Raw genomic sequence first — 1153433 nt, forward strand, 5'->3', positions numbered from 1 at the left:
TTCACACGACCGTCTTTTTCGAAACCCATGCTGATTCCTACAGAGTAGATTTCTAGTCTCCAGAAAAGTCATACTCGAACATAATACGTGTTCCAAAATTCTACAACTGATCGACGTTAGAGATATAGGTCTATAGTTCTGCACATCTGTCCGACGTCCCTTCTTGAAAACGGGGATGACCTGTGCCCTTTTCCAATCCTTTGGAACGCTACGCTCTTCTAGAGACCTATGGTACACCGCTGCAAGAAGGGGGGCAAGTTCCTTCGCGTACTCTGTGTAAAATCGAACTGGTATCCCATCAGGTCCAGCGGCCTTTCCTCTTTTGAGCGATTTTAATTGTTTCTCTATCCCTCTGTCTTCTATTTCGATATCTACCATTTTGTCATCCGTATGACAATCTAGAGAAGGAACTACAGTGCAGTCTTCCTCTGTTCCATAGTTTCTCCACATGCTCCTACCTTGTGCTGGAAGTTTCACGTTCCCCACTGAGATATGAAACTACTGCTTTTTTATCTACTTTACTGAACTTTGACTTTGGTAATGTCCTGGTCACTGATACTCATTTTAATCTGGACATCCTCAAAGAGGTTAGGTCTACTTGTTGCCATTAGATCCAACAGTTTTCCATCATAAATGGGGTCCCAAAATAACTGTTCTGGGTAGTAGAAGGCATTTAGTAATGATCACAGGATGTCTTGTCATGGCCCCCACTAATAAAAATGTAATTTTCCAAATTGATTGTTGGATCCACCAATGATTACAACATTTGAGAAACTTATGTACAAGTGAACTGAGATTTTCTTTAAAGTTTTTTGCTACATCAGGAGACGAGTCTAGTGGGTGACAGAAGGATCCAATTGCCATTTTATACTCTCCATTGACACCGAGTCTTTCCCAAACAATCTCACAAGCAGCTTCAATTTCTATCTCAGTGGATTTGAGTTTTTTGTCTCAATAAAAAAAAAACACCTCCATTTCCCATTAGCCTATCCTTACGATATACACTTAAATTTTCCCAAAAAAACTGCACTGCAATCAATTTCAGGTTTCAGTCAGCTTTCTGTAACTATTATTATATGAGTTTCACTGCTTTTCAGGAGTTCTTCAAACTCTCGTTACTTTGTTGCAATTGCTTCAGCAGTTAACTATTAGGATTGTAATACTCTCACCTGTGGGGCGCATTCTTTTTGATCTTACACTTACACCTCTGGGTGTGCCCCTTTTGTGCCCCCGACAAACTGTCAACAACCTGGGTAGCAACCTCTGATACGTAGTGCACATCTGAACCATTTAGGGAGAGCCTACAGTTCTCAACACTGTGGCACAAGTCCAAGAATTCACAGCCTAGCTTGTCACAGAACCCTCAAAATCTCTGACTCCTTCCACTTGACTCAGGACCAGGAGGCCACAATCAGTTCTGGGGATTAAAGCTCAAAACTGAGCTTTGCTGAAAGTCCGTGCACAAGGCTGGTCTTCTCAACCTTCCCTGCCAGATTAGATTAGATTAGATTAGATTAGATTAATACTAGTTCCATGGATCATGAATACGATATTTCGTAATGATGTGGAACGAGTCGAATTTTCCAATACATGACATAATTAGGTTAATTTAACAACATACTTAGGTTAATATAACAACTTTATTTTTTTGTTTTTTGTTTTTCTTTATTTTTTATTTTTATTTTTTATTTTTTTAATATTTTTGTTATGTTTTTTTTTTCTTTTTTTTTTCTTAATTTAATCTAAAAATTCCTCTATGGAGTAGAAGGAGTTGTCATTCAGAAATTCTTTTAATTTCTTCTTAAATACTTGTTGGTTATCTGTCAGACTTTTGATACTATTTGGTAAGTGACCAAAGACTTTAGTGGCAGTATAATTCACTCCTTTCTGTGCCAAAGTTAGATTTAATCTTGAATAGTGAAGATCGTCCTTTCTCCTAGTACTGTAGTTATGCACACTGCTATTACTTTTGAATTGGGTTTGGTTGTTAATCACAAATTTCATAAGAGAGTATATATACTGAGAAGCTACTGTGAATATCCCTAGATCCTTAAATAAATGTCTGCAGCATGATCTTGGGTGGACTCCAGCTATTATTCTGATTACACGCTTTTGTGCAATAAAAACTTTATTCCTCAGTGATGAATTACCCCAAAATATGATGCCATATGAAAGCAATGAGTGAAAATAGGCGTAGTAAGCTAATTTACTAAGATGTTTATCACCAAAATTTGCAATGACCCTTATTGCATAAGTAGCTGAACTCAAACGTTTCAGCAGATCATCAATGTGTTTCTTCCAATTTAATCTCTCATCAATGGACATACCTAAAAATTTGGAATATTCTACCTTAGCTGTATGCTTCTGATTAAGGTCTATATTTATTAATGGCGTCATACCATTCACTGTACAGAACTGTATGTACTGTGTCTTATCAAAATTCAGTGCGAGTCCGTTTACAAGGAACCACTTAGTAATTTTCTGAAAGACATTATTGACAATTTCATCAGTTAATTCTTGTTTCTCAGGTGTGATTACTATACTTGTATCATCAGCAAAGAGAACTAACTTTGCCTCTTCATGAATATAGAATGGCAAGTCATTAATATATAATAAGAACAACAAAGGACCCAAGACTGACCCTTGTGGAACCCCATTCTTGATAGTTCCCCAGTTTGAGGAATGTGCTGATCTTTGCATGTTACTAGAACTACTTATTTCAACTTTCTGCACTCTTCCAGTTAGGTACGAATTAAACCATTTGTGCACTGTCCCACTCATGCCACAATACTTGAGCTTGTCTAGCAGAATTTCATGATTTACACAATCAAAAGCCTTTGAGAGATCACATTCCAGCCACTGGAATGATCCAACTATGATCCTGGAGTCCAGACAGCAGGCATTGTTGGTTCCAATGGCATCACAGTCTCCAATCAGCTGCACCCTTTCCCTCAATGGCTGCCAAAATAGCCTCTTTCACCATTTGTGTTTGCCTCCTCTTGACATCAGACAAAACAGGTTTCCTCAAACTTGGTGAAGTGAGTCTCACTGGATAAGTTTCAGTTTCAGTGAAACACAGCACTTCAAGCTTGTTGGTTGGGGAATTGGTATAACACCGAGTCCTCTCTGTTCCCCATCTACCCTAGATCTACTACTGGCACACCACTCACAGTCAAATAGACAGATCCTGTGCTTTCTGCAGAGGAGACAGGCTCTACAGGAGAGGATAGTACTTGAGGTACCTTTGGTACCGGTACCACATGTACAAATCCCTAAGGAGCCCTTCCAACACACAGACTTGCAGCTATTGCCAATTATTTCACAGTAGTATGTGCAACTTCCAGCTGCTTATGAACGTCAACCAACGCATACTGTGTTCAAGAACACGTTTCACTGTGGGACTGCATTGTGGCTGGCGCAGTGAATTATGGGACAGTGAAAAAATAATTTTAAACCAAGCCTCCCAACTATCTTTTAATCTATTGAGATAGAAAAATTACTACTTCCCTGCAAGAATTGATGAAAATACACAAAATAAGAGTTCTATTAAGGCAACAGAAAAACCTGTGTTAGAAACTACTAGTTTCCCAAAGCTTTTGAGGTTAATTGTAGCCATTAACAACCTTGAAGATGGATTTAATTTACAATAAATGGAGATTATATATACCCCTCTTGAAAGGAAAACTAGATGTAACACACTATGTTAGTTAGTCGACAAGACACTGAAATTTGGTGTGATCTATTCTTTGGCAGTAACTGTGAATCATAAATATTGATTTAAAATGAAAAAAACATTATCCATGACATTCATATCAGCAGCTTATGAAAATATTCCAAAATATAGTTTTGCAAATGTCCAATAAACCTAAAAAAATAACCTATTTCTTACATATTTTTAAAATGGAAGTAAAGAACAACTGTTTTGAATGAGGATAGGCTTACTGTTCTCAAAATTTTAAAGAGCACAAATAAGTTAAAGCCTACAATTGATGAATATAGTACAAGCTTATTGCAGCACTCGCAGACATTCAAAATTTTACAATATATGACAATACAAACAAGTATTGATAAAATCAAACAAAGGTTATGCAGAAATGATGCAAACAGCAAAATATGGGAATCTATAATTTCAAATTGGCACACAAGGTCTCACACAAAAATAAGCACGCACATTCCACAGATTTTTTACTTAGCTGATTCTGTGACAGCTTCTACACTGGTGGGCCGAAGATGAACACTATAGCATCAATTTGCAAAAATGTGCAACACAAACAAAGCACATCTTCTGCCTGCAGCAGCTAACAATGCATATCCTCCACAGTGATCACTCAACATCTAATGCTATACATGCCTCTTATACTCTAGCAGTCTTGGGAACAACACTAAACATGAACAACACTAGTGCACTCTGGTGACAGTTCTAGCTGTCAGAGAGAACTGCAACTCTAACCAATTACACACCTGCTGATGGTGTGTATGTGTATGAAGTTACAATAAGATCTGGACATGTCTTCTGAGTGTTTCACTTTTCTTGTCAGGCAATGTGTATCAATGACTTTCCAAACAGAATAGGACATTGAGAAAAAGTTATCTTTGCTCAAAAGTAATGCCAAATAGTAATGACTCCAAATTTTTTATGTGAAAACTTTTAAAGCTTTTAAAATAAAACAAATCTTATTAACATTCTACATCTTTATTCTTCCTGTCTACTTATTTGCAGCCCTCTGTTACTGGAAGGAGGGCTCCAAATTGTAGTGTGTAACTTGGTGTTGTTGTTGTTGTGGTCTTCAATCCTGAGATTGGTTTGATGCTGCTCTCCATGCTACTCTATCCTGTGCAAGCTTCTTCATCTCCCAGTACCTACTGCACCCTACATTCTTCTGAATCTCTTTAGTGTACTCATCTCTTGGTCTCCCTCTACAATTTTTACCCTCCACGCTGCCCACCAATACTAAATTGGTGATCCCTTGATGCCTCAGAACATGTCCTACCAACCGATCCCTTCTTCTAGTCAACTAGTGCCACAAGCTCCTCTTCTCCCCAATTCTATTCAATACCTCCTCATTAGTTATGTGATCTACCCATCTAATCTTCAGCATTCTTCTGTAACACCACATTTCAAAAGCTTCTATTCTCTTCTTGTCTAAGCTATTTATCGTCCACGTTTCACTTCCATACCTGGCTGCACTCCATACAAATACTTTCAGAAACGACTTCCTGACACTTAAATCAATACTTGACGTTAACAAATTTCTCTTCTTAAGGAACGCTTTTCTTGCCATTGCCAGTCTACATTTTATATCCTCTCTACTTCGACCATCATCACTTATTTTGCTTCCCAAATAGCAAAACTACTTTACTACTTTAAGTATCTCATTTCCTAATCTAATTCCCTCAGCATCACCCAACTTAATTCGACTACATTCCATTATCCTCATTTTGCTTTTGTTGATGTTCATCTTATACCCTCCTTTCAAGACACTGTCCATTCCGTTCAACTGCTCTTCCAAGTCCTTTGCTGTCTCTGACAGAATTACAATGTCATCGGCGAACCTCAAAGTTTTTATTTCTTCTCCATGGATTTTAATACCTACTCCAAACTTTTCTTTTGTTTCCTTTATTGCTTGCTCAATATACAGTTTGAATAACATCGGGGATAGGCTACAACCCTGTCTCACTCCCTTACCAACCACTGCTTCCCTTTCATACCCCTCGACTCTTATAACTGCCATCTGCTTTCTGTACAAATTGTCTTTCTGTACAAATTGTAAATAGCCTTTCACTCTCTGTATTTTACCCCTGCAACCTCCAGAATTTGAAAGAGAGTATTCCAATCAACATTGTCAAAAGCTTTTTCTAAGTCTACAAATGCTAGAGACGTAGGTTTGCCTTTCCTGAATCTTTCTTCTAAGATAAGTCGTAGGATCAGTATTGCCTCACCTATTCAAACATTTCTACGGAATCCAAACTGATCTTCCCCGAGGTCTGCTTCTATCAGTTTTTCCATTCGTCTGTAAAGAATTCGCGTTAGTATTTTGCAGCTGTGACTTATTAAACTGATAGTTCAGTAATTTTCACATCTGTCAGCACCTGCTTTCTTTGGGATTGGGATTATTATATTCTTCTTGAAGTCTGAGGGTATTTCGCCTGTCTCATACATCTTGCTCACCAGATGGTAGAGTTTTGTCAGGACTGGCTCTCCCAAGGTTGTCAGTAGTCCTAATGGAATGTTGTCTACTCCCGGGGCCTTGTTTCGACTCAGATCTTACAGTGCTCTGTCAAACTCTTCACACAATATCATATCTCCCATTTCATCTTCATCTACATCCTCTTCCATTTCGATAATATTGTCCTCAAATACATCACCCTTGTATAGGCCCTCTATATACTCCTTCCACCTTTCTGCTTTCCCTTCTTTGCTTAGAACTGGGTTTCCATCAAAGCTCTTGATATTCATGCAAGTGGTTCTCTTTTCTCCAAAGGTCTCTCTAATTTTCCTGTAGGCAGTATCTATCTTACCCCTAGTGAGATAAGCTTCTACATCCGTACATTTGTCCTCTAGCCATTCCTGCTTAGCCATTTTGCACTTCCTGTCGATCTCATTTTTGAGACATTTGTATTCCTTTTTGCCTACTTCATTTACTGCATTTTTATATTTTGTCCTTTCATCAATTAAATTCAATATTTCTTCTGTTACTCATGGGTTTCTACTAGCCCTCGTCTTTTTACCTATTTGATCCTCTGCTGCCTTCACTATTTCATCCCTCGAAGCTACCCATTCTTCTTCTACTGTATTTCTTTCCCCCATTCCTGTCAATTGTTCCCTTATGCTCTCCCTGAAACTCTGTACAATCTTTCAGTTTATCCAGGTCCCATCTCCTTAAAATCCCACCTTTTTGCAGTTTCTTCAGTTTTAATCTACAGTTCATAACCAATAGATTGTGGTCAGAGTCCACATCTGCCCCTGGAAATGTCTTACAATTTAAAACCTGGTTCCTAAATCTCTGTCTTACTATTATATAATCTATCTGATATCTTTTAGTATCTCCAGGGTTCTTCCATGTATACAACCTTCTTTTATGGTTCTTAAACCAAGTATTAGCTATGATTAAGTTATGCTCTGCGCAAAATTCTACCAGGCGGCTACCTCTTACATTTCTTAGCCCCAATCCATATTCACCTACTATGTTTCCTTCTCTCCTTTTTCGTACTGATGAATTCCAGTCACCCATGACTATTAAATTTTCATCTCCCTTCACTACCTGAATAATTTCTTTTATCTCATCATACATTTCATCAATTTCTTCGTCATCTGCAGAGCTAGTTGGCATATAATCTTGTACTACTGTAGTAGGTGTGGGCTTCGTGTCTATCTTGGCCACAATAATGTGTTCACTATGCTGTTTGTAGTAGCTTACCCGTACACCTATTTTTTTTATTCATTATTAAACCCACTCCTGCATTACCTTTATTTGATTTTGTATTTATAACCCTGTATTCACCTGACCAGAAGTCTTGTTCCTCCTGCCACCGAACTTCACTAATTCCCACTATATCTAACTTTAACCTATCCATTTCCCTTTTTGAAATTTTCTAACCTACCTGCCCGATTAAGAGATCTGACATTCCATGCTCCGATCCGTAGAATGCCAGTTTTCTTTCTCCTGATAACAACGTCCTCTTGAGTAGTCCCCACCCGGAGATCCGAATGGGAGACTATTTTACCTCCGGAATATTTTACCCAAGAGGACGCCATCATCATTTAATCATACAGTTAAGCTGCATGCCCTCGGGAAAAATTATAGCTGTAGTTTCCCCTTGCTTTCAGCCGTTCGCAGTACCAGAACAGCAAGGCCATTTCGGTTAATGTTACAAGGCCAGATCAGTCAATCATCCAGACTGTTGCCCCTGCAACTACTGAAAAGGTTGCTGCCCCTCTTCAGGAACCACACGTTTGTCTGGCCTCTCAACAGATACCCCTCCATTGTGGTTGCACCTACAGTATGGCTATCTGTATCATTGAGGCACTCAAGCCTCCCCACCAACGGCAAGGTCCATGGTTCATTGGGGGGGGGGGGGGGGGGGGGGGGGGGGGTAACTTGGTGGTACGTAATGTAATTATGTCACTATTTGATAAACATCATGTTACAATTGAGTTTTGAATTCAAAGAATTTATCGACACATGAAGCACTCTCTCCTTTGGCATGACAATGCCAGACCACTTATGTGTCCTGTGATATCTGTAACAATCCAATGCCTTGGGGTCACTGTCATTGATCATCCTCCATACAGTCCCTACATGGCCCTATCCAATTTTCATCTGTTTCCAGAACTTAAAGAACACCTTCAATGACTTCACTTTGACAGTGATGAAGTGGTGCAAGCTGAGATGAAGTTGTGGTGCCATCAACAAAGTCAACCATTCTACAAACTGGTCTCTCACTGGGAGACTATGTTGAGAGACTATATTGAGAAATAAATTAAAAAATGGAAAATCCAAGATGGAATAATAAATGTAATGAGAAATAAAACTGCAGGGAGGCGAGTTCCCCACCTCGTAATTATTGAGATGGGTGACAGTGCTAAGTTGGATTATTAGTCTTGAATATGTGAATTCTTCTTGGTGGCTTAATAAACATTTTTTTCCCGTATGAAATCAATTTATCCATGTTAAAACACAGTGATTTAATTTCTTCATATAGTCCATGTAAACCATGCATAATGCTCATAATATGGATCATTTTACGATAACTAACAACAAGACCTGTTGCTGCCTTCTTCATATGAGCTGCAGCATTGTTGTTAACAGTAAAACATTGGCAAACTCCACACCATCTGGTCATAGAACTTGCACTGCTTCATTAAATAATCTTGCAACCATCACCTGATTCAGAGTAGTCATTTCTTTCTTCCTTGGCAGAAAACAGTTCTGAAAAATCATTCATCATTTTTAATACCCCAACAACAACATTCCGAACCTTCCTGCAAACAGAGTCTGGTGTTTTGTCGAACATGAGACAGATTTTCTCATTTTCACACACAGAATGAAGTAGTTGTAGAGTCTGTTACTAACACTTTGGCAGGTACTTTTTTCCTCAATGTTGACTCTTCAGGAACGCACCACAGCTGGAATATTTTGAGAGAAACCTCCTTAACAATGGATTATTTATCTTTGAAAGGGGTATGTCAACTGACACAAATGCACTACATAGCTCTTCACAATAAACTGAAAATATATCAGGTCCTGTTGTCACGGCTGTCAAATTTTATTAATGTAATGAAATGCAAGATGCATGTGACACAGGGCTGGTGCAAAGTAGAGTGAGCACAATTGTCAACACATAGAGGTGAAAGTGGTGTGCTTACACCTAGTCACCGCAGGGGCAGTAACAAGTCTGTACACTACAGCAGTAGCAGCAACCAGACGGCAGAGGAGACATAAAAATATTAACAAGGCCACTGTGTTTATGAGAAATTTCAACTGAGGTGGGACATTTCCTAAATAAAAAAACAGTCAGGGGAAAAAGAAGCTACAGGAGAAACTCATATAAGGGCCCTGAAAATCAGTTTATAAGCAGCAGTGTGAGTCAAAGGAGTCAGCCTTTGAGTTAGAAGAAGTGATTACCATGAAGCAGATAGATGCGGTAAAATAACTAAGTTGGTAGGAGCAGTCACTGTGGAGTGACACTTTGATGCTAATGCGTAAAAACTACAAGAAGTCTGTATGAATCTGATTGGGGACAGCTGAGTTTCTGAAGATTATTCAGCAACATTTATTCTCATGAGTTTTCTGGCTGTAAGTAAAAAGCAAACTTTGTAGAGTTTGTCTCTAGCAGTAGCAACGAGTAATAGTTGTTATTTTCCATGTGTTAGAATATAAAGAGGAACAAGCGCTGTCTCGAACGTGTCTCCTATTATGAATGGTAGCGTACAGTTGCAAAAAGTAATAGGTGATATTTTCTGTATGTCAGAATATAAAGAGGAACAAGTGCTGTCTTGCATGGTGGTTAAAGTAGTTGTATTTGATTTAGTATTATCAGAACAAGTTGCAAGCACAATGTCCATCTCTGATAGTGGAAGGTAAAACTTGGGAACCAGTTAATGGAAAAGATTAACATGCAGAGTAGCAGGGTGTACTCATTGATTTGCAAAAGTATAAAACCACTGTAAGACATCTCTTCGAATAAGGTATAACTGTTGGGAAATCAACTGTTCTTAAACTGTATTGGTAAGTGTTTGCCCCTTTATTCAGTTCCTACGAAGCCAACAACTTCTCCTTTACACTCCAAAACCACCTGTGCTAAGCATCATGGACCTTACCACTGGTGGGGAGGTTTGCATGCCTCAGCAATACACATAGCTGTAGTGTAGGTGCAACCCCAATGGAGGGGTTTTCTGTTCGGAGGCCAGACAAAGGTGTGTTCCCTGGGGAGGGGCAGCAGCCTTTTCAGCAGTTGCAAGGGCAACGGTCTGGATGATTGACTGAACTGGCCTTGTAACATCGACCAAAACAACCTTGCTGTGCCAGCACTGTGAACAGCTGAGAAAAAGGGGAAACTACAGCCACAATTTTTCCCAAGGGCATGCAGATCTACTGTATGATAAAATGGAGATGGCATCCTATAGGGTAAAGTATTTCAGAGATAAAATAATCCCCAATTCACATCTCTGGGCTGGGACTACTCAGGAGGATACCATCAGAAAGAGAAATAAAACTGGCATTCTACAGATTGGAGCTTGGAATGTTAGATCTCTTACTCGGGAAGGTAGGTCAGAAAATTTAAAAATGAGAAATGAATGGGTTGAAGTTAGATACAGTGAAAGTTAGTGAAGTTTGGTGGCAGGAAGAACAGGACATGGGGTAATAGAGGAGTATGAGGTCTGTTCAAAAAATTCTGGAACATTTGAAATTTCACGCTGTGTTGGAGCGGAAGGCAGTCAGCATCCCTGCACACCTGTGTTTGATGCATAACTACCAGAAGTTTCATTGTCTTCTGTCTGTTAGTTGTTGTTCAGTTCTGTATTGTGTAGAATGTTGTGTCGCACAGTCTGCAAATTTCGAGATGGCTGAAGTAGAGGAGCAATGTGTCTGCATTACATTTTGCACGAAACTCAAGAATATCTTTACAGAGACACACCAAATGATGCAGGAAGCCTATGGCGATGAGTGCTTAAGCTGCACTCAGTGCTGCGAATGGTTCATGCAGTTTAAAAATGGCTAGATGGAAGTTGACGATGCCCCTAATTCAGGATGCCCTTTAACGTTGACCAATGATGCTTCTGTCAGGAATGTCAACGAAACTGTACATGCCAATCGAAGACTGACTGTCCAACAGACTGTATAAGAATGTAACATTTCAGCTGAATCATCTCATGAAAATGTGAGAAGGAAATGGCCTGAAATGTGGTGAGACAATTCATGGCTCTTGCATCACAATAACGCACCTGCACATTCAGGCCTGTTGGTGTGTGACTACTGCACAAAGAAATCATACCACTGTGAAGCCTCATCCTCCATATTCTACAAACCAGGCCTCTGTGCACTTCTTTTTATCTCCAAAGTTGAAAAATCCATTGAAAGGATGAGTATTTGCAATGACAGACGAAGTGAAAGAAAATTCACAGACAGCGCTTCATGCGATCCTGCTAGAAGTATAACAAGACCGCTTGCAGAAATGGAAGCAGCATTGGGAGCAGTGAATCAGCTGAGAAGGACAGTATTTCGAAGGAGGCCATACACAAGAAGTATAAGGTAAGTGTAGAAAAATTTTGTTGACAAAGTTCCAGAATTTTTTGAAGAGGCCTTGCCTTGTAGGTTTAATAATGAATGAGAAAATAGGAATGGTGGTAAGCCGCTATGGGCAGCATAGTGAATGCATTATTGCAGCCAAGATAGATATGAAGCCCTCATCCACCACAGTAGCACAAGTTTATATGCCAACCAGTTCCGCTATTGGTGAAGGAATAAAAGAAATTATTAAGATAATTAAGGGAGATGAAAATTTAATAGTGATTTAGACTGGAATTTGATAATAGAGAAAGGAAGAGAAGGAAAAACAGTAGGTGAATATGATTTGGGCGGGGGGAGGGGGGGGGGGGGGGTAGGAATGAAAGAGCAATACTCTTCGTACAATTTTGCATAGAGCACAATTTTATCATCACTAACACTTGGTTTAAGAAACATGACAGAAGGCTGTACACATGGAAGAGACCTGGAGACACCAGAAGGTTTCAGATTGATTGTATAATGGTAAGACAGAGATTTCAGGACCAGGTTTTAAATTGTAAGACGTTTTCAGAGGTAGATTCACATTTCATTGTAGATTTAAACAGAAGAAATTGTCAAAAAGTAGGAAATTAAGGAGGTGGGACCTGGGTAAGTTGAAAGAACCAGAGGTTGTTGAGAGTTTCAGAGGGAGCATTAATTAACAATTGATGAGAACAGGGGAAAAGGATACAGTAGAAAATGAATGGATAGGTTTGAGAGATAAAATGATGAAGGCAGTGGAGCATCAAATAGGCAAAAAGACAATGCCTAGTAGAGATCTTCTGATAACACAGGATGTATTGAATTTAATTGATAAAATGAGAAAATGTAAAAATGTAGTAAATGAAGCAGGTGACAGGGAATACAAATATCTAAAAAATTAGATTAGCAGGAAGTGCAAAATGGCTAGGCACAAATGGCTAGAGGACAAAAGCAATTTAGAATCACTCAGACAAAAGCAGATATTGCTTAAAAGAAAATTAAAGAGGCCTTTGGAAAAAAGAGAAGCAGCTGTATGAATATCAAAAGCTCAGATGAAAAACCAGCCCTAAGTGAAAGATGCGTATCAACATCTTTGTTTTCCAAGCTCTCTGGGAGCAGTCTGTAGTCTCAATGCAAAACTGCAAGCATGTATGTAACGGGAATCAAATATACAGGGTGTTTCAAGAATGACCGGTATATTTGAAACGGCAATAAAAACTAAACGAGCAGCGATAGAAATACACCGTTTGTTGCAATATGCTTGGGACAACAGTACATTTTCAGGCAGACAAACTTTCGAAATTACAGTAGTTACAATTTTCAACAACAGATGGCGCTGCGGTCTGCGAAACTCTATAGTATATTTTCCACATATCCACCATGCGTAGCAATAATATGGCATAGTCTCTGAATGAAATTACCCGAAACCTTTGACAACGTGTCTGGTGGAATGGCTTCACATGCAGATGAGATGTACTGCTTCAGCTGTTAAATTGTTTCTGGATTCTGGCGGTACACCTGGTCTTTCACATGTCCCCACAGAAAGAAGTCACAGGGGTTCATGTCTGGCGAATAGGGAGGCCAATCCACACCGCCTCCTGTATGTTTCGGATAGCCCAAAGCAATCACACGATCATCGAAATATTCATTCAGGAAATTAAAGACATCGGCCGTGCGATGTGGCCGGGCACCATCTTGCATAAACCACGAGGTGTTCGCAGTGTCGTCTAAGGCAGTTTGTACCGCCACAAATTCACGAAGAATGTCCAGATAGCGTGATGCAGTAATCGTTTCGGATCTGAAAAATGGGCCAATGATTCCTTTGGAAGAAATGGACTGCAACATGGGGCTTTTCGGTTCCCCATATGCGCCAGTTCTGTTTATTGACGAAGCCGTCCAGGTAAAAATAAGCTTCATCAGTAAACCAAATGCTGCCCACATGCATATTGCCGTCATCAATCCTGTGCACTATATCGTTAGCGAATGTCTCTCGTGCAGCAATGGTAGCGGCGCTGAGGGGTTGCCGCGTTTGAATTTTGTATGGATAGAGGTGTAAACTCTGGCGCATGAGACGATACATGGAAGTTGGCATCATTTGGACCGCAGCTGCAACAAGGCGAACGGAAACCCGAGGCCGCTGTTGGATCACCTGCTGCACTAGCTGCGCGTTGCCCTCTGTGGTTGCCGTACGCGGTCGCCCTACCTTTCCAGCACGTTCATCCGTCACGTTCCCAGTCCATTGAAATTTTTCAAACAGATCCTTTATTGTATCGCTTTTCGGTCCTTTGGTTACATTAAACCTCCGTTGAAAACTTCGTCTTGTTGCAACAACACTGTGTTCTAGGCGGTGGAATTCCAACACCAGAAAAATCCTCTGTTCTAAGGAATAAATCATGTTGTCTACAGCACACTTGCACGTTGTGAACAGCACACGCTTACAGCAGAAAGACGACGTACAGAATGGCGCACCCACAGACTGCATTGTCTTCTATATCTTTCACATCACTTGCAGCGCCATCTGTTGTTGAAAATTGTAACTACTGTAATTTCGAAAGTTTGTCCGCCTGAAAAAAAAAAAAAAAAAAAAAAAAAAAAAAAATATATATATGATGTGACTTACCAAATGAAAGTGCTGGCAGGTCGACAGACACACAAACATACACACAAAATTCATGTTTGTGTTTGTTTGTGTGTCTGTCGACCTGCCAGCAATTTCATTTGGTAAGTCACATCATCTTTGTTTTTAGATATATATTTCCTATGTGGAATGTTTCCCTCTATTATATATATATATATATATATATATATATATATATATATATATATATATATATATATATATATATATATATATATATATATATATATATATATATATATAAAAAAAACAAAGATGATGTGACTTACCATACGAAAGTGCTGGCAGGTCGATAGAAACACAAACAGACACATACATACACACAAAATTCAAGCTTTCGCAACAAACTGTTGCCTCATGAGGGAAGGAGAGGGAAAGACGAAAGGAAGTGGGTTTTAAGGGAGAGGGTAAGGAGTCATTCCAATCCCGGGAGCGGATATATATATATATAGACACACACACACACACACACACACACACACACACACACACACACACACATAAACAATCAGCGTCCGCTTTACGAGTGTTTCTGATGGCACACATCATTCCTGCCACGTCTGCTGCGTGTGTTCCACAAAAGTTAGGTGATTTCAACAACTTTAATGCACCTGGGGAGGGGTCCGGAAACTGCACTCTGTCATTTTCCTTATTTTGGTCAACTATGGTCGACTATTCTGCAGCGGTCCACTGTCCACTCTATGCCTGTTGACGTTACTCCGTCGAACACCCGACTCATTGATTTCTCGACCACAGTCAAGCCAGCTGCACCTACCATGCTGCGTGCCAGTGACAGTGTCATGAACTGGTACACTGTGACTGCACCCAAGTCAGTTATGCTGCAGAGCTGTGGACAGGGAGCAACAGTTTCCAATGAACCGTTACGCCAAGACTCCTCCATCAGTTGGCCTAAACTACCGCCCCTTCGCAAGGACCACCCATGCACATGGTTTGCCTTGGTCTATCATGTCCTGCAGCTACATGACGTTGCTAACAACAACTCTAATTTCCTTTGTGTACTGAGTCACCTCTATGTTGAACCAGGCCCAACATGCGATATTGTGGCTTCGCCACCCACTATGGACAAATATGCTTTCGCTCAACACATCATCCTCGAGTGCTTATCCACATCTACAGAAGAAGCTATTTGCCTGATCATTGGTCATGAGTTGCCAGGTTCCAGATCCCCGTCGCAGCTCTGGCATCATCTCTGCACTACAATTGACACACATCATATGCCGGATGCTATGCACTGGATCATCTGGTTGCACAAACTTCCTCCGGAAGTTCAAGTTCACCTTCTCCACTGGACGTGAAGATCACAGACCAGGTTTACAATATCCTGCCAAACCTGCACACAACCCCCCCCTTCCCCCACCCCTCCTGGGGGCCCTCAGGCGTCAAGGGCTGGCACACCTGCGCTGCAGTTTTCATCTTTCGTGACAGAGTGTGCACAACTCGCTGCACGCTTGCGTGCAGAACCATTGCCGCTTTCATAGCTCATCACCTACCAACTCTACTGTGGCACTGCCGTCAGAGAAATCTACAAACACGACACCCTCCATTGCTGCCTCGGCCTCAGGCAGCTCAATGGATGATGCTATCTGCCGTTCTGCTTAGTGTTATTCCATTCCCACTTTGGCGATATGGCTAAGAAATGCCGTTCTCCATGCGCATTCCCAAGCTAATTCCATGACCCCAGTCAGGTGCTATGGGCAGCGTTGCATCTAACAGACACCTGACTCTTAATACTTCTTCACCTCACGCTCCAGTATGCTTGTATGTGAAAGACGCAGTGTCTTGTGTTTTGTTTCCGATCGCCATGGGAACCGAAGTCAGTGTCATACCTTTGTTCGCAAGTATTAAATTTGAGCATCAGTCGTGCCCCCTGACTTCAAGGTGCCAATAATTCTTTGATCCAATCTAATGGCATAACTTATTTAAACCTTCAACTGCTGGACATTAACACTCCTTTACAGTGGAATTTCATTATTGTTGGTAGACAACCACCAGTTCCAATATTTCTCCCTCTCATCCGAGAGCACCACTCTACTGTGTGAGCTAGCTGAAGCCGCTGTTGCAGTGTTCTCTCTTAAATCACGCAATGACAAGCTTCACCACAACAACAAAGCCCTCTGCTTACTCATCGTCACAGTGCAAGCCAAGCTCATGGATGCTCATAAGCAGGTCGCCCAGCTGTCACACACAGCCATGCCTCCAGCCCCCACACCGCCTCCTCGCACCCGCCACCGACGCTGCATGACTTTTCTACTGACAGAAGCTGTGTTCAGACACCAGCAATTACCTCACCCACCAGTGGATCACTGCCCTGCTGCTGATCCACTGGCCTGGGACACACAAGCATGTGCATTACAGGTTAGTCATACTTCATTGGGTGTGGGACCATCATCCCCATCGGTGTTTGCGATCAACAACAGTACTGTCCATAGAATCAATACCATGTAAGGTACACTGACTATCCGCCTTCTTCTAGTAGTTGGTCGTCGCCCATTCATTAGGTGCCTAAGAAAGATGATACTGTCCATCTCTGTGGAGACTATCAAGCACTTAACAGCAGAACAATTTTAGATAATTATCCCATCCCTAATATTCAAGATATTGCTTCTCAACTGCATGGGGCACAAATTTTCAGTGTAATTGACTGTTACAAGGCGTACCACCAACTGCCAGTGGCATCTGAGGACACTGAAAAAACTGCCATCACCACCCCATTCGGATTGTTGAAGTATCTGTTTGTGCTGTTTGACCTTAAAAATGCTGCACAGACGTGGCAATGGTTCATTGACTTGTTGGTTGGAAAACTGGACTTTGCGTATGCGTACATGGACGACTTGTTAATATTTTTCTTCCTCACTTGAGGAACATGAACTCCACTTAAATAGGGTGCCACAACTTTTACAAGCAAACGGTGTCATGGTGAACAATGTTAAGTCACAACTCCGCCTCATTAGTGTCACTTTTCTGGGCCACATGGTTTCTGCTGACAGCATCTGCCCCCTACCCAAATGGGTCAAGGCTGTTAGTATGGTGCCTTTGCCCAAAGACTTTCAGGGCCTTCGCCATTTTCTAGGAAGTGTAAATTACAAAAAACACATTCCCCATGCTGCCAACATAGAAGCCCCACTGACAGATGCTCTCGCAGGCAAAAACACTTCAGGGTCTCAGGCAGTCATATGGACTCCCAACATGCAATGTGTATTTGGTAACCTCAAGTCAGCCCTACAGACGGCCGTTACACTCGCTCTATCCATCACTGATGCTCTGATCTTGCTTACTGCAGACACAAGTGATACAACAATGTCGACAGTACTTCAGCAATCTGTGGGTTATGTTGTACAGCCCCCTAAGATTTTTCTCCCACAAACTGTCCGCTTCTCAACGCATATGTCAACCTTTGACCAGGAACTATTTGCTACTTATGTCGCTACCAAACATTTCCAAGACGATATAGAAGATTACCATCTCGTGGTATTTATCGACCATGAACCACTCGTATATGCTTTCCGCAACCCAGGCAGACTTATGCCTGAGACGTTTGTGTCATATGGGCCTCATATCCCAGTTTACAACTGACGTACATTACATCAGAGGGGCAGACAACATTGTCACCAATTTTTTATCTCACAACAGGACGCATATGTCCGATGATTCCTGCACCTCTCCACTGGGACATTTTTAATAGTATTCATGACCTGATACAACCTGGCATACACGCCACCGCACATCTGGTATCCGAATGTTTAGTTTGGCCCAGGAAGGTAAAACAATGTCGGAGTTGGGCACGATCATGTGTGGCTTGTCAGTGGGCAAAAGTAGGACATCATGTGCAGTCTCCCCCCCCCCCCCCCTCCAGGATATGTTCAACATGGCAAGATGAAGATTTCAATGCATACACATCAATATAGTCGGGCCCCTACCACCGTCAGGGTCTTTTCGTTACATACTATCTGCCATCGACAGGTATACCTGCTGTGTGAAGGTAATTCCCCTCACCATTACCACAGCCGACACAGTGGCCCGAGCCCTTTTATTAATATGGATCTCATGCTTTGGCTGCCCAGCTTCTATCACTACCGACCCTCTTCCGGCAGCTTTGTGAACTGTGCAGAGCGAAATGATTTGAGACAAGGGAATACCACCCCCCGAGCAAAGGGCTTGTCGAACACTGGCACTGGACACTTAAAGCTTCACTGATGTGTCACGGAAGCAAGTGGGCTGACGCCCTACCATGGGTAACGTTAGGCATTCAGGCCACATACAAGGAAGTACTATACTGAGAACCCCTCACAATCCCAGCAGAGTTAGTCAAACCTTCACTCCCTCTGGATCAAATCTGCAATTCGACCTTCTTCAGGCTTGTTAAGCAGCTAATCACTAACATTCACTTGCTCCCTCCTCGGCCACACTCACTTCCCACCATCATCCTGCACAAGGACTTAGCATCTTGCACTCATGTCACGGTGCACGATAACACCACCCGACTGGCATTCAAGCCCTCCATACTCAGGCCCGCACAATGTCATCTTGCAAAATTGATCATTAACGGCACACGTCAAACCATATCTGTCTGCCACCTCAAATTGGTGTGGTTTCTTGGAGAACTGCTTGATATTCCCCTCAGTCAGCCCCCACCTCCTGCTAAACCCGCCTCGCACGAGGTATCTATTGATGGTTCGCGGGTGAGTGACAACCATTCCTGCACACATGACATTACCTACTCCCAGTCGAGTGACAATGCTACAGGTGCATTTGACATCAACCTACAGAGTGACGTGTGTGATGACTCCCTCTCCTCCTGCCAGCTCCCTGCCACTCCCCTGCAAGGATTTAGTGATGTATCAGGGGCCAGCCTCAGAAGATACAACGTTGCCAACAATGATTTGTGTTGAGACTCTGTCACCCCCTCTGCGGATGTGGTAGTTAATGTCAATACTTATTACATTTGCAGTTCTAAAGTGCTTTTTGTTGTGTTTCCTAATAATGTGTTTGTGTTCTACAAATGAGCCAGCTTCCCCAATGACAACCTAACCCACACTCACTTTCTCCAGTCTATTCCTTTGCCTGTTGGTACTGACACATCAACGGTCAAAGTCCTTCGTACTGCAACAGGCATTCAGGTTCGCTCCCCTGGCCCTTCACAATCCACTGTGCCTTCCCCGGATTCCTCCACTGCTGTACGAGGACTTGCACAGTCGGGCAGGACCATCTGACCCCGTTGCTGGTTCGAGGACTTCATCTACTAATGTCATGCATTGTTTATGTTTAAACATCCTCTTCCCACCACCACCCCCCTCCTGGGGTGCTTCCTTTACATGTATGCTCCACACTCAAGGGGAGGGAGGCTAATGTGGCAACTATTGACCAAGTCGCCTATCATCTTCTTTGTTTTCCAAGCTCTTTGGGAGCAGTCTGTGGTCTCAATGCGAAACTGTAAACGTGTATACTGGGAATCAACTAGACATATATATGTGCTTCAGACCAATAAAATCATACTTATTATATGGCATACAGTGCACATCATTGGATCCTGGAATCCTACAACACTAAACCCATAAAGGCAAAGCTGAAAGGTAGAAGGAGTATACAGATGGTCTATACAATGAAGACGAAATTCAAGGCAGTATTATGAAAATGGAAGAGGACGTAGATAAAGATGAGATGGGAGATATGATACTGCAAGAAGAACTGACAGGGTCCTGAGAATACTCGACATGCCATTAGAACTACTGATAGCCTTGGCAGAACCAGCTATGACAAAACTCTTCCATACAGTTTGCAAGATGTATGAGACAGGCGAAATACCCTCACACTTCAAGAAGAATATAATTATTCCAATTCCAAAGATAGCAGGTGCTAAAAAGTGTGAATATTACTGAATTATCAGTTCAAGTCATGGTTGAAAAATACTAACAAGAACTGTTTACAAAAGAACAGAAAAACTGTAGAAGCTGACCTTGGAGTAGATTAGTTTTGATTCTGGAGAAATGTAGGAACATGCGAGACAATACTGACCCTACAACTTCCCTTATAAGACAGGTTAAGGAAAAGCAAATGTGCATTTATAGCATTTGTAGACTTTCTCTAAGTTTTTGACAATGTTGACTGGGACATCTCCTTCACAATTCTGTGGGTAGCAGGAGTAAAATACAGGGAGCAAAAGGCTATTTACACCCTGTAAAGAAAACAGACTGCAGTTATAAGAGTCAAGGGGCATGAAAGGGAAGCAGTGATGAGGGAGAGGGAGAGAGGGGGGGAGAGGGGGGGGGGGGAGAGAGAGAGAGAGAGAGAGAGAGAGAGAGAGAGAGAGAGAGAGAGAGAGAGAGAGTGTGTGTGTGTTTGTGTGTGTGTGTGTGTTTTGTAACCTATCCCTGATGTTACTCACTCTGAACACTGAGCAAGCAGTAAGGAAACCAAAGAAAAATTTGGAGTAGATATTAAAGTCCAGGGAGACGAAATAAAAACTTTGAGGCTGCCAATGACATTTTAATTCTGTCATAGACAGTAAAGGAGTTGGAACATCAGTTGAATGGAATGGATAGTGTCTTAAAAAGTAGGATGTGAGAGGAACATCAATGAAATCAAAACAAGGATAATAGAATGAAAAAGTTAGATTGCTACTCACCACATAGTGGAGATGTTGAGTCACAGATAGGCACAACAAAACGACTGCTAAACAAGTAAGCTTTTGGCCAAAAGGCCTTCTTCTGAAGCAGAAATCACACACACTTACTTAAGCACAACTTACACAAACATGACCATTGGCTGGTCCTCTGAAAATAGACTCACCCTAAATTTTGGGGGAAAAAAAAAACTTAACGTCCAGTTCCTTACAACAAATAGAGTCATACCAAAAATTGATGTAGCACATGGGCAGTAGCCAGTAAGTAGGATAGAATGTTCCAAATTTTTGTGTGTACCTGTTGATGAAAACTTGAACAAGCAGTAGCCTATTGCTGAGCTTCTCAAACAATTAAGTTCAGCTACTCCTGCTCTTCATATAATTGTTAATCTTTGAAACAAATTAATCAGTCTCCCGACCTATTATGCATATTTCCACTCAATAATGCCACATGAAATAATTTTCCAGGGTAACTCATTACTTTGAAATAAAGTATTCACTGCACAAAAGTGTGCAGTAAGAATATATATGGTGTTCACCCATGGATGTCATGTACATACCTCTTCAAGGAGCTAGGCATTATAACTGTGCTGTCACAATAATAGTTTCACTAATGAAATTCATCATACATAATTCATTACAATTTGAGAAGAGCAGTGATGTATATACCTACAATACTAGAGGGGAAAATGAACTTTATTGCCCATTGTTAAAGCTGTCAGTGGCTCAGAAAAGAGTTCAACATGCAGCAATAAAAAATTTTTATCATTTGCCCACTAACATGAAATGACAGTTATGTTTTAAATCTAATTTAAAATCATTTCTCCTGGACAACTCCTGCTATTCCATTGATGCATTTCTACTTAAAAACTGGTAGCTAGTAAAAAAACGAAAAAGCCCTTATTTTTAAGTGTAGTTGCACGAACAGGAATAAAATGATAATGTATTCATCAATGTTAACACTTATAGTGTATATATATTCTGCAAATTGACTCATTCCACATAATTTCAATAAAAGAATTATTCAAACAATCAACGGAACTTGTAACTAATTAACAGAAACATACCATTTGCTTAGTACAGGATAATCTTAAACAAGCAAGAAATAACAGAAAACATTAAGAAAACTGAGAGAAACTTTTGGACAGAACTGTCAGAAAGTACTGATTAAAATTGGGGCAGCCACCAAGGGAAAGAAACGTAAATGGTGGAACATGACGTGTGACAGAGCCATAGAAGACAGAAATTTAACAGTCATAGAACACCCAAAAAATGGGATGAATTTGACAAGACACAGAGAAGTCTTAAAAAATCATCTCTAAAGAAAAAAAGCTTACGGAGACAATAGGCTGAAGGAGGTAAAAGAGGTCTTCAACAAAAACTACATACAAAATTTTTAAAAAACATTCAGAGAAAATATGACTATATCAACCACCAAGCTTATGCTTCAATAGGCAAGATGGAACACTGGAGACAAACCAAAAAAAGAACTGCGCAATATGAGTACAATACATTGACGCACTACTCAACTGTGATAAACACGTGGGGACCACAGTTCAAAAATCCAGAAGTTAACATGGATTCCAAATGCCCAACACACAAATAAATCGTGAACACAATAAAATCATGAAAAATAATGAAGCACTTGGAGAAGACTGAGTAATCTCGGGAATCTGGAAATTGGACCACAAAAACATTACAATCAAAATACACAGAATCATCAGAAACGTCTGTGAAACGGAAAAGTATTAGAACAATGGAAGTCATCATCAATACAACTCCTCCACAAGAAAGGAGGTGAAACATAACCTAATAACTACAGAGAACATTAACTTCTATCTGTTACATACAAAATTCCATCTAAAGTCCCATTAAATCAGCCAGAGCCTCAGATCCACAAGTAGAAGAATATCAAGGAGAGTTCTAGAAGGGAAGATCATGCAGTGAGCACATCTGGTGCTTGAGAACAGCATTACTGAGAAAGTCCAAGAACATCACAGTAGCATTCTTTGACCTCAAGAAGGCCTATGACTCCCATAGACAGAGAAACATTCTTCAACACACTGGAAGAAATAATGGTGGACAACAACACTAAAAAGCTAATCCAGGAAACATTAACAAAGACAATGTCCAAAGTGGAAATGATTGGACAGATCTCAGAACTATTTGAAATCTAGACAGGAGCATGACTGGGAGACAGCCTTCACCTGTTCCATTTAACTAAGTTTTAGAGAAAATAATCTGGGCATGGAACAAAAAAAGTTTGGCATTTGCTGATGAAACAGCTGTCACTAGAAATAATGGAAAAGAAGCCAAAGAAGCTCTAGAGGCATTACACAAAATCTCAGCCAAAACACTATTGCAAATCTTGCATGAAAAACCACAGTACATGCACACAAAATCAACAGACACCCACTGAAAACTAAGTATGGAAAGATAACACAAGCAGAAATAACATGGGAAAGTTTATGCAGAAAACAGGGCTGAACTTGTCATCCAATGAAGAAACATCAGAAAACTACAGAATACATATAGATTACATGGAACCATTACAACAAAAGAAATACCTCCATCAATACCAAATTATTACATTGTACAGTAGTCTTACCAGACGCCTTGTACGCCCCAGAAACAACAGCAATCAAGTGCAGAACAAAAATCAAGGAGACGGAAAAACAAGAGAGGATGATACTGAGAGAGATCTACAGGCATTTCAGAAGGGGGGACCTGGATAGGGAGACTGACAAAAGAACTGTATGAACAGACAGAGATTATTGCAAATAATCAGAAAAAGAAGGGCAATGTCCTACAGACACACATATACGATTAACAGAGACAGACTGACGAAGAAGATTTTACCATAGTGTCAACTACACAGAAAACCAACTGTGTAAAGGGAAAAACATAAAATTTCAAGAAACTAAACTTATCCACAGATGATGTAACAGACAGGAAAAATACAGAGAAAATATTAAAAAACATAAATCTGCCCAAACGCCCAAAGAGAAGAAAATACGAAAGAAGTTGATATAAAAGAGGAAGCACAGTGAATATATGAGAGGTTTTCGGGGAGAAAGAGACAGAAAAAAGGCCATGATTATTGGTAGTGTTTTATCACTCTCCTTAAGGGGGAATTACTGATGATAATAATAATAATAAATAACAGCAATCACATTAATGATAATAACAATAATAAATGATAATATATGGCACTGTATTAATACATATTTACATATAATACAGTAAGTTGTGGTCTGTGGACACCGGTCCAGCACCAATTATGGTATATTGTGGTAGATTTTGTTGTTTAAAGACTAGTGAGTTGTAACATTTTTTTAAAACTCTTCATGGGATGGGCATCAATAGTTGTGTGTGTTGATGTAGTGTGAATGAGTGGAGACTCCAGAAATAATTGCAATGGCCTTTGTCTTATGCACAGGGAAGTTTTTTTCCTCTTGTTTGGAGGAAGTGTCAATCTCTCTCTCTCTCTCTCTCTCTCTCTCTCTCTCTCTCTCTCTCTCCTGTGTGGTTCCTACAGCTGTTGCCACATCCTACATATCTGTCACCCATGGTTCCTCATCTTCTTTCCCATGGCCTACTTTATCCCATATAACAAGGTAATCTTCAGTCTTCCTCTTCTCCTTCTTCCCTGAGGATGGTGCATCAAGATTTTCTCTGGCCATCTGCCATATGTCATTTGCATTGTATGTCCATACCAGGTGAGTTGGCCATCTGCCATATGTCATTTGCATTGTATGTCCATACCAGGTGAGCTGCCACTCTTCTTCTTTATTTGTGATACTTTCTTGAATCTGATTCATTTCTCCAATCAACATATTTCTTACATGGTCCCATTGAGATATTCTATATGATCTTCTGAGATAGGCTATTTCTACAACTCTGAATTTGTTTTTATTTTTTACAGCAAGTTTCCAGTACTGGCAAGCATAGGTCAATACCTCTGTAGAACATCATCTTTACTTTCTAACTTATCTCAGAAGACCATACAGGCAGTTTAGTTTCTGAATTGCTGATTCCCACTGGCTAGCCACCGCTGTATTTCCCAATTACTTGTTCCGTCTTCCGATAGAATGTTACCCAAACATTGAAAAGTTTTTACATGTTTTCATGTTTTGGCCCTCTACTATTTTCTCCACTGCATAGGTATTCAGTTTTTTGAAAATTTACTTTCAATCCCTACTTATCATATTCTTCTCTTACTGTTCTTGACATAAAACACCTCTTTATTGGCTGCCGCTATCTGATGATTTGTGAAGATCAATGTGAACAAACATTGATTCTTTGTTATCTGAATGTCCATTCCTGCACAAATCTAGGACTTTCTAGATATATATGTTATTTTAAACAATAAAGCAGACAAGCAGCATCCTTGTTTCTATCCTTTTGTAATTCTCAAAGGCTGTGACAAATTTTATTCCACACACTGATCACTCTCTCCCAACTCTCACACACATCGTTGAAATCTATGAACATTAAATAGCTACTCAGATTTCTTCTCAGCCTCTTTGCCATCAGCTATCTTAAAGCAAAAATGCCATTAGAAGATCTTCACTTCCAGAATCCACTTTACTCTTCAGCAACCATCAGCATCCTCTCTTATCCTGTCTTTTAGGACTCGACCATACAACTGACCAATAGAATTTGTAACACAGACTCCACAATTATTTTCATGTACCTTCTTACTATCTTTCTTATTCTAAGGACTTAGAAATGCTGAATGCCATTCCTTAGGCATTCCTTGGCCATTCCTCCAACATGTATGTATTGAACAACTTACTCAAACAATCCCATTCCCATACAAACTCGGCCCATACTTCATTAATTACACTGGGAGATTTTCCATTTCTTTCACAGATCTTTTAACTTCCACTGTAGTTTTCTGGTCCACTTTTTCCCCCCACAGAAACTTTATTCCTGAAATCCATTTTCATGTCCTTGTGGTCAGTTCTCTCTTCTGTAAGGAATGTCTTGAAATGATTTTATGATTCTCTAATGCCAATAAATATCATATTTGTCCCTTCCTTCACATCTCTCCTTAAACTGTTCACAGTTTCCCAGGCTTCTTTTTTACCCTCCATGTTTGTTTTCAAATACTTTTTTCTTTACTCAACATCCCTCACCCACAGCCAACTGTTATACATTTTCTTACTCACTCCTATCTTTTCCCCTTTGTTCTGTGTCCACCACTCTGGACTTTTGTTTTCTTTCTTTGCTTTTTGTTGGCTCAGTGCTTCACATGCTGCCTCATGAACACATTTTTTAGTTTATTGATACTTCTATTTCAGCATTTCCATCTCCATCAAAACTTTGCTAGCTAGTCTCAGTTTATCAATAAATTTCACACTTTCATCTGTGAGAGTATTTACATTATATTTATCAGCATCCAGAATTTTAATAGGAACACTATCTTTCTGATGTACCCTTTCTCCCTCAAACTGAAAAGACAAACTTTGATCCAAGCATAAAATGGACAGAGCCACATTCTGAGCCTTTGTATGCCCTTATGACACTCACCCTAAATCTACAATTTTTCTTTTATATAAGCTAATCTATGACTGTTTTCAAATCTCTTGCCATGTGTATTTAGGTATCCACTTAAGGAGGGAGAAACAATTTAAAACTTTTAAATCCCATGCAGTGCATGTATTTAATAATCTTTTACCATTTTCATTTACAGCATCCTCTCCATTCCTTCCTACTATTTTATCATCAACCTCTGACACACACACACACACACACACACACACACACACACACACACCAAACTTTCAGGAAACATTCCTCACACACAAATAAAGAAAAGATGTTATGTGGACATGTGTCCAGAAATGCTTAATTTCCATGTTAGAGCTCATTTTAGTTTCGTCAGTATGTACTGTACTTCCTTGATTCACCGCCAGTTGGCCCAACTGAAGGAAGGTAATGTTGACTTCGGTGCTTGTGTTGACATGCAACTCATTGCTCTACAGTACTAGCATCAAGCACATCAGTACGTAGCATCAACAGGTTAGTGTTCATCACGAACGTGGTTTTGCAGCCAGTGCAATGTTTACTAATGCGGAGTTGGCAGATGCCCATTTGATATATGGATTAGCATGGGGCAATAGCCGTGGCGGGCTACGTTTGTATCGAGACAGATTTCCAGAACGAAGGTGTCCTGACAGGAAGACGTTCGAAGCAATTGATCAGTGTCTTAGGGAGCACAGAACATTCCAGCCTATGACGCGCGACTGGGGAAGACCTAGAACGACTAGGACACCTGCAATGGATGAGGCAATTCTTCATGCAATTGACGATAACCCTAATGTCAGCGTCAGAGAAGTTGCTGCTGTACAAGGTAACGTTGACCACATCATTCTATGGAGAGTGCTACAGGAGAACCAGTTGTTTCCGTACCACGTACAGCGTGTGCAGGCACTATCAACAGCTGATTGGCCTCCACGGGTACACTTCTGCGAATAATTCATCCAACAATGTGTTAATCCTCATTTCAGTGCAAATGTTCTCTTTACGGATGAGGCTTCATTCCAACATGATCAAATTATAAATTTTCACAATCAACATGTGTGGGCTGACGAGAATCCGCATGCAATTGTGCAATCACGTCATCAACACAGATTTTCTGTGAACATTTGGACAGGCATTGTTGGTGATGTCTTGATTGGGCCCCCTGTTCTTCCACCTATGCTCAATAGAGCACGTTATCATGATTTCATACGGGATACTCTACCTGTGCTGCTAGAACATGTGCCTTTACAAGTACGACACAACATGTGGTTCATGCACGATGGAGCTCCTGCACATTTCAGTCGATGTGTTCGTACGCTTCTCAACAACAGATTCGGTGACCGATGGATTGGTAGAGGCGGACCAATTCCATGACCTCCACGCTCTCCTGACCTCAACCCTCTTGACTTTCATTTATGGGAGCATTTGAAAGCTCTTGTCTACACAACTCCGGTACCAAATGTAGAGACTCTTCATGCTCGTATTGTGGACGGCTGTGATACAATACGCCGTTCTCCAGGGCTGCATCAGCGCATCAGGGATTCCATGCGATGGAGGGTGGATGCATGTATCCTCGCTAACGGAGGACTTTTGAACATTTCCTGTAACAAAGTGTTGGAAGTCTCGCCGGTACGTTCTGTTGCTGTGTGTTTCCATTCCATGATTAATGTGATTTGAAGAGAAGTAATAAAATGAGCTCTAACATGGAAAGTAAGCGTTTCCGGACACACATCCACATAACATATTTTCTTTCTTTGTGTGTGAGGAATGTTTCCTGAAAGTTTGGCCATACCTTTTTGTAACACCCTGTATATTTCCTTGTTACAGTGAGATACTAATTTTCTGGTTGGAATTTAGCTCAAATGAGAGAATCCACCAGAAATTATAATGCTAGTGCTGGCAATGTTGGAGGGAGGAGAACATCCCCTGGGAGTCTTCGACAATGAGAAACATGCTCTAAATTAAAGGTAGCATAAATCCCCTGGCAAGTTTCTAGAGTAAGTTTACTGGTCTATAATCATTTTTTTCACTAGGATTTTGTAGGTTTGATTTATTACATGATGACATCTGGTATGCATTTGTACTGTTTTCCACAGGGTAGTAACATTAAAATGATATAGGTTTTGTACAAAGGGAACTTTTGGTTTGGAATTTTCTGAATGATTTGGTTTAGTTTGTGTAATTTTCTAAGAGTAGTTAGCTTCAGAATAGCATAGGTAGTCACTATTGTTCTTATTTTACCATACCTAATGAATTTAAGAGTGGGGCTGCATGTGTGAGTAGTTAGTCAGTCCACTTTACAATCTGGATCAGATGTTGAAGAGAAGTGACTATTTGCATTGCATCACTCTCCAGAGGCTTTCTACAGTAGGGTGTTAGAACAGCTTACAGAGCCTGTGGTGGAAAAGTAGCTGTGTCCATTCTGTAGGACTAACACACATTTCCATACTCTGACCTACCATTGCAGTATCCCGCAGGGAGGGATATCGGGGAGGGGAGTGGGAAGACTACCTTTCTCTGAAGACTGTCCTCTTTTCTTTATTGGTTCTAACACTCCTAATTTTTCTTTTCCTTTCTTATTTTCCCTAAGCGGGTACCATTCTACAGTCTCTCTATCCATATTCGAACATTCCATTGACTGCACCCCTTTACTTTCCAGTACATTAAAAATATGTTTTCACAGGTTTGCAAGAGTTGAAGCAATGCCCAAATAGATTCCGGTCACGATAGTTATGATAATTGGTACTGCAGTAGAAAGAACATAACATTTTTCTAAATACGAAATCACATTCATCCTCAAATTAAAATCTATTAAAATATATTGTGTCTGCCAATATGGACTAAATATTTTATGCTTGGGTAGCTCAATGGTAGAGCACTAGCCCGCAAAAGGCAAAGGTCCCGAGTTCGAGTCTTGGTCCAGCACACAGTTTTAATGTGCCAGGAAGTTTCATGTCATCGCACACTCCGCTGCAGGATGAAAATTTCATTCTATATCAGCTCCAGTTAAAATAAAAGCTTATTAGCAGCTTTTTGTACCAATGTCACAACCGACTGTTCACTCTTTCTCACTAACTTCATGAAAACCACTGCTACTGCATTCCACATTTCCAGCTTCCTTTTCTTGAAAACTTCTGTAAAATGCCTGGTATGGTGCCTTCATAATGCTGGAACAGCAAAAAGCCATGAGGTCTTTTATTTTCTCTTCCTGAAGTTTCAGTGCACCACGATATTTCAGTTACAACTCAGAAACTATATCAGAATTTCAGGATTTTCTGGATACTAGCAAACTTTTGAATTGTTGATTATGGAAATGTTAGGGGAAAAAGTGATTAACATCACTTCTGTAGTACTGAAAGTGCATCTCCTTAAGCCATAGTACTTGATTCCTTCATTGCTAATTGTTGTATTTTTCAACCACTCCTTCTGTCAAAATCTATGAAGTCCTTCTGGTCCATTTCAACAACTTCATATGGCCTTTGTTTTAAAGCAGTCTGAAAAACAGTATGCCACACTGAAGGGTTATAAATGCTATCATTTTTTGCAGCCCTCTTTATACGGGCACAGATTGAATCGCACTTCATGAAAGAATGGTCAGGCTCAAAGAAGCATTGCTGTATCACAGGAATTGTCAGAATTTGCACAGCATGAAGAAATATGGTGCCCATATGACGTTTGGATTTTGTCCTCTGCAGGTTTCAGAGAACAAAACAACTAGGTGGCCATCCGCAATCTTCTGGAGTTCTTAAAATATACATGATCCTATTCAAATTGATCCGCATTTAGCCAGAACTTCATGCCATATGCAATTTTCAGGTTTTCTTGTATCACTATTTTGTGTGTGTGTGTGTGTGTGTGTGTGTGTGTGTGTGTGTGTGTGTGTCAAACAATGAGAAATTCAAGATGAAATGTAACAATATTATGGAAGGAAAGTTGCTACTCACCATACAGCGGAGATGCTGAATCGCATAGGCAAATCAAAAAGACTGACACAAATAAGCTTTCAGCCAGCAAGGAGCAAGCCTTTCATTGAAAATACACAAATACACAAACACACACACACACGACTGCAGTCTCTGGCAACTGTAGCCGTATATATATACCTACCTCTCTCTCTCTCTCTCTCTCTAGCTGCCTCTTTCTTTTCTATTTAGGTGTTCTGAGTGCTGGTCTTTCTCCGCCCTGTATCTTTTCTAGATACATCAATGCCTAGGTTATACTTTGGTATTGAATATTTTTCTGTAGAGCTAATATTTTTCAAAAGTAACGTGTTCCTCTCCACAAAGTTTCTTATACAATTTATGTAGTATTTGTATATTCAGTTCTCCTGGTAAGAACTGTCACACAATGCTCTCTCAGCAGAAATGCAATGTAACAGTAGGAAATGACTTTATATGGTTCCTTACTCCCTCTCTTGCCTCATCAGAGTTCCTTGTACTCGGATTATGACAACCTCTCTTGTCGGCAGTCAAAAATCATACAAAAAATCCAGTAGGAGGAACATCCGCAACTGACCATTATACCATAGGCTGAAAATATCACTACAGTTATAAGATTTTTTTATTTAGAACACAACTGGTTTTGGGCTCTTACATGCCCATCTTCAAGCATTAGTAGTTTGTGCTGTGACCCCGAGTGCCACAGAGTCCAATGCGGCACTCAGGGTCACAGCATGAACTTCTAACATCTGAAGATGGGCATTATAAGAGCCTGAAACTGGTCATGCTCTAAATAAAAGAACCTTACAACTGTAGCGGTAATTTCAATCTCTAGTCAAAATCATGTTGTTGCTGTCTCTTTTCTTCTGTATCTATTGTGTAAATGTTTCTGTTGCATTAAAAGCGCTAAGGAAAAAACAGATAATTTTAAAACTGGGGCAACCACAGTTAAAATAGTTGTACACGGTTCATTGACTCATACAGTAGACAGTTGTTTAAATACAGATGTTAAAACTATTAAATATAAAACTGAATGACGAGTCCAATAGTCCACTGCAGCTGTATTTATTCAAGTTGATGACACACACACAACTATTACACTGCATCTTCTGGTGTATATAAATGCTATGTCATTTGGTGTGGGGAGTAGTTACAGAATGCTGAAAAATAACAGTTGGTGTGGCTAGGCAAAGTTGTCAACCCTCCTCAATTGATAAAAACCATCATCAACTGATAAAAAACCATCATAAATTGTTAAAAAATATCATAAATTCATAAAAAACCATCATTAATGATGAATGTCTTGTGTGTTTTAATATCACAAACTGTCACCACTTTACCGATTAAAATCTGTTCTTGTCGGCCTATGTGAAGCAGCAGACCGTGCCTCTAATAGATGTTATCCAGAAGAGAAGCATTGGGCCCAAAAGCCAACATGCTCATGTGTGTTTGTCACCAACATAGCAACTGACATCATAAGCAATGAGTCGATGCATGTGCTGTGGTTGCCTTCCAGATACTGAGACAGTGACGGAAATTCTGTCAGCTGCTATGTTGGTGACAAACAAATGTGAGCTTGTCGGCTTTTGGGCCCAGTAATTCTCTGGATAACATATATGAGAGGCATGGTCTGTTGCTTGAAATGGGCTGACAAGAATACATTTTACTCGGTAAAGTGATGACAGTTCATGATTTTAACACAGACATGACATTCATCACGAGGAGGGCTGACAACTTTGCCTAACTACAGCAACTGTTATTCTACAGCATTCTGTAACTACTCCCCACAACATATGACATAATTTGCATATACCAGACGATGCAACTTCAATACTTACAAAACCAGTTATGTGGGAGTATAATTGACTTGAATAAATACAGTTACAGTGGACTACAGGACTCTTCATTCAGTTTTATATTTAACAGTTCTAACACCTGTATTTACACAGACATTTACTGCATGAACTGTCAACCATGTACATCTGAACGTCACCAACAGCTCTCAGGAGAAAGTTTTTCTTTGCCACATTTCTTCAAGAATGTGTACCTGAGGAACGTGACCTTGGTTCAAGTATCTTCTTAACAAGTGGAACTAAATACTGTTGCTGTTTTTCTACATTTTTCATCATCTAGAATCAATAGAACATCTCTTTCACATTAGTCTTTCTGATGATCTCACTACACTTTCTTGGGTATTTGGAACAATTCTTGTTCTTGAATGTTCTGGCTGTCACATCTTCCTTAGCAGTTGATGTATATGCTTTTCTTGACTGCCTATTCATTTCTCTTATATCCTTCTCCACTTGTCAGTGTTCTTACATATTTTGCTCATTTTATTTTCCATTTCAACTTCATTTCCTCTGTCAGATTGCCTAGTTTTTTATAATTAGAAATGACTTGCCTTTCTTGGATGTTGACTTTCATTGCTGTAAGTTTGATTCATCACTAGAACACCATTTTTCTTCCTTTTGAAGTCATTTTATATCTAACGGGGGTGCACGCTAACAACCCCTTCATAGTGAATCCTTTACAAAACTAAACAAAATGTGACATGACAATGAAAGCAATGTGATCACATTGACAGTGCATACAGTGGACAAGTATTGTTTTGGCTAGTATTTCTCTTCATGCTGATGTTCGTTGAGAAAATGCAATAGCTTGAAACATCATACATAAACTGTTCCAAGAATTGGTGGCCAGATGAGCAATTCGGTAGTGCGATATTACACAACATTTCCATCTGATGTGGTACGATTTCTTATTTGCTACTATAAACTACTCTCTTTTTGTACACAAGAAAGAAGCACACAAGTGAAAGAAAACATTTTGCAAAACAAGCTGATAGTGGCTTCTGCTGGGTTAAAATGTAGTTCCAAATTTTCGTCACAAAGTAAGAAGAATGAAAGTGATGATACGTTTTGCTGATCCCAGAATTGAGATGCATTACTCTGAGGCACAAGAACATAAGTGCCAATATGTCTGTCTTTAAAATACACTTGTGGCTTGGAGACAGGCAACACATTATTCTTGCCAGGAGAAGAGCTAGAGATACATGATTCTGATGCAACATACAACCGATTACCATAAGAATATTTATTTAAAAAGCTGAAAATCATGGTTTTGGAGGTAGGTTTCCTGATTCCCTCATGATGATAAGTGGAAGATTGTGATATGCCTATGTCAAGAGGACCTCATTGTTTTAAGAAGTGGAAAATTGTGGTACATCAGATGTGATAGGTCTCTCAAAGTAGAACCTAGTTGCATGGAGTATAATTACATTTCAGTTGTAAAGAAAAGGTAATGAAAAGGACTATATAGAGATATTATGGTGTTAGTAGAATGTATGATGTGTAAGTCCACATGGGTTTTTTACTTCAAAAGAAAAATAAGGACAGTAATAATTATATGAGTACCAGGTGATCAAAAAGTCAGTATAAATTTGAAAACTTAATAAACCATGGAATAATGTAGATTAGAGAGGTAAAAATTGACCCACACGCTTGGAATGACATGGGGTTTTATTAGAAAAAAGTATTGCTAGACGCGTGAAAGATCTCATGCGCGCGTTGTTTGGTGATGATCGTGTGCTCAGCCATCATTTTCGTCATGTTTGGCCTCCCAGGTCCCCAGACCTCAATCCGTGCGATTATTGGCTTTGGGGTTACCTGAAGTCACAAGTGTATCGTGATCAATCGACATCTCTAGGGATGCTGAAAGACAATATCTGACGCCAATGCCTCACCATAACTCCGGACATGCTTTACAGTGCTGTTCACAACATTATTCCTCGACTACAGCTATTGTTGAGGAATGATGGTGGACATATTGAGCATTTCCTGTAAAGAACATCATATTTGCTTTGTCTTACTTTGTTATGTTAATTATTGCTATTCTGATCAGATGAAGCGCCATCTGTCGGACATTTTTTGAACTTTTGTATTTTTTTGGTTCTAATAAAATCCCATGTAATTCCAAGCATATGTGTCAATTTGTACCTCTTTATCTACATTATTCCGTGATTTATTCAGTTTTCAAATTTATACTGACTTTTTGATCACCCAGTATAAAGAATAATCAAGCAAAAAACATAACCTGATGTAACTTATGAATTACTAGCTTTCAAAAGCAAATCATGAATGGTAGGGATGTTTTGAGTAGATTAATAAATGAGATGAAAAGGCAAACATGATTAATGCTCAGTTAGTTGCTCTATAATGGAAAAAATGATTCTTCTGATGGTATTTCTTAGAGGAATTCAATGATTTAGAACACACAAACACACATACTCATTTAAATGGCGCGACATGTGTGAAGTTACAGAATTCGGGTGAATTAAATTCTGAAATTTGATCTTGAAAAATTTTTTGTACTCTTGTCACTTATAAATGAGCAATCATATAAATTAGTTTTTTTAGTTCTAATAATACTTTAATAGGACGACAGTAGTCCCAAAAGATGTTATTTATGTTGTGCCCCAGCAATGTTTGTGTTAATAATACAGTAAAACTCTTTGGTCAATGGCACGACTCTTAGCTGCAGGATTACATTTGTGGCAGTCTGGTCTGAATTTTCGTTGTATGCAAATGTCTCTCTTCATTTATTCACTTTTCCTGTCTCAATCTTTGACTGTGAGCATCCTTCCCCGGATCCTCTCTACATTGGTGACTCATGACTAACTTCAGTACTCTCTATGGATTATCCTGCATCCTTCGTCCCATCTCATACTTGACAACAATGAAACCACCTTGCAACTACACGGCCAAAGAACAACGAGTGCAAGGGTGCGACTTATGTAGCATTCAGTTTAGTGCTTTGTATCAACCTTTGCTTTTTGTCAAATGCAAAAGTGACTTTTTTGGGCAGTGCCGTAGATGTCAACAAGGACCCCATGTATCCACACAAAGAGCACCAACCAGCGATGTTCTGTGTGACTTTAGTACAAATGCAATCCGTTCCCACACACCAACAAGAAGCTATTCAACAGACTGTCACAGACAGACACACTGAAATGTTATTTGTATTTTGTTGCATCTACTGCACAGAGTACAGTCCTGATAAACCCGTTTGCATTGTCATGCGCAGTGCAAGGGGTCAGGCCACACACAAACACTTTTGTGAGATTTCTTTTGTATCACATCCACTGCACAAGGGCTCATTTGCCATTGCTCTTTAACAAGCTGTGGCATCACATAAATGCCAAAATTTTGATGACAATTCTTTTAGGTCCAGCTCCCAATCCAAGCTACTATCCTTTCACCTGGAACAACTCGTCAACTCGTTAAGTGGTTCACTATCACCAAGGGCATTTTCTACAACCATGGCAATTTCAATGACAGCTCCAATTTTGTCACGCTGCAGAGCCCTCTACATTAGCACACCAATGTCATTAGTGACATCATTCTATCACTCCTGGCTACCAATAAATATGACATGCTGATGATAGTACTACTCCAGCAATTAGCCAGGACTACAGAACACCAGTTGCACCAAGTTATTTATGACAAACATCTACGCACTAAGACACCGCTTCAATTCTAAATATGCGTCCAAACATTAACTGATGCCATTCTCGTTACCAGATCACACCCTAAGAATACTGAGGATTGTGAAATTACCACCTCAGTTGCAACTAGCAACAATCTCACATGACAATGAGGATCATGACTATGAACCAGGTTCTGGTGATATAGACAGTACAGATCTCATGATTAAAGATATCAATGCTGTAAAAGAGAATAACAGTGGAAAACGATCAAGGTGGAATTAAAGTGATCCCAAAAGATGGAAGAAAAATATAATTAAAAAGTATAAAATTGAATCTAAAGAACTAAACCCAGTGAAAGATGTATATACAACCGCAATAAAAATTTTTGAGATGAAATGAGGTATTCCTTTCGTAGAAGCTTCTGGGACTGTGACTATGCAAGGCAGAAAGATTTTATTCTTGGTAACACAGTGAGTGTAACTCCAGCACGAAGACAAAATACTGATCAGCCACTGAAACAATGTAATGCTCCTAAGGTTTAGTACTTAAATAAAGACAATAAAAAAGTCAGAATCTGTAAGAACTTCTTTACTGAAACTTCATGTACTTCGGCTTAAGCCATTGATACTGCATATAACGGGAAGAGATAAGAGTGGCAAAAGAATTCCACATAATAAAACTAAACTAGATGATGTGCACAAAGTTAAAGAACACAGAAAAGTTTCCTACAATGGAGTCTCACTAATCAATGAAATCCACAAAACGACTGTACTTAGACAACAAACTAAGTATATCTAAAATGTACAGTCTGTACAAAGAAGAATGTGTGGATTTCAAACAAGTCAGAAAAAAAAGAAACTTAAAGAAGAATATTTTGTCAGAACTACAATCTCGCCTACTACAAACCTACAAAGGATCAATGTCAAAAATGGATGAGTTATGAGAAAGTAAAGAGTTATAGAGAAAAGAAAGCATTGGAAACATAGTATAACAAGCATACTGCAAGGAGAAATGAATGCCATAAAGCAAAAGTTATTGATAAAGAAAAAAAGTAAAGCACACAAGACATTTGTGAGTTCCACATTTGATTTACAATCTGTCTTGCAAACATCTTCAAGTGAAGTCAGTCAAATATACTGTAGTCTGAAAATCTGTGCACACAATTTCGCTATCTATGAACTGTCTGGGCCGCGTGATGCATTCTACTATGCTTGGACTGAGCTAAATGGAAAGAAAAGTAGCTCAGAAACCAGTAGCTGCATCATGAAATACATTAAACAGATTCCAGCAAATATAAAACACATTTCATTGTTCTCTGACACTTGTGAGGTTCAGAACAGGAATCAAAACATAGCCGTGTTGTTCCTGTACATTACTTGAATCTGGTCACACATGTACCTGTTTTATCCTCCAGGATTGGCTAAACATATTCAGACTAGCAAGACTGAAAATGATTTGAAACAAGGAAGGTTCACCTTATGCAGTACTCAAATTGAAACGTAAAGAATTCAAAGACTTATCTAAACTTTCTGCATCTATCATTAAAAATCGAAATACTGACGTCTGGGAAATAAAGTTAACTAGCTAAAAATTAAATGTTTTCACCATCAAAAATGCAAGCCAGGAATTATAGAGTACTGGTTTAATCACTCATCTGATTATAAGGAAATACATTCACTTGGTAAAGGGCATCCTTTAAATATGAAAAGTACTGACTTACAAGATCTTCATCCTAAGATTCTGCCAATAAGTGGAAAGAAAAAGAAGTGCCTGATACAGTTATGCACAAAGGGAGTTATTTCCGAGGAATTTCACACTTGGTGTAAATCTCTTCTCACTCCAACTGCAGCCACCGACGTATTTCCTGAACTAGTATAGAACATAGTGACAGTAGTGATGCAGGTGTATAAAATGCGGGAAAAAAATAACTTCTTCAGTATTTTATAATCATTTAGTGATCTAATAAAATGAATGGTTATATTGATTCCAACTATTTAGTGATGTGTTTTTAATAGAACTTTACTCAAGTTGATAAATAATTTGAATGACGTCTGTCAAAATAAGTGCAGCAATATTTGCATTTTAATTATTAAAACATAATCCATTTATGCATTAAGCTTTTCTACAAAACATCATTAGTTAATTACAGCAATGGAACAATTCTTGTGATTACACAATTATTTGTGGCTTAAAAAAGAAACTAAAAAAAATCAGTTTTGTCGATATATCCTTGAATGTAGTTAACGAGTTTTTGCAGTAAGCACCAACTGATGTGCCAAGAAATGATCCACCCATGCCCCACTTAGGTAGCCAGCTGTGGCATGGCTGGTCACGCACACCTGTGTCAAGAAGAGGTCAACAACAGCACTGTCCACTCCCCCTCCCCCCTCCACACAGTGCTTCGCACTCTGATAGTGGGTGGGGAGGTTGTCTTTACGACAGCTCAGCAGCAATTTGGTCAGCAATACAGCTCTCTGCTGCAGACTTATTTTTATCACAGTTTGGTCTGAGCTTCCATTGTATGCACACATCTTTTCCACGTACTACTAATAGGCGATAAAGTACATAAATTTCACATTTTCTGTCTCAGTCATTCAAATGTGAGCATCCTCTCCATGATATGCATATGATATCCTATGTATGTTCAAATATTTGTTTTGAATTAATAGAGGGAAACATTCCACTGGGAAAAATATACCTAAAAACAAAGATGATGTGACTTACCAAACGAAAGCGCTGGCACGTCGATAGACACACAAACAAACACAAACATACACACAAAATTCAAGCTTTCGCGACAAACTGTTGCCTCATCAGGGAAGAGGGAAGGAGAGGGAAAGACGAAAGGATGTGGGTTTTAAGGGAGAGGGTAAGGAGTCATTCCAATCCCGGGAGCGGAAAGACTTACCTTAGGGGGGAAAAAGGACAGGTATACACTCGCACACACACTCATATCCATCCGCACATACAATGTCTGCTTGTGTCTGTGTATGTGCGGATGGATATGAGTGTGCGTGCGAATGTATACCTGTCCTTTTTTCCCCCTAAGGTAAGTCTTTCCGCTCCCGGGATTGGAATGACTCCTTACCCTCTCCCTTAAAACCCACATCCTTTCGTCTTTCCCTCTCCTTCCCTCTTTCCTGATAAGGCAACAGTTTGTTGCGAAAGCTTGAATTTTGTGTGTATGTTTGTGTTTGTTTGTGTGTCTATCGACGTGCCAGCGCTTTCGTTTGGTAAGTCACATCATCTTTGTTTTTAGGCAAATATTTGTTTTGTATTTTATTATTTGTTTGAGGTACTCCTTGATATCATGCAATGGCTGGAGCTCAACAAAACATCCCTATGTTACTGCAGGTGCTGCACACAGCTACCAATGCAGCTTTTAGTGTCATTGTTCGAATCAGAAGTTTGTACTTACATGTAATAAATGTTAATTGTCATTCTCACATGGAATAAGTATTTTAATCAAGGCATAATAAAAGAATGAAAGGTAGTTAAATAGCTACTGATGTACATTCTGGTGTAAAAGGAAAGGTGATATATTTTAAGAGCAAAATACACATCATTTTAATTTCAGCTCAACAATATTCAAAATTGGTGCCATTTTCATCATGTAGAAAGTAAGCATTTAAAACTAATGGTTAAAGACCTGTTAGGGCAGGCAGTATTTTTTACAATAAGCCCCTACACAACAAAAGAAATACCAAATTTCCTGACTTCGAAGCTAAATTAAAGCAGCGTCTGACTCTGATTTGTCTGTTCACCTCTATGGAATTCTTAAATTTAAATTCATTGTAGCAGATAAATTGCAGCAGTACCTGACCCTGTCAATGGAAGGAGAAAGGGGATTAAAATAAGATGCCAGGTGGCAGAGACATAAATTTGCGCTTTCTGTTGTTGGCACTCATACTACAACATTAACTGCAATACATGTTGGTGTGAGCTGCAGCTTTCCACAAAGCAGTGCCTGGCAGTGAATACGGTTTGTATAAGTAGCCCTCACATCCCTGTCCAACCATTCTAATTAGGTTTTTCTTTGTGGTTTTTTCCTAACTGATGAAGCAAATAACAGAATAGTTTCTTTGAGGATATTTCATTTCCACATCCTCGTAGCATGTGCATTAGTTTATATTATCTTCATGCAACTATATTTTTCTTTACATTCATAAGCAATTAATTTTTTCACTGTATTTCATGACATGTTCATATTGTTGTCCAAGCAATAATTAAATAAATCTTTCATCTTACCATTAACAGATCAAAACAATTAAATATGTATATCAGTAGAATGCATCAACCATAAAAGACCAATAAAGACAGTAACTGCTGTATAACATGTAATTGAATCGATGATATTTGTGGTGAGGGCTGTGTTTAAAACAGGCCACATGTTAAAAGAAATTTTTATATTTAGTTTCTATGTTTAAAGTGCAGTGTGAGTAGAAACAATGCCTATGCAAGTAATATAACTGTCATATACCAACTTTTGCTGTAACCGTAAATTTGTATTCTGACAGATTTTACATTCAGGAGACAAACTTCCAAATACTGCTGATAAGGCATACTTTGAGAGTCATTTATATTTACAAATGTCTCTATCAGATATACTCTAAAATATAATAAAATTAAATTCTAGTGTATAGGGCCGTCTTTGAATTTCACCACCTCAAGATATGTACTAGTCTGCCATTTTGTCTCCCTGTGAATAACAGCTCACCCCCCCCCCCCCCCCCCAAGTGAATTTTCCTTTTGATACAGTTTACATTCTGCAGTACTCAAAAACTGCAGCCAGTAGTAACACTACAGAATTTTGAAAATAAACATTTACCTTTTTTCAGTTCTTCCAGAGGAGGAACATAAAGAGGCTTATTTTCAATTGGTGGATTCTGTATTACTTCAGTCTTAGACATCTTGAAACAAGTTGTTTACAAATGTGGCTGTAAATAGGACATAAGAGTCACAATTAATCCTGATGAGCCATAACTGCACAGCTTTCAATTGGTTAAAGTAAGGAATGACAACATTTTAGTGAGGACAGGTAGCTGCACCTCTAGAAATGTTCTAAAAAAACATGTACTCCTGCAACTATGCAACAAAAATAAAACATTTACAAATACAGTTCATCATAGATATTTACATCTGTGCTCCAGCTAGAAGTCTGGTACTGAATATGAATATGTACATCATAATAATCTGTATTTAAACATGCTTTTATCTTATCACCATGTACTGAGATACTCCACTGACCTTGACACAGGGCACCTTCAGTCAACAGTTCAGAGATATCTAGCTGCATTATTTCCAATTTTAAACTTGGATATAAACAAGAGCTCCATGAATTACTTGACTGAGTGGCTGAATGTGCCATATTACCAAGCCAGCTTCACACATTCTGAATTTCTGAACATGTTGGACTTGGACACCTATTATATCTGAGACTTACATTTATCATCATTATTAATAGGAAAAATACATGAAATTAATTAATTATGTTTTACTGTAATTTTAAAGCATCACTAAATTTTTTTAAATAATCTTCTTTGGCTTTAGGGAGGGGGAGGGGGGAATAAGATCTACTCAAATAGTTCTGAACTGGCAGTAAAGCACAAAACTGCATTCAAAATAATTTAACCAAAATTCACAGTAGAGAAAATCAGCTGGTAATAAAGCACCAGATATCCAGAAAGAAAGTAGAAGAGTATCTGTTAGCCACCCTTCCTATAACGTATCAGTATCATAGGATGTGGGGATGTGACGTCTCTCTTAACACCAATGTTTATATTAAAGAGGTTTTAACTTTCCCTGTATACAGGCAGCTGAAAGCATTTTCTGAAAGTAGTATACTTACTTTAATGCTTAATATGAAATAGTACACACGAAAAGTGGGTAACTAGTGTAAGAGAAAAAATGATGGCTTTTTTATAGGGCATGCATTACTATTAATAACATAAAATCTTGATTTACAAAGCAAAAAAGTTATCTAGAAGTGGGCCAAGTTCCTGTAGCATAAATATACTTTACAGAAGTGGCCTGTAAGGGCTGCTTCTACCTGGCAATGACTCATTCCATATACCTGAATTATTTCCTGTCATGATTGGATTTATGGAACAGAATGCATGTGTGAATTAATTAATTAATGTATAGCGTCTGCTAAACCAGTTTAAAAAATAAGTATCACTGTTGTAAAATTCAAAGCATTTATTAATAGCACATATGGAGATTGCTCTCTGCTAATAAGAGTAATACCACCAAATAAATAAATTCTCCTTCTAAATTTAACTTTATTTTATTTCCTAGTGACACCGAATTTTTTTACAAAACAGGACATTTCTGATGCCTTTTATGTAAAAGTTTGGTATATAACAAGTGACTTTCTGATATATGGCTTTCATTATATCTGTGTATCCTGCACCTTAGATTACATAACTGGATTTCCACCACTTTGGGGTATAATGTTTTTTTTTTTTCTAAAGATTTACTCCAAATGTACAACTCACCAATATTTTGGCAATTATTACGTATATCAAAACAGCTTCCTCAGAAACAACCAATGTTGTTGAAAGCCCTAGAATTCTGCCCTGTACTTCAGTGTTTTGCAAAGTATGGATGCTGAATACAAACGATATTTTAGATGTCAACAGTTATTACACACTAAACTAAATAATGGTCTCACTCTCTCCTTCTTCATCCCGATAGAGTTCTGTGAATATAGTGCTGCTCTTATGCTGTGGCTGAGTGCTTGGCATTACTGATTGCAGCTTTTTGTCCCTCAACCCCAGATGTTCTTTCCCCCACCCACACCTCATCCGGAGCCACAGCAGTGGGGTGATGGCTTGCTGGGAGACATCGCATCACACCACATTATTTTCCTTGCAAGATTGCTTAGCTGCTTCATCAGCAACATTCCCAATTTCCCAGGCACTCGACATTCAGCATAATGACAGATCCTCATTTACCTCTTCAAGCAGAGAAGTGTGTCCTGGATAGCCTGGGTACACGAGACATAATGTAAAGTGCACTTATGGAGTTGAACAATATGAGGAATTAAATGCCATGATTACATCGCATGGAGCAGGATACTGAATAGATTGGGCAAGTGGTGAATAACACTTTGGAAGGGTTGGGAACGACTGTGGGTATGTTGTTCTTCATTTCAAGAAAAACGAGAAACAATGAAAGCCCTGGTAAAGGATACGGTTCAGTTTTTCCATTCTGGAGTGACACTTGGTGATTTGGAGTGGAGAGGGGGGGCAATAATGTTGTTGTTCTTGAGATTTTCCTGGCATAAAGAGTATTCTACCAAGTTTCAGGACTGCAAGCAGATAACGTCGACTTCCTACCAAGATATTTCAGAACCATTCAGCCATCTTCAGGTGACTGTTTTGCACTGGTGGTTGCTAGTTCATGTCACTATCTTTGTAATAAAAATATACACAAAGATGCACGCACATCGGCAGCCACTACATGAGTAACCCCTGTCGAATTACACGTTCTCTTTTTAAAACTGCTCCATCTATGGTGCGCAGGGGCAAGCATAATGTGATACTACATGCGTGTTCTCTGTTGGAATGTGCACTCTCCCAGTTAAAATTCAGATGTCAAAATTAATAAAATTAAATGTCATTAGAAGTGCCATTGGTCATAAAATGTTTCATAGCCCATTAAGTCAGCCATAGTGGAGCATTGTATCTCCCCAGAACATCCCATTGATTACTCTGCCACAGGAATCTTGGCCTTAACGAGATCTTTCTGAGATTCAATTATTAAGAAATCGCTGGAAATATATTTAGCGCAAAATCTTATCAATGATGACTGGCTTTTGACAGGAAGAGGCATGGGACCCAGTCATTTCTATAATTTCTTCAAAAAGAAAATATTTTACGTTCAATGACGTGTCTAGTGACATTTAATTTTATTAATTTTGACATCTGAATCTAAATTCCGTGATTTTGCATTCTGACAGAGAGCATGCATTATCACATTACGCATGCACCTGCACACTAGATGGAGCAGTTTTTGAAGAGAGGGCATAACTTGACAGAGGTTGCCCATGTAGCAGCTGCCTCCGCACATGCATCTTCATGCCTATTTTTGGTATAAAGGTAGCGACATGAATTAGCAACCTCTAGTGCAAAACACTCACTGGAAGATGGCTGAAAGTTTGTCAGCTGAAATATCATGGCAAGAAGTCGCTGTTCTCCAGCTGCAATACCGAAAGTTCCAGGAATAACTTTGTTCATTGTTAATGTCTTGTTAATTTCACATATGGTTAGATTGTCAGTCAGTTAGAGAGAACCAACTGAAGAAACTGTTAATGATGCTTTTCAAAAATTACTAAATTTTTCTCTGAAAATGGGAATTCCTTAAATTTTCAGAAAACATGTTACATTCAGTTCTGACAACAAATAAAAGTCATACATCAACTGACACAGTACAGGAACAGGAGTCAGTAAACGGAATAGAATGCTCTTACAGGAACAGGAGTCAGTAAAGAGCATAGAATGCTTCAAATTTTGGCTGTTCGTACTAATGAAAACTCGAACTGGAAGAAGCATATTACTGAGCTGCTCAAACAATTAAGTGCAGCTACTTTTGCTCTTCATATAAGTGCTAATCTTGGAGGCAAATGAATCAGCCTCCTAACAAATTTTGAATATTTCCATTTAAAAATGCCTTACGGCAAAATTTTCTGGGGTAACTCAACAAGTGTAAAGAAAGTACTGACAGCACAAAAGTGAACGATAAGATTAATATGTGGTTTTGACTTGTAGTCATCCTCGTACATACTTCAAGGAGTTTGGCATTTCAACTGCACTTTCAAAATATATACATATTTGATAACAAAGTTCATCATAAATAATCCATCACAATTTCAAAAGAACAGTGATGTCCATGTCTATGTGGGGACTCAATGAACTGTATAACTACCCAGAAACCACAGTCACATTGTTGACCTCAGAAACACCCAGTGATGTCAATGCTTTGGCAGTCAGTGTTTAGCTTGTTAACATGTTGAATGTTCTTTGTAACCTGTGTATTAACGAGAAATACAGTATCATGTGTACTTAGTACCCAGTGTAATTTATATTCCACATAACTCACTCATACTGTGGAACTACACCTACAACACTAGGGGGATAAATGCCTTTTACTTCCCACTACTAAAACTACCAACAGTTCAGAAAGAGGTTTAGTTAGCACCACAAAAATCTTTGATGATTTGTCCAGTAATATAAAATGTCGGACAGGTAGTGAAGCAAGTTAAATTCATTTCTTCTGAACAATTACTGCTATTACACTTTTATTTAAAAACTGGTAGCCAGTTTTTTAAACTATTTTTCCAACTGCAGTTGCATCAGTAGGGCTAAACAAGAATGTGTTCATTAATGTTAAAACTAAGCATTTATACTTATCCCGTAAAGTGACTCCACACTCTTTCAATAAAAAAATCAGTCAAATTATCTGTGGAACATATAACTAACTCCTTTGCAGCCTTGCTCTTGTGGGTGATAAAGAGATTAGAGGTACTTCATTAAGGAAGACTCTCATGCAATACCTCTCTGATACACCCACATAGCATATCCTACTCCAGTCTTGTCACAGGCTCATACTATTGCTCCCTCTCCATGTGTACGCAGGCCTGTAACGTATCAGGTCCGCTGCAATTTCTGCACTGCATTTTATGTGGACACGACCACAAACTAGCTGCCCATGTAGCGAATGGCCACCTCCAAACTGTGTCCAAGAGCAGAGTTGACCATTTAATGGCAAAACATGCTGCTGAGCACAACAAGCTCAAGTTCAATGACTGCTTCGCAAACCAGGAAATTTAGATTGTTGTTTCCTCTGCCACCCCCCCCCCCTCCCCCAACACCAGCTCTTTCTGAACTATTTCGATGGGAATCACCTTTGCAACACATCCTTTGTTCACTAGTCCCCTGTCCCACACCCAATACAACTTACCCCAGGCCCTGATTTCAGTCATTCCTGCACTCGTACTCTCTTCTCCACTCTCTCCTTGCTCTATTCTGTCACCCCTTCCACTCCACTTCACTGTTACCATGCACTCATGAACTCAAGAGGTGCCAGGGCCATCTCGCATTCTTATCCCATTTATCTGCTCCCTCTCCCTCCTGTGCTGCTATCCTGTGCACCTGCAGACTCTCTCGCAGCCTTCAGCCACTGTCTTGTGGCCCTTCGTCACACCTATATCTCCTGAGTCACTCCACACTACATAACCCCACACTCCAGTAAAACTGCATTCCTGGCATAGTGTATTCACCTGGCACATTACAGCTGTACAGAGGTGTGTTTGTAAATGTACATATATATGTATTTGTGCACTTGTACTCTAGCTCAACAAACAATTTGTCTAAAAGCTTGCAAAGTTTTCAGTCTCATTTATGTTCCTGTCAATGGCTCAATACTTCTACTGTTAGGTGATGCATTACCTTTACACCTAAATTATTTCCATTTTACCAACTCTCTCCATAATCATATATGCAGTAATTTTAATATCTTTCTTCAATAGATAATGCGTTAATTCCATTATACCTTCTCACATGAGCAAACATACCTTTAATTTAAATGTGAACCTCTTTAACAAATTAAAGTTATTACGATTGTCACTAAGAAACATTCCTCTCTGTTATATTAGGAAGTAAGTTCCAGACTAATTAACAATGCACAGATGACAAAGTAACAAATTTTTGAGTGTCCAGTTTTGTAAGTATGTCTTATTTGCATGAAGCACAAAGTGCATACGTCTATTTTTCTTTTAGATGTCTGTGTTGTCCACAAGTATTTCTTAGTTACATATACCATCGTGAATTGTATTTTTCTCCTGAATAACTGATTTTTGTTTGTGTGTCCATCCATTTATGCTTGAATCATGAACACTTCTAACCAAATTTTTCTCTTATTTAGCACACACATACACTTAATATCATATAAAGCATACAATATGTCTCGCAAATAGTTCTGTACACAATATACACATACAAACATACTCCGCAATTCACCATATGATGAATTGCAGAGGATATCTTGTACTATTGCTAGTCATTCCCTTTCCTGCTCTACTCACAAACAGAGCACGGGAAAATGACACACTATGTGCTTCCATATGCCCCTGGATTTCCTTTTCGCACCTTCACGGTCCTTATAGGATGTGTGTGTGTATGTTAGTGGCAGTAGGCTCATAGGAAATGGGCCACGCTGCATTAGCCAACGAAAGCAAACAAAAAAACAGCAGTTTCTATCAGACATTAAAACTGCATAATAATTTGCCCAAGATGATAACTAGAAAATAATTATTCAAAAAGGAAGTCAAAGCATACATCTTAAGTATTACACAGATTACAACTATTTAAACAATTCTGAATAGACTTTCGTAATAAAAATTTGACTGCTAGTGGATAATACTAACATATTACCTCAGCTTAAGGCTAATAACATCTCAAAAAATTTTTTCAAAGTTCATCATTTCACTCATCACAAGGGGATGCTGTATGTGTAGTACAAGCATGGTAGCATGGTCATGGTCCTGAAGTGTATGGAATTGTGTGTAGTGTAAATGGGTGAAGACTATACAGTGTATAATTATCTTTTTGTTAACATGCTAACTTGTTCCAAGTATGTGAAAATGTAAGAGAACTGTCTGTTAGGTATAACCGATTGAGATACTGCACTTGTTACAACGCAGGTATCAGATTTGGAAGGATGAAAACTTGTGCTCAGTCTAGCCATCCTGATTTAGCTTTTTCTATGTTTTTTTATAAATCACTTCTTACAAATAGCAGAATAGTTCCTCCAATAAGGCCACGGCCAACTAACTGCACTGTTCTTTCAACTTGTGTGAATTCATATATCTAATATACACATCTTATGGTTTTATCGTTTCATGCTGACGGAGTCTATAATATTTAATAATTGTCCTTTGACAAATAAATTACTAAGTACAGAGACAATCATGTGGGCTGTCAATATATGAAGTGTCCATTCATACCTTAATCTATTATCAGGTGACTATGCTCTAAATACTGAAGCATCCTTACACTGGTCTCTGCAATCTGCCAAATAACAGTAATGACAACAATGATAGTATTTATCCTTTATTCAACACCAAGTATTTTGTTTTCGTTCCTATACAATCGAACATTACATTCATACACATAACAAACTCAATTTTGTTGCTGCACATATTATAGCTACCTAACACTGTATTCCAATATTGCTCATACATCGCTGCACTTAAGACTTTTTGTTTTCAATAACACATGAGCCTAGGTCTTGAACAGTTACCCATCTCAAACCAATAGCAATTACAATTTATATAGCATTCAACTTCATTTAGTGTTTGAAAAGGAAAAATGTAGATCCACCTGTCATCTGAAAGAAATGTTACAAGCAGTGACACTGGTATTTCCTATTGATTGAAAGCTTTCTTACTGTGTTAATTTTCTACGAAATGACAGTTGGTTACATAATGACGATGTTGGATTACATGTTCTTATTTACTGTGGAAAACCATTATTTTGTACATTTCAAATAGTATAACGTCATTGAAATCCTATTACCACTTAAGTACGTTCATTCGTAGAAAAATAAACACCAACCGTATTCTCACAGTAGAAAACCACGTGTCATACATTCAACGCTCTTCCGGGTACTATTGCAACATTACCTAACGCTGACAAACACTTTAAAGCAATACTTTCTACAGCCTTATCTTCTCACGAAATATCCCTTATCAAATTTTAAGATTAGTGTTTCACGTTTTCACCAATAACCCTATTGACAAAATTGCTATTCAAACGAAAGCAAACGCTCACCGCGTTACTCCACCAGTCACGTAAAGCAACAAAAATTTCCCGTAAAGCGTATACGCGAGGTTGACGTTGCAGTAGACTGGAGCCTGTTGTGGAAGTGAACTCAGGAAAGTGAAAGCAGCCCGAAATCACCGAATAGCTTATCCCGAGTTATTCCAAACCGATACTGTAATTGCATATTATTGGTTCACGCATAGGACATTTACTAAAAAAATTGCAGCGTTCACATGAAGGAATGAATATTTTCGAGTAGAGTATATTCTCAACATTAATCAGGGATTATCATGCGACTTTCGGATGGCGTTGTTTGTGTTATAGCAGTAGAGTTAACATGTTAGACTGTGGCAACTCGAGCAGTGCGCATGCCCGAACTTTGCATTCTTTTACTGCGTCATGTGCCGTAATTTATGTTGGCTGTAGTGACATACGGGAAGCATTTCAAGGATTTTATCAGAGTATTTTTAAGGAAGATAATGTCAATAAAACGTGACTAATGAAATGTGAATAGCACATATGGTCTACCACACAGGGCAGCTAATAGCCTAGATAACAGATAGCGTGATCTAAGGTAAACTATTTTTTATACATCAAAAACCTGTAACTAACACTGCCACATCAGCCGTGAATTACGGATACCATGAACGTAAGCAAAGAAATGATCAGGTCTTTCGTATATTTTAAATTTTAATCAACATAATACACACGTTTGCACTTGTTTGGTTTCAAGGAAGTTTATTGTGCTTTTCATTTGTAATAAAAAGAATTATGAATCTTGTGCTTATTCACTCCAAATTTATCGCCTTTCTCACCACGGACTTATATAAGAGGGGGGGGGGGGGTCCCTCCTTTACACAAAAAACCCCAATATTAGAAGAATACCCGCTTTTGAAACCCCGTGCCACAAAAAGTCGCGCACTGCGCTTGGTTGACGTAGTGACAAGCCATGGAGGAATGAGTCTGCAAAAAATTGCTGTGCCCTGCGGCGGGGTGTCCACCCCACCCTCACTATGTGTGCAACGGAAGTGAGTGCAATCTTGCCAACCGTAGTGGAATTCCGCTACGCGTATTGGAGATTTTTCGCCTTCGTGGCGTAGCGGCAAAATTCTGAAATTGTTAAAAATGTAGCGGAATTCAAGTTTCTTTGACGAAATGTAAAACCTTCGTAAATTTTCACTGCCAAGCACTAAACATGTAATATATGCACGGGAATTCAGATACCGAACAGTCTTTCTCCATGATGATAGACATTAAAACTAAATGACTTATTTAGCTACTTGCAGAAACGTTAAGTGCCTTTTTGAAAGTATGACTAAACATCCAAAACAAGAATCGTTATTGATCATTATTATATTTCGTACACAATTACGGAGGAACATTTCCGTAAGTTTGAAAAACGTATCAATTATTATCTGAGAACTGAAGGTGATCAAAATATTACTGCATCAACAAATTCATACATTTCACTGTGATTTTAATAAACATTGAAACGTTTCAGACACAAAATGCTAAAAAACCTTGAAAATTAACTCATTACGCCTTAGCCAGTTCAGATTCCATATAAAGAGGAAAAATCACCTGTCGTATCAAAGTACAATTAGTGTATTAACACCAACTATTTGAATGAAGCACGATATTCAGGTCCATCACTGGACACTGTCGTCCTAGCTGTCGCTGATCGTTAAATGCCCCAGCTGGAAAGATATGGAATATATTTGTTTATAGATTAAATTATTTATTTAGCCTGTATATCGTCAGGAATTATGTAGACTATATCATAAATTACATTTGAAACTGTAGTGGAATTTGGCTGTGCTCGTAGCGGAATTAACTTATTTTTGGCTGGCAACACTGAACGGAACCAATCCAGTGTGTTCTGTCGCTTCCCCTTGGGCAGTCACAATTAGAGTGACGAAGTTTCGGGAGTCGTGTGTTAAGCCAGCTTAAACTGTGCGTGCGTGTGTGTGTGTTTAGTTGCTAAAAAAGAGTCGTGTTTGAAAAAAAAACAACTATGAAATGGTCAAGACAGAAATCACTTCTGGTTTTTTTCTAAAAAAGAGACACAGAATTCTGATGCACTTGTGGCATGTCACCACGTGATGCGGAATCCCAGCATGAAGAAGCGGGACCATCCAGGAAAACTGAGGATGAAGCAAGGAAGGGTGAGTCTCCCATTTACCATTAGAAAAAGGATTATATGATTTTGAGTCGCAGTTTTGTAAAAAATAAAGAAGATACTTCTAGTTTAACATTTAATTACAAGTGAACAAATGGGCCTATCACAAAATAAGTTATACCAATGTTTTCTAGTTTAATTCTGCATTTGGATATTATATGAGAGAATGTGGTTATAATTTTCAATAAATATTTTCTATTTACATTTATAGTAACAATTGCCCGGATTATGGGCGTTTTCCCTAGGAACTACTCACTTCAAAACTCTTGAAACCTGTTAGTCTGATGTTAATGAAATTTCATGTGGTTACAGGCACATGTATTGGCAGTGTGAATCTCAACTTACAGAATTATTCAACCACTTATTGAAAGTTTCTTATAATTTTTCTAAAATAAGTTTTCCATGGCCAATACAAACATAGAAAGCGTGTGATTGTTTTGGAGCTCTCTTTTTGTGATACCTAATATTGAAACTACGATCACTGAGACTGTACAGTGTGATATAATTCTATGAAGTTTAATATTGAATAATGGTTGCAACTTTGTCCATGTTGAAGTAGCTTTTGCCAGCAAAAATGGTGACTGTTCATTGGCTGAAAAGTAAATGTGACAAACAGTGGCAGATAAAAAAATTTTGCATCCCTGGTGGTGCAACTAGATTGTGAAGAAATTATTAGCAGCAAGATGTAAAAGGCTAAATATAATACTTTAAGTTAAAGTAATTATTGTTTATTTTTAAATTAACTTATGACCTGAAGTTACGGCAAAATGCCAAAGTGTCACAATTTAAATACAAAGACTAATATAATAATATTATTGCTTAATATAAATGATTAATAATGATATTCAAAAATATATAATTGCCTCCAATGTTAGCTTACAGTTAGTTGCTTTTTCATAAATAAATACCTCAACAGCTACAATACATAGGTTTTATTTAAAGACACTTTGATCAATTAGTGTTTCTCTACAGTTTTACCCGCATTTAATATGGATGCTAATATATTTGTGGGTTTCTTTAATTTCTGCTTGATTGACTCTATTGGCGCTAACAGCAAAACCCTTTTATGTGGTGGGCGAAGACAGGTTTACCTTCCTTAATGATAGTGTAGGAGACCTCTCCCCCCCCTCCCCATGCAAAAGCTGTAGGTACAGTCCTGTTTCTCACGTCCTCAGTAGGACCTTTGAATACTTTGGCAATTTTCTACCAGTAATATTTCTTTTCTTTCGCCATTTGTGCTGCTGATCTCTTAGATCAAATGGCTCTGAGCACTATGGGACTTAACTTCTGAGGTCATCAGTCCCCTAGAACTTAGAACTACTTAAACGTAACTAACATAAGGACATCACACACATCCATGCCCAAGGCAGGATTCGAACCTGCGACCCAAGCGGTCGCTCTCTTGGATCCCAAAACCATATCATATCTATATTCTTTTATATGCAATATTGCATTGTCTATGGCCCATTCCAGCGTTCACGCAAATCTTGTCAACAACAAAGAGAAACAGATGAAGCACAGGAAGCACTGCGCCAAGCAAACGCATTCCTGCCATTCTCCGCAGTACCACAGTCTAACATAACCCTCGATTCTGTTGCCCACTGTGCCGGTAGCGCGCCAAGCGGCCAGTAAGTTAAACTGTTGAGTTCGGCGCGATTGTGAAAACGAAAGCGAATAGTAGTTGTTTATTTTGGTTTGAACAATGGTTTTTACAAACAGGAACGTAGCGTGGCGCAATAAATTGCAGCAAGAACAAGAAAAAGATACCGCATTTGTCTTTTTTTAAGTTTCCTAAGGACCCTGAGAGGTATATACCATCATGTCATTAAACTGTATCGTCAGTATTCGCTTGCAAACTACATGTATATTGATTATTAATTTTCTGTTTTAGGAGTAGAAAATGGATATTGAATAGCAGATGAGAACATCTTATAAAAAAAAGACCTTGTTTACCTTTGTAATAATGTTAAGTTTTGTCTGCTACATGTCGAACAAAACCAGTTCATGAATGCACTTAACTACATTGTTTGACATTCCAAAAAAGCCACCTCAACTGACAATGAAGAGGACACTGCCACAAAGGTTCGACAATCCGTCTAAGCTGTAAAGCACTCCTATGGCACAGAAGCAGCCAGTTCAACTCTCCATATATCAGTGCCAGTTTCATCTGAATCGTCAACACACCTGCTTTGACAATGAAGTGGTAAAATTAACAGCAGTAAATTGTGTCTAGAAAAAGCATGTGGAGTATCAGAATGTGTAGATCGCAAGACATCATGCAAAACTGTTATGAGAGAAGGAAGTGCCTATCATTTTAAGTACAGATAGCAACAGAAACTGTATGAAAATGATCAAGTGAAAAAGGACAAACAAATTTTGAAAACTAGGCTCCCGATATTTAAAAAAAAAGATGCCCTTAACTTTTTGTTAAGCCAGATTAGCATGCCATCTGCAAGATGGAAAGACAAAAGAAGGCCTGTTTGGTGTTTTATGTTTCCATCAGTGGGTACATTACAGAGGTATGTGAAGGCATACAAATTAAATTTGAGATAAGTGGCAATATGTTCGATCTTTTAATGCAGAAGGTACAACGTTTATCTGATAGTGATAAACTAGTGCATGAGTCATTGAATGAAAACTCTCTAATGACAAATTTAACATATGACATCTCTGATAGTGTTATTGGCTTTGAGGACTTGGCATTTACAACCACAGTATATTTCTCCTACTATTTGGCAGTTCCTTGTCCCACTTAGAATAGTATAAATATGAAGGTCGTACTTGTGGCAACAGAGGACAATGACTAATACACAGTAGGCCTATCGAACAACAAATGGGGTGTCGATCCCTTTTGCATATAGAGGTACATGTCTGTGCTTCTTATGTGTGAATCTATGCGTTTATATTCTGTCGATATCAACGTGGTAACCTCCAGTTCTATCCAATGTCATAGGTGTTTCTTCACGAATCTGTTGTAACTTCCACTGGATCCTGATTTTAATCCTAATTGCGCTTATTTTAGAATCGTTTTTAGAAACATCTGTGTCTTCTGATAATACACAAACTCTTGGAGACAAAAAAATAATTCAAATATTTCGTAAATCACATAGGAAAGGGATGAAAAAAACAAACATTAAGCTTACGACGTATCTGAAGTTCTCCTTTCTTGCCGCTTGGAATGCTAGTGTCGCTCCAGCTGTCGAACGGCAACGACTTTTAAGGCAGCGGGCAGTGAGTGTGTGGTAGTACTTCACAGTGGAACACATCGCCCTCATCATTCATTCTTGTGTGTTGGATGCTGTGTTTCTTCGTGAGTGTTGTCGTTATCGTTTCGTTATTTCTGTGCTGTGAGCGATTTGCAACTGGAAGTGTTTTCAGTGTGTGCAAGCAATGCCAGGTTGTGCTGTTGCTGGCGTAATCCTCACAACTGCAAGACAAAAGGGATTGAAGTTGTGCTGTATGCTTTCCTTCACTATCCAAGTCTACAAAAGATTTGGCTTTAGAAATGCTGCAGCAAAGACGCTGTAACTGTTGCAAATGCTAGAATATATTCTCGTCATTTCAAAGAAACTTATATGTTAGAGACTTGCGTTCAGAACTGCTAAATTTACCGCGGAGACGAATATTTAAGAGTGATGCATTTCCGTCATGTAATCTTCTTTGTAGCAGTAGTGCCAGTGATAGCAAACCACGTACAACAGAAGAAAGGAAGGAACGTTTCAACTAGAGTAAGATCCATAGAAGAAGCACAGAGAGATTTATAAGCTATCACCAAGGTAGAAATGTGCTGATAAATGTACATTTACAGATGAAGTTGTTTCTGATGATTCAGATAAAGCCAGTTTTATGAATTTCATAGCAGCATTACAGAGGAGAGCCGCTCATCTGAAAAAGAAGTGCAAGAAATAGTGAGCACGTAATAATGATCTTCGAAGTCAATTGTCATCAGTGAAACGAAGTCTGCATTACAAGGAAAGAAATAAAAATGCTTTTGTACTTCGTGAAATTAATCGAATACTTTGAAAAATGTAATTTTTTCAGTCAAATCAGAATTGTATTTCATGGGCCAAAACAGGTTCGACGGGGTAGAATGGACATCTCGAAGTGATTACTTTGCAGTTGCTTTGCGGAAAAGTTACAATTTTCTAAGGAAACACTCGGATATCTACCTGCAGTGTCAACATTGCATTGTTGCATAAACTGCACTTTCAGTCGCCATCTGGGTATTTTGAATCATATTTTAGTGGTGATGAAATTACTGGCTAGAACATTGACTGACAGGGAACATATCTGTGTTTTGTCATTTGACGAAACAAACATTTATAGAAGACTTTGTTCTGATTAGCCAGGTGACAGGATACGTGGACCTCACAGCAATGCCTTCATTGTTATGATGCAAGAGTTTTTTGCAATATAGAAGCAATCATCTACCTGGATTTTTATATTCAAATGTCAGCTGCACTCTTGACCGAAATTATTATTTCCATTGCTAGTATTTGCTTTAATGGCATGGCTGCAGTAGCAGACATCAATGCAAAGAATGCTTCTGTCTGGAATGAGCTTGGCGTTACTCACAGAAACACTTGTTTTATCCACCCAAGTGATCCTCTGAAATGTATGTGGGTGTTTGCTGACATCCCACATTTTATGGAACTCTCAAGTAGCCATTTACTCAATCAAAGCTTTATGTTGAAAAACAGGACAGTTACAAAAGCCGTGTTCAAGACACTGTTAATTTTGGACAATGGCGAGATAAAAATAGCGTCTAAGTTATTTCAGCAACGCATTAGAGTGAAGGGCAGAGATTGACAGTGAGTGCGCTCAGCAGCTCAACCACTTTTCTCACACAACTGCACAGCCGATTCGCTGTCTAATGTCTGAAGAAAGGGATATCAATGATTTGATACAGATAATGGGTGAGACCTTCGATATGCTTAATTCAAGGATTCGCGAAAGTAATAAACGACTAGCCTATGGATTCCGTGTTCATTTTCGAGCCCAGGAGAGGTGCCTGTGTAAATTTTATAAGCGCTGCGAGATCATGTGTGTCAGTTCCTTAGAGCATCTGATACTACTTCAAAAAGGATTTTTGGAAACTTTGCTCACTGTTGAGATTGTTCAGTGACTTAGCGGCTTATAATATTGAATACATTGTCACTGCAACGCTAAATCAAGGCTGCCTTGGGACACTTTTTTTCCCTTGTAAGAGGCCTTGAATATTTTCACGATCATCCAACGCTAGTCGAGCTAAAGAGCTGGCTAAGACTGTTGTCATTGGGAGCAAATGCCCACGATACTCCTCTTTCGAATGACCGTCTCTTAACCCTGTGACTTCTGTGGTCGTGTTAACTCGTCATTCCCCGCCGTTCCATTGGCTCGCCAGACGTGTATAAGCGTGGCCCTTGGTTCGTCACTACAGTGCTGACCACATGTTGGCGTGTCCGCGCCACCGGCCTTTCCACTGCTTAGGACGAGTTAAGATGCACTGAGTCACAGCTGTCTCAGAACAGGCGTCTAAAGCTAGCGAAATGAGGGATGCTCAACTACCGGACCTACCGATAGATGGCTCTACCAGCTGATTACTGTTGTCTGTATTGCCCGCCATATTCGAATTTGGCAAGAAGTTTCTCTCGGTCTGTTCTGCGTATAAGAATTAAGGATTATCGAAATGGTGATTTCTTGTCCCGCTTTCAATTGTACGAAGCGATGGAGTAAGGAAAGTGACTTACCATTTCACAGGCAATAGGACTACCGATACAATACGATAAAAATACAGACTTAGTGCGTTTGCTAATTCGATGTTTTTGAACAGGTTTCCTCTAAAGCACCCAGAGCTACTAAAGACGTGGATTACTTCCGTGAAGCGGAAAGATTTTAATCCTACGTCTTGCAGTTTTCTTTGCGGAAACCATTTCCGACAAGATGATTATGTAGTGAGCCCTGGAACGTGGAAGAAACGTCTCAAACCCGAAGCAGTGCCATCAGTTTCCGACACATTTTATGCCACTAAATAAACAGCCACGACGACATGTTGTTAGGATATGATGATTCTCCATTTGAGGTAGCTAATTAATTTCCTTGCTATGTGTGTGCTTTTTACTTTTGTGAATTTATTTCGTACGGACACAAATAGGCAACATAGGTCTAAGCAATGTTGTAATACAGGTCCATATTTTTGTTTTTAGCGTTCTGTCATGGAATTCGTGCTCGATTTGCCCACTGCAGACGCTACTGATTGCGTGGAGAATGTTGTCAATGAGAATTCTTCTGTGGAAAGCATGTCCCACTTATCCAACGCAGAAGCTGCGAATTGTGTCGAAAACGTTAGTATAAGGATGTTTTCACACCCCCAAAGTTTTCTTATAACATTTTTTCATCAAGCCTTGAGTTATTTCAATCATATATAACGAAGTTATTTCTTTATTTCAGAGTGCAGTTGGTTCTTCAGTAATTGATTGTGGTATACAGTCGAAAGTAGAAATGGAAGACAAGGCAACCAAAACTTGCATTTTTTTCTCAGACATTGTGCACGAATTAAAATGTAAACTGAAGTGTGTCCGCGAAAAACTTCGAAGAAGAGAGAAGGAAGTGTTTTCCATGGATGACATCATAAGTTCATTGAAGGAGAAGGGGCATCTTCCTGAGAAGTTATATTACTTCCTCAATCATCAGAAAGGAACACAAGTGGAATTAGGGTGCAATTTAGTGAACAACTCTCTCTCGTCAAAGGGTAATAGATACACAACAAATGTGAAAATGTTTGTGATGACTGTGTACTTTTATTCACCAGCAGCATATGAATACATGCAAAAATTAATGCCTCTGCCTCATAAATCATTGAACCTGGCTTCTTAAAAGATGTTTTTAAGTACATTGATTTGAACCCAATTGTAAGGGACCAGTTCAGCAAGTCATGGCTAATTGTAGACAGTATGGCAATTAGGAAGCAAGTAGTTTGGGACCAAGGAACTAAGCAATACACAGGTTTTTTAGTCTTTGGTGGGGAAGTGCCTCAGTCAAAAAAAGTAATAGAGGCATCTGAGGCTCTGGTTTTCATGCTTGTCTCTATTAAAGGCAAATTTAAATGCCCAATTGCATATTTCTTTATCAACAGTGTACAGCCAAATAATCAGGCCACACTGATAAAATCTGCTTTAGAGAGGCTGCATAGTTCTGGCATTAGGGTTTGGTGTGTTACATGTGATGGATGTAAGGTAAATATAAGCACTTTATGTTCACTTGACTGTACTTTAAATTTTTCCAAGGGTGATTTTAAAAGCTACTTTCCTCATCCTGTGGAAAAATACAATGTTTATTGTATCTTGGACATGTGTCATATGATTAAGTTTGCCAGAAATGCTCTAGCAGAAGTATCTGCTATTGAGTCTCCAACTGGCATCATTAGATGGCATTTCATTGAGCAATTGAACAAGGTACAACAAGAAGAAGGTATGACATTTGCCAACAAACTATCAGGACAACATATAAGTAGTGTAAATAGAAAAATGAATGTTTCATTAGCTGCACAGACTTTGAGTTCTAGCGTGGCAGATAGTATAGAGTTTTTGAGGAGGGTTGGTGATGCAAATTTTAAAGGAAGTGAAGCAACAGTAGAATTTTTGTATTATATTGATAGGATTGTTGATATTCTGAACTCCAGAAATCCATTAGGTAAAGGGTATCAGAGTCCCCTGAGACTTGACAACAAATATTGGCTTGGTATTTTCAGAGACACTGAAAATTATATCAAAAGCTTAATAATCATTTGTGTTCCATTGCTGCCCCATGCAAGAAGTAGTTTTGCTTTTGGGATAATTTTCAATATGCAATCAGTCAGGCACATAGCTCTGGCAAGTATGCTTCATGTTGAATCTCCTCTGAAGTATTAGCTAACTTATAAACTATCACAAAACCACATAGAGCTTTTTTTTCCCTGCTTTAGGTCCAGAGGTGGTTGGAACAACTGCATACCAGTTCAAATGTGCCATGAGAAAGTTGCTCTTAGGTAACAGTGTCACTGCAATGCATGGGAATTGCTCAAATTTTAATGTGTGTTGTTTGCCACCTGTTTATGATTTTCATGCAAGAAAGCGTGTAGTAGAAAGTGATGAAAGTGCTGCAGAAAATGAAGTAGAGAAGTGGTGTGCAATTCGTGATGATAAGATTAAGTTCTCATTTTACAAGCAAAACATACTCTATTATATTGCAGGGTATGTGTCATTGCGCCTTTGAAGGCAGATCACATGCAAAGACTGTGTTCACATACTGAAGCCACCAGTAGTTAAATCTGCATTAGAATGTATTTATCTCTATGCTTTTCCCAATATGGCCAATAAAAATGCATTTGTAAATTTTGTTAACGGAAAACTGGTTAAAACAAGTGACTGTGTGTACTCTGTTGTAGAATACCCAGAAACTGTTTCAGATGTTTGTGATTGCTGGGGATATGTGACAGAAATTTATACAGACCAAGATTTTGCATTGTGTTAAAAGTAAATTTGTAGATTACCCATTTCCTGCTCCTGCTCTTGGTCATGATTACCATTATGAAATTGGGACTGAGGACTTACATCAGACTCAGCTTGTTTCTAAGATTGCATCCCTGTACTCCTGCACACGCTTAAGAACATGGAAAAAAAAGCCTGCTGAGAAAATTTTAAACAACAAATCAAGTATAAGGCAGAAGTTAGATAAACTCATATTGTTTAATCATGTACGGTGCTCAAATTGGAAAAGATTATGTAATGGGACATTCCATGCAGATGGGTGTGATATTTTGACAGATTTTTTAAAACTATTTTGTCCATAGATTTGTTGTTGTCTAATGATGAACTTCAAAGGATGAATCACATTGAAGTAAAATTAACTCTTTACATCCTGTGTAGATATTGTAACCAAATTATAATTGTTTATTATATAAGCTTATTTTACGATGCTTGGTGTTACAAAATATGCACTTGCATTAAAAACAGGTGATTTGTGTGAAATTAATGGAAAAAAAAGTTCCGAGACTTATTTGACAGATAGCTTTCAGTGTGAGAAAATGTTGACTTGAATTTTTCACTTTAAGAAAACAGTTTAATCACAGAATGGGTGTGATCTAATGGAGTATGCAGTGGCCCTATGTTTCAAACAGTTATGTTTGTGAATACTCTGCAACATAAGAGCAATAAAATTGTGACTCTCTTAATTCTTGTTTTAATACTTCCTAGAATGAACACAAAGTTCCAATTGATAGTAAGCATTCTTATTACTTTAGAACCATTCTAGAATAAGGGGGCCTGATTCAGGCAAAACCTAATTTTCTTAATTTTGTATTTATTTTGCTAGGAGGTCTTTCTATTATATTTTCCTGTGTTTGAGGCGGGGGGGGGGGGGGGGGGGGAGAGAGAGAGAGAATGCAAATAATCATATAGAATTATCTTTCTAGCACTACAGAGTACAGTGGTTACAGTTATACTTGGAAATCTAGGAAATTTCAAAAAATGGTTCAAATGGCTCTGAGCACTATGGGACTTAACATCTATGGTCATTAGTCCCCTAGAACTTAGAACTACTTAAACCTAACTAACCTAAGGACATCACACAACACCCAGTCATCACGAGGCAGAGAAAATCCCTGACCCCACCGGGAATCGAACCCGGATGGGGAAGCGAGAATGCTACCGCACGACCACAAGCTGCGGACTAGGAAATTTCAGTATTCATGTTACATGCCTAATTTTCATCAAAATTTACCTTAATTATACAGTTACACTTTTTGCTGATTTGAACTGTGTACTACATGTTAAAAAGATTTTGTTTGGTCATAGTAATAAAAGCATTTTTTTTTTTTTTTTTTTAGTTCATATGTCCCATATGGAACTGAAATTATCAAGTTACGATGACAAAGGAAGGAATTAACATTAAGGAACCTTACTTCACAGAAATTATGTAACAATGGTTACATTTTTTGCAAGTTAACTTTAACATAAACCATTTAGTTTTCCATTAAGAGTGAAAGCAGTTGCACGAGTCACGTAAAGAACAAAGTTTCCCATAGAGAACTAAAGTATTTTACGTTTGAGTTATTGCAGACCCAAAGTATTGTGATCTTCATATTTCTATTTAAAAAAGGTTGTAACTCAAATGCACAGACATTTTGGAATCTGTACATACATGTGTGAAACAAGGTACTTTAATTTTCTGGTTTAAATATAATTTACTTCAAGAATTACCTTTAATACCAACAATGTCTGAATGCAATATTTACCATTTAGAAGAAGAAATATTAGTGTACAGAATAACAAACCTCATGAAAAATGTGATAGATTGTAATGTACAGAACTTGGAATGGCTGTTTATCAACAGCAGGTAAAAAGAAGGCTTCTATTAAATGTTCAAAGAAACCAGCCAGTACCTCTTAATTCACCATAGAGGTGATACAGTAATAAAACAATTTACTTTTTTTCAAAATTTCTGCTAAGTATTAAAAGTGTGAAGACCTATTCAATAAGTATTTGCTTTACCAATAACCTGTAGTACAAGCATATGTATAAGCAGGTAATTATGGGAGTCAAGAGTTATGTTAAAATTAAAGATACTGACTGGTATTACTTGCTCACAAAACATTGTAGTTGCTGTACAGTTTGTGCTCTAAGTGGTGTACCCAATGTGATTCCCGGAGGACATAATATTCTGTTATCTTATGGGAGTGCACTGCTACCACACCTATTGAAAGTAAGTTTTGCTGTGGAATAGTTGTATCAGATGTCTTCACCAGAAAACAAATTTCCACTGTGACACCCTCATGTTCTTGGTATGCTATGAGCTATTATTACAGGAATACTCTTCACATGGTGGAGGGAGGGGGGAGAGAGAGAGAGAGAGAGAGAGAGAGAGAGAGAGAGAGAGAGAGAGAGAGAGAGAGAGAGAGAGAGAGAGAGAGAGAGAGAGAGAGAGAGAGGGGAGAAAATCATGTTCTTAGGAGGAGCAAGCTTTACAGCAGCATATGCTGTTAAAATCATAGTGAGATTTTCTTTTTCTTCATTTCCAACACTGTACACAACTTTCTTGCACTTTTATGTTATCACATTTTCCCCTTGAGAATGGAGAAGAGAGAGAAAGAAGAAGAAGAAGAAGAAAAAATTAAGCGAGCTTTCATAAGAACTGAAAACTCTACTTGTGTCATTTGTTATTTTCAAAATGCTACTCTTTTTCCAAATACTGTTCTATTTCTTCAAACCAATTCTGAATTCCTCAGATTATTACATATTACTTACTGTACATTGTCCCACAATACTTCTGTTGTTACTGGATAGTTTGTAATTTGGCACTACGTTTGTACCACTGGTATTGGCTAGTGTACTTTTGCAGGTAAGAAAAACGACTGGACTAGAATGTCCTGTCAGTATAGGACAAATTCAGACAATATGGAACTTTTTACACTAAATTTGCAATATAATGTCACCCTTGTCTCACACAGATTGTAGCAGCCATTGGGGTGCCTGTCTGGCCAGCTTCTGCAGCTTTCACTGTCAGGTTTGTTTTTTGCTTGGGCCGTATCATGACAACCAGTCATTCCAGTGATTGACACCATGTCAAAGACTGGAACCAAGATTCACAGAAATAAAATTCCATGGTTGTAATTCATAGTGTAATTAATTTTGCTCACTGACATGTTTTGAATTCAATTTTAAAATAAAACCATGGTACCACTCATTGTTTGGGTGTCAGATTGGAAAATTACAGTTTTAAGACACCCCAACCTTAAAATTAACAGCTGTGATCGATTATTTTCAACAAGTTCCTTCACTTCCTACATCATCATGGATCAGTCCAATATAATATTATTACTACACTTAACTTCCAAATGATATGCATTTAAGAGAAGCCTTAACGTTGGCTTTTGTGTTTGTCTCATTTAAATGTATTTCTTGTCTCGTAACAAAGACTGAAGCACTATCAAAAACTGGTGCTTCTACCTTATCACTCAGTTAAAATACACCGTGTCATGTACAGGCGTTAATAAAATCATGGCATTTAAATTTCTGATCAAAGAGAGAGCCAAATTCGTAAGTGCATGTTGCAATTACACTGTCAGCATATATGCAGATCGGTAATGCATCACTTCAGATAAAGAAAAATAACAATTTTTCCGTTTATAACTAAGTATTACTTTAATAGTTCAGTTGTAATTTCTGTTGTCAGTAAAGATACCCCTAAGCAAACGATGTCAACTTTTTTTCAAGAGACGTCTTCACCGTTTTCCTCACTTGATTTTCCGAATTATATCTGTAGTTAAAAGCTTTGGCAACCAAGGTAATTTGTTGACCTCCATTGAATCTTAAATAGTATTTTAAAACTGGCAAATAAGTAAAGCACTCATAAAATTAATAGTAAACAATTTATAGGTCAGCTTCTCAAACTTCCAAAACACACTCGAATTTAGGAATTTCATAGCAGAACTGTCACTGTTTTTTCTCGCTAGATTTGAAACTGTTAAAAGAAAAGAAAAAATTCCTTGACATCTATATTTATGTGCTGCTCCATGACTCTGCTGTCAATATCTTTATTCTTGGCTTGTGTGTAACTTCTGTTATTTCCTTCAGTAAATGTGGTGTTTTTTTCGTATCCAGGGTGTAGTTACAAAGCTAATAAAATGTTTTCTTGCCTTTAAATAATATTTTTCATCGGATTATGGGCCCAGTACACGTGTAAAGGCAAACAACATAGTTTAATTAAAACAGTATTTGAAATGAGCCTATGTCTGTAAAGAAACATGACTGCTAGCGGCGATTACAAGGTCAGCATTGATAAGCTTGAAGGACCTGACGACTGGGCCAAATGGAAACGGCATATTTCTATGGTGCTGCGTTCATATGGACTAGAAGATATTATTAACGGTACACGTGAACGTGTAGAGTTGCCGAAAGATGCGACAAGTGCACAAAAAGAAGCGTATGTGAAATGGCACAAGGACGACGCAAAGGCACAAGTCTTGTAGCAAGTGCGCTAAGTAAACCTGTTGCAGAACTCGTCTTAACGTGCAAGAATGCTAAAGAAACCTGGGACAAATTACGCGCCCGATTTGAACGTAGCAGTACTCAGCGTTTGAATATGTTGATTGAAACATTTTTCCGTGTTAAACCTGATGAAAGGGAAGATATTAGTGCACATGTGGCCAAACTGCAAAAGTTATTTGTGGACCTGAACGATGAATTAGCAAAACAAGAAGAAATTACGCTATCTGAAAGAATCTTAAATGGTCGGATTTTGTCTACACTGGGAATAGACTACGACAATTTTAAGGATCTCTGGGATACGATACCGACAGAAAAGCAAAGCTTGAATTTATTGATTTAAAAACTGTGTACTATTGAATTGCGTGAACAAGACATTAATGGAAGTGCAGCTTTTGTCGTTTCTAAAACAAGAAAACGGCAAACACGTAATCAGCAAGTAAAGATGACGAAGTCACAATTAAAACAGAAGTTTCCGTGTAATATATGCAAACAATTAGGTTACTGGGCAGCAGAGTGTCCACAGAACACTCGTGACAGCAATAAAAGAAAAGAGAAGAAGCGAGAAAGTGAAGACGCTGCATTTACTTTATACGCTATGGGTGTGTGTAACAGTAATCACAGTGACCCAAATAAATGGTATTGCGACAGTGGCGCTACAAATAATATCACTCCCAACAAACAGTATTTTGTTTCGTATAGTGAATTTGATGTTCCTCAAGTCATTTCATTGGGAAAACAAGATGTCAAAATGTGTGCGTACGGTCAAGGAACAATTTACATCCAAATTCGACGAAACAATAAATGGTACAATGCTAGAATGGACAATGTTTTGTACGTCCCTGATGCAAGTGCTAATCTGTTCTCTGTGAGAACCATTGCCTGCAGAGGCTACAGTACTAATTTTAGTTATAATAATGTCTGTGTTCGAAAACAAGTCAGTGGCAATATTGTTATGACAGGTTATGTAAAAAATGGACGTTATGTGTTGAACATGCGTGTTGTTAGAAATGCAAAAATGAATCGTGTGAGCTTGATGACTGTATCCGAAACATTGCAAGTGTACCATGAACGGTTTGGTCATCAAAATAAACAACACGTGAAGAATATTTTAAAAGGAATGAACATTAATGTGGAAGATGCCAAGAGTGAATTTTGTGACGGCTGTGCGGTTGGAAAGATGCATAGGCTGCCATTCAAAACACGAACAATATGCGCTACAAGTACTGGGGAATTAATCCACGTGGATGTCAATGGACCAATGAGCACGAAATATTTTGGAGGTAAGCATTATTATGTATGTTTCAAAGACGATTTTAGTAAATTTCGTCGAATTTTCTTTTTAAGACACAAAAGTGAAGTGTGTACTGTGCTTAAGCAGTTTTTAAATGAGGCACGAACTACTTGACATGTTGTCAAACAATTTAGATGTGATGGTGGCAAAGAATTTACCAATAAGAATGTCAGTGAACTGCTTGCAGACAGGGGAATAGAGCTACTGATTCCTCCTCCTTACACTCCTGAACAAAATGGTGTTGCTGAACAGGAAAATAGGACCATTGTTGAAGCTGCCTGGCCAATGATAATCCGAGTAAATTACCTAGAGGGTTGTGGGCACAGGCATGTAACACAGCAGTCTACCTAATAAATCGTACTGGAAAATCTCCAGTTGAAAATAAAGCCCCTTATGAACTATGGTTTAATCGACCAGTAGGACGACTTGATCATCTCAGAATTTTTGGCACAGGCTGTTATGTTCACATTAACAAACAATTCCGTTCCAAGTTTGATGATAAGGCAGTTTTTGGTCGACTTGTTGGATATGTTAACGACAAAGATGGGTTTAGAGTTTGGTTTCCATCTAAAAGAAAAGTGGTGTTGAGTCACGATGTGAAATTTAAGCCAGAAATTGTTTGTGATTTACATAGTGATCATGTTGAATATAGTGATCATGTTGAATTTGAAGCCCCTCACGAAGGATTTAATGATCCGAATTCATCTAAAGATGACCAATGTAAATCTCCTATGCTGTACACTTCTGGAGGAAGCCAAACTCAAGAAAAAATTGGCACTCTCGATTCTAGAGAAAATCAAGAGTCGACTGAATCTGATGAAAATAAAGATTTAGCAGAATTTCTAAAAGCAGAAGCTGCTGAATCTTCTAATGAAGAGAAACAGAAGAATAAAAGACAACGAAGAAAACCAACCTGGATGTAAAGTGGTGAATTTTGTATGGCACCAAAAGTTGATGCACTTGAACATAAAGATCCAAACTGTTTTTCAGAAATATTGCAGTCAAACGAGAAGGCAGAATGGATGCAAGCTATCAGTGAAGAACCTCAGTCACTAAAGGAAAACAATACCTGGGTGCTGGTTAACCGTCCGCAGAATGCCAAAGTATTGCAAAATTGAAGAAGAGTTATGCAGATTTCGCAGGTGATAAGCAGATAAGGCGCTCAACAACTGGAATTCTTGCAAAGTACTCAGGTGGTTCAGTGTCACGGACAAGTCAGTTGCAGAAAGTAGTGGCAACATCCACAATCGAGGCGGAAATAATTGCAGCTAGTGAAGGACCAAAAGAGTTAGTTTGGTTACGTCGTCTGCTATCAGAATTAGTGGAAATGTCGGGGCAGCCTCCAGTTCTTTACAGTGACAATGCTAGTGCATTTAAGTTGGCAAAAATCCAGAATATCATCGACGTTCTAAACATATAGAGGGCCGACATTTCTATGTTCGTGAAAGATATCTGAACGGTGAGATTTTCTTGGAACACATTGATGGACACAACCAGTTGGCAGATATTTTGACGAAACCCTTTGAACGAGTTCGATTTAATTTTCTATGTTCAGAAATTGGCATGCAAGAGACAAAGCAATAATTTCATGATTTTTTCTTTTGGAGGAAGTGTTAAAAGAAAAGAAAAAATTCCTTGACGTCTATATTTATGTGCTTCTCCTTGACTCTGCTGTCAATATTTTTATTCTTGGCTTGTTTGTAACTTATGTTTTTTCTTTCAGTAAATGTGGTGGTTTTTTTCGTATCCAGGGTGTAATTACAAAGCTAATAAAATGTTTTCTTGCCTTTAAATAATATTTTTCATCAGAAACACTTCATTATGTTGATGTGTAGATATCTAGAACATCCAATATAAAAGACTTATCAGGGCGCAGAACGAAAAACATTTTCATCCATGTTTTGACACTTAGTTTTTTGCCAAATTCGGATATGGCGGACACTGAATGATATAATCTTTGGCCAGCACGCTCTAGAGCCAACTATCGGTAGGTCCGGTAGTTGAGCATCCCTCATTTCCCTAGCTTTAGACGCCTGTGCCCCCCCATGAACCATGGACCTTGCCGTTGGTGGGGAGGTTTGCGTGCCTCAGCGATACAGATAGCCGTACCGTAGGTGCAACCACAATGGAGGGGCATCTGTTGAGAGGCCAGACAAACGTGTGGTTCCTGAAGAGGGGCAGCAGCCTTTTCAGTAGTTGCAAGGGCAACAGTCTGGATGATTGACTGATCTGGCCTTGTAACAATAATCAAAACGGCCTTGCTGTGCTGGTACTGCGAACGGCTGAAAGCAAGGGGAAACTACAGCTGTAATTTTGCCCGAGGGTATGCAGCTTTACTGTATGATTAAATGATGATGGCGTCCTCTTGGGTAAAATATTCCGGAGGTAAAATAGTCCCCCATTCGGATCTCCGGGCGGGGACTACTCAAGAGGATGTCGTTATCAGGAGAAAGAAAACTGGCATTCTATGGATTGGAGCATGGAATGTCAGAGCCCTTGATCGGGCAGGCAGGTTAGAAAATTTAAAAAGGGAAATGGATAGGTTAAAGTTAGATATAGTGGGAATTAGTGAAGTTTGGTGGCAGGAGGAACAAGACTTCTGGTCAGGTGATTACTGGGTTATAAACACAAAATCAAATAGGGGTGAAGCAGGAGTAGGTTAAATAATGAATAGGAAAACAGGAATGCGGGTAAGCTACTACAAACAGCATAGTGAACACATTATTGTGGCCAAGATAGATACGAAGCCCACACCTACTACAGTAGTACAAGTTTATATGCCAACTAACTCTGCAGATGACGAAGAAATTGAAGAAATGTATGATGAAATAAAAGAAATTATTCAGATAGTGAAGGGAGACGAAAATTTAATAGTCATGGGTGACTGGAATTCGAGTGTAGGAAAAGGGAGAGAAGGAAACGTAGTAGGTGAATATGGATTGGGGCTAAGAAATGAAAGAGGAAGCTGCCTGATAGAATTTTGCACAGAGCACAACATAATCATAGCTAACACTTGGTTTAAGAATCATGAAAGAAGGTTGTATACATGGAAGAACCCTGGAGATACTAAAAGGTATCAGATAGATTATATAATGGTAAGACAGAGATTTAGGAACCAGGTTTTAAATTGTAAGACATTTCCAGCGGCGGATGTGGACTCTGATCACAATCTATTGGTTATGACCTATAGATTAAAACTGAAGAAACTGCAAAAAGGTGGGAATTTAAGGAGATGGGACCTGGATAAACTGAAAGATTGTACAGAGTTTCAGGGAGAGCATATGGGAACAATTGACAGGAATGGGGGAAAGAAATACGGTAGAAGAAGAATGGGTAGGTTCGAGGGATGAAATAGCGAAGGCAGCAGAGGATCAAGTAGGTAAAAAGACGAGAGCTAGTAGAAACCCTTGGGTAACAGAAGAAATATTGAATTTAATTGATGAAAGGAGAAAGTACAAAAATGCAGTAAATGGAGCAGGCAAAAAGGAATACAAACATCTCAAAAATGAGATCGACAGGAAGTGCAAAATGGCTAAGCAGGGATGGCTAGAGGACAAATGTAAGGATGTAGAGGCTTATCTCACGAGGGGTAAGATAGATACTGCCTACCGGAAAATTAAAGAGACCTTTGGAGGAAAGAGAACCACTTGTATGAATATCAAGAGCTCAGATGGAAACCCAGTTCTAAGCAAAGAAGGGAAAGCAGAAAGGTGGAAGGAGTATATAGAGGGTCTATACAAGGGCGATGTACTTGAGGACAATATTATGGAAATGGAAGAGGATGTAGATGAAGATGAAATGGGAGATACGATACTGCGTGAAGAGTTTGACAGAGCACTGAAAGACCTGAGTCGAAACAAGGCCCCCGGTGTAGACAACATTCCATTGGAACTACTGACGGCCCTGGGAGAGCCAGTCCTGACAAAACTCTACCATCTGGTGAGCAAGGTGTATGAAACAGGCGAAATACCCTCAGACTTCAAGAAGAATATAATAATTCCAATCCCAAAGAAAGCAGGTGTTGAAAAATGTGAAAATTACCGAACAATCAGTTTAATAAGCCACAGCTGCAAAATACTAACACGAATTCTTTACAGACGAATGGAAAAACTAGTAGAAGCCAACCTCGGGGAAGATCAGTTTGGATTCCGTAGAAACACTGGAACACGTGAGGCAATACTGACCTTACGACTTATCTTAGAAGAAAGATTAAGGAAAGGCAAACCTACGTTTCTAGCATTTGTAGACTTAGAGAAAGCTTTTGACAACGTTGACTGGAATACTCTCTTTCAAATTCTAAAGGTGGCAGGGGTAAAATACAGGGAGCGAAAGGCTATTTACAATTTGTACAGAAACCAGATGTCAGTTATAAGAGTCGAGGGGAATGAAAGGGAAGCAGTGGTTGGGAAGGGAGTAAGACAGGGTTGTAGCCTCTCCCCAATGTTGTTCAATCTGTATATTGAGCAAGCAGTAAGGGAAACAAAAGAAAAATTCGGAGTAGGTATTAAAATCCACGGAGAAGAAATAAAAACTTTGAGGTTCGCCGATGGCATTGTAATTCTGTCAGAGGCAGCAAAGGACTTGGAAGAGCAGGTGAATGGAATGGACAGTGTCTTGAAAGGAGGATATAAGATGAACATCAACAAAAGCAAAACGAGGATAATGGAATGTAGCCGAATTAAGTCGGGTGATGCTGAGGGAATTAGATTAGGAAATGAGACACTTAAAGTAGTAAAGGAGTTTTGCTATTTGGGGAGCAAAATAACTGATGAGGGTCGAAGTAGAGAGGATATAAAAGTGTAGACTGGCAATGGCAAGGAAAGCGTTTCTGAAGAAGAGAAATTTGTTAACGTCGAGTATAGATTTAAGTGTCAGGAAGTCATTTCTGAAAGTATTTATATGGAGTGTAGCCATGTATGAAAGTGAAACATGGACGATAAATAGTTTGGACAAGAAGAGAATAGAATCTTTCGAAATGTGGTGCTGCAGAAAAATGCTGAAGATTAGATGGGTAGATCACATAACTAATGAGGAAGTATTGAATAGGATTGGGGAGAAGAGAAGTTCGTGTCACAACTTGACCAGAAGAAGGAATCGGTTGGTAGGACATGTACTGAGGCATCAAGGGATCACCAATTTAGTATTGGAGGGCAGCTTGGAGGGTAAAAATCGTAGAGGGAGACCAAGAGATGAATACACTAGGCAGATTCAGAATGATGTAGGTTGCAGTAGGTACTGGGAGATGAAGAAGCTTGCACAGGATAGAGTAGCATGGAGAACTACATCAAACTAGTCTCAGGACTGAAGACCACAACAACAACAGACGCCTGTCTGCACGCACTAGAGCCATCTATCGGTAGGTCCGGTAGTTGAGCATCCCTCATTTCGCTAGCTTTAGACGCCTGTCTACCTGAGCGCTACAGACGTCGAAACACGCAGAGCTGTCCTTCTGTCCTGATCTTCCAGTAGCTGTTCAGTGGTCTGACTGTACAGTTCAAGAGTGCATATATGTTTGTTGCTGCGCTCTCTCTTTTCAGAATTCGACTTCGATTTCTGTATTTTCGTCAGTTTTCTTGTTTTCTACGTGAGAAATGCACGTCGCCGTGGTTGCACAGATAAAGAAATCTTGGATATGCTCACTAGGAGCGACAGTGAGTGTGAATTATCTGACGTTGCTAGCAGTGTTAAGTCTTCAACAGAATCTCGAAACTGTAGTCCTCAGCCCTTTGCTGAGAGCAAGGATTACAGTCAGCAGTTCCTCTGAATCCGAGGAATCAGAAAGTGACAGAGAAACAGTTTGGTAAAGAGCGCGCTTAAGTGACACATTTGACCGGAAAAAAAAAAACAATTTCCAGTCGCTAAACCATTACTTCGATGACTCAAGTTCAGGACGCAAATTTCAGTTAGATACTAGCACAAGCATTCTTTCATTTTTTGTGATATTTATGTCTCAAGAACTGTTGCAATTTATTGCAGACGAAACAAATCGCTTTTACGTTTACACCAGAGAAAATACTACAGAACTTGTAAATTCTCGACTGTCAAAGTGGAAAGACACTGGATTTGCGGAAATGTATTGTTTTGTCGCTGTTTGTCTTCAAGGTAAGAAGTCAAAATTAAGTGTTTATTGGTCCAGAGATACACTTTTGAACACACCAGTTTTCAGCGAAATTATGTCCCGAGACCGTTCTACTTCTGAGAATGTTACACTTCAGTGATAACTCTGCGAGTACTGGAGGCGACAGTCTATTTAAAATTAGGACGATTGTTGACAAAGTTCGTAAGACGTTTCGTAATTCATTTCGCCCACATCCCAAACTTTGTAGAGATGAGAGTCTCTTGCTGTTCAAAGGACGATTACCTTTTAAGCAATTTATTCCAACCAAGCGAAGTAGATTCGGAATAAAGACACTTGTACTGTGTGACTGTCAGAGTGGGTATAAAACTTCCTGGCAGATTAAAACTGTGTGCCGGAGCGAGACTCGGACTGCTCGCAGGAGAGCTTCTGAAAGTTTGGAAGGTAGGAGACGAGTTACTGGCAGAAGTAAAGCTGTGAGGAGGGGGCGTGAGTCGTGCTTGGGTAGCTCAGTTGCTTGAGCACTTGCTCATGAAAGGCAAAGCTCCCGAGTTCGAGTCTCGGTCCGGCACACAGTTTTAATCTGCCAGGAAGTTTCATATCAGCGCTTACTCTGCTGCAGAGTGAAAATCTGATTCTGGAAACACCCCCCAGGCTGTAGCTAAGCCATGTCCCTGCAATATCCTTTCTTTCAGGAGTGCTAGTTCTGCAAGGTTTGTAGGAGAGCTTCTGTAAGTTTGGAAGGTAGGAGACGAGATACTGGCAAAAGTAAACCTGTGAGGACGGGGCGTGAGTTGCTTGGGTAGCTCAGTTGGTAGAGCACTTGCCTGCGAAAGGCAAAGGTCCCGAGTTCGGGTCTCGGTACGGCACGCAGGTTTAATCTGCCAGGAAGTTTCATAACAGCGCACACTCTGCTGCAGAGTGAAAATCTCATTCTGGAAACATCCCCCAGGCTGTAGCTAAGCCATGTCTGCGCAATATCCTTTCTTTCAGGAGTGCTAGTTCTGCAAGGTTCGCAGGACAGCTTCTGTAAGTTTGGAAGCTAGGAGACGAGATACTGGCAGAAGTAAAGCTGTGAGGATGGGGCGTGAGTCGTGCTTGGGTAGCTCAGTTGATAGAGCACTTGCCCACAAAAGGCAAAGGTCCCGAGTTCGAGTCTCGGTCCGGCACACAGTTTTAATCTGCCAGGAAGTTTCATATCAGCGCACGCTCCGCTGCAGAGTGAAAATCTCATTCTAGAGTGGGTATATTTTGGATTCTATTGTATATACAGGCGCAACAACATAAATTGGGTTCCACAATTTGGGAAAAAGTGGCGACATAGTGGCAACTCTTATGGGACCGTATTTGGAACAGGGTCATATTCTATATGTCGATAATTGGTACTCCAGCCAGACCATTTTCTCTAGCTTCACAACCTTGGAACAGCCGCATGTGGCACTGTTCGTAAGAATAGACGCAACATTCCAAAACTGCAGAAGACATTAAAACGAGGAGAAACTGAGTTTAAGTCCATTGACAAGGTTTTTGCTGTCAATTGGTGAGATAAGAGAGAAGTGTGCATGTTGACCACAAGTCACACCACACAAATGGTTGAAACAGAGAAAATGACAGAAATACTGGCGAAAAAATAAAGTAACCGCGATTTTTTTTGGATTACCATTCGAGTATGGGTGCAGTTGACCGTTGCGACACGTTACTGAGCTCAGTGGGATCAGTGCGTAAGACTGTGAAATGGTATAAGAAATATTTTTTTTCACATTCTGGATTTGTGCATTTTAAATACTCATCTCTCCACCGATCGGTAACAGGGCAAAAAATGGCACTCGCAGAGTTTCACCTATCTCTCGTAAGGGAAATTGTAGAAAAATATGCTACAGAATGGAGAAAAGCTGATAGGGGAGGGCGCTACAATGACGAGAATCCTCTGCAATTCGCAGGGAGGCATTTTCTGGCTGTTATCGTGGGTGAATATTCGCAGAAAAGTATGCTAATGCGCAGACGCGTGATTTGCACGAAACAGAAAGTGCGCCGGGAAACTAGATACCAAATGCGAAACTTGCAATGTTCCATTACATGTTGTACCCTGCTTTGAGACTTATCACACAAAGAACCATTAGTAATCAGTGGGAACTAAATCTGAGAAAATTAATTGACACTTATGAATGAATTCCTTAAAAAAAAGGCAAAAATGTAAAAAGTATATAAATCTATTTTCAACTTCGCCAGTGCCAATCCAAAGCCCGGATTGAAAAGAAGGATGGGAAATAGATGCAAGAGGTGTAAAATTATTCAAACGAAGCCTGATTTCTTCATATGTAGCAGTTTACTGGCAAATTAACGGACTTGGTGATTGAGATGGCGTAATACCTGTATTGTAGCAAATGTAATTACGCCGAGTACATTGCGCCAGTATATCAAGACCCATATATTAAGCTATGAACAATACATTTAAATTATTAACACGTTATAGTCTTTTATACTTAGTAGTATAAATATAGACCACATTCGGTCTACTTGTACAAAACCTGTTTTCCATAACTGATTTAAACGCCTTTGATCAACGAGAAACAACATGCCAAAGGTAAAACTCTATTCTCATTGCTATTTTTCTTGCTACTTTGCCTCTGTCGTTAGCCAATGTTGGAAATTAAACTCATTGTTCTGGGGAGGGTGGGGGGCTTAAAATTTGTTGTTCGAATGAGACTGGCTTTAACGCATTAATAGAAAACAGCATTTATAAAAGAAGTATCGAATATACCCTGTTTTCATCTTTTCATAAAAATCAACATCTTTTCGACTAATTTGTCGATTATTAGAAAATAATAGGGAATAAAAAGTTTTATTTCTTATAGTTGTGCTGTCAATCTATTGCACTCTAAATTTCATTTTCATAATGTGTTCACTCTACTAGATATACGAATCCGAAGTTTACATTGTTTTCAGGCCTGATTTTTGCGCTCAACTTTTATTCCAGTTATACAGCTTGATATGTTTTACAGTTATGTTGATAGTTTTTCAACAAAATCAGAACGAAAATATCGCGTTTTTGACGTTTTTACAAAATCTTCAGTTTTGTGCTTAATTCATTCAGTACTGGAAAGTGCTATGGAAATGAAACTATATATTTACGTACCTTGTGTTCTTAGGTTACTATCTGCCAAATTTCACGTTCGTAATAGCATTAGTTCAGGAGATGAAAGAAGCCAAACTTCGAAATTTTTCGGGCGCCTATTTTTTTGGCCGATCTACCTATAATTTTCTGGCTCAATATGGCTAGTAAAATTCGTTTCATTATTATTCTTAAGAGAACGCATAAAGCTGTACAAGAAGGCCAAATCTGATTTCTGTACAAAAACTATTGCCTGAGATATTACAGCTCGAAGTCTAAAATTCACGCTGGCTCGGCGTGAGTCGTAATCAGCCGAGAAATATTCAGCAGAGGGTGGGTTGGGCAGCGCGGGCTGATCCGGTCCCGGCGGCGGCAATGAGGGACAGCAAGCAGCGCAGTAGCCGGATTACGCAGCAGGCCGCGGTGCCTCAGCACACCATGCAGATGGTACGCCTCCAGCAGTCAACGGGTTACACCTGGTGAAGAAGGAAGAGTTGAGACTGAAGCAGTGTTTGGGAACATTGTGCCGGATATGGTTGAGGCATTGCCAATGGTTGAAGGACATAAATGAGATCAAAGACCTAGATCTCACAGAATGGGATTCTGATATTTCATCAATAACATTGGTTCCTGCCAGTGGCGTTGAAGGATACAAATATCTTGCTGGATATCTAGCATGTCAGTGCAGACAGTACAACAGAACACTGGCCATGCCCACTGTCGAGTTAGTGACACTGCCTCAGTATACATCAGATTGATGGCTGGGCATCAATTCTCGAGGGGTCTGCTTGTATTCTCAGAATTGTGGCTTGATACAGCTAGTAATTTTGAATCAATTTTTGCCCAGATCCATGGATGCAAAAATTTGTTCTGGAAAACCAGTATCTTTGAACCTGTATGCTATACTTACAAAGCGTTTCCCACGGTTCACTCACGAATAAAGAAAAATACGCCAGAACGATAAAATTTATTCGATTACACTGGCAGTCATCAAAAGATGAGGCAAACAAAGCAGAGGCAGCTCACCTTTGCAAAGTAAGGAAGTTTAATTTGTCTTGGTTTTAAAATGTAAATGAACAACATTTGCGGAAATTAAGTTTTATAGGAACGTAGATTAGTGGTAGAAGTGAAGGGCCTCTGTGTTTGTTTGACAACTACCCGGCCAGATTCCAAGACTGGTGATATCAAAGTTTGACTTATTGAGTCCCTCACTACTTCCCAGCTTTGCTGAATGGCAGACATGGTACGTTATATCGCTTATGTTTTCTGTAAATCGTATTTCGCAACACTGTGAAAAAGTTCTCGATCTAATGCCCTTTTATATGGGTTAATCTGAACAACTGTATCAACATTCTCCTTGCACTTAAACCGAGCGAGGTGGCGCAGTGGTTAGACACTGGACTCGCATTCGGGAGGACGACGGTTCAATCCCGCGTCCGGCCATCCTGATTTGGGTTTTCCGTGATTTCCCTAAATCGCTCCAGGCGAATGCCGGGATGGTTCCTTTCAAAGGGCACGGCCGACTTCCTTCACCGTCCTTCCCTATTCTGATGAGACCGATGACCTCGCTGTCTGGTCTCCTTCCCCAAAAACAACCATTTCTCCTTGCACTTGGATAAAAATGCTAAGGTCAATGGTGTGACTAAAATTATAAGTATATGTGTATGTATTTGTGTGCATGACGGGGGGGGGGGGGGGAGGGGGCAGTTAAATCAGCTAATTCGCATGATTTCTACAAATGAGACACTTGCATTATTTCTTGAGTGAAAACGACGGGATCCACCTATTAGTTGAAGTTCTTTCGAACTTGTAATACACACAAAATGAAAATGAACGTTATGTAGGTCTTGTTCTTTGTTAAAACTTTTCTCTGAAATAACTTTAGAAATTATTTGCTCATTTCGAACATTCACTTTGACAGAAAACTTCAAAAACAGGCTATACTTGCACTTACTTCTGGATGTTTGATTCAATAGATGTTTGAATTTTTTGAAGTACAGGGTTATTGCAAATGATTGAAGCGATTTCACAGCTCTACGATAACTTTATTGTTTGAGATATTTTCACAATGCTTTGCACACACATACAAAAACTCAAAAAGTTTTTTTAGGCATTCACAAATGTTTGATATGTGCCCCTTTAGTGATTCGGCAGACATCAAGCCGATAATCAAGTTCCTCCCACACTCGGCGCAGCATGTCCCCATCAATAAGTTCGAAAGCATCGTTGATTCGAGCTCGCAGTTTTGGCACGTTTCTTGGTAGAGGAGGTTTAAACACTGAATCTTTCACATAACCCCACAGAAAGATATCGCATGGGGTTAAGTCGGGAGAGCGTGGAGGCCATGACATGAATTGTTGATCATGATCTCCACCACGACCGATCCATCGGTTTTCCAATCCCCTGTTTAAGAAATGCTTCTGCTTTAGCCTTTCCTGTAAGATTTTCCAAACCGTCGGCTGTGGTACGTTTAGCTCCCTGCTTGCTTTATTCGTCGACTTCCACGGGCTACGCGTGAAACTTGCCCGCACGCATTCAACCGTTTCTTCGCTCACTGCAGGCCGACCCGTTGATCTCCCCTTACAGAGGCATCCAGAAGCTTTAAACTGCGCATACCATCGCCGAATGGAGTTAGCAGTTGGTGGATCTTTGTTGAACTTCGTCCTGAAGTGTCGTTGCACTGTTATGATTGACTAATGTGAGTGCATTTCAATGTGACATACGTTTTGTCGGCTCCTGTCGCCATTTTGTCTCACTGCGCTCTCGAGCACTATGGCGGCAGAAACCTGAAGTGCGGCTTCAGCCGAACAAAACTTTATGAGTTTTTCTACGTATCTGTAGTCTGTCGTGACCATATGTCAATGAATGGAGCTACAGTGAATTTATGAAATCGCTTCAATCATTTGTAATAGCCCTGTATGTAGTGATTCGAGAATTTCTGTGTAAATTCTAGAACACTCAGCCTTCTACCGTCTCGAACTCACGATATTCTGGATATGAGTGTGGGATGATAGAATCCTACCTACTGTGTATCACATGTTTCTGTGTGCGGGTTTAAAATCAGTCACAGGAAGGAAGTAGACACAGCGGAAGAAGGCACCGACAAGTACCTGTTGGCAATCCATAGATGTTTTAGTGAGTGTGCAAGGAAGAACCATGGAGTTTATATGCAGCTTTGTGCTTATTGGGTTATTCACTATTGTTATTAAAACAAAGACAGTTGAAAGAGAACTCTTGAAAACTCTTGACATAACCTTGCTATAGGCAAGACTTATTTTCTGATTTATGTTAAGAAAAGTTATGGTATCAAAGCCAACTTTCTATTAACTATAATTTAGTTTGTTTTTGACGTTCGACGGTACGAGGGACTAACCAGAAGTTATATATTTATGTTGAAAGTGAGAGTTTTATTGCATATGAAAGTCAAATACATCGTTAACTGGCGAGAAGCAAAGTTTGTATGCCTACTTATTTCGTAAGTAGAAAGAGTCTAAAAATTCCTGTACCTAGCGTTATTCGACAGAGGAAAAGTCAAGATGGTTTCCAGCAGCAGGCTATCCAGTAAAGAAGAGTGGCTGTAAATTCCAACTAAGTCGCCTCATAAAGAAGTGGAAGGTGGTTTGGGGGAATAAACCGAAATAACCCAGATTCACACACACGCTTTAAGCCGAAAATGTTAGAACGTGGCGCCGGCCGCGGTGGTCTCGCGGTTCTAGGCGCGCAGTCCGGAACCGTGCGACTGCTACGGTCGCATGTTCGAATCCTGCCTCGGGCATGGATGTGTGTAATGTCCTTAGGTTAGTTAGGTTTAAGTAGTTCTAAGTTCTAGGGGACTGATGACCACAGCAGTTGAGTCCCATAGTGCTCAGAGCCATTTGAACCATTTTTTGTTAGAACGTGGCGATCGTGACAGGATCGATAAAACAGGTATTTTAAGTCAAAAACGAGAAAAGAAGCTGTTACTTGTTGCCATGATAACCAAACTTGATAAAACAAGGTAATTACTCCGAGAAATTGGAATATGCTCAAGTATCCAATGGAGCAAAATTTAAATGGAAAAACGGTGAAAAAATAAAAAGTCACATCGATGAAAACAGCAAAGAAGATTTCACCGTATTTCTCTAAGAAGAAGTATGCATAGAACGCTTCAACCAAGAAGATCCAGTGTGGGGAGTATACAGCTCTCACACACATTACAGCAGGCTGTTCCAGCTCGTGGGCTCCGTTGTGACCAGTCGAGTGGGCCGGCACGCCGGCACGTGGCACGGCTGGCTAAGGCAGGCGGCAGGGCGAGCGTTTTGATGTGCCAGCTGCGTCTTACAAGATCGACAATCTCACACTCTTAGCTGCTAAGACGTGGTGACGTGCTACACCAGGAAATACGATCTTCAGGAATTAAATAAGAAACAAATGTTTTACAAGAAATTGCATACTAAATTTATTGGGCCTCTGTAGTTTGAAATTTTCTTTTCATTGCAAGATCGGAAATATCAGGCGTCAAAGTGTTCGCAGCGTTAATGCGGAGGATGGCCTTCATTGTTGCATCCTGAAGAAGCGATCGTTCCTTACTTTATAACTGTTTTCATTGCTCAGAAAAGCTGCTCACATCAAAACGTAGATCCAAAGATGCACATGATCTGAGCGGCATTGTTGTGAAGTTTGGGAAATGTGTTTTTCTGTAATGAACACTACCATCGTGACAAATACAACGTGTTGTAGTACCTCTCTTTCAACAAAGTTGAATTTTGCAAATCAATAATCTCCAATTGAAGTGACGATGACAAGTCATCGGTGGAAACTGAAAAAGGAGCGCTGGACACCTAAAGTTCCATTTCCAAACTAGTGAGGTCTCGGAATCGTCTTTCAACCGACGTGATGAGCTGCTTTAACTTTGCTTGGTAATCGCCGAAAGTAGTACCTTCAGGTAGTTTTAAAGAAGCAAGATGATTGAAGAAGATGTCCATTACTCATCTGCCTCTCAAATAAACGTAACTTTTCCGTGAACACTTTGATCTGGTCGTGCATGTCAACGATTAGCTGCCCTTTGCCCTGCAATGACAGATTTAAATCATTCAGATGCATAGTTATGTCAGCTAGGAACGCCAGGTCTGATATCCATTTTATATCCTTCAGACAACGCATTTCTTCCCCTTTCATTTCGAAAAAAGGGGTATTTCCTCACTAATGGCAAAGAAAACAATCAAGAACTTTTCCCCGACTCAGCCAACGAACTGTACTGTGGTAAGATATATCCCCATACTCCGCTTCCACATCTTTCAGGAATCCTTTGACGACGCACAAAATTCCCACACTTCACGACATCTTTCATTACGCCACCTGGCTCTACTGTTTCAGCACACAGTGCCTCTTTGTGCATTACAGAACACGAACTATGTTGCATGTTTTGATACCCTCCGTATTACGAATCCGTTTTTAAACATACGTCTACTGGTATGTCGTTCTTAAGCCTGGCTACCAGTTCTCTGCGTGCAACGCCTTCTACCTGACTGTATTTAATTCTGTATATTGTACCTCTTCGCAGAATTAAATACTTTATGACATGCAAAACACTGCGGTCGACCATCCCTCTCAATGAATAGAAAGGTATCCTCCAATAGAGGTACAGAGCTCCTGTCATTGAGCACGGATTATTACGGCTGCATGCGGCCAGGGGGCAGTGAGTTCGCTTTCCCCCTCTACGCGGGCTCCGAGCTGCCGCAGTGAGCGCTCCGGAGCGCTCCGGCATCCTGGAGCTCGGTTGGAACAGCCTGCATTACAGGGATGCAGACGCGGAAACCAACCTACAACCAACGCCACCGGCTCCATCTGCTGTTCACCAGTGCTGACCTGCCTCCACATCCACTCACCTACATAACGTGAATTCTATGCTGGGTGAACGTGAAATAAAACTTGATTACTTTAGTACGAATTTGTAGAAGATACTGTTGAGTGAACTTTTATTGTGTAATTAACACATTTAAAGTTAGTTTTAAATGCTTGCAAGAGCTAACGCATATAAAAGTATGGGAAAGATACATCAGGTTGGGGAAACTCAAGACCCAGCTATGGCCATGAAAATTAGCAAAGACGTGCCTGACTGGGCTTAGTTGATAAATTTAATCAAAGCTCAGAGTCTTCATTTAAACTCCTTAAATTCTCAATTAAATGCTCAGAGTGCGACTCCAAGTAAAGAACTAGACTTAGTAAATTCTCAATTAAATACCGAGAGTGAAGCTTTAAATGCTAAGAGTGAAACTCTAAATATTCAGAAGACAAATTTAGGTTTTGTTAAACGCGAAAGTCGTCTCTCAAAGCAAAGAATTTAATAATATATGCTAAGGCTTGTGTGCTTTGAAGACTGAGTTCGACACAATAAGTCATAAAGTAGAGAATTTAAAAGCAGATTCAAAGAAATTGACCAATTCTTTGACCACTCATATAAATAATGTGTTTACTGACCTTAGTCAGAAACAGAGTAACACTTTCCAAGATTTATCGAAAAAGTTAAAACTTAACATTAAGAGCAAATGTAATACTGTAGAATCTGAACTTACTGAAAAGTTAGGATCTTTTGAAAACGTGTACAATATTAGTGAGGTAAGTTATGGGTTGTATACTTTGCAAGAGAGTGTAGATAAGCAGAATGAGTTAATGCCAATCATTCAATCGCAAATTACAGGTGTCAATACACAAGTAGATAATGTAGAAAGAAATTACAAAGAGAAAATAGCTAACTCTGATGTTATAAATGTAATTATTTTGGAGGAACAATTTGGAGAAATTATAGATCGAAAGTTTACCGAGAGAATAACATCTGGAAGCCGCACGGGATTAGCTGAGCGGTCTAAGTCACTGCAGTCATGGACTGTGTGGCTGATCCTGGCGGAGGTTCGAGTCCTCCCTCGGGCATGGTTGTGTGTGTTTGTCCTTAGGACAATTTAGGTTAAGTAGTGTGTAAGCTTAGGGACTGATGACCTTAGCAGTTAAGTCCCATAAGATTTCACACACGTTTTTGAACATCTGGAAACGTATCGCCTATTCCCTCATCCGAACTTAGTGATACCAGGTATGGACAACCTGTGAAGAGTATTTAAGCTTATCCAAGATAAAGTAGAAAAAAGGGTAACTTCACCTAATTGTATTAACTAGTGAAGCGATGACTGATTTGCAATGGGGAGATAGTTCAAAGTCATCTAGACAATTCCCTAAATTTAAGCCAGATGGAGAAGTACATCCAAACCATTTCTTAAAAAGATTTCACCAAGCTTTACCAAAAAATTGGGAAGATCCCAAGAAGATCAAATTTGCTTTTGGATACCTTCTAATGGAAGCCTCAGAATGCGGAACAGTAAATACTGAGAATTTTTCCCCTTGGGGAGACTTTCAAAAGAAATTTAAAGAGAAGTACTGGTCTGCCTGTGATCAAGAAAAGTTAATATCAGTTCTATGGGACCGAAAATATTATAATAATACTTGTAGTACTACAAGGAAAGATTTCGATTGTCGTTAAACGAGTGAAAAGTATTTAAAGAAGCCGATTGAAGCAGAAGGATTAGTACATATTTTAATTAGACGATTTCCAATCTATGCAAGAAAAGACATCTTGTGTAGTGGCTGGAAAAATATGCAAGAGTTATTGTCTTTTGTTGACACACTTGATGCAATAAATAAGGACCGCAACGAAACCTTACACCAAAGTGAAAGTTCGAACTTAGCGGAAATAATTTTAAAAAGCATGAGGTAAAGTTAGAAAACGTACACCAGACAGTAAGAAAACTTGTAACTGCAATTATCAAAAGAAACACCCACCTTCAAATTTAGATCCGGTATCTTCTCAAGAATTTGTACTGAGTAACCATAAAACACAAAATGGGAATGTTGTATCTCGTTTTGGTAGCCAACCCATAATTGGTAGTAATGAGGAAAAAGTTGTTCGACCTGGATCTAGGGCTGGGGCCTTATTCCATATAAGTCTGTTAACTTTGCACACAAAATATCCACAAAGCAATGGTTGCTGCCTGAAGAACCAAGCTTAGCTACTAATAACCCACAACCTATAATAGTAGGGCCAGTGGAAACTTCCAAGGTTAACATATTTATAGATTCAGGGAGTGAGGTATCACTCATCTCACACGCATTTTTTAACTCGATACAGAATAAACAGCACATACCGTTATTGTCACTGACTGGAATATACATATTCAGGTAATGGGAACAAAAAGGAAACTTGTAAAATACGAATCTCAAGTGAACTGTAGTATTTGACACACATTATTTCATCAAACGCTATTAATAAGAGAATATTAATAGATATGTACTGTTTGGTTTAGATTGGTTGTTGAGTTTTTAAAAAAATGTTCAGATGTGTATGAAATCTTATGGGACTTAACTGCTAAGGTCATCAGTCCCTAAGCTTACACACTACTTAACCTAAATTACCTAAGGACAAACACACATACCCATGCCCGAGGGAGGACTCGATCCTCCACCAGGTCCAGCCGCACAGTCCCTGACTGCAGTGCCTATGACCGCTCGGCTAATCCCGTGCAGCTCGGAGTTTAAAGCCATCTTAAACTTCGACGAACATCTTCTTTGTTACGGTGGCAGTAGATACTGGATATCATTTGTAACAAATAGCCACATTGAGGAACAAACAACTGAGTGTCAGTGTCTACGATTAACAGCTACAGCACAAATATCAACAAAAATCCATAATGTGGATCAAGTAACACATCAGACTTCTATAAAAGACAAAGTTAATGAATCCCTAATATTGTCACGTAGAGGAGGGAGAGAGTAGATGAATGACGAACACTAACTTCACTTAACGAAGGTTTATTCAGCACTTGCATGTACAAGAGCGCAGAGAGAACTGCCTCCGGCCAGAACACATACAGTATATATACAGCTTCAGAATCATTCCAGTACAATGATTCTTGTCATTTGTGGATACATCTAGAATGTATTCAAACCGAATATAGAAATTAAAACTGTACAGTCCAGGTGAGTTTTGAAGTCACGATCTTCGATGCAACATTTAGTATCATATCCACTACTCCACCGTGCTACTCAGCTTCTTCTGTGACATTGCTCCCTCCTTAAGAGAACAGCGTCTCGGTGTTACGTCCTCCTAGTCCGGGGACGAGTCATCGTTCCTGCCTACTCCGACTCCAGATGGCTGATGTTCGCCCTGGCGGTGATCTTCTTTGAACTTCTCTTGCCACAGTTCACCGAATCCGTTCTTAAATGAAACGACAGAGGCTGGGATGAACAAATTATTCTTCAGTGGTATGCTTCTCCTACATTCCACTACAAGATCCATGGGTTGATGCATGGCATGACACGACAGATACCTTTCTAGCGCTGACTGCAGGAATGATCACATCATCCAACACACCTAGTCTTCACACACTCGGGTGTGCATCTTCAGTGCATTGCCATTAGGACTTAATATCTCCGCGTCCATATTTATAAGTGCGTTAGATGAAGGAATAAGGAGAGACTTATTGAAGGATTTGATAATATACATAGACAATACGTTTAATAATATCAGCTACTTGGGAGGACCATTGTCTAATTTTGTGCAAGACTCTGAAAAAATTAAAAAAAGGTATAACAGTGAAGCTGTTTAAATCGTTTTTCAGGCGACAATAACTTAAGTTCTTGGGTCATATTGCAGGGGTATTGGGAATCAGATCGGACCCAGAACACTTAAAAGCTGTCAAAGAATGTCAGCACCCCAGAAATGTAAGACAATTAAATGGATTTATAAGTATGGCTGGATACTATCGATGGTACGTACGAGGGCAAGAGTTTAATGACCAAAGAATTTTAAATTTATTAAGAAAGGGAGAACTGTGGACTTGAGATCAAGTGTTTGAAAACTTGCTTGTTGAGTCATCCATATTTCATCATCTAGTAATGGGCAAACCGTTTAAATTTTCGACAGATGGATCTGATTTCGGTGTTGCTGCCGAACTTTTCCAAGGGGAATGGGATCCAAGTAATGTAGAGCACAGAACCATAGTTTTTGCTAGCCGTAGCCTAAATAAGCATGAACTAAATTACACAGCTACCGAAAAGGAACTATTGCCGATTGTGTGGAGTATTCAAAAGGTTCAAACACTAGTATGTGGATTACAAATCCATATTTATACAGATCATCAAGCTTTATCCTTTCCGATGAGTAGTTGATAACTACACAGTAGGTTGATGTGATGGATGCTTTTCCTACAGAAATACGATATTAAGATACGATACGTAAATGGTTCCAAAAATATTGAACCTGCTGCTTTATCAAGGCTACCCATAGGAATGGAAGAAATGAAACATATGGAACATCACGCAGTTATTTTTGCCATTAATTTTATGGCAGCAGAATATCAGAAAATCATTGTAAAGGAAGTGGCTCAAAGAACAAGAGGGAATATCCATCATGATCCCTATTTCACAGAAATATTTTCTCTGTGTATTGAGAACTCGTTACCTCCTAATCAGTTAGGAAAATAGAAAATTATAGATCATAACTTGTTTTGGAGAGACAACATAACATCACAGCCTTGGCGCTTATGTATTCCAAAGGTAATGGAAGAGGGACTTGTGTGGTGTGTTCACACAGGATTGGACGCTTTGGGATCAGAAAATGTAAATCCCATATGAATAAGTTTTATTATTTCAAGAAACTAGGTCATAAAATAGCATCTTTGATTAGAACCTGTGAAACTTGCCAGAAAGTAAAAGAGAATTATATTCATGTGAAATACAAAATGTGTCGTATTATTCCTAAGACATTACACGACCTCACAGCGGCGGATTATTTTGGACCAATTCCACAAGGAAAGGGAGGAGTATCATATATTTTGGTTATAGTAGAATGCTGGTCAAAATATGTTAGACTATATCCCATTAAAAGAGCAAATACACAGACTGTTATACACTGTTTACAACAATACTTTCTAGAAGTAGGTAAACAAAAACGGTTTGTTACAGATAACAGACCACAATTTGTGAGTAACGAATTTAGAGAATTCCTAAAGTGGGAAAGTATTTGACAAGTGTTAATATCCAATTATAACCCATCAACGAGTAATGAAGGAAATTGGAAAATTATGTCTTACTTACTGCCATGAAAAACATACTTCGTGAGCAACGAAAATTAAGGACTTTGAACTTACCCTAAATTAATTACACCATTTATCGACTGGGTTGACACCTGTAGAAGTTATAGGGTAACATTTTATAGAACCTCTAATTAAGTGTTTTAATTGGTCTGAACAAGCTAGTGTTAATTACAAAGTAAATCAGGAAACAGTTTCTAAGAATTTAATTGAAAAGCGCTACAAAGAGTAAGCAAGCATAACGAAAAGGCTGTGGAACCTCAGTACCAAGTCGATGACCTGGTTCTTACAAAGCAACATCTTCACAGCTCTACTTTGAAAAAAGATAATCATAAGTTTATCCAAAAATATGAGGGACCATTCCAGGCGCAAACAGTGATCCATCCTAAGGTGTTATTTCTAGTAGATGCTACAACTGGATTAGAGAAGGGGAAATACAATGTAAAGGAGGTAAAATTATATACCCCGCAGGGACATTAACATTCTGAGTTAATGGGCAGAGTAATGACTTTCAGATACCGAGTTGTCTTCGATGTTTGTTCCAAAATAGTTTTCCTGCATCAAATTACTTTAAAATCTAGAACTATCCCGTAATCTTATTGCTTAGAAAACCGGATGTGACTATAAAATACAGAACACCTTAAGAGAATCACAGAAAAATGTGATTTCTAGACGAAATAAACTCAATAGAGTATTATATTTGTGGAAAATATAATATGATGTGGCTATCTGAACAACTGTTATACCGTAGTGTATAGATTTTCTATTTTGTATAGAGTATTTTATACCTTTTATGAGATGTGATATAGATGGGAGGGTTTGTAAAAATTTTGAAGAGGGTAGTTATTGTAACTAAAGGCATGATTTAGAAGAACAGATAAATCATGACTAACACAAAACACACATCACACCTTTCAAACAACCATCACCAACAAGTGCGCCTGATTTTTCATCATTTGCCTTCTCCATAGGGTTGCTAGGATTTCCTTCAGGGATCTCAAAAGGTGAAAGAGGAACAAGTTCGTTCTGTAGGGGACAGTTTAACACCAGACCTCCTCCGGTGTCTCACTCAAGTGCCTGAGGGGTAGGGATCCTACGAAAGGGGGGTTGGAAGGGTTTCCTGTCTTTGGGGCTATCTGCATTCTCTTCTTTGATTCTAGCGTCCATAGCTATTTTTTCTTGTTTTACTTCTCATTTGAGGACCTATTTTTTCCCTCTTTCCATATTCACAAACTTCTATCACTGAAGTCCTTCCTTATTTCCGTGTTTACTAGAAACCTAAATCTTTTCTTTAGATAAGAAGGCCGAAAGATATGACTACACGAACACACATCCACATATACGCAAATATACACTTCTACACAAAGACAAAGCCTGTCACGATGTGAGAACTGCAAGTTGTTGTAGGGGAAAATGTGTGTACATATTGAAATATGCGCCCATATATAGGAAGTTATGATGGTTCTACATCGAATGTACGTAAGAAGAGATGCACATAAACAAACAACAGTGACAGTTCGAAACAGAGATTAGAACAGGGACAATGAACTGATCCGCAAAGAGAGACAAAAGCATGTAAGTTTTTGGAACGAAAATGCTACATAACGAACAAAAATAAAGTAGTAATGAGTAATGGATAAATAAGAAAGAGGCGTGAGCAAAGAAAGAAAACGATAGTAGGAGAGGAATTAGTCATGTTGATCATTAAGAAACGTCAGTGCAATAAATACTCCGATGAACTGAAGGCTCTCTCTCTCTCTCTCTATTCGTTTAGTCGGTTCCGACTCTTCGTGACCCCATGAACCAAATCACGCCACTTTTTCCTGTCTTGCACTTTCTCCCGTAGACCTTCCAGGTTGGAACACATTGCTTCTGTGATGCCATCGATCCATCTCATCCTCTGACGTCCTCTTCTTCTAGTTCCTTCAATCTTCCCCAGCATTAATGTTTTTTCCAGCGAGGCATGCCTTCGCATTGTGTGTCCAAAGTAAGTCAGCTTTTGTTTTAAGATTAGACCTTCCAGGGAGAAATCTGGTTTAATTTGCTCCAAAATTGATCTGTTGGTTCTCTTTGCACTCCATGGAACTCTAAGAAGTTTCCTCCAACACCACAATTCGAAGGAGTCAATTCTTCGCCGTTCAGCCTTTCTAATGGTCCAGGTCTCACATCCATACATCACAACTGGAAAGACCATAGCCCTCACAATCCGGATCTTTGTTGCTAGTGTTATATCTCTGGACCTTATAACCTTGTCAAGGTTTGACATCGCCTGTCTACCGAGCAACAGGCGTCTCCGGATTTCATGGCTGCAGTCACCGTCAGCAGAGATCTGGGAACCGAGATAACTGAATGTGGTCACTACTTCCATGGTTTCTCCTGCTATATCCCACGAATTGGTAGGTGTAGTTGCCATAATTTTCGTTTTCTTCACATTCAGCATAAGACCAGCCTTTTCACTTTCGTCTTTCACCTTCAGTAAGAGTGTTCTCAAATCTTCTTCACTTTCTGCCAATAGGATCGTATCATCCGCGTACCTGAGGTTGTTTACATTTATTCCAGCTATTTTAATTCCTGTTTCTCCTTCATCTAGCCTTGCATTCCTCATGACATGTTCTGCATACAGATTGAATAAGTACGGTGACAGTATGCAGCCTTGCCAGACCTCTTTCTGAATCTTTATCCATTTCGTTGTTCCATACATAGTTCTCATGGCTAGTGGGACGTAAATAGTATATGTAGACATAGCATCTATTGAAAATATAGAAGTTGATAAGTAGACGAGGACTCTAGGGAGTAAATGATATATTAAAGAATGAATGGAAAGCTTAAGATAGATTTATATCTTTACCAGAAGATACTTAATTATGGTATACATAGAAATGTATACTAGGATAATGAACCATGAGGCCTACTCAGAAAGGATAACGGGGGGGATATCCGGCATTCACTAAGTATAAAGGGCAGGCATACCTATGTGGAGATAGGACGATCTGTGGCCTAAAAGTAAAGGGATGTTTTGTAAGGGGCTTACCTACCAGAATGGAAAGAAGAAGTGCTCTCATAAGGCCAACCCACAAGCAAGGAATAGGTGCTGATCCTAGGAGAAGGGGACAGTATTGTAACAAAAGTCACAAATTTTGTAGGGATTATTCTGAGAAGTGTGAATTCTATGAATGCCTAGCATTATTATGTTTTGTGGAAATAAATGTGTATCAAAAGAACACTTTCATTTCGTCCAGAGTTCCTCCAAGCTACAAATAATGAAAATAGTACATACTAGAAAAAAGATAGTACAAAAGATAAGGATAGAAAATAGATTACTCATGTGTCATAAACACCTGAATCTTACGATTGAAAAAAAAAAGGAAATAAAGAAACGAAAAAGAGTCCTCACAAGTCTTCAATATTAGTGAAGCTGACTAAAACCACACGTAAATGCTCATGTCTTAATATCAAAGTAAAGTAAGAAAAGAGTATAGAAACAATAAGCGGAAGATTGTTCTAGAGAGGACAGAGAATTGTTACTGAAAGGAAAGATATGTATGTACACATATGTAAGAAATGTATGCTGTTAAAATATGAAATGTTATTATGAGTGATATTATTTTCATAATAATTATGTATAAAATATCATGTGTTCGATCTGACAGGGGGGGAGGGGATACATAGTAATTCGAGAATTTCTGTGTAAATTCTAGAACCACTCAGCCTTCTACCGTCTTGAATACACGATATTCTGGATATGAGTGTGGGATGGTAGAATTCTACCCACTGTGCATCATATGTTTGTGTGTGCAGGTTTAAAATGAGTCTTGGGAAAAAATTAGACGCGGGCGACAAATGGCGCCGACAAGTACCTGTCAGGCAATCCATGCATATTGTCATGTAAATACTTTTCCTAAGTCGTTATCCAAGTAGTATCCATGTTATCCCTTTGTACGAACTGAGATAATCAGAAAACGAACTGAAAATGAAGTGAACATTAATTTATTAGATTATCAAAACATAATTTTTGCAACTTTTGGATAACTACGTAATAGTGAAATCTTTGGCTATAGTATGAAATATGTCAGAAATACAATGATGCAAAAGCCAGTATTAATTCATTTGCTAAAAATAGCAAATTTTGTAGTAAAATCTTTACATAACTTGGACACTGAATTTCATTGTCAAAGCACAGTTCTAATTTATAGCTACTGGCATAATTTATAACTTTTATTACAAATAAATATCATAGTAACTGCTAGGTAAATGACAGTCGGTATCAATGAGTAAATTTAAACAATCTTCCTGCTTGGTACAGTTACAACTGTTAGTATTACAGTGAGTAACATAACAAAACGTTTCTGTCCACAGCCAGGAGGCAATCTTACGTTAATTGATCTTTGAAAACTAATATATATGTTGTATGTGTTTACTATTTGATTATTACCTGACTATTGTGACATGTGTAATGTGAAGTCATTGACAGTGTGTGTTAGGTACTGTTCCTACATCATGATGCCAATAACTATTCTTCCATAAGATTGCTTACAGGTATATTATTTTTGTTCCAGTGAGAAACTGGCGAGTGTTGGTTATCTTGATTAATGTCATACTTTGGAAAACTTTTTCCAAATTTTCTACTAACTACTGTTCATTACAAATTAGTTCACATAATAAAAATATATTAAGTTAACTGAACTATGCTCCTAATTGTCATATCTTAAGTACTGAGCAGTGACGATTCGGTTATAGCTTCATCTATTTGTTTCAGTTTTGCATTATTCTTCAGAGTAGACGCCTTTTTCCCACAAATTAGGGACTTTAGGTTCACAGTCATATAGAAAAGCCTAATTAGAAGGAGAGGTAGGAGGGTTCTACATGGCGACCATGACAGGACAATGTATTATTACGACTGTCCTATGCCCTGGTTATTCTCAATGAATAACAGTGAGAAAATTTTAGTTACATCAATGCAGGCAGAATAGGGGTTACGACCTAATGATGTGAGCATAGATATGTTCAGGAGTGTTTCAGATATTGACGACAAACTAAACAAAACTGGAGGAATGCAATGTGTAAATAATGCAAAGGTGAAGTAAGAAATATTTGATGACAGTAGTGATAATTTGGAAATGAATGATACAGGATATAAAAGAAATGTAAAAGTATCAGAGATGAAAACGAAACAGACAATGGAACAAGGTAGTAATTTGCTGCTATTTAGTATGAATGATTGAATGCAAATTATGAAAAAAATGAGTGAGCAAACAAGCGGCGAGATTACCTCTGTGAAAAGTGAAATTATGAATTCAATAAGTAGTGTGATTAAATCCATGACGAAGACCGTAAGTACTGAGATAAGTTCTGTAACAGAGGAAATAACTGCTGTGAGAGGTGAAACAGAAATTTCAAACAAAGTCTTGCGAAAATAAATAAATGACTCAGATAATAAATTTAGTAATGCCAGGAAAGATATGATATAACTTTTTACGAACGTGAAAGACAACATGTAACAACAATTGGGCGACTTTGTAGATGAAAGACTCGAAAATCAACTGAAACATGATGTTGTTGTGAGAACGGACGATATCAATGAAAATGTTAACAAAAACGCAAATCGCGAAATAGCAACAGTCCATTCTGACTTTAAAAATTTGGTGGATTCTTTGAACGGCTAAATTTAAGTATTAAGGTCAAAGTACAGGCACTGGAGACAGATATTAATGATAAGTTTTCTGAAATAAAAGAAAAGATGTGAGTGAGATAAATGAGTGTGTTAAAAATTTGGTGAACACAAGAAATCTAAGCGCCACTTCCATTGTAGGAGGGACATGCCAGAGCCAAATAAGCAGTGAGACTGATAAATCTGATCCAAAAGTTGGTAGTAGTCCTGTTGTGTTGATGGACAAATGTAAGTCGTTAATTCCATAAGAATTGCCAGAAGAAATTCGTGTCTGGAATGCCAGTACACGACTGAGTGGTGACGCAGACAGCTCGGCAGTTGGCGACCTGAGCGATAGGGAAACGTTTGACGAATTCTTAAAACGATTTGAAGACGAATACTGGTCAACCAGTAAACAGGAGGAAGTAATTATGGAATTTATGTATGCTCTTCCGTACTGTGCTGGCTAGACTCAAAGATGAAAAGTTATTGCGAGGATATGTGTAAAAAGATCTATGATTTAAAAGGAGACATAACCGAAAAGAGAATGCTAGAGAACGTTGTGAGAACGGTCAATATCAATGAAAATGTCGACAAAAACGCAAATCGCGAAATAGCAACAGTCCATTCTGACTTTAAAAATTCGGTGGATTCTTTGAACGGCCAAATTGTAAGTATTAAGGTCAAAGTTCAGGCGCTGGAAACAGATGTTAATGATAAGTTTTCTGAAATAAAATAAAAGATGTGGGTGAGATTTGTACCATCGCGTTTTAGTACCTGAATAGTGTAAATTCGCATAGTCGTCAGTCATCTGTTTTAAGTTTTGAACGGACAGTGTCGGTTGGTCACAGCCAGTGAGTATCCTGCCATCGTTGGATAAGCAGCAGCCAGCAGCAAGTCGTACTCTGAGCTCACTTATTTGTTTTATAGTTTAATTCTTAATTTCTTTGTCTGTTTTTGGGTACTTACGTAGTTTAATTCATAAATTTCGGGTGTATTATAGTATTTGAGAGCTGTAACATCGCGTTTTAGTACCCATATAGTGTAAATTCGCCCAGTCATCAGTCATCTGTTTGTTTTAACGGCTTGTGAGATAAAAGAAAGGAAAAAAATTGTTATGGATGGATAGGGACTTCGCGTGTTGTGTACGGATTCTGGGGGAATTGGCCACCGTCCGTAAACAGCTGGAAGCTGCGTTGGTAATGGTCCACAGGCTCCAGGCTGTTGCCTTGGGCCGCGGTGACATTGGGACACCCGAGGCGATCGCTTTGGCGCCTCTGAAACATGTTGCATCGCCTGGGATCTCTGATTTCACTATGACCTCGGATTTGGACGTCTCTGCCGGTCGACATTTGCCTGACGGTGATTGGCGAACCATGGCGGGGTCGCGAATCCCTGGGCAGAAGGCGAAAGATGGTGCTGGCCACAAGTCTGTAGCCTTAGGGAAACCTACCACACACATCATTGTGGTCCAGAACCAATCGGAAGTGACCTCAAAATGACGTATACGCACACGCGCTGCATACTTGTCGACTGATCGAGATCCGTGGTCGAATCGAGTAAGGTGAAATTTTTCCAACCACACTGGAGTGTTTGTTAACATGTCGGTGCATGTCTGCTGAATGACCTTGAAGCGATTGTGATCTGCTGATATGTGACCGTAATGTGAAAGAGACGAGGCTGTTATCACATGTACACTGTAGCAGAGAAATGGAAATGTATTTATAAATTTTGAACAAGTAAATAAATCGTACAGATTCTCACCTTATCGGATTTTACCTGTTTCTTGACCATGCTGTGATTGATCTGTTTATTCCATCGAGGACCAAGTAGGTAGCATAAAAGGTGTACGTCACGTATTCACCTTAGCAATTAAATGCATTATTTCCGTAACTTTCCATAAACCATCATGTGTAACCATGGAGAGAAGATACATTGTTCGATAGAGTTTTTCATTCTTTCTTAGATATATTCGAGACCAACTGCTCTCAGTACAAATGTAAAGTTAACCCTAAAAGTAACAGTAATAGACATAGGGATAAGAATCCATGGTATACTACTCAACTAGCCAATATGAAAACGAGGTTATTGTTGTATAGACATTCTTACAGACTTCAGAAGACTGGTATGGCTAAACAAAGGTACTAAAGAGCTCAAAAGGAATATAAGTATGCTTTAAATGAGGCCAAGAAACAACATAACCTAGTCAGCATTGACAACTACTGTATAAAATCTGTTAAACAAATTAAGGAAAAGCATTGGGAGGCCACAAGAAACTGTAGCTGATCTCGTTAAATATCATAATGTAGACTACACGCTGAAAGATAAATTCCTTTTAACAGAGGTCACACCAGATGTTGTTTTAACTATTGTAAATAATTTTATGCCCTCTGATAGTGAAGATATACACTCCTGGAAATGGAAAAAAGAACACATTGACACCAGTGTGTCAGACCCACCATACTTGCTCCGGACACTGCGAGAGGGCTGTACAAGCAATGATCACATGCACGGCACAGCGGACACACCAGGAACCGCGGTGTTGGCCGTCGAATGGCGCTAGCTGCGCAGCATTTGTGCACCGCCGCCGTCAGTGTCAGCCAGTTTGCCGTGGCATACGGAGCTCCATCGCAGTCTTTAACACTGGTAGCATGCCACGACAGCGTGGACGTGAACGTATGTGCAGTTGACGGACTTTGAGCGAGGACGTATAGTGGGCATGCGGGAGGCCGGGTGGACGCACCGCCGAATTGCTCAACACGTGGGGCGTGAGGTCTCCACAGTACATCGATGTTGTCGCCAGTGGTCGGCGGAAGGTGCACGTGCCCGTCGACCTGGGACCGGACCGCAGCGACGCACGGATGCACGCCAAGACCGTAGGATCCTACGCAGTGCCGTAGGGGACCGCACCGCCACTTCCCAGCAAATTAGGGACACTGTTGCTCCTGGGGTATCGGCGAGGACCATTCGCAACCGTCTCCATGAAGCTGGGCTACGGTCCCGCACACCATTAGGCCGTCTTCCGCTCACGCCCCAACATCGTGCAGCCCGCCTCCAGTGGTGTCGCGACAGGCGTGAATGGAGGGACGAATGGAGACGTGTCGTCTTCAGCGATGAGAGTCGCTTCTGCCTTGGTGCCAATGATGGTCGTATGCGTGTTTGGCGCCGTGCAGGTGAGCGCCACAATCAGGACTGCATACGACCGAGGCACACAGGGCCAACACCCGGCATCATGGTGTGGGGAGCGATCTCCTACACTGGCCGTACACCACTGGTGATCGTCGAGGGGACACTGAATAGTGCACGGTACATCCAAACCGTCATCGAACCCATCGTTCTACCATTCCTAGACCGGCAAGGGAACTTACTGTTCCAACAGGACAATGCACGTCCGCATGTATCCCGTGCCACCCAACGTGCTCTAGAAGGTGTAAGTCAACTACCCTGGCCAGCAAGATCTCCGGATCTGTCCCCCATTGAGCATGTTTGGGACTGGATGAAGCGTCGTCTCACGCGGTCTGCACGTCCAGCACGAACGCTGATCCAACTGAAGCGCCAGGTGGAAATGGCATGGCAAGCCGTTCCACAGGTCTACATCCAGCATCTCTACGATCGTCTCCATGGGAAAATAGCAGCCTGCATTGCTGCGAAAGGTGGATATACACTGTACTAGTGCCGACATTGTGCATGCTCTGTTGCCTGTGTCTATGTGCCTGTGGTTCTGTCAGTGTGATCATGTGATGTATCTGACCCCAGGAATGTGTCAATAAAGTTTCCCCTTCCTGGGACAATGAATTCACGGTGTTCTTATTTCAATTTCCAGGAGTGTACATGGTATTTCTTGTAATATGTTAAAAAAATAAGTGGGCACATAGTATATCCTCTTACTAAATGTGTAAATAGATGTCCCAGTTTATCATTACCTGATATGTAATAACATTATTACTACGGTAGAATTTGGCTTTAGGAAGGGCAAATCCACACTCTATGCCATTGACTCCCTGATTTAAAAAGTGATTGATGCTTATAAAGAAAAAAACTTTGCTCAGACTACGTTTTGTGATCTCAGCAAAGCCTTTGATTGTGTGGAGCAAAATTCACTCCTCAACAAACTAGTTTATTACGGAATCACAAACCGTGAAGTTGACAACATTTTCGAATCTTTCCTCAGCAACTGTAAACAAAATTTTTGTATTGGTAAACAGAGATCACAGCTGGAGTTAAGTGCGGTATGCCACAAGGCTCAGTATTAGGACCACTGCTATTTATCCTAATGACAAACAATCTACCATCTTACATAAATACTCACTCCATTCTCTATGCAGATGATACCACTTTTTTCAATATCAGCTCAGACATGGATATACTCCAAACTGTGGCAAATGACACAATATCACAGGCTGGTTTCGAGCTAATGGGTTCCTGCTTAATGAAAGTAAAACTCAAAAGGTTGTACTTAATTTCAGAGATCTACCAGTAGAAGACTTCATGAATAGTGTTATGAAATATTGGTTTACCAACAGCTGTTACTTGTGTTAAAAATAGATATGTTTTCTAGATTATGCCTCACAGGAAGTTAATGCCTTTTGCAGTCTTCTCAGTTAATTATAAAACAACTTCTCAGAAGAAGCAGCCTTTGTTATACATTTAAGTGGTGGTTGTTTGGCTAATCTTGTATATTAATAATGGTTTCTATGATCATACAACTGAATTTTGATCATGCAAAAAAGGCTCCAAAGGATCATGAAAGAAACCTCCAAGGGCATCATAAAATTCTTTAAGAAACTTCCTGTGTTCATTCTACCAAAGTCAAATTAGTAAGAATACTTTTGTGTTGTGCCTAAATAATGATATGCAGTGTCCCCACATATATATATATATATATATATATATATATATATATATATATATATATATATATATATATAAAAGAAGAATGGCTAAATGACATGACTTCATAAACAACAAGGCAGTTTGCTATGGAGTTCACAGCTGTCTATGCAGGAAGAAAGAAGATTAAATGACAAGCTGTGTTACAAAGAGTGTCATCTTAAACCTTTCACATTATTTCCACTTTCTTGGCAATTTAACTATGCACACTTCTCAGCTGAATGGAATATTTCATTTTGTACATGAATCCAGTTCATGTGGACTTTCGACTCATATGGCTGTGACTGTTCAGTTTCTGATAATTTTACTAAAAATTTTCAAATGACAGAACACTATGAAGCTCTTCATAAAGCATTATTGTAGCCATTGTTACTGTGAGAGCATATAAAAATTTGTTCTGCACCCTTCCAGTATCATGGTACCTCATTTATTTGCACCACATAATGCAAAGTCATTGTAGATTTGATTCAGATGTTCAAATGATGAGAGATGTAAGATATTTATTGTGCTACCAAGAATTGATTTAGAAATTGTCTCCAGAACACACTTGTTTTACTACTGCTTTGCATCTGGTATCCTGTAAATTATGATAAAATAGGATACACTACTGTCTGGCAAGATCACCAGATTTAAAATGACTACAGTAACAGCTATGTTACATTAACTGTGATTAGGAAGACAGGCTACCGTTTACCTTTGAGATAACAGTGAAAGAAAATCGTTTCTGCTGTCATCGGTAAAGTAAGTACCAGTATGACTTCCTATTGAGATAAAGCCATGAGTTATTTAAACTTGTTGTTGATGCTGTGATACATACATGTTCAGCATTTTGAAAATTCCAGTAACACTTCAAATTAAAATAAATGAGACATTGGTAACAAATGCATATAGGGTTCCAAATTTCTTAAATAGGTGCAGCACTTTGTTTCTATTACTGGCAGATAACAATGCAATTGAACATCTGAGACCACTCCCTAAAAATAGCTTCAGTAAAATGGAAATGACATTCAGTTCTCCCTAAGAAGTAGCATCCATCATAAAATCCTTAAACTCAAAGTATTCCAGTGAAATTATTCAAAGAGTGTTCCTGTGAGTTGAGTTGCGCCTCAAGTTGTTTGTGTAATCAATCTCTTATCAGTGGAACATTTCGAGACTGGCTAAACTACGCTTAAGTTAAGTCTCTTTACATGAAGGAGGTTAAAGAGAGGCTGTCAAATTTTTGATCATTTTCACTTTTCCTGGCCTCTCCAAAAATGTTTGAAAAGGTTGTGTCTAAGCATCTTCTCAAGCATCCATCTGCAAACAACACCTCCAAGTCACAGTTTGGGTTCCTTATGCTTAGTGATACAGAGAAGGGTATTTACACATACTGTGGAAATAATTCATAAGATAACAAATTAGAGGCTACTGGTATTTTCTGTGACCTCTCAAAAGCCTTTGACTCTCAATCACTACTTTCTCTCAAGAGAATCAGAATATTGTGATGTCATTGGCAGTGCTGCAAAATGGTTAGAGTCTGACCTAACTAACCGGAAACAATGGCTATCATTGCAAGTACATGCAGAGTAATCACATAGTCTTCATCTGAAGTAATTACATGTGGTGCTCCTCAAGGTCCCATCTTGAATCTGTTTATTCCTGTCTACAGTAATGACCTCTTGTCCGTTAAATTGCCAGTTGCTAAGTTTGTTTTGTTGGCATATGACACAAACATTATAAATAGCAAGTCAAGCACAGATTTAGAAATGGCTACTAATCAAATTTTCACTGACATTAATTAATAAATGGTTTAAAAGTATTTCACTGTCATTAAACTTTGAAAAGACACACTATATGCAGATAAGACCTTGTAAGAGATTTGTTTCCAGCATGTGTATAATGTATGAAGATAAGCAAATAGAAGTGGTTGACAGTGTTAAATTTCTGGGGTTACAACTCAATAATAAATTTAGTTAGGAAGGAGGTGTGCCACAAAATTGCTGAAGCACTTAAACAAGTTTGTATCTGCAATGTGAATGATGTCAGATGTAGGAGATACAAATAGAAAAAAACTTGCATACTTCGTTTGCTTTCATATTTTGAGGTACCTCATGAAACTGAGCAAAAGTTTTTAGACTGCAGAAGATGTAATAAGATTAGATTAGATTTACTTTATCTTAGAAGCTAGATTAAGGAAAGGCAAACCTACGTTTCTAGCATTTGTAGACTTAGAGAAACCTTTTGACAATGTTGATTGGAATACTCGCTTTCAAATTCTGAAGGTAGCAGGGGTAAAATACAGGGACCAAAACGCTATTTACAATTTGTACAGAAATCAGATGTCAGTTATAAGGGTTGAGGGACATGAAAGGGAAGCAGTGGTTGGGAAGGGAGTGAGACAGGATTGTAGCCTCTCCCCAATGTTATTCAATCTGTATATTGAGCAAGCAGTGAAGGAAACAAAAGAAAAATTCTGAGTAGGTATTAAAATCCATTTAGCAGAAATAAAAACTTTAAGGTTCGCCGATGACATTGTAATTCTGTAAGAGACAGCAAAGGACTTGGAAGAGCAGTTGAACGGAATGGATAGTGTCTTGAAAGGAGGATATAAGATGAACAACAACAAAAGCAAAACGAGGATAATGGAATGTAGTCGAATTAATTCGGGTGATGTTGAGGGAATTAGATTAGGAAATGAGACCCTTAAAGTAGTAAAGGAGTTTTGCTGTTTGGGAAACAAAATAACTAACGATGGTCGAAGTAGAGAGGATATAAAATGTAGACTAGCAATGGCAAGGAAGGCGTTTCTCAAGAAGAGAAATTTGTTAACATCGAGTATAGATTTAAGTGTCAGGAAGTTGTTTCTGAAAGTATTTGTATGGAGTGTAGCCATGTATGGAAGTGAAACGTGGACGATAAATAGTTTGGACTAGAAGAGAATAGAAGCTTTCGAAATGTGGTGCTACAGAAGAATGCTGAAGATGAGTTGGGTAGATCACATAACTAATGAGGAGGTATTGAATAGGATTTAGGAGAAGTTTGTGGCCCTTGACTAGAAGAAGGGACCGGTTGGTAGGACATGTTCTGAGGCATCAAGGGACCACCAATTTAGTACTGGAGGGCAGTGTGGAGGGTAAAAATCACTGAGGTAGACCAAGAGATGAATACACTAAGCAGATTCAGAAGGCTGGAGGTTGCAGTAGGTACTGGAAGATGAAGAAGCTTGCACAGGATAGAGTAGCATGGAGAGCTGCATCAAACCAGTCTCAGGACCGAAGACCACAACAACAACAACAACATAGATTTACTTTCATTCCAATTGATCCATAGTGAGGAGGCCCTTCAGGATGTAGAACAGATCAGAAAAACAGTAATACATGACAAATATTTACAACCACAGGTCCCAAGTGGAATGATCAACATATTTTTGTAATGAACACTATATGAAAGAATCATTTTACAGACACTCATTTACTAAGATTGCATTAATGTATTGAATTTAAAATTAATTTTTTTATTTATAAGGTAATAAACATATAATAGAACTACTACAATACTTATTTACAGTAAAAACATTACTGCACTGAAATGGTGCAGTAGTTAGATTGTCATCAATGGAGTAGGACAACTTGGCCACCAATAAATGCTTTAGGCTTCTCTTAAACTGAAATTCATTGGTTGTTAAGCTTTTTATAGCTGCTGACAAGTTATTGAAAATGTGAGTTCCTGAATAATGCACAGCATTTTGTACAAGAGTAACTCACTTTAAATCCCTGTGAACATTATTCTGATTTCTGGTGCTGATTCTATGAAATGAGCTGTTGGTTTGAAAAAGTGATATATTTTTAATGCCAATTTTATTAAGGAATAAATATACTGGGAAGCAGTAGTTAGTATCCTTAATTCCCTAAACACGCTTCTGCAGGATTTTCTTGAGTTCACACCACATGTAACTCTTATTGCACTTTTTTGTGGCAAGAAAACTTTAGCTCTGCTTGATGAAATACCCCCCAAAAAAATCCCATATGACATTAGGGAATGAAAGTAAGCATAGTATGCCAGCTTTTTCATTTTTATATCCCCTATGTCTGACACAATTTCCATTTCAAACAGAGATTTGTTAAGACACTTCAGCAGTTCCGTGGTGTGCTCCCAGTTGAATATATTATCAAGCTGTAATCCCAAGAATTTAACACTGTCCACTTTTTCTATCTGCTTGTCATCGTATATTAGGCATTTACTCGTGGGACACCCCTTACAAGTTCTGAACTGCATGTAGTGTGGTTTTTCAAACTTTAATGACAAAGAATTGGCTAGGAACCAGTGATTAATGTCCACAAATATTTTACTAGCTTATCTTTCTAAGACTATATTTGATTTGTTATTTATTGCAATTTTTGTATAGTTGGCAAACAAAACAAACTTGGCATGCGATAATGTTACTGATGAAAGGTCATTGATGTACAGAAGAAAAAGTAAGGGCCCTAAGATGGAACCTTGTGGGACCCCACATGTAATTAGTAACACCATAATATTCAAATTTACTTAAAAGGATAGTGTAATTTACATAGTCAAATGCCTTTGACAGATCATGATATACCAGTTGCCTCATTTGTGGTGGGAATTTCAGATAATCATGTAAAACCTGATCAAGGAAGTGGGTATTCTAACTAATGCTTCTCAGTATATTTATTGCTTAAAGATATTTGTTGCTAATCATGTGTGTGTATTTCCAAACAATAGCTCAGCACATAGTAAAATACTAGGAACAATAAGATCTAAAATTGCTTACCTTGGTCCAAAGAGAAGTCCAGTATGCAGGAACACATTTTCAATAATTTGCCAGGAACCATTAAAAATTTTGTTTCAGAAACAGCACAGTTTAAACAGTTTGAAAGATTTTTAGGCAGGCAGCTCCTATTCTATAGATGAATTTCTTAACAGTGACTGCTAGACAAGCTTAAGTAAAAATATCTTAGACTTGGTTTTACAGCAGGTAGTCACAACAGTCAAGATTAGGTGTTTTGTGTACGATAAATTTGTTAAAAGTGCATAAGTGTTTCATTTTGAGTGTATTAATTCTGAAAATATTGGCAGTTCCAGTTTGCTGTAACGTATTTACATATCTTGACTGTCTCCTGACAAATGATCAGGGAAGTGTTATATTCAGATGTTCTTTATTTTTTATGTTATCCTTTGACATATTCCACATCCATGAGAACTGTCCCATTTTTGGGTCTACAGAATGAGAACTGAATCTAATGTAGTAAAATCCATCTGAGCATGTTACACATGGCTTCAGGTATCAGCATGGATGTGTAGCCATTTCAGTTGCTAAGATGAGTACTTAAAGATACCATTGGTCCTTATTGTGGGTTCATTATGTTGATTGTAGCTGTGTACACCCAATTCAATCTGTAAGTAACTCCTATGGCTATAATTTATATGTAAAAATTTGCGAGGGAAGAACAATTGTCATAGCCAACCGCTCAGTGAATACTACTTTTATGTCAGGTCTTTCGTTCCTCTGTTAAATCTTTGAATTGTGTGTAATGAACTGGCAAGAGCTACAGACAGTGTCATAATATACAGCCAAGCATTTTAAATGCATGTTGAATCACCAGAGCTTGAAGATGACACTGATGAGTTGAAAACTTCTGTTGAATTTGTATACCATTATTTTAATATTTCCATTCGCCTCAAAAGGTTAGTAATACAAACCACAGTAAGGATTGTACACAAAATTAATTCCTGTTGCACAGGAACAACACCCCTTTAAACATACATACTGTAAATCGTGGTTTCGCCCAGTGATGAATTCAGGGGGTGGCCTGGGGGTGGCCCCGAGAAATTCATATCTATAGTTGTGGTGAAACATAAAAATTATCACCTGTTGTGTTAACTTGTACCGTTGTGACAAAATTTAAACTATGCCAGCTGCTGTTGCTAACGAAGTTTGGAGGCAACTATGGAGAAGTCGTGATGACATGCAGTTTTTACAAGCAAAATGAATATGTAACACAATAGGTGGCGCCCGGGTCCCTATAGTTTGGTTTCGTTACTTATCAGTTCGGTTTGGAACACTTACTGTCCATTATTCTGTTATTTTTATTATTATTGCCAACATCAATAAATTAGAAGTCGCTGTATAATAAGTGTGCCATAAAGCTAAGCGTTGCAAGGTGTGTTTGCAACGCCGATTGTGGAATAAGTCAGCCTTTCCTCTCTCATGTCTTCCCTCACCGCACCTCCAATCGGCCTAACGTGTAAGCTAATCCCTTAGCTACGCAGCCCACCCTCTCTGCGAACTTTATTCTTATCCGCCAATCGTATCTATACTTTATTTGCCCTTAGAATAAACCTAATGTCGCAAAACACGTCCCCGGGTATTGCTACGGAATCAGAAGTAGCATCTGACATTATAAAAGACTGTTTTAATTTTTTTATTGCATTACTGGGACTATTTCCAAGATTTAATAGCCATATAGATTTTTCCTAATCGATGAGTGAAAACTCAAACCAAATATTTGTGTACACTTGACAATGATTTCCGCAGTGTCAATGGAGATATACAATTTTTGCCTAAAGAAGCGGCACACTCCACCATTAGTGGGACGTTTGGCAACGCTGCTCTACGAGTATAATCTAAGCTTTCATTGTTGTATAAAAACTCAATGCATTGTTGAAATTGTTGTAAGGCTGTAACAGTCAGTCGACAGGTTACTATGGAAGTGTGATGTGATTATGCAGTGTACTATGTGCAGTCTTCATCAGTTTCTAACATAAAAAGAAGTGTTAGTGCCGAAATACAACGTCGAAACAACAAACTTTAATTTCTTTCTTTTCCAATAAAATACAGTGTAATGCAAAAGAAAAAGACAAGTGTGAGTCTACTGAAAGACCTGCTAGTGATGCATAGGTCTACCAAGTCTTCAGTTTCCCTTCCACAGTTTTCAAACGATAAATGTGCTATTTCTGGCCCATCCGTAAATTGCGATTCTAAACAAACTATTGAATGCAAGATTAAGTATCAGCAAAAATGGGAGTGTAAGTACAATTGGTTGAACTTTGATCACGAGTGGGGCGGGACTTTCTGCAAATTGTGTGAAATGCATTTAAAAAACGATATCGAAGCTCTACAGAAAACAGAAGGAGTGTTCATTTCTGTACATTTCACTAAATTTAGAAAAGCAAGGGAAAACCAGAAAAGCACTCCAACTCAGAGAAACATGCAAGAGCCGTTGCACTTGAAAATTGTAGATTACAGGGATTTAACGCTCCAATTCATACACAGGTATTTAAACAAAGTAAAAATGAAAAATCTTTAAACCGCCAAGCATTGTCATCGTTAATTCGAAGTCTGTATTTGCTCAGTAAGGAAGAAATACCCCACACAACAAAATATGAACCTCTAATTCGTAAGGTAGTACTGAAAAGCGACATTAATCTTGAAAAGTGGTTAAAATTTCAGAGCGAAAGGTCCACCTATCTTAGTAAGTGTACTGCGTCAGAATTGTTGATTTGTTTGGGAGAGTCTTTAGACTTTCAAGATGAAACACTTCTCCATGCCAAATATTTTTCATTTCATGGCAGACGAATCTACAAATGTTTCCAACTAAAGTGAACTGTCTTTAGTAGTTCGATATGTTCCACCATCTCCATCGTTTGAAGTGAAGGAAAGGCTTTTTTGTCTCGTTGAGTTGAAAAGCACTTCAGCTGAATCCATATTTACAGCAACTGATACTAAACTAAAGAAAAGAAAACAGATTATTATCTTGTTCTTTCGACGGCACTTCTAATTTTAGTGGTTTTATCTCAGGAGTCCGCGCTCGGTTGTCATAGAGGAAGGGCCATAATCTGCCATAAATTCACTGTAGAGCACATGTTTTGTAAATTGCTGCCACCAACTCTAGGAATAAATACCCCATTACAAAAAGCACATTACATGTTGTTAAAGACATTTACAAGCTTTTTCATGGTTCTTCCAAACGAGAAAATGTTTTGCATGAAATTCAGTGTGCTTTAGAGCAACCTGTTTAAAAATACCCGAAGCTGTTGACTTCCGATGGTTAAGTATCTATCGCACATTTGATGTTATTTTCCTAACATACAAGTCCATTCAAATGGTTCAAATGGCTATGAGCACTATGGGACTTAACATCTCAGGTCATCAGTCCCCTAGAACGTAGAACTAATTAAACCTAACTAACCTAAGGACATCACACATACATGCCCAAGGCGGTCGTGTGGTTCCAGACTGAAGCGCCTAGAACGCCTAGCCACACCGGCTGGCCACAAGTCCATTATAATAGCATGTGAACATATACACAAAGACGGCGCGGATTTAACAAGTTTATCTGGAGGAATCTTGTTAGAAATGCTGAATTCCAATTTCATTGTAGGTTTAGTGATTTTAGACAATACATTAAATGCAGTCTCAAACTTATGTGAAGTTTTGCAGAGACAATCACTTAAAATTTCGCAAATCCCTCTACTTGTTTCTGGAACTCTCGAACATTTAAGACACATCGACTATCTTTGTGACTGCGATGGACATAGTGCAGCAAATGAAACTCTTAATAAACTTAAAAAACTGCACGAGGATGCAACAGAAGAGGAGCAGATTAAAGCTATGAAAAGCGCAAGGAAATTTGTTAAAAGTATTATTGATGAAATTGAGCAACAGTTTGATGAGAAGGCAATACAAGTGCATATTTTGAAAGTTTTAAGAAAATTTCTAGAGTTCACTGAGATTGATTGTAAAGAAATGTGCTTGATTTTGGGACTTACAAACGTCGACGCTGTTATTGCAGACTTGCATTCTTTTAGGTACGTTGTTAGTAATAAATTAGACGATACGTCTTCTGATGTTGCTTCTTTCACTCTGAGAGCCGACATTGGTTATGAAGCACTATGGACACTCGCTGAATGTGTACTGTGCATTCCCGTTTCGAATTGCAGTGTGAAAAGGTCATTTAGTACAATGAACAGGGTGATGATAAAATTAAGGAATAGGATGGGCCAGGAAACGCCCCAAGCTTGTGTGAAGATTTCAACCGAAGGGGACGATGAGCCAACAGAAAGTTTCATTGATGATGTCATCAAGAGATATGCTGTAAAAAAGGCTCGACGTATTAGTTTGATGTAAATGTGAGGTTTTTTGCATGCAATAAAATTATTTTGTCATTTGATATAATTAACTTATGCTTAACCTAACAGCTTAGTACTTAACCTACATATTATTTAATTATATATTAGCTATTCATGAATTTTTTTAATATTAATAGCGTTGCTACGTCTTTAGAACGCTATCACTTAAATTTTAAGCCTATATATAACTTTGTCCTCTCCCCCCTGGTCAAGTTATATATCCCCCCCCATGGGAAAGTGGCTGTATTCATCACTGGTTTCGCCTTCTACAATACTTCACTCCCCATCTCACTCCCTTCCCAAGCACTGCACACTTTTCATTCTTTACATATTACTGTTTCATCAGTGTGCAAAGTTTAGTCTTTGTATTTTATCCTTGCTACCTTCAGGATTTCCAAGTGTATAGTCCAGCCAACAGTGTCAAAAGCTTTCTCTATATCCACTTGTAAGATTTTTCATAGGATCAATACTGCCTCATGCGTTGCTTCTTTTTTCCAGATACCAAAGCGATGTTTCCTGAGGTCAGTTGGCAGATACCAGTTTTTTCACTCTTCTGTAGTTAATTTGTGTCAAACTACAACCATGACTTGCCACACTGATAGTTCTGTAACATCACAACTTTCAGTGCCTGGCTTTTTGGAATAGGAATTATTACTTTCTTCTGAAATGTGAAGGTATTTCGCTTGGCTCTTATCTTGCATACCACATAGAATACTTTGACTTGGCTGTCTGAAGGATCTCCACAAGTCTGAGGGAATGTCTACTCCAGGTACCTGGTTTGGGTGCAGGTCTTTCATCACCATGTGAAATTATTCTTTTAGCCTATCTCCCACCTAGTCTTCATCTGTCTCCTATACTATTGTATTCAAATTAATTTCTCTCATTATAGTAATCAGTTGAAGTAAGAGCTCATATTCCAACTCCACTGTTTTGCATGAATTATATATATAATCTGTAATGTACCTTAGGATACATTACAAGTTAAACAATCCCCATTCTTCCTGCTACAATAAAAATATTCAGAAAGATGATGTACAGTCTGAATGCTATGACACAAAGTGTATTTTTTGGAAAATGGTCCATAAATGAAGGTAGTTGCTTACCAGTCCTTTGTGCATTTAATAAAGTTCTTTCCGCTCTGGTCATATAACTTTAAGGTGTTTGGTTAGTCTATTACACTTTGCTGTTACACAAACTGGATTCATTGGCACTTGCAATGACATATTTGTCATATCTCTACAGTAGGATGCAGCTGGCTAAAATCTCCAGAAAGGATATGGAAAGAACTTAATCCAATGAAAGTGACTACTTATGGCACCCTTTATACTTTTGGGGAACCCTGCCTCCTTTTCACTAGTTTGTAAATGACTTTTTTCTTAATCTTCCTAAATGTGGCTACTATTTGGAGTAACAAATCCCCAGCAATGACAGGGTGAAGCTGAAATAAGATTGTGATACATACGAGAATCAGTCATATATGGTACGTATGTGTATTTCTAGTGTTTGTAACAGAAGCCCCTTTAAGAAGTTTAATAAATCTAAAAGGAAAGATTAGCAGGAGAGTGCAAAATTACATGACATTCAAGGCTGAGAGGTTCCTTCACTGCATGTGAAACATACCTTGAAGAATATAATTTGCTCCTGCTAAACTAAACCAGTAAAAAGCTCCAAGTTTTTTACTGAGGCATCACCATTATGTAGTACTACTACTGAATGCAGGCTGTGTTGCCAGCTTTGGTGAATAATCATCAGTAAAAACCTTACTAATTTATATGAAGCTGGTATCTGTACAGATAGCATTGGTGATGTTACAGCTCTCGAAGAATGAAATTATAATGAAATCCAGAACTTTAGTTGCTTACAGATGTTGATAATTAGGATCTTCTGTACACAATTTCTGATCTGCTATTGCCTCATTTCCCATGAAATGATAATATCTTATACACACAAATCAGGTCACCAAGCTATAGGATTATTATACACAAACAAAAAGTATAAAAATCAATCTATGTTATTGGTCATTTACATATGATGACACCTTACCCCAATCAACATTAAAAATATTACATGAACATAAATCCATCTTCCACACAGAAAATAACAAGGTTAAATGGATAATTCAAAATTTAATTTATTTGGCATGGAAAAGTCTTCAAAAAATTAAAATTGTACCCAGTGTCATCAGTGAAGCACTAAACATTTTTAAGTGTTGACACATGGAGTGCAGTCCAGCGTAATGGGTTACAAATACTCTGTTTAAGAATGGAAAACATTTCTCCAACCACAGTTTTACTTGACTTGACACATACTGGAAGGAAATCCTAGGTTTACCTCCTGACAGTGGATCAGTACTGTGTCTATCGCAATATCTTCCACAATCACCAAATGAGAAACTGTTTACAGTTTGTACAAAAAATTTGAAAACTGTTTTTCATATCAATCAGACCACTCATTTCTAAAGCGGCTCCTTTCACAGTCTCAAAGATAGCTGGAAGACTATCTCCTTACTTCTCGAGCAAATCAGCACACACACACACGTTCTAACAAAAGCTTGTAAAGGAAATATGAATTCAGGTGCATGATGTAATGACATCATATAGCAAATAAGTTGGCTCTAGATACATTTATTGATAATTTCACTGGTACACACCTACCAGGTCGAATGAATACTACATTTTACCCCACTGAAAAAAATATAGTCACACATATTGGATCTTGTAATGTACAAATAAAGCATTGTTTGATGAGACTAGATTGCAGAATCAGGTTGATGAGTGGCACAAGGAATCAAGCAGACACATGATTTATTACAGACATGATACAGGTGGCAATGGAGGAGTGAAACCATTACTTTTTTCAATCAGAGCTGTTAGCAAAGAGATCTTTTGAAGATGTATGGGGTTAGTTGTTTGTGATTTGCAACATACCAAACATCAACAACATATAATATGTCTTTATTTTTATCATAGCTGTAAAGGAGCAATTTGTTTTTTTTTCCCATTCAGGTTGAAAATGCGAGATCCAGTCATGAAGTGCTAGCCATTTTCAAGGACTGGAATCCCATCTACAGGGCAACTGATTTCTCATAGGTAGAGATAAATGAAAATGATTGTATGGTATTGTTGGCCCCATTCAGGGAGTTCGGCCACGAACTCAACTGAACAAGCATTTCCTCGGTCGAAAGTATACTTGTGCCTTTTCTGTCAAACAGGCTTGAGAAAGATGGCTGAATATATACCAAATGACATGAAGAGATTTCTGGGCATATTGCAAGAAATTTCAGAATCACCAACAGAGAATTTACAGATCATACAGAAGAGAATAATGAGGCCTCCCAGAGAAACGAAAATGCATCACTATATGTTTAACAGCAATGGCTATTGGTACGTGAAAAAAAGGTGGAAGCGTATGAGGACAAGGGCAATTTTGACACCATTCACATTACAAATGGAGTTGAAGCCATGAACAAGATTGTAAAAATTTTTTCCTAAAATGTAATACAGACGGGACCTTGAAGAGGGTTACTAAGGACATAAGAAATCAGTTTCTTCCAAGCCTAATTAGAATGTCCTGTCTGCAGAATTCTGCCATCAAATCATAACAGAGATGTTCCACTGTTTTTGCATTTAAAAGAACGCAAGTTTGTGAAACATGTCATGCAGTGATATCCATCAGCGAAAGTTGAGTTAACTGCAAGATTAGTGAATGTGAAGTTGGACAGTCTGTTTTGTATGGAGAGTACAATGCCAGAGACTTATTATGTTGTAAGCTTTGCTCTACCAAACTTCACATGTGAAGATTTTCAGATCTATAAATACCCATGTGAGCATTACTGTGCAATCTTTATTTTCTATCCAGAGTGGGGTTTTGATAAAATACCAGAAAGTTGCAGAATGGCTTCAGAAGTGTCTCTGCACTAATTTCACATTAGAACAATAGCAATGAGGATACAGTCAAGGAAACAAATATAGAGCATCACATTGATAACTTAATCATTTCTTTGCAACAATTTGAAGTGAGGGCGTTGCGTAAACAGGTTTATAATCTCACATACAACTATATCAACAGTGAAACATTACGAAAAGTACTTCAATCACTCAGCAACTGTGTGCAAGATTTGCAGTTAGCAAACCCTGAAGTTTGTGGTATCCCCACAGCTGTGCCATCAAATTCCTAGCAATAGCATTATGTAAGATGCCATTAATTTTACATGGCTTCGCATAAAGACCCCTCTTGTTGTAATATCCATGTATTTGTGCCTTAATAGATAATTAACTGCTAAGGAATAGATCGCGTGGAGGTTCTAGCATTCCATTTGAAGGGTCAAACAGTAAGAGCTATCTAAAATACAAATAACGGAGATCCTTATGCCAACTTTTGTAAGTAAACTTTGCCACACATGTGACATTTTAAGTAGCAGTAGTGAAAAATATTTCTGTGGAAAGGCAATAAGGTAGTTGTATTGAGCCTGATTTGTATTTCCTTTTCCTAAGTAACAATGTATACTTCTCATTACAAGAAATTCTTGGAGTGCTGAGAAACTGTCCGTTATTTGTATTTTAGATAGCTCTTACTGTTTGACCCTTCAAGTTGCAAACATTTATGTGACACAACAAATGCCAATTTGACATGCATGTGAAACACTAAATGGATTGTTTTCCTTCAGCAACATTATCAATCTTCCAAGGTATCCCTGGAATAGAACAGTCTTGATGCAATCTGGTGTGAATTATCCCATGGATTGACTGCCCTGAAATCCATCATAAATGAACCTAACAAATAAATTAACAACATTAAGACCAAGTAACAGTTATGCAACATGAAGACAACCAATACACATGAAGTTTTCAAGGTACAATTCCAAAATTGAATATTCACGTCTTTTGGTGCCCAGTGACATTGTTCACCAGATGGAATGCCAAGAACTACTTTATGTCTGAATCTAATAAACATTACTGGTATTCCAGTAACAGTATTTGCTCTCTGTGAATCTCTTTTCAAATACCAATAGCCATTTCTGTTAAACCTATAGTGATGCAATTTCGTTTCTCTGAGAAGCCTCATTATTCTTTTCTGTATGATCTGTAAATTCTCTGTTGGTTATTCTGAAATTTCTTGCTATATGCTCAGAAATCAGCAGTAACTCTGCAAAGCTATTAAGAACACTAGAACCGAAGAGGTAGATATCCAATATGTGTGTAACTTATACACATTACGCCTCCAAAGCAATTAAAAAACTGAATTCTTACTTAATTTGGTCCCCATTGACATTCCTGACCAGATACCAAATCAACGAAATACTATACTCTTCTGTCAGAGTGATTTTGGGCGATCTCACATGTTCATTAACAGGGCAGTCTTTATCTTTTTCTCTGTTACACATAAATCGCTAGATATGTATTGAAGCAAGTGAGAGCAAGTGCATTCTTACTTGGAGAAAGAAATGCAAAATCTTTCCTACATCAGTCATATGACATCTCAATGCCACTTTAAGATATATCTAATTTCTTTCTTCCACCCTTTCAACTCTCAATGTTGTCCCATATTTGAATTAACCTAACTTTAAAGTTAAAATCTTGCACTTCATATTTTAAAAATTTGCAAGTTCCACACTATCATCTTGTCTACTTCCTCAGAAAAATCTGATTAACAATGAAAAATACAGGATGGAATGTAACAATACTATGAAAAGGATTGTTGTTGCTGCTCACCAAATAGTGAAGATGCTGAATCGCAGAAAGGCACAACAGAAAGACTGTCAGAACGTTATCTTTTGGGCCTTTTTCAAAAGTGTACACACACGCACACACACACACACACACACACACACACACACACACACACACACAAGTGTAGCAACTATCCTTTTTATAATATTTCATCTACCGCTACTTCGAAATTCAAATGTGCAACAAAGTTTAAAATCAGAGACCAACATAAAGACCTCATAGCACTCCATCTCGAGGATCAGAAATGACGGACCTTGTTTGTATTTTACATAGGCATAGAGCTATCTAAAATACAAATAAGCTGTCATTTCTTGCCCTTCAAATGGAAAGTTATAATGTGTTTCAGAAATATCATGTATGGTTTTTGGCATCTTTCTTCTCTGTTGTTTGGAACTTGATGGCACTTATAATGGGAGACCACCAACGTCAGGGTTTGCTAATTGTTAATCTTGCACACAGTTGCTAAATGATATTTTAATGTTTCACTGTTGCTGCATTTGTATGTGAGATTGTAAATCTGTTTACACAGCTGCCTTGCTGCAAACTACTGCAAAAGAATATTTGGGGTTTCAACTAGACCATCTATATTTGCTGCCTTGACAGCCTCCTCAGCTGTTTCAACTGTGTCCTCAACTGGTTCGTCACTGCTATTGCCTTCTCACGAAATTACTGAAGAGCCACTTCTGAAGCCAACCCCATACATTACATCAAGACAGATTAATGGGCTATTCTTATAACTTTCTGGCATTTTATCAAAATTCCACTCTGGGTAAAAAATAAAGATCGCACAGAAATGCTTGCATGGGTATTTATGTCTCTGACAATCTTCACATGTGCAATATGGTATACCAAAGTTTACAACATAATTACAGTTTTTGGACATTGCACTCCACACAAAATGAACTGTCCGATCTCCTACTCACTGATCTTGCAGTTAACTCAATTTTTTCTGATACACATCGCTGCATGATATGTTTCACAAGCTCATTTTTTAAATGCAAAAACAGTGGAAGATCTTTATTATATAATTTGACAGCAGAATTCTGCAGACAGTACTTTCTTATTAGGCCTGGAAGAAGCTGATTTATTATAACCTTAGTAACCCCCTTTGAAGTGCTGTCTGCATTGAGTTTTAGGAAAAAAAGTTTTACAACCTTGTTCATGGCTTCAACTCCATTTGTAGTGTCAATGGTTGCAAATCTAGCCTTGTACTCACACACTTTCACTCATCTTTGACATACCTATAGCCATTGCTGTTTAAAGTATGGCCATGCATGCTCGTTTCTCTGAGAAACCTCATGCATTCGCAACTCTTCTACATGATCTCTAAATTGTCTCTGTGTTGGTGATTCTGAAATTTCTTGCCATATATCCAAAAATGTCTTCATGTCGTTTGGTACATTTAGATTATCTTTTTTTAAAACCATCTTCCCCATGCCTGTTTTCAGTGGAAAACGCACAAGGAAACTTTTGTCTGAGGGAATGCTTGTTCAATTACCTTAATCTCCGACTCCGAGAAATCAGTAATCCAGTAGAGGGGATTCCAATGCTTGTTCAAGTCCTTGAAAATGTGTAGCGTTTCATGAATGGATCTTGCATTTTCATCCTGAATAAAAAAAACGACAACCAAATAGCCCACATTACTATTCACAGCTATAAAAAATAAATGAATATCATATGTTGTTTTGTATGTTGCATCTAACAAACAACTATCCCCATACTTCTTCAAAAGATTTCTCTGCCAACTGCTCTGATACCAAAAAGTAATGGTTTCACTTCTCGATTGGCATCTGCGTCTTCACACTATGTGTTGGGCTGCGATACTGCGCCCACTGGTTGAAACTGTCGTGTTCTTAATACGTACCTGGCTAGGCAAGGATGTCACACCCCATGTTAAAAGTGTGCACATGTCTTGGTCAGGATATAAGACCCACTATTTTACACTGCGGTGTTTACACTGTTTGCTGGGCCAGGCCATGGAATCAGATCCACAGTACCTCTGTTTTGCATTGCGGTGTTGACACTGCATACTGGATCAAAACATGATATAAAACCCAGTGTTTTGCTGTGTGTTGTTTCCACCACATGCAGAGGTAGTTCAAAACATTAGAGCAGTATTTTGCACTGTACTGTTCACACTGCACTCTGGGCTAGCTGGGATATCAGACTCACTGTTCTGCTTTATGGTGTCCACACTGTATGCTGCGCTGAGCTGGGGTACCAGACCCACTGTTAGGCAATGTGGGCCTTGATGAAACACCTACTTTTTTGCATTATAGTTTTCTACATTGTGTGCCAGACTGGGTTGGGATGTGAGACCTACTGTTTTGCATCTATGATATTTCCAGTGTGATGCTGCCAAAGTGTATCATCTACAGTTTGTATTATCCCTACTAAATACATTGTATGGTACTTGCTTTCCGCAAAGCCTTGGCAGGCATCATCAACCTGAAAATGGCACCTGTATCTTTTGTGAAAGACGCCTACGACCCTTTGCATGAGCATGAATGTTACTGAAGATGTCAGCACTTCCAACTGCGCCATCATTGCTGATGTTCTTGAGACCCTGAGACTCCGGCATACCGCACTGCGCCTGAAGACACTTTGGGAAACTCACTTTGCTACACTGGTGCTGCCCCCAATCCACTGGCTGTTGACAACAGCGGCACCAGCATCCCCAACACACAGAATGCTCTCCCTCTCCTGAAGCCTATGCTCAACGTGGTGATTTTGCATCCACCTCCACCAACAGCCAGGTACTCTCCTGATATCACACCACAGCCTTCGCCACTTCCACTACGGCGTTATTTCACATGTTCCCAGAGCCACATACGAGAGCTGTCATTGCCCACCCTCATGCCTGAGGCATTAGCTATTAACATTCAATGTGTATGTGCTTCCAACTGTCAAATGTGGCCAACTGGCTGTCAGCCCTTCCTTGCAGCTACCTGGCAATGTTACTGTGCCCTTGCCTCCATAGACCTGTGCTGACAACTGCGCCCAGCGCCTGTGCACTCCTGCAGTTGTAGCACTGGACACTGGCTCAGGCTGACCCAGCCCAGCACCCTCCACCCCACACACCACCAGCTTACTCGCTGCTCACACCCACTGCCAGTACTATGCTGCTGCTCACTGTCACACAGTGGACTGGCACTGCTGACAGCTGGCCTTTCTGCACACTTCACACTCGGCATCCCGACATTCGGTGCCCGCTTCCGTTGCCTGACCGACAACCAGTTCTGTAGGTCCCTAGCTCGCTACAAACCGTCTGCTAAGGCAGAGAATTTCTTCCTTCACTCATTTATTTCCATCTCAAGCTGTTGATTGTGCCATGCAACCATATACCTGCATATTACGGCCGCTGGCTACTGATACAGGACAATAACTCAGTCCCTAGCAAGGCTTCTGACGACCTAGCCTCGCCCTCAGTCTTCACCTGCTCCTTATGGAGTCAACATGGTCTTGCGTTCCAAGCCCACACCATGACAGAAACGATATGTGGCGACATTCATCGTAAAGTTCGAGACACATCAGCGCCATGATGTCTCTTCATCTGGAATGTAGCCAGGTGTGTAAACTGATGCTTCGCACCACGACTTCAACCAGATGGATTAATTCCACCCTCTTTCTATCAATAATTATTGGTGTCATGCTGGTGATACTCGAGGACGAGGTTGCGACTTCTCTCACTGTTGTTATTCCTATTGCCTTTGTCTAATCCATCACATCAGCAAATGACTGTTTTCAGCAATTTCAAATTTTCAGGCTGTTTCATGTTTTTTTTTAGTAGTGTAGTCAAATAAATGTTTTCCTTAACCACTTATGGACATTGTTCCTTGTGCAGCGTCCATCATGCCATGTTCCACTATTTTTTAATCAGGCTTGTAGTTTAGGTAGGTTTAAAACATAACTTTCTTTACAGTATGCACATAAAGTGGAAGATATTTCTTCTTGTAACATACACAAATGACAACTCAATATAAAACAAAATTCTTCAAGATTTCAAATTGTGGCAGGTGATCCTCTTAATATAGTGATTTGTATCAGGCACCATTCAACATTGGAAAACTTTGGTGAAGAGAATTGATTACATACTCATGAGTGCCGGTTCGTTACATTGTTTCTCAAGTGGAGATTGACATTATAATCACTTCAGCAAAACTAGGCCTGAAAATTTTCTCTTATAGTTCTTCCAGTATCGAATGCCATATACATCCAACATCTGTACCCATCCCATTGAGCCTTTTGAGATCACCAGATGAACAAATTTCTTGTACTGAGGTATGACTCTCAAAACGGTTCTTTCACATTGACCAACCCAAGAATCTATCAACAATGTAGATTTTTCTCCCACACTGAGAAAGAAAAGTACTGCCAAATATGTTTTGATTTGCTCAGACATTAGTTTGTCTGTTTTTGATGCTTCCATGAGAACATTTGGGGCTTCAAAGGAGATTATAGAATTCTCAGTCCAATCTCTCCATTAGTTTCTTTTAAAACTATGAAAAGGGGTGCGGTCAGTGCAAAAAATCAATTTTGAGTGTCATACCTGAGGACAAGAATCTTGTTCACCTGGTGATCCCACAGGCTCAAAAGAGCAGGTAGGGCCATTGGACATACACAGATTTCGATTTTTGAAGAACTTTTTGAGGATATTTTCAGATGTAGATTTGCTGAATGCATATGATGTCGATCTCTACTTGAAAAGCATTATAATCAAGCTTCAGTCACTAGTACTGTGGTGTCGACTAAAGAGTGAGGTCTCATGGTAAAGCTGATGCTTCTCAACAAAACCAGAAGCTAAAGACAGTCACTGTCAAATACAGCCGTGAATGAGAGACGCCAATGAGGACATGTCCTGTACACTGGCACTGCTGGAAGTCTATTTTCAATAGAATGCAGAGCTGCTTGCTTCTCTCTGATACCAGCCTCACCATAGTTCAGATCCAGCAGTGAGCTGATGACATTAGTCAGAACAGAGTACTAAAGTTCAGAGTTTAATGATATTTGTGTCAGGTTAGGCTGAGAACATTTCTTTGTAGGATAATTATTCAGTACAGGCTCTATAAACAACTGTGACAAGTGCAGCACTATTATTCAATGTACAGCTCAGTCATCACTGGTTCTGAGAGTATGTTATGTACTATCATCTCACATATGGACATGGACAGCGTCTAAAGATAGATATTTTTTATCAAATTGTTTTACTGAACTCTGATCTAATAATATTTGTGTGGTGTAGAAGCACTCAATTTCTTCAAGAAGTTAAAACTGTAAAATTGTTGTCCTATCATTATTTAATGATTTTTTCTCATAGTAATGAGTAACTTATTATTTTCAATTGACAAAATACATGTATTTAAAGTGGTAAAGTGAAAATAAGATAAATGTATAGTAACAATTTATAACAAAAAGCGAGAATAAGTAGAATAAATATTTATAATAACAATGAATGTTTATTTATTTTAATTAGGTATCTTGAAAATACTCCTATAGCACATTGTGTACAGCTTATTTTCCAAAAGCAGTATTTCAGAAACCATTTCATTACACATGGATGGATGTGGTGCAGAATCTTCATTAATTTATATTGTAACAGAAGTTTTCATTTTGCAAAATTAATTAATGATGATTGGTCATTTTGCAAAATTTCAAATAATTACAGAAATTGATTATCAGGTTTTCTACAACATTCATTACATTTCAACTTGTATGTGAAACAAATTTTTTAAGTATCATGCTTTCCAAGATCCTCTAAATTACCCTTCAGGGTGTGTTTTACCCCTTAAAAGTGATAACAATTCAAAATCTAAAAATGATGTATTGCATTATTTCGATCTTCTACACACCCACCAAGTTTCATAAGGATCATTTATTTACATCTGGAAATGTTCCCTTGTTAGTGATAAATTGAGTTATTTATGTAATGAATTTTTTATGGTGGTGATTTCCAAGCGAACCATAAACATGTCATTGTCAAGGTATTTCACAAAAAAGGAGATGAAACTTAAGAAATCATTTTGTGTAGATAATGCACAACTTAGTTTATACACACTTAATACAGGAAAACAGTAGCAAACAGTCTGAATTTCAAAAAGAGTTGTCAACTATATAGGATACATTTACCTTGACGTAAACTAGAATCAATAAATCAAAAATTACTTTGAATGAGGATATTTTTGGCTCGGAAAAGGCTTTCCATTGTGTGAAACCTGATACGCTGACGCAAAATAACTGTTGTTATGATATACAAGTTGGATTAAAGGAAGGCGCTGAAACACTTTAGAGGTGTGCTTCTAGATCTGTTCAACTACGTCCGACCAATATAGGACTAGTATGGGGAAGCTTTGTGAACTGAGGTGGGAATCCTTGGTAGGAAGATGATGATGTTTTTGCAGAAAACTACTGACAAAATTTAAAGAACACCCATTTTAAGCCGACTGCAGAATGATTCTACTGCCTTCAACACACATTTCGTGTAAGGACCATGAAGATAAAAGAAACTGGGTCTTGTATGGAACTGTATAAGAAGTTGTTTTCCCTCAGTTTATTTGCGAGTGGATCATGAATGGTAGTTACTAGTAGCTGTATGAGGTACCATCTGCCATGCACCATAGAGTGGCTTACCAAATATGTGTGTAAATGCAGAAATGATCAGCCTTTGCAGTTTCAGACTTTTTGCACATGATATTGATGGTTTAGGAATAAAAATGCTAAGAGTCCCTTTACTGAAAATACAGCTGATGAAATATTCGAAAAAATAACAGAGAGCTCAAGGCAAAAGGAATTTCGACATTAGTCAGTGCATACAGTTCAGTATTTGTGATTGAACTCCATAAACTGTAAAAATAAGTTTCTTAAATAATGAAGCACGAAAAGCAGATAGTGTTAAATTTTTGGGAGTACTGATAAATCCCAACATTAGTTGGAAAACCCACTGCTTAGAAGTAATGAACTGCTTTCTTTCCACTATGCTTGCAGTGCCATAGGCGATAAAAAATGAAGAAACTAGTTCATGCTACATATTAACACTCAATATTATGTTACAGAATCATTTTACGATAATATAATCTCCGTTATGTATCACAAGTAAAATCTCATAACCTCATATTCATACTTCTCTGCTGGTATAAGCAAAGTGACATTCTGTTGACATTCCCTCTAACATGAACATACATACAAGATGCAAGATTGGGTTCTGTGGGGGTCACAGATTCTTAATTTCCCCCCCCCCCCCCCCCCCCCCGCAATTTACACAAGTAAAATCTTCTATCAGTTCCTCTTTAAACGTACCACACTAGCAATAACAATAATGTAGCTATATAATTTTTAAAAAATAATTTTCGAAATAATTGCTACAACAACTAGCTGTAGTGTGTGTTGCCTCTGCTGCAAGGGTTAGGTTACCTTTGAGTAATTTCAGAGTTGAGTTATCTGTGTTTGTTTATAAATGAGTATTTCAGTTGATAGGAATAAAAAATGATTCTGAATAATTCACTTCTGCGTACGTTATTTTATGTGTTGTGTAAGCTTTAGCCGCCTAGCTGGCGACCTCAGCAAAGAACACACAAGTATAATTGTGGACATTTTATTTTGTGGAAAGTTAAATACGGCGTCATGAGAATAGAACAGTCTCTCAGTTACTTGCGACACCATATTATCCCACCGCCTGCTGAACTTTTCGGAAGACCTCCATTCAGATTGTGCCACAGTTGGAATGCTAGCAAGACACTTTTCAGAGCAGAAGCTGTGGGAAGGACCTACTAAAAATCTACGATCCTGACTCACTAGAGAGATGTCCAAAATTACTGGTGATCTGGGGCGTTTTTATTAATGATGGCTGGTACCAATGGCGTTTCATCGACAAGCATTGAAATGCATGAAACTATGTGCCTACTCAAACAATGATCGTGATCTGGATTAAGTGCTACAGATAATAAGTTTTAAAGAAGTCACTGCTAATCGTAGACGCAAGGCACACAACAAGCATAACGTAATCATTGAGCAGTAAGTAGTCCGCCCCTGGTAGCTGAGTGGTCAGCGCGACAGCATGTCAATCCTAAGGGCCCGGGTTCGATTCCTGGATGGGTAGGAGATTTTCTCCACTTACGGACTGGGTGTTGTGTTGTCCTCATCATCGTCATTTCATCCCCATCGACACGCAAGTCGCCGGAGCGGCATCAAATCGAAATACTTGCACCTGACGAATGGTCTACCTGATGGGAGGCCCTAGTCACAGGACATTTATTTATTTTTACCAGTAAATAAACCTCATCGCAACAGCTGGCATACCCACAGGAGCAGTATGATGCCTCCACAAACACTACAGCCACTAGCAAACCACCCTGCATTATAGCAGTTTTACATATCAAACAAGTGTACGGGCATGACCTTCATAGTTGACACTGGCTCAGCACACTCCCAGTCCGGTGTACACCTGACAATAAGCCAGACGAACGTTCGTCCCTTAATAGAGATTAACAACTCGTAAATCGTTACCTACAGCCACAAGGTAATGACTATGGACTTGCGCCTCACTATCTCTCCCACATAGACATTTGTAATCGCTAGCATCGACAAGCGCATGTTAAGCGCTGACTTCTTTTTTTATAATATATTAATGCCAGATTTGAGGAAAGCACAGCTACAGAAAATAGTCGTCTACAGCACAATGACCGCTAGATAGGGACGCTTTTCCTACAGCATGGTACAGAGAATGAACAATTCCAGCGATACAACAATCCACAGATTTACTGGTACCAGCAGAGCTTAGTGGCGTCAAACACTACCTGTGTATAATATATGTACCATAAAATTCAAACACCTTTCCAGTGCACCTACAGAACTGCCCCAGATCGCCTAACAGAAAAAAGGCCATATTCGAAGAAATACTCCAAGTTTGGATAATTCGTCGTCCTGTCCCCTGCGATCACACTCACAAATTTTGTTCACAAGGAAGACGACTCACGACGTCCTAAGGGCGGGCGCACACGGGAGACTTTTTGTCGCGCTACTGTCTCGTCTTTTCGACAGAGTCTGTACAATATATGTAAGAGCACACATGGAGCAACCCAACAGTGACACAACTTTTCAGTTCCTCTGGCCGCCGACAGATGGGTGACCTGTCTCTCCTCCCAAAGGTTATATGTGCGCTTACACACGGGTGACAAAGTAGTTGCCGTCTCTGTTGTCTGCAGTTGGAAACTTTGAAGTTTGTAAAATAGCTGTTTTGAGGGATGAAGACATCAATAGTGAATTGCTCATAAATGAAGCAGGAAAGAGGCCTGCATTTTTCAAAAATTATTCTGACGCTAATTTGAAAAGCAATCTTTGGGAATAAATGTGTGTAAACGTGCGGAGTACGATCTTGTCACAACTCTCTACCAAAAAAGAGAAGCAGGTAAGTTTTTATTTACAAAGTTGCTTTTATTAACATACTTTTACCATTGTTATTACATTACATTTCTTCTTGTGGATAGAACAAGTACGTTTTTCAATGTTGTTGAGTCGTAGTGAAATCAGAGTCCATCTTATTGCCTTGGAACAGATCCTCCAATGGACGTAAAACAGATTGCAAAATAGTTGCGTATATTGACAGCAGATATATTTCTTGCCTGGTGTTCAATGTCTATACTCTACAGTGGATATTCATAAACCAAGTCTGTAACGTTGATTCCATCTCTTCTGCGCACAAAATTGTGGAGCATACAACATGCTTTGATGTGGAAATCGATGATAACATGAAGAGGCCTTTGTTCGCCAGTGTGCCAAATCTGAATTCAACGATGCGACAAGTAGTTGTATGGCTGAGGCTGAAAATTTTCTTTAATGGGGTTAGCATTTTTTTAGCATATGGGTGCAAAATGTGCCTTGGTAAACCAAAAGCTTCATCAGCAACCAAGCAATGTTCGATCGTTTGGTATGTTCAGTAGGTTACGTTGCAGCTTTTTGCCCATATTCGAATTATTAAAAATGAGGAATCACCTGCTGCTCCAGGTGTATCCACATCTATGAAGACAAATTGATATTCAGCACCGACCCATGCAATCAACACCACAGAAAAGAATTTTTTATAATTAAAAAGTTCTGAGCCACAATTTTGAGGTTGTATTATTCGTATTTGTTTTCTATCTATAGCACCTAAGATGTTAGGGAAATGTTTTTTTATAGAACTGTTCTACAATGCGCAACTACTCTCCTTCAAATTTCTCTGGCATGACCATAGATTACAAAACATTCCATATTTCAATGCATGTTGCTTTCACTATTTTGTGAATTGAGTTAGTACCAATCAAGTAGTTCTATGAAAGGTAGTTGAAACTTGATCCAGTTGCTAGATACCTGAAAAGAAGTTATAATAATTTATGAAGTTTCGTAAATGATTTAAAGTAATTGAATTATAATAGTTTACATATTTATTTCTTAAAAATAAATTAAAATCTACAACAAGGTCAAGTGTTTCAATTTATTGTCTTTGTTTCCTAGGAACACTGGTACAACGAAGATGGAAAAAATCTAAGGACATGCTTTGCAAGAGAGCAAAAATCGGCCAAGTCAGGACAAACAGCCGGAAAGCGCCGAAAGAACAAATTTTACAATCAACTTTTATTTCTTCTACCAACCGTAGATGAACGTGAAAGAAGTGGAAATGCTGAACGAGTAATAAGCGATTAGGAACGTGAGGAAACAGAGAACGTTCAAATGCCGCCCGTTGTTTGTTCTCCACATACCTCCTACAATCCAAATAAGAAGAGTTATGAAAAATCTTTACTCGATGTACTACGACAGAAGAAAGAAACTGCTTCATCAATGGATGACCCTGCAACACATTTTGCAATGTCTCTTCAATACCCATCACCGAATAATTGATGCACAAATTGAGGTTCTTCAGGTAATAAGACGTTTCCAGAACACGTGTCTACCAAATGAGACATGTGATAGTTTTAGTGGTGGCGTTCGGTATTATAGGTTCTCCACCCCTGTGCGAGTGCTTACTGCAACATCTATGTCTGACAATCAACCTACCGCTGGAAACAGTTTGTACACCGTCCTTACTCCTCCTCATGATTGCGACAGTGTAAACTCATACCTGACTAATTTTACTGTGCCTTCAGATGGATCAGAATTTATGTATGATGTCACTACACGCAACAGTGTTTAATCTTTATACCTGCACTCATTTTCTGCCGTTTCAATCATTTGCTTTGGACATATTTTATAAAAAATGTAATGAGTACTGTTATTAACTGGTTTTATCGAATAATAAATAATATCAAACTAAATAAAAAACGTGTAATTTCATGCAACCTACCTTAATGTAACACCGAGCCTCTCTTCTGGTGGAATCGCCAGTCGCATATTTTTATATATTTTGGTAGGTGATGGCAGGTCCCAGAATTGTGACGTTACACTCACGCGGAAATAGCTGAAGAATTCCTCTGGGTAACATCTTAGCCCTCGAAATATTAAAGAGAACTTGCTTTTATTTAGTCTTTTAGACATAAGCAGGTGAATCCAATACTTCCTTTCCCATTGTTTTGTCCTTTGTCGAATGATAAGAGCACAAACCAAGGCAGTCTCGAAACAATTCATCTCTGTCCACTGGTCGACTGCACTACAAAAACCCTGGAAAATTGGTCTGCTGTCAGGAAACAGTTGCTCATCGTGTCCGATCTCTCAAAAACCGAAGCAGCAGTGAGGCAACAAAGACGAAATGGTTGCGCGACAGTAAGTCTCCCGTGTGCGCCCGCCCTAATGGTTACTAAATGCGAGGACAGTCCCTGATGGGTACTATACACCAAACATTCAAGATTTCAATTGTGGTTTAGACAGCTCTAAGGTTTCCATTTACTCTCAGAAATGGCGCACAGAACTGGTAACGCTTTGTTGGCAAAGTGTTAAAGGAGTTTCCTTTTTGTATTGCATACCTTGATGACATTCCATTATTCCAGTCGGTGCTTGTTTATGAATGTGTATTTGTGTTTCTGGAAATGAAAAATGTTTCTCTGCACTTCAGTTGTGTGTGCGTTATTTTATGCTGTATGTAAGCATCACCCACATAATTAGTAATAACTTCTTTACATTAATGCTTAGCACATCACTTTAGCAAAATTTGCTAGAATAATAATTTATACCATACAACATAGAAGTTATTGTCTTAGAAACTTGGAAAATTATACACGTAAGAATATAAATTTTGTTTTATTTTTTTTTACTAATGCCTTGTTCAAGGTCATGTCAATCATGGTGGTGTTTCTCTACTGGTCGTAGCTTGGTAGCACATCAGTTTTGTGTAGCCAGTGGGATGATACTTCCACATCACCAATGAGAGGCGAGGAAAGAGGCAATGAATTCCCAGCGCCGAAATTGTAATCATTCTATCTTCACAATTCTTTTAAATATTTACCTGTTTTCTTTTAATATGTAACGAATTATAAGATTGTAGCTAGGTTGGGACCTAATAGCACATTTTACAAGGCTACTAGTGAAATGAGCTCTAATGAAATTAATAATCTAACAAATACTTTTCCCGAATTTGTCACGAATTTCGAGGTTTTGGTTAGGTTGGAACTTAAAGGCACAGTCTAAATTGCTGTGAGTGAATCAAACAGCAATTAAATTTCTAATCTTTGTTGTTATGGTTATTGACTGTTTCTTCTGAATGTGATACAATTGGGGGGGGGGGGGGGTTGTGGTATATTAATGTTAGAGTGTGACAACATTTCTTCGTCTCCTGCTTCAAAACAACTCATCTCTCAACTGCTCTCTCATTGGCTGGGTGCAACCAGAAGCTGAAACTCCTTTCATTTCCATCATACCTCATGGCGAGTGTTCACAACAATACCACACAAAACACATAAGTACACTTCTAGTACTGATCTAGACTTTTCTCACTCTTTTAGTAAAATGTTCTTTGGGGACAGGGGGTCATCACCCTCACCCCCTTGAATCTGCACCTAACACACCTGCCATTCTGTTCTGTTCCCTCGACATCTGGCATGAATCGGATTTAAGGATCGATTCGCACTTGACAGGATAAAATAGAACATCAAGGCACAACGTATTTCAAATAGCAGCAATCACAAAAGCTTTTAACTGAATGGAATGGGATATCAGCATAAAGGTTTCTTGAGAAGAAAGTTTTCATATTGACAATAGTGAGGGATAGTGACACCATGTAGTAACATCAGAAGGTAATATTTTTTCACAACACTTACTTATGTTATACCACTGGATTTTGTGCCTCTATGTTTATTTTATTTTTACTTTGTTTTCATTCATGTTCCATGATGACTTGCATATTTTTTCAGTAGCGTGCTCCCACAAAAGCAGCCAGATATCTGAAAGCAAAAAATGATTTAGTTCTCACAACATCTTGACAAAGAAAAAGTTTACACACTTCAAAAATAAGAAGATAACTGATGAAATAATTTCATAAAATAATCTTTTTAATCATTAAAAAAGTCACAATTATTGTTGGAGATAAATGCAGTTCTATTTAACATTATGTGTACTTATAACGAAAAAATGCAATGGGTGAGTTATAAAGCTGTATGTATTGACTTCCAAACATTGTTAGATCTGTCTATAGGTTTATATTTTCTCTAGAAAATAAATGTGAATGTTATGAAATGTGTGAACAACAGTTTCCATATACCTGACACTTATTCTATGAAAGAACATAGAAAATATATCCAAACCCTTATGGAACCTTTATCACATATCACGAAACAAAGCAAACAATAAAACAGACTAATAAGACTCAAAAGCACAAAATACAGGTAAGGAACGTGATGCGGCAGCTACAGGAGGTGGTATCGAGTGTGGAAACGGTTGCATCTAAGAACGGAATATTACGGGACGTGTAAGAAGAGTACAAGGCCTTGGACAGATCATGTAAGGAAATTATATATAATAATAATATTTATTAGATATTGTATATGTAAGGAAATAAGGGAACAACTATGCCAAGTCATGAGCATGATGTCAGGGAAGAGAAAGAGAGTAAAGAGGGGTTGGTTGAATGCAGGTGGGAAGTTGCTGAAAACAATTTTTGGAACAGTGGATAGAGACGATATTGAGTATTAGAACAATTCTTTAACAGTTATTCGCGACAGGGAGGAAGCATAGGGAAGTTAGTGGATATACACACAACAGAGATACGGGGATTAGGTACAAAGTTGTTGAATGTGAGACACGTGGTGCATGGGATGGCTTCAGGGTTACGAGCATATATAGAACAAACACAGAAATTATTGAATACGGATCTGTAACAGGTACAAACGCGATTGGATATAGTGGAAAGGAAGCTTGAAATGGCTAAATTGCTGCAGGAACTGGTTAACAGTATTGGTGATGCACGAGTGAGGATGGATGAATTGGAGGAGGCAGTACATCACGCATTGCATAGGCAGGTGAGTGTGAGTGTGACGTTGATGTCACCAGAAAAATTCAGATGGAGTCTGAAGCAGGCAGAGGGAAAGTTTCCAGAGGGGTAGAACACGTAGTGCCGATAATTGAAGCTAGTATGTCAAATGGTTCAAATGGCTCTGAGCACTATGGGACTTAACAGCTATGGTCATCAGTCCCCTAGAACTTATGACAATGGGAGTTGGACAGCAACCATGGAGATGGAATTACGGGACAGTGGTTTGCTAATCAACAGGACAAATTGTGAAATAGTAGGGGATCGTTTCAGCTTACCAGCGACAGTCACGTGAGTCACCAAGGTTACAGATACTTATCTGATGTTGTACTGGCCAGATGTGTCATTCAGCATCGCTCCAGGAGAAAATTTGACATATATTTACAACACCTTGGATGCTACTCTACTGCAAACGATAGATAATCTAGTAGATTTGGAGAAAGGTCCAATTTCAATGCAGCAATTATTAAGGCATGTGGAGGAGTACAATACCAGGCGGAAACATAGCGTAGTGACCATTGGTATTTCAACCAGTACTATTACTGTGTTGATTGTATTTATCAGTGTGGTATATGTCTTATTAAAACAGAATATTCAGTATGTTAATGCAAGACCGCCCCATGAGATCCCTGTAGAATGGATTACCAGTAGGGCATGAGTAAGGGCAACCTGGATGTATATAGGGAAGAAGTAGAATATAGGATAGAGCTAGAGTTAATGTCTAGGATAAATTTGGGGACGAATTTAATTTTTAGGAGGAGGCAGTGTTGCGGTCACATGTAGTAAGTGTTGCTTCACGCAGTGGAGAGTGGCAAAACAGAGGCACACCGGCGACTGAGGCATTGCAAAGTAGGCAAGCACAGATAGCCTGGCTGACAGCAGCAATTTACCAACAGACTGATGCAAGGACGCACACAGACTGAGCGCTGAGCGAAGTCTGGAGAGTGCTGAGTAAGGGGAAGTGAGGCCAGCACGCTAAGTTACGCTGCAATATACTGTGGGAGTAATAACAAAAAGCTACCACCAAGGGTATAAAACGTCCTCCTGCCGGAGCGCAGGCAGCAACAGACAGTATCCATTAGGAAGCAATTCAGATCTGAGGACGGACGTGGTCCGTGTCCGAATGTTCAATCTTTGTAGGTGACGAATCCGGAAGTCTGTTACAGCTTGCAGGAGTCATCTGTTCGCCGCCAGATGTCAACTTCAGCTGTGGAGGTTGGCCTGAGTTCGGTCGACACCATGGCTGACTAACTACAGTGAGAACTTCCAGCAGGACCAGCCACAGCGCGGTCTTGGTCACAGGCGCCGCCGAGGACTGACGCCCGGACTTCACGGCAACCCGGCCCCACGGCGCGTGGTCCGTCCATGACAGGATCTCGCAGACATCGCGACTGATGACTTCCCTGCCGCCGGTGCAGCAGGCGTCGGCAGCTGACCTCACGGCGATGCGGCTCCGTGGGCTGGCCCGTACTGGGGCGCCGAGCGGCGACGACTTCATCTCAACCACAGGGCATCCTGGCTTCAGCGGAGCACTGGTGGCCTGAGGCTCCCGAGTGCAATCAGCGGCGCGCGTTGCGCGCATTGTCAGAGAATCTACGCAGCAGCAACCAGGCGGACGGATCCGCAGGGCTGGGCAGCGACGACAAGGGAGAAATTGTAAAGGAAGTACAATAAATAACTGTAAAACTCCACGCCATCTCAGTCCTTCAGGGGTATCTACATCTAAATCTACGTGGATACTTTGCAAATCACATTTAAGTGCGTGGCAGATTATTCATCAAACAACCGTCACTATTCTCTATTATTTCACTCTCGTATAGTGCGTGGAAAGAACGAACACCGACATCTTTCCGTATGAGCTCTCTTTTCCCTTATTTTATTGTGGTGATCGTTTCTCCCTATGTAGGAACTGTGACCTCTCTGCCAGGAAGTCACTAGTCCAGTCACATAACGATATTCCATAAGCATGCAGTTTCGCTAAAAGCTGCTTGTGTGGTACAGTGTCGAAAGACTTCCAGAAATCCAGAAATATGGAACCAGTCTGAAATCCCTTGTCAACAGCACTCAACACTTCATGCAAATAAAGAGCAAGTTGCGCTTCACAAGAACGTTGTTTTATAAACTCATGCTGGCTGTATGTTCAATAGACCGTTTTCTTCAAGGTAATTCATAATGTTCGAACACAATATATGTTCCAGAATCCTACTGCATATCGACGTTAATGATGTGGGCCTGTAATTAAGTGAATTACTCCTTTTACCTTTCGAGAATATTGGTTTGACCTATGCCACTTGCCAGTCTTTGGGTACAGATCATGTGTCAAGCAAACAATTGTATATGATTGTTAAGTATGGAGCTAATGCATCAGCATACTCAGAAAGGAACCTAACTGGTAAACAGCCCAGACCAGAAGACTTGCCTTTGTTGAGTGATTTAAGTTGCTTCGCTACTCTGAGGATACTTACTTCTAGGTTACTCATGTTCGAAGCTGTTCTTGATTCGAATTCTGGAATATTTACTTCGTCTTCTTTTGTGAAGGCATTTCGGAAGGCTGTGTTTAGTAACCCTGCTGTGGCAGCACTGTCTTCGATCGTATCTCCATTGCTATTGCGCAGAGAAGGCATTGATTGTGTCTTGCCGCTAACATACTTCACATACGACCGGAATCTCTTTGGATTTTCTGCCAGATTTTGAGACAAAGTTTCGTTATGGAAACTATTAGAAGCATCTCGCATTGAAGTCTGTGCAAAATTTCGAGCTTCTGTAAAAGATTGACAATCTTGGGGATTTAGCGTCTGTTTAAATTTGGCATGTTTGTTTCATTGCTTCTGCAACAATGTTCTGACCAGTTTCGTGTACCAAGGAGGACCAGCTCCGTCGTTAGTTTATTTATATGGTATAAATCTCTCAATTGCTGCCAATACTATTTCTTTGAATTCATGCCACATCTGGTCTACACTTATATTATTAATTTGGAAGGAATGGAGATTGTCTCTCAGGAAGGCGTCAAGTGAATTTTTATCTGCTTTTTTGAATAGGTATATTTTTCGTCTATTTGGGGGTACAATATTCAGTCTTGCTACGACAACCCTGTGTTCACTAATCTCTGTATCCGTTTTGGTGCTCATTATTAACTCAGGATTATTTGTTGCTAAGAGGTCAAGCGTGTTTTCACAACTGTTTACTATTTGCGTGGGCTCATTAACTAACTGCTCGAAATAATTTTCAGAGAATGCTTTTAGCACAATTTCGAATGATGTTTTATGTGTACCTCTGGAATTAAACATGAATTTTCGTCAACATATTGAGGGAAAATTAAAGTCACCACCAACTATAATCGTATGAGTCAGGTATGTGTTTGAAGTCAAACTCAAGTTTTCTTTGAACCTTCAGCAACTGTATTATCTGAATTGGGAGGTCGGTAAAAGGATCCAGTTATTATTTTATTCCAGTTGCCAACAGCGACCTCTGCCATACTAACTCACAGGAACTATCTACTTCAATTTCGTGAAAAGATAAGCTACTTTTAATAGCAACAAACATGCCCCAGCGCCGGCCGGAGTGGCCGTGCGGTTCTAGGCGCTACAGTCTGGAGCCGAGCGACCGCTCCGGTCGCAGGTTCGAATCCTGCCTCGGGCATGGATGTGTGTGATGTCCTTAGGTTAGTTAGGTTTAATTAGTTCTAAGTTCTAGGGGACTGATGACCTCAGAAGTTAAGTCGCATAGTGCTCAGAGCCATTTGAACCATTTGAACCATGCCCCAGCCAACCGTGTTTAGCCTATCATTTCGGAACACCGTTAGGTTCTTCGCAAAAATTTCAGCTGAGCTTACCTCCGGCTTTAGCTAGCTTTCAGTGCCTATAATGATTTGAGCATCAGTGCTTTCTATTAGCGCCTGGAGCTCTGGTACTTTCCCAACACAGCAACGACAATTTACAACTGTTATACCAATGATTCCTATATCTACGTTCTTCCTGTGTTTGGCCTGCACCCTTTGTGAGTGAAGCCCTTCTTGTGTTTTCCCTAGACCCTCTAACCTAAAAAACCGCCCAGTCCACGTCAAACAGCCCCTGCTACCAGTGTTGCCGTCTCCTGCATATAGTAGACGCTGACATATTCAGCGGAACCCTAAACCCAACCACACTTTGGCGCAAGTCGAGAAATCTGCAGTCTACATGGTCACAGAACCATCTTAGCCTCTGACTCAGACCCTCCATTCTGATCTGTACCACAGATCCACAGTGGGTCCTGTCGACAATGCTGCAAATGGTCAGCTCTGCTTTCATCTTGCAAGCCAGACTGGCAGCCTTTACCACTTTTGTTAGCTGCTAGGCCCCAAAGAGAGTCTCTTCCAGTCCAAAGTGACACACACCATTGATACCGATGTGACCACCCACCTGCAGTTGTCCGCACCCTGTGCTCTTCGTGGCATCTGGGAGGACCCATTCCACATCTGGAACGACTCCATCCAGTATGCACATGGAGTGCACATTGGTTTTCTTTCCCTTCTTGGCAGCCACGTCCCTAAGGGGCCCCATAACGCGCCTAACGTTGGAGCTCCCAACTACCAATAATCTCACCCTCTGTGATTGTCCGGATCTTGCAGGCTGAGAGGTTTCCTCTGAAACAGACATGTGACAGCATCTGGCTCAGTGACAGTGTCAGCCAAAGACAGCATATGGAACCTGTTTGTCAGACAAACCAGGAAAGCCTTACTTGCAGCCGCTGAGAAGTCTTTCGCCGCCTGCTACGCTCCAGAGCGACCTCCCACTCGACCACAGGTGAGGGGTCAACCTCAGTGCAAGCAGTAACTGGGCTGGCCACAGGTAAGGGCAGATCGGAGGACTCAGATGTGCTAGACGTCCGTTGGATCCCCGTAGTTGGACCACAACAGTGGTGCCTGTCCACTGCAGCCTAAATCTGTGTAACTGAAGCCATCATAGCCTGAAATTGAGAGCGAAGTGTCACCAACTCAGCTTGCATCCGCACACAATCGCAGTCCCTGTCCATACTAAAGACCGTGAAAATCTTAAACTATGTAGATAAACGCACTAACAGCGCAACTCTACTGTAGACCCTGATGAAAACGCAGGAACTGTGTCTAGCAAATTAGAGTAATACGCAGAGATTCAAAAATCTAACTACCGAAGCACTCATTTGAAACTAAATAATTCGCCTCTGTTTAGGAAGTTGTAATATGTCACAAAATCGGTTTACTTTCCGACGCAAACGAAAACGCGAGAACTGTGGCAATTGGATATTAAATTAACATGCATAAACTCAAGAAACTGAACTATTAAAGCACACAAATGATATTATAAAATTCGCTCCTGGATAGTAACTCGTAAAAGTCACCATTTCGGTTACTTCCCTGTTGCTGCTTGTGTCTCAGCCGGCTCCTGTTGCATGACTGGTTGTGGTCACCTTATAAATTAACCATCATTGCCCACAGGAGATGATGATGATCATCCTGTAAACTGACCATCATTGTAACATCATCATGTTTGGGACATTTTGTTACAATTTTGCTGTAACATCGTGACTACAAGGGCAGTTTGTTACAATTTTGATTTAATATGTCGACGTATGGTTAAGTGTCATATAGTCTCCACTGTATGATAACAGAAGATTACAAACGTTTTATACTAGAAGGTAAAGTTAATACTCTAACTTGGGGATCACTACAGTGTTTTGCTGACTTTAAATAAGTTTTAGCTGAGTTAAGATGAGATTTTGTCAATAAAACTACTGTGTTTTGGAGCAATAGCACAGTTTATTAGTAAGAAAATTCAGCCTATAGGTATTGCTGTAAATTAGGCTGAAGTCTTACTTACAAGGGAAACTCCCAATCGCATCCGCTCAGATATAGTGGTAAGAGGGGCCAGTGGACAGCTGATCAAAAACTAAACACAGATCAAGCATGAAAATAGGAAGAAAGTGTACTTGACTGTGAGAAAAAAGAAGAATAGAAACACTGAACGGTCCAAGTACAAGAAGTAAAATATAGAGCATCAGTGAAGAGAAATAGCGTCATCATTAAGTAGTTACGGTGTTGGACTGCCAAGTGAGAGAGCTGTGTTCAAACCTTCCTCATGCCAACTTTTTTGTTTTTCACTGTTCACTTTATTCAAATTTGTGTCTGTGTCATGGTGTGACATCCATTTGCAACAGCGAGGTGTAAAGCAGGGGCCTACAATGATAGTTGATTCCGCACAGCTAGTCTATTAGCAGCCAAAAGGAAGTGACTTTCAAATGGGAACTGCAAATGCTTGATGACAAGGCGACAAGTCAGCCGAATTCTTCACCAGAAAGTACGTCTAGTGTGTTATACAAGACATTAGTGGGAGTATGTGTGCATATGATAGGAATCTCTTATCGATGCATCTCATTTCTACAACTGGTAAGTGAGCGAGATACGCCTCCCTGCCTGACAAAGATGTTTGTTTGAATGTGAATGTAATCACTCCAAGGAAATGATGAATACATAATAGGTTCTCACATAAGCTGCAACAAATGAACGCAACAGTTTCAGAATCAAACCATTTCTCTATGCTCTGTCAAAACATATGTTTTTAACGTTTTTGAAGTTGCATTCCTCTTTGGAAGTCTGACTTTTGAATTCCTTTGTTGTAACATAGTTCATACCCATTTAATTGTTTTCATTTTTGTAAGACTTCTGTGTTGCATCTCATCTGCTCTCACTGTTCATCACATTTACTTACCACTAAACCTGAGGAAGTTTCTATAGGGAGTTTCTTTTGTTAGAAAAATGAAATGCTTAGATAAAGAATGATTAACTTACTCCATGGTGTTAGATCATAGCTAAGTTGCCAATTGTAACAAGACTGTAGGATTATGATATTAGGAAACATTCAATAGCTCCACCTTCCAAGAAGGTTTTATTACTGATTTGGATAATCACCATTTGACATATCAACAAAAGCATTTGCTGATGCTAGGCATTATGATCTTATTGCAATGCCAAATGCCTTAAAGTGTGGGAAAATCTACAGGTGAATGGTGGACTAGCTGAAATGGGCTGCAAGTGTAGTGTACATTACGCCATAAGTTGGATCAGCATTAATTTTGTAATGTTATAGAGCTAATTTTAAAGTATTTTTGTTTCTTTAATGTGTAATGCCAATACTGAGTTATGCTCAATGAATGGAAATAAGCGTTTGGCGTCATTGGCCAGGAGGCCCCTTACGGGGCAGGTTCGGCCGCCTTGGTGCAGGTCTTATTACATTCGACGCCACATTGGGTGACCAACGCGCCGGATGGGGATGAAATGATGATGAAGACAACACAACACCCAGTCCCTGAGCGGAGAAAATCCCTGACCCAGCCAGGAATCGAAACCAGGCCCCCTAGGACAGCAATCCGTCATGCTGATAATTCAGCTATTGGGGCGGACATTAAGCTCAATGACTAACCTGTAATTTATTGAAGTAGTGCCAATAAGGCACCTGCATATATTCTACTAAGCAATAGAGACAATTTAGATGTGGAAATATTTAATCAGAGAGTTCATATTGGGCCTGCAAATTGTGTTGGAGACACTGAACTTTGGATCTCAACAAGTGTTGCTCATCTGTAAGCCTTATAAGTACAGCAAATCTCTAAATCATATGTATTTTTTTATCCTGTAGAACAGTTAAGCTACGACAGTAGTGCCAGGTGGATCTGTACTCGAAATCTTACGTAATTTGAGAAATAATATAATTTTTATTTTGATGGAGAATTCGAATTTTTATTTTCAGTCAGAGATCTGTGATTGTACTTGTGTATAATTATAAATAACCTCCATGTGTTTTGTACACCAAATCTTCACTTATTTTGATACATAATTTAATTCCGCTTAAATATTATATTTTTAATACATCGATCTTTCATCTCTATCTCGTTCCCCCATTAACTATTAACTCTGGCCATATTTCATCTCTGTCTTGTTCAACCACTATCTTTGTCCACGTTGTAAGTAAACTTTCCGTATTCCATGTTTTGTGTATTACGAGAAATTGCAGTTTACAAAGAACTCTTCAAAACACCTTCTTCCCATGCTGGCACCTAGTCAGTTCGTTTGCCTGGGTCTAAAATGTGTTGTTTTACACTTCATAGTTTAGAGCTTTACGATTAGATTATGATATTATTTAGTAATAGATTATGGAAATACAGTGTGTAAAGTTTTAAAGAGTCCTGGCACCATAGTTATGATCGAGAAATGTTGCACTCTTCCTCGTAAGGTTGATTTTGTACATTATAGGCCTAGTTTCAGTGCAATAAAAAGCAATACTAGCGTGCCAATAAGATCAATTATATTTTTTCTAGTGTAGAACATGATACTTTATCTTCTTCTCCCCACCCCTAAAATGTAGCTTGATAAAAAGTGATGCATTGCTGAAAAATATCTAAAATGTCAGCTATTGACGCATTATTGGGAAACCTCTAAAATGTCAGCTGATGTCAGTTTGTGCTATGAACCACCAATAACTTGCCTCAGATCAAAATGCCAACACTCTCTATGTGTTTTGATACAGATTTCAGATTTGGAGATGCCATTTTAACCCTTGAAATAAACACTGTTTTTTCACACACATATGCACATGTGTGTGTGTGTGTGTGTGTGTGTGTGTGTGTGTGTGTGTGTGTGTGTGTGTGTGTGTGTGTCCATTGCTGACGCATTTTTTCACAATATGAGGAAATAATATTAATATAAACACTGTGCTGCTGTCACATTTTTGCAGACTTAAGTGTTGAATTAACATTGAAACACTTGAAAAAATCATAGAACAATTCTAACGTCAAAATATTTAAATGAGTCTCCACTGTGACTTACACCAAGTTCGGCCTAACAACGAAAATAACTGCATTGTTTCAGTAGCTGCAGTAATCCAGAATGCCTATTTGATCATGTGCTTCCCTCCTTAGCTTGGTATCATACCCAACATGTATGTGTATGTGTGCAGTTACATGCTTGGTCAGATTAATTTTTGTACATAGTCTCATTTAGGACTAAAACTGACTTTAACTACCTGTTGAGGATATTAGTTTCACCCACATATGTTTTGTAACAATTTAGAGTTAGAAATAGAATTGGGATGCTTAATTTGACAGTGTATACTCTTTACATGAATGCTTGTATTAGTGTAAATAAAGTTACGACACTTCACATAAACATTGCATATTTTGTGTTGCTGACATATTTTTGCAGACTTTTAGACATTGCATTAACTTGTGACTCCTGACAAGCATCGTAAACCTATTTAAGAGTGGAAAATATTTAATCTGAGGTCTGTTGTGGCTTACACCAAGTTTTTTGTAGAGATCGATTTATGGACGCTCACAAGATCTGCTTAACCTGTGTGTGTGTGTGTGTGTGTGTGTTTTGCTGACATGTTTTAGAAGTGGAAATATTGCACTTTACAACCCTTATGTATCTTTTTAGATAAATACATTTGAACATGGTGCAAAAAATTCAGATCATTCAGATGCTTTTGAGCAGATCCATGATGGATGCTTTAGGGTTACGATGTTGCCAGCTATTTCATTTTAGTGCCCACTAAAACAGTAGGGTGCTATTGCGTTTTTCATTTTAGTGGTGGGCAAAATACTAGGTACTGATTGGTGGGGGGCAGTAAGGGTAGGGAGAGGAGAAGGGGAGGAGTTAAAAAGTACAGCTGTGCTAGTTCTGCCATCTTGGATATTTAAATGTCTCTACTCTACCATCATACTACCACTCTTCCATCCGAATAGACCTTGGAAAGCAAAACATATCAACGAACTGCTGCATCATCCTCAACCGATAGGGCTCACTGGATGTGGATATGGAAGGGCATGTGGTCAGTACACTGTTCTCAGTTTTCAGGTCCAGAGCTGCTACTTCTCAGCCAAGAAACTGCTGAATTGGCCCTCTGCCATCTTTCATTTTAAATTTCCCACCATCACCATCTTACATTTTTAAATTTCCCATTACCGCCATATTGCATTTTTTAAGTGTCTCAACACCACCATCTTGCGTTTTTCAATTTCCCAGCACTGCCATCGCCAATTTTCAAGTTTCCCACCAGTAACATCTTGCATTTTTGAATTTCCTGTCATTCCCATCTTGTATTATTTGATGACTGCAGAGCTGACTAATGGTGGATGCTTGAACTAAGGCCTGTATAGTTGGTAGATATCCTACTTCCAACATCTGTTTAATTGTAAATTCCACTGTATATCCAGTACTTTTGAAATTTCATCTCCCGGAGGAGGATGGTAAAATTTACAATCATTATCGAAGAAAATAATTTATCTAGTTACATCAGGCTGCTAAAATGTTTGACGAATGTATGATTGGCCTCTGACAAAACAATGGGAGCAAATTTATCGAAAATTGTGCCATTTTCTCATCAAATTCGAGGCATTGGTAAGATAATGGACAATGACTAGGTAGTTGTGATCATGCAAAGTGGACTTCCAGCAGACTTCCAACCCTTGATTATGTCTATTGCGTATTCAAGTGTCAATATTGCTGGTGATTTAGTGAGTCAATTGTTAACTCAAGAATCAATGAAACATCAATTTGGTGCCACAAATGAACAACAGATTCGCTGCTGACGGGTTGAGCCGGACACTAAATACCATAACGTAATTGCTATACATGAAATTACAAGTTGTTTAAATGTTATAATGTCAGAAAATTGGTCATAAGGCGAGTTAGTGTGGAACTAAGAAGAAACCACATAAATCTTCATATTCTGTGAATACCGAGAAAGCTGAAAACGTAAGTGCATTGATGGCTCTAACTACATCTTTGTATAATGATGATGACTGGTACATAGTGTTGTATCCCTTGGTACGAACTACCAAATTAAAAGTAGGAATTAATTATAATTTCGAAGATTTATACTGAAAGCAAGATGAAACGTAACTCAGTGTAATCACTCGTGTCCAGATCCACAGCCAAAGTTCATCTCCTGTAAACACTATCACAGTAACAGTTTCGTGACTGAGAGGACACCTGCTCCATACTCCGGGAGGCCCACCAGACGACTCCCCTTCCGGGCTGTGACGATGCGACCTGATCATGTGGGGCTGCAACTTGATTGGTTCCATCAACTCCTGTGGTATGACTGCTGCATGTCTTGTGTCGGCCACAATGAGCACTTTAAAGTATGCCACACTGCTGCCCCTGCAGCATTGGCACACAGTGCTCGAGAAGGTGGTGGTCGCATCTTATATGCACTGACTGTGTTGTATGAATGCACAGCACAACACCACAGCTCCTCGAATTTTCTCAGAACCTTGGAATAAGGGCATCCACAGATGCGGTGGGAGGATGGAGTCATACGGAAACGATGTTCAGAGTGCCCACTAGCAGGAACAATGACATTGTGATCGGATTCTTGGAGACATCCATCAGCTCTATAGGCGGCTGACAACATGCCCGCCAGTGCCTGCGACTGATCCACCAGAGGGTGCCTGATGCGCCACTACCGGAATGGGGTTTCCCCCACTGCTGACTATTTCCAGCATGGAAGGCTGGACTGCTGGGACGGACTGCAGAGGCAGAGGGGTACTACTCCACCTCTGCAAAATCCAGAGTGCAGTGAGTCTGAGGGAAAGTAGCAGAATACAGACAGAAGCGGGGATGGAGCTGATTAACATGACAGCAGAAGTCGTCGTTGGCTTAGCGAACGACATACTGCACGTAGGCTTCCGTGCATTCTACAGTACTGGAAAGCCATGCTGGACAACAACTGTGGAAGAATGGAAGAAGACTGGATCCCCTAGTCTTTAGTGTTATGAACGGTGCCCTGAAACATAATGTGAACGTGATGACAGCAAATTAAGTAGTGTGCCATGAGGCAGTCCATGGGGTAACTCATCTGGAGATTTTCTGATAGCACGAAGGGAACGGTAACAGCCAAGGAAAGTGAGGATTGCTTGCTCCCTGGGCATCATGTAACGAAGTTTGGTCATCTGAGATTTAAATGTTAGAACAAATCGTTTGGTCTCTCCGTTTCACTGAGGAGAGAAAAGAGCAGTTGTTATGTGCATAATCCCACTGACTTGACAAAACTCTGTGGACGTGTACTATGAATTGTTGTCACTGAACAAAGTTTCTGGAGTCCTTCAATGCAGAAGACACTCTGCAAGGTCTGGATGGTTGCTGAGCTCGTTGTTGATGGCATGGGAAGGACAAAGCAAATTCGACTGAAGGCACTGATCAGCAGAAGCCATCGGGTGCTCCAGAAGAGAACCAGAAAACGTTGCCATGGCACTGAAGGTTTTGGCCAGCAGAAGAACTGCTGCTTTGGCACTGCCTGTTTTTCAGCACAGGCGCACTCCGTCCACTCATGTGTTCGATGTCTCGATCCATGCCAATTCAAGAGCAATGCTGACAGGCGAGTTGCTTAGTTCTCACTACACCCCAATGTTCTTGATGAAGCAACTGCAAAACTCTTCGACGCAAAGACTGAGGGATGATGACACGCATCTTACCATTATCCGTGTACAGGAGAAGGACCCCCGAGCGACATGACAAGAAGCAATGGATACTGCAGAAGCGGCGAACGCCGGCCTCACGAATCGAAGATCTCGAAGACGGCCATCCATCCAGAAAATAATGGAGTGAGACTGACTCTTGAGCAGCAAGTTTGGCGTCCAGAGGAAATGCTTGAAGGGCCGACTGTTCTGCATCTTCAACTTGGAAACACGCAGCTTCCGAGGAAATAAAGGCTGCATCCTGTACTGGAGAGGGTGTCCACACTGGTGTGTTTCGTGACAGCCCAAAACATGATCTCATACTTATAACTGGACAAAATGAGAGACCATCGCTGTAAACTTTGATGCCATCCGATCAGGCAGCACTTTTGTTGTATTGAACAAGGATGTCAACGGCTTGTGGTTGGTAATTAAGTAGAACTTTCGACCATACAGGTATTGATGGAATTTAGTCACTCCGTATTTGATCGCTAATGCCTCTTCCTCTATCCGAGAATAGTTTTGTCCGGTAGGGGCGAGGACCTTAAGACACGAACGCTACAGGGCATTCCTTACCATCAACTCAGTGAGACAAGACCGGACGTATGTCATATGAACTTGCATCAACTGCCAAAAAAAGCAGCTTGTCTGGATCATAACGCACAAGGCACCGATGAGAGAGAAGAGCTCGTTTAAGGCGCTGAAATGCTTGGTCACACTCGATAGTCCGGTGGAACAGTACTCCTTAATGGCGAAGCCTGTGGAGCGGAGCGGCAATTTGTGTAACATCTGATAGAAGCTTGATGTAGTAAGAAAGTTTGCCCATATCTGTCTTAAGTTCATAAACATTCGTAGGTGCAGGAAGACGCTGGATGACTTCCAAATGACGAAGGCAGGGATGGATACCCTGCCCATTTATTACATGTCTGAGATACTCAATTTCAGTGGCAAAGAACGTACACTTGCTTCTGTTCCAATACAAACCAGAGTGGGACAAGATCTGATATAACTGTTCTAGATTTGATAAATGTTTCTCAGGATTAGTACCGGCGACTAGCTGCTCGAAAAACCGTTGGAACAGAACTGAGCAGATGCCAACCACACAGAAGACGTTGAAACTGAAATAGTCCCATGTCTGTATTGATAACCATGAACTGTTTGGAAGCGTAATCAAGATGCAACTGCAGGTACGCTTCGATGAGATCAACTTTGGAAAAATACTTCACTCCATTCAGAACGATCCATCACATCTTCAGGTTGAGGGATTGGGAACAAATCAACAACTATCGGCAGATTAACTGTTACCTTGAAGTAAGCACAAAGCCATAACTTTTCAGTCTGTTTCTTTATCACCACTACTGGTGATTTCCACTGAGATACTGAAATAGGCCGAATGACGCCAATGTCCTGTAGGCTACGCAATTCGGCCGCAAAGATGTCTCTGAGCAAGCGCGGTACCGGCCGGGCTCTGTCAAACTTAGGCTACACACCCTGTTTAAGAGTGATGTTGGCTTCGAACCCCTTTGCTTTATTGAGTCGCTCTTGAAAAATGTCGGAATATTTGGCACAAATTTTTGCAATTTGGTTCTGAAATTTCTGTAGGGGTATGTGAGAAGCTACTTGAAGCACACTGTCCATAAGATAGAAATCCAACAGTTCGTATGCGTCCATGCCGAAAATTTTAGGTGAATCAAAAGATTCCAGCACCACGTCTGACTTCTGTAGCGCACAAAGAAACTAAAGCATTGTATACAGACAGAACTTCGGTACAGGGAGACAAATGTGGGGAGCCGAGGAGCTGATATGTATACTGGTTCAACAAGGTGGCACTAGCTCCCGTATCCAATTGCAGTTGCACCAGTAACCATTCAATGAACACATCAATAAACAGTTTTTTGTAGTCTTAGTAAACTGTAGAAACAACTGACGTCAGCTGTGATGGAACTTTGTTTCGAAAGTCACTGCGACGTACCCGTCGACGTTGTGTACTTGACTTGACGTGTGAAAGGCTGTTAAATTGCTGTCCACAATCAGAGCTTACCACATTAACTGCAGAGCTGTTGGCGTGATTTGAACCCTTGCTAACTGACATTGACACAAATTCACAATTCAAAGCATTGTCTGGAGAATCATCGTCAAAGTCTGCACAACCACGCGGGTCGGAGGCAGACGGTTGAAGTCCAGGACCGGCCACTTCGCCTGTGGTGGAAGACATGAGTTCCGATACTACTCTTGGTGTGATGGCTTATGAAACAATAGGGATACATTGGGTGACAGAATCCGACTGTGGAAGCTCCTGCCCAGTTATCGACGACACATAGACATAGATAGGGCTGGGAACCACTGAATTCACCTGAGCACTACTGGAAGAGACAGTACCTGTGTCCATACGCTGCTGTATGCGACTAGGCTTACTCTATTGACAAACAATTGAAACATGGCACCGTTTGCCGCACATAAAACATGTAGCGTTGCAGAATCGATAGTCCTTCCTTTTATGTTGGATGCCACACCGTGTACAAGATTTATTACTATCAGTACGCGACTTAGAGAAAAACGCAGACACAGTTTGGACTTGTTTACGCGAGCTGCGGCGCGTGCGAGTTTCGCGTTGCCAGAGCGGAGTGTTTACTGCACTGACACTTGCTTTGCGTGCACTAGAACCGCACCTTGTACTACCACGCGGCAAATGACAGATTCTGAAGATATGTCCTGTTACGCATCGAAACTAATTTAATGACTGTCAGTAATGTTTAGCACGTTCTGGAGGGAGGGCTTTTGATGCCGTGAGATAGGTGCACGTATTCTAGAGTCTGACAAGTTGTGCAGTATCACGTCACTCGATATTTGATCATTAAAATTTTTACCGCAATCACAAGTAAATCGACACTGTTGTAGCAGCCCTTGGAGTTCCGTGACTCGCTGATAAATCAACTGATCGGAACGTTTATCTAGACGAAAAAATTTGAACCTTGCAGATGCTCCTAACACTTGTTTTCAAAATAATTGTCTGGCAGTGAGAGGATACGGTCCATCGACAACTGTTCAGGACGGTAGTCAGGACTGAGTTTCAGGCAAAGGTTATAGGCAGAGGTGCCTACAAGAGATAACAAAATTTTTTCTGTACCTCTAATTATGTACTGCACTATAGATGCTGAGATGTGCCTGCTACTGGTGTTTATATACGTCCCATTCCTCTTGCTGTGGGTCAAACTAATGGAATGGAAATATGACTGGAACTGGTAATGCAGGCTGAGTTCACTGTTGCTGCAGCTGCGTATTCAGAGCGACAGACTGTTTTAATGCCGCAATCAACTCATCGATTTTCTGAGACTGAAAATTACGGACTTCAGTAATGGGAACGACAGAAACAGGTTCTTGTTGTTTTGACATTTTAACAACTCTAAATATACTAGCATGAAAACTAAAAACAGGAGAGCAAAATACACAAGCGACGACAGACAACCACAAAATAGAACCTGAGTGCAGTATGCTGTTCTGAAAACTGAATATCTAAATACCATACAAGAAGAGAAAAAACCACCAACTCCATTAACAGACACACAAACACTATAAGATCGTTGACAGATGAGAAAAAATTGCCAAATCTCTTAACTCGACGCCAGAGGATCGACTAGAAGCCTGGAAAATTTGTTGTGTCCCAGGTTCAAACTGCCAAATGGAAAGTCGGAATTAATTACAACTTAGAAGATTTATTCTGACGACAAGGGGATAGATAACTCAGCGTAATCACTCGTGTCCATGTATGTAGCTAAAGTACATCTCTCATAAACGCTATCACAGTAACTGCATCAAGACTGAGAAGAGACCTGCTCTGTACTTCTGGAGACCCACCAGATGACTTCCTTTCCAGGTCGCGACGACGCGACCTGATCACGTGGAGCTGCATCCTGATTAGCTCCGTCGACACCAGCGGAATGACTGCTGCACCTCTTATGGCGCCCCCACTCTGCGCACTTTGAGGTATGCCGCACTGCTACCCCTGGAGCGTTGGCACACGGTGCTCGAGAAAGCGGTGGCCACGTCTTCGATTGCGCTGTATGAATGCATGGCACAACACGCAGTTTTTATATTTACGTGGCACAGGACGAGTAAGCGAGAGCTGTTCAACGTTTTCGAATCAACCATAATTACAGAAGGTTCAGTAGTAGAAATGGTAATCTTGAGGCAAACGCAGAAAGCAATGTCGACCTAAAGTTACCACAGATGCAGCCAAGAATAAGCAATTAGGTATTAATGATGTTCCAGGTCTAGGATAAAAATTGCTGTTTTAGTTGAACAACAAAATGTAGATTGTGAATATTATTTGATGATATGGTATATGCAACAAAAGTCATGTAATTATATCTGGGACAGCGATAGCAGTTGCTACTCAAGTAGCAGATAGATTAAATGAAGTTCATCAATATGCAGATGCTGTAGAAATCAACAGTTACGAATTGTGGTATCAGATATTGGGGCATTTGAACCGTGTAAGCATGCGTTTATTGAAGGTAAAATGGCTGATAGGCTGCATTGACGAACATCAATTTTGATGACTGGTATCCAGTCAGGACTGGGAAATGACTTAGATCTAGTAATAAAATAAGGATCCGTGTATTCCTTGCATTAAATGCGAACTGTCTCGACAACTTTGTCCTAAAAAAAATAAGTAGAAGAGCAAAATATCTACTTGATATAATACAGTCCTATGTCTGTGGACTCAGTGACTGTGACATTGTAGGAAGGAACATATTATCATTTCACTTTTATGTATGATACTTCAAGAATATAAGATGGACATAAACAATAGCAAAACAAGGGCAATGGAACACAGTTGGAGTAAATCTGGTGCTTCTGAGGATATTAGATTAGGAAACAAGACACTAAAAGTCATGGATGGTGTTTTCTATGTGGGCAGCAAAATAACTGATGATGGCCAAAGGAGAGATGATATAAAATACAGACTGACACTGGTAAAAAATAGTTTTTGAAGAAAAGAAATTTGCTAATGTTATATGTAGATGCAAGTGTTAGAGAGTCTTTTTTTAAGATGTTGGTCTGGAGTGTAGCATTGTTAAGAAGTGAAACGTGAACGATAAACTGTTCAGACAAGAAGAGAATAGATGCTCTTGGAACATGGTGCTACAGAGTGATGTTGAAGACTGAATGGGTCGATCATGTAACCAATGAGGAGATGGTGAATAGAAGTGGGGAAAAAGCAATTTGCGTCTTAACTTGACTAAACGAAGGGATCAGTTGATGCGATATGCTCTGCAACATCAAGGGATCACTGATTTAGTATTGGAGGAAAGTGAAGGTGGTAAAAACTGTAAAAGGAGACCAAGAGATAATTACAGTAAGCAGGTTCAAAAAGGTGTAGGTTGCAGTAGTTATTTAGAGACGGAGAGGCTTGCATGAGATAGAGTAGCATGTAGAGCTCCAACAAACCAGTCTTTGCCCTGAAGACCACGGCAACAACAACAGCATGTCAAGAATTTGATCCAGTTACATGCCAGCACCAACAAAAGATGTGTGTGATACTTTCATTGAGTTCAGAGCACGAGTAGAAAATAAAACTGATCGAAAAATTAAAATATTTCAAACATATAATGGAAAAACAATTGTCAATTGTGAACATGAATCGAATTCGACATGAAACAATTCCTTACACACTGGAAATAAAAGGAGTTATGGATTGTCCAATTGGATGACCTCTGAAAAGGAAAGATCGAGGTTGACAGATACAGGACTAAGCAAACAATTTAGGGCTGAAGCGATTTAAGCGAAGAGTCAATCTCCAAAAAAAGTTTCTCAAAATGTTACTTCTGAAGGAATTTGAAGTAGTCGTATCAACAGAAAAACGAACAAAGAATTTATCTTGTTACGTATTGTGAAGGTTGCAAATTATAACATCCAACTGATTTAGATTCACCAAGGACTTTTGTGAAGGCCGGTGTTGTGCAGTCCACCAAAAATTCAAAATACTGCTGTGGAAATAACATCACAAATAGTAGTGTGACTGACGAAAATGGTGTGGGCATCTCTCAGCTGGCTCATTACCAAACATCATTGAAAAAGTAGTGGAACCAACACAACCTACTGATGTTAATAGAAACACAGTTTATCTTGAATCGGCACAAAATGACACTGAACAGCAATGAGTGACAATGTATCATTAATATACAGAACCTGCATTACACAAATTTAGAAAATCATCCCATCATACGAAACAGAACGCTAAGTATTTCAGAAATGACTGTTAATTTTGCCGGTATTACTGAGCCAAATTCATACAAAGAAGCAACTTGTTGTGATGGCTGTGAAAAACGAAAGAAGCCTTAAATGGTGAACAATAGTCATTACTTGAAAACGAGATTTATATTCTGACTGACTTACTAGCAGGCAGAAAGAAAACAATTCAAAATAATTATTCATAGTCAAAGTAACATCTTGTGGTGAAACTGTACGTTGTAAGGCTCGTTTCGTCACAAAAGACTGTTTCCAGATACCAGTAGTAAACTTTGATGAAGTGCTGTCTCATTTTGTTTGTCATTTTTCATTTTGTGCACTTTAGCTTTAGTAGCTGAATATGATCTTTACACTGAGCACCTGGATGTTTGAACCACATTCCTATACAATGACCTTGGTTAAAAAGTTTACTTTCATCAACTCTATTATCATCATCTCCCTCCTTTCACAATATGGAATGTCTCTATATCATGAAATAATATTTTTTCATGTGATAATATAATGCTACATGTCCCTCTCTTACAATTAATTAAATTATCCACTCTTTACATGGATGAGAGATATATAAAAGAACATGATTTTTCACTTTTTCTGATATATAGCAAATGAATCTGGGAACATAAATTTCTAAATGGATTACATTACATTAATACTTGTTCCATAGATCATGAATATGACATTTCATAATGATGGGAAATGGGTCAGTTTAACATAAGTCTTCACTACACAGTTTTTTACAGTTACTACTTCATATCTAAAAATTCATCTACTGAGTAACAGGAGTTGACATTCAGAAATTCTTTTAATTTTTTAAAATGTTGGTTGGCCATCTGGCAGAATTTTAACGCCATTTATCAAATGACCAAAGATTTTTGGGGGCAGCATCATTCACCCTTTCAGTGCCAAAGTCAGATTTGGCCCAGAATAATGAAGATCATCATTTCTTCTAGGTTGCAGCTGTGCAGATCGCTATTATTTTTGAATTGGGAGTGTAAAAAAAATACTTTTCCTCTTAATGATGAATTTCCCAAGTAATGATGCCATATGAAAGTAGTGAATGAAAATGGCGATGCTAATTCTTATTTTTTGGGTGTGATTCTATATTGCTATCATCAGCGAAAAGAACTAGCTTTGCATCCTCATGGTTGCAGAATGTCAAATCATTAATATATATTAAGAACAATAAGGGACCCAAGACTGATCCCTGTGGAACACCATCTTGATACCTTCCCAGTTAAAGGACTCTGCTGATTTTTGTAGTCTAACTGTACTGTTAATTTCAACCTTCTGCATTCTTCCAATTAAATATGAACTAAACCATTTGTGCACTGTCCCACTTATACCACAATACTTAAGCTTATCTAGAAGAATTTCATGGTTCATACAGTCAAAAGCCTTTGAGAGATCACAAAATATCCTAATGGGTGATGTTTTCTGTTGAAAAGCCTTCCTGAAAACCAAATCAATATTTTGTTAATACTCCATTTTTACAAATATATGAGCTATTCTTGAATACATTACTTTTTCAAAAATTTTGGATAAAGTTGTCAGAAGTGAGATTGGACAATAGTTGTTAGCATCAGACCTATCCCATTTTTTATGGAATGATTTAACAATAGCATCTTTCAGACTATCTAGAAAAATACCCTGTTTCAGTGAGCTACTACATATATGACTGAGAATCCTACTCTTCTGTTGGGAACAAGCTATTAGTACTCTGTTGGAAATGCCATCAATTCTATGTGAGCTTTTACTTTTGAGTCAATTTATTATTTTTCTAATTTCAGCAGGAGAGTTTGGTTGAATTTCGATTTTATCAAATTTCACAGGTATTGCCTCTTTCATATATAGCCTTGCATTTTCTAATGAATAGCTGGAGCCTATGTTCTCTATAACACTTAAGAAATGATTATTAAAAATATTTTCTACTTGTGACATTTTGTTAACAAACTTTTCATTGAATCTTCCTGTGCTCTCAGTTGTCCTGTTTCCCTTTTAACAATATTCCAAATTATTTTAATTTTATTGTTGGAGTGCAAATATGAGACATAATGGACACACTTCTGGACTTTTTATGAACTTTTCTTAATATAGTGCAGTAATTTTTATAATGTTTCACTATTTCTGCCTCATTATTCCTCCTAGCTATAAGATACATTCACTTTTCTGTTACATGATATTTTTATCTGTTCAATAAGCCACAGCTTTTTAGATTGCTTCTTACAATTACGTTTCACTGTTTTGTTAGGGAAACTGTTTTCAGATATACCTATAAGGGTATCATGAAATAGGTTAATTTTTAAATTAGCATCAGGTTCGCTGTACACCTCAGCCCAGTCTAACCCTTGCAAGACTTCCCTGAATGGTTAAATTCTTAAATTGTTAACTGAGTGCCCTATTTCAGAAGACTGCTTTGCATTACTGTATGGAGCTATGTCATATACTGTAACTACCTATGCATCAAGACCAGAAATACCATACTTAACATGAAACGTTTTTATTTGATTAAATTTATCTTGGTCTGTAAAAACATTGGTCTGCAAAAACATACTCAGTGTACTGCTTTCCTGTACTTCCTTAGTAGGAAAATCAGTAACTGATGTCAAATTAAAAGAACCAAGTAATACTTTAAGGTTGTCTATCAGACTCTTTCAGAAAACCTATATTTAAATCCCCACAAATAATAATTTGCTTCCCTCTGTCTGACAGATAGTACAACAAAGAACCCAAGGTTTTCAGGAACAGCTGAAAATCCCCCAAAGGGGACCTATAGATATCTACAATTATTTTCATTTTTATTTTACAGCCTAGTTCCGTAGAACCAAACTGAGGATTAAATCTCCAAGGTCATGAAATGTGTCAGTACATGATATTACAACATAACAATAATAACAGATAAAACAAAATGTTTATGAACCCAAAAAAGACGAGCCATATAACAAAGGAATCAGCTTAATTTTCCAAGGAACTGCACGACAGAATAGAAGGAGTGGCCTATGAGGATACGCTTCTCTTTCAGTTTCGATCTGAAAGAGCGTGGATTACTGCTAAAATTTTTGAATTCTCGTGGTAGCTTATTTAAAATAGATACAGCAGTATACTGCACACCTTTCTGCACAAGAGTCAAGGAAGTGCGATTCAAATGCAGATTAGATTTCTGCCTAGTATTAACTGAGTGAAAATGCTAGTTCGTGAGAATAAGCTGATATTGTTAACAAGAAACTACTGTAAAGGATATGTATATCGAGAGAGCAATGCCAGAATACCCAGACTAATGAATAGCGGTCGATAAGAGGTTCGCAAACTTACACAACTTATTGCCTGAACTGCCCATTTCTGAGGCAAAAATATATTTTGAGAATGGGAAGATTTACTGCAAAATATAATACCATACTCATAAGCGAATGAAAATAAGCAAAGCAAACTACTTTTAGTGTCGAACTATCATTTACTTCAGATATAGTTGGAACAGTAAAAATGGCAGCATTAAGTCTTCGAACAAGATCGTGAACATGGGCTTTCCAAGACAGTTTACTATTTATCTGAACACACAGAAATTTGAACTGTTCAGTTTCACTAATCTCATAAAGCTATCATTGTTTAGTTTAAGCTCATAGGCACATGCTTCTATATGTTGCTCTGTACAAAGGAAGAGAAATATTTGTGTTTGTTCTATAAATATGAAGTAACCACTAACTGACTTGTTTACTAAGCCATTACCAAGTGAACAATTTGGAAGAGCTACGAGATCGTTTAAATGTTATCAAAGTAGGTTGAGAGTTATTTCAGTTGAAGAGGCATATTGAGGATTGCAATTCAAATTCGTCAAAGTATTGTTTTCCAGTATACTTTCGTTGTAGATGGCAACTATGATACAGTATCTTTTTATCCTGTTCGTTGATATGTGGTTATCATGTTATTCGGTTTCACAAGTATCTTATAATTTGTGTGCCTGAGGAATGCTCACATCTCTCTAAATTTATGATCAACCAATTTACGTTTCACTGCAGATGGAAGGACGAGAAACACTGGGCTGAAGAAACAGTTGTGTCAAATATGTTTCGCATGCCAATTTTGCTGCGATCTCCTGTCCTCACGCTGTATTGAGTTCTTGCAGATTAGTTGTGCGCAGAACCTGGCGCAGTCCTTTGTGCAGACAACTTGTTGCGTATATGTCGGCTCAGATATCTTTGTTTTCTGCTACCCTTATTACATTTGTATACTTTGGAAGACTTGTGACAACCGGTTGTGATGTTATGATGCGGTGAAGTGGGCGGTGAAAGTGGTTTGTGCCGCATTCAGAAAGATAGACCATGAAACTTTTCAAATTAATAGTACATCACAAATCGTTTAGTGGTATGTCGTAATTTTGTGATACTTATTTAACGTGGTGCTTGCCATTTATCAACAGCAATGAGAAGTTGCGATTGCCATCGGTCTTACCATAGCCCCAACAAATTGTAAAGATCGGGACGTGTCAGGATACTAGTTTTGAGGGCAATGGCTTTTAAAGAGTGACCTTTATCAGCAGTCGTGGTATATTACACTTCACAACAACTAGTGTAATTTTTGTTGGCCCAATTGGCGTTGTATCTCCTTTAGCTGTACGGTAATGAAATATAGTGCACCACAAGTCTTCACTGCGACTTGAGTACGTAACCATAGAATGTACAACTTTGTAGCGTCTCGTAGTGTCTACACACATCAAATAATGCGAGCCCCATCGCTGTTGCAGATGTGCTATAGCTGTATAAGAGGACAATCAGCTTGCTCTTCATACAACCTCACCAGATCCAACTACGATATTTTTAATACTACCTGTGTACAGAGAGCTTAAACCAAGCCCCCTGATTGTATTTTAAACACTGTCTGTTGTCTGTACATCACATCTATTTACGGGTGTGACACTGTGAAAAGAAAATATTGAATTGTATGTATTTAAACCTGATGTGTTCAAGTGTGGTATTGGAATCCCCTGCCCTGCCCCAAAATCTTGGTCGAGGTGACAGGCTGATGGGTAGCACAACCTAGGTTATGTTTAAAGGTTACAGTTTGGTTGTGAGTTGACGTACCAGTGAATGTGAAAGCCAAGTAAAGGTTGTGGTAAAAAACTAACTGGTAGTGCAGCCTGATGTTTATGTCCACGATGTGTTGAAAAGTCCAAGGGTAGCCCAGTGGGGACTAGTGTAGCAGGGGATACAACCCGTCGGCTTTGGACAATGGCATCACAAGTGGCCAAATGAGAAGCGATTCTTCTTAGTGTTGTAGCTCCCTTCAGTGGCTGATAAGTGTTTTTTGGCTTTTTTTTTTAAAAAAAAATCTCACGAGATAGAATAAACAGATCCACTTTATTAAGCAATCAGTAAAAAAACGAAACTGAAACATAACAGCAAAAGCGAAAATGGTAAACTGCTCTCTGGCGACTTGTGACGTCATTGTCCAAAGCCGACGGGTTGTATCCCCTGCTACACTAGACCCGCCCAGTGCATAACTTACCTAGTTCAGTGTGGTTCAAAATGGTGATTAAAGAGTAGTAAAGGACACTCATGTATTCCCTAACAAGTGCCCTGTTGCCTGATCATATGCAAATTATTGAGCTGCCACTATACACAGCAGGTAAAAAATGCTGGGAAAATATTACTTGGTAAGGTTGTCAGCAAGCAGCTTTATTAAACTCTGACTGGTTACTTTACCAAAAAAAGATGTTTCACATCATTGTATTGTTGTGCCATCTCATTTCCTTCAGTTATGAACAATAAAGTTGTTTTTCTCTCTCCTAGTACTGCAATTTTTGTCATATTGGTTACCAAGCAGCACACTGTCATGTACAATAAGATGTGCATGGAGTAGCAAAAGCAGGATGCATATAGATACAAGTAAGATGAAGGTGAAGCTTTCCATCTACCCAAAGCTCTTGGCTCCACAGTGCTTTACTATGCTTGGCCCTATTAACAAGTGGTATGCCATTGCCTTCCTCTGACCTTTGAACTGACACCCAACCAAGCATTGGGGGAGCTACAGGTTAATGTGGATTCTGAACACAGTGGAACTTGGCTTTTTTCACCTTTGCAAACAATGCTAGAAGTGAAAAGTGCCAGAAAAAAATTCAAAATTCATCAACAAACTAGAAGGGAAAGAAGAGGATACAAGATATTAGTAGTTATGGTCAGAGGTCAGGGAATAAGTGTAAGAAATAAAATTAAAGATGAAGGAATGTAGTCAGGAGATATAAACTTATATGATGGAAGAAGTGTTTAGGGATGACTATGAGAATGATACTGTAAATTCCATCATTTGCCAAGAGGGTACACTTACATTATATTGCCAGTTACATATGTTCACAATTGCTTCACCTTTATTTTAATTTCTAATTACTTCTTCATGCTGTCTTTATAAACTTCTATTTTGTAACTCTTTGAGACTTGCAAGTTGCTCTAAGTAGCTTGCTTTTATCCCTCAAATTCATAAGGTACATTCAGTGGTGCATAACTTGTGTGCTTAATGAACCTGACAGCTGCCTGTTTTTCAGTACCTTGCTTGTCTTTGCTTACTCTCTGTCAGTGGCTTATTTTGTTGTTAATGTCTGCGCGAGCTCAAATGTAAGAACTGTTTCTTCACCATTGCAACTAGTGTTCCCCCCCCCCCCCCCCCCCCCCCCTCTTCCTAATTTTGAGTCGACAGAAGCATCCGATCCCAAGCGTCGGCTTTGACCCATGACGTAAGGGTGTTGTCGTGTGTGACGTCATGACGGTGTGGAGTTTAGTTTGAGTGTGGCTGTCTCCAGTTCTGTTTTATCTTATTTTATTTACTTTTCTGATCTGTTCGTTCTATCTCGTGAGATTTTTTTTTTAAAAGAAAAAAAACCCTTAATCAGCTACTGAAGCATCTTTATATTCTATGGGTTGCAGGGGTTACGACCCCTGGGGAGGTGGGTGGGTATTCATGCATGGCTGTCTTCACTTACACGTTGTAGCTATGCAAGGCATCTAAATTTGTTTATATTTAGTTTGCCCCCCACCCAAAACATCCCATTTCCCGTGCTTGTCCCGTTAGTGTCATTAGGCTTCTTGTGGAAAGAGAGAGTGTGTGTGTGTGTGTGTGTGTGTGTGTGTGTGTGTGTGTGTGTGTGTGTGTGTTTTTGTTTCCGCCATATTTGTGACGTCATGGGTCAAAGCAGATGGGTGGGATCGGACGTTTCCGTATTTCCCTAATTTTATGTTCAGAGTTGTTGGGGAAGGCCAGATAAAGTTATAGATACAAATAAAAGGTGCTAAAAATGGATGAATACATTTTAATCTGCTCTTTGTAGTGCATCAACTGTTGATATATTATCAGTCATCTTTCATTGTTACCAGTTTACCTCTCCTCAAATCAAGTGAGGTGGAGCAGTGATTAAGACACTGCACTGTTATTGAGAAGCACTGCCTGGGTATTATGATAGATAGTTGGAAAATAAATAAATAAATCATGGAGTGGAAGCACCTTTCCTTCTTTTATCAGAAGTACTTCATTCATTAATTGGAATGGCTGCTCAAAGAAAGTCAGTCAAGCACGTTGTCTACACTCCACCTGTATTAATGATCTTTATATTGAGGCATTAAACTAAACTATATCTAACTCTCTTTGTACATTTGCTCTGGTATCTGTAGTCATTATATACCAGAGTAGGCCAATAAGTATCTGCATTTTCATTCTAATCATTTGTAGACAGAATGTCAATCCTTAGGGACCAGGTTCAATTCCCGGTGTGGTTGGAGATTTTCTCCGCTCAGGGACTGGGTGTTATGTAGTCCTAATCATCATCATCATTTCATCCCCATTGACGTGCAAGTCGTTGAAGTGGCATCAAATCGGCAGACTTGCACCCGGTGAATGATCTACCCGACATTTATTATGGCTTTGTCCGTTCACCAACTGCTAGATTGTGCTGTTCTCTTGACTTGTGAAAGGTTGCAGCGTTGCCATATCAGTATGATTTGCTCTTGTGTGAAGTAAACATGGTGGTGCCACTCTGCTTTTCACAATGAAGATAAGTGTTCTGTAACCTGTATCAGGAGCTGAATTTTATGGAAGATTTTAAACACAATATGGGGAATAGATCTTACTGTGGTGTAGGTTTTTCTAGTGGATTGAACAATTCAGAAGTGTGTAAACACAAGTGAAAGATGAGAAAACGGCAGGATATCCAGTCTTATCCACAGCTAATGTCAACATTAAGTAAATTCATGGGCTGTTTTTGAGTAACCATTGAGCGACCGCTGATGAAGATGCAGACTATATTGCATATTAGTTGTAGTTCTGCTTATGATGTCATCTGTAACAGTTTCAGACTTTGTACAGTCTCTGAAATAAAAGTCCCAAAACAACTCAGCGAAGAGCACAAGCACCATTGTGTGAGAATTTGTATGCTGCTGCCTGATCATCACGGTAATGAGGAAGAAATGTTTTTGAAGCAAAACATCATTGGAGATGTAACATGCATTCATGACTTTGGACCAGAGAGAAAATGCCGGGGCATGAAGTGGAAACATTTTTGATCCCCAGAGAGAAAGAAATTAAAAGAGTGAGCATGTTGCAGGAAATGTGATGTTCCCAGTTTTTTAGTACTTACAAGGACAAATTCTGGAACATCATCTGGAAAGGGTTAAGAGGAAACAGTCAACATTCCAGTGATGTGCTTTGCAATGAGTCAAAGCATACAATTTCAAACAAACACTAAGGCCTGTTGTCCCTTGCAACCATTGTACCCACCCACGACAAAGTGTGTCCACACATTGCTGCTCATATTGTTCTAACCCATCAGATGGTGTATTTGGAAGTGTTGGAGCAATGTGCACAGAGTCATGATTCCCCCCCCCCCCCCCTCCCCCTCCACAAATTGGACTTCCATTAATTCTGATTAAAGCGGTGCATCCATGGCTTGCCTGTAGGTTAACTGAAATTTGTGATACCACCTGTCTGATTTGACCTGTGATGTAACTGCTGTGTGATGTCATGGTGGTGTGACAACTATGTTGAATAATGATTTAAATTTTATGCTGTTGTAGTAAATTAGGAAAATGTCCAAGCACTTTGTCTTCCTCTTGTATTGCATTCATCTTGACATCTTGATCTAACCATATCCTTATTGGTCACTACATTTTATAATACCCTTGTACTAGTAACATTCTAGTAGGCAATGCAAGCAATTCACTTCAGCTCAGTTTGGTGTACTTACTCAAAAACTACCAATGTTGCATATTACTCCAGTGCTTTTTCAACTATATATTTGAGCACATATTTTACTGAAGCTTGATTCTTGTGCAATTTCTCTGAAAATATACAGAAATGAATTCAAATGCCCACCACTGCCACCAGTGTAGTGAAAGTAATGCATCCCATAGAGCTTCCAACGTCTTAGTAATTTTTCCTTTTTCTTCGGCAAAAGAAGGCAAGTCACCTTCCTGGTCTCTCAGCACAAGTGTGTTTACTGTCATTAATGTGTATGCGGAAAAAAACTATCTGTTTGAATGACAAGATAGTAATTATTTAGGAGTACCTTGCATCTCAAATACTATTCTTGGGTTTCTGCCAGTTAAAACTGTGCATCTGAAAATGTCAGACAGTTGTTTCAATGAAATGTTGTGGCACAGTGTTAACTGGCGGCAAACCTAAGACGTTTATTTCAAACAGATGTACCAGGAAACCCAGAAAAATTATACCTGCCATCTATTAATGGACTGCTGGATGTGCCATACTGTACAGTGCATGTTGATTACTCTTTGAAATAGGCTAAAATAAGTGTTGATGCTGCCAGTAGATGTGATAGTCGTAACACTTGATCCTAAACATTACTGGCACTTCAAGTACATTGTTCTGTTCCAAACTGTATGCCTCTTTTTATGTTTGCTACTCACCATATAGTGGAGCTGCTGAGTCGCGATAGGCACAACAAAAAGATTCACATAATTATAGCTTTCAGCCATTAAGGCCTTTGTCAGCAGTACACACACAAGGGAGTGGCGGACACTGAAGTGTTGCAGTTTAGATGGAGGGCAGGAGAGAAGGTGCAGAGGGGGGAGGGGGTAAGTAGCGGAAAGGAGAGAAATAAAAAGAAATTAAAAGACTGGGTGTGGCGGTGAAATGACAGCTGTTTAGTGCTGGAATTTGAACAGGGTGGGGGCTGGATGGGTGAGGACAGCAACTAATGAAGTTTGAGGCCAGGAGGGTTATGGGAACATAGGATGTATTACAGGGAAAGTTCCCACCTGCGCAATTCAGAAAAGCTGGTTTTGGTGGGAACGATCCATATGGCACAGGCTGTGAAGCAGTCATTTGAGTCATATCGTGTTTGGCAGCGTGTTCAGCAGCAGGGTGGTCCACTTGTTTTTTGGCCACAGTTTGTTGGTGGCCTTTCATGTGGACAGACAGCTTGTTGGTTGTCATGCCTACATGGAATGCAGCACAGTGGTTGCAGCTTAGCTTGTAAATCACATGACAGGTTTCACATGTAGCCCTACCTTTGGTGGGATAGGTGATGTTGGTGACTGGACTGGAGTAGGTGGTGGTAGGAGGATGTATGGGACAGGTCCTGCATCCAGGTCTATTACAGGGGTATGAGCCATGAGGTAAGGGATTGGGAGCAGGGGTTGTGTAAGGATGGACGAGTATATTGTGTAGGTTCGGTGGACGGCGGAATACCATGGTAGGAGGGGTGGCAAGGATAGTGGGCAGAACATTTCTCATTTCAGGGCACGATGAGAGGTAATCGAAACCCTGGCAGATAATGTAATTCAGTTGCTCCAGTCCCAGATGGTACTGTGTTACAAGGGGAATGCTTCTCTGTGGCTGGACTGTGGGACTCTGGGAGGTGGTGGGAGACTGAAATGATAGGGCATGAGAGATTTGTTTTTGTACGAGGATGGGAGGATAATTACGGTCAGTGAAGGCTTCAGTGAGACCCTTGATATATTTTGAGAGGGACTACTCGTCACTGCAGGTGCGACGACAACGGGTGGCTAAACTGTACGGAAGGGACTTCTCGATATGGAATGGGTGGCATCTGTCGAAGTGGAGGTATTGCTGGTGGTTAGTAGATTTGATATGGACGGAGGTGGAGGTCAACATCTAGGAAGGTGGCTTGTTGGGTTGAGTAGGCCCAGGTGAAGCAAATGGGGGAGAAGTTGAGGTTCTGGAGGAATATGCATAAGGTGACCTCACCTTCACTCCAGATAGCAAAGATGTCGTCAATGAATCTGAACCAGGTGAGGGGTTTAGGATTCTGTGTTTTTAGAAAGGATTGCTCTAGATGGCCCATGAATAGGTTAGCACACTGTAGCCGTATCACGGATTTGTTTGTAGGTAATTACTTCAAAGGAGAAGTAATTGTGGGTGAGGGTATAGTTGGTCCTGGAGACTAGGAAGGAGGTTGTTGGTTTGGAATCCGTAGGGCATCTAGAAAGGTAGTGTTCGATAGCAGTAAGGCCATGGGCGTTAGGGATGTTAGTGTACAGGGAGGTGGCATCAACAGTGACAAGAAGGGCATCGTGTGGTAAAGGGACAGGAACTGTGGAGAGTCAGTTGAGGAAATGGTTGCACTGATGCTGCTGCTCGCAGTGTGGTTTCGGATCTCTGAGACTGTAGACATGTGTGCAAGTTATGTTTGTACGAGTATATGTGTGTGCACGTGTGTGTATGTGTGTCTTCTGCTGACAAAGGCCTTAATGGCCGAAATTTATAATTGTGCGAATCTTTTTGTTGTGCCTATCACGACTTAGCATCTTCGCTATATGGTGAGAAGCAACTTTCCTTCTCTGGTATTGTTACATTCCATCCTGGATTTTCCATTGTTTGATCTTTTTATGTTTCAAACGTGTCTCTCTCTTTCTGCCTGTCTAACAAGAATTACATTTTGCGCAAATGCCCATCCTTACATCAGCTTCCTTTCAGCATCTGACGTTCTCAACAGAATGGCTGTTCTCCAGCCTTTTACACACACACACACACACTCACACACTCTCTCCCACACACACTCACACACTCTCTCCCACACACACTCACTTTGCTCTCGAACATAAAGAAATGGGTTGATTTTAAATGTGTTCTCTCTCTCTCTCTGTGTGTGTGTGTGTGTGTGTGTGTGTGTGTGTGTGTGTGTGTGTGTGTGAGACAGAGAGAGAGAGAGAGAGAGAGAGAGAGAGAGAGAGCATGGATAACAACTAAACTGAAAAGAAATTATGTGATACAAATAAAGATTAAAGCCCAAGACCATAGGGAAAAAGGCCAATGAAATGAATTTATGATATGAACAAAAAGAAAAATAATAAAAATGAAACATAAGTAATGGTATACATGACAGAGAAGTTTGAGAGAATTCAAATGTAAGGAGAAATCTAATGTCTACTGTGCAAAGAATCTGGGGAAGCAGGTGGGGAAGAAATTGGAGTAAATTGTGTCCATGGGTATAACCAAAACCATGCAGATTGAACATTGACTACTCAATTAAATGCAGCTTGGCGGGCTACTGCCCTCATTTAAATTCAGTTCTCATGTTCAGTGGTAGGAAATGTGTGTTAGGAATTGGTGAAAGAAGAAAACTACGAAGAAACTAGTATAGAGCAAATCCTGTAGTTCTGATACAATAAAGTATACGTTTGGTATCTAAAGCTATAAAGCAGTTCTGTTCAGTGGAGAAATACACACCACTCACACTTGGAGGTAGAATTAGATATCCACTGATAATTTTGTAGCAAAGCCTATTGGGTTGTGAGGTTTAAGCAGTTTGTTTTGAGTGTTAAGTTGTGGTCAAGCAAGCATAAAATGGTTTTTGCTTCTAGACCAGTAGTTGGGTGAAATGAGGAGCACCATTCTACAAGAGACAGGAAAGTGTATCTGAAATTATTCAAATTCCACCCACTTGCAACCTTGTAGCCTTTTGGGTAGCAAAGGTGATATATCACTGAATTATTAAGAAGTGAAAAAGAGATCATGTTGTGAATTCCTGGACAGTATATAAATTGTTGCATGAAGCCTTCTGAGTTCTGGGGTAGGTGTGAGATACTCAATAACTTACATGATGTGCAACGATAATCTCCTGACCACCTCAACAGGCTTAGCCCAGGTGATGGCAGAACATTTCATCGACATGGGAGCTAACACTAGACAGGATGATTTGGTGCCCTGGATCAGTATCGTCGACACTCGTCCTTTCTAGAATGTCTTCTTCTTGTTCATGGCAGTTAAGTTCTTCTAGAATGTATTGCTGACTGTCTTTTTTATGTCAAAGATAAGAACTTTTTTTCTCACTAATTAAAAAAATGATGATAAGCATTTATTGTTTGATTTGTCAGAACAGAACAAATGACAGACTTGCTTAGCAGCTGCACAAGTGTGTAGTGAAGTTTTTAAATTGTTGCCAGTTAAGTCTGTTTATTTATTTATAATAAAAGCCTAACATATGCCGTTTTCTAAAAGTGATAAATATGTATTAAACAAAAAATACAAGCGTAAATAATTGAGTTAATTTCATGTTCCATGGATCGTTTTGCATGGTAAATCTTATTGATGTGGAATGACTCTTTTACAAGTACATCACATATTAATTTGTAAATATGGTTACATGCTGAACATTTATAAGGTTTTTTTAAAGGATATCAAAAGATCATGTGGGTTGATGGAATTTCAGACAGAATTGTGAAAAGTTGTTCCAGTCCAATACGTAATGTCCTTAGTGATATATGCAATGCGTTGCTGCCACAGGGAATTTTTCCAGACTGCTTAAAGTATGCAGTTAAACCATTTCATAAGAAAGGTGACAAGACAGGCTTAAATAGTTATCACACAGTTTCCTTACCGACATCTTTCTCCAAAACATCTGAAAAAGTAATGTACTCAAGAATATCTGCACACAAATGGAAACAACGTACTTAGCATATCACAGTTTCAATTCCAGGAGGGTTACTCAACTGAGAGTGGTATTTATACATTCACTCATCAAATAGTAAAAGCCTAAAATAATATTATATTGCCAGTTTGGAATTTTTGTGACCTTTCCAAGGTGTTGGATTTGTGTAGGTCATGGTACTCTCATAGAAAAACTCAAGTTTTATGGAACTGATGGCTTTACACGCAGCTGATTATCATTTAGGTATCTCTTAAAGGAGCCAGGTATTTTAACTGCACTGTCACAATCCATATATTTGCTAGTGAAATTAGTCTTAAATAATCCATCACAATTTGAGGAAAGCAATTATGTCCATACCTACAACTCTAGAGGGAAAAATGACCTTTATTTAGAAGTCACTGGCTCAGTAACATAAAATGTCTGACAGATTGGAAAGCAAGTTTTAAATCTAATTTAAAATCATTTTTCCTGGACAACTTCTTCTGTTCCATTGATGAAATTGTTATTAAAAACTTGTACAAAAGGGGAGAGAGAGAGAGAGAGAGAGAGAGAGAGAGAGAGAGAGAGAGAGAGACCCCAAGATTGTGTTGCAAGTGTGACTGCCATTTCTATATGGACAACATTCTTAATTTTAAAGGAACAATGAGCTTCCTGGGCTTCACATTTCATTTAAAGCTTATCTGTTCATCACAGCATGAGACCTAGAAGCAAGGTCCCTAAAAGTACTATGATGTTGTTGTTGTTGTGATCTTCAGTCCTGAGACTGGTTTGATGCAGCTCTCCATGCTACCCTATCCTGTGCAAGCTCCTTCATCTCCCAGTACTTACTGCAACCTACATCCTTCTGAATCTGCTTAGTGTATTCATCTCTTGGTCTCCCTCTACAATTTTTACCCTCCACTCTGCCCTCCAGTACTAAATTGGTAATCCCTTGATGCCTCAGAACATGTCCTCCCAACCGATCCCTTCTTCTGTTCATGTTGTGCCACAAACTCCTCTTCTCCCCATTTCTATTCAATACCTCCTCATTAGTTATGTGATCCACCCACCTAATCTTCAGCATTCTTCTGTAGCACCACATTTCGAAAGCTTCTATTCTCTTCTTGTCTAACTATTTATCGTCCATGTTTCACTTCCATACATGGCTACACTCCTTACAAATACCTTCAGAAATGACTTCCTGACACTTAAATCTATACTTGATGTTAACAAATTTCTCTTCTTCAGAAACGCTTTCCTTGCCATTGCCAGTCTACATTTTATATCCTTTCTACTTCGACCATCATCAGTTATTTTGCTCCCCATATAGCAAAACTCCTTTACTACTTTAAGTATCTCATTTCCTAATTTAATTCCCTCAGCATACTTTGAAATATTTTAGCACCAGTTCATGGGGAGCAGACAACACTCTTTCAAGCCCCTGAAATTGGGGTGAACTGTCGCTTTGAAGAGCCTATAAAAAAATAGCCGTACTACAGACACCTGACCACCATACCATTGCTTGCACACCCATCTATTTTCAGAATTAGAAAGAAAAAAAAAATACATAGACATTTGTAAAGGCCAAAAATGTCTGCTTGTGTCTGTGTATGTGCGGATGGATATGTGTGCGTGTGTGCGCACGAGTGTATACCTGTCCTTTTTTCCCCCTAAGGTAAGTCTTTCCGCTCCCGGGATTGGAATGACTCCTTACCCTCTCCCTTAAAACCCACATCCTTTCGTCTTTCCATCTCCTTCCCTCTTTCCCAATGAAGCAACCGTTTGTTGAGAAAGCTTGAATTTTTATATACGGCCAAACTTTCAGGAAACATTCCTCATACACAAATAAAGAAAAGATGTTATGTGGACATGTGTCCGGAAACGCTTAATTTCCATGTTAGAGCTCATTTTAGTTTCGTCAGTATGTACTGTACTTCCTCGATTCACCGCCAGTTGGCCCAATTGAAGGAAGGTAATGATGACTTCGGTGCTTGTGTTGACATGCGACTCATTGCTCTACAGTACTAGCATCAAGCGCATCAGTACGTAGCATCAACAGGTTAGTGTTCATCACGAACGTGGTTTTGCAGTCAGTGCAATGTTTACTAATGCGGATTTTGCAGATGCCCATTTGATGTATGGATTAGCACGGGCCAATAGCCGTGGTGCGGTACGTTTGTATCGAGACAGATTTCCAGAACGAAGGTGTCCCGACAGGAAGACGTTTGAAGCAATTGATCGGTGTCTTAGGGAGCATGGAACATTCCAGCCCATGACTCGTGACTGAGGAAGACCTAGAACGATGAGGACACCTGCAATGGATGAGGCAATTCTTCGTGCAGTTGACGATAACCCTAATGTCAGCATCAGAGAAGTTGCTGCTGTACAAGGTAACGTTGACCACGTCACTGTATGGAGAGTGCTATGGGAGAACCAGTTGTTTCCGTACCATGTACAGCGTGTGCAGGCACTATCAGCAGCTGATTGGCCTCCACGGGTACACTTCTGCAAATGGTTCATCCAACAGTGTGTCAATCCTCATTTCAGTGCAAATGTTCTCTTTACGGATGAGGCTTCATTCCAATGTGATCAAATTATAAATTTTCACAATCAACATGTGCGGGCTGACGAGAATCCGCATGCAATTGTGCAATCACGTCATCAACACAGATTTTCTGTGAATGTTTGGGCAGGCATTGTTGGTGATGTCTTGATTGGGCCCAAAATCTTCCACGTACGCTCAATGGAGCACATTATCATGATTTCATATGGGATACTCTACCTGTGCTGCCAGAACATGTGCCTTTACAAGTACGACACAACATGTGGTTCATGCACGATGGAGCTCCTGCACATTTCAGTCGAAGTGTTCGTACGCTTCTCAACAACAGATTTGGTGACCGATGGATTGGTAGAGGCGGGCCAATTCCATGGCCTCCACGCTCTCCTGACCTCAACCCTCTTCACTTTCATTTATGGGGGCATTTGAAAGCTCTTGTCTACGCAACCCCTGTACCAAATGTAGATACTGTTCGTGCTCGTATTGTGGACGGCTGTGATACAATACACCATTCTCCAGGGCTGCATCAGCGCATCAGGGATTCCATGTGACGGAGGGTGGATTCATGTATCCTCGCTAACGGAGGACATTTTGAACATTTCCTGTAACAAAGTGTTTGAAGTCACGCTGGTATGTTCTGTTGCTGTGTGTTTCCATTCCATGATTAATGTGATTTGAAGAGAAGTAATAAAATGAGCACTAACATGGAAAGTAAGCGTTTCCAGACACATGTCCACATAACATATTTTCTTTCTTTGTGTGTGAGGAATGTTTCCTGAAAGTTTGGCCGTACCTTTTTGTAACACCCTGTATATATATCACCTCATGCAAGATTGTCACACAGTACATAGTATGGAAAACAATCTCTCAGTCCTCCATACAGTGAAAAAGGGATACTTTTTGGATATTTATGAAGACTGAGAAATGTACACCTACCGAAAAAAGGTCCAAAGAAAAGACACCCAAAGAGCAATGCACATTAAGAAACAACAGTTTCTTAGGTAACTGCTGCCCCGTTTTTGACAACTTCCTTTAAAGCCATTCCACAATTTCAAAGCTATGCCTAGACGTTTGTGTATATATATTAGCAGTTGACAATGTGTCCAAGCTCCATTATACCCTTCAGCAGTTCTCAGTGTTTTAAATTTTGCTCATTAGAGGACTTAATCTCGGGCTCAACTTGAACATCCATCCACTGTACTTATTTTACACTTATATTAAATTGAAATAATTACTTTTGGTATTTTGTTTGGAAAACATGCAATTTGAAATTTTGAAACACGAGAGAATAATTGTTCTGAAGCTAAAGCATTGTAATAGTTTTGATGTTTCAGGTTGTATAGTTTTATCATTATGACCTCACTGGGTGCAAGCCATTTAAATCTACTTGACTTTTACTGTTTTTGTCATTAACATTGCTTCTCTACAGCATAACATAAGTTATTTAATCTTTCAGCACTTGTACTATACATATATAAGCTTTGTGTCCCATTTGCTACTACATAAAGTATATATACATCCATATTATGCATTAACAATGGCAGATTCAGGTGTGCTTGATAATGGACTAGTATAAAGGCTGAAACACTTCATGTGGAATTAATAAAGTTCTAATTAAGCAGCTGAAGTGGCTTTTCATTAAATCAACAATAGTTGTGGAATCAGCACTAACCAAACATGTAGGAGCTAATAATTTTTCAGTAATAGTAAGCGAGCAATGAGGCTCAATGGAATCCATCCAGAAGGAACTGCATTTAAAAATGTCGAGGTTGATTTTAAAATTCTACACTGAGATTTGGCAGATCTCCATCCTGGCTGCTACAGAGATGCAGAAGTACCTTTAAATTTGATAAACAATAAGAAGGAACACGCTCCAGATATAACTTACATCATTGTTTGCTAACCTTTTAGGTAGACATCGTGGTTTTAATGTAGTGTACACTGATAGTTATAAGCAAGGGGGCTCCCGTTGCTGTTGTGTTTCCCGGTCATGGCCTCAGGATTTTCCTTCCCATTGAATACATTATATTTAGTGCAGATGAAATGTCTCCAAAGCAAAAAAGTCACATCTGCTTCAATTCCCATAGTACCCTGTAGATATTGCAGCAAATGTTTCCAATAGAGAAAATTACAGACAGAATGGCCCTCTCCTTGTTCAGCAGCAAGGGAGGCATGTGCCATTCTGCTGAGTACCATGGGATGTGGGAATCTGGTGAAATGAGCATGAGACCAAGGAGTCCCACCGTGAGTTGGAGAGCCATACAGCTGTGTGAGTAGGAGTGACTGGCAGTAAGGTGCAGTAAGCTGTGGCTGGTGAAAAGCAGTGGTCTACTTCATACCAGTCATTCCAGTGGGGTGTTAAGTGGAGTCCTCTCCTCTATTTTAGCTGACGTTTAGAGAAATGTGGTAAATCTTTTAAAATTGTGTGTAACATCTGAACTCTAGTCTAAGCTTTTAGGCTGGAGTTGTTGGTGTGTATGTGGCTGAGCTCTTTGTAGTCCAGTGATCATCCAACTGTATGATGTACTATTTTAATTCTTTCACTGTGGTGATATCACTACTGATGAATGCCATATTAGAGCAGTATACAAATGGGTTCAGAAAACATATTAAGGAATTGAAACTGTTAGCAAGGAAAAGACTCCTGTTTTTGTCTCTTCTCTGGAGGCATTAACAGGAAAATCTTTCCTGTGTGGACATTTCAGAGATATTTTGTTTCATCTTGAAAATGCCAAAGACACTACAAGGGAGCTCATTGTCATTGGATAATTTAACTGATGATTAGATTATGTTAGGAATCAATAGAATAGCACATGGTTTAAATTGTTGTGAGAAAATTGTGTGTGTGTTAATTTTAATCCTTCCAGTCTTCTTTTCAATTTTCATTATTGCCTCTTCTCATGGAGCACATCTTGTATGGCCTGCTATCAACATCATAGTGACTGACTTTCTATACCATTGCTCGTCATACAGTCAAGTGAATGTTAATGTATCAGTTGCAAGCATTGTGGCCGTTTGGAGTTTACCTTAAGCAGACATGTCCGATTATTCTATAAGAATCTCTTCCCACATCAAGCCCATTAATTATCAGTTATACTTGCACCTTGATAGCTGCCCCCAATTCCACAATAAAAAGTCTCTCCTACACAATCTGGCCTCAATTGTATAGTGCATTTGCAGCAATAAACAACTCTTTGCACAGTATGCCGAAGGGCATACTAAAGCTTTCACAGACAAGTATTATCGCCCATCCCCTCTCCTAAAATAGTTCACAAGCAGATTTACACTGAGGTGACAAAAGTCGTGAGATAGTGATATGCATATAAACAGATGACGGTAGTATTGTATACTCAAGGTATAAAAGGGAAGTGAATTGGTGGAGCTATCATTTGTACTCAGATGGTTCATGGGAAAAGATTTCTGACATGAGTATGGCTGCATGACAGGAATTAACAGACTTGGAATGCAGAATGGTGGTTTGAGCGAAATGCATGGGCCATTCCATTTTGGAAATCGTTAAGGAATTTGATATTCTGAGGGCCCCAGTGTAAAGTGTGTGCTGAGAAATTTCAAGCATTACATCTCACCATGGACAAAGCAGTGGCCAACGGCCTTCACTTACATGGTCGAGATCAGTGCTGTTTGTGTAGAGTTGTTAGGGCTAACAGACAAGCAGTTCTGCATGGAATAATGGTAGAAGTCAATGTGGGATTTATGATGAACATATCCTTTTGAACAATGTGCAGGTGCTGCGATGCCTCTCCTGGGCTAGGAACCATATTGGTTAGACCCTAGATGACTGGAAAGCTATGGCCTGGTCAGATGTCCCAGTTTCAGTTGGTAAGAGCTGATGGTAGGTTTTGAGTGTGGAGCAGACCACATGAAGCCATGGACCTAAGTTGTCAACAAGGCACTGTGCAAATTGGTGGTGGCTCTTCAAAGGTGTGGGCTGTGATGATTACATGGAATGGACTGGGTCCTCTGATTCAACTGAACCAATATTGACTGGAAATGTGTATTGTCATCTACCTGGAGGCAACTTGTAACCATTCATGGACTGCATGTTCCCAAATAACTACGTGCCACATTACGGATCGACAGTTGTTCGCGAATGATTTGGCCACCCAGTTCGCCTGACATGAATCCCATCAGACATTTATGGGACATAATCAAGGGCTCAGTTCATGCACAAAATCTTGCACTGGCAACACTTTTGTAATAATGGATAACTGTAGAGACAGAGGGCTCACTGTTCTGTAGGGGACTTACAATGGCTTGTTGAGTCCGTCCTAATCGAGTCTCAGCACAACACCAGGCAAAAGGAGGTCTGACATGATATTTGGAGGTATTCCATATCTTTTGTCATCTCAGCGAACCAGTTGCAAAGGAGCATCCCTCTCATCACCCAACAACACCCTATTAACCACTTGCCCATATTCTTTGAAAGACCTTCACCTAGTTATCATCATAACTGGAGATAGAGAACAATCCTTCCTGCACCTTCCAAAGTGGTATTCCAGATCCCACCCAATCCCTAAAATATCTTAGTGTATTCTAAGGACACACCTACTCTCAACCTCTTGCTGCCTGAGTAATACCCATGATGGACACCCGGGTGCAAGACCTGTCCAATGTAGCCATCCTGCACTTTCCATGGCAAGCATATCCTATCCTATCCTAGAAGAGGTGTGGCCACTTGTAATTGCAGCATACTATTTATGTGAGTATGGCCGCCAACCTTCTGTCCACCTGAGTGAGTGGCCACTGCCAAACTATGGCCCGTGACTTAACATACTTCTGAGCATATTGTTGTTGTTGATTTCAGTGGCTGCTTCATGATCCTACCATTTGGATTTGGATTCCCCCCCCCCCCCCCCCCCCAAATCCTTCCTCCTTTCCAGCCAATGTCAACTTCTCCAAATTACCTATATAGAAATTTTCCTTGCAACACATCATTTGATTCCATGATCCTCCTGGCCTAAGTGTCTGGTAGCACCTTTCCCACATCCACCTCCACCTCTGCACCCCACTCCTCAGTTCATTCATTGTACATTCTCATCCTTCTCTATGCAGTTGCCCTCTTTCCCCATTCTATATCAAATTCCAGTCCACTACTCTATGTCTTCGTGTAATGTCCATGACTCCTACTTCATACACCACAGTGAGCTCAGCAATGGCACTTTCCTACCCTGTGCATTTGCTGTCCATCTATCTTAGCTCTACTTCCAATTCTTCTTTCTGCTCCCTGTCTGCTTTCTTCCTCTTCCCATACCTGCTAATACAATCTTTCACTCAAGTCAAGCTGGCTATTGATAAAATGTTGTCAGCCAGGACACTGTAGCTCAGCAGACGTGTGTGTGTGTGTGTGTGTGTGTGTGTGTGTGTGTGTGTGTGTGTGTGTGTGTGTGTGTGTGTGTACTGTGTTAACTGTGAAGAATGATTTCTCCAAATGCTCAGTAGTGTTCTTAGGCTTATTTATGAATCTATTGATGATTTAGTGAGACACAAAAGTGAGCTGTTACCTTCACTCCTGCCTTACTTCTGTTCCACCAGGGACTTTTCATTATTATATTTTTGTCTGTATGTTTCCTGACTCAGACACATCCAACATGATTATACTAAACTACACACTTTGCCCGAAATGAAGTGGTGCAGTGGTACCACATTTGACTCATATTTGTGAGGATGATGATTCAGATCCCTTTTTTGCCATCTGTAGTTATATTTTCTGTGGTTTTCTTAAACTGCTCAAGGCAAAGGCTGGGATGGTGTTTTTCAAAGGGCACAGCTGATGTCCTTCCCTGGCCTTAACTTGTATTCCATATCTGATGACCTTGTTATTGATGTGACACTAATTTCTACTCTTCATTCCTTTTTACATTCTTTGGAAAATTGCACTTTGATTTGTACATTATTGTTATTTTTGTGACAGGTGAGGATCTTATTATCAATCCTAAAGATTTTCCAGGCATTAAACAAGGAAGTGTAGTTGAAATATATCTTCCTGAAGATGAGTTCAGCCGCCTGTTGTTGCAGGTTACTTCATTCAAGGAAGACATGCAAAGCAAAGGTAAGTAAAAAAAAAATAAAAAAATGCAAATGTGGTTTTTCTGACATTGTTTATGCAGTTACCTTGGGTATAAACTGTTTGTATAAAATGACCAAAAATAAAGATGTTCTAGTTGTACTTTTTGGTATGATTAATTCTCTTGTTCTGAAAATTTATGGATCCCAAGATAGTATTATTAATATGTTTTTATGATCCCAGTTTAGCCTCATGCTGTTCACACACTGTTCGGATATTGAGATTATCAGTAATACCTACAGCCTATGCGCGTAATGCATACATCGTTTTTGTATTATCACTTTTTTTGGTTTTCCCATCTGTTGATTGATTCATTCACCCTAGATTGAAACATATAACAGCAGAAATAAAGAGCAAGTGTTAATATTTAGGTAAAGGCATGTATTTACTTTTGTGGAAAATGCAACAGTAAAGAGGAGCACACTAATAAACATGCACAAAATATTTCAGCTAGGTAACTTTATTATTGTAGTAAAAGATGAGAATAATTTGTTACACACTCATGGCAGTGCACCATTGCTTAAAACTCTAAAACAGCAGTGGAAAACAGTACACATGAAGTCTCTGTCTGACGGATTTGAAGAGATTGTGAACTCAGTGTATTAAGTTTGCCACAAATCATGTTGTTTTATAGAGCTGTCATCTTTTCTCAGTCCATTCTGGTCTTCACTTTCCGTGTATCTTCTGTTAACATTCAACGTTGATAGTTTAGGTGAGATTCAAAACCCTCAAAAGAATCCAATTCTGGAATCCAAAACGGCTACATCCTTAGAGTGCCTGTCACTTCACATGCAGTGAACAGCATTTTGTACATTCTTGGGGAGTTGCACTGTTAGCACTTCATTGGTTATCATTTAGATTCTGGTTGATGTTTATAATGCAGTGTTTAATTTGAGGAGATATTGGTGTTAAAAATTCTAAGAGTATTCCTCATATTGTTCCAATAGATTTGACAGACTTATATTGACACTGTTTATTTCTCTGTGTAAACATTGCTGGGGCAGACCTTGATATAGTCTTCACAATAGCACATGCTGTCCAGAAAAATTTTCTAACCATTAAAGCTGATAAGCCATTTACAATTTTTCCAGGTTGTAATACATTGATGTATAAGGATGATCTTACGAAGGTTCCAAGAATTTGCGACTGAGAAGGGATATGTGGATATTGGCTTGCCATATGTCTTGACATTAGTGTACAAATTTACATTTAAACCCGTACTTAAACAAAATAAAATAACATTATTAGTTGTGTAAGTCAGTTGAAATTTTTTAATATTCCTTCTTCAGTGATATTTGTTGAAGTGTAGATGCTCATTTCTTGATTTATGGGCTCTATTCAGTGTGTATATTTCAGAAAGGAGCAGAAAGAGAGAGAGAGAGAGAGAGAGAGAGAGAGAGAGAGAGAGAGAGAGAGAGAGAGAGAATAGGGTTGGAAACAGTCAGATGAAAACAGTTGATTCAGTCAGTTGTTGGAAAACAATCGACTCATTCAGTTGTAGTTTTATGTATCTGTTGAATTATTCATTCATTCTTTAGAGTGAAACCAGTCTTTGGGAGCAACTGAATGGAAACAGCTGACACAATCTGGCAGTGTTTTGAGTACTGACTAAGTTATTCATTCTTTCTTTTCAAGTGAAACCAGTCTTTAGTTCTTCTGTTGGTTGAAATATGTATTCATTCGTTCATTCAGCTGAAACCACTGTTTAGTTGATTGAATTATCCAGTTATCCTCTTGAGCGAAACCAGTCTGTAATGTTTTCACTAGGTGAAGTAAAACAGTGGTATACAATACAAATTAGGGCTACATATAGTCCTAGAAGGTAGCTGCAATCCCAGGTATACATGAAGACATCTCAGTGGTTATGCTAAAGTTAAAATATGTAGTATAAATACTCATTTAATTATGTACTGGAGGACTAATTCTTATTTTCATCATTTAAAACTGATATGTAAACTGCTGTGCATTATATTGTTCCAGGTGCAATTAACATCATGTAACTAATAAATCTTCATTGGTAGTGCAAAGTTGCAGGCATGAAAGTTCTGTTAAGGGTATGTGAAGAAGAAAGGGTACATGGCAGATTTCTGTGACTGTTTCCATTCCATTTTACTGAAAAGATGTGATGATGTCCATTAATTAATTATATAAAGAAATCTATCTATGTAGCTAGCCTCTGAGTGTCCTGCTCACTTCATGTCAGGTTCGTGCTGTTGCCAGGGCCAGCTGGTGTGAGAAAGTGGCGTGGTGGCCGGTAGCTACTAGTGCCGGTCCCAGCAGTATCCTCCACTTGTGCCGACCACCATTCCACCTCTTTGCACTGGCTACAATGCTTGCTGTGGCAACAGCAGGAGGAGGCTGTAGTGGTGGTGGGTCCATACGCGTGCCCCAATTGTCACCCCCCCCCCCCCCCCCCCCCCCACACACACACACACAGAAAAGGGTGTGGGGGAAAGCGAAATCACCAAAATCACCAAACCCAGAGACTGAGTGAAAGCATTCATATAGCAGCTGCAGTTGATAGAGCCTTATGCCAGTCAATTGTCTCACATTGAATGAAACCACTCAAACTTGGTCAGTGAGTGAAAACATTCACGTAACGGCCACAGCCAGTGGAGACTTGATTCAATCAGTTGTCTCGTATTGAGTGAAACCACATAAACTCAGTGAGTGAGTGAAAACATGCATATAGCTGACATGGCCACAGAGACTAGTTTCATTTGGTTGTTTCATTTAACTGAAAAAACTAACTGAGAAAAATAAATGACTGATCAGTTGGTCGTTGAAAACAGTCTGTTGCCCTATCAGAGATCAAAGAAAGAGAGAGAGAGAGAGAGAGAGAGAGAGAGAGAGAGAGAGAGCACTATATTAATTAACCTGGGTCATTTACATGTGCAGGTTGGGAGAAGTGCCAGAAAAAGTTATATCTTGAGATGATGAACCAAAACTGTAAATCGTATTACTTTGTTGGTGCACATCATCTGTTGCACACAGTTTTGGACACTTATAGCCTTCTGAAGTGAATAAAGTACCACTCAGTACCTGTAATAAATGTGGAATTTGAGTAGACTCTTAGAGGAATCCTTGCTTCAAACTAATTTGTCAGTAAACAAAAGCTATTAACTTACATGAAGCATGGTCTGTTATTGCTCTACTCTTCTATTTGACACATTAACTTTCACATTTAACTGTATTTAATCTGTAGCACCAGATGATGGCTTCAGTGAAAAGATGCAATATCAAACAAATGCACCCATTTCTTTCAGTGAACAAGAAAGAGCTTACTGAAGCACTCTTTCTATTTATGCAAAAACTGAGTACATCACTGTAGGCATAGGTATTAGTTGAATTAGTGAATTATTATGGGTGGAGGTTACACTAAACAACCGAACTAGGTTAATAATTGGCTCCTTTTACCGACCTCCCGACTCAGCAGCATTAGTGGCAGAACAACTGAGAGAAAATTTGGAATACATTTCACATAAATTTTCTCAGCATGTTATAGTCTTAGGTGGAGATTTCAATTTACCAGATATAGACTGGGACACTCAGATGTTTAGGACGGGTGGTAGGGACAGAGCATCGAGTGACATTATACTGAGTGCACTATCCGAAAATTACCTCGAGCAATTAAACAGAGAACCGACTCGTGGAGATAACATCTTGGACCTACTGATAACAAACAGACCCGAACTTTTCGACTCTGTATGTACAGAACAGGGAATCAGTGATCATAAGGCCGTTGCAGCATCCCTGAATATGGAAGTTAATAGGAATATAAAAAAAGGGAGGAAGGTTTATCTGTTTAGCAAGAAGTAATAGAAGGCAGATTTCAGACTACCTAACAGATCAAAACGAAAATTTCTGTTCCGAAACTGACAATGTTGAGTGTTTATGGAAAAAGTTCAAGGCAATCGTAAAATGCGTTTTAGACAGGTACGTGCCGAGTAAAACTGTGAGGGACGGGAAAAATCCACCGTGGTACAACAACAAAGTTAGGAAACTACTGCGAAAGCAAAGAGAGCTCCACTCCAAGTTTAAACGTAGCCAAAGCCTCTCAGACAAACAGAAGCTAAACTATGTCAAAGTTAGCGTAAGGAGGGCTATGCGTGAAGCGTTCATTGAATTCGAAAGTAAAATTCTATGTACCGACTTGACAGAAAATCCTAGGAAGTTCTGGTCTTACGTTAAATCAGTAAGTGGCTCGAAACAGCATATCCAGACACTACGGGATGATTATGGCATTGAAACAGAGGATGACACGCGTAAAGCTGAAATACTAAACACCTTTTTCCAAAGCTGTTTCACAGAGGAAGACCGCACTGCAGTTCCTTCTCTAAATCCTCGCAGAAACGAAAAAATGGCTGACATCGAAATAAGTGTCCAAGGAATAGAAAAGCAACTGGAATCACTCAATAGAGGAAAGTCCACTGGACCTGACGGGATACCAATTCGATTCTACACAGAGTACGCGAAAGAACTTGCCCCCCTTCTAACAGCCGTGTACCGCAAGTCTCTAGAGGAACGGAGGGTTCCAAATGATTGGAAAAGAGCACAGATAGTCCCAGTCTTCAAGAAGGGTCGTCGAGCAGATGCGCAAAACTATAGACCTATATCTCTTACGTCGATCTCTTGTAGAATTTTAGAACATGTTTTTTGCTCGCGTATCATGTCATTTCTGGAAACCCAGAATCTACTATGTAGGAATCAACATGGATTCCGGAAACAGCGATCGTCTGAGACCCAACTGGCCTTATTTGTTCATGAGAGCCAGAAAATATTAGATACAGGCTCCCAAGTAGATGCTATTTTTCTTGACTTCCGGAAGGCGTTCGATACAGTTCCGCACTGTCGCCTGATAAACAAAGTAAGAGCCTACGGAATATCAGACCAGCTGTGTGGCTGGATTGAAGAGTTTTTAGCAAACAGAACACAGCATGTTGTTATCAATGGAGAGACGTCTACAGGCGTTAAAGTAACCTCTGGCGTGCCACAGGGGAGTGTTATGGGACCATTGCTTTTCACAATATATATAAATGACCTAGTAGATAGTGTCGGAAGTTCCATGCGGCTTTTCGCGGATGATGCTGTAGTATACAGAGAAGTTGCTGCATTAGAAAATTGTAGCGAAATGCAGGAAGATCTGCAGCGGATAGGCACTTGGTGCAGGGAGTGGCAACTGACCCTTAACATAGGCAAATGTAATGTATTGCGAATACATAGAAAGAAGGATCCTTTATTGTATGATTATATGATAGCGGGACAAACACTGGTAGCAGTTACTTCTGTAAAATATCTGGGAGTGTGCGTACAGAACGATTTGAAGTGGAATGATCATATAAAATTAATTGTTGGTAAGGCGGGTACCAGGTTGAGATTCATTGGGAGAGTGCTTAGAAAATGTAGTCCATCAACAAAGGAGGTGGCTTACAAAACACTCGTTCGACCTATACTTGAGTATTGCTCATCAGTGTGGGATCCGTACCAGGTCGGGTTGACGGAGGAGATAGAGAAGATCCAAAGAAGAGCGGCGCGTTTTGTCACCGGGTTATTTGGTAACCGTGATAGCGTTACGGAGATGTTTAATAAACTCAAGTGGCAGACTCTGCAAGAGAGGCGCTCTGCATCGCGGTGTAGCTTGCTCGCCAGGTTTCGAGAGGGTGCGTTTCTGGATGAGGTATCGAATATATTGCTTCCCCCTACTTATACCTCCCGAGGAGATCACGAATGTAAAATTAGAGAGATTAGAGCGCGCACGGAGGCTTTCAGACAGTCGTTCTTCCCGCAAACCATACGCGACTGGAACAGGAAAGGGAGGTAATGACAGTGGCACGTAAAGTGCCCTCCGCCACACACCGTTGGGTGGCTTGCGGAGTATCAATGTAGATGTAGATGTAGAATGAGAACAGTGTGATGTGGTTACTAATATGTCAACAGAGAAGAGAAAAAAAGTCGTTATGAATTATGCAAATCTAAACAGAATGCTTTCTGACCACACTGTGCTTTTGTGGCATTACAATCTGGCATTGGCTGTAGCAGATTTGAGTCCAATAGAATTTAATGCTGACACTGGCCCGCTCTGTCCATAAAGAGAATCAATCATGGCAAAGTTGTTCCACCTGGTGTGCAGGATATGTTAGGCAGATGACCTGCCATCAGACTTTAAGAAGAATTTAATAATCCCAGTGCCAAGTAGAGCAGGTACTGATTGTTCTGAGTATTATCAAACCTACAGGTTAGTAAATAATGCTGTAAAATACTAACACAATATAATCTACAGAAGGAATGAATGGCTTATTGAAGATGACCTGTGGTAAGATCAGTAGGATAGCATTTGTAGATTTAGGAAAAGTTTTTACCAATGAAATGGGATGGCTTGCTACTTACCACATAGTGGAGCTGTTGAGCTGCTGACAGGCACATTTTAAGTATGTTTAAAAGTAGACCAAGCTATGAAGCTATCAGAAAAATTCTTTCCTCAGATATAGAAAAACACTAGCCCCCCCCCCCCCCCCCCCACACACACACACAATCTACTTTTAAATGTATGTTAAATGCGACTGTCTGCCACTAAGTGGCTTTTCTGTGTTGAATAGCAATCTTTCCAGTTTTACTGTTGTTATCTCATCCCAGCTTTTCCATTTCTTTTTCTTTCTTTCTTTCTTTCTTTCTTTCTTTCTTCTTCTTCTTCTTCTCTCTCTCTCTCTCTCTCTCTCTCTCTCTCTCTCTCTCTCTCTTTTTGACGGTGTTGACTGAACTACACTCTTGAAAATTGTGAATGTAGCAGGGTTAAAATACAGGGAGTGAAAAGTTATCTACAAATTATACAAAAACAAAACTGCAGTTCTAAGACTTGAAGCATGTGGAAGGGAGGCAGTAGTGTACAGGGCAGTGAGGCAGGTTTTAGCCTATGCTCAGTGTTATTAAATCTGTACATTTAGCATAATTAACATTTGGTTAGAAGAAATTGAAAAAATTGATATACTGATGACATTGTAATTTTGTCGCGAGAGGGCAAAGAACGTGGACGACCAGTTCAACAGGAAGGTAAGTGGACTGGGTGGGTAGTATGTTGAAAAGGGATACTAAGTGGAACATGAATAAAAGTATAACAAGGGCAAACACATGCTCTCTAATTACATCTGGCAATCCTGAGGGAATTAGATTAGGAAAGATATACTAAAGGTTTAGACAAGTTTTACTATTTGGGTAACAAAATACGTAAATGATGGTGGTAAAGGAGAAGAGGATATAAAATGCAGACTGGGAATATTGAGAAAAGGTTGCTTGAAGAAGCTAGATGTGTTACCATCAAATATAAATTTGTGTGTCAGGCACTCTTTTCCTCAAACTATTTTTCTGGATTTTAGTCCTGATATGGAACTGAAATGTGGATGATAAGCAATACAGACTAGAAGAGAACAGAAACTTTGGAAATTTGATGCGCCTATAGTGTAAATTATGTGAACAGCTCAGATGAATTTGATTTTTTAAAAAAAATACATGGCAGATAGTTCAGCATTATTATGTACATGGAATATGTGTACATGGTTGGCAGTAGGACAGTGTCCTCTTAAACGAAACACTGTGCACTGATGCAGCTGTGAATAAATGCATGTAATATGTAATAGCGATCCAGTTGAAAATGTTCTTTCTAAGATTCTCAGTGTAATATTTTGCCCTTTGCATCTGATTAATTTTACAAGAGTTGCTGTCCTTAATGACAAATTTGTTCAATTTTCAGGATATTAAGAAAGTGAAAGAAATATGCTCTAAAATTATCATCATATAATTTGGCATAACTTTTTTATTTTTACTAGTTTTTCAAAATGCATATTATGGAACATTGTTGGAAGATACTGACTTTTTAAATTATTTTTTTCCTCAGATACGATAAGTGTTGAACAGAGTATTGCCACTGCATTTCAACTGCGAACATATGCTGACGTGTGTGTGAACATAGTAAACCCTGCAGATGTAGCTTTGGATTCTGTTGAGCTGACATTCAAAGACCAGTATTTGGGGCGAAGCGAAATGTGGAGACTAAAGAACAGTCTGGTAAGGAAAAAGAAAGAAATAAGACTTTAAATTATGCTTCCTGTGGGATACTTTCTATACATTTTTTCTTTGTCATTGTCCATGGAGTAATGCTTAAAGTAGAGGAAACAAGCTCCAAACACTTCCCATTAGTTTTCCAGGAAAAGAAATAATTAGCTTCATCTCCTACATGTCAATAAGCAAAATGGGAGATGTGTTTTGTGCTGTTTATCGTGCACCCATGTAGTTAAAATGGAAGTGTGCTAAACAGTGTTGAAGTGTTTTTTGTAACTGAAATTTTTCCCATAAAAGTATTATGGGTGGTGTAATGAGTGAAAACTGTTTCATAAATACTTTTTCCACAAAACACTTATAGAGTAACATATTAATTATACAATTTTAATTTCGCTATGACTGCCATTACAGTGTTTCTGATTGTATTATGTTTGTTGTTTTGTCATATCTGTTGACTGAGAACTGGGGAGTTGAGAGGCAAAGAAAAAATATGTCTTACAATGAGAAGTGTATTACATTAACTTTATAACTTTTTTCTACTATATTTTCTAGGTGGATACATGTGTGTATGTGAACAAGAAAATTGAGTTCTGTGGTGGTACAATTCGATGCCAGGTCTATGAAATGTGGTCAATGGGTGACAGAGTAGCCTGCGGTGTGATTACAAATGATACTAAAGTAAGTTTCATCAAGACATGTAAAACGTTATATTATAATAAGTTAGTTTTATGAAATGTAGCAGCATAAACTGAATAGAGTGGAATGTAAGTGATGTCTGTTATGCACCTATTTCAGTAATTTGTCATCAATACTTACAAAGTTTTTGAAGCAAATTCCTAATCTGTAAAAGATGACCATGACACCATCTGATGTAACCAAAAACCTTAGAGAAAACTTCTGTTCGCTAGTGCATAAATTCCCCATTCATATTGTAATTATCGCTGGAGGCTTTAACTATTAAACAAGTAATTGGGAAAATTACAGTTTTGTTAGTGGTCAGTGTGACCAGACATTGTGCGAAGCATTACTAAATGTATTCTCTGGAAACTGCTTAGAACAGAAAGTTTGGAATCCCACTTGTGTTGAAAAAATATTAGGTCTAATGGCAGCAAATTAACCTGACATGTTGAGGTTGTCAACATCAAAACTGGTATCAGTGACAATGAGGCAGCTGTGGCAGCAATGATTTATGAAGTACATAGGGCAACTAAAATAAGTAGGAAGTAGTGTCGAGTAGACTAGATAAAAGAGCAGTAGCGTCATATCTCAGTGAGGAAATCAAAACTCTCAGCACATGACAGGAGCATGTGGAAGAACTACAGGCCAAGTTTAAAAGAATAGTTGACTGTGCTCTGTCTAGATATGTACCCAGCAGAACAGTTGATAATGGAAGGGACCCTTCATAGTATAGAGTCACTGTAAAGAAACTTCTAAAGAAACAGATACTACTGTATAACAGGTGTAAACCAAACAAACCGAAGCATAGGACTATGAATAGAGAGATGCTAAATTAAATGCATTTGTCTGTCAAGATAGAAATATGTGAAGCCTTCAGAGACTACCACAGCAGAATGTTGTCAAATGATCTTTCACAAATCCTGAAGAAATTGTGGTCATATGTAAAGGCTCTTAGTGGCATGAAATATAGCAGCCACCACTCATGAATCAGACAGAAACTGAAATTCAATTCTTGTACCGCTGAAAAGGTGCATGAAGTAGATGTTAGTGTCAGTGGTATTGAGAAACAGCTGAAGTTGTTAAAACTGAACATAGCTCCTGGCCCCAATAGTCTCTCTATCAGATTCTGTTCTGAATCTGTGGCTGAGTTAGACTCTCTTTTAACTTACGTGTATGATTGTATATGCCGCAAACAAAAAACTGTATCCAGTAGTAGGGAGAAAGTGCACGTCACACTCGTTTACAAGAAAGACAGTATGAGTGACGCAAAAAAACTGTTGTCCAACATCCTTGACATTGATTTGTCATAGAATCTTAGAACATATCCTGAGCTTAAGCATAATGAGGTAGCTTGAACAGAACGACCTCCTTCCTGCAAACCGAAAGGGATTCCATAAACATCAATCATGTGAAACCGAACTCACACTTCTCTCATGTGACGTACTGAAAGCTTTGAACAAGGCAGTTAAGTAGATGCTGTATTTCTTGATTTCTGAAAAGCATTTGACTCAGTGCCACATCTACGTTCATTATCAAAAGTATGATTGTACAGGGTATCAAGTGATATTGGTGACTTGGTTGAGAATATTTTGATAGGGAGGACACAAGAAGTTATCTGGGATGCAGAGTCATGGACGGATGGAGAAGTAACTTACGGTGTGTCCTAGGGATGTGTATTGGGACCCCTGCTGTTCATGTTGTATACTAATGACCTTGCAGACAATATTAATAGTAACCTAAGACATTTTTCAGATGATGTGTTTATCTATAATGAAGCACTATATGAAAGAAGATGCTACAAAATTAATTGTAGCTAATAAAATTCTGCAAAACCTGTGTGTGTGTGTGTGTGTGTGTGTGTGTGTGTGTGTGTGTGTGTGGGGGGGGGGGGGGGGGGAGGGGAGGGGAGACCAAGTCCACATGTTTGTGCGTTTACTAAAGTGGCTGCAGCTCCTGTGTCTACTTGCATTTTTTGCGGTTTTAAAATATCTGCAAATCAATAAACAAATTTGTTCGTAAAGACAGTCTTCATAGAGATAACAGTTTATGTCCATTGCCACTACTGTGTTTGCCACACTTGAAGAGGAGTTACACACCAATGCATTATGAACACTTATTGCAAATGGCCCAATGCTTAAGCAGTATGGGCAAGATGGAAGGGGGCACATGGCCACTGTTGTGACGTGGCCTGTTGCTGCTGTGGTCAGAGCTGACACTGCCCCGTGCGATGCTGAGTTGATGGTTGTACTGTGGCAAAGGCTTCCCGGTCATCATGAATACTTGCAGTGTGCCTAACAGGAGTTGATTGCTTTGTAAAATTGGTTTAGGTGTTTCTGATTATGGTAAAATTCTGCATGCGTCACAGTGATGTGTTCTGTCACAGTAATAGGTTGAGAGCGGTTTGCACATTTAATCAAAAGATAAGCTGGTTGGTTCTTGCAAAGACACAAGTTGGCGCAACAAGTGATAAATGAACAGTGAAACCCAGGAAAGAAAGCCCTACACTGGTTTGCATAGCTCACACAAAAAGCCTGGAAATGTTGACATAACCGTGTCTCGTGAGACTCCCAATCTTCAGCCGATTCATCTTATGCCAGAAAGGGCAATGGTTGCACTGATGAAAGAGTAACCTGCCATGAACTTGTATATGCCACTTTATTGAGAGTGGTGGCGAGAGCCTGCTGTCGATCCGCGAAAGCAGACTGCTGGGCAATGATACGTGGAAGTATTTGTTTCAACAAGATGTTTGCCAGGTGACTAAGCACTGATACTAACACACACAGAAAACATATCCTATCTTCATCGCCAAGTTTGCTATAGCAAGAACAAACACAAGTTTTGGAACATAGTACTTTATCGAGCAACACCTAAGATACAATGAAGTACAGGTCATGCAAAGCACTGAACACATTGACTGGACAACAGTAATACAAGTTACAGAATAGGCCGAGCATTTGTTTGCCATAGCCTAAATAATATTGTTTCTTTGGCAGCTCACTAGGGCATGCCAGGGGTCCGGTCTATGTGGCCTCTATAAGGGCCCCTGTGAACTGTATGGACACGTGATCTCTGAAATTGCATGCATCATGAGTGTGAAAATACATCAGATGTGTTGTAAGGATAACTCTGATCTGTGTTGTTCAGAGAAGCTGGTGTTGGAGGGAAGTATCCAGATAGCAAGGGGCTCTAGCATGTTGTGCTCAGTGGCATTTTGTGCCCCTGGAAGGTTAACTCTGCTCATGGTCATGGTTTGGTGATGCCCATTCATTCTAGTGGAAAATTGATTGGTGGTCATGTCCACATAAAATGCTGTGCAGTGATTGCAGCACAGCTGGTTTGTGACATGGCTGCTTGTGCAGTTGACCCTGTCTCTGATGGGGTGGGATGGAACACCACTTTAAGAGGGGTTGGAAGGAGCTTGATAGGATGTCCACATTTCTGGGCATCATGACAGATAATCAAAGACCCAGTGAAGGGTATAGCTCAGTTGCTCCAGTCAGGGACGAAATGAAATGAAATGATTGTTTGGCTGGGGAGACCCTGTCTGGTGTTGTTCGGCTACCTGGTGCAAGCTTTACTAATTGGCACCTCAGCAACTTGCATTTCCATGAAGGTGAGATACATACCTTAGGACAATACAAACACACAGTTGTCTTCACTTGGCAATCTCCGATCAAGCAGGGACTAAAATCTGGATCCCATTATCTAGACGATGAAAGAGAAATACTGAAGTCAGCCATATGAGGGCACTGAAATAATTCAGTGGTGACAAGTGAAAATTTGTACAAACTGAGACTTGAACCCAGATTTCCCACAGTACGTGTGTGTTCACTATAACCACTTTAGTCATCCGAGCATGCTTCACATCCAGCCCAAATTCTCAACTTGTCACACACTACTTCTGTGTGCAGTGATGCTAACCACTAGGCCACAAGCTGTGGCCAAGTTTGGGATAATATTGGTGAGAGGTAGTGTTCGATAGCTGCAAGGCCATGTGCTTGAGGAATGTTAGTATATAGAGATGTAGCATCAACAGTGACAAGTAGGGGGCCTGGTGATTTGACCATTGCACATTCTCCTGTATGAAGGACATAGAAACTGGCAACCCCGGCACTGAAAAACAACCGAAAGAGCTAAAAACAAATAAGTCAATAGGTCTCGGTTCATCCCAGTTTGGTTTTACAGAAAATACTCTTTTGGATTAGCTTCTTACTTAGGTTTATTTATCGTGTCTACCTCAACCAGTTCCAAGAGCCAAGTTACCATACAACTAGGAAAAAAAAGATAGGTGACTAGTATCTAAGAAGGGTCCTGCAGAATCACGGACCAATGCCCTTAACATCGATTGGTTGGAGAACTCTTGAGTATATTCTGTGTTTGAATGTAATAAATTTCCTTCAGAGAGAAAACCTTCTGTACACAAATCAGCACAGATTTAGAAAGAATTACATGTGTGAAACTCAGCTCACTTTTTTCTTGAATGATATCAAGTGAACCATGGATGAAATCAGATTCTGTATTTTTAGATTTCTGGAAAGCAGATCACACAGTACCACCCTGCAGACTATTAATAAAGGTCCGAGCAAAGGGAATAGTTTTTCAGATATGTAAGTGACCCAGACATTTTAAGTAATAGAATCAAATACTTTGTTGTGGATGGTAAATATTCGTCATAGACGATGGTATTGTCAGGAGTTTCCTAGGAAAATGTGATAGGACCAGTCTTGTACTATAAATATATAAACAATTTGACATGTAGTGGGGAGCAGCAATTTGTGGCTCTTTGCTAATGATTCCGCAATGTAGTGTTTAAGTGACTGTAGGAGGATGACTTGCAAGGAATTTCTACTTGGTGTGTGAATGGCAGCTTGCTCTAAATGTGGAAACGTGAGTTAATGCGGATGAGTATGGAAAACAATCCTGTAATGTTTGAATACAGTTTTAGTGGTATGCTGCTCAAAGCTTGACTCTCAGATTCAAAAGTAAATATTTCTTCAAAGAACTTTTTAAAAACTTTTTTTTCAAAATTACACTGTAGTAGCAGTTTCACTTTACTCAAAACTCCTCTTGGGCAAATTCATATTCATTTTTAATCCAAAATTTCTTTACATTTAGTCATTTAGTATTAACTAACTCAGTGAAAAATGAATTAACTGTCTCCCTCAAATCTTTAACAGTACGCGAAATTGGCACTACTACTGAATTCTTTTTCCAAAATCTGTTTTAATCATTGAGCAAGTCACTCTTACAAATATTGCTGATTCAAAATTTTACTCTTTCTTTCAGAAAAATTTACTGCTTAACTTTATACACCAAGAAAAAAATTACATCATTAAATATATTGAAAATAAATTTCTGCCACCATCTGCAGCTCTGAAAAATATCATCATACATGAGAATGCAAAATCATTAAATACCCTGAAAATTATTCAGACCACCTTCTGCAGTTCTGAAACTACTCCTATATACATTGTATAAAAAGAGAAAACCATTTTAGAAAATTTCTCTATCTTCAGTAGCTCTGTAACATATTACGTACTACTATACACAGAGAATACACTCTCTGTAGAAAATATTAAACATGACTCATGCCAACTTCAGTGGCTCTTCATTGCGGATTAGACACAATTACTCATGCCAATCCTCCCCCCCCCTTCCCCCCCCCAAAAAGGTACATTACTGAAATTAGTAGAATACACTTAAGCCAACCACTCTGTGGCTTTCCAAACACCTCATATACCATTTCATTTACTCATTATGCAGACAATCTTCTCTTGCCTTGAAAACAGTTCTTACAGTGTCTCTACATGTCACAGACTTCGGAAAATTAATCACATTACTGTATGCTTTACCATCTCCTTCCCATTCGTTTATCATACTGATTAATGTTTTAGTCATCTACTGGAATGTGAAGTGTGGGGCTGTTAAGAGCTTATAAAACGAGACTGGGAGGTTTCATATTTGATTATTCATATTCCCCACAAGGTAACTCAATAAATTCTAAATTTGAATAAACTTGTCTCCTCTGTATCTTTCATTATTTATCCCTATTCTATATTATTTTCTCGACAATCATAAAAATCAAATATAAAACTTACAAGTCTCCTCTCCTGAACCTTTAGCAGCCTCAGCAGAGAAGAAGTAAAGACCATAGCAAAAGTTCTGAGTGATGAAGAGGAAGGTTGACAACACGAAATGAAATGGAAGTAGTATTGCCAACAACTTGGGATGCCTGGTGTTTGTTAAACATCTGACATCGTAAAGAATGTGCATTCCCTGAGGCTTCTTAGTTACTGCTTTTAAATTGATCCTTCAATATGTATTTCTTTAAATCAATAATGTTTCTTAAGCCCAGCAGTTTGTGTGACTTAACATATTCTAAACTGTAGGTGTTTGCATGAGGTTTGGCTATAATTCTAAAAGGTCCCACATACTCATCAGTGAATTTTTTAGTCTTGGATGTCAGTTTCTTAGACTTTTCTTTAGTTTTCACAAGGACTAGGTCAACTATCTGAAAACTTGTTGGATTCGCCCTTGCATTGTGTCTTCTTTTCCTTTCCAAAGCCTTTTTCCTAATATTGGTACATGCTACCTTCTTCTTGTGCTCCATAGCTACCTCCGTAAGAGTCAGAAATTCTACTAGGTCAAAGAGGAGATTATTAGGTCTAATTCCACCCATTAATTCTACTGGTGCAAAACCCATGGCTTCATGTTTCATTTTGTTAATCATGTCTTCAAAATACTCCAAGTAATTAGCCTGAACAGAGTGCTTCTTGTGACAGTATGTTCTACAGAGACGGTTAAGTTATTTCACGATCCTTTCACATGTGTCTCCCAGTGGAAAATAGGCCGAAATTTTAATGTGTTCTATGTTTCTCTTCTTCAAACATTCCTCAAAACGCCTAGAAATAAACTGCGGCTCATTATCTGACAAAATTGCTTTCAGCACCCCAATATTTACAAAGTAGTCTTTTTCCAATTTACTCACTATTACTTTGGAATTTGCCTTCTTAATAGGATAAAATCTCACATACTTCGAAAATCCATCCACCAATACAAACACATATTCACAAGGTCACCTAGAAACTGGCAGAGGGCCAAAAAGAGCCACCACTGCTAAATTGTTCTGAGGTTCCACAGAGTACATCTGTCCCTGTATAATTCTGTTATTTGCTCATACTTTTTGACATCTGTCGCAGTATTCTAGCCTTTTCTGCACTCTACAGCACACGTTATCAAAAATTATTACTTCACTTAATTTAGCAATACACTTACGGGCTCCGTAATGTCCATATTTCCCATGTATAAAATCATTTAAAAAATCTACATTTTATTCTGGGAAGCAAAAACGCCAATCTTGATTTGTTTTCTTTTTTCATTGAAAAAGAATATCTTTCTATACCAGGTAATATTCAGCTAACTTTGGAAAATCAGAGTGACCCATCCTGCTTTTTACCAATTTCAGATTATCGTCCTGGTTTTGCTCCTGACTTGAGATCCTTACGGATGTGCTTAATTGGTCCGGTCCCTCTTCCTGCAGTTGAATGACTGCTAGCAAAATTTCATCACAATCCCTGTTCCTTAATGGATCTCCCCCCCCCCCCCCCCCCCTCCCCGCTCTTTTTCCATTACGCTTCTAGATATCGCGTCTGCCACAATGTTTTCAGAACCCTTTATATACTTCATCTCATAATTAAATTGCTGTAAATACATAGACCACCTCCACAGTCTACTGTGTTTGAGTTGACAAGTATCTAAATATGTTAAAGCACTATGATCAGTAAATATTATAACTTTATGTCCCAAGAGGTACTGCTCAAATTTTTTCAATCCAAAAATAATGGCTAAGGCTTCCAATTCAGAAATGCTACAGTTTTTCTCTGCTTGTTGCAACAATCAACTTGCAAATGCGATCGTTTTGTGGACGTGTTCTTCATCATCTGTTTCGATCTGCAATAATTCCACCCCCAGACTGTAATCACATGCATCTGATCCTAGACAAAAAGGTTTTGAAAAGTCAGAATGGTTCAAAATCTGATTGTTCACTAGTGCTTCTTTAAGTTCTTCGAAAGCTGTTTGACACTCCTGTGTTGACTTAAAAGTTCCCTCAGACAAGGTGCATTGAATAACAGACCAGGTACAAATTTTTGCTAAACTCTGAAAAGTCCAAACATTCCCTCTAATTCTTTATATGTGGTTGGCACTGCATAATCTCTGATGGCTTTTATCTTTCCTGGATCGGGCATAATCCCAACACTACTAACTATATGTCCCAGCAATTTAATTTCTTTCTTAACAAATTCTGTTTTGTCAGATTTCAATTTCATTCCCCCTGTTTTAATTGCTTCGAACACCTTGTGTAACAACAGGCAGTGCTCTTCCCAAGTGGGAGTCGAAATTAATACATCGTCCACATAATTCTCCTTAACAAATGGCCACATACAACCTGGGACATTGCTCTAACAAATGCACAAACACTGATATTTAAACCAAAAGGCACTACCTTATACTCATAACATCTCCCCTCAAACAGGAAAGCTGTGTACTTTCAAGATTCTGTAGCCAACGGGAGATTCCAGTAACCACACGTTGCATCCATGGATGTGAAAAATTTTTCACCTTTAAATTTTTGTAATTATTCTGTTGTGGTTGGCAAGAGAGCCAACATGGTTTTACTAAAGGAGGCCGAAATGCACGTGTTTTAGCTCACGCAGGCTGGCGTGAGGTCTGGAACATGACAAGGAAATTAGAATTTAGAAAAATGGACGTAGCTGGTGGAATACTTAACTTTAATCCATTAATGATGAACGTTGGTCTTGACGGTACATGATTCACAATATCAATAGTAACTGATAATGGCGCCTTGCTAGGTCGTAGCAAATGACATAGCTAAAGGCTATGCTAAACTGTCGTCTCGGTAAATGAGAGCATATTTTGTCAGTGAACCATGGCGAGCAAAGTCGGCTGTACAACTGGGGCGAGTGCTAGGAAGTCTTTCTAGGCCTGCCGTGTGGCAACACTCGGTCTGCAATCACTGATAGTGGCGACACGCGGGTCCGACGTATACTACCGGACCGCGGCCGATTTAAAGGCTACCACCTAGCAAGTGTGGTGTCTGGCAGTGACACCACGAATTCTTCTATGTTTTCAGACATATCAGTTTCTGGCAAGATAATTTTATTTAACGATCTGGTGTCCAAAACAAGCCCAATGGAACCATCCTTCTTAGGTACTACAAACAATGGTTTATTATATACACTAATCACTTTTTCTATTATTCCCCATTCGAGTATATTCTGTTTCAAATCTCAGATGGCTTCCTTATGCACTTCTGGAAAGGCAAATGGTTTTCGGAACAAATGTGCATCCTCTTTCACAGTTAAATAGCACTCACAATTCCAAACTAAACCGGCTTGGTCTGAAAACACTTCACAATGGTTGTTCAAAATTCGTCTCAATCATCTCTTTGTATGTCAGTAAAATCCTTTAATTCTTCCAAATTTTCGTTGATCCTAATTCTGACATTTTCTATCTCAGAAGAATCTACTTCCTTTCTTTAGCCATATTCATTACAGCTCTTGATCACTCTGTGGTCCTACAGTATCTTACTGGAATATCACTTTGTTCATTATTTACACAATGTCTTTTACCAATGAAGGGAATAACTACCAGTTTTTCATGTACTCTAATAATTACATAATTTGTCCCAAAATTAACCCACCCTTCATATTTGTGTAAGAAATAGACGCCTACCAACGTTTCAACACTGAGTCCATTATAATCAAAAAATTTAATTGTATTTGTACTCCACTTATTATGATTGGTAACAATATTTCCTGTTTGACCACCTTCTTGCTTTTCCCAGTGGCCACCACAATTTTCAGCCCACTCATGGGCATTATCACTATTTGCTTACTTTTAGGGAGAGCATTCACAAAATTCTGGGACACTGCACAAACTTCAGAACCAGTATCTATTTTACCTTTTCTTTAAACACAGTGACTTCAGTGATAGGTTGTTCAACATATTCTCATCTAACTACAGACTCAGGTTCTTTTAACAAATCCTGCACTACTTCGCACCTGTAAAAACCTACCCCTTCTGTGGAAAGTACATTTAGCTTAAATGGATCCCCTTTTACTTCATTAGTAGTGGTGGCTTTTGCCATCCGGTCCACTACATACAAATCAAAACATCTCTCTGACTTCTCACCCCCCATATCATCTTTGTTTTGCAACCCTATCCAAGGTGTTGTCAGAATTATTTAAATCGTTTTCTTCTTCTTCCTCTTCCGACCCTTCTTCCTCCTCCAATATTACTCCCTTTAATCTATTCACTTCTTCTTCTTCTTCGCGGATGGATCACTTAGGACCACGCGTAATCAACATTTGTTGGCCTTCCTTTTCGCCCAGTATTCCTTCATAAACAACGAAAGGGCTAGCTTTTGTTGCGTAGACCATGTATGTCGGTTAGTTTTTCTCTCTTCTTCCTCAAAACCCCGTATGTTTGTGATTTTTCTGATTTCATTTCTATCATGTAGATTTGGGAGACCCTAATTCTCTCAGGTCTTTTTCCATCTGTTTGTACCAGTTCGGTCTTGCAGTTTTGTTCTTTAAAAATGTATGGATTTTGTACGTTAACCTGTTTGAGTCCATTCTTTCTAAGTGCCCCATGAATTGTATTCTTCTCATGCACATTGTGTCTGTTATTTTGGAGATATTTTTATATATTTCTGCATTGGGTTTTGGATAATGTACCCCATCTTTAGTTCTTGGTCCTAGGATTTTCCTCATTATCTTACGTTCTTTCACTTCTAATTCCTCTTTTAATGTTCTGTGTTGAAGGTTTAGTGTCTCAGATGTGTAGAGAGCTTCGGGTCTAATTACTGTTGTATAGTGTCGTATTTTGCAGTTCCACGAGAGACTCTTTTTGTTCTAAATGTTTTTTGTTAACTGAAACGCCGTCTCCATTTTCTGGACTCTTGATCTGACAGATTTCTTTTCATTACAATTTTCTGCAATCCATTCACCTAAATATTTAAATTCTTTTACTTGAGAGATGTAGTTATTACCAATTTTGAGATCAGAAGGTGCATCTTTGATGTCAGTCATAAATTTTGTTTTTTCAAATGAAATTTGTAATCCTATTTTAGCTGCCTGTTCTTGTAATAATTCTAGCTGTTTCTGTGCATCGGTAATGTCTTGTGCGATCAGTGCCATGTCATCAGCAAATGCTAAACAGTCTAATTCTATGCCCATATGTCTTGGTCCCAGTCTGTGTGCTGGTGCACCTGCTTTTTTCCATTCTCGTACAACTTTTTCAAGAGCACAATTGAAGAGCACTGGGGACGGTACATCCCCTTGTTGTACTCCTGTGTCTATTTCAAATTCTGTGCTCAATTCTCCCATAAATTTTACTTTGGATTTGGTCTCCGTGAGTGTTTCTTTTATGATGTTTGTTGTCTTTTGATCTAGTCCAAATTCTGCTAATACTTCAAAAAGGGATTCTCGGTCTATACTGTCATATGCTTTTTTAAAGTCGACAAATGTGATGACATAACTTTTGTTTGAAGTACTGTGTAAATATTTCATTGAGTTTTTCAAGTTAAGGATTTGTTCTACGCATGATCGACCTTTTCTGAACCCACCTTGGTATTCGCCTAGTTTTGAATCCAGCTGAGGTTCTGCGCAGTTTAGTAGGGCTTTAGACAGAATTTTGTATGTTATTGACAATAAAGAGATTCCACGATAGTTGTTGGAGGCTGTTTTACTTCCTTTTTTGTACAGAGGATGTATGATTGCAGTCTTCCAATCTGTGGGGATTTTTTCAGTTTTCCAGATTTCATGTATAATTTCTTTGAGTTTTGCAATAAGATTTTCTCATGCATTTTTCCATAATTCTGCGATGATTTGGTCTTCTCCTGATGCTTTGTTATTTTTCAGTGACTGAATTATATCCTTAATCTCTTGTAAACTTGGTGGCTTTGAGTCTGGGTTTCGTTGTGTACGATGGAACTCAAATTTTTCTGCAGGCTTTTCACAACTCAGTAATTTAGAAAAGTATTTTGCAAGAATTTCAAAGTTTTCGGTGTTGGTATGAGCAATTTCCCCATGGTCATTTTTGAACTGGAGTGATGGAGGAGAGTACTTTGTTAATTTTTGTTTGAATACTCTGTAGAAATTTCGGGAATTGTTTTTCTTGAAATCATTCTCTATGTCTTGCAATTTTTTGTCTTTGTGTTGTTTACGGACTGTTCGTATTGCTTTTGTGACTGTTTTCCTGGTATCTTTGAGGTCTTCCAGGGTCTTTTGATTTTTGTTGCACAACCAATTTTGCCACGCCTGTTGTCTGATATATATCAGTTGGTCACACTCATCTGTCCACCAGGGGTGTTTACGTGTTCTTGTTTGCGGTGCTACAGTCTCAGCTGCATTTAAAGGTCCTCCTTGCAGTTGTTGCCAATTTTGTGGTTTTAGATTTTGCATTTCTTTTGTAAATTGTTCATTGCCATTTATCTTTTGTACATCATATTTACGGTGTGGAGATTTCTTAGTGAATTTTCTTTGTTCTGGAATGACATCTAGGGAGAATTTTGTTGGGTAATGGTCGGAATCTAGGTCTAGTCCATTAAGGACTTTAAGTTTCATGGTTTCTACTGTATTTACGCGGGAGATCATTACATGATCCAACTGGTATTCACCCAGTAATGGATTAGTTGAGATCCAAGTTTTCGTTTTCGAGGCTCTTTTCTTGAAAAATGTTGATTTGAAAAATAGGTCATGGTTTTTGCAGATTTCAATGAGCCGCATGCCATTCCGGTTGGTCTGTGTATGCCCTGACCATTTACCTACCCAATATCGATATTTCATTTCTTTACCGATTTGTGCATTGAAATCGCCCATAAGGATTTTGACATGGTTATTTGGGATTTTTTGGAGAATATTATCCAATTGGTCCTAGAATTATTCTACTTCTTCTATTTTGTTTTTGTTAGTGATGTTAGTTGGTGCATGTCCATTGATTAGCGTGTATATCTTATTAGCTGATTTTATTGTCATCGTGGAGAGCCGACCCGAGTAAGATTTGAAAGTTGCGACTGAATCAAGTATTGATGTATCTACTATAAATCCAGTTCCAAATTGTGGACAATTTGCCATGGCTCGTTTTCCAGGTTTTCCTTTGTATATCCTGTATCCTTCCGAATCAAGAGGATTTTCATCTGTATATCGTGATTCCTGAAATGCAATAATTTTGATTTTACGTTCCCTGGATTTGTCCAGGATGTTTTTTAGTTTTCCCATTTTTAAGAGAGAATTTACATTAAATGTCATTAGCCAAATTCTAGATTTTGGTTTGATTTTGTTATTACGGGGTTTTGAGGTACTCCAATTTACCTCCATGCACACTTCTGTGGTCTCCCCAGAATCCGAATAGACCACTTGCGGTTTTTCAACTGTGGGATTTGACCCACTGGGGTCCCAAGCCCGGTTGAAAAAGGAGGAGGGGGAGGAGTAACACCTCATAAAAAAATCCTTGGTTCACCTGGCCCGGGTGATAGTACCTCGTGAGGGCCCCTTGCCAGGGACATGGTGAAGACCTCAACGGCAGTGAAGGCGGAGATGAAGATCATCGGTACGGCGGAACTGGCGGAAGAGGCAACCTTGCTTTTTGGGATACTATAAAAGCTATCGTCCAAGGTTATTTGGACAAAGGGCACGACGGTTCCACGGGTTAGTGGCGGTAACCCTACAGCGTCTGTTCCACATGTTAGTGGCGGCTGATCTATAAAACTCAGAAGTGGAACTCTGAGCTTAACCAGACTGAAATCTCAATTTCAGTCACAAACCCAGTCCAATTAAATCAACATGGATACAGCACCTTCAAATCTATCCACTATTTTTTCCACTATATTATTTTCTTCCTTATGCACTTCTGATGCTATTTCACCAGTTATGCACCAACCCAATATCACAATAATACTTTCTGGGGAAGGTAATCTGTAGAAAGATTCAGCTGCTCAAAATGATGTTTGTAAATATGTAGTTTCTTTCATTTTCAGAAAAAAGAAAAGAAATCAAAGAGTGTCAACCTTGTTCCATTGTTGTTACAGAAGTGACTGTTCTTCTGTTACCCTAACAAATGCTGTGAGGAGCTGTTCATGTGATATCCCACAAATATTCATCTTATGTGATTAATAATGGCACAGGCATGCACACTCGGGTTTATTAGTATGCTTTCACACTACAATCTTTAGTGTGTGTCACAATGTCCACTTACAGTGGTTCACAGCATTCTTTTGCTCACATTGCTTTTTGTTTTTACTTTTGTTTGGATGAGTATCATTGGAGAAGATCCAAATGAGTGATTGCCTTCTCTCTGGTTCAGTCGCATTTAAGACTTAACATACTGATAAGAGAATGACACTTAGAAATTCAAAAGAAAATAAATATGATGATTATTTCTGTTATAGACTGTTGAAGATGCCTTAAGCACTTATCTTTCCTTTTTCCTGGCCTTATCCCCTGTCTTCATGAAGTCAGCAAGTTATTTATTCGATTTTGGAATGTTAGTGGTAGAGCATGGCAGATGACCATCTGTCACCACCCATTGTAACTTATGTAGGCCTACCACATCTGTCAGCATTTAGTGTTATGCGAAAGTGAAAATTTTTTCTAAATGTTTGCAAATTGTGTAACTGAGGTGAGCCATGGGTACCAGCCCAGTATTCACCAGTCAGATGTGGGGAAACTACTCCAGGCTGGCAGGCGCACTTGTTGTTATTGTTAATGCTCAGGGTGTATTCGATCTGGAGCTGGTGCTTCTTCCCACCTCTTGACAGCATCACACTAGTGTGTACGGCTGTCTCTGTACATATGTTTGAAGCAGTTTTACAAAATAGTTTGTTAGTAAAAAATTAAAATTCAGTTGTAAAAGATGAGTAATAGTTATTCATATCTACAAGATGAAACAATGTCCTTGCATTCTTGGGATAGTTGCTGCTCCAATACCAATGCTGAATAAGACCGTATTGCCACTGAAGTGTGGGTATGATTGTGCAGTCTGGAAAATATCAGTTATCGACACCTAATATTAGTCGTGGCAAAAGTTCCTGGAAAGGGACTAAACCTTGTTGTCTGCCAATGATTGGTGGATATGGATATGCAGAACAGTTAAAAACTAGACTGGCTTCCCAAATGATGCTCACTATAGGCCTAGTTGTAAGGGTGTCCTTTTCAGTCATTCTTAATCTATTTAAACAATCATTCTTCCAGCACTCCACAAGGGACTGGAAAGAATGAAACCCTAACATGGGTTACCATGCTAAGTACGCTCTTGCACACACCTTATGGTTTGCACGGTACACATGTAAGACTGGAAAGAGATGATTCTTGTTGACTATGTAAACTGAATCTTGAAATGAACTTCTACTGTGTCTGAATTTCTTGATATAGTGAAGGGGGTTGCTAAAAAATAGAAGAAGAATTTTCTGCCATCCATAGCTGCACTTGACACCCAAATCAATTGTAAATGTGTAAAATATTGTTGTTTGGAGTTGCTCCTATTTGAACTTCAGAGGTTGCAGCTACAGAATACTGTGTAAAACATCGTAGATATTTCTCCCACTTGTGATAGAAAATGGCTTTTTATAAAAACTTACAATGTTATGATGGCTTATAGTCATATCTTTTTTGGAAATGTTCCGTAATTACTTTACAAACAAAATATGTCTCCATATATTATTATTGTACAATATTTGTAATGGAAAAGTCATGTTTCATTTTTGTTTATTGCAGTATTGAAACTGAGTATCTTAAGTTATTAGTTTGGTGTCCCCTCTTTGTTTGTGTAGTACTGATAATACACGTTACGGTATTCTATTGTAAGTGTGGAAGTATGATCAATTGACAATTCTGAAACCTGTATGTCATGTTCTAGGTTGTGTTTCGTTCATCCACAAGTATGGTATATCTGTTTATCCAGATGAGCTCAGAAATGTGGGACTTTGACATACATGGTGATCTGTACTTTGAGAAAGCTGTTAATGGTTTTCTTGCTGATCTCTTTCAGAAGTGGAAGGTTGGTATTTTTTCTGGTGTTTGTTGCTTCTCCTTTATTTTACATGGTTGTCTGATAAAAGTAATTTTGTTTTGCAGAAGAACGGGAGCAATCATGAAGTTACAATTGTGCTCTTTTCACGTACATTTTACAGAGCTAATAGTCTTGAAGAGTTCCCGTCATATATGAATGAATGTTTGCAGCAGGATTATAAGGGGAGATTTTATGAAGACTTCTACAGGTTTGCCTTTTAATTTTATATGTAAAAAGTACCTATGTGTATTTAATCCCGTAAATCCTTTTTGATTACACAAAATACACTGATAAGACAAAACATTATAACATTATAATAATCTCTGGAATGCTGTACAGCAACGATTCTGTATTGTGGGGTTTAGACAAGTCTGTGGTAGGTTTCCGGTGGTATGTGGCACCAGGTGTCTCTACACAGGTGATACAATTCCCTTAAATTACAAGCTGGTGATTTGTGGGCATGAAGCTGGTGGCCAGTAGTGTCTCAGATGTGTTCTGTCGGATCCAGATCAGGTGAATTACAGTGCCCAGACATCAGTGTGACTTCACTGTCATTCTCCTCAAACCACTGTAGCACAATTCTGATTCTGTGACATGGTCAGTTATCATGCTGGAAGTTGCCATCACTGTTGGGGAAGACCTCACGAATGAAAGGTTGAAAGTGATCCACGACGAAGTTCACTTTTGTCCACAACTGTCATAGTGCCTTTGATTATCAACTTAGGTCTCAAAGACACCCCGGGAAATGTTCCCATACAATAATATTGCTCTCACTGGCGTATGTCTGTGATGCAGTGCATGTTTTGAGGCAGCTGTTTGCTTGGTTGATGACCTGGCATATCAAGAAACATGATTCATCTGACCGTGTGATATGTTTCCACCAATCCACAATCCAATCTCTGATGATGGTGTGCCCACTGCAATTGTAATTGATGATGTTGTTGTGGCAGTGTTAGAAAATGGAACCTTTATTCCATATCATTACATAATTGACAAGTTCAGTTTTGGATTTGGAAATGTTTGTGGTAGAGGGTGATTGGATGCCCTTCCTGTCACCTCCTCCCCTCACCCCCTTCAACCCTTTGTGGATGAAATTTATGCATCCCGACTTTCAGTGTCTACTATTATCCCACATTAAAGTGTGTTACATTTTCTGAATTGTGCAACTGAGGCGGAATATGGGTGCCAATTTGACACTCACCTAGTTGGATGTGGCAAACTGGCTAAAATGCACATCCAAGGTGGCCAGTGCACCGGGACGCATCATTAATCTGCTGGGGTTGGTGCTCCCCACCAAGTCACAGAAGACGCATACTAATGTAAATGGTTATTCAGGCAGGTTCAACAATCAGTAAGATGAAATTTATTGAATCAGTGACTTACTAGTACACATCTCCCCTGGTAACTTCAGTGAGATGAAGTTGTTCGTCACTCGATTACTAATAGGACATAATCTGGTGATTTTTAATTGTGTGCTTTGGAAAGAGGGGCCTTCCTTATGTACAGTGGCAACACATGCAAAATTATATGAATGTGCTACAATGTGGTGCCCTTGAGCCTTTTGAGTTACAAGGGTTAGTAATATAATTATCACTGGTGGTTTAATATTCTGAGGAATCAAATAAAATGGGAAAAAGGTTGGCGACAGCGGAAATGAAACGTGGGTTGGTGAATTGGCAATCTGTTGTTTAGATTACCCGGACACGCTGCTGTCACGGCAGCGGCACCTTGTAAATTCCACTTACGGTACGCTTGCTCAGTATGCTACATCCAGTTTCAAAGAAAAATACCGATCTGGTGCCATGAGCACTGCTGGAAGAGCTGACTTCACATTAGAGCATGCACAGTAGTAAACATACAACTGGGCTGCTTCTCTCAGTTGATCATAGTGGGGCTGACTATCATTTCAGCACTTAACACTGGTTTCTAGTTACCATGGAGAGAGAATGCTACAATACATGCTTTTGTCCTTTTTATTTGTGTACCAGTATGCATTTGAAGAGGAATGGTGTAATTTTAGTGCAATTTCCAGATCTCATTTGAAGAGAAACAGCATAATTTTGGTGCAATTTCTGTCTCAAATTTGAAGTGAAATGGTGTAATTTTAGTGCAATATTTAAGGTGTGCTGTAGTTCATGATAACCAATCACTACTGATTATGTAGTGTTTGTGGACCATGGATATCAGTAAGCCTTATTTTTAACATTTCTTACAATTTATATAGAGACAGGGCAGAAGGTTGTTTATCTGCAGATAGGCCCTCTGCTTTTTCATATGAGGATTGTTAAGACTTGGGAAATATCTATCACATTTCTAAGGAATTAGGGAATGCTATTTTTGTGGATTTTCAAGTCGGTTTCAATTTTCTGTTGAACGGCTAACTACTCATTGTCTGCTGTGTTTCCCTTTTACTAATAAGCATCTTCTGTGGTCATTCTAGAAATATGGATCATAATATGGTAGTACATTTTTGTTTTTTATGGATTACAGTTGTTTGCAGTTCTACAAACCACTGCTTTTTCCTCCATTGCTAGCTGAGGTTGAAGTCGAAAGAAATTTGGTTGTACATTCACTCTTGGCTGTTTTTTGCCTTATTCGAAACTACATTTTTATGTTGTATTGCAAACATATTATGTACATCCTAACAGGCATTCCCAAGTGGCCTCCACATGAAGTTTAGAATAATACAGCTCAGCGTTCATAAAACTGTGTAACATATAAAGTTTAACAATAGCTGTGGATCATATAATATTATAGCTAAATATATTAACATACAGGTTAAAAACAGTTCTGCAAGTGTGCAGAAAATGAGGCAAATAGTTCAAAAAATTTGGCTAAATGCAAAAATAAAGTCTTTTTATGCCAGAAACCAAGTGGGGAGCTATACAAAGTACACCTTAATTTTATAAAAGTTGTGAATAATAACACCAGTTTCTGCTGTTACCTAGGTTGGATGTCATACATGTACAGTCATAGAAAAAAAGGAAGAAACCCCCCAAAGAAAGATTGCAATTTTAAAAGGTAAACCAACACTGAACACAATCACAAATTACATCCAGTGAAATAAAAAACATCAGTTCTGTCCAAGACACTGTGTTGCATACAGAAGAAATGAAACTGCTTGGAAAAGGTCTGACATACAATGTCGGTACATGAATACTTGAAAAATACATAGGAAACCTCTTAGTTGAGTCAGAAAACATTCTCATATAGGAAACATAAACAAAACAAGTCAGGTAAATGCTGGTCTGACAAGAGACCTGGTAAAGCTATTACGTTGAAAATATAATAATAACTTAGAAGAAAGGAAACACAGGAAACTAAAACAGTACAGACACCATAACATTTAAGAAACTACAGCAACCTAACACTACCATATATATCAGATAAAGGAAACACAGTGATCCTCATGGATAAAGAGTAATACATCAATTAGACACAAGAGTTCATCACAAAAAAACACAGAAAGAAATTGAACATACACTGGAAGACAATGAAAAAAGAAAACTTTTACAGACAAATCACAGTGCACCTTCGTTCCAATGCCAACCAAAGTTTCATAAGAAACAGATCCCAGTCAGAGCTGTTGTGAATTACGGAAATGCTCCGACATACCCACATTCAAGACACATGTTGAAAATCTTATCACGAAACTACAGAGGATAGAACTATAAAAAACACTACACAATTGATTCAACAGTAATGTAAGAAAAGACAAACAATTTCAAATATCAGCTATTGAATTAACAGGGCTTGATATCACCAAGAAATTAATCATTTTGTGTGTGTATAGATCTCCCAGTGGTAGCGTGGACACTTTTTTCAATAAGTTAACAGAAGTTCTAGGTAAAATCCCAAGTACAAAGTTCAACATAATTCTGTGTGAGGACATTAACATCAACACTAACATCATATATGAATCCAGCAGCACCTTCATAAACATCCTTCAAAGTTTTGTCATGTCCCTATTGGTCAATAGTGCAGCAAGGGTTACCACGACGACTTCATCAGTAATTGACAATGTGGCCACAAATATGGACAGGGAAAAATGTGATGTAGCTGTAAAAGATCTCTGACTATCAGACCATCTCTGTCAAATAACAACAGTAAAGTCAGGCATCGAATCATTCCCTAAACTACAAGCCTACAAACGACATCTATCAGAAATCAAAATAAAGATTTTTCAAAAGAACTAGAAAAACAAAGCTGGGATGAAGTGTATAAGGAAACCAATGTGAATATGAAATTCTCTAAATTCTCCACATTGTTTATATTGAACTTTGAAAAGGCATTTCCAAAAGTACGCACATCTGTATCAACATCTCACAAAAACAGATGGATAATAGCAGGTATTAAGAAGTCCTCCCAAACACTTAAACACCTCAGTTCCGTGAAAAAGATTCGCAATGATTCAGAATTCTTAAATTACTATCATAGATACAAAAAGAGCTATAGAAAGGTGCTGATTGCTGCAAAAAAGTCATTTAATGACAAAATAATATATAATACAGAGAATAAAAGCAAAGTAGTTTGGGATGTTATAAAAAAGGAAACGGGGAGAGGCAAACAAAAGCAGAATAACATACTGCTAAGGGAAGGGGATAAAGTAATAAATGATCCGCACCACTTAGCAAACTATGTAAATGAGCATTTTTCAAGTATTGCAGAGAAGTTACAGCAAAAATTCCCCCAAACAAATATAACGCCTGTAAATAACGTTGCACTAAAGACAATGATGTTACTTCCAACCACAGAGAAAGAAGTCAGTAAAACAATTAAAAAACTAAAAAATAAGTCAGTAGGCTTAGATGAAGTACCAGTGTGTGTACTGAAACAATGCATAGGGATTATACAAGGCCCCTTAACAAATATAATAAATGAATCCTTCACATCAGGGACATTTCCAGAGCAGTTAAAACAGGCAAGAGTTGTACCTTTGCTTAAGAAAGGTAATGCAGAAGACAGAGAAAATTACCAGCCCATTTCCCTGCTGACAGCATTCTCAAAAATAATAGAAGCAATTATGAAAGACAGATCAATGAATTACCTGAATAAATACAATCTTTTAAGCAAATCACAGTTTGGTTTCCAAAGTGTCAAAAATACAGTGTCAGCCATAGTAGAATTCACAAAAGTTGTACTTGAAGCTCTTGATGAAGATGAGTGTGTCACAGGCATATTTTTGGATCTTTCAAAGGTGTTTGATACAGTCGATCACACAATTCTATTAAATAAATTAGAAACATTAGGAATAAGAGGGGTTGCTAATGACTGGTTTCGATCATACCTAACAGATAGAGTACAAAGAGTAGAGATGACACATACTTCAAATAAATCTAAACATTTAGTAAAACACTTATCAGAACCAAAATACATTAATATAGGGGTTCCACATAGCATATTAGGACCAATACTATTCCTGATATACATCAGTGACTTTCCCAGTAGTGTTACTCAGGTGAAAAAATCCTCTTCGCTGATGACAGCAATATTATAGTCACTAAGAAAACAAGAGAACTCCTTGCCGAGAAAGCAAATGAAACTCTCAAGGAAGTTTATGATTGGTCAACAAGTAATAAAGTGACATTGGACATAAAGAAAACTAATGCCATGAATTTCAGTTTGAAGAGGAAAAATGACAATTTTGAATTAAATGTAGATGGCACCTCTATAGACTGTGTAACAAATGCAAAGTTTCTAGGAATGAATATTGATTCTCAATTGAAGTGGTGTGAACACTCAAAGGTACTTGCAAACAAAATGTCATCAGCGTGTTATGCCCTTAGAATCCTGTCATCAGTGTGTAACATGCAGTGTCTTTTAGTTACATATTATTCATATGTACACTCAATTCTTAGCTATGGCATTCTTTTTTGGGGAGCAAATGCACAAAACATGAACACAATTTTCAAACTCCAGAAAAGGGCCATAAGAATAATAACCAAAAATACTAGTCGAGCTCATTGTAAAGATCTGTTCAAAATACTGGGTATTTTAACTGCCCAATGTGAATACATTTACCAGTCAGTTGTACACATCAAAAATAACATGGGTAATTAATGCACAAACAGCTCTTTCCATGACCATGCAACAAGAGATAGAATCAACATACATTTACCAAGAAAAAATAAACATAAAACTCAAAACAGCATTTTCTACCAAGGAATAAAACTGTACAATAAATTACCAAAAGAGATCAAAGAAATTGCAAAAATACTCTTATTTAAAAAGGCAGCTAAAAAGTATCTGTTATGCAATACATTTTATAGATTGAAGGATTACTTAGCTAAAACACAGCAGGGGTTTGATAAAAAATGTTATACAAATAAATAATAATAATAATAATGATTATAAAATAACCAACATTCCACATAACACCTTCACTTATGTTTTTTTCCTTCTTTTTTCCTTTCTATAAATGCTTACCCCCAAGCTTTGCATAGCACAATACTAACAACTCTTCCTCTTTCTGAGCTCAACATCTCACTCATTATAGAGGGATGAAGACTCAGTTTTTCAGGATAGCAAATGGGAATTTGTGGCACAGAAAATGGCCCAGAGATCACCTGAGTGTGTTATGAGTGAACAGTGTGACATTACATTATTTAATAAGTTATTTGTAAAAAAAAAAAAGTACTGTATACCAGGAGTAAATCTAATGATTGTCTCTAACTAGAAGTCTGTAAATATATGTGTACACAAATCAGCTTATTTTGAATTGATCTAAATTTGTAAATACTTTGAGATGTCCTATATCCTTGTAAAAAGAGATCTACAGATGAATAAAGCTACTACTACTACTACTACTACTACTACGTAAAAGATGTGCAGGTTCCAGCCACAGCCACTCTCCTCTCATTGGATGTGGAGAACATGCAATATACCAATAACCAAAACAGTAAACATCATAGAACAAAATCATAAGAGACACACTACACTTCCACATGAGTACAGCAAAGAAACAGTCAAGCTACTAGAGGTAATAACAGACTAGAACTATTTCCATTCTAATAATGTATTCTGTTTACAAAGTGAAGTATTACCTATAGGATCCGTAGAGCCTAGAACCATAGCAAACATATTCATGGACCATGTAGAACAGGTCATATTTAACACAATAGCATCAGATAAGTATAACTTCTTAAACTGGACTAAATGTATAGGTGACTTCTTGTGCTGATAGAAGAGTCAAGTAGTAAAATTGACCAGTCACATACAGACATAAATTCAATTCACGATAAGATAAATTTTACAATAAGAAAAGAGCAAAATAGTTATATTTCTTAGAGGTCACCTTAAAGATTCAGAACAACCAACTGAAACATTTTGCCGTTTCGGAATTTGCTGAAGTGTGAAAGAAACTGTCGTTGTCCATTAGAACAGCTGATATTCTGAATAGTTCATCAGACAAGGGGGTAAATTCATTGAAGTATGAATATGTACACTCTTTTTTTTCTTCTTTGCTGCAACAACTGATTCTCATGGATAATCTGAAATTCTTCCAATCTGCAGACTTTACACATGATGTGTATAATAATCAAGTTTACAATTACACTGTTTTAAATAATACAGTTTGTTATCACATTTTTAGGACCAGCAAACATAGATTCTATCTCAAAGTTTAATGGAAGACTGACTAGCTAGCTACAAAAATTCGCCAGTGTTATATTAAATATTACACTGGGTTAATTGTTGTAAACAGACTATAGTGAATTACAGTTAAAAGCTTAAAGTATTCTGGCCTGTGCTGCTGGAGTTAGTGGTCATGTGAATGTGAAGTGTGCTTGTTTGTGTGAATGAATGGTGTCTGTTTCGCTTTTTCCAATGAAGACTGTGGCCGAAAGCCTTTTAATTGTGTCTGTTTGCATGTTATCTTTATGGTAAGTAGCAGTCTATCTTTTCCTCCATTGTAATTAAAAGTTTTAGAGTGAGCTGACAATTGGGATGGCAAAATACAGGTAAACATTTGTAAATACAAAGGTCACAGTAATTTTTATGTTTTCGTAGTTAAATATGAGGTGTCCAATATAACAACAATTTAGTTACTTCTTTCTTTACTTACAGCCAACCTAATTAATAAAAAGTGTTCCTACCATATATTGGGAGATGAAATGAAATATAGAATTTTGTGATATAGGCAAAACTTATGTATCTGGCTTGGTTATTAGAAAGTTAGATTCATTTACATTTCCTAATAATGCCCTCACCATAAACTGTACATTTTCAACATGTTAACTTGTTTCTGTAGCTTTGAACGCACAAAAGCTTTAAGAACATCATATAGAAATACATTTGTGTTAATATTACATTAAAATATGATGGTAGTAATGTTTGATAAATTACATTGCAATGTTTGTGATTACATTTTTGCGAACTACAGAAGTGCCAGGTAATCTTATTCATTCCTACTAAAATAAGCAGTAAATTTCAGTGTGTAGAACCTTAGTACATAGTTATTGTCTCCACAATATTACCCTAAGGTGATTTTTGCTTGCGTTTGACAGTATTTAGTAAATGAATATTCTATATGTGACGTCAGATGTGGCTGAAATCAGCTGTTAGGCTTCACAACACACATTTGATATATATCAAAAACTGACAACAACAGATACAATAATACACCAGGCGTCATATCATCCAAATCCTCACATACAAGACACAAAAACAGGAAGAACACAGTGGAAAAGAAAACAAAATATGATATCAGTGCCATACAAGCACAAATACACACACAGAATATCCAATATTTTCATAAACAAGGCATAAAAAAAACCCAAAAATCAACAGTTCAATTAAAAATACTTTCAAAAGCAATAGAAAAAAAGGGTCTATATCAGAAATGAGGAATATACCAACTAAGATTTGATACATGTGATTGAAGATATATAGGTCAGACCAGGAGAACATTAGACGCATGATACAAATAGTATTGAAGTATAGGAAAATCATTCAACATTTGCAGAACATTTACACAAACATCCACGTAAAATTACCACCAGAGTTACAGATGTAGACATCATAAAGATAAACAAAGAAACCCATTCTCACCCTACAAGAAAACTACCACATTCAGAAAACAGTTACAGAAAACAACTCATAAATGATCAGCCCAACCTAGAAAACCACTCACTTTTTAATCTAATCGAGCACTTAATCTGAAAAACCACACACTTTTTAATTTAATCGACCACGTAATATAACATTAAATATAGGCATGACTACATGTAAGACATTTCTAGGGGCAGTTATGGACTCTGACCACAATTTATTGGTAATGAACTGTAGATTAAAACTGAAGGTAAGAAATTAAGGATATGGAACCTGGATAAGTCGAAAGAACCAGAGGTTGGTGACACTTTTAGAGGAAGCATTAGACTGTGATTGACAAGAACAGGGGAAAGGAATATGGTAGAGGAGGAGTGGGTAGCCTTGATATATGAAATTGTGAAGGCAGCAGAGGAAGGAAAAGACAAGGCATAGTAAAAATCAGAGGAGAACATATAAAGCAAATAGACCAGACAAAGGGAATACAAATGTCTAAAAAATGAGATTGATGCGAAGTGCAAAATGGCCAAGCAGGAATGGCTAGAGGACAGATTTAAGTGTTTGGAAGCATATATCAGTAGGGAAAAGAAAGATACTGCCTTCAGGGAGATTAAACATGGCTTTGGAGAAAAGAGGAGCAGCTATATGAATATCAAGAGCCCAGTTGGAAAACCGGTACTAAGCAAAATGTACTTGAGGGCAATTTTATTAGAAATGGTAAAGGATATAGATGAAGATTAGATGAGATGAGAGATGTTATTCTGTGAGAGGATTTTGACAGGGCACTGAAAGAATTTAAGTCAAAGCAAGGCCATGGGAGTAGATGACTTCCCATCAGAACTATTGATTGTCTTGGGAGAACCAGCCATGACAAAAAGTTTCCAATCTGTTGTGTAAGATGTATGAGACAGGTGGTGAATATGACCAAACTATCAGTTGAATTAAGTCATGATATACAAAATACTAACATGAATTCTTTACAGAAGATTGGGAAAACTGGCAGAAGCCGACCTTGGGGAAGATCAGTTTGGATTTTTGAGGAATGTAAGAACACACAAGGTAATCAAGTCTCTACAATTCCTCTTAGAAGATAGACTTAGAGTAAGCTTGTGACAATGTTGACTGGAATACTCTCTTTGAATTCTGAAGGTATCAGGGATAAATTACAGGGAGCACAAAGCTATTTACAAACCAGATGACAGTTACGAGTCAAGAGGTATGAAAAGGAAGCACTGATTGAGAAGGGAATGAGACAGGGTTGTAGTCTATCCCTGATGTTCAATCTGGGGGGAAAAAAAGAGTAGGACTCAGTCCAGGAAGAAGAAATAAAAACTTAGATATTTGCTGAGGACATTGTAATTCAGCAAAGGACTTGGAAGAGCAATTGAATGGGTTGGACAGTGCCTTGAAAGGAGGATATAAGATGAATATCACCAAAGCAAAACAAGGATAATGGAATGCAGTCAGATTAAAACAGGTGATACTGAGGGAATTATGTTCGAAAATGAGACACCAAAAGTAGTAGATGAGTTTTACTCTTTGGGGAGCAAAATAATGGATGATGGCTGAAGTAGAGAGGATATAATGTGGAGACTGGCAACGATAAGAAAAGTGTTTGTGAAGAGGAGAAATTTGTCAACATCTCATATGAATTTAAGTGCAAGAAGTCTTTTCTGAAAGTATTTGTGTGAGGTATAACCATGTATGGAAGTGAAACATGGATGATAAAAGGTTTAGACTAGAAGAGAATAGAAGCTTTTGAAATATGTTGTTACAGAAGAATGCTGAGGATTAGATGGGTAGATCACATACCTAATGAGGAGCTACTGAATAGAATTGGGGAGGAAAGATATTGCTGACAAAACCTAACTAGGAGATGGGATTGGTTGACGGGACACCTCCTGAGACATCAAGGGATTTACAATTTAGTACTGGAGGGAAATGGGGGGGGGGAGGGGGTTAAAAATCATAGAGAGGGACCAAGAGGTGAATACAGTAAACAGATTCAGAAGGATGTAGGTTGCAGTAATTATTTTGAAATTAAGAAGCTTGTACAGGATAAAGTAGCATGGAGAGCTACATCAAACCAGTCTTTGGACTGAAGATCACAACAACCACCACAGTTAGCACAGCCCTACATGTGTCACCCACCTGGATAGCTGTGCATGGTAATGCGCTGTCTCCCAGGATTGGGAGGTGTGCAGGTCTCAGTTTGAATCTACACAGTGGGTTAACAATGAAGGACAATATGCTAGCCAGCCCGAAAGGCGTTATTAGGTGGTTTTCCACAACCCAGTAGGTGAGTACTGGGCTGGTACCCACATCTTCCCCAGATCTAAGGAGCAGTCATATGAAAATGAGACAGGGAAAAAAATAAGTAAATTGTTTATTATTTCAAAAGTAATTACCATAACTGTTAATATATTTATCCCATTCCATTGTGAGACAAGGTGGTATAATTTTTTCATGGAAATGTGTTTATTGTTGCGTACAGAACCACGATTGCACCCGGGTGTGTCCCTCTTCATCCAAAAAGCAACTGATCGCCACAAATGTCTTTCTTCAGGGTTCCAAAAATATAGAAATCTCATGGGGAGAGATTGCACTGTACGAAGGACATGGGATACACTGATTCTGTGCTGGGAGGTGAATAGAAGACTGGTGTGCTTATGTGTTAAGTCTCCTTAAACCCATAACCAGCAACAACATCCACCTACATGCTACATGTCACCCAACCCATTCACTACCAACCCCCCCCCCCCCCCCCCCCCCCCCCCCCTCCTCAAAAAGAACCACATCTCACTTTAGCATACATACGCACACACACACACACATATGCGTGAATATGGTATACATTTTCTATCCATACATATATAAAAATAGGTGTATGTATGATGATCCTCATCTCCTCCTAAATTACTAGACTGATTTCAACCAAACTTGATACAGATATCACTTACTGCTCGCTGGAAAGAATCCTTGTGGGGATAAGTACCACCTATCTATCAAAGGGGTGGTGGTGAAAAGCAAGGTAATCCGTGATGTACAAATGCTCATACTTTATTCATCCAGTATTTGAGAATGAGAGCACTTAGTAACTGTCAACAAGCTTAACACACAATTTCAAACCATTATGAAACTTTTTCTACTTGACAATCACCACAAAATGATAAACGGAAAAAAACTTTGTAGGTTAGTACATTTTCGATAATGATGCAGTAAAACTGCCACATGAAGCATGACATTTCAATTTGTTACTTCTGTACTACTAACTGTACATTTCACAGACACTAGCCATATGTACCGCAGGATATACCTGCAAAACCATATCATTGAAGACACACCATGCAGGAGATACAACATAATAAACATTTAGATATGTGAAAATGAAAATGCAGGGTGAAAATTGCTAGAGATACAAATCAAATATCTGTACAAGTAAGTTTGAAATTTGTTAAATATTTGTGAAATATATTTGACATGTTTGTACATGGGCAGAAAGCTCACCCTAAATCCCTGGAAAGATTCCAAACAAACTTGCTACACGTATTAGTTATGATCTGGAAAGAGATACTGGGGTGTAAGAACTGGCAGCCTCCTATTGAGGTTGGGATAATAACATGGAGAGAGAAGGGGGAAGGAGGAGACCGAATGTGATTTACTGCTGCTTCCCACTAGTGAAGTGACACATCCAGAATAAGGGGACAGATTGAGCACCATGCCCAGTTTACTCCTAATATCCCACCCCCATTGTGGCCAGTGCTATCCATCACTGTTGACACCATTACTATATTATATGCGGCATGGTCACCAACACAAAGCAAGGTGATTGTAATATTTTAATGTGTTTGCCTGCATGACCATCTGCCAAAGCAGGTGTTGCAATCATTATTGTCAGGTTTTTCCATCTTATGCTTATTGCAATTAATTAAAGAGTGTTCTACACCAGAAGCATTTCACTTTTATTTACAGAGAATCTTCTGTGGCTATTCTGGAAATATGGATACATAATGAAGTTGAATTTTTTTTTATAGACCGAAAACAGTATTTCTGAATAAAGTGTCATGCAATTTACTAGTGGTGCTTCTGCCTCTTGTTTACATATTCCACGAACCACTGTTTTTTTTCTTCATTCTTAGTGGTGGCTGGTTTCTGCCTCTTGTTTACATATTCCATAAACCAATGTTTTTTCAAAAATGGCTCTGAGCACTATGGGACTTAACTACTGTGGTCATCAGTCCCCTAGAACTTAGAACTACTTAAACCTAACTAACCTAAGGACATCACACACATCCATGCCCGAGGCAGGATTCGAACCTGCGACCGTAGCAGTTGCGCGATTCCGGACTGCGCGCCTAGAACCGCTAGACCACCGCGGCCGGCCAATGTTTTTTGCTTCATTCTTAGTGGTGGCTGAGATCGAAAGAAATTCGGCTGTACATGCAGTCTAAGCAGCTTTTCGCCTATTTTGAAATCGCTTTTTCTCATGCTGCATTGGCATTATTTCCACTTCATATCACTTCATAGAATTTCTCAATTGTGAGAAAAAATTTGGCAGAAGAATAATTATGATTTTTATTTAGGTTACTAAATGCCCTGTAATTTAATTAACAGTTAACAAGGATTAATATCAGATTCCTGCTGACTATTCCAATTCCTACTCTCCCCATTCATCTGCTTCCCAATATATTTATTCTTTAATGAAATTTGTCTTTTTCAAACCAACGGTTCAGTTCATGGAATCAGTACTAGAAATAAGAATAACTTTCACAAAAATTTAAAGACATTTACTTCAGTTCATAAACATATTCACTATTCAGTAACATGCCGGCAGCCATACCAAGTTTTACAGATTCTAAACTTCAGTTTTAGAAGATTCAAAAGGCTTTATTGGTAGCCAGCTCCTTCCACCCCATTGGTGAATTTCTTAGCAGAATAATATCACATAATGTGAATATTGTGTACAATCTGATTTAAGTACAAATGTTTACAGTAATTCAGTCATTGCAAATAAATGCTATAAAATGTTTTTTATTTATTTATTTTTATTTTTTTATTTGATGATGTGTGGCTACAGTAGCCTAAGAATTATCATGTGCACCTAATCATATTGAACATTTAACATTTGGTTACAAGTTTTATATCTGTTTATACATAAAAATTTTAAGTTTTTTTAAAACTAATTACACATCGAGAAGCATAGTTTCATTTGTGATCAGCTGAAGGTACAGTAGCATATCTGTTTGCATTTTGTAAGTATTTATTGTGTATTCTTGTTGTCTGGCATCGTCCATTCCAAGATGATCTCCCCACTGTGGATCAGTTGCAACAAAAAGTACATGTAATCTGATCTAATCTATATAATTAGGTAATTTCAATATAATAGAGGGAAACATTCCACGTGGGAAAAATTATATATAAAAACAAAGATCAGGTGACTTACCGAATGAAAGCGCTGGCAGGTCGATAGACACACAAACAAACACAAACAAACACAAACACAAACATAAATGTTTCGGTAAGTCACCTCATCTTTGTTTTTATATATAGTTAGGTAATTTAGTTGTTACCAACCCTTTTATATGTACTGCTGCATAGTTGTCTGATACCTTATTACTTGTTTGGAGAACATCCTTTGCTAATGCTTGCTTTTGGAAGCTTTCAAGTAATATTCAGAATTCTGCAATGCTTTCACACATTTGCATTTGTTTTGCGTTTCCATATAATAAAATAAGCTATATTCCATCAGGTTGTTCTATTGGTCATTCTTTGTCTTTGAAAGTCTGTCAAAAAGTTTCAGTGGCTTCTCATCTGACTGTATATTTGGCTATTCCTTGGTCCATGTGCAATGAAATTACTTAATTGTCTCTATGAAATCCTCAACCCATGTCTTTTCTCACTCCCATTCGTTTGTCTACCTGCCCCTGAACATTAATAGAGAAGTGCTGCTTTCCAATGATTGTAGAGGCACTATCTTTTTGGAGGATTTGCACATTTAAAATCGATATAACACTGGTGTAGGTTATAACTTGCATTATAAGCTGGGTTTTTCACACCCTGTTTCAGATGTGTTTGGAATTTACATTTGAACACGAAATTCAATTTCCCAGGCAAACTGCAAACATTTGTCATCATCTTATTTACTTCATCTAATATCCGTCTGCTTCTCACATGTGTTTTGTTTCTAACGACATCAAAACTGACTATATGCTAAACTGCAACATCCCTTCTTCATTTTTTTTTTTAAATATCATAGCTGATCTTCATATACACCCTTCAGAATACTTACTGTAAATAAATATGAACAATTTTGTACACTACTTCCACATTTTCTTTGTTGAGTCCTTCCACCTTTTATCAAAATTCTGCTAAAGTTGACGGTAGTTCATGTGCAAAATGAAGATTGTTCAGGTAGACTCTATTGATGTTTAATCCATTTTCATATCCGTTTAGTAGTTTTAAATCTATTCCAAAGCTGCAAACTCTAGTTTTGGTAAAATAGTGGCACCTTCTTAGCTACTGCAGAAGGTTGTTGATTTGCTGTTTCTGAAAGTTTTCTTACTTCTGTGGTTAAAGTATATGTAGCTGAAACATCAGAAAGAAAATATCATGGAATGCAGCTAGTGTGTGCTGAGCATCCATGTGGTGAGCTGTTTGTTCTACATTTGGCATTGAGATTGCCCTCTGTGGAGTTAGGTTGAAACCATTTATGCAGGTGGACTGTTGGTTATATTATGTAGGGGTTTGAACCAAAAGTACTTCCTGCTTGTGTTCTATAGTGTAATAGTATTTCATATTACTTCACTTGCGAAGGTATTTATTTTTTGTCAGCAGTCTTCTGATTACTTTTACGCCCCCCCCCCCCCCCCCCCCATGAACCATGGACCTTGCCGTTGGTGGGGAGGCTTGTGTGCCTCAACGATACAGATAGCTGTACTGTAGGTTCAACCACAACGGAGGGGTATCTGTTGAGAGGCCAGACAAACGTGTGGTTCCTGAAGAGGGGCAGCAGCCTTTTCAGTAGTTGCAGGGGCAACAGTCTGGATGTTTGACTGACCTGGCCTTGTAACACTTTCAGTAGTTGCAGGGGCAACAGTCTGGATGATTGACTGACCTGGCCTTGTAACAGTAACCAAAACAGTCTTGCTGTGCTGGTACTGTGAATGGCTGAAAGCAAGGGGAAAGTACAGCTGTAATTTTTCCTGAGGGCATGCAGCTTTACTGTATGCCTAAATGATGATGGCGTCCTCTTGGGTAAAATATTCCGGAGGTAAAATAGTCCCCCATTCGGATCTCTGGGCGGGGGACTACTCAATAGGACGTTGTTATCAGGAGAAAGAAAACTGGCGTTCTATGGATCGGAGCGTGGAATGTCAGATCCTTTAATCGGGCAGGTAGGTTAGAAAATTTAAAAAGGGAAATGGGTAGGTTAAAGTTAGATATAGTGGGAATTAGTGAAGTTCGGTGGCAGGAGGAACAAGACTTTTGGTCAGGTGAATACAGGGTTATAAATACAAAATCAAATAGGGGTAATGCAGGAGTAGGTTTAATAATGAATAAAAAAAATAGGAGTGCGGGTAAGCTACTACAAACAGCATAGTGAACACATTATTGTGGCCAAGATAGACACGAAGCCCACCCCTACTACAGTAGTACAAGTTTTATGCCAACTAGCTCTGCAGATGATGAAGAAATTGATGAAATGTATGATGAGATAAAAGAAATTATTCAGGTTGTGAAGGGAGATGAAAATTTAATAGTCATGGGTGACTGGAATTTGACAGTAGGAAAAGGAAGAGAAGGAAATGTAGTAGGTGAATATGGATTGGAGCTAAGAAATGAAAGAGGAAGCCGCCTGGTAGAATTTTGCACAGAGCATAACTTAATCATAGCTAACACTTGGTTCAAGAATCATGAAAGAAGGTTGTATACATGGAAGAACCGTGGAGATACTAGAAGGTATCAGATAAATTATATAAAGGTAAGACAGAGATTTAGGAACCGGGTTTTAAATTGTTAGATATTTCCAGGGGCAGATGTGGACTCTGACCACAATCTATTGGTTATGAACTGTAGATTAAAACTGAAGAAACTGCAAAAAGGTGGGAATTTAAGGAGATGGGACCTGGATAAACCGACTAAACCAGAGGTTGTACAGAGTTTCAGGGAGAGCATAAGGGAACAATTGACAGGAATGGGGGAAAGAAATACAGTAGAAGAAGAATGGGTAGCTTTGAGGAATGAAGTAGTGAAGGCAGCAGAGGATCAAGTAGGTAAAAAGATGAGGGCTAGTAGAAATCCTTGGGTAACAGAAGAGATACTGAATTTAATTGATGAAAGGAGAAAGTACAAAAACGCAGTAAGTGAAGCAGGCAAAAAGGAATACAAACATCTCAAAAATGAGATCGACAGGAAGTGCAAAATGGCTAAGCAGGGAGGGCTAGAGGACAAATGTAAGGATCTAGAGGCTTATCTCGTGAGGGGTAAGATAGATACTGCCTACAGGAAAATTAAAGAGACCTTTGGAGATAAGAGAACCACTTATATGAACATCAAGAGCTCAGATGGAAACCCAGTTCTAAGCAAAGAAGGGTAAGCAGAAAGGTGGAAGGAGTATATAGAGGGTCTATACAAGGGCGATGTTCTTGAGGACAATATTATGGAAATGGAAGAAGAGGTAGATGAAGATGAAATGGGAGATATGATACTGCGTGAAGAGTTTGACAGAGCACTGAAAGACCTGAGTCGAAACAAGGTCCCGGGAGTAGACAACATTCCATTATGACTACTGACAACCTTGGGAGAGCCAGTCCTGACAAAACTCTACCATCTGGTGAGCAAGATGTATGAGACAGGCGAAATTCCCTCAGACTTCAAGAGTAATATAATATAATAATTCCAATCCCAAAGAAAGCAGGTGTTGACAGATGTGAAAATTACCGAACTATCAGTTTAATAAGTCACAGCTGCAAAATACTAACACAAATTCTTTACAGACGAATGGAAAAACTGGTAGAAGCCGACCTCGGGGAAGATCAGTTTGGATTCCATAGAAATGTTGGAACACGTGAGGCAATACTGAGCCTACGACTTACTTTAGAAGAAAGATTAGGGAAAGGCAAACCTATGTTTCTAGCATTTGTAGATTTAGAGAAAGCTTTTGACAATGTTGACTGTAATACTCTCTTTCAAATTCTGAAGTTGGCAGGGGTAAAATACAGGGAGCAAAATGCTATTTACAATTTGTACAGAAAGCAGATGGCAGTTATAAGAGTCAAGGGGCATGAAAGGGAAGCAGTGGTTGGGAAGGGAGTGAGACAGGGTTGTAGCCTCTCCCCGATGCTATTCAACCTGTATATTGAGCAAGCAGTAAAGGAAACAAAAGAAAAGAGCATTTCTGAAGAAGAGAAATTTGTTAACATCAAGTATAGATTTAAGTGTCAGGAAGTCGTTTCTGAAAGTATTTGTATGGAGTGTAGCCATGTATGGAAGTGAAACATGGAAGATACATAGTTTAGACAAGAAGAGAATAGAAGCTTTCGAAATGTGGTGCTACAGAAGAATGCTGATGATTAGGTGGGTGGATCACATAACTAATGAGGAGGTATTGAATAGAAATGGGGAGAAGAGGAGTTTGTGGCACAACTTGACCAGAAGAAGGGATCGGTTGGTAGGACATGTTCTGAGGCATCAAGGGATCACCAATTTAGTACTGGAGGGCAACGAGGAGGGTAAAAATCGTAGAGGGAGACCAAGAGGTGAATACACTAAGCAGATTCAGAAGGATGTAGGCTGCAGTAGGTACTGGGAGATGATGAAGCTTGCACAGGATAGAGTAGCATGGAGAGCTGCATCAAACCAGTCTCAGGTCTGAAGACCACAACAACAACAACAAAAACAACCAAGAAATCCTCTCTTGTGTTAACATTTTCATGTCAGAGTAACAGTTGCACCCTACATACTCCATTACTTGTATGTATTCCAATCTCTGTCTTCCACAATAGTTTTTACCCTCTACAGCTCCCTCTAGTACCATTGAAGTTATCCCCTGATGCCTTAACATATGTCCTGTCATTTTTGTCAGTAGTTTTCATATGTTCTTTCCCTAACCGATTCTGTGAAGAACCTCCTCATTCCTTACCTTATAAGTCCACCTAATTTTAAATGTTCTTTTGTAGCACCACATCTCAAAAACTCCAATTCTCTTCTGTTCTGGTTTTCCCACAGACCATGTCTCACTACTGTAAAATGCTGTGTATCCTCAGAAATTTCTTCCTCAATTTAAGACGTGTTTGATACTAGTGGACTTCTCTTGGCAGGTATGCCTTTTTGCCAATGCTAGTGTGCTTTTTATGTCCTCCTCACTCTGTCTGTCATAGGGTACTTAGCTGTCTAGGTAACAGAATCCCTTAACTTCATCTACTTCGTGGTCTCCAATTATAATGTTAAGTTTCTCGCTATTCTCATTTCTTCCATTTCTCATTACGTTCATCTTTCTTTGAGTTGCTCTCAATCTGTATTCTGTACTCATTAGACTGTTCATTCTATGCAACGCATCCTGCAGTCCTCCTTCACTCTTTCACTAAGGATAGCAATATCATAAGCGAACCTTATCATTGATATCCTATCAGTATGAATTGTAATCCCACTCTTTGAATCTTTCTTTTATTTCCTTCATTACTTCTTCGATGTATAACGTGAACAGTAGGGGTGAAAGACTGTATCCCTGTCTTACACCCTTTTTAATGGTAGCACTTCGTTCTTGGTCTTCCAGCTTTATTGCTCCCTCTTGTTTCTTGTACACATTGTATATTACCCACCGTTCCATATGGCTTACAACTATTTTTCTCAGAATTTCAAACATGTTGCACCATTTTACATTGTTGAATACATTTTTTCGGGTCGACAAATTGTATGAACATACCATGTTTTTTCTTCAGTCTTGCTTCCATTATCAACTGCAACATCTGAACTGCCTCTCTAGTGCCTTTACCTTTCTTAAAGCCAAAGTGATAGTCTTCTAACAGATCCTCAATTTTCTTTTCCATTCTTCTGTACATTATTCTTGTCAGCAACTTGGATGCTGTTTTTCAAAAAGCCTGATGGTATTACGCCAGCTTCGTACATTCTACAGACAAATGAAAATAGTCGTTTTGTTGCCACTTTCCCCAATGATTTTTAGAAATTCTATCCCTTCTGCCTGTTAGTTACCATAAACATAAGTGTTGGTTATTTCTGGCTGTACATACTGCCATTGATTTTCATTTCCAAGAAATTGTTATGAATGAACTTTTTTGAAACTTGACGTGTGCAGTAAAACTGCTAATTTTTAGTCGAATATTTAAGCATGAATGCACTTTGACTGAAATCAATGAAAGTGATACTCCAGTATTTCCTTGTCTGTGGGATATTTGGACTTAGATTCATCCTTATTCAAGCTTAATTTCAACACAGATAGAATTAATTGCTATAGATGAAGAAAGATGTGAGTAGCTATTGGGTATGTTTAAAATTACTGGGACTTTTGAGGTCGTGATTACAACATTTAATCCCCAGTAGACATGCATGTGCAGTGCATCACCATGTTTAGGAATATGAGAAAGGTTGAATTACTAGTGTGTGGGACATGGGAGCATAAATATTATTATTCCATAAAATAATTTTTTATTATGAAATAGAGAAGTAAAGATTTCAACACCCAAGATTTCTAATTATAATTTTATTTATGATGATCAGCTTTGGCAACTCTAAGTTGCCATCATTGGATCTTGCATTGATCCATCAATGACGAAGTTTTTACTTCTGTATTTTGTGCTACTTTAGTTTTCCCTCACACTTGAGTGCTGTCAAGTGTATAAAATATTTATTAACTTACAAGTTATTGGACATAGTAATATTAGTATCAAAAATTAACATATAGAAGTATACTGGTAACACAGAAATTACACCTTGTACTGTGTGTAGGGTTTCTCATATTGTATGATTGAAAGGTTGACTCTTTGGATACAGGTTGATGTCAATTAAGAATGTAGTACTTATGTGCTTCATAATTTTTAGTCTTAACTGACAACCTTTGCAGCTTCCTTTGACGTGGCAGTAGAGTCATGCCAACATATGTGTGTCCATTGATAACACTGAACATAAGTTTCTTTCTTTCTCTTTTCTTCCTTTCTTCCTTTCTTTTTCATATTTTTACCTTTTTTTCTTTTCCCCCTTTCTTCTGATGAAAATTCTTTAGACTTGGAGTAGTAGTTTAGTAACATTTTTGAAATTTATAATAATATACTAAATGATAAAAGTAATATGGATGTCGTTCTAAGAAACCTCTTTCAAACATTTAATTGTGAATTGCAGACTCATCATGTAAACGAAGACACAAGTAAGTATTGTTTTGATCTTGGTACATTGTTCCATCTCGTCCCCTTCATTTCTCATTCTATTGCAATATTAGTTCGAATCATTTGCCATATATTTCTCCATATCTGTCGTACTCTATTTCTTTTGTTAATTCTGTTTCAGTGTACACTTTTGTATTCTTCCAGGGTAGAGTTTGCATGTTCTGTTATATAAATTGCAGAGTGACTCAAGATTCACATTGCTGTGGTCTTCTTTATTTTCAAATGTTCATTTCTTTGGAAGCAATAAATCCAGTATCTTATTGCATTGCATGATGTTTTATCTAACTTTGTCAGAATTTTGCCTTATTTTTAGTGTGATGCAGGTGGCAGTTCCACAAGTAAGTCTGTGGATCAATGCATCTACATAACTGCACTGTCCGCAAATATTAGTGTGTCTTATATTCATATTCTGCAGTTTTTTGTTGGAGCCGTTTTGTCACATAGCCTTAGGTACCAGTTAGATCAGATGAAAATTGACAAATTTTTATTGTGACACAATGTTCCATCCTATCTGTAGTTTTTCTTTTCAGGTTTCTTTTCAGATATGTTCCATTCTGGATTGTGTGGTGAGGCAGATACATTTTAGTCTTAGATAACTGTCCGTCGCCTACCACCATAGGAAAGTGTCATTGTTTGAGATGATTTATTCCCGTGTGTGATTATAATAATATATTCCCTGGGAGTCTGAAACTATGTGCTTTCTTCACTCTTACTAAACAGTCCAGTGTTTGTGTGCTGATGCTGTCTGCAGATTTGTTTCAAAGCACTGTTGTTTAGTAATGTTCAACATTTTGCTATCACACTTATTAACTCAGGCCTGCCTTTCTCCCTTTGGCAATGTGAGGGCATTGAACTTGATTTTAAAAATTTGATTTCTGTGTAATAACCAGCTGATAGCTTTGGATATTCATCACTATTGTGTTCAGTACTGGGCACATTTGTGCAAGGTAATTAATATGACCTGTTATTTTATGTGTATAGCTCTAATTTTTTATGTAAGGTTGAAGGTTGTGTTGCCCACATTTTGGCATGTGTTGTCTGGTGCACACACTATACCTCAGACAGCAGAGACTTGCATGCTGTAGAGCCAGAGCCAACTAGTCCATTGAATGATCTTATGTGGTGTTTAGTGATGAGTTTTGCTTTTGTTTTTGGCGACCAGGTTGGCATCGATGTGTCCATAGATAATGCTGCGAAAGGTTACAGGAAATAGTGAGTCTCGTGACTGATGCCTTGCTGTGGTTATGCTTTGGTCTCCCTCCTGTACAGTCCTCCCCCCCCCCCCCCCCCCCCGGCCCCCAGCCCTCTCCCCATCCCCCTCCATCCCCTCCTCCTCCCAGCCCACTGTTCCCTCCATTGCCATGCCATATTGATAGTTCCTTAATGTCTCGGGATATGTTCCACTTTCAACCCCAATCCCTTCTTTTGGTCAATTATGGTTTGTAAGTAAATGTATCTGTACAACTGTGACATCAACTTTGCCTTCAAATAAACCTTATGCTGACCAAGATTTTTTATTTTGTAAATATTTTGAAACTATTTATTTATCTCATACATTTTAGTTTTCTCATGGAAAGGCAGTTAGTGCTTATAATGAAGGTAATTTTCTGAAAAATTTGCATGTGCATGTGCTAGGATTTGTGTAATTGTTACCATTGTTGTCTGATTTTTCAGAGTTGCTGTCCAAAACGAGCGCTATGAAGACTGGACAAATACATTGGTCCAGTTGCGACGTCTTTTTACTGATTATCAAAAAATAGTTCTAGAGTATCACAAAAGACCTGGTGAACACGTTCCAAAGGCTGTGAATTCTACAGCTGCTCAAGGAAATTTTCTGGAAGTGTTAAACATGTCTCTCAATGGTAATATTGGTGTTTGCTGTTAAATCCATGCTGCCTGTGATATATTTTTGTGAAATTTTCTTACTATAGCGAGTGATGTAATCATTGTTTCAGTGTTTGAAAAGCATTACTTGGATCGCAGTTTTGATCGAACTGGTCAATTGTCGGTAGTAATTACACCAGGGGTCGGTGTTTTTGAAGTTGACCGAGAACTTACTAATGTTACTAAACAACGAATTATTGATAACGGTGTGGGTAGTGACTTAGTTTGTGTTGGTGAACAGCCACTACATGCAGTACCTCTGCTGAAGGTAAGTACTAGTCTCCTACTTTTGATCTTTTTATATTCACTTTCATGTTGCTGTTCTTATCCCCTCCCATCATTCATATTCAGCTTCTCGTTTCTCTCCATATATCTGTCATATAAATAAATTAATTTGCTCCCTTTGCCTTTCTGTACCACACTCATTTTCTATTATGTTTCAGGTCTTTTTCTGTTTTCATGCTGTTCCTTGTTATTTCTGTACTCGTGTTGGGCAGTTTTGCTTGCTTTGTGTTGGGTGACAGTTCTTAATGTTCTGTTGTTCCATCAACAGATATTTGGGTATTGTTCTTGAACTGTCATCTCACTGTTCCAGTCTGGACCAATAGAGATAACAATATGTAATGCACTAGAAAGTTACAATAGAAAGATTAAAAATGTTGGTTAGGATATAGTGGACTGAAATAACAAAAATGCCTTTACTTATGTACTGTTGCAATTGTTGTCTTTCTTTAGCTGTTGAATAAAAGGAAATGATTTGTAAAAAAGTCACTGAATTAGCTGGGATTGCAAAGGAAACAGATTGTGAGGGACAAGAGAGATGGAAGGAGAGGATGGAGGAGAGACGTTGAGGAAAAGGATGAAGGGAGAGGGGGAGGGGGGAGTTGAACATGGAAAACTGTTTTGAGAACATTATGCTGCGTTGCATAACAAGTCGAGAATTTGTGTTATGTTTTTCCTCCTTGCCATTCATGTACAAAGTAAAGAAGGTGGTTAATAATTTAATGGGACACTGAAAGAAAAAAAAAAAAAAAAAGATAGAAATAAAAATAAAAATAAAAATTGCACCCATCGTACAGACACTGATGCAATACTGACAAACCCTTGTTCTTATTTGCATCAACCGACATGTGAAAGATACAGGGTCTCTATAAAAAGCATCGGGAACAAGTTTTTACTGACATGACTGGATGTCATAGCATGCTCGCACTGCACATGTCCATTGGGAACGGGTGTGGGGTGACCATCAACATGCACCAAATGCCAGTCGTCAGCGAGCATTCATTCAAGCAAGATCGCATTTTTAGTAGAATCCTGTGGAGTGACATTATGCAAGTCAAAATGCAGCAAACAATTGAACAGTGGTACGCCATCAAATGTTGCGTTGGACTGGGGAAGTTTGGTATGGAGACGTTGGCCGTGATTTGCCAAGTTTTCAAGGATGAAAGCATGCCTCAATCTGCAGTTTTTAAGTGGCCAAAGCTCTTCAAAGTTGGCCGAGAGAGTGTGGAGCATGGACCCCTTGCTGACAGCCATTGACATCAAGAACCAATGACAACATGTGGCATGTGTGTGAAGTGCTGAATTCAGACCATCAATTAAATATGTACATGGTCACTGATCCAAATGGCATTTATAAGATGACACTGCACACCATTATCACTGAAAATTTGTTGATACAAAAGAACTGTGATAAACTCATCTTGATGGCCCTGATGGATGACCAAAAGCAGAGGTGAGTCCTTGCTTGTGAAGACCTTCATCAACATGGCGAACAAGACATCAGCTTTTCAGACACTGTAATCATGGGAGATGGAACTTGGATATTCGATACAACTCAGAAACAAGGTGGTAAAGTTCTGAAAGGCACACTGCATCACACATTATCACATGGACAAAGTGGCTGATAGCTCAAGAAGAAGTCGGTGTGCATTTTCTGTTAACAATGCAATTGTGTTGCTCACTTATGCCAATTGATACTAATGGATACTCTGAGTGTGGATGATGATGATGATTTGTTGCAAACTGTTGCATTTTCTGTTAACAATGCAATTGTGTTGCTCACTTATGCCAATTGATACTAATGGATACTCTGAGTGTGGATGATGATGATGATTTGTTGCAAACTGTTGCAGAGAACTGAAGAACAAGTGCCAGGTCTATCAGCAGTGCATTAGAAATGTCAGAAAACTCTATTGTGTGATTGTTGCAAAAAACTATTTTCATATCTGTTTCAAACTGAACGTGCAAGGGTTGTTGCAGGGAGACAGTTTAAACGTGGATACCTAGCTGAATGTCCTGCATAGTTTGCAACACCCAAGGGGTTCACCTTTGATCTTGATGGTGCAAACCTTTGTGATCTTTGTGGTGTGCCATTTTTCATTCAGTGTTCATGGTGCAAATTAATAGTTTCAATTTGAGCATTTCTTGAATGTTGACAATGTCCATTTTGTGAAGTGTAATACATACATCCCATAGAAGGCTGATCTCTGCACCTCCTGGACACTCATTTTCTGTTGCTCTATTCATGTACATGGTGAGGCATCAGCAGCTGATATTTTTCCTGTCTTAAATGTTAATACAACACTTTCAAATGAGCCGTAGCAAAGATTGATCTTGCAAGCTTGCACTCAAGGGGTTCCTTGTTAATGCGTATGGGCTCTATGAGCTTCTACAGCCAAGTGTCAAGATTTGGAGGAACACTTGCTATTGGAGTATATTTATCACCACACGTATGGGTAGTCCTCTAGCTGCTTTGCCCGTTATAGGCACCATAGAAAGAAACCTTAAAATGTTCATTCTTTGCTAGTGGTTATCCTCCAAGTCTGGATCTTTCAGAGATGGTGGTACTTGAAAAATAGGCACTAATCTGGATGTCAGCTGGAGTGATCCTGATGATTTATTACAAAACAGTCACTTGTGCACACTGAAACAGCATCCAGAAAAGGGAATGTTAGACCACACCCCAAATGCCACTTATACTGCCTGCTCATCCCCCCATCCTGCACCCTGTCCCTCTAGTCCTCTGTTCATTTAAGAAGCAAGCCTGTCTCTGTGGAATGACAAGCACTGAGTGATAGAACAGACAACACTTTGAATGTAACAAAAGGTAGTAGTGTATTGGCAATTTGCAAGCATTTAAGTTGTGACTACTGCAAGAGACTCTTGCAGCCTTCGCTTGCTACAAAAAAGAAGGGCATCAAATAGAAAAGTGTGACACTCACAGGCTTAATAGGAATGCTCATTGTGGATAAAGGTTAAACACCACCACAGTGGAGTCTTGCTATCAGCATGTTAATCAGCCTTGGTTGTTAGATACAAGAAATACAGAACATTGTTTATAAACATAGATCTACCAGTGGAATCATCTTAATAAGTTTTTAAGGTCTTAACAATATTTACCACAGATAAAATACCCTGTAACAACTTCTAAGTGACCTTCTTGCAACTATTTCCAAGTTGTTGAACTAATATTGCTCTAATTGTTCTTTTTACTACTTTCACACAACTTGTCACAAAGCTTTGTCAAAACAATGTCATTCAGGCACATTGCGAGTGTAAATTTATTTGTAATTGAACTGGACGGTATACTTGTAATATACACGTTAAAAATTCAATTTACTGCTCTCCATTTGCTTTTATTTGGGGGTAAGGTGACTGTGAGACTAGCCAACCAAAATGAGTTATGAGTTTCCTTTCAACCAAACAAAGATGGCTCTTGCGGTCAGTCTATGAACATTGCTGATATTCCAAGATCTCTGTTTTGATGAAAAACTGTGTAGTAGCCATGCTCCAGAAAGCCAAAAACTGACTTCAGTGTACTGTGTATTTAGAGCTGTTAATGGTCAGTAGGTGCATGTTGTAACTACCTGTCTGCAAAAGTTGATGGCAAGTGTAATTGAACTTCAAGAAACATCTATACATGAAGTGAATAGCGAAAGAAGGCCCTCAGTGTAGACTGTGTTGTGGGGTATGAAATCACATCAAACGTAATTTTACAATGTAATGCACTGGATGCCAAAAGGCACAGACATTTGGGTTACTAATTCCTCAAGAGATTATGTCTAACAGAGACCTAGTAAAGGGACTCCTACAACTCATCTAGGGTACTGACTGGCTTTAATAGAATGACATGGAGAGATACAGCACAATAAACTTAGTTTTGGTGTGGACAACAGGAGGCTAAGACCTTTATTGCATCAAATCAAATCAAAAGCTTTAATTAATACAAAGAACCACTCATATTTTGTAGACATGTTCTCTCTGCAGAAAATTAACATTGAGCTTTGAGGTGCTTGTGAGGATTCAAACATGTGAAATTCTGAGAAACTGCGTAGTAAGTTTTAAGTCCCCCTTCGGTTGGTTAAATGTCCATGGACATAATTCACTTAGTCCTAGCCTTAATCTGTATCTAGCTGCATATTCTGTGAACCAATGAGAAATGCATGCAGATGGCATTTTTTCCTATTCCAGTCACATATTGAGCTTGAGAAGAATGACTATTTAAATAATAATTAGTATGATGTCTTCGCAGACGTTGTGGGAGTGATACTTAGGGATCTGAAGTACTTATTGTAGCTTCTTCACTTAATATAGATTTTTTTGTTTTTGTAAGTTAGCTATCATGTGTTAACTGGCATATATCTTTAAGTATCCATCATGAGTTTAAAAAAAACTGTGACAACTCACGTCGCGTATCTTTGTATACATTCAGTGTTCCCTGTTAGTCATATTTGTTTTGGTTCCACCCACTTGGTCAGTATTCTAAGATAGCGCATACAAGTTTTATTTTATTTTATTTATTTATTTATTTATTTTTTTTTTAACAGTCTTCTTTGCAGAATTGATTCATTTTCCCATTATCCTTCCAGTGAGCCAAAGTCTGAGAGTAGCTTTACCTATGACTGAGACTACTTGATCATTCCATTTAATCCAAACATATTACAAAAATGATTGTACATATATATGTATGTACACTAACATGACAAAAGTCATGAGACAGTAATATGCACATATCATATAATAGTAGTATTTCATACACATTATATAAAAGTGAAATGCATTGGCAGAGCTTCATTTGTACTCTGGTGATTCACGTGAAAAGGTTTCTGACTTGATTATGTCCGCATGGCGAGAAATAACAGAATCTGAATGCGGAATGGTAGTTGGACCTAGACGCAAGGGACATTCCATTTAGGAAATTGTTAGAGAATTCAACGAGTTTTCTGTTAGGACAGTGTGGAGAAATTTGATGCTAATGGACTACTGGCAGCAGACAGCCAACATGAGTGCCTTTGATAACAGCGTGACATTGCCTGCAGCACCTCTCCTGGCCATGTGACCATATCAGTTGGGCTCTAGATGATTGGAAAACTGTAGTGTGGTCAAATGAACCCTGATTTCAGTTGGTAAGACCTGATGGTAGGGTTCAGGTGTGGCGCAGACCCCTTGTAGCGATGGACCGAAGTTGTCAACAAGGCACTGTGCAAACTGGTGGTGGCTGCATAATGGTGTGGGCTGTTTTTATGTGGAATGGATTGGGTCCACTGGTCCAATTGAACCGATCGTTGATCGGAAATGGTCAAGTTCCGCTACTTAGAGGTATGCAGCCCTTCAACAATGCAATTTTTATGGGTGGCATTGTGCTATTTTTTACTGATGACATTATGCTATGTTACTGGGCCACAATTGGTGGTGATTGGTTTGAAGAATATTCTGAATACTTCAAGCTCATTATTTGGCTGCTCAGATTGCCCGACATGAATCCCATTGAACATGTTCAGAATGTAATTGAGACGTCAGTTCATGCACAAAATCCTGCTCTGGCAACACTTTCGCAATTATGAATGGCTGTAGAGCCAGCATGACTCAGTATTTCTGCAGGGGACTTACAACAAATTCTTGAGTCTATGCCACATCAAGTTGATCCACTGTGTTGTGTGTGTGTGTGTGTGTGTGTGTGTGTGTGTGTGTGTGTGTGTTAACTACTAGCCCTGAAAAAGTGGCATAGCTCATGGTGTGTAAATAGCCAGACTATATTCAGCCAGTATTGGAGAATGAGCAAGAAAATTTTAACATAATTTCAAACCTTAAGTAACTTTTTATTGCTGACAGCTCTCACAAAATGATGAACGGAAGAAAAGTTTATAACCTACTGTAGTTTTTCTGTTCATGCAATAAAACTGGAGCAGCAGGCATGCCATCTTAATTTATTACTTCTGTACTAATAACTGTATTTGTGACACTTTTTTGCAGACAGCATCCACATATATCACTGAATGTACCAGCAAAATTAAACCATTGTTCAACACAGAGTACAGGGATATGATATCATAAATACTTAGACACGTGAAAAACTGCTGAATCATGCATGATATTTTATTACTTCTTTACTACTAACTCTATTCACAACACATTTTGCAGGCAGTATCGACATATACCCCTGGGTGTACCTGCAGAAGTATACCACTGTATGACCCAAACTTCTGGAAATACAGCTTGATAACATTGTGCTGCATGAAAACAAAGCTGCTTGTCGAATTTAATATAGATACAGTTGAACTATGTGTACAGACATGTGTGAAATATGTTACACACACATGAAATATGTGACACGTGTGTACGCTGGCAAATCCATGGCTAAAAAAATTCCTCGTAAAGCTCTGGATTGATTTTTACCAATTGTAGTACACATATTATGTACTATCTGGAAAGAAATCCTGTGGGGGTAAGCAGCAGCAACTTTATATTGGAATGGGTGTGATAAGATGAAGACAGAAGGGAGGCATAAGAGGTGGGCAGACAGAGGAGGGGGGGGGGGGGGGAAGGAGGAAATGGACACAGGTAGTGGGATGAGGAGATGGATTTAGAGAGGGGGTGGGTATGGACCAAGAGAGGGAGTAGGAGAGATGGACAAAGAGAGAGGGAAGGAGGAGATGGATTTAGAGGAGGGAGGAGCAGAAGGACAGAGAGAGGATGATGAGCAGACAGAAAGAGTGGGGGCAGGAGCAGGAGTAGATGGACAGAGAGAGGTGGAGGTGATGGATGGAAGGGGAGAAGAGGAGTTGGACTGAGAGAGGGGTAGGAGGAAATGGACAGACAAAAGGGAAGAGGAGGAAATGGACAGGGAAGAGGAGGAGGAGATGGACAGAGAGGAAAGAGGAGGAAATGGACAGAGAGAGGAGGGAGGAGGAGATGAACAGAGAGAAGGTGAGGAAGAGAGAGGAAAGAGGAGGAGATGGACAGAGAGAAGGTGAGGAGTAGATGGAAAGAGAGAAGGGTGAGAAGGAGATAGGCAAAGAGAGCAGGGAAGAGGGGATGGAATTAGAGGGGGAGGGAAGATGGGCAGAGGGAAGAAGCACTTGGACAGAGGGGTAGAAGTAGACAGACAAAGAGAGGGGGGGAATAGAAGATGGAGAGAGAGGGGCAGGAGGAGATGGACAGTGAGGGGGGGAGGAGGAGGTGGACAGAAAGAGGGGGTGGTGGAGGTGGACAGAGTAGGGCATTGGCAGGGAAGGAGGAAGTTGATAGAGGGAGGAGGCAGGAGTTGGGCTAATAGAAGATTGGAATAAATACATACCAGGCAATGCTGGGTATTCAGCTAGTCATTATATAAATGCTGCAAACACACCATTGCTTGCATTAATATCTGAGAGCCTGGGGACAAAGCAAGCAGTGGATCATAACAATAACTGCATCTTGTCTCATTCACTCAGTGGTTTACAGGTAAATCAGCAAATTTGTACAGTAAAATGGATGAGCCTTGAGATTATTTTCTTTCATGAAATGATGACAGAGAAAAGTGATGAACTCCTGTGTAATGAACTATTTTGGATTTGGTATAACACTATGGCACTGTGAGAATTAAGGAGACCTGTCAGAAACCAAATATTTTCCATTGTATCTCAGATTCATTATTTAGAAAGAAAGTAATGAGCTAGCGAAAGAATGATTTGCTGCAAGTGTACAGACACCCCCCCCCCCCCTTTTCCCTGTCCTCTCCATTCCAGTGACTTCTAAGCAATTTTTAAGCAATTTCTGATCTAACTCATCACATTTGGCATTGCTTCTCGTTTTGTCATTCTGTTAATACAGTTTTGGTGTTTTGTTTGTTTTGTTATCAGAAACTGCTGTGCCTTTTTCTGCATATGGCTATCGGGTAAATCGTTTTTCTTTCTGTTTCTTATTTTTTATCTGAGACATCCTTTTCGAACTCCTCTTATTATTCCATCTGTTAAATCTCTCTCTCTCTCTCTCTCTCTCTCTCTCTCTCTCTCTCTCTCTCTCTGTGTGTGTGTGTGTGTGTGTGTGTGTGTGTGTGTGTGTGTGTGTGTGTGTGTGTGTGTGTGTTTTGGGGAGGGGGGGAGAGAGAGAGAGGGGGGGAGGGGGGGGGAGGGTTGCAGATAATGAAAAAAGTAATGACTTGAAAACAGTGCAGAAAAATTATATTTTTTTCCAGTTTCACAATAAAGACACACTCTTCAGTGCAGGAGACGATTATAGCATGCCACATTGGATAAATCTGAGGTAAGTAAGTACAAATTTATATTTATTTTATACTTTCATTTATAGAGTAGTATTGACAATATTATTTTACTTTTCAGTATTACTTCGCTGTTTTGTAAGTACACTTTACAGTAAGTGACAGCAGATGAAAATAAAATGTAATTGGCTGCCACAGTTTTTTCACTTTCTGAAGAATTTCACAGAAAAATTTTAGCAATAACTGAATGCATATCAGAACTATTTACGAAGCCCTCTGCTTCATTTGTCATTATAACATGGGAGAAGTGTTGTCTCTACTTTGCTTCAACTTCATTGGGAAATACATTAAGAAATTGTTTGAACTGTATACTCACATCAAATATAGAGTGTCAAATTTTGTATTTGTTAGGCAACAGCATCTGGAAAACTAAATTGGACAGATTTTCGCTTGTGAAAGGCATAATCTGGTTTTGAGACACTATCTGCCATTGAAGCTTTAATCTGTCAGGAAGTTTCATTTCAGCATTCACTCCACACCATGTGAGAATGAAAGGTTAGTTCTAGACTGAAAGATGAAATCATATTGTGTGTAATTATCAAAACATAGTGATTATAGTTCTGCAAGAAAGTCTTTAGTATCAAATAAAGAATGGAGCAATTTGTAGCATTTTTGTTTCGCTTGTTGGTTTTTGGCTGCTGTTGGTTTATTTATCAGTCGTCATTTTTTATTTGTAGTTAACTGTTGCTCTTTGAGTTTACATATTGTTATTTTGTCATTTGGAGACAGTGAGTGGAGCTGTGGATGCTAGAAAATCGAGTGTCAGGTGGAGAAATTGGAACATTTCTGACTTATTCTTTTGTTCAATTTTAATAGAGGAGTGACAGCAGTAGAGGCAGCCAGAAATATTTGTGCGTGGGTGGGAATAATGCCAATGGACAGAACATGGCAAGAAAGTGGTTTTCTCGTTTTATGGAGGATTGTTTTGATATTAGTGACTCTTCATGTTTGGGAAGACCTTTGGGATTTGATAAAGATTATTTAAATGTGTTAATCCACAATGGTCCACATCAGTGTTACTGAGAACTGGCATATGTGATTAGCTACAATCATTCCTCTGTCATGTGATACTTGCATGCAGTGGGGAAGAAGTTTCAAAAATTAGGTGCATGGGTACCGCATACTTTAAGCCAATAATCACAAGACTCGGTGGATGGCCATATGTGCATCTATTCTTGCTCCTCACCAATTGGCTCATCCTGTATAGTTACTGGTGATCAGAAATGGTGTCTTAATGCTAACATAAGGAAAATAAAGGATTGGTTGAGCCCAAATAAAGCAGCAACTCCCTTTACAAAGACCTGCATACATTCACAAAAAATATTATGCATCTGGTGTACCAGCAACAGTGTGGTGTACTACGAATTGCTTATCTGAGGTGTAACCATCACTGCTCACATCTATTGTCAACAACTGAGACATTTTGCAGGTGCAATCCAAGAACAACTTCCAGGAATACTTCGATGAAGTCTGCCTGCATTCTGCTTATCCCCCTGCGGGTTCGGGGGTTAGAATAGGCCCGCGGTTTTCCTGCCTGTCGTAAGAGGCGACTAAAAGGAGTCTCCAACGTTTCGGCATTATGTGATGGTCCCCTCTCGGGTTTGACCTCCATCTTTCTAAATTTATCCGAAGAGCGAGCCAATTGGGGAAGGGCGCCTTACATGGTGCACTGTTTCCGTTGTGCAATTAGACCTTTAGCCGGATTTCTCGTCGTTGCAATGGTGTCCCGCTCGTTTTCGATCTCTTGGGCGAGGATACGTCCCTGTGTGCGATTACCACGCTGCACTCTGCAGTGTTTCTTTTAACTGCGACGACGACCTTGGACATTTTTGCACCTAAGATCCAGCACGGTAGCCAGTCCGTTGTGGTGGGGCCGCCATGTACCCTCTTGGTTGTAGCCCCCTGACAACACAGGGATCGCTCTACTGATGCCTGCGCCGTTAACTCCCCACGTATGCCAAGGAGTAGATGCCCATCTCCCTGGGGCATCGGGACTCCCGGCAACGGCCATCCTGCCAGGTGGCCTTTGCTGTGGCTGGGTGGCGCCCGTGGGGAGGGCACTTGGTCGGAGTAGGTGGCATCAGGGCGGATGACCCGCAATGAAGCGTGGTACATCATCTCTCGCTGGCGGCCAGCCGCCAGCAGTCTCTAAGCGTTCTCGGGCTCAATTTAATGCTCAGAAGTACGATCCGAAAACGTTCCCCTCCCTGGCCACGCCGTGGGAAGAGCGTAAGTCTCAGGATGGAGGTAACAGTTATTCGCCCCGATTCTTAGTTTGTACGAGAGCTGATGGGGAGTCTTTTCTCTCCACGAAGCCTCAGTTCTTCGTCGAGCATTTAGAGGACAAGTTTGGGGAGGTGGAGGGCTTGTCTAAAATGCGCTCTGGGTCAGTACTGATACAAACGGCATCCTCCGCCCAGTCACGCAGGTTGCTTGCTTGTGACAAGTTGGGGGATGTTAACGTTACTATTACACCACATAAGAGTTTAAATATGGTCCAGGGTGTTATTTTCCATAGGGACCTCCTTTTGCAGTCTGATGACGAGCTGCACGCCAACTTAGAACGTAGAGGTGTTCATTTCGTCCGGCGCGTTCATCGGGGTCCGAGGGACAATCAGGTTGCTACCGGTGCCTTCAACTTGGCCTTCGAGGGTGATACGTTACCGGAAAAGGTCAAGGTGATGGTCTACCGATGTGACGTCAAACCCTATATCCCTCCCCCGATGCGGTGCTTCAAGTGCTGGAAGTTCGGCCATATGTCTTCCCGCTGCACTTCCAGCCTCACATGTCGAGATTGCGGACGCCCATCTCATCCCGATACTCCATGTGCCCCGCCTCCCATCTGCGTCAACTGCGGGGAGCACCATTCACCTTGCTCGCCAGACTGCAAAGTCTTTCAGAAAGAGCGCAAAATTATGGAATATAAGACCCTGGACCGGCTGACCTATACTGAGGCCAAGAGGAAATATGACAGACTCCATCCTGTGAGAATGATATCTTCTTATGCAGCTGCTACTACACCTGTGCTAGCCCCATCAGTTTCGAGACTTCCAGCCAGCTCGATAAGCAGTAAGACTCCTCCTGCCCCCTTGACAGTGGGGGGCTCTACCCACCGGGTTGCTCCTGCGCCACCTACCTCAGGGGCAACACCATCCCCCCCATCAGGGACGTCCGTCCCTGCTTCTAAGCCGGAGAAGTGTCCCACTTCTTCGGCTTCTCACGCTCATAAGGGGTCCCTCGGGTCCCTCCCTTCCCAGGTTTCCACCAATAGGAAGGCTGACGACCGACAGTGGCGTAAGTGCCCGCAATCAGCTGGTCGACGGGCTTCACGATCCTCCTCAGTCCCGGAGACTGAATCGGTGAAGCCCTCCCAGCCCGTTAAACCCAAGGAGCAGCGTGAGAAATCAAAGAAGAAGAGCTCTAAGCCCAAGGAACTCGCGGTGGCAGCCACCCCACCGCCACCTTCCAGATCTGCGTCTGAGGACGAGGTGGAGATCCTGGCGTCCGCTGAGGACCTCGATCTCGCCGGTCCCTCAGACGCCATGGATAGCGCTAGCACGGGTGCTCAATCGGAGGCAGCAGGTGACCCAGCGGCGTAATCTGCCTTCCCAGTCCCGTCACGCCTTTGTCCGCCATGGACACTACCATCCTCCAGTGGAACTGCAGCGGTTTCTTCCACCATTTAGCTGAGCTCCGCCAACTTCTCAGCCTTCGCCCTTTCTTCTGCATTGCTCTCCAGGAAACTTGGTTTCCAGCAATGCGAACCCCCGCCTTCCGTGGCTATCGGGGTTATTACAAGAACCGAGCAGCTTATGAAAGGGTGTCTGGTGGCGTCTGCATATATGTCCTTCACACTCTGCACAGCGAGTCTGTCCCTCTCCAGACGCCTTTAGAGGCTGTCGCTGTACGCGTGTGGACGCCACAGGCTGTTACCGTCTGCAGTATTTACATTCCACCGGATGGTGATGTCTCGCAGCCTGTCCTGGCTGCACTGGTCGCCCAATTGCCGCCACCTTTCTTGCTATTGGGCGACTTCAATGCCCATAACCCTCTGTGGGGTGGGTCAGTGGCCACAGGTCGGGGCGCCATCGTTGAGCATTTATTGTCGCAGCTCGATCTCTCGCTGTTAAATGATGGTGCCTTCACACACTTCAGTGTGGCGCATGGCACCTACTCCGCCATTGACCTTTCCATCTGTAGCCATAGCCTCTTACCATCTGTCCAATGGAGTGTGCATGACGACCTGTGTGGTAGTGACCACTTTCCGCTCTTTTTGTCACTACCACAGCGTCACTCTTCTGGGCGCCCTAGCAGATGGGCTATGAATAAGGCTGACTGGGATATGTTCTCCTCCACTGCCGCTTTTGAGCCTCTCTCTACTGATGACATTGATGCGGTGGTTCAATCGGTCACCACCGGCATCATTACTGCTGCCGAATCTGCCATTCCCCGTTCTTCTGGGTCTCCTCGGCGGAAGGCTGTGCCTTGGTGGTCGCCTGAGATCGCTGAAGCGATTAAAGATCGCCGGCGGGCGCTCCAGCGCCACAAGCGACATCCCTCCTTAGCGCACCTTATCGCCTTCAAACGGCTGCGTGCGCGGGCCTGCCTCCTTATCCGCCACGGCAAGAAGGAGTGCTGGGACCGGTATGTGTCCACCATTGGCCTCCATGTCACTCCCTCGCAGGTCTGGGCCAAGATTCGACGCGTCTACGGCTATCGGACCCCTGCCAGCGTCCCTGCGCTCTCACTGAATGGAGTCGTGTGTACTGACTCCGACGTCATTGCAAATCGCTTGGCAGAGCATTTTGCTATGAGTTCCGCTTCTGCGAATTACCCCCAGGCCTTCCGCTCCATTAAAGAGCGGCTGGAACGTCGGAGCCTTTCGTTTCGCACCAACCACCCGGAATCTTACAATGCTCCATTCAGTGATTGGGAATTTCGCAGTGCCCTAACTGCTTGCCCTGATACCGCTCCTGGGCCAGATGGCATCCACTGTCAGATGCTGAAACACCTTTCAGTGGACTGCCAGCGGCACCTTCTCGATCTTTACAACCGTCTTTGGGTCGAGGGGGAGTTTCCGTCGCAATGGCGGGAAGGCATTGTCATCCCCGTTTTGAAACCTGGAAAGTCCCCTCTGGAGGTGGACAGCTACCGTCCCATTAGCCTCACCAACGTTCTTTGCAAGTTGCTTGAACGGATGGTGAGCCGGCGCTTGCATTGGGTACTGGAGTCTCGGGGCCTTCTGGCTGCGTCTCAGGGTGGGTTCCGTAGAGGCCGCTCCGCCACCGACAATCTGGTGAGCCTGGAGTCGGCCATCCGTACTGCTTTTGCCCGCCGTCAGCACCTGGTCGCTGTCTTTTTCGACATGCGGAAGGCATACGATACGACATGGCGTAATCACATTCTTTCAACGCTTCATGGATGGGGTCTTCGGGGTCCTCTGCCGATTTTTATCCGCAATTTTCTGTCGTGTCGTACCTTCCGCGTGCAAGTCGCGGCCTCGTATAGCTCCTCCCACGTCCAGGAGAACGGTGTGCCACAGGGCTCTGTTTTAAGTGTCTGTCTGTTTTTAATAGCCATTAACGGGCTTGCTGCGGCCGTGGGAAATTCTGTCTCCGCTTCCCTGTATGCCGACGACTTCTGCCTTTACTACAGCACTACTGGCATTGCAGCTGTTGAACGTCAGCTACAGGGCGCTTGCCGTAAGGCGCAGTCTTGGGCTGTAGCGCATGGGTTTCAGTTTTCGGCAGCCAAGACCCGCGTTATACATTTCTGCCGGCGCCGAACAGTCCATCCTGAGCCGCGGCTTTATCTTGCCGACGAACTCCTTGCTGTGGTGGAGACCCACAGGTTTTTGGGGGTGGTTTTCGATGCCCGGTTGACTTGGCTGCCTCATATCCGGCAGCTTAAACAGACGTGTTGGCGGCATCTAAACGCTCTGAGATGCTTGAGCCACACCCGCTGGGGCGCCGACCGCTCTACCCTGTTGCGGCTCTACCAGGCGTTAATCCAGTCCCGTCTGGATTATGGGAGCCTGGCTTATGGCTCAGCATCCCCATCTGCGTTACGGGTGCTGGACCCAATTCTCCACAGTGGGATACGCCTTGCCACTGGTGCTTTCCGCACCAGCCCTGTGGACAGCGTACTAGTGGAGGCAGGTGTACCTCCACTGCGGGTACGACGCCAACAATTACTGGCTGCTTATGCTGTCCATATTTCTAGTTTGCCCGGGCATCCAAATTACCGTGTCCTGTTCCCGCAGTCGGTCGTCCATCTGCCGGACCGTCGGCCCCGGTCGGGTTGTCCGATCGCCGTACGCGTCAAGGAGCTTCTCTGCGGGCTTGGGTTTTTCCCTGTTCCGCCTCCTTTCCAGGCGCCTCTGCGTACACCCCCGTGGTGTGTTCCTCGCCCTTGCCTTCGGCTCGACTTGGCACAGGGCTCGAAGGACTTGGTATCTCCAGAGGCCTTCCGCCGCCGCTTTTATTCCATCCTTGCCACGTATCAGGGCTCTGGAATTGTTTACACCAACGGTTCGATGGTTGCTGGTCGTGTTGGGTATGCGCTAACTCTAGGGGACGATTCCGAACAACGGTCCTTGGCGGCTGGCTGCAGCGTTTACACTGCTGAGCTAGTCGCCATCTTTTGGGCCCTAGAGTATATCCACTCCTGCTCAGGTGAGTCCTTCGTGATCTGTAGCGATTCCCTGAGCGGTTTACGAGCTCTCGACCAGTGTTTTCCTCGTTCTCGTCTGGTGCTGGCTATCCATGAGTCCCTGCATACTCTTGCGCGTTGCGGCCGCTCTGTGGTCCTTGTGTGGACCCCCGGTCATGTCGGTATCCCGGGCAATGAACATGTTGACCGCCTGGCGAAAGAGGCCACGTGTAAACCATCTCTGGATGTTGGCCTCCCAGAGACTGATTTGCGGGCAGTCCTCCGCCGAAAAGTTTTTGCGCTTTGGGACGCTGAATGGCGCGACCGGATTACACCCAATAAACTCCGTGCCATTAAGGAGACGACGACTGTGTGGCGGTCATCCCTGCGAGCCAACCGCAGGGACTCCGTCGTCCTTTGTCGGCTCCGCATTGGCCACTCCCGGCTAACACACAGTTATTTACTGCGCCGGGAGGACCCTCCTCTGTGTCGCTGTGGGGCAGCTTTGACAGTGGCCCACATTCTGTTGGCCTGCCCCCTTTTAGCTGTGGTCAGGCAGACATATGCGCTGCCTGATATGCTCCCTGCCCTTTTAACTGATGACCCTGCTATGGCTGGCTTAGTTTTACATTTTATTCGGGCAGGGGTTTTTTATCATTTAATTTGAGTGTTTGTTTTATTTTATTGTTTTGTGTTGATTCTGGTCTTTGGCCTACGGTTTTAAACTGAGTTTTTAATGTGTTCTCGGTGGTTGGCTTTTCCTTTTTATTTCTATGGTCGGCTAACCACCGTCACACTCTGTGTGGTTTTAGTTCGTTTTGTCTTGTCCTTGTCTCAGTTTCTCTTGTTCTGTATCGTCTGTGATCTCTTCTGTTCCTCGTTTTTATTCTCTGTGGGTGTTCTTTGTCTTTGGAAAAAGGGACCGATGACCATAGCAGTCTGGTCCCTTTACTCCCCCCCAAACCAACCAACCAACCATTCTGCTTAACTGCCAAAAAACACTGTATAGTAGTTGGGTTGGGAAGCAGTTTCACACCTACCTTATCCAGTCCTCAGATTTTCAGCTTTTTCACTTTCTGTCAAACAACTTCAAGGAGCTTCCTTTCCATATGAAAATGAACTGTTGATCTTGAGGATATCAAACTTTAATTGAGTACTATAATTAATAACTGAGCAGGAATATGGCTTTGACAGATGTCATTCTATCTATTTCGACAGGTTTTACAACAGGAACTACATGAGTCATTCACATTAATGTGACCACTGCCTAAGTTCAACTGAATCTGCAATAACCACTCACAGACAGCAGGTGGCAGCACTAGCAGTGGAAAGTGTACAAAACTTGCCAGAGGGAAGGGGGGGGGGGGGGGGGGGGAGCATGCGGGAAACCGTGTAGTCGTTGTCGTACTGCAGAAAAGGAAGTGATTTATCTGACATGCAAAAGGGCATGATTATTGGCTTTTGAGCCATGGATGGAAGCATTTCCAGAGGTGTGTATGGATGAATAGACATGCAACTGTTGAGCAACTGACCACCCAGATGAGCAAAGAGGCTAATAACTGTGCCTCCTCAACAACTGTTTAGCAAATTTTGCTGCATGTGTGCCTCTGTACCTGTGCTGAATGCTGTTCATTGGTGACAAAGGATGGAATTTGCAGGCTAGTACACAACTGGTCGTTGAATGCTTGGCAGTGGTGGCTTTTTCAAATGGATCACTTCCTACACTCCATCAGGTGTGAAACGCCTGAAAGCAAACACCCCGCAACAGTTGTCGGAAGGGACTAGCCCAGAGGAGGGAGTATTATGGTCTGTGGTTGTGGCATTCCCTGTGTGACACATCTCACAGCATTTGATGCTGCAAATGGTAATTACTGAATCTTTTTACAGGTGGTCACATTAATGTGACTGGACAGTGTATATAACTCACGTAATGCCAACCAGGGAGAGCAATGAGAAAATTATGTCACAATGGATGTGCATTTAAGTCACTATTCCCTCCATTTGTATGGTCTTTTTCCATCTAGGGTACCCTTACTAATTGGATAGTAGTTTGTTAATGTTCTCTATATTTGGTGTCACACATTGTTGGAGGATGGTCAGCCCTAACATTTCTATATTAATAACTTTGATAGATGATGATAAACAGACATTAAGAAATTTTTTAAGGTCAGGGATTAATCGCTCGACTGTACGTTAAGAAATTTTTACCAACAACAAGTTTGTCATTGTATGGACCATTACCAGTTTTGGTGTGGCACAGGACCATGATGATGGTCTATTCCAAGACTGAAACTGCCTTGTAATGAAGAATTTCTTGGGATATAGTTGAGGGATTAAACTGTGAACTTTAAAAATTTCTGTATTCATTACTCAAATTTCCTGCAAACATACTGTGTTGTTTAAATCTTGTGATAATCTTTACTCCTTATCAAAAATTTATCTCCATTATTGGTTAAAACAGTTATTTATATTAATTATATTGTTTATATTTGGGTTAAAATATAAATTTGTAAGACGAAATGTTAAAATTTATTTATAGCTGTTTTTATGAATCTGTGTAACTTAAATAATAAACTAGGATTAGATACCCAGGGTTTGGATTCTGTGACATTTCTTGTTGTTATTATACAGGTCTCATTGCTATGTGCCAGTGTGTCTAAGTTGCTCTTTATTTATTTCTTTTTGCAGTAGTGAACTATAATACATAACATCAGGGAAATATCATTATTATTTCAAAAGAGTAATAATGAAGTAGCAATATTGAATATCCATCCTTCTCTCTTTTCTTTCCTGTGTTTCTCTTGTTGCCTTACAAACCACACTGCATGCTCTGCTTACAAGCCACACTCAATGTCCATCCTTCTTTGTTTCCATTGTTTAATAATGAAGTAGGTACAATGAGTGAGTTATGCTTATTGTTATCATCATCATCAAAGTTTGTCTGTAATAGATATTACCTCTGATAAAAAAATAATGGGCAGGAAATAGAGAAATCGATACATGCATCCTAAATTTAGAACCACCAAAGGAGTTGCATGGAATAAGTTGAGAAAACAGTGGAAAATGTAGAGGTTGATGGCAGAATTGGATAGAAATTCTAAGTTCTTATAACAAGAACAGTTCATATATTCATTTATCTATTCATCATGTTCTGTAGATCACGTGTGAAGGAGAACACTCATAGATATGAAACGAGCAAAAGTAAACATAACAGAATGAAGCAAGTGTTAGCCGCTGTGTTAATAATTGACTGTTGATGAAGTTCTGAAGCACTCAGTGATAAATAGGAAAGTGTTTATTGGAACCTAAAGTTCTATAAACAATTTATGTTTAACCAACTGAGCTACCGAAGCACGACTCACGCCCGGTACTCACAGCTTTACTTCTGCCAGTACCTCGTCTCCTACCTTCCAAACTTTACAGAAGCTCTCCTGCGAACCTGCAGAACTAGCACTCCTGAAAGAAAGGATATTGCGGAGACATGGCTTAGCCACAGCCTGGGGGATGTTTCCAGAATGAGATTTTCACTCTGCAGCGGAGTGTGCGCTGATATGAAACTTCCTGGCAGATTAAAACTGTGTGCCCGACCGAGACTCGAACTCGGGACCTTTGCCTTTCGCGGGCAAGTGCTCTACCAACTGAGCTACCGAAGCACGACTCACACCCGGTACTCACAGCTTTACTTCTGCCAGTACCTCGTCTCCTACCTTCCAAACTTTACAGAGCTCCGCTGCAGAGTGAAAAATCTCATTCTGGAAACATCCCCCAGGCTGTGGCTAAGCCATGTCTCCGCAATATCCTTTCTTTCAGGAGTGCTAGTTCTGCAGGTTTCGCAGGAGAGCTTCTGTAAAGTTTGGAAGGTAGGAGACGAGGTACTGGCAGAAGTAAAGCTGTGAGTACCGGGCGTGAGTCGTGCTTCGGTAGCTCAGTTGGTAGAGCACTTGCCCGCGAAAGGCAAAGGTCCCGAGTTCGAGTCTCGGTCGAGCACACAGTTTTAATCTGCCAGGAAGTTTCATATCAGCGCACACTCCGCTGCAGAGTGAAAATCTCATTCTGGAAACATCCCCCAGGCTGTGGCTAAGCCATGTCTCCGCAATATCCTTTCTTTCAGGAGTGCTAGTTCTGCAGGTTTCGCAGGAGAGCTTCTGTAAAGTTTGGAAGGTAGGAGACGAGGTACTGGCAGAAGTAAAGCTGTGAGTACCGGGCGTGAGTCGTGCTTCGGTAGCTCAGTTGGTAGAGCACTTGCCCGCGAAAGGCAAAGGTCCCGAGTTCGAGTCTCGGTCGGGCACACAGTTTTAATCTGCCAGGAAGTTTCATATCAGCGCACACTCCGCTGCAGAGTGAAAATCTCATTCTGGAATTTATGTTTAATCAAGTTAAACAAAACAAAAATTAATAGCTAAGGTGCTGCTTTGACAAAAGATACTTTTTTTTTTCACTCACATTACCTTCTGTTGGTGGCTTAATGTCTATGTGATTACTTTGATGTTTATCACAGAACAACAGTTACACTTCGATTCCTGAATCTAATTTTCTTTTGAATTTATAGGGATTTTTAATTTATTTTTTATGTCAGATGGCATTTTGTGTGAAGACTTTCACACCAGAACACCCCGATCTGAATACAGACAAGGAGCCAAAGTCAACATGGAAAATATTCTTGTGTTTTGTGTAATGGTTGTGTAAATCACTATCACCTCTTCATCATTAACAGCAAATTTGTTAGGAAGTTATTGTAATAATTGCAAGATCTTTGAAATGGCCTCTTTAAGCTGTATGACAATCTATTTTGTGCCATATGTTGTTTAATAAATTTGAAAATTTTCATAGTGTCTCATATTTACTACAGGTTACGATATTAAAAAATAGGACTATGCATACTATTTTTACATTTGAAAGTGTAAATTCCTGCTTAACATTTTGAAGCCCTCCAAGAGGGTAGCAATTTTAGGAGCTTCCTGTAAGCACTAATTGTAAATTGCATGCAGTTATTTGTTAGAATGAAATGATAATATCTACATTTCTTTTTACAGTTTCTATTCCACAAACAAGAAGGTAGCATATTCAAATTTTATTCCAAGAATCAAATTACCACCCAAGAGAAGCAAACCACTGCCTGTTTCAAACAATGGGCTGATCCAGGCAGCAAAATCAAAATTGCTTCAAGAAGATGACTGCATGCCAAATTCATTGTTTGATTATGATGCTTATGATGCACAGGTTTTTCAGTTGCCTCCTGTTCATACAGCAAGGTAAATATATCAATTATTCCACTATCAGATTCTTAAATGAAGTGTTAGTGTGCAGAATAATTGTAGAATTTCTCACTCATCTGAAGGTTTTATTGTGGATATGGAATTATTTTATGCAGTCAGTGAATTTGATGAGTTGTCAGTCAGTTCATTAACTTAAATGTGATACTTGAATAGAGAAGTAACACATTGCCTATACTGTTACTATCTGCTGTACATGTTTTCTTCAAAATTATTCTGGAGCTCAGTCGTTCAGATTTTCTAAGTAGCCAAAGTTATTCTGACAAGCATTCTCTTGATTGACTTTGGGATTGATTCGACATTAGTGATTCTTCAATTACATAACTGAGGATGACTGTGGGCATACCACTGAGAGTGCTGCTTACACTATTATGAAAATTGTGTCACTTACCAATAGGTTTCTATGATCTCTTCTATTTTGTATGTTACTGCACAGTTCGGAGAAATTTTTTCTCCAGGTAGAACAATGGCGTATGAATATGACTAATGTATTCACTTCATTTGGTTGCCTTTTACACAATTTTGTCTGCGTGTAAATGGCTTTGGAAAGAGGCTAATTATTGAAACCATTGAATGTAACTACAGTGCTACATATTCATTCTCTGCAATTTCCAGTGTTTTCTCTATATTTTTTCAAGGCAACCAATTCTTGAAAGACAGACCTCCGTAACTACTAATGCAACTGAGACAAATATTAGTATAGTAATTGCTGCTGTATGTTCAGCACCTTGATAAAAAACAACACATTTTCACTAAATTTCATTGACACACAAGAAGTGTTTATTTCGTAAAAAAAATTATTTAGTCCATAGATCCATTAGCACATGTAGATTCAAGGTGTGGAATGTGTCAAAATATGTATTTTATTTTTTGCATGTAATTTATGCTACAATAGTGTGCATACATGTTGTTTACAATATAGAGAATGATCAATTTTTTCAAGGAAAAATTCCAGTAACTTACCTTTGAATAGATTATTACCTTGTAGGGACTTAATATAACTTGGAATATAGTTAAAGTCGTGGCACTAGTGTATTTTACACTTTTCTGAACTAGAAAAAAATTCTTCATGTCACAGGGTAGGTCACATTTCTTTCTTGTCTAATGACTGAAGTATGTATCACTTGTTTCATAGTGAGAAGAATATTTAGTTATGAAGGTTGTGATTGAATAAATGTTTTGTGAGGTAGTATTCAGTATCCCCAAGAAGACAGCAGGAAGTTCTTGGAGCCATTCCATGCATAATTATGGCAGTCTGTTTCATGGCTTTTTTTTATTAAAAATTTTTTTTTTTATAAACATATAAGAATGTTACGGAAGATCATATCAAATACTTTCCTGTGGTCCAACGGCGTTTCACAGATTATCTCTTTATCTTCAAAACAATTTTATACCTTTGCTACCATACTCTCAACTACTTTGGCTGTAGAGAGGCTGAATCTGAATCCATATTGTGAGGAGCTAAGTATATCATTAGCTTTCATTAGCTTCAAAATCTTGGCTCATCTTCAATATTCTGTCATTCATTCATTCATTCATTCATTCATTCATTCATTTCCATGTCTGGTCAGAATTTCCAAAAAATAGCAGCTGTGATAGCTTTTTCATTTCCTTTGTACACATCTTGTACTGTGCACGGGTTGTCGAGGAGGGGGCACACAAGTAGGTGGCTTGGATCTTCTTCAGCTCCACAGTTGCAAAAAGTGTCAGTGCTCACTGGAAGGACTCCCCATTTCTTCAGGTTGGTCTTGCATCGGGGGACGCTCACTCTTAGGTGGTTGAGGGACCTCCGTACAGGGTATTGTAGGTTTGCACCAGGAGCTAGTTCTTCTTTTGGTGAGCCGTCTATGTGCAGTGAGCTCTTCCATGTTGCAAGATGAATTGCCTCTGGTGCTCCCTCCAGTAACGCAGTCCTAGCAAGGAAACTATTGCGGGATTCAAGGTGGGATCTTGCAGCCTGATGACCATACAGAGGATGTTGGCGGTGATTCTCCTGCTTTGTTCTTTCATTGTCTGCAGCAATGGCCCTCCGGATGTTGGGTGGGGCTGTTCCCAACAGTTGGATACAGTTTCTGCACTGGTGTTGGCTTCAAGCATCCTGAGATGATCCTTGCAGTATCATTGACTGCAATATCGACTTGCTTAGTATGAGTGGAAGCTTCTCACACAGGAGCAGCATACTCAGTGGCTGATACACGAAGTGCAAGTGCAGAAGTGCTGAAATGGTGCGGATTGGCTCTCCAGCTGCTGCCAATCAGCTTTTTAAGTATCCCATTGTGAGTAATGACTTTCTGTGTCACGTTTAGACATTGCTGCCTGTACGTTAGAGCCCTGTCCAGAGTGACATTTAGATAGACTGGTGTTGGGCAATGTTTCAGTTGCTCTCCTTGCCATGTGATGTCCAGCTTTTGCTGCGCTTCCCTGTTTTGTAAGTGGAAGGCGCTCCTTGAGTTTTACTGGTATCGGGCTTCAGGTGATTGGCATAATAGTACTTGGAGAGTTCATCCATTGCTAGAGAAAGTTTTCCCTTTACTTCTTTAAAGGTTGGCCCCTGAACAGCTACTGCTGTGTCACCGGCATAGATGAAGTTGCTATTGGCTGATCATTTGTGTAGATATTGTTCAGTGCTGGAGCGAGCACACTGCCTTGGGGGAGACTGTTCTTCTGCGTTCGCCACCTACTCCTCTTATGCTGTAATGAAACTTAGAATCTTCTGTTCTGAAGGAAGGTGCTGATAAGGGATGTTAGTTGGTATCCTTAGTAAGGTCATACATTGTCTTTCATAGTTTCCTATGATTCACAGTGTCATATGCAGCTGTTAGAGCAACAAAAGCGACTCCAGTAACCTCATCATGCTCAAAACCGTCTTTGATGTGCTGTGTTAGATTCAAGATCTGACTACAGCATGATTTGCCAGCACAAAAGCCTGCTTGTTGTGGGATAAACTTCTTCGAGGCTGGCACCGATTTGGTTAAGTACCAGCCATTCTAATATCTTGAAGGTGTGGCATAAAAGGGAGATAAGTCAAAAATTTTTTGGATTGTTTGGTTCCTTCCCAGACTTAAGTATTACAATGACTTGAGACTTCTACCACATTTTGGGGATGTGTAGCTTGGTGACACATGTGTTCATTAGGCTTAGTAGCCACTCCATCATTTTACAGCCAAAATTCTTTATCTGTTCAAGTCAAATGTCATTGACACTTACAGCCTTATGCATCTTCAAGCTGGAGATGACAGCTTCGAATTCAGCCATGGTGAAGGGATCCCTAAGAAAATAATGCTCCATGTCTGGGTCACAGTGAAGAGCTTCTTTGGGCGTCCGTCCTTTTATTTTGCTGATTTGCGGGAGCTGGGTTGCCACTTTATCAGGAGTCACATGTGTTAAATTGTCTTGTGGTTTTACAGGGTTGCCACTTCGGTTTTTAAGCAGTTTCCAGGCTTGTCTACTTTTCAGCTTCATGTCGAGGTTCTCTACCAGGTTACTCCACTTGGCCTTGCAAGATGCTGAAATGGCTTGCAGCAATATTTCACCAGCTTGGATCATTTCTTCTGCAAATGGATTCTCTTCATTGAGTGTTTGGTATCTTTTTGACAAAAGATTGTCATCACTGGACATGCCTGGAACATACTGAGTTGTGCATCCTCTCGGAATAGTTTTCCTCGAAATTTGTTGGACACATTTGATGAAGGTTTCGTACATTTCAGGTTGTGGTGGAATGTTTTATCACTTTTGAGTCACGCCCTTCACTGAACTTCTGCCGGTCAGCCTTCTGTTATTTTTTATATTAGAAGTATAAGAGATACAGGTTGATAGTTATCCAGAGATGCTACATCTCTTTTCTTATGAACTCATTTGACTACACATGTTTTCAGACAATGTGAATATTTACCTTCTTTTAAGATTTTACACATTATTTTAGTCAATGACATTACAGTTTGTTTTTTAAGGTATTTAATAATATAATTTGGACCTGTTGTAAAATTACTGAGCTTGCCAGTAGTGCCTCTGCTTTACTCCTACCTTCTATAGCATTGTCATCAAAGTGAGAACTGACCTAAAAAAAAAAAAAAAAAGAAAAAACAGCAGCAGCAACAACAACTACTACAACAACATTGGTTGCTAGGTGAAGTTGGTGTGCAGAGGAGTACTTTATCATCACAATTTATTTCTGTTTTAATAATTTCCCAATTTCCCATGCAGCTCTGTAGTAGTACCATGATTCTTATTCTATTTGGATGTGGAGTGCAATAAGTTTTTAGATTTTGTGGTTTAGTACACTGACTCTACTTAGATGGTTTCTTGTAGCATTTAGGACAACATGCTCCAAATTATCTGTTGAGAGAGATAAAATTTTATTGCCTGAGTCATTAACACATACATGGTTATTATTAGTATTATTATTATACAAATTTGGCCGTTAAAGACCGTGAAAACAGTTATTTCTTGCGCTTCTGGGAAGTCTTCTTTCTCTCAGTCCACACTTCTTTCATTCTTGCGCTGAAGGCGGCTTTTCTCTCTTCAGACCATTTAGTTCCACAAGTCTTCTTAATTTTCACACCGAAACCCGTGAATGAATTCAGTTTTTTTCTAAAAAGGTTTCTGTTAAATATTGTTTCCTGATCTATGTCCATTTCTTTTAGATCTCTTTCTTTGTTGATAAACCATAAATTTTTATTTTTTAGATTTGCGATGTACGAAAATATTTGTTTTGTAAGCCTATTCGAGTTCATCCTCATGATGTGAGCATAAAAGGAGCATCTTCTTTTTCTAATTTCGTCTGTAATTTTGCTGCACTTCGTATACACTTCTTTGTTGCTTTTTAGTCTGTATACAGGCTTGCCTTGATCATCTGTTATTTTCCTGTGTCCAAGAATTGTCCTCACAATTCTTCTTTCACGATTTTCTATCTGTTCTGCGTATGTAAAATTTGCCAGTGTTTCTGATGCATATAGTATCTGCGGTCTAATGACAGTCTGGTAGTGTCTGAGTTTAATGTTTTTGGATATACATTTTTTTGAATACATTTGTCTGCAGTAGTGAGTTGCTATCTCTAGTTTTTGTATTCTAGCCCTGCAGGCTGGATGACCTTTTGCCACTGACTGAATTAGTTCACCAAGATATTTAAAATGTTTAGATACCTGTATTTTCCCGTATTTAGTAGTTATTTTCTTTGGTGGATTTTTGACATTTGTAATGATTTCTGTCTTTTCAAATGAAATTTGCAAGCCTGCTTTTTCAGCAGTTTCTTTAAGTAATTCTATTTGTTTTATTGTGTCTTTTTGTGTGTAAGCTAAACAGGTGAGATCGTCAGCGAAGGCAAAACAGTTGGTTTCAATGGCTTTGTAGCACTTCCCTCCAATTTGGACTTTCTCAACTCCATGTTTTTGCGTGAGTCTTCTCCATTCTGCTATGACTTTATCCAGAGCACAGTTGAAGAGTACCGGGGACAGCGCATCTCCTTGTCTGACGCCGGCTTTGACCTCGAAATGCCGTGAAATTTCTCCTTGGAATTTTACTTTCGATGTTGTTATTTGTTAAAGTTTCTTTGATTATGGTGATTGTTGTTTCATCTATTTCATATTCTCGAAGTGTTTTGATGAGTGTGTCCCTATCGATTGAATCATAAGCTTTTTTGAAATCAATGAATGTTATGAAATATTTCTTGCTCCTTGTAGATAAATAGTTCATTGTTGTTTTGAGGTTAAAAATTTGTTCGGCGCAGGATCTTCCTGGTCTGAAGCCAGCTTGATATTCTCCAAGTTTTCCCTCTATAATTGGTGATACACGATTGAGCAGGGCTTTTGATAGAATTTTGTATGGGACTGGGAGAAGCGATATTCCACGATAGTTGTTAACATCCCTTTTGTCATCTTTTTTAAACAAAGGGTGAATTAGGGCAGTTTTCCAGTGACTTGGGATTTTCTTGGTTTCCCATACTTGTTCAAGTTCTTTGTGTAGTGCTTCTACTGATGTTTCTCCCCCAAGCTTGAGCATTTCTGCCGTAATTGTGTCTTCTCCACATGCTTTCCTGTTTTTGAGATTTTTGATTATGTTTGTGATTTCCTCTCGTGTCGGAGGTGTTGAATGTGTTGGTAATGTTTCTGGTTGCGTAAAACTGAGAGTCTGGATGGGTGTTTGGCAGTTTAGGAGTGTCTCAAAATATTCAGCCAGGATTTCACAGTTTTCAGTATTGTTGGTGGCGAGAGTCTTATTATTTCTCATAAGGTTTAGGCAAGGGGACTGGTATCCTCGGAGTTTCTGGTTGAATGTTTTATACCAAGCTGCCGTGTTGCATTTCTTGAAATTCTCTTCGATTGAGTCCAGTTGTTGTTTTTCATATTGTCTCTTGGTGTTGCGAATAGTTTTCGAGGCATTCTTTCTGGCTTGCTTAAATTCATCAAAGTTGTTTTCAGTTTTATGTGAGTTCCACTTTTTCCAGGCTTCAAGTCTTTCATGCAGAACTTCATTACAGTTGCTGTCGCACCACGGGTGTCTCGGTTTGCTCTTTTTTTGGAAATGTTGTTTCTGTTGCCTCAATCAAGTTGTTCTGAAATTCTTGGAGGTTTTGTGAAGGGGAGAATGTCTTTAGTTTTTTCTGAAAATCCTTGAGGTTAGAGTTGGACTTAAGGTTGTAATTTCTCAGGGTTGTAAGATCAAAATTTATTTTATTTCTGTTTTTATATTCACCGTTTCTGCTTTTCTGTTTGTTTTGAGGGATCAGTTTGGTTTTTATTTTCGTGAGATAGTGATCGGAGTCGAGGTTTAGAGATTTTCGGTCATGTGTGTTCACTATTTCTTTTTCACATTTGGAGGAGATGGCAACGAGATCTATTTGAAATTCTCCGATACTCTTTATCGGAGATACCCAGGTTTTTTGTTTTCTGGGAAGATGTTTAAAACGTGTTGACATTAGCTTGAGTTTAAACTGCTTACAGACCATAATTAACCTTTCTCCATTTTTGTTGGTTCGTTTGTGTGCGGGAAAGTTGCCGACAATATCGCGGAATTTCTTTTCTTTTCCAATCTGAGCGTTAAAATCTCCTAGAAGTATTTTTGCATTGATTTCTGGGATTTCTGATATATGATCCTTAAGGTTTTCCCAGAATTCATCTGTTTCTTCCCTATTTTTAGCATTATTTTTGTAATTTGTGGGAGCGTGAACATTGATTAATGTGTATTTTTTATTTGCACATCGAAAAGTGAGGAAAGATGTTCTCGATGATGTTGACCAAAAATGTTCGACAGAGTTCAGAATTTTTGTGTTTACAGCAAAAGCTGTGCCAAGCTGAGGGCATTTCTTCATTACAATTTTTCCAGGTTTTCCCTTAAATATTCTGAATTTGTTTGATTCAAATGTGTTTTCATCAGTGAAGCGAGTTTCTTGTAGCGCCACAATTTGTATGTCTTCCGTGTGTAACTGGTCTGTAAGGTGCTTAAGTTTTCCCACTTTGAGAAGGGAGTTTATGTTGAGAGTTGCTATGTTGAAGATTTTTCTGGGTTTAATCTTGTTGGATTTGCATGGTGTTGCAGACTCCCCAGAATCCATGGGTCTGCTTGCGTCGTTGCCGACGGTGGATTGGCCACCTGGGGTAGTTTCGTTATTGAAAGACATTTCCATCATGCGTTAAGATTGTAACTGTTGAAATTCTTCAAAGTTGGGGAGATTACTTGCGTAACCTACCAGGAATACGACTAACGTTGTTAGCGTTAGGTTTTCTTGAAACAGCCGCCTCTAACATGAGGAACAGACGCTGCCCACAAGCCGCCCAATCTGGGTACAGACGCTTGCAGTTATAGATTTTTGGTTCCTCCGCTCTCTCAGCCGTTGGGAGTTAAAAATTCCTCATCCGCCTATGAGACCATTGACCGGTTTTCACCCGTAACCCTAGGCAGGGGCCCTCACAGGGTGCTACCATCCGGAGCCAGATGGACCCAGGTTTTTTTACGAGGTTGTTACTCCTCCCCCTCCTCCTCCCTCATCACTTGTAAGATGAGGATCCGGGCTTGGGACCGGCAATGGCGGAGTTCATGGTTATTATTATGTTATCTATTTTTATTAAATTCAGTTTTTTTTATCAAATGGTTTAGCTTCGAGTCATTAATTGATCTTATCATTCTTCTATTCTCAGTACAAGTTTCAATTATTATACTGTTAAGAGTTTCTCCCGGACATAGTTCCTCATCAGACATGCATAATCTGACCATGTCAAATTCCGTTTTTATTAGATGAAAATTGCGTATTATATTGTAAAGAACCATGAACGAGAAGTGTTTGAGCTGTCGTAGGAAAGTTAGTACAGAGGTTCTGTGCAGCTGTCCTGACAGATGGCTATTTTTTTTTGGGGGGGGGGGGGGATGTAGTGGCATGGGAATTGGAGAAGTAAATGGGTCTCTTCCATGGTATTGCAGTGTATGTGCAAGGGATAGGAAAATAGCTCAACAGGAAGGGAAGATTAGAGCCCTTAAGGCTGAACTGGATATTGCTAGGGAGGAACTGATGAGGTTAAGGGGGGAGAAGGGTGACGGCTGGTGGGAAGTGGTGGCAAGGAACAGGAGCCACAGAAAAAGAACAGTATGTGATAATTTCATAATTGGCATAAACAATAGATTTGCCTTAATACCTCAGTCAACAAAGGAAAAGGCTCTAGTAGATGTAAGTATAGTCAGCACTCAACAGACTTTCACTAGGAAACCAGCTGTTTCAAAAAAAGTGGAAAGGAGGAGGAAAGTTCTGTTGTTAGGTAGTAGCCATCGAAGAGGTGTGGACAAGATCTTGCAGGAAAAATTAGGTAACAGGTACCAGGTCACACGTTTTTCAAGCCCAGTGCATGTCTTAGCCAAGTGATAGAGGATGTAGGAGCATTGTGCAAGGGTTTTACGAAGCAGGATCATGTTGTGGTAGTGGATGGAGTGGGAAAAAGTATCTATAGGGATCAGGGCTACAATATTCAGGGTGACCTGGTAAAAATAGCATCTGCAACGAACCATACAAATGGTTGCTTGGTTCCTGTTTTCATGCAGTATGATTGGCCCCATTTGAACAGGTCTGTCAGGAGGGTTGATATGGAGTTAGATCAGCTGCTTCGGGTGGCTACTTTGTCAGGCATAGGTTTGGTTTCTGTTGATGGTATTGGTAGGTGGGACTTCACAAAACATGGCCTGCATCTCAGGAGGAACGTAAATTGGCTGGGATGATAGCAAAATCTTTAAGGGGGAGGGCACTGAAACTCATGGGGGTACTTCTTTTTTAGGCTAAGATCAGTGTCCAATCATCCAACATTGATTGAAATTAAGCTTAATGAGAAGCTCAGACAGGCAGGTACTAGATATGTTAAAATATCACAAGATCATAACAGTACAGTGAAATATGATGTTTGTATGTCACAAGATTCTCATAAAACCGCAGTGAAAAATAATGTTAGTATATTGCATCAGAATATCAGGGGATTAGAAAACAATCTGGATGAGCTTCTTCTTTGTTTAGAAGATTTAAAAACTGAGGGTGGAATAGATGTACTATTCTATCTGAACATCATATAGTCCTATGTGTGGAAATAGTAAATGTAGGTGGATACAAGCTTTCAGCACATGTAAGTAGAGACACTATGGAGAGGAGGAGGTACTATATATGTTAAAACCTGTCGTAGTATGAAAAATGTGGAAACTAAAAAATTTTGTATAGAGAAACATGTGCATGTAAGCTTAAACTAAACAATGGTACTTCTATTAGTGTAGCTGTGTATAGGTCCCCATTGGGAAATTTTCAGCTATTTCTGGAAACCTTGGATTCTTTGTTGTGCTATCTGTCAGACAGAGGGAAGCAAATAATTCTTTGTGGCGATTTCAATGTAGATTTTCTGAAAGAGTCCAATAGAAAGCTTGACCTTGGGAAGTATTACTTGGTTCTTTCAATTTGACATCAGTTATTGATTTTCCTACTCGAATGGAACAGGAAAGCAGCACTGAGTTTTGGTCTGGCACACTGTTTTAATCTGCCAGGAAGTTTCATATCAGCACACACTCCACTGCAGAGTGAAAATCTCAGTCTGGAAACATCCCCCAGGCTGTGGCTAAGCCATGTCTCCACAGTATCCTTTCTTCTAGGAGTGCTAGTTCTGCAAGGTTCGCAGGAGAGCTTCTGTGAAGTTTGGAAGATTAGAAGACAAGATACTGGCAGAAGCAAAGCTGTGAGGACGCGGCATGAGTCGTGCTTGGGTAGCTCAGATGGTAGAGCACTTGCCCACGAAAGACAAAGGTCCCGAGTTCGAGTCTCGGTCCGGCACACAGTATTAATCTGCTAGGAAGTTTCATATCAGCGCACACTACACTGCACAGTGAAAATCTCATTCTGGAAACATCCCCCAGACTGTGGCTAAGCCATGTCTCCACAATATCCTTTCTTCCAGGAGTGCTAGTTCTGCAAGGTTCGCAGGAGAGCTTCTGTGAAGTTTGGAAGGTAGGAGACAAGATACTGGTAGAAGTAAAGCTGTGAGGATGGGGCGTGAGACGTGCTTGGGAAGCTTAGATGGTAGGACACTTGCCCACGAAAGGCAAAGGTCCAGAGTTTGAGTCTCGGTCCGGCGCACAGTTTTAATCTGCCAGGAAGTTTCGGCACACTGATAGATAATGTTTTCCTAGACCACAATAAATTTAATCAAATAAAAACTTTTCCTGTTAAGAATGGTCTGCTTCATATCATCATCATCATCATCATCATCATTATTATTATTATTATTAGTGTTCTACCAAAAGGCAAGTTTTCACATGGTAGCTCTCTAGGCTTTCTGGTCTTCTGCCATCCTCTTCAGGTCTGCATAATTTCCTCTTCCCTTTATGTCATCTATCGTCTCGTATCTCCTCCTTCCTCTCAGCCTTCTCTCACATACAAGTGCTTCCAAAGCATCTAATAGCAAGCACTCCTTCTCAATGAATGTCCCAACCAGTTCTTTTTCCTTTCTCTTATAACCTTCAGCAGACATCTTCTGTCACCAACCCTCTCCAGTACTCTTTCATTATTCACTCTTTCCATCCAGTTTATCCTCACTATTCTCCTCCACATCCACATCTCAAATACTTCTAACCTTTTTCTGTCCTCTCTTCTCAGTATCCATGGTTCTGCCACATATAGTGCCACACTCCACACAAAACATTTGCGAAGCCTTTTCCTTAGACCTATATCTAATTTGATACGTAACAGTCTCCTCTTTCTGTTGAATGCCTCCTTCCCTATGGCAAACTGAGTTTTCACCTCCTGGTGACGTCTCAAGTCATCAGCTATTGTGCTTCGAAGATATTTAAATTCACTTACTTGGCTAATGATAGCCTGTCCTATTTTAATATTGGACAGTCTGTGTCATTCAGATCTTGCAGCTTGTTATCCACCGCCCACTCACTTTCTGCCACTAATACCATGTCATCAGCAAATCTTATACGTGCTATTCTCTTTCCACCAATACATGTTCCTCTTTTCCCGTCTAAGCCTTTCACAATAATTTCTTCAAGGTATACGTTAAAGAACAGTGGGGAAAGGCAACAACCCTGTCTAATACCTTGTCCAATGCTGATTCCTTCTGACATTATCTTCCAATCCTTATCCTTACTTTCTGGTGTAAATATATTTTCTGTATCAGTTATCTCTCTTTCCAATCTACTCCTTTCCTCTTCAAAATATTCATCGACTTGTTCCACTGAACTCTGTCAAAAGCCGTCTATAAAAGAGCAAAGATTTCTCTACCTTTTTCCATTTTCTTTCTATTCAACACTTTCAGCAACACTTTAGCTGCATGCTCTTCACATTTTTAGTGTTTCTCTTTTTCTCTATTGGTATCATAACTGTTGCAAGGAAGTCCTCAGGCCATTCCCCTGTGTCATATATCTCATTACAGAGGTAGACTATTCCTTTTCTTGCCTCGTTACTCAGACTCTTCAACAGTTCTGCTGGCAGATCATCAATTCCACATGCCTTCCTATTCGTCATCTCCTTCAGCACCTTTTCTACTTCTGCTTCAAAGATGGTGAATCCCTTTCAGTCTTCCAGGACCTGTTGCTCTTCTTCAATCTTAATTTCTCTTTGTGTTTCATTATATTCTGGCCATCTGTTCAAAATCTCCTGTGCTTCCTCTGCTAGAGTACCATCCGCTCTTCCTTTTTCCATGTTGTTCCTTTTTTTTTTACGTTCAAAAACTATCTCACTAGCCAGTCTATACACAATTTCATACTTTCTCTCTTTCTCTGTTTTCTCCATTTCTTCGCATTTCTGTTTTATCCATTTTCCCCTTGTTTCTTCAGTTTCTCTTCTTAATTCGTTATTCAGTTTCCTGTACCTCTTTTTGCACTCTTCAGTTTCTATATTTTTTCACTTTCTCAGCTCTTCCATCTTTTTCAACATGTTTTCTGTTACCTATTTTTTCCTGGTACTTATTGCTAGTACTTCTGTGACAGAGTCCATGAGTCCTTCCCTCATTTTTATCCATTTGTCATTAACACTTTCATCAACACTACCTCTTTTCCATTTTTCCATAAATCTGTTTTCCAAATCTGATGCCATTTGTGCCTTTTGAGTCTTTTTATGTTTAGCCTTTCTTTTGCTTCACCTCTCCAGACTTTTTTCAACTTCACTTGTATTTCCCCAATACTAGGTTGTGGTCTGGATTTATATCCGCTCCTGGATAAGCTTGGCAGTCTTCAAACAGTCCCTAAACTTTTTTGTATCAGGATGTAGTCTAATGATATATTTCCCTATCCACATTTGATATCCATGTGTAATGTTTCTTTTTGTGTTGTTCAAATAATGTGTTACTCACTGCTAATGAATTTTCTATAAAGAAACTAATTAGTTGTTTACCTCTCTTATATCTTATTCCTAATCCAACATTTCCTGCTGTATCTTCATCTCTTCCTTCACCCATCACCACACCCCCATGATGATAAGCAGACATTTCTATTTTATTTTTTGATGAGTTCTTGTATTTTCTCATAATATTCTTCCACTTTCTCATCGCTATGCTGACTGGTTGGCATATATACCTGTATTAACATCAAATCTTTTGAACTATCCTTCAGTCGTATCGTCATAAGTCTTCCATCAATATATTGTACCTTCATTACCTTATTTTTCAGCTTTTGCTCTATAAATATTCCTACTCTGTTTTCCCCTTAGTAAAAGAGCTTATAAGCTCCACTTTCTATCTCCCCATTCTCTCCCCATCTCATTCCAGACAAACCAAAGGCATCTAATCTGTTCCTTTTGATCTCCTGTTTTACATTCTCTAGCTTTCCTGCTTGCAGTTGTGTCCTCATATTCCATGTTCCAATCCTTCCTTCCTTCATTGTCCCTTTCTTCCTTTCAAATATGTCTACTTTCAATGTGATCCCCTCCCGGAGATTCGAATGAGAGGAAGTTTTAACTCTGCAATCTACTGCTCGGGAATGTAATATGGTAGTTTCCCCTTTACTTTCCAGATAGGCAGTAGGTTGCCCAGCCTAAAATCAGCCGCCCACTATGAGGCAGAAGCTGTCTGTAGCCACCCCTCTGGGGTACAGTCGCTACTTTTACTCTTTTTGTACCCAAAGAGAAAAGGTGCCTCTTCTGCCAGCTTCGCTGTTCCGAAAGACTCTTCTCTGCTGTTGCTGCCATTGAAGTCTTACACATATAACAGGAAATGACAGGAAAAGGGTATGTTGAGGACAGGTTTGGGATAGGAAAGGGGGAGGGATAGGCCATTGTGGGACATGCTTTGTCTGGGTGCTCCACTTTGGTCTGTCCGGCTTGGGTGGCAACCCTTCTGGTAGCTAAGCTACCGGCGGCATAGCCCTCCGGACCCACAGCATGCAAACCACCTCGTCCACACGGACAGTGCTGCATTAAGGCAGTGTCCCCTGAGGAGGTGTCTGATTGTGATTTGCAGCTAGTTACAGTATATGATATAGCTCCATACAGTAGAGCAAAACAGCCCTCCAAAATAGTGCGTTCAATTAACCATTTAAATATTGAAACTTTTAGGGACAGCTTGCAACAGTTAGACTGGGATGAGGTGTACAGGGAACCTGATGTTAATTTAAAATTTAACCTATTTCATGATACCTTTGTGAGTAAAATAGTTTCCCTAAGAAAACATTGAATATAATTGTAAGGAACCATCTAAAAAGCCATGGCTTACTAAAATCTTGTGAACAGGAAAGGGAAATGTATCTTATAGATAGGAGGAGTAATGATCCCGAAACAGTGAAACATTATAGAAACTACTGCGCTGCACTAAGAAAAGTTATTAAAAAGTCCAGAAGTATGTGCATCATGTCTGAGAGTAGCACATCTGATAATAAAATTAAAACAATTTGGAATATTGTTAAAAGGAAAACAGGGCAACTGAGAGCAGAGGAAGACACTATTTCTATCAAACTCAAGGGAAAGTTTGTTAACAAGAAGCCAAAAGTAGAAAACATCTTTAATAATCATTTTTTAAGTGTTGTAGTGGAAATGGGATCCAGCTACTCATTAGAAAATGCAGGGCAGTATATGGAAGAGGCAATACCTATGCAATTTGATAAAATTGAAATTCAACCCACCTCTCCTACTGAAATTAGGAAAATAATAAATTCACTCAAAAGTAAAAGCTCACATAGAACTGATGGCATTTCCAATAGATAAGTATGATTCTCAGCCACATATGTAGTAGCTCACTGAAACAGGACATTTTTACAGATAAACAGAAATATGCTATTGTTAAACCATTGCATAAAAAAGGGATAAGTCTGATGCTAACAACTACCACCCAATCTCACTTCTGATAGCTTTAGCCAAAATTCTTGAAAAAGTAATGTATTCAAGAGTAGCATCACATATTTGTAAAAATGAAGTAGTAACAAAATGTAAATTTGGTTTTCAGAAAGACTTTTCAACAGAAAATGCTATACATGCTTTCACTGATCAGATATTAAATGCATTGAATAACTGAACATTACCCATTAGGATATTTTGTGATCTCTCAAAGGCTTTTAATTGTGTGAATCATGAAATTTTTCTGGATAAGCTTAAGTATTGTAGTATGAGTGGGACAGTACACATAGGGTTCAATTCATATTTAACTGAAAGAATGCAGACGGTTGAAAGTAACAGTACAGATAGTCTGCAAATATCAGCACAGTCCTGTAACTGAGGAGGTATCAAGAATGGTGTCCCATGACCACATCAATTTCTACAACATGACAACTGTATATATAATATCAGAAACATAATTCTACCTACATAATGTAAGTAGATTTATGTTTCGGCTTTTGTGTATAAAGTTGTGATATTGTAGAAATTGATGTACATACAGCTGTTTGTTCCTCTGTATCAGATGGCACTGATGATGGGTTTTATACCCAAATACCGGTTGACTAGTAAACATTTTAAGTGCAACTCATAGTGTTTAGATATCCTTTAGTAAATATCTGAAAGCTGCAGAGCACCACGCATTCAAGTTTTCAACAGAGTTGTTTTCTCTCTTTATGCTGAAGTGCATGTCGTTTGTGTTCTTTATGTTCAATGTTAATTTAAAAGTCATGTTGCCCAATTGTAAACAGCCTTGAACATGTAGTGACTCACTTTCACCTGGTGCACTGTCATGCCATGTAGTGTCGCACTTGTGTTTATCTACATTGTGGCCGCCAAACATTGTTCATGGCAGCCACCAGAAAGTCTGTTTTATTTCCTTAGTAATGTGCGTATCCTTAGTCTTGTGATCTATTGTTTTCAGATATATATTCCTTGGTTATGGACCAAATAAGTTATAGATTCATTCTTGTACCTCATGGAAGATTCTACATGTTGTAAAACTTCTCCGAGCTGCTATGTCTAAATAGTTCCCATTTCTGTGCAATACAGTAAAGTTTTGTTTGTTCTTTGTTTGAGAGTTTGTATTTGTACAACAGCCGGGCTAGTGCTTGACGTGATAAATTTAAGTATCAGATGGTGGAAAAGCAACCAGCTTGACAAACGTTTCATCTGCTTCTTCTAGTAGGGGTTCTGTTGTCTATCAGTAAATATGATGTTGCTGTTATCAGCAAAAAGGACCTTTTCTCCATGTCTTATTCTGTGTGGAAGTAACTGATATGTATTAAGAACAGAATTGATAAATAGGGATCGGTAGTCTAGAGTTCAACAAAACTCACTTTTGTTGTTAACAGGAAATGCCATTGGGGAGTATATATGTGGGCATACAAGTGTAAAAATTCCTAGGTCCCTGAAGAGCCTTCTACGAGATATTTGATTATGAAATTCACACAATATTCATTACATGCTTCTTTATGGACCTTAATGCATCATGTCAGAAGTTTTATAGAATGGAAGTGGCCAAAATATGCTAGCTGTCCTGTTGTTGGTCAGCACAATGAGATAGATTTCTACATTAAAGCAGACAGAACTGAACTTTTTAGTTAACTTATCCACATACTATTGCCATCTCAGCTTATTACCGTATGTATACCAAGGAGCTTCACACATCGAGCCTCATCAAATGTATACCAACTGATCTCTACTTCTTGTACTTGTAGGTCATCTTTATTTGTTTTTGCAGTTGCATAACATTAGTTATAATGGGTTAAGCTGTTAGCTGTGAACTAGTTGTAAGTGTGTTTCAATATTCTACTGGCTGTGCCTGGTGTTGTGCGTAAAGCTCCTTTATCATTACTGGGTGGGAATTTGTAGGACTCCCCTTGATAGGTCAGGGGTGCACTACGCAATGGAAGAGTTACTCAGCTAGCAGAGTACTTGTGGAGTGCAAATGGGGTTGTAACCTGAAGCAGAAAGCTCTTGAATTATTAAATGAGTCATAGATTGTATATTGGAAAGACAGATTAGATGCCATAGGAGGCGGAGGGTGTTCATTGCAGGGGAACAAAGTTAATTGTTGGATGTTTTAGCCAGCTACTTGATTGTGCTGTGACAGTTTTACAGTCATTCAAAGCAAGTCTATGGTCAGCAGTGCAGTCAGATTGTCCAATACTAGTTGGAGGTGAATTTCACCTATTGAGTGTGGATTGGGACTTTTATGGATTCATTCCGAGGGGTGCAGACGGACAGTCTTGCAGAGTACTTCTGAACACATTGGAAATATCATAGAGGTTGTAGCTACAAACAGACTGGACCATATCGACAACACCAATATAGAGACGGAGATTAGTGATTATGAGATTATCATAGCATCTATGGTTATGAAAGTTAATAAATCAGTCAAGGATGATAGGAGAGTGTTTCTGCTAGAAAGAGCAAATAAGCAGTTGTTAGATCTCACTTAGACAGTGAACTGACATCACTTAGTTCCAATAAGGTGGACATAGAGGAATTACGGCAAAGCTTAAACATATTGTAAGTCACATTCTGGAAAACTGGGTGCCTAGTGAGTGGATTAAGGAGGGAAAAAAAAACCACCATGGTTTAACAATGAACAGGGTGGATATGACACGGGATAACTAGGAGATCTACATCTACATCTACATCCATACTCCGCAAGCCACCTGACAGTGTGTGGCGGAGGGTACCCTGAGTACCTCTATCGGTTCTCCCTTCTATTCCAGTTGTAATGGATCTGGGATATGTGTTATTTTCTACCAGATTTGTCGATACCAAATTGTAAATGTTTTCTTATTTTTTTGTCAGAATTTTTTTATTGTAATTTGCCTTATTATATGCTAATTTACTTATATTTTTGAGAGTGAAAGCATATTGATTACTATTAGTAAATGTGACGAAGAATATCAAAGAGACTGGTTACAAGTGGAAGCTTGTGTGTTGTGTAAAATGTCTTTGACGCTGGAGTCGTCTTTGACTGTAGTCAGTCGACAGTGAATTCTTGGTGTGTGTTGACGGTAGAACAATGTGCAGGTTGCCGTTATAAATAATTTGCTAGTGAACAGGAAAAAAATGAATTATGTTACTATTTTTTTATATAAACTTTAAGGAGAAACCACATTCGAAGAAATGGTATTTGAAGCACCAAAAATGAAGCAAATACATTGAACCAGGTCATTTCTGCAGCCGACAAAACTGCATTGTGGAATCATACTTCCACTAGACAACTGAAGCCAAGACAAATATCATCTTGTAAACATTTCACGGAAAAGGTACTGTCATGAAATATGCCAAATTTAAGTAAATAAAAATAGTGAGCATATTTCACAGTCTTGTATTGTTCGTGGAAAGAAGGCTTGTCGGTATGCTTCTGTGTGGGCTCTAATCTCTCTGATTTTATCCTCATGGTCTCTTCGCGAGATATACGTAGGAAGGAGCAATATACTGCTTTACTCTTCGGTGAAGGTATGTTCTCGAAACTTTACCAAAAGCCCGTACCGAGACACTGAGTGTCTCTCCTGCAGAGTCTTCCACTGGATGTTATGTATCATCTCCGTAACGCTTTTGCGATTACTAAATGATCCTGTAACGAAGTGCGCTGCTCTCCGTTGGATCTTCTCTATCTCTTCTATCAACCCTATCTGGTACGGATCCCACACTGCTGAGCAGTATTCAAGCAGTGGGCGAACAAGCACACTGTAACCTACTTCCTTTGTTTTCGGATTGCATTTCCTTAGGGTTCTCCCAATTAATCTCAGTCTGGCATCTGCTTTACCGACGATCAACTTTATATGATAATTCCATTTTAAATCACTCCTAATGCGTACTCCCAGATAATTTATGGCATTAACTGCTTCCAGTTGCTGACTTGCTATATTGAAGCTGAATGATAAGGGATCTTTCTTTCTATGTATTCGCAGCACATTACACTTGTCTACATTGAGATTGAATTGCCATTCCCTGCACCATGCGTCAATTCACTGCAGATCCTCCTGCATTTCAGTACAATTTTCCATTGTTACAACCTCTCGATACACAACAGCATCATATGCAAAAAGCCTCAGTGAACTTCCGATGTCATCCACAAGGTCATTTATGTATACTGTGAATAGCAACGGTCCTATGACACTCCCCTGCGGCACACCTGAATCAATCTTACTTCAGATGACTTCTCTCCATTGAGAATGACATGCTGCGGTTCTAATCGCCGTCTGCTTCACGTCTGCTGTGCAGCGAGCTACCTTAATTTAAGTATTAACTGTATATTTCTTACTTGTCACTTCTTCTTCCGTGTGTTTTTGCTTTTAGGAAGCTTTAATTGTTGGGTGCTATTAATAGCGTTCCATAGATTTTGTGTTTGTTTTGAATACAGTCAGAGAGAGTCCCTTTAGTCAGCCATAGTCCATATGCTCTTACTCTGTTCATTAAACGACTGTGGGGAACTGTATCGAATGCCTTGCAGAATTCAAGAAACACGGCATCTACCTGTGAACCCGTGTCTATGGCCCTCTGAGTCTCGTGGACGAATAGCGTAAGCTGGGTTTCACATGACCGTCTTTTTCGAAACCCATGCTGATTCCTACAGAGTAGATTTCTAGTCTCCAGAAAAGTCATTATACTCCAACATAATATGTATTCCAAAATTCTACAACTGATCGACGTTAGAGATATAAGTCTATAGTTCTGCACATCTGTTCGACGTCCCTTCTTGAACGCGGGGATGACCTGTGCCCTTTTCCAATCCTTTGGAACGCTATGCTCTTCTAGAGACCTACGGTACACTGCTGCAATAAGGGGGGCAAGTTCCTTCGTGTAGTCTGTGTAAAATCGAACTGGTATCCCATCAGGTCCGGCGGCCTTTCCTCTTTTGAGCAATTTTAATTGTTTCTCTATCCCTCTGTCATCTATTTCGATATCTACCATTTTGTCATCTGTACGACAATCTAGAGAAGGAACTACAGTGCAGTCTTCCTCTGTGAAATAGCTTTCGAAAAAGACATATAGTATTTCGGCCTTTAGTCTGTCGTCCTCTGTTTTAGTACCATTTTGGTCACAGAGTGTCTGGACGTTTTGTTTTGATCCACCAACCGCTTTGACATAAGACCAAAATTTCTTAGGATTTTCTGCCAAGTCAGTACATAGAATGATACTTTCGAATTCATTGAACGCCTCTCGCATAGCCTTCCTCACACTACATTTCACTTCGTGTAATTTTTGTTTGTCTGCAAGGCTGTGGCTATGTTTATGTTTACTGTGAAGTTCCCTTTGCTTCCGCAGCAGTTTTCTAACTCGGTTGTTGTACCACGGTGGCTCTTTTCCATCTCTTATGTTCTTGCTTGGCACACACCCATCTAACGCATATTGTACGATGGTTCTGAACTTTGTCCGCTGATCCTCAACACTATCTGTACTTGAGAAAAAACTTTTGTGTTGAGCCGTCAGGTATTCTGTAATCTGCTTTTTGTCAGTTTTGCTAAACAGAAAAATCTTCCTACCTTTTTTAATATTTCTATTTACGGCTGAAATCATTGATGCCGTAACCGCTTTATGATCGCTGATTCCGTGTTCTGCGTTAACTGTTTCAAATAGTTTGGGTCTGTTTATCACCAGAAGGTCTAATATGTTATTGCCATGAGTCGGTTCTCTGTATAACTGCTCAAGGTAGTTTTCAGATAAAGCACTTTAAAAATTTTCACTGGAATCTTTGTCCCTGCCACCCGTTATGAACGTTTGAGTCTCCCAGTCTATATCCGGCAAATTAAAATCTTAACCCAGAACTGTAACATGGTGGGGAAATCTACTCGAAATATTTTCCAAATTATCCTTCAGGTGCTCAGCCACAACAGCTGCTGAGCCAGGGGGCCTATGGAGACATCCAATTACCATGTCTGAGCCTGCTTTAACCGTGACCTTCACCCAAATTATTTCACATTTCAGATCTTCGTCAATTTCCTTCAATACTATTGCACTTCTTATCGCTGTAAACACGCCTCCACCTTCACTGTCCAGCCTGTCTCTGTGGTATACATTCCAATCTGAGTTTAGGATTTCATTACTGTTTATGTCTGGTTTCAGCCAACTTTCTGTCCCTAGAACTATATGGGCGTTGTGACCATTTATTAATGAGAGCAGTTCTGGGGCCTTTCTATAGATGCTCCTGCAGTTTACTATTAGCGCATTAATATTGTTATTCCCTGTTGCATTTTGCCTACTCCTACCTTGCCGTGTCTCAGGAGGCGTCTTGTCGGTTGTCGGGCCTAGGGAGGGAATTCTCTAACCTAAAAAACCCCCATGTGCACTCCACACGTACTCCGCTACCCTTGTAGCCGCTTCTGGCGTGTAGTGCATGACTGACCTATTCAGGGGGACCCTACATTTCTCCACCCGATAGCAGAGGTCAAGAAATTTGCACCTCAGATCTCCGCAGAATCGTCTGAGCCTCTGGTTTAAGCCTTCCACTTGGTTCCAAACCAGAGGACTGCGATCGGTTCTGGGAATGATACTACAAATAGTTAGCTCTGATTGCACCCCGCGAGCGAGGCTTTCCGCCTTCACCAATTCCACCAACCGCCTGTACGAACTGAGGATGACCTCTGAACCCAGACGGCAGGAGTCATTGGTGCCGACATGAGCAACAATTTGCAGTCGGGTGCACCCAGTGCTCTCTAGCGCTGCCGGCAGGGCCTCCTCCACATCTCGGGTGAGACCCCCCGGCAAGCAGACAGAGTGAACGCTGGCTTCTTCCCCGACCTTTTCGCTATTTCCCTAAGGGGCTCCATCACCTCTTTTTCCCTTCTTCTCCAGAGTATATCTGCTAGGAAGAGGAAGTTCTCAAGACTCTTTCTACTTATAAAAATAAGCAGACGTACACAGTTTCTTTTGCTTCATTTCACAGCATATATTTGAACATCAAACTTTTACAAAACTCATTCTCCACATAAACGAACACTATCAAGTAAGTCTTTTCGTGTGTCCGCAGGTTAAAAACAGAGTCCATTTACACATATGAAAAGGTTGGCTTAAAACCCAAGTCCATTCTCATTCTGAATCTGAACACACATCTTACCCCCTCCATGTCCAAAATGAACACCAATTAACAATTTTTAACTATTCTTTTTTTTCCACTACGGTAGTCAAAGTTATAGAACAGGACAGAATACATAAACACTCCTTGCTCTTTCACTACAGCTTCAATGGTGTGGCCGGCAAACGCTTGCCGGTGCCATTCAAGCGCCATGTCTACAGTCTTCTTATTACACTCTTCGGACCTGCATACACACAGACAGGCGACTCACAGTAGATAGCCACTCTCACGCGTATATTTAAAATATTAAATATTGTGTGTTTGAGACGGTAGAAGGCCAAGTGATTCTAGAATTTACGCAGAAATTCTTCAAGCACTACTTATCTTCACCCCCCCCCCCCCCCCCCCCCCTGCCCTCCTCCCGCAGATCAAAGAGGCGATATTTTATATGTAATCATCTTGTACATTAATATCATACATAATAACAATTCACATTTTAACATTATACTTTTATTTCATAGGTTTCCACACCAACAATCCATTTTCTTTCTTTCTCCTTCTCCTCCTCCTCCTCTGCCTCCCTCTCTTTTTCTTTTTCATAAGCACACTCTTTAGCTGAGTGAGTCTTTAATGACTAGACTTAAGTACTCATTAGTGATCCAGTAAGCCTTACTAGTATTTAGGATATGTGAGATTTTTTTTTTCAATCATAAACTACATTTGTTTGTGTCTCTTGAGAAATCTATTTTCTGTTTTCACCTTTAATACTCCCTTTCCTAAGTATGTATTATTTATAATATGTTATGTAGTCTGGAGGAACTTTAGGTGCCATGAAAGTGTTCCTTTTGGCACTTGTAAACTTATATAGCACTTAATAATGCTTTCTATGTATAGAATTCAACTTACCAGAATAATCCCTATAAAATGTGTGACTTCTGTCACGATACTGTCCCCTCCTGCTAGGATCAGTACCTATATCTTACTTGTGGGTAGACCGTATGAGTGCACTTCCTCTTTCCATTCTGGTAGGTACGCCCCTTTATAAAACATCCCTTTTTTTTCAGGCCACAGGTCATCCTATCTCCATGTAGATAGACCTGCCCTATATACTTAGCAAATGCTGGGTACGCCCCCCCCCCCCCCCCCTTATTCTTTCTGAGTAGGCCTCATGGTTTATTACCCCCAGTATACATTCCTATGTATACTATAATTAAATATTTTCTAGTAAAAATAGAAAATCTGTTCTACACTTTGCATTATTTGCTTCTTAATACTTCATCTCATTTCTGGAGTCTTCCTCTATTTTTCAACTTCTCTACTCTTAATAGATTTCATGTCTATATACTAGTCAGTAAATGACATGTTTACTTAGGCTATATGAGTCCCACTACCTTACACTTCTTTGGCTTATGTTCTCTTTCATTACTCATGCCTCCTTCTTATGTATGCTTGATATACAATCATCGTAGTTCTTATTTATATGATAGTTTTTATATAAATAAGCATTGTAGAACCATCATAATAATAAAAAAAATATGTGTACATATTTCCCGATGTACACATATCTTTCCCCCTACAACACTAGCCGGTTCTCACATCTTTCTAATCTGTTACCTCATTGTTTCTGTACCTGTCTCTTTTTGTGTGTATGCAGATGTGTGTTCGTGTAGTCTGATTCTTTGGCCTTCTTATTGAAAGATAAGATGTAGGTTATTAGAAACCACGGAAAGTAGGAAGGACTTCTGCGATAAAAGTATGTGAATATGGAAAGAGGGAAAAAATAGATAGGTCCTCAAATGAGAAGTAAGAAAGGAAATAAATAGAAATGGTTGCTAAGATCAAAGAAGAGAAAGAAGATAGCCCCAAAGACAGGAAACCCTTCCTGCCCCCCCTCCCCATGATCCCTACCTTGCAGGTACTTGAGTGAGAAGCCGGAGGAGGTTTGGCGTTAAATCGTGTCCTACAGAATGGACATTCCCACCTTCACCCTTGAGGTTCCTGAAGGATATGTTAGCAACCGTATGGAAATGACAAGTGATGAAGAATCAGTCACACTTTTTTGCGAGGGTTGTTTGAAAGGTGTGGTATGTGTTTTGTGTTAGTCATGATTTATGTATTCTCATAAACCATGCTGTTATCCACAATACCCACCCCCTTTCAAACTGATACAAACCCTCCCATCTACATCACATCTCGTAAAAGGTATAAGATATTTTGTACAAAATAGAAAATTATATGCTATAGTATCATCATTACTTAATTAGTCATCCAATATTATGTGTTTTGCTAACGTATTTCATATTCTTGAGGAAAGAAACCTTGTTTTACAAAGCATCTAGCATCCAGCAATCATCGGTGTATCGATTCTTCATGTGATTTTGAAATGCACTCCTGCTTGTTTTTGGACATTTTCGAACACAGTCAAAGTTGATTTTTGACTGCTTGCATAGTGTAAGTGACGTCTCTGCCAGGGGAATCCTCATCGCATATGGAAATGAACTTCCCTGCAGACAAAACAGGACGGCGCTATACGAGCTGAGCGGAATAAAGCCTAACTGGTGAACGCCAACTGCTGGTTGTTTAGGTGGTTGATTTGGTTTGCAAATGTTCAGCGTTGTTATAATTACTAGCAAAATCCATAGATTTAGACTACCAGAGTGGAAATAAATGACTAACAGGAATAACAGGTAAGAAAGATTATGTATTATCTTCACGGTGTATCCAAGAAAGTGAAATTTTGACAGAAAATTTTTGGCCAGATCGCTACACTAGACAGGGCCAGTCGTAGTCCCCAGCTAGCAGCCACTGAAATTCCATTCTGGGAGTAGCGTGGAAAATGCATTGTACAAACATGTAATAATGTCTGACCAGAGAATAATCGATGGAAAACTAAACTGGTGATTGTGGCAGGGTTAGTAAAGTTAGCCAGAGATTGAGTTTTTACAGTGGTAGGAATAGTTACAGAGTTAGTGATCACAAGATTGATTGTTAGAACGAGGAAGGAGAAGAAACGGGGACATCACACAAATTATGGAAGAATATGACAATTCCAAATTTATACAAAAATTTCATTCTACTACTTTTTGGTCTAGTGCATGAAAAACTGGAACATATGAATGAAATGTGAAACTATTGCCTAACATAAAGCTTTTTGATTGTAGTAGGCCAAATAGGTATTTCGTATTGGTACTTTGTGATTTATATTGTCGTACTATAAAAATGATCATTATTGCCAAACCAGTCTTGCTTATTTGGTGTGTGTTAGAATTGCTGCAATATTAGAAAGGCCTTTTTTGTTTTATCCAGCACACAGTGACAAAATAGACATAATCAGAATGAGAAACCGCACCAGTCTTGGGTACTATTTGTATTAACAGCTTTTTCAGTATTAGATGATGACATTTTGATTTTTCATGTAGCAAAATGTTTGACGAACTTTGATGAGGTAATAGTTTTTTCGCAGAAAGGAAAGCACGCCATGTAAAGCTGTAGGAAGATTAGAGAGAGAAATTGCTAGAACCTAAGGATTGAAGACATGTTTACTGTCTTCCCTGCCTGTTGTCTTTACTGGTTTTAGGTATCCTATGTTTAATTTTATGTCACACAGAACAGCAAGTTATTAGCTAATAGGCAATAAAGAGTCCAGATTGTCTGAAGAGTTCTTGCAATCCCAGTTACAAATAATCCCATCCAGTATTAATTGCAATTTTAATTTGTTTTTAAGAGGGACAGGATGACAAACCGGCCGACTGGGAGCAGGAGAGGCACTACAGGACGTATTAATTTCCACTGTCCTGAAATAGTTTGATGGTGTCCATTACAACATATACATGTTTGAGTTCCACAGAGTGAAATACAGTGACGTGTGGTATAAGAATGTTGTTTGAAGAGGCGTGGCACTGCACTTCGGCACACTTAAGACAAAGTAACTTGTCTTACATTTCCTCAAAGATAGATGCTTTATGTATCAGACTCTTCAGAAAGATGTGCTCGGTTCGCAGGAGAGCTTCTGTAAAGTTTGGAAGGTAGGAGAAGAGGTACTGGCAGAAGTAAAGCTGTGAGGATGGGGCGTGAGTCGTGCTTAGGTAGCTCAGTTGGTAGAGCACTTGCCCGCGAAAGGCAAAGGTCCCGAGTTCGAGTCTCGGTCTGGCACACAGTTTTAATCTGCCAGGAAGTTTCAAACATTATGTTGTTTGACTGTCAAACAGATTCCCATATGGACAACATAGACTAGAGAAACAACTGAAAGAGTTGAAAACAAATGTCACCAGGTCTCAACGAAATCCTACATTGGTTTTATGAAGAGTACTTTACAGCATTGGCCACTTACTTAGCTTGCATTTATCACAAATATCTCATCCAGGTCAATGTCCCAAGCGAATGGAAAGAAGTGTAGTTGACTGCTGTATATAAGAAGGGTGAAAGAACGGACCCGCAAAATTACAGACCGATATCTTTAACATCGGTTTGTTTCAGAATTTTTGAACATATTCTCAGTTTGAATGCAACAAATTTTCTGGAGACCAAGAAGCTTATGTTCACAGACCAGCACAGTTTTAGAAAGCATAGGTCATCCAAAACTCGGCTTGCCCTTTCCTTACATAGTATACTGTGAATTACGGATGAATGGTGACGGGCAGATTTCGTATTTCTGGATTTATGTAAAACGTTTGACACAGTGATCCACTGCAGGCTGTTAGTGAAGATACGAGCATATGGACTAGTTCACAGGTGTAGCTTCTGTGGCCATGGAACACTGTGGGAGGGCTGGAAAGGATAGTGGATAGGACATTACTCATTTCAGGTAAACAAAACCCTGGTGGAGAATGTAATTCAGTTGCTCCAGTACTGGGTGGTACTGCATTACAAAGGAAATGTCCTTCTGTGGAGGGATGGTAGGACTCTGGGAGGTGGTGAGTGGTTGGAAAGATAAGGCAAGGAAGATCTGTTTTTGTACAAGGTTGGGAGGGTAATTATGGTCTGTGAAGGCCTGAATGAGATGCTCAGTATATTTGGAAAGATACTGCTCATCACAACAGATGTGACAGTCATGGGTATCTAGGCTGTATGGAAGGTACTTCTTGGTATGGAATGGGTGGCAGCTGTTGAAGTTTACGTATTGCTGGTGGATGATAGGTTTGATACATACAGAGATAATAATGTAGCAATCTTTGAGACGTAGGTCAATATTGAGGAAAGTGGCTTGTTGATTAGGGCCAGGTGTAGCAAATGGGGGAGAAGGTGTTGAGGTTCTGGAGGAATGTGGATAGGGTGTCCTCACCCTCAATCCAGGTCATAGAGATATCATCAGTGAATGTGGACCAAGTGAGGGGTTTGGGATTCTGGGTATTTAGAAAGGATTTCTCTACATGGCCCATGAATAGGTTGGCATAGGACGGTGCCATGCAGCTGCTCATAGCCGTACCCCAAATTAGTTTGTAGGAAATGCCTTCAAACGAAAAGTAATTGTGGTTGAGGATATAGTTGGTCATGGCAACTAGGAAGGAGGTAGTTAGTTTGGAGTCCGACGAGCTTGGGAAAGGTAGTGTTCAATAGTAGGGCACTAAGGATGTTAGTGTAAAGGAAGGTGGCATCAATAGAGATGAACAGGGCACCATATGGCGAAGGAACGGGAACTGTGGAATCTTCTGTGTAGGAGTGTAGGTGGTGGGTGGTAGGCTGAAGGTGTTGGTCTGTGAGAGCAGAGATTCTCTCAGCAAGCCACAGTAAATGGCCAAAATGAGGCATCCTGTGTGGTTCAGTTTATAGACTTCAGGAAGCATGTAGACGGTAGGAGTGCGGGAGTAAATGGGGTGAGGAAAGAGGGAATCGGGGGTGAGGTTCTGTGATGGGCTTAGGGATTTGAGGAGAGACTGGAGATCCTGCTGGATTTCTGGAATAGTGTCATAGTATCAGGTTTTGTAGATGGATGAATTTGACAGCTGGGGGAATCCTTCTGCCAGGTAATCGTTGCAGTTCAAAACAATGGTGGTAGAGCCTTTCTCAGCAGGTAGTATTATAAGATTTGGAGCAGGTTTTAGATGGTGCATTGCAGTTCTTTCTGTGGATGTAATGTTAGTTTGTATGTTGAGGGATTTGGGGAATGATGGTGAGGCAAGGTTCAAAGTTATGAAAGTTTGGAAAGTTAACAGGGGATGATTTGGGGGCAGTTGGGGTGGATCACAGTTGGATCGAGGAGTGACCTGAGTCAGAGAGTGTTCAACATTGGTCTTTTGTTGAGTCTGATTGGTAGGATTGGTAAGAAGGAGAGAAGGTGTCTAACAAGTCCCGCATGATTGAATTTGCGAGTGTGTCAAAAGTTGAGGCCTTTGGAAAGTGCTAACACTTCTGCGGGAGTAATTCTTCTGGAAGAGAAGGTTCATATCTGTTTTTCAAGTCTGTTTAGCTTCATGGTTCTGTGTAATAATGGGGGAAGTTTCTGAGGGTGGGTCAAATTTAGTATGTCTTTGAGACAGGGTTTGTCAGCTATGAGGGGACATGGGGGAGGTTTGGAGGTTGTTGTAGAGGTGGTGGATAGATGTAGTCCAAGGCAGCAGTAGGAAGTGGATAAGGTGGAGAGTTTGTTGAGGTGTCGTTGTGCATTTTGCTCTAGTTCCTGAAGGGCAAGAGTATCAAAGTGTGTTATGCAATCCAGGAATTTGGGATTGCATCACAAGAGAATTGTGCAGATGGAGGGAAAATATTGCAAGCAGGTTTGAGCCTGATGTGTGATTTTGCTGGACTATGTTGGTGAGGGTTAAGGATTATCATGATCTGAACAGATGGAGGTCATTGTGGAAGGAAGTGTGGTAGTTGGAGATGAGTGATTTGTTGGTAAGGCCATTTGGGGGGATTCCATGAGCCAAGCAACAATGGCAGAACAGTATGTGAGACTGGGTACTGGCCAGGGACAAGAAAACTTTTCTGTATTGTTGTAGACAGAAGGAGCAAGGATCCATGGTGGTGGATAAAAACACATAAAAATGTGTAAGTAACATAGAATTATGCCCAAGAAAATTCACAAAAATACACCCAGGCACGTGGAAAAATCATGAAAAGGATGAAATTAATGAGGTAAGAGGGAACAACATTACATCTGAGGGAGTAGATCAATAGTGCAAGGCAAAAACCAAATGAAATTGGCATTATGAGAACAAAGAAAAATAGGTTAAATTATTGTAATGTGGTTTGCAAGTCTGTGGGTGGATAAGTGTGAAGATGGGGGATAGCAGATGTGACTAGATTGGGTGAAGTTAGTAGGTTTGAACTGGAATAGAGAGCAGAGGGAGTGGGGGATGGGGAGGGATTGGTAGGATGTTATTCAAGAACGTGTGGCACAGGAAAGATAGTGGAAATAATGCACAAAAATAAGCGAGAGTGATCAATTTGAAGTTATAGGATTAATTATCATCATCATTAGTAATGTGGGACATGAGATGATGCACCAGTGGTCAGTGTAGTGTAGCCATCTGCCATGTCTGAGATGGTTGATACAGTGTAGTCTGTAAGTAGAGCATGCAGTGCAGTTTGTAAAGTGACAAGAGAAACAGGAAAGACGAGAAACAAGGATGAACATTGAGTACAGTAATTCATTAGAAAATAGTAACAAAGGAAAACAGCACTGGGTTACTGGATGGAAGAAAAGCTTCAGCAAAAACAAAACAATGGAAAATCCAGGTTGGAATGTAACAATATTATGAAAAGGATAGTTATTGCTAACCATATAGCGGAGATACTTGGGCACAGGTAGGGACATCAGTGTTGTTACTTGCACATGGAATTCCCCCCCCCCCCCCTCCCCTCCCCCATCTGTTCAGATTATGATAATCCTTAACCCTCACCAACATAGTCTGCAAAACCCCGTGAATCAGTCCCAAACCTCATTGCCATACCTACTCTCCAGCTGCAAAATTCTCCTGCTATAGAATTCCAAATTCCTGGGTCCCATAACCCACACTGAAACTCTTGCCCTTCAGGAACTAGAGCAACCTGCACAACACCACTTCAAAAAACTTCCCACCCTGTCCACTTCCTACTTCTGCCTTGGACTACCACTATCCACCACTTCTACAACAACCTGCAAACCTCCCCCACGTCTCCCTTTTCCTCTCTTTTAATCCAACCAATCCCCCATGTCCCCTCATAGCTGACAAACCCTGTCTTGCAGACCTGCTACATTTGCCCCACCCTCAAACAGCCTGTCCCACAACTGTGCAGAATCCAGAACCTAAACAGACTTTGAAACACTGTCGTGAAACTTTCCTCCAAAATCCACAGCCCCGCAGAAGTATCAGTCCTTTCCAAAGCCCTCACTTTTTCCCCACTCCCAAATTCACCCACACAGCACTTGTTAAGGACCATCTCTCATCTCCTGTTCCCCACAGTCAAAACATTTTTGCTCCACCAACCCTACCAATTAGACTTAACAAAAGACCAATGTTGAACACTGCCTGACTCAGTTCACTCATCCAACTGTGATCCACCCCAACTGCCCCCAAATCACCCCCTGTTAACTTTTCAAACTTTCTTAACTTTGAACCTTGCCTCACCATCATTCCCCAAATCCCTCAACATACAAACTAACATTACGTCCACACTGCAATGCACCATCTAAAACCTGCACCAAACCTTATAATACTACCTGCTGAGAAAGGCTCCACAACTGTAGTTTTGAATGCAAGGATTACCTGGCAGAAGGATTCCCCCAGCTGTCAGATTATCCAGCTACAAATCCTGACACAGTGATACTATTCCAGAAATCCAGCAGGATCTCCAGTCTCTCCTCAAATCCGTAAGCCCAGGTTCTCTCTTTCCTCACCCCAACTACTCCCCGCACTCCTACTGTCTACATGCTTCCTAAAGTCTATAAACCTAACCACACAGGATGCTTTATTGTGGCCGTCTACTGTGTCCCTGTTGAGAGAATCTCTTCTCATATAGACCAACACCTTCTCAACCTATCACCCACAACGTATCCTGCTACATAGAAGATGCCAACTATTTCCTCCACTGGCTCTCCCCAGTTCCTGTTCCTTTATCACTTGGTGCCCCGTTCGTCTCTATTGATGCCACCTTCCTTTACACTAACATTCTTAATGCCCTACTATTGAACACTACCTTTCCCAAGCTCGACGGGCTCCAAACTAACAACCTCCTTCCTAGTTGCCATGACCAACTATATGCTCAACCACAACTACTTTTCGTTTGAAGGCATTTCCTACAAACTAATTTGGGGTACGGCTATGGGCAGCTGCATGGCACCATCCTATGCCAACCTATTCATGGGCCATGTAGAGAAATCCTTTCTAAATACCCAGAATCCCAAACCCCTCACTTGGTCCACATTCACTGATGACATCTCTATGACCTGGATTGAGGGTGAGGACACCCTATCCACATTCCCCCAGAACCTCAACACCACCCCCATTTGCTACACCTGGCCCTAATCAACAAGCCACTTTCCTCAATATTAACCTATTGCTACATCATTATGTCTGTATGCATCTAACTTATCATCCACCAGCAATACGTAAACTTCAACAGCTGCCACCCATTCCATACCAAGAAGTCCCTTCCATACAGCCTAGATACCCATGACTGTTGCAACTGTTGTGATGAGCAGTATCTTTCGAAATATACCGAGCATCTCATTGAGGCCTTCACAGACCATAATTACCCTCCCAACCTTGTACAAAAACAGATCTTCCTTGCCTTATCTTTCCAACCACTCACCACCTCCAGAATCCCACACCTCTCCACAGAGGATCATTCCCCTTGTAACTCAGTACCACCCAGTACTGGAGCAACTGAATTACATTCTCCACCAGGGTTTTGTTTACCTGAAATGAGGAATGTCCTATCCACTATCCTTTCCAGCCCTCCCACAGTGTTATTCCACTGCCACTGAAGCTACACGATATCCTTGTCCATCCCTACACAACCCCTGCTCTAAACCTCTTGCCTCATGGCTCATATCCCTGTAATAGACCTAGATGCAAGACCTGTCCCATTCATCCCCCCACCACCACCACTTACTCCAGTCCATTCACAAACATCACCTATCCCCTCAAAAGTAGGGCTACTCTTGAAACCAGTCATGCGATCTACAAGCTAAGCTGCAACCACTGTGCTGCATTGTATGTGGATCTGACTACCAAGAAGCTGTCTGTCCACATGGATGGCCACCGACAAACTGTGGCCAGGAAACAGTTGGAACACCCATTGCTTAGTGTGCCGACCAACATGACGTTTTTCATTTCAATGATTGCTTCGCAGTCCGTGCCATATGGGTACTTCCCATCAACACCAGCTTTTCTGAAGTGTTCTAGTGGGAACTCTCCATGCATTATATCCTATGTTCCCATAACCCTCCTTGCCTCAGTATTTGTTAGTTATTTTCCTTATCCATTTAGCCTCTTCCCTGTTCCCATTCCACCACTACACAGCCCTCTATTCTACCAGCACTCTTCAGCCTTTTTCCTTCTCTCCTTTTCAACTACCCCATCTCCGTCCACCACTGCTCTCCATCTAACCTCCTGACTGCACCTAGCTGTCCTACCCTCTCCCCGTCTCATCCCTGTACACTCCCACAAGCAGCACTTTACCATCCCATACCCATACTCTGCCATCTTTCTCCATCCCCGCCCTAGTCTCCTTCTTACCCCTACCACCCAGTTGTCTCTCACAGTCTGGCTTCAGCTGCCACAGACTGTGTGTGTGTGTGTGTGTGTGTGTGTGTGTGTGTGTGTGTGTGTTTTGTCTAATTTCGAAGAATGCGTCTAATTTCGAGGAATGCCTTGTTGGCCGAAAGCTCACTTTCCGACAGTCTGACTCAACATCTCTGCTATATGGTTAGTAGCAACTATCTTTTTCATAATATTGTTACTTTCCATCCTGGATTTTCCATTGTTTGAATTGTTGTATCATATGCAAGTAAGGTTGTTTTATGAGCATACATATTTAAGCTCAAGTCGTTAATGTAGGAACGGAACAGGAGTGGCCCTTTTCTGATCCATGGATACACCATGTTTAGTTAGACTATACTCCTATAAGAATTCAGAAATAGTTTTAACACTTTGAGGACTGTACAGCTAGGATGTAGTTCAACTGGCTGATACTGTGCTTTTTCAAAGTTTTTTCTGAATTTTAGATAGTAGATTCTACTCACAATTAATAGAATATTCCAGGCATTAAAATGTAACATTCATCTTCATCTGCAGAGCACATATTCAAGGGGGAACATAGTATCTTTGAGTGTCTGATTCACACCCCAGCTTGCTATTGACTACAGCAAAATTCCATTTATGCATGCATACCCACAGTGGCATGATGTCACATGCTTTGAATACATGAGCACAACTTGTTGTTTTTAGTTCCCCTTGCCTGCTATTGCTATCTCCCCATGATGGAAGACTAGTACGTCTTCTTCAGAATTGGGATCTAGATGTCATTCAGTTTCATGCCTTAATCCTCCCTGTTTAAATTCCTGAAGTGTGTAAGAATCTCTATGATTTCTCTGTATAGTCCTTCATGGTGTGTGCTTGAGTCTGAAGTCCGGTGAAAAAGAATGTGGTGACCTCCTGAATGCAAAGCATGTTCTGCTACAGCTGACCTGCCAATCTCGCCCCTTCTACAGTTGCCCACGTGCTCTTCTAGTCCTTTTTAACTGTTCTTTTTATAGTACCCACATACACTTCCCCACAGCTACATGGAATCCTGTTAATTCCTGCTTTTTCCAGCACTTTGCAAGCCTCCTTTGCCAGTTTTAGGTGATCCTGTGTCCTATATGTGGGTTACTAAATTACTGCGATGTTCTTTTAAGTCAAGATTTTTCGTATGCAATCGGTAATGTTCTTGATGAAAGGCAGAAAGACTTTTTCAATTTGAGAGGCACTTGTTCATCACCAAGATTTTTGCACAGTAGTCTTAACTTTCTTTTTACCTCAATGAATGAATAACCATTATTGAGCAGTGCATTGGTGAGATGTTTTAATTCCATGTCAAACAGCTCTGACTCCCAGATATTGCTTGCTTTACCTGCTGACATATCTATGATGCTTTAGTTTTGTTGTAGGTGTAGATAATGGTCTGCGCGGATGGATTTTTGATAATCTTTGTGATGTAAGCTTCTGTCTTCTTTCTTGAAAACTAATACATCAAGAAAATTTAATCGTCCGCATGCCTCCTCCTCCGTGGTAAACTAGATCTTTGGATCAGTGCTCTCGAGAGGCTTGTGACAATGACCTACTTCCTTTCTGCCATGCCTCCACAGAACAAGTGTATCATCTACTTAGAGGAACCAGATATTCAGATTTTTGTTCAGAGTTTCCCATGCCTGCCTGCTCCTTGAATTTTTCCATACAGAAATTAGCTATAACTCGACTTAAGGGGCTCCCCATAGCCATTCGATCTGTCTGTCCTTGGAATTCACCATTACATTTGAAACTTGTGGTCATGAGGCAATTCTTAACGGTTCAGCAGTATCAGGAGGAAAAATTTGATTTGGCTGTTGCAACACCTCATTGAGCAGAACCATAATAAATAGCAATACCACATCAGAACTGACTAATATGTCCTCCAACTGTACCACTATGCCATTCAGTTTACTGATAAAATGTGGTGAATTCTTGATATAGGTGTTTGATTGGCCCATATGTGGTCATTGTAATAATGTCAAGAACTTGGCAATCAAATAGGTGAGCAAACCAGTGGCACACTCTATAGGTCTCAGTAGATGATGTTCTAATGAACTTTTGTCAAACAATAAAGTCTTTGTGATATAGCAGCCGAATTGAACAGACTTTTCGAAATACTCTGTTTCTATAGAGGACTTTTTTATCAACTGTGTAACAGTTCTAAGGACTTTGGCAGCGAAGTCTTTACTCAGTTCCCTGTATGTCTGTGGATCTATTAAGTTGTTAATGTTACTATGGTAGTTGGTCACATTCAAATATGCCATCACCTTTCTCTTGTTAGCAAGGAAAATGATAATACAAACATCCTCATTCAGGCATTTTATGGCATACCTCTCACTCACAGTTAAATTACTTTTTGGAGGCCTTGTGCTAGCCAATACTCTTCTAGCTGTTTTATCGATTTCTTAAGCTGTTACAATGTCCACACTATGAATGTCTGCTCCTACACTGGTTGTTACTTCCTCTGTGGGCACAGCTAGCAGGTTGATGGTGAAATTTTCGCCGCTGGCGAGCACAGGTCTCTTATCATCAGATAATGAATGTCCAGATACATTGATAATCGTACGGGAGGCATCTAAATGGTGGGTCATAAGACTAGGTTGCATATTATCAAATTTATTTCTTTGTCTACGAGACATTGTCAACATATAGGCCGTACTTCCTAATACTATCATGTAATAATCTAACAGGTCTATCCCAGGCACCAAAATGCAGTTTATTACTGATAGTACTATGGAGAAACATTAACTTACAGTCTCTGAATGACAGGCCCTGGCGGGTCTGTTGAATCCACTCTCGTAGTAAGGCCTCTTCCGTCCTTTTGAAAATCTGCTGTACCTTGGCCAAACTACATAGTCAGATAAAACTCAAAAATTTTGGAATAACACTGACTTGTGCAATGAGACAGAAACGTTAGGGAACACGAAATCTCCACTCTCTTCTTCTGGAGGCCTTTCATGCCTCACACATTTCTTGTCATATTCTCCCTGCAGAGGTGTCTAATTGTAAATTGTAAACTTTCATGGCTGGAAATGTCACATTTACTAAAATATCCAGGGCTATTATGTTGTAGTTGAATGGATTTCACATGAAAACCCAAATTTTCGTCCCCATCTGTGGTGGATGTTTCTGGGGAGGGGGGGGGGGGGGGGGGGGGGGGGGGGGGGGAATGCTTGGTTTTCACCACCCACATAGCCTAAATATAAGTTAATTTCTGTGGTCTCAGCATTTTTTTCTGTTAACTAATCCTTTTCTTTGTTCCCTTTTATTTTTATTTATTTTTGACTTATCTATTCCCCTTCCACCTCACCTGTCTGCTATGTACAATGCACTTTGCTTTCTGGTCTTATTGACTCTTTCCCAATATTTATCAGTAATCTTGGCGTTGCTTATCACCCCAACTTCCAAGTCAAAGATTTCTGGTTTTCAAATCTCATCCAGTGCAGGCACCAACAATCAGTCTTTCCTACTCATCCCATCCAGTAAGTGTCCTCTGACCTGGGATTCAGATGTCTTTTTCCAGAACTTTTCCCATTTCTTAAACCTCAGCAGTCCTTTTCTTTCATCTCTCTTCCTTTCCCTTCAATCCTTCTGCCAGAAGAGACTGCAGCTTGCACATTTCCACATATTTTGTGTGTGTTTCTCCAGCTGCCGCGAATAAATTTTTTGTCTGTCCATATTTTAAAAAATTGGTTATTATTGTTGATACGTAACTTCTTCTAATATTTTTGAAATGCAAAATGAGAGTTTGATGGACCTGTAGTTATTTGCAAAAGTTTTAGTGTAGTTTCACTCCACTCAGTTATGAGGTATGTCATAACACCATCTACAACCTGTGAATGTTTGTTTTTGATTTACTTAGTTTCAAATGACTATCACATTTTCTCTGGTGAATGTTATTCATGTTCATTCACTTCATGTGGTTTATGTTGTGCTATCAGATTATTTGTCACATTTTGAAAATATTTTTGGAAGTTTTTGTTATTACTAGTGGATCTGTACCGGTTTCACCCTTTTTCAATGACCAGTTTTTCTCTGCTTTTGTTGTCACTTATTCTCCCCTCATTTATTAAGGTTAATAATAGGAAGGTCTTGGCTGACCCAATAAGAAAGTATTTTTCTTGGTATCTGCATCACTGTTGAATTTACGGTTTTCCACATTTCAGAGTTTAATTAATACTATTAAACAATGGAAAATCCAGAATATTGTTGTTTAATATATTGTGTGAGTTGACCTGCATTTACTTCCCCCATTGTGTGTTTACTACTTGATGTCCCAGGAGCAAGGCAGTATTTCCATTATTATGCGATAATATTTACCTCATTATAATCCCTCACTTTGGTTAGTTTGTTTATTGTTAATGAGAATTTTTACTGTATAGCAACTCCAATAATATCTTATTGTTATCTGTATTTTCCCTTGTGTTTGTGTACGAATCCCCAACAGTTATTTAATAAAAATATTTATTTGTGAGTTTGTGGACTGTAAGCTGTAATCACTATAAGAATTATTTATATGACCATTTGGTGGACAATACAAACCTAAAACACATAAATTTTTCACTGCATATTTAATTTCCACACTGCTGTAACTTTAAAACTCAATTCACTACAATATTTTATGGTGCATAGGAGAGCTTCAGTTGTTATCTAGGCAGAAAATTATGCAGATTCACCACATTTATGGACTGTTCTGCTATATCTCTTACATTTGCAGAATTTTTTTAGTTTATAAACCTCCTCCTAATTTTCTTCCAGCTGATGTTCATTAGGTACTAGAATACTTGGCTTATATTCCTTCATTGTTAAATCCAGTTATTCTGTTTTATTGTTTATGTACGTGAACATTCTGGTGAAGTGATCTAATTGTTACTTTTAGCTCAATGCTTACTCAGCGTGTGACGCAAATAAATAGTCAATTAACTTCCCAAGCATCAGTTACATTATACAGATTATTAGATAGCTATAACACTAACACTGTAATACCTCTTTGAAATATGTCTGAATTGCTGACATGATGTTTTCTTTGATAACTGGGATGTACGATTTCAAGTATATGGTTTTCTGAGGTCCTCTGATGCTCTGCCATAAGAAAACTACTGAAAGCAGCAGGTCTCTTAAGCCTCGGGCAACTTCCTGGCTTGCTGCTACTGTAGGCGATTCCTGAGTTCTTTATCTCAGGTGCTGCAGATGATGGTCTATCAGTTTAGATTGTTGCTAAGATCAGTGATCAGACTGACTGCTTTTCTTTCCTGATTAGGGATATGTAAGAAAAAAAAGAGTGCTGCTATCATAATGGTTTGGGTTCTGTGCACATGTGATGATTATTGTTGATTAACCACAAAACTTTTTGGCTTATATGAGATTTTCCCTACCCATTTATATGCATGCTATGCCTTACCTTATTGTCTTTGGAAAGGAAGTGTGTGGTGGGAGAGACCTGGCAGATTTTTCTATTTCATGTACTGGGTAGCTATCAAATTAATTGCTTCTGACAAACATATGTTATAATAAAAAAGACTATGAAAACTTTATTTTTGACATTAATTTCAAGCAATTTTGATTATTTTTACAGATCATCCCTCTTCACTCCTACATCAACAGAACGGTTGAAATGTCAAAAAAACTGTAACTAGTTGCCCAGTGACCTTTCTGTACAATACTTAAGTGAAACTCATTCTTCTCTCATGTTCACTGAATGACTGCTGCCGCTTCTTCTGAATGATCAGAACTGTCAACAAAAAGTTCCATGATTGGATGTATTTACAGGGCGGGCAGAGATACACTTCTGAAAAACCTGAACAATGACCTATATGGACTTTTGAAATGACACAGGTGACCACTGTTTCTGGACTTCGAATATTCTTCATGAGTGCTCAGAGTTGCACCAGACTATGATACTTAGGAGACAGTAGAGTGAAAGTAAGCAAAATATAAACAAGCCTTCATGTTTCAGTGTCAGGGGCAGTGGAAATTATTCTTATACTGCAGATGGAAGCATTCAGTTTCTGCTAAATATCTTGAATTTTTATACTTCCAAGAAAGGTAGGAGCAGCACTGTCTGATGGAGTGTGGAGGGACTAGACAGCCAACAAGTGCAGTGTTGAGAGGCTGGGGGGGGGGGGGGGGGGGGGCAAGTAGAGCGAGAAAGGAGAGGAGTGGAGGAAGATTGGCATGTGCATTGGCAGAGAGTGGCACACACAGCGGCTAGGAGACGAGAATAGGGAGGAGGTGGTAGGAAAGAGGGGGGGGGGGGGGACTGTTGGGTGGTAGGTGTGAGGATGGTATGTTGTTATAATTAGAGGCTGGGATAATTTTGGGAGTGGAGAATGTGTTGTAAGGGTAACTCCCATCTGGACAGTTCAGAAAAGCTGTTGATGAAGGGGAGAATCCCGATGGCTTGCATAGTGAAACAGCCATAGCAATCAAGGATGTTATGATTAGTTGCATGTTGTGCCACAAGATGGTCTACTTTGCTCTTGGCTGCAGTTAGGCGCTAGCCTTTCATCCTGGTGGAGAGCTGGTTGGTAGTTGTACCATTATTGCATCGGGTGTGCTTTCTTGTGTGAATGAATCTGTGTGTGTGTTTCTCTTTCTATTTATGATGAAGGCTGTGACTGAAAGCATGTGTGTGAATGTCTTTTAATTGTGCCTGTGCGCAACCTCCTGTGTCATCTCTATTTTAATTAGCAGTCAGTCATTTCCGTACATTTTTTTAAATTTCAAACTTGAGTTTCCACTGCTGGCAGATTAAAACTGTGTGCCAGACCGAGACTCGAACTCGGGACCTTTGCCTTTCACGGGCAAGTGCTCTACCAACTGAGCTACCCAAGCACGACTCACGCCCCATCCTCACAGCTTTACTTCTGCCAGTACCTCTTCTCCTACCTTCCATACTTCACGGAAGCTCTCCTGCGAACCTGAAAGAAAGGATATTGCAGAGACCTGGCTTAGCCATAGCCTGGGGGTGTTTCCATTGTTTGATACTTTCAAGAAAGCTTTTCCTTTGCCTAAAAATGTCAAATTATTGACTTCACTGATGATAGGTGACTATCTTGTGAAAATAAAATTTTGTTTTCACAAGGGTTCCATGTCAAAAACTGTACATATGTTAAAGACATAAAATCAGAGACTTGAAAGTGGCATAAAAGGCTGAAACCTGGGTTTTACTTAAATAAACAACAAAACAGTCAAATGGCAATGTGTTCCTTTTTTTAAAAAAATGTATGTGTTGTGCTTTATTGCAGTTAAGTGTTAATCTCTTCTCTGAAAGCCACATGCTGATGTTAACCAACTGCCCTGTTAGCTAGCTTATTTGCAGTACATTGTGTGTCTTTCACAGTGACACTTGTGTGATTTGAGAAGAGAGAAAGAATTAAGTTGTTTGTCGTGACATACATAAAAAAAAGCAATGGGCCCAGTGCATAACTTTGTAGTATACCCAATTTTACAGTTGAATTCAAATCTCTTCTCTGTTTGTTGATATTAGAGGGCAGCCATCTGCTTCCTACTTCCAGGACATGAAGCAAATCATTTTTTGGCTTCTCCCCTAATGATATCTGTCTCAACTGATGCAAAATATTACTTATTCCACACAATCAAATGCTTCTGTTAAATCAAAGAAATACCAGCTGCCCTCAGGCTATCGTTTAGCCCTGTTCGTGCCTGACTGAGAGAAGAATAAATAGCTATCTCTGTGGATACATTCTTTCATATTTCAAACTATGAGTCTGAGAACAAATTGTGTGAACTGAGATTTGCCAATACTCTATTACACATTCATTTCTCAAAAATTTTCAGAAACACATTTAGCAAAGTAACTGGTGAGTAGTTGTTACATTATCTCTTTCTCCCTCCTTATGAAGTGGTTTTGCTAAAGAGTATTTCTGTTAGTTGGGAAACTGGCCACATCTGAAAAGACATTGCGCAGGTGGCAGAGTGCAGAACTAATATATTGTGCACTGATCTTCATAATCTTCCTTGGTATTTCATCATAAACATGGGAGTCTTTACTTTTTAATGATCCAATAATTCAGTTTCATCTTTTCTCATTTTCTATAGCTGCATGTGATATAATGGACTTGTTATACTACCCTTTAAAGGTTTATATGAAGGTGGTATCTGATCTTTTGGACATGTCCGAAAGTACAGATGCCATTGGTGATCTTTCAGCTCTCGTAGAATGAAATTACAATGAATTCATACCATTAGCTGCTTATGGGGACAGTTGAAAATGTGTGCCCCACCTGTAAGCTGTGTATGGTCTGAATTCATTGTAATATAATTCTTCAAGAGCTGCAAGGTCACCCATGATATCTGTTCTTTCAGACATGTCCGAAAGAACATGTACCATCTTCATATAAATAAGGCTTACCAGCCAATGATCTTCTTCAGTGCAGATGCACTCACATTGCTCAAGCTCTTAGGAGAATCGGTAGATCGACTGCCGCGAGTAATGAGTATAGTGGGCAGGGACACTACAAATGTAGTGTGCGGACAGTAAGTTGGAAATGTGGGTCTCATGGGCAGCATGGCAGAGATAAGTCCTTGCAGTTGCACTATCCTCTGTGACCTTGATGGCCCAGTCGGATAGTGTGTCTGCCATGTAAGCAGGAGATTTCTGGTTTGAGACCCAGTTGGGGGCACACATTTTCAACTGTCCCCATTGATATTCATCAATGCCTTTAAGCAGCTAATGGTCTGAATTCATAGTAATTTAATTCTTTAAGGGTTTTGTGTATTTAACTGTGTCACTAAAATTTTGATTTAATTAGCCAAGTACTGATAGGAAGTTAATGTTAAATATTTTGCACAATTCTGGAGGATCACTGAGAGTTTCATTTCATTCTCACACAAGAGAGCTGTAATGCTTTGACTATATACATTCTGTGTTGACGCATCTTTCAGAACCGACTATATTGTTTTAATTTTGTTCTTGGAATTTTCTGTTCTGTTGGTGTAGTGTATATTTGTAATTTGTCTAATGTCATTCTTAAGCACTTTTCAGTGTTATCTGTAGTGAATTCTGTAACTGGGCTGTGACTGTGCTCCATATAATAATACAGCTCCTGTTTCCTCTGACTTAATTTTCTAATAGCATTGGTTGCAACATCGGTTGCTTATTTGTATTGCTGTCTGGTACTCACTGTTGCCATAAAAAGCATTACACAATCTGTCCTGCAATGTCAATGAGGTGTTGCAGACAGAATCCTCTCAGTGATGAGAGTCACACACAAAATCATTTTAATCATACTGAAAAAGGGAAAAGAACTGGTTTCTGTTTTGAAATACAAATTCAAATTGACGAATAAGAGAATGTCCCAAGGGGTGACATTTTGAAATGATCTATATTGTGATGTAGGTTAGGTCCCAGATATCATACCCTACAGCCACTCATCAAAGAGGGCCATTGTTTGTGACTAATTGATGAAAAAGAATTTTACTTGACTCTGTAGACCTTTAAAAATAGTACTATTATTCAGGGTGGTGAAATAGCTTAGTGATTAAGATACATTCTTGATGTCCAGAAAATTGTGGGTTTGGGTCACATTTGGTGCTTTGAAGTTTTTTATGTTTAAATGTTTATGGAAATGATTTTGATCATTAGAATTATTCGGTTAATTTGTTTAAATGTAATTTTTTAAATTCCCAATCCTTTGTCACATATTTATCCTTGTATGAACTTTTTCATTTGCTCTCGTTTTTTCCTTCTGTAATTCTGTTTTCATTTTAAATCTTTGTCCACATGATTTTAATTATCCTCATTTGTTAACTTTAAGAGGAGTTAGAATGGAAATTTTTTTTTCACATTTTTTGATTTTTATCTCATTATAAACCTAGCAGTTTTCCAAATAAAATGATGTATATACCACTTATAAACCCACATGGGAAGCATATTATTTTATTTTTTAAATAGAATCTACACCAATTGAAAATATTAAAATTTTTACATGCATTTCTTCAAGATCTAATAAAATCAGTAATTTTTTTTATATAGAAGGCTGTGGATTGCTGTATTATAAGGGTCATGTCCAGAAGAGGATGGGCACCAGGTTGAGGAAGTTGAAACAGTTTGAGAGACAAGAAACTTTCTGATGGTGAAACCATAAGAGGCAGGCTGACAGACAAAATGATTTATGAACTACAGCAGTATTATGGGATGGCCATTAGAAATAACACTGAGGATTTGTTGAAAATGAAGCAGGCCATATGGGCTATCTTCTTCCACAGAATGTCAACTGATGAAAAACCAGTACACCACCGTTGCCCTCCTGGACCTGATTCATGGTGCAATTACCGCAATGCCCAGTACTCAAACAGTTCATACAGCAATAATAAACACTCCATCCCAGCAGCAGTCATATCATAAAGCCTATTTACAGAGACCTGGCAAATCCTGAATTGCTGAAGAAGTGCCTGCATGGTCAGACTCAAAATCCCAATGAGTCATTCAATAATTTTATGACACTCTTACCAAAAAATGTTTTTGTGGGAATGGAAGACACTGAAGTGGGGGGGGGGGGGGGGTCAGTAATGTTGTTATTGCTTTTAATGATGGCAACATTGGTAGGGTGAAAGTGCTACAGCATATGAGAATTAATCCTGGAGCAAACTGCATCAGAGAACTTGAATGGATGGACAAGGTTTGCATTGATAAAGTGGTGTATGCAACTCAGTTGCTCCACTAAGGAGCCCAGAAAGAAGAACAGAAGAAAAAATTTGGAAAAAGATCAAGAGGATGCTATACAGTATGGTGTAGGGTGCTTCTGAGTGACTAAAAATAAAAAAAAAATTAAGTATAAATTAAGTGAGTTACAGTCTTTTGAAACTTTGAAAGTTGTTCCTGAAAATGTACATTTTCTGTTGCATTTTTCCTTAAATATCAGAAACCACTTCGAGTAGAGTATTTGAATTTTCAGAGAGTAGTAACATACATATCCTGAGTCTACTGAACTAAACGAAGAACATGTTATGTATAATTAAAATTATTTAGGATAATGTACAAAAAAATGTACAAAAATTTTTAACTGGTAATTAAAAAATTGTATTTCTAAAAGCAGTGGCTGAAATGCAATTATTGTAGTTAGGTAGACTCAGAACATACAGTTTAATATCCTGTAACAGTTTCACGTCAATGGCTGCAGTGGTTCCTGAAATACTGGGAAGCCAAGTCACTAAATTTAACACGTCGGGGTAGGGCATTCCAACTCCGCTTAATTTAATTTCTTTCATTTCATCATTTTTATATTTTCCTTTTCTCATTTTGCTTGAAATTCATTTTATTTATAATTCTGTCTTTTGTTAAAATCTCCATCTGCATTCTTTTGTCCATAGGCAACAAGAATTTGTTTTAAATGTTTGTACAGTGATTGCCATCCAGAAAACTGTACATCTTGTAATTAGGAATACATTTTTTGATGGCACTGCACATACAATCTAAATAGATTATTTTGTCATTTGTTTTTTAACTGATAGACCAACATTTTCAAATGTTTAAATACTATGATGGATAAATAAAAATAATTAAGATCTCGTGCACAAAGATTTCACCTGAAAAAAAGAATGATAGGAAGAAACAGAGAGCAAATAAAAAAGTGAATATGATGATGAAAATGATGCAGTGTAGGCTTAGAAATAAATAAAAATTATGTTTAAACCAATTAATTGAATAAATTAATGATCAAAGTCGTTTTGATAAAGATTTAAAATAAAAAATATCAAAGCATCTAATGGAACTCAAATGTACAACCTTTCATACATTGCGAATTTAGCTCAACCACCATGTTAAGCTGCCACTCTGCATAGTACTATTATTTTTAAATCACTATAGCAGTAGTATTCAAAGTGTGCTCTGTAAAGCCCTGGGCTCTGGAAAGCCCGTGTGAGGGCTCCACCAAAATTATATCTATATAAAGAAGAAAGCGTATCAAATCTTGATACACAGTGATAAAAATAGCTCTTGTAAACATCAGTGTTGCATGTACAGCTTCAAATAAAAAATATAGCAGTAGACTGGATGCATCTCCAACTGTCTTCTATCAAGCCACAATTGGTTAAAAATGAAAAAACAATTTCATACCTCCCATTACATGGAAACAATTTTATTAGCTTACAGTGGGATCAGTGCAGTGTTTTTTGTGTATGTATTATTGTATATTTGCCTCCCTGGTTGCTCCAGAGGCCCGGCGTCCTTTTAGACTTGTCGGAGTACCGGAGGAGCTGCACTCCTGCGTTTGTTTTTACCTCCTTATTTTATGATATTTTACACCAGCATCCCGACCATGTACCAGTATTTACGGATGGCTCTAGACAGGGGGTCTCTGTTGGTTGTGCTGTTGTTTTCCCTGATTAAGTCGTCAAGTTACGGCTTCCTGCAGCGTTTACCATCTTTGATGCCGAATTGTTTGCGATCTTGCGGGCATTGGAGCAGATCAGATGTGTTCCCAGTCTTAAGTTCCTCATCTGTTCTGACTCCCTGAGTGCCCTTCAGACCATGCAACACTTGTACCCAGTGGATACGGTCATCCAGAACATCCATGATGCCCTACTCCACCTGCAACGGCAGAGGAAGGTTGTTTCCTTCTGTTGGGTGCCGGGGCACGTGGGTATTAGGGGAAACGAACTGGCTGATGTGGCTGCCAAAGATGCGTGTTCCCTCCCTCACGTTGTTGCATGTGCGGTCCCCCTCCATGCTGTTACCTCCCTCCTGCGTTTTCTCATTCTGCGTCAGTGGGAAGAGGAGTGGCTGGCAGTCGGTGAAAATAAGCTGTGTCTGGTCAAGGCCACCACGCGGCCATGGCGTACGTCCTACCAGTCATGCAGGCGGGATGAGGTTCTCCTCACTCGCCTCCGCATCGAGCACAGTCCCTTAATGCATGGTTTTTTACTCCGGCGGGAGGACCCCCCAATCTGCAGTGCTTGTGGCGTCCAGATTACTGTCCGCCACATTTTACTTGACTGTCTTTTATTCTCTGACCAGAGGGCGGTGGTTTCTTTGCCACCGGATTTGCCCTCTATTTTACAAGATGACGCAACGACTGTAGTTAAGGTCTTACGGTTTTGTGTCCTGTCCAATTTGTTGCCTCGGATTTTAGGGAGAGGGTTTTGATGTGCTGCTGGGTGACTGGCTCACCCAGGTTTTAGGTAAGAGGTCAGCCAGTCACGATTACCTCCTTGTTTCCCTTCGGTTTCTGTTCTCTTTTCCTTGTTTCCCTTCCTTTTTAGTGTGTTCCTTCTCCTCCTGTTTTGCCTCTGTATGTGAGAATTTGGAACTGCGTCAGGTCTGTGTCTTTTAGCCGTTCTCCTTGTTCGCTGTTCGTGTTAGTCCCTTCACTGCATGTGTTCCTGTTTTTATGCGTTTGGGCGCTGATGACCATGCTGTTTAGCGCCCGTAAACCTCAAACACACACACCTTATTATATATTGTTGTAGAAGTCAGTAGTATATAGTGTACCTATTTTTGTATGATTTTCATTAAATGATTATAATTAAAGAAGGAACATAAAACCAGGTTTTGCTTAGTTTAGGGCTCCATAAAATATTTAATATTTCAAAAGAGTTCCATCAACAAAAACCTTCGAGAACTGATGCTCTAGAGTATCATATGATGTTCTTTTTCATCCATTACAGACAAAAGAGACCCCACTTTAATGAACGTCTGCAAGGCACATAGTACATGGGACTGTAACCTACACCTTCATGTAGGTGCAACAGTGTAGAAGAAGATAGACTGCTACTTACCATAAATGTGTCACAATAAGTTGCAGACAGGCACAATTAAAGGCACACTCACATAAGTTTTGGCAACAGCCTTTATCAGAAAAAGAAAGAGAAACACACACCATTCATTCCCAAAAGCAAGCACACTTCTGGCAGCTCAGACCAGAATGGAGCTGCCACATGGAATGGATGGGCAGGGAAGGGGAAGGGATAGCTGTGTACTGGTGGAGTGTGCAGGGACTAGATTGCTGGCAGGTGGAGAGTTAGGAGGATGTGGGCCAGGAGGTGGGGAAAACAGAGCAAAAAAGAAAGGAGATGAGTGGGGAAAGGTGGGTAGGTGCATTGGCAGAGGGCAGCAAACAAAGAGGGTGGGAAAAAAGAATGAGGAGAAGGTGATAGGATAGAGGGGTTGGAAACTGTTGGGTAGAGGGTGTGGGCATTGAAGCTGGGACAGTTTTTGGGGCATAAAATTTGTTGCAACCATAAATCACATCTACACAGTTCAGAAAAGCTGGTGGTGGAGGGGAGAATCCAAATGGCGCAGGTAGTGAAGCAGCCATTAAAATTAAGCATGTTTGTTCAGCTGCTTGTTGTGCCACATGGTAGTCTACTTTGTGCTTGGCCACAGCATTGTGGTGGCCATTCATCATGGTTGGCACCTGGTTGGTAGTGATACCAATATAAAAAGCTGTGCAATGATTGCAGCAGAGCTGGTAAATGACATGACAGCTTTCACAGATGGCCCAGCCCCTGATGGGGTAGGATAAACCTCTGACAGCACTGGAATAGGAAGTGCTGGGTGGGTAGATTGAGTAGGTCTTGCACCTGGGTCTTCCATAGGTATATGGTTCTTGTGGCAAGGGTTTGGAGTGAAGAGAAGCACAGGGATGGAGTGGGATGTTGTAGAGGTTGGTTGGGCAACAGACACCACTTTAGGAGAGGTGGGAAATATCTCTCGTAGGATGTCCCTCATTTCAGGGCATGACAGTAGGTAGTCAAAGCCCTGGTGAGGGATGTGATTCACTTGTTCCAGTATGGGTTGGTATCAGGTGATGAAGGGGGCACTCCTCTGTGGAGGATTGGGGGTGTGAGTGGAAATGGCACAAGACATCTGTTTGCAGACTAGGTCTTGGGGCTAGTGCCTGTCTGTGAAGGCCTTGGTGATACCATCAGCATACTGGGCAAGGAATTTCTTGTCACTGCAGTTATTTCATCCCCCGGTGGTCAATCCCGCTTCCGGCCATCCTGATTTAGGTTTTCCGTGATTTCCCTAAATCGCTCCAGGCAAATGCCGGGATGGTTCCTTTCAAAGGGCACGGCCGACTTCCTTCCCCGTCCTTCCCTAATCCGATGAGACCGATGACCTCGCTGTCTGGTCTCCTTCCCCCAAAAACCACCACCATCCCCCGGTGGCCAGGCTGTATGGGAGGAATTTTTTTGTGTGAAAGTGATGACAGCTGTCAGAATGCAGGCACTGTTGGTGGTTGATGGTTTAATGTGCTCTGAGATGTGGATGGAGCTATTAGAGGGGAGGAGGTCAACATCTAGGAAAGTGGCACACTAGGTTGAGGAGGACCAGGTGAAGCAGATCATCCACACACAACATATGGCTTCGTAACCATGTGGATTGTTGACGTAGGATCTGATGCTGCAAATTTTTCCTCCTCGTAATTATAATGATATTTATTCGTATTGATCCTGTTTTATCCCTCATCCTGATGCAGTTTAGCATTTTATTTTCTGCACCTACTCGTGCCACATGAACTTGTGCTCCTCAGTGTAACCCATCCTCTTTCCCCCTCTCCTTATTGCAACCTACATGTAGTCCCAAACCTCATCTGTTCCTTTTCTCCCATGTTTCTATGTGTTTTAATGTATTTGTGCATATATTTACATGGTTTCGTGCATTTTTGCATATTTGGACATATTTTTGTTATTTGTGCATATTTTTATGTATCTCTGTATATTTATGGCAAAAATGAAACAATTGAAACTACAGGTAGGAATATCAACAATGCAGGAAAAGACAGATTTCTCATTACTGTAAAGAAAAGACATCAAGTTGCAGACAGGCACAATTAAAAGACACTAACATGTAGCTTGTGGCCACAGATTTTGTCAGTAAAACACACACACACACACACACACACACACACACACACACACACACACACACACACAACCACAAACTCCAGCATCTGAGGCCAGAATGCAGCATCATGTGGGATACAAGCAGCAATCTGGATGGGCTGGGAAAGGGGCAGGGGTAGGGGTAGGGGTAGGGGTAGGGGTAGGAGTAGGGGTAGGGGTAGGGGTAGGGACAGTGCCAGTCATATATATTGGTGGAGGGAGAGACGAACACTGTCTGGTGGAGTGTGCAGGGACTAGGCTGCCAACAGGTGCCGTGTCAGGAGTTTGTGGAGCAGTGATGTGGAGAAAAAAAGAACTGGGGAAAGGCAGCTCATGCATTGGTAGAGGGCTGCAAATGAGCAGTGTGGGGATGAGAATGATGAGGACATGAGAGGTGAGAGTGATGAGGACAAGAGAAGACAAAGGGGCAGAAACTATTGGGTACAGGGTGTGGGGACAGTGTGCTACTGTGAATTGGGGCCAGGATGATCTTGGCCACAGATTGGCAGTGGCCATTCATTGTGTGGGGCAGCTAGTCAGCAGTCATACCAATGTAAAAAGCTGTGCAATGATTGCAGCACTGCTGGTAAATGACACGGCTGCTTTCACAGGTGACCCAACTCCTGATGCCATAGGATAAACCTGTGACAGGACTGGAATAGGAAGTGCTGGGTGGGTAGATTGGGCAGGTTTTGCACATGGGTCTTCCACAGGGATATGATGTAAGTGTAGTCAGCACTCAACAGACTTTCACTAGGAAACCAATTGTTTCAAAAAAAGTAGAAAGTAGGAGGAAAGCTCTTTTGTTAGGTTGTAGCCATGGAACAGGTGTGGGCCGGATCTTGCCAGAAAAATTAGGTGACAGGCATGAGGTCACAGGTATTTTGAAGCCCAGTGCATTTCTTAGCCAAGTGATAGAGGATGTAGGATCATTGTGCAAGGGTTTTAGGAAGGACGGTGTTGAGGTAGTAAGTGTATTGGGAAACAGTATTGACAGGGATCAGGGCTCCAATATTGAGTGTGACCTGGTAAAAATAACATCTGCTAAGAACCATACAAATGTTGGCTTGGTTCCTGCTTTCATGTGGTATCATTTGCCCCAATCGAACAGGTCTGTGAGGAGGTTCAATATGGAGCGAGATCAGCTGCTTCAGGGAGCTACTTTGTCAGGCATAGGTTTGGTTCCTGTTGATGGTATGGGTAGGTGGGACTTCACAACACATGGCCTGCATCTCAATAGGACAGGAAAGGCTAAACTGGCTGGGATGATAGCAAAATCTTTAGGGGGGGGGGGGGGGGTCACTGAAACTCATGGGAGTACTTCTTTTTTAGACTAAGATCAGCGTCCAATCGTCCAGCATTGATTGAGATTAAGCTTAATGAGAAGTTCATACAGCCAGCTACTAGAGATGTTAAAATATCACCAGGTTCTCATAATAGTACAGTGAAAAATGGTGTATATTGTAAGTATAAATGTAAGTGTATTGCATCAGAATATCAGGGGATTAAAAAACAAGGTAGATGAGCTTCTTGTTTGTCTATAAGATTTAGTAACTGAGGGTGGAATAGATGTACTATGCCTGTCTGAAAATCATAAAGTCACGGGAATGGAAATGGTAAGTTTAGGTGGATATAAGCTTTCAGCACATGTAAGTAGAGACACTATGGAGAGGGGAGGAGTTACCATGTGTGTAAAATCTGTCATAGTGTGAAAAATTTGGAAACTAAAAAAATTTGTGTAGAGCAACACACAACATTTGCATGTGAGCTTAAACTAAATAATGGCACTTTTATAACTGTAGCCATGTATCTGTCCCCATTTAGAAATTTTCAACAATTTTTGAAAAACTTGGGTTCCTTGTTTTGCTATCTGTCAGGCAGAGAAAAGCAAATTATTGTTTGTGGGGATTTCAATGTAGGTTTTCTGAAAGAGTCCGATAGAAAGCTTTACCTTGAAGTATTACTTGGTTCTTTCAATTTGAGGTCAGTTATTTATTTTTCTACTCAGGTGGTACAGGAAAGTAGCAGACTGATAGATAATGTTTTCCTAGACTAAGGTAAATTTAATAAGGTTAAAACTTTTCCTGTTAAGAATGGTCTGTCTGATCATGATGCGCAGCTAATTACATTATATGATATAGCTCCATACAATAATGTAAAACAGTCCTCCAAAATAGTGGGTGCAATTAACAATTTAATGATTGAAAATTTTAGGGAAATCTTGCAACAGTTAGACTGGGATGAGGTGTACAGGGAACCTGACACTAATTTAAAATTTAACCTATTTCATGATACCTTTTTGAGTATATGTGAAAAGAGATTTCCTAAGAAAACAGTAAAATATAACTGTAAGAAACCATGTAAAAAGCCATGGCTTACTAAAGGGATAAAAATATATTGTAAACAGAAAAGGGAAAGGTATCTTATAGCTAGGAGGAGTAATGATCCTGAAACTGTGAAACCATTATAAAAACTACTGCACTGTACTAAGAAAAGTTCTTAAAAAGTCCAGAAGTATGTGCATTATGTCTGAGAGTAGCACATCTGATAATAAAATTAGAACAATTTGGAATATTGTTAAAAGGGAAACAGGGCAACTGAGAGCAGAGGAAGACTGTATTTCTATCAGACTCAACGGAAATTTGTTAACAAGAAGCCAAAAGTAGAAAAATCGTTAATAATTATTTTCAAGTGTTGTAGAGAAAATAGGATCGAGCATATTCATTAGAAAATGCAAGGCAGTAAATGGAAGAGGCAATACATATGCAATTTGATAAAATTGAAATTCAACTCACCTCTCCTACTGAAATTAGGAAAATAATAAATTCACTCAAAAGTAAAAGCACACATAGACTTGATGGTATTTCCAATAGAGGACTGAAATCTTGTTCCCAACAGATAAGTAGGATTCTCAGCCACATTTGTAGTAGCTCACTGAAACGTATTCAAGAGTAACATCACATATTTGTAAAAATGAAGTAGTAACAAAATGTCTGTTTGGTATTCAGAAATACTTTTCAACAGAAAATGCTATACATGCTTTCACTGATCAGGTATTAAATGCATTGAATAACCGAACATCACCCATTAGGATATTTTGTGATCTCTCAAAGGCTTTTAATTGTGTGAATTGTGAAATTCTTCTGGATAAGCTTAAGTATTGTAGTATGAGTGGGACAGTACACAAAGGGTTCAATTCATATTTAACTGAAAGAATGCAGAAGGTTGAAAGTAACAGTACAGATAGTCTGCAAAAATCAGCACAGTTCTGTAACTGAGGAGGTATCAAGAACAGTGTCCCACGGGGTTCAGTCTTGAGTACCTTATTGTTTTTAACATATATTAATGTCTTGCCACTCTATATTCAGGAAGATACAAGCTAGTTTTTTTTGCTGATGATACAAGTATAGTAATCACACCCAGCAAGCAAGAATCAGCTGAGGAAACATTAAATAATGTCTTTCAGAAAATTATGAAGTGGTTCGCTGCAAATGGACTCTCACAAAATTTTGAGAAAACACGGTTTATACAGTTTTTACAGTAAATGGCATAACACCATTGATAAATATAGACTATGCACAGAAGTCTGTTGCTAAGGCAGAATATTCAAAATTTGTAGATGTGTGCTTTGACGAGAAATTGAATTGGAAGAAACACATCGATGATCTGCTGAAATGGTTAGGTGCACCTACTTATGTTATTGGGGTTATTGCAAATTTTGGTGATAATCATATCAGTAAATTAGCCTACTGTGCCCGTTCCCTATCACTGCTTTCATATGGCATCATATTTTGGGGCAGTTCGCCGTTAAGAGAGAGAGTATTCATTGCACTAAAGCATGTATTCAGAATAATAGCTGGGGCTCACCCAAGATCACCTTGCAGACATTTATTTAAGGAACTCGGGATATTCATAGTACCTTTGCAACACATGTATTCACGTATGAAATTTGTCATTAATTACCCATTCAGATTCTGGATTAAATCTCACTTTAGCACAAAAATCTTTGGTCATTTACCAAATAGCATTAAAAGTCGGACAGATTGCCAACCAACACTTAAAAGAAAATCAAAAGAATTTCTGAATGACAGCTCTTTCTACTCAGTGAATGAATTCTTAGATATGAAGTAGGAAAAAAAAAAAAAAGGTAAACTTATGTTAAAGTGACACATTCCACATCATTATGAAGTGTCGTATACATGATCTATGGAACAAGGATTAATGTATGCATGTATGTATGAATGAATGATCCCTGTAGCAAGGGGTTGCGGTTGTTTAATGTGTGCAGAGTTGGGGATGGAGCCATCAGGAAGCAGGAAAGAGGAGGTCAACATCTAGGAAAGTTGCACACTGGGTTGAGGAGGCACATGTGAAGTGGATGGGAAAGATGATGGTGAGATTGTGAAGGAATGAAGGTAGGGTTTCTTGGCCCTGAGTCCAGATACTGGTATCATCAATGAACATGAACCAGACTAGGGGTTTGGTGTTTTGGGAGGCTAGGAAGATGTCCTCTAGATAGCCCATAAAAATGGTGGAGTAAGAGGGTGCCATGTTGGTGTGCCGCAGATTTGTTTACATACCTTCCCTTCAATTGAGAAGTAGTTGTAGGTTAGGATAAAGTTAGTTAGGTGTATGAGGAATGAGGTAGTGGGTTTGGAGTCCGAAGGAAATTGGGAAAGATAGTGTTCAATAGTGGTAAGACCATGGGCATGTGGGATGTTGGTGTATAAGGAGGTGGTGTCAACAGTGACGAATAGGGATCCAGGAGGTAAAGGGATGGGGATGGTGGAGAGTTGGTGAAGGAAGTGGTTGCTGTCTTTGACGTGGGAGGCTAGATTATGGGTAGTTGGTTGGAGGTGTTGGTCGGTGAAGGCTGAAATTCTTTCGGTGGGGGCACAATAACCAGCCACAATGGGGCATCCAAGATTGTTGGGTTTGTGGATTTTGGGGAGAAGGTAGAAGGTGGGTGTGCAGGGTAGAATAGGGTGAGGAGGGAAATATTTTTGGGTGAGATGTTCTGGGATGGGGTTAAGGTCTTAAGCAGAGATTGGAGTTTATTTTGGACTTCTGGGATGGGATCACTATGGCATAGTTTATAGGTGGAGGACTCAGATAATTGGTGGAGGCCTTCTGCCGGGTAGTCACTGTGATTCATAATAACAGTGGTTGAACCTTTTCCACAGGTAGGATGGTCAGGTCAGTATTTGTTTTGAGGTTGTGTATAACTGTTCTTTCTTCTACTGAAAGGTGGTCTACTGAGGAAGGCACCTGGGGAACGATGGTGAGATAGGTTAGAGGTAAGGAATTCTTGGAAGGTGGCCAGTGTGTGGTTAGGTGGGAGGGGGTTAAGGTTGGATGGTGGTATGAAAGGGAAGAGCCAGGGCTCAGTATTGAGATTAGGGTGCAACTGTCTGCAACTTGACGTTTCTTCTGTATGGTAAGTACCAATCTGTGTTTTCCTACATTGTAGATATTCTTACCTTAAGTTTCCATTGTTTGAGTTTTGTGGAATGGCTTTGTTCCATCCTACAACCCTGTGAAGTATTCCTTTGTTACCCTTCATTATAACATTACACTTCTCAGTGTCTGTTTTTCCTCATCTTTCTTGTGTTTATTCACCGCCTTTCAAACTACATCTACTTCCGAGCCACACTGTATCAGTGATCGTCCGCACACAACACAGACGACTTCGGAACCCCGCAAATTGTAGATGCAGCATTGAATGCCCCAGATTCTCTGTCCTGTACCTCATTGGCCCTTTTCACCTATATTTCTGTTCATTTTTGACATATTTGTGTGTGTATTTACGTGGTTTCACACTGTTTCACATATTTTTTTGCATATTTTTACATCTTTTTGCACATTTTGACGTATCTGTGTGTGTTCTTGTGTGTCTGTGCATGTTTCTGCATGTCTTTGCATATTTTCACCTGTTCTTATGCATCTTTTTGCTTATATAGCTCCTCTAACAACCATCAACACCTATTTTGCCAATTTTTGTGTCATTCCTGTTTCCTTTGCACCATTCCTGTCACAGTGAACCCTTGCTCCATCATTTGCACCAGTTCAGAAAAGTATCCCTTTCGATGGCTGAAACCCTGTCCCACATCCTTTTTCTGAAATGCCGCCTGAACCTTGAAGTCCCACCAAATGGCCCAACTGCAAAGATTCCTTTCTCTGGGTACCACCCCTCCTTTCACAGTGACCTACACCTTTTCAGACTCTGCCAATCCCTGGCACTCACAAACCTGGTACTGCAAAAACTTTTCCATGGAACAGGCATCCCAGAGCCACCTCTGCTCCCTCCGCAAGATACTACTACTCTGCAATCTCTACTCCATACTTTACATCTCTGAAATTGAATCTCTTGCTCTCCAGCACATGGAGGAGCATTCCAGATGCCTCCTCCATTAGTTATCCAACCTGCTGATGTCTTACTGCTGACTTGGGGCACCACTATCCATTCCCTGTCTTACTCGTAGTGTTCCTTCTCACGCACCCCCATAGCAGCTAAACACTGTCTAGCTGACCTTTTCAATTTTCCACATCCCCAAGACTCCCTACCAACCCTCCGCAAAGTCCAAATCAAGAGCTAAAACATTCCCCTACCTTTCCACCAAAATCCTCAGCTCAACAGAAGCTTCAGTCCTATCCAAAGGACTCATCCAAAGGCCTCGCCTTTATCCCTACACCCAAATTTAACCACACTTGACTCGACAAAGACCTAGTCACCTTCTTCCGGTCCCTGCAGTGGAAGCACTTCTTTGCCACCAGTTCCTCCAATGAAGACCACCCTAATTCCAACATCAAACCCTGCCTCTTCCAATTCATACCACCATCCAACTGAGATCCTATCACCTGACCACCTGCTGGTCACCTTCCCTCTTTACTTCCAAATTAGCCTCACCATTCTCCCTCAGGTCCGTCCTTAAGAACACCGACCTTTCAGTAGAAGAAAGAACAGCCATTCACAACCTCAAAACAGATAATGATCTCATCATCCTACCTGCAGACAAAGGTTCCACCACTGTTTCATGAATTGCAGTGACCGCCTGGCAGAAAGCCTCCACCAATTATGTGAGTCCTCCACCTATAAACTATGCCACAGTGATCCCATCCCAGAATTCCAACACAAACTCCAATCCTTGCTTAAAGCTTTTGGTCCTTCGCAGAACATCTCCCCTGAATCTATTTCCCTCATCACCCCTATTAAACCCCACACACCTGCCTGCTATATGCTCTCCAAAACCCACAAGTCCAACAATCCTGTATGCCGCATTGTGGCTGGTTATTGTTTCCCCACTGAAAGAATTTTGGCACTCATTGACCAACACCTCCAACAAACTGCCCATAATCTAGCCTCCCACATCAGACACCAACCATTTCCTTCACTAACTCTCCACCATCCCCATCACTTTACCGGCTGGATCCGCACTCATCACTGTTGATGCCACCTCCCTATACACCAACAGCTCTCATGCCCGTGGTCTTACCACTATTGATCACTACCTTTCCCAATTTCCTTCAGACTCGAAACCCACTACTTCATTCCTCATACACCTTACTAACTTTATCCTAACCCGTAACTGCTTCTCATTTGAAGGGAAGGTATATAAACAAATATCCGACATTGCCATGGGCAACCACATGGCAACATCCTATACCAGCCTTTTTATGGACCATACAGAGGGTGCCTTCCTAGCCTCTCAAAACATCAAACCCCTATCTGGTTCATGTTCATTGATGAGTCTTCATGATCTGGACTCAGTGCCGATACACCCTTTTTTCTTTCCTTCACAATGTCAACACCTTCTGTCCCATCTGCTTCATGTGGCCCTCCTCAACCCAGCATGCCACTTTCCTAGATGTTGACCTCCTCTGTAATGGCTCCATCCACACCTCTGTCCACATTAAACCCACCAGCCAACAACAGTACCTGCATTTCGACAGCTGTAATGCCTTCCGCACCAAAAAATCCCTCCCATACTGCCTGAACACCTGAGGATGGCATACCTACAGTGAGAATAACTCCCCATGTCTACTATACTGAGGGCCTCACCAAGTCCTTAGCAGAAAGGCTATACCCACAGACCTGGTATGCAAACAGATTTCCAGTACCATTTCCCTCACAACCCCAATCTCCTATCACCCTCAAGAACCAGCTACAAAGCAGTGCCTTCTTCATCATTTAATATCACCCTGGAGGGGTACAACTGGTTCACATTCTTCGTCAGTGCTTTGATTACATATCGTCATGCCCTGAAATTAAAGTAATGCTACCCAAGATCCTTCCTACCCCTTCTAAAGTGGTTTTCTATTGAGAACTCAACATCCACAACATCCTAGTCCATCTGTATGCCACTCCCAATCCCAACCCCTTCCCATGGGGATCATATCCCTGTGGAATACTCAGGTGCAGGACCTGCCTAAACTGTCCAACCTGGACTTCCTATTCCAGTCCTGTCACAGGTTTTCCTTCCCCATCAGTGGGCAGGCCACCTCTGAAAGCAGTCATGTCATATACAATATCTGGTTCAATCATGGCACATCTTTTACTACCAACTAGCTATCCACCAGAATGAACCGCCCCTGCCAAACTGTGGCTACGAGCAAAGTAGACCATTCTGTAGCACAGCATGCAGATAAACATAACAAGCTTGATTTTAATGGATGCTTCACTACCCAAGCCATCTGAATCCTCTCCTCCGCTGTCAGCTTCTCTGAACTGTGCAGATAGGAGTTATCCTTACAACTCATTCTGCACTCTCCTAACCATCCTGGCCTCAACTTATGGTAATATACTTTCCTCACTCTCTCTTCCCAACAGTTGCTTCCTCTCTGTCATGCCACGTCTTTCCCATTCTTTTCTCCTACTTTCTTTGTTTGCCACTGTATGCTTACACACCTGGCCATCTTTCCCTTCTTCTCTCCTCTTTCACTCTGTTTTCCCTACCTCCTTGCCCCAAAACCTCCTGGAACTGCGCCTGTTAGCAATATAGACAGTGCTCCTCTCTCCCTCCACTCATACACTGCTATGTGTCCCCCTTCCCTGACACCTCGAGATTGGTGCTTCCATTCTACTTGACAGTTGCATTCTGGGCCAAGCTGCCTGAGATAAGTCATGTGTGGATGAGATGTACTTGCTTTTTTTGAATGAATGTCGAGTTTCTCTTTCCTTTTCTGATGTGTCTGAAAGCTTATTTGTGAGTGGTGTTAAATGTGTCTGCCTGCAACTTAATATGTCATCATTATGGTAAATGGTAATCTGTTTTTTCTTACATTGGTGATATTCCAACGTGGAGTTTCTATTTTGATTCCACCGTATAATTAGTTTGTTTGTGTGTTCTTGTTGTGTACATATTTTTTTCCAGTACTTTCAAGGAGGATGTAAGTCATGATACTGGTTATTTATATCTGTCTTACTAGCTGTCTTGTAAAGAATGTCTGATAATAGCGCACCTCTGACTATTTAGAAATGCACCACCATGCAATAAAATATTGACTGTATGGCATGTACACCAAAGACAATTTAATTAGGGGAAAAAAGGTAGCAGAAAATATTCCTTTCCATCATTGTTAGAACCAAAACGTCACATTTACAGAAATGGGAACCTGATTATTACATGACTGTGGTGCCCCAGTTTCCTAATTACTAGAAGCTTATCATCTTACTCCTCCCACTTTCCAGCTGAGTTTCAAAATTTTTTGCATTATATTTTAGAAAGTGAGGAACACTGACAGGTATATGAAATTACTTTATTTTCTAATATTCTTCTATGGTATTAATTGTCAAGTGTTTTAGTTTTCCTCTGCCTGAATTAAACTCAAAATACTTCAAAATGTAAAGCCTAAAAGTTTCTATAATTTAGATTCTCCCCCCCTCCTATCAGATTTGTTTACCAAAATTTAAATTTAAAAAAGACTTTCGAGGAGTTAAAAAGTTTCTTAATACACAGTTTCCTAAATCCTTTTGACATTTTATGTATGCATGTGTCATCATTATTAATTGGAAGCCCTTACACTGGTTATAAACACAGAGTGGCGTTAGTAATAAAGTCAGGTGTGTTATCTTGTATAATGCAACAATTGTGAATATTTGATGACTAGTGAAATGTTATTCTGTCTTCTGTTAACAGTTTTGTGTGAAGTGGGTCATTTTTTTAAGGTTTATGTAAGTACTCACAGTTAGAGAACATTTTTGCTGATCCCATGGGTTTTAGCTGGTAGATGTCGATCAGAATGGTGGCAATATTAATTGAGCAACTTGTTGATGTATGTGGGATGGCTTTTAATGTAGATGAGATCAATCAAGAGCATTCTAAGGGATTCAGGAATATAATCCTTTCTTTCTGTATTTTTGGCAGTAAGTGAATTTGCAGTTGAAGCTGTACATTCTCAAGATCAGATAATAAGCAGATAGTTTTGTTTAACATTTAAAGTGTGTGAAAATGTTGCACGATACACTACCTGTTCATAACCTTCCTTTCATTTGATGAGAGACTGTTATATTTTAGAAAAGTGAAGTAACATTCTGAGTTTTTGAATCATTTCCAGGTTTTCTCGTAGTTTACAACGCATGAATAGCCGTACCAGAAGGAGTGGGACCCTGGAAACTCAGTCAAGCAGTGGACAAAAAACTGTGAGCAGAAAAATGTCAGACCCAGACATTCATCATTCAGGGGGTGATATTGGCTCTCCAACAGGCAGTTCTGCGCCTCGTTCAGCTGCAATTTCCATCCCATATCACCACTCAAGTCATGCATCATCACCACAGCAGTCATCTGGAAATGCAGAATGTAAGTTTCACTTAATAATGAATGTAAGAAGTATTCTTCTCAAGAAATTCAAAGACTTTTCTTTTGTTTCACTCCCTCTTCTTTCTTTCCTTCAAAACTTTTTTCCCCCTCTGCCTGTTGAACACTTGATTTTAATGACGAACACTGCAGTTATTCATTTACTCATAGCACTGATACAGTTTCTATATTGGAGGAAAATTTTTTGAATCTATCTTCAATTGAGAAACACATGTTAATTAAAATATTATTCAACCTTCCAAAGTAATTACTGAAGTTAGTGTATGTATCAAGTTAATACGGCATGTCCAGCTTAGGGTGGGAACCCAGGTCTCTGTCTTTCATAGGCATTGTGCTTCCACTTACACCGCTGAGCATGCCTGATAGACCATATCAGAGCTTTTACTTGTCATAAGGTCCTCCCCTTTACTCCCAAACTCTTCTAACAGGTTTCTGGGTTGACTGACATGATCATACTACTGGAATGCAGTTCACTGATTTATGTTAATTATTCAAACCTTTTTTAGGGATTATGTGACTCATGGGAAGCTTCCATGTGTGATTTAAGTGGCCTTCCATGAAGATACCAATAATTTGTCTGTGGTTGTCCATATTACAGATGGTAAAACAGAAAAAAGCCATTCATATTGTAATAATCAAGGAAACCCTTCAGACAAGACAGTAATACCTCCTGGGGTGGGTTGTCATCTGGCTGCCCTATGTCCTTTCTGTTGTGAAACAACACTGAGGTGGTGAGGTATTGTGATATCCGTTTGATTAATGCTCCTGGGTCTTAAACTGCTGCTAAGATAGAAAAAATTGAGTTTTGACTTGACAAAATCTGAGCTTGTTGACAGCTGTTGAGTACAAGGTTAGTGCTAGTGCTTGACCTCAGCTTGCTGATATATGTGCTATTCAGTTCTTTGAACAAATCTGAAAGCTATATTAGTTGCTGAGACATGACTAGAGTTACACTGCTCTCTGACTAGAGATGGCTTCGAGTTGCGTAGGATTTCTCTGCTTCATTGCCAAACCCGAACAAAGACATTAAGTCAAGATGGTTACAATGGAGAAATTTTGTACCAATTCAGGATGAACATTTACAGACTGATAAGGACTACATTAACAATTGAAGGCAAGGTAGATTTAACAGCCTCCACCATATGAGCCAGCACTCATTATCCAGTCAGAGTATTGGCTACAGCTCTGTCATACATTGGTGATGGTACTCAACCTGACTGAAATTATGCAGTCAGTTTCTTGAATCAGAAATAATCATAATATTGTTCACTGATGAGAAACTAACTAAATTCTTGCGATATTTCAAAGGAATTGTACATGAGAATCTGACCTGTATTGAGTGAGAAGAAGATATTACTGGTTTCATAGATGCTGATTTGGGAAATCCTAACATTGAAAGGAAAGTGTACAAGGGTTCCATATTTGTCTCATCCAGAATAACGATCTCATGGTGTGTATGCAAGCAGAGTCTCATCAGTGTTTCACCATCTGAAGTAGAATACATATATTGCCATGGAAAGTGATTTACTTTTCAACATTTGTAAAATAACTGAGTTTGAAGAATCTGTTGTAAGTAATTTCATGACAGTTAGTTAAAACAGTTTTGTTTGAGAATTTTTCCTGCTTTTATTAACAGCTCTTATTGCTAATATTCAGTTGCTTGTTCAGTATTTGTCATAAGACCAATGTGGTATGCATACATCAATATTTGACGTCAACCATGTGATTTAGGATTGAATGAATGAATGATGGATTTACTCTCATGTTGATACATTTTGTGTCGTTATTTTCATAGCTTTGTGTACGTAATTGAAGACTCATATTGTATGTTTCCTTCTTTCTTACTGTTTTAGCTACAGGTAGTTAAAATGGCCACTGAAGTGTCAAGAAAATTGGAAATACATAGTTTTGGAAACTGTAGAGTAGCATGTAGATATATTCAATAACAGTGTGTTCGTATCTGTCAAATGATTTATTTTAAAAACTGGTGTATTTCCAGATATTTTTAAAGTAGCAAAAGTTTCACCAATGCTAAAAAAGGGTTCTTCTGAAAAAGTATCAAACTACCGACCCGTGTCACAGTTAATTTCCTTCTAAAAAATTCTAAAAAAACTCTTCTATGACAGGCTTTAAGTTTCATAAATAAATATGCACCTCTTACAGTACAGCAACATGGTTTTAGAAAGTCTAGATCTACACAGACAGCAATTTCCAATTCTTAGACTGCATTTTAAAATCCCTTGATCAATATAAATTAGCTGCAGGTATAATTCTAGATCTATCAAAAGCCTTTGACATCCTGGACCATAGCATTCTGCTCGAACAATTAGAAAGATGAGGAGTAATAGGTGCAGCACATAGCTGGTTATGTTCATACCTAAAAAACCGCAGGCAAAAAGTATCAATTCAGTATGAATTCAACAAAATGAATAAAACAAGAAACAACTCCTTTCTTTCTAGCAAATTACCAATAAATATGGTGTACCACAGGGCTCAGTCTTAGGTCCACTACTTTTCTTGATTTATGTGGACGACTTAGTTGAATATATGAGTCCCACAAAAACTATCCTGTTTGCCTATGACACCAGCATATTGCTCACTGGATCCAGTCCAGGAACTTTGCAGTCCACAGCAGAAAGTTCTATGAAAAGACTTTGAGTGGTTCACAAAAAACAAACTCATTATAAATACTGAAAAAGCTGTGTGTGTCGATTTGCGTTTAATTCCTCCAACTAATCATATGTCTATTCAAGCACAATTAAAAAACGATCCCCTAGAAAATGTAAATGTCACAAAATTTTTGGGTCTATAGGTTCAGCAAGACTTAAAGTGGGACACACATAAATAACTTGTCTAGAAAACTATCATCTGTGTGCAATGGGCTAAGAATTTTAAAGGCTACAACAAGCAAAACAACAGTACTGCAAGCATACTATGCACAATTCCACTCACTAGTCTGATATGGGATCGTTTTCTGGGGATACTCAATTCACAGTGTAAAGTTTTTTAGAATGCAAAAAAGAGCTCTAAGAATAATTTTTGGCCTTAAAAAGATGGAGTCCTGTAAATCCAGTTTTACTGAGCTTGGTGCTCTAAATGTTCCAAGTTTATTCATTTATGAAACTATCTTGTTCACTACCTCCTGAAAACAAGCAAACTGCTACAGAACAAAAATGTACATAACTATAGTACTAGAGGGAAATACAATATACATCAAAAATACCACAGAACAACCACCTGTCAGAGGAGCATAATTAACTTTGGTGTAATACTACACAATATGATACCAGAGGAAATAAAAAATGCTACTCATCCAATATTTAAATCTAAACTAAAGGCATTTCTAATAAAGCACTGTTACTGTTCTGTCAGAGAATTCTGAATATGTAACAAAATTAATTGTAATAGGTACCTATTTTTCATTTGCCTACTATTTTGCTAATACTATGTATTATTGTAACTTATCTTTGACCTGTCCAATATCAATTGTAAAATTTGCTCTGTATGGGGGAGGGGGGGGGGGGGGCCATGTTATTCTCAGTGAACTAAGAACACTCCTCTTGCCTGATGGACACTAGTTAAGAGCTAAGGATGTGAATGAAATTTATTCAACAAGTAGACAAATGTATATTACTACATTCACATGTGGGTTAAAGGTCTTTTCCGTGACATTGGCTTGTTTGATTTATACCGGAATAACAGTTCCTTTCACTTGTGTTTGATTTAGTTCAGCTTTATACAATTTCAGATAAAACTATATAAATGACTCTTCCCTATTCAAGAGAAACCTACATAATTTGTCATCAAATGTGGAGTTAATGATAGATATTTATAGAAAAAACCTCCACATGCTATCTGATTTGTTGGATGAAATATGTTCAGGAAGCAAGTAAATATTTCCATTGCAATAGTAAACTAAAAAAAAAAAAAAAAATCATTTTTTGTTGCACTGTCAATTGATGGTTATTCTTGCAAGAATTTTGAATTTTTGAAATGTATTCCAGCACTTAAGCAGAAAGCATTTGCAATACAGTCTGAAATACAGGAAGCTGAAACATCTCCTCCAGTCCGACCTGTTGTTGGAAGTGCTGGATCTCCAAGCAACATGCCCCAAGGACAAGTCAATTTTCCACGGACAGGAAGAGCACTAATTAATCCATTTGATCCTTCTCATGTAACAATAAAGTTGACATCAAACAGGAGACGCTGGACTCATATTTTCCCTAAAGGTTTGTATTCATAGTAACAGCTTTTTGTATTATACACCTATTGAACATGAAAATTTCTTATGGAGAACTCTTAGTACTTTTTTATTGTATTGGTACCTATGCATTATTGAGTAGTAGTCTGGGCATGACCATTTTGAGGCAATTTTTCAGACCTCCAACTGTCCATTCAAGAGATTTGAACTCCAGTCACCCTTAATTATTTTCAGATGTGTTTTCTTTCATGTGACAATTGAATCACATTAACCACGTGATTCTTTGCAGCCAGTCTGAGATACATCTCTCTTAACGATAATGTAATCTTCAATTTATAGTTTGTATTGCAGGATACTTTGTTAGCTGCACTCCCATCCACTCAATCATTTTCCAAAATTTCATTGCCAGTATCTCTCTTAAAAACATAAAACATGTTTATTACGACCCAGTGATAGACAAAATATGTAAATTTTGGTTACTATATAGATCCTTCTAACATCTCTCCAACTTGTTCCATGAAACATGTATCTGACATGGATTCATGACAGGCCTGCCTGTTATTATGTAAGATTTAAATAAATATGAACTAAGCTCAGGTTTTTGGTTCTGGATTAACGTAACTGGTAAAATCTATATCCATTTTTATAGGACCTACTGGAGTGCTAATTCAGCAGCATCATTATCAGGCTGTACCTACAATACCTGCAAGTGATCAACCTATATTTGATGGGACAGCTACTTTAAGCTCATCTCCCCAAAATGAGAACTCATCTTCATCAAGTGTTTCGAGACCACTACAAAGATCGTCATCACAAGTAGCATTTCAGGACAGTGAGTAACAAGATTCTCAGTATAAGCCTTTCAAAACATACAAAATTGCATTTGATAATATTAAGAAATTTATACTACCTGCAACAAATTGGTGTCCATATTAAATTTATAGGTGGTAGTGTGTTCAACAGCTGCCCATGTTGTCCATTTACCTTTACAGATTTAAATCTTTTTTGTACTTATATTGGAAGGTTTTTTTTTGGTTGAAGTGCAGTGGAGACATGATATTGTCTTCCTTCTGCTATCAAAAGTATTTATAGAAGGATATTCATAGCCTTATTATGTATCATGTGTTATCTGTACCACTTAATATTTATATTAGCAAACCAAATAATGCTTTGCAATTGCTAAATATGTATGGGAAATTAGGATTTAAGTCGTGATGTCATACTCTCTCCTTTCTCTGTCCATCTCCCCCATCTCTCTGTCCATTTCCTGCCTTCCACCCCCCCTCCCCCCCCCCTGCTCCCCGGCCATTTTATCACCCCCCTCCCCCCCCCCCCCTTTCCTTAAGATTTGTTTATTGATATTGCAAACAAAACCGTGATTTGGAATTTAAGTTGCTTAAATAAATGAGTAAATGGTTTGGTTCAGGATCATTTGTAGATGGGTTATGAGAGATACCTCTGTTGCAGAAACAACGAAACAAACATGCCAAATTCAAACAGATGCAAAATCCCCAAGATTGGCAATCTTTTACAGAAGCTCAAAATTTAGCACGGACTTCAGTGCCTCAAAACTTGGCAGAAAATCCAAAGAGATTCTGGTTGTATGTGAAGTATGTTAGCGGCAAGAAACAATCAATGCCTTCTCTGCGCAATAGCAGTGGAGATACTATTGAAGACAGTGCTGCCAAAGCAGAGTTACTAAACACAGCCTTCCGAAATGCCTTCACAAAAGAAGACGAAGTAAATATTCTAGAATTCGAATTGAGAACAGCTGCCAACATGAGTAATGTAGAAGTAAATACACTCAGAGCAGTGAAGAAACTTAAATCACTTAGTAAAAGCAAGTCTTCTGGTCCTGACTGTATACCAGTTAGGTTCCTTTCGGAGAACGCTGATGCATTAGCTCCATACTTATCATATACAACCATTCGCTCGACAAAAGAACCATACCCAAAGACTGAAAAGTTGCACAGGTCACACCAATATTGAAGAAAAGTAGTAGGAGTAACCCACTAAATTACAGGCCCATATTGTTAACGTTAATATGCAGCAGGATTCTGGAATATATATTGTGTTCAAACATTATGAATTACCTTAAAGAAAACTGTCTATTGAAACACAGTCGACATGGTTTTAGAAAACTCGCTCTTGTGAAACACAACTAGCTCTTTATTCACATGAAGTGTTGAATGCTATTGACGAGGGATTTCAGATCGATTCCATATTTCTGGATTTCTGGAAGGCTTGTGATACTGTACCACACAAGCAGCTTGTAGTGAAATTGCGTGATTATGGAATATCGTCTCAGTTATGTGACTGGATTTGTGATTTCCTGTCAGAGAGGTCACAGTTCATAGCAATTGATGGAAAGTCATTGAGTAAAACAGAAGTGATTTCTGGCATTCCCAAAGGTAGTGTTATTGGCCCGTTGCTGTTCCTTATCTATATAAATGATTTGGGAGACAATCTGAGAAGCCGTCTTAGGTTGTTTGCAGATGACACTGTCATTTATTGACTAATAAAGTCACCAGAAGATCAAAACAAATTGCAAAATGATTTAGAAAAGATATCTGAATGGTGTGAAAATTGGCAGTTGACCCTAAATGACAAAAAGTGTGAGGTCATCCACATGAGTGTTAAAAGGAATTCATTAAACTTTGGTTACACGATAAACCAGTCTAATCTAAAAGCTGTAAATTCTGCTAAATACCTAGGTATTACAATTATGAACAACTTAAATTGGAAGGAACACACAGAAAATGTTGTGGGGAAGGCTAACCAAAGACTGCGTTTTATTGGCAGGATACTTAGAAAATGTAACAGATCTACTAAGGAGACTGTCTACACTATGCTTGTCCATCCCCTTGTAGAATACTGCTGTGCGGTGTGGGATCCTTACCAGATAAGACTGATGGAGTACATTGAAAGGTTCAAAGAATGGCAGCATGTTTTATATTATCGCAAAATATGAAGAGAGTGTCACTGATATGATACAGGATTTGGGCTGGACATCATTAAAAGAAAGGCGTTTTTTGTTGCAATGGAATCTTCTCATGAAATTCCTATCACCAACTTTCTCCTCTGGACGCGAAACTATTTTGTTGACACCAACCTACATAGGGAGGAACAATCACCACGATAAAATAAGGGAAATTAGAGCTCGTATGGAAAGATACAAGTGTTTGTTTTTTCCGCACGTTATACGAGATTGGAATAATAGAGAATTGTGAAGGTGGTTCAATGAACCCTCTGCCAGGCACTTAAATGTGATTTGCAGGGAAGCCACGTAGATGTAGATAGATGTAGATCTGCTGGATTTGTGAGGATAGTAGCTGGATCTATGGGTACAGTAGCTTCAAAGACAGTACATCACATAGTTTTAAGCTGAAAATGGGTTGTATTACAAAGTTTCAGATGATTCTGATTCTGTAGTAGTATTCTGATCATAAGCTGATAAGCCATAAATACAACTTACCTGTTTTCTGTTAAAATTGACTGCGAGGAACAAACCAAAACAGCCAACTGTTGTGTCTACACAACAGATTGCTGGTTTGGTTTATTCCTTGCAGTCAATTTTGTATATAAAAGAGTAAAGAATATATATAGGAGGACCAATTTGTGTAATGGTTTGATTGCAAGAATGACAACACAATCGCACATTTTCACAGCATGGCATTCTTTCTTGCAGTCAGTTTTAAGAGACAACCTATATATATTCTTGTTCAAAAAAAATTGTAGCCTATGTCTGTCTGAATGTTTATTAGTGTATTGTGTAAAAATAATTTGAGGTAAACCACTAGAGAACATTTTGAGATGTTTGCTAACAGTGTATCCACAATCTGAGTAAAATCTGGAAACAAGACACACACACACACACACACACACACACACACACACACACACACTGGTAAATGCACATGCTCCAATGAATGATTACAGGAGAAGAGATCCGCAGGTAATAGATGACTTCTGTGAACTACTGGGGGAAACCTCAGGTAAAATCCCTACACATCATGTGAAAATTCCTTTATGAGATTTCAGTGGACAACTCGCCAAACAGAAAAAAATCAGGAAAATACAGGAACTCACATGGCACACAAGAAATCAAATAAAAGTGGTGAGATATTAATCAGCTTCTGCGAAAATTTTTATCTTAAAAAATCATGTTCACACAATTCCTTAAACCTGCAAACAAACTTATGACATGGAGATCACCAAACTCGACTTTGGGTGAGTTTCTGATAGGCCACGTTGCTATATCCCATAAGAATACGAAGTAAATACTCAATGCATAAACAAGAAAGGCTTTTTTTGAGTCAGACCACCATTTTCTGCAAATTTCAACCTAACAGAAAAAAACCACAAATGACTAAAACGTTCAGAATTCATCCAGAACACCAGAAACTCAGCAAGAGAGAAGTTCTTCAGTAAATTAGGCAATCAAATCCAACACATTGGAAGGAACTTGCAGAAGTTCAGAAAAGGCACTATGAGAATAGGGAGACCCCAAGAAGGAGAAAGCACAGGTGGTGGAACAGTGCATATGATCAAGCAATAGAAGAGCGATTACAAGAATGGAAAACTTTCAGTAGCAACAATGGCAGGAATTTTTGACAACACATAAAAGTTGATCTAAGGCAATACGAAGCAAAAAGTGTAAATATGGTATAAACAAGCTTAAAAACATTGAACAAGAGTTTATCAAGAACAACACCAAAAATTTTTACAAAATTTTCAAGAAAAACCTGACAGGATATCAACCATATCAACCACTTAATCTGTGCTTTTGTCAGCCTGACGGATCACTGGAAACCACCACAAGAAATAGCTGTCAAATTTTAGCTAATTATTTTCACTCACTTTTCAACTGCGAGTCTCCGATAGAACAACTAGATTTTGAAAAACCCCCATACAATCCTGATTCAGAGCCACAATCTCTTAAAGAAGTAAAGGAAATAACCAACTATTTGCAGAGCAAGAAGTCTCCTGGGGAAGATGGAATAATAGCAGAAGTAGGGAATTAAATGACAATAACCTCACTCTAGTAACTCACAGAACTACATCAAACATTTTTGAAACTGAACAAATACTTGCAGAGTGCATATGTGCATTAATTCATTCTCTCCATAAAAAAAGGAATGAAAACCAATCCAAATAACTACAGGGAAATTTCTTTGGTCCCTGTGGTATAAAAAATACTCTTCAAAAGTCGTGTTAAGTTGACTAAAAGAACAGGTGGACCAGTTTACAGGAGAGTATCAGGCAGGCTTTGCAAAGGTCGATCTTGCATAACAGATATGGAACTTAAAGACAATCTTGCAAATGAGACAGTGTAGCAATACTGTGGTAACTTTTGTCGACTTTAAAAAGGCTTATGATCCAACAGGTAGGCAAACATTATTTCACACTTTAGAGGAATTTAATATTGACAGGAAAACAAGATCAGTTAGCCAACAGACATTAATAGGTACATACTCCAAAGTTAAATTCATGGGACGAACATCATTTCATATTCATACTAGTGTTTGCCAGGGAGATGGTCTCCCCCCCCCCCCCCCCCCCCCCCGCCCCCGCCCTCGCCCCCACCCCCGCCCCCGCCCCCCTTCTATGTCACATGATTCTGGAAAAAATTGTGAGGACATGGGAAAAGGAAATAAAGGGAATTCAACTCAGGGTAAAAAAGAGCAGAGAATCTGTGTGAAATGTCTGACTTGCGTGGACGATCTTGCTATTCTAACCAACAACAGAGAAGAAGCCAGACTTGCTCTGGAGAAGCTTCATGGAATCTCACAGAAAACTGGCCTACAAATCTCCTATGGTAAGACTCAGTACATGGAAAGCAAGCCTGCAGGCAATCTCCCCATTACAACTCAGTATGGGAGAGAGGCAATAGTAACGTACTTTAGTATCTAGGAGAGAGAATCCAGTCATCAGGACTGAACTTCATCGCCAATCAAGAATGAATCTCCAAATTACAAGAAGCATATAAGCTCACTTGGAATCACTACAATAAAAATCTATTTCCGTCAGTGCAAAACTAAGGCATTACAACGGAGGTGCTCTACCAGAACCACTGTATGCTGCAGAAACTGCAGTGATTCATGGTCATACCAAAATCAGAGAGATTGAAAAGCAAGAAAGAAAAATTCTGAGGAAAATTATGGACCAATGTCTCATGAAGGAATCTGGATAAAGAGGCCAACAAGAGAGATCTACAAAGAGGTAGAGACAATAAAGGAGACCTTTAGAAAGAGAAGGATGAAATTTTTAGGACATATCAGCAGGAGGAACAAGAACAAGCTCACAAGGCAAATATTCGATGTAGCAATTACTAGCATAAACAAGACAAAGTGGATCACTGAAACGGAGGAAGACATTAAGAAACTGAGAATCACTCAAGACATCATAAACAATCGAGAACAGTTCAGGAACATGATACAGAAACATACACGTAAACAAAATGCACCGAGAAAAGAACAGGAAATAAGTGGTTGGAAGAATGCACGAGGGAGCACAGCAGGCATGTGAAGAGAATTTGGGAAGAATGAAGGAAGGAATAGAAATCACGATTACTCAATTTAAATTGATCTCTCAAAAGTGAGCAATCCAAAATAAACCATAGTAATAATAATAATAATAATAACAATATTTCCTAAGTCCATATGAATGTTTATTAGGCCATCACGTAAAAAAAAAAAAAAAACACTTTTGGATTGAAGAAGACCACTCACCAAAAGCCAGCAGCATTGAGCTGTCGATAGGTGCACACTAAAGAAAGGAAACTTTCTAGCTTTTCAGAGTTATCCTTTGATGAGCAAGAGTAAAACAAACACAAACACACACACACACACACACACACACACACACACACACACGACTATACCCCTACATGGTGCTGGCTAGATGAACATTATTTTTCAGCATGTGCAGTGGTTGTTATGGGGGAAGTGTCAGTTAGGGTGGGTAGAGGGACAGTGAGGCTAGAGGCAGGGAGACGGACTGGGGTTGGATGATTGGTGGCTAGGAGGGAGATGGCCGGTTTGCCGGCTTGGAATGTGGAATGGAGGGTATATGGGCAGGTATATGGGCTGACCCAACTGCAGTGGCCTGTGGGTAGTGACACATACTTGAAGGCAATGTGAGACATGAAATGGGTGACAGATGGAGGAAAGGAAAATGATAGTGTGGAAGGTGCAAGGGCAGTGGTTTACCTGAGATTGAGGCCAGGACGATTACTGGAGGAGATGATGTGCTATAAGGGTAACTTCCATCTGTGTAGTTCAGAGAAGCTGGTGGTGGAGGGAAGGATCCAGGTGGCTCAAATTATGAAGCAGTCAATGAAACTGAGCATGTTGTGCTCAGCTGCATGTTGTGCTATCTGGTGGCTGCAGTTTTAGTAGTGACCGTTCTGGTAGTATGAAATAGGTGTAGCTATGTAAGTTGATTGAGCAGGTCATGGTGCTTCGTCTGCCATAAGGATATGATCCCTGTGGCAAAGGGTTGGGAAGCATAAGGATGGAATAGACTGTTGTGTAGGTTGGGTGGATGATGGGACACTGCTTTAGGAGGTGTGGGAAGGATCTTGGATAGTATGACTCTCATTTCTAGGTAGGATGGTAGATAGTCAAAGACCCAGCAAAGGTTATGGTTCAGTTACCCCAGTCCGTGGTGATATTGGGTGATGAGGGCGGTGCTCCTTTGGAGCTGATTCTTGGGGGTGATGGTAGGAATTGGTGTTTGTGTGAGGATATGGCATGTGAAATCTGTTTGTGGACTAGGTATGGGGATATTGCCTGTCTGTGAAGGCAATTGTGAGGCCTTCAGAATACTGGGAAAGGGAATTTTGTCACTGCAGATATGTTTTCCACAGGTGACTAGACTGTATGGAAAGGATATTTTGCTGTGGGACTGATGGCTGCTGCCAAAATGTATGTACCAACAGTACCTGTATTTCTACAGCTGCCATCCCTTCTACAGCAAAAAATCCTCCTGTACAGCCTAGCCATCTGTGGGCAATATTTCTGCAGTTCTGAGAAATTCTTTGCCAGTATGATGAAAGCCTCACAAAGACATTCACAGGCAGGCAGTACCCCCCCCCCCCCCCCCCCCCCACTTCCCAATACCTTTATATCTTCACATGTCCCCAGTCCTCCTCCTACCACAAGAACCAGCTACAGAGGAGCACCCTCCTCGTTACTCAATATCACCCTCGGTTGGGACAGTTGTACCATATCCTTCACCAGGGCTTTGATTATCTCTCATCTTGGCCTGATATGATAGGGTGTATACGTTCTGGGAGAACCAGGAAATCTGGGAAAAACCTGGAAATTTTTTTATCCAGGAGAAAACTGGCAAAAGCCCGGGAATTTTTAAGAATTCCGGGACTTTTTCATTGTTTTAGTTTTCAGTTAAATTTTTGTAGTTTTTACTGGTAAGAACTGATACTCTAACAAAGAATTTTACTTTAGCCCATTACTGCAATACAGTACTGCAGCAATAAAGCACAAACAAGGAAAAAAATAAAACAATAAAACTTAAGTTGCAAAGGAAATGCGCCATTTACAGCAACAAAACAGAGTGCACACACAAGCGTCTGCCAACAGCAAAATGTGTCAAAGGCTTTAGGATGAAGACTATGCAACTTGCAATACTTCATAACCATGAACTGCTTCCGATGGACGTGGTGTCACAACAGTTAGTGTTAAGTTAATTTGAGCAGTCAGTGAGCTTCTGCGCATGCACAGTTGAGTCACATGTGAGCAGTATGTTCTCCCACTTCTGGTTACTTGAAGTGCAGCTGTTAGCTGTATCCAAGGTAACTTTATAGACACGAGCTGTATCAGCAGTAGCAACAAGAAGCCAGATGCTATCCGGAAACATTTTTCTGGCGCACCTAAGCTGCCAGATTCGCGCATGCACAGAGCAGTCTGAGTTGTAGCGGGATGAGGGGTAGTCTCCATGTGAACCATTTTTACGTTTAGTGATCTTGCTGTTTCCTCTTGGTGCACAGCTCTCAAGAACAAAACGGATTTCTGTGGCCGGGAGGTCTAAAGTGAATTAAAATATTCACATAATTATTGACGGCTACAATATGTTATTAGTTTGTTTCTAATTTTGTTGTATTTCCAGGTTTTTGGCAGTTGAGTATTAATTGCCTTGCAGAACAATGAAGTTATTTTTGTCAATTTGCTTTAAAAAAAAATTGGCTTAGTTAATGGTTCCTGCAGAGGCAGTCAATTTATTTGAAACACTATTGGCTAGTGTCAACTGTTTGCAGAATTTCAAGTGCACATTGTTATCTTTTGGAATGTATGGCATTATGTCATAATAAAGAACTAAAAATGAGATAATACAGTACTGGTACTCCAAGGAAAACCTCACTGAAAAGTTTAATGTCAACTTGGGGCCTACTTCCTTGTGAATCTGGACATATGAATGTGCTCTTTAAATGGAATTGTGCATTTTAGTATGGTTTACGAAATTCCGATGCTCTTGGAGTATCCTCTGTTGTCCTGTTTCATTTATGACGTAATGTAAGATCTCTTAATGCCATACACATATGAACATATGGGCTATCTATGTCATTGTAACTTCGCAGGCACAGTAGCGCCGTTTCCTGGCACTCTTGGCAACTGCTGAAATGAATTCTAACAGGTCGCGGGAATATATTGCAATTGGTCATTTCAAATGCGTTACTTTCAAAGTGCATTTTATTATATGCAATAAGAGTTATGTTATGTGTGGGAATATGCTTTGATTTCCTTAGCTCACAGAGCATTTGATTTTCATTTATTAAAGTTTAACACTTTGAGGGCCAGTCGCTTGGAAAAATTTCGAACCTAGAAGACCAGACATTTACGTCATTACTTTAAATTTTACTGGCACATTAGTTCGATGTATTGAAGTGGAACACACACAAAAATGACAAATGTTATATGTGAAAGCTTAGCTTTTCCTGTAGCTACACTATGTACATTAATTTAAACCATTAACTTTTCGTATTTGTGTGTTCGTGCTACTCGACAGTGATGTTACTGTAGGCTGGCTGACTACATCAGGTGTCCGATGCTCTGAATCACTACCTTTACATGCAAAACATCATCTGAAAGACGAAAACCAAATTTTGGAAACAATTTTTCGCTGTTGTGTTTACGCGTTAAGGTCTGAAGTGGATTTGCTAGCCCAGCTAACTATGGCCTAGTCAGCACGATTGCTATTTCTCTTCAATTAGACGAGTTGTAAATAGTTAGTCTAACATTTGTACTTATCGTTCACTGTACAAAAAGCCACTCCGTCCATATTACCCCAAAAATCTTTTAAAATAAGACGAAACCTGACAGCCTAAGCACATGTCAAAACTGGTTGTGGTTATATGGGAGTGAAAATCTATTGTGGAATTGGAAAACTGGCAACCAGAAGTGGATTTCCAGAATCGATTTTGAAATATTTACATGACCACCCAGGATCGGTACTAGGAAATACATTTTTGGGAGCCCAATAAAAACGTGATGAATATCTGGTATCATCAGCTGGTGAGATCACATGAGATGAGCTATGATTGGCTTACAAAAGCACATCACAATCTCAATTTCAATGCTTTGTAAACTAACATTCTGTGTTTGGTGGAATTTGACTATATACTTTTGTAATACAAAAATATGCACCATACATGTTGTTGCGCATCAAAGATCTTTCCGAAATGCATTTTTTTCCTGTGCTTCATTTCCTAGAGTGGAGGCAGGTTCTGTGACATTGTATAAAACCTTCACCATTCAAAGGATTGATAAGTTTTATGATCCCAAGGGAAAGTATACTGTCACTTAACACAGAGAAAGTGTATTTTCACTAGGGAAAAAGTTTATTTTTTACAGGAAAATCTGGTAAACAACGGGAATTTTTTTTCCTTGTCCTTGTATACACCCTGAATGAGGGACATCTTACCAAAGATCCTTCCCACACCTGCTAAAGTGGCATTATGTTGTGCACCCAACCTACATAAAATCCTAGTCCATCCTCATGCCACTCCTGTTCCCAACCCCTTGCCACAGGGATGGTATCCCAGAGCAGACTAAGGTGCAAGACCTGCTCAATCTGCTCTTCTAGCACCACCTATTTCAGTCTTGTCACAGGCTTATTCCATGCCATCAGAGGCTGGGCCAACTGTGAAAGCAGCCATGTCTTATACCAACTCTGCTTCAAACACTGTACAGCTTTTTATTTTGGTAAGAAATCTTATCAGGATGAATGGCCACCACCAAATTGTTGGCAAGAACAAAGTTGACCACCTAATGGCACAACTTGTGACTGAGTACAACATACTCAGTTTCAGTGGCTGCTTCACAACCAGAGCCAACTGGATCCTTCCCTACACCACCAGTTTTTCTGAGCTACGCTGATGGGAGTTATCTTTACAACACATACTGTGCTCCTGTAATTGTCCTGGCCTCAACCTGTAATAACTGTTCCTATACTTGCCATTCAACAGTCTCCCCTTACTCTGTCCTGTCACACCCTGCCATTTTACAGCCCTACCTTGCCATCAGCATGTGCGCTTCACTCAGGCCACCACAGTTGTGCCAGCCCATATAGCTGTTACCCATCCCTCCCACATTCCTAGCTGACAAACTAGCCATCCCCTACCTAGCCGCCCGCTATCCACCCCCAGTCCATCACTTTGCCTCTCGCCTTCCTCTCCTTGTACCCACCCCACCCGACTTCCCTACCACAACCAGTCCACCTGCTGAAAACAGAATTAGTCTAGCCAGCACCATGTAGGGGCATAGGATTGTGTGGGCACACCTGTGCATTTCTCTCTCTCTCTGTGTGTGTGTGTGTGTGTGTGTGTGTGTGTGTGTGTGTGTGGTTTTTGTTTGTTTGTTTCTACCCTAGCTCATCAAAGAATAACTCCAAAAAGCGAGCGAGTTTTCTTTCTCTTGTGTGTGCCTATCATTAACTCAATGCTTGTCTTTTTGGTGACTGGTCCCCTTTAATCCAAAAGTATTTACATTCTACAAGATCTTCCCTACCACATAAATTGTTCAGGTATTAGTATATCAACATAGTTTAAAAAATATTCAGCCCATGTCCATCCAAATGTTTGATAATGCATTGTGGAGCTAGAGAATGGATTAGATGACTACAAGACGTTCAGTTCAGTTGGTAATAGGAGACTTCAGTGCCCAAGTGGGAAGAAAGGATGAATATCTTCCAACAATTGGTCCTGGTAGTAGCCATGAAACAAGCATGACATCAGTATTAGGTTGATTGACTTTGCCGACACAAGGAAAATGACCGTTGGAACTCCCTGCCCCCCACCACCCTGCCCTCCCTGCTAGAGTGGTATGTAAGTTTACCTGGATATCGCCAGATGAAAGAACGATGAACAATATTGACCATGTTCTTGTTGACCAAGGACATCATTGAAGTTCAAATATGTACGAACCTTCCATGGTGCAGATATGAAGTCCAATCATTTTTTGGTTGTAGTCAAACTACGTCTAAAACTGTTTACCAAGTAGTCAAGTAATGCTGAAAGTATAGTATGCTTTGACATGGATAAATAAGACGATGTAGAAGTGAGACATGGGTATTGAGATGACATTGTGGAACAACTCCCAATGTCGGAGGACACTAACAATGTGGAAGGTGCATGGTTGATGTTACAGAATGCAGTGTTAGTGAGTGAAGTGCTTGTTGGCCATCCAAACACAGAAGTAAACTTTAGATCAGTGAAGAATGTCAGGAATCTGTAGAGACCAAATCAGTGAAGAGGCTAAAATACCAGAATTTAATAAGAATTTGCAAAACGACCTGCAGAGAATTGTTGAATGGTGCAGGCTCTGGCAGTTGACCATGAATGTAAATAAATGTAACATATTGTGCATACATAGGAAAAGAGATCCACTACTGTACAGCTACACTATTGATGACAAACAACTGGAGACACTGTATGCTGTAAAATATCTAGGCATAACTATCCAGAGCGACCTTAAGTGGAATGACCACATAAAACAGATAGTGGGAAAAGCAGACACTAGACTCAGATTCGTTGGAAGAATCTTAAGGAAATGCAACTCATTCATGAAAGAGGTGGCTTATAGGGTGCTTATTTGCCCATTTCTTGAATACTGTTCATCTATCCGTGATCCGTGTCAGGTAGGAGTGATAGAGAAGATCCAACAATGAACAGCTTGTTTTGTCGTGGGATCGTTTAGCTGGCGAGAAAGCATTACGTATATGCTAAACAAACTCCTCTGGGAGATGTTACAAGAGAGGTGTTGTGCATGATGGAGAGATTTACTATTGAAATTTTGGGGTAGCACTTTTCAGGAGGAGTCAGACAACATATTACTTCCTCCCACATACATCTCACGTATTGACCATGAGGAGAAAATTCGAGAAATTAGAGCCAGTACAGAGGCTTACCAACAGTTATTCTTCCCACGCACTATTCGTGGCACACACCATTAGATGGCTTGTGGAGTATGATGTTGATGTAGATTTTTGACGAGTTTATGACAGCACTAATCACATTATGCTACGGAAAATGTTAGAGGTAATTCACATCCCATCGAAATGCATCTGACTAATTACAGCTTGCTACTCTCAATCAACTGGTCAAGAATGGTTGGCAACCAGCTATCGCCACTGTACAACTTGGCCTTGGAAAAAGTAATCTGTGACACTGATCAAAACAGAGAAATGGAGGTGGTGAGAACAGGTGCAATCCTGGCATTTGCTTACAATGTTGTGATCCTTGGAGACATACTGGAGCAATTGTGCCCTGATACTTCCTGGTTTCTGCACAATATGAAGAAAATTGGGCTGGTGGGGATTGATGATAAAATCAAATATCTTGTTGTATCATACAATCAAGCTCTCCTTCCTTCCATTGTTGTTGACAAGCATACCCTTGGACGAGTTCAAGAAATCAGTTACCTGGGTTCCATACTTACAAATAAAAGTGAAGTTAACAGAGTCTTCCATTGATTCTTAGTAGAACAACATTATAATAAATGAAAAGCACAAGTTTGCTTTTGTTCTACAATATTACTTTTATTGTGTTAACCGATTTTCAGCTTACAAGGCCATCTTCAGACATTTAATGAGTATTGTTGCCAAAGAAGTTACAATGCTTGCAAACAACATTGGAAGAGAAGTGATACATCTAGTCTGAAGCATAAACATACAGTAACATCTTTCACAGTGTGATGCTAATGCAATGAAGAAGTAAAAAATTGAACAATAAAAAAAATGGAGTAGACAGGAAAAACTTTAACACAAAATAGGAACAGCATGTCTACATAACAGTTACTTCTTCTTCTTCTTCTTCTTTCGATTTTGGCCATCTTTGGACCACGTCCAACAATTCACTTGCCCGGCTTTTTGATCTTTTTTTCTCTCTTCCCAATATTTCCTCATCATTTTCGAGTGGTTCCTCCTCCGCTCTTCCGACCATTTCCTGTTATTATTCTTTAGTTTCGTTTCTTCTGGAAAACACTTAATTTCGTTCACTATTTGTCTAAACTTTTCCCTGTCCCTGATTGACTCACGGGTGACATTAAAATAGGCCAAATCCTTTTTCACCATCTGTATCCATTTATTGTTGGTTTTTTCGTTCCTGTTACTATGTTCAAACACTTTTCTTGTTAGTCTGTTTCCATCCATCCTCGACAGGTGACCATAAAACGTTAGTCTGCGTTTACGCATTGCCTCACTCACTTTCTCAATAGTTTTGTATATTTCCTTATTACTCTTTAGCTTGTACTCTTCTCCAATCTTTCTCGGTCCTAATATTTTTCTCAAAATTTTCCTTTCTTTCTTTTCCATGTTTTCTATTTCCCCCTTTTTGTTAAGAGTTAGGCACTCCGATGCATACAGGCATTCTGGTCTAATGACAGTTTTATAATGTCTTAATTTAGCTTGAATCGAAATGTTTTTTTTGTTATATATGTCTTTGGTTTTTTGAAAAGCAAATTCCATTTTCCTTGCTCTCGCCTGGTTTGCACTCTTGTCTAAACCATTCACTTGAATTATTTCACCTAAATACTTAAATTTTTCTACTCTCTTAATATTGCCGTATTTAGTAATAAGATTTTTCTTGTTATTTCTATGATTAGACATATACACGGTTTTTTCAAATGAAATCTGCAGTCCAGCTCTGGCCGAAACTTCTTGTAGTTTCTCCAGGTAGTTCTGAGCTATTTCTTCGTTTTCTGTAATTATTGCCAGATCGTCTGCAAAAGCTAAACAGTCCACTTCTATTTTTTCTTTTTTTGTTCCAATTCTGATGTCATTCTTGGTGCCTTTGAGTTCTTCTTTCCATATTCTCAATATCTTTTCCAGTACGCAGTTGAAGAGGATTGGGGATAAACCATCACCTTGTCTAACACCTGTTTTAATTTCGAACTTCCTTGAAATTTCACCCATAAATTTAACTTTGGCCTTACTGTTTGTTAGCGTCTGTTTGATAATTTGAATTGTTTTCGTATCGACCCCAAATTCTTCCAATACTTTCAGTAATGTTTCTCTATCTACCGAGTCGTATGCTTTTTTGAAATCTACAAATACTATTGCAAATCTCTGGCCTCTTGAGATTCTGTAACGAATTAGTGTTTTCAGGTTAAATATTTGTTCAACACAGGATCTACCTTGTCTAAAACCTGCTTGATATTCACCTATTTTTTTATCCAGAACTGGCTCCACGATTTGAAGTAATTTCCTTGACAAAATTTTGTATCCTACTGGTAGTAGCGAGATCCCTCTATAGTTATTAACATTCATCTTATCCCCCTTTTTGTGTAGTGGGTGTATCAGGGCACACTGCCAGTCTTCAGGAATTCTTTCTTCGTCCCAGATCTTCTTAAACATATGTTCCAAAACTTGTGGGAGGTTGGTATCCATTATTTTTAGGATTTCTGGTACTATGGAGTCTTCACCTGGGGCTTTATTGTTTTTTAGACTGTGTATTATGTGTTTTATTTCTTCAGCGTCTGGAGGTTTTGACTCGGTATTAGTATTTCGGTGGTTTTCAAAACTCATTTTATCTTTGGGTGGTTCACAATTTAGTAGATTCTCGAAATATTTTGCTAATATTTCATAATTAGTCTTGTTTGTCAAACCTAGCTTGTTCTCTTCATCTTTAAAACATAAATTTGGGGATTGGTATTTGGTTAGCTGTTTTCTAAAAGTTTTGTAGAAATCTCTAGAATTATTTCTTTTAAAGTCTTCCTCAATCTGTTCTAGGTTATCCTGAAATTGTCTTCTTTTTTTATTACGGAAAAGCTTAGCTGTTTCTCTTCTCTGGATTTTAAAATTGTCAAGATCTTGAGGATCTTTTGTGGAGTTCCATTTCTGCCACAATTTCTGTCTCTTCTCCAGGTTCTCATCACATTCATTGTCCCACCATGGATGTCTTCTTACTCTTTTCACGAGACAATTTTCTTTTGCTATTTCAACTATTTCGTTTTTGATCTCCTCCCATCCCGCTTCCTTATTTATTGTGGATATGCCATCGCTATCTTTGTGCAATGCTCTTTGAAACCGTTGTTTAATTTCTTCATTTTTTAACGTTTCTGTGTTATATTTTGGAATTTTGTAAAAGGTTTTCTTCTCTTTTCGAAATGGGAGTGGTCTGAATTTAATCGTAGTCAAATAGTGGTCTGAATCAACATCAAGGCTTTTCAGCACTTTAGTGTTTTGAATTTCTTCTTGACAATGAAGTGAGATAGCCACATGGTCAATTTGGAATTCTCCGAGCAGTGGATTTGGTGATCTCCATGTTTTAGTTTTTCGGCTCAGCTTTTTGAAATGTGTTGTCATTATTTTCAAGTTGAAATGCCTACATACCTCTATAAGCCTTTCTCCATTTTTCGAAGTTCTTTTGTGACCTGGGAAGAGGCCTACTGTTCCATGGTATTTTTTCTCCCTTCCTATTTGTGCGTTAAAATCGCCTACTAACATTTTTATGTTCTTCTTTGAGCATCTATCCAGTTCCATTTCAAGTATCTCCCAAAATTCTTCAACTTTCTCCGGGTTATTTTTGTTGTCCTGGTTTATGGGTGCATGGCAGTTGATTATAGAGTATCCTTTGTTTTTACATTTAATCTCAAGAATGGATAGTCTCTCAGAACTCGAGTAGAAGTTAGTAACTGAATCTAAAATTGAGTGATGTACCAGAAATGCTGTTCCCAGGTATGGCATTTGTTTCATTAAGATTTTACCTGGTTTTCCTTTAAATAAACGATAGTTTTCAAAATCTAAAGCAGTTTCATTTAAAAACCTTGTTTCTTGTAATGCACATATTAAAATTTCTTTCTGGTTCAGCTTTTCAATCAATAATTTCAATTTTCCTACTTTAATTAGAGAGTTTACATTTAGGGTTGCAAACATAGTTGCTTTCTTAAATTTCAGTGTTGAGGGCTGCATACATGTTGGTTGGGGTCCTCCAAAATCCTTTGACCCCTTTGCATTGTTTCTATGAACAACGGAGGAACGTAATGAATACAGGAAAATGGGAATATGTAGGAACAAACAGTGTGGGAAGTAATGAACAACAGAGATGATTATATGAAGTTTAGGAGAGGGGAGGTGTTGAGCCGTGTCTAGTCATTTAGGATTAGATCTGGACTGTGAGCAAGATGTGATTTCCAGGGCTTCCAGCAGGTTGAGTTTATGGCCTTTGTTTGCTAAGTGAAATACGTAGGACACTGGCTGGCAGTTGTGAAGATGCAAAAAAAGTCCATCAACAAATAGTAAACAATAATCGCATGTTCCTTAGCCTGAACAATCTATTCTCGTCACGGCTGATTTCACAGGAGAATAATATCCAGCTGTATATGATACTACTACGTCTGATACTTTGGTGCGGTTGTGAAACCTGGATGACATCAGGAAAAATTATGTAGCTGGAGTTTATCTGAATGTTTATTAGAGTATCTTGTAGAAATATGTAAACCAGTCACAAACTTGTGGAAATTTTTGGTAAAAACATTAAATATTATCTTGTCTTTATAGAGTAGTGTAGATTAGAGTGGTGTGTGTGTGTGTGTGTGTGTGTGTGTGTGTGTGTGTGTGTGTGTGTGTAAGTACATATGTAAAAAAATAAATAATCACTTCCTCAAACTGTGTGCCCTGGGACCTGAACACATTGGAATGAAAATTTGTTATAAATTAAAAGAAAACAAGTTAATGCAGATGAATTTAAGTCCACCTGAAAGAAAGCTATATGAGCCACCGACAGTGAAGTGTTATTACACAATGGATGAACTCGTGTAGGACAAACTGGAAATTTGAGCTGGATATAATGTGTTATATATTCCAAAAAATATAATTATAGAGTTGTTATTTGCTTTAGTGCTATTATTTATTAGTGTCAAAATCATTGTAACTGTATTATAAATTTTTGACATGTCGCCTATAAACAAACCAAATGGATTGCAAATGTATGTCATGAGATGAATGAACCACAATTCCACAACATGGTTCTAGGTGGCAGGCAAATTTGGTGAATTTTGTGATTTTGTAAGCAACTGATGCAGTTTTTATTCGCTTCTTATGTTGATTGAGAAACTAGGAAAATATGATTAAGAATGAACTTGAACCATTGAGAATTTAAGCAGCCTTGAATCATTATTAATTAAGCTAAGGGTTGGAATAGGTGTCTTCCATCTATATTTTAAAGGCCTCCAGCACATAGCAGGTCCTTCGAAGGTGACATAATTTTCAAAAAAGAGATATTGTTGGTAAAGACGGGCTAACGAAATCCACAGCGCAGAAGACAGCAGAAGTACCTGATAACTACTGAACTTCATCAAATGTGTTGTCTATTGCTGTGACTCTAGCACATAGATACTGCAGAATTAAAAAAAGAATGGGAAGGAGATGGTGAAGGTATTACTGATATATAACTCATAATGGAGGAGGACACTGAAATGTCTGATAAAATAGTTGTTTTGCATTAACATTTAATTCTTGAACTATATCTGGATAGGCAACAGCTGGTTTTGTTTGCCTAGCTTGAGACCTTATGCCACTGATTCTATGGGCTGCTTAAAGTGGGAAACAACCGTGGATATGAAGGATAGGCTACATATGGGCAATGTGGACGAGACACACATGATGCTTGTACTACATCAAGCAAGTGAATGAACTGTTCACATGATCACCCATTGGGAGATCAAAAATATAAGGCCTTCATTGAAGGTATGGAGGTTGAGGAGAGAGAGGCTATACTAGAGATACTGTATTCTGAAGCCAAGAACATTGATAAGACTCTGATATCAACTGTCTTTGCTACATCATTCCTTACTGTGCTGAAAACAGTATCTCTGAAGGAAGATTCCTCAAGGTGCAAGTTTCATGCAAATATGGATGTGAACATTTGAAATCTTTCAAAGCAACACCATCTATACAGCAAGGTGTAACAGCTCAGTTATGACATCATGCACTTGAAGTTATGCTGTTAGTAGTAGCTCAGTATCCAGCAAAGTCATTGCACAGACACTTCTTTGGTGAATAATAAACACCAGCTGCTGAATTATACAGAAATGATCATCTGCTATAAATGATGTTACTAAAAATTACATTTTTTACTGTTGAGACGATGTTCAAGCTCTTACTTTTTTCAAATATATTGTGTGAGACATAAAACAGTAAGCAATATTGTATCAAAGTTTTATTTGCACAGGTTTTATTTTATCAACATAACATTTTAAGTAACATTGTCAGAATAACCAAAATTACAGTACTTGCATCTTGTCATAATTATGAAAATTCAACTAAAAGTTTTGAACAAGTTCAAAATTGTGGCAAACAGAGATTTATGAAGCAATTCGGAAGTGCAGTACATGCTACTGTGAGATGAAATGAAACAAAATACCAGTAAATGGCAGCCATTAAAACTGTGAGAACAATCAAATGATCCACAACCACTTGTGAATTCCATGAACAGCTTTCCCATTATGAAGAAAAAGGTAAAGCACTCTTTGAGAATTATGCTTTTGGAAACAATAATGAGCAAACTGCACGAGGATTGTAAGGCCCCTATTGAAGCTCCTGTATTCTACTGAACAATTACACTTTTGTGAGACAGACTGCTGACAAGGTCTTAATATGTGACATATGGATAGAAAGAATAATTACCAGTATAGTTTCAAATTTACATCCTTACTTAGTTAGGTTTCTTACACAAAAAGCTCTTAAACATCGACAGTGAAATGTCATGAAAGCTAAAGGGCTAATCTTAATATACAACCAAAATGTGTTTTCCATTGTTAGAAATAACCTTTAACTGATGGCATATCTAATTAAATATCAAAGGGACAATGAAGAAAGAAAATTTGTCACATAAATATAAAATACAAAAGACTCCTAAACTGTGAAATGCTGAGAAAACTATGTTCAGGACAATTACATACGATCTTATCACCTGGCAAATAATTTGCTAATAATTCTCACCCAATGTTAAATAATGACAGAATAGAAAAGATTCAGATTTGAAGCCACATGAAAAAGATTTTGAATTAAATTTCTGCACCAGTTGCATCTTTTTTTTTTTTCCTTTGCAAAACTAGAACCAGTTTCAGCTCCCCGAGGCATTATCCAGCTGTACAAGTCAGGTGTCCTGGGAGAACACAGAATGATTCTATGTTCTCCCAGGATGCCTGACATATACCACTGGATAATACCATTCAGTTTTAAAAGTGGAAAGAAAATTGCAACTGGTGATGACATTTTATTCAAAACCAATACTGCTGTTGAAAAACCTGTACCAAGGTGCTCCATATGCTGTACAAGAAGCATGAAAGAGATTTGTGCCACACTCAGCAACACTACTAACACTTGATGGTCACATCAAATATTGTATGTCTGTATGATATTATACAGTTCTTAAAAGGCAACTTGAGAATACACGGCAAACTGTCAAGGTTACACTAATAGCAGATAGTGCCAATATTAGAAACGATAAAGAAGTAATTGTTTTGAATTCTATGTGAATACGACATATAAATGGAATACCTACTTGCGTGTGCCCTGATATCAAGGGGAAAAGAGAGAAGTAGGAGTATAAATATCTCACCTCCAAAAGATAACAACAAAAACTACTGTGTGTACTTGCTGACAGCATACTACTGATGTAACAGCAGCAGTAAAACAAGATACACTACATCTTAAGAGAACAACACTTGAAGCAACTAATGAAGTGAGAATGTGAGGTTCTGTTATATCTTACACAACTGTAATAATACTATTGTGACTTGGCAAGACAGCCAAGCCACTATGAGATAGCCAAAAGGCACGCGTTTAAGCTCACGCAGGCTGGCGTGAGGTCTGGAACAGTTAAAGGAGTTGAGTCTAGTAAAAAAAGTACGTAGCTTCTGGAATACTTAACTTTAATCCATAATTGGTAAACATCGGTCTGACGGTACATGCATCACAAGATAAATAGCAAATGATAATGGCGCCTTGCTAGGTCGTAGCAAATGACGTAGCTGAAGGCTATGCTAACTATCGTCTCGGCAAGTGAGAGCGTAATTTGTCAGTGAACCATCGCTAGCAAAGTCGGCTGTACAACTGGGGTGAGTGCTAGGACGTCTCTCTAGACCTGCCGTGTGGCGGCGCTCGGTCTGGAATCACTGATAGTGGCGACACGCGGGTCCGACATATACTACCGGACCACGGGCGATTTAAAGGCTACCACCTAGCAAGTGTGGTGTCTGGCGGTGACACCACAAATACAGTGATGATGATGATGATGATGATGATGACAACAATAACAATAGTAATTTTGAGTATTTCTTGGCTATTCAGCCAGGTGGAATCGTCCAAAAGGTGTGATATTTCAGCAAGCAATCTTCTACTGGGTGTAACAGAACAGTGTTACTTTTACATTTATGTAGTGTTTTGCCAGCTTCTGATATGATTTATTAATGAGTATTTAAAAATGGACTTTGGGGAGAGAAATGTTATAAAGTGATGCTAAAAGTAATATGTGGTTAGTAATTAAATATTTTATTTAGTTGTCATATGTTTTAAGAATTAGAACAGTCATATTTTAAAGTCTAAGAACTTTCTGGGGATGCTATAATTTATAGCTATCGAAGCAGTAGTATTCAGCCAATAAAATTGGGAAGCCATTAGACCTGAGGACTACCGAGCTTTTTACCCATGTTGTTCCATTTTGGGAATGCATTTTCTTCGAGAGAAAATGTGTGATAGACTGAGAGAGTGGACATTGTTAGTATAGGATTGGCAGGTGGGTCTATTGTGTCCATTTGTGGAATGCCTTTTCTGTGGGATGAGGCATAAAACAGAGACCTAAGTGGAGGAAGTAGCCAGCTAACAGTGATTGAATGACGTCACATAATAGTGTACACTTCAAGAGTTTTTAACATTTTGTGTTAATATTGATGCAATTTATGGAGGAACACAATAATTGGTACTTCTGCAGTAGTAAGTCATCTCGTGTAAATTGTAGCCATTGATGCAAGAGATATCCAGGCTGAAATAGGATAGTGTAACACTCGCACTATCTCCCTTCAAGAATGGTTACAAAAGGTAGGCACTGGTTACAAAAGTTAGGCACTGTGGTGTGTTTCATCTTTCTAAATAATGTGAGACATGAAGAATATACAGAAGCATTTTTGCATCATATTCTCAACTGCTCTGTTTCTGACAAGACGAGCTACTGACTGTTTTGTTATAGTTCTTGTGACTAATCAATTTTTCGATGTTATAGCTCTTTTTATTTCTGTACTTACCAAGAAAAACTGGAGAGGAGTTCTGTCTTATGCAAGCCATCCATTTACAGTTTTACTTTTACCCAGACATATTTCAGCTCTTTATGTTTTATCTCCAGTGTTATTATTTGTTTATTTTCTCTCTGAAAACTTATTATTAGATGTTATCCTCCTGTGTAGGTTGTTTTAGCTCAAAAGTGTTTCCATTTACAAAAGGAGTGATTTTTGAGTGTCAAATATTTTACATTAATTTGCATGCAGTACAAACTTAAGACACATGTCACTGAGTTGATGTATTATACACTGAGGAGCCAAAAAAACTGGTATAGTTATCCATATTCAAATACAGATATATATGTAAACCAGCAGACTACGGCACTGCGGTCAGCAATGCCTATATAAGACAACAAGAGTCTGGCACAGTTGAAAGATTGGTTACTGCTGCTGCAGTGACAGGTTATAAAGATTTAAATGAGTTTGAATGTTCTGTTATATTTGGCACAAGTGATGGGACACGGCATCTCCGAGATAGCGATGAAGTGGGGATTTTCCCATATGACCATTTCACAAGTGTACCCTGAATATCAGAAATCCAGTAAAACATCAGATCTCTGACATCACTGTGGCCGAAGGCTCACTCTTGTACTGTTGATGACTGCATGACACAAAGCTTTATGCCATGCCTAGGCTCATCAACAATGAAATTGGACTGCTGATGACTTGAAATGTGTTGCCTGGTCAGATGAGTCTCATTTTAAATTGTATCAACCATATGGACATGTATGGGTATGGAGACAATCTCATGAATCCATGGACCATGCATGTCAGCTGGGGACTGTTCAAGCTGGTGGAGGCTCTATAATGTTGTGGGGTATGTGCAGTTGGAGTGTTATGGGACCCCTGACTCTAGATACAAGTCTTGACAGGTGACATGTACGTAAGCATCCTGTCTGATCACCTGCATCCATTCATGTCCATTTTGCATTCCGACAGACTTGGGCAATTTCAGTAAGACAATGCGACACCCCACACATCCAGAATTGCTACAGAGTGGCTCCAGGAACACTCTTCTGAGTTTAAATGCTTCCGCATGAACATTATTGAGCATATCCGGGATGTCTTGCAAGTTACTGTTAAGAAGTGATCTCCAACCCCTCGTACTCTTACAGATTTATGGGTAGCCCTGCAGGACTCATGGTGTCATTTCCCTCCAGCACTACTTCAGACGTTAGTCGAGTCCATGCCACGTTGTGTTGCGGGACTTTTGCAAGGTCACGGGGGCCCTACATGATATTAGGCAGGTGTACCAGTTTCTTTGGCTCGTCAGTGTATATTGCTCATTTACATCATGCTTAATGATTTTGGTCTTCTACTAAATTTGGAAATAATGTGGATATATAAGAGAACAAAACTATCATAAAAGGAAACACAAAGACTACTGAAGAAAAAATGTACAAAAGGCTATAGAAAACAAATTGCAGGGAAAATTCATTATCGGAAAAGCTGAGAAGGGAAACTAAGTTGTGCCCATAGAAAAGAAGGAATACAATGATAAAACATTAGAATTCAGTCAGAGCAACAACATCAAAGTACTAACAAGTGACTCAACAAACAGATACCAGAGAAACTACAGAAAACTCTAAAAAACATGGAAACAGTATTTACACACACACACACACACACACACACACACACACACACACACACACACACACACACACACACACAGACAGATTAAAAAAATGTTGCAAAAAAATCCAAGATCCTCAATCTGAAATTTTTGTGTAAAATTCACTAAACAAATACCAGACCATTGATAAACTTTACCAATGCACAAGCTTACTACTTAGCCAGACAGACACACATTTCTGCAGACAGTACATAAACACACACAAAACAGAAGCCTAGAGAACTCAAATGATGTAATAGAAAAAAATAAGAAATGAAAACATACCAATGCAGCAACATTAATGTCGTTTTGACATAATTACCATGTACACTCACATTTTGACAGACGAAACTTATCAGCATTATATAAACTAATTTACAACTGCAAGGAAACATATCAGCTATAAACATACAAGAAATAGCAAGCATACTTAAGCTCATCACAGAAAAGATTACTTAACATTCAACAACAAGTTTTACATCTACCTACGGGATCCCCATTCAGTGCCCTCCTAGCTGACATATTCATGAATCAAAATCAACTCTTTGACAAAATTGTAAAACTGAAGCAGTATAAAATAAAATATTGGTACCAGTATTTAGATGATATAATTTCCCTAATAGCCTATAAACAAGCCAGTTTCAGGTACGGTACTTAATACCAGACTGAACAGAACACTTGTGAACAAACATGACTACACAGAAGAACTAAAAATTAGCAAAGAAATTGCATGGGAGAATGAGTATGATACAAAGACAGTAGACAAAATAAAGGACAAAATATAAAAACAAGCAACACACAATCCCGACATGTTGTAGGGAAGTTCTGGTAGAAAGTAAATACTTTTGGATTAGAGAAGACCAGTCACTGAAAAGAAGCAGCATTGAGATGTCGATAGACATGCATAAAAAGAAAGAAAACTAGTTTGGTTTTGGAGTAATCCCTTTTTGACCTAGCGTAAAATGTGCATGCACAGTGTGCATGGCCCCCTCCCCCAACCGCCACACACGTGCACTCGTGCGCGAACACACATTACCCTGCATGATGCTGGCTGGACGACAGTGCCAGTAGTGCATTTCGGCATGTAGACCAAATTGTGGTGGGAATTGTATCGGATGGAGTGATGGGTGGGAGAGGGAAGTGGGATGCAGGGAGAGGGATTGGCAGTTGGTGGTTAGTGGCTCATAGAGTGGCAGCTGGTTTGCCAGCTAAGAACGCAGGAGGGAGGGGTGGCAGATACATGAGCTAGGTGTAGGATGCATGGTTGTCAGAGCCGATGGGGAGCAGTGCATGCTGAGGGTGATATGGGGACATGAATTCGGAGGGGGTAACAGGGTGGAGGAAGGGGAAACTGTTGAATGGAAGTTGTGGGGATATTGGGTCACCAGAGGCTGAGGCTGGGACGATTACGGAAGCATAGGATTGTTGATAGGATAACTCCCATCTGTGTAGTTCAGAGAAACTGGTGGTGGTGGTGGTGGAGGGGGGGGGGGGAAAGGATCCAGATGGCCCAGGTTGTGGAACAGCCATTGAAATTGAGCATGTTGTGCTCAGCTGCGTGTTGCCCCACCAGGTGGTAAACTTTGTTCTCAGCAACAGTTTGATGGTGGCCATTCATCTGGCTGGACAGCTAGTGGTAGTCATATGGACATAAAAGGGTGTGCAGTGTTTGAATTATAGTTGATAGATGACATGGCTGCTTTCGTAGGTGGCACAGCTCCTGGTGGGGTAGAATAAACCTGTGACAGGCCTGGATTAGAAAATGCTATGTCTATGGATTGGCAGGTCTTGCACCTTGGGCTACCACAGTAAAGACAAGCGGTTGGGAATGAGAGTGGCGGAGGAATGGGTTAGGATATTGTTTAAGTTGGGTGGACAGCAGAACACAACTTTGCAGGGAGTGGGGAGGATCTTGGGTAGAATGTCCCTCATTTCAATGCACGATGAGAGATAATCAAAGCTCTGATGAAGGATATGGTTCAGTTGTTCCAGTGCAGGGTTGTATTTGGTCATCAGATGCAAAGAAGTGCCTCCCTTGTTACCCAGTATCACCTTTCACTGAAGAAATCCGTGAGGACCATCTTATCCAAGATCCGCCCCACCTCTCCAAAGGTGGTGTTCTGTCACCTATCCAACCTACATAGTATCCTTGTCCATGGATTGGAGTTATCTTTGGCCTCAGTCTTCAGTAACCTACTGTCCCCAGACCTCCACCCAACAGTTTCTCCTTCTTCCATCCTGTCACCCTCTCCCAATTCGCACCTTCAGCATGTGCCAGTCCCTACGGCCTCTGACAACCATGCATCAACTGCCTAGCCCACATACATGCCACCCCTTTCTCCCACATTTGTAGTTGGAAAACTGGCTGCCTTCCTCCGAGCCCCTAGCCACCAACTGCTAATCCCTCTGCCTGCCTCCTGCCTTTCCATCCATCCTATTACCCCACCTGACACAACACCTACCTCATCCTGGCACATGTGCTGAAATGGAGCATTGGCACTTTTTGCCTAGTCAGCACAGCACATAGGCATGTGTATCCCTACGTGCTTGCCTGTGTGGATCCATATGTATGTGTTTCCTGTGTGAGTTTTACTACACCTCGAAAAAGGATTACTCCAAAAGTTAGCAGGATTTCTTTCTGTTTTTGCGTGCCTATCGACAACTCAAAGCTTCCTTTTTGGTGAGTTGTTTCCTTTAATTCAAAAGTATTTACATAATCAGGAACAACACACCCACACACGCATGTGCTCACACACACACACACACACACACACACACACACACACACACACACACAGATATAACACAACCCACAACAAACAGCAGACAGTAATAAACAAATGGCACTTAATGACTTACGACAACAAACTTGCCCACCCTGTGTGTAAGAGTGACTAGGACTGATCATAGCATACCGAACCAAGAACATGGTAGAGAACAGGCTTGGAAGACATAAATACTTCCCTCCGCCTTTCAAAAATTACATTCTCTTCTCCACACCATTCACTCATACTACCTCTTTCTGTGTAACAACCCCCCCCCCCCCTCCCCCTCCCCCTCTCTCTCTCTAACCCAATTTTGCAAGCTACCAATTATATAAGTGTGTTAACAGAACACAAGCAAGGAGAAAAACACAACAACATGAAAAATCATAGGTGACATACTGAATAACATGATATGTATAGCAATTCCCAGTCAGAACTGAACAATAAACAGGAAAATAAAAAAAAAATATGTTTTGTTCTTCGCAGATAACAAACTAGTAGATTTTAAGCTACCAGCATAAATAACTAATAGCATCATGTGGGGCACATAAACAAATGTATATTTCCACAGTATCTCCAAATTTAGTTTAAAATCAAAATCCTTAAACATATCATAAATGAGCAACATATAATGCCCCAACTCAGTGACATATGACTTTGTACTGTATGTAAACTAATGTAAAATATTTGACACTTAATAATCACACCTTTTGCAAATGGAAGTACTTTTGAGCTAATACTTCGTATAACCTATACAACAGGTTAACTAGTAACAATAAATTTCCAGAAAGAAAATAAAGAAATAGTGCTATTGAAGATAGTCATAAAATGCTGAAACATGTGTGGGTAAAAATAAAACTGTTAAAAATGTCTTAAATAAGGCGGAATTTTTCTCCAGTGTACTTGTAAAGGGTAACCAGAATTGTATTAACATAAACCGTGATGAAAAATGCTTCTGGGTCAGTATATTGACGGTTAAATCTAAGAAGTGTCACCACCTTATTGTAGGTACCTATTGTTTACTTTGCTTAGATCCTATCTTAAAATTATTATTTACTAAGTGGAAAAGTAGCTGCATTTAATACAATGTTTGTGTGCTTCATTAGCATAAGAAAGTGAAGACACACAACTTTGATGGGTCACATTACAACAGTACTTGTTTGAATTCCTTTGCCTAAATCCATTTGCTACATCTCTTGAGACTAAACTAAATCCAGTCTGTTGACAGTGACTAACCCCATTTTTCTTTACATGATTCATAAAATAATGTTTGACAAGGAAGTCAAATAAGATCTTGTGAGTTTCATTCTGGTACTAAATGCAAAAATTAAATTTCTTGAAATGTAGATCCATTAACTGTTTGAAGTTTAATAGTCAGCTTATACTATAAATTCATTCTTCGTGGCTGGCGTCCAGTATTTGAAAGTAGAATTATTGATTTTCAGGAGGAAAATTATCAGGGTGAGTTTTTATCTATTTCTGCCTCAGTGGTAAATCCTGGAACTGTACTTTAGTTGGAAACATTAATTAGCAAAATTATAATTAAAGGTAAGATATGAAGTGAAGTGTAGACATCGTTTCTGGTTATGACTACCCTCCAGTTTTCCACTAAATGCTCCGGAAGAAATAAGATAGCCTAATTGACATTTATATAGGTACAAATGTGGTTAACATTTGTAAGAGTCCAGTTTACTTTTAAAATTGCTCAAAGTGTCAATTTTATTGTTTTTATTTGCGAGTCCAAACTTAGGCACTATAAAAGGAAGCCAAGGTTGTGGCAAGTTCACACAGTTTAGTAGGTGTGAGCTGCCTTTGTTAATAAAAGATGGCAACAGTACTTGATATTTATGAATAGAGTAGAGGGTGCAGGGTTGTTATAGGTGTCCCCTTTGTATCCCCACTTCCCTGCCGGTGGCCTCTAGTCAGCCGTCTCTGACCACAGACTTGGCACTGTGGAAGGGGAAGTGAATCACCTGGACGTGATTCAGTGTCCTCAGTCTTGCTGCCATCAGTGGCAGACATGGGCCTCTGCTGGCATGGTGAAAACACATCCTCATCCTCTTCAGTTGTCATGACAAGAGTAGAGTTCCAACCAGGCTGCCACAAACCACTGCCTCCCCCTTTCCCCAAACAGACTCACATTTTATGCTAACATATCAATAAAAATAACCAGTTTTTGAAAATATAATATAATTGGATGGTTAAAAAAAATATACTTCCCATATAATGTGTGAGAGAATAGTATAAAAGTTAAGCAAATGTGCAAGCTTTCAGAGCCAGTGGCTTCTTCTTCTGGCAGATAGGTAGAAGGGTAAGGAAGAGGAATGAAGAAAAATGACTGGCTAAATTTAGGAAATGGGGAGAGTTATGGAAAAGTTGGTCTGAAGGCTGGGTCAGGGGATACTAACTGAATGGGATGAGAAGGGAAGACTCATCCTGTCTGGTAAGTCTCCTCTGACCCAGGGTTCTGGGAAACATCGCTGCAAATTTAAGTGTGTATTGCAGCATATGGCTCTTGCTTTTTTGGTAGAGTTCTCTGTCATCCATTTTTTGCTTTACGAAATTTTGTTTTCCGCATGTATATTGTTTTATTGTAAGACTTTCTTTTCCTTTAAATTTCATTTCATCAATTCTGAAATGATTTTGAAAGGCTGTGTGTATACTTTTTTATTTAATTGAAGTAATTTATGACATGTCAGGAATTATTTTGATTGCTACTGTATGTTACGCCTTGTATCTCACATTTAGTGACATGAATGTGATGCTTACTGTGTATGAAGTGCTACAACAAACAAAACATTACTCTAATGCAAAATTTTTGTTTTTGCTTCCTTGTCAGGTCCTATTTGTACAGGGAAATAGCGAAGTAATTTTAATATTATGTGATGTAATCACATTGAAGAAGTCTGTGACCTAATGTTTAAAACTTGTAGAATTCTAAGCAGTCTTGGATCACAAGTATGTCTTTTGACAGTGTGTATCATGAGACAAGGCTTTCATATTTTGTTTACTAGGTCGTGTGATGATGATGATGATCACATGGATCAAAATAAATTGTAAAATAAGTAAAAAATTTGCTATCAAAAACTGTTAAGAGTTCTATAAAGAGTAATTTTACTTACTGAATTTGGAAGTCCTATTACTTTGAAACCCATACATGCTAGTCATCTCTTAGACAGTTAATTTGTGCATGTCAAAATCAGAAACATAAAAAAGTCAGACTAAGAGATTGAGTATATAGTCAACAAAACAAAACTATGCATTCTTGATAAGCTTGGGTACCTTCAGTTGTGTACATCTTGCACCAGCAGTAATGCCACACACACTGGCAACGGCAGCGTAACAATTTTACTTACAAATCATCTAGATTTTATGTAGTTACATATAATTAAATTTCATTATAACACTTACTTTTATGTGTTTGAAATGCCAAGGTGCTTTTGCCTCGAATGAATAAATAAGCCTGTATAGTTAAGTGATAGCTGCATGCCAGCATTTGAGGCTCTGGAATTCCACTGCAGTGTTTTGGGTTTGCATCCACTCGATACCATATTATTTTTTATGTTGTTTGTTGATATGTTGTAAGTGTAACGTGAATTTCATCAAGGTACACCAAACATGATAACATACTGCACCACAGATAGATATATGGCAAACAGTCATTTCCTGCCAAGACGTCTCAGCGTATGCAGGCAATGAGAGAGAGGATTTGACATTTTCTGCCAGGACATCTCGGCATATGCAGGCAATGAGAGAAAGGATTTGACACTTGTTCAGGTAGATGATTTCAGTACTTGTTAAGTGGCAACCACGTGCGCTGTTCAACATCACGGTGCCCAGAAGTGGATAAAACTGCAGTGCAGAGGCAATTGGCTGCCTTCAAGAGTTGGGCTTAGGAAATATGTCAACACCTCAGTAAGACAACATGTTACTTGACACCAGCATGGAACATCACTTTTTAAAGGCCGTCCAACTAAAAAATGAGACCAATTTGCATGGATACTTATAAACTATTTACAGACCCTTTAGGTTGTTGGCATTTGAGCCCATAGGGCTGCAAATGAAGAGGCCCTCTCTGATGATCACATACTTTATAGGCTTGTATTCATTGAAGTGAATGTAGACTGTGACTGGCACCATGTCATCTTTACAGATGAGGCAATATGTCACTGAGTGAATGATGGTCTGGTAGTGTTCTACAGGTCACAGGGAGGACAATCCGACACAATACATGGCACAACATTTGCATGTGTGCTGCATCACAGCCTTGTGGAGGAGCTGGACATTATCAGATGGGTTAGATATACTTATACTTCATTGATTGTATGATCTTCTTGCTGTGAGTCAGTACATGCATGTTATGAAACATAAACTGTGGTGCCAATTGTGAGGATGTGATCCCAGTGGACTGAACCAGCTTCAGTTGGACAACTCAGCAGTTCACAAGAGTCAGATTGTTCAGCAATGGTTTTCACAACTGGCTAATGTCAACCTGTTCAACTGGGTTGTTCGAGTGCTGGATTCAAATCTTATTTAAAATTTATGGGCCAAGTAACCCACTGAATATACACTGGTCAACACCGGCCCCATGCATACCTGTCCATCTGCGTGTCCTAGGGTTGGATACATGAAAGAATGTCACCGGTGATTACACACCTTTACGGGGCTAACTACCTCCATGCCTTGTCTGATGAAGAAGGTAATTGATGCCAATGGTGAGTAGACCTTGGATACCATGATGTGAAACTTTTCTTGTCTCACATTGCTCCACTTTATATGACAACGCTTGATATAACTCTCTGTTTGTTAATTGGAAGTTTACATGAAGTCATTGTACTTTAAATTTTATGAACTGAATTCATGTTATTTAACACTTACTAAATGTAAGTTTGAAAAATTAGAAACAAGTCAATTTGACTCAAAATAAAAATGTTGTCTTAATGTGAGACAGTCAGAGAATGCACCTAATATCACCCATTGTAAGAACAGGTGAACCCAAAAAATAATATTCTCTTCCTTACTGCCTCTTCATCTTTGTTTAAGGTGCAAAAGAAGTGCAGGCGTAGCATACAAAAACTCTTTTTGAAGTTAGCACTTTGCCGTCCGCACGTCTTGTACAAATTTATTTGCTTGGCACTGGCAGCGCTAATTCGGGTTACTTGGCTTGTCGCTGGCCGCTTTTCACCTTTCTGTTGATGGCAAGCTTCAAACACATTGACTTTTGCGTGCTTTAATTTCCAGAAATCCCCTGGTTTGCCGTATTGTTCCACAGACTCGAATTTTCTTTTCAAGTAACTTCTCTGCAAGTTCTACACTGTTATATTAGTTATCCATGTAGGGGTGATGCCACTTTCCATGGGAAGTTGTCAGTAGTTCCATCACTATTTTTGCTAAAAGTTGTCCAGTGTCGGAATATATCTTGAATGAGGAAATGTATCCCATACTCTAATCACACAGCATCCGAATGAGTATGCCATATTTCATAATTTTCGATGGACTGTAAACTTTAAAATTTAACTGTTGATGTCACGGTATCATTCCTTCATCAATTGAGATGTTTTCACTTAGATTAAACATTTCTTTAAACTTTTTGGAAAAATAATCAATTACGAATTGCACTTTGAAAAGCCGTCGGCATTATCTGGTATATTGTTGTTGTCGGAAAAATGTAAAAATGATAATATGCTTTATTTACAATTCCCATAAGGATAGCAAGCCCAAACCATTTTCTAAGTTCGGGTCCCCTAACATTGACAAATTTGGCATTTTTTAAAATCCAGTTTCCTTCTATTGCTATTTTGACTGTAATAATTGTTGGTTTCATTGCTAATATATTTAAAGAGATTGTTATATCTAAAAACAAAGATGTAGTGACTTACCAAATGGAAGTGCTGGCAGGTCGACAGACACACAAACAAACACAAACATACACACAAAATTCAAGCTTTCGCAACAAACTGTTGCCTCATCAGGAAAGAGGGAAGGAGAGGGAAAGACGAAAGGATGTGGGTTTTAAGGGAGAGGGTAAGGAGTCATTCCAATCCTGGGAGCGGAAAGACTTACCTTAGGGGGAAAAAGGACGGGTATACACTCGCGCACACACACACATATCCATCCTTACATATACAGACACAAGCAGACATATTTAAAGACATATATAATTCTACGATATCCACGATGCTCTGTGTATCTTTGGGAAATGTGTGTGGAACCGGAGATTGTTCAAATTTATTATTGGTCCTGAGTAAATCATAGTCTGTCTTCTCCGTCTGATCCATCTGAATCAGTTGGCAACTGTAGCACTCGCCAAATTCTTCCTGGACCTATTTCACTACCTTCCGACGATGCTGCTTCACTTTCATTTTTTTTTATATCCAATGTCTTCTTCCCAATCGGCCAAGTCATCTGGAACATCAGACAAGATGTCCGCGCATTCATTGTAAATAATTGTTTCATCTCTTTCATCAGCCATGATGAAAGTGCACAAGTACTTATAAAAACAAAAGACTTGTTGACGTGTGTAACTTATTGTTACCTAAACAAAACACCAACAGAATGAAAAAGATACTAAAGTGTTGTCATCGGCCACTGCGTGATACTCTGTTCATCACACCACTGTGGTGTCACCGGCCACTGAGTGATACTATGCACACAACACCACTGTGGTATCACCGGCTGTTGACTGCTATTTCGCGCACGGCACCACTGTGGTGTCACCTGACGGCAAAGTGTTAGTATTCCTCAGGAGCCCAAAGCATTCCACACTCTGTGCCCAGTTTTCTAAGTTTTCAGAGAAGTGACCACTACAGAATATGCATTCAGTGTGTTCTTCATATTGCACATCTGAAGCATTATACTCAATTAAATTTGTATGAGACTTCAAACGACTCGAGACTAGTATTCCTCAGGAGCCCAAAGCATTCCATTCACTGTGCCCATTTTTCTAAATCTTCAGAGAAGTGACCACTGCAGAATATGCATTCAGTGTGTTCTTCATATTGCACATCTGAAGCATTGTCCTCAGTTGAATTTGTATGAGACTCCAAATGACTGTAGACTATGTTCACTCTGTTTTACTGTTTTTCTTTTCCAAGAACAAAACTTTCATTTCTATCTCCTTTGGTACTACTATAGATTTCTTCTCTTTGAGTTGTGTTTCAAATGTTCCTAGTTTGGAAGTGATGCTAGCTACTTAACAGATTCAGAATGTGCTGATTTTACCAGAGCTGGTGCCACTTGCTGTGGCATGCTGATCTTGGGAGTTGGCCAGGTACGATTTGGACTCGCATTTACTTCTTTGTTTGCATTTTGTATGTCAAAATCCTGGTGTACTGGAAAGTCATTGACTCCAAGTATATGCTTGTTACATGGTAAGAGTTCTGTTTACCAGAGGACATGTGAAACATTTTCCATTTGTACTGCTCTCAAGTTGGCCACTCCAAATAACCTTGTAATCAAAAATGTGGTTGCAGCTTGACGTGGGATATTTGCTAACAAGGTTTCTGTTTCTTGGTGATAATGTGTTTTAAATGGTCTCGTGAATCCTCACAAGAGGTTGAATTTTGTGTGTGGATGGTGTGATAAACACATGATGTGGACATGATTTACAAATGTGATATGATGCCCGTCAGGTCTTAGCACAACAGTATCACCAACAAACGGCTTCACAAAATTCACAGTCAGACTACTTAGTAAAAGTGTGAGTCTGAATCCAGGTAATAGGGTGGCAAGCTGAAGTTATCCTAATATGTGGTAGCATGTGCTAATATATGGTACTTCACATATTATGATACTCATGGTATCACACTTAGTAATAAGCCATATTGCACTATAAACCCAGCCTCATATTTATGTTGCTCAGTTTGAAGGACAAATAATTATAGCGAGAGGAATAGTACTTTGTAAAGAATATAGTCATGTGAATAGTGTTGCAACAGCTGCTATATTTGAGATATTAAAGCCCTACAAGGACATACACTCATATAATTTGAAATTCAACTTCTTTGAAATCAAATATTCTTGACAGTGTCCAGCTCCATAATGGTCTTATTGTCACTACTCCATGACTCAGCAATTGTGAGAACTAAGTTCTGATACTTCCCAAAAGAGCTGAGTATTTAGGCTACAGCTGGGTCACCACACATAATAGGCACCTTTCTTCTGTAATCAGCATCATTTTCAGTAATGATGTGGGTAAATAAAACACAATGTCAAATCACAACATAAGTTGTCATTTTCTCAAATTAAGCTATAACAGCAGTAAGGCAAAGCATATTGTGTTTTGTCATGTGACATCTATAGTGTCATGTCAACAGAAGACCAAAATTATTAAGTTCTATTTTGCTTCAAAAATAGGGAGAAATGAAACATAATTTGCAGTGGAAACCCCTTTTCTACACTTGTCCTGTAGTTTGGAAGGTTACACAGTTTCATATCTGCTAAAGTCTTTCAGATTACATATGCATCAAAAAATGGTTCAAATGGCTCTGAGCACTATGGGACTCAACTGCGGTGGTCATAAGTCCCCTAGAACTTAGAACTACTTAAACCTAACTAACCTAAGGACAGCACACAACACCCAGCCATCATGAGGCAGAGAAAATCCCTGACCCCGCCGGGAATCGAACCCGGGAACCCTGGCGTGGGAAGCGAGAATGCTACCGCACGACCACGAGATGCGGGCTACATATGCATCCAGACAGATTTTAGTAAATGTTGTCCAACAGAATTTAAACGTCTTATGTAGTCCCAATACACTAAATAGCTGAACTTGTTTTTCACAGCACATTTGAAATTTTGTTTAGAGACCAAACTTCATGAGCTTAGCGTTCAACATTTGTTCTGTTACTCAGTTTCATCTTAATGATTTTTTTCTGCTGCTTCTGCTTTCCCAATCTGTCTGCTGCGAATAGTTATATAGATATAGACAAGACTCTCTCATTGGAAACTTAACTTGGAGTTGATTGTGTTCAAAACTGAGAGTGATACAGAATTTTAGTGTTGCCAAATAAAAGGGTGAAAGAATTGCTTTTGAGTTTGGTGCTTACATTTGAGTGTGTAATTTGGAAAAAAATTATATTGTTATCAGTTTCATTTGTGGTTTTCTTCTACATGTCAAATCGAGCTTCATTAAAGCTAAACTTTTGCTAGACATTTGATCAATCTAAAATCACTTGTCTCTCAAAATTATAATATTCTCTCACTCCTATAAAAGGAATGTCCTTAAAATAACGAGGGTGAATTTTGTTTAAAATTTCACAAGTTTTGCGACACAGTATTTGTTAGCTAGTACTACATAGTTCTCTTAAAGACTGCAGATAATATGCACCAGTGTTATACTCATCAAGACAAGAGAATGTACCACAGGAAGGCCATTTGCACCTATCACAGTGAAGATAGAGAAAATTTGGTCAACTGGGGGAACCAAACTCCCATTAAACAAGTGACGCCCTTTCCCCCTCCCTTAAACCAACCAACAAGTGCCAACTTGCAAATTTTACTTAGTTTTTTATGACAGAGGGTGACCAGTCCACTGACGCTATGTGCTGAGCTACCTTGCCAGCATCACTTTGACCATGAGCTACTTGCACAGGTACACTAACACGTCTCTCGGACATCTGGTGCCACTGGTCAAGTCATGGCATATTTCACTATCACTGTCGACATCCTATACTTCCATGCATAATGTTTAATTGATATTAATTTCCAATATTATGTGTAGTACATATTGCAGATATGATAGTAGGTTGCTACTATAACCTAACATGGGCATTAATGAGGTGAAAGTTTTGCCACAATTCGTGACATGACTGTGCACACTAAGAATGCTCAATGTGAAACTTACTCATTTTCTGTGCAAACAGTTTTGTCTTGTCAACTGTACATACCAAAAACAGCAAAACATACAATGCACAACACACAGAGATGTAATGACCTCGAGTGTCAGTAGTGTGGTCAAAATACACATGTTTACATTACAGTGAAGTATCTGTAATGTTCTGTGAGCCTGTATGCAGCAAGCATCGCATTTGTCAGATTTAAAATAGAAAAGTTTGTATCAATGGAAATTGTTTGCAAAGGGTGTCATACACTAGTGTAGTTAAACAAATAAAAATAATCACCTGACAGGTGCAGAATGTTTTGGTAAAACTAGAGCAGCTCTTTAAACCAACAGGTAACAAAGTGTGTGTGTGTGTGTGTGTGTGTGTGTGTGTGTGTGTGTGTGGGCGCGTGCGCGCGCACGTGTGTGTGCAGATGCATCATCATCTAAGCATTTCTTTTCATTGTGAAGTCTTAACTTGGCAACAATAGCTAGATAAATGCAAGCCATGTTCTGCATCTCTCCTTTGTCTTTGAACTAGAATGAAATTTTTTGTGCCCATTAAATGTGATAAAACATTGAATGAAATGATTTAGGAACAAGGTTAGCGGCTCAGTGCTGCCCCATTTTAAACCTGTTTCGGGCAGTGCTAATCTTACTGTAAAACAGTTCTGCTTTTTTGATATACCTTTCTTTTGTAATTTTGTGAGATTTGTAAGAGGAGTCAAACTTATTGCATTTTTAATATAATGTTGCAGGAACTCTTACAACATCTTCACACGTGGTATGCTCAGTATTTACATCTGTTTACATACTTTGTGCAAGCATGGTGTATGGGGGAAGGAACTTTTTACTATTGCTTGTCATTCCCTTTCCATTCACAAATGGAAAGGGGAAGGGTTACTGCCTGTATACTTTTCCTCCCTCTAAAAAATTTATTATACTTTAGCTGAGAATGTGCTGAAGGATTTTGCAGTAAATTGATGTTAGAATATTGATCTATAATTTTCTGCATTCATACTTTTGCTCTTGCTGTACCATTTTCCAGCCATTTGAGACTGTTTGAGAGATTCATGATAAAATGGAACTAAGTAAGAGACCAACCCTACAGAGTACACAATTAAGATGGAATTCATTCCATCGGGCAGTACGACACTATTTTTTGACAAGATGAGGACAATATATCCACCCCTGTTGTATAGATACACTTCAGAATGGGATGTGTCCAAAACTGCTATTGCAAATGAAGAAATTTGAAATACAGCTGGGAAATATCCTCCTTCAAAGTTATTGAGACTGTCATGCCCACCCAAAAACAAATTGGGATGCCATAAGAGCCAGGTGCATTATTTGGTTTCAACTAGTTTTTTAAATTTGTGGTTTAAGACTGACTTCCTTTTTCTATCTTTTATTTCTCCACCAGACTGACTGATGTGTGCCTGATAGCTTTGGACTCATATAGTGTTTTCAAATAGGATTAGAATTTTCTAGGATTCTCACAAAAATCTGTCACTAATATACAATCATGGAAGTAGTTACATGTTGTAGCAAAAGCAAGAATTTCTACTAACTTTGCTTGTCAGCTTGTCTACAACCATTTGAGAACTTATAATGCAACAATCTCTCCTTAATGGCATTAATACCATTATGGTCACTAATACCTGCTGCTGTACTAATATTGTCAATATGGCCAGACATAACATTTAACAGTTTCAGTCAGCTGAAAACTCTTGCTGTACCACTGTGTTGAAATGAGGGTCTGTATTCTGAATCTCACCACCTGTGAGGTGAGGGGAGGGGAGTAATCTGGTTTCTTCTTGGAAAGGGAAGTGCACTGAATCAAAACTGCTCATGGGGATGTAACAAATTGTACTAAAGTTTACAAGTGGTGTCTTGGGTCTAAAGTTGGCAGAACTTAACAAAGGAGTGAACATCCCTCAGTTGTGACTGATGAGATGGTCAAAAAAGTCAAAGAAATGATTCCTTGTGACCGTCAGTTGACATTTGCTATGAACACTGTATTTCAAGAAATCTCCAGATCTCTTCTGCATCAAATCATTACTGAGACACTTTGTTTTCAAAAATTTTGTGTGAGGTGGGTAGCAAAACAGCTCAAAGATCAACAAAAAAGTCAAGGTAATCACTTCTTCAGGAATTTCTCGAGTGCTTCAAACTGTAGTGTGAACAATTCCTTGAACTGTTGTAACTGGCAATGAAACATCGATGAACCACTTCACCCTTGAGGTGAAAAGACGACTTTACAGTGGCAACATCTCTCATCACCACAAACAAATAAATTTAAAACCATTGTTTCGGCCTGAAAAGTCATGGCCTTTGTATTTTGAGGCTATAAGGCCTTTCTCCTCATTGAATTTCTGTCCATGGGGGAATCGTTTACTGATGCACTATGAAGCCGTAAGAAAAACTATTGAGGATGATACAGACCAATAGGAGATAAATTTTAATGACATGCTTGTTGCATGTCAGTGTACATCCTCACACAGCCAGCGCCACCAAGCAACTCAAATTCATTCAGATGGGACATCGTCAGTCACCCCATTCACAGCCCTGATATGTGACCTTCAGATTTACATCTTGTTTACAGTTGGAAATAGGCTTTCTACTGAAGATGAGATCCAGAGCACTGTCAAGCAAAGGGCCAAAGAGGAAGTGTGAAACTTTTTTTTAATGAAAGTGAATGTCAAGCTTTCAGAACCAGGTAAATGAATTGGTTACAACTGAAAAGAAAGAAGAAACATTTGCTTCAAACCCTGATCAGTTGAGAGAAATCCTATACGTAAAGAGTCAAAAGCTGCAACTGACAAATGAAACATGTCAAAGTGAAGTTCAGTTTAAATGCTACATACATTTAGTAGATATGATCCTATTGCATGTAGTATTCTCTGGTTTTACTGTGACCTGTAAATTGGCTCATCCAGAAACTTATGAGGACATCTTCAGTTTTATGTAAAATACAAACCCCCATGACTTTTCAGCTACACAGAAATGTGTCTCATTAGACGGGTGGGGGGCGGTGGAAATTGAATCATGAATTTTTTAATTTGGAGTTTTAATATGTACACAGTAAACCAGCAAGTCACCAATATCAGAAAAAAGAGACAAAGAGAAAGAAAATGAAAATTATGAGAACAAATGAGGAGGAGAAAACTGTTTGACTATTTGGCTGTGTTATCTGTATGTGTCACTTATGATCCAGATATTTCCAGTAACTTTACATCTTTTTGAAGCCAGAAATACAAAAAGATTTTTCAGAAACCACTACCAGCCATAAAATTTGTTGGATTACTTAAACAGTTAAATGAAATAACATATTTCGAGGAACAACTATGATCTTCAGGATACAATTACGATACAAACACATTTTAAAAAAGGTCACATAGATATTAACGTTGTTATTTACATTCTAGGTTATATGCTGTGGTCATATTTGTTCATATGAAATTTCTGTTTTCTTCAGGCATGTTCAGTTACCTCCATTTCTGTGGCTGCTTGAATGTTGTTAACCATCGTTCATAAGTTTGTAAATTACACTATGATGATATGAGATTTTTCATAATTTTATAAGTAATAATTCTGATGGGTGTAGTGAACTGGTGGGAAAATCACATACTTTAGTAGCGTATAAATGAACAAGAATTATAAGTTTCATCTTAGTGAAAGAGGAGCTGGAGGATTAAAGTTAATACTAGTTGGGTAGTAGTTTCTTTAGATTAAATGATATAAACAAATCTCACATAATGAAGTCCGACGATAAAATTGATAGAAAGGTGTAGACGTAATTTTGTCATAAACAGTATTTACTTAGTAATGTAAATAGTCAACTACTCATTTAAGACTTACTTATACATTTGTATAACGTAACACTGTTTTCTTAGAGGATAATCAAAACATGGAAGGGTTCATGCAATCAGTAATTCGAAATCCTCAAAGGAAAGCTAGCTGGTAAAATAGAACATTTACGTATGACGAGATCTGAACAAGACAATTTAATTCAGAAAGTGCAAATTTTAGAGAGAGAATTATTAGAAATTAAAGGCATTTATGCAAATTTACAAATAAGAATATAGTTTCAATTTCCATAATCGTTAAGGAGCTAGAACGTAGGTTGCAAGAACATGAGTTAGAATGGAAACTACAAAACAATGGTTACACAGTAAACCTAAGGACCCTTTTGAGACTAAATCCACATTGTCAGTTACTAAACTCATAAGTGATGGATCAACAACTAGTAGCAGTGCTGATTACTTAAATATTACAAAAGAGGTATCACGTGATGATACTAATTTAAATAAAGAGGATGCAAAATGAGAAGTAAGGAAAGAGGTTGAAGATATATTAGGAAAAAGTAAGATTCTGTGTATTAAGCAAAGGGAATTTCCACAATTTACACCATCAGGTGATATACATTGTTTCATTTCTGAAGTCTTTTAAGAGGTATGTTATCTGAAGTGTGGGCGGACTACTATAAGATAAGGTTTTTTGGTAAGTCATATGACTGGAGATGCAGCACAGTGGGGATTGTTACAATTAGGTTATTTTCAAATCTACAAAGATTTAGGAAGACGTTTTGAGTGAAAATGTTGGAGTGACGACTTCAAAAAGGAAGCTACATCTAGAATGTCTATGTTCCAAACCATACAACAATAATTCGTGGAAGGGTTACAGAGACTTCCCAAAGTGGCATATCAATAAAGCCAAAATAGTTAGACTCTTCCATAGTGGAGGAGCATTTGTTAGAAGTGAGTCAAGTGCATAATACTTCAGGACATAGATACAGGAACAGGAGTAATAACATAGAACAAAAAATAAGACATATGACTATTATGAACCGATTAAGATGAAACACAACACCACATTCATATTCTACAAAATTAATGCTATACACACTTACACTCCATCCAAAACTTATTGGGCATTTGCAGTAGATCATACTTCAGCCTGTTGTAACTAAGATATTTAGGAATAGTATTTAACTAGCATTATGCAGAACTGAATCATGATTGGTAACCTGTTCACCTGTTTTTAATCATAGTGGAGAAATGAGATATGCAGTTGTGAACACTACCTTATGATATTAGTAAGATAACATTTTGTTATTATTATTGTTGTTGTTGTTGTTGTTGTTGTTGTTTGGCAGAGCTAAGGGGTAGCAATTAAAGTGTGATTATAAAATGAACATCAATGTTAAGACTCAGAAATAATCATAACATTATATATTAGAATGGTTGGTGAAGCAATCCATTCTATTTATTGTACCCTAGAAGGCTTTATGCAATGATATTGGTGTTTGGTGGAATGTGGGTAGAGGACATGTTGAAGTAGGAACTCCTCTATTTATTTTACAGTAGAGGGTTTTTTTCACTGATACTGATGTTTGGCCGTTTATATGAAGGATGTGTAAGATTAGCAGGTGTGGAATAAGGAGACTGTTCTGGTTATGAAGATCATCATACCTATTACCAGTGCATAAGGAATCTCAAAGGTATCTCTTACTGCAAGTAACACCTGTTTAATAAGTTTGGTCCCTGATATTCTACACTATCAGAGCTATCATCAGCATTGTTAGCATGATTGCAGAATTGAGCCTAAATCATTCCTGAATCTCTCCACTTTGAATGCCACGTTCCACAGTTGCTATGTCCAGCCCAAAAAATGGGTAAGCATTAAATACTGTTTCTAAACAAGTGGAAGGTTTGACATGAAAAGTTTTGAGAGATTTTATGTGAAGGGAACAAAATTTATGTATAACTTCACCATGTTGTTTATGTATTATTTAAAATTTTGTAATTGAAATCTTACTTATTCATACCTGGGGAGGATTTCAATTTTTCCTTACATACCTATGGAAGATAACTGGGATACGCATTATCTATCACTATAAATACCTTACTGGCAAATTGTTTAACAGTTTTAATGAACAGTATGCAGGTCTGGTATAAATCATTGAATAAATGAAGTCCACACTTCACAATTTTTTCTTGAGATGATCCATATTAATTTGATAATTTTTGTTAAGATGAGTGCCATCATTTTTATACATGATGAATGGAATTTAATGACTCTGAGATACTAAACCTGAATTGTGTATACAGACGATTTACCTGAGACCTTCAGCTGCACGGGACACCTGTACTTATGTATGTAATATGAATGAGACTTCTTGTTGTATTTACTGTGCTACAACTTTAGTGTTGATAGTTGTTGGACAGGATTTGACTTACTGCTTTCCTTAGTAATTCACCAGTAAAGCAAAACATAACTTTGCTTAAATCGCAGCAGTACATCAAACTGAACATGAATTGCACCATTGATTGATTGATGTCAGACCTCCATGTGTATATTAGTGCATATCATGTCTTGCTAATTTAATATAGGAAAATTGTGAGAACAGAAGTATAAGACAGTTCACATAAGGACGACATGTAAGCTTAACAAAAGAAAATAGTCTTTGTTATATGAATGAACAAAGTTAGCTCTTTAATAGTTTATAGTTCATCTTACGACATTACTATTTTGAAAGTTTTTTCATTTATGAGGGGCAGCAGGTGTGAGTGTACAAGATTTTCCATTATTTTATAAGTTATAATTCTGATGGATGATGGATGTAGGGGACTGGTGGGAAAAATCACGTACTGTAGTAGCATACAAATGAGTAAATGTGACAAGTTTCGCATTAGTGGGAAGAGGAGCTTGAGAATTAAAGTTGTCCCTAGTAGTTGGAATCATAGTTCCTTCATATTACACTTTGTTGTTGTTGTTGCTTGACTGTGCTATTCCTTTTGAGCTTTGTGTGACACTGAGTTTGCTCGATCTGTGCCTGACATTACTCACAAGTGCAGCAAAGAGATGCCTGTGGCGTCCCAAGAAATACCAGTGACTCCAATTTCTGAACGACAAAAATTTCAGTGATGTTCAGACTCCTTTGTATGTTCATTTAGAGCTTCTCTGTAAAACACAGCACCTAGTAGTGTTATGAGTAATGGGTAACTGAGGAAAACCTCTCAGGAGTCTTTGAACTTTCAGTGCTTCAGAAGAGTTTGACAGACAAGAACTCTAACTACATTAAAACGTGACGTCACAATTAACTATACCATGTAGCAGAAGTAAGATGGCAACAAGATAGCTGTCAAAACAAAGGTTGTTTGAAGTGTTAGCCCTGGTGTTATCAGTAACTTGCAACATCTTCTGTATATTTTTCTATCACATCTCTGATGTTGGTTGATGAAATACATTATAGTGAGCGGGACTGTGACAGATATTAAGAATGATAGTGTAAAACGTATTTAAGAACTTACAAAGATATTGCTATTGGAAAATAGATACAGATATATTCTTAATTATTATGTGTTTTCTAATTTAATTGTATTGAATTGAAGTTGAAGAAATAGGAGCTTTTGACACCTGCAGTATCATTAATATGAGGTGCTATCCAATATTTTCGGGACTGGTGCTGCCATCTGTTGAAAATCTTACCTTTAGACTAATGGTCACCATCACCCTCGAAGTCGTTCCCGTCCGCACGTACACACCAGTCCCAGCGCTTCTGCCACTGGTCAAAGGTTTTCTGGAAGTCCTGTTCTTTGATGGTGTTTATCACCACCAGCGATGCTTCTTGAATCCTCTCTAGAGTGTCGAACCGATGGCCTTTCAACTTGAGTTTCAGTTTTGGGAATAGGGCAAAGTCGCAAGGTACCAAATCTGGCGAGTATGGTGGGTGGGGTACAAGTGCCATGTTGCTTTTTGCGAAAAAGGTCCTGGTGAGCAAGGATGTGTGATGGCACATTGTCGTGATCCAGCAGCCAGTTCCCTTGACGCCAAAGTTCGGGCCATCACCACCGCATGTTTTCATGGTGCCTTTGCGAAACGTCACAATAGTATGCGGAATTCACTGTTTGGTCGGTTGGGACGGTATTCTTTGTGCACAATTCCCTTGGTATCAAAGAAACCAATGATAATTCTCTTCACTTTGCTCTTCACCTGTCTCGCTTTTTTGGGTCTCGGAGAGCCTGGTCTCTTCCCCCGGTACAATTGTTGCTCTCATACTCTGTCCCCCCAAACACTTGTTGAATCATTGCAGGGGTCTCTAAACACTTTTCCCGAGGTTCGCACAGAACTTGATACACATGCGCTGTTCTGTTCATGGATCCATCATAAAATCGCCACACACCAAACACAGAGTATTACGGAAATCACTGTGAACGCACAACACGCCCTCCAAGCTGAATGCCACTCTGCACACTGAGTCATCAGATATGCCGCTCTTGCCACCTAGTGGTGCAAAGATCTACTACTACTACTTTCCAGATGGCAGCACCAGTCCCGAAAATTTTGAAGTCCCCCTCCAATTTATGTAAAGTTTTGATAAATATTTTTGTATTGCCATGAAGCCTGAAGATGAGATTTGTACCTTAAAACATATTGCTTCATCAAATCATTATAAGTCAACAAATTTTGGAGAGGTAGCAGCCTTTGAAAACCTTTTCATATTTTCCATCTTTCACACTTATTTACCTTTTCTTTTCACTTCTTAATTTTCTCTCAATGAAAAAAAACTACTTTAAAAATACGAAAAATATTTTTCTCATGTCATGATCATCATGCTCCCACATGTGTTACCCCTCATGCATCAGGATCATTATGCAATTTTTCAACAGGACAGTGCTTGTCCACACATGATATGTGTGTCCATGAACTGCCTGCTGAGGTGTGCTAGAGGCCAGTAAGAGCCAGAAGTCTGCCCTGTATAGTACATTTGTGGGACCAGCTCAATCATCAACTCTCTCCCAGTGCCAGTATATAGGTTATCAAAAACCAGTCACAACAGCTGTGAACCAACTTGCTTCAGGGAAAGGATGCAACAGCTTAATGAAACCCTTCCAAGGGAATTTTTCTCCACCTGGGGATTGGTTGTTTGTGTTGTCATCATCATCTCATCATCATTCAGGAAATTGGTGAGACTGGATTGTGAAAAGATTGGGAATTTGCAAGGGTGCTGATAACTACATTGTCGAGCACCCCACAATTTGTAATAATAATAATAATAATAATAATAATAATATTGTACAGCCAAGTCCTTTGTAAATTCGACATGATTTTGAAGTTGCTGAAACAACACCTACCCTCTCAACCTGTGAGGTCTCATTTAATTTCCTCCTCCCCTTCTGGATCCTTCACTTGTTTTGTCAGGCAGGGTATATATATGGATTGAGTTACTGTTACTAAATGACCCCATATGGCCCTGCCTCTAAGGGGAGTGATATACCTGAGATGGGACTGAAATAATGCATACTGAGTAAATGTATAGTACAGGTCTTGGATGCGAGTCTTTCACAGGATATGACTGATGAGGTAAGAGTTTTGATCAACTCTGCAGTAACATCTGAACCTCTATTAGCTGGACTTGATGACCAACCAGCTGTCAACATAAATAAATGGTCATCCAAAAGCTGTGAACAAGAACAAAGTCAACCACACAGTGGCACAATATACTTCTCAAGAAGATATGCACAGCTTCAACAACTGCTTCACAACCCATGCCATCTGGATTATTCTCCTCCTTCTGGATTTCATAGATAAGAATTGCCCGTATAGCAAACCTTTGAACTCATAATCTTCATGGGCTCAGACTCCACAAGCCTCTGTCCTTCACGCAACCCCACTCTTGGCCCCTTCGATTCTATCTCTCTTCTAACTACTTCTCTGTTTCACTCTAGCTCAATCACTTTATCCAATATTTTACATCAGTTCCGATCTCTATGTGGTCTCCTGTTACCTCTGTTCTATCTGCACCCACTCCTCCGCATCTCGCATACCTTCACTTCATCATGTGCCTGGCTCCTAGTTGGACTTGCTGGTGGCATATTCCTCTACTGTTTCCTTGCTGTTCTTCTGTTCCTGGCCATCACCCTCCCTTCTATTCACCACTGTCTCCCACTCCTGTCCTCTTTGTTCCTCTCATCCAGTCATCCTCCCATCTCTACAAGGCTGCAGCTCTGGGATAACTCATCCCTACATGCGTTTGTTTTTAGCATTTTGACCACTCATCTCGTCAACTCCCTCCATTGTTTGTACTCCACCAAACAACTTTTGAATCTTAAAAAAAAGCCTTTTACCCTCATTCTTGCATCTACCAGTCCTGTTCTTGGTGTTTCTTGAGCAGCATTACGTAAGTGCATGTGCCTCTGATAAAATAGGTCTCAATGTCAGCCACAAACAAAAATCTTGGGCTCTCACAGCTTCATCCAAAATTGAAATGTTTTGTACAGCATCAACAATTTATAATATTTGTAAATCTTATGCTTTATTTGTCTGGAATTCAGTGATTATCATCACACTGTTGTAGTAGGTTGTGTTACAGTGTTGTATAGAAATAAGCCATATACTGATTTTTTTTCTTGTAACAACTACATCACTTGAGCAGAACTTGTGTGTTTCCCCTTTCACTTTATGATTTCTCATTCTACCAACTTATCTCCCATGCAGTAAAGTTGCACTACCTGTTTCTTGTATATTCCAGATTATTGATTTATTTTCTTTCTTTTTTTCTGTTTTGTTTGTTAAATATTAGTTTTGGGCTGTAATTTTAACAGCAAGTACTTTAACTAATTGACTTACCGTTTTTCATTTGTTTCCTTTTTTATTTAATTCAACTTCCGGTATTTCTTAGCACACGCGTGTTATTCTATTCTCCACCTCTTTGGTTGTAATACTTTGTCTGTTTCAATGATATTTTTTTTGAGTTCAGACTTTCATTGTCATTTGGAATATGGTGTTAATGTTCTGTTCATGGATGACTTGGCCTAGTGTGTTTGTGTCTTATTATGCTTTCCACCAACATTGCTTGTACGCTTCACTTCTTTCCCCAATTAGCTGATAATTTTGATTATGCAAGACTGAGTTTCAGGCTGTTTTTGTATTTAGTCAGATCAGATACCTCTATTTGTAGGAATTACATGTTTATTTATGCTTGAAAAATGATTTTTTTTATTATGAATGGAGAATAAATGTTGCCTAGATTTTGCAGTGCAATACCCTATTTGTGCATAAAGATTTTCATGAAATTAATTGCATCATGGGTGAAATTGTGTTGCTTTTCAAATTAATTATAACTACAGTTAATAAAAAGAATTTTATGTAAAGAAACCTTTGTGGAGTTTGTGTTATTGTGAGTTATTTGTGGATCATTTGTTACTAAAATGCTAGAGAGTAGTTATCATTTTAACATTTTCTAACTGGGTTTCAGTAGATTTTGGATACTTGTTTACTGCTGAGTGATCCTTCTGTAGAAATTGTTGAAATTATTGTCAGCTATTTTCCCTGATGATTTGATGAACTATTATATGTTAAGGTTTCTTCACAGTTTTTGATTTCACAGATTTGCTGTAATTTGTACCTTGCTTAATGAAATGGACACAACCTGGCAATGTTGCATTATAATCATATAATGAATCATTCTTACTCACTTATTAGTGAAGTTTCCTGAATATTCAAGCCATTGGTTTTAGCAAAATATTACCACACATCACTGGAGGCAAACACAGTATTGTCAAATACTTGAGGACATTATAACACAACTGCCTTCTGCAAAATGCAGTACTGCTATATGTCTTTCACATGCCTCACTTATTATAATAACAACTTTATGACTTCTTTGTATTTTTTTGTCTTCGTGCATATCCTGTCCCCCTTCCCCCACCCCTTTTTAATTTTCAGAGTTTTCTACAGATTAAACTTTGTAGATATGTGCTATCTTCCCTGTCTAGTATTTTCTGATGAATTATTTTTGTGTTAAGTGTTGGTGACGTTCCTAGTAGTTGAAAATTGAGGAGTAATGTCACTGCTAACAAGTAACTATTAAATGTAAATTTTAGAAACACTAATCATAAAAAAGAAAGTAGTGTATGGCAATGTGTTTTAAATTGTGATGTTGTTCATCACTCACAGATAATAAGAAAAGTCTCAAATATTACAAACAGTTCCTTTATATGATTCTTCAGTTTCTCCTGGCATATTTGTTGATTGAACAGTCCATGGGTGTCCTGCCTGTTAATAGTGTCCAATGGGCACAATATTTCGGTGATCAAACATGTTGCTATCATCAAGTGCACTCACAAACTGAGCTCCTGAGGACGTGTGGCTGACTAATCTTCCCTGGCCCCGTGAGCCGCTCCATCTGGTGTTCACACTCACAGCTGCACATTGGCAGTCATAGAGATGCTAGCATCAGTGTCTGTGATGGCGTTGATGTATGTTCTCTGTCTGCCATAGTCACCAAATTGTTTTGTTTGCTGAGAGTCTTCTTAATTAAACTCAGTGCTGGTTCCCAAGCCTTGCTAAAATTATAGCCCAATATCAGTTGATGAGATCGTACCTGGTATGAATTTCTATGGCCTCTCTAACAATGCTTTCCCAGTATTTGGAAGTCTGTGCCAAGATCCTGGTATGTTCATACTCCATCGCGTGATTCTCGGACAAACAGCGCTCTGTGACTGCAAAGTTGTTGGGATATGTCAGTCAAGTGTGCCTCTGGTGTTCTTGGCAATGAACTATGATGCTGAACACTGTCTGTCCAATATATGTCTTTCCACATTGCCATGCAATCTGGTATTCGCCGGTCTTCTGCAAACTGAGATCATCTTTGACACTTCCCAATAATGCTCACATTTTATTGGGTGGGGAAAAGATAGTTTTTACTCAGTGCTTCTTCAACATGCTTCCGATTTTTCCTGATCGTGTGCCAGTGTAAGTATAAAGGCAGTGGCTGCCTCTTCCTCCATGGCTTCTTCTGTCTCCACAGATTCTACTGTTATGGTGGGGTGGAGAGCATGTCTAATCGGCTATTCTGGGTACACGTTTTTTCGGAATACAATTCTGAGCTGCTCTAGCTCCTGGGGCAAACTCTCTGCATCTGAAACAGTGCACCCCCCATGTACCAGTGTATTTAGTACCCAATTCCTCTCCCAAGGGTGGTGACTGCTCTCTGCATGCAAGTACAGGTTAGTGTGCATTTCATACTGATGCACACCATGGCTCATGGTGCCATCAACTCTTCTCTTGATCGTGACATCCAGGGATGGCAGTCTTCCTTCTAGAGACCAAAACAGAAAGAAGATTACCATTCCAAGACATCATGGTCAAGAGAAGAGCTGTATCAGAAAAAAATGCACAGTGAGGTACATAGGAATGTGGTACTAAAAACACTTATATACAGGGTGCGCACCATTTCAGACAGAGTGTCTGCCCCAGGAGCTAGAGAATCTCAGAACTGTAATCGGGAAAAAATGGTGTACACACAATGGCAGATTAGGCACACTCTCCACACCACAACAATAATACAATCTGTGGACACGGAAGAAGCCATGGAGGAATACGCAGCCACTGCATTTATACCGTACACTGGCGCACTATCGACCGTACACTGGTGCTCTATCGGGAAACATTGGATTCATATTGAAGAAGCACTGAGTAAAAACCATCTTTTGCCCACCCAATAATACATGAGCATTATTGGGAAGCGTCAAAGGTGATCTTGGTTTGCAGAAGGCTGGCTTATACCAGATTCCATGTCAATGTGAGAAGAGATATACTAGACAGACAGTGCGCACCATCGAAGATTATTGCCGAGAACACCAGAGGCACCTTCGACTGCTGTATCCCAACAAGATAGCACTCACAGAGCACTGTTTGTCCAAGAATCACATAATAGAGTATGAATGTACCAGTATCTTGGCCAGACTTCCAGCGTCATTAGAGAGGCCATAGAAATTTGTACCAGGGATGATCTCATCAACTGAAATTGTGGCTATTATCGTAACAAGGCTTTGGAACCAGCACTGAGTGTAATTAAGAAGACTCTCAGCAAACAAAACGACCTGGCATCAAAGGCGAATAGAGAACTCACATCAGTGCTATCACATACGCCGACAATAGCATCTCCGCAACTGCCAACACATGGTCACGGGTGTGGATTGTGGATGGAGTGGCTCGCGGAGGCCATGGGATACTAGTCAGCTTCTTGCCATCAGGAGTTCAGTTCACCTGATGATGGCGACATGTTTGATCGCCAAAATATTGTGCCTGTTGGACACTATGAACTGAACTGGCAGTACATCTGTGGACTGTTCGATCAGTTGCTTTATACATTTTGCGGCACTGTGTATGTCAGCATTTCTTCAGAGTTATCACAACATTTGTGCATGCTTTTGTAATGATTGGTAGTAGCTAGTGTAATGCATGGCACAATGAATCGTAGATGTGAAGATCCCTGGATCAGTGCGCCCCAATCTGTTGTCTTCTGGGACATCCGAGAGACGTATGCCAGCTAACAAGAGTCTGATTCTCCTTTGGGGTGCTACAGGTGAACAGGAGTGGACTCCTGCCCTTACTACAGGTTGGAAAACAATTTCATGAAAATTGATCAGTATTTTCATATATAATGTCAGTTATTTTAAGAAAATGTGTCATTTTAGTTGGTGTTGTGATAAAACTTTACTTTGAGTTATGTTCCCTATTAACAAGTCACATAGAATATATTCTTATTAGTACTTTTGCATAATTAAATAAAATTAAGTATGTGTTGCCATTAAATTTAATTTATTCCCTTGTAATTTATTTTCCCAGTGACCGTTCTGCTGCGCAGACATCAGAATTAACAGCCCATTCCTTAAAAAAAAAAAAAAAAAAAAAAAAAGTATTATTTTCAGAATAATATTGACCAGGAATAATTTCCTTACATTATTAGAAAGAAACCTTTCAGGATTCTAATGTGACTGTTGTCTGCTGTCCCCTGTTCTATGCATGTTTGCTTGTTTTTCAGTTTTATTGCTTGCCCACTTTGTGTGTGTGTGTGTGTGTGTGTGTGTGTGGTGTGGTGTGTGTGTGTGTGTGTGTGTGTAGGGTTGAAGGAGATCTGAAAATTAGAGTATGTGGTGTATTAACTTAGATCTATTAACAATCGAATAATTGGCAGTAGTTCTGTCAGCAATTTGTCATGAATTGTTATGAAAGTGATTCAGGAATTTGTAATTAATTTAGTAAAACCTTAAAGCTAGTTGAAAACATTAGTATTACGTGTGTGTGTGTGTTTGTGTGTGTGTGTGTGTGTGTGTGTGTGTGTGTGTGTGTGTGTGTGCGTGTGTGTGTTGTGTGTGATTGAGAACATTTTTTCAGCATGAATAAGCTAAGTAAAACTGATTTGAAATTTGCATTTATATAGAAGGAAAAAGTGTTTACGTGACATTTTTCGTGTGAACTAAATATTATCTAAGTTATAATTTTATAGCATGTTGCAGTTACAGCTTCTCTCAGACTTTGTTTCTGTAGAATTTCATTTGGAAAATTCATGCTTCCGTAGCAAGGGGACCATTACTATCCCATTACAATGCATAAAATGTGTTGGTACTGAAAAATCCTCCACCAAATCCTCCCTGTTATCATTCACTTTAATAAGGGTAAATGCATAAGTAGAAATTTTTAGCACTTTGAGCTGTACTTGGATTGTAAAACTTAGAAAACATGACACTGTGTGTTATTTTCAGCTGTACATTTTTGACAAGAAATAAAAAAAACATTTTAACTAATAGAACCATTCCACTACACAATGAAAGATCTCCAGGTGAAAGATTCTGAGAATGGTAAAGTTAATTAAAGGATATTTAGTAGTGGGGATTTTAGTCTAGAACCAGCTGCCTTAAAGATGAAGCCATACTGAGTTAAAGTATATTTCCGATATTTCAAATTGATGTAATTTGTTCTAAAACATGTAAATGTATGGTGCTGGTAACCTAGGGAGAGTAACCTACATTACCATTGCGGTCTTTAATTTTGGTGGAAAAAACAAATTTAGGAACTAAGTAATTCTTCATAATTTTAAACTATTATCAGAAGAAGAGAGAAAACCCAAAAGACATACTACAAAAGGGTGGGAGTGTTGTATGAGACATTTTGCCAAGAGCACATGAATTAATTTGGTAAGATGTTATGACAGAAAGAAAAGAAAAGAAAATAGAAAAAAAAGCACAGAACAAAAGAAACAAAAAAGAAGTGGGAAGTGCAAAAAAAGAAAGGATGGTAAAGAACAAATGTATATGGAACAGACACTATCAGTGCATGAATGATTATTTATATAAATACATTTGTAGGAGGAAAGTAGAGGGAAACACAATACATACCATGCCATTTGTGAGTTATAAAATCTAGTTTCAGTGAAAATTACAAATGAATGTTTATACTGTCAAGTTCTGAAACTTACAAAATCACCTATTATCAAAATTATGTTTTTGTCATTCTTACTACCATCATTCTGGTTTCAGCAGCTGGTAAACGATCGCTCCTGTTCTATTACACACGTTTTGAACTCATTATAAGTACATTAATGTAGTATAAAGGCAAATCATACATAAATTAATTGCAAGTGTATTTATTAATATTTTTTCATGGAATCATCAGAGAGATGGAATTTGAAAATGTCATTTACAAGTCTCAGTATTAAGATTACTCATCACTTTTCATTTTTTTTTTTCTAAAGTGTTGTTTTATAATACAATTAATAATCACTTTATTTATCTACACACGAGACCAGAGAATACATCAAATAATAAATCTCTCTCTCTCTCTCTCTCTCTCTCTCTCTCTCTCTCTCTCTCTCTCGGTGTGTGTGTGTGTGTGTGTGTGTGTGTGTGTGTGTGTGTGTGTGTGTGTGTGTGTGTGTGTGTGTGTGTGTGTAGAGAGAGAGAGAGAGAGAGAGAGAGAGAGAGAGAGAGAGAGAGAGTAGTGGAGGGAGGTGAAGATTTCCTGGATGAGTGTATTGTGCATGTATTTGATTATGGCTGCAGCAGTTGGTGTACCGCAGATGTTTTCAGTTTTGTTTGCTTTTATTCTGATGAAAATGAAATGCATTGTAGAAAGTGCTGTTCAGTTACATGAAACTGTGTATGGTCTACCAATAAAATGTAAGCATTATGTATAGTATGTGGGATAATGTTACTATAATTACATGTGATGTCTTCTTTATAATTACTTGTCTGTCTTAATTTTCATGTCCAAGAATTTCAGCGTTCCATGTTGGGTGAGCATTCATATAAAGTCAACTATTGTGCTTATTATTTGATATTGTTTTGTAAACTGAACAGGAATTGTGCTTTATGTGCTTTTGCTAATGTGTGTCTCATTTTTTGTTTTCTTTTCATGTCTGTCTGTTGGGTGCATCACTCGCGTGAAATCATACAATCAGTTGGAAAAGTTATAATAGGTTTGAATCAGATTAAAATTTTATTTATAGATATTTAAAAGAAAGGAAATGTTATTGTAGTTTTGTTGTACTCAAACTCTGAGCAGTAACAGCTGAATTGGAATGTCACTAGAAGCCCTCCATAAATTCTTAGCTCATTTTATAATGAAAATAAATTTGTTTTGTATCTTTTATCCATGAATTCCCCACTGTTGCATTTTTCTTTATGAATATTGTAATTGTTAATTCAAAATTTGTCATTTTATGCATGTTGTAACATTAGAAGAATACTGAAAATGGGAGTTCCTTACGCTTTACAGATCAGACTGAGTTTAACTGAGGAATGTAAGTTGAGCTCATGTAAATCGAAGATATCTAGGTACTCTGAATTTGGGTCTGGTTAAGTACTCTATCAGAAAACTCGAATGGATCTGCAGATTTTGGTTAGCTTATAGAATTTCAGTCATTGTTCTGAATTTTTAAAGCCATTGATTACAGATACCATCAACTTTATTGTCTTCCTTTAGTGAATGAAGATAATAGGAATCTATGTCTGTATTTGTATCATTTAAATAGTAATCCAGTATCCTGACATAGTATTTTGCCCAGTAATCAGTTGGAAGTTCAGTTGTTTGTTGATTTTCTAATGTTTCCTCAGTCCCATGCTCATCATTCTATTTACTTGCAGTTCCGTCACTGATGGCTTCCTTCTGCTAACGAACTCACCATGCCATTCACATATAGAAAGTCCCCAGTTGTCCTTTATTTTTGCCAGTATGGAAATGACTCTCTCACAGCACGCATTTGCTTTACAGGGGGTACATGGCTTTTGCAGTTCAGCTGTCAAACTACGAGCGCTACTGAATTAACATGCCTTATGTGTAGTATCTATACAACTACTGCAACCTCATAAATAGTCATCCTGATGAAGGTAGTGTGCAGTCATAACTGAGACATGTTTTTATTTTATATTTTAATATGGTCTCACTCACCCAGAAGATTTTTTTACAGAAATTGAATTCGGCTCAAAATTCCATGCTCAGACAAAGTCAGAATAAAGCAGTAAACAACTGTAAAAAGTGAGGAAGTGGTAAGATGATGTAAAACCGTTCATGTTTCAGGCAGTTTGGTTTCAAACATGAGCTTAATTGGAGACAGTAACCCAAACACAGTAATAATAATAATAATAACAATAATAATAATAATAATAATAATAATAATACGATCGGTAAAAGTGGCCGTTGACAGTACAGGTTGGCCCTGCTTATCTAGATTTCTGGTCGGGTTGCTACTGCTTCATCTGATCTCTAGAAGTTCAAATATGAAGTACATTATACCTCAAATTTTATAGTTGTTTTGAGACACTTTACAAATGTATATAATACCCCTATTCAAATTTGCGTAGTATATTTTGATTCATTCTCTTCAGGTGCTCAAACTTAGCATTTTCTTTCCTAGTCATCTTCTGCTGCACTACTGTTCTGTTCACCTCAAACAAATATAATAATCTGTGTAGGGAGTCGTGAAGTATACTATTTATGTTGTATACGTGGGAAGTGGAGTACTGTAAATGATAGTGGTACAGATAAGCAGTATTGTGATACTGTAGTAATAACAGTGTTACAGAAAAGCAGCATTTGTCAACTCAGCATTCAGTTCTTATTGAATGGTCTAATGCAGACAATAATTATTAATTCACCAGCCAAACTTCTTGCAATAATATACTGCATTTCAAACCATTTAGAAGTAAAGGAAATAGGTAGTACAGGTGCTGAATTGTTTACTATTCAATGAGTTGTGTCCTTTACTCCTAAATTTATTGTGTTCTACTTTCTTTATTGAACTGAATATCCAAAAATCATGAAGAACAGTTTCGTAGTTGAAGAACTTGATATTTTTGTTGACCTTATCTCTCCAGAATTTTGCACAAGGATCTTTGTTCTTCAGCTCCATTTCTGTTATAATCCATATATTTTATTATACTATTGATTTTTGAAATTAATTGCCTTCTACTTTCATGACAACTGCGGTTTGTTTGGCCTTTTACAGTACTTGTTATTACATTCTTCATCTTCTTAATGTCAGCAATCATTCTGCTCTTTTATTCCAGACTCCTGTGATTTATGTTGCTGTTGCTGTCATATTCAGTTATTTTATTAATTCCGCAATGACTTGGTGTCTTCTTTCTTCCCTTCCTAAACTTCTTACTTCCTATTCATTGGAACAAACAGTGTCATTTTCACAAGTCCATCCTTCTCTCTTCCCAATAATTCTCCATATACAGGTTTTGATTTTTCATCTTATAAATGTATATGGTGTCCAGTGCTCCATATTATAACACATTTCTAGCTGTCACACAGTAATGAGCCAAGAACACTTTATTCACAGCCCACCACGAAACTGAATTCCATCTGATGGCATTGTAGCCATGTGATGTGGTAAGGAAAGTATAAAAGAAAAAAAGAGAAGAATTGGGAATCAGTTTACTGATGGTACAAGCTGCAAATGGGAAATCCTCTGACACAAGTGACTTTGACACAGGACAGATTGTTGTGATGTGGCACCTGAAAATGAGCATCTTTGAAATGACAAAGCTTCTCTGCTGTTCACAGTTGTGAGCAGCTGTGGAAAGTGGTTGAATGACCATGAAACAACATGTTGGACATCCACTTCTTATCGCACAACATAGAGGTTGGAGGCATGCTTGATGTGTGAAGCAATAGACAACTACCTATGCAGATCTGACAACCAAGTTCAGTGCTAGTTCAGGCACAAGTGTTTGAGAGCACACTGTTCAGTGCACGTTTTTGGACATGGGGCTCTGCAGCAGGTGACACCCGTGTGTTCTCAGGTTGACCCAACATTGTGATAAGTTGCAATAGCAGTGGGCATGGGATCATCAGAACTGGACTATGGATCTATGGATGGATGTCACCCTGTCAGATGAATCATGTTTCTTCAAACAATGGAAAATCCAGGATGGAATGTAACAATACCAGAGACGGAAAGTTGCTACTCACCATATAGCGGAGATGCTGAGTCGCGAATAATTGTGTGAATCTTTTTGTTGTGCCTATCGCGACTCAGCATCTCCGCTATATGGTGAGTAGCAACTTTCCATCTCTGGTATTGTTGAATCGTGTTTCTTGTTACATCAGTTTGATGGTTGCATCCATGCAAACGGATGCTTGAAACATTCAGTGTGCCCTGGTGTGGTTTGCTGGAGACAGTATTATGCCTAAGTGGAACATTTGTCTGAGATTCTGTGAAATGTTAGGTAGAAATCAAAGGCACCATGACAGCTGTGATGTGAATATTGTCATGGACGACTGCATCGCTTCTTGCTTAATGTCTTGTCTGACGGTGGTGGCATCTTCCAACAGGACAACTATCTGTGTCACAAGGCCAGAATCGCACTACAGTGGTTTGAGGAGCATGATAGTGGACTTGTACTGGTATCGTGGTCACCAATTTCACCTGAGCCATGGAACACACATGGGGCACTGTAGCATGGCAGCTCCACACCTACTTGTGACCAGCCTGTGATTTAAGGGAATTGCATGACTCCTATATAGGCATCTGGTGCTACATAATTCCAGAGACCTACCATGAACTTTGCAAATCTGTGCCATACAGAATCACTGCTATACTGCATTCCAGAGATGAACGTGCATGCTATTACACAGGTGGTTGTAATATTTTGGCTCTTCCGCGTATACTTCTTTCTTTCATGCATTTGAGAATGGGGTGCTTAGTGTGAAGATGTCTATGTGTCATCCAGAAAGTTTTACAAGTGTACATTTTATTGTCAGTTGTAGAGGAATGATTTTGGAACACAGTCTAAAAGCCTCAACTGTTTTCTGTATAGTGATAGTGTACAACCAATGACAATATATTTGATGTGTTCTGTTCCCCACCATGCTGCTGTAAATGCTAACTGGCACATGGTTCTGGTAGTCATAATATTTTGTGAATTGAGTTACTAAAGCCTTCTGTAGATAATAATTTTGCTCACTACCACTAATGTGTAATGGTGTGGAAATTTATTGTTGTTTGGTACAACTACTCGTGGACTGAGCATCTCGTAGAGAGAGAGAGAGAGAGAGAGAGAGAGAGAGAGAGAGTGTGTGTGTGTGTGTGTGTGTGTGTGTGTGTGTGTGTGTGTGTGTGTGTGTGTACCTCTGTTTCTCTATTTTTTGCTAGTATATAAAAATTCCTGGAAATACCACCAGACACATGCTTTGCAGCTATGTGGATACGATTTACCTGCTTTGAGCTTTGCACATCAGGTTAAGATTATGTTGCTTGGCAAGTACATTAATTTCAAGCCTTGGCAGCAGCCTCTTTCGATCTTTCTCTATAATTGTCATCTTACCATTACAATTAACATAACTGTTTTTGTTATTAATAAAGAGTGTGTTATTACTGATCAGAGATCAGAAGTAATACAACTGTGACCTGTAAAATCTATGCACAGGTAAATGAATACACATGCAAAGGTGTTTAAAATAAATGAATCATAAAACTGGAGAAAATTTTGCGAGACATTGAAACTTAAAAATATTACACTTCTCACTGAGACTGTGATTTCGCTTTGTGAAGTATTACCAGTAATCAAATGACTCTTCTAAGCTGTTGCAGCTAGCTACTAGTGATGAAAACATGCTTTTATTGCTTCTGATGCACATTCATCACAGCTTTCTATACGATAAACATACTAGTATGTAAACACACCGAATAAAAAATAAGTCACCCTCACGAGTCATCATGCTAATTACGTGTAACACTACCTCTACCTTTGATAGTGGCCTCAATTTTATGAGGAAGAGGGTCCACAAGTTTCTTCATGTATGCCATATTTATTTGAAGCCATTTATTGATGATTAGATCCCTTATGGCTACCAAATTGCTGGGATGTTGATTGATGTGTTCCCCCATTGTTCCAAATAATCCCAAAAAAATTGTGGCATTCAGATCAAGTGATTTAGCAAGCCATTCAAGGAGTGATCAGGTGCTTAATTGTTCACCAAACCAGAAACACTGCTGTTGTCATCTTTGAAGATGGAAGTACTTACAGTATACTTACACTGAAGACGTAGAAGAGAAGGCAACTGTCAGCCAACAAGAATACTTCAGTTAACGTCCTTATTCCTATATCTTGGAACCTTAATGAGTAGGGCCAAACCACCACTAAGTATCACAGAGCCACTTCAGGGAAATACCACGCCCTCTACGCACTGTGGATTAAATGATTCATTGACTATTGATGCACTTAACACCTTGCATCATCTGCAGACAGGCAAAATCTACTTCAGCATCTATATTTCATAAGCTATGTTGTGGTGTGTGGTTGATGGCACTTTATGTACCACTGTCACTTTCCTATTTCTTGTTCATCCTAAATGGTGTGTGGGAAGATCTGTTCTTAGTAACCCTGTGTGTGAGCTCGACCTCTCTAATTTTTCCTTCAAGGTCATTTTGCTAGATGTACATAGGAGGAAGCAATAAGTTAGTTGACTCTTCGAGGAATGTATGCTCTCAGAATTTCAACAGTGAACCACACTGTGACGAACAGCATGTCTTACTTAGCATCTGCTACTGGAGTTGGTTGAGTATCTCCATGATGCTTTCATGGTTACCAGATGAATCTGTAATGAAATGTTGTGGTGTGTGGTGAAGAGTACTTTGTGTACCACTTTTGCTTCCCCCATTTCTTGGTTGTCCTGAATGGTGTGTGGGAAGGTCTTTTGTTGGTAACTCTATGTATGAGTTTGAATCTCTCTAATTTTTGCTTCATGTTCTTTTTGCAAGATGTGTGAGGAGCTACTCAGGTACCTGACTGTGTGGAGTGAACACAAGGGTTTTTTAGATTAGGCGACTCTCCATCCAATATTGATAATGGTAGCTGTAGGAAACTCAGAAGTATCAGTTTAAGATTGAAAGAAATGCCTCCCACAGGTGAGAGTATGCAGCCCTACTGTGAATGTTGTTCCCAAACACAGGATGAACTGGTTGTTGACTGTAAGCAGCTGGAAGTCGTCCTGACTACTGTCAAGTGATGGGCAGCTGCTGCAAACCGGCATATTGTTAGAGCTCCTGAGAGTTGTGCACCTGTGGTACCTCAAATACTATCCTCTCATGGATCCTGTCTGTTCTGCCGAAAGTACAGGATCTGTTATTGCCTGTCCACTTGACTGCGAGTAGCATGTCAATGGTAGATCTATGCATCCTGTGGAGGGTGGATGGGGACCAGGGAAGACTCAGGGTGCTGTACTGATCCGTCCAGCCAACAAGTTTGAGGTGTTGTCTTTCACTGTAACTGTAACTGAGCCAGTGGGACTCACTTCACCTGTTTTGGGTAAACCTGTTTTGTCCTGTGTCAGGAGGAGGCAAATGCAAAAGGGTAGAGGTCTATTACTCATCAGAAGTTCAAGCATATGTCGAATGATGGTATTCCTTAGAGAAATGGCAGCAAGGGCAGGAAAGGAAACCAGGTGGACTCAGAGTGTATGCCTGGGGGCCTCAGTCAACATGTTGAATGGGCTAGTCTGGCAACCATTTAGGGAACAGGGTGCAACCAATTGCAGATTGTGGTGCATGTTGGAACAAATGACGCCAGTTGTCTGGGCTCAAGGGTCATTCTTGCGTCATTCCAGCCACTGGCAGAGATGGTTGAAAAGACTAACCTTGTGCAATGAGTTTCAACGAAACTCACAATTTGCAGCATTGTCCCCAGAACTGATCTTGGCCCTTTGGTTCTGTGTTGAGTGGAAGGACTGAACAAGGGACTGCAAAGGTTCTGTGACACTCTAGGCTGTGACTACCTTGACTTGAGTCATTGGGTTAAGAACTGTAGGATCCCACTAAATATGTCAGGTGTGCACTGCACATCAAAAGCTGCTACTCAGGTAAATGTGTTGGGTGCACAAGGGGTCTTTTAGATTAGCCAACTCTCCATCCAGTCCAGATGATGATAGCTGTAGGAAACCCAGAAGTATCAGTGTAAGATCGAAAGAAATGCCTCCCACAAATGAGAGTATTAAAATCCTAATGGTAAACTGCAACAAAGTGCCAGAGTTTGAAGTGATCATGAAATGTGGTGAAGCTCACATAATACTAAGTACAGAAAGCTGTTGATACCTGAAATTGGTAGCAGTAAGATTTTTGGGAAAAATTTAAGTGTATATTGAAAGGAAAGGCAAATGGAAAATGGAGGTGGTGTCTTTGTCACAGTAGGCAAGAAATTCAAGTCTACAAAGATAGAAATTGAAGCTACATGTGAGACTGTTTGGGCAGGACTCAGTATCACGGATGGGGATAAAATGATAATTGGCTCCTTCTGTCACACACCAGATTCATCTCCTGATGTAAATGTAAACTTTAGAGAAAACCTCAGTTCAGTTGTACGTGTTCCCAGTCATTCTGTAATCATCAGTGGAGACTTAAATCAGCCAACAGTTAATTTGGAAAATTACAGTTTTGTTAGTGGTGACCGTGATAAGACATCCTGTGAAACTTTTCTAAATGCCTTCTCTGAAAATTACCTAGAACAGATTGTTAGGAACCCCACTCTCGATGGAAATATATTGGATCTAATGGCAAAAAATAGACTTGATCTTGTGGAAGACATCTGCATCAAAACTGGTATCAGTGACCATGATGTGGTTGTGGCAACAATAATTAGGAAAGTACAAAGGACAAGTAAAACAAGCAGAAGGATATATATGTTCAGTAAACTATATAAAAAAAATCAGTAGTGTCATATCTCACTGAGGAACTTGAAACTTTGAGCACAGGGCAGGATGATGTAGAGAAACTGTGGCTCAGATATAAAAGAATAGTTGACCATCCACTGGATAGATACGTAACCAGTAGAACAGTTCATAATGGGAGGGAACCTCTGTGGTATACAGTCACTGTAAAGAAACAGAGGTTACTGCATAATAGGTGTAAAACAAAGAGCAGGTCTGTAGTTGGAGAGATGCTGAATGAAATGTGTTTGACCATCAAGAGAGCGTGCGTGCTACTTTTAACGACTACTATAGCAGAATATTATAGAGTGATCTTTCACGGAATCCAAAGGAATTCTTGTCATTTGCAAAGGATGTTAGTGCACCAAAGTTAGTGTCCAGTCCCTAGTGAATGAGACAGGAACTGAAATTGAAGGTAGCAAAGCAAAAGCTGAAATGTTTAAGTCTGTTTCCAAATGTTCTTTTACAAAGGAAAACCCAGAAGAATTGCCCCACTTTAATTCTTGTACCACTGAAAAGATGAGTGAAATAAGTACGAGGTGCTATCCAAAATTTTTGGGACTGGTGCTGCCATCTGTTACAAACCTTACCTTTAGACTAATGGTCACCAGTACCCTCGAAGTAGTTCCCATCCGCATGTACACACCAGTGCCAGTGTTTCTGCCACTGGCCAAACGTTTTCTGGAAGTCTTGTTCTTTGAGGGTGTTTATCACCGTTAGCAATGATTCTCGAATCCTCTCTAGAGTGTCGAACTGATGGCCTTTCAACTTGAGTTTCAGTTTTGGGAATAGTGCAAAGTCCCAAGATGTCAAATCTGGCAAGTATGGTGGGTGGGGTACAACCGCCATGTTGTCTTTTGCCAAAAAGATCCTGGTGAACAAGGATGTGTGACAGGGTGCATTGTTGTGATGCAGCAGCCAGTTCCCTTGACGCCAAAGTTCAGGCCATCTTTGCCACAAGTTTTCACGGAGCTGTCGCAAAATGTCACAGTAGTATGCAGAATTCACTGTTTGGTTGGTTGGGATGAATTGTTTCTGTACAATCCCTTGGTGCCAAAGAAAATGATAAGCATGCTCTTCACTTTGCTGTTCACCTGTCTCGCTTTTTTGGGTCTTGGAGAGCCTGGGCTCTTCCACTGGGACGATTGTTGCTTTGTCTCTGGGTCATAACCGTAAATCCAACTCTCGTTGCCGGTGATAACCCATGACAAGAAGGTTGGATAATCAGATGCGGTCTGACGAAGGTCTGTGCACACTTCAACACGCTGTGCCTTCTGATCGGCAGTAAAGATCCTTGGCAAAAATTTTGTGGCGACACGATGCATGCCCAATTCATCAGTGAACATTCATTGACATGTCCCATAACCAATACCCATTTCATCCACAAGGTCTTGACTGGTTCGATGTCGGTCTGCACGATCTAATTGTTGAAGTCTGGCAACAATGTCTGGCATTGTGCAGCTATCGGGCCTTCCAGTGTGAGCATCAACTTTGACGTCTGTATGGCCGCCGCTGAACTGAGCATGCCACTCAAACACATGCAGATGGCTCATGCTCTGTCCACCAAACAGTTGTTGAATCATTGCAAGGGTCTCCGTAGCACTTTTCCCGAAATTTGCACAGAATTTGATACACACGCACTGTTCTGTTTGCGGATCCATCGTAAAATCGCCACACACCAAACACAGAGTATTATGGAAATTACTTTTGAATACATTGTTTGAGAGGCAGTGATAAATGTCTAACAAATATTTACTATTAAAAACTGTTGTGATCAAGACTGTTTTTAATAGTAAATATTATGGAACTCACTGTGGACAAGCAACACATCCTCCCAGCTGAATGCCACTCTGCACACTGACTCATCAGATATGCAGCTCTCACCACCTAGTGATGCAAAGATCTACTACTCCTACTTTCCAGATGGCAGCACCAGTCCCAGAAATTTTGGATTCCACCTCATATTAGTGTTAGTGGTGTCTAGAAAGAGCTAAATTCCTTAAAATTGAAGAAAGCTCTAGTGCCCGATGGAATCCCTGTGAGATTCTATACTGAATTTGTGGCTGAGTTAGCCCCTCTTCTAACTATAATCTATCATAGATTCCTTTAGCAAAAATCCATGCCCAGTTCTTGGGAAAAGGCACAGGTCACACCCATTTGTAAGAAGGGTGGTAGAAGTTCCACAAAACTACCATCCAGTATCCTTGACATCGATTTGTTGTAGAATATTAGAACATATTCTGAGCTCAAATATATTTAGCTATTTTGAACAGAATGACCACATCATAGCCAACCAGCATGTATTTCGAAAACACCAATAATGTGAAACCGAACTTTCACTTTTCTCATGTAACATCCTGACACTTTTGGATCAAGGTAACCAGATAGATGCTGTGTTTTTTGATTTCCAAGAAGCATTTGACTTGCACCACACCTGCACTTTTTGTTAAAAGTATAATCACATGGGGTATCAAGTGAAATTTGTGACTGGATTGAGGACTTTTTAGTAGAGAGCAAGTAGCATGTTCCCTTGTATGGAGAGTAATCATCATATGTAGAAGTAACTTCAGTTGTGCCCCAGGGAAGTGTTGTGTTGGGACCCTTGCTGTTAATGTTGTATTTTAATGACCTTGCAGACATGTCTATAATGAAGTACTATCCAAAAGAAGCTGCATAAATATTGAGTCACATCTTGACAAGATTTCAACATGATGCAGAGATTGCCAACTTTTCCTAATGTTCAGAAATGTAAAAATGCACACTTCACAAAACGAAAAAAGTAGTATCCTGTGCCTGTAATATCAATGAGTTGCAGTTGGAATTGTCCAATTCATACAAATACCTGAGTGTAACACTTTGTAGGGATATGAAATGGAATGATCACTTAGATTCAATCATGGGTAAAGCAAGTGGTAGACTTCAGTTTATTTGTAGAATAGTGGGGAAATGCAATAAATTTACAAAGGGAATTGCTTATAAATCACCCATGTGAACTGGTCTCGAATATTGCTCATGTGTGTGGGGCCTGTACCAGATAGAACTAACAGACGATATTGAACATATACAGAGAAGGGCAGCATGAATGGTCACAGGTTTGTTTAATCCATGGGAGTGTGTCAGGGAGACACTGAAGGAACTGAACTGGAAGACTCTCGAAGATAGATGTAAAGTATCCCAAGAAAGTGTGTTAACAAAGTTTCCAGAACCAGCTTTAAATGATTACTGTAGGAATATGATACTAGCCGCTACATATTGCTCACATAGGGGCTGTGAGGGTAAGATTAGAATAATTACTGCACACACAATAATTCAAAGAATCATTGTTCCTGTGCTCCGTATGTGAATGGAACAGGAAGAAAACCTAATAGCTGGTCCAATAGGACGTACACTTTGCCATGCACCTCATGATGGTCTGCAGAGTATTGATGCAGCTGTAGAATTAGAAACATACTGGTTTTCTTTTGATCTTTTCTATTTTCTCCATCAACCCTATCATGTGTTGATACCAGACTGGGGAGCAGTATTCCAGAATTGGCCAAACTTGGGTTTTCTAAGTTACCTCCTTTGTAGATGGACTACATGTTCTGAGGATTCTTCTAATCAGTTCCAGTCTGGGATCTGCCACACCCGCAATCAGTTTTATGTGTTAGTTCCACATAAATCATTCCAAATGCTGACTTCTAGATGTTTACTGTTTGCTGAGAACTCTTCAATCTAATCGCACAGTTGGTCTGATATTCTGAACATACATATTTTGTTCACTAGGACTTCCTTCGGAAGTCAAGGAATATGGGAGAAACCTGAGTACTGGTATCAATTGGCTTCTTGATCTCACAGATGAAGAGAGGGAATTGGGTTTTACATGGCCACTGTTTGATGAATCTGTGTTCATTCCTACAGAGGAGATTTCGAGTCTCCAGAGATGCCATAATACACAATCATAAAACATGTTCCAAATTATATAACATACAGATGTCACATATATAGGCCTACAGTTTTGGGTGTCTGTCTGATGCCCCTTCTTGAAAAATGGGAATAACCTGTCCCACATCGGCCTATGGTACACTGCTACTAGAAGGGGAGCAAGTTCTTTCTTGTACTGTGTGTAGAATTGTGTGTGTGTCCCATCACATCTAGGTGCCTTTGATGTGTTAAGTGATTTCAGTTGTTTTTCTGTCTCATGATTACTTATTTCAGTCTGTCATTTTGATATCTGTGCAGTGATTTGAATGATGAACCACAGTACGATCTTCCCTAGTCAAACAGTTTGTATATAAAGTTTTTTATGAGTACCACGTTTCTTTCTAATAGGAGTGAAATGGTGATCAATCACAATGAAATATTAAATCTTATTCACTTTGTCTATTTGCACTTGATTATTTCTTGTATTATCTTAATTTAGAGCTGTCATTGCATTCACAAACATAATTCTTAGCCAGTAATTGAATGTCCGGACGATCTGTTGTCTGTGTGTTAACTTTGTGCAGACCATTAAAGTGTCTCAGTTAACTGACTCTGCCATCTCTGTACATGTTCTTGCCTTGGATAGTAACCACTGTATGAGACAGAGTGTACTATCCTTCATGTCCCCTTTTCAGTAGACTTCCAGCAGATATGTATGCATAGCAATCACTTTCACTCGTATGTGTACAACTGAATTGCCTACTGTCTTATGCATGAGGTGCTTTTATAGAAACCAGGACCAATAAAAATAGAATACAATTCAAAAATTTTGTGTACCCAAGATATTGAAATGTAAGTTGAAAGCATTTCTTATGGCACAGTCTCTTTAATGTGATCAGAATTTCCTGACATCAGTATTGAAACTTTCATTGTAACATATTGTTTGTGTGTAACTATTGCCAATCTTTTGTTTTTACATTTTTTAATTTTCAGTTAGTTTACTGTTTTGAAATTTATTGCAAGTATTTTGTGAATTATGTAATGATTTATTCCATGACACAGTAGCTTCTGTGGCCATTATCTGTAGTTTCTACAAAGACAATGTCAATCAGTTATTAAGCTCTAACATTAACTCATAGAGTAATACTAATTAGATGCCACCTCAGTTCTAGGGTGGAGAATTGTAGGATCCCTGTTAACAGGTCAGGTTTGCCTTAACACAGAAATCAGCTACTAGGGTGGCAGAGATAGTGTAGTGTGCACATGAGAGCTTTTAGGTTAATGGAACACTCCTCACTCCCCCCAAACCCCTTGGTATCAGATATGAATTGCTTGATGAAATTGAAGAAACATCAGCCACTTTGTTCTCGCAGAATGCTCATATTCACAAATCAGAGATAGAAAAGATGATATTAGTAAACAGCAGAAGCATTCAGGTAAGGTCCCAGAATAAGAATTTATTATTAAAGGTAATTATATTATGGGGAGAGGAAAGTTGGTTGAAACCATAAGTGAATAGCAATGAAATCTTTAAATGGAATATTTATTGTAAGGGTAGTATTATGAAAAGTATAGTTTTTACTCACCATAGTGGAGATGCTGAGTCCTGGTAGGCACAACAAAAAGACTGTCAGGAAGTTAGCTTTTGACCATCAAGATCTTCATCGGACACACACACACACACACACACACACACACACACACACACACATGACTACAGCCTCTGGCTGCTGAGACCAGACTGCAAGTAGCAGCATATGATGGGAGAAGCAACTAGGTGATGGGGGTAAGGAGGAGGCTGGGGCGGGCATGGGAGGGATAACGGGGTAAGGGTAGGGGATAGTAAAGTGCTGCTTGCAGGAGCATACAGGGGCAAGGCAGAGAGAGGGTAGGCAGCTAGGTGTTGTCTGGAGGTTAGATGGAGAGGGGGTTCGTTCATTTATGATGAAGGCCTTGATGGCTGATATCGCTATTGTAAGGGTAGGCTAGTTGCCAAAGGTGGCAGCATATTTATAGGAGGGAAGAATTTCATAATGTCTACAGCATCCGCCAGAAAAATGTGTACATACTTTAAGGAACGAAAATTATTACTTATGTGTTTATTTCAAGTTCAATAATTGATCACACGTGTTGTACAACCTTCAGTTTAGCAGATAGTCACTTTAAATGTTCAAAATGTTTACCATTGGCGGCTAGACACATAACAGAATGACTAGCGGTCGCCGCAACCACATCAGTCAGTGTTACAGTGGAGATTGCTGCACATGTCACTGTAATCTCCTGGCAAAGTTCCTCCAGCATGCATGGCTTACATTGATAGATATTATCTTTCACAGTTTCCCACAAGTAAAAGTCCATAGGTGTTAGATTTGGCGACTGGGAGGGAACCCAATGGGCCCTCTTAATCGAATCCAGTGCCTCGGAAAATTGTCATCCAGGAAAGCGTATCTGGCTTGGTGGTAGTGTGGTCATGCCCCTTCCTGTTGGTAGAAGACCGCTTCATCATCTCCATAAAGTGCACTTATACCTGGCAAAATTGATGTGTTTAACATTTCCAGGTACACTTCTCCAGTGACAGTAGCATCAAAGAAAAAGGGACCTACTAAGTCCCTATATGATAGTCCACACCACACGTGAACCCCTGGTAGATTGACCACTTTATCCACATAAATATGCAGATTTTCTGGCACCAAGTACACACAGTTATGCCAATTCACAGTTCCATTAAGTTTAAATTGTGCCTCGTCACTCCAAACTACCTTCATCACAAATTGTTCTTCATCAGTTACCATTTGCTGATACCATTCACAAAATTGCGTTTGGCAATCAGGATTGTCATAATTAATTGGATGCAGTAATCGTGGAATGTAATCCTTCCACACTGCAGCATTAACAAATGTTTCCAACACGAGAGCCAATGAAGCAGGATTGTAGCTATACACTGCCTTCTTGATCTTTATTTGCGAATATCACAAATCGTTCCCTGCGACTCAAACTTGTCAGTGATGCATTTAATTGTGTGGCGGGTTGGCGGTTCTGTTTAAAACTCCCACCTCCACTGTTGTTGCACTTCAGCGGCATTATCACACTTGAAAAACTACTTCACAATACATTTTCGTTGCTTGAATATCAAGCATGCTCCCACCATCTTGTTTTCTCAATACTGAGATGAAGGTACTAACATCCGTTGAGTCAAATACCAAACTACAACACACTTGTAAATCAGTTCAAATGACAATTTCGATATCTCAGTAGAGCCTGACAAAGAGTATATACATTTTTCTGGCAGACTCTGTATGTAGGTTATCATAGATTCTGAATGTGAATTGATCTGGATGAAGTTAAGCACAAAAGGTGAGTCAAAAATGGTAATCAGATGCTTTTATAGAATGCCTGCACCAGGGCTGTAATGGTAGAATGCTTCAGAGAGAACTTGCAGAATTTTGTGAATAACTTTGCTGACCATATTATAATAGTGGGTGACCCCAACTTGCTAGGTATACAGGGTGTTACAAAAAGGTACGGCCAAACTTTTAGGAAACATTCCTCACACACAAATAAAGAAAATATGTTATGTGGACATGTGTCCGGAAACACTTAATTTCAATGTTAGAGCTCGTTTTAGTTACGTCAGTATGTACTGTACTTCCTTGGTTCACCACCAGTTGCCCCAATTGAAGGAAGGTAATGTTGATTTCGGTGCTTGTGTTGACATGCGACTCATTGCTCTACAGTACTAGCATCAAGCACATCAGTACGTAGCATCAAGAGGCTAGTGTTCATCACGAACGTGGTTTTGCAGTCAGTGCAATGTTTACAAATGCGGAGTTGTCAGATGCCCATTTGATGTATGGATTAGCACGGGGCAACAGCCATGGCGCGGTACGTTTGTATCGAGACAGATTTCCAGAACAAAGGTGTCCCGACAGGAAGCTGTTTGAAGCAATTGATCGGGGTCTTAGGGAGCACGGAACATTCCAGCCTATGACTCGCGACTGGGGAAGACCTAGAACGATGAGGACACCGGCAGTGGACGAGGCAATTCTTCGTGCAGTTGATGATAACCCTAATGTCAGCATCAGAGAAGTTGCTGCTGTACAAGGTAACGTTGACCACGTCACTGTATGGAGAGTGCTACGGGAGAACCAGTTGTTTCCATACCATGTACAGCATGTGCAAGCACTATCAGCAGCTGATTGGTCTCCACGGGTACACTTCTGCGAATGGTTCATCCAACAATGTGTCGATCCTCATTTCAGTGCAAATGTTCTCTTTACGGATGAGGCTTCATCCCAACGTGATCAAATTGTAAATTTTCACAATCAACATGTGTGGGCTGACGAGAATCCGCATGCAATTGTGCAGTCACGTCATCAACACAGATTTTCTGTGAACGTTTGGGTAGGCATTGTTGGTGATGTCTTGATTGGGCCCCATGTTCTTCCACCTACGCTCAATGGAGCATGTTATCATGATTTCATACGGGATACTCTACCTGTGCTGCTAGAACATGTGCCTTTACAAGTACGACACAACATGTGGTTCGTGCACGATGGAGCTCCTGCACATTTCAGTCGAAGTGTTCGTACGCTTCTCAACAACAGATTCAGTGACCGATGGATTGGTAGAGGCGGACCAATTCCATGGCCTCCATGCTCTCCTGACCTCAACCCTCTTGACTTTCGTTTATGAGGGCATTTGAAAGCTCTAGTCTATGCAACCCCGGTACCAAATGTAGAGACTCTTCGTGCTCGTATTGTGGACGGCTGTGATAAAACACGCCATTCTCCAGGGCTGCATCAGCGCATCAGGGATTTCATGCGACGGAGGGTGGATGCATGTATCCTTGCTAATGGAGGACATTTTGAACATTTCCTGTAACAAAGTGTTTGAAGTCACGCTGGTATGTTCTGTTGCTGTGTGTTTCCATTCCATGATTAATGTGATTTGAAGAGAAGTAATAAAATGAGCTCTAACATGGAAAGTAAGCGTTTCCGGACGCATGTCCACATAAGATATTTTCTTTCTTTGTGTGTGAGGAATGTTTCCTGAAAGTTTGGCCGTACCTTTTTGTAACACCCTGTAGAACTGGAGAATCATGCAATCAAAACTGTTGCCAGAGACAGGTATTCGTGTGACATTATTCTCCGTGTCTTGTCTGAAAATTGCTTTGAGCACATAGTGAAACCACAAACCTGTGAAGCTGACATCTTATGCTGCATAGCGACAAACAGATAGATGAAATATTTTTAGAGGAGGGAGGCTACCAGTGATAATAAGTCAGTGAAAGTTTCTATGATTACCAGTATTACAAGGAATGTTAAGAAATCTAGGAAAATATTTTTACTTAGTTAGAGTGACAGGAAACAAGTTGCAGAGTATCTGAGTAATCAGCAGCAGATATTCAGTGCTGAGGATGAAGATGTAGAAGACCAGTGGAAAAAAAGAATCAGAAACATAGTACAGTATGCCTTAGACAAGTATCTTCTGAGCAAGGTCTTCAAGGATGGGACAAATCCACTGTAGTTTAATAATCATGTTTGAAAACTACTACATAAACAGAGAGCTTCATCACTGATTCAGGAGAATTCAAAACGTAGATGACAAACAAAAGCTGAATGAAGGAAAAATGAGCATAAGGAGAGCAAAGAGAAAAGCATTCAATGACTTTGAAAGTAACATTTTGCTGAGGGATCTGACTAAAAGTCCTAAGATGTTTTGGTCTAATGTAAAATCAGTAAGCAGATTGGAATCATGTATTGGCAATAAGGGACCCTGTTGGCACCAAAACAGATGGTGACAGGGAAAATTCTGAATTACTGTATTTGGTCTTCCGAAACTGTTTGGATGTGGAAGATCATAATACGGTTCCTCCTTTCAGTCATCATGAAAACATCAAAATAGCAGATAATGGGATAAGTGAATTTTGGAACAGGTAAGCATCTGCAATCACATAATGGAAAGGCATCAGGACTGCAGGAGTTACCTGAAGATATTAGAGATTATACGAAATAACGTGCTCCCCTACTTGCAGCAGCTTATTGTAGGTCACTCTAGCAATGAAGGGTACTTAGAAACTTGAAAAACTCACAGGTGATTCCATTTTCAAGAAGGGTCCTAAGAAAAATGTACATAATTATAGGTCTATATCACTGATGTCAATCTGACGTAGGATTATGGTACATATTTTATACTCACTTATCAATGTCCTCTAAAAGTCAGAAGCCTTGACTTCAGGAACACATTTGGGTGTGTTGCGTGTGTCCACACACACACACACACACACACACACACACACACACACAAGCTCATTGAGTACTGGACCAGATTTGCAACTGGATTCAAGACTGCCTTACAGGTAGAACAAAACTGACAGGTGTAAATGTAATTTCTGGAGTACCCCAGTGAAGTGTGAGATGACCATTACATATTTGAAATGTATATAAATGATCTGGTGAGAAGCATCGTAAACTCTTTAAGACTGTTCACAGATGATACGGTTGTTTATAACAAACTAGCAATACCAGAAGCTAGTATTGATTTACAAAGTGACATACAGAGGATTGATAAATAGTGTGGGCTCTGGCAGTTGCCTCTGAACCTAAATAAACGTAAGATATTGCACATACACAGGGGGATAAATCTGCAGCTATACAACTACACCATTGATAATTTACTGGAAACACTGTCTGCCATAAAATATCTAGGAGTAACTATACAGAGCTACCTTAAGTGGAATGACTACATAAAACAGAGAGTAGCGAAAGTAGATGATAGAATGAGGTTCAGGGGAAGAATCTTAAGGAAATGTAACTCATCTATGAAAGAAGTGGCTTACAAAACACTTGATCAACTGATGCTTGAGTATTGCTCATTAGTTGAGGACCCATACCAGGTAGGACTAATAGATGGGATAGAGAAGATTCAATGAAGATCAGTTTGTTTCATCACAGGCTCATTTAGTCAGGTGAGAGCATTACAGGGATGCTCAAAAAACTCCAGTGGCAAACACTAGAAGAAAGATGATGTGCATTACAGAGTGGTTTACTATTGAAATTCTGGGAGAGTACATCCTGGGAAGAGTTGGACAATGTATTACATCCTCCCACATATGTCTTGCGAAATGACTGCAGTGAGAAAATTTGAGATATTAACGCTAATGCAAAGGTTTACCAACAATCATTTTTCCCATGGACCATTTGCAAATGCAACAGGGAAGCAGGGCTCAGATAGTGATGCCAAAGTACCCTCCACTACACACCATCAGATGGCTTGTGAAATATTGATGTAGATATAGAACATCTGTTTGGTACTTCTTTCCATATTATTTTTCTTGTTTGTTGTTTGTAGTTTTTTTGTTAATATGTTTTTTGGTACGTTATTAACTTCCAGCCTTTGAAAAACAAAAGAGCTGGTTTCAGTTATAAAATATGGAAAGTTCCTCATACAGGCTATTTTTCCACTTTGAACCACTCAGAAGTTTTGCTGTATCTTATAATTCCCATATGTTCTTATCACAGAAAGTAAATCTGACAGAATAGTGTAGATCAGTAATGTTTGTGAGTTTTTTAACTGTATGTTAATTTCATTGATTTGAAAGTGGGGGCAATATCTTCATTGAAATGCTGCATTATAGGTCATTTTTGCTATCTGAAAATTGGTTATAAGAAATTGCTCTTTGTTTGCTGTATCATTTCAAAATAGCATTTTCTTTGTAATGGGTAATTAACATAGGGAAAAATGCTGCTGTGTCACTTCTCCATCAGAAAGCGTTTTCAACATACATTTAAGAAATGTAGAATATATGTAACTTCTGCTGTTTACATTAAGCCTCCCCCATTTAAATATGATGATGCAACCAAAATATGTTGCAGGCTGTACTGCTACTCAAAAGTTTGAGAACAACATAAAATTCCTTTCAGTAGAGTAGTTTTTTTTCTTTTTCTGCAATTTTTAGCTGTTGGTGATAGTGAATTTTAAAATATAAAAGTATGTTGCTAGATTTTCTGTAAGTTTAATAATCATTCATCTGTAGAATGAGAAGATCTGTAGCTGTTTTAATACAATATTCTTATAATCAGTATTGTTGAGAAATCTAAGGATGAATGTGAACTATATGCAGCCATGGCACGGCTGAAAAATATCTAGTGCACTTATTGAAATATTCCAGGCTATTGTGCCATGGTCGGGAGAATTTCTTGATTCTTCAGTGGGGTTTGTAGCTTTTTTGAAGAGACAGTGCACACCATGGCTCATTACTGGCTGAAGTAAAATTCCATTTCTGAATGCTCTTGCGCAGAAGTATGATGTCATATGTATTGAAAATTCAAGTGCAAGTAGCTTTTGGTGGTTACTGTCATCTGCTATTGCTATAACCATGAGTGGAAGACTATTACACTTCATCTTCAGCACCAGAATCCAGATACCACTCAATTTCACACCCTCCTCCTTCTGAATAAAATCACCGAGGTGTTTATAACGGTCAAAAAACGACTAGAAGAACACAAGCAACTACAGAATGGGAGAAACAGACAGATTGGCTTTTGCAGAAAATGTTTTGCAGTGAGGTGACCATCAGATTCAGTTTGATAAGACTCTGATACTGGCAGCCACAAGCAAAATCTATGAAAAGCTATACAAAGAGACCATAGATTTTTATAAACATCCCAGGAATTTTAATTGGGTGGGGGAAATTTTAAAACTGAATGGTATCTAGATTCCGGTACTGCAGAAGATGTGTACCAGTCTTTCACCACAGAGTAATAGCAATAGTGGATGACAGTAGCTGACAAGGCCAATAGCACTCTAAGTTTGCAAAACATGAAATGTCACACCTCAGCATGAGAGCATACAAAAACTTCATTTTCTTTGAGTCAATAGTGAGCCTGGGCATGCATCAGACCTTATAAAAAGTGAGAACCAAGGATTGTAGCTTTGAAAATGTCGTCTGCAGATGGAGACAAAAGTTGGATTTCAACAAGAAACACATAATAGCCAAGAATATTTTAATAAGTTTGACATCTCTGGTTGTGAAAGTTTACATCATCAGTAGAATTATAAGATCTGTAGCTGTTTTGACACAATATTCTTATAATCAGTATTATTGAGAAATGTAAGGATGAATGTGCAGTCATGATACAGCTGAAAAATATAGACGTCTGTAAACAGATGAGATGCTGTTACCTTTTCAAATGCATTTGTTTTATTACAATGTGATACTGCACCTCTTACATATCCTGGAATATCTTCATCATATCAAAGATCAGTAAAACTTCTCTGTTCAAATGGTGTTGGTGAGACTTCAGGAAACTAACCACACAGGCTTGTTGTAGACAGTTTCAATCTTTATATATATTGCACCTCAACAAATATCATAAACATAGAGCAACAATCTCTGTGGTCAGGGACATCATTGTGCTACATTTTTAGTGGTTGTAAAATATCATTGGTGGATTGTGAGTAGAGGGGGTGGGGGATAGCCTATTAGGGAGGCTATAATTTGTATGTATTCCTTAAATTGCCGGTAATTGGTAACGCACTGTGGGTTGACAGTTAGCTCTTGGCAGACATATTTTCCTATGAGTGATTGTGGATATATGATGACAGTTCCTCCTGTGCCATTTGCTTTGATGATCGTGCTGCCGTCTGTGAGGCTTCTACCCAGTGACAGCTTGTAGGTCATTACAATGTGATAGCAACCATGACATACAATTGCTGTTCAGGCCATCCACATTTATTGGATTGCTTCAGGATTACAGCTGCCTTGCAATCATTTGGGCCTTTCGGAACCATAGAGGCTGTCCACAATTGCTGTAATGTTCTGCTGTTGTGAATTAATTAGTTAGTCGGTCTTTTTCATGTTTTGCAGTGTGTATGTTAATGGGCTTCCCAATTCCCTCATTGTAGACAGCACTGCACTCCCATTGTATCTCATATAAACTTGGCAAATTGGGAACCTTTGCAGAATCTTAAGTGACATTACAGTGTTCTGGATTGTGCCATTACTATGTCAAATTGGTGTGGTGCAGCCACAGTGAACCTGCTTGTTCATTGACATAAGGTAAGTGCACTATCGGGAGCTATTTCTGGTTCTCATTTAATATGGATTTGTCTCTGCTGGACTTTGTGACACTTTTTCCTGTATTAATTGGTATAGAAAACACAGTATGGTTCTTTCAGTTGTTGCTTGATGTTAGAATCAATTATCAAGTATTCTCAGGTAGTCAGCTTTTACAGGACTGAGATAGACTATTGTGGGATTTAGAGTGTAGATACCATTTGGTTTCCTAGTATTCTGCTTCTCACAGTATGTCCACATAAGTTCTTTGGATCTTCACATCCAGAAACGAAAGCACACAATTACTTTTCTGTTTGTGTATGTTTTCATGCATGATGGTGTTATACATATGGAATTTTCCCAGGTGGATCTATAATCTACATAATTCAGCTAACAGTATGGTGATAGTGATTTTTCATTAAATGTTCCATGAATATCTCTCTTACCACAGGAGTAAGGGGGAGTGCATTGCCACTTTATCTGTTTACTCATAATATGTATCACATTAGTTAAATGTGGTAGGTGGCATTCATTTCTGCATTTCCGTTGCTGTTGTTGTTGTTGTTGTTGTGGTCTTCAGTCCTGAGACTGGTTTGATGCAGCTCTCCATGCTACTCTTTCCTGTGCAAGCTTCTTCATCTCCCAGTACGTACTGCAACCTACATCCTTCTGAATCTGCTTAGTGTATTCATCTCTTGGTCTCCCTCTATGATTTTTACCCTCCACTCTGCCCTCCAATACTAAATTGGTGATCCCTTGATGCCTCAGAACATGTCCTACCAACAGATCCCTTCTTCTAGTCAAGTTGTGCCACAAGCTCCTCTTCTCCCCAATTCTATTCAATACCTCCTCATTAGTTATGTGATCTACCCATCTAATCTTCAGCATTCTTCTGTAGCACCACATTTCGGAAGCTTCTATTCTCTTCTTGTCCAAACTATTTATCGTCCATGTTTCACTTCCGTACATGGCTACACTCCATACAAATACTTTCAGAAACGACTTCCTGACACTTAAATCTATACTTGATGTTAACAAATTTCTCTTCTTCAGAAACGCTTTCCTTGCCATTGCCAGTCTACATTTTATATCTTCTCTACTTCAACCATCATCAGTTATTTTGCTCCCCAAATAGCAAAACTCCTTTACTACTTTAAGTGTCTCATTTCCTAATCTAATTCCCTCAGCATCACCCGACTTAATTTGACTACATTCCATGATCCTCGCTTTGCTTTTGTTGATGTTCATCTTATATCCTCCTTTCAAGACACTGTCCATTCCATTCAACTGCTCTTCGAAGTCCTTTGCTGTCTCTGACAGAATTACAATGTCATCGGCGAACCTCAAAGTTTTTATTTCTTCTCCATGGATTTTAATACCTACTCCGAATTTTTCTTTTGTTTCTTTTACTGCTTGCTCAATATACAGATTGAATAACATTGGGGAGAGGCTACAACCCTGTCTCACTCCCCTCCCAACCGCTGCTTCCCTTTCATGCCCCTCGACTCTTATAACTGCCATCTGGTTTCTGTACAAATTGTAAATAGCCTTTCGCTCCCTGTATTTTACACCTGCCACCTTCAGAATTTGAAAGAGAGTATTCCAGTCAACATTGTCAAAAGCTTTCTCTAAGTCTACAAATGCGAGGGACGTAGTTTTGACTTTCCTTAATCTTTCTTCTAAGATAAGTTGTAGGGTCAGTATTCCCTCACGTGTTCCAATAGTTCTACGGAATCCAAAATGATCTTCCCAGAGGTAGGCTTCTACTAGTTTTTCCATTCGTCTGTAAAGAATTCGCGTTAGTATTTTGCAGCCGTGACTTATTAAACTGATAGTTCGGTAATTTTCACATCTGTCAATGCCTGCTTTCTTTGGAATTGGAATTATTATATTCTTCTTGAAGTCTGAGGGTATTTCGCCTGTCTCATACATTTTGCTCACCAGATGGTAGAGTTTTGTCAGGACTGGCTCTCCTAAGGCTGTCAGTAGTTCTAATGGAATGTTGTCTACTCCCGGGGCCTTGTTTCAACTTAGGTCTTTCAATGCTCTATCAAACTCTTCACGCAGTATGATATCTCCCATTTCATCTTCATCTACATCCTCTTCCATTTCTATAACATTGCCCTCAAGTACATCGCCCTTGTATAGACCCTCTATATACTCCTTCCACTTTCTGCTTTCCCTTCATTGCTTAGAACTGGGTTTCGATCTGAGCTCTTGATATTCATACAAGTGGTTCTCCTTTCTCCAAAGGTCTCTCTAATTTTCCTGTAGGCAGTATCTATCTTACCCCTCGTGAGAAAAGCCTCTACATTGTTACATTTGTCCTCTAGCCATGCCTGTTTAGCCATTTTGCACTTCCTGTCGATCTCATTTTTGAGATGTTTGTATTCCTTTTTGCCTGCTTCACTTACTGCATTTTTATATTTTCTCCTTTCGTCAATTAAATTCAATATTTCTTCTGTCACCCAAGGATTTCTACTAGCCCTCGTCTTTTTACCTACTTGATCCTCTGCTGCCTTCACTACTTCATCCCTCAGAGCTACCCATTCTTCTTCTACTGTATTTCTTTCCCCCATTCTTGTCAATTGTTCCCTTATGCTCTCCCTGAAACTCTGTACAACCTCTGGTTCTTTCAGTTTATCCAGGTCCCATCTCCTTAAATTCCCACCTTTTTGCAGTTTCTTCAGTTTTAATCTGCAGTTCATAACCAATAGATTGTGGTCAGAGTCCACATCTGCCCCTGGAAATGTCTTACAATTTAAAACCTGGTTCCTAAATCTCTGTCTTACCATTATATAATCTATCTGAAACCTTTTAGTATCTCCAGGGTTCTTCCATGTATACAACCTTCTTTCATGATTCTTGAACCAAGTGTTAGTTATGATTAAGTTGTGCTCTGTGCAAAATTCAACCAGGCGGTTTCCTCTTTCATTTCTTAGCCCCAATCCATATTCACCTACTATGTTTCCTTCTCTTCCTTTTCCTACTGTCGAATTCCAGTCACCCATGACTATTAAATTTTCGTCTCCCTTCACTATCTGAATAATTTCTTTCATGTCACCATACATTTCTTCAATTTCTTCATCATCTGCAGAGCTAGTAGGCATATAGACTTGTACTACTGTCGTAGGCGTGGGCTTCGTGTCTATCTTGGCCACAACAATGTGTTCACTGTGCTGTTTGTAGTAGCTTACCCTCATTCCTATTGCTTTATTCTGTTATGTTTTTATATTGTTAAAGAAATACTTAGTGTCAAACCTGACTGTTATGTCCAAGCTCTGTACTTATTGCTCCTACACAAGATGGGGAAAATGAACAATATGCTTCACATGTGCTGCTATGTCTCTCGGTAGGTTACATGCTTTTCTGGCCAGATACTTCACAAGTTTGTAGGCAGGTAGGTGAGTTGATCACATTGTCTATAAAACTGAAGGTGGGCAGCATTCTTTATTGACTAGAGGTACTCCATATATCCTATATTGGTAATCAGTTATTTCAGCTGTATCATTGTTTAAAGTGTTCAATCATGACTTGGTTCTTGTGAACTATTAGCACTGTCTGATGATTTCTTAGCTCTTATGTAAATGGATTCATTCAGAAAATTGGTATTTTTTATCATTTTGTGTATCCTCCATTGTTCCTGAGTTGCAAAATTGAGTTTTATTATCTTCTTAATGTACACATTCCATCTCTGTAACTGAAGAGAATGAAAATTAAATCCATTTTATATAATCACACAGAGAGATTAAGATACTAATGGCCATTTTCATTTTATGTTGTGTGATACCCATGTTGTTTCCTTTTTCCACTATGAGAATCAGTGTTAGGAGATCACAGCATAAACACAACAAATGATAACAGTGTAGGAACCCACCCAAAGTTATTCAGAGATGGTACCTGAGTGCAGGAAAGGCCAGTCGTCATCAACGAGATGACAATAAAGTCAAACAGCATCTTCCACTGAAAAATGCTGGAAGCTGCAAAGCTTCACATAAAGTTAATATAATTGACATTAAAATACAGTACAGGATGGTAAAATACATCACTGTTTGTATTATGGTTTGTTTGTAGGTTTTGAAATGTCATTTTGAGTCTTTATTACTTACATGGATATTCAAAAATGTAAGAAAACAATACTGAAAAACTTTGAGGAACTGTAGAGGGGTGCCTTTAGGAAGAAATTGAGGGTAGGAACTCAATTTCATAAACATTGTTCAGTGATGCTATGGACTGCCTGGGTTGTAGGGGCACTAGGCCACCCGTTTTGCAACAGACATGAGTTTGTACATTGGCATCTCTGCCACCACTACACTTAGCAGTCTCTACAGTTTTATTCTTGTATCTGACGCCTTGCTGTCAGCCCGTTTGTGATATATCAGCTTGTGGTTTCCAGCATACAAATGGAACTTTGTTAACAGCAGCTATACATTTTGTTAATAAATGGTAATTTTGAAACAGCAAATTTAACTGTAGCACAGTATATTGCATCTGATATCTGGCCTTCAGCCAACATGAGGACCTATAACTCCCATCAGGACCTCATCTTGTTGTTCTTTGTTAATCCTTACTTGGCTGATCTTTCTTTGCATCTAATGCTGTGATTTCTGGTCTAAAAAATAACTCCTTGCACTGCATTATTATTGCTAACTGAACATCTACAATGCGATCCTGACAATCCAAGATGCATCCAGATCTTGACTCTTTCCTTGTGTGTTTCAAGTTAGCTCCTTTAATGTATTCATATAATGAATACTGTTCAGTTTTAGTTCAATGCAGGCATACTTATCATTTTACCTGTTGATGATACTTTTGATTCTAGCCATAGGTGCTTCTGAAACTGTGCTCTGTTGTTGAAGACCAAATTGCTGCTGAATTCCAGGATGCTTTCCTCAGTAAAGGTGCTGGGCCTATTTGTTAAAGGCTCTTGGTTTCCTGCCATCCATTTGGTCCTGAATTCAGAGTACATCTGGAATGAAATTATAATTCTGTCTCCTCTTAAGGAGGTTGACATCATTTAGTTGCTTCTGCTTGCTCTTCCTCAACTGTCCCTGTGTATAATAGTAAACTTTCTGTCCATGCATATCACTGATGTAATCACATAAATTTCAGCAGCTAGTGTAAATTAAATTAAAATCATTACAGGTGTAGCTCTACATCAAAATGCAAAAAAAAAATATTTATTTGACTTGCTTCTTATTCTTCCTCTTGAATCCCAGGGCAGCAGTAAATACCTTTCACTTGATTCTGTAGCAGCCAAACATTGTGCTTTGCTCCAAGTTTTTCCAGCTTTCAGAGGTTCATCCTCCACCATTATTTTGCAGGTGATTATAGGTCAGGCAGCTACATCTACGTGTTACTTGTGGGTTTCAATCCAGAGGTGTCCTTGCATTAGCTCCATTTTGTTTCTGTATTGTGTGATCGATCCACATGCATTTCCTTTCCTTTATTTGCTCACGGATTGATCACTGGTGAATTATCTCCTACAGTTTGTCATCTGATATTAAATTTGGCCAACTCACATTTATAATTTGCCCAAGCCACCAGTTAATGAAGGACTTTCAGCATTTTTAGAATTGTGTTTGCTACCTGCCATATTTTACAACTGTGCAAGATTGACTGACTTTATGTTGCTTTTGAATAGTTTCAGCTTGCTCTGCTTCTCCATATTACAGGCAGCACTTCCTAGTTTTACAAAGGAGTCTACTTATTCCAATTCCTCTTCATACTCTGTTAGCTTTGCCTGTTTTTCAGGTCTGATCCTCACTTCCTTGAGTCTGGTGAACCTTTACATTTAGTCATGCAATTTCTACTTCCTCTTGCAGTCTTGCTACCTTTTCTTCCATGTCACAATGTCTTTGCAAGAACAAACAGATATCATCGGCAGAATCCAGGTCTTCAAGCCCGTCTTGCACTCTGCATTGAATACCTCTTCTTCCACCATCAGTAACTTCTGTCATTGCACTGTCCACTGTCCACTATCAACAAAAACAAAGTATTTGTCAGAATACATCAATGCCTCACTCCAGCATTTGTTTGGATAGGTTCAGTAAGTTTCCTGTATGTAGCGCTCTATATTCATATCCCTCACGCATTTCTTTAATAATATTGATAAGCTTTGAATAAAAGTCTCTCGGTGTACATGCCGCGTCAATTCAGGATAAAACTCCAAGCTTTCGACCACTACCTCTATGGTCGTCGTCAGGGCTAAAACTGGCTGTCGTGTACTGGCGAGGTTCCCACTTTTATATGCAAAGGACGGTTTCTGATTGGCTGGAATACGTCATAGCAACAGCGATATGGCGCGTAGTGAAGTGGTGCCCTCTACTTCCATAGATGTAGTTTCTATCCTACGTTGCTTGCAGCGGCATTCCTTGAATTGGGAGGTAAAGTGCAGGAAGAATTCCTCTGCGATTTTTCTTTATCCAGTGCACTCTTCCAGGTGTTGCTAAGTGCATAACCGTTGTTCCCGTTAAAGTTATTATCGCTAAGTCTAATTTCGACTGCTTCCCGGACACAGAGTCCCAGTAATTCGATGCATGGGCTATTACTCTCATTTCTTCAAATAAAATCTTATGCTTATTAAGCAGGCTATGCTCAGCCACCGCTGATTTTTCCAAATACCTGTATTTCAGGTGGCGCTGGTGCTCGATTCAATGGTCGGCAATGGTTCTTACCGACTGGCCCACGTAATTCTTGCCACATTCGCAAGGAATACTATGAATTCCTGGCACCCTTAAGCCGATACTAATGATGGTTGGAACAGCCATGGGTTTGCCACTATCACCAGCAATAGCGAATTTTTTCATGGAGGATTTTGAAGAAAGAGCGTTGACCAGTGCTCACCTCCGCACATCATGCTTCAACAGATACGTCGACGACACCTTTTTAATCTGGCCACATGGCAATGACACTCTGCAACAGTTTGTCGAACATTTGAATGGTGTACATCCAAACATAAAATTTGCAATGGAGGTAGAGAAGGAAGGGAAGTTACATTTTTTAGATGTGTTGGTGGAGCAAATACTGGATGGACGACTGGGCCATTCTGTGTACAGGAAGCCAACGCACTCAGACATATATCTGCATAGCCATAGCTTCCATCATCCATCTCAGAAGAGAGCTATGCTGAATACTTTAGTACACAGAGCCAGGACTATTTCCGACAAGGACTACCTCGGTCCCGAGATTAACCATTTGACGACTGTTTTCAAGAGGAATGGTTATTCTGCCGGTGAAATTAAATCAGTATTGTCCAAGAAAGTAAGACACAATGCCGTCTATAAACAAGAAGAGGACCAACACATAGCACAGCTTCCATTTTGCAGTGCTACAACAAGCAGGATAGGCAGAGTCTTAAAGAGGCAAGGAATAAAACCAGTTTTTGAACCACCTAGGAAAATTAAGGAAATGTTGAGACCAGTCAAAGATAGTCTTGGCTTAAGGGTTCCAGGAATTTATAGTATTCCTTGTAAATGCGGCAAGAATTACGTGGGCCAGTCAGTAAGAACCATTGTCGACCGTTGCATCGAGCACCAGCGCCATCTGAAATACAGGTATTTGGAAAAATCAGCGGTGGCTGAGCATAGCCTGCTTAATAAGCATAAGATTTTATTTGAAGAAATGAGAGTAATAGCCCAAGTATCGAATTACTGGGACTCTATGTCCGGGAAGCAGTCGAAATTAGACTTAGCGATAATAACTTTAACAGAGACAATGGTTAAGCACTTAGCAACACCTGGAAGAGTGCACTGGATAAAGAAAAATCGCAGAGGAAAACTTCCCGCACTTTACCTCCCGATTCAAGGGATGGCGCTGCAAGCAATGCGGGATAGAAACTACATCTATGGAAGTAGAGGGCACCACTTCACTACACGCCATATCGTTGTTGCTATGACATATTCCAGCCAATCAGAAGCCGTCCTTTGCATATAAAAGTGGGAACCTCGCCACGATAGTCAGTTTTAGCCCTGACGGCGACCATGGAGGTTGTGGTCGAAAGCTTGGAGTTTTATCCTGAATTGACGCGGCATGTGCACCAAGAGACTTTTATTCAAGAAATATGTCGCAAAAGATTTCATAGCCATATTGATAACCTTTGATGGTATTCCATATTGTTCCATGATGTGATATATATCTCTACTATTAAGAGAGTCAAATGCCTTCTCAAAATCAATAAATGTATGGTAGAGTGTGTTCTGGCAATCTGCATGAGATCAACACTACTTCAGTGCTCTCTGAATCCAGCTTGCTCTTTTCTCAACTTTGCCTCCACAGAGTCCTTAATACGATTTAGCATTAATCTACAGAGTACTTTACTTGTTACAGATATTGGCAGTTATTAAAATTGCTAGAATCGCCTTTCATGTCAATTTGATAATTAGGTCCTCTTTCCATTCCTTTGGTAGTTTCTCTTCTGTCCGTATCTTCTCAAACAATGAATGCAGTAAGTTCACAGTGGTGTCAATGTCTGCTTTAAGCACCTCAGGTGCAATATTATCAATTCCTGGGGCCTTCTCATTCTTTATGTTTGAAGACCATTTTGATTTCAACCTCAGTTGGTATGATTATATTGATTCTCTAATTGGCATCTGACACACCCCATCCAACCCCCGCCCCCTCTTTCAGTTTGCTCTCTGTTCAAAACTTCAGAAAACTTCTAATTTGGTCTTCGTCTGTCATCAAGAATCGACCCTCCTTACTTTTCATAGTTCTGTTCTTTTTGAAACTTTTTATTTTAATTTTTTATACAATGTTCTAATCAAGCTGTGTATCTCTTCGTGTGGTGGCAGAACACACACATAAAAGACTGTTGTAACTGGCAAGCTTTCAGAGCCAGTGGCTTCTTCTTCAGGCAGAAGGGTTGAAGAGGAAGGAAGAAGGGTCTAGGAAAAGGACTGGAGAGGTCTAGGAAAAGGGGTAGATTTCCAAAGTCACCCAGAACTGCAGGTCCGGGCAGACTTACTGTACGGAATGAGAAGGAAAGACTGGTTGTTGGGGACTGCATCTCGTCTGGTGCAGTCCCCTTTTCCTTCAACCTTCCTCCTTCGCCTTCAACTCTTCTGCCTGAAGGAGAAGCCACTGGCTCCGAAAGCTTGCCCATTACAATAGTCTTACATGTGTGTGTTCTGCTGCTGCTTGGTGAGTAGATTTTTTATCTATCTGGTTAAATAATTTTGTCAATAATTGATTGTTTTTGTTGTTATGTATAGTTCTTCAGCCCATTGTGAAACCTCATTGCGGTTTTCTCTGTTCTCAGAGCTTTGTTCAAGCTGCCACTCTCTCTTAACATTCTTCACACTTCTCTTTACTAGATAGTCAGCAGCTGCATACTCAGCTAGTATTCAAGTTTTCTGTTGCCTTATTTTACTCATATTTACTTTTTCCTTGATCTCCTGTCCACAGCTGATCAAATTCCATGTACCACTCACAGTCCAATAGATGTCTTAACCTGAGTCCATATATCACCAATATTATTTTCATTATCTTCCTGTGTTTCTTGGAGTGCTTTATAGTGGTTCCTTAGCTCAGTATGGAATTCTTCTTGGTTTGTTGTTGTTATAAGTTTTGACGCCTGACTGGCAAAGAAGTTTTGGAAACATATCCCCATTTTCGTTCATTTCTTAGTTCCATGGACTTCCCTTACAAGCTACAGGCCTTCATTTTTGTTTCCAGTTTTTGCATTTAGGTCTCCTATGATAATCAAGATGTCTCAGTTGCTGGTTCTTTTAATGGGTCATGTAAAGTGTGGTAAAACTCATTTTTCAGTTCAAAATCTGAGGTTTCTGTAGGAGTGTGGCATTGGATAACTATGACATATTGAATGTTTGTCTTAAAGTGTGCTGTCAAGGGACAGAGTACTGTCCATGCAGGTGAGGTGGTTTGTGTGCTTTAAATACAGAGGGCCATGCTGGCCTCCCATGCTGGATTGGCTAAAGGGGAGGAGCCAGATGATGGGTGTTCCACAATGGTCCACTGGTCCATTTCTCCTATCCTAAGCCTCCCTACCATGTTCTTTTCTTGCTGTCTCAAATCATAAACAAAGTGCAGAGGGACACTTAGTTACACGGAAGCCAGACATCCTCAAGGAGTAAACCCTTAAAAGAAAATTAAGCAACTCTGGCAGCTTTGAGGTAGCAGCCCCATCACCAGACAAGGGAGCTGAGTCCCAATGACTGGGACTCCCACAAATTCATGAAAAGGCAGCCAGATGGAATCAAAGCTGACGATCTTTGGCAAAATAGTTTTCTGGACTGTCATAATTTTGAGAGAAGCCAGCAGACTTTAACAGGCTACAAAAGGGGATGTTGAGGACCATTTGGACACTCTTGCATGTGGTAAGGTGAGATGTCTACATTTTGGAGAAAACCAAACACAAGATGGCTATACCTTTTTACATGCCAGATTCACTGGAGAAGATGCAGAGCACAAAAATGAGGTTGGAGTTGGTAACCAGAGGACCAAAAAGGAGCCTTCTGGAATGGAAATTGAATTCAGAAAAAAATACTGATAACACACTTCAAGACTCTATGAAATGCCTTACATACTAAAATAAACAATGTTTTGTCCTGTGTGAACAGAATGAAGAAACATAGGGGGTGGTATTCATAGACTCTGGGATTGCTGCTACATTTAGCCCATAGCAATTTGTCGATTAGCTTCTGGAGGTTAAGTTTTCTTGCTGGTAGTCATAGAAATACAATGACCGCTCTGCCTCTACTGTTCTTTTTGATGACACATGATCAGGCCAGTGTCCAGTAAGGACACCGCCTATTGACAACCTGTAGCCCATCATATTAGGTTCGCTCATGGGAGGTCTTGTTTGTACATTTTCTCACCCGATAGACATTCTGTTTCCTCACCACCCATCCAAGACAACATACCTACTCATTCCAGTTAAGCAGCAATGTTAGGAGAATATAGTATCTGCATCTGGGTGCATTTTTTATCTCCAAAACAGAACATTGCCTGAAAGTTAAGCATTTTACATCTTTGTGACAGGCCTACCCATTACTCAGTACTTCTTATATTTACAACATATGCACTGTCCTTATTCACATAATATAGTTTGTTAGGAGAGTATAGTATCCGCATCTGGGTGCATTTTTTATCTCCAAAGCAGAACATTGCCTAAAAGTTAAGCATTTTACATCTTTGTGACAGGCCTACCCATTACTCAGCACCTTTTGTATTTACAACATATGCACTGTCCTTATTCACATAATATAGTTTATTATTTTTAATATATTAGTCAGAATTTGCATTTTGTAATCATCATTCCTTATTGTGTTCACTACTGTCATGTTTCTAACTGTGCCACGTGGTCACCCACATTGTCGTTCTAAATCCTGGTTGACCAAAATCCTTGTGTGATAGACCATGAGAGGAGTCTGTATTGCAGCCTTACTGGTTACATGTGTAACCATCCAAGCAATAGACAGAACTGTCAGTGTATTTCAGCAACTGCGTGCAGGAAAACATAGCCTCCAAAAGCTGGTTGTCGGTTTGCAGTAAGTTATCGATCATTAACAAGCTTGAAAGTCCATTAACGGCCCGCCATATGCATTGTCCCCTTTTCGTGATAGACCCCTTTTCATGATAGACAATTGGTACGTTTAGGCCATTAAAAATGTAAAGTAATAATGTTGGTGGTATTATGACACTGCTAACTACCCAATAAACAGAAATACTTAATTCCAGGACAGGACAATCAGTATAAGATCTGATTGTCGCTGATGCAATACAGCTGAAACATTGGTTACTTTAATATTTTAACTGTCGTGTTGTACAGAGTGGCTTCAAGAACCGTGTGAATAATGTCTCTCAGCATTTTTCACTGTGCCTGTCTGCAACTCCACGCCTCCTCTATGTGTGTGTAGCAGTCCAGCCTTTCCTATTGTTGTTATTCCATCCCAGATTTTTCACATACAATTACAGTTTTATTTCATGTTGTCTGGTATTTTCAAACATTTTTGAGAAACTAGCCTTACATGTGGCACTTCCTGACAGATTTAATTCAGCAGTAGTTAGTTAGTTACAAACCTCATAGATAATTTGAATTATTCTTTTATTAAAATGATTTGGAACAAGTCAGTGTACATGATACGTATACATGATTAATGTTAACCTTAGTGAACATGTTGTGTTTTACTTTACTCGTGTAACTACACGTAAGAACTAGAATTTTTTTAAAAAATTTACAGTCTACCAGTTTTTAAATAGAAATTTTTGTGTGGAATAGGAGGAGTAGTCAAGGAGAAATAGTTCTGGGTTGGATTTAAAACTTGCTTTGCTACTTGTCAGACATTTTATGTTATTGGACAAATCATATCAAATTTTTTTGCTGCATATTGAACTTCTTCCTAGGCAATGGCAGCTTTAATAATTGGTAATAAAGGTCATTTTTTCCTTTAGTGTTATAAGTGTAGGCAGCTGTATTCTTCTCAAATTTCATTAGCAAATATGTTTATCATGATGTTCCAGGTAAAACACCTTACTACTTGAACAGGTACAAGCATAGTGACAGCAGGCAACACCACATATTATTATTACTGCTTGCTTTATTTCTTTCTCTCTTTCTATGTGAAAAGTTACCCAGAAAATTATTCCTTAAGACATTATTCAGTGAAAATGTGCAAAATATGTCAGGAGACTGGTTCATTTGTTTCCGAGACTAGCTGAACTTAATTGTTTGAGAAGCTCAGTAATATGCTTCTTCCAATCTAGGTTTTCATCAGTATGTAAAACCAAAGATTTGGAACATTCTACCTTATTTATTACCTTCTTTTCATGGGCTACATCAGTTGTTGGTATGACACTATTTGTTGCACAGAATTGAATATAGTGTTGTTTTCTTGAAATTTATAGTCCATTTTGAAAGAATTGCTTGATAATTAATAGAAAACATCAGTAACAATCTCTTCTGTGAGACATATCTATGAAAAAGGAAATATTCAAGTCACATTAGTTTGATTTTGCATCTTCCAGTATTTTGATACTTTTTTGAGAAACTAGCTTACAATAGGATACATCCTCATTCATTGTGAAGGCATCATTAAATGATCTCAAAAAAGAAGTTGTGGCAGAGTTAAACAACAAAAGCTATCATTTTGATGAAGAGTATGCTTTTACCAATGTGTTTGATTGTGTGCACTATAAAAGTCTACTTCAGACTTAAAATTTTGAGATATTAATGACATCCTTCTCACCTAGATGGAGCTATATCTACATACAGGAAGCAGTCACATTGAAAATTGCACTATGTGGATAAAAATAAAATCAGAATAGGGCACTGTAAAGTGTGCAGACTTGCAAGGTTGGTGTTGGGTGCACTGCTGTTCCTAACCTAGATAAATGATTTTCTGATGAATTTATAAGGCCATTCAAAACCCCTATTATTTACCATTGATATCAGAATATTAATGAAGAGCTGAAATTCAGCTATCAGAGGAGCAACACATATGAAAAACTGTATAATCATACAAAGGATTTACAGTGTACAGTTTTGTCTTCATCTTACAAAGACTCATGAAGTTTTGAGTAAATAAAAATGACTTGTTGGTATCAGAAATTGACAATTATGATCATACAATTAAGAACATAGTAGTATAACATTATTTGAGTTCTTTTTTGATATCTGCTAATTTGCACTGTGGGTAACACATGCTACTAATGAACATGTGTATGCAGGTAGCAAAAGAACAATCTAACTTTATGAACACAATGCCCAAGCAAGTTCAACAGAAGGCAGCTTCTGAATCTATACAACTAAAAGATTGTCATGATTTGATGATAATTTGACACCATGCATAATAAATGTACAGCCCACATGCAGGCTAGCTTCTGTACCTCAAAGTACACTGTCAGTCCTAGTATGGTAGCTCTGACATACCCAGGAAACTTTTGTATGTGAACACTGTCCACAGTGGATCCACTTGCTATGGTATGGCAGTTTGAACGCAGTATTGAGGCCAAAGGTCCCAATTGGCAGGTACTGCACACTTGATGACTGGAGCTCTGACTGTGCAGACACTTGCATGGCTGGTGTTAAGCCTAGAGAACCATAGAAGGTGTGCTGTGATATCAACTGATTAGTGAGCAGCTTGACAGTGTCCCATAGGGAGCTGGCCTATGGAAGAATAATATTAAATCATGATAATGGCACATGACCCGCAGAGGTTAGCTAGTGATAATGATACCAGCATTGTATATTGTAAACGTAGCATCATGAGGTACCACGGTAGGTGCTGGGAGCATGATATGGGGTTGGGTAGCTGGCAGCTTGGAAAGACGGAAACCTGTGATACACTGTTGTGTGGTTGGCAGCTGGGTCATAAGCTCCAGCTGAGGTTACAGCATTCATATTTCCTACAGAGGAGATGGCAGAGCCTTCGTAATGGGGTCGGCAGCTATGACATAGGTGACAAGAGGATGACAAAAGGATGTGGCATCCCTTCTTCCGTAAGGGAGAGATGGTGTGGCACCATCGCGCAGAAGAAGCACCTCCCAAAGGAAGTGGGTTGGTGGATCCAGGAACGGGTGCCAGTGGTGGCAGAGACATGAATTCAGAATCTGGGCTGGACACTGGCTGCATATCGGTGTTCGCAAAGAAAGGGAAGGCCACACAGTGTAGAACAGGTTGGAGCAAACCTGGGAAAAAAAAAATGGTTCAAATGGCTCTGAGCACTATGCGACTTAACTTCCGAGGTCATCAGTCGCCTAGAACTTAGAACTAATTAAACCTAACTAACCTAAGGACATCACACACATCCATGCCCGAGGCAGGATTCGAACCTGCGACCGTAGCGATCACGCGGTTCCAGACTGAAGCGCCTTTAACCGCACGGTCACACCGGCCGGCAAACCTGGAAAAAAAGAACTCAACAAGGTCATTGTCGAGAAAGGGCGACTGTGCTGCCAAAGGTGGCATGGCCAGGCTTGTGGCAATACTTTCCAGATGAGAGGACAGTAGCTCTGGGGAAGTCCAACTGATGTCCTGTGGAGGGTGCCCCGAATATGAGAAGCACTCATGTTGTGGGGAGTAGGAGGCATACAATTATGTGACTATCATTTATAAACATTGAAGGGTTGCAGGATTTAGTCAGCAAGTTTGTAATTTGAGTGCTGCATGCTTCATATTACAGTAATCTGTGATGAATGGACATGTGGGTTGCCTCATGACTGAAGTTTCATTATTTACAGGTTCTTCCAGTCTGGTCTTATGATAAAAGTTAATTTATGTAATATATCTTTATAAAGTATTTTGGAATAACTTGATCTATCTGCATTCTATGTGGGTATGCAGTCTCTAAAGAGTTTTTATCTAAATATTTCAGTAATACAGATATTTAACTATATTACTTTTAATAAATGATCATTTGTCACTTTGTCTGGCAAGTTTTGATTCTCAAGAGATGAGGCTCTTCAATGACACCACAGCATCAGAAGCATAATTGCTAGATTTATGCAGGTCTCTTTGAGAGTTACTCTTCTCCGTACACTCAGTGAACACTGTGTAGATGCTGGCATAAATATGACTGTGAACTTTATAAGTACACAGAAGAACCACAGTCATGATGTACTTCATTTGTGGCATTTTCTATTACTGTTGTGCAGAAATCTAGAGACTTAGTCTTCAAGGCTGCAAGTGGATCTTTAAAGTCAGTAAAATGTTCAGAGTTGCAAGTTCAAACATTTGGATATACTGTACATAAGAAATGTTATATTAACATAATTATTGTGGGGGTAATTTAATGTTGTAGAAAGTATGAAATTTTAGTTTACTTTGCTCATAAAAGTTTCACAACTTTCTGTGTGCATGATTTTTTTTAATTTGCATGTTTTTTTAAGTGCATGTGTTTAAGAGCATGGATTTTTATGTGCATGATTCTGTTGTGTGCATGTAATTGTGCTTGCTCGTACACATGTGATACAGAAGTGTAATGTTGTCAGCAATTACAGTAAATTATTCTTTTAACCCATATTTGATTAACAAGTATTTTATTTTGCTTTTCTATGAATAGGTGTGGACTGGAAATCTCTGACCATTCCTGCTTGCCTTCCCATCACAACGGATTATTTTCCTGATAAACGAAGCCTGCAAAATGATTATGTTGTGTCTGACTACACGCTTTTGCCTGATGATGTTAATGCTGATTTTGCTCAACAGAGGGCAATATATAGGAAACCATTAACTACACCAGAAGTGTTTCGGGAGCTTGTCTCACAGAGGCTCGCACAGGTTAGATAATTATTCAGTTTGTAATTGTTTGATTCTTAATGTTTCTTTATGCCTTGTGTACAAAATTACTAATTTTACAGTATAACTGAAAGTGATGCAGGATGTTGACTGCATGATGGGCAGTAGTGGTCTTACCATGGAAGCACAACTGCTAGTTGACAATCTACAACTTTTTGCCAAGAACTCGATTTGCATTTCTAGTATTGATTGCTCACATTTACTTGATCCCTGAGAGCATAAGATGTTGGGAGCAGAAGCTTGTGGTCGGCTCATAGTGCATTGTTTTCTGAGACAAGCTCTGCCTCCACCTCCCAGAGCAGTCAGCTTACACATTATAAAATAAACAAATGTGCAGTAGGTTAATACATTGTAGAAATGTCACAAATGATGATGGCGAGTCACTATAAGGATCAGGTACTACCTTCTTGATCATATTTGTAAATAATAGTAACAATCACTACACACACTACATGGATCAACACTATATTCACAATGGCTATTTTTAGGGTGCACAATACTGTTATGTTGCTAATGTTGGCAGTGAGCATAAACATTCGAGAGTGGCATGAATTCAGCTGACTTCCACTGACCACAGAGAGGCCAAAATAAAGTGTGCAACCAGTTCATGCTGCTGTGGCATTTTATATCTCGTTGGGACTCATGACAGTTACTGTAGGAAAATTTCACAACTTTGCTATGAATCAATAATTATGAGCAGTCAAAAGTGGTGCAAATAAATATGGAACTACAATCTTAACTGCTTCTGCTTTCAGATGTGTGTTTCATTTAGTTACACAATGTTTGAAAGTGTTGTCATTATCCAACAGTGAATTTATTGCATCCTTTTACAATAACAGAAACTCCAGGATGGAAACGACGATCGAGAATGAAAAAACAGAACCATTCATCTGTAAGTTGCTGGTGACTGACACACAACGTACATCATCACAGAGATTGTACCAGCTTTTGAGCCTCTCCCATTTTTTAGTGTGTATGTAAGTTACACACACTTACATATGTTAAACTAGGAAAACATTGGTCGCTTGAAAACTAGTGGTGTGTCTGTGATGCTACTTATTTCTGTGTGCCATGTGTCAGTCACATACAGGTGAGTGTCTGCATTGGCCCATTTTTATCAAGAAATTATTACAGCTGGCTATTGGATTTTTAACCCTACACAAATCCTTTCATCTTTCAAAATTCACATACAAGTAACGTGAAAAATAATGACAAGAAGTGCAGAGGAGAGGAGGATACTGCATACTTACCAGTTTTTAAACCATGTGTGCCTTTTGAGCTAGACATATGGTAAGCTCCTTGGGGAGACTGTTTGCTCATGACTGACCATTTCATTTAATGAGCCTGTGGTTCCTGAACTCAGAAGCTGGTTAACACGCAGCAAGCTCTGTGCATGCTTTACTATGCACCAGGGGGTTTGACTGTAGAAGGGTATGTTGTTCGTTTTTAATATGATCACTGTTAACCATTAGTGAAACATTGCCAGCTGAAGAGCTCTTTCAGACTTTACCACATGTTTGTTTGTTAGTTTGTCTGTATTGTCTTCCCATTCCCCTTGCCCATTGGGAATCATCTAAATTTTTAAATAGTTCACATATTCAGGTTCCTTTCATTACTAGCACTGGCAGTGCACATTGCAGAGACACATTCTGTTTGGCCAGAGATAACTTAGTGCTGCAGACATATTTCTCTCTCAAAAGTTTTGGTTATGATGTTCAGGCAGCTGTTGTTCACAAGATTGTGGAACTATTAACTGAATAGTTTCCTTGTATATCTTCATAAATGCTCTTAAATCTAAACAAATTTTCATTTTTCTCCTTTTATAAGACTGTGGCTATCAGTTGTCTTCTCCACAATGCATAGTTCCCCTTTTTTCTTTACCTCACAAGCTTTCAAAGAGTATCTTCCTCTCCACTCTTATTTAAATATTTTTATATCATTTTCATCAAAAATAAATAATTTCATACACTTGATATATATTTTTACATGAAAAACAAACCAACAGGACCATTCAGGTGATGTTAAAATTTATTTTGCCACTATCGTAAAAATAGTGTCTCAGTTACAAGGATGTGAATATTCTGAGTGTAACTACATAGCTCAGCTGAACAGAAAAAAATATTCAGTCAATTAGCACAGAAATACAACAGTTGCCTTTGCACTTCCATGCCTTTGAGTGGCATCACTTTCTTTGAGAGAGAATTCTTGAGAGACCACTGTACCCCAGTAGACAGCAGTTGGCAGTGTAATTCATCACCTGCTTGCCCTTTGGCCTCAGCCCCTGTCACTGGTTGCATACATGATGCCTAGTTTTACTGATATCAAGTGCAACTAAGTAGGTCAGGAGTCCACTGCACGCAGGAAGTGGCTACTACACAGATAATGGAGGCTGTGTGGAGGGGACTGGGCGGCTTTTTATGTTAGAAGGCCTAGAGAAAGCGCAGAATGGGCTTCAGTGTGAAAGGATGCAGGGGAACACAAGAAGAGGGTAGACACAGGAACAGCCAATATTTCAACTTTAAAATGTTGTAGCCCTTGTTGGAAAACAACCAGAATTCCAGATGCTAATAGAAAGCACTGAATCTTAAATCATTATAGGTATGAAAAGCGATCTAAAGCTGGAAATAAGTTCAGTCAGAATTTTTACAAAGGACATAAACACGTTCAGAAAGGATAAATTAAATACCATTGGTGATGGAGTGTTTATTGCTGTTAGAAGTAATTTACCTTATAGTAGAAGTGAAGTAAATAGTTCTTGTGAGGTGGTATGGGTAGAGGTTATACTTGACAACCAGAATAAATTAATAATTGGTTCCTTTTACCAACCTGCCAATTCAGATGATACATGTGCTGAACAGTTCAAGGAAAATGGGATTGTCATTTCAAATAGCTACCCCACTTGTACAATTATAGTGGGTGGTTACTTCAATCTACCCTCGATATTTTGGCAAAAATAGATGTTTAAAGCTGGCATAGACTTAAAATGACATCCAAAATAGTACTGAATGCCTTCTCAGAAAATTATTTTGAACACCTAGTTCAAAAGCCCACTCTGAGTGTAAATGGTTGCAGAAACATGCTTAACCTCTTAGCAACAAGTAATCCTGACCAAATACGGAGCATCATGATAGATATAGGGATTAGTAACCACAAGGATGTTGTAGCTAGACTGAATAACATAACATCCAAATGCACCAAAAATAAATGTGAAATACGTCTGTTTAAAAAAGCAGATAAAAAATTGCTTGACACCTTCCTAAGAGACAGCCTTCACTCCTAATCTGACTGTAAGCTTAGACCAGATGAGGTTTTAATTCAAAGATATACAGTCAACAGCAATTGAGAGATGTATACCAAACAAACTAACAACCGATGGACTGACCCGCCATGGTACACAAAATAGGCCAGAACACTATTGCAGTAGCAATGGAAAAGTATATCAGATTTAAAAGAATGCAGAATCCCTGAGATTGGCAATGTGAGGTGCTTTTAATAGTTTCCACAATGAAACTCTGTCTCAAAATCTGGCAGATAACCCCCAGAGATTCTGGTCATATATAAATTACACCAGTGGCAATATGCAATTAATACCTTCATTGTGCAATAACAATGGTGATGTTATTGATGACAGGGCCACTACAGCAGAGTTACTAAAGATGGTTTTCCGAAATTCCTTCACAAAAGATGATGATGTAAATATTCCAGAATTCAAATCAAGTACACTGCCAATCAGGCTCCTTTCAGAATATGCTGATGCAATAGTTCCATACTTAGCAGTTGTATACATCCATTTACTCATAGAAATATCCATACCCAAAGCCTGGAGAGTTGCAAAAATCACACCAATACCTGAGAAAGGAAATACAAGTAATCCACAGAATTACATACCCATATCAGTAACATCAATTTGCAGTAGAATTTTGGAGCACATACTGTGGTTGAACATTATGAAGCACCTTTAAGAAAATGAGTTATTGACAAATAGCCAACATGGATTCAGAACATATTGTTTTTATGAAACACAACTAGCTCTTTATTCTGACAATGTAATGAATGCTATTGACAGGGGTCATAAAATTGATTTCATATTTTTCGATTTTCAGAAGGCTTTTGACTCTATTCCTAATTAAATTGGATGTTGTGTGACTGGATTTATGATTTCCTGTCATAAAGGTCACGGTTTGTAATAATTGACAGAAAGTCATTGAGTAAAACAGAAGTAATATCTGGTAATCCCTAAGGAAGTGTTGTAGGCCCTCTGTAGATCTTGATCTACATAAACAATTTAGGAGGCAATCGAGCAGCCTTCTTGTTGTTTGCAAATGATGCTGTGGTTTACTATCATGTAAATTCAATAGATGATCAGAACAAATTGCAAAATGATTTAGACAATATGTCTGTATGGTTCAAAAAGTGGCAATTGACTCTGAATTATGAAAAATGTGAAGGCAGCCACATGAACACTAGAACAACCTGCTAAATTTCAGTTACATGATAAATCACAAAATCTACATGCTGTAAACTCAAATAAATATGTAGGGATTATAATTATGAGTAACTTAAATTGGAATGGTCTTAATAGATAATGTTGTGGGGAAATAACACCAAATAGTGTGATTTATTGGCAAATAAATATGTAGGGATTATAATTATGAGTAACTTAAATTGGAATGATCTTAATAGATAATGTTGTGGGGAAATAACACCAAATAGTGTGATTTATTGGCAGAACTCTTAGAAAATGTAACAGGTCTGCTAAAGAGACTGGTTACAGTAAGCTTGTCCACCCTCTTCTGGGTCACTGCTGTGCAGTTTGGGATTCACTTCAGATAGGAGTGATGTAGGGCATTGAAAAACTTCAAAGAATGGTGACTCATTTTGTATTATTGCGAAATAAGGGAAAGAGTGCCATGGGTATGATATCTTCTCATGAAATTTCAATCGATAACTTTCTCCTCAGAGTGTGAAAATATTTTGTTGGCACCCACCATCATCGGGAGAAATGGTCGTCATAATAAAATAAAAGAAATCTGAGCTCCCACAGAAAGATTGAAGTGTATGTTTTTCCCATTCACTGTTAGAGTGTGGAATGATAGAGAAGTAGCTTAAAGGTGGTTTGATGAACCATTGCTAGGCACTTATTTGTGAATTGTGGAATAATCATGTAGATGTAGACACCTCAAATGAAATAAAACAGTAAAAAGTATTAGAACAGATCTTTAATATGTAACATCAATATTACTGTTGTTGATATAAGTGGCTGCCCATTACAATACTAAACATGTTTTGGGCAAGATGTTCAGGTACCTATTGTGTATGGTACTGCAAGTATTGCAATGGAAGATGTAGTAAATAAGACAGACAGATACCCAGTTCAGTACTGCACTAAAAATGCACTGATATTACAGTAACTTTTTACAGTGATTAGCGGCCATCTTTCTTTGTTAGGTCAAGAGTGTTGGAGTATCCAGAGTTGCTGTTAAAATGTCAAGGACTCTGTTGTTGCTGTAGACAATCATTGTTAATGCATACAGGACAGAAATAATGAACGCCATCTCAAAGGGCTGGCCCATGGGGCTTGTGTGTGATCCAGACTGAAGGCTATGTTCTAGAAGTTGCAGTGGAAGTGGCCTTGTGGTGTGTGTAGTGTATTCTTTGCTGTATGTGGTGATTTGTGATGGGCAATAAAAAATAATTGTAATAATACGTTCCATGACCTACAGGATTGATGACAGTCTTAAAGTGTTCTTAGCAACTAATGAAACTGTGAACTTACAATTGAAAAGCAAACTATCCAAGTAATGTAATGATTGAAAGACACACACTGATAACATGTCTGGGTGTTTTTCTCGATGAACATAACAACTTTACTTGCCATGTAGAGGAGGTGTCTAGAAAGGAAATAATGTTAATGCATACATTTATCAACATTACATATTGTCAGTTCTGACTTTGCTTAAAAAATACCATTTCATGTCACCGAACTATTAGCATTGCCTCTCATGTGTACAGTACAAGTGCACAACCTAGTAGATAACAGCTCATAAAATCAGATTCAGCACCCATATGAGTGCAGCATGATATGCTACTGAAATCAACGCCTGCTGCATGGAATTCTTGGGATTGTGGCCAGTATGAAAGAAGAAATACAAAATTGTATTTTGAAACTGTGAGGGAATGGATGGGACACTATCATAGGTAGAAGAGCATAGGAGATTCTCCATAACATTAGGAAGAGGTTAAGACTGAGATTCCTCAACCTGTCAGGTAGTCTGGTCCACCGTCTTACCTGTATAAAATCAAGAGAGAGTGAAATAACACATGGCCTGATGGGTGTGCAAACACACTGGAGCATACATTGTGGGACTATGAGCTCTAAAAAGAGGCATTATATCACAGTCATCAGTAAGTTATCAATCCATAAGTACTGCTGAGGAGTGAAACGACTTGATGCACCATGGACAGTATAGCAGCTGCAACATCTGATGAGGCCAAGGAAAAAATTCAACCACACAAGCAATTTGATACTTTCTCAGCCAATCAAAAATCCATGCAGGTGACTAGAACATAGTTGAAATAAGCATCCCCTGAAGGAAATCATTTGCTAAGTAATCCATTGAGTTAGTGTGTTTTCTGAAACATTGTGGTTTTTAATAGAATGGAAAAATAATAGGCATTATTACACTTCTTTTAGTGTATATTTGCCAATAGATTATACATTGTGAGTATGATTTTTGTTATTAATTTATCTTATAACTTGCCCTTAAGTTGCTGAAAACTAAGAAACCAATCTGATACGCTGAAATACGTTTCTCTGTGAGTGATTTGTACATTATTTATCTTCTGTCTTATTTGAAAATATCTGAAAACCTAGATCCCCCCCCCCCCCCCCCAAAAGCTTATCTTCTCATGTGAAATACTTTTCAGCAGGAAGTCCTTTTCGTCTGTGTTCCTCATATTACATAGTGCATTACATAGCATAGTAACTTTAAAAAATTAAATGTTATTTTGGCACATTTTAAATAATTATCATGTAGTGCATTTACAAACCTTTGTTTTACACAGGGCTTTCAGTTGATTGTGTTAAACAACCAGGTAACCAGTAAACAAGTTCAGACTCCAGGAAATAATGCTACCCCAGTCTCTGCAGGTATTAGTTCTGTTGTGATGACACGCACTACAGACACAATCAAAACAGAGGAGCATTTTTTGAGTATTGGTCGCATGTTTCATAAAATTTCCCTCTGTGGATCTGCAATTACTGTTACAAGATACAGGCCAAGGTAAGTAGAATACAAAGTAGAAGTTTACTCTCGCATAGAAAACAATTTGAAGTCTTTGATATAATGTACAGGAGACCCACCAAAACGAAACAAATTTTCTTTCAGTTTTTCTTAAAAGGTTGACTGCCACACAAAGGTACAAGGAAAGCACTGGTTTATTAGTATAGCATGCTTCCAAGGTTGACACATACTTGATGCAGCTGTATAAACATATTAGGGCCAATGTTTCCCATTACAGTAGAAAACTGTTGCATTGAGAACAAAATTAATTTAACACATTAAGTGACAAGACTGTTTTGTCTTGCTTATCATTTGGCCTGGTAGATAAGATTTCATCAAAATCAGTTTGTGGCAGGGGATCTGTTTATGTTACAACAAAACAGTAAAAATATTGTAGAACTATTTGATGTTTATATTCATTCAGTTTTCTGTAGTTCTTGGTCCAGTGCAGACATGCCTCTATCTTTAGTTTTGAGTGCGAAAGTGACAGTAGTGAAATTATTTCTGCTCATAGAGTGGTTGTGTTTTGGTTGGAGCATGGTACAGGACCATTGGATAAACAAAGGGTCAAGTGATTGATTGAGTTCAGTGACATTTACACAATTCACTTTTAATACACATATAACAACATATTTCGAAGCAGTATCATACGGGTAGAAAACTGTTAGAAAACAATCATTTTACAAAAAACAATAACCTACTGTTGCAAATCAGCACAGTAGCAAAATTAATTTAGATTTCAATAGCATGTGACTCTTATCCCACTGAGGTAAGAATTGGGTATTAGTTTTGGTAATACCTTAAACAATAAATTCTAGAATGACCACTGTTATTAAATTTAGAAAAAAAAAGTGAGAAGTCACTTAACCAAAAACCAACACCAGCTACCTCATACCAAGGTTTTATCTTCAAGTTATTTAATGCTGACATTTCTAAAATCTGCTTTAGTTAAAAGACTTAATATTGGCCACTTGGCAATTTTACCATATTTAACAAAGAAACAATCTAACCATAAGCATTCTCTCTCTCTCTCTCTCCTTCTCTCTCTCTCTCCTTCTCTCTCTCTCTCTCTCTCTCTCTCTCTCTCTCTCTCTCTCTCTCTCTCTCTCTCTCACTCTCGCTCTCACTCTCTCCCCAGTCATGTAGATAGATATTTAACCTTTTCTTAAAAGCAAATGTGTCATTTATTACTTTTAGCCAGAATAGGACAACATGTAAAGCAATTTATCCTGACCTGCAGTTTTAGGCTAACAGGTATTCAGAGAGTGCTCAATGGGCAATATTTAACAGGGAGGCCACAACGAATGCCTCGGTACATATTATCAAATATCAAAGGCTATAAGAAGCAGTTCCTTTCCTTATTCAACAGTTAGTTTGGATCTCTGGCAGCATGCCTTGACATCCAGTCCTTTGGCATGAACCTCAGAGCTCCTTTCAAAATACAGAATATATCATCATCTCAGATTGCACCCAGGGTTTCCACAGGTTCTGGAAATCAGGGAATATCAGAGAATTTCAAACGCATCAGGGATATCAGGGAAATTTGAAAAAACACTGAAGAATCTTGTTTTCGTGTCAGTAGATGAAATGGTTTCTTTACTGAGGCGTCACGCATCATCGCTGACTGGGTGCAGCTGAGTACATTCGTCGCTTCCCTACTTCCCTCATTACTACTGCTCCTCCTCTTCCTACCACTCACCTCAGCTTGCAGTCAGTGCTGCCACTACTTCTTGCCACTAGCCTAGCAGCTGCCTAGCAGAGGCAGGGAGGCTTGAGGAGTGGTTTGTTTGGATCTGAGACTGTAGATGCAGTGGCCAGAGACAGTGGTCATGTGTGCATGAGTTGTGTCCGAGTGATTATGTGAATGTGTGTTTGCACTTGTTTTCTGACAAAAGCTATGGCTGAAACTTTGTCAGTGTGTGTTTGACTCTTCTATGTGGCTCTCTTCAGCTCAGCAATTATCTTTATGGCGAGTTGCTACCTATCCTCATTATTATTGAGTCTCAGAGTATTTGAAAAATTTCTGTGTTGCATGGATTGATCACCATGGTCTCATTTCATCAACATGCTGTCTGTGGCTCCTGAATAGCTGGTGACATGATTGGATTTCCGTGACGGGCCAAAACTGCAGGCTGTTTCTGCGGGTATCTGTAATGGATTGGGCATGCCAATCTGAAGCCATTCAGTTCGTGCTAATGTGCAGCCCCTGCCCATCGGATGTAGTCTCACCGATCTGCCCGCAGGCTGAGTGTGATTGTGTGTGGCATAATTCCGCGAATTCTCATGGTTTATCCATGGACCCAGGACTGTGGTGCTCCTCAGCAGGCCAGAGACCATGGACAGTAGATTTCAGAAATTGTGACTGTCTCACCACAAGTATATTGTGCAGTGTGGCATTTTATAGGGATTTTATTTGTTCTAGTACATTTTGGCTACTTCAAAAGTAGTTTGTATGTTAGAAGATATGGACAATAAGAAGAAGAACATTGTGTCAGTTGCTGGCAGTTTTTGCGCTATGTACTCATATATTTCCCAAAAGAAAAGTCACACAATACCTGTAAGATAATAGATATAACGCAGTGGGCAATAACCAAGAATAATGAGCATAGTAGAACCAACATTTTATTGGCTTACTTTCTCCATCTAAAAACATTTCATTACAAAAGATGTTGGTGTTACTACTTAAGGTTTTTGCTCCCATCAGGAAACGCCATCTGCTTGCAAGTTTTTTTTTTATTTTTTATTTTTTATTTTTTTTAAAAAGATATTTCCTTGTTTGCATTATTGTTTCTTGTGCTGAAGTTGCAAAGACATGTTGCCAACTTACAGCTTAACTTACCCTTGAGATCTTAAAATTTGTCATGCTGAAACTTGTGTGGAAATCAGGGAAATATCAGGGAATTCCACTTGGGGAAACTTGTGGCAATACTGGCATCTAAAAAGGACAGTGTTAGATGCAACCAACACACAATATACTGGCACAGCCACTTCCAATAATAAATAATGAGCCTCAGAACCAAGTCAGTTGGCATACATCAATGTCAAAACGCAACATCACCTTAGCTAAGAGAGTATATTAATGAAACAAGCATGTTCCACCTCAAACTGAGGCCTCAGAATCAGTGTAGAGGCACAAATTTGTATTACATGAAAGCACGAAACAGACGAGTCATCTACAAGTGCCAGGTTGTAGGTGAATGAAAGAAAGAAATTGTAGTGACTTGGCCAACTGTACACAGTACCTGAATAGCACTACACAATCCAAATGCAATATATTTTCACACACTCTGCTCATGGTCCAACCATCCATCACTATGCAGCATGAGGCAGCTTACTTTCTCTTCGCACAGGCACTACAGAAAAACCAACTGCCAACTCACTACACCAGACAACATCCTGATGGGCAGCAGCAACTTCTACCTCCTAGCACATGTGGCTGCCATCCTCTCTGTGCTTGTTTCACTTTCTGAACTCCGCACTCGGCTATATAAACTACTACTAGCCAGAGTGGTCACAAACACAGTTGGGAGGAAGTATGACCAACATAGGTGGCTAGTGCCAACCTAGACTCATGGTGATGGACACAGCATATTGCCATCAAAGGAAGAGGAGGGGAATGTTAAAGAAGGGCATGATGTCAGAGCTGACCAACCTAAGTTTATACCTTCTACCAGTCTTTCAGGGCTTAGAACTGAAAACTTAAATATAAGATCAAATGTAACAATGGACACCTACTATGAACTATTTGTGCTGGATAAATTGTTTGAGGAAACTGCTGAACAAACAAGCGTACATGCCTCACAGAAATTGTAAGAACTACCATCCTTATATTTATATTGACCCCTTGAGACTGCACATGTGCTAACATTTCTGGAAAAAATTTGTCCAGAAGGAGATTTGAAATGTTACTGAGAATGATACATTTTGCAGACAGCAGGGGCAGTAGTGGTTCCAGTCGTTTGCTCAAAATACATCCACTTTGCGACAGGTACCGTTAGGTAACGCATCATCTTTGTGAACAGGTTCCTCACATCATTTGGAGCCTCTAGTCTGTGCTGACGGTCTTGTAGATCAAAACCAGTTACTGGAATAAAAAAATAAATAATTTATTTCAATTTGGACTCTTTTTTTTTTCTTTTATTAAAATTGGAAGTAAAGTCACTGTAGTTCCACAATGATTTCAGAAATTATTATACACTGATGAGCCCAAACATTATGACTGCCTGCTTCACAGCGTTTTAGCCCACCTTTGTAATGAAAAGAGTAGCAATTCTGCATGACGTGGATGTGACAAGTTCTTGGTAGGTCTCTGTAGGTAAGTGACACCAGATGTCTTAAGCAAAGTTCACACAATTCCCATAAATTATAGACCAATGGTTTGTGAGTGCTGAACTGGCATCTTATAGTATGCCAGATGTGTTCCATTATCTTCAGATCAGACAAATTTGGTGGTGAAGACATTAACATGAGATCACTGATGTGCTCCTCAAACCACTGTAGAGTGATTCTGGGCTTTTGACATAGATGATTATTATGCAAGAAGATGCCAGCACTGTCAGGGGAATATGTCAAACATGACAGGATGCTGGTGGCTACAATGATGTTCATGTCTAGGTGCCACTACTTACTATCACAGTTTAGTGGAAGCCTAAGTGAATGTCTCCCTTAGCATAATACTGTCCCCATAGGCCTGTGTTCATAGTGCAGTGCTTTTTTTCAAACAGCCATTAATTTGAATGATTATGTGTCTGGACATTGACCTGGTTGTAACAAGGAGCATGATTTATTTGATTAGATGTCTCATTTCATTCAACAAATTGCCTGTTGTCTTCTGTCTCATGTTCTTCAGTCAATGTCTGTTTAATGATTTTTCTGATGTTTTACTGGCACAGGTGGCTGACATTGTCAAAACTTTATCTTCCATTGCTGGTGATGGACTGGAGTCAAGTTTGCAGCTGCTGGTTATATATACCTGCTGTGCCAAAGTCTAAAGTCTTTCCCCTGATCATTACTGCTGTGGTTCTCTCCTTGCTACTTTACAATGGTTATTCATTGCAGCACGGGAATCCAGGATCAGTTCACCTTGAGGCTTTCCTCTTTATTGTTGATGTTACTTTCATGTTTGTGGATTTCTTTAGCTTTCCAGAACAAGTGGGTGTGATAGCTCTTCTCTATGTCTTTACACTGTGTTTACACAGTATGTGACTGATTCCATCTGTCACTCTCAGATTGTATGGCAGGAACACTGTACACATTGATTGTCAGAATGCTTTCTAGGTGTAGCGTCTTGCATCTGAGATGCTGCAGTTCACATATTCACCTTGTGCATGTTACAAACATATTAATCATGCCTGTTTTCTGGCTCAGGTTGTGCTTTGACAGTTTGTGAAGGTATTGGTATGTGTGTGACAGTTTTTGTTATACACAGTGACCCAGGTTTTCACCATTCCTTGTAGCTGGTGCATCTAGAAAAGATAGGAGTTGGTCATTTTCTACCTCCATGGTAAATTTCATTTTGGTTTGGAGATTATTCAGGTGTCCAAGGAAGTTGCCGAGTTGTTCCTCACCATTGCTACACACAAAAAAGTTATCATCAATGTATCTGTACAACCACACCTTAGGTTTACAAGGTGCTAAGTCCAGCAACTGTACTTTGAAATGTTCCATGAAGAAGTAGGTCTGACTGGCCTAAGTGGACTACGCATTGTGATGCTTTCCAGCTTTTTGTATAAGTTGCCATTCCACATGAAATAGTTCCTGATGAAAAATGCTAGAAAGAGCTTCAGGAAAATGGAACTGATATATTCCAGAAAATTATTGAGTAGCCCTATGGTGAACAAAGAAATAACATAAAAACTGACCAGGATGTTGTTTGGTCCAAGTTTTAGTTTCTTCAGCTTCTCAGTGAAATATCCCAAGTCCTTCCTATATGTGTTGATCTTTCCCAATTAAGGTTGAAGCAAAAGGCCAAGTGTTTTGCCAGTTCAAATGTTAGTGAGCCAGGAGCGCTTATAAGTACTCTTAATGAAACATTATCCTTATGGATCTTTGGTAGTCCATACTGCCGAGCTGGTGGGTTGTCTATATTGTTCAGTTCTTGTGTACGTTTGCCAACAGAAAAGATGCCTTGATTAACAGATTCATTCTCTGTGAGATCCATTGCAATAGATCTTTGCTTCATTTTCAGTATGTGTTCAGTTCTGATATGCCCTCGATCTCCTGTTCGTAATCTTCAGTCTTCATTAAAATGGTCCCATTCCACATTTCATTTCTTCTACAAACAGTTGGAAGGCATCGCCATGAGTAGTCCACTTCGTCCAGTCGTGGTTGTCAGTTTTATTGAACGTTTCAAAGCATAGGTGCTAGGCTTGAGACCTTGTGAACCTAAGGTGTTGCAGTACAGATACACTGATGATACATTTGTTGTGTGGTGTTGTAGTGAAGAACAGCTTGGTGACTTCCTAAGACACATTAATAGTCTCCCTACCATCATAACATTTACCATGGAGATAGAAAAGGACCATCAGCTGCTGTTTCTAGATGTGCTGCTTATGAGGAATAGTGAAAATGTGGGACACACTGTCTATCAAAAACTGATGCATGAGGACCAATACCTGCACAAATTGTCAAAGCACCACCCGAGACAGAAAAAGGGCTTGGTTAGTATGCTTGTAATGCATGAAAGATGACTATGTGAATCTCAGATACGAGATGCTACACCTAGAAAGTGTTATGAGGAGTAATGGGTACTCTGTTAGTTGAATAACAAGTGTCATACAATTGAACACTCAGCAAAGTGACACATCAAAAGAAGAAATATCGGATACAGCTTTTGTGCCATATGTTCTGAGAATGACGGGCAGAATCTGTTGTATATTGCACAAACACAGCATAAAGACTATTTATAAATTGATAAAGAAGATCAAAGAGCAGCACATATTGGCAAAGGAAAAAAGGGACCCAGTTGGAATGTCGGGAATAACCACATACCATGTATTTGTGGGGGACTCTGTGGTGGAATGACTGGGTGGAATGACACCAGAATCACTGAACATAAGTGGCATTGCAGACTGCGACAAGTGGAGAAATAAGGTGTGGCAGAGCAAGTGTGCTGTGAGACTAAACCCACAGTAAAATTTTCCAATACAGAAGTTCTTGCTGTGGAGATGAATTTTCACTCCTGCTTGTTCAGGGAAGCTATAGAAGTCCACAAACATGACAAAAACTTGAACAAGGAATAGAAAAACCTCAAAATAAATGATCATTGCAGGTAGAAAGTGGAGAACTACAGTGGCAATGACCAAAAAAAAGCCCTGGTACATTGGCATGCAAGGTACATATAATCTGCAGCTGCAAGCCTGACTCTAGTCCGCAACCAGCAATGGAGGGTTAAGTTTTGACAATGCCAGCAACTCAAGCTGGTGAAACATCAAAAAAATTATCAAAGAAACATTGACTGTGGAACCCAAGGTAGAAGCCACTAGGCAATTTGTCAGCTAGTGACCACAAGACTCTTAACTTATAAATTTTGTATGTTCCCATTGGCCCGTGGTACAATATGTTTCCATTGGCCCGTGGTACAATATTGCTGATCTGCTGTTCACTGTAATTTTGACTGAAAAAGTCATTGTATGAACATGGTTACACTTAAGATTTGTCTGCTACAGAGCCCCATGTTTAACAATGTGCTCTGAGTGGTGTGTCCTGAAGCACTTGTACCTGCACCAGCATTGTACTCCGTCATCAGATTTGCCAGAGATCGTTGACTGTATTGCTTTACAGGGTGGGTAGTACTCTGACATCCACATTCTGTAATGAGGCAAGGATGTTAAACATCTTGTCACGTTTCATAGTTATTCAACCACTTTCAGTAAATAGTCATGACAGCAGCATGTCAACAGCCAACCAACTTCTCTCCAGATATGGAAGAGAAACTGCAGCTGCTTGTAGAGGTATCCAGGCAAATACAAGATGCATACACAAAGGAAATGCTGAAATTGAGCAAAACTGTGACTAAAGGAGCGAAGTCGAGTGATGCATTTGTTGTGGTGCAGATAGAGAACTCTGATGCCTAGGAGTTTTAGGACACTTGTTATGCTGCTCAGAGCCCGAAATTTGATACTGGTAGGACGCCCATGAAATCCAGTAAAGAGTTTGCCTAGCCACATGTGGCTTTGCTCAATACAGTCACTCTGGCCCCCAAGAATGTTATTTTAGCTTCAGCTGGTCCCCAGCAGCTTGTATGACCTGCTGGATGATTGCCGCAGATACACTGATATGAAGGTACCGTGGATTGACAACAGGCTGTGCCCATTGGACAAGGGCACACACATGTATCTGCTTTATTTTGATAAATAATTCTGCCTATCTTGTTGTGGCCACCTTCACCTCCGATGAACTCCTGTAGTTCCCATCAGCCCACCAAATGCACAGTATGCGAGTGGCAGAACAGCCACACCCTCCTGATGGCAGAAAGAGTGGCTCCCCACCTCCTAGCAGCATCTGTATCTCTCCAGACTATTATGTATTTGGTGACTGCAGACATCATAATTGAATTATAAAACTGATAAAACTATATTAAATAATAGATGCAATGGCTCTACTTCATGCATAACATTTAATAACATCTAGCACATTTATAGTGGAGTCCAATATGCAGGTGCAGTGTTACCTGTTTAATAGAAATCTATTACACATAGTAAGATGACACCACAGATTTAGTTATGTGCACATTGTAATTACAGTCTCTCAATGTAAGTCAAATGAGTTTGTCTTGCACAATTACAGTATTGTTTTTCAGTGAAAATATGAGAGTATTCTCACCATTTGACCATTGACCCTTTAGATGTTTGTATCTAGTAACACACTCTCTCTCTCTCTCTCTCTCTCTCTCTCTCTCTCTCTCTCTCTCTTTCACTTGATCGGAACTTATTCCATGAAGTAAAAGGAGATGTCGAACAGATATGCTTTTGTTGTGTTTGAAGTTAATTTTATTGTGTATTAAATTCCTTCCATCACTGATTAATTGGTCAAAGATTTTTATGGTAGAATACTGAACTCCTTTCTTCACATACTAAGATTGAGTGAAGGACAGTGTAAGTAATTTTTTCTTTTAACATTATATTCATGAATGTTGATTTTATTTTCAAATTGTGATTGGTTTGTTGACTACAAATTTTTTAAAGGAGTAAATTTAGTTGTAGACCTTTCTCAATACATGTAACTATTTAAAGAAATGTCTGCAAGAGATTTTAGAGTGGACACTACAAATTATCTTTATTACATGATACTGTACATCAAATAGTTTCTTTCTCAATCATAACTTGCTCTAGAATATGATGCCAGAAGACACCAGTGGATGAAAGTAAGAAAAGTAAGCCAACATTTTAATGTTTTTGCCGGTTCAATTTCCTGAATATAGAATATTGTGTTTATTTATTTATTAACTCTCATGTATTACTTCTGAAGGTGTTGTCAGGCTATGTACTGCCTTTTATTTAACTTCAGTGAAAGTCCATTTGCAGAGAACTGGTTTTTAGTTTTCAAGAAAGTGCTCTTTATGTTTTCAAGTGTTGTAAGTTTTCCATTAGGCTTGATTATAATATTTTTTCGATAGCAAAGAGAACTGTTTCTGTTTTTTGGATATATGATGGCAGATTTATATACAACAAGAGCAGGAGTGGATCCAGTATTGATTCCTGTGGCACACATGTAGTAGTAATTGCCTGTTCTTTTTTGCTGTATGCAGTCCTGGGTTTTTCAGTGCTACACCCTGCATACTTTTAATTACCAACAAGACCTCTCACACCATAATATATGAGCTGTACAATCAAATGATTTTTATGAGTCATTGACAGTGTTTTGTCATTTAAATTTTGCATAATCTGATTCATATACTGAAAAACGGCATGCTCTGTAGAGGGACTACTTTGAAACACAAACTGATATGACTATGTATGTTACTTTGAGGTAGTTTTGATACAGTTCCCGTCCATATAATCTTCTTCAATACTTTATAGGGGGTGGTAAGCTGAGAAACTGGTCAGTAATTATTAATATCTGTGTTACTACCTTTCTTGTTTCGGAGTCTTACAATAGCGTAAGTTGTTCATTCAAAAAGTTGTGAGACTGATATCATTCCTCACATATTAGTGCCATCAGTGCAGAAACTATGGTGGTAGCTTGAACTAACAAATGTAAAGTACAGGTTTACACTTGACCAGTCATTTGGGAACAGGCAGTGTTGAGTAGGGGACATGTGGCCCTAGTGTGCCAACATTGTTACTTCACCAATCGGAATGTAGTAACATCTCTAAATGAAGTACTCAAGACATTCTCCTGAATGTTTTGTAGAGGAGAGAAGTATGTGCAAAGTTTGTACCACATACTTTGACTCCCAAACAAAAATGACAATGCATGGACTGGACCGAAATTTAAAACCCAAACAATTTGTTTGTGGAAAAAAATCATCACGGATCAAGAGACTTATTGTCATTAATGCGAACCTGTTATAAAATGACAAAATGCAGAAATTCACATGAAGAGTCAACACTTTCATGACAACTGTGTGTGTGTGTGTGTGTGTGTGTGTGTGTGTGTGTGTGTGTGTGTGTGTGAGCGCGCACTGGGGGGGGGGGGGGGGGGGCGAAGTACTGCATGATGTGTGACTAAATACATGGTTTATGTGTGGAGAACAATATTTTAGTAATTTTCCTGAGATGTTATCAACCCCATGTGGGTTTTTCGTTTTGAGGCAGTTAATCAGATTCTTAAGTGCCATTGCTGTGGCATGACATAGTTGCAATGTCTCTCAATGTTTGTCCTGTTGACACGTTTATTGCAAGTATTTTGTTGTTTTGTTCATGGAACAGTCCATGTCAATCTTCTGAGCTATTCCTAGGAAGACTCTCCTCCAGAATCACAGCTTAACTGAGAACGGGGGAATGTCAGATATGCTACCTGATAATATGTGATTACCTGATGTTCTTGTTATTTATCTACACAAACGAAAATCAATGATACTAAAGAATCACCATAAACTGTAATGCTAGTTAAGAAAATGACCTTTTTATTCATGTGTAAAAATCATCAATGTGCTGATTGTTAATGAAGCAATTTGATATACTTCATATCTCTTGTTGCCTTGAAATTAGGTAAAAAAATAAGAAAAATAAAGAGGGGGGGGGGGGGGGGGGGACACAATATCCCAGTTTCTCGTCACATGCATCGTATCATGATTTTCTGGCTGTGTTGTACAAAAACTAAAGTATTCTCTAAATGTAATCAACAACATTGTCATGTCACATTTATAGGACATTTGTAATTTGATAAGTTGAGGATCAACTATGGAGGAAACAACAAAGAGTAAAGAAATAAAAACAGATTTTACATGTGTGTCTGAAAATCAAAACAGAATACTGTCCAAAAATATTCAGTAAAATAGTTGTAGATACAAGGATGGAAACTGACAATTTAAGAGTGTACCATATGATTCACTTCTCAAATCACCTGAATTTATGGTTAATGGGTCGAAGATCACTGCTAGTTAAGATACGTTCCAAGTAAAATTTTATGTGATGTCCTTACATATCAGATTACCATTAATGTTGTTAATAGTTGATATGGAAAATACAGTGGCTTTGACAGGTGTTTTACTAGGCATGTTCTCTGTTGTCAAAGTTGCAGTGAGACAGAATGGGTAAACTTAAGTTAGCTGCAGGAGATGGCATTTCTTGTAGTGCAGATGGAAACAAAGTAAAAAAATACTAATGTTTCTTTTTCCTTTCCAGTCTTCATTGATAAATTTTTCTTCCTTTCTGAAGTAAGAACATACAAATTCCATAAATTGCAATTGATCTTTTTTTTTGGTACAGTATATCTGCAGCATTCAGAATTTTGCCCTTGTAGAATTAATTGTTGACCAGCCATTCTGTCTGTCTCTGTAATTTTTTAACTGTTTTCTAATTTAATTTTCTGTTTGGTATGAGATTTTTTCATTTTTTAGTATTACGTGTCACATTGTTTTAACTTTGCCTTGCGTCTCAAGAAATGTAAGAACTTTTATTAACCACATACAACAAATTCATAACTTGCAATTCTTCTGTTGTTGGATTTTGTTGATTCAGACATCAAGGAGATGTGAGATTACTATTATTCATCAAGTGAATGATTTAAGAGCTTTTATTAACTTCACAAAACAAACTTGGAGATTGTGATTCTTTCATTGCTTGTGATGTTATCAAGGTGGTGCAAGATGATATTATTATCATTATTCTTCTTGTAGGAGGAAGAGACTTATTTTTCGTACAATGATTTGTGTAACTGTGTTGTTTGTTGCTTTTGCTTTTTTATTAGATATCATCTCTATGTACTATTTTGGTATTATTTTTCAGACATCCTTATCATCCGTTCAAAGTTCATTACCGCTACCGGTTTCATGCCCCACATCATGACACATATGAAATTTCTTGGGTGTCTTTCACAACAGAAAAACTGGAGACATACAATTGGAATTATTTAGATCATTACATATGCACTAGAGGAGATGTTGATTTTGCTCTTGTTGAGGTAGGTATAAAGAACCACGTATTTAAGTTCTTTTTCCATGTTTGTAAAAAAAGAAAAATAAATAAAATAAAAATAAATTATTTTACACTAGACACAAACTTGAGGTGGTATATAATGTTAATGATTTACATTTATTATTAAATTTGTTTTTTCTTTTATGTTCACTACGCACTTATCCATTAGTTTTAATGTTTGATTATTTCTGTGATACAAGTTTATTAAAATCACTGGAATTTATATTGATTTATTGTAAATTAGGGGTATTGGTAGTGAAAAGAGAAATAGCAAATGAGAAAGGCTAAAGGCAATGCAAATGTGGAAATAATTGTATAGAAAATGCAAAATGGCCAGAGGAGGAAAGCAAAGCTATAAAAACATGCATGACCATGGAAAAGAAGGATGCTGCATTTGAGATTTAGGAAAATCTTTGGAGAAAAGAGAAGAAGCTGTATGAACATAATGAGTGCAAATGGCAACTGGAAGATGGAAAGAAAATGTGTAACTATTATTTAATTGAAAGAAATTGGGTGAAAATATTATGGAAAGGGAGGAAATTAGTGAAGATAAGAGGAGTTGGAATAGACAACATTTCCTCAGAATTATTGAGATTTATGGGAGAACCAACTTTAAAAAAGGTGTTCCACCTGGCTAAATACCGTTTAATTCCAAAAAGAATGTACTTGTAATAAATTATTAAAGAAAGTAAAATTGACAGAAGTGAGTATTACTGATCCACCAGTTTAATACATCAGGGTTGCAAAATACTAACAGAGGAATGGAACAACTGGTAGGAGCCCACCTGTGAAGGATCAGTTTGGGTTCATACAAAATGGAGGAACACATAAGGCAATGCTAACCCACTATCTATCTTGAAAGATAGATTTTAATAGGGCAAACCTACGTTGTAGCATTTGTAGATTTAGGCAAAAAGGGGGGAGGGCGGGGGGGGGGGGGGGGTAGAGAGCACTCTATGGTGCTTACTACAATATATTCTTTGTAATGCTGCAGTTGTCAGATGGAAAATAAAAGAGGAAAAAGTTATCTAAAACATACAAAGAAAACAGAGTACAGTTATAAGAGCCAAAGGATGTATAAGATAGGCATTAATTGAAAATGGGGTGAGAGAGATTTGTCGTCAATCCCCCAACCTGTAAAGGAAGCCAAGGAGCAATTTGGCAATGGGGTTAAAGTTCAGTGAGAAGAAATAAAAACCTTAACATTTGCCAGTGGTATTGTAATTCTTATCAGAGAGGAAGAAGGACTTGGAAGATCAGTTGAATGGAATGGATAATGCCTTGAAATGAAGGTGTATGTGGAACACTGACAAAAGTAAAACAATTGTAATTAGCTCATTCAACAAAGCCAAAAAAAGGTTGATTGGGTCAGAAATCATATAGTCACAAATATTTGTACAGTGGTAGGAGGGAGTGCCATAACCAACATAATAAAAATCCTTGACAATGTAATGTAATTTTATAGGTAAAAAGGTCTACAGACCCATTGACAGCATGAGAACACACTCACATAAAGGTTTAACTTATGCAAGCTTTTATAGCCAGTGGCTTCTTCATCTGGCAGAAGGGTTGAAGGGGAAGGAAGAGGGGTGAAGGAAAATGACTGGAGAGGTTTAGGGAAAGGGGCACTGTTTGGTAAAGTGTCCCTGAACCCTGGGTCAATGGAGACTTATCGGACGGCATGATTAGGAAAGTCTTTCCTTCTTATCGGACCCAACCTGAGGTTTTGGGTGACTTTTCATAACTGTACCCCTTTTCCTAAACCCCTTCAGTCAATTTACTTCACCCCTCTTCCTTCTCCTTTAACCCTTCTGCCAGGAGGAGGAGTCACTGGTTTCAAAAGCTTGCATAATTTAAATCTTTTTTTATGCGTGTGTTTTCTCCTACCACCATGTGGTTAGTAGATATTTTAATCTATCCAGTTACATTATATTGTCAAAAATGGATTATTTTCATTATTGTATAATAAAAATCCTGATGCGTGGGGTGTGAGTGTTGAGATGGTGCAGTGTTTAAAGGTCAATTTTTTATGTTTTTCCCACAAAAAGGGTTCTATTCATTTTTTGTCTAGTACTGGTAGTTGCGATTTGGCAGGGGGTGAAAATATTGTAGGTTATTAAAAATATTGTTTTAAAGGTATAAAATTAATGTTTATCTTTAAACGAGGTGGTGTAAAAACAAATATGAAAGGTATGTACCATGTCTAAGAGCAGTACAACCATATTAATGGATAGATTGTGTCCTGTGGGTTGTTACAGGGTGATGGTGAGGGGAGAGGGGGTAGGTTGTGTGAGATAGTGTGTGAGGGAAAGCAGGTTGCGACACTGTTCCCTCCTTCATATACCTGCAGCCAGAAGATTGAACAGGTGATTCCCCATTCTATCTACCCCAATATGTTACAGATAACAATTGCAACATGTTTCAAAAAGCTATATTGAATCTCCACAGTGTGCCTTGCATCTTATAAATCACAAGTGATGCAGTGCGCAGACGTGCCAGAGGGTGTGAGGATGGGGAGTTGTGATGTTTTCTGCAAAATGTGTTAACATGATATGGAATGCAGATAGGAGTTACTAATAACACTAACACAAGAAAAGCATCTGGACAGCATCTACATAAATCCCTGCACATGGTTCTACGCTGTTAGAGAGGAAATTTGTTCTTAGTCATCATATACAGCAGCTTTAGTGTTGTTCTGAGAAAGGCAACTTCCTTCACCATGAATGCTGTTCACTTTACAGTTTTCAGACAGCCAACCATACCTTCCCAGCATTTCCTGTCCAGTTCTGTTATGTGAGGAGACAAAATTAATTCACTAAACTTGTGTTTATATGTTGTAGTTACTTTTTCAGTTTATTTAGTGAGAACTTATTTGCAGTTGTTAAGTGAGTTATTAGGTAAAGAAGCTCAAAAGCTGGAGCACTCAACTATCTACCCCACTGAAGAACTTGTCTCCAGTGTAATATGATATCAGTAAGTATTCAACAACTTCAATTTCATTGTCTCCACTATCATTATCTGGAATACTTTTCATAGCATGTGAGGTATCAAATGCATCACCCCATCCTGCACTCTCCCAACATCTGCAGAGTTCCAGAGGCCTAAATTGGCTCCCTCTACAACAGTAGTAGTTCACTTGGTAGTTGTGGAGCTTTAGATATGTCAACATATGTCAAACCATGCATTAAAGCATACTACTGTTCTAACCTTGAACACGATCACTGCAATTCGATCAGATATATTCACATCCGTCTTGGAAGATATACTGTGAATATGAAGTGGCTTCACTCAGTGCAGTCCTGTCTACAAGTGTGAGCAATTCATGAATGGAAAAGGCTAATACTATCTACCAGTAACACAGATAATGGTGAGAGAAGTGCAGTAGGTTCCTGGCCATTCATTGATTCACCACCAAGTGACTGCAACACAGTTGCATGGCATTACAATGTGCTATCCACTATAGACAGCAACAGGGTGCCACCTTTACCAATCCAATCCCATCCCTTACCCACCAACACATAGGTCGCTGACGTCACACTTACAAATTAAAAGCTTCTCAGCCATTTTACATAAAAACTCACCTAACGACAGCAAATACGTACTCATTTAATAAACTGAGAATAACTGCTCTATATGAACACATGTTCAGTGAAGATATTTTAGCTAATCGCCTAAGTGACCTGACAGGCAATGCTGGGGAGGTATAGTTTGTCTGCAAAATAAAAGTCTAGCAGTGCTCATGGTGGAGGAAGAACACTGTAGCTTCTGTACTTGGTGACTATGAGTCAATTTCTCCTCTTGCAGTGTAGAACAGTGTGCAGAGATTTATGTATATTCTGTCCAGATTCGTTATTTGCATTACTATTTTTAGAAACACCTATCTGCATTCCATGTAGAATTAATGTGTTTTGTTGAAACAGACACCCTCCCCCCTCCCACAGAGAGTTAATACACTCCCCCCTCCCACAGAGTGTTAATACACTTTGTAGAAAACAAACTCCCCCCTGTTATGGGTTGCCGGTTGCCCAGTGATTCTTCAGGTGTGTTGTGGAAATTCGTTATAACTTTGTGAAACACCCTATACTTCTTGTATTGGGGTAGAGAGAGTGAGGAATCACCAGCTCGATTTTCAGTTTGCAGGCCTATGAAGGAGGTAAGTACATGAACACAATTGAGCAACCTCTCCCCCTTGCATTTTTAATCACACATCCCCACCCCTCTTTCCACCCTGTTACTTATCCTGTAATATGACTTTACTGTGCTTAGATTGATACACATATTTAATATTTGTTTTTAACCCACTTCATTTAAAGATAAACATTAATTTTTTGTTGTTAATATTTTTAATAATTGCTATTTTTACATCCCCTGAAATGCGGTAACTATCAATGCCATAGAAAAATGAATAAGACCTTTTTTGTAGGAATTGTGATCCTCCCCTTCTCTGCACCCCCAACCTACTCCACCTCAACACTTGCATTCCATTGGTCAAGATTATTAGTATCCTGTTCTTAGCACTCTCTGCTACCACTGTACAAAAATTTGTTGTTACACAACTTTTCCCCTAATTTTCTTTTGGTGACTGAACTAAACAGAATTTAGGTGAATTAGATGACAGTGAGGGAATTAGAATAGCGAATGAGACACTTGTGGTAGTGTATGGCTTTTGCAACCTGAACAGAAAAATAGCTGGAGACAGCTAAAGTAGAGGGGCTGTGTAATATAAAGTGGCAGTAGCAAAAAACCTTTTCTGAAAATTAATAATATGTTAACATTTATTGTAGGTTTTAGTATTAGGAAGTCTTTGCCTTGAATATAGCATTATATGACAGTGAAAAATGGACAGTAAACAGTAGGAACAAGAAGCCTTTGAAACTTGATGCTGTAGACAAATGCTGAAGTTTAGGTGGTTAATGAAGAGATGTAGAATCAAATTGTAAGAAATAAAATTTGTGTCATAATAATGAGAAAATTTTTGCTGTTGTAGAATCTCCTTGCCTGATGCCTGTTTCTGTTCTGAATTTCCCAGTACTCGTATGAATTCTAGTGGAAGCTACAGAATTGTGATATATATTTTTCTGTTTATTCACAATCTTTGTATTAGTGCCTTGTTTCTAAAGGTAAAAATTTTGCATAAGAAGTGTTTCAGAAGTTTTCTGAAAATCTGTGTGCTGTACCCAGTTCTAAGCTTGTTCCTTTGATTGATTAAAATCTATTTTTCCCCTTTTCTTCATTATATGCACTTTGTGATAATTTTACTGAATTTCTTATCCATAATTATATTGGTAGTTTTGGGAAATTGTGTTCACATGTAAACATACTCCAAACAATTTTGAAATTTCCTTTGTTGCTTTTGAATTAATTTTCCTCTGGCTTTAACTGTTTCTATTGAAATGCTGTCACCTCGATGCCTTTCCTGTCTTCACTCCTTGAATGGCATTGCATATGTCAAATGGCTTTACTTAGGGCAATTACTTATTAACAACCAATGTTTGTGATTCATCTCATAAAATGTAATAACATCCAAAGAAATCTTCAAACACTTTTACTAACATCGTAGTAATGAAATGTGATAGTCAACAAACACCCCTCCCGTGTACTGTTACAGTTTTCAGTTGCTTGTGTTACCATATTTTCTGGAGTTTGTCACAACATAATGAAGGTGTTTCTGAGGAGTTTATAGTTTTGTTTGATTCAGCAGATTTTATCATGTTCTGATATTGTTTATCTAAAGCTCTAATTTCCTTTTTCACAGTTCCATTCTTTTGTATCATACTTTCTTTACTATTGCTTCCTTCATTACTGTGAGATCTTTTGCTATTTTGCAGGTACATTTTTTTTAAAAAATAATTGATCCTTTCTTCTGTATCTATAAAATTTTGTAATCAAAGATACTGAATTTGCTGCTCATATAATTTTGTATTCTTCACTATTGCTATATAAATCCTTTTAATACATCTTTCTGACTGTCTGAGGAGTGTTTCTTTCTATCTTTTTATGCTTTTCTCTCTGTATCTTATGAGTCAGTGATAACTTGAAATTTCCAAAGTGATTTAGGACAAAAACATCTTGTAAAAATATTTTACTGTTTGCTCAACTGTAGCAGTTTTCATTATCAACTCTATCTGGATCTTGAAACATCCTTTTCGTTGCTGTACAAAAATTTATTGTGGGTGAACATGGTATTCTTCTTGCTAATTTCTACTGATTTATCATCTATGTCTTTTGTGATTTCATACTGTCAGTTTCCTACAGTTGTAGACAATGTTAAAATGACCTCTTCATAAGAATGTGACAAACAGAATTACTCATTATAAACCAAACTTCTTATTGCGAACATTTTCAGAAATGTTTAGGTCATGTCGAGGATGATTTAAAAAATAAAAAAAATTTAGAAACAAATATAAACCAGAATCAGAATTTTATTATATCATTGTGTCAATACGAAATCACTGATTTAATGTATGAGAGACTTGTCAGTATAAGTAATATAATAGGTGCATATAACTGTGTCAAAAAAACCTTAAACTAACATAAATTTACAACCATTAGTTCTACATCTACGTACATAAACCTCAAGCCACTGTAATCAAGCAAGGCGGCACAGTGTTTAGTACACTGGACTTGAATTCAGAGGACTATGGTTCAAGCGTGTCTCCGGCCATCCTGATTCAGGTTTTCTGTGATTTCCCTAAATTGCTGCAGGCAAATGCCAGGATGGTTTCTTCTAAAGGGCATGGCTGACTTCCTTCCCCATCCATGACAACCTGGGCTTGTGCCCCATCTCTACTGACCTCAGTGTCAATGGGACATTAAACTTAATCTTCCATTTTTTCCTTCCTTCCTTCAAGCCACCATATGCTGCATAGCAGAGGGTACCCTGTCCCAGTACTAGTTCCCTTTTCTATTCCTCTTACAGATAGAGAGAGGGAAAAATGACTGTCTGTGTGCCTCCATATGAGCCCTAATTCCTCCTGTTTTATATTCGTGGTCCTTTTGCGAAATGTGTGTTGGCAGCTATAGGTTCATCCTGCAGTCATCTTCAGCTGCCAGTCCTCTAAATTTTCTCATTTGAGTTCCTCGAAAAGAATGGTGCCTTACCGCCGATAGCATCTTCATAACACTTGTCTGTTGTTCAGACCTACTGTTAACTAGTCTAGAGGCCCATCTCTGAATTGCTTCTGTATCTTCCTTTAATCTGACCTGGTGCAGACCCCAAACACTTGAGCAATACTCCAGAACAGGTCACACTAGCATCCTATATTCTGTCTCCTGTATAGATGAACTAAGCTTTCCTAAAATTCTCCCAGTAAACCAAATTTGACCATTCACCTTTCCTGCCACAATCCTCACATGCTCATTCCATTTCATATTGCTTTGCAACATTATGCTCGGTATTTAAATGATGTAATTGTGTCAAGGAGGATAGTACTAATGGTGTATCCAAACATTACAAGTTTACTTTTTTGTACTTGTCCACATTAACTTATATTTTCCTACATTTCGAGCTAGCTGCCTTTCGTCACACCAACTAGAAACTTTGCCTAAGTCATCTTGTATCACCCTACAGTCACTCCTCTTCGACACCTTCCTGTACACCACAGCATCATCAGCAAGCAACCACAGGTTGCTGCCCAACCTTTCTGCCAGATCATTCACATGTATAGAAAATAACAGGTGTCTTATGACACTTCCCTTGGGGAATCCTGACAACCGTTGTCTCTGATGAACACTCGTTGTCGGGGACAACATACTGGGCTCTATTACTTAAGAAGTCTTCAAGCCATTCGCTTATCTGGGAACCTATTCTGTATGCTCACATCTTGGTTAACAGTCTGCAGTGAGGTATCATCTCAAAGTTATGATTAGTTTATTACATTACTCTACGAACATAGATTATCATCATTTATAAGTTCTGTAACTTAAAAATAACATTTTTGAATGAGAATAATACATAACTTTCTTTATAGTAAATCTAGTTCTGTACTATGAAAGTATCTCACTTTTATTTTATTGTAAACTAGCTGACCCAACAAATGTTTTCCTTTCTAAATTTTAATATGTGTTGAATGATGTCTGGGAGTTTTGAACGATATGGAAGATGATAATGTTGCAATTACCCTGAAAGTGGTCATGAAATTGTCCTGAACCACGTTTGTTACACCAAATGAATTACTTTGGAAGCAGCTGTTGTGTATTTGGATTTGCTTTAAGAAATATGTGGATTCTGTTCCCTTTTTCCAGAAACCAACTGGTCCAATGGCTCTGATGGTGAGACCATTGCCACCAGCTGCCACTCGCACAACAGAATCCAGGAGTTTCATTTCTCTATTTCAGTGCCTTACAATGTGGGCAAACAACAATAATCAGTACAATAGAGCAGATTTGTCTGCACCGTAAGCAGCTGTCACATTGTAACAGAATGCAGTGTGATAGGTATTCAGTTCAACATTTATTTGTCTTCCTGCATGATTATTCAGACTCATTGTCAGTTGACTCATTTCTACTGATCAATGATTTCTCATTTGATGCATATCATCTTCGTTTCCATTTTCTCTTCCTTCTTCTGCAGATGTGTGTGTGTTTGTGAAAATCAAATCCATTCAATTTCGTTTTGTTTTTCATATTACTCTGCAGTTCAATTTGATCTAATATACGATTGGTTTGTAGCACTGTGAGTTCTGCAACGTAAATTGCTCCATCTTATTGGCAGCATTGCAGGGTGATTAGATTGTGTCAGTTCCATTCAGCTCTGTTGATTGCGACACAATGTGCTATCTGAATAACCACAGTTCAACTGAAAATAGACAACAGATTCACTTAGTTGTTACTGTATATCTATGTGACACTCCAAAATTCACAGTATTTCGTAGATAAATCCTATAAATTTGTCATTTCATGAAATGATTGTGATGAACTTACAACACAGTCACAGCCCAACTGAAAATAAACAACTGAATCAATTTTTCGTCACTAATTAAGCAATTGACTTGATTCACACTTTGACAGTCAGCTGCCAAATGGCATTAATGCAGATAGTAGCATAATAAATTGGAATTGGAATAAAATAACTATGTTTTTTGAATGGATCACAAAATTTTATTTTAAATTAGTCTAGAATGTGCTTTTCTAGAACTTAGAGAGAGAGAGAGAGAGAGAGAGAGAGAGAGAGAGAATCAGTCAAGAATGTCATTTCTATCATAGTCAAGAGAACATACAAAAAATTATGATGTTTTTCAGTTTATCCAAATTTTCCGGCTTTCCTTTGTAATTGTCCGGATTTTTTTTCCCTGAAAGCTTTTCCAGGAACAACAAAAAAAAAAAATAATAATAATAATAATAATAATAATTACATGTATCTATCATTAAAATCACAAGATATGGTCGTGAGTTCATTAAAAAAATCTCATGTAAAAAAGCACTTTCAGGTTTTACTAACTTTTCCTATTTTTCAGACAACTTTTTCAATTTTTCTTTCCCTAAAAAACATATTCAGGCTAGCATTAATTTTTTTTTAACCAGCCAAATTGGACCAGCTGTTCTCAATTGAAACACTAACCAGTGAACAGCATTTAATTTCTATTTACCTAGATGTTCATAGCCTTGCACTTATCAGTCTGGAAGTATAGTTTTAATCTATGAGATCGTAACATGAAACAGTTATAAAGTGAATAATTATAAACTGAAATTTGTGACTGGATTGAGGATTTTTTGGTAGTGATGATGCAGCAAGTTATATTGGATGGAGGGTCATCGAAAGATGTAGCAGTAACTTCCATGGACGTGTGTTAGAACCCTTGCTGTTCATATAGTATATTAATTACTTTGCAGACAGTATCAATAGTAACCTCAGAATTTCTGCAGTTCTCTGTAATGGAGTGCTGCCAGAAAGAGGCTGCATTAGTATTCACTGAAATCTTGATCAGATTTCGAAGTACTGCAAAGATTGACAACTTGCTTTAAATGTACAGAAATGTAAAATCATACACTTCACAAAATGAACAAATGTAGTATCCTATGACTATAATATCAATGAGTCGCAGTTGTAATCGGTTAGCTTGCACAAGTACCTGGGTGTAACACTTCGCTGAAACATGAAATTGGAATGATCACATAGGTTCAGTTACGGGTAAAGCAGCCAATAGACTTCAGTTTATTGGTAGAATACTGGAGAAGTGCAATCAGTCTATGAAGGAGATTGCATGCAAATCACCCATCTGGCTGGTTCTAGAGTATTGCTTAAGTGTGTGGGACTTATACCAGATAGGATTAACAGGGGATAGTGAACATACACAGGAAAGGGCAGCACGAATAGTCACTGGTTTGATTGATCTGTGGGAGAGTGTCATAGAGATACTAAAGAGACTGAACTGGCAGTCTCTTGAAGTTAATTTATGTGTATCTTGAGAAAGCCTACTTACGAAGTTTCAAGTAGGGGCTTTAAATGATGACTCTAGGAGTATACTAGAACCCTCTATATATCGCTCCCATAGGGCTCATGAGCACAAGATTACATTTATTACAGCACACACAGAGGCATTTAAACCATCATTCTACTCACGCTCCATACTTGAATAGAATGGAAAAAAAAAAAAACAATAATTGGTACAATGGGATGTACTCTCTTCCATGCATTTCAAAGTGGTTCGCAAGGTATAGATGTAGATGTCAACATGTGTGTTGAAAAGTATCAGCTTGGGGAATATTTTGTGATTTTACTGAGGCTTTTGAATATTTGGACCATTAAATCAGTGTGCAAAAATTGAAAATAGTTTAGAATCATTAAACACAAGAGTTCCATAGTTTTATCTTATCTTCTAGATAGGGACGGTGTGTATCTGTTCCACCATCACAGAGCAATAAACAGTCTGAATTTGAAGGGGAAAAAAGTCATTTGTACTAAAGGGTTCCATTTCTAGTGTGTGGTTGTTTCGTTGATACCAGCATACAGAATTGACCTTATTTTTGCATTGTCAGGAGATAAGTATTTGTTTCTTTTTGCAGAAGACACAAGTATAGGGATAAAAACTAGTATGTGTAATATATGATGACCATTGCAGGTTCTCACCCAGATGCATTCCAAGAATCTTGTATTGGCTGCTCTCTTTAATTCTTGATTTTTGTGGATTATCTGAATATCATACTTTTTTTATTGTTTAGTTTTAAATTGCACCAGTTGGGTTTATTAAATATTTTATTTTAATCAATTTAGAGGAAATTAGGTGTATAATTTTGTGAGACACCTATGAAAATTTTGAGAATATTGTCTGCGTTACTATTTTTAATCATCAATCATCTGCAAAGACTACTGACAGGGAATTTACGTTGTATGGCAGATCATTGACATAAAATGGATGGGCTTGGTTCTAATGTGGAGTCTTGTGGAGCTACATTTAAAACGGTTTTTCGGTTGATAAATATTTTTGATTGCCTGATGTAATAACAACCTTTTCTTTTCAGTCAGTTAGGTATATTAATACACCATTTTAAAATGCGGCCTTCAATTCCATATTTCTGCAGTTTGTCCATAAGTTACAAGTGTTTACATTGTTGAAGGTATTAGATAAGTTACATAAAATTCCAAAAGTTTTTTAAGAACTCATTACTTCCACAAAATCATCAATAACAAAAATTGTGTTTTCATCTTTTTGGGAATCAAGTTCAGTTTCTGAGATGATGTTGAATTTTTAATGAAATTTTCAACTTTTGAATAATTTTAGAAAATGCTAGAAGAAGAGAGAAGGGTCAGAAATTTCTCACCCCCTCTTCAGAACCTTTTTTGAATTAGGGTTTGACTTCAGTGTATGTTAGTGCATTTGCAAAGTATCCCTTTTGAAATGATCTGTAATGATTATTATAAAATTTTGAATATTATTACCTACAGTTGTGGTGTTGTGCTTTGCTTGATGTTTGTTAATCAGTGTTAATTCTTTGTTATTTTTTTAGCTTCTTGATCATGACCTTTTGAAAGGCTGTGACAAACTTCTTCAGAGATTGTGTCATAAATGCTTTTAAGAAACTCAATACTAAATCTCTAACCACTCTTGAAAACTGGTGTTGTTTCACTTCAATAAACCACATTAACAATAAACACATGCATCATATATTGTTATTTATTTTTCATCCTTTGATCACTTTTTGTATTGATGTTTGATTTGTCTGAATATACATGGATGTGTTACAGAGTATTTGGCACTTATTTAAAAACCATAGATACAGGAAATTTTTCAACCATTTGGGAGGAAAAACTGTGAAGCTTTAGAGTGTACACCTTGTAAATAAAATTATACACAATATAATAGAGGGAAACATTCCACATGGGAAAAATATATCTAAAAACAAAGATGATGTAACTTACCAAACGAAAGCATTGGTATGTTGATAGACACACAAATAAACACAAACACACACACAAAATTCAAGCTTTCGCAACCCACGGTTGCTTCTTCAGGAAAGAGGGATGGAGAGGGAAAGACAAAAGGATGTGGGTTTTAAGGGAGAGGGTAAGGAGTCATTCCAATCCTGGGAGCGGAAAGACTTACCTTAGGGGGAAAAATGGACAGGTCAGTCGAGGCGGAAGTACAGAGGCCTCTGTACTTCCGCCTCGACTGACATCTCTGCCCAAACTCTTTGCCTTTACAAATGTCTGCTTGTGTCTGTATATGTGCGGATGGATATGTGTGTGTGTGCGAGTGTATACCTGTCCATTTTCAACTGTTCCAATCTTTATTTCTTGCTTGTGTTCTTCTTTTCCCATTCATTTTTTCGTCCTTTAGTTCTTTTTTACCATTCCCACCATCTCCAATACTCCAGCTTGTCCCCTTATGTTATGACGAATCCCATCACATATTACATTTGGTCCTTTCAAAATATGCTTTTGCAGTGTCTAAATTAAGGTACCATATTCTGTTTCTTGAAACCTTTTATCCCTGGGAGTTTCCCCAGAGTCTTAACTTTGAAATCCTCCTTCTGGATGTAATCCCACTTTTCACTAGCTGCTTTTATGGTTTCAAATACAGCAATTTATTGCAGTAATCTGTGACTTTTATATCTCATTTGCCAATTTCCACTCCAGCAGACTTCCCTCCTACAAAATCCTGCAGTTATCTGCCCCTCGTGTTTCCTTGGATGGTATCATCCACCGAGCCAACTACAAACTGCAACAACAGGCCAGACTTCACAACAAAAAGCTATCTTACCTTCTCCTAAAGTACCTCAACAATGATGTTCCTATCCCTGTCTCATTCCAGCTTGCAAAACAGCCTCACCACCAACTACCTCTCCTCTCCTATAAACCAAATTGGCCAAACTTCTTAACATCCCCAAGCCTTCACCACTACTTTCCACAACAATGACAACTCAGTAGCACAAAAACCAACCACAACAGTGTTCTCAACTTTCATCTAAGAGCCTCTTCCCTTCTGAATTATCTGTGTATCAGACTTTCCTTCTCATCTCGCCCTGTAAGTCTCCCATGAGATGGGGTTCTAGGTGACTTTTCTGTAATATTCCCCACTTCCTAAACCTCGCCAATTCTTTTCCTTCTTCCCTCTTCCTTTATCTTCACCCATTCTGCCAGGAGGAGGAGCAGCCACCAGCTCTGGAAGCTTGTAAATTTCTGTATCTTATATAAGTATTTTCTCTGCTGTCACTAAGTGAATAGATTTTTTATATATCCATAATACAATGTTTTCAAACATTGATTACTTCTGAGTACTTAGCAATCTTAAACTTTCCTATAGCAAGGAAGTTCTAATTCTTTTATTTCTTCAACTCCTACTATTTCTACCATAAATACTCGGGCACTCTTCATATCTTTAATGATATCCTGGTTTCATTGTGTTTCTCAAGCTCCTATACCTCAGGCAAGTTTCCTTCTGCACAACACTGGAGTAAGTCTCAAAATATTAAATATTTCACTTTTACAAAAGTGGCCTCTCACACGTTGAGTGTCAGACGCACTGTTCCTCTTTTCCCATCAACACTCCTTTACTCTACAGACATGGTGTCCTGTATACAAATAATTTCTGTACCTCAACGTGGTTGTGGGTCCTCCTTCCTATTTCTTACCATATGTTTTTGGACAGCTGCCTTATCTATTCTTCCCCTCATCAATGTGATGTTGCTAACATAGAAACCTGCAGAGTATGTAATAAAAAAGTACCTACCAATCTACCGGTTGTCACTAATTCCAATAATCTTAATTAGTTATGACATAAGCCTGTGAAAGAAAAGGGGAGGGGGGAAGCATTTCTTGTTGTCAGTGCATAGTGGCTCAAATGGCTCTGAGCACTATGGGACTTAACATCTATGGTCATCAGTCCCCCAGAACTTAGAACTACTTAAACCTAACTAACCTAAGGACATCACCCAGTCATCATAAGGCAGAGAAAATCCCTGACCCCGCTGGGAATCGAACCCTGGAATCCAGATGCGGGATCAGTGCATAGTGATCGCCCCTAAATTACCAGTGAGTAGACATTTAAATAAATAGAGAATTCACCTTTGTGTCAAGTAAAACCAACTTTAAAATATACAGGGCTATTCAAAAAGAAGGAATAGATTTCAAATGTTTATTGCTTCCAAACTTCAAAAGATAGAAAAACAATTACAACGTTCCTGGAAAGAGAAAAGTTCAAATTTTTATGCATTTAGTGTGAGCATGATGTGTTACATGACAAATATCAAAACAGCGGCTCATTTCGTGCCACACACAAAGCAGCTGGTTTCTCGTTATCAAATTTACAGTTCCATCAAAGCAATGTCACAGCCTTTCAAGAGTGTCAGGCATAGGGGGGATAAAAGCACGACCTTTTGCATAACCTCACAGATAAAAGTCACAAGGTGTGAGGTTTGGAGGCCTGAGAGGCCACCAACAATGAAGTTCATCTTCAGCTCCTACTCTTCTAATCCAATGTCCTGGAATGGTGTCATTCAGGTAATGTCGGATGTGCTTAGAGAATTTCTCTAAGCAGGTCCGAGGTTATCTGATTTCTAGGATAATTTAATATGCATTTTTTATCTAATGAAAACAGCCATCAGGTAACATCAGGCATGCTTAGAGAATTTCTCTAAGCACATCCAATGTTACCTGAATGACACCATTCCAGGACACTGGATTAGAAGAGGAGGAGCAGAAGATGAACTTCATTGCTGGTTGCCTCCCAGATCTGTAGACCTCACACCTTTTTACTTTTATCTGGGGGTTATGTAAAAGACCACATTTTTATCTCCCCCCCCCCCCCCCCCTCCCCTCCCCATGCCTGGCACTCTGCTAGATCACATCACATCGGTGAAGCTGTTAATTTGTTAATGAGATACCAGCTGCTTTGTGTGTGACAGGAAGTGAGCCACTGTTTTGATAATTGTCATGTAATACATGGTGCACACACTGAATGCAAAAAATTTGTTCCTTCTTTTTGGATAGCCCTGCATTTAGTATCATCATTTCAACAAAGCAAAGATATGAATACCTAATTATGATTGTTTTATTGGATAGATACTGATACCAAAAAAAGCTAAAGACAGAATATACAAAATATTTAGAGGGTAAAAAAGAAAAAAAAAAAAAAAATAGACTACTTACGATGCTGTAGATGCCACTCTACAAATTCACAAAGAATTTGAATCCCATGAGGGGAAAACATTACTCTATCGGATGGTTTTTGACTCTTTTAATTAATTATCCTTTGGTGTCTTTTCCTCTGCAGTTATGGATCTGAACACAATCCTATCTTCTACATCTACATCGATACTCTGCGAATCACATTTAAGTGCCTGGCAGAGGGTTCATCGAACCACCTTCACAATTCTCTATTATTCCAATCTCGTATAGCGCGTGGAAAGAATGAACACCTGTATCTTTCTGTACGAGCTCTGATTTCCCTTATTTTATCGTGGTGATCATTCACCCTTATGTAGGTAGGTGTCAACAAATATTTTCGCATTTAGAGGAGAAAGTTAGTGATTGGAATTTCGTAAGAAGATTCCGTCGCAACGAAAAACTCCTTTCTTTTAATGATTTCCACCCGAAATCCTGTATCATTTCTGTGACACTCTCTCCCATATTTTGTGATAATACAAAACATGCTGCCTTTCTTTGAACTTTTTTGATGTACTCTGTCAGTCCTATCTGGTAAGTATCCCACACCGTGCAGCGGTATTCTAAAAGAGGACGGACAAGCATAGTGTTGGCAGTCTCCTTAGTAGGTCTGTTACATTTTCTAAGTGTCCTGCCAATAAAACGCAGTCTTTGTTTAGCTGTCCCTACAACATTTTCTATGTGCTCCTTCCAAATTTAAGTTTTTCATAATTGTAATACCTAGGTATTTAGTTGAATTTATGGCTTTTAGATTAGACTGATTCATCATGTAACCCAAGTTTCACGAGTTCCTTTTAGCACTCATGTGGATGACCTTACACGTTTAGTTATTTAGGGTCAACTACCACTTTTCGCACCATTCCAATATTTCTTCTAAATAGTTTTGCAGTTTGTTTTGATCTTCTGATGACTTTATTGGTCGATAAATGACAGCGTCATCTACAAACAGTCCTTTATTTAAGTTCACCTTTAAATCTGAAACAAATAGCTTTTCAACAGGAACAGCCATAACTCTTAATTGATTAGTAACTTTCTCCATTTATACTGCATAATTTTCATGACTACATGTTATACTATTAAAATCAAACTTTCCAGACACCTCTCTATTAAATACTGCATGACAGCCAAAGTCATTGCAGTTAATTTTAAATTGTTAACAAAATCCATTTTTCTCTCCCACCAGTCCAGTTGTAGTTTTGTACTGAACATGAGTAGAGTCTCCCATGGTGATTCTTGACATACAACACCTGCCAAAAGCGATGTGTTAATCAATGACTATCATTTCTTGGACTTTTCATTCAGCTATATTTATCATCATGGTTCTCCAGAGTTGCTAAAGTGGAAAATGAAAGTGCTTATTTATCTGAATCATTATCTTGTTCTTATTGAAAGCCTTTATGCTACAGAAGTGATGTTTGGTATCCGTATATACCAAATCCTTCCCCTTCCTTGGTGCATCTACCCTGTTACCTACTGTACACTTTTGGACAACTGCCCTATTTATTCTTCCCTTGTCAGTGTACGACACTGATGTGTGAAATGTGTATTTAATTTATCAGACTGATCATTTACCTCTCTCCTAATTAAATTGAACTGTTTAATTATGTCAGAATGTAATTTTCCTTGTAAAATGGATGCAGTGGACTACAATTTCAATTAGTTTGTATTTATATCTTAATTTTTGTTATGTGATTCAGTAATATATCCTAGTAACATATTGGTTAGCTGGTTTCTGTCAGCATTTACTGTATGCTATTTGGCATTTATATCAGTATTTTACTGCTCTCTCTGCATTTTAAGGTCAACATGAAATTGTTCAAACCTCCCCATTAAATAAAAAAAATAAGTCTGAAACAGCTCATAAAAATTTCTTTGAAATTCTCTTCCATGTTTCTTGATCAGATTTGCTTACAATCAAAATTATAATAATACTTGAACATCACTTCCCCAGTTATCAACAGTTGCTGGCACTTGCTTATGAAATTCTACTAAAACTCCACCCAATTCTCACATGGTACACACTGTCATGTTAAAAATGAAAACCTCTTTTGGAGTAAATATAGCTCAACAGACTGCACCATGTAACATGCAGTGTCATAATGTAGAATGCAGTGCACTGCCACAACTCAGTGATGTTGTAAAGTTGTTGAGTAGCTGCTTCTGATATTGCTAGGCCACACAAAGTCGGCGGTCTCCCATTGCGAACAATCCTCATCTGTCAAAGCCATTGGCTGTCGATCTCCCATCTTACTGTCTTAATAATCTTCTTTGTTGTTTGTAAAATGGCAGTCCTTAATTGTGTTTCCTCAGCAAAGCATTTCCTAATATTTTCCTTTCTGTGCACATCTTAATATATGCAGTTTCCTTTGTTCAATAGGTACTTATCTGGTTATCAAAGCAACAGCACAATTTGATTCTTCACTTAAAATGGTTTATTCTTCTGAAATAATTCAATTCAATAATTGTTCAAACATTTATTTCATACGCAGTTGGGAGTTTCCATTTGTCTTCCGGCAATAATTAGATCTCTATCCTGCAGAAGAGCACAACGAATCCAGTGTTCTGCTTCACTGGACATGTTTTAATCAATGTAAATTCTTTGTTACCTTATTAAATTTGTTGACTGTGACATCTTGAAAGTCTGTAGCAGACTTCTTCACGGGTTGTGTGATAACTGCTGTTAAGAAACTCGATACTGAGACTCTTAATTGCTCTTGAAAACTTATGTAGTGGTTTCACATAAACGAACCGTGTACTGAAAATAAATGTATGCTTCATAGAATGGATAACATAAAACTGCTGTCAGTCATAATGTCCAGCCTCAAGTCTCAACATTGAATGAATGAATGAATGAATGAATGAATATTCATTGAAAATTTCATTTATAATTTCAGAAATCATCTGCATTATTAAAGTTTTTATATAGAATTCACAATGGTTGTACTTAATGCTCTTGAAAAGGTGACTGTGTCACAGGCATATTTTTGGATCTTTCTAAGGCCTTTGATACAGTTGACCACAAGGTTCTATTAAATGAATTAGAAGCATTAGGAATAAGAGGGGTAGCTAATGACTGGTTTCCATCATACCTAGCAGTTACGGTACAAAGAGTAGAGACAACACATACGTCAGATACATCTAAACTTTTTCTAAAACACTTATCAGAACCAAAATACAATAATATAGGGTTCCGCAAGGTAGCATATTAGGACCAATACTGTTCCTGATATACATCAATGACTTTCCCAGTAGCGTTACTCATGGTGAAAAAATTCTATTTGCTGATGACAGAATATTATAGTCAGTGAGAAAACGAGAACTCCTTGCAGAGAAAGCAAATGAAGCTCTCAAGGAAGTTTATGATTGGTCAATAAGCAATAAAGTGACATTGAACATAAAGAAAACTAATACCATGAATTTCAGTTTGAAGAGGGAATAATGCAATGTTAAATCAAATGTAATGGCATATCTATAAACTATGTAACAAATGCAAAATTTCTAGAAATCAGTATTAATTCTCAGTTGAAGTGGTGTGAACACACAAAGGTACTTGAAAACAGAATGTCATCAGCATGTTATGCCCTTAGAATCATATCATCAGTATGTAACATGCAGTGTCTTTTAGTTACATACTATTTATATGTACACTCATTTCTTAGCTATGGCATTCTTTTTTAGGGAACAAATGCACAAAATATGAAGACAATTTTCAAACTCCAGAAAAGAGCCATAAGAACCATAACCAAAAATGGTAGTTGAGCTCATTGTAAAGATCTGTTAAAAAAACTGAGGATTTCAACTACTCTGTGAGAATACATTTAGCAGTTAGTTGTACACATCATAGATAACATTTGTAATTACTGCACAAACAGATCTGTCCATGACCATGGAACAAGACTCAACTCACATTTGCCAAGAAAAAATAAACATGAAGCTCAAAGCAGTATTTTCTACCAAGGAATAAAACTGTACAACAAATTTCCAAAAGAGAGAAAAGAAATCGCAAAAATACACTTATTTAAAAAGGCAGCTAAAAAGTACCTGTTATGCAATACATTTTATACATTGAAGGATTACTTAGATAAAACAGAGTAGGGGTTTGGTAAAAAAAAAGTTATACGAATAAATAATAATAATGATTATAAAACATCCAACATTCCACATAACATCTTCACATTATGTTTTTTTCCTTCTTTTTTTCTTTTCCAGAAAAACTTACTCCCAAGCTATGCATTGCACAATAATAACACTTCTTCTTCTTTCTGATCTCAACATCTCACTCATTATAGAAGGATGCTAACTCAGTTTTTCAATATAGCAAATGGGAAGTTGTGGCACAGAAAATGGCCCAGAGATCACCAGTGTGTGTGTGTGTGTGTGTGTGTGTGTGTGTAGGGAGTGAAGTGTTAGGAAACAATGTGTGTATAGTGTGTGCAGTGAGTGATAGTGAGGTACGAGTGAACATTGTGGCATTACATTATTTAATAAGTTATTTGTAAAAAAGGTATTGTATACCAGGTGTATATCTAATGATTGTCTCTAACTAGAAGTCTGTAAATGTATGTGTATACGAATTAGCTTATTTTAAATTGGTGTAAACTTGTAAATATTTTGGCATGTCCTATATCCTTTTAAAAAGAGATCTGCAGATGAATAAAGCTGCTGCTGCTGCTGCTGCTACAACAACAACAACAACAACAACAACTACTACTACTACTACTACTACTACTACTACTAGCTTCTGAAGGCATCTACACCTCTTCAAAGTAGGTCAGCAATGCCCAGAGCTTCTATATTTGCACCCAAGCAGGCACTTTCTCACGTGAATTTGCTGTGATCGCTGTCTCATCTTGAAAGACATGCATCACCCCACATCATGATGTGCCACACACAAATAAAACAACAGAACCACATAATATCTGTGCTCTCACCTATGACACTTTATTGTATGGTTTTAATTCTCAAGTATAATATGTTGGTATGAAGATATAGGGACACATCACTCTTCTGGAGTGCCATGTGTCACCACACAGTCTAGTATTTCTCATAAAACTACAGAACATACAAGGGCTACCTGGAAAGTAAACTTTGTTTTTATGTTGCATGGTTAGTTGCAGGGCGAACAGGACAGTAGATACACTAACTCATGCAGTAGGCCATTCTGCTTAGAGCGGCACTAGTGAGAAACCCATGCAGCTTCTTAATTGCCTTGTAGCCATTGAGTATTAGCACTCCAATTAGAAATTCTGCTGTATGTAAAATCCATTGTGTTATATTATTTTTACCAGCAAAAAATGTGAAAACTGTATAGCATAAATTTGTACTGTAAAGAGATGATATCATTTATTTAAGAGCAGAGAGATGAATGTATGTGATGTGATGAGATGATGTGTGACAGAAACCTTTATAAACTGCAACAGTGATGTTGACCTCATTGTCTGGGGGATGAAAACTGAAAACAGTTTCAGTTGCTTTAATTTGTAAACATAATGAAATTGTTTCTGATGTATTGTGTTGTTGTTGTGGTCTTCAGTCGAAAGACAGGTTTGATGCAGCTCTCCATGCTACTCTATCCTGTGTGAGCCTCTTCATCTCGGAATAACTACCACAACCTACATCCATCAGAATCTGTTTATTGTATTCATCTCTTGGTCTCCCTCTACAGTTTTTACCTCCCACGCTTCCCTCCAGTGCTAAACTGGTGATCCTTTGCTGTCTCAGAATGTGCCCTATCACCTAGTCTTCAACATTCTTCCTAGAACCACATTTTTCTATTCTCATTCTGAATGAACAGTTTGTCATCCATGTTTCACTTGCATACATGGCTGCACAAGACAAATAAGAAAAGACTTCTTAACACACAAATCTATATTCGTTGTTAGCAAATTTCTCTTCTTCGGAAATGCTTTTGTTGCCTTTGCCAGTCTACATTTTTTATTCTACCTACTTCGGCCATGATCAGTTGTTTTGCTGCCCCAACAGCAAAACTTGTGTACTACTTTAAATGTCTCATTTTGTAATAAGATTCCCTTAGTATTACCTGATTTAATTCAGTTCCAATATCCTTGTTTCACTTTGTTATGTTCATCTTATATCTTCCTTTCAAGACTCTGTCCATTCCATTCAGCTGCTCTTTCAATGCCTTTGCTGTCTCTGACAGAATTATAATGTCATCGGCAAACCTCCAAGTTGTTATTTCTTCTCCTTCAACTTTACTCCTTACTCCAAACTTTTTTTTTTGTTTCCCTTAAAAACCTGTTCAATGTACAGATTAAATAACATCGGGGTAGGCTACAATGCTGTCTCACTCAACCACTGCTTCCCTTTCATGCCCCTTAACTCTTATAACTGCCATCTGGTTTCTATCAAGTTGCAAGTAGCCTTTTGTTCCTTGTATTTTACCCCTGTTGCCTTCAGAATTTCAAAGATAGTATTCCAGTCAACATTGTCAAAGGCTTTCTCTAAGTCTACAAATGCTATAAACATAGATTTGCCTTTCCTCAACCTATCTGCTAAGATAAGTTGTAGGGTCAATATGGCCCCATGTGTTCCTGCATTTCCCTGGAATCCAAACTGATCCTCTCCGCGGTCATCATCTACCAGTTTTTCCATTCCTCTGGAAAGAGTTCATATTAGCATTTTGCAAGCATGGCTTATTAAACTGATATTTTCACACCTCTCAGCAACTGCTTCCTTTGGAATTGGAATTATTACATTGTTCATTAAGTCTGAGAGTATTTCACCTGTTTCATGCATCCTGCACACCAGATGGCTGTCTCTCCCAAGGCTATCGGTAGTTCTGACAGAACATTGTCTACCCCTGGGGTCGTATTTCTACTTGGATCTTTCAAAGCCCTGTCAAATTCTCCCTGTATAGACCTTCTATATACTCCTTCCACCTCTCAGCTCCCCTTCTTTGCTTAGGATTGGTTTCCTACGTGAGCTCTTGATTTTTCATGTAGCTTCTCCTCTTTTCCTGTATGTAGTATCTATATTTTCCCTAGTGAAATATGCTTAGCTTAAAATGCTTACATTTGCTCTTCGGCCATTTTGGTTTAGTAATTTTGCACTTCATGTCGATCTCATTTTTAAAATATTTGTATTCTCTTTCGCCTGCTTCATTTGCTGCATTTTTATATTTCCTCCTTTCATCAGTTAAAGTCAATATATACTGTGATATCCAAGGATTTCTATAAGACCTTGTCTTTTTACCTATTTGATACACCGCTGCCTTTATTATTTTATCTCTTGAACTACCCATTCATTTTCTTCTGTAGTCCATTGACAGTTCTATTCTAACGCTCCCTCTGAAACTATCAACAATCTCAGGATCCATCAAATTGCCCTTGTCCCATATACATTGTTCAGTTTTAATCTGGAGTTCATAACCAGTAAATTGTGGCCAGAGTCCACATCTGCCTCTGGAAACGTCTTACAGTCTAAAACGTGGTTTATAAATCTCTGTCTTACCATTATGTAATCAATCTAAAATCTTTCTGTGTCTCAGGTCTCTTCCACATATAAGCCTTCTGTTATGATTCTTAAACCAAGTGTTAGTGATGATTAAATTACGCTCTGTGCAAAATTCTGCCAGACAGCCTCCTCTTTCATTCCTTTTTCCCATTTCATTTTTGCCTACTATTTTTCCTTCTCATTCTTTTCCCACTATTGAATTCCAGTTCCCCATCACAAATAAATTTTCATCTCTCTTAGCTATCTAAATAATTTCCCTTATCATACATTCCTTCAATCTCATCATCATCTGCAGAGCCAGTTGGCATATAAACTTGTACAACTGTGGTAGGTATGGGCTTTGTGCCTGTCTTAACAATGATAATGCATTCACTGTGCTGTTAATAGTAGCTTATCCACATTACTGTTTTCTTATTCATTATTAACCCTTTCCTGCATTATCCCTATTTGATTTTGTATTTATAGTCCTATATTTACCTGACCAGAAGTCCTGTTCGTTTTGCAACTGAACATCACTAATTCTCACTACTTCTAACGTCAACTTATCCATTTCCCTTTTTAAATCTTCGTACCTAGCAGCACAATTAAGGGATCTAACATTCCACACTTCGATCTATAGAAGGCCAGTTTTGCTTCTCTTGAAGTGGACATCCTCCTGAGTAGTCCTTACAGCTGTAATTTCCCCTTGCTTTCAGCTGTTCATAGTACCAGCACAGCAAGGCCATTTTGGTTGACGTTAAAAGACAAGATCAGTCAATCATCCAGACTCTTGCCCCTGCAACTACTGAAAAGACTGATACCCCTCTTCGGGAAACACACATTTGTCTGGCCTCTCAACAGACACCTCTCCGTTGTGGTTGCACCCATGGTGTGGCTATCTGTATTGTTCGATGGCAAGTCCATGGTTCATGGGGAGCTGATGTAGTAATCAGATTTAAGTAATATTAGATTGTACATAGGTGCTGATTCTGATTTCAGAAATGTATCTCATTGGCGGCATACATTGAGAACAAGGGCTCCAAGGGTGTAACATTTTGGTTAAATCGGTCCTCAATGATGCATAAAGTCAAATTTTTCATGAAAAAATGTGGTAATGATCTACTATTACTGCGTTAGCGTTGTTAAAGTTCACTATCAACACTGATGAAAAGAAATGCAAGTCTGATAGGTACAGTAAGCAGCGATCCTAATTGTTGATCAGAAATGAAATAAGCAGAGTCCCCAGTAGCAAACTGAGTTAAAGTTAGAATCAAGGCACTTAAATCCAAGTCTGATCTGGCCTAACTCATGAAAAATGTAAGACACACTGAACTACCCAACCATTGCAGATTTCTCTCAAGTTCCCTCGGAACTATTTGCAGAATGTTGTCAAGTACCAAGACTTATCATCAGAGAAAACTACTAAGTCCAAAAGTACATTGCTAGACCGCCACCCAAACTGCCATAGATCTTGCTTTTACAACTCCATTCACAAGAATGCTCTTGATGCTAGATGGCAACTGCCTTTTATAAGTTTGGTACCTCCTTCCCTGGAAATTCCAAGCGTCTGTATCACTTAACAACTCTAAGAGCAATCACCAGCCTTATTTACAATTCTTTATACAATAGTGGAATCTTAAATGTGGATAACCGTTAGGTGTGTCCTAAAAATCTGAATAAAATGACATATTAATATGATTCTACATAAGGTAGTCTGCGTGCAAATTAAAGTTAAACACATGCATATTTTAATTGCATTGATCAAATTCAGTTTGTGCTCTCTGTGCATTGAATAATTGTACAAACACGTGTCATTTCTTTCTCACAGTAATTGACAAGCTATTTCCACTGCTGCAATTAGAATTAATGTAACACTGTCCATCTTTAAATTAATTGTAAAACCAAACAAAATAATAAACAATTAGTAAAAATAACAAAGAAACACAGAATTGTTATAAACTTAATATTGTCAGTGATGTGTTTATATGTCTACCAACTCATACTGCCTTTCTGGTAGTGTAACTGCTTTACTCTGTAAAATATTCTGTTTTAATCAAATATCAAATTAAATGTTTCCCAATGGGTTATTGTTTAAGTAATAGACTTTTAGGTAGCTCAGTCAGTACTTACTGATGCGCACTACTAAATGATAGGTTGATCTCTTTGGCGCAATTAAAATTATACTAGTTATTAATTATTTACTATACTTACATTAAAGGAATTTTCTTGATGCTGTAACTTCTCTTACACTCATTTCCATAGTATATCCACCAATTTGTCCTTTTCTCATCTTTAAAACTGTGTACTGTTTTTTACTGTAATGACAATGGTTTACACTGTAACTACAATAGCTTGCACTGCACAAGCGCAAACACGACACTGATATTCCTCCCTTTGTGATCATATTTGGGGCAAAGGACATGATGTCACATCCAGGTAGTGCCCATATCTGACAGTTCTGCTTGGTCCCAGATACTCTGCTCTGTGGGCCAGCATGGCCTCCAGTTAGAAGTCAGAACCATGCCAGCCTGGGCTCTTCACCACAGCATGTGGAATTCAAACATTGCACCAGACCGAGATCAATCACTTCAGCTCTGTTTACAGTATGTCATGTCACAGCCAGAGGTGACTGCCTGTCTGTGGTCAGGTATGAACTGGTGCAGGAAGTTGCTGAATAAACTTATGAAAACTGATATTCCATGATATCACAACTATAAGAGAACTTCCCATATATTTCTCATAGTATGTTGTATGTGACTGTGCTTGATTAAACAAATGTGTACCACAAGTTATTGAGTTTAAAACTCTGTCCTGATAACAACGAAACACAATAGATGACTGCTTCTCTGGACTTCCTTTTTCAGTATACGAAAGGAGAAGGCCAGAATAACATAATAATGACAGGAGATGAAAAATGAGTTTCGTATGCTGAAGTGGAGATACACAAGTAATGAATGATGTGGAGTCATACTGCTATGTCCAACAACCCAAACAAAGCCTCCCTGACTCATAGCATCCATAAAGGTTATGACCACTTTTTTCTGAATGTGAAAAGGATCTTGTTTGTGGATTTTATAGAACGTGGAAGAAAGGTTCATTCTCACACCTACTGTAAAACATTAAAAAATTGAGAAGAGTCATTCAAAACAAGCAACAGTTTCCCCATCACTGTCCTAATTTATGTGACATTTTTAACCACACTTTGCTTGGCACACCAAAGAATGGGATATATTTGAACAACTGCTCTACAGCCCCAACTGGGCTCCAAGTGATTTCCACCTTCTTATAAGCATGAAAATGTGGCTTAGCTCGCTACACTTGGACTCTGACAAAGAAGTTCAAGATGCTGTCAATGGCAGATTGCAATCTCATGCAACAAAGTTTTGTGGAGAGGGATTTAGTCAACTCATTAAGAGGTGTAATCTATAATAAACACTTAATTCTGAATGGTGATCATGTAGAGAAATAATACAATGGTTTCATTTTAAGGTCCTTCTGATAAATGTGTTTTACCGGTAACTACTGCAGTATTTCATTTGTAGCCTCCCATGTGTGGCAACTAGCATCAGACTATAAATTTCTCTGCAAATTTAAAGATGAACTAAATCAAGTAATATAACATGTTAACTGTTTGGTGTAAATGAATGAGAGCGTGTTGTCAAGCACAGAATGGTGGATCGTCTCATGGCGTGAGGTCAGTGTGACTTTAGCACGAAGTAGGGGCTGGCCCTATAACAGGAGGCAGTTCAAGGAAAGGAAAAAGCCTGTGTGTCAATCAGCAAGAAGTTACCGTGCACTATGGTGGTGTTCTTCAGTACAACATGGCCCAGAGACAACATGTGGATGTTTTCATATGGGGAAACTTGAAGGAGGACAAAGTGTAATGAGTGTAACCCATGAGTTTGGTATTGCTCACAACATTGTTTCACGTGCATGAGGAGAATTCCGAACCACAGGCAGTGCTGTCCAAAAGAGAGGAGGCAGTTGAAAATAGCGGGTACAATTGCAGCCACATTTAACAGGGCTGCAAGGCACGTAGTCTCACACTCCACAGTTGCACAGCGACTGCATGGGGTGGTTTCTTGGCCAGATAGCCATTTCGTGGTTTTGAATAGTGATTCTGGATGTATCCTCATATGGTTGGAGGTGAGAACATATAATAAACCCTGGAACATTGTCGAACATGATTCTTTTGGTAGTCTACATGTTACGGTGTGGGCAGGCATAATGTTGCATGGACATAATGACCTCCAAATATTTTAACATGATACATCCACCAGGCAGTGTTACGATGACACTGTACTCCTTTCCTGTTTGCATCTTTTCAGTGGTGTATTCAGCCCTGAGTTCATTTTTATGGATGACAATGTGCTTCTGCATGAAAAAGTGCAGATTGAGTAGATCATGGAATAAGAGGACATTCGGCAAATGGGCTGGCCTTCCCATTGCCTCAACTTAAATCCCATCAAGCATGTGAGGGATGCATGGGGGAGACATATTGTAGCCTGTCCACATGCACCAATGACCATCTAGCATTTGTCAACTGCACTGGTGAAGGAGTGGAAAGAACTCCTTACCAACCTTGTGGCCATCATGGGAATACATTGCAGACCGCGCATTGCTGTGATCACACTATTGAGAACCATGTCTGGCCTTTTGTAATGTCCAGGGGACCATCAAAAGTCACTGTAACTTCAATGTGATTATTATCTTTGAATAAAAGTGTCATCTCTGTTCATCTCATTGTGTATTTCTTTAAGTTACCTTCCGTACCATACTGTAGCGGTTCTTTCTATGTATGGTCGAAGTTTCATTCAGCTGTGTTACTTGGCAGTAACACATCATGTGAAACTTATTTTAGTCCTTCAGTTTTCCTCACTGTATATACCACCAAAAGGTTGTTATAAAACTTTGTAATGCTGCAATTAGTTTTGACAGGTTTAAGTTGTCATCTGGCAGTCCTGCACATAGAATATAATAAGAGGAACCATTTTTTCTGAAGTGAAAGATGTATTTGTGGCACAGAAAAGAGTGAAGTATTTAGACACAATAATTTTTGACCCTCTACACAGTAATATGAAAAATTTAATCAAGAATGAAATTAACTTCAAACACAAACTGAAATGCAATTCTTTAGCTTCTCCTTGTGTACTTGATGATAAAATAGTTCACTGGTGAATGGCTGGATGTCATTCAACAGGCATAATATATCAGCAAGTGACCACGTTGCCATCATCAGGTGTGCTGATGAATTGACTGCTAATGGGTTGGGGTGGCACATTTATCTCTCAGTGCAACTGATGATGCCAACGATGCCAATGTGGTCAGCTGCCAAAATATTATGCCTGTTGGACACTGACATCCAGCCATTCACCACTCAGCTGTTTTGACATAAAGTACACCATGAGAAGCTGAAAAATGACATCGCATACTTCTATGCAGGAGGTGTATCACAGCATGAAAATACTTGACAAGCTGCGCCACTGGAGGAGCCTTTTGTTGAGTGCCTTTGCATTCCTTATGAGATGCTGTGGAGAACGTGTGGTGACAAACTTCTCCAAGATAATACGTCACATCGACTCAGCGCAACCAGAAGAATTGAGAAACGTGTCACCCTGGCAATAGTATGGCAGATAGTACACTTTACTCATTTGCGTCTGGACTCGGCTAACAAAGAACCTTTCAAATTATGTCTACAGGTGGCCAACAGTTCAGTTCCTGGACATAGAATGGATTGGTGATGTCACATGAGACACAGGAGGGACTGCACGAAAGAAGGCCATCAGAGGCCAAACATCAAAATTGTAGATTACACCAGACACACAAGTGTCTGTTGCTCCCTTCAAGACTATCAACAATGTCATAGTGAAACCACTGGATGCGGACACTGTTAGAGTCCATCAGAGTGAACTCAAATTTGCTCCCAGTAATAAATCCACAACCTATCAAGGACATAATCAGTGCAGTGGAACACGCAACTGCTCATCTTGCACCTGAAGTAGCTAAACAAGTACATCATGAAACCTGTCATGTTCTCATGCAAACAAAACCTATGAAACTGAATATCTGTAGCAGGGGGCGAGTGTCCATACAGAAGCTAAAAGAAGATCCAGAAATTGTGGTGTCACCAACCAACAAAGGCAATGCAACTGTTGTCCTTCTTTACCAGGATTACATTGAGAAAATGGGCAAATAGACAGGGTCTGCTGCTAGAAGACAGTGCATATAGGAAGGTTAACACTGTTTCTACGAAGAGAGTGGCTTTCCACATGAAGTTCCACAGAGACTTTGTGGAATTCCGAAGGGTCACAAAGATGGGGGTACCTTTACATCTCATTGTTAGCAACTTTGGTGCCCTCACATACTCACTCCGTAAATACCTAAAGGGTATACCTCATCCTTACATTGGAAAAGTTCATATGATATTCACATCTTCGTGGATTTTGTTGTGTGCTTTGTGGGCTTCAGTATTGTCTCCCTTCTGACCAGAATGCCTTTACAAGAATCCTGAAAACATATTGGCTGGAAATTTGACACAGAGATAACCAATCTTTTAGACATGTCTTGTTGACATGCTTTCTTTGAGACACTGGTTACCGTAAGCAGTTAGGAGTAGCCATGGGGTGTCCACTTTCACCAGTTGTCACTAACTTGTATTTGGAACTTTTTGATGAGGAAGCCCTGGAATCAGCCCAGTGGATATCTATCTGTTTTTCTGGTATGTAGACTACATGTTAGTCATGTGGTCACGTGAAGAGATAAGCAAACAAATTCCTCGTATGTCTCTGGTTCAGAACATCAGTTTTACCATGGAAGTCACAATGGATTGGGTGCTCTGCTTTCTGGATGTTCTGGTAAAAGAAGAGCAAATGACACATTGGGCCACAAAATGTAGTGGAAGAAAATGCACACCAACTTATACCTACAAGCAGGTAGCTGTCACCACCCAGCTCCGAGGAATGGGGTGCTCAAAACTTTGGTACATAGTGCTCGCACCCTCACTGACAATGAAAGTCTCAACCAAGAACTTGAACATCTGAGGACGGTGTTTCGGAAAAATGGCTACAAGCAGTAACAAATTTAGAGACGCCTAAATTGTGCATCCACTGTACGGCTAGTGGAAATAGAAGAGGAACTTCAGGACGATGCTGCCATTGTGTTTATTACATGTTGTGGTGCATTATGCAGAAAGATTGGATGAATTCTCCAGAGACTCTGAGGGCATGAGATTTCCCAGATATTCTGTAGCCAAAGTTTGGAAATAAATAATTTTGTTGAGTGGAAGTGAAATCTCGTAGTAATTTTGAATATAAATGAACAGGTTTTATTAGTAGAATTTTGTTATCCAGAATAATCATTCAGAATATAATGTAAGAAGATTTATTAAGATACAAGTCCTGTTTTGTGTATTTTATTATTTGCATGAGTTATTCTGTCTGGTGTAATGCCATTCCAAGAGAGTTGAAGGCATACTTGGAGTTTTGATGGGCAAAGTAGTCAAAGGCGGCAAAGAGTCTTCTGCGCTAGCCATGCTGTCAAGGAATTCCAGTGACCAGAAGTTTATATCAATAATGTAAATATGCATGTATTGAAAAGGTGCTTATTATTCGTTACCCAGAAGGTCTCCTGTGACAAGATACTTATCATCTAATATGTGTTGCATTTAAAGGCACAATAAAAGCCTTAAAAGATTGATGTTGCTATTTCCTTGTTTTTAGTAAAAATTAAGTTATCCTACAGATAAAAAGAATATTTAACCAGTTGATGGTTCACAGGCTACTCTGAGCTGAAGATCACAATGAGGTAACTTAAAATATAAATGAACCCTCACCCTGCCTAGGTGAAGACAGTCTTTCAGCTAAAACATGGGCATTGCTTGGTAGTGTCGAAGATGACCTTGGACTATGGAAATAAGAGGTCTATCATTTAACGTGAAAATGTGGCAAGACACACAAAGGTCAAATGATCCCTGCTGTTGAAGTTTGTTGTTGAGAACACCAATGGCACATCAGATTGCCGCAGGTTAACAAGTTGACAATCACGGAATATTGCCTATCAGAATTACATGGAATGGGTGACAACCATACTAATGTTGTTCTGACACAGAAATCTAGCTTGTGGGACTGTGTCTTTAAAGAATCTATTGAAATTCGAGTTACAGAACCACTGATAAATCAACATTGTGGTTACATCCTTAGTAAAGCCTGGAAACTCACAATTAATCTGATTAAGAAGAGAAGAGAAGAGAAGAGAGACATCCCATGATGAACTGACTTCAGGGCAGCTGGAGGAAGAGCAGAGGTGCTGCAAGCATGCATACCTGGGTACAAATGGAGGGTAGAGCAGTTTGTTGGCAGGCGGAGTTGGGGGAGGAGATGGGCAGTAGACAGAGCAGCATATCAGAGGAATGGGGAAAAGAATAAAAGTGGTGCACTGACCCCAAGCAGACATTTCATCAGTGCACATGATGGCAATGTGGGTACTTGCCGAAATATTGTGCCCAATGGACACTGAAATTCGACCATTCACCCATGAACTATTTTGTCACAGAGTGAAACCCTATATGCTTGACAACTACTCCTGTTAGTTTGAAACACTCTAGCATGTACTGTGAAACTCTACAGCCAAGACGCCACTTTATTGTTACTTTTACTGAAGACTTTCGGGATGCACTTTCTTCTCTGTGGAAGGAGTTCTGTCAGCAAAGTGGCTTCCTAGAAGTCTGTTGCTTCAGACATTTTGGGGAGTAGCAGTATGTTAATGCATACATCCTTTCTTTGCAAACTCCTCAGCTAAATTTATCTAATAGCAGCATGTAGTCTTTATTATTTCTTGTTTTTCAGTACAAGATGTAAGCCTTCACAACTACCATTATAAAGAGGTGAAAAACAGTTTATTCCATAATTTCATTTGCCTTCTGTTGAGATGGTAGTAAGATATGAGTTTATCATTCCAGTATACACCTGTCTTGTTGAGTTTGAGGTCTAGAATGGCATCAAGTTTTATCGTCTTTATCATCCCTGATTTTTAAAAAACTTTTTCTTTTGTATCTGTCGTCTTGTGAAGACTTGAAAAATGTGGAATATGTCTTGTGTTCCTCCACTTCAGAGGCTACAAATGTTTCTTCCTCATAAATGTAGTGTCAAACCGTTCTTTAGCTTTTTGTTGACTACACTCTGTTTATGGAGTCCTCTATGTTTAGGAGTGAACATTCCCACAGTCTTGGTGTTAGTGTCTTTCACAAAATCAAAAACAACTGGTGAACTCTAATATCTGTCTGTGAAAATGGTACGTACCTTGTCGAGGTAGTCAGACAGAAGCATACGAAAAAGGACATTAACAGAATTATCTTCCTGCCCTTTGTCTGTCTAAACTTCAGTGTGTGAAATGTATTCTTCCTTTGAATCACTTGAGATAAACTGTTTGAGACCATTTTGTCAGGTTTGTTTTTTACATAGATATGGAAAATAACTCTTCTCATGAACCCACACCCACTCATCACTGGTAAGGTTTTCATCAGGTTTCTATGCTAGAAACTGTGAAAGTAAATCATGCAGAAAAGGTCTGATTTTATGCATGTCATCGTGTCCAGGTTTGTTTGTTGGAATGTATGAAACATTTTCAGTTACATGCAGGCAAGAGAGAACAGTGGAGAATCCATTTGTGGTCAGAACTTAACCTTAAAATGGTGCAGGTACAAAGTCATTTGTAGACCAATAGTAATGCAGTCTGTTTTTCTGTACTAGTCACATATGGATTGTAATGCAAAGAACAAATATATTTCATGAAGTTTTACCCCAGTCCACATGTGCCACATGCTTGTGGGTTTCATGTAATGTGGTCTTCTCACTTTATCTATAATGGGTTTCACATACTTGCTAGTTTCTGCCTTGATGTGCTTCATCATTGATTCAGGGAAAAAAGTTGAAAAGTATTGAAAGGACTGCTGCCATCATCCCCTTTTGCCATAAATCAATTTTCTTCTTAGAGTTCAAGCAATGATAGTTGCTCATCTAATGTGGTCCATCTTAGTCTATCTTAATTCTGCATCTGAAGATTCTGTAACACTATAACGTCTTCTCTTGCATGATTCTCTAAAGACAGCACTACATTGGAAATACTACTTTGATTATTAAGAAGTATATTGTGCATTGTTGGGGTTGGAATTTCATCTGAAAACTCAGTAGAAGTATTACTTACATAGCAGATTTCTCAAGCAAAATAATGTAGAACAGTGTCACATTAATACTGAAATAATATTGTTCTTGTACAGAATCAAAATCACTGTATTCGTTTTCAAAAAAGTCCCTTTCATATCCAGAGTCTTCAAATGGTTCATTCAAAACCTTATGGATCTCAGTGTTAGTCAAAAACTTTGACATATTTATCAGAAAATGCACTGCTAGCACAATGAGAAAACCATGGAAACTATGGTAGTATACATCAGTGCAGTGGTTGTGAACAATTGAGGGTTGTCTCTTGAGAATACAGAAATAGCTTCTGAAACATCCACACTATGGCAACGCAGTGCAGAGACCAGTTCACAGTGTCCCAAATGGATAGAAGCCATAACCACAATGAGCACAGTGAGAGTGGAGGAAGACAAATGGAAATCGTGCATGGAATACTCACATTGTGGCTGCCACTAGAGTTGTGCTTGGTTGTAGGACTTAAAAGAAATAATAAAAAAGCCACTGATAATATGTACGATAATTGTTAAATGTGCTTGTTCCATATCATAACAAGAGGTCAGAATTATGATTCATTCAAATAACTAACTATTTAATGCTATAATTGTATTATTTCAGTAAATATTTACTTTAAAGCTGAAATGGTATGTACAACATGTCCATTGTTGTGAAATATGTTACATTATATTTAATACCATGAACTAAGTGGGCCTATAAAAAAAAGTGTAGTATATGTCACTAATATGGTACTACCAAGTGATAATGACTACTTTTCACAGTCAGTCACAAACTATGTGACATATACCACAACACTGTCCAGCCCTCAACATGCAGCTGGCCTGTACTCCATACCCCACTTATTTCTATGCCAGACAGGGTATACTGAACTATCAGTATATGTGATAAGTAGTATTGGAGTCCATATGTTCAACGTTAATCATTATTTACATTATATACATTACTTTTTTTTATTAGAGAAGCAGCCATCATTGAGATGCACTTCTATGCTTGTTTTGATAGCTTCACTTGATTCCACAGCTTTAACTATATTTTAAAATATTTTGCCACAATGTATGTGGGGTGTACATCATTTTAGCTTTGAAGTAAGTACTTAATGATATAGTGGGAGGCATATTCAGAAACTAAGTGTACTGTGACCATAACAGGTTGTGGTTTTTTGTTTGTTGAGGGTTGCCAACACTGAGTGGTGGAGGGGATCCACTGACCAGAGCAAGCATTGCAGGATCATAGTAGTATGCAAACTCATATTGTAGTTTCCAGTTGCATGAAAGATGTTGGTAAGAAATCCCGCCAAGTGTGAACTGTGTGCTGCGATCTGCTTTGTACTTGCAGAACAGATAACCCCTACCAAAATTTTTTCATGAATCAAAACAGTTCAAGTTGAAGGTGTTACTAACAGAATGAATGTGTTTAAGTGGTTAGGAGTTCAGTGGAAGCAGAATAAATACTCCTGATGTTTGCAGGAGTGGGAGATCTTCAATTCTGACTTATGAGTTGGGGGGAGGAGGGGGGGGGGGGGGGGCATCGAGAAAACTGTCCATGAAGATCCCTGATTGAAAATGGTTGAAATTTCTGTGCTGTTTCCACATCTCTCCAGAACTCTCGTATATGAGACACTCACAGAAATGCTGGGATACCGGAAACTGTGCACAAAATGGATTCCAAAACAGTTGACAAAGCAGCACAAGAAAAATAGGGTCACTGGTGCCCCTGAGTTTCTTGAGTGACTTTGATTGGAAGGTGAGGCTTTACTGAGCTCTATTGTTACTGGAGGTGAAACATGGTAGTTCATTACATGCCTGAGGCAGAAAGATATTTGTTATAGTGGCATCACACCAATTCCACATCTGCCAAAAAATTCAGAACCACGATTTCTGGGAAAAATCATGGCCTCAGTGTTTCGGGCCTAAAAAGGCATAATTTTGGTCAAATTTTCATCAATGCATAATGATATTATAAGATCATGTCCGTTATAATTATCCAGGCTGTTATGCCGTAGTCAGTTGATGAATTCTGTGTCAATTCCCAACGTTTCGTCCCCGTCTGCGGAGGACATCTTCAAGGGGAAGACACCCACTGGCTCGCTACTGACTGCTGCTAAATTCTGTGTCCGCGTGCTCCCGCGCCGAGGCGTGACGTCACATGTTTTGAAAACGTCAGTGCAATTGGCCGCTGTCTGCTGCCGCCGGTCGCTGTTGCCATCACCCAGTGGTGGACAGGTGGTACACATCTTCTTCAACACCGGCATCCATATACCGTTTAATTACATGACCTCCTTTTGATTGTAATTATTAGGGTGTTTGGCGATTTCGATTGCCTCCCTGTAGAGCCTTTCGTAATATCCGCTTGTGGCTGCTAGTACATGCGTCTCCTCAAAACGAATATGGTGGTTACGTGGTTGGGAAGCATGCTCCGCAACAGCTGATCATTCCATTTCTCCTCTTCCACAATTGCCCTTGTGCTCTTCCGAACGCTCTGAAACAGTTCTTTTAGTGGTATCCACATAAACATCTCCACAGCTGCATGGGATCCTATACACTCCAGCTTTTTCCAATGGTTTGCGAGCGTCCGTGGCATGCTTAAGGTATTCCTGTATCTTCCTGGTGGGCTTGTAAATTATGGTAATATTCCGATTCGTCAAGATCCTCCCTATTCTTTCTGTTACATTTTTAACAAACCACAGGAAAACCTTAGATTTCGCAGTAGCCTTTACGTCACTATGGTTTCTGCGTGGCTGTCTCAACGCACGTTTTATTTCGGCGGACGAATATCCGTTCTTCATTAGTGCATTGTGGAGATGTTACATCTCAGCGTCGAGCAACTCGGGTGCACAAATATTTCTAGCTCTGTCCGCTAACGTCTTGATAACACCCCGCTTCTGTTGTGAGTGGTGGTTCGAATCCCAGTGCAAATAACGGTCCGTGTGCCTGGGTTTGTGGTATACTGAGTGGCCCAAACTACCATTTTCATTTGTAAAAACAAGCACATCGAGGAAATGTAATTTCCTGTTTACCTCCTCCTCCATTATAAACTGAATTCTGGAGTTTATACTATTCAGATGTTCGTGGAACTGGCTTAGTTCTTACCTGACGTGTCTCCACAGCACAAACATGTCATCCACATATCAGAACCATACATTTGGTTTTTTGCTAGCTGTACCTAAGGCCTGTTCTTCGAATTTCTCCATAAAGAAGTTTGCAATTATGGGACTTAGGGGGCTTCCCATAACCACGCCATCCATTTGTTCATAAAACTGTTCATTCCACTTGAAATATGTGGTCACCAAACAATAATTAAACTGTTCTGAAATATCGGCAGGAAAAATTCGATCCAGCTGTTCCAATACATCATTAAGTGGAACCATGGTAAACAGCGATACCACATCGAAGCTGACCAATATGTCCTCCGGCTGGCCCACTATGCCATCCAATCTGCTGATGCATGTGCCATGGCTCACCACATGCATGAATGTGATAGGGATTATGTGTAACAATAGTCAACAATTCTATTAAAATGTTCTCTATTTTACAAATACACTTTTTCCAAAATAAAGAATCTAGTGTACTTACTTTCTGAACATATCTCGTATGATTATAGTATTATTACATTTGCCTTTTCTCTCAGTGAAAATTTTATGGTATATTATGTCGAGGTCTGCCAGATAATGACATAAATAGTCAGAACTAGGTGCAGTATAATAAAGTTTTGTAGCAGCTTTGTAGTGGTAAATATAAAAATACCTTTAAAAAAATTGATGAGTGAATCTATATCAGAAAGCACTGCAACTTCTACACCTAATGCTTCATCTCACATGTCCTTCTGCTCTGTGTGACTCATGGTTAAGACCTGCACATTCATGGTGCCTTGGTGGCTAAGGGTTGTGTGAGGACAGGTGTTGCTGTGCAACAAGACATTCAGCAGCCGTATTAGATACAAGGCTGAGACATAAATAATTATGTCATATGCTAACTGTTTTGCAGCTACTGTGTATCATTCTATGTGGACATAACAACTAAACATGTCTACCCATAATATAGCTACTGCAAAACACTCCTTTCTCTTGAGTATTCTATTTAGTTAAGGCTTGTAGGAAACCAATTGTAGAGTTTCCAAAAACAGTTGGAAAATGGTGACAAATTAAAACATTGAATCACTCTGTATTATGTTCCTGGATGTAACGTTAGAGCATTTTTCATGTGAGGCTAAAATTTGAGTGTTACTCCTGGTCTGATTCAGAGTTTTAGTTTGCTGTTACTCCATGTATTTCACTCTATCATGAAAAATGTGTTGTGGGTTATCAGTTTTTCTGTTAGTGCAGAAGGTGAGCCGCAATGATTATTTCAGGAAAATAAATTGGGTTTATAGTCATATGTGGTTCACACTTACCACACACTATTTTACGAAATTCCCCAGTGGCTCATATGACAGATGGGAGGTGCGCAGGGCACTCCCCCCCCCCCCCCCGCCCCCCCTCCTCCTCTTACGGGGCCATCTGCATTGCCACCCGCCATTCAGCCCACATGCTATTCATTCGTTTCTTTCATCAGTCGACTCGACTTAATTGAGTTATTGAGTAGTTGTACTTTCCTATATAGCATGTGTGTCCACGTCATCGTATTTTATACATTTCTCTCTGGCACATAGATAACTAACACATACCTACGAGAAAAGTCAGCCATTCTAGTGATCTCGATACATTATTCCGTGCGGCATTTGTTCGAGAAAAGTCACGAATATTCTACTGTTTTGTTGTACAGAGAACCTTCAAGGTCGACAATGGATGAGGATCAACTTAATGGCTTAGTTCTGTTGAACATTCACACTGACATTGATTGTCCTATTGATGATGTAAGTAACCAATTGGCCAAGAAGAATAGGCACATAGAATTCATCATTTAAGGAAGAGAACCACAATTGTAACTTTTTTATGTCATAGGATGGCATTGTCTTGTATATGTGCATAATCAGTGTAAATAAAACTTAGTTAAACTTTGCATGTGACTTGATTATTTTTTATTACGGTAAAAGTAAATGTATCTTTAATGCCCCCCTCTTTGAGGTTTTTCTGTAACTGCCACTGCCTGAGGATCATTCTTGAGCCTCAGTTTTTATGAATCCAATAATTAATTAAGTTTTCAAGTAGATTTAAAATGTGTGGCATATGATGACTTGAAACTGGACCGCTTCCACACCAACACCACATCTTTTAATCTCAGTGCAGCACAGTTATAATGAGTTATTGCAATACACAATAAAAAAGAGCAGTCTTTTTATTGCCTTTGCCCAAGAAGTACATTTCTATTGCCAGACAGTCATAATGTTCATGGAAAGGCCAGGTGGGGGATTGCAGAGATTGTGTTCAGATTTAATGTGTATGCTTCATATTGCAACCGTCAGCAAAAGTGATTGCCCTGAAATAATCAAGGGCACCTGCTTATGAAAAATACTTTCTATATACATTGCTATGTAGCCAGTGTAGATATTACTCATTTATAATAAAATTGCTGTAGATTACGCATTGCATCATATGAAACACTCAGAAATTTAAGTATTATACTTAATCACTGCTTTAATTGAACGATGTTGCAGGCACTGAAATACTGGCGCTTCCGTGTGTACCTACTACCCTTGAATCATCAAGCAACAAAAAAGATTTTAGATGGAGCAGAAAACTGTGATATTTATGCAACATTGTCCACTGAAGAACAAGGTCATTTTGTCGAAGGGTTTCTTCGTTTTATTGAAACATGGGTCAATAAGGTTAAAAGGCCAAATACTCATAAAAAACCTAGAGTAAGTACTTTCAAATTAGAGCTTAAATTTGAAAGAATATTGTCTGTGAAAGGCATGTGTCAAAGTCAGATTCCTCTGGAACATAGTTTTAACAAGCCATAACTATTCTCTGTGTGTTCACCTTTAAATGAACATGTCTCTTTCTTGTCTTGACAATATTAGTTGTATTTCTGATATTAGTGCCAATTTAAAAAACGAAAACATTGGCACTGCATGATAACATACATAACATTTGTGTAGAATGCAAGGTAAGAATATTATGTTTCCCATTTTAATGGAGCAGTGATCGTAGATAATTATAACATTTCAGTATCGAGTGCATTAATCATTCTGCTTGGTTTATACGAACATTCATGTAATTTGCATGCTTTTCATTTGTGCATGCTAGTGCATGGTATTTTATATTTTAATTTATTTTGGTCTTGTGTTGTTCTGGATGACCATGCTTGTAAATTGTACTGAAAGATAAAACAATTTTTTAGTTTAGTGATCATATGCTTTTCTGCCCAAAATAGGTCTGACATCTTTAAAATATCTTGATCCTTTGCAATTTTTTTTTCCTCAAGTGAAGCATGCTAGTCCAGTCTGTTATATGTTGACTGTATCAGTGCTAATTGTATTGTTTTGTTTCTTGTTTTAAACAATGTATTTAGTTAATTTTTTCCGTGTTGCTTTTCCTTGTTGCATGTGTTACAGAGCCCTGTTTCTGCGGGGAACAAGGCTCATCATAGGTTGATTCTTCGCCGACATAGTGCCAGTACGATTTTTCTCTCCCACAATAACACTTCAAGTAGTAATTTGGTTACTGCATCTGGTTTACAATCAACTAATTTGCAGGTACAAAGTAGTTAAACTTCTTGTAGAATCTAATCCCTGTCACAAACGTAAGTTTAAATAAAATTACTAGTTACACATATTTAGTGTTGGGTTTATACTGAAGACTGGTTGTTTTATTAATTTTATTATTACTGTATCACAGTCTTGTGGCAACAGTTGTGAGCATGTTTTGATATTAAATGCCAATAGCACATAAATGTAGAACTACTAAAAAGTCTTGAATGTAGTTGTTCAGTGGCAGTTTTACCTCAGAAGTGCTGGGAATAAAACAGAAAAAAATGCATGCAGTGTGGTTGCTAAAAGTTGCCTGGGTGTAATATTAGTAGGAAGGAAGTTGATTATTGTATTTGGAAGTAACAACAAACATTGTGCATGTTGCTGTGTCAGTTTTGTTTTTTTTTGTTTTTTCGGTTATTTATGTTTATTTAGAGCATAAAAATGAAATAGAGATCATTAACCAGTCACAATAATTTACTAACACTGTACTACATATTTTTATGTTTTAACTGCCAACTTCATGTAGTTCTGATCTTCAGCATATGCATTAGTGTTGATCTGATGGGTGTCCTTGTGATTACAGCAAGTTATGCTGTTGTTCATTGCTAGATGTGCCCAAATCAGCAAAAATTACATTTTGTAACTTGATAATTACATATGTATATTGTATGACGTGTGTGTGTGTGTGTGTGTGTGTGTGTGTGTGTGTGTTTGTTTGTAAAATGTCATTGAAAGTCAGATGTCACTGATTATAACTTAATACTTCACACTGTGAGGTCATTAAATTACTGTACGTAACATGTTTTTCCTCCTGGGACACAATCTGAGGCATCAGAGGATCATCATTTTAATATTGGAGGCAAGTGTAGGGGGGTAAAAGTCGTAGAGGGAGACCAAGAGTTGAATATATTAAGCAGGTTCGGAAGGATGTAGGCTTCAGTAGTTATTTGGATATGAGGAGGATTGCACAAGACAGAGTAGCATGGAGAGGTGCATCAAACCACTCTTCAGACTGAAGACTACAACAACAACAACAACAACAACAGCATTGGGTAATCTTGTTCATTACATTATTATTTCTAAGTTACAATTCCTTTGCCAGTCAATTAATTTCAAAGAATATTATTAAATATCTTTCATTAAATCAGGTACACATGATCATGTGGTATTTTAAATGAAAGAAGATGCATTTCGATGCAGAAAAAAGCTAATGCACAATTTACATTGATAATTTCATAGCTTAGTGTTAAAGTGCCAGATTAAGAATCCAGAAGTCCTGGATTCAGTACCTGGTCAGTCCAAGAATTTTCCTGTCACTTATTACTTCTTTCATTTCAGCCAAAGTTTGTTAATGTGAAATGGGCTGAATTGCACACTGTTTCTCGGAATCCACATTAAACTGTAGTAGGTCCCCCTATAACTGGCTAGGTAAGTCAGTTCAGAGGTCGGGAGAAAGTGACAGCGTACTAGTTCAGAGGTCGGGAGAAAGTGACAGCATACTACTTCAGAGGTCGGGAGAAAGTGACAGCATACTACTTCTAATATTACCATGCCTAATAAAGTAGTGTGGTGCTCATATCTACCTTTACTTATTTTTTATGTTTCACATATGCTGTCTCGGTTGTGAATGTTTGAAAGATATTTCACATATCATGGTATTATAGTTTAGTAACAAAAAGGTAGGCCTATTGAATTTGAGTAGTCAAAGTTCAGACAGCTTCAAGTATAATTGAGATTAGGTTCATGTTTGCTGAAAATTTCCCATTCACAATAAGACACAGAGTTCTACTTTTCTGCACTGCATAAATTGTGTTGCACAATTGACTAGTCATTGGGTGATGGTTAATAGACAACAGTGGAGCACAGTGCTTTACCTGCAAGACAGGAAAGTGCAGCACACCAAGATTAAATCTGATCTCCGTTTTAATAGCCAATCTCCAAGCCATCATGGGCATTATTATGCAGTTCTTATGTTGTGAGCTGTGCTTTCATCCTATCAATAAGATCATTTCATACTCGAGAAATTTTAAGTAAATTATATTTGAAATGAATCAAGATTGCTAATCAGGTATGGTTTTAATAATATTTTGGGTTTAAAGTGCTTTTAAATTTCTTATGTGGACTGTGTATTGCCTAATGGGACAACACTGAAAGGACAATGAAGAAACAGTGTTACGAAGATTTTTAATTTATTTTACATTACCTGTTCTTCTTATCTCTTTGCAATTAGAACTATCATTTGAACTATTTATTCAATATAGTTATTTGACAAATCTTTCTCATTTCAAAGAAGCCATGATTAAACTTACTTGAACATCTGATGGGGGCTGTGCAGTACATAAACAGAACTTCTACACAAGGTCATGAGCTCAGCCACTTTGATGATGGACTGATGACCTTAGCAGTTAAGTCCCATAAGATTTCACACTTTGATAATGTCAGTGTATTGCCCCTCTGTAAATAGCAACATGTTCCTCCAATTGTAAACGTGGCATGCTGTATCACGTGTGAACACTGTCAATGGCAGTCGACTCACAAATGTGGATTACTCATTAGAAAGCATATAATAATCAGCTTCTCACAAACTGATACAAACTTCACCAGAGCAAACTGCATTATCTGGAAAAAAGAACAAATGGGTGTTGTATTTTTATATTATTTCACCACCCAAAGTATTAGAAAACCCTGCAATCTCATACATCCCCATTACTATTTTATTTCAACTTCTCATATACTCACACACACATTTCCAAAAAATTACAGGATCATTTTTAGTTACATTTACACAACAGTTATTTGCATTGATTTTTCAACATCCATTTGTTTGTTGTAGATTCTGTTATACTCAGTTGGTTGTAGGGAAGCACACAATAACCAATTAGCTTGCCTTTTTATTTTTATTTTTTAAGAGGATATTTTTGAAAAAAGTGCTAAAACTTTACTTGCTTCAAACTGACATGATTGTCACATCATAACAAATAGTTGTGAGAGGAATACAAATAGTGGAGGAAGTAGAGGTAACAACACACTATATTGTTGAGGTGTTGAGCAGCTATTGTACACCCTGTAGTCAAGCAGGACAACATGGCCATGTTCTTGTGTGTCCTCTGTGTTAGCTCTGAAGGAGGACATTATACGAATGTATAAGAACATTTTCAGTTTTGTTTGTATGCTTGTCAACCACTCATTGCATAATCTGTGTGGTGTGTTGTTACCTTTATTCCTTCTGTTATTTATATAAGTCACCATATCTTCATTTTTTTGTGTTACTATTGTGTGGAAAGTTGTGACTATTCAGGACTAAAGGTAACAACTGTGTGAATGGTAGAGGTGTTGAATCACAGACAGGCTTATAAACAAGACTGAAACTTTTTGCTAGCTCCAAGAGTTCTGGAATCTGTACATAAAATTGGAATAGAGATCAATATAAACATCATTTCTGCCCTTTTTATTGCTCACGAAAGCCACACATTGCATGTTGTACTACCATACAGCGAGACTATCAGAGGTGGTGGTCCAGACTACTGTTCTCGCTGGTACCTCTAATAACCAGTAGCACATCTTCTTGCATTGATGCGTGCCTGTATTTGTGGTGGCGTTCTATCCACAAGTTCATTAAGGCACTGTTGGTCCAGATTGTCCCACTCCTCAATGGCGATTCAGCATAGATTCCTCTGAGTGGTTGGTGGGTCATGTCGTCCGTAAACAGCCCTTTTTCAATCTATCCCAGGCATGTTCGATAGATTTCGTGTCTGGCAAACATGCGGGCCCCTCTAGTTAACTGATGTTTTTATCCTGAAGGAAGTCATTCACAAGATGTGCATGACGGGGGCATGAATTGTCATCCATGAAGATGAATGCCTCGCCAATATGCTGCCGATATGGTTGCACTATCGGTCGGAGGATGGCATTCATGTATCGTACAGCCATTACGGCACCTTCCATGATCACTAGCGGCATACATCAGCCCCACATAATGCCACCCCAAAACAGCAGGTAATCTCCACCTCACTGCACTCATTTGACACTGTGTCTAGGGCATCCGTTCAGCTTGACTGAGTTGCCTCCAAACATGTCTCCAACGATTGTCTGGTTGAAGACATATGCGACACTCATCGTTGAAGAGAACGTGATGCCGGTCAAAAGCGGTGCATTCGGCATGTTGTTGGGCCCATCTGTACTGTGCTGCATGGTGTCGTGTGGTTGGAAAGATGGACCTCACCATGGACATCGGGAGTGAAGCTGTGCATCATGCAGCTCATTGTGCACAGTTTGAACTGTAACACCACGTGCTGTGGCTGCACAAAAAGCTTTATTCAACATGGTGGCGTTGCTGTCAGGGTTCCTCTGAGCCATAATCTGTAGGTAGTGGTCATCCATTGCAGTAGTAGCCCTTTGGCGCCCTGAGCAAGACATGTCATCAACAATTCCTCTCTCTCTGTATCTCCTCCATGTCCGAACAACGACGCTTTGGTTCACTCCGTGATGCCTGGACACTTCCCTTGTCACAAAGTAACAATGCGGATGCAATAGAACCACAGTACTGACTATCTAGGCATGGTTGAACTACAGACAACACAAGCTGTGTACCTCCTTCCTAGTGGAATGAATGGAACTGATCCGCTGTTTGGCCCCCTCCATCTAATAGGTACTGCCCATGCATGATTGCTTACATCTTTGGGGCAGTCTAGTGACATCTATGAACAGTCAAAAGGACTGTGTCTGTGATACAATATCCACAGTCAACCTCCATCTTCAGGAGTTCTGGGAACCGGGGTGATGCAAAACATTTTTTGGTGTGTGTATTACTGAAGGGTCATGTGGCTGGCTACTACTCACAATTTAGTTTCTCTGTTTGATACATGGGTTTTGCAGTGCATAGGGCTCATGATCCAAGTTGCCACATTGTAAGGGGAGAATGGAGAAAGCTGAATTCTTTTTGCTACACATTCTACTTCTTTTCAAGAATAATATGGAAATTGTTACCACTGTTGTGATGGTCCTTGTAACAGAACACACAGTTCTGCATTAGTTCTTTGATTCAGCATTTTAAACTTTTATAACCATATGCTTTCCTTCCCAGTTTCATTCATTAATCAGTACAGTTGCCAGAAATTAATGTGGCACCTGTCAGTCTCTTCTTGCTTTTACAGCCAAAACATTACTTGCATGTGCTTACAGTCTGTTGTTATGGAGCAACTTATCCATCCCCACAATATGAACCTAACACACATCTGCTCTACCACTTTATGTGACATTGTCACACAAGACCAAACAATGGAAACTACATGAATTGAATAGTAGCAGTATGGAAAGGATAGATTGCCACTCATCACATAAAGGGGGTGTGGAGTCTAGACAGAGAGAGTAAAAGAGAATTTAGAAATATTCAGCTGTAGGAAAAAGTCTTTTATCAGATGTAGAAAACTCCTACACATTCACACAAGCCACACCCTTCTCATGTAGTCATACATGTAATTTTCCAGCTTCACTCCCTGTACCTACATTGTACACAATTTACTCTCATCTGACATGTTCTTTGTCTCCTGAACATTCTAATGCTTCTTTCTCTTGTGTTATTCGTCTTTCTTTCTTGCTTTCTTTTTATCTTTCTTTCTTGCTTTCTTTTTATCTTTCTTTCTTGCTTTCTTTTTATCTTTCTTTCTGTTATTTCGTACTTCTGGTTCAGTTTACATTCTAAATTCATGGCACAAATGACTGCCATTAATGTACTGAAATTTGTCAGTTTAGGTAGTGATATGCACAGGCATACCCAAGTCACATTTAATACCATTTTGTCTTGCTATTACACTGCTCATCTTCATCAGCAAAGATTGTTTCATGGTTATCGGTCCAGGTTTTATCTGTATTATCTCCGTTCAACTACTCTGTTCTTTTCTCATTGCTGTGGTCTGCTTATTGCCCCATTTTTGACACAAATTGTGAATTTTCTGTGAGACAGTCAGTTAGTTATTACTGTTCAGTTCTAAACTTGACCAAACTTACAATTTTTCTCACTGGTGATTGTAAACCATCTGAGTTTCTAGCATATGTATTTCCTCTTTGTACACACCTCCTCCCCCCCCCCCTTTTTTTACTAGTTTTACTGTCACACGATATTTGCTTGTATCCATTTACATTTAGACATATGTTTCAATGGTTACAATTGATATGTTGATAATAATAACACATTTGCTGATATTCCAGTAGGCTTTTAATTTTACTGTGCTAATATTAGAAGTTTATCCCTTTACTTGTAAGACTTAGATTTTGATGGAAGATAGTATTTGAAATTTTGATGGACGATAGTAATTGAATTTTTGCACAAATACTCAGATGTTTTGAAATTTTGTTACTTTGATTTGTTTGTAACAACAATGTAATTGTAACTACATTTATTCTGCAACTTTGTCTTTCAGAAGAACTTAATTTAAAGAAGACCCTGTGAAAACATTGGAAATCACTGGGTTAGTTTGGATACTGCTTTGACCGGACTGGATGCAGCTGATGTTTAGCTGTGCAAGTAGCTTTTCATTAAGAGAATTAAAATGCAGACATCACCCCCTCATATGTATGACTGCCTAGGCTTAACAACACCATGTCCCACAGAGTGTTTCACCCAAAACTTGTAGCAATGCTCAACCTGTGACACTGTATTTGGGCTAGTGTGAGGAGCATTCTAATTGATGTGATTGGTGACACTCTCAATTATAAACTGTGTTCAATGCAAACTCTTCACTGCATGCCAGCTGTAATAGTACAGCCATCTATGTTAACCTCTTTCCTTAAAGACCCTAAATTACAGGTGCCATCATTCAACCCTGCATTTGGTGCTTAATACTAGTTGCCCAGTGGTTATGAGCCAGGGAATTATTTGCCAGCTATGAAATTCTTCTGTTATAATGGCTACTTAATGATAAGACATTTTTATCTTCGTAACACTCTCCTTTTTTGTTGAAAAAGAAAAAAACAGTCCAAACCAAGAGAAACATCTCTCTTGTGTGTACGAAAAGAGCTCCCTGTGCCTACAGCAGAACAATCAGTATGTGTACTGAAAGAAGATACTCTTGCACCAAACAAATATTTTAATGCAGATGTGTACAAGATTCAAACTTTCACTGTATTCCATGCAGATAAGTCTTCCTGCTATAATACGCTATGTGATAATGAATGGAAATGGCCGTTCTGTTTGAGGTATTTAAAATACCTAAGAAATACTACAATATCATGAAAATCCTAATTGCTACTTATCATATAGTGGAGATGCCGAGTTGCAGGTAGGCACAACAAAAACACTATCACACGGTAAGCTTTTGGGCAATAAATCCTTTGTCAAAAATAGCAGTTACTGGCAGCTGAAGCCAGAGACTGTGGTCATGTGTGTATCAGCTGTGTTTGCACTCTCATATGTATGTGTGTGTGTGTGTGTGTGTGTGTGTGTGTGTGTGTGTGTGTGTGTGTGTGTGCGCGCGTGTGTGTCTGTTTGTGTTTAGTCTATTTTTGACAAAGGCCTTGTTGGCCAAAAGCTTATAGTGTGATAATCTTTTTGTTGTGCCTATCTGCGACTCAGCATCTCCGCTATATAGTGAGTAGCAAATATCCTTTTCATAATATTGTTACATTCCAGCCTGGATTTTCCATTGTTCAAGAAATATTATGCATTTGCGGTAGGCATTCATGGACAAATATAATCCACATGCTGTGTCAGTAACTGAACATGGCTAAAAACAGGATGAAATAATGTATGTCTTTTCCCTAATAAGTAGTTACTGTAGCCAGCACCAGAAAGGGGATGGGGTGGTTCTTTATGTTAACATATTAAAAAAAAAGTTATTTCTTGAACAGTATTTGCAGAATAGGCTCACTTTAATTTACTGGCACTGTGATTCATTACGAAACACAAATTGGTGGGGGTCTGTTGTCACTAAATGGAGAGTTGTATCATTTCTTCAACAGATTCAATAAGGTGATTGGCAAAGTTGGATCCAAGAACCTCAAAACACTGGGTGATTTAAATACCAATGAAAATTCTTGTAATATTAGTAATTTAAAATTATCAGATCTGTTGAATTCATGCAGTCTTGTAAATGTGGTAACTTCAGACATCAGAATAGCAGATTTAACCTCCAGTAGGATAGGCAATGCAATAATTACCAAATATGATGGAGATAGTATTATGTTCAGTAACACGGAATTCTGCTTCTTTGATGATTATTGCCAGCAAATTGATTACTTAAATGTGGGTCAGCCAGGAATATAAATAAATAAATAAATAAATCATCATCAGGAATGAAGCCTAACCCTACAAACATAATCACATTCGAAAATATACTAGCTAGAGAGAATTGGGACGGTGTCTACCAGTTAGAAGGGTCAGATAATAAATGGAATGAATTCTATTCAGTTCTGTTAAGGCATTTGGTTCTTATTATCCAATTAAATCAAAATCAGTCACCAGTCAGTGGGAAAAAAGAGTTGAGTTCAGACTATCAGCTAAACTAGTCAAGATCAGACAGAATATCCATGACCTCTGTATAAACAGATCTGCTCAACAACCCAGTACACTGCTACAGAACAGATAAGGGCTATGAATTTGAGGAAGTAAAGGAACAAGCAATAAGGAAAATAATTTACAGCTAAAAAACAAAAACCCAAGTGGTTGGGATGGTCCTTCCAATACAGAAATTAAAAAATGCACAAACTTTGTAAAATCAATTAAATATCTCAACAATTGTAGCATCAAAGAAGGTATGTTTCCCAGTGCACTGAAAAGGAGCATTGTCTGACCAATAAATAAAGAAAACAATCAGAGGAGGAAGCATAAACTACAGGTCAGTATCACTGATTCCTAGATTGTATAAGATTTTTGAATAGTAATGCTGGCACAGCTTGGTGCCTTTTTCATCTCACATAAACTGGCACATGTTTTAAAAAATATTGCAGCACCACAACAGCTGTCATAGAGTTTTTTTTCACAAAGCCTGTAGCTATCTAGATGAAGGAAAGCATACTGTAAGCATATATTTAGATCTCGCAAAGGCTTTCTACCTGGTCAACGATGCACTTCTCTTGCAGAACTGAAGACATGCGATATCCCACACAATATCTGGAACTCCTATGTACTACCCAAAAAAAAAATAAAAATGCACAAATATAAATTATCATTTTGCCCTTATCAGAAATAAGTATGTCACTGAATACTCGTGTGTGTGTGTGTGTGTGTGTGTGTGTGTGTGTGTGTGTGTGCGTGCGTGCGTGCGTGCGCGTGTAGACTTGTCACATTTTTTGTAAGCCGTCACGGTTATGACAACCGAGTATTATGCTGTACATTATCACAACAGAAGAATTAAGCACGTTTATTGCAAGTAAGGAAAAAATTTAAAAGTAATACACCACAGTCCACTGAATAAAAATATTTTGGAGAGAGAAAGGAACAAAACAAACAAAAATTTTGTGAAATGTTTTGTCTAAAAGTAAGATGTAAAATAGATTAGAGGAACAATGGAAACTTCATGTTGAAATGTCAACAATAATATGAAAATGATAAATTGCTACTCACCGTAAAGATGACTTACTGAGTTGCAGACAGTCACAACAAAAAGAATGTTCAGTGGTGCTTGACATTATGTACTGCAGCTGAGATGCTCATATGTTAGTGACATAAGGATACCATTGAGTGAAATTCCACCAGACAGTTACCCTACAGATCCCTTTAAAATTATAAGGTTCTAAATTAAACGCTGAATTTCAAATGCTCAGTCAGCTCCTCATTTACTGGACATGATTTTAAGCATCATTCAAAGGCAAATGAAGTGTGTCCCTAATCTGTTTTATTTCTTAGTTTTAGACAAATCATTTCACCAAACATTTCACCTTTTTTTCTTTTTCTCTTTATTTCAAAATTTTTCATTTTTATTTTCATTTTCAAGTTTTATTCTGAAAGCAAGATATATATTTAAACATCAGTTGGTATTCTATTATAATTAAGAGTATATTGATCAAGAGAAAGTGGAGAAGTTTCAGTCTGTGCTGTGATTTGATATTTTATGGACATAGGAGCTGTTCGTGAAATATTCAGTTTTTCTCAAATCACTCGTTAAGCTTTTCTTAATTACCCTGATTACTTTGAAGCAGCAAACAGGAAATCCAAGTTTGAGTCCTGGGTTTGATGCAAATTTTCAATAATAAGTACATATTTGTGACACTTTTAGGTCAACAAATTTAAATAATTTGCCCTGATATTGTTTCGTATTGATGGATATTCACTCATTTCTTCCGCATTGGTCCATTCATTTAATTTGTCTTATTACAGTCACTATGTGGTTGTTCATGTTATCGACCTCAGCACATTTCAGATTTTCTTCAAATGTTTGAATTTTTTGTTAATGTTTCTGTTAATCACTGTTTGCTTAGTATTCACTTCTACTGGAAATATTTATGTTGATCTGGTACAAGCAGTTTGGAGTCTTCTCCACCTACATTCATCCTTATTGAAAGGAAAGTTACTAAATCTAGAGCATGCTTGTCTGGGCTTCCCTGTAGTCATGCCTGCACCTGGGAGTGCATAGTGGGTCTTGAAACTTTCAACCATGTTATGTAGGCCATAGAAAAGACAAACCAGATTGTCTTAGTTCAAAATATGTACACATAATAAACAAATTTCAAGTTAAATGTGAACTGCAACACTTTAAATTTATTTTCTCCAAACTGTAAATTTGTTTTGTTTCTTAGAAAAAGTTATCTGAGCAGCATTTGTCCAGATATTTTGTGCACCCTAATTTTTTGTCCTCTGCGACATTAAATCTAACATTATGTTTGATGTTCATTCTGAACATTTACACCTTTTTAAAAATATTTTTGTCCATATGTAGTGAAAAGTAAAGGTCCTGATAACACTACCTTGGGGAACTACAGCATTGGTTCTACATCTGAAGATTTCTCTCCATGAAATTTTATCCACACTGTCCATTTAAAAAGTTGTTTTGCTGCAGGCAAGCCCATCTCCAGACTCAAGATATGTGGCATTGTGTATAATCCTTCATGGTAAGGCAAACAGTAAGTCTGTCCTTACTAGCACTAATTTGCATGGAGTTATTGAGGTGCCACATGACATTGAGTATGGCCATCCTGAACCCATCATTTTCAGATGACAGTCAAGGGATCGCAAACAACATTAGCAGTAATTTTTTCTATGATAGATTGTAGTCTCAATAGGTAACAATCCTACTGTCTGTCAAATTCTGATACATATTGGTAGATGTTGGCCTTTCTGAATGGGGCATAACAGGATCTTCTCAAAAACAAACAGCAGTCAAGTGGAATTTCTGAATGAGCAACTCCCAGTGTAACTTTTCCTTTTATACAGAATATAGATTACATTAATGCTGCCTGCTTTGTGTGGTTGCACTGAAATATTACTATGTTAATCATTTACGTAGCCAAGCATGTAGTGCAGTTCATACCAGTTTGATGTTTGTTGCATGTCATCTTCATTGTGTTGCAATTTAATGGCCAGCAGTGTAGTTTCTTACCACTAAACATTTCAGCCCAGCACTGCAACAAATTCCCAGTTGCCTGGATCAGCATATTTAGTAATTAAAATCATGATCACTGTTTCCATGTGAAATGTTTTCATGACTCTGAGGCAGTGCACACTCATTGATTGCAGTTATTGTTAGTAAATATGATTCAAAATACAAAATGTGGAATTTGTAGCATTTCCTATGGTAGGTAGTGAGTCCCACAAGGTATGCAGGAGAACAACTGTGCAGTTTGTGAAGTAGAAGAGAGTTACTGCCAGGCTGTGAATGTGCGTGGATAACTCAGTCAGTAGAGGGTTTACACGCAAAAGGCAAGTTTATGCGCAAGAGGCAAAGGTTCTGGGTCTGAGTCCTAATCCAGCATACTATTTGAATCTTTGACTAAATTGAATTATCCACATTTTACATAGAATTTCTTATTTGAACATGCTCATGTGAAATAATATTAAGAACAACAGCTCCATTTGGAATCAGTCCTGGGCTACAATAGTGATTTCATTTGACACACCAAGACGTCAGGCCATGTTTTTAAGCAGCTCTTAACACATGCTTATGGAGCTGCAAGTTTGGTTGAATCTTTGTCTCGCTATTCTAATGTTCAAAGAGTAAAATATAACAATATAAGTAATAGGTATATGATTTACTATCTGAGACATACAAGATTTCACCCATTTGCCATGTATCATGCAGCACTGATATGACATTAAATTCATATGATCACAAAATGCCATACTCATGGTGAGGAAAAACACATAATATTTTGATTATGTGAAAGGATGAAGAGCTTCATCAGAATCAAAGGTTGAAGTTAGTAAGGATTCTTTTCTTGAAAACTGTAATTCAATTGGCAGTTTCTGTTGGGTCTGCATTTGGATCATAGGTTTGTTATTTGATGTTGGAAAGCTCTTAATCTTACTATGAGTTCTGTATAGTCATATTTGAAAGAAAATATCAGCTGAATTTTTTACTTGAAAATGAGGATAGGGAAGTTAGATAAAATTTGTTGCGCTTCTTATGTTGCTAACTGCAATTAATGCCAGTGAGTCAGTATTATGGAATACAAACTGTCAGATGTTGGAATCCTGTCGGAAGTTGTCCATAGTAGAGTTTTTTGTTCATAATAGAGATTGTGATGAGAACAAACACTTACAAAACACTCAATTCAATTCAAACCTTTCTTTACAGACTAGTGTGGTGGGAAATTCACCATTCAGAGAGCGATTAGGAAGTAACAGAGTGTTGGAGAAACCACGACCAAGGTTTGTTTTGTGATCTTACCTGGCACTATTGGGATCTGTAGGGTGTTGCGCGTTATTTGTTGCATGTGTTTTCATGTACTTTTCATTTAGAATTGCATGGTTATTGTGACTGTGCCTTTGCACGGGTTGCTATGGGTAAAGGGAGCTTGGTGTGTGTGTCTTGAATTGATTTGCTTATTTATTCCTCTTTGCTTGAAACTAGTTCATGTTTTTCTTATATAACACAGAGTTTCATATTAAAATTAAAGTTTCTTGCATTTTTGTTCACTCAATGTCCCTTGTTAATTACAAAAATGTACAAATTCTCATAATTCTTAATTTCATGACTGTAGTCCAATACAAATTCTGCTAATCAAAAAACTAACTTACAGCTACACAAAGGTAGGTGAAATAAGTTTGCTTGCCTAATATGAATCTCTGTGAATGTTGAGATGCAGAATCTCAAGTTTTTTGTCCTTCGTTCCAAAAGTAAGCAGTGAACTGAGAAAAAATGGAAATGTGGCTAGTTGTTACAGATATTATGTAAATGCATGCTCTTCCAAAAAAGCATATGTGGAAGATTTGGTAGATGTTCTCAGAAGTACTGAGAAACAAAATAAGATGATCGAGTGTGCATCAAATGAAGCTGATATTTATGAAAACGTACAGGATGTAGCAGAGATCACCTTTAACAAGTCAGAGATTAATGAATAGCTAATATAGGGCAGGTAAATGTACAAGGGAAACAGAGATTGGGGGATGGGTTTAGCAGGTTGGAGAAAATAGCAAATCCTCTATCAGTATGAAACTACAAGGTTTTTTTATTGATTCAGTCACCACATAGAAAAGATGCTAGCATTAAATTAATGTAAAACACAAAAAAATAAATGGTAAACATGTTTCCAATTTTTTTCTGAGAAAATGTATTGTAACTGTAAATTGACAAGTTCTACATAGTGGCGAAAGATTTCAATGAGATCCATAAAATGCACAGTTAACTAAACTGAACTGAGTAGGTTTCTGTGTTTATTCAGTCACCACATAGAAGAAAGGGTAGCATTAAACTAATGTAAAACATAATCTTATAATTGGAGAATGTGTGTCCATGTTTTTCTTCAGAGAAAATAATTGTAAACTAATAAGTTCCACATAATAGTGAGAAATCGCAGTCAGTATCCATAAACCGTGATGTTAACTAAATTGAACTGAATGTGCTAGTTAACCAGGTAATAAAGAATGCACTGTTGCAGCTAATATTGTACAACACACTAATAAACATGCAGAGATGTTTTCATTATGTCAACTGTCTTTGATTTTTTTCCTTAATGTAATGACCCTTCAGAATTTTGTTTGTAGGACTTGGGTTTCCAACACACCATTGGCTCCTAGCAGATGCCTCGTCTTAACTTTTATTGGTTTTGTTCACTTTTAACGATACATTGTTGCTCCATGGCCATTTTATTTCACCACCCTTTCTCCCTCATCCTGTTCTTGTTTCTACAGCTTATTTTCTGGCCTTTTCAGCTTTTCCATTTTCATTGCTTTCATGCCATTTTATTCTCAACCATGATATTACTTGCTGTTGAATACATCTCCATTATTTTCATTTCCAATTCTCCTTCAGTCTCATATGCGTCAGCTAGTTCTATAGTTACAATAAATTTTGTGATATGAATTAACTCTGTCAATTAAGACAAAGGCTATAAACTCAGCAAAATATCAGCTTTGTGTTTTAGCAGCTATATGTAGTATTCAACGCAGAAGCAGTATCATGTAATGTGAATCAGGAACACCCATCCAGAAAATTTAGTGCAATCTGTCTTGCCTTCCGTACCCTCTTCCCTGCACTACTCAATTGCTCACCCTCCCACCAGGCCCCTTTTTCCCATGACACCGAAAATTTTATCACGCCTCCACATGGATCGAAATCCAATAAGTTTTCATTAGAAGTACAGCCCTGAAAACAGTCTAAATTCATATTTATAATAATATATTTTATCATGTACAAGAAGGTACAATTAGATGAATGATGAACACTCACTTCACTTAACGAAGGTTTATTCAGCACGTGCACATAAAAGAGTGTGGAGTGAACTGCCTCTGGCCAGAACACATACGGTATATATACTATTACAGAACATTCCAGTACAATGATTCTTGACATTTGTGGATACTTGTAGAATGTACTCAAACCGAATATAGAAATTAAAATTTTAGAGTTCAGGTGAGTTTTGAACTCACAACCCTCCATGCAACAGTCTAGTATCATAACCACTACACTGTGGTGACTGTGCTAATCAGTTTCTTCGGCGACATTGCTCCCTCCTTAAGAGAACAGTGTCTTGGTGTTACGTTGTCCTAGTCCAGGAACAAGTCATCAGTCCTGCATTCTCTGACTCCTGATGACTGATGTTTGCCCTGACGGTGATCTTCTTAGAACTTACTTTGCCACTACGCTCTTTGTCAACTTTCTGCTTGTTGCCTGTCGCTGGAGCTTTGAATTTACACTGGGTTGCAGGATCCTTATAGGGCTTCATTCGAAGGACATGGACCGTATCTCTGATCTTTCGTTGTCTTGTGTTGGGGTCAAAATCTTCAACTTCATAAGTAACATCAGACAACTGTCTTACAACCTTATAAGGTCCAAAGTAGTGTCTGAGGAGCTTCTCAGAGAGACCAACCTTCCGAACCGGAGTGAAGATGCAGATGAGGTCACCAGGCTGGAAGACAACAGGGCGGTGGCTCACATCATACTTTCGGCGATCTTTTTCTTGAGCTTGCAACATTCAGAGTTGAGCTAACTGCCAAGCTTCCTCAGCTCTGGTTAACACCTGGCTGATGTAGTCATCGTCCACGTCATCAGGATGCAACGGAAACACAGTGTCCATCATTGTAGTCACCTCACACCCATGCACCAGGAAAAATGGTGTAAATCCTGTGGTGTCTTGTTTGGTGATGATGTAGGCAAACGTTATGAAAGGTAGCACCTCATCCCAGTTGCTCTGCTCAACACTGGTGAACATTGATAGCATGTCGGCCAAGGTCTTATTGCCCGTTAGTTTGTGGATAGTTGGCAGTTGTCGTGTGAAGAGTAATGTTGCACTGACGGTTTATCACTGTCACAAGATTGTATTGAAAAACTTTCCCTCAGTCCGTAATTAATGACCTTGGGGCACCATGTTTTAATACAATGTCTACCATGATGAATTTGGCTACCTCAAATGCTTCGGCTGTTTTCACGGCTTTTGTAATGGCATATGGTGTCAGTGAGAACAATAATCCATCTATTTCCACTAGCAAACATTTGAAATCATCCAAGGAGGTCAATCCCAACACGGTGGAAAGGCGTTTTGGCTGGTGGAATTGGTATGAGTCAGCCAGCTGGTCTCTGAGGAGCTGCCTTTCTTCTCTGGCACTCTCGAAAGTGCGACACATAGTGACGGACACTCCTAAATAAACCTGGCCATAAAAATCTCTTGCGGATCCTAAATCCTAAATGTCCGGTCTCAGGTGTGTCATGGAATTTCTGTAAAACATCTAAGCGCATGTGTTTAGGAATCAATGGTAGGCACCTCTTTCCAAACGGACCAAAGTTTTTCTTGCAAAGTAATCCATTAACTACCTTAAATTGTCCTTTCACATCCTCTGACCGATTTAAGGCAAGCATAATTTGAGATATCTTGGTGTCGTCCTGCTCAGCAGAGAGATCCTGGAGTGCAGCGAGACAATCACTATCTTCATCAAAGTCTTGATGGTCTTGCTCAGGGTTCCTTGAGAGACAGTTGGTGTCTTGGTGATTTCTTCCACTTTTGCACACTATGGTAATGTCATACTCTTGAAGACATTGTGCCCACCTGGCAAGTCATCCTGTTGGACCCTTAAGACCTGTCAACCAACAAAGTGAATGATGGTCTGTAACAACTGTGAATGGCCTCCGTGGATATACTGTCGAAATTTGCATATGTCCCAAATCACAGCAAGACATTCTCTGTCTGTAGTTGAGTAGTTTCTCTTGGCTTTTGTGAGTGTCCTAGAAGTGTAGGCTATAACTTTCTCTTTTCCATCTGAAATTTGCACCAGAACAGCACCGATTCCATAACCACTGGCATCTGTGTAGATCCGTAGGTGCTCTCTCATCATACACACCAAGTACAGGGTCAGTCATCAGAGCTTTTCGCAGCACATCGAAAGAATCTTGTTGAGCACCACCTCAGATAAATTTAGCATTGGCTTTTAACAACTCTTGGAGTGGCCTGGCTTTGGTACAAAAGTCTTTGATAAAACGACGATAATAAGAACATCATTTGAGGAAGCTTCTCACATCTCTAATACTTTTAGGAATAGGAAATTCCGTTATAGATCTCACCTTTTCTGTGTCTGGCTGCACACCTTTGTTTGACACAGGGTGTCCAAGTATTTTGATTCCTTTTGTCCCAAAGAGACACTTTCTTGCATTAAGTTTCAGTCCGCCTTTTTGGAGACACTTAAGAATGGCCCTCAGTCTTTTTATGTGTTCATCAAATGTCTCTGAGAGCACTATAATGTCATCTAAATAACAAAGACACATCGTTCCCTTCAGGTGACTTAGAAGATTATCCATCATCCGTTCAAAAGTTGCTTGTGCATTACACAAACCAAATGGCACTACCTTAAACACATACAGGCCCTCACGAGTGATGAATGCAGTTTTCTCAAGATCAGCCTCATCTACTTCGATTTGCCAGTATCCCGAGTACATGTCCATGGCTGAAACACTTAGCCCCCTTCAGACAATCTAGTGTATCATCGGTTCGTGGAAGAGGGTAAACATCGTTTTTAGTTATCTTATTAAGTTTCCTGTAATCAACACAAAAGCGCCGACTGCCATCCTTCTTCCTGATGAGAACCACTGGTGACGACCATGGGCTCTGTGAAGGTTGAATGATGGCGTTCTTTGTCATTTTCTCTACTTCATCGCGAATTATTCAACATTCCGTTGCTGACACATGGTATGCTATCTGGCGTATTGGTTGATGGTCTCCAGTGCTAATCTGGTGCTTCACCATCGATTTGTCTAATTTGTTCTTCACCTGTGGATTGAAGCATTCAGAGAACTCTTGAAGAATGGCTATTAGCTTCTTCTGTTGTTCCTTAGTGAGATCTGGTGATAGTCAAGCTAGAAGATCTTGTCTCGTAGTGGTAGCACTAATTTCATCCACAGACTAGGCATGGGAGGTTTCTATGATGCTCAGCTGTTCTGCAATTAACGGCTTAGCGTTTGCTACACACATGCATCTTGGAAGGTTCTGCAGTTCTCGGCAACAGTTAACTATCCACAATTAACTGACTCCATTCTTAAATGACACAACAGAGGCTGGGATGACGAAGTTATTCTTCAGTGGCATGTTTCTCTTACATGGCTTGACACATGACAGTTACCTTTCTAGCGCTGACTGCAGGAATGATCACTTCATCCAGCACACACAGTCTCCACATACTCGGATGCGCGTCTTCCTGTCCACAGTATCTCATCTTGTCTAGCATAATCTTCGAGCGACCACAATCTACAATTGCCTGAGAAGCTTTCAAAAAATCCATTCCTAGAATGACGTCATGACTACACTCTTGTAAGATGATGAATTCTAAGGGCTGAGTATGGCCACTTATACCTACACAAATGACACATCTTCCTGTAGGCTTTCATATTTCCCGTTAGCCACCTTCAGCAGAGATGTTTTATTGTCGATGAATATGGTTTTCTGCCACTGACGACAGTACTTCTCTGAAATGACTGAATATGATGATCCAGAGTCCACAAGAGCTTGGGCTGGTCGGCCATCCATGAGGATATTGATGTAGTTTCCTAGCATTTTTGTAGTGATCGATGAGGGAGGAAATTTTCTTTTCGGCAGCCTCACCTTCAAGTAAACTTGCACCTTTTAGTTTTCCAGGTTGTGGCAGCTTGGTGATCAGCCGGAGCTTCTAAACGGTGATGGAGACCTTGGTTGGCGTTTTGGGGACCGTCCTCTCCAGCGGCTAGCTTGTGGCGATGGTCACCTAGGTTGTCCTGCACCCACATCTTGTTCATCTTTGTCGTCCTGGAGTTGGCGTCGGCTAAGATCGGTCTGCTGTCTTCCAGCGCAGGCATCATCAATTATCTGCTGCCTTTCTCAACACTATTGCACCACATGTCCCGGTTGTCCACAGTGGAAACATGCTGGTTGGTTATCCTGGGTCCTCCAGATGTGGCATTGTAGGAACGTAACTCTGCCTGCATCTCGACTTTTCACCATTTTAAAGGGAAATGAAGGACGAAAGATTGGGTCCAATGTCTGTCCCACTTCCTCCCTTACGACCTCTTGAAGCGTCTCGGTTTTTTGCTCGCTGTGCAATCCAAGTGCCTTTTGAACTTCCTCTCTCACTATCTGACGAAGAACACTTGTGAAATCAGTGTCTTCCTTTTTCACAGACATTGCTATGACATTTGGAAGCCATTCAAACTTCTTATGTGTAATCCTTTTTTGATGCATTGTCTCGATATATTGGCACCATTCTATAAAGTCGTCTGCTGTCGAAACCTCCTTCAGGAGTAGGGCTTGATACATATCCTCAGCAACACCCTTCATGAGGTGTGCAACCGTATCGTCCTCCTTCATTCTAGGATCCACTATTTTACACAGCTCCAAGATATCTTGAATGTAGGATGCTGTAGTTTCTCCTGGACGCTGTGCCCTGCACTTTAGTTTATCTTCAGCCTTGCACTTCTGTCGTCATGTGTCACCAAAATACTTGTGCAGTTCCACTTGTAATACTTCCCAGCTTGTGAACTTCTCCTTGTTGTTCTCATACCATTGCTTGGCAGTGCCCTCCAAGTAGAAAAATACGTTAGCCAAACATACGGTGTCATCCCATTTGTTAAATTTGGTTATACACTCATATAAGAGCAGTTGAACGGAATGGACAGTGTCTTGAAAGGAGGGTATAAGATATACATCAACAAAAGCAAAACAAGGATAATGGAATGTAGTCGAGTTAAATCGGGTGATGCTGAGGAAATTAGATTAGGAAATGAGACACTAAAAGTATTAAAGGAGTTTTGCTATTTGGGGAGCAAAATAACTGATGATGGTCGAAGTAGAGAGGATATAAAATGTAGACTGGTAATGACAAGGAAAGCTTTTCTGAAGAAGAGAAATTTGTTAACAACGAGTATTCATTTAAGTGTCAGGAAGCTGTTTCTGAAAGTATTTGTATGGAGTGTAGCCATGTATGGAAGTGAAACATGGACGATAAATAGTTTAGACAAGAAGAGAATAGAAGCTTTCGAAATGTGGTGCTACAGAAGAATGCTGAAGATTGGATGGGTAGATCACATGACTAATGAGGAGGTATTGAATAGAATTGGGGAGAAGAGGAGTTTATGGCACAACTTTACTAGAAGAAGGGATCGATTGGTAGGACATGTTCTGAGGCATCAAGGGATCACCAATTTGGTACTGGAGGGCAGCGTGGAGCGAAAAAATCGTAGAGCGTAGAGGGAGACCAAGAGATGAGAGATGAATATACTAAGCAGATTCAGAAGGATGTAGGCTGCAGTAGGTACTGGGAGATGAAGAAGCTTGCACAGGATAGAGTAGCGTGGAGAGTTGCATCAAACCAGTCTCAGGACTGAAGACCACAACAACAACACACTCATATACCTTCAGTCACTTGTTTGGATCTTGGCCATCCTCACCAGAGAACCTGGAAGGATGTCTCATATGGTGGTACACAGTTGCTGTCATCGTTACATCCTCTGTCTCCAATAAGATTGCGATCTGTTGAATATGGCTCGAACTCAGTTTTCTCACCACAGAAATGGCAGCTGTGTTGTGGCCTGATGGGAGCCACTGTGTCATCGATAATGTGCGCTATCACAAGTTTCAATACCTGACGTCTCCACCGGAATAATGTCACGTAGAAGGAGGTGTAATTAGATGAATGATGAACACTAACTTCACTTAACGAAGGTTTATTCAGCACTTGCACATACAAGAGTGTGGAGCGAACTGCCTCTGGCCAGAACACTTACGGTATATACACAGTTACAGAACATTCCTGTACAGTGATTCTTGACATTTGTGGATACTTTTAGAATGTACTCAAACCGAATATAGAAATTAAAATTTTATAGTTCAGGTGAATTTTCAACTCACAACCGTCAATGCAACAGTCTAGTATCATAACCACTACACCGTGGTGACTGTGCTGTTCAGCTTCTTCTGCGACAATATTAATTGTTCTCAGTCAAAAGTTATTTATTTAAAGAGTCTATGTAATTGTTGAAAATATTTGGTTTGAAATACTAACAGATTTTTCAGAACCACTGATAACTGAAAAGGTATAGGCTGATAATAATAATGAAATAACAACTCATTTTCACTTCATCACCGAGACAATAGAAGCAGCCACAACAGCAGGAGCAGCAGTAGCAGAAGAAGTAGTAACAAAAACCATAATCCAGATTATGTATTGTAAAGGCAAGGGTGAATCATAATTATATTGAAGCTAAATAAAATGGCTTTACTTGTCAAGACAGTACTATTGGGCCTTCACGGCCTGTTCGGGTGGAGTTTGATCCAGACACTATGTCAGTAAGGAGATAGGGAAATGATGAGGAGCTTGTCCTGCGATGGTGGGAGATGGCTGGTAAGCATGGGGTATGGCCCACTGCGTCCTCAGACTTGCTGGTGGAGTAGACCTGGTATGGCCTATTGTGCCCTGGTACTAATTTCAGGTTACCGGCAGGCAATACCTCACCAATATTATTGTTTAGTTCTCTTGTGTAAATAGACAAAACTACTTCACGTAGCACATGTTGATATAATGGAGTTATTTTCAGTTTATTAAATGAGTCCTTATTTGCTGTTGTTTATGGAACATTTGTGTACATTCCTATAAAAAGACTGAGAAATATGTAATTTGTAAGTGTGATGTTGTCAGTGACCTATGTAGTATTAGTGGGAAAGGGATTGCATAGAACCTTGCTGCTGTGTATTGTTGACAGCATATTGAAATGCCATGTAATTGTGTTGTAGTCACTTGGTGCTGAATTAATGAATGACTAAAAAGTTGCAGCACCTCTCTCACCATTCATTCCGCAGTAACAGTGAGGAAGAAATCGTGAATGAAACACGGAATCTGATTAGATCAGCGAAAACTGTATACCCAACGTCCAGGCTGGTAATTAGTGGAATTATTCACCGAAGATCGGTAAGTGATACTTACATCAACAGGATAAATACCGGCATTAGGGAACAGTGCAAAAGACTTGGTGCAGTATTCATTGACCCAAACAAGTTCTTAAACTATAAGTGTCTGGGAAAAGACAGCCTGCACTTGAATAGATTAGGCTCTGTGAACCTTAGTAAAATGTTCATAGACGTGTGTAAAATCCTAAGAAGCAAGGGAAACTAATTCATTCTAATAGGGGTGATAAAGAAAAAACTCAAACTGAAAATAAAAAGTTTAGGTACCAAACAAAGGATGCACTGGAATAGAAATGGCTTAGGGGCAGACCTTCCAAATCGTAAATACTCAAAAATCGACGAACTAAAAATTCTGCTTTCAGAATCTGTAAATATTAAAATAATCTGTCTAAAGGAACACTGGTTAACAGAAGATAGTATGAAAGTATTAAATAGAATTAATAATTTTAAGGTAGCTGCTAGCTTTTGTAGAATAAGCAAATCTCGTGGAGGCTCCTGCATTCTTGTCAATTCTTCTGTAAGTTATACAGCAATAGATAGTTTTCATTATTTAAATGTAGAGAGCGTGTTTGAAAGTTGCTCTCCCTAAGTGATCTGAACACACTGGTTATAGCAATCTTCAGAATTCCTGGATGTGTGGTAACAAAAGTGTTTTTAGACAAATTCGAATGCCTCCCAGAAAAACTCCAGAAAGTAAGTAAGAAAAAAGTTGTTATAGCAGCAGACTTCAACTTAAATGTCTTAGTTGGAAGCAATGATTCCACAAAATTTTGTGACTTAATTCAGAAATCTGGTTTCAAGCTAAATTTTTTTGAAGGCACTGGGGAAAACAGCAGATCAGTTACCTGCATTCACAATATTATTACTAACTACTAATTTGACAGTGGAAATAAGCACAAACACTGCTTAGACTTGGGTATTTCAGATCACTCAGCTCTGTTTATTGAGCTCCCAAAAGCAAATAACCTAAAGCTTCCAGAAGTGTATATAAAAAGTGATCTCAGTAAAAGTAAAGTGGATTTATTCTGCAGTAAATTAAGTATAATAAGCTGGCCTGTAGACCACAATAGTTCAAGCATGATAAACTATAACAAATTCTTAAATTGTTTCTTAGAGGTATTTAAGGAATCATTTCCTTGTAGGGAGAAAGTAAATGGTGAACTCAAATGGATTACAACAGGAATAAAAATTTCTAGTGCCAGAAAGAGAGAGCTCCACAATGAGTTAAAATCAAACAGAAATCTGGATTTTGTTACTTACGTCAAACAGTATAAAGCGGTATTTAGGAAACTTGTAGTGGCAGCTAAAAAAATGGCAAATAATAAATTCATACAAGAACACAGAAATAAGACAAAAGTGGTCAGTTGTTCAGTCTGAATTAGGAGCCAAAGTAAAAATTCATGAGATTTTGAAAATTAGACATGAAAATGAAATTATAGTAAACCCTGTTCAGATGTCAATTTGTTTCAATGAATTCTTCCTAAATGTAGTTAGATCGGATGTGGATATGACATTCTATCAGGGCATCACAAATTTGGAAAACAGCCAGAACACATCTTTTAAACAATTTGAAAAAAATCACCCAAAGGGATATGGAAAAGGAAATATTGTCTCTAAAACACAAAACCTCCCATGGGTGGGATGAAATAACATCTGTAATCAAGTATGTGTATGATATTATTTCTCAGCCACTGCCAATTATTATAAATCAATCTTTTGAACAGGAATGCTTTCCAAATGTATTGAAATATGCTGAGATCAAACCTCTATTCAAGAAAGGTTCAACAGAAGATATGGGAAATTACCACCCTATCTCTCTCTTGGTGGTCTTCTTTAAAGTGTTTGAAAGATTGCAGCAAAACAAATTAATAAATTTCTTACTATAAATGATATAATTTTTCAAAACCAGTTCGCATTCCAACAGGGTAAAAGCACCGTGGATGCTATAAATGAGTTTATCCAAAACATATGCTCCACGTTAGGTAAAGGTAGAAAGATCACTGGAATATTCTGTTATCTAACTAAAGCTTTCGATTCAGTGAACCATGCCATTACTCCTCCAAAAAATTACAGATGTATGGAATCAGAGACACTGCTTTAAAATGGTAATTTTAACTTCAAATGGAACCAATTGTTCCTCAGACTGAAAAACAGTTCTCCAAGGAGTCCCACAAGGTTCGATATTGGGTCCCTATCGGTTTCCTTTTTACATAAATGACCTACCACTTGCTACTGATGTTCATTCAGTCTTATTTGCTGATGGTACATCAGTTCTAATTGAAAATGAGGTATCTGAAAATATTCCAGAAAAAGTCAAGAATACTTTAGAAAAACTTGAATCTTTGTTCTATCAAAATGGACTAAAACTAAATGTAACTAAAACCAAAATGATACAATTTGAAGCTATATCAGTAGAAAGGACTGAAATAAACATAACTTGCAATGATCAGGATATCACAGAAGCAAACCACATGAAGTTCTTAGGCCTTAATCTTGACAAAAATTTTAATTGGGAGGTACGCATAGATTACTTAGCAAATAAACTGAACAACTTAGCATTTGCAATGTGTGTGTTGTCAGATGCCACATACATGGATACCAGAAAGATAGTTTATCACTGCTACTTTGAGTCAATTATTAGTTATGGTATATCTTCTGGGGAAATTCAGCAAATGTCACTAGGCTCCTAGTATTACAAAAGAAAGTAATTAGAAACATGTGTGTTGCAAATAAACGGGAATCCTGTAGACCACTGTTAAAAAATTTAAAAATACTGTCTATCCCCTCACTTTACATATATGAGATGGTGGTGTACCTATGTAAAAATCAGCATACACTAAGGCACTTTCCGTTCTGACCACAACTACAGCACTTGGCACAGAGATAACTTCAAACTTCCAACACATCATTTCAAACTTTATACCCAAACGTCAGAGTATATGGGGTTAAAAATTTTCAATAAAATAAAAGGTAGTAATATATTTAAAATGGAGCTTGGTTCACTGAAAAGATTGCTCTTTACTCTTCTGGTGGAAAAGTGTTATTATTCTGTCGAATTCATTGAGGACAGCTTCTCAGTCTGAACACAGCGATTGTATTATATGTATTATTTTATCCTTGAGCACCCCATTTCTCTTGACTCTTTGCCGAATTCTGTTGAATACTACTTCCAATCTCCTCATCTTATACGGCATTTCTCTTGGGTTGAAAAGCACCTTCAGTGACCACTAATGGCTGGTAAATATCATAACCTCTTGCCTCGAGAACAGCACTCCTCCTTGCAGCAGTTGGTTCTGCAGCACCTCCTCCCCAATGCAGGCAACAAAATGTAATATTATTATGTCTTTCGTTCTTGCCTTCAACATATCACAACCTGAGAATAAGGACTAATATCCCTTCTCTGCCCCCCTCAGAAATCTGCTGCCACTACTGAGCCTATTCATGTATAACAAAAATAACAGAAAAAAATTTATTCACTACAATCCTATACTAAGCAAATACAATGAAAATAGAAATCCTTAACAAACACCCCTTACCTTCTTGATCTTACTGCATGCAGTATTGCTTGCACAGGCCAAACCACCTCTTCTTTTCTCTTCCTCTAATTCCTTCTCCTCGTGTTCTTCTCCAGTTCCATCCTTGAAATGCCTGTAACCAACAGTCAACACCGCACTACCTTGAAGAGGTCACAGATACCTGACATGTACTATTTTTATTCTTTTTAGTAACTGAAGCTTCATGTTGACTGGTGAAGTAGTCTTCACCACCTGATAGGGTCCTTGATACCTTATGATGAACTTCTTTGTCTTTCCTTCGCCACCCATTGCCCTACGTTGTTCTGTGGTAAATTAGCCATACATTTCACTGATTACTCCTGATTCTCCAATGCCTTTGTATTTGACTTCTATACTTGTTTCCATACTTCTTGTACTGCTTTTGCAAACTCCCCATTTCTTTGCCTTTATCAAATCAAATGATGTTGGCATTTTTGAACCGTACACCACCTCATATGGGGACAACCCAGTATTCATATGTATTTTATACATTGGCACGACATACCAAGGACATGTATCCCAATTTCTGTGATGTGCATTCACATAGTCACTTGAGATTTTCTCAATTGTTCCATGTACCCACTCCATTCTGCCATTGGTCTGTGGATGAAGAGAACTAGTTGTTAACTTCTTCACATGCAACAACTGACTCAGCTCCTTCAATATATCCAACATGAAATGCATACCCTGGTCTGTAGTTGCTGTATCTGGCACTCTAAACTTCAACATCCACTGCTTGTGCAACCGTCACTGCCTCTGTTTTGGCATAGCAACCATCTCCATGTACCAAAAAAAGTGATCATATAATTTTTAATATGAATCTGTTTCTTGGTAGCATATGGTTGAGTGGCTCCAATACATCGATTCCAAGCATTTTAGATGGTTTTGATGCTTAGGGCAGCTTCTGCAATGGCACTCTCTTACAGTTCAAGTCTGTTCGCAGCACATACTGCAAGCAATTCCTTGCATTTTGAGCCACTTCTGCTTACCATCCTCTCCTCCAGTATCTATTGGCTACTCTCCGGTTTGTTGCTTTGCACCCTCCTTCACCAGATAACATATGATCATGCCCTTGTTTTAAAATCTCTTCCTTAAAGTTCATTATTATTACTACGCAGGGCCCTAGACTTCTTTCCTTGCTTAGCAGTCCATTATGTACTAAACTGTGATTGCATCCTGTACTCTTTACAGTCACTGTGAGTATTCTTTGCTGCCTGCCATTCTGGAAGAACTTTCAGCACTGCTACCTTCCTCCTCAATGCATCTGCATTCCTGTGCTTTGTCCCTGGCTTGTGTACTGCGTTTTAGTTACTTCGCTAGGTCTCTGGCCTCATCTTCTCTGCCTGCTAGATGGATCCCTCAGTCACAAATATCACCTCAAAGCAGTGTGGTTGGTCAGTACTTGAAATTTTTCCCACAAAAATAACATCTAAAATAAGGACACCATAAATGAGGCTCAGCATATCTTTTCCAGTCATTGAATAAGCTCTGCTGCATTTAGCTGTCTCGATGCTGAGCCTACATGATACACTTTACCGTTAATCTTCTGGCTTCAGAGACATCCCAAGGCAAACCCATTCAGGAATGTTCTGTATTAATTTGAGATCTCTGATAACAGACTGCAGTTCCTAATTGACTTAGGCACTGAGAACTCGTGAAAGCATACATTAGCCTGGAGTGTGTCCTTACTCCATATTTATTAATTTCCTGGCTTAAATACCCTACCTCTTCTAATTCAAAATGTCACTTATCCACTCCCAGTGTCAGACATGCAGCCATCAATTTCTTAAACACTTCCTCCACATGTTGTCTATGTTGCCCCCATGTCTTTTGAGAACACACTGACACTGGCATGGTTTCAAATCTCTCAACACACCGTTCAGCAATGTATGAAATATTGCAGGTGCATTTTGTCATCCAAACAGCATGCTGTTGTACTGATAGTGCCCCCATGGCACCGAAAAATGCTGTCTTTGGCTAGTCTTCAGAAATAACCTCCAATTGATGGAACTACTTCTTAAATACATGGTCAGCAAGTACTGACATTGCCCTAAGTTACCGATGGACTCATTAATGTTGAGGATGGGGTATGCATCCATTACGGTCTTTCTGTTCAGGTGATGATAACCACAGCAAAACCTATACTTTCTAGAAACATCTGTAGAATTCTTTGGTATGACTACAGTTCCTGCACCACACAGACTTCTGTTATCCCATCAGCTAACTGCTGGCTAATAAAAACTTTTATGATCAATTGCAAATATATAAGTAACTGATATGGTTTCTGGTGCTTCATTCACTGTTGGTATATGATAGTGTGCCATGGGCATTGCTGGCAATGGACTCCATGAAAGAAACAAATTCTTAAATTGAAATAGCAGTTCTTCCATCCACTCTCTTTAATCCATTTAGATGCTCCACTTTCCTGTGTACTTCAGTTTTTATTATGTCTTGTGCCTGCATGTGGTTTACACTCCTCATGCACAACTCATCCTCATCCAGAATGTCCAAGCTTAACATCCCGTTCCTTAACTTCACTGCTTCCGTACCAAAATGATCTACACTGCAGGTGGAAAAAATAAAAAATAGAAAGAAAGTAAATGAATAAATATACCATTTTAGAGGTTTCCAATTCATTCAAGATTTATTATTGCAGTATTGCACATGGAGAACATTAAATGATTACATTTACAGGTCAATAGCACAAGCAGTTCTGAGGTACCATGTATCGACCTATGCTGAAACACACTTATTTGTACATGATATAGCCTCCACAGGTGGCAATGGAGGCACTAGCTCAGGCATCCAGTTGACCATAGTGATGGCAAATACTGTCCTGGGATACATTATGCCACACCTGTATGACCAGTTCACATAGTTCTGTATGAGTTGTTGGTCGACAAGTCACACGGGTCACTTCTCATCCCATCATATCCCACACATGCTCAGTTAGAGATAAGTCCAGAGATCATGCTGGCCAGGAAAGTTGCCGCATGTCTTGCAGAGCAAGTTGAATTTCACAGGCAGTGTGCGGCTGACCATTATCCTGTTGGTACAACATATCACCTTTCTGTTGCAAGAATAGTAAAAGAACATGTTTAACAACATTCCACACGTACCAAGTGCTGGTTATCGACCCCTCCAGGAACACCAAAGGTGAATGAGAATTCTAGCTTGGCATACCCCAGACCACAAGGCTTGGGGAAGGGCCATTATGTCTTGGATGAAAGCATTCTGCAGACAGTGCTCACCAGGTCTACATTGTATTTTCATATGTCCATCACTTGCATGCAGGCAGAATCAGCCTTCATCGCTGATGTGATCCAAGTGATCCTCTGATGGCCCCAATTGTGCCATGCATGTTGATGCTGTGGAGTGAGTGGAAGAGGGCTAGATGTGTGTGTGCTCCCATAGTCCCACTGCTAATAAATGGTTTGCAACAGTTTGTGTTGACACATCTGGGTGCACAGGCCCTCTTATCTGTGCTATTGTAACTGTACAATCTGCCATTGCTGCCCTTATGATACGACAATCCTGTGGGGGGGGGGGGGGAGGGGGGGGGATCTATGTTTTGTGGATGTCCAAAACTCATCTATGTGTGTAAGAATGTCCACACGATGACTGATACCAGTCCCATTGCGCAGCAGGTCCAACTTGTGTGGCAATTCTCCAAAAGGACCATCCAACAGCTCAGAAAGCCACAATTTGACCCGTTTCAAACTTGCTCAGTTGGCTGTAGGAAGCACAAGTGTGTCACTGCAGCATGATTGCGTGCCTGCTTCAAACATCTGCACCACACTGAGTTGTGAGCAATCCTTACTAAAGGGTAGAGACAGATGGCACTCTGGTAGCTATGCCACTATGCCATCTGTTGGCAGACGGTGTTGAAACTATTATCAGTACATCTACTATTCTCCAGATGGCATATGCCATCACTGGATTGATATTGACGTCATCTTCCCAGGTGCAATAATTTTTTTCTCAGTAGTGTGTATTTTCAAGTACCACTCTCTTGCCATTCCTTTCTTGTGTGTGTACAACACTTCACTTAACAAAACAACTTGTTGGATCCAGCATATTGTGCGCTTCCAGAGGCTCTACAACTTACAACACACCCACAGGTAAATTTGGCTTCACATTCACCCCAAGTGACTTTCCAATGTCATCTGTCACCAGAGTCATACGAATCAATCCTTAATGTAGTTGTATGCAGTTCAGCGTGTTTGTCCAATATGCTAGACACCCCTTGCAACAGTTCTACACTGGCAACCTTAGCCAGAATGTTATTCCACAAAGTTCTGTTATAGATTGCTGAAGGTCAGTTTTAGCACAATGTTGATACAAAACTCTAACTACAGGATCATTCTGTAGCCCTTGCTTACATGTGGTACCACTTCTACACACTGCTTAAACTGAAATGACCCTGTATGAACATCTACATAAACTGACCCCAATGGCCTCGCATCATTATCCCCAACCCTACGTAACCTGTAGCATGGCATGTTCCATCACCACTGACCCACTAAGTGTCTACTGGTAACCGACACATGCACCCCTGTGTTCAACAGAAACTTAAACACCACTTACAACACCCATTACTGTATGCTACATCTCTGCATACTTATTTGTTGCTTCTTGGGAACACCTTTTGGTGCATTTGGGGTTCCATCTTGCATTTAATGGCCGCTTACAATCTCCTTGTCCACCTCACTCTGTTGACATTCAATTTCTATGCATTTTGCCACTAACCTAATAGCAGAATAAACATCATTGGGTGCATCTGTGTGCACTCTCCTTGACATGTCTGAAGGTAGTACCCTCAGGGAAGTTTTGAGCACCCTCTACTCACCTACTTGCCACAAGAATGCATTTGCTACATCACTCTGCCCTAACTCTGTTTGTTACATTTACTTATCTTTCCCACAAATTTTTCCTTAGTTTCCCATATCTCTTCACAGTAGGGCTCAACTGCTCCCAAAAATGCATGACACTCTTGTGGTTTTTGTGTCTTTGCAAAAGACCCTTCTCCAACTGCTCCAAGTTTGCTGCATTCTGCAATGCCTCTGTAGCCCTCTTATACATTTTCACTTCTCTAACCAGTCACAATTTTGTTACCCACAACGACTGACTATTGGTCCAACACCCTATCACTGTAACTGCCTTAAGGTCCTCTAATAACTAGTGCACATACTCATATGATTTCTAAAAAAGCGAACAGTTGATTCTGTGTCAACTGGATCCACCTAATGCTGCAGTTCTGTTCATCCCTAGCTGTCAGCTGCCCATGTAATTGCATATTATCTTCTGTCAACTGTGTTACATTTCTAACAATGCTTGTACTGCTTCCAGCTCAGGCACACCTTCCATCTCAAACTCTCCCATTGTAATACTCTTACCCTCCAATATACACAGTAATAACAAAAAAAATTACAACTCAAAAAATCATCACAAACTAGCCTTTACACTGCATTGTGAACCAGCAGACTCTCTAATTTGCCCTGCAATATGACCTTCCTGATGACTTGTGTAACAGGTTAGAGGCACTGACTCCATGCATGGTGCAGCATACCTAAGAAAACATTACATACACATTACAGACATCAAATACTGCTCTGTGGGTTTACCTGTAAGCTCAGATAAGTCACTTAGCTCCTATGTTCTAAACAAGGTAACCTACAAGTTACTATGACAGTCGTGCCTCGCATCCACGTATGTTACAACCTACAAAATATAACCAAATGATTTATCACTCTTTGCACCATGTTGACACTATAGGCAGTGGTCCAGAAGCTTTGCTGTGTGGAGGTGATGACACTAATTCTGACAACAAACTATATCACAGCCGCCCCCCCCCCCACCCCTTCCCTGTCCAGGGTGGGGTTTCTATCAGCCAGGATGGTGTGAGCAAGTGGTGGAGGCAACGTGAGAGCCCAGGTGGCTCCAGAGGAAGGCAGTTGCAAAGGTAACAAGTTCTTTATTGAAACATACGCACTGTGTAGTAGACTGTGTCAGTGGCCAAATGTCCACTGAGTTCTGCTGGGCTGGCTACTTGCATACCCTGTGATGCTGAAATGGAGCCTCTGCTGTGTGCTGGTAACCTCGTTATGCAAGCCAGTAGCGAGGATTCTCTGGCAGCAGTGTTTATACTTAATGATGCCATATTGGCTGCGGATGGCACCTCAGCTGTGGCATGACAGCGGATCCCTTCTGCTGTGAGGTGCTTGTCTTGTGATGGCTGAAGACAGCTAGTGTGCACAGGGAATGACCCACTGCCTCCTTGGCAGGAGTTGAACATGCTGCTTGAGTAGACCTGGGAGGGCCTGCTGTGCCATGGCAGTAAGTCAGGGAGGGACTTAATGTGTATAGCTGCAGCCGTATCATAGCCTCAAATCAGTGACTTCTATTGGCAGGTCCACTTGGTGACCTTGCCCAGCACAGTCCTGTCATCATGGCCGAGATGCAAGTTAGGTTCATTACAAAATGTCCAGTACCTATAGTTGGCATTGGTGCACCTGTGCACATGTGCCCTACCAGTCATGTATCCTGAAACATCACTGCCACTGTCAGTGTGGAAATCTACCTTTCCCCTTGCTGTGTAAGTTTGTGCCATACTGCTAAGTCCTCTGTTTCAGCAAGCTAAAAGTGGCTCACAACATTACATTGGGCTCATTGAATTATTGTAGTGACAACATCCTGTGCTCATCTGCAGTTAGTGCAGCTACAATACACCACTAAGATAAACAGTATTATGCCAATATGTGGTGAGTGCGCTACAACATCTACACACATTGCCAAAAATGAATAAGAGACAGATTGAAATCCTATGACTGTCTGTGGAGTGCACCCAAGAGCTTGGACCTGTTGTCTGGCACTTTCCCACTGAGCAATTGAGCTACTTTATTTGCTTATGACAGCTGAATGTAACCTTGTGAATTACAAGGTGTCTTAACCCAATATCAGTTGCAACATACTTGCTTTGAATCTTGCCATCAGATTGGAGGCGAAGTAGGCCATTCAAGCAGCTGTATGCAACTGGATGAGATGGTGACGGTGTCAAGTTGAGATTTTTTGGTATCTGTGGTTGGAAACAGTACGAAATGACTGAGATGTCAGACTAAGGAGGTAGATATGGTGTTAGTAGTGAAATGAGACTCTGAGTTAGTTTTAGGTCTGCTTTTAATGCTTCTTCAAACATGCTGAAGAGCAGAGACATTGAGTTATCACTTGATTCTTAAGACCCACTTAATAAAAATGCAAAACATTATTACTAAACAATTTTTAGAACAAGTGGCCACACCAGTTAAATGCTCTATTACAAATAAGATGCACGCAGTAACATTTAAAAATGGTATTCCAGACCACAAATCATGAAAAGGAGTCAGTTTTTATTGCTGTAATTAAACATTTAGGTCCCGTTGGATGTCAGAATGAAAGTGAAAAAGAGATACAGTTACACATAAGCAAATGTACAAAGGAAACACTGTCCAGATGTGGATACAGGCAAGTTATTACAAGTCCTTTTTAGTATACAAGCTTAGCTGCGTATTATCCTCACACACATAGTTTCTGCTGTTGGCTGCTGATAATCCAAGGCAATGGCAGGATTGAACTTCACTCCAGGCTGGAACTTGGTCATGCCTGACATTTGGAGGCCTCTGTATTCAGCATTTGGGCCTGTTTCCTTACAGATAGTGCATGACTGTTTCTCCTTTTGTGTCCAATTTGCAATAAGTGAGCACAAAAACAGTGATTTCTTAATGCATATGACACCATACTTAACTGACAAAAGTGACTGGCACAATGTCTCCATCTAGGTTTTTAATATAAATATTCATGTCTAGATGATTTTGTATTTTATTGACAACCCTTCATGATTAGGTCATTACAAAGGAAAGGTGGTACTTTTAAGAAAGCCGGTGCTTCCTCAGTTACATTATCAGTGAAATGTGCTTACATAAATCAGTGAAACTGATGTGATGATTCTCAAGCATGATGTTGATACAAACATGTAGTTTTGCATTTACAGTGCAAATATTAGCAAATACTGTTGAAATGAGTTAATCAAAAATAGCATCTCATATTTACTTTTAATCTATCATTAGATATGGTAAAGCTTTATGTGGAAGTTCAAACAACATCTCTTGAATACCGAAACTACAAAAGAAAATTGTCAGATAAAAATGAACTGTACAACAAAAAGAATCTTGTCACCTATTATTTCGGAAACTGCACATCCTAACTGTGTTCTTCATACACATTTATGAAATTATTATCTTCCTAGACAGCAGACAAAAATTATTTCATGTGAATGATTTTAGTCATACATACAACACAAGACAGAAATGCCATTGTTACGAGGGTACTGTTGTTAAATTAGTTCTTCCATGTTTGTGCTGAAGTTTTTACATGTTTTTGACGTGTCTCCTATACCTGCATCAAATGGTGTAGATTGTGTACATTATGAGATTAATAAACCACAAAGCGCAAAAGCCAACCTTAAGGTTGGCAGCTATACATTTTTTACTTAAGGAAATGTACACTCTCTCAGCATATACATCTTCCAGAGAAAGGAAATCTGGAGCAGATGAAGATACAGTGTTAGAGCATATTATGTGCACTGAAACATAATTATAGAATCAATTGTAAAGATGTTTGGGAGGGGGGGGGGGGGGGTGGACTGATCAATTTTATGAGTGCTTCACTGTTTATTGGCTCTTGTACTGGAAAATCCATTGAGTACACTGTTGTCGGGAATAACAAATGTATCACAACACAAACAGCTTGTAATGCGATAGTTTGTGTGAGATGTGAAGAATTTGAAGCATTACAGCTGCTCTTTCCTTGGCCCTGTCATCACTTAGGTCATCAGTCCTGGAGAAAAGGTATGTAAAGGTGCAGATACACTTCGTGTTTCATAGATCCTTAGTGAATTGGTTTTCAGTGATGTAGAACTTTCATTCAGTTATTAACTTACACTCCTTAATTCTTATCATGAAGAGCAGCATTCATAAAAGGTAAATGAGCCGAAGTTATTCATTAACAAACAGAAACAGCCACTGCAGGTAACTTGTCTGAGGTATACCAACAACCAGTTGTGACTGCTCTACTTACACCAAGAATTATGGGAATTGATTCTGATTTATTGAATCTGTAATAGGAGAAAAGTAGATATTTTGGGGGGAAAAAAGGCCACTGCTCTTTCTCTTACACTTCTCAGCTGTTGTTTTTATCTATCACTTCATACCAAGCCTTTATTTAACTTAACAGTCCACCTTCATAACTGAGTGGTCAGTGCGACATAATGCCATGTGAGGGGCCTGGGTTTGATTCCCAGCTGGGTTGGAGATTTTTCTCTGCTCAGGGTCTGGGTGTTGTGTTGTCTTCATCATCATTTAATCCCTGTTGATATGTGAGTTGCCAAAGTGGCACCAACTAGAAAGACTTGCACCAGGCACCCAGGCTTCCTGCAGTTGGATGAGGGGGCTCTGGACCTAGCCACATGCATTATCATTATTGCTTAACTTAACTGATATAACATATTGCTGTCATTTGTTTGTTTATTACTGGAAAAGTTACAAATCTGTTTGATATGCATGTCATCGTAAACTGCAGTTATATCCACAAGTCCAAATATTTTGGTAAATTATGTGATTAGTGAATAATAAGATAATTGTTACTTTGTTTTTGAATGTGTGTGGATTTATAAATTACTACCTGATGTCTACTGGCAATCTGATACAGATTTTGGTTCAAAAATGCAAAGCTTCATTTTCACCCCAAGACAGGAGCGCACAATCTATACATAAATTATATAATTATTAACACAAAAGTGTGCTCAGGCTGAGCTTGAATGAACAAGTTTACACAACTTTTAGAGTTTTGGTCTTTGTTGTAGTTTGTTATAGTTTTCATTCTCTTTGCACATGTACTTATCCATATAGCATACACTCTTCAGTTACAATTTGTCGTTGTTCATATTTTATGATGGAACTAATGTATTGCGAGTCTAGTTGTTAAATGTGTCTGATTCCTACACTGTCTGGTTCTGCTGTTGTCCAGCATGGCTGATGAGTTGTAGAACAATAGGTCTATCTCCTTCTTCTGGTCTATTAATCAGTTCCTGGTAAGGTCCTGTGAAAGATAGCCAGTGCTGTAATCTGGTGTCATCTGTGAAATAAGTCTCGTTCATGAGTTCAAATGGAAGTCAGGGTGGTACTTCATATATAAACTGGGGTGGTATTGTGTTTCCACTGCTAGTATCCATTTCATACACATGGTCTTGACTTTTTCTATTCATTTCATATGGGTTATTTTAAGTCTTTCCCATATGATCCATATTCCACAGATTATGACTAGCAGCACTGTTGCTTTGAGCAGTGTCATTGCTGTGCTTGTCAATAGATTGGATATGTTTGGATTGTTGTATGAGGCTTTGATGGTGGCTGCTGCTGCTGCTCTTCCCTGGAAGATGTTACTGTTCTCTGTAATGTAATCTGCAGGTACTTATATTTCCCTACTGTTTGCAACGGTTTTTTGTGTTGTGTTTTGTCTTTGGATACGGTTTTTCTTCCCTTCCTGAATGCCATTTGAAATGTCTTCTCCTGGTTTACTTTTAGGTCATTTTCCTTTGACCAAGTTTCTAGTGTTCTTAGTGCTTTTGTAGGTCCTCTGTTACTGCCGGTCCTACAACCAAGTCATCTGCATACAGTATCATTTCTATTTTTGGCTCTTCTCTATTGTGTTTGTCACATCTGCTGTATAGACGATGAACAGCATTGGACTCCATATAGTCTCCTTGGAGAACTCCATTCATCTGTGTAATTGTCTCTGAGATTTTAACATTGTTGCTTGTTTGGATCAAATTTCATTGAAGGATGTAAATCATTTTACTTATAGTATTTTGGTTTTGAATTCCACAGTCTCTCTTAAATTCACTCATATTATTGATTGCCAGTTCTATGTGCTGAAACAAATGGCCAGAATGGAACCTTAAAAACATTTTATTGAGTCTTTTAGGGTTGGAAACTTTTTAGATATTATCTTTATTGGAAGCAAAATGTGGAAAAAACTGGAAGTAATGGTGAGGGGGAAGTTAGGGATTCATCATCATCATTAGTTATCTGCTATATTAGCAGGTCCTTTGCCTCTCCATTTTCTGCGATCCAGTGCCGCCTCCTTATGGCTGCTGTATGTTGTACTGTCCATCATGTCATCCGTCCATCTTCATCCAGTATCCAGTTAGGGATTAGGGGGCATAATTTTTAAATTGTTGGAAGTGAGTTCTGATGGCTCACATAACAGCTGAAATTTATGTAGTAGTCTGTGTCACACTTTGACATATAATTCTAATTATCACATGAATCAAATGGTAAGTAAATTTACTTGCTTCCTATGAGTTTTGAAGAAAAAATGAAAATTAGTAAGAAAAAATGTTTTTGTATGTTGATAAATTGGGAGCTGGTGAAGTTACGTATGTCACATCAGTATAGTATTTATGGGATGTTTTATTAGTGAAAAGAAGAAAAAACTAATTTACTTTTCGAAATAGTTATCTGCAAAAGTACATTGTTCAAGATGTGCTGGGACACCTTATCATTTATGCAGTACAAATTGTGAACTGAAACATGATAGTCATCATCTAGGATTTTGTTGAGGTAAACAGCCTTCTCCTCTCCACCCAGTAAAAGTGTCCTATCCACAGGTATTTTCATAAGCAGCAGCATTTTCTGGTGTTCTTGCATTTATCATTTGCTGCAAGCAACAAATATTAAAAAGTGATTCACCTTCAGTGTTTAGTGAATGAATGATTTTTGGACTGTTTAGCATGTAATATATATTTTTCTGTGTACTCCTCTAGGGCATGTTTTATTGTCTTATTAACTTTTATTTTCTCTGGTAGGAGAAGCTTGGTTCTAATCGCATGGCTGATCGACCTGCATTCAGGTTGGTATATGTGTTTGTGTACTGCTTAATCTAGCAAAATTGGTTAAGTGAGCTTTTTAAACTTAAAGCACAAATGTTTTAAGAACTAAAACCTTTTGATTTCAAGTATGGTTGTATGTTATTGTATGCAATCCTAAGGTGCCTGTACACCAGAGAAAACACAAGCGAATGAGCAATCCAGAGAACAATTCATGAGTGTTCACTACAATGTGCTTGTATTTATGAACAAGCGCTTACACCAGACGAGTGAAAGAAAGCAATGTTGAATGTGTATTGAGCAAGTGAACACTGTGATTTTGTTTATTTGGTACTAAACTCGTATATACAGATATCCAATAGAAGTGTACCATAGTGAAATAGTCACAATGAAAAACAGTGAGACAGGATTGTTGCGTATGCTAGCTGCACTGTTGGTCTTGCACAAAGCAAAGCAGCAAAGGGAAAGAAGAATATGGGGATCTGAAGTTTCACAGAAGCGTCAAATACATGGTGGTAGTGTGCTAGTCACTGAATTACAGCTCCCAACTTCATTAGGCCTGCTTCAAAATTTTATGCATAGGTCTCAGTTGACTACATGAAGAAAGACTTGCACTTATGCTCTAGTTCATAGCAACTAGAGACAGTTACACTAGTTTTAAGTATTTATTTCGAATTTCAACAGCATATATATCACAAATAGTTCCTGTAGTCTGCAGTGCTATATGCGAAGCTCTCAAGGGGTATATTAAGGTAAGAAAATAACTTCAATAAATATGAATAATGTAAAGTGAAAATATACAAATGACCTAAAACAGTCCATAAAACATCTATTGCTTCAAGCCTGTGGTTCCCAACCATTCTAAGATCGTTACTCCTACCCCTCAGTGCAATCAGGTGTAAACTAATTCTCCTCCCCCTCCCTCCCAATTCATGAACATTATTGCCAAACTTAATTTTAGAATGAAAAATTTTTTTATAATTTTTTTAATAAAATGATTAAAGATAAACAATCTTTGCTTCTTGTTAGTGTTTTATTAAAAAAAGAACTGAGTGTGAGATACTGGTACTGCTTATTTCTAATCATCTTTTACACACTTGGTTTCTTCTCAGACAATGTACACTGTTAAGTCATGCTCCAAGTCTATTCAAGTCTTTTTTGTTTCATTGATATCATAATTAGAAATCCCCTTTCAAACATGTATATGTTGATTGCAATGTTTCTTTCAGTGTGTGGTGCTTCAGTAGTTTGTGTGCTAGAATGAATGATGAAGCAATTCCCAGTTCATTACAAGGAATATCTACAACTCCTCCTCATAAAAGAAAGCTGCACCACTGTCCTTCCTAATGGTATTTGCTTCTTCCACACCCTCTACCCTCAAGTAAAATCAACCCAGAAAATGTGTTTACTATACTTTCTATTTGTAAAGTATTTGATTGCTGGGCCTCCTTACTGCCAAACTGGCTGAAATAGGAAGATTTCAGTATGCCAGTGCTTCATTTCTGAGCAATGCCACTAATCACAATAATAGCAATAAATAATATTGTGTAGAGCACTACACTAGCCATTTCATAGTTACTGTCTGTTTTTGTGCCACTTAAATTGCTTATCTGTTTCAGAGTGAATACTGAAGAAATTTCTGGTGCATTGTAGGAACTACATTAAAGTCAGAGGAGACATTTTTCATACATTTGGCATTTGTCACTCCCATTTCTCACTCTTAGGCATGGTACAAAACACAATACATGTATGTGTGCTAACAATAGTGATCCTTCAAAAATAATTTAGTCTTGTGACAGACACAATCAAAGACTTTTGCTTCCACTCCTCAAAAAATTTCATTTTACCCCTCAGGGAATAATTACTGCCAGGTTAGGAATCACTATTTTATGTAATAAAATCTGCTTTGTAGCTTTTAGGCATAATATAATATGATGAAGATGAAAGCTTACTTTCATACATACTCATACAGGATAGTCCAATAAGCCAGTCAATAATATACAACTGTATGAGGCGTTGTGTATCCACAATTTCTGGTGAACAAGTGCAATTTATAGATTTGAAGGCCAAAATAGTATAATTATTCCTGTTGTTTCAGCTTCCTTGCCAAAGAATATATTGATTGCAGATTGCAAAGGGCTTTGAAGAGCTGCGGAACTTTCCACACTGCCTTGGAGCTGTGGATGGCTGCCACTGTGAAATTAGTGCACCTGCCAATAGTGCAATTGAGTTTTACAATTTTGGAGGTTTCTTCTGTGTAATTAGGAGTTGTTGATGCAGAATATTGTTTTATATATGCAAATGCTGGTTCCCAAGAACGCAACTCAGATGGCGGAGTTCTGAAAAATATTTCATTTTGGAAACAGATTGAAGCTAATGTTCTAGGTATACCAGAGGAGGTACCACTAGCAGGGAGAACGAAAAATGTAGCTTATACATTGCAAGCATTTGCCATGCATGAACATACGTTGAAATTGTATCCTGGCAAACATGCACAACAGTCGGTGGAACATTTGTTCAACTACAGATTCAGCAGAGCTAGGAGTGTGGTAGAGAACACTTTTGGAATTTTGTCTGCAATTTTCCAGGTGTTGAGGAAACCTGTGCTCCTGGGTGTAGACAACTGGTAGTAGTTGGTACGCATATGCATATCTGCATACTTTTTTTAGTAGTAGTCAGAGTTGGATACACTTGTATATGTCAAGAGGAGTGCCAGGTGACAAGAGTGAAAATGGAAATGAGGTTTTTGGCAGCTGTTGGCAAGGCAGTGAACACTGTTCATTTTTATCTCTGAGATCTGTGCCCCAGAAATCTTTGAAGAAATGTGCATAAATTCGAAACCAATTGCACAGCATTTTAACTCTGCATTGGGTGGGTCACCTGGCAAGACAATTACTGTTAATCTTTACATATATATATGTTCAAAGGTTCAGTTAATGAAAAGAACTATAAACTGTAAATCAGTTTTATTCATACTAGTAGAGCAGCATTTGAACATGTGGTAAATCTTAATTCACTGTTCCACGTCAGATTTTTAATCAAAATTTCTCATATCTGCCTGATATAATGAATCGCTCATTATGTATTGTACATTTCTGATGTCACCTTTTAGTTTCACTGCTACATATTCACCATAATAACCACTTGCTGTCCTAGGCTTTCTACATCAGTAGCTTTGATAATATTGTTGCCAACAGATTTTATTAAGTTGAGAGCACTGCTGATTTTTGCTTCTGCTTTATTAATTCTTCTTTCCTCCTGTGGTGGTTACTTTACATCTGTGACACTTTTATATACCACAACTTCATTGTTACCCAAGTTGTCTTCCACTACCTCTAGAATGCTACATTGATCTTCATCTACTACAGCTTCTTCAGCTGAATTATGTGTATCCTGTAAGAAATCAATATTTATTAATGTAGCAAATTCTTTCTGCTTGACATGATTTTGCAAACAAAGCACTTACATAAATGGACTCATATGTAGTTTATTTATTTCTATCAACACCTAAAATATGGACCAGCTCAAAGTACATTTATTATCCAAACATAAAATCTGTCAAAGAGAGCATTAAAGCCACTTTTTGCAAAGGGAAGGTGCATGGGGGGTGAGAGTTAGAGTTAGAGAGAGAGTTATTTATTTCTATCAACACCTAAAATATGGACCAGCTCAAAGTACATTTATTATCCAAACATAAAATCTGTCAAAGAGAGCATTAAAGCCACTTTTTGCAAAGGGAAGGTGCATGGGGGGTGAGAGTTAGAGTTAGAGAGAGAGTTAGAGAGAGAGAGAGAGAGAGAGAGAGAGAGAGAGAGAGAGTGTGTTACCAGAACTTAGTTCGTGTACACATGCATACATTTACAAAATAGTATGTAATCTCCTCGTGTATGAGTGAATTACATGTTAAATTTCTATATGCTGTTGTAATGCATGCAGATGAACATGTGTTCAACTACAATCTTGGTGGAGAAGGGAATGTGATAGACAGATGTGTAGTAGAATGAGATTTTCACTCTGCAGCAGAGTGTGCGCTGATATGAAACTTCCTGGCAGATTAAAACTGTGTGCCGGACTGAGACTCGAACTCGGGACCTTTGCCTTTCGCGGGCAAGTGCTCTACCAACTGAGGTACCCAAGCACGACTCGCGCCCCGTCCTTACAGCTTTACTTCTGCCAGTACCTTGTCTCCTACCTTGCCCGCGAAAGGCAAAGGTCCCGAGTTCGAGTCTCGGTCCGGCACACATTTTTAATCTGCCAGGAAGTTTCAGATGTGTAGTAGTTGTGCAAGCATACACATATCTGCCCTTTTTTTAATTTTTTTTAAATTTCTTTTTTTTTAAAGAATGCAGAGTTCAAGACACTTGTACACACCAAGAGTAATGATTGACAAAGAGATTGAAGGTGGAACTTTGGGTCTTGGCAGCTGGTGCCAAGTCAATAAAAACAGTACTGATAGAGTGTTTCCCACAGCATCAGATAAATTTTTAAAGGGTCATTAAAAAGTAACAGGCAGCACTCAGCTTTGAATTTACTTATGCCACATGAATGTTTAAATTTCAGATAACTTTGCATTTACAATCCAAGTAGTTTTGTTATCTTGCAAATGGGATGACTTGTGGTGCTTTCCACTGCTGTCATAATTTCTTTTTAGATCTTTCTATGTCAGGTGGTGTTCACTAATATTGAGCAATCACTGTTAAAATATTTTTATAGTTCGTTTTATGACTGATAGCAATTTTGCCATGTGATGCAACAGTGAGTTTTTCTTAGTTTATTGAGGTAATAGATGGGCACAAGAAAGTGACAAGGTAATATATGGAGCTGTAGAAAACAACATGTAACCTTATATTCAGTTGAAAACACTGTATGAGCATGTAGAGTGCTAAACATGTCATGTTTTCATGTTAATATATAAACAAAAATTGTTGTTTATTATGAGTGAGAGGAATTTGCTATATTTATACAGTCACACTCAAGAATATAAGACATTGTGACAAGATTTCTGTAACAATATTTACTGGCAGAAGTCATACCTATAACAAGAAACTGCATAGAAATTTCCACATATTGTTCCTCTGCCCAACACCATATATTTAAAGTATGGTGCCTGTAGAGACCATGAAGATAAAATTAGAGATGTACAAGCCTGCACATACTTGGATAAACAGTCACATGCCCCACTCCCTATCCATGAATAAAACAGGGAGACACCTTGTTATGTGGAACCAAAAAACTGAAATATATCTTGCAGTTGGGTGACTTATGACATCAATTTATTTTCAGAGCTGTGGAAGGTTACACACTACTCTTTACAGTTTATTTATGTGGGTCGCTTGTTGGCCAATCTGGGGCAGGGAACTCAGTTGTAACAAGACCTGATCATGGTCAGCATGTTATTGAATCCCACAGCATTGCATTTACTAAATGCAGTTCCCATAGTTATACCTTACACACCAAAGTTTCACTTTGTGCCTTTTTATCTGAAATGTTTCATTATAGAAAAAGTGATCACAGAAATGTACACTACACTCTACAAATAAGTGATTATAAAGATATTGCTAAATGAAATTACAAAAATGCTATTAGTGCAACTTCAAGGAGTATCTTGCCTCTGTGCACTTGCTTTGGAATATCTTGCCCCTGTGCATTTGCTTTGTCTGGTGTTGATTTTATTGAGTAGAAAAGACATCACCTTGAAAGCAAACCACTTAGAGTGGTATGCTTCACCATCACTTGAGCCCAAACTGGTACATTCTTTATTTCTTTCTTGTCGGAAAGAAGCTAGTAAAGATATCATCTTCTTCTTCACTTCCTCGGGCAGAATGAGAAGTATCTTGGAAATTTCTCGCCAAGCGTCTGTTTTTTTATTATTATTATTATAATAATTTTTTTTAATTTAATATTTTACATTGCAAATCCCTTGGATCCCACAAGCACATCCAGGATCAATATTCTCCATTCCTACAAGTTTCAATTTTGCGTACGGTAACAAAGAGAAAAAAAAAGAAAAAGGCAACTATGAAAGCGAATGCTTTCTGTTTACACCAATCTCAACGTCAAAGCTGTGTGAATGCGAACTTCCTTTGATGATTCGCTCCCAGACTGACAACCGATGGATCACGTGTGAACACTTGGGAATGCCAAATAAATGCTGCTTGCTGCCTGTTTACATCTAAATAAATGCTATGTTCACTGGTTTACACCAAAGTAAATGCTATATTCTTTGTTGCTTATTCGCTGCATTTGCTCCAGTGTACAGGCACCTTTATAAGTAACATTTATCTCAAAAATTAAATTAAGTGAAATGTTGGTGAATTCAAAATAGTATTTTTGAAATATTATACACTAAGACATATTTTTATGATTTATAAGATTACCATTCATATTTCTTTTCTTTTTTGCCTAAACTTTGTGCAAGATACCTGCAAATACCTCTCCAAAGCAATGTTAAAATTAATTACATTAGTCAAAACTTGCAATTGCAATCCTTCTGACTTTACTAACTCAGGCTGATTAGTTATCATCACCACTGCCCCTTGCATACAGCATGTATTTTGTGTAGAAAAAGCCTTGTAGTGGTGTGTCTAACTGGTGTCTAACTGCTGGTAGGGGAGTCTCCAGGTATGTCTTCATCCTGGAATCTCATTGACTGGAGGAGACGTATCTTCAGTGATGGGCCCCAGTTTGAATTGAGGCCTGATGACCAGTGAAGACCTGTCTCTAGATGCGCCAGACAATCTACATCTACATCTACGTCCATACACCACAAGCCACCTGACAGTGTGTGGCGGAGGGTACTCTGAGTACCTCTATCGGTTTGCCCTCCTATTCCAGTCTCGTATTGTTCGTGGAAAGAAAGATTGTCGAAATGCCTCTGTGTGGGCTCTAATCTCTCTGATTTTATCCTCATGGTCTCTTCGTGAGATATACATAGGACGGATCAATATACTGCTTGGCTCCTTGGTGAAGGTGTGTTCTCGAAATTTCAACAAAAGCCCGTACCGAGCTACTGAGCATCTCTCTTGCAGAGTCTTCCACTGGAGTTTATCTATCATCTCTGTAATGCTTTCGCGATTACTAAATGATCCTGTAATGAAGCGCACTGCTCTCCGTTGGATCTTCTCTCTCTCTCTTCTATCAACCCTATCTGGTACGAATCCCATACCAGTGAGCAGTATTCAAGCAGTGGGTGAACAAGTGTACTGTAACCTACTTCCTATGTTTCGGATTGCATTTCCTTAGGATTCTTCCAATGAATCTCAGTCTGGCATCTGCTTTACCGACAATTAATTTTATATGGTCATTCCATTTTAAATCACTCCTAATGCCTACTCCCAGATAATTTATGGAATTAACTGCTTCCAGTTGCTGACCTGCTATATTGTAGCTAAATGATAAAGGATCTTTCTTTATATGTATTCGCAGCACTCTACACTTGTCTACATTGAAATTCAATTGCCATTCCCTGTACCATGCGTCAGTTCGTTGCAGATCCTCCTGCATTTCAGTACATTTTTCCATTGTTACAACCTCTCGAAATACTACAGTATCATCCGCAAAAAGCCTCAGTGAACTTCCGATGTTATCCACAAGGTCATTTATGTATACTGTGAATAGCAACGGTCCTACGACACTCCCCTGTGGCACACCTGAAATCACTCTTACTTCGGAAGACTTCTCTCAATTGAGAATGACATGCGTATTCTGTTATCTAGGAACTCTTCAATAGAATCATACAATTGGTCTGATAGTCCATATGCTCTTACTTCGTTCATTAAATGACTGTGGGGAACTGTATCAAACACCTTGCAGAAGTCAAGAAACACGGAATCTACCTGGGAAACCGTGTCTATGGCCCTCTGAGTCTCTTGGACGAATAGCGCGAGCTGGGTTTCACATGATCATCTTTTTTGAAACCCATGTTGATTCCTACAGAGTAGATTTCTAGTCTCCAGAAAAGTCATTATACTTGAACATAATACATGTTCCAAAATTCTACAACTTATCGGCATTAGAGATATAAGTCTATAGTTCTGCACATCTGTTCAACATCCCTTCTTGAAAACGGGGATGGCCTGTGCCCTTTTCCAATCCTTTGGAACGCTACGCTCTTCTAGAGATCCATGGTACATCGCTGCAAGAAGGGAGGCAAGTTGCTTCGCGTACTCTGTGTAAAATCGAACTGGTGTCCCATCAGGTCCAGCAGCCTTTCCTCTTTTGAGCGATTTTAATTGTTTTTCTATCCCTCTGTCATCTATTTCGATATGTACCATTTTGTCATCTGTGTGTCAGTCAAGAGGAGGAAGTACACTGCAGTCTTCCTCTGTGAAACAGCTTTGGAAAAAGACATTTAGTATTTTGGCCTTTAGTCTGTCATCCTCTGTTTTAGTACCATTTTGGTCACAGAGTGTCTAGACATTTTGTTTTGATCCACCTACCGGTTTGACATAAGACCAAAATTGCTTAGGATTTTCTGCCAAGTCAGTACATAGAACTTTACTTTCGAATTAATTGAATGCCTCTCGCATAGCCCTCCTCACACTACGTTTCGCTTTGTGTAATTTTTGTTTGTCTGCAATTCTGTGGCTATGTTTACGTTTGCTGTGAAGTGCCCTTTGCTTCCGCAACAGTTTTCTAACTTGTTTGTTGTGCGACGGTGGCTCTTTTCCATCTTTTATGATCTTGCTTGGCACATACTCATCTCATGCATATTGTACGGTGGTTTTGAACTTTGTCCACTGATCCTCAACACTATTTGTACTTGAGACAAAACTTTTGTGTTGAGCTGTCAAGTACTCTGAAATCTGCTTTTTGTCAGTTTTGCTAAACAGAAAAATCTTCCTACCTTTTTTAATATTTCTATTTACGGCTGAAATCATCGATGCAGTAACTGCTTTATCCCACAATAGTGGGATAACAACTTGACTGTCGCCCACCATACTGCCAGACAACTAGGAGTGATGGTCTAGGGGAGCCATTTCTTTTCACAGCAGAATGCTTTTGGTTTTCATCTGCCAGCAATACATCAACGATATTCTATGCCCCATTTGGTTGCCCTTCGTGGCAAATCATATTGTGCTTACATTTCAGCAAGGTAGTGTCTGCCCTCACATGATGAGAGTTTCTGCTGTTTGTCTTCATGTTTGCCAAACCCTGCCTTGGCCAGCAAGTTCGCTTGATCTCTCACCACTTCAGAATGTTTGGAGCACTTTGGGCATGGCTGTCCAACCAGCTCAAGATTTTGACAGTCTAGTGTGTCAGCTGGACAGAATTTGGCACAATATCCCCTGGGAGTACATCAAAAAGCTCTATTATTCAATGCCAAACCATATAACTTCTTGCATAAGGGCCAGAAGTGGACCAATGCATTATTGACTTGCTCAATTTGTGGAAGTTCTTCCTCTTGAGTAAATGATCCAATTTTTCTGTTGTAATATTTGATTTGTCTGTACATGTAATCACACATACTGATTTCCAGATTTTCATCCTGTTTCCCCCCTTTTTTTCCTTTAGAGTGTATAATCTTCACCATTTGCTCAGATTGCAGTGGTTAATCTTAAAGCCCACTAAGTGATAGATGCATACTCATTCATTTATGAGACTTTTCCTTTTTTCTTTTCAGGGTAATAACTTGATTGTAGCCTTTGCTTCATTACTCATTAAACTGTAAATGGAACTTAGCTACTTTGTAAGCTGCTTTAAAATTTTTCCTGAAGCTAATATGGATACTTTGTGAGTTAACGAGCATTGCGCTTTCATTTAAATATATGGCCGAAAGAGTCAGCCTACAAGAATTGTGAAACGAGCCCTGTCGTCCAGGACTGCATGCCACAAAGGGCACCGATTCGCCATGAGATGTGGAAATTCAAAGGCGTCTATTATCTATTGAGGCCTAAGTGCTGTAGTGTGTGAGTGAGACAGATGAGACCCTGCCTCATAGGGAAACCCAGTAGAAGCTGTTTGTTGCTGAGGAGACATAGCAGTGTTAAATGAGGCAGACCTAAGATCGGCTACAAAGGGTATCATTTACGGAAACTATTTAATTCTGTAGTAATGCAGGGAATTAAGCCACACTTATTTTAATCTACAATCCTTCATAAATTTTCATGGTGAACCCGATAAAACCTGAATATTTGTTATATCTATAATAGTTTAGGATTTACTGTTGAAGTGAAATTAACAAGTTTTGTAACAAAGACCTGAATGCTAAAATCTGAACGCTGTGGTCGATCTTAATGATCGACATTTCATATAGAAGTGCGTCATTAAAATGACAAACATTGTAAATATCAGCTCTGTGACTTAATTTGTTTAATAGATATAGTAAATTTATATTATCAATATTTTCAGTTAAGCATCAGATCATCATTTCCTCCACAAAAAACATATTGAACGATGACAGCATGACACCTTATTGAATCATTAGGTAATGGAATATTTGTTGTCAAGTTTGGTGCGTAACAGTTACTTTTGTTATTTATTTATTTATCAGAAAGCACATTGGTGCAAGCCTACTGCCGATGACATTCAAAGTTAAGAAGGAAATTGTATTGGTTTTATGTAAAAGAATTTAACGTTTATTATGTAATGGATATTATTGTTACTTTATTTAGGACGTTAAAGTGGTCAAGCTTTGATTACTTAAATAAATTAAAATGTGAAATAATGTTGAATAATTATATTAAATTTCAGCCTCCAGTTGCATAAGCAAAGAAACTTTACCTAGGTTTCTGCTATAAAAGTGTAGCCTTCTTCAGAAATGTCAGAATATAAAATTAAAATTAAACCATGCTAGATATTGGCCTTGTCAAACTTTAAATGTTAGTACTACAGTACATAGTAATTAGACTGCATCACTTCTACAAGGTTTTGTCAATAGGCCACACAAACAGGCCAGACAGATGGGCTGCGGGCACTGAGTCGTAACTCAATGTAGAATAAGCTGTAGCCAATCAGATAGATGGCTTCAGGAAAGGGAACTGCCTTAGTCAGTTGAGTGACAACACTCGGCATGCCAGAAACACAGCTGGGGATGGGCAGAGGGCACGCTCGTGGAGACACGAAAGCAGACAGTCGGTCTTTAGGTAGCTTGGAAGTGAAACAACTTAGAAAATTCCATGTTGTGTGGTATCATGGGACTTAGTCTCTGAGCGGTGAGCAGCCGCGTGCCTGGTGTGAACTCTTTAACTTTTTGCAAAGATAACGTGGTGGAATATTAGGCTTGTAAATATTCTAACCAAATCGCAACTGTGTGTCCTAACTCATTTATGGGTAGTTAATTTATTTCTCGATATTATTATTACTGTTAAAACTTTGTATTTCTCAAACTTGCCATCGGCCAGACAATTTAACCAAAGGGCCACAAGTGTCTAATTTAGGGCATGTAATGTGACACGTGCAGTTCGACGCTTAGACGAGTTTGAGCAAAGAAATTTCGAAAAAGAGGAACCACGTGAGCCCGAACATCTGTGGGATGTTAGCTTGCAACTTGACTTGAGCAGATATTGTGTTACCTCCCCTGTCTGCTCGTGATCATTTTCCTGTCTGATTGTGCTACTCATTGGAAATGCATGTGCTCTTTGTTTTCGTGTATACATTTTTAAATTGTATGGTCTGTCTCTTAGGTGCCTGAAACCTGCAAATGTTCATTAAGTATTTAATAAACAAGTACAGGTTTTTAATGTTTTTGAAGCCCAGGCACATAAGTTATAAATTCTGTTTTTGCATTACCTTTCCAGTAATGCATGCAACAAGTTGACTATAAATATCAAAACTTTTTTTGTTTTGATGATTAGCCGTTTATCCTCCTGTAGCTTTGTGCCTCTAATACTTCATTTTAGGAATATGATTGGATTTCTGAAGTCAAATTGATAATTTATTTGGGATAATTCCTTTTTACAATGTTTTCTGGCATGATCTGCATGCATATATCTGTTGAACAAGCATATATCTGTAGATATTTGTTAGAAGTGTGTGTGTGTGTGTGTGTGTGTGTGTGTGTGTGTGGAGAGAGAGAGAGAGAGAGAGAGAGAGAGAGAGAGAGAGATTTTTTCATTAATTTGTATGTAGACAATTTCCATTGTATAAATGTAGTCAACATACATACCATTCCAATTATATGTATGCATACAGTATAACAAAGACATATCTAATTTATTCGAAACTTAATCTCCCAGAGTTGAACACCCAACACCAATCCAAGATTTGACTTAACATAAGCTGGATGGGATAAAAACAAGAATGACACACTATAATGTCCACAGGCGTTCACACACTACTGTTCACATTCATGCTTTCACAATTTCATTTTTATAATGTACACATATGCTCATTAATCTTCACTGTCTTCACTCTGGCTACCTCACTTTGTAGTAGCATATATGTTCAAGGCATCTGAACTAAACAAAAAAAAAGAGCAAGCAGCAACAGGATCATTCTTATATAATGAGAAAGATCATACATTGTATATTTATGCTTCCTGGTGTATCGATACGCAGATGTCTCAATAATTTCCTGTTTGAATGAGACTCTCTCTTCTGTTTATCTTCTAAGTGTTCTTTTAGGCTAAGTACTAATGGAGGGACTAAATAACTTGTGAAATTGTTACTGAAAACATACAGTATACCTTTTCAGTGCATTTTATTCTGAATGGTATTTTATTTTATAAAATTGGCCCAATAGTTATGGGATCTTTTTTTGGTTAATTTGAGCCAGCTTCTGTATAGATAATAACTGTCCCTGTTTGTCATATTGTAATTGTGTGTATCTGTGTAACTTTGCAGTACTATTTGCTGCCAAGAGCATAATTGTTGCAAATATACGGGTGTCCCAGGAGGAATGGCCAATATTTAGATATATGACAAGAACAATCATCCAAAGCAGAAAGTCTTATAAACATTCGTTCAAACTGCACACCTTCAGAGCTATGAATATTTCTTCATCTTTGATACTGACAAAAAAATCTCTTCTGCTGCAAGCTCTTAGCTTTCCATATTTTAGGAGGTAGTAATACAGACCGAACCATGGAAAAAAATCCTGGTAAACATGAGCTTTAAAATGCATACCTTAAGAGCTGTGACTGATGTTCAGTAAATGAGATGTATTTCACAGTAGCAGAGATCAAAAAGAGTTTATTGCTCCAGAGGTATTCACATTACAGCCAATGTTTACTGGAGAATTTTTTCTTATTTTGATCCATACTACCACTGCTCAAAATATGGAAAGGAAAGAGCTTGCAGTAGAAGAGATTTTTTCACAGTTTCAAAGATGGAGAAGTGCACATGGCTTGCAAGGTTTGCATTTAGAACCCAGGTTTACTAGACTTTTTTACTTCCAGTGATTGTTCCTGTCATATCTCTGAATATGGACAATTTTTCCTGGGACACCTCGTAAATAGTGAAGATCATGATATCAAGTTCTCTTAATTTATTTCTGCAGGATGTCTTTGGTCAAACTGTAATGCGTGTAATGTATCTAACACCCTTCTTCTGAAGCTTCACTGTTACGTACGAGGGCAGTTCAATAAGTAATGCAACACATTTTTTTTCTCGGCCAATTTTGGTTGAAAAAACCGGAAATTTCTTGTGGAATATTTTCAAACATTCCCGCTTCGTCTCGTATAGTTTCATTGACTTCCGACAGGTGGCAGCGCTGTACGGAGCTGTTAAAATGGCGTCTGTAACGGATGTGCGTTGCAAACAACGGGCAGTGATCGAGTTTCTTTTGGCGGAAAACCAGGGCATCTCAGATATTCATAGGCGCTTGCAGAATGTCTACGGTGATCTGGCAGTGGACAAAAGCACGGTGAGTCATTGGGCAAAGTGTGTGTCATCATCGCCGCAAGGTCAAGCAAGACTGTCTGATCTCCTGCGTGCGGGCCGGCCGTGCACAGCTGTGACTCCTGCAATGGCGGAGCGTGCGAACACACTCGTTCGAGATGATTGACGGATCACCATCAAACAACTCAGTGCTCAACTTGACATCTCTGTTGGTAGTGCTGTCACAATTGTTCACCAGTTGGGATATTCAAAGGTTTGTTCCCGCTGGGTCCCTCATTGTCTAACCGAACACCATAAAGAGCAAAGGAAAACCATCTGTGCGGAATTGCTTGCTCGTCATGTGGCTGAGGGTGACAATTTCTTGTCAAAGATTGTTACAGGCGATGAAACATGGGTTCATCACTTCGAACCTGAAACAAAATGGCAATCAATGGAGTGGCGCCACACCCACTCCCCTACCAAGAAAAAGTTTAAAGCCATACCCTCAGCCGGTAAAGTCATGGTTACAGTCTTCTGGGACGCTGAAGGGGTTATTCTGTTCGATGTCCTTCCCCATGGTCAAACGATCAACTCTGAAGTGTATTGTGCTACTCTTCAGAAATTGAAGAAACAACTTCAGCGTGTTCGTAGGCACAAAAATCTGAACGAACTTCTCCTTCTTCATGACAACGCAAGACCTCACACAAGTCTTCGCACCCGAGAGGAGCTCACAAAACTTCAGTGGACTGTTCTTCCTCATGCACCCTACAGCCCCGATCTCGCACCGTCGGATTTCCATATGTTTGGCCCAATGAAGGACGTAATCCGTGGGAGGCACTACGCGGATGATGAAGAAGTTATTGATGCAGTACGACATTGGCTCCGACATCGACCAGTGGAATGGTACCGTGCAGGCATACAGGCCCTCATTTCAAGGTGGCGTAAGGCCGTAGCATTGAATGGAGATTACGTTGAAAAATAGTGTTGTGTAGCTAAAAGATTGGGGAATAACCTGGTGTATTTCAATGCTGAATAAAACAACCTCTGTTTCAGAAAAAAAATGTGTTGCATTACTAATTGAACTGCCCTCGTATATGCACATGTACTTCTTTTCCCCAGATTAAGATGCATTGTCAGTGAGGGTAGAATCGACCATAGTATATATTTCACAGCGTGTGTCTGTTTACAGTCCTAGACAACTTTTTCATTGAGAATATTTTAGTGTTTATTTTTGAGCATATTTTGCTGTTATTGTCCTTCCATGTCAAGTGTGTATCAATACTGACACCCAATAATGTGTAATTCCCTACTTTCTTGATAAATGAGTTACCTAGTTCAAGGCAGATATTATTAGTCTTTGTAATTTTATTTGTTTGTATTTGTTCCTATTTGCATTTACAAACAGGGTTTTTTTAACTGAAATGTTTAAAAGCCTCTTTGAGATTTGCAGAGAATATTTGATTCTAGTTCTTGTACTGAGTCACTTTTTACTATGAGTGAAATGTCATCTGCAAACATTAGTACATTGTTATCTACTGCTAATATCATCTCTGTGCACCAGAGTTTACAAGCTGAAAATTAATATGCACATTTACAGCACCACCACTTGTTTTATGCTTTTCTGCTGCACACTGCTCTCTGTTTTCCTCTTTCTTGCCCTGAGTAAGCATAACAGTTTAGTTTGTATATTAGTCTGCTGTGACACACATAATTAAATTCCTTTAAATGTTAAGGAAAACTACACAGATTTTTCTTATCTCATCTAACATTCCAAGTAATATCAGCTACAGTCTTAGCTGTGGCTGCGGTAGTAGACTTACATATCAAAATCCATGCTATATCTCTTTGAGCATGTTATCTCAGGCAACTGAAACCACACTGCGAGGAGCAGCACTTGTGCATGATGGGAGTGATGACTTGGTGGGGATAAGGAGGAGGAGGCTGGGTTAGGGAGGGAGAGGGACAGTATGGTGGGGTGGTGGACAGCGAAGTGCTGCAGGTTAGACGGAGGGCAGGGGAGAGGTAGGGAGGGGCGCATGGGGGAGAGTATTAGAAAAGGAAAGAAATAAAAAGATTGGGTGTGGTGGTGGAATGAGGGCTGTGCAGTGCTGGAATGGGAACAGGGAAGGGGCTGGATGGGTGAGGAAAATGACTAATGAAGTTTGAGGCCAGGAGGGTTATGGGAACATAGGATGTATTGCAGGGAAAGTTCCCACCTGCGTAGTTCAGTAAAGCTGGTGATGGTGGGAAGGATCCATATGGCACAGGCTGTGAAGCAGTCATTGAAATGAAAGGTGCCATGTTTGGCAGCATGTTCAGCAACAGGGCCAGTTTGTTGGTGGGCATTCATGTGGACAGACAGCTTGTTGGTTGTCATGCCTATACAGAACACACGGCACAGTGTTTGCAGCTTAGCTTGTAGACAACATGGCTGGTTTCACAGGTAGCCCTGCCTTTGTTAGTATATGAGTCGTTAGTGACCGGACTGAAGTAGATGGAGGTGGGAGGATGTATGGGACAGGTCTTGCATCTAGGTCTATTACAGGACTATGAGCCATGAGGTAAGGGATTGGGAGCAGGAGTTGTATAAGGGTGGACAAGTATATTGTGTAGGTTCAGTGGATGGCAGAATACCACTGTGGGAGGGGTGGGAAGGATAGTGGGCAGGACATTTCTCATTCCAGGGGATGATGAGAGGTAATCGAAACCCTGACGGAGAACGTAATTCTGTTGCTCCAGTCTTGGGTGGTGTTGCGTTACGACGGGAATGCTGCTCTGTGGCCAGACAGAGGGACTTTGTGGGATGATGGGAGACTGGAAAGATAAGGCACAGGAGATTTGTTTTTGCACTAGGTTGGGAGGATAATTAAGGTCAGTGAGACACTCAGTATATTTCAAGAGGGTCTGCTCATCACTGCAGATGCAACGACCATGGGTGGCTAGGGTGTACAGAAAGGACTTCTTGGTATGGAACGGGAGGCAGCTGTCGAAGTGGAGGTACTGCTGGGGTTAGTAGGTTTCATATGGATGCATGCATCCTTGAGGTGGAGATCAACATGTAGGAAGATGGCTTTTTGGGTTGAGTAGGACCAGGTGAAGCAAATGGGGGAGAAGTTGTTGAGGTTCTGGATGAATGTGGATAGGGTGTCCCCGCCTTGGATCAAGATAGTAAAGATGTCATCAGCGAATCTCAACCAGCTGAAGGGTTTGGGATTCTGGATTTTGGAAGGATCCCTCTAGATGGCTCTTGAATAAGGCGGCACAGGACGGTGACATGTGGATGCCCATAGCAGTACCCCAGATATGGTTGTAAGTAATGCCTTCAAAGGAGAAGAAATTGTGGGTTAGGATATAGGTGGTCATGGCGACTAGGCGGGAGGTTGTTGGTTTGGAATCCATTGGGTGTTGGGAAAGGTAGTGTTCAGTAGCAGCAAGGCCAAGGGCATTAGGAATGGGTAGGCAGAGGTGGAGGGAACGCAGTGAAAAAGGAGAGAAATAAAAAGACTGTGGGTGCATTGGTGGAACAGAGGGCTGTGTAGTGTTTGAGTGGGAACAGGGAAGGGGATAGGTGAGTGAAGGAAAGTGACTAACGAAGGTTGAGGCCAGGAGGGTTAGGGAGTGTAGGGTATACTGCATTGAGAGTTCCCGCTTGTGCATTTCAGAAAGCTGGTGTTGATAGGAAGCATCCAGATGGCACAGGCTGTGAAGCAGTCATTAAAATGAAGAACGTTGTGTTGGACAGCATGCTTAGCATCTTGGTGGTTCAGCTGTTTCTTGGTCAAAGTTTGCTGGTTGCCATTCATGCAGTCAGCCAGTTTGTTGGTTGTCATGCCCATGTAGACAACAGCACAGTGGTTGAAGCTTAGCTTGTAGATCACATGATTGGTTTCACAGGTAGTCCTGCCTTTGATGGGATAATTGTTGCTCGTGAGTGGAATGGAGCTAGATCTATTACAGGGATATGAGCCATGGGCCGAGGAGTTCAGAACAGGAGTTGTGTGGGGATGGATGAAGGTATTGTGTATATTTAGTGGGTTGTGGAATATCGCTGTGGGAAAGGTGGGAAGGATAGTGGGTAGGACATTCTTCATTTTGGGGCATGATGAGAAGCAGTTGAAACCCTGGTGGAGAATGGGATTCAGTTGCTCCCGTCCTGGGTGGTAATGAGTCTCTAGAGGAATGCTCATCTGTGGCCACATGGCGGGACTTCGGGAGTTGGATGCGTGTGAGGCATCTGTTTCTTTACAAGTTTGGGAGGCTAATTATAGTCTGTGAAAGCCACAGTGAGAGGAACTTCTCATCACTACAGATGTGACATCCATGGGTGGATAGGTTGTATGGAAGGGACTTTTTTGTATGGAATGGATGGCAGCTACTGAAGTGGAGGTGTTGCTGGCAGTTGGTAGATTTGATGTGGACAGAGGTTCTGATGTAGTCACCTTTTGAGGTGGAGGTCAACATCAAGGAGGGTTGCTTATTGGGTTCAGGAAGACCATGTGAAGTGAAAGGCAGAGAAGGTGTTGAGGTTCTTGAGGAATGTGGATGGGGTGTCCTCACCCTTTATCCAGATACTGAGGATGTCATCAGTGAATCAGAACCAAGTGAGGGGATTGGGAATCTGGGTGGTTAGAGAAGATTCCTCTAGATGGCCTCTGAGTGGGTTGGCATAGGATGGTGCCATGTGGGAGCCTATTGCTGTATGCTTGATTTGTTTGTAGGTGATGCCTTCAAAGGAGAAGTAATTGTTGATGAGCATATAGTTGGTCATGGTGACCTGAAAGGAGGTTGTACGTTTCGAATCTGTCATGCACTGGGAAAGGTAGTTTTCAATAGTGGCAATGCCATGGGCGTTGGGGCTGTTAATGTAAAGTGAGGTGGCATCAGTAGTGATGAGCAGGCCCACTGAAAAACTGCGGACGAGAAACAGCTGGACCACCCAGTTGCTGAGCACACTGCCCAAAACAATAATCTTCACTTTAATGATTTCTTCGCAATCTCTACCATCTGGATCCTTCCTGCCAACACTACTTTTCTGAACTACGCAGATGGGAACTCTCCCTGCAAGATATAACCTATGTTCCCAGCTTTGCTGGTCTTAACTTTCGTTAGTCATAATCCTTCAGTTACCTATCCTCTTCCCTGTTCCCACTCTAGCAATACACAGCCCTCTACTCTACCAATGCGCACACAGTCTTTTTATTTCTCTCCTTTCCTGCTGCCGCTCCTCCTCTCCCATCCCTCGTCGAACCTTGTGACTAACCGAGCGAGGTGGCGCAGTGGTTAGCACACTGGACTCGCATTCGGTAGGACGACGGTTCAATCCCATCTCCGGCCATCCTGATGTAGGTTTTCCATGACTTCCCTAAATCGCTTCAGGCAAATGCTGGGATGGTTCCTTTGAAAGGGCACGGCTGATTTCCTTCCCCATTCTTCCCTCACCCGAGCTTGCGCTCCGTCTCTAATGACCTCGTTGTCGACGGGACTTTAAACACTAATCTCCTCCTCTAACCTCCTGACTGCGCCTAGCCAACCTACACCCTTTCTCCACCTCATCCCTGTATGATACCAAAAGTGGCACTTTACCATCCTCGACCCCTACCTGCTATCCCTCCCCCTCCCCACCCCAGCTGCTCCTCACTTCCACCATCCAGATTGCTTCTCCTGTCACGCACAGCTGCTCGCAGTCTGGCCTCCGCAGCCAGAGACCATTGTTGTTGTTGTTGTTGTTGTTGTTGTGTGTGTGTGTGGGGGGGGGGGGGGATGGGTGGGTTGGAGGGTCTTATTTGGAAGAAGGCCTTTTGGCCCAAAAGTTTACTTATTTGACAGTCTTTTTGTTGTTCTTATCTGTGACTCGACTTTTCCGCTATATAGTGAATAGGAATGTATTTTTTTGGTAATATTGTCATTATTGCAAGATTATATCAGTTTACATAATTTGTTCCCCATATTTTATTTACTCTATATTTTATATTTTCCCTATATATTACACCAAAGAAACTAAAGGTGGAGATGGAGAACACAATGTTGAGCCTCCAGCTGAAGATGAGAGGAAGGGGAAATTGAGATCGTGAACAACCACTTGAAGATTGGAAGCAGTTTTACAAATTATGTGACAGGAGCCGAATTTGACCCCCAGCTGAATGTGCTGGGAAGTAAGTAGACTGTCTTGAACCAAATGCTTTTGAAGAGGCACTCTCAGGTCCAGACAAAGAAAAATGGAAATGATCAATTGAAGAGGAACTCCAAGCATGCCAAACAAGTGAAACTTGGTTCATACTGCCGTAAAAGACCCAGACAACAATAGATTCTATGTGAGTAGTCAAAATCAAACCATTGAAAACCAAAAATGACTCCCAATGAAAAGCTCGACTTGTCGCTCGAGGCTTTACTTCTTGCTTTGGACTGGACCACAATGAAATTGTCTCACCAGCAGTGAGATATGACTCTCTACGCACTTTATTTGCAATCATTTTTAAACTCTTGAAGAAGTTAGATTTCAAAGAGAGTGACACAGATACATGTATTTTCACTGGGAAAGTTGGAAATGACCTGGTCTTCTTGGCTTTGTGTGTAGATGGCAGGTTGTTGTCTGGTAAAAGTGAAGAATCCCTCGAGGTCATTGTAGAAGGAATGACGAAAATGTTTGTAATGACTGTTTTCAAATTGAAAGTCTTTTGCAGAATGGGAAATTGAGCAAAATAAAGAAGAAAAAATGTTGTTTGTGCACCAAACAGTATGTGTGAGGCGAATCCAGAAATATTTTGACTTGGAAAATTTGAATCCTGTATCTGCTCTGGCTCTTCCAAAAGTGAAATTGTACTCAGCAGATGAAAATGCATCCGTTATAGCAAAATTTTCATTCAGGAAAACAGTTGGTTCACTTTTATTTCTCACAACTATTAATTGCCAGACCTGGCTTTCGCAGTGAATGCAGTGAGCAAATACTTGAACAATGATGTTAGTCATTTTCAAGCCTTCACACACATTTTCAAGTATATACAAAGCATGAAAGACTTTGGCGTATTGTGCAGAAAGAGTGGAGACAAGATGATTCTGTACTGGTATAGTGACTCAGATTGCATGAGAGATACAGAATGGTTTTGTTTTTCTGTTATCAAACGGACCAGTAACATGGTCCTCTCAGCATCAGATAGTGACCTTGAGCACCACAGAATCATAATATGTGGCAGCCAGCATGGCTGTGAAAGATGAAATATGGCTGCGAAATCTGATAAATGATTTTGGAAATCAATGTGATCAAGCAACAATACTACATGTGGATAGTCAGAGCATGATAAACCTCATAAAAAAATTCCAAGTTTCATAAAAGATCAAAACACATTGATATCTTACATCATTTCATAAGAGAAAAGTATGAGACGGAAGAGAGTATGTTCCAAGCGAAAAACAATATGCGAACATTTTCACCAAACTATTGCCCAAAGATAGGTTTTTGATATTTTGCACATGCTTGAACAACGTCAGAAGTAGATTTTAAGATACTCAAATAGTGTTAAGTGTTGAAACTGAAATGTTATTTTTTGAATTTAAAATCTCCCTCTGTATATGATATTAATGGCACAACAGTTCGATGTTCCTTGGGCATATCCCCCTGTTGTTTATTCATTGTGTGTGTCTCATTCAGTGCACTTTGTTTTGTATTAAGACATAATAAAAGTTGTTATTTACATTCATATGTCCGAAATTGGATTCTGTAAGCTTAATAGTTCCTCTTATTATTCTGTTGTAGACTCTCTTCCTGTCCTTATAAGTGTCAATGCTGTTCATAATTTTGTTTATTAGGCAATTTTCATATGCCATTTTTAGATCATCCACCCAATTTCATAGTGTTTTGTGTGGTCCAGTTCTTCATATTTACCATATTTAGATTTTTGGATGCTACAAGACAAGCACTATTTATGTAGTAGTACCCTAATGTTAACAAAAGTACCCCCGTCTCTTCTCTAAGTTATTTAACAAGTCCATTTCCCTCCATCTGTATAAATCTTCACAATATTTTTTTTACAAAATCTCTGTCTCATGATATTTGAAGTATTTGTCCATAAGACTCAAGACAGCAAAATTTATGACCTGCACTGATGGCCTACTCTGAGGAATGTTTGTAATTACATGATCTATCGGTGTTTGTGAAGTTTGACAACGTCTTGTTGGGATACATACACCTAACTTCAGATCGTAGGCATTGATCAGATCAGAGAAACTTTTTGTATGACAGCTGTCACTATTTAGATCCCCCACTATTACTATATAAGGAAATTAATTAATGACTTATCTAAAAGCACTTCTATTTCTTTTAAAAACTTTGTCAGCTATATCAACAATGTAGGAAAATACAGATTGCTACTTACCATAAAGAAGATACATTAAGTTGAAAATAGGCACAATTAAAAGACACTTACATAAAACTTTGGGCACAGCCTTCATCAGTAAAAGAGACACACACATCATTCATACACACAAGCAAGCACACCTCATGCACCTTGAGTGGATGGCGGTCATGTGTGCGTGAGATGTGCTTGTTTATGTGTATGAATGATGTGTGTGTCTCTCTTTTGCTGGTGAAGGCTGTGCCCAAAAAGTTTATGTAGGTATCTTTTAATTGTGCCTGTCTGCCACTGAATGTGTCTTCTTTATCGTAAGCAGCACTCTGCGTATCCTACACCTCTGACACTCCTACTTGGCATTGTCATTGTTTTATTTGCAAGGTAGGTGATTGATACAGATGTAATATCAACTTCTCTCCCTGCATTTTTATTTTGACAGTTACTTGTTCAGAAAACATTTCTGAATTATTTTTGGTTGGCCATGGAGTAGTTTCCCTCATCTTGACACTTACATACACAACAATTCCCTCTCCATTATACTTACCCCTTCAGAAACCCTTATTTCATTTTCTCTCAGGCCATATTCAGACAGAATAAAAACGTGTGCTATCTTAGTTGGCAATAAAATTCCTGTCTCATCTAATTTACTTGACTCACACTGAACATTTTGGTGCAAAATTTTTATGGTGGAACTACCTACGTCAATATTATCTATGTTCCTTTTTCCCCGACCCATGAGTTAAAAAAACCTGGTTCCTCTTGTTGGTGGACCTATGAGTTCTTCCATTTTATTTGCATTGCTCTGTAATCTCTGCTGCTGCTGCTGCTTGTTGTTGTTGTTGTTGTTCTTGATGATGATGGTAGCAGATTTTCTGCTATAGCTGATTGTAATACAGGGAGTGAGACTATGAAAGAAGTCACTGAGATTTCATAAGTTTAATTCAGTTCATGTATTAAACTCCTAAGGAAGAATATTCGAGCATGGCTAGATAAATAAGAGAACTTACGTTTACTTTCTCCTCAACTTAACAACCTAAACTCTTCGACAACAATCTAGGAAAGGACAGATTGCTACTTACCAAAAAGAAGATATATTAAGTTACAGATGGGCACAATTGAAAGACACTTACCTAAAGCTTCCGACCACAGCCTTCCTCAGCAAAAGAGAAACACAGACCATTCATATGCCCAAGCGAGCACACCTCATGTACACATGACTGCCAACTCCAGCATCTTGGCCCCAGCCCAAAAAAGGCTCAGTTTTCTGTGGTTATGTGTCTCAGTAATGGTTGCAGATTGTTTTAATATTCCTGTAGCTACTGAAAAATTTTATACTATGATATTATCAGTAAAATTAAAAACATAAAAATACCAGAAAATGGGACATCATTATTATTGAAACTTCCTGGCAGATTAAAACTGTGTGCCGGACCGAGACTCGGTCCAGCTCACAGTTTTAATCTGCCAGGAAGTTTCATATCAGCGCACACTCCGCTGCAGAGTGAAAATCTCATTCTGGAATCATTATTATTGTTTCTGACGAAATCACTCAATGTTTCAAGAATACAAAATTATACACTAGCTACAGGAAGATTAACAATGTGCAACAATTATTGATTATCATTTAAAAAATTCATCACAGCTGCTGACCCTGTCCCAATGAAGATAGTTTGTTTGGTTATCCATTGTATATCAACTTGGAATTCTCTAGTACGTTAAACACTGTCCACCTCCATCTGTAGTATGATATGCCTTTTTGAAATCAACAAATATGATTACATTATATTTATTGATTTTATTTTTATTTATTGATTTATTTAATTGTTTACTATAATATTTCACTGGAGGAAAGCAACATTACATTGAAGATAGCTATTACAGTAGTGGTACTCAAAAGTGATTCCGTTTTTTAAAGAAGTACCTCCTTCACTATTGCAAGAGTTGTTTCTAAGCACTGAATGACAAGCTATCACAATTAAGGGTTATGTTTGCCATCAAATTAACATTTTGGTTGTTTCCTTTATGCAAGTTACAGTCCTGCAAATATGCATAACCTTTCTGCCTGTATGGTGCTTCAATTGCTTTTTCAAGGTGCTTTGCAGCAGTATGATCTGCTGATGAAGCTACACTGGCTGCCACCATCTAACATGCAGCATGTAAGTCTGCTTTCACCTGTGGGCCTTGTTACATACAATTTGACTGCCTGGAGGTAACTGAATCATAAACATCCAGTATTCATGTTGCTGACTGAACTGTGTTCAGCAGGAGTAGCTGATGGTGTAGAATGTTTTGAATTGCTGCAGACTGAATTATCATTATTCTTCTTACAAGAGTGGTAAACTACTCTTCCATTCTTTATACAGTCTTTTACCATGTGACCCTGATTGAGGCAAAAATGCACCTGTTTCTGGATCGATCATGAACATCTTTCACCTTCTTGCAATCTTCTGCCCAGTGACCATGCTATTTAACAACACAAAGTAGGCTTGGATCTCATATAAGGTCATCTGTGCTGTACATTCTGATTTAGTTCAGGCAAATACTAGGATGATTCCTTTGAAAGGACGCAGCCGACTTCCTTCGCCCATCTTCCCTAACCCGATGGGACCAATGACCTCACTGTTTGGTCCCCTCCCCCACCAAATGAACGAACTTATATCGAACATTGAGGGCTGCTGTAGACTTTACAGTGTAGTTTGTCTGAAAGATTCCCCATGAATATTTTATGCCATCAGGCCTCCTGTCTTACTCTTATAATGAGAACTCCATCCATTTCAGGATTTTCCCTTCTGACAATTGTTTCCTCCTCAAATGAATTACCCAACATCAACATATGTCTCCCAGAAATGAGCAAGGTATCTTTGAGACTAAGACTTGACCATAGGTCTCTACGGCCTCCCATAGTGCATGCAGAACTTGTATGTGCTTATTGAATTCAGTAAACGTCAGGAGTTTCTGGGGATTGAGATATTGTAAGTGTAACATCTTCCAGGTAGTCAAGATGTGCCTGGGTAATTCTATTTCTGCCATCATAACATGCGTGTAAAATTTCCATACTTTGGTCATAGGCAGCTGTGGTATAGTAACATCTTGTGCCAAACTCTTGGGTTCCTTCTCCATGCATCCTCAAAGAAATACTTGTTTATTGCCAGTTCACAAGCTGGAGTCTGCATCAGTAGTGGATTTTAACTGTTTGCAGAAATGACCCCATTGCGTAAAGTCACCAGAAAACGTCTCTAATTTGATTGGTGGCAGCTGAGCACTGTTATTGTGCCTACTGACAGCCATAGTGTCATCCCTGAAAATTGTATTTTGCCTTCAGGAATGCCCATTTCACTGAGTTTCTGTATTCTTTGCATGCTAAGATGGCGGATTTGTATTCTGCATTGTTGAGTAAGTCTTGGATAGCGTCATCCAGGATCGTTACATTAGCCAAAGTTCCCTGCAGTTGACTGCTAAAATATTCTGTCTCATTCTTGGATGTGAAATTATCAAACCAATTTATCTGATAAACAGAGTCTTGCACTGGAACATAGTGTTCCTCATTTACATTTCAATTTAGAGGGACAGTCAGTTGTTTGAATATCTTTCCTAATGTTTAGTCATAATTGTAGTATTGCTAACAGTTGAAAACACTGGACAAGTCTTAATCTTAAACATCATAACTAAAAGTCAGCTATGCACATCCTACATAATTCAACAGTTACTCTTCTATCCTCTGCTCAGATATTACTCCAGTACCCAGATGGAGATGTGTGCAATATGCTGACAAATTACAATAATGAATGCAAGTGAGATGACGATCTCAATGCTTAAATGACTTAGCTGAGAGCGTGTATTGTATTATATCCATCAAGATGTTCTGCCATTTAGTTGCCCTGAATTGATGGGTAGGTCCACTTGAATTATTGCTGACATCCCTGATATCTTGAAAGTTTCTGTCCCCATCACTACTCCCTGGTTTTGACATCAGAAATTGTGTGGGAGCAGTTATCAAATGATTCGACTTGAGTCAACATAAAAACTTTATTTACACAGTACCTACAGATTGTGGAAGTTATTTTAAATAATGCCTTAAGTTACGAATGCAGTGGTAGAGATATAAATGCAGAGATGTTTAGTTATCTCCTAAAGGAATACAATGTGTCTGAAATAAGAATAAATCAGAAAAAAGTATCACTTGTCTCAAAAAGGAAAATGTGGTCATGAGTGTCTCCCTACTTAATAGGAAACAGTTATCATATATTGACGTGGAGAACAGATGTGAGTAGGGTCAGAAACTGGGGAACTGGGGAGAGAGGAAAAGAAAACACTGAAGGCTTTTAAAATATGATTTTAGAGCAGAATGTTGAGTATACAGTGAACTGTCAGAATGTCAAAGGGATAAATGCTCAGAAAAGCTGGTGAGAAGAGGAACCTATGCACAACAATTAGCATGGAGATAACAGTGTGGTAGTTATGTGCACCGTCATTCTGCCAGTCCACTACCCAGATGGAGGAAATCGTAGTTAGAAGTAGACAGGGAGGGAAGTCATGAGTGAAAATCAGGGAAGAAATTAAAGAATGATAACAGAAAACTCTGGATAACATTAATAAACTACCTTCAGGAAAGGATGAAATGTGAAGTAGCTCTCCAGCCTCTGGTTTCATGCAGAGGAAGTACAAGATGTACACAGGGTCATCCAAATAGACGTTACCACTTATATGGGAAGTGATTATTTGATTTTGTTATTTTTATATTATATGATTATTTTATTTTAAATACAAAAACACATACAGTATACACAAATCAAAATAAAACTAGTGAATTTTATTGATCTGTACTCCTTGGTTCTCAATGTGTGTGTAAAGCCTGTTTACCATGCAGGTCATTGCTTGTTTACACATCTCAGTAGGCAATAGTTCAAAGGCTCTGAGTACTATGGGACTTAACTTCTGAGGTCATCAGTTCCTCAGTAGGCATACAGTGGACAACTTGTGTGTTGCAATCATGGTGGTCATTAATGTCAGTAGGATTGTACCACACATGTTCTTTCACCAAACACACATTCTTTCACCATTTTCCATATCCAGAAATTACATGGAGTCAAATGGGGTGAATATGGTGGCCATGCTGAAGATCCATCTCTTCCAATCCAGAGTCTACAAAATATCTCATCCATGTAGTGTCAAATATTTAACTAATAATGTGGTAGTGCACAATCTTGCGCAATCTTGCTGGAAGCAACGTGATGTTATGGTGTGGATAGAAAGATTATCAACATTAAAATTCTACAAAACTCTGCAACTTATCTAGGTAAGAAAAAAAAAAATGGGCAAAGTGCTCCAGACTTCAAAGTACCACTCCCTGCATTAACTTTTGGAGAGGATCGAGTGTGCTCTCTGAATTTATGGTAATTGACTGTACTTTAAATGACACAAGTGTGCTTATTCATGTTGCCGTTGACACCACATCTAACATAAAGAAAACTGCACTTGGATGTATATGCATCATTTCTAACAACACTTCTGGAGCTCATACACTAGCAATTTTATCAGCATTAGATGGGACCTTTATCTTTGGAAAGTGGTATGGCTACATTCGCAGATCAATGTCCAGAATTATTAAGACACTTGTCTGTGTGTGACTCCAGTTTCCAATGCTATGGGGGACTGATGACCTTAGCTGTTTAGTCCCCCTTAAACATCCCAACAACCACCACCATCCAATGCTAATTTCATATTTGACATTTTTGGGCTCTTAATAATTATGCTTTGAATATTTATGATGTTATCTTCTGTACAAATATGCCTTCAACATCCTTTGTTTTGTTTACAGTCATTGGTCACAGACCTGTTGCCTACAAATTTCTGCAGTTGACAAGTAGTTAGATGATTCTGAGGATCTTTATTGACACCTTTGCTGAAATTTTTTTCAGACTATTGAGGGTGACTCAAACACATCATCCAAACTGTTACTTTCCTTCTCTGTTCCAAAGTATGTTGGGTAGCTATCTCTAATCTGCAACAGAATGAAGTTTAAAATTATGTAGTGCCATATGTGTGATAACATCTTGTATATGAATGATGTTCAGAACATTTAAATAAATAAATGTCACCTGGAAATACCTTGCTCATAATAGGCCAAAAAAATCGATAATCCAGGATGGAATGTAACAATATTATAAGAAGGAAAGTTGCTACTCACCATATAGCAGAGATGCTGAGTCACAGATAGGCACAACAAAAGGATTTTCACACTTAAAGCTTTCGGCCAGTGGCCTTTGTCAACAACACACACACACACACACACACACACACACACACACACACACACAACTGCAGTCTCAAGCAACTGAAACCACACTGTGAGCAGCAGCACCAGTGCATGATGGGAGTGGCGACTGGGTGGGGGAAAGGAGGGGGCTGGGTTGGGGAGGGGGAGGGATAGTATGGTGGGGATGGTGGACAGTGAAGTGCTGCAGGTTGGGCGATGGGCAGGGGAGAGGTGGGGAAGGGGGGGGGGGGAAGTAGTGGAAAAAGAGAGAAATAGAAAGAAAAAATAAAATAAATATAAATAAAAAATAAAAAATAAAAAATGGCTGCAAGTGGTGGTGGAACGATGGCTGTGTAGTGCTGGAATGGGAGCAGGGAAGGGGCTGGATGGGTGAGCACAGCAATTAATGAAGGTTATCACCACACCCAGTCTTTTTATTTATTTTATTTTTTATGTATTTTATTTTTTATGTATTTTATTTTTATTTATTTGTTTTTCTCTCTTTTTCCACTAATCCCCCCCCCCCCTCCACCCTCCCCACCTGATCTCTACAATGGTCGCCCCCAACCTGCCAACCTGCAGCACTTCACTGTCCGCCATCCCCACCCTACTATCCCTCCCCCTCCCAGCCTTCTCCTTTCCCCCACCCAGTTGTCACTCCTATCATGCAATGGTGCCGCTGCTCATAATGTGGTTTCAGTTGTCTGAGACTGCAGTCATGTGTGTGAGTTCTGTTGGTGTGTGTGTGTGTGTGTGTGTGTGTGTGTGTGTGTGTGTGTGTATTGTTGACAAAGGCAATTGGCGAAAAGCTTTAAGGGTGAAAATCCTTTTGTTGTGCGTATCTGCTACTCAGCATCTCTGCTATATGGTGAGTAGCAACTTCCTTCTCACAATATTGCCCATAATAGTACCATATACCGGGTGTGTGAGAAAAGTAATGAGACTGACAACAATGTGAGCAGTCTGGCAACATTATGCTGTTCTACTTATTTAGCCTGGTGTGTTCATCCCTTCCTGATGACCAGTCCGAGTTTCAGTTGCATGCAGCCATCACATGATTTTTCAGAGCGTCATCAGTGAAGTTGTGTTTTTGTCGTGCGTTATGAAAATGGAACAGTGGAATTTAGAGCAACTTTATGCAATAAGGTTTTATGTTACAATTTCTAATGGTTTCGGCGACAAGGGAAGCTGTGCAAAACTGGATTGCGAACTTCACACTTCACTTACTAAAGTTGACTTATTTGAAATGTTTAGCTGATCCTCTTCTCTGGATATGTGACTGCGTCAATCTCCATAACTGCTTCTCCAAAGAAATAATGCTGGTTAGAGGGACTAAACATGCTCTCTCTCTCAAAAGAAATAACTCTCTACCCTCATACTTTCAGTTCAGGTATATTTTCATCTCCACAAGTTTCACATGTAAGTATACAAACTCTTGCAAGTCAACTACACCGATACCCATTAGATACAATTAAATATAATTACATTGTGATGAGTTTAATAACCACCAGAAATTCAGAAAACAAGTGTTGCTTCTTGCTTCTAGCAAGTCTAAAAGCAAGATTAAGTAAGAGTCTCTAGACAAATGATGTTTCAATTGTCTGTAAAAATTACAGTTTTTTGACCACCAAGGAATAATACATAGTTACTCCTTGCATCCTCCATACAGACACTTGCCAGTGTCACTCGTCTGGCACAACTCTTGTCTTTCCACGATAAATGTCCATCCTGCACACACAGACACATGTTGCACAGTAAATAGGCTCTCTCTCTCACACTTATTTTTAAGCCATCGCATGTTCGAGGTGGCAGAAGGTCGAGTGGTTCCAGAATTTATGTGGAAATTCTCGAATCACTATAAATTGGGCAGTCACTACATATCCCCCCCCTTTTTAGATCGAACATGCAATATTTTATACTTAATTACCATGTACATTAATATCACATAGGATAACACTTCATTTTTCAACAATACATCTTTTTCTATTAATTATTGTAAATACTCTTGTTCTCATTGCTTGGTCATTCCTTTTTTCCATTCTACTACAATTATAAAACAAGAACCTTTCAATCAATGTTGGAGTTAGCTCTTTCAATATCTAAAAATTGAGAGGACTAAAATTTTTCTTTTCTGTTCCTATTGACACTCAGAAAACATAATAATGCAAATGAAATATAGAATTCAGTTCCTACAAAATGTGTGACTTCTGTCACGATACTGTCCTTTTCCCCTTGGATCAGTATCTTTACCTTACATATGGGTCGACCCTACGAGTGCACTTCCTCCTTCCGTTTTGGTAGGTACACACCCCTTAATTCTTATTCTCTTATGGTACAGGTCAACCCCTTCTTGGTGTCCCTGTCCGCACAGTATAGGTCAGCTTTCTTAGGTCTGCCTATCTGCCTTATATATTCAATAAATGCTGAGTGTGCCCTCCTCCCTCCCCCCTTATACTTTACAAGCCGGCCTCATAGTTCCTTGCCCTAGTATACGTCTTTGTGTGCACAATAGTTAAATATTCTTTGGTAAAATTAAAGATAGACTTCACACTTTACACTTGCTTCTTAATCCTTCAGTTCATACCCTAGAATCCTCCTTTACTAAACATCTTCTAACCGTGTCTATATACTCTATTCAATATATTTTACTCAAGCTATAAGAGTGCCACTATCATTCTCTGGCTTATGTTCTCTTTCCTTACTCACCCTTCTTCTTTATGCATACTCAGTGTGGAATCATTCTAGTTTTTATATACTTAAAAAAACAGGCAATGTAGATCCATTACAGTAAACGACAATGTGTGCATATCTCCCTAAAGTATTGTTATATAACCGTGTGTGTGATGTAGAACTGTCACCGTAAACGACATTGTGTGCATCCTTTCTCAATGCACACATTCCGTTTCTCCCCTACAATGCTCGACGATTCTCCCCTTTCGATGTGTAAGATCATTGTTTGTGTAATCACATTTTTTGTGTGTATGTGTAAGTGTGTTTGTGTAGCCTGATTCTTTGGCGTACTTATATAAAATAAGTTGTAAATTATTGGAAACCACGTAAAATGAGAAAGACTTCTGTGATAGAAGTAGTTGAACATGGAAAGAGGGAAAGATAGGTAGGTCCTCAAATGGGAAGTAAGAAAGGAAAAAGTAGCAACGGTTGCTAAGATCGAAGAAGAGAAAGAAGATAGCTCCAAAGACAGGAAACCCTTCCCACCCCCCTTCCCCAGGTTCCCTACTTCGACGGTACTTGAGTGGGAAGCCGGAGGAGGTATGGTGTTAAACGTCTCCACAGAATGGACATTCTCACCTTCGCCCTTGAAGTCCCTGAAGAAAAATGTTAGCAACACCTATGGAACAGCAAATGGTGAAGAATCAGTCACACTTGTTTGCAATGGTTGTTTGAAAGGTGTGGTGTGTGTTCTGTGTTAGCCATGATTTATTTGTTAGTGTAAATCATGCTTTAATCTATAATACCCACCCCTTCCAAAATCAATACAAACCCTCCCATCTACATCACATTTCATAAAAGGTATAAAATATTCTATATTAAATAGAAAATCATCACTACGATAACATAGTTTTTGGTCATTAAGCTTATACTGTATTTTTATACACACATAAAAGATTATGCTCAGTTCATGTTGTCTAGATATTATTCTGTTTGAATAGTACCATCATATTATGTTTTCCACTAATACTATATACTGTTCGTTGCCTTTCATGTTTAGAGATCACTGTTTATCCATGATTCTCTTAAGTCTCTTATCTTTTAGTCATATTTATTTTCCTAGGTACTAACACTATAGGATAGTTAAAGAATTCAAGAATAGATTACAGAATAGTTTAAGATTTGATTGGAATTCGGTGTAGGAAATATAGTACAGAAGAAATACCGAAAGCAACTCGGGATCCAACAGTCGTCACTCCGCCTGTTAACACAGAATGTTAATGTCCCTGCGGGACAGACATGACTCCACCTGGATCCTATGGATCTGACATTAACCTCACTCGATTACTTACAGATGAATACTTCTCGTTAAATTTTGTGTGAAAGCCTCCACACAACAAAACAATTACCACTTTACTAGGTAACACAACATTGGGTAAAGTTATTGTGTTTTCTACTCTATCCTGGATAAGTTTGAATTATTCCCATAAATTATCTATACTCTCTTAGTATCATTAAGTTCTGAAGCTAAATTTGAAGAAATGTTGTCAGTGGTTATCCTCTCGGCAACTTCTCGGTTAATTATTTTCTCTACCTGTTCCTCCAGATTACTTTTATTTACTATGTCTGAAGTTTCTCTTGAACATTTCATTTCACGTCATCTACTCAAATGCTCATGCCTGCAATTTGCGATTGGACCATAGGTATTAATTTACACTGCCTTTCCAAATGCTCTTTTAAGGTGTGCAACCTCTGCTTTACAGCATCGAATGTAACATCACAGAAACTCTGAAATGATCATAATTTTTCGCCAAGTTCAGCTTCTACATTATTATACTTATCTTCAATATCACATTCTAACTTTTTAGCTAAGTCCTGAAATTGGTTACTCTGTGTCTGACTCAAGTCAGTGAACAGTTGGTTTACTTGACTACTTAACAAATCAGATAACTCCTCTTTCAAATCTATTTTAAAATTCTCTACTTTTGTAGTTAAAGTGTCATTTCCCATGCCTTCACATAACTGACTAAATCCTTTACTTTTTTTATCTACTCTAGCACTTAACAATCCTAAAGTCCCATTCTGAACATCCAATTTATTATTTAATTGAGTGTTGACTGAATCTAATTTAAGATTTTGAGCATTTAGAGTTGTATTTAGTTCCTTTCTTAAAGAAGTATTTTGAGCGGTGAATTCTTTAGTTTGTGCATCTAATTTTTCACTTAATGTTGCAATTTCAGAATTTGACTCTGTTCTTTGGTTATCTAATTTAAGACTTACTGCTTTAATTAAATTTGCTACCTCAGTCCAGTTTTCTTACTTTTAGATTGAGTTATCATTTTAAAAAATCCACCTCTTTAATAACTATACTGACAGTCTGTTTTGAACAGTATCCTTAACTTCACACTCAAATTGTCTTTCGCTCACCTGGTGTAGAGTTTTAGGCTGCGTCGGTGAGCAGGTGTGGAATCAGCGCCAGTGAACAGCACAGGCACCGGCAGTGTTAAAGGTTGGTTTCAGCATTGGTGTCGGTGAACGGATTTGTAGTCAGCACCGGCGAGCAGCAGCTGGCGTCGTTGGCATCGGTTGCTGGTTACGGGGTCCATGCCCCCGCAATGTGTGTGAGGGCTGCTTACTCGCCACACTGGATCTTCATCGCCGAATAGATCTCGTCGTAACTCTTCTTAGTCTAAACTGTTGAGATTTTCTTTGCGTCTTTTCTGTATGGTATTTATTAATTTTCGCTCCTTTTTACCGTTTATACAGAATCCAACTCTGCTAAACAATTTCCCTGTCTTGTTACAAATGGTTGCTATGGCATCTCACAATATCTTTTTATCTTGATTTCGTTTCAAAATTCCTCTTTCTTCAAGTCCTGATCACGTCGGTCATCACGTTCTAATGATTTCTGTCAATAGAACGTGTGGAGTAAATATACAAACTATATGTTTTCACCAATTAATGATGTATTGGATTATGCAGAATAACGTTCTCGCATTTCACGTGTAAATATTCCCGTCTTCTTGTATTTCACTTGTATTTCAAGCTTTTAACCCATTTGATTAACATTTACAAACGAGTTTGGTTTTAGAACCACTTGGAAATTCAAAAAACTGGTCTTTCTTCAAGCAAGTCTAACACCAAGAATAAGTAAGAGTCTCTAGACAAATCATGTTTCAGTTGTTTGTAACAATTACACTTATTCGATCGACAAGGAATAATACGTAGTTACTCCTTGCATCCTCTACACAGATTCTATGGTACGAGCAGCAAACACTAGTCGGCGTTGCTCGTCTGATGCAACTCTTGTCTTTCCACGATAAACATCAATCCTGCACACACAGACATGTGTTGTGCAGTAAATAGGCGCTCTCTCTCTCTCTCTCACTTATCTTTAAAACATCGCGTGTCCGAGGCGGCAGATGGCCGAGTTGTTCCAGAATTTATGTAGAAATTCTCGAATCACAACAAATTGGGGAATCTCGAGTGTGACCTTTGAAAAGTTGAGACAGGCCTATGGGGAACATATCTTTTAGAGAGCACAAGTTCATCACTGAAACATATCATTTTGGGAATGCTGTCTGCTTCACATCTCCTCTGCAGCAAGCTATGTAAATTTAGGTATTACCTGTGTTTTTCTTACTTGTCACTTCTTTTTCCGTGTGTTTTTGCTTTTAAGGAGCTTTAATTTTCGAGTATTAGTAATAGTGTTCCAGAGATTCCGTGTTTGTTTTGAATACAGTCCAGAGACAGTTAGTGCTTACTTTCATTGTTGCCTACAAGAAGTGTGTAGTACCCACAGTTTAGTCAGCTATCATTCACCTTTAGTGAATTAGCAGCCTAGTTAAAAGTTGATTACTTAACTTTCTACAGTTAATTGTTAATTTCTTAGGATGGATAGGATGTGTGACTGCTGTGTATGGACGCAGGAGGAGCTGGCCACTGTTTGCGAACAACTGAGCTTGCTGATGGCCGCAGTCAGCCGTCTTCAGGCTGCTGCCTCGTAGTGTAGCGGCAGTGGGGGGGGTCTGATGCGGTTTGGGTGGAGATTTTAATTTACCGGATATAGACTGGGAGACTCAAACATTTATAATAGGTGGCAGGGACAAAGAATCCAGTGAAATTTTTTTAAGTGCATTGTCTGAAAACTACCTAGAGCAGTTAAACAGAAAACCAACTCATGACGATAACATATTAGACCTTCTGGTGACAAACAGACCCGAACTATTTGAAACAGTTAATGCAGAACAGGGAATCAGCGATCATAAAGCGGTTACAACATTGGTGATTTCAGCCGTAAATAGAAATATTAAAAAAGGTAGGAAGATTTGTCTGTTTAGCAAAAGTGACAAAAAGCAGATTTCAGAGTACTTGACAGCTCGAAACAAAAGTTTTATCTCAAGTACAGATAGTGTTGAGGATCAGTGGACAAAGTTCAAAACCATTGTACAATATGCATTAGATGAATATGTGCCAAGCAAGATCATAAGAGATGGAAAAGAGCCACCGTGGTACAACAACCGAGTTAGAAAACTGCTTTGGAAGTAAAGGGAACTTCACAGCAAACAGACAAACAAAAATTACATGAAGCGAAATGTAGCGTGAGGACAGCTATGCCAGAGGTGTACAACGAATTCGAAAGTAAAGTTCTATGTACTGACTTGGCAGAAATCCTAAGCAATTTTGGTCTTATGTCAAACCGGTAGGTGGATCAAAACAAAATGTCCAGACACTCTGTGACCAAAATGGTACTGAAACAGACGATGACAGACTAAAGGCCAAAATACTAAATGTCTTTTTCGAAAGCTGTTTCACAGAGGAAGTCTGCACTGAAGTTCCTTCTCTAGATTGCCACACAGATGACAAAATGGTAGATATCGAAATAGATGACAGAGGGATAGAAAAACAATTAAAATTGCTCAAAAGAGGAAAGGCCGCTGGACCTGATGGGATACCAGTTCAATTTTACACAGAGTATGCTAAGGAACTTGCCCCCCTTCTTGCTGCGGTGTACCGTAGGTCTCTAGAAGAGCGTAGCATTCCAAAAGATTGGAAAAGGGCATAGGTCATCCCCGTTTTCAAGAATTTTGTAACATGTATTATGTTCGAGTATAATGACTTTTCTGGAGACTAGAAATTGACTCTGTCGGCATCAGCATGGGTTTTCGAAAAAGACGATCATGTGAAACACGGGTTCCCAGGTAGATTTCATGTTTCTTGACTTCCACAAGGTGTTTGATACAGTTCCCCGCAGTCATTTAATGAACAAAGTAAGAGCATATGGAGTATCAGACCAGTTGTATGATTGGTTTGGAGAGTTCCTAGATAACAGAATGCAGCATGTCATTCTCAATGGAGAGAAGTCTTTCGAAGTAAGAGTGATTTCAGGTGAGCCGCAGGGGAGTGTCGTAGGACCGTTGCTATTCACAATATATATAAATGACCTTGTGGATAACATCGGAAGTTCACTGAGGCTTTTTGCGGATGATAATGTAGTATATCGAGAGGTTGTAACAATGGAAAATTGTACTGAAATGCAAGAGGATCTGCAATGAATTGACGCATGGTACAGGGAATGGCAATTGAATCTCAATGTAGACAAGTGTAATGTGCTGCGAGTACATAGAAAGAAAGATCCTTTATCATTTAGCTACAATATAGCAGGTTAGCAACTGGAAGCAGTTAATTCCATAAATTATCTGGGAGTAGGCATTAGGAGTGATTTAAAATGGAAAGACCATATAAAATTATTTGTTGGTAAAGCAGATACCAGACTGAGATTCATTGGAAGAATCCTAAGAAAATGCAGTCCGAAAACAAAGGAAGTAGGTTACAGTACACTTGTTCGCCCACTGCTTGAATACTACTCACCGTTGTGGGATCTGTACCAGATAGGGTTGATAGAAGAGAGAGAGAAGATCCAATGGAGAGCAGTGCGCTTCATTACAGGATCATTTAGTAATCACAAAAACATTACAGAGATGATAGATAAACTCCAGTGGAAGATTCTGCAAGAGAGACGCTCAGTAGCTCGGTACTGGCTTGTGTTGAAGTTTCGAGAATACACCTTCACCGAGCAGTGAAGCAGTATATTGCTTGCTCCTACGTATATCTCATGAAGAGATCATGAGGATAAAATCAGAGAGATTAGATCCCACACAGAGGCATACCAACAATCTTTCTTTCCATGAACAATACGAGACTATAATAGAAGGGAGAGCCGATAGAGGTACTCAAGGTACCCTCCGCCACACTCCATCAGGTGGCTTGCGGAGAATTGATGTAGATGTAGATGTAGAAAATAACTCTCTCTCAGGGAGACCTTCAACTTCTAAAAAATGATTTGCTTTTTGACAGTAGGGATATCATGCATAAATAATTTGTTCCTCATGGACAGATTGTCAACCAAGTGTTTTATAAAGATGTTCTTGCTAGCCTCAAGAAAAGAGTGAATTGAGTTAGACCAGGCATTGCAAACAAATGGATGCTGCATTATGACAATGCCCCATGTCACATGGCCACTACAATCATGGAATTTTTGAGCTCAAACTGCATTCCTGTTGTTCCACCCCCTCCCCCCCCCCCCCCCCCCCCCCCCCGCCCTATTTTTTTTCTCTGGATCAAAGTCCTTGTAAAGTTTTTCTGTCCCCGAAAATGTGAATCGTAAAAGGATGTAATTTTGGGACTCTGGAGAATATTCCAAAGAACGTGATCGGCCGACCGCGGTGGCCACTCGGTTCTAGGCGCTGCAGTCCTGAACCGCGCGACTGCTACGGTCGCAGATTTGAATCCTGCCTCGGGAACAGATGTGTGTGATGTCCTTATGTTAGTTAGGTTTAAGTAGTTCTAAGTTCTAGGGGACTGATGACTTCAGATCTTAAGTCCCATAGTGCTCAGAGCCATTTGAACCATTTGAAAGAACGTGATCAACACAAAAGAATGTGATCAACTTGTTAAGGCCCCTACCAGCTGAAGCCTTTCAGTGCTGTTACAAAGACTGGGAACAGTGACTCAGCTGGTGTATGTACATCTACAGATAAAAAAGTGATTAAAATTTTAGAAAAATTAGGTGATTTATTCAAGAGAAAGATCTTAACAAACTGAGCAAGTCAATAAAGCGTTTGCCCATCTCTGGCACTTACGCAAGCAGCTCTCAAGCTTGGCACCAATTGACAGAGTTGTTGGATTTTCTCATGAGGGATATCTTGCCAGATCCTGTCCAATGGGCCAAATAGATTTTCAAAATCATAACCTAGTTGGAGGATCCTGCCCATAATGCTCCAGACCTTCTCATTTTGGGAGAGACTGGTGACCTTGCTGACCAAGATAGGGTTTGGCAATCACAAAAACAAGCAGTAGAGACTCTTCCCGTGTGCTGGTGGGTATTATCTTGTTGAAATGTAAGTCCGGGTTGACTTGCCATGAAGGGCAACAAAACGGGGCACAGAATACTGCTGTCTGTAAGTGTGCCATGGATGACAACCAATTGGTACCCCACAGCTGTCCAGGGCATCTCCGGACATGTTTTCATCCAGTCTTCCCATTTTTCATATCAGGACCCCTTTGGTTGTCATCCATGGCACCCTTCCAGTACAGTATTACGTCAACAGCATTCTACATCTCATTTTGTTGCCCTGCCCTCAGTGGGAGTTTCTGCTGCTTATCTTCATGCTTGCCAAACCCCACCTTGGCCAGCTAGGTCGCTGTCTCTCTCTCCAGTTGAGAATGTTCGGAGCATTATGGGCAAGGCCTATGCATCAGCTCATGCCAGTTGAACAGAATTTGTCTAGATATACTTCAGGAGAACATCAACAATTCTATTAATCAGGGCCAAGTTGTAGAAATGCTTGCATAAGGACCAGAGGTAGACCAATGCATTCTTGACTTGCTAAACCACTTTCTCTTTAATAAATCATTCATTTTATCTGTAACTGTAGTCATTTGTTTGTCTGTACTTGTACAGCTCATTTACTGATTCTCCCATTTGCAGATGTTTATTTATTTATTTTAGAAGTTATGTATGGTTTAGGTTCTTATTTCATTTGTGGAGAGAGCTGCTTTGATATGTTTATTTAAAATTGACCCTATGCCTACTTATCGACTATCTTCTGAGATAGCTTTATGCTGTTATTAGATGCATATAATTGTTATACATTAACATGACACAACTAGTCACCTAGTATATAACCTTTACAATTTACCTATGGGACGACAGTCACTCCACAGCTGTAAAACTAAGCAATACACAGCTTCCCTCTGAGTGTTCTGTTCATCATTTTCAACTTAATTCTAAGGTGAGTTGTGACACATGATAAAGTCAGTAGCTGTTAGTAGAACTATGTACACACATCAACAATAGTTTTGCATCACCCTGAAATGTCTTGGGCATATGTTGCTATTGTTATTGTTCTTATACTGATTGGAAGGCCGCCACTGGCGTTGTTTGTAAACATACACATGGTAACAATAAGCACGACCAATGATGACAATTTCTTCTTGATGGGTGATAACTCATATACTGTTGTGCTATTATCATGAAAACGTTCCTTCAGCACACTAGGAGCACCAGAAAGGAGTTGCCTGCCTGTTTCCCAAACATGTACCCAGTCGAAGATGTGTAGGAATAAATGAAACAAGCTGTTTTATGCTGTCTACAACATACATGTACTCTGCACGACTTATGGAGAATCTCCTTTGAAGAATGAGACAATGTGGACCGGGACAATGTAGACCCAAGCAAGTTTGATGATCTCATTGATGATATGCTTAGATGGATTCAAGCCTGGATCCAAATAAGAGAATGTTCCACTCCCACAAATTGACATTGTTCAGGAGTGCTGTGAAAAATCCCCATCAGACAATTTCATAACTACAAAAATGTCCTGAAATAAATGGGCGATGCAAAATTTTTTTGACTTGTGTATATCTGAAATGCAGTATTATCTTCAGTTGCTCCTTTAGCTGGAATAATATGCATGCCTTCTTAAATTTTTTAGTCTGACACTTGCACAGTGAGCGAGTTAAAGGCAAACCTGTGGGTTTCATTATTAGAAGAAGCAAAAAGCCAAAACAGAAAAAAAGGTGAGAAAAGATGCAAGACATTATAGGTAAGTGTCTCAGAAACCAGTTTCAGGAGTGGATAAGAACAGTGGGATGTGAGTAGAGTGCAATAATAAAATTTAGTTAGTGTTAGCCCCTTTAATCTGGAATTTTGAGGTTTGTTTCTACAATCTTATCTCCTTTCTTGCATATAGCTTGGCATGTGGTACTGGAACTAAGTTGATCAATGGGTATGGTACATTGCTATTTATTTTTGCTCTTCATCTAGCTTCTGTTCTATACAGAGAGATAATACTTGTCTGCTATCTGTGTCAGTGTTGTAATCCAGCGAGTAATAATGTACACATCGCTGCTGTATTCATTAAAGCAGTGTAACAAAAGTCTTTGACTCTATCCATGTACTATTTTTTATTAATTTTTGAGTTCTAAATATAATTTTGTAAAATGTAGCTGTCATTGTATTTCCAGCTGCTTTTCCTTCTGTCCGCTTTTCATGGTGCAGGTTGATGTTACTTTTAATATTGGTCTTTTGGAAGGAAGGTTGGGACATACTTTCACGGAAGTGAAAATGCGCACCTAGAAAGCTGCATTTCTAAATGTCTTTTTTTGTTTCTAGATCTGGATCAAAAGTAATGGAGCGAATAAAAGCTGAAGGAATGAATACGAGTGGACGAATCTCACCAGCTAGTGAAGCAGCTGTAAATGAAAATAAAAATATCTTTCCACAGACATTTGCATTTGAGTCATCTGTAGAGTCCCAAGATAATGCTGATGACAGGTATTGTGCATGCACAATTTATTTTAATTTGTTGATCATAACCTTATTTGATTTTACTGTGTCTTTCTACAAGATCATTTGTGAGTTTTACGTTGTTGTATTTGTTGCGCTTCATACAGAGATTCTGTTTCAGATGTACTTTATTAATAAATTTTTATGAATGTATCTGAATGAAGTTAAGGGAGTTTGTTTGTTTGTTTGTTCACTTAAGTACTAAACCATAGTGATCAATTTATTGCTGAGCTGCAGAGATAATGCTTACTTTCACATTAAAATGAACTTTTCTGTCATTATTTAAGAATGGAGTCTACATATCAATAATCATTGCACTGATATGAACTATATTGTGGACTGACTGTTGACTCACAAAGCCATTGTTATATGTCAATTAACACTTCTTAAACTTAACAGTATGAAAAATTGAAAGTTATAGTATTTTGCGGAAATCATCCTGGAAACGTACACTTGCAACTGCTGCTTAGAATGTTTTGTTGGTCCATTGTTATTAAGTGCCTTATAACAAAACAATGTACCAGAAGCTATTTTAGAGATGCAATTATTGATAAATGTATTGATGTATCACATTAATGTCAGGATCAATTTCACTGAAAATGTACTACATTAGCATGTGGCTACAAAAGTGAACAGCTTTATTTCATAAATTCTGTTGGTAGTAACAATGCCTCTATGACATTTATTATTTCCAAATCTTTCTACCATATGAATATGACAATATACAAGCACAACACAAAAAAAATAGTTTCCAAGGAAAATGAAATTGAAATAGTTTTAACACTCAATTCATCTTCTTCTTCAATATTACAAGCTTCCTCATGTTTCAGATTGTGACAGAATTCAGGGTAAACCATTGTGATAATGTTCTTTTGACATAGGAGCATCAAGTCAGAAAACTTTTTCTCTGAAAGTGGCAGTGGTGATGATTTACATACGGCAAGTCTTCTACAGCATACTCTATACTTAGCCTGCAACCTTGAAATTATGCATTGAATCAATTGTATCATAGTCTGGTATAAATTCATATTTAAATGACATCATCCATGGTTCTTCCTTCCTCACCATTATTACTCTGATGTTATCTGACCATCTTGCTCTTTCTCCACTGTAAACTGTAGCAGTTTCAGATATTTGAAACCCCTTTGGAATCAAAGAAATCAAGTGCATCACACCTCTTACCATTTTTCTTGGCTGTGGCAACTAGAGTGTACCACTGCTGTAGCACATAAATGTTCATGTCTGTTTTCGTCCTCTCGGTAACACTGTACATAATATCTGCTTCATTTTGGATGCGTGCCTTCTCAAGAAACTTATGGGTAGTTGAATCAGTTACTAGAGTACTCACACTGTACAGATACATAAATACATAATTCCGTTTTGGTTCTGACCTCTGCAATTGTCAGAGAAGAAAGAAATATTTTTGTAGCCAGTCTCACTTTGCTGCTTTAGGAATTTGTAGATGCAGCTAGCTGTGCCTGTGCTTCCTCTACATACAGTTCTCTTGTGCCACATGAAGCACATCTCCTTTTGTATTTGCATGTTGTAGATCAGGGGTGTCCAAGTAAATTTCAAAGTGGGCACATTATTAACTTTTACCACTGTGTCAGGCCAGACCAAAAATGATTTTGTAAAGGAATTAAACCCATGGAAATAAAACACAAATTTTCTCAGTTGACATGCAATATGTACTTTCATTAGAATATTACAAACTTAAAATTAATGAAAAATAAAATTAATGAAATGTAAACTTAGAGAGACATATAACTCTCTCTCTGTCTTTCTCTTTCCTTGCATATTTGCATGATGTTTGGAGATATATTCATCCACTCAGCTGTCTGTCTGTTATTGAAGATCTCATTTTAGATTTTACATTTTTCATGTATGAGGACAACTGCTTGAAGATATATGTGCTTCTGAGTAAGGACACCATTTGAAGTGCGAACTGGAATAGATTGGGATACTCATCAGATTTTGTACATTTTTTTATAAAATTCTGCTACTTCACTCTGAGAGTGTGGATGGTGATTATGCGTCTCTTCTGTGACCATCGTAGTATGCTCATGTACTGTTGGTGGGAAATGCACAGTAGGTAGCAGGTATGGAAGAGGACAACTAGTAGGTTAACAGGTAGTCAACCACCCCCTCCTTGTACATACATGTTTGTTTGAGCCATCACACAATTGATAAAGAAGGTTAATTTTAAAAAATTTTCCTCAGTTACTACTGGTCTGAAAAAACAACGTTGTCGGGCTATGGTGGGCCACATTCTTCATCCGCGGTCCGCAATGTGGCTCACAGGCCTGATGTTGGACAACTCTGTTGCAGACAGTCAAACTGCAGGATCCCAGCTTTCTTTCGTAAAAGAACAAGGACACTTCACAATGTGGAGTCTTTGAGTACCTACCGTAAATCAATCACATGGAAATGTACTGTCTGTTTGCGCTTTTAGCTTGTCAGAATCTTGTTCTGTTCAAGCTGTGTCCTTTTTTTTCTTTTTTTTTTTCAGATGTCTTATTTCCTTATCACCTTTCTTGCAGTCCTCACACACATCAAATGCATCTTTTGTAGGGTTTGAAAAACCTAAGATTTTATTCTATGTTGAAAACATGTGCATACCTCCAAGGTGACGGATGTTCCTCTCCTTCCTCTTGGCAGCTCTGAGTGTTCATTCTACACATCTTTCGAACATTGAGCATGCTATTTACGTATTTCCATGAACTGTCCTATCTGATGTTGTGTGTTTCTACTTATCAAATTAATGTCAATGGTTTCTTATGCCTTCAATAATGTCATCTGATGTCTGTCGATGATTAGTGCACATGCCACATTTGCTCTCACCCGCTACACTTTCTGTACTAGTTTTTCCAAATATTTTTTTACCCACTGAATTTTCATAATCAGCTAACTTAGATAATCACATTTCCTGTCTGTAATTTCTAAGCCATCCTCACTCTGAGAATGATGTTATGGCTGATATTCTGATGAATCATCAGACACTGGAATGTCTTCTGCAGAAGAATCACCACTGTTGCCCTCTTCAGCATCTAATTAATAATAATAATAATAATAATAATAATAATAATAATAATAATAATAATCCCCGTAAATAATAAAACCCATGGAGACCCAGGAAAAGATAGGCCTCCGGTATATTCTGCCAGTCATAAAAGGCGATGAAAAGAAAAAAACCACTAATAGGGCTAACCACCCTTTTAGTGTGATTAGTTGGTTCAGGACAGAACTAATGAAGCCTCGGACAAGCGCTGTCATGGTCGGGGACGACACTTGAATTCTACGGCCGTCCACAATGGTAACGACACTGCTAGCCACATGGGAAATGATTAAAATCCAAATAGAGGTGTTTTGCAGGATATGCTTCCTGCAACCACTCTAGAAGGAAAACAAAGACAGAGGATGAGATGGTCAGATGAAGTTAACCGTCACCTCATGTTCTGTTATTACCAAGCAACAAACTTAGGAACCAACGCAACTGGATACAGATCACAAGTATACACAACATTTATTACCAGATACCCAGAATTAAAATTTTTTAACAGAACAACGACTAGCTGATCAGATTCGTGTAATAATTAAAAATAACAGTATACCCCAGTCAGAATTAGAAAACATCAAACAACAAGTACAACAAATACTGGAACAAAATAATGTGCAATCAGAAGAAGAAGAAAATACAGTAATGGACTCAAACATCCCAGAGCAAACAAACAAAGAACAACACGCATCAAATACACAGTCAGAGGAAAACGAAATCTTAAGACAGCCACCAGAACAAGCACAAATAGAACACGAAATGACACACATGTTAGATATAGAAGAAAATTTTCAACTGACATATATAGAATACAAAAGACACAAATACAGACATTAGACCATTCTTGCATAGACCACCAAATAACCCACAAGTTGAAAAACAATAAAAACTATCAACACAATCATACACAACAAAATAAATGAAAATACAACTATGGAAGAGTTACAACTACTGATTTATATAGGCGCACTCACTACACTAAATATACACACTAGGCAGAGATCAGAACCAACCAACACACACAAGAAACCCACAAAACCAGCATGGCAACACAGGCTACAGATCAGAATAGAAAAACTGAGAAATACATCGGACAGCTGACACAATTTATAAGAAATGAAATATCAGACAAAAAACTAAAAAAGTTAGGTAAAATCTCACAACAAGAAGCTCTAGAGCAATTAGATGAAAAGAAGCAGAAATTACAAGCATAGGCGAAACGACTTAGAAGACACAAAAAAAGTGAAAATAGAAGGAAACAAAACCAAACATTCAGTACAAACCAAAAGAAATTTTACCAGACAATAGATAACACACACATTAAAATAGACAATCCACCAAACATAACAGACATGGAACACTTCTGGAGCAACATATGGTCAAACCCAGTACAACTTAACAGACATGCACGGTGGATACAAGCAGAAACAGACACATACAAGATGATACCACAAATGCCTGAAGTGATAATTTTGCAACATGAAGTCACCCAAGCAATTAATTCTACTCACAGTTGGAAAGCCCCTGGAAAAGGTAAACAAATTTCTGGGTAAAGAAGTTCGCCTCAACACATTCATATCTAACTAAATTAACAGTTACATTGCAGACCCATACACATTCCCTGATACACTTACACATGGAATAACTTATCTGAAACCTAAAGATCAAGCAGACACTGCAAACCCAGGTAAATATCACCCCATAGCATGCCTACCAACAATATACAAAATATGAACTTCAGTCATTACACAGAAATTAATGACACATACAACACAGAACAAAATTATAAATGAAGAACAAAAAGGCTGTTGCAAAGGAGCGCGAGGATGTAAAGAGCAACTGATAATAGATGTAGAGGTGACATATCAAGCTAAAACTAAACAAAGGTCGCTGCACTATGCATACATTGATTACCAAAAAGCTTTTGATAGTGTACCCCACTCATGGTTACTAAAAATATTGGAAATATACAAAGTAGATCCTAAATTGATACAGTTCCTAAACATAGTAATGAAAAATTGGAAAACCACACTTAATATCCAAACAAATTCAAATAATATCATGTCACAGCCAATACAGATTAAGCGTGGAATATACCAAAGAGACTCATTAAGTCCTTTTTGGCTCTGCCTTGCTATGAACCCACTATCCAACATGCTAAATAATTCAAATTATGGATACAATATTACTGGAACATACCAACACAAAGTCACACATTTGCTATACATGGATGATCTAAAACTACTAGCAGCAACAAATCAACAACTCAACCAATTACTAAAGATAACAGAAGTATTCAGCAATGATATAAATATGGCTTTTGGAGCAGACAAATGTAAGAAAAATAGCATAGTCAAGGAAAAACACACTAAACAAGAAGATTACATATTGGATAACCACAGCAACTGCATAGAAGTGATGGAAAAAACAGATGCCTATAAATATCTAGGATACAGACAAAAAATAGGAATAGATAATACAAATATTATAGAAGAACTAACAGAAAAATATAGACATAGACTAACAAAAATACTGAAAACAGAATTGACGGCAAGAAACAAGACAAAAGCTATAAATATTTATCCTATACCAATATTGGCCTACTCATTTGGAGTAGTGAAATGGAGTAACACAGACCTAAAAGCACTCAATACACTTACATGACCACAAAGCCACAAATATAGAATACATCACATACATTCAGCAACAGAAAGATTCACATTAAGCAGAAAGGAAGGAGGAAGGGGATTTATCGACATAAAAAACCTACTTTACGGACAGGTAGACAATTTAAGAAAATTCTTTATAGAACGAGCAGAAAGTAGCAAAGTACACAAAGCAGTCACTCATATAAATACATCTGGTACACCACTGCAATTTCATAACCACTTCTACAATGCTTTATATCACATAGCATCAACATATACAAAGAAAGTAAATTGAAAAAAGAAAACACTGCATGGCAAGCACCCGTATCATCTAACACAGCCACACATCGATCAAGACGCATCCAACACATGGCTAAGAAAAGGCAATATATACAGTGAGACGGAAGGATTCATGATTGCAATACAAGATCAAACAATAAACACCAGATATTACAGCGAGCATATTATTAAAGATCCCAATACCACAACAGATAAATGTAGACTTTGCAAACAACAAATAGAAACAGTAGATCACATCACAAGCGGATGTACAATACTAGCAAATACAGAATACCCCAGAAGACATGACAATGTAGCAAAAATAATAAATCAACAACTTGCCATACAACATAAACTAATAAAACAACACATTCCCACTGGAGAATGATGAATACAAATTATACTGAAACAGAACCATTATAACAGATAAAACAACACCACATAACAAACCTGACATCATACTCACCAATAAAAAGAAGAAATTAACACAACTAATCGAAATATCCATACCCAATACAACAAATATACAGAAAGACATAACGTCTGAGAAAGGAAAGAAATAATAATAATAATATAAATATAAATAATATCTTAGCCCAAACTGTGCTGTAGTGCTTAGCCTACAGCCATATTATTACCTTCTTGATTGTTGCTTGCTTGCTTTTTAGACGAAAGACTACTCTTACAAACTACTCCTCCATAGCTTGTGTTCTCTGATTAAGAAGCTGGTTGCAGAAAATCGTCCTATATTGTCTTTTCTAAAGTAATTTGTAACATAAATCTGGCATAGCTCATTATACAGGGTCAACCAAAAGACAAAATGGAAGCTAGGTTAGACTATATACAACACAATACGTTGTGCTGTAACCTGAGTCAATGATTTTCACTACAGTACCTACAATATGCAGTAAGTGAAACAGGCAAAAAGGAATACAAACGTCTCAAAAATGAGATCGACAGGAAGTGCAAAATGGCTAAGCAGGGATGGCTAGAGGACAAATGTAAGGATGTAGAGGCCTATCTCACTAGGGGTAAGATAGATACCGCCTACAGGAAAATTAAAGAGACCTTTGGAGATAAGAGAACGACTTGTATGAATATCAAGAGCTCAGATGGAAACCCAGTTCTAAGCAAAGAAGGGAAAGCAGAAAGGTGGAAGGAGTATATAGAGGGTCTATACAAGGGCGATGTACTTGAGGACAATATTATGGAAATGGAAGAGGATGTAGATGAAGATGAAATGGGAGATATGATATTGCGTGAAGAGTTTGACAGAGCACTGAAAGACCTGAGTCGAAACAAGTCCCCGGGAGTAGACAATATTCCATTGGAACTACTGACGGCCGTGGGAGAGCCAGTCCTGACAAAACTCTACCATCTGGTGAGCAAGATGTATGAAACAGGCGAAATACCCTCAGACTTCAAGAAGAATATAATAATTCCAATCCCAAAGAAAGCAGGTGTTGACAGATGTGAAAATTACCGAACTATCAGCTTAATAAGTCACAGCTGCAAAATACTAACACGAATTCTTTACAGACGAATGGAAAAACTAGTAGAAGCCAACCTCGGGGAAGATCAGTTTGGATTCCGTAGAAACACTGGAACACGTGAGGCAATACTGACCTTACGACTTATCTTAGAAGAAAGATTAAGGAAAGGCAAACCTACGTTTCTAGCATTTGTAGACTTAGAGAAAGCTTTTGACAATGTTGACTGGAATACTCTCTTTCAAATTCTAAAGGTGGCAGGGGTAAAATACAGGGAGCGAAAGGCTATTTACAATTTGTATAGAAACCAGATGGCAGTTATAAGAGTCGAGGGACATGAAAGGGAAGCAGTGGTTGGGAAGGGAGTAAGACAGGGTTGTAGCCTCTCCCCGATGTTGTTCAATCTGTATATTGAGCAAGCAGTAAAGGAAACAAAAGAAAAATTCGGAGTAGGTATTAAAATTCATGGAGAAGAAATAAAAACTTTGAGGTTCGCCGATGACATTGTAATTCTGTCAGAGACAGCAAAGGACTTGGAAGAGCAGTTGAATGGAATGGACAGTGTCTTGAAAGGAGGATATAAGATGAACATCAACAAAAGCAAAACAAGGATAATGGAATGTAGTCTAATTAAGTCGGGTGATGCTGAGGGAATTAGATTAGGAAATGAGGCACTTAAAGTAGTAAAGGAGTTTTGCTATTTGGGGAGCAAAATAACTGATGATGGTCGAAGTAGAGAGGATATAAAATGTAGGCTGGCAATGGCAAGGAAAGCGCTTCTGAAGAAGAGAAATTTGTTAACATCCAGTATAGATTTAAGTGTCAGGAAGTCATTTCTGAAAGTATTCGTATGGAGTGTAGCCATGTATGGAAGTGAAACATGGACGATAAATAGTTTGGACAAGAAGAGAATAGAAGCTTTCGAAATGTGGTGCTACAGAAGAATGCTGAAGATTAGATGGGTAGATCACATAACTAATGAGGAAGTATTGAATAGGATTGGGGAGAAGAGAAGTTTGTGGCACAACTTGACCAGAAGAAGGGATCGGTTGGTAGGACATGTTCTGAGGCATCAAGGGATCACCAATTTAGTATTGGAGGGCAGCGTGGAGGGTAAAAATCATAGAGGGAGACCAAGAGATGAATACACTAAGCAGATTCAGAAGGATGTAGGTTGCAGTAGGTACTGGGAGATGAAAAAGCTTGCACAGGATAGAGTAGCGTGGAGAGCTGCATCAAACCAGTCTCAGGACTGAAGACCACAACAACAACAACCTACAATATGGTCATTCAAATACAGTAATTATAATTACGATGCTGATGGTTGGGTGATATTAGACAATAAACACAACACAGAATAGATAAAAAGCTTTAATTTCCATCTCCTGCTTCAGTTAACCACTTTTCCCATGCATTATAATGACAAAAGATTGTGCTATGGTATATAAACTTCATTTGTTTGTTCAATGAAACAAAATTGTAAAAGCAGTTAGGATAAAAGGCCACACAAGTTGCTGAAGGTATAAATGCAAAAGGATTGTAACAGCAGTTGCGATTGTATTACAATAAAAATGTATGGGATTGTCAAGTTACCATGTTCAATCATCTCCTTTGCATGATGGATCAGTAAAAGAAGCAGTTACAATTTTTTTGTTTCACAGATAAAAGATTAGCTTGGACAACACAGTTTCATTGTAGCTTCATTTTCTCCCAAATTGTAATTAAAGTAGTATTGCTCTGAGCCATTGATACCTGGAAAATGAGCTATTACTGTCATTGTTAATACAGAGGGATTCTCAGGCATGTCACTGAAGCTACAATAGTTTGATGGAATACCTTCTTGTCATCTTCAGGCAAAGCTGTTGGCTTTTGATGAGAAGTACCTGGAGATTGTTGCATGTATCTTGAAAAAGACAGACATGCAGAAATAGTTTATAAATTTCTGTCGCTATTCATTGTTTTATGAAGGATAATTTTATAAGTAAAGTAGGCTTCTTTATATTTTAATCGTTTGGTCAGAATTTAGAGGTATAGAGTAATATGTGCCTAGCAAAAATATAGAGGAGGGATAGGATCCAACTTGGTTCAAAAAACATATTAAGAAGTTGCTGAGAAAGCAGAGAATTTTGCACCATTTTAAAACTAATCACTGCCCCGCTGACAAACAGAAATTATGTGAAATGAAAGCAGTTGTCAAAAGGTCAATGAGAGATTGTTTTAATGAATTTGAAAGCAATATTTTATCTGCATATTCCAAAAATAACCCCCAAAAATTTTGGTTGTACGTAAAATCTATGAATGCTACAAATAATTCAGTACCTTCTCTTGCTGAGTGTGTGGGTAATGTAAGGGATGATGATAAACAGAAGGCCAAAATTCTAAACCTAGCTTTCAAAAACTCATTTACAGTGGAGGACTGCAGCACCATTCCTCCTTTCAATTGTCAAAGAAACGCAAGGATGGCTGACATAGTGTTCAGTGTATCTGGAATTGTAAAACAGTTAAGATCCTTAGACACCAGGAAGGCGTCTAGCCCAGACGGTATCCCCGTAAGATTTTATGTTGACTATGCTACAAATATAGCACCATTATTATCCATCATCTTTCAGAAATCATTGGAACAGTGGAAAGTAATAGGTCCACTGCTTTTTACGATTTGCATAAACGATCTGGTTGATGGTATTGACAGTTACCTTTGATAAGGAATGTTCATACTTCACAAAAGAAATTTGTTAACGAGTATAAAGAAATAAAACATTAGTAATTAGACATCTGAACTATTTCTCATGATCTAATCCTTCTAGAAACACTTAATTTTTGCCACTGAACTGTAAAACGACATTTCAGCTACCTCCAGCTTTTTTTCTTTTTCAGGTTTCCCATTTGTATAAATGCATTCAGTATTTCATTCAATAGTTTTCAGTTGAATATTTTTTCAAAGTTCTCCATTCTTTCATTCGGAATGTCTGTGCCATCTATTTCAGCATTAATATGTCAGTAGCTTTCAGTAGATTGTGAAGCTTAAAATAGAAAAAATCAGTTTGAATCATTTCTGAAGTAATAAATAATAGACTGATATTCAGAAGAATAAAGAGAAAGGTTTACTTGTGGAACTATAATAGTTAAAAATAAGAAAAAAATGACATTAAGTGGAAATTATTCCCTATAAGTGACCACTGTGCTAAACAAGGGTGTGAATGGTAGTTCAGGAGACAGAAGTGGAATGCAATGCAGAACTAAACAATTAAACCTGGAGAGAGCTCCATAATGACTTCCATGCTTAAAAATGGGAGAAAGCATAGGTGAAGTAATGAAATAATAATGCTACATATGAAGTAAGTTGCGAAGACGACTAAGAAACTGATGGGCACACATGATGAAACCTTTCTTTACCAGTGGAGCTGCAATAATATCAAATATTCACATGTAATTGATGCTGATGTTTTTAAAACTGTGAATATGGAGCACAGCATTTTATGCAAGTAAAATACAGACATTGGGGAAACAACAGTAGTAATTGGCGTTGATACTACATAATCATACTAAAAATTAAATTGATTGGTAAAGTACAAAACAAAGGAGTACTGGAAAAAATAGGTTAAATCATTGGACAGAAAAATTGTTTGCACTTTAATGATGACACTTTTTTTAACCATTGTAGCGAAAAGTATATCCGTCAGGCGTAATTTTCAGTGAACTTCCAAAAGAGCTGAAAAATTTGGGTGATAAACTATCAGTTTTTCAAATCAAACAATAAGTCACTAGTCTGCCCTGTGGCACACTTCTTTTATCCTGTAAAGAAGTTTTTTGCAGTAGTTTAGTTTGAGAGTACTGACGCCTTGCACTCTAATGTGTTATTTATTGTACATATTATATTAAATATTTTTTTAATGTATTTCTTTTCATTTTTGTTACTTTCTATTTTTGTTTTTAAATTTTCATATTAGCTTTCTGTGAATTATGTAGTGACTCATTCCAAGATCAACAGCTTCGGCTTACATGCTCATTTGGAACCAGAGGATTTAAATCAGGTTACAGGGAATCTATGTGTGGACTAGTAAATCTTGCCAGGTGATGAAATAGCTCAGGTGGGTATGGGCTAATTATAGAGAACATGATTAGTATACAAAAATGAGAAGATAACCACAAGACAGGAAGAGATTTGGGACATTGTAGCATCACTTATCGAAAAACAAGCAACAAACTAAAGACATTATGAAATAGATGTAACTGAAGGACTTTGGATCACTTTCTATTTGCACAATTCTCTTTGTTGTGATGTTGAATTTTGTTCTGAGATATAGTGTGAAATTAAAGGTGTTACAGCATGCCTATACATTCTCCAATGAATTATCGCCACCTTTAGTGACCAACCTTCAGTGGTGACCTTGCACAAAATGTGTCACTATGAATTCAGAAAATGGAGATTACATAAGAACAGAGTATGATGACAACACTTTGCAACTAGCCAACAATAATGTGAAAGGTACTCTGCAAGATCAACAGCCTCAGCAAACGGCTTCCCAAGGTAGGAACACGCAAAACATTAAACTGCCGTTGTTGTTGACCTCAAGACCAGAACTCTGGTTCCAACATGTGGAAGGCATTTTCTGTGAATGCAACATACAGGGTGACACCTTACAATTCCATTGTGTCTTTGGTCACTTAAGTGAAGCTTGGACGGTTTTTGCAGAGGTTACTTCAGACATGCATAGCTACACAACACTTAAAGTCTGTCAATGGACAAGAAAAGATATCCCCCACCTAGCTATTACACAACAATCACTTGCTGTGGGGGGTCTGACCTACTTTGTAGTCATTCATTCATGTTTTTGTCCTTGGTGCATATGTACAATGTGCCAAGATGTCCACATCATCCCCTGCATCATCGTCTCTATTCTCAGGCATGGTGATTTCTCTGCGTGCATCTCCAGCAGTGGGATTTCAGGCAGTAGCAATAGTGTAACATACACACATAGGGCAACAACAACATTTTTCTGCCAGTCCCAAACCAGGATATGATAAACATGTGCTGCAGTTACATTACTGCCTCACCTTGCTGTGAAACCTTCAGTTTCGAAGAACTGTAATTTGGCAGTGGTCAATACTCACTAAGCAGAGCCTCACTGATGGATCATTTTCATGTTGGTTTCACCTGCTCACAGAAAATATCAAAAAGATAACTCATGATGGGCAAAGTAGCATAGTCAAGTTTTTGTGGACACTGATTTCAACATCAACATTTTACCAAGGACAACAGTCTCAGCTGAACTGTATGGCAGCTACCCTCTACATCACAGCAACTAATAACATGCCCATTTCGACATACCGTGAGAAGAGATTGTGCGTTGACATAGGCCTAACAGAGCCAATCAAGTGGAATTTCCTAATTGCACACATCCTGTACCTTTTCCAATTACTCATAGATGTCGGGAGAGGCCTGATAGCTCAGGCTGTCATCACAAGCCCCTTGCAGGAGAACAAGTTTTGATGAATCATAGACTAGTTTCCTAGCCTTACTTCACCGTCAGGTGACAGGCATAAAAGGGGACCAAAGATTCAACACATCGCCTGTATGAACCCGGGGCAACCAGTGGCGGCTAAAACCCACCATCTCAAGCACAAGAAGTTGACTGCATCCAAAGTTAACATTGAGAGACATGGGGATGGAAGCATGTGCCCTTCGGACAGCCAGTAGGCCTCCCCCCTCCATATGGGACCAAATGAGATGGTTTGTGGAGACTGGGAAATTACTGAATGAGAGAACCATCCTTGACAGGTACCCAGTTCTCCAAATTAATGCACGTGAGCAATGAATTGGCTGGAGTGACAGTGTTCAGTGTAATTGGGGGACATGGCAAAGACTGCCATAATGACCCCTTTTGGTTTATATGAGTACTTGTACATGCCATTTGAGCTAAAAAATGTTGCCTAAGTGTGGCAATAGTTCATTCACTAAGTTCTCCAAAGTCTAGTGGATGTATGTTGCTGTATGGATGATACCCTTATGTTTTCTCTTTCTCCAGCACAACGTTGTAAGCACCTACGGTAATTTTTCAAATATACTTGAACAGGCAGGGGTTGTGGTAAACACAGCTAGATGCATTTTTGAGTTGGGTACTGTCAAGTTATTAGGATTTGTGGTGCCAACAGCAGGCATCTTACCTCTAGTGGAATGAGTCAGAACGATCCAGGAAGTGACATGACCAAGAACATTTGAGGGCCTTAGATGGGTGTTAGGTATGCTCAACTAACTCATGTGGCATTGTTACTGGCACCAGTGACCACATTGCTTTGGCGAAAACACACAGTAGTTACTAGGAAGGAGCCTTGGAGTGAGGAAGCAATAAACATGTTTGAGTTGGCAAAAGAGTGTGCCACACATGCTGTACTACTGAATCATCTGCATGAAAATGCACCAACAGCTATTATGGTCAATGCAAACCAGATAGCTGTAGGTGCTGCCTTCCAGCAGCACATTGACATATGGCCGTCCCTGGCATTCTTCCACTTGTTGCACATGGCAGCCCATGCCATTCTTCCCCTTGCTGTCAACAGAGAGGTCTTTCAGCAGCACATTGACATATGGCAGTCCCTGGCATTCTTCCGCGTGCTGCACATGGCAGCCCCTGGCATTCTTTCACTTGCTGTTAACAGAGAGGCAAAGAAACTGGAGCACCATAGATCATTAGCTATATGATGTCTATGTGGCTGTCAAGCTCTTCTGCAAGTGTGTGGAAGGCAGAGAGTTCACGGCTTTCACAGACCATTCCTCCATCACCACACTGTTTAAAAAAAATTGACTTATTGGTTCACTTCCATAGATCAAACAGGTGGTGTTTATTTCCAAGATTACCACCAATATCTGCCATGTGAGTGCTCACAAAAACATTGCCACTGACTGTTTATCCAGAAGCTACACCAGTATTAGGATGGTATGACAGCACCACATCGCCCTTGCACACGCACTGAACAGGAAGTTAGATGCACTACAGGAGCAGCAGATTTCAAATCTACAATTACTGAGAGTCAAATCAGCACAGGCAAATGTATATCTGTTTTGCGATGTGGCACACATTAGCACACACGTCTACATATTGCGCAACTTCCAGAGAATTTTTTATCAGCCTTTTGTAACCTCCTGCATCTAGGAGTAGAGGCTATGGTGAAGCTTGTGAAGGTTAAGGTGGTGTGGCCTAGTATTGCCAGAAATTCCTGCGTGTGGGCAAAGCAATATAACAAATGTCAGCGGAGCAAAATTGACCACCATTTTCCTGGCCATAAGAAGTCATCATCACACCTTTGGTGAGAGTTGGGCATGTCCTTGTAGACCTTGTAGGTCCCCTTCCATTCTCCAGTGGCTTCTGTTACCTGGTAATGCTAGTGGATTGCTTTACCTGGTGGCGGAGGTCATTCCTGTCACAGACATCATGGCAGCTAAGGTGGTGAAGATCATCTTACAGGTATGGATCGTGAGGTTTGGTGTGCCCATACCATCTGACTGACAGGTGGTGGCAGTTCATGGCATCCTTACTTCAGGAAAACCTACAACTATGTGGCTGTTTCCACATACACGCCACCAGCTACCATCCTGCCAGCAGTAGTATGTGGAGAGGTTCCACCATGCCCTGAAGGTGGTGTTGATGTATGCAAACATAACATGGTTGGATTCAGTACTGCTTTTCCTGTTGAGCCTGTGATCAACAGTCAAAGATGATCTGTAACATTCACCAGCACAACTCACATACGGTGAAGAGCTATGCCTGCTGGTGGAACTAACCGACAAGTATTCCGACCTCCCTCCACTGGCCTCCTTGACAGAGTTAATGTGTGAGAAATGGTATTGTGCCCCAAATATGCTCCTCTGTGGTGTAGTTACACATACATGGGAACGTTTTTATACTCTAGGGCCTCTACAGCATACCTTCCGGGGTGATGACTTGGCCCATCCACCTCTCATACCACCGTTCAGTGGACCGTGGAAAATTCTGCAGCATGGACTGCACGCTTTTAAAACTCAATACAGAAAAAGAATTAAAAGGTTTCAGTTGAGTGGCTGAAGCTGGCACACTTGAATGCAGAGGCAGCAGAGGTCACTGCTCCTGTACCACCCACCACACCACTAGCTGCTCACAGACAGTGCAGCTACCACATCCTGACCGGATGTCAACTGTGGGATCTCACCTCTTTTCCATCCCCACACAGAAACTGGTTCCAAAGACTACAAGATTTCACTACATTGTAAAACATCAATTTTTTTAAAGAAAAGAGAAGTGTGTGTGTGCGTTGGGGGGGTTCGTGATGTAGTGACACAAATTGACAAACAAAGAAAAAACTATAGACAATGTGAAATTGCTGGACTTTGTATCACTTTCCATTGGTGGGATTCTCCCTATGCCACCATAACATGAATCAAGATAGTAAAATAAGAGATCTCATCAAGCCAGTGTGTTGTTTTTGTAAACATTATGACATCTGGAATGTCAGAATGACTTAAATCTTACAAAGTGAACTTGGATTTGCATGCGGTAGTGATATCATCAAATAATTAAGGATGCTCAATAATAAATATATTAAGATCTAAACTAATAAATAAATATTTGATAACTTTCAACCTAGTGCAAGCCTTTCAGTTTGGTGCCATTTCTGCGATAGTATTTCAAGCAGTATCTTGTTTCACCTAATGAGGCTAAGTGGACTTCATTCTAGATCTTCTCACCTCAGAAAAAACTTAGGGAGTCACTGGAAATTGAACTACTGACTTCCTTGTAAAAGCCAGCAGCACTAACTACTAAACAACAATTTAAGTCAGTAGCACAGAGGCAATATCATAAAAAATAGTACTTGTTACTTTTCTGTTTAGTACATATTGTGTTTTGCAGCTACTCAATGCTATAAAAATCAGACAACACAGGAATACTTGTTATTTTTCATTTTATGTTTTTTTTATATGTTTATCTTATATGTACCCTACATTGTGGTATTACATCAATTTTAGTGTCAACCAGACAGTTACGCATCGCCTGAAAAGTAATGCATCCATTCAGGAAATTCTGGATGCAATGAAGAATGTGCAGACTGGGGTTGGATTCCTTACAAATCATCCTAGTTTACCATCTAACACATTTGTGAGTGCTGATGCTGCTCAGTGGCTCATAAGCCATGTGGAGGGTATCAACCATGAAGAAAAGGCAGTGAATTTGCTAACAGTATGTATCTTTGATTGTTATAATTAACAGTAACTAAATAAAAAACTCATATAGGAGAACAACATGAAACTAAAACCATTGGATTCCAATATTTCAGTGAAAATAATCAGTTTATGCTGATATAATGTAAATGGATACATAAAAAAAATGTATTCACCAAGCAAAGGCAGGAGAACCTTAATATATGTGTGTGTGTTCTGCTGCAACTGCTTGGTGAGTAGATTTTTTATCTGTTTGGATTCCAATATTTCTGTGATATTTGCTGAGAAAATTGTTAACTGAAAGAGGCTACTTTGATATAAGACTGCAGCCATTCATGAACATTGTTGTTGTAGGTAAACTTTTCTGTGTTTTTAAGCCATATCATTTTTCTCTTTAAAAAGTTTTTCATTTTAGATTTCAAGTGTCACAGCCACAAATTTGTTGGACAAAAAATTAATTTTTCCTTAGGGATGACGTAAATAACAATGATTCTATAACAGCCAGGTTGAAAAATGGAACTGTCCTTCCTCTTCAAATTGCTCCTTCAGTGTTCTACGTTTCAACATGTCTGCTGGTATCCTCTTTGGGAATCTTGTGGTATCTCCACTTGTCTAAACATTTTTGGGAACCAGTGACAGATTCACTTGTATAAGGACAGTCTCCTGTAGTTTTTGTGATAAAGTAGATATTACGTAAAATGCTACAGGCCGCTATTGATTGGGTGTCATAATTGGATAGGTCATTACTCTGATACTAGATAGTCTGGTGTAGGGTATAAAAATGGACTGAGTAAAGGCAACCACTCATTAAGGGATATTCAAATAATGAAGAAAGAACAAACGTACACCACAAAAACACTCTCTCTCTCTCTCTCTCTCTCTCTCTCTCTCTCTCTCTCTCTCTCTCTCACACACACACACACACACACACACACACACAGAGAGAGAGAGAGAGAGAGAGAGAGAGAGAGAGAGAGAGAGAGAGAGAATAGATTGCGGTGTGTAGAGGAAATATTGAGTTGCAGTCAGCCACAATGAAAACACTGTTATACATTTTAGTTTTTAGCCAAAAGGCCTTCTTGTGGAATAGGAAACACACTCAAAAGTGCTAGTGACACACACATGATTACTGTATCTGGCTGTTGTTATAACTTCACCTCTTGAGCAGCTGTCCAGAGGTGGGGTTGGGGGTGGGGGTGGGTGGGGGGTGCAAGGTGGAGGCATCAGAAAGGGTGGGGGTGGGGGGAATGGCAGGGTGAGGTTGGTGGTGGGGTGGGGTGGGGGAGGAGAGGAAGGCGTAATAATACGAGATCTGTTCAAAAAATTCTGGAACTTTGCCCACAAAATTTTTCTACACTTACCTTTTACTTACTGTGCATGGTCTCCTTCAAAATATTCTCCTCCACAATTGATACAATACTCCCAGTACTGTTTCCACCTCCGGGAACAGTCTTGGTATGTATGAGGAGCCATTTGTGAATTTTCTTTTACCTCATCTATCATACCAAATCTTCATACTTTCAATAGTGTTTTCAACTTTGGAAATCTGCAGGGGCCAGATGTGGAGAGTATGGAGGATGAGGCAGCACAGAGATTTAATTTTTTTTGCAAAAGTCATGCAGCAACAGGGATGAATGTGAGGGTGCGTTATCGTGATGCAACAGCCATTAATTGTCTTGCCACATTTCAGGCCATTTTCTTCTCACATTTTCTCACATACATCGCAACACATTTTGGTAGTACCACTGATTAACAGTTTGTACCTGTGACATGAATTCGTGATGAACTAATACTTCAAAGTCAAAGAAAACTATGAGTATGGCTTTGTCATTTGACCTGATCTGATGAGCTTTTTTTTCATCATGGAGAATCTTTCCTGAGCTGTTGTGAAGACTGAACCTTGGTCTCAACATCATAGCAGTAGACCCACATCTCGTCACCAGTATTATTCTCGTAAAGAACATCTCATTCTCGTTTGCGAGATCCTAGAACTCTTCACAGACTGTGAGGCAAAGGTCTTTCTGTGTTGACTCATGAGCTGTGGGACGAACTTGATGCCAACATGATGCTTCCAAGATGGTATGTCAGGATTTCATGACATGATCCAACTGAAATGTTACATTCTTCTGCAATCTCTCGGACAGTCAGTCTTCAGTTGGCACGAACAATTTTGTTGACATTCCTGACATGAGCATCATTGGCATCCTGAACGAGTATCATCTTTAACTTCTGTCTGCCCATTTTTAAACCATGTGAACCATTTGTAACACCAAGAACGGGTTAATCACTCATCATTATAAGCTTCCTGCCGTGTTTGGTGTGTCTCTGTAAAGGTTTTCCTTGGTTTCACACAAAATTTAATGCACATTGCTACTCCAACTCTGCCATCTCAAAATTCACAAACTGTGTGACATAACATTTATTCAGTATGGCACTGAACAATTACTGAAAGATGTACAACAGTGAAACTTCCAGCAGTTACACATTAAACACAGGCATGTGGGGAGGGATGCCAACCAAATTTCATTCCAATGCACCATTGGCACGAAATTACGAATCTTCCGGAATTTTTTGAACAGACCTTGTACAGTCACAGTACATAAGCTAATCACAAGTGCAGTTTAGAAACTTTTAAAGGAAGCAGTGGGTACAGTTATTCAGTAAGAATGGGAAATTTTAGAGAAAGCTTCAAAAATGGGGCTGCGGTCAAGTCACAATGAGGCTAATGCCAGTTCTGAAATCAGCATATTTCTTAATAAGTGTGTATCCATTTTAAAGCAGACCTTCTTCTAGCCCTTCATGCATACACAAATTAAATACAATACTAGCAAGTCATCAAAGAAACTTTGAACCACTACAGATACTAGTGTGCCTTCAGAACGAAAGGGAAAGTCTACAAAATTGCCAGAACAAGCAAAGATTTCGTATCATAAACAGGACTGTTAAAATAATTCCTACACATTATGCCTATTAAAGAAAATAGGAGCATTATAAAAGTTCATGTGTAGCATATATTTTTAATATATATATATTTTTAATAATATATATTTTTAATAATTACTTTTAAAAAGTGGGTGATGAAATTGATTCCAGAAATTCAGAAAAAATTACACTGAAGAAGTAATATAGAAAAAAATTTAATTTATTGATAATTTCTCACAAGTTCCCATGCAAACTAAGAAAATCATCATTAATCACTAAGTAGTTCAATGAGTTTTCTCAAAGAGATTAAAATATGCCATTGTTAGACCTTTCCGTTAGAAAATTAACTTCACCAATATCTGTAACTGGAGGCCATCACACATACAATCTGGAATTGCCAGAGCCTGGGACTGCTTATGCACATAGGCCTGGCAATTAAGATTAAATGGTTTAACAGACCAACGGACGGGTAATAAGATACTTCACTGCTTGTCGAGCTGGAAATGTATGTGAGCAGCTTTTTGAAGCCAAGTGTTATTATCTGGAAAGACAGGATTGTCTATAGCATACTAATCTTGCAGATGCAGAAGAAAGGGCAACTCTGGGTCACTGGAAATGTTGACATATATATCCTTGCTTATGATCATAGTAACTTCAATGAATGGGGCCCCAGTCACGGCACAAAAACTTCCCCAAAACGTCACAAAGCTACCTTCGACATGAACCACGGCCTCCACAGTGTGTGTCCAACACGTCATTGAACCATTGATGCAGTTTATACTGTCCATCATTTGTAAAGGGACAACAGTATGATGGGTAAGACCACACTACACATCACACCACCTTGATGGTGAGCTGTTGTGAGCAATGGCCTTTTTTTGTTAGGTACTCATCTCCAAGTGCCCAGTGCATGCTTCATAACATTGTGGTTAGAGTGCTGACAGCAAAGTTTTCAGATAGTCTGCATAACCAGTTATGTTGGCCACTGATGCAGTATATATAGGGATCATTTCAACCCCTTCAGCATCAACTACAGCCTGATGATAGCGCATTGAAGCGCCAAAACTGGTTGCTAAAAAATAAATAAAATCATAAGGATGGCTGTAGGTGTTTTATTTTGTCACAACAGTAAACGGCAATCATCCCCAAGACCTCCTGTCAAAAACAAACACAAAAAAACTGGTTGAAATGAACCTGCATTCACTGACAGCAACATTTTTTGTCACATTCAAACCAACTGTCATTGAAAAAGTGAAATAATTGCCTTGGCCTGTGTTAGTTTGGATCTTTTTACACCTACTATTCCAAGAACTTGATACAATACATGCACAGCTCAAGCAACTGTTTGAACACGAATTACATTGTGCTGCATAGTTTGCAACACGCACGTCATTGTGAAAATCCACAGTCCTGAACTTTTACAGGACATGCCTAGTGTCATCCAGTATGTGTAGCTAAGGTGTAACAAGGTACATTACAAAACATGAGAGTAATAAAACAAATTCCTTCAAGCAGATATTTAGTTCCCTTGTAGAGTAAGTTTGTGATTATTGTAGTCAGGTTTTTAACATCTTCTGGTTGTAGTAGCAGAACTTAGATAAAGTAGTTTTCTTGTTTCAATAAGTGTAAAATTTTACCATGAGTGAGAAGTGTGGGCTTTGCCGTAGGTTCGTGAGTATTGGATTGCGGTGTGAGACTTGTTTGAAGTATTTTCACTGGGGGGGGGGGGGGGGGGGGAATGCAATGGGGAAGCCAGTGGGCATTCTGGTGAGATTCTCTCCTGGAACTGCGGGTTATGTAGCAAGAGTAAGTTGATAGAAGAGCAGGAGCGTAAGACCTGTGCCCTTCAGGTGCAGTTGAAAAACGCACAGGAGCAGCTAGATAGGATGAGGAGGGAGAAGGGGGTTGGGGAATGGGAGCTGGCTGTTGGCAAGAGATCTGCTGGGAGAAGATGATTTTCAGATAGTTTTACTATTGGTGTTTGCAATAGATGTGACCAACTGTCAGAGTCTAGTGGAGAGGAATCTCTAGTAGCTGTAGATGTAGGAAGTATGCAGCAGACCTCAGCAGTTACGGTGGCTAGGACAGTTGCAAAGTCGAAGAGGAAGAAGAAGGTTCTGCTGTTAGGTAGTTCTCATGGCAGAGGTGTAGGCCAGCAGTTGCAGGAAGTGTTGGGGAGTGAGTACCAGGTCACCAACATTGTGAAGCCTAATACAGGATTGGCCCAGGTGACTGTTAACATAGGCGGGTTGTGTAGGGATTTTACTAAAGAGGATCAGGTAGTGATTGTGGATGAGGCTGGTAATAGTATTGATAGGGATGGGGAGTATGACATAGATGGTGACCTGGAAAAGATAGCTACTCAGACTGGCAACACGAATGTGCATTCGTGGAACTGTTACAGCGTCACGATCGGCCTCATCTTAATACAGCCGTCAGGCGTAATAACATGAGACTTGGGGGTGCGCTGATGACAGAAAGCATGGGTCACATTTCAGTGGTGTCGGTGGAGTCTATCAGCAGGACGGGGTTCACTAGACATGGCCTGCACCTCAACAGGTATGGGAAGGGGAAGTTGGCAAAACTTATAGGTGACAGCTTAGGTGGAGGTGGTGGGATCACTCATGGGAAAATTCCTGCAGTAGTGAGTGTTAGAGCTACACCTTTTTTAGATTGAAGTCAGCTGATAGGTATTCCTGCTTAAGGAAAGTCTCTCTAACAAAGGATCCACTTTTGACAAAGCTTAGGTATCCGAGTAATGAGGGAATTAGTATATTTCATCAAAATATACAAGGTATTAGAGATAAAGTTAGTGAACTGCTTATAGATGTTGAGTCTGAAATTATTGGTATATCTGAACACTTCTTAAATAAGGAGATAATTCAGAGGCTTCCTTTACCAGGATACAGGTTGGCTGGCAGCTCTTCTAGGAGCTCTTTGCAGTGTGGGGGAGTAGCCATGTATGTGAAAAATGGCATCCCATTTGAGTCAATTGATGTTTCAAAGTACTGCACTGAAAAGGTGTTTGAATGTTGTGCAGGTGTGGTTAAATTTAATGGAGCTAAACTTCTAACTGTTGTTATTTATAGATCCCCAGATTCCGATTTCACAACATTTTTGCTAAAGCTAGAGGAGGTTCTTGGTTCACTTTATAGGAAATACAAAAAGTTAGTTATATGTGGTGACTTCAACATTAATTGTCTAAGTGATTGTGCAAGGAAAAGGATGCTGGTAGACCTCCTTAATTCATATAATCTTATGCAAACCGTATTCTTTCCAATGAGAGTGCAAGGGAACAGTAGAACAACCATAGACAACATTTTTGTTCATTCCTCATTACTAGAAGGGCATTCTGTTAGCAAAAAGGTGAATGGCCTTTCAGATCATGATGCACAAATTTTAACTCTAAAAGACTTTTGTGCTGCAACACATGCTAAATATAGTTATCAACTGTTTAGGAAAGCTGATCCAGTTGCTGTAGAGACCTTTGTAAACCTTATCAAGGAACAAGAGTGGCAAGATGTTTATAGCGCTGATACAGTAGATGATAAATATAATGCTTTTCTCAAGATTTTTCTTGTGCTCTTTGAAAGTTGCTTTCCGTTAGAACGTTCAAAACAGGGTACTAGCACAAACAGGCAGCCTGGGTGGCTGACTAGAGGGATAAGAATATCTTGTGGAACAAAGTGGCAATTATATCAAAACGTTAGAAACAGTCAAAATCTAAATGCAGCAGCCCATTACAAACAGTATTGTAAGGTGCTTAAAAATGTTATTAGGAAGGCAAAAAGTATGTGGTATGCAGATAGAATAGCTAATTCTCAGGATAAAATTAAAACCATATGGTCAGTCATAAAGGAAGTGGCTGATCTGCAGAGACAGGTTGAGGATATAGAATCAGTGCGTAGTGGGAATGTCCGTGTTACTGATAAGTTGCATATATGTACAGTATTTAATAATCACTTTCTGAATATAGCAGGTGAACTAAATAGAAACCTAGTCCCAACAGGGAATCATATAGCGCTCTTAGAAAAAAGTGTTCTGAGACTGTTACCTGGAATGCTCCTCCATGATACTGACAAGAGGGAGATTGAGTTAATAATTAAATCACTAAAGACCAAGAACTCTCATGGATATGACGGGGTATCTAGCAGAATACTGAAGTATTGCTCTATGTATGTTAGCCCAGTACTTAGCCATATCTGTAACTTTTCCTTTAGGAGTGGTCGGTTTCCTGACTGATTAAAGTACTCATTAGTGAAGCCACTTTATAAAAAGGGGGATAATGTTGACAATTTTAGACCTATTTCTATGCCATCGGTGTTTGCTAAAGTTATCGAGGGGGTTGTATATACAAGGTTACTGGAGCATTTAAATTCACATAATTTGCTGTCAAATGTACAGTTTGGTTTTAGAAATGGTTTAACAACTGAAAATGCTATATTCTCTTTTCTCTGTGAGGTTTTGGACAGATTAAATAAAAGGTTGCGAACGCTAGGTGTTTTCTTTGATTTAATGAAGGCTTTTGACTGTGTTGACTACAAAATATTACTGCAGAAATTGGACCATTATGGAGTAAGGGGAGTAGCTTACAATTGGTTCGCCTCTTGCTTTAAGAACAGAAAGCAGAAGGTAATTCTCTGCATAATTGAGAGTGGTAGTGATGTTCAGTCCCAATGGGGCACCATTAAGTGGGGCGTTCCCCAAGGATCGGTGCTGGGGCCACTGCTGTTTCTTATTTATATAAATGATATGCCTTCTAGTATTACAGGTGATTCAAAATATTTCTGTTTGCTGATTACACCAGCTTGGTAGTGAAGGATCTTGTGTGTAATATTGAAACAGTATCAAATAATGTAGTTCATGAAATAAGTTCATGGCTTGTGGAAAATAATTTGATGCTAAATCACAGTAAGACTCAGTTTTTACAGTTTCTAACTCACAATTCAACAAGAACCGATATTTTGATCAGACAGAATGGGCATATTATAAGCGAGACGGAACAGTTCAAGTTCCTAGGCATTCGGATAGATAGTAAGCTGTTGTGGAAAGCTCATGTCCAGGATCTTGTTCAGAAACTAAATGCTGCATTATTTACCATTATAACAGTATCTGAAATATGTGACAGTTCAACACGAAACGTAGTCTACTTTGCATATTTTCATTTGCTTATGTCGTATGGCATTATTTTTTGGGGTAATTCTTCTGATTCAAAGAGGGTATTTTTGGCTCAAAAACGGGCTGTTTGAGCTGTATGTGGTTTAAGTTTGAGAACCTCCTGTCGACCCCTATTCAATAGTCTGGGAATTCTGACATTGCCCTCACAGTATATATTTTCTTTAATGTCGTTTGTTGTTAGCAATATTAGCCTATTCCCAAGAGTTAGCAGCTTTCACTCAGTTAATACTAGGCAGAAATCAAATCTGCATGTGGAATGCACTTCCTTGACTCTGGTGCAGAAAGAAGTGCAGTATTTTGCTGCATCCATTTTCAATAAGCTACCACAAGAACTCAAAAACCTTAGCAGTAGCCCAAACTCTTTTAAGTCTAAACTGAAGAGTTTCCTCATAGCTCACTCCTTCTATTCTGTCGAGGAGCTCCTGGAAGAGCTAAAAAATTAAACAAATTCCAGTGTTATATTGTTGATTTTCTGTATTTAAACTTACGACTTGTCGCCTGAATATGTTTTTTTATATTTCATTTTATCTGTTTCTACCATCGTGTTATAATTTCATATATTGACTCGTTCCATGACCATGGAGACTTCTCCTTAATTTGGTCCCACAGAACAATAAATAAATAAATAAATAAATTTCACTGCTGTACCACCTCAACATAAACTCATTGGATAAAATATTAGTCAACACATTATAAGAAAATATTGCTAACTTAAGAACATTGTAGCTAGTGTAGAATTGATAAGCGACCCTCTTCCACTGACATATGTCATGACAGTGATGTGTATGTGTCAGTAGGTTGTATGGTATTACACTACATGTCACACAAGCCTTTTTTTGTGGGGTACTTATCTCCAAGTGCCCATTCCATGCTTCATAAAGTTCACTCCAAAACTGATTGAAATTGACCTGCATTCACTGACAGCAGCATTTTTTTGTCACATTTGGACCAACTGTCATTGATAAAGCAAAGTACTTGCCCTGGTCTTTGTTAGTTTGGGTCTTTTTACAACTACTTCTCTTATGAAAGTATGGCTGAAAGTAGTACACTATTACGTGTAGACACATTGACAGTGCACATTGATACACCAATGAATCAGGTTGCTTTCACAGCGTGGTCATAGGCCCTTCCAAACACAATAGTTCCTTTCTACTATTTTGTTACATCTACACATTGACACAATCTTACTGTGCTGATTCCATACAACTAATTGACACATGCACATCACATTACTGCCATGACATGTCAGGTAAACATACTAGTTCTGCACCACCTACAGTGTTCCTTAGTTAACATTGTGTTCTTATAGTGCATTGACTAATACTTTAATGCATTGACTGATAATCGGTGGAATAAATGCCTGCTTGAAGGCACTTGCGTTATTACTCCCAAACTTTGTAACTTACTTAGTTCCACCTTAACTGCACTTCTGAATGACATTGGGCATGTCCTGCAAACATTCGGTACTGCGGATTTCTGCAATAATGTTCCTGTTTCAAACTGCAAAAATTAATTCATGTTCAACTTAATTCATGTTTAAACAATTGCTTGTGCTGTGCATTTATTATATCAAGTTCTTGGAATAGAATGATGCTTGAAACTAGGTTTACTTGGTCTTGAATTCTGGAACCATAAAACACAAAAGTTACTTAATGCAAATATTTTGTTTTTGTTTTTAGTTATTTATTTTAAGAGTAAACCACCATTGGGGTGTTTATTACTACCGTATTTACTCGAATCTAAGCCGCCCTTTTTTTCCGGTTTTTGTAATCCAAAAAACCGCCTGCGGCTTAGAATCGAGTGCAGAGTAAGTGGAAGTTCTGAAAAATGTTAGTAGATGCCGCGACAACTAACTTCTGCCATTGAATATATGAAGCGCTACACAAGCATGCTTTGCAGGCACAAAGATAAATACTGGCGCCAAAACCTCTGCGTCAGTAAATAAATTAAAAAAAGGTTGAAGACGAGCTTTTTTTCTCCACCCCGAGTTTCGACCACTGCATTGACTCGTTCCATGACCATGGAGACTTCTCCTTAATTTGGTCCCACAGAACAATAAATATTGTTCATCTTCGAATGTAGCAGCATTTCAATGAACTACGAAAATCCGACTGGCATGACTGGGATGTTTGTCAATATGGCCAACTCTACGTTCTGAATTTTTTCCTACCTGTGAGAAGAGATGGTTGCTAATTGGAACTTTTATGAATTGTGAATCACATGCGAATATAAACATTTTGCCGTGTATTCTTTCGTGTTTGCTGCTATCTCATTTAAACATAACTACTGTAGCTGTATCGTCATTCATTCGACCTAAATTGTGTCTCATATTACAATGGACCAACTTTGTATCGATTTGGAGGTGCGGCCTAAAACTTTTCTCTCCCCTTGAATTTCGAGTCTCAAATTTCAGGTACGGCTTATATTCGGGAAAATTTTTTTCCTTGATTTTGAGTCTCATTTTTCAGGTGCAGCTTCAATTCGAGTAAATACGGTATATTTATCTTCTTACTGTCTAGATATGGCTTTTATGACATTACCAGCTGCAATGCTAAAAGTTGTTAGACTGTTGTTATGTCACATCTGTTAAGGCTGTACAAAGCAATAAACAAGACTAATGCATGTCTTTTAGATGTCTGAGTTATATAGTAAAGACATGGGTTAGTCTTGTTTATCTGCTTTGGACTGCTTTAATAGATATGATATAATAATGGTCCAACAACACTTAGCATTGTACTGATAATGGTATAAAAGCTGAAATCTAGAAGATACAGAAGTTAAATATACCAAACAATGGAAAATTCAAGATGGAATGTAACAACACGGTCAAAAGAAAAGTTGCCACACACCTCCTAGCATAGATGCTGAGTCGCAGATAGGCACAACAAAAAGACTCACAAATGTAGCTTTTGGCCAGTAAGGCCTTTGTTAAAATTAGATTTCAAACACACACACACACACACACACACACACACACACACACACACACACACACACACGTGACTGCAGTCTAAGACAACTGAGCCGAAACAACTGTTTGTAGTCTAATTTTGACAAAGGCCTTACTGGCCGAAAGCTATATTTGTAACAATCTTTTTGTTGTAGCTATCTGCTATTCAGCATCTCTGCTGCATGATGAATGGCAACTTTCCATTTCACAGAAGATAAATATAGTAATACACAGTCAAATGGCAGTTTACTCTTTTGCAAAATGTTGCATGAATGTGACTCAACACCATTGAAAACTTTTTCAAAAATGTTAATTGCTGTGCAGGGTTAGTTGCCTAGCTACTTTGTTGTTCTCAGCTTGGATGGAGATTTGACTCCATAACCGGATCAGCTACCTATTATATGTCACCACTTTGTACTGCAGCAGTGATTAAACAGTTTGCTGTGTCCACATTAATAAGGGACACTTTTGCATCAAAACACATGACGCCATGGGATGGGCAGTTCATTCCTAATGCTGCAGATGGATAACTGGTTAATGATTGAGAGGAAACTTTTTGTGAACTTCAGCTTGCTTTGTTAGGGCATGACGGCAAACAAAGTCCTATGTACATCTGTCAGTGTGATGGAGGATGATGTAACTGGTGTATGCTGCATCACTGGACTGCAAGTGACTGACTACTTAGTAATTCAGACAGCAAAATTGACATACTGTCAGCAGTTAATTGATGAACACAACATTGATTACTATTAAGAAAGTCGATACTATTGTTATTTGTTAATCAATTAATGTGACTTTGAATATTACTGAGATGTTCAACACTAATTTTATCACCAAACATAACCTGTGATGAAGCTTTAGCAGTTTTTTTAGAACCTCATTTAATTTACAATCAGATGACACTAGCGCCATTGCACCGACTGCCTAGCTGGTGCTAGCTGTATGACAGTGTCACAGATTAAAGATTCAGTATAAGATGTGTCACATTGTTTGCATGAAAAATCACACTTGGGTGCTAAGCATTGCAAATCTGCACTCCATGCTGTGTACATTTGCTTATGCCCTGTAACACACTCATTAAACTTGAGGCTAGGTGCGACTGTGTGGGTTTGTTGGCCATGGTAGTAATTTGTTTTATTGAAGTAAGTGAATTGCTGAGGGAGGCAATGCTTCAGCTGCTTCAAGCTGTTGTTGCAGCAGTGTAACATCAGCTGTTCTGGTTATCTTTTTCAGTTCACATAAAAATCTTTCTTAACAAACAGCTCTAGTCTATTTCCATTCACGTTGAATTTCCAAAAAAATGTTTAAATTTATTTGAAAATGATTGCTTATTATTTGAAACTGAAGATTACTAATATGAAACAATTTGGAGTTCAGATAGATATACATGTCCTTAATGTGATAAGTAGGTGATGATGTTGGTTAGCTATCTGCTGCTTCAAAATTTGCTGGTGTTGCTGTTGCACATCTAACTACTACTGATAGTGCATTTCCTGTTTTTATTGCTATTGTTATCACAGTTCCAACTAACACTGTCACAACCACAACTGCAGAAACTAAGGATCCATGATAAGCATTGCATAATTGCACTTTTCTATTCTACTATGGCTGTATCAGAAGCTAAGTCCAGATTACTTTGAAAGTTCTTGTAAAGGATGACAAATCTGCCCAGAAATTAATACAAATAAAGAAATGTAAACTGGGAATTTCATACCACAAATATCCATATGGTGCTGTAACTTGAGGTTCTATAGAATGTAATAGGTTGCCTGAGGCACCTCTAGCTGCAGTATTTATTAATTAATGGTATTGCACCAGTGAGCACACCCACTGCATACATTGGTTGCACTCTTCACAATGCCACAGACAAGGTGCTAGGATTGTCCAAATATCTATGACTGCATGTTGAGATTGATATTTGAGCAGAGCAGGGAAAAAGTAAACTGCTACTAGATGCCATATTATCCAATAATATTTCATTTCAGAGGAACAAATTCAAAATAGCATTTTATTTGTCCTTTTAAAGAAATGAAATTAAACAGAACTTTTATTTTCAAATATTTGTATTCAGTACTGTTGACAACAAACTTCATATGACCTGTTTAATGTTTAAATAGCTCAGTTATCTATACAGTGATGAGAGGTGATTACAACTAGAATTTGAAAAGGGAATACAAGGAAAAGAACTAAATGTTTAAACAACAACAGGTTGTTTCAAAAAGATTCATCCAATTTCACAAGACTGCCTCTTACATGGATGATAGAAACTTGGGGTGAATTGTAACCTATTCATATGACTACAAAGTTTAAATATAGTAAGGAAAGTTCTGACAGAATGTTAATACTTTAGGAATAAAATAGGCTACTTACCAAGTAGCAGAAGAATTGAACCATTGAGAGGTGTACACACAGAAGAGAGAGATAAAGCTTGTGCATCTATACATTGCTTGTATAAATGCAGAAATTAATTTCAAATTCAATATTCCTGATAATAAAGAAAGAAGATGAATTTTTGTGAAAGATCTTGCTGTTGGCCTGATAGAATAACACTTAAATCAATGAGCATTACATCAAACACATCCCAAGGATATTTATGTGTTCTTGCCTGAGTACAGGAATGAAGGAGAGCAGATCAAGGAACCAGCAAAACCTGGAGTTTTTTTTACGTATGTGGCAGGCATAAAAGCAACAGAACAAAAACAATATTTGTGAAATGCAAGAAAAATGTATGCTAGAAACATAATGTGCAACATGTGCGCAATGTGAAAGTGAGCTGCAGATTGAAGTTGACTAATTTATTCACAATCATAAACAGGAGTGTGTGTTTAAGAGTGCTCCATTTCATAATGTGTTCTCATGTTACTTGTTTTCACGTGAATCAGTGTAGTTAACTGATATAATTAAAAAATATCATGAAGGGGCAAAGAATATCTGCACCTTGTAAATTACAATGACAGTAATAGACAAGTGTGAAAACAAGATATAAAAGATTATTTTTATAGAGCCATATAATGTTTTGTTATGCTTTCTCAAGGAAAATGCAGCTAGCAGTTATATGTAGATTATTTTCCCAAAGGTTAAAAATGTAATACTAATTGTGATGTAAAAGCCGCAGTGTGCCTACTCATGGAAGTTTGAATGATGTGTTCACCAATATGTTAGTGGAGATTGAGGCCAGGAGGGTTATGGGGCTGAAGGATGTTAGCAGTGATAATTCCCATCTGTGTTAATGAAGCATCCACTGAACTCGAGCATGTTGTGCTCAACAACATGTTGTGCCACTGGGTAGACAACTTTTTTCTTGGCTGCAGTTTGGCAGTGGCCATTCATTGTAATGGACAACTAGTGGTTGTCCTACCAACACAGAAAGCTATGCAGTGATGGCAGCATTTTCGGTATATGACAGGGCTGCTTGTAGTGGTATTCCTGCCTCTGATGGGATAGGATAATTTTTGCAGGACTGGAAGTGCTAGGTGAGTGGATTCAGTCTTCCACGGGGATGTGATCCCTGGGATTGGCGTAGGGATGGACTGGGATGTTTTGTTAGCTGCGTGAGTGGCAGAACACCACATTATGAGGGATGGCAAGGATCTTGGGTGAGCTGCACCTCATTTTTGGGCATGATGATAATCAAAACCCTGTCAAAAAATATGGTTCAATTCTTCCAGTCCATAATGATATTGGGTGATGAGGGCAGTGCTCCTTTGTAGCTGATCATTGGGAGTGATGGGAGGATTAGGGTTGTTTGAAAATATGGCACAGGAATCTGTTTGCAGAGTAGGTTTTTTTTTTGGGGGGGGGGGGGGCAGGGGGGGGGGGGAGTAGTGGCTGTCTGTGAAGGCTCTTGTGAGACCTTCAGCATACAGGACAAAGGTGTTCTTGTCACTGTAGATATGCCATCCATGGAGTGACTGGGCTGTATGGGAGCAATCTTTTGTGTAGAAGGGATGACAGCTGTCAAAGTGCTGGTACTGTTGGTGGTTTGTAGATTTAGTATGGCCAGAGGTGTGGATGGAGCCATCAGAGATGTGGATGTCAATGTCCAGGAAGGACATATTACGCTCCTGTTGCATTTTTGGTGTTGTTCTTCTTCTTACGAATGCCAATTTGTGGTTTTTTCCGCACATTCCACAGCACCATGAACTGAACACTTGTTTCAATGCAATTGAAAAACAACACCAAAAATGGAACAGGAGTGTAATATTTAAGAAATTGTCCACGCAACCTGCCACTGATGATGCCTTGCAGAAAATAAAGGCGAAACACGTATGGCACTAAAATAGTGTTTTATTCAGTTGCTGTCAGACGGTCCATAAGTAAAAATTATCAATGGGTAAATTATCAGTATACCGTAATTATCAATATACCGTAATATACTGTACCGTAATGAATATACAACTGAGGAAGCCAGGACTACAAAAGTTGAAGAGGAGAGAGAGTGTTGAGGTTGTGGAGGAATGAGGATAGGGTGTCTTGGCTCCTGAGTCCAGATCATGGAGATGATATTGATGAACCTGAGCCAGACAACGGATTTGGAGTTTTGGGAGGTGAAGAATGTTTCCTCTAGATGGCCCATAAAAAGTGTGGCATAGGAGGGTACCATACAGGTGTCCATGGCTGTGCTGGAGATTTGTTTATATACCTACCCATCGTGGGAGAAGTAGTTGTGTATGAGGATGTAGTTGGTAAGGTGCATTAGGAATGAGGTAGTGGGTTTGGAATCTGAAGTATATTGGGAGAAGTAGTATTTGACAGCGGTAAAGCCATGGGCATGAGAGATGTTGGTGTGTAGGGAGCTGACATTAACAGTGGCAAGTAGGAATCCAGGAGGTAAAGGGGTGGGGATGATAGTGTGTCAGCGAGTGATGTAGTTAGTGTGTTTGACGTGAGAGTCTAGGTATCAGGCAGGCCACTAGCTAACCTCCACCCTGTAACAACCCCATCCATCCTAGTCTACCTGCCACAATACTGGGATTGTGTATCCAATCAATACTGTGTAGGGGCACAAGAGTGGATGAGAGCATGAATACTTTGTGAGTAAACTCATTCTGCAAGCTAGCAAGTTTTCTTTCCATTTTGTGTGTGCCTATCAATGACTCAGCACTACTTCTTTTCAGTGAGTGGTCTCCTTTACTCCTAAAGTATTGTATCTAAGGTTTTATTTTCAAAAGAACCCCATGATTTTGCTGGGGTATCCCTTTTACGTGAATACAGTTATAATCTGGTGGGTAATTTTTGCAATTACATTTGAGTTCTAAGTTTTCATTAACCTTTCACAAATGTTTAATGAGCCCTTCACTGGAAGCACAACAAACGTTCAGACGATAATCAAACTTATCCCATACTTCTACGAGCATGCATGATGTTACAGCATTCAGTGCTGTTACTACAAGGTGTCGCAATGCACCCAAAGTAATTGGAAGGGGAAGGACACAGAGTCTTCACAGTCTCCTCCCCCCATTCTCCACCTCCCCCCCCCCCCCCCCCCACCCAAAAGAAGGGTGATTAGGTGACCTTAGAGGCTAGTGGTGCAGTGATGCAAAATCTATACACCCATTTAGGCTGATTCATCACTGAGGGATATTGTTGTTAAGAAAAGCTCTTGTAAGCCGGTGCAAGTGCAGTGATGCTCTGTCCCTTTGAAAAATGAAATTTTTATTATGTTCTCACAATTACAGAAGAAGCCACAAATCTAACACATTCATTTGCATAATTTCTGTAATTGAATGAGTGATGCAGCTTGCTGCACCAGGGAGACCTACTGGCAAACTGTTGAGCTGGCAACTCACAACTACACAAGGGTGTTAATATTGATTTAGCAGCACTGACAGAGAGAACAAAAGCAGAACATTGTACCATGAACTGTCATTGCTTTCGGAGTAAGAATATTGCATAAACTGTTCACTTTTAGCTATTTCTGGCTTTCTTACAACGTTAAAATTTCTTATTTTAAACTGTTGGTGGAACCTGTAATTTATATATTGAGCACAAAATGCAGATTTATATGAGATTGTTTACTCACTACAGTAAATGTGTTTACGTCAGTTGGAACTCAATATTGTATGGCAGTGGTACGCTACAGCTGTATATATTATATATGCCACAGTTGCCATTTAAAATTATACAATTCTTTGAAGACTCATCATGGACGGAAACAGAATAAAGTGATTTTCTGGTGAATGAGGGGAAGAAGGTAGGCAGACTAGCATATCATGAGTAGCTTTTGTATTTTTACTGCTTGTACACACAGGTACTTTAGAAAAGCAGGAAAACTAAATAAGAGCTCAGCTATGTTGTTGTTGAGTTACCTACAGATCTTCTAATGGGTCTTCCTTTGTTTACCAGGTGTGATTAACCACGAAAATTACCATTGTGAAATAAAACAAGATAGGACAAAGTTTATTACAGCCTTAAAATTAATGGAAGCATGTCTAGACACACACAAATTCTGCCACATGAATTTTGATTTGTTTTATTTTTTCCAGAATATGCTAAATGAGAAAATGATATGCCACGCATCTGGAGACTTTCGTCATCCAATTATAATTGGTTTTTATCTGTATCATATAGTTCACCAGGAGAAGGATTTGAAAGGTAATATTAATTCACTAAAATGAAAAGTTGTAAAACTTGTTTCTGTAAATAAGATTAAAACTTACTTCCTATATCTATCAGTTTATATTAGGGGTTTCCATGGTTTTCAAAATCATTCTAGGCAAATTCCAGAATGGTTCATGATGATGATCCAGAATTAACACCTTCCTGTATTCTTTAAATGAAGAAGAATTGTGAAATGAAGTATTACCTATGAAAACAGACTTAAGTCCAGGCAAGATTAGTAGGCACTTTTGTGTTTATGATCAAGGAATATGATGGGGCAGTAGTAACAGCGTACATGCCAACATTTTTACAAGTGGAATGCCATTTGCAACACATCCATATATGAATGCTCTGCATAGCACAACAATTAAACAATGAAGGCACTTTAGTTTGAAAATATACCTGACTCACTATCACTTTGGTAACATTTATGCAAGTGTAATGTCTCTGAATAAACCGATGACTACTTTAGTTCTGCTACTGTACAGTTTTGTAAAATAAATGATAATTAATTGAAACCCTCAACTTCTGACAGGTGTTGTTGATATACCTCAATGGGGACAGCTGAAAATGTGTGCCTCGACTGGAACTCGAACCTGGGATGTCCTGCTTGCATGGCAGGTGCTCTATCCATCTGAGCCACCAAGGACACAGATGATTAACGCGACTGCAGGGACTTACCCCTTGCACGCTTCCCATGAGACCCACATTCCCAACTGTCCACAATCTACATACATAATGTACCTAATAGATATTTGCCCATCCACACATTACTCGCACCCACTAAAGTGACGATTCCCATAGGAGTTCAGACAACCTGTGCGCATTTGCACAGACGAAGGACAGTGGCCAGGTAGCCTTTAAGTAGGTATGAAGATAGTAACTGTTCTCGAAAGAACAGAAACCATTGATGACCATGCAGCTTCTCTAGAATAAATGATAATTAATTGAAACCCTCACCTGCCGACAGGTGTTGTTGATATACCTCAATGGGGACAGTTGAAAATGTGTGCCCCGACCGGCTGCATGGTCATCAATGGTTTCTGTCCTTTTGAGAACAGTTACTATCTTCGTATCTAGTTAAAGGCTACCAGGCCGTTGACCTTCGTCTGTACGAATGCGCAGAGGTTACTCGAACTCTTATGGGAATCATCACCTTAGTGAGCCCGAGTAATGAGTGGATGGACAAATATCTATTAGGTACATTACGTATGTAGATTGTGGACAGTTGGAAATGTGGTTCTCACGGGAAGTGTGCAAGGGATAAGTCCCTGCAGTCACGCTATTCATCTGTGTCCTCAGTGGCTCAGATGGCTAGAGTGCCTGCCATGTAGGCAGGAGATTCCTGGTTTGAGTCCCAGTCGGGACACACATTTTCAACTGTCCCCTTGAGGTACACTCTTTGACATAAAACTTGACCGGCGGCCGGCCGCTTCAGAGGCTAAGTCCGCGCCGATCGCGACATGGCACAAAAAAACTGGCCAACTCGCTAATTTTCTAAGTCCGGTTATCTGCACAATCTGGCAACACTGTAGACTGCGGCACTTCCTGGAGGAAAACTTGTCCCATGATAGAGAAACTCTAGGCTGATTACGCCTGTGGTCTAGCGGTAGCGTGCGTTGTTTCTGTTCATAATGTCAGTGGATCGAGAGCAGCTGGCATAAAATATTTTTATAGCCTCTTCTGTCTGAATGCTGAAGACGTGAATGTAATGGTAGCGCAGATTCAATCTATTTCGCTTTGTGACACACCGATATCAAAATTTTATCCAGTAACGATTTTGCGGCAGATTTCCTGCAGACTGTCCTCCTCTGGACGCCGTATGCGGCAAAACTCCGGGATCCATTTGCTGGCTACTGGCAGCGGCCGTGGTGACAGCAGGGGCGCTGCACTCCCCCGTTCTTTATCGAAAGCGCCTGCTACCGTTCATCGCTTTTGATGATTTAAAACTCTTTATTATTAAATGTTGCTCCACAGAAAATTTCTACAATTTCCATTCACGCTCAAAAGCAACGGAGACAGACGCCCTGATTAGTAGGCGGGTATTATATTACATTAATCGGCAAGAGCTGAGTATGGCCCAAAATTAATTTTATAGACTGGGACGAAATTAAACCACCTCACTACATTCGATGAATTTATAAATGCTTCATACCTCGTTTCTTTTCCTTTCAAACTCAATTATTTGTGCAACTTTTGGTCAATGTTTGGATGTTTTCGTCAAGCCAGAGTGAGCGTCTGTGGTGTAAAGTGTATTACAGTTCTTGTTTCATTCCTTATGGTAAGTCTATGCGATAAACTGTGTGAATACCTTGCAATGCATGCTCTGTAGCAGTGCAGGAACACTGCACATTTGGAGTTCCATGTATGGGTTCATGAAGTATTTATTGTTGATTGGAAGTGATAGTTAAGGTCATCAGATTTAAACCAGAAAAATTTGTCGTTTTGAAGGTTTCAGAGAATGGAAAGGAATTGCTAACGCCGGTGTTCGAAAATGTCTACAGTTAAATGCTATTGCAAAAATTTAGAAGAAGGGAACTACATTAACGAACATGTGCACTTCATAAACAACCTTCTGACATGTTAGACCTATATGACGAACAAAGCTCAAATTTATATCGTTGACAGTCGGTTTGAATCTTTTCAGGGTCTATTTTACAGTGAAGCACCTTGGAATTTGCAAAGCAGAAATCCATGATATTAACTTAATTTACTAAGTCGAAATCGGACGAAGATTGATGTTTAAAGGCATTCTTCAGATTTCGCATAAGAAATTTTTACTAGCAGTTTGCAACTCCATTAATTAAAATGGAAAATAAAAGGTTGTAGTCAGAGGCTTCTACCGTGATTCGAACTGCTATGTCTTATAGTACAAGCACTGCAACGCACAAGGGAACCTCTGAGCTAACGACACACTGGCGGCCAGAGGCGGAATATAGTCACTGCGATGTTGCCTGAGCCTCAAAACGCAACCTTAAACACACGAACAGAGGAGGTGGAGATTACTGTTTTAACGTCCCGCCGAAAACGATGTCATTAGAGACGGAGCACAAGCTTGGATTAGGGAAGGATGGGGAAGGAAATCGGCCGTGCCCTTCCTAAGGAACCATCCCGGCATTTGCCTGAAGCGATTTAGGGAAATCATTGAAAACCTAAATCAGGATTGCCGGGCGCGGGATTGCACCGTCGTCCTCCCGAATGCACACACAAACAGGTGTTACTTATGTGAAGAACGCCGTTCTTGGAGTCCAGAAATTAAATATACTTTCTAATTGTGTCATCTTGCAGTGGATTATATCGTACAAGTCTTCGATGTGGAAAACGAATGTCAAGTGAATTTAGCGAGGTAACGCCGACCTACACCCGGAAGTAAATGCACTATCAGAGTGTTGACAAATACTTGCTACGACGCTGCCATTTCTAGGCTCTCTGACGAGGCAGCTCTTCAGCCAAATGCTTGCCGTGATTCTCCGGTACGGTTCTTCAGAGTGGAGACGCGCGCGCACGTTTGGTTTTTATGAGGCGTTCTCCCCTGATGGTTTCTGACGTCGCCTTGTGGGCTATGTATACATATGAGACATTCAATTATCATTAATCCAGAATGATACAAGTTTCAGCTTCCGGCGTGGAAGAAGGCTGTTGACGCTGACATTATATCATTTCAACGTAGGGAAAGCAAAATGGATCATTCAATGTTTCTCATTCAACATAAAGCATGTGAGATAATTTTCCGTAACGTTCATAATCATCTAAAAATACAAACGAAGTAAAAATACACCGGAAGCTTATTCGAATTGAATATAACGCTTTGCACCTCCATGTCGAATTTGTCCACTTGCAATCTTTTGCAGCATACACATAGAATGTCATGATTACCACGAGAATGAAGAGATATGTTGGTAAGGATGGAAGCAAGAAGAGACGCAGTCAACAAATATTCTATTTCTCATGGCATTCATTTCATTTGACACGTAAGAAGAGGTAAAGCGGGAATTTACTTTCGTTTACACGAAAGATATGCCGCACATATTGATAACGAGGAAGTCTGCGTCTTCATACGTTTCCTCCTTGAAATCTGTATGCTCTATTATATACTAAGTAGCCCGATCATTGTTTCAGTAATGTTACCCTCTTGTTTGACCCCGTAACGATGAACAGATTCCAAATGCATGTCTCCCTTCCTGGGTTGTTTTTTGTGTTTTATTGCTTGGAATTCCTGAAGCAGACCACTGTGCCTTCCTCCCTCGTGGGTTAGGTCTCAAAACTAAACCGCTTTGTATCCAATGGCATAATTTATTCAGACAGCATCAGCATAGGACTATCAAACAAAGCCTTCCACTCTAACTAAACAAGAGGGTAACATTACTGAAACAATGATCGGGCTACTTAGTATATAATAGAGCATACAGATTTCAAGGAGGAAACGTATGAAGACGCAGACTTCCTCGTTATCAATATGTGCGGCATATCTTTCGTGTAAACGAAAGTAAATTCCCGCTTTACCTCTTCTTACGTGTCAAATGAAATGAATGCCATGAGAAATAGAATATTTGTTGACTGCGTCTCTTCTTGCTTCCATCCTTACCAACATATTTCTTCATTCTCGTGGTAATCATGACATTCTATGTGTATGCTGCAAAAGATTGCAAGTGGACAAATTCGACATGGAGGTGCAAAGCGTTATATTCAATTCGAAAAAGCTTCCGGTGTATTTTTACTTCGTTTGTATTTTTAGATGATTATGAACGTTACGGAAAATTATCTCACATGCTTTATGTTGAATGAGAAACATTGAATGATCCGTTTTGCTTTCCCTACGTTGAAATGATATAATGTCGGCGTCAACAGCCTTCTTCCATGCCGGAAGCTGGAACTTGTATCAGTCTGGATTAATGATAATTGAATGTCTCATATGTATACATAGCCCACAAGGCGACGTCAGAAACCATCAGGGGAGAACGCCGCATAAAAACCAAACGTGCGCGCGCGTCTCCACTCTGAAGAACCGTACCGGAGAATCACGGCAAGCATTTGGCTGAAGAGCTGCCTCGTCAGAGAGCCTAGAAATGGCAGCGTCGTAGCAAGTATTTGTCAACACTCTGATAGTGCATTTACTTCCGGGTGTAGGTCGGCGTTACCTCGCTAAATTCACTTGACATTCGTTTTCCACATCGAAGACTCGTACGATATAATCCACTGCAAGATGACACAATTAGAAAGTATATTTAATTTCTGGACTCCAAGAACGGCGTTCTTCACATAAGTAACACCTGTTTGTGTGTGCATTCGGGAGGACGACGGTGCAATCCCGCGCCCGGCAATCCTGATTTAGGTTTTCAATGATTTTCCTAAATCGCTTCAGGCAAATGCCGGGATGGTTCCTTAGGAAGGGCACGGCAGATTCCCTTCCCCATCCTTCCCTAATCCGAGCTTGTGCTCCGTCTCTAATGACATCGTTTTCGGCGGGACGTTAAAACAGTAATCTCCACCTCCTCTGTTCGTGTGTTTAAGGTTGCGTTTTGAGGCTCAGGCAACAACGCAGTGACTATATTCCTCCTCTGGCCGCCAGTGTGCCGTTAGCTCAGAGGTTCCCTTGTGCGTTGCAGTGCTTGTACTATAAGACATAGCAGTTCGAATCACGGTAGAAGCCTCTGACTACAACCTTTTATTTTCCATTTTAATTAATGGAGTTGCAAACTGCTAGTAAAAATTTCTTATGCGAAATCTGAAGAATGCCTTTAAACATCAATCTTCGTCCGATTTCGACTTAGTAAATTAAGTTAATATCATGGATTTCTGCTTTGCAAATTCCAAGGTGCTTCACTGTAAAATAGACCCTGAAAAGATTCAAACCGACTGTCAACGATATAAATTTGAGCTTTGTTCGTCATATAGGTCTAACATGTCAGAAGGTTGTTTATGAAGTGCACATGTTCGTTAATGTAGTTCCCTTCTTCTAAATTTTTGCAATAGCATTTAACTGTAGACATTTTCGAACACCGGCGTTAGCAATTCCTTTCCGTTCTCTGAAACCTTCAAAACGACAAATTTTTCTGGTTTAAATCTGATGACCTTAACTATCACTTCCGATCAACAATAAATACTTCATGAACCCATACATGGAACTCCAAATGTGCAGTGTTCCTGCACTGCTACAGAGCATGCATTGCAAGGTATTCACACAGTTTATCGCATAGACTTACCATAAGGAATGAAACAAGAACTGTAATACACTTTACACCACAGACGCTCACTCTGGCTTGACGAAAACATCCAAACATTGACCAAAAGTTGCACAAATAATTGAGTTTGAAAGGAAAAGAAACGAGGTATGAAGCATTTATAAATTCATCGAATGTAGTGAGGTGGTTTAATTTCGTCCCAGTCTATAAAATTAATTTTGGGCCATACTCAGCTCTTGCCGATTAATGTAATATAATACCCGCCTACTAATCAGGGCGTCTGTCTCCGTTTGCTTTTGAGCGTGAATGGAAATTGTAGAAATTTTCTGTGGAGCAACATTTAATAATAAAGAGTTTTTAAATCATCAAAAGCGATGAACGGTAGCAGGCGCTTTCGATAAAGAACGGGGGGGAGTGCAGCGCCCCTGCTGTCGCCACGGCCGCTGCCAGTAGCCAGCAAATGGATCCCGGAGCTTTGCCGCATACGGCGTCCAGAGGAGGACAGTCTGCAGGAAATCTGCCGCAAAATCGTTACTGGATAAAATTTTGATATCGGTGTGTCACAAAGCGAAATAGATTGAATCTGCGCTACCATTACATTCACGTCTTCAGCATTCAGACAGAAGAGGCTATAAAAATATTTTATGCCAGCTGCTCTCGATCCACTGACATTATGAACAGAAACAACGCACGCTACCGCTAGACCACAGGCGTAATCAGCCTAGAGTTTCTCTATCATGGGACAAGTTTTCCTCCAGGAAGTGCCGCAGTCTACAGTGTTGCCAGATTGTGCAGATAACCGGACTTAGAAAATTAGCGAGTTGGCCAGTTTTTTTGTCCCATGTCGCGATTGGCGCGGACTTAGCCTCTGAAGCGGCCGGCCGCCGGTCAAGTTTTATGTCAAAGAGTGTACATCAACAACACCTGTCGGCAGCTTAGGGTTTCAATTAATTATCATTTATTCTAGAGAAGCTGCATGGTCATCAATGGTTTCTGTTCTTTTGAGAACAGTTACTATCTTCATATCTAGTTTTGCAAAAGTATTATGTTATATGTTGAAACTATATCATCTCATTTGCTCATGGTGGTTTGTTTATTCTAGTACCTTTTAAAGTAAAATCCTGTGGAGACAACAATTTTGTGCAGAATGTCCTGGCTTGCCCTGACATTCACTTTTGTGCAGTGAAAGCTGTGGATTGATAACTGATTTTTATAATATACAAGGCAGCTTGTTTATTCTTTATTTTGGTCGAACTGGTACTGGACTACATTCTTATTTTCAGTGGTTGTGTAATTTATTATTTTGCCTTCATATATTTTCTGAAGATGATGTAAAATGCCATTCATAACCTTGATAAAGGCTGCAGGATATCATGAATATAAAATGAATGCTGGGAAGTGTTTACAAAGTAGATGTGTCTATATTGCTCATTTCATCTCAGAAATTGTCACCTAATAACATATTGTGTGCACTTCACTTCTTCATTGTGGGGGGTAGATACTTGAATCTGACTCTGCTCTAAATTCTCTCTCTCCATCCACAATTTTCCCTCCATTGACTTAACTTCAATATTTTACGTGCACATTCCATCACTTCATTCTTCAGCACTGTACCCCTTTCTTCTTCTCATTGTTAATAAATTAAATGATGTTAAAAGCAAGCTGTTATGGCTGATTGTGAATTCATTTTTCAAAATAATTTTCCATGCTTAATCTGTAAGGTAACAAGGCTCACTACTCTCACATATAACGAGGCTCTACTCAGTCATGTGAGCAACTTAGATCCCCATATGATCTGATCTACAGTTCACTTCTACTATGTTGTATTGTTGTTATTATTATTATTATTATTATTATTGATGATGTTGTTACTTTCATTTCAGAATTCCATAGTTCAACATTATATTATTTTAATGTTTTTTGTATGAGCTTGTATCATCGACATAAGGGTTCATTTGAATAAAATATGAATGAAAAAAGTGATATAACTACTCTACTATATTTTTAACAATACCAGAGAAGGAAAGTTGCTACTCACCATATAGCGGAGATGCTGAGTCACGATAGGCACAATAAAAAGATTCACACAATTAAAGCTTTCAGCCATTAAGGCCTTTCTCAGCAGTATACACACACACACACACACACACACACACACACACACACACACACAAATGCAACTTGCACACACATCTGTAGTCTCAGAGAGCTGAGACCACACTATTTATTTTTAGACATTTTGAAGTAGGCATAATCCATATCAGTTTGGTCTGGGGCGGGGGGGGGGACCTTCATAGTCTCGAATGTTATTGAATTTAGCATATGTTAAAATTCAGGAGTAAGTAAGAAACACATATTTTTTTTTTGTTTCCTCCAAAAAATTATGCAGTTTTGAAGATGCAAATTTTGGAAAAAAAATTCTGAATATCTGTAACAGTTATAGATATTTTGTTAAGAGTTCTTTTTTATTTGGAAGATAATTCCTTTATGAATACAATGGTATCTTCCCATTTGGACATATCTGTAAAAGTTTTTTTACTGTCACCTTTTAAATAATTTTTTTGTGTTTTCCCCAAAAAAACTTTTTTCAAAAATGCCAATTCAGAAAAGTTAGATTTTTTTTATGTTGATTAGTACCATATATTATTATATTCTCTGTAAAGGAGAACTTCCACTTTTAAGTTGGACTGGTTTTATTTTAAAAAAATAAATTTTTTAACTGAAGGGTAATGTATGTCTTCACTGAAGTTGTTTCTTAGTAATTTCTTTGTTACAATGTTTATTTTTATTGTCTTTGTTGTTATTTCTTATCACTTTCTTTGTTGCAGTTATTTATTTTTACTTTCATTGTTGCAGATATATCTTATACTTTGTTGTAGTTTCTTTGTCGTGGATGTTCATTGTAGGCTTCTGTATTGTAGTTGTTCAGTGCTAATTTGTTTTGCTGAAGAGGCTTCTAAGAAATCTGAGACCATCCAGTGAGTTCTGTGTTTTTGTGAGAGAAATTTGCTGATTGACACAGTTGCAGTGTGTTTTGTGAAAAGGACTGTTTAAAACGTCTTTTGACTGGGGTCACAGGAGAGTGAAGTGTACTGACTATTTGCGTATCCATGAAAGAGTATAAGACAACAAATTGTGTTCTAAATTTTATTCAATCTTGTTCCATAGTTCATGAATATGACATTTCGTAATGATGTGGAACGTGTCACTTTAACATAAGTTTTCTTTACACAAAATAATTAATAATATTAATATTAATAATAATAATAATAATAATAATAATTATTATTATTATTATTATTTTTACAGTTACTACTTCATATCTAAGAATTCATCTATTGAGTAGAAGGAGTTGTCATTCAGAAATTCTTTTAATTTGCTTTTAATGTTGGTTGGCTATCTGTCAGACTTTTAATACTATTTGGCAAATGACCGAAGATTTTTGTGGCAGCATAATTCACCCCTTTCTGTGCCAAAGTGAGATTTAATCCAGAATAGTGAATATCATCCTTTCTTCTAGTGTAGTAGCTGTGCAATTCACTGTTATTTTTGAATTGGAATGGGTTATTAATGACAAATTTCATAAGTGAATATATGTAATGTGAAGGTACTGTGAATATCCCAAGTTTCTTAAATAAATGTCTGCAAGGTGATCTTGGGTGGGCTTCAGCTATTATTCTGATTACACGCTTTTGTGTAATGAATACTTTCTCTCTTAATGACAAATTGCCCCAAAATATGATTCCCTATGAAAGCAATGGATGAAAATAGGCATAGTAGGCTAATTTACTGATATGTTTATCACCAAAATTTGCAATAATCCTAATAGCATAAGTAGCCAAACTTAACCGTTTCAGCAGATCATCGATGTGTTTCTTCCGATTCAATTTCTCATCAATGGACACACCCAGAAATTTTGTGTATTCTACCTAGCAACAGACTTCCTTTCATAGTCTATATTTATCAATGGTGTTATGCCATTTGCTGTACAGAATTGTATAAACTGTGTTTTCCAAAAATTTAGTGAGAGTCCATTTAATAATGGAATTGATGGCATTTCCAACAGAGTACTAAAAGCTTGTTCCCAACAAATAAGTAGGATTCTCAGTCATTTATGTAGTAGTTCACTGAAACACGGAATTTTTCCAGATAGACTGAAATATGCTATTGCCTAAACCATTGCATAAAAATGGGGATAGATCTGATGCTAAGAACTACCCGCCCAAATCTCACTTCTGAAATACATTATTTGCAATGGCCCTCAGTTGATTCTTGCTTCTTGGGTGTGATTACTATAATTGCATCATCAGCAGAAAGAAGTAATTTGCATCTTCACAAATATAGAGCAGCAAGTCGTTAATATATGATAAGAACAATAAGGGATCCAAGACTGAACCCCTGTGGGGCACCATTCTTGATATCTCCCCAGTTAGAGGACTCTGCTGGTTTTTATAGACTATCTGTACCGTTAATTTCAACCTTCTACATTCATCCAGTTAAGTATGAATTAAACCATTTGTGCACTGCCCCACTCATACCACAATACTTCAGCTTATCTAGAAGAATTTCATGATTCACACAATCAAAAGCCTTTGAGAGATAACAAAATATCCCACTGGGTGATGTTCGGTTATTCATTGCATTTAATATTTGATCAGTGAAAAGCGTATATAGCATTTTCTGTTGAAAAGCCTTTCTGAAAACCAAATTGACATTTTGTTAGTACTTCATTTTTACAAATATGTGATGCTACTCTTGAATACATTACTTTTTCAAGAATTTTGGATAAACACTGTCAGAAGTGAGATTGGGCAGTAGTTCTTAGCATCAGATCTATCCCCTTTTTTATGCAATGGTTTTAACAATAGCATATTTCAGTCTATCTGGAAAAATTCCATGTTTCAGTGAGCTACTACATAAATGACTGAGAATCCTACTTATTTGTTGGGAACAAGCTTTTAGTACTCTGTTGGAAATGCCATCAATTCCATGTGAGGTTTTACTTTTGAGTGAATTTATTATTTTCCTAATTTCAGTAGGAGAGGTGGGTTGAATTTCAATTTTATCAAATTGCGTGGGTACTGCCTCTTCCATATACTGCCTTGCATTTCTAATGAATAGCTGCAATCTATTTTCTCTACAACACTTAAAAAATGATTATTAAAAAATGTTTTCTACTTCTGTCTTCGTGTTAACAAACTTTTCATTGTGTTTGATAGAAATACAGTCTTCCTGTGCTCTCAGTTGCCCTGTTTCCCTTTTCACAATATTCCAAATTGTTTTATTATCTGTTGTGTCCCCTTGTAATTTTACAATAGTTTCAAGGGAATTTCCCCTGTTTGTACAAGTAAGCTTTTATTTACGCAGTTCCCTCTTTTTTGTAAAATAACATTTTATAATAAATTACTGAGCCGTTACCTAAAATCCCGAGATTGTGAGTAATTACTTATGACATGAAACAATGGCCAGTCCATGATAGAATAATGCCACTATTATGAAAAGGATAGATTGATACTCACCATATAGTTAGAGCCATTGAATCGCAGATGGGCACAGCATAAAGACTGCTAAACAAGTGAACTAAAGTAGACGTAGACAACACACACACACACATTCACACACACACACACACACACAAACACACACACACAAAAGCCACTGTCTCTGGCTGCTGATGCCTCGGGATCTCAGAATGATGCTGTCCGAGGCTACTGGTTATAGTGTGAGGTGTGCTTGTGTGTGTGTGTGTGAGTGTGTGTGTGTGAGTGTGTGTGTGTGTTTTTTTTCCTTTTATGAAGAAGGCTTTGACTGAAAATTAATATGTAAGTGTCATTTCATTGTGCCTGTCTGCAACACAATGTGTCATCTTTATGGTGAGTAGCTATGTATCCTGCTCTTATATTACAGATTCAGTTACACACATCTCTGGCAGTCTCCTTTTTGTTTTTTACATGAATAAAAAGTTTAAGCACAATAAAAATAATAGGCAGATGTGTGGTTCTGTTGTGGTGAAATGAAAGTAAATGATCACTAAATTTAAATGTGTATGTATTATGAAAGTTGGAAAACACTCCCATGATGAGGAATTCCTAAACTCATAAACAGAAGGTTCTAATGGTTGCTAAGATCTTATTTGGAAAGAAACAGTGAAGTGGAGTGTAAATGAGCCCATATATCACACTTATTATTCCCAAGTGGCAGTATGGAAAGAGTGGGTTTTTTGTACAATATTCATATGTTGGAACACTGTTGGAAACAACATCGTGTGTTTTCCATCTCTTTCTTATGTTTGCATACCATAAGTAAAAGAAATACAATAAGAATAGTATAAAATGATGAATTTTTATTTAATTCATAGAATGTCTGGAATGTAATGGAAACTGCAATAAAGATACAGTCAAAATGCATTGCCCCAAGTTACAATATGTAAGTAGTCCTAATACCTTAAGGAAAGGTGTTGTGTCTTGTATTATTTAATCAGGGCCTGGTTTTTTAGTCTCACCAAAGTTAACAATAATACAAGTGTAAGAATTGCCCGCAAGATAACATTATCTAATCATCGGTGAAGCTACATTTGATCGCCTCCAAGAGCAGCTGGAGTTCAGGCAGTAGTAAGTACATATAACAGCAAAACTCACAGCACCTGAAGAAGTCAGCTGGGTCGGTCATCAAAATAATGGTGCTTAAAATGGGAACACCTACTCTACAGAACACTCAGACGTATGTTATTAAACTATGACCTTTGTTGATCAAATGTATAACCACTCAATTATTTTTTATTGTTATTAGGTCACAGCTGCATAATTACTGTTGTCTCCAATGACTCAATACAGTGGTGCAGTTGGTAAAACACTGGACACACACTCAAAGGGATATTTATTATTTGTTTGGAATATTTAGATTTTACATTAATTTCTCTAAATAATAGGAGGTTGTGTCATGGTGCCTTAAACAGAATCAAAAATCATTTTCTTCTGCATCCTTGGTCAATCTGAGTCTTTCAACAAAAGCCAGGCATTTCTCCAGGTGCAATGACGATCAATGATGAACTTCATTCTTGGATGTGACAGAATGTGCAGTTCAGAGCTTTTCTCATGTTTTAAATGCTGCAAAGTTATTGTGCTTGATGGTAACCCTATAACTCTGTGAAAATTTCAACAAAGCACCTTAAAGTACCTGTGTGTCATCTTCAGGTAATGTTGTTAACTGTTACTGGGTGACCAGGAATAATTTGTCAACTTACAGGTCTTTCTTATACTATGATTGTGAAATGGTACTTCACCCCTGTGTGTGATAGCAGTGAGGAAGCATGCTTCTAAGAAATAGTCCACATCAGCATAGAGACTGGCAGGCATCTTCAACATAACGAAACATGGCATCAAGATGCAAATGAATTAATGGAATGTTTGTAAAAAAATTAATGTAACCTATTCACAAAATTTCCATTTCACTGTCTACAACATGTTTTGCAGTCACATGAAGGAAAGGGTTTGCTATGGGGTATTTCTTGTGAGCATTCTGAATGATCTTTAATTAATCACAAGTAATTCCAAAGCTCTATCAGAGAAAAATGTATCTCATATATTCATTGGGGGAGGGGTGAGGCACACTCTCTTGTCGAAGATTGACTAGTACTACCTCGCCTAATGACACTGTTGTGTTTGTGTGTTCAGGCATTGTGCCACTCACTAAACCATACTTGTTGTAGCATAGACTGCAAAGTCACTGGGTGTACTAGCATTGGGACACTGAGCACATCCTTTACTCATTACTACATCTTATTGTTTCGCCATCCTTTCAGTCAGTGCTTGTTAACATCTTCAGTGACAATGAGTATTATCACTTGTTCAGTAAATAAAGATAGACTGCAGCTCTTTGTGGTAACATCTTCTTTTTCAGTTATTGTCAATTTGTGTATTTGTTCCCATATAAAAATCTTCTGCGTTGTACACCATGTCATATTGTAAAATGGTGACCCACTGTTTTAGCCACTATGAATACACTATCTGATAGAAGTATCTAGATACCTCTACGTAATGTGGAATTGACCACTAGATGTAACAAAAAGCAGACGCACCACTATAAAAGGGGGGCGAGGTGTATTGCATTGTCGGTAGAGAAACGGTAACAGCAGAATGGGCCTGTCAGAAGAGCTCTTTGACATTGAACACAGACTGCTCATTAGATGTCACCTGAGTGTCCATCAGGGAGATTTTAACTACTGTAAAGGTTCCCAAACTGTCTGACTTGTCATGTAATCATGAAGTGGAAAAGTGAAAGAACATCCACAGCTTAACCAAGAACCAGGAAGATCTCATGTATTGATTGATAGGGACCATTGAGCATCTGTGGAAGAGTGCTTGTAAAAAACCACATGAAATGAGTAGAAGGAACCACTTGTGAGCTCCAGAATGTTAACAGCAGTCCAGCCAGCACAGTGAATGGACATATAGGGTTAAAAAAAATTAGGTACCAATGTTCAAACAGCTCCTCATAAGCTACACATTAGATTACTCAATTAGATGTCACCTGAGTGTCCATCAGGGAGATTTCAACTACTGTAAAGCTTCCCAAACTGTCTGACTTGTCGTGTAATCATGAAGTGGAAAAGTGAAAGAACAAACACAGCTCAACCAAGACCAGGAAGATCTCATGTGTTGAGTGATAGGGACCATTGAGCATTGTGGAAGATGCTTGTAAAAAACCACATGAAATGAGTAGAAGGAACCACTTGTGAACTCCAGAATGTTAACAGCAGTCCAGCCAGCACAGTGAATGGACATATGGGGTTAAAAAAAATGAGGTACAATGTTCGAACAGCTCCTCATAAGCTACACATTTCTATAGCCAACACTAAGTGATACTTAAGGTGGTGCAAAGAACAGCATTGTGTACTGCATACAGTGGAGCAATCAATTCAAAGATGATGGATGATTGTATCAGCGTAAACTACACCATGTCATAAAGTAGCTTATGCAGGGCAATGGTTTGTGGACAATAACATACCTGAAATGGACCAGTTGAACCAAAGTCCCTAACCGAACCTGATAGAACAGCTTTTGGATAAGTTAGAACATTGACTTTCACTCTAGGGACCCCAGCATCCAAAAATCACTACCATCTCCGATTTCGGCTCTTGAAGAAGAATGGGCTGCCATTCCTCCACAGGTATTCAAACACCTCATCGAAAGTGTCCCCCAGCAGAGTTCTAGCTTTCATAAAAATGAAGGATGGACACACCCTTTTTTACTGTTTACTAATGGACATCTGGATGTTTTGGATCAGACAATGTACTCTGATAAAGAAAACTTGGGGTAATACCCAAAATATTGGTCATTGTTTTATGATTTGGTGCTGTCTACTACACAGAATTTTTTAATGGAAATTGTTATAAGATTACTCTTTGTGGGATATCCAAAACTTTTGTTAAAATTTTTTGTGATGAATAAATCCACTCCATTTGTATTTGTGTATAAGATTTCATCCAAATAAAGGATTAGTCAAGTACAACTGTGGCGGATTTATTCATCATAAAAAATGTTACAAGATTCTTTACTCAAGGTTAACAATGGAATTTTGATTGAGACAGGGAAACAGCAGCAGACTATACTTTATTTTCAACAGTGGTTTGAGTTTATGTGAACATTGGTATCCTCAACTAGCAACCTTGTACATAAAAAGATTGGTAATGTACCTGCTAGAACTTGATCAAAATATGTGTTTTATGCAAGTGAATATTTAATTACCATAAGGATCCCCCCCCCCACCTCTCCCCCCTTCTCCCCCACCCTCCCCCCCACACATCTCTCTCTCCTCTCTCTCTCTCTCTCTCTCTCTCTCTCTCTCTCTCTCTCTCTCTGTGTGTGTGTGTGTGTGTGTGTGTGTGTGTGTGTGTGTGTGTGTGTGTGTGTGTTTGTTTTCTATTTGGTAGTTTTTGAGTATTATTATGATAAGTTTAAGTAGTAGAATACAGTGTGTTTATAGAAAATCACAATTACAGATGGTGACTATGTGAGACCTATAGGTGATAAGAACAGTTAACATCTCCAACAAGTGAGCCTTCTTCCTCAACAACACCCAATTTCCTGTTAGATGAACTTGATAAATGTTGTCATTATCATGGGGAGAACAACAACGCATGGTCAGGTAATAAACCCAATATGTGAGTAAATCGTGCCTGTGCCCTTGCAGAATTGATTTTTGTTATTTAACTCATTCAAAATGTTGAACAAACTTGGTGTACAGTAAAAATTCATTTATACGTTTTTCACTTAATATGTTTTTCTCACTTATAAGTTGTTTTTTTTTGTCCCGGTGAAATATCCACAGTGTGCACAAGTTATCATGCAGTGTTTCACAGTGGGGTGGGTTGCCGAGAATTGGATTGGTAAGGCCAATATTAGACTATAATAAGATTTGATAGTGTCATAAGGAACTTTGTTAAAGTTAGGCATTGGTCAAATTTTCTTTGATCAAATGTAGCGCCTCACCTTAGTTTTGATCAAAGGAAGCGTTCGTCTTATGTTTACTGCATGGAGAAATCAACCGCTTGGAGCACTAGCATCGTTGCAGCTGTCTGACACTCAATGTTTATCAATATGACTCCCAAATTTACATGGTGTGTTGCATATATAATGAAATTGATATAAATATTCAAGGCAGATGAAGCACTGTGTAGCTTACGACATCCCCAATACGGTTCATTTCTTTTCCTTGGCCATAAAGGGTCTTGTTTTTGTTTTGATTTGTATCTCTTTGTTTTTACTGGTAATCTCTTAGATTCACTCTTTGTAGATGTTCTGTGCACATTCAATTTTTTATACAATTTTGGTCCAGACTTTGCTTCCTGGTCTTTGGTTCAACATAGAGTTATATACTCTATTTCAAAGGTATTAAACTAGGCCCCCATCCAGCATAAAGTAATACTTTGGGACTCCCTTTAAGTTCAGAGCAATGTTAAACATGTACTCATTTGTGGTTCCTACTACATATCATCTGAATGTCTAGATTCAAGGATTGAAAATTCCTGTTTTAGATATTTAGCAAGTACCTGTTTGAATTGTAAAGCTGTGTTAAAGGTAATTGTTCATCATAAATACTGCTTTCTTGTTGCAAAATGTATAGATTACTCTTTTTTTTTTAAGAGTCATAAACCTATCAAGTAAATATTAATTTACAAAAAGAAGTTAAATTACAGCTATTTAACATGGTTTAAGAAACTGCAGCTTCTTTCAAAGCAATGGCTGTCTTGGTATATTACTAGGTTACATTTATCAAACAATGGAAAACCCAGGATGGAACGTAACAATAGTGGAGATGCTGAGTCGCAGATAGGCACAACAAAAAGACTGTCACAAATACAGCTTTTGGCCAGTAAGGCCTTTGTCAAAATTAGATGGCAAACACGTGCATACACCCTCATGCAAACGCATGTCACACACACACGACTGCAGTCTCAGACAACCGAAGCCACACTGCAAGCAGCAGCACCAAGGCATGATAGGAGAGGCGTCTGAGTGGGGGTAAGGAGGAGGCTGGGGCAGGGAGGGGCTGGGATGATAGGGAAAGTGTAACAGACAGTGACGTGCTGCTGGGGAGCATGCAGGGATGAGGTGGAAAGAGAGTGGGGCGGCTATGTGCAATAGGGAGGTTAGACGGAGGGCAGCAGAGATGTGTTCGGGACATGGGGGAGGGGCATAGCCGAAAAGGAGAGAAGTAAAATCACTGGGAGCGATGGAGGAATGAGGGCTGTGTAGTGCTGGAATGGGAGCAGAGAGGAGGGGCTGGATGGGAGAGGACAATGACTAACAAAGGTTCCCATAACTCTCCTGACATCAACCTTTGTTAGTCATTGTCCTCTCCCATCCAGCCCCTCCCCTCTGCTCCCATTCCAGCACTACACAGCCCTCATTCCTCCATTGCACCCAGTCTCTTTACTTCCCTCCTTTTTCCCTATCTCTCCCCCCCCCCCCCCCCCCCCTCCCGCCGACCTCTCTGCTGCCCTCCGTCTTACCTCCCAACTGCAAATAGCTGCCCTATCCTCTTTCCACCTCATTCCTGCGCACTTGCCAACAACACATCACTGTCTGCCACCCCCACCCTACTATCCCTCCCCACACCAACTTCCTGCTTACCCCTACCCAGTCACCACTTCCATCATGCACTAGTGCTGCTGCCTGCATTGTGGCCGCAATTCCCTGAGACTGCAGTCATGCATGTGTGAGTTGTGTTTGCGTGAGTGTGTGTGTGTGTGTGTGTGTGTGTGTGTGTGAGATCTAGTTTTGATGAAGGCCTTACTGGCCAAAAGCTATATTTGTGACAGTCTTTTTGTTGTGCTTATCTGTGACTTAGCTTGTCTGCTGTATGGTAGGCTGCATTTATCTAACATAAGCACAAATTGTATTAAGAAGTGTAGTCAGTTTATTGTTAATATAGTGTATAGATTAGGTTTCAAGGAATGTTTATCATTTGTTAATTTGTGCCTTGACCTGTTCCACATCTCTAAAGGTTCTCACTTGTGATGAAATCTATGGGACATGGTGATGGATGGATGATGGATGGATGAAGGGATGGATAAATGAATGGATGAACGATGAAAAAGAATGAGTCAAAGACAGCAAGTAGAAAAATAGCTTACCTGTTGCTTGGAGCTCCACAATTTTCACGATTTTGACTGTGAAAAGGGATGTTACAGTGTTAATCTTCAACACAAAATTTGTGCTTTTTAGAAACTTTCACCCACAGGATCCTTGCTCAGAGCTAATTGCTCCCTAATTTCATCATAAATTCATATAAAAAAGGTATATTTTTGATAGCGTCTAAAAGGCAGTGAAGTTCATATAACACTATCTACAAAAAGCTAGTGAAAACGGAAATTTGACAGCAGTGAGAGTTCTTGTGGAAGTTGAACCATATATCAAAAGACTAGGCTAATGGTAAATGGAGCCAGTGTATTTGTCAGAATGGACAAAAAAATCCATGAGATAGAAAATGAAACAGCATGTGAGATTGTTTAGACAAGACTCACTGTCAGGGGCAATCATAAAATTGTAAATGGTTCCTTCTGTTGACCATCAGACACACCTCTCAGTGTAACCAAAAAGTTGACAGAAACCTCAGTTTGTTAATGGTTTAGTTCCCCAATCGTACTGTAGTAATCCCATTTAATTACAGTTTTGTTAGGGATGTGTGTGACGAGACACATTACCGAATGCCTTCTCTGAAAATCTACCTTGAACATATGGTTCTGGACCCCACACCTGATAGAAATATAGTAGATCTTTTCTCGACAAATAGACACCTGACCTCTTGGAGGTGTCTACATCATAACTAGTATCGGTGACAATGAGGTCATTGTAGGAACAATGGTTATCAAAGCACAAAGGTAAAAAAAGATTTGTATGTTCAGTAAACTTGAGAAGAAGCAGTAGTGCCATATCTCAATGAGGAACTCGAAACTTTCGGCTCAGGACAGGAGCATGTAGAGGAACTGGGGCTCGAATTTAAAACGATAGTTTGTAGTGTAACTGTAACACTGGGGATACAAGAAATGTTGTTCCAAAAAGAAAATAAACTGAAAGTTTTGTAATGTTGATGGTAGCTGTAAATAAAGTTCTTGTAATTTGGTGGGTGTAACTCAGTATCTTTAGAATGATAATGAATGTCATTAATGTATCTTGCTCATGATGCTCTGGAGACTTCAATACAAATGCAGTTTCTTGGAAGTTTGTTAAGTGAAAAATCAGTTCAGTGAACCACATGGCTCTCAATATATGTGCAAAGACAGTTGTTGTTTCTGGGTTATTTATTATGTCACAGAGTCCTTGTCAAAATCTCTCATCATACTGCTTGCCCCAGCTCTCTCTCTTACTCTCTTTTTTTACTTTTTCGAAATAATCACTTTGTTTACATCATCAATAAGATTTTATTTTATGAGTTTTAATACTTACTAAGTAAATAGGTGTTGTTATTATTAGCAATTACATAGTAAGCTGTCAGTATGTTAATTAGAGTTATTACTGGTTTCAAACATTATCTGTTTCATTACTCGATTGATTGTAGCTGAATATAAGTAAATGAATTGATTGTACATATTCGTAGCAATGGTTAGACGTAATCTTGATGAGTACTTTGACATGATGTTATTGAAAATTAAATTTCGATGTTCATAAAGTGAAATTTTCTACAAGTCCTATTTATTGATATAACTGTTAATCAAGCAACCTGAATTAGCTTTATTTCATGTCATGTGAAAGATAAACTAAATCAGTTAATTAGTCCTTTGAATCATATGAAGAATGAGCTGTTATGTTTAAATAACTCCCCTCCCCAGAAATATATGTATATATAAGCAGACCAGTTCAGAATATCTTCTAATTTTAATTTGAGGCAGGCAAGCACGATTCATATCCCTATTTCTTTTCACTTTAAACAGAACGTACATTGATATTTTTACGAATCCCTCTATACAAGTCGTCAGTTTACAGTATTTCATCTCTCACAATCATCAGTCTCTTCTCGTTGCTAAAGGCAAATCCAGTCAGCTATTAATATTTACTCAATCTAGGTTCTTTTACATTAAAATACGTATTCTCTTTGTACACAGAGCATAACAGTATTGGTTTTCTTTTGTATTATGACAGAGGGTGTCAGGTAAAACATCATCTCTCTTTCTCCAATGTGTAAGAAGTCATCAGTAGAATGTTTTTCAACTTGACTGATCCCAGTATGTATAAGTAAACATGAATTAAACAGACATTCCCTCACTTTTTATTATCACATGAAAAGTTCAATATCATTTTCATGTACAGTGTAAGTAATACAGTTCAGTACGGTTCATACTAGATATGCCAGTACACATTTCAATATACAGGGTGTAAATTTTAAGTTGACAAACCAGAATAACTTGAAAAATAAGCTTCACTTGAAAAAAATCTGTAGAATCCAAAGCTGATTATTTTCAAGGGGGACATCTGCTGGTGCTAAAATTAGCCCGCCAGGCCAGCCCCCTGGGGGTGGACGGGAGGCAACTTTAAAATTTCAAATGGGAACCCCCATTTTTTATTGTGGAATCAGATTATACATAAAAAAACTACATAGATTTTGTCTTAAACATTTGTTTTGATTCTTGGTAGTTGGCACTGTAATTCAAGAAAATCCATGTTCTCATTTTTGCAAGGAAAATGGTCAATTTCATACCAAGGCATGTGTCAATACTACCATGTTATGCATCTACTTGTAAAATTATCTCACCACAGCAGTGGCACATAATGTGCCCTCCACCACACACTGCTGGGTGGCGTGCGGAGTATAAATGTAGATGTAGACATAATCAGTACCTCTTCTCCACAAAATTATACATAATCAATAATACTGTTCATAAAATCAAATACATATGTACATGTTTCTGGCAAAAAGTGTGTCATTCCATCAAAGTTACTAGTAAATGCAGAATAAGTAATCATAAGAATAATATCAAAATGTCTGTATCAGTGTTTGTTTCCCATTCTCTTGTGGTTAAATAATTAATGATAAATTATGATATTCTCTTTCACATTTCAGAATGTGTTTCTCAGAGTATTTCAGAGTAACTCAACTTCTTCCTCAATATCTTTTCTGTGTATTAATAGTGTATGTCACAATTCATAATCCCAAAAACAAAATGTTAAGTATTTTCAGTTCTCATCATCCATGACCTTACAAATGCTGAATGCAGTAGCAGTCTGAACAAACGTAGCATCCCTTCTTTTTCATATGAGTGAAATGTCATGGTGTAGTGTAATAAACAATATCCATAATCATCAGTATATTATTGCACTCAACATAGTTAAGTAAATTTTCCACTTGTAAAAAACTGTGTGCTGAAGGTATGCATGTAGAATCCATGTCATAGCTTTTGAACTTTAAGTAGATACAGAAGACTCGACTCATGGTTACTGGCTCAATACTGAGTATCATGGTAAGAGATGTTGAAGTTTCAAATGGATGAATACAGTTATTCCATAAATTAAGAACTTTCAGGAGACAAAAGATATAAATATATGTGTCTATGACATAGTGTAGGCAAAATAATCTCATCATAGCATGGCAGAATTGTTCTCTAGTACAAATGTTATAAACTCAGTATACAGTATGTTTGTAATGAAAAACCAAGTACATCTTCATAACCAGATCTCCATCCAAACACCAAAGTATACCAATCAAACAGAGACATGTATATATGTAGGTGTTTAAGTTATAAGAATAGTCTAAAAAAATAAGTGACATCAGAAATACATTACTGTAAAAGCAAATGCCACATGGATGGAGTGTTTACATTTGTCACATGCATAATGCAAGACTGAGTATGCATCCTCCTGAGGGACTCTACTATTTCCCCACTTTTTATCAGCTATAGATTCCTTTCCACCACTTTGCTTTTACAAATGGGTTTGCCATAAGGCTTGTACTGACTATGACTTATTCCCATTCTGCAGTGCCATTTAAACTGCTTTTCTTTTACAGATGGGAAAACCATAAGGGTTAAAGAAAAATGGATCATGAGATTTCAGCTTAATTGTACATTATAATTCTTCATTCTACCTGATGTCAGATCAGTTTGGATTCCGTAGAAATGTTGGAACACGTGAGGCAATACTGACCCTACGACTTATCTTAGAAGAAAAATTAAGGAAAGGCAAACCTACGTTTCTAGCATTTGTAGACTTAGAGATGGCTTTTGACAATGTTGATTGGAATACTCTCTTTCAAATTCTGAAGGTGGCAGGGGTAAAATACAGGGAGCGAAAGGCTATTTACAATTTGTACAGAAAGCAGATGGCAGTTATAAAGAGTCGAGGGGTAGCAGTGGTTGGGAAGGGAGTGAGACAGGGTTGTAGCCTATCCCCGATGTTATTCAATCTGTATATTGAGCAAGCAATAAAGGAAACAAAAGAAAAGTTCGGAGGAGGAATTAAAATCCATGGAGAAGAAATAAAAACTTTGAGGTTCGCCGATGACATTGTAATTCTGTCAGAGACAGCAAAGGACTTGGAAGAGCAGTTGAACGGAATGGACAGTGTCTTGAAACGAGGGTATAAGATGAACATCAACAAAAGCAAAACTAGGATAATGGAAGGTAGTCTAATTAAGTCGGGTGATGCTGAGGGAATTAGATTAGGAAATGAGACACTTAAAGTAGTAAAGGAGTTTTGCTATTTGGGGAGCAAAATAACTGATGATGGTTGAAGTAGAGAGGATATAAAATGTAGACTGGCAATGGCAAGGAAAGCATTTCTAAAGAAGAAAAATTTGTTAACATCGAGTGTAGATTTAACTGTCAGGAAGTCGTTTGTGAAAGTATTTGTATGGAGTGTAGCCATGTATGGAAGTGAAATGTGGATGATAAATAGTTTAGACAGGAAGAGAACAGTAGCTTTCGAAATGTGGTGCTACAGAAGAATGCTGAAGATTAGATGGGTTGATCACATAACTAATGAGGGGGTATAGAATAGAATTGCAGAGAAGAGGAGTTTGTGGGACAACTTGTCAAGAAGAAGGGTCCGGTTGGTAGGACATGTTCTGAGGCATCAAGGGATCACTAATTTAGTATTAGAGGGCAGCGTGGAGGGTAAAAATCCTAGAGGGAGACCAAGAGATGAATACACTAAGCAGGTTCAGAAGGATGTAGGCTGCAGTAGGTACTGGGAGATGAAGAAGCTTGTACAGGATAGAGTAGCATGGAGACCTTCATCAAACCAGTCTCAGGACTGAAGACCACAACAACAACAACAACAACAACAACCTGATGTCTTGTCAAAAATATCCACGTATTCCCACAAAAAATTTTCTAGTTCTTCCTTATGCTCTACTCAAAACTTCAGCTTCCCCTATCAGTTTGCTACATGTTCATTGTAAGAATCATTATTTATTTCCCCATCACAAAATACTTCATCTTCCTCATAGTATCCTTTGTCATCAAATTCTTCACCCCCCCCCCTCCCCCCTGATCTAATTGCTATTATTTATCATCACAATATCTGTCTCTCCAGAAATTCTCCTCTTAGGATCAGTAAATGTTAATTTCATCTCACTCCAGTTATAGCTAACTTTATCCTTGACAATCCACCTCATTCCCAGTATTAGACTTTCATTTACATTTTCAATACCTAAACATTCGTGCATGTAAGATCATCATCATCATCATCATCATCATTTAAGACTGATTATGCCTTTCAGCGTTCAGTCTGGAGCATAGCCCCCCTTATACAGTTCCTCCATGATCCCCTATTCAGTGCTAACATTGGTGCCTCTTCTGATGTTAAACCTATTACTTCAAAATCATTCTTAACCGAATCTAGGTACCTTCTCCTCGGTCTGCCCCGACTCCTCCTACCCTCTACTGCTGAATCCACGAGTCTCTTGGGTAACATTGCTTCTCCCATGCGTGTAACATGACCCCACCATCTAAGCCTGTTCGCCCTGACTGCTACATCTATACAGTTGATTCCCAGTTTTTCTTTGATTTCCTCATTGTGGACACCCTCCTGCCATTGTTCCCATCTACTAGTACCTGCAATCATCCTAGCTACTTTCATATCCGTAACCTCAACCTTGTTGATAAGGTAACCTGAATCCACCCAGCTTTCGCTCCCATACAACAAAGTTGGTCGAAAGATTGAACGGTGCACAGATAACTTAGTCTTTGTACTGACTTCCTTCTTGCAGAAGAGAGTAGATTGTAGCTGGGTGCTCACTGCATTAGCTTTGCTACACCTCGCTTCCAGTTCTTTCACTATGTTGCCATCCTGTGAGAATATGCATCCTAAGTACTTGAAACCGTCCACCTGTTCTAACTTTGTTCCTCCTATTTGGCACTCAATCCGTTTATATTTCTTTCCCACTGACATTACTTTCGTTTTGGAGATGATAATCTTCATACCATAGTCCTTACATTTCTGATCTAGCTCTGAAATATTACTTTGCAAACTTTCAATCGAATCTGCCATCACAACTAAGTCATCCGCATATGCAAGACTGCTTATTTTGTGTTCACATATCTTAATCTCACCCAGCCAGTCTATTGTTTTCAACATATGATCCATAAATAATATGAACAACAGTGGAGACAGGTTGCAGCCTTGTCTTACCCCTGAAACTACTCTGAACCATGAACTCAATTTACCGTCAACTCTTAACTGCTGCCTGACTATCTATGTAAAGACCTTTAATTGCTTGCAAAAGTTTGCCTCCTATTCCATAATCTTGTAGAACAGACAATAACTTCCTCCTAGGAACCCGGTCGTATGCCTTTTCTAGATCTATAAAGCATAGATACAATTCCCTGTTCCACTCATAACACTTCTCCATTATTTGCCGTAAGCTAAAGATCTGGTCCTGACAACCTCTAAGAGGCCTAAACCCACACTGATTTTCATCCAATTGGTCCTCAACTAATACTCGCACTTTCCTTTCAACAATACCTGAGAAGATTTTACCCACAATGCTGATTAAAGAGATACCTCTGTAGTTGTTACAATCTTTCCTGTTTCCATGTTTAAAGATTGGTGTGATTACTGCTTTTGTCCAGTCTGATGGAACCTGTCCTGACTCCCAGGCCATTTCAATTATCCTGTGTAGCCATTTAAGACCTGACATTCCACTGTATTTGATGAGTTCTGACTTAATTTCATCCACCCCAGCCGCTATATTGCACTGCAATCTATTGACCATTTTTTCCACTTCCTCAAATGTGATCCTATTTCCATCATCATTCCTATCCCATTCTACCTCGAAATCTGAAACATTACTGATCGCAATTTCACCTACATTGAGCAACACTTCAAAATATTCCCTCCATCTGCCCAAGGCATCCACAGGATTCACCAGCAGTTTTCCTGACCTGTCCAAAATACTTGTCATTTCCTTCTTACCTCCCTTTCGAAGACTGCTAATTATACTCCAGAATGGTTTTCCAGCAGCTTGACCCATAGTCTCCAACCTGTTTCCAAAGTCTTTCCACGATTTCTTCTTGGATGCTGCAATTATCTGTTTGGCTTTGTTTCTTTCTTCGACATAACTTTCTCTGTCTACCTGGGTTCTGGTTTGTAGCCATTTTTGATACGCCTTCTTTTTCCTTTTACAGGCTGCCTTGACTGTATCATTCCACCAAGCTGTTTGCTTCATCCTACTTTTACACACTACTGTTCCAAGACATTCTTTAGCCACTTCTAGTACTGTGTCCCTGTACCTTGTCCATTCCTTTTCCATTGACTTTAATTGACTACATTCAACTAACTGGTACCTTTCTGAGATCGCTGTTATGTACTTGTGCCTGATTTCCTTATCCTGAAGTTTCTCCACTCTTATCCTCCTACGAATGGACCTGACCTCCTGCACTTTCGGCCTCACAATCCCAATTTCACTACAGATTAAATAATGATCAGTGTCATCAAAGAATCCCCTGAATACACGTGTGTCCCTCACAGCCTTCCTGAATTCCTGATCTGTTATTATATAGTCAATGACAGATCTGGTTCCCCTGCCTTCCCAAGTATACCGGTGAATGTTCTTATGTTTAAAAAAGGAGTTTGTGATTACTAAGCCCATACTGGCACAGAAATCCAAGAGTTGTTTCCCATTCCTGTTGGCCTCCATATCCTCTCCAAATTTACCCATAACCTTTTCGTACCCTTCTGTTCGATTTCCAATCCTGGCGTTAAAATCACCCATGAGCAGAACACTGGCCTTGTCCTTTACTCTAACAACTACATCACTGAGTGCCTCATAAAAACTATCCATATTATCTTGATCTGTCCCTTCACAATGTGAATATACTGACACAATCCTAATTTTCTTGCTGGACACTGTCAAATCTATCCACATCAGTCGTTCGTTTACATACCTTATTGCAACTATGCTGGGTTCCATTTCTTTCCTGATGTAAAGCCCTACACCCCATTGTGCTATTCCTGCTTTGACTCCTGACAGGTAGACCTTGTATTCTCCCACTTCCTCTTCTTTCTCACCCCTTACCCGAATGTCACTAACAGCTAAAACGTCCAGCCCCATCTTACTTGCAGCCTCTGCCAGCTCTACCTTCTTCCCAGAGTAGCCCCCATTGATATTAATAGCTCCCCATCTCATTACCATTTGTTTGCCAAGTCGTATCTTTGGAGTCCCTGGTTTGTCAGTTAGAGGTGGGACTCCGTCACCTCCAAAGGTCCGAGGCATTTTGCTCTGATTGTTGCCAGCATCATATTTAAAGTACCAGGGAAGCAGGTTGCTAGCCGTACTTGCCCCGAGTCCCATTGGGTTTTACCCCTAACGGCTGAGGGACTAACCGGTGGATTTGGTAGTCTTTGCCGTATGAGCACAAAGGTGACCACGACTCAGAATATGTCCGAGATGCCCAGCCTTATTCCAAAGTAACTGGTATCCCGACTGTCGGGACCACTTACTTGGCCACTCATACATTGCCCGTGGTTCATGAACTAGGACATGACTACAGGAACCCACACCATGAACCACGCATGTAAGCATGTAAGATACATCATTTATTTTAAAGAGCAATAAAACCTGTCTTATACTTTTTCCAGTGGCACCTTTAACCTTAGCTCTAGTTACTGGAAACTCAGCAAAATTCTCCACAGCTTTTACTCTGTCTCTAAGCATTTTTGATATTCCACAAATAGGTCTTCCAGTGTTTACCAGACAATTACATCTCCAGTTATCAGTTTGAATGCAAATATATGAACTCCCTTGTATAACAATATTTTCATCATCACATAACAATCCATCTCTGACAACCATACCTTTTTTTCCCCCCACAGATTCTCCAATCCCTACAGGTTGTAAGCATTCCAAAACTACATTGCAATTTACTGGCTCTTCGTTAGGTACAGAATTTATTGCCCCCCCCCCCCCCCCCCAAATTCAGATGAATGTCCTGACAAATTCCCTTCAATAAATCACATATTTCACTACCATTACCAACATTATCAAAATAACCACAAGTAGCTTTAAAAATGTCATTAATAATCAACTCAGTTTGCTTATTCACATGTTTGTGGACACTAATTCACTGATATTGACTGGTATAAGCCGTTCATCATGTATTTCCCTATTCTTCACTAATTCATCATCAAGATCTGCAGTTTCACTCTTTATCGGTACCTTTCATCAGTGTTTCCTGTTTAATCTCAATGTGAATCATTCCATCTAATTCTTCACAAACTGTAGTATCATCATCACTTTCATCATCAAAAACATCATTAATGACAACAACACGTAATGGCAGCGAAAACTCTGCCTATGTTTTGAGTAATCGAAAAACTGCATTGCCACACGAACACAGGCAAAGAAGTAAGCCCATTTACTTCGCCAACAAAACAGGAAAACGTACCACAACTTCAAAACTATGACATGTTGTATATTGTGTAGCATAACAGCTACCAAAACAAGAGGACAATAATATAATGTAAGTTAAAAATAAAAATAGAACCCACTGATGATAGCACAAAAGTGCAGAAACATGTATGGGTGAAACAAAAGAAAAAAAGGTGTCTTGCATAAGGCGGAACTTCTCATCCCATCATTAATAGCTTTATGTTTGCCTCAAATGCCATGGCTGTATACCGTATTTATGGGAGCGAATGTTTGACATGGAAAGGATGGAAACTATCAGAATGTAGGTACTCTTTCTTGTTAGTAGGTGACCCTCAGTGAAAGTTAGCTCTACATCAAGGAAAGTGGCATGGGAATCGGAATAAGACATGTGAAATGTAATTGGGGAGATTCCATAAATTTTAATATGTTAACCTCACCCTAAGTCCACACGGCAAAAACGTCATCAGTATATGTAAACCAAACCAGGGGCTGAAGGCTAATGGGTCCAGGAAAGTCCCCTCCAAGTGACCTTTGGCTAGAAAGGAGCCATACTGGTTCCCATGGTCTTGCACCTGCCATCAAGATCCCCTGCCTATGATACAAACTGACGTAGAGTGCCTCTTAAAAACTTCAGGCCCCTCACTAGGAATAACACCTCAATCCATTGCTCCATATCAGCTGTTACATAAACACTGTTGTGTTTTTAAGTTGGTATGCCTACCACCAGGTTATCCGTTAGGATGAATGATCATAGACAGTGGGTGTATACTGGCAACACACAATATCCCATTGCGGAGCATCCTCTGCAATATGTCAGCCATGACCTAGGTCCCTGTTTTGCCACATGTGCCATCTGGATTCTCCTCTGTGACACCAATTTCTCTTACTATGCAGGTGGGAACTGGCATTACAGTATGCCCTCGGTTCTTGCCATCCACCCGGCCCTAATTTATGTGAATATCTTTGATCTCAGCATTTCTTCGCTCTCGTTTAGTTTTCTGACCTTTCTATTTCCCTCCACCTCCCCCAACCCCCACCCACCTCACATGTCAACTATAAATAGTGCACTTAGCTGTCTGCTCTTATTAACTTTTGCACAATGTTTTGGCGATAATCTCTGTATTGCTAATTATCCTATCCTCTACCCTCAAGTTCTCAAATCTTGTCTGGAGCAGTCGCCAACCATCAGTCTTTTTATCTCATCCCATCAGATAAATCTCCCCTGACTTTTGGTTCTTAGTGACTTTACTGTAACTCTCCCCATTTTGTAATGTTCGCCAGTCCTTTTTCTTTATCCATCTTCATTCCCCTTCAACCATTCTTCCAGAAGTAGAAACCACTGGCTCTGAATGTGTGCACATTTCCTGAACTTTTATGTGTGTTTCTCCTGCTGCCAATGTCTGGTAAATAGATTATTATAAGTTGGTATGCCTACCACCAGGTAAAGTCATTTATATACCTCCATCTGCATCAACAGCAAACAGTTGCATGGAGGAGGGTACCCTGAGCCATTACAAGTCATTTCCTTTCCTCGTTCACTCGCATAGAGAGTGAGGGAAAAATGACTGTCGATATGCCTTTATATGAGCACTAATTTCTCATGTCTTATCTTCATGGTCCTGATAATCATTCTTTGGTCAGCTTCAGTGCCGGTTCTCTAAAATTTCTCAAGAATCTTCTTTGAAAGGAACGCCACCTTCCCTCCAGGGATTCACATTTGAGTTACCAAAGCAAGTTGTCTACTTCCTTAACTGTGTTTTATTGCACATCAGATCGAAGTATGTTTCCCCTGCCCCACTCTTTCCCTCTGCTGGCAGTCTTTCTATTAGCTTAGACATGATTCACCAAAGTCTTTGAGCAGTCGTATTATACAGCCTCAATGACCGTAGGTTTGATCACTCCAGAAGAATCACTACTGTGCAGAATACAGGTCATTATCTTCCTTCTGGTCTTTAGGTAAGGGTGGTTCAGGTTAGGCTTCAGATAGCCACATTAGAACCTATCTGTGAGCTGCATGTTACTTTCGACAAAATACGGTTGTTAATTGATCATTTTGATGAGTTTGATGACCTGTTCTATCAGCTGAACTTCCTACTGAACTTCCTAGTAGTTCTGTCACACATAGGGTAGTGTGGGTGCATATGTTCACTCTCATCAAAAACCAAAGATATTAAGCATGTTTTATGTAATTGATGAAAGATAAGCAGAGTGTATGGGCGTAAATAAAGTTATACAGAAACATGCTGGTTTCCATAATTTTGCAAGTAATGATCTGCAAATGGCGTGTGAAGAAAAGCAGAAAACAGATGAGATTCCAGTAGAGTGGAAAGTCACTTAACACACCTTCTGTACAAGAAAGGAGACAAAAAATATGTCAGTAACTACAAAGGAATGTCTTTCCTACCAGTTATGTCTAAATTATTTTTAAAAACTTCAAGTGAATAGAACTACCAAAAATCTCGAACAACAACTGAACAAATACCAAGTGACTTTAGAACAGATATTCATTTTGAAATCCATAATCCATCACACACTACTGAACTTTAAAGACATAGTTGTAAATTTTGTGGATTTCAAGAAGTTATTTGACTCTTTTGATAAGAAAACACTAGAGATAGGAGTCCAAGAACTTTGTGGTAAAACTAAATTTTCATGTCTAATTCATGGCATGCTTACAGATGGTCCTGAAAGTAAAATCCATATTTGTATCTTTTTTAAAAATAAATACTTGTGTAAGATATGTTAGTGAATTACCTCCAGCCCTCTGGTTATTAGAAAAAAATGGTATAAATTTGTATGGAAAAAATAAAAGAATATCAAATATGACCAATAAAAGTAGGACTAAAGAAACAGTATATTGAATTAAACTGTCTGACATTTGCAGATGATTTTGCTTCACTGTCTGAAAATCTAGCAGATGTGGAACGACATCATTGTCTTTGACAGTAGAGTAGATTTTAGAACCTCTGCACAGAAAACCAAATTTATCATTAATACAAAAAAATGCAAAAATTTTTAATGGACAGTCATTAGCCATAGAGAAGGTGAAACAGTTAAAGTATCTGGGAAGATAATTCAGGGAAATTGGTTGAAAATGAGAAGATACAAAAAATGGAAAGGGCATATGGAATAACAAAAAATATCTACAGTAAAAAGTACCTGTCAGTAACGTAAAAATAATAAAATAATATATTACAACATGATAGTGAAACCAGAATGCCTTTATGTAAACCAAAGCCTAACACAGAATCATAAGCTAGATGAACTAGAAATATTAAATAAGAATAAGAAGGAATGAAGCAATGATGAAGTATATCAAAATGGAGAAAAGTAACTGAAACAACAAAGAAAAGAAGACTGGTGTGATTTAGACATTTGTTAGGATAAATTAATAGACCAAATCAATACTACATGGAAGGCAAAAGAATAAGAATATTGGAAAGAAAGAAAAGAGGAAATGATAAGGAATGCAAATTGTCAGATTGGTCCCTAGTTTGTCATATTGGAACGGTGGGTGGGGTAGGAGAACTCCTATATCGGAGGGAGGTCAGTTACCATAGTGAAACTGTGCTGTAGTGCCATGTTATGCTGTGCTGCTATGTGATCATATACCAGCATAACATGAACATCAGACTATGTATTTTATAATTTTGATACAAGGTCATTGAGAAGAGATTGTGCATTTAGGAATCATCCTGAGAATGTGGCAGTTGATATGGGAACATAAAATAGCTATTCTTATAGTTTTTGTAATGTTAACACTGGTATGCTGTATGCTTGTTGCCTGAAATGATGATCAACTTCAGAAATTATTTGCAGTGGTATATCAGTTCCAAAAATATACAACACTTAAATCTCTGTCAGTATTCTATGCTGCAGATATTTCCATAATTTTCCAATGACTGCACTTTTTGCATTTTACACTGCTCCAAGAAAACTGGTTAATCTGACAAAATAAACTCTTTGTCCAACATAAACATCTTCGTTTTCCACAAATAAAATATTTTTTCACCTTTTTGCATTATTGTAAAGTTTGAATTGCTGTGCAGTGCTTCGTGATCCGTGTTAAGTCATATGACTTATAACCTTTTTGGATGAGATAAAAATTGCAATTCACCAGTGCAACATGTTTAGCACAAGCCATTTACAATATCATTTTCTTTTGTTTAATAATTACAATATTTAAATAATGATGACAGGGAATTAGAACAAAATTATTATATCTTTTTTGCAGTTGACTGTTGTCAACTAAATGTGATGGAGCAACTGGAGTGCTTACAGTTTTCTCCACGTGAAGTATACAAAACTGTGTTGCTCTGATCTTCACTCATTCAACTTGAAACAAAAGCAAAATAGACCATTTGCAAGTACTTGCAGACCCCTATGAAAGGAAGGAACTGTCTGATAACATGATAGAAGAAGAAATTGGAGTTGATACTGGAGTTAGTTTAACAGAGCTGTGGAAGATTTGCAGTCGAATAAGGTGGAAGGCATAAATTATAGATAATATTGCTCTAGACATCATGGGGCTGGGGAGTGGCAACCAAACGATTATTCAATTTGGAAAATATCATCCACACAGTCTTGAAGTTAGCTAGTGTAGATAAGTGCAAAACATATCGTATAATCAGCTTAACAGCTCATGTATCAAAGTTGCTAACATGGATAATAATACAGAAGACTGGAAAAAAGAGGCTTTCTTAGATGACAACCAGTTTGGGACCAGAGAGACAGCTTGACACTACACTTGGTGATGGAAGTAGGACTTAAGGAAAGTCAGGACACATTCATAGGATTGTTGAATTAAAAAAAGGGTTCGACAAGAGATTATGGTGCAAAATGTTCAGAAAGGCTCAGGAAAGTAGTCATAAGCTATAGGCAGGAAAAGACAAGTAATTTTCTACAATATCTTCAAAAATCAACATGGAATATTAAGAATTGAATACCAAGAAAGAAGTACTTGATTTAAAAAGAGTGTAGGACAGGAATGCAGTTTTTGCCCCTACTGTGCAATCTGTACATCAGAGAAACAATTATGGCAATAAGAGAAAGGTTCATAAGTGGGACTAAAATTCAAGGTGAAATGATATCAATGATAAGATTCACTGATGACATTGCTCTCCTCACTAAAAGTGAGAAGACTTACAGGTCCTGTTGAATGGAATGAAAAGTCTGAGTGCAGAATATGGGTTGAAGGTAAACTGAAGAAAGATGAAAGTGATGAGGAATAGCAGACTTGAGATAAGCACAAACTTCATATCAAAATTGGTAACCACATAGTAGATAAATGGAGGGAATTCTGCTACCTTGGAAGCAAAATAACACAATATGGACCAAGTAAAGAGGACTAGAAAGCAGAAAACCAAAGACAAAGATTGCATTCCTGGCCGGGGAAGTCTGCTACTGTCAAACGTTGACCTGAGGACAAAATTTCTGAGAAAGTTATTTGCAGCACAACATCGTGAGGTAGTGAATAATGGACTTCGGGGAAACTGGAAAAGAAGAGGATAAAAGCTTTTGAGAAGAATGTTGATAATTAGGTAGACTGATAAGAAAAGAAATGAGGAGATTCTGTGCAGATTCGGCAAAGAAAGGAACGTATGGGAACACCAATAAGAAAAAGATACAGCATGATAGGACGTGTTAAGACATCACAGAATAACTTCCATGGTACTAGATGGAACTTTAGAGAGTAAAAAATGCATAGATTATATCCAACAAATAATTGAATATGTTTGATGAAAATGCAGGTGAGAGGGAGAGCCTGAGATGGGAGAGGAAGTTGTATAGGGCCACATCAAACCAGTCAGAGTATTGAGACTGATGGAAAAAATAAAGAAAAGCTGGCTTATAATTGGTTGAAATTCACTAAATATGTTTTACATCATTTAGTATCCCCACCAGCTGTCATTGAGACAGATGTGGGGGAGTTGGTGAGGTTACTGCAGAGGAATAATATAGACCTCTGTCACAGAGGGTGCAGATGAATCATGACATGGGGAAGAGCCTCTGAACTACCTGTTTATCTGCCAGCAGCAATAGATCTTGCCAACAGCTGTAATGCTGGTTTCGGTGTCTGTGTGCGTAGCCTTTGCCTCACACTGTGTCTCCATGTGTTCAGTTGTCAGTTGCTCATGGTTACATGCTGTATTTACCTACTTGCTTGATCTCTACATGGAGTTCAGAGTTGCTGCTTTCCTCTACATTGACATGTACACAGAACTCATTGCCTCCTCCAGTGCTCAGCTCCCAGCATGTTGTCAAGTCCCCGTCAGCTTGTATGTCATTCTTTAAACATGTGATGCTGTTATTTTTTTTAATAGTGTTCAATTGTGGCCATGGTGGCCCACCATCTTTACTATGCTGGAAGGAGCAGTTGGGCCTTCAAGAGCAGCAACGAAAGCTGCAGTAGGAGCCGGTGCAGAAACTGGTCAAACAGAATGCAGAAGTGCTCCATACTTGTGCCATACTGATAGCGGGCTAGGTGCCTGCCAAGAAGCTTTCTCTCCCTGCCCCTGCTGATGTTCACCTCCATCAGACTTGATGAGTACATGTAAACTGAAGTGTTGTAATCCCCACTTACAACTTTTTTCGGATTCTTGATGGGACTGCTTGCACATGGATGCCATATGTAGGGTGCACTGCAAAGTGGGCCATTTGGCAACACTTTGTGACAGTGAGTGAGTCACAGGGTGGCAATCGGAGACCCCATCATTTTCCCTGGAATCGAGAGTGGTCTCTGACATCCAATGAGCATCACCCCAACATATTATACTGACAGTAGTAGTGGATGGGAGACCAACTGATTATCAGTTAGCCAAGGGAGTGATGGCCTCATTAACTTAGATATTAACTGGCTCTTGGGCTGTCCTGGGTTGCAATGGGCACTATGTCATGTTATCTTACAGTTAACAGCTTGTTCCTCTGAGGGCACAATTTTCTGTTTCTGTGTGTTATTAGAATGTGGAACAGAAACTTATATTTAGGGGTTAATTCATGATTGTAGAATAATAGTTTTGGGTAAGACATCTTTTCTGTTTTTGGTTTCTGGATTTTGGATGAAGTACATTTAGTGTCTCAGATTTGATTGTATGACAGGTTGTTTGAGAATATCTAGGGGCAGCAGAAAATTTTCAGGTACACATCTTCCTTAAACCATGTGCAAAGCCTAAATTTTGGCCCACCAGCCCTATTCCCTTCATCATGTGTGACAATGTCAAGGCTGAGTTGCAGCATTGGCAGGACCTTAACATTGTTCATCCTATGTCGTCGAGTCAGTGGGTCACCCCATTGGTGGTGGTTCAGAAGCTAGATGGTACCGTGCATCTTTGCAGAAATTTTAAACAGATGGTCAATGCACAATGCATTGCAGACTTGTACCCATTTCAGTACCTAGAGGAGGAGCTGCTGGCAAAGTGGGGGGAAGGGGAGGGGAACAGTATTTTGGATGCTTTTTCTTGGAATTTCTTAGTGCTCAACTCCTTCATTGGGCTTTATCAGCTGAATCGCCTGCCTTTTGTAATGTCATTTGTGCCTGTGATTTATTAAAGATATTTGGAGATTCAGGATCCACCTTGTTACATAAATTACCTCAATCACATCTGGGTCACAGGCTCCAAATGAGAGGAGCATTTACGGAATCTGCAGGGGAATTTCCAATGTCTTCTAGAGAACTGCCTTCATTACCAATTAAAAAAACGTATTTTTCCCTGAAGGTGCATTTTTAGGTCATATGCTCAATAGAGATGACCTCATCCATACAGACAAGCACGTCAAATCTATTGTGAACTTGCCACTATCCAAGAACATGAAGGATCTCTAGTCATTTTTGTGCAGGATTTTGTATTTTGGTAAGTTCATTCCCCAGGCCACATGCATCTGCCATCCTTTTAACTGTCTTCGTCAAAAGGGTGTCAAATTTGTCTGCTCTGCAGATTGTCATAGGGCTTTCCAATCCCTCAAGCAGTGTTTGTGTTCTGCTCCCTGTTTGGCTTCCTTTACACCAGGTGAACCTTCACCCCTACCTGTAAGCCTTCCCCGTGTGACATTGGTGTGGTCCCATCACATCAGAAACAGATGGCCCTGAGCAGTCTATCACTTATGCATCATAAATACTTTCCACAGCACAGTGTAATGATTCACAGGAGGAAAAGGAGGCACTGACTGCTGTTTTCAGAATTTCCCCATAGGGGGTGAAGTTTATACTCATCACTGACCACAAGTGGTTGATCTCCTTATTCAGCTGTCATTCCAAGCTGATGTATAGGACTGCCCACCGATTGCAGAGGTGGGTGCTCCTCCATGGTAATTATTGTTATGACATTTGATACTGGTCCATTGCCCAGCATATAAATGCGGATGCACTGTTGTGATTGCCAGCAGGGCTGGATGCAAGTTCTACCCACAAGAGTCTCTTGTTTTCATCTTTAATAAGGCCTTGCAGCAGACTTCCTTTAATGGCTTGGGAAGTTGCAGCCATCATGGCCACCAACTCCTCTTCCGGAAAACTTTTTCAGCCGTCCTGATGGGGTGACCAGAGCATGTTCTTTTGTTAGTGGATTTGGCATGGCGTACATGATTGTGATTGCCTCAGCATTGCTCAGGAGGTCCTAATGCAGGCTATGGAGGAGCAGAGCTGTAGAGTGGTCATACCTCCACCATTTTGTCCTTGCATACTCCAGCTGCTGCATGCGTCGCACTGGGGTATGTTCCTATGAAGGCTTTGGCATATTACCACTGGTCGGCAATCAGTCGTGATACTGAACATCTTGTATGGACGTGAGTGAGGCTGCACCGCAGTGTCAGTTTTCCCCTTGGCCAGCCCCAGAGCGCCTTTGGGGCAAAGTGAACATCAACTTTACAGGCATGGTTTTAAGACGCAGTATGATAATCAGTGCATTGTCAAAGTTCTTGTATGTTGCCATCTGTCAACAACGACCGTTCATGCTTTGTCAATGAATTTTGGTATCAGAGGCTTCTTCCAGACACTCATAACTGATAACAGTTGGTAATTTGTATCACAGTAGTTTGAAGACTTTTGCATTTGCAATGGTATCCAGCACCTAACTATTGCCATGTTCCACCAGGTGTCCAACTTGGAGGTGGTGTGTTTCGTACTTATGTCCATATGCGCATCATCCCAGGACAGTGCATTGTTGAGTTTTCTGGCTGTGTACTGGGTGCTGTTGTTCAACGGGTGTAGCCCAGTGGAACATTTAGAGAGATGCCAGCTGTTGGGTCCTTTTGATTTGTTGCACCCCGATTCGCCTACCCCATTCCAGTCCTGCCCGCCACGTTTTCCTCTCAAGCCTCCCATTTTGGTGCAGTCTTTTGGCCAGCAGCAGGGTTGGCTGTCGGTTGTTATGGTGGACCACAAAGGTCTTGGCAGTTGTTTGTGGTGGATGTCAGTCAGATGAGGCTGATCCATCATTCCAGTCAGTTGCAGCCATATCCGGTTGGACCTTCAGTGCCACAATCTCCAAGCCAGCTGGGCAATAGGGTCGTTCACAATGTTATTCTGGTAGGAGGCTTCCAATGGTGGCAGCATACCCACCACTGCTGCCATTACTGTCCTACCTTTGACCACATGACAGGGTGATAGTGGGGCTAGCTCCTGCGCTTACTGCTGCTGATCCCATGGAATTTGAACTGGTTCCCTCTTTTCCCTGCTCTACAGTTGCAGAGTCCTTCCTCCACCCAAGTCTGTGGATCAACCGCTACCCCCGCCTCCACGACCTTCTGCTGCTTCGGCAGAGCAAAGTGTGTTGGTGTTTTCTCTTAAAGTGTTCAGTCTGTATAAACTGAGTCGCATGTCGTGTCTTGTTCCATTATCTGGGGTTCAGCTTCCTTGTATGGATACTAATCATCACACAGGCAGCAAAAGTAGCAATGTGATCAAAAATTCATGTCCTATTGCAAAGCTTATATTTGTTTGTAATAGTAGAGGTCTTTTTTCTGTTAACACTGCTGCTTCCATTTCAGTGGAACAGATTTTCAAGGTGAACAGATAATTTGTACAATAGTTTATAAATAAATAATGTTTGTAATTTTGTTTATAATTTACAAGAATTCTCAATTTCCTATTTTGTGTATGGGAATTTTTAGACTAACTGTGCGTCAGAATGCAGAACTTTGTATTGTTAGCAACAAATACCATGAAGGAGTGAATATAGTTGGGGTGAATGTAGGAATTCCAAAATCTTCAAAAGGATTTCTGCAAGATTTTCAGATATCTTTGTTGAAGAGTAACCTTAGTGTTAATTTTTTCTGAATAAATGGTTTATTTACTTTAACTGCATTTGCCCAGAAGATAACAAACTTAGAAATCATGCAGAATAAGCCAGAACCTCAGCCTTCAAATCAGAATAATGCCTTACACTTAAGTTCAAAGTAGAAAGAATTGAGAAAGTTAATACATGTGTTTCTTTCTTTACTTTATTGTTTCTACTGTCCACCTGGGTTCAAAGAAATGTTACACATAGCATAACATTTAGTGTATTTATTTTCATTCAGTTTCATTATTTAATTCATCAGGTTCTGTGGGACAGTGGGGCCAATTCTGTTTGATCAAGAAACAAGTCACTACATAATGCACAGAAAGCTAATAAGAAAATGTAAAAACCGAAAAAAAGATTATAAAAATTAAATAGTAATTTCTCTAATGTTTCACTTTATGCAAAAGTTTAGCATGGTCCATGTAACCAAATGCTTTTATTAAATAATATGCCTTCTGCACTCAATGTTTCATTTAAACCTGCAAGTGCTGCATACACACGAAAGAATAAATTATGTTAGGCACTGATATTGCTTTCTTAAATACAAACTGCAAGTCTGACAATAAATCAGATGTACCGAGATGTACAACTACTCTATTATTCATTAGTTTCTAAAAATCGCCAGTAACAATGATACCAAGGATATTGGTCCATGATTGTGGACATTATCTGTCTCTTCCTTTTCATAAATTGATTGGGAAGGAAGCGTCAAAAGTTTAGCCGTCTTAACTTTTACAGTTTTATACATGTATAAAGCAATAATGTGGTCACGAAAGTAAGTTGAGAGTGGATAACAAATGCATAAAACCATACCCACAGCAAGTGGAAGGAGAATAGTTTAAGAAGTGTGTCTCATTGGCACTTCCTGAAAAAGGGTCTCGGCTCTCAGGATCCAATTGATAAAAAGTCTGCTCAATAGCCTACAGAACAATGTGCATGATGGTACCTCTTGAAGTATCTAGTGGAAAATTAATATTACAGTGTTGAAGATTTTTCTAACAAAATAAATCTGTAAATGATGTTCTATGCAGTCATCAGAAAGTCTAATCAGAAATGTTACTCTTGTACACTGTGGAGACTGGGACCGTAAATGAATTTTGGGCCTAGGAAACTAGCCATTTCTGCTGTTATTCAATTGTGTTACTGGCACATATGTAATGGATGTATCTTCAAGAGTGATACATAGTAAAAAAGGGCCAAGCTTCAAGATTTATGTTTAATCTTCAGTTCTTGTGGGTGTGGAACATGTCAGGAAGTATAACATAAAAACATAAAACATTTGAATATAATACTTACTATCCTGGTCATTTGTCTAGAGGTCTCAAAATATTTTGCTCACTCAATATACAAGACATATTTCTAGCAGAATTGCAGCAGACTGTGAAACCTAAAGAGTAAATGCATCAAATTACGTCTGTGCGATCATATTGGGTCTGCCAATCATAACAGCTGCTGTTATGTTCACTAATGCTTCTTGACATGAGAAGGCAGCACGAATCAAGATCCAGGTCCTGAGACATTTATACACTGTTGTCATGTGAAATGAATGCAGTTTTCGAGGTGTAGATGGGCTCCACTTTGAGGAAACCGGTGCCTGCCCTATATTCGAGCTTGGTCTTTTTAACACAGAGTTGTGGCCCAAGCTGTGCTCAGGCTTGATCTCCAGAGTGTTAAGTAATTTGTAATATTGATGGTCCTATATTCTTGGCAAGGCCCATATTACATGACAACTTGCAATACACAATATGATCCTCCAGGATCAAATAAAATCGGTCACTCAATCAAACAGATTCTGTAGGTTTAATTTTGTTTTGAGAGGTCCACCACATTGTCTTGTTGTAATGGCATACTTTGGTACTTCGCAGTATTATCTGTGGTGAAATTCTTTAATCTGTCTAGGAGTGTCCGTCTTATGACACAGCTCCTGTTTCCTCATAATGACATTCTAATGCCATCTGTCTGTAGATTTTATTGTCTTAATCTACAACAGCAGGTTACGCATAAGAATCTGAACAAGTCGATATATAAGTATACAGGTGGAAGTGATTTCTATGCATGCTTATTTAGTATTACAATAATGAACTTCATACATAAAGTATTTATATAGTACTCTTCATAAATTTACATATTTTTTAATTGAGTAAAAGCAGTGGACAGACAAAACTTCATAATAGCAGGACTCCAAGATATGATAAATACAACAGAAGATCCATTTGAATCTCAGGGTTATAAAATTTACAATGGAAAACCAGGACAAAGATTTATGAAACAGTGCCCACAATAGGGAACAGGGTTTATAATAAATTTGAAAATGATAGATTTAGTAATTGATTTTAAACTATTTCTCCACAAATCACAACTTTAACTCTGAAAACCACACACAAGATCTATACTACTATTATAAACACCCATGCCCCTAACAGTGACAAAAATTTTCGAACAAGAACTGCGATAGAAGTTGAAAAAATTCTGGGATCTTTTGGATCAGACAGTAAATCAAGTCGATGAAAACAATGTAAAAATCTTAATAGGGGATTTTAATGCCAAAGTGGGAAAGAAAAAGAAGTACGGAGATATAATTTGAAAATGGGCCCCACATAAAGGGACAAAGAGTGTGTGAAATTTGCAGAACACGTGAGCTCATCTCTAAATTTACATATTTTAAAAGAAAACCAAACAAACTTATGAAACAGAAACATCCTGATTGAACAAGAGGAGACTGGCAGCTAGGCCATATCTCCAAGGACAAATACTTTCATAAAGAAATTTGAAATGTTAAAGTACTGAGAGGAGCAGACACAGGTTCAGATCATTATTTAGTCAAAATCAAAATCAGATTCACCCCATTAAGGAAAAAAAGTCATAGAGCAATTGGATATAAAAGAAAGTATGACCCACATAAATTAATAAAAATTATAAATACTAGGAAAAAACACAAAATACAATAGTAATGGATAATCTTGAGGGATTAATACCAATTTTAAAACAACATGCTGAAGAATTGGCCCCAGTAAATCAATGTAAAAAACATGCATGGTGGATTATGGAATGTGATGACATTCATGATGAAGAACATCAAGCTTAGACAAAATTTCAAACTCACAAAATTGAAAAAAACTGCAACTAACCTAAAAAATGTCAGAAAAAAGTCTCTCAAATCATCAGAAAAACAAAGCAGCAATATTAAATGGATCTACCGAATTCCGTTGAAGAAAACTACTACAAAATCAATTTCAGAGATTATTTTAAAGCCTTTGATAAACAATTATCTAATTACAATGCTCCCACACTACTACTTAGAAATAAAGATGGAAGAATAGCCTGTAATAACAAGGAAAATACAGAAATCATAGCAGAAGCATTCTACAAGTACTTGAATTGCAATGAACCTGAAAAGCTTTTAACAGTAGACACAAGCATTCTTGTAAAAACCAAACCAGAAAATATAAACCTACCTACATAACAAGAAATAGAAATTGCACTTAAAGAAATGAGAAACTATAAAGCATGTGGTGAAAATCAAGCATTTGTGGAAATGTGGAAGTATGCTGGTAAAATAACTCAAACATCTTTACATATTATTTTACAAAAGATTTGGGCAACAGAAAAATTCTCAGAAGAAAGGACCACAGCTGTAATTAGCCCACTCCGCAAGAAAGGAGACAAAAGAGATCCATAGAGGAATCTCACTCTTGGACTGTACCTACACAATTTTTTCAAAGGTTTTACTCTACAGGATCAAAGAACAACTGGAGAAGGAAGTGGGGGATTACCAAGGAGGCTTCAGACCTTGGAGAAGCCTTGCCAAACCAATAATTACTCTGAAATTAATCATGGCTTATTACCACAAACAAGACAAGCCTTTCTCAAATACATTTATAGGTTTTAAGAAAGCATACGCTTCTATCCATAGACCCTCACTGTTGAAAATTTTGACACATTTTGAACTCCACCTAAAATTAATTAAACTGATAGCACTTACCTTAACAAATACAAATTTGAAAATTAAGTTCAATGGGGAACATTAGTAACAACTGGTTTAAGGCAGGGAGACAGCCTGTCACCAATCCTTTTTAATGGTGCCCTTGAATATACAATGAGGGAATGGTACAAGGACAATCCAAAGAACATCAAGGTTGGAATACAAAAAGTTGACATAATGTTAAACTGTTAGGATATGCTGATGACCTCGCTCTTCTTGCCAACAACACTCAAGAAACAAAACAACAAACTAATTCATTACAGGAAATAGCCCAGAGTATTGGCCTTAAAATATTTTTTTGGAAAAACAGAAATAATGCCAAGGGAACAGCTGCTGGCAAACAAAATTAGAATTCGAGAACATGACATAAAAGTTGTTGAAAAATGTAAATACTTGAGAGACATAATTACAAATGACCTGAATGAGAAACCATCATGGCAGAGTAGAATAAACAAATTGATTGAAACACGTCATAAAAAAAAATGCATCTCAATAGCCATAAAACTGAGACACTACAAAACAGTCGCACAGCCACAAATAACATATGCTAGCAAAACTATATTTAAAACAACCAATACTATAGCAATAGACAGATTACTTAAAACAGTTAGGATAGCCAGAACATGTATAAATAAAAAATACAAAAAAGATGGAGTTTCGAAAATAGCTTCAAATGAAGCAGTTTATAAAGAACTAGAAACAGTGACAAGTACAATAAAAAAGAAACAGGTCTGTCTGCTTGGACATTTGATGAGGAGAACAGAAAATAAAATTAGCAGGAGAATAATTGAGAAGTTATGGAATAGTAAGAGCGGCATTAGATGGATAACAGAGATCAAGGAGGACATGATGAAATCACAGATTTGAAGGGCAAGACAGATGGGCTCAAGATACTTCAGGACAAACGTAACACACCACCAGTAAAAATTAACAATCTAAGAATGGGAAAGGTGATTTCAGATGAGGGGAGAAGTGCACAATCTGAAAGAAAGTAAAAGTACTGTGCATACAAAAAACAGAAGAACCTAATGCATAATATTGGCTAAAGTGGACCAGTCAGTTGTTGTGGGCAGTGATGCTGTAGGGGGCATATGTAAGGTTTTTTTGTCTGGTAAAGTGATGATGAATATCACAGTGGTTTTTTCCCCACCAGACCTTAATTATGACATTAGTTTAAAGAATATGAGTGATTACATAATGTAGATATATGGTGGAGGAATATCAGAAATTGTAAACAGAGGTGCCCTTGAGTCTCTTGAGTTGCATCCAAACATGATTGCAGTGGCCAGTTTTTGTAGTTTGAAAGTGTTGATAGCTGGGAATTTCCTCAGAAAGTGACTCCATATTTAAGGTGAAGATGAAAGTAGACATGATATGCTTTTTATTGAAAATGATTGCTTACTAGTATTGAGTTTGTGACTGTGAGTTTTTAATGCAGAAGTTCTATCAGGGAAAACAATGAAGATTTCTAAAAGTATGTTTATGTGCCACTCAAATTCTTTGCACTGTAGATGTCTTGTGAAGTGTGCCCTACAAAATTGGCTTTATATGTAATGCATTTTCTAGTACCAAAAGGTCATTAACATTTGTTTGCTTTGTACTAGCTGCAGACCTGTTGAGTTATCATCTTAGATGTGTCAGTGTATGGAGTTAGCTTCCATCATCTGACATATGGCAGTATATTTGAGTTAGCTTCCTTAATATTGACACTTTTCTAATTGTCAAATGTTACAGTTTTAGTTGTACATTGTTGCAATGCAGGACATTGTTAGCACTCATATAGATGAATGTAGAATACTGTAGACTACAGTCATTTAATTGAATGTATATAAGTGACAGTACATGAGTCATAAGTTGTTGTATCTCTTTGCTGTGTTTCAGAGCGTAGCAGTTTCCATTATATTGCTAATAGACACAGAGGCTGAAGGGAAGGCATTGTACATAAACATTGTTTCACTGAAGCATTTATAATTTAATAATGTGCTGCATTTCCATTCCACTTCGACTACACAGTTGGACAACAGACCCAGAGTATTATTGCAATTTCCTTGGTTGTGGATGTAGATATTAGTAAGCTGGTAATTGTGGCATTGAACAGATTACACTTCATCCGAATCGTGGAAACATATTGTCCAGCTCACCATTCAAAATGCTCTAAAATTTCCACAACAGTGGACAAACTGGAGAGGTGAACTTGGACCAGAAGCAACTCATCATAGATACTGCATAACTTTTTTGAGGTTTCTGTCACCACCTAGCAGGGCAGTCACAAGTGTGTATCCTGTGTACTGTCATCAGAAGATAAATGCAGGAGTTCTCAAGCTGAACAGCACTGTATCTCATCTGGCCAGTTTACATATTTCTGGCCCTGTTTGTTCCTATAATTTTTACGCAAGCCTGCAAGAAATACTGGTTCCTAAACTCTGCCCATTATAGGGTTATCTGTTGAGTTTTTCAAAGTGAATGATTCACATTCCAGTTGCATATTTGTAATGTAACTCTGGTGTGTAAGGTTTGATGCCATATTAGCCATCAATTTTTCTATCATTTCAAATTGAGTGGAATTGTGGTTAACCATTTCACTGCATTCAGTAGACAGTGAACCAGTCAATCTGACTGTTGTATTATACACAAGATTCTACAACTAGGGATTGTTGAGTATCTACACTATTTCCAGTGTGGATACTGTTGTTCACATAGCACCAAATATTGTGTGCGTGCAATTCCCTTTACACACTTTGAGGACAAATTCCTTTCATTAAAAAATGGGGGGGGAGGGGGGGGGGGGGGGTAATAAATGTGGGCTCTAAAATGTATACCTTAAAAGCTATGAGCATTTGTTCATCTTTGATACTGTGGAACCCATCTGTTCCACTGAAAGCTCTTTGCTTTCCATATTTGGGGAAGGGGACCAAAACAAGAAAAAAGGTCCTGTAAACATGGACTCTAAATCTCATGCCTTAAGAGAGATGAACTCTCTTCCAATAGTAGAGGTGTGTTTCACAGTAGCGAAGATGAACAAGTACTCATAGCTCTTAAGGTAAGATTTTCGAGTGCATGTTTACTAGACATTTTTTTTCTTTTTTTGGTCCATACTATCTCCTCCAAAAATATGGAAATCAAAGAGCTTGCAGTAGATTAAAAAAATCACACATCTCTTTCCTCCTCTCTGTGTTCACCTCTTCCTCCCTCAGTCTCTCTTTCCACTTCAGTTCCCCGGCTCCTCCCCCCTTCTCTGGTCATCTCTTCTTCCTTCCCCTCTCTGTCTGTCTAGCCCTCCTCCCCCTCTTTATGCCCATATATTGCTCCTCCTCTTTGCGTCCATCTTCTCCTCGCCCTCCTCTCTTCCCATCTCCTTCTCCCCCTCCTCTCTTCCCATCTCCTTCTCCCCCTCTCTCCCCATCTCCATCTCTCCCTCTCTCTGTATATCTTCTCCTCCCCTCTTTATATCCATATCCTCCAACATTTCTCAGCCGATCTCCCACATCCCTGTACCTATCTATCTCCTCCTGCCCCACTCTCCCTAACCACCTCCTCCTCTTCATCTCTTGCTGGCCCCTTCTCCCTATCCATATCCTCCTTTCCTCTCCCCCCTATCCATCTCATCCTTCCCTCCTCCCCCTATCCACCTCATCCTCCCCAGTTTTTCTATTCCTCCCTCCTTTCCCCTCTCTCTGTCACTCCCCTCCTTCCTCCCTCTCCCTGTCCCTCCCCTCCTTCCTCCCTCTCCCTGTCCCTCCCCTTCTCCCTCCTCTCTTCCTGTCCCTCCCCTTCTCCTTCATCTCCTCCTGTCCCTTCCTTCCTTAAACCATATGTTTCTCCCCTCCTTATTCTCTATGCCCTCCCCTCCTTTCCCCTATCTGCGAGTCCCCTGCTCCCCCCTCTCTATCCAACACATCCTTCCCCCCTCTGTCCATCACATCCTCCCCCTCTCTGTCTCCCTACCTCATCCTTTCCCTTTCTCTGTCCACCTCATCCTCCTCCCTCTCTCACTATCCATATCTTCCCCCACTCAATCTCTGCTGACTCATGCCCATCCCTACATATAGCTCCTACAAGGTACGCCAATACCACCTGCACTACACAACTCCTGACCCTCTCTCTGTTCATCTCCACATCCCCCCTCTCTGTCCATCTCCACCTCCCTCCTCTCTGTCCATCTCCACCTCCCTCCTCTCTGTCCATCTCCACTTCCCCTCCCCCTCTCTGTCCATCACCCCCTCCCCCTCTCTGTCCATCTCCACCTCCCCCCCCTCTGTACATCTCCACCTCCCCCCCTCTCTGTCCATCTCCACCTCCCCCCTCTCTCTCTGTCCATCTCCACCTCCCCCCTCTCTCTCTGTCCACCTCCACATCCCCCCTCTCTCTCTGTCCACCTCCACATCCCCCCTCTCTCTCTGTCCACCTCCACATCCCCCCTCTCTCTCTGTCCATCTCATCATCCACTCTCTCTTCCCACCTCTTCTTTCCCCCATTTTTCTGTTCATTCACTGTTCTTTCCCCCATTTTTCTGTTCATTCACTGTTCTTTCCCCCTTTTTGCTATACATCCACTGTTCGTTCCCCCTTTTTGCTGTACATCCACTGTTCTTTCCCCCTTTTTGCTATACATCCACTGTTCGTTCCCCCTTTTTGCTGTACATCCACTGTTCTTTTCCCCCTTTTTGCTGTACATCCACTGTTCTTTCCCCCTTTTTGCTGTACATCCACTGTTCTTTCCCCCTTTTTGCTGTTCATCCACTGTTCTTTCCCCATTTTTGCTGTTCATCCACTGTTCTTCCCCCTTTTTGCTGTTCATCCAATCCTCTTCCCCCCCCCCCTCCTGTCCATATCCCCCCCCCGTCTCTCTCTCAATCTATCTCCTTTTGCCCACCCTCTCTCTCTCTGCCCATATCCTGATATCCATCTCTCCCTGTCTCCTCCCATCCCCTCATACTATCTATCTCCTCCTGCCCCCACTCTAGGTCAACCCCTCCCCCTGTTCCCCTCACTCCCTATCCATTCCCTCTTGCTCCCCCTCTCCCCATCCATTCCCTCTTGCTCCCCCTCTCCCCATCCATTCCCTCTTGCTCCCCCTCTCCCCATCCATTCCCTCTTGCTCCCCCTCTCCCCATCCATTCCCTTCTGCCCCCTCTCTCCCTTCTGCCCCCTTTCATCCTACTCATTCCCTCCTACCCCCTCCCTTCTTACCCTACTCATTCCCTCCTGCCCCCCCCCCCCCCAATCCCTCCCTGCCCATTCCCTCATACTCCTTCCCCTATTATCTTTTACCTCCTGTGCCCCTTTCTCTGTTCATCCCCTCCTCTGTACACAACCTTCCCCCCATCTGTGCCCATCAGCATGTGGGGCTTCTGCAAAAAAACAGGCCTATCTATCATGCTGATGCTGGGCTCTCACAACACACCTGCCATTCAGGGAAGCCTACTGTCAGATGCAGAAAAATCTTTTTTTCTCATATCCTGGTTCCTGTGTGAGGTGATTCTTGTTTGGTAAGCTCTAAGTATACCAAATTCAGTTGAATTCAGTCCAGTGTTTTAGGAGGAGATGCTGGACATAACACACACACACACACACACACACACACACACACACACACACACATTCTTTTATATGTATATTTAAGAGCCATGTTTGCCCATTTGCAAACCATTAGATCCCTTAAGAGTGTTCATGTTATCATCTCAGACTTTTGTATTGTTTGTGTATATACTGAAGCAAGTAACGCTGAGTATCACCAAACTAAGTAACATAATTAAAAATATAGTTGCTTATATGAAACCAGCAGCCCATCTGTTTATTGTCAACTAAGCATACATTTTTAATGGAAACACTGAAAAATATTAATAAGTGTATGTGTCATTTTCCAGTGCCATTATACAAGCACACACACTTGGAAACAGATGTCAACAACAAGAGTGATCGCATTGAATGGGGTCATGCCCGTTATCAGTCTGTTTTCAGACCAAACAGAGCATATGAACTAGTTGTGCAATGGGTTGCTTCCTCAGGGACAATTGTAGCAGAATTGGTATGTTGAATTTTCACAATATATCTTAATAAAATATTGTATTATTTTGTGTCTGTTAGAACCCTTTGCCAATACCACGAATTTGCTTAAAGTCTTCATTTTGCTCCTGTTGTGGCATTTTTTATGCGCAAATATTAATGCTTCATTAATCCACTGATAAATTGGCTACACAGATATTTCTGCCTGGAGTTATGAACAGAACTTGCTATACTGAGTTAATGCAAAACACAGTAAGGTCAGGAAGTTCAAATATTCTGATTAAGATGTGGCTCATGGTTTCCATCCGTACTAGGAAAGTCTGCGACATTTGAATGGTGCCCTGTAACAGTGTTGTACATCACATTTTGCCCTTTTTCAGAACTGATGAAAAATGTATTCAACTGTAAAAGTGCTCATGTTTATATAAAAAATAACCAGGGTTATGAATTGTGTTATGTAGAAGAGCTTGCTTCATACATTGGCACACATTTATTCTGCTGTAAGGAAAACAGTTACTGTCCCTAGAATATAGTAGTACATCACTACAACACTATAAATTGCTATATATCATTCATTAGCATTTTTATAAATATTTTTTTAATACTATAACTTAGTAACACAGTAAAGAAATGCAGTGTGGAATAGAAGTATTTGTTTATCACAAACATCAATACTATCAGCAGTAACAAAAGTTTTCATCATACTGGCTTTAAAATGTAGTCAGTCTTAGAGACAAAGCTTGTAACACAGTATGCTAAACCAGTGACCTGTAAAATTTTCTGTACCATGGCTTTAAGAACTGCAACATTCAGATCAAATCCATATTTTTTGCCAGTGAAAGAGGAATCAACTTTTTGTGTAATGGTGAGAACTGTTGTGATATTGGAAACACATGATGCAGTTAGTGTCCTCTTCTCCTCTTGAGAAGAGTGTTATGATGCGAAGCTTATAAAACATTGTGGCTTTCTCTTATGAAAAATGCATTTGGGTCATGAGACATAAGTTTTAGACGCATGACTTTCATAATTTTTACTTAAAAATCTTGTTTGATGTCTGCCTCTCTCTGTGAAAAATCAAAAAGTATACTTGGGCCTTTTTTCTACTTTTTTCTTTCTATGAGTGTGATATCTCTGTCACAGGGCAAAAAGCTATGAACGAGATAAAAAATTTTTGCTCAGTCTGAGAAAAATACCCTGGATGTAGTAAATGCCTGTACACTGATAGCAATTTCCAGTTATTATTTGGCCAGCACAGCGGTCAGACTAAACAATAAGTTGATGTCGTTGGCCATGCTCTAATGACTTGTACATGTCTATTACATATTTAAACATGCAAGAAGCAACTTCAGCTGATCCCATTTTTCCCAGGCATTCATGCCATATGTGCATTGTTGTGTCATCAGTTTTAAGGCTGTTAATGGCCAAGTTGTAACAGGGAAGTTACCATTGGTACTAGATGTTAGATTACTTTAATGTGGGGCAAGACAAGGCCTGCTGAAGATCTTTACATAATAAAACAACAGCTTTATTTGCTGGTGATATCGTAGAATCAGTTTTCAGCTCTGCATAAGCATTGTCTGGACATGAATTAAACACCTATCTATGTCATTATCAGCCTCAGTCATTTTAATATACAGCTCATTAACATATTCACAAATGTCTGTTCCAGAAAGACCAATTTTGAAATTGTATGCTGATTTGAAAATTTCTTCTTATAAGAGTTTGCTTGCATTAACATCCAGGTATTTTTACTTCAACAGCCTATACATTATACATATGTTCAGGTCTGGGAATAGATATTTAGAGTCTGTTTGTACATGAATGTAATGACTGATTTGTTTAGGGAAATTCTGAATATGCTCTTTAACTGAAGACTCTACATTAGCTGAGATAGCATATGATCGATTGGCTTGTATGCTGCATAAATCAGTAGAGATCTGGACACCAGTTTTCATTTTATCTTGCAGTACCTGCAGCGTTTGTGGCGTCAGAGAGAAAGTATTGCAGAGTGTTTTCATCCAGATTTGTGTTTCTTTATTGTCAAGCATTATGAAATACCTGAAAGTACATTTCTATCACAATGATGTATCTGTATTGTTGCCTCGTTGTTTTGCCGGTTCATTAAAGTATATGTACTTGTAAGGTAACTGTGATTGACTCTTGTAATCAAACCCATAGAACTTGTTATAGACCATTAGCTTTTGTTTAGAGGTGAGTTTAACACAGCCCTCTTGCAAACATCCACTAGGATTACTTGCAAGATCCTGAAGTAACCACAGTTATATCCTGTAATATGTAATAAATAATATCACATAAGACTGACTGATTGGTAGTGGATATACACTCCATGCACTTCATAATAGTCTGGTTGTGAATATAACCTTTGAATCGTGTAGCATAACGTGAATTCAACTTCTTATGCATGTCGACCGAGGAAGATGTAATATGTTTACAGAAAACAATAATATGTAGAGGTTAAAGCATTGTTTTGAAAGTGAAACTACTTTGCACACCGCTTTCAGTACTGGTATAAACAAGCACTCCCATAAGTGATATGCATTGTTTTTGCACTTGCCTTGTCTTAAGGTGATTTCCCATCTATGTTATCATCTTTCACAGTTTTATATGGTTTTCCAGTGTTTTGCAGCTTCTTTCTCACATTATTTGACCATTTATCTGTGTTGATTTATTTATTTTTTCCCTTGTTTTTTGCATTTAAGGCATGAGTAGAAATACTGACGCAATTGACATTAGCTACCTTTTACAGTATACGTTATTCCAGGGACGCATATTCTCCAAACTCACGTTACAATAGCAGCAGTCAATTCCAGAGATTATGTGCAACTTTACTATGTGTATAACTCAGCTTGCCCAGAAAATGATGTACAACATGGTTCAGGGGACCATTCATTTATTGATTAGAACTAACGTAGACCCTGGGCTGTGCTACAGATCAGTGTCTCATCACATTGAAGATTTCAGAGGGGACCCAATTACACACTCTAGCCAAAAGTTTACATGTTGTATATCCTTTTCACTTCATAATCAACTGCTAAACAACATCAAAAGCTAACTCCAATATGAGATCTATGTGTAGCATATTTATTCATTCATTGACATCATTCCCCAACACTTTATCACTATAAATTGTACTAAAGAACATACTTTGGAGAGATCCTTAATGTAATGTATATTAGCTTCACTGCATACTCAATGTTTTTTATGTTTTCAGTTCTGAACTTGTTTTGGATCAACTTGATCTTTTGATACCACCTGTCAGTTTTGAGCCATGATGTGTTAGGTGACGACATTTATTAATGAGCTGAGGATCCTAATCATTCATAAATTAAACCTTATCAGTGGTTGTGCTAGTAGTGATCAAAAACAGTTATTACATTTTACATGAAATTTGAATTAGGTATAAATAAATTTTCCTTTCTGAAATAAAATATTTCCACAGGATGCTAGATGCTGTGGGAAATTGAGTCTCAAATTTTGTATTATAGGGATGTAATGTATTAATCCTTTATTTTCTTTGTTTCATTCCTTTGTTTTGTTCATTCTTGACCTTGGTATGATTCTTACAAAATGGATCCTTCATTAATATTTCAAAGTCATATACTGTAGTGGAAGATGAAAGATCAGGCATTGACTATTAACATTTTACGAAAGTTAATTGTAGTTGGAGAATATTGGAGATGTCATGTATATGGTGTTAATATGATTTGATGAAAGTTTTGTCTGAGTGCTCATCTGACTGCTAGTTGTGGAGGTGTCAGTGATAATTTGTGGCAGCCAGTAAGGTGTGGTACCTGGCTTGAGATATCAAAACTCAGTTCTCTCTCCTGTAGTGATATCGACATATTATTTTTGTTATGAATCCTTTGTAAAATATGTCATGCATGAAAGTGATGTTTTTGAATGAATAGTAATAGATTGTGTATTGGTATCATATTTTGGCATTTTGTACAGTTATCACCTTCTGGCTTTCTGTGTTGGTATCAGCATTTTATTGGTATTGGCATTTTTAGGTGAGCTAAATAGCTCAACTGATGTTTTCGATACCGCCAGTTGTTGCTTTTCATGATTTTCTCTTTGTTATTGGTATCACCTTATGGCTTATTGTAATGGTTTTGATTTTTAGCTTTTTGTATTGGTATCGGAATTTTAAGGTGAACTATGAGGGTTGTAAAGGAGTTTTGCTATTTGGGGAGCAAAATAACTGATGATGGTTGAAGTAGAGAGGATATAAAATGTAGACTGGCAATGGGAAGGAAAGCGTTTGTGAAGAAGAGAAATTTGTTAACATTGAGTGTCAGGAAGTCGTTTCTGAAAGTATTTGTATGGAGTGTAGCCATGTATGGAAGTGAAACATGGAAGATAAATAGTTTGGACAAGAAGAGAATAGAAGTTTTCGAAATGTGGTGCTACACAAGACTGCTGAAGATTAGATGGGTAGATCACATAACTAATGAGGAGGTGTTGAATAGAATTGGAGAGAAGAGAAATTTGTGGCACAACTTGACTAGAAGAAGGGATCGGTTGGTAGGGCTTATTCTGAGGCATCAAGGGATCACTAATTTAGTATTGGAGGGCAACGTGGAGGGTAAAAATCGTAGAGGGAGACCAAGAGATGAATACACTAAGCAGATTCAGAAGGATGTAGGTTGCAGTAAGTACTGGGAGATGAAGCAGCTTGCACAGGATAGGGTAGCATGGAGAGCTGCATCAAACGAGTCTCAGGACTGAAGACCACAACAACAGTTTGATAGTTGTTCCGAAAGTAAGGCCTGAATTGCTGTAGCTAATTGAATGTCATACAAACATTGAAACACCCTTGCTCAGAGACTCCTGGCATGCCTTGCCTTATCCAATGGAACATTTCTTTGTACACAGAACAAAATATCTGCTTTCCTCCATGCATTGTAGGAGCTTTATCCATCACAACAGTGTTATGGCACATTGTCTATTACTATTGTTGAATTTGCAGGAATGTTATGCAGCACGTCATGATCTTCAAAACTGGTGTTGACTACTTTTGTTGCGAATCTCGTGTTCAGACGTGCTGCACTCTTATTATTAATGAGACTCCGACACAAAACACTTGTTCACAATTACTGCAGAACATGTTAACACCAGAAAATATAACTTTACGACGAGAGCTAATGAATGTAGATGCATCTAACGCATGACACCATGTGGTACTATTCATCCATGACATGGCAAAAGGGGCAATTTGCCTTCCAAACTGCTGGCGGCATGGTCGGGAAAGCCAGATCACCATTGGTGCTACCTGGACAATGGCATCATGTCCCCTTCGGTGAGGCAAACATCAAAAGTCGCAACTAATTTAAACGTACTATAGTCAAATTTATGCAGCAAGGGGCAAAAATAAATGCATTTGCATATTGCCCTACTCTGACTAAACTCCGATATGTAATACAGAATAAGCAGTGTAACCTTATGACATCTCGAGTTTCCTTTTTGCATGAAAGTGTCAGACCCATTTCTGCCATTCACACCCAAAATCTGATCAGATCTTTTGGATGGAAACAGATTGTCCACCCACTGTACAGTCCAGATTTGGCACCAAAAGATGGCAAGGGCTTCACAACAGATGACAAGGTGAAAGAAGCAATTAAAAACTGGTTTCTGCACAGATGCCAGATGTCTATGACTTACAGATACATAAGCTTGTAAATTATTATGACAAATGTTCAAACAAATGTGAAAATGATGTGGAAAAGTAGAGAATCATGCAAAGAATAAAATAGAAACAGTTTTTTGAAAAAATCAGCGATGGTTTATATTTTCTAATAAGTTTGTACTAACTTTCTGAACAACACTTGTAGATAGCCCAACAGATGTTTTCTATAAGTTTTGTGATATTTTCCCTCTTGAAAATAATGTTGTATCTTGTTTCTTTGGATGTTTCATTTGTTGTTGTGATTTTGCGGAGCGTCGTCGTCTCCCCCCTTCCCTGTCCCCAACCCAACCACAGATTCTCATTTTCCAATTGGTGATATCAAACAGTTGAACAGTCTGATTTACCCAGTGTTTTGTGTGTGTTCAGTCTACAGTATTTATGATTTTATGGGATGAAGCAGTGATGTTCCCAGGATGTCATGGGTCATTGCTGTGATTGGCTGATGACACAAGCAAACTAAGCAACAGCCATGTTGATTTAAGTGTTACCAATGTTTGTGTGTGTTGGTTTTAGTATTTATACTTTTGTACTGTTAAAATGTGTAGTTTAAGTAGTACGACATATTAAAGATCTCTCCAAAATGTATCATTTTTAGTAAAATTTGTTATTGTAAAGTATTAGAAAATGAGACTTTCATGGAAACCAGCCATTTTTAAACACTTCGTTTAGCAGGCTAAAGAGGTTGTTATAACAAATAAATTGTTTATCACCTATTAATGTATCCTTTGCTTGCCTTAATTCATTTTTTTACTGATGAAGTCAGTTTTTCTCCCCATTTGCACTGCAAAATAGTCTGGATCCATTTCACTAAAAGTCGAACAGTTCAGTAGTTCTTTCTCAGGAAGTTCATTGCAGCTGTATGAAGTCTATCCTCATTCATCATATTTTGCATGAATGTTTTCAATGTTTTTAGTGTACAGGAACAGTGTTCTGCCTCTGTGGTTGTCATTGGAAAGATCCATATTGGCTGCACTTGTTAGGCACTTTGAGGAAAAGCTTTTGCCAAACTGTTTTCATAAAGGTAGGGAAATAAAGTCAAAGCACCTAATGCTTTTACAGATACCTTTTGGCCTACAAAGTCTGAAGATTGTAATTTAAAGAAATTATCAGCTGCTTTCAGTTCTTTTTATGGGAAAAATTTGATGATCCAAAAACAATGGCTCTAATAGTTGTGCCTCTGATAAATCATTATTAAAACTTAATTGATCATTGATCTTAGTCATGACACAGTCTCAGATGTCTTGTTCACACACCTTTCTTGATTCTATGAAACATCTGTGTTTTCCAGTTGGTTCTTCCATCTGATGCTGCAAAACGAGATACGTATTCAGTAGATGCCACTGCATCAGTATTGCTTTGTTGTAGCTCACTGAACAGAATTTCGCAATGAGGCATGACTTTACTGAAAGATGTAACCAGGAGAGGAAGTCTCCTCTTGCAGGAACCTCCTTAGTCCCATACCTAGCACGGCGGCACAGTAGTTGGTACACTGAACTAACTTTGGGAAGGATGGGGGTTCAAATCCCCTTTAAATCATCCAGATTTAGGTTTTCGTGATTTTCCTGAATCACTCAAAAATGCTGGGATGGTTCCTTTGAAAGGGCATGACCTATTTCCTTTCCCATCCTTAACAAAAAGCAGTCTGAGCTTGTGCTCCATCTCTAATAACCTCATTGTCAGTGGGATGTTAAACCCTTATCTTCCTTCCTTCCTTCCTTCCTTCCCTTCCATTCCATTCCATTCCATTCCATAACTTTGTTTATTGTCCTGTAATCATTAGTATCATCATCATCAATATTTTTTTCCCACTTGCTTAATTCCTGTTTGGTGTTTGTATATAGTGGTTATACTCCACAGTTCGAAATTCCATCTGATGGACTCAGTTCATATAGGAATACGTTTCTTTACTACCTCATCAAGAATGGCTGTGTGCTTAGGAGACAAATACAGGTAGATCTCCGTTCCAAGTAGCTGAAGATTGCCTACACACGATGCATAAAACTTACCTGATGTGCACATAGTGAATAAAGTGAGCATTTTCATACATCTCTTTAATTCTAAATTGACCTCTGCATTTGTGGCCACTCATAACAGGGGCACCATTGTAGCATTGAGCTATCATTTTTTTTTTTGTGTGTGTGTGTGTGTGTGTGTGTGTGTGTGTGTGTGTGTCTCATTTACTTTCATTTTGTCTAGCTTGCTGAGAATAGTGACAGTTACACTATCTGCAGAGTGTCTTTTAGGTCATACCAAGGAAAATATCTTTCATTTATTGTCCCTAGCAGCTCATAAAAAATTATTAGCTCCAGTAGTGAAAAATCTGCACAGTAAGTGGTTTCATCAGTTGACTTTGACAGTTCATTCCTCATAAATTGATTCCAAAAGTTCATTTTGAATTGTTTTGGACAGACCTAAGAAAACCCGTTTTTCTGATTTTTCAGTGTGCTGCTTCAAGATGCTGTCCAGTTCTGACATTAGACTGACCAGCCCTCAAAAAAAGTTTTGGGGTTTTGGAATTTTCTGTTTCATCGTGGCCCCTTAAGCCAATCACAAATTTCCTGCAAAATTAAAGGCTGTTTACCATTTTACCCATTTCTTTGACACATTTTCATTGTACATCATTGTATTATGGAAGTAAACACTATCTAGTTGGCACATAATGTCAAATTTCCCTAGCACTGAAAAATGACCTAAAACCATTTAAACGTTTTTCACTGGAATTATGCTATTTTCACTTTTGCTTTACAATTCTTTAAGACTGTGATACCATTCTCTCAATCCAGGCACTATCATTGTGACTGTAACAAGGCAGGTGAAACACAAAAATAGAATATTCACTTCACAACCACACAGCTGCATTGTGCATTCCTCTGTTGAAATTATGTGTATACCCTTGTGTGTATATACAATGTTTTTGCTCCTTATTTATCTTTACAATGAGTCTGGGCACAACAATTTTGTTCATTTTTGTTTTAAGCTCTGGTTGCAAAGTTTTGCCCATTAAATTGGATGCTTAGTTTGTATTGTGCTATTTTCAGACTCATGGTATGCTGCAGTTGTAAAGGCTGATCAAAAAGTTTACATCCGAAGGCAGTACTGTCCAGAATTGGCATACCAATCAGGCAAGATCACCATGAGCATGGAGGCAATCATCCCATTGACATGCCAGGTTGAACATTCCCATTTGGTGCAGCACTGAGTCCTGTTGTGCACAGAAGTCCATAACTGCCTGCTGCACATCTTTGTCCAACAGGAATCATTAACCCTTCAAGGGCTTTTTTATGGGGCCAAAGGTGCGATAATCACATGGGGAGAGATCAGGATTATAGAGCAGGAGCTCAGGTGTTTCCCACTTGTCCGTAGTTGATGATGGTGGCCTCCCAGATTGACAGGTGTCTTGTGTTGGATAGCTACCAGCACGGAACTTGGCACATCACTTTATAACGGTGGTTTTGACTGCGTGCTGCCCCGTTACTTTATTCATTGTCCGATGGGTGTCTATTGGTGTTTGTCCTTCAGCAGCCAAGAAAGAATAACAGCATGTTGGTCCTGTTTGGATGCATTTGGTAAGAAGTTTGCCATAATACATATGTATGCAACATAGTGTGACTTCACTGCGGATATATAAACACTGACGTGTAGGCTAGGGATTACTATGGCTTCCATGCCGTTCCAATGTGCATGCAGTGAATGTGGAAACATGATGTTTTTACTTACAATGTATAGTCCATCCACTAAACACAGATATCACTCAATCTAAACTACCTTAAGCAAAGAATAGGTGATGGAGATGTAAGGTGAATGGAACTTTGACAAAACATGATAGAGTCATCACATTGTGGATGCGCTCACACACACACACACACACACACACTCACACTCTCACTCACTCATATATACAGACTGAACCTAAATTGGTGCACTGTGAAGCAGCAGCATATGTCCTTGCAAAATAACTAGAAAAATGTCTAACAGAATTTCATGTCATCTTGTAACCAGAATCAGATCCAAATCTGAAATCAAAGCAGAGCTGTCTGTAAAGTAAAATATTAACACAGGAAAAAAATTCATTACAAACCCCAGTGTACAGCTAGAACAGAACAGAACTCTTGGAAAGGGAGTGTTGTTATTTATACAAACGTCAAATATTCCAGAATATACATTCATAAGAAATTTAGAGAACTTCCCAGAAATGATAAATACTGAATAACAAATACAGTAAACTTGCTCAAAATGGAATCACCTGGGACTAGAATAATTTTCCAAATTGGACAAGTTTCTGGATTACACAAAACTCACTGGGCTATGTAAAATTTGTCACGTATCGTGCACAAAAGTACAGTAAAATTTTTGAATTATGCCTATACTGTATTTATGTACCTTCACTTCATCACAGTAGATGTTCATTTACTGCATACTGGACAATAGAACACTGGACTATTATACTAATTAATAAGTAACACGACATTTCTATATTTTTACTCAAACTTTAAATTCGTTTATTATTTATGTACATACATATTATTCCCCTGTCTATTTGCTTTACATTTCACTTTTTTTTGTCACATACCAAGGAGGGAAACTTGTTTTAATTTCCTGTTCATAATAGTTTTTTTCTAGGCAATTTTTTGCACCATACAATAGTTGCAACAAGTTGGGAGAATTTGTGTGTGCTGCAATTTGTGTGTGCTGCAAATTGCGTAACATCTTTTATGCATGCAATGGCTTCTTCAGGCATATTAATTTTTCTAGAGACATCATTTTTTTCCTCCTCTTCTTCCTTTGTTTCTTCTTTATCATCCTCTGTGTTGCAGATTTCTATTAAATCTGTTGCTGAAGGGAAAGTGGAGTGAGTTGATAGAAAGTCATCACTTCGAATGTAATCATCTGCTCTTCATAAAATGTTCCGCGTTTTCATTAATCTAGCAATTGATGCGGCGTTTTCTTGAACTTCAATGGCCACTGAAGCATCTTGTTCTTGACACCCCAAACCCCGCAATGTTGAAGCACTTGGTGACAGTTTCGGATTTTATTTCCTTTACTACCAAGCCAATCCAATTTACTGCATCCAGAACAGAAATTGACTGTGTAGGAGCAAACCCTCTTTCAGCTTCTTCAACACTAAGAATAAGAGATTGCATCAGTAATAATCTATAATGACACTTGAATGTGTAAATAACCCCCTGGTCCGTGGGTTGTGTGAGGCTGGTTGAACCGGGAGGGAACCAAGCTAATTTCACATTTGATAATGTTACTTTTGTGTGGCAGGTTGCATTGTCTAGGAAAAGGAGAACTTGGCAATTTCCTTTTTTTCATCTTGGCATTAAAAGAGTCCAGCCATTCTTCCATAAGATCACTCATCATCCATGCCTTTTTATTGCTTTGCCATGTGACTGGAAGCTTAATGACGTCTATGTTTTTGAAACCATGCAGTTTTGCTGCCTTTCCAGTCACCAGTGGCTTCTCCATTTCATGTAACACATTTCCACACAGCAGTACAGTGAGTCTTTCCTTGGACATTTTTACGCCGGTGCACTTTTCAGCTTGAATTGCTAGCGATTTTGAAGGCAGCACAGGATAAAATAGTCCTGTTTCATCAACACTGAGCACATTTTTCAGGTCAAAATTCACGATTAAGTTGGACAGTATTGTCTTCCATTCTGTTGCTACACTTTCCCTGCACATCCTTAGCTTCTCCATACACTTCATTCCACACGCTATTGTGCTTAGCTTTGAAACTGTCCAGCCATCCTGTGTATGCCTTAAACTCTGTAATTCCAAGCTCTTCAGTGACTTTCAGAGCCTCACTCTCCGACATGGGTCCAGATAAAGGTAAGTTTTTTCCTCGCACACGTATGAACCATTTTCACACTGTTTTGTTAATATGTTCATTTCCGGTCTTCTTCGCCTTTCTTTTCATCTGCCCATTCCCTTTCACCCACTCATCCCAAATCTTAGACTTTTTTCCTTAAAGTCTCATAAATTTGTGTTTTACTGCATTTGAAGCACAACATAATTTTGCACACAGAGCATTTGTCTTTCTCAATCACCTTGGTTACATTGATCTTTTTGTTAAGTTTTAATGACACGTACCATTTGTTCGTCATGTCATTGTATCTATTTAAAGTGCTACTACTCAACTGGAACTGGCAGAAAACAATGATCTTGCCAGGTAAAACCACAGTTTAATGGAACAATACCCATCTCTTTCACTGTGCACATTGCAACAGAGTGTTGATAGATGCGCAGCAATATTCCTGTATGCGCTGGCATGCATCAGTAATGAGGAGAACAAGAAAACTGACAAACAGAGCGCTGATGAACGAACTGTTTCCTTTGATGTACTGTACCAACACTGAGCGTAACTTATTCGTTGTTGCATGGAGCACCACGGTTTTAGGTCCACACCAGCAACACCGTGCTGTGCTGGACCTCTTTTCATGATTTTGCACCGCTTAACAGAGGTGCTAAAAGTAACGTCCTTGTAGAGTCATGAATAACTAATGAACTGTCGTACATTAGTAGTGTATAGGCTCTTTCCTACGTTATACAATAAATTATTAAGCATGTTCTAAGATTTTCTTTCAGTTTCCTTGTCAGACGCATTCTGCTTTATACAAAAAATCAGCATATAAAAGTGCACTGAATGCGTCGGGACTGAAATACTTGTATGGTTTGGACAGATTTCTGAATTATACAAGTGCTGATTTTAGCAAGTTTTACTGTAATTGCTGGTGGTTGTGACTGAACTGGTGATGCACAGCATGCTATCAAGTGGTGTGAAGTGCTACACCACACAACATGTCATAGCATCCAGATGTTTCAGAAGGACTCACCAGAGCAAGCTGCAACACCCCGAGTGTAGTCCATGTCAGTGGTCCTCTATGTAGCAGCACTAGCAGTATCTCGTATTCTGGTGAGCTGGTTATACCCGTTTCACTATGATGAACAATGAAGGTAGCGTCTCCCAACAAAGATTTGCATTCATCAAGTTGGTCTTGCAATTAAAAAAAAACACGAGAAACCCCCATTGTAGATGTGAACCTTAGGATTGTAGTAGGGCTTCACGTGGAGAAGACGTATGACATCTCTGCACTTACCTCTGCTCAATGAAGTGCCATAAACCTCAACTTCATATGTGGTGTCCAACAAATGACAAAGGATCCAACACAACCCAAATTAGTGCTTGGTGTTATTGCACTCTTTACCTTTCTCCTGGTAGTTCAGGGTCTGTAACTGAACCAACTGTCTTGCTTCTTTGTTTCTCATGATGAGGTGTTTCATGTAACTATCCTGAGTATTTTCCAGTTGACATGGGAATAGTGTATCCATTGTTATTTTGGCCTAGTGACCATGGAACTGAAGGAACATTGTGCAGCCTGTAGTGTCTTGCTTCGCTGTATTGTATGTGAATGTCATGGCGGGCAGTATTGTATCCCAGTCTCTCTATTCAGCATTGACCTACACTGAGAGCATAACTGTCAATGTCCTATTAAAGTGTTCTGTGAGAACATTTTCCTGTGGGTGTTAGGCAGTTGTCATGCTGTGAGTGATGTCACAACGTGACTCTAGTCTGAACTGCCAAACTTCAGCCTGATCAGAGATCACATGGGGGCCCCCTGCTTCAAAATTACATCTTCGTAACTTCATAATTTGCAGAGCATTGGCAGTCAGCACAGCTTTGGTGACAGCATAACAGGTGAATTAGCCAGTGCAGATTTATATCCATTGATCCTAGAGTGTCTGCTTCAGGATCTTCACCAAGAGATTGATCCCAGCTAAGGGGAATGGTGCTTCCGCAGGCAGAATTTACACTGAGCCCCAGAGGTAATTGTGGCGTATGCTTTTGTTACTGGCACTCCTTACAGTGACTCACATAGTGTGTAATGGATTGCTAGAGAGCTTGCCAGTGATACCTGTGTCTGATTCCATCTAGAGTCTTCATGAATCCAAGTGACCGGACGTTGGAGCATTGTGGAAAAACTTCAGAATAGCTGGTCATAGATGAGCTGGGGTGACAAGTAAACATTTCTACCCCATTGGATCATAGTTCCTCTTACACAGTGCTCTGTTAATTAATTGGAGTTCCTCCTCCATCAAAGCTTCCATATTTTTCATCTGTTCTGGATCTTCCCTCTGCTCAGCAGCAATGACTGAGATTTTGTACATGCTGTCATGTTCGGCCACAGAATTCCTTGAAAGGCAGGCAGTGTCCAAGTGTTTGCATCCAATTTTGTATAGACTGTCATAGCGTATTCCCAAATCTTTAGTGCTCATCTTGCCAACTGATCTGACAGAACCTTCAGGCTAGTGAGCCAGCACCGAGAATGCTGGTTCCTCAGAGCAATGAATGTCGTTCCAAATAAATGTGGTCAGAACTTGTTCATGGACAAACAACTGCAAGGCACTCTTTCTTGGTTGTAGAGTAGTTCATTTCATTTCAGACTAGGAGAGTGCTCTGGAAGTATAAGGTATCACATTTTCAGCAACTTATTTAATTTATAGTAGAACTACACCTCTCCCATAACCGCTAGTGTCAATGTTGAGTTCTGTCTCAGCATTCTTATCATATAATGCTGGTTCTAGGGAAGGAAAGACATTTCTTGCATCTCATTCGATGAAAACTTAGAATATCCCTGCAGTAGTTCTTGCAAGGGACATGCCTTGGTACAAGAGTCCTATATGAATCACCCCAAGTATGAGTATATTCCAAGAAAAATTCTCACATCATTAATATGACAAGGAATTGGAAAATCTGTGACTGGTTCTATTTGCTCTGGATCATGATGGTCTTCACCACCATTCACTATGTATCTCAAGGTACTTCTTACCTGGGTGGTGAAGAGGCACTGTTTTGGATTCAGACAGAAACCTGTAATATGAAAACAGATCAATATGGCCCTCTGGTGTCTTAAATGTTCTTCGGGTGCCTAAAAAAATGACAATGTCATTCAGATACAGCAATTAGCTTCATCCCACAGATTTCAGTTGACTGGTAGTATTGTTGTATGTTTGACATGTTGTGGTATAATAATCTTTGAACACTCATCTTCTTTCTCTTCAGTAGTGCACAACACGTTCAGGATGTATGCAGTGGAAACCTACCAGCATGCCATCCCCTGTCCTCTAAATGTATGTTATTCTGTGAGGCATTACACTGTGCAGGAGAGTTTGTTGTATTTTCTTCTGCTTTCGAATGGGCCAGCTAAGGACCACAATATTCAAATCTTCAGCCTGGAGAGGGACTTGATGTTTGCCCAGTAATCCCACATTCTCTGGCTATGTTTCTCCTTTCTGTTCTTTGTACAAAGGGCGCCTGTCTTTTTACGAGGTGATCTGTCCTGAAACCTCTTTTCTTTTAGTATCCTTCTGAGAAGTGGTTGGTTTCTAATGTCACATTCAGTTATGCTCAGTTCCTGGATGTCTTTCTTGACTTCTATCAGCCATGGTGTCACAGTCTTCCTGTTCTTCCAGTAGTTGAGAAGTTGGTTAGTCAATCTTGTTTGGTCCATCCTTGTGATATGTCCATAGAAAGCGAGATGTCTTTTCCCGGCTACATCTGTGATTTTTCTCAGTGTGATTGTATAGCTCCTGGTTTGATTGTCTTCTGTACTCACCAATCCCAGAATCTTCCTCTCCTGTATCTGTAGTTTACTGTCAAGCCTTTCCTGTTCAGATTCAAGCATTCTGAGGCATATAGGGCTTCAGGGCTGATAACTGTTTTGTAGTGTTTTAGTTCGGAATTGCGAGATATGCATTTCTTATTATAGATGTTCTTGGTTAATCGATATGCTAATTGTAACTTATTAATCTGAGTTGTTACTGCTGTTCCTTCTGATAGATTAGGTTCCAGCCATTTTCCTAGATACTTGAATCTGTCAACTTTATCAATTTGACCTTGTTTCAGCTGTAGTTCACTGGGAGTATTACTGATGTTGGTGAGGTATTTTGTGTTTTCTAGTGACAATTGAAGTCTTACCTTGGCAGCCTGGAGTTTGAGCTTATTGAGCTGCTTTACTGCTACTTCCACTGAGCTTGCTATAAGTTCCAGATCATCTGTGAAAGCTAAACAGTCTACTACTAGTCGCTTCTGTTCGTGTCCCAGGTAAATACCACTTGGTATATTTTGTACTTTCATTTCTTTTCACCACTCTCTGATCACCTTGTCCAGTGCACAGTTGAAGAGAAGGGGTGAAAGTCCATCTCCGTGTCTAACTCCTGTCTTTATCTCAAAGCTTTCTGAGTGTTACTCAGGGTCTTTTGGATAAGGCTGTGAGTTTTCTGGTCCAGGCCCATTTTCTGCAAAATTCTCATAAGAATATGTCTGTTGATTGAATCGTATGCTTTCTTGAAGTCAATGAAAGTAACTACGTACTGTTTATTCGATAGTTTGATTTGACTTAATACTGACTTCGGGTTAAGGATCTGTTCAGCACAAGAATGTCCTTTTCTAAAACCACCTTGATAATCTCCAAGTTTTTGGTCCAATTGAGGTTTGGCCCTGTTCAATAATGCCTTAGATACTTTCTTATAGGTGACTGGTATCAATGAGATCCCTCTATAATTGATGAAGTTAGTCAAATCTCCTTTATTGTGTAAGGGGTGGATCAGAGAAGATGTCCAGACATCTGGTAACTTCTCAGTATCCCAAATGATCCATAGGATCTTGGTCAACTTGCTGATTTGTCTCCAGCCTGCTTCCACAGTTCTGCAACTATAGCATTTTATCCTGGTGCTTTGTTATTCTTCAGGGACTGAATGATGTTTTTCACTTCTTCTTCTGTTGAGGGTGAGAGTTGGGTTGTCTAGGACTATCTTGATAGATAGGGGAGGTCTTAGGAGACTCACAGTTGAGGAGATTCTCAAAATATTTGGTCAATATGTGATTGCATCTTTGTTGGTCTGGTGCTGATTTGTTGTTTGATGGCTGTGGCATAAATCCAAGTTGGCCAGGTTTTCTTCTGGTGGCAGAGATTGGTGTTAAAAATTGATACACATCAGCTTCATCATTCTCTATTGCCTCCTGATGTACAAGGTTGACATTCATGGCTCTATGCCTTGCTTACTTGATCTGATAGTTCTAGCTACCATAAGCTGCTGTATTTTTTCTCTTACTACCTGACTTACAAGAGAAGTGTGTTTGCAGTGATCTTCCACGACTGCCATAGGGACCACATTTGGAAGTCTGTTATACTGTTTTGATCTGACTCTTTCCTGTTGCATTTCGTTGATGCACTGGCACCACATGATGAATTCCTCAGTCGTTGTGACGTCCTTTATCAGAATAGCTTGGTGCATGTCTTCTGTGTGACTTTTCATCAGTTGCAAGATGTAGCAGCATTTGTCGTATTCAGATTCATATTGTGGCATAGGATCAAAACTTTGTGTATTAAGACAGTGTCATTTCCCCATGACTGTGAATCTTGTTCTTCGACTAAACCAATACCTGATGTGCAACTGACTTTTTACTGTTTCAAAATCCATTGGTCCCATGAATATACAGATCGTGGAAACTGTGTACTGCTTGTATTCTGGTTCCTGTCTATATAGGCAACAGTTTTGATGTTACCTGACTGGAGCCACGGTGATGTAGATGATTTGAAGTATGTGACATGTCCTCCAAACATTGTCACATCATAACCTCTGTCATGTCCATATCTGAAAGCAGGATTGTCCGTGAAGTACAATAGTCTTGTGCAGTGCAGAAGTAGACAACATGTTGCTGATGAATATATTACTGTAGTTGGAAAAGTTAACTATTTTTAAAATGGACATGATAGCTGAAAACCTGTTGTGTTGTTGTTGTGGTCTTCAGTCCAGAGACTGATCTGATACAGCTCTCCATGCTAATCTATCCTGTGTAATCCTCTTCATCTCCAAGTAACTACTGCAACCTACATCCCGCTGAATCTGTTTACTGTATTCACCTCTTGGTCTCCCTCTATGGTTTTCACCCCACACACTTCCCTCCAGTACAAAACTGGTGATCCCTTGACTACCAACTGATCTCTTCGTTTGGTCAGGTTGTACCACAAATGTCTCTTCTCCCCAATTCTATTCAGTGCCTCCTCATTAGTTACATTATCTACACATCTAATCTTCAGTACTCTTCTGTAACACCTCATTTCAAAAGATTCTATTTTCCTGTTGTCTAAGCTGTTTATCATCCATGTTTCACTTCCATACATTGCTACACTCCCTACAAATACTTTCAGACAGGACTTCCTGAAACTTGTACCTTTACTCGATGTAAACAAATTTCTCTTTTCAGAAACGCTTTTCTTGCCATTGCCAGTTAACATTTTATGTCTTCTTTTCTTTGACCATCATCAGTTATTTTGCTTCCCAGATAACAAAATTCATTTTCTACTTTAAGTGTCTCATTTCCTAATCTTAACTCCCTCAGTATCACCTAATTTAATTTGACTACATTGCATTATCCTTGTTTTGCTTTTGTTGATGTCATCTTATATCCTCCTTTCAAGATACTGTCCATTCCATTCAACTGCTTGCCTAAGTCCTTTGCTGTCTCTGACAAAATTGCAATGTCATTGGCAAACCTCAAAGCTTTTATTTCTTCTCCCTGGGCTTTAACTTCTACTCCAAATTTTTCTTTTGTTTCCTTTGCTGCTTGCTAAGTATAAGATTGGGGATAAGCTGCAACCCTGTCTCACTCGCTTTTCAACCACTGTTTCCCTTCCATGCCCCTCGACTCGTATAACTGCCATCTGGTTTCTGTACAATTCGTAAATAGCCGTTTGCTCCCTGTATTTTACCCCTACCACCTTTAGAATTTGAAAGAGTGTATTCCAGTCAACACTGTCAAAAGCTTTCTCTAAGTCTACAAATGATATAATGTAGGTTTGCCTTTCCCTACCCTATTTTCTATGAGAAGTCATATGGTTAGTACTCCTCACGTGTTCCTACATTTCTCCGGAATCCAAACTGATCTTCCCCAAGGCTGCTTCTATGAATTTTTCCAGTCTTCTGTAAAGAATTCATGACAGTATTTTGCAGCCATGACTTATTAAACTGATAGTTTGGTAATTTTCACACCTGTCAGCACCTGATTTCTTTGGAATTAGGATTATTATATTCTGCTTGAAGTGTGAGGGTATTTCACCTGTCTCATACGTCTTGCTCACCAGATGGAAGAGTTTTGCCATAACTGGCTCTCTCAAGGCTATCAGTATCTCTAATGGAATGTTGTCTGCTCCTGGGGACTTATTTCAGCTTAAGTCATTCAGTGCTTTGTCAAATTCTTCATGTAGTATCATATCTCCCTTCTCTTCTTCCTCTACATCCCCTTCCATTTCCATAATATTAGCCTCAACTGCATCTCCTTTGTATAAACCCTCTATATACTCCTTCCACCTTTCTGCTTTCCCTTCTTTGCTTAGGAGTGGTTTTCCATCTGAGCTGTTGATTTTCATACAGCTGGTCCTCTTTTCTCGAAAGGTCTCTCTACTTTTTTTCCTGAAGGTAGTACCTATCTTACGCCTACTGACATATGCTTCTACGTCATTATATTTGTCATCTATCCATTCCTGCTTAGCAATTTTGCACTTCCTGTCAGTCTCATTTTTTATACATTTTTATTCCCTTGTGCCCACTTAATTTATTACATTTTTGTATTTTCTCCTTTCATCAGTTAAATTCAATCTCTCTGGTTTTACCCAAGGATTTCCACTAGCCCTCATCTTTTTACCTATTTGATCCTCTGCTGCCTTCACTATTTCATCTCTCAAATCTAGCGATTCTTCTTCTATTGTATTCCTTTCCCCTGTTCTTGTCAATCATTTCCTAATACTCCCTCTAAAACCCTCTACAACCTCTGGTTCTTTCAGTCTTAATCTGCAGTTCATGACCAACAAATTACGGTCAGAGTTCACCTCTGCCGTGGAAATCTTGTACAATCTTTGTCTAGCCATTATTAATCAATCTGAAACCTTCCAGTGTCTCCAGGTCTCTTCTACATATACAGCCTTCTCTCGTGGGTCTTAAACCAAGTATTAACTATGATTAAACTATGCTCTGTGCAAAATTCTACCAGGCGGCTACTCTTTCACTCACATTGAGCTGCATGAAAATGATGCTACAAAGTTAAAGGTGAAACTTTTGTGCAAATATGTGTGAATTATTTTAAATATATGTGGAATACATTTGACATGTGTATACGAACAAAACTACAGGTACAAAGCTCTTCCTAAACCTCTGGAACAATATCAATCAAATTTGGTACACATACTAGTTACAATCTGGGCAGCTATACTGTAGAGATAAGAAAAAGCAGTCTCCAATTGGGGCAAATGTGACAACATAGAGAGAGAAGGGAGGATGAGAAGATGGATGGTCAGTGAGGTGGAAAGAAGAGAGAGGTGCCAATAGGAGGAGGAAGAGGAGACGGGCAGATATAGGGAATGGGTAAATGTGCAGAGAAAGGGGAGAGGAGTAAGATAAAGGAAAGAGAAGGAGATGAACAGTGACAAGGAGAGGCGAAGAGAGGCTGATAGATGGGGGAAAAGGAGATGATTAGATGGAAGAAAGGAAAGGGCCGGAGACGAATGGAGAGATGGGGCAGGAAGAGATGGCAGGGAGAGGTGGAAGTGGAGATGAGCAGAGAGAGAAGGGAGGAAGAGATTGACAAAGGGGGGGCTGAGGAGATGAAATTAGAGGGGAGGAGAAATGAACACAAGGGGAAGGAGCAGATGGACAGAAGAGGAGGAACATATTGACAAAGAGAGAGAGGGGGGGGGGGAGGGAAGGGGCATGAGGAGATGGACGGAGAGTGGAGGGTGTGGGAGGTAAACAAACAGGGGATGGTGGAAATGGACAGGGAGAAGGAGGAGGAGAAAGACTAATAGAAGTTTTGAATAAATATGTATCCGAGCAATGCTGGGTACTCAGCTAGTTGTATATAATTGAGGTAAACCTGTTTTAAATCTTACATTTACTATTACTATTACAATTACTATTACCATTACCATACAGCTAAAACCAGTAACAGCTTAGAGATTACTTAACTGTGCTGAGAACTGCTTGTGCACAGAAACTGTTTGACTTAAAATGCATGTTATATGCCTGGATGAAAACTTAAATACTTTTCTAGTGTTAGTGAGGAAGACATTAACATAGCAGCATAGCAGTAACAGCAGCAGCAGTAGCAGCAGCAGAAGTAGTAGTTTTATTAATCCTTGGATAACTTTTACAAGGATAATGTTACGGTACTCCAATTTTAAAAAAAAAAATTGTTGTTCATGTATACAATTACATATGTATGGGGAGGAGTAGAGGAAGGGGTGCAGTATTGAATACACTGTTTATGTGCATTCAAATATGTACACTCAAATGCCAAAGAAACAGGTATAGGCATGCGTATTCAAATACAGAGATGTAAACATGAAGAATATGGCTCTGTGGTTGACAATGCATATATAAGACAACAACTGTCTGGTGCAGTTGTTAGATCAGTTACTGCTGCTGCAATGGCAAGTTTTCAAGATTTAAGTGTGTTTGAACGTGGTGTTATAGTTGATGCACGAGCAATGGGAGCAGAATCTCCGAGGTAGTGATGAAGTGGGGATTTTCCCATTGACCACTTCACGAATGTACCGTGAATATCAGGAATCCAGTAAAACATCAAATCTCTGACATCACTGTTGCTGAAAAAGATCCTACAAGAATGGGACCAACAAAGACTGAAGAGATTTGTTAAACATGACAGAAATGCAACCCTTTCGCAAATTGCTACAGATTTCAATGCCGAGCCAACAACAAGTGTCAGCGTGTGAACCATTCAACGAAACATCATCGATATGGGCTTTTGGAGCCAAAGGCCCACTTGTGTACCCTTGAGGACTGCATGACACAAAGCTTTACACCTTGCCTGGGCCTGTCAACACTGACATTGGACTGTTGATGACTGGAAACATGTTGCCTGGTCAGACGAGTCTCATTTCAAATTGTATCAAGTCGATGGAGGTGTATGGGTATGGAGACAACCTCATGAATCCATGGGCCATGCAAGTCAGCAGGGGCCTATTCAAGCTGGTGGAGGCTCTACAGTGGTGTGGGGCATGCACAGTTGGAGTGATATGGAACCCCCTGATACATCTAGATACAACTCTGACAGTTGATACATATGTCTGATCACCTGCATCCATTCATGTCTCCTTTTATGTCTTAACTGCAACTGCTCACATCACTGCAGGTTAGTTGGATCAGCTCCTGGCCAGTGCTGTCCAAGTTAAATGCACTGGTAAAGCTGTTGCCCATATCATCGCTGAGTCAATATACGCCTAACGCACAGGTTAAACATATTCTCGTTATCGTACTTGACTGTACTCGAGACAGCTTGTCTACCGCTTCATGTGAAATGAAATCCAATGAGGTTCCAGCAAATGCGAAAGAATATATAGTGTAATGTTTACATGAGGTTTATTCTTATGATGAACGGAGTGTACTCAGGTAGCCAACGGTGAGTGGGGAGCACAGGATAAAACGTATTCTCGTTGAATGGTGGGCTCCATGTGGTTCCCATGTTATCGTACTTGACTGTGGTCGAGACAGCTTGGCTACCGCTCCATGTGAATGAAATCCAATGAGGTTCCTGCAAACACAGAAGAATATATAGTGTAATGTTTACATGAGGTTTATTCTTGCGATGAACAGAGTATACTCAGGGAGCTAACTGTGAGTGGGGAGCACACAAGGGTTTTTTCAGATTAGGTGGCTCTCCATCCAATCACGATAACAACAGCTGTGGCAAACCCAGAAGTATCAGTGTAAGATCAAAAGAAGTGCCTCCCACAGATGAAAGTATTAAAATCCTGAGGATAAACTGCTGAAGCATTCACAACAAACTGCCAGAGTTTGAAGTGCTCATGAAATGCAGTGAAGTTCACATAATACTAGGTACAGAAAGCTGATTGAAACCTGAAATTGATAGCAGTGAGATTTGTGGGGAAAATTTAAGTGTACATGGAAAGAATAGGCAAATGGGAAATGAAGGTGATGCATTTGTCACAGTAGACAAGAAACTCAAATCCACCAAGATAGAAACTGAAGCTGTACATGAGAATGTTTGGGCAAGGCTCAGTATCAGGTGTGGGCATAAAATGATAACTGAATTTTTCTATTGCCCACCATAATCATCTCCTGATGTACCAAAAACTTTAGAGAAAACCTCAGATCACTTCCACGTAAGTTCCCTAGTCACACTGTAATCATCGGTGGAGACTTCAATCCTCCAACAATTAATTGAGAAAATTACAATTGTGTTAGTAGGGGGTGTGACAAAACATCCTGTGAAACTTTACTAGAGACCTTACCTGAAAGTTACATTTTTGTTAGTGGTGGGCCATGACAGTCACATTCTGTGAAACTTTACTAAATGCCTTCTCTGAAAACTACCTAGAACATTTAGTTAGGAATCCAACTCATGATGGAAACACATTGGATCTGATGACAACAAGTAGACCTGACGTCTTTGAGGATGTCTGTATTGTAACTGGTATCAGTGACCATTATGCAGTTGTGGCAACAATGATTACCAAAGTACAAAGGACAACTAAAACAAGCAGAATGATATATATGTTCAGTAAAGTAGATAAAAAATCAGTAGTGTCATACCTCAGTGAGGAATTTAAAACTTTCAACACAGAACAGGAGGATGTAAAGGAACTATGGCTCAAGTATGAAAGAATAGTTGACCTTGCACTGGATAGATATGTACCCTGTACAACAGTTCATAATGGGATGGATGCTCCATGGTATACAATCATTGTAAAGAAATTTCTAAAGAAACAGAGACTATGGCAAAATAGGTGTAAAACAAAGTGTACAGCTATAGATAGAGAGATGCCGAATGACACGCATTTCATGTTCAGAAATATAAAATTGTGCACTTTACAAAACGAAAAAACACAATGTCCTATGACTATAATATCAGTGAATTGCTCTAGGAAACAACCAACTCTTACAAGACCTGGATGTAACATTTTGTAGGAATATAGATTGGAATGATGACATAGGTTCAGTCATGGGCAAAGCAGGTGGCAGACTTCAATTTACTAATAGTATACTGGGTTAGAGCAATCAATTAACAAAGGAGATTGCTGACAAATCACGTGTGTGACTGGTTCTAGAATGCTGCAGAAGTGTGTGGAACCCATACCAGATAGGACTAACGGGGGACATTTAACTTATACAGGTAAGGGTAGCACGAATAGTCACAGATTTGTTTAATGCATAGGAGAGTGTCACAGAGATAATGAAGAAATTGAAGTGGAAGACCCTTGAACTATCCTGAGAAAATCTATTAACAAAGTTTCAAGAACCATGTTTAAATGATTACTCTAGGAATATACTACAAACTCCTACATATCGCTCACATAGGGATTGTGAGGATAAGATTAGAATAATTACTGCATGCACTGAGGCATTCAAACAATCATTCTTCCCGCACTCCATACATGAATGGAAGAGGAAGAAATCTTAATAACTGGTACAGTGGGATGGACCTTCTGCCATGTGCCTCACAGTGATTTGCAGAACATAGATATAGATGTATTTGCAGATGTAGATGAAGAAAGTGCTTGTAAAGAAGGTATATAATGTGGGTGGTTGTGTTCACTGTGTATATATTTTTATGAATGAGCTTGCTGATAGCCTGACATTCCAGGTCTTAAACCTTCATTCTGAAGCTAAAAAGCTCTCAATTTTTATTAATTAATTAATTAATTTTTTTGGAGGGTGTGGGGAGTGCAACAAATTTTCACATTTTTATTTGAAGAACAAGTCACAGAGTTTTCTGAAAAGGTGGTAGTAATATTAAGAAAATAAGAATGGCATTTAAAAATGGGGCAAGTATCTTCTGCCGCGTAGTAGATCATCCTTCCATCCCTTTTAAACATCTTTGTATATCACATTTGTTAAATACACCAAAGAGCCAAAGAAACTGGTACACCTGCGTAATATAAGGTAGAGCCCCCGCGAGCATGTAGAAGTGCTGCAACACCATGTGGCATGGGCTCGACTAATGTCTAAAGTAGTGCTGGAGGGCTGTCCACAAATCCATAAGAATATGAGGGAGTGGAGATCTCTTCTGAACAGCAAGTTGCAAGGCATCTCAGATATGCTCAATAATGTTAGTGTCTAGGGAGTTTGGTGGCCAGTGGAAGTGTTTATACTCAGAAGAGTGTTCCGCATTGTCCTGCTAGAATTGCTCAAGTCCATTGAAATGCAAAGGAGATGAGCAGAGAACAATATAGCTTTGAATGTCATTTAATTTTTAAACAGAAGGAAATAATATATGGAAAAACTTACGTGATACACTTCTTAGGTTACTGGATGGGAAACATGACATCTGAGTTAACAGTTTTAGCTAAAATAGTATTGTAATTAAACACAAGACTGTTGAAAATTCCTGACTTTACCAAGGGTAATTTTTCTGCATGAGCTATATGTGGCATAAAAGTGCACTGCTGATTTCCCATGTAGTTAAATATTGAAGCCACTGAAGGTATTGCAGTTAGTCGTCTGGTAATCTTTGACCTCCTTCCATATCAGATTCCAAGCGATACAGTACATTTTGGTACTGCTACATTGATAACAAGGCAATCAGCAACAGAATCCCATGCCACCAAAAATCCACATTTCCTCCTCCTCTTTTGTAACTTACTGTTCTGTATTTCACCATCATTTGGCAGTGACATGTCAAAGCTTCTTGCATTAAGCCCAGTACATTTGGCAGCTTAAATGTCTTGTTATTTCTTCCAACAAATCTCTCTAACTTGGCTCCAGATCAATTCTATTGGGTTCAGATTGCAGTTTTATGGTTACAACTGTAAAAATGCAGCATTTCTACAGTGTGTTCAATGCCATAAATATTGTTTTCCATGTTTCTGCGATGCTTATCATTCTGGCTCATGTGAGACCAAATCTGCCCTACACAAACAACAAAGGGCATATTCAGATAAAGAGTATTTGATTTTTGATTTGTCTTCAAAACATTTAATTGTGTAATATTTTCTTAACTTTGACAATCTTTAATGATCTTTTATAAAATATTGATACTTTAGAATGTATGTTTGCAAAGAAAACCTGAATTTTCTGTGTGATAGATAATTAGAAACTAGAAGACATATCTCTTCTTGAAAATTGATAATTATAACATATATTTCATGAATTTCATATTTAAATTATTTAGGTGTTCAAAGTGGGGGGGAAAAAAAATTACAGACAACAACGTGTTTTGGACCGCCACCCACGAGCATAAACGACTGCCATTCTATGATACTACCATTTGCACCACGCATATAATTACAGTACCTTCCCCTATATTCTTAACATACTGTTTCTCGAAAAACATCAAACCTGGTTTTTCTCAGTAAACTCGAGAAACACATTAAGAACAACTTGTTTCTCACCATTAATGGTGTTCCGCACACGTATTTCACTACAACGCAGGAAGCAATGTCATCCATTTTGACAATATGTACTAACACAAGACAATCGGAGCACAAGTAGTGTTTACAGAGACTGTGATTGTACACAATTTTTTAAATAAAAATTACTTAGCTAAAGTATGATTTAGAGAAATGTTGATGGCTGTTAATATGTGAGAATGTGCTAAAGGTTCTTTTACAGTGACAGCAATAAGATGTCTAATACATAAGTTGGACCTACTTTCAGCAGCAGAACAACATCAGTGTATGAGACCTACATCTGCTGACCAATCATCGTGTTTGTGTTTGTTTACATCAGGTTTATTCTTATGATGAGAAAAGTACAGCAGCCTCTGATGTGTAGTGCACACCTAACCAATTTAGGGTAACCCTACATTCCTCAACTCTGTGGTGCAAATCCAGGAAGTCACAGCCTAACTTGGCACATAACTTTCGAAGTCTCTGATTCAATCATTCCACTTGACTCAGAACCAAACAGCCAAGATCTGTTCTGGGGACAACGCTGCAAATTGTGAGCTTCGTTGAAACTCCACAGGCAAGGCTGGTCTTTTCAACTTTCTCTGTCATTCGCTGGAGTGACCCAAGAATGACCTCGGGGCCCAGATGACAGGCCTCATTTGTTCCAATGTGCACCACAATCCACAGTTGGTTGCACCCTTTTCCCTCAGTGGCTGCTGGAATAGCCTTTTCAACATGTTGAATGAGGCCCCTAGTCATGTACGTTGAGTGCACCTGGTGTCCATTCCTGTTCCTTGCTGCCATTTCCCTAAGCAGTACCATCATTCACTATACATTTGAACTTCTGATGATTAATAGGCACAGACTGTTTTGCATTTGCCTCCTCCTGACACTCGACAAACAGACAGCACCTTGAACTTCTCGGTTAAGGGGATCAGTACAGCACCCTGAGTCCTCCCTGGTCCCTGCCACCCTGTACAGTATGCCTACATCTGCCAATGACACACCACTCACCGCCAAGTGGATAAGTAATGACAGATTCTGTACTTTCTGCGGAGGAGGCAGGATCCACGGAAGAGGGTAGTACTTCAGGTACCTCTGGTGCAGGTATCACAGGTACACGACTCTTGGGAACTCTTCCAACACACATGTTCACAGCAGCTATCAATTGTTTGACAGTAGTCAGGGTGATTTCCAACTGCTTATGAATGTCAACCAACTCATCCCGTGTTCGAGAACAGAATTCACAGTGGGGCTGCATTTTGTCTAGTGCAATGTATTACAAGGCAGTGAACAAGTAACTTTGATTAAGCCCACTCATTGCCTTTTAATCTGTTGAGCTGAAAAGTTGCTATTCCCTATAAGAAGCAAATGCACGAATGAGATTTGAATGAATAAGAATAAATGAAGGGCTGGGGGGATAAAAGGGATAAGTCCATCAATTCTCTAAACAGATGTTGTTATGCCCAACTATACGTTGAACCAATGGCTTTCGAATGGTGTTGTTGGTTGCGGGATAAATGGCACTGGTCCTTCTAAAATTAAAAAAACAAGAATACTCTATTCGGGGATAAAGGAGATCAGTCCATTCCATTTGAGCAATAAAAGGGTTGTTCCATAAAAACACGGGAGAACTGCCAGATATCAGTAACGTCCTGCCACGATATTTCGGCGCAGAGTCTTCTGGCCATCTTCAGGTGAGTGCCACAGTAGTAGTACTGGCGTGTACGCGCTGAGCTCCGCTATTTAAAGCCGTACTGAGGTGACATTGCGCATGCGCTGCTCAGCGTGCGCGTTCATAACGGCTCCGTGCGCTGCGCCTCGCACCCTCCACTGTTAAAGCCTGGCGTATCGGTATCAGGTCGATTTCCATCTTTATGCAGATAACTACGTTGACTATGAAGTTTCTCTATAACAGGATTCCAAGCAGAATTTAGCTGATAACTGTTATCTCGATTGATGAGAGTCTCGTTGTCAGACAATCTTATTTCCACAGAAATATCGTGGCAGGATGTTACTGATATCCGGCAGTTCTCCCATGTTTTTATGGAACAATAAGTACGCCAGGAAAGCTTTAAACATCACAATAAAACGGTTCATTCCAAAGATTCATGGGAATTGCATGAAGACTGGGATCAGTCTCAGCACTTGTTGTGCCATGAACCATGACTCATAGGCATGTCTAGACTTGTTTCTAGATTGGCCCACAATATTGTCTTCAGTCTCGCAACAAGACGTGAGTGAATAAGAAGCTCCGATAGTTAGTGTACAATAGTGTGTGTTCATTGCAGTTCGTGCTGCTAAACTCGGGTAAGTGGAGTTTAATGTGCAAAGTTTGTGGCTCTTAGTTTGTTTTTAGTGCATCACAGTGCAGTGCTAAAACAGTTGACAAGTCTGCAGGGTTCACAAACAATGGAGAATGATGCTGATGAGTTTCTAAGAAGTTCAGGGACGAAAAAAAGAAAAGTGAGTGGTAGAATGTCAGCTGTAAGGAAAAAAATTAATCTAATAACTCATGTTCTTGGCCAATATTGTGAATGTCGACTTTAATGTTTTGAAATGGTACCAAATTTAGTAAAACATTTGATACTTCAACAGTTTAATCTCATGGAAAGTAAAGACGAGCAAGACACTTACATTAATGGCTTTATATCTGTTCTTCCTGTACAGCGTCAACATAATCGGAAACCAGCAGCAGAGGCTAGAAGTAATTCGGCCACTTTTAAATACAGAGTCCATGGTAAAAATGATGAGGGCCAGGCAGCAGAGTATGACATTTGCAGAAAGGCTTTTTGTTCTTTTCATGGAATAGGGAGAAAACGAGTAGAACATGTTTGCACTGGTCTGGCAGTGGATTTTGTACAAAAAGCAAACAAGGAAAGCATGATGTTAGGCCTCACAAGATTAAGGATGATGTAGTAAATTTAATCAGAAACCACATTAAATCATTTACTTCCAAGAACAATCATTATGGTTTGAAAGATTCCAAACAAACTTACCTGCAACAAGATTTGAATGTAAAAAGAATGTTTGAATTGTTTAAGGAACAAAATCAAGGAGTGAAGGTGTCCTACCACTACTACAATGATGTGTGCTCTCTTCTACATGACTTCTTTTATAATCACCTGCGACTAGAAATCAAGGAAATACACTTCTTTTGTGACGCATGTGGTGGCCAAAATAAGAATTTCACCATATTACGTTTTATGCATTATTGGGTCCACCATGAGATGCGCTTTACCAAAATTACTCTCACTTATCCAGTCCGTGACCACAGCTACTTAGACTGTGACAGACAAATGGCTTCATTAAACCCAAAAGCTTGGCTTGAGACACCTGAAGCTTGGAAGGAACACTTTGAAGCAGCTCGGCGAAAACCTTCACCCTTTGTAGTTCAACTTATAACAGAAAATGCACAAAACAGTGATCAGATTGTTGGGCAAAACATTTTTCGGAAATGGACAGAACACCTAACTCCACTCTACGCAAAGAGGAATCTTCCAATTCGGCCAATACGAGAGGTAAGGACCAACAACACCACTGAAGACATTCTTTACTGGATCACATACAATGGAGCGTGGGAAAAAGCAGTCATTGTGAAAAGAAAAAGCAGTCATTGTGAAAAGGAACAATTGGCCACCACAAAATGAAGAATTCATTCTACCAGGCCTCTCCTATGATAGTAAGTTATTTTCATTGGACCCTTTTTTTAAATTTCATTAAAGAAAAAAATTAGATTCTTAATCACTTGTCTTTTTATTTGAGGGCTCATTCCAATAAGTGCAGCAAAATATAAAGAGCTACAGAGTTTGGCCAAATTCTGCGAACCTAAAGCTAGGATCTTCTTTGAAAACCTTCAACACAATTAGACAGGAAGACAACATTCTCTAATTGTAGTTTTTATAACTTCTTAACTTGTAACAGTTGAAAGTTGATTAAACTGAAATACTATGTGAAAAAAATAAAAAATAAACATTGTTTGAAGTATTATTATTTTGCAAATAGTGGGATAAGTCCTGTGGACTAATCACCTTTTTCCCACAAAAGTTTGTACTTCAGACTATTCTTGGAGGAAAAAATACCTAATAGCCTTTTTTTTACTGTACTTTTTATTACAAATTGTAAATTTATATACTTAAAACTACTAAATAACTAAGAAAAATTAAAAATAAATTATGAAAGACAAAAGTTATTTGGTTTCAAATCATTGTTTTTGCTCTCCTGAAAATTTTTTAAAAGTGGACGTATTCCTTTTATCCTGCCTGCCCTTCAAATATGAAAATAATAAATTAAATGTGTTGATTGAGTTGAGGTGTAGTATAATGCAGGAAGCTCTAGTTTCTTCAGTTAGTTTTAAACTATGAAGAGCCTTATGATCAATATTTATTTTAGTGTAGGAGTAGTGTTGTGAATTGTGGTTGTTGTTTTGGGGGCAAAGGGGCTGGTGTTGAGGGCACTAGAACAAGGGATGTGCAGTCTGTACAGATTATTTGCAGTTTATTCATCATAGCTTAGTCCTGGGTTGTTTGAAATGTTTCCTTTCTACAGACCCAAAGAAGCAGTCCCTGGTTATAAAAACTTGCGTGTGTACTTCTTGTTGTGTGTTTCCTTCAACTGCTGCTTGATAAAAGCATTTTTGTTGTCCATATTATAGTCCATTAATCACAAGTAAATAAATATTTTTGTTTTAAGACAGTTATTAAATATTATCTGTATGATGGTCGGTTGCTATTTCTACATGTTATAGAAACATTAACCTTTTTTTAAAATATGATGCTTGAAACATTTATTTCAGATTCAAGGATGGTCTCGAAAAGCACCAACTTGCGGTTTTCAAATGGTACCAATACCAGCTGATACTATTTCTCTTCCCTTCACTGACAAGTCTGATCCTTTAAGGGGTCCAATATTTGTAACTCTTAATACAGAATGCTTATTGGGTAGTAGAAACTTCTTATTTGAAGGTAAGATTATATTTCATTTTGATGGTAATTACATGTGTTGCTGCTGTTTTATTTCAGTGTGGATCCATAACATGAATATATTGACAGGTTGTCAACTGAGTCATGTAATTGCATTAAACATCTTTTGCAGCAAGTTCTAAGGCTTACAGTGTAATTCATATGCAGGGCTTTACACATAAAGGGTGATAAAAATTTTCAACTACCATACTCTTATTATAAAACACAAATTTAATCACACTTCAGTAAGTCCTTTAGGAAGTGGTATTGGAAAAGATAAAGATGTTTTTCTGTACTAAGGGCAACTATGAATGATGTGACGTGAACTGGTTCTGCATTATATACCTTTGTTAATGAATGACATCTTGGTGCAAACGCCACTACAAGCTACTGTTTCCAAATAACGTTTTATTTCCACACTAGTTTCAGTCAGTTAACTGCTTTATAGTTGATCCTGGCTATTGGTTGCTCTGACCCATCCAGTGCACAGCAAGAGCACACAAATTTAAATGGTAGGGCATCCTGGGATGCTTTGTTACTCCTATGTTTATTTCTTGTATCTTGATCGTGGTATACTCTATTCATGCTAAGCTGCGTTCTTGCCAATTGTTGAGGATCACCAGTTGTTTGATGGAGTACCTAGAAGTTTGTCTAGAATGGACTCTTACTCATGTTTCTAGTGGTAATCTATTGTATGATAAATATTTTATTTGCTTGTTACTGGTTTTCCCAAAGTATGATAATACCTTATGCTTCATTTGTTGGAAATAGCCAAAGTTGGCAGTTTTGATTCATCAGTGTTATAAATTGATGCAATAGCTTGAATAGTGATTGATACTGAATTCTATTTCTTACATAATCAGAGGTGTAAACCCTCCATTTTGGAATAATTCAGATTGGCTTTTCAGAAATAGTATAGATCTGAGCACAGAACCCCAGTGAACCTAAAATTTTATGCTGTTTAGTTTAAACATCTGAGTGTCTTATCGGAATTACTCAGTACTACAGTCTGCTTTCTGCCATCTAGATAGTATCTGAACCAAATCACTACTTCTTCGCTTGAGCCATAATGCTCTACCTTTCTGTGTAAAATTTTGTGGTCCACCCCATTTGGAACCTCTAAAAAGATTACATAAAACTCCAACCTGTGGCATTTAATTGTTTATTCATTTATCAACTTAGTTAACAAACAGCACTACTGCCTGTTCAGTTGAAATTATTTTCTGGAACCCAGACTTGACTGTAGCTAAGAATGTTTGTGGTTATTACAATGATGCATAGTTCTTGTGCATAGAGTCTTTTCTAGTCTTGTAAGTGGTAAAGTAGAGTAGTAGCTGGAAAACCCTGCTTTATCAACTCTTTTCCACAACAATTTAAACCTGTTCATGGCAGTACTATATTTTACTAGGTCATCAATATATTGCAGAGAATTTGGCCCACTTCATTGAAGTTTTTGCTTTATGTTTCTCGGGTAACCTCAGTTCAGTTTGTCCTGACAGGGGTACCTCTATCTGGTTGATTTTGATCTGCACAATTCTTCGCTGAGGGTTCATGGTCTCAGCCACAGACACTTTACAACTTTTCAGCTTCTGATAAAAACTGTTACTAAAGATATTAGTATCAGTTTCCTTTTCATCTACTGTGCTGTCATTGTGACACACATATGCTGTTGCAGTTCTTTGTCATTTATGTGGTCAACTTTTTATCACCTTAAAGGTTGTTTTTATTTTATTATTTGACTTGTCAATTTCAGATTTACTGAATATGCCTTTGAATTTTTGAAACACATTCATAATATTGCTGCAGTATAATTTGTAGTGCTGCCTATGCTGAGGTTCATTAATAGTTACAAGTGAGGTGTAAAGAATTCTCTTTGTATTACAAGACCTTTTGATGTGTGTTGTAAGCCACTGTCTTTTTACTGTTGCTCTCTTGGTACTTTTACACATCCTCTTAAGAAATATGGTTCAGGCAGGCTAATAAATTCATTCAGGAAACAGTTAAGTTTATTTTTTACATTTGTTGTGAGATTTTTTGAGTGTAATTGGATGTGTTGCAAATAAATGCTTAAGACCTATAGGTTTGAATCCTTAATTAATCCAAATGATCTAGTGATTTGAATTACCTTGTTCTCACCAAGACTATCATCACATACTTTTTACAGCTCCCCACCATGGTCAGAAAGACTTCATAAATATTATTTGGCCATTATCCTGGCAACTCTGCTGTTGTAAGCAAAAATATTATTACTTCCCAGCAGATTAAACTGTGTGCCAAACTGAGACTTTGAAGCAGGACCTTTGCTCTACCACTGAGCTACTCCAGCAAGACTCAGGACCAGTCCTCAAAGCCCTTTTACTTTTGTCAATACCTCATATTCTACCTTCCAAACTTCATAGAAGCTTTGGTGTATGGGAGAGCTTCTGTGAAGTTTGGAAGGTAGGAAAAGAGTTACTGGCAGAAGTAAAGCTTTGAGGATGGGTCACAAGTCATGCTTGGGTAGGTGGCCTGCAGTTTGTGGACTAGTGACTAGTGTTGCTGCCTCTGGATCATGCGGTCCTGGTTTCAATTCCTGGCGGGGTCAGGGATTTTCTTCACCCAGGGACTGGGTGTTTGTGTTCTTCTCATCGTCATTCAGGAGGCACTGAGACTGGAAAAGGAAAGATTTGGCACTTACACAGCTGCTGATGACCACAATGTTGAGTGCCCAACAAACAAGCATCATCATCATCAACTGTGGTAGGCGCACAAAGGCAGAGGTCCCATGTTTGAGTCCCAGTCGAGCACACAGTTTTAATCAGCCAGGAAGTTTTATATCAGCACACACTCCACTGTAGAGTGAAAATTTCATTCTAATAATTTTGTTAATTAGGCATTTATAGTTCATTGTCACTCTTGTGAGAAAGTTAACAACTGCCATCAAACTGACAGACCTCATTACATCCTCAATAATTTTATGTCATTCACATCGAAGAAAATTAACTTTAAAATATTAAAGATCAGGATCAACAAGCATGATTATTTCCTTGGCCAATGTGAACAGGCATACTGATCAGGAAAAACACAGTCATGTGTTCTTCAAAAATCGCCCAATTCCTCATTTTAAGCAATGCACTTCCTGTACAATATTTACTGTTAGCCACACCAGGACAGGGTGGTACATTATAACTGATTAGAGGAAAAATTTTTGTCATAACTCCTCTTAATATCTTCAAAGACTTTTTGGCTAAGCAAGAGCCGTAACTGATCAATAGTCATTTTCCTCAAATAACTCAAATGCACATTATTTAAATAATCTGAAATGAAGAATGAAACTTTCACTGTGAAGCAGTGTGTGTTCTATTTTGAAACTTTCTAACATATTAAAACTGAATACTGGTTTGGCACACAATTTTTATCAGTTAAAAAGTTCCACTTGAAAGTGAACCTTCTCTAGACATCATTCAGCACACAGAGATTCTAACTGGTTTTTATCACTTTGAACTGGAATGTGTGCCACTGACTTTTTGTTTTCAGTATTTGTCTTTATTCCATCACTTATTCTATAATGAGGTAAAAATGTTAACCTTTTTTATATAAATTCCACCTCTGTTAATTGCCTGGGAAACTCCTTAAGCAACAATAGTCTTATCAAAAATAGAAATGTTCGGTCAAAATGAAGTAGCTTTATAAGGTAACGTTTGCCATTAAATAAACAACTTGTCTATTTTCTACTCTCCTTGCATTACGTAATCTTCTGGTACCTGGATGCTAAGGCATAGAGAGTTACACATTGCACCCAAAACAACTTATGAATTGTCTCACTCATATTTTCATCCATAAAATACTTGAAAATGGCCTAAGGCCAAAATTGTACAATTCTACGTGAAATAAAGAGAATGGCAGCTGAAGACATCATGAACTCGTTGAAAAAATTCAACTCAGCTTTAGACCCTGTTGCACTGAAAATTACATAATTTAAAGTTTGAGCATCAAAACAGTTTCTACCTGAGTGTGTCACTGTATGGGCTACTATACTCATGGCCACCGCCACCACCACCACCACCACCACCACCACCACCACCACCACCATCTGAGATTTCTTCTCAATCATTTTACATGGTTTAACTTTGAAGTGGGAATTAAATTTAACATTCCACTGGATTTAATGAAAATACAGGTGGTGAGAAAAAATATGGAAACATCAGATTCACAGCACATTACTGTGCATAAAAAGTTGTAGGAAAACTTCCAGTCATCTCAGAAGGGAAATACAGGTCCTATTTTGGTTTTCAAGGGAATTTTATACCAGTCTTCTTGCAAAATAGTGGCAAGTTCAGATTACAATGATGGAAGTGAATAGTGATCATGCACTCTTCTCTTCAAGGCTCAGTAATATTGGATTCCGATGATAGTGGTGGACAGGGGAGACACACCAACTCATAAAGCAAGTCCTGGACAAAGCACACTGTGTGAACAGAGGCCCTGTCACCTTGAAACACATAATCACCATTGGATAACAAATATTGCAACAGTGGATGGAACCAATCCGACAAAATGGTCACATAATCCTTGGCAGCATTGCGACCTTGTAGAGTACCATAATATGACTGTCCAAATCATCACCGACCTTGCTGTATTTCACTCTTGGGTTATAAACGTGACTAGAAGTTGGAAACAGTGTGAAACAACACTCATCAAACCAAACGACATTCTTCTATTGCTTTATAGTCTATGGTTAGTGGTTTTGGCACCATGTTTTCCTGTTAAGGGCATTTGCATCAATGATGAGTAGTTTTGAAAGTCCAGCTCACCCTGCAATCCCCTCCCGGAGCTCCCTTCATGTTGGTTTGGTGCTGACAGGGGTTACGAGTGTGACATTAACTTCTCCAGTGTCTTTTGCAGCTATCTTCCTCTCATTCACAGTCCTCTTCAGTGACTGTTCATCATGATCACTAAGCTTACTCTTTCATCCATGTTGTGACTTAGTTGATAATGTTTTTCTGCTTTCCCTTTATGTGATATAAATCTCTTGAAACACGGAACACTTTGGCTATCTTGGTTACAGAAGCACTCGCTGTACAAGCACCAACAATTTAACCACATTTGAATTTGCTGAGCTCCGACATATGGCACTCACAACTACACAGAACACTAGGGTGTGTCATTTTAGAGGGCAAAAATAAGATTTCAAGATTTTTGTGAATGAGGGGGTATCAAAAATGTGGCTTTTGATGTGTGATATCTTAAACTAAAAGGTTTTTCTTTAATGATATACATTTAGCTTGGTAAATTTTCTCTTGATTGTAATGTGTATTGAAATTTCTGACAGAAGGGCATGTAAACTCCTCCAAAATTTGCACAAATACTGGTTTAATGAACACAAACAATTTTCTTTATATTCGGTTTCTATTATCAAACACTGAAAACACATTGCAAAAAATGTAAAAAGCTTCAACCAACAATATTCATCGAATCTTGTTTCAGTAAATTCCTAGACAGCATACTTCTGCTTGGATCCTAGCCCCTGGCTTCTAATGTGTCTTTCTCGTTTGTCATGAGTATACATTTTGCCACAAGCTTCTGTTACTCTGTTACTGTATGGACTATCCATGACATGGAACTGTTTAACTTGCCCTGTGTCTTGAACAAACTTTCTTCTTTCATATTTTGAGCTCACAGTTAAGTGGAGGTTCATATACTTTTTCTGACCATTCTGTCAGTTTCAAAAGTGAAGTTGCATTTTGATTTATTGCAGGTATTTTCCTAGACCAAACAGGTAGATTTCCTGGTGTATCATTATCTTCATTCCTCAATTTAGATATCTTCTCGGCCCCTGCTGTCTTTTCTTCTTGGTCTTCTGAGCATAAAAGTGGTTGAAGCACCATTTCACTACATGAAAACCATGGTGAACATTGAATTGTTGGCAAAACAATATCTGCTACTGCCTTCTTCTGGGATTGATAAAAAGTGTGTTGGGGTCCATTCCACCCAATAGAATTTCAATTTGATTGTAAACCAGCTGGGATAGTAAACGTCAGCAATATATTCAATAAGCAGATGTAATGTCCCAATGTGTTACCTTTAAGACGGTGTTTTGAAACTCGTGAGCTTCCAGGATCAATTTCTAATGATGCCAGATTATTTGGAAGAGCACCTGCCCTCATAGTGTGAGTTATCCTGTAACCATAAAAGTGATTTGTACAGAGATTTTTGGCAAAATTGTCACTCAGTGGAACCAAAGGCTCTGGAAAGGCTATTCTGACAAATGAGAAACTGATTTCATGTTTCCCTAATAAGCATGTTACAAATCATACCACTCCACTTGTTGTTAGACAAAGTTTTCCAATGCAAAAGTTGGATCAAGTGGCACAGAGGTGGCTCATTAATATGAGGAGAACAAACCAACTGTGAGTTTACTATTCAACTTTGTCTCAGCCCAACACATGACTCCTCCTTTCCAACCAGTGTCGAAAGTTTGCATACTATTGGTGGTAACTCATACCACCAATAGTCTGCAAACTTTTATCAGTGTTGTTTTTATTTAAAAAATATACAAGATGCTTAACAATAACTTCACCAGGTTTCATTTTTGTTAAGTCTTCCTCTAAAGTAAAATCGCACAGATACCTTCCACCAGGCTCACTGTAAATGGTGTAATACTCTTCTTTCACCATACCTGGAAACAGATGACTTGAGTTATGCAACATTGTGCAACTGTAATACATTACACTGATTTATACTTGAAGTAGAAGTTACAACAAAATCATCACTTGGTACCTGCAAAGGATTTTCATCAGTTGTCTCTTCATCTTCTACATCTACATCTACATCTACATCCATACTCCGCAAGCAACCTGACGGTGTGAGGCGGAGGATACCTTGAGTACCTCTATCGGTTCTCCCTTCTATTCCAGTCTCATATTGTTCATGGAAAGAAGGATTGTTGGTATGCCTCTGTGTGGGCTCTAATCTCTCTGATTTTATCCTCATGGTCTCTTCGCGAGATATACGTAGGAGGAAGCAATATATTGCTTGACTCCTCGGTGAAGGTATGTTCTCGAAACTTCAACAAAAGCCTGTACCGAGTTACTGAGCGTCTCTCCTGCAGAGTCTTCCACTGGAGTTTATCTATCATCTCTGTAACGCTTTCGCGATTACTAAATGATCCTGTAACAAAGCGCGCTGCTCTCCGTTGGATCTTCTCTCTCTCTCTTCTATCAACCCTACCTGGTATGGATCCCACACTGCTGAGCAGTATTCAAGCAGTGGACGAACAAGTGTACTGTAACCTACTTCCTTTGTTTTCGGATTGCATTTCCTTAGGATTCTTCCAATGAATCTTAGTCTGACATCTGCTTTACCGACGATCAAATTTATATGATCATTCCATTTTAAATCACTCCTAATGCGTACTCCCAGATAATTTATGGAATTAACTGCTTCCAGTTGCTGTATTTTCTGTACTCTGCTGATGGTACTGAGAACACACCAGGGCCAGTGACCAGAGAAACCGGTAATGATGTATCCTATGGCTGGTCATCTTTGCAGGTCATCTGATCAGAGGATGAGGAGTATGGTTCTGCCGTTTTAATACATGAAGCTGTTCCACTGGGCTTTTTCTTTCGAATAGTGTGATATGGGATGTGCTCTAAAAGGTTCTATGTTGTGTTGACTCCATATAATATTAGGGCCTCGTTTAATGTTGAGACAAGCCTTCCTGCCCTCTCATTGGTGAAAGAATGGTAAGGAGTGATGGAAAATGGTGGATGCTTTACAGGCAGAAAAGCTAGTAAGCAAAGGGCCCTATACTTTTGGAACATTTTAGGAAACAATGATCCCTGGTAGTCTCTTAGTGGCCATGAAATGACCAAAACAAGAGTGGTCGCTTTGTCATTAAAACCAACTGCATACTGCCAAAAAAAGGCCAGCAAGATCCATGTAGTGGTCAGTCAAGGGTCCTGCAGCAGTGGTGAGGGCGCGAATTCTGAGCATGGTGCTGATTAGGATGAGTCGTAGATCTTGGAAGAGGTGACTGTTGTCTCAGAAATATTTATTTTAGCAGTCTCAATTTGAAATTTAAAAAATGATTGGTGCTTGCATCAATTAATATCATCTTCAGATCTATAACTAAAAAAATATGTTAATAAGTGACTATTTACAACTGCAAATCTTTAAAAAATTTTAAATATACAGTTACAGCATGTCTAATGACAAAATGTCATCTGTTATCAAGACTTTTACCTCACTATCTTGGTTCATTCCATGCCAATGTACCTCACATATTGATAGACTTTCTACTTGAAATCAGGTAATTCTTCTGGATGAGAGAGAAAATTTTTCATAGCAAATACCATTATTTGCACTGATACATCCAGAGTACATTTGCATTTCATGTACCCATAAGTGCACAAATTTCTGCAGTGTTTCCTATGTGGACTGTGCAAATGTGAATGGCAAAACACTCAAATTGGCAGTCTCTTTGCATGTTAGTGGTATCTGCACCTGATCCATTGTGTACTGGCTACACTGGCCATATGGTAGTACAGTGCTAAAGATTCCTTCTCTACTCCACTACTGGTGTTAACATGGCTCAAATTTTATGAAGCCCCTCCAAGAACTGTCTTGCAGACAAGAGTATTAGGGTCAAATAGCCACAGACAGCATGGAGAAAAGCTTCCTGCAGTTATGTGGCTTCAGTGTACATGTTGATGACACTTTCATCAGGAGTGTGTAAAAGACATGTGAGGGTCAAATGTGTGACTAATGCCAGTCAGTCATTAAATATACCTAAGATGGGATTTACTGTGTCTGCTGATTCCCATACATAGGTCACAAGTGTGGCGGCCATGGTGCATAGTTGTTGGGTATTGCTCACCACATCTTCTTCAGACTTGCAACCTGTACGGCGCACATTTTCAAGGTCTGCTGGTTCCCTCCCCCATTTGTTGCAACACCATCTTTATCTTCTTTAAGTCTTCTGCATTGACAGTGCCACATAGTGTCTTTTAGGATTCTGCCACTTGAGTCTAAGTAGCCCCTTTCTTTATGAAACCCACATGACCAGTTCTTTTGTCTGGCACAGTTGCCCTTGTAAATGTACAAAGGCTGATACAGTAATTGACATTTCTCTCAAGCATCATTCAACCCCATCTTGCCTTGTATCATGGATTGCAATTTCCCAAAAGTATTTTCAAGTCATTGAATTTCATTTTTTAGCGTCCCACGTGTTAAAATTCATGCTTAATGACCATTTATGTTCCAACATTACTACATCTGACTGCTGTGTAAATAGTGCCCCACCACTCAAAAGCCATACCTTGCAAACTTTTGCCAATTTCTGACTGCCCAGCAGCCGCAGGAACACCACAAAAAGCCTCTTGTTTTCATGTTGCCCTCTGTCTTGCACTTAACGATCGGAGCTGGAGCTACTAACATCTGCTCTCCGTAATTTGGTCCTGGGTTGGATCTGGTCCACATCCTAAGGGAAGAGGAAATTCCCTGTTAATTTGCCTGTCCCTTTCACACCCCAACAGCATAGGGGGTAAGTTGGAATAATCACTGGTATATCCCGTTTTAGTTGGCTAGTTATACCTGTCTTTCTTTCATTTCCTCCAACTACTTTTCTTCCCTTTCAGAAGGAGCTGCCGATAACTGATACAGTGCTTCTGGTTAACCCTGAAATAGACCAATCTTCTCTGCAGAAACAGTTGTGCTCTAGACTACCTGGTAAGGTGGTTGCTAATGCTCCTTCCTTTCGGCACATAAGGGTTAGATAGCATAACCCACTGCTCGACATGGTGCTTAGACAGTTCCACTTTTTTGTTGAGAGTGCCTTCCTACCATTGCAGAGCCTATGTATTCATCTTTTTAACCTGATGCCAGATACTTCTGTACCTTTTAGCAAAATTTTGGATAGAGGATATATCTTCTTCCAGAGTAGGTTGGCATTATTCAAAAGCAGATGGTATCTTGTGGCCAAAAACAACCTCATAAGGTGATAAGTTCATATTTTCATGGATTTTCAAGTTATATGCTGCTACCACATACAATAGTAGCACATCTCATAATTTTGCGACTGCTAATGTAATAACTTAATATTTTCCTCAATGTTCTATGTACCCTTTCAGTTCCGCCATTCACTTGCAAGTGTAGTTTACTAGTTTGCAACTTCTTTATGCATAATAGTCAGCATAAACGCTTCAGTAACTTGGACATAAAGTCAGTGCCTTAGTCAGTTATTACAGTCTCCTGTGTTCTGAATTTCAGTAACTGTTGGTTAACCTTAGCCTGTACCACCATTTCTGCTTGTTGATTTGGTATTGCAATCATGGGCAAAACACATGTGAACTGATGAACTACCGTATTTAATCGAATCCAAGCCGCACTTTTTTTCCGGTTTTTGTAAGCCAAAAAACCGCCTGCGGCTTAGAATCGAGTGCAAAGCAAGTGAAAGTTCTGAAAAATGTTGGTAGGTGCCGCCACAACTAACTTTTGCCGTCGAATATATGTAGTGCTACACAGGCATGCTTTGCAGGCACGAAAATAAATACTGGCGCCAAAACCTCTGCGTCAGTATATAAATTAAAAAAAGAAGTGGAAGACGAGCTTTTTTTCTCCGCCCCGAGTTTCGACCACTGCATTTTCATACATTATCCAAAGAAGTAAATACAAATTCCGTATTGTTCATCTTCAAATGTAACAGTATTTCAATGTACTATGAAAATCCGACTGGCAAGACTGTTTGGGATGTTCGTCAATATGGCCAACTCTACATCCTGAATTTTTTCCTACCTGTGAGAAGAGATGGTTGCTAATAGGAACTTTTATGAATTGTGAATCACATGCAGTATTCTCTTCACCATAAGAATAATACGTATAAACATTTTGCCATGTATTGTTTCGTGTTTGCTGCTATCTCATTTAAATCCTGTCTGCCTAATAAAGTACGAAACTAGAGTGAGACAACAGCAAACGCGGAAAAATATATGTATCATGTCATGTTTATATTCATATTATTCTTATGCCTAGTAGTGATACAGTCAGCAATGAAGCTCGGCAATTGACTGGATTTTTAAATCTAAGATGACTCTAATTTCTGTGCAGAATGTAATGTACTAAAGAGGCACCTGCAAAGATTTTCAAACGGAGAAAAATTTTTGCTAAACTCTCGTTCAGAACATCTTCTATCATACGCAGTCTATTATTTGGTTCTTGTTGATCATTATCAAAAAAAGCAGCGGTCTAGGTAGCAACAAATAGCAGTCTCTTGCCATTGTTTCGCTAATGAGACGATTCCTCTCCTTTTTTTAATTGTAAGCGGCGGTAGCGTGCACAAAAGCAAGCCACTTATCAGATCAAAGAAAAATAAGCAATCAGTTCAAACCAGACGAAGCACGTGAAAAAGGAAGGGTACCCTTATAAATACGGATGGAGCGCCTGACGCATAGCAATGGCTACCTGGTAAATCTTAACTGCTAAGCTTATGACTCGAACCAAACTACTGTGGCTGTATCGTCATTCATTCGACCTAAATTGTGTCTGATATTACAATGGACCAACTTTCTTTCGATTTGGAGGTGCAACCTAAAACTTTTCTCTCCCCTTAAATGTCGAGTCTCAAATTTCTAGTGCGGCTTAGGTTCGGGAAATTGTTTTTTTCCTAGATTTCGAGTCTCATTTTTTAGGTGCGGCTTAGATTCGAGTGCGGTTTAGATATGAGTAAATACAGTATAGTAAATAGACATTGGTTCTGTGGTGATGTTTGTGCCAAGGGGCCAAGAATGTCCATTCTGATCATTTGGATTGGTCTATCCAATTCAGGTAATCTTTGTGATGGAATTTGCTGATGACGCATTTTGATCTTTGAGTGCAAGAAAGGCAGTTCTGTTTTTAATGCTTTACATCTTGTTTTCAATAATTTTCCTCAATGTTTTGCTCTGTGGCACATCATCCACTATCTCATGTCAAGATGGAATCATGAGCCTGCCTCAGTACTCCACTTAGTCAGTTTTCTGGCACAGCTATGTGGTGGCCGCACTTGTTTCCTCGTACAACACCCCGTTGTCAGAGCTGAGTTGCACCTGCCTCACTGACTGTTGACAAACTGGGTAAGCGGCCTGAGCCTTGCACAACTCTCCATACTTACTCCAATGCATTCTACAGTGCATATTTTGCAACAAAGTCTGTCCATTTTTCCATGAGGCTTCCCTGGACAATGTACATCCTCGAAATTCACTGAACTGTAAAGCCCAGAGGCTCAGAGGACAAGTCAGATCTTTTAGTCTGAGAAGCCATTTCAGCGCAGCATGATCTGTTATACCCTTGAAATGTTTCCCTTACAAATAATAATGGAAAAAAGTGATGCCAAAAATTAGTTTGAGCATTTACTTTTCAGTAGTCAAATAGTTATTCTCTGCCTCATTGAGCTGTCTAGAAGCGTAGACTGTTGGGCATTCTTTCCCTGTATCTCTTGACTAAAAACACAGCCTAGGGCATATTTGATCAACTTGTACGACAATATAAACTGTTTATGGTAGTGAGGAGAAGCAATGACATGACCAGTGGTCTATAATTCTTTCAGGCACTCAAATGGTGCTTTGCAACCTGGAGTCTAGTGAAACTTTACTTCTTTCTTTAATAAAGAACTAAGTTGTCGCTATGCCTCCACAAATTTTGGAATGGATTTTCTATAAAAAGTGGCAATCCCAAGATAATACTGTAGTTCCTTTATTGTTGCTAGGCGATGAGAAATTCCTTATGGCTTGTACCAGTGATAGATCGGATCATACACCATCTTGGCCATTAATAGGCTTCAATAGCAGAACTCCTGTAAGATGAAGTGGTACTTTCATAAACTTTCTTGTCACATGTAACTGATCAAAAACCTTTTGTGGATGCACAGTGTGTTCCTGGATATCCTTGGAGAATACTACAAAGGTATTGTCTCGGTAGACCATGCACTATTTCGGTTTGAGACCCCATAGCACCCTGTCTAAGAAGCATCAGAAAGTCACAGGTACATTTTTCGTACCAAATGGCGTCCAGTGATACTGTTAGTAACGAAATAGAACCAAAAATGCTATCTTAGGTCAACCCTCTGGTGCTGTCTCTAATTCATGCTACCCACTTCATAAATCCTTGGTTGTAAAATAACAACATTGCCCCAGGTTGTCTAAGGTATTTTTTATAGTTTGCTTGGCATAGGCATCAGTTATTGTCTATTGGCAGCAGAATTTCTAAGTCTTCATACCATCCGAGTATTTCTTTGGAACGATGATGACAGATGGTGACCAGGAATTAGTGCTATCTTCTATTATCCTCCCATGGAGCTGTTGATTAGTAAACTCCTCCATGAGTGGTTGTAGATGGTGAGGGACTTAATACAGTCTTTTGTATGCAGGCAGCCCATTCCCAGTGGGAATTCTGTATTGCATTTGTGGCCTGTGCTGCACTAGTGGCATAGCTGGAAATGATCCAGACAGGTTAAATAATTCTGTGTGTTCCTCCAATTATCCCGTCATGTGTGCTCTTTCATTTCCTTTCAGATGCAACACATTTCCCCTTAGAGTGGTTAAATAAATGGACTGTCTGGGCGTTGTGTATTCTACACCAAGATCCCTACTGCACTCCTTTTCCTCTAACACTTCTAAGATAGCTATCGGTGCGCATTTTGATAGCATAACCTCTTCTGAATCAGAATTGTCTATGCTGCCAGACACTGCCAATCTACCATTGATTTCTTACACAAGAGATACATTGTGTCATACAGAATTTTGTGCCTGATCCAGTTCCTCATTTTTTTGACAAAGGCTCTACTACACATAAAGTATGAATCAGCAGATAACCACCTACATTCATCCAAAGCAGCCTTCATGTACCTTTTGGTATTATATCCTGTGAGTCTAATCTGCACAGTCTAAGTGGCTTACCCAAATGTCGTGAGTATTCTTTGTGGCAGTTTGGTTCCTTCAGCATTAAAACCAAGACAGAACAATGTTCCATCCATCTCCACTCTGCATTGCTGTAGATCGACTTTGGTGTGATGTTTAAGCAGGTAGTCTGGCCCAAGAATGATGTCACAGCTTATGTTTATGCTAGTAAGAACTCCTACACACACATAGAATTATCACCTTCACACTCAGAAAACCAGCAATGATGAAAACTGAGATAGTGAACACTACCACCACCCACACCACTTAGTTTACAACGCTATTGTTTCAGACTTAGGGCACCTAATACACTGCGGCTAGCAATATATACCTGTGATCATGCATCCAACAAAAACTTAGGCAACTTTCCTTTTATATATATAACAATGAAAACAATCAATTTTTGACAAAATAATTTAATTGGATGGATAAAAAAATCTACTTACCAAGCAGTGGCAGAACACACACATAAAAGAGGGTTGTAATTAGGCAAGCTTTCGGAGCCAGTGGCTCCTCCTTCAGGCAGAAGGGTTGAAGGGGAAGGAAGAGAGGTGAAGGAAAAGGACTGGTGAGGTCTAGGAAAAGGGGTAGATTTTGGGAAAGTCACCTAGAACTGCGATAGTGAATTTTGTTCCTACTGCCCACCAGTGGGTGTTCCATATTTCACAGTGAGTGCTAGGCAGTAGGTGTTTTTAAAAACATTTTCATTTGATTTCCATATAGTTTTGACATAAAGTATGTGGTAAGTAATTACTATTATTTGCCTTAACTGGCTGTAGCTTTGCTTTATAAATTTTATAAAGTTACTTGCCCACTTTATAAGTCATCATTACTGTGGGACTTGTGGGCAGTTAAAAAATTTTACTACTAACAGAAATGCAAAAGTGAATGGTAAGTGAAAAAGGTTGTTTACCCATACTTTAAGTGATCTATTTCCTTATCCAAAGCCTCATTATCTGTTCAGATTCTCGCTAACTCATCCAAAAAAAATGCTGAATCACTCTCTGAGTTGCCACTTTCTCACTGTCAGATATTCTATTAACTGTTACTACCACAACCCAAATCAAAAAGAAAGGAAATGACAAAAAACACAACAAAACAGGTCCAAAAATCTTAAAGTTGCAACTTGCTGGAAGTGTTGCACTGATTGCTACTGCTGCTGCATTCTGCTTGTTTCTGCCCTCTTTTGGTCGTGAAATGTGATAATTATGGCCTCTTAATCCAGCCAAGTAGGAAAGCAAGGAAGAGCTGGACCAATGGGGATTTTACACACTTCATTCAGTGGTAGAACAGATTTATTTCACACAGTTTCAATTACATAGCAGCCAGTTAAGCCCTTTTTTTTAATTAATTAAAAGCCCAAGCAATGACGCTCATTTAAAATTCAATGCCACTTTAAATAATTTACAGAAGATTCAAAGTTAATTTTAACCCAAGATGACTTAATATTCTTTAAGGCAAGACATGCCCTCTGTCAGACAATAGGGGTAACATTGTAATAAAGACAGACATAAATCTAAACAACAGTACCAGAACAGATCAGAAGGACCTTAATTACCAAATGGTGAAAATAAAACATGATTAAACTTGATTGATCAAAAAAACTAAAACCACACTTAAAACGATGAAAAACATTTTAACACCAATATCTAGGCAAGACAGTTTTGAACCCAGAAACACACATGAATTGAAGATTTAACTCATTTTTCAATAACACAAGAACAATTAAGTTACAACAGATTAAGGTGTATATTGTGATCCCAACACATGTCAAAATTTGTTTAAGGTGATGGCCACAAGCTAAAGGATACAAATTCAGAATTATTGCAAGTATAAACTTTAAGTGGTGTGGCTGCGGTTGGAGGAAACAATGCCAAAGACAGACAGCGGTGGGCGCTGCCGAGTGTGTGCACTCCATATGTCGTAAACAGCCAGCTAAGCAAGCTAATGGGCCATGAGTAAATGGGGCCCAATCGTGGGTATCATGTACCAGCAATGAGGTACAAAAGATTTTTAATTTCAAGAACTGCAGCACAAATAATTTTAATTAAATAATTCTTAAGGTAGAATTAATTAAACTGAGGTCTTACCAAAATCCACGACAACCAGTAGATCTAAGAAACCAGCTACAAATATTTTTTTAAAAAATAATTTCAACAGTTAAATAGTAATATAATTATTTTACACACACACACACACACACACACACACACACACACACACACACACACACTCCATAGCAGTTCGGGGAGAACAAATGCATCCAGGAACAGCCTAAAATTTATCTGAGCCTCGTAAATATAACAGACAAACTATATAATCTCTTAGACAGCATAGGCCTTTAACATTAACTTCAAAGCAAATTGTAAATAGACCAGTAAAAAAGAGCAAAGCTGACACTCATTCTGACATGAATAATTAAACATCGAAGATAACTAGTAATACTAAACATTTCACTGTGCCTCCAATTGAAAATGATGTGACCAATAATTTACTTTAAAAATCAGAAGACGTAACGGCAGGCGGACAAGAACAGGTATTGAAAATACTAGTGCGCACTGCCAACTCTGGAAGACAGTGCTTTACACTGGCTAAAGGTTCACAAGCAGCATGGACACATAAGGTTAACACACAAAACAAATTATAATATGATATCAGCTAATGAATCAATGGAAAATGTCTACCAGAATTTGGAATCTCATTGCCCCTCGAACACCATGGAGACATGGGCATCCATACTTAACAACAAATGGAAGACAGATCAAAATGGCAGTAAACAGTCCCTGACAGGTTGGTGCCCTTCTGATTAACCACAGCACAAGCCACATCGGAACTCAATAACTTGTACGGGGTGACATAACCTCAATATTGGTGGCCCAGCAAGAGGTAACACCACGACAAAGAGGCCCCGTTGGAAGCTCGTTACAGCTCATACTGCCCAGAGAACTGGCCAACATGCCTGGAGCCGCCACACCAGAGGGTGCTGCAATCCAACAGCAACATGTTAATCAAAGATCGTAAGAATAGTGATAGCGATACATTGCGAGAAAGCCGTCACAGCTAAACCTCCCCCACCAAAGCTTCTGTGCTGCGCCCTATTGGGATTTAGGGCTAAAACTCACAACTTAACCTGGCTAAAATGTATTCTAAATACTTACCAGTCTTATTGTTTTGCACTAGTAAATTGAGTGGGCTCAATAATTGAAGAACCCGTCAAGGGCCCACGAAGCAGGGACACAGTTTGCCAGTAGACTCTAACTTTGGGCCTCACTGCATAGTTAAGTTAGGTATAAACATATTATCACCAATTTTAACCTTAGAGTGGTGCCTTGGGTGGTTATATCCAAGACATTGTCTTCAAAGAGCTAAGTCAATATTCTTCCTAGTCTTACTCCAGTTACTTCATCAAGAGACCATAAATTGGGTAAGGGAGAGTTAATAGGATAAGACAACATCAAAGAAATTGAGGTGGCCTTAATAGCTTCATGCTGAGCGGTATTAAACACAAAATCAAGTCACAGGATAGAACTGTCCCACTTCTCCTGTGCCTTAGTGTGTAAGATGATAAGTGCCAATTTAAGGTTTCTATTAACCTTGTTGACAGACGATCCCTGGGGCTAATAAGGGGCAGTTTTAAGATGCTGAATGCAGTTCTGAAAACAAAATCTTCTGAACTCCTTAGAGACAAATGTTGGAATTTTGTCACTAATCAAGCTCTTAGGTGGACCAAAAACAGAAAATATCTTTGTTAGATGTTGAATGGTCAAGCCAGCAGTGACTCTCGTACTAGAGTAAATGCATTTACCACCACAAGAATATAATGATACCCATTCCTGGTATGAAGGAGGGGACCTACATAAGGTATATAATTTTTGTCCATAGGGCTATCTTCACGAGTAGAATGCAAAAAACTCTTCTGAGAATTGGGATTAGGCATAACTAATTTGCATTTTTCGCACTGTCCCACCAAATGCTGAACATCCTTAAACAACGGAGGCCTGGTAACATGTTCCCCAATTCTTAACAAAGGTTTTATGCAGTCCCATGTGACTCCCTATAGCGGAGTTCTGAAATTAATGTGACACGGCAGGTATTAACCCACTAGGGAGATAAATCTTTAATCCCTTGAGTTGGCTGTCTTTATGACAAACAGTGCCCTTGCTCAGAACATCGTTGTTAACCTGCTCTCCCTCTTGTAAGCTGCATTTAATAGGTCAAATAACTGGGTTTTGGTCTTGCTTAAGTTTAAGGTCAACAAATTACTCTGGAACTTCTGTGAGTATGACTCCTGTTTGCCCGACCTTATGGACAACATCATCTGGCTCAATATGATCATGTTCTCCCGAAGATTATGCTAAGGGCATCGGTGAGTTGATTGTCAGTGACTTTAAAGTGCCTAACTCAGAACTTAAATACAGATATATGGACAGCCAAATGGGTGATTCTTCCTGTATTTCTGGGTCGTCCCATAACCCAATTTAATGCCTGAAACTCTCTATGCTCTAAATAAAATTTGAACTTCTCTTGGGTGAAGAGAACAGTGAGGGCTTCCATTCATACACCGAATATGTTAATTGGGCAGGTGATAATCATCTCGAGGCACAAGTTATAGAACATCTTTGTTCCTCAAACTCCTGCAAAAGTATAGTGGCCACACCTGAGATTGAAGTGTTAGTTTGAATGATAAATGGAAGTTCAAAATTAGGAATTTCTTAAACACGAGGCTTAACCAGAGCTTCCTCAATGGCTTCAAAGGAGGCTTGTTGGCTTTCAGTCCAAACAAAAACTTCTCCTTTCATACATAAATGATTGAGGGGAGCAGCTAGTTTAGCAAAATTAGGTAAGAATTTCCGAAAAAAATGGCCATATCAATAACCCTGGCTATGCCCTTTTTATTCTTAGGTAGTGGAGAGTTATGCAGATCATACTTACGCTTTTGATCTATTCTGATTCCCTCAATTAAAACTAAATGAACCAAAAAGGAGACCTACAATCTAGCCAAGTTGATCTTATATGATTTGACAGTAAGACCTGCCCCTCTAAAACAAAGTAACACTTGCAGAAGATGAACCAAATCTTCATCAAAGCTTGCACTGCAGTCAACAACATCGTCCAAGTAGTTGTAGACATACTTAAATTCTATGTCTCCAAGCACATTAGCTAACAAATAAGACAATACTGCAGCCCAGGTGGGAAGACCGAATGGAACATGATTAAACTTGTAAAGATTCCAATTGTTACAGAAGATGGTTACATGTTTGCAGTTCTCAGTTAAGGGTATCTGATAATAAGCTTGGTTCAGATCTAAAACAGTAGAATAATGCACCCCCAAAAACCAAGTAAAACAACTGTGTAGATCCGGTTAAGGAACAGATACTAAGATGACCTTTTTATTGAGGAGCCTATAATCGACAACAACTGTACAATCACTTCCCTGCATTTTGGGAACTGAGAAGACAGGAGGGACATAAGGGGAGGTGGACGCCCTAATAAACCCTTCACGAATCATACCATTGATTATTCCCCCAAGGGATTTTATATTGGAAGGGGATAATGTATTAGGATCTTGCCTAACAGATACATCATCTTCCAGATGTATCTTATACTCCATTTTGCTAGTAACACTAAGTCTGTCAGTTAGAACGTCGGGTAATCCTGAAGAACCTGCAACAACTTCCTACTTCAGTCGATATATAAGTGAACAAGATAAAAACCAAGACCTTGCTTGTGCACCTTATTAATAAAAAAAAACCATTCCTGACAGGAGCTAAGAGCAATGTGTGTACTAGGACAAAACTTGAAGTAAAACATGTTACCCCATAACAGGGGTGCCGACTTATAAAAAATATTGGGGAGGCCCATACTGGGGGGTCTTGCTCCACGAATTTTCTAAATTTTAGATGAAAAATAGTGAGTTTTAAAGTTTTTTTTAATCATTTTAGAGTCATATGATCAACATTAGAGCCCCAAAAACTGGACTCTTGATAACTCGACACTCCGGGAAACTTGACAAGCCTGGCACATTTTTTGGCTTTGAAACAAGAAACAAAACATAAACACGCATGGTATTTTGGTAAAAAGCTAATTTAATTTACAGTAATAATCAAGCGTACAGACTATTTCAGAAAAGTGAATATACAGCTCTGAAAAGACTGAAATTACATTTAAATAAGTCCTAAACTATCATTAAAAGAATAAAACATAAAATATTGCTGTCGCACAGTAATAGCACTTTGATTAATAAGTGAAATAGCTAATTTAAGCTTACACTGAATAAGGCTCAGGGTTCATTAAATAAAAACAGTATCTCAAAGTTAATGCTTTAATACAGTTAATAAAATTAATACAGTATGCCTAATACTTTCAGTCAAAAAGTATGTAAATAGTGGGATTTAATTGGGTCTTACACCCTAAAAATATTTAAGTATTTGAAAATAACTAATACAGTAATACAGTACTAAACTAGTACTAATATTTCGAAACTGAAAATTTAATGTTATGTATGTATTTAATTCTCTATTTTATAAAGCTTTTTAATATTGCTCTAAATGCCATTATTAGGGCTAGAAAGGGCTAGAAAGGTGCAAATGTCGACCATCTGACTGGATTACTGAATATGAAGTCATTGATGACTGGTCGGATATCCAATTCATACAAAACATCTCAGTGGGCATGAAGAACAGCCAAGTTGTTCAATCGCTTCTGTCCCATTATTCATCGAAGATAGGACTTCAGACATCTAAGGGTGCTAAATGACTGTTCTGCTGTTGCTGCCGTGATTAGAACTACTTGGAGAAGCTTAATGCACTTCACTACTTCACATAACATTTCTCCAACTGCAGGCCCTTGTGTAATGTACTTTCTTACATCACGCATGTTTTTTAAGACCAGTTGTTTTTTATTACCGATATTGGCTAACATATTCAAGTGTAAGAAAAACTCAGTTGATTTTTCTAAATTTGTTTCACCTCTGTTTACTAAAAGCAAGCTCTCTTGTTCAACTACATGTTTTGTCACAGGGTTATTTGTTAAGCGTGATAGTGTTACGGAGATGTTTAGCAAACTAAAGTGGCAGACTTTGCAAGAGAGGCGCTCTGCATTGCCGTGTAGCTTGATTTCCAGGTTTCGAGAGGATGCGTTTCTGGATGATGTATGAATATATTGCTTCCCCCTACTTATACCTCCCGAGGAGATCATGAATGTAAAATTAGAGAGTTTTGAGCGTGCACGGAGGCTTTCCGGTAGTCGTTCTTCTCGCAAACCATACGCGACTGGAACAGGAAAAGGAGGTAATGACAGTGGCATGTAAAGTGCCCTCTGCCACACAACATTGGGTGGCTTGTGGAATATAAATGTAGATGTAGATGTAGTATTCCTTTGGGGTTTTTAAAGTGTGTGGTGAGCTGGCTTCGTTGTTTCCATACTTGTCAGACATATCGATGGTTCAGTTGATACAATTACCTGCATATCTTGGAAGATCGCTAGGTGTGGCATGGAGTAATACATCCACTGTTGTCATGTCACATGGGTAAACACCTGTGGCAGATTTAAAGACTACTTAATGTCTGAGGAACTTATGATACTTGCTTAATTTATTGTTCATGGATTTTATGTGTTTCTTCTGGAACACGGTGCTTTACTCTGGCTAAAGGTTCACAAGTACAAGGGATACATAAGGTTAACACAAAAAAATTACAAGAAGATATAAGCCAATAAATCAGTGTAAATGTCTCCTCATTGCAGTTTTGTTCCTTAGCTTCCCCACCAAACTAGCCACCATGCCTGAAGATGTCACACCAGAGGGCGCTGTGCTCCAATGGCAACATATTAGTCAAAGATCATAAGAATAGTGATATCAATACATTGTAAGAAAACTGCCACAGCTCAGGTCTACCATTACCCTTCAACAGTTATTGTGACACCAATTGCAATGGGATATTACTTCAGTAAGGTGTGGATGAGTAGCACTCTGCTGATCGTGGGTGAAAGTGGGACAGTGTAGGCAACCAATCTGTTGGCAAAACTTCTTATAAACAATCATACATGACATAGAGCTCAAGCAGTCATCATGGCCCAGAAATGGTGGTCATGGTTGTGACATAAATTTGGCAACGATCAGCACAGGTTGTGTTTAATAGTATGTCTGAGCTGCACTAATGATGTTATGCTGGATCTGGGAATTTAAATACTACTGCACAGGGCTGAATTTGCAGGAGAGACATGTTTCTATGTCACTTGGGAACCTGTGGAACAGAGGACGATGACTGTGGCTCGGCTGTTGTCATGTGGCAGCTGGCCTCAGTCAACAGCTTGTAAAAGTGAACAGTGGCTTCTGCTGATGTTGCTGTGCGGGCAGGAACATTTACCTGCTAGCAGGCTGTGACTGCAGCTTGATTCGTGTTCTGGGCTGCATTCCATGCCATTAAAGTTCTATGCTGCTACAATGTAATGCATATCCTCCATATAGTTTTTGACTACCAAATATAGTGAAGTTATATTTCAGTTCATTATCCCCAGTTGATATGCTATCTCTGCATATCTAGCCATTATATTAATTGCCATTTAGTGACATGTTTTTATATAATATCGTTTAGAAAAAGTACTGTGATCCATTGTAAATTATCAAGATCACAATAATCATTTATTTAAAAATTGTTACGAGGTTTGGTCTTATTATTGCCATCCTCAGTTCTAATGCAACATATGGCTGCAGTCAGTAGTGCATGTAACTGTTCTGTGCACTGCCAGCTGCAACATATGGTGTCCTTGACTTCCTCAGCCAGTTGGATGTATTTTTCAATTTTTTTCTCCTGTTTTCTTCTGTATATTTGTTGTATTGGGTATGGATATTTCGATTGGTTGTGTTAATTTCTTCTTTTTATTGGTGATTATGATGTCAGGTTTGTTATGTGGTGTTGTTTTATCAGTTATAATGGTTCTGTTCCAGTATAATTTGTATTGATCATTCCCCAGTACATTTTGTGGTGCATACTTGTATGTGGGAACGTGTTGTTTTATTAGTTTATGTTGTATGGCAAGTTGTTGATGTATTATTTTTGCTACATTGTCATGTCTTCTGGGGTATTCTGTATTTGCTAGTATTGTACATCCGCTTGTGATGTGATCTACTGTTTCTATTTGTTGTTTGCAAAGTCTGCATTTATCTGTTGTGGTATTGGGATCTTTAATAATATGCTTGCTGTAATATCTGGTGTTTATTGTTTGATCCTGTATTGCAATCATGAATCCTTCCTGTCTCACTGCATATATTGCCTTTTCTTAGCCATGTGTTGGATGCATCTTGATCGATGTGTGGCTGTGTTAGATGATACGGGTGCTTGCCATGCAGTGTTTTCTTTTTCCAGTTTACTTTCTTCATATCTGTTGAGGTTATGTTATCTAAAGGGTTGTAGACGTGGTTATGAAATTGCAATGGTGTAGCCGATGTATTTATATGAGTGATTGCTTTGTGTATTTTGCTAGTTTCTGCTCATTCTATAGAGAATTTTCTTAAATTGTCTACCTGTCCGTAATGTAGGTTTTTTATGTCGATAAATCCCCTTCCTCCTTCTTTAATATTTGTATTATCTATTCCTATTTTTAGTCTGTATCCTAGATATTTATAGGCATCTGTTTTTTCCATCGCTTCTATGCAGTCGCTGTGGTTATCCAATATGTAATCTTATTGTTTAGTGTGTTTTCCCTTGACTATGCTGTTTTTCTTACATTTGTCTGTTCCAAAAGCCATATTTATATCATTGCTGAATACTTCTGTTATCTTTAGTAATTAGTTGTGTTGTTGATTTGTTGCTGCCAGTAGTTTTAGATCATCCATGTATAACAAATGTGTTATTTTGTGTGGGTATGTTCCAGTAATATTATATCCATAATTTATATCTAAAAACAAAGACGATGTGACTTACCAAACGAAAGCGCTGGCAGGTCGACAGACACACAAACATACACACAAAATTCAAGCTTTCGCAACCAACGGTTGCTTCATCAGGAAAGAGGGAAGGAGAGGGAAAGACGAAAGGATGTGGGTTTTAAGGGAGAGGGTAAGGAGTCATTCCAATCCCGGGAGCGGAAAGACTTACTTTAGGGGGGAAAAAGGACGGGTATACACTCGCGCACACACACACACACATATCCATCCACACATATACAGACACAAGCAGACATATTCAAAGGCAAAGAGTTTGGGCAGAGATGTCAGTCGAGGCAGAAGTACAGAGGCAAAGATGATGTTGAATGACAGGTGAGGTATGAGTGGCGGCAACTTGAAATTAGCGGAGATTGAGGCCTGGTGGATAACGGGAAGAGAGGATATATTGAAGGGCAAGTTCTCATCTCCGGAGTTCGGATGGGTTGGTGTTAGTGGGAAGTATCCAGATAACCCGGACGGTGTAACACTGTGCCAAGATGTGCTGGCTGTGCATAAAGGCTTGTTTAGCCATGCCCATGAGGGTGATCCTCATTACCAACAAACACTGTCTGCCAGTGTCCATTCATGCAAATGGACAGTTTGTTGCTGGTCATTCCCACATAGAATGCGTCACAGTGTAGGCAGGTCAGTTGGTAAATCATGTGGGTGCTTTCACACGTGGCTCTGCCTTTGATCGTGTACACCTTCCGGGTTACAGGACTGGAGTAGGTGGTGGTGGGAGGGTGCATGGGACAGGTTTTACACCGGGGGCGGTTACAAGGGTAGGAGCCAGAGGGTAGGGAAGGTGGTTTGGGGATTTCATAGGGATGAACTAAGAGGTTACGAAGGTTAGGTGGACGGCGGAAAGACACTCTTGGTGGAGTGGGGAGGATTTCATGAAGGATGGATCTCATTTCAGGGCAGGATTTGAGGAAGTCGTATCCCTGCTGGAGAGCTACATTCAGAGTCTCATCCAGTCCCGGAAAGTATCCTGTCACAAGTGGGCCACTTTTGTGGTTCTTCTGTGGGAGGCTCTGGGTTTGAGGGGTGAGGAAGTGGCTCTGGTTATTTGCTTCTGTACCAGGTCAGGAGGGTAGTTGCGGGATGCGAAAGCTGTTATCAGGTTGTAGGTGTAATGGTTCAGGGATTCTGGACTGGAGCAGATTCGTTTGCCACGAAGACCTAGGCTGTAGGGAAGGGACCGTTTGATGTGGAATGGGTGGCAGCTGTCATAATGGAGGTACTATTGCTTGTTGGTGGGTTTGATGTGGACGGACGTGTGAAGCTGGCCATTGGACAGATGGAGGTCAACGTCAAGGAAAGTGGCATGGGATTTGGAGTAGGATCAGATGAATCTGATGGAACCAAAGGAGTTGAGGTTGGAGAGGAAATTCTGGATTTCTTCTTCACTGTGAGTCCAGATCATGAAGATGTCATCAATAAATCTGTACCAAACTTTGGGTTGGCAGGCCTGGGTAACCAAGAAGGCTTCCTCTAAGCGACCCATGAATAGGTTGGCATACGAGGGGGCCATCCTAGTACCCATGGCTGTTCCCTTTAATTGTTGGTATGTCTGGCCTTCAAAAGTGAAGAAGTTGTGGGTCAGGATGAAGCTGGCTAAGGTAATGAGGGATGAGGTTTAAGGTAGGGTGGCAGATGATCGGCATGAAAGGAAGTGCTCCATCGCAGCAAGGCCCTGGACGTGCGGAATATTTGTGTATAACGAAGTGGCATCAATGGTTACAAGGATGGTTTCTGGGGGTAACAGATTGGGTAAGGATTCCAGGCGTTCGAGAAAGTGGTTGGTGTCTTTGATGAAGGATGGGAGACTGCATGTAATGGGTTGAAGGTGTTGATCTATGTAGGCAGAGATACATTCTGTGGGGGCTTGGTAACCAGCTACAATGGGGCGGCCGGGATGATTGGGTTTGTGAATTTTAGGAAGAAGGTAGAAGGTAGGGGTGCGGGGTGTCGGTGGGGTCAGGAGGTTGATGGAGTCAGGTGAAAGGTTTTGTAGGGGCCTAAGGTTCTGAGGATTTCTTGAAACTCTGCCTGGACATCCGGAATGGGATTACCTCGGCAAACTTTGTATGTGGTGTTGTCTGAAAAGCTGACGCAGTCCCTCAGCCACATACTCCCGACGATCAAGTACCACGGTCGTGGAACCCTTGTCCGCCGGAAGAATGACGATGGATCGGTCAGCCTTCAGATCACGGATAGCCTAGGCTTCAGAAGTGGTAATGCTGGGAGTACGATTAAGGTTTTTTAAGAAGGATTGAGAGGCAAGGCTAGAAGTCAGAAATTCCTGGAAGTTTTGGAGAGGGTGATTTTGAGGAAGAGGAGGTTGGTCCCGCTGTGATGGAGGACGGAACTGTTCCAGGCAGGGTTCAATTTGGATAGTGTCTTGGGGAGTTGGATCATTAGGAGTAGGATTAGGATCATTTTTCTTTGTGGCAAAGTGATATTTCCAGCAGAGAGTACGAGTGTAGGACAGTAAATCTTCGACGAGGGCTGTTTGGTTGAATTTGGGAGTGGGGCTGAAGGTGAGGCCTTTGGATAGGACAGAGGTTTCGGATTGGGAGAGAGGTTCGGAGGAAAGGTTAACTACCGAATTAGGGTGTTGTGGTTCCAGATTGTGTTGATTGGAATTTTGAGGTTTTGGAGGGAGTGGAGCTGGAAGTGGGAGATTGAGTAGATGGGAGAGACTGGGTTTGTGTGCAATGAGAGGAGGTTGAGGTTTGCTGGAAAGGTTGTGAAGGGTGAGTGAGTTGCCTTTCCGGAGGTGGGAAACCAGGAGATTGGATAGTTTTTTGAGGTGAAGGGTAGCATGCTGTTCTAATTTGCGGTTGGCCTGTAGGAGGATGCTCTGAACAGCTGGTGTGGATGTGGGAGAGGAAAGATTGAGGACTTTTATTAAGGATAGGAGTTGACGGGTGTGTTCATTGGCTGAGTTGACGTGTAGGTGAAGTATTAGGTGGGTGAGGGCAATGGATTGTTCAGTTTGGAACTGGTATAGGGACTGATGGAAAGAAGGGTTGCAGCCAGAGATGGGAACTTTAAGTGTGAGGCCTTTGGGGGTAATGCCAAATGTCAGACAAAGCTGAGAAAATAAAATATGCGAGCGTAATCTGGCTAGGGTGAAGGCATGTTTGCGGAGGGAATGTAAATAAACCTTAATGGGGTCGTTGTAGGGGTGTTGTGAGGGTGACATGGTATTAGAAGGTGGAAAGTGTAACATGAGGCTGAAATGAAAATGAAAATAAAAGTATATGGGGAGAGATAAAGATGAACTAGAAAGTAACTGGAGATCTGGTGTGAAAAAAGGCGAAAAAGTGTTGGTTAAAACTGGGCTATGTTGATCTTGTGGTGAACTTGGGTTAGTAGTCAACGATGTGCACAAAGGTTAGGTGGTTGTGTTGCCGCCAAAACACATTAAAGGGTGTAGAAATTCGGGAAAATTTTGAAAAAACTGCGTGTAAATGTATTAAAAGGAATGGTTTTGTGGTGGCAGATTATGAAAATGAGGCTAACAATTGTCTGACGAAGAAATAATGACGTTAAAACCTGTGGGAAGGGGCTAAACATTAGTGAAAGGAACTCTTTGTGAACTAGAAACGGTGGATTTTATAGCAGCAGTAGTGTTGAAAGCGGATTTTTTTTTTTTTTTAATGGTTTGGAAGTGGGTTACGTATTATTGAGTATATATAGGCGGGATAAAATTGTATAGTAGATTACGATAAAAAGGAGAAGGTGAATACAAAGTGAAACTACGGGAAAAAACAGAAAGAGAAAATAAGACAACAGAAAAGATTTCGAAATGCAACAGTGACAATAACAAACGTAATTGTTGGGTTCAAATTAATGATATGAATATAATAGAGGGAAACATTCCACGAGGGAAAAATATATCTAAAAACAAAGATGATGTGACTTACCGAACGAAAGCGCTTGCAGGTCGACACACACACAAACAAACACAAACATACACACAAAATTCAAGCTTTCGGAACCAACGGTTGCTTCGACAGGAAAGAGGGAAGGAGAGGGAAACACCAGATCTCCAGTTACTTTCTAGTTCACCTTTATCTCTCCCCATATATTTTTATTTTCATTTTCATTTCAGCCTCATGTAACACTTTCCACCTTCTAATACCATGTCACCCACACAACACCCCCACAACGACCCCATTAAGTTTTATTTACATTCCCTCCGCAAACATGCCTTCACCCTAGCCAGATTACTCTCGCATATTTTATTTTCTCAGGTTTGTCTGACATTTGGCATTACCCGCAAAGGCCTCACACTTAAAGTTCCCATCTCTGGCTGCAACCCTTCTTTCCATCAGTCCCTATACCAGTTCCAAACTGAACAATCCATTGCCCTCACCCACCTAATACTTCACCTACACATCAACTCAGCCAATGAACACACCCGTCAACTCCTATCCTTAATAAAAGTCCTCAATCTTTCCTCTCCCACATCCACACCGGCTGTTCAGAGCATCCTCCTACAGGCCAACCGCAAATTAGAACAGCATGCTACCCTTCACCTCAAAAAACTATCCAATCTCCTGGTTTCCCATCTCCGGAAAGGCAACTCACTCACCCTTCACAACCTTTCCAGCAAACCTCAACCTCCTCTCATTGCACACAAACCCAGTCTCTCCCATCTACTCAATCTCCCACTTCCAGCTCCACTCCCTCCAAAACCTCAAAATTCCAATCAACACAATCTGGAACCACAACACCCTAATTCAGTAGTTAACCTTTCCTCCAAACCTCTCTCCCACCCCCCTGCGGGTTCGGGGGTAAGAATAGGCCTGCGGTGTTCCTGCCTGTCGTAAGAGGCGACTAAAAGGAGTCTCAAACTTTTCGGCCTTCTGTGATGGTCCCCTGTTGGGTTTGGCCTCCATCTCTCAAAATTTTCCGAAGAGCGAGCCGATTGGGGAAGGGCGCCTTACTTGGTGCATTGTGTCCATCTTGCGATCAGACCTTTCGCCAGCTTATTCGCTCTTGAATTGCAGTCCTGCCCACTCTCCATCTCTTGTGCATGACTACATTCCTGCGTGCAGATTACACCTTGCACAGTGCAGTGCCTCTTTCTGCACTGACAGCGGCAGTGGACCACATGTTACCTAACATCCAGCACGGTAGCCAGTCCGTTGTGGTGGGGCTGCCATGTACCCTTTTGGTTGTAGCCCCCTGACAACACAGGGATCGCTCTACTGATGTCTGCGCCATTAACTCCCCACGTATGCCAAGGAGTAGATGCCTATCCTCCTGGGGTATCGGGACTCCCGTGAACGGCCATCCCGCCAGGTGGCCTTTGCTGCGGCTGGGTGGCGCCCGTGGGGAGGGCCCTTGGTCGGAGTAGGTGGCGTCAGGGCGGATGACCTGCAATGAAGCGTGGTACATCGTCTCTCACTGGTGGCCAGCCGCCAGCGGTCTCTGAGCATTCTCGGGCTCAATTTAATGCTCAGAAGTACGATCCGAAAATGTTCCCCTCCCTGGCCTCACCGTGGGAGGAACGTAAATCTCAGGATGGCAGTAGCAGTTATTCGCCCTGGTTCTTAGTTTGTACGAGAGCTGATGGGGAGTCTTTTCTCTCCACAAAGCCTCAGTTCTTCGTCGAGCATTTAGAGGACAAGTTTGGGGAGGTGGAGGGCTTGTCCAAAATGCGCTCTGGATCGGTCCTGATACAAACGGCATCCTCTGCCCAGTCACGACGGTTACTTGCTTGTGACAAGTTTGGGGATGTTGCTGTTACGATCACACCGCATAAGAGTTTAAATATGGTCCAGGGAGTTATTTACCATAAGGACCTTCTTTTGCAGTCTGATGACAAGCTGCGCGCCAACTTAGAGCGCAGAGGTGTACATTTTGTCCGACGCGTTCATCGGGATCCGAAGGAAAATCAAATAGCTACCGGTGCCTTCATCTTGGCCTTCGAGGGTGATACGTTACCGGAAAAGGTCAAGGTGATGGTCTACCGATGTGACAACAGGTCCTATATTCCTCCCCCGATGCGGTGCTTCAAGTTCTGGAAGTTCGGCCATATGTCTTCCCGTTGCGCTTCCAGCCTCACATGTCGAGATTGCGGCCGCCCATTTCATCCCAATACTCCATGGGCCCGCCTCCCATCTGTGTCAACTGTGGAAGCACCATTCACCTTGCTCGCCAGACTGCAGAATCTTCCAGAAAGAACGCAAAATCATGGAATATAAGACCCTGGACTGACTGACTTATACTGAGGCCAAAAGGAAATACGACTGATTACGTCCCGTGAGAATGACATCTTCTTACGCTGCTGCTACAACACCTGTGCTCGCCCCATCAGTTTTGTGACTTCCGGCCGGAACTCTGAGTGGTACAACTCCTCTTGCCCCCTTGCCAGTGGGGGGCTCTACCCACCGGGTTGCTCCTGCGCCACCTACCTCAGGAGCAACAACATCGCCCCCATCAGGGACGTCCGTCCCTGCTTCTAAGCCGGAGAAGTGTTCCACTTCTTCGGCTTCTCACGCTCGCAAGGGATCCCTTGGGTCCCTCCCTTCCCAGGTTTCCACCGGTGGGAAGGTTGCCGACCGACAGTGGCGTAAGTGCCCACAATCAGCTGGTCGAAGGGCTTCACGATCCTCCTCAGTCCCGGAGACTGAATCGGTGAAGCCCTCCCAGCCAGTTAAACCCAAGGAGCAGTGTGAGGAATCCAAGAAGAAGAGCTCTAAGCCCAAGGAACTCGCGGTGGCAGCCGCCCCACCGCAACCTTCCAGCTTCGCATCTGAGGACGAGGTGGAGATTCTGGCGTCCGCTGAGGACCTCGATCTTGCCGGTCCCTCTGACGCCATGGATAGCACTAGCATAGGTGCTCAATCGGAGGCAGCAGGTGACCCAACGGCGTAATCTGCCTTCCCCGTCCCGTCACGCCTTTCTCAGCCATGGACAACACCATCCACCAGTGGAACTGCAGCGGTTTCTTCCACCATCTAGCTGAGCTCCGCCAACTTATCAGCCTTCATTCTTTCTTCTGCATTGCTCTTCAGGAAACTTGGTTTCCAGCAATGCGAACCCCCGCCCTCCGTGGCTATCGGGGTTATTATAAGAACCGAGCAGCATATGAAAGGGTGTCTGGTGGCATCTGCATCTATGTCCTTAACTCTCTTCACAGCGAGTCTGTCCCTCTACAAACAGCTTTAGAGGTTGTCGCTGTTAGGGTGTGGACACCACAGGCTATTACCGTCTGCAGTCTTTACCTTCCACCGGATGGTGATGTAACGCAGCATGAGCTGGCTGCGCTGCTGGCCCAATTGCCGCCACCTTTCTTGTTATTGGGCGATTTCAATGCCCACAACTCTCTATGGGGTGGGACTGTCTCCGATGACCGCGGTCATGCCGTGGAGCATTTGTTGGCTCAGCTCGACCTTAGCCTCTTGAACACCGGTGCTCCCACACATTTCAGTGTTGCCCATGGCTCGTTCTTGGCCATCAATCTCTCTCTTTGCAGCCCTGGACTTGTCCCATCCCTCCACTGGAGAGTGCATCCTGACCTGTGTGGTAGTGACCATTTTCCCATCTATTTGTCACTGCCCCAGTGTCATTCTTCTGGGTGCCTGCCCCGCTGGGCTCTCCACAGGGCTGATTGGCTGGCTTTTACTTCCGCTGCAACCATCGAGTCTCCCCCACAGAGTGACATTGATGGGGTGGTCCGTGTCTTAACCACGTCAATCATTTCGGCGGCAGAGGCTGCCATCCCCCGCTCTTCTGGACTCCCTTGGAGGAAGGCTGTACCCTGGTGGTCGCCGGAGATTGCTGAGGCTATTCGCGACCGTAGGCGGGCCCTCCAGCGTCATAGGCGGCACCCGTCTCTAGAGACACTCATCGCCTTTAAGAGGCTCCGTGCCTTGGCCCATCGTCTTATTGCACGGCGTAAACAGGAGTGCTGGGAGAGGTATGTCTCATCCTTGGGCTCCCGTCTCTCCCCCTCCCTCGTGTGGTCCTGGATCCGGCGGATTTATGGATACCACACCCCTATGGGTGTCCCTGGGATCTCCTTGGGCGGCGCTGTCTGCACGGACGCTGCCGCCATTGCTGAACGCCTTGCTGTGCACTTTGCTAAGAGCTCTGCGACTGCAATTTACCCCCCCGCCTTTCGCTCTCTAAAGGAGCGAGCCGAGCAGACACCGTTATCATTCCACACGCGTCGTTCTGAAAAATACAATGCTCCTTTCAGCGAGAGGGAATTCCTCGCTGCCCTCACCGATTGCCCTGACACAGCACCAGGACCAGACTGCACCCACGCGCAGATGCTGAAGCATCTCTCCAGGGACTGCCAGAGACCGCATTTGGAGCGAGGGCGTGTTCCCGTCGCAATGGCGAGAGGGTCTTATTGTCCCCATCTTGATGCCCAGTGCGGACCCACTGGCGGTGGACAGCTATCGTCCCATTACCCTCACCAACGTTTTGTGCAAATTGCTCGAACGTATGGTGGGGCGGCGTTTGTGTTGGGTCCTTGAGTCGCGCGGTCTCTTCGCTCCATCCCATGGTGGCTTCCGTCGGGGCCGGTCTGCAGCGGACAATTTGGTGCTGCTGGAATCTGCTATCCGTACGGCCTTTGCCCGACGTCAGCATCTCGTTGCTGTCTTTTTTGATATGCGGAAGGCGTATGACACCACATGGAGGCATCACATCCTTGCTACGTTGCATGAGTGGGGTCTTCGTGGTCGGCTCCCGGCTTTTCTTCAAACCTTTTTATTGTGCCGCTCTTTCCGGGTGCAAGTCGGTGCCACCTCTAGTTCCTCTTATACACAGGAAAATGGGGTCCCGCAGGGCTCGGTGTTGAGCGTCTCATTATTTCTAGTGGCCATTAATGGTCTGGCTGCAGCCGTGGGGTCGTCGGTGTCTCCTTCTTTGTATGCCGACGACTTCTGCATCTCCTTTAGCTCCACGACTACGGGTGTCACCGAACGCAGGCTGCAAGTAGCCGTTCGCAAGGCAGTATCATGGGCTCTGACTCATGGTTTTCAGTTCTCTGCAGCCAAGACTCGAGTTATGCACTTCTGGAGGCGTCGGACAGTCCACCCTCATCCTGAACTTTACCTCAACGGCCACCTGCTTGAAGTGGTGGACACATGCTGCTTCTTAGGACTCGTCTTTGATGCCCAGCTCACATGGGTTCCTCATATTACTCAGCTGAAGCAAAAGTGCTGGCGGCACCTCAACGCCCTCCGCTGCCTGAGCCACACATCTTGGGGTGCGGATCACTGCATGCTGTTGCGATTGTACAGGGCCCTTGTGCAGTCCAGGCTTGATTATGGGAGCCTGGCCTATGGGTCTGCATCACCGTCCGTGTTGACGTTGTTAGACCCCATACACCACTGTGGGGTTCGGCTTGCAACTGGCGCTTTTCGTACGAGCCCTGTGGATAGTCTACTGGTGGAGGCCGGGGTTCCCCCGCTGCGGATTCGCCGCCATCGACTGCTCGCCGACTATGCTGTCCACGTGCATTGCTCGCCGGGCCATCCCAATCGTCGCCTGCTTTTCCCTGCCGTGGTCCTCCATCTGCCCGAATGGCGCCCTAGGTCTGGGCTTTACATAGCTGTCCGCCTCCAGTCCCTGCTGTCGGAACTGGGGTCATTCCCTCTTCTGCCTCCCTTCCGAGTCCGTGCACCTACGCCTCCCTGGTGTTTGCCCCGGCCGTCCGGCCGTCCGTCTGGACTTGGCACAGGGACCCAAGGACTCGGTTCCGCCTGTGGCCCTCCGTCGCCATTTTCTTGCGCTCCTCGCCTCATTTTCGGGCTTTGAGACTGTCTACACTGATGGTTCCCTGGTTGATGGTCGCACTGCCTACACTTTTGCTCACGCTGCCCATGTTGAGCAGCGCTCCTTGCCGGCTGGCTGCAGTATTTTTACTGCAGAGCTGGTGGCCATCTTGCGCGCTCTTGAGCATATGCGTTTCTTCTCAGGTATGTCCATCGTCGTCTGCAGTGACTCCCTGAGCAGCCGCCAGGCTATCGACCGCTGCTATACCTCTTCTCCTCTGGTGTCCTCTATTCAGGAGTCTGTTTCCGCCATTACCCGTTCTGGTCGTTCGGTGGTCTTTGTTTGGATGCCAGGTCATGTTGGCATCCCAGGGAACGAACGTGTTGACAGGCTGGCCAAAGGGGCGACCGATGCCCCAGCTTTGGAGATCGGCCTCACGGCTCGCGATCAGCAGCTGGTGTTGCACCGTAAGGTACTTGGGATGTGGACTGCTGAGTGGCGTGGCATGACATCCCCGAATAAACTGCGGGCTGCCAAGGAGATGACCGATGTGTGGCGCTCCTCCCTGCGGGCTTCTCGCAGGGACTCTGTCATCCTGTGTCGGCTCCGCATCGGCCATACCTACCTGACGCACGGTCATCTTTTGCATCAGTCAGGATCCCCCCCTGTGTCGGTGTGGGTCCCGGCTGACGGTCGCCCACATTTTGTTGGAGTGTCCCCAACTGCGCACCCTCCGGCAGTCTTTTAATCTCCCGGGCACTTTGCCTTTGGCTTTATGTGACGATGCCTCCATGGCTGATGACATTTTAAATTTTATCTGTGGTAGTCCTTTTTATGGTTCCATTTAGGGAGGTCCTGCACCTTTCCCTTTCTGTGTCTTTTGTCCTTTCGTCTCTCCACATTTGTTGCTGTTTTGGTGTGTCGTCTGATGGTTGACTCTTTCCCTTTTTTTGTTCTCGTGGTCAGTCAACCAGTCTCCGGCCATCTTCTTTTCTTCTGTTTCTTTCTGTCTGGTGTTCATCTGTACTCTTCTTGTCTGTAGTGTTTGTTGCTGCATTTGTGTTCCTTTAGCGACTGGGGGGCGCATCCTCCCCCCCCCCCCCCCCCCCCCGACACGCCCCCCGACCCCCCCCCCCCCCTTTGGTTTTTACCTGCTCTGCCGATTTTCGGCTCGCATGTTTTTGGAATGGGGGACTGATGACCTTCGCTGTTTAGTCCCCCTTAAACATCCCAACAACCACCACCATCACCTCTCTCCCAATCTGAAACCTCTGTCCTATCCAAAGGCCTCACCTTCAGCCCCACTCCCAAATTCAGCCAAACAGCCCTCGTCAAAGATTTACTGTCCTACACTCGTACTCTCTGCTGGAAATATCACTTTGCCACAAAGAAAAATGATCCTAATCCTACTCCTAATGATCCAACTCCCCAAGACACTATCCAAATTGAACCCTGCCTGGAACAGTTCCGTCCTCCGTCACAGCGGGACCAACCTCCTCTTCCTCAAAATCACCCTCTCCAAACCTTCCAGGAATTTCTGACTTCTAGCCTTGCCTCTCAATCCTTCTTAAAAAACCTTAATCGTACTCCCAACATCACCACTGCTGAAGCCTAGGCTATCCGTGATCTGAAGGCTGACCGATCCATCGTCATTCTTCCGGCGGACAAGGGTTCCACGACCGTAGTACTTGATCGTCGGGAGTATGTGGCTGAGGGACTGCGTCAGCTTTCAGACAACACCACATACAAAGTTTGCCAAGGTAATCCCATTCCTGATGTCCAGGCAGAGCTTCAAGGAATCCTCAGAACCTTAGGCCCCCTACAAAACCTTTCACCTGACTCCCATCAACCTCCTGACCCCACCGACACCCCGCACCCCTACCTTCTACCTTCTTCCTAAAATTCACAAACCCAATCATCCCGGCCGCCCCATTGTAGCTGGTTACCAAGCCCCCACAGAACGTATCTCTGCCTACGTAGATCAGCATCTTCAACCCATTACATGCAGTCTCCCATCCTTCATCAAAGACACCAACCACTTTCTCGAACGCCTGGACTCCTTACCCAATCTGTTACCCCCGGAAACCATCCTTGTAACCATTGATGCCACTTCGTTATACACAAATATTCCGCACGTCCAGGGCCTTGCTGTGATGGAGCACTTCCTTTCATGCCGATCATCTGCCACCCTACCTAAAACCTCTTTCCTCATTACCTTAGCCAGCTTCATCCTGACCCACAACTTCTTCACTTTTGAAGGCCAGACATACCAACAATTAAAGGGAACAGCCATGGGTAATAGGATGGCCCCCTTGTATGCCAACCTATTCATGGGTCGCTTAGAGGAAGCCTTCTTGGTTACCCAGGCCTGCCAACCCAAAGTTTGGTACAGATTTATTGATAACATCTTCATGATCTGGACTCACAGTGAAGAAGAACTCCAGAATTTCCTCTCCAACCTCAACTCCTTTGGTTCCATCAGATCCACCGGGTCCTACTCCAAATCCCATGCCACTTTCCTTGACGTTGACCTCCATCTGTCCAATGGCCAGCTTCACACGTTCGTCCACATCAAACCCACCAACAAGCAATAGTACCTCCATTATGACAGCTGCCACCCATTCCACATCAAACGGTCCCTTCCCTACAGCCTAGGTCTTTGTGGCAAATGAATCTGCTCCAGTCCAGAATCCCTGAACCATTACACCAACAACCTGATAACAGCTTTCGCATCCCGCAACTACCCTCCCGACCTGGTACAGAAGCAAATAACCAGAGCCACTTCCTCACCCCTCAAACCCAGAGCCTCCCACAGAAGAACCACAAAAGTGGCCCACTTGTGACAGGATACTTTCTGGGACTGGATCAGACTCTGAATGTGGCTATCCAGCAGGGATACGACTTCCTCAAATCCTGCCCTGAAATGAGATCCATCCTTCATGAAATCCTCCCCACTCCACCAAGAGTGTCTTTCCGCCGTCCACCTAACCTTCGTAACCTCTTAGTTCATCCCTATGAAATCCCCAAGCCACCTTCCCTACTCTCTGGCTCCTACCCTTGTAACCGCCCCCGGTGTAAAACCTGTCCCATGCACCCTCCCACCACCACCTACTCCAGTCCTGTAACCCGGAAGGTGTACATTATCAAAGGCAGAACCACGTGTGAAAGCACCCACATGATTTACCAACTGACCTGCCTACACTGTGACGCATTCTATGTGGGAATGACCAGCAACAAACTGTCCATTTGCATGAATGGACACAGGCAGACAGTGTTTGTTGGTAATGAGGATCACCCTCATGGGCATGGCTAAACAAGCCTTTATGCACAGCCAGCACATCTTGGCACAGTGTTACACCATCCGGGTTATCTGGATACTTCCCACTAACACCAACCCATCCGAACTCCGGAGATGGGAACTTGCTCTTCAATATATCCTCTCTCCCCGTTATCCACCAGGCCTCAATCTCCGCTAATTTCAAGTTGCCGCCACTCATACCTCACCTGTCATTCAACATCATCTTTGCCTCTGCACTTCCGCCTCGACTGACATCTCTGCCCAAACTCTTTGCCTTTGAATATGTCTGCTTGTGTCTGTATATGTGTGGACGGATATGTGTGTGTGTGTGCAAGTGTACACCCGTCCTTTTTTCCCCCTAAGGTAAGTCTTTCCGCTCCCGGGATTGGAATGACTCCTTACCCTCTCCCTTAAAACCCACATCCTTTCGTCTTTCCCTCTCCTTCCCTCTTTCCTGACGAAGCAACCGTTGGTTGCGAAAGCTTGAATTTTGTGTGTGTGTTTGTGTTTGTTTGTGTGTCTGTCGACCTGCCAGCGCTTTCGTTTGGTAAGTCACATCATCTTTGTTTTTAGATATATTTTTCCCACGTGGAATGTTTCCCTCTGTTATATTTATATCCATAATTTGTATTATTTAGAATGTTGGATAGTAGGTTCAGAGCAAGGCAGAATCAGAAAGGACTTAATGAGTCTCCTTGGTATATTCCACGCTTAATCTGTATTGGCTGTCATGTGATATTATTTGAATGTGTTTGGATATTAAGTCTGGTTTTCCAATTTTTCATTACTATGTTTAGGAACTGTATTAATTTAGGATCTACTTAGTATATTTCCAATATCTGTAGTAACCATGAGTGGGGTACACTATCAAAAGCTTTTTGGTAATCAATGTATGCATAGTGCAGCGACCTTTGTTTAGTTTTAGCTTGATATGTCACCTTTGTATCTATTGTCAGTTGTTCTTTACATCCTCGTGCTCCTTTGGAGGAGCCTTTTTGTTCTTCATTTATAATTTTGTTCTGTGTTGTATGTGTCATTAATTTCTGTGTAATGACTGAAGTTAATATTTTGTATGTTGTTGGTAGGCATGTTATGGGGTGATATTTTGCTGGGTTTGCTGTGTCTGCTTGAACTTCAGGTTTCAGATAAGTTATTCCTTGTGTAAGTGTATCAGGGGCTGTGTATGGGTCTACAATGTAATTGTTAAATAATTTAGTTAGATGTGAATGTGTTGAGGTGAACTTCTTTAGCCAGAAATTTGCTATTTTATCATTTCCAGGGGCTTTCCAATAGTGAGTAGAATTAATTGCTTTGGTGACTTCATGTTGCAAAATTATCACATCTGGCATTTGTGGTATCATCTTGTACGAGTCTGTTTCTGCTTGTATCCACCGTGCATGTCTGTTATGTTGTACCAGGTTTGACGATATGTTGCTCTAGAAGTGTTCCATGTCTGTTATGTTTGGTGGATTGTCTATTTTAATGTGTGTGTTATCTATTGTCTGGTAAAATTTCTTTTGGTTTGTGTTGAATGTTTGGTTTTGTTTCCTTCTATTTTCACTTTTTTTGTATCTTCTAAGTCGTTTGGCCAATGCTTGTAATTTCTGCTTCTTTTCATCTAATTGCTCTAGCGCTTCTTGTTGTGAGATTTTACCTAACCGTTTTAGTTTTTTGTCTGATATTTCATTTCTTATAAATTGTGTTAGCTGTCCGATGTATTTCTCAGTTTTTCTATTCTGATCTGTAGCCTGTGTTGCCATGCTGGTTTTGTGGGTTTCTTCTGTGTGTTGGTTGGTTCTGATCTCTGCCTAGTGTGTATATTTAGTGTAGTGAGTGCTCCTATATAAATCAGTAGTTGTAACTCTTCCATAGTTGTGTTTTCATTTATTTGTTGTGTATGATTGTGTTGATAGTTGTTATTGTTGTTTCAACTTGTGGGTTATTTAGTAGTCTATGCAAGAATGGTCTAATGTCTGTATTTGTGTCTTTGTATTCTATATATGTCAACTGAAATTTTTCTTCTACATCTAACATGTATGTCACTTCATGTTCTATTTGTGCTTGTTCTGGTGGCTGTCTTAAGATTTCATTTTCCTCTGATTGTTTAATTGATGCGTGTTGTTCTTTGTTTGTTTGCTCTGGGATGTTTGAGTCCATTACTGTATTTTCTTCTTCTTCTGATTGCACATTATTTTGTTCCAGTATTTGTTGTACTTGTTGTTTGATGTTTTCTAATTCTGACTGGGGTATGCTGTTATTTTTAATTATTACACGAATCTGATCAGATAGTCGTTGTTCTGTTAAAAAATTTTAATTCTGGGTATCTGGTAATAAATGTTGTGTATACTTGTGATCTGTATCCAGTTGTGTTGGTTCCTCTGTCTTTGTTTTCCTTCTAGAGTGGTTGCAGGAAGCATATCCTGCAAAACACCTCTATTTGGATTTAAATCATTTTCCGTGTGGCTAGCAGTGTCGTTACCATTGTGGACGGGCATAGGGTTCAAGTGTCGTCCCTGACCATGACAGCGCTTGTCCGAGTCTTCATTAGTTCTGTACTGAACCAACTAATCACACTAAAAGGGGGGTTAGCCCTATTGTGGGTTTGTTCTTTTCGTCGCCTTTTACGACTGGCAGAACATACCGAAGGCCTATTCTTTTCCCAAGCCTCCACGGGTATTATTGTTATTATTATTATTATTATTATTATTTATGTTATTGTTGTTGTTGTTAATAATTATCTTCACTACTATAAAAGACAAGTTGTAGTTTAACATTGGTACCAAAAATCTCACAAAGTTCATGACTGATTTACTTCAGATTTTTGCACAATACTCAAACATTCAGATATACATAGGTTGAAAATTTGTTAATATATGTGGTATATAAATATATGTTTAATCTATACTTCTAAATGGAGACAAGTCATAGTGTAATGTTGTTACGCAAAATCTCAAGAGGTTATTAACCGGTTTATTTAAGATTTCTGCATGATGGTCTGATAAGCATTTGGATGGATGTGGGTGTCACTTTTTTTCAAATGTATAAGGTATTCAAGTATTTCTGTAATATATAAGTGGAAAAAGTTGTTAGCAAAAATCTTGAAAATTTGTTCACTGATTTTCCTCTAATTTTTACACAGTACGCTAATAAACAATCAGAAGGACATATACAACATATTTTTTTGTCATTTAAGAAGAAACACTGTTGGCAAAAATCGTGAAAAGTTCTTGACCAGTTTAATTCATATTTTTATACTAGAACCTAATAAATGTTTGGATTGACATAAGCTACATATTTTTGTGGAAACACACACACACACACACACACACACACACACGCACACACACACACACAGCTAGCAAAAATCTCAAAAAGTTCTTGGCTGATTTACCTCAAATTTTTACACAGTACTCTGTTAAACATTTGGATAGACTCAGGCTATATTTGTTATTGCGTTATACTACTATATAAAAACAAGACATGTAACATTGTTACCAAAAGTCTCGAAAATTTGCTGGCTGACTGACTTAAAATTTTTACACAATATTGTATTACAGACTATATATACTTAAATATATGTAGTATATAAATTTATTTCAGATACAATAAGCAAATGTTGTTGGCAACAACAAGTCATGGAAAGTTCATAATCGATTTCATTCGAATAAACTGACTGGTGGGGGGGGGGGGGGGGGGGGCGGGTGTTTCTGTGCTGTAAAAATATGTGGTTTGGTTTCCGATCTCACAGTCAGTTTTAACTATAATATCAGGGCATTTAAACCATTAGAAATTATTTTTTCCTATACATATTCCTTCTCCTTATATAACATGTGTCACACACAACAATGTACTGTTTCATTTTACTCCTTACCTATGGTTTTAACAGAAAACAGGAAACTTACATTTATGGCTTACTGGCTCACGATTTTAATGTTATTATGGAATCTAAATCATCCACAACTTTCTAATCCTAACCTTTTGTGAGTTAAAACCCTACAAAATACTGTCATGAAGCTACTATCTTCACAGTAACAGCAACTGGGCAATTCTCTCTTATACTCTCATACATTAATGATCCCAACCCATTAACGTATTCACTTTGAACGACTTCAATTTCCAATCAAGATTTCCTTTGCAACACCAATAAACAAGGCTCAGAGTCAGAGAGAGAGAGAGAGAGAGAGGGAGGAAAGAGGAGGTGGTCGTAGGGGGGAGGGGGGTGAATATAGAGGGGGGAAGAAGGAAATGGGTAGAGAGAGAGGGGAGGAGGAGAATAACAGAGAGAGGGTGGAGGAGTTTATGGACAAAGAATGGGAGGAGGCAGGGCCCCGAAGGATAAAAAGGGGGGGGGGGGGAGAATATGGACAGAGGCCAGATTAGGAAGTAGATCCAACTACCATACATATTTAGCAGTTGTGAAGGATTGCTTGGTTCACTAGTAATAAATAACAGTAATAATTGTCACTACTACTAATATTACTACTATATTTAAATTGCTTGTTCGCGAATTTTCATGGACTGGATATGACTGAAAGACACTTACTTTCTCTTTGTAGAATACCCTGTGGAGACATGGAAACAGAGATTATTTCTCTTCCAAGAATCTATAATTGAAAGATTTGGCTTCATACACTGTGCGAGTGAAGGCCACAACAATAACTCATTAGCAACAGACAGTGGTGGTGTATCTCATCATAATATATATGTTCATGTTACCGGAAATGTTTTTATACTGATACCTTCACAACATTGTCAGGTAAATACATCCTATGTTTTCAGTGCTTTATGTGAAGAAGTGAAATTAGTGTTTGCTCTCCATAAAATAATTTTATATTTGTAGCTTGAACATGGATAGTAACAGTATTCTGATAAATAGTTTTTACTCTATTTACGTGTGAGAGCTGCATCAATATTTCAACACAACAGAATTTTACATATCTCCTGTCACTGAATGGTTGGTAGAGAAATTACACATAAAAAGTGATAGAAAGTGAAAAACTTGTAGAATGACTGTGAAAGCTGTTCATAAAGGCTAAGTGTTATAAAAGTTAGTATTTAAGGTACTTTGCTGATCCAGTGTATGTGAAATGCTTTAAATTTCATAAAGTACATTTATGTGACACCTGAGTATTGTGCTGTTGTGTAGAAAATACAAACATTGAAATGAATTACAGATGATGTAACATATCGTAGACGCTGTAACTGCTGTTTATTGTTCTCACAAGGGAATGGTTCAATAAGATATGTCGAAACCGGCCCTGATTTTTTTTTTTTTTTTTTTTTTTAGAAGTATGCTGCAAAAATTTTAACTGCTATGAGGCACTGCAAATATTTTGTAAAAAATGTTGAAGTTATACATTTTTGTTGCGCGAAGAACAGCTTATAACAGCGGTTTGTACTGCCCTGCCCGCCAAGCACACGACTCAGCAAATCACTTGTGCAGCACCACATAGCAAAATTATCCAGAGTTCACTGACAATGATTTTAAACACCTAAAGCCTTGTTTACTGAGGAGTGAATGGAAGTGAACATGTGTGAATGAGAATTTGCAGAAAATTCACTACCATTTGTTTGTATATGGGTAGAATCATTTTTACTAGAGGGAACGGAAGAGAACACGAGGTAGCAAACATTGACTATGAACAATGTGTGTTACTGTATGGTTAAATGATGATGATGTCCTATTGGGTAAAATATTCCGGAGGTAAAATAGTCTTCTGTTTGGATCTCTGGGTGGAGACTACTCAAGAGGACGTCGATATCAGGAGAAACAAAACTGGCATTCTACGGATCAGAGTGTGGAATTTCAGATCCCTTAACTTGGCAGGTAGGTTAGAAAATTTAAAAAGGGAAATGGATAGATTAAAGTTAGATATAGTGGGAATTAGTGAAGTTTGATGGCAGGAGGAACAAGACTTCTGGTCAGGTGAATATGGGGTTACAGATACAAAATCAAATACAGGTAATGGAGGAGTAAGCTTAATAATGAATAAAAAATAGGATCACAGGTAAGCTACTGTGAACAGCATAGTGAACGCATTATTGTACAGGGTGTATCCGACCCGGGACAACCGGGAGATCCGGGAAAAACCCGGGAATTTTTTCATCCGGGAGAAAACCAGGAAAAACCCAGGAATTTTTTAGAATTCCAGGAATTTTTAATTGTTTTTGTTTTCAGTTAAATTTTTGCAATTTTGTCTGGTAAGAACCGATACTCTAACAAAGGGTAGTACTGTATCCTGCTACTGCAGATTAATACTGCAGCAATAAAACATGAACGAGAGAAAAAATGAAAATGAAACTTAAATTGCAAAGGAATGTGCCATACACAACAACAAAACACAGTGCTCATACAAGTAACAGCAAAATGTGTCAAAGGAAGACTATGCAATGCTTCGTAACAAGAAATTGCCTCTTATGAGTGTGACGTCACAACTGTTTACATTAGGTTCACTGTTTCAATATAGCAGTTAGGCGCGGGATCGTGCGCATGTGCAGTTGAGTAGTGCCTTCTCCCACTTCTGGCTGCAGAAATGTGGCTGTTGGTTGTGTAAGCAGTCGCACCAGCAGCTAGATGCTACCGGGAAAAATTTTACTGACGTGCCCAAGCTGCTAGATTCATGCATGCACAGCAGGCTGGATCCTTGAGGGGGTAGGGGGGGGGGGGGACAAATTCATATTCTTGAGGGAAAAAACCTTGTTTCACAAAGCACCTAGCATCCAGTGCACATTGGTCTATCGGTTATTCATATGACTTTGAAACGCATCCCTGTCGCTTTTTGAACACATTTGAAGTTGATTTCTGAAGGATTTGTGAATGCGTGCGTAGTGTACGTGATGTCTGTCAGGGGAATCCTTGTTGCATCTAGAAATAAACTTTCTTGCAGACAACAGGGGCTCTATGAGCTGAGCAGAGTAAAGCCGAATGGATGAATGCCAACCGCTGTCTGATTATGCGGTTGATTGGGTTTGCAAATGATGAGCGTTGTAATAATTACTAGTGAAATCCATAGGTTGAGACTACCAGAGTGGAAATAAACTACTAAGAGGTAATAAAGATTTGTATTATCTTCTTGATGTATCCAAGAAAATGAAATTTTGACAGAAAAGTTTTGGCCAGATCACTATACTAGTAAGTGCCAGTTGTACAGTCCCCAGCTAGCAGCAGCTTTAAGTTCTATTCTGGAAGTAGCGTGAAAAACATGTTGTACGTACATGTAACAATGCCTAATCGGAGAATAATCGCGGGACAGAGTTAGTGAAGTTAAACGGCAAATAAGCTTTGACATCGGCAGGAATAGTTACAGAATTAGTGATGACAAGACTATTCGTCAGAACAAGGAAGGAGAAGAAACGGGGACATCACACAAACTATGGAAGAATATGACGGTTCCAAATTTGTATAAAAATTTTGTACTACTACTTTTCAATCGCATGCTTGAGAAACTGGAGCATATGAATGAAGTGTAAAACTATTTCCCAACATAAAGCTTTTTGCTTGTAGTAGGCCTAATAGGCATTTGATATTGGTACTTTGTGAATTATATTCTGTTGTGTTATAAAAATGACCACTTGTACCAAAACAGTCTCGTTTATTTGTGTGTGTTGCAATTGCTGCAGCATTACAAAGGCCTATTTTGTTTTATCTAGCAGACAGTGACAAAATAGATGTAATCAGATAGGGAAACCACACCAGTCTTGGGTCCTATTTGTACTAACAGCTTTTTCAGTAATAGACGATGACATTTCGCTTTTTCATGTAGCAAAATTTTTGATGAACTTTGATGATGTAATAGATTCTTGCGCAGAAAGGAAAGCCCACCATGTAAACCTGTAGCAAGATCAGAGAGAAAAAATCTGTAGGAGCTAAGGATTGAAGAAATGTGTACTGTCTTGCTTATCTCTTGTCTTTGCTGGTTTTATGTATCCTGTATTTAATTTTATGCCACACAAAGCAGCAAGTTGTTAGCTAATAGGGAATATAGAGTGCAAATTTTCTGAAGAGTTCTTGTTTACAAATAATCCCATCCAGTATTAATGGCGAGGTTTTTTTAAAAAAATAAAAAATAAGGTGGAGAGAGGGGGGGGGGGGGGATGTCAAACCGGCCGAATGGAAGCAGGAGAGGCATCACAGGACATTTTACTTTCCACTGTCTTGAATATAGTTTGATGGCATCCAGTACAAAATATACATGTTTCAATTCCACGGAGCGAAATACAGTGACGTGCGATAGAAGAATGCTGTGTGAAGAGGGCTGGCACTGCTCTTTGCCACACTTAAAACCAAATGACATGTCTTACATTTCCTCAAACACACGTTTTGTGCATCAGCCTATTCAGAAAGATGTGCACTACAAAATGAACATATTTTTGAAAATTTGATTTTTTTAAATTTTTGACGTCCTATCTCAAATGCTTGTGGGATGGCCTGGGCGGGGGTGGGGTGGGGGGGTGGGGGTGGGGGGTGGGGGGGGGGGCGCCACTACCTAGTATTGCTCCAGTTCGGAAATATTGTGGATCTGGACCTGATGCACAAGAGCAGTCTGAGTACAGCGGGGAAGTGGGTAGTCTCCATGTGACCTGTGTTTACATTTAGTGATTTTGATGTTTCCTCTTCATTTGCTGCTCTCAAGTCAAATGAAAACAAAACAGATTTCTGTGGCTGGGAGCTATCAAGTGAATTAAAATACATTCACATAATTACGGAAGGCAAAAATATGTTATTACTTTCAGATTTTATTTTATTTACACCTTTCTGACGGTCGAGCATTAATCGTCTTGTAGAACAATGAAGTTATTTTTGTCGGTTTGCTAAAGAAATTTCCTTTTATTAATCTTTTCTGTTGAGGCAGTCAATATATTTGAAACTAAGTGTTTAATTCCACACTATTGGCTAGTTTCAACTATTCGCTGCATTTCAAGTGCATGTTTTCATCTTCTAGCACGTACCGCATTGTGCCATAATAAAGAACCAAACATTAGGTAACACAGTACTGATACTCCAAGAAAATTTACATCCCGAAAACCATATTGAAAAGCTTAATATCAGGTCGAGACCTACTTCATTTGGAATTTGGACATACGAATGTGGCCTTTAAATGTGTACATTTTAGTATGGTTCACGAAATTCTGATGCTCTTGGAGTATCCTCTGATGTCTTGTTTCTTTTATGACATAATGTAAGATCTTTTAATGTTTTATACGTATGAACATATGGGCCTCCTAAGTCATCGTAGCTCTGCAAGTGCAGTGGTGCCTCTTATCTGGCGCTCTATAGCAACTGCTGAAACGAACCTATTTCTAACAAGTCGCGGGAAAATATTGCGAATGGTGGTTTGAAAAGCGTTACTTTCAAAGTAAATTTCCTTTTACGCAAGTTGAACTATGTACAAGATTGCACAATGAATTTCTTAAATCACAGAGCATTTGACTCTCATTTAAAAATCAACTGATGATGAGCCATTTAGAAGAATTTCGAGCCCAGAAGATCAGACATTTATGTCATTATTAAAAATTTTACTGGCTCATTTGTGTGATATATCTTAAAGTGTAAGACGTGCATAAAAGACCAACATTATATGTGAAAGCTTAGCTTCTCTTGCAGCGTATTAACCGTAGACACCGATATTATGTGTGAAAGCTTTGCTTTTCTTGTAGCAACACTATGTATATTAATTTAAACCGTTAACTGTTGCTGTTTGTGTGTTCACGCTACTTAACAGTGATATTGCCATTGGCTGACTACATCATGTGTCCTAAGCTCTGAATATCCACTGTCATCGGCTGGCGAGATCACGTGACATGACCTATGACTGGCTTACAAAAGCTCATCGCAATCTCGATTTCAATGCTTCGGAAAGTGACATGCGGTGTTTGGTGGAATTCGAATTTATACTTTTGTAATGTGAAAGTATGCAGTGTAAATATTGCTGCACATCAAAGACCTTTCCAAAACGTGTTTTCTTCCCTGAGTTTCGTTTTCTAAAGTGCCAGGAAAGTGTACACCCATGTATAAAGCCATAATAATTCAAAGGATTGGTAAGTTATACAGTTCCGAGAGAAAATATACTGTCAGTTAACAGTGAAAAAGTGTGTTTACACCCGGGAGAAACTGTATTTTTAACCGAGAAATCCGGGAATTTTTGTTCCTTGTTTGCGTATACATCCTGTTGTAGCCAAGATAGACATGAAGCCCACGCCTACCACAGTAGCAGAAGTTTATATGCCAACTAGCTCCTCAGATGATGAAGGGATTGAAGAAGTGCATGATGAGATAAAAGAAATTATTCAGATAATGAAGGGAGACAAAAATTTAATAGTTGTGGGGGACTGGAATTGATAGTAGGAAAAGGAAGAGAAAGAAAAGTAGTAGGTGAGTATGGAATGGGGGTAAGGAATGAAAGAGCAAGCCGCCTGGTAGAATTTTGCACAAAACATAACTTAATCATAGCTAACACTTGTTTCCTAAATCTCTGTCAGAGACAGCAAAGGTCCTGGAAGAGCAGTTGAATGGAATGGACAGAGTCTTCAAAGGAGGACATAAGATGAACATCAACAAAAGCAAAACAAGGATAATGGAATGCAGTCTAATTAAATCAGGTGATGCTGGGGGAATTAGATTAGAAAGTGAGGCACTTAAAGTAGTGGATGAGTTTTGCTGTTTAAGGACCAAAATAACTGATGATGGTCGAAGTAGAGAGGATATAAAATGCAGACTGGCAAAAAAGCACTATTAACATTGAGTGCAGATTTAAGTGTCAGGAAGTGTTTTCTAAAAATATTTGTATGGAGTGTAGCCATGTATGGATGTGAAACATGAATGATAAATAGTTTAGACGAGAAGAGAATAGAAGCTTTCGAAATGGTGCTACAGAAGAATGCTGAAGATTAGATGAGTAGATCATGTAACTAATGAGGAGATACGGAGTAGAATTGGGAGAAGAGGAATTTGTGGCACAATTTGACCAGAAGAAGGTATCGGTTGGTAGGACATGTTCTGAGGCATCAAGGGATCACCAAGTTAATGTTGGAGGGCAGCGTGGAGGGTAAAAATCGTTGGGGGAGACCAAGAGATGAATACACTAAAGAGATTCAGAAGGATGTAGGGTGCAGTAGTTACTTGGAGATGAAGAAGCTTACACAGGATAGAGAAGCATGGAGAGCTGCATCAAACCGTCTCTGGACTGAAGACCACAACAACAACATTTGACCTACAGGATACAACTCTATCTTGTTAGAGCCACAGTGCAAAACTTTGGTATTTAGTGAGGATTATTTTGCGTGGTGAGCCCACTGTTCTTGATGGAGTATGCAAAATGTTGCAGGGAAGGAAGTATTTAAGTGTGTCAATTTGTATATGGAAGTGTGACATGTGTGGAGATCTTGCACTTTACATGGAATTGCATCTCTATCTCTCCTTAGCACTGATCCCAAATTTTCCTTGCATGTCGGCTGCCATTTTTCCCGGGCTTCTCATTACTATTGAGGGGAAATTTACAAACAGAAGACTAATTACCGACGTCAAGCATCATATCGAGAGGGGACACAGCTGGTATTTCCACTATGCGTGTAAGGTCTAATGGTCATATTCTTTTTTTGTTGTCCCCCACCCCTTCTTGTAAAATAAAAGCGGGCTAGTGGCAAAGCGTGCACTTTGTAATCCAGAGAGTGCGGGATCAAATCCTGTTGAAACCATCCAGTCTCTTGTTCTGCATATTGCGCTGCATATTAGGCATACTTGATCAAACTCATAAAGCATGGTGAAGAACACTGGTAATGCACAAAAGACTGTAGCTTAAGAATACTGTTCTTCCGATAAACCTGAAATGAGAGAGTGGTATTGGAAATTATGTTGTCTGATAATTTCCTGAGGAATACTTTCCACTATCGAAAATATTCTTTTTCGAGAAGTTGAATCATACGAGTAGTTCCACGCAGAATCCACATTACATCTACAGGTTTTCGTTGTCCTCCACAAAAACAGTAGCATCGTTAAGTCCAGACCATGAATCCAACAAAAGCAGTGAATTAGTTTCTGCAGCTGGTAGGAATATGTTTCGAATAAAATGTTGAAAATTATTCTTTCCCTTTTTTTCCATATTTTGATACATCGATTACAAGATTTTGGGTACTAAACAGTCCATTTTTTATGTTTGGTCCTAATTTGCCTTGCAGTTCTTGAAGACAGATACACAGCTGCGGAAATAGTAAATGACTCATACTTATTACTGACATTATTGCGTATGAATGTGTCATTGCATTCATTGATTGGGCAACAGACTCCGTCTTTCACAAAACCTGACTGATCAGTGTTATAAACAGCAGTTGCGGGGACAACAGCAACTTTCGTCTTTATGTCAGCTATGAATTTCTCTATATCATACTCTGTATCTCTATATCATACTTACCAATACTGCAAAAAGCAACTGATGATTTGTAATAGACGTTACTTGAGTGGTTAATTCGAGAGAATAGTAACTGTTTACTGTTGTGTCAGAGAACTATCAACGAACGGTAACCTGAAACGTCCTTTACAAATTACGATCGGGTTGTGTCGTGTTTTCTGTTTGCAAATGTACCACCGACCTTGGCTGATTTTTTTTGTGTGTGTGTGTGTGTGTGTGTGTGTGTGTGTGTGTGTGTGTGTGTGCGCGCGCGCGCGCACATGCACAGTTGCTACTGCGCCAGTAGGGGTGTACATTTCTACTGCCGCTTAGCGCACTATGAATTTGGCAATTTTCAGCTTTTTTTAAAAATTACTTGCAGTGCCTCTTAGCAGTTAAAATTTTGACTGCATTTCTTTCATTGTCTTCTTCCTGTGTAAAAAATTTCAGGGTAGGTTTCAGCATGTCTTATTGGACCTTGTCAGCTAGAGTACCACCATCAGAATGATATTCATCTCCTATGAGATTATGAAATTTACTTAAGTTTCAAACTTAATGTTGGTGTAATGTACTTTTGAAGATGGATCACCACTAACTAAACAGAAGAGATTCTACACAACAAAAAGGCACACAGAGTGGACAATAAATGTATTAGCTTTTTAGACAAATTCCTTCTGCAGGTACCAGTCATGCTGAAGTGCTTGTGAGCAACAGTTTGTGTGTGTGTGTGTGTGTGTGTGTGTGTGTGGTGTAAGGAGAGAGAGAGAGAGAGAGAGAGAGAGAGAGAGAGAGAGAGATATCTATACTCTGCAAACCATTTTGAAGTACATGGCAGAGGATAGTTCCCATTGTACCAGCTATTAGGACATCTTTCCATTCCATTCCTGTATGAAGCATGGGAATAATGATTGTTTAAACATCTTTGTACATGTTGTGGTTATGGTTAAACATCTTTGTACATGTTGTGGTTAGTCTGCTCTTGTTCTTGTGATCCCAACAGGAATGATATGTTGGAGGCTATAGTATATTCCTAGATACACCACTTAAAGTTGGATCTAGAAACTTTCTAAGTAGGTTTTATCAAGATAGCTTGTGTGTATCCTCGAGCATATGCCAGTTAAGTTGTAGAAAGTCATAAGAAATGTCATTGGCTGAAAGTCAGAAGGTATTATTAATATTATCTGGCTTTTCAGAAATCTATAAATGCTGCATCTGAGTGACTGCCTTGGTCCATGGCTTTTAGTATGTCATGTGATAAAAGTGGGAGTTGGGTTTCAAGAGATAAATATTTTGTAATCAATGTTGGTTGGCATGAAGGGGACCATTCTGTTCAAGGTATCCCATTACATTTGACCTCAGAATATGTTCTAATATTCTACAACAAATGGATGTCACAGATTGTGGATGGTAGTTTTCTGGATTACTTCTGCTACCCTTCTTACAGACATGTGTAACTAGTGCTTTCTTCCAACTACTGGGCACAGTTTTTTGTTTGAGGAATTTGTGGCATGTTATGCTTAGAATGGGAAATATGGACTGACTTGCTGACAAACTCTGTTTTCCTGCGTAAAGAAACATTTGAAATCAAAGTTCAGCATTTCTGCTTTCAGATTGCTACCCTCAATTTCAATTTGTTTCTTATCCATGAATGTCTGGAAATCAAGTCCCTTTGCATAATTATGACCGGAACTTGTGTCTTGTGGGAGATTTTTCAATAATATTCTGCTATGGTAGTTATTGAAGGCTTCACATATGGCTTTTTGACAACCAAAGACATTTCATTCAGCGTCACTTTGTATATAGCCGTATGCTTTATTTGGTACCTAGTATGGAGTAGTCTCTGTTTATTTAGAAGTTTTATCACAGTGAACTGTTCTACTAGGTACAGATGTATCAAACACATGGTCAACTGTTCTTTTAAGCCTGAGCCACAATTTTTATACGTTCTACTTTCCAGAGCCATATGTTTCCTGTTCAGTATTGAAATTTAACACTACTGCCTTTTTATCTAGTTTCCTGATAAAATAAACCCTTCTATTTATTTGAACTGCCCTTTGTGCTTCAGTAATTCTTGTTGTTCAAACTGCAGTGTGGACATCCTCAAAGAGGTCAGATCTATTTGTTGCCATTAGATCCAATACATTGCCAACATGAGTGGACTTCTGAATTATCTGTTCTAGGGAATTTTCAGAGAAGGCATTCAGTGATTTTTCACAGGATATTTTATCAAGCCCACCACGTACAAAACTTTAATTTTCACAATTGATTGTTGGATGGTTAAAGTCTACTCTTATCATGACAGTATGATTGAGGAACTTAAGTACTGGTGAACTCAGGTTCTCTTTAAAGTTTTCAGTTAATTGGGAAGCGAGTTGGGGTACTCGATAGAAGGATTCAATTATAAGTTTATGCTCACCCTTGATGCTGATTCTTCTCCAGTTTAATTCCTACTCCAAACTTTTATTTTGTTTTCTTTATTGCTTGCTCTATGTACAGATTGAATAACATTGGGTATAGGCTACAGCCCTGTCTCACTCCCTTCTCAACCACTGCTTCCCTTTCATACCCCTTGATTCTTATAACTGTCATCTGGTTTCAGTACAAGTTGGGGTAGGCTTGTGCTCCCTGTATTTTACCCCTGTCACCTTCATAACTTCAAAGAAAGTACTCCAGTCAATGTTGTCAAAAACTTTATCTAAGTCTACAAATACTGTTTTCATAGGTTCGTGTTTCCTAAACCTATCTTCTAAGGTAAGTTGTAGGGTCAGTATCGCCTCATGTGTTCCTACATTTCTCCGGAACACAAATTAATCATCTCCAAGGTCAGATTCTACAAGTTTTTCGATTCTTCTGTGAAGAGTTCTTGGTAGTATTTTGCAAGCATAACATATTAAACTCATATTTCAGTAATATTCACCCACATCAGCACCTGCTTTCTTTGGAGCTGGAATCATCACACTGTACTTGAAGTCAGAGAGGATATTTCACCTGTCTCATACATCTTGCACAACAAATTGAATATTTTTGCCGTGGCTGGCTCTCCCAAGGCTATCAGTAGTTTTGACAGAATGTCATCTACTCTAGATGCCTTGTTTTGACTTAGGTCTTTCAGTGCTCTGCCAAATTCTTCTCACAGTATTGTATCTCCCATCTCATATTCACCTATGTCCTCTTTCATTTCTATAATATTGTCTTCAAATACATCTCCCTTGTTTAGATCCCCCATACAGTCCTTCCACGTTTCAACTTTCCCTGCTTTGCTTAGTACTGATTTTCCATTTAAGTTCCTAATATTCATTCAACTGCTCCTCTTTTCTTCAAAAGCCTCTTTAATTTTCCTGTAGATAGTATATATATTTCCTTTTGTGAAATATGCTTCTAAACCCTTAAATTTATATTCTAGCCATTCCTGCTTAGCCATTTTGTACTTCCTGTTGATCTCTTTTTTTTTAGACGTTTGCATTTCCTTTTGCTTGCTTCATTTTCCGCATTTTTACATTTTTTTTCATTCATCAATGAGATTCTGTAGTTCGTGTGATATCCAAGGATTTCTACGAGGCCTTGTCATTTTACCAATTTGATCCTTTTACCAATTTGATCCTCACTGCCATCACTATTTCATCTCTCAAAGCTACCATTTGTCTTCTACTGTATTCCTTTCCCCTTCTCTAGTCAGTCATTGCCTAATGTTTCCTGTGAAACTCTCAACAATCTCTGGTTCTTTCAACTTATTAAGGTCCCATCTCCTTAACTTCCTACCTTTTTGCAATTTCTTCAGTTTCAATATACAGTTCATACCCAATAAATTTTGGTCAGAGTTCACATCTGTTCCTAGAAATGTCATTCAATATAAAATCTGGTTCAAAAATCTCTGTTTCGCCATTATATAATGAATCTGAAACCTTCCAATGTCTCCAGGTTTCTTCCATATATACAATATTTTTTTGTGAATCATAAACCAAGCGTTAGTCATGGTTATATTATTTTTTGTGTAAAATTCTACCAGTGGGTTCCTCTTTCATTTCTTTCCTCCAGTCCACATCAAATACTAGTTTTCCTTCTCTTCCATGTCCTACTATCGAATTCCTGCCTCCAATCACAATTAAATGTTAGCCTCCCTTAACTATTTGAACAATTTATTTTTTTAAAGTGATGATATGTTGGTTGGCTGCTATAGTAAAATGTTGATTTACTATTAAATATGTCATGCAAAACACTCATAACTTCTGAAATTTCTCAGAAATATATGCTTATTCATGTAGATATACACTGAGATTTGGGGGCGAATGATTGGGACAGGGAAACTACTGCTAAAATTGTATAAAGCACAAATGTTGATTACATCTAACACTATAACACAAACTACATTTTTCATGATACTTTGCATATGAAAATACATAATATATCATGACTGACTTACAAGCTTTAATTCAGTCAACACAGAAACCAAATTTAATTTTTATGTGAAGTTTTTGAACCTATTTTTTCAAAGCAAATAGATTTATCACATATGATTTTACTTGGACACAAAGGAAATACCAGAAATCAGCATATAAATGTAAATTAACATGGGAATAGTACTGATCTTGCAAGTAGCTGGTTTCATGACAAGTTCTACACTAGTGTGCCAAAGATGAACACTTTAGTGTCAGTATAGATCACAAAACCAATGTGAAATGTGGAGCACAGCCAAGCACTTCTTCTGCTTGGAGCAGCTAACAATGCAAAGGATAGGTTATCAACAAAGTATTAGAATAGAGACCTAGGTACATATTTTTGATGAATTTGTTCAACTGTTCGTTTAAAATTGAGCCACATGTCTTGTCTTTCTTGGCTGAATGAAATGATTGTAGCCACTATTACAGAAATAAGGTACCCTCCTTCTTACCCATTTTACTGAAAATACAAACTTTTCTGTTTGTTTTTTGTTCAATGGCTATCATTGTTAGCAAGTGAGAGGGTATTATAACGTCAAGTTGAACACATATATTTCAAAACGACATAATACATATAAGTCACTGAGCAAGTTGACAAAGCAAGACAAGTGAACGGGGTAACATTCGAATGAGCACTGAGTCCAAGTCTAGCGGCCACTGGCTGGCTGGCTGCTTAGGTGGCACGGCTGCTGCATGGCTGGCAGACAGCGCCGCATGTAGAGGATGCGCGTAATTGTGCTGCGGCACTTTGAATGATCGGCGAGTCACAACACTTTTCCCCCCTTTGAATTTTTTTGCACTGGTCTTGATGGAGGTGGCCTGTAGATTGCTAACGTCCATAGGCATTGTTTGACTGGCCGTAAAGTCTCGAGGAGGAGGCTTCCCGTATGGACGGAAGTGTCCCCGATGATAACGGCTGGAGATGACAGGAGACGTAGGTGTCGAATCTGCTGGGGCCCCGTGCACCAATCTGCCCAATGAGGCAAGTCAGCTGATATAACAGGAGACATGGACGATGTGTCAGCGGCCATAGGAGAAGGAGGCGAGTAGGTTGGCTCGGGACAGATGATGGTCATCCGGTTCCTGCATGGGCACGTCTCCTGGTGGCGTCCGTTCTTGTACTGGCACCGAGATGACGGTGAGAGGTCTGCGTTGTGAATAATGAGAGATGCCAAGATCCCAAGCATCAGGTAGAGCCGAAGGTGGTGTAGCGGCATTCAGAACAGGCGTTGCCGGCACACGAGGCCGAAGCTGGTCTGAATGACACACTGCAACACCCGTGTCAATCTGGATTTCATACAGGCGTCGGCCACGGTGTCGTAAGATGCGGCCCGAACTCCATTTTGGCCGCCTGCCATATCCCCGTACCCAGCCAAGGTCGTTGGCGGTGAACCGGCCAAGCGAAGGCACCCACGCCCGTGAGGTGGAAGGCCGCAGAAGATGAAGTAGCGTGCAGGGCTGTCGGCCATGTAAGAGCTCAGCCGGGTTGTGGTCGCCCATGGGGGTGAATCAGGAAGAAGCCAGAAATTGGAGAAACACACCATCAGCAGCAGAAGAAGTTAGGAGTTTCCACATCTGAGCCTTAAAAGTGCGGACCAGTCGTTCAGCCTCACCATTTGATTGTGGATGGAACGGAGGGGCCGTGACATGCATAACACCGTGATGAGCACAAAAATCTGCAAATTCGGAAGAGGCAAATTGCAGACCATTATCAGTAACAAGAGTAGAGGGAAGGCCTTCCAAAGAAAAAATGCTGGCGAGAGCACTTCTGGTTACCGCAGTGGTAGGCGACGTGCAACGGACAATGAAAGGAAAGTTAGAGTAGACATCAATTACGAGGAGCCAATAAGTACCTAAAAAAGGTCCTACGAAGTCAGCATGAATGCGCTCCCAGGGCATCTCAGGCGAAGGCCACGGTGACAAAGATAACTTCGGGGCGGCGGCCTGTGAAGCACAAGGCCCGCAGGCAGCGACCATGTGTGTTATTTCAGAGTCGATGCCAGGCTAGTACACATGATGGCGCGCCAGAGATTTTGTGCGAGAGACACCCCAGTGCCCTTGGTGAAGGAGGCGCAAGACCAAAGCACGCAAAGACGCAGGTACCACAACATGCGGCGATGCATTGTCGGTGGAAAGGAGGATAACACCATCCCTAGCCATGAGGCGGTAGCGCAAAGCGTAGTAGTTCCGCAACAGATCAGAAGTCTTAGCGGATGGACGATCTGGCCAACCCTTCTGAACACAGCGTAAAACCCGGGAGAGGGTAGGATCAGTTGTTGGGAAGTGACATTGATGGATGAAACAAGGAAACAAGTGGTTTGTGATCTGTAACAAGATGAAATTTAGATCCATAAAGAAAAACACCAAACTTATGAAGAACATAAATAATGGCCAAAGCTTCTTTTTCAATTTGAGAATACTTTTGTTGGGCATCCGTGAGCGTTTTGGAGGCATAAGCAATGGGTTGTTCAGAGCCGTCAGAAAAAAGGTGCGCAAGGACTGCACCGACCCCATATTGAGAGGCATCCGTGGCAAGAACAAGATGTTGGCCAGGTCGATAAGTAGCCAGGCATGGGGCCTGTTTCAGCCTAGTCTTCAATTTCTGGAAAGCCGCATCGCATGACGTGGAACAGTGAAAAGGCACATTTTTATGCAACAGGCGATGCAACGGCTGAGCCACCGAAGCAGCAGACAGTAAAAACTTGTGATAGTATCCTATTTTCCCCAAGAAGGCCCACAGTTCCTTAACAGATGTAGGGCAAGGAAGGGCATCGATCGCAGCGACAGTTTGCTGAAGCGGACAAATACCATCCCGAGAGAGTTGAAAGCCCAAGTATGTGATAGATGCCTGAAAGAATTGTGATTTCTGAAGGTTACACTTAAGACCAGCAGTCTGTAAGACATGAAAAAGTGTGCAGAGGTTCTGAAGATGTTCTTCAATGGTGGAGCCAGTGACAACAATGTCGTCCATTTAATTTATACACCCAGGGACTGGGAGCAATAATTGTTCCAAGAATCGCTGAAAGAGAGCAGGGGTGCTGGCAACTCCGAATGGCAATCGTTGGTATTGATAGAGGCCGAAAGGCGTGTTAAGGACCAGAAACTGGCGGAGAACAGTGTCGAGAGGAAGTTGATGATAAGCTTCTGACAGGTCAATTTTAGAAAAATACTGGCCTCCCGAAAGTTTAGTGAACAATTCTTCAGGTCAGGGCATAGGGTAAGTGTCGATAAGGCATTGTGCATTTACAGTGGCTTTAAAATCGCCACAGAGACGAATATCACCATTGGGCTTAGCAATGACAAGACAGGGGAGGACCACTCACTGAAAGTGACAGGAAGCAAGACCCATGAAGTAGTGACGATCCAGCTCCCGTTTTACCCAATCACGAAGGGCCACAGGAATGGGCTGAGCCCGAAAAAACTTAGGCCGAGCAGTGGGTTTGATATGAGCAGTGGGTTTGATATGAGCTTCAAAGTAGTTTGCACGGCCTAACCCAGGAGAAAAAAAGGGACAAAAATGTCGTTGACAAGGAATCCAGTTGAGCATAAGGAATAGCATCAGAGACGATATTGACAGAGTCATCTATGGATAACCCAAAAGTGCGAAAGGCATTGAAACCAAAAAGATTTTCTGCATTGCTCTGGTCGACCACAAATATGGGAACAGTGCGAACGATGGATTTGTAAGATACCTCAGCATTAAATTGTCCCAAGAGAGAAATCTGTTTATTGTACGTCCGTAATTGCCGAGTGACAGGTGATAGGAGTGGAGAACCCAACTGAAGATACGTCTGAGAATTAATTATAGTGGCAGCAGAACCAGTATCCACCTGCATGCGAACATCCCGAGCAAGGATCTGGACAGTGAGGAATAACTTCCCTGAAAGGGAAGAAGTGCAATTGATAGACAACACAGAAGCAGAATCAACATCACTGTCATGAACATCATGTATGCGGTTGGATTTGCAAACGGAAGACACATGACCCTTCTTTTTGCAATGGTGACACATGACCCAACGTTTGGGACAATCCTCCTGTGAATGTTTCGTAAAACACTGCGGACATGAAGGAAGTTGGCGGGGGTTTTGCTGCAGTTTCTTAGAGGGTTGTTTACGGTTAGGCCGAGGCTGCACGTGGGAGCGTAATGCGGCCACATCGGCCGGCAGGGACACACCGCACACGTCGTCAACAGCGCACAGAGGTTGTATTTCCCCGACGTCACCCAATGCCTCTATTTGCACCCCAGCGGCGCGAGAAATTTCAAAAGACTGTGCGATGAATAGGACTTCATCTAGAGTCAGATTTGCCAACTGAAGGGCATGTTGCCGACCTTCTTTGTCGGGTGCCGACCGGATAATAGCATCCCATACCATGGAATTGGCATAGGATTCTTTGTGAACGTCAGTAACAAATTGACACTTTCGACTGAGGCCATGAAGTTCAGCAGCCCAAGCATGATAGGATTGATGCAGTTGTTTTTGACAATGATAAAAGGCAACACGAGAGGCTACCACATGCATTTGCTTTTGAAAATAGACAGACAGAAGTGAGCACGTTTCAGCAAAGGACAAAGATGCAGGATCTTTCAAAGGAGCCAATTGCGACAACAAACGATACATTTAAGGTGAAATCCATGACAGGAACAGACACTTACATGTTTGTTCGTCCGTGACATGAAATGCCAAGAAGTGCTGTCGAAGACGTTTTTCGTAATCAGACCAGTATTCCGCCGTCTCGTCGTAAGGAGTAAAAGGAGGTATAGGCAACGACGAGAAACGCCCCACATTTGATGCCGCGACGAAATCGCAAATTGCCGATGTTAGAAGCATTTGCTGTTCAATGAGACCTTGCAGTAGTTGCTCCACAGTAGCCATGGAAACCTGTGGGTCAACAATGAAAAGGAAAAATCCCATCCTCGTCGCCATTTGTTATAACGTCAAGTTGGACACATATATTTGAAAATGGCACAACACTTATAAGTCACTGAGCAAGTTGACAAAGCAAGACAAGTGAACACGGTAACATTCGAATTAGCACTGAGTCTAAGTCTAGCGGCCACTGGCTGGCTGGCTGCTTAGGTGGCGCGGCTGCTGCATGGCTGGCAGACAGCGCCACATGTAGAGGAAGCGCGTCACTTTGAATGATCAGCGAGTCACAGCAGAGGGCTTAGTAGTTAGCACGTTGCACTCACATTTGAAAGGAACAAGGTTCATATGCCTGTCAGAACATCTAGATTTTTGTTGTTTCCGTGAACTGATTCAGGTGAATGCTGGAATGGTTTTTGCAAAACTGATACAGCCAAAAATCCTTCCCCTGTGAGATACCTACGGTTTTAAAAATAAAAAAAAGCTATTGATTGTTTTTATATGTTGATGGATGACCTGTTTATCATAACAGAATGAAGTAATGACTCAGTGATACTGAAATCCAATCATTACACCACCTTGCTGAACTGGTATACATTTTGCTGGAACCATCTGGAGCTATTATTGCTTGTCTGGACAGAACTCCATATTACAAAAACAAAATAAGGAAAACGTCCTAGGTAACTTTGAAAGAATCAGCTAAAGTGGTGTAATGCAACCGTAAGTTGCATAATGGTGAATATCTAGTAAAACCCTAGGTTCTCATAGACTTAGTAATGTCAGGTTCAGTGTTTCCACATTACTCAAAGTGTAATACCTAAAGCACTATGGATGAGGTTGATCATTTCAAACTTCTCTGAAATTTACTGGTACAAATCAAATGACCGTACAACATAGATGACACATATCATTTTTCAGATTGTGTGTTCACTTACTGGCATGGTGGTATACTCGAAATCCTTAATGAATTCCTTACATGTACACACTGAGTGAACATTGATTTAGTTTATTTATGTATGTGATGGTAAATATAGTTATATAATAGAAGGAAACATTCCACGTGGGAAAAATTATATATAAAAACAAAGATGGGGTGACTTACCGAACGAAAGCGCTGGCAGGTCGATAGACACACAAACAAACACAAACATACACACAAAATTCAAGCTTTCGCAACAAACTGTTGCCTCATCAGGAAAGAGGGAAGGAGAGGGGAAGACGAAAGGAAGTGGGTTTTAAGGGAGAGGGTAAGGAGTCATTCCAATCCCGGGAGCGGAAAGACTTACCTTAGGGGGAAAAAAGGACAGATATACACTCGCACACACGCACATATCCATCCACACATACAGACACAAGGCTTGTGTCTGTATGTGTGGATGGATATGTGCGTGTGTGCGAGTGTATACCTGTCCTTTTTTGCCCCTAAGGTAAGTCTTTCCGCTCCCGGGATTGGAATGACTCCTTACCCTCTCCCTTAAAACCCACTTCCTTTCGTCTTCCCCTCTCCTTCCCTCTTTCCTGATGAGGCAACAGTTTGTTGCGAAAGCTTGAATTTTGTGTGTATGTTTGTGTTTGTTTGTGTGTCTATCGACCTGCCAGCGCTTTCGTTCGGTAAGTCACCTCATCTTTGTTTTTATATATAATGGTAAATATAGTGTTGCACTGTGTACAGTAGACACTGAAAAAAGCCTTAGTGCTGTAAACATTTCTTACACTAAAACACAATTATTTTTAGCTGTAAATAATATTACATAAAACTGTGTTATTGAGTATATTAGACCAACATAGCATCAAAGGATGTTACAGCTTTATTTTCCTAGATACTCCTTCACATAATAATAGCACTGCTGAATCAAATAATCTTTTACAGCTTCCTATCCCTTGCTGCGATTTACCAAAAATATGAGTTCTGTTTCATCTTTGAGTCAAATTGTAGTGCAGCCACATTTTTTTCATTCACTTAGATGCAGAATATCTGTTTTGGCCTTCTGAAATTAAAACTATCAAGCACCTGTTGGCAGAACTCCAAATGCTGAATGTTATGCTATCAATATATTAAACAAAACTATAAATCTCATGACATGATAAATCTCTGGCTCAAATATAGAGTGAATGTGCTATGACAGTTATTTATAAAGTTAAACACATCAGCCTAAAGAGCCTGTAAGAAAACTGCTGGAGAAGGTAAAGCAAATGTATAGGAAGATATGTTAAAGCTACATCATTGTATTATTCCTCTACACAATCTCCATTCAGATATAAGCATTTATCTAATCTGTTAGCAAATTGACAAATTCTGTAAGCAAAAAGTTCTGCCACTTAAGATTGCAGCCAGCCTGTAAATGTATCGTAAAGTCCTTTGTCAAAGAATTGGGAGCCAAACCAGTTTTTTGTGTTGCATGAAGAGGTGGAAATCACTTGGAGCCAACTCTGGGCTGTAGAGCTGAGGCTCAAAAATGTCTCCCTAAACTGAGCCAGTAATTCTTGTGTTTTTCAGCAGAATGCGACCAAGCATTGTTCTGCAAGAACATAACACCAGTAGTCAAGAGATTGTATCATTCATTGTAAATGACTCTTCTTATTTTTCATAAAAGTTCAAAGTAAGCTTCAGAATTGATAGGCCTTCCACATGTAATAAAACCAATGAACACAATTACTACAGTGTTCCAGTCCGGCTGACAGAGTTTGGTACACTATTTTTTTTTATTTGTTGGGTAAGGCAGTATGTCCCCACACCATTGTCTACTGATTTATTACCAAGTTAGTGAAGGAAAGCAATGTCTTATGTCCAGTTGGGATTCCATTCAGTAGTCCTTACATTTACACATTGTAAAGAAATTCCAGAGCAGCACTCATCCATTGAGTTTCGTGGCTTTCAGATAGGAGTTTTGAAACCCACCAAGCACGGAACTGGTGGTACATTAATTGCTTGAGTGTGGTCTCACTCAAAATGCTTAGAGAAGTCTGTGGAAAGATGTCCTACAGTAGAGAAAAACACCGATTTTCATGAATTTTTTCATTATTTTTCGATACCAGTGTGATACTTATCATAGATGGATGGTCGCTTATGTCATAACACGAATATTTATTCTTCCACCGTTATGAAAACAGTGCCATTGACACACAAAACTTTCAGTTATCAAATTTGATCTATGTATAGTACAATAGTACAGATTTCACTACACACACACACACACACACACACACACACGCCAAGGGAGACTTGGAGACCTGTAGTGTTCAGTTTTCGGTCCACTCTTTTTCCTCATGTATGAGAATGACTTTCCACTTAATATTCTTTAAACAGAATTGTTACTTTCTGCAGACAATGCTAGGGTTGTAATACATCCAGTTAGAGAGAAACCAACAGAAGCAATTGTTATTGATGATTTTTGAGAAAACACCATATTCAGCTCTGTACAACAGTTGATGCAGCATACAAACAACAGTCAATAAACAGGGTAGACTGACACATCTTTAGAGTCATTGCAGTCTTTTAAAGGGCTTTTGAACATGTTTCCCGAAAACTATCTTTAGCAGCTAGTTTGACAACCTACACTCAATGGAAATATTTTACACTTTGTAGCAACAAACATATGTTCAGACCTTGTAACTATAAATGGGCTTAACTTTATCAACAGTATCAGTATAGAGAGAGGGGTTAGTGATCATGATGTCTTAGCAATGATGGTTAGTATAGTTAACAAATTAATCAAGAAGACTAGGAGAGTATTTTTGCTAGAAAAAGCAGGTAAGCAGTTGCTAGTAAGCAGTTGCTAGCATCCCGCATAGGCAGTGAATGGAAAATATTTATGATGGAAGTAAAGTAATAATGGGCAAAGTTTAAACAATTGTCACTGATGCTCTGGAGAAGACTGTGCTGAGAAACTGGATTAAGGATAGAAAAGACTCACCATGCTTAAATAACAAAATTCAGAAAATGCTGAGGAAGCAAAAACTGTTGCACTCTCACTTCAAAAGAGAATGTGCAAATGATGACAGATTAGTAGAGATTTGTGTGTCTGTAAAAAGATCAATGTGCAAAGCATACAACTACCACTTTCATACCTTAGCAAATGATGTGGCTGAGAAGCCGAGAAAATTCTGATCCTACATAAAATGACAAAGTGGTCGAAGGCTTCTATCCAGTCACTCATTGATCAGTCTGGTGTGGCAATAGAAGTAGGCAAAATGAAAATCAAAGTTTTAAATTTCATTTTAAGTAATCATCCACACAGGTGGATCATACAAACATACCTGCAGACAAACTCCCATATAGAGGTCATAGTAGTAGACATCCCTGGCACAGAGAATCAACTGAAAGAGTTGAAGACAAATTTGTCACCAGGTGCAGATGGGATCCCAATTTGGTTTTCCAAAGAGTACTTTATGGCATTGGCCCCTTATGTTGCTTGCATTTATCTCAAACCTTGCCCAGCACAAAGCCCCAGGTGACTGGAAAAAAGTATAGATGACACCTATATATAAAAAGAGTAAAATAACTGACCTGAAAATTTGCATTTTACAATCCTTAACATGTTTTTCTGTTGAATTCTTGAACATATCATTAGTTCATATGTAATAACTTCTCTTGAGACAAAAAAGCTTCTGTTCACAAATCAGCACAGTTTTAGAAAGCATCGCTTGTGTGAAACACAGCTTGTGTTTTTCTCTCATGATAGTCTGCAAACTAAGCAGGTTTCATATTCCTAGATTTACGAAAAGTGCTTGACATGGTGTCCCAATGCAAACTCTTAATGAAGGTATGCTCATACAGAATAGGTTCCGAGAAATGCGAGTGGCTTGAAGACTTCTTAAGTAGTAGGACTCAGTATGTTTTCCTCAATAGTGAGACGAGTGTTCACCTTAGACAAAGGTATTGTCAGAAGTGCCCAGGGAAGTGTTACCACTGTTATTCTCTATATACATAAATGATCAGCAGTCTGCGACTGTTTGCTGATGGTGCTGTGGCGTACAGGAAGGTGTCATTGTTGAGTGACTGTAGCAGGATACAAGATGACGTATACAAAATTTCTAATTGGTGTGATGAATAGAAAAATGTAAATTAATGCAGATGAGTAGGAAAACTAGTCCCTTAATGTTTGAATAAAGCATCAGTAGTGTGTTACTGGACAGAGTCAGGTCAATTAAATATCTTGACATAATACTGCAAAGTGGTTCAAAATGATACAAATATGTAAGGATTGTAGTAGGAATGTGAGTAGTTGACTTTGGTTTATTGGGAGAATTTTAGGAAAGTGTGGTTCATCTGTAATGGAGACCACATGTAGAACACTAGTGCAACCCATTCATGAGTACTGCTTGAGTATTTTGGATCCCCACCAGGTCAGATTAAAGGAAGACATTGAAACAATTCAGTGGCAGGCTGCTAGATTTGTTACCAGTGGGTTTGATCAACACTCAAGTATTACAGACATGCTTCAAGAACTCAGATGGGAATTCCTGGAAGGGATTCTTTTTGAGGAACGCTGTTGAGAAAATTTAGAGAACTGGCATTTGAAGCCGACTGTAGAACAATCCTACTGCCATCAACATCGATTTGGAATGAGAACCACGAACACAAGATAAAAGAAATTAGGGCTCCTGCAGAGGCATATATAGACAGTCGTTTTTCCCTTGCTCTCTTTACAAGTGGTATGGGAAGGGAAATGACTGGTAGTGGTACAATGTACACTCTGCCATGCACTGTACATTGATTTGCCGAGCATGTATACAGATGTTGTTGTAGGTGTGCCTGTAGAATGCTCCAAATTTTTTGGTGTACACATTGATGAAAACTTGAAGAAGAATGTTACAACCTGTTCAAACTATTCAGTTGAATTACTCTTGATCTTCATGTAACACTCTTAGTAAACAATCAAATCAATATCCTAACATATTTTGCATATTTCCAGTCAATAATGTCTTGTAGTGTTGTTTTCTGTGGTAATTTATCACTAAGAGAGAAAGTACTGATTGTACAAAAGCCACTAATAAGAATAGTATGTTAAGTTCATACACATTCATCTTGTGGGCACATCTTCAAAGAGTTAGTCATTTTGACTCTACATTCATAATTTTCACAAATGAAATTCTTCACGTATATTCCATTACAATTTGAAAAGAATACTGATGTCCATACCTACATCACTAGAAAGAAATGACCTTTATTACCAATTATTAATGCTGTCGTTGGGTCAAAAAGGAGTTCATTATGCATCAACAAAAAGTTTTGAGCATTTGTACAGTAACATAAAATGTCTGACAGGTACAAGATTGAATTTTAAATCTGATCACAAACTACTACATATAAGAATTTTCATTTAAAAACTGGTAGCTTGTAAAAAAATAGAACTGAGAAGTAATATGTTCATTAATCTTGAAACTAATCATGTATACATGTTCTGTAAACATTCTGTAAAGTCATTCAAACGATTTGTGAAATACGTAACTGAGTAATTAACTTACAGCTTTGAGATTTTTTGCCACTATAAATCGTATTGCTGAAATGATTTATTTGGCATGGTTTTCAGTCACAATACTAATTTTGAATGGCTACTGCAGGTGAATGGAAAACAATGTGATTTCCTGCTATTACAGCTTGAATCTCTCTGATCACCCAAGTAATACTGTATTGTAACCTATTTTATCCTTCTTCCCCTCCCACCCCTGCCACTTTCTGGACAGCTCTCGTAATAAGGGCAGCAGTTGTCATCTTCTTACATTACATTATTCTGTGAATAGGAAATAAATTTTCTCTAATAGCAGCTTTATATCACAACCATACAGGATCTCCGTGCCAAGAATCCATTTCATTTCTGAATTATTGTGCAAGCGCTTCTGTCATTTTTTAATTCTATTCAAATTCTTGTTTTTCCTTGAGCATATTAACCACCTTTCACAATAATTTGGAAAAGAACTTGCACATTTTCATATGATCATTATGATGTGTGTTTTGTTATATTATTTGAAATATTTTAGTACATATTATTGTAAATTTGTTGCAGCACACACACAGTCAAGGAGAACCAGTTCTGCAAACTAATAGTAGAGCAAGTTCAGGGGGGAAACAGCAACTCAATCAGGAAGGGAAAAGATATCCTGTACATTCTGAAAGTGCATCAAGCCCACACGAGTCATACATTACAAGACATGTCAGTGAGAAATACAACAAAGACATAGGAAGTGATCTAAGGGTAAGTAGATTTTATTCTGTAAAACCTAAGGTAGAAAAGAAGGCATATAACCTGAAAATACTGTGGTGAATAGTTTGTTACTGCCACTTTGGGAAGCTATTTTATATAGTGTACATAGTGTTTTGTACGTGCATCAAGTGTTGCAACAGTGATTGGTTTATTATCCTGTCCAACTTGTGGAGCCAATTTACATTAATTATATTTATTAGTGCATATAATGCACAGAAGTGTCAGAAGTGTGGCTAATCATAATTGTAGTATTACTTGAATCATCCACATGAATTATACATACTACACCTAAACGACATAGTGGGTGGTTAACCTTCACAACATTACTCACTCCCTTGCCCTGAATTAATTAGACCAAAAAATGATTTAACTTTGAATTAAAAACATATTGTCTGCTTAATGTCTCTCATAACATCCATCAACAAACTGTTGGTCCTCTTTTGAAACTGTGACCAAGTGCAGAGTTGTCCACTCAGTAGTAAAACGTATTCCTGAGCACTACATTCTTGACTTGAGTAGCTGCTTCACAGTCCATGCCATATGATTCCTGATTCTGCCCCCTCCCCCCTTTACCTCCATACCATCTTTTTCAAATTATGACTATATTTGCTAGCCCCTACCTTCACCCAAATACATCCCTGTCCATATGCCATCTGCTTCACTCATTCTACCCTCACATTTTCTCTCCGAACTCTTCTTTCTCTGTTTTATGTCATCCTCCCAGCCCATTCCTCTGCTTCTTTGTGTGCTTTCATGGAACTCTCCATGCCTGTGCTGGGGGAACTCACCAGTGTCACATTTTTGCCCCTCCCTCCCTCCCTCCCTCCCTCCCTCCCTCCCTCCCTCCCCATCCCCATCCCCATCCCCATCCCCAGTGTGTTATGCCTCTGACTGCACAACTCTACTCTTGGAAAGTGTTTGGCGGTGGCCAACCATTCAGGTGGACAGCTGGTTGGTGATCATGCCTACATAAAATTGTTGCATGGATTGCACCAGTGCTGGTGTATGACATGACTGTTTTGAGAGTTGCTCCTGCCTCTAATGGAATAGAATCAGCCTGTCCTCAGTTTTCACCAGCCCCTGCCTCACACCTTTATCCATTCCTGTCCCATTACCCTTACTGTACTCACACTCTCTGTTCCACAGTCTCTCTATTTTTCACTTGTGTCTGTCCTTCTCAATCCACCGCTCCAAGTCATCTTGCACTACCCACGGGGCTTCCTGTTTGTGCTCAGAATGTGCTCCCTGGTGCAAAATTCCTATTCTGTGCATCTGCTACCTCTTCCTCCTGGCTGTCAGTTATCTTTCATGAAGCATCCTTCCCATTCTCTGTCTGCGTGCTCCCTTTACCCGCCTCTAGCCTTTGCAGCCTCGCACCCCAGCTGACCTGCTGCCTGGCACAATATAGTCAGCCCTGACAATGTAGCCATATGGTTGTGTGTGTATGTGTATGCTTGTATGTATTTGTATGCTGTATATATGTGAAGAGAAATTCATCTGAACTCTAGCAGATTTTTTTCAGTTTTGTCTATGTGCCTACCGTAACTCAGCACCTCCACTGTGAGTTATATATATTCTGCCATAGACTCTTCATACTGTGTGTGTATTCTGCATTACTTGATTCATACAGATTAGCCCTTAGTGACATGGTGCAAAATGAAGCATTACCCAAGATTTCCTTAGACCATATGTCTTTCTTCCATAAATTTCTTATATTAGTAAGTTGTTATTTGAAAAAAAACTTTGAAACTGGTTTACATGATTCCTGCCTCAACACATTCTTGTTATTTCATATTCTTATAAGATGACTTTGAGCAGAGCACTCAAGTTGATACTATTTCTATTAGATTTTTATTATCATTAGCTAGGTATACATGAGTGCCATCCATTTTCCATGTGAGCAGTTGGTTATTATTCTGCAGTCTACATAATTTTAATGTGATCTTAATTATGTACTAAATTATGTATAACAGTTACTTTTTCTTTTCTTTTCTCTCTCTCTCTCAAGATGTAGTTTTTCCATTTTGTTGTAAATATTTATTCCCATTAGATTTATCGTTAAAAACAACATTTAGTTTTAAAGGATTTGTATTTATTTTTTGTTGCTGTTGTATTCATCTGCATCAATTATTCTTTAATTGCTTCTCTATTAGTTACACTAAACAACACTCATCACACTTTTGTCCTGCTTCAACATCAAATAGTACCAGACTCGCCTAACTGAAATTTAGCTCTTGCCATTCATAGAATCAAGAGTGGAAATAGGAATAAGCTTCATGGAGATGCACAGTTACTTACTTTAGTCCAGAAAGGTCTCTCTCTCTCTCTCTCTCTCTCTCTCTCTCTCTCTCTCTCTCTCTCTCTCTCTCTCTCTCTCTCGCTCTCTATCTATCTATCTATCTATCTATCTCTCTCATAGCTGTATTGGTTACCAATATAGCGGTATAAACTTTGCTTTTTCAAATGGAAGTATAGTACTTTGTACTGATAGTATAATAGCACTAAAAGAGACAAATTCAAAGGCATTTCACGCTTCAAAACCTGATTAGCAGTTCAGAAAAATTACGATATTTAGACGTGAAACCAACTGGTATCTTATCGGGAAGTTTGTGTTACTGTGTGAATCTGTTGTGTCAGACTGATAGTGTTCTCCAACTTGATGCAGCTAACAGAGTCTACTTACAAAAGTGGAAAGTGGAGAAAAATTTAATTTGAAACTGATAGTAATCACACTTCCACTACATGTACATTTACATCTACATCTATACTCTGCAAACCACTGTGAAGTGCATGGCGGAGACTACGTCTATTATACCAGTTATTAGCATTTCTTCCCATTCCATTCATGTGTGGAGCATGAGAAATATGATTGATTGAATGCTTCTGTGTGTGTTGTAATTATTCTAATCTTATCTTCGTGATCCCTATGTTAGCAATACCTAATGGGGTATTGTATATTCCTAAGAGTCTTAGCACATGTGATTGGACCGACACAACAACTGGAAGGCAAAGGATGTGGCATCTAAGTGAATATTGAGTCAAGCACCCATCTTGTTGGTACCACTGACATCATACTTTCTCTAGGAGAACCAGTAACACCTTGGTAAGACACCCCCCCCCCCCCCCCCCCTCCCCTGCGGGCCCAGGAGTTAGAATAGGCCCAAGGTATTCCTGCCAGTTGTAAGAGGAAACTAAAAGGTGTCTCACACCTCTGAGCCCTTATTTGATGGTCCCCTGTAGGGTTTGACCTCCATTTTTCAAAATTTTCCCAAAGAGCGAGCCAATTGCAGAATGGTGCCTCACATGGTGCATCATGTCCATCGTGCATTGAGATCTTTAGCCCACTTTCTCGTTGTGGCATTGCAGTCCTGCTCATCCTCCATCTCTTGAGCAAGGACACCTTCCTGGGTGCATTTTCCTCTGCCCAATATGCAGTGTCGTTTTCTGTGCCGACAATGACCATGGAATTCGTTGCGCTTAATATTCAGCATGGTAGCCAGTCCATTGTGGTGGGGCAGCCATGTACCCTGTTGGTTGTAGCCCCAGACCACACAAGGATCCCTCTGCTGCTGCCTGCACCATTAACTCCCCACATATGCCAAGGAGCAGATGCCTGTCACCCTGGGGCACTGTGACTCCCGGCAATGGCCATCTTGCCAGGTGGCCTTTGCTGCAGCTGGGTAGCGTGGGTGTGGAGGGCCCCGACATGTGATGAAGCATACCACATCATCACTTGATGGTGATCAAATTCCAGCAGTCTCTAAGTGTTCCAAGTCTGAGTACAATGTAAGGAAGTATGATCCTGAATCGTTCCCCTCCCTGGCCACATCATGGGAGGAACACCAGGCTAAGGATGGCAGCGAACCTTATTTGCCCCAGTACCTCATATGTATGAGAGCTGATGGGGACTCCTTTGTCTCGATGAAGCCTCAGTTTTTTGTAGAGCATTTAGAGGTCAAGTTTGGGGAGGTGGAGAGCTTGTCCAAAATGCGGTCAGGGTCAGTCTTGATAAAAACGGCATCTTCTGCCCAGGCATGGGTATTACTCGCTTGTGACAAGCTGGGGGATGTTTCCATTACCATCATGCATCACAAGAGCTTAAATATGGTCCAGGGTGTTGTATTTCACAGGGACCTTCTTTTGCAGTCTGATGATGAGCTATGAGCCAACCTAGAGCGACTAGGGGTTCATTTTGTCCAGAGCGTCCATCGCAGTCCAAGAGATAATCAGGTTGCCACCAGTGCCTTCATCTTGGCCTATGAGGGTGACACATTACCCGAGAAGGTGAAGGTGATGGTCTACTGCTGTGATGTCTAGCCATATATCCTTCCCACAATGTGGTGCTTTAAGTGCTGGAAGTTCGGCCATATGTCTTCCCACTGTACTTCCAGCATCACTTGTCGAGATTGTGGACATCCATCCCATCCCAATACTCCATGTGCCCCACCTCCCATCTATGTCAGTTGTGGAGATCATCATTCCCCTTGCTCACCAGACTGCAGGATTTTACTGCGAGAAAGGAGAATCATGGAATACAAGGCCCTGGACCGACTGGCCTACACTGAGACCAAAAGAAAATTTGAGCCCCTACATCCTGTGACTATGACCTCCTCTTATGCCGCCGCTATGAGAACAGTTGTAGACCCATCAGTTCCGCAAGTTACAGTCGGCTCTCTGAGCTGGAAGACTACACCTGCCCCCTTGATCGTGGGGGGCACTTCGCTCCCTGTTGCTCCCACACCACCTACCTCAGGAGCACTGTCCCCCCAACCATCAGGGATACTAGTCCTCACTTCTCAGCCAGAGAAGCATAAGTCTTCTTTGGCTCCTCTCGTTACGAAGGGGTCCGATGGGTCACTCCCTTCCCAGGTTTCCACAAGTGGGAAAGATGACACCCTCCAGTGGGTGAAATGCCCAAAAGCAGCTGGTCATAGGGCTTCACGATCACCCTCAGTCCTGGTGACTGAATCAGTGAAGCTACCCAAGGATCAGTGAGAGAAGTCCAAAAAGAAGACTCCCAAGACCAAGGGAATTGTGGTGGCACCCACACCACTGCTGCCTACAAGCTCTGCATCTGAGGATGAGGTGAAGATTCTGGCATCCTCTGAGGACCTAGATCTCGCCAGGCACTCAGACACAATTGATATAGTCTGTTCAGGAAATAAGTCAGTGGCAGCAGGTGACCCTGAGGCATAGACTGCCTCATTGAGTGTTTCATGCCTTCCCAGTCTCACGATTATGTCATCCTCCAGTGGAATTGGGGCAGTTTTTTCCACCACCTGGCTGAGCTATGGCAGCTGTTAAGCTTTACACCTGCTTTCTGCGTTGCCCTCCAGGAAACCTGGTTCCTGGCAGTGTGGACCCCTGCCCTTCACAATTACAAGAACCATAGTGAATATAATAGTGTGTCAGGTGGAGTATGCGTTTATGTCCTGAACTCCGTATGTAGTGAACCTGTGCCCCTTCAAACTCCTCTTGAAGCTGTGGCTGTCAGGATACGGACGACGCAGGAAATAACTGTCTGCAACGTATACCTCCCTTCCAGATGGTGCGGTAACCCTGAATGTATTGGCTGCACTGATTGATCAACTCCGTAAACCTTTCCTACTTTTGGGAGAATTTAACGCCCATAACCCCTTGTGGGGTAGCACCATGCTTACTGGCCATGGCAGAGATGGCAAAAATTTACTGTCCCAACTTGACCTTTGCCTCTTAAATTCTGGGGCCGTCACAAATTTCAGTGTGGCTCATGGTAGTTACTCAGCCATTGATTTATCAATTTGAAGCCCAGGAGTTCTCCCATTTATCCACTGGAGAGCGCATGATGACCTGTGTGGTAGTGACCACTTCCCCATCTTCCTGTCACTCCCCTGACATCGTGACCATAAACACCTACTCCGATGGGCTTTAAACAAGGCAAACTGGGTTGTCTTCACCTCTGTTGTCACCATTGAATCTCCCCAAGTGGTGCTGTCGATGTTGTGATAGAGCACGTCACTACAACGATAATTTCTGGGTGGAAAATGCAATCCCTCATTCTCTAGGGTGCTCATGGTGAAAGACAGTCCCTTGGTGGTCGTCGGAAGTGGCAGAGGCAATTAAGGAGCATTGGTGAGCTCTACAGCAACATACGCGGCACCCTTCCCTAGAGCACCTAACAGCCTTTAAGCGGTTCCGTGCCCGCGTTCACCTGCTTATAAAACGACGGAAACAGGAGTGTTGGGAGAGGTATATGTTGATCATTGGGTGCCATACATCACCTTCCCAAGTCTGGACAAAGATCAGACGTCTTTCTGGGTACTAGATCCCAACAAGTATCCCTGTCGTTAACATCAATGGCATGCTCTCTACCAACGCAAATGCAATTGCCAAGCACTTTCCTGATCACTACACTCAAGCCTCTGTGTCGGAGAACTACCCCTCAGCCTTTCGCACCCTCAAATGGCGGATGGAAAGGAAAGTCCTCTCATTCATTATATGCCACAGTGAACCCTATAATGCCCCATTTACAGAGTGGGAGCTCCTCAGCGCCCTGTAACTTTGTCCCGACACAGCTCCTGGGCGAGATCGTATCCACAGTCAGATGATTAAACATCTCTCATCTGACTACAAGTGATATATCCTCGTCATCTTCAACTGGATCTGTTGCGATGGCGTCTTTCCATTGCAGTGGTGGGAGACCACCATCATTCTGATGCTAAAACCCAGTAAAAATTCACTTGATGTGGATAGCTATTGGCCCATCAGCCTCACCAATGTTCTCTGTAAGCTGCTGGAACGTATAGTGTGTCAGCAGTTGGGTTGGGTTGGGTTGGGTCGGGTCGGGTCCTGGAGTCACATGGCCTACTGGCCCCATGGTCATTCTACCACTGATAATTTTGTGTTTCTCGAGTCTGCCATCTGAATAGCCTTTTCCAGATGCCAACACCTGTTTGTCATCTTTTTTCACGTACATAAAGCATACAACATGACCTGGCGACATCGTATCCTTACCACATTGTGTGAGTGGGGTCTCTGGGTCCCGCTCTTAATTTTTACCCAAAAGTTCCTGTAACTTCATACTTTTTGTATCTAAGTAGGTGCTTCCCATAGTTTCCCACCTGTATTCAGGAGAATGGCATTCCACAGAGCTCCGTATTGAGTGTATCTCTATTTTTAGTGGTCATTAACAGCCTAGCAGCAGCTGTAGGGCTGTTGGTCTCCCCTTCTCTGTATGTGGATGACTTCTGGTACTGGTGTTGCTGTGTATCACCTGCGGGGAGCCATTCATAAGGTGCAGTCATTGGCTCTAGCCCACGGTTTCCAGTTTTCAGCTGCAAAGTCGCATGTCATGCACTTCTGTCGGTGTCATACTGTTCATCTGAAACCTGAACTTTATCTTAATGATGATCCACTCACTATAGTGGAGACATTAATTCTTAGGACTGGTTTTCGATGCCTGATCGACTTGACTACCTCACCTTTGTCAGCTTAAGCGGAAGTGCTGGCAGCATCTCAATACTCTCTGCTGCTTGAGCAACACCAACTGCGGTGCAGATTGCTCTATGCTGCTGCAGCTCTACAGAGCCCTTGTTCAATCCCACCTTGACAATGGGAGTCTGGTTTACGGTTTGGCAGCGCCCTCAGCATTGCGTTTACTCGACCCAGTGCACACTGTGCGTTCGCCTTGTGGTGGGGGCTTTTAGAACGGTGACCAGTGTCCTGGAGGAGACTGGAGTCCCTCCATTGCAGATTCGATATGCTCAACTGCTCGCCAGTTATGCTGCGCACATTCGTAGTTCTCCTGCGCATCAAAATTACCATCTCCTTTTCCCACCCGCGGCAGTTCATCTCCCGCATTGGCAGCCCAGGTCAGGGTTCACGATTGTGGTTTGCGTGCGATCCTTTCTCTCTGAACTGGAGTCCGTCCCTTTACCACCTGTACTTTAGGTCCATTCAGTCACACCTCCATGGTGTACCCCTCGGCCAAAGCTTCGTCTGGACCTTTTGCATAGCCCTAAGGACTCCGTTAACCCCGCTGCTCTCCGCAGTCGTTTCCTCTCTAAAATTGATGTGTTCCGGGGCTCTGAAGTTGTTTACACCTATGGCTCGATGGCTGACGGTAATATAGGCTTTGCCTATGTCCACAGAGGCCATACTGAACAGCATTTCTTGCCCGCTGGCTGCAGTGTATTCACTGCAGAGCGGGGCCATATCTCGTGCACTGCAGTACATCCATTCCTGTTCTGATGAGTCGTCTCTTATCTGTTCTGACTTCCTGAGCAGCTTACAAGCTATCGACCAGTGCTACCCTTGGCATCCTTTGGTAGCGAATATCCAGGAGTCCACCTCTATCCTAGAACTGTCCAGTCGTACAGTGGTGTTTGTGTGGACCCCAGGACACGTTGGAATCCCAGGCAACGAACTTTCTGACAGGCTGGCCAAACAGGCTATGCGGAAACTGCTCCTGGAGATGGGCATCTCTAAAACTGACCTGCGTTCTGTCTTACACCGCAAGGTTTTTCGGCTTTGGGAGACGGAGTGGCATAACAGTATGCACAACAAACTTCGTGTCGTTAAGGAGACTGTGAATGTGTGGAAGTCTTCCCTGCAGGCTTCTTGCAGGGAATCAGTTGTCCTTTGTTGGCTCTGCATTGGCCAAACGTGGCGCACACATGGTTACCTCCTCCGATGCGAGGACCCACCTCAGTGTCGCTGTGGCTCCCAAATGACAGTCATCCACCTCTTGCTAGACTGCCCACTTTTAGCTTCTCTGCGGCAGACTTTTAACTTTCCCAGCACCCTACCTTCGGTGTTGGATGACAATGCCTCAACAGCAGCTTTAGTTTTATGTTTTATTCCTGAGGGTGGGTTTTATCATTTGATCTGAGTTTTAGCGCATGTCCTTTGTCTCTCTGTGTAGTCCACCTTAGGGCTTTTAGGGTGGAGGTTTTAATTGGTTGCAGAGTGGCTGGCTTCTCCTTTTTTATTCTCATGGTCAGCCAGCCATGGTAATCTGCCTTCTTGATTTTAGTTTCTTCTCCCTGCTTCTCGTGTCTTTCTGTGGTTTTCTTGTTCTGTTTCGTCCATTGTACTGTTTGTTGTCATTCTGTCATTCGTCTGGTTCTTCCTTACTCCTGTTATTGTGCTGTATGTCTTCGTTTTTTTCTTTCCCTTGGGTAATTGTTCTACTGGGAACAAGCGACCTGATGACCTCGCAATTTGGTCCCTTTCCTCCCCTTTTAAAACAACCAACCAGCCAAAATTGGTGAGAAAGTGTGCCCTTCATTCTTTACCCATTAAGGTTTCTTCAGTGAAGTAAGGACCAGTCATGTTGTCTCCAATAATCTTGCACAAAATGTTCACACTCTGTTGGCCACTTGCCTCAACCAGAGTAGATTTTCATTGGCCCGATAATGCATATATCTTACATTCAGCCTTCCATGATTTATAAAGGTGGCTTCATCAGTAAATAGAATTCTTTGAAGAAAGAGCATATGTTTGTGACATTGTATTACAATCAAGTGACAGAATTCCATGAGTGTTTTGCAGTCCTGCTGGTGAATGTATACATGATATGGATGGAAACAATGTACACAAAATATGAACAATGTTAGGATGACTTATTACAGTGGCACTTCCAATATTCCTGGAGCTAAAATGTGATTTACAAGCAACAGCTGCCAGAAAGACTATTTCTTTTGCTCTGCCTGTTGTCATATGTGCGGTATTCCAGTACCCTTTCCAAATTTTTGCCCAAAGTTGACCAGAAATTGTCTGCCATTCACACCTTACATCATTCAAGCACTACCAATTTCATGCTTTGTGAGAAAAAACCAAGCATCGATATAACACCTCCCCCAAATTCTCAATGATGTTGAAACTATGTAGTTGTCTGCTCCAGGAATCACCTATGTGCAGTTTGAGGTATAATGCATCTTTGTTGTTGGAGAAAAAAAATGTAGATTGTAAATTTAGATTTGAAATCACTGGTTTATTACTCAGTAGGTTCATTTCAACTTAGTCATACACTACTTCACCATAAATCACACTGTTGCGCAATGCAATAATATAAATGCTCATGACAAACGTGATGTGTGTCCTCTTTCAAATCCAAACATGATCTCCCACTTTGATGTCCCAGTGAGAAATGTAGTGGCTGTAGTCAAGAGTCAATGCATTAGCTACAATTTAACCACCTTATGAATGTGACAAAGGGAAGACAATATTTATGATAAAAATTAACAGATGTTGGTCATTTTCATGTAATAATTCTACTTATATGCGCTGATCATTAATTACAGAGACATAATTTATAGTTTTTGTGTTTGACAGTACAGTGCACACGAATCTAGTACTTGTTTTGAAATGAAGGCAAACTTATGTTTTAAAGTTGCTTTTCTCTGAAAGTGATGTTGTAAGTTTTGTATATTACATGAGTATTGTAAAAACCAAATAGAACTCCAGTGTCAACAGTTGGGAAAATTAAGTTTGTTTTAGAATTTTGATTTACAGTTCAGTGAAAATGTTTCATATTGTAACAATAACTTAATGCAGCAAAGTTGACAAGATTTAAAGCGTGTTATGAATACTCCATCTTCTAAGCTTTCTGATAAGCTATAAAATTTCAAAAGTTAATTAATTTTTCTGAAATAAGCAAATTATTAAATCAAGTAAATTGTGAAATTACATTTCATTTTGTATTCTGTAACTGTTCAGAATGCTTTTAGTTTTATTATAAACATTGTGGTCATTATCAAAATAGATTGAGTACCATTCATAGTGAAATTGTTTCACTATATGTTAGTTTTGAATATTTACATGTTGCAAATGTTGTTGTGAGTATGGTTTATTGAAATAAACCTTCATTTGCTTGGCTAATTGTAAGAATATAAGCTGAACATTACACTGTTGTACAAGTACAGGTCTCAAAGATAGTACACCAGCGTTTATTATTTAAATCGTAAGTTTTATATACCAACTACTGAGCACACAAACTGTTAATGAAGAACCTGATCCACAGCAGCAGGTGTCGTACTACCATATATATGACCAGGTTCAGTCACCTGATACTCCAGCTGTTGTACCATTCAACAATAATTTTTTGCACGTTCATGGAACTTCGTCATTCTTGTTAGTCACCTTTTTGCATACAGCTCGGTTGTTCTCTTTGTGTTCCTTCTGCATCCTCCTCAAAGAAGTAACATTTCTAGTTTCTCTTGGTATGTGAAAGACAATTATTGGTTTTCAAACTAATCAGCTCTCAACACACATGAATGACACAGTGGAATGAAAAGAGACTGTACATCATTTAGTGAGGATCTACAACTCATTTGAGGGTGAATAGAATTATGTTATAACAGTGCCAGAAGTACCTGAGATAGAGCAGATTCATTCTGTATAGCAACAGGCAGGAGTGACCAACCCTCAGCTTGGGAACACTGAACAGCATCTCAAATCAGTATTCCAGCTCATGTATTCTTTCTTCAATTTTTGCACATGATGCGAACATCCTCTGTTTTGAGTACAGTTTACTTTCAGTCCCAAATCATGGTCATTCATTAATGATTGAATTGAATTCCTGTAAATAACTCCAAAATAGTGTGTGGGGAAAGTTTAAGAGTATTAAAGTAAATGTAAGCCAAAATAGTTTACCATGTAGTTGATGCATATGGCTACAGATATAATTCATCATATGTGTAGGTTGGATTCCTGTGGTCATGGAACCACATGGTTAGCCGCCGATGGAAGTCATCATCTACACCGGCTACAGGGGATGAAGGATTCCAAACTAAGCTTCTGAGAGATTTCCGTGATTTTTGTGCAAATGGCAACAACAGGCTGCAGAATTACTGGAACTCATGTTGGCTTCTTAAGAAGTGAATGTTTCTTGTTTTTTTGTTTGTTTTTGGTTCCTATTTTAAAAGTTTTGTATAAAAGTAATGTTTTGTGTATCTGATTATCTATGTTTGTACAAAGTGTCTAATGGTAAAATATATTTTTCTACAAAAGCTTATATTTGTTTTCATGTTTTAATTAATCCCAACAAACTTTCATGGCTTCTTCTTTACACATTCTACCTTTCCATTTCACATTTTTCTGCATCTGAAAAGTAGTCTTACTTTACCTTAAGTTTCCTGCCTAAACTGTTGCTTTTCTCCTAAGAAATTCATAATAATTCAAATAGCTATTGAGAAGTAGAAACTGGACTGTGACTATGAAGTACCATTTACTAAAGATACTTCATTATTTTCAACTGTAGTTCATTATTTTCATTTGTTGAATCATGCTTTTGACATCCCATGTTAATGTGAAAAGGCATTTCCAAAAGTAATCACATCAATAGGAACATCTCACAGAAGCTATTTGATAATAACAGGTATTTGAAAATCCATCCAGACTTTTAAGTACTTCAGTTCCGTGAAAGAGTCATGAGACATAGTTCATAAATTTTTAGCACTAGTACAGGTTTGTAAGAGGGTACTGATTTCTCCAAGAAAGACATTTAATGACAAAGTAATGCGCAATGCACGGAACAAGAGTGAAACACCGAGCAAGGTGGTGCAGTGGTTAGCACACTGGACTCGCATTCGGGAGGACGACGGTTCAATCCCGTCTCCGGCCATCCTGATTTAGATTTTCCGTGATTTCCCTAAATCGTTTCAGGCAAATGCCGGGATGGTTCCTTTGAAAGGGCACGGCCGATTTCCTTCCCAATCCTTCCCTAACCCGAGCTTGCGCTCCGTCTCTAATGACCTCGTTGTCAACGGGATGTTAAACACTAACCACCACCACCAAGAGCAAAACAGTTTGAGATGTCACTAACAATGAAAAAGGGGGAGACAAACAAAAACATAACAACATACAAATTTGGAAGGGTATGAAATATAAATAATCTACACTAGTTAGCAAAGTTTGTGGAACAGCATTTTTGGAGTTTTGCGGGTGTAACATACTGGGATGGTTTTCAAATAACAAAATTATGAAATGAAATCAATCATCAAATGAGACTAATTTTTTAATTGCCAATCATCAGAGGGCAAGCACGCTGCCACACATTAATTTCATGCCTAGACTACTTACCTAGGAATCTGGTTGTGCACTGTTGCATTGTAACCAGTGAAAGTTTTTGAATCATAAATGTCCAGACAAAGGAACAGTCAATGAATTAAATGTAAAATATTAAACAAGATGGCATAGGAATAGTCCACAAGGGTAAGAATGTCTCTGACAACAGTTTCAATCTTGATTTTATATAGTTCATGAAAACAAATTATATTGAATGATGGTATTACAGAAGCTAATATTATTTGTGTGAAACAAACAAAATGGAAAAAAGGGGTGCAGTCAAAGCAATCATAGAGTACATAGGTAATGTTTAACTTGTGCCACTGGCACTGTGCAGTGCACCATTACATTAACCTGAATAAATTCCTCACATTTAACAGTTCGCACAAGTCTGTCTAAATAACCAATTTATGTACAGCAAAATTCAGTATCAAAGTCTATATTAGCTCTCAATGAGTTCACAGTGTGTGATGTCCCTTCCCTCCTCCTTCGCCTAAAGCTGTCGGCACATGGACCGTGATGTAGAACGACACTCAGGAACAATGTGACTTGTGCATACGGTACGTGGGCCCCTTCTTGCTATATGCGATCACAACACACTCCAGCGGCAGTTGCGGGATGTTTCTAGCTCGTAAATCACACAGTATACTTAATGGGTGCGCGTAAAATTCCCACATTAATTCTACCAAAACGCAGTTTCCTCCATTGCCCATGGGCTGGTCACGATATTCTATATTTAATATGCACAAATAAAAACTTCAATACCCATGGACATGTTTTAAGATGAAAAGGAAAGTACCATGTCCAATAAGTAAGGACACAGGCTTATAAAAGTTCTATTACAAACAGTGTGATACAAATTTGCAATAGTTCTCCACATAAGATAAACATTATTTCATCATTCCCACATGTTAGTAAAACCCCAAGGTCAGCCTTACTTGATCACTGTTCCTACCCAGTAGCAGAATCTTTGCATCATGTGCATTACGAAGCGTAAAAGAAAAAGGAGCAAAATATCTTTATACAAGTAGCGCAAGCTGTCCTATAGATCAAGCCAATCGAACAAACTCACTCCTCAAAAAAAGGTGAACTTATATTTACATAACATCAAATACTATAGTATATACTTACATTAAACTAATAATAATGCGTCAGAACCTATTACACCAATGTTGAAAAAAAATAAATAAATAAAATCAGACATGGCGAGACACAAACCATCGGCATTTCATGCATGTCGATAGAAGGCTGTAATACTACTCACTATGCTACATAGACAACAAACCTCATATAGCCAATCTTAATATATTGACACTTGCTAAAAGCTTTAATCGTAGCTATGTTGCTAATTGAAATTCAATTATAACAAATTGTACCAAAAAAAATGCGTTTTTGGTGCATCCTCAGTAGGCTATGTCGTTGCCTTAAAATGGCATACTCTCATACCACGCAAGATACAATAATGCTTTTGCCACAAATAAGATGTTTCTCGTGGTTTTTTTTTTTTTTTTTTTTTTTTTTTTTTTTCAACGAATCATGCAGTTAACAACTGATTCTCAATTTTCTGGTGCTCAGAAATGGCATATATATGTTTAGGCTTGAAATGAATGCCAATATGTCACCTCAACAACTCTGCTGAAGGGAGATGGCGTTCATTGTGCCACCTCATTGGTCAATACTCAGACGCATGCTCACAACATCTGACCTGCTAGATATTGCCCTGTATGTTCCAGAAGACTCCCATACATGCTATTCCACTTTCACGCTATGACGTCAGAAACTTCGCACGCTCAACACTCAATGTTCGGATGCACGATCCGTGTGCCGACAGCTTAAGGGAAGAGACGCGACTCGTAACAATGTTCGGCCACGTCGGTGTGGCGTGGAACAACGCCTGTAACTCTCGTAAGAACACAACTCCTCGTGTAGTTTAGAAATATTCTGTTATCTGTCCGCAACAGTCTCCTCAATTTGTGCGAACTGATAAACTGCAATAATTTTTTTAATTTTTATGCCCGGTTGATTCTTGATTTCATCACTACAGTCGTTTTTCACATCATACATAGCAAGGATGAAGTTTTTCTGTCTACTATGCCGTTGCTAGGTCCAGTTATTAACAACAGTCCGATGTAACTTCAGAGATAACTTATGATGGAGTAAATGTTTTTTTTTCTTTTTTAACACGCCGTAATACTGGTTTAAACTAATCACTCTTCACTGTCCATTATTCATATAGTCACTTAAAATATTTAAAGAGTTAGGCGACACGTAAGATTTATCTTTTGATTCAGATTTTATTGTTCTTTTTGTAATTAATTGTTTGTCCCTACAACACATGCACACCGATATGTCATTCAAGATTAACTTCTGTTCAGTTCAGTAATCATGATGCTGACGACAACTTTTGACTAATCGGCGTACTTGTCTTTCTTCGTGTCTTCATTTTATTGTGTCCTACTCAAAGAGTACGAATTGTTTTTCTGTCATTGATAGATTCTAAAAGTTTGTAACTGTTCATCAGTACGAAGGCTAAGTCTGATAAACCAATATCACTCAACTGAAGCCTAACACTCGTCTTATTATACTGTTGCATTGAGAACAGTAAAGGTTAACATTCATCAGTCGAATGACTGAGCAATACTTCAGTCTCTACCTCACGAATTATCAAACTTCCAAAACTGAAACAACCTAATAGCTTTTGCGTCCAGACAACTATCGCAACTATCGCAAAAGTACTCTAGGGCGACTCAAGAGCAACTAACTGAACATTTCCATATCCGAGTTGCATTGTAGTCACATTGAATTTCCTTTTTGATGCGGCTACAACTCTCTTCCATGGTAAATGTTAGAGCCAGCCAGAGTGGCCGAGCGGTTCTAGGCGCTACAGGGGGTGGAACCGCGTGACCGTTGCGGTCGCAGGTTCGAATCCTGCCTCGGGCATGGATGTGTGTGGTGTCCTTAGGTTAGTTAGGGTTAAGTAGTTCTAAGTTCTAGGGGACTGATGTCCTCAGAAATTAAGTCCCATAGTGCTCAGAGCCATGGTAAATGTCATCTTTGACTGAATTACTTTCTTGGATTTAACCTTCGTTCATATGATTTTGAATTTATTCTATAGATGTTTGTTAAAGGATCTATGGTAATCCTTTCCTTTTATCTCCCCTTTTTGTATGCTATTCTCAGTATTTGAATAATATGGGTGTTAATCAAAATATTACCAATGTAGATTTTATCGTCAATAGTTGCCATCTCTGTCAAGATGACTAACTTCCCTTAGTTTAATTTTCCACAAAGTTTGTTAATTAGGGTTTTCTGTCTTGGTCGTTACAAGTGTCAAGTTGCAAAAAGCTGCACCGAAATGAATATGTGCAATATAGCTGCATCCCATACTAGCCCTTTGACACACACGCACCTCTTACCTATTAACAAATCAAGCATAATCTTAGAAAGATTGTGTAACGAAATTTTCGTGTACATTAATAAATGATTCCTAGCCAATTCTTTGTCCAAGAAGTCACAGAACTTGGAAAAAATACGCTACATGCAATTTAGAACTTTTAAGAAGTTTCACAATAGTATATGACAACAATCAGATAGAAGAAATTAACAGTGGTAAAAATTTGGATTATAGTCTGATAATAAATTCAGCTCAGAGGAGTGTACCACAGAACTGTTGCAGTGCAACAGAGAAGTCAGACATAGTTGATACAAAAACTAAAAAATGTGGCATACTATACTTCCCTTAATTGCATAATGTCATCAGGGATTATATTTTGGGTTAACACTTCAAGCCAAGCTAAAGTTTTCTGTTGTCAAAACTGTGGGATAAGAATTATTTGTGGTGTAAAGTCAAAAACATCGCTACCCATTAAACAATCTGTCCACCTTCCTGGATAGGCTTCAGGTTGTATGCCCCTTCACTCTCCGATGGTAGATACTGGTTTAGCCGACAAAAGCAGCGTTGACTAAAATTCGACTAAATACCTACCACGCAAAGGCCACGTAACTCCAGTCCACAATTAGTAACTGAAAGTTAGTTAAACTATTGAGCATTCAGGATTCACACATGAGTCATTTGAAAAAATGCCAAAAATATCTTTTTATTTGGTTTATTGTCTTTAAAACAAGGAAAATGGTTATCAAGTCCGTATTTAATATCCCAATATGAATTATGCAGTGTTACTGACATCTCTGTTACAAGTTCACACCCAAAAGCAGCCAGAAGGTATTTAGTCCGACCTGATGTTTTGAACACCGTGAACAGTCACTGACCTATGACTACTTGTGAGTTAACACATTCAGTCCTTCAGTATGCTTCTTGTAAAGAAGTGCTCGCCATAATGATTCGTAATCTATCTAAAGTATGCCATGTGGAGTTGATATACAATATGAAAGGTTCACATATGAATATCTTGTAAACTAAACCACTTACAATGTGCAAGCTTTCACAAAATACTCAATACTCTAGTTGCTTTTCACCAATAACATGAGAACCGCTCAAACGCCTGAATTTCTTCATTTTCATACAAATTTTATCCATGCAATTTAACGTATGTTTACCAGAAGATGGCTCCTGAGCTACTATCTCGATTCATAGAGCTGAGTTCCTATTGGCTAGTACGTTAAGCAGCCAATCAAATCATCTCGACCACTCCTATACTCGTGGTATTTCTAATGTCAGACAATCAGATTACCACAAGTAATTTACACTAGAAATCTCATAATTCTGAAACTAAATAAAAATAAATTAATAATAAATTTTATACTCAACCCCCTTCTGGCTGCCTTTTACAAGATCGAGCTCACTCGGACATATGCCACAAATTACGCTATTGCACAACAACTGCAAAGATGAATACTGTGGTGTCACCGCCAGACACCACACTTGCTAGGTGGTAGCTTTAAATCGGCCGCGGTCCATTAGTACATGTCGGACCCGCTTGTTGCCACTGTCAGGGATCGCAGACCGAGCGCCACCACAAGGCAGGTCTAGAGATACGGAGTAGCACTCGCCCCAGTTGTACGGACGACGTAGCTAGCGACTACACTGACGAAGCCTCGCTCCTTTGCCGAGCAGATAGTTAGAATAGCCTTCAGCTAAGTCCATGGCTACGACCTAGCAAGGCGCCATTAGCCTTACATAGCTTGTATCTAAAGAGTCTCACTTGTATCGTCAAGAGCGATGTATACAACAAGGATGGATTAAAGTTAAGTATTCCAGAAGCTACGTACTTTTCTTTATAGCATTCATTACGTATCATGTTACAGACCTATCTCTTGCCTGCGTGAACTAAACGCATGCCCTTCGGCTACTTCCGTGGCGTGGCTGTCTTGCTACACCACAACAAATACATTACAGTCCCTAACTCGGCGTTACAATGCCAGTATGTTTATTATGTGTTTTAGTAAAAACTTATATCTCCAAAATTGGAGTTATTGATTTGAAATTTTACCAATATGGTTGTGTTATCCATAGAATTTGTTACCCCAAGTATGAAAAAAATTGATTAACATTTAATAGTACTTCTTTATATCCATAGAGAGTATGTGTAACGTAATGCACGCAGCATTAAGGGTATTTGGCATGGCCTGTCCCGACAATGTTAATTTTAGTGGCTTGGCCTCCCTGTATTTCAGGAACCACTGTAGCCATCAACATGAAACTTTTACGGGACGTTAAACTGTATGTTCTAAGTCTCCTGAAGTTCCACAATTGCACTTCAGCCACTGCTTTTGGAAATACAATTTTTTAATTACATGGTTAAAATTTTGTGTACTGTTTTTGTACATTATCCTAAACAATTTAAATTATACATAACATTGTGTTCTTTCAGTTCAGTGGACTCAGAATATGTATGTTATTACTCCCTGAATATTTGAATACTCTACTCGAAGTGGTTTCTGAGATTTAGGGAAAAATGCAACAGAAAATGTAAATTGTTAGGAACGGCTTCTAAAGTTTTAAAAGACTGTAACTCATGTAATATATGATTAATTTTTTTATTTAGTCACTCAGAAGCACCATGCTGTATACATCCTCTTGATCATTTTCCAACTTTTTTCTCCTTTCTGGACTCCTTAGTGGACAACTGTGCTGCATACTCTGCTTTATCAATGCGAACCTTGTCCATCTGTTCAAGTTCTCTGATGCAGTTTGCTCCAGGATTAATTTCCATATGCTGTAGCACTTTCACCCTACCAATGTTGCCATAACTGAAAGCAATAACAGCATCACTGACCCACCACTTTAGTGTCTTCATCCCAACAAAAACATTTTTTGGTAGGTGAGCCCATATAAGATTATTGAACAACTCATTGGGATTTTGAGTCTGACCATGCAGACATTTCTTCAGTAATTCAGGATTTGCCAGGTCTCTGAAAATAGGTTGTATGATATCCCTACCTGCTGCTGGGATGGAGTGTTTATGGCTGTATGAATTGTTTGAGTACTGGGCATTGCGGTAATTGAACCATGAATCACGTGCAGGAGGGCAAAGCTGGTATACTGGTTTTTCATCAGTTGACAGTCTGTGGAAGAAGGTAGCCCATACTGCCTGCTTCATTTTCAACAAATCCTCAGTATTATTTCTAATGGCCATCCCATAATGCTGCTGTAGTTCATCAATCATTTTGTCTGTCAGTCTGCCTCTTATGGTTTTGCCATCAGAAAGTTTCTTTCTCTCAAACTTTGTTTCAACTTCCTCAACCTGGTGCCCATCCTCTTCTGGACATGACCAACACATTCCAGTTTTGTGGTAATCTTCTCACCATAAGACTGAGCGGCTACTACACTGTTATATGCTTTTGAGTCTCCATTACCTAAGAACTTAGTGTAACACCCTCCCCTTTTGTTCACAGATCGACTAAAAATTTCTATAGCTACAGAGGCCTCCTTACCACCACTTGTTCCTTCATACTTTCTGTCACAGATATGCCCTTCTTTATTCCCTGATTTACACTTATAACAATGTTTTGTTACAATCTGGAAATCCATTACCTTTCCAGTATCCACACTGGTCACCGTAGCAACAGAATTCTTAGAACTGTAGCTGCGCTTCTGCCAAGTGCCATCAAAAGCTACTGGTATGTCAGTCATACCATCATTTATTTCAACAGCTTCATTTGCGGCACCCTTTATTGACTCACATGCAATAGATTCCACAGCAGCTCCATTAAATCCTACATACTTGTCGATTTTACAAGGTAGGCGTGGCATATTCATCACAGCACGCATTGTTGCTGCTGCAGTGTGTCCTTTGCCAATAGCTCTCAATCCATAAAACCAACTAACATTTACTTCAAAATAATTATATTTATACTTATCAGAATTCCAAAATGAATGAGTATATTTACAACTGGCGCAATTATGATACGTTTCCTGGTTAGTCCATTTGATACCTCAGTGTCTTCATGTAAACTAACTGACCCTCCACATATTTTACAACACACACATTCACCTAACACCCTTAGTAGGATCTGTAAATATATCAGAATATAACCTAACCTACCATTTACATCTCTTGAGAAAACTGTGTATCACAACGTTTTATTTTAATCTTCGAAGCACTAATGGGTGTTTCTCTAGATACTGACGAGTTTGCCTGTATTTCATTGCCTGTAACTTCACACACCACATGTTGAACACAATGTTTCCGTTTATTTGAAAATTATTATCATGAAACCCACGTTTCTTAAAAGCACTTCGTTTTGGCATCATACTTTACTTTTTGAGAGATTTACCAATCTGTTCATTACTTTTCCTCGGAAAAATGTTAGCACTGAGACATACAATGTGTGTTTATACTATGAAATGAAACAGTACTGTTTTCGACAGTACTACGAATACAAACACATAGTTTAACCTATATAACACAGCAATCCATAGCCTTCTATATAAAAAAATTACTGATTTTATTAGATCTTGAGGAAACACACTAAAAATTTTAACATTTTCAACCAGTGTAGATTATATTTAAAAAATAAAATAAAATACTTCCCATATGAGGTTATAAGTGATATATATTTTCATTCAGAAAATTGCAAATTTTATAATGAGATAAAAATCTGAAAATGTGAAATTTTTTTTCCAATCTAACTCCCCTTAAGCAAGTATACGGCTCACGCAGCCCATTAGCTAGTCTCAGCTGTGCTACGTTACAGCTGTTTAGGGAACTGGGGATACTAATTGCTGCTTCCCAATGTGTTTATTCCTTGGTGGAGTTTGTCATTGAAACTATATACCTTTTTCAAATCAACATCTTAGTTCATGGAATCAGTATTGGAAATAACAATAATCTGCACAAAGATTTGAAGTCACTTAATTTGATTCAGATATTTATCAGTTATTCAAGGACACACATTTTCAATTGCTTGCCAGCAGTGATAAATAGTTTAAGAACTAATGACGTTCAGTATAAGAAGAGCTTGAAGGATCTATTGTTGGCCAACTACTTGTACTCCATTAATGAATTTCTAATTAGAAGCAACTGATGTGTATATGTTATTAATAATACCAAACAGTGTGTGTGTTCATGCAGTCTGACTTCTGTACAAATTCAGTACATTAATGTGATCATTGTAAATAAGTGCTGTAAAATTAATTTAATATCTGATGGTGCATGGCTACATATAGATTTACCATATGCACCTCCACGTACTGAAAATTTATGTTTTTTGTTACAAGTTATTTATTATTGTTTAGATGAAAATATGTTTAAGATTTGTTGGCTTGTCCCATATCCATTGGAACCATTTCACTGGTATCTGCAGAAGGTACTGTATCATATTTGTTTTTCTTTGTGAATATTTATTTTGTATTCTTGTTTTTTTTTTTACATCATCTGCATCCTGGAGGATACTCTGACTATGGAGCTATTGGAATGAAAAGTACATTAATCCAACCTAATCTTACCACAGACAAGAATAGTGAAAAAGACCTCGATCAGTGCTCTGCCTGCTCCCGCTTCAGCTCCCTGATGTGACTGAGATCCATTGTCAAAACTGCTACTGTCATTCCAAGAATATAATTCTATTAAAGTTTTCAAATATTCTAACTACATGCTATATATATGTTTGAACGGTAGTAACTGAATATCATTTCTTTCTAGTGACAAATGTTAACATCAAATTACTTTTTATATTCTGCATGAACCGGAACAGTGATTGTTGGTTAACTGACCATCTTTATTCTCTCTTGCCAGTTTCACACCTTGATAGTAAAATGGATGGACTAAGTAATTCACGCTGAGACTAACCTGTATTGTATGTAATTGTGGAGAACTCTTTGCCTTAATAATCAGCAATATAACAATTTATTTAAAACAAATTGTTTATACAATGGTATGGCAAACATGCTCTTTTGTAGCCAATGTCATGGACCCTTCAAGTGGCAGAACAAATGGCTAAGTAAAGTGTCTGGAACTTTTGTTATGAACTATTTTATACATAAACATTAATAATGTGCTACTATCAGTTGTACATGTATGGTGATGCCTTTATTGGAGTCATCTGTTCATTATGAATTCATAGCAGTTTTCAGATATGTTGTGGCTTGCCTGGAAACAATTTTAATATTTAAGACTTGTGGTCTAGGAGTAGCACCTATGACTACTTATCAAAATGTCCTGGGCCTTTGGTTCGAACCTTGTCACTACTTAAATTTTTATTAAAAATATTTCAGGCATAAGAATCACCCTGGTGTTGTCAACAGCCTTGTCGAAGAAGGTGGAAGAGCGGACAGATTTTCAGGGCACTCTCTTGCCCTTGGGATCGGATACTGCCCCTAAAATCTGGATGAAACAGCAATTATCAATGATGTGTCAATGCAGAAGGCAATGGAGGCCACTGCATTAAAGACAAGACACATAAAGTGTATCCACAGGAGAAGTGACATGTAATCGAAGAGAATGTCATGACAATCTCTCCACAGGCAAAAGATTGCGGACAAGTCCCCCATTCAGAGCTCCTGGAAGGGACAGCTAATGGGGAGGTGATCATGAGAAAAACATTGAATAACTGACAAAGGGACAACATACTATGTGTCAGGGTATGGAATGTCAGAAGTTTTAATGTTGTAGGTAGCAAAAAAATCTGAAAAGGGAAAGGCACAGGTACAATGAAATGAAGTTTTAGGGGAAGGAGTAGAAGAAAGAGTTATGGGAGAATATGGCTTGGTAGTAAGAATTAGCAAGGAGAAAGACTAACTAAGTTGCACAACAACTTTCAGTTAGTAATAGTGGATGCTCTGTTCAAGAATCATAAGAGGAGAAGGTATGCCTGGAAAAGGCTGAGATACAAAAAGATACCAGTTAAATTACAACATCGTCAGGCAGAGATTTGGAAATCAGGTATTAGACTGTAAGGCATAGCCAGGAGAAGGCATAGACTCACATCAAAACTTAGTAATGGTGAAGCATAGGCTGGGAAAAATCAGTGCACAAAGAAATGGGATACTGAAGAATTAAGGAATGAAGACATACATATGAAGTTCTCTGGGGTTGAAACTTCCTGGCAGATTAAAACTGTGTGCTGGACCGAGACTCGAACTCAGGACCTTTGCCTTTCGTGGGCAAGTGCTCTACCAACTGAGCTAACCAAGCATGACTCACACCCCGTCCTCAAAGCTTTACTTCTGCCAGTATCTCGTCTCCTACCTTCCAAACTTTACATAAGCTCTCCTGTGAACCTTGCAGAACTAGCACTCCTGAAAGAAAGGATATTGCAGAGACATGGCTTAGCCACAGCCTGGGGGATGTTTCCAGAATGAGATTTTCACACTGCAGCGGAGTGTGAACTGATATGAAACTTCCTGGCAGATTAAAACTGTGTGCCGGGTCGAGACTCGAACTCGGGACCTTTGCCTTTCCCGGCAAGTGCTCTACCAACTGAGCTAACCAAGCACGACTCACGCCCGGTCCTCACAGCTTTACTTCTGCCAGTATCTCGTCTCCTACCTTCCAAACTTTACATAAGCTCTCCTGTGAACCTTGCAGAACTAGCACTCCTGAAAGAAAGGATATTGCAGAGACATGGCTTAGCCACAGCCTGGGGGATGTTTCCAGAATGAGATTTTCACACTGCAGCGGAGTGTGAACTGATATGAAACTTCCTGGCAGATTAAAACTGTGTGCCGGGTCGAGACTCGAACTCGGGACCTTTGCCTTTCGCGCAAGTGCTCTGCCAACTGAGCTAACCAAGCACGACTCATGCCCGGTCCTCACAGCTTTACTTCTGCCAGTATCTCGTCTCCTACCTTCCAAACTTTACAGAAGCTCTCCTGCGAACCTTGCAGAACTAGCACTCCTGAAAGAAAGGATATTGCAAAGACATGGCTTAGCCACAGCCTGGGGGAGGTTTTCAGAATGAGATTTTCACTCTGCAGCGGAGTGTGCGCTGATATGAAACTTCCTGGCAGATTAAAACTGTGTGCCAGACCGAGACTCGAACTCGGGACCTTTGCCTTTTGCGGGCAAGTGTTCTACCAACTGAGCTACCCAAGCACGACTCACGCCCTGTAGGAGACGAGATACTGGCAGAAGTAAAGCTGTGAGGACGGGGCGTGAGTTATGCTTGGGTAGCTCACTTGGTAGAGCACTTGCCCACGAAAGGCAAAGGTCCTGAGTTCGAGTCTCGGTCTGGCACACAGTTTTAATCTGCCAGGAAGTTTCATATCAGTGCACACTCCGCTGCAGAGTGAAAATCTCATTCTCTGGGGTTGTAGATAGTGCAATAATGGATAGCTCAGTAGGCAGTTCAGATGAAGAATAGTAGACATCTCTAAAGATGGCAGTCACAGAATTTGAAAGAGAAGCATAGCTGCAAGGAATGTAACTGCAAAGAAAGCATGGGTAACAGAATAAATAAAGGGTGACACAGAATAATGGGAATGTTTGAAATGAGTAGCGGCAGCCATAGTCAGGTGGCAGCACTGCCGGTTCATGACAGTTAGTGAGTAAACAGTCCACCATTTTATCAATCATGGATCAGTGGAATGGACAACAGTGTGCGTTAGCCGTAAAAAGTTTTATAAAAACAATGATAGTGACGCAGAGGGAGTTTTGACATTTTTATAATTTAGTTCTTTATACTCATGAAGTAACATCGACAGGGGATGTCACATTGATTCCATATTTTCAGATCTCCAGAAGGCTTTCAACACCGTTGCTCACAAGCATCTTCTAACAAAATTGCGTGCCTATGGAGTATCGCCTCAGTTGTGCGACTGGATTCGTGATTTCCCATCAGAAAGGTCCGTAGAAATAGATGGAAAGTCATCGAGTAAAACAGAAGTAATATCCGGTGTTCCCCAAGGAAGTGTTGTAGGCCCTCTATTGTTCCTGATCTATATTAACGACATAGGAGACAATCTGAGTAGCCGTCTTAGATTGTTTGCAGATGATGCTGTCATTTACCGCCTTGTAAAGTCATCAGATGATCAAAACGACTTGCAATATGATTTAGATAAGATATCTGGTATGGTGCGAAAAGTGGCAATTGACCCTGAATAAGGAAAAGTGTGAAGTTATTCACATGAGTACTAAAAAAAATCAGCTAAATTTCGATTATACGGGAAGTCACACAAATCTGAATGCTGTAAATTCAACTAAATACTTAGGGATTGCAATTACAATGAACCTAAATTGGAATGATCACATAGATAATATAGTGGGTAGAGCAAACCAAACACTGTGATTCATTGGCAGAACACTTAGAAGGTGCAACAGGTCTACTAAAGAGACTGCTTACACCATGCTTGTCTATCCTATTCTGGAGTATTGCTGTGCGGTGTGGGATCCGCATCAGGTGAGACTGACGGATGACATCGAAAAAGTACAAAGAAGGGCAGCTCGTTTTGTATTATCGTTAAACATGGGAGATAGTGTCACAGACATGATACGTGAATTGGAGTGGCAATCATTAAAACAAAGGCGTTTTTCGTTGCGACGGGATCTTCTCATGAAATTTCAGTCACCAGTTTCCTCCTCCGAATGCGAAAACATTCCGTTGGCATCCACCTACATAGGGAGACATGATCATCACGATAAAATAAGAGAAATCAGGGGTCACACGGAAAAATTTAATTGCTCGTTTTTCCCGCATGCCGTTCGAGAGTGGAACTGTAGAGAGACAGCTTGATGGTGCTTCATTGAACCCTCTCCCAGGCACTTTATTGTGAATAGCAGAGTAATCATGTAGCTGTAGATGTAGGACGTCATGATGCCATTTCGTCGAAAAGCGATAAGATGTTGGATTAATAACTTTGAAGACACTGGATCTGCACTCAAGAAGAAACCAACAGGACAACCAAGAAGTGTGCGTTCTTCAGCGAACATTGCTGTTGTATGTGAGTCTGTCCTACTGAGCCCATGGTGTTCAATTCATATGCCATCAGCAGTGGCTGGAATGTACCGGAAGAGTGTTCGCAGAATTCTTCAAATAAACAATGACAATGAATTTCTAAACAAGTTGAGGATGTCAGATGAGGCACATTTTCATCTCACAGGTTACGTGAATAAACAGAACTGACATTACTGGGCAAACACATGAACACCCTTTACATGACAGTAAAGTGACAGTATGGTGTGGTGTTTTGTCACATGTGATTATCGAACCGTATTTTTTTGAAAATGAACAGGGAAACGCAATAAATGTCAATGCAAATTGTTACATGGAGATGTTATCAACTTTCGTTACACCTGCATTGATCAACTTTCCAAACGTTCAAGAAGCCTAGTTTCAACAGGATGGAGGGTGTAGCCTCCTCCTCACTTATCCTCCTTAATGACAGTGAAAAATTAAACTGCGTGCACCTAATGGAAATTTGGGAAAAGCAATCATCACTGAAGTTAATTTGTCGGTAAAGAGGGAGGAAAGGGTTACATCTAAATGAAGAAAAATGCAAATGAAATTGGTGGAAATTAATTTTGAGAAAAATGTAAAATTAATAAATAAAGTAAATGTGTGGTCATTACAATAACAATTAATTGGCGTTAATTAGATATTTGAGATTTGGGGAAAATTACGGTCGCCAGTCCTATGGACAACTACTATAATAACTCAAAATGAAAGATTAATGCACATATAATTAGCACTAAAAGTGTGGCAACTGAAAGTTGACACGTGTTGTGCGAAAACTGAATGTTTGTCAGAAGTAATAAATTTCGCTACACTCGGACTTTATTTAGCAAAAGAATTAATAATACTGGAAAATTGAAAGTTAATTTAGTGACTGAAATTAATAGTGAACTTTGTTTCGGAAGCACTACGAAATTCAATAAAATAAGGTTAGTCTTGGGCAACCTCAACTATCATTTCAAAAGCTACTTGAATCTACGCAATTTAGAAATGAGATATTTAACTTTGAACTTGAATTAAATGATTCTAAATAATTAACAATAGTAAAATTTAGTACGTACCAAGCTGAGCTGCAGTCACAGGTAAGCTAAAATATGGTAACAAAACTCGCACTCTTAATTTGTGCTTGTGTAATCTAAATATTGTAGCCAGCTATGAATACTTTAACTGAACTTTGAAATTAAAGCAGTGAAATGGAATGATATTACTTTAATGCTGGCGTTTGAATTTCAACGACACTCGGGTTCATTCCGGTAAAGGAAGGGACCCTGCTTGCTAATGCAATTGGGACAATGAGCATCAAAGGTTCATGCTACGTTGCTGTAATTTTGTGAGACAAATTGAACAGTTTGAAAAGCTGAGGTCTGCCATACAGTTCTAAAACTTTACATGCTTCCAGTCTTCTTTGTTGGTTGGTTGATCCTCGTCGATCGAGGAGGTGGCGACAGTCACTCATTGTCGGCCGTCGTTGTTGCAGAAGCTGGATGTTGGCGCGCCTTCTTCTCGACTCGGTCACCAGGCGAAACGGTCTGAAGTCGTCGATCGAGGAGGTGGCGACAGTCACTCATTGTCGGCCGTCGTTGTTGCAGAAGCTGGATGTTGGCGCGCCTTCTTCTCGACTCGGTCACCAGGCGAAACGGGCTCTTGATGTGCGCCAGCTAATGCTTCCCGTCCGCGACTGAAACTGTCATAGCAAATCGAGCGCAAGTACATGCTGCCAAACCCCGAAAGCACGGCAACTCGCGGGAGCGTCACACAACACACCTACTCCACCGCCCTAATCCAGCCAGACTCCCCTGCTTGCGCTCCACGCGGCAGAGTTAGTACCACCAAAGATCCTAAACACTTTGGTTCTCCACACGATCTATCGATGTAATCGTTCGATAGCATAGTTTTCCCTAGGCCAGACCCAGCGTAAAAATATAAATAATATTTACAAAACAAACCAATTGTACATCGACATAAATGCATATATATATATATATATATATATATATATATATATATATATATATATATATAGTAAAACAGTTACAATATATAAAGACACAGAAATGTCATATCTTCAGGTAACAAAATAAGGAAAAAAAATTTTAGTACAATAGATGGAAATAGGGGGATATGCATTTCTGGCGTTACACGTGCCCCATTTTGTCTGAGGATGTTCGTGTAACCTAAGCAGACTCAGAAAATGTCCCAAAAAGGAAAAAAAACAGCAGAAATGCATATGCTCAAAATATCAAGAAAATTTAGCATTAGGCTAATTAACCATAAACCAATTTTTAGACCATAATAATTGAGTGGAGACATTCCTAACCTTATTCCAGTCTGTCATCTTACACAAAAGAAAACAGGTTGACAACATATTAACATTCATAGGAAACATAGAAAATGGTTCAGCTATTCTAAATCAGAAAATTCCTAACAGTATCAAGAAATGGCATACTATTTACAAAATTAACCAGAGTACATGGTCATAAAAAACAGGTATATCAAAATACGCAAATTAATAATTAATTACATAGAATACACATTTTTGTATAACCTTTTCATAATTAATATTCTCGTCATGAGAGGCCACTTAACGCTAAACCAGAAAATAATACACAGCAGATCGAAAAAAAAATATTGACAGCAGAATTCTTTCACATCATCTGTCCGGGAAGAAAAACAACCCCGCCTTCCGTACCCGCAAGTACAAAGAATGCCGAGAGCGGCACAAGAGCCTACAGCGGCTCCGCCTCGCTAGTATTGTTGCGCCCGCCTGTGCGGCACGCTTGATTTCACTCGCCTGTGTAACGGCATTCCCAGAATGTCCGTTTCACTGAATTCTTTCGGAAAAACTCACTCCCGAGTAATCTCAAGGAGTCCATTAATACTATCACAGTGGATAACTCAACACTGTCCATTATCACGCGCATGTACTAGCCTGAAACTTAAAACAGCGCCTAAGTACATCGGCAGTGACTAATAAAACACACATTCATGAAATCTTACAGCTAATTACAAAATCATATTTACATTCCTTAATCTACTGTGACTCAGCTGAAAACTTAAACTAGCAGCTTGGATTTTTCAGTTGATTAATAATCAGTTACTCTTAAATCATTTAATCAAAATTAGTTACTTATTAATTACAACTTCTTTAATGACCTCTTGGTGAGGCAAAAGCATGGCAACCTAGCAAATCCTTACATCTTACACTCTATATTTACATACTGTACAAATTACCCATTCTGTGGTACAATTTCAAGTCTACAATGATCCGTATGCCTAATAGTTTTCCAGAGCTTGGCTACTCTAAGCAATAAACATTTGTGTGAGGTATACCAATGACTTTATATGGTCCATTATAAACAAACTTAAATTTCGAGATTTCATTGTCTATCTCGCTCGATTTCTCATGAGCTTTTACAAGTACTAAGTCTCCGATTGTAAACTTAGCAAAACGTGCTTTAGCGTCATGACGACGTATGCGAGCATCGGCTTTTACCTTCATTATTTCTCGCGAACGATCTTTTTTCACACCAATATTAATGTCAATCCGTGGAGGGAATTTGATTATCTCTTCCAGTAAACTTTTACTTCTGTCATCTAACAGGATCTCCTCACGTTACAGAAGTTCAAATTCATGCCTACGTCAATGGCATCTGGCCAGTTAACAATGTGTATAGGCTGGTATTGCCTATGCACACCGTTTCCTGCCTCGTCAAAACTAGCTACTATTGTTTTATCTTGTGACGTACATGTCAAAGCTTTGCTATCACAGTTAATCACTGCATGGTACTTTAATAGCCAATCTAACCCGATAATTACTTCCGTAGTTAAGTCTGGTACGACGACAAACTCTTGTTCAAATCGTGCCCCACATATCTGCAAGTTGACAAAAATCTGTTTTGTGACCGGTTTACTGGCCTTCCCAATAGCACCGATAATTTTCACTCCTGTTACTGGCATAGCTACGCAGGTCTGTCCTTCAGTAACTCAAATATTTTCCCAGATACAGCACTCAATTCTGCACCGGTGTCAATCAACACGTTTAGTTGTAGGCCGTGCATATTAACAGACACTACTATCTGTCTACACTTGTCCTCGACTGTTTCTTTATTTTCCCACAGTAAATCCTCGTCTATATCCAGGTCATTCCAGAAAAAAACCATCCGGCTTTGATCCTAAATCCGGTTTATCTGGCGGCTTTTTCAGCCTCTGTTCACATACAGTTTTAATTTCAACACGTTTGTCCTGAGGCTTAGTCTGTAGCTTCGCCTCCAATACCGAAACCTTTTCCTGTAACTCGTCAAGTAGTGAGTGTTGCTTTGCTATAAATTCACTAACTGTCACCTTCGTTGATTCCTCTTTGGCCAGATTGATCTCATCTGCCAATCTACCTGGAGGAATGTGCCCAGTAGTATCTGCAATTACTTCCTCTAGATCTGCGCAATCCACACTGCTATCGTCCGGCCTTATAACGTCAGCTCTAACCTCATACATGCTGTAATCTACGTGCTTTTCTACCAGTCGTGTCCTGCTATCACTAAAATTCTCGTAATCTTTCTCCTTAATACTCTCGCAATGTTTAAATTGGAGTTTTGCGTCGGATGGGTCGGCTACTTCTGCCACTATAACTGTCGGCAAGGTCTGCCGGTTAGGGCCAGAACTTTCCGTTACAACAACATCCAACTCCTGCGGGACGAAACACGACGAATCTTGCTCGTGCTCCCCATTAACATCAACTATTTCTGGTAAAGTCTGCCGGTTAGGGCCAGAACTTCCTATCACTTCACAAACACTATCTTCCTGCGGGATGAGACGAGGCAAATCCTGCCCGCGTTCCCCATAAACACTTCCCCCGTACAGGCCCCTATAATCTCTTAGCTCATCGTATAAGCGACCGAACTGCCTTAACCAGACCTCATCCCTCTCTGCATCCCCTCGCTCGATGACGGACGTGTTATCCGACATCTGATCTTCTCTCAACACTGGCGAATCATTCTTAAACTCAATCTCCAGTTCCGCTGTGGGTGTTACAGCTGCCACTTTATAATTGATTTCTGGAATAGTACTTAAATTGTTCTCACTGACAGTGAATGTATTTTCTACTGCCGTGTCTACAGCTGATCTACTACTTGTGGGCGCACTCCTTTCTCCTAACACTGGCACGCTCTCCCACCGTTGATTATTCCACACGGAATTTTCATAACGACGACACCTGGGTTTTCTCCTGTTATTGGGCCGCCAAAATTTCTCCACACCCTGTCGGTCCCTCACCGACGCGGCTAAGGCTAGGCGAAAATTGAGAAGCGCATAGCACGTGTGGCGTGACACTAGACTACAGCGCGACACGCACGTGCCTCACGGGTCGCGCGGGTCCACCGCATATTGCGACGCGTACACCATACTTCGCACACGCCGACTGGCGATGCTCTGCGCTGACTGAACCGAAGCGCGCGCAACCTCTTATCTTTCTCAAACGACTTTACAGAAACTATTCTCTGAAAATATATGATTTTTGCCTTACTTGTAGCGTTTATATATCAGCTTCGTGACGAAGTGCCCATCATCTCGCTAATGACCATTCTTATTGTGATGTACACATTTTAGTGAGACACTACGCAAAACTCAAAAAGTTTGCAACGAAAATTAGGGGTCGCCATGATTTTGCGTTTGGTGCGTGTTACACCATATGTTGCTGCGTATTAAATTCAGCTAACATGCTGAATTTTTGTTTAGACTTGGGAGGAGATCTCTATCTGCCTCCGATCTCGAGAAAGTGGATCCCATGTAGCGCGCTCACTTCCGATCTCACGCCCACGAGAATGAAATACTCGCAACATTTCTCATATTTCCTAAACCGCTCGAGACATCGAAACGAAAGTTTGGCGAATGATAGCACACAGGGAGGAGAGTATTTTGCCAATTATTAAACACACGGAACTTTCTTATCTGTGGCGATATATCACTACTTATACTTCTTTTTTTGTTTATTTCACTCCAGTGACTGAAATTTTTTAAGAGTTATCGACAGCTAGCGAAACAAGAGCTTCCTAGTATGAAAATAAACATGAAATTTCTTCTTTTATGTTACTGCAAACCGATACTACGAGGTTTTTCGTAAGCTATTGAGCTCTGTGATTGCCAATTACTTGTTTAATGAGGCCCTCCGTTTCAGAATTCTGTCTCAATAGCTGATGTGAGATGAGTTTGGCAAATTACATTGTGACAAAGGAAATACAATTAAACCAGTCACCAAGAGAGAAATGTGGCCTTTACTCATAAATGGTGATGCTTCTTCGAATGAGAAAAAGTTAACAACTCTCACAAAAACAGATTGGCAATTCTGTTGGAATTTTGGTGGAATCCCCGTAACCCATCGTATTTTTAACACTGAGCGACTGGAATGGAAACTTACCAAAGGATTTTATTCCTTCTCTTGATTTGAGCAGTATTAAAATAGTGACAAGCGTTCCTTCAGGCGGAATGATAGGCACATGCCAGATACTGTTTACTCACCTAGGGCTTGCCAAACTGACAATGCGTGATCGCGAATAAAATAGTTGTTACTGAGAAAAATAAATAATTGATCTGTCGCACAACACAATGGTGAGTGTATTGTCAGCAGCGAAGGATAATGCGCGCGACAGGAATGCACAAGCTAGCCATGTGTGCCTTGTGAGATGGAGTTCGAAAAACATTGTCATGAAAGTAGATCTGCCTTTGTCAGCAGCACATTTCAACAAATTATATCTATCTAATCATAACAATCTTTTAGGATATTCCTACTTTCGTAATAATACCGACCATTTTCTTCAGTTGTGTAGCCTGTTGTTGTATAATTAGTTTATTAATGCTGATAATGTCCATGCAACAATTGAAATGCTTTTTCTCATCACGGCGAACCAATTAAAATATTGTTATTTGTGACTGCTTTTCGACTGTTTCTAGCTTGCAGTGGAAATATGTTGCTCACATGCATGTAGTACAGTGTGTCGTATTACATTATTACATCCATATCAGAGTTATCACAGTGAAACTTCTATACTTCAGATTTTGGACGCTTTTTACCAGATGCACAAAGGAATCACACCTGTGGAGATGACCCCTTTCTAGATTTTTGTAACAGATCGTACAGATACGCTAGCTTACTACGCAGCGAGAAGATAGCCTTGCTTTACTTTCCTGCCTTGATTCTTAATCACATGATTTTATAATATTCCTTGCTTCCTTATTCACTACCATCTGTCCCTTCTTGCGATCTGAAAACATCGTGAAGGCAATATGGTGCAATTCCAGTGGCCAATGGCTCATCAGTTACTGAAGTATACATTTTTCTTGACAGAAGAAAAACAAAACAAAACTATGCACATATAAGTAACTGAAAAGTATAACGTGCTAACGAAGAAAGCTGGAGCGTTTAAATGGCGAAAAACGAAATACTACCCAAAGGCAATAAAATTCAGTACACAGTAAGGCAAAATTTATCGTATGGGCAATATTACCACTGCTCATATGCGCCGTTCCGATGTGAGCATATGGCCGTGCTACTTTTCCGCTCCCCGGCTCAAATTTCCCACGGTGCTAGCGAGGCAAGCGCGACGCGCGGCGCGAGGAACTGTGCCTTAACCACAACGCCGCGCGACCGGGCGCAGGCGCGTGTCGCGTCCCAGTCGCGTCCCAGTCGCGTCGCGTCGCAACTTGCGCGTTCCCATTTGAACCTGTGATGTTACAAAACACGCGCTGCGCTGCGTCGCGCCACACGCGCTATACGCGTCTCAATTTGCACCTAGCCTAATGGTTTCCCTGTCTCGTCCCAGCAGATCTGCTCCCCGGATGCTGCTGAGGCGGCTTATCACACCCTCTGGCGTTATTACTATTCTGTGAAGCCCGTATCACGTTAGTATGATACTGGTTTCCGTCATTCCTGTTATTATTTGCATTGTACCGATTGTCATTACGGTCCGAACCATTATTGTTATTGCTGCCATGGTTGCGGTATGCATTATTCCCATGGTTAACGTTGTTGTGGTTGTTGTGGTACCCGTTGTTGTTACCACGGCCTCTACCACTGTCGTAATTATTGCGCCAACTGTCCTCGTCCTCAACTCTTTCCAGGAAATCATTGATTGTCTTGTAATTGCTTCCTATATAGCGTTTTGTATCATCTGGAAGCTTCTTGTAGAGTTCCCAGACTATTTCGGATTCCGTGCGGCGATCACGCAAATATTCCAAGTTGCGGATCCAGCCCTCGCAAAACTCCTTCATCCGCGCAAATTCGCATGGAAAGGCCTCGATACGACAAATTCGCGCCAGACACTTTGTTGTTTTTGCTCTGACCAGTATTCAACGAGAAACAAATTTTTAAACTCGGCAAAAATCAGGTTCGTGATGTTGAGGTTTAAGCCCCAACGCTTGGCATCACCAGCCAACACGTCAATAACCGCATTAATTTTTCTCTCATTAGTCCATGATCTGGGTAAAACTCTTTCACAATTTTTAATGAAACCCGTCGAGTGTATACCGCCTTTTTTCAAGGCGTCGAACCGCTCCTCTTTCGTCAACAATTCCGAACTATGTGCACAGATTGGCACATAGCTCTGTTTTTCGTCAAGTTTCTTTTCTAATTCCGACACTCTCGTAATTACTTGGCAAGTGGTTGTTGCAAGCGTTTCCACTTCCCTCTTTTTCTCTTCGCAGGTATTAGCCTGCTTCCTCACTTTAGTATCTACTTCGGATACTAAAGCCTTTAAAGTTTCCACCTTCTGTTGATCCTCTTTTTTCTCTGATTGAATTTGTTCCGTCACCTTATTCTCGATGATCGGAGCAACTGCTTCTCTTGCACTTTTCTCGATTCTGCTAATTTCGGAATCAAAACGATTATTTATGCTCGCAATTTCCGCCTGAACGCCTATCATTTTCTGCTGAAGATTACCGATTTCGGTATTAATCACAACAATATCTTCTTTGATTTTATTAACTTTGGTGTTAACAACTCCAACATTGTTGGTAACAACATTAATAGCTTTGTTCTGGTTGTCTACCTTCCTGTCAATTTTTGAGACTGAGCTTCTTGCTTGGCAGTCTGAGCTTTAATTTCTGCCGATTGAGTTTCTATCTTGCTAGATAATCAAAACATTCAATAAATCAGTTAAATTCCCAGAAACCGGCGGTTTTACATCCGTAGTGGGTGCCTCTTTAATTGTCCCCCCGTATTCGTCATCAAGGGGTTCAGATTTGATTTTCACTTCCGATTCCGAAACATTTTCTAAAGTTTGGAATTCCATTTCTGCTCTTTGTTGCGTTTCGGCGGTCGCGTCTTTCATGCTAGCCACCTGCCCCTGAACAATGGGTTCCGCAGTGCACGTTTCCCGCTGCTCGATCGATTGTTCCATATCCAAGTCTACCAAATTTTGGTAATTGTTGTCTTCACTCATTTTAATAATTTTCAATATAAATGCCAAATCTCAAATCTAATTAGAATTCTTGCCACTACTTATCCTCGCAGACGTAACGACCTGTTCATAACAAATACTATGTTACGAGATTTGCACAATGCAAAATTCGTGTCCAGAACAACCTCAGATCCGAAGATTGTCCTGTCACCAGGTCGCCATGTGTAGCCTCCTCCTCACTTATCGACCTTAATGACAGTGAAAAATTAAACCACATGCACCTAATGGAAATTTGGGAAAAGCAATCGTCACCAAAGTTAATTTGTCGGTAAAGAGGGAGGAAAGGGTTACATCTAAATGAAAGGAAAAATTCAAATGAAATTTTGAGAATAGGGTAAAATTAATAAAGAAAGTAAATGTGCAGTCATTACATTAATTGGCGTTAATTAGGTATTTGAGATTTGGGGAAAATTACGGTCGCCATTCCTATGGACAACTACTATAATAACACAAAATGAAAGATTAATGCACATATAATTAGCACTAAAAGTGTGGCAACTGAAGGATGACACGTGTTGTGTGAAAACTGAATGTTTGTCAGAAGTAATAAATTTCGCTATACTCCGACATTATTTAGCAAAAGAATTAATAATACTGGAAAATTGAAAGTTAATTTAGTGACTGAAATTAATAGTGAACTTTGTTTCGGAAGCACTACGAAATTCAATAAAATAAGGTTAGTCTTGGGCAACCTTAACTATCATTTCAAAAGCTACTTGAATCTACGCAATTTAGAAATAAGAGATTTAACTTTGAACTTGAATTAAATGATTCTAAACAATTAACAATAGTAAAATTTAGTACTTACCAAGCTGAGCTGCAGTCACAGGTAAGCTAAAATGTGGTAACAAAACTCGCACTCTTAATTTGTGCTTGTGTAATCTAAATATTGTAGCCAGCTATGGATACTTTAACTGAACTTTGAAATTAAAGCAATGAAATGGAATGATATTACTTTAATGCTGGCGTTTGAATTTCAATGACACTCAGGTTCATTCCGGAAAAGGAAGGGACCCTGCTTGCTAATGCAATTGGGACAATGAGCATCAAAGGTTCATGCTACGTTGCTGTAATTTTGTGAGACAAATTGAACAGTTTGAAAAGCTGAGGTCTGCCATACAGTTCTAAAACTTTACATGCTTCCAGTCTTCTTTGTTGGTTGATTGAAGGTCTGAAGTCGTCGATCGAGGAGGTGGCGACAGTCACTCATTGTCGGCCGTCGTTGTTGCAGAAGCTGGATGTTGGCGCGCCTTCTTCTCGACACGGTCACCAGGCGAAACGGGCTCTTGATGTGCGCCAGCTAATGCTTCCCGTCCGCGACTGAAACTGTCATAGCAAATCGAGCGCAAGTACATGCTGCCAAACCCCGAAAGCACGGCAACTCGCGGGAGCGTCACACAACACACCTACTCCACTGCCCTACTTCAACCAGACTCCCCTGCCTGCACTCCATGCAGGAGAGTTAACACCACCAAAGATCCTAAACACTTTGGTTCTCCACACGATCTATCGATGTAATTGTTCAATAGCATAGTTTTCCCTAGGCCAGACCCAGCCTAAAAATACGAATAACATTTACAATACAAAACAAACCAATTGTACATCGACATAAATGCATATATATATATATATATACAAATAGTAAAACAATTACAATATATAAAGACATAGAAATGTCATATCTTCAAGTAACAAAATAAGGAAAAACATTTATAGTACAATTGGATGGAAATAGGAGGATATGCATTCCCGGCGTTACAAGGGACAGCACACACTTCATGGCAATCAATGGCATATGAGCAAGAATTATTTGGCAACCATGTGATTTCATGATTCAGTAACATTCCCTGGCCCCCTAGGTCACCAGATTTATTTGGTTGGATTTTTTCTTGTGGTGCTACCTTAATAGCAAAGTCTATATGGTTTGGCCAAGAACCGTAGATGAGTTAAAACAGAGGATTTGGGATGCAATTCACAGTATCCCAACTGAGATGTTTCAGTGGTCAATTATGAATCTCAACAGCAGATTTCACAAATGTATTTGTACAGGAGGACGCCATCTATGGACTTCATTTTAAATTACTATGAATTCAATTTCTTTCCTTCACCACTTCTAGTTTTATTGGATTGTGGAAATGTTCCCATTTTTCTGTGTCTCCTTGTACTTCAGTTGACTGAAGAAATAGGGAAGTACAAAAATGTTCAGGGAAATACAGGAATACAGAAAATACAAGTCACTTAGGAATAAAATAAATAGGAAATGCAGCTAAGCTGAGGCAAAATGGCTACAGGAAAAATGTGAAGAAATTGAAAAAGAAATGGTTGTTGGGAGGACTGACTCAGCATATAGAAAGTCAAAATAAATATTGATGAATTTAAAAGCAAGAGTGGCCACATTAAAATGCAGAGGAGAGAGAGGATGGATGCAAAGAGTACATTGTAGGCATTCTCTCTGATGACATTGTAGAAGAACTAGGAGTCGACAGGGAAGAAATAGGGAGTCCAGTATTAGAATTAGAATTTAAAAGACCGTTGGATGATGTAAGATCACATAAGGTAGAAGGAACGGATAACATTCCATCGGAATTTCTAAAATCATTTGGGGTAGTGCCAACAAAACTACTAATATAGTTAGTGCAAGAATGTGTGAGACTGACAATATACTACCAGATTTTCAGAAAAACATTATCCACACAATTCTGAAGACAGCAAGAGCTGTCAAGTGTGAGAATTACTGCACAGTCATTAATGCATCAAAGTTACTGACAAGAATAATACACAGAAGAATGGAAAAGAAAATTGAGCATCTTATATATAATTATCAGTTTGGCTTTAGGAGAGGTAAAGGCAACAGTGAGACAATTCTCATATTTCATTTGATAATGGAAGCAAGACTGAAGAAAAATCAAGAAACATTGATAGGATTTGTTGATCTGGAAAAAGGAACTCACATTTGCCTCATAACAGCATATTATGGCATTTCTCATCAATGTTTTACCATTACAAGTTCAGCAACCATGCAGTTGTGTGAGATGCCTATGTAAAATATGTCCTACATATGCAATTATTTCAATCTGTGTTATGTGAGAAGTATAATCATGTTCCTTCCTTTAAACTAGCATAATAGTCTGTAGGAACTGCAACATAACATTTATTATAACTTCATATATGGCTGTGACGTAATTGTTAAAATAATTAACTTATGGCATACTGCACATCAGTGTGTTGAATGTGGTTCTTTCATATGGTGCTATCTAAAACTGTCACCGAGGCAACTGTGATGCAGCATCTGCCATATATGTGAGGGCTGAACGATGGCTGCAGTGATGTGTACAAGTTAATAGATGAGCAATTGTTGAGCAACTGAACAAGCACATGAAGCAAGGGACTGGAATTTATATTGCAATACTACAACTGGACATCCATTGAGTGTCGACAGTGGCCTTTTCAGATGAATCATGTTTTATGCTCCATCAGCATGAAACGATAAAAGCAAACACACTGCAACAATCATCAGAAGGGTTCAGGCCAGAGGTGGAAGTCTTATGTTATTGGGAAAGTTTTTGTCGTATTGCCTGGATGATCTTATCATTCTAAAAGGCACAATGGATCAACACAAGTATGCATCTATCCTTGGGGACCATTCCCATGTCTGCATACAGTTTGTTTTTCCTCGACATGATGGCATCTACCAGCAGGACAATGCAACATTCACATATCTCACAGTGTATGTGCATGGTTCAACGAATACCACAATGAATTTACCATACATACTCCACTGGCCACCAGACTCCTCAGATTTAAATCCAATCGAGACTCTCTGGCACCTCCTCAATCTGGCTGTTTGCGCCATGGATCTCACCCAAGAAACCTTGCACAGTTGGCCATGGCACTGGAGTCGGCATGGCTCTCAGATCCCTGTCAGTACCTTCCAGAACTGACTCTCTTCCTGCATATCTCTCAGTAGTCCACACTACAAAAGGTGATTATCCAGGCCTTTGACAGGTGGTCACATTAATGTGACTGGAGCAGGGTAGAAGTACTAATAAGTATTGATAATTTAATAGATTGGAGAAATTGCATTCACAAACTAAGTTACACATTTACTCTTATCTTCTCTGCTTTGCACGCAGAGTCACGATTGTTTAATATTATTTTATGCAGCATGTAACTAAGATTTTACACATGTAGCTTGTAACATGAACTGGGCCTTAAGACCCTTTGTAACTGACTCAAGTTGTCAGACCCAATTGCTGCACTCAGTCAGTGGAGCACTAACCCATGAAAGACAAAGGCCAGGTTCAAGTTGCCATATGGCACACAGCTGTAAACAGCCAGGAAGCTTTAATTATAAGGCAGTTAATAAATTTTATAAGCTAAGTTGTAAATTAACTGTTGAAATGAGATACTTAAATCTGCCAGTTCACAAGAGCAGAGTGTGCACTCTCATGTGAACTTAGTCAGACATTGCAGTTTAGGATCCTGAGAATGAATACTGCCATTAATTGTGCACATGTGGTGGACTAGTTTCTCTGTGTCATCTATTCAGAGTGGAATTTACTTTTTTAAATCAAAAAGTACCATAGATGAATTAAAGGCCATATAAATTAAATGTAATCTGTTATATTTGTTACAAAAACCCAAGAAAAAATTTGTTTCCTTTCTCTCACATATTACTGCTATTAAAGGTATTTATTATTACTTTCTATCTCATTAATAACATTATGTTAGTGAACTGCATTGTAAAAATTAAGCTATGGTTAAGTAAATGATATAGGTACTGTACCTAGTAATGGTAACACTTGGCTTGATTGTATTAATTAATGAAGAAGAAGATAGCAGCAGTAATAGAGACTTTAGTGAAGCAATGTATTTTAATGATTTTAAATTATGTATTTAATTTTGTGGAGAAGCATTTTTCTTAATAAGATTGGTATAAAAGTTTCGTTCAGCGGCAAATAATATTATGCAGTCTAAAGACAGTGATTAATTCCTGTGGCAATATGGTCCACCCACCTTTGACAGCAGCAGCCTGTGGTGCTGAACTCTGCAAGTGGTAATTATGGTGAGGTAGTCATATCTCCCAGCAGCAGTTGTCATTGCTCATGCAAACATCTAGAACAAACTTATGCCAGACATCACTTTACTGTAATCGGGGAATCAAGTACAAACATAATGTAAACCATCGATCTGTCTGACAAGGAAGTAACACGGATTTTGTCAAAAGGGGATGGGGGTCCAATTTTGTTAAAGAGGACTTTAAAATGGCTCGTGTTTCTCATTTTATGCCGAAAATGAGTATATTTATTTATTAAGTCTTTGCACACAATTTGCTTGGGCATGGTCTTCTTACAAATAGCATGTGGTCAATAAAATTAAGCAAGAAAAGCTCAACCTATATAAGTATGGCATGCACTCTGAGCAGTGGTGTGTGTGTGTGTGTGTGTGTGTGTGTGTGTGTGTGTGTGTGCGTGTGTGTGTGTGCGCACTCTATTGGCAGACGACTTAAAATTCGAATATAATGTATTGTCTCTTTGCTAATGAAGCACGGCTCAGTCTCGTAATATAATGGTCATCATCGTAGAGTAGAAGAATTTCAACATTGGCTTGACTAACTTATAAAGTTCCATGTTGTCAAATCTCTTTTGACAGTATCAGTTTATCTGCAATTACAATCTTTTATTTAAATTTATGATTTATCTGAAACCACGTCGTAATCTACTCTAGAACTACATCTACATGGATACTTTGCAAATCACATTTAAGTGCCTGGGACAGGGTTCATCGAACAACCTTCACAGTCCTCTAGTATTCCAATCTCGAGTAGCGCGCGGAAAGAACAAACACCTATGTCTTTCCGTACGAGCTCTGATTTCCCTTATTTTATCATGGTGATCGTTTCTCCAAACATAGGTCAGCGTCAATTTAGCATTTTCGTATTCGGAGGAGAATGTTGGTGATTGGAATTTCGTGAGAAGATTCCACTGCAACGAAAAATGCCTTTGTTTTAATTATGTCCACCTCAAATCCTGTATCATTTCAGTGACACTCTCTCCCTTATTTCGCGATAACATAAAACGTGCTGCCCTTCTCTGAACTTTTTCGATGTACTCCGTCCATCCTATCTGATAAGGGTCCCACGCCGCACAGCAGTATTCTAAATGAGGATGGACAAGGGTAGAGTATGCAGTCTCCTTAATAGATCTGTTACGTTTTCTAACTGATCCGCCAATAAAACGAAGCCTTTTTTTAGCCTTCCCCCACAACATTTTCTATGTGTTCGTTCTAATTTAAGTTGTTCATAATTGTAATTCCTAGGCATTTAGTTGAATTTACGGCCTTTAGATTTGACTGATTTATCGTGTAACCAAAGTTTAATGTATTCCTTTTAGCACACATGTGGATGACCTCACACTTTTCGTTATTTGGGGTCAATTGCCAATTTTCACATCATACAGTCATATTTTCTAAATCGTTCTGCAATTTGTTTTGATCTTCTGATGACTTTATTAGTCGATAAACTACAGCGTCATCTGTAAACAACCGTAGACAGCATCTCAGATTGTCTCCCAAATCGTTTATATAGATACAGAGCAGCAAACGACCTACAACACTACCTTGGGGAACGCCAGAAATCACTTCTGTTTTTACACGAGGACTTCCCATCAATTACTACGAACTGTGTGTTCTCTGACGGGAAATCGCGAAACTTGTCACATAAATGAAACGATATTCCATAAGCACTCAATTTCACTGCATCCCGCTTGTTTGGTACTGTGTCAAAAACCTTCCGGAAATGCAAAATATGCACTCAATCTGAAATCCCTTGTCAGTAGCACTCAAAACTTCATGTGAGTATAGAGCTAGTTGTGTTTCACAAGAACGATGTTTTGTAAATCCATGTTGACTATGTGTCAACAGACAGTTTTCTTCAAGGTAGTTCATAATGTTGATACACAATATATGTTCCAAAATCGTACTACATACCGACGTTCATAATGTTGATACACAATATGCATTCCAAAATCGTGCTACATATCGATGTTAATGATATCGGCCTGTAATTTAGTGGATTACTCCTACTACCTTCCTTGAATATTGGTGTGACCTGTGCAGCCTTCCAGTCTTTGGGTACGGATCTTTCGTCGAGTTAATGGCTGTATATGATTGTTAAGTGTGGAGCTATTGCATCAGCTTACTCTGGAAGGAACTTAATTAGTCCACAGTATGGACCAGAAAACTTACTTTTATTAAGTGATTTAAGTTGCTTCACTACTACGAGGATATCTACTTCTATGTTACTTATGTTAGCACCTGTTCTTGATTCTAATTCTGGAATATTTACATCGTCTTCTTTTGTGAATGCACTTCGGAAGGCTGTGTTTAGTAACTCTGCTTTATCAGTACTGTCTTCGATAGCTTACTTCATATTCAACCAGGATCTCTCGAATGTTTTGCCAGGTTTCGAGAAGAAGTTTCGTTGTGGAAACTATTATAAGCATCTCACATTGAAGTTCGCGCTAAATTTCGAGCTTCTGTAAAAAATCCCCAATTTTGGAGATTTTGCGTCCGTTTAAATTTGGCATGTTTTCTTTGTTGTTTCTGCAACAGTGTCCTGACCCGTTTTGTGTACCAAATGAGGGGCAGCTCCGTCGTTTGTTAATTTATTTGGTATAAATCTCTCAATTACTGCCGATACTATTTCTTCGAATTCACGCCACATCTGGTCTACACATATATCGTTAATTTGGAAGGAGTGGAGATTTTATCTCAGGATGGCGTCAAGTGAATTTTTATCTGCTTTTTTGAATAGGTATATTTTTCGTTTATTTCTGAAGGATTTGGGGGTTACAATATTCAATCTCGCTACGGCAACCCTATGTTCACTAATCCCTGTATCCGTTTTGATGTTCGTTATTAGCTCGGGTTATTTGTTGCTAAGAAGTCAAGTGTGTTTTTAAAACCGTTTACTATTCGCGTGGGCTCATGAACTAACTGCTTGAAAAAATTTTCAGAGATGCTTTTAGCACAATTTCGGATGATTTTTATGCTGAATTAAACACGTATTTTCGCCGACATATCAAGGTTAAATTCAAGTCACCACCAACTATAATTGTATGAGTCGGGTACGTGTTTGAAATTAAACTCAAGTTTCCTTTGAATTTTTCAGCAATTGTATCATCTGAATTGGGAGATCGGTAAAAGGATTCAATTATTACTTTATTCTGGTTTCTGATAATGACTTCTTCCCTTACTAACTCACAGGAGCTATGTACATCAATTTCGAGACAAGATAAACTACTTCTAACAGCAACAAACACGACACCGCCAACCGTGTTTAGCCTATCCTTTCGGAATACCATTAGGTTCTTCGCAAAAATTTCAGCTGAGCTTATCTCTTCCGTTTTTAGCCAGCTTTCAGTGCTTATAACGAATTGAGCGTCAGTACTTTCTATTAGCGCTTGGAGTTTTGGTACTTTCCCAACACAGCTATGAAGATTTACAAGTGTTATACCAACGGTTCCTGTATATACGTTCTTCCTGTGTTCAGCCTACACCCTTTGTCATTAAAGCCCTTTTTGTGTTTTCCTGAGATCTTCTAACCTGAAAAACCACCCAGTCCATGCCACACAGCCCGTGCTACCCGGGTAGCTACCTCCTGCGTATAGTGGACGCCTGACCTATTGAGCAGAACCTGAAACCCAACCACCCTTGGCGCAAATCGAGGAATCAGCGCCAGCCGGTGTGGCTGTGTGGTTCTAGGCGCTTCAGTCTGGAACCGCGTCACCGCTACGGTCGCAGGTTCGAATCCTGCCTCGGGCATGGATGTGTGTGATGTCCTTAGGTTAGTTAGGTTTAAGTAGTTCTAAGTTCTAGGGGACTGATGACCACAGATGTTAAGTCCCATAGTGCTCAGAGCCATTTGAACCATTTGAGGAATCAGCAGCTACATGGTCGCAGAACCGTCTGAGCCTCTGTGTCAGAACCTCCACTCGGCTCTGTAGTAGAGGTCCGCAATCAGTCCTGTCAACTATGCTGCAAATGGTCAGCTCTGCTTTCATCTCGCAAGCAAGACTAGCAGCCTTTACCACTTCTGTTAGCTACTCGAAATCAGAGAGAATGTCATCTGATCCAGAGTGACACATGTCAAAGAATCCCACGTTTCTTAATTCAGTTTCAAATTTTATTAAAGTAATAGGTTGGTGCGTAAGTTCATAAAGTTTCTCCGTAACTTTAATAAACACAACAAATACACGTAACATACAGAATTCGTTGAGCCATATTTGGAGCACATTTTGATCTGGAAAGGAAGTTCCTTAAAGGTTGTTTGATAGAGAGCGAGAGAGGTGAAAACTGAGGGCTTGATCAGATGAATAAGGTGCGTGCAGAATGACTTCCCAACCCAACTCGCAAATGGTGCTTTTGTCAGTCTAGCAGATTGCGGAAGAGCGTCATCAGGGAGTAGCATCACTTACTGGTCATTTTCTTGGGATCTGTGTGCAAAACGTCTCAGTTGTTGACAATGAATGTCAGCAGTGAGGGTTATACATAATATAACAAAAATATAATATATATATATATATATATATATATATATATATATAAATTGGAAATAATTCATCCACAGTAGAAAAAGATAAAAATTAGCGTGTTGCCTATAATATGGAATGTTAAGAAGTTGCAGAGGAGCGAGATTCATCTGAATCGTTGTGTTAAACACAGACTATTAAATGAAAATGCTGTTGGATGGTAATTAAGTGAAAATGGCTCACAATATAATAAAAGGTGGAAAGGGTAGCTCAAAAGATTACTATTATTTTTTCAAGGAAGGGGGGATAAAGAGAAAGCCATATAAAACTTAGCGAGTCCACATTATTCTAGTTGTATGGCGAGGTTAAGAGAGGCCAACAATACACATGATCACAGGCACCCATGAGACTTGCTCAGCTTTTGAAGAGTACTTGGAAACGGAGACAGAGTTAAACTAGGAGAAGATCTCTGCTGGTCTTTGACAGAAAACGTAGGCGAAGCTGATGGAGGAATTCCCATAGGCATGACATCCACTGAACATACCGTAGGAAGTGGATTCATACACTCTCAGCGACCTTTCAGCTTACCATTATGCCTGATGTTAAACCTCCCCGACGCCGCTCTGTCACCAAATTAAATGACTTTCATGTGCAAAAACATACATTGAGCAGACAAAAGAGGATTTCGAGCAAGGGGAGCAAAGTTATTCCGTCAGTGGAATAGAAATAAATTGCACTTTAATGTTGCAAACATGGTACAATGGGTTGTTTCGATGTTCCAAGGGACATTACGTATGTTGTAGGCCTATGTCTGTGTAAATCAGAAACGCCATGTGCTTTTTAGTGCCTTAAAGGACGTCTTTGTTTTTAAATTTAAGAGGCCTTTCGTTAATAACCAGCATTGGAGAGTGAATCTTTGACAATACGAGCCACTGTGCCTGCGAAACTTCAGGGAAATCATTAAAAAAAAACACCAGCTGAAGAATCCGAGACGGCAAGCAGTATGTCAGCAAATGGCCATGAAAGCCTCAGCAGTTCTGTAGTTACACGCTATTTTGTGTACAGGACTAGCGACCGTAGAGTACTCAAATTTTATGTGTTCATGATTCATTACTTTTTTACTGTACTTTTGAGACTGTGATTTGCTGTTGTTTGTGTTAGTTTTAGATAGATCACATTGTTTATATGTCCTATTGCCACATATACTTCCGATTTCCTTAATTTATTAAAAATGTTTTGAAATTTAGATTACTGGTGCTTCTGAGATGAATAAGAACCTAATCTGCTCCTGTCCAGCCGTCGTATAGATGGCTGCAGTTGCATTTTCTTATGTGCTTTCATTCTATATATTTGTTTCTGTTGCGTATATTGTGATAACACCATAGTGTTTGAAGCAACAACATTCCAGACTTCGATCATACAATTTTATTTTTCTGCTTTTTTGTACTTTGCTATTCATAGGTTTGTAGAGGGGACTGTGTATTGTACACTACTGGCCATTAAGATTGCTACACCAAGAAGAAATGCAGATGATAAACAGGTATTCATTGGATAAATATATTACACTAGAACTGACATGTGATTACATTTTCACGCAATTTGGGTGCATAGATCCTGAGAAATCAGTACCCAGAACAACGACCTCTGGCCGTAACAATGGCTTTGATATGCCTGGGCATTGAGTCAGACAGAGCTTGGATGGTGTGTACAGGTACAGCTGCCCATGCAGCTTCAACATGATACCACAGTTCATCAAGAGTAGTGACTGCCGTATTGTGACGAGCCAGTTGCTCGACCACCATTGACCAGACGTTTTCAATTGGTGAGAGATCTGGAGAAGGTGCTGGCCTGGGCAGCAGTCGAACATTTTCTGTATCCAGAAAGGCCCGTACAGGACCTGCAACACGCGGTCGTGCATTATCCTGCTGAAATGTAGGGTTTCGTAGATAATGAATGAAAGGTAGAGCAACGGGTCGTAACACATCTGAAATGTAACGTCCACTGTTCAAAGTGCCGTAAATGCGAACAAGAGGTGACCAAGACGTGTAACCAATGGCACCCCATACCATCACGCCGGGTGATACGCCTGTATGGCGATGACGAATACATGCTTCCAATGTGAGTTCACTGCAATGTCACCAAACACGGATCTAACCATCATGATGCTGTAAAAAGAACCTGGATTCATCTGAAAAAATAACATTTTGCCATTCGTGCAACCAGGTTCGTCGTTGAGTACACCATGGCAGGCGCTCCTGTCTGTGATGCAGCGTCAAGGGTAACCGCAACCATGATCTCCAAGCTGACAGTCCATGCTGCTGCAAACATCGTCAAACTGTTCGTGCAGATGGTTGTTGTCTTGCAAACATCCTCATCTGTTGACTCAGGAGTGACTGCATCACTCATGATTTTCTTATGTTTTATAAAATTTACCTAGTTACCCAGAACCTACAAATGATTCTACTTTCCCTTTTACCTAATAATAATATAATATAAAAATAACTATAATAAAAAACCATTTATTTTACATACATTCTGCATAGGTGAATGCAATGTAATTAAATAAATTAGAGAATTAACTAATATTTTAAAAACAATTTTTAAAAAGACATTTTTTACATCATTTTCTTAGCCCCAAAAATAATCCTATTTTTGACTTCTGTGAAAAACGCGTTTCTTAAAAGTATTTTCGTATCAAATTTTAAAAAAAGCATTTTTTATAAATTTTTCTTACCCCAAAAAACTGTCCTATTTTTGACTTCTGTGAAAAACGTGTTTTTGAAATTATATTAAAGAATAAGTATATAAAATTATTTACTTTCTGCTTTAGCAGCCATAAGATTGTATAGATGAGGTAAATATGATTTCAGGGTCAAGGTTTTTTAAAAAATCTAAATCAGATAGGTAAGAAAATTACTTTACTTTTAGCTACTTTTTGATTGTAAGTAAATTAATTAAAACAAAAGTAAATTACTTTAAAAAATTTACTTTGTGAACATAAGTAAATTAATTAAAATAAATTAGGTAACAAAGGTAAATTCTATTAAAATATTTATTTTTTTATTTTTTCTATCCTTCTTAAAATGGTCCAGAAATGTATATAAACATGAAGTTAACACTTTACTAAATTTTTTAAGTTTTTCATTCATGTATATAGAAGCAAATGTTAATAATTAAAAATTTTCAGGAAGTAATCTATGTTGTGCATAGATTCTTTTTACCATACATAATTACATAAGGAAGTGTATCATTCCGAATTTTATCATTAAAAGTAGCACAAAAATTCGTAGTTGTTTTCTGTGTAGTAACAACATTTTTTCTACGTGTCATATTGATTACTTAAATCGGATAATTAGTTATAAAATTAATGGATTAATATCAATATCTAATTTTAGTAAAGTAATTCGTTTAAAATCTAGAAATGCATCATATGCCTTACAAAAATTATTTGGTGGATTAATATTCCATATTTCTTGAGGAAAAAGTTCATTTCTGCCATTTTTAAATAAGTATTCCGTATTTTAATATGATCACATAATGATGAATCAACTAAGTGATTATTTTTACGATTTGTCTGAAATGTAACAAATACGAAGTATGGCATATCAAATTCTGTAGAGTTATAGTAAATTGTAATATCTAGTTCAAAACTGTTTTTACCAGATAAACCAGCAACTTGTTGTGTTTGAAGTTCATAAAAAGAAATAGGAATGTTCGGATTTTTAAGAATAATTTCACGTTGTTCAAGTTCATAAGTTGGTTCACATTTAACAACTGGTACACGAATTTCCATAGATTCTATAACTATTTTTCCTTCTGTAGGAAGTGTATCTTTAAATTCCAACATCATTTGTATCAGCCCCAGAAGTTGAACTATGTCTAAAAATTACAGCTAAATCTCCTTCCCACATAATTTCTTTATAATCTTTAAAAAACCGCCAACTAATGATATTGGATATAGTAGTTCATTTCTTTTACTATTTATTTTTCCTGTATTAATTATATGTCCTTCTAAACTTATTTTATCAGTAACAGTTCAAGTTAGATGGAGTAAAATAGATGAAGAAATAAAAGGATGTTCAATTCTAGATAAAATATTATTTCCATTCTTTATCATTATAAAATCAAACAGTTTCGCTTCATAATTATCAATTAATTTTTTGTTTGATTTTCTGTCATAAGTTGGATAATCTATACCATCATTTCCAATAATAGTAAACTTCATCTACAATTGTGCATGATTTGGATGAAGCCAACCATCGCCAATATTTATTTCAATTTCTGTATCTTTGTTAGGAACACTTAAATTATTTTTAGTTTTCTCATTCACAGGGAATGAGTAAAACTGGCAACTTTCAACTTTATTCATGATTTATTAAGGAAAAAATTTATTAGCATCAGCAAAGCAGACTTCAGTTTGTGACTAAGATATTTCAAAACAACTGCTACACTAGCACCATTAAAGTCTATTAAATTATCATATTCATCAGTTATAGTAACTTATAAATCTTGAATTGTATTAAAAATAGTAACATTTACAGACTATTTTGGTTCATAAATTATTGGTCCACCAAACTCTGCATTATGTTTAAATGAAGCAATAATATTAGTTGCTTTATGGAAATGATCATTATGTTTTACATACATTCCGTTAGCAAGATTAAAATTTATATTAATTCAAAAGAAATTATTTAGGAATATCTTTAGCTACTGAATTTTCATTAGCTAAAACAACTTGATTATTAAAACCAAGTAAACTTCCAATGCTATCTTCTATATCCATATACAATTTTACATCACTTTTAATAACAATTCCATTTAAAATTTCATCTGCTTTAATATGTATATTAGGTTTTTCTGAATGAATACATTTTTCTAAATTTTTAAAACTATATTGACCTACAGGAATTTCTATCGTTTCTCCATCACAATAAAGTTTATTATTTTTTTGTAATATTTGGTGTTAAGAAGGTTAAATAAAAACCAACTGGTGAAACATTAGTATAACTATCATGTATTGGAACAGTTAATCCTTTTCTAAGTATTGAAGATTCATCACTAAGTAGAAAAAGGTGGCTCATTTATTATTGGAAAAATTATTAAATAAATGAACAAAACAGATTGGGAGCCTAAAGTAAGAATTCCAGAAAATAAGTTAAAAAACAAACATGGTAAACTTTTACCAAATTCTATTAGATGTGCAATAATTGGACATGTGGTTGTGGAAAAACAACAGTAATGATTGATAATTATATTTTAGCTCCAGGATGGTTAAATTGGAATAAAATTAAACGTTTATATGTTTATTCATCAAGCTTAGTTCAGCCAAAGTATCACGAATTTGTAAAAAAATGTAAAAAAATTGAAGATAAAATTAATGAAAATATTGTTAGTTTTATTGAATATAGTGAAGAAATTATTCCTTTAGAAGAATGTGAAAATAATTCAGTTGTTGTATTTAATGATTTTATAGTAAAAAATCAATATATTGTTAGAGATTATTTTACTAGAGGAAGACAAAAAACTTAAAGAATACTTTTATTTAGCTCAAACTTATTCAAAAATACAAAAACAGTTAGTTAGAGCCAATTTAAATTTTTTAAATATCTTTAGACAAGATTTTACAAATTTAAATGATATTTACCATTAATTCGTTGGTGGAGATCAAAAGTTTTTATAATTTTAAGGAAATGTTAGCAGATATTGGAATGATGAATTCTGATTTTTCACAATAGCTATGTCTAGAAAACCAAATGAAGGTAAGTTTAGAAATAAAATACAACATTTCTTAACAATGTAACTATTAAATAAAAACATTAGCTTCAATATTAAACGAAAAACATAAACATAAACATTATAATTAAACATAAATTTTAAACATAAATGTATACATAAATATAAACGTTAAACATAAACATTAAACATAAACGTTAAATATAAACATTAAACATAAACGTTAAACATAAACATAAATGTAAATATAAACATAAACATAATTAATGTTTTTTCTTCCTTAATAAATAATTGCAAAGTACGATGAAAAAGTTGTTAAACAAGCTTAACAAAATAAAAAGAAAGCTGAAGAATTCAAAGAACAATTTAAGCTTTGGAAAAAGCAACCAAGATCAGAATATGAAAAATATAAAAAGGATAATCAACCTGTTATTGATGCTATTGAAAAAGTAAAACTAAGTATTCAAGGTTAGGTGATAATGTTTGTTAAAGCAATTGAAGAAAATAGAGAAGTTGGAAATCAAATGATTCGTTATAATCGTCATATACAAGATATACAGCTTTTGATATACAGCTTTTGATACAGCGGGCAGGAATTTCAGCTCTGCTACATCCATGTACTGATTTTTATTTATATGACAAACCCTATTTTCAGGGCTATATTTTATTTTGGACTATTGGATCCATACAGATATTTGTAAAAACGACAATGATACATCATTCCATATTAATGTAATACTGCCGCCTTCTGAAGAAGACAGGTTTAAATCTGTCAAAACCTAGGTAACGATTACTTTATCCATTGCAACTGGTCAGCTGTTTTTAGTCTTATTATGTGGAACTGTTGCTGTTGCACAGCTATGTTTAAAATACTGAAATTCCTGCCCGCCGAGGTATCAAAAGCTGCAACCAGGTACATGGACATCAAATTAAAAATTGTGAAAGCAGGCCGCCTTCTGAAGAAGACAGGTTTAAATCTGTCGAAACCTAGGTAAAGATTACTTTATCCATTGCAACTGGTTGGCTGTTTTTAGTCTTATTACGTGGAACCGTTGCTGTTGCGCAGCTATGTTTAAAATACTGAAATTCCTGCCCGCCGAGGTATCAAATGCAACCAGGTACATGGACATCAAATTAAAAATTGTGAAAGCAGGCCGCCTTCTGAAGAAGACACATTTAAATCTGTCGAAACCTAGGTAAAGATTACTTTATCCATTGCAACTGGTCGGCTGTTTTTAGTCTTATTATGTAAGATTTAAATAAAAAGTTTGATGCTGTAGATTTATCAAATTATGCAGATATATTATTTAATTCAGGAGCATTATAGTCTGACAATAATCCAAATAAAATAAGATCAAGTAGAGGTAATAAATATAATTACTTAATAAAAGAAATTATTGATGTTTGTTTTCCAAATTTAACAAGGTCAACTAAAGATGATTCAGAACTTAGTTCTCCTGAAAAAATTGGTGATGATTTGGTTAAAAATATACAGATAAATCAATTGAATATGTTTGGATGAATGATGTTAGATGATTAATTGATAGATTAGCAGTTATTCATGGTGAAGAACTAGCTGGAAATAAGAATTATCATAATGAAAAAGTCAGTATAGCACAAATGTTAACAGAAAATTAAGTGATTTTATAACTGATAATCCAAAAGGAATTCCATATTTTATTAGATTTTTGAGTAATCTTCCACATACATTTTTGAAAAGTGCTAAATCTGGAAAAGGATTAGTAAATACTTTAATTAACAAATTACCATTTGAAGTGCATCTTCCAGGTTATAATAATTGTGGTCCAGGTACAAAATTAGAAGAAAGATTAGCTAAAGGTGATAAAGGTATAAATCCATTAGATGAAGCTTGTAAAAAACATGATATTGCTTACAGAGATAATAAAGATAATAAAAAAGACATATAGCTGCAAAAGAAAGAATGTGTGGTAAACGAAAATTAGGTATGGAAATTAATATTGATGAAAATAGTTGGGGATTATAAATTTAAAAAAATCTTTATTACATTTTTAACCATATAAATGAATAACTTCACAATTGATTATACTTTGTTTCCTAGTGGCCAAATCAAACCAAAGTCAATAATGAACAATTAAATGCAATTGACCAATTTTTAGCAGATGTTCAAAAAAGGAAAAAAAGTAAAGAAAGTAGGTGGAAAATTGCCTATTACATTAGGTATTCTTTTTGTTCAAAAAATTATTGATTATCTAACAAAAAAGAAAGATAGTAAACGACTAATACAACATGAAGGCGGATTTTTACCATTATTATTAGCTGCATTACTTTATTTAGCTACAATTGGTTCTTTAGCTGGTGGAGCTGCAGCATTTGCAAATGCAGCTATAAATAAGAAGAAAGCTGGTAAAGAATTAGAAGAACAAAAAATAATTTAGAAATGGAAAAGAAAACAGGTAGTGGAATAAAGAAAACAAAAAATTTCGAAAAGTAACAGATAAATATCGTAATGCTATAAGTAATTTTGATGTAGGAGAACTTACTAAACAATTAAAAATTGAAAACATTCATGGTGTATACATGATTGATGAATTAGTACATAAGCCATTTAAAATTGAATATGGTATAGTTAATTTAGATACATCTGATAATCCTGGTACACATTGGATTTGTTATTATAAAAGTAATTCTAAAAAGTTGATTTTGATTCATTGGTGGCAATATAGCAAAACACTTAGTTAATTATTTAGGATAAGGTGAATTATATTACAATACAGAAAGGATACAAAATTTTGATGAAGTAATATATGGTCATTTGTGTCTCTTTGTTTTAAAATTGCATCATGAAGATTATAATTTTAATAATATTTTAGATTTAATAAATGGTCGTTTTGGAAATAAGATGCACTTATTCAAAGAAAAATGAACAAGTAGTTAATACTTATACATTCGATCTAGAAAAAATTGAAAATATGATTAAGCAATTTGATCCAAAGGTCACTAATCGAATTAAACAATTTGAAAAAGAATTTAATGCTATTTTAAAAAACCAAAAGTTATATTGGTAAAGAAATAGAAGACATGCTAATGTAAATGATCCAATTGATTTAAAAGATGTAGTGAACAAACAACACTTAGAAAAGGAATATGTTAAAAATCCATAATACACAAGCATTCTAACACAGTGCAGTAATTATTTTATCAAAAAAGAAGTACAAAAAGCTTCTTCAGATTATTTCTAAAAAACAGATTTAACTCCATACTTAAATAAGATAAGTAATCTTAAAGAAAAAGTATATGATAAACAAATAATTGAATTTACTTTTATAACAGGTGGTGATTGTTGGTAAAAATATAAATAGTTTTAAACTTTGACGATTTTGATATAACAGTAAGTGTAGCTGATAAGGCTATATAAAATAAATAATAATAGTCAACCAACAATGGCACCTAAAAATAAAATTTTGAACTGTAATATTGAAAGTTTCTCTTAAAACTGTAAATGTAAATATAATTGTATTTCGTGAAATAATTTAAACTTTAATAAATTTTTTATCTATATAAATGGAAAATCAGGGTCACATGATTATCATATTTATTATTTAAAGTGTAAAAATTTTACTGATACACATATCCCACATAGAGTAGCAATTAAAAATGAAAGACAAAGAATTGAATGTCTTTGTACAATTTGTAAATCTAAGAAGAGTAAATTTATTAAAAAAATTTTGTGAGTGCTGGTGAAGGCTTAAATAATATTGGTGAAGAAATAATTAATGAATTACATAAACCAATGACAAAGAATTTTGAAAGAAGATATGTTGTTTCTTTTATCATAGATGAGTTCTGGCAAGGTTTAGTTGAAATGGATTCAGGTAATTTAAAAGGTATTTCTAAAATAAATAAAGGGTATAAATATTTATGGACTGTTATTGCTGTCTTTTCGAAATTTACTTGGGCTTTAAAGCTAAAACAGTTAAAAATATAGTTGATGCATATGAAAAAATTTTATAGATAGAAAGCCACATAATTTACAAACAAACAATGGTAAGGAATTTTATATTTAAGAATTTAAAGGATTGTTAAAGAAATATAACATTAATCATTATTCAACTGTTTCAGAATTAAAAGCAACAGTTGTTGAAAGTTTTAGCAGAACACTTAAAGAAAAAGTGTGCAAGAAATGCTCTTTACAAGGAAATCATAAAGGGATCGATTCAGTGAAAGATCTAATTGATAAATCTATAATAATAAAAATATTCTACTATAAAAATAAAACCAATAGAAGAAAATGAAAAAAAAAATAATTAACATTGTATCTAGTGAGCAAGCTAAATTAAAAAAAAGGTGATAAAGTGAGAATCAGTAAATTTAAAGGTCTTTTCGAAAAATGATATACAGCTAATTGGTCTACAGGAGTATTTGAAATTGAAGATGTTATTTATTCCAATCCTATTACATATAAATTAAAAGATATAAAAAGAAATTTTCATGAACAAGAACTACAGAAAACAAAATATCCAGATGTATACTTAGTTGAAAAAGATTTAAGAAAGAAAGGAGATAAAGTTTATGTTAAATGGTTAGGTTGTGATAATTCACACAATAGTTGGGTAAACAAAGAGAAAGTAATTTTATAGTTGTTCAGTTTGATGATGAACAACTGATAAAGCAGTCTTTGACTGTGTCAAGACTAATTATATCACTAATCAATTGTTCTTGTGTATAGTTATCCAAAATATTGAAATAGTTCAGATGACAGACAATCTTCAAATTTTGTTTCATTCTTTGAGACAGATTAATTGAATTCGGATTATAATTCAATCTTAACATTTCTTCACAATTTAGATGTCTATCTTCGATTTACATAGTTGTTTCTGTAAATTTTTTCATTGTGTTTTAATGACATAATAGTTATATTCACATTCGTCATCAAATAATTTTAAAGGAATGAATGTTGGTGCTTGTAGTAATAAACTTTTTATTTCTTCATTTCTTTAACTATTATTTCTAAACCAATATTAACTGTTTCTCACAAAATTTGATAATGATCGGCTTTCTTTTTAATTCTATCATCTTTTAATTGAATTATTTCTGTGTTTAATTTATTCAATTCTTGCAGTTGTTCTATACAATTATATTTGTATTTTATTTGATATTTATAGGCAACAGTCATCTCTTTTCTAATCTCATATTCTCCATGTTTTCTAATTGATGGTAAAACTTCATGAGTAACCCATGTTTTAAGTTGTTTACCTTCATATTTTTGGATTTTAAAATTAAAGAATATAATCCAGATTCATTGATGAAAATAGTATGTTTATCAATTCTTTATTAGGGCTCGCAAAACGCGATGCTAAAAACGTTAGCAAAATTTGCTTTATCTTCTGGATCAACATGTTTAATTATTGCATCATTGGTGTTTCTGTATTCTAAAATCTTAGCAACATATTTAGCTTTGAACCATGGATTATTTTCTTCATCAATAATCATGAAAACTTGCTTATTGTTGTAAGTAAGCTTATAGTTGATGATATCTACAATCGCTTCCATTTAAGAGAAATTTTTTTAGTAGTCTCGCAAAAAATAAATAGTAGTTTAAATTGTTAGCAACTATAGCTTGAAACAGTACCAGCGATGGCGAGGCATGACAGAATCTCTGACCAGAGAGTTGTTTATTGTTGCTAGTCTGCGCTTGACTGCGCTAGACTTCAGTTGCATGTAGGGAGTCGCGAGTTGCAGTTGCGTGTTGGACTTGTTCGGGAGTAGTATGTGAGGAGTTGGCGGGCGTCGACATGGGTCTCTGGTCACGGTTCGGGACGAGGTATATTGTTAAATAAGGTAATGAAGCAGCATTGCGCACATCTGATAATGCAATGTATGTTAATTGTAATTAATTTGTTAAGGAAATGCCCCAATAATAATTTTGTTTTCAAAGCAATCGTTTTTTAAGAAAAGAATCATTCCAATTGAAACAATATTTCCTATGCTTTTCCTCCCAGAATCAATTTATCAGATTAATTATTGCACAGGGCCTAAGGTCAGCGATGCTGCCCTATTATTGTGGGTTTAATGATTATTGTTAATTTCTTAACTTTTGTGTCATGTTTAAATTGGGCCATTATTTTTCAATATTTTTGTAGCGAAGGTACAGTCGCTTTTATTTCAATATAACGATGTTTTGTGGGAGCTCAACAACATTTGGCTCTATTTCGATTAACATTCAAATATAGTCTTTTTTACATTTCTGCGGGGAGGTTACACAGGGCGACATCCGGTCCAGGATCGTATTTCTTTGAGAATCTTCTGAAAAGTAGCCAGATATCTGCTCTTATTTACTTAAATATAATTAGGATTTGGCGTAACGCTTTTACTAATTTTGTGACTTTCTTCCACAGTTCATCGGCAATTCGTTGCTCTTTGTTGTATTTGTATTTGTTGAATTTTGCATTGTCTTTGTCTCATTTGTGAATAATTGTGATTTGTGTAAAAAATGCCGCGAAAAACTATTAATAGTACATCATGAGGCATAATGAATGAAATTACCGATTTAAATAACTTCACCGATAGTACTTGTGACACACAGTACAATGATGACAATCCTTTATTTGCTGACAATCAGCACGTACCAACCACTAATAATGATTTTTATCTTAATGATGAACAAACGAACTCAATTGTGTCGTCTGTTAATTTAACGACAATTGATGATGCGGGGCGTTCTGTTGCAATGAGCGCTCCCCAGCTCAACACAACCGGTTTGCAAAATTCACGTGACGAACAGACGAAATTGTCTAATGAAAATGAACAGGATACTCAAAGTAGGACAGATTTATTTAATTCCGATTTAGTGACCAACAGTACATCCGATTAGCAAACATATTCAAGAATCGCAGAATGACCAAATGGTTTCACAAAACGCGACAATTGCAGATACACCATCAAACAGTACAGAGAATAGAGTAGGTAATGTTACCTTGGAGCAACTTATGGCAATATTGATGCAATGGGGTGAAAAATACGATAAACTTAATGAAAGTTTCGACAACCATTATAAACAACTTAGCGAAACAATTAATGAAAGTTTCAAACTAACGAACGAAAAACACGACAACCTTAGCGAACCGAACAAACAAGTTAGTGAACAGATTACTGCCATTACCGTGCAATGTCATGACACTAAAGAACAATTACGTGTGGATACTAAGACCTGTGCTAGTAACAGTAATGAAGAAGTTGGAACTGTTGCACAAGGCTTAGGTAATACAGATGCAGCGACAACAGAATCATGTAGAGACAAAATTAGTGCAGTCACTGAACAATGTTCAGCAAACGCAACACAGATACGCGACGAGTTTAATTTAAAGTCACCAGAAATTTCACACACTCTGAGTACGGAAGTTGATAATAAAAGTGAACGACAGAACAACCAAATTGACGAGAGTATTAAAGTAACAGAAATGAAAACTATTTCAGTCACCAATACGTCACAGAATCCGCCATGTTGCGAGCATTTGTCACACTCACACAGCCAGTGTAACTTAAACAATTTACAGAGACTACACGACTTAAAATCCGAAAAGCTACGCTATATAAAGCCTGAAAAGCTACGTAACTTGAAATCCGAAATGAGACAGACAAACAGATTCTCACACAAACCTGAACGTGTTCTCAAATTCAGTGACAAGAACATTGATTTCAAGCAATTTGTGTGTGTAAAAAAGTCTAAGGAATTTAATAATGACAGAGCAAAGATACACGATTTGAACTGGATATGTCGATTTATTTTTGTACTTTCACCGGCATTGCCTGTAATGCAAAAGCTGAAATTTATTTATAGCGCTGTAACGTTCCCTGGGAAACTCACGTTATTAAAAAAAAAAAAAACAAGAGTTTATTTGTACCATATACGCCGCTCTGGGCAAGTTGTATATATCGTAATTATTGAACAAAAATATTACTGAATGTGGTGTAAAAGACATTTGTTATTCTCCTTATATTTTTTGTTGTAATATTTCTCTGTATTTAGGATAGGAATTTTTCTGTATTTATTATGTGATTGTAAAATGTGTCAGTATTTGCGATAGCAGAGAGATATAAAATGTCAGAAGAGAATAATATCGTCAATTTGCAAAGAAATGTTAATAGTCAGCAATACTATTTAAGCACAATGCATTATGTATTCTTTGGTCTTCTCTGTTCAGAAGTCATTGCGGTAGGACACTGTGAAAGAGTTTTTTACGAATGTGTAGACTTCTTTTGTCTCTGTCTGGACTTAGCCGCCATTAGACGATGCGTTACGAATTAATGTGAGTTGTATTGTTGTTTGATCTAAATATATTAGAGTTTATCAAAAGTGTGAATTATTTATGTAAATTAGCTTGCCCATGTCATCTATAAAATTTCTTTAAGAATTTTTCAGCATTTTTTTTTAGCGGTGTTGCTGGGCTGTGCCGCGACCAACAATGATAGGCATATAAATATATTTAAAAAATTATCAAACCCGTAAATCGGGAACAGATGCATAAAAATCAATAGTGAATTAAGAAATTGTTCTTCTTTTTCAGTGATCCTGTGGCTGATAAAATTTGAATTAATTATACGTTTGTGCATTCATAGGTGGATAGTTAATGATAGTTAACATTGAAATTTAAACAGTTTGGTTCTTTAAAATAACTTAAATGCATAGTGAAGTAGGTTTGATCAGTGATAAATGTCGGCTTGGCAATAATTAAAACATTTTCTGCTAATAGAGGTAATCTTGTGTTCTATGGCTAGTGCCGGGATAAAATTCAGTAAAAATATTTAACAAAAAAACCCACTGCATCTGGAAAGTGTATGCCAAGGCCGAAAGATTTAAAGGACTCAATTCTCAACCTAATATTCTTAACCAGTTCATATGAGTTCACGTAAATATTATTTTTCCTTTAAATGTACGTAATAATTAAGTAAGTAAAAATTTTTATTACCACACGAAAATAAGAGAGTGGTTCTACAACAAAGTTCGCACGAAAGAAAATTAACTTAAAAGCAAAAGATAAAATTTATTATTCTTCTTTAACGAAATTTCAAATCAGTTCCATTCATTACGACGATTTCGTTAAATTGGCGCCCAACGTGGGGCACGAATATGCAGTGGCCACTAAATACCCGTGAGATAACTAGGGAATTAATATAGTCGAACTTTGTTGCAGAACATTTAATAATTTTTCTATGTATTGTATATATTGCATAACCAATATTGTGTGGTAATACCTGTGTATGATTTTTTGCATGAGAACACTATGTACCCAGAGGCAAGCTGAAGAAGAGAGCTCAATATTTCGAAAAATTAATTACCTACCACAATATCAGGGGGCAGCTGCACCCAAGATAGATCACCAAAATGTAAAGCTACAGTGTAGTTGTCCTGTGGGTAGTAAAGTAGCCTCAGTGCAGTGTTCTCGGATCATTAGTGGTGTGCTTATTGTTAGTACTTTGTTTTAAAATAACAGGACATTTAGGTAGTTAGTCATTGTAGTATATAGTAAGTGTGTATTAGTTAATGTCCATTTCTTGTGTGATTATGTCAGTGAAACCTGAGTGTTAGGATATTTAGTTCAGATTTTATTTCTTTTGTTTACTATGGTTAGATTGCGTAGTCAGAAAGATATCAACATGGATAATGAGCAACAGTCAGTAAGTAGTGATACCGAGTTGGAATGTGGGACACAAAGTAATGTTAGTGACGTAGTTCAGGAAGTACAATGTGAGAATCTGGGGGCAGAAGGGCAAGAAATGTTGCCACTGCCACCCAGTGATTCAGTTGATAGCGGAAATATTGTGCCATCCGCAAGCACTGGACACGGACCAGAGAGTGGTGTGATGTCAGAAGTGCAATCATTAAGAGTTATGTTCGAGCGCATGCTCAATTTCCAAGCTGAATTTGTACATATGCAAGCAGAGCGTGACCAGAGTTTGGTAGCTGAATTTGCATGCAAACAAGCAGAACGCGATAAAGAACGTGATGCTAAACAAGCAGAGCGTGATAGAGAACGTGATGCTAAACAAGCAGAGCGTGACCGACGCCTGCATGAGAGGGACTTGCAGTTGATGCAAACTTCAGAAGTTATGCAAAGTGAGCTTGTTAGTTTGAAACAAAAATATGAAACCGTACCCAAAACGGTGCAAGAATTAAGCGAAAGAGTAGACAGTATTCAAGTGGCTAACGCCAATATTGTAGAGGAAATTAGTGTCCTGACTAACAGAGTCGAGCAATTGGAAATTGACACAACTCAAGTAATTGAGGACAAAGTGATCGAACAAGTGCACAAAGTAGAAAATGAAGTCATAAAAGAAATAGATCAGAAAGTGCACGCCGCAATTGAGGCCAGAGATGTGGGCTCAAGTGCGGATGTGCAGGATCTAAAAAAGATAGTGCACAAAGACATTCCGCTGTGGCAGCGGAGTGTGGACCGTCGTCTTGCCGAAATGGAGCGTAGCTTGCGGCATGACGAGGCGCAGGCGTATGTCACGCCAGCCAGGTCCAACAATGATAGGCATATAAATACTGCAGTAAAAAATTGCGACTGCGAGACAGAACAGGCAATCAATGTAAATGAACCAAATAAATGTCATTCCAAAGTAGTGATTGAAGAAAGCTTGATTAGGAACCGACAGTTTCAGATCTTTACAACGGAGAAGAAATCTGTTCACCCTGTAGTGTTTATCAAGGGATTTAGAAACATTTTGCCTAGCGTTTGGAGTCATACCCAGAAAATACAGTTCGTTATGTCCTACATACAAGGAGATGCTGCATTATGGGCAACCGAAGCAGCTGATAGTTGCGATACATATGAGCAATTTGAAAAAGCATTCTTGGCCAAATATTGGTCAACATGTATCCAGGAGAGATTACGGAAGGAGGTATATAATCCAGAGCCGTATTCTCCACGACTAGGCAATTTGCGAAAATATTTCGAGAAGTACATTAATAAGACCCGTTACTGGGACGAACAGATTTCATCCCGGCATTTGATCAGGCTTTTGAAATCACACTTGCCGATACATGTAAAGGAAAAGCTTATACACGTGCCTGAAAATGATATGGAACATTTCTTGTCTGTTCTGGACTCAATTGACCTGATTCAGGAGGACGTTAAGGCAGCCTCTGAACAGGCTAGAAGTAACGGAAATGGTTATAGAAATGGTAGAATTAACACGCCTCCACCAAGTAATGGAAACGGCGGAGGTAATAATAGGAGACGAGATTATGCACAAAACGGAAATAGAGGTAGAGACCGGAATGGCAATAGTCCGCCGGTGAATAATGACCGGAAAAGGAGGTTCGATGACCGGTATGAAACAGGCCCACCAAGCAATAGTAGATGGAAAAATGCCAGGGGGCCGAGCAACACTAATACTTATAATCATGCAAACCGAACTTGGCCGCAGAACCAGAGGCCCAGTCCGGACCGGCAAAACAGTGATAGGTATGACAATAACCGACCGCCATCACAAAATGCGCCAATTGCGCAACCGTGGCCGCCGACGCAACACAACGTGCACATAGTGGAGGTCAGTGACACAGAGCAGCCACGCCCATCCACTAGCAATAATTCAACAAACTAGATGCAGCCGAGATACGCTCTCCATCGTCGGCTGAGGTTTGGAGTGAGAGCAGCCCGACACAGAACAAAACACCGAACAAAATCTGTATCCTTAGGTATAATGACGGGGTACAGATGGGAGATGAATTAATAACTGGACCATCCACGTGCATACGGGAGCACAAAGACAAAGTACAAGCGATAATAGGGGTCAAAATTAACAATATTGATGTGCAAGCGGTCGTAGATATAGGTGCTACTGTCAGTGTTATGAGTATGGACTTATTCAAAGTACTGGGGAAGGAAAGGCGTATGCTGACTTTTCCCATGAATAATTGTAAAGTCACTGGAGCCATAAGTGCACAGCGACAAATAATTTAACTCCAAGTGTGGGTAGAGATGTATTTAGGGGATGAAGCCATAGCGTGCTCATTCCTGGTAGTAAAGGGTTTAAAGGTAGCCTGCATTTTGGTGGTAGATTTTTTAAGAGAAAGGGACGCAATAATCGACCTTTCTCGGGGAAAATTAAGCTTGATGAATGCTGGTAGAAGAATAGAATTGTGCATGCTCAGATCTGAAGAGGTACCTGTACCTAATTGTAATGCTATTAACATAAATTGTAGGAATCAGTCGATACTACATTTAGACAATCATTGTCTAGGACAGAATCTCTATTATCCTGACGTACAAGGTGATCAATTAAAAGCAAATGTGGACGCACTTGTGAACAAAGTATCACAGTCCGAAAATTTGAACTCTATGCAACAGCGGGATTTGGTACAGTTATTATCTAATTATGCAGACGTATTTTCAGAACGACCAGGAATTGTTAAGGGATATCAGTACAATATCGAGGTGAAGCCTCACAAAACTTACTGTCGAGCCTCATACTCCATTCCTTGGCCCAAGAAGGAAAAAGTTTTTTTACGAACATTTGGAGAGTTAAATAAATTGTTCAGGTTATACATTGCATATAAGCACACAAGATAAGAAAAGCAGGGTGCAACCTTACCAGGTGCGCTAAATAAAGGGAAGAAAAATATAATCGACATGTGACGAATAACCAAAAAATTTAGTGTTGGGGACTTGGTACTCTTACGCAATCATCTTAAGTCCTCGGCATCCTTGAACCAGAATAGCAAGTGGCAATTGGTGCACAATGGACCTTTTAGAGTAGTAAGTGTGCCACATGAGTGTAGCTATCTCTTAGCAGATCCCCACTCAGGGAGAGTACGGGGACTGTATCCGCGTAAGGATGTAAAAGCATTCCTACAGTAAAAGACTAATAGTCCTATGTGGACACCATTCTTTTGTAAATAATGAACGTTAATGATGTGTGATCTTTAGAGATAATGTACTAGTGTAGAAGTGTTTAATTATAAGAATATGATTGACTTTCTCATGTGTATGGATATTTGTGTTATGTACTCTTTTAATTTGTGTTATCTAGAACATGCTCTAAATGTTTGCACAGATAATCTGATTAGTGCAATTATTTGTAGTGTTAAGCTGTGACAGAGTTCAATCAAAAAGAACATTTTAGTAATGATTAGTTAGTGTACTACATAATTTTCTATGTGCCCAAATTTGAAATATTTCTTGGCACAATCTTTTCTATTATGTGTATGTATGTAGATATGTGTAGCTGTCAGATTGACAGATTCGAACCCAGAATAATATCAATAATATGAGGCCCTGAGAACTTTATTATCTCACCAATGTTATTAGAGAAAATAATGCACCCAGTAGTGACCCGAGGGCACCACGGGAGGCAAACTTGTTGCAAATTTATGTAATGCAAAGTTACGCACAAAGAAGCTTCTATTGAAGCATGTGCAGATTCAAACAGTAAAAAAGAGCTAGCCAGATACAGTCCAAGTCAATTTTTGCCTACAGAGACTACACTGTAGTTACGTAGGACGTTGATAGTAAAGTGTGACATGAGTTCAAAGGAGTTATTGAACAATATGCCTGAATCCGGCTGGAATGCACAAATAAAATCTACTCGAACACGAATATAGATGACTTTTGGGCAAACTAATACCAAATTTTGAATATTTGTTACCATGTACGCAAATATCACACCTTGGTAAAGAGTTAAGAATGTGCTATTACAAAAAAAATTGCACAGCGGACATTGTAAATAAAAATAAAGGAACTTAAACAAAAGTGCAGTATTGTGCGGCAGAGACAGACAGTGACTGTTAAACCTGCAGCAATACATCACGGAGTAGTTGTGTATAAGTGATAAAAAACTGTATCATCGCCGTGTGTGCAAGTGCTCAAGGAACTAGCACGACACGAACAGTGAACCGATAACGGACGGTGGATCAAGCTAGTGTCAAACTTTAACTCTTTGTGTGTCAAGGGACGCTAGGAAAGCGCATTGACTACAGAGATACATTTTGTCCGAAGGTGAAAACTTGCGTGTGACTAATGACAAGTCATGACATGGTGAAAAATATTGTATGCCCATAAAACGTGTTACTGTGACAACGAAACATTGTGCAAACCAGACTAGTGAAGGCCTACTGAGTAATAACTGCCACTAACTGTGTGCGTTCTTTCCCACAGCAGGAAAAATGCCTATAAGGATAGTACACTGTTTCTGAACTTGTTGCATGTTTCCTGGAGCACTGCAAGAAGACGTCGCACGGGCGAGCGGATATCCAACGCGCATCCGGCTACATCAGCTATGCAGCGGCCGCAGCAGACCGTAGCAGACCAGACAGACAGCCACGCCCCTCCGCGCCGTAGCTGTCAACGCCGGGGGCGGTGACCTACACGGAGTCAGCGCGCCGCGCCGAGCGCCGCTCAACAATCACTCCGCACCGCTCACCAAATACAGCATTATTGATTTTTTTTTATGTTCACATAAACTGAATAACATGTCAATGACTTCATTTCGATAAACATTGAACATTTACTACGTAGGACAAGTGACCTTGTAGTGTATCACAAGAATAATAGTATCACACACAAAAAACTTCAGTCGAACTGTATGTGACTGTGATATTGTGTAATTGTGTAACCGTTTGTGAGGAACTGCTAATTTAATTCAAATGAATAACTGTTGAAGAGAGAATATTGACCATGAACCAACTGGGATGGCTGGGCTCCGGCACAGTTTTGCCCAGGTATCCTGTTTGCCTACGCCCAAATGGGGGAGCCATGAACTTATATAACCCTGGGACTAAATAAAAGAGCCATTCCGTAAAATATACAAGTGTAAAGAACGTTACTGGCACCATTGTGTCAAAGTGTAAAAACTCTTTGCCAAATGCTGCCAGGGGGCAATGTAACGTTCCCTGGCAAACTCACGTTATTAAAAAAAAAAAAAACAAGTGTTTATTTGTACCATATACGCCGCTCTGGGCAAGTTGTATATATCGTAATTATTGAACAAAAATATTACTGAATGTGGTGTAAAAGACATTTGTTATTCTCCTTATATTTTTTGTTGTAATATTTCTCTGTATTTAGGATAGGAATTTTTCTGTATTTATTATGTGATTGTAAAATGTGTCAGTATTTGCGATAGCAGAGAGATATAAAATGTCAGAAGACAATAATATCGTCAATTTGCAAAGAAATGTTAATAGTCAGCAATACTATTTAAGCACAATGCATTATGTATTCTTTGGTCTTCTCTGTTCAGAAGTCATTGCGGTAGGACACTGTGAAAGAGTTTTTTACGAATGTGTAGACTTCTTTTGTCTCTGTCTGGACTTAGCCGCCATTAGACGATGCGTTACGAATTAATGTGAGTTGTATTGTTGTTTGATCTAAATATATTAGAGTTTATCAAAAGTGTGAATTATTTACGTAAATTAGCTTGCCCACGTCATCTATAAAATTTCTTTAAGAATTTTTCAGCATTTTTTTTTTTAGCGGTGTTGCTGGGCTGTGCCGCGACCAACAATGATAGGCATATAAATATATTTAAAAAATTATCAAACCCGTAAATCGGGAACAGATGCATAAAAATCAATAGTGAATTAAGAAATTGTTCTTCCTTTTCAGTGATACTGTGGCTGATAAAATTTGAATTAATTATACGTTTGTGCATTCGTAGGCGGATAGTTAATGATAGTTAACATTGAAATTTAAACAGTTTGGTTCTTTAAAATAACTTAAATGCATAGTGAAGTAGGTTTGATCAGTGATAAATGTCGGCTTGGCAATAATTAAAACATTTTCTGCTAATAGAGGTAATCTTGTGTTCTATGGCTAGTGCCGGGATAAAATTCAGTAAAAATATTTAACAAAAAAACCCACTGCATCTGGAAAGTGTATGCCAAGGCCGAAAGATTTAAAGGACTCAATTCTCAACCTAATATTCTTAACCAGTTCATATGAGTTCACGTAAATATTATTTTTCCTTTAAATGTACGTAATAATTAAGTAAGTAAAAATTTTTATTACCACACAAAAATAAGAGAGTGGTTCTACAACAAAGTTCGCACGAAAGAAAATTAACTTAAAAGCAAAAGATAAAATTTATTATTCTTCTTTAACGAAATTTCAAATCAATTCCATTCATTACGACGATTTCGTTAAAGCGCGTAATAAACCTCAGGGGATTCATGACGCTCTATTGAATATGTGCCGTAGCGTGCATAGGGCCCTGAGCTGTAGTAGTGCTGTTTCATCTTTAGTTTTCTGCACTGCTGCCTTCTCTTCTACTATCCTTTATATCTATCAGAACAGCTCTTTAACTATTGCTCTATCTAGAATTAAGAAACGTAGTAATAAAAAACCCAAAATGACAAGTTCTACCGAAAGTGACATTTTTAATTAGAGGCTCCAGAAATGACAACCACGAGAACATTAACATAAGAGAAAAATTTAATCATCAGTATGTATAGTATTTTCAGCAATCGTAAAAAATTATCAGCAACAGCAAACGCATTTTAGTAACAATAGAGGTTTTTCACCGCAACAACATCAAAGCCAGACGGTTAGCATACCCAACCAACAATGCAGTCTACAAGGTCAACCAAGCTTTAATGTTTCGCCGTGTGCACGTATAGTCCCAGGTACAACAAATAGTAACGCACAGCAACAAGGAAATAAGTATGTACAGAAGACACACTATTTTAATTCCTATCGCAATGCGCTGTATAGAAGTGACTATCATGATAAACGTAAAAATAATGAGCACAATTTTTCAGCATACATTTAATAACAATTGATCTTTTCAGCAGCAAGAACATCAGCAACAAAATATTATCATGAATGAACCAGACAATAGGTGTCATCCATAGCGTAATACGTCAGGAAGAAATAATAGGATAGTACAGATAGTTGAAATGCCACAGCATCCTCCTGAAAATAATAGCACGTCAGATAGAATTCGACCAAATACAGTACAGGTTGTATATTCCAGTAACGCAAGCAATACTTTTGACTTGTAGAATCTTGTTCACGAGAATGTTATTTGAAACACGCCTTGTTGAATGCACCACTTTTATCCCACCCAGATCTTACTATAAATTTTTCCATTGCCACCGACAGTTCTAACACCGCTTTAGGCATACACATTTTCCACGAAATTGAAGAAGATGGCTCTACAATAATTAAAAAACATTGCATTTGCAAGTCGCATTCTGTCACCTGCTGAACGAAATTATTCCGTTACCGAACTGGAAACATTATGTGTTGTATGGGCTTTTACGAGATTTAGGCACTTTCTTTATGGCAGACATACCACCGTATACACAGACCACAGAGCGATACAATTCTTACTTTCGGCTAAATTCACTCACGACAGATTAAGGAGATGGAAACTTTACTTACAAGAATTTAATTTTACAATAGTTCACATTCCCGGCACATTAAATATTATAGCAGACGCACTATCTCGTTCTCTCAGCAACAATCAGCAAGAAATCGCAACCAACTTCTGGAAAGCAAATTTCAGCGTTATGTACATTCAACAAGTTGCATTTGAAAATTTTATTTCGTCGTCATTACAGGACATAGCAAAAGAGCAAAATAAAGTCAACGTGTGGAAAGAAATTAAACACCTCTGGCAAGATAGGAATAATGTTACGATCAGAAACCATTACACCGTACGGAATAATATTCTGTTTCGCCGCTCTCACTCTAACAACAACAATTGGTTATTATGTATTCCTGACGAACTGGTTAACAAATTAATCTGGTATACTCACTTAAGTTACGCACATTACGGAGCTAGAAAATGTTTTCTTATACTGAGACAGAACTGTTATTTTGCCAACATGGAGAAACGTATACGACGAGTTTTAGCGTCATGTAAAATCTGCCAGAAAGCTAAGTCAGACACAACTTCACATATTCCTCCATTATATCCCATTGTACCTGTTAAATTAAGACATATGGCCGCTGTAGACATTTTTGGTCCAATTCCGAGAACTAATAGAGGTTTTTGCTACATCTTTGTCGCTGTTGAACTCACGTCAAAATTTATTACTTTCACTCCGTTACGCAAAGCTACTGCTAAAACCGTTTCGAAAGCATTTTCTATTTCATGTAGGGCATGTGTTGAAAGTAATTTCCGACAATGGATCACAATTTCGTTCTGCTATATGGACATGCATGTTACGAGCTAGAAACATTTCTCCGATCTATATATCCAAGTAACATGCTTCTTCAAACCCTTGTGAACGATTAATGAAAGAAATTGGTAAACTGTGTAGAATATACTGCCACAAAAGACATATTGATTGGGACACACACATATTCTCATTCCAAGATGTAATTAATTCCATTCCAAATGAATCCACTATGCTATCTCTGTCTGTTATACTGAAAAATGTTGAACCACCTAACAAAATTACAGAATTAGTAAACTTTCCTACATCTCGTCGACTACGACACCATGAAATAATTGACATTGCGCTGAACAACATCAAACCTGCCGCAGAGCGCCGGAGAGGGCAGCAAAAACAGGTTTGTACACACCGTGACTTTCACATTGGACAGAAAATATTAGTACGTACACACTATTTATCCAACAAAGGAAAAGGTAGGTGCAGTAAATTTGAACTTCTATACACAGGTCCATATCGGATTCGCAGCATTCCTCACCCCAATGTTGTACACATCGAAACTTTGAGAACCAGAAAATCCAAAGGCACTCACCACTGGTCAAACATCAAACCTTTTATTGAGTGAAGACACTTTATGATTTAACATGCTATAATGCCATTTTGCTAGTTTTATGATCATTTATGCAATTATATTCACATGACTAATTACCAATGATTATCGTATTTTTTCTTGGCAAGTGCCTGGCAAGGTAAGGTTAGCAGGTCATTTTCTTGTCATTACACATCAGACCGTGCATATTTTTCCAGATAAATTTACACATTTTATGACCATTTATGCAATTATATTTATGTGATTACTTACTGATGACTGTCGTATTTTTTCTTGGCAAGTGCCTGGCAAGGTAAGGTTAGCAGGTCGCTTTTCTTGTCGTTACACATTAGACAGTGCACATTTTCCAGATAAAATTACGTATGTTACGAATAATTATACAATTCTATCTAGTGATATATTAATTTTATCAAATTTTTTCTCTATTAAAGTCTTCAATTCTCGCCTCTATTAACTACACAACATACAAGCTGAACACAATGAACGTCACATTTTTTGTCTTTCTTAGGTATATATGATTGTTTCATGTTTTGTTTGTATGCACTATGAAATAGTTAAGATATAGCAAAAACCAGTTGACTTTGACATTTTGCCTTATGATATCTCAACATCGTGACTACTTCACTGTTACGTTGTGATACACTGAGTACAGTTTTTGCCTCTGAACACTATATAAGTTCTTCACATATTACGTTTTCTGTCATGTTATGCTGTATGCTTAATTATGTTACCATAAACCAATCATTATTTAATGAGTATATGATTTAAATGCAAGAAATTAATCTCTGTTCATCAATTTCAGAAAGAAATGATGCGTGAAAGAAATAAATTAAACAGAAATGGGAATTTCACCTTCGGAATGATCGAAAGAAGATGCAAACCTCGGGAGGAAGAGTAAATGGATCAGGATTAACAAGCATTAACAAGAATATACTATACACATCGTAGAATAGCAGTCTTAACTAATTTTTTCTTTCATAATACAAGGCGATTGATGCAGGCTGTCAGACAGAACTACACATCTTAGTTTTAGTGATGGAATATGCTAGAGATAAGGAATAGTTAGGTAATGAGTAATGAAGTGATTTTTTTGCAGATGATAATGAATGCTGATGAATAATGATGAAGAATATGCTACTATGAATAATGAAGTTTTTCTTTACAGGTGATGATAATAGTGGAGTTATGATAATATACACTCCTGGAAATTGAAATAAGAACACCGTGAATTCATTGTCCAGGAAGGGGAAACTTTATTGACACATTCCTGGGGTCAGATACATCACATGATCACACTGACAGAACCACAGGCACATAGACACAGGCAACAGAGTATGCACAATGTCGGCACTAGTACAGTGTATATCCACCTTTCGCAGCAATGCAGGCTGCTAAGCTCCTATGGAGACGATCGTAGATATGCTGGATGTAGTCCTGTGGAACGGCTTGCCATGCCATTTCCACCTGGCGCCTCAGTTGGACCAGCGTTCGTGCTGGACTTGCAGACCGCGTGAGACGACGCTTCATCCAGTCCCAAACATGCTCAATGGGGGACAGATCCGGAGATCTTGCTGGCCAGGGTAGTTGACTTACACCTTCTAGAGCACGTTGGGTGGCATGGGATACATGCGGACGTGCATTGTCCTGTTGGAACAGCAAGTTCTCTTGCCGGTCTAGGAATGGTAGAACGATGGGTTCGATGACGGTTTGGATGTACCGTGCACTATTCAGTGTCCCCTCGACGATCACCAGTGGTGTACGGCCAGTGTAGGAGATCGCTCCCCACACCATGATGCCGGGTGTTGGCCCTGTGTGCCTCGGTCGTATGCAGTCCTGATTGTGGCGCTCACCTGCACGGCGCCAAACACGCATACGACCATCATTGGCACCAAGGCAGAAGCGACTCTCATCGCTGAAGACGACACGTCTCCATTCGTCCCTCCATTCACGCCTTTCGCGACACCACTGGAGGCGGGCTGCACGATGTTGGGGCGAGAGCGGAAGACGGCCTAACGGTGTGCGGGACCGTAGCCCAGCTTCATGGAGACGGTTGCGAATGGTCCTCGCCGATACCCCAGGAGCAACAGTGTCCCTAATTTGCTGGGAAGTGGCGGTGCGGTCCCCTACGGCACTGCGTAGGATCCTACGGTCTTGGTGTGATGCGTGCGTCGCTGCGGTCCGGTCCCAGGTCGACAGGCACGTGCACCTTCCGCCGACCACTGGCGACAACATCGATGTACTGTGGAGACCTCACGCCCCACGTGTTGAGCAATTCGTCGGTACGTCCACCCGGCCTCCCGCATGCCCACTATACGCCCTCGCTCAAAGTCCGTCAACTGCACATACGGTTCACGTCCACGCTGTCGCGGCATGCTACCAGTGTTAAAGACTGCGATGGAGCTCCGTATGCCACGGCAAACTGGCTGACACTGACGGCGGCGGTGCACAAATGCTGCGCAGCTAGCGCCATTCGACGGCCAACACCGCGGCTCCTGGTGTGTCCGCTGTGCCGTGCGTGTGATCATTGCTTGTACAGCCCTCTCGCAGTGTCCGGAGCAAGTATGGTGGGTCTGACACAACGGTGTCAATGTGTTCTTTTTTCCATTTCCAGGAGTGTAGATAATGAAGTGATGGATAATGAAGTTTTTTTTTCTTTACAGATGAGGATAATGTGGAAGTTATGTATTCATGCTATGTAGTTATTTAAGTATTTGTTGCAGTTCGCTTTGACAGCAGGTGTTATATTGCATAGTATAATGACTGAATGTTTTGGAAAGGACAGCTATGGAACACATTTTTATACACATTTCACTACCTGTTAATTCGAAGTTCACTACTTTTCAGCATAAAATGCGTTTCTTCTTTCAGCTTAATAATCCATTTTTTTATATATTTTTGCAGGAGAAATTATTTATGAAATTAATGTGCTATAAGCAGTTGTTCATTAAATATATGTCATTTATGAATGTGATTACATATACTCTACTTGTTTCATAATCTTGCTACAGCTGACTCATGACGAATGACGTTACACATTTTCATTTAAAGGAACAACCCAGAAGCAAACTTTTTTCTTTTTCTCTTCTTGCTTTCCCCTATAAATACCCAAAGCAATGCATTGCTAACAAAAAAATGTATTACTAGTCCCAAGTAATGATACCAGTTTAAGAGAGTTCTGAGTAATACTGATTAGCTCTGAATAGTACGTCACTTGAATAATGAATCCATAAATACTATGCACATAATTTCATTACTGTATTGAGATGACCAATGATTAATTAATAATGATTTGTAACTGGGAAATGAATGCTACTGATTACTGTATTGAAATTACCAATGATTAATTAATAATGCTTTGTAACTGGGAAATGAATGATACTGATTACTGTATTGGGATGATCAATGAATAATTAATAATGCTTTGTAACTGGGAAATAAATGCTACTGATTACTGTATTGGGATGACCAATGATTAATTATCAACATTATTCTGTAATACTATGTTACTGACTACCTCCTGTTTTAAGTAATGACTTCTGATGATTTGTAATTAGGGAATGAATGCCAATGTTCTCTGTAAAATGTTCTCTGTAAAACGAATAACTTCTATGATATGTAATTAGAGAATTAGTGCCAATGTTCTCTGTGAAACAATTAATGAACATTTTTCTGTAATACTACATACATGGTACAGAAATGTTCAATAACTGGGCTATGACTGCCGCAAACTACTAATGTAATTCCCAATGAAGACTAGTATGTGACTTAATGTCCTTCACCTTCTGACCTAATTACCCTGAATTACTGCAATATCCATTTGTCCTGTATATCCTCTTGATCATGGAGCACTATATTTGGTTTTTGCACTAATTCTACGTTGGTGTGCCTTGTAAGAGCGTGGTGTTGACACAACATGCTGTCCACTACCATGAGCGATGGAGACGTTATTATGGTCCCACTGTATGGTGTACCTGATGTACTGCCAAAATGATAACATGGAATATTACTACGACATTTCAGTGTCTTGGCTACGCTGATAAACATTTCTGGGAAAAGAACTTGATTGTCTCACTTGGTGTTGTACTTGTGTGGAAAGATATGGACTTTCAGTGCAGCTGCGTGCAACCTAAAGTGCTACAACCATGATGCAATCCTTCCCTTTCCTATCCTAATTCTTGTAACATAGTGAAAATCATTTTTTTTGCTAACATCATTTGTATTCATGACCAATACATTTTTTTTGATTTGCTGATATATTCTGAATTACAGTGCGTGTGCACTTCTGTCATTTTTCTAACATGATTTCTACTCATTGTATGTACATTTTTTCATTTGCTGATATGTTCTGAACTACAGTAAATGTGCACTTATGTCATTTGTCAATGAGATTTGTACTCATTATGTCTATTTGTTGTGAAAACTTTGAAGAATTTTTCAGTGCATGTGCACTTATGTCATTTCTTAATATGTTTTGTGCTGAACATCAGTAAGTGTGCACTTTTGTCATTTATCAATATGATTTGTATATACATTTTTCTGATTTGCTGATATGTTCTGTACTCATTGTATATATATTTTTGTCATTGTCTGAAATGTTTTGTACTCGGTGCATGTGCACCATATTTACTTCTTGTTCTATATCTGTATATTCTCTGTTTGTAAAGTTAATTAGTTAAGAAAAAATTTGTTGCTCATGGCAAGTCCAAATGACTCACCATCGCTGCCAAATTTTTGCCCCCCCAGTGGAGGGTTATGAAACAGTACCAGCGATGGCGAGGCATGACAGAATCTCTGACCAGAGAGTTGTTTATCATTGCTAGTCTGCGCTTGACTGTGCGAGAGTTCAGTTGCGTGTAGGGAGACGCGAGTTGCAGTTGCGAGTTGGACTCGGTCGGGAGTAGTGTGTGAGGAGTCGACGGGCATCGACATGGGTCTCTGGTCACAGTTCGGGACGAGGTATATTGTTAAATAAGGTAATGAAGCAGCATTGCGCACATCTGATAATGTAATGTATGTTAATTGTAATTAATTTGTTCAAGAAATGTCCCAATAATAATTTTGTTTTCAAAGCAATCGTTTTTTAAGAAAAGAATCATTCCAATTGAAACAATATTTCCTATGCTTTTCCTCCCAGAATCAATTTATCACATTAATTACTGCACAGGGCCTAAGGTCAGCGATGCTGCCCTATTATTGTGGGTTTAATGATTATTGTTAATTTCTCAATTTTTGTGTCGAGTTTACATTGGGCCATTATTTTTCAATATTTTTGTAGCAAAGGTACAGTCGCTTTTATTTCAATTTAATGATGTTTTGTGGGAGCTCAACAACATTTGACTCTATTTCGATTAACATTCAAATATAGTCTTTTTTACATTTCTGCGGGGAGGTTACAAGCTAAATGATTAATAAAGAATTTTTATTTTTTATAAATCATATAAAAATTATTTCTTGTGAATGGAGAACCAAAAAAATGTGAACTAAACTAAGAGAAAGTTATGTACCAATTGAGGTATGTGAAAAAGATTTTGATTGTCCTATTTGTTTAAGTGATGAAAATAATAATCAGTTTGTTAAAACAAGCTGCAAACATATTTTGCATAAAGAATGTATTGATGAGTGGTTAAAGGAAAAAGAAAATTGTCCACTTTGTGAACTATTATTAAAAATAAAGTACCAGAAAAATCTGAAATAATTGATTTTATGATGACGATGATTGTTGGTGCTGATTATTTTTAAAATAATTTATATGATTAATTTAAAACTCAAAAAATTACTTTTTTTCAATTCTAATAAATTTGTTTCCATGTAAATGATGCAAGTTCAACAAGATTGTTCTGTGAAAACGATATTTGGTAAATATTGTAATACAGAGAAATCAATAGATAATTTTACTTTAAAAAAAATAAACAAAAGATGGTTATAGAATTATATGTAGGCCATCTTTAAATAAATATCATGTAGAAAAATCCAATAAAAATCGATTTCCTTATGTATGTGGAAAAAGTGTTGCTAAACATTATTTCAAGGAATATGTAAGACGAAATCCAAGTGAAGAACATACGAAAATGGAAAATTAATATACAGTGAGTAACGAAGAAGTCATAAGTGAAGAAATGTAAAATTTGTCAAGAAATTAAAGATTTAAATAGTTTTTATATAAATCCGTGACATAAAGATAAACATAATAATAAATGTAAGAAATGTTCCTTAGAATAAATTAAGAATAAGAAGGCTTTAACTTTATATAATAATCCTTTATGATTAATTATCTATTATATAATACTATTTATCTAACTATTACATAATTATCATTTTATTATTAAAATTAGTTATTACAGATCTAATGAATTTTTTTTGTAATAAATAGAAGAGCAAACTAATTGATTGTTAAACTAAATAGTAAACTAATTCTTTTAAAAACTAATTGATGGATAATCTAACTCTCTTTTTGATAAATTATTTATTAAATAATAATCTTTATCCATCTAATAAATAATTATCACTTTATTAATGAAAATATTTTTTTAAAATCTTATAAATTTCTTTTGTAATAAATAGAAGAGGAAAATAGAAAGATACATTTTTGTTCAACTAGATCAAATTGCTAATCAACTACAACGAAATACTGTTGCAAGACTTCGTAAATTTTTTAAATAAATAGTTTACAAGGATATTCAAATAAACATAAAGCTGATTTAATTATATTTATTATTAGTAATCGTTTAATTATTGTTAGTTGTCAGCTGTCAGCTGTCGGTGAATTAAGTGAAAATAATACAAATAATGTTGAAAGTAATACTTCTGAAGTAAGTGAAAATCATAAAAATTATTTAACTGAAGTAAGTAATAATTATAAAAATATTGTTAATATTTATATACCTGAAGATGGAAGTGCAAATATTGTCAAAAATAATAAAGCTGAACAGAGTGAAAAACTTTGGAAAAAGTTACCATTTTGTGATATTTATGATGTTTTTTTATAAAAGAAGATAAATCATTTCCTACAAATATATTTCAAAAACCAAGAGATGGAAAAACAATTAAAAATTACTTTGTAGAAAAAGCATTTCCTGACAGATTACAAACCATAAATTTAGAAAATAGTATGGAGATACTTGATTCTAATCATTTCTTAAACGATGTAAAAACAAAAGTTTTTAAATTGTTAAAAAGTATTTGTAAGTACCTAATAGAATAAAGGTACATTTTAATTTATATTGTTAATATAAACAACAAATAGATGAAATAAATGCAAAAGTTCAAGAGTTTGGACAACAAACAGCAAACTATACTATTTTAACAGAAAAAGATTTTAATTAAAAACTCAGATATGATAAAAGACGAATTTCAGAAAAAATATCTGATTTTCAAGCACAAGGCTCAGGATGGTCATCAAATAGAATTATTGGTGTACTGTTAGCAATTAACAAATATGTTCCACTAAGACGATAATCTCATATTGATGTACCTGAAGTAATAAAAAACAAAAAACCTGTATTAATGTGAAAAATAATGATCAAATTTGTTTTCTGTTGTCTATAAATTCAGCTTTGTTTCCTGTAGATAAAAATTCTGAAAGAATAACAAAATAAAAGATGTCGGTCTTGATCTTGATAAAAAACTTGAAAATATTGAATTTCATCTACTAATTGATCAGACACCAAATAGAAAAATAATTAATGTATCTATTAACGTTTATTCATTTGATGACAAAGATAAAAATTATCAAACTTCCTGGCAGATTAAAACTGTGTGCTTGACCGAGACTCGAACTCGGGACCTTTGCCTTTCGCGGGCAAGTGCTCTACCAACTGAGCTACCGAAGCACGTCTCACGCCCGGTACCCACAGCTTTAGTTCTGCCAGTACCTCATCTCCTACCTTCCAAACTTTACAGAAGCTCTCCTGCGAACCTTGCAGAACTAGCACTCCTGAAAGAAAGGATATTGCGGAGACATGGCTTAGCCACAGCCTGGGGGATGTTTCCAGAATGAGATTTTCACTCTGCAGTGGAGTGTGCGCTGATATGATACTTCCTGGCAGATTAAAACTGTGTGCCTGATCGAGACTCGAACTCGGGACCTTTGCATTTCGCGGGTAAGTGCTCTACCAACTGAGCTACCGAAGCATGACTCACGCCCGGTACCCACAGCTTTACTTCTGCCAGTACCTCGTCTCCTACGTTCCAAACTTTACTGAAGTTCTCCTGCGAACCTTGCAGAACTAGCGCTCCTGAAAGAAAGGATATTGCGGAGACATGGCTTAGCCACAGCCTGGGGGATGTTTCCAGAATGAGATTTCCACTCTGCAGCGGAGTGTGCGCTGATATGAAACTTCCTGGCAGATTAAAACTGTGTGCCCGACCGAGACTCGAACTCGGGACCTTTGCCTTTCGCGGGCAAGTGCTCTACCAACTGAGCTACCGAAGCACGACTCACGCCCGGTACCCACAGCTTTACTTCTGCCAGTACCTCGTCTCCTACCTTCCAAACTTTACAGAAGCTCTCCTGCGAACCTTGCAGAACTAGCACTCCTGAAAGAAAGGATATTGCGGAGACATGGCTTAGCCACAGCCTGGGGGATGTTTCCAGAATGAGATTTTCACTCTGCAGTGGAGTGTGCGCTGATATGATACTTCCTGGCAGATTAAAACTGTGTGCCTGATCGAGACTCGAACTCGGGACCTTTGCATTTCGCGGGTAAGTGCTCTACCAACTGAGCTACCGAAGCACGACTCACGCCCGGTACCCACAGCTTTACTTCTGCCAGTACCTCGTCTCCTACGTTCCAAACTTTACTGAAGTTCTCCTGCGAACCTTGCAGAACTAGCGCTCCTGAAAGAAAGGATATTGCGGAGACATGGCTTAGCCACAGCCTGGGGGATGTTTCCAGAATGAGATTTCCACTCTGCAGCGGAGTGTGCGCTGATATGAAACTTCCTGGCAGATTAAAACTGTGTGCCCGACCGAGACTCGAACTCGGGACCTTTGCCTTTCGCGGGCAAGTGCTCTACCAACTGAGCTACCGAAGCACGACTCACGCCCGGTACCCACAGCTTTACTTCTGCCAGTACCTCGTCTCCTACCTTCCAAACCTTACAGAAGCTCTCCTGCAAACCTTGCAAGGTTCGCAGGAGAGCTTCTGTAAAGTTTGGAAGGTAGGAGACGAGGTACTGGCAGAAGTAAAGCTGTGGGTACCGGGCGTCAGTCGTGCTTCGGTAGCTCAGTTGGTAGAGCACTTGTCCGCGAAAGGCAAAGTTCCCGAGTTCGAGTCTCGGTCGAGCACACAGTTTTAATCTGCCAGGAAGTTTCATATCAGCGCACACTCCGCTGCAGAGTGAAAATCTCATTCTGGAAACATCCCCCAGGCTGTGGCTAAGCCATATCTCCGCAATATCCTTTCTTTCAGGAGCGCTAGTTCTGCAAGGTTCGCAGGAGAGCTTCTGTAAAGTTTGGAAGGTAGGAGACAAGGTACTGGCAGAAGTAAAGCTGTGGGTACTGGGCGTGAGTCGTGCTTCAGTAGCTCAGTAGGTAGAGCACTTACCTGCGAAAGGCAAAGGTCCCGAGTTCGAGTCTCGGTTGGGCACACAGTTTTAATCTGCCAGGAAGTTTCATATCAGCGCACACTCCGCTGCAGAGTGAAAATCTCATTCTGGATAAAAATTATCAACTGTCTCTATTAAAAATAATAGAATCTAAAAAGGAAAAACATGTAAATCTACTTTATTTCAAGAAAGATAATAATTCACATCATTGTAGTATAAAAAATTTATCTAGACTGGTGTCAAGTCAAATTCCCAAACATGAAACAGTAAAATTTATTTGTGAATTATGTTTACTATATTTTAATAGTAATGAAAAATTACATGAACACAGAAAAAACTTTTAACTAATAAACCATTAAAAGATGAAGTACCAGGTAAAGGAGAATCTGTTTATTTTAAAACTGATCAGTTTACACAAATAGTTCCATTTGTTATTTATGCCAATTTTGAAAGTTTACTTTTAAAAATGGATAATTGTGAACTAAATCCAGAAACACCACATACAATGAAATATCAAAAACATGAACCAAGTAAATTTTGTTATTATATATATATATATATATATATATATATATATATATATATATATATATATACATATATGCAAATTATAAAGATCCTGTTGTTTAAAGACGACCAAATTGTCATAATAATTTATAAAATATTAAAACAAGAAGTTGAAGAAATAGGAAAAATTTATTCTGAAATTGATGAATACAACATGCATCGTAAATCTAGATTTTGTACACGATGTAAATGTCCTTATCCAAAAAAGAGTAAAAAAGTATCCCATCATGATCATTTAACTGGAATATATATTGCTCCATTATTTAATATGTGTTATTTAAAACTGAAACAAACCGACTTTGTACCTATTTATTTACATAATTTATCTGGTTATGATACACATCTTTTTGGTTATGATGATAAAGAAATAGAACTAACACCAAATGATGAAAATACATATATTAGTTTTGGTAAACATACAAAAAATTTAAAAATGAGTTTTATTGATACTTTTAGATTTATGGCTTTTTCACTTGATAAAATCTCATCAAATTTGAAGGAAAATCTATTAAATAATATTAAAAATATTTTGCTCATGAATTATTTAATCTAGTTATTAGAAAAGGTGTTTATCCATATGATTACATGGATTCTTGGAAAAAATTTGAAGAAACACAATTACCAACAAAAGATAAATTTTATAGTGCATTAAATGATTGTGACATAAGTGAGATTATGTACATGCAAAATTAATTTGGGAAAAATTCAATATTAAAAATCTTGGTGAATATAATGATTTATATCTAAAAACTGATTTATTTTTATTAAGTGATGTTTTTGGACATTTAAGAAAATATAATCTAGATCCTTCTTGGTATTTTACAGTACCAGGTTTATATTGGGATGCAATGTTAAAAATTACTAATCTTAATTTTGAAATTTTACATGATTATGATATGCTTCTAATGGTTGAAAAAGGAATAAGAGGTGGAATTTCAAAATGTAGTAAAAGATATGTAAAAGCAAATAATAAATACTTGAAAGAATTATCAAATTATAAAATGTATCTATATGCAAATAAATTTATATAGTTATACTATGAATCAATATTCACCATAGGGGGATTTAAATGGGAGGAATCGAATAATTTTTACTGTACAAAAATAAGCGAAATGTCAAACCATAGTCAAGATGGTTACATATTTGAAGTAGATCTAAAATATCCAAAAGAGTTACATGATTAACATATAGAGTTACCATTGGCTCCTGAATCAAAGTAATTTAATAACTACTTCAGATAAAAAGTGTAATTACGTAGTACATTACAGAAATCTTAAACAGTATTTATCTTTATGAATGAAACCAACAAAAATACATAAAGTTCTAAAATTTAAATAATGTGATTAGTTACAGAAGTAAATAGATCTAAACACACTGTTAAGAGCTAAAGCTAAAAATAAAATTAATGAATAATTCTGTATTTGGTAAATCAATGGAGAATATAAGAAACAGACAAGATATAAAATTAGTTTGCAGTAGTGACATATGTGATAGACTCGTAGCCTAAACCAAACTTTAAGCATAGAACTATATTTACTGAAAATCTAGCTGCTATCCATATGAATAAAACTAAAATAATATTTAATAAACCTATTTATGTTGGATTAAGTATACTTGATCTATCTAAACAACTGATGTACGATTTTCTCTATAGAGTTATGAAACCTAAATATGGCGAAAATATTGAATTGTGTTATCAAGATACAGATAGTTATATTTATAATATTGAAACAGAAGATTTTTATGAAAATATGAAATCAATGATTGATTAATTTGATACAAGTGATTATCCAACAGATAGTATATATTATATTCCACAAGTAAACAAAAGGGTTGTTGGAAAAATGAAAGATGAATGTAATGGAAAAATAATGGAAGTATTTGGTGGTTTGAGAGCAAAGATGTATGCTTATAAAGTTGGCGACAAAATAGGGAAGAAATCTAAAGTAATTAAAAATTGTGTTGTTAAAAACAAAATATGTTTAGAAGATTATAAAGATTGTTTATTTAACAATATAGAAAATTTAATTTAATTACAAGTGAAAAACATGAAATCTATACAATTTGGAAAAATGAAAGATGAATGTAATGGAAAAATAATGGAAGTATTTGGTGGTTTGAGAGCAAAGATGTATGCTTATAAAGTTGGCGACAAAATAGAGAAGAAATCTAAAGTAATTAAAAATTGTGTTGTTAAAAACAAAATATGTTTAGAAGATTATAAAGATTGTTTATTTAACAATATAGAAAATTTAATTTAATTAAAAGTGAAAAACATGAAATCTATACAATTAAAGTTAACGAACAAGCACTAAGTCCTCATGATAATAAAAGATGTGTTTTAGAAAATGGAATAGATCCATTACCATATGATCATTACTCATTATTGAAAATCTAATAAAAATTATTATATATAAAACTGGAGCAGTACCCGTGGTCTAGGGGTAGCGTCTTTGATTCATAATCAAAATGTCTTTGGTCCCGGGTTCGATCCCCGCCACTACCTAAATTTTGATAAATAATCAGCATTGGTGGCCGAAGACTTCCAGCATAAGAAGTCAGCCTCATTCTGCCAACGGCCTTGTCAAAGAGGTCAGTGGAGTGGATAGAGGTTCAGGGCACTCTCTTGTCCTAGGGGTGGGAAATTGCCCCTAAAGGCGGAAGAATCAGCAATGATCAACGACATGAGGATGCAGAAGGCAATGGAAACCACTGCATTAAAGACATGTAACGTGTATCCACAGTAAATGTGGCCTGTAAGTGAAGAAGTGTCATGATGATCTCTCCATTGGCAAAAGATTCCGGAATAGTCCCCCATTTGGATCTCCTGGAGGGGCTGCCAAGGGGGAGGTTACCATGAGAAAAAGATTGAATAATCAACGAAAGGATACCATTCTACGAGTCGGGGCGTTGAATGTCAGAAGCTTGAACGAGGTAGGGAAACTAGAAAATTTGAAAAGGGCAATGCAAAGGCTCAATCTAGATATAGTAGGGGTCAGTGAAGTGAAGTGGAAGGAAGACAAGGATTTCTGGTCAGATGAGTATTGGGTAATATCAACAGCAGCAGAAAATGGTATAACAGGTGTAGGATTCGTTATGAATAGGAAGGTAGGACAGAGGGTGTGATACTGTGAACAGTTCAGTGACCGGGTTGTTCTAATCAGAATCGACAGCAGACCAACACCGACAACGATAGTTCAGGTATACATGCCGAGGTCGCAAGCTGAAGATGAACAGATAGAGAAAGTGCATGAGGATATTGAAAGGGTAATGCAGTATGTAAAGGGGGACGAAAATCTAATAGTCGTGGGCGACTGGAATGCAGTTGTAGGGGAAGGAGTAGAAGAAAAGGTTACAGGACAATATGGGCTTGGGACAAGGAATGAAAGAGGAGAAAGACTAATTGAGTTCTGTAACAAGTTTCAGCTAGTAATAGCGAATACCCTGTTCAAGAATCACAAGAGGAGGCGGTATACTTGGAAAAGGTCGGGAGGTACGGGAAGATTTCAATTAGATTACATCATGGTCAGACAGAGATTCCGAAATCAGATACTGGATTGTAAAGCGTACCCAGGAGCAGATATAGACTCAGATCACAATATAGTAGTGATGAAGAGTTGGCTGAAGTTCAAGACATTAGTCAGGAAGAATCAATATGTAAAGAAGTGGGATACGGAAATACTAAGGAATGACGAGATAGGTTTGAAGTTCGCTAACGCTATAGATACAGCAATAAGAAATAGTGCAGTAGGCAGTACAGTTGAAGAGGAATGGGCATCTCTAAAAAGGGCCATCGCAGAAGTTGGGAAGGAAAACATAGGTACAAAGAAGGTAGCTGCGAAGAAACCATGGGTAACAGAAGAAATACTTCAGTTGATTGATGAAAGGAGGAAGTACAAACATGTTCCAGGAAAATCAGGAATACAGAAATACAAGTCGCTGAGGAATGAAATAAATAGGAAGTGCAGGGAAGCCAAGACGAAATGGCTGCAGGAAAAATGTGAAGACATCGAAAAAGATATGATTGTCGGAAGGACAGACTCAGCATACAGGAAAGTCAAAACAACCTTTGGTGACATTAAAAGCAACGGTGGTAACATTAAGAGTGTAACGGGAATTCCACTGTTAAATGCAGAGGAGAGAGAGCAGATAGGTGGCAACTGATGTGATAGAAGAAGAAACAGGAGTCGATTTAGAAGAGATAGGGGATCCAGCATTAGAATCGGAATTTAAAAGAGCTTTGGAGGACTTACGGTCAAATAAGGCAGAAGGGATAGATAACATTCCATCAGAATTTCTAAAATCATTGGGGGAAGTGGCAACAAAACGTCTATTCACGTTGGTGTGTAGAATATATGAGTCTGGCGATATACCATCTGACTTTCGGAAAAGCATCATCCACACAATTCCGAAGACGGCAAGAGCTGACAAGTGCGAGAATATTCGCACAATCAGCTTAACAGCTCATGCATCGAAGCTGCTTGCAAGAATAATATACAGAAGAATGGAAAAGAAAATTGATAATGCGCTAGGTAAAGATCAGTTTGGCTTTAGGAAAAGTAAAGGGACGAGAGAGGCAATTCTGACATTACGGCTAATAATGGAAGCAAGGCAAAAGAAAAATCAAGACACTTTCATAGGATCTGTCGACCTGGAAAAAGCGTTCGATAATGTAAAATGGTCCAAGCTGTTCGAGATTCTGAAAAAAGTAGGAGTAAGCTATAGGGAGAGACGTGTCATATACAATATGTACAACAGCCAAGAGGGAATAATAAGAGTGAACGATCAAGAACAAAGTGCTCATATTAAGAAGGGTGTAGCCTTTCGCCCCTACTCTTCAATCTGTACATCGAGGAAGCAATGATGGAAATAAAAGAAAGGTTCAGGAGTGGAATTAAAATACAAGGTGAAAGGATATCAATTAAACGATTCGCTGATGACATTGCTATCCTGCGTGAAAGTGAAGAAGAATTAAATGATCTGCTGAACGGAATGAACAGTCTAATGAGTACACAGTATGGTTTGAGAGTAAATCAGAGAAAGACAAAGGTAATGAGAAGTAGTAGAAATGAGAACAGCGAGAAACTTATCAGGATTGATGGTCACGAAGTCAATGAAGATAAGGAATTCTGCTACCTAGGCAGTAGAATAACCAATGACGGACGGAGCAAGGAGGACATCAAAAGCAGACTCGCTATGGCAAAAAAGGCATTTCTGGCCGAGAGAAGTCTACTAATATCAAATACCGGCCTTAATTTGAGGAAGAAATTTCTGAGGATGTAAGTCTGGAGTACAGCATTGTATGGTAGTGAAACATGGACTGTGGGAAAACTGGAACAGAAGAGAATCGAAGCATTTGAGATGTGGTGCTATAGACGAATGTTGAAAATTAGGTGGACTGATAAGGTAAGGAACAAGGAGGTTCTACGCAGAATCGGAGAGGAAAGGAATATGTGGAAAACACTGATAAGGAGAAGGGACAGGATGATAGGACATCTGCTAAGACATGAGGGAATGACTTCCATGGTACTAGAGGGAGCTGTAGAGGGCAAAAACTGTAGAGGAAGACAGAGATTGGAATACGTCAAGCAAATAGTTGAGGACGTAGGTTGCAAGTGCTACTCTGAAATGAAGAGGTTAGCACAGGAAAGGAATTCATAGTGGGCAGTCAGTTGACTGATGACAAGAAAAATATATAATTCTGGTAAAATTTATTCTATATAAATGGAGACTATCATCAAGAAGCTTAATGATGTTAGTGTCACGAAAGAGATTTAAAAAATAACTGAACTAGAGATTAATTTTTTATATAAAGTTACTGACAGTGAATATTTAAATACTAGATATGGAGAAAAAATTTGTATGGAACTTAATAATGATTTTAAAGTTATTTTACCAAATAAATATTAGAAATTAATTGGTCCTTGGAAACTTGAAGTAATTTAAAAAGGACAAATGAACCTGAACTATAAAGGAATGTAAAAACTTAAAAGTAGTAATAATGGATTTCATGATATAGAGTTCACAATGTGAAATTTGTTAAAAAATTATTTTTCTAATTAATTTACTTACATTCAAAAAGTAGCTAAAAGTAAAATAATTTTCTTACCTATCTGACTTAGATTTTTTAAAAAAACCAGGGTCGAAAAATGTAGACCCTGAAATCATATTTACCTCATCTATACAATCTTATGGCTGCTAAAGCAGAAAGTAAATAATTTTATATACTTATTCTTTAATATAATTTAAAAAGCACGTTTTTCACAGAAGTCAAAAATAGGACAAATTTCTGGGCTAAGAAAAAGTTATAAAAATGCTTTTTAAAAAATTTGATTCGAAAATAATTTTAAAAATCGCGGTTTCACTTAAGTCAAAGTTAGGATAATTTTTAGGGCTAAGGAAATGATGTAAAAAATGTCGTTTTAAAAATTGTTTTTTAAAATAACAGTTAATTCTCTAATTTATTTAATTACATTACATTCACCTATGGGGAATGCATGTAAAATAAATGATTTTTTATTATAGTTATTATTATATTATATTATTATTAGGCAAAAGGGAAATTAGAATCATTTTGTAGGTTCTGGATAACTATGTCAATTTTATAAAAAATAGGAAAATCATGAGTGACGCAGTCATGAGTGATTTTTTTATTTCTTATAAAATTGAGCTAGTGAGCCAACCTACAAAATGATTCTACTCTCAGGGATGGAGACATGGCTGCACGATCTGTTACAGCCATGCAGATAAGATGCCTGTCATCTCGACTGCTAGTGATACGAGGCCATTGGGATCCAGCATGGCGTTGCGTATTACCCTCCTGAACCCATCGATTCCTTATACTGCTAACAATCATTGGATCTAGACCAACGCGAGCAGCAATGTCGCGATACGATAAACCGCAATCGCAATGGCTACAATCCGACCTTTATCAAAGTCGGAAGCGTGATGGTACGCATTTCTCCTCCTTACATGAGGCATCACAAGAACGTTTCACCAGGCAACGCCGGTCAACTGCTGTTTGTGTATGAGAAATCGTTTGGAAACTTTCCTCATGTGAGCACGTTGTAGGTGTCGCCACTGGCGCCAACCTTGTTGAATGCTCTGAAAAGCTAATCATTTGCATATCACAGCATCTTCTTCCTGTCGGTTAAATTTCACGTCTGTAGCACGTCATCTTTGTGGTGTAGCAATTTTAATGGGACTTAACTTCTAAGGTCATCAGTCCCCTAGAACTTAGAACTACTTAAACCTAACTAACCTAGGGACATCACACACATCCATGCCCGAGGCAGGATTCGAACCTGCGACCGTAGCGGTCACGCAGTTCCAGACTGTAGCGCCTAGAACCGCACGGCCACTCCGGCCGGCGTCTCCTGTGGCTCTGGACTATGCAACGATATAGGACAGCCAGTGGCAGCAATTCATCCCACTTGCACTTGGAACCTTATCGCTACAACACCATCGTTCGTACTTTGTACAGTGAGCCACATCCTAGTTGCTGTTGTATGAGCTGGGCTATAACTCTTGCTGCATTATTTGTAATGTATCTTTGTATGCTTGGAGTGATACAATTTATGTAAATCTTCTGTTTGTTGTGTTATATTTTTCGCTAGTAATTTATGCTCCTGTCCAGCTTTCCTTCGACGACAGTTGCCGCAACACACCATAGGCTACCTCTCCTTAGCATTGTGTACGAAGTTGTACGCAACAGATTTCTACCAATGTACTAATCTTATGTGCATTCTGCATGGCTTTATTTCCTGGTTTGGTTGTCTTGTCTCCAATTTAGCCGATTTTCTTAATTTTATTTATAAGTTCGTCGTGTATGAGTCTGCGCTACATGGTAATCAAGAAATGTATACCAAGCATCTGTTATGATTATCTGAGCTGTGAAGTGTATATGTGGTCCTTGTGCATTCCAAACACCTCGCATTTTTCTCCAGTTTATATACTGAGCGAGATGGCGTGGTAGTTAGCACACAGATTTCCCTTTCTGGGGGATGACAGTTTAAATCTGCATCCGGCCATCCAGATTTAAATTTGTTGTGATTCCTCTAAATCGCTCCAGGCAAATTCCAGGGTGGTTCCTTTGAAAGGGTACAGCCGATATCGTTCCACGTCAGTGAAATAACCCATGTGTGTGTCTGTCACTAATGACCTCGATATCGACAGGACGTTAAATCCTAATCATACTTTCTTTCCAATTTATATAAGATTTTCGGCTCCAATTTTTTGCTTATCTACTTAGGACTAACACAGTCTGTCGATGGAAAGGGGCGGCTGCGTAATACATGTTTACCAAGCTGGTGGTGAAAGTGTGTCAGAGATTATTCTATTTTCGTTTCCACCAATGGCCGTATTTTACGTGTATTGAGCATGATGTGAGAAGTCATCGTAGCCAGCGGTATGGGCACAGGCACCCTCTGGGTTTTTAACAGAATGTTCCAAACCACACAAGAGCTGCGATACCCCCGCTATGGCAGCCTAGGATTAACGGAGGCACCCGAGAAAGCTTTCAAAGGTTTTTTCCTGGGGACTGAGAACAAGTCCTTGGCCACAGGTAAGTTCCGATACGTTCCCTTGAATGTTAAAGAACTTCTCTGTCATATCGCAGCACCAAACTGAGGGCTCCTGTTAGCTTTAAGCAGGGCTGAACCAGTGAGAAGAAACAAGCTGATAAATAATTCTAGCACCACAGTGCCGACCAATGGTTCCCCATTAGTACTAGCACTGTTGTCCTAATAAGGCAAGCATTTCCAATGATACAGATATACTAAACGTTCGAGGACCATGTCCCTATGCCTTCCAGTCAAATAAGTAAATAAAAATAAAATAATAAAAAAACTCTCAGTGCTTCGCCATTATTTTGGAATGTCTAGCACGCGAATGTGGGACTTTTCAGGTTTTATGCTCGTTGCAAATGTGGTCAGTCTGTGAGGCCCGACAGGAATCGCATTCCATCAGAAAACAAAACACAATATCATTTACTGTGTCCTGGTGCGTGATGTATAAGGGGTGACCAAGAAGTTTCCGTCTAAGAGCGCTGCTGCAGTGGATGTGCAAGGTAGCGTGCCTCCGATGCGGGTATATAAACGCTGACATCTAGGCAAGGGATTAGTGTGATATTCGTGTCTTTTCGACGTGTGCGCGGTAAATGCGAAAACGTGACCTATGAAAACGTTATTGTCAAATGTGACCAACATGCTGTTATTCTATTCTTGGTTGCCAAAGGACGAATAGCAGAAGACATCCATCGGAGAACGAAGAATGTGTATGGGACAGGATGTTTGTGGAAAACCGCCTTTGTGAAATGCTGTGCCAAGGGATACTACTGCTTCATGATAATGCACGTTCCCAGTCATAGATGTAGCAGAGAAGTTAAATGAACTGAACTGAGAGATACTACAGCACGCGCTCTGTAGTCCTTGTGTCTCTCTCGGTGCGAGCATCACATCTTTGGTTCCTTAAAAAAGGACTTGAAGGGTCAACGATTTCTGTCAGACGAAGATGTGCAACAGGCAGTTACGGACTTCTACACACAGCAGGACACTGTGGTTTGCCGTATGGACACATTCAACCTGGTTTGTCGGTGGGATGGTGGCCTCAGTGCTCACAGCAGTCTTTCCTTGTTGCTATACCGATTCTGGACTGCATGATCTTTGAATGAAAGCTTTTTGATAGACTCTTTTATTTCAACTTAGTATCTGAAGGCACTGATCGTATTATTTATGGGGGGCGGACCATTTACGAACAAGTTTAACCGATTAGCTATCTTTCCCAAACATAAAGGAACAAAGTATATGTCAGTAGAGACTGGATGTCAGTTACTCATGTATATCAATACACAGTAACGATAGAGAGACTTAGCAATTACGCAGGGTGGAGAAAACTTGTGTCACGAAATTTTAACCCTGGATAGCTGATGCCAGTAGGAACCAAAATTACAAATGTTGTGTAGATCTACAACGCACCATTTTAAAACTACAGAAACTTGGCGCCACGCACTCCGATTGGCCGTGGAATTGCCCTGTTGCCATTCGTCGGTTGACGGGCACCGTTATGGTTGATGGTTCACACATTCAAACGTCCCTCGCCCCGTTACTGCCCCAACGTGATACGCATGCGTGTCGAATAGGTATCGCTGTTTGTCTCCACCTCATGTCAGAGGCATTCACATGTAAGCTTCGCTTCAGAATAAACACAAGACAGCTGCGATTTAGCCGTACAGTAAGCATGGCGGCGCAGTATTCATTTGAAGTACAACGAGATATGGTTTTTGTTTATGGACTAGCCGATGGTAATGTGCATGAAGCTCGACGGTTGTGTGAGGAATGGTACCCAGCGAGACGCCACCCACAACCGCAAACGTTTACAGCAATTCACCAGTGACTTGGCGAAACAGTCCAATTAGCGGGATATCATGGTGATGCTGGAAGATCTCGAACACGACAGGATGCTGCATTTGAAGAGACTGTTCTCGAGCGCTTCGAGGAAGTATCTACAAGTACTCGAGCGGTTGGAGATGACGTGGGGGTCACTCATCGGTTAGTCTGGGAGGTGTTGAGTGATGACGGACGTCATCCATTTAGTTTCCACCCTGTCCAAGACCTACATCCTGCGGCGGACTATGAACACAGGCTTGGTTTTGTCGGTGGTTTCTGCGACGTGTTGCACGATGTCCCGACTTCCCGGTTATTGTGCCGTTTACCGACGAGTGCACCTTCCATTGCGATGGCCTTTACAACACTCGAAACGTTCATTACTGAGCAGGGGAAAATTCTCACGTCACGCACGTCCACGGACATCAGGAACGATTTTCGCTCAACATTTGGGCAGGCGTTGTGGGTGACCATTTGACTAGGCCGGTCCGTCTATCTCCTCGACTTACGGGACAAATTACCTTCACTTTTTGCAAGAAACTCTACCCATCCTGCTGAAAGATGTTCCCCTGGACATACGGCTATGCATGTGATTGCAGCATGACGGGGTGCCCGCACGTAACGGTCGTGCTGTGTGTGGATATTTAAATGAACTCTTCGACAGCCAGGTAATTGGCAGAGTTGCTCATAGGACATGGCCTCGCGATTACCAGACCACACACCACCGGACTTTTTCCTGTGGGGTTTCTTCAATGTTTAAAAACTGTGCGTTGTCGACCTACACAACATTGGTAATATTGGTTCCTACTGGCATCAACTATCCAGGGTTAAAATTTAGTGACACAATTTTTCTCCACCCTGTATAGTTTGATCTGTCTAGGAAATGACCATTACAACATACAATACAGGGTAAGTCAAAAAGGACTTTAAACTTTAGAATGACATAGAAGTTTATTGAGGTAATGTAAGGTGGAGGGGGGAGAAAGGAAAGGAAAGGGAAGAGGCTATTGACGACAGCTGCATCGGAACTTTAAGCAGAATCAGCAGCAATGAGTGAAAATGTGTGCTGGACCGGTTATGAACTCGGGACCTCCTGCTTACTAGGCAGCAGTTTTAACCACTGCGCCACCAGGACGCAGTGTTTAAGGCAACTGCATGGCGTATCTCGGCGTGCCTCTTGGCCCACCCACACTCCCACCTAGTACCATCAGTCCGCAGTCGCTATCCATGTCCTTCATGGCTCGGTACTGCAAGATTCCCACCGGAGGTCAAGTGTAATTGTGCATCCACACGGAAGAAAATGGATTCGTTGCCCATCGAGGTGAATCAGTTGTATATGAATATGCGGTGTTTGTTCTTTCCGGCATGTCTGAAAGAATAGACACCAGATGTTGTTGTTGTTGTTGTTGTGGTCTCCAGTTCAGAGACTGGTTTGATGCAGCTCTCCATGCTACTCTATCCTTGCAAGCTTGTTCACCTCCCAGTACCTACTGCAACCTACATCCTTATGAATCTGTATAGTGTATTCATCTCTTGGTCTTCATCTACGATTTTTACCCTCCACGCTGCCATCCAGTACTAAATTGGTGATCCCTTGATGCCTCAGAATATGCCCTACCAACCAATCCCTCCTTCTAGTCAAGTTGTGCCACAAATTTCTCTTCTCTCCAATTCTATTCAGTGCCATTAGTTATGTGATCTACCCATCTAATCTTCAGCATTCTTCTGTAGCACCACATTTCGAAAGCTTCTATTCTCTTCTTGTCTAAACTATTTATCGTCCACTTTTCACTTCCATTCATGGCCATACTCCATACAAATTCTTTCACAAACGACTTCCTGACACTTAAATCTATACTCGATGTTAACAAATTTCTCTTGTTCAGAAACACTTTCCTTGTCATTGCTAGTCTACATTTTATATCCTCTCTACTTCGACCATCATCAGTTATTTTGCTCTCGAAATAGCAAAACTCCTTTACTACTTTAAGCGTCTCATTTCCTAATCTAATTCCCGCAGCATCACCCGATTTAATTCGACTACATTCCATTATCCTCGTTTTGCTTTTGTTGATGTTCATCTTATATCCTCCTTTCAAGACACTGTCCATTCCGTTCAGCTGCTCTTCCAGGTCCTTTGCTGTCTCTGGCAGAATTACAACGTCAACGGCGAACCTCAAAGTTTTTATTTCTTCTCCATGGATTTTAATTCCTACTCCGAATTTTTCTTTTGTTTCCTTTACTGCTTGCTCAATATACGGACTGAACAACATCGGGGATAGGCTACAACCCTCTCTCACTCCCTTCCCAACCACTGCATCCTTTTCATGCCCCTTGACTCTTAAAACTGCCATCTGGTTTCGTAGGGTCAGTATTGCCTCACATGTTCCAACATTTCTACGCAATCCAAACTGATCTTCCCCGAGGTCGGCTTCTACCAGTTTTTCCATTCGTCTGTAAAGAATTCGTGTTAGTATTTAGCAGTCGTGGCTTATTAAACTGATAGTTCGGTAATTTTCACATTTGTCAACACCTGCTTTCTTTAAGATTGGAATTATTATATTCTTCTTGAAGTCTGAGGGTATTTCGCCTGTCTCATACATCTTGCTCACTAGATGGTAGAGTTTTGTCAGGACTGGCCTTCCCAAGGCTGTCAGTAGTTCTAATGGAAAGTTGTCTACTCCGAGGGCCTTGTTCCGACTTAGGTCTTTCAGTGCTCAAAATTGGTTCAAATGGCTCTGAGCTCTATGGGACTTAACTTCTAAGGTCATCAGTGTCCTAGAACTTAGAACTACTTAAACCTAACTAACCTAAGGACATCATACACATACATGCCCGAGGCAGGATTCGAACGTGCGACCATAGCGGTCGCGCGGTTCCAGACTCTAGCGCCTAGAACCGCTTGGCCACCCCGGCCCTTCCTTTCAGTGCTCTGTCAAACTCTTCACACAGTATCATACCTCCTATTTCATCTTCATCTACATTCTCTTCCATTTCTATAATATTGTCCTCAAGAACATCGCCCTTGTATAGACCCTCTATATACTCCTTCCACCTTTCTGCTTTCCCTTCTTTGCTTACAACTGGGTTTCCATCTGAGCTCTTGATATTCATGCAAGTGGTTCTCTTTTCTCCAAAGGTCCCTTTAATTTTCCTGTAGGCAGTATCTATCTTATCCCTAGTGATATGCCCGTCTACATCCTTACATTTGTCCTCTAGCCATCCCTGCTTAGCCATTTTGCACTTCCTGTCGATCTCATTTTTGAGACGTTTTTATTCCTTTTTGCCTGCTTCATTTACTGCATTTTTATATTTTCTCCTTTCATCAATTAAATTCAATATCTCTTCCGTTACCCAAGAATTTCTATTAGCCCTCGTCTTTTTACCTACTTGATCCTCTGCTACCTTCACTATTTCGTCTCTCAAAGCTACCCATTTTTTTCTACTGTATTTCTTTCCCCCATTCTTGTCTATCGTTCCCTAATGCTCTCTCTGAAACTCTCTAAAACCTGTGGTTCTTTCAGTTTATCCAGGTCCCATCTCCTTAAATTCCCACCTTTTTGCAGCTTCTTCAGGTTTAATCTGCAGTTCATAACCAATATATTGTGGTCAGAGTCCACATCTGCCCCTGGAAATGTCTTATAATTTAAAACCTGGTTCCTAAATCTCTGTCTTACCATTATATAATCTATTTGAAATCTTCTAATATCTCCAGGCCTCTTCCATGTGTACAACTTTCTTTCATGATTCTTGAACCAAGTGTTAGCTATGATTAAGTTATGCTCTGTGCAAAATTCTACCAGGCGGCTTCCTCTTGCATTCCTTACCCCCATTCCATATTCACCTACTACGTTTCCTTCTCTTCCTTTCCCTGTTACCGAATTCCAGTCACCCATGACCATTAAATTTTCGTCTCCTTCACTATCTGAATAATTTATTTTATTTCATCATACATTTCGTCAATCTCTTCGTCATCTGTGGAGCTAGGTGGCATATAAACTTGTACTACTGTGGTAGGCGTGGACTTCGTATCTATTTTGGCCACAATAATCGTTCTCCATGCTGTTTGTAGTAGCTTACCTGCATTCCTATTTTCTAATTCATTATTAAACCTACTCCTGCATTACCCTATTCTGATTTTGTATTTATAGCCCGGTATTCACCTGACCAGAGGTCTTGTTCCTCCTGCCACCGAACTTCACTAATTCCCACTATATCTAACTTTAACCTATCCATTTCCCTTTTTAAATATTCTGCCTGCCCGTTTAAAGGATCTGACATTCCACGCTCCGATCCGTAGAACGCCAGTTTTCTTTCTCCTGATAACAACGTCCTCCTGAGTAGTCCCTGCCCGGAGATCCGAATGGGGGACTATTTTACCTCTGGAATAGTTTACCCAAGAGGACGCCATCATCATTTAATCATACAGTAAAGCTGCATGCCATCGGGAAAAATTACGGTTGTAGTTTCCCCTTGCTTTCAGCCGTTCGCAGTACCAGCACAGCAAGACCGTTTTGGTTAGTGTTACAAGATCAGATCAGTCAATCATCCAGACTGTTGCCCTGCAACTACTGAAAAGGCTGCTGCCCCTCTTCAGGAACCACACGTTTGTCTGGCCTCTCAACAGATACCCCTCGGTTGTGGTTGCACCTACGGTGCGGCTATCTGTATTGCTGAGGCAAGCAAGCCTCCCCACCAACGGCAAGGTCCATCGTTCATGGGGGGGAGACACCACATATTCATGTATTATTGAGGTAACTTACAGAATAGGTAGATGTGTCAGTTTGTAGCAAACAACCTCAAGTTTCACATAAAAGAGTAAGATGTCATTTTGATTAAATATGACTACCATTTGTGATGTGGCAAACATCCGAGCGGTAATCAATTTCGGTCACACTCGTTGCAGCAAATCGGGCATAACTTGTGCAACAGCAGTGTAGATTCGATTTTCAAGTCGGGTAAATTATTTGATAGGTGAGCAACATACATACGGTCTTTAATAAAACCGCAGAGAAAGACATCCAATGTTGTCAAGTCTGGGGAGCGAGGTGGCCACGCGATTGGCCCTTCACAGCCAATCAACCAACCTGGCAAGCGATAATCGAGGAAACCTCGACCATCTGTGAGGAAATGAGGTAATGCACCGTCTTGCTGGTGGTAAACCATCCCATCTCGACCATCTCCATCGATTTTTGGAATTAAAAAGCTTTCAGCCATATGTGGACACACAATACCAGTGACAGTTTTTTTTCCACACCAGTGAAAGAAGTCATTTTAACTGTGCGCTAAGCTGGCGCTACTGGTAGCAGACTGGGGTGCACTAGGTTAATCGAACTTGAGTTTGTTTGCTACGAAATGACACCTACCGATTCTGCAAGTTATCTCAATAAATGTCTGTATAATTCAAAAGTTATATAGTTCTTTTTGACTCACGCTGTATATTGTTCGAATTCGACAGCGAAAATAATGGAAGACTTTGGTGCTTTGTGCGACCAAATCGTGTTCTTTATATCGCAAATGGATCAAGATGCACTCGAAGTTGCTGATTTCTCACTTAACTGAAATATACATTCAATTTGTACATGGAAAAGGTACAGAACAAAGACTTATAGAAATTCGAAAAATTACAAACACACTTCCTCCATAATGTTACCTGGTTGCGCGGCGTTACTCCAAATCACTGCACACTGAGAGCTCAGAGCTGCAGATCTTGTAAGCCGGCTGCAGAGAAAAATGTGAAATGGTAAGCAAAGATATAAAGCGGAAATGAATTACCTATGAATTGCGTGGTATTTTATGTCACTTAATGATTGAGTACTGTGTTTTAGATTCATAAGTATGTTTACACTGTATGTAAAATGAGTTGTTTTATTTTACTCTTCAAAATTACGAAAAAGTCAGCAACTGTTAAATAAGAACGTAGGGTTGCGTGGCTGGAGTCTATTTCATAAAGTGCTTTTGGGTATGCGACCGCATGTGGTCTCATCATATGTGACGTAACTACCAACATTTGGCTGATATTGCAGGCAACCTTCATCGAGACACTGACATACCCTAATGGGCGATGTCTGTAATAACAACCAAACTTTGGCAGCTTTATCACCTACATCGTGGTCAAATGCTTAGTAGGATTTTATTGAAATAAAACTATCTGCTGTCCACGGTTTTGATCCCAATGCATGACGATGTAAAATTGTGAACGAACTTCAGTCTACATTAGTTTTATTGATAAGGAGATGATTTTCGTGAGAATATTTCTGGAGATTTTTCATTTGACACAGTGCTGTTCACATGTTGAGATGGAATCATGTTGAGCTTTTTCCGTTTGTTGGTACTGCGGGACATAACGTATCATTTGTTTCTTTGTCAACAGTGTAAAGAACAAAGATTGTTTGCTTTAAAGCGATCTAGGAGAAAAGTGGAACGGGAGGAGTGAATAGGCTGTCGGATTGCTCTCCCAGGTAATATGGCACATCGGTGCACTGTTCTCCATTCCACATGCTCCTCAGTGGCTGGCTATGTAGTTCAAATTGAGCACTGTACGCCCTTTGCCATCGCAAAGAACATGATTTTCTAAAATTTGAGAATACAGTGAAGTGATTCGAACGGGACTCTGAAGCACGAAAATATGTAAAGGAAGTAGTGGATCCAGGGGCGGCTTCTGAGGTAGTGCCGCTGTGCAGTGGCACCACTTGTATAAAAAAAAAAGACAAATCTATGCAAACTGCGCATAGAATATTGTTTCGGAGTATGTATTTTCTGATTTGAAATAGTGCATTTCTCCGTGCGCACTCTCGCGGTAGTTTTCTGAAGCTTGGAGTCAACTGCAGATTGGCACCATCTGCTCTCATAAAGCGCTGTGTGAAAGGCTTGGCCTTTAGTTTCTACACGCTTCTTATGGCGAAGACGGAGCTACAGCTAGTCAGAGCTTTACATTCTTTCCGCCAGAGAGCAGTAAAGTGCAGTACCTATTGAAGCACCATCTGCCATCTAGCGATACATCGGGGCGCAGATTTCTTGTAATCCAGTTGTTGCAAGTTAATGCTAATTCGTTCCTAAACGCTTAATTAAATCGAACACAGAAATAACACACTTAAATATACACTCCTGGAAATGGAAAAAAGAACACATTGACACCGGTGTGTCAGACCCACCATACTTGCTCCGGACACTGCGAGAGGGCTGTACAAGCAATGATCACACGCACGGCACAGCGGACACACCAGGAACCGCGGTGTTGGCCGTCGAATGGCGCTAGCTGCGCAGCATTTGTGCACCGCCGCCGTCAGTGTCAGCCTGTTTGCCGTGGCATACGGAGCTCCATCGCAGTCTTTAACACTGGTAGCATGCCGCGACTGCGTGGACGTGAACCGTATGTGTAGTTGACGGACTTTGAGCGAGGGCGTATAGTGGGCATGCGGGAGGCCGGGTGGACGTACCGCCGAATTGCTCAACACGTGGGGCGTGAGGTCTCCACAGTACATCGATGTTGTCGCCAGTGGTCGGCGGAAGGTGCACGTGCCCGTCGACCTGGGACCGGACCGCAGCGACGCACGGATGCACGCCAAGACCGTAGGATCCTACGCAGTGCCGTAGGGGACCGCACCGCCACTTCCCAGCAAATTAGGGACACTGTTGCTCCTGGGGTATCGGCGAGGACCATTCGCAACCGTCTCCATGAAGCTGGGCTACGGTCCCGCACACCGTTAGGCCGTCTTCCGCTCACGCCCCAACACCTTGCAGCCCGCCTCCAGTGGTGTCGCGACAGGCGTGAATGGAGGGACGAATGGAGACGTGTCGTCTTCAGCGATGAGAGTCGCTTCTGCCTTGGTGCCAATGATGGTCGTATGCGTGTTTGGCGCCGTGCAGGTGAGCGCCACAATCAGGACTGCATACGACTGAGGCACACAGGGCCAACACCCGGCATCATGGTGGGGGGAGCGATCTCCTACACTGGCCGTACACCACTGGTGATCGTCGAGGAGACACTGAATAGTGCACGGTACATCCAAACCGTCATCGAACCCATCGTTCTACCATTCCTAGACCGGCAAGGGAACTTGCTGTTCCAACAGGACAATGCACGTCCGCATGTATCCCGTGCCACCCAACGTGCTCTAGAAGGTGTAAGTCAACTACCCTGGCCAGCAAGATCTCCGGATCTGTCCCCCATTGAGCATGTTTGGGACTGGATGAAGCGTCGTCTCACGCGGTCCGCACGTCCAGCACGAACGCTGGTCCAACTGAGGCGCCAGGTGGAAATGGCATGGCAAGCCGTTCCACAGGACTACATCCAGCATCTCTATGATCGTCTCCATGGGAGAATAGCAGCCTGCATTGCTGCGAAAGGTGGATATACACTGTACTAGTGCCGACATTGTGCATGCTCTGCTGCCTGTGTCTATGTGCCTGTGGTTCTGTCAGTGTGATCATGTGATGTATCTGACCCCAGGAATGCGTCAATAAAGTTTCCCCTTCCTGGGACAATGAATTCACGGTGTTCTTATTTCAATTTCCAGGAGTGTATAAATAGCTATACGTAATTTGAATATACTTATCCACTTAGATTTTGAACCTAAGAAACTTCAGTATTAGTATATTACACAACAGCATGGCTATTGCTACAGAACAAAAAAACTAACGTATTCACCACCTGTTGAGCAACTGTTTTCCAAGCAAAGGTGTAGTATTTCTGTTTATACTCGTTACGTTCGTGTAATACAGTTTTGTGCAAACACTTTGTTGTTATTGTGAGGTTGGATCGATCGGTTGGTCGGTCGCGCACTGAGACACAAGATGACTTGTCTTCCTTGAGTGTCGGCGCATGTGAGGTCGCCAAGTGAGTCCAGTGGGCCGCGCCATATAGCGAGGGATAGTGGCTTCGTGGCCGACACGAGAGCAACAGCAGTCAACCCCCCACATCGGTCTGGCCGGTGCGAGCTGCGACGCCGTGAGACGGGAGATCGGCGCACCTTCCTGCGTCCGTTGAAGCGGCTGGCAGCGGACGGTTCGGGTGCTGCGCCAGGTCTTCGCTAGAAATTATAGTTTATTAGAAGTTAAATGATTGGAGATATGTTGTTTCATTTACTTGTTCAACTCTACTTATTTTCTTGGTGAGGTCACCAGCCACTTTGTTTTGGGGTCGTCCCACTATTCTTCTCTGTTTGCCCACCCACAGGAAGGTGATTATTTATGAATTGGGTGGTCCGTTTTTCCCTTGTGGAGTAGGGGCGGGTTAGAGCAACCTGCGGTTCGGGTTGTTTAGTAATGCCCCTGTCAATCTGCCATACGTTAATAGCTGCCTCTGTCATGTTTGTCGGATTCGGTGTTAACGAATTTATTGCTTGAAGTGTAACGGCCAAATTCCTGAAATATGTTTTTACCTTGCCTATCATTTGGAAAGGCGGTATATGTGTAATGTAGGGCATGTTTGGCTAACCTTGTATATTTTATGTAAGACTGCATTTCATGGGTTTTTATTTAAATGGTTATTTTAATATATAAAGATGCCACCCTTCCACCGTAAGAGTTTTTTTTCTTTTGAATCAAGTTGCACGTTCGGTGGCAAGTTAATCTTTTAATGTTAGTTTTTTGTACCATTTCCATCCCTGCTATGGGGTGCATAGTTTATGTGCTTGTGTGAGTTGTTAAAATTTTTTAGTTTAAGGTAATCTGGTGTGTTGCAGATTTGCACCGTTGTAGTCTTTCAGAGGTTGCTGTGAGCGGTCGTGACTACGACCGTGTCAAAAGGGAACGGCAAAGTTCTCAGCCCGAAAGCTCATACTGTCAAAAGTTTGCTCTTTCTGCCTCTGAATAAATTGTAACTTGATATTTAGATGATGCTTTCTGATTATAATTTTAAATCTGTTTTTTTTTTTAAAAAAGGAAAAACGGTTTTTAGGAATAAAATATCCACTTGTTGAAAGAAATTTGATTTGTTTTCATCAGTTATCCACTGGCAACTACTTCCACGCTCACATAGTGTGATTAAATGTGTTAATGTTCTTGATAAATCGCTAGTAAATAAAGTAAATTCTTAAGAAAAAGTTTTGAAAGGAAATTCACGGTTCAGACACATTCGACGAGACTGTTAAAATGTAGAAACTGCTAATCATCTCGACAACAGAAGCTGAGCGGTGCCTTTCAATACTCAAGAGAATTAAAACGTTCGTACGAAACACCATGAAAGAAGACCGACTGAATGCCTTAGGGATGCTATACTGTTTAAAGTCATTCGTGTGTAAAATTGAAGATTTCAGTTTGAGAGGACAGATTTATTTGCCAACAAGAAGGGACGACGTATCGATTTACAGTATCATTTCTATTAATTATTTTGAAGCTGTCTTCCCAAAGTCATGGAGTTGCTGCTTTTGGTGAATAAAATGCTTTTAGTTTTAAATGTTGGTAATTTGATTAAATTTGCTTCGCAAAATCCGGATTACAAGTTCGAATAACCTATACATGCTCTATAATTTCTCGTACTGGCACTCATGTTGTAGAGGACATTTTTCTGGCAGTCGGCCGCGAACATAAAACAGACGAGGAGTTCTTGCTGTCGAGGGGAGAAGAGCGGAATGGGGAGACAAGCCACACCTCCCTCTCACAGGGCTGGCAACCTACGTCCGTGCTCTGTGTTCCTGGGAAGGCAGAACCGATGTAACAATGTACTTAATGCATCACGACTCCATCTGGTGTTGTGAGAGCCGTATTCCAACCCTGTGATAGAGCAACATTGCCCTCAGCTCTCATTTCAAAATAAGAAAAGGGAACAACTAGCAAGCACAACTCCCAAAGCAAAGCGGAGGACATAAATCATGCGGTAACGGATAGAGCCCAATCGTTAGCTGAGGTCCAGGTAGTTCAGGCCCTATCACCACCGGTATCTCAAGCAACTATACGTCAAAACACCCCCTGCTTACGACTGCCACGTAAAAGTGACCGCACATACCCTGTGAGGAGTGAAGAAGTGTGCTGTTGATGAGTGTGCACGCCCGTGTCTTTGAGTGTGCGAGAGAGATTTTCGGAGTTAGTGTTACGTTTTAATCTCATGCAGACATGCGAAAAAGATAGCTAAAGCAACATTCTCTCTCTCTCTCTCTCTCTCTCTCTCTCTTTCTCACTCTTAAAGAAACTCTTGCTATATGTTCTCCAGAAATATAACAATCTCTTACTGTGCATAAGAAGGGTGCTGTTGTAATAAGTGTTTACTTCTGTTTCCCTTTAAGTTTTGTTTGATATGATACCTTATGAAATATACGAATTATCGACAAAATTCCGTAATATGTTCGATGCAACCAAACTTAAGTTTTTTTGGCACCGCCAATGGAAAGCCTCAGCGGCCGCCACTGAGTGGATCCTTTTCCTCGAAGCACTGATTTGTTACCGCTAGGCAAAAACCTATCACGGAACAGTTTTCTTACCTCTATTTTAACACTGGAAACATATATGTACGATTCTGAAAATGCACAGAGGTAGGGTTTTCATTTGTCTGGGGAACTCAACAGTAGAAACAAATCTTAGTACCCTTGATGTTATGTGCGCCATTCAACGTCTGCCCCTATTTCTAGTTAGAGAGTTCGTGTAAAAGGATAATAATCAATGTGCTGGTAATAATGTAGGAAACAGCAATTCGTGATATTTTTGATAGAACTGTTACAACGTTCGCCTATTATTATTTAACTAAACATGGATGACAATGAACGAGATAATCTGATTAGCATGTGAACTCTTGAGCCGCTTCTTTTGTTTGCTTCAGTCAGTTGTAAGTAGTTGCGCGTATTGCTCAAAACACTTCAATATACCATGCCTGTGAACTACGTACTGCTCGCCTCGCCCCGAGAAGATAAGGCCTTACTCCTGTTCTGGTGCTTATTCGAGTGACAGGATTGCGGCCAACCTGCTGAATAAGAGAGTGCAATATTCATATTGCTTTTACTCTGCGTAAGCCTGCCGCATAATCTGATCAATCTGCATCTCATTCTACTCTACGTCAGTTGCTGAGTGAAGATCGTATCAGTTGTCGCAGGCGATTCGCTTTGTCCGCATTTGTGGGTCACACTATCTGATATGAGCTCTTCACTGCTGGATTGCCTTTATACCGGCAGTCTCCCTCGGTATCCCAGCAAACAAGCTACAGCCGTTTCAACAAGTAAATGTTTACTAGTGCTAAGTCTCTGTGTACTTAGAGTCGCAAAGTCGGTGCTTTCGTATTTATTACGTATCTGAATAAGGTGAAACATAATATCACCATTGACGTCTGTAAATACTTCGAGTATTACCAACGCGGTATCATTCATGGTGCCAAATACAAGAATTTTGCACTCTGTTCTTGTGAAAAATTCTTGCGTACGTTGTGCCATAGGTAGCAATTAATAATATTTGAAATGTAAGTATTGTAACTTATTTTGATGATACTGCGTCTTTGTGCAGTGAGACGCGAGAATAGATCAACATAATTAATGGCAGTGACTGAAAACGCCTTGAGAAGTACTTTCACCGGACAGAATATAGGGTGTTTCAAAAAGAATATAGAGGGTGACAATTATTGAACTATATGAGAAAAAACGTAAATTAGTTACAAATTGCGGCGTGCACGAACTTTATTCAACATGTAAACGTCACTACAGATATTTAGGTTATGACATGTTACATATGGCTCCAATCATTGGCGATGTGAGGTGCAGAGGAATAACGACATTCTCCAAGGCACGCTAAACTGTCAGAACATCGATGCTGTCAATGACCTCCTGAATGGCTGTTTCCAGCTTAACAATCGTTTCGGGGTTATTTGGTTATACCTTGTCTTTAATATAGTTCCACAAAAACGAGTCGCATTTGTTCAGATACGGAGAATATGCTGGCTAATCGAGGCCTATGCCAGTGGACTCTGGTTACTCCAGAACCAGAATGCGGTGCCCAAAGTGCACCTTCACGACGTCAAACACTCTCATGCTTGCATGAACCACATCTTGTCGAAATCAGTATCACTTTGGATAACGGGGATGAAATCATGTCCCAAAACCTTCACGCACCGTTCGGTAGTCACCGTGCCACCAAGGAATATCGCTTCGATTTTTCCGTGACTGGACACTGCACACTACACAGTCACTCGTTGAGGGTGAAGAGACTTTTCGATCGCGAAATGCGGAATCTCAGTCCCCCAGTTTTGCTTATTGACGAACCCATCCAAATGGAAGTCGCTAAACCAAATGAGGCGTGTGTACAAGCGCATACTAATACCCATCATGCCTCGCGGCCACCCGTGCAGTTTGAACGTCCTAATGCAGCCTGTCCAGAAGTTATGACGATTTATTTCATATAATACAATATTTGTTACCCTGTACGTATTACAAAGTACTATGTTGTCAAAATTATCTATCCCTGCGTTACGGCTCCGTTATTGAAGGAACGAATATATTGTCTAGTTTATATTAATTACCCCTCGATGTCAGCTGTCTTCTGTTTGCGTGGTTACCGTCACATGTTACGAAATGGCTACTCCGCAGCAGAAACCATTTTGTGTTATCGAGTTTGCCAAGCGTAATCCTGTGTCTACAATGCAAAGACGTCCCTAGCTGAGGTTCAAAACTGATCCTAAGAATGAATGCAACATTGTTAGGAGGTATCGACAGTTTCTACACACAGGATGTGTATGTAAAGTAAAGAGCTCTGATCACCCTCGTGCTTCCGGCGAAAATGTCCCACGAATTCAAACCGCTTTCCAACTCGACGTGCCAGTCGGGAGTTACATCTGCCTACAAAAACAATTTGGCGTGTTTTGAGATGTCGTTTGTTTGTGAAGCCATGTATGTTACAGCTGTTACAGGCCCTACGTTTGACGACAAACACAAACATCTGACATTTTCTGACGAGTTTTAGAATTCTATTGGCACACTGTGTTAAAATTTGGGGCCTACAGAACCCACATGCACACACTGAACGTCATTGTATTTTGTGTCATATCCTAGTCATCTGTTTAAGGCTCATTCTTCTCTGATGGAAGCACAATTAACGGTCAGCTTACTACGCTACAAAACTGGTTGTTTACGAGGCTGAACAATGACAACTTCATTTTTCAAGAAGACAAGGCACCCCCATATATCAGTGGCCAAGTGCGTGAGTGTCTGAATGAAACTCTTCTCGTCGTCGGATTGGTCATCAAACAGCCGACGCCTTAGCACTTCTGTTAGCCCCCATGGCCACCAGATTTGATGCCCTGTGACTTTCCTATTGTGTTTCATTAAGGACAATGTTCATACACGAACACTACCATTGAACCTAGAAGAGTTGAAGAACAGGATCTGTACTGCCTTAGACAGCATCAGTGACGATGGATATGCTTACCCAAGAATGGGAGGAATTCCAGTATCCGTGTCATGTTGTTTGTGCCGCTGAGAACATATTGAACACCTGTAAAATAAACTTGAGAGGTTCATATATAAGTGTCCCAAGTGTCACAGTTTTATCTACATCTACATCTACATGGTTACTCTGCAATTCACACTTAAGTGCCTGGCAGAGGGTTCATCGAACCCTTTTCATACTACTTCTCTACCATTCCACTCTCGAATGACGCGTGGGAAAAAGGAACACCTAAATCTTTCCGTTAGCGCTCTGATTTCTCTTATTTTATTATAATGATCATTTCTCCCTGCGTAGGTGGGTGTCACAAAATATTTTCGCATTCGTAAGTGGAAGTTGGTGATTGAAGTTTCGTAAATAGATCTCGCCGTAAAGAAAACCGCCTTTGTTTCAGTGACTGCCAGCCCAACTCGCGTATCATATCATTGAGACTCTCACCCCTATTGCGCGATAACACGAAACGAGCTGCCCTTCTTTGCACTTTTTCGATGTCCTCCGTCAATCCCACCTGGTAAGGATCCCATACCGCGCAGCAATATTCCAGCAGAGAACGGACAAGTCTAATGTGCGCTGTCTCTTTAGTGGGGTTGTCGCATCTTCTAAGTGTTCTGCCAACAAAGCGCACTCTTTGTTTCGCCTTCCCCGCAACATTGTCTATGTGGTCTTTCCAGTTTAAGTTGCTTGTAATTGTAATTCCTAGGTATTTAGTCGAATCGAATTGACAGCCATTAGATTTGTGCGATTTACCGTATACCCAAAATGTATCGGATTTATATAAATCAGGAACAGCAGAGGGCCTTGCGGAACACCAGATATCACTTCTGTACTACTCGATGATTTACCGTCTATCACTACGAACTGTGACCTCTCTGAGAGGAAATTACGAATCCAGTCACACAACTGAGACGATACTGCATATGCATGCAATCTGATTAATAGTCTCTTATGAGGAACGGTATCAAAAGCCTTCTGGACATCTAGGAATGTAGAATCGAACTGAGATCCCTTGTCGACAGCACTCATTACTTCATGGGAATAAAGAGCTAGCTGTGTTGCACAAGAACGATATTTTTTGAATCCGTGTTGGTTATGTATCAATAAGTCATTTTCTTCAAGATGATTCACAATGTTCGAGTACAGTATATGTTCCAAAATCCTCCTGCAGTTTGAGGCAAGTGATATGGGTCTGTAATTCAACGGGTTGCTCCTATTTCCTTTCTTGAATATTTGTGTGATCTGTGCTACTTTCCAGTCTTTAGGAACAGACCTTTTGTCAAGAGAGCGGTTGTATATGATTGCTAAGAAAGCTGCTATTGAGTCTGCATACTCTGAAAGGAACCTGATTGGTATACCATCTGGGGCGGAAGACTTGCTTTTCTTAAGTGATCTGAATTGTTGCGCAACACCTAATATATCTACTTTTAAGTCACTCATGCTAACACGTGTTCTGGTTTCGAATTCTGGAACATTTACTTCGTCTTCTTTCGTGAAGGAATTACAGAAAATTGTATTTAGTAACTCTGCCTTAGTGGCACCATCATCGGTAACATTTCCATCGCTATCTTGCAGTGACGGTATTGACTGTTTTTTGCCACTGGTGTACTTTACATACGACCAGAATCTCTTTGGGTTTTCTACCATATTTTTAGACAATATTTCATCGTGGAAACCATTAAAAGCATCTCGCATTGACGTCCGCACTAAATTTCGTGCTTCCGTGAAACTTAGCCAGTCTACGGGATTTTGCGTTCTTCTGAATTTGGCATGCTTTTTTGGTTGCTTCTGCAGCAATGTTCTGACCTGTTTTGTGTACCATGGTGGATCAGTTGCGTCTCTTATTAATTTACGCGGTATGAATCTATCTATTGCTGTCGATACTGTATCTTTGAATTTGAGCGATATCGGGTCTACACTTACATAATTAGCTTGAGAGGAATGGAGACTCTCTCTTAGGAAGGCATCAAGCGAAATTACAGTTTGATAACTATATGCGTTCGAAATACGTATATTCTTTTTGAAACACCCTATATTACTCAACCGCTTTAAAGAGCAGAGAAGTCGCCTTGGACTACTGTACATGTTACACTACTGGCCATTATAATTGCTACACCAAGAAGAAATGCAAATGATAAACGGATATTCATTGGACAAATATATTAGACTAGAACTGACGTGGGATTACATTTTCACGCAATTTGGGCGCATAGATCCTGCGAAATCAGTACCCAGAACAACCACCTAGGGCCGTAATAACGGCCTTGATACACCTGGGCATTGAGTCAAACCGAGCTTGGATGGCGTGTACAGGTACAGCTGCCCATGCATCTTCAACACGATACCACAGTTCATTAAGAGTAGTGACTGGCGTATTGTGACGAGCCAGTTCCTCGGCCACCATTGACCAGATGTTTTCAATTGGTGAGAAATCTGGAGAATGTACTGGCTAGGACAGCAGTCGAACATTTTCTGTATCCTGCAACACGCGGTCGTGCATTATCCTGCTGAAATGTAGGGTTTCGCAGGGAACGAATGAAAGGTAGAGCCACGGGTCGTAACACAACTGAAATGTAACGTCCGCTGTTCAAAGTGCCGTCAATGTGAACAGGAGGTGAGCGAGACGTGTAACCAGTGGCAACCCATACAATCACGCCGGGTGATACGCCAGTATGGCGATGACGAATACACGCTTCCAATGTGCATTGACCACGATGTCGCCAAACACGGATGCGACCGTGATGATGCTGTAAACAGAACCTGGATTCATCCGAAAAAATGACATTTTGCCATTCGTGCACCCAGGTTCGTCGTTGAGTACTCCATCGCAGGCGCTCCTGTCTGTGATGCAGCGTCAAGGGTAACCGCAGCCATGGTCTCCGAGCTGATAGTCCATGCTGCTGCAAACGTCGTCGACCTGCTCGTGCAGGTGGTTGTTGTTTTGCAAGCGTCCCCATCTGCTGACTCAAGGATCGAGACGTGGCTGCACGATCCGTTACAGCCATGCGGATAAGATGCCTGTCATCTAGACTGCTAGTGATACGAGGCCGTCGGGATCCAGCACGGCGTACCGCATTACCCCCCTGAGCCCACCGATTCCATATTCTGCTAACAGTCATTGGCTCTCGACCAACGCGAGCAGCAATGTCGCGATACGATAAACCGCAATAGCGATAGGCATTCCGACCTTTATGAAAGTCGCAAAAGTGATGTTACGCAATTCTCCTCCTTACACGAGGCATCACAACAACTTTTTACCAGGCAACGCCGGCCAACTGCTGTTTGTGTATGAGAAATCGGTTGCAACTTTCCTCATGTCAGCACGTTGTAGGTTTCGCCACCGGCGCCAGCCTTGTGTGAATGCTCTGAAAAGCTAATCATTTGCATATCATAGCATCTTCTTTCTGTCGGTTAAGTTTCGCGTCTGTAGCACGTCGTCTTCGTGGTGTAGCAATTTTAATGGCCAGAAGGGTACAAAACTGGTACCAGGTGGTCATGTTACCATCGACCACTGACGTAAGTAATGGCAGTGAAGTGATGTGTATGTGGCAGTAGGTTATGTGGAATCAGCATAGTAAGGTGCATTGAGGTGGAGACGTGACAGAATGGCAGAAACGAGCTATCGTCTCTGAACACGTATGTGACCATACCATGACTGTCCAACACGTCTACAAGGAATAGCATACCACTCACAGCTTTGTATCACGGCGTAAGAACAGTGGTCGTGAAAAAATCCTAACCAACAGGGACTGGAGACGTGTTCGCAACGTGTCATTGCCAATCGATTTCAAACCCGACAGGTAATAGACCAGTCACGTTTAAATGACCACTGCCTGCCTTCGGCGTTAACGTGAAATGACCAGTTACAGACGGCAGGTGGCAGCACTAGCAGTGGAAGCTACATAAAGCACATCCATGGGGTGAGGGGCATATGGGAAACAATGCAGTCATTGTCGTAATGCCAACATGGAGCGATATATCTGACATCTAAAAGAGTATTACTGCAGAAGTTGGACCATTATGGAGTACGGGGAGTAGCTTACAATTGGCTCGCCTCTTACTTTAAAAACAGAAAGCAGAAGGTAATTCTCCGCAATATTGAGAGTGGTAGTGATGTTCAGTCCCAATGTGGCACTGTTAAATGGGGCGATCCCCAAGGGTCGGTGCTGGGGCCACTGCTGTTTCTTATTTATATAAATGATATGCCTTCTAGTATTACAGGTGATTCAAAAATATTTCTGTTTGCTGATGACACCAGCTTGGTAGTGAAGGATCTTGTGTGTAATATTGAAACAGTATCAAATAATGTAGTTCATGGAATAAGTTCTTGGCATGTGGAAAATAATTTGATGCTAAATCACAGTAAGACTCAGTTTTTACAGTTTCTAACTCACAGTTCAACAAGAACCGATATTTTGATCAGACAGAATGGGCATATTATAAGCGAGACGGAACAGTTCCAGTTCCTAGGCGTTCGGATAGATAGTAAGCTGTTGTGGAAAGCCCATGTCCAGGATCTTGTTCAGAAACTAAATGCTGCTTTATTTACCATAAGAACAGTATCTGAAATAAGTGACAGTTCAACACGAAAAGTAGTCTACTTCGCATATTTTCATACGCTTATGTCGTATGGTATTATTTTTTGGGGTAATTCTTCTGATTCAAAAAGGGTATTTTTGGCTCAAAAACGGGCTGTTCGAGCTATATGTGGTGTAAGTTCGAGAACCTCTTGTCGACCCCTATTCAATAGTCTGGGAATTCTGACTGCCCGCACAGTATATATTTTCTTTAATGTCGTTTGTTATTAGCAATATTAGCCTATTCCCAAGAGTTAGCAGCTTTCACTCAGTTAATACTAGGCAGAAATCAAATCTGCATGTGGAATGCACTTCCTTGACTCTTGTGCAGAAAGGAGTGCAGTATTCTGCTCATCCATTTTCAACAAGCTACCACAAGAACTCAAAAATCTTAGCAGTAGCCCAAACTCTTTTAAGTCTAAACTGAAGAGTTTCCTCATGGCTCACTCCTTCTATTCTGTCGAGGAGCTCCTGGAAGAGCTAAAAAATTAAACAAATTCCAGTGTTACATTGTTGATTTTCTTTATTTAAACTTACGACTTGTCTCCTGAATATGTTTTTTATATTTCATTTTATCTGTTTCTACTATCGTGTTATAATTTCATGTATTGACTTGTTCCATGACCATGGAGACTTCTCCTTAATTTGGTCCCACGCAACAATAAATAAATAAATAAATAAATAAATATGATCATTGGCTTTCAGCCCAGGGATGGAACCATTTTGGAAATGGCTAAGTTTGTAAACTGTTCGCATGTGACTGTGTTTAAAGTATACTGCACATAGTAAAAGGGTACTACCAAAACTGGCACCGAGGCAACTGTGGTGCACCAGGGGTCATAGACGAGGGGTGAATGACGGCAGCAGAGATGTATACGAGCGAACAGAGGTGCAACTGCTGAGCAGCTGACCGCCCACAAAAACCAAGAGGCTATGAACAGTGTCTCAATGACCGTTCAGTGAACATTGTTGACTGCTCTTCATCGGCGATGAAGACTGGAATTTGAACGCCAGTACAGCATGTCAACGTTCACTGAGTGTCGCCTGGTGGCGTTTTCAAGTAAATCACATTTTATGCTTCACTGCCGTGAAACGTCTGAAAGCGAGCACCCTGCAACAGTAATCAGAAAGATCAGGCCGGAGGAGGTAGTGTTATGGTCTGGGGAACGTTTTTATGGCATTCTCTGGGTGATCCCGTCATTCTGGAAGGTACAATGGATCGACAAATGTATGCATCAATTTTTGGGTGCCATGTACACTCCGAATTGTACTTTGCTTTTTCTGAACAAGATGGCTTCTACCAGCAAGGTAGCAACTTGTCACACATTTTACAGTCTACATGCAAGGTTAGAAGAGCAACAGGATGAGTTTACCATACTCCCCCGTCCACCAAACTCCCTGGATTTAAACTCAGTCGAGAATCTGTGCGACCATCTCGAGCAGAGTGTTTGCACCATGGATCCTCAATCAAGAAATCTAGCGCAGATGGTCACGGCACTAGTCAAAAAGGCTCCACTTCCCTGAAGGCACCGTCCAGAATCGCAATCTCTCTCTCTTCCAGCACGTCTTGCAGCGGTCCAAGCTGCGAAAGTTGGTTATTCAGGCTTATGACAGGTGGTCACATTAATGTGACAGCACAGTGTATTTCTGTGGTCAGTGAATTTAGGTCTGTTTCAACCAGCTTATGAGCGAACATTGTGTTCACAGCGGCCCATGTTTCGCAGTGGCTGACTAGAAGTGTGAAGTGTTGTCTGACGAATCACAGTTTTGCTTCTTTTCAAAAGATGCAAGACACTGAATGCACAGATGGGACAGTGAGGTGTGGAAGGTGCAGTTCAGACCGGAAGTGGTTCTGTGATGTTTTAGGACTGTTTTTGTAGCCTGACTTGACTAATTCAGGTTACCACGCATATGAAAGAGACTGTTTCTTTCAACATTATCTACAAGCAAGTGTTGACCTTTCCTCTACATCCTCAAGGTAAGTATACAATGCAAACTCTCATATTCCAAAATGAAAACAGTTGTGTTCACAGAGCGCATGTATACGTTCCTGGTTTGATGAACAGTAAGGCACTCTATCACTCTCCGGTTGGTTCAAATGGCTCTGAGCACTATGGGACTTAACATCCGTGGTCACCAGTCCTCTAGAACGTAGAACTACTTAAACCTAACTAACCTAAGGACATTACACACATCCATCCCCGAGGCAGGATTCGAACCTGCGACCGTAGCGGTCACGCGGTTCCAGACTGAAGCACCTAGAACTGCACGGCTACACCGGCCGGCCCGATTGGTTCGCTAAATAATTCAACCTTAAAGCAATAGAAAACCTTGGTATCCTTTTCTTTGCTGTATTGAGGCATTTATAAAGATTAGAGGGGGTGTAAGAGTCTGCACAGATTACCATGGCCAGTAGGTATGCAGATGGCAGGGCACGTATGGGGAGAGCGGTAGTGGTGGGTGCTGCGGGCCGGCGCTGTAGGGGAAATGCCGAGCGCTGTACTCACAGTTTCTGTAAATATTAATTGGGGCCTCTCCACACCCACACGCGCGTGATGACCATTCAGAAAGATCGTCACCTTTGCTTTGGTTAGTATCTAAAAAGATTTATTTTCGCCCGGCTTGCTAACCATTTGTAACTTTCAGAGAAGCATCCCGAGTGGCGAATTTTGTGTAAGACATACTCATTTCTCTTGTCGCCGTGTTAAAATTCATACAGTCTCACCTCACTAACATGTGTAGACACAGTTGCGAGAGGATTCTGGAACAGTGGTTTATTAAAGTTATTAAGTGATGAACTGAGGAAGAGTAAGTCAGTATCTTACAGAAAATCAGATCCTTGGTACAAAATACGTGTGTAATGACTTCACTTATGTTGTTCGGAAACCTATAACATTTCTTGTTTCACCAGCTATTGATGTCCCTTAAAAATTGTAGTCTTTCATTGAAAAAGTCTGTATTTAGTGTCATAACATGGTAGATAATGATGTTTTGCATAATAATCATGCGGCAAAATACCTTCCTCTTTGCATGCTATCATTTGCCAAAATCTTATTTCAGTACCTGAAACCGCCTATGAAGTAAGTGAAATGTTGTGGGTATTTCACCCTGGCTTTATCGCTGGCGTGGCGCGATCGCAGATGAGTGAACTACGTCAGGTCAATTTTCTTGACCTCTAAAGAAAGATTCAGTATGTTAGCTAAATTTCATACGCACCAACATTTTATGTATACATCAAATGCAAAATGATAGTGACCTTTCATTTCATTTAAAACTTTTTCGAATTTCACGCAGAACCTTACTTCCATATAAATCTCACAATAATCACGACCATTAACGAAATGATGGGCACATAATAATGAATGTGACGCATAAAACTACAAGTAAAGCAAAAATGGATTTTTTTTACTGAATAGTTTGAGAATGATTGCAAGGCGTGTGCCTCGGTTCTGTCGTCGCCAACCAGCCGAAAGGTGCAGGCAGTCTCGGGCTCCCCTTCCGAACAAACAAATGAACTCGCCCAGCGCTTTGGACGAAAACTGATCACTGCGCATCGGCCACCTCATCTGCGTGGAGTCTACGTGATATTAGCGTGTTGTTTCCTGCGATGTTTAATGTTTTGTCTGATGTGATTATTTTCTATAGAAGGCCTCAAAGTGAAGTTGAATCAAAAGCTTTCCAAAGCCTAGAAGCATCGGATCAATCTGGTATCCTTTTGTGACAAGTTTGGTACGAGGTCTGTTTTAGCTATATCTTCCACTTCAAGGTCTAATGGAGATATAAAGGGCTACATTGTCGTGGACGAGCAGCTTCGGATCTCGAGAATAAGGTTAGAGAAATGTAGACCTCAACCATGGCGTTATACTGAATACAGCAGAAATTATTTCTTATTTGCATTTTCGTTATGCAACACGGTTTTTGTTGCAGGCCAAAATATGGATCTTGTTCCGCACAAATACACATTGCAATTCTTGTGTATTGCGCTTTTTGGAGCTTTCAACATTAAAGTAGCATAGCAGTGTGTGCAGTGTTGCAGTGGCGGTTTGTAGCTAAAGTTAGTGGGGGTGCTGCTCCATAAAAATTTTTTGGCTTTGTTTTGAAGTCGTCTAAAAGAAAAGAAAATGTGTAAAAAAGAAAATTTATTTAGTAGCTTGATAAAATCCCAAAGAATAAAATCTAAAGTTTTTTGCTTATTTTAACCTAAATTGTTACAGTTGAAGGTAACTCTTTCCATTTAAAGTGAAATTCATTGTCCTTGTTTTAATTAGCTTCCTCATTGCTTATCTCTTTGATTTCTGGATGACAACTGAGCAAATTTTTCTCCGCTGAGCACTGCAAGTCTTTCTGAATTCCTGGTGCTTCTTCGAAAAAAAATATTCATTTCAGTGTTGAAAAGTAGCGTCCTGCCTTTAGTGTTGTCCAGGGTACTCTCATGAGGATTCTCACCAGTTTTGTACTTTCACTAAGATTACTTCCCGAGACAAAATTCAGCAGTTCAATTAATTTGAAATATTTATGAATATCAGAGCTGCAATAGAATAGCTTTAATTCAGTTTCAAACTTTTCTTTGTCAGTCATGGGGTATATTTCAGCAACAGTAGTATCTCTTCTGTAAGTGTGTGTTGCTTAATATTTTCCGCTCATGATTTTCTAAAATGTGTTTTTCAGAGAGGTACACAAAAGCGAATCCTAGCTAAACCGCTCTAATCACTGGTCCTAGACAGTTTCATTGCGTTTCAATAACTTTAAGTGTTTTGAACGATTTACGGGAACCCACAACCAAAGAAAAACAGGCTGTGAGCTGATCACTTAATATCTAAAGAACAAAGGAGCAACCCTCGTAATAGATAACCTGACATTCAGTGGGAAAAATTGAAATTATATACTATAATCGAAAATGTGCGTGACTATTAGTCTGTGTCTTGCAAGAAGTAGTAGTATGTAGCAGCTGTAGTATTAGTACTAGTAGTAGCAGTAGTAATAGCAGTTTTGTTCACCCATGGATTAGTTTTACAAGGATATTTGACATGTCATGGTATGGCGGTTCAAGAATAAAAGTAAAACCTAATTCATCTATACAGGCATTTACATATGTATAGGTATAGTTTGACAGGGATTGGATGGGTATTCGCCGGCTCGTGTGGCCGAGCAGTTCTAGGCGCTTCAGTCTGGAACCGCGCGACCGCTACAGTCACAGGTTAGAATCCTGCCTCGGGCATGGATTTGTGTGATGTCCTTAGGTTAGTCAGGTTTAAGTAGTTCTAAGTTCTAGGGCACTGATGGCTTCAGATGTTAAGTCCCATTGTGCTCAGAGTCATTTGAACCATTTGATGGGTATTCGGCGTGGCCTTCTAGTAATAATCATCCCATAGTTCGCCTGAATTAATTTACAGAAACCACAGAAAACTAAGAGCGGCTGAATGGAGATTGGAACCTCAGTCCTCCCTCACACCAGGCCAGTCTGATCAAAACAGTACAACCTCATTCGGTTTATACCCAGTGGGCCATGCTCTTTTGCAAATAATTTATTTAAACAATATAAAAAATAGTGCTACACTGTATACTTATTTCTCACCATGCATCATTGCACACACTACACACATTATACCATAAAGTAAGACTAAACACACTATCAGCTGACATGAGGACCATAGCAAGAATGTTTAGTGTACCGCAGCTCCCCTTTTGCTTGCCCAACCCAGTGAACCTCCATAATGGGTAAGAAGTTGAGCTCAGAAAGAGGATAAAATGTTAGTATTATCCACTGCAGAGCTTTGAAGTAAGGTTTTCCAGAAAAAACCCTGGTGCTGTGAAATGACAGATGTCTTATTATTATTATTATTGGCTCCTAATGAACTCATTATTAAACAAAGTGCACCATTTGTTTACTACATATTTTTACGAGCTTCAAACAGGAGCGACTTCTTTTCAGTTACCTTCGTAGTTACTAGTATATTTTTTTAATTTATTGCGTGTTTGAGTGCTTACTAGGACCAACATTTCATTTTAAAAACTGCCGTTGCTATTAACCGTTTTATCGACCCTCGTATCACGCAAGCTTTCGTTTGTTTTGCTTAGAACAGCTCAGTGTCCTTTAGACCATCAGTGAGAGAGCACCGTGAGTTCCTGCTGCTAATAAGGCGAGTATATCATTTGTTTATTACATATCTTTAAGAGTTTAAAACAAGAGCGAGTTCAGAAACGGATAGGCACTGTGACTGTTGTGTACAGATGCGAGCTGAGTTGGTGAACCTTCGCTCACAGCTCCAGGCAGTGTTGGCTTCTGTCACACAGCTTGAGGCTGCTGCCAAGGGGCATCACTGTGGGGGGTCAGATGCTGGGATGCAAGGGGCGTCGAGCATGACCCATGTGTCCCCCGATCGATCCACTGCTGTGGCTGTCCCATGTAAAGCCTGCACTGAGGTTGACCCCTCACCCATGGTCGAGTGGGAGATCATTCCCAAGTCTGGCAGGCAGTGAAAGATTTTCCGTGGGGCCTATCGTAGGGCCTCCACAATTCATGTGACGAACAGGTTTCAGGCGTTGTTTGGGGATGACGAAGTCTCTGAGCCGCATGCAGTCATCCACCCTGTTCTACATCTACATCTACATCTACATTGATACTCCGCAAGCCACCCAACGGTGTGTGGCGGAGGGCACTTTACGTGCCACTGTCATTACCTCCCTTTCCTGTTCCAGTCTCGTATGGTTCGCGGGAAGAACGACTGTCTGAAAGCCTCCATGCGCGCTCTAATCTCTCTAATTTTACATTCGTGATCTCCTCGGGAAGTATAAGTAGGGGGAAGCAATATATTCGATACCTCATCCAGAAACGCACCCTCTCGAAACCTGGCGAGCAAGCTACACCGCGATGCAGAGCGCCTCTCTTGCAGAGTCTGCCACTTGAGTTTATTAAACATCTCCGTAACGCTATCACGGTTACCAAATAACCCGGTGACGAAACGCGCCGCTCTTCTTTGGATCTTCTCTATCTCCTCCGTCAACCCGATCTGGTACGGATCCCACACTGATGAGCTTCCAGAGGAAGCTTCTCAGCCCGCAAGATCTGGGCATTCACAGAGGATGGGTTTCATGGTAGTTGGGAGCTCCAACGTTAGGCGCATGATGGGGACCCTTAGGAACCTGGCTGCCAAGAAGGGGAAGGATGCCAGTGTGTAATCCGTGAATTACCGGGGGAAGTCGTTCTGGAAGTGGAAAGGGTGTTTCTGGATGCCTTGAAGAGTATAGGAAGCGGCCACACGGATAGCGGGGGCTGTGTGGAAGGGACTGGACGGTTTTTTTTGGTTAGAGGGTCTCAGGAAACCACAGAAAGAGCGTCCGTCTAAAAGGGGGCAGGTAAAACACAGTAAGGTAGTTGTAGAAACGATCGGTATTGTAGTTGTAAATTTTCGTAGCTGTGTTGGCAAAGAACCAGAGCTCCAAGCCCTAATAGAAAGTACTGAGGTTCAAATAGTTACAGGTATAGAAAGGTGGCTAAGGCCGGAAATAAGTTCAGCTGAAATTTTTTCAAACGATCTAACAGTGTTCAGAAAAGGCAGATTAAATACAGTTGATGGTGACAATTTATTGCTGTCAGAAGGGGTTTGCCTTGTAGCGAAAATGAAGTAGATAGTTCCTGCGAAATAGTATGGGTAGAGGTTATACTTGACAATCGGACTAAACTATTAATTGGATCGTTTTACTGACCCCGTGACTCAGAAGATGTAGTTGCTGAACAGTTCAAAGAAAACTTGAGTCTCATTTCAAATAGGTACCCCAATCATACAATTATAGTCGGTGGCGACTTCAATCTACCTTCGATATACTGGAAAAATTATACGTTTAGAGCCGACGGCAGGTCGGGAGGACGACGGTTCAATCCCGTCTCCAGGCATCCTGATTTAGGTTTTCGGTGATTTCCCTAAATCGTTTCAGGCAAATGCCGGGATGGTTCCTTTGAAAGGGCACGGCCGATTTCCTTCCCAATCCTTCCCTAACCCGAGCTTGAGCTCCGTCTCTAATGACCTCGTTGTCGACGGGACGTTAAACACTAACCACAACCACCACCACCGACGGCAGGAATAAAACGTCATCCGAAATTGTACTGAATGCTTTCTCAGAAAACTATTTTGAACAATTAGTTCATGAGCCTACCCGAATCGTATATGGTTGCGAAAGCATAATTGACCTCTTAGCAACAAATAATCTTGGACAAATAGGGAGTATCATGACGAATACAGGGATTAGCTACCACAAGGCAGTTGCTGCTAGGCTGAATACCGTAACACACGCAACCATCAAAAAGAAACGCAAAGTACATCTTTATAAAAAAAGCTGATAAAATGCTATTAACACATTTTTAAGAGACAGTCTTCTTCCGATCTGATCACGTAAGCGTAGAAAAGATGTAGAATGATTTCAAAGAGATAGTATCGACGGCAATTGAGAGATATATGCCACATAAATTAATAAGTGATGGTACTGATCCCCATGGTACACAAAACGGGTCAGATCGCTGTTGCAGAAGCAACGTAAAAAGCATGCCAAATTTAAAAGAATGTAAAATCTCGAAGATTGGCAAAGTTTTGCAGAAGTTCAAAATATAGCGCGTGCTTCAATACGAGATGCTTTTAATAATTTCCACAACGAAACTCTGTCTTGGAATCTAGCAGAAAACCCAAAGAGATTTTGGTTATGTATAAAGCACACCAGTGACAAGACATAATCAATACCTTTACTGAATGAGATTTTCACTCTGCAGCAGAGTGTGCGCTGATATGAAACTTCCTGGCGGATTAAAACTGTGTGCCCGACCGAGACTCGAAATCTGGACCTTTTGCCTTTCGCGGGCAACTGCTATACCATCTGAGCCACCTAAGCACGACTCACGCCCGGTACTCACAGCTTTACTTCTGCCAGTATCTTGTCCCCTACCTTCCAAACTTTACAGAAGCTCTCCTGCGAACCTTGCAGAACTAGCACTCCTGAAAGAAACGATACTGCGGAGACATGGCTTAGCCACAGCCTGGGGGAGGTTTCCAGAATGAGATTTTCACTCTGCAGCGGAGTGTGCGCTGATATGAAACTTCCTGGCTTCTGTAAAGTTTGGAAGGTAGGGGACGATATACTGGCAGAAGTAAAGCTGTGAGTACCGGCGTGAGTCGTGTTTCGGTAGCTCAGATGGTAGAGCACTTGCTCGCGAAAGGCAAAAGGTCCCGATTTCGAGTCTCGGTCGGGCACATAGTTTTAATCTGCCAGGAAGTTTCATATCAGCGCACACTCCGCTGCAGAGTGAAAATCTCGTTCTGGAAACCTCCCCCAGGCTGTGGCTAAGCCATGTCTCCGCAGTATCGTTTCTTTCAGGAGTGCTAGTTCTGCAAGGTTCGCAGAAGAGCTTCTGTAAAGTTTGGAAGGTAGGGGACGAGATACTGGCAGAAGTAAAGCTGTGAGTACCGGGCGTGAGTCGTGCTTCGGTAGCTCAGATGGTAGAGCACTTGCCCGCGAAAGGCAAAAGGTCCCGAGTTCGAGTCTCGGTCGGGCACACAGTTTTAATCTGCCAGGAAGTTTCAATACCTTCACTGTTCGATAACATCGGTGAAGTCACTGATGACAGTGCCACTAAAGCGGAGTTATTAAGCACGGTTTTCCGAAACTCCTTCACCAAAGAAGACGAAGTAAATACTCCTGAATTCCAATGAAGAAGAACTGCAAAGATGAGAAAAATAGAAGTAGATATCCTCGGTGTAGAAAAGCAGCTTAAATCACTTCATTAAGGCAAGGCTTCTGGTCCAGATAGTATACTAGTCACGTTCCTTTCAGAGTATGCAGATGCAATAGCTCCATATTTAGCAATTATATACAACCGCTCGCTCACAGAAAGTTCCGTACCTAAAGACTGGAAAGTTGCTGAAGTCACACCAATACCCAAAAAGGGAAATAGGAGTCATCTGCTGAATTACAGGCCTGTATCACTAATGTCGATTTGCGGTAGGGTTTTGGAACATATGCTGTATTCGAACAATATGAAGTACCTCGAAGAAAACGATCTACTGCCACATAGTCAGTACGGATTCAGAAAATATCGTTCTTGCGGGACACAACCAGCTCTTTATACTCATGAATTAATGAGTGCTATCGACAGGGGATGTCAATTGACTCTATATTTTTAGATTTTCAGAAGGCTTTCGACACGGTTCCTCACAAGCGACTTCTAACCAAACTGTGTGCATATGGAATATTGCCTCAGTTGTGTGACTGGATTCGTGATTTCCTGTCAGAAAGGTCACAGTTCGTAGTAATAGACTGAAAGTCAGGGAGTAAAACAGAAGTAATATCCGGCGTTCCCCAAGGAAAAGTTATGGGCCCTTTATCGTTCCTGATCTATATTAACGACATAAGAGACAATCTGAGTAGCCCTCTTAGATTATTTGCTAATGATGCTGTCGTTTACCGTCTTGTAAAGTCATCAGATACCAACATGAATTGCGATTGATTTAGATAAGATATCTGTGTGGTGCGAAAAGTGATAATTGACCCTGAATAAGGAAAAGTGTGAAGTTATTCACAAGTGTACTAAAAGAAATCCGCTAAATTTCGATTACGCGGCAAGTCGCACAAATCTGAAAGCTGTAAATTCAACTAAATACTTAGGGATTACAGTTTCAAATAACCGAAATTGGAACGATGACATAAATAATGTTGTGGGTAGAGCAAACCAAAGACTGCAGTTCATTGGCAGAACACTTAGAAGGTGCAACAGATATACTAAAGAGACTGCTTACATTATCCTTGTCCGCCCTGTTCTGGAGTATTGCTGTGTGGTGTGGGATCCGTATCAGGTGGGACTGACGGATGACATTGAAAAAGTTCCAAGAAGGGCGGTTCATTTTGTACTATCGCGAATTATGGGAGATAGTGCCACAGACATGATCCGTGAATTGGTATGGCAATCATTAAAACAAAGGCGATTTTCGTTGCGACAGGATTTCCTCATGAAATTTAAATCACCAGTTTTCTCCGCCGATTGCGAATTCATTCTGTTGGCACCCACCTACATAGGGAGAAATGATCGTCACGATAAAATAAGAGAAATCAGGGCTCGCACAGAAAAATTTAAGTGCTCGTTTTCCCCGCACGCCGTTCGAGAGTGGAACAGTAGAGAGACAGCTTGAAGGTGGTTCATTGAACCCTCTGCCAGACACTTAGCTGTGAATAGCAGAGTAATCACGTAGATGTAGATGAAAGATATGATAACAGAGCAACAGAAACCTTATGCTGTAAACAAAAAAAAAAAAAAAAAAAAACAGACGTTGCACCTCCATATTCATATTCCAATTATTTGATCCCAGATGTTAGTCAGCGGCTCTAATCACTGCACTATTTGAATTCAAATTCTCGACGTTATGTTATTAATCTTATTCAGACCTCCATGGAGGAACACTTAGCACTTACACTGCATTGGGAATATCAGCAGCAGCAACATTATCATCGCAATATCACCATTATGAGACACAGAATACTCTTGCTTTCCAAACTGATCTAAACCATAAATATCTTTCTGATTCTAATTTAAATGAAACTTACACTCTAATACGACTTTGACGATGTATCAAAAACCTACTAACATCGTACCTACCCCTGTGAACGTCAATTCTGAATTTTATAAACACCTAGAAGTTATCGGGTCGGTCAAATAAGAGCACTACTGTTCAAAAAAGCATTAACTCGATCAATGCAACCACATGTAACTTCTAGTATTATCAACACAATTCGTCACAATCTTAACATACAAATGAGTGCAATATCTCTTGGGTAATCGTTAATAACACAAATGTTCTGACTGTTAGTGATTTGGCAGTCGAAGGGTGCATAATTCCTTTTAAGCCATACTACCTACTTTTTCTTTACCATGAACAGTTTTTCTGAGACAGCCATATCACCCTGGGACAAGTACCATAATTTGTTTCCTTGTTCCATGTGACAAAATCATGTCCTTATAGAAATTTCCACTCAGCATTTTTAGCAACCTACCTCTGTATCAATTTAGAACCTGATATTATAGCAACAATGACAAGCTGAAACGCTGAAAGTAAAACAAAGTTTTTGAAACTTGTTACGGAAAATGGACTCCTCCAACTTCGAGAATAATTCATCTGCGGAGAATATCAAAATAAGTTCAGAACTTACATGTTCTAAATTTAGCATGAAATATGACTCAAACTTTTGCTAACATTATTTCACGTAATTTTCCAGAAGTGGTGAGTTTTTGACATAGCCATATTTGATTATAAATTCGTGCGTCTTCTATTTTCGCTGTAACTGAAACAAAGATTATTGAACGAGTTAGTGTGCTAAATATGTATCACTCCCAACAAGTTTAACAGTTGCATACAACTGTTACCAACAATTTCTATGGGAAGTATTAATAGTGTCATTGCTTGAATGGTAGAATTTTGTATTCTCTAAGAGATTTAGATTCTGACTAATTTTAATTTGTATTTTGTGTAAATTGGGTTGCACAGACACGAAGACTCAGTCAGAGGTTAAAATCATGATAAATTTTTGCCAATATGAAAAATTTATTAACTTTCACTACAGGTCCGGTTGAGCTTTTAAGCTCTTGCCAAGTGGTACCTAAAACATGAGAAATACACATCAAACGTATTCAGGTGCTAAATAACATGAAACTGCAACGTCACAATCATAAAACATTCAGGGTATAAAGTAAATTATTAACATTAAAACTTATTATGAAAATTATTATAAACTTTTTATGGTCTAGCTTTCATTTTGATATGAGATTAGATTAGATTCGGTTATCGTTCTATAGACCGAAAAATGAGGTGATTCTCTCGGCTGTGGACTATGTCAGAAAGTATAACATAAAGACGTAGACGATTTGAATATAATACTCACTTTCCTGATCAATTGGCCGAAGATTGTCAAGATATGTGAATGCATCACACTAAACTGGAATTGTTAATATTTACAGAACGAATACACTGTCAGAATGAAACATAGTAATGCACTTCAATAAATTTATCATATAAAAAATACCTAATCTTGATTATGGTGATCAAGTGCTGTCAAAACTGAAATCTAACAAATTTTTTCTTAAGCTTGTCTAACAGACCCTGTTAAGACAGTCATCCACAGAGTAGAATGAGTTGGCTACCAAAGAGTCTTTAAAACTCTAAACAGTGCTTCATCTGAAACCAAGTTTTTAATTATTGCTGGCAATTTATTGAAAAACTGTATTTGTGAATGTTTGATCCCTTTTTGGACCAAGGTAAATGTTTTAGGTCTTTATCTAGATTGTTCTTATCCCTTGTTCTGATACTTGGCATTGAGCTATTGGCTGGAAATAGAGATATAGCTATTTGCAATAAATTTCATTAAGCATTAAATATACTGAGAAGCAGTGGTTAGGATACACAGTCCCATGAACAGATTTCTACTTGATGTTCTCGAATTTACTCCACAAATGAGTCTTAATACACGCTTTTGCATTCTAAAAACTTCTGCTCAGTTTAATGAGTTACCCCAGAATATCATCCCACAGGAGATAATAGAAAGAAAATAAGCAAAGTATGCAAGTTTTATTATATTCATATATCTTACATCTGTCATCATTCACATAGCAAATACAGACTTGTTTAGACGCTTCAGCAATTCTGTGGTATGCCCTTGCCAACTGAATTTATTATAGAATTGTAATCCCAGAAATTTAGCACTGTCAACATCTTGTATCTGCACGTCTTCATTTGTTATACACATGCTGGAAGGTAATCTCTTACAGGTTCTGAACTGTGTACAGTGGATCCTTTCAAAGTTAACTGTCAGTGAATAGCTTTAAATCATTTATTTATGTCCATGAAATTTTGACTAGCAGCTATTTCTAAATCTATAGCTGACTTGTTATTTATTACAATGTTTGTATCATCTGCAAACAAAACAAACTTAGCATCTGGCAGTGTAACAGACGAGATGTTATTAATGTACACAAGAAAAAGCAACTGACCAAAGATGGAATCTTCAGGAACGTCATATTAATTTATTCCCAATCAGTTGAAGACTGATTGCTTACTCCACAGCTATTGCCAACGACACCCTTCCTGCAGCACTGCCAGTGACACCATAATATTCTAATTTACTTAAGAGAAAGCTGTGATTCACACAGCCAGAGTCTTTTGACATGTTACAGAAAACGCCATTAGACTCTAATTTGTTATCTAATGAATTAAGTACATTCTAACTGTGCGTGTAAATAGCCTTCTCTATATCAGAACCCTTAAGGAACCCAAACTGTGATTTGGACAATGTATAATTTGCAGTTAGATGCTTAAGAAGATGCTTGAATACAACCTTTTTAAATAGTTTGGAAAAAGGTGGCAAGAGTGGAATTGGTCGATAGTTTGACGTATATCTTTATCCCCCTTCTGGTAAAGAGGGTTAATTTCGGCATATTATAGCCAGCCTGGAAAGGTTCTGATGATAGGAGATTGTTCTGGATTACTTGCTGCAGTATCTTGTCGTATTTTTTGTAGTGGAATACAATGCTAACATCGGAGTTATTCCTAGATAGTACATACAGTTTTCTATTGTCCCTCAAGATACTTCAATTGCTTGTGTATTCCATGGTTTATTATTAAATTTCTGTTTGACTTGAATTACCTTTAAGGGAAAACTATATCCAAATGATAAAGTAACTTTGTTAATGAATGCTTTGTATTTTCCATTTGAGTTGGAAGTATTGTAAACATCTGTGCAGTTCAGCTGAGCAATCTCCTAAAATTCTCAATTTTTTGACTGATTTATTACCCATCCTGTACACAGATTTAACAGATTTTATATCCCGACAAGTTTCAACATTTAATATAAGATGCTGCATATCATGATCAGATAGCCATTTACTAAGGGTTTTTCCCTGGATTTGCCTGTAAAGATTTTATCAGTAACAGTCTCAGAGCATTTACATACCTTAGTTGCAAAGTTCCAAAGTTCACAGTAGGAATGAAACTGAATGACAGTGTTACTGATTGCAGTAATTCTTCACTGACAGAGCTAATAATTTTTTTTTTTTTTGTTAACTGTGAGATGGGTCAAGAGAGCTTCCAGGTTTTTAATGAGAAGGTTACAGTTTCCTGAAGGTGCTCTGTACATACTCACTATTAAAAAGTACTTACTATGATTTAGTAATTCTGTTGCACAAGCTCCGAAGTGCTACTCTGAGCAAAATTTATTGATATCAATATTCTTCAAAGAAACTGTCTCTGACAGATGTGGTAACTCGTCCTTTCTCCATGTTGTCTCTGCAGAAGTAAGAAGCTGACTTAAATCCTGTAACATTCAACATATCTATGCCAGTGGTAAGCGGCGTTCAAGTCGTAGTCAATCACCTTGACTTAGGTTTTCATAATTTCCCTTAATCACTTAAAGCGAATGCGAGGATAACACCTTAAGCCACTTAGCGCTCTATTCAGTTTAAACTAAGGCTCTGTCTCCAACGATCGACACATCGACCTGACATCTGCTGGACTTTAGGGAGGACACGCAAAAATAAATAAGTAAATAAATAAATAAGATGTTTTAAAAATATTCAACCGATTTCACAAGACTGTATCTTCAGATGAATGAAGATAGTAACCTGGGATGAATTGGAACGTACACATCGTAACTTTAAGTTTTCCTTGATGCGAACGGCGAGTTGCATGTTCCTTGGGGCTGCTGACAGCTGTCTCCTTGGTGCAGCTATGTCGCTCTATCCTCCATCATTACCCAAGTGCGTCGTGTCTAGAAGATGACAATACAGCAACGAAACAGTCTTCCGTTTTGACATGAAATTGCAAGTAAGAGAATTCCTTAACAGTGAGATGCTTCATCGACGGAACCGTCGTAAGGGGTGTTCGGATCTCGCATAATATATCTTGGTTCGTTGATATATTTATTATATTCTGCGCAGGGTTTTTCCTTTGGTCGAGTTAGTTACCTTCCAGCGCTTGTCTTTGGCTAGATAGGTCCGCTCACAAAAGAAACACGGCATTTTTATGTAGTCGTATTGTTGATCAAGTAACATGCCGAATACTTTCAAATCCAAACGTATTGTCGAAGAATTTTTTCATGATTCGCTTATTTCAACACAACTTTGAGGTGCTCATATATCTCCTTATGGTACACTGAATGTACGACATATTTTTTTGTGGTGCCCGGCTTTTGTCTTGATCATCAAGACAGTTTTCACGAAACAATTCATGTTCTGTGTTTGCTCAGCAATTAAGTAGCTACTACAAACATATCAAAATATGTTTGCGGGACCTCATTTGTAAAAACGTGAAGAACTACATTTAATTGCACAAATATAACCTTACCACACTACAGCATGTCAACAATGAGCTATAAAGTTTCCCTCCTAACAGCCAGGTGGGTGTGATAAGTGTGGACAATTACTCCATCTTACTAAAGTAAAGCTTCTTTTACTTGCAGTATAATTTCCCTCTGTGAAACTTAAGTTTAAATGAAAAATGAGTTTACTTGACTTATGAAAAAACTGCTCATGATAGAAAAACACTAATAACAGATATGAAATCAGCGCAAAAAAAAAAAAAAAAAAAACTACAGGAACAGTGGAAATTACGCAAACATAGAAAATCATGTTGCATAGTACTCTTGTTTTTGTTCTGGCATTGGAGTGCGGGAGGGTGGGATCTGTCACTTTGCCGTTCGACAACGTGCCCATACAACCACGTCGCCTTGGCTGCTTCAGATTCCTAGATGTTACACATATTTAGCTTCGATTGTTCACTATATGACAAAGGTATAAACATACTTCGCCAAATGAAAATAGTGAAAGCTGAAAATACGTCTCAGCATAAATAAAACTAAATAAAGATGGCCGGTTGCTGTATTTATTCAAGTAACTTCAAACACGCTGGCTAAAATACATGACAAGTTTGTCTATAGTTTGAATGTTTGTTGTGCGTCCATTGGAGGTCACACAAGACATTCCTGATGGTAAATAAAGACTTACAAGGGTAACTCCCCATCGCACCTCTTCTCAGACTTAGTGATAAAATGGTCCAGACGATAATCCGTGAAAAAGAGAACACAGATCAGGCATGAAAACTGGGAGAATGTGCACTGAACTGTGAAAAAAGAAGCAAAATAGAAACAGTGAACGGCCGAAGGTGAAGACGTTCAACATCGAACGAATTCCAAGAAAACGGCGTTGTGGTTGTGTGTTTACGGTTTTGGACCGCAAAGCGGCAGTTCCGCCGATCCTTCACTTTTTCACAATTTTATGAACTCTCCATCCGGTTATTAAAACGTCTGTTCTTCTTCTGTAGTCTTGGCAATTGTTGTACTATTCACTGGTTATAAAATATGAGTCATGTGGTAAGAATATATTGATGTCGCAAGTAAACTGATTAACAGTGACAGCTGGCGAGATACCTCATAGATCTCACAGAAATGTAAACAACAAATAAACAGGTGTGAACTATGTTGCAACAAAAGAAATGAAGATTCAAAACTTCCAAAATGGACACAAGAGTCATAACATGCGGTATTTGTGTAGAACAAAGGAGGTACGTACGTTTGGAGGTCCCTTCGCTACACCTCGCTGTTGCAAACGGACGTTCCATCACGACCCAGACCCAAATCTGAATACAGCGAACAGACACATCAATGACGGAAGCACGGTTCGTAATTTTGTGGAGAAAAAAATTGTCAGCTGGTAGATTTTAACACGGGTCTGTCACTTTGCCGTTCGACACCGTGCCCATACAACCACGTCGCCGTGGCTGCTTCAGATTCCTAGATGTTACACATATTTAGCTTCAATTGTTCACTATTTCTATTTTGCTTTTTCTTATCACAGTTCAGTAAACCATAGTTTTCACGCATGATCTGTGTTCAGTTTTTGACGGGCTGTCCACTGGGACATCTTACCACTAAATATGAAGGGTGGTGTGGAGGGGGGGGGGTGCGATGTGGGGAGTATGCCTTGTTAGTACTACTGTAATTGTTTAAGGTACCCCAAGGTTGTATGTGCATCCGTGTAAAAGCTATAACTTTTTAGCACTGAATGGTTCTATCGAAAGCTAAAGTTTTGTAGTCTTCAGCGTAACTTAAAATTCATCCCATGTTTCTATCTTCATTCTAATAGGAACTGGAGTATCTTTTGGAAAGTTCCTTTAGTATCACGTCTATGCTTGGCATGATGTAAGAAATATATCACCATTATTTAACTTTCCGTTGCCATATACGCTGGAAGTCGTGTAGGTGCCTGATAATTATCTTCGATGTATTGAGGTACATTTGCTGGCTGTCGCTCACTTCCACGGTTAGCCTGCCCTCGCGCTGTGCACAGGGAGCGTGCCATGCGGGTGACGGCGGTTGCTGCGGTGGCGGCGGCAGCGGCGGCGGCGCTGGTGTGCGTGGCCGGCCTGCAGCCCTCCGAGATGGCCGACCAGCTGCTGCTGCGCCGCGTTGTGCGCCTCATAATCAGCGTCAGGGACCACTACCACACCGCCTGCGTCTTCCTTGCCTACGGACGAGCAGGTACTGCTGCAGCCGGAAACCTCATCCAGTACTGATCATGTCGCCACTATGTAAGTCATAGAGCACCAGCTGGGTATCATGTCACAAACAACCTGAGTAGGCTAAAATAAAGAAAAATGTTGAAGAAAACAGATAACAAAATAATTTCTAGGGCCACAGAAACAACGAGAAACTGTTAATTGTATGCACGGACGGGAAAAAATCGCAACACCTAGAAAGAGTTATGCAACATAAACGAAAATTGGTAGGCGCGTTTCTTCATCTGCAAGACGATGACTATTCAGATTTCACACCAGTCACGAAAGGGTGGCGCTAAATAGCACCACTATGAGGACACAAATCGGGTTTCCATTAAATACGCGCTGTAACGGTCGTAAACTTAGTTACCTTTGAGACTGGACGTGGTGAGTTGATGTCAGTCAAGAATGCTTAAAACACGCCATTATCAACACATCGCTGAGTCTGAACGGTGTCATGTAACAAGGCTACGAAAGCTGGATGTTCCTTGTGCGATACTGCAGAAAGACCTGGCACGCATGTAGCACTTCTGGTCACGACAATGTACGGTCGCAAGAAGACCGGGCTCCGGACGGCCACGTGGCACTACCGAGAGGGAACGCAATTGTGTCCGGTGTATGCCTCTGGAGCATCGTACTGCATCTGAAGCAGGAATCTGAGCAACAGTGGACACCACAAGGATACAACGAACTGTTACAAATCGGTTACCTGGAGGACAGCTCAGAGCCAGACGTCCTGCAGCGTGCATTCCACTGACCCCAAACCACTGTCGTTTGCGACGCCAGTGGTGTCAAGCGAGAGCTCATTGGAGGGCAGGGTAGAGGTCTGTTGTGTTTTCTGATGAAAGCTGGTTCTGCCTCGCTCTCAGTGATGGCCTTGTGTCGGTTAGGATTCCAGCTGAGGCCCTGTAACCAACCTGTCTGCGTGCTAGACACACTGGACCTGCACCTAGGGCTATCGTCTGGGTGCGATTTCGTATGATAGCAGGGTCCTCTCGTGGTTATCCCACATAACTGGCCTGCAAATTTGTATGTCAGTCTGGTGTTTCGACCTGTTGTGCTGCCATTAGTTCAAATGGCTCTAAGCTCTATGGGACTTAACATCTAAGGTCATCAGTCCCCTATGCTTAGAACTAGTTAAACCTAACTAACCTAAGGACATCACACACATCCATTCCCGAAGCAGGATTCGAACCTGCGACCGCAGCTGCAGCGCAGTTCCGGACTGAAGCGCCTAGAACTGCTCGGCCACAGAGGCCGGCTGTGTTGCCATCATGAACAGCATTCTAGGTTTCTTTCAAACAGGATAACGCTCGCCCACACGCCGCTGTTATAACCCAACATGCTCTACAGAGCGCCGACATGTTCCCTTGGACTGATGAAAGACCAGATTTGTCTCCAGTCAGATACATTTGGGTCATCATGGGACGACAACTCCAGCGTCATCCACAAAGAGTATTAACCGTCCTTGTACTGACCGACCAAGAGCAACAAACATGGAACTCCATTCCACAAACTGACATCCGCCACCTGTAAAACACAATGCGTGCTAATTTGCATGCTTGCATTCAACATTTCTGCTGTTTCATCGGTTATTAAAGTACCTACATTTCATATTTGCAATGCCTTAACTCACACTTGCATTAACTGGTGAGCTTGCAAAGTCAATCACTTCAATATGTTACCTAGACAAATGTATTCCCGAAATTTAATTGCTCTGCATTAGTTATTTTTTGGTGTTGCGATTTTTTTCTGTCTGAGTATATATACAGACTGTCCTAGAAATGTTGCGACAAACTTTGAGAGATTGTGGAGGATATCATGAGGAACAAATCGAGCATAGGAGCCCGTGTCCGGGAACGTCATTCAACTATGCTACATAGTGTCGAAAATATGGGTGCCAGAACCTGCCACTAGCCCACCCCTTCGGCAGAAAACGTGACTTTGTAAGCTGATGGACTGTAGATGGAACACCTCGCAATGTTGTTATTCAGTGATTGCGACGGATTGCCACACTCTGTAGCGTCTTTGGATGACATTTCCGGTAACGAGTTCCTGTCCTCGATTTGTTCCTCAAGATAGGCGAGTGCCAGTGAAGAAGATGGAGCTAGCCGCTGCGTAGAAACGCCATGTATCCTATGGATGCGATGCTCTATTGCCTCAGTGGGTGACGGTATTGGACACGAGTTTCCATCCACGGTTTACTTTTCTCCTGGAACCCTCTAAAATCTCCAATGTTTTTCGGTATCAGGAGGAAAATAAACTTCATATGGAAACGCATGTCAGAAGCAGTCATCCACCAAGCCAATTTTGCATTGCCTTCATAGTCCAGGTCTGTCTACGCAGCAGATAGCTCCACCTTCTTCACTGGTGACCATGGCAATCAGTTGCGACCACTGAATAACAAACAACATAGCGAGACGTTCCGCCTATGGTCTGTCAGTGTACAAAGTCACATTTGATGCCGAAAGGGTGAACTCGTGGGAGGCGCCAGCGCCTATAAATTCGACACTCTGTAGTGTCGTTGGATGGCTTTTCCGGACACAGGTCCCCATCCTCGATTTGTTCCTCAAGACACCCTCTACGACTCCTCGAGGTTTGTCGCAACATTTCTGGTCCACCTTGTATATAGAAAACGTGTGATTTCATGCTGTCCCGGTGTGTGATTATTTTGAAATTGTATCGGGTATTCAGCTGGGTGGGGTCATCAAAATTGCGTGATATTTCGGCAAACTGATATGTTGCCATCTTCATGCGGTCCTGATCACTGTCCTACCACTGAGGATCTTAAAGGAGCTGAGTCTGCAATCTGGGGATTCAGGATTTCACAACATATTCATGTTTTGCCTCCATTCTTCTGCTGATGACTTTGGGCTTCACTTTGGGGGTCTTCAGGTTGATCCTTGCTGTAGTTCAGAAGTGGTGCTATGCAGCAAGTTGATGTGGCCATCTCTTTGTGATGCTGTGCTGCAGTTTCTAGCCCAGAGTCCGAGTGCTACTGTTTCTTGATCTTATCCCCTCGTAGAAGAAGCAAGCTATCTCTCGGAAGTGTCGCCGAAGACGCGGGATTTCCGCAGTGTCGTGTAGTGGAATGGCTGGGAAGTCGCGCAGTAGGTGCAGAACCATACGTAGTGCGCGATTATGCAGAGTTGAAGGATCTGTATGTGCATGTCGGCGTCCTGGTCCCAGACGATGGTGACGTATTCCAGGACGGGATGGAGCAGCTCCTTGCACAGTATTATGCATAGTAGAGGCGGAGGGCTTGCGTCACCATTTAGTGAGGGACACAGCTTGCTTCTTGCTTTCTTATTCACTTCTCAGACGTGCGCGCACCACGTGAGTCGGCGATTTGAGGTGGCGCCGAGATACCGCGCCGTAGGTTTCCAGGGAACAAGGTTGTGTTTGATGTAGAAAGGCAGAGCCGGTTTAAAGCCTAAGCGACAGAAGCTGAGAGAGGTGCCAGAGGTGCCCCTACTGCAAAATTTGTGCACTGGTGAAAACAATCAGTTTCTAAGCTCACTAGATGTGGATTAATTTCTAAAGGTCTGACCAAGAACCAAAGAAACAACAACTACTGTATAAAAATGAGGGACGGGGGGGGGGGGGGCACCAAACGACTTGTCGCTTATGTGGAAAAATGTTCCCTAACCGGCCCCGTTGATGGCCGGCAGGTCTTCGGAGATGTTGCGCCGGGTGATCAGTAGAAACTGGTCAATATAGAGATGGGGCCCCTCCACGCCCGCACCAACGTGGTGACCAAACCAAAAGTTCTACTGTCACCTCCGTCAACATGTTAGTTATCTAGTAAGAGGATCACAGGATGCTGGGCTGTGATGTTATCCGTGCGCCTGGATAAGACTACGCATTAACACGGTCCATCAGGTGATAGACAGTGGACGAAACGGGAGTGAGGGTAGCGATTTGAAGAGCACAGGGAAAAAAGTGCCAAGGCTCGTGCCGTGGGAAAAAAACCTCTGCGACAGTGGGATGGGTAGTAAGAGCAGTAGTGGCTTACTAGCTGCGATAGTTCATGCAAGGTTGGATTTGTTAGTATGGGTATCATGCATCATTACCGCGGCAAGCGATGGCGATGTGTCCCAGTTGCTGCAGCGCTACATTCCTGGAACAATCAAGATCGTTATATAGTAGTGGGAGATCGGCCATAGATCATCTCTCTGTGTGGGGGATGCGTGGAGCTTGTCTGCATGCAGTGTACGGTACGGCTTTCCTGCGTGGTGCCAGTTATTCGGCAGTGTATTCCAGCTGGATATCCAGTAATGGCGTCTGATTAACAGGGGCTTATCTGTACCGCTGAGTTTGCGTGTGCTTGGCCATAGATGTTAGGTCCTTACAAGTATGTCTTTTGGTATCTTATGTTTCCATCTATGGTTGTGGTCGTAGTTCCCCAGATTCAGAATAAACGGGTTCTGCGAATGTCTGGAGTTTCTGTATGATCTTGTGGTGAGTTTGTGGATTACCTCCGTGAGAGTCTCAAGTCGGTATTCCCGGTGAAAGTCCGCGATGCGTGTGTATCGTGGAGGATTGCTTATGTTTTTGAGTACTTTGTTTTGTATGAGCTACAGACGGTGCAGGCGAAATTGGTCTTAGCGCCGTTGAACTGCAGACGCCATTTGAGGGCCCAGATCTTGAGGGCTATTTGCAGTCGATGGTGAAGGCTAACGGCATTCATATTTCGGCTGTAGATCGACCTATCGTAAATAAATAGCACTAGATATACGCGATCTGCTTACGTGTGTCGGTGCTGTAATGCATGTCCAGGATGGGTGCTAAAACTCAGCCCTGTAGCTCCTCAGCTCGGATGCGACAGTCGATGGACTGACAGATTCTGTCCTCAAGTGGAAGATCCTATTTTCTAGTTGTGATCTGCTGAGGTGGGCATGTGGCACTGGTAACCACTGTTCAATAAGCTTGAACAGGGGCTGTCGTATCACATATAAGTGTGACACAAAAGCGTATAGTGTGCCTAGAATCACTGTACCAACGAATTCACGGGCTCCTTGGCGTCGAAGGTCTCTTCAACCATTTGCAATAATTGGTCTTAAGTCGAGTGTGCCTGGTGAAAGCCGAACTACTCCTCAGGTAATGAGGCGTCTGTGACGACGTGAAGTTGTAGCATCCTGAGTTAGTACTGGTTAAAAACAGTCTTGGTTGCAATTTTAGTTTTTTTTGTTTTTCAACGACGGGTTATCTAAATAGAAAACAGAGAACAAACACATCTATTTAAGAATCGCAATCGCGTTTTGCAGACTTGGTTAACCTATAAGTATGTATAAACAGATCACCTATTGAAATTAAACAGATCATTTGCTCTTTCCTATGTGCGTTCACCGCGATGTCGCCAAACACGGATGTGACCATCATGATGCCCGGCCGGAGTGGGCGAGGGGTTCTAGGCGCTACAGCCTGGGACCGCGCGACCGCTACGGTCGCAGATTCGAATCGTGCCTCGGGCATGGATGTGTGTGATGTCCTTAGGTTGGTTAGGTTTAAGTAGTTGATAGTGCTCAGAGCCATTTGAACCATTTTGAACCATCATTATGCTGTAAACAGAACCGGGATTCATCCGAAAACATGATGTTTTGAGATCGTGCATCCAGGTTCGTCGTTGAGTACACCATCGCAGATGCTCCTGTCTGCGATGCAGCGTCAAGGGTAACTGCAGCCATGGTCTCCGAGCTGATAGCCCATGCTGCTGCAAACGTCGTCGAACTGTTCGTGCAGATGGTTGTTGTCTTGCAAATATCCCAATCTCCTGACTCAAGGATCGAGACGTGGCTGCACGATCCGTTACAGCCATGCCGTTGGGATCCAGCACGGTGTTCCGTATTTCCCTCCTTAACCCACCGATTCCATATTCTGCTAACACTCATTGGATCTCGACCAACGCGAGCAGCAATGTCGCGATACGATAAACCGCAATCGCGATAGGCTACAATCCGACCTCTATCAAAGTCGGAAACGTGATGGTACGCATTTCTCCTCCTTAGACGAGGCATTACAACAACGTTTCACCAAGCAATGCCGGTCAACTGCTGTTTGTGTATGAGAAATCGGTTGAAAACTTTCCTCGTGTCAGCACGTTCTAGGTGTCGCCACCGGCGCCAACCTTGTGTGAATGCTTTGAAAAGCAAATCATTTGCATATCAGAGCATCTTCTTCCTGTCGGTTAAATTTCGCGTCTGTAGCGCGTCATCTTCGTGGTGTAGAAATTTTAATGGCCAGTAGTGTACAGTAAGAGGTCACGTCATTACTGGTGTGAAGGTACTTCTTCGTGGTATGGACGCAGCTCTTCTATTGGTGTGGCGTGAACAGGCCTTCCCACAAACTTCTGTTATGCGGGAGAAAGAAAAGAAACCTGCTGCGAGGGTGTCAGTGCGGGTAAATGTATATAGGTCTTTGTTGTGGAGGGAAGATGTGCAGAGCACTCATCACATGGATATAGAACAACCAACAAACTCAGCTGTCGCTACGAGCTGCATCTCCAAGGGTCATAGCATGAATTATGACAGCACCAAGTTGTGAAAACAGACTGGGACTGCATTTTAAAAGAATCTGTAAAGATCTGGTTACTTAATGAGCTTACAAATAAAGACAGAAATTTTCAGCTTACAAGGGGAAGGCCTCAAACACGATCAACCGATTCGTCTCGTATGTGACAGGTTACTTATGCACAACGGAAAATGAAATACTCTAATATATTTTGGCTCAACACTGATTTGGAGCAAGTGACGAGAAATTTTCAGTGAGATGGTTAAACGTTTGATATTTTCTATACCCTGAGGACCAAACTAATCATTTGTTCGTTATAAGCAGCAGAGAACTTAACATTTTCCAGCTGCTGTGATGGAATACTGCGCCGCGCACGAATGCATTATATTTGTATGTTACCACCTGTGACAAGGAGTCGGTTTTCTTCCTTATGCGATGAGGTGGGTCGAGTGCTTGTCTTCGAAGCACACTTATTCGGAATTATTAATCCTCCTATTCCTACCAATTCCGAAACTGAAAAAAATACAAATGAAAAGAAATGAAAGCGCTTGGGAACTGAACATAGGCTATCCTCTTCCAAGTCAAATACCTTGGTCGCTCAGCCAGTGGCGCCTTCATAGCACAGCGTTTACCATATGAGTACACAAGTGCCCGTCAAAAAAGTTTCTTTCTTCGGTTTCTGGGAAAATATGCGTTTGTGGACCTAATGTATCACGATGGAAATCTGCTCATTTTTCTATTGTTATCTACAGATCTTGTCAATTTAGAGTCAACTGCGTATCATGAACTTTAGAGATGATTTTCTCAACATCGGGGTGGTGCCGAGCAAAAATATTTTTTAGTTTTTAATTTTAGGTTGTACACCAGCTACCTGCCAAATATGAGCCAAATTTGATGGTGCTCCGTAAGTAAGGCTTGCGACCAATGCTGAGCATGCTGAATGCGTAACTGTAGTCTGTGGGAAGACCCACTCACACCATAGAAACTGAAACGCTGGGCCCACTACTACACAGAACCACTTTCACTCCAGCAGTGACATGAGTTTATGGGCGTCAGCACATAGACTGAGGGCTGCTGATTGGGTCCCACCAGTGCACTGCCGCCACCACCTCGTCAGTAGAGCTGTGCTTGGGCATCACGGGTCTGTGATCAACAATAGGAGGGATGGGAGTGGTGTATGTCAGCCAGCACAAGATAATCAGTCATCAGGACAGCCTGAAAATGGCGATAAGTTAGTCTGCCGAAATTTTGCACCATTTGGTCGAAGCCATGGGGTGATTGACAGAGAACATTTCAAAATGTGTCTGCATAACCAACTCCATTTACTCTAATAAACCAAACGATAAAAATATTATCAAAATGCGTTTCTAGAATGAAGCTAATTCATTGTTGACTGGAAAATATAAAATAACTATCAATATTAGTAAATAATATACAATAATTTACTTTACAGTACAAATCGATATTAATTTCTTTACTTGCTGTCTCCCTCATATTTTCCCATCTGTGACATCAGATGCCTTGTGGTTCGCTCACACTGCCACATTACTAATAGTACTCCCTTTTTTCTACTTCGCAAAACTCACTCGTCACTATTTACCATAGGATATTATACGGAAGAAGTAGATGGTGCAGAACAATAGATGAGAAATTGCAGCCGCTTGAGATATGCCTTACTTGCTACTCATGTACAGGCCACAAGGTGACAGACCTTACAGGAAAACTACTTTATTCACTACAAAAATAATTTTTATTACACTCATCTCAACGAACAGCCACACTGCTTCCTGTGAGCCCTATTGCGCAAAATACTCTCCAAAAATGTTGGTAAATTATCCACATTATCTTTCGGTGCAGCCTCCAACGACTGTCTCACAAATATTGGTAAAATAATAGTATTGTTATCCAAGTGGCAGTTCAAATGTTTTACTTTGTTGGTCCACATCTAGCCGAATGATTTTATACTCTCCTTACTATAACCCTTCCAGAATGCAATGATATTTATGGTATTAGCAACTGAAGCGGATTTTTATTCTAAAACTATGTTCCTGAGTTGCGGATGCTCAGCTGATCAAATATTTTGTAGAATTCAATGAGTGCAATTTGACGCCTTCCTGTGGGCCAATACGGATGTAATTCGGTAACGCTCCTTCAAGAATATATACGCAAAACATTTTAGTGCCTCTGACGTGCCAGTGGCTTCCATTCCTCGTAATAGAGCATCTCCCTCTAGATGGCTCTGTGTGCCGGACCGAGACTCGAACTCGGGACCTTTGCTTTTCGTGGGCAAGTGCTCTACCTTCTGAGCTACCTAAGGACGACTCATGCCCCGTCCTCACAGCTTTATTTCTGCCACTACCTCGTCTCCTACTTTCCAAACTTCACAGAAGCTCTCCTGCGAACCTTGCAGAGCTAGCAACACTTGCCCTCTAAAGGCAAAGCTCCTGAGTTCGAATCTCGGTCCGGCGCACAGTTTTAATTTGCCAGGGAGTTTCATATCAGCGCATACTCCGCTGCAGAGTGAAAATCTCATTCTGGAAACATCCCCCAGGCCGTGGCTAGTGCTAGTGCTGCAAGGTTCGCAGGAGAGCTTCTGTAAAGTTTGGAAGAAAGTAGGAGACAAGGTACTGGCAGAAGTAAAGCTTGAGGATGGGGCGTGAGTTCCATTGCGTTATTATTAAATGTTCTGTGTGTACGAAGTTGTGCTATTGTTCATTCACTCTACTTTGCGTCGTTTCCCTTTTTCTGTGTCAATCACTATATGTTTTGTTAATTATATTTGTCGTCTTCTGAAAGCTTCTCCTTCTTGTTAATCTTGCGAAAATATGACTATGGACTTCCTTTCCTATGACTATGGACTTCCTTTCCTACATTTCAATTGTCGATGCAAGCAGCCGACTCCAGGGAACACCAGTGCAAGGCGATACGAGTATAAAACATGAAGTAAATTACTCCCAACTTGGCTCCACTTCACTTCAGTAAAAATACTTAATACTGAAACTTCCTGGCAGATTAAAACTGTGTGCCCGACCGAGACACGAACTCGGGACCTTTGAGTAAAGCTGTGAGGACCGGGCGTGAGTCGTGCTTCGGTAGCTCAGATGGTAGAGCACTTGCCCGCGAAAGGCAAAGGTCCCGAGTTCGAGTCTCGGTCAGGCACACAGTTTTAATCTGCCAGAAGTTTCATATCAGCGCACACTCCGCTGCAGAGTGAAAATCTCATTCTGGATACTTAATACTGTTATTAAGTCTTCTCTTATTCAGAAACACGTATAATACAAAACCCTTGTAGCACGCCATACTCCGAGCAATACATCGTAACCATCCTTCTACATACGAGAGAGTGAAACAAAATCGTGTACAAAAAAGTGAATGATGTTTCTTGTTCATTTGTCTGCGCCTCACTGCGCATTCATAATTAATATCTTTGCCGACGCTTATGGTCGGTCTTTACCACATCCGGAGTGTCTTTCACCCTGGATCTACACAGTATGCGCCGAAGCACACATAACTTTCGTTGTCGACGAGGGCTCCTGCGGGAGCATCCAGGCTGCGGCGAGGGCGCTCGTTGACGCTCCTGGATATTTGAGTCTTCACCATCGCCAGCTTGGGTGGAGGGGGGGGGGGGGGGGCTATCGTTGCTCTGACTGAGCCACCTACGGACGCCAGAGAGTATGAGGTGGTTCGGGGTCAGGCACTGCAACAGCCGCGGCTGCCTCTCGCCTTGCAACGAGCGGCGCTTTGCATGACGGTGCGCACCACTCGGGTGTGTGTTTGACACCCGTCCCCACAACCACAGCTCTAGACGCACATGGCATAGCAAGCTCTTGTCGTGGCGGTGTTGGTGTCATCTCTGTAACATTGGAATAACAGAAAAAAATTAAGCACAACGCTCAAGATTTTTAAAATATATGCTGTAAACAAACAATGACAATTAAGTACATCAGCATTCCAGAATAATAATTATATGCTTTAACATGATGGTCACATTATAATCACCTTTTACACTCTGAGGTCCGGATTGAACTGTGTGGTCAGTCTTTCTGGTAGTTCTCCCACCCAGTCAAATATCTCCACCTCCTGTCCCAGGAGGGAGATATCACACCGCATTTCAGCAGCCACCATCACACGCTCCCACTCACGCTTCTCACCCTCGCCGGAATTGTTCTTGTGCTGGAGTCATCGCTCCATCTTACGGAAGTCGTCTGCAACAAGATTTGATTATTCGAAACAATAAAAAAATATTTGTACTGAATTTGACTACCGCGAGATACAGATTATACATAACTACGAAAAAATGTAATAAATACGTAAAAGTTCATACAAGCTGGAAGTGATGACTTGTGATCATCATTCTCGACGCATACCTCTGCCAGAATCTTATTTTCGTCTTGAGCTGTAGCAACATCTGCAACAATGAGTAATATATACCTCACACAACTGTATACGATGAAAAACAAAGTCAAACAGCAGTATATTACAACTGTACTTACTGTGTTGCTGCATTTCAGACTCCAGCAGCAGCTCAAAGTCCATCAACTGCTGCTCTAATGCTGCAACAGCGATATAAAAAGTTTTATAAACACTTGTTGTGATCTGAATACATCGAGAGCTGTTTTCTGGACATGAAAATTATCACACAGAATTTGGAGATGTATTTACATGATGGCAGCACAAGCTCTTCCACTTGATGGGGACTTTCATGTTCCAGCTGTTGCTGCTCTAATGCTAGAATAACGGTATAAAAGTTATAAGCATTTGTTACGATTTGAATACTTTAAGAGATGCTTTCCGAACAAATAAACTGTCACACACAGAATTTTGAGATGTATTACATGATGGTAGCACATCTCTACCACTTGTTGGATTCTTTCAGCTCCCAGCTGGCATTCTAGTTCTATCAACATTTCTGCAATGAATGCTGTAATAGTAAGAAAAAAGAACTTTTATAACAACTTAATACGAAAATGTGTCATAATCTCGAAAAATTTGAATACTTTGCTACGGGATTTTATAACTGTCGCAATTTGAACTCATAATTTTTTTCATGAACACCTACATGGCGATTGATCCAAGTTTGGCTGTTGTTTCCCACCACCTCTACCGCTGGTATCACTGCTGGCTGTCCGTTTCATGTTGCAGGAATCACACTGACACAACGAGGCAATGTCAAAGACTGATGATGAGTGTGGTGGTGGTTGGGCTTTATATTGCTTTAGACTCCACCCTTTATTTTGTAGAGGACCAATGCCTTCTTTTTTCTTCAAGCAGACTTGGTGCAGCTGTTTGAGGAAAATGTCACATCTGTGGGGGAAGAAACAAAGATCTGAGACAAACATCCTTTGTTTGCCGCCAAGTGGCTGGGATATTGGATGCAGTTGCTAGCTTTGGAAAAACACTCTTTGTTCATTCTGAAGGAAACAGATAGTTTAACGTTTCTAGCATCAGCAGCACCCTTCGAAATACAAGTTGTTGTTACTCAGGGTATAGCTGGGGTGTGAGGACGCTAACCTAGCTTTCTTTTTCCTCATCAAGCAGACTTGGTGCAGGCAGTTGCTGTAGGAGACAAAAAATTTTGTGAAACAAATAGAGGCCCCTTACTGAACACATTCTTTGTTTGCCGCAAGTGGATGGAAAAATGTACACATCTGCTATCTTTAAGAAAACACCCTTTTTTCATTCTGGGACAGACTGGTAGCCTGGCACGACCAATGTCAACTGCATCACTCGAAATATATGTTGTAGTTTTCCTTAAGAAAGAGCTGTAGGGGATGACGCTAACCTTCGAAAAGAGATCTATTGTTCACAGTAATGACCAACAAAGCACACCTCGAGAGTGGTATTGTACATCCTTCTGCCGATTTCCAGCTGCTATTGGTGTTTTCATATTTTTGTCCACTCTCTGTATAAGGAGAATAAATATTGTCAGATGTTGAGTGATCACTGTGAATGGCATGGAGATGCTGCCTACTCGTATAGCAGCATTATCAGCATCTGACAAAGTTTGAAATGTACCTCACTGTGTGCCTCCTTGTGGTTGGCTGGTCGAATCGTGCAATATCCAGATTTACAGTGGCTTTGGCTGAGAATGAAGTGCGAAGCTGAACTGCATGGGATTGCAAGGGTAGGCGTATCCATCAACGTTCGGCTGGAGTATGTCCTACCACCAAAAACGAGGAACCGCTTATTGTGCACAGAGCACATCGTAACACATTCACTTCTGTGCCTGCCATTCGAAGACAGGTAATGGACTCCATGCAACATTCTGTGACAACGTGCACCACTGACTGGAGACTAGCAGCAGACAGACTACGCAGTTACTGTCGCTTGTGTAGACAGGTTTCAGCACCACAACACAAACGGCTACGTTTGGAGAGCTGCTGTGACTCGGAAGCATAGGCTGCTGATAAATGGCGTTGCATTGTGTCCAGCCATGAATCACGGTTCTGCGCTACTCTGGACGACCATTGTCAGCGAGTATGGCGGTGACCTGGTAAGAACTTCCATTCTACTAATGTTTTTGAGAGGAACAACGTGTTACACCAGCGTCATGGGGTGCGTAGCCGTCGGGCTGACTTAAGATCACTGACGGTACAACGGTGCGTCGCGGAAATTCTGTGTCCTCAAATGTTACCTCTCATGCGACAGTAGATGTGTCATTTTTGAATAGGACAATTCTTGTGCAGATATGGCATGTATCTGTATGAAGTGGTTGCGTGAATACGAGGTACTTCTGTGGCGAGGTAGATCCTAGGGTATGCCCTGGAGAGAATATATGTGGAACCAGCTCGGATGTTAACTCTGTCTCAGAATCAGTATCCAATATCCAGGATGCCCGTGTCAACGATATAAAGTATCAGTTGTAACAGTTCTCGGCTGCCTTGCGTCAGGGGAGGACACAACGACTTTGTGACAGCCTTCGTAACTGAATGGGTGTGCGCATGTAGGTCAAAAAGGCTGCAATGACATAGGAAAAATTGGGCTCATACTGACAAGTTATTTGTAAATCTGACTCGATTTTGCCATCACTGAAGTAACTCAACATACTCTTCCAACCTGCGCAGTTTCAAGTTTCTTTTCCTTCTCCCCTCACAGGTGCTTCTCTCTTTTTTTCTAGGCAGTGTAAGACGAACAACAACCAAAGGAAAAAAATTGCAATGATATGTAGTCAAATGAAATTAGTCAGGGATGAGACGCTAAATTAGATTAGGAAATGAGACACAGGCAGTAGTAACCAATGAGTTTTCTCTTTGGGAAGCAAAATAATCAACGTTGACTTTGCAGAAAATCAAAAGCAAATAAATATCGAACATAAATTTAAAGTCTTGGAAAGCCCTTTCTGAAGCTGTCCAGAGTGTAACCACAGTCTACCATATGATTGGCCAAACTCTGCACACTGTGCCAAAGTGCGGAAGTGCGGCACAGGTGCGCATGCGCACATCTCAGCCAGCAGGCAAAGCGGAACAGTTAAATCTGTGATTAGTTTTTAATGTAAGTTATAATAATAGATACCTCTTGAACTCTTCGTTTCTTGAGTTACATTCGTAACTATTTTGCTGTACAACGTACTGTTTTCAATTTTCCAGAATGAGAATTGCAGTACATATGCACTGCCAGCAAATTTCAAAATTGCATTAAGAATTGCAAGATCCGGGAAACCGTTTTTCGAAGGGGGAGTTTGTAAAAGACTGTCTGATTGATGCTGCGGAACCTTTAGATCCCACGAATGTTTGCAGATTTCAAGAAATCGACCTTTCCAAACAAACAATGACACGGTGTGTAAGTGTTATGGACGGCGCTGGATTAAGCAACAGAACTTACAAATACAGCTCAGGTATTGATAACGCTCTGCGCGTAACAAAGGACGTTTAAGATTTAATGCCTTTGAAAGGGACCACTACAGGTGCAGCTTACTCCAAGCTGTCCAGCAAGCGATTGATGATGTCGGCTCTTTTTTTTTGTCACTAGTCTTCTGACTGTGCTAACCTCTTCATCTCAGAGCAGCGCTTGTTGCAACCTACGTCCTCAGTTATTTGCAGGATGTATTGCAATCTCTGTCTTCCTCCATAGTTTTTGCCCTCTACAGCTCCCTGTAGTACCATGAAAGTAATTCCCTCATGTCTTAACAGATGTCCTATCATCCTGTCCCTTCTCCTTATCAGTGTTTTCCAAATATTCTTTCCTCTCCGATTCTGCGCAGAACCTCCTCCTTCCTTACCGTATCAGTCCACCTAATTTTCAACATTAGTCTGTAGCACCACATCTCAAATGCTTCGATTTTCTTCTGTTCCGGTTTTCCCACAGTCTATGTTTCACTTACCATACAATGCTGTGCTCGAGACGTACACTCATAGAAATTTTTCCTCAAATTAAGGCCGATATTTGATATTAGTAGCCTTCTCTTGGCCAGGAATGCCATTGCTAGTCTGCCTTTGATGTCCTCCTTTCACCGTCCGTCATTGGTTATTTTACTGCCTAGGTAGCAGAATTTCTTAACTTCATCAACTTCGTGACCATCAATCCTGATGTTAAGCTTCTCGCTATTCTCATTTCCGCTACTTCTCATTACCTTCGTCTTTCTTCGATTTACTCTCAATCCAAACTCTGTACTAATTAGACTGTTCATTCCATTCACCAGATCATGTAACTCTTCTTCACTTTCGTTAAGGATAGCAATGTCATCAGCGATCGTATCGTTCATATCCTTTCACCTTGAATTTTAATTTCACTCCTGAACCTTTCTTTTATATCCATCACTGCTTCCTCGATGTGCAGACTGAACAATGTCTTGCACTCTTTTTAATACGAGCACTTCGTTCTTGGTCGTCCACTTTTATTATTCGCTCTTGGCTCTTGTACATATTGTGTATTACCCGTCTCTCCCTATAGCTTACTCCTATGTTTTTCAGAGTTCCCAACATCTTGCACCATTTTACATTGTCGAACGCTTTTTCCAGGTCGACAAATCCTATGATCGTGCCTTGATTTTTCATTAGAATTGTTTTCATTATTAACCCCCATGTCAGAATTGCATCTCTCGTGGCGTTACTTTTCCTAAAGCCAAACTGATCATCATCTAGCGCATCCTCAATTTTCTTTCCCATTCTTCTGTATATTATTCATGTAAGCAACTTGGATGCATGAGGTGTTAAGCTGATTGTACGATAACTCTCGCACTTGTCAGCTCTTGCCGTCTTCGGGTAACCAGACTCATACATTCTACACACCAACGTGAATAGTCGTTTTTTGCCACTTCCCTCAATGATTTTAGAAATTCTGATGGAATGCTATCTATCCCTTCTGTCTTATTTTATATTGAGTCCTCCAAAGCTCTTTCAAATTCTGTTTCTAATACTGGATCCCTAACTCTTCTAAATCGACTCCTGTTTCTTCTTCTATCACATCAGACAAATCTTCCCCCTCATAGAGGCTTTCAATGTGTTCTTTAAATCTATCCGCTCTCTCCTTAGCATTTAACAGTGGAATTCCCGTTATAGTCTTAATTTTGTAACCATTGCTTTTAATGTCACCGACGGTTGTTTTGTCCTTCTGACAATCATTTCTTTTTCGATGTCTTCACATTTTTCCTGCAGCCATTTCGCCTTAGCTTCCATGCTCGTCCTATTTATTTCATTTCTGAGCGGATTGTATTTCTTTGTTCCTGAGTTTCTGGAACATTTTTGTGCTTCCTCCTGTCATCGATCAACTGAAGTATTTCTTCTGTTTCTTCGCAGTTACCTGCTCTGTACCTACCTTATCCTTCCCAACTTCTGTGATGGCCTTTTTTAGAAATGTCCACTCCTCTTCAACTGTACTGCCTACTGAGTTATTCCTTATTGCTATATCTATAGCCTTAGAGAACTTCAACCGAATCTCGTCATTCCTTAGTACTTCCGGATCCCACTTCTTTGGGTATTGATTCTTCCTGACTCATGTCTTAAACTTCAGCCTACTCTTCATCACCACTATATTGTGATCTGAGTCTTTATTTGCTCCTGGGTACGCATTACAATCCAGTATCTAATTTCGGAATCTCTGTCTGACCATGATGTAATCTAGCGGAAATCTTCGTGTATCACCCGGCCTTTTCCAAGTATACCTTCTCCTTTCGTGATTCCTGAACAGAGTATTCGCTCATTACTAGCTGACGTTACAGAACTCAGTCTTTCTCCTCTCTCATTCCTTGTCCCAAGCACATATTCTCCTGTAACCTTTTCTTCTACTCCTTCCCCTACAACTGCATCCCAGTCTCCCATGACTATTAGATTTTCATATCCCTTTACATACTGTATTGCCCTTTCAATATCCTCATACACATTCTCTCTCTCTTCATGTTCAGCTTGCGACGTCGGCATGTAGACCTGAACTATCGTTGTCGTTGTTGGTCTGCTGTCGATTCTGATTAGAACAACCCGGTCACTGAACTGTTCACAGTAACACACCCTCTGCCCTACCTTCCTATTCATAACGAATCCTACACCTGTTATACCATTTTCTGCTGCTGTTGATATTAGCCTATACTCATCTGACCAGAAATCCTTGTCTTCTTTCCGCTGCACTTCACGATCCCCTACTATATCTAGATTGAGCCTTTGCATTTCCCTTTTCAGATTTTCTAGTTTCCCTTCCACGTTCAGGCTTCTGATATTCCACATCCCGACTCGTAGAAAGTTACCCTTTCGTTGATTATTCAATCTTTCTCTCATGGTAACCGACCGCTTGGGAGTACCCTCCCGGAGATCCGAATGGGGGACTATTCCGGAATCTTTTGCCAATGGAGAGATCATCATGACACTTCTTCAATTACAAGCCACATGTCCTGTGGATACAGTTACGTGTCTTTAATGCAGTGGTTTCCATTGTCTTCTACATCCTCATGCCGTTGATCATTGCTGATTTTTCTGCCTTTCGGGGCAATAGAGTGGCCTGAACCTCTGTCCGCTCCTCCGCCCTCTTTGACAAGGCCGTTGGTAGAATGAGGGGCGACTGCTTATGCCGGGAGTCTCCGTCTTCCAATTCTGATAATTAATCAAAATTTAAGCACCCGCGGGATTCGAAACCGGGACAGTTTTGGTTATGAACAGAAGACGATACCGCTAGGCCGCGGTCGGTGTGGATCGGAATCGGTTAATCTCAGTGACCACGGATGGTGCACCGCCAATGAGAGGCCGTCAAAGAGGAAGCATAGCACCGAAGCGTAAAAAGCTAGGACCCATCGAAGATACTTTATGCAAAATCAGTAGCATTAGAAAAGATTATACACTCTTTGTGCGTACTGTAAAGTATCTGAAAATACATGGGCTTATGCATCGCCAGTTTCGGCAGTTCATGGAGGAATTAGGAGAGGAACACGCGTGCGGTTAAAGGCGCTGCAGTCTGGAACCGCAAGACCGCTACGGTCGTAGGTTCGAATCCTGCCTCGGGCATGGATGTTTGTGATGTCCTTAGGTTAGTTAGGTTTAACTAGTTCTAAGTTCTAGGGGACTAATGACCTCAGCAGTTGAGTCCCATAGTGCTCAGAGCCAGCCAGAGGAACACGGCGGCATACCTTACTATATCGAAGTACTCGGGCTCACTCGAGGTAAAATGCTGAAAAGAGTTTTTGATTTATGTTTGGCCGTAGTACATTTGTTACATGAGAAGGGAAAGAGTGACCAGAAATTAGGAGATCATGGCTGGATATCAGTCCTTGTATTTCTCGTGGACATTACATCTACATGAACAGTCTCAATGGCAGTTTGCAAGGTGAAAATAATTGAATTTCTGACATGGTGGGAAAAAATGCATTTGAAAGAAAGCTTGCCGTTTGAGAGAGCCAGTTATTGCCTGAAATGAAAGCATGTTTCCGTATCCTTGATTTGGTCCTCGAAAATGTTAGATTTCAATAATACATGTTAACAATTGTAAAAGTTAAGAAGCAATTTCGAGCACGATTTGTAGATGTTATTAGTGTATCTCCTGCCATTATTGCTTTGCACGGCTGTTTTCAGCATCAGATGAAGATGCTCCGAATCATAACAGATGGAACTGATCGACCTGCAGTGCAATAAACGGCTGTAGGACAAGCTCTTTGCAGTAAGAAGTGCAAAAGAACACGAAGTAAACTTGCCACAACAAGAATTTCCACGCCTGCATCAAGAAGCAGCTCTACTTACGTAAAAGATTTTTCTCCATGATGTAAATGAATAAATCAAGGTTTCGATCTAACATTTGTGACGAAAATCTTCGCAACTGCTTGCGTTTATCAGTGTGCTGTGGTTTTTTGCCCGACATTAATTTTATGGTTTCTCTTCGCCAATGATAAATATTGTTTGGATTTTTTCTTTTTCTAATTTAAAATTGTTTTTACTAACAGCTTCATGTTACAAAGGCTAACATTGTTATCTGAAAAATTTGGTTCTAAACCGGTTGTTCAAGGTATACTTACACGCTTAAAATTATCCTCTATTTATTGTGTGACATGTTTGATAACCTTGCGATGAAGGCTACTTAGGTACCTAACGTGGCCGTAAAACCAGTCCGGCATATTCATGCGGCATTTGTTAGAACCGTGATGTTTGTTGATAGGCCAATGGAATAAGGCGATAACGTGTGTGAATATCTAAGGGACCAAACCGCTTAGGTCATCAGTCCCTAGACTTACACACTACTTTACTAACTTATGCTAAGAACAACACACATATCCATGCCTGAGGGAGGACTCGAACCTCCGGCAGGAGGGGCCGCACAGTTCGTGACATGACGCCCCAAACTGCGCAGCTACTCCGCGCAGCAGTAAAGCGATACCTTGCCATGATTTTATTGCACACTGTGGAAAGACAAAGAGAGTGCCTAGGTACAGTTTATCCCAGCTTCAGGACAAGGGGAAGCGGTGACATCTGTACTTGGTGAGATACACTAAATGAGCGGTGACGGTTCCGCTTCCCTGTTTACGTGTCCGGTAAGTGCTCGCACTGTCAACAGGAAGCTGCACATGCGCTGCTGCTCCGCACAAGTGCAGAATTTCTAGCCGACCCTGGTCTAATACGTATAGTGACGACGCTCTCGGGTGCTAAAGTTGGCGTTTGACAGCTGAAGCGATACTAGCGCTCCAAGCTGTGAGAAAGCAGGCACTTGCCTGAGTCGTAAGGACAATTGTTTATAATTATTTGTCTAGTTAATTAATAGTTGTTATGTTTCGCATTCTATGCATTAGTAAATTACCTAGAGACAAAAATTATCGTGAAATAAATGTAAAAACAGCCAAATCTCACTGATTCGGTGACGTATACTACAACTTACACATGAACAAATACTTTGGAATATCTGTATAATTGCAGCTTACTCCACTGAAAGCAAACAGACTCTTCTTCCCTGGCCTTACCATTATGTGCGTCACCATGTATGTCCGCCCCACTGCCGCTATTCCTTTTGACTTCCTTTCCCCCGTCGACCGTACTTTCTCCTCCTACGTGATTACCGCCGACCTCAACATCCATAGTCGTTCCGCCGCCCAGTTACGGCGGTGGCATCGGTTCCTCTCCACCCTCCATGGTGACCTCGTTCCCATTCCCCAGCACACCCGCCGCGAATCCAATACCACTCCAGATGTCGTCCTCTCCTCCCCTAACCTCCTTGGCCGCATGGCGGTGGACGTCCTAGACCCTGTTGGCAGTGACAATCTCCCCGTCCTTACCGTTTCAGACGGTCGTCGCCCCCGTTCCAATCCTCGCATCGACAATCCCCCAAAATATGTCCATGATTATTCCCGTGTCGACTGAAATGCCTACCGGGATACCCTCTCTACTCAGGTCGATCGCCACCCCCTCCCCTACCACCACCCAGATGATGTTACCCATGCCACCTCCTTTCTCCAGCAGACCCTGTCTGAGGCCGTGGAGGCCCACATCCCTACCGTCGCCATCCACCCGCACCATCCCACTTTACTCCCACAGGCCATCTTCCTCCTACGTGAATCTCGCCATCTCTACCGTGCGTTCCTTCACACGCGTGACCGGGACACACTACGACGCCACCGGCAACTACAACGACACGTCAGAAACTTTCTCGCGGCTAAGAAACGCCGTGACTGGCGACAGACATGCACCCGTCTTAGTTCTACCTTACCTATCAACTCGTCCAAGTACTGGTCAGCCTTCCGCCGCCTTACTGGGTCTAACCCCCCCCCCCTCCCCCCACTACCCTCTCCTTCATGATGACCACCCCTTTCCCGGAAACCTTAGTAAGGTCGATCACTTTGCCTCCTACCTCTCCGATATCTTTACCCTCCCTGACGATCCCCAGTTTGGTTACTCCCTCTTCTCAGACGTCCGTGATCGAACTGACACCTCTGTCCCTCCACTCGCCCCTGGCTTCCAGTACTTGAACAACATTACACACAATGAACTCAGTGCCCCCATCACTACTCAGGATATATTTACACTCCAAACGAAACGCAACACTGCTCCCAGTCACGATCGTGTTACCTATCGCCACATCCGTGAAGTTCTCTCCGCCCTAGCCAGGCTATATAATGTGGTCTTGTCCACCGGCTACTACCCCGACCTGTGGAAAACCTCCCGGATCCTGATGTTCCTCAAACTCGATAAATCGCCATCCGCTGTCTCCTCCTACTGTCCCATCAGCCGTACTTCGGTCTTCAGCAAGGTCTTGGAATCTTTCCTTACCTGTTGCATCCACCAGCAAATCCGCCAGCACCGCCTCCTTCCCGCTACTCAGTGTGGCTTTCGACTGTCCTTCTCTGCCGATGACCTTCTCCTTCATCTCACTCATCTCCTCCCTGAACAGCTCAACTCTCATTGATCCGCCATCTTCCTCTCTCTGAGCCTTGAACGTGCTTACGACCATGTATGGCATTCTGGTCTCCAAACTCCAAACCTTCGCCCTTCCTATCAACTACGTCTGTCTGGTAGGGTCCTTTCTTTCCATTCCTATGTCACCATCCATAACACAGATACCTACAACTTCTACCCCTCCGCCGGTGTGCCTCAAGGTTCCATCCTCCCCCCTCTTCTCTACCTTCAACCCCCATCCACCTTCTCCAGTACGCCGATCACACTGCCTTCCTTGCCCTCGCCCCCACCCTCCAACGCTCTCAACACCTTCTCCAATCCCATCTTGACTGGTTCACCACTTGGTGCAACCAGTGGTTGCTCAAGGTCAATCCTCCAAGACCCAGCCGATCATTGTAAGCAAAACCACCCCTTCCTTCCATCTCCTCGACTTCTATATCACCTTTTATGGCCGTCCTATCACCCTCACCCCCACCCTCAAGTACCTTGGCGTCACCCTTGTCCATTGCCTCTCCTGGACCCCCATCTCTGTACTATCCAAGCCAAGGCACACTCCCGACTCCGTCTCCTCAAGCTCCTTTCTGGCCGCACATGGGGTCTCGACCCCTCCACCACTCTCCATACCTATCAATCCCTCATCCACCCTATCATCTGCTATGCCCACCCTGCCTGGTTCTCCGCCCCTCCTACCTTTTACAAATCCCTTCAAATCAAAGAAAGCCATGCAGTCTGTCTCACCTATCGCATCCGCGTTGCCTCCCCCATGCGAACTCTGTATGACCTCATTCCATTCCCGCACCTCCTCCTTTTCCTCGAATGGATATGGGTCCTCTACACCTCCCGTAAACTTGATCCCCCTCACCCACTTGTCTCTCCCATATTCTGCCACCCCCGTCCGCTGCCGTGCCTGTATTCCCACATCCCACCTGCTCTCCATCTCTCCACTCTCCATACCCTCGCACAAGGTGGCTTCGGCCAACTCCCCCTCCCTGATGATGCCCTCATCCCCTCCATATACCCCTCCTCCCAACTTTGATCCTCCCCTTCCACCCTCTGTGTCTTGTCCCAAGGGCACCCTCTCTCCCTTCTCTCCCTCCTCCCTTCCTGCCTCCCTCCTCTCCCCCGGGCTTCCCCCATCCCCCTACCTTCTTTCCTCCCCCTCACATCTCCTTTGCCACTGGCATCTACACCCTCCCCCTCTCCCTCCTCCCCCACCTTTTCCCCTTTGGCAGGTCCCCAGACGCGCCGGAGATCATCACCTAGTGTTTGTGTGTGCCTTTGTGTTCTTGTTCCAGTGTTTCATCGTTTGTGCTCCTTCGTTTGTGTGTGTCATTTCTGTCATCTCTGTGTGTGTCCACGTTTCTGAACGTTCTTTATTTTGGACACTGCACCCGTGAAGGGCTCCGTGTATTTTAATTTTGTATGTCTACTGTTGTTTATCCACCATGTCTGTTTTTTGATGTCTCCTTATGTATCGTTTGTCATCTCTGTGGCCGAAGAGTGGCGTAGTATGCCGCTGCCGGTCTACCTGTATCAGGTGTGAAAATAACAATAAAGAAAAAAACTGAAAGTAAAAGAATGTAATTACAGATTTCAAGCCTGAGAAACATATATTTCTGTTGTTGTCTGTTCTTATTATGATAGAGACTTTCCTCAACACGTAAAATTTTTTTACGGAATTTAGAGATTCGCTTATTCTTACACTTCACTCGACTTTATAATGGAGGATTTTCTTTAGTAAATGTAATTACATTTGCTTCAGAAACTAATATACTGAAGATTTTTGCCGTTTGTGGCTCAGATGAAGCAAATGTTGTGGAATTGGTATCTTCTGTGTTGAGAAACATTTTTATTTCCTTTGGCGTTTTATTAAAAGGTCTGCGTGACTTTCCGTTCAGCTGCAGGTGTGGTGGCTTATTTTGTACATTTAATAGTGTACGTATTATATTCCATATAGTTTTTCTACGTTCCACTTTCACTGATTTGGATGAAAGCGTAGCGAATGAAACTTGGCATGTTAGATATACGACGTCTTTCTGCAAAAGCTCTGGTCTTTCTGATGTTTACTAGGAAATTTTTGTTTCTAACGTAGAACGATATTTTTCAGTAAATATCTGTACTTTTCAATTGAATCGGAAATAAGTTGTTCCGTAAGGCGTCGTTTCATAGCCCTCAGGGGGTCTTAGGAAACCAATGAATGACAAGAGTGCTGTTATTTTATAATTACTGTCAATTTTTATGGCACTGCATACGATTTCTATTGTATGAACTGTACTACAAATTAATGTAAACGATGGTATTTGCCCTCATACGGTATTGCATTTAGAAGTGTCGCCTGCTGGCCACTTGGCGAGCTGCTATCGCAGTGCCTAACAAAAGACAGACGGGTTGTCACGGCTGTTGTCTTAGATTATGGTGTAATCTTGTACGGAAGTGAAACGCGGATGTTAAACGGTTGAGACCAGAAGAGAATAGAAGCTTTGAAAATGTGCTGCTAGATAAAATGTTGAGTACTAGATAAGCAGAACGGATAACTAATGAAGAGACACTAAGTCAGACTGGGGAGAAAAGATATTTGTCGCAAAATGTTATGTTATATTAACCGGGGACCTATAAACGACAGAGAGGCTCCGTCCCCGCTGCAGCCGCAGTGGTCCGCAACCCCACGACGACTACCGCAGTCCACTTCACCCCTCCGCCGCCCCACACTGAACCCAGGGTTATTGTGCGGTACGGCCCCCGGTGGACCACCCAGGGAACATTTCACACCAGACGAGTGTAACCCCTATGTTTGCGTGGTAGAGTAATGGTGGTGTACGCGTACATGGAGAACTTGTTTGCGCAGCAATCGTCGACATAGTGTAGCTGAGGTGGAATAAGGGGAACCAGCCCGCATTTGCCGAGGCAGATGGAAAACCGCCTAAAAACCATCCACACTGGCCGGCTCACTGGACCTCGACACAAATCCTCCGGGCGGATTCGTGCCGGGGACCGGCGCTCCTTCCCGCCCGGATCGCAAAACGTTAATAAAAGAAGGAATCAGTTGATAGCACAAATCCTGGGGCAATAAAGAACCGTAAATTTGGTAATGAATGGAACCTTTTGAAGTAAAAAAATTTAGATGGAGGCTGTAACTTGACTACAGTAAGCGGGTTCAAATTGATGTAGATAGCAATAGTTACACAGAGATGAAGATGCTTGCACGGGATAGACTTGACTGGAGAGCTACATCAAACCAGCCTTCGGACTGAAAACAATAACAACAACGTTTTACAGCTGCGTGAATGAGCGGAACTTATGACAACGTGTGATATGTGAATTTTTGGCAGGCATGAAGAAGGAGCCGCGCATGTCGCGGCTGCAGAGACTGCTGACGGACGAGGGCCGCCTGCCCGCAGCTGCGGTGCCGCTGGGCGAGTACGCGGCGGGCAACGCGCGGCTGGGCGTCTGCACCAACAACGTGCCGCTCAGCGTGCTCGTGGACACGGGCCGGAGGGCGCGGCGCGCGCTCTGCCAGGTGAGCGGGCGGCGCCCACGCCTCACACACGCCGCGTTAACAGTGCGCGCAAAGGGGTGCCTCGTGTACCACTGTCATGTCCCCCCCTGTCCCAGCGGGAAGACTCTGGTAGTTCTTGACAGGAAACGTATTGCTTTGACATCCTACATGATTATCGCATTGTGAAGTAATGTTAACAGTTCAATCAGTTTTGAGACTAAGTTATCAAATTAAGCGTCATCATCATCCTTTCAGGTATTAGGCCCTTTGGCCCATTCCAGTCTCACTCCACCTTTGCCTCGGTCTTCCTGAGCTTGCCACTTTCGGAGCAATAGCTTAGGTCTGCGTGTGAACAGAAGTGCTTCGCACTTGTCGACATTTACTTATATTCGCCACCGTTCCAACCAAGGCTCGGCAGTACTAGCGCCGTCTGTATTCGTGAATTTATGTTAGACGATCTCCAGTCTTGCGCATGGATGGCTGTGTCACCCGTGTAGATGGCTAACGTCGTGTTTTGTGTTGCTGGAAAAATCATTAACGTAGAGGTTGAACAAGATGGGTCCCTGAATGCTTCCCTGGGATACTACAGCTTGGATACCGTTCCGTGTCGATTGCTTGCCCTGCATGTCAGTGTTGAAACATCTGTTCGTGAGATATGAGTGTATGAGACGTACAAGTCCGTCAGGGAAACCAGCATCGCTTAGTTTGCCAGAGGCGGTCGAAAGCTTTTTCGATATCCAGAAACACGGCTGCTGTGGCTTTGTTCGTGTTGTAGCCATGTGTTACATGTTCGACTACGCGGAGGAGTTGAAGTGTTGTTGACTCGTGATTCCTAAAGGCGAATTGCTCCGGTTTTGGGGTGTCATTGGCGATGCAGTGCCAGGTGACGCGTTTTAGTATTACCTTCTAAACAATCTTGCTGAGCGAGCACAGCAGACTGACGGGTCTGTATTTTTGAGGAAGGGAGTGGTCTTTTCCTTGCTTCCTCAACATCAGGACCTTGGCCGCCTTCCAAAATTCAGGGAAATGTTGGTGTTTTAAGATGGCATTCGTTACATGTGCAACGTGTTCTATGGCTTTAACCGTGAACTCCTGGAGGACACGGCTTTCCCGAGTGCTATCGGGCCCAGGGGCTTTCCTAGCGTTGGTATGCTTGATAGCCCAAGTAATTTCCTTTGTACTATTACGTCTGATTTCATCGCGCGTGGGCTGGGCTACAAGACGTGTAACTTCCTGGTCCGTTTCAAGTGTGAATACTGGATCTGAAGGAGCCAGATTCGGCGTGAAGGACGCTGCAAGTGTTGTGGCCATAAGATCTGCCTTCTCATTTGCGGAGTAAGCTGGGCCGTCTGGTCCTTGCATAGTATGAATATAATGTTTCTCCCTGATGAAGTGTCTGGCTACGTTCAACATGCCAGGACGTGTGGTATCCAGCCCTGCGAGTTTCTGCTCCCATTGCTCGTTTCTAAATGTATATATTTTCTCTCTTATTAGACCCTGGAGTCTGTTGACGTGCGGTCTTGATGAGACCCTTGTCTCTGATGAACGCTCTCCATCGAGGATGACGTACTGGTATCTATTACTGAAGAAGTCTTAGAGCCACTCACGTATCCGTGACCTATTCCATATGCTCGTATCATCTTTAATAGTCTGCAGTGGAGCACCGTGTCACTGATTTTTTGAAATCTAGAAATATGGTATCTGCCCGTTGCCCTTCATCTACATTTCACAGTATATCACGTGAGAAAAGGGCAAGCTGAGTTTCGCACGGGCGATGAGTTCTAAAATCATGCTGATCCTAGCACAGGAGCTTTTTAGTCTCAAGGAAGTTTATTATGTTCGAACTTTATGTTATCATGATTTCGAAGGCCGGCCGGAGTGGGCGAGCGGTTCTAGGCGCTACAGTCTGGAACCGCGCGACCGCTACTGTTGCAGGTTCGAATCCTGCCTCGGGCATGGATGTTTGTGATGTCCTTAGGTTAGTTAGGTTTAAGTAGTTCTAAGTTCTAGGGGAATTATGACCTCAGAAGTTAAGTCCCATAGTGCTCAGAGCCATTTGAACGATTTTTTTTTTTTTACTTTGAAATGGAAGATACTCTTCTACCATCGAGTACCTGACACGTGCAAAGGAACTGAGATTCTTTAATTTCCTAACAATTTTCCCCGTCTTAAAAACGGAAATTTGTGTATGTTGCCAACACCTTCTGTTTCAAACTGTTTTAAACTTTTAACTGGTTTTCGATACTACTTCTTCTTAATTTGATTTACTGATTGTTAGTCTTTCGTAGATTCGTAACATAACACACAGCGTATTAGATACAGCATTGACAAGATTTTTCCAACTGCAACACCTTTTCATTTCGATAGAATATTTTTTCTAGCTACCTGACGGTGTTGTACCTTGGAACAGTTTTTCACATTTGGAAAAATCATACTTTTCTGGAGTAAATTTTATAATTTCACAAAAAGACTGCAGCACACACAAAGCCAATACTATCAGTTGAAATAAGAAAATATATTAAACTTCCGTTATAGGGCTGGCTACAGGAGAAAATTTGCAAAGTGTTCGAAGGTAGAACACTCTCCCATACCTTTCTTTTTTTCTGTAGTAGTTAGCACTGGTTTGCCGGAGCCGCTAGACGGAAAACCTTACGTTTGATGGCTGATAAATAAAGTAAAAATAAGTCTCCTTTTGATCCCGAATCGCTCTAATCTCATCTTCACGGTCTTTTCGCAAGATAAAAGTAGCAGGAAGCAAAACGTGGCCATACTCTTCTGGAAATGTACGATCACTGAAATGTAACAGTAAACCACAGCATGATACACAGCTTCAACGTTGCAGCGTCCACCTCCAGAGTTGGAGAAACAATTCGGTGAGGGCTTCGTGCATACTTGAGAAAAGCGCTGCTCACCTTTGGATCTTAGCTATATCCCCTATCAATCCAACAGGCAGGGGTACCGAAGTGATGGGGGATAGCCAAGTATCAGTGGAGAGAATGTTTTGTAAGGTATCTTCTTCGCGGCCAGACTACACATATTACGAGCTCGTCCCATGAATCTTGTTGTGCTTCCAGTTTTAGTGCGGCAACTGTGTGATCAAATAACATATTTAGAATATTAAGGGAAGTAGAAATATATCTTTCTACAGATATTAGTCAGGAAGATAAAGAATGTAATATATTGAGAGACAGGCATCAAGAATGTCGAAGATGCAGTTGATTAATTCCAACTCTTCCATTTTTAAACTGAAGAGGAAGCAAAATTATGGAAAGCAAAAAAAGAAAAGGATCTTCCTTTTGGGTGAAACTAAGACATTTCAAAACATAAAAAGAAAAACCGTTAGAGACAGATGTACATTAAAATCAAACTAATACAAGCGCAAAGTCACTGAATTTTTATTGCGTAGCATGCCATATTATACAAAACAGAAACGTGAAATTTATTTGTGCTGGCTACTTTGATAAGTCCGAAAACTTTCTATTTGGCAATAGGAAAAGTTTACCCGGATGTGGAGAACGTCGTACGTCGATTGTGTTAGTAAACAATAAAGATTTCAAACAAATATAACCTTCGATGTCAGTTGAAATAAAAATTGGCTTGATTAAAGGCTTTACATCTTCTAGCAGCTAGCTTTCACCCATTTACCCATACCTGGATTTGTGATATAGTGGGAGCCTGGCTCATCAGGGGCAGATTGTCTTCACTTTCATCTCGATCATCTTATAAGCAATTAGTTTAGACCACACTGCTTCGCTCGAGTGTGTGTAGTAATTACAATAAAAGTAATCTTATAAACATAAATTAGTTCTTCTGTAAAATTAATGTTTCTCTTTCTACGCAATTCTGTCAAATTCTGTCGTGGTACCTGTTAAACAGCTTTCTTTGTTTTAGTTCACAAATTGCAAAACCTTCTAAATTTTTCACGCTAATTAAGGCCGTAGAAGCAAGGTCTTTTACAAATGTACTTATGACCAAAAAGCGATTCTAGTAGCTGCAGTCGGAGGTTTTTGTTAATCTTACGTTTTGACTTCTTGTGATGCTAATTTCATAGACTCTTTCACGCATAACACATAATATTTCTTTATTTCTAACCGAGAACTCAATTATCAATTTTCACTGATATAGCTTTAAAATGTTTTAATGTAACGAAAGATTTTCATAAAAATTTTCTTCCCCTTTTTCATTCCATTAGGGACTGAATTAAGAAAAAAAGAAATAAAAGAAAGGAAGAAAGAGAGGGAGAGAGAGAGAGAGAGAGAGAGAGAAACTGAAACACAAATCATTTTTACTTCTAACCGAGAAGCAAAATACAGAACTTCATAGATATAGCTTCAAAATACTTTCATAATGAAACATTTCCACGAAAACTTTCATCCTCTATTTCATCCCCTTATAGGTTGAATTACCAAAAACACTGACAGGCCTACCTCTTTGGGGTTGAATTGCCAAAAACAGTGTAACAAGTATTTTTTTATTTCTAACCGAGAAGTCAAATACAAATTTTCATAGATATAGCGTTAACAGGCTTTAGTAGTTCTTTAAAAATAACTTATTAAAATAAGTTCATCTACTTTCTAGCCCTCTTAGGGGTTTAATTTCCAAAATTTCTAAAACACGTGTTATTTTCTTATTTCTGACCGAGGAGCCAAATACCAATTTTCGTAGTTGTTGCTTCAAAATTGCCGTGACAGCGACATACATATTTTTTTTTAAAAAAAAAGCCTTTCCTCCCTTATTCTTCTCCATGGGGGTGGAATTCCGAAAAATCCCTTCTTAAACGATGCCTCTCGACAGTATAAACATCCATGCCAAATTTCAAGTTTTTTGTAAGCGTTTTGGGCTGAGTGATGACGAGTCAACGAATCGGTTACGACGTTTCCTTTTATATATAGAGATGGTGCTTGTCGCATTTCCTCTGTCGCGAAGCTGCTAAGTGTTAACACAGAGTGGCTTATAGGAAATCCAATCACCTTCATGTTTGTGACACAACTCCTTTTTGTGAAGCAACTGCGAAGCTAACTTGTCATCTAACAATGCGAGGATACTGCAAATCGATAGCTATTGCCATATACAGTTACAGAATTTGTTGTACCGATGCGTTCAGTATTCAGCAACACAAAATACCAAGTTATTAACACGATAAATAAGTCGTCATGACTAACTGCAATAAGTTATTAACATAATAAATAATTCGTCATGACTAACTGCAATCATATGAATCACAGGTCCTACACAGAATTTATTTAATCCTACAAAGGTGGCATGCAGCCGTGATCTGGAGGTAGCGTCTTTGATTAGTATTCAAAACGTCCTCGGTCCCGGGTACGAAATCCCCAAACGCTTAAATTTTGATTAATAATCAGCACTGGCGGCCGAAGACTTCCGGCAAAGTGTCACTCACATTCTGCGAACGGCCTTGTCAAAGAGGGCAGAGGACCGGGCATAATTTCAGGGCATTCTCTTGTCCCTGAGGTGGGAAACTGCCCCTAAAGCCGGAAGAATAAGCAATGATTAATGATATGAGGATGCAGAAGGAAATGGAAACCACTGCATTAAAGACACACAACGTGTGGCTACAGGACATATGGCATGTAATTGAAAAAGAGTCATGACGATCTCTCCATTGGCAAAAGATTCCGCAATAGTCCCCCATTTGGATCTCCGGGAGGGGACTGCCAAGGGGGAGATGACCATGAGAAATAGTTCGAATAACCAACGAAAGGATAACGTTCTAAGAGTCGGGGCGTGGAACTCCAGACGCTTGAATGTCGTAAGGAAGCTAGAAAATCTGAAAAGGGATGTAACAGGGGTCTGTGAAATGAAATGGAAAGAAGACAATGATTTCTGGTCAGATGAGTATAGTGTATATCAACAGCAGTAGGAAGTGGTATAACGGGCGTAGGATTCATTTGTATAGGAAGGTAGGACAGAGAGTGTGTACGTGTGAACAGTTCAGTGATAGGGTTATTCTTATCAGAATCGACAGCAAACCAACATCGACAACGATAGTTCATGTGCACATGCCGACATCGCAATCTGATGATGTAGAGATAGAGGAAGTACACTGAAGCGCCAAAGAAACTGGTATAGGCATGCGTATTCAAATACAGAGATATGTAAACAGGCAGAATACGGCGCTGCGGTCGGCAACGCCTATATGAAACAAGTGTCTGGCGCAGTTGTTAGATCGGGTACTGCTGTTACAATAGCAGGTGATCAAGATTTAAGTGAATTTGATCGTGAGCGATGGGACAGAGCATCTTAGAGGTAGCCATGAAGCGGGAATTTCCCAGTACGACCATTTCACGAGTGTACCGGGAGTAGCAGGAATTCGGTAAAACATCAAATCCCCGACATCGCTGCAGCCGGAAAAACGATACTGCAAGAATGGGACCAACGACGACTGAAGAGAATTGTTCAACGTGACAGAACTGCAACCGCAAATTGCTGCGTATTTCAATGCTGGGCCATCGACAAGTGTCAACGTGCGAACCATTCAACGAAACATTGTCGATATGGGCTCTCGGAGCCGAAGGCCCACTCATGTATCCTTGGCAACTGCACCATACGAAGCTTAACGCCTTGTCTGGGCCCGTCAACATAGAAACACTAATGCTGTCCAGCAAACTCCCCTGACATGAACATTATTGAGCATATCTGGGATGCTTTGCAACGTGCTGTTCAGAAGAAATCTCCACCCCCTCGTACTCTTATGGATTTATGGACAGCCCTGCAGGATTCACGGTATCAGTTCCCTTCAACACTACTTCAGACATTAGTCGAGTCAATGTCACGTCGTGTTGCTGCACTTCTGCTTGCTCGCGGGGGCCGTACACGATATCAGGCAGGTGTATCACTTTCTTTGGCTAGTCAGTGTATATGAGGATACTGAAAGGGTAATACAGTACATAAAGGGATATGAAAATCTAATAGTCATGGGGGACTGGAATGCAGTTGTAGGGGAAGGAATAGAAGTAAAGGTTACTGTAGAGTATTGGCTTGGGTCAAGACATGAGAGAGGAGAGAGGGTAACTGAGTTCGTAATAAATTTCAACTAGCAGTAGAGAACACTCTGTTGAAGAATCACAAGAGGAGGACGTATACCTGGAAAGGGCCTGGTGATACGGGAAGATTTCAGTTAGATTACATCATGGTCGGACAGAAGTTCCGAAATCAGATACTGGATTGTAAGGCGTACCAAGGAGCAGATATAGATTCAGAGCACATGTAGTAATGATGAAGAGTAGACTGAAGTTTATGATAGTAGTCAGGAAAAATCAATATGCAAAGAAGTGGGATATGGAATGACGAGATACTCTTGATGTTCTCTAAGGCTATAGATGCAGCAATAAGGAATAGTCAGAAGGCAGTACAGTTGAAGAGGAATGAACATCTCTGAAAAGGTCAATCACAGAAGTTGGAAAGGAAAACATAGGTACAAAGAAGATATGTGCGAAGTAACCATGAGTAGCAGAAGAAATATTTCAGTTGATCGATGAAAGAAAGAACTTCAAAAAAGTTCAGGTAAACTCAGGTATACAGAAATACAGGTCACTGATGAATGAAATAAATAGGAAGTGCAGAGAAGCTAAGACGAAATGGCTGCATGAAAAATGTGAACAAATGGAAAAAAATTGCCGGAAGGACTGAGCCAGCATATAGGAAAGTCGAAACAATCTTCTGTGAAATTAAAAGCAAAGGTGGTAATACTAGGAGTGCAAAGGGAATTTCACTGTTAAATGCAGAGGAGAAAGCGGATGCCCTCTATGAGGGGAGAGACTTGTCTGATGCGACAGGAAAAGAAACAGGAGTCGATTTAGAAGAAATATGGGAGCCAGTAATGAAAGCAGAATTTAAGAGAGCTTTGGACGACTTAAGATCAAATAAGACAGAAGGGGTAAGTAATATTTCATCAGAATTTATAAAATTATTGGGGGAAGTGACAACAAAAAGGCTATTCATGTTGTTGTGTAGAATGTATGAGTATGGCGACGTACCATCCGAATTTGGGAAAAATATCATTCACACAATTCCGAAGACTGCAAGAGCTGACAAGTGTGAGAATTCTCTCACAGTCAGCTTAACAGCTTATGCACCCAAGTTTCTGACAATAATAATATACAGGAGAATGGGAAAGAAAATTGAAAATGTGTTGGATGCCGACCAGTTTGGCTTTAGGAAAGCTAAAGGACCAGAGAGGCAATTTTGACGTTACGGTTGATAATGGAAGCAAGACTAAAGAAAAATAAAGACACGTTCATAAGATTTTTCGACCTGGAAAAAGCGTTCGACGATATAAAATGGTGCAAGACGTTCGAAATTTTGAGAAAAACAAGGGTAAGCTCTAGAGACAGCCAAGAGCCAAGAGGGAGTAATAAGAGTGGACAACCAAGAACGAAGCGCTTGGATTAAAAAGGGTGTAAGACGGGGGCGTAATCTTTAGTCCCTACTGTTCAATCTGTGCATTGAAGGAACAATGATGGAAATAAAAGACTCAAGGTGAAAGGATATCAATGATACGAGTCACTGATTACATTGCTTTCCTGAGTGGAAGTGAAGAAGAATTACATGATCTGCTGACTGGAATGAACAGTCTAATGAGTACAGAACATGGACTGAGAGTAAACAGAAGAAAGACGAAGGTAATGAGAAGTTGCAGAAATGAGAACAGCGAGAAACTTAACATCAGGATTGATGGTCACAATGTAGATGAAGTTAAGGAACTGTACAACCTAGGCAGCAAAGTAACCGATGACAGACGGAACCAAGAGAAGTCTACTAGTATCAAACATAGGCCTTAATTTGAGGAAAACGTTTCTGAGAATGTACGTTTGGAGCACAGCATTGTATGGTAGTGAAACATGGACTGTGGGAAAACCGGAACAGAAGAGAATCGAAGCATTTGAGATGTGGTACTACAGGCGAATGTTGAAAATTAGGTGGACTGATAAGGTAAGAATTGAGGAGGTTCTGCGCAGAATCGGAGAGTTAGGGATATGTGGAAAACACTGACAATACGAAGGGACAGGATGATAAGGCATCTGTTAAGACATCAGGACAAGACTTCTTGGTGCTAGAGGGCGCTGAAGAGGACCAAAACTGCAGAGGGAGACAGAGATTGGAATACATCCATCAAATAACTGAGGACGTAGGTTGCAAGTGCTACTCTGAGATGAAGTTGATGGCACAGGAGAAGAACTCATGGTAGACCGCATCAATCCAGTCAGAAGACTGATAACTCAAAAAAAGAAATAAAAAGGTGGCATTGATGAACCGAACTATTATGACCAGTTGCTTAACAGCGTGTTGGTGCACCTTCGGGACACATTACAGCACCGACTTTGCTGTCCTGGATTCGGCAATTCCTTGGTAGGATTCCGGAGGTACGTGGCACCAGAGACCTACTCACATTTGATTCCTATTAATTACGGGCTGGTGGTCTGACTGCGTGGAGCTGACCCCGACAGCGTCTCTGATATGCTCCATCGGATCCAGGTCAGGCAAATTTAATGTCCATGACACCGACGTTAGTTCATTATCACGCTCCTCAAACCAATGTAACGTAATTCTGGCGTTGTGACATGGACAATTATTCTCCTGAAAAGTGTTATCGCAGGCGGTGCAGACATCAAACGAGAAGGCATGCAGGTCGTCTGCAATGATGTTCACGTAGTACACAGCCGTCATGACGTCCGTAGTATGGATATTAGAGTAAGTGGCGTTGAAAGAAAGCTATCTTCGAAAACTGAACAAAAATCCGTGGTCAGATTGAATCTTCACGAGATTCTGTGCAGAATTTACGAGTAAATTAGGCTCTCTTTAAACCTTAATTTATGATTGATTCCTCGAACAAAAACCTGGAAGAAACCACAGGTTACACTCATCTACTGTGCTAGCAGAAATAATCTGCAAAACTATTGTCCATTATGTTTCACATCCATTTGTTGTAGAATATTAGAAAATACTATGAGCTCAACCGTAATGAGATATCTCGAACAGAGTGATCTCCTTGCCAAACATCTACTCCTAAGCCCAACTTGTGCTTTCTCACATGACGTGCTGAAGGCTGTGGATCAAGGCATTCAAATGGCTGCAGTATTTCTTGTCCTCCGGAAAGCATTTAACTGAGCACCACAGCAATGATTATGAGTAAAAGTGCGATCTTATAGGTTTTGAAACGAAATCTGTGCTTGAACTGAAAATTTCTTGATATGAATGACGCACCAGTCGTCTTGGATGCAGAGTCATCGACAGACGTAGTAATAATTTTATTCGTGCTCCAGGGAAGTGTTTTGGGACCCTTGCTGTTCATGTTGTATATCAATTACCTGGCAGGCAGTAACTCAGACATATCGCAGATGATGGAGCTATCTATGCAAGTCTACTTGCGATATGTTTTGGAAGGCGACAGGCTACTCTGAGTTTCAGCCCTGACGACTGTCACTTTAAGTAGTAAACCCTCCAGTTAACTACTTGCCACACAGGTGTGCTGAATTGATGGGACCGGACGGTGCGGCCGAGCGGTCCTAGGCGCTTCAGTCTGGAACCGCGCGACAGCTACGGTCACAGGTTCGAATCCTGCCTCGGGCATGGATGTGTGTGATGTCGTTAGGTTGGTTAGGTTTAAGTAGTTCTAAGTTCTAGGGGACTGATGACCTCAGATGTTAAGTCCCATAGTGCTCAGAGCCATTTGAACCATTTTTTGAATTGATGGGAGAAATTTTTGGGCCTAGCATTCTGTTCCCAGTAAACGCTTCAAGATGTTCATTTCCCTAATAGCTACATGTGGCTTTCAAACCCTAAACATCCAGATTTACTGTTAAATGACGAAGCTGCCTACTTGTTCTCAACTCCAGAAAAATACTATTCGAACAAGAGTCACCATAAAGACTCCACATGCATTAACAATGTTAACGATTTCATCAGTGCCTGCTCAAGCTGATAACTTCATGTTGTCTCAGAAACACGAAGTCTTGGATGAAAAATCTACATGAAATTGTACGCTTGAATCTGGAGAATAGCGAGTGACTCGTCCTCTCTCATCTGTAATGAAATTTTGACGTGTGATCCTATGCTTTCCCGTGGATCAACTGAATTGCTCTCGGATATCCAGCAGGGTGCAGTCTTTGAAAGAACGCGGTATTTAGACAGAATACCTTCCAATCATCTGCAGGTAGAATGAGCGTCTTTGCTGCGTCACAGCTCCTATGTAGTCTTATTGTTTCACACCCCTTAACCATCGAGCGAGGTGGCGCAGTGGTTAGCACACTGGACTCGCATTCGGGAGGACAACGGTTCAAACGCGCGTCCAGCCATCCTGATTTAGGTTTTCCGTGATTTCCCTAAATCGCTTCAGGCAAATGCCGCGTCAGGCCATCCAGGTTTAGGTTTTCTGTGATTTCCATAAATCGCTTCAAGCAAAGGCCGGGATGGTTTCTTTGAAAGGACACGGCCGACTTCCTTCCTCAGCCTTTCCTAGTCGGACGGGACCGAGACCTCGGTGCTCAGTCCCCTCCCGCAAATCAACCAACCAACCCCTTGACCCGCTTTCTGCTCACGCGCAATGTCGCTTGAAGTATTGGTAGGTATGCTTTCGTTCTTTTCTTTTCATACATGTAAACTATTTGTACACAAAGCCGGCCGGTGTGGCCGTGAGGTTCTAGGCGCTACAGTTTGGAACCGAGCGACCGCTACGGTCGCAGGTTCGAATCCTGCATCGGGCATGGATGAGTGTGTGATGTCCTTAGGTTGATTAGGTTTAAGTAGTTCTAAGTTCTAGGGGACTGATGACCTCAGCAATTAAGTCCCATAGTGCTCAGAGTCATTTGAATAATTTTTTTGTACACAAAGCCAAAGGTAAATTAACGAGTTATTTTGTGGCAGAGATAATGTTTTGAAACAAAAAGGAGAAGGGATACACTCTTAAATTGATTAATTTCTGTATCTTCACCTGTTTGTTTCTAAAAGTGGCAGCGGGCGGACTATGACTAGATCCGTCCCGTCGCACTAGTATTGTTTAAAAATGTGTATTTCGAGCGTACATTAAAATTATTAGATAAAGTTATTAGGAAAGTAAAGTTTTATTAATACATTCACATCGACCACAACTGGCTGTTAGTCGTCATTTCGCCCGCTCCGAGAATCCTGCATCAGCAGATTCGGAGCAGACAAGAAGAATTTGCGCGAGCAGCGGAGGAGCAGTCATGCATCGGCATTGTTATAATCAAGACAACGCACAGTGGAATTAATATGATGCAGTATATAACTCAAAAGTGTGAATATTGACCTTGAATGTATTTCCATTGAAGGTCTGTTGATATTAGTATCAGTTAAAGTTCACCAAGATAATTGTACAGATTTGTAAATTACCTTCCTATTTTTCAACTATTCTTTCCAATCATTTTTTTCAATTATTCAAGCAGCAATTATTAATAAGTTTTCATTATTTGACCGCCCTCATTATGCCACTTTTCATAGAGTGTCACAAGCGCCGGTTGCTGGACACGACCTCCCATACCTCAGTGCTTTACCGACTACCGAGAGCGCGTTTTGAATGAAGTTTGTTGAGGGCTGGGTCTCGTGCTTTACTAAAAATAAAACCACTGCCTCATTGATTGGGTTGCTGGTGGTCACCTGTATTGCAACAGTCTCCTGTAAGGCACAGTCCCAAAACGACGACGTTTGCCTTAGCACTTTCGTTTGTTCATGCGCGTTACGCAACAAGTGCTCCTTCCATCTTTCTTCGACTGTCTGATATGTCTTACCTCACGTACATGGAATATGATAAACGCCTGGTTGGAATTCGATAGAGTCAGAATTGTGTTCTAACGAGGCGTGGTTTGTGGTATTTCTGTTCGTGCTGGTCGACATCGTACGAATATCATGCGAATATAGAATCGGTAAACTCAAGAGTGCCATACTCAACGCTATGCGGGCTTTCGTGACTGGCAACCAAGATGACAGTTATGTTGTTCACTCCACAGGGTCTGTAGTAACACAGGTAACCACAAGGACTTACCAGCGACGTCTGGAGCATCACATAGTGACAGAGCGGAGAGCAGGGAGCGGCGTGCCGACAGTGATGTGCCCAGCGACACAGAAGCAGCGCAACGTCGCCTTTTCAAGCGAGTCCCAATACTGCACACAGCATCACAGTGCACGCATCCAAGAGTGGAGCTTTCGACGAAAGGGAACGTTGCCAGACAGCATTCGTCATCGTCTTGCAGGCTCGACACCTGGCGTCATGGTACGGATTGCCACTGTATTGTATTCCAGGAACACACGATGTTGGTGGTTATTTCAGTTTAGTGGCTGATTTCCAGAATTACACGAAAGAAAGCGCACTAGGGACCGCCATAAGCAGGTTCCGTTGTTGTTGCTAGACATGAGCTCGTGTTTTCCGCCGTATTTGTAAAGATTTAGCATTCTACTCATTTAAGTGCTGTATAACACACTAAAGCTATTTGGAACACATTATTCGTTCTTCATGTACAGAATTTCATGGTGAGTAAAACGCTATGTATTTTAGAACTAATTATATAACATACTTGTTGGGCGTGCACCACCTTGTACTTTCAAACGGAAAAACATCTTCTACAGTGGAACATTTCATTTGATTTTTTCAAATGAATCGTGTTTCTTCAGTGTCTAAACAATTTTAACTGCCTTGAAAACAGAAATTTGTGTTGGTTTCCAGTAACTTCTATTTCAAAATTATTTAACTTGTAGCTGGTTTTTGGTAATACTTCTACTAAATTTGATTTTTCTTGGTGATTATTTGTGTCTAGAGAGTAATAATATAAGAGACAGACTATTAAGTACAGTATTCAGAAGAGAAAGCAAAGGCGAACCAGCAGCGCTACCACTATAAGCGTATACGTATCAGAAGAAGGGATCTGTCTAGAACCTGGAGAAGAACCCCAAAAATACACTGTTACTGGTAGATTATTATGATGGGTGATAGCAATGCCAGAATCGAATATTATAGGGCCTCTTGGAGAACCAGTACATCATGAAAATTGAAAAATACTCAGAGATTTTGCACTTACAATAATCTGAAACAACAAATTCAGTTTTTAAGAAAAGGGATGTACAAGAGTATACATGGGCCAGTAGTGGTCTTAGGTCGATAATTAACTACTGGTAAAAAGTTAGCAAGTCAAGTAAGGGATACAGAGTTTATACAGGACAAGGTAAAGGATCAAATTATGCTTTTAGTTATCTCTAGGTTAGATATTTTCACTAAATGGAAGAAAATGACCAAATAAACAAGTAAACAACAAGATAAGAGCATTTCTAAGGTATACTTCCTTGGATAGGACAGCATCAAACATCTTTGCCAAAGCGGATTAAATAAATCTGAGAAGAAGCAGTACTGTAAGGGGAGAAGAAATATAGCTAAATGTTTAGTAAGGCAAGCACAACAGGAACAGCGGGGTGGATTTATTATGAAAACGTTAACACAACAGAAAGAGGAAAAATACAAATAAACGTACTGACAAAGAACAATTGGTAAATTACTACAAAGGATCATGGTATGATGCTACAGCGCAAATAACCGAAAGTGAACCAATACATGAGAAAGGAGTATATGAAATACAGTCTGAAGAACTAACATCTCCCTTAACGTCACTTAAGTTCAGAAAAACGACAGAAAGCAGATGGTATTAATGCTGAATTGCTAAAATAAGCTACACCTACATCTGGCACATCTCTTACACGAATTTTGGCAGAGCAAAAGTATCCCTGAAGACGGGAAGATAGCTAGAGCGATAACATTTTCTTTAAAAAAAGAAATAAAAGCCTATGCAGTAATTACAGAGGAATACGTTTGTTGGGGTCCGCATAGGGGATAAATGCTAAGATTTTGAACACAAGATTGAAAAACATACGGAAAGTAGTAGACACAAATGGTTTTAGGAAAGAACGCTCCACGAAAGATGCAGTTTATACACCACTGGCCATTAAAATTGCTACACCACGGAGATGACGTGCTACAAACGCGAAATTTAACCGAGAGGAAGAAGATGCTGTGATATGCAAATGATTAGCTTTTCAGAGCATTCACACAAGGTTGACGCCGGTGGCGACACCTACAACGTGCTGACATGAAGAAAGTTTCCAAGCGATTTCTCATGTTCAAATGTGTGTGAAATCTTATGGGACTTACCTGCTAAGATCATCGGTCCCTAAGCTTACACACTACTCAACCTAAATTATCCTAAGGACAAACACACACGCCCATGCACGAGGGAGGACTCGAACCTCCTCCGGGACCATCCGCACATTCCATGACTGCAGCACCTTAGATCGCACGGCTAATTCCGTGCGGCCTGATTTCATATACACAAACAGCAGTTGACCGGCGTTGCTTGGTGAAACGTTGTTGTGATGCCTCGTGTAAGGAGGAGAAATGCATACCATCACGTTTCCGACTTTGATAAAGGTCGGATTGTAGCCCATCGCGATTACCGTTTATCGTATCGCGACATTGCTGCTCGCGTTGGTCGAGAACCAGTGACTGTTAGCAGAATATGGAATCGCTGGGTTCAGGAGGGTAATACGGAACGCCGTGCTGGATCCCAACGGCCTCGTATCACTAGCAGTCGAGATGACAGGCATCTTATCCGCATGGCTGTAACGGATCGTGGAGCCACGTCTCGATCCCCGAGTCAACAGATGGGAACGTTTGCAAAACAACAACCATCTGCACGAACAGTTCACGACGTTTGCAGCAGCATGGACTATCAACTCGGACTCCATGGCTGCGGTTACCCTTGACGCTGCATCACAGACGGGAGCGCCTGCGATGGTGTACTCAACGACGAACCTGGGTGCACGAATGACAAAACGTCATTTCTTCGGATGAATCCAGGTTCTGTTTACAGCATCATGATGGTCGCATCCGTGTTTGGTGACTTCGCGGTGAACGCACATTGGAAGTGTGTACTCGTTATCACCATACTGGCGTATCGCCCAGTGTGATGATATGGGGTGCCATTGGTTACACGTCTCGCTCACCTCTTGTTCGCATTGACGGCACTTTGAACAGTGGACGTTACATTTCAGATGTGTTACGACCCGTGGCTCTACCATTCATTCGATCCCTGCAAAACCCAACATTTCAGCAGGATAATGCACGACCGCGTGTTGCAGGTTCTGTACGGGCCTTTCTGGATACAGAAAATGTTCGACTGCTACCCTGGCCAACACATTCTCCAGATCTCTCACCAATTGAAAACGCCTGGTCAATGGTGGCCGAGCAACTGGCACGTCACAATGCGCCAGTCACTACTCTTGATGAACTGTGGTATCGGGTTGAAGCTGCATGGGCAGCTGTACCTGTACACGCCATCCAATCTCTGTTTGACTCAATGCCGAGGCGTATCAAGGCCATTATTACGGCCAGAGGTGGTTGTTCTGGGTACTGCTTTCTCAGGATCTATGCACCTAAATTGCGTGAAAATGTAATCACATGTCAGTTCTAGTATAATATATTTGTCCAGTGAATACCCGTTTATCATCTGCATTTCTTCTTGGTGTAGCAGTTTTAATGGCCAGTAGTGTATTTTGCAGCAGATAATACAAAATTCTGAGGATGTAATAAAGATACACACATTGCTTTTGACTGAAAAGTTCATGGGTGTATTGCCGGTTCATAGTGTCCAACGGGCGCAATATTTCGGCGGTCAGACATGTAGCCATCGTCAGGTACGCGGAAGAACTGAGCTTCTGAGAGCGCGCGGCCGACTAATATCACACACGCCGACTTTAGCGTCTCCGCGGTCCGCCGACATGCGGCTGCGGGCGCGGATCGCCGATGGCGCGGCTCTCTGGGCCAGGGGATATTAGTCGGCCGCGCGCCCTCAGAAGCTCAGTTCGTCCGCGCACCTAACGATGGCTACATGTCTGACCGCCGAAATATTGCGCCCGTTGGACACAATGAACCGGTAGTAGACCTGTGGACTGTTCAATCAAGAAATATGCCGGGAGAAACTGAAGAATCAGTCACATTGCTCTTATTTATATAAAAAAAAGCTTTTGCCAATGTCAGTAGACATAAACTGTGGAAAATAATGACGAATCACGGTTACTCAAAACATCAGATATATGCGATAAAAATTAGTGTCAGAACACATTACTCTAGATCTCAATGGAAAAACAACTGATGAGATACCAACAAACAAAGGAGTATGACAGCACTGCTGTATCTTCCCAACTTCGTTCAACATTTACGAACATGAAATAATGCATATATGGAAAACAGAATTTCAAAAATATGTATATTTGGTCAGGAGAACTATTTTAAATAACTTGCTATATGCCGACGATACAATGATCCTATCTGATAAAGAAGGGGACTTTACGAAAGATGTTTGCTTACTGAAACAAATATCTGAAAAATTTAACATGGAGATCCGGACAGAGAAACTAAGACAATGGTCTTCACGGGGAAAGAACATATTAGAACCAAAACAGTGATAGATCAGAAGGCTTTGGAACAAGTAAGCCACTACAGTTACCTAGGATGTGAGGAGACACATGGCTACAGCAAAGACAAAGAAATTAAACTTAGCTAATTCAGCTGGGTATATGGAACAGCTAAGACGAAACCTTAAAAACAAAACTAGGGAAGATATTCAAATTTAATGCTATAAAACTGTTGCAGTCCCCACGCTGTTCTATTGAAGCAAGAAAGCTATATACAGGCATAGCAAATGAAATTCCTGAGAAGGTTGCACAATAGAAAACAAACTAATGAATCAAGGTATTAGAGAAGAACTACAAAATTTTAGCCTACTGATAATATTCTGGATTATAGAAGAAAATGGAACGGACAACTTGAAAAAATGGAGAGTGAGAGACTCCCCTTAAAGGCTAGAAAATATAAACACCAAGACAGAAGAGACACAGAAAGATTCCGACAAGGATAGGTACCGCAAGAGGCAATTATGCGTAATACTAGAAGAGAGGAAGAAGAAGACAAGATTTTTCTCGATTCCACGATTGTTCGTGGGTGCGTGAGCACTGTGTACCTTGGAACATGTTTTCACATTTGGGTAAACCTTAATTCTCCGGAGTAATTTTGGTAATTTCATAAAAAGACTGCAGCACATAAAAAGTGAATGTCATCCTTTAAAAATGGAAAAAGAAAATATTAGAGGACTAGCCAGAGGTGAAAGTCTGAAAAGTGTAGTAAGATACAACTCGCTGCCCTACACAATACAAACACCTCTGGTTTACACAGTCTCTGGGGCAGTTTTAATGGCCAGCAATATAAAATTGACCTTCCAAGCCCGTATAGTCCAAGATCGGTATACCAGTCAGACAAAATCTCCGCGAGCGCTGGGGCAAACATACCCCCGACGCACCAGACTGTAGACACCTGTTTGGTAAAACACCGTGACTTGCAGCGTAACTGCCTGCTACACATCCTCAGCCCCCAGGAATCGTCAGTTCTTCAGGGCCTTTTGCAAGGGACTGAAGGCACGATAGTCACATGGGGACGGATCAGGGCTATCGTCAACCGCTCTCTTGAACCTTCCTGGCAGATTAAAACTGTGTGCCGGGCCGAGACTCGAACTCGGGACCTTTTCCTTTCGCGGGCAAGTGCTTTGCCAACTGAGCTACCCAAGCACGACTCACGCCCCGTCCTCACAGCTTTAATTCCGCCAGTACCTCGTCTCCTACCTTCCAAATTTCATAGTAGAACCGCTCAACTATGGTGTCAGTAATGCGTATTGTGTCGAATCGCGACCACACGGAACATGGCTTACCATTCCACAATGGTGGTTTCAACAGATGTACTACCCCATTATACACACACTTTATTCATTTTCCGATGGATGTCTACCGATGTTTGTCCTTCGGCAGTCAATAAAATAATAACAGCACGTTGGTGTCCTTTGGTCTCATTTGGTGATAACGTCGCCATAGTTTACGTTTACCCATTTACCGCAAGCACATAGGAAAGTCATGAATGTCTCATTAATCCGCTGCCCATATGTCGGTGATTATATATCCGTATCGGGAGTCGCACTACATTGCATAGAGGGGAGCGGGGGACTTTGGCGCAGCGGGTAAAATGACGCACGTCAATGTGACTACTTTGAGACCTAGTCTTGTGTGATCGGTGCTGCCATCTGGTGCACAGTTATACAAGGAAGCATACAGAACGCGGGAACCGTTACTTGCCAGTTGTCGGTGCAAGAAGCAAGAGTGTGTTTTGTCTCTGTTTCTGCTAAATACAAGTTCTTGTTTTTATGGCTATCTCTGCACATTAACAGTCACTATTAGTTAAGTATTATTTCTTTTAAGCAAAGCGCGGGTGTTTAACAACAATTTTATATAAGCCATGCCTGTTGGGGTAATATGACAACTCCCCCTCCCGGATGATGCCCTCTCTCCCTCCATTTGTCCCTCCTATCAGCTTTGATCCTCAGCCCCCCCCCCTCCTTTCCTCCGTCCATCCCTGGGCTCCCTCTTCCCCCCCCCCCCTTCCATCCTGTGTTTTCTCCCGCCTAACCTCTCCCTACCTCCCTTCTCCCCCCCCCCCCTGAGTCCTTTTGTATTTCCCCTCCTCTGCCTTCTCCACTCCCTGTCGCGTCTGCTCAGCAGCCCCCACCCCTCTTATGGGTGCTCATCCTCCATTGGCTCCTTTCCCCACCCCCCTCGCTTTTCCTCTCATTCCCCCCTTTTTTATTTTCCCATCTTCTGCCCAGTTCCCCCCATCTGCTCTCGGCTTTGGTATGTCATATTTGCCAACCTTTTAGTGCAGTGTTCCAGTGAATGTTCGTCTTTCCAAGTGTCACGAACAGAAACCATGATGTCGCTGGGTGTGAATTTTATGTCTTTTGCGAACAGAAACCAGACTGTCGCCGTATTTTTTAATTGTCTGTCTATAATTTTATCTGTCTGCTTCATATGTATTTTATTAGCATCATCATCCCTTTGTTCTATGGTTCAAGTGCCACGATTTTTTCGCCAAGTTCCCATTTAAGTCTCCCATTTTATCGCCTGTTTTTATTATATATTATCTTCACCTTTTTCAAACAAAATCTGTAGGCTCAAGAGCGGCATATTACGCTGCTGCCAGCCCGCCCCCTTCAGGGGAAATCGAAATTCAATAAAGAAAAAAAGGGGTAATTTGCGTCATCTTACCCCACTTCAGTTTCACATTGATGAAAGTAGGTAGCTAAATGAGATACGATAATGTATATTTAACGAAAGTAAAAATAACACAGTGCATCATTTTGATATGAACAGGTTCGTCAGTTCCGATGACGGGACGCACACCCGTAAAACAGAGAGAGCTTTATGGATGGTGGGTGCATTAAGAAATGTCGTCAGTGCGGTTCATAATGTAACTCCTATTAGACAAGGAGCCATACAACATACCAGAGGCAAAGATCTGTGCGTAGTGTGTTGTGAATTCAGCAAAGATGGCGAGAAATGGTACTGGCGTATTTCTTGTGCTTTTTGGTGTCGTTCTGAGTGCAGTGGGGAACAGTCCTGAAAACTATAACTGTGGCTCCCGTCTGAAGAAGCGTTAGTTGTTTAACAGGTATGCAAGCGACCAATTACTGGATAGGATGTCAAATTAAATACCTTTCAGCCGTCTAGATTCCAAACTTATTTTATTTGGCTACCAGTTTCGGCGATTTACTACGCCATCTTCAGGCCCCTGACCGACGCCTAGGAAGATTTCACCTCGGTTCTGATCAAAACAGGGTACCATTAAAAGATTTGTGTGAATTCTTATGGAACTTAACTGCTAAGGTCATCAGTCCCTGAGCTTACACACTACTTAACCTAAATTATCCTAAGGACAAACACACCCACCCATGCCCGAGGGAGGACTCGAACCTCCGCCGGGACCAGCCGCACAGTCCATGACTGCAGCGCCCAAGACCGCTCGGCTAATCCCGCATGGCTGGGTACCATTATATTTCTGCTTGTTATAGCGATACCTTCAGCCATCATCTGCCGACTCGTATCCAAACAAAATAAGTTAGGATACTAGACGGCTGAAAGGTGTTTAATTTGACATCCTGCATCGAACAACTGAGTCCAGCAAACATCTCTGAAAATATGTACATACAGAGAATTACTGAATACGCTTATACTCGAGTCTTCTTCATTTATGTCACTATTTTGTACGAAAACTCTTATTATTGTTTCGTATCTATTCCATAGTTAATTAAGCTTATGCTGCCGATATTTTCCTTTTTTTGACTACATTGTTCAGGGTTTCATTTGTACAAATACACTCCTGGAAATGGAAAAAAGAACACATTGACACCGGTGTGTCAGACCCACCATACTTGCTCCGGACACTGCGAGAGGGCTGTACAAGCAATGATCACACGCACGGCACAGCGGACACACCAGGAACCGCGGTGTTGGCCGTCGAATGGCGCTAGCTGAGCAGCATTTGTGCACCGCCGCCGTCAGTGTCAGCCAGTTTGCCGTGGCATACGGAGCTCCATCGCAGTCTTTAACACTGGTAGCATGCCGCGACAGCGTGGACGTGAACCGTATGTGCAGTTGACGGACTTTGAGCGAGGGCGTATAGTGGGCATGCGGGAGGCCGGGTGGACGTACCGCCGAATTGCTCAACACGTGAGGCGTGAGGTCTCCACAGTACATCGATGTTGTCGCCAGTGGTCGGCGGAAGGTGCACGTGCCTGTCGACCTGGGACCGGACCGCAGTGACGCACGGATGCACGCCAAGACCGTAGGATCCTATGCAGTGCCGTAGGGGACCGCACCGCCACTTCCCAGCAAATTAGGGACACTGTTGCTCCTGGGGTATCGGCGAGGACCATTCGCAACCGTCTCCATGAAGCTGGGCTACGGTCCCGCACACCGTTAGGCCGTCTTCCGCCCACGCCCCAACATCGTGCAGCCCGCCTCCAGTGGTGTCGCGACAGGCGTGAATGGAGGGACGTATGGAGACGTGTCGTCTTCAGCGATGAGAGTCGCTTCTGCCTTGGTGCCAATGATGGTCGTATGCGTGTTTGGCGCCGTGCAGGTGAGCGCCACAATCAGGACTGCATACGACCGAGGCACACAGGGCCTACACCCGGCATCATGGTGTGGGGAGCGATCTCCTACACTGGCCGTACACCACTGGTGATCGTCGAGGGGACACTGAATAGTGCACGGTACATCCAAACCGTCATCGAACCCATCGTTCCACCATTCCTAGACCGGCAAGGGAACTTCCTGTTCCAACAGGACAATGCACGTCCGCATGTATCCCGTGCCACCCAACGTGCTCTAGAAGGTGTAAGTCAACTACCCTGGCCAGCAAGATCTCCGGATCTGTCCCCCATTGAGCATGTTTGGGACTGGATGAAGCGTCGTCTCACGCGGTCTGCACGTACAGCACGAACGCTGGTCCAACTGAGGCGCCAGGTGGAAATGGCATGGCAAGCCGTTCCACAGGACTACATCCAGCATCTCTACGATCGTTTCCATGGGAGAATAGCAGCCTGCATTGCTGCGAAAGGTGGATATATACTGTACTAGTGCCGACATTGTGCATGCTCTGTTGCCTGTGTCTATGTGCCTGTGGTTCTGTCAGTGTGATCATGTGATGTATCTGACCCCAGGAATGTGTCAATAAAGTTTCCCCTTCCTGGGACAATGAATTCACGGTGTTCTTATTTCAATTTCCAGGAGTGTAATATTCATTTCATACATTTTGTAATATAAGGCGTGGAATTAAATACCTTATACCACTACTTGCGCCAATTTAGCATACTTAACTGCGTCATTTCACCCGGTATGTCGAGTAAAATGACGGAATGCAGTGATGTGACAATTATCAGTTTTTTCCTAAAAAAATGGTTCAGATGGCTCTGAGCACTATGGGACTTAATATCTGTGGTCATCAGTCCCCTAGAACTTAGAACTACTTAAACCTAACTAACCTAAGGACATCACAAACATCCATGCCCGAGGCAGGATTCGAACCTGCGACCGTAGCAGTCGCGCGGTTCCGGACTGAGCGCCTAGAACCGCTAGACCACCGCGGCCGGCGTTTTTTCCTAAAACCTGTTGCTGTATATTTATGGTGTTAAGATACGTTACAGTAAATACATTCGGCTAATGCTACGCGCAAAGTAGAGCCTCTAGGTATTATAGACTAAACGCTATAGCCAAATGCCTTAGGTACAGCAACTTCCCCCATTTCCCCCATATGCTGCTGCAACGCCGTCTGACGGAAACTTTTTGTTCGCCCTTTATATTTATCCACAAAGCTGCTGCTTATGAAGTTATCGTGTTGACAGCAGGGACAGTTGAGCACAAATACAGACAGAGGTGGTGCAGGTGAGCGCCGAGCAGCTGCTGGCGGCGCGCATGTGGCTGATGGTGTTGGGAGCGGGCCAGTCGGCCGAGGAGTTCCTGGAATGTGCCCGGCTGTCGTTCTCGCTGGAGTTTCTGGTGGCGCGCCCCGACGTCGCGAACAGGACGTGGCGCGTCACCGACTTCTACCGCGTGGCGGAGGGCGGCCGGCTGCTGGAGGGCTCCTACGGCGACCTGCCGTGGGATGGCGACCTGGAGCAGCTGGAGCGCCGGCCCGTCTGGCCCAGCCCGGAGCTCTACCTGCGCCGCAGCAGCCTGCACGGCTACCAGGTCAACGCCGCCGTTCAGCAGGTAAGCGCACCTGTTTCGTCCTCTTATCGGCCGATATACGCCGAGATGACAAGGGATAGCGATATACATATTACAGATGGGGATAGTAACGCGTACGCAAGGTAAAACAGGCAGTGCATTGGCGGAACAGTCATTTGTACTCATAGGTGATTCACGTGGAAAGCTTTCCGATGTGATTATGGCGCACGACAAGAATTAATAGCTTTGAACGCGGAATGGTAGATGGAGCTAGATGCATGGGACATTCCACTTCGGAAATCATTAGGAAATTTAATATTCCGAGATCCACAGTGACAAGGGTGTGCCGAGAATTTCAGGCATTACCTCTCACCGTGGAGGACGCCGGCGGCCTTCACTTAACGACCGACAGCAGCGGCGTTTGCGTAAAGTTGTCGGTGCTAAAAGACAAGCGACGCTTCGTGAAATAACACCAGAAACCAATGTGGGCCGTATGGCGAACACATCCGTTAGGACAGTGCGGCGTTAACGGGATATGTCAACCGACGCGAATGTCTTTGTTGTTAACAGCACGGCATCTTCTAGGCTCGCGACCATGTTTGTTTGACCCTAGACGACTGGAAAATCATCATGACGTCAGACGAGTACTGATTTCACTTGGTAAGAGGGTTGACGTTGAAACACCCCCGTTTAAATTCCTTGTTGGATTTTGTGTAATTTATTGAAGCCGCCAAACAGTTAATTATTATGATTATATGACCGTGTGCTTAATGGATGAAAGGCTATCGGTTTTTCTGTGTGGTTTCGGGGATATTTCAACCGAGTGCTGCTGTTCTGAGACTGAATAGTGGAATGATTGGAAGTTTGTCTGTTTAAGGACCATAAAGGTTGCGATGTACAAATTGATATATACTCCTGGAAATTGAAATAAGAACACCATGAATTCATTGTCCCAGGAAGGGGAAACTTTATTGACACATTCCTGGGGTCAGATACATCACATGATCACACTGACAGAACCACAGGCACATAGACACAGGCAACAGAGCATGCACAATGTCGGCACTAGTACAGTATATATCCACCTTTCGCAGCAATGCAGGCTGCTATTCTCCCATGGAGACGATCGTAGAGATGCTGGATGTAGTCCTGTGGAACGGCTTGCCATGCCATTTCCACCTGGCGCCTCAGTTGGACCAGCGTTCGTGCTGGACGTGCAGACCGCGTGAGACGACGCTTCATCCAGTCCCAAACATGCTCAATGGGTGACAGATCCGGAGATCTTGCTGGCCAGGGTAGTTGACGTACACCTTCTAGAGCACGTTGGGTGGCACGGGATACATGCGGACGTGCATTGTCCTGTTGGAACAGCAAGTTCCCTTGCCGGTCTAGGAATGGTAGAACGATGGGTTCGATGACGATTTGGATGTACCGTGCACTATTCAGTGTCCCCTCGACGATCACCAGTGGTATACGGCCAGTGTAGGAGATCGCTCCCCACACCATGATGCCGGGTGTTGGCCTTGTGTGCCCCGGTCGTATGCAGTCCTGATTGTGGCGCTCACCTGCACGGCGCCAAACACGCATACGACCATCATTGGCACCAAGGCAGAAGCGACTCTCATCGCTGAAGACGACACGTCTCCATTCGTCCCTCCATTCACGCCTGTCGCGACACCACTGGAGGCGGGCTGCACGATGTTGGGGCGTGAGCGGAAGACGGCCTAACGGTGTGCGGGACCGTAGCCCAGCTTCATGGAGACGGTTGCGAATGGTCCTCGCCGATACCCCAGGAGCAACAGTGTCCCTAATTTGCTGGGAAGTGGCGGTGCGGTCCCCTACGGCACTGCGTAGGATCCTACAGTCTTGGCGTGCATCCGTGCGTCGCTGCGGTCCGGTCCCAGGTCGACGGGCACGTGCACCTTCCGCCGACCACTGGCGACAACATCGATGTACTGTGGAGACCTCACGCCCCACGTGTTGAGCAAATCGGCGGTACGCCCACCCGGCCTCCCGCATGCCCACTATACGCCCTCGCTCAAAGTCCGTCAACTGCACATACGGTTCACGTCCACGCTGTCGCGGCATGCTACCAGTGTTAAAGACTGCGATGGAGCTCCGTATGCCACGGCAAACTGGCTGACACTGACGGCGGCGGTGCACAAATGCTGCGCAGCTAGCGCCATTCGACGGCCAACACCGCGGTTCCTGGTGTGTCCGCTGTGCCGTGCGTGTGATCATTGCTTGTACAGCCCTCTCGCAGTGTCCGGAGCAAGTATGGTGGATCTGACACACCGGTGTCAATGTGTTCTTTTTTCCATTTCCAGGAGTGTATATTTCCTACTAACACACAAATTCTGAGGCATTGATACCTTCGCCTTACACGTCTAATTACGGTTATATCTTTTTATTGATTGCTGATTTCCAGTACTTCGTCACACGCAATGCTGATGGTTAACATTCGCAAAAATCCTCACTGCAATCCAAGGTTGTTGCTGGCCGACGAGGTTGACGCGAAACACGTAATTCGGCACTTGTCACTTTCTGTTTCATATCACTCGCGAATCGGTATTAGTGAGGGTCAACCCCACGACGATCAGGGGGACGTGCTCACTCGTCATACTCTGGTGAATTTTACCGTTTACAACTCACTCGACCACCATTCTTGCCTGTCTGTCCAGCACCACCGCTCACTCGTCACTCTCCCATACTACTGCGCACTCAACACTCGTCTCACTGCCTCCTGCAGCACTCGACAATCGACTCCTGTCTGCTATCGACCTGAATGTCAGATACTAGCATCTATGTTCGTGGGATCACGGATCCCTTAAAATGTGTGGCGCAGATCCCACGAAGCCATGGAATCCAAGTTGTCAACAAGGCACTGTGCAAGCTGTTGGTGGCTTCATAATGGTGTGGGTTGTGTTTACATGGAACAGACAGGGTCCTCTGGTCTATGTCACGGGCCACAATTATTTGCAATTGGTTTAGAGGCCATTCTGACAATTCGAACGAATGATTTAGCTACCCGGACCGCCAGACGCGAATCTCATTGAACAATTATGGGACGCAATCGAGAGGTCAGTTCATGCACAAAATCAAGGCTCAATATTTCTACAAGGGACATCAAACGACTTGTTGAGTCCATACCATGTCGAGTTGCTACACTAAGCCGGACAAAAGGAGATCGGACACGATATTAGGAGGTATCCCATGACTTTCGTCACCTCAATGTAAACTCACCAGGCAAAACAGCAGCCACCATCTTAAAAGCGCACAATGGCCGCTTTAGAGCACTCCGTATGGCGCATAACCGGTACCAGCAGATCGTTTCACTCTGCACCATTGACGTAAGCCGTGGTAGTGAGGTGGTGAATACGTGCCAGTTGGTTGTATGGAATGAGCGCAGTGGAGGAATGACTCAGTGGCAGAAAGGGGGTGTAGTGTTTAGACGTGCTCATTGCCACATAATGAATGAAGTTGTCTGATTTCTTGGTGTATATATGCAAACTGTGTAAGATGTCTATAACCTGCAGTCAGGCAACATGGAGTAAGAAGGGTAATCGTTGAAAGATCTTAACTTATAGGGACCAAAGACGAATGTCAGTGAATGTAGATCCATTTAAGCTAGTTTCCGAGCGAACATTAGGAAAGGAACTGCATGCAGTTGGCATTTGGAGCGGCACATAAAACTGTACGTCTTCAACTGACCAAACAGTTCAGAAACTGGACAGTTGCTGACTGTAGACATATAGTGTGCTCCGATGAATAGCGATTTTGCCTCACGATTATACACACGGTCCAATGAGATGTTTAACCCGCACAGAGTGGACTGTATAATTCAGGCCAGCAGTGGTTTTGTGATGTTTTGAGGGTCTTTTTCGCACATCCATTCGAGCCGACTCATTCCTATTACCATTATATTTATTTCAATATTCTCTGTGATTAAGAGTTACCTATTATTCCACATCTTACTGACGAGTATGCTGTGAGCCAACAGCTGTCTTTACAGAATGCGTACATATACTATGTGATCAAAAGTATCTGGATACCCTACGTAACGCGAAACTGACAACTAGACGCCACGAGAGGGCAGTATAAAAGGAGCCGTCGAGTACAGAGTTTTTAGTAGAAAAATAGTAACAGCAGAATGGCTCGGTCAGGAGAGCTCAGTGACTTCGAATATGGAGTAGTCATTGAATGGCACCTGAGTAATAAACCAATCAGAGATATTTCAACCCTTTTAAATCCGCCAAGTCGACTGATGGCGATGTGAATATGAACTGGAAACGCGAACAAACATACACACCTTAATCAAGACCAATACCTTATTTACTGACAGAGAAGGACCATCCAGCATTGCGGAAAGTGGTTGTGAAAATTACATAAAACCAGCTGAAGTTATTACTCTTGAGTTCCAAAGTCCTACCAGTAGCCCAGCAAGTACAATGACTGTTTGTAGGGATTTAAAAAGGATGGGATACAATGACTTATCAGCTCCTCACAAGCCACAGATTTCTGTCGACAGCCTGAGGTGGTGTAAAGAGGGACGCCACTGGATAAAAAATGTTCAAATGTGTGTGAATTCCTAACGGACCAAACTGCCAAGGTCATCGGTCCCTAGACTTACACACTACTTAAACTAACTTATGCTAAGAACAACACACACACACATGCTCGAGGAAGGACTCGAACCTCCAGGGGGAGGAGCCGCGCATTCCGTGGCAAGGCGCTTCAAACCGAGCGGCCACTCCGCACGGCACGCCACTGGAGATTCGATGACTGGGAACGAGTGATTTGGACTCTTGAATCACGCTATACAATGTGGCAGTCCGAAGGCAGGGTTTGCCTTTGGAGAATGCCTGGACAGAGTTACCTGCCATCATCTGTAATGCCTGCAGTGTAACACAGAGTACGCGTTTCTTCGGTATAGTGGTCGTTTTGGTGATTAGATTGTGGACCCGTTATTGCGCTCAAGAAAACGTAAAACTTGGAAGGACATGACCACATTTTGCAGCATTTTGTGCTGCGTATAGTAGAAGAACAGTTCGCAGTTGATGGTTGGTCACATCAGTGTAACAGTGCAATCTGTCATAAAGCAGCATCTGTCAGGCAATGATTTGTGGACCTGAAATGGACTTACCTGCCCAGAGTCTCGACCAGAACCCAATGGAACACCTTTGCGATGAGATGGAACGTCGACTTCACTCCAGACCCACAAGTACAACATCACTGCCGTCCCTAGTTTCGGCTCTATTGACTGCTGTTCCTCCAGAGACATTCAGACATCTCATTGACAGTGTCCCCATTAGAGTTCAAGCCATCCTGAAGGCGAAGGACGGACAGACCCCGTATTAATGCCCACTAATAGTTCTCCTTATACTTTTGATGCGATGTGTTAATGGTTTGACAGACACACTGGCACCCTATTACCTGATTCGATCGTTCGATCATAATACCACCTAAAGTGTCTGGGACAGCATCTGAAATATACCAGTCAACACACTCGCAATTTGGTAGATCTGCTAGCTCTAATCATCAACGAGTGGCTTCAGCAGGATGCAGCATACATTGCAAGCCATCGCTTTTCTTCTATTTGCGTCCTCTGTTTTTTCTCCTCCTGTCGCCTCTTCTCTGCCTCTTGCATAAACTGAATGATTGATTCTAACTCCATACTTCCAGTAACGTACCCTGAACTAGACGCACGCGACTAAACTGCTCTGTGATGCCTTGCTCCGGTCGTAGGTTCGAATCCTGCCTTGGGCATGGATGTGTGTGATGTCCTTAGGTTAGTTTCGTTTAAGTATTTTTAAGTCTAGGGGACTGATGGCCTCAAATGTTAAGTCCCATAGTGCTCAGAGTCATTTTTGGAACGCCTTGCCCGAGTAATCGGACTGTTACTTTCCCTGACTGTTCCGCTTTCCGTATTTATAGAATCTACAGGACCTGCTGCCTCGGAATCGTTTTTACTTTCATTCCCTGAGTGAACTGAACCTTTACATCGGAATATCCTGCATTTGACATTTGTGTGCTGTCTGTAGAGTGATTTAAATGAACTTCTTCCGCCGTTCTATCTTGTTCTGCATCAATCGCTGGTTCGTGTTTCAATTTGAACGATATTAGTGTGCAGCATTCCTCACTTTACAAATGAGCTTTGCTTTCAAAAGCATACAAATCGATTGGTACTTCCGATTCTAAAGCATCTTGCGCCACAACCCTACTCTAATCTTCTTTTATACAATGCACTCATTTACGCCTAAGCCCATGAAACAAAACCTACTCTAAAATGTCGTGCACATCGCCATAAACAAATTTGTTCCACAAAAGCTTGCACAAGAAGTGACGCAGAAGTCACTGACTAGACACAATGAGAGACAAACAAAATAAATAAATAACGCAACACTACTTTCAGCTGCGGGCTTTCAAATAAAATGATGAAATGAGGTGGTGGCCCTCAACTACGTAACCTCTGACTTAGAATTGCAGTATTAAAAGTTTTGGCTGGTTTCGTTCTCTAGGGGGTGGGATACGTAGTTGCCGCATTACAGGCCAAATACTGCTGAGTCTACAGTATACGATAAGAATAAGCACATGAATCGAACGGTCGAAGGTTTCTGTCACTCGGAAATTGCGAATTATGAATGTAACGTATAAATTTATAAATGAAAGATTCCAATTAAATAAAATCTGCAGGTACTATCTTAACGATTTTAAATGAGGAGTACCATAGTAGAAGCACTTTTGAGAATGCGGTATATTTCTGCAAAACAGTTATTGGTGTCTATGGTCAAAAAAAAAAAAAAGGTTCAAATGGCTCTGAGCACTATGGGACTTAACAGCTGTGGTCAGCAGTCCCCTAGAACTTAGAACTACTTAAACCCAACTAACCTAAGGACGGAACACACATCCAAGCCCGAGGCAGGATTCGAACCTCCGACCGTAGCAGTCGCGCGGTTCCGGACTGCGCGCCTAGAACCGCGAGACCACATCGGCCGGCGGTGTCGATGGTCCAGCAATTAAATAAAATATAAGTTGAATAACAGGGAAAAAATAGATTCCTACTTCACGTAATTAGTTATGAACAACAACATAGCTCGCGAGATATTCAATTCTGAAAGCATAGTACGACTTCACAGCAGAAGCCACGGAAATCATACAAGAGCACACAGGTCGGCACTCCGAAATATTTCTATCCTCCGCGACCACGTGCAAACTGCTCCACTGTCCAAGTCTCTCCACCGACTCCGCGTCCGTCGCGTCCAGCACTTCCCGTGTGTCCTGTGCCGTACTGTCTAGCACTACCGCACTGCCAAAACTGCCCTAATGTCCTCTCTCGAAACGATCCTCCTCCCCCACTTCCATACAGTCTCACCATTACGAGCACTGTGATTGGCTACAGGCTCCCTCCATCTCTCCAACCGAACGTACACTCACAAACATATTTAAGCACATACGAAATACTGGACTAACATTTAAATACTTGAAATTAAATAAATATTCCTACAGCTTTACCATAAACACGCTCCAACACACATTATTAGATACATAAACAAATTAAATAAGCATATGTCAAAGGAATAGAACAAAAGGTAGGCCAGTAGCCTAATGTCTCTGTGCTTTCTAAAACACAGTAAATATTTAACCAGTGTCTTCATTCATAGTATATATCGGATATAAACAAAGACATAGACGATAAATAAATTTATAAGCATTCTGCTACCGTTTTTTCGTGTCACTGTGGAGTACTTATGGCCTGACGCGATTAGTAGTAATCAGCTACTTTGACCTCCAATAACTCATGTCCTATTCAAGCTACATGCTTGTAATTCATACCAATTTAGGTTTCCACTAATAGCTTTCTGAAGACATGTAGATCGACGAAATCGGAAATTGGAAATTCGTTGCTGGGTGGTATATGTATAATTCACAGTCAGATACTAAACTTTAAACTAATAAAGATATTGAAAATCTGATAACACCATCAGAATCATCGTGCAGATAATGGTGATGTACATGTTCCTTTTTGAGGTATCACGATTCATCTGGTTACTATTAATTTCTATATGGACTTTGAAATGTCTGCCATTAAGGTTTCACAAAGTTGGCCATCTTTGGCACTCCCGGCGTGTCTCCTCCATCAACACAGCGTCACTAAGGAATTCCCAGCCACGTGTTCGGCCTGGAGCATGCGCTGTCTTGTCTTGCTAAAGTTCGGCACCACGTGTTTGCTGCTAGACCCCGCCTTTCCGAGCGGCCCGTGAGGCCGCACCAACTCCTAACTTTGAATATATTCAGGGCGCCACAATTCGCCCGTTACCTCACTCAGTGAAATGAAATGACTACAGCATACTACAAATTGCTGAGATACAACGCATAGCGCCAAACCCAAGTCTAAATGTTCTCATTCGAGCATAGTTGCAAAAAAAAAAAAAAAAAAAAAAAAAAAAAAAAAAAAAAAAAAAAAAAAATAAATAAATAAATAAATAAATAAAATAAATACCCTCTTCTGTTTGGTAGGTAACGCACTGGTTACCTCAAAAAAGTGCCATGATTCGATATCCTGTCCAAAGGACGCCAACTGAAAGCCGTCGCTTGCTTGCTGTAACTACAACTGGCTGACAAATCGTAAACAAAAATGACAAACACAAATCATAAAAGGAATAGTGTTTCATTGGCAAAGCAAACATTGGGGTGGAAGAAATACAAATTCTCTACTGAATTAATTCCTTTTACAACGCAATCTGACTGTTTACATGAATCCATTGCGAGGCCCAACTCTCTTCAAATGGAACCATCTATGACCAAGAATACCACAAACTATGATCTGAGAACAGGGAGCTGTGAATGTCATTTATAACCCTACGCCGGTGCAGCAGTATTTTATTCTTTCACCTTGATTCAAGCAGCAGCAGAAAACAGCATGATGTGGGAGGGGAGTGGTGCGCTGCGGCAGCTGTTATGTCCTGTCGCGTCATCGAAAATATGCAAACTACGCGGTTTTGGCGTTCTGATTAGCAGAACACGGGAAACGTCCCTATCAGAGCCCTGAAATCCCGGCCGATTTCAGTGTGGGGTGCACCCGTTCGTTGGTCTCCCCATAACAATTTGATTCACAGACATGGCGTGCTGTAATTGTCAAATGTCAGATGGCAAACTCAGGACGAATATCAGCCTCATGACATACGATATGTCCGAGATGATACGTACTTCCACTGTCAATACACTTGAAACTGCCACTGGCTATTAGTCCGCCACAAGATACAGGGCCGCGCAGGATTAGCCGAGAGGTCTAGGGCGCTGCAGTCATGGACTGTGCGGCTAATCCCAGCGGAGGTTCGAGTCCACCCTCGGGCATGGGTGTGTGTGTTTGTCCTTAGAATAATTTAGGTTAAGTAGTGTGTAAGCTTAGGGACTGATGACCTTAGCAGTTAAGTCCCATAAGATTTCACACACATTTGAACAAGATACAGAACACAGGTCCCACCCGCTAAGGAAAAATCTGAAGTTCACCACCATGGGATTACCAGAAGACAAAGGAGGCATAGGATCACAACCACTTTCTACCAAGCATCGGTACCTGAACCGAATTAGCACAAACGAAACCGCCCCCACGTTACACAAACCAACTGAACTACTCTCTACAGACTGAATATCCCCTTTTGACGATTCTGTTGGCCTCTAACCAATCCAGAGACAGCACCGCGGTTCCCATGCTGGGGAAGCAAGCTTCTACTTTCCATATCCTGAGACGAGCCGGTCGGCGACTCCAAATCTCTCTTGTCTGAGAAAAGAAGATTTTAAATAGGGAGGCATCATTCTCACGGTAAGCATGACCATGTTTTGGCAAAAAGCAGCTTCCTAGACGGGACCACAGTCCCTCATTTATGAAAAGATCTAATCTTTCTGGCCTGACCATATCATATTTATGAAAGAAGGCAGACAATTGTGCCCATGAAATACATGTGTTTTTACCGCTTACCAAAAGAACTTGGCGACTTTCTGGCGTCAGGGGAGCTGCAGTCCTCTCTCCACTAAACACGTGCACCAGCCGCACTGTAAAATGTTCTGTGAACCGGCGTCCTTCTCTCCGACCCTAAGCGGAAGGTAGAGAGGGCTTTATGGACGGCGGGTGTATTTAGAAGTCTCTCTTCCAGGTACAGTCCTATGTGCATTGCTTCCCAGAATCACTTGTACAGCTAATTTTCTGCACTCAGCATTTATGTTCCTCAGTTCATCTCTCTTCCTCTTCTTCGTCGCCTCCACTAGGGCTCCTCAGGTACAAGGTCTCCACGGGTTACAAATGCAGTTACATGAACATTCTGCCCACAATTGCCTCATGAAAAATGTCGTTAACTAAATATAGCAAATGTAATACTGGGGGACACCGAGATCATGACCTAAAATATGAACATTAATCTGACAAAGTTGTTGAACTGAGAGAGTGGCGTGCCAACCTCTCAACATGAAGGAACTTGTGTAGCTCTCCATCGCCGATTTATGGTCATTACCAAGGCCAGAGGCAGAGGTAAACGGTGTTTATTTATTTTCATTTATTTATACGTCAAGATCCGTAGGACCAAATTGAGGAGCAAATCTCTAAGGTCATGGAACGTGTCAGTACATGAAATTACAACATAACAGTAATAACAGATAAAAATAAAATGTTTATGAACCCGAAAAAAGTCAAGCCATAAGTTTACATAAACGCAATCACCAATCTAACATCTCTACTCTAGTCTTCTTTTATACAATGCACTCATTTACGCCTAAGCCCATGAAACAAAACCTACTCTAAAATGTCGTGCACATCGCCGTAAACAAATTTGTTCCATTAAAGCTTGCACAATGCTGTTAGCAACGGCGCAACATCAGACACGAAGTGACGCAGAAGTCACTGACTAGATACAATGAGAGACAAACAAAATAAATAAATAACGCAACACTACTTACAGTTGCGGGCTTTCAAATAAAATGATGAAATGAGGTGGTGGCCCTCAACTACGTAACCTCTGACTTAGAGTTGCAGTATTAAAAGTTTTGGCCGGTTTCGTTCTCTAGGGGCTGGGATACGTAGTTGCCGCATTACAGGCCAAATACTGCTGAGTCTACAGTATACGATAAGAATAAGCACATGAATCGAATGGTCGAAGGTTTCTATCACTTGGAATTGCGAATTATAAATGTAACATATAAATTTATAAATGAAAGATTGCAATGAAATAAAATCTGCAGGTACTACCTTAACGACTTTAAACGATAAGTACGATAGTAGAAGTACTTTTGAGAATGCAGTATATTTCTGCAAAACACTTATTGGTGTCGATTGTCCAGCAATTAAACAAAATATAAGTTGAATAACAAGAAAAAAATAGTTTCCTACTTCTCGTAATTAGTTATGAACAACAACATAGCTCCCGAGATATTCACTTCTGAACGCATAATATGACTTCACTGCAGAAGCCACAGAAATCACACAAGAGCACAGGTCGGCACTACGAAATATTTCTATCCTCTGCGACCACGCGCAAACTGCTCCACTGTCCAAGTCTTTCCACCGACTCCGCGTCTTTCGCGCCGTCGCGTCCAACACTTCCCATGTCCTGTGCCATACTGTCCAGCACTACCGCACTGCCAGAACTACCCTGGTGTCCCCTCTCGGAACGATCGTCCCCCCCTCCCCCCTCCCCACTTCCATACAGTCTCACCATTACACCGAGCGAAGTGGCGCAGTGGTTAGACACTGGACTCGCATTCGGGAGGACGACGGTTCAATCCCGCGTCCGGCCATCCTGATACAGGTTTTCCGTGATTTCCCTAAATCACTCCAGGCAAATGCCGGGATGGTTCCTCTGAAAGGGCACGGCCGACTTCCTTCCCGATCCTTCCCTAATTCGATGAGACCGATGACCACGCTGTCTGGTCTCCTTCCCCAAACAACCAACCAACCAACCATCTCACCATTACCGAGCGCTGTGATTGGCTAGAGTGCTCCCTCCATGTCTCCAAGCCAACGTACACCCACAAACGTATTTAGGCACATACGAAATACTGGATTTACATTTAAATACTTGAAATTAAATAAATATTCCTACGGCTGGACCGTAAACACGCTCTAACACACATTATTAGAAACATAAACAAATTAAATAAACATATATCAAAGGAATAGAACAAAAGGTAGGCCAGTAGCCTAATGTCTCTGTGCTTTCTGAAACACAGTTAATATTTAACCAGTGTCTTCATTAATAGTATATATCGGACATAAACAAAATCATAGATGAATAAATATATTTATAATCAAGCTGCTACCGTTTTTTCGTGTCACTGTGGAGTTCTTATGGCCTGCCGCGATTAATAGTAATCAGCCAGTTTTACCTCCAATAACCAATGTACTATTCAAGTTACATGCCTGTAATTCATACCAATTTAGGTTTACACTAATAGCTTTCTAAAGACACGTAGATCGACGAAATCGGATGAACCGTTTAGATTTTGGAAATTCGTTGCTGGGTGTTACTTGTATAATTTACAGTCAAATACTAAACTTTAAACTAATAAAGATATTGAAAATCTGATTACACCATCAGAAGCGTCGTGCAAATACTGGCAAAGTACATGTTTCTTTTTGAGGTATCATGATTCATCTGGCTACTATTCATTTCTATACGACTGTGGAACGTCTGCCATTAAGGTTCCACAATGTCCACCATCTTTGGCATCCTTCATCAACACAGCGTCACTAAGGAATTCCCAGCCACGTGCTCGGCCTGGACCATGCGCTGGGGCTACCCCTCTTGTCCGGCTAACGTTCGGCATCACGTGTTTGCTGCTGGGCCAAACCTTTCCGAGCGGCCCGTGAGACCGCACCAACTCCTAACTTTGAATATTTTCAGGGCGCCACAATTCGCCCGTTACCTCACACAGTGAAATGAAATGACTACAACATACTACAAACTGCTGAGATACAATGCATAGTGCCAAACCCGAGTCTAAATGTCCTCATTCCACCATGGTCTCAATTTTGAAAAAAAAAGACCTCTCCTGTTCGGTAGGTAACGCACTAACTACCTCAAAAAAGTGCCATGATTCGATATCCTGTCCAAAGGACGCCAACTGAAAGCCGTCGCTTGCTTGCTGTAACTACAACTGGCTGATGAATCATAAACAAAAATGACAAACACAAATCAGAAAAGGCATAGTGTTTGATTGGCAAAGCATACATTGGGGTGGAAGAAATGCAAATTCTCTATTGAATTAATCCCTTTTTCAACGCAGTCTGACTTTGTTTACGTGAATCCATTGCGAGGCCCAACTCTCTTCAAATGGAACCATCTATGACCAAGAATACCACAAACTATGGAGCATCTGAGAACAGGAAGCTGTGAATGTCATTTATAACCCTACGCCGGTGCAGCAGTATTTTACTCTTTCACTTTGAGTCAAGCAGCAGCAGAAAACAGCGCGCTGTGGGCGGGGATTGGTGCGCTGCGGCAGCTGTTATGTTCTGTCGCGTCCACGAAAATTTGCAAACTACGCGGTTTTGGCGTTATGATTATCAGAACGCGGGAAACTTCCCTATCAGAGCCCTGAAATCCCGGCAGATTTCAGTGTGAGGTGCACCCGATCGCTGGTCTCCCCATAACAATTTGATTCACAGACATGGCGTGCTGTAATTGTCAAACGTCAGATGGCAAACTCAGGACGAATAAGTTCAGCCTCATGACATACGATATGTCCGAGATGATACGTAGTTCCACTGTCAATACAGTTGAAACTGCCACTGGCTCTTAGTCCACCACAAGATACAGCACACAAGTCTCACCCACGAGGGAAAGACCTGAAGGTCACTATCATGGGAGGACCAGAAGACAAAAGATGCATAGGATCACAACCACTTTCCACCAACCCTCGGTACCTGAGCCGAATTAGCAAAACCGAAACCGCCCCCACGTTACACAAACCAACTGAACTACTCTCTACAGACTGAATATCCCCTTTTGACGATTCTGTTGGCCTCTAACCAATCCAGAGAAAGCACCGCGGTTCCCATGCTGGGGAAGCAAGTTCTACTTTCCATATCCTGAGAGGAGCCCGTCAGCAACTCCAGCTCTCTCTTGTCGGAAAAAAGAAGATTTTAAATAGGGAGACATTATTCTCACGGTAAGCATGACCATGTTTTGGCGAAAAGCAACTACCTAGACAGGACTACAGTCCCTCATATATGAAGAGATCTAATCTTTCTGGCCTGACCATTTCCAATTTATGAAAGAAGGCAGACAATTGTGCCCATGAAATATATATGTTTTTACCGCTTACCAAAAAAACCTGGCGACTTTCTGGCGTCAGGGGAGCTACAGTCCTCTCTCCACTAAACATGTGCACCAGCCGCTCTGATCGTATCGTCCCAGCTTCTAACATGAGAATGCCCAAAGTTTTGTAATTTTCCCACTGTCTGCACAAAGGCTAGTTGACTGGATTCTCTCTTAAATGGCTTCGTCCACCCACTTTCTGCCAACTGGCTGCCTTCATGACAGACAGCCACCTGGCCCAGGTAAAATGTTCTGCGAACCGGCGTCCTTCTCTCCGACCCTAAGCGGAAGGTCGAGAGGGCTTTATGGACGGCGGGTGTATTTAGAAGTCTCTCTTCCAGGTACAATCCTATGTGCATTGCTTCCCAGAATCACTTGTACAGCTAATTTTCTGCACTCAGCATTTATGTTCGTCATTTCATCTCTCTTCCTCTTCTTCGTCGCCTCCACTAGGGCTCCTAAGGTATAAGGTCTCCACGCGTTACAAATGCAGTTACATGAACATTCTGCCCACAATTGCCTCATGAAAAATGTCGTTAACTACATATAGTAAATGTAATACTGGGGTACACCGAGATCATGACCTAAAACATGAACATTAATCTGACAATGTTGTTGAACTGAGAGAGTGGCGTGCCAACCTCACAACATGAAGGAATTGTGTAGCTCTCCATCGCCTATTTATGGTCATTATCATGACTAGAGGCAGAGGTAAACGGTATTTTTTTTATATATTTATTTTCATTTATTTATACGTCAAGTTCCGTAGGACCAAATTGAGGAGCAAATCTCCAAGGTCATGGAACGTCTCAGTACATGACATTACAACATACAAGTAATAACAGGTAAAAGTAAAATGTTTATGAACCCGAAAAAAGTCAAGCCATAAGTTTAAATAAACGCAATCATCAATCTAACATAAGAATCAGCTCAATTTTTGAAGGAGATCCTCAACAGAACATAGTTTCGAATTGAAAGTGCGAGGATTACTGCTTAGATTTTTGTATTTTTATGGTAGCTTACTGATAATGGTTGCAACAGTATACTGCACGGTTTTCTGCACAAGAGTTCAGAAGTCCGATCCAAATGCAGGTTCGATATCTGAGTGAAAGCTGCTTATTCTCGGGAATAAGCTGATATTGTTAACAAGAAACGACAGTAAAGAATATATATATTCAGAGTCCATCGACAAAATACCTAGGCTAGTAAACAGGAGTCGACAAGAGGTTCGTGAACTTCACTTATTGCCTGAACTGCCCGTTTCTGAACCAAAAATATCCTTTTAGAATGGGAATAGTTACCGCAAAAGGTAATACCATACGACATAAGCGAATGAAAATAAGCAAAGTAGACTAATTTTTGTGTCAAACGATCACTCACTCCAGATACCGTCGAATAGTAAAAATGTCAGCATTAAGTCTTTGAACAAGAACCTCAATGTGGGCTTTCCACGACAGTTAACTATCTATCTGAACACCTAGAAATTTGAACTGTTCGGTTTCGCTAATCCTATTCCCATTCTGTGATATTAAAATGTCTGGTTTCGTTGAATTGTGTGTTAGAAACCGTAAATACTGAGTCTTACTGTGATTTAGTGTTAGTTTATTTTCTACAAGCCATGAACGTATGTCATGAACTGCACTATCCGAAATCGAGACAATGTTGTACACAATATCCTTTACTACCAGGCTAGTGTCGTTAGCAAAGAGAAATATTTTAGAGTTACCTATAATGCTAAAGGGTGTTACAAAAAAGGTATGGCCAAACTTTCAGGAAACATTCCTCACACACAAATAAAGAAAAGATGTTATGTGGACATGTGTCCGGAGACGCTTAATTTTCATGTTAGAGCTTTTTGTAACACCCTGTATACATAGCGAACAGTAGCGGCCCCAACACTGATCCCTGAGGCACCCCCCATTTGACCATACCCCACTCAGACCCCACATCACAGCCATTGTCAAACTTTGAATAATGACCTTTTTCTGTCTGTTATTAAACTAAGACGTGAACCAATTGTGAGCTATTCCCCATGTTCCATAATGGTCCAACTTCTGGAGCAATATTTTGTGATCAACACAATCAAACGCCATAGTTAAATCAAAAAATATGCCTAGCCTTCGAAACCTTTTGTTTAACGCTTCCAGTGCCTCACAGAGAAAAGAGAATATAACATTTTCAGTTGTTAAACGACTTCTAAAGCCGAACTGTACATTTGACACGACATTATGTGATATAAAATGATCAATTATCCTTACATACACAGCCTTTTAAATAACTTTAGCAAACACTGACGGCACAGAAATAGGTCTGCAATTGTCTACATTGTCCGTTTCTCCCTTTTTTATAAAGCAGCTTTACTACTGAGTACATTAATCATTCAGGAAACTGAAGTGGATAAGTACAGGGCTAGACACTCCATCATATCCACGGGAGTCCTCGGTCTTCAGTGATTTAATTAGTGACTCAATCTTCCCCTTGTCTGTATCACAGAGGAGTATTTCAGGCATCAATCTCGGAAAGGCATTTGGCAAGAGAGTTATATGATTCCCTGTAGAAACTAAATTTTTATTTACTTCACCAGCAACGCTCAGAAAATGATTGTTAAATACTGTACATATATCTGATTTATCAGTAACAGAAACTGACTTTATATCGTTGACCAGGTGCTGCTGACCAGACAATTCCTTCACAACTGACCATACGGTTTTAATTTTATCCTGTGAATTAGCTGTTCTATTTGCATATCACATGCTCTTTGCCTTCCTAACAGCATTTTTAAGCACCTTAAAATACTGTTTGTAATGGGCTATTGTATCTTGATTGTCATTGCTTCTAACATTTTGTCAGCCACACGGGCTGCCTTTTACTGCTAGTACTCCATCTAGAACGTTCTAATGGAAAGCAACTCTCAAAGAGCATGAGAAATATGTTAAGGAAAGGACTGTATTTGTCATCTATGTTATCAGCGCTATAAACATCCTGACACTCTTGTTCCTTGACGATATTTAAAAAACTCTCAATTGCTGCTGGATTAACTTTCCTACATAGTTTGTAATTATATGTGACATTTGTTTGAGTACAAAAGCCTTTTAGTGTTAAAATTTGTACATCATGTTCTGAAAGGCCATCACCTTTTTACTGACAGAATGCCCATCTAGTAATGAAGAATGGATAAAAATATTGTCTATGGCTGTGCTACTGTTCCCCTGCACGCTACTTGGAAAACGCACAATCTGCATCAGATCATATGAATTTAGGAGATCTACCAACATCCTTTTTCTGGCACAATCATATACAAAATTAATATTGAAGTCACCACATATAACTAATTTCTGGTACTTCCTATAAAGTGAATCAAGAACCCTCTCTAGCTCGAGCAGAAATACTCTGAAGTCAGAGTTACGGAATATATAAAAAAACAATGATTAGAAGTTTAGTTTCAATAAATTCAACTGCCCCTGCACAACGTTCAAATACCTGTTCAGTGCAGTGCAGTGATACGTCTATGGACTAGCTAGTAACTAGCGTTTTTCCCGTTGTACATACTACAGTAATTATGATGAGATCTTGGCAAATCAAAATTTCAAGTTGTACTGTGATTTAGAGTACACTTTAAAGTATAACATCTTATTGCTGGGAGTAAACAGTTCAAAGGTCAGAGGATAGTAAGGGAATACAATCTCCTTCAGAAGTGTGTCTGCAAAACACTTCAAATCAATATTTGGGTAGATGACAGCTTTAGTTTTTACCGTGGAGCTTCCATTCGTTTGGATGATATGAATTATATGAATGCGTGGTGTCTGGTCGTTTTCTGGGGTGTCATTAATGACTGTGAGTGTTTTCCTCCTCTATCAGACAATTTAGCAGGCCTAGAAAATCGAATCTGCACTGCTGTTGCACGAGTTATGTCCGGTTTGGTGCAACAAGTGTGGGAAGCATTTGATTACCGGTCGGATGTTTGCTGCATCACAATTGGTACTCAGGTCGAAACCCGCCAGGTTAGGCGAGCGCGCTAATGCGCTGTTTCCTGGACTCGGGTAGGCGCGCCATCCCCGGATCGAACCCGCCCGGCGGCTTAACGACGAGGGCCGGTGTGCCGGCCAGCCTGGATGTGGTTTTTAGGCGGTTTTCCACATCCCCCTAGGTGAATACCAGGCTGGTCCCCACGTCCCGCCTCAATTACACGCCTCGCAGACATCTGAACACTTTCGCACTGTTCCATGGATTACACTAGTCGCAGACAGTTGGGGTACGCTAATTCCTTCCCGGGGGTATGGAGTGGAGGCAAGAAGGGCATCTGGCCACCCCTTTAACTAACATTGCCACATCCGATTAACCATGCTGACCCTGCGTATCCGCGGGAAAAGCGGCACAAGCAAAAGAAAGAAAGAAATGACAGTCACATTGAACCAAAATGACACCTGACACTTTCATGTGAAACTCCAGGTTATTTGCTACAAAATGACGCTTTTACCAATTCTGTTAGTTACCTCAATAATATATTAATGTGTAGTGTCTGTTCTTTCAGATGTGTTCAAAAGCACAAACACCACAAATTCATATATAACTGATGCACCTAGATGCACAGTGGATCTACGTTCCCTTGCGTGGATGGACAAGTACATCCAACCACGTTTGGGAATCCCAAGAGTAGCGAGCATGGAGGAAATGGACAGGGACTGTGGATAGATGGCACTTGGTGGGAATGTGGGTCAATCGTGGGTAATGCCGAGATAGTCCGCACAGCTGCGATAACACTGTGTCTCAAGTGGCACAATGGTTAACACGACTGTCTAGTAAGCAGAAGATCCTGGATTCGAATGACGGTCTGGTGCGGATATTCAGTCATCGCTAATGACTCCACGTACTGTCCCGATGAAGCTGACATCAGTAACCCCTTCCTTTTCATTTCATTTCTCGCCACCCCCTCTCCCCCTTCAATTTACGTATATTGTTTAGATAATCCAACCTATAAGAACGTGAGTCTTCTTTTGGCTGTAATGTCTCGACATTTTTCTTTATACTAGCTATAAGCAATAACAGCATACACCGCAGATATTGTCTTATAACTCGAAGTAATTCTTTCAGTGACTAAGAGAAATGGATCTTCTTAGCAGATTACTTTTGAAACGTATTTTTGTGACAGTACATTTGGCTGCCTGTTTCACATGATACAATGAAATATGCTTGCAGCTACAGTACTGCAAGCAAGGCAACCAAGCGTCAACAAGTACTATGCGTGCCTTTAACGATCTCAGAAATATCAGCTATCTCTATGTGAGTGCCTTAAGCTGCTTGAGTGGCCCATTTTGCTATAAGTGAAGACCGAATGGGCAAAGCGTACAATAAACCATTAAATCTGTTTCAAAAATATTGAAAATTTCGTTGTATGGTCCTTCGAGCACCAAGAGAATCAAGAACGCAAAGGCACTCGCCATATTGGGACAAAGGGGTCGTGGTAGCTCGACTGCATTCTGCGGTGCACAGACGACAGAAGCAAGTTGGCTCTTTGCTCGGTCTACTGATGAGCAAAGTTAAAGCCTGCAGTGCTCCTTAACCAGATACCCCCACTCTTCCCCCTACTAACAGCAACTGTGGGAAGTCGTCAAAGTGACATGCCATTCAATGCGTCAGAGGCTATACTGGTTTCGTCACGTTTTGTTGTCTTTGTAATACAACTTGCAGTATACCGTTTCAATGGCTTTGCGTACTGAAGACTGGTACAACTTGTTAAAATTAAATATCAGTTAATGTGGCATGAGCGATAAAAGCACTCATTAGATTCGAAGATGAATCATGTTAAAATATCGCACGCCATACCTTGACCAGAGTGTAGTGGTGTAGTACGTGGACTGAGTAGTCGAAAGAGGCGGCAGTGTCACGTCCTATCATAAACTAATTTTTTTCGTGCCAGCATTTTAACACATTCTGAGACTCTCTTATGAGCCTAACACAACTATTCGATGTTGTTTACATATAACAGAATACTCTCTCAGGAATGGGTGTGTCGTGCGTAAATGCAATTTATTTATGCACACAACATAATAGTTAATGACACGGAGTAACCATAATCATAAGACTGCTAAGAGTGTCTCTCGTATATTCTGTTTTCAGCTCAGAGTCAACGCGGAGAATAAAGGAGTTTTACTGTTACTGTTTTGTGGTTTTCCCAGCACACATGAAATCTTTAGCAGTCGATTCACTGTCCACATCAAAAGTGTCTTCGATTATGACACAGCTGTCCGATTAGAAAACGAAGAATGAAATTGCTGCGAGTGAAGCGACCAGCAATGACATTTGTGTTCTTGCTTGTCACAAATATTTGGCCGTGTTTTTGGAATATGTCGCAACTTCCGAGGATGTTGTGAGATAGGAGTCTAAGAATACAGGTTAATTGCTGTGAGTGAAATGGTCGGCAATGAAATTTGTATTCCTTGTCTGTCACAAATATTTTGCAGTTTATCTACGTTTGTGTAGCGATATCTGAGCGTATAGTTACATGAGGCTACTGCTTAAACCGCTGCGAGTGAAATATTTAGCTGTTGTTTCTGCGATTTCCGAGGTCCACTCGCCCACGGAAGGAGGTGGTGCCAGTATGAAGCTCAACTCACTCGAAATGTGCTGCTGGACGCGTAGACGTTATTTTAACGTCAGTTCAGAGTCTACCCTCCAGAGACGCGCAGGTTTGAAGCTCATGTCTGTTGACGTCATAATCGTCATGTGTCTCTCCAAAGTGCCTGCTAATAGACTTGCACGTTAAAGTATCAGGTGAGGAGGTAGTCGAGTTCCAGTGAGACCGCTCAGTGCGGCTCCTTTGCGTGCGTGGCGACATGTGGCAGCCTAATAGAAAATTTAAAACCACTGTCACAACAGAAAGGGCGTGATGCACTGTAGCTATATAAGTGTTAAGCATCTCAAATTAATGGCCTTCGCAAGGCAAAACAGATGGGCCCACAGTGGAGCCCATATCATAATTAATTTAGCAGCCACACTCTGTTAAGGTGTACAAGTTATTGCAAACTAACAACTTAAATTTATTAACTGAGCTGATCTGAACGATGCCTCAAAACAAGCGTAATTCATTGTAGAACTATGATCTAGCATCAAAAGTTGGAAATTTATTTTGGTATTATTAGACTTTTTCATATTTTGTAAATAATTTTAGTAAAATTTATCGGAAATGCCAATTAAAACAATTAAAAGTAAGAAACTCACGCACCGTGAGAAAGTAGATCTAAAGACGAGTCGACTGAGGTGCCACAACCTTGGTGCTCCTCAATCTGATGCGAAACAATCAACTGAGCCAGGAGGCGCAGTGGACTCGCATTTGGGAGGACGAGGGTTCAAATCCGCATCCAGCCATCCGGAAACAAGTTTTCATGATTTCCGTAAAGCACATGCCACGATGGTTCCTTTGAGAGGGCACAGCTGATTTAATTCCACGTCGTTGAAACATCCTGAGCTTATACTATCTTTAATCAACCTGTCTTTCTGTTAACATGTATACTGTAAAGGACGATTTCAATATTTAATGATAATGGGAGAAATGATAGTTAAGGATGATTTATATCCACTATTGAGATGCAGGCTGGATAGATGCATCATCTGACAAGTATAATAAATATGTAAACCGAAAAATTTTTACATGGCGAACCAAAGTGAAATTTCGATGGCACTGAAAAACGATCAACGCGACTTATACACATGGCCGAAAGCGCGCTCGTGAAGGCAGTCTTTTACTAGCCAGGTCACGGGCAGTCATGCTAGAGAGTGTCATGATACGATTTATGCAGATAAGAAACGCTAGGAGATGAGAGATGAAACTGCCACATTGCTAAACTTACAGAAATTCTGCTAGTTTGCTATGTTGCGAGAATTTCCGGATAACACTCCTAGAAGAAAAGTGGCACATTGGTGCTGGATTTTGGAATATTTTCGTCAGTCGTTGGATTTCGAAATATTGTCGACAGTCGCTGGACTTAGTCAGTCGAAGTCGTGGGAACTTTGATTTTATGTATTCAGCTTGAGACTTTGAAAAAATTTGACGAAGTTGGGGTTTAGAATATTTTATGCGAACTCGGGATGTGACAGAAAACTGAACATTTGTGCACTGATCAGTATTCGTCTAAATTAGGAGCGAAATGTGAGATATTACTGTTTTTGGAATTCCATAACGTGAATAAATTTTGATAAACTGTTTCATTCAGTGAATATTCCTGTCTTAGGAAAATGTATTAGCGTTCTGCGACTTGATGACTTTATTAGATTATAGCGGGCATAAAACTAAAAGCAATCACCTCCTTTGTGGACCTCCTAGACACCAACGCACATTAGAGCAATAAATAGTTATTTTTTTAAAGTCCTGTAGGAGGAGCAGTATTATGTCGTGATTGAAATTTGTATCGATGATTTGAAAATTTGGTTTCCCTTAAGTTTATATTCTATTTTATGACATGAATAGGAAAATATCAGTAAATTAAGAGTTTTGTATTAGATGTAAAAACTAAATAAATAATTAATGTGCATCTTTGTGTTAGTGTAAGGTTAATGTTTAACTGTATTATATATTTTAGTGCTTGTCAGTTTGAACTATGAATGGAATCACTCGGAAATTTTGAGAGCAATGTTTTAAGATTGATAAAGCATAATTAGTTACTAACAAACAATTAAATTTTTGGATATCCCTTTTTGCCGATGACAGTGTTACCCTTTTGATATCCATTTTGTCACTATAACAACAGAATATCACACAAAATATTAGTTTTCTGGGTAACTCTCTTAGAAGAAAATTGCCACATACAGTGCATACTGTGGATCGTACACTCTTATGGACTAAGGATTACGTGTTGTTTAATATACTCTTGTTCAGATAATGGAGGGATTTTATCTTTGATAGTGATCTGAGAAGAAAGTTTTCATTTGATCTTTATTGCTATATGACAATGACTTATTGCAATATTTAACCACTTTGTAGATTAGCTTAAGGCCTAGCACTGCGGACCCTTGTGTTTACCGACATTAGTGTCGTATGTATTTTTGTACCTACTTTTAAAATAACTTTAATTCATGGATGCAAAGAACCAGTGAGATGTCAGTTACATGTGACTACTTGGTATCGATGTTTTTTGTTTGAAGCTAAGCAATTCGTCCTTTTATTAACTGCCAATATAAAGGCTTTATTGGTAGCTTTATCTTGTTATTGCTTAAGGAAATCGTCATACATCAACAGAAGACGATCAGTGATAGCTTCAACATCTGACAGTGTTTTTCGTAGTGCTTTAAATGTTTAATATCTGCTTTATGCTGTGGAACGTATAGGATTAGTTATGCGATCGCTGCTAATAGTGAGTCCTATTATTATAAATTTACTAATCTATGCAATGAAAAAACTACACTTTCATTTTGTCAACTTTTACTCTTTGTTATGAATCTTCTATTTTTAAAATCGGACAAATAAGTAGCTTATTACTCAATGGCTGTCAATTATTGTTTGTTTTATCTGTGTTCCTTAGTAATGTTCTCTGTGTTACAGATATATTTCAGTTCGTTTTCCAGTATCACAGAGGACATCAATATTTACTTTGCATCTATATGGACAACGCTGATGCAACAGAAAAATTTTACGTAAGTATCCTCTGAAGAAAACTTTCTTGCGAACTAAGGTTCGTGACAAACCATAGAAACATTTTGTGAACCTTTGTGCCCCTCTCCCGTCTTACACTGTGTTCAGAAAATAGCGACCTTCTTGCTGTATTTGAACAGTAACATTTTGACATTACCTCTTATGCGTAAGTAGTGCAATACGTTCCCTAGATACTGCATCAAGGGTACTCTGGGTTGCAGAAACACGAGAAAGACGTACTTTTTATTTAAGTGCAATTCAATGAAATTACTTAGCGTTATGAAATATTATTGTGCAACAGGGCTAATGTAAATTATAAAATAACCTAAAATATGAATTTATAGAGTTTCTTTGAAGATTCTTCTCAGTGGATTAGAAGCAATTTCCCAATAGAAAGATCTCGACTTCACTCTTAATTTCCATAGCATTAACCGCAGGATATTTGATATGATCAGACAGTTTACTGAAAACATGTGTACCAACATATCTGATTACTAATCATGACCCCCTGAAGCCATTGTAGAGGATGTTTTTAGTCTTAATGTTCTTTCGTCCCTTCTCACTAGTTTTTAAAAAAAGAGAAAATTGATAACAGTAAGACACACACACACACACACACACACACACACACACACACACACACACACACACACATATATATATATATATATATATATATATATATATATATGTGTGTGTGTGTGTGTGTGTTACTGTTATCAATTTATATTTATATATATATATGGTATTACGGGTATAAGTGCAGGTACATATATATACGAACACGACTAGGAAGATGCTGGGACAAAATAATATAAAACCTAGCTTTCGCAGACGACCTGGCCATACTATCAGACAACAAAGCAGCAGCAGACAAACAAATAGAGGTACTAAAAGAATACGTGGAAAAAGTTGGGCTGCAGATCTCTTTCGAGGGGTCTGAATTTTTCCGCTCAAAATTAAACACAACAAAATTAGATACAAAAAACGGCAATATAAACAGAGTTGCCCACTTCAAGTATCTTGGTGAATTCCTTGAACATACAGAAGAAGAAAATATCGCACAGAAGACTCGACTACAAAAAATGAAGAGGGCATTGGCAAGAAACAACACGTGTATAATAATAAATGCATGGCCATTCACACAAAATTCAGACACTACAACACAGTAATCAAGCCTGAAATACTGTATCCAAGTGAGACGCTAACACTACATACGAAAAGTGACATGGAAAGCATACTGAAGGAGGAAAGGAAAATATAAGTGAATGAAAATATAAGCAATAAACTAGTCTCATGGTTTCAGACGATACAGAGTAGTAAGTGAATTTTAGGTTTTTTGTGGTCTTGTGGAATACTTTTTCCTTTAGTGTGGGAGGTTAGACCCCTTTTTATGGGGACACTTTCGTAGCATACTTCTCAATATGCAGATTGTGTATCATAGAGACTGGTGAAAAGAGAAATATGAAATAAGTATCCTTCTGATCATACAAGTGCTCCAGTAGTGTACTGAGTGTTTGCGTCTGTACTTGCATTTGGATTTATCATATTTCAGGTATGCAGTTTAAAGAAATCTGCTTCACTAACAGAAGAAGCAGATTGGTGCAACGCCTTGAAACTAGTAATGGAAAGACATTGGAATATTTAACGTATGATCTTCTCCATTTAAAATACAGGATTATTGTATGGCAGATGAAACTGACAGATGTTTGTTTTTATAAGGACAAAAAACCTACTTTATACGAACATCAGTGGTCTCATGAATTGCCTTGTGTAGTAATAATAATGGCAAATTATTATCCACACATAATATGCAGAATGATATATTTGACAAGTGGATACAAAGAAAAGATGTAATAACAAGTTAACTGAGTCATATATCTACATGTATTACAAATTAAAGTCACCCATCTCATTTTTTATGTCTGTATGTGAATACTAACCTCAGGAACTACTGTAGGGATTGTGACATGGTTTTCACCAATAGATAGACTGATTTAGAAGGAAGGATTATGTATATAATGTATAACTATTTCGTGCAAATATGCTGAATTATGATGAAATAAAGTTCCAAGCCGCGTTTTTCTATGTGTATACGAAGGCTATTGTCAGGAACTACTGTGGAAATTTTCATATGATTTTCAGTAATAACTATAATGATTCTTGAGGATAGCTTGAGTATATAATTTATTACTGCCACTTCATACAAGTCCTTGCCTGTCGATATGTAGTGCTATCTAGTGCTACCGATACGAAGCCAGGGCAGATTGCTAGTATAATTCCGGTTTGACAATAATTTATATATTATCTACATTATTCTCTCGTATATAAGCAGTTGCAAACAAGTTAGCTCATATTTCCAAAACTTATGATGCACTCTTCATTCGTATTTCATCACTAATCACTGTACTGCACACATGGCCCACACTGCACACGTGACGCATTAGCACATACACAAGGGGATGCACCTGTAGACTTCAGAACCATGAGACTGCTGCTGTATTTCTGTCATGTGCCTCATGCTTTCTCATTTGTCCGTCTGCAAATACAATCAGCATCCCTCCTTAAGGAATGAGATGTTAAGCTCAAGAAGATGTAAGTGATTAACATTATCAATCAAAGATCTTCGATGTAAAATTTTCCAGTAAGATATAATATTTAACTAGGAAAGTTTATTATATAAATATCGTGATGTTTTGTTATCAATTTACACTGTTTTGTGCCATCCTCTTCACTGTGTTATCTAAATAATCCTTTATCATCAATCATTTGACATCCACTGATATACACTTGTCCTGTGTGTCTTGTGCTATGATCGATGCATCTTCCATCTGGTTATCGTATCGGTGTTTTCTTCTCTCTTGAAATCAAACAGAGAATTTCTTTGCTTACCTACCATCCATTAGCGTGGTAGCATGTCCCACCCACCGCCATTTCATTTTCGTTATGCTCCAGTATTTTTCCCGAATCGTTTGTTTGGTTTCTTGTTTCTTCTGCTAATTCCCAACAGACACCTCTCCATTGCATACTGAGCAACTCTTTTAAGTTGTCGAATACTTTCATATTTAAAGTCTTTGTGCGACATTCGTAGTACAAGATTGGTAACTGACACAGACTGTAAATTTTCCGAATCAGACATGGGGATCTTAGTTTTTAAACCTCTGCTTAGTTTATCAAAAGTGCTACTGGAAATTATTTCCCTTCGCTGTATTCCGTTTGCTGTCCATTCAGTCTTTGCCGTACATACCCTAAATAAAAAAAAATCATAAACTGAGTTTCTGATTTCATTGTTAATTTGTTTTAATTTCTTTTTCATGTATTCATTGAACATACTACTAGTCTCACAGTAGTTAAGATTCAGGTCATGTTTCAAATTTGCTCAATTAAATGCTTACTGTTGAAGTTTTTTTGAACTGTAAGTAACTAGCACAATATCGACCTCAGAACAAAGGAAGTTTAGATGTTTTCCATTAAGTTAGTTAGTTGTTTATTCAAGCACAGATCATTTACAGAATGAAGGCAGACATTTCATAATAATTATGTAATGTGGTCCTCTTTGGCGCAGACCATGGAAAGAGGGAATAAATGGTCGTCGGAGAAGTACTGAGAGTCAGTATTCCCCGACAGATCACTCAGCTGCCGACCTTCCGTCCCTGGATCGTATGGGAGTCAACTTCCTCTTGTACTACACGTGTTTCGCTGTCTAATAATGAATCAATTAACCTAACGAGGGACACCAGGAAAGCTAAAGCTAGGTAATCAAATCGTACATTCAGAAATTAACACAAGAAAGCGACTCAACCCTATCGCGAAGTCTTACTTGGCCATCGCTCACATATAATATCCTCTTGATGACTGAATGACTTGCTGTAGGACGAATTAGAAGTTATAAATAGTTCCATAAATAGTTACAGTATGGGAATAAAGGGCGGAGAGTAAACCAAACTTAAACACGACACTCAAAGAAACCAGCCATGAGTAACGTATATTATCTGGAAGGCAGGAGTCAGATGATAGCGGTTACATACTATGACGTGTGGATTTGCAGTGCAGGTATGTCGCGGTGCAAATGTCGTGATAGCACAGTCGCAACCACCGTAATTGCGGCGTGCTTCCCAACGCAAATCATGACGAAGGGATCGCAGGTGGCTGAACTCATTGTTGTTCCGCAAGTGCAGGGAGGCAACACTCTTAACAAACTGCCGCGCGCGATGACTTTCGTGTCGAACACTCGTTGATAAAGTCGGCCGGCGTGGCTGAGCTGTTCTAGGCGCTTCAGTCTGGCACCGCGCGACCGCTACGGTCGCAGGTTCGAATCCTGCCTCTGGCATGGATGTGTTTGATGTCCGTAGATTAGTTAGGTTTAAATACTTCTAAGCTCTAGGGGACTGATGACCTCAGACGTTAAGTCTCATAGTGCTCAGAGCCATTTGAACCATTTCCGAACTCGCTGAGAAACCAACTTGACGGGACTGGAGAGTGGCTCTTGGTGTGCATCTGCGGTTAGCAACTAGAGTCCCGCAGCCGACGTGAGGCGGTAGTTAGGGGGGGGGGGGGGGCGAAGGAAACATTGGAGCAGTCTCGCTCCCTCCTACAGCGGCACGGTCTCTTTGCCCCTTTAGTTGGCACACATACTTGGGCACCAATTCTTCGAATTTAGGAGGAACTGGTATACCGCTGTCACGGCATGGCCTCAACGTACATCTGAAAAAATAAAATAAAATAAAAACGTCTGGGGAACTGTGATAAACTTCGCGATCTTGGGCATTTTCTATATTAATTAAACTGGGAATGTCAAAACATTACCCCGCCCCCTGCAACCGATGGTCCTCTATGTAGACAAGACATCTATTGTGTCTGCTGACAAGGGAAAATTAATTTAACAGTATAAGAAGGGTAAATAAATTTGATGACTTGCCAATTAATCCACTGACTGGTCTGAGTTTCGTATCAAATTGCTCTGAATTTTATGATGAATCTGTGACTGAAATAAGTCAAGAATTAAATTTATTCGTATCTCCTCCATTGTGGTTGGGACTGGTCTGGATAGTGTCTGTGGCGCTGCCACGTGTGATATCTGTGCTTACATACATCACTTCGTTACAATTGAAAAAGGAAACAATTCTTTAAAAAATTAACTAATACATGCACATACGAGGGGCGTTCAAATGGTTCAAATGGCTCTGAGCACTATGGGACTTAACATCTGTGGTCATCAGTCCCCTAGAACTTAGAACTACTTAAACCTAACTAACCTAAGGACATCACACACATCCATGCCCGAGGCAGGATTCGAACCTGCGACCGTAGCAGTCGCGCGGTTCCGGACTGAGCGCCTAGAACCGCGAGACCACCGTGGCCGGCGAGGGGCGTTCAATAAGTAATATAAATTCTTTTTTCGGCCAATTTCAGTTGAAAAAAAATGGCGGGATTTGTTGCAAGACGTCGTGGAATATTCTCGCTTCAGCGTGTATAGTTTCATGAAATACTTATAGGGGGTGGCGGTATACGTAGCCTTGAAAACTGTGTCTGTAGCGGAGGTGTATGCCAGACAGAAAGCTGTCACTGAGTTTCGTTTGGGGGAAAACCATAGCATTGCAGATATTCAGAGTCTGTAGCAGAATGTCTACGGAGACCTGGCAGTGTACAAAGCAAGGTGAGTCGTGGGCGAGGCGTCTGTCATCACCGCAACAGAGTGGCACAAACCTGTCCGGTCTCCCGCGTGCCGGCGGGCCGCACACAGCTGTGAGACCTGCAGTGTTGGAACGTGGGGACACGCTCACTGGAGGCGATAAACGGATCACAGTCAAACACCTCACTGAACACCGGGACGTCTGTGTTGGTAGTGCCGATACACTCGTCCAACAGCGTGTGCCAGCTGGTTTCTTGCCGCCTAACAGAAGACCATAAAGACCGGTTGCTTGTTCGTTACAAGGCTGATCGTGACAATTACTTTGTCGAAAATCGTTACAGGCGATGAAACACGGTTTCATCATTTCGAACCGGAAACAAAGCAGCAGTCTATGAAGTGGCATCGCATCACCTCTCCTCCGAAAAGAAGTTCAAAGCCGCGTCCTCAGCCGGTAAAACCATGGCGACGGTCTTCTGCGACTCTGAAGGGGCTGCTCTGTTTGATGTCCTCCCTCACAAAACTAACCTGCTTTCAGAGAAAAAAAAATGTGTTGCCTTACTTACTGAACGCACCTCCTAGTAATATCATCTCATTTCTAAGTTAAGATGATCTGTTCTTAATCTTGAAATGTTGTGAATAGTGTTTTTCAAACATATTTTCAAACATGTTTTGAGCATCACTGTTAACTACCTACACTACAAAAGCACACATTACAGTTCACTGCACAGCACAGCACAGCACACACACACAAGCGCGTGCGTGCACGCACACGCACTTACTTTCGGCTGGCATCAAGACGTTGATGGCACTGCCACCATTCTAATGAATACTTCGGGTTGTTTCCTTGGTCTGTCTGTAACAGCTGAGTCATCTCTTTTCCACATCAAATGAATGTTGAACTCAAGAACATGGAAAGAGACTACAGTTATCCATCATGGATCTTGGGCATAGAATTTTATGGTGAGATTAATTAAACTATGACAATTTGCTGTAGAATGACAGCTATTTATTATTAAATAGTGCAAATTTTTACCTTCGCTACTCTGTGTTATCTAAATAACCATTAACTTTATACTGCAAATTAGGTGTAATTGTTTTTGTCGTTTCGTCGATGACACATTCGTCGTGTGGCCTCATGGACGTGAGAAGTTTGGAGAATTATTGGACCACTGTAATATTAAGTTTACGATGGAGGTAGAGAAGGATGATGCCTTACCGTTACTTCTCTGTCGAGAAGCAGTCGGGTGCCTCAGCCAGAGTGTTTACCGGAAACCCATTCTCACGGAGCGAAATCTGTACGCTACCAGCTACCACCACATATCGCAGAAGCGTTCTGTTCCGGGGACCTTGGTGCATCGACCGGAAGCCATTTCGGACGCTGAAAACTTTCCGAAGGAAATGACCCACTTACGAAAAGTATTTAACGCAAACGGCTACAGCAACAGATACATTTCGCAAGTCATCTCCTCGGAGATTGTTAGCAGAGGGCCCCTGAGAAGAACAAGAAGAAGCTTGCGTTCTTACCTGTCTATGGCTCAGTGACAGCAAAGAATAGCCAGTTTCCAAAGAGGCGTAAAAGCGATTAGTTCTTGAGGCCTTCAGCAAAAAATTAGACAACTCATCAGGCCTGCGAAAGCCAGTGTAGGAGTATGTGAAACACCATTGGAGTGTGGACAGTTCTATGTCGAATAGATTGTATCATGGAACAGTGCTATGTAGAACGCAAGAGGTGTTTTCGGCTACGGTATCCTGAGTGGTCAGCAATAACAGAGCCTGTTATGGAATACGGACACGAATTGCCTTCGACAAGACCTCTATGATTAAATAGACTAATGGTTTCTGGGGTACCGTCGAAAATCAAGCGACTGAGATAAGAAACTGTGACAACAGCCTCAATAAAGACGATGGCCTCCTTTAACACTCTGAATAATTTCCTTTATCTCACTACATATTATTTCAATCTCTGCATCGTCTGCGAAGTTAGTTGACACATAAACATGTATTATTCTAGTGGATTTTGGCTTCGCGTCTATCTTGGCTACGATAATTTGTTCACTGAGCTGTTCACAGTAGCTTACCCGCATTCCTATGTTCTTATTCATTATTAGTCCTACTCCTGCATTATCCCTATTTGATTTTGTGTTGATAACGCTATACTGACGCGACTAAAAGTCGTGTTCTTCTTTCTGCTGTGATTTACTATCTACTATTATATCGCACTTCATCCTACCCATTTCCCTTTTTAAATCCTGTAACATATCTGCCCAGCCAACGGATCTAACATTCACGATCCGACTCGTGGAATGCCCGACTTGTTTTTCCTCATGACGAAACCTCCTATGTAGTCCCTGAGAAGTGGAAATCCGAACGGGAGACTATTTTACCTCCGGGATGTTTTACCCAAGACGATAACATTATCATTAAGTCGTACATCAGAGCTGCATGCCCTCAGGAAGAATATCACAGGTGTAGTTTCCCTTTGATTTCAGCCATTTGCAGCACCAGCACAGCAAGGCCATGCTGGCTAGTGCTTCAGGGCCAGATCAGTCAATTATCCAGACTGTTTCCCATGCAACTACTGAGAACTCTGGTATCCCTCTCCAGGAACCGCGGATTTGTCTGACCTCTCCACAGATACTCTTTCTTTGTGGTTGCACCTGTGTTACAGCTATCTGTATCCTTGAGGCACGAAAGGCACCCCACCTCGGCAGTATGTGTGACACCACAGGTGAAAGATTTATTGAACTGCACGAAACTTTTGACATTAAACTCAAGTCTGCTTACTTCAATAGACTTTTCCCGAGAAAGGAAACAGGGTGCACATTGCGGAAATTCTCTGTAAATATCAGCTGGTCCACGCTCCCACCTCAGAACGAAACACTAGACAAATTATGAATGCAGAAGATCGGAAGAAGCTAATTTAGACTTGCATGCATAAAATGCGATACGAAATTGAACGAGCAAGTGAGGATTGTGGTGGGAAAATAGAATGCTCGACTTCGGTTAATTGGGAGAATTTTAGGAAAGTGTGGTTCTTCTGTGAAGGAGAGCGCATATAGGAAGCTAGAGTGACCTATTCTTGAGTACAGCTCGAGTTCTGGGATCCGTACCAGGCCAGATTAAACGAAGACATCGAAGCAATACAGAGGTGAGCTGCTAGATCTGTTACCAATAGGTTAGAACAATGCGCAAGTTACAGAGATGCTTCGGGAACTCAAAAGAGGGAAAGACGATGTTCTTCTTGAAGAACATTATTGAGAAAACTTAGAGAGCCGGCATTTGAGGCTGACTGCAGAACGATCCTACTGCCGCGAACATGCGTTTTACATAACGACCACGAACTTAGTATACGAGAAACTACGGCCCATACAGTGGCATATAGACAGTAGTTTTTCTCTCGCTCTTTCTGAGAGTGGAACAGGAAAAGAAACGGCTGTTAGTGGTACAGGGGACACTCCGCCATGCAACGAACGGTGACCTGCGGTGTACGTATGTAGATTTGAAGACAACTCCGGCACCATATTGCTCTTCGACTGTCTGCTAAATCACCTGATCTTAACCGGAAAGAAACTGCCTGGAACTATTTGGAACAGCGGGTGAAACGTAGCAGTCAGCATCGCCGCAGTTTGGGAGCTCTATGGGATCTAATAATCAGTGAATGACTATGAATGGATATAGCATACCAGAAGAAAGTCGTGGACTGCTTTTCCAACCGAATTAATACCATTATCAGGGCTAGAGGTGGTTTTACACGACATTAACGTGCTGTGTTCTTCCAACTTTTACAGTGAGGTGACACAAGTCATGGGATATCTCCTCATCTCGTGCCAGACCTCCTTTTACCCGGCTTAGTGCAGCAACTCGACGTGGCATGGGCTCAACAAGTCATTGGAAGTCCCATGCAGAAATACTGAGCCACGCTGTCTCTATAGCCGTCCCTAATTGCGAAGGTGTTGCCGGAGCAGGATTTTGTTCACGAACTGACCTGATTACGCACCATAAATTTTCGATGTGATTCATGTCGGGCGAAATGTGTGTATGTGAAATCTTATGGGACTTAACTGCTAAGGTCATCAGTCCCTAAGCTTACACACTACTTAACCTAAATTATCCTAAGGACAAACAGACACACCCATGCCCGAGGGAGGACTCGAACCTCCGCCAGGACCACCCGCACAGTCCATGACTGCAGCTTTTAGACTGCTCGGCTAATTCCGCGCGGCTCATGTCGGGCGATATGGGTGGACAAATCATTCGTGTGAACTGTCGAGAATGTTTTCAAACCAATCGCAAACAATTGTGCCCCGGTCACATGGCGCATTGACATGCATAACAATTCCGTCGTTGTTTGGGAACATGAAGTCCATGAATGGATGCAAAAGGTCTCCAAGTAGGCGAACATAACCATTTCCAGTCAATGATCGATTCAGTGGGACTAGAGCACCCACTCTATTGCATGGAAACACAGCTCACACCGTTATGCAGCCACCACCAGCTTGCACAGTGCCTTGTTCACAACTTGGTTCCATGGCTTCGTAGGGTTCTTTCCACGCTCGAACTGTGCCATCAGCTCCTACCAACGGAAATCGGGATTCATCTGACCAGGCTACCGTTTTTCAGCCGGCTAGAATCCAACCGATATGGTCACAAGATCAGGAGAGGCCCTGTAGGCGATGCCATTTTGTTAGCAAAGGCACTCACGTCTGTCGTATACTGCCATAGCCCACTAACACCAGATGCCTCCCAACTGCCCTAACAGATACGTTCGTTGTACATCCCACATTGATTTCTGCTGTTATTTTACGCAGTGTTGCTTGTCTGTTAGCCCTGATAATTCTACGCAAACATCGCTGCACTCGATCTTAAGCGAAGGCCGTCGACCACTGCGTTGTCCACAGGGAGAGATAATGCCTGAAATGTGGTATTCTCGGCTCACTCGACACTGTGGATCTCGAAATACTGAATTTCCCAACGATTTCCGAAATGGGATATACCACGCAGCTCTAACTACCATTCTGCGCTCAAAGTCTGCTAATTCCCGTCGCGTGACCCTAATCAGGTCGGAAACCTTTTCACATGAATCACCTGAGTGCAAATGACAATCCACTGCCCTTTTATACCTTGTATACACAATAATACCATCATCTGTACATGCGCTATCCCATGATTTCGTCACCTCAATTATATTTACATGATACAAGCAGCTCTGATATATGGTTAAATCGTGATATCACCATACTCCGGAGGTAAAAGGGTCATGCAATCGGATCTCCAGGCAGGGACTTATCAGGGCAGTATGTCTAGTAATGAATCAAATGTAGGGACGTGGGAAAGCTACTGCGAATAGCACATTGAACGTATTGTAGTAGACAAGATCGACACAGAGCCAAAACCCATCACATTTGAAGGAGAATACAATGATGAGACAAAACTTTATGACCACCTATTGAATATCGATTTGTTCCAGCTTTGTAATGCTACTTTTCGAGGAATGGATTCGAGAAGTGCTTGGTATATTTCCAGAGATATGTAGCACCAGATGTCTACACATAGGTCAAGGAATTCCTGTAAATTAAGGGAGGTCGTTCCTAGGCGCGAAACTGGCGACCGATAGGATTCCGGATCCATTGGGTTCAGATCAGATGAATTTGTTAGCCAAGACACCAATATGAGTTCACCACTACGCTGCTAAAACCACTGTTACATGGTTGTGGCATTGTGACATGGACAGTTATCCTACCGGAAGATTAACCTTAATCTGGATATGTTTACAATGCAAGGATGTATTATAAAGCCTACTTTTTACATGTAATGAACAATAATTTGACAGTTACAACATATAATATGTAACATTGCACTTGACGATTGGTCGAAATTCGCTAATGGCACAATTTAAATAAAGATCGTCTACATTACAGCCTACTATGAACCATGTTAGTAGTGGGGCAACAAGGACATCAGTGCAGTTTGTTAGTGTGGGTTGCCTACATCAGGGGCAAGTATACATTCAGAGCCAAACGATTTGTTCTTTTTTGATTGACACGTCATTAACCTATTGCTCTGCTAAGAGGATTGTGACTCCCTGGGCATAATCTATCCTTTTGATTGACAGGTCCTTAACCAATTGTTTGGTTAAACGGTTTTCCTCCTCCCCCATCCCTCTGGGAACTCCCCTCATCAATGCACACTTTTGATATAAATTTGACTGACTAATTGGTTAAATCGATCAATCAATTAATCGTTCCCCCTTTGGGAAACTTCCCCGCCCCTCCCCTTCCCCACCCAGAAATTTGTGGGAAAAAGAATCAGTTGATTGGCCATTTCGTGGGAAATCGATTGCAGTGTATAGAATATTGTTTAAACAATTTAGGCAATACGTGCAATATTGTTTATTTAAACAATTTATAGGGTACAAGGTAGTCTTTGAAATATATTTTATATATTTGATTAGAGAATTTGTCGGGAAATTGACTGCAGTATATGGAATAGTGTTTGTTTAAACAATCTGCAGGATACAAGGTGGTGTATGGAATATAGTTTATTTCAGGAATTGGTCAGGAATTAGATTGCAGTATGGAATATCCAAACAATTACGACATTTATTTATTCTGATCGCACATGGAATTGTTCAATGGGCTTAGTTTATATATTTTAGCACTCTTATATTTTATTTTTCGCTCATTTCGAAGCACACTAGTGTCTAAGGGCAGATGGCAAAATTAAAACAATTACGTATCTAAAACTTCCTGGCAGATTAAAACTGTGTGCCTGACCGAGACTCGAACTTGGGACCTTTGCCTTTCACGGGCAAGTGCTCTACCATCCTTTTTTTCCCTCGTTTTTGATCGTTGTTGATCGTTATGTTTGGTCGTTGCGGACGTCACATGACATCCCTTCAAGTTTGTTTGTTGATCCTTCCACTCAGATTTTTTATTACAGAGGCCAATCGGCTCTCTGACCGAACAGCTGAGCTACCGTGCCAGCAACCATCTGAGCTACCGAAGCACGACTCACGCTCGGTCCTCACAGCTTTACTTCTGCCAGTATCTCGTCTCCTACCTTCCAAACTTTACAGAAGCTCTCCTGCGAACCTAGCAGAACTAGCACTCCTGAAAGAAAGGATATTGCGGAGACATGGATTAGCCACAGCCTGGGGGATGTTTCCAGCCTCCTGCGAGGAGGAGAGCTTCTGTAAAGTTTGGAAGGTAGGAGACGAGATACTGGCAGAAGTAAAGCTGTGAGGACCGGGCCTGAGTCGTACTTCGGTAGCTCAGATGGTAGAGCACTTGCCCGCGAAAGGCAAAGGTCCCGAGTTCGAGTCTCGGTCGGGCACACAGTTTTAATCTGCCAGGAAGTTTCATATCAGCGCACACTCCGCTGCAGAGTGAAAATCTCATTACGTATCTAAAAGTTCGTGAAGTATTTCGAAACCCACTACCTCTTTCTGTAGATGGATAAATTACGAGAATCTCAAAGGCAAACTATTTTGTTTAGATCGAGAAACATACAGCAGCCATATTACACTGACATTTGAGCCCTGTAAAAGGGGTTTGCACATCATGTACAGAATGATATGCAGTATGATATCCACCATTCGGGGTATCCTGCACATATGTCTATCATCAGGGTTCCACCACGAAGGTCAAAACCACCCAATGTCTTAATTAATGATCACATTACTAAATACCTCTGGCCATGGATCGTATATTGGCATCCTTTGATCTCACAGCCCCCCAAACAAAGCATCAAGTGGTGGCATTTTGTTGTTCAGGAAATTGCAGACTCGCTTGCTGTCTCTGTCTTTCTCAAGAGACCACTTCCTGTTTGCCTGTGCGAACCAATGTCTCAAAACATGGAGACGGAGCTTTCCACCTCTCCTCAGATGAGAGTGTTCCTCTTGGATAATGCTGCAGAAAAAGTGAGAGCTGACGCAATTTTGATACCAAAACTGGAGTGAAATAATCCATTTACACTATCCTATCAAATTAATTTTTTTATCAATTACAGGAGTCAAATAGATCCTTCTTCATAATAAAACATTTTCAACGTTTGAGTATCACACAAACACATTATGTAAGTTTAGTACCGAATTTTCCAACCCTAATATATCCGAGGTCTTAATCACAACAACATTTGAGAGAAAAATACCCTCCTCCACCACAGCGTTTCCACTAAAAATATCTGGTGAAAAAATTTTGCTACTGATCACATAAACTAGCGATAGAGAGACACACACTGTCTGCCGGCTTCAGGGTAGTGCCACTCCAGACCGGATGGGAGAGAGACTTACTCCCATGCAGGTCATGTCTTCCCATACCAAACACATGTGTGCTATCGGAAACAATTAATTGATCAAATGAGAATTTGACAATGCGATTGGGTTTTTAAAAATACTACAGAATTCCTAAGTTGACTGGTTTTCTCAGTTACACGAGAAGGAAGAAAGAGGAAGGAAAGGATCTGTCGTGTGATAGGGTAGTAACAACAGCAACAACAACAGCAAGAAATACCACAGCGATGTATTGAGAAGCATTAAACACGACGACTTAAACCTTGATCCAATCCGGAGTAATAAGTTGTGATGGCTAGATGTCAGAGATCGCTATCAATCGGTAATTTGACGTCGCGATTGGGTTTTCAAGCACTAGAGAATTCATAAATTGGTTCCCTGTGCTACATTCGGAAAGGGGAATGCCTACTGCATGATGGGATAGATACAACAACAAATACCAGTGCAAGAGAAAGTCTACTGCGATGTATTGAGAAACACTGAATATGACACATTTAAACTACGTTCCAGTCAATAGCAGTAGCTGCCATGGCTATATGTTGGAGATCGCTGAAACGCTCGCACTTCACGCGCACTCATGTCCCAAGTCTACACACAGTACGTCAGTCCCCTCTATTGCTACTGGCGCCAACACTCAGAGACTGGTCAAAACTACCACTGCCATCACAGCCAAAGTTGCGGATGCTCATGTATGCCAGAGTGCACCAGCCCTGGCCTTGGAAGGCACCCATGAACGACTGGAGTGGTAGGAATTCGGATGTTATAAATACATCCAGTGCAAACATTCATCATTTTGAATATTCTCTCATGCAACACACATGTTCGCTTCTGTTGCACTCACTCAGCACACTGGTCACTTCACCAGCCCTCGCTGTCAGAGAAGATGATGTTCTTTTCGAGGAACACTATTGAGAACCGACATTTGATGCTGACGGCAGAAGGATTCTATCGCTGGCGACATACGTTTCACGTAAGGACTGCGCTATTAAAAACGTGATCCTAACGACTATGTTATTATTACCCTGCATAAAAGCGGTCTTGATTCTACAGGCACATCTTATAATGATTACAGCCACTGGTGAATCATATTCGTGCCACTCTCCTATCTCGAAACGAGTTATCTTTTTCGAAACTATCTGCTAAGGTCCCCATACAGCAAAATTCCGGTGTGAGTTTTTTATACAGTAACTCTGTTTCTTGTAACTTTTCCACTGTCTTTGCCCCACTCTCCTTGCCACTTTATCCATGTGATCGTTCCAATTTGAGTCAGAACTGAACGGAAGTCAGAGAGCTCTATGTCTGCCATCTTCTGCATCCCACTGAGAAACATGGTGAGCTGAATTAAAACGACGGGACCATGTTTTAACCACTCAGTGGAAATGGGAACATGACCCAGAGTAGACCTGAGTTAGTGTTTGACTGCAAAGCCGCAATGCGCTATATCCAGAGTGATGTTTGGATGTGGATCCACAGTAAACCATGTCCAGGATAGCATTCGACAGAGGATCCACCACGTGTTATGTCCAGAGATGTGTTCTATGTCTGAAAGTGGATCCACCAGTGGAAGGAATGGGTCATGGGAGCCATTCAAGACACATGCACGTACACAGACATACAGAAAACAGAGTAAACCTAATGCAGCTGTAGAATATGTGGTTGAAGGTGACTGGATACATTCGAGTACAGTGCCTTACTATACCATCCAATCAGCAAAATAATGCATTTGTGCTAGATGTTGTCAAGTGTAATAGATTTACAAGGATTTTTAGAATACTTGGCAAGAAGTGATGTCATGATCATATGGTCAGAAGTGACATAAAATCGCTAAAATTACCAAAAGACTGAAAATACCTTAAATTAAGGGAAAATATGACAGAATACATGGGTAATTGGGGGGGGGGGGGGGGGGGTACTACATGTCTTCTGCTTGGCGCGGGAAAATTCTTGTACATGGGAACGGCTATACGGTAGTAAGAAAAAGACAAGGAAAAGTTGACATGGTAGCATTGGAAACCAGGGAAACAGCAATTTTTCGTCTACAGGGATAAGACGGTTGGAACAGAGTGTATTAATGTGGGTGACCGCCAAATGTAGAGTAATAAATTTATATTCGTCGGACCACAGGCCCAAGAGTGACTACAGAGTTATTGGCAACCACCTTACAGATTTTTTATAAAGTGTCATTTGCTAAAGAGCATTGTATTACCACCTGTCGGAGTGAAAATTACAGAGTGAATCATGTGCAGGACTGTTTAGGTTTTTAAACCCTAACAAAAAGTATTTACAATGTAGCTCTCTGTACTCTCTGCCAATCACAGCCTTGTGGTGTCAGCTGACAAATACCTTACAAACAGTTGCTGTATGGTTTTTCAACAGCATTCTACTGTATGTCTATTGAGACCATAGTGATACATGCAAGTCGACTGCTGTCTTGATGCTTTCATGGGAAAGAGAACCTTCCGCCTCTAAATTGATGGAGTGATCAGACGAGATGGCGTTGTAACGAGGTATGATTTAATGGAAGACTGATGATGCATTTTAGAGAAAGCGAGATGTTGCTACAGCTCTTTTATCATGCATTTAACCATTTTTTCTTTCGTTCTCTTGGGGTGCATCAGTTGTGAGGTGTAACTTCCAAACCAGTTGCATACAACTGCGTACTCTATGTGTGACTTCCAGTTCTATCTACCTGCAATCGTTAACAGCAAATGTCTCTACACCACTGTCAGCAGAAGGCTTCTGTCGCATGTGTGATGAATCACGTTCATTGATGAAAACCTGTTTCAACATCCCCCTGTAGATGAACGAAGATGTATCCTAGGAATTGCATTTTTCTGTCATATCATGGACATAAATCAAGTCTTCAGTTTCATATACGTACAAAGCGACTTTTACAATACGTTTCATGTTCGTCCTGCCCTAAATGCATGCATTTGGATCATCTGAGAGAGGGCAAATCTTAGAATGTTTTAGTATCTTGGTGTATAGGATGCGGAAATATTCTCAGAGAAAATCCAACAGCACATCTGTATGACCGTATACATATGGAAAACTGTGGAAAAAATATGAAAAATGACATAAAGTCAGTTTAATAGAAAACCTGGTTTAATCGTGAATAATTAATGTGAATTACGTAAAAATTGAATGAAATTAGATAAAATATGTAAAAGCGCGACAACCTTGCAAAATTACGGAAATTGACTGCGAATACATTAAAATTAGAGATGAATGCCATGAAATAAATACTAATGAGCAAAATAAATAAAATTGTGTGTTCTGGAAGAGGAGAGTAGACCGATGCTACATATAAATGCCTTAGTAGTGGAGAGAGGAGGCATTCTAGAGACGTGGCTTCAAAGCGAAGTGGTGATATTATCCTGCACGTCAGCAATACAATAATATAGGGATATGACTTCTTCGTGCAAGAGAGAGGTTACAGCACATCTGTATGACCGTATACATATGGAAAACTGTGGAAAAAATATGAAAAATGACATAAAGTCAGTTTAATAGAAAACCTGGTTTAATCGTGAATAATTAATGTGAATTACGTAAAAATTGAATGAAATTAGATAAAATATGTAAAAGCGCGACAACCTTGCAAAATTACGGAAATTGACTGCGAATACATTAAAATTAGAGATGAATGCCATGAAATAAATACTAATGAGCAAAATAAATAAAATTGTGTGTTCTGGAAGAGGAGAGTAGACCGATGCTACATATAAATGCCTTAGTAGTGGAGAGAGGAGGCATTCTAGAGACGTGGCTTCAAAGCGAAGTGGTGATATTATCCTGCACGTCAGCAATACAATAATATAGGGATATGACTTCTTCGTGCAAGAGAGAGGTTACCAGGGGGAGTAGTAAACTGCAGTAACACTATTACATTATCTCTGGCTACTGATTGTGAGTTTAAATGTAGAGATCATCAGTCAACTCAGACAGCTGTTTGGAAATGCTCCAAAATTCTTCCAGTTTCCATATACTGTGATGTCTTCCGGATTTTTTTTGTCAATAAGAAACACCATCTCTGTCTTTTACTTCAATCATCCTATGTGTTGTGGGAGCAGCAGTGGCATAATTTACACCATGCAATATCCAGTTTTCTGTGATACCCAATCGACTGAAATGTGTTAATGTCAGTTCAGAAGTTGACACAGGCCTCGAAGTCATGGTGGAAACAACAAAATGTATGGTGGTGTACAAAGATGTACACTCATGCTCATAAACTAAGGATAATGCTGATACATGGTGAAACAACGCTCTGGTGGGCGGTTTGCTGCTTTAAATCACCTCGGGGTATAACCATGCGGTGCATTGGACTTGCAGTCGTCGCACGGTGGTGGTGGCAGCAGTCTACATATGCAGAGGTGTGTTGGTGCATGTCAGAGTACGGTGCAACGAGTAAGTTTTCAGACGTGCTAATGGTGACTGTGTGTGTTGAAAATGGCTCAAAGAACACATATTGATGACGTTATGAGGGGTGAATTCTAGGGTGACCGGAGGCTGGTCAAACACAACAGGTTGTAACACGGGTCCTCCGTGCGACATGCACTGTGATCTCAAGATTATGGAAACTATTCCAGCAGACAGGAAACGTGTGCAGGTGCTACAGTATGGGACGTCCACAGTGTACAACACCATAATAAGACCAATATCTCACCATCAGCGCCCGCAGACGGCCACGAAATACTGCAGGTAGCCTTGCTCGGGACCTTACCACAGCCACTGGAACAGTTGTCTCCAGACACACAGTCTACAGACGACTGAACAGATATTGTTTATTCGCCTGGAGACCTGCAAGGTCTGGTCACAGGAGAGCCCGTAAAGCCTATTGTCAAGAACACAGTACATGGTCATTGGAACAGTGGTCCCAGGCTATGTTCAGGGTCGAGTCCAGGTATAGTGTGAACAGTGATTGTCGCCAGGTTTTCATCTGGTGTGAACCAGGAACCAGATACCAACCCCTTAATGTCCTTGAAAGGGATGTATGGAGGTCGCAGTTTGATGGTGTGGGGTGGGATTATGATTGGTGCACTTACACCCCTGCATGTCTTGGTCAGAGAAACTGCAACAGGTCAGGTGTATTGGGACGCCATTTTGCAGCAGTATGTCTGCCTTTTCAGAGGTGCAGTGGGTCCCACCTTCCTCATGATTGCTGATAACGCACGGCCCCACCGAGCTGCCATCGTGGGGGAGTACCTTGAAGCAGAAGATATTGGGCGAATGGAGTGGCCTGCCTGTTCTCCAGAACTAAACCCCATCGAGCACATCTGGGATGCTCTCGGTCGACATATTGCTGCATGTCTTCAAACCCCTACGACACTTCAGGAGCTCTGACAGGCACTGGTGTAAGAATGGGAAGCTATACCCCAGAAGCTGCTCGACCACCTGATCCAGAGTATGCCAACCCATTGTGCGGCCTGTGTAAATGTGCATGGTGATCATATCCCATATTGATGTCGGGGTACATGTGCAGGAAACAGTGGAGTTTTGTAGCACATGTGTTTCGGGATGGTTTTCTTAACATATCACCAATACCGTGGACTTACAGACCTTTGTCATGTATGTTCCCTATGTGCCTATGCTATTAGCGCCAGTTTTGTGTAAGACCACGTTCTGTGGCACCACATTCTGCAGTTATCCTTAATTTATGAGCATGAGTGTAGTTATACACTGATTGGAAGTGTTGCATCAGAAAAAACAGTGTATCAAATAACAACACAGGGACCCTGTCTTACAACTGATAATCTGTGGGATATTGTCCACTTACAACATATGCAAGAAAACCTTACACTGGTCTGTGCAGGTGATTTTGATCGCTGGCCACCAACATCAGTGGACCAGTACATGTATATTTAATGTGATCACGATGTGTACTTGATGCCAGCACATAGATGGCATGTGTTCTCTGATATATTGGAAGAGAGAAATGCGGTGAAAGTCGTATCAAGTTGTCTATCAGATGACATTAGACACCAGTGTGCTTCTAAAAGTAAGGTAAATAAAAAATAAGAGCCTTAACAACCCTGACTCTGGCAGCAAATATAGACTAAGATTACTCAGCACTTCCATGTGTGATCAGAATAAAAAGTGTGTCGCAACTGATTAAATATTCTATACTGCAATCGATTTCCTGACAAATTCTTTAAATAAACTATATTCCATACACCACCTTGTATCCTGTATATTGTATAAATAAACAGTATTCCATACAGTGCAGTCAATTTCCTGACAGATTCTTTAACTAAATAAATAAACTGTTTTTAAAACTTCAGTTTGTATCCCATAAATTGTTTAAATAAACAATGTTCCACACATTGTCTTAATTGTTTAAACAATATTCTGTACTCTGTAAACGATTTCCTGCCAAATGGCTAATGAACTGTTCCTTTTACCTGCCAATTTCTGGGTGGGTGGGGGGGGGGGGAACTGGGGCTGAGAGGTTTCCCAGAGGGGAAGGGTTAATTAATTGATCGATTTAACTAACTAGTTAGTGAAATTAATATAAAAAGTATGCTTGTATGCGTGAGGGGAGTGCCAAGATGAATGGGGGAGGAGGAGGGGAAGAGGAAAAGGAGAGGGAGGTGGAGGGGTTGGGATTTCTTGGGAAACGACTTAACCCAACTATGGGTTACTGATCTGTCAATCAAAAGCACAGATTATTCCCAGAGGGCCATAATCCTCTTAGCAGAACAATAGATTAAGAACCTGTCAATCAAAAGAGAACAATTGGTTTGCCTCTGAATGTATATTTGCCCCTAATGTAGGCAACCTGCACTAACAAATTACACTGATGTCCTTGTTGCCCCACTACTCTTGTTTTCTTTTATTAAGAATATTGGAACACTTAAGTCGAAATAAAGCATCTCGAGTAGATGACATGCTTCAAAAGTATTGAAATTCTTGGAAAAACCAATCATGAACAAATTATTCCATCTGGTATTGAAGATGTATTTGACAGATTAAATGCCCATAGACTTCAAAAATACTGTAATAATCCCAGTTACAAATAAGGCAGGTGCTGTCAGGTGTGAGTATTAAGGAACTGATTTTTTTAATGAAAAGACTGATAGGATCTGACGTCACAGTAGGTCATTTTGTGTAGTCAGCCAGGTGTAGGAATACACAAGGAAATACAGGCCCTACGATTTATCTTAGAAAATAGACTGAAGGTAGACAAACTGAAATATATCTATTACTGACCGAATAAATATCCTGGCAGGGTGAACTAGATCAAAGATCATAGGGGTGTTTAGTAAATAACTATGCAGTTCATAACTTGCCGTATTAAAGTCATAGAAGTTATAAGAGATGGCGAAAGTGATCCCCTTGAACTTGAAGACACAGTTGCACACGTTTCTGCAAGTTCTTGAAGAAGTTGTGCAGAACATCGGGAGTGATGTTCCGAATGTGAAGTGTCAGTGCAGCTTGGAATTCTTGTATTATGTGCGGATTGCCTTCATAGACCTTTCCCTTCAGCGTACCCCATAGAAAGTAATCTGGTGAAGCCAAGTCAGGTGAACGCGGAAGCCAGAGTCCTCGAGAAATGATGCGGTCACCGAAAATGTCCTTTAAAATGTTCATCGCCTTGTGGGCGATATGTGCTGTCGCGCCGTCCTGTTGGAACCAAGCATTCTCAATTTCGTCCTCATTCAGTTCACCTAGGAATGGCTCCAGAATGCAGGTGCAGTACCGTGCTTTTATGGCGTCGTGAAAGAAGATCGGCCCAATGATGCGTTTACGAGTCATGTAGAACCAGATACTAACCGTTTGATTATGCAGTGGTGTCACTTTAAATTCATGCAGATTCTCTGTAGTCCACACACTACTATTCTGGCTATTCACGTAACCGGAGAGGGTAAGCGGTTAGATGAAACCATGCCTTATCCGTGAAAAATTTGCTATCAAGAATCCCCTCATCATTACCCTGCAGGAAGGACAGAAACCAGTTGCAAAAGTTCACACGCGCCAGGCGATTGATGTGTCTTAGTTCATGCACGGCCGACATTTTGTGTGGATACATGGACAGTGACGTCTGGAGAATCTTATGAGCGGAACCCACGTACAGGTGGACCTGCTGAGCTAGAAGTCTAACCCATTTCTTTGGACTTTGCAGCATCATGTCTTGCACATCTCCCGCCTTCCCTTCTGATGTGGATGGCCTGCCTGACTTTGGAGCATTATGAACGGTTCCGGTCTTTCGAAACTTGGTGATGAGGTTCCGTACAGCATTGTGGTTAGGCACCTTCACTCTTGGGAACTTGGCTGCAAATGCAGCTTCTACTGCAGAAGTAAACATGTCTCCATTCCGGAACACACTTTGTTCAGTCGTCAGCATGATGACCTGGATGACGTTGGTCTTCAATCAAAATGGACCAGCGAACAAGTAAAAATAGCTAGTCAAATATGGTTCAAATATGTTCAACAATGGAAAATGTTGTATATCATATCAGTATTTACTTAGCGCACCACAACATGGCGTTGCATATTTACTTTCTGAACACCTAGTATTACTAGCTGAATAAATATTCTGGCGCTGTGAGCTAAATGAAAAGACATCTATTATTGGGGGACTGCGTAATATATTGCTTGATTTTACAAAGGATTCAAAACAAGGGTCGCCAGATGCGTGAGTATCAGTGAGTATTAAAAAAATAAGGGAATATATACTACAGCCTGCAGACTGATCAGAGGTTAACTGTGATTTAAAAGAAGATTAACTCAGCGGAATTGTCATAAGAAACAATGTCCCCCATGTATAAGCAAGGCTGGTGGCCTTGGTCAATCTACACTGAAGTTCCAAAGAAATTTGTATGGGCATGCGTATTCAAATACAGAGATATGTAAACAGGCAAGACAACAAGTGTCTGGACCAGTCGTTAGGTCGGTTACTGCTGCTACGATGGCAGACGATCAAGATTTAACTGAGTCTGAACTTGGTGCTATAATCAGAGCACGAGCGATGGAACGCTACATCTCCGAGGTAGCGATGAAGTGCGGATTTTCCAGTACGACCGTTTCACGAGTGTACCGTGAATATCAGGAGTCCGCTAAATCATCAAATCCGTGACATCTCTGCGGCCGGAAAAGGATCCTGCAAGAACGGGACCAACGACGACTGAAGAGAATCGTTCAACGTGACAGAATTGCATCCCTTCCGAAAATTGCTGCTGATTTCAATGCTGGGCCATCAACAAGTGTCAGCCTGCGAACCATTCAACGAAACATCATCGATATGGACTTTCGGAGGCGGAGGTCCGCTCGTGTACCCTTGATGACGGCACAACACAAAGCTTTACACCTCACCTGAGCCCGTCAACAGCGACACTGGACTGTAAATGACTGGAAACACGTTCCGTGGTTGGACGAGTGTCGCTTCAAATTCTGTCGAGCGGATGGACGTGTACCGGGATGGAGACAGCCTCATGAATCTATGGACCCTGCATGTCAACAGGGGACTGCTCAAACTGTGGAGGCTCTGTAATGGTGTGGGACGTGTGCAGTTTGAGTGATATGGGAATCCTGATACGTCTAGATACCACTGTAACAGGTGACACATACGTAAGCATCCTGTCTGATCATCTGCATCCATTCATGTCGATTGTGCACTCCGACGAACTTGGGTAATTCCATCAGGACAATGCGAAACCCCCACGTCCAGAACTGCTACGGTGTGATTCCAGTAACACTCTGCTGAGTTTAAACACTTCTGCTGGTACTCCCCACACGCGAACATTGTTGAGCATATCTGGGACGCCTTGCAACGTGCTGTTCAGAAGAGATCTCCACCCCCTCGTACTCTCAAGAATTTTTGGACAGTCCTGCAGGATTCATGATGTCAATTCTCTTCAGCACTACTTCAGACATTAGTCGAGTCCATGGCACGTCGTGTCGCGGCCTTCTGCGTGCTCGCGGGGCCCTACAAGGCAGGTGTACCAGTTTCTTTGGCTATTCAGTGTATATTCAGGTGACGTGGGGTTACCTAACTATCAAACTGATGTCAAGAACAATTCGATTACTGCACATTATTTCACCAAAGTTTTACACACACGGGAAAAACTAAAAACGACGAACATCTTCATTCGGAATAACAGAAAACACATGAAGTATTAAATTGTCTCAGTTACAAGTAATACATGAATTGTGGGTCCTCGAAGTTCTGGGAAACACACATATAAAAGATGGTTACTTCCAGAGATCTCGTCTGAGATGACTTTAAATGATGAGACAGAAATAGCTGGTGTACCCGTGGGATTAAGGAGACGTTAGACATGGACCGAATTTAATATACAGACTGACAAGTTAACGAGCAAGTCGTGGTAACACGAGATTCAATGTAATAATCGGTGAATCCTGGATTGTGAAAGAATCGAAATTATAAAATTAGAAACAATGAACATAGCTGTAAAACATTTCTAACTCTAATCTCAGTGAAATCCGAACACCTCGGCAGAACACTTACGTCATGCAGCAGTCTCGGATCTCGAACGAACGCCAACTGCTCTCCATTGATCTCAGAACAAGAATGCCTTCCGTCCTCCATGAATCTCCAAAACAAGGTGCTCTCTTTACAGATCTTCGGAAAAGAATGCTCTCAGTACTTTGTCTTTCCCTAACTCAGGCGTCTTAATGAAAAATAATCCCGCCAAAAACCTGCATCAACAAAACGCGCTTCGTGATTAATAATTAATATTGTTGACGAATAGAAGAGAGAAAATTTAACAGTCGACTTCCCGCCTCTCGTCTTATGAGTCTCAGAAAGGTCCACACCACATTTTAATAGCCAATGAGGGCCCTTGTCTCTGCGGTAGCCGATAAGACTTTAGCAAGTGCTTCTTCCCCTTCCATTCAAACTGTTTTCTAAAACATCTTAAGATCGTCCACAAATTTCTCAGGGTTCTCGTGAACACAAACGACGTCGCTAAGTCTTGTGGTGGTGTAACTTCATATTCCATCAACAAACTGTAAACTCTTGGCTGGAGCCGGCAAGTCTGGCGTGGTCGTGTCCCTTCATCAATTTCTAAGCTGTCTCCTTGTGGCTGCTGCGAGCGCGTCTCGAGGAGGCGTAACTACACCGTTAATCAGAAGGCTGTCCACCACAGCGCGTTCCGCCGAACTCAAACCGTTGACGGGCCTCTGGCAAATTTGATAAGAACTCGTAAGCGAGAGCCCAAGGTGGAGTGTCGTGTGTGCATTGGTTGAGTGTCTCCGTTGTCTGAGGGACGCAATGGACTACTCTGCCCTTAGAGCCACCCGAGTGAAGAGAGAATTGTAATGTGAAAACATTACACTGGTCAAAAATACTGTTCATCATCATAACGATCTTCATCAGGATTTCCTTCCAACGAGCCGGGTGCGAACTTTGTGAACGATATGTCTCCAATGATTTCTGTCCTGGTATTATTTTTGTCTCTCCTCTGAGTCCTAAGTCACTCCTCTGCTCTTGAGATCTTCATTAACCTGGTCTGTCCATCTCTTCCTAGGCCGCCAAGTCGGACTTCTTCCTGGTATCACCAACTCCAAATACTGACGTGGTGTTCGAGTCAGGTGAATTCGCTTCACAGGGCCTAACCAGCTCAGTCTTGCAGCCCTTATTCTTTCTCCCGTTGTCAAGTCATCTGCAAGTCTTTCCTTACATATCCGTTCCTGACTCTGTCCTGGTTTTTTGTCTAGATGACGTAAGGAATTTCATTTCACATGCCTCTGTCTCAATCTCTTGTCTCTCAATTATGACACAGGTTTCAAGACTATATATCATGACTGGCAGGAGATACGTTTTATACAGGCTCTTAAATTGACTCTTTTTTGTCCCTCAATATGTTTCGTACTCGAATCTGGATACTTTTGTTACTCTGTTTAAATATTCCTGTTTGGCACTTACATCACTTGATATGACACTACCCAGATGACTAAAACTTTGCACACATTCAACCTTCCCTCCTCTCAGTATTATGTTACAAGGATGGGTGTCCTACTCATCTTCATTGCCACTGTCCTTGTTTTACTCACAGTCAACTTGTATTCTTTAATTCCAGTAATCCAGTCTACTCTGAACATCCATTTCCGCCTCTCTCCAAAAGGCGATGTCATCATCAAAAGCCTTGAGATCTTCCTTTTCGACTTCTTTGATTTCTTCCATGATTATGCCCATAAGTGTAATGAATAGTAACAGGAAAAGTGAACTGCTTTGCTGAACTTAACTCTTTGTCTTAAACCATTTTGATCTTCCATCTCCTGCCGGCCGGAGTGGCCGAGTGGTTCAGGCGCTACAGTCTGGAACCGCGAGACCACCACGGTCGCAAGTTCGAATCCTGTCTTGGGCATGGATGTGCGTGATGTCCTTAGGTTAGTTAGGTTTACGTAGTTCTAAGTTCTAGGGGACTGATGACCTCAGAAGTTAAGTCCCATAATGCTTAGAGCCATTTGAACCATCTTCCATCTCCTACTTGCACATTGCTTTCATAATCTTCATACAGCATCCGAACTTTTTTAATTAATGAATCAGAAACGTTATGTTTTCTCAAGGAGTCCCATATTTTATCCCTTGGTACACCGTCGTATGCTTTTTCCAAATCTAGGAACACCATTATCAGATCCATTCCTTTTTTGCGAACACTTCTCTGTTAACCGAGGAAGAGAAAAATGAAATCTGTCGTTCGAGTTTCACTTCTGAACCCATAGGGTTGTTCCTCAAAGTGATGTTCTAGGTTTTTCTAAGTCTCTTTTGTATGACATTTTCCATTATATTAAGATAATGTGATAGCAGTGTGATTCTTCGGTAGTTGATGCACTTTTTTTTACTAACTTTCTTAAACAGTGGTATTATAATGTCCTTTTTCAATCATCCCGCTCTTTACTCTCTTTCCATATTCCCAGAATTCAATGTAATCATTGCCTTCCTTGTATTCTAGTTGCTTCAATCATACCCGCTGTCAGTTCATCTCTCATGTTGGCTTCCCAAGTTTCATCTGTTTCAGGGCATTTTCAGATTCTGCACAATAAGTCGGACGCTGTTCTTCCTCTGCTTCAGGGAATTCAGTGTCACTTTCTTGTTTATTTTCCACATTCCATAAGATTTCAAAATAATTCTTCATCACTTCCCTGATGCCTTCCATGTCCCTGATCATATCCCCATCAATCGCTTTTATACGTATCTTCTGTGTCAGATCTTTTATTTTTCAACAACCCATATAACAATTTTTGGTTCTTCTTTCTGTCTTCCTCTAGGGTATGCGTGAATATTTCCCAAATATTTTCCTTTTATTCTGTCACTACTCTTGTTGGAATTTCTTCTGTCGGTATTCCTGATCCAGTGTTATCACCTTGTGTTCATATTTCGGCACCAGCCCTTGGTTCTGATCTCTTTTTTCAATCTCCATGTTTTTCTTTGCTATATTGCGTTAGTAAATTATATCTTCTACTCCGTTGCGGAGTCTGTCTGTTGCACTATCGAGCGTGTCCCAGGTGGCTGATAGACCGGGGGGGGGGGGGGGGGGAGGGGGGGCTCGCTGAGCTTATCCGGAGAGTTTTGGAAAATAAAAGACCTGTTGTGGACCACAACCAAGTCCCTTACCTGGGTTATGGTGAAGTCCTTAACGGCAACTTGGGTGGACAAGAGTACCTCTGGTATGGTGCAGTTGGTGGAGGAGGCACCCACTCCTTTCTGAGGGCTAGTGAAGAGAGGAACCACTGCGCTTAGCAGGCCAGCAGCCAGCAAGAATGTAAAGGAATGTTACTGCTTTCAATGAAAGAACGGACCTCGGATTGAAAATACCTAATGACAGCACTTCTTGTACCCATGGAATGAATGACAATTCTTTACAGCCCGAAGAAAATCCAGAGAGTGCGGAAAGAACCACTGATAAAGGTCGAAAAACTATAACGCAACAAAAAAATAAAAGCAAGTTGAGAGGAAGAACATTAAAAGCCAGAACCTTGTAGGAAATTGTGAAGAGGTTGAAGACATGATGCAGAGGAGAAAGACTCGTATGTTTGGAATAAGTGAGATCAAATGACAGGGAAAGAGAGGGGATTAGAAATTATACTAGCATGGGCACAATAACAGGGGCAAGAATGGAGTGGACCTTGTGTTTCACAAAAACATTGATCCCAGTACAGATGTGAGCTCTATAACTGAACGGGAAAGAATAGTTTCACTATACCCCAAGTGTACGCACTCAGCAAGAGTGCAGTGACGATGAAAATGTGGAATTCCTTGAAGAACTGGAAGACCAAGTAAGACAAAGTAACATAATGACAATTGGGAATTTGAATGCGCATATCAGCATTGATAGGAATGGATATGAGGAAGTGATGGAATCTTTTGGTTATAGAAAAAGAAATGTAGTGGGTGAAGAAATTCTAAATCTTTGCACAAGGAATAGGCTTTTAATCGAGAATATATTCTTCAAAACACGAGATATCCATAAAACTACTAGAGCCAGTTGGAATGGCAAATCTAAGACCGTTATCAACGATGTCTTAACTGACAAGTTATTAGCAGAGAAAGTGAAGGACACCAAAGTAATACCCAGTGACTCTCTCGATAGTGATCACGGGTTACTAGTAACCGATCTAAATTATAAGATTAAAAGAGTGACTACTGTACAAAGAATGCCTAAAATTATGGAATGGAAGTTGAACGAAGAAGAAAATAAGAAACGTTTCCAAAAGTTAGTAGCACAAAAATTGCCAATAACAGAGACTGGCACTATGGACGAAGAATGTAAGCTGTTTATAACATTAACACTCAGTACTACCGTGCAAATACACTCCTGGAAATTGAAATAAGAACACCGTGAATTCATTGTCCCAGGAAGGGGAAACTTTATTGACACATTCCTGGGGTCAGATACATCACATGATCACACTCACAGAACCACAGGCTCATAGACACAGGCAACAGAGCATGCACAATGTCGGCACTAGTACAGTGTATATCCACCTTTCGCAGCAATGCAGGCTGCTATTCTCCCATGGAGACGATCGTAGAGATGCTGGATGTAGTCCTGTGGAACGGCTTGCCATGCCATTTCCACCTGGCGCCTCAGTTGGACCAGCGTTCGTGCTGGACGTGCAGACCGCGTGAGACGCCGCTTCATCCAGTCACAAACATGCTCAATGGGGGACAGATCCGGAGATCTTGCTAGCCAGGGTAGTTGACTTACACCTTCTAGAGCACGTTGGGTGGCACTGGATACATGCGGACGTGCATTGTCCTGTTGGAACAGCAAGTTCCCTTGCCAGTCTAGGAATGGTAGAACGATGGGTTCGATGACGGTTTGGATGTACCGTGCACTATTCAGTGTCCCCTCGACGATCACCAGTGGTGTACGGCCAGTGTAGGAGATCGCTCCCCACACCATGATGCCGGGTGTTGGCCCTGTGTGCCTCGGTCGTATGCAGTCCTGATTGTGGCTCTCACCTGCACGGCGCCAAACACGCATACGACCATCATTGGCACCAAGGCAGAAGCGACTCTCATCGCTGAAGACGACACGTCTCCATTCGTCTCTCCATTCACGCCTGTCGCGACACCACTGGAGGCGGGCTGCACGATGTTGGGGCGTGAGCGGAAGACGGCCTAACGGTGTGCGGGACCGTAGCCCAGCTTCATGGAGACGGTTGCGAATGGTCCTCGCCGATACCCCAGGAGCAACAGTGTCCCTAATTTGCTGGGAAGTGGCGGTGCGGTCCCCTACGGCACTGCGTAGGATCCTACGGTCTTGGCGTGCATCCGTGCGTCGCTGCGGTCCGGTCCCAGGTCGACGGGCACGTGCACCTTCCGCCGACCACTGGCGACAACATCGATGTACTGTGGAGACCTCACGCCCCACGTGTTGAGCAATTCGGCGGTACGTCCACCCGGCCTCCCGCATGCCCACTATACGCCCTCGCTCAAAGTCCGTCAACTGCACATACGGTTCACGTCCACGCTGTCGCGGCATGCTACCAGTGTTAAAGACTGCGATGGAGCTCCGTATGCCACGGCAAACTGGCTGACACTGACGGCGGCGGTGCACAAATGCTGCGCAGCTAGCGCCATTCGACGGCCAACACCGCGGTTCCTGGTGTGTCCGCTGTGCCGTGCGTGTGATCATTGCTTGTACAGCCCTCTCGCAGTGTGCGGAGCAAGTATGATGGGTCTGACACACCGGTGTCAATGTGTCCTTTTTTCAATTTCCAGGAGTGTATACTGCAAAACGAAGGGTAAAGTAGAAAGACGAAAATACCGTTATTTCAATAAAATCTGACGTGGTTAATCCTTCCCCAGTTAAGACGGGTATGAATTTATCTGTCGACAGTCTACTGAAAAGAGTTCACTACTAGTCATTCTGACTGCAATTACTTCTACTCTGGTTGTCCTCTCACTGGAATTGATAGTCGAAACCAATCTTTAACGGCTTTTAATCAGAGCTGCGGGTGTCTCTCTCGAAGTGTAAGTAGTATATGCCAGTAACTTCCTATATTCCTTTCATTAACTTGACAGTTTGTCATTTGTTGTCGGACTTAATTTTACCGAGCGAGGTGGCGCAGTGGTTAGACACTGGACTCGCATTCGGAAGGACGACGGTTCAATCCCGCGTCCGGCCATCCTGATTTAGGTTTTCCGTGATTTCCCTAAATCACTCCAGGCAAATGCCGGGATGGTTCCTCTGAAAGGGCACGGCCGACTTCCTTCCCCATCCTTCCCTATTCCGATGAGACCGATAACCACGCTGTCTGGTCTCCTTCCCCAAACCAACCAACCAACCCACTTAATTTTCGTACTAGTTGGATTAGGAAGGGAGCCAGGAGTGCGGAATAATTTTATCTTTTATGAAGTTTGCAGACCTAAGGACTACAATGGTACACTTCTTTCTGAGAGGCTAGTTATATTTGAAAACATTTAGCTCGTGGCGAAAGTCAATGAACAGTTTATAAAAGCAAAAATATATGACAGGGATGTGACTGATTTGTCTCAAAACTACGTTTCTAGATTTAGAGAGCGCTTTTGATGATGTAGATTGAAATTCTGACTGCATTAGGGAATGGGAGCATGTCTAAAGCTTGTACAAAAACCAGAATGTAGATATGAGTCGAACAGGAGCAGCAATTGAGAAGAGAGTGGGACATATCCCACATACGTAATCTGTACACTGAGCAAGCAGTACAATAAACCAAAGAGAAATTGGGAAAGGGAATGAAATTGCACTGAGAAGAAGTAAAAACTTATGCATTTTCCGATAACACCGTAATTGTGTCCGAAATGGCAAAAGAGTCTGAGTATCAGTTGAACGCAATGTATAGTGACTTGAATAAGAGATCATAAAGTGAACGACAACATAAGTAAAGGAATGATAGTAGAGTGTAGTGAAATCAAATCAGACGTTGCTGAAGGATTTAGATCAGGAAATGGGACACTAAAAGAAGTACATGCGATTTTTTTATTTGTGCAGCAAAACAAGTGGCGATTTTTGAAATAGAAAGGATATGAAATATACACTCCTGGAAATGGAAAAAAGAACACATTGACACCGGTGTGTCAGACCCACCATACTTTCTCCGGACACTGCGAGAGGGCTGTACAAGCAATTATCACACGCACGGCACAGCGGACACACCAGGAACCGCGGTGTTGGCCGTCGAATGGCGCTAGCTGCGCAGCATTTGTGCACCGCCGCCGTCAGTGTCAGCCAGTTTGCCGTGGCATACGGAGCTCCATCGCAGTCTTTAACACTGGTAGCATGCCGCGACAGCGTGGACGTGAACCGTATGTGCAGTTGACGGACTTTTGAGCGAGGGCGTTAGTGGGCATGCGGGAGGCCGGGTGGACGTACCTCCGAATTGCTCAACACGTGGGGCGTGAGGTCTCCACAGTACATCGATGTTGTCGCCAGTGGTCGGCGGAAGGTGCACGTGCCCGTCGACCTGAGACCGGACCGCAGCGACGCACGGATGCACGCCAAGACCGTAGGATCCTACGCAGTGCCGTAGGGGACCGCACCGCCACTTCCCAGCAAATTAGGGACACTGTTGCTCCTGGGGTATCGGCGAGGACCATTCGCAACCGTCTCCATGAAGCTGGGCTACGGTCCCGCACACCGTTAGGCCGTCTTCCGCTCACGCCCCAACATCGTGCAGCCCGCCTCCAGTGGTGTCGCGACAGGCGTGAATGGAGGGACGAATGGAGACGTGTCGTCTTCAGCGATGAGAGTCACTTCTGCCTTGGTGCCAATGATGGTCGTATGCGTGTTGGGCGCCGTGCAGGTGAGCGCCACAATCAGGACTGCATACGACCGAGGCACACAGGGCCAACACCCGGCATCATGGTGTGGGGAGCGATCTCCTACACTGGCCGTACACCACTGGTGATCGTCGAGGGGACACTGAATAGTGCACGGTACATCCAAACCGTCATCGAACCCATCGTTCTACCATTCCTAGACCGCCAAGGGAACTTGCTGTTCCAACAGGACAATGCACGTCCGCATGTATCCCGTGCCACCCAACGTGCTCTAGAAGGTGTAAGTCAGCTACCCTGGCCAGAAAGATCTCCGGATCTGTCCCCCATTGAGCATGTTTGGGACTGGATGAAGCGTCGTCTCACGCGGTCTGCACGTCCAGCACGAACGCTGGTCCAACTGAGGCGCCAGGTGGAAATGGCATGGCAAGCCGTTCCACAGGACTATATCCAGCATCTCTACGATCGTCTTCATGGGAGAATAGCGGCCTGCATTGCGGCGAAAGGTGGATATACACTGTACTAGTTCCGACATTGTGCATGCTCTGTTGCCTGTGTCTATGTGCCTGTGGTTCTGTCAGTGTGATCATGTGATGTATCTGACCCCAGGAATGTGTCAATAAAGTTTCCCCTTCCTGGGTCAATGAATTCACGGTGTTCTTATTTCAATTTCCAGGAGTGTAGATGGACACTAACGAGAAAAATATTTCTAACAAAGAGGAACTTTTAACATATACTATAAAATTTAAGTGAAGCGAAGTGTATTTTGAAAGTATTTGTCTGGAGTGTACCCATGTACAGAAGTAAAGAGTGGACGACAAGCAGTACAAGCAAGAAGAAAACAGGACCTTCGAAATGTGGTGTTACAGAACAATTCTGAATTGGGTAGGTCGGATAACTAATAAAGAGATACAGCATGGAACAGGCAAGAAAAAAAGTTATGGTGGAACTCTACTAAAAGAAAGGATCGGTTGACAGGACATATCAAGGAATGATCAGGAAGGCCAAGACGCGACTACAGTAAGTAAGTTGGAGTGGATGTACGCTGCTGCATTTATATGGAGATAACAGGGCTCGCACAGAACAGACTATCGAGGCAAGCTGCTGTGCAAATATATATAAAAAATAATACAAATTAATTTCAATCGTACCAAATTTGATTTTTACAAATTTTGAAGTGAATCAATTGAATCGAATGGATTGTCATTCGGCCTTAATTTACAACTCTTTTAAATTGTATGCCAGTAGTAGTGTGAACTTACGTCGATTTTTGTGTTCTCTACGCCGTTGAGATTTGTGTAAATTAGTTATATACATGTTTCTTCTTCCGCCATAAGTAATTCTCATTTTTGCCCGTGAATACAGTGATGCATTTTATCGGACTTCCTCTTCATATGCAGGCAGCTACAGTGACATGATGTTAGTATAATGCGCGGAAGGAAATGAAAACTTTCGTGGTTTTGCACTAATAAGAATCCTCACACTTCATATTTTAATAAAAATTATTATGCAGATAATACAATGTCTACTGCACACTTCTCACAAGAATACGTCTTCTCTCTACGAGAACTAAAGACAGAGTCTATTAATATTATCACTGGTTTTTAACTTCTGTCGTAGCGTGTTGGGGCTTTTCCTTATGTATCTGTACACTGCGTCAAACCAATCTTCAAACTGAAGACTACAACAACAACAACTGTAGAAAATTTTCTCGTCTAGAGGTGACGAACTTTTATGGAAGAAGTCTGTGTAACAATATTTTTGAGGCCCATATATGTTCGAAAATGAACTGTTGACATTGGATTGTGGTTGTTAGAATTTACAGTTGCAGGAAAATGAAGAGACCATGTGCAAAAAAAAAAAAAAAAAAAAAAAAAAACAACGATGATAATTCTGTTTGGTGAATGAATTTTTCGCTCTGTAACGGAGTGCGCGTACTTTGGTAGCTCAGCCGGTACAGCATTTCGCCACTAAATGCATAAGTCCTGTGTTCGCCTCTTACCCTGGTTCACAGTTTTAGCTTGCAACAGAGTTTCAAATTCTAGTTCTGTTTGATGATTGAACCATTACACAATCGTCATATTTTTTAATATCCTCATTAAGAAATAGTAGGTTTTAAATGCTGGTTTTGCGGTCTAGCTTGAAGTTTCCATTGCTTTCTTGACTCACGCCGTGGGGATAATAGTACGATTTATTTACACTACTGGTCATTAAAATTGCTACACCATGGAGATGACGTGCTACAGACGCGAAATTTAACCGACAGGAAGAAGATGCTGTGATATGCAAATGATTAGCATTTCAGATCATTCACACAATGTTGGCGCCGGTTGCGACACCTACAACCTGCTGACATGAGGAAAGTTTCCAACCGATTTCTCATACACAAACACCAGTTGACCGGCGTTGCCTGGTGAAACGTTGTTGTGATACCACGTTTCCGACTTTGATAAAGGTCGGATTGTAGCCTATCGCGATTGCGGTTTATCGTATCGCGACATTGCTGCTCGCGTTGGCCAAGATCCAACGACTGTTAGCAGAATCTGGAATCGGTGGGTTCAGGAGGGTAATACGGAACGCCGTGCTGGATCCCAAAGGACTCGTATCACTAGCAGTCGAGATGACAGGAATCTTATCCGCATGGCTGTTACGGAACGTGCAGCCACGTCTCGATCCCTGAGTCAACAGATGGGAACGTTTGCAAAACAACAACCATCTGCACGTACAGTTCGACGACGTTTGCAGCAGCATGGACTATCAGCTCGGACTCCATGGCTGCGTTTACCCTTGACGCTGCCTCACAGACGGGGGCGCCTGCGACGTTGTACTCAACGACGAACCTGGGTGCTAGAATGGCAAAACGTCATTCTTTCGGATGAATCCAGGTTCTGTTTAAACCATCATGATGGTCGCATCCGTGTTTGGTGACATCGCGGTGAACGCACATTGGAAGCGTGTATTCGTCATCGCCATACTGGCGTATCACCCGGCGTGATGGTATGGGGTGCCATTGGTTACACGTCTCGTTCACCTCTTGTTCGCATTGACAGCACTTTGAATAGTGGACGTTACATTTCAGATGTGTTACGACCCGTGGCTCTACCCTTCATTCGATCCTTGCGAAACCCTACATTTCAGTAGGATAATGCACGACCGCATGTTGCAAGTCCTGTACGAGCCTTTCTCGATACAGAAAATGTTCGACTGCTGCCCTCGCCAACACATTCTCCAGATCTCTGACCAATTGAAAACGTCTGGTCTATGATGGCCGGGAACTGGCTCGTCACAATACGCCAGTCACTACTCTTGATAAACTGTGGTATCGTGTTGAAGCTGCATGGGCAGCTGTACCTGTACACGCCATCCAAGCTCTGTTTGACTCAATGCCCAGAGGTATCAAGGCCGTTATTACGGCTAGAGGTGGTTGTTCTGGGTACTGATTTCTCAGGATCTATGCACCCAAATTGCGTGAAAATGTAATCACATGTCAGTTCTAGTATAATATATTTGTCCAATGAATACCCGTTTATCGTCTGCATTTCTTCTTGGTGTAGCAATTGTAATGGCCAGTAGTGTAAGTTGTCCACAGTATCGCTATCATCCCTTTTCTTATCTCTCTGAGTTGAGGTATCTCACCGTTAATGTGATAAATACGCTTTTTTATGGAGTAACATGTTCATAATCAGGGTTAATAAGGTAGATAAAGCAATACAAACATTGCTTTCGAAGCTCTTTACTATAATACAAGTGAGGTAAAGATGTTACAAGAGGCTTCCAAAGTTTAGCTGATGAGAGGCAGGGTGAGGCGCCGCTGAATTCGAGTGCTCTATGCTGCGCAGGTCCAACTTCATCGACATGGAGCACAGCGGCCACCAGGCGGTCAACGGCTCGTGGACGGGCGTGATGGGGGCGCTCACCACCGGCGCCGCCGACGTCAGCGCGACGCTGTCGTACATGAGCTCGCAGCGCGCCCACGCCGTTCGCTTCATCTACCCCCTCTTCTCGACCAAGTAAGCGCCAGCGAGTCCGCATTCCGCCCACACCACATAGCTGTCGTCACCTACAGGACTGGAAGCCCCTCTCCTTCTTTTCTCCTTCCTGCTACGTCTCTGCCTCTGCAGATCGTTCACAGAGCCTGTTTCAAGCTGCTCTTTCCTCCCACACTCTCTCATTTACCATCTCTTCCCAGTTCACACATCGTTCATCTAGCCTCTCCTTTTTTTTTTTCGTGGTCTTCCAGTTGGTCTTCGTCCAGATCCTGTCCATTTTAGGGCTCTTCTCGGAAGTTTTATGGCTCAAATGACTCTGAGCACTATGGGACTTAATATCTGAGGTCATCAGTCCCCTAGACTTAGAACTACTTAAACGTAACCAACCTCAGGACATCACAAACGTCCATGTCCGAGGCAGGATTCGAACCTGCGATCGTAGCAGGAGCGCGGTTCCAGACTGAAGCGCCTAGAACCGCTCGGCTACAACGGCCGGCGGAAGTTTTATGGTCCAGTTCTTTTAACGTGGCAAAACCATTTAAGCTTATTACTCTCCATAGTTTCTTTAGCTGCTCGATCTCCAGGGTGTTTCATATTATTTCATTCTTTGCTCCGCCCCTTCTGGTCTTACCGAGAATCCCTAGTAGAAAGTGCATCTCTGTGGCTTGTATTCTGAATTTGAAGCCATTTTGACTATTTTTCGACCGTGATTGTCTCATGAAATATGTAAAGGTTTTTTTTTAAATTACCGCTACTAGTCACAAACTTTGTCAACTATTGAATTACTTATTTATTTAGGGACATGTTTCGAGGGTTAAACCTCATCTTCAAGCTAAATGGCATTACAAAAACAACGTTACAATAAGGGCATACTGATACTAAGTAGTCTTTTCGTAAATGCTGTGCTCATCTTTGTTCTTCTGGCGTGGCAGTCCCGTTGTGATGCGTTGCGGTGTTGCCATTTCCGTGGCTCTCTTGGTCACTGTTCACAAATTGTCACTAACATAGCAGTAACACGGAAACACGATCACGAAAACAAAAGAAAACAACCTTTACATATTGCTTGTATTCTGCTCAGATATACTTTTGTCCGTGTCCAACATTCGGATCAAATGGTTCAAATGGCTCTGAGCACTATGGGACTTAAGTTCGGAGGTCATCAGTCCCCTAGAACTTAGAACTACTTAAACCTAACTAACCGAAGGACATCACACACATCCACGCCCGAGGCAGGATTCAAACCCCGACCGTAGCGGTCTCACGGTTCCAGACTGTAGCGCCTAGAACCGCTCGGCCACTCTGGCCGGTCAACATTGTGACCCATAGGCAAAAATTGGCAGATAATATGACTTGTACATCACGCCCTTTGCTTATGCAGGTATTTTCCAGTTACTAGTTATGTACGATACACAACAATAAAATTTAGAACAATTATCTGTTGTCTTCGAAATTTCATCTTTGATATTTCCATTCCTGGATAATTTACTTCAGATGTACTTGAAAGCATGTACTTCTTTAATAATTTTTCCATTGCAAGTTACATCCTTCATTTTTTCATTTTTCCTGCCGATTTTCATTACTTCATTTTTTGTTAAGCTTATTTAATGCCCGCTTCCTCGATTACTCTCTACCTGGTGTTTAGTTGTTCTTCCATTTTCTCCTCATTTTCTTCGTAAATTATCACATCATCTGCACGTGGTATGAGTTTCATATCATCTGCTGTTGACCCTTGACGAACTTTCCTTATGATGTGATCCATGAATACATTAGAAAGGACTGGTGAGAGCACTCTTCCGCGCCGAATCCTCTGTCCGCTACAAGCCATTCTGATTTTTTGCCGTCTGTTATAACACAATTCAGGCAATTTTTGCACATGCTTCTGATTTCAGCTGCGTTCCTTTCGACAGTTCCAATCTACACAGACGTTGCCATATATCTTCTCTTCTAATAGTGTCGTAGGCCTTTTTTTTTATATCCCTCATTGGCGACGAGGATGGGATCCTGCCCACTCATATAATATAGGGTGCCTAGGAGGCGGTTTTCTCAGATAGCTAGAAAACATACGGGCAAATCGTATTACTGGAGTTTACTACAGTAATTGAATTGACAATACTCAATTTGCGTATGTACAAGGTGGTGTCGCAAGCAACTGGCGACATGCAAATAATCAGTGTCCTTCGAAATATGCAGGTTCCATGCAAGTAACTGATGTGGAACACAAGTCATGGCTCGTCTCCTAGTGCGGACGAGACTGGCAGGAGCGGCGCTTTTATTCTCTTCGTGTAGAGGCCGCTCATGTAGTGGTGACGTCCTAGTCAGCGTGCTGTTGGCTGACATCGTCTCACAGCCCTGTCTGATGCATCGTTCTTGCTCTTCGTGCCGGAGCTTGTCGTTACGCCGGAACAAGGATATTCCCGGAATTATTTCCCAGTTTCATTATCACGCAAGCAAAGATGAGTGATTCAGGTATTAGTGTCAGTGATGCTGAGAAACTGAAGAAAACTGGACAAATCTCCGGGATCCAATGGAATCCCTGTCAGATTCACACATAATTTGGAACTTAGTTAACTCCCCAACTTATCATAATATACTATAGCTGCCTCGAATGAAAAGCTCTACCCAACGATTGGAAGAAAAAAAAAAAAAAAAAAAATTCACACACATACGTAATAAAGGTATCAGAAGTGATCGACGAAACTAGGGGCCACTGTACTTGACATAAATCCGTTGCAAAATCTTAGAACGTACTCAGAGATCCAGGGTAACGAGGTACCTCGAACGGAACGAAATGATATTCTTCATGTCAATCAGTGCGGATTTCGTAAAAATCGGTAATGCGATACCCAAGATCCTGAAAGCCAATGATCAAGAAAATCAGCTGGATGCAGTATTTTTGATTTCTGCATAGCATTTGACACAGTATCACGTCAACGCTTAACAACGAAAGTATGCTCTTATGGGGTTTGCAACATATTACCTGGGATGGGGAACATCGACGGATATACGAGGTAACATCAGGCAAGCCATATAGAACTGTGTTGCGTCTCTTGTTATTCATGCTCAATATCAATGACGCGACAGACAGTATTAACGGTAACCTGCAGATGATTGAGTTATATATATATATATATATATATATATATATATATATATATATATATATATATATATATATATGAATTACTACTATCTGCAGAAAGGCTGTTATAATGCTCTTATCATGCCTTGATAAAATTTTAAATCGGTACAAAGATTGGCTATTCGCTGTAAATATTAGAAATGTAAAACTGTGCACTTTACAAAACTATAAATATTGTATCGAATGTCTATAATATCACTGTGTTACAACTCGACTCAAACTAAATCACTGTGTTACAACTCGACTCAAACTAATATCAATACCCTGTTGTAACATTTTCTGGGAATATGAAATAAATGGTTCAAATGTCTCTGAGCACTATGGGACTTAATTTCTGAGGTCATCATTCCCTAGAACTTAGAACTACTTAAACCTAACTGACCTAAGGACATCACATACATCCATGCCCGAGGCAGGATTCGAACCTGCAACCGTAACGGTCGTGAGCGTTAGTTACCTTTGAGATCGGACGCATGGGTTGATGTTAGTCAAGAATGCCTTTAAAGCGACAAAGATCCCATTACCAACATGTCACTGAGTTTGAACTACGTCGTATAATAGGGCTACGAGAAGCTGGATGTTCGTTCCGGAATATTGCAGAAATACTGGCAGCGGTGACCACGAGAATATACGATCCTAAGGACACCGGGCTGCGGATAGCCATGTGGTTCCACCGAGAGGGAAGAGCATCGTGTTCGGCGTACGGCTTTGGTCCTTCGTACTGCGTCTGTAGCAGGAATTCTAGCAGCAGTTGGCCCCGCAGTGACACAACGAACTGCTACAAATAGGTTACTTCAAGGAGGGCTCCAAGCCAGACTCCCCGTGGCGGCTAAATTTAAGTGGAGTTTTCGAGAGTTTACCACAGTTATTTAGACGAATGCTGCGCCTGTGTCACATTTTACACAAACAGACGCTAAACCACCGCCGTTTGCAACTACAGTGGTGTCATGCGAGAGATCATTTGAGGACAGTGTGGAAGTCTGGCTCGGTGCCAATGATCGCCGTGTGTTCTTTAGAAGGAGGTCAGTTGAGGATCTGCAACCAACCTGTCTGTGTGTGAGACACACTGGACCAACACCTAGAGTTGTCGTCTGAGGTGCGATTTCGTATGACAGTAGGAGTGCTCTCTTGGTTATCCCACGCACAGACATCAATAAAAATAATCATCCGTGAAGTTCTATTGAGTATTACGTTACAAATGAAGAGAAGTGGGATTTAAACTTAAGAAGCTGTTTACTCTGATGGCACCTAAGGGATGTCATGAATACTTTTAAAATCTTTAGTACTGAATTATACCATATCTTATCGTTTTTAACATTGAAAAGCGTAAATAAAGCTGAAAAAATACTTGTTTAAATATACATGTTTACGGAAGTTGGGTAAAATGTGACGAAGGCGCAGTATTCATCTAAATAACTGTGGTGAACTCCCGAAAACTTCACTTAAATTTAACCGCTAGAATCGTCTTCTAACAGCCTGGGATTGAAACAAGACAATCCTCGTAATCCTTGTTTGACACGATGTTGTGCTCACATGCCAATGAGATGCACAATTTACGATTGTATTTCTGCATATTTAGCTTTATTGCCATGCTGTCGAGTTTGAGAAGGTAGCAATTCTAGGAGATGATACTTTTTTAATCTTGAATAAATTCCCGCGCTGTTATTCCTCACCTTTTCTAACTGAGAAAATGACATATTTTGCTTCCGTCTAATGAATTTTGATCCATAGATAGACTAGAAGAGCGCAACCACTGCACAATGCGGCTATATAGTTTAGGGCTTAGAACAATCGCGCTGCCATTTAAAACTGACTAGAATGAGCAAGCCGCCACAGGAATAGGTCGTGATCCGACAAAAGGCATTATGCTGAAGTTATTAAGGCAGAAGAGGGGAGGGCGAGCGGGCGGGGTTGGGGGGGGGGGAGGAGGATGAACATAAGGTTTTCCTTTTAGGTATTGGTTCAAATGGCTCTGAGCACTGTGGGACTTAACTTCTGAGGTCATCAGTCCCCTAGAACTTAGAACTACTTAAACCTAACTAACCTAAGGACATCACACACATCCATGCCCGAGGCAGGATTCGAACCTGCGACTGTAGCGGTCGTGCGGTTCCAGACTGTAGCGCCTAGAACCGCTCAGCCACCCCGGCCGGCTTTTTAGGTATTGATAGACGTCGGCCAGGTAAGGTACAGGCATATTCTTGCTCTTCTGATGAAGACACCCGAAAAAGCACACAGGCTTCATTCTGAAATACAAAAACATAAAATGTGTTTATTGGCTATGGGCACTGCCACTTTCTCCGTTCAGATATCACTGTTTAACACGCTCTGACGGAAAATCTCACATGAGACCACGATGTCGGTTTTCCTATATTAAGAGCCATCTTCATCTCAACTTGGTACGATCATAGGATAGTCTCCATGCCTATAAAGGTGGCCCTGTAATAGAAAGACGTGCATCTCCAAGTGTGGCTGTACATGTCTAACTCTCTTCCTTCTGCCGTAACCTTAACAGCTATTAAAGTGACTTCAATGCTGAATTTCATGCTGCGGAAGTTGCGTAATATCAACATTGTGTCAGGACAAACGAGATCTAGGAAATAGTGACACTGAGTGATTTAACGACAGCTCTCAAAGCTTTCTCTTTATACGACAGTCAAAATATGTTAACCATCCCCAAACCCATATCGTTATTAAATGAAGGAAAATAAGTAACTTTTCAATGGATACCTTCCCATTTTGTAATTAATGGTAATGAGGTGACAGACCAACTATCCCCAGAAGGTAACGCAATAAAACGAACAAAACATGCAACAATTCCGTACACTCTATTAAAAAAAATAATGAATGGAAACTATCGTAAGGTTGCACACAACGTCTACACCACACGGCGAAAATAACTTTTGGTAAGCTCTCTTGTACAGCGTAAACATTGTTCCAAAAAATCTATGGGACGAAACGGCGGCAAGAATTGCTTCGGTTGGAACTTGCACCGATTTGTTGAGCATATATCGGCCAAATGTGTTATATGAAATAAAAGAGACACTGGAAGACAGTCTTTTGACCTGTGATCATTTGCGAACTAATAAAAAATCAGAACTGTACTCTACAGAACATCATTATGTGAAGCATAACAGTGTGAATCTCGAAATCAAATGGTTGTATCCAAATATTATGGGCATAAAATAATGAAATAAACATATGTTGTACTGGTAAGGGATGAGATTGGTCTCGGGGAAACGCAGACTGAATTCGCACTCTGAGGTACGGATAGGTTCCACTCCGCTCTTCGGTAAAAGCGTGTTCGAAAAGTGGACAGTGAAAAATTTGGAGATTGTTCTACAAAAGCTTGCATTAGTTTTGCAACGCACTATGCCACCGAAACCGCCACGGAATAAAAGGAAACTATATACACTAACAGAAAAAATTCCAGCACCAAGAAATAATACAGTAGTTCTCACTTCCCACGCCCGGGTTCCCGGGTTCGATTCCCGGCGGGGTCAGGGATTTTCTCTGCCTCGTGATGGCTGGGTGTTGTGTGCTGTCCTTAGGTTAGTTAGGTTTAAGTAGTTCTAAGTTCTAGGGGACTGATGACCATAGATGTTAAGTCCCATAGTGTTCACAGCCAATAATACAGTAATACAGAAATAATACAGTAATAAAATTTTGGGAACACGTTTGTCAAGGTAACACGTATAAGTGATTCACGTTGGAAAATCAGAGGTTAATATACACGTGAGGAAAGTGATTGTAACTGTGATATGCTGGTACGTTGACAACAGATATAAGTTCCAAAATGTTAACTGCAAGCATCCAGACATGCATCCATTGAGTCGAAGAGGTGCCGCTAGTCAGTTTGTGGGATGGAGTTTCATGCCTATTGCTTTATATCGGTCAATACGCTGGAGTTGTCCGATGACGTCTCATACGTGCTTGACTGGCGACACATCTAGCGATCTAGCAGGCCAAGGTAACATGTCGATACGCTTTAGATCATGTTCGGTTACAACCTAGACAAATGTATGTACTCGAGCGTTATCCTGTTGGAAAACATCCCCTGGAATGCTGTTCCTGAATGGCAGCACAACATACTGAATCACCAGAGTGAGGTCAAACTTGTGATCAGGGTGCGTGGGATAACCGCGAGAGTGGTCCTGCTGTCATACGTAATTGCAATCGAGACCGTAACTCCAGATGTAGGTCCACTATGAAGGCCGCAGACAGATTGCTTGTAGGAGCTCACCTGGGCTCCTTCTAACCGACATATGGCCGTCACTGGCACATAAGCAGAATTAGGTCTTATCAGAAAATACAGCAGACATTTATTCCGCCCTCCAATGAGCTCTCGCTTGACACCACTGTAGTTGCAAATAGCGGTGGTTTAGAGTCAGCGGAATGCAAGTTACAGGGCGTCTGTCTTGGAGCCTCCTGGATGTAACCGGTTTGTAACAGTTCGTTGCGTCACTGTGGTGCCAATTGCTGCTAGAATTCCTGCTACAGACGCAGTACGAAGCGCCACAGCCGGACGCCGAGCGTCATGCTCTTCCCTCTCAGCAGAGCCACATGGCCGTCGGGAGCCCCGTCTCCTAGCAACATATCTTTCCGTGACCACCGCTGACAGCAACCGGCATAGTGGCTACATTACTGCTAGGTCTTTGTGGAATATCACACAAGGACATAGAGCTTTCCATAGCCCTATTACACGACCTCGTACAAACTCATGGAGCTTCTGATAACGGTGTCTTCGTCGTCTTAATGGAATTCTTGACTAACATCGACTATCTACGTCCAGTCTAAATTTGACCAGAGTCATCTTTCAGATGTAGAAACACGTCTACCAACTTTCTTTATCTCTCATAACTCCTTCTTATTGTAGGAATTCTTTCCTGACATTGTAATTTACGGCGAACAACATGACAACAAACGAAATACAAGAAAAAGTACTCAGTGTTTACATTCATGCTCGTCAACATAACGCAAAAGCAGAGTAAACCTGTGATTTGGTAGAAGTATAAACAATCATTTCTAGAAATTTATGAGCATTATGCAGTTTATATTAAAAACTGTCCTAATTTAGAAGTAGCCAACTGCATGTGTTAGTGCATACCACAATTTGAAAGAGAACCAAAAGGCACCTCTGTCATGACGGCATGAATAATTATTTGAATAATATACACTGAAGTGCCAAAAACATGGTGCATGTATGTGTAATCAAATGAGATATGTAAACAGGCAGAATATGGCTCTCCAGTCGGCAACGCCTATATAAGACAACAAGTGTCTGGAGATTGTTCTACAAAAGCTTCATTAGTTTTCACATAACGTGTTTCGCGTTTCTATCCGCTACTATCTCGCTATACACCTAAACTTGATCTGGTTAACTATCACTCGTTCATGTTGGCAACAAGGTCCAGCTCCGGTTACAATGCCTCACTATAAACTGTTAGCACACAGTTCACTAAATTAAATGTTAAAATACTGAGTACGTTGGAATGGGAGTATACAGGCGTCCGCTAAGAGGGAAGGCGAATGGGATACGGGGGGAGGGAGGAGATAAGAAAGCCGTTTGCCATGCTAACCTACCATCCACAGCTCGCCCGCCTCCCTCATTTGGGCCTGTAATATTGACCCTCAATTCTGACAATATTGTGAGTTTTCTTGCAGTACAAATTAAATGCTATGAAGAATCATGTGATGAAGCATCATAAAAGTGTGTTGTATCTGGTAATATTCGGAAAGGACTGTCATGTCAAATGATAATATTTACACGATCAAGAATCGTTATCAAGCTATGTAAAACTTCAGTAGTATTACCAAAGTGAATGCGCCCGTGGTGTGGAAAAGTCTTAACTGACAGTATGCCCCTGGTATTTATAAAATGTATGTCGCCACTACATCGTAAAAATTGAGAATTTAGATCTTCAGTAATAAATAGTCAGGAATCTCCTGTGGCCACATACACAATTTATTTAAGGGAACCATAATCATTTTATATGTGCGGTGCAAATGGTTAACCTATTACAGCGTTTCCAGGATACACATAAGTGTATTTCTAAATCATGTGGAGCGTTTTACGAAAACTCGCCCTACTGCGTATAAATTTAACACTTTCAACCACGACGTGTTGGTGTGCGGACAGTAATTGCGGCATCCAAGTTACCGTAAGGTGACCAAATGATATAAACTGTACGTAGGGGTTCCGGTCAGGCATTAGCGAACACATGTCTACGCTACGCAAATTACAATTCGTATATGATTGAATATTCTAACGGAATAACATCCACAGCACAGTCTTTCTTCAACGTACTATCCCATAATGGAAGAGGACGGGGATAACACTGTTCACCTTCTGTAGGACACCGTACAGTCGCTTAGCCATATAAAGGATGAATCTGAAAGGCACCATTAAAATTTCGGAGGTTGTTCAGATATATTTTTTGAGTGTTTTGGTACAACGGACTCGCAGCCTCTCACGGCTCATTATAAAGTAATAACGCAATTGTTATTTATTCTGCTTGTCCCCCCCCCCCCCCCCAAAAAAAAAACATGTTCATAGGATTACTCGACTTAGAAAAAGCGTTCGAAGATGTAAAATACTCCAAGATGTTCGAAATTCTGAGAGAAATAGGGGTAAGGTAACAGGAAAGCTGGGCAATAAAGTGGGTACAAGAACCAAAAGTTAACAATAATGTATTAGGTACAAGAGCCAAGAAGGAACAATAAGAAGGAAGACCTAGAACGAAGTTCTCAGACTAAAGGACTGCCGTTTTTGGTCCGTACTGTTCAGTCTGTATATTGAAGAAGCACTGATGCAAATAAAAGAGACGTCCAGGAGTGGGAATGAAATTCAGGGTATGGGGACGAATTGCAGGACTTGTTGAATGGAATAAACAGTTTAATGAGCACAGAGGACTGAGGATAACTGAAGAGAGACGAAAGTAATGAGGAGTAGCAGAAATGAGATTAGCAACAAACTTAACATCAAAATTGCGGCCCACGAAGTAGACGAAGAGACGGAAATCTGTTACCTTGGATGTAAAAGAACACATGACGAAGTTAACCAGAAGGATATAAAGAACAGACCAGCACAGGCAAAAAGGGCATTCCTGGCCAAAGGGCGTTTATTAGTATGAAACATATGCTTTAATTTGCCGAAGAAATCTCTGAGAATGTAGGTTTGGAGCACACCACTGTATGGCAGTTAATCATGTGGGCCACCGGGAAAAGAAGAGAATCGAAGTGTTGGTAATGCGATGCCATAGAGGGATGTAGAAAATTATGAGGGCTGACAAGATAAGAAATGAGGAGTTTTTCCGCAGTATCTCCGAAGAAAGGAACATAGGGCAAGCACTGACAGGAAGATAAGGAGGATGATAGGTGAAAAGACAAGTATTAAGACACCAGGGAACGACTTCCATGGCACTAGATGAAATTGTAGAGGGTTACAACTGTAGGTGAAGACAGAGTTAGAAGTACATCCAACAAACAATCGTTGTGACACTCTTACAACCCGGCCAGTGAATCCATACTGGAAGTATTTATCGACCGATTCTTCATCTTTCCTGTTCCAGTCGCGTACGGTTAGCGGGAAGAACGACTGCCGGAAAGCCTCCGTGCGCGCTCGAATCTCTCTAATTTTACATTCGTGATCTCCTCGGGAGGCATAAGTAGGGGGAAGCAATATATTCGATACCTCTTCCAGAAACGCACCCTCTCGAAACCTGGACAGCAAGCTACACCGCGATGCAGAACGCCTCTCTTGCAGGGTCGGCCACTTGAGTTCGCTAAACATCTCCGTAACGCTATCACGCTTACCAAAAAACCCTGTGACGAAACGCGCCGCTCGTCTTTGGATGTTCTCTACCTCCTCAGTCACCTCGACCTCGTACGGATCCCACACTGATGAACAATACTCAAGTATAGGTCGAACGAGTGTTTTGTAAGCCACCTCCTTTGTTGATGGACTACATTTTCTAAGGACTCTCCCAATGTATCTCAACCTGGCACCCGCCTTACCAACAATTAATTTGATATGATCATTCCACTTCAAATCGTTCCGTACGCATACTCCCAGATATTTTACAGAAGTAACTGCTACCACTGTTTGTTCCGCTATCATATAATCATACAATAAAGGATCCTTCTTTCTATGTATTCGCAATGCATTACATTTGTCTACGTTAAGGGACAGTTGCCACTCCCTGCACCATGTGCCTATCCGCTGCAGATCTTCTTGCATTTTGCTGCAATTTTCTAATGCTACAACTTCTCTTTATACTACAGCATCATCCGCGAAAAGCCACATGGAACTTCCGACAGTCTACTAGGTCATTTATATATATTGTGAAAAGCAGTGGTCCCATAACACTCCCCTGTGGCACGCCAGAGGTTACTTTAACGTCTGTAGACGTCTCTCCATTGAGAACAACATGCTGTGTTCTGTTTGCTACTCTTCAATCCAGCCACACAGCTGGTCTGATATTCCGTAGGCTCTTACTTTGTTTATCAGGCGGAACTGTATCGAACGCCATCCGAAAGTCGAGGAAAATGGCATCACCTGGGAGCCTGTATCTAATATTTTCTGGGTCTCATGAACAAATAAATCGATTTGGGTCTCACACGATCGCTGTTTCCGGAATCCATGTTGATTCCTACAGAGTAGATTCTGAGTTTCCAGAAATGACATGATACGCGAGCAAAAAACATATTTTAAAATTCTACAACAGATCGATGTCAGAGATATAGGCCTATAGTTTTGCGCATCTGCTCGACGACCCTTCTTGAAAACTGGGACTACCTGTGCTCTTTTCCAATCATTTGGAACCTTCCGTTCCTCTAGAGACTTGCGGTACACGGCTGTTAGAAGGGGGTCTTTCGCGTACTCTGAGTAGAATCGAACTGGCATCCCGTCAGGTCCAGTGGACTTTCCTCTATTGAGTGATTTCAGTTGCTTTTCTATTTCTTGGACACTTATGTCGTTGTCAGCCATTTTTTCATTCGTGCGGTGATTAAGACAAGGAACTGCAGTGCGGTCTTCCTCTGTGGACTGATCAGCCAGAACATAATGACCACATGCCTAATAGGTGATGTGTTCACCGTTGGCAGGGATAACAGTTGCGACACATCACGGCATGGATCAAAGAGGTCTTGATAGGTCGCTGGAGGGCGCTGGCACCACATCTGCACACACAAGCACCCAATAGCCGTACATTCCGGGGAGGGGGCGATGAGCTCTGATGCCACGTTCAATCTTGTCACAGATGTGTAGATTGGGTTCAGATCTGGCAAGTTGGTGGGCCTGCACATCAATTGGGATTCGCCACTGTGTTCCTCAAAATACTGCATCACACTCCTGGCCTTGTGATATGGCGCGTTATCTTGCTGAAAATGCCACTGCTGTTGGGAAACCTGATCGTCGTGAAGTTATGTATTTGAGCTGAAACAAGTGTATGATACTCCTTGGCCATCATGGTGCCTTGCAGGAACTCCACTGGACCCATGGATGCTGGTGTGAATGTTCCCCAGAGCATAATGGAGCCGCTGCCAGCTTTCTCCGTCCTGCAGTAGATGTGTCAAGCAGCTGTTCCACTGGAAAACGACGGATTCGCGCCCTCCCATCAGCGTGATGAAGAGGGTACCAGGACTCATCAGATCATGCAACGTTCTGCCACTGCACCAACGTCCAGTGAACAAGGTCACATGGCCATTTTAGTCGTAGTTGCCTATGTCATGTTGTTAACATCTTCATATATGTGGATCGTTGGCAGTGGAGTCCCATCGTTAGGAGTGTTCAGTGCACTGTGTTTTCAGGCACACTTGTACCATGACTAGTATTAAAGTCTGTTCTTACTTCCGCCACAGTTTGCCACATGTCCTGTTTTATCAGTCTGTCCAGCCTACGATATCCGACATCTGTAATGAGGGGTGACCACCCAACCCCACGACATCTAAACGTTATGGGCATGTAGGCGAGCTAATCGGCTGTCTAGAATCGATGCAAGGTAAAGTAAATTTGTTTGTGACCCTAGGGTTGACAGCATGACGCAGCCGGGGGGCCACCACGGCCGCTCCACGCAAGCCACGTGCGTTAGCAAAGGACCAGATGTGGGGAATATCCTGTACGGTAAATTTGGACGACGCGTTATCACAGCAATGGCAGGCTCTGAGCCAATCTGAAAGAAGCTTCTTACAGCTCTCTGAGAGACTATAATAATTTACAATCAAATATTAATGCAAACCTGAATACATCTGTGATGTCAGAAAAATGAGGCGCATCCAAGGACACAACAATGTTCACGATCTTTAGCACTACTGTAGTATGTCACAGCGAATGAACCGCTGAATTAAAAACTTTTAATGGCTTCACGCGATTTCAACAAATGCTACCTCAGAAGACAGCGTTGCACTAAAGCTATCATTCCTAAAAGCTATATGTATTTTATTTAATGATTTACGTCTTTTACATCTCTTTCATTATGCAAATGTTTGTCAGAACGTCGTATTCTCCACATTTACACAGAAAATGAACACAGCATTACCTCACATTTTGCCATACGTATGTGATTATTTAATGAACATTTTACTATTTTACCAGTAACTATTTCAATGTATATTGCAAGTTTCTATTAAAAAGTGTCCTAATTTAGAAGTAGTCAGTTGTATGTGTTAGTGGATACCGCAATTTGAAAGGGAACCAAAAGACACCTCAGTCATAACGGCATGAATAATTATTTGAATAATATATACTGACGTGCCAAAAAAACTGGTATATGCATGTGTATTCAAATGCAGAGATATGTAAACAGACAGAATACGGTGCTCCAGTCGGCAACGCCTATATAAGACAACAAGTGTCTGGCGCAGTTGTTAGTCATTTACTGCTGCTACAGCCGCAGGTATTAAGATTTAAGTGAGTCGGCGCACGATGGGATACACCATCTCCAAAGTTGCGATGAAGTGGAGATTTTCCCGTACGAACATTTCACAAGTGTACCGCGGATATCAGCAATCCGGTAAAAACATCAAATCTTCGACATCTCTGTGGCCGGAACTAGATCCTGTAAGAACGAGATCTAAATTGACTGAAGGGAATCGTTCAGTGTGACAGAAGTGCAACTCTTCTGCAGATTTCAATGCTGGGCCATCAATAAGTGACAGCGTACGAACCATTCAACGAAACATCATCGATATAGGCCGTCGGAGCCGAAAGCCCACTCGTGTACCCTTCATGGCTGCATGTCACGAAGCCTGAAGTCTCACCTGGGCTCGTCAACACCGACATTGGACTGTTGATGACTGGAAACATGTTGCCTGGTCGGACGAGTCTCGTTTCAAATTGTGTCGAGCGGATGCACGTTTTACGGGTATGGAGACAACCTCATGAATCCATGCATCCTGCATGTCATCAGGGAACTGTTCAAGCTGGTGGAGGTTTTGTAATGGTGTGGCGCGTGTGCAGCCAGAGTGATATGAGGCCCCTGATACAGTATGTCAAGATACGACTCTCACAGGTGACACATACGTAAGCATCCTGCCTGATCACCTGCATCCATTCATGTCCACTGCGCATTCCGACGGACCTGGGTAATTACAGCAGGACAGTGCGACACTCCACACGTGCAGAATTGCTACAGATTCGTTCGTCTGAGTTTAAACACTTCCGCTGGCCACCAAACTCTCCAGACATGAACATTATTGAGATTGTTTGGTATGCCTTGCAACGTGGTGTTCCGTACTCTTACGGATTTATGGACAGCCCTGTAGGATTCATGGTGTCAGTTCCCTCCAGCACTACTTCAGACATTAGTCGAGTTCATGGCACGTCGTATTGCGGCACGTCTGCGTGCTCGCGGAGGCCCTACACGGTATTAGGCACGTGTATCAGTTTCTTGGCTCTTCAGTGTATAACGACAACCTGTTCTCATTTATTGTGCGAACGTCTGCACAAGAATATTGGCTTATTTATTTATGGACAAACCTTTATATATAATTATCGTAAATTATCTGAGCATGACAGGAAGTTTGTAATATTTCTTTATTTAAATATTGTTGTAATATGTTAGCGTAGTCTGGTAAGTGGTTAAGATGATTCATGTCTAGAATGATGTATTTTTGGTGTGGATGGCTTCAGCCCATGTAAAAGCAGACAGTATGAGAACACTATGGGAGGCAAGTGGAGACTGGGAATTTTCGAGTGAAGAGCTCAAGAGAGCTATTCTGGGCACTTTGTGTCGAGCTCTTGAAGAAGGAAGACCTGTCTGCGTTAACGTGCATGATTCGATCGTGGAGTGTTTGATTCTGGGTGATGAACGGCCGCCATCTTACTTCTACAGCGCCTTTATAATTAGAGAGGTCTGAATGTACTCCAGAGTAGAACTCTAGCTTTTGCCACTTAATTACAGAGCTGAGAATAGACAGAATATGCGTTACTCTCCTTCATATAACGTGTGTTTATTTGTGACTCAACACGTTGAAATCTGAACTGTTTTGAGTTGGTCAATGTTTTGTGTATTGTGATCACGAAATGGACATAGTTTTCGCGAATCTTTGATGACTATTAGTTTCATGGTTTTGCTGCCATTCTCGTAATACTCTCAAACTAACTTTATTGCATTTAATAAGGCTAGTTTCTGTTAGTATTTTAGATGAATATCATAAGACTACTTCCTGTTTGTTTGAGATGTCCTTGCGTGAATGAACATTGTTTAACATAATTCTCTATCGTCTTCATCAATTGCAGACGTTAGAATAGAATACTTTGTATTAAATTATTCGTTTATCTTTTATTCTACATTGCTGTGTGTTTCGTTAATTCACAATTCTAGCCACTGCATAGACTTTTTCAATGCAGGATCACAGCAGCAGGTTTTAGTTGCAGCGAATAAGCTGCGGGGCATGGAAGCAGACGTGCACCGCTCAACCTTATGACTACTTCGAGCTATTCTTTTTCAACAGAGCCTTGCATAGCCCAGTACATAAAGTACGAGTAACTGTAGGAAAAGATGCAAAAGGTTTGCTTGTGCTGACTGCTGGTAAGAAGAGCAACTACACCACCAGTAACCGTTAGGTACTGTCGCAGTTTGTTTTCACCTGGGTTTCGCCATGTGTTGAGGACACTCACCACAGGATTCCTCGAACACCAGACAAGTCTTGCAGTTTTGGATATTCTCATGCCGAGCCTCCGGGCCCTCACAGTCTGCCCTCGGTCAACTTTGCCGTTCTGCATATGGACGGCACACTCACTGATACTACAGGCACAATGCTTGTGTCTGACGAGTAATCATTCCTCGCCAGATGATGCTGCTATCGCCTGCACGGGGTTTATATCGGTATCAGTTCTGTGGTCATAATGTGCTGGCTGATCAGTGTATCACATTAACATTGCCGGAAAAGCCAACCCGAGACAGAAACTAGCAGTACTGAATGCAAGCTTGAGGCGAACGCTGCAGTGGGCAGTACTTTTCTCTACTACAATTACCGTGATTTAATGGAACAACATTGTTTTCCAGCAAGCCACGCAGCGCAAACCGTCGAGATTTGCACTGTTGTGCAGGTACCTGCAGTGCAGTACAGATGCAAAGATATGCGGGGGTAAGATATAAAATTAAATGCAGTTACTCTGTAGCGAGCCTCTGAGAAACACGAGACTCTTATAATAAAGTAGAAAATATCGACAACCTTTGACATGTTACACAGGACAACGAAAAATTTTGTTTTAAAAACTTTGTTTTACTTTGATAGCTGATCGTTATAGATTTTTATGAGCTGAATCAGAATTTAACATTAGTTTTTTTTTATCACCCATAGTTCTCGAGTAATATGATTTTCATTACATAGTATAAAAGTCCAATGCTTTACGGTAAACGGGGAAATTAATGAAACGCTTTGTTACAACATAAGCATGTTTTGTATTTACAGTAAGCTACTTAAAACAGTGATATGTGTTAATAGAGGTTTCACTTGTCAGCTGGAATTGGTTTGCATTTTCTTTCTATTTTTTCTTTGAAGCTTCTTGTGTAGCTTTTTCTACGATGATTCGCTTGCTGAATTTCTCGGTGAAGTGACCAAAAGTAGTCCCCCATCATGTTGGTGTTCCAGCGGCCTTGGTAGCTGTTTTCCATCACTTTAATGTCCTGGAGAAAACGCTCTCCTTACTCCTCACTAACATCTCCCATGTTGTCCGGGAATTAATCAAGGTGACTGTTCAAAAAGTGAACTTTCAGGCTCCTTAAACATAGTAAAGTTTTAAACTTCCTTAACATTGCAGCTATAATAGAAACATATTCTGGGTCTTTTTCATGTCCTAAGAACTTTGTAACGACTTGCTTGAAGGATACCCATGCTTCTTTCTCATTTAAGTCATTGTGGATTCAAAGTTAACATCAAACATCAGTTTTCTAATGTCAGGTCCGACAAAGACGCATTTTTTTAGTTTAGCTTCTGAAAGGTGTGGAAACTTTTGGCAGAGATACTTAAAACATGGTCCATCTTTAGATAAAGCCTTTCCAAACTGTTTCATTAGGCCTAAATTTATATATAGAGGTGGTAGGAGTTCATTTTTTGGATCTTCAAGGTTTTTGCGTAGAATGCTCTTCTCACCAGGTTTTAAAGACTCCCTCACAGGCCAGTTCTTTCTGCACCAATGTTGATCCCTAGCCCTACTGTCCCATTCACACAAGAAACATGGAAATTTGGTAAAGCCACCTTGCTGACCAAGGAGCATGCATGTTACTTTTAGATCGCCACATACCATCCAACTATGAGCAGAATAGCCTATTTTATTTAGCACTGTTTCTAGGTTTTCTTACCTTACTTTCATATGTGCAGAATGTCCAACAGGTACAGATGCATACGTGTTACTATTGTGTAATAAAACAGCCTTTAAACTAGTTTCGGATGAATCAATAAACAGCCTCCAGTCTTCCTTTTTGTATTCAGTACCAAACTCATTCATCAGACCGGGAATGTCTGAGGAGTACACTAAATCACCTTGTTGAAAATACTTGGAAAATTGCTGCTCTCTCTTTCTATACATGTATATGCTGGTTCCAACTGCCAATGAGTTCTTTTCTTTTAATCTGCAGCCAGGCAATTCAGCTTTTTCTTTCGTTATGCCCAGATCCCTAACCTGATCGGTAAGCTTGGTCTGAGTAAACAATTTGAGTTCTAGACTTTCTGTATTACAATGGAATTCATCATCATCTGGTTCATCTAAATCACATTGTACACCAGAAAATACTTCCGTTGGAATACAATTTAAATCATTTGGTGGTTCAGGAACTGACAAGTCTACACCATACCCTACTGGTCGAATTATCACCAGTAATATCAAAACTGAAAAAGTAGCAATCATCAGAATGATTTCTTGGCTCCTTCCATATCATAAGAACAGCAAATCTAAAGGCTTTTTTCTCCTTTTTGGACCATTTTCTCAGATCTTCAACACACACATAACATACCTTATGTGGTGCCCAATATTTATCATGATCACCAAGTGTAGATCCAAAGTATGATAGATAAGCCTTTTTCATAAAGTTTGTAATGTTTCTTTGGTGTTTTTTAATCACAAATTCACCACAAAGATAAAAACTGTCAGCAGAGTTTTTACAAACACTATTAGGCATCGTACTGTGCACATGTACAGGAAACAGGAAAGTGAGGTTAGGTTGACAGTAAACAAAACACCGTCTGTTAACATAAAAATAGAAACGACCTTTCTTGCCAGCTAATGTTTTTCAGCAGTGCTACCAACGTCATCTACATTCATTACACCTCCTTTTAAAATTATTTTAACTTTATAAAAGCTGTTCATTTCTTTAAAAAATCCCTTAACTTAATAAATTTTACTGTAAAATGTGAAGAAATGGTGGATGATAAGTTTTTTAAGTATCATATTTGGATTTCCCACCATAAAAACATAAGAACAAGTTATTTTCAGCAAAAAATTTTTTCCATCATTGACCTGTATTATCGGTGGAGTCCTGGTTGACCCTGTACAGTTAACTTAGAATCCGCCATCTACAGAGAACGCGAAATACATGCCGATATTTAGTTCACTACCGTGTGTCGTATCAGGGCAACCAGCTTCCTTCATAAATTCTTCTTACCCAGAGTTCTCCTGACGACTGATTATTGTTTCACGTATCGTGCAAGGTGTTTGTGATTGCGACCAATGACCTAGTGCAGGTGAGCTGATTGAGCGACTCATGGCCGTTTGTGGTGGCAGGTTTGTGGCGGTGGTGCAGCAGCCGCCCTCTGCTGTGGGCTGGCGTCTGTACGGGTCGCCGTTCGAGGCGCGCCTCTGGTTAATGATGGCGGTGATGCTGGCCGCCGCATCGCTCCTCATGTACTTCACCGTCCACACTGATGCCCGACTCCGGCCGCACTCTCCTCACCGGCCCAACATCGACATCGTGGATGCTATGCTGCTAGTACTTGGAATACTTTGTCAACAAGGTAAAAAAATAACGGCCAGAGAAGTGCCAAAATCAGGTATAAAAGTCTCGGATCCGACCTCCGATCGGTTCTAAAATATTTGCCTCCATCAGCTCTTCCACCTCTTCCAGTGTTTACTCTAGTGCAAAAAGCTAAGTTCCATCGTGCTTCGGAGTCCACGTTGAACTGCAGCTACACTACTGGCCATTAAAATTGCTACACCAAGAAGAAATGCAGATGATAAACGGGTATTCATTGGACCAATATATTATACTAGAACTGACATGTGATTACATTTTCACGCAATTTGGGTGCATAGATCCTGAGAAATCAGTACCCAGAACAACCACCTCTGGCCGTAATAACGGCCTTGACACGCATGGACATTAAGACAAACAGAGCTTGGATGGCGTGTACAGGTACAGCTGCCCATGCAACTTCAACGCGATACCACAATTCATCAAGAGCAGTGACTGGCGTATTGTGATGAGCCAGTCGCTCATTGACCAGACGTTTTCAATCGGTGAGAGATCTGGAGAATGTGCTGCCAGGGCAGCAGTCGAACATTTTCTGTATCCAGACTGACCCGAACAGGACCTGCAACATGCGGTCGTGCATTATCCTGCTGAAATGTAGAGTTTTGCGGGGATCGAATGAAGGGTAGAACCACGGGTCGTAACACATCTGAAATGTAACGTCCACTGTTCAAAGCCACGTCAGTGCGAACAAGAGGTGACCGAGACGTGTAACCAATGGCACCCCATACCATCACGCCGGGTGATACGCCAGTATGGCGATGACGAATACACGCTTCCAATGTGCGTTCACCGCGATGTCACCAAACACGAATGCGACCATCATGATGGTGTAAACAGAACCTGGATTCATCCGTAAACATGACGTTTTGCCATTCGTGCACCCAGGTTCGTCGTTGAGTACACCATCGCAGGCGTTCCTGTCTGTGATCCAGCGTCAAGGGTAACCGCAGCCATGGTCTCCGAGCTGCAAACGTCGTCGAACTATTCGTGCAGATGGTTGTTGTCTTGCAAACGCCCTCATCTGTTGACTCAGGGATCGAGCCGTGGCTGCACGATCCGTTACAGCCATGCAGATAAGATGCCTGTCATCTCGACTGCTAGTGATACGAGGCCGTTGGGATCCAGCACGGCGTTCCGTATTACCCTCCTGAACCCACCGATTCCATATTCTGCTAACAGTCATTGGATCTCGACCAACGGGAGCAGCAATGTCGCGATACTATAAACCGCAATCGCGATAGGCTACAATCCGACCTTTATCAAAGTCGGAAACGTGATGGTACGCATTTCTCCTCCTTACACGAGGCATCACAACAACGTTTCACCATGCAACGCCGGTCAACTGCTGTTTGTGTGTGAGAAATCGATTGGAAACTTTCCTCATGTCAGCACGTTGTAGATGTCGCCTCCGGCGCCAACCTTGTGTGAATGCTCTGATAAGCTAATCTTTTGCATATCACAGCATCTTCTTCCTGTCGGTTAAATTTCGCGCACGTCATCTTCGTGGTGTAGCAATTTTAACGGCCAGAAGTGTACTTGTATCCAGCTCTCGTTGTTCAAAATACTGGATATTTTAACTGCTCCATGTGAGCACATTTACCAATCAGTTATGCACATAAAAAATTACATTGATACTCCTTATTACAGCACAACTGCTCTGTCCGAGAACACGAACAAGATCTAGACCGAAAGAAAGATCATGAAACCCAAAATGGTATTTTTTGCCAAGGAATAAAACTGTACAATAAAATGTGGAAGGAAATTAAAGAGATTATATACTTTACATTGTGTAATCAGACCCAGATGACCACACGCAGCTGCAAGGATCCACTTGCAATGGATTCTCTTTCCTGATTTCTTTGTTTCTGCCGATCTCCAGCATGTCATCATGGATTCTGTTCCTCCATCTTTTCTTTAGGCTGCCTCGTGGTCTTATTCCTCGGGGAGTGCAATTCATGGATTTCAAATCACACCGGTGTTTATCCATCGGAGCTGCTTTACCTGCCCATAGAAGCCATTTGGTTCTCAACAGCGATACAAAATTTGGTCCGTTGCGGACCTCATGCAGCTGACAATTATGCCGGATCCTCCATTCCCCAATGATCTCATCTTCTGTCGAACGATATTTCTTTCTTAAGCCGCTTGAAAACGGAAAGATTATTGAAGTCTTTTTTCCGGACACTCCAAGCTTCGCAACCGTGTAGCCCTATGGGCTAGCACAGTGTTGTGTACAGCTGGAGTCTGAAGTTCCTTGAGAGAATGCGCGATTTGAAGAGCTGCCTCAGACTGAAGTATGATCGGCTTATGGCTTGGACCGTTTCCTCGATATCTGTCTCACATGATGCGTCTTTTGTAAAGCGTTACCCTTCGATGTTCAAAATTATGAACCATTTTAAAGGATCGGATTCTGACCATCAGTGACTGGAGTGGGTCTTGTGAATAGACATGAGACCTGCTCATCACCAGATACTTTGCGTTCGATTCATTTACAAGGAGACCAATCTGCCGCCTCCATGCTGTCACAGACCCGCATCAGCGTTTCCTTAGTTATGGGCAACAGGACCACGTCATCGGCAAATGCGAGTTGTATGATTTTCCCACCTTCTACCTTGACCTCTTCTGAATTCTTATGGACAGTTTTTGACTTTTATTTTTTCGAACGCTATGTTGAACAGTATCCGTTACACACCATTTCTTTGTCTCAACGCTGTGTTTTCTTTAGAGCTCTCCATAAATTGGTTCCTGAGATTCACTTTGCCTTTTGAATCAATGAGACAAACTCGAACTACGTTGACAACTTTCTTGGGCTTTCTGAACTCAGTTAGGCAATTCAGCAGGCTCTTCAGGTGACTGCAGTCGTGTGATTTCTTATCAGCAGGCTCTTCAGGTGACTGCAGTCGTGTGATTTCTTAAAATCTATGAAGACTGCATTAAATATTTACCAAATTCCCACATCTTCCCTGTGACCTGTCGCATTACATAGATGCCATCCACAATAAAACAGCCCTATTGTAAATCACGCTGATATTCACCAATCAATTTCCAGCAAACGGCTGGATTCTGCCCAATATACTGCTCGACAAGATCTTATGACACACGTTCAGGAGAATGATTCTTCTGTAGCTGGTGCTGTCCATTTTGTCACATTTCGTGTGTGTGGAGCAGATGACCACTTTCTTCCAGTCTTCTGAGATTCCTCCTCTTGATCGGTTGGTGAATTCTGTTGTGAATTCTCTCCTCTCCAACTTGAATGATTTCTGTCTAGATTCAATCTTCTCCTGCACTTTTGTCCTTCTTCATCTTCTTTATTTTCTCCAGCGTAGGTGGCGGGTAACCTAAATCTGCAATGTCAGGAGATCGGAATTCGAATAGATCTTTAGGTTCGTGACAGTTGAGAAGCTCCCTGAAATATTGGTTACACCTCTCAGCAATGTTGGTCTCTTTGGTGGGTATGGTCCCAGTGTTGTCTTTGACGAAATTTGTGCGGCTCTGATATCTCTTCTTAAAGATGTCCACCTTACGGCACATCTTTTGAGCCTCTCTTTCCAAGAAATCTTGTTGAGTCACCTCTATCATTCATCTCATACACATTCTTTTGATCTCCTTCGGGTTGCTTTAGTAGTTTTCCATACTTATTCGAACGGTGCTCTGCGTCGTGTAAAATCTTGGCTTCCCTTATCTTAACTAATGTTTTAATGCATTAGTCCCCAAACTACATCTTCTTGTCCATGATCTGCTTCTTGACGAATGCATTTGCCGCCTCATTTACAGCGTCCTTGACATCTTTCCGTGTTTCTTCTGGGTTCTTCTGTGAATCCTCTTCCTGCAGAAGGTACAATTGGTTACTGAAACAGAGCTAAAATTCGTCTCACATTGTAGTATCTTTGATCGTATCAATGCTGTAGCGAGCTTCTTTGTTAAGATGGGTTCGGACTCTGGCTTCGTAATGCAGGCCTACCTGTAGCCAGCTTTTTACTAGGACGTGGCAGTTCTCACACTCCGCACTATCTTTACGTCCATCACCCAATTCATTATTTTGAAATTAAATGCAGTATGACCTATCTGATGAACTGTTTTACCTTCTGGTAACACACAAGCTCCTTGTGTGGAAATTTGTGCTACTGATGAACATCTCTTTCGATGTTGCAAAGGTGATGAACCTGATGCCACTGTCGTTACTGAGTTCGTGTAAGCTGTGTCTTCCAGTTGTTTAAAGGAATATACCTTCTTTTCTATCAATGCTACTTCATATCGCCCAGTAGGACTCGACAGTTGGCAATTGCTACTCGGAATGGTATCCATCACTATCTACAATTCTGCATGGAATTCGTCCTTCACTTGGGGTGTACTTTCTTCTGTGGGGGCATGACAGTTGACAAACGACATTTTGCATCTGCTCGTGTCTATTGTTAACACTGCTGTTGTTGAGGTCACTGAATGAGACCCAGATACATTAGCAGCTAGAACCTTACTCACACGAAATCCCATACATAAATCGTGTGCTGAATCACAGTTGCCATAAAAGACTGCACACTTTTCGACATCATGAATACCGGTATCCTTCCAGCGAACTTTCTGTAAAGCAGCTAAATCGATGCTACATCTTTCGACCTTCTTGATCAGGGGCACCTGTTTCATATAAACAAAGAAACTTCGATAGCACCTTCTCGGAATTTTCGCCTATTTTCTGTCAATAAATTCCGAGGCTTCCTCGTAGTTTGTTTACTGTTACCAAGTTTTCCACGATGAGCTGGCAACCCATCGCCATCCTCCAGCATGGAAGACGAGGGTTTTTGATTTAGGGGTAACCGTCAAGCAGATTAATTGCTTTCCCTACAGCTGTCGATATTCATCTCCATTTTACTTGAAAATGTGTAAGGATGAAGGTGAGGGAGTGGCAAGGTAGGATGATGTGAGGTACACTTCGTTTGGTTCATCGACTAAGGCCTTTTCGGCACGCATTTTCACACTGTCTTTTTCTTCATTTCTTTCTGGAAAGCATTATTCGCGAAGACACGCAATTTTTAACACCAACACCTTATCCTTTTCCTAAGCACAACATCTCACTCATTATAGAGACATGCTTACTAGTTTTTCTGGCTAGCATGCGGTAACTTGCGGCACAAAAAATGGAATCCAAACATCCTCGCTATGGTTCTGATTTCAGCTGACGGTGTACGTAGTGTTACATTATCAGTTAGTGTGAGTATAGCGTGTGTGTGTGTGTGTGTGTGTGTGTGTGTGTGTGTAGTGTGGGCTGTACTGGGAGTGAGAAATGAATGAACACTATAGCTCTTACCTTTTACATTAATTAAAACCATATTGTACACTAAGGATGAGCCACATGAGGCTCATGTTTTGAACAGACTGACCATGTATCCGAGGGAGGGGCGGTTGGAGGTTACAATCTTCATCCGGCCATCCACATTTACGTTTTCTGCGTCTTTTCTACATTATTTAAGGAAATTGCATGGATAGTTTTTACTATAAGGCCACGGCCAACTACGTGTCCCATCCCTGTCAAACTAGATGTGTAAGTATGTAAAAGCCTGTAAATACGAATTGTGAAATTTTTGTTGTTCTTCGTCTGAGTCCAGTGGGATGTCCAACGGCGTCATGGGGTGATCTATGGACGAATAAAACTACTACTACTACTACTACTGTCACTAATACTGCTACTACATAACTGACTGGGATGGAGAGAAGAGACGGTGATTGCCAGACCTCGCTGCTCTCGAGAAGGGCTGAGCGGGCACGAGCTGCGGTCGGCGGCGTCGCGGCTGGCTGCTCTGTCGGTGCTGGTGCCGGCCGTCGTGCTGAGCGCCGCCTTCTCGGCCAAGCTGGTCTCCTCGCTGGCCGTGCGCCGCGTCGAGAGCGCCTTCTCCACCGTCGACGAGATGCAGCGGCTGGGCCGCTTGCGCTTCGCCGTTATCGAGCACTCCGCCGCTCACGTCATATTCCTGGTAGGCGGGCGCTATCATAGTGCTAATGTCTGCAGGTTGGTTGGGGGTTAAGGGACTAAACAGCAAGGTCGTCAGTCCCTCGGTCTACATCTATATCTACATCTATATTTGCACTCCGCAAGCCACCCAACGGTGTGTGGCGGACGGCACTTTACGTGCCACTGTCATTACCTCCCTTTGCTGTTCCAGTCGTGCATGGTTCGCGGGAAGAACGACTGCCGGAAAGCCTGCGTGCGCGCTCGAATCTCTCTAATTTTATGTTTGTGATCTCCTCGGGAGGTAAAAGTAGGGGGAAGCAATATATTCGACACCTCATCCAGAAACGCACCCTCTCGAAACCTGGCGAGCAAGCTACACCGCGATGCAGAGCGCCTCTCTTGCAGAGTCTGCCACTTGAGTTTGCTAAACATCTTCCTAACGCTATCACGCTTACCAAATAACCCTGTGACGAAACGCGCTGCTCTTCTTTGGATCTTCTCTATCTCCTCTGTCAACCCGACCTGGTACGCTTCCCACACTGATGAACAATACTCAAGTATAGGCCGAACGAGTGTTTTGTAAGCCACCTCCTTTGTTGATGGACTACATTTTCAGATTACCAATAAATCTCAACCTGGCCCCCACCTTACCAACAATTAATTTGATATGATCATTCCACTTCAAATCGTTCCGTACGCATACTCCCAGATATTTTACAGAAGTAACTGCTACTAGTGTTTGTTCTGCTATCATATAATCATACAATAAATGATCCCTCTTTCTATGTATTCGCAATACGTTACATTTGTCTATGTTAAGGGTCAGTTGCCACTCCCTGCACCAAGTGCTTATCCGCTGCAGATCTTCCCGCATTTTGCTGCAATTTTCTAATGTTACAACTTCTCTTTATACTACAGCATCATCCGCGAAAAGCCGAATGGAAATGACCTAGTAGGTCATTTATATATATTGTGAAAAGCAATGGTCCCATAACACTCCTCTGTGGCACGCCAGAGGTTACTTTAACGTCTGTAGACGTCTCTCCATTGAGAACAACATGATGTGTTCTGTTTGCTAATAACTCTTCAACCCTCCACACAGCTAGTCTGATATTCCGTAGGCTCTTACTTTGTTTATCAGGCGACGGTGCGGAACTGTATCGAACGCCTTCCGGAAGTCAAGGAAAATGGGGTCTACCTGGAAGCCTGTATCTAATAATTGCTGGGTCTCATGAACCAATAAAGCGAGTTGGGTCTCTCACACGATCGCTGTTTCCGGAATCCATGTTGATTCCTACAGAGTAGATTCTGAGTTTCCAGAAATGACATGATACGCGAGCAAAAAACATGTTCTAAAATTCTACAACAGATCGATGTCAGAGATATAGGCCTATAGTTTTGCGCATTTTCTCGACGACCCTTCTTGAAACCTGGAACTACATGTGCACTTTTCCAATCATTTGGAACCTTCCGCTCCTGTATAGACTTGCGGTACACAGCTGTTAGATGGGGGGCAAGTTCTTTCGCGTACTCTGTGTAGAATCGAATTGGTATCCCGTCAGTATCCCGCCAGGTCCAGTGGACTTTCCCCCGTTGAGTGATTTCAGTTGCTTTTCTATTTCTTGGACACTTATTTCGATGTCAGCCATTTTTTTGTTCGTGTGAGGATTTAGAGAAGGAACTGCAATCCGGTCTTCCTCCAGGGTTAGTTCATCTAGAATTAGGGACTGTCAATGTCAATGAAGCTCATGGACCAACAGAGACAGAATTAGCGATGACCGCGAAGTACATATTCTGATGATGACGACGAGAGTACAGGGGAGGGTAAGAACGAGGCACTGAAAGCAATACTGATATCATAGCTACGCTGGCCAGATTTGAAACAGAAAAAAATCGGGACACTTGAGTTTGTACTTTATTCCTAACTTCATTACTACACATACCATTGTCGTCACTCTTCTCGGTATGTTGAAATCGATATTAGCCTTATGACGATGCTGCAACAGAAGAAACCGTAGCAAGGAAGTATCTTCATTTTGTTAACTGGAAAGGAACATGAAGGTACACTGCACATAAATAAAATTCTTATCTTAAGAAATAAAAAATATGTACACTACTGCCATTAAAATTGTTACACCAACAAGAAATGCAGATGATAAACGGGTATTCATTGGATAAATATATTATACTGGAACTGACATGTAATTACATTTTCACGCACATTGGGTGCATAGATCCTGAGAAATCAGTACCCAGAATAACAACCTATGGCCGTAATAATGGCTTTGATACGCCTGGGCATTGAGTCAAACAAAGCTTGGATGGCGTGAACAGGTACAGCTAGCTGCCCATGCAGCTTCAACACGATACCACAGTTTATCAAGCGATCAAGAGTAGTGACTGGCTTATTGTGGCGAGCCAGTTGCTCGACCACCATTGACCAGCCGTTTTCAATTGGTGAGGGATCTGGAGAATGTGCTGGCCAGGGCAGCAGTCGAGCATTTTCTGTATCCAGAAAGGCCCGTACAGGACCTGCAACGTGCGGTCGTGCATTATCCTGCTGAAATGTAGGGTTTCGCAAGGATCTAATGAAGTGTAGAGCCACGGGTCGTAACACATCTGAAATGTAACGTCCACTGTTCAAAGTGCCGTCAATGCGAACAAGAGGTGACCGAGACGTGTAACCAATGGCACCCCATACCATCAGGCCGGGTGATACGCCAGTATGGCGATGACGAATACACGCTTGTAATGTGCGTTCACCGCGATGTCGCCAAAGAGGGATGCGACCATCATGATGCAGTAAACAGAACCTGGATTCATCCGAAAAAATGACGTTTTGCCATTCTAGCACCCAGGTTCGTCGTTGAGTACACCATCGCAGGCGCTCCTGTCTGTGATGCAGCGTCAATGGTAACCGCAGTTATGGTCTCCGAGCTGATAATCCACGCTGCTGCAAACGTCGTCGAACTATTCGTGCAGATGGTTGTTGTCTTGCAGACGTCCCCATCTGTTGACTCAGGAATCGAGACGTGGCTGCACGATCCGTTACAGCCATGCGGATAAGATGCTTGTCATCTCGACTGCTAGTGATACGAGGCCGTTGGGATCCAGCACGGCGTTCCGTATTACCCTCCTGAACCCACCGATTCCATATTCTGCTAACAGGCACTGGATCTCAACCAACGCGAGCAGCAAAGTCGCGATACGGTAAACGGCAATTGCGATAGGCTACAATCCGACCTTTATCAAAGTCGGAAACGTGATGGTACGCATTTCTCCTCCTTACAAGAGGCATCCAAACAACGTTTCACCAGGCAACACCGGTCAACTGCTGTTTGTGTATGAGAAATCGGTTGGAAACTTCGATGGAGGTAAGAATAGAGGGAGACGCCGTGACGTCACAGCTGCGAAGCTATGTGAAGCCGAGGGTAGCCATCTCAATCCGACCAAAACATTGCTACTGTAAGCTTGTGTGCAAAAGCTTGTCGCTCGCTTTTGGAAGGAATTTGCGCTATTATGGTGACTTGTGTGGTGTTCGGATGTACGAATCGTTCTGATTGTGATGCGAAATCGAAGGGAATAACATTTCATGTGTAAGTTGTCTCGTTAAGTATGATTTTACAACTTCATTGTGAACGAACGTGTGCTACATCTGTGCTTGTACTATAGCGTATTTTTCTCCTGTATGATTTTAGATTTCCTAAAAATGAGCGTCTAAATGAAGCACTATATGTTCTCAGCATTTTCGAGAAGAGGACATAGACCGAACTTCCCATTCAACAGTAAGGCTGCGTGAAAATGCTGTACCATGTTTTCCCTACACACCCAAAACATTTGCAAAAGGTATGTTAATTCAAAGAATTAAATTCTAAGTTTTCAAGTTCACGTTTCAGTATAATACGTACGTATCGTCGATAGTCGAAGTGTTGAGTAACTCACTTTGTCTTCATCATGTATCAAATTAAAAGATAACACTACATTAACTGGCGTAAAGTATAAGCCTAAACAGGACACTGTGTAAATTTGCCGTTCTATGTACCGTATTTCAGTAAATATTGGTGGTAATGAACAGTGTTTCCCAGTAGTGTAACGTAACTGAAATGTTCCGGTACGTATTACAAACAAAATGTATTTATGGGGCTTTGGAGGGAGGGTATAGCTGACTTAGTTTTCAGTTACTATTATTTAGTTTGTGATGCACGTTTATTACTGAATTAACAAAATTGTATCGTTTACATTGAAGACTAGCTATTCGTAATATTACATTAAAAACTATTTTTAATCAGAAGAAACGCGGAATTTGGCCTTTGCGAGATTTTATTTTAAACAAAAATTTTGAAACAACCAATCTGATGACGTTACATGCGTATATGGTGCAATTAGCGACTGTAATACACGCAGCGCTATATCACACTGGCAATGTTTTGGTCAGTGTGTCACGGCAGCGAGCCACGCCCCCATGGCTTAAAAACGTAGTACGGCTGGGATACGTAGCGCTATCTCCCCTTATTCTTACCTCCATGGAAACTTCCCTCATGTCAGCACGTTGTAGGTAGCGCCACCGGCGCCAACCTTGTGTGAATGCTTTGAAAAGTTAACCATTTGCATATCACAGCATCTTCTTCATGTCGGTTAAATTTCGCGTCTGTAGCACGTCATCTTCGTGGTGTAGCAATTTTAATGGCCAGTAGTGTATGTATATAGGGTGAAGAAAAGTTTACTCGGACTTCGCAGCGGGATTCCTCATATACTAGCAGTACAAAAATGTCTCACAAAACTTCGTCCTGTACATATTTCAAACAATAAATGGACGTTAAAGATTGGCAATCTGGCAACACTGTAATCACACGTACGTTAACTAACTCTGTCAGGAACGAGACTACTACTGTGCCGTTGGTTTTATGGATAGTGTTGGGGATTAGTATGCAGGAGGTGGAGGGTTCGATTATCGGTCGATGCGTATTTGTTTTTATTTGATAAAGGTAGTCTGGGTCTTAATCGTCATATAGCGATTAGAGTGGGTCTTGTACAAAACTTTTACAATTACATACTACGAACACAGAAATGGAAATACATCGTTTTCACTGGTCAGCTTTTAAAGAAACCTTTCGCACATCGTGAACATGAACTGTTTCGCACCACTGCATCTACTAGATTCCGAACTTATTTTGTGTGTGCATTACATTTCGTTAGGCCTTTGTGTCACCAATTGCGATGGGACCATTGGGGGAGGGTACACACAAAAACAGTTTGGCAATCTAGCAGATGCAGTGGCGCGAAACAATTCGCGTCCACGACTTGCAATACGCCTCCTTAATAGATGATCAATGAAAGTAATTGTACTTCCTTTTCAGTATTCGTAGTATGTAACTCCTCAAAAATGTTCAAATGTGTGTGAATTCCTAAGTGACCAAACTGCTGACGTCATAGGTCCCTACACTTACACGCTGCTTAAACTATCTTAAACTAACCTATGCTAAGAACAACACACACACCCATGCCCGAGGGAGGACTCAAACCTCCGGCGGGAGGGGCCGCGCAGGTCTGGAGAGCAGGCAGGCCACTCCATTCGCCTGATATCTTCTGTTTCAAGGTACTCCTCCACGATGGCAGCTCGGTGGGCCGTGTGTTATCATCCATAAGGAGGAAGGTGCGACCCACTGCACACCTAAAAAGGCGGACATACTGGTGCAAAATGACGTCCCGATACACCTGACCTGTTGCAGTTCCTCTCTCAAAGACATGCAGGGGTGTATGTGCACCAATCATAATCCCACCCCATACCATCAAACCACGACCTCCATACAGGTCCCTTTCAAGGACATTAAGGGATTCGTATCTGGTTCCTGGTTCACGCCAGATGAAAACCCGGCGAGGATCACTGTTCAGACTATATCTGGACTCGTCTGTGAACATAACCTGACCATTGTTCCAATGACCATTTACTGTAATGATTATAAAGAATCCGCCTCGATTGCAAATAGAAACCGGATGTTGACCTAGGTTTCGGCGCGGATAAACACGCCTTCTTCGGAACGCATTAAAACTACAAACTACCTAAAGAGGCATGGTCCAACATTACTACAGAACGCCCAAAAGGGCAAATGACTCGCATTAAATGTAAAATAAACGGTACGTGTGTACCATGTCAATAGCTGTACTTAACTCAAATGTCAGAAGCGTGCTTCCTCACCCCAGCCAACGTTCGGTTGGCCTCGGGCTCTCAGGTAAACTGAGGTGGCACCGGCAGTTAGGCTGTGAGAATGTCAGAAAGGTATGCGCTTGCGCAAATTGAGAAATCGTCTTCTTCCATGTGATTGGCATTAAATGTGTTACGAAAGTGATCCGATAACCCGGTCAAAGGCGCAAGAAGTTAATCTATCATGCGGGTCTTTTGCCCTTTTGGGCGTTCTGTATTAATGTTGGACTATGCCTCTTTAGGCAGTTCCTAGTTTTAGTGTGTTCTGAAGAAGGCGTGGTTATCCGGGCCGAAACCTAGGTCAACATCCGGTTTCTATTTGCAATCGAGGTGGATTTTTCATAATCATTAAATTATTCACGATTGCTGTGTTCTTGACACCAGGCTTTATGGGCTCTCCTGTGACCAGGGGTCAGTGGAATGCACCTTGCAGGTCTCCGGGAGAATAAACCATGTCTGTTCAGTCGTCTGTGGACTGTGTGTCTGGAGACAACTGTTCCAGAGGCTGCGGTAAGGTCCCGAACAAGGCTGCCTGCGGTACTCCGTGGCCGTCTGCGGGCACTGATGATGAGATAATTTAAACCCGCAAACCGCCCACCAGAGCGTTGTTTCTCCATGTATCAGCATTATCCTTAATTTATGAGAATGAGTGTATAATGCAGTTCCAGCCAACTTGGCGTTGGGTTTTAGAATATTTCTTCGATTCTCTTGCGAAGAGTTTGAACCTCAAAATTAACTAGCACTACATCACTGTGCTCGTCTTTTCAAGCGCTTTCGGATCCCGTTAAGAAAAGCATATTATTATATTTAACAAGTCATACTTGCTTCAATATCTCGATGGATACAAAAGACTCTTCATCACGTATCGAAAGTACATGCCCCTTGGTGTAGTGTTATTTGCAGGAAACCTCGTTTCGCTATATGGAACCGTTAATGTTGAGTCTACATGTGTAAGTGCAACTACGGCTGCTGCATCTCATTTTGCGTTCCTACAATATATTTCTATGATTAATTTTAGGTTGTATAGGACGTTATTCCGAACACGCACTTTACCATAGTGAGCAGACGCAGAGCTGTGGTTTGTGTGTGGCAGACGTCTAGCGACGAGACGCTGCGCGCCATCTACTGGTCGCCGCTGCTGGTGCTGGCGTCGCGCGCCGCTGCCCTGCGCTGGGTGTGCTCCGACTCGAGCCACGTGCTCATCGACGGCGGCTCCTACCTCACCGGACACCTCGGCGACATCGCCTGCACGCTGATGGCCGTGCCGCTGGACATGCCCGGCATCACCATCACTGCCGCCGCCGCCCCAAACAGCTCCTACGGCGACTTCTTCAACTACGTGTAAGCTATGTGTCTTCTCACTCATACCTCACCTTTTGGACAAAAGACGCTCTGTCTTTTAGCTGCAGCAATAATGTTCCAGCTCTCTACAGTTCGAAAGTAGTTCCGACTTGTACTTACGGCAGACAGGATAGAGACAATCCTCTAACCACTAAGTGGTAAAATTGCAACTAATGTGGCTCTGACAGACTTCTGTAGTTTTAACAATCTTCCGCAACATAGATCAGTGAATTGCACACTAATGGCCATTAAAATTGCTACACCATGAAGATGACCTGCTACAGACGCGAAATTTAACCGACTGGAAGAAGATGCTGTGATATGCAAATGATTAGCTTTTAAGAGCACTCACACAAGGTTGGCGCCGGTGGCGACACCTACAACGTGCTGATATGAGGAAAGTTTCCAACCGATTTCTCACACACAAACAGCAGTTGACCGGCGTTGCTTGGTGAAACGTTGTTGTGATACCTCGTGTAAGGACTTTGGTAAAGGTCGAACTATAGCCTATCGCGATTGCGGTTTATCGTATCGCGACTTTGCTGCTCGCGTTGGTCGAGATCCAGTGCCTGTTAGCAGAATATGGAATCGGTGGGTTCAGGAGGGTAATACGGAACGCCGTGCTGGATCCCAACGGCCTCGTATCACTAGCAGTCGAGATGACAAGCATCTTATCCGCATGGCTGTAACGGATCGTGCAGCCACGTCTCGATTCCTGAGTCAACAGATGGGGACGTCTGCAAGACAACAACCATCTGCACGAATAGTTCGACGACGTTTGCAGCAGCGTGGATTATCAGCTCGGAGACCATAACTGCGGTTACCATTGACGCTGCATCACAGACAGGAGCGCCTGCGATGGTGTACTCAACGACGAACCTGGGTGCTAGAATGGCAAAACGTCATTTTTTCGGATGAATCCAGGTTCTGTTTACTGCATCATGATGGTCGCATCCCTCTTTGGCGACATCGCGGTGAACGCACATTACAAGCGTGTATTCGTCATCGCCATACTGGCGTATCACCCGGCCTGATGGTATGGGGTGCCATTGGTTACACGTCTCGGTCACCTCTTGTTCGCATTGACGGCACTTTGAACAGTGGACGTTACATTTCAGATGTGTTACGACCCGTGGCTCTACACTTCATTAGATCCTTGCGAAACCCTACATTTCAGCAGGATAATGCACGACCGCACGTTGCAGGTCCTGTACGGGCCTTTCTGGATACAGAAAATGCTCGACTGCTGTCCTGGCCAGCACATTCTCCAGATCTCTCACCAATGGAAAACGTCTGGTCAATGGTGGCCGAGCGACTGGCTCGTCACAATACGCCAGTCACTAGTCTTCATGAACTGTGGTATCGTGTTGAAGCTTCATGGGCAGCTGTACCTGTACACGCCATCCAAGCTCTGTTTGACTCAATGCCCAGGTGTATCAAGGCCGTTATTACGGCCAGAGGTGGCTGTTCTGGGTACTGATTTCTCAGGATCTATGCACCCAAATTGCGTGAAAATTTAATCACATGTTAGTTCTAGAATAATATATTGGTCCAATGAATACCCGTTTATCATCTGCATTTCTTGTTGGTGTAGCAATTTTAATGGACAGTAGTGTGTTACATGTGCAATGATGTTTACACTTTCCTATTTGAAAAGAGAGCTACTGCACCTTTACGAAAGTGATCACTGAAAAAGTGGATAAACAATGTGTTCTTGAATGGAGGCCTGGTGTGTATAGTTCTAGTCAGGTTGGGCCAAGTAGGAACAAGCTGTATATGACAAGTGCATCGTGAACTATCGTAAGTTCTTTTGTATCACACGAAAATTGAAAAATATAATTTGGGTGGGACTCTAACATGTTATCTTCTGCAGCGTTGCCAGCACTGGAGGCATGATAGGCTCATAGCCCACGTAGGTGAACATACACTCCTGGAAATGGAAAAAAGAACACATTGACACCGGTGTGTCAGACCCACCATACTTGCTCCGGACACTGCGAGAGGGCTGTACAAGCAATGATCACAGGCACGGCACAGCGGACACACCAGGAACCGCGGTGTTGGCCGTCGAATGGCGCTAGCTGCGCAGCATTTGTGCACCGCCGCCGTCAGTGTCAGCCAGTTTGCCGTGGCATACGGAGCTCCATCGCAGTCTTTAACACTGGTAGCATGCCGCGACAGCGTAGACGTGAACCGTATGTGCAGTTGACGGACTTTGAGCGAGGGCGTATAGTGGGCATGCGGGAGGCCGGGTGGACGTACCGCCGAATTGCTCAACACGTGGGGCGTGAGGTCTCCACAGTACATCGATGTTGTCGCCAGTGGTCGGCGGAAGGTGCACGTGCCCGTCGACCTGGGACCGGACCGCAGCGACGCACGGATGCACGCCAAGACCGTAGGATCCTACGAAGTGCCTTAGGGGACCGCACCGCCACTTCCCAGCAAATTAGGGACACTGTTGCTCCTGGGGTATCGGCGAGGACCATTCGCAACCGTCTCCATGAAGCTGGGCTACGGTCCCGCACATCGTTAGGCCGTCTTCCGCTCACGCCCCAACATCGTGCAGCCCGCCTCCAGTGGTGTCGCGACAGGCGTGAATGGAGGGACGAATGGAGACGTGTCGTCTTCAGCGATGAGAGTCGCTTCTGCCTTGGTGCCAATGATGGTCGTATGCGTGTTTGGCTCCGTGCAGGTGAGCGCCACAATCAGGACTGCATACGACCGAGGCACACAGGGCCAACACCCGGCATCATGCTGTGGGGAGCGATCTCCTACACTGGCCGTACACCACTGGTGATCGTCGAGGGGACACTGAATAGTGCACGGTACATCCAAACCGTCATCGAACCCATCGTTCTACCATTCCTAGACCGGCAAGGGAACTTGCTGTTCCAACAGGACAATGCACGTCCGCATGTATCCCGTGCCACCCAACGTGCTCTAGAAGGTGTAAGTCAACTACCCTGGCCAGCAAGATCTCCGGATGTGTTCCCCATTGAGCATGTTTGGGACTGGATGAAGCGTCGTCTCACGCGGTCTCCACGTCCAGCACGAACGCTGGTCCAACTGAGGCGCCAGGTGGAAATGGCATGGCAAGCCGTTCCACAGGACTACATCCAGCATCTCTACGATCGTCTCCATGGGAGAATAGCAGCCTGCATTGCTGCGAAAGGTGGATATACACTGTACTAGTGCCGACATTGTGCATGCTCTGTTGCCTGTGTCTATGTGCCTGTGGTTCTGTCAGTGTGATCATGTGGTGTATCTGACCCCAGGAATGTGTCAATAAAGTTTCCCCTTCCTGGGACAATGAATTCACGGTGTTCTTATTTCAATTTCCAGGAGTGTATTTGCCGGCGAGCCCATTTGTCGCTCTCCTTAATTGATTTATAGGTCGACATAGCGCAGCTGTAAGGCACTGGACTCGTATTCGGAAAGAAGGCTCTTCAAATTCCCGTCAAGACACCCAGCTTTAGATTTTCCAATATTTTCTTAAATAGCATAAGCCGAATTCCCGGGATAGATTACTTTGAAAAGGCATGGCCAATTTCCTTCCTTCACCGAACGAAGCTTGTGTTCTGTCGACGGAACGTTAAACCATAATTTTCGTTCCTTTTTCTCTTATTATAATGAACTCCGTATAGAACGACAATGTGCGGTATTCATGGGCTGAAGATATAATTTGAGGAGCGGACGATGGCTCGGTAAAGAATCATTTCACACTAAAATGAGATAGTGCTTATGAAAAGTTAGAATTTGAGCTTTTTAAATTTGATAAGAAAGCTTGTGGCTGGCTACTTCAGCTGTTTCACAGATTTTGATCACCAAATAGAGCAGGGTTGTATTTCTCAATGCAGTTCTGGTACCGTCTGGAGACAGTTTACGATTATCACAGGTAGGAATTTTATTCTGTTGGTATGGGTGTGAGCTGAAATCGCTCTTGGAAACGGATAAAGATGGAGGGAAAAGTCAATGCCTGTAGGCCAAGTATGCTAACAGGTTAATTAAATCCTAGAAAGCGGGTACGCCGAATGTTCGACGTTGTCGTTCTCCGAGATCATCAACTGTAAGTGCTAAGCGAGGAAACGGACCGGTTAGTTAAATTCATTCATTCATCGTATTCTTTAAGTCCCACCATAAAGGAAAGTCTTCAGGGATGCGAAAGTAGTGAAGTTATACACTGAAAGGTAACGCTGGTGTTGACTGTTTAAATCAGTGGTCCGCGGACCCCCAGGGGTCCTCGAGCTATGCCAGAGGGATCCGCAAGATGCTATTAGAATGAAATATTTATTAAATATATTTCGTATGATAACAGATTTCTTGTTTTGACCGCTTCCTGCATGAGCAGAGCTTTAGCCAATGATGGCTAAATTGAAAAAGTTTTAAGCTCAATATTTTTTCAATAATGAATATTTCAATGTTTTTTCTAAGTACCAAAAATAGAAAACGTATAAAAAGACTCTTAATTTGGCTTTCTTAGGTACTTGATACTGTGATATGACAAGGTACAAGGATGATGGAGTCCTCGAGAAAATTTTGTTGGCAACCCCTGGTTTAAATGATTGATTGTGTTGGCATAATTTTAATGTTCAAACAACATTTACTTTTTCTAAAAAACAGACATAAATTATGCTAAACACGTTACTGATTGAATACCGTAAAGAACTAACAAGTGGTTTAAGACTACACTGGACAAGGACCCTGGGTTGGCAAAGACTGTTTAACTCTGGCCCTAAAAATGTGGATAATGCAATCTGAAATGATCTGACGCTGAGAAGACTTTGATTGATCGAATCTACTGTAGTTTCTCTACATAGGTGCAGCTGAGAGCAAGTGGCGATTGAGAGCTGTACGCCCTGTCAATGTCGGAGCGGCAGTACGTTACCCTGTTTGCTTCGTGCAGCCATGTAAATTGCAGCTGGCGAGATGTGTATGTCGGAGGCGAGACGTGGAGGCAGCACGTGTGAACCGATCGCGGCCACGAAAAAAATGCAAAAATCTCACGGTCTAGTGATCAGGCAGACGGATCGCTATTTACTCTCTACCAGAGCCCTGAAATCACGGTAGATTACAGTGTGTGACACACCCGTTCGCTGGTCGTACCAAGGACCAATTTCGCTCACTTACACGACAGAGCGCACAAGGATACCAAATGTCAAGACTGGTAAACCAAAAATTAATAAGTGTGCCCTCGGCAAACGAGCAGTCCGAGACGTTTGAAGTCTCACTGTCGGTACAGTAAAAACTTCACCACAGGCTCCCCAGTCCAAACTACTCGCAAGTGAAGTCAGTCTCAGAACAGGTCCCAAGTACCAACCACACATGCCAGAGCTTCGACCAGACGTGCTTCCAGACCAAAGTCCAGCACCCGAATGCTTCGCATTTCTCCAGAAAAAATTCCGTTTTCCCGCAAAGTGCATGAAAGACACCGCCTTCACCCCATCTTGAGCCAATCACAGGGCTCTAGAGGTGCTAAATCTCCGTTCCACACGACAGCACAAACTCATGTCGAAGCAGGGCAAGAGTTAGGAAACATGTGTCTCTGAAAAAAAAAAAAAAAAGAAATCGCCAATTACTAGCTTTTTTAAGTTCTCGCAGAGGGGGAAGATGATTTTCTCCGAAGTCGTGTCGCTTCCCACGGCAACAATCTTAACCCTGCAGTGGTCGTGCGGGATATTCTTTCACTGTAGGTCGCATGGCGTCTCACAGACGCCATAATCATTATTGCGCCAACAATGTACATTTAGTTCAATCTGTTCAAGTTTATATTTGTAAAAGCACTAATCAAGTACTATAAAAGGGATGAGTACTTTATGACCAATGGAAAATAATTTATTTTTCTTATTTTTAAGTGTAAATGTGCTTCACAAAACTGTTGACTGTCACATTACGTAATTTTTAATGCCTTTCATCACAAAGGTGAAAAACTATCATACACTTTTCAAAAAATTGCATTACAGTCCTTGTATGGAAAAATTGCCGGTTAATTGCGTTGGACAAATTATAACAGAAACATCACATTCAGCGAGCACTTTTCTCAGCAATCAGTGCAAACTTGCTGCGCATGTTGTACACACAAAAATTTCTTACAGCTGCGACGTCTGTGCTTGGTGTATAGATAGGTTGGACAGTAGCTGCATCTGGGAAAAGATTCTGAGTATCTTGTCTGAGATTTCTTGGCAACGATAAGCACTGGGAACGTTGACGCAAATAATCGTCAGCTAGATTACGTGCCAGAAGTTTCAGAAACTCATTGCGCCTGTTGCGAGCACTGCTGTTATTTGCATGGTATATTATTTGCGCATTTATACCAGCAATATTCATCATGACATAAAAAATCACCATTGGCCATGTGATGGTTTCTCTTGATACATTGTAGGTGCTGCATAGCTGATCGACAGTATCAACTCCTGATTTGGCTGCATTATAAAATGTTATCATTTCTGGCTTTTTCTTATCGCCAGAAGTGGCATCAATTGCGTTATCGTGATGCATTGTGGATAGTAGCAGAACCGTCTTGTTTTCCTTGGCGGCATATGACATTAGAGGTGAGTTTTCTGAAACCCAAACAATTTTGTTCTTATTTCCCTTTTTCTTGTTTGCGTAAACTCTGGCGGAATCTCAGGTTTATTCTTCCTCATAGTTCCAACCAGAGTAAGATTCTTCTGAAGCAAGTGATCAGCTAATTCTAAGGATGTGAACCAATTGTCTACAGTTATATTACGTCTAGTTCCTGGGATCTATTAGTGAGACGTTTCACAACATCTCTTGGTTTGTTGCTAACAGCAAATGGCCCTGTAGGCTGCTTACCAGCGAAAATTTCCAGGTTGGCTGTGTAATACATCCTAGCATCCACCAAAACAAATATTTTCAGCCCATACTATTTGGTTTGCTAGGGATGTACTGTCTGAAGAAACACTTGCCCCTGAAAACTTCCAGCTTTTCATCAGTAGTACAGTACTCCCCAACAGAATAAGCATTTTTACAATTTTCCACAACAGAAGAAAACACCTCACGTCTGGGGGCTAAATTATCCACCTTCTTCCTTTCCTCTCGGGTATCCTAGCTGTCGAACCTCAAGCAATACAACAGGTTCAAAATGGTTCAAATGGCTCTGAGCACTGTGGGACTTAACATCTGAGGTCATCAGTCTCCTAGAACTTAGAACTACTTAAACCTAACTAACCTAAGAACATCACACACGTCCATGCCCGAGGCAGGATTCGAACCTGCGACCGTAGTGGCCGTGCGGTTCGAGACTGTAGCGCCTAGAACCGCTCGGCCACTACGACCGGCTAATACAACAGGAACCTAAATCGTTTTTCAGTCATTATCAGATAAGATAACTCAATTCCCATTTTATTGGCTGCCCATATATCTTGGGTGTTAGTATGGTTATCTTTTCTTGCAGCACATAAATACAATATTCCTAACAGAAATTTTACTTCAGATACGTCTGTCAGTTGAGCATCCTTTTCTCTGAAACAATTTTGCTGTACTTCAGAAATATTTTTATTTGTGTGATCAACAATACTAGAAAGTAATTCACCATCGAAGAATAATTCCCAACTTTCCATCGGTGTTCTGGCATTCTTAGCGGTTCCTTTCACTCCTGGTAAATGAGTAACAATGTTTTGTCGTCGAGTACGAACATTTTTGGGGGGACACACTTTTGACCATTTTGTGGATTTGTTCCTTCCTAGAAAACATTCATCAGCATGATTGTCACTGTCACTCTCACTGGACTCCGCATCTTGCTCAGTGTTCGAATCTTCTTCTCTTGCTTCCACATTGTCTTCTACCACATCACTGTAAATATCAAACTCATCATCCAATTCATCATTTTCCTCCAAAAACAGTCAGAGTACAATTCCCCTATCACGTTCATTTTCCAAATTGTAAATCTTCTGCGAACTCACGTTGCAGCGGAAGGTAAAAAAATATCTGTTAGCAACAGCTGTTACTAACAAGTATTAAAAACTACTACATTAGATAAAAAATTTAATATATACCTTCAGTAATGGGATAGGTTGCGTGGCATCTGGTAGACTCCAGCGATACAGCTCCGGAAACAATCTCTTCCCTCCAACGCTGTATGGCGACTAATACGATATTGATGTGCTGAATACGTCTGTATTTAGTTAACTGAAAGGTAGATGGCACCACACATCCGCCAGTGTATGGGTTGAACAACAGTGAGTAAATGAAGTGCAGCTGGCGTCTGTCAGATGCCGTGCGACCACTCCAGGGTTAAAGATCTTTATATAAATCACCTGTGCCTTGGAGCTTCTTAGTCCTAGCTATGAGGTGTAATAAAGATTCTATCTCTAAACATTTCTCAGACGCTGGAGTTCCCTATACAACTGAGGTGGCCAATGGAAGTGGTTCACAGGCCTATTTGCAGTATCGGCAAACATGAAAACTTGTGAATTTTTATTACACAATGCCTGGTTTATGACTCCACTGTGTAGATGCATTCCTTCAGAATGTCGTCCCCCACGAAAGCTTCGTCTGGGGACTCAGCAAGTATCGTGGCATTGTTCTGCTGGACACCTGTCTTGATGAGTGGTTGCCCTGTCTGCCCTATAAGGCTGTGGTCCTGTCTGGCAAGATTTACTAAGGGGTGAGCTCGCCACCAATTACTTTCAACTCCTAACATGCCATTTCTACGAGGTAAGAACCATAAAAATACATCATGCTTTTAGCGCCCTACCAGGCTCTATCAATGTCTGCTCAGGCTGTTAACTTTCTAGAGTCTCGAACAAGGTGCGTCAGGTTGTAACAAAATCTTTAATAATTTTCGGTATGCGAAAAATTGGTGAGGGTATAACTTGTCCTCTTTCAGCATTAACAGACTACTTCTGTAAATATTAAAGACAAATTATGATTAGTGCTTGTCTACTCACACTGACAATTCCTTCTGAATTGTTTTACATATGCACAAGGGTTGCAACTTAAATAGTGGCAAACTATTTATTCACAACCGATACATAAGAGTTACATGTTTGCACCTGTTACTGTCCTTCGAAGTAGCCACCAGCATTGTGTAGGACCCGTTGCCAGCGATGTGGAAGGCGTAGTATACCGTTAGTAGAGCCTTCTACAATCTTTGTGAATTTTTTGTATAAAATCATTTCCGATTTTGGCTGTTAAAACATAATTTACTGCCATTGAAATTTCGACACTTTGTCATTTTCAAGCATTTTAGGATGTTGTAACCCACTCAAAAATATGTGCCATGCTGTGTAAGAGCATTTGCACGACATGTTGTAAATTTATCAGCTAATCAATATACTATATTCGATATAGAGCTGGTGAAACAACGATGTAAATACTAAAGTTTAAATTTCGTGTAGTAGCCGTGGTAACTGGATCACCGTGCTTAAAAATGTTAACATGTCAAAAATGTAATAGCAAAAAATAATGTTTCAAAAGCCACTCCACCACCTCGTCTGAGTAGGTCACTGTTCAGTTACGGCTGTCGGTTCGGGATCAAATGATTGAAATTACTGGAATTCTTGTAATAGGCAGTGGTTCATCCTTAACCTTTTAACAGGAGGGCAAAAACACAAAATAATAAAAAAATAATATGTCTGAAGACAGACATCATTGAGGTCCAAAACTAGTAATAAATTTCCCGTAATGGCCACCGCCATGACTGCGTACTACCTATTACCTCATGTATCTCATGTAATTCCCTAACGACCATGTTGGGAAATGCAGGGTGAACATTAATAAAACCGACAAACTGCAGGGACGTATTCCTGACTGGAAATGGAGGGAAAAATGTCCTACGAACACGTGTCCAGACATGCATCGCTGCCATGGTAGATGGCGCTGAGGAATGAAAATTCCTGTGACGACTTGCCGTGTACTCCTTGTGTGTTTCAGGCTGTGTGATTGGCGCACCGTACTGTAAGCAACAGGATGATCCGTTATTCATGTCGGGAATAAGCCGAGATGGTGTTTGTGTACGGCCAAGTAGGTCGAAACGGTCGAGAGACAGCACTGTCATATCAAAAGAAGTACCCTGATAAACACCAACCACATCACACAACATTTAAAGCCCTTTTTGGGTGTTTGTGTGATCATGGGTCCTTTCAGACAGGCGAACATGCAGGGAGGCGACGGACTGTGTGTACATCACATCTGGAGGACCAGTTTCTACAAGATACTGAGACGAATCCTAGTGCAAGCTGCGGGAAAGTGGCCCGCCAACACTGTGAAAGTCAAAGTACGATTATGTGTAGCCTGCATGACAACCACTACCATCTCTATCTCCTGTGGCGAGTGCAAAGACAATCAGCAGAGGATTTCCCTCCACGGAAAGGATTTTATCGATGGTTTTTGCACCAGACCATCACAATTATGGGATTTCTGTCATCGGTCCGTTTCACCGACGAAGCAACCTTTATCAGAACTGTCATCATCAGTCTGCATAATCGTCATCTGTGGGGTCAAGACACTAGACATGGTCAGAGGAACTTTCATTCGGCAGCGCCATCTACCTGGCAACGGTGCATTTCCGGACACCGTAGGATCTTTCTTCCTCCATTTTCAGTCAGGGATCTGTACCGGCAGTGTGTCGGTTTCATTAATGTTCACACTGTACCGAGAGCTTTGGGCTTTTGCAGTGGGGAAAATCGTTGATAGTCTCCAAAAATTGCACTGTGGCTTGCGTATTACAGAGGATGTCAGAAAACAGTCAGTGAAGTCAAGCGCAACCGTCAGGTATATAATGATACCTGTTGGGAGTAATTTAAAGTGGAACTGAAGCATCGATTGACAACAAACTGAACACGCCAACAATCGTCGTTATATGAATCCAACACTGAGGTGCTACTACGAGACCACGATTCCAACTACAGGGCGATCAAATGTCATTATTCTCAGTGACTGCCTGTTGTCTGTCAAAACATTGCTTTTAAAGTTATGTTAGTTCCTCAGGTCGCTTGCTATCATATTGCCCGCTGCATCGGAACTCTTATAAACACTCAGTGTTATGACATTATGCACAGTTGAAAAATAAGATAACACATGCCGGAGAGGAGATGAGGCGCTTGGATTTGACCACAACTTAGCAGCTGTCAACGACTTTGTGGACGTGTACTTTGTACTGTGTTAGTAAATAGAATCTGCCAGCCATAGCGATGAGTACATACGTTTTTGAATCGGGTCTGCCTTTACCAAAATACAATTTTGTTTTTTATCGCAAACATATTTCACTGCAGCATCGTCAGTGGACTTTTATTTTATGGCTTTTTAGCACATGGTTTGGTTTTCCTGATGTGTTATGTTTTTGCAGTGACTGGTTTCTTTCACAGTTTTTCACAGTTTGTCATGTTTCCTCATTTTCTTCACTGTGCTATTGAGTTGTCACTGTCATTGTTCCACCGTTTACCAGTTCTTTTTTCTTTTTTTTTACAACTGGTAAACAGTGAAACAGTGATAGAGACACCTCAATAACACACTGAGGAAGATGAGGAAAACAGATAACATGACAGTCTGTGAAAGAAATCAGTCACTTTAAAAACATAACACATCAGGAAAACGACACCATGTGGTAAAAAAGCATAAAATAAAAGCCCACTGACGATGCTGCACCTGCAGTGAAACATGTTTGAGAAAAAAAAACTGTGTTTTGCTAAAGGCGGACCCCATCCAAAACATATGTTTTGTTAAAGCAAACATGGACAAAAGAGCTTTACCCCAATACGATTAATAGCGATGAGATTTTTGTTGCTCCACATCGCTAACTTTCTTGCCATTTAACAAGCTCACGGAAGATAGGAAAATTTTATTCACGGCCCTTTTGACATCCGTCAAGAAAACACGTAAGTATCATTCATAGGTTATATGCAACAATCTTGAATATCGGAGGTCCTGTGTGGACACCTTCATTCGACAAACAGTTAGTTGTTGCGTGAATGATCTGGAGATGTACTCAGCAACATTGAAACAACCATACGCATAGTTGGACAAAGTTCAAGTATTAGTCTCAACATTCGAAATTCCTCTGGGTACTGAGCAGACCTTGTAAGAATGAGTAGGGACAGGACCGTCAATTGCTGCCTTTCAAGAAGTCTGTCTGCTCGTAGACCATTACGGCCGCAGCAGCGTTAAGTCTTCTAAACCAAAAGCGGTGCTCTGAAACCTCGCAAAACTACTCCCAGTCAAAACATATCGATCGACCTTGGCGTTGAATTCATCTTACGCAGATTACTTTGCGTCGACACAGTTGCTAAGGTCTCCTTGTCTAAAGTTACTGTCTCGTTTCTTTCAGTACTCGAACTTGTAGTAAGTGCCAGCTTAATCACTAAGAATGTGCGCCTGGCCACAAGATATATAATTTTAGCAGCGTTTTCTATAACCAAGAAACCCACTGAAGTATGCATCCAGAGCCATCCATAGTATCGGTAATATTTCAATGACGTAGAAGCAGACAACATGCATAACACAAAAATGTATTCTTTTCGAAGCAGATAAGGTATGCTTCAGTGTTCCTTATCAACATGGAGATATACTTGTGCTTAAATCTACCAGATGTATCAGTTTCACAGTAGCATTTGCATAATGAGAAGTCATCAGATTACCATCAAAGATAAATTTTCTATAAAGTTGATGCATTTTAGAACCACATGTTTATTGTTGATCTCAGTACTCTGACTTCCAGTACTGGAAGTATTCTTGAGTTGGACGAAATTCTGTGTTTCTGTACACTCATCAAAAAAAGGTTTGCATCGCCTCGGTTCTGGAACTTGTACAGAAAATTGGAATAGAGATCAACATAAACATCATTTCCGAACTTTTTATTGCTCATGAAAACCACACATTGCATTTTGTACCACCATACAGCGAGACCTTCAGAGGGGGTGATCCAGATTGATGGACACACCGGTATCTCTAATACCCAGTAGCACGTCCTCTTGCATTGATACGTACCTGTATTCGTCGTGGCATACTATCCACAAGTTAATCAAGGCACTGTTGGTCCAGATTGTCCCACTCCTCAACGGCGATTCGGCGTAGATCCCTCAGAGTGGCTGGTGGGTCACGTCGTCCAGAAACAGCCCTTTTCAGTCTTCCCCAGACATGTCGATAGGGTTCACTCTAGTCGAGCGATGTCGTTATCTTGAAGGAAGTCATTCACAAGATGTGCACGATGGGGGCCGAATTGTCGTCCATGAAGACGAATGCCTCGCCAATATGCTGCCGATATGGTTGCGCTATTGGTCGGAGAATGGCATTCACGCACTTTTTTTGTAGAAAAATGTGTAAAAATCAGCCAACCGGTTGCATAGGTTTTCTATATACCTTGACCAGGTTTCGGCACCTATAAAGTTGACTTCATCAGAAGGTAAGGTAATTACATGAAGAACACATCGTCAAAGATGTACAGTGATTTAAGAGCTGAGTTGCTCAATTCATACATTAAAATATAAAACATAATGTTCTTCAAAAGGTCAGACATTAAAACATAAGTAACCTTTTCAAATTTGTGTATACGGTTGCTGCAAACGTCAGCCATGTTCAAAGTTGTACGCATTCACGTATCATACAGCCGTTACGGCGCCTTCCATAGCCACGAGTGGCGTGCGTCGGCCCCACATAATGCCACCCCAAAACATCAGAGAACATCCACCTTGCTGCACTCGCTGGACAGTGTGTCTAAGGCGTTCAGCTTGACCGGGTTGCCTCCAAACACGTCTCCGACAATTGTCTGGTTGAAGGCATATGCAACACTCATCGGTCAAGAAAACGTGATGCCAATCCTGAGCGGTCCATTCGGCATGTTGTTTGGCCCATCTGTACTGCGCTGCATGGTGTCGTGTTTGCAAAGATGGACCTCGCCATGGACGTCGGGAGTGAAGTTGCGCATCATGCAGCCTATCGCGCACAGTTTGAGTCGTAACACGACGTCCTGTGGTTGCACGGAAAGCTTTATTCAACATGGTATCATTGCTGTCAGGGTTCCTCCGAGCCATAATCCGTACGTAGCGGTCATCCACTGCAGTAGTAGCCCTTGGGCGGACTGAGCGAGGCATGTCATCGACAGTTCCTGTCTCTCTGTGTCTCCTCGACGTCCGAACAACACCGCTATGGTTCACTCCGAGACGCCTGGACACTTCCCTTGCTGAGTGCCCTTCCTGGCACAAAGTAACAATGTGACCGCGATCGCACCGCGGTATTGACCATCTAAGCATGGTTGAACTACAGACAACACGAGCCGTGTACCTCCTTCCTGGTGGAATGACTGTAACTGATCGGCTGTCGGACCCCCTCCGTCTAATAGGCGCTGCTCATGCATGGTAGTTTACATCTTTGGGCGGGTTTAGTGACATCTCTGAACAGTAAAGGGACTATGTCTGTGATACAATATTCACAGTCAACGTCTATCATCAGTGGTTCTGGGAACTGGGGTGATGCAATTTTTTTTTTTGGTTTGTGTATATGATGACACGTAATTTTATTGAGCGATAGACCATAATCTGTGATAGTGGCTTTTGGTGTATGGGTTCTGAAAAAGGTTGTTCAGTGACTTTATATGTAAATTGAAGGTGGAGAGGGAAAGAAATCAAAAGAAAGAGAGGGGATCAGTGCTGTCAGCTGCAGCGGGACATTACGCGGAATCAGCGGCGACGAGTGAAAATGTGTACTGGACCAGCATTCGAATACGGGAGCTCCTGCTTACTAGACAGGTGCGTTACCCACTGCGCCATCCAGGAGACAGCGTTATAGTCATTGCGCGGACTCTCTCCGCACGCCTCACAGCCGATCCACATTACCATCGAGCGCCATCTAGCCTCAGTTCCTGTACATGTCCTTCATATTTGCTCTCTGAGATTCCTACAGGAGGTCGGACCTATTTGTGTATCTGCACTGAAGGATGTGGATCCATTGCCCAGCTAGGCCAATCAAATTACCTGAATGTTTGGGGTCGATTCTTTCGGAGATGTCCGAAGGAACAGAAACAAGCAGAATCCGCAGCTGATACACATTACATGTAAACTGAAAGTGGAGATAGGATTCCACGTAATGTCCCGATACAGCTGACAGCTCCCTTTTATTTCCTTTCTTCCGCTCTCCACCTTCGATTTACGAGGGCGAGTCAAATGAAAACCTTAAATTTGTAATAAAAAATCGAAATTTCGCGCCGTTATCCCGTAAGTTGGTAAGCGTGCTACAAACAGCATGCAGAATGGCCTGTAGGTGGCAGCATAGTGCAGATGCACACGTACCGTCGCAGTATCAGTATAAAGATGGCCGCCCCACTTGCGACTTGCACCAGGGAAGAGCAGCGTTGTGGTGTTCAGTTTTTGCGTAGTGAATGTGTGAAACCTATTGATATTCATCGACGAATGAAGGTTCAGTACGGTCATGCATATTAGTTACAGCAGCAAGTCTACGAATGGAGTAGGAAGTTCGCAAATAGTGTGACTTCAGTGGAAGATGCTCCTCGTCCATGTCAGGCACAACGAGTTGTGACTCCACAGTACATTGCAGCAGTTGAAGCCATAGTGAAGGAAAACCGCCGAGTGACACTGAATGACATTGCAGCAGGTTTACAGATCAGTCATGGGTCAGCACACCACGTTGTGCATGATGTGCTCCAGTTTCACAAAGCGTCTGCAAGATGGATGCCACGGCAGCTGACTCCTGAAATGAGAGAACGACGTGTTGATGCTTGTGAAGAACTTCTTCGGCGCTTTGAACGAGAAGGTGATGGCTTCCTTGCAAGAATCGTTACTGGGGACGAAACCTGGGTTCACTTCCACCAAACGGAAACGAAGAGAGCGAGCAAGGAATCGCGCCATTCCTCATCACCAAAACCAAAGAAGTTTCGAACAGAACCATCAGCAGGGAAGGTTACGCTGACTCTCTTTTGGGACGAAAAAGGCGTAATTTTGGAGCATTACATGCTTAGAGGGACCACTGTCACCAGTGCATCATACACAGATCTCCTAAAAAATCATCTGCGGCCTGCAATCAAATCAAAGCGACGTGAATTACTGTCAGCAGGTGTCCTTTTGCAACATGACAATGCAAGGCCCCACACTGCCCGTACAACAGTTGCAACAATCACAGACCTGTATTTTGAGTGTCTTCCTCATCCACCATACTCACCAGACCTTGCCCCAAGTGATTTCCATATGTTTGGACCACTCAAAGACGCAATGGGAGGACAGAAGTTCCGTTTTGATGAAGAGATACGCCACGCGGTGCATGTGTGGTTACGCGGAGTACCAAACGAATTTTTTTCTAAAGGAATTTATACATATTAACAGAATCTTCCGTCGGTTCTTGGTAGAGCAACATTATAATAATAAATGAAAAGCACCAGTTTGCTTTTGTTCTACAATATTATTTTTATTGCTAACCGGTTTTCGGCTTACAAGGCCATCTTCAGACATTTACTGAGTATTATCACCAAAGAAGTTAAATGTTAGCAGACAACATTGGAGGAGAAGTAACACATCTAGAGTGAAGTAGAAACATACAGTGAGTAACGTCTTTGCAATGAAATAGTAAAAACTGAACAGTACATAAATAACAATGGAGTTGACAGGAAAACCTTTAGCACAAAATGGGAATATCATGCCTACATAACAGTTTCTATTAATAAACAAAACTAATAAAATAAGATAAAAGGCTGCATCAAGAGGTATGAAACATGGAGAGTGATACACAACCAATTAAAAAAGAAGAGACAGTTGTCAATGTAAATACAGAATACACGAGGAACTTAAGCAATATCAATAAGATAAACAGAAATTAGTAAATGCAGGAAAATTGAGGTGTTTGAGGGAACCTACAGTTTGAGAGTGTGATGGTACTGCATTTTAACATTAACATTATAATCAAAGCAGTGGCTGTATACCAGTTTACATTAAATAAATGAGCAAAGTAAAATATGAACAGTATTTGATGAGACAACTACAAGGGGAGTTAAACATGGACAGTAATACAAGTACAAGTTAAAAGCAAACCCTTAACTATTGAAACTACAGCATATGTGGAATACAAAGACAACTGCAACAAATAAAACAACTTATGACTACAGGAAAATGGGAATATGTAGGAAGAGAGAGTGTGGGAAGTAATGAACAACAAAGATGATTATATGAAGTTTAGGAGAGGGGAAGTGTTGAGTTGTGTCTGGTCATTTAGGATGAGATCTGGACTGTCAGCAAGATGTTTGTTAATTTCCAGGGCTTCCAGCAGGTTGAGTTTATGGCCTTTGTTTGCTAAGTGAAGTACATGGGACACTGGCTGGTAGTTGTGACTCTCACTCAGTACATGCTCAGCAGATGCAGAGCCTGAATTCTGCAACCTCCAGCAGCGTTCATGTTCAGCCGGCCTAGTTGATATGTCTCTACCTGACTGACCAATGTAAAATTTGTCACAATCAAAACAGGTGATTTTGTATAAAAAAAAAAGGTCTTTCAAACACGCATTAGTAGATTGTGCATGGTCTTTGTGCCAAGCTTTACTTCCCTCTGGAGTTTCAAAATTTAAGAGATATGGGAAATTATTTTGTTGCTTTCAGTTCTAGTAATTACAAAGTTAATACTGTACTTCTGTGCACAAGAACTATCCAGAGTATTTGGGACCGGGTGTAACACAGATTACCGAAAATCCAGATAATACAGAAATATTCTGCTAAACGCAAAAACTCTAATATGTGCTACAATACACAAGAAACACATTTTTGGCACTTAAATTCTATAGTAAAGCCAGGTTTTAACTGTATAAGTTTCTTTTGTTACAAATTTGTGGGATATTTGAGAGCAGCATGAAGGCATAGGCCTTTCACTGTCATCAGTTTGGCTAGAGTTATTTCCGGCTAATGTTCTAGGTAAATCATTAGTTTTACCAGCTGTACCATTGGTTCTGCATGAAGCATTATTTCTTTCCCTCAAAAGCAAAAGCTCACATGGAATTGATGGCATTTACAACAGAGTGCTAAAATCTTGTTCCCAACAAATAAGTGGGATTCTCAGCCACATATGTAGTAGCTCACTGAAACAGGGCATTTTTCCAGATAGACTGAAATACGCTATTGTTAAACCATTGCATAAAAAGGGGTAGATCTGATGCTAACAACTACCGCCCAATCTCACTTCTCACAGCTTTATCCAAAATTCTTGAAAAAGTAATGTATTCAAGAGTAGCACCACATTTTTATAAAAATGAAGAATTAACAAAATGTCAATTTGGTTTTCAGAAAGGCTTTTGAACAGAAAATGCTATATATGCTTTCACTGATCAAATATTAAATGCATTGAATAACCGAACATCACCCATTGGGACATTTTGTGATCTCTCAAAGGCTTTTGATTGTGTGAATCATGAAATTCTTCTAGATAAGCTTAAGTATTGTGGTATGAGTGGGACAGTGCACAAATGGTTTAATTCATACTTAACTGGAAGAATGCAGAAGGTTGAAATTAACAGTACAGATAGTCTGCAAAAAGCAGCAGAGTCCTATAACTGGGGAGGTCCCAAGAATGGTATCCCACAGGGTTCAGGCTTGGATCCCTTACTGTTCTTAATATGTATTAAGATACAAAGCTAGTTCTTTTTGCTGATGATACAGGAATAGTAATCACACATAGCAAGCAAGAATGAGCTGAGGAAACATTAAATAATGTCTTTCAGAAAATTATTAAGTCGTTCTCAGCAAATGGACTCTTATTAAATTTTGAGAAAATACAGTTTATACAATTCTGCACAGCAAATGGCATAAAACCATTGATAAACACAGACTATGAACGTATGTCTGTTGATAAGGCAGAATACTTATTTCTGGGTGTGTGCATTGATGAGAAAAAGAATTGGAAAAAACACATCGATGATCTGCTGAAACGATTAGGTTCAGCTACTTATGCTATTAGGGTTATTGCAAAGTTTGGTGATAAACATGTCAGTAAATTAGCCTAATACGCCCATTTTCATTGGCTGCTTTCATATGGCATCATATTTTGAGGCAATAATAGAGACAGTATTCATTGCACAGAAGTGTGTAATCAGAATAATAGCTGGAGCCCACTTAAGATCACATTGCAGACATTTGTTTAAAGAACTCGGGATATTCACAGTACCTTCGCAATACATATATTTACTTATGAAATTTATCATTACTAACCCATCCCAATTCAAAAATAATAGCGAAGTGAATAGCTACAACACTAGAAGAAAGGATGATATTTACTATTCTGGATTAAATCTCACTTTGGCACAGAAAGAGGTGAATTATGCTGCCACAAAAATCTTCGGTCATTTGGCAAATCGTATTAAAAGTCTGACAGATAGCCAATCAACATTTAAAAGAAAATTAAAAGAATTTTTGAATGATAACTCCTACTCAATAGATGAATTCTTAGATATGAAGTTGTAACTGTAAAATAATTAATTAATTAATTAATTTGTGTAAAGAAAACTTATGTTAAAGTGACATGTTCCACATCATTACGAAATATTGTATTCATGATCTATGGAACAAGGACTAATATATGTATATATGTATGCCAAACACCGTTGCCCACTTCACCACATTGTCGTTCTCTGTGCTACGACAAGTCACGGTACATAGTTTGCCATCGGTTATCATGCCGTGACCAGCATCACTGTCATCCTGCAACTAGGCAGATACGTCACTGATGTGTACACGCTGACAATCAGGAATGTTTATTAATATTTCAAGGAATCAAGAAGTTTTAACAACTACACAAATTTTAGTGGCAGGATTACAAATAGCAGGCCATGCTGTTGTCTAAGAATTCAGAATCGATATTTTAGGAACTTAATCCCAGAAAGATGCAACCATAAACGACACATCTATGATATTTTCCGATCTGAATACAGAAGTCACACGAAGTTATACCTCTTCTTCAATTAATATATCCAGTATCTGCCGTCCGTATACACAGAATATACAGCACATTTTCGCATTAAAAAAAATGAATCCGGATTTATGAGGACCTCATAAACGAGTTGTTGTGTACTTGGCCTATCACATAAACGTAATGCCTCAGTGTTAATAGCACTTGGAACAATAACATTCTTCCTATTATTTTATAAAAATCTGAAATTTTTGAGAGCGCAGTTGTATACAAAGTACAAGTTGACTCTTGGGAAGAAAACAACAAATCACCACTGTCAGCATTGACTTTTATGTACACTTATAGTCAGTAGCGTAGTAATTATTTCTTTAGAGGGGGGGGGGGGAGTAAGGAAACCCAGTTACTTAGCAATAGGTTATGGAGGAATTTTCTTGCAATACTACACCTAGCTCAAGTGTATGCGTCCAAATTTTAATTTTCCTGCAACTTACAAGAATTGTTCCATCTTAGTTCTCGATACGATGTTACATGTATGTAGTTTGCGAGTTTAACTTATATTGTTACATAGTGATTATTGACACCTTTGCTGATTGAACCTCTGCTTGCTTTGTTGTAGTTGTAGGGAATGCTTATTTACCGCTAATTGTTAATTATTTCTGGAACATTTCTTCGCTTTTTCCTGCTTGAATCCTTGGGGTTGACCTGTCTGCCACTGATACGGATAGTGAAGCGAGTTCCGAGTGTTACAATGTAAGTCCAGGCTCTGTCTTGTTGAATGCTTTTTTATTCTAGTCTCTGATCACAACATGAATTCTTTAGACGATGATCGGTTTAAAGGCCATTCTCAGATCTAAAATAAATAAATATATACATCTAGTGAGCAGTGTGTCTTTTAACATAAAACAGCAATATGTTTCACAATATACTGCCAGGAAACCAGGGAAATGTACAGATAAAATATGGTATAATGTACCTTTTTTACATCATGTCCTAAAGTGATACAGCCATAATGGCATCGTCAAAACATATAAATATAATCAGCATAGCATTGTCACATAGATTTAAGATATGGTGTAGAATAGGCCACATCGTCCACATAGTGATTATTGCCAACTAGCTATTGAAGTACAGTAGCATCCAGAAACCTGTTTGCCTACACCCTATACCTAGCCTATACCTAGCCTTACTTGATGAGTTATGTTGAGAACAGATGGTATTTGCCTTACTTCCACACAGTAGTCGCTCTAATCCTGTAACCTACCCTACCTACTCATGGAATGTATAGCCAAACTATATAATTTTATTTATTGAATGCTTATATGTTGTTTAAACGTTTTCTGTAGGAGACATGTCACGGTGTATGTAAAGCGCTCTATTGGTTAAGTTCTTGAGATTGGTGCGCGCCTACATAAGATCCTAGTGGCCGACCCAACAGAGGGTGCTGTTCATTGATCTGTCTCTGTTTCAGCTGCCATATAGACATTTTATCTTTCATAAGCAATTTATAGGTTGCCAGAGGCAATGTATTACGCTATATTAATTATTGACCATACATTCAACATAAAAAAGGATCAGACCTATAGTCTTCATATATTTCCTTTTAATAATTTTACATGGGTAACTGCATTCATCTTATAATGTATCACAATTGGTTTCTATGATAGTCATCAATTTTAATAAGTCTGCTACATGCATTTTATCTAATGTGCTCTTATCAGATTATGTTTTTGCGTAAATGATGACTACATATAAGCAAGCCCACAGTAGCGACATCTAGGGAGGATGTAGGCAATCAGGTTTCTGGATGCTACTGTACTTCAATAGCTAGTTGGCAATAATCACTATGTGGACGATGTAGCCTTTTCTACGCCATATCTTAAATCTATGTGACAATGCTATGCTGATTATATTTATATGTTTTGACGATGCCATTATGGCTGTATCACTTTAGGACATGGTGCAAAAAAGGTACGTTATACCATATTTTATCTGTACATTTCCCTGGTTGCATGACAGTATATTGTGAAACATATTGCTGTTTTATGTTAAAAGACACACTGCCCACTAGATGTATATATTTATTTTAGATCTGAGAATGGTCATTACAGACTGAAACCGGTCATCGTCTAAAGAATTCATATTGTGATCAGAGACTAGAATAAAATGGCATTTTACAGTATTGGATCACTGTTTGTATACGCGATTATGTCGCAGTTGGTGTAACTGTTTTGTTGCTTTTGCATTGATATTTGGAGCCCCCTTTAACCGAAAAGCATTTACCTTGCATCACAAATAACTAACATCTTTTTGCAAATACTCATGGGTACGCCATAGCTCCGGCCCCTCCCCCCTCCGCTTCCCATAAAAGTTTCACTGAGATGTGTAGGAATATAATTAATTTACGTTCTTCAACGAACTACTTAGAGCAATCAGTACTGAGCTACGAGATTTATGACAAATAAATTATATAAAATAATTGCATACCTTTCACGACAAAGGTTCACCCATATCACCTCGAAACTGCAAATCAAATGTGTGTGTCTTTACCTTTGAATAGAAAACTGGGGAAAAATGACATTTCATGTTCGTTACCAGAGCAACAATGCATAGATATGTAGCTACGGCTTGAAGCCATGGTGGTCGTAACGGGAGGGAAGAGGGGGGCAGTGTTAGAATACTGCCTCGCCTCACATTTAGATTATCACATTGTTAATATCATTAAATGTTGGATTGTTCGTAGAGTGCGGCGGACACTGCCGTAGCGGCGAACCAGGTCAGGCGTACCGACTGCTGTTTGGACATTCTTGGCCGGTGTTTGTCATTTTCGATGCAAACCCACTTGGCGTGTGCCTGCGTGACTGCAAGACTAAAATGGCTAAAAAAAAAGTTTTGGACAACCTGCAGATCTGCGAACGTGTGTGGACTTAGACTCAAGGGGAAGTGAACAGTAGGTAATGAGGGTGGTGGCAAAACTTCCTTTGAACAGTACTTTATTACGCAGGTGCAGACGATAACTCTCAACAACGTAAAGAGACAGTAAAATCAGATTTTTACGGTCAAGATTTCTGTCTAAGTCTGACGCTCCTCTCCCAAATTCTACGCACTGGCCACTCTGTAATTCGCCTATTTCTCACTAAAGGTAAAAGAAATTGTGAGCTAAAACAAACTCTAGAAATTGAATTAGTTCTGTACACTCTCCTGTACTGATCTTGTTATGGGATAGGAGGTTACATCTAATAATATCAATAGTTTCTTTTACTGGGATATTACTGTAGAGGTTTCTTACACCCAAGGATGCTAATGTTGCATTGTTTGGTATAGGTACATCCTTGATTGCATTTACTAGCACGGAACTGTTTTTGAGTCCAAAATAATTATCGAACGTATAAACTGATTTTAAGTTAATTGTTAAAAAACTTATTTAGTTTCTAGCATGGTGATGACATATTGTTCACAATCGGACGAACCGGATTTTCATCTTTGTTAATCTTAACTTGAGACCTAAGCTGGGGAAGTTTGGCATTCATCATTTTAAGCGATTTCTTTTCATATTCGTTAAGGAAAAACTGGGATCTGTCAGTCTCCCTCCGCAAACCAGTCTGAAACTTCTCAGTTGGATCTTTGTGAGTTTCTGTAATATCGTTTTCTGAAAAAAAAACTCTTCCGTTTTCCTAATGTAGTCATCTTCATGTATAAGAACTGCCGTATTCCCCTTGTCAGCTCGAATGACCATTGCTTTCTCCTTCTCCAACTTGGTGTTGAAATACGGCTCTCGTGATTCACCACCTTACAAGAACCATTCTGAACAAATAAAGTGTTATTGACCTTAGCAGCTGTTTTCGCAATTTCTAATTTCATCATCCCAGCCGCTTCGCATGCCATTTTAGTTTCAAGTATTACTCGCTTAATAGTTTCATTACTAACATGTGGAGTGTTGTTATGTTGTGAACCTTTATTCAACAAAATTTTTTCATCGCTACTCAGTACAATACTTATAAAGTTAGCTACCCTGTCATTCAAGCGATGTTGCCCAATGCTGTCCTTACTTTTCACAATACACATATTCTGAGGTTTGATCAATTTAGCCAATTTTTTTTTTTTTTTTTGATGCCTCTTTTCAGTTTTCTCGACATTATTCCAGGCTCTATTAGTAATCTCTTGCCACATAAACTGAAACTGGGTACAAGAACGTTCGCTACTTAGTTGCAAATGCAGTTCGAAAGCCTCTTTATTTAGCAAGTCTTTATGCTGATATGACTCACGTAACTGGGCCCTGATCCAGTCGATCTCTCTTTTGTATTTAACTGATAAGACAAGGGCTAACCGCTGTTTAATTTTCACTTTCGCGTAGCTCGGTGTGACACGAGATGCGAAACACTGCTTATTGATCTTAATATTCATTACCTCGGTACTGATCTTCAATTTACAGGGCCTTTTGACTCTGTCGTAAGCCAGACATGGCATTAGTTTGATAAGCTGCGACATGGTCGCGAATTGAACAGTGATCCAAAAATAGAATAAACTTCCTTTACTTCACGTCTACGGTGACAAATTTTTGTCATCAGACTATTGGTTTCGGTTTATAATTACCATCATAAGATCTGCAGCAAAATATGGGAAAAACAAATACAACTAGCAGATTGTCTACCGCTTACAAAAATTAAATAGACCATTGTGTAGAAGGGGCCCTCTGGCGGTCAAGTTCCTCTAACCACTTCTCCCTATGCAGTGTTTTGGTGTTAACGCCAACAGAGCACATTGATTACGTGCAGCAGTCTGTTTTCATTCATTGCGCTTCTTTATCTATTTGTTTGTAATTTTTATATTATTCTGTGTACTCGGAAAGCCGTATGTCAATTACTGCCTTTTAAGTTTTCCTTTTAACAGTCTAACTTTTGTCGTGCTTTATTTCATTGCTTTTTATTACTCTAATGCCTTTTAACCCTTATAAGCCCTTTACAGACTTTGCTGATTATATCCCCTTTTATTTTTCACCATTTAAGAATGTATGTATGCCTACAGTAGTGACATCTGGCGAACTTGCAACACAAACATTTTGTGGCTACTGTACGGCAGTTTATTTTGAACAGTAGTGCTGCTGACAAGATGACTCTTGTGTATATCTGACTCTTGTATGTACCTGACGATGCTGACGCTGATTTTGTGTTCAGCTTTTGACGATGCCACTATGTCTCCAGTACATTAGGACATGTTTTTATAAAACAGATACGCCTCATCATATTTAAAGCGCACAGATGCACATGTATGCCGGTAACACTTTTCATCATGGTCATGTATTTGTTTTCCCGGTAGTCTGATGGCATAAAAATTTGTGACCGTAAATGTGAAGTAAAGGAAATTTATTCTATTTTTGGGGTGACTGTTCAGTTCGCGATCATGTCGCAGCTTGTGAAAGGGTACGTAAATGATCATAGGTGTAGTTTTCTGTAGCAGGCACAACGGAAACCAGATCGAATTGGTGTTCGTGTTTAAGGTTGTTAACAGGGAAGGTAGGCTGTAGAAGGGGCGTGAGCAGTGTCTGACGAGTGATCACTGTGAAGGACACGGATATGCCACGTACTCGCTCGAGATAGCATTATCAGCATCTTACAGAGTTTGAAAGGAGCCTTAGTGTAGGACTCTATTTGGCTGGCTGGTTGAATCATGTAGTATTGTGCAGCAAGCACATCGTAACCACTTCATATGTGTACCTGCCACTCGAGAACAAGTAATGGACTCTCTGCAACGTTCTGCATCATCCTGCATCATTGGTCGAAAGCAGCAGCAGTCAGACTACCGAATTACGTTCCCACACATAGTATTAAAAACTAATGTGCATCATCACATTAATGTAATATAAAAAGGTAAGCTAATGACGCTGCCATTAACACAACACAAGCCGGCCGCGGTGGTCTAGCGGTTCTAGGCGCTCAGTCCGGAGCCGCGCGACTGCTACGGTCGCAGGTTCGAATCCTGCCTCGGGCATGGATGTGTGTGATGTCCTTAGGTTAGTTAGGTTTAAATAGTTCTAAGTTCTAGGGACTGAAGACCATAGATGTTAAGTGCAATAGTGCTCAGAGCCATTTGAGCCAACACAACACAAACTGCTGCGTTCGGAGTTGTGCTGTCACTAGGACGGCTGAGGAATAGCGTCGCATTGTGTTCATTGACGAATCGCAGTTCAGCGCTACCCCGGATCACCATTTTCGGCGAGAATGGCGGCGACCTGCGGAGAGGTCCCGTTCTTCCTGTGTTTCTGAGTGGCACAGCGCAATCCTCCTGGAATCGGGGTGTGAAGAGCCATCGAGTATGACTTCAGATCACGGCTAGTGATTGGGGGAACTCTGACGGCACACTGCACATCCGGCGTTGTCACGTGTTACCTCTCATGAGACAGTATCATGCTAGCATTTTTTAGCAGGACAATGCTCGTCGAGACAAGGCATATGTCTGTCTCAACTGTCTGCGTCATGCTGAAGTACGCTTGTGACTACCAAGTTCCGCACATCAGTCTCTGATATAATGTGTGTGGGACCAGCTTGGTCAACTCTGTCTCGGTGCCAGTATGCAGGACATCACAGACCAATTACAGCAAATGTGGGACAGCTTGTCTCAAGAGAGGATACAGTGGCTTTATGATACCCTTCGAAATCGCGTTAGTGCATACATACAGGCTAGAGAGGGTGCAACGTCATACCGATACCGATAAGAGGGTTCTTACTGACAAGTTCCTCATAAATTTGACTCGATTTTGTATTCACTGAAATATACCTTTCCAGTTTTACTTCATTTCCTCTTTCCCTTCTTTTTTTTGTCAGGTATTATATATGTAGCGTGTTTGAAAATTACACTGACAAATTTTGGGAGGATGTAGAAGGCGTCTTGAGGAACAAAATGAGGACAGAAACCTGTGTCCGGAAACATCATCCAACGACATTACAGAGTGACGGATTACAGGAGTAAGCGCCTGCCACTAGGCTTCCCCTCCGACAGCAGGCATGACTTTGTAAGCGAACAGGACGTGCTTTTTCGTATTCGGTGATCACGAGTGACTGCCAAGATTGCCAGTGGAGCAGATGGAGCTAGCTGCTGCTTAGGCAGGCCTTGTCTCCTATGGATGCGATGTTCTGTTAGCAAGGTGGCTGACAGTTTAGAATGCGGGCTCCTATCCGCAGTGTATGTTCCCCGGCACCCTCTATGCAATTTCTGAAGTATTGCGGTAGAGTATACATGATGTAACAGACAGAGAACGACAGCGGCGAAATTACACGGGTGAAAGTCGGCCTACGCCGCAGCCATCGCTGTCTGCCCCGCTGGAGTGCACGGCAGTCTCCCGCATCACGTGAATAGCGGCAGACATTCCGGGACGTCGGCGCCTTTATTGAATTTAAAGGGCGGGAGCCATGAATCCGAGGAAACGGGGAGGAACTATATATGTAGACACTGTGGCAGTTATCAGACATCAGGATGCAAGGAATGTACATTACTCTTTATTCTGGTGGCACAGGAAAATAAATTAGTTTACCGGATAGTTGGTACTATCACCACTGCTTTCACTGCTTTCACCACTTACGAATAAATACAATTATAGCATTTGCCTAAAATACCTGCCTCCAGCGACGCAGCATGCCTGACATCTGCATATTACTGACTGCCGCATTCGCTCGAAGATACTGAGCGTGGTGCGAACAAACCTTACACGCTGCGTGGAGGGTCACCACTACATTTTACTCTTACTTCACCGGGGTCTCGTACAACACATTCTTCAGACGGCCCCACAGGAAGTAGTCCAGTGGGTTTAGGTCAGGCGACCCATGCGGCTACATTAAGGGTCGCCTCGACCAATTCAGCGACCCCCAAACATCCGTCCGATCTGGTTTGTGGTAGCTCGACTGAAGTGTGCAGGTGCCCAATCGTGCTGTAACCACATACGTCGATGGACTTAAATGGAACCTCCTTCAGTAATTAAGGCAGCATTTCCAAGATGAACGTCGTACATCTACCGTCTGTCAGTCGAGGGGAAAGCCTGTAGGGTCAATCAAGTAATCGTGGACCATACCAGCCCATACAGTGACGGTGAACTTTTCCTGTTACCTCGTTTGTGTGGGTGGCCTGGAGGTCCGCCTCCGCTCACACATTTGTGGGCGCTGAACACGCCCTCACAGGCGTTGGACGCCTCGGCTGTGGACAACAAATACACAGCATAACACTGCTGCCAGGGCAATGCTGCAGGAACCACTCCCCGAACTCCACACGTGTAGCAAAATCGTGGGCCAATAGAACCTGTGTCTTCTGAAGGTAGGATGGATGCCTTCCTTCGTCATGCAGCACTCGCCAAACAGCTGAGTGGGAGCTTTGCGTTGTGTATGCCACAGACCGTTGCTTAAGGATGGGTCTGCTTCGAACCTGTCTAGTACGTCCTCCGCAAATAGTGGCGCGCGTACGCTTCGCGCGCGACCTCTGTCGTTTCGAGTCCCTGTGAAACCAGCCACTTCTCCCAGATGCCAATGGATGGCCGCAAACGGGAAGCTGTGCTGCTGGCGCCTATTAGGATATCGTTGTCCACAAGAGCGTAACGCTGCGCGCCCATTGCCTCTCGTCTCACCATACGCGAAATGCATGTCGCGCTGCTTGGCCCAGGTGAACGTCTCCATGCTGCGGCACACTAGCACACGGCACATTACGCCTGAGCGCTATGTTTCTATGGCATATGTTTATCGTTCCCCTCTGTCACTACCGACGTTAGCGGTCTCTATAGTGTTGGAATGGCTGCATTCGGCGCCTTACAACTACCAGACTGCTGACAGGTACATTGCGAGACTTACAAGGTCACGCCTGAAGCCGGCGCCTGTAGCTTTGACGCTTTGTACCGTCGTTGGGTGACGTTTCCGGAAACGGCTTCCTATCCCCAGGTTGTTCAACAAGACGCCTTCTAATGCCCTCGAAATTTGTCGGTGTAATTCAGAAACACCCTATATGTACGCTTTCTTTTATTCCAAATTCACTAGAGCAAGGGGTACTACTGTAGAAATTCATTCTTTGTAGCTTAACATTATAATAGACTGGCCGTGGGACGTAGGGATTCCCAGAGGGGAACAGCTGGGATGGGATTTTCAGTTCTGGCATTCCCCTTGTAGAGAAGGGTGTTCGGGTAATAAGCCACGCAGAATGAGGGACTTGTCAGCGAAATACGAGGTGAACTGGTTCGTGAAATTGGGAGCAACACGCTGCCATTGATGCGCACAGGTAGCAAGGAACAACGGTACATTTATCAAGTACTAAAAGAGAAAATGCAGTAACACGGTGTCTTGGGACTGCTTGGTTCTGGGCTGAAGTCAATTACTCATTATTACACTGAAAAGTTCTTACATAGACAAAGTCCATGAGGCTGTGGTTGGGATGAGCAGTAGGCTGATCAAGGATGGATTGCAAATAGAGTGCAGCAAGGTGGTGAGCTCAAGGACTGTTGAAGACAAGGTCCAGCGAGGCGGTGAGGTTGAGAACAGATTGAAGATAGAGTCCATCGAGGTGGTGAGCAGAGGATGCCCTCAGCGAAGGCCTGGCTGCTCGGACACTGCAGTGAGATTATCCTCATTCTGCTCAACAATGTTAACTGGTAGTAGAGCAGCCGGACAGCGTCCCAGATACCCGATCGGCGGAAGGATACCGGCTCGGCGGTCAGTGGGCACACGATTCGTGGAAGCGAGGTAGTGCCCACGATGGCAGCTCTGTTTACGCCGATGCTTACGCCACTTTACTGTGGCGGCTGGTGGAGATCCGTTTGAAAAGCATTCCGCATGTTTGTGTTGTCGGCCGGAATTATTTCGATCTCCAGAGTTAGCTGCAACGTTACAAACGAGTAGCGGTAACTACAGCTAGACGGCCGTGTGCCCGAGCGGTTCTAGGCGCTTCAGTCTAGAAGTGCGCGACATTTACGGTCGCAGGTTCGAATCATGCCTCGGGCATGGATGTGTGTGATGTCCTTAGGTTAGTTAGGTTTAAGTAGTTCTAAGTTCTAGGGGACTAATGACCTCAGATGTTAAGTACCATAGTGCTCAGAGCATTTGAACCATTTTTTGGTAACTACTGCTGCTAGCAACCCAGTAGGGGACGAGTGCACAACCTGTTAAATGACTCTTCCGCACAAGGTTCCGTTGCATACCGTTTCTTTATGCCCTTACATAAGAGATTAACGATTATTAATGTGACCTATGAGGTCAGTCAGAGAAATACCGATACGTAAGAGCAAAATCAACAGTGAAATCGGGAACTGAGGATATTAATGTGGGTTTAGCACACATTAGAATTATATCGTTGCTTTATTCACAGTGTATGAATGATGGTAGTACACATAATGGTCCAATCGAATCTCAAAGTAGTTTTACCATAGCAGTTGTAGGCAATAAATACAGTAGTTCACTATATCACAGTCACGGTAGATTCCACCCCGTTCACAGCTCACAAACTTACTAATCGAAGAACAGATTCTGAACAATCCCATAGGCATGATCCTATCTCGGAACTAAAATACGTGTGGCACCAGGTCGTTCTAGCCCACATAACCCGCATGGCTCCTAACACACACAAAAAAACACGATCTCTGCCTTGCATCTCTATCCTGCGTTTTGTCAAGTGACACACCGCTCTATTCAAATTAACATCCATATACCTATCATTCGTTTATAAACACTTTTTACAAGATACAAATACCTAAACCAAATACATTACACTGTTCTGTATACACTTATTCTGTCACGTACTATTATATTTTCTTGTTACAGTTGTTTTTATTTTGATATATTGCACGAATCGGAACAGAAATCGCTCTTCAAAACAGTTACTTTATTCTTTCTTGCCAGTTTTGCATTATGTTATTCAAATCCTTCTACAGTTACTAATGGATAAATGTATTATTAAACAAACACAGAAAATGAAACATCGGTACAAATTTCCCACGCAGAAGCTAACAATTTTATGTATTTGTGGATGACTCCGTTTTAGGTGCACTGTTTCACCCGTTATGTTACATAGTGTAGTTAGTGGGCCATAGTTTCTGCAACTAGCTATACAAAACTGTATGGTTGGTGACTGTGTCGGAGGAAGTAGCTGGGGATACCGAACTGGTAATGAGCCAGAGGGAGCGCCAATTAGAACTATACAAGCCGATTCGTATAAGCTGTTCACCCAGATATTACCTGAACCGTTTAAGATAACATATTTCCATTTTCACCAGAATTAATTGTGAAAAAGTCCGCACTAAAGGACATATATAAGTTTTAATTACAGAATTATCGGTATCAAATTCGCATTTTCAAATGGAACTGCAGCATTTGTGCAGCTAGTATTTTAATGCCAATAGAGGCAAATTGAAAGGCGTTACGATAGTTACCGTTCCCAATGCTGTAATGGAAACTGATTAATCGAGCAATAATGATTCTTGCTGCCTTATTATTTGCAGTATGTTACATTAATCTCCGCTGAGCGTTAACTGACAGTGTCTGCTCTAAGCATCCATCCTCTGACGGCGTTGCTACATTTAGATGTGATGATCTGAGACTGCGACTTTTCTATACGGAACAGCATAATCAACGAACAGTTATCGATATTACCCACCATATCAGTTTTATACGTCGCGAACATCAACGCCATGGCAAGCTGTGGAGGTTAGTTTTACATGTGACGATTTTGTGACGTTAAATGGTGTTGAATTATATCTACTAGGAAGTCCTGAATCCGGTCACGCGGTGATGAAATTTATAGTAAGTTTGCATATTATTCACACGGCGACAGTGAGGAAACGTTTGAACGCCTTCGGGAAGTGAAGGAACACGCTACCACCCAAGGCGTTGCTCACCGTTATTTTATGGATCTCATCTACATCTACATCTACATTTATACTCCGCAAGCCACCCAACGGTGTGTGGCGGAGGGCACTTTACGTGCCACTGTCATTACCTCCCTTTCCTGTTCCAGTCGCGTATGGTTCGCGGGAAGGACGACTGCCTGAAAGCCTCCGTGCGCGCTCTAATCTCTCTAATTTTACATTCGTGATCTCCTCGGGAGGTATAAGTAGGGGGAAGCAATATATTCGATACCTCATCCAGAAACGCACCCTCTCGAAACCTGGCGAGCAAGCTACACCGCGATGCAGAGCGCCTCTCTTGCAGAGTCTGCCACTTGAGTTTATTAAACATCTCCGTAACGCTATCACGGTTACCAAATAACCATGTGACGAAACGCACCGCTCTTCTTTGGATCTTCTCTATCTCCTCCGTCAGACCAATCTGGTACGGATCCCACACTGATGAGCAATACTCAAGTATAGGTCGAACGAGTGTTTTGTAAGCCACCTCCTTTGTTGATGGACTACATTTTCTAAGCACTCTCCCAATGAATCTCAACCTGGTACCCGCCTTACCAACAATTAATTTGATATGATCATTCCACTTCAAATCGTTCCGCACGCATACTCCCAGATATTTTACAGAAGTAACTGCTACCAGTGTTTGTTCCGCTATCATATAATCATACAATAACCTCATGGACTTATGGAGCGAGCTAAGGTCCTCTAGGCCATTGCTTCCCGAATCCATGTCTATTATTATAGAGAATTATACACTGACATCATTGATATAGCCCTCTAATTACGTACTACTATCCAAGATACCTTCTCGGATACAGGTATGACCTTCGCGTCTTCGGATGACTAGAAAGTTTCTCTGTTCCAATGATCCACAACAAATGGCTGCTTAAACAAGAGAAAGTCTTTCGTCAGAGATTTATTGCAATGTGACCCGAATTTTTCGGACGTAGGATTCGATATATTTGTTCAATAAACAGGTTGCTGCCCACTACAGCATTTCGATAGCCAGTAAATCGTACATGATCCATATTTTCGCACCTAAGATTGTCTAGCTTGTTTGTTTATGTCGTCAGTCCATCTTCCATTAGGTTGTCCTTTAGGACTTTTGTCTCACAAACAGTTCTAAACAGAATCTACTTGTGTGTCTCTTATCATTCCGCCTCGCAGTACTGCCAGCCCATCTATATTTCAGTTTAATAACATTTACTATCACGGCCTCATCTAATGTCTTAAGGTCTTTTTTCTTCTCCACTGTTCATCTTTCCCTTCTTATTATGCCCTACATGCGTGGTTGCATTGGTTGTTGTACAAATTCCATTTCTTATTATATGGACATTTAGCGTCCATGTTTTGCCTCCAAAATATGAGTAATGGCAGTATAAACTGGTTATACAAGGTGTTCGGAAACTCCCATTACAAATTTCTAGGAATTGTAGAGTGGAGTGAGTACTGTTTCCGTCCTAGAGTTGTTTGAAATCATGTTTGCTAGGTACATTCGCAACAGGATAGTCATGGGGGGGGGGGGGGGGGGTGCTTACGTCGGATCTGTTGATGTCATTTGACGTCTATCCTGTCTATCTGACCTGATTCGAACCTCATTCGCGTGTCTTTGATTGTCAGAGCATCACGGTTGAGTACACGTTTGCATAATACGCCGGCACGAACCATCTGTATTGCGAACCTCATGGTAATGGAAGAGCTACTAGTCGGCTTTACGTTATGCGAACGTCCGACTCCATCACATACCCTTTTCGCCACAATTACGCAACGGCTTCGCGAAAGCTGTACCTTCACCAACAGCTGGCGTGACTGTGGTGCTCCAAGGCGTCGCCGCATACACGAATTATAAGAGGCCGTACCGCATTACTTTGAAGAGAGCCCTCCCGGCCTCTTTTGCCGAGCGGTTCTAGGCGCTTCAGTCCGGAACCACGCGCCTGCTACGTTCGCAGGTTCGAATCCTGCGTCGGGCATGGATGTAGGTTTAAGTAGTTCTAAGTTCTAGTCCCATAGTGCGAAGAGCCATTTGAACCATTTTGAAGAGAACTCTTCAACGAGTATACGAGCAATTTCATGTGCAATGCCTATTGCTCCCAGCACCGTCTGGTATGTTGTTGATGACCACCAACCACATCCGTCCATACTACTTCCAGCACTTCATACCACCCATAACATTCACAGACTCGAACCAGGAGAAACAGGTAGGATGGACGTCAAGTGGCATCAGCCAATCCGACTTAAGCAACCCCCCCCCCCTCCTCCCCCCCCCCCCCCGCCCCCCACACACACACCCAGACTCCCCTGTTGAAAACCTACCCCGCACACATGTTTTCAAACAGTTGCAGCACGGAAGCGGTACGTTTCCGGACAGAAGTTTCTATTCAAAAATGTTATGTACTCACTCCCCTTTATAAGTCCTAGAAGTTTGTAATGGGAATTTCCGAACATCCTGTAGATATTACTTTTAAGGCACATTGTGAATTTAGATCTTCTTGCAGCATTAAGTCTCCAAAGCTATTTTTACCGTCGTCTTCATTACCTTAAATGTCCAGTTCTCCTGAGTATATAGATTCGTCAGTTGTTTCCATAACTTCTTCATTAATGTTTATTATTCTCCTATAAGCATAAAACAGCCAAATTAAATACCAGAAAGTAGGTGAAACTCCCAAAGAATGGGGCTGTAGCGATGTGAGTGCGCGGCAGTTTGCAGGTGGTGGGCAGCTCCGGTATCCTGAGCCGAGAGCTGGGTTCGCAGTCGCTGCTGCGCAAGCTGTCCTCGGGGAACGCCATCGTAGTGCTGGGCCCGGGAAGCTCCGAGGTGGAGGACGCGTCGGACTCTAGCAAGGTGCAGGTGACGCTGGAGAGCGTCGCGTCGCTGCTGCTGCTGCTGGCCTGCGGCGTCGCGGCGGCCGTCGGCGTCGCGGCCGCGGAACGCCTTCACGCCCACCTCGCGGCCGGCGCGCGCCGCCAGCCTCGCCAGAGGCGCCCAGGGCTGAGCGACAAACGACACCTGCGGCTGCTCGCGCAGCGTCGGAGGACATTCTTGAAACCACGAGAGTATTACCTGTTTTAGGAGTTACTAGATTACACTTAGGTCAGCAATAGTTACTGGGGGTGTGACAATGCAAGTAAATACAAGTAATTATTCGATACTTTCGTTTCGGTACTGACAAAGGGAGGCCACAACGTTTGGAACGCGGATTTACTTCAAACTTCGTACACTCGTAGCACTCCATTAGGACAACAAAATGTGTAAGCAGTAGCGCGTACTTCTCAAGCGTTATAGAGAAAATCGCAAGATAATTTCGGTCGTCAAATACAGGGTGTTAGAAAAAGGTACGGCCAAACTTTCAAGAAACATTCCTCACACACAAAGAAAGAAAATATTTTATGTGGACATGTGTCCGGAAACGCTTACTTTCAATGTTAGAGCTCATTTTATTACTTCTCTTCAAATCACATTAATCATGGATTGGAAACACACAGCAACAGAACGTACCAGCGTGACTTCAAACACTTTGTTACAGGAAATGTTCAAAATGTCCTCCGTTAGCGAGGATACATGCATCCACCCTCCGTCGCATGGAATTCCTGATGCGCTGATGCAGCCCTGGAGAATGGCGTATTGTATCACAGCCGTCCACAATACGAGCACGAAGAGTCTCTACATTTGGTACCGGGGTTGCGTGGACAAGAGCTTTCAAATGCCCCCATAAATGAAAGTAATGAGGGCTGAGGTCAGGAGAGCGTGGAGGCCATGGAATTGGTCCGCCTCTACCAATCCATCGGTCACCGAATCTGTTGTTGAGAAGCGTACGAACACTTCGACTGAAATGTGCAGGAACTCCATCGTGCATGAGCCACATGTTGTGTCGTACTTGTAAAGGCACATGTTCTTGGAGCACAGGTAGAGAGAGTATCCCGTATGAAATCATGATAACGTGCTCCATTGAGCGTAGGTGGAAGAACACGGGGCCCAATCAAGACATCACCAACAATGCCTGCCCAAAAGTTCACAGAAAATCTGTGTTGATGACGTGATTGCACAATTGCGTGCGGATTCTCGTCAGCCCACACATGTTGATTGCGAAAATTTACAATTTGATCACGTTCGAATGACGAAACTAAAATGAGCTCTAACATGGAAGTTAAGCGTTTCCGGACACATGTCCACATAACATCTTTTCTTTATTTGTGTATGAGGAATGTTTCCTGAAAGTTTGGCCGTACCTTTTTGTAACACCCTGTGCATACCTGTGCGTGGCCATTTTTACCACGAAGCGGCGGCAGCCGAGTGGTTAGCGTCCAAGCCCCGTAATCGCTGGATCGAGTCCCGTTCGTCTGTTTTTATTTTATTTTCAACAGAGTCAATTTCTTTACTTTTTATAATACAATTAATATAATGGGAAAAATACGTGTAATCGTGTGAACTTTTATTACATTTACAACGTTATTTGGTGGTCTACTCATTTTTATTATCAGAAATAATATAATATTCATAACTATCGACTAGTAAACGACCAAACGCATAAAATGATACTGAAAATGTATGCTCCGTGATTTGAGAAAGCCCTTATACCTGGAAGGAGCCCGAAACGACTTGTTACCTCCAAGTTTTGACCGGCACAGGCGGCTTTCGACAGATGTACAATTAATCGTCGCTTTCGACTTTACGAGTACAAATTGCAGGATGGTATTTTTCGTAAAAACATGGAAAACAAAGTTAAACGGCACCAGCTGCATTGAATAAATGCTAAGTTTCCGCATACGCAAGGCCTTTTGAGGTTTTCCGTGGAAAAACAAACCTCGTTAACATTTTCAAAAACCTCTCTTTCAGGCGAGAGGGTATTTTAATAGCGTCTTCCGAGAAGCAGTTTCTCGTTCTCTTTCGATTAAATACGAACAATTTTGAAGACACGGACAAACATAGATTTTCAGTATCACTTATGCGTTTGGTCGTTTACTAGTCGATAGTTATGAATATTATATTATTTGCGATAACAAAAATTAGTAGACTGCTAAATAACTTTGTTAATTTAATAAAAGTTCATCCGATTACACGTATTTTTCCCACTACATCAATTGTAATATAAATAGTAAAGAAAATGACTGTGTTGAAAATTAAAAAAAAACTGACGAACGGAACTCGATCCAGCGATTACGGGGTTTCATTTTGTTCTATATTGTTCGTTGAATTTGTTCAGGGCGGACGTCCGATAACACCCTTTTAGTTTAATCGTTGATCCGTTCGCTCAGTTTTTTCATTACAAAGTGCAACTAACGCTCTGGCCGAACACGCTTTTTTTTCTTTTCATTAACTCAGTTTTCTTATTACAGAGGGTAGCTAACCCTCTGACCGAACACGCTGAGCTACCGCCGCTTCGTGGTAAAAATGGCCACGCACAGGTATATGTTTGACGACCGAAATTACTTTGCGATTTTCTCAGAAAGGCTTGAGAAGTACGCGCTACTGTTTACAGGTTTTGTTGTCCTCATGCAGTACTACGAGTGTACGAAGTTTGAAGTAAATCCGCGTTGCAAACGTTGTGGCCTCCCCTTGTGAGTACTTTTAGAATCGATTCATTCTTTCGATACCGAGTAACTATTTCAAATCAAATGGTTTTATCGCGCATACCCTAGTGAGGGAGTGATTGTTTACTTGTGTCTGCTGTAGAGATAGAAGCACTCAACCAATTTACAGCTTTTTTTAAAGTCTTTTGGATACGTCACAAGAGAAGCGTTAGGACAAAAGTATGTTACAATATTCGAAACTATACCAATGATTAATTGTTTGTCAACAGAACTTAAGAGTACCACATCAGTTTCATCACTTTCCAAAGAATGCAAGGACGTTTTACTGAGAGAGCTGAAAAAAAACCTATGGGTAAAGTGAATAAAACGATTATACAGCCATCGCTACTCTATTGCATCCATAGTATAAATACCTGCGCTCTCAAAATCCAGCAGCATGCAGGCGTCACATACAAAAACTCAAAAGTACAGTTTATGAGCAATAAAGCTGCCCATCTGAATCCTAGGAAGATGCTGTTTCGTCTAGTGTAACACAGGAATTTTGGAAAAACCATAAACTGCTAGCGCAAAAGAAGGAAACACACGGTGGTAACTAAATAGTTCTTTATTTGTCAAACTGTGTAGAATATTTAAAAAGCAACCCATTTATATAATGGGAAGACATGAAAGACTTTTTTCCATGTTCGTACAAATATATTCAACAGTATCTTATAGTCGTTGCAACATCTGTACCTATTTAGTGTTAATTTTCAAAAGCTGGTGCAGCTATGATACAAAATAGAAGTAAGTTATGTTCTAAATATTTAAAGCAATTGCTATTTTTATGAAACCTTTCAGAAGTTGACTTTTTTTGTTTAAGTTTATCATTAATAAAGAAACAAAGGTATCAATGTGTTTTATTAGTTTATATGAAATAAGCAATCACATCAAACATCTTATATACTCGGCATTACTTCATTTTCATTAAACGTTTAAAAAGCATCGATATGAGTAGGTATCGATACTTTTGGAGTAGTCATATGATTAGTATTGTAAGACGACTTGAGTGCTACACATCTGGTAGATGTCGATACTTTGATGGTAGCAGGGCGCCCCTAGTAGTTTCCTCGGCTAGTTCTGTAAGAGAAAAAATTCTTCACGCTGTAAATGATATCTTCCCACAAATTCGAGTGCTTGACACGCCAGTCTATCATGTAACGAGATTCTATTGTCTATTGCAAACACTCTGGCACTTTCGTGGTAGAAGCTAGGTGTTTCGGAAGCACTTGGCTATCTAGAAATACGAGGGATAGTGGTAAAACTTCAATTATCACAAAACAACGAGACGGAGGCTATAGAACTTGGTGATGCTCTCACTCCTTCTCTATAAACACGCCCTTCAGTGCGACGCATTTTCCCCAACGACGGATGGCTTGGTGGAAAATTGGAAATTTGTGGTAAGGACTATGGAACCAAACTGCTGAGGTCATCGGTCCCTAGGCTTACGCACTACTTAATCTAACTTAAACTAACTTACGCTAAGGACACCACACACGTCCATGCCCGAGGGAGGACTCGAATCTCCGACGTGACAAGACGCCCCAGACCGCACGGCTACCCCGCGCGGCATGACTTGGTGAATACCTCCGTTCTATATGATTTCATTTTGGTTGTTCAGGAAACATCCTACAATTCTAGAAATGCCTGCCACAAACAAAGAAGTGGCGTTTCTGACTGTGTCCTTTTCAGAATGAGCTGGGGCGTCATCGTGAAGCAAACACTCCCTTGGACAGCTTCGTCTTCATAGCCTCCAGTAACCTCAACACCGTAACCTGGGACGGTTTGCTCGTTTCGAGCATAATCTGGTAGTACTACACCATGGTAATCGCAAAAAAACGCTCAGAAGCATCTTTTCCCGATGAGATTTGGGTATTCACCGTTTTCGGTGATGGTCAATCCACATGTATCCACTTCCTTTGCTTCTTTGTCTCGGGGTCTTAGCGATAAACCATCCACTAGCTCATCTTGTTGAGGCAGCTACAGAAATAAACTGGATTGTCTAGAAACACCTGCAACATTTCCGCTGCCGCCCCGCTACGGCCAACGTTTCAAAAACGTGTCAGCAGTATGGAATGCCATATTCAAAATGTCGTGTAAGATGTGGAAACTGATCCATTACTGATTTTCACTTTCTTGACTATCGCCTTGCATGTAATACGCCGGTTCCGGGCACCGCGGCCTCTAATTTCTTGCGATCCTCAGTTCCTTGCAGACAGATGTTTTACCACTCCAGTTCTCGTCATTGAGATATGTCTAACCACACTGGAAGCGTCTGCGCCACCTAATCAAGATGTCATATGATAGTGCATTGGTTTCGTACACTTATACCACCTCAGCATGAATTGTTGCAGCGACGTTCCCCGTCAAATGCAGAACACAAATTATTACATTATACCTCACTTTATTAACTGGCTGCGCTAATGGCGTCCTAAGGTACTACCACTGTACACATATACTTGAAAACAAATGAAAATACAGGATGTATCAAACTTTTTGGGCCAAATTGAAACAGATGATAGTGGGTCCACAACCGATTATATTGATATAGGGAACCAGTGGTCGAAAATACATATTTATTGTGTTGCGGACACACACAGATACGCTGTACAACTATAGCGTAGGTCAGAGCAATTGTTCGAAACTACGATCGCAAGTCACAATGCATGAGTGCCAACAGCGCATACAGTTCTGCCACACTCTCTCAAAGATCTCTGACAGCTTTGACCAAAGCAAGCAGGTCTTCATCCGTTTATTTATTTATTTTATTTTATTTAGACGTCAAGTTCCGTAGGACCAAATTGAGGAGCAAATCCCCAAGGTCATGGAACGTGGAAGTACATGAAATTACAATATAAAGATAATAAAATATAACAATAAATTGTTTATAAACCCAAAAAAAGTCAAGCCGTAAGTTTAAGTAAACGCAGTCAACAATATAACATAAGAATCAGTTTAACTTTTCAAGGAACTCCTCAACAGAATTGAGGGAGTGACCCATCAGGAAACTCTAGTTTCGATTTGAAAGCGCATGGAATACTGCTAAGACTTTTGAATTCTTGTGGTAGCTTATTGAAAATGGATGCACAAGGGTTAAGGAAGTCCGACCCAAATGCAGGTTGGATTTCTGCTGAGTATTAACTGAGTGAAAGCTGCTTATCCTTGGGAATAAGCTGATATTGTTAACAAGAAACAATAGTAAAGAATATACAGGGTGGTCCATTGATAGTGACCAGACCAAATATCTCACGAAATAGGCATCAAACGAAAAAACTACAATGAACGAAAATCGTCTAGCTTGAAGGGGGAAACTAGATGGCGCTATGGTTGGCCAGCTAGATGGCGCTGTCATAGGTGAAACGGATATCAACTGCGTTTTTTAAATAGGAACCTCCATTATTTATTACATATTCGTGTAATACGTAAAGAGATATGAATGTTTTAGTTGGACTACTTTTTTCGCTTTGTGATAGATGGCACTGTAACAGTCACAAACGTATAAGTACGTGGTATCACGTAAAATTCCGCTTCGTGATACATTACCCCCTCAACCTCTCTCTCCGCCTCCTCCTCTCCCATCCATCTGGGAAATCCCCTCGCTGATATAAGCACACTTTTGATATCAATTTTATTGAATAATTAATTAACTCGATTAACCAATTAACCCTTCCCCCTCTGGGAAACACCCCAGCCATCCTCCTGCTCTACTTCAAAGGGGCGGGAAATGGACTTAGTAGATTGAAAATTTGACGGGAAATGGATTGCAGTGTATGGAATATTGTCTAATCAAGTTAGACAATGTGTGAAATATTGTTTATGCTAACAATTTATGGAATACAAGGCAATGTTTGGAATATAGTATATTTATTTAGTTAAAGAATTAGTCGAACCACTGACTGCAGTGTATGAAACACTGTTTATTTAAATATTTTACAGATTACAGGGTAGTGTATGGGATAGAGTTTATTTAAAGAATTTCTCATGAAACGATTGCAGTATGGAATATTTAACAGATTGTAGCACCCTTTTATTCCGATCGCGCGTGGAAACACTGAGTAGACTTACTTTATGTTTACTGCTGGAGTCAGGCATAATAAGGCTCTTCTTTTTTATTTTCCTCACTTTCCGAAGCACACTGGTGTCTATGCACGGATGGTAAAATCAGAACAATTACATATCTAAAAGTTCATGATATATTGAGAAACCCACCGCCACTTTCTGCAGATGGACAAATTACTAGAGTCTCAGCAGCAAACTACTTTGTACAGATCGAGAAACACAGAACAGTCATATTGCACTGACAGTTAAACCCTGCAAAAGGAGTCTACAGATCATGAATGGAATGAAGTGCGGTATATTAGCCACTGTTTGGGGTTTCTCGTAGACGTGTCTATCGTCAATGCCCCGACACGAAAGTCAAAACGACGCAGTGTCCTAATTACAGATCACGTTACTAAATACCACTGACCATGGACCACGTATCGGCCCCCTCTGATCTCATAGTCCCCATACAAAGCATCAAGTGGCGGCATCCGATTGATCAGGAAATTTCAGACTCTGTTCCTGTGTTTCTCAAGCGTCCACTCCCTGCTTGTTTGTGTGAACCAACGTACTAAAACATACAGATGGAGGTTTTCATCTCGCCTCAGAATACTGTGTGCCAATTGGCTAATGCAGGAGACAAAGGAAGAGCAGATGCAATTTCGATATCAAAAATAGAGTGAAATAAGCCATTTGAACTATCCCCTCAAATTAATTGTTTCATAATTTACAAGAGTCACATATATCTATTAAAACACTGAACTCCACATTGTAATAAAACATATTTTCAAGGTCTGAGTATTACACAAACACATTATGCAAATCAAGTAATGAAATTTCCACCACAAATAGATTGTAATACTCAATATATCGAAGGCCATGTACACTCCAATGCTTGAGAGCACGAACACCCTCCTCCACCATGATGTTCCACTAAATATATCTGGTGAAAAAAATCCTACCAATCACACAAACTAGTGATCGCAAGGCAAGTGCCGTTCACCTTCTACACGGTAGCCCCCGGCTGGGAGAGAGACCCACAGCCGTGCTGCCAATGCCTGCCTGTACCGAATGCATGTGTGCATGGAATATAACTATGGGAAACAATAAATTGATCAATCGGAAATTTGTTCTCTCGATTAGGTTCTTAAACGTACTACAGAATTCCAAAATTTGTTCTTTCCACTTCATTCAGAAGGAGAGAGGAAGGTTCTACTACATGATAGGGTAGACACACCAAATATACCACTGCCATGTATTGAGAAGCACTATACATGAGGCACTACAACACGACCCCATCCGTAGCAGTGGTTGCCATGGGTAGATATCAGAGATCGCTGTAACACTCACACATCCCACACACTCATATCCCAAGGTCCACACGCAGTGCGCCAAATCCCTCATATGCCGCCGGCGCCAACACTCAGAGGTCGGCGAAAACTATCGCCATGATCGCAACCACAGTTGTGAACGTGCGTGTGTGAGAGTGCACCACCACCGGCCCTGTAGGACATCAGGGGATGTCTGGGGTGGTAGGAATTCGGATGTTATCAATACGTCCAGTGCAAACACCCGTCATTTTGGATCTTCTCTCGTGCAACAATACATATCCGATTCTGTCGTGCTCACCCAGCTCACTGGTTACTTCGCCAGCCCTCGCTGTCGTGCGTAATACCAGACAGGTCTGTACATTCTTTGTTACCTGTCACAGGCTGTGCTAACACACAACTACCGTCGGCAAATTCCGTGAGCGTCCTTGCAGGCAGCTGCGGTGCACTGCGAAACAAACAGCTGCATCTTGGAAGTGTACCGTAGTTTTAAACAATTGCACTTTAGTTAATCTGAGATAAGAAGGTTGTTGACCATGCACGTCGAGTTTCTCACGTGAAATGTAGTTTTCTCCCTTTAAGTCGAGGTATTTCGAAGACAGAAGAAATTGAGGCATACGAGCGTTCTCACATCGCTACAGTAACGCTACTTGTGAAAATCCTGTAACAGTATGGCATTGGCACATTTGCCCTATGTATTCTCTCATCAGATAGGAAAAAATCTTTTCCTTTCTGTTACACCTTGCATCGCAGCACAAGAATATTAAACTCATTTTAGCTCATGATGCCTCCTCACTTTCGAGCTCATTTAAAGTAACTAAATGTCTCACCACATACAAAGTCTCTTAAGGTAACAGCACAGAGAACTTGTAAATACAAGGTTTGTACTATGTATCATTTTATAAATTCGGTAATACATCAGATTTTATTATGTTCATCGTCTCTCTCTGTGTAGGTGAGAGATTGAAATATCATTAGAAGATATCGCTGCAATGTAAAAAAACGCTGTTTACCGCTCCATTGTACCCTAGCCATGCCTCCACCTGCCAGGCCACACGTCACTGACGTCAAATTGATAGGCTAATTAATTAAACCGATCATGAGAGTCACTTTTCATGGGGAGTAATTTCTTTCCAGCAGTTGGAGTACACTCACCAGGAAGCTCAAATGGGAATCTCAGGAGGAAGACGACATTCTTTTCAAGGATCACTATTGAGAACCGACTTTTGAAGTTGACCGCAAAAGTATTCCACCACTGGCAACAAATATTTCATATAAGAACCGTGCTGTTAAAAACACAATCACAACAACTATGTTACTGTCACCTTGCATAAAAAGTGTTCGTGGATCTACAGGCACACACGAGAGTCGCTGATAGTGTTACGCTTTCTGGTAGAGATGCTGTCTTTGATTTCAAATCAAGTATCTCCATTCAACCACATACTTGCGATGGATCCTATGGAGACATCTTTTAATGATTACAGCCACTAGCGTATCATATTTGTGACACGCTCATATCTCAAAACAAGTCACCTTTTTGGAACCTATCTGCTATTGTAAAACGCCAGTGCAGGCTTGTAGACAGTCCCTCTCCATCTTGCAACTGTTCCTCACCCTCCCTCCACTGAGCTTTACCCAAGTAGTCGTTCCACTTTGAGTCAGAACTGAGCAGGAGTCGGAGATCGTTATATCTTAGACCTTCTGCATCCTGTGGAGAAACAGGGTGACCTGCTTAAAGTGACAGGATCATCTTTTTTGACCACTCAGAGGAAATGGAAACATTGTCGTAACTCTGCCAACTGCCTAAGATGTGTAAGGACTGCGCAACATGAAGCTTTCTCCTGCAACACGAGGTATTAGGAAAGACACTATGAGCTGGAAGAAAAATGATGATTTTGCTGCTACATTATGGTGTGTCTCCAGACCCCATACAGGTACTGCAGTCAGAAGGAGATCTCTGTGCCTTGGAGCGCGTTCACATCTGACACCCAAACATTCTCTCTATCATCATTTGCGCAACATGAAGCTTTCTCCTGCAACACGAGGTATTAGGAAAGACACTATGAGCTGGAAGAAAAATGATGATTTTGCTGCTACATTATGGTGTGTCTCCAGACCCCATACAGGTACTGCAGTCAGAAGGAGATCTCTGTGCCTTGGAGCGCGTTCACATCTGACACCCAAACATTCTCTCTATCATCATTATTTTGTACCACTGAACAGAGAAAAAAAAGCTACGAACTATAAAAACCCTACTAACTGCATCCGGCAGAGAACTCAGTAAGATTTTACTGCTTCTCTCTCTTCTGATATATATGCATCGAAAACAAATACAGTATCTGTGCTGGTATCGAGCATATGGCGCAATCCTAATAAATATACAGGTATTGATCCATTGGAGCTGGTGATCAGTGATCAAAGTCACCTGCACAAACCAGTGTAAAGTTTCACTGCTTGTACTAGAGGAGGAAGATATCCCACAGATTATAAGTCAAAGAGAAGTTTCCTGTTATGTTGTTTGATACATCGTTTTTTCTGCTGTAACACATGCAAGCAATATATGACTACAGGTTTGTACACCACCATACATTTTGTTATTTCCACTACTTCGATGTATGTATCAGTTTCTAACCCAAAATCAACACATTTCAATCCATTGGCTCTCACAGAAAATTGGTCTCTGCATGTTGTGCTCCCACAACATACACGATGATTGAAATAAAGGGCAGTTCCAAAACATGGAAACTGGAAGAGTTTTGCAGCATTTTGGAGCATTTACAAACAGCTATCTGAAGGTGATTGATGACCTCTACATTTAAAGTCATCTGTCACTGCAGCAGGTGGCTTGGTGTTCCATTTCGAATGATTCCTCATTTGTAGTCGTGTATGTTATCATTGTTTCAGTGCTACCCATCCCCAAAAGGAGTCGGTCCTCTCGCCCCCCCCCCCCCCCAAGACTCTCTATCCATCTCAAACAAGTAATGTGAGTAATTAAGAGTGTATGTGTGGATGGATGGGACTGAAAAGACATCACCAATGTACTATAATAAGCATCAAAGTTAACTGTGCGATCAATTTTAGCAATTTTACAAGTTTTTCGATAATTTCAACACCAGGCAATGACGAAGCAGCATGCTTCCCAATTTCTGTATCATTGTTAAACAACCCTTTCACTACTTTGCGAGTATCATATATTAGATTGAGAATGCAGATAGATGACTGTGCAGCACATCTATTCATTGCTAATTCTCGAACATATATATAGCAAAATACACCAGACAGCGTCCTATATCAGTTTACTATTTCTAGCACTTCAATCAAAGTGCACAATTTACGATTACGATTGCCCACTTTCCCCTATGCAGATGGGAGTCACAGACCATTCCCGCATTCCTAAGATAAAGTTGGAGATTGAAATATCTCCCCACACTGTCTTTGACCAACCCTTCCCACAACAATGTCACCGATTTAATTTGCAGTGGACAATAAGTATGAGGTCACTACACACACTATATTCCACGTCTTCTGAAGGAACAGAGAAAGATGAGTCCATAACTGCGCTTCAGCAATGACTGTTCCACACCAATCTTACTCACAGCGACCATCCAGTGCACAAGATCTCTCCAGATGCGCGCATGTCGAGAAGGTCAGCATCCATTATTGTTGTATAATAGATATCCAGCAGATGTAGTTTGAAGCATTTTATGTAAATCAACTGCGCCATCAGTTAAGAAGCATTGTTCTAGATTCTGAGGTCTGTACCAAGAAGGTATTGGTAAGAAAAAAACGATCGTGGAGCGTAAACACATGCATTCTTAATGTTACAGGTTTTGCACTTAAAACACGCTATAATGGCAGAGGGTTGTGGTTTCCAACGTTTTAGTCATGCCGTATGCAACACTGTTAATATTAAAATATAATAAGTTCAAATGGCTCTGAGCACTATGCGACTTAACTTCTGAGGTCATCAGTCGCCTAGAACTTAGAACTAATTAAACCTAACTAACCTAAGGACATCACACACATCCATGCCCGAGGCAGGATTCGAACCTGAGACCGCAGCGGTCACGCGGTTCCAGACTGAAGCGCCTTTAACCGCACGGCCACACCGGCCGGCTATAATAAGTACATTCTCAGCACATGACATTCATTCTCCATGCAAGTTTCACTATGAAAAACTGTGGTGATAAATTGTAAAGTGATAAGTCTACTACCTTGCACAGCAAAGAAAACATCGAGTCTTTGTAGCACAAACACTACCTAGGTTCATAGAGGTGTAGGACACCTAATGTTTACGAAGCTCAAGCCTGATTAAGATTTGGAAATTATGATATATTCAAAACAGCCTTATAAAATGATTCTCGACAGCCGAAAATGCATACTAAGAAACACTGACATCTTACAATGAAATAAACACCACAAGCAGTAGCCAGAGGAGATGTAACAGTCTTACCTCAGTTTATCACCACTCCTGGTAACCTTCCTCTTGCACCTATGTCAGAAAGAGGAATACGAGAAAAAATTGACAGGGAAGTGCCAGGAACTAAGGAAACAGTCATTTCTCGTTGACAACAATAAGATGGTTGGAATAGAATGTTTAATGTGGATGACCACCAAACGTAGAGTAATGAATTTATCTATGTCGGATCACAAGCCAGGTGTGACCCCAAAGTTAGAGGCAATCGCCTTATAAATTTTTATAAAGCGTCCTTAGCTAAAGAGCGTTGTTTTAGCAGCTAGGGTGACTGCAGTATACAACTACAGAATGTATCGCGTGTCTGACCCTGTGCAGGACTGTTTAGGTGTTTTAAATCTTAACAAACAGTATTTACAATGTACTTCCCTGTATCTCCACCAATCACGTTCTTGCAGTGTCAGCTAACAAACAGTTGCTGTATGGTTTTCTTTTTTTCTCCAACATTCTCCTGTACCTCTATTGAGTTACTAGTGATACATGTAAGCTGACTGCTATCTTGGATGTTTTCTCGGAAAAGAGAGCCAACTCCTCTAAACTTAGATGGATTTGCGTTAAAGGACGATAGAAAGTAAATGGAGTAATCAATTGAGAGGGAGATGTTTGCTGCAGGTCATTTACCACGCATCCAGGGTGTTTCAGTTGTGTGGTATAACCTGTGATCGACTCGTATGCAGTTGCGTGTTCTGTGTGTACTTAGAGCACAGCGATCGATAACGGCAAACCTCTCCAAACCACAGTCATTAGAGGACTTCCAGCTCACATGTGATGAAAGATATCCATCAATGGAAAACCTGTTTCAGTACCCTCCTCTAGATGAATGAAGATGTATGAGAAGTAGCCCATTTCTCCGCCACGTATTGGACTTAAATCGAGTCTTCAGTACCAAGCGACTATTACTATACTTTTCATGTTCGTTCTATCCTAAATGCATGCTACTGGATCATCGAGCAGTGGGCAAATCCTAGGATCTTTTAGTAGGTTGGTGTGTAAGATTCACAAATATTGTTGTAGAAAATCAAACAGCTCATGGATGTGTCAGCAATATGACCATATATATGCAAAACTGTGGAAAAAATATGAAAGACGGCATAAAATCGGTAAAATTCGAGGAAAACGTGGTATAATCACGAAAAATTGATGTGAGATGTCAAAATTAAGGGAAATACCATGAAACATGTAAAATCGCGAAAACCTAGTAAAATTCTGGAAACTGGCTGAGAATACATAAAATTAGAGAAAAGAACCATCAAAAGAGTACTGAGCAAATAAATAAAACTGCGTGCTCTAGAGGAGGAGAGTAGACTGATGTTACATACACACATCTTAATAGTGCAGAGAGGACGCATTCTAAGAGACGCGGTGTCAAGGTGAAATGGCAATATCATCCTGCACGTGAGCAATGCAGCCTGAAATCGGACCATGACCTCTCTATGAAAGAGGAAGATTACGAGGGCTGGTGGTAAACTGGCAACTGATTCAGGTGTTTATTTCGTCATAAGATATCACTCTTTCTTCATATGCATTTTCGGCTGTCAACGCTCATTTTATAAAGCTGTTGTGAACATATCATAATTCTGATCCATGATTGCGCTTGAACTATGTAAACAGCAGGCGTCTTACGCCTCTATAAACCTAGGTAGTGTTTGTGTTACAAACAATCGATGTTTTGCTCGTGTGCAAAGTACTAGTTTTATCGCTTTATGATTTGCCAATATAGTTTTTCGTAGAGAAACTTGCATGGAGAACGTATGTCATGCACTGGGAATGTATTTCTCATACTGAAATATTAACAGCATTGCATTCAGCACGACTAATAGGTCGGGAGCTGCACCCCTCTAGCATTTTAGCGTGTTTAAGTGCAGAACCTGTACCCTTAGGTACATGTGTTTATATTCCATAATCACTTTTTTCTTACCAATACCTTTTTGGTGCTGACCCCAGAAACTATAACAATACTTCTGAATCGATGATGCAGATGATTTACATAAAATGCTTCAAAATATGTCTGTCTGGATATCTACTATACAACGATAAGTGATCCTAACCTCCTCAACATGCGCGCATCTGGAGAGATCTTGTGCAGTTGGATGGGCGCCTGAATGAGATTGGTGTGGAACAGTCTTTGGTGAAGAGCAGTTATGGACTCGGATTGCTCTCTTCGTTCACAAGACATGGAATGTAGTGCATGTAGTGGCCTCCTACTTCTTATCAGCTGCAAATTAAATCGGTGAGTGTTGCAGGAAGACTTGGTCAAAGACAATGCAGGGAGATCTTTCAATCTCAAACTTTATCCTAAGTTTGCGAGAATGCTCTGTGACTCCCATCTGTATAGGGGAAGATGGGCAATCGTAATCGTAAATTACCCAGTATGATCGAAGTGCTGGAAATATGTAGATCTATATAGACACTGTCTGGCACATCTTGGAACATACATGTTCTAGAATTAACAATCAATGGACGTACTGCCCAGTCATCTACCAATATTAGCAGTCTAGTGTATGGTACTCGCAAAGTAGTGGAGGGTGGTTTAGGGATGATACAGAAATTCAGAAGCATGCTGCTGCATCATTGGTCAGTGTTGAAATTACAGAAAAACTTGTAAAGTTGCTAAAATTGATCGCACAATCAACTGTGGTGCTTACTACAGCACATTGATGGTGTCTTTTCCATCCAATCCGTTTACTCGTACACTGTTGATTACCACATAATGATTGACTGACATCACTTGTTTGAGGTACATAGAGAGTCTTGCATGGAGAGGGGGGGGGGGGGGGGAACACCTCCTGGGGGTGGCTAGCAGCAGAACGGTGACCATGTACATGACCGCAATATGAGGTACCAATCAAAATGGAACACTGAGCCATCTGCTACCCTGTCACTCTGAATGATGACTTCTAATGTAGAGGTCATCAATCACCTTCAAACAACTGTTTGGAAATGCTCGACAGTACAGCAAAACTCATCCAGATTCCATATGTTGTGGCTGTCTTTGGGTGACACACACACAGCCATTAAGCCATTGAAGGAGCGGTCAGTAGTCCTGCCAGAATCCACCATCGTCACTTAGCAGCGAACAACTTACTGAATCAGAGTCTCAACACTGACTACTTTGGCGCACCCCCATTCGACTATCGATAGTACCTGCTGCGACCTGCGTGGGGTAAAGATGTATTGTTCCCAATATGTAAGGGAGGTTGACCCCTTACTTCCCCCTCCCCCCCCAAAAGGACTTCTTTGGAACTGGAGGCGGAAAAGAATAGAGTGTTCACAGTGATAGAAAGAGAATAATGTGTCGTGGGATCAGTAGCTCTGTAATCCTACAGTACAAGTGATGAAACCGTACACTCGTTTGTGCAAGTGACTTCGAATACTGGCCAACTGCCCCAATTGATCAATACCCATATATTTAATAAAATCGCGCCATATGACGCTGGCACACAGACACTATTTGTTTTCGATACATATATATTGGAAGAGCAAGAAGCTGTAAAATCTTGCCAAGTTGTCTGTCGGATGAGGGTTGTGGGGTTTTTATGGTTCATAGTTTTTTGTCTCTTTTGGATGGTACAAAATAATGATGATAGGGAGAATGTTTGGGTGACAGACGTGAATTCACCCTGAGGGACGCAGATCTCCTTCTGACTGCAGAATCTGTATGTGGTTTGCAGACTGAAACACTCCCTTATTTAACACATCGTTACTGACCAGTGGATTATAGCCTAACAGTTTAGAATAGCCTGACCATGTGCAACTGATAAAGGCTGATCAGTTAATATTTGCTTGGGAGTTGTTACAAATCAAGTCCAATAAAGCTAATTAGGATATCAGGTAGCAATAATCGATACATACTTTGTTGTTATGGTTCTATATATATATTGTCTAAACACACAAATGAGGCAGTTACTCCCTTAGTCTGACAAAGTCATAATGGTTAAGTCATCACAGGTCGCCTATTAACATCGTCACACGTCAATATTCTTCATGTAGCACTAAATGCACAATCCTCACTGCAATCCAAATCGTGGGTGCCCAGCATGGTTGTCGCATAATCACGCTGCACAAATGAACACTTAAAACACATCAACAAATCACTCACTTAATGCCATTTCCATATTTGCTGGAGGTCAGGCCCATGGCGTTGGGTGACACACACACATACACACACATACACACACAACCATTAAATAATTGTAAGATTGGTCAGTTGTCCTACCGAAATCCGCCCTCCTCTCTTAGCAGCGAAGAATTTACTTACTCAGAGTCTCAACATTGACTACTTTGGCGCACCAGGCGTTCGACTATAGATAGTACCTACTGCGACCTAGGTGAGACAAAGATATATTGTTCTCAATAAGTAAGGGAAGTTGACCCCTTACACCCCCCCCCCCCCCCCCACTAAAAGGTCTTCTTTGAAACTGGTGGTGTTGGAAAAGAATATAGACAGAGTTCACAGTGATAGAAAGAGAATAAACATATAAATACAAGTAAATTAAATTTACAAATTGAATGGTAAATCTTCTGACTCCAGTCGTAAACTGCCTCTACAAAACAGATTATATCTCACATACAAACTATGCTAATGACACAATTCAAAATTGTAATTTGTTGAAACAATACCATCAAATATAGATTATAACAAAACTAGTCTCTTGCACCATCGATGAACTATGCAATGCTGGATGTCTTTTGAATCATATTGTAACAAAACTATTTTCATTTCGGTTCGTCTCAGAGAGGTTTGCTGTCCAGAACACAACCAAAATTACATTACATTAGCACCACATATCACAGGAAATAACTAATTAGACTAGTACCTACTTAACCTAATATATCAGTGGCCAAAAACATAGTACATAATAAACAATACTTAATACAAATGCAAATAAATGACAATAATTTACTCTCACTCAGTAATGCATATATGAATATACTGTTCGTGCGGTCATTACAAGATCAATCTCTACAAAAATGTCTTTCTCATTGTTTGCAAATTGTGTTTACTCCTTTAGAGCTTCTATTACTGACACAGTTCACAGAATGGTCCATAGCTAGATCCTGTTAATACACACTACAATATTTCAATACTAATACTTCTCACAGTATAAAGGATTACTATATCTCAGTTATTATAAGCAATTCATCCCTTAAATGTGATTCTTTTCTAATCATGAAACCTATAATCCTGAACAGATAAAAATATAGTACCTAAAAGACAGCAACTGACACTTGAACACCAGTACTCATGACCTTTACTCTCCAAATAGATATAATAAAAAAACACACCCATACACATTTATGTTTATGCCTGACTAGGCTGTACTTCATCATCCTGATTACTTCTCTCCTGTGGGCTGCCCCAATATTCTTGTGGATAGAATATCTTTATATTTTCAACATGTTCCTTGCCTTGCACTTGATTAGTTTGAGGATATTCCAGCTCCACAGTGTTGGGATTTGAATCTTGATAATTTTATATGGTCCGTTGTATAACCCTTTAAGTTATAGGTTTCACCAATTATCATGTCCTTCTTCCTCATGTTCATTCCTACTAGTTCATATTTCTTGCCCCAACTTAGGTTATCTCCTTGTGGATATTCCATTGACTCATGAAAAACACTGTCAGGTTCCTGATTAAGTAAGATTTCACATGATGCAAATCCTGTTGAATCATGCGGTAGGTGGTTACAAATACGTTTTAATTCTTCTAGGTATTCCTTTCAAGTACCATGTTTCCTGTGACAATAGGTCCGACACAAACGATTTAACTCCTTCATCATTCGTTTGGCAGGGTTCAAGGCCGGTCTGTATCTACAGATGGCAATCTGTTCTACTCGAGGTATATTCGACATTTCCCTCCCCTCCTTCGATCGGAATTGGGATCCATTATCACTTAGGATTCGTTTCGGTTCACATACATTGCTCAAGTAATCTTTTTCAAAATTATTAATGATGGTACCTTTCTTTAACGGATAAAACTTTACAAATTTAGATACCTGCCACGATGAATCTAATTGATTCTGGTATGACCGCATGCAGGTAACCTTATGTTAAACGGTGGTAGTTTTAGCTTTCTGACAGGTATCACAATTGCTCAGCATCTTGAGTATACGCCTTCCATGTTGTTGAAGATGAAGTTCAATTTCAGTTTCTCAAGGTATTTCTTAGGTCCTTGATGGGCATTGCTATAATGCATGTACCAGATTAACTTATCTATTATATGCTCTGTTATACACAATCTACAGCTCTCTTCATCCTATCTTCTTCTCTTGTACAGTATTACCTGGTGGATATAATAGTATGTCCTAATCTTTTCTTCATCAGGATATCTATATTTATTCTTGATTAATTTCAGTTTTTGTTCCTAGTTCTGCTCTCTACATATTTTCCTCAATAATCTCTTCACAAAATCTTCATTAAATTTATCCAAACTTCTCCTCCCTCTGGTCTGCTTATGGCTGTTCCCCAAGAATCGAGTGGCAGCCTTGATAACGCATCAGATATGTTATGTGATTTACCAGGCTTGTATATCACTTCGAAGTCATAATCTTGCAACGCCCATCTTATCAAGCAGCTGTGTCTCAGTTTATTGTAGTTAAGAAAGCTAGTGCTTTGTGGTCCATGGACACCTTTACATGTCGTCCTGTTAGATAATAACGAAATCGCTTAAACCCCACATGATAGCCAGTGCCTCTTCTCTGTAACGCTATATCTCCTTTCGCATGCATTCCAGCTTCTGCTACCAAAGGCTACAGTATCACCTTGGTATCTCCTTCTTTCTCGATCTGGTATAAACGTACGCCTAGACCACAAACTGAGCTATCCTCTCCCAAATAAAAGTCTCTAGAGAAATCAGGATGGCATAAAATATCTGCATTATACCATGTTTCTTTAATCCTTTAAAATTCTCCTTGAAATTCGTCATTTCAGTGCAGATAATTTCGGTTTTAGTAAGTGTTCTCAAATTGGGGTCAGTGAGTATAAGTTCCTTCAGGAATTTTCGATAGAACTCACAGACACTGAAAAATGCTCTCATTTGCCTTTTGTTAGACAGGAACTGCAAATTCCCTAATTGTCTTGATCTTATTTGGGTAAGGGTAAATACCCTCTTCTGTAGTTATGAAGTCAAAGAATTTTTTCTGGGATTTGACACATTCTGATTTATTCAAATCTGCTGTCACCCCAGCTTCCTCAAACGCTTGCAATACTCCCTCGAGTTTCTCTAAATGTTCTTCCCATGTCTCACTTGCAATGAATATATCATCCATGTAAACAATAACCTCCTTATGTAATTCTTCACCCAAAATCTTGTCCAATGCTCTAATGAATTCCGAGACCAACACACTGAGCCCAAATGGCAATACTCTTTAAATGATAACTTCTGCCAGCATATGTGAAGGCCGTGTACTGACATGACTCAGGGGCCAGAGGTATTTGCCAGCATCTGGCAGTCAGGTAATTGCTACTAAGTATCTTTGCACCCCGAAACCTTTGAATTAATTCTTACATCGTTTCTGACTTGTTTTGCTCTGGTTCAGTGATCTTATTTACTGTACGTGCATCCAAAACTATTCTCACCTTCCCATCTTTCTTGTCTATCACAAATAATGGACTATTATATTGGCTCTTGGTTCTCTCAATAACCCCAAGGTGAACCATTCTTTGTATTTCATCTTCTACCTCTTGCCTTTTAGCCTGAGGGATGGAGTATTATTGAACAGTGAAAGGCTTGTGTTCCTTAATTTTCAATTTATATTCTACCCCTTTCATGATTCCTCACTGCTGTGAGAAGACTTTGCTGTGCTTACGTAGTATGTTTGCTAACCTCTTCCAAATCTCTTCATTCAAATGTGTCATATCTTCTAGTTTCTTGCATATAGCATCTTCAATAGGTTGATCCTCCTGGGCTAATCCCTTGTAGAATATCAATACTTCCGCATCATCCAGTTGTTCTTCTGTGGGCCCCTCCTCATAACACAAATTAACCTGTCGGATTTTTTCTTCCCTTTCTTTCTGCCAAGGTCAATTCTCTCCTTTTTCCCTCAAGTCCTTTTACAGTCACTGTATCTTCATCGAAATTCATGACTGCTTCTACTTCGTTCAGCCAATCAACTCCCAAAATAACTGCCATGTTAAGACCTGGTACCACCAAAAATTTCGCTTCATACACTTCTCCCTCTACTTTAAATCCAAACAATGTTTGTTACTTAATGGGCTTACTTTTGGCACCTACAGCATTTACAACTCGGACACCGTTTACAGGAAAACTAGGTAAGCTGGCGTTAGTATTCAGTGTCTGTTCATATAGCTTTCGAGGTATAGCACACGTTTCACCCCCCGGTGTCAACTAGGACATCAACATCTAATACACACATCTTTATCCTGGCTTCAGGTAATATTGGTTCCTTGGAACTCTGTTCCTTTTCCCTCATGAGGTCTTCTTTCAGATCGCCATCACCATGCCTAATCAGATTTATATGGGTCCTCCCCTATCCCACTCCTGACCAGACCTCATCAGGAGCATATTCTAGTTTACCGATCTTCTTTCCTCCTGATCTTGGGCCTCACTATTTCTTCGCCTGCCACCTACTCTCTCATATTCCCTTGTATTTTCATCTCTGCTAGAATCGCCTTGGAACCGATGTCCATTTCCATGCACCTACCCCCATTATAGTCTCCTCTTCCTTGTTTGAACGATGGGTTATTAAGCTGATTCCGTCGTTAATTATCTTCTCTTTGGCCCTGCTCATGTGCTTGACTATTCTCTTGCTCATGTGTGGACTCCAATTGCTCCAGTACCAACAAAAGGGCTTATCTGTCTTTAATCAGACTTCTGAACCAGGTTTCGTGCAACCTCCAACTTAATATTCTCTTAAATACAGAAATCACTATCTCATCATTTAAGGGTTGCTCTAAAGTTTCATTCAGTTCCCATAAATGTTCAGCAAATTCTCTTAAGTTACCTCTCCAATTATTGAGAGACTTGTGATGTAGCAGGTTTTGGCAATGTTGCACACTGATGTCTCTTTGACCAGTATTTCCTTAGAAACTCTCCTTCAAACTTGTCATAATACTAACTCCTTTACTTTCTTCACTCGCCTTATAAAAGCTTCACATTCCATTATATCTATCGCAAAATGAATTTTGTCTTTGTCTCGAAAATGTGTTGGAAAAATGCCTCTCAGCCATTTCATAAAAATCGTCAGGTGCAGTGATCCCTTTGGCTTTTATTTTTGCCCCACATGAGCTTGTGGGATACCTATTATCATCACCCATTAATGTTATCACTTTAACTTCCCCTATAGCTGTTGTTGCATTACCAATCTTTCTGTCAGTCCGTTTTCGTTTCTAACTGTTGGATTTCGCCCTGTATTTGTTGCATATCCTGTGAAGTCCTCCTATTATCTTCTTCCCTCTGCACTGCTATTGCTTTTTGTATATTTCAAGCTAATTCAGTCTGTCTGTTGCGTAGTCCCTTAACAGGTACTTCACATTGTTGTTGCTTCTGTGTTATCTCTTCGATCCTTCCCCCTAATTCTTGCTTAACTTCTTGAACTTCTTCATGGGCTTTCTTGGTTATCTCCTCTTCCACCTTCTTCACATCCTCTCGGAGCAGGTTTATGCTCTGCTGGAATCTGCCTTCTCTCTCCTCGCAGTCTTTCCTCACATCTTCCTTATAATCCTGCAGTTCTTTCTACAGATTTTCTTGTTCTCCTAATGTCATTTGAATCTTCTCATTGACAGCGCCAATCTTTTCTTGGGTTATGTTATTGGTTTCCTCGAGTTTCTGATTGGTGGCTTCAATTTTGGATTCAATCTTTTCTTGGGTTGTTTTATTGGTTTCCTCCACTTTCTGATTAGTAGCTTCAATCTTGGCATCAATCTTTTCTAATATCGCAAATAGCATGTCTTGGTGTCCTCACTCTACTTTGTTTGATTTACTACTCCCAGGTCTTATTGGTGTCTTGAGGTAATTGGTGGAATGTGCTAACAGGATTGCTATTGATAGTTCAAAGTCACTGATTCCTGAATCACCTCTATCCTCCTGTCCTATCTCCTTTTCAGTTTCCACCTCCGGAATCTCCTGCTTGGTTTCAGGAGACATGTTTGGTTACATATATCATATACCAACAATACTATAAATTTACCCTTGGGTAATCAAAATACTCTTGACCAAGTGACAATTTAAACAAAATAATGACAGCAGTACTAAAACTAGCTCAAAACAGAAACGATACCTATTCCCAGTGGATATAAAAAAAATCCACCAACTTATCTGAATTAAACACCAATGGTAATATTTATCATCTCACACCCAAGCATCAAAAATCAAATAACATCACCAATTAACAGTATAAACAATATAAAAATCAACAGTTAATGCTGCAGCATAAGTCTTAAAATCTATTCACTACTGCCTTGCTGGTGAAAACACAAAAAACGAATAGATAAACACACTGCTGCAGAGCCAGAAAATTCCGAAATGGAAAGAAAAATTACTATCAGTTCTAGTAGCGTTACATACTGTGATTAAATTCGTTATATGCTCTGCAGATAGCGTAATATAAATTATTAGTGCGCTGGCAGGTTGTATTCACTCACCGCACGACGCTAATACTAGCTGTGGAATTCTGCTTGTTGTGCGCTGTGTTTACTGGTAGCCAGTCGCGTTACTAATCGAGTCGCCGCCGCTGCCGTTGGCTCGTTCCATGCTGCGACTGTTGGCTGACGCGTCGCTGTCGCTGCGTAGAGTGATTCGTGCAAATGTTGTCGTCGAAGTTCGCTGAACGGTGGCCAGGTGGCGCAGCGGACACGATACTTCGTAACTTCGCCACGAGATGTCGCTTCGGTGGCATACTGGTCGCTGCTCGGTGTAGCTTGTCTATGCTGTCGAAACTCTTACGCGACTGGAACTGGTACCGTGTCGAATCACTTCTTAACTGACGTTCTTGACGTGGCTGCTTGGCTAGTCTTCGTGATGTCACTCAACAGTTACATTAGTCACTTGCATTATTGTCTATGTATCAGTTTACGGGTCCACATCAATTTGTACTATTTTCAAACGGTTTAAAGCCGGTTTCGTGTGTAAAGTCACAGCACAACACTTCTCTGATACACTTGTAATGAATATGCGATCGGTTACTCCATGATAATGTCTACCCGTGTCTCTCGCCAATATTCACTTCGCATTGTTTTTCACACGAATTTACGTGCTTGTACTCCACAATACAGCTATTAACACTGTTCCAGTCGTCCGATACTGCCAGTTACTTTTAATTATGAGTTATCACTACGTTCTATTATCATGCAATTTTGCAGTTACGTCGTAGTAAACTGTCCGAAATTTCTTACACAGATTTTTACAATGAAAACTATTGTAAAGCACTGTTTATCGAAGATTGTTTTTCAAGTAATTTTTCAGTTGTTCATACATAAGTAAACAACATGAAGTTTTTGTTACCATATGAACTTCTGCTTATTGTTTTAAACTGCCAATGTTCTTTCCCGACAAGCACGATTAAACCATTTTTTGTTATTCTCCCTTCTTATCGTCTGTCTGAAAATTGCACAATGTCCTTTCACGGAACGCCACTATGAAACACTTCCTTATTTAAACCACCGTTATTGACTAGTGGATTACTGCCTAACAGTTTAGAATAGTTTGACCGTGTGCAACTGATAAAGGCTGATACATATTTGTACGGGAGTTGTTCCGTATGAAATCCAACAAAGTAAATTAGGGTGTTAGGTAACAATAATCGGTACATACTTTGTTGTTAAGGTTCTATAATATATTGTCTAAACAGCACGAATGAAGCAGTTACTCCCTTCGTCTGACAAAGTCATAACAGTTAACTTATCATAGGTCGCCTATTAGTATCGTCATATGCCAATATTCTTCATGTAGCACTGAATGCAGAATCCTCACTGCAGTCCAAATCGTGGGTGCCCGGAGCGTTTGTCGCGTAATCACGGTGCACAAATGAACGCTTAATCACATCAACAAATCATCACTTAATGCCATTTCCGTATTTGCTGGAGCTCAGGCCCACAGCATTGGGTGACACACACAGCCTTTAAACAATTGTAAGTGCGGTCGACTGTCCTGCAGAAATCCGCCATCCTTACTTACCAGCCAACAACTTACTTACTCAGAGTCTCAACACAGACTACTTTGGCACACCGGGCTCTCGACTATCGATAGTACCTACAGCGACCTGCGTGAGGCAAAGATATGTTGTCCTCAATACGTAAGGGGCGGTTGACCCCTTACAAGACACATCGCAATGCAGCAGCACAATCCTAATTCTTCTTACATTTCCGTTAACTCTTCGTACTGCCTTTTCTACTACCTCGTGTTGCAGGAGAAAGTTTCGATTGTCGCCAGCCTTACACGCCGTTCCAAACGTACATTCTCAGATATTTCTTCCTGAAATTAAGGCCTATATTTCATACTAGTAGACTTCTCCTTGCCAGGAATGCCCTTTTGCCAGTGCTAGTCTCCGTTTGACGTTCTCCTTGCTCCATCCATCATTGGTTATTTTACTGCCTAGGTAGCAGAATTCCTTAACTTCTTCGACTTCGTGACCATCAATCCTGATATTAAGCGTCTCGCTATTCTCATTTCCACTACTTCTCATTACCTTCGTCTTTCTTCGATTTACTCTCAATCCATACTCTGTACTAATTAGACTGTTCATTCCATTCAGCAGATCATGTAACTCTTCTTCACTTTCGCTCAGGATAGCGATGTTATCAGCAAATTTTATCATAGATATCCTTTCATCTTGAATTTTAATCCCACTCCTGAACCTTTCTTCTATTTCTATCACTGATGCTTCTATGCGCAGATTGAACAGTAGGGTCGAAAAGCTACATCCCTGTCATAAGCCCTTTTTAACCCTCCTAATACCGTGGGGGTCTATAATGACCCCAGGCCGTAATTTTATGTAAAATATGCCTTATTTCCTGTTCCTAAAAATTACGAAAAATTCAGACTTTTCCTGAATTAAGTAATGGGTTCATAATATATTAATATAACTTTTTGAAAATATTTAGTTTTGCAGAAAAGCAAGAGAGAACCACTGAATACCATTGGGGTTAAATGCGACCCCATTTCTCCCTTGCGGTATTATTACCCAATAATGCTACATTGAATCCGTAACTGTTGCTGTATTTCCTTTGTTTTATTCCTGTAAATAGTGTTGTAACGTGTGATTGTTGCCAATACTTTATTAGCCGACAGTTATTTGTTCCATACAAGTGGAGACTACTATCGTGTGTGTTGCATCTTGTGGAAAATGTCTTGTCACCTTTCCGAAGTGCTTCAAAATATTACTGCAGGATAATCCTCTATCTGGAGAATCAAATGGTGATAACAGCGATATAGTTTCTGATGTCTCATGCAGCGATGGAGAAATTGACGTCTTAGAAGAGAATATTCCTCGATCAGACGGAAGTTCAGAAGAAGATTTGGACAGCGCAGATGTCCAGCGTGAACAAGAAGTAACACATATTTCTGATTGTTATATGTAAGTACACATTGTATTTTTGAAAATGTGCGATAGGGTCTAGCGCCGAGATATACCCTTTGTATTTTTTATTTTGTGTCGGTCTAAAAACAAAGAAGAATTGTGGCACAAACGCAAGTTGAGAAGAGCTCGTGGAAGAGAAGGTAGATGGAACATAATGCGAGTAAAAACAGGTCCTGCAAAATTCGCAGTGAAAAATGTAGACTCCATAGAATCAGCTTTTCAGTTGCTTCTTACAAGGGAACCTCACCATCGCACCCCCCTCAGATTTAGTTATAAGTTGGCACAGTGGATAGGCCTTGAAAAACTGAACACGGATCAATCGATAAAACAGGAAGAAGTTGTGCGTAACTATGAAAAAAATAAGCAAAATATACAAACCGAGTAGTCCATGCCCAAGATAGGCAACATAAAGGACAACTTAAGCTCAGGAGTGCCGTGGTCCCGTGGTTTGCGTGAGCAGCAGCGGAGTGAGAGGTCCTTGGTTCAAGTCTTCCCTGGAGCGAAAAGTTTAATTTTTTATTTTCAGACAGTTATCAAAGTTCAAGCACTCACACATAATCAACTTCGCTCCCCAAAATTCCAGGACATGTTCAGATTTGCTTGGACATTTGCAGGATTTGAGGGTCTACACGCGGAAAAATTTGAAAACGTGAAAAACATATGTGTTGACAGAGCACAGGGAAAACTGTGCGACTGTGAAAGTGTTGCATTCATTTGTTGCAGTTTATGTGACAAACTCTTATGTTTTCATCACTTTTTTGGAGTGATTATCACATCCACAAGAAAACCTAAATCGGGCAAGGTAGAAGAATCTTTTTACCCATTCGCCAAGTGTACAAGTTAGGTGGGTCGATAACATATTCCTGTCATGTGACGCACATGCCGTCAGCAGTGTCGTATAGAGTATATCAGACGTGTTTTCCTGTGGAGGAATCGGTTGATCTATGACCTTGCGATCAAATGCTTTCGGTTCCCATTGGAGAGGCACGTCCTTTCGTCTACTAATCGCACGGTTTTGCGGTGCGGTCGCAAAACACAGACACTAAACTTATTACAGTGAACAGAGACGTCAATGAACGAACGGACAGATCATAACTTTGCGAAAATAAAGTGAGTAAAAGTGTCACTCGAGGGAACACTTGAACCAAGGACCTCCCGTTCCGCAGCTCCGCACGCTAACCACAGGACCATGGAGCTCCGGAGCTCACACTATCCTCGACATTGCCTATCGTGCACATGGACTATTCAGTTTGTATATTTTGCTTATTTTTTTCATAGTTACACACAACTTCTTCCTGTTTTCTCGACTGATCTGTGTTCAGTTTTTCAAGGCCTATCCACTGTGCGAACTGAAGTGCTTTATAAGTTCTTGATCCTAGCAGGTCCTTACAACGCCCATAATAAAGCAGTTATACATCTGTGGAACAAAGATGTAGACCCATTTTTAGTGAAGAAATGGCTAGAAATCGCTTTACGCAAATTTCAAGAGCATACGATTTGATGACGCAGATGTTAGACGTCACAACCGTGCTCCTGACAAGCTGGCTCCCATTAGAGAAATATTTGAAATGTGGATACACACATTTCAAGAAGCATATGTCCCTCACAGCAACGTAACAATTGATGAACAACTTGTGGCATTTCGTGGTAGATGTTCATTTCGGCAATATATTCCTTCAAAACCAAGAAAATATGGGTTGAAATTATGGGCTGAATGTGATGGTCCAACGTCTTTCGTTCTCAATCTCCAAGTTTACACTGGTCGACAAGAAAATGAATCTCAAGAAGTTGTTCAAGGCAAGAGAGTTGCTTTAGATATGGTGAAAGGCTTAGAAAACAGTGGCAGAAATGTAACAACTGACAATTTTTTCACTAATCTTAGTTTGGCGAGAGAACTTCTGAAAATCAATCTCACACTCTCAGGAACAATTAGAAAAAATAAAAGAGAACTACCACAAGCTTTCACTCAGACCAAAGGTCGAGTCAAATATTCATCAGTTTTTGGATTCCAAGAGCATGCTTCAATTGTTTCGTATTGTCCGAAAAAGGGAAAACCTGTAACTTTGCTCAGTACAATGCATTCAAGGAAGGAAGTGAAAGATCGTGAAGATTGCAAGCCAGTTATGATTCTGGATTATAATGAAACAAAACCAGGAGTAGATACCATGGACAAGCTGGTTAGCACGTACACTACAAAGAGGATGAGCAGAAGGTGGCCAATGGTATTATTTTACAACATGTTAGATATCAGTGCACGGAATGCATTTATCATATGACTACATCTTACCCCAGACTGGGCAGAAAGGATCAACTACAAGAGACGGGCATTTCTCATAGAATTCGGAAAGCAGCCCGTTGGAAGAAAGCCAGACAAAATTATTTCCCCAGTACTTCCATCAACAGTATAGACAAAAAAAAAAAGAGGAAGGTGTCCGTTTTGTAAAAGGTCTAAGGATAGAAAATTCACCGATAAATGTACAAAATGTGGATGTTCTGTATGTAAAAACCACTCTGTAGTTTATTTCTGTAAGTGTAATGCGTCATAAATGTCAATTCGGAATTTAATCAAAAATGTTTGCAGTTTCATGAGAATCGTTTGTAAACTTTACCGAAATAAATAATTTAAAAAAATATGCATTTTAATTTAATGTAATGTCACTGACATCATGTTTTCTACCATTATTAAAACTATCCTTAATAAGAAATAAATTCCGCTGGGGTCACTAAAGACCCCAATGGTACTCAGTGTAACAAAAAATACCCGGTATTAGAAGCGTTAATCTGAGCCCTTCATTCTTGGTCGTCCACTCTCATTATTCCCTCTTGGATCTTGTACATATTGTATTTTACCCATATCTCTCAATAGCTTTCCTCTGTTTTTCTAAGAGTTTAGAACATCTTGCACCATTTTCCTTTGCCAAACGCGTTTTCCAGGTCGACACCATCCTATGAAAATATCTTGATTTTTGTTCAGTCTTGCTTGCATTATGAAACACAGCATGAGAATTGCCTCTCTGTTGCCTTTACCTTTCCTAAGGCCAAACTGATCATCACGTAACATATCCTCAATTATCTTTTCCATTCCTCTGTATATTATTCTTTTCAGCTACGTGAATGCATGAGCTGTTGTGAGATACTTCTCGCACTTGTCAGCTCATGCAGTCTTCAGATCTGTGTGAATAATATTTTTCCGAAAGTGAGATTGTATGTCGCCAAACTCATACATTCTACAAACAAATGTGAACAGAAATTATGATGGAATGTTATCCATCCCTTCTGCCTATTTGCACTTAAGTCCTCCAAAGCTCTCTTAAATTCTGATTCTAATACTGGATCCCCTATCTCTTCTCAGTCGATCCTTGTTTCTTCTTCTATCACATCAGACCTTCCCCCTCATGGAGTCCTTCAATGTACTCTTTCCACCTAAGCACTCTCTCCTGTGCTTTTAACAGTGGAGTTCCCCTAGCTTTTAATGTCACTGAAGTTGTTTTGAGTTTCCTATATGCTGAGTCAATCCTTCCGACACTCATGCTCGATGTCTTCACATTTTTCATGCAGCCATTTCGCTTTAGCTTCTGTGCTCTTCCTATGTATTTTATTCTTCAGCGAAATATATTTCTGAATTTCCCTGAACATTTTTGTACTTCCTTCTTTCATCAGCCAGCTGAAGTATTCCTTGCATTACCCATGGCTTGTTCGCAGTTACCTTTTTTGTACCTATGTTTTTCTTTCCAACTTCTGTGATTGCCCTTTTTAGAGATGTACATTCCTCTTCAACTGTACTGCCTACTGAGATATTCCTTACTGCAGCATCTATAGCCTTAGAGAACTCCAGGCATATCTCATCGTTCCTTAATACTTCCATATCCCACTTCTTTGCGTATAGATTCTTCCTCACTAATCTCTTAAACTTCAGCCTACTCTTCGTCACTTCAACATCGTGATCTGAGTCTAAATCTGCTCCTGTGCACACCTTACAATTCAGTACCTGATTTCGGAATATCTGTCTGACCATGATGTAATCTAACTGAAATATTCCCACATCACCAGGCCTTTTCCAAGTATAGCTCATCCTCTTGTGATTCTTGAACCGAGTGTTCGCTATTACGAGCTGACATTTATTACAGATCTCAAGTAGTCTTTCTCCTCTCTCATTCCTTGTCCCCAGTCCATATTCTCCTGTAACATTTTCTTCTACTTCTTCCCCTACAACAGCATTCCAGTCCCCCGTGACTATGAGATTTTTATCTCCCTGTATTATGCCTTCAGTATCGTCATATACTTTCTCTGTCTCATCATCTTCAGCTCGCGACTACAGGGCCCTGAACATCTGTCCACCCCTCCTCCCTCTTTGACAAGGTCGTTGGCAGAATGAGGGTGACTTCTTATGCTGGACGTCTTCAACTGCCAATGCTGATTATTAATCTGAATTTAAGTGGTGGCAGGTTTCGAACTCGGGACTGAGGGCATTTTGATTACTAATCAAACACGCAACCCCTGTACCATGGGTCTAAATTCAATTAGACAATATTCCATTCAGTGCAATAGATTTCCTACCAAATGGCCAATCAAATGAATCTTTTTCTTGCCAATTCCTCAGAGGGGAAGAGGGTAATTAATTGATCGAATTAATTGATTAGTCAACCAAATTGATATCAAAAGTGTGCCTGTGTCAGAGAGGGAATTCCCAAAGGAATGGGGGAGGAGGAGGGGGAGGGGATGGGGTTTATTGGAAAACCACTTAACTGAACAACAGGTTAAAGATGTGTCAGTCAAAAGAAAACAATAGGTTTGCCCGTGAATGTATGATTGCTACTGAATGTAGGCAACCTGTGCTACCAAACTGTCCACATGCCCGCTTTGTCTCCCTACAAATGATCACACGTCTGTTGTTCATTTATTGAAAAATCGCTCCAGTTGCTTAATTAGATCTTTACTACTTCCACATGACCTGTTTCGACTTTTTATTAGGCCATTATCAATTGTACCCAGAAACTGACAATACATATAGTTATATGGATACATAAATATTTAGTATGGTGTTTACAAAATTTCCTTCTCCAATTGTGTTATATTGGGCAAATGGGAAGGAATTTTAGAACGTGACATAAAGCAACACAAACAATTAAAAAGAAAAAAAGTAGGAAATAGCTTCACCTTTGCACTTCACCTCACACAAGATAGTCAGTCACAGGGTATATGGTATCGAAAACAACCTCGAAATTCTTCGTATAATTCAGAAGAGACACTTTATGGGCATTTATGAAGAGATAGATATCTACATCCATCTGAAAAAATTCAAGGAAAAGACGTTCAACGAGCATGACAAATTAAGAAACACGAGTTTCTTGGATATCTGCAGCCTTGTTATTGGCAACTTTCTTTAAAGACGCTGCACAAGTTCGTTGCTCTATCTAGGTTTGTTAATTTGCTTTCGAACTGAGTCGACGATGCGGCCAAGCTTCCCTACAGCCCTCAACAGTTCACGGGGGTTCAAATTTCTGCCGTTAGAGGACGTAACCTTACGCTCGGCTTGCCCAGTCTACTACAACTATTTCACACTTTTATTTAACCCAAATAATTACTTTAAGCATTTTATCTGAAAAATATACTACCTGAAATTTCGAAACTCGTCAGAATATGACTCTTCTCATGCCAAAAATTCTAATCATTTTAACGTATCGTATTGTGCAGTTTTTATAATTATGACACGCCTATTTTCCTAATGATATCATTGGACGTAATTTTTTAAAAATCCATTTGACTTTTACTGTTTTTATCATTGAAAATTCTTCTCTACTACATAACGTAAATTGCAATCCTTTTTGATCTTATACTGTACGTGCACCGTGGTCAGAAGCATTCTGGAAACACTGGTAGTGTGGTGAGAAATAACTGTTGAAAATAAATACGATCCATTGCACCGTCTCCGAGCTAGTTAGCACTGAAGTTAGCCAGTCAGCCCGTAGTGCTAGCAAATTTAAGCGGATACAGTTAGTATCAGTTGTTCTCATAGCATGAACGACAGCGCGCAACTGCTCAGCCCTTGGCTCGGGTTCGATCCTTACTACTGTTTCACGTACAATTTTTGTATGGCTCTCTTGTTCGGTTCTAGGAAACCAAACGCAGAACATCTCTGATATTCCGTCTCTAGTGGTCGCTCAATTTTGCGCAGGCAACGGCCTGATAGGCTAACATCAATGCTAATGATCTCGGAACGGTACAAAGTATCAAACTATTTCCTTAGCAATTATTTCTGGCACAACTTACCCTGCAACACTTTCACAAGCTTCTCAGATTATTTTTGATCACCCTGTCTAGAAGCAGTGTCTCCTTTTCTATTATATTAAATATTTATTTACGCGTATTATGTATTGGCATTTTCAGATACTCTTGTTAGTGGCCTAATTTTTGACTACCTTGTGTAGAAGCAATGTCTCCTTTCCTGTTATATAAAATATTTATTTATGCATATTTTGTATTGGCATTTTCAGATACTCTTGACAGTGGCCTAATAAGGTCAATCAACTCGTTTCATCGATGTCAATAAAAATATGTGTTTAGGTTTTTCGTGTAATTAATAGTTCACGTATATTATATAACTTGATTCTCGTTGGATATACTGATCAATCATTCCACAAGCTTTGAACAATCCCGATCATATTCCATCGACTGTTAATAACCGAATAGCAACCTAACTTTATTCTGATGTGAACATGAACTAATAGATAAGTGCTAATTGGGTTTAGTTGCTTCGGGAGTTGTTCCTAATCAAAATGCGACTGCTCAACAATGTTAAACGCAACGAAAAGTGTCAACATATTTTACACTGTGTGATCAGTATATTCTGACCAGACACAACTTGAGGTACACACTACCTTCCTCTTACACTTCTAATTATGGTTACTCTCAACACTGGTAAATGCTTCCGTCTTTCGTCACATGCTGTGACAATAATTCACACATACAATCCTCACTGCAATGCACTCTGTGGCCGGCGCAGATGACGCGAATCCGAATATTCGGAAAACTGTAAACTGTGAAACAGTAATATTACTTATCACAGCTCGGTATAATGTTTTACTGAGGGACACGCTCACCCGATACGACACCACGCGTCCCTCACTGGCTCACGGCTCCCCGAAACTACAGGGTGTCCGAAAAGTCTTTCCCTGATTACATAAATTGATAACTCAGGCTAGAAGTAAGATACAAATATGAAACTGGTGTCTAATTGTTTACAAACTATCAAAGTTTTTTCACACATCAGTAAACTTCCACATGAGCACCCTTGGTAGCACGTAGCACATTTAGGCGATATTCAATTTCCGTCCACACATTAGCCAACATCACTGGAGGGATCGATTCAACGACTGTGGTTATCCGTTGCCACAGGGTTTCAAGATGTGGTCAAGATGTGGTACACGTGTTCGGTAGACCTCGTCCTTGACATAACCCCATAAAAAGAAGTCTAATGGGGCTACGTCAGGAGAGCGCGGAGGCCAAACCGTTGGCCCATCACGACCAATCTATCGCCCAGAAAAGGTCATATCGAGATAGGCACGGACGTAGAACCCCAATGAGGCGGTGCACCGTCTTGCTGAAACAAGACATTGGGGTGATACTGAAGCAGCTGAGGAACAGCATACAGTTGCAACATGTCCAGATACACTGCAGATGTGATGGTAGCCTAAGCGAAGAAGAATGGCCCGATAATTCGATCGTGCAATAGCGCGCACCAAACAATCACCTTTGGACTGCCTCTGGTGCACTCCATGACCTCGACAGGGGGTTGTGAACCCCAAATGCTCACATTATGGCTATTCAGTACTCCACTGACAAAAAAGGTCGCTTCGTCGGAAAAGGCAATTCGTCTGAGATAACCTCAACGTCCTCAATACGTGATAGCATTTCGACTGCAAAGTCATATCGACGTCTATTGTCATTGGGCAACAAGACCTGAACGATTTGCACTTTGTATATGCACGAAACAATAAACGTTTGTGTAAAATGTCATGGAGAGAGCTTTTTGGCATCTGTAATTCACGTGATGCGCTGCGCACCGATTTCTTCGGACTTCGAGAAAAGACTGCCTTACAGCTTCCACCCTGTCTGCTGAGGTTCTTGCTCGACCAGACCTCGGAAGGTCAGCAACCGATCCTGTGTTCTTGAACTTCTCATACGAGGCTTTAATGCTCTTGAAATCAGGTGGATTCCTTCAAAATGTTGTCTGGAAGTGTCTCTGCACTGTGGTTGGTGATCGTGTCTTATGGTACCACAGGACACACTGGGCCTTCTCATGATTGGTTAACATGGCTTCTTGGGCACTGCACCTCATCCACTGCTTACGTACTGCGAACCTAAGACAGAAAAAAACTTTGATAGTTGTAAACAATTCGACACAAGTTTCATATTTGTATCTTACTTCTAGCAGAGTTCACTCACTCAGCGGTTGCGGCGCTCGACAGTTGATTCTGCCTACCATCGACCTGCGTGAAGTAAAATGCCTTTGTCTTTGAGTAAGGGATCTTGGACCGCTTACAAGCTGCAGCGACCAATGGTCGAAATTACCCGAGTCTTTTCCTATAGACCATGCGTACAGCACTTTACCTATTCCTCCCAAAAAGCCGAGTCTGACATCAAACGTCGTACTCTAACCTTTGGTTGCACCAGTAAGCTCCACGTTTCTCACTCTTGTGTAGGCCGGCTGCTGCCCTCCACTATGCTCCTCCTACGTACCACTTACTTCTCAGCCAATTTTATTACAAGGAGCTCAGCCTGTTGTTTTACTTGCCACTTATATCTGTAACATCAGACTGTCTTCAGAATTACAATAGCCTTCACTGTCGCCATCATTATTACAGTAAAGCTTGTTTAATTTAGATGATCAAATTCTGTTGTAATATCTGGTAATGTGCAGTGATGAGCCAATACATTACGGTCACTATCCGCGGTTAGAATAAATGCTCTCTGGTGACGTTATGGGTACATGACGCGGTAAGGAAAGTATGTGAGTGGAGCAGAGACGAATGGGGAATCATTCTAGCAAAGGTAAGAGCCGGAAACAGGGATATCCACTGACATAGACGGTTGAAAAAAGAAGGAAAGCTGTTTTTTTATCACTCGGCGCCTGGGAAAAAGCACCTGGGAAAAGGCGAATAAGGTCGGCTTTTCGTGTGCTGCTGCCGTGAGGGGCATCTGTGATTAGAGGCAGGAGGACAGTAGCACAGTGAAACCACGCAAGCTGATGTCCCCCCTCCCCGCCCCCCAAAAAAAATCACTCAGCAGTCCAAGCGCTTCCCATGCCCCCCCCCCCCCCCCGTCACCCCCAGACGATAAAATTTTTCACAACGTGTAGCGTCAATGCTCCCGAATAGGTCGTAATATCTTTGGGTTTCAGGCTAGTGAGCGACCCTCACGACAAACTGTAGCTCTATAGTCACAGGGCTGGGTCGTCCACCGCTGTGCATATGCCGTAATAACAGTACCAGCAGTTGTCTACATTAGATTTTATCACGCAACATATGAAGTTTGGCATATGTTGCAACAATTAATGAGTCATTATGTAAGTTAGATTAAATCAATAAAATTTAAGTGCAAACAATATAATAAAGAATGCAGTCAGAACAGTGGTGAACTTAAGGTGAATAATGTATGTTGACACTCAAAACACAAAAATAAACGTGATGGTCTTACATAAAAAAAGTTTTTGAACAACAAGTTACAGAAATAAGATAGCAGCTAAATGCAGATAAGATTTGGCAGATTCCCCAGTTAGAACAGTTCCCGTAACAGAAGAACCAAAGTTCAAGTCCCAATGACTAGTAGATATTGAAATGCATCAATGATGTTGTTTCTTCTCCATTTAAATTCAGCACGAAACAGAACTACCACTACCACACGCCGGATTTCAAGTATGACCGATTTAATGTAATCAAACTACATAGTACTTAACTTGCCACGGAAAAAAATTTCATATATAAACATAAATACTATTAGGAAAACGGTAAAGGTATAGGTTACAAATTCTGACATAATGATTTTGGGGTACATTTAGTTGTGGTCAATTTATCTAAGCGATTTTAATCAGATCGTCGATTCCGTTACGGGCAAACTACGTCAGTGTGTGTTAACTATGGAGTTCTGCTCTTGTTGAACATATTGTTTATCATTTTGGCAGTTTGGATTATCATTACTGTAATTTAAAATGTTTTTGCACTCATTGTTAAAAAAGTCAATTAAAAGTTAAGAATTTCCACCGTGTCGTGAACTCATGACACTGAGATGCACAGTTTGATATCCTCGTTTATAACATACGTTTACTGGATTCGATTTTAGTGTTTTTCTCTGTAATATTGGCGATAGTATTTTGTGTTTTGCAAGTGACATCTTGCGTCTGAAGCCGGTTCGAGGACCAGAATATTTCAGGATTTGTGACCATTATGTGCGGCAGCCCGTCTTTGTGCTCAGTGCCCTGCTCTTGTCAAGCTAACAAAACTCTACTCAGCCTCTGTGTTAGCCTCCCAGGCCAGTGCAGGAGCCTACCAGTCTTTTGTAATTTATTGTTATTTTAATGCATTTCTTTACACTTCGGAATTTCCACATAGAAAATATTAAGCTTTTACGAGTTCAAAGTCGTGTGATCCGCTCAGACATGTGAAAACTGCACCCAATGAAATTTGCACCCAACCAGAAATATGTGAAAATATTAAGCTTTTACGAGTTCGCAGCTCTGTGATCCACTCGGATATGTGAAAACTGCACCCAATGAAATTTGCACCCAACCAGAAATATGTGAAAGTTGCACCCACTCACCTGGAAACCACCTGCTCACTATGTCGCAGCCTACTCGTGCCACGTCCTTGCTCGACTGCTCTCGGCTCTGTCTTAGCCGCGTTGATGCCGTCATGCAAATAACCAACGCGAACAAAATGTCCTGCTACCGGGAGAAGAGGAAGAGCGCCATCAATTGTCTATATAACACTCTGCCGCATTCCCTCTTACATAAGCATATGACACTTGTCCTACTTGGATTAACTTTTTCCTTCTGTTACGATGCACATTTATATCTACATCTGTATCTACATGATTACTCTGCAACTCACATTTAAGTGCCTGGCAGATGGATCCTCGAATCACTGTCACACTATTTCTCTACCTTTCCACTCCCGAAGACTGCATGGGAAAGCTCTGATATCTCTTATTTTATTACGATAATCATTTCTCCATACGTAGGCGGGCGTCAAGAAAACATTTTCGCAATCGGGGTTCCAATTTGGAGATCGAATTTTCATGAAAAGATCTCGCCGCAACGAAGAACGCCTTTATATTAACGATTGCCGCTTCAACTTGCGTACCATGTTGTTGTTGTGGTCTTCAGTCCTGAGACTGGTTTGGTGCAGCTCTCCATGCTACTCTATCCTGTGCAAGCTTCTTCATCTCCCAGTACCTACTGCAATCTACATTCTTCTGAATCTGCTTAGTGTATTCATCTCGTGGTCTCCCTCTATGATTTTTACCCTCCACGCTGCCCTCCAATGCTAAATTTGTGATCCCCTGATGCCTCAGAACACGTCCTACCAACCGGTCCCTTCTTCTTGTCAAGTTGTGCCACAAACTCCTCTTCTCCCCAATTCTATTCAATACCTCCTCATTAGTTATGTGATCTACCCATCTAATCTTCAGCATTCTTCTGTAGCACCACATTTCAAAAGCTTCTATTCTCTTCTTGTCCAGACTACTTATCGTCCACGTTTCACTTCCATACATGGCTACACTCCATACAAATACTTTCAGAAACGACTTCCTGACACTTAAATCTATACTCGATGTCAACAAATTTCTCTTCTTCAGAAACGCTTTCCTTGCCATTGTCAGTCTACATTTTATATCCTCTCTACTTCGGCCATCATCAGTTATTTTGCTCCCCAAATAGCAAAACTCCTTTACTATTTTAAGTGTCTCATTTCCTAATCTAATTCCCTCAGCATCACCCGACTTCATTCGACTACATTCCATTATCCTCGTTTTGCTTTTGTTGATGTTCATCATATATCCTCCTTTCAAGACACTGTCCATTCCGTTCAACTGCTCTTCCAAGTCCTTTGCTGTCTCTGACAGAATTACAATGTCATCGGCGAACCTCAATGTTTTAATTTCTTCTCCATGGATTTTAATTCCTACTCCGAATTTTTCTTTTGTTTTCTTTACTGCTTGTTCAATATACAGATTGAATAACATCGGGGATAGGCTACAACCCTGTCTCACTCCCTTCCCAACCACTGCTTCCCTTTCATGTCCCTCGACTCTTATAACTGCCATCTGCTTTCTGTAAAAATTGTAAATAGCCTTTCGCTCCCTGCATCTTACCCCTGCCACCTTTAGAATCTGAAAGAGACTATTCCAGTCAACATTGTCAAAAGCTAAGTCTACAAATGCTACAAACGTAGGTTTGCCTTTCCTTAATATTTCTTCTAAGATAAGTCTTAAGATCAGTATTGCCTCACGTGTTCAAACATTTCTACGGAATCCAAACTGATCTTCCCCGAGGACGGATTCTACCAGTTTTTCCATTTGACTGTAAAGAATTCGTGTTAGTATTTTGCAGCTGTGACTTATTAAACTGATAGTTCGGTAATTTTCACATCTGCCAACACCTGCTTTCTTTGGGATTGGAATTACTATATTCTTCTTGAAGTCTGAGGGTATTTCGCCTGTCTCATACATCTTGCTCACCAGTTGGTAGAGTTTTGTCAGGACTGGCTCTCCCAAGGCCGTCAGTAGTTCTAATGGTATATTGTCTACTCCCGGGGCCTTGTTTCGACTCAGTTCTTTCAGTGCTCTGTCAAACTCTTCACGCAGTATCGTATCTCCCATTTCATCTTCATCTACCTCCTCTTCCATTTCCATAATATTGTCCTCTAGTACATCGCCCTCGTATAGACTCTCTATATACTGCTTCCACCTTTCTGCTTTCCCTTCTTTGCTTAGAACTGGGTTTCCGTCTGAGCTCTTGATATTCTCTTTCCTCAAAGGTCTCTTTAATTTTCCTGTAGGCAGTATCTATCTTGCCCCTAGTGAGATAAGCCTCTACATCCTTACATCTGTCCGCTAGCCATCCCTGCTTAGCCATTTTGCACTTCCTGTCGATCTCATTTTTGAGACGTTTGTATTCCGTTTTGCCTGCTTCTTGTAGCGCATTTTTATATTTTCTCCTTTCATCAAATTCAATATTTCTTCTGTTACCCAAGGATTTCTACCAGCCCTCGTCTTTTTACCTACTTGATTCTCTGCTGCCTTCACTATTTCATCCTTCAGAGCTAGCCATTCTTCTTCTACTGTATTTCTTTCCCCCATTCCTGTCAATCGTTCCCTTATGCTCTCCCTGAAGCTCTGTACAACCTCTGATTTAGTCAGTTTATCCAGGTCCCATCTCCTTAAATTCCCACCTTTTTGCAGTTTCTTCAGTTTTAATCTACAGTTCATAACCAATAGATTGTGGTCAGAGTCCACATCTGCCCCTGGAAATGTCTTACAATTTAAAACCTGGTTCCTAAATCTCTGTCTTACCATTATATAATCTATCTGATATCTTCTAGTATCTCCAGGATTCTTCCATGTGTACAACCTTCTGTTATGATTCTTGAACCATGTGTTAGCTATGATTAGGTTATGCTCTGTGCAAAATTCTACCAGACGGCTTCCTCTTTCATTTCTTTCTTAAAGTGGTTTAAATGGCTCTAAGCACTATGGGACTTAACTGCTGTGGTCATCAGTCCGCTAGAACTTAGAAGTAATTAAACCTAACCAACCTAAGGACATCACACACATCCATGCCCGAGGCAGGATTCGAACCTGCGACCGTAGCGGTCGCGCCATTTCTTTCTCCCAATCCATATTCACCTACTATGTTTCCCTCTCTCCCTTTTCCTACTCTCGAATTCCAGTCACCCATGACTATTAAATTTTCATTTCCCTTCACTACCTGAATAATTTTCTTTACCTCATCATACATTTCATCAATTTCTTCATCATCTGCAGAGCCAGCTGGCATATAGGCTTGTACTACTGTAGCAGGCATGGGCTTCGTGTCTATCTTGGCCACAATAATGCGTTCACTATTCTGTTTGTAGTAGCTTACCCGCACTCCTATTTTTTTTATTCATTACCAAACCTACTCCTGCATTACCCCTATTTGATTTTGTATTTATAACCCTGTATTCACCTGACCAAAAGTCTTGTTCCTCCTGCCACCGAACTTCACTAATTCCCACTATATCTAACTTTAACCTATCCATCTCCCTTTTTAAATTTTCTAACCTACCTGCCCGATTAAGGGATCTGACATTCCACGCTCCGATCCGTAGAACGCCAGTTTTCTTTCTCCTGATAACGACGTCTTCTTGAGCAGTCCCCGCCCGGAGATCCGAATGGGGGACTATTTTACCTCCGGAATATTTTACACAAGAAGACGCCATCATCATTTAACCATACAGTAAAGCGTAACATATTCGGGATAAAACAAAACGTGCTTCCCTGCTTTGGAATCTTATTTGGTAAGGATACCATACCGCTCTTCAGTACTCTAGCAGAAGAAGCGTAGTGTAGGCAGTCTCTCTAGCGGATCTGTTGCATCTTGTAGACGTTCTGCGATTAAAACGCAGTCATCCTTCTGCCTTCCGCACAACATTATTTATGATCGTTCCAATTAAAGTTGTTTGCAACTCTCACCCATAGATATTTAGTTGAAATGAAAGATTTTGGATTTGTGTCACTCATTGTGTATATAGATGTTAAACCACATACTGCTAAGAGCGATTTGAGCCAACTTATCGTGTATCCGAAATTTAACTGATTCCTTTTAATACTCTTGTGGTTCAAATGGCTCAAATGGCTCTGAGCACTATGGGACTTAATACCTGAGGTCATCAGTCCGCTAGAACTTCGAACTACTTAACCCTAACTAATCTAAGGACTTCACACACATCCATGCCAGAGGCAGGCTTCGAACCTGCGACCGTAACAGTCGCGAGGTTCCGGACTGAAGCGCCTAGAAACGCTCGGCCACAGCGGCCGCCAATACTCCTGTGGATGACCTCACACTTCTCATTATGTAGCGTCACTGTTGACAATTTTCCCGCCATACCGATACTTCATCTAAATCTTTTGTAATTGATTTTGATATTCTGATGGCTTTCGTAGCTAACAAATGACAGCATCATCTGCAACTTATCATAGAGGGCTGCTCAGATTGTCTCCTAAATCATTTATATCGGTTAGGAACAGCAGAGGGCCTGTAACTCTTACTTGGGGAATGTCACATATGATTTCTGTTTTACTAGATGACTCTCCGTTCATCAGTACAAACTGCGATCTTTCAGTCAGGAGCCGGCCGGGGTGGCCGAGCGGTTCTAGACGCTACAGCCTGGAACCGCGCGACCGCTATGGTTGCAGGTTCGAATCCTGCCTCGGGCATGGATGTGTGTGATGTCCTTAGGTTAGTTAGGTTTAAGTAGTTCTAAGTTCTCGGAGACTGATGACCTCCGATGTTAAGTCCGATAGTGCTCAGAGTCATTTGAACCATTTGCTGCGTATCGCTGTTAAGGTACAACTGACACTGCTGGAAAAAACAACCCAAGACTGGACCGAGCAATACTGAATCTTAGCTCGAGGACAAAGACTGTTGTCAATAGCAGGTACTGTCAATCAATGGAACACGTTTGTCTCCAAACAAGACACGTTGCATTCACCTTCGACATTATCACTTTCGTGATTTTCAATGTAATACCGATACGAAGGGCAATAAATGAAACGAAATGTAACGACCCACCGAAGAGCACGGGTCTCTTACACCCAAAATACTAGGATAATATGCCTGAATAACTCCGAAATTCTGTCGAATTAGTTCTGGTTCACCTTGTATAAATGCAAAATGGCCTTTTCATTAGAATGACAAAGCATCTTATGCACGTTACTTGTACCATATGATGATCCACGGGTATGGACCACAAGTAGAAGTGATAAGATTTTTAAAATCCACGTTCCTAATTCGGTTTTAATGTTTTCCACTGTATTTTCTGAAAATCTAGTAGTAAGTAAAACTAAGTTATTATTGGTCCGACAGAAAAATTTAAAAAAACTGTAGTCACATACGAGTGTAAAAAATTTAGGCATTTCAGTTATTGTTCGAGTATCTTTAGTCCTCTTCACCAGCGCGCCGCGTTAAGCGCGGGCGGGGACGGGCCCTCGGCTCTTCTTCCTGGCGGGCAAGTCGCGGAGTTGTGACGGTCCGGTGGTGGTGTGGGGGTGGCGGGATTAGTGGACCCCCCCCCCCCCCCCATCTCTCAACATTTTCTGGACGCAAATTTCGCTGGGTGCAGTGTACAGGTCACCGATTCGCTCTGGTTTCTTTCGACTATCATCAAATGTTGCAAGTGATCAATCTGAACTATTCTCACTAATAGTGAAATGAAAGTCCACTACATTACCCCGATTCTGAACAGATTTTATACTGATAACACTTTCTCCAACCATTTCTATTTCTAAAAATAAGAAATTTTATCAGAATTACAGTAGTTGTCCTATAAGAAACTCAAATATTTCACCATCCCTAGATAAACACAGCTTCGAAACAATTGGCACCACTGATATACCATTTATGAAGTACAATACGAAACTGAGAGTAAACAAATCATCATACGGAGCTATACAGTTCCCGCAAGTAGCATAGAATAGATTATTAAATATATAGACTTTCTGCACGTTTCATTTGACGAAGAGTCACAAGTGGTAAAAAATACACAACTGTTTCATTAACTAACTGCTTGTAGTTAACCGAAATTACGCTTCATTCAATATACGAAGTTGAAAATTATCGTCATTGAATAACTTTTTTATCTAGTAGGCTTTATACCTGACAAAAAGATGACAATTACTCAGGAATTTAATGCAGAATTCTGTTTAAAGATATGATGAACAGTAAAACCATAAATTTTTGTGTAGTTTTTACTGATATGCATTTGAATTTACTTTTAATCAAAGGAAAAGTAATATCGTATTCCGAAGGATATATTGTTGAACACAGTTCATGGGCTTTGGAAAAGATGCTTCTCTAGTCTGCGAACGCTCTCAATCTGTAAAAAAATTATGGGAAACCATATACGTTCAAGTGTCACTACTTTATTATTCTGTAAAACGTCTGTACTTCTCGTGTAGGGCTACTTGGTAAAAAAAAAATTACACAGGGAATTTCAGAACAATGTGAAACACGTAAATTTAATTCTATGCTCAGAGCGATTTCAATGCCAAGCACGTATATCAGGGAAATGCTGACGCTTAAAGAGCGATGAAATAAGCCGATTAAATGCTTTTTCAAATGTACCCGTGTTTCATGGCTGACCCTTCTGTCTCTTTGCGTCGTGACATGAAATACTAAAAAATAAAAGCAATGATCAGAAGAGACAAAAATGGAATGTTGTGGCAGGGACCTAGGATTAAGATTACTATTTTTCGGTTTGCTAATACTGCGTACAACAGAAGGGGAATAAACGAGAGACTACGAAATAATGTACGGGGTTTTTTGAAGCCAGCATTCACTTCTGGGTGAAGGGATACGAATGCAGATTGACAGTAAATGCGATGTGTTTATAATTTTGGCTGTCCTTCTGTGTTTCTGATTTGATGTCTGTATCCCCCTGCAGCCGAGCACATATCGTACATGGAAAATGAAGTCAACCACGTGAAAATGTTATCACTTTTTCGCTAACGAGACATTTTAAACTTCCAGAAGACGTCCCACAGTTTCGGAAGCAATGAATGCAAGGCTTAATGTGAACACTCATCGTTTTACGAGTCTTCTATTATGACTGTGGCATGAATTATTGTGGATAAAACTTGGAGAGCTTTACTCCCAAATAATAGTACAAACAAGAATGTAGACTTTTATTACTCAACAAGTCAACATTCTTTTTTCGACTGATTTATGTAATACGTGGTAGAAACATACGACGTTCCCATTTCTAGCCGGCCGCGGTGGTCTAGCGGTTCTAGGTGCTCAGTCCGGAACCGCGCGACTGCTACGGTCGCAGGTTCGAATCCTGCCTCGGGTATGGATGTGTGTGATGTCCTTAGGTTAGTTAGGTTTAAGTAGTTCTAAGTTATAGGGGACTGATGACCACAGATGTTAAGTCCCATAGTGCTCAGAGCCATTTGAACCATCCCATTTCTATGTTCAGGTGTACCTAACAGAGTTGCTTAAACATGGTGCGCCTCCCAAACATAAGCATGCTTTATCCCCATGTAACCTTCATTATTAGGATCATATTAATGGCGAAAGACATAGTTTGAACTACTTATTATCGAGAAACAACATTTGTTTTTTCCGTCACTAATCTTATTCTAAAGCCATATTTTTGACACCCATGGCGCTAAGTGCCAGGAATCATGTGTATGCAACAGTATTGGGACACTGTAACAGTGAAAACGCCGAAAATACAGCACTAAGGTTAAATCCTCCATTTACTTTTCATATAAAATTTGTTTTGTCAATCATAACTTTCTCGAACAGTAGTGTCAGTCAGGATAAGAAACTCGTATAATTCCTAATTTTTACTGCAGTGGAAGGCAATGTCATGAAGCCGATATATACTAAAGAAGCTCTAGTGCCGGATACAGTGGCCGTCAAATGTTAATTTCTAAATGTTACAGTTACGCTTTTTTATCGTAGGAAACATTTCCTGTTTGACCTGTTGCGATCGCAGTTTCGGATCTGTAACCCAATACATGGGTTACCTGTCGTGCGGGGTAGCCACGCGGTCTAGGCGTCTTGCCATGGTTCGCACGGCACCCTCTGTCGGAGGTTCAAGTCCTCCCTCGGGCATGGGTATGTGTGTTGTCCTTAGCGTAAGTTAGTTTAAGTTAGATTAAGTAGTGTGTAAGCATAGGGCCGATGGCCTCACCAGTTTGGTCCCATAGGAACTTACCACTACCACCATGGGTTATTTGAAATTTTCCAGCTAGAAGTTCTCACACCTGCTGTATCAATGATGATCTTGTTTTTGAGGTGTGTTCACGACACACCATACATCGATGTTACACATACATGCACCTCTTCCCAGTACCAATGATGCAAGTGTTCTTCAGAAGTGCTGTTGTGCTCTATGTGTGTAACACATGACAGACCAGTTGTTTGCTTAAGTTTAACACCGCGAGTGCCATTGAAATAAATGGGAAAATCAAGAGGCGGCAACAGGAAGAGTGGTACCATTCATGCAGACAACCATGAACGCGGTAACGTCAACAACCATTGTCAAAATTCTACGTGTACATTTGCTTATAAACTCCTTACACCACTGCCCAGGGCACGGAAGAGGATTCTTTGTACCAACGTCTTGATTTTCTGTCTTTTTCGATTCGCGTATTGAAGGAGGGAAGAATGGCTGCTGTATATCTATGTAAGCGACATAATTTCTGTTATTCTCAAGATCCCAATGTAAGACGGACTTGGTGGCAGCACACTGATCGCCTAGTTTTCTTCGAATGCAGGTTCTCTAAATTTACCCAACAGGTTTCATGAGAACAACGTCGTGTTTCTTCCATGGATTTCCATTTAAGTTCCACGAGCACTTCTAGAACACATGCGTACGAGTTGTACCGACTAATAACGTCCATAGCAGCGCGTCTGTAAATTAGTCTGTTCTCATGCCCTCTCGGTAAGGCGTCCAAACACGGTAACAATACTGTAGGGATCGTCCACTGGCAGGTTGGAAAGCCCTACTCTTTTGTTAGACCGAGGACCTGTGTGGCGTCGTTACACACAATAAAACAGTATTCAAGATTATTCCATTATTCGGAATAGAAGTCGCTGCTGGGTCTTCTGTGACGGCTGGTGGCTACGTAATAAGTAGAATAATCTGTTGAATCCAAGAGCAAACTCAAGGCTGCCAATGACACTGAATCAGTCTAGAGTGGAAGTCGATGGTAGGCACGCCCAGTCAGTAGCCCTGCTTGGAGATAGCGATGATCGCGACGTATGTTTGATTTACACGCCGTTCGGGGAGTACTCGATCCCTCCCAGATCACTGCCCGCGTTGTCCTATCATGTGGATCGCGAAGTCGGATGCGGTGCTGAATGGTGAACCTGGCCCACTGATACGGCAAGCCGTCAGAATCGTGTGACGGTGGAGTTCTAGGGTAGCTTCTGCTCTGGACCGGAGCCGTGCTGGTAGACCCCTGGTCTGCCCATTAGTACTGGCTGCTGTGCTGACTTCAATACTAAATGCTGCAGTTCATTATTCGTGGCTACAGATCGCTGATCTTCTCGTGAGACAGCAAGTGTTAGACCAACACTAGAACAGTGTCACACACCAGATGTTACCATTTATAACCAGAAAATCGAGTGCGCCATCACCCACCACCGGTCGTAATGATCAATTGTTCTAGACAAGTGGGGGTGGAGTTTTATGTCGTTGAGGAGAGGCACCACTCTGTGATATCATTCTTAACAACCGAATCGGTTCTGCTCTTCTACAGTTGTCAGCAGTCTTCAGTTGCGCTATAATTGCTTGAAGAATTTGTTTCAGCGTTTTTTCTGCTTATTCAGACCCCTGCTAGACGAGTTCCGTCCTACCTAGTGTCTGTTACATAAAGTTACGAAAGCATTTCGTTCTGCACTCTTCCAACGATTTTCTACAGAGTTCGCTCACAGTCTCGCGCGATAGTGTTGAGGTTGCTGACTTCCTCACTGAGGAACGGTGTTCAAATGTTTATGCTTCCCAGCTAGCAACTTCTACTTCATGTTACTGAGTAACGCTAACTATCCGAACTTAGAAAATTTTACTCTCTCGTTTCCTTACTGATTTGTTACGTAACAATACTCTAGAACTGGTCTCACTCATGTATTGTATATTTGCTTTACAGATGTATTGTACTTTCCCAAAGTCAATAAATATATCTTCTAATCGCCTCCTCTAGTAACAATTTTGCATGATCGTCGCTTCTTACTGTCATTCCTACGTGTTTATACGATGTGACATGTTCAAGGTACTCACCACTAATCAGCACTTCGCTAGGATCGTCCAATGACGACAGTTTTGTGTGGACAACACCATCGTTAGTGAAGAGTCTCATAGTGCTACTAATCCTATCTGATGAATTGCTTATGTGCCTTGAGAACATTGCAAATCCCATTATTCTTCCTCGGGGCGCAATCGTTGTTACTTTCGGTTCTGTAGAACATTCGCCTTTCATCAATACGTACTGTGGTCTATTAGTCAAATATTCATCAACGAAATCACATTTTGCGAAGATACTCCTTATAATCTTCGTTGGAAGTCGACGAAGTGAAACACTGTCGAACGACTTTCGTAAATACAAGGCGGAATCTACCTGTTCACTTGCATATACTGTTCACAATATGTTATAACACACAGTGTTACGAAGCCTCCGAAGAATGCCACGTGCAGTGACCAGAGCGTGGGCGGAAGCGCAAGGCGGGAAACATTGGATGAGTCGAGAAGTAATTAAAGAATAACGAATCACGTTGCAGATTCGGGACCTTTTGATGACGAAAAACATCGGCTGTACCAATAATTTCGAACTATCTAGTGATTCAACCGCGAATTAAAGCGCCTAAATAATAACAGAAATGAAAGAAACCACGCAATAACAATTCAATACATACAGAGGAACCGAAAACTGTAAACAGATTAGGGTGGCCGTCGGTTTGAGAGAAATTAATAGCCTGTTCAATACGACGGCGGCGCTTAAAATGATTCAAGAAGAAAACTAGCATCATGTTGGCCTTAAGGCGCGCACGATGCAAAGAACATCCCGCCGTACCAGCAGCCGACGCTAAACCAGGTCAGGAAACCTCTGGTGCAAAAAGGGAGCGGCCAGTTCTATGGTCCAGCAGGTGACAGTTAGTCGCTTGACCACGCATAAAGTTGGCACAGGAACTACTTGTTTCAATTACAGGTACACTAGTATGAGGTACCGACTAGCTAACAAAATCCCTGAGTATCGCCACTACGGCCCATTCTGGAAAGCCTTCTTGGAGAGTCCACAGCTGCTGTCTCGCCTGCGACCGCCTATTGTCCACACGTACACTCCGCCACAGTCACTCAGTCACAGTCTAATAATGATGCTTGTATTCGATCGCCATTTAGGTTGTTTGGCGATCGTGAGTGTTTCACAAGACTACGGGAGGGCAGCTGTGCCAGCCATGAGGTAATTCCGCCCCCCCCCCCCCCCTCTACCACTTCCTTTGGTAGCTGAAACCTACTTCTAATGATTCAGTATTCGCTCTTCGGAGTGTTCTCAGTTAAATTCGTGTAGCTATAGATGAATGCTATTTCTGTATGTCATATCTGTGAATGTGTCTACGGCAGTGGAGGCCTCCCTCAGTTAAAAGTGCGTTGTTCTTTCTAATTTCAGAATGTATCTCTTTGTGCTATTTTCTAAATCTTTTACTTATGTTCCGATTTCTACCACCTTCCCCCAGTATCCCTTTAAATCAGCAGGCCCTGCAGGGTTGGGTCATAGTCCTTGCCTTCCTATGGTTTGATACTGGGTGGAATAATAACATGAGCTCCCGATGACCTATCAATATTTATCCCGCCCACTAACTAGGGAACGCTCTTTTCTTTCAGGCTGCCTCGGATATGAAAACTGTGACAGTCAGTTTAGGCATGGCAGTGCAACTTAGCGACCGTGATAGGGTCCAAAAATGATTCAAATGGCTCTGAGCACTATGGGACTTCACAGCTGAGCTCATCAGTCCCCTAGAACTTAGAACTACTTAAACCTAACTAACCTAAGGACATCACACACAACCATGCCCAAGGCAGGATTCGAACCTGCGACCGTAGTGGTCGCACGGTTCCAGACTGAAGCGCTTAGAACCGCTCGGCCACACCGGTCGCCTGATAGGGTCCATTTTGGGCTCACGTTGACCACAGGGAGTCACCTTGCCACTGACCACACAGTGAAGGGCGAAGTTTACAGCCCCTCTGCTGAAACATTTCCTTAGAATTTCGTCTCCGCCTGACATCTCAGGCTCGTAATCGCAGTGACAACATTATACTGCTTCCCACTGTACTCAACAAATTCTTGAACCCCATTTGGCGATTATGCAGATGCACCATCTCTAAGGAATTCAAGAGAAAGAGAGGGGGGGGGGGGGTAGTCGTGAGAGAGTCATCAGTGTATAGAGAATTTAATTAAAATGATGAGGCAAGGCTTAAGGCGAAAGGAGGATAGGCTGGAACTGCAAGAAGATGCACAGACAGATCGTCGCTTTTCTGCCAGCTCCGGTGGCGCCACAGTGGACGTCATCTTGCATGGCGATTGCCAACCGGCCGTCGAGGGTTTCGAACCACAGCCTGCAGCTACCACATGAATACCTGAGTGGGGCACAACTGTAGCATAGCGAGGCCACCGCCGCCGCGGTACCTGCAGCTGAGGCCGACGACGTCGCCATGGCCAGCGCCGTCTCCGCTGCCACCCCCTAAATATTGTCGACGGCTTCAGAGATCTGTACAATTGCTTCCCTCTATTAGAGAAACGGCAGAGTAACTTGTTTGGCAGTCGCCTTGCGTCAGAGGCTCGCCTCTGGTGGGACATGATTGACGGATGCAGTAGCAGTTCTCTCACGTAGATCAAGGAGTTCTTCACTCAACACTAGAATCATGCCCTTCACTCTTCACAAGCTGCGCAAAACCATCCGCCACCTGGAAGTCGTCTGCGGGACAGGCGTAGGAACCAGATAATGATAGCGGGGGCCGCCCGGAGTAACTGGAAGCGGAGGAGACGACGACTTGGCGATAACAATTTAGATCAGCCCCAATAATGTTGTAGAACTTGCCTCTCCGGCAGATCAAAGAGCTGCCAGCAGCGCAAGATTTGTTTAGCCCCAATAATGGTAGAACTGGTCGATCCGGCAGATCCGGCAGAACAAAGTGCTGCCGGCAGCGCCGGAAGAGACTATTAAGCGTTCCATTCAATTCATCTCCCGCCCCTGGATTATCGACATAGGACAGCGGAACATCGCGTTACTCGGGACACAAATTTCTACTACGCTGCCGCAACGGTAGAAAGCCGTTTTCAAGACACAGAGAAATTATCCACAAAATCATGGACGACTATTCATACTTGTTAGAAGATCCTGAGAATGGCGCTAAGAGGCTTTTCAGGACATGAATATCTGAGGAAATTTTTTAATTGAGCTAAGGAAGAATCATCTCATGAAGTAACGTCTTTTATCCCCTTAATATATCACATGGGAATTACAGATTATTTTAAAAAGTATCCAGTTATTTACACAATATGTTATTCCAACGGTGCCACTAAGAATTATAGGGTTTATTTTAGTTAATTTAAATCTGTAGAAATGGTATTAGATGACGCAGAATGCTGTGGACTGTGTCTTGAAATTCATCTGTTATGTCATCCCGTACCATTGGCGATCCTGCAGAACAAAACCGGTTTCACTGATTCCAGTCATGTAAGGACTAATGTGGTCTAATGTCCTCTTGGGTTATTTTTATTTATGAGAGTTAGTAGGTACAGCACTGGAAACCTCTCGCAAGATTGATGCTTCAGACCCCTTGTCTGTGTGTTAAGGTTCAAATTACGGTGTTCCCCCCCCCCCTCCCCCCGTCCCCTGCCCATCGCAAGTCAAAATCACTTGACTGAAGTTAGTCAGTCTCCCTCAGAATTGACTGTGTCAGTTCGGGTAGAACCTGCCTGACGTGTGCAACTACAGTAGCAGACCAATCTACTACAGAAATCTGCTGCCCATGGAGTAACTGACACGTCTCAAGTGATTTGCTGATTAAGGAAATTTTGACACGCACGTTCAAGCCTTTACTGGTGCCGGAAGGAGGTTACTCACAGGAAAGGTCTACATGCCTCTCTGTCGCTGAATTGTTCACGATATTAGGCGTTAAGTCGCTTCATTATTTGCTCCACAGGGGTGACAGTGTTCAAGTCTGCTTCTGCTAATTCCGAAGTAAGGTGGTAATGTCCTGCAACGTGTCCTGTCCAGACAGCTGGGAGAGTTTACGGGTGTGCATTGGTTTATAAACATAAGACTTAAGGTTAAATTTAAAGACATTACTTTAAACACTAAGGGAAAAAAGAGAGAAGCTTTAAACCTTCCCAAGTTTCTGGAAGACTAGAGTCTAATACTACTTAAATTTGTTATGTGTTTCAATACATTTTTCCCATTTAATGAAAAAGTTGTGTGACTGAAAATCAAAGAGATATTAATTCCTTAGTAAACGGACTGTAGTGTTTGTTAGTGAAATAAGTGTTGCTACATTAATGTGTGAAACTAACAGCAGTTATTTGTAAGTTAAGTTACGAACTGTAAATTATACTCTGATTGGAGCGGAGCTGTGTTGGTGAATCGCCATTTTATCTTCATTGTCACGAGTCAACGTAACTGCGTTTCCTCGTTTTTGAAGAACTCTTCATCTTCGACAGTAGTCTCAGTACTCACATTTTTTAATTTTAAATGTTGGAGATGAGAGCTTTTGTTAATCTTGTTTTGTATTAATTCATGTAGTAAATATGGTATATTGTAGAACAAAACTTCATTATTGTTACTACGAGGCAGTCTTGAGATATATTTACGATTGTGTTTGTTTGTTTGTTTGTGTGTGTGTGTGTTTTTCAGTAGTCTTGGTATCATGTATCTCTAGAAAGGACCAAAAATTAATGTTGAAAGAGGAAAGTGTCGTCTTTCAACATTAATTTTCATGCCAGTGAAAGTTGATTTTCAATATATATATATATATATATATATATATATATACATACATATATATATATATATATATATATATATATATATATATATATATATATATATATATATATAGCCCACTTAAACGTTTCAGCGCAAACATCTCTGGAACAAAAATAGATATTGAAAATCGACTTTCACTGGCATGAATGTAAGAGAGGGGTTCATGAAAATAAATACTATGAAACATTCTAAAACATAAGTAAAAATTATTTTCAACATAAACTTATGTTTCTTTTTTTTTAATGGACACCCCATATTATTTCTTGCGAAATCAATAACGTGAAAAATCACAAACAAATGCATTGGTTGCATCACAATACGTCAGTTACATCCACAGAAATTGCAAAGCGAAGTCGAGACTTGAAATAAACGGACACGCCGCTATCGCACATCTCGAGATGCAAGCGTAAACACCGCATTGCTTATAACCATGATATGATTGCCGTACATAATCTTACTTTCACTGTTGTCACGAGAGCCAATGCCTTACACTCATACCCATGGAAACCTTTTTTCCGTATGTATTGTTGTATCGGAGATATCGGTACTGATACGTTAAAGTGGGTCACCCTATGATACACACTGAAGCGCCAAATAAACTGATACAGGCATACGTATTCAAATATGGGGATATGTATACGGCGCTGCGGCCGGCAACGCCTATACAAGACAACAATTTTCTGGCACAGTCGCTTTTTTTACCTTTTTTTTAAATGATATAGTGGAGCCCCTCCATGCCCACACCGGCACGATGGCCAACACAAAAGATCTTCTACTGCCGTCTCTGCGAATTGGTTCGTTTTCACTAAGTGAGCTCTCGCAGCATGTGGGTACTGCTATGTTTGCGTACGTCTGGTTATGATTAACCATTAATACGCGCTCATCTGGAGATAGGTTGGGTCGCAAGTTGAGCGAAGGGTAGCGGTTTCAATGGTAGAGGAAAAAAAGTGTCAGGGCAAGAGCCAAGGGAAAAACCTCTGCGATATTTGAGTCAGGTTGTAAGTGTAGTAGCCGTTTTCTTGCTGCCTGCGACAGGTCCTGCGAGGGTGCAATGGTGTTACTCGGTGCTGGCTTCTCAGTCAGTTCAGCATACCTGTAACAGTTAGGTTCATCATTGTTTAGTGTCCGGTAGGTCATACATCGAATTTACAGTGTAGGGTAGTGTTGGCGGTTTGTTTGTGCGTTAGTCTTCGAGCTTGTCGGTTTCACTGCTGTAGCCTATTGGACGGCTTTAGTAGCAGGTGACATGCCAAGTCAATGTTGCTGATTTGCAGGAGCTTGTCTGTGTTGTTGCTTGTGTGTGTATGTCAGGTCGCCATAGCTGGTTGTGCCCTAGCTAATAGTGTCTTTGCCCGCTTATCCTTCCACCTAGGGTTGCGGAAGATTTAAGTGAGTTTGAACGTGGTGTTATAGTAGGCGCACGAGCGATTCGGCCCAGCATCTCCGAGGTAGCGATGAAGTGGAGATTTTCCCGTATGACCATTTCACGAGTGTACAGTGAATATCAGGAATCCGTTAAAACATCAAATCTCCTACATCGCTACGGCCGGAAAAAGATCCTGCAAGAGTGGTATCAACGACGACTGAAGAGAATCATTCAACATGGAAGATTCCGTAAATTACTGTAGATTTCAATCTTGGGCCATCAACACGTATCAGTGTGCGAACCATTCAACGAAACGTCATCAATATTGGCTTTCAGGGCCGAAGGACCACTCGTGTACACCTGATGACTGCACAACACAAAGCTTTACGCCTCGCCTGGGCCCATCAACACCGACAATGGACTGTTGATGACTGGGAACATGTTGCCTGCTCGGACGAGCCTCGTTTCAAATTGAGTGGAGCAGATGGACGTGTACGTGTATGGAGACAGCCTCATGAATCCATGGACACTGCATGTTAGCAGCGGACTGTTCAAGCTGGTGGAAACTCTGTAACGGTGTGGGACGTGTGCAGTTGGAGTGATATGGGACCCCTGACACGTCTAGGTAAGACTCTGACGGGCGACACGTACGTATGCATCCTCTCTGATCACCTGCATCCATTCATGTCCATTGTACATTCCGACGAACTTGGGCAATTCTATCAGGACAATGCGACACCCCACACTTCTAGAATTACTACAGAGTGGCTCCAGGAACACTCTTCTGAGTTTAAACACTTATTCTGGCCACCAAACTCCCCAGACATGAACATTATTGATGCCTCGCGACGTGCTGTTCAGAATAGATCTCCACCCCCACATAGTCTTACGTATTAACGGACAGCCCTGCAGGATTAATGGTGTCAGTTCCCTCCAGCACTACTTCAGACATTAGTCGAGTCCATGCCATGTCGTGTTACGGCACTTCCGCGTGCTCGCGGGGGGCTCTACACGATTTTTGGCAGGTGTGCCAGTTTCTTTGGCTCTACAGTACTATATATATTCTCTCTCTCTCTCTGTCTCTCTCTCTCTCTCTCTCTCTCTCTCTCTCATTTAATAATAGTATTTACTGCTTCTACTGACTGTTCCTCGTTGTGTTGGTTTAATAATAGTGTTCATTCTATCTATTGACTCATTCATGTATTAAGCAACATATTTTTAGGAAGGATAATGCAATTTTGGAAACCATAGGGATGACTACACAATTAATTGGCCTGTCTCAGACTCGGAGTTCTTGAGAGGGAAAGTTATAACACATCGTGTTGCGAACCCTCCCAAGAATGCCACGTGCAGTGACGAGCGAGTGGGCGGCCGCGCAAGGCCCGAAACAAGGGGTGAGTCGTGAAGTAATTAAAGAGTAAGGTATCAGGTGACAGATTCAGTACCTTTTGATGACGAGAAAGCACCAACTCTACCTCAATTTCGAAGTATCTGAAGATTTAACAGCGAATTAAAGGGTCTAAATTACAACAGAAACGAAAAGAACTTGGCAGTAACAATTCACTACGCACAGGGAATCCGAAATCTCTAAACAGATTTCGGCTGCCGTCATTTTAAGATAAATTACAAGCTGTTCTGTATGGCGGCGATCCTTACATTGAATCAAGATCAAAATCAGCATCTTCTTGGCCTTCAGGCGCGCACGAGCAAAGAACATCCCGCCGGCCCAACGGTGCGAAAAGGAAGGGGCTAGTTCTATGGCCCAGCAGGCGACAGTCAGCCGCTTGACCACCCATCGGGTTGGCACCGGAACTACTTGTTTGAACTGCATGAACACTAGTGTGAGGTACAAACCAGCTAACAAAATCCTTGACTATTGCCACTACGGCCCACTCTGGAACGCCTTGTTTGAGAGTCCACCAGCTGCTGTTTCCCCTGTGATCGCCTATTGTCCTACGTACGCTCTGCCATGCGACTGTAAAGCTTAACGGTTCATGGCTTCGGTCACAGTCTAATAATGATGCTTGTTTTGTATCGCCATCTCAGTCGTTTGGCGATTGCGAGTATTTCGTAACATTATGGGAGGGCAGCAGCGCCATCCATGAGGTATGGTTGTCAGAATTCTGCAGAGAGTGTAGCGTCGTAGTTCATGCCTTCCCACAGTCTTATACTGGCTGGAATAATAACATGAGATCCTGATGGACTAACAATATTTATCTCGAAACTTCCTGGCAGATTAAAACTGTGTGCCCGACCGAGACTCGAACTCGGGACCTTTGCCTTTCGCGGGCAAGTGCTCTTCCAACTGAGCTACCGAAGCACGACTCACGTCCGGTACTCACAGCCTTACTTCTGCCAGTACCTCGTCTCCTACCTTCCAAACTTTACAGAAGCTCTCCTGCGAACCTTCTGTAAAGTTTGGAAGGTAGGAGACGAGGTACTGGCAGAAGTAAGGCTGTGAGTACCGGACGTGAGTCGTGCTTCGGTAGCTCAGTTGGAAGAGCACTTGCCCGCGAAAGGCAAAGGTCCCGAGTTCGAGTCTCGGTCGGGCACACAGTTTTAATCTGCCAGGAAGTTTCATATCAGCGCACACTCCGCTGCAGAGTGAAAATCTCATTCTGGAAACATCCCCCAGGCTGTGGCTAAGCCATGTCTCCGCAATATCCTTTCTTTCAGGAGTGCTAGTTCTGCAAGGTTCGCAGGAGAGCTTCTGTAATGTTTGGAAGGTAGGAGACGAGGTACTGGCAGAAGTAAGGCTGTGAGTAGCGGACGTGAGTCGTGCTTCGGTAGCTCAGTTGGAAGAGCACTTGCCCGCGAAAGGCAAAGGTCCCGAGTTCGAGTCTCGGTCGGGCACACAGTTTTAATCTGCCAGGAAGTTTCATATCAGCGCACACTCCGCTGCAGAGTGAAAATCTCATTCTGGAATATTTATCTCGCCTGCTAAATAGGGCAAGTTCTTTTCATTTAGCCCACCTCGGATACGCAAACTGTGGCAGTCAGTTTTGGTATGGTAGTGCAACTTGGTGACTGTGATATGACCCATGGGAGGGCAGTGTGTATAAATAAAGCAAGATGTGTTTCACAAGAGAGGTTTTCGCTGAACTGAGCTGATTCTCTGAGATGAGTTAGGTTTTTTGTCAGAAACGTCTTAATATTTGACCATGGAATATAATATACGATCATCGACACTAACTTATAATTTTGTGCATTCGACCTTTTACCCTTTTAGTGTTCAGGAGTAACGTATGTTCTTTTCCCGCCTAGAGAGAGTACTTGCTGCACAAAAGGTTATCTCTAAATACAGGGTGTTAGAGAAGTGCAGATATTTCTACTGATGATTGAAGGCAATGTACTGATAAACGTTACTTCCGTATTTACTTCATATGCAGACTAATAATTATTGCCATTATGAGTTGTATGTTTTTAACTTGGTTTGTACCACCAAGTACTCGTCACACAAGCAAGACATTGAAGTTTCTCCTGGGCAGCAGGCTAAGTATTTATGGTATATGTGGGCAAGTGGGCGTTAAACGTTGGTCTATATTGACATGCACAGCCCCTTTTTGGCGCAGCTACGATCAAGTAGTAAATTATGTGCTGTGTTTGCGAAAAGACTGTAAGATGCAGACGAAAAACGACTAATACACTTCAGTGGGAAGATATTAAAGTACGAATTACCACAATATCTGTACCTATACTACTAACACCCTGCAAACGCTAGGACTTCCACAGCAAGTCAATATAAAATCTAACTGAAATAGCATCAGGCCCTGATGCCTTATCTCACTAAGTAGCCTTTTCTTTTGCAAGACATGGGATGCTGAGGTCGATACTTCTCGTCTGTGCAGCGGTCAAACATCGTTCAATTACCGAGCGAGGTGGCGCAGTGGTTAGACACTGGACTCGCATTCGGGAGGACGACGGTTCAATCCCGCGTTCGGCCATCCTGATTTAGGTTTTCCGTGATTTCCCTAAAGCACTCCAGGCAAATGCCGGGATGGTTCCTCTGAGAGGGCACGGCCGACTTCCTTCCCCATCCTTCCCTAATTCGATGAGACCGATGACCACGCTGTCTGGTCTCCTTCCCCAAACAACCAATCAACCAACCATCGTTGAATTAGCATACAGATATGTTAATGCGGAATTTAACATTTCTGTTTTATGTCTGCTGAATTCAGTTTCAACAGCAGAGGTAACAGCGAGAGATTTAGTGTAAGGTGTGGATCCGATCATTCAAGAGACAATCGGACGCAATAGCAACCTGTTCACGGCTACCTACGATCTAGAACAGGGTCGGCCAAATTGTGCAAAACTGCAAGAGTGGGCAGTGTGCTGCATTCGTGCGGTCCGAGGAATGGCCTGTGGCCGGCACTACTTGATACGTCTCAGATTTGCTGGGTCCTTCATGGAAGTACTCGATGCAGCACGACATTTCATTTAGCACTGCAGTGCGGCATTTTTCAGTCGGCTCGACTTTTCTCATTTCGGCAGAATGGTGGCGTCACCACTGTTCATCCTTCGCTGTTTGTTCGTGTTATAAAGGAAGTTCATGTTATAAAAGAAGTTGACAGGTGCAGCGCCTGTTTGCACAAAAACAGGCAGTCTCCCCATCTATCGTGACATGCTGTTAAAAATTAGTGGTATCTACAGAAGAAAAGGATGAGAATTCTCAATATCTATTATGCGACTGCATAAACGATGAGTACCACAAATATGCATTTCAACACCATGCCAAAAAAGTTGATGAATAAAGAGCAAAACATTACAACGATCGACAAACGATTTGTACAGTATATATTGTTCTCTACATAAAGAAGCACTTCGAGCTAAATTTGTTAACATGGAGCAAGTGATGAAACTGGTGATACGAACAGTAAATTTTCTGAAGTCGCGCACACTAATATTGACTATCAGTTGCAACAGCTTGTGACAGGATTGAACGAAGAGTATGGAGACTTTACATACCACTGCAAAGTACGTTGCTTAAGTCACGGTGTAAGGTGGCTGCAATTTCGCACCTTACAAATACTCATCCTCATACTTTGCCGTGAACTACAACCACAATTAGGTATCATTTGATAGGTTGTACATCGCATATATGAATATTTAAAGGAGACTGACATTGTCACGTACGCCTTGTAAATAACTATTACCGCTTATTGTATGAAAGGTGACGGAGTGTCTTTATTGACAGAACGACGTAATGAATGATTGACTATACTAGTAGAGGTTGGAAGCCAGTGGAGATGAAACGGCACACAGAACTCAAGCTCTGGGTGGAAGGCCCTCACAGGTGTTGGTCCTGCTCACAAAAAGGAAGTAGCTAGACGAACGTCGTAGCAACTGAGCTCTGGAGCACAATAGGGTGACCGCCGGCCGCTATTGTAGCAGGACGGGAAGGATAACTGGGAACGCTACAAATGTTGGATGCAGGTGAGAGGAACGATGAAGCGGCACCTCGGAAACCACGCAGGCTGGGTTATTTCCAAGAATTTTTACTCAGAAGCGTACCATTGTTAAGAGTATTGCTTTTTCCTCGCAAACTTTCCGCGCTGGACGACAAAAGACTAAAATATGGTTGGTCGGCGTTTGGTAGAATCTGCAGGGAGGAAGAATATTCCGTGGTTTCGGGAATATGATTCGTTTTCGGAATTACGAGGGTGGGGAGCCGAGCCTTTCTGGGAAGCCAGCAGTGGAGAGATGTGGTCTTCCGTTGTGAGCGCCAGTGCGTGACGGTATCAGCTTTGTTGGTACAGACGGACTTGGCTGACTTTGCTCTCAGGAGAGTTTATAGTTAGAACAGTTAGGCACTGTACTGTTGCGAACCCATACGATTCTGGGCTTCACCTCGGGTTGGAAGTCGTCGTTGAGTAAGCAGCGTTCAATAATTGAGAGCACTTCTGCCTATACTTACGTTGAGACTTTATCTGAACTCCATCCTTGAGGCTGGGACTTCGCGTTTCTCGTCAGTAGAACACAGAGAGGAGAAGACAGTATTAGAGTATATTAGTCAGAGGACCGCCTTCTGCCGTCCTAGTGTCTGAAAGAGTTTATTTGTGGCTGGAGTTCTTCCATCGGCGTAGACGAGTACGAGAACCATCACTTCGATGAACTGGACGCAGTACATATGGTGATATCGGAAATTACTTCGGCTTATTAGGGCTATAAAGCTAAACAGCTATTATCCCTTTAGTTTATTTCCACTGTGGTTCCACTCCACCGTAGATCATCTTTGAAAGTAGTGTCTTCTAGTGTTTGGTACATAGATGATGTCAGTCATTTCGCGTTAGTGATATTAGACTGCGGAGTCATAATAAGAGGCGTGCATTTGATTAATAATTTTAGTTAGGAAATATAGACAATTGTACTTGAAGCGTTGATTATAATCTACAATAATTACATATTGAACAACAACGTTTATCATTTAGTAGTATTAGTTGCCTTCATCATTCATTTATGTTTAGATCTGCTTAAGGGGGTAGTCAGATAGGTCCAAATCATCATTTTTGCGTTTATTATTTACCGTTGCACACATTCATTTTCACACCCGCCTGGAGCAGCATCTTGGAATGGAGTACGCCTGGAACAATTTTTCGAATTTAAGCCCGTTGTTGTCGATTTTCTGAAGAAAACGAGAAAGCGGTAACAAAAATCAGAACATCCTGAATGGATTACAGAACTCGCAATGTAAGTGAACCTGACTCCACGCTACCCGTAGTAAGAAGTTGCAGGGGGGGGAAACAATTAGTTTCTGTTTCGGTGGTGATGCATTTAAAAAGAAAATCGCATTATGGTAGGGACCAATTCTGGCAAAAACATCGTCCATTGGCGTTGAAGAAGTTGCGACTTTTGAAGAATTCATTATGGCGTTGAAAGAATTACAGGGCTATTTTTATAAACATTTTGAGGACAATGTCAATGTTACATCTGTTTCGGGACCGTTTCACTTAAAAGTGTCGCTCTACGTGTGCAAATAGAGCTGATCGGTCCCATTTAAAAGACAAATTCTGTTATGTTGAAACTGTTCAATGTTTCTACGTTGTTTTCCTTGGGGAGACTTCTCACGTCTCCATAATGAGGTTGCAAACGTGGTGAATGGTCCGATCAGCATATGTGCGAGAACGGCTTTTTTCGAATATGAAACTAAATGAGGCACGATTACGTGGCAACGTTAGAGCCGAAAATGTGCGAAATTGCATCTATTCATATCTCTAAAGTTTGTTCTATATGTCTCAGTGCACCATAAATAGTTAAATAATATTGAGAATTTGTTTTGTTTGTGATCTGTGTTGTCGAGAAATGTGAAACCAAACTGCATGTGAGCCGTTCAATGTTCCTTGTGCGAGTGCATTGCTATATAATGAATAGTATCTGTCGCCTTTTACTACTGGAAGGTTATGGTAGGATCAGTTTCAGAAAATATCTCTTTTCTGATTTCCTAAACCCCAAGAATGACTATGCCAGTAGAGCATACGTACGCTTGCATCGAACAAATATCAAACACAAAATTTATGGCTAGTGGGCCAAATTTATTTAAATATTAGTTAGTTAACCTGATAAAAAAGCGCCACCTCTTAGATCATTTGATAGTTTAATAAAATACCAATCTATATATTGTATACACAATAATAATCATAAATGTGATGGGAACATTATTAAGAGGAGGTTGAAATTGACTGATTTTAAGGGTACTGACGAGGAAGGGGAATGTCGCTGTGAGATGTAATAGCAACGAATTTAGCAATAATCAACATTTATTTCCTCATTAAAAGTAACACACACAGAGATTTAAGTTCAAACACAGTTACTTGGAATGTCGGCGCGTGAATGTCGGTACATAGTACATAGTACAACGCAACAACTGCACCGACACGTGTGTTAAGTGGGGGGGGGGGGGGATGGGGTAAGTCTGCTAATTTAGTGTTTACATGCTTGATCTGCGTTCATTTGTTGACGAGCTGACCACTGGGCTTTCTTGCCATTACGTGTGAGAGGGGGGCGATGGGGAGTTTCCCTCGTAATAAAACCCGAGGTGCCAGCAACAGACAAACCACACATTCATACTAGTGGACGGCAGTGGGGACAGCAAAGATATGACATGAATACCTGATAATAGATTACTCAGATACATACAGAACATAGTTATGAATCTGAAATTGAAAAAGACATTCTGCTTTGGCATTGAAATGTCTCTGTAGTATCATGCACTCTCTCTTCCATTTCTCTCCCCAGGCATAGTCGAACCGAACATCTGAGTCGTTAAAAATTGTAGCAAAACCGAAGGTTGCTTTCCAAAATCAATGGAACGGCTCACAGGGGGACGTTTCAATAGGTGTATTTTTGGGGGTGGGGAGGTGGGGGGGGGGGCAAAAGTGCAGTCAGGCGACAGAGCTCTCCACCATCCACCATCCACGATTTAGAGCAATATCAGAAACGGAATAACATCCACCTGTTGTTGGTGGCCGCAACTGATCATGACGACACGTTTGGGTGAACGTATCAGAAACTAACAGAAGCCATCGATTATTACTCTGTGTGCAAGGTTTCACGAAACTTAGGCCCGTATTCGTTAAAACTGCGCACCGCCGGGAAAGACAAGAAGTGTTTAGCTGAAAAAGGTAACTTGCCAAAACATGATTAATAGAGAAGATCTCATGTGAGAGACTCAGACTGTTAGCAATCGCCATCTTACAGTTTGAGCTATAAAATCCAAAGACTCAGGATGGCAAGATCGTAGTGAAGACAACAGAAGGAAATTAAAACAACACAAGGAAATGAAACATTAACGAACATCACTGAACATTAAAGTTTTCGTTCATCCAATATTTTTAAGTTTTATCTACTATTATAATATGTTGTATTATTAATTATCTCTAATTAGTTTTTGTTTGTATCGATATGACAGTCTGGTTATCTTGACCTACTACATCGACAGTAACGATTTGTCCTTGTAACTGATAGTTCCATAATCTTTATTATCATGCTCTCTTCTTTATCCACATTTTATTGCAAATTATATTTAAGTTGATTAATTAATTAACAGTTACTTTCTCTTTGTGACTGTTCTTCCTCAGCAATTTCAGTTTCATTTCTTTTTGAATCCTTTAGTTTTAGTTACAATCACATTTAAGACATTCTATGTATCAGTTCTTAAATGCTACTTCATATAGACAGGAGCACTGCGGACAAGATCTGTTATTACATTGACTTGTTAAAACTGCTTCTGTTCACAGAACAGTACGCTGTTTTCCGAAACTTCCTTTTACCCAGTCCGTCTTTAACCGAAACCATAGAAAATTTAAGGCAGGCAGAAGAACTGCGGGAAAGATCTATTACATTGCTTTGTTGAAAACTGCTTCTGTTCACAGAACAGTATGCTATTTTTCCAAACTTCCTTTTAGCCTGTCAGTCTTTAACAGAAACCTACATAGAAAATCGCGGTAAAGAGTCTAGACCTTGCAGAATGACTAGTTCAGTGAATGCAGGTCATTGTCTGTCGGAAAGCAGGAGCCGACGGCATATGTTCCTTTGCAGGCGACCGTGGTTGGACGTTCCTCAAGGTTTGCCGGTCAGTGTAACGTGTTAATCGTTAACAGCACATTTTAACGATTTTCATCGCCTGTTTCACCAACGGAACTCCTAACTGATTCTGCTCTCTAAGATGTGGCCCAATTGAGCATATTCCTCGGAATGTGCTCACCTCTCAGGTTACACAAATCAAAGGGCTGGTTTCGCAATTCATCTTGGGGGTGGCGTGGGTGCATATGCTCGCTCTGATTTAAAGCTTTAGCACTGTGGAAAAAGCTGCAATGCTTCGTCATAGGAAATACCAAGTCTGCTACTGTTTTCCACTTCTGCAGACGAATTAAATGATTTATTTTATCTCGTCATCAGTTATCTTTCAAGTTGGGATAAATTATCAGCCACAAGATTGCATTCTCACGACTGGCGCTTGTGTTCCTAAACATGTTCCTACACACACAGTATGGAGAGCCATAATAAGAATCTAACTTTAACACTACTTAATTTCAGGAATGCTATTGATACAGTAGGTGCAACCACAACGGAGGGGTATCTGTTGAGAGGCCAGACAAACGTGTGGTTCCTGAAGAGGGGCAGCAGCCTTTTCAGTAGTTGCAAGGGCAACAGTCTGGATGATTGGCTGATCTGGCCTTGTAACAATAACCAAAACGGCCTTGCTGTGCTGGTACTGCGAACGGCTGAAAGCAAGGGGAAACTACAGCCGTAATCTTTCCCGAGGGCATGCAGCTTTACTGTATGATTACATGATGATGGCGTCCTCTTGGGTAAAATATTCCGGAGGTAAAATAGTCCCCCATTCGGATCTCCGGGCGGGGACTACTCAAGAGGATGTCGTTATCAGGAGAAAGAAAACTGGCGTTCTACGGATCGGAGCGTGGAATGTCAGATCCCTTAATCGGGCAGGTAGGTTAGAAAATTTAAAAAGGGAAATGGATAGGTTGAAGTTAGATATAGTGGGAATTAGTGAAGTTCGGTGGCAGGAGGAACAAGACTTCTGGTCAGGTGACTACAGGGTTATAAACACAAAATCAAATAGGGGTAATGCAGGAGTAGGTTTAATAATGAATAGGAAAATAGGAATGCGGGTAAGCTACTACAAACAGCATAGTGAACGCATTATTGTGGCCAAGATAGATACGAAGCCCACACCTACTACAGTAGTACAAGTTTATATGCCAACTAGCTCTGCAGATGACGAAGAAATTGAAGGAATGTATGATGAAATAAAAGAAATTATTCAGATTGTGAAGGGAGACGAAAATTTAATAGTCATGGGTGACTGGAATTCGAGTGTAGGAAAAGGGAGAGAAGGAAACATAGTAGGTGAATATGGATTGGGAGACAGAAATGAAAGAAGAAGCCGCCTGGTAGAATTTTGCACAGAGCATAACTTAATCATAACTAACACTTGGTTTAAGAATCATGAAAGAAGGTTGTATACATGGAAGAACCCTGGAGATACTAAAAGGTATCAGATAGATTATATAATGGTAAGACAGAGATTTAGGAACCAGGTTTTAAATTGTAAGACATTTCCAGGGGCAGATGTGGACTCTGACCACAATCTATTGGTTATGACCTGTAGATTAAAACTGAAGAAACTGCAAAAAGGTGGGAATTTAAGGAGATGGGACCTGGATAAACTGAAAGAACCAGAGGTTGTACAGAGATTCAGGGAGAGCATAAGGGAGCAATTGACAGGAATGGGGGAAATAAATACAGTAGAAGAAGAATGGGTAGCTTTGAGGGATGAAGTAGTGAAGGCAGCAGAGGATCAAGTAGGTAAAAAGACGAGGGCTAGTAGAAATCCTTGGGTAACAGAAGAAATATTGAATTTAATTGATGAAAGGAGAAAATATAAAAATGCAGTAAGTGAAACAGGCAAAAAGGAATACAAACGTCTCAAAAATGAGATCGCCAGGAAGTGCAAAATGGCTAAGCAGGGATGGCTAGAGGACAAATGTAAGGATGTAGAGGCCTATCTCACTAGGGGTAAGATAGATACCGCCTACAGGAAAATTAAAGAGACCTTTGGAGATCAGAGAACGACTTGTATGAATATCAAGAGCTCAGATGGAAACCCAGTTCTAAGCAAAGAAGGGAAAGCAGAAAGGTGGAAGGAGTATATAGAGGGTCTATACAAGGGCGATGTACTTGAGGACAATATTATGGAAATGGAAGAGGATGTAGATGAAGATGAAATGGGAGATACGATACTGCGTGAAGAGTTTGACAGAGCACTGAAAGACCTGAGCCGAAACAAGGCCCCGGGAGTAGACAACATTCCATTAGAACTACTGACGGCCTTGGGAGAGCCAGTCCTGACAAAACTCTACCATCTGGTGAGCAAGATGTATGAAACAGGCGAAATACCCTCAGACTTCAAGAAGAATATAATAATTCCAATCCCGAAGAAAGCAGGTGTTGACAGATGTGAAAATTACCGAACTATCAGCTTAATAAGTCACAGCTGCAAAATACTAACACGAATTCTTTACAGACGAATGGAAAAACTAGTAGAAGCCAACCTCGGGGAAGATCAGTTTGGATTCCGTAGAAACACTGGAACACGTGAGGCAATACTGACCTTACGACTTATCTTAGAAGAAAGATTAAGGAAAGGCAAACCTACCTTTCTAGCATTTGTAGACTTAGAGAAAGCTTTTGACAATGTTGACTGGAATACTCTCTTTCAAATTCTAAAGGTGGCAGGGGTAAAATACAGGGAGCGAAAGGCTATTTACAATTTGTACAGAAACCAGATGGCAGTTATAAGAGTCGAGGGACATGAAAGGGAAGCAGTGGTTGGGAAGGGAGTAAGACAGGGTTGTAGCCTCTCCCCGATGTTGTTCAATCTGTATATTGAGCAAGCAGTAAAGGAAACAAAAGAAAAATTCGGGGTAGGTATTAAAATTCATGGAGAAGAAATGAAAACTTTGAGGTTCGCCGATGACATTGTAATTCTGTCAGAGACAGCAAAGGACTTGGAAGAGCAGTTGAATGGAATGGACAGTGTCTTGAAAGGAGGATATAAGATGAACATCAACAAAAGCAAAACAAGGATAATGGAATGTAGTCTAATTAAGTCGGGTGATGCTGAGGGAATTAGATTAGGAAATGAGGCACTTAAAGTAGTAAAGGAGTTTTGCTATTTGGGGAGCAAAATAACTGATGATGGTCGAAGTAGAGAGGATATAAAATGTAGGCTGGCAATGGCAAGGAAAGCGTTTCTGAAGAAGAGAAATTTGTTAACATCCAGTATTGATTTAAGTGTCAGGAAGTCATTTCTGAAAGTATTCGTATGGAGTGTAGCCATGTATGGAAGTGAAACATGGACGATAAATAGTTTGGACAAGAAGAGAATAGAAGCTTTCGAAATGTGGTGCTACAGAAGAATGCTGAAGATTAGATGGGTAGATCACATAACTAATGAGGAAGTATTGAATAGGATTGGGGAGAAGAGAAGTTTGTGGCACAACTTGACCAGAAGAAGGGATCGGTTGGTAGGACATGTTCTGAGGCATCAAGGGATCACCAATTTAGTATTGGAGGGCAGCGTGGAGGGTAAAAATCGTAGAGGGAGACCAAGAGATGAATACACTAAGCAGATTCAGAAGGATGTAGGTTGCAGTAGGTACTGGGAGATGAAAAAGCTTGCACAGGATAGAGTAGCATGGAGAGCTGCATCAAACCAGTCTCAGGACTGAAGACCACAACAACAACAATTGATACAGTGGAATTCGATATGTTATTTATGAAAATTAAACAATGCAGTACCTTGGCTCGGTAACTTAAAAACAAACATCAGCGAATCATGTGTGGATTGGGGACGGCATCGTGGCAACATGAGCCCATAGTAGTGCTTAAGCATCCAGCCCTGCCCTGTTTCTTTTCTCCCTTTATATGAATTGCATTTAAGCTGTATTACCTTAGTCTAAATCTGACGACCTCCAGGTGTATCTAAGCACCAGACGCAACAACATCGCATCTGCCATGTGGGATATGAAAGATGGCCTTTTTCCAATGATGCCCTCAAAACGTGGGCGTTACACTGCATGGGGGCTTAATTATATATATAAATGCAAATATTTTTAGTAGCTGTCTGTCCGATTACGAAGTCTCGTAAACGGTTGGCCCTGACTAGTTTTAGTACGCAATCTGACTGCATAGAATAACAACAAAGAATGGAATGAAATTTTCCGTTAACACAATTAATTAATTAAGTCCCCAGCAGCTATAAAACCAACGCAACAACAAAGCACAAGTGAAACTGTTCTGTGTGTGGAAGTGTGATTCAACGTACACATCTGGCACGGTTCTTCTTCAATAAGACAAGAAATTTTAAATATCATTTATACTGAAGTAATTAAAAAAATAGAAATACTATAATTGCGCAAGAAAACCAGAATTACACTCTAATACAAGAACACAAGCCAGATGCTTTGTTGACTGAAACTGTAATGACGCATTATTTAAGACATTGAAATAATAAAAAGAAAAGGGATTTTTTTTTTTTACCTTCATATATATTGACGAAAAGCACTCTGATCATTACAGTATCTCCATTAGAACAACATCTGCTGTCTAGCCCATCAAACAACTGCATAAAACATGGAACAAGCACTCTCCACTACGACTTCTCGACAAGAACTTTTCACTACGACATCTCAGCAAGCACTCTACACCACGACTTCTCGACAAACACAGCCAGTGGAGGCGGCGGAATAATACTCTTTGGCGCAATCTCTGGCGCTGTGGCTCAGTGTAGCCACCTTTCATATGCCCTTCCTTCACAGGCCAGAATTTGATGGTATTTTTGCCAGCATTGGTGGTGAAAATACCACCAAATTCGTCCACAAAAATACAGACAAAAATAAAAGATAATATTAATACATAAATATCACATAATTAGAAAAAATTTTGGCTTTGCACTGACCTTTCAATAACCTAATATATAAAATACAGTAAGCAATACAAATTCTTTCATACATGTGACTTTACATAATAATTTACACAATACACAAAAAAATCATTTTATACAAATGTTCACATAAAATGCTTTCAATGATTAAATAAAAACAAGTAGTTGATAGTTCCAGCAGTAGCACCCAGCAATGGTCAACAGGTGCAAACAGCAACAAGTGACATCATTTCAATAGAAGCAGTTCCATTAGTGGCACCCAGCAATGTTGAACAAGTGCAGACACCAACAAGTGACATTATGTCAGTAGAAGCAGTTCCATCAGTGGCATCCAGTAATGTTGAACAAGTGCAGACAGCAGCAAATGACATTATTTCAGTAGAAGCAGTCCATCAGTGGCACACAGCAATGTTGAGCAGGTGCAAACAGCAACAAGTGATATTATTTCAGTAGGATCAGTTCCATCAGTGGCACCCAGCAATGTTGAACAGGTGCAAACAGCAACAAGTGACATTATTTCAGTAGATGCACAGTGGCACCTAGCAATGATGAGCAGGTCCAGACAGCAGCCATAATATTCACTATCACTAATCACACTGTTCATCAGAGTTTATAAACAGAAATTAAACATGTCCTAGTGGCACCAATCATGTAGAAAAAGTGCAAGTAACAGTCCATAATATATAATATTCACTGTCACTAATCACACAGTTCATCAGCAGAAATTAAACATGTCCTAGTGGCACCAATCATGTAGAAAAAGTGCAAGTAACAGTCCATAATATTCACCATCACTAATCAGACAGTTCGGGCATGAACAATAGTTTGAATGCACACACAATTGCTTTTACAAAATTATTATCAATGCTCTTACACTAAACATACAAATTATAAGAAACACACAAATAATATCAGATAATTGTCATAGTACTATTACAAATACAGAAATATCAGTAAATGTATAATGTTTATGGGTGTCAGTGCAAGCCACAACAAGCAAGTAAAATAATATTTAGGAGATAACTCGGTACCACTTATCTGGGATTAGGAAGGGAAAACACACAAAACACACTCACTCATCTTTCATCCAAATTAAGTACTACTGTGTAATTGAATAGTGTTAACTGTGTAAATGCAATTCTGTCAAAGGTTTGATGTTCGACATGTGTATCAAGTAGTAGTGGCAGCAATGTATAACAGTCAATAATAGTTAGTCAACGTCATAGTCATCATGTCAAGACCAATGTTTGCCAAGCCAGATCAAAATGTACGGTTACTGAACATCTGTCAGTGTGCCAAGATATGCAATTACTTCCTCTATCCAAAAAAAAAAATATATATATATATATACTGTTTAGTGATTTAACAAAGTGTGTGTGTAGACTATCTTCCTTCCACTTTAGTGTTCTAGTCTGCTATCTTCATCCTCCTTGTTCCATAAAACCAACAAAAAAAATATGCTCCTCACTTACTTTACCTCTTATCCACCAAAACTCCAATAATCATTAGCATCACATAATCTTAATACTTCAATAATACCTCTTACGTCGATACATATAAACCTTATCATCAATATCATTTACCTTATCTCTTGTCCACCAAAACTCCAATAATCATCAACTTCACATAATCTCAATACCTCAATAATACCTCTTCAATACGTCGATACATATAAACCTTAGCACCAATATCATTTTACTTCCATAAGAACTCTTTCCTATAGTCAGTCTCCTCGAAGAAGTACAGATAAAATCCTAGTGCAAACTTCAATTCATCATCCCATACAATCCAAACACACAATGTCCACACACAACCTCTGTGTAATCCATCTCACCCATATCTTATACTCATTATGAATTATAAAATACATTTTGGTTACCTTGTCCATCATTAAACAAAAGAAATGCATACATGACCTGTAACAGACTTTAGTTCGAATAACTCTCAGTAATTAAGTACGATTACGGAGTGTGAATGATCATAATATTTCACAGTGTGTACACCACTTCAAGAATCATGGCAGAAGCAAACATGTGGAGTATTTTTTGTGTCAAGTGTCACTTGCTATTTCAATTGCTCACGAAGAATGCAGTCTAATAACTGTCAAAAGTCTAACCCTAGTGTTGGTATGTCATGTCGTTAGCTTCCTTCCTATTAGCATAAATTTCTACAGCTTTCATAAAACCTCAGCTCATGTGACTTCTCTGAAGTTTCTTGTACTAATGTCGTTCGTCGAATTATAGCAGTTTATTTTCTTATCTTAAAAATATAAGGCACTGAGTGTAAGCAAAACATGCAATAGCGAGTAAATATACCAGTGGAGAACAGAATGTCAACAAGTGGATGCAGCACAATTCTTACAACGAGGCTCTGCCAAGCGAACAATCTATAATTAATACAATAGTGTGACCTACACTCTATGTTCGTACACAGTACATCAGCATTTCAATATACCAAATTAAAGAGTAGTTATGACAACAAAACAGAAATGTGTAAATATGCAATCCATAAGCAAGGCAGCAAATATGTTATCTAACATAATAAACAGGTCATTAGCATCATATCAGCATAAGCAAATAAATGTTCATATGTAATCTTAATAAATAATCATGAAGGCGCAAGCAGATAAATCACAAAGTATAACTTACACACATAACCATAGTCAGCACAATTAATCAGGTGACAATTATAATTTAAATAATTAAGCACAACAGGCACATAAAAAAAATAATGTGACATCAGTGAAAAAGCATAGCAGCCAAGCGATGTATAATATACATAATTAACAACCCTGTTCATTAATCAATCATTGTCAAAATCAGTTAATGTACGCAAGCATGTCGCTTCACACGTAAATTCATAGAACATGAAATTTAGCACAAAGTCTGAATCACGTAATCGCGAGCAGCAAATTACGTCTAAATTATGTACCTAAGTGGAAATATGTTACCTGAAAAATAAACTCAATTAATAGTTACCTTTTTACTATATTAGTTTCTTCTTCGAAATAACATTCTTCCTGAAATTTTCTCGATAGCAAGTCGCCTTAACGTCGGACACGCACAGAATTTACCTGAAGTTCTTAAATATTTTATAGAACCGTATCCTGAAAAATACTGAACGTTAATAACATAATTCATCAAGTCACTATAGCTTTATACTGAATTTAATCGGAGAAATTAGACTGTGTATTTGTTTACGGCTGTCAGTGCATTCGCACTGAGCGCTCTATCAGCTTTAGGCGCGTGACGTAGGAAGTAATTGTTTGCGGTCAACGACTTCCTTGTGCGGCGCGCAGACTTGACTGTTGCTTTGAGTATGTGCCGCCGCCGTAACACGGCGCGGTATCCTTGCATTCTCCGTGTGTTTACATGTTACTATTAGTTTCTCTAAAGTATGTCATTCCACAAAAATTTTAACGTTAGATATATGACGTATTCCCTTAGAGCGTCGAGATTTAAGAGTTTCTACTTCGACAGTGTTATCATGAATAATTTTTCGAACTCTGTATGGACCGTTATAAAGCAGAAAAAATTTGCGACACAAGCCTTTTCCTTTGTGAGACAAACGATGAGACTTAATTAACACCTTTTGACCAACTGACAGGATTTTTAAACGACCAGGATGTTTAGCTGATTTCTCTCTTCTAGCAGCCGCGGATGCAATATTTCGTAGAGCCAGGTTGACAACTTCAGAATGCCGCAGTTTCCGTGTAGGCGGAAAAGGAACGATTTCAGAAATGCGATTTGTCGGTGCTTTGTTTTTTAATATCAGTATCGGCGGTAAAGAAGTTGAATCATTAGGGAGTTCATTCAGAATGTTTTGAAAAATATGAAGATACTGATCCCAAGTTCTGTGATTCTGATGACAATAAAGACGACACAATTTATTGATTTCCTTCATCCATCTCTCTGAAGCGTTAGATTGAGGGTGAAAAAGTGAAATGAAAATTGGTTTAATCTTATGACGCCGTAGAGTACGAAGCCAAATTTTAGAACGAAACTGTGATCCATTATCTGATATAACCTTATCAACATGACCCACTACTTTAAGAAAATGTTTGATGAAAGCGTTAGATACTGAACGAGCTGTTGCTTTGCGTAAAGGTGTAAAACACACATATTTTGATGTCAATTCCACTGCTACGAAAATGTACGCAAAACCATTAGTAGAACGAACCACTTGACCGAACAAATCGACTGCACCCATCTCCTTTAATTTAGCTGGAATGATAGGAAACAACGGTGCTCTGTGAGAAATAGTTGGCAGCTTAGCCTTTTGACATAATTTGCATTTGGCCAGAACAGATCGAATACGTTTTTCCATATTACTGAAGTAGAAATTTTCCCGTAATTTATGAAAGCATTTTCTGTGACAAAAGTCTGCATAACTGAAATGCGTATACCAAATCAATTTATTGACCCACTCATCAGGAATACAAACTAACCAAACAGAGTTGTCGACCGATTTTCGTTTAAAAAGAACTTTCCAGATAGTTCGCAAAAACGAGGTGTGGCCAAATTGTCCAATTTAACAAAGCGTCTAAGAAAATTACAGACACCAAGGAAACTACGAACATCACGTTTTATGGTAGGAACAGCATAATTACGAATAGCGTCTAGTTTTTCTGGATCAGGAAGAATACCTTCTGTAGAAATAATGTGACCGAGAAATTTCACCTGAGAACGACCAAATTCAGATTTTTCTAAGTTCACTGTAATGCCAACTCTTGCAAAAATACGTAATAATGAATCCAAAATTTTGTTGTGTTCACTCCAAGAACGTTCAGCAATAAGAATATCGTCAACATATGAAGTAATATTGTCACGAAGATAAACAGGTAAGATTTCGTTTAAACTACGAATGAATGCTGCTGAAGATACCGTATAAAGTCCAAACGGTAATTTCCGAAATCACTTTTGGGTAAAATAGTCATAGCCGGTTATTCTTTAACGATTCTCTAGATAGATTGATAGTCGAAGAGTTGTTTTGACAGATGCAAAGAATAGTAAAACAGTAGGTAGTGGTGCAGAAAACTAAAAGGGAAATAGCACCACTACAGCTCGGGGCCCTATGCATGCTACAGCACATATTCACTTAGTGCAGTGAATCCCCTGAGGACATTAATAAACGGTTCAAATGGCTCTGAGCACTATGGGACTCAACTGCTGAGGTCATTAGTCCCCTAGAACTTAGAACTAGTTAAACCTAACTAACCTAAGGACATCACAAACATCCATGCCCGAGGCAGGATTCGAACCTGCGACCGTAGCGGTCCTGCGGTTCCAGACTGCAGCGCCTTTAACCGCACGGCCACTTCGGCCGGCGGACATTAATAACCGCACATAATTTCCAGTTTGTGACTTAGAGGCCAATTTGGTGGAAGTGCGTACGTAAATTGATCTAACCATGCACATGGATGTATGTCATTCTTAGAATTACGAAAGATCTTAAATTTCCGAACAGTCAAAAAGTGTTTATAGTCAAAGTTTTCGCCTCGTGGCGACAAAGACCTACCGTTACTGTTCCAGTCCGAATGTCGATTATTGTCAAGTTCACGCGCATGGCGCTCTCTTGTTGCATCCCGTAAATGACACAAATTATTTTCTTCAAAGCCCTCTGCTATCTGTGATTCTAAATTTCTTCTGCTGTCTTTTCCTACAATTTCGCCTTCAATTTGTTTGACTTGCTTTTGTAATGCCTCAAATTCCCTTTTAACGCGTTCATTAAATTTTCCCTGATTTTCAACATGTTTATTTATATTTTGGTACTCTTCAGTTTCTGCAAATGGTAATGGAGCTGTATCATCCGAATCTCTGTCCCCATTTAAGCTAAGACTTGTCAATTTATCTGAAATCTCCTCAACTCTTTCCGATAAGTCACCTATTTGTTCTTTCTGTTTATTTACATCTTCCGTAAGTGTCGTGACTCGGGTTTCAGTATTAACACATTTGGTAGTTAACTGTTCATATTGTTGTGTTAGATTATTTATTCTGTCATTTGGTACGGATTCCTCGATTCTCTAAAATATTTCCTCCTTATCGTGTGCACGTTGTTAATTTAACTCTGAAAATTTTTGTACTATCACGCGATCTCTTTCTTCCTGTTCTCTATCCTGTTCCTTTTGTCTAATCTCTACTACAATTAATCTATTATTGTGAGAATTCAAAATCGGTTGTACTTCTTCTCTGATTTCTTTCTTTAATTGATCTTTCATACTTTTGAAGCATGTCCCTATTCGTGAGTCTAACCGTGTTTCCATTGTTCCCATCTCAGTTCTAATTGTTCCTATCTCTGTTTTAATTGTTCCTATTTGTGAGTCTAACCGTGTTGCCAAAGTTCCCATCTGTGTTTTTAATTCAGATCTTAACTGTGTTTCCATTGTTCCCATCTCAGTTTTAATTGTTCCTATATCAGTTTTAATTGTTCCTATTTGTGATCCCAAATTTAATATTGTACCCATCAACTGCTCCATATTAGCCGGTTCGAAATTCTTTTCGCCCCTAACATTTCACGCAAAATTAACTTCCTTCTGCATAGCCATAAAGTTATCTGTGTTCGATACTATTTCAGAATCTTCTATCGGTAATCTCGTATTCTGTGAATTTTCTGATTGAGAAAAATTTGAAATGGTTCCGGACTATTTTCCCGACTTATTAAATTGTTTTCCACTTCATTATTTATCATACTGTTCTCCTGTGTTGGCGAGTTCGCCATGTCAACAATTTCGTCATTCTGACTATCCATCTTTTTGCCTTTTTCATCGATCGTGTAATCATTTACAAAACATACAAAACTCGTCACTGTACGAAAACTACACACAATGACTCCTTATCTCCAACAATACCATTCACACGAAATGTTTCCCTCAAACACGATTAACGAACAATTGAAATAATTGCACTAAATTATCAAACACTTATACAAGACAACAAAATTAAATTCTGAAATACCATTAGAAGAATGACAATTACCAAATCTACACATGCAAAATAGACTACAATTACTAAAGTACAAATTACTACAACAATACTACTGTCTACTATTTTTACAATCAGAAGAATTCCAAGGGACGATCCGAAGCAGCCATCGCCACGTGCATGGGGGCTTAATTATATATATAAATGCAAATATTTTTAGTAGCTGTCTGTCCGATTACGAAGTCTCGTAAACGGTTGGCCCTGACTAGTTATAGTACGCAATCTGACTGCATAGAATAACAACAAAGAATGGAATGAAATTTTCCGTTAACACAATTAATTAATTAAGTCCCCAGCAGCTATAAAACCAACGCAACAACAAATCACAAGTGAAACTGTTCTGTGTGTGGAAGTGTGATTCAACGTACACACCTGGCACGGTTTTTCTTCAATAAGACAAGAAATTTTAAATATCATTTATACTGAAGTAATTAAAAAAATAGAAATACTATAATTGCGCAAGAAAACCAGAATTACACTCTAATACAAGAACACAGGCCAGATGCTTTGTTGACTGAAACTGTAATGACGCATTATTTAAGACATTGAAATAATAAAAAGAAAAGGGATTTTTTTTTACCTTCATATATATTGACGAAAAGCACTCTGACCATTACAATATCTCCATTAGAACAACATCTGCTGTCTAGCCCATCAAACAACTGCATAAAACATGGAACAAGCACTCTCCACTACGACTTCTCGACAAGAACTTTTCACTACGACATCTCAGCAAGCACTCTACACCACGACTTCTCGACAAGCACAGCCAGTGGAGGCGGCAGAATAATACTCTTTGGCGCAATCTCTGGCGCTGTGGCTCAGTGTAGCCACCTTTCAACACTAAACCCCAAAACATAAAAGAAATGTCTCACTTATATTACATTATACTACATTAGTCGTAACCCACAGAACCATGGAAGGTGGTCTCTGGGATATGGAAAGATGTCAAAATGTGCATTTAATTTAATTTAAGTGCAATATAGTCAAACGATATTAAGTCCCTGTATTGTAATGCTAATTCTAGCTATAAAATGGCTTAAAACGTTAAACTTAAGAGTCTCTGTGAAGATATTTGTCATTGGAGTTTAAGGATATTTTTAAAGAAATTTCCGACATTTGACTGTCAATTGTTCATTTATTTTACACAACCATGAATTCGGCTTTATAACTATTCTAAAATGCATGCTGAACTGAAAATTGATAAAGCGTGTGTATCATACAGCGCAGGGCATAGAAACAAGCGGTCATTAAGTGTTTGAAAACATTACCTGCATGTTAAAATATGTCTAACCTGTCTGTGCATGTCACCGTCGAAATTACGTATTTCTTGACTTATAGGCCAGTTGTTATATTATAGGATACGAGTATATGTCGAAGATACGTAATGTGGCTGACACTGTGCAAAGTGAAAAACCATTAATACATAATATGGCAGCATTGTGTGAACCACATGATCTTTGCTTTTCCTGATCTATTACCAGCAGCGCTCTCAATTTGTGGGGAATTCCTCCAAATGTAGAGAATTTCAATTTGACTGGGGATTCTGTGGGGATTGGCGTTATGTGGAGAATATGTGGTATTTTTAAAATGTAACTGCTTATTAATATATATGATGGTGAGTTTGTTGCTAGTGTTGATTCTAATGATTTTCAAGACCTTAAGCCCTTCATAGAGAAGATTTCAACCAATATCGTGTAAACATGGTAAATAAATATTCTTTCATATGCAGATATTACTTAAGCGAAACTGAACGTAACAGCAGCTGAAAGCATATGCAGAGCAAAGCATTGTTTCTCTTCCACATTCTGTTAGCTGAGCTGTACTTTCTCGTCACTTAGATTAGATTAGATTAGTACTTGTTCCATAGATCATGAATACGACACTTCATAACGATGTGGAATGTGTCAGGTTAATAAAAGGTGTCTATACAAGATATTACATTAGACAAAATATTACATGACACTCAATAATTTTTTTGTGGAGGTTGGGAAATTACGCCGGCCGCGGTGGTCTCGCGGTTAAGGCGCTCAGTCCGGAACCGCGCGACTGCTACGGTCGCAGGTTCGAATCCTGCCTCGGGCATGGATGTGTGTGATGTCCTTAGGTTAGTTAGGTTTAAGTAGTTCTAAGTTCTAGGGGACTGATGACCACAGAAGTTAAGTCCCATAGTGCTCAGAGCCATTTTTTTGGAAAATTACCCACTTTCTACATCCAAAAATTCATCTAATGAGTAGAAGGAGTTGCCATTAAGAAATTCTTTTAATTTCCTTTTAAATGCTATATGGCTATCTGTCAGACGTTTGATGCTATTAGGTAAGTGACCAAAGACATTTGTGGCAGTGTAATTTATTTCCTTCTGAGCCAAAGTTAGATTTAACCTTGAGTAGTGAAGATCATCCTTTCTCCTAGTGTTGTAACCATGTACACTGCTATTACTTTTGAATTCGTTTGGATTGTTAATAACAAATTTCGTAAGTGAATACATATATTGTGAGGCTACAGTGAAGATTTCTAGCTCTTTAAATAAGTGTCTGCAGGATGATCTTGGATGAGCTCCAGCAATTATTCTGATTACACGCTTTTCTGCAATGCACACTCTTTTACCCCAGAATATGATGCCATACGAAAGCAGAGAATGAAAATAGTCGTGGTAAGCTAATTTACTCAGATGTATATCGCCAAAATTTGCAGTGACCCTAATAGCATAAGTAGCTGAACTCAAACGTTTCAGCAGATCCTCAGTGTGTTTTTCCAGTTCAACTCCTCATCAATGCATACACCTAGAAATTTTGAATATCCTACCTTAGCTACCGATTTCTGATCGAAGTCTATACTTATTAATGGGGTAATTCCATTTATTGTGTGGAACTGTATACACTGTGTTTTGTCAAAGTTTAATGAGAGCCCATTTGCAGAGAACCACTTAATAATTTTCTGAAAAACATCGTTTACAATATCACCAATTAATTCTTGTCTGTCGGGCGTGATAGATATACTTGTATCATTGGAAAAAAGTACCAGCTTTGCATCTTCGTGAATATAGAATGGTAAGTCGTTAATATATATTAAGAACAGTAGAGGGCCCAAGACCGAACCTTGTGGCACCCCATTCTTGATTGGTCCCCAATTTGAGAAATCACCATTTTTTTTGCATATTATGTGAACTGTTTATTTCAACTTTCTGCACTCTTCCAGTTGGGCATGGTTTAAATCATTTGAGCACTGTCCCATTCATACCACAGTATTTGAGCTTATCTAGAAGTATTCCATTATTTACACAATCAAAAGCCTTTGATAGATCACAAAAAATCCCAACGGGTGACTTCCTGTTACTCAGAGCATTTAATATTTCATTAGTGTGAAACACATATGTATTCATTACCAGCGATGGCGAGGCATGACAGAATCTCTGACCAGAGAGTTATTTATCGTTGCTAGTCTGCGCTTGACTGCGCGAGTGTTCAGTTGTACTCTGTCTGTAGTAGAAGTCGGATACAGTTGCGTGTAGCGAGTCGGCAGTAGAAGTCAGTCTGCGCTAGTCTGCGCGAGTCTGCAGTAGTAGTCAGTCGACAGTAGTAGCGAGTGGACGGTTGTACTGAGCAGGCGTCGGCATGCGTCGGCGGCGTGCTCTTCTCGCGACTCTGGTCACGATTCGGGACGATGAGTATTGTTGTAGAAGGTAATGAAGCAGCATTGCGCACATCTAGTAATGTATGTTAATTGTAATTAATTTGTTCAAAAATGCCCCAATAATAATTTTTTTATAAAGTAACTCTTTTAAAGAAAAACATTCATTTCAATTTAAAGAATATTTCCTATGCATTTCCTCCAAGAATCAAAATTAAATATACGCCAGCATTGCACGAAGCTGTGTCGATAAATAAGAGCAGATATAGATGCATTTTATTGAGGTAAGAATTTTTTATTTTTTTATTCAGAATACACGGCCGAAGGTCAGCGCTGCTGTCCTTATAAAATTTATCAGGTTTAATTATTTCACAGGGCCGAAGGTCAGCGCTGCTGTCCTTATAAAATTTATCAGGTTTAATTATTTCTGTTGAGATGTTAGATACGGTTCATGGTTCATTATCTAATTAATATTATTGTGTGGTTTTTGGTCAATTTTCATTTATCAATTTTGTGGGGAGTTCACACATGGTTCCATTTAACATTTTTTTTATTAAACATTATTCTGTTGGGAGGTTACATTTGGCACCATTTTCATGTTTTTCATTATAAAATAACCGTGTGAAGAGGTTACACTTAGCTCAATTTCGACATTTATTTATTTAAATTTTTGCGGGGAGGTTACACTTCGTGACATCCGGACCAGGATCGTATTCATTGTGAATCTTCTGAGAAGTAGTCATATATTTGCTCTTATTTACTTAATATAATTAGCATTTGGCGCAACACATTTTCTAATTTGTCAATCTTTCTTCCACAGATCATCGGCAATTTGTTGCTCTTTGTTGTATTTGTGTTGGTTGCTTTTTGCATTGTGCTTATTTCATTTGTGATTAATTTGTTTTGAGGAAAATGCCGCGAAAAACTGTTAACAGTACATCGCAAGGTGTAATGAATGAAATAGCTGATTCTAATAATTTGAACGGTAGTACTTGTGACACACAGTGTAATGATGACAATCCTCCATTTACTGACAATGTGTGCGTACCAACCATTAATAATGATTTTTATCTTTACGTTGAACAAACGAATTCAATTGTGTCCTCTGTTAATTTGACGACAATTGATGATGCGGGACGTTCTGTTACAAAGAACGCTGCCCAGCTTAACACACCCGGTTTGCAAAATTCATGTGACGAATAGACAAATTTTTGTAATGAAAATGAACGGTGTAATCAGACTACGACAGATTTATTTAATTCGGAGGTAGTGACCGATAGTGCACATACGATCGGCAAATATTTTCAAGAGTCACAGAATAACCAAATGGTTACACAAACCGTGACAATTGCAGGTACGTCATCAAACAGCACAGAGAATAGAGCCGGTAATATTGGCTTGGATCAAATTATGGCAGTATTGCTACAGTTTAAGAATGAAAATTTCAAACAACTTAATGACGATAGTGAAAATCTCAAACAACAACTTAGTGAAGATTTCAAACAACAACTTAATGAAAATTCTAAACAACAAAATGAGAAACAAGACGAAAATTTGAAACAACTTAATGATAAATACGACAATCTTAATGAAAGACAACAATTCCAAACAGTTGAATGAAAAACTAGACAACAATTTGAGACAGCTTAGTGAACAGATTAAAGCCGTTGCCACGCAGTGTCATGATACTAAGGAACAATTACGTGAGGAAATTGAGGCTTGTGCTAGGAAAAGTAGCGAAGAAATTAGATCTGTTGCGCAAGAATTAAGGGATATGCAAACAGCTAAAACAGAATCACTTAGAGGTGAAATTAGTGCAGTCGGTAAACAACGCTCTGAGAAAGCAACGCAGTTACGCGACGAGTTTAAATTGATGACAGCAGAACTTTCGCGCACACTGGATGCCAAAATAGACTCGAAATTCGACCAACAGAATAGTCAAATTGACGAACGCTTTAATCACCACCTACAAAACAGTGAAACGCGTTTCCGTAAATCTATACAGGAACAAAATAAAGTAAAACGACAAGTCATGGAAACGATTACTACACAGAGACAGGAAGATAAACGTAAATTGTTTGCGAAAGCAAAAACATACGTAGACAACAATATTGCTACAGTATCGGACAAAATTAATACCATCGAACAGTTCAACACCGAATTGCGTGGTGAAATTTCCGATCTTAAATCAAAAACAGATACACACACAGTAGATTTTCAAACAGTGACCGACAGACTCGAACAATTAGAACTAACACAGGAATCCGATGTCATCAAAGCCGACGTTAAAAAATTGAATGAAACCACACGTAAATTACAAAAACAAACTAATGCTTCAGATAATAAAAACGATGATCAGGTAAAAATACTGACTGAAAAATATGATGAATTGGCCAGTCGTATTGATGTTATTGAAAGTAATAATGACATCAAATCAGATGATACTTCACCTATTTCATTTAACCAAACACCTGAATTCCAAAATTTACAGCAGACAATCAGTGAGATAGATTCGTCTAATAATACATTGCGTAGAAAATTGTCAACTTTACAACAAGAAGTGACAGAGATAAAAAATATTTCAGTTAATAACACGTCCCAGTATACGGCACATTCCGAACATTTCTCACACTCACACAGCCAGTATAATTTGGATAATTTACAGAGAGTACGCGACTTAAAATCCGAAAAGCTATGCGACTTAAAATCCGAAAAGACACAGACAAACAGATGCTTATGTAATCGTGAACCTGTTGACACATACAGTGATGAGAACGTTGATTATAAGCAATTTGTGTGTGTAAAAAAATCTAAGGTATTTGTAAATGACGGAGCACAGGTACACGCTTTCAACCGTACTCAACAATTTATTTTTGTACTTTAAATAGCATTGCCTGTAATACAAAAACTACAATTAGCATGGGTACAACAATTTGCTTCTGAATTTTCACCCGCATTGCCTGTAACGCAAAAGCTAAAATGTATTTGCAGCGTGTAATAAACCTCAGGGGATTCATTATGCTTTAATGAATATGTGCCGTAGCGTGCACAGGGCCCTGAGCCGTAGTAGTGCTGTTTCATCTTTAGTTTTCTGCACTGCTGCCTTCTCTTCTACTATCCTTTATATCTATCAAAACAGCTCTTTAACTATTGCTCTACCTAGGATTAAGAAACTTGTAAAGAAAACCTGATATGACAAATTTTACCGAAAGAGACAATTTTTCATTAGACGGTCCAGAAATGATAACCACGAGATCTTTAATAACAGACGAAAATTTTTAATCATCAGTATGTGTAAAATTATCAGCAACAGCAAACGCATTTTTAGTAACAATAGAGGTTTTTCTCGGCAACAGCAACAAAACCAACCGGTTAGCATACCTAACCAACAATGTAATGCACAAGGTCAGCCAGGCTTTAATGTTTCGCCGTGTGCACGTATAGTCTCAGCTCCAACAAATAGTAACGCACGGCAGCAAAGAAATAACTACGTACAGAAAACACAGTATTTCAATTCCTATCGCAATGCACCGTATAGAAATGACTATCACGACAGACGTAAAAACAATGAGCACAATTATCAACATACATTTAATAACAGTCGGTCTTACCAACAGCAAAATCATCCGCAAGAACATATTCTCATGAATGAACCAGACAGTAGATATCATCCAGAACGTAATACATATGGAAGAAATAACAGAGCAGTTCAAATAGTCGAAATGCCACAGCATCCTCCTGAAAATAATAACACGTCAGATAGAATTTGACTAGATACAGTACAGGTTGCATCTTCCAGCAACGTAAGCAATACTTCAGACACACAGAATGTTGTTCATGAAAATGTTATTACTTTTGACGACATCAGAGACGCTCTTTTGCAGGAAAGACCAGTTGTTCAGAAAACCATTTCACATCCTGTCATCGAAATTAAAATTGGATCATCGAAATTTTCAGCAGTAATCGATTCCGGATCACCTATGTCAGTAATAAATGAAGAAACTTTCAACGAGTGTAACAAAGAGAATACCTATCCTACATTACCATTAGGCAAATCAAAAATAAAAGGAGCAGTATCTAGTAAAGAAGTAGATGTTAAATTACAGACACATTTATCATTTTGTATTGCAGGTCATACTTTTCACTCAAATTTTTGGATTGTTCCTTTATTGACAACAGACGTTATTTTAGGTACGAATTTTCTGATACAACACGACGCAATTATTGACTTTCAAAATTCCTATTTAATGTTAAAGGATGAAAATGTACAACTGGCTTTAGAATTTCAGCACTCATTATCTGCAGAAGAACAAACAATTAATCGCACAGAGGTCATTTCCGTATCACGTAGCATAGACTGTAATTCCACATTGTTTACAGATACGTAAGTATATAACTATAATACTCCAGACGAAGCTGACTATGACGTAATACAGATGATTTCTGATAAAGTTAAACAAAGCAGTGCAAATACAGATGACGAACGCACTCAACTACACAAAATTCTTTTACAGCAAGCTCCAGTTTTTGACAATATTCCTGGTACGATGTCCGGTTTTATGTATGAATTTCAGGTTAAACAGCACGACACATTTAAAGCCAAGCATTATCCCATTCCATATATCCATAGAGAACAAGTTAAGAAAGAATTGCAAGCTATGCTTGATCAAGGAATTATTGAACCGGCGGTTAGTCCGTACATAAACCCGCTCCATATTGTTAAGAAAAAAGATGATTCACTTCGCCTTGTACTTGATTCGCGTCACATCAATGACATTATTATTAATGAAACAGATCGCCCACAGACACTAGAAGAACTTCTACAGAAATTTCACGGTACTGCTAGTTATTCTACGTTAGATCTGAAATCGGGATTTTGGCAAATTCAGCTCCATCCGAACTGCAGAAAGTTCACAGCATTTCTCTGTTTTGGTGACTGTTATCAATTTTGTAAATTGTCGTTCGGTTTAACTATTTCTTCTGCAGCTTAAATTCGCGGTTTGAATACAATACTTCCGACAGAACTTAAAGACAGAATCACAACGTACGTAGACGATATTCTTATTGCAGAAGCTAAATTGGTCTGAACACAATCTGATTCTAGAACAACTGTTGCAAACTTTTCGTGCACAAGGACTCACAGTTAATCTCAGTAAATCGCACTTTGGTAAAACTTCTATAAAATTTCTTGGACATGTAATTTCAGCAGAGGGCATTACGCCTGACCCGGAAAAACTTAAAGCTTTACGGGACATTACTGTTCCTACGACGAAAAACAACTACGCAGCTTTTTAGGTTTAATTAACTGTTTTCGTAAATTTATTCATTACTCTGCTTTAGACACCCCTAGATTATGTCAATTGACAGGTAAAAACACTGTTTGGTCGTTGGATAAGCAAGCACATTATGAATTTATGAACCTGAAACACGCTTTGTTGAATGCACCACTTTTATCGCACCCAGATCTTGCTAGAAATTTTTCCATTGCTACCGACAGTTCTAACACCGCTTTAGGCATACATATTTTTCAGGAAATTGAAGAAGATGGTTGTACAGTAATTAAAAACATCGCTTTTGCAAGTCGCATTTTGTCACCTGCTGAACGAAATTATTCCGTTACAGAACTTGAAACATTATGTGTTGTTTGGGCTTTTACGAGATTTCGGCATTTTCTTTATGGAAGACATACCACCGTTTACACAGACCACAGAGCGATACAGTTTTTACTTTCGGCTAAATTTACACATGACAGATTGAGTAGATGGAAACTTTATTTGCAGGAATTTAATTTTTCAATTGTTCACATTCCCGGCACACATAATATTGTAGCAGATGCACTATCCCGTTCTCTTAGCAACAATCAGCAAGACATCGCAACCAACTTCTGCAAAGCAAATTTCAGCGTCATGTACATTCAACAAGTTGCATTTGAAAATTTCATTTCGTCGTCATTACAAGACATAGCACAAGAGCAAAGTAAAGACAACGTGTGGAAAGAGATTAAACACCTTTGGCAAGATAGGAATAATGTTACCATTAGAAACCATTACATTGTACGGAATAATATTCTGTTTCGCCGCTCTCATCCTGACAGCAACAATTGGTTATTATGCATTCCTGATGAACTTGTTAACAAATTAATCTGGTATACTCATTTAAGTTACGCACATTACGGAGCCAGAAAATGTTTTCTTATACTGAGACAGAACTGTTATTTTATGAACATGGAGAAACGTATTCGACGAGTTTTAGCGTCATGTAAAATCTGCCAGAAAGCTAAATCAGACACGACTTCACATATTCCTCCATTACATCCCATTGTACCTGTTAAATTGAGACATATGGCCGCTGTAGACATTTTTGGTCCGATTCCCAGAACTAATAGAGGGTTTTGCTACATCTTTGTCGCTGTTGAACTCACTTCAAAATTTGTTACCTTCACTTCGTTACGCAAAGCTACTGCTAAAATTGTTTCGAAAGCATTTGTAAAACATTTTTTATTTCATGTAGGGCATGTGTTGAAAGTAATTTCCGACAATGGATCACAGTTTCGATCTGCTATATGGACACGTATGTTACGAGCTAGAAACATTTCCCCGATCTATATATCCAGGTACCATGCTTCTTCGAACCCTTGTGAACGATTAATGAAAGAAATTGGTAAACTGTGTAGAATATACTGCCATAAAAGACATATTGATTGGGACACACACATACTCTCATTCCAGGATGTAATTAACTCCATACCAAATGAATCCACTATGCTATCTCCGTCTGTTATACTGAAAAATGTTGAACCACCTAACAAAATTAAAGAATTAGTAACATTTCCTACATCTCGTCGACTACGACACCATGAAATAATTGACATTGCACTGAACAACATCAAACGTGCCGCAGAGCGCCAGAGAAGACAGCAAAAACAGGTTTGTACATGCTGTGACTTTCACATTGGACAGAAGATATTAGTACGTACACACTATTTATCTAATAGAGTAAAAAGTAGGTGCAGTAAATTTGAACTTCTATACGCAGGTCCATATCGGATTCGCAGCATTCCTCACCCCAATGTTGTACACGTCGAAACTTTGAGAACCAGAAAAACCAAAGGAGACCACCACATATCGAATATCAGATCTTTTATTGAATGAAGATACTTTATGACTTAACATGCTGTAATGCCATTTGCTAATTTTTATGACCACTTATGCAATTATATTCACATGAATACTTACTGATGATTATCGTATTTTTTCTTGGCAAGTTCCCGGCAAGGTAAAGTTAGCAGGTCGCTCTTCTTGTCGTTACACATCAGACCGTGCATATTTTTCCAGATGAACTTACACATTTTATGACCATTTGTGCAATTATATTTATGTGACTACTTACTGATGATTGTCGTATTTTTCTTGGCAAGTGCCCGGCAAGGTAAAGTTAGCAGGTCGCTCTTCTTGTCTTTACACATTAGACCATGCACATTTTTCCAGATAAACTTACGTATCTTATGAATAATTATGCAATTTTATCTAGTGACATATTAATTTTATTAAATTCCCTCTCCACTAAAGTCTTTAATTCTCGCCTCTATTAACTACACAACATACAAGCTGAACACAAAGAAAGTCACATTTCTTGTCATCATTTTTTATGTATGTAAGATTGTTTTCCTGTTTTGTTTGTATGCACTATGAAATAGTTAAGATATAGCAAACACCAGTTGACTTTGACATTTTGCCTTATGATATCTCAACATCGTGACTACTTTACATCTTTTTTTTTTTTTTTTGCTGCTACATTGTGATACACTGGGTACATTTTTGCCTCTGAACACTATCTATGTTTTTGACATATTACTTTTCTGTCATGCTATGCTGTATGCTCAATTATACTACTATAAACCAGTTTTTATCTAATGGGTATATGAATTAAATGCAAGACATTAATCTTTGTTCATCATTTTCAGAAAGAATTAACGTGTAAAAGAAATAAATTAAACAGAAATGGGAATTTCACCTTCGGAATGAATGAAAGAGGATGCAATACCTCGTGATGAAGAGTAAATGGATCAGGATTAACAAGCATTAACAAGAATATACTATACACATCGTAGTATAGCAGTCTTAACTAATTTTTTCTTTCAGAATACAAGGCGATTGATGCAGGCTGTCAGACAGAACTACACATCTTAGTTTTAGTGATGAAATATGCTAGAAATAAGGAATAGTTGTGCAATGAGTAATGAAGTGACTTTTTTGCAGATAATAATGAATGATGATGAATAATGATGAAGAGTATGCTACTATGGATAATAAAGTTTTTCTTTACAGGTGACGATAATAATGGAGTTATGGTTATATGGACAATGAAGTTTTTCTTTGCAGATGAAAATAATGAAGTTTATATATTTGCTGTTAGTTAAGAGATGCTATGTAGTTATTTAAGTATTTGTTGCAGTTCGTTTTGACAGTATGTTTTATATCGTATAGTATGATGACTGAAGGTTTTGGAAAGGACAGCTAGGGAACACATTTTTTTATACACATTTCACTACCTGTTAATTCGAAGCTCACTACTTTTCAGCATAAAATGCGTTTCTTCTTTCAGTTTAATAATCCATTTTTGTATTTTGCAGGAGAAATTATTTATGAAATTAATGTGCTATAAGCAGTTGTTCATTAAACCTATGTGAATGTGATTACATATACTCTACTTGTTTCATAATCTTGCTACAGCTGACTCATGATGAATGACGTTACACATTTTCATTTGCAGCAACAACTCAAAAGCAAATATTTTCATTCTCAGTAATTACCCAACACAATGCATTGCTTAATATATATATATATATATATATATATATATATATATATATATATATATATATATATATATATAATGCTTTGTAATTAGGCAATGAGTGCCAATGTTCTCTGTAAAACGACTCATGAACATTATTCTGTAATACTATGTCATTTATTAGCTCCTGTTTTCAATGATGACCTCTGATGGTTTATAATTAGGCAATGAGTGCCTATGTTCTCTGTAAAACGATTTATATACATTATTCTGTAATACTATGTCATTTACTAGCTCTTGTTTTCAATGATGACTTCTGACGGTTTATAATTAGGCAATGAGTGCCAATGTTCTCTGTAAAACGACTGATGAACATTATTCTGTAATACTATGTCGTTTATTAGCTCTTGTTTTCAATGATGACTTCTGATGGTTTGTAATTAGGCAATGAGTACCAATGTTCTCTGTAAAACGACTCATGAACATTATTCTGTAATACTATGTGGTTTATTAGCTTCTGTTTTCAAGGATGACTTCTGATGGTTTATAATTAGGCAATGATTGCCAATTTTCTCTGTAAAACAACTCATGAACATTATTCTGTAATACTACATACATGGTACAGAAATGTTCAATAACTGTGCAATGAGTGCCACCAACTATTAGTGTAATTCACAATGAAGACTAGTATGTGACTTAATGTCCTTCACCTTCTGACCTAATTACCTGGATTTACTGCAATATCCGTTTGTCCTGTATATCCTCATGATCATGGAGCACTATATTTGGTTTTTGCACTAATTCTATGTTGGTGTACCTTACAAGAACGTGGTGTTGACACGACATGCTGTCCACTACCGTGAGCGATGGAGAAGCTATTATGGTCCCACTGTTTGGTGTACCTAATGTACCACCAAAAAGATAAAATGGAATATTACTACGAAATTTCAGTGTCTTGGCTACGCTGATTGATACTTCTGGGAAAAGAACTTCAGATTGTCTCACTTGGTGTTGTGCTTCTGTAGAAAGATATGGACTTTCAGTGCAGCTGCGTGCAACCTAAAGTGCTACAACCATGATGCAATCCTTCCCTTTCCTATCCTAATTCTTGTAACATAGTGAAAATCATTTTTGCTAACATGATTTGTATTCACGACCTATACATTTTTTTTTTGATTTGCTGATATGTTCTGAACTACAGTGCATGTGCACTTATGTCATTTGTTAATTTGTTTTGTACTCATTGTATATATATTTTGTCATTACCTGATATGTTCTGTACTCGGTGCATGTGCACTATATTTACTTCATGTTCTACACCTATATATCTGTATATTATGTGATTGTAAAGTTAGTTAGTTAACAAAAATTTGTTGCTCGTAGCAAGTCCAAATGACTCACCATCGCTGCCTAATGTTTGCCCCCCCAGTGGAGGGTTATGAAACACGTATGTATTCATTACCAGCGATGGCGAGGCATGACAGAATCTCTGACCAGAGAGTTATTTATCGTTGCTAGTCTGCGCTTGACTGCGCGAGTGTTCAGTTGTACTCTGTCTGTAGTAGAAGTCGGATACAGTTGCGTGTAGCGAGTCGGCAGTAGAAGTCAGTCTGCGCTAGTCTGCGCGAGTCTGCAGTAGTAGTCAGTCGACAGTAGTAGCGAGTGGACGGTTGTACTGAGCAGGCGTCGGCATGCGTCGGCGGCGTGCTCTTCTCGCGACTCTGGTCACGATTCGGGACGATGAGTATTGTTGTAGAAGGTAATGAAGCAGCATTGCGCACATCTAGTAATGTATGTTAATTGTAATTAATTTGTTCAAAAATGCCCCAATAATAATTTTTTTTATAAAGTAACTCTTTTAAAGAAAAACATTCATTTCAATTTAAAGAATATTTCCTATGCATTTCCTCCAAGAATCAAAATTAAATATACGCCAGCATTGCACGAAGCTGTGTCGATAAATAAGAGCAGATATAGATGCATTTTATTGAGGTAAGAATTTTTTATTTTTTTATTCAGAATACACGGCCGAAGGTCAGCGCTGCTGTCCTTATAAAATTTATCAGGTTTAATTATTTCTGTTGAGATGTTAGATACGGTTCATGGTTCATTATCTAATTAATATTATTGTGTGGTTTTTGGTCAATTTTCATTTATCAATTTTGTGGGGAGTTCACACATGGTTCCATTTAACATTTTTTTATTAAACATTATTCTGTTGGGAGGTTACATTTGGCACCATTTTCATGTTTTTCATTATAAAATAACCGTGTGAAGAGGTTACACTTAGCTCAATTTCCACATTTATTTATTTAAATTTTTGTGGGCAGGTTACAAGTGAAAGTATATATATAGCATTTTCCGTTGAAAAACCCTTCTGGAAACCAAACTGACATTTTGTTAAAACTTTATTTTTACAAAGGTGTGAAGCTACGCTACAATACATTACTTTTTTAAGAATTTTGGATAAGGCAGTCAGAAGAGAGATTGGGCAGTAGTTGTTGACATCAGACATATCCCCTTTTTATGCAGTGGTACAACAATGGCATACTTCAGTATATTTGGGAAAATACCCTGCTTCAGAGAGCTATTACATATGTGGCTAAGAATTCCACTTATTTCTTGGGAACAAAATTTTATTATCCTGCTGGAAATGCCATCAATCCCATGTGAGCTTTTATTCTTGAGAGAGTTTATTATCTTCCTAATTTCAGAAGGAGAGGTGGGTGGAATTTCAATTGTATCAAATGATGTGGGTAAGGCCTCTTCCATTAACTGCCTTGCTTCTGCTAATGAACATTTAGATCCTATTTTCTCTACAACATTTAAAAAATGATTATTCAAAATGTTTTCGACTTCTGGCTTGTTGTTTATCATGTTTCCATTCACTTTGATGGTGATGCCGTTATCCTGTACTCTTGGTTGTCCTGTCTCCCTTGTAATAATATTCCAAATTGTTTTGATTTTGTTATCAGAGGTATTAATCTCAGACATGATGCACATGCTTATGGACTTTTTAATAAACTTTCTTAATGTAGCACAGTAGTTTTTATAATATTTGGCTGTTTCTGGGTCATTACTCTTTCTTGTTGTTAGATACAGTTCTCTTTCGTGGTTACAAGATATTTTTATTGCTTTAGTAAGCCAAGGTTTTTTGCAAAGTTTCTTATAATTAGATTTAACTACTTTCTTGGGGTAACAGTTTTCAAATTCTCTTACAAGTGTGTCATGAAATAAGTTACATTTTAAATTAGCAAGGGGTTCCTTGTGCACCTCATCCCAATCTAACTGCTGAAGGTTTTCTCTGAAATTTCTAATTGTTGAGTCATTAATGGAACACATAACTTTGGAGGGTAGTTTTGAATTACTGAATGGAGCTATGTCATATACCGTAACTAGCTGAGCATCATGATCAGAAAACCCACTCTCGACAGGACAAGAATTTATGTTTTTAAACCTATCTTGGTTTATAAAAGTGTTATCTATCAATGTGCTGCTGTCCTTTACTACCCGAGTAGGAATATTAATGGCAGTTGTCAAATTGAATGAACCGAGCAAGACTTCCAGGTCATTCTTCCTATTACACTCTTTCAGTGAATCAACATTGAAGTCCCCAAAAATAATAATTTGCTTTCCCCTATCTGACAGATAGCACAACAAGGCATCCAAGTTTTCCAGGAATAAATGAAAGTTTCCTGAAGAGGACCTATATACTGTTACAATTATAAAAGAGCCCTCCTTCAGTTTAAGTTGACAGGCACATGCTTCTATATGTTGCTCTAGACAAAACTTTTTTGTATCTAAGCTTTCTACACAGTGATAACTTTTGACATATGTGGCAACTCCTCCTCCCACCTTATTCTCTTTACTCATATGTGCAGGTACTTTATTAACCACTGACATTTACCTTTTCCATATCAGACACAATGTGATGCTTAGACAAGCATAGTATATCTATTACATTATCAGATTCAATGTCATTTAAACAAATCAGGAGCTCATCTACTTTATTCTTCAATCCCGGGATATTTTGGTGAAAAATGGTAACATTATTTTTTAATTTACTTTTCTGAGAATCAACTTTCGTCTTCAATCCACCAATATTTTGGTTAAATATGGTAACATTATTATTTACTTTCCTGTTTTGAGAATTTTGTGAGTTTTGGACCTCTTTAGCACCTGCCTGCCTGAATTTCTCATTGGACTCTGATTTTTTTTTTGGTCATCAGTCTACTGACTGGTTTGATGCGGCCCGCCACGAATTCCTTTCCTGTGCGAACCTCTTCATCTCAGAGTAGCACTTGCAACATACGTCCTCAATTATTTGCTTGACGTATTCCAATCTCTGTCTTACCGTATCAGTCCAGCTAATTTTCAACATTCGTCTATAGCACCACATCTCAAATGCTTCGATTCCCTTCTGTTCCGGTTTTCCCACAGTCCACAATTCACTACCATACAATGCTGTACTCCAGACGTACATCCTCACAAATTTCTTCCTCAAATTAAGGCCGGTATTTGATATTAGTAGACTTCTCTTGGCCAGAAAGGCCTTTTTTGCCATAGCGAGTCTGCTTTTGATGTCCTCCTTGCTCCGTCCGTCATTGGTTATGTTACTGCCTAGGTAGCAGAATTCCTTAACTTCATTGACTTCGTGACCACCAATCCTGATGTTAAGTTTCTTGCTGTTCACAATTCTACTACTTCTCATTACCTTCGTCTTTCTCCGATTTACTCTCAAACCATAGTGTGTACTCATTAGACTGTTCATTCCGTTCAGCAGATCATTTAATTCTTCTTCACTTTCACTCAGGATAGCAATGTCATCAACGAATCGTATCATTGATATCCTTTCACCTTGTATTTTAATTCCACTCCTGAACCTTTCTTTTATTTGCATCATTGCTTCCTCGATGTACAGATTGAAGAGTAGGGGCGAAAGGCTACAGTCTTGTCTTACACCCTTCTTAATACGAGCACTTCGTTCTTGATCGTCCACTCTTATGATTCCCTCTTGGTTGTTGTACATATTGTATATGACCCGTCTCTCTCTATAGCTTACCCCTACTTTTTTCAGAATCCCGAACAGCTTGCACCATTTTATATTGTCGAACGCTTTTTCCAGGTCGACAAATCCTATGAAAGTGTCTTGATTTTTCTTTAGCCTTGCTTCCATTATTAGCCGTCACGTCAGAATTGCCTCTCTCGTCCCTTTACTTTTCCTAAAGCCAAACTGATCGTCACCTAGCGCATTCTCAATTTTTTTCCATTCTTCTGTATATTATTCTTGTAAGCAGCTTCGATGCATGAGCTGTTAAGCTGATTGTGCGATAATTCTCGCACTTGTCAGCTCTTGCCGTCTTCGGAATTGTGTGGATGATGCTTCTCCGAAAGTCAGATGGTATATCGCCAGACTCATATGTTCTACACACCAACGTGAATAGTCGTTTTGTTGCCACTTCCCCCAATGATTTTCGAAATTCTGATGGAATGTTATCTATCCCTTCTGCCTTATTTGACCGTAAGTCCTCCAAAGCTCTTTTAAATTCCGATTCTAATACTGGATCCCCTATCTCTTCTAAATCGACTCCTGTTTCTTCTTCTATCACATCAGACAAATCTTCACCCTCATAGGGGCTTTCAATGTATTCCTTCCACCTATCTGCTCTCTCCTCTGCATTTAACAGTGGAATTCCCGTTGCACTCATAATGTTACCACCGCTGCTTTTAATGTAACCAAAGGTTGTTTTGACTTTCCTGCATGCTGAGTCTGTCCTTCCGACAATCATATCTTTTTCGATGTCTTCATATTTTTCGTGCAGCCATTTCGTCTTAGCTTCCCTGCGCTTCCTATTTATTTCATTCCTCAGCGACTTGTATTCCTGATTTTCCCGGATCATGTTTGTACTTCCTCCTTTCATCAATCAACTGAAGTATTTCTTCTGTTACCCATGTTTTCTTCGCAGCTACCTTCATTGTACCTATGTTTTCCTTCCCAACTTCTGTGATGCCCTTTTTAGAGATGTCCATTCCTCTTCAACTCTACTGCCTACTGCGCTATTCCTTATATCTATAGCGTTAGAGAACTTCAAACGTACCTCGTCATTCCTTAGTACTTCCGTATCCCACTTCTTTGCGTATTGATTCTTCCTGACTAATGTCTTGAACTTCAGCCTACTCTTCATCACTACTATATTGTGATCTGAGTCTATACCTCTCCTGGGTACGCCTTACAATCCAGTATCTGATTTCGGAATCTCAGCCTGACCATGATGTAATCTAATTGAAATCTTCCCGTATCTCCCGGCCTTTTCCAAGTATACCTCCTCCTCTTGTGATTCTTGAACAGGGTATTCGCTATTACTAGCTGAAACTTGTTACAGAACTCAATTAGTCTTTCTCCTCTTTCATTCCATGTCCCAAGCCCATATTCTCCCGCAACCTTTTCTTCTGCTCCTTCCCCTACAACTGCATTCCAGTCGCCCATGACTATTAAATCTTCGTTCCCCTTTACATACTGCATTACCCTTTCAATATCCTCATACACTTTCTCTATCTGTTCATCTTCAGCTTGCGACGTCGGCATGTATACCTGAACTATCGTTGTCAGTGTTGGTCTGCTGTCGATTCTGATTAGAACAACCCAGTCACTGAACTGTTCACAGTAACACACCCTCTGCCCTATCTTCCTATTCATAACGAATCCTACACCTGTTATACCATGTTCTGCTGCTGTTGATATTACCTGATACTCATCTGATCAGAAATCCTTGTCTTCCTTCCACTTCACTTCAGTGACCCCTACTATATCTAGATTGAGCCTTTGCATTTCCCTTTTCAAATTTTCTAGTTTCCCTACCACGTTCAAGCTTCTGACATTCCACGCCCCGACTCGTAGAACATTATCCTTCCGTTGATTATTCAATCTTTTTCTCACGGTAACCTCCCCCTTGGCAGTCCCTTCACGGAGATCCGAATGGTGGACTATTCCGGAATCTATTGCCAATGGAGAGATCATCATGACACTTCTTCAATTACAGGCCACATGTCCTGTGGATATACGTTACATGTCTTTAATGCAGTGGTTTCCATTGCCTTCTGCATCCTCATGTCGTCGATCATTGCTGATTCTTCCGCTTTTAGGGGCAATTTCCCACCCCTAGGACAGGAGAGTGCCCTGAACCTCTATCTGCTCCTCCGCCCTCTTTGACAAGGCCGTTGGCAGAATGAGGCTGACTTCTTATGCCGGAAGTCTTCGGCCGCCAATGATGATTATTTATCAAAATTTAGGCAGTGGCAGGGATCGAATCCGGGACCGAAGACGTTTTGATTATGAATCAAAGACGCTACCCCTCGACCACGGGTACACGGGGACACTGATATAAGCCTAAAAAAGAGGTACATCCATGAGTACTAGTGTCCCCCCTTATGGATTTCGCTAACAACCCTGCCAGTTTACCCTTCCCATTCCTATTGAGATGTAGGCCATGCCTTGTGAAATCCCCCCTATCAACAGCCTCAACAGGAACCAATCCAATGTCTGACAGAGTGGCCGCCCTACGAAAGTGATCCAAGTCCATATTTACCCTCCTGACAGAGCGGTTCAACTGGGGCTGATCATGCCGCACGAAAGCAGGCACCAGCCCAGCATTGGTATGGGTCGTTCCTGAGGCTATTTTCACCAGGTCACACTCAATGCTGTAGCCCTGATCCCTATCAATACTGTTTCCCATTCCACCCACTACCATTTCATGATCCGGCTTTGTGAATCCTTTGCACAAGGAACCTATATCCTCTACCACCTGGCTAAGACATGCACTTGGCTTGCAAAAGTTTGGGACCTGGTACCTGTCACCTAATTTTTCCTGCAAAATCTGGCCCACACCTCTTCCATGGCTGATACCTAGCAACAGAACTTTCCTCTTATTTTCTACTTTTTTTGAAACAGTTGGTTTCCTAGTGAAATTCTGTTGCATCTTAACTACATCTACTTCTACTGCAGCCTCTTCCTTACTCAACTGTAGTAGCAAGGCAAATCTATTGACTCTGCCAATTGGGAAACTGTCAGACACTGTCCTCTTTCTGTGGCCCCTGTTCCCAGCTACCACTTCCCACCGCTGTTTGCCCTCCTGCCCCCTTAACCTCTTAAGTTCCTCCCTCGCTCTGTCCAAATCGGCCTGAAGGGCTCTAATTTTCTCCTCCTGTTCAGCTATAATCCTATCTCTTGAGCAAACCCTGCAAGAGAATGGAAGAGTCTCGTTTGCTTTCCCAGTTCCCACCCCGCTACAATTTCCCCAATACCTGTCACAACAGCTGCGCAAAACCCCTGAACTAACGTTCCTACTGCAGCTCACACACTTAGTATCCATGGTAGTTTGGAAATTAGTTAAAGAGATTTACTAAGTGATAACGATAATGTATTACATACAGATGCAAAAGGACACTAAATATGTTTTGGAAACTAATATGTAAGCAAGCTATTAACAAATGCACTTAAATTTGTGGTGTACCACTAAATGTGCACGCTCAAAAATTAGGCCTAAACAGCCGAATGTAACCAAAACGAACTTTTTGCGATAAGTGGAAGAATACGTAAATAAAAGAAAAACCTTTAAGGGGCTCTGGAAAGGCTCAAAATCAAGAAAAGTTCAATTTTTACTTTTTTGCGTTTTCTGAATCTGCAGACTATTACCTTTTAATAGATATATAATTTATTCAATTCCGAAGACTACAACTATTTTTAAATTTTTTTTGAAATGTGTTCTACATGGGCGTGACCCACTGTGGCGCTGTTAAACTGCTGTCAAATGGTGTTATTATTAACGTCCGTGTTCATAAGGTACATTTTAGTGATGTGAGATAAAGTATGTGTTGTGGCTAACCTGTGATGGTTCAATATATGTCGCTGGTGTGATTGTCGATTGTTTCATTTTTATTTACTCTGTCGTTATCTCGAAAATATTCGTAATTAATTCTGTTTCTTGAGTCTCTGTTTTGTTGAAGTATGATAATGAGTAAAAGTAAAGTTATTAGAAATCCTCTGAAGGCTTTTAAGAAAAGGAGAAATGTTGGAAAGCCAAAGGTATGTGTTATTTGTAAACAATAAAGACGATAACCAAGTGAGTGAACCTAACCTCTCAAGTACACCTGCCCATAGCAGTCAAAGTGGGAAAGAAAATACTTCACAGAAGAAGCTTGGTTCAATGAGTGAAAACTATGAATGCTTTATGGGTGAATCGGATGTGAATGAAATATTTGATATGTCGGTTCTCAAAGGAATTTTTTAAAACTGTGTAAGATGTATTCATTGTAGTGAAGTTGGTCTGGAACTCTCCATAATAAAGCACGTAGGACTTGCTAGTGAAATACAACTGAAATGTGATAATTGTTCATACATGACCACCTTTTGGAACAGTGTTGCAGTAACTGCAACTAAAGAAAATGGTAGCAAAATCTACGAACACAACATTAGATTTGTTTATTCCTTGCGTTCAGTTGGTAATGGTGCTACTGCAGGTGCATCATGAATCTTCCAAATCCCCCAACCAAGTTTACGACCTATAATAAATTAATAGGGTCTAAAGTAGAAGATGTCTGTATAGAATCTATGAAGAACGCTGTGGAAGAGGCAGTAATGGAAAATAATGGTAACAGATATTTGACTGCAGCGTTCGATGGTACCTGGCATAAACGGGGACACACATCTCTTCATGGTGTAGTATCTGCCACCAGTATGTATACAGGGAAAGTTTTAGATGTAGCAGTAATATCAAAGTATTGTAGATGTCCACAAAAATATAAAGGTACACATGAAAATAATTGCAAAGCTAACTATAGTGGCAGTAGTGGAGGAATGGAAGTGGCTGGTGTTGCCAGTATATTCCAGCGTTCTGAGGCGTGTGATAAAGTGTGATATGTTAATTACCTTGGTGACGGTGATTCTAAAAGTTTCAAACATGTTCAAGGACTGAAGACCTATGGTGATGATGTTGTAGTGCAGAAATTTGAGTGTATTGGACACGTACAGAAGCGAATGGGAACAAGACTTCGGCGACTGAAAGCTTTGTACAAAAAACAGAAACTCAGTGATGGTAAAGGGTTGGATGGGAAGGGAAGGTTAACTGACAGTGTAATTGACAAAATACAGAACTATTATGGAATGGCTATTAGGCAAAATACACAAAGTGTCGACGAAATGAAGAAGGCTGTTTGGGCTCTTTTTTTTCATACTTCTTCAACCGATGAAAATCCCCAACATAGCTTGTGTCCCAAAGAAGAAGACAGTTGGTGTAAATATAACAAAGGATTGCTAACTGGTGAAGTGTACACTCATAAGCATAGTCTGCCTCATGCAATAATGGAGGTGATAAAGCCTATTTTCAGAGACTTAGCAGCACCTGAACTGTTGAAAAAGTGTATTCACGGAAAAACTCAAAACCCCAATGAAAGTGTAAATAGTGTTATATGGTCGAGAATCCCCAAGACTCTATTTGTTGGAATAGAAACACTTCACTTTGGTGTGTATGATGCTGTTGCGACTTTCAATGATGGCAACATTGTAAGGTGCAGGGTATTTAGAAATATGGGAATGAAGATAGGTACTAACATGGTACGAACGATGCTTGCTTTAGACAAGGAACGCCTTCGGGCTGCAGACAGGGCTGTAAAGAGTCTAGAAATACAAGCAAGAGTAAATAGGAGGAGGAACAAGAGGAAGCTGGAGGAGGAGTTTGCAGAGAATGAAGATAATCCATCCTATGGACCCGGAATGCACTAAAAATTTAATCCAATCTTTGTCGCTCGATTCCCAAAACTTTTATTTTCTCATACTAATTACATGTTTTCTAAGGATCTTCCAAACATATTTGTTTCAAACGTTCAGTAAATGTTACACAGTACCTTCCGCATAATTTAACACAGCCTTTTTCCAAAAAACTGTATATTTTTTAATATATAAGTAAAAAATTGCAAAAAAATGTTGTGAATTTTCATTACAATTGAAAAAAATCATCTTTAATAACTGAACTAAAATTTTGTAAAATCCCTGTGTTAAGTTGTAGCCCATATTCCAATAAATAATCTGTAAAAAGTTCAACTTCCTACCTCAAATACTTTGTGAGGAAAGATGTAATTTATAAGCGTTATTTTAACATTGCAAGTATAGGGCGTTCCGGAGCCCCTTAATGGCAAGCTTGAAGAACACACTAATGAATGTATTTAATTAGTTAATCTATACCAAATGCACTTAAGATTGCGGTATAACGCCAAGCATGCACACTCGGAAAGTAACGCAAAGCCGCGAAATATAAACAAAACGAACTTTTCGCGATTACTGGAACAATACACAAATAAAAGAAAAACCTTTAATGGTGAGCTTGAAAGGCACCCTAATGAACTTATTTAATCATTTAATCTACAGCAAATGCACTTCGAATTGAGGTATGACGCTAAATGTGCACATTCGAAAAATTAGGCCTAAGCAGCAGTAAGTAAACAAACGAACTTTTCGCGATTACTAGAACACTACGCAAATAAGAGAAAAACGTTTAATGGTGAGCTTGAAGAGTACACTAAAGAACGTATTTAATTAGTTTAAAGTGTTCAACTACAATTAATTACAACCTAAATAACTTATCTTTCACGAGAGCTCTGTCTCTGTACGTGCGGCCTTGTGCAGGGCTACCAACTCACTCTTCAGCTCATAAGCGTGTATTCTAGTACGTTCGACTTCTCACGCTTTCAGTCTGGAACCGCGCGGCCGCTACGATCGCAGGTTCGAATCCTGCCCAGGGCATGGTTGTGTGTGATGTCCTTAGGTTAGTTAGGTTTAAGTAGTTCTAAGTTCTAGGGGATTGATGACCTCAATAGTTAAGTCTCATAGTGCTCAGAGCCATTTGAACCATTTCTCACGCTTTATTTTCTTTCCATGGGAAATAATAACGATTTTATGTAAAAGTGGATAAATGGTTCCTAAAGGTTGTAGATAAAGAGGCAGAAACTAATCCTAAGATAGGTTAGTAACTAAATTTTTTGAATTATTTTAAAGAGCTCGTATATAGCTTGTTCACTTTTTAATGATGTCTATGCCTATATTCTGATGTAGTGTCGTCAGTGGTAATTCGAAAGTTTTCCGCTACTTTCCAACTCCTGCCAACCTTAACCATGTGTCAATCGATACGTTAGTCATTAGGGCAGTGAAAGTTTCATTGTTGTTATTGTCGGTTTGCTGGGCGGTTCGAATGTACGTGATACGTGATAGCGAATAAAATGTTCATACCACAATATCATCGACATCTTTAAAGACTGTAAAGATTTAATAAATAAATTAAAACAATACCTATCTTACTCACTGACTATTTGTTTCGAAATTGGCTTAATTTAATAACATACTCTATGTTGCAAACAAGTACCATGCCTGAACATTATCGGGTTTGTAGAGAATGCTTCCACAAAAGCTTCTTATTTCTTACTTCTGTGTGTTACATAAATTTCTACCATAGCAAGGATCTTAAAAATAACAAGGTTGGGCAATAACCATTTTGCTCTCCCATTGACTGGTTGCTGTGAAGTCACCAAGGAATGGCGCTTTCTAGCAAATGACAAACTATGCGTACAAGCATAGTTTGTTCCTGTCAGATTATCTTGAAATGTTAAGTGCTTTTCTGCTGCTAAAACGTTATTGTTGAATCATCTATATCATATTCAATAGTAGGTTTACACCCCACTCATCGGCAATATATTAGATCACAATCTATTCTGGCATCATTTAAATCGACTATGTTCGGCCTTTGTCGGCGTATTTGAGCAGTGGAATTTGTCGAATAATAGATATTCAGGTTTAATTTAATGTTATAAGTTTCGGTTTACACGCTCTCGTTTTCATTGTGTCATTTTCAAAGTACTTCGCAGACTGTCTTAAGATGGTGTAGTTAATTAGCACTACACTGTGTGCTGAGGAAATCGTATTGCTTATTTTCGATGTTGCAGCGAAAATGGTTTGAGATAACTGTTTACGAAGATAACCGTTAGCATTTCACACATGTTGAAAACTGTGTTTATTTATTCTCGAATCAGAAACATACAAATTTACAGTTGCCGTACACATCAATAAATATATATACACAAATTGTATTTATATTACATGTGCCCAGTACTTTGCAACCTCCAAGGCGCTTGGAGGTTGCAAAGTTCTCAGGAAGCTCTTTTGCGATCTCAGCCGTTGCTGTGGTAGATTATGTCCATGCAGTGGATGGGCACTATCCTGTTCCACTTTCAGTCTCTCCTTGTTGGCAGCCACTGTTCTGCGTATCCATGGTGGCGCTATTCCAGCCAGGCAGTAGAGCTTATCAGTTGAGGTAGGTCTTAAGCAACCTGTGATCAACCTGCAGGTTTCGTTGAGAGCAAAGTCTACTTGTCTGGCATGAGATGACCTGTGCCAGACTGGAGAAGCATATTCAGCAGTAGAAAAGCACAATGCCATTGCAGAACTGCGAATAGTTTGTGGATGTGATCCCCACTGTGTCCCCGCTAGTGTGCGAATTAGGTTGTTTCGAGCGGAGATTTTCATTTTGGTGTTCTTGCAGTGAGTTTTGAATGTCAGAGTTCTGTCGAGAGTGACTCCCAAGTATTTAGGTGCTTGATGACGCTGGAGTTGGATGCCTGGCCATGCAATATGTAGCTCACGATTAGCTTCCCTGTTCCTTAAATGAAAGGCACACGCTTGTGTCTTCGAAGGGTTTGGTCTGAGTTGGTTCCGATTGTAGTAGATTGACAGCGTTCTAAGTGCTGTTGTCAGGTTTCTTTCCACTCTTTCAAAGCATGAGCTCTGTGTAGCAAGGGCTAGGTCATCTGCATATAAGAATCTCCTTGTGCCTGGGGTCAATGGCTGGCCGTTGGTATAGATGTTGAAAAGAAGTGGAGCCAAGACGCTTCCCCGAGGTAGACCATTTTTCTGCGATCTCCAGCGACTGCGTTGTTCATGAAACGCAGTCGCTGGAGAGCGCAGAAAAATGGTCTACCTCAGGGAAGCGTCTTGGCTCCACTTTTTTTCAACTGTCTTAACACATGTCATTACACTAGTAAACACCACGGAACGTATGAAGAATATGAACGTCATAAAATCAACTTCTCGCAGTAAGTTACAGCTAATTATACTTTAATAGCAACTGTTAAAGGGAAATAAGTTCGGCAGAAGAGTTTAACATCATAACAATCTCTTGCCCTTGTATATCTGAGCAAAGTTAATTCGAGTTTGCTCGCTGTCTCAAAGAATACGGTTTTATGTCCCATCCAACACACACATTTCTGAAAGTACAAGCATAACTGCCAGGCAAAGTACGCTGTGGATGTGGGTCTACCTTAAGTCTTAATCACTTTTGTTGTGAGTACATTGAACTTTCCTATCAGAAGTTTTTGCTTCGCGGGTGAAAAGACGAAGCATTATTTAAGATCCTTTTGAAGCGATTGTGGAATCTACAGCCCACAACGAGCATTTCCTAACACTGCAAAAACAAATTTTCAAACTCTTATTTAAATTAATGCAAAAAAACAATGTATTTAAAATATTTAATATGAAGACGTTGACTCTCGTAATCTCAATGTCACTTATGCCATGCACTGTTTCGCTGCCGAGTGTACCTTAGTGACGTCATGCGCACGAAAGAAAAACGCATTTCGATCCACGCATACGTTATTATTATTATTACACATACCACAGCATGCACGAAGGCCATGTATGTTTTGTCAGCAATGAGCAAGATGGCGAAACTTATTCACCCTGCGATGTTCGTCATTTATGGAGCGGCTTTGCTCACGCTTCCACAACCAAAACCCTCACATCAGGGATCATTAAAAAGTGAACAAGCTACACGTCCTCCAACCAGAGACACCAATGATCCCCCCCCAGAAATACTGAAGATGTTAAGGCTTTAGTCCATCTTGTTAATTTAAAAATTCTGATCATACATTAATTGTTAAGTTTACAGTGGCGGCTTGTATTACGTTTATTATATTTTTTTCGGTTGGAACGCAAAAATAAACAAGAGAAGTCGGTGGCTTCAAAAATACCTGTGATGAAAGAAAACTTAAAAACCTAAAGAAAAGACTGCAAGCAGGAAACATCATTATAACAAAATGTGACAAAGGTAATAGTGTCATTCTCATGAAAACAAAACAATACATAGAAAAAAACTGAAGAATTCATCAGCAAAAACAAAATATAAAAATTAAAATCAAACCCAAATAACAGATTTCAAACACGTGTTGAAAACACACTCAAAAATAGAGAATATTGATTTAAAGACAGAGAGAAGCAGAGAGTTGTGCAAAAAAATTCCTCAAGCCCTCTACATGAGATGTCAACCAAAAATCCATAAAGAAAATTATCCAGTCCGTCCAACAGTGAATTTCAGAGCAACTCCTTTAGACCTTCTAGGAAAACAAACGCAGCCACGGTTAATCCAGTACTACAGACTAAAAAATGATAGAACAGTCAAAAATACCTCTCAACTGGTGTAACATATAAGAGACATAAAAATCTCTGGCACAGCTATACTGTTCTCCTTTGGGATAGAAAGTATTTACAGTTGCATCCCTATTAATGAAACCATGAAAATATTTGACAAAACCCTGAAAACACACAACCAGCTACCTTATGAACACATAGATGAAATAATAAAATTATTACAGTTAATAACACAACAAAATTATTTTGAATTTAATCAATAATACTACATGCAAGAATAAGGGTTATCCATGGGTTCACCTAATTCAGGAACATTAGCCAACATTTTCATGAATCGTGTAGAAAAATTAATATCTGGATACATAATAAGAAAGAAAAACTACAACATCATCTGCTGGTACAGATAAATAGATGAAAATATGCGTGGTAGACGAACCTAAAAACAGAATACAGCGTCTACACAAAGACATAAATACTGTACAAAAACACATAAAATTCACACTGGAAGAAGAACAAGAAAACTCACTCAACTTTCTAGACATAACCATAAGAAAAGACAATAATAAATACACATTCGACATATACAGAAAACACATAACAACTTTCACTATCTTAAATGCAACCTCAGACCACCTGCAGAAACACAAACAGGCTGCAATCAGATACATTTTAAAAAGACTGAACAGGATCACCCTAAACACAATTGATTACCAGAAAGTGTTAGCCATTATAAAACAAATAGCATTAAAAATCGGCAGAAGGAAACAACGGTAGACAAACTAAACAGAATAATAAAGCCACAAATACGGAAAAAACCTAACCATATCACACCAACACATGCAACCCGCACTAACACACAAAAATGGCATACAAAGACCTACCACGACAAATTCACACATAAAATAGATAATGTATTCCAAAACAAGGCGTAAACATCGTTGACAACACAAAAAAACTCAATACAAAAGCACATTCCGCAATTGAAATCAAAACTAGAGAGATACTAACAATTTGGTCTGTATCAGCTCAGTTGCCGAGATCATGAAAAGATACACATTAGAATATCTGGCAGGACATTCGACACAAGATATAATGAACACGTCAGAGCCTTTAAATACGGTACAAACCGTCCAACGTTTGCAGATCATCTACAACATGTACATTATAGACCAAGCAACGTTGAAAAAGATATGAACATTATAATAATGACAGACACTTCCCTCCTTTCCAAGAAAATTTCCATATGCGCCAAGCACTAACACAAAATAAACAGTCGCTCAGTGACCAAATAAATATCGGAAACCAGGCTCTATATAAAATAATTCATGAAATCACATAAAAATGAAAAGAGCCTTTTCCAACCGTCACACTCTCCCACCCAATCACCCCCCCCCCCCCCCCCACTCCAAATTTCATTTCATTCTTGCTTCTCACCTTCTCCTCCTACTCACACTCCATCACGCTACTACACGCTTACCGCCACCAAAATAAAAAAAAAAAACTTCCATCACTATTCCTTCCGTACTTTTTCACAGCATATAAATACACAGCAACATAATTAAATATAATGACACAAATGCAAAAAACTAAAAAAATAAGGGTATAGGTCAAAGACAAACTAGTGACAACATTATGTTGGCAACACTACAAAACACAAATCACAATACATACCTAGAAGTACGAAAACAAACAGAAAATTGCGATGTGCGAAAAAGTGTGCAGTGAAAAACATACAAAACGCATAGTGCTGCAGAGAAACGAAAAACTAGATCACAGCTATCAGAGTCTAAAGATTAAAAACATCAACGATGTGCTGGCAGATGGCATTCCCCGATGTAAGCGTGAAATCATGCGGAAACCAGAGTAAGTAAAAACTAATATAGTGTTAGCGAACTGTTTTTCGATCCTATAGGATATCAGAATGTAAATAACTTAATTACAGACCACTGATGATGCTTTACCTCAACAAAGCGAAACGTGGTGTCTGCTGAAAAAAACACGCATTACTTGTAGTTGCAACAACAGAACGGAAATACCCTCATGAAAAGTAAGTGCTTCATTACCAAATCGCAACTGCAGCGTCAATCTGCGGAAATCGCACACGACGGCAGCGCTTGCAAACGGTACGGGAACTTTCGAATACTTTCTACGAGGTGCGAACAGTACTCAGAGTCACATTAAGCAACAATAGCTCATCTACTCTACGTATTTCACACATTTTGCTTCCTTGTAAGCATTTAACAAACTTTTCTGAATTTCAGTTCTTGCATACATGTATTCTAAGTGCTCATGAGACGGCGCTTTTGAGACATTAGTCATTGTCGTGCCGTGTCCGGAAGTGGTACTTCGGTAAAGTATATATAAAAATGACTGTAAATTATATTTAAGCAAATTATGCAAGTTTGTTGCAGTGCAACCTAATCCTTTCGGCGATGTTACATTATATTAATACATTGTATATTCACCAAGTGCTCTCGATAATGCGTTTTTTTTTTTTTTTTTTTTGACGATGGCCGTCATATCAAATCGAGAACAATTACTTTGCCAATGTAAACCTAACCACTAACACTCGTACATACTCAAATATTAAATGACTGTACAAGACCGGCACGTTTCTTCATTCGGTATGAACTACTATGTGTGCCTAATATCATGTAGAGCCCCCACGAGCAAGCAGAAGTGCTGCCAACACAATGTGACACGGACTCAGCTAATGTCTGAAGTAGTGCTGGAGGGAACTGACACCACGAATCCTACAGGGCTGCCCATAAATCCGTAAGAATACAAGTGGTCGAGATCTATTCAGAACAGAACGTTGCAAGGCATCACAGATATGCTCAATAATGTTCATGGCAGGCGAGTTTGGTGGCCACTGTAAGTGTTTAAACTCAGAAGAGTATTCCTGGAGCCACTCTGTAGCAATTCTGGACGTGTGGGGTGTCGAATTGTCCTGCTGGAATTGCCCAAGTCCGTCGGAATGCAGAATGGACATGAATGGATGCAGGTGATCAGTCAGGATGCTTACGTACTTGTCACCTGTCCGAGTCGTATCTAGACGTATCAAGGATCCCGTATCACTCCAACTGCACATGCCCCACACCATTACAGAATCTCCACCAACTTGAACAGTCCTCTGCTGATAGGCAGGGTCCATGGATTCATGAGGTTGTCTCCATATCCGTACACGTCCATCCGCTCGATGCAATTTGAAGCAAGACTCGTTCGACCAGGCAGCATGTTTCCAGTCATCAGCAGTCCAATGTCGATGTTGACGGGCCCAGGCAATGGGTAAGCCTTGTGTCGCGCAGTCATCAAGGGTACACGAGTGGTCCTTCGGCTCTGAAAGCCCATATCGACGACATTTCGTTGAACTGTTCGCACTCTGACACTTGCTGATGGCAACCCGCAGCATTTTGCGGAAGGGTTGCACTTCTATCATGTTGAACGATTCTCTTCAGTCGTCGTTGGTCCCGTTCTTGCAGGATCTTTTCCAGCCGCAGCGATGTCGCAGATCTGATGTTTTACCAGTTTTACACAGTTTACACAGTTGTGCCGCTGTGTTACGCTCTCTGCCACTGTTCTAACACGTGTTAACGATAATTGGTGATGTAGGATAAAGATGAATTGGTCGCACGGGAAAATCCGCACCTCATCGCTACCTCGGAGATGCTGTGTCCGAACGCTCGTGCGCCGACTATAGCACCATCTTCAAACTGACTTAAATCTTGATAATCTGCCATTGTAGCTGCAGTAACCGATCTAACAGCTGCGCTAGACACTTACTGTGTTATATTGGCGTTGCCGACCGCAGCGGCGTATTCTGCCTGTTTACATATCTGTGTGTTTGAATACGCATGCCTGTATCAGTTTCTTTGGCGCTTCAGCGTAGAATAGTATATTTTATATGCTATGTTCACTTATATGAAAATGATCCTCACAGAAAAGATACTTAAGTCATAACTATATCTTTCGGATCTCTACGATAGAGCTGTAAACACATTTTAAGCGACTTCTCACTTTTTGTAACATTTTGTTGTGGATTTATTTCTACAATGTGGTACTACACATCATTTGTAGGTCATTTTTTATAACATAAATTCCAAAACAGTGCGCTGCCTGAAGCGACTTTACGACTGTAGTGAGAGACTACTTGATCAAGATGTCACAGGAATCACGCCACGTAAAAAGTTTTTGTGTCCTTGTGAATTACTTGAATTTCTGTTTTTTCTTGTAAATAAATTTATGAACTTTAACGTTTCTACTTCTGGTATTTCATTGTTTGAGAAACTTATTTTTTTTATAGCTGGTGGAGTTCTGTGAGAAATTCTGAACTGTATGCGGTTACTGAGTCCTGTCAAAATTCAGTGATAATTCATCTGCCTTGAGGGAATTGTTCATATTTTCAAATTTTTCATTACTTGCATTTTCAGGAAGTGAACTGGTGCTGTTTTTAAACATGTACTGAAAAATCTTCAAAAAATATAAAATTTGCATCTACTGTAACTGTAAATGGAAGATCATTTATGTATATCAGAAACAGCAGAGGACTAAAGATCGAATATTGTGGTACACCGTGTCTGACTGCTGTAAATTCTGAGTAATTGTCATTACGTGGTTGACATGGATTTGATACGCATTGCTTTCTGTAATTCAGATAGAATAAAAATCACAAAATCTTGCTCTGCCTTCTATTACCCAATATTTTAATTTTTCTCTAGGACATCGTGATTCGCACAATAAAAAGTCTTAGCCAAATTGTAAAATATTCCCAATCTATCAAGCTAAAACCAGCCGGTTCATTTTACAGGTCGTTTTGAAATCCAAACAAGTATATAAAGTCCATTGTACATTATCGTCTCGAACATTTTTGAAAACAGCGTCAGGAATGAGATGGTAGAGTAATATTTTACTAACGTTTGGTCTCCTTTTCTGTGAAATTGCTTGGCAACAGCGTGGTTAAATCTCTCTGGAAGCTTAGCTCTGTAAACAAATTCATTTCATTACTAACTGGATACGTTATTACATTTCATTATTTTACTATTGATTTCTCGTATAACCACTAGTGCATTTATTTTTGAATCAGTTGGTAACACTGAAAATTTCTTTCGAGGGGTTAAGATTAGTACAGAAAGGAGGCAGATAATGAGAATGCATGAATTCAGACAACCTACAAGGCCACATTAAACGCCATGTAGGCAACGTAGTGGAATTTAAATCTGAATTAAAGCACTTTCTGTAGTGCAGCCCCTTCCACGACTTGTCACGCTCCCCATCCCCCCTCCCCCACCCCGCCCCTTTCCTGCTCCCTCTACCCAACAGTTGTGCTCTATTGTGGGGAATTTCGTGTTTTAGAAATGTGAAGAATCGAGCAGTTCTGGTTCACGATCTTTCAGTTTCTAATTTTATGGCAGTCCCGCCACTTCACATGTGCCGTACAAGTTGTTGCACAGGTGTGAAGTCTTTTACGTAGTCTTCACACATGAATGAATTACGATTTTATAATATCGCAGACACGCCATTGTTGTGAGACGAAAATTTTGTGTGCTTCTAAAATGATTATGTTTACACTCTGGGTATGGGTTATTGCAATGTATACCTGTAAGAGGCTTTTATGAACAAGTGTTACAAGGACATGTTAAGCATTTAGCTCTATAAATATCCACCTTCCCGCTCTGATAAATGGCAATACATCGGTTAAGCAAAGATCACGTGGTTCACACAGTTGTGCCGCTGTGTTACGCTCTCTGCCACTGTTCTGACACGTGTTAACGATAATTGGTGAGGTAGGATAAAGATGAATTTTATCAAACTTCTTACTGAAGGCTTTTATTAGTAGCTGTAGGCTATCTGCAAAGGAAATGTTCAAATTTAAATTTTCTGCCACTGACAGGAGAAATTCTTAAAAATTCCTGCAATTTTAGGACTGCCTTTGATTAGTTCATTATCTACCTTTAAAGAAATTTATTAATTTTCATGAGTTGTTTTTCCTGTCCCACTTTTTATTGTATTCCAAATCATTTCTATTTTGTTAGTGGAGGAGTCTACTTTTTGTTGAAAGTACATACATTTACATGCTCTAAAGAGTTTGTTTAGAATTTTACAATATTATTTGTAATGTGATTTAATGCTGTCCTCGCCTGTTTGCCGCGATGACAAGCAGAGTCTTGTTAGTTTTGAATGAATTCTGATACCATATGTAATCCAGGGTTAGGTGCATTTAATTAGCTTCCACCCGTTAATTTCTTAGGAAAACACGCAGTTAAAAAATTCGGAAAAGTAGTTCTACTTAAACTAAAAGAACAATTAGTGTACAGTAACAACAGGTCGGAGCAGTCGGGATGCCTCTCATACGGAAAAACGGCCTATGCATATACAAGTTGGTCAGCTCAGCCTCCCTGCCTTTATTTCAGCAGCTTAATTTACGGGATATACTCCAAGCGACACGGTAAGGGAGAAATGGCGCCACTGCCAGTACCCAATACAGCTGGAGTGCACCACCAATTGATTGGTATGGTGTTGCATCGATTGATTTTTGGGAACATGAAAGCCGAATGCAAGTGCGGTAATACTGTGATTCTTTTCTGCGCTTACTTCATCTTGGGCTTCAAGGATTCAAACATCAGTCACGATAGATGATTGTTCAAGAAATTTAAAGCAGCCCATTTCTTCGCTTACGGATGGAGATAAACGCAAGCTTCACCGCTTAAGCTTTATACACCATCTGTGTGTATGGTCTTGGATGTTGCCGATTTTCGTAAGTAATTCTGTGTACTCTTTATGTGTTACGTGTAGTTAATGTACTCGGTAGTTTTATCCTTAATCGTCGCTGTCATTAGAGACAAATGTAACGGATTTAAAGAAACGGTGGGCTTTCAGTAGTTTCGGTGATTAATAGCTTCGAAAAACTCGAGACCATAGTGACCGCTTGTTTATACACTAGCGGAGTGAAGCAGTCTGCACTGACCCCGCGTATTTTCTCCAGCACTGACGGTGTTTCGAACTGGCCCGTTGTTAAAAAATAATTCGAGTGGCAGAACTCAAAGGACGAGCTGAACAAACAACAATAACTACAAGCCCAGGGCGAATTTTTGCAGAAAAAATGGGAGAATTCTTGTGGAAGTCCGTTCAAGACTAAGGTCGCGGACATAAGCACTCTCAGTTAGTGAGATGCATTTGCTGTTAGACGCCTGGTCCACTCCATTCTCACCACCTCACCACAAGGTGCTCACATAGTCTCTCTCTCTCTCTCTCTCTCTCTCTCTCTCTCTCTCTCTATCTCCCCCCCCCCCCCTCCCCTCTCTCACTCACGCACACACACACACACACACACACACACTTACACAAATAGAACATCTTTAATCCACAGAAAATTGTATGGTAATGATATGCACTGAAGTACTACAGTAAAAATCCGAATGCCTAAGCTTCATTTGTTTAACTGTCCTTAACAACTGCCAGAAAAGCGATGCTAACGTCATTTTTAATAGTTTGTGGGTATTAGTGCTTTTAAAATCTTGGTTTGTGATGAAAAGAGGTTACAAATTTGGGTTTAATTGAGAGTAAGTTGGATTATTTTGCACAGGGCAGTACCGATCAATCTAGTTGTGGTGTAAATTAAACAATACATGAGGAAACAAATGCAATTACAACGTATGTACTTTAATTACCTTTCTGTGAATAGAAGGTACATGTAATTCTTTAATTATATTCATTGCAATCACTACGATTGAGGTCATTATTCAATCAGTTTGTCTGGCTGCCATTTGCTTCACTAAAAGACATAATTTGTAAATAACAAATGACATTTCCATCAAGTAACTCCCCGAGTTGAATAGCATAACAAATCTATCAAAAGTTAATTGACTTGCACAAAGCTGCTGATAAGAGCCCAACCTGGTGCTCAATAAACACTTATATTTAATTACTTTCTGACAGTCCAACCTTTGTTTAAAAGGATGCCACCTCACACAAATAATTAAGTGAATTAACATAACAGCAATATTGCTCGTAGGTAGCAGCAAGCGTATTCTCAGACTGCAGACTAACTCTCAGTTTTCCAGTATCTTACACACATTTTACAAATCAGCATTTTTCATAGAGACATGAAGTTTTCTTGTCCTTATATCGAATCTTTGGACGCACGTTACGCACTACTGCTGAACTGCGGACAAAGAACAAACGTGGGATGACACCCGAAACTACAACAGACCTTATGGAGGGACCTGAAGACTGGAAAGGTACATTTTCTCTTGTCTTTGGAGTTTCACCTTGTACAGACACATTAAATTGCTCTCAAATGAAACAAAACAAAATCTGCACCAACAAAGTTTCTTATGTTTAGGCTACAGTGGTTCACAAATGAAATGTCATACTATCTCTGAGTCCCACTAACACTATATTTATTCGCTTCTTTTGCGCCTCATTTGTTCCGAGCACTGAGTGCTGAGTTATTCATATCACTTTTGAAAATTTTTGGTATTACATGAACAACCATTGTAAGCAGCATCAAAGAGTAAACTCTCGGTACGTTCTAATCTCCAGCAAGGGTTCAGACCTTTTGCTATACTTTTAATTTATGGAAAGGCTTCTCAGAAATCGAACTGAAATTTAAAGATTTTTTTTTATTAAGATTTGTGTTATTCTTTAGAACGATTTAACCATTGTTTTATTCTCATCACTGAATTTGGAGCGCTGGTTAAATAATGGAAAGTAGCACCCTCATCAAGGATGAAAATTTGGGTTCACGCATACTTTGTAACATCTCTCAACATTCACAAACAAGCAGGTAGAGGTCGCAGACCACTGCACTGAAACTCGATCCTGGCGTGGAGGGTAACTGGAGTTATCTTCACAATTCAGTTTTTAGTTCTAACAAATATTATCCACGTGGAATTTTATAGACAGGAACACACCAAGAATGACTGCCACATGACAATAAACGACTCTTGATTTGTTCTGGTCAGGTTTAGCCTCTTGTCGATCTTCTTCTGTTTCCCTTTTTTTTATCTCACTGTGAAATATAGAAATAAAAGTTCAACAGCCACGACCGCTAATTATAATTTTATTTCTGATGACTTGTTTCGGCAAATCTACGTTGCCATCTTCGGATGTTACGCAGATGCCTTGGAATACGTGTCAATCAGATATGCAATGTATAGTGTCAAGTGATGAAGATGTATTGAGAGTGTATTTGCGTAAGATCCAATAATGAAAACTTAGATTTGCCGAAACCGGTCGTCATAAATAAAATTAGGCTATAATTAGCGATCTTCGCTGTTGAGGTTTTTACTTCTATATTTCATACTACTGTAGATCGCCCCCGTATTTGTGTGATGTTAAGCAAGTATTATCATCCCATGTACTGTTACTGAACCAAGAAACGATCTTTTGTTGCAGTTATAATACACCCTTTGTCTAATAAATCTTTTCAGTTAATCTACAAGGATTATAAGTAGTGAGTCAGGCTTTATTCGCTATTACGACATTATACAAAATTTTTTCATTTAATTATACCAAAAATACATAAACATGTCTTCTGTTGGAAGGAGTCGCTCTTTCAACTGTCTTAAATTAGCCTGAGCCAGTGTGTTTTGATTCCAGTTAATTTAACGTATAATAGCTGCAGACGTCGCAATATTATTTCGTTTGAATGTTGCAAGGTGTAACCAGATATCTGGATAAAATCAGGCTTATTATAAACGTATGGCGTTCAGCTGAATCAATCAGTAATTTACGTATCACGAGACAGTCGCCACGTTTAGCGTGTCGAATAAACTGAAGCAATCAAATTTTACGTAGCTTCGATATAATGGCGCGACAACCAAAATATTTAACATGGTCAGATTCTAATTAGCAACATAGGTATTTTGTGCATCAGCCATCGCAGTTTTCTAGGAGAAAAAACAGAAGTGCCATAGGCAAAGCGATTAAGCATATCAATTGAACGAGTGACAGTACGAATGGGACATTGGGACATTAGGAACACTGAGAAATTGGTATGCAGTATCCACACGAGTACTAAGGCGGACACAACATGCACAGCATTGATCTTATTTGATCTTTGATGCAGCTGTTAATTTGTCGTTGACCATATCCAAAACATATGAATCGAAGGATATTTAGTACTACTGTGTAGCGTAGTGGGTAGGTATCTGGCTGCAAATCTGAAGGTCCGTGGTTCAGTCCCCAGTGGGTGCTACGATTTCTCCTATCACGTGTTGTTGCTTTCAACTCTGGCAATGGTTTGTGTATGTGAAATATGTGCAGAGCGCATGTTATACTGTAGGTCTTCCCATAATTGGTTGTGTTAGTCATTTCGAAGATCAAGCGTCATTTCTAATTAAACATAGGTTTTGCCGATTACGCGAGTCTGAACTGCACTAGATATTAATTTTTTCTTATAGTGTATGGTGTTTTGGTTAATTTTAATACGTGCTGTGAACAAGAATTACAATTTTTATAGGATAAAACCAGTCACCCACGTGTAGATTGGTAAACTAGAGGATTACGAACGACAATGATGAATGATATAAAAGTAATGGTTTAAAATGTGTAGTTAGTGCCGACTTCGAGAACCTCGAACAGCTCCAAGCTAGTCAAAAGTATTATACTGGTGAATCCTTTATGCAGAAGATGGAGATTATGTAGTTGACATATTTTCTGTTTTGGGTAACATTTTGTTTTCTTCTGTTACTATAATTAATAATCTTTACTGTAACCAACTTGTTTATATGTCTTGTAATGTGCGACTCCATGATATTAAAATTGTGAAATGTCTATTAGAAACTAAAGAAATTTATGGAAATTAATTGAATTGAAAGTTCATCATAGGCAGAAAAATATCGCCGCTCAATCACTTGGGAACACTCCATTTCATTTGACGGCGAATATATTTAAAATCACCGTTGCCGAAACGAGTTATGGTTTGCATCTGTCGAAAAAATTATGGAGCCCCTGTATTACACAGGGCTATTACGCGCACTTGAGAAAGGGGCGAATGGGGGAGAATTGGGCGGCAGAGTCGTCAGAAGACAGCACAGACTGTGAGCAATCATCTTTCACATTAAAAGCTACGGCGGTACTGCTACTGTTCCTGTTGGTGCAAACGACGACCTCACAACATATCAAATATCCAGTAGCTTTTAAAAACCAAGACCTGCAAAGAGAATTCCTCACGAAGAGTTCGATTTGCATGGGGACTGTAGAACGTAAGTTACACATAACATCCCACGCTAAGACCATTGCGCAGCAAGTGTGGTGTATTGTCAGAAAAGAGTACGTATTCCGGCTTTTCTGCTGCGGTACGCGTAACAGGTGGATCACAGTGTAAAGCTGAGACGGTGCTGCAACCGGAAACGTTTTCCAAAGTTGAGTACGCAAGACAGTACGATTCTAATGGGCAAAACGTCTAAATTGCACACAGATTCACGTGAAATTCTGACAATGCATGGACCAAATGGAATGTCGTGTTCAGTTGTAGCGAAATGAGACCAACTGTTTGACAAAGGTCGCACAGACGTGTGAGTTGCTAATCGGGAAGGAGGTTTTTGCACCGGGCATTTTCCATATTTTCGGCAAGCTGAAAGAAGGTCTGGGGAGGGGCGATTTTCCATTGATGAGAACGTTCAAACAGAGGGTTTCGAATGGCTCCATGACAACAAAACGTATTTATATCGTCCAGGTATCGAACGACAGGTAAAACGTTTCGATAGTTGTTTAGAGAGACTTGGTGACCATGGTGAAACATAGTGTCACATATGACACTATGAAGTGTAGTGCAGCATACAATCAAATTTACTTGGATTGCATTAATAATAATAATATGTAACTTACTTGTTGAAATTCCCTCATAGAGTTCAAGTAACTTTTAGAACACCAAATTGTATAAGTTTCCCACCGTTACCCATGTCACTCCAAATGTTGCGTTGGACGACGTCAATAGTTTGTCTCTATTTTCTTTTATTTATTTACACTGAAGAGCCAAAGACTGGTATAGGCATGCGTGTTCAAATACAGAGATATGTAAACATGCAGAATCCGGCGTTACGGTCGGCAACGCCTATATGAGACAACAGTTGTTTCATCGGTTACTGCTGCCACAATGACAGGTTATCAACATTTAAGTGAGTTTAAACATGATATTATAATCGGCAAACGAGCCACGGGACACAGCATCTCCGAGGTAGCGATGAAGTGGGGATTTTCCCTTGCTACCATTTTACGAGTGTTCCGTGTATATCAGGAATCCAGTAAAAGATCAAATCTCCGACATCACTGTGGCTGGAAACAGGTCCTGCAAGCAAGGCATCAATGACGACTGAAGGGAATCGTTCAACGTGACGGCAGTTCAACCTTTCCGCTAATTTCTGCAGATTTAAATACTGGGCCATCAACAAGTGTCAGCATGCGAACCATTCAACGAAACATCATCGATATGGGCTTTCGGACCGAAGGCCTAATTGTGTACCCTTGATGACTGCACGACACAAAGCTTTACATCTCGCCTGGGCCTGTCAGCACCCACAATGAACTGTTGATGACTCGAAACATGTTGCCTGGTCGGTCGACCCTCGTTGCGAATTGTGTCAAGCGGATGGACGTGTACGGGTATGGAGACAACCTCATGAATCCATGGATCCTGCATGTCAGCAGGGGACTGTTCAAGCTGGTGGAGGCTCTGTAATGGTGTGGGACATGTGCAGCTGGAGTGATATGGGGCCCCTGATACATCTAGGTACGACTCTGTTAGCTACTTGAGCATCCTGTCTGATCACCTGTATCCATTAATGTCCATTGTGCATTCCGACGGACTTGGCCAGTTCCAGCGTGACAATGCGACACCCCAGACGTCAAGAATTCTTACAGAGTGCCTCCAGGAAGACTCGTCTGAGTTTAAACACTTCCGCTGGCCACCAAACTCCCCAGACATGAACATTATTGAACATATCTGGGATGTCTTGCAACGTGCTGCTCAGAAGAGATCTCCACCCCTTCTTACGGATTTATGGATAGCCCTGCAAGATTCATGGTGTCATTTCCCTCCAGCACTTCTTCAGACATTAGTCGAGTCAATGCCACGTTGTGTTGCGGCACTTCTCTGTGCTCGCGGGGGCCGTACACGATATTAGGCAGGTGTACGAGTTTTTCTTTAGCTCTTCACTATATATGAATAGGTATTCTTTATATTTTATTAATGTATTAATTATTTCATACATTACCTATGCTGTGTTACACTATGTCGTGTTTCCACGGAATATAATATCTAGGGGGAGTAATAACAGAAGGAGTTAATAATAGTAATAGCAGCAATAGAAGTTATCACAGGTTACATCTGTTGGTGAAGAGTAAATAATAAGAAAAATTACACATGTATGTAGATTTAAACAGCGAACTGCAATAGCAGTGGGCGTAAGAGCTGAGAAAGGAAGAAACAGAAGAAGACCGTAAAGAAGGGGATTACAAGCAGTTAAGAGAAAGAGAAAACAAGTTTAGGTAAGCCAGTAAGAAAGAAAATAAGTGTACTGGAAGAAGATATGAACTTTTACCTCACTGTTAAGTAATGAATAATGCCCACTGTAACAATATTTCACGGAGAAATTACTAATATGGTCAAATCAAGTACTTTAGCTTATCTTAAGTGCAATTTGTTCCTGCGTAGATGAAGGTATAGCTTCTTCAAGAGGCTAGGCAGAACTGGAGAAGAAATTTGATCTTCTTGATGAACTGTATGTACGGCCAGGATGGTAGGTAAGTCAGATCACGTGCTACTACTATGTCATGAGAGTTATTTGAATTGTGCGTGCAGTCTGGAACCGCGAGACCGCTACGGTCGCAGGTTCGAATCGTGCCTCGGGCATGGATGTGTGTGATGTCCTTAGGTTAGTTGGGTTTAACTAGTTCTAAATTCTAGGGGTCTAATGACCTCAGAAGTTGAGTCCCATAGTGCTCAGAGCCATTTTTGAATTGTGCGGGCGCTCACAGTGGGAAATGTACGTAGTTTATGTTAGTTACTTAACATGTAACTTATCCTCATAAACAATTGCTGACATAATAAACTGGCAAATATTTCACATGCAGTGCGTACAAGTGTTCATAGGTCGTTCCAGCTAGCTATAGCTTACACTGGTTTTGCTGCATCTATTACAGTACAAAAAGCGGGGGGTTCTGCAATATGTGTGACTGTAAAATGTCTGTTACACATCTAGTGAAAATATGTTTCGAAATTTTTGGAGGACATAGAGACAAGCAGAAATCTTTCTACATGTAGTGGCAGTATATTCTGCCTAAATGCGACGCTATTCTGGCATTTTTCGTTTCTCTTGACTTGTTCATTAAGTATCGAGGAGGTTTCTTGTTACTAAAATGCAAATGGTAACCAGCAGAAGCGAACGCTGTGTTATTTATTCTGTGCATCCGTTTAAATATTACAGTACTAATGTAGCTAATGTAGTGCTGAAAACATTGTGCAGTATTCCTTTTTCTGTTGTTATGTTATAGCAGCTACACAATGGCTGAACTTATCAACTAATTCCTTCCGTCTCTGCTAAAGGTGCTTTCCGTGATCAAACCACGACGACTGCCGCTCGGGTACTGCACATGTTTCTTCCAACTAAAATTCAACCAGATGCTATTCGTCAGCAAATAAATTTTGATTGGCATTCTCTTAAAGGAATAAAAACTTCGGTTGCTCATACAGGTGTTCAATGCATCTTGGCTTTGTAAAACACTGTGGCAAACAGATCCTTTTATCGGGTTACCTTCCATTCAGACGGCTGTTGCACGCAGCGGCTGTTATATTGACTTGTAAATAATAGATTTCAGCTATCAGTCGTCCTTTTTAAATTTTATTGGCAGATCTAGATTTCAGCTATAAACTAGCCATTCTCAATGCGCTATCATTTTTTATCAATGCATGTAATGCCTGTTGGTTGGGTTTCATCCATAGTTCATTGAATACTACAGTGAACTGCGGATGTAGCCCGACCAACAGGCAATACATATATTGACCAAAAATGATAGTGCATTGAGAATGGCTAGCTTCTAGCTGAAATCTAGATCTGCCAATGAAATTTAAAAAGGACGACTGATAGCTGAAATCCGTTATTTACAAGATCCTTTTGTATTTGATACACGTATTCTTCGGCATTTCGAATAGATAGCTACTCAATAATATATTGAGAAGCTACCAATTCTTTAACACTTTGGTCCCAAAGCAGAACCTGAGTAATTTACACAATTGATTAACAGTACATTGAACTGATTAACAGTATACTGGTTTCACAAACGCTGTCACCAGAAAATCTATATCTAATACAGCGCTGTCGCTATGTCTTACAGGTTACGGAGAGGTAAAAAAGATATCTATTTGTTAGCGATGCACGAGTTCATTTCTCTGCGTAGAATTAACGGAGAATTCAAAGCAGTTTTCTTATGGACTTTCATTTTTTCTTCATCATACCCAATAAAAGAAATTAAATGAAATATGTGCTCTGATGTCTGCTATCTAGACGTACGCAAGGCTATCTATCGCAGTCATCCAACAAATCACACACGCGCATGCAAACACACAACTCACTCACACAAAACACACACACACACAATCGCTATTGCAATAATTACTGTTATATGGAAACGGGTTAGTGACAGGATGTGTCCCTGGGTCAAAACAGTCTCATTTGTGTGATAATGTTTATTGCAAGACTTCAAGAAGCTATTGGACCATTAACAACAAATCAGTAGTTCATTTCTACGTTTCTGTTCGTTGGTTTTCTATTTAGATTGGGTGTGTCAGGTTTGTTTAGAAGACGACAGGATCAGCAATCTTACGTTCTCAGGTGAACGCCTAATTCGCTGTGCTTCTTATACGAGTAAAAGTGTTCAGCTCTTGCGCTTTTATGAGCAGGAGGTCAAAATTGAAAGTCTAAAATGCTTTGCTGAAGCATAGTACGTCAATATTATGGTCACACGAATGTTTACAGCAAGTAACAGCTCATCAGTTACCTTAGTTAGTGCACTGAGTGATTTACAGACAGTGACGGAAATCAAATTCGTTGGTACTGCACGAAGTTGTTCGTAATAGGCACTTACACAGTTCGGAATTCTTTGACAAAAGTGACTTGGCCTGTGATAAATTTCCGTCTTTTAAGAACTAGTTTTAGAATTACGAGATGGCATCTGGTAATCAAAATGTGTTGTTAGCATGACTACTTTTGGACTGTGGGAATCCGTTACCTTTGCACGTCCCTATGAAACATAGACGAGCTGATCAAAAGTATACAGCCATATATTACCGAACATTAATAAGGGGTGTAGCGACCCTTCGCCTTTATGATGTCTTGAAAGTTTCTGGGGACGCTTTCAGTGAGGTGTCTGAAAGTCTGTGGAGAAATGGCAGCCCATTATTCCCCAAGAACTGGAACTAGACAAGGTAGCAATGTTGGACGCTGAAGTATGATCAGAAGTCGACTGTCTAACTCATCCCAAAGGTGTTCTGTTTGGTGCAGAACGAAAATCTGGGTAGGCCGGTATATTTCAGGAATGTTATTGTCCACAAATCATTGGCCCACCGATGCTCTTTAATGGCAAGGTGCATTGTCATGCGTCTCCGAGGAGTTCTGAACGTAGTACATAATGCTGTAAAATTTGTTCACAGCGTTCCTCATTTAGCGTTTTCTCGAGCGCAATAAGGGGGCTAGACTGTAATCGTGAAAAACACACCAATACCCTAACAGTACCTCCTCCGTATTGGACTGTTGGCGCTACACGTGATGGTCTAAAGTTCCGCAGGCGTTCGCTAATCCCAAACCTTTCCATCGGATTGCCATAGAGTATGGCGTGATTCGTGATTCGTTACTCTAAATCACTCGTTTTCAAATGTTCAAATATGTTTGAATTCCTATGGGACCAAACTGCTGAGGTCATCGGTCCCTAGATTTACACACTACTTAGACTAACTTACGCTAAAGATAACACACACACCCATGCCCGAGGGAAGACTCGAACCTCCGGGTGGAGTGGCCGCCGGTTCGTGACATGGTGCTTCTAAAAGCGTGGCCACTCCGCGCGGCCTCACTCGTTTTCACTCGTCCACTGTCCAGTAGCGTCGTTATTTACCCCGCCTTAAAAGCCACTTAGAACTGAGTACTGAAGTGTGTGTGACTTTTGAGGTGCTACTCGGCCGCCGTATCTCAGTCTTTTTAACTCACTACACACAGTTTTTGTACTATCTGCATTACTGCTAGCACTTTGGAAGACAAGAATAACAGAGTGTCTCCTTTTTTGTTTTGTTTTATTAACCAGCCAACGCAATGCTCGGCGGTCCTTATCAGTCGGTATATGAGGTCTCCCTGGTCTCAGTTTCCATTTCCCAGTGACCTCACGATCAGTCTACTCCGGCAGCTTTAGGTTGGTTGAAATGACCCTGATGAATTTGTTACTCAGGTGACATCCAACAACTAGTCTACGTTCGAGGTCTGCTGTTTTGCGTCTCAGCTGACAACGCAGCACCTCCCCCTCTACTTTTATAAACGCGCGGCTGCCTCTCATAACATCTACTGGCTAGTTCTGCGTTACATAGGGGTATCCATATACTTTTGAACTGACGGTGTAGTAATAAACGAACACATTCGGCGGTATTTGAATACGCTACTGGCCATTAAAATTGCTACACCAAGAAGAAATGCAGATGATAAACGGGTATTCATTGGACAAATATGTTATATAAGAACTGACATATGATTACATTTTCACGCAATTTGGGTGCATAGATCCTGAGGAATCAGTACCCAGAACAACCACCTCTGGCCGTAATAACGGCCTTGATACGCCTGGGCATTGAGCCAAACAGCGCTTGGATGGCGTGTACAGATACAGCTGCCCATGCACCTTCAACAAGATACCACAGTTCATCAAGAGTAGTGACTGGCGTATTGTGACGAGCCAATTGCTCGGCCACCATTGACCAGACGTTTTCAGTTGGTGAGAGATCTGGAGAATGTGCTGGCCAGGGCAGCAGTCGAACATTTTCTGTATCCAGAAAGACCCATACAGGACCTGCAACAAGTGGTCGTGCATTGTCGTGCTGAAATGTAGGGTTTCGCAGGGATCGAATGAGGGGTAGAGCCACGGGTCGTAACACATCTGAAATGTAACATCCACTGTTCAAAGTGCCGTCAATGCGAACAAGAGGTGACCGAGACGTGTAACCAATGGCACCCCATACCATCACGCCGGGTGATACGCCAGTATGGTGATGACGAATACACGCTTCCAATGTGCGTTCACCGCGATGTCGCCAAACACGGATGCGACCATCATGATGCTGTAAACAGAACCTGGATTCTTCCGAAAAAATGACGTTTTGCCATTCGTGCACCCAGGTTCGTCGTTGATTACACCATCGCAGGTGCTCCTGTCTGTGATGCAGCGTCAAGGGTGACCGCAGCCATGGTCTCCGAGCTGATAGTCCATGATGCTGCAAACGTCGTCTAACTGTTCGTGCAGATGGTTGTTGTCTTGTAAACGTCCCCATCTCTTGACTCAGGGATCGAGACGTGGCTGCACGATCAATTACAGCCATGAGGTTAAGATGCTGTCATCTCGACTGCTAGTGATACGAGGCCGTAGGGATCCAGCACCGTGTTCCATATTACCCTCCTGAACCCACCGATTCCATATTCTGCTAACAGTCATTGGATCTCGACCAACGCGAGCAGCAATGTCACGATACGATAAACCGCAATCGCGATAGGCTGCAATCCGACCTTTATCAAAGTCGGAAACGTGATGGTATGCATCTGTCCTCCTTACACGAGGCATCACAACAACGTTTCACCAGGCAACGCCGGTCAACTGCTGTTTGTGTATGAGAAATCGGTTGGAAACTTTCCTCATGTCAGCACGTTGTAGGTGTCGCCACCGCCGCCAACCTTGTGTGAATGCTTTGAAAAGCTAATCATTCGCATATCACAGCATCTTCTTCCTGTCGATTAAATTTCACGTCTGTAGCACGTATCTTCGTGGTGTAGCAATTTTAATGGTCAGTAGTGTATGTTCGCAATAAACAAAAATATCTCGTACCACATACGAAAACGAAGAAAAGGGTTCTAAGTGTCTTAAGTCCGTAGAAAACAAGTATAATATCTACATGGTCCTTAAACTTTGAGAGGTTTTTACTCGAAACTTATCGGACTTGAGCCATTATAGCTCCGTGCGCCTTAATTTAACAGGGATAACGGAAATCAGAGGCAGCGAGGGAATCCGCCCTAGCAGTATCTCCTCGCAAAGAGCTTCACACGGCCGATGCGCGAGTGAGAAATGGAGCGCGAGCTGATTCGTTGCCGCGACACCAAATACGCTTTTGGGTGAAGCCGCGGGGCGCCAGCCGTAACTCAGAGTTAGCGCGCACGGAGGCGGCGGCAGCGGATCAGCGGCACTCAACTTTATTACCTGGCCGCTGGCTGGCTGGCGCCGGTGCTCCACCCCGCCGCTCCATCAGCATCTCGCGCCTACCGCCGCCAACCGCTACACGGCCCAGAGGCGCGGTCCGACAGCTTTCACCGAATCCCAGCACCACTTGCGCCTCTACTGACAACGTGCCGAGTTTGCGCTGGCGTTCGAATTTCAATATTTACGTTTTACAAATACATGCCTCGTGAGTTACGGAGGCGTGCAGTTCAAATTGTGGAAGGTGTAAATGGACTCTATGGCAAAGAATTAATCTTCTCTATACGTAAACGACGATGTCCCGACTGACTGGCTCACTAACTCATCATCGCCCAACCGAAACCACTAAGGATAGAAACTTTAAAATTGCAGAGAGTGTCGATCTTATACTGCAGGCGTCCTTTGCGAAGCGATTTTTCGATATTACATCCTAAGGGGATGAAATACGGGATAAAAGGCTGTATGAAAATATGTCACTATTACGGCAATTTTCAAGCTAGACATACGTAAATTGGTATTTGGTTTCTCGGTCAGAAACAAATAGGCGTTACAGCATTTTTGGAAATTTGACTCCTGTAATTGAAAGATAGTGGGTGAAAGTTTTTCTGAAAATAAATCATTACTAAAGTATTACAGTATTTTTAAAGCTATACCCATGAAAATTGGTAAATGACTTCTCGGCTAGAAACAATTAAAAAAGAGAGTTTTAGTGTGTTTGGAAATTTAACCCCTAGGATAATCAAATATGGGATGAAATGTTTTATGAAAATATTTCACTATGAAAGCATTTTTAAAGCTAAATCTTTGAAAATTGGAATTTGGCCTCTCGGTTACATATAAAGAAACAAGTGTTCCACTGTTTTTGGAAATTCAACCGTTATAGGGGATGAAAGTTCTTATGGAAATACTCCACTATGCAAGCATCTTTGAAGTTAAATCCATGAAAATATATGTTTGGCTTTTCTATTAGAAATAAAAAAATATGCATTTCAGTGTTTTTGGAAATTAAACTCCTAAAGGAGTAAAATAGAGGCTAAATAATTTACGAAAAAATTTCATTATAAAAACATTTTTAATGCTTTGTCTTTGGGAATTCGTTTTTTGTTTCTTGGCTGGAAATAAAAAAAAATGTATGTTTCATTATTTTTTTGGAAATTCAGGCCCTAAGGGAGTTGAAATAGGGCAGACTAATCCACTGACTTATAATCGCCTAGCCCGAACCTCTAAGGATAGAAACTTCATATTTAGAGAGGTCCTCTTCAACTGTAGGCATCGTTTAAGAAGGGACTGTTCGAAATTCCACTCCAGTGGGAGCGATACAGCGGATGAAAGGCTTTTTGAATAGTGTCGCTATTAAGATATTTTTGAAGCTAGATGATGGGAAACAGGTATTGGTTTCTCAGTTAGAAATAAAAAGATACGTGTTTCAGCATTTTTGAAAATACAATCTCTATGAAGATAAAATGCTGGGCGAAAGTTTTTTCAAAATAAATCATTATTAAAGAACTACTAAAGCATTTTTAAAGCTACATATATAAAATTTGTATTCGATTTCTCAATTAGAAATAATAAAATACAGGCTGCACTGATTTTAGAAATTCAACCCCTAAGGGGCTGAGACAGTGGATGCATATTTTTAAGATAATATTTCGTTGTATTAAAAAAAATTTGAACGCTAAATCTTTGAAAACTACAATAGTATTTAACTTCTCGGTTAAATATATTGAAATAGGTGTCAGGGGACAAAATTTTCTATGGAAATATCAACACAAGAATGCAAAAGGCATGATTAACAAAAACCTTGTATTCCAGCTATCAGAATTCATTTTTCGTCAGATGTACAGTCGTGGATAAAACGAGAGACCCCTCGCCTTTTCATTATACTGAGCCGCACAGCTTTAAAGTCTGCTACACAGCATAACAAGCAAGGCGACGATGTGCTACCAGCACACTATGCACAGGCGTTAAATTGAAAAACTATCCGAACTTTGTCAGACTGTTTTCAATCATCTGCCAAACGTATTCTACAATGTTTCGAATTCTCCATTAGACTTGCCACAGCCAGAAAACGTTCATTAGCCGAAGTGTTTAGCTAGCAATGGGAATGCTCGCACTTCCAAAACGCGGTGGCATTAATACCGGGTTCTGAATTACTACGTGTATGGGCAAATGGATTTTATTTTTATAGAGGATTTTATTTTTTATAGAGGGCTGTTTGCCTGGGTTGTCTGTTAGCGTAGTGAAAGGTGTTTGCTACTGCAAGGGAGGTCTGGTTTGTTTTCGGTTCTAATCTCGATGGAGGCAGATAGACCATCCGTAAAGCAATTTTAAGAAATTATCGCTCCCCAATAAGTTTTATTGCTACCTTTATTCTGTGCCGGCGCCCTGTGGATGTCAATATGAAACTATTGTAGAGTTTCATACTTGTTACTGCCTACTTTTTCCGCTTCTGTCAATAATTGAATTTACTTAAGTGTGGCACTGACTGATTTTAACTGAATTTCGTTATGAATCTTCACGCATTGCTAAATTTGCACACTTTCATGGTAGGTCAGCAACTGTAATCCAGTATGCCTGGTCTGAACGTTGACACAGACCGTTTCGCGTCCGAATGTGCATAATATTTTTCTGATTCGTAACGGTCTGGAGTATTTTGTCTTACTAAAACAGTTGTTATCTCGATAAGCTGAAATTCATTTTTATTAGTACAGTTCATACTAATTTGCGTTTCTTCTTTCATTTATATCTTATATTTACGTGTTGTGTTTAACACACTAATCAGCATTAATTTAGTCTTACACACGATTGAAAACAGTCTGACAAAGTTCGGATAGTTTTTCAACTTCACGCCTGTGCATAGTATGTTGGTAGCACTTCGTCGTCACAGAGCGAGGTGGCGCAGTGGCTAGCACACTGGACTCGCTTTCGTGAGGACGACGGTTCAATCCCGCGTCCGGCCATCCTGATTTAGGTTTTCTGTGATTTCCCTAAATCGCTCCAGGCAAATGCCGGGATGGTTCCTTTGAAAGGGCACGGCCGACTCACTTCCCCGTCCTTCCTTACCAGATGAGACCGATGACCTCGTTGTTTGGTCTCTTCCTCCAAAACAACCCAACCCAACCCAACTTCGTCGCCTTGCCTGTTATGCTGTGTAGCAGACTTTAAAGCTGTGCGGATCAACATAAAGAAAAGGCGAGGGGTCTCGTTCGTTTTGTCCACGACTGTACACTTGGAGGGGCGCCTTGAGTGTGATTGGTGCGGAACAGCACTTACAGACTCGATTGGCTCTGCTCCTTCTCGAGACGTGGAGTGTAGTGGTCTACTTCTGATCAGTCGCAAATTAAATCGGAGATTTTCCTAAGAATGCGAAAATGCTCCGTGACTCCCATCTGCATAGCGAAGGATGGGCAATCGTAATCGTAAATCAAGCCCTATGATCTAAGTGCTAGAACTATATAGATCACTGTCTGGTATAATTTGGTGTATGTGTGTAATTAACATGGTTGGACATACTGCACAGTTATCCGTCTACGTTCGCAATCTAGTATATGGTACTCGCAAAGTGGTGGAGGGGTGGTTTGGCGATGATACAGAAACTGTGAAGCATGCTGCCGTGTCACTGGCTGGCATTGAGAAACTTGTAAAATTGTTAAAGCTGATCACACTACCAATTGTGTTGGTGTCCTTTCCATCCCGTCTATCCAATGGTATGCTGTTGATTACCACATAATGATTGACTGATATCACTCGTTTGAGATGGAGAAAGAGTATTGGTGGGAACAACATCTTCCAGGGATGGCCAGCACTAAAACAGTGATCACGTACATGGCTGCAGTATGAAGAATCAGTCGAAACAAAACACTGAGCCATCTGTGTCAGTTTAGAACCTGACACAGACTTTAAGTCGTGGTAGGAAAAAAAATGCATGGCTGCGTACAAAGCTGGAGTAATACAGTGCTTGGAAATCTTACAGCAGGAAAAAAAAATTATCAGACAACAAAACAGAGACCCTCTCTTGAGACTGGTAGTTTGTGGGATATGATCCTCCTACAGTACAGGTAATGAAACTGTACACTGCTCTGTGCAGGCGACTTCGATCATTGTATGGATCAATACCTGTATATTTAATGGGGTTAGCACGTATGCCCGATGCCAGCACACAGACGGTATTTATTTATGTATATAAGACAGGAACATCGAAAAGATCTTATAAGTTTCCTGTCAGATAGCGTTAGCGGAGTTTTTATAAATCATAGTTTTTCTCTTTTGGATGGTACAAACCCTAACGATGATCGAGAGAATGTTTAGGTGACAGACATGAACGCACCCTTAGGGGCCAAAACGCAGTATCTGTATGTAGTTTGGTGATGCACAAATAAGCAGAAGCAAAATCCTCATACTTTGTGCACCAGTTCAGAGAGCGACCACGGTCCACTGAAGGAGCTCTGGTCGCACTGCGGGCCAGCATGTGTGTGGGGGCTGTTGACTAATGACCATTGGCCACTGTGGATGACCAACTGACTTCGCAGGGAATATCTAGTGCTATGATGACAACATACACTGCATTTTTATTTTTTTTAAGCATCTGTCTGTCTTCGTGGTATGAACGAGTGGTTGATGGTTGATAGCTATATGCAGCACACAGTAGTAGTGATTTTGTATGGTGCAGGATACAAATTGCGTTTACGACATCAGTATGGTATGTAGTGATATAGCTCGGTTGGAGATCGATTTCAAGTTAAAAAATTCAAGTTTTCCTCGACAGTAGCAGAGCAGTGTAATTGATGAAGTGTCTTTAGTGGTAGTTTCCGTATTTCACGATCTGTAGACCGCTTTTGCAGGGTTTAACTGTCAGTGCCATGTGAGTGGTGTACGTTTTTTTGCAATTTGTCCAAAATAGTTTTACCGCTGAAAGTCCTCGCAATTTGTCCGTCTGCAGAAAAAATGGCGGACAGTGCTGCCACACTGGCAGCAGCAGCAGCAGCAGCAGCAGTTTGGCGGGTTTCACACAGACAAATTCAAGGTTTTCTCAACAGTAGCAGAGCAGTGTAACTGAGGAAGTGTCTTTGGCGATAATTTCCGTGTTTAATGGTCCATAAACCAGTACTGCAGGGCTTAACTGCCTTTGTCATATGACCGCTGTATGTTTTTATCGATCTGTAAAGAACAGTTTTTCCGCTGAAAGTCTCGTAATTTGTCTGTCTGCATTAAACGGCAGACAGCGCTTTTTTCTCGTCTGTAGGACAGTGCTTCGATTTCTGTTTGTGTAATTTTTCGGATTTTCTTGTGTGTGCTTGGACACCAGCATGTGTTTCGAGAAATTAGGAAAATAACGTCCCGGACCCCAGCAGCAGCAAATATAAAACTAAGCCCAATCACCGTTTCAGAAAAGTGATGTACACCACAGCAGCTATAGGACTCAGAAATTTTTCTCTCTCTCTGGTAGTGCCTCCGAACAAGCAGCTAAAACTCGAGAAGTTGTGAGGGTCCAGATTTTAGAGATATTTATTTCGACTTCCAAATATCATCGTTTTTGGGTGTAAAATCAGATATTGCATCTGATATCGGTTTTCGGATCTCTTTCCTACAAAGCGAGTGTCTCTGAGAGGTTTCACAACTATGCAGCGACCTTTTTACTAGAGTCCGTGTTCCAGTATGGCGGTATACATCGCAAAATTGAAGCAAACTGCTGTACAGCAGTCCTTTTGAAAGTGCATTTAAAGATATATTCAATTGCATTTAGTAATTCCTGAAGCATCTCGTGTTCAAAGATAAGAGTATTTCCCACAAAAGCACGCAAGTGCCTCAGGGATGGTTTCGCAAGTGTGTCCTAATCTTTTTAGAGTCTGTGTTCAAGTGTGGCGGTGGTGATATTTCTCGGAATAAAAAAGTGTAATTGTTTAAATATTCTCGCGTCACCTGCAAGCACCCCTCCCCCCCCCCCCCTTTCTCTCTCTCTCTCTCTCTCTCTCTCTCTCTCTCTCTCTCTCTTTGTGCAGTGGTACATTTAGTTCCTGTGATATCTTCAAGTTATGAATGTGACAGTATTCCGCGACACCAGACGTAATAACTCCTGAAGCAGTTTGTGCTCAACAACAAAGGTTACCTGTGCGCCGGAGATGGGAAGGAGGAAGACCCGCCGGCCGCGGTGGCCGTGCGGTTCTGGCGCTGCAGTCCGGAACCGCGGGACTGCTACGGTCGCAGGTTCGAATCCTGCCTCGGGCATGGTTGTGTGTGATGTCCTTAGGTTAGTTAGGTTTAAGTAGTTCTAAGTTCGAGGGGACTTATGACCTAAGATGTTGATTCCCATAGTGCTCAGAGCCATTTGAACCATTTTTGAGGAAGACCGCGCTTATTTCCAACGCGACAGGAAGTGCTTAGCTCGCGGCCCTGCGGCTACCGCATGGCCGTGCTGTCAGCCGGCGCTGAGATTTGGGGCGGGGAGCTCTGCGCGTTACCTCTCTTCCAGCAGGGCATGGAGGCTCTGGGGTGAACGTCTTCCCTCTTGCGCTTCAGAAGACTGGTTGGACTACGATCTACGGCTACAGCACATGCATTACCAGTATGAGTTGAAGGATAACTTGGCCTCATCTTCATTATTTCATATTATTTCGTGAAGCGTCTTCATCTTCACCAAACATCATTGCTATCGACACAGTCCTCAGGTGCATGGCTACAGCTCATGTAATCCTCCTCCTCCAGCTCAGACATCTCATCCATTGAACACAGTAAACAATTACGTCCGTCCTCCCAGTCCAACAGCTAGACACAGACTGAGTCTTTTTCCTGCCGTTTTTCCCCAGACCGCCATCTTGGATTATGTCTCATGAGGGGAGAGAGCCGACAGCGCCCTCTGGTGGTGGTGTTGTTAACTAGGTCAGTTGGACTTCAGACGTCATGAGGAACACACTGGATGGAGCTACTGTCTAGAACAACTCAAATTGTTTAAATAAACAATGCATACAAAATAAAGACGTTTGTCTCTCCTATCTCTCAGCCCAGCACAGACTGAGTCCTTTTCCCACCAATTTTCACGTGGGAGAGGGGAGCGATGCATAGAAAATAAAGACTTACATCCATCCTATCCGCCAGCCCAGCACAGACTGAGTCCTTTTCCCACCAATTTCCATATAGGAAGGTGTGGGGAGAGGCGAGGGGAGGGGGTTAGATTAGTAAAGGTAGCCCAATTAACGTATGTTCCCACCAACATTTGAAGTTCCTGCCATGATATCACAGCAACGTTGCCACATCTATGGCTGCTGTCTTGGATCCGCCATCTTGAATAAATTTGGCTATAGTCCGATTGGGTCCATGACCCCTTGTCCCGCTACTTGCGTTAGTGTGGAAAAGGCATAAGATGTTCTCCAAAATTGAACAGCCGACTAGCACCATCAACATCGACCTTTGGTTGTATTAATCAACTCGATGAAATATTACATAGAACATTTTACATTTCTACTGCAACTTAATACTCGCAGAATGGGAGCAGTTTTCACGTATGTTAAGTTATTCGCATTTCTAGCGCAGACCCACAACCACCACAACTTGGAAGCTGAAAGTTCCATACACATTTCTGACAAGCAACGCAATTCCTGAGTTGGTAGCCCATTTTTTCATCTTTCTTGGGAATCAGATGTATGAACACAAGGTGGCAATACAGAACACACACAATGCGAAAATGATGACGCTGGTTTAATACCAACCAGTAGTCCTTAAATAGACACCTAGCTAGCAAGTTCCACACACTACGGTAGCAAACTTTACGAGGGTGTAATTACTACCTTGGACCACAAATACAACATTGATTCTGTCTGAAACACTCCATCTATAGGTTTTCAAACGGCGAATAAGAGCAACTGTTTACGAAATTCATATCTAACTGCACACTTAGGAAATTGTGGTATGTTTATATCATCTCCTATGAAATGATCGTGAGCGATGGTAAACTATGTGAAGAAACAGCGACGTCTCCCGAGAGTAATAGTCTGTTCCCTTCTTACCCATGAGATTTCAACACGGGAAACAGTCACCAGTGCTAGACTAAATCGCATTTGAACTCGAAAAACAGTCACCATACCACAGCACACCATGTATTCAACATCAATCAGAAGTCAGCAACGCAAATTTTGTGTTCAACACATACTTGACAACATAATCGAAGATTTGTTAACATATGTTCACCATAGACTGGGTCTCCTATAACAATCCTTACTGCAGAGTACAAGTCGCACAGGTTCAAAGCAGCTAAACCCTTAAAGAGGCAACCTTAAAGAGTTACATTTTCGTTCTCCCACTGCTCCATACGTATGTGGAAAGAAGGGGTCAAACCATTGATCTCTCTCTCTCTTTCAATGTGCATGTCGAGAAAATCAAGAGATCCACATCAGTCCATCCTCCTGATGGCGGGCCATTTCCTCCTTGTTTACAACATTTCAACATTTCGTTTTGGAACAGTTGATATAGTACCATACTACCATTAGTTATAATAGTAGTAGCAGATTTAATAGATTAAAACTGTAGACCGCACAGCGAATTCAGATTGCAAAGGTTGCCAACTAACTGTAGGATTCTCAGCCAAATGTACCATAGCGACCTATACACTCTTTTGATGGGTGGCGGTATAACTTTTTAACCAACACCGATTTTCGCTGCGATGGATATTTGATATCGAATTTGGCGAAATATTAAATTCGAACTATCCTTCGTACAGGCATAACGTGATCCAATGTGTGGGCTGGCACTGCATGTTTACCTGACCCTCACACAAATTATAAGAGTTTTTGCTGTACATAGGACATATAAGATTTCCAGCCGATTTCTATGCACTATTAACAGTAGCATTCTATGACGTCACCCTGCAGGTACTAACCTGTATGGTTCTAGGTTCAGAATCGAAGATAACGATCCATGACGTCTTCGACGACATTAGAATCCATAATGGCTGACCCATGGGTATGAACGCAGTCCAAAATAGTTGTTGCAATGCCCGTGGCGTTGCAGTCGAACACCCTACCACTCATCCTCAGCCCAGGCTTGCTAATCACCAAGCGAACCCACCACCTCTGCTCTGTACTCAATAACGAAAGGCCGATACTCATCATCACGGATTGTCATCAACCATCAACCACCTCCATACAGCAGAAACTAACTCACTCACTACATTGTAAGTATTAAACCATTCCTCTCTCTCAGTCCTTATTGCTTGTTCTGTATGTGTCTGTGTCCGCAGCTCGTGGTCGTGCGGTAGCGTTCTCGCTTCCCACGCCCGGGTTCCCGGGTTCGATTCCCGGCGGGGTCAGGGATTTTCTCTGCCTCGTGATGACTGGGTGTTGTGTGATGTCCTTAGGTTAGTTAGGTTTAAGTAGTTCTAAGTTCTAGGGGACTGATGACCATAGATGTTAAGTCCCATAGTGCTCAGAGCCATTTGAACCATTTTTGTATGTGTCTGTGTATGTGTGTAGATATGTGTTTTTCATTATCTTTTTTTCATTTCCCCTCAGTTCAACAGCTCCCTGATGTAAATGATACATTTGAGGAGGAGCAGTAGCAGGAGATATCAAACCAGCATGCAGGTACACTACCTGATGCAGCTCCCAAAACGTTGGAGTCGAAATCAAGTATATTTGAGCAGCAGCATAAGCAGAAATTAAGTCAGCATGGAGAACTGTTTCCAGTCTTTGAGGTTCCACTATATCCATCACCTAGACCACAAAGTTAACATGTAGACAAGTTCTCTGATGTAGGCCAGATATATCAGAGCAGGACACACAGCTGTTTTCAGACTTTGAGCTCCCACCATGTTCAATACATGCAATACTCATCAAGCCTCAGCTAAGCCGTTACGGAGTGCTGTTTTTTAACATCAGTTATTAACTGACTGCCAACAGATCAGAACATGTTAATGATGGTTTAGCACCTAACATAGACCTTGAAGTTATAGTGGAAAAAGAGAATATCCAGCTGGCTGCAAAGGTGCATTTCGGTGATATAGAGTGGGATCAATTGAGCAGAAAGCTGAAATGCACCAAGGACTGCATGAAAACCAATTATAATTCATTCCTTCGAGACGTCAGAGTCGTCGGTGGCAGCAGCGTACCCATCATTGACACATTTGATGGTGATACAATGAGTTTAACATTTCAAGACGGAATGCAATGAGTATATTTAAAGCATCCAAGTGTCAAAAACCTGCGTGGGCTGTGCAATGCCATAAGGATGACCATGAAGAGATTCAGTCTAAGGTGAAGTTATGGTAAACCAATCTTCGATGATATTGTCAAGTATGTATTGGTACGTGAAATTCATGATGAAGAGGATGAGTTAGCTGCGCGTATGTGTGTGTGTGTATGTGTGATACACCTAAGTCTGCTAGTATTAATGCTAGAGACAGAAATTCCGTACAAGGAGAACTTAGAGATGCCATTCCTAAGTCTATCGGTATTCAAATTGGACTGTGTGAAATAATGCTGAATTTAAAGCATATAAATAACATTTAGTTGGAAATATTGTACAGTAATGAATATGACTGATGTAGAAAGAACAGACCGACAACGTGGTTTTTAACGATAATAATCTATTTTCCTCATTTTCATGAAGTACCAAATGTATATTAATAATGTATAAAACTTGCATATAATAAATGATATTTGTATACAAGTTGCAATGTGTTTTATTCCAGCATACATGCATCCCAAGATATTTATCAGTTCAGGTGTAGGAGAGAGAGAGAGAGAGAGAGAGAGAGAGAGAGAGAGAGAGAGAGAGCCTTAGTGGTTCATACAATTGCAGTATCAGAGTACCGGAGGAAGAGAGAGACTTTGCAGTCCAGTTGCTGCTCTGTCCGAGAGACTTAGGAAATTTCAAATGAGGAGAAATTTAACCGTTCGGCTGTTACAATGGCAGATAGAGTTATTACTTTTTCTAGCATGCTATTAACATGCAACATTCCAACACAGTGGACCACTTAGACGGAGCATGCTATTTCTGGCCTACATCCATACCTATACACCGTTACCCTGAAAGACCTAAGCTATATTTTTTGGTACAGCATTTCACAGTTTCTTCCAACATGCGAACGTTATCATGTATCTATCAGATTCCTACAGCACTGGGAAAAATCCGTGGTACATTCATTGCCAGGAAGACAGATTTCCGATGAGGTGTTGAATAGATGTCTGGAATACTAGGAAAATAAGCATAAACTGTAGGAAAAAGCCTTGTAATAACCGACAGCTACTGCGATATTCGAGACAACTGTCCCATCAGAACAGTAATTCTAATGTCAGCCAATTCCACATTATATGGTATGATCGCAGGTCTTCAGATGCTTTCCTGCTGATTTTATCTACTTTTCCTACCGCAATCACACTGTCATCCCCATGTAAGAGACATGGTTTCACAGCCTTGACAGAGATGAACTTGAGAAATTTTCCATGCAGATAGCTGTTAGCGGCATGACACGCATTTGAGTAAAGTGTTCGTTAGTTTGACTCCCCCTGCTACCAAGAAGTTGAAGACTGGTAGACACTTACAGCAGATCAAGCAGACATGACTCACTGATGATGTCATCGATGACATCATCAATGACACATACTGTCCGAGAACTCTCTTAGAACAACTACAAGCTCTACAAGCTCTACAAGCCTTTTGGTAAAAACATATAATATATTTCGGAAGAAAAGAATTCTAACAGTTACAGAATCGGAACCTCTGCCGCACAAAGGAAATAAAAAATTAATATCAGAGATGAATGCGTCGGCACTGATTAATGTTGCGTTAATGCGCATCCTCACTAGAGGTTATTAGTAAATGCGACGTAAAAACACGAGTGGTTGCTTTTATATTTCTGATGTAATGCGGATATAATCACACAAGAAGCTGAGCGCTGCCAGAATCCAAGTGCTGGCTGGCGTGCTAGGCATTTAGCCAGTAACGTGAAACATGCTCCTGTGAAAGGAAGTCGCACTGGCACGACGCACGCAAATTGAGAAAAAAATACTATTCTCTAAAATTGAAAACTAGAAGTAATGTCCTAAAAATCTCATATACAGACCAATGACACTGCAAAAATATGTATCGCAGCTAGTGTTCGAAAGGTTACTGTATGTTTCAGTTTGTCCTTTGCGAATATAGTTTCAATCGAGAGTACCTCATCCTATGTTTAATATTTCCACTCTCACAATGTGAAGCTTTGCGGTCAACGAGAATTAATTTTGCTTATTTACTTTTCCATCGTCTGTTGCTTATATTCCTCCAGCAAGCGTACAGCAGTCGGCAGTCATGTTGCCGCTCTTTAGTGTTTGAATAAAATAAATAAAAGTATATGATGATCTGAATCTTGATTAGATGATGGTGTTCTGCGTGGTCTTGAATCCTATCAGACTATTGGAGTTGCGGGTTCTTTGGGATGAAGATAACATGGACAGGGACTGATATGTAATGAGATCTAATACATTGAGAAGAACTGTGCAAGTCTACAACACTAGAGGGGAAAATGACCTTTATTGACCAATGGCTCAGAGAGGATGAGGAAGAACAACTTAGTTATTCATTTTTTATTTTTATTTATTGTCTTTCCTCTTTTCTGCAAATATTAGAATAATTTTCAAACAGATTTATTTTCTAAGATGTATGTAAGCTGTAGGAAGGGATAACGCGAAAAAACAAAGAACCGTTACATCCACAGTTTTTTCCTCGACGAAGAGTCGTCTTTCGTTATCTGTAGGTCGAACTGTAAAGACGCGTGAGAATGTGTTGTGTGCAAAATGCTGAATAATTACCATATAAAAACGTATCGACACTGTTTTTCATTGACGGTCCAACGAATCCATAACCTTCGAATCTCACGAAGCTATTTCTTGGAAATTTTCTTTTCAAAAACTTGTATAAGATTTGGCGCCGATCTTCGATACGAAGCTGCATAATAACTGAGGTACATGAATGCACTTATTTACTTCTTTTGTGGCCACCATATTTAATTTTGTTCTCAGGTCATGGTAAGCCGCGACCAGGAACCTGTAACTATTTTCGTTTCACGAAGTATGATCCAGTCTGTTTCTTTAAAGATGAAACAAATGCATTTTCCCCCCAACTTTTCTTTACATAGGCCATAAGGGACAGGCCGTGCGCGCCTCTGAACGAAGTGTACGTTTGCGAGTTTCACACAAGGACACGTAACTAAACAGTATAAATATACGAGAAACATAGGACTATTTTTTATTTGTGGTCTCATTTTATCGCGAATGTACGTTCTCTCTTATTCTTACAGCCAGTCGGGTGCCATATTTTAGTAACTTTTGTTCCATATCTTAGTCGCACCGTCGTCTTACGGTGGAATTTATTACGCGATTCGTCGGAAAGCTTTCTCTCTCCAGAGAAGCAAAGGAAGAACTTACAATGGCGACCAAAATCCATTACCACTGTTATTACAGAATTCATAAATAATTATTCTACTGAAGTATTTAAGCAATTATTGTTCAACCTTTGTTGTGGCGATAATAAATTTGCTTGTTGCATGTTACGCCAAGCGCGTACAATGAAAGGAAATCTCTAACTAATCCCGTGTGCGCTGTCCAAATTTAAAAGGAACTAAACAGAGAAAATATTGGAAATGGAAATTTTATTTAACTTTTAGCAACCAAAAGAGCTGACCGACGCAGGAGAGATCGTAAGGTACGGGAAACAGCACTATTACGCTTTTGTTGGCAATAAATGTGGGCTAATTTTTCATTTTTCCGACATCTACTGCCTAGAACGCGTTCATTTTTCCAAATTAATTTGATTTGAATTTGTATACAATTTAGTAGTTTTGGAACGTCCCCTTGGAAAAATTAATGAATTACTGTGCTGATAAACCTCTTACATTATTTGATTTTCAAACAGTTGAGCAAAACTGAACGTACTCAGACATTTCTCTCTTTACCTATTCTGATCAACACTAAACTGACACACAAATTTTTTTAGCGCAACGCAATCTGACTTTTAATAATCGCTACAAAAGAATGGCCCTGATTAACAATAACCTATACCTTTCATGAATCACTTACCTCACAAAAATCTTCGTTACTCAAACTACTGCAATACAGCGAGCGCCAATACTGCCAGCTAAATAAAACATTCTAACTACTGAAGTCACTAACTACTGATAGGCATAGTTAGCAAATGAAAGAATTTGATAGAGAACAAACAATGTATTTACCTTAATAGTGTTCAAAAGTCATAATATATATATCAGTTCATGACATCCAGTCTTACAAATTTACTGTCTCTGATGGACATACGTCGAGATCATCCGCTCTCAAAACTCCGCCATCTCTCTCCTCACATCCACCACTGCTGGCGGCTCACCTCCAACTGCGCAACGCTACTCGCTGTTAACAGCCACCTGCCAAACACTACAATAGCATATACTCCAACAATGCAAACCAACCACAGCCTTCACACCACACAGTCAGTGATTTTCATATAGAGCACTACGTGGCGTTACCAACATAAAAACCTAAACAGCCTACTTACATAGCCGCCATGCTCCCCACAAAAAATTTTACAAATTGTTTTGGGCAGTGGTCAATGCAGATTTGAAAAAAATTTTTCATAATTACAATAACAAAGAAATCGAATGCACACACTTATTGATACAATGTTGGTCAAAAGCTACAATTTTCTCACAGTCCATAAAGACAGTCCTGATCATTCATCACAGTATTAATTACAATTTTATGCACAAAGTCTGAGCAGTAAAGTAAAATGCACACAGAAGTAGTGGATTTCCATGCAGTCTTGAAGAAGTAGTGTTGTCCTTCCAACAGAAAGATAATGCTGACTCTTGGCATGCAGACAGGTAATGGTCGACAACAGAGCAAACCCACAGCAGAGTCAGTCGAAGTTTTGAAGAATATTCGTAGGTAGGTCATCACAGAGCAGACCCACTGTAGTCGTGGTAGAGAGTGTAGTATTGGTGGGCCATCAAAGATGCAGACCCACTTTGGTCCTTGTAGAGGTATTGGTATTGGTGGGTCATCAAAGGTGCAGACCCACTGCAGTCCTTGTAGAGATGGCCAGCAGCCATTTGTTGCGACTGTGCAGGTGCCCAATCACTATCGAAAAGCCTTGTGGACAATATAGCAAGTCCATAACCACCACTTGTCCACTCACAAAGTTTTTGGAATGGTCCTTAGAACCAGCAATGCTGTTAACCAGTCCTTTGCTGAATTATTAACACACTTGCAAACACTAACAGTCCCAACTTGTCACATATTGTGCGTATACTATGACCAACAGAAATGTGTGCACTGAATGAATGCTTACAAGTTACTGAATTTGATGAACTGATGTCAACTACAATTTTAAATTTATGACATGAGAATACAATTACCAAGGTACAAAATACATCATTAAAGAACATAACAATACAGGTAACATTTGTGGTAATACAGGCTTTACAAAAGAATTGAAATAACATATGCATCAGTGTTACAGGAATTATGACATAAGTAAATATATAAAATAATTAGAATAGTTTTCGAAACATTAATTTCACATATGAGCATTGAAACAGAACAGAATTAATAATGTCTAAACACCTTTACAAAGTAAATAACATATTATTAATGCAAATTATACGTGAAGATAACAGTATTCCTCGTCATAGTGAATGTAGCTGAGTATTAGAAAAATTCTACAACATAAGTCTTAGCAGATAAACGTATAAAGACAGGAAGTACACGAATACACAAGGGTACACAAACACATAGCGGAATAATACAAAAGGAAAGGACAGGATTTGTTTTACTGCAGTATTTTGCAAACAAAACTTTCTTTACTTCTTGGAGATCTCTCTTCATTCATCATTATTCCCAAAAAGTCCTATCTATACCTCCTTTCTGTATTCTATTCATATTTCTTTCAAAATAATTATTTCTCATTGTTTAATACTCATTTTGGTCCAAATCTTTTTCATATAACTTCTCAATGCATTCTTTCCCTATTCTCCATAGTCCGTTTTTTATATAGTCTACCCCCTCTTAAGCTAACTTAAATCTACTGAGCTAAGGTATATATACTAAGAGACGAGGCAATGCAGCAGTACAAAACAATTAACACAAACAGCAATGACAAAAAATGCAAACTGGCAAAGCAAGCAGCAGTATATCTAAATTAGCAAAGCAAATGCAATATTACCACTAATACAAGGCACTGTGCAGCAAAGAAGAAAAATAAATCAGTAGTAAAACTGGCTTAACAAAGTAATACAAAGTGAAATTGAGTAGCACTATGCCTGGCAAACAGCAGCTATGCTAAGGGTCGACATATGAAACGTCCCCTTAGAAAAATTATACATGACTGTGCTTAAACTGACACACAGTACTTTTAGCGCAACGCTATCTGACTTTCAATAATCGCTGCAAAAGAATGGCCCTGACTAACAATAACCTATACCTTTCATGAATCACTTACCTCACAAAAATCTTCGTTACTCGAACTACTGCAATACAGCGAGCGACAATACTGCCAGCTAAATAAAACATTCTAACTACTGAAGCCACTAACTACTGATAGGCATAGTTAGCAAATGAAAGATTTTGATAGAGAACAAACAATGTATTTACCTTAATAGTGTTCAAAAGTCATAATATATATATATCAGTTCATGACATCCAGTCTTATAAATTTACTGTCTCTGATGGACACACGTCGAGATCATCCGCTCTCAAAACTCCGCCATCTCTCTCCCCACATCCACCACTGCTGGCGGCTCACCTCAAACTGCGCAACGCTACTCGCTGTTAACGGCCAACTGCCCAACACTACAATAGCATATACTCCAACAATGCAAACCAACCACAGCCTTCACACCGCACAGTCAGTGATTTTTATATACAGCGCTACGTGGCGTTATCAACATAAAAACCTAAACAGCCTACTTACAGTTTTATTACCTGAGGATATATCACAAGCGACAGACGATAATATGTCAACTTTGGAAACTGTACCAGATTCCTCTAAGGTACAAGGTCCAGCAGAGCCAGACATTATGCAGCTGTTTAGAGTAATGTAGACAGATTTTGTATCACAACCTGTAAATCAGATAACAGCCCAAATTTATATACAGATAGGAAATGTCACAACACAGATAAGGAATGTCACTACACATGTAGACAAGTCACTATACAGATAGGGATTGTAACAACTCAGATAAGCAATGTCACAACAGAAGTAGACAATGTCACAACACAGATAGGGAGAGTAACCACTCAAATGAACAAGCTAGACAGTGATGTAAAAAATCTTACTGATACGCATAATAACCTGACAACATAACTGACACAACTAAAAATAGAGGTAGCGCATCAGGTAACGGAAGTGGTACTTGATAATTTAATTCCATGAATCAGGATATTGATAACTTGAAAATCACAGTTAAGGATGTGTCATATCAGATACGTAAGTTAATTGAAAATTTCAATGCTAAGAGAGTACAACAAACAGAGTTCAATACAAAAATGCAGGAAGCTGTAAATCAAGTTGAGGACATGACAGAACAGCAAAAGCAGCAGTTTGAGGATTTTCTAGAAGAAAAGGACACGCAAATAAACCACACTCTAGAAACAGAGTTACAAAAGCAATAAGCAACACAATTGAAGAACTATACACTACAGAAGACAGATCTGTGGTTAAACTGCAAACTAACATAGGCCAGATACAGAAAACTTTGACACAAGACTTACCAGGTTGGCAGAATCAACTAGTCGAGCAATTTAACAGGAAGCTTAGTACAATGAAAGAATGACACCAAGACGCAAACGAAGAGCTTGACAACATACCTGCGGATAATTGCGATAGTGCAGTTAGTGACTATCCTACCACGAATGTACATGTGTATTCACCAAATTCTGAGATGTACGGTAACCAATGACACCGTGATGAAAGAATGTAACAGCAGGTAACTGAATCCACTTCGTCATCAGTTTTATTAGAAGAGTCTTATAAAACACCGGCATTTCAAGTGTTTATCCCTGAAAAGGTGTCTGTGCATCTGGTAATTTTTATAAAACTATTCATAAATTTATTGCCTAAAACTTGGTTGGAACAGCAACGGATTCAATATGTTATGGGTTACATGCAAGGTGGGAGCGTTAAGGGTGATGGAAACATCAGAAACTTGTCAGACATTAGAACAGTTTCAAAACGCATTTCTTTCAAAGTATTGGTCACACGGCGTTCAAGAGATATTAAGAAAAGCTCTTTCCAACCCTGAACAATATAATCCAAAATTTGTATCTTTGCGAAAGTATATTGAGAAATATTTAATAAGGCGAGGTTGTGGGACGAGCCAGTGACACAGACTGACGTCCTATGCATTCTGAAAGCTAAACTAGCGGTTAATATTCGGGAAAGGCTAGTACAAGTACCTGAAAGCAATTTGGAGTATTTTCTGTCTTGGAGTCTGTTGACTTAA

The 1153433-nt window shown here is 40.0% G+C and overlaps 2 protein-coding genes across 4 annotated transcripts in view; one reads left to right on the forward strand and one right to left on the reverse strand.

Annotated features, from left to right (window-relative positions):
- Positions 1-48855, reverse strand: part of LOC126412889 (ester hydrolase C11orf54 homolog) — a 129899-nt gene extending 81044 nt beyond the window's left edge. Inside the window, exons 1-2 of one of the 3 annotated variants that reach the window (XM_050082796.1) lie at positions 48814-48855; positions 40809-40917 (exon numbers count right to left, since the gene is read on the reverse strand). In XM_050082796.1, coding sequence (XP_049938753.1) covers positions 40809-40890 — 82 coding nt within the window. In that variant the 5' untranslated portion in view covers positions 40891-40917; positions 48814-48855. Of the gene's footprint in view, positions 1-40808; positions 40918-41117; positions 41215-48597; positions 48756-48813 lie in introns of those variants that run through there. The other 2 variants (XM_050082788.1, XM_050082782.1) reach the window with 2 other exon arrangements.
- Positions 48856-148421: 99566 nt separating this feature from the next.
- Positions 148422-720962, forward strand: LOC126452593 (GATOR complex protein Iml1). Its single transcript, XM_050091115.1, has 56 exons — positions 148422-148479; positions 166477-166614; positions 174518-174687; positions 175234-175359; positions 191296-191436; positions 191514-191656; positions 214566-214753; positions 214847-215043; positions 223234-223301; positions 235002-235220; positions 294196-294437; positions 298460-298684; positions 299306-299488; positions 349922-350059; positions 352901-352918; positions 390631-390848; positions 397932-398149; positions 410542-410716; positions 449584-449787; positions 450484-450624; positions 463347-463420; positions 528805-528966; positions 545449-545659; positions 563176-563284; positions 579473-579496; positions 579802-579859; positions 584607-584709; positions 585034-585058; positions 585151-585204; positions 591048-591184; positions 593794-593963; positions 596037-596133; positions 597926-598115; positions 599227-599536; positions 599705-599843; positions 600313-600443; positions 600701-600840; positions 600897-601016; positions 601119-601431; positions 601514-601835; positions 601904-601975; positions 603143-603197; positions 604259-604382; positions 604535-604602; positions 604741-604745; positions 605038-605131; positions 605363-605535; positions 607297-607333; positions 607532-607567; positions 608192-608365; positions 611746-611835; positions 611960-612120; positions 643027-643195; positions 684635-684834; positions 708770-708958; positions 720650-720962. Exons 1-56 carry the CDS (start codon positions 148437-148439, stop codon positions 720827-720829), a joined length of 7911 nt encoding a protein of 2636 aa, XP_049947072.1. The 5' UTR covers positions 148422-148436; the 3' UTR covers positions 720830-720962.
- Positions 720963-1153433: the final 432471 nt, after the last annotated feature.

Source organism: Schistocerca serialis, chromosome 1, assembly GCF_023864345.2.
Source record: "Schistocerca serialis cubense isolate TAMUIC-IGC-003099 chromosome 1, iqSchSeri2.2, whole genome shotgun sequence".
NCBI classification, from domain to species: Eukaryota; Metazoa; Arthropoda; class Insecta; order Orthoptera; family Acrididae; genus Schistocerca; species Schistocerca serialis.

Coding starts and splice junctions, on each gene's coding strand:
- LOC126452593 (XM_050091115.1), top strand. CDS start 148,437: ATGAAACTTTTCAAATTAATAGTACATCACAAATCGTTTAGTG. Junction 294,438..298,459: donor GTCATCTGGAAATGCAGAAT/GTAAGTTTCACT, acceptor AATGTATTCCAG/CACTTAAGCAGAAAGCATTT. Junction 601,432..601,513: donor ACCTTTGACCACATGACAGG/GTGATAGTGGGG, acceptor CCTGCTCTACAG/TTGCAGAGTCCTTCCTCCAC.